At 44.4% G+C, this 1,153,433-nt stretch overlaps 1 protein-coding gene and 2 pseudogenes across 1 annotated transcript; all 3 read right to left on the bottom strand.

Moving 5' to 3' along the window:
* Positions 1-198,837: 198,837 nt before the first annotated feature.
* LOC144818900 (cystine/glutamate transporter-like) lies at positions 198,838-1,067,267 on the bottom strand. Its single transcript, XM_078676760.1, has 12 exons — positions 1,066,657-1,067,267; positions 858,124-858,250; positions 782,543-782,658; positions 695,714-695,839; positions 642,105-642,204; positions 511,609-511,653; positions 371,635-371,758; positions 367,532-367,635; positions 341,254-341,350; positions 285,307-285,456; positions 255,687-255,864; positions 198,838-199,819 (listed from the first exon to the last, which is right to left on the bottom strand). The coding sequence occupies exons 1-12, from the start codon at positions 1,066,940-1,066,942 to the stop codon at positions 199,752-199,754; spliced, it is 1,521 nt and encodes a 506-aa protein (XP_078532886.1). The 5' UTR covers positions 1,066,943-1,067,267; the 3' UTR covers positions 198,838-199,751.
* Positions 553,612-567,962, bottom strand: LOC144819149 (signal peptide peptidase pseudogene; annotated as a pseudogene).
* LOC144820677 (18S ribosomal RNA) lies at positions 827,358-829,157 on the bottom strand (annotated as a pseudogene).
* Positions 1,067,268-1,153,433: the final 86,166 nt, after the last annotated feature.

Raw genomic sequence — 1,153,433 nt, 5'->3', positions numbered from 1 at the left:
AATTCCTTTTAGAAGTTTTTGAAGTTTCCTGCCTCCCCTTTCCTGGCTCAAAGCTGGCTGCATGAGCAATACAGTGGTGGCAAGTCTTTGTCTAAAGGAATGTATGACGTTACAACGCATACATTCACAACGCATACCATCACAACGTAACTTTTACAACGCAAGATCCATTACAACGCATGCTATTACAACGCATGTCATTACAACGCAGATGCTATTACAACGCATGCCATTACAATGTAAGTATAGGTAAGTAAATAATTTTATTAATATTAATTTTAATTTAATTACACATTTTTCTAATAATTTATTTAAATTATTTTTTTATTTTATTTAATAAAATTAAATTTACTATTCTAACTCCAGGGGGGTGTAATAGTAGGGTAAGTGTTGGATAGTGTAGGGGTTAAAACTACTATTCTAACTCCAGGGGGGGTGTAATAGTAGGGTAAGTGTTGGATAGTGTAGGGGTTAAAATTACTATTCTAACTCCAGGGGGGGTGTAATAGTAGGGTAAGTGCTGGATAGAGTAGGGGTTAAAATTAGTATTCTAACTCCAGGGGGTTTAATTAAAATACATTTAATTTACATTACATGTAATTAAAATATTAAAATGTATTTTAATAAATTAAATTATAATTATTTTAAGAAAATGTATTTAAAATTAAATTAATATTATTTTAATTAAATACTTACCCATACTTACGTTGTAATGGCATGCATTGTAATAGCATCTGCGTTGTAATGGCATGCGTTGTAAAACCATGCGTTGTAATGGATCTTGCGTTGTAAAAGTTTTCTTGTATTGGTAGTGTGTTGTAAAAGTTGCGTTGTTATGGTTGTTTCCCGTCTAAAGGCAAGGCACAGCCTTTTCAGTTGCAAGTGGGGCTGTGCCCAGCTCTGTCCTTCAATCCTGCCAGTTGATGGCACATCTAAGCACACCTAATCCCTCTGTTGTGTGGCTGTCTGGGAGGAATAACGTCCAAGGCCAACTACATCCAGTCATGTGACCCCCAGGAACTGACTGCAGGCACTAAACAGTTAGGGAAGGAAAATGCCAACTTTCTATAGTGCCATTTTCAAAATTGTTATTAAAGAGGCTGTGTTATTGAAGAGGATTTTTAAAATACAATTCCTCAGGCACTCCTATGTGCTCCCAATTGAAAGCTACCATATAAAATTTAACCTAATGTTATCCTATGGGAGATATAAACCTCACAATAGTGAAAAACGAATTTTGGAGTTTTTCACTATCAAGACATGTAAAACTTAAAAGGTCATCTCCAACTTTTAAATACACTGCACCCTCCCCTCTGAGCTGTGTAGACCTTCCAGGGGTGACTTATATATTAAAAAAGAGAGGCTTGGGCCTGACAATAGGTTTACTTTGTCAGGACAAAATGGCAGTTTAAAACTGCACACACCTTCTTCAGTGGCGGCCTGAGACATGTTTAAAATGGCTACTTAAGTGTAGGGCACAATCAGTGCTGCAGGCCCACTAGTAGCATTTAATATACAGGTCCTGAGATGTCGTACTTCTTTATTGGGGTCTTACAAGTACACTAAATATGCCATTTTGGTTTAAGCTTGAGCACTGGTTAGCAGAGGTAAAGTATGCAGATTCTTAATTGGCAACAAAAACGAGTTCAGAAACCAGGAGGGTGAAGGCAAAAGGTTTGAGTATGACCCTACAGAAAGGGAAAATCCAACATAACCCCCGTCCTGCCAAAAGCCAGGGTAGACTGTTTAATACCTTGATGGTCATTCTTGCTTAGGCAATAGGAAATTGACGAAGGCCCTGTTATGCAGGAGCACTTGTAAGTTCAATGCCTCTATGCACTCAGGTGGATCCCTGTGTTTAGACTCTCCTGAGCAGCAGAACTGACCCATGGGGCATCCTTCTCCCTATCTGTGGATCCCATCTGTGCGGCACCTTACCTTAACTTGCTCACAGATGCATCCAATAGGCAGGCAGTACAACCAGGGCCAACAGAGGGATGCAGCCCACTCTAGCCCTTGGATCAGACCCAAGGAAAAATATACCCATAACGACCACAACCAACTAAGGCCACTGACAGCTGTCGATGCCAAGAGCCAGAACCCAGGTGATCTAGGGTTCTCTGACCTCTGAGGTTTCTCAGAATGTGGGAGTGGTAGCCTGAGACTGGCCACTCAGCCCAGGGTCTGTACTCTGAAGATGAACCGGTGGTCGGTGAACACATTCTGTCTGTGTCATGCAGGGGTCTGTCTGGTGCAAGTCTCCAGCTTGCTGTCTCAGAGACAGTGCATAGAACACCCCCTGGTCACAAAAGACCTCACCAGGGTCAGTATTGAGATCCTCTGTTCTCAGATCGGCCAACCCCTGATCCATTAGTCCTCCCACTGTGTACTGTTTCCACCTCCTGCCCCTCCACTTGGGAATGGTACTCCCAGAAAACAGAACTAGGCAGCCAGCCTCCCAGTTCTCCTGACATTGTGGGCAACTCATTCCCCAGAATTCAGTCTATGGGCATCTGGGGACTGACTATGATGACCTTCATTAGAGTCACTGCCTCATCCCACTCCACAGATACCAGGGCCATGGGATGGAAAAAGTCCTATCCCTGGGCCTGAGCTACCCTACACACCTGGACGGTGTACTGTTTGGAGAAACCAGCCTTTCTACTACCATGGTCTGGCTATCCCCATTGTTCTTCAGAGTAGTGACAGGAATCCCATTCACTTTCGCATGGTGGTAGCGGTGACTCACCCTCAGGGATCATCAGCTCACTCTCTGAGTCTACTTCCCAGATAAGGGATATCATGGCATGGTCTATAATCTGCCTCATGGGACTATTTACACTTTAGGATATATTGGCTGCTCATGTATAGGTCCCACTGATGGGTAGTTTCTTAGAACAGATAGAGTTCCCCTGCTTGTGTCCTAGCTGGGAACGCTCCAAGCAGAGGGGCTGGAAATGGGGCTCCCTGGGCATCTCCCCACCAGAACCTCCTCCCTGTTTCACAGAAGGGGCTTGGGAACACTTTCTCCCAACTTACACAGAGAGTTGTCTGTGGTACCCTTGACCTCCTCTCACTCTGTTGGGGGAACCAGAGCCACCCTTCTTGGAAACACTCCCAGGTACCTTCTTCAGGACCCTGGTGATGTGCCAGTGGACAAAACAGAAATACCATTGAATAGGGTCTGAGGCAATGTTTAAAGAGCTGCCTTGATATTTTGTCCCAATAGATAGTTCTCACATACTTAGAGTATCCAAGGGTCTACAGAAATGTTCTGAACACTATAAATTCTAGAGAACGAACAAAACAATGTAATGGCACCACAAAATAGGAAATATTCAATACATTTCCGGATTCCCATCACTTACCAACCTGGTGACATGCTTCATCATCTGGGTCTCCTCTTGAAGTCACTCTAGTGACACTAAGGGCTACAACCCCATCATAGTGATTGGGGAGCCCGAGGATGTTTTCCTTCAATTGGTAAAGGAGGATAACTACCTAGCTACCAGATGAGAGCAGTTGACTGTGTGGGAAGTAAGTGCAGTGCATCAGTGATGAGTGAAGTTAGAATTGAATTACAATAGACCTTATATTTATTATTGTCTCCCGCAATTCAAACTAAAAACAGTGCAAACGACAATTTTACCAAATAGCTGTCTGAGATTACGACGTGGTCAACATGTTTCAGCACACCCGGACATCGATCTGTCCAATGCCTTCGTCAAGAATCCACCAAAATATTCCTACTGCAAAAAAGTGAAACAATATCTATTAGGAAATTAACTACTAACAGGGCACTAGAAGTGGTTGGAAACGATACAACCAAATCAACTGTCGTGTGGAGTGTACGATCCTTCCTCTGTAAAAACCATATACCTCGAGGTATCTGTAAAATAGGAAAGTAAGAGTGTGCGCCACATTGAGGTTCAGTAACAGAAAATAAGGTGTTCTCAGAACTTATCAAATAGTGACATAAACATTGCCATCTATCGTTCTCCAACATATATAATTCATTTATTTTTACCTAGAATTTATAAGGAGGCTACCTCACCTCACCTCACCTGGCAAGGGCTCAGGGAAAAAGGAGGCACCGCTCTAAAAAGGAAAGAGTAGAACAATTCCTCAATTGTTGTGATCTTCTATCTTCTACCTCCCCTAACATTCTATTAACTGTCATTGTGCTCCAATCGTCATACATACAGATACAGATGCACAGTATTAAAAACCAGCTTGTGTAATCTTACTATACTTCTCTCAACCTACTATTTAGTTATCAAAGGACTAATGTTGTACCACCATCAAGAACAGCATAGTGCCCTGTCACTTGATGAAAGTATGCCAGTCTCGCAGCTATTATGTTAGCCAATATACTTTTCACATACATTAAGCAACTTGTTGTACTCTTAGAGAAGTCCAAAATAAAAACCTCTGTCTTCAGGTCGCGAAGTTCCTCACTACCCATGAGCCTGACTCCCCGCTCATTTTAACAAAAGGCATCTTGCAGGCAACTTATCTACTCTTAGAGATGTCTAAAGACAAATCCTGTGTTGGCGAGGATGCACATCTAGAGGCAGAAATGTATCCTAGGGAGGTATCACTCCATGTAAATTTGACAACCTCGCCGCTAATGTATTTAGCAAGCAAAACTTTTTTTCAAAAGGCTTTTAACATACATAAAGCAACTTGCAATACTTAAAGAAAGGTTTAAAATCACATCCTTTGTTTGCTCATGGGTAGCGAGGAACAGCACGACCTGAAGACGCGTGTTCTCGCAGACAGAGGTTTTGATTTTCGACTTCTCTAAGAGTACAACAAGTTACTTAATGTATGTGAAAAGTTTGTTGGCTAACATAATAGCGGCGAGACTGTCATACTTTCATCGAGTGACAGGGCACTATACTGTTCTTGATGGTGGTACAACATTAGTCCTTTGAGAACTAGATAGTAGGCTGAGAGAAGTATAGTCAGCTTCTACAAGCTGGTTTTTAATTCTGTGCGTCTGTATGTGTATGTATGACGATTGGAGCACAATGACAGTTAATAGGATGTTAGGAGAGGTAGAAGATCACAACAATTGGAGAATTGTTCTACTCTTTCCTTTTTAGAGCAGTGCCTCCTTTTTCCCTGAGCCATGCCAGGTGAGGTGAGGTAGCCTCCTTATAAATTCTAGGTAAGAATAAATGGCTTATATCCATTGTTGGAGAATGATAGATGGCAATGTTTATGTCACTACTGAAAAGTTCTGAGAACACCTTATTTTCTGTTAATGAACCTCAATGTGGTGCACACTCTTCCTTTCCTATTTTACAGATACCTCCAGGCATATGGTTTTTACAGAGGAAGGATCATACACTCCACACGACAGGTGATTTGGTTGTATCATTTCTCACCACTTCTAGTGTACTGTTAGTAGATATTTTTTCACATTTTTCAGTAGCAATATTTTGGTGTGTCCTGACAAAGGCACTGGACAGATTAATGTCCGGGTGTGCTGAAAAATGTTGACCATGTTGTAATCTCAGACAGCTATTTGGTAAAACTGTTGTTTGCAGTGTTTTTAGATTGAATTGCGGGAGACAATAATAAATATAGGGTCTATCCTAATTCAATTTTAACTTCACTTATCACTGATGCACTGCACTTACTTCCCACACAGTCTGCTCTCAGCTGGTAGTCTAGGTAGTTATCCTCCTTTACCAATTGAAGGAAAACATCCTCGGGCTCCCCAATCACTATGATGGGGTTGTAGCCCTTAGTGTCACTAGAGTGACTTCAAGAGGAGACCAAGAGGATGAAGCATGTCACTAGGTTGGTGAGTGATGGGAATCCGGAAATGTATTGAATATTTCCTTTTTTGTGGTGCCGTTACATTGTTTTGTTTGTTCTCTAGAATTTACAGTATTCAGAACATTGCTGTAGACCCTTGGATACTCTAGGTATGTGAGATGTGCCAGTGGCCCACATCCATTGCAAGCTCCCTGGGACCAATGAGCTTACTAAAAATCAGGTGTTCCCGTAGATCTGCAAAACAAAGAGGAAACATGTGCTCTCTTACATTAAAGTTATACAGCCCCTGGTAATCCTTAACATCACTGCCATTCACCCAAACCATAAAGGGCCTTGCAAAAGGAATTTGCACAATATACTCAGGACTGATGGGTCATCTTTTGATTGTCCCAAAAAAGTTGCATATACTTTTCAGGGGGGAGGACACACTTCCTGACAAGAGTTTTCTTAATGGGGGATACCTCACCTTCTTTTCCCTTATCTAGGGCCAGTAGGGTGTCCCTCCCCTCGCTAGGAATATCTTTCCAGAGGGTAGCCCCCTCAATCCTCCTCAGGGATTAAATTATTCTGGAAAACTACCTCATAAAATTCAAAACATTTGTCAATGTCTGACCCCAGAAAAAATTCAGGCATCATACCTTTAGGAATATGGACCCTATTGTCTCTAGAGGGCACTGTAGGTATGCTGCCTTCTACATTTCTGGACTCTGCCTGCCTGGCCTTAATGTCAAGCTCCTTCAGACTCAGTTCATCAGCCAACAACATTTTCCTCTCCTCCATGTCCAGATTTTCCTTCTATGATGCCCTCTCAGCTGGCAGCTTCTTATCATCTATCTTTAACTGGGCCATCTGCAACATGAACTACCTTTCTACGTTCCTGTCTGCCAGCTATTCTGGGGACAGGACTTGTGAAGATACACAGGTCTATGCTCTGGCAGGAAGTTCCAACTCAAGGGACAAGTCATCTCTTTCAGCTGGCTGCTGCAGCTTAGGAGTGGCATCCTGGTACTCTCCTTGTCTGTAACCAGTGAATGATGGACTTCTGCCCAAGCCCTCAGTGTCTTTTGGAGCTCCACTTTCCTGTGTTGCTCATGGCAGGTAACAACCTCTCCTTGCAGAACTCCTTGAGCTGGGCCACAATGTAGGCATTCATATTGCCCAGCTCAAACTCCATCCTTACATGTGTGATTTCGGGAACAACAGCGAAGTAAAATGAGAGGGAGATTTGTAAAAAACAAGAAGGCCAACCACAGGGAAATTTAAACTCGAATTGATCTTGGATTATTTATCTGGGATTTTCAGGTAACACAAAATTACTGTACTGCACTGCACAAACCCAAGTCCAACTCCCACTGCTGCCACCAATGTCATAAACTGGGTTACTGAGTGAAGGGGATGTAGCCCTACTCAAGCAGGGTCCACAATCCTTTTTAGGCTTAAGGTACAAACAAACCTTATATTAACCTGTGCTCATCTCTCTGGTAGCTTGGCACAGAGCTGTCAGGTTTAACTTGGGGGCAATTTCTAAAGTATTTATGCAGCACTTCAACAGTATTAAAGTGAAAACACAACACACACAAAAGTCCAACACCAATTTAGAAAAATAGAGTACATTTTAATGAATAAATCAACTCCAAAATGTCAAAAACCCGGTCTATGTGAAATTGGAGATTTACAGTTTTAAATATTTAAGTGAAAATAGCACTAAAAAACACAAAGCGCCAACTGTGAATATCTGGTCGCGTTAGACTAGCAAAAAGTCATAAGCTCAGGCCGATAACGATGGAGTGCAGGCCAACTACAGGGACCTATTTAGGGCTGAACAAGAGTACCTTTAATCCTGGTTGCAAAGAGTTAGGTAGTCCAATGTCGAGGATGTGTCACACAGCCGAGGAGAGGTCCTGGTGTGAGCTGTTTCGTGCAGTGTTGGTCCCTAGGAACTGTGTGGCTGCAATGGAAGCTCCTGCATCCTCATAGAGGAGGCTGTCGATGAGGTGGCTTGGGATGTGATTCCCTGCATCTAAGATGCGTTGCACACCAGCTCTCGGTCTTGCAATGTGGAGTCCTGTGTCAAAGATGCAAAGACCTTGCGCTGGGAAAGTCCACATGGCAAAGGTGAGGCATCGGTTTCTGCTCAAAGTTGCGCCACACATCATCGGATCTTCTGGGTCCACAGATGGGCTGGCAGAGCACATTCAGGACCACTTCAAAGGACCTACGACTGGGGTGGCACCACTTGGGAGGGTAATACTTACAGGCTGCAGAGTCCATATGCTGACTTCAAGATTGTTGGAAGCCTGTTATGTCCCAGAGGCTACTAATCAAGAGGCTACACAACTATCTCTTGGAGTCACTCTAGGATCCTGGGTTTAGAAATGCAGGTCCAGTCCTACTCACCCACCCAAGAGGGCAGCAGGTCAGCCAAGCAGGGTTGCAGTCCTTCAGAGCAGCAGTCCAGCAGAATGGCAGTCCTTTCAGCAGCACAGCAGTCCTTCTTCCTGGCTGAGTACATAGGTCAAGAAGTGTACTGAAGCAAACAGCAAAAACAATAGCCACACACAATCCGTCGCCAAAATTACCTGCATCACTCACAGCCATTTGCATATGTTAATTGCTGTCATATTTGCCTTGTAATTTGGATCTCCGATCAGAAACACATGTAGGTGCAGTGCTTTATGCTACACTGTCTTTCAAAAGTAGTTCTGCCAATTGGCATTTTAGAACATCATCAGGCTCGACCTGTTTGACAAGTAAACAGTTGTATCCACTCTGTGCTTCAGTAATTATCATATGTTTCAACCCTGGTGAATTCGCTTAGTGGTTCATCCTCCTGAGGTTCATAAAATGCGCATCACTGAGTTGGGTATTGTTAAACATCTATTTTTCGTTTACTCAATGGTTGATTGTGTGCTTTACAAATACATGTTATATTATTACTATTTTTTTATTTATTTATAAAGTTTTATATAGTGCGAACAAGATCCCAAAGGATATCGGAGAGCTTTACAAAAGGATGGAAGGAAAGTAATGCATGCAATATCAACATCAAGTAGGAATAACAAACAAGAATAATCACATAATTACAAGACAAAGGGGTAAAAGGCAAGTAATACAATCAACATGTACATAGCGGGCTACGAGGGGGGCACACAATAAGGCAAAGAAGAACAGCATCAACTGAGGGTCTAATGGTTGTCATATCAGCTCCTATGTTGAAAGTTTGGGGGTGATTCGTCATGGGGGGCCGAGAAAAAAGGGGTGCCCCAAAACACGTCCTCACCATGCAACTTCCATAGGAAACTTTAGACAAGGCTACAGGTGGAACGGGTGAACGGAATTACCCCAAATTTGGCAGGGAGAAGGGTCTTGGTCCAGAAAGCACGCTTTTGTTTATTTGGTGTAAATTCGTACAGAAGTTTTGGAGAAATATCGATATTTACAGATATCAATATTTGGGAATTTTGCCATTTGATTGGCTGAGGCGTTACAAGCACAAGCTTGCTGGTTATTGGCTGTGAATGGTTGCAACTAGGAAGTTTGAATTCCTAGTTGTGAATCCTATGCGAATACATATAAAATGTTTGCAGTAATAATTGCAAACATAAGGCTGTATTTAATACATAGGGGCATATTATCAAGGGATTTATCTCCTTTTTTTTGTCTTTAAAAGCCAAGAAAGCGGAGATAAAATTATCTCCCTATCAGCAACAGGGTGCTAACACGCAAATTCGCATGTTAGCACCCTTTTTCTCTACGCTTCCCCTTGCATCTCTAATGAGATGCAAAGGGGGCGTTCCAAAGAAAAATAATAGGAGAAATGTTGTTAAGCTACATTTCTCCTATTATCAAGGTTTTCGCTAACCCTGTTAGTGATAAAAAAAAGCAGCGCTAAGCGTGGTTAGCTCTGCTTTTTTTACACCTGGTATTTTCCTGACTTAGCCATGATATCCTATGGAAGGTGGATATCATGGCTAAGTTTGTGAGCCTCTATCATCAAGCTAACGCAAAACTTTGAGAGATTATCGTTGGTTTTCCAGTGATAATCTCTCATTTGGCAGTTAGCGCGAGGATTTTTATCACTCCTGAGATAATCCTTGCTAATAGCAAGATATCTCTGCGATAATTTCCGGCGATGCTTAGCGATAAAAAAATCGTTGCTAAGCCTCGTTAGCGATAAATATCGCTAATCGTTGGTAATATGCCCCATAGTTTCCTTTTTTGAGTTCAGTAAATTTTTTTATGTTTTGTAAAAAGTTGATTGAGATATAAAAGAAAAAAAGCAATGTGTGGAAAATGACTAAAATTAGGTCTATATAAGCGGCGTTCATTTCTGTTCACCACAGCCACTGTTGAAAGTAAAGTGAAAATCGTGAAACAGTGGCCACGCCATCTTGTCCCTTTTATGCCCCTTCATGTACGAAAGTAGCAGCCATTTTGTGTGCCTTGGCCTCTCTGCCCACTGCCAATAGCCTGCACGTCTCTCCCCCTCACTCCCCGGCCTCGCAAGCATTCCCCCGCGCCCTGCCAGCCCCCGATCTCTCCTGTCTGGGCCATAAATGCACTTCCAGTGCGACCCTGCCTCAGAGCCACATCCCGTGCTGAACCCCCACACTCCTTTCATCTCACTCCTTTTGGTAACCTCTTCCTCCCTGCCCGATTGTCCGGCCTGATCCCAGGCCATCACCTAGCCCAACAGATGCAGTTTAATTGCCCCCTACAGTAGGACCTCGCCTCACATCAAAGGAGCGGGGATTAATCAATACCTTCACACCTCTAGATCCGACCGATCGCCCACTTTCCCGTTCCCAGCGGAATGTCCAGCTGCACGATAACCACCACATGCTGAGATCGGGGTGGGAACTCTACTGTAGATATGTGTGGGAACGGGCCTGGACCGGGGATTCCGAGGATGTCTTTTCTGTCCTTCAAAGAAACATTACGGATGCAATGTATGTAATAAAGCCATAAACCTGTGTATAAGAGGCCAGGCCTCAGAGATGCGGGTAGAGCACCTCGAGAAGATACCCTGTTGTCTGATTTGACGTGTTCTGCTCCGTCGGAATAAACTCCTGTTTCCTGCCTTCCTGTCTCCAGCGCCTGCCTCTTTGTTTGGTAATCTCGAATGGTATGAGAGGCGGCTAACGCCGGGCAAATACTGAAGGGTTCTTGGTCGACCTCGGCCCTACCTTTTTTTTCACAATTGGCGCCCATGTGGGGCCCATCAGCGACACGTGGATCCAGTGGGAGAGGTCCCAACGACGGAGTGAACGACTGCAACGATCGGGAAGTGCACCTGCCCGATAGACCCTCGTCTGTCAGCCGATCATCCGAACTTCACTGGTTCCGAGCAGACCTCTCTCGAGTGATCTACGGTCCTGACTGGGAACCATCAGGAGTGCCACAGCAATTACGGAGAATAGAGGACGATCAGGTGCTGGAAGCGGAAGACGAGAAACTGTCCATGCGGTCCGGGTAAGGTCGTGTAACACGACAAATTGCGAATTGATTGTTTGATTGTTTGAAAATACTAGTATTACTCATTTGATTGTTTCTGAGAGATTCTCTGTCTGCAAACAGGGAAGAATAGGAGTATTCTCTCTTTGCAGATAGTGAAGGGTAGGTAACGCAGGCCTTTGCCCCCATTGTAATCCGTCGTGCCTGCTTCCCTCTCCATTTGATTGATTGTTATCCAAGCATTTACTGTTTTGGAATTGGTTCTCTTTGGATCATTCTCTATTTGCAAACAAGCACAGAGTCGCAATACTCTGTTTAGTCTTTGCGGATAGTGAAGGATAGGTAGTGCAGACTTTTGTCCCCATTATAACCCGTCATGCCTATCTTCTCCCCATTGTTCAGTAGTTGGTTCAGCCCGGACCGTTATTAGAGGTAGATCATCTGGCTCCACCGGAGGACACCCCTAATAAAAAGGACATATATATAAAAATACGGATTAGCCGCTGTATCGTGCTAGCAAACTATAACATAAAAATCGTTAGGAAAAACAAAAGGAATCGAAAAAAATCAGTAGGCCACTGATGGGATCTTTTTGACCCCGCTAAAATAGAAACATTAGGAACAACCCCTCATGAGAAATATGTAACTAGTGAGAAAAGCCGAGCTCGACGCCATGATGGCCGCAAGACAGCTCGGCTCCGCCACCCACCCCGCCCAAATAACGACAAACCCTATGCAAATATTATAAATATATACAACACTCCAGCAAAGTAATATGTTAAAACGTTTATTATACAAATATTTACATGGCAGCCGGCTGCAACATCAATCCCAATGCATTCGCCGTCTGCTTGACGCTGTTCCTGTCCCTCCTTCCTTAAAGTAGCAATGTTGGGCTACTTTGGGCTACTTTTTAGTTGGCTTTGGGCTATAGAAAGTCTACAAAAGCCATCAGCCGGCGAGGTAGCGTCGGTGGCGGCCTGGAGTGGAGGACCGTTGTGCGAATAGGCCGGAGGCAACACAACGCGTCGAGGCCCGTCCCCGGATCGTCCAGAGGTGGTGTCCAGCAAGTTGTGTGCGGGGGATGCCTTGCTGATGGCTCCCCCCCGCCCCCCTTTTTGTTGCCTGGTTCAGCCACTTTGTATATCTACGCCAGGAGATGGCGTGGGGCGCCCGCGGAGAAGCGGAACGGACGGCCACCCCTCCCCCTCCAGGTGGAGGTTCCTCCCGCACTAAGACTGCCATTAGCGTTCCACTCAACGAGCCCCCGCCTGACTGGCCGGGGGACCCGCTCCGGTGGCCGTGGTGAAGGGCGGCTGCTAGGGGGACTCTCAAAATAGCGGCCGGCTCCCCGGATTTGGGCCTGGTCCACTAGGATGGCTCTGGGCTACCATGGAACTCGGATGCTTGCCTGCTCGGGCATGAGCCCCACTCTTGAAGACGTCCTCTCAGTTTTAAAGATTCTACGAGAGTCGTTGGCCCTCGACTCCCGCGGGCATCCGGTGGGGGCAACCGCCACTGTTGCTCGACTATCCCCCATGGATATGCTGCTGCCCCGGGTGGCCGCCGCCTTACCCACATCTGGTGCCGTAGGAAAGACTGATTCAGTGCATCTGTGGAGAGATACGCCTGCTGTCCCGCTCTCCAGAGTGGCCACAACGTTGTCACAAGATGGTGGTGCTCTCATGCTGACACCAGCTTTTGTCCGAATTACTAAAAGACACTGTAGACTGCCAACTCGATCAGCTCCGGTGGGACCTCAGCGTGACCCGGTAGGGAAGATTTTGCCTTCCTCGCCTTTAAGTCGCGGTTCATGCCGCCTGTCCTTTCTGCTGGCGTTAATGGAATTCTTTTTTTTTTTGAACTGCCGAAAGGGATTCTGGTCCGGCCGCTAGTTATTGGAGGCATTTGAACTATACTCTGGACCCGCCCGGCTTCGACCAAAATGGTGCCAGTATGGGCGGGACTTGCAACTCCTTATGACGATTCTAGTTACTTAGCCTTGATGTTATGGGGGATGTATGCGGTCTCTGTGCACATGGCGGGCGGGGAAGGGTACTGACTGGGCATGCGGACAACCCTATTGATGTCGGTTTTTTACTATTGATTATTGTATTATTAAAGCTCCGAAGTAATGTTACTCATGATACTCGCCCATGGTGTGCATATGGATGATTTTATTGTAACTGATCCTGTTATACTTTCAATTATAAAATCAACCTTCACTGATCCTGCAACCGTTTGTCACGTTTAGTTTTTTCAATGAAATGGCTCGCTCGTTACGTACTCCTATACTACAGTGTAAACTCTCCTTACTTCATGCGTTTCCCGTCTGCCCCGTGGCCGGCCCGTATGGTTGGAGGCCCGTATTTGAATGCTGACATTTTTACAATCAAGGTTTTAAAAGAAAAATATATATGGAACTAGCATCATAACAGTCATTTAGATTGATAGGGTTTTTTTTTAAAATACCATGCTCTGCGAACAGGAACGACCCTATACCACCGTAAACCATTCCTTTTCCTCGAATGAACACATGAATCCGTCACCCCCCCCACCTTATACTGAATACCCCTGGCCTTTGACCCTCTCCTACACGCGGTCTGTACTATCGCCCTCGGGCGATCTACGTAATGAACAGACTACCATTGGTTATCTTTGCCGCACTACCAGTTCCTCTGGGCTTCAATGCCGAGACATAAGAGACTGCATCCCAGAGAGATAAGTCAAGTACGTGGTAGGTAAAAACATTTTCGTGTTTATGCGCGCTGATGTGCTTTGAACACTGCCCCCCCCTTCTTTTTCTTTTTGCAGGTTACATCGGAATTTCAGATGAAGTATGGAGAAGACCTAAAACCGCACCGTGTTCCACGCGAGGAAAATAGGCTAGCTCTGTGAGACGGTACATTATATGTAGGAGCTATCTCTGGGAGAGTGAAAAAATTTGTATGGTATGAATGTGCGCATGGGTCCTGATTTGTACGGTATGAATGCATATGTGTGGCGCACGTCTGGGTCAACAAAAGAATGCTTTTTGTATGATTGAGGCATTGATCGAACGGTTAATGGGATAAGAAAATTAAGCCCGAACATGGTACCTGCATGTGAAAGACGAATAGAAATATAGCACTTTCCTTACTTAGGAACGACTCTCTCTGGAGCTAGCGAATGGGAGAGTGGCCTACACCAGAAACTTGAAGGCTTATTTCAGTACGACGAACCCGACCCCAACCGATATCCCAAATGTACACCCAAAATAATGCACACCAGTGAGTCAATTTATGTGCTGACTAAATAAGAAAAGTTAAGAGTACCCCTCAGCCCAGATATTAGGGATATTGTTATTTTTTAGATTTTACCCCTTCTTCTTCCACCCTCATAGAAGAGTCAGAATTGTACCATCGCACGTCCGACTGACACCCCTCCTTTACCTCAGCTAGGATCATCATTTGCTAGATGTTGGAAGACCCCACCGTGAGTATAAGCGTGACTGGACTAGTGTCCGACCAATTAAAAAGGAGTAAGTATTTTTGAAGCGAGGTTACCAACAAAAATTGTCTACTATTAGGAAGGAAGGAGAACAAAGAGCTCGACCCCCAAAATGAATTAAAGGGAATACTGAGAATACGCAACATGCATGACAAAGTCCTTTTGCCCAAAATAGCTCTGTGTTCTGTCTTAGGTTTCCGTACTTGATGTATGTACTGTCGCACCCTATCTGGTATTTGTGTGCACGTAAACTATGAATTTATGTTTTCCCTCAGCTTGTGTTTTAATACTAAAACTGACCCGTACTGTTCTATGTGTGTGTGCACTGAATAGCCTATTATTATACACGTTTTTCTCTCTCTCTCTCTTTGTGTTGTACGTGTACTAATTGCCTATTCGGTGCACACGACGCTCTCTCCCTCTGAGGGCTCCCTTGCACCCTTTTGAATAAATGACGACACTGTACCTCGCCGGCACAGGTATAATTGGCTTTAGACACAACAGTGTTTGAACAAATTGACAGAAACAAAACGATCGTATTTTGCCATATTACTACCTCTCCTTTCTGTAAAATGATGGAACTTAATTGGCTGAGAAAGAAAGGACAGGTAAGACGACTAATGTCCCCTAATCTGACCCTTATAGGGGAACTATATGTCAGTGGCTTTTTGTTTTAGTGCTTTAGTAACGCCACCCTCATCATTCGGATTACCACCGCCCATTGCACAAAAGTAGAATGTCCGAAACGTCCCCGTTTTTCCAGAATGGTCCCAGTTCTGTAACCAGCCGTCCCAGAAAATCTTAAAGACTGTAGCTGATGACCTTGTTTTTAAAGATAAGTCGTCCAAAAACTGATAAAAGTTAGCCGTTGCTGTCAAAAAAAAAAAAAGAGAGAGAAACAAAATGCTTAACGTATGTCCTCCCCTGGAAAAAGTAGCTGCAAGCCCATGATAATAAGCACTTCACACTTTTTATGAATTAGCAGACCTTGAAGAAAAATATAGCTCAACAGGATTTGTTTTAGAAAAACACAAGTCTCTACTGGAGGAGCCGGTTTGAATTCGATGAACCATGTAATTGTTGGATATCAGACTTCTTGCCACGCTCGCGAATATAACAGGAATAAACACCAGACAGACATGATGTTTGAAAATAGAAAGATACTTGCAGACCTGCACCACAGCAATGATGCATGAGTTAACAGCATACACCGATGTAAGGATCACTAAACATCCACCCTATCGTGACCAATAAACGTTTCCCCAACTACTTGGGGTTGGGAGAGAAATTAAAGTGTTTAAACATCTTCCCCTGCCAGTTCTCTAAATCTTGTTTTTTTGTACTCATTTAAAGATAACGTGCGGTCGTCGGAGGAGAGGGGCCGGACGTGACGCACAGCCTGGCTGCAGATCGGGGAATATCTATGACCTCGACCAAGGTGGAGCTACAGAGCAAAGAGTTGCGGGACAAGGCACCATTCTCAATGTGGAAAGTGAAGGATAGAAGGGCTGTCCAGAAGCCCCTGCATGTTGATGAGCTTGTGCCGAAAGTCCCAGCCCATTGTGCCCGATTGATGGGCCCACTTGCTTGAAACTTCTGCCCTCCTTGGTCCGTTTCAGACCTGATCCCACTCTACCCTCTTTTCCCTCGGCCTCCCAAAGCACGCCCCCATCACCCCTTTTTCCATATGGAGTTTTTGAACTTGACTTAAAAAAGAAACGCAGCACAAAATATAGAATAGGGTTTGTCCCGAAAGAAGAACGGAATACGGGTACCCCGACTAAAGTACCTATGGTAGATTAGTTAGGTAACAGGACAAACAGTACTGTGGTCCGAGAGCAAAGAGTGGCCACACCCTGCAACGCGAAATCTGAATCCGAGCTGGACGCATAGCTCCACCGCCGGTGCTCAACAGTGCCAACAAAAGAAGAAGAACAATGAGAGCCTACCAGTGATGGCTCGCTGTAATAAGACACTGGAAAGACGAACCCTTTTTTTGAACATTACCACCCCTTGACTGTCACTTGTATTAATTTGAATTCCTCTCCCAACCACATTGTATTGATTAATCGCCCAATTGAGCTTTCGAAACCTTACATCGGTCACTTTCGACTGTGCATCAGTAACTAAGAAAGCGTTAACTCTGTATCATGATGATTGTAGAACACCAGTCGTACACATGAACATGCTGTCGAGTTTTGATCCCCACGAAGTCCAAACCTCAAGTAATGTGCTTAGTAGCTTTTATTCTGCCAGAACATTTTTTTGTATGACATCATGTTTGTATTCGAACGAATCTCCTACATCGTCTAAAGTAATGTCCCCGCCTCCAAGGTCTAACGTATGACGCAGCGAATGTAATTTTGTATGCACTGTCTCCCCGCCCATCACATTGACTACATGTGGTTATGTGCGATTCTGTCTGCATTTTTACGGAAAAAGTAAAGAAAATCTACACCTCCTTCCCCCAGAACCCCCCGGACACCTCCAAAACACGTGAGCCCTCGCCAGACAGTCCCAGTTTGTCTCTCATCCCCTGTTTAAAATCTGACGAACTTGCCAAACTGTGCACCAAAGTTAAATCTGGCTCGCCCACAGATGCCATGAGACCCGCCAAATTCCTAGAATCTCTTGAGTTCTTCCTCCCTCCTCTGACTACCCTACTTAACCTATCATTCTCCTCAGCAGTGGTCCCCACATGTTGGAAGCAGGCCTGGGTCTCTCCGATTATAAAAAAACCCACCCTAGACCCATCACAACCAGGAAATTTCAGACCAATTTCATTGCTTCCATGGGCCTCTAAATTGGCAGAAGCCCATGTGAACAAGGTTCTAGCCAATTACATGGCACAACATCAAACTCTAGACCCATCACAAAATGGCTTCAGGCCAGGATTCAGCACCGAATCCGCCCTGCTGACCACCATCGAAAACTTACGGAACATCCTGGACGCCGGTCAAAGTGCTGCGCTGATTTTACTCGACCTCAGCGCAGCCTTTGATACGGTCTCCCATTCCATCCTACTAAAACGTCTCGAAGCCATAGGTATCAAAGACCTTGCTCTAGAATGGTTCCGATCATTCCTAACAGATAGATCTTTCCGGGTCTCTGCCCCCCCGTTCACATCCTAGCCTCACCCCATAGAGCAAGGCGTCCCCCAGGGATCGGCGCTTAGCCCGTCCCTATTCAATCTTTATGTCCAGCCTCTCGCCGAAATAGCAAAAGAATGGGACCTGACACTAGTGTCGTACGCTGACGACACCCAGCTTGTCATCTCCCTGACTGAGGGCCCCTCGATCTCAGCGGCGAGATTTAAGAACGGGTTAGAGGCAGTTGCTCGCTGGATGTCACACAACTGCCTCCAGCTGAACGCTGGCAAAACAGAGGTGTTGCTTTTGGGTAAAAACCCTGACTACTGGACTGATCACTGGTGGCCGTCCGCACTGGGCCCTATCCCCCCTCCCAAAACCGTGGTAAAAAACCTTGGTGTCTGGGTGGACGCATCTCTTAACTTCCAGACCCACACTAAGAAACTGGCTGCCACCTGTGTGGGCCTGTTGAGGAGCCTTCATCCTATCCTTGGCTTTTTTGACCACCATACGCGCCAACTGATAGTCCAGTCCACCATCCTGGCTCGTCTGGACTATGCCAATGTCCTCTTTCTTGGCCTTAATAAAGCTGAGATGGCGCGGCTACAACGTATTCAAAACTCTGCCGCCAGGGCAGTTGTAGGCCTCCCTCGGAGGTGCTCTGCAAGAAACACCATCCTGAAACTACACTGGCTGCGCATGGAAGCCCGAGTCCAGTTTAAAGCCCTCATTACGGTTTTCAAAATTCTCAAGACTGACAGTCCTGGTCTCTTGCGCCCACTCTTAGAGCCCTACACCCCTCAGCGGACCCTACGCTCCTTGGGTCAAAACTTGGTTGTTACCCCACGTATAAGGCTAAGCAGAATGGGCGGTCGCTCTTTCAGAGTCCTGGGGGCAAGGCTCTGGAATTCCCTTCCACCTCACATTCGCTCCATAACTAATCTGCTGGCCTTCCGCAAAGCGATTAAAACATTCCTATTCTCCCCATCCTAACCTCTTACTGCCCTTCCTTTCTCTCTCCCCCCTCAGGTTTTGTTATAGTTTAGCGCCGGGACGCCTCGTTGCTGGGGCAGCTGTTCGCGCTCAATAAAACGTTATAACATAACATAACATAACATTGATAGCAGAATTATTTCCATCTACCTATAATGCATATGGGCTACTAAAGCGAATTGTATAACTAATGTCAGCTTGTACATCCTCACCTATGACATGAACAGGAATGAACTAACTTATGATAAAAACTGGGGACTGTGGAAAATGACTAAAATTAGGTCTATATAAGCGGCGTTCATTTCTGTTCACCACAGCCACTGTTGAAAGTAAAGTGAAAATCGTGAAACAGTGGCCACGCCATCTTGTCCCTTTTATGCCCCTTCATGTACGAAAGTAGCAGCCATTTTGCGTGCCTTGGCCTCTCTGCCCACTGCCAATAGCCTGCACGTCTCTCCCCCTCACTCCCCGGCCTCGCAAGCATTCCCCCGCGCCCTGCCAGCTCCCGATCTCTCCTGCCTGGGCCATAAATGCACTTCCAGCGCGACCCTGCCTCAGAGCCACATCCCGTGCTGAACCCCCACACTCCTTTCATCTCACTCCTTTTGGTAACCTCTTCCTCCCTGCCCGATTGTCCGGCCTGATCCCAGGCCATCACCTAGCCCAACAGATGCAGTTTAATTGCCCCCTACAGTAGGACCTCGCCTCACATCAAAGGAGCGGGGATTAATCAATACCTTCACACCTCTAGATCCGACCGATCGCCCACTTTCCCGTTCCCAGCGGAATGTCCAGCTGCGCGATAACCACCACATGCTGAGATCGGGGTGGGAACTCTACTGTAGATATGTGTGGGAACGGGCCTGGACCGGGGATTCCGAGGATGTCTTTTCTGTCCTTCAAAGAAACATTACGGATGCAATGTATGTAATAAAGCCATAAACCTGTGTATAAGAGGCCAGGCCTCAAAGATGCGGGTAGAGCACCTCGAGAAGATACCCTGTTGTCTGATTTGACGTGTTCTGCTCCGTCGGAATAAACTCCTGTTTCCTGCCTTCCTGTCTCCAGCGCCTGCCTCTTTGTTTGGTAATCTCGAATGGTATGAGAGGCGGGTAACGCCGGGCAAATACTGAAGGGTTCTTGGTCGACCTCGGCCCTACCTTTTTTTCCACAAATGCACAATAAATGACCGGAATGTACAAAAACAACAAGTATTATAAAATAACAGCAATGTATCACTGTTGGATCATAGCGACTTTGAAAGAAGAAAGCAGCACTGTATCTGTTACTCTCTGATACATCTGTCAAAATAAGGGCAAGAATACGTGAAGCAAAACAAAAAAGCACCTGCAGGGAGTATATTGTGCAGTAAATGTATGGGGTTGTGACAAAAACATGGAGGAGGAAGAGGGAGAATACCAGAGTGGTATGTAGGCAGGGGCATGTGCAGTGAATCGAAGGGAGGGGAAGGAAATTTTAGATAGAAGTTCAAGCTTGCGTCTACAACATGGGTTGCTAATTCTGCATAGAGCCAATGAGTTCCAGATGTTCTGGGAGATGCTGGAATGGTCTGGTAGATTAATATGCGGGATGTGATTGCTTCTTTAAAATGTTGCTGTGAGAAGTTGGCCTGATATGTGATGCCCTCTATTCTAGTGGGCACCCTCTATCAGTCCAAACAACCCTTATGGTGATGGTTGTAAAGTCAACCTTATAGACCAGCTATCCTAGTGGTAGCATGGACAAAGCAGTCTTAGGCTAAACTCAAGAGGGCATGAGAAGCCAGCTGTTTAACCATATGTAACCCCTTTAATACCAAGTGAAAGGACACCACACAGGTTATATATAAAAATATATATGTATTTATTACTAACACAACCCTCTGAACTCTTTATGAGGTCAGAGGCATAAGCACATAACAAGATACTCAATTATCATACAATAAGTTGCACAAAATACAGTAGAGCCCTAGGGGCACGTCAAACCATATACTAAAATAGTGGTATAAGGACCACGTCACGAACAAAGGATAGGCCTAAGGCCTAGGGAATCACTGGGCTATGCTGTACTACCAAAGGATAGGAAGCAGGAGGCCCACGGGAGGCGTGTGCAGTGTCTTAACACACACGCGAGTTACCATAGAGTTTTAATGGGAACGAAAGAATTTGAAACTAGTTCTTTTAGGACACTTCCGGATGGACTAGGAGAAAGCTACTTAAAACGTAGACACTAGGATAGTCAATACCCATAGGAGTACCGAAATACTCGTGTTACCTCACCCACAGGAAGCGGGTGCATAGGTGTCAAAGTGTGTCAGGTTTCGTCGCTGACTTCTATGGAGCCTTGAAGAAAGATGCTGCAGGCGACCAGGAGAGAAGTGTCCTGGTGGATCCAAGGGCGGATCGAGGATGAAGAGTACCTGAAAGCAGAGGGGACAGAGTCTAGGACACAAGCCAGTGACCAGGAAGGAACCAGGAAGGAACCCGGAGATGTCGCGAAGCAATCAGGTGATTTTGTGAAGCTTGACTCTGCAGCCACGTGGACCAGGAGGTATCGACGACAATCAGGAGCTGGATACTGACTGTCCCTTGAAAGATCTCGCTGTTGGCGGCATCGGCTTCTGGATTGGAGTCAACAGGCCTTGGCAAATGCAACCCATGCAGGAATCGAATATTCGCTTCGGGATAGACCAGCAAGGTCTATGGGGCTTCTCCTTTGCAGGAAAGCAGGGTCCATCTGGAGCAACCAGGCAGGTGGTGTAGATTCAAAGGTTTGTCGTCACAGAGGCCACTAGCCAACGGCCAAGTAACCGGACAGATGAGTCGAGCAGGAAAATTCAGAGGGCCCCACGCAGAACTCGTGGAGTGTGGAGGGCTGATCTTCGGTGCAGTCGATGCTTGGGGCTGGGGCTTCTCAATCCCCAATGCACAACTTCGAGGGTGCCTCAGAAGCTGCACAAGTAGCAAGGAGCAGGCTTTTCAAGATGGCCGGTCCCACGTCTCTCGTCGCCTCCACGAGTTTCAGCTTTGCAGGGACTGTGGATCGGGGTACAAAAAAGTCTGGAAGTCTGGCTCTTGTTGGACTCTGTGCTCGGGCTCCAGGGGGAGCATCGACAAAGTAAACCGCAGATTGCTGGATGGTGCCTGTGGGTACAGGGTGGTCACTGCTTGACCACAAGGGAGATTCTTCATTCGTCTTCTGTGAAGTAGATCGTCGAAGGTCCAGAGTTTCGTTACAAGTTTCAGGTCAGGATAAATCTAAAGTCTCTTAACTCAGCTCCTACCTATATACTAATCTGAGGGGCTGGATTACCTACTAGGTCCCGCCTATGGGTGGGACCAGGGAAGGGGGTGGTTACACCCCTTTCCCTTTGTCCAGTTTCGTGCCAGAGCTGGGGCTGGAGTGCCCCAGCAACTGGTTTGAACCGGGATATGAATAGGACACCTTGTGTGCCCCAGGCAGTGTCTCATTTCTTTCAGCCCTCCCTGCCCCAATACACTATGGCCTGTCTGGGGTGGTGCTAGCACCTCCCAAGACAGGAAACCTATTGTCCAAGCCTCCCTCGCTGGAAGGACTCCCAGCAGCAGGAGGTCAGACTTGTGTCTGTGGCAGCAGCATCCATTTTGTGATGCTGAGGCTCTGATTAACTTTAACCGGGATTAACAGGAACAACATGTCTTCTCCTTGTAGAAGGGTGGAATGCTACCCCTGTCGCCAGAACTGGCGAGGGGGTAGTATTCCAAAGCTTATGACACCTTACACGACATGTTTTGATAAAGCCAAACCAAAGTTAGCATTCAACCGCGAGGATTATAATGCACTTAAGAGTATATGGTATGGCTATATCATAGAACAGCTATAAGGACATGGTTCCGAAAGCTGCAGACAGGCTCAGCTCATGCTAGAGCCTCATCTCACATAAAACCAAGCACTCTGCCTTCAGGATTGTTAAGGCCTGCCATAGGAGTGACTTATAGGTATATATGCGTCTATATATTATGGTAGGTATAGGAATACTATACCTAAGCAAGGGGTGATTACACGACCTTGCCCCAGCTGAGTGATCAGCCAGTTGTGTCAGTTTGGATGGCCAGCCAGGGGTGGCATAATACATGCTGCAGCCCCTGATAGGCATTGGATGCACCTATGCCCTGGGTACCTATGGTACACTATACAGGGGCTCATGAGGTGACCCAATATCCAATTGGGGATGTACCTAAAGTACATGGAGTCCATTTTACAGTGAGAGCAGATAGCCTGGGGCCCTGATTAGCAGGATCCCAGGCCAACTAAGTCGAAAACCAGCTAAACACAAGGCAAAAAATCTGGGGTAACCATAGTCAGGTATCCACCTTCCTACAGTTGCCCACGCCCACAAAGTGTGAAACAAAACATGATTGGACTTCCAGTCAAGCTATATAACTTTAATGGCAATTGTTAGTAACAAATCTAGCCGTGCTAGACTTTGTTCTGGTAGGTGTTGTCTAGGCAGCACAGTATGATGACCAATAATTGTCTAGAGCTAGATTTAAAAATGTTGTGGAACAGGCTCGTAATTTTTTCCCAAAATGGGGTGAGAATTGTATAGAAAATATATGTTCTAGTTTACCATAACCTTCATTACAGGACCAACATGGATTACAAGCTAAGAACTTTAATATGTAAAGTTTATCTGGGTCTAGTATAGAAGGTGGATTGTAAAGAATATAGGGCCATATTTATAATAAAATGCCAGAGTGTAGAGTTTTTGCCAAATTTAGCAGCAGCACACTCCAACATTTTGAAAATGCAGGGATGCAGTGTGTTCTCAAGAATACAGTGCACCCCTGTGTTTTCCCTAGTGATGGCACAATGAAAAGCAGCCAGTGCCATTGCAGGCACCATCCGCCATGTTGCAAGGGTGCTTGCACAACTTGAACGATTGTTTACATGCAGGAAGCTGCACATAAACAATCAATAATTGCAATTTTCATCTTCTAAGAGTGCTGCAGAATACAGTACACATGGGAAGAGCAAAAAATGTGAAGAAATTAATTTCTCCTCGTATCGCCATTCTAGCCCCAGGTATTCCAGGGTATTAGTCTGTTGCAGCATTGTAAATCTGGGCAGAGTCAAAAAGCAATGGGTGTTGTGGTGGAACACTTGCAGCAACACCCATAACACGCCACATTGTTGCAGAGGACTGCTGCGGAAAGGGGCAAATTTACAAGGTGGTATTAAGCCACGCAAAGTAGTTTAGCGACACCTTGTAAATATGGCATATGGAGCTGCACCACCAAAGCATACAAAAAGTGATGCTCCGAAGGTGGAAAGGGCTTGTAAATGCACCCCTAAGTTTGGGAAAGCGAGGGAATTGGTTAAAGCACAAATCTTTTCCGAACTTACTGCTGTAACGTTGGCCTTTTCGTAAATGTATACACCACTTAGATTGAATAGCAGATGGGGATTTTGTAAATCGTGTTCGCAAAAATATGTACATTTTTTAGGCTTTGTTTTCTGGCTTTATGTGATGTATAAGTAGTAGCCACTGGGAGGGAGCACACTGATGGCCATGTTTGGATATCCTGGCTCTAAACTTTAGGAAATAGTAAGACTCTAAGGGGGCATATTAACAACAAGTTGCTATAAACATTGCAAAGAGCGCTTAGCGCTATTTCACATATCGCCGGCTATTGCTGGTTCTCACTGCCGAGATAGCGCATAATCAGCAAGGCGTATCTCCGAGGCGATATGAAACCCAGCAATAGTGGCGAAAAGCGCCAGTATCGCCTGAAAAAAAGAGATAAAATGGAGGAGATAAGGCGATCCTTGCTGATAGGCCCCAGTGACCTTAACCATACAATCCACCTCTCATTAGGTAGATGGCGTAGTCAACGTTTAAGCAGGTGTTAAGATCCAGCGATACGGGGGCTTAGCGCAATTAATCTGGTCGCTAAGCAGGTCTGCTGAAGGCTTGTTAATCAAGCGAAGCCTTGTTAGCGACTATTTCCATGTAGTTTAGCTCCGGAACGCCTACTCTGCATGTCATTAGCGATGACATGCAGGGCGATAAGAAACTGGGAGCAAATTCATGGAAACTAGCGCTAACAAGGCTTAGCGCGAGTTTGCTGATAGTGCTCTGTGAATATTGCCGCTTTTCTGGCTTTTAAAGCAAGGAAAGCGGCGATATAGCCCTTGATGGTATGCCCCCAAGTTGGTTAACATATATTTAGATTGCAAAGAGGGATAAGATAATGGTTCAGAGTTCATGTAGAGGTCTCTGACGAGGCAAATGTCTTTTTTGTCCCAGTCTGAGCGAATTGGCTGATGATTCGTTATCTTTGTTTTCTCTCTATACCATAATGACAGGAAATTAGATTCATGAATTGGGCAGGAAAGGTTCCTATCATCAGTCTTTAGGGTTTTTGCACTGTCTAGGGGGATCAGTTTAGAGTGAATAATATGGAATTTGTCAATGGCCAACACTACTATGGTGGGGAAAGGTCAGCAGAGATTTTGTTCAACTAAAAAAACACTGTGACAGAGAGATGATTGGTCAACCAGCCAGCATATTCCAAGAGTGGTCAGGTAGGCTGTCTGGTAGGCGTGCAGCCACTATCTTAAAATTCCAGCCGAAGGTTTTGTGAAGAAAAATCTGAGATCATTTTGTCCATTGAAGAAAAAAAGGACTGAGAAAGTCGGATTGGGAGCATGCTGGCAAAGAAATTAACAGATGGAGTGGCCATCATCTTAATGGTAACTAATCTTTCCCACCAATAGATATTCTTTGGGGATTAGGATGAGAGTACATTTTAAATGTTGGTGATCGATTGTTCCTCCTTGTGCACGATTGATTTAGATAAATTACTGTGAAATTAGTTAACCAAATATTTGATATATTTTGGCTGCCAATGAAGGAAGTGTCATTTATACAAGATGGTAGGCATAAGGGTTATGAAGCAGAACCTCTTGTGAGGAATTGGGTTGTTGGTTGAGGGGGGTGTAAGCCCTTCTCAAGTAATCAGCAGAATCCTTCTCAGGGTGAACTACGGAAAGTCACTAAATTAGCCTGTGCTTAACACTTGGGTAGCTTGGCATAAAAGCTGACAGGCTTAACTTATAGGCAATGTGTAAAGCATTTATACAGCACATCATCAGCAATAAAGTGAGAATACAGCCCAAGAGAAATCCCAAACCAATTTAGAAAAATAGAGTACATTTTAATACCTGTTTTGATACCAAAATGACAAAAATCCAATGAGTAAACGGGAGTTAGGATTTTTTAACATTTAAAGTGAAAAATAGCAACTAAAAGATCAAAGCGCCAACTGCGGACATCTAGTTGTGCAAGAATGGGGAAAAGTCAAAAGTTATGTCCGACCCTGATGGAGTACAGTTTGGATACAGGAAATTAATTTTGCAAAGTCTCCGTTTACCTTTGGACTTAGAAGAAATTTTGGAGAAAAATGTCTGGGAAGGCAAAGTACAGTGCGGCATGACAGCAGCGGTTTTTGAGGAGGAGTAGTCATCATAAGGGACCCGCTGGAAAAAGTTGCAGTGGAGACTTTTACATTCAGACTTAGTCTCTTTTTTAGATGCTGAAATTCTACAGCAGGACAAAGCTGCTGGCTGTAGCTGCCGAGGGCTCCACAAGGCCGGACACCCATTCTGCAAGGAGCCATTGAATAGGATTTATTGCTGCAGAGAAGAATGTAACAGGAGCTACGATGAAGTCAGGATGAACTGCGATGCACCTTCGACGGATCAGTGAGCAGGTAGGTACCAGTCTCCTCTCGGTTCTCAGAGCACTTTTAGGCCGAACATTTTTTACGTCCTCAGTTTTGGATTAGGGCTATCTGGGCCCCTTTAATACTACTTCCAAGGATTCACGACTGTAGACACACCTTTTGGTGGGTCAGGTCCCACTCAAGCTTCAGAAAGAACAAAAGATGGACGGAATGCTGAACTATGTCAAACACTCACTCCAGTACAGAGATCCAGCCATTCCAGTTTGGACCCAGCCATATGAAAATCAGTCCTGACCCTGTTTCCTATGGGACAGTCCACCTTGAATGCCAGGCCAGGTCTTCCCTGGATTGGAAATAAGCATTCTAAGACCAATTTTGGTGTATCATCCCTCATCAGCCAGAATAGCTTGACTTTGGTGGCATGATGAGCATAGGACCCAGGTCTGGGCATACCCTTCCAACTTAGAGCGACAAATGCAAAAAGAACAAAAGATGGTTGGAATGCTGAACAAGTCAAACACTAACCCCCAGTACAGAGATCTGGTCCTAAATCCATTGTTTTTTGCTCACCACGCCATTCCAGTTTGAACCCAGCCATATGCAAATCAGTCTTGACCCTGCTCCCCATGAGAACAATCTAGTCCACACTGCCAGGCCAGTTCCACTTCAGCATTCTATCCATCATCTCTTTGTGTTGCTATATTCGCCCTAAGTGGAAAGGGTATAGCCAGACATGGGTCCTGTCTCACTATACCACTGGATTCAAGCTACCCTGGCTGATGCAGGGTGAACTGGTCCCAAAATGCTTGTTTTCCAGTCCACGGAGGACCTGGCTTGGCAGTTCGAGATGAACTATTCCCATGGGGAACAGGGTCATGACTGATTTGTATATGGCAAGGTCCAAGCTGAGGTGGCATGGTGAGCAAGAAAACAATGGATTTAACTCAGATCTGTTACTGTGAGTGAATGTTCAACAATGTTCACCATTCCGTCCATCATATTTTTGCGTGGTATACACTTGATAGCATCAAGTGTCACTTTCCTCTCCAGTGACGTATCTAGAGTCAATCTGTCAACCTCCGATATATGTTTCAGGTAATGAATTTCAGAAAACCCAAATAAGATTCCTTGGTGGTCTAGATAGTTGGTTTATATAGGTTTGCATAGAAATATTTGGTTTGGTTTTAATTGATTCTGAGGGGTCTTTTGTGCTGGAAATTGTAGAGTTGTTTTTGAATTTCTGATATGTCACAACTGATTTCCCAGTGCGGCTGAGATAGAACAGTTTTTCTCCTCCTGGGCAGGGACCCACAGATGAGCACTTTCATTGACTATAGAGCTGTATTCATAGTTTAATCGTTTGAAAGTCTCAAGGTTATTTGAGCTCTTCAAGTTTCTGAAAGAGATCTTTTGAAGTTTAATTTCATTAGATAAGAATTCAGTTCATTGTCTAAGGGCTTTGTATTTCCTTGCCATCCAGCTGATGATGCAACCTCTAATGAAGCAATCTGGAGATTCCCACTACTCCACTGGAGAAGAGAGAGGTGCCTCATTTTCTTGGAAGAAAATGTAATCTTTTGTGCAATATCTCTAAGATCTGATGGATCTTCAAGGATATTTGCGCCAGGATTTAGATTTTGGGCAAAGGAGTAATTTTGAGTGAGAATGTAATAGCCCCATGATCGGATATGACCATTGGTTCGACTGAGGAGGAAAATGTCCCATACAGGAAGGAAGGAACAAGCAACAGATAATCGAATCTTGAAAACCTTTGTTGAGGAGATGAAAAGAAAGTTAATTCTCTTCCAGTGGGCTTATAGAGTCTCCAAAAGCCCTCAAGATGGAGAAAGGAGCAGAGATTGTGTCTATGTTTGTGGGCTTTGGGTGGTCTAAATTTAAAGGCTAATTGTCTGTCAAAAAATGTATCCATTGAAAGGGTAACGGCCAACTAGGAATTATTTGAGTGGATTGAGGAAGGAACACTAATTTGGAAGTGGGAGGCTGAGTAGAATTGTGGGTCAACCCATTAGGAGCACCAATATTAACAGTGTAAATTTCGGATTTGCCACATTTAAGTTTGGTAATCAGCCATCTTCCATCATTGTCTCGTTCAGATGCGATGATGGAACAGCCTGATTATTTTTTTAATTGGGGTGATAACAGCATTTGAAGAAAAAGGGAGAGCATCACCATAAACATGACAGGTGAGATGAACAAAAAGGCTAATGCAGCCACATTGAGAAACTTACCTCAACATTAAAATATGTGTTACATCAAGCCAATTAACATAGAACTGGACTTAATGGAACCAAACCCAAATACTTTAAAAGAACCCCTATAAACAGAAGATTTATTTCAGAAAAGAGCATATGTCTACATGGTAATACATCAATGTAATGGAGACATTGTAAGAGAGTAAGAGGTTATTTTGGAAATAACAGAGCAAACATGTGCAGAATCATTTAAGTGTGTGCTTCCATACCATGAACCTGCAGAAAGAAGATGAATCATTAAGATAATATGCAACGACCTGATAGAGTAATGACATGTTAGGAGTAATTTGGAGGACCCCATGGCCACCATTAGGACTTGGTAGCAGTAGGAAACTATGACCAAAAGGAAAATTCAGCTTTGACTCAATCCACTTCAGGAGCAATTGTAATACGGTATAACATATAATAAGGGATGAACAGAGTTTATATAACAGAGCACTTTAGCATCAATAACTGACAACAGTAGTATAATGTAAGGATATTCACATATGAAGGTAGGAGCATATTTATGACAGCACTGCATCACTTTTGCACCATGTAAAGTGGTACATGCATGATGCAGGACTCGTTTAGATTTATGAAACCACACAAAGACACCCTGCATGGCTTTGAGTCGCCCTTAAAAATTATGACTAAGGCAGCACAGTGCAAACTGTTGCATCGCCTTACTCTGCGCCCGAGAGGTTTCTAATAGGTTTTCCAGTGGGTGTTTCCACACAACACTCATGGAATTTGACATTGTCTCAGATTTACAAACGGATGTAAACCTGGGGAAGCGTGAAATCCGCACATCTCCCAGGGTGAGAGGAAACAAGGATAAATATGATCATTTCTCCTCATTTTGTCCTCTTTCATTCTGCAGCACACATGGAAAGAGGAAAACGCCTCACAGGATTGTTTTTCTTCCTACACAAAAACAATCCTACCCGCAATGGAGGCACACTTGCACCATGATGCAAGTGTGCCTACATTGGCACTAGGCTGCCAAAATGGCACCAGCAGGCAGAGGCAGACAGGACAGGAATGTACCACATTGCTTTAATATGGTACATTCCTTCCCTTTCATGTAGGGGGGGACAGTGTAGCAGGTGCCTTGCTGCGCTGCCCTACCTGAAAATGCCATAAATGGTATAAGGATATATGAGGAGAACTGAGTGTATCCATAATACAGGAAGATTATGGTTCAAATAACATAATTCGATGACTTACAGGTTCAGTGAACAGTATTGCGAGCAATTGAAGCAGTGGCTATAGATGAAGGGCTTACGAAATTGCTATACTTACGTATAAAAGAACCATTACGAGGTGTGTAAGGAGACACTGAGGTCCTTCTCCATGCTTGTTTCAATGTTGATGTCCAGGAACATTTCTAGCTCCAAAGGGTCCAAGAAGCTCATAGATTTTTCATTGCAGATGATCTTGAATTTGGGTGGGCAGACAAAGGAATATTGGAGCAAAATTTCCATAAGTCTCTTGGTAGGGTGAGGAATCCCTTTCAACTTATGACAGTGTCCCTAGCAAAATCTTAAGACAAGGAGACCTAGTCCCTCTCAATTAATTTGACTTAGTCTCCCTCAATGTGCTGGTGCCACATGGGTTTTAAAATAATTGATGTAGAATATGTTGCATTTTTGGGTTTGAAGGATGGGACTCTGTGGGCCCTCTCAAACTCAAAGTATTTTGTGAAAGAGATCCCCAGAGCCCTTTGGATTTACAATGTGATTAAATCGATAGAAAAGGGTGCTTCATTTGCAGAACCTTCCAGAAGACTAAAGACCCTCAGGTTGCTTCTTCTATTTCTGTCTTTTAATTCAGAGATCTTCCATTTCAGATCAACCAACATGATATCCAATTTGTGCATTAGCTTTGAATGGGGGTTCCGATATTCCTGACAACCCAGCCTGTTAAGGGGAATGATCTCCCTCCTGGTCACCCATAAGTGACCAAATATTTAGTTGACCAGTATCAGGGTAAGCCAAGAAAACCTTATGACTGTAGAGTCCCAGTGAGTGATGCACAATCTTGGGAGAGGAGAGGCTGCTCCCGATTGACACACTGCAGTATTCTTTCTGAATATGGGCACCAGCGAAGCCATTGTCCACTCTGAAGCTTGTGGCAGTGGCATAACATAGGCCCTCACAGCCCCCACATTGCTGGGGGGCCTAATCTCCAGGGGGCCCCCTCAGCACAGCACCATGGCCTGAGAGCTCCTGAGTGGGCCTGGAAGGGAGTATCTCAATGTGCTTTGCAGGGGGTCCCTCGAGTATCGTTACGATACTGGAATGTGGTGAATGTTCCCCTGAGGGTTCTCTGGAGCTCAAAAGAGAGCTACCATCATGTACGGACTCCAAGCTATGCGCCCCCACTAGTGCCTTTTCTAATAAGGTCTCATATATGGTTTTCAAAAAATGATAATACTGTTTGCTCAGCTTTAGAATTGTAAGTTAGAACGAAAACATGCTTCCATCATCAGAGGAGAGAATGTGGCCTAATGGCTTGAATGGTCGACCTCGGAGCTGGCGAACCGCGTTCAAGTTTTAGCAGGGAGGCTCAACATTCTGTGATTCTAGGCAAATCACTTAATCTCCCCGTGCCTAACAAAAATGAATGTGTCCGTCTGTAAAGTAACTGGTGCTATGTAAAGCGCTCTGATACCTTCGGGTCTAGTTCGCGCTATATAGAACTCCACAAAAAATGGTCTAATGTACCATGGCTGTGTTATCTGATGGAATAGATTGGTTCCATGGAAAAACGGAGACCTCCACTGTGGCCCAGTGTGTTTTAATGACGCATATGCTTCTTAGAACTTTAGGAAATATTCCTGCTTTCTGTAAGTGAATTCCCAAAAAACAGACACTATAGTATGTGTCCTAGAATGGAACACTAAAATAAAAAGTGCTGCAAAAGTATTTGTAATGTGCCATCTTAGTTTTGTTTAATTTTATACGGCAAGGTTCGAGTGCAAAACACCACGTCCTTTCACATGATTTCATAATGCCATAAAAGTTCTCAAGGATTTTCTAACAGACTAAGAAAAGTAATTTCCATTTTAAGAAATTAAGAAGCAGCCCTTGAACACAGATCAGTTAATCTCCCAATGCTAAGCAGGGCCTTTGTCATCCATCTTGCATTACTAAATCACATCTGTTTTGTTACAAGGCTCCAGACTGCAGCAACATTAAATCCCCCGCTGATAGAACCAAACTAGTCTAAATGGATCCTTTAAGTGGATCGATAGGAAAGTAACTGAAATGGACTGGAGATGTTATGAATCTTGATGCAGCGGAACACTAATAAGATCACTTTTAGTTCACAAACAAAGCCTGCATTTTCAGCCTGGAATGAACTGGTTATCAGGCATGGATGGTCACCTTTAATAATGGAGTAAAGCTGGCAAGCAATACAGCTGTTTTACAAACACCCGGGCTTTTCTTAATCTTTATTGATTGTTTAGAGAACAATTGTTTTGTATAGAAGCGACCGTTCATCTCATACATAAAATTATATATGAAACCACTTCTTTTTACAATTACAAACTTCTTGTGGAGATTTGTTTTGGCATGTTAGTGAAATAAAGGTAGTTCTATGATTTTATTTCTGAAATCTAGAAATACGGTTCTGTTCTTCACCCATTATTAAAAGTGCTGTGAGGTAAAATTAGACCCACATTGATGCTAACTTGAGTTGAATAGCGAAGTTCTTTCTTTCTTTCGTGGATCAAATCACATTTGGACACACTGCAGAGCATGACTTGACCTCATAACAGTCAAACAGGCAATAAGTGAGACTTTTTCTTGGGGTCCTAAATTTTCAGGGCCTCATTTATGAGAAGTGATGCATCGCTGCGTGAAACAGCGATGCGTCACTTCTTAGTGCGCCCTCCGTGCGACATGATTGATATGTACTGTATGACGCATCATGGCGCAAGGAGTTACGGATACGCCAGTATTTCTGACGTATCTGTATGGCGCAAAAGTGACGCATTGCTGGAGTGTGTCACAAAAGTGATGCAACTCCAGCAATGTGTCCTTTCACATGGGGCAAGCCCCACGTGAAAGGACTTGCGTCAGTCTTACGACTGCTGTGAGGCAGGTGTAAGATTTTAACGCATTTGAGTCCTAGAAGTGGCGCAGTGAAATCTGGCAGATTTCACTGCGTCACTTTTATGACCCTTTCTTGCGTGGGAACAACCCCCGCATACATTATACCTTGCGCAGGTATAATTAGCGCAGGGGTTTACAAAGTGACGCATCTACCTAGATGTGTCACTTTGCAAATATGGCGCAACAAGGTGCATTTTTTACACTGCTGGTGCGTCACAAAAAGTGATGCACCAGTGGTGCAAAAGTGACGCAAGGGCTCATAAATGAGCACCTCAATGTTTACTGGCATGTAAACTTGGTGGGTTACTGTTGTTTTCACTGGTGTTTCAAGACCAAAATACATAGGGCATGTCAGTGTACTAATGTGATTCTATCAAAGACATGACGTTGAATATTGTACACTTTTTTCTATTCAGGTAGCGGTAAAGAAAACCAAACACAATGAATCTGCCCATGCAGAAAAAAAAGCAAAATAAAGCATCATGTCATGTCCCCTTCAAAATAAAAAGGTTATTCGGGCCTTCCGATGCACCAATCAGGAAACTGTGTAATCGCTAAAGGCCTCTTCCTCTTAGTCACTTCTTCCTCTCAGCAGCTTAATCAGGAAAACAACCTACTGACACCAAACCAAATCCAAGAACCAGAAAAAGTCATCCATCACGACCAAAGATCTTCTGGATCTTGAGCACGCCAACTTCAACGTGAACAAAAATTGCAGTGAAAATATCATTAAGAGAGGTAAAAGTGAGAGATAATATTCTTATCCCTGCCTTTGATAGAATCTAACCCAACTCCCAATAGTTGGTTTCCACATTTTACTTCAAGATATTCTGGCTCAGTAATGCAAGTTTAAAGCACGTCAGTAACAGACTGTTCAGCATGACCAATTTACTTATCACAAAACATCATAAATGTAGAGTCATAACATCATTCTGCCACTTTCATGATACCATAACCCTTCTAGGAAAGTAGAGGGCCTGGAATTCTATATTTGTGCTGGACGAATGAGCTCTGATGGTTCCATATCTGCCCATCCTAATGGGACAAGCTGGAAACAGGGTGTCTTGAAAATAATTAGAGTTGCAAGGACTAGGGTGTCAAAAGGCAGCTTTGGATTTATAGGAGTACAAATACTCAACACTGTACAACTTCATATTATGTGGAAAACCTGGATGAGAAATAGTTGCTGACATTGAAAGCTCAATTTCATAACTAACTTGACATTGGGAGATTTATTTCACATTTACTTTGAGGTGTCTTATTCTGGTAATATTTTACTGCATAGAGGATTATCTTTCTATGCACTGTGTCAATATTGATGAATGCGATAGCAATGTACGCCCTCATATATGTATGCATTAAATTAAAATCAGTGAATGTAATGTCAATGCATGCCATAATATATGTACACATAACAATGTCAATACCGGTAAATACGATGTTGATGTACACCATGACAAATGTATTCATAATAATGAGAATGACGGTAAATGCGACATCGATGACCGTCATGTTATATGAATGCATAATAGCTCAAACTCCCTCTAGCTCTACACTGGACCAAGATTATAAACAGCTCCCTGAGCACTGGAGTCATGCCTGATTGTCTCAAAATTGGCCAAGTCACACCTCTACTGAAAAAAACAGGCTCTGACACAAACTATCTGAACAATTACAGACCCGTCTCCAACCTCCCTCTCCTAGCGAAAATCCTCGAAAGATGTGTTCTCTTCCAAATTACTAACACCTGGACAGCACCAACCTTCTAGACCCCCACCAATCGGGTTTTAGAAAAGGTTGCAGCACAGAGACAGCGATTTTAAATGTAACTGATGATATGTACAAATGTCTTGATATGGGCCAATGCTGCTTACTCATACTCCCGAACCTATCGGCAGCCTTCGACACAGTTGAACACAAACTACTCATTAAGGCACTTCAAGAACAGGTTGGAGCGGAAGAGATGGTATTACACTGGTTCACCTCTTTTCTACAGAACCGCACCCAAAGAATAAAAATCAAAAACATCACGTCAGATTTACTCCCCGTTAGCAGGGGCATCCCCCAAGGTTCAGTACTCTGGCTGCAACTCTACAACATCTATATGGAACCCCTTACCACCATACTCCAAAAAATCCAACATTCCCTTCCACCTCTATGCAGATGATACCCAGATCTTTCTGGAAACCTCCTCCATGGAAGACATTTAGAGGCTGAACGACACTCTAAGTGAAGTCCAACACTGGTTAACAAGCAACTACTTGAAACTTAACCAAAACAAGTCGGAATGTCTCCTTATCTCCAACATGGAGAAGAACCCCCAAATCACAGAATGGCTAAAAGCTATTGATGCTCTTAACTACAACCCCACCGTAGCCAATTCTGTAAAAGCGCTGGGAATCATTCTGAACCCTAAATTAGACATGAGCAAACACATCAAGAACATCACAAAGAGCTCCTTCCTCAAACTTAAACAACTCAAAAAAATAAAAACCCTTCATCCCTGCGAATTACCTCAAACTAGCCACTCAATCCCTGGTGCTGTCCAGACTACACTACGGGAATGCAACCCTCACAGGATCAGCAAAATCTCACCTTGCTCCGCTCAGAACAACTCTGGTCAGCGGAGTAAAGAAATATGAACACATCTCGCCAGCACTGAGAGAGCTCAAATGGCTCCCAATCGTAATGCGTGCCAACTTCAGACCTGCCTGCCTCTCACTCAAAGTGCTGCACACAGGGAAACCAGCATACCTGGCCTCCAAACTCCAGAAAGCTGTTCAGTCAAGAATTCTAAGGAGTACCAACACTCTACTCCTTATCCCTCCGAAGACTCGAAATAAAAAAACATCATCTCGCTCCTTCGCAGGTAATGCGCCCAAAATCTGGAACTCCATACCAGTCCATATCAGGACCAACCCCTCCAACTTAAGTTTCAAAAGGCAGCTCAAAGACCTCCTCCTCAATCGATCTCTCCTGAATGGATAGTTACAGCCCAATTGCCGGAGCCTGCCCACAACTGCACACAGACACTTTGGCATTAAGACCTCTACCCCAATCGCCTCTTGACTACCTTCTCTATCCCCCCTCCCTGATCCAATCTCATCACGAGTCATTGTGCTTTTGTGACGAAACTACGTGAAGTTACACAAGACACTGTACAGACTACTGTGATAACCTATCTTACGAATTACATTGTGCTCTCTATGACGAGACTATGGGATGCAGCATGAGTCACAGTACATATTACTGTGTTAATGTATCATACGTTCGATAAGGCTGTAAAGCGCTCCAATACCTTCAGGTCTGGCTAGTGCTATATAAAACTCTCAAATAAATAAATAAATAATAACTATCGCTGCAGTCAAATACACCTGCGATGACCTCTCCATCAACCCCGGGTCAGAGATACGTGGTCAGACAGACCCTGCAACCCAAGCCAGCTAATTGTTAGGTCACAGGTGGGGTTACACTTAGCCCGAAGATAAACAAGCGAACAGGGAAAACCCAGACCGATCCCACAGATGGGCAGCTACGTCACAAAAGGTCCAAGGAGACAGGCTCCATTAAAGCACGTTTGGCCGAAGGGGAGCAGGTTTCCAAAATACCATAAAGTCAGATGCTACATGTAGTTCGGAACACTCCGCCAATCAGATCACAGCATTCACACTACATGCAGTGAAACACGCTCCCTGTGCTGGACATCTGTACACATAGACACTGGCCCACATTGGGTCTCCACAATGTCGAGAGCCACCTGTGCCCCTTATCAGATAGTTGAATGTATGGTTCATGACTAGGCCCAGATATATGTGCTCTAAAAGAATGTGTAATTGGTTTATTGTACTTCAAGAACAGTATATAATGCCGGCAAAAAAATGTGTCATCAAGACAATCATCACCCAGCCACTTTAATTACACCAACTTGTTCCTGTTGTACCAAACGCCTCTTGTCTTTTAATTTTTTCATGGTAAATTCATATTCAAGCACCAACTGAATTGTTTTTAAGGTATTCTTTGTACCTTATGGAATATTGGTTGAAGCAGGGTATGTATGATTGTCAGGGGCGCAGCTTCAGGTGGGTGTTTGGAGTATGACACCGCCAAATAAATGCATTTTTATGTTGTTGTTGGGTCTGGGAACCCTTAGTCGGGTCTGCTAGCTTGCTTGCTGTGAGCCATGAATGAAAGCCAAAACAATGGTCTTTTAGAGTGAGAAACAGAGATACCCATCTGGTGTCTGAATTGTAAAAGGGGAAACATGTTTTATGGTTTACATGGTTTAGTCTTCAACTCACTGAATTAATCGCTCCGCATATGATCGCGAGCAGCAACTTTTTGCTGCTGGGCGACTTCAATATATACAGTGAGTGTGACTCCAACGTGGATACAAAGTCACTCCTGACAGATTTAGCTGCTCTGGGGTTAACCAAGCTTAATGAGGTCCCCACACACACAGCTGGTCATACCCTGGACATTATCTTCTCAAACTCTCCCCATGTCTCTTGCAAATCACCCTAGTCTCTGCCATGGTCTGACCATGCGTGAATCGAATTTTGCATTCAGGCCCCTAGGAAGAGAACCAATATCATCCATGACACTCATTATTTTGGTAGGCAGTGGAAGAGAGTTACTTCAGAGGGCTTCAAAACCTCTTTTGTAGAGCCACGGATATCAGAATCAGATAACATCGAAGAGGAGCTTGCCAAGTACAATCTGGCAGTTTCTAGTGCTATTGATCAGTCAGCCCCTCTGAAATCTTTCCCTAGCACCCCTAAGCGCCCACAGAACTCCTGGTATTCTCCCCTAATTCGCGCTCAGAAACGAATTGGTAGGAAGTATGAAAAACTATGGCGTCTCACCCATGATGAGGAAGACAGAGATCAGTTTTATACAGCTCTGGACGACTACCATGGGAAAATTAGGGCAACACGTAAAGCCCATATAGCTCTACAATTAGATCAGGCTCAAAATGACCCTAAGGTGCTATACCGGGTATTACAGTCCTTCACCAACCCTAAAGCATGTGAGAATCTAGTGGCCCCTACACAAAAATTGTGCGATGACATCGGTACTTTCTTCACACAAACAATTGAGATCATTTATGATAAAATAGTTCGATCAGGGAAGCATTTTACCACCACTTTGCCTCCCGAAGTGGCTGTGCGGATAGCCACTCAACTGATGCGAAGTTTCCCCTTGTTACGCAAGTAGAGGTACAGTCACTGATTCGTATAGTAAATTCAGGATCTCCTCTGGATAATATCCCAGCAAAAATCACTACTTCACTTGCCTGTCATCTGTCCCCCTCCATTGCACAACTTCTCAATCTCTTCCTGCAAGAGGGCCGGGTCCCTTTGGATTTGAAAGCAGCACAGGTTATGCCTATCCATAAGAACACAAAGGCCCCGTAGACTGAGCTCTCGAACCTCTGTCCTATCGTTCTCCTCCCTTTACTGGGCAAGCTACTGGAGAAGCACATAAACACACACCTCTCCAACCATGTCGAACGGACGGGTAGCCTTGATCCTTCTCAATCAGGTATTCGACCTAAATACAGCACAGAATCAGCCCCACTAGCGGTAACCGATAACATCAGGATAACCCTAGATAGAGGCCACTCTACGATTCTTGTGCTGTTGGATCTATCCGCCACCTTCGACACGGTTTCCCATAAGATATTGCTCAGGAGATTTGAGGAGATTGGACTTAGAGATTCGGCCCTTCAGTGCTTGATGAGTTTTCTATCTTCTCGTTCTCAAGCGGTTAACCTCGGTCCTTATCGTTCTGCTCCAACAGAGTTGTCCAAGGGAGTACCAAAGGGCTCTTGTCTAAGCCTTACTTTGTGTAACATCTATGTTGCTCCCTTGGCCAATCTGTTAAGGAGTTGTGGGTTTACCCCCATCTCATACGCTGATGATACCCAGTTGCTCTTTCCATTTGCAAAGTTTACTCCATCAGTGCAGGCCACTTCCTCTCTAGGAATGAGAAGTATCTCTCAATGGATGAGGAGTAATGTTCTTCAGTGCAATGTGGGGAAGGTGAGGCGAGGTGAGGTGAGGCTCAACTGCTGTGGACCCCTGACTGGTGGCCTACTGATCTGGGTACTCCCCCCGTCCCAAAAACCTGTGTTAAAAATCTAGGTGTTCGTCTTGAGCATGCGCTCACTATGAAGGAGCATGCCACACAGACAGCCGGCTCCTGTTTCCATGTGCTGGGTCTGTTGCGCCGCATCCTCCCTCTGCTCCCCGACTCGACCAGGAAGACGCTGACCCAGGCACTTATTTTAAGTCGCCTGGACTATTGTAATGGTCTATTGCTGTCCACCAACGAGGCTGCCCTCGACAGACTACAGGTTGTCCGGAACACGGTGGCACGTTTGATCCTGAACGTCCCTCCCAGGACTGCCTCCTGACCTTTGCTTTATCAGCTCCACTGGCTCCCGACATGGGAGCGAGTACAGTTCAAGGTTTGCTGCACCATATACAAGGCCTTGTCTAATTCTGGCCCCAACTACCTTGCTGATAAATTCATCCCTTACACACCTCGGAGGTCTCTTCGTTCAGGATCCAAATCCCTTCTTGTGGTGCCTGGAATTAAAAGAACAAGACAAGGTGGGAAATCCCTATCCTACTGAGGCCCCTGCTACTGGCATAAGCTCCCTCTACAATTGAGACAGTGCACGGAATATCTCCACTTTAGGAAACAGCTCAAGACCCTCCTCTTTTGTTTCTGATTTTCAGTAGACAGTTTCCCACACACTACCCGTCCCGAGTGCAGAGATACCCTTTAGGGGGTTGATTCTGGTGCTTTATAAATAAATAAATAAATGACTAATTATATGCCTCTAACTTCACTAATGGCATTGTCGTTGGTGGATTTGCCATGAATTCTTAAAAGTATCACTTTAAATAAGTGTCTATCTATGCTGTGATATAATCTGAAGTACTATGGTGATGTGTTTTCCCATGTCAAAGAGATACAACTTTTTGAATTTTGAAGCATATGTATTATATTTTTACATTATGTTTGTTACACTATAAACATGGCTATCGTTTTTATGGCTTGGCACGTTCACTGCCTCTGGATTTCCTTGCCCTGTTAATTTGCCTGTGCAACCTCCTCTATTGGCAACTCTGGCTTAGTACATGGGGCCTTCATACCCTTGATAAAATGATTTCTAAATAGCAAGCACTAGAAACATACAGCCCTGCCCACATGCACAGATATGACAGCTCTACCATCAAGACTTCTCTCGGGATGGGGTGTGCGTCAGTCCTGGTGATGGCATTGAGCCCACGATAGTCTACACAAAACTGCAGTTCTGGGGTGGCACCGGGTGCAGCAGCCTTTGAGACCAAGATCACTGGGCTGGCCCAAGGACTGCTGGAAGGCTCGATCACTCGTAACGCCAACATCTTGGAGACCTCCTCTTTGATGCTGGCCTTGACCCGTTCAGTCAACCTGTAAATCTTGTGCTTCACAGGCGGGCTGTCACCGATTTCCATGTCATGGGTACACCAGTGAGTAACACCCGGGGTCAGGGAGAACAGTGGGGCAAACTGTCCCAACAACCGGAGACAGTCACTCGCTGCTCAGTGTTCAGGGTAGGGGAGAGGATCACACCTTCCACTGACCCATCACCCTCCTTGGTAGACAGGAGGTTAGGGAGGGGCTCACTCTCCAATTCCACCCCATGATGCGTCGCCATGAGCATACTCAATTCGGACCTCTCAAAGTGGGGCTTGAGGTGGTTCACATGGAGGACCCTCCAGGAGTTCCTTGGAGCCCGTAAATCCACCAGGTAGGTGACATCACTTGTGCCCTCCACCACCTGAAATGGCCCAGTCTACTTGTCCTGCAAGGCACAAGGTTCCACTGGGGCCCTGACCCATACTTTTTGCCCAGGTTGAAATTCGACCAGGGTGGCATTCTGATTAAAGAAACAATGGTTCTGTCGGGTGACGTAACAAATTGCTTTAGGTAAAAGGCTGTGTTAGCTCATAATTCAATGAAAAGAATGACAATCAATTACATTCAATTAAACCTCTCTGAGAACAAATTTAGTTCAAAGTTTTATGTATGAAAAAGTTGCAAGTATAATACACTGGAATTTCTTCATTCCATTTCAGTTTCAATAGATGATAAAAACAAGTGAAGAGTGACTATTGGTGAACAAAGTGAGTAGTGAAACAAATTCAGTGACACTTATTTCAAAATACATACAATATTGTACACAGAAAAAAATTGGGAGGGGGGGAACGTTTTGGTTAGAAGGTCAGAGTTCTAAGTAAATGCTCCAAGGACACAGATGATTATTGCGCCTGTTCCCGGAGGTTTCTTGACCAGTATTATGCATCGACGTTTCGACCCTTAGGTGCCCCGGTTGGTGGTCACAGCGGGTCTTTATCAAGACAGGGGGGGGGGCAGGGGATCAGGAATCGCAGGAGGGAAATATCGCACCCTGGAGGGAAAGCCCGAAGATCAATCCCGAATGGAGAAGAATCCGTGCTCTCTCAAGTGGAGCCGAGCACCGTCTGTCAGTCGTAGGCAGAAGCTCGAACGAAGCATTCTGGTCATACCACTTCTTCATTTCTTCCTGGCTTGCTTCTAGGTTTGCCTGAGCGAGTTTCCTGAAGCTGGAAGTTTGGTTTCGGAAGGCCAGCATGTAACTAAACACATCCTGGGGAGTTTTCCTGGGAGCTGCCTCCCAGCCTTCCTCCTCGAAACTCAGAGGTCCTCTCACAGGGTGACCATACAGAAGCTCAAAGGGACTGAATCCAAGAGACTTCTGTGTTACCTCCCTGTAGGCAAAGAGAAGGCACGGCAAGAGGACATCTGAATTACGCCTCATGGGTTCAGTTAGACCCTTAATCATGCCCTTCAAGGTCTGGTTTAATCTCTCTACCAGACCGTTACCTTGTGGGTGGTAAGGGGTGGTGAACTTGTCGGTTACACCACACTCCTTCCACATGAATGTCATATACTTGGATATGAAATTGGTCCCCCTGTCATAAACCACCTCTCTGGGGAACCCCACTCGGGAGAAGATCCCAATTAATGCCCGGCCCACCACTGGCATTGTCGTTGTCCTGAGAGGGATTGCCTCCGGGTACCGGGTGGCATGGAACACCAAGACCAGGATGTACCTGTTGCCCATGGCTGTTTTGGGATCCAGTGGCCCCACAATATCCATCCCTACCCTTTCAAAGGGCATCCCAACAACGGGAAAAGGTTGGAGGGGAGCTTAGACCTTTCTCCCAGTCTTACCACTTGCCTGGCAAGTTTAGCAAGACCCGCAATGTCCATCTGACTGCCTTCGCGTTTGGGGTCAAAAGAAGTGGGTGACAAGCCTGTCAAAAGTCTTGTCCTGCCCCAAATGTCCTGCCAAAGGCACGTCATGAACCAGCACCAGTAGGAAGGTCCTGATACTCTGGGGTACCACCAGCACATGAGCTGACCCAGGCTTAGCAACCCTAGGCTCACTTTGACGGGAGATCATTCTCCCAGGAGATCCACTGTGATCCTGACTGATCGCCAGCTGCCTGGTCTGCAGCCTGACTCTGCAGATCCTCTAGAGAAGGGCACTCTTACTGCTCCTTGCAGAATTCCTCCCTGGTGGGACCCTCATCTTGCTGCCAATGGGTCAGCTCGGAGATGTCCCCCAGTTCAGTTACCTGCTCCCCTGTAGGCACCGGGGAGTCCCCCTCAAGGTCCCCCTCCTCCTGGTCCATGGGAACTTCAGGGCCCAGTTTCCTGCGCCCCTTGCTCTTTTCCCTTGACAGGGGCTTGGGCCACTGTTTCAGCCTCCAAGTCCTCTTAATCACCCTCTCTGGCACCCATTGACCGAGTGGACACGCATGCATACTCTGGCAACCCAAGCACCTGCAAGTGAGACCTGAGCTCAACATCCTTCAATAAGGACTGCTCCAGGTCATTACCTAACAGACTATCTACAGGCATGGAAGGGCTCACAACCATCCTCAAGGGACCTGAGACCCCCCAAACTCGAAGGGAACCAGTGCCACCAGACACTGGAGCTCTGAATTGTCCACAGCAATTACTTGGTGGAATGCCCCTGGGACTACCTGCTAATCAGAGACCGAGGGGCATATGTATGAACAGAATGAATTTTTAGTCGCAAATGCTGCATATCGCAAAAAAGCAGCGTTTGCAACAAAAAATTCACAAAACGGGATGTATTAGGGAAATCGCATTGCAAAATTAAGGAATCGAAAAATTTGTGATTCCTTAATTTTGTGTAAGCATTTAAGGAATCTCAAATTGCGATTCCTTAAATGCTATGCAGCAAGCACTCAAGTTTTGCGAATTCTCCTTAAGAAATCACAAATTACCATCAACTTCAAGTTGGTGGTAATTTGCGATTTCTTTTACAAATGCACTTTTTGGCTTTTGTGAAGGTGCCATGTGGTGCACATACATGCCCTTAGGGCATGTATGTGCGCCATAAGCACACACATGTTCATTTCAGGGGTGCAGCAGGGTGTCCTTATGACACCCTTGCACCCTTGAAACTATTCTCAATTTATGAATCTCAAATTGCGAATCGCAAATTGAGAATGACTTCCCATTCATTCCTATGGGCCTCCTGGCCCATAGAAATGAATGGGAAGGTATTCTTTAATTGCAATTTTGCAATTTGCTAATCGCAATTAAGGAATACTAAGAAATCCTAAAAAAATTGCAATTTTATACATACATCCCTTTTTGCAATTCTCAAATAGCTAATCTCAAAAAATCGCTATTTGAGAATCGCAAAGAGGGATTTTCTTACATATGCCCCCAGGTGACACCAGACTGAGGTCACACTGGCTCCAGTATCTCTGAGAGCCTCTACCCATTTCCCGTTCATGGTCACCCAGGTGCTGTATTTCTTGGTGTTAGGGGGCTCTAAAGAGTTATTGCCGCCATCTGTGCTGGATTTGCTTTTCAATTCCAGCTCCTTGAGCCCATGCCCATTGTCTAATACCATCCTCTGTGACTCCATCTTGAGCCTCTCAGGCTCTATCTCGTGCCTCCTAGCTTCTCTCCTGTGCTCCAGCTGCTCTGGGGACAAACCACTGCTACCTGGCATGGAGGGATCCCCCCTCCCAAAGGCCACCCTAGAAATAGGCTCCCCCCTTTCCCACTAAGAATACCAGACTGCTCGCTGGCATGTCTGGCTGCTACCCAGGTCCTCAGCGACTTTTGTAGCTCCTGCTTCCAAGTGAGGTCTCTGACTTGGACTTTTAGGTTTTTGCAAATCGCTTTCAACTTCTTCACGTTGTAGGATTCCAACCTATCCTCCTCAATGGCAATTTCCATGGATGAAACAGATAATGCTCTTGATTCAGGCATAATGAAAGAGCAAGATTAAGCTGGCGAGGTCAAAAATAGGCCAAAAACAAAAGTATGTGGTACGTAATGGTCTGCGATATGATAGTAGTGCACATAGTCACTGTAAGTCAAGTGCAAAAGCAAGTCCTATCCAACCCCTGCCACCAATGTTAGAATTGGGGGTCTCTAGTTGGCAAGGGCTTACTCATTTGTCCAAATAGGGACCCTTCTTCCAAGTCAGGATAAGGGAGTTACACTCCTAAAATACCCCTGCTCACCCCCTTGGTAGCTTGGCACGAGCAATCAGGCTCATCTTAGAGGCAGTGTGTAAAGCATTTGCTCATAACCAACAGTAATACAAAAGGATATCACACCAGTCTATAAAAATTTAAATTTTTTTTATATACTTAAGAGCAGACCAAAAACGACAAAAATTCACAATACAGTACTTAAAAATCTTCGCTTATCAAAACATGCTTGAAAAACAGTTCCTTGATGTCAATAGCTCCGTCCAGGGCTAACACAGCGTTGTGAGCAAACAAATACAAACAGTTCTGGCTGACCACGGTGTCGCAGGCCAGCTACGGTGTCGGGAAGACCCGCAAACAGTACCTTTTAGAAATGCAGGGCATCGGCGGCGTCTCGTTGAGCTTCCGAAAGCACGGTGTCCGCAGTCGTCGGTTCTGGAGGTCGGTGCAGGAGTCGTCGGGGCCCTCAAAGTCACACGCGTTGCAGATCGAACTCCTCTTGTTGAAGTCAGGAGCGCAGGCATCGGCAGGCATTAGGGGCTGCGATGCAAAGTGCAGCAGCACGGCATGAGGTGTCCTTAGGTCGCGGTGCGAGCAGCGGCTCTGTGGCAGCACCAGATGGCATTGTCGGTGAGACCAGGGTCGCGGTGCGAGGTGAATGCGGTGCTCATCGCGGTGCTGGCAGGTCACGGTGCAAGCAGCGGCGTCATCGTTGCTGAAGCGCTGTCGTTGGCTGACGAACTGGAGTTGATGGCGCCAGCATCGGTAGGCCAAGGCGGTGGTACAGGATGAGGGAGGTGCATCGTGAAACTTTACGAGTTGTGCCCTCAAACCACTGTGCAAGCAGCGGAGTAGGTTTTGGAGTAGAGCGTCGTCGTCAGGGATACAGAGGTGTCGCCGTCAAGCGAGGTGGTGCGGAGTGTGGTGCCCACAGGTCCCGGTGCGATCAGTGGCTCAGTGGTGGCATCAGCAGGCGTCATCGATGAGACCAGGGTCGCGGTGCGGCGTTACGGCGGTGCCTTCAGGACACATAGTCAGCAGTGGCGGCGCAGAGTGCGTAGGGTTGCTTTTTCTTCTGTTACAGCACAAAACACACAGCCCCCAGTGCTGAGGGCAGAGGAGTTTGAAGTCTTTGCTGTTCCTGAGACTTCTTGAACAAGGGGCAAGTTCTACCTCAAGCCCTTGGAGAAACTCACAAAAGTAGATTGCAGAAAGTTCAGTCCAGTCCTTTCACTGCCCACGACAGAAGCAGCCACTGCAGGCCAACACAGCAAAGCACACAGCAAAGTGATAATTCCTCCTCACAGCTTCCCCAGCTCTTCTTCTTGACAGTCTTCTTGATCCAAAAGAGTTCTAAAGTTCAGGGGTCTAGGACCCAATATTTATATCCCAAAATCTTTTGATCTCTTAGGCAGAGAGTGTCCGTGCCTGACATGTAAGAAAAGGGAAGGTTAGGGACTGGCAAGTGTGTGTACTGGCCAATTCGATATGGCAGTTACAAACTGCACGCAGACTCTACAATGTCAGCTCTGAGTTACCTTTTTAGGGCTACTCATGTGGGTGGCACAATCAGGGCTGCAGGCCCCCTAGTAGCATTTGATTTACAGGCCCTGGCACACTCAGTGCACTTTACTAGGGACTAACAAGTAAATCAAATATCCAATCATGGAAACACCAATCCATAACACAAGTTACCACAGGAGCACTTGCACTTTACCACTGATCAGCAATTTGAAAAGTGCTAGAAACGCTAAACCAGCAAAAACAGAGTTAAAACCGGGAGGTCAGAAAGCAAAAACTTAGGGGAAACAAGCCAAAATATGCCAAGTCTAAAAGATGCATAGCTAAATACATATAGGGTCCCAAAGGCGAGACCCATTGCATTGCAAATGCTTGTTTTTTTGGTTGGGAATTGTTACCCTTCATTTCTATTTTCACATATTAAAAGTCATATGCACTCTTTTGCGTGCTGTTGTTCTAGTCTTTGGGCAGACTTAAATCTCTACAAAAGTCACCATATCACCCTCTATATTACACCAAAATGGCTAGTGATATCTTGGCTGCAACGTATTTGTGACCTACATGACACTACTGCCAAGATTCCTCTTCTGGAACACGAAATCCAAAAACTCAAGCTAGATACAGAACACCTTGAAAATAGATATAGGCACAATAACTTCCATTTATATGGCCTTCCAGAAGATTTGGAGGATCCTGACCTACTTACTTTCTTTCTTGAAGAAGTTCCTTGCTGAGCTTTTGGACCTTCCAAAAGAGCCATCATTAAACATTCAACACGTGCATCATCTTGGTCACCTCCACCCTCACTCTACTAGACCTTGAGAAATGATAATGCTCTTCTTGGAATTTACAGACTTGCTCCGTGTGTTGCAGGCAGCAAAAGGAAAACGTCTTTTGTAGTCTGGTCATAATATTTATACATCTCAAGATCTCTCCAATGGTACTAATGCCAGAAGGAAAGAATGTTTTGCTCTTTGCCCACAAATGAGACAGCTACACATTTGTTATAGCATTTTGCATCCATGCCTTTGTAAAATTACTTATGATAGTTCTACTCGCCTATTTGATAACCCTGTTAAATTGAAATCTTTTCTCCACAGCATTACTCCTCATACTATGGCTACCTCTATTCAGTGCTCCTAAATAACTCTTATGTTACTCTCTCACCATTTAATTGTTAGATACGGTTGTTATCTTTTCTATGTTCTTGTTTTTATCCCGCTGCTCATCTTGCTCTTGGTGTTGTCACATCTCCTGCTCACTTCCTCTGCTCTTCATTTTAATTCGGGATTTCTCTCCTTGATCTATCTTCTCATTCATAAATTTTTTCTAATTTTTCTATTTGTATTTCCCTCTATTCTCCTTGTTTGGTAAGTACCTAAGTATTTCCTGTCTTCATTTTAGAATTGTGTACATGTACTATATTTATTACAACCTGGTGTCTTTTTAGCAAGTCATCTATGTTACTGTATCTTCCCTCCTAATCCCCAATATGTTTAACGTTTTCTCGTGGAATGTTTGTGGTCTGGGACATTATGTCAAAAGACAGAAGGTACTTTCTTATTTGTCTATATTTACTTCAGACTTTACTTTTTTTGCAGGGAACTCACTGCCATGATGTTGAATCACTTAAATTAAAATACAATGGTTAGCCAAGTTGCATATTCTCCTGCTATTGATCGTGAAGGGGGTGTTGCTATACTCTTTCATAAATAGCTGTATGCACAAATTATATCAACTCAATGTGATAATGATGGGCGATTGTTATTGGTTACAGTTGTAATTCATAATAAATACATTTCAATATTTAATATTTATGGTCCCGTGAAGCCAGATCCAGATCCAGATTTCTAGAACAATATTAAGATAACATTAGCATCTCTTGATAATCTTATCATCATTGTTGCAGGTGATGTTAATTAATGGCTACCTCCTTTTACTGACTGGAAATCTAAATGTAAATGTAATCCTAGTAAATCCTATAAAGCAATTCAGTCTGCCATTGCCACTCGTCCATTATTTGACGTTTGGAAAACTTGCAACACTGCTACCTCAGAATTTAAATGTTTCTTTCATGTGCATCTCACCTGCTTAAGAATTGATTATATTTTGGTTACTATACCCTTTCTCCCCTCCATTTAGTACTCAAAGATCGGTTCTATTTGTATGGCTGACCATGCCCCTGTTTTCTCTTCTTTTGATTTATCTCTAAATAACCCAAAGACTTGTTTGTTGAAGTGTAATAGGTTTTTTTTATCTGATGAGCAGTTTCTTTTAGAGGCTAATACTTTCATTAATGAGTTTTTAAATGTAACCATCCTCTCGATACTTCTATTCCCAATACCTTGGATGCCTTTAAGGCATCCTTCCGTTCCTTCTCCAAAGCTTATTCAGCTAAATGGCAAAAAATAAGCTCATGCCAAATCTGTTGCACTATTACAACAACTCAAAACACTTGAGCATATTTACTTTTCCTCTAAATCATCCTCTGCTGTACATGAGTTGATTAAAGGCAAGTCTGCTCTTAATAAACTTGCTACTGTGGATGCTTGTAACATTATCCTTAAACTTAAATCTAAATATCACGGTGGCCAAAACAAAGTGGGTAAACTGTTTACTGATGATTTGAAACTTAAATTTGATTGTAAAAACATTGGCCCAATTCGGTATGAATATATCAACAAACTTAAATCCTTTGATACTGATGTCTCTATCACTTTCCAAGAATATTATCCATTACTCTACTCTGATGATACCAACCACTTGGAACATATTATGCATACTTTTCTGAAGCCCTCCCTAGTCCTCCTCATATGCCTGATAAGTTCAACATATTAGAAGCTGAAATACCTCTCCAGGAAATAACAGAAGCCATCAAATCATTAAAAAAATACAAGGCTCCTTGACCCGATTGCAATATCTATTTAATTTTTTCTTTTTTTCCTTCCATTTGTGCTCCTAAACTATGTAAACTTTTGAATTATTTGTTATTAGACTCCAAGGCCACTGGTTCATTTCTAAAAGCTTTGATTATGCTTATTCCCAAACATGATAAAGACTATACTCTCCGTAAAAAGTAAAGTCCCTTTTCCTTAATTAATTATGATTGTAAAATATTTGCTAAAATTCTAGCTTCCTGCCTTGAGACTATTGTTCCCTTATTGGTGAAAACTGATCAGTCTTGCTCTTGTAAAAGGCAGACTGGCTGCAAATAATGCTAGAATGTATTTAAATGTTATCACTCATGGTGAAAAATATCACTGTCCTTTAGCTGCATTGTCTCTTGATGATGAAAAGGTTTTTGACCGCATCAACTGGCAATTTAAGTTTACTAATCTACATTGGTACGGTTTCAGCACTAACTTAATTTCCTTTATAAAATGGTTATATTCTGCCCCTAGTGCCAGTGTTTTTGTTAATGGTTGTTTTTCCCCTTATTTTCAGTAACATAGAGGTACACGCAAATGTTGTCCTCTATCACCTTTATTATTTAGTCTCTGTTTAGAACCATTCCTTGAACGTATTCGTTGTAGCACACTTATATCAGGTTTCAAACTTAATACCACTGAAAATAAATTATCAGCTTATGTTGATGATATGTGTAAATGTCTAATCCCATTTCCACTCTACCTCCTTTTTTAAGCGAAATTCATTTGTACTCTAGTGTTTTTGGTTACAAACTGATGTTTTCAAAAACTTAAATAATGCCATTAAATCTGTCTTATTATCAATATATGTTTCCTAATAATGACTTTACTTGGCGCCCTATCAAAATAAAGTATCTGTGTATTTGGTTTTCCTCTACTACATCACACACAATTAGTCATACTTTTACGATTTTAAAACTCACATTGCAGAAATTGCTATCATCATGGTCGCCTCTTCAATTATCCTGGTGGGCAGACTGGATACTATTCAATTTGTGCCAAATTTCTTTGAAACAACAAACATTCCTGTATTGCTTTGACTAAACTCAATGCCCTAAAACTGAAGGTGGTGCACGTTTCCCCGATTTTAAATTATATCACTCTGCATTTGAAATTCGAAAATGTTTTGCTTTAAACCAGGTTTTTCTGTAATGAAGGATGTAAATTATGAGTCTAATTGCACCTTTATATCAGCTAATTCTATACTAAAATACTCTCAACAATTGATAGACACAATATTTCCTTTAGGTTTTGATTCACGTCAATGTTTCCTTGCTTTCTCTATTTGGTATAACAAATTTATAACATATCAGTGCAAGTAATTCTATTATAAACATTGGAAAGAGAAGGGTATTCTGTTCATACACCAGCTTATACACCACAACTTTGTCATTCCCATTTCCCAATTCCAAGCAAGATATAATTTACAGAGTTTGTTTTTGCAGGAATATATTTTAATTTCTTCTTCCCTTCAATACAATTTAACAAGCAATAATTTTCCCTCCCGATGTTAGACCTCTCACCCCTCATACTCCATTGTATACCATTTCTTCTGATTTACACCTAAGGTGGCTAAATTATATAATCTGTTATCAACGCCCATTCCTATTAGACCCAAATCTCCTATTGAAGTATTGTGGGAAACTGACTTATCTCTTTCTCTCCCTCCTCCTGCTTGAAACAAATTATGGCTTAAAATGTTTTAAACATCTAAAGCTGCTCGTATTACACAATCCTTATTTTTTATTTAATGCAGAGCCTTCCTTACTCCAGAATGTATCTCTAAATTCTCACCCACCTCCTCGTTATGTTGGTCCTGTTCTTCTTCTACAGGGGGTATACTTCATTTGCTTTACTTCTGTCCCAGTGTCTTTAAATTTTGGGAAATTATTTTGTCAAAATGTCTAAAAGTTTTTCACTGCAATCTTCAATTATCAATTCAAAATAATTTCCTTGGAACTGTTTCACCAGCTTTTGATTATTTCTCTCCTAAACCTCTGTTGTTTGACCTCTTTATTGCTATTGTGTTTAGGATGATTCTTTCTTGGAAAGACAGTTCCCAGCTGTCTTTGTTGACTTGGTAGAATTTTATTTGTGATGAACATTGAATAGCTAATGTTTCTACTCTCGCTGTATCTCAGAAAATCAACTGATCTACTGTGGTTACCTTTTACTACGTACCCCTCTTCTTACTCACCTCTATCTTAACTACCATTTCCTTTTTTTCTTCTCCCTTTTCCTTATCTCTTTTCTTTTCAGTTTGCTTTGGTATGTATAAAATATTTCTGTTATATATTTTTTGTCTTGTATTGCTATTTTTCTCAATTTCAACAATGCGATTACTTTGTAACTTTATTTGATATTATACACTATTGTTGTTGCATCAGATTGTTTGACATGTATCGTGCTCCTAATTCTTTAATAAAACGTATTAAACTTTTTTTTAAAAGGATGTATTCCTTCATCTGAGAACAGAACCAAAGTATAAAGGAGGATGCTCTCCAATAATTTTCTCCTAGGAGGATAGCGATTTTCCTTAAAACAGTGGGCTGGTCGCGGTTGTGTCATAGATGTGCTGCAACACATTTAAACATCAGATTTGGAAGTTGATACTGTGGTGGTAGATCGGCTTCTTACATGCTTCATTTGGACAGAAAAAGGAAGAATCTGCTGGATGACCTATAGGTCCTTATTTTATTTCCTAGTGTAATCCAGCACCCAAGTTCTTCTGCATGGATCTCCTCTATGACAAGTCAAACAAGACTGAGCTGAAATCGGAATGTTCATAACCAGTGATCCCAGATTAGGTGGTAAAGACCCCTGAGATCGACCCTTTGATGTCACTTTCTAGGCCAAGAGAGGAACAGAAACTAGGAAGCAAATACATTCAAAGGGTAAACAGCCTTCCATGATAAGCCACTGGGCTTTCTTGGGCCTCTAGCTCAAATTCTTGAACTTACTGAAGAAGCAACTGTTTCAAAGCAGCCAGTGAAGCTTCGCAAGGTTAAACACCTATTCGGCAAAATATATGCTTTAGATGCAATTAGAATACTTACTTTTACACACTAAGCATCACTATTGTTCAGACCAAGGCAAATATTGGGGTGATTTAGCTTATGCTAAAATAATGATTTTCTACATGTCTAAAAGTATTTTATAAAGTACAATGGTAGGCTTGAAACAAGTCTACAGTCACAGATGTTACTGGTGTAAATTTACACAGTCGCTCAAATGAGATATTTAACATATGCTACTGATGCATTTCGTGAACCACATTTCTGTGCTCTTACTCAAAAGTGAAATATGCCAATTGGATATTGCAAGAAATTGGGATACTAGTTGAGGTTGGTGAATCACTTCTCAAGCAACAACCACAATTCTTCTCAGGGTGAAGCCACAAGCAAAACCTAAATTAACCTGTGGTCAATCCTCGGGTAGCTTGGCACAGAGCAGTCAGGCCTACCTCAGATGCAATGTGCAAAGTATTTGTGCAACACTTCAAACAGTAACACAGTGAAAACACACCAAACAAGGAGCACACAACACAATTTAAAAAACGAGCGTATTTTATTTTTATAAATAAAACAAATCCAAGCAGTAGAACTGGAGCGATTCAATTTGAAAGATTTTAGTAAGAAAAGCACTAAACTGCATGAAGTGCCAACTGTGGGTATCTGGTTATTGCAGACGGGGGCAAAGTCACAAGTTCAGGCTGACCGCGATGGAGTGCTGAACAAAGTACCTCCAATTCTGGTTTGTGGAGCGTTGCGAGGATCTGCATCAAAGATGCGTTGTGCAGCTTAAGTGATGCATTAGTTCTTAGATGTTGCCGTGCAAGGGACTGTTGCATCCTCATCGAAGATCCCATCGATGAGGGCTTGCGGGCTTGCAATGAAAAGCCTGGAGTCGGGGTGCTTTGCGCAGTTGGAGTGATGCTTAGGTTTTCTGAGGAGCTGTAAGGCTGCGATGCGGAGTCTGGCATCGTTTTCAAGGTTGCCGTCAAGGAGAGATGCGACAGCCTGCAGCAAAAAGCTTGCACAGCAGCAGTTCCAATTGTGATGCAGGCTACAGTGGTGATGCAGGTCATTGCAATGGGTCTTATCCATGCAGCAGCAGTGATGCCCTGATTCTACTCAAGGTTGTCCGGTCCTGCAGAGGAGAAGGCAGAGCACCTTAAGGCCAATTCCAAGGGTCCAGGATTAGGGTGGCACCACTTGCAAGGGTGAAGTCACTGATGGCAGCGTCCTGGAGCAGGTGCAAGGTTGTTGGAGATTTCTGTCCCCAAGGCTTACTTCTGGAGGCCAGCCAACTAGCCCTTGGAGTCATTCTGGGACTCAGGTTTTAAGAGATGTAGGTCCAGTCCTTCCCACCCACATAGGAGGGCTGCAGGCATCAGTACAGCAAAGCAGCAGCACAGCAAGGCAGTAGTCCAGTACTGTGCAGTCTAGCAATATGGCAGTGATTCAGCCGCATAGCAAACCTTCTTCCTGGCAGACTATCCACAGGTCCAGAAGTGTACTGAAGTAGCAGTGCCTGAGGTACAGAATGTATACCCAGTTGTGCCTTTGAAGTGGAGGGGGGAAGCTTCTAGCGGTTTCCCTTTGAAGTCTCCAGGCATCCTGTCTTCCCTGTTCTGGCTCCAGACTAACCACAAGGGGTATGCAGCCCTTCGTGTGGAGGCAGGGCACAACCTATTTTTGTGTAAGTGATGCGGTGCCCAGATCCTCCCTCCCACCCTGCCAGTGATGGCCCATCAAGTCACACCTAAGCTTCCTATTGTGTGTGGCTGTCTAGGAGGAATACATAAAGCCCAACTGCCAACTACACCCACTACATCTGCAATGTGACCAGGGACAGGGTACAAGCACTTAATGGCTAAGACAGGAACATGCCAACTTTCCAAAAGTAGCATTTTCAAAACTGTAATTTAAAATCCAACTTCCCCATAAGTTAGGATTTTAAATTAATATTTCAGAGACACCACACATGAATTGATTACCTATTCCCATCTGGTGGTTACACTTATAAAATGTAATAAGGTAACTCCAATGTTATCCTGTAGGAGAAAGAGGCCTTGCAGTAGTGAAAAATAAATTTAAGAGCTTTCACTACCAGGACATGTAAAACTTAAAAGCACATATTACACTTTTTAAGTACACTGCACCCTGCCCTTTGGACTGTTTTGGGCCTAACCTAGGAGTGGCTTGTATATTTTAAAGAGAAGTTTGGGCCTAGCAAAATGTTTTACTCTGTCAGGTCAAAATGGCAGTTTAAACTACACACACGGGCTGCAATGGCAGGCCTGAGACATGTTTTAAAAGAGCTACTTAAGAAGGTGTCATAATCATTGCTGCAGGCCCACTAGTAGCATTTATTTACAGAACCTGGGCAAGTGTAATGTTACTTTACTAGGGCCTTACAGGTAAATTAAATGTGCCAATTTGGAATGATCCAACAATACCAGGTTTTAAGGAGTGAGCGCCTGCACTTTAGCACTGGTTAGCAGTGCTAAAGTGTGCAGGGACCAGATAAAACGAGGTCAGAAAAATGGAGGAGGAAGGCAAAAGGTTTGGCTAAAGACAACCCAAAGGCTGACACGTCTAACAGATATACGTTCGATCAAACCCTCTTCGAACATCCCGGATTCTCGTATCATGCTGCATCTTGTCAAGGGCTTATCATAGTTCCTATCATTCCAGCTCAAGACTTGTTACTGAAACACTATACTCAGCACTGTGTTGCCACACTCATACATAGGACCGATTGGAATCCTAATATTGGAAGTACCTACTGTATATGTCGCCGTCTTCACAGATCTATCCAATGACTTTTTTGCCGATGCACTTTCTGGTTGTGGACAAATAATATTCCACACAGCCGAGGACATTTCCGGGAAAGAAATATATTCTTTGACGTTTGGGGGTATAACATGTCTATTTACATGATCAGGAGGAAATCTATCCTTTTAACTAAGGTTCTACAACCTATTCGCTCTTGAGGGAAACAAAATTTTTAACATGTGCTTGACGCTCCCCAACTAAGAGAAATATAAGCCTTGAGAAAGTTACATTCCAGTAACGAAACACGCGTCGGCTGCCCATTTCATTTCTTTGGGATTCAAGTACAGAAGAAGCTCCAACAATAATTGTTGTATTTTGTACTATCAAAAAGCAATGTACAGACAATAATTGTGAGAAACAAGATATTAAAACAGCAAAGGAACTTCATGATGTAGATGTTCTCTTTATATGGCTAAGTATTGATGTTGTCCATATGAACTAAATATTGATGTTGTCCGTATAAGCAATCGACAGTCGTGGCTCTTCAAACAGGTAAGGACAGGGAATAAAGTCCCTTAGAAGCATTTTCTTCTAGGATAAACAAGCATTTGAGTGCCGAGGTACAATAAATCTTTTGAACGTCTAACAGATATATCCAAACTTTCAGAATGATTTCTCAAGAGCTCAGAGCATGTGCACCGGGAGGCTGAATGGCAGTCTTGCTGTGCCCAGAGTTGAACATATCAGAAAAACATTTCTAAAAGAACGGAGAGACCACTCGTATACTCTGACTTCTTACACATACCAACAGATAATGTGCAACCAAAATAATAATGGGACTGTGCTTAAAATGTAACAATTACATGGAACAAAGCAGGCTGGTTTCCTGGTTTCCTGGCAAATTGTGCAAACTGTGCACTGCTATTCTGTGTCAATTCCACCACTTTTCCTCCTGTTACCTGTAAATATGCTTTGCCTATTTTCATAACATGGCTGACATAAAGGCTTCATTTTGTTAAAGAAGCAGAGTGGATTATTAGTCAGCTCTTTGTTCGCGAAACAACAGTGTTCCCTCCTCCACCCCCTAGCGCCTTGAGACCCTCACGGGTGAGTATCGTGCTCTATAAACCCTCTGATTGATTGATTAAACAGTAAGAAAAAACTGCAGTTCCAATGACTAAAACATGACACTGTATTTAAACTTCCTGCTGACAACTAAAGTACGAACATTTTGTATTAATGACAAAACTGTGACACATCTGAAGCATTCTTGATGGAATCGAAGTTGTAAAACATAAAAGTGTTTCATAATTTACCTTAGGGCATGAGTTATCTTTCCTTGAGATAACTATAACTGATGAATTCCTGTGGTTTTTAGAGTTTAAAACATTAAGTTGTTACTGAACATTTCATCTATCACTTTACTTTAACCTTTGGTGTTTTAAGTGAATTTCTACATTTTCTAAATGTAAAGTAATATTTAATGACTATACATAAATCCAAGCCCCTACTGAGCAAGGCCTTCAGATATTTAACCACTTCTTGAACCAACATTCTATTTTTAAACCATTTTTTGAGAAGACAACAACATTTTCTTTAACCCTGAGGGATGAAGTCCTCTCCGCCCGCAGAGTTTGTGGAGTTTTTCGCACTCTGCGTTACACGGAGCTCGCGGAGTTCCAAAAAACTCTGCTTCGCAGTGCGGAGAAGAGTTTTTTTCCTCGTTCTCGTTCACCAACGTCATGTTGGCGGGCAAGGATAATCCACCTCCCAGCGAGATTTTTACTCATTAGCGATCGTCAATTGGCAAGCGCAAAAGTGGAAAATAAACCTCCCGCCGAGATTTCTCAACGCGGGGGGGTGCAGCTTTCTCATTGCGAGTGGTCGAGTATGCTCACATTGAGAAACTGCCTGTTCGAATTGAGAAAGCTGCTGTTCAAGTAAAAATCTACTCGAGCAGCAGAAAGGAAAGCAGCGCTCGCTTGCACTGTGCAAGGTGTCTTTCGTGATGATTGCACAGTGCGGCCAAGCATCCAGCACTGAAAATCACTGCAAATGGCATTTTCTACCGCACTACTCCGCTTGCAGGTGTTTACGTAGCACGGCAGAGTTTTTTTTACTACATCGCAGAGTTTCCGGTAGCACAACTCCGCAAACTCTGCCCAGGGTTAATTTTCTTTGTATATCAACATGATATTATTTTTATATTTCACATAATCACTTAGCAGTGTAAGTCGTTTCATAGCTTCCAAGTCATTGATTTTAAAGTCCATAACAACTGCATTCCCACCTTTGTCTGTTTAGTGCACAATAATACTCAAGTAATTCCGCAAATTTCTTAAAGCCTCTTTTTTTTAATATTCAAATTGTCCTTACAGGATTTTCACATAATCATATTATCTTTTGACAAATTTGCAATAAAGGTGGATTTCTCCCGTAAACCAGTATTCCTAATGACATGATCCTCAATAGTGAACCACTTCTTCTATATCACAAAATGGTCCTTCTTCTAACTTCACCAAGATGTGTGGTTCACAAAGCTCTTGAACAGTTGTTTTTGAAATCTTAGGAGTGTATTTAATGTCAGTGTGCCTTACAAGTGTTGTGGAAAAATATTTCTTAAGTCTCAAAATCCTAATGAATTTAAGGAGGTCTGTACATTCAACTCCTCATGGGTGAGTATTTAGGAGGACAAATTGATCACTATATTCTGTTCTGTTTTTTCATATGCCCTTTTGTTTGGGATCTTGTTCTAACACCTACATTTGAGTTATCTTCTCCTTGTCTTTCTTTTGCTTTCCGTTTTCCTCACTTGCAAGTCTTTCCTGACTGTATCTACATTCCCAGTTCAGACTGTTTCCACAAACCTAGGGGCATATTATCAAGAAAGTCGATAAAATTATCGCCGTTTTAGAGGCAGGAAACTGCCGCTAAAGCGGCGATAATGGCCTTGATAATATGTCCTTGTGAATTCCCATAGCAGCCTAGGTTCTGGTGTTAACCTGGGCTGCTATGGGAATTCACAAGGGCATATTATCAAGGCCATTATCGCCCCTTTAGCTGCTAAAGGGGCGATAATTTTATTTGCCTTTCTTGATAATATGCCCCCTAATTTTCTTGAGTTCTTCTAAAAAAGTATTGGGCATGCCATCTATAATTACTGTGATTTCCCCAGTAGATCTTCTTGAATCTATACTAGAGGTATCAGACATTGAGATACTTTCCTGTGAAGGTGTCCTGCTAGAAGCACCCTCTTTAAAGTGACATCAATTTTTCGAGCATATGAATATACTCAACCCTGTTTGTAGTTTTTTTCATCACATACGTATTTCAATCTTTTTGTCTTTTATTTCCTCCTGATATTTCTCCAGTACTTCCTCCAATATGCCATAATTCTTCTTAGTGCCATCTTCCAACTTCAAATATAAATAAAGGCATCAAAAGTCAACTTTGTGGATGGGTAGTAAGCAAAATTGTGTTTGTTGCAAATTTGTAAAGAATAAAACTGTAGAAGTTGACAATGTTGCTTCTACTAAGTCTTTTAAAATCAGTGAATTCATTAATTGTAATAATACTTTTTGTGTCTATATGATTCAATGTGTTTGCGCTTTGCATTATATTGTTTCTATCATTAGATCACTAAAGGAGATATGGAAAGAACACAAACTCAATTGGAAACAAAGATAATAGATTTCCAATTGGTAGACATTTTTCAAAGCAACACTGCATGGAAATTAATCATACTGCTCTAGGGATGGATCACGTTCATAAGTGTTGGAAGCCGGAGTCCCAGTCCCGCACCATTCTCACCAAAAGCGAGACCCGGGACTCCTCACTTAACGTTAGGCCAAGTAAGGACACCGCTTGAGATAGCACTGCTCACCCCCTTAGTAGCTTGGCACGAGCAGCTGGGCCTATCTCCAAGGCACAAGTGTACAGTATGTGCAACCACACTCACAGCAACCCACTGGTGACACCACAAATGGACTCCATACGAGTTTGATAAAACAAGTATAAACTTTATATCAAAAGATATACGATCAGACCACATAATTAAAAAGCCAACATATAATAAAGGCTAATATTCTTCCGGCTGGCTGGTAGGTTTCAATACCAAACACCGCTTTCAAAATGCTATGCCGGTCTTAATGCTAGAATTACACATGTTGCAATGGACAAACAATAGTACACTGCGTAACGATACAATCCTGTGCTTGGCAAAGGAGAAATAATACAATGCGTAACAATACACCCCGGTACCTTGCAATGGGAGAAATAATGCAATGCATACCGCTTCAATCATGTACTGCGCAATGAAGGAATAATGCAATGCATCGCACCCCAATCACGTACTTTGCAATGAAGAAATAACGCAATGCGCACTGCTACAATCATGTACTTTGCAATTATGGAATAATGCAATGCGTAGCCACAATCATGTACTTTGCAATGAAGAAATAATGCAATGAGGGCCACTACAATCCTGTACTTTACAATGGAGAAATAATGCAATGCGTAGCGATACAATTGTGTATTTCGTTATGCAGAAATAATGTCAGGAGTCATAAGTCAGTCCCGCAGTTCATTGGCATCAATATTGGCAATGTGTTTTACGAGTCAGCCTCTTCTGTAACAGTTGCCCCCACACCTATCAACAATGACATAAAGTTCAGCTTCTCACTCTGGCCCCAGTTTTGCCACTCCTTTGTTCAGTATGGGCCCAAATCTGAGCCGAAGCAAAGGCTCACGTCGCCACAAGGACTGAGAGGTCGAGAGAGTGTCCCTCCGAACCCGCACCCTGCCAAGACAGTGTCCCACGTTACCTGGGGGCGCGGTCCCACTCTCCTCTCCTCCTTCGGCAAACCGGGCATTCTGTTCAGAACTTTCTCAATGGGCCTCAGCGGCTTGGCTCGGCAGCTCAGCTCCTCCGGGGCTGCTGGTCTGGACTGTTAGGAAGGTCTCAGGTGGCCGCAGGGAACACGTATCCCACGCCTCTGAGATTACGTTACTCAGAGTGCACATTCCCCAAAGCACCCTCTGGGTCTCCTCTGGCACAAAGCCACACACAAAATGCTGATGGAACTTCACATCGACTCCGAGTGCCCGTTCACCAGGCACTCCTTCCTGCGGTCTCAGTTGGTACCAAGACACGCACACCGCGCTGCAGAGACTCAATTTTTTCCGGTGCACATGATGATCAGCCGATCACCTCCGCAGTCCCAGGTAGCACCACAGCACGTACACTGCTTCACTGAGACTTACTCCAACTCTGGTGCCCCGATATCCAGGCACTCTTCACCAACGCCTTCGGCTGCACCCCGACATGCTCACCATGTCCGAGCCTCACTTCTCCTCCAGTGCACTCGATGATCAGGAGCTCTTCTCCAGTGCCTCTGCTGCATCCCAACATGCACCCTGCGCATCAGAGACTCACTCCACCTCTGATGCACACGTTGACCAGCCGCTCCTCACCAACGTCTTGTGTGCACCATGACTCGTACCCTGCGCGTCCGAGACTCCCTTCCCTCCGATGCACATGCTGACCAGGCGCTCTTCATCAATGCCTCCTGTGCACCATGACACGCACTCAGCGCGTTCGAGGCTCACTTCACCTTCGATATAGACATTGACCAGGCGCTCTTCACCAACGCCTCCTGTGCACCACAACACACACCCAGCGTGTCTCACTTCTCCTCTGTGTGTCCAAGATCACTGGGGACACATTCCGAGGGTCTCAAGCTGTCACAACACGTGCCCACCGCGTCACTTGAAACTTCTCCGGAAACGTTTATGTTCCTGTGTTTCCAAACAGGGAGCCAGCTCACATGGGGCCCTTGCGGTAACAAGACACAGCACAACGCACACTCTTCTTCAAGCAGGGGGACCCAGCACACAAAGCACAGTCCCAACAGCCTCTTCCTTGGTTAAAACTCCAAACTGCAGACCAGCCTCAGATCATGAAGCAAGAGTCTGTCCTTCCCAGCAGTCTCTTCAGTTGTTCCTTCCTTAGCATAGGTTCGTCTTGACCACGAAATGGGTCCAAGCCTTTTCAGTCTCATCCATTTCTATTCCAATGTTCAGGGGTCTCCGCTCTCATTGTTATACCCCTAAATGTCTTTGAAGTTTGTTGTGCTCAGGGGTCCCTCACTCCTGCCTAAATCAGTTCTGGGTGTCTGCATCCCAGTGTCACCTTTTTCCCTTTGATTCTGGGGGTCTGGATCCTTAATCACTCAACAGGAGACAGGTCAATAGTTTTATAGTAGCAACCCAGGGCTCTTTACCTCCCGGGGCTACTCCTCCACCAACTTTCCAGATGCAGGTCAGCCTGGTGCTATCTCAATCTTTCCCTGGGTCAAGACCTTCCCCAGCTCCTCTCACTTCTCAGATCCAGTCTGTCAATCCACATTCAGCAGAGACACACAAAAATGCTTAAAGCACAACACTCAGCCACTTTCTAAAAGAGTGGATCCTGAACACACAGTGACAAAACCACTTTCATAGAAAGATGTGTTATGACACTGGGAGTTCATACATACTAAACTTCACCTATCCATTTTAAACTTATGGGAAACTAGGCTAACAAACACAATATCCAGCCTCCCTCATTCTGTCCTATGGGCAGGATGGCCTTTTACCAGTGAAAAACGAAATGGAGTGTTTTTCACTGTCAGGACATAGCACACACCTCAGTATATCTCCTGCCTTTTACTTACACTGCACCCTGCCCAGGGGTTATCCGGGACCTACCACAGGGGTGCCCACTGTGTACGCAAAAGGGAAAGTAAGGCCTGACAAGTGGTTGCATTTGTCAGGACAACATGCTAACTTAGCAAACTGCTCGCAGGACCTACACTGCAGGCCTGAGTTCCCTTCTCCGCGCATCTATGCATTACTAGCCCTGGCACACACAGTGCACATCACTAGGGACTTTACTAGTAAGGCAAACATGCCAATCATGGCCAACCAATTACCATTACACGTTACACAGGGAACACTTGTACTTTGACACTGATCAGCCGTGGCAAAGTACCCAAAGCATCTAAACTGGCAACTCTATGTCAGGAAAACGGTCTAGGGGAAAGCAAAAAGTTTAGGGATCTTTAGCCAAGAAGGCCAAGTCCTACAGTAAGCATTACAGAGCTGGAGATCAAGAACGTAAACAAAGACATCAAGAGATATGGTGGATTGGCACTTTGGAGAATGTTAAGCATGGTTTGAATATTGCTAGGGAGCTGCATACCATTCTATAGTAAAGAAACAATAGGGTACTATAATTTCACACCTAAGAAGGTGTTCCTTAAATTGTAAGTTTTATGGCGATAACTGGCAAGTTTTTCCTCGTTCTGTACATTGGAGCCCGATGGGGGTGAGGTGGATATGGTTGAACATTGAGTGAGGACTAAATGTCGTTCTTGCAATTGTTCACATGAAATGATTACGTCCAGTTGGACAGATAAACATAGACATCCTTGTATCTCTATGTGAATTTCCGTAATAATTTTGTCTTGTTAGGGACCGTTGTTTCTGGAAAATAATTGTACCAAAGGTCCCTGACCATTAATTCGGGTTCCCTTGTTTTTGTAAAACATGCATTCTTTTTGTTGCCCTTGCATGCGCTTCTCCCCTAAACATGGATTGATTGACTTATCCACAACTGGCAGACTAACAGGTTCCAGAAATGCTCTGGTAACAGGATTCACTCATCTTCACGTAATTCCACAGAACCCGGAAGTAAATAAAGGGTGCCTCTTAGAGATGAGTGTGCGTAATAGCCACCATTAAAGAAAGATTTCAAACTACGAAGCGTTTGTGGGGCAATCTTGACGTTAAGCTTTTTTAATAAAGTCAGAGGTCAGCTACTCAGATACGAATGCCAAGATAGAAGAACAGGATTCATGAAACCGGTGACACACGTCGTTACCAAATCTAATTTAACTTAAGAGAAGATGCACTGACACAATTTTGACAGAGGGGGCCACACAAATAGCAACAGGAAATTACACAAAGACGGGAGTAAAAGTTACAGTCTTGAAAAAGAAGGTGTCATAAGATTAAAACCTTCGAAACGTGTCGACGCAACCAATTTATGCCACACATTTAATTGCTGTACTATCACCTTAGATGGCCACAAACAAATGTGGTAACTGATGGGTGTTTAGGATATAAAACTGTTGAACAGCATCGAATTGTGGCAGCTAATGACAGAGTATTGTCGGTATGAACTCTCGTAGGAAATTTTTTGTTTATTCATATGTGATTTTTTTATGTATTTTTTAATGTGTTTTTATGATCAAAAGTGACTATGATGTTTAGAACTCATAGAGTGTTTTTATGAATTTTTGTTATAATACATTTCCTAATGATTTTTATAAACTTTTAGATATTTTGTGCCAATACTTGGGTGAATCTGAGTGCAACAGTTTTGGAATGAGGAAATAAAAGAGTGTTTAATATAATTGTGTGATTGAGAGTTGAAGAATTGAATCAAACCCAGAGGACACTTGACATAAAGTTCTTGCTCGAACCCTAGTCCTTTGGGAAACCAAGGGTCCCTCTCTTTTTTTGATAAAATATCTAATGTATCTACAAGTCCCTAGTAGAGTGCACTCCACGTACCCAGGGCCTGTACATTAAATGCTACTAACGGGCCTGCAGCACTGATTGTGCCACCAACCCAAGTAGCACTTTAAAACATGTCTCGGGCCTGCTACTGCAGAGCCTGTGTGTACAGTTTACAATTCCATGTCAACTTAGCATTTAAAAACCCTTACCAAGGTTTAAACTCCCTCCCTTATTATTACATATATGTCACCCCTAAGGTAGGCCCTAGGTAACCCACAGGGCAGGATGCAGTGTAATTAAAAGGTAGGACATGTACTTTTAAGTTTTTCATGTCCTGGTAGTGAAAAACACACACATTTGTTTTTCACTACTGTGAGGCTTTCCCCTCTCATAGGTTAACATTAGAGATTCTTTATTACACTTATAAGCTGTACTTCCTGATTGAGAAGGAGTAGCTCTGTCATGTTTCATATCATTGGAATGGTAAGGATAAACCTTCTCTGCTGGCAACATTTAATTTATCATTGCTATTTTAGAAATGCCTCTTTTAAAAAGATGCCCAGACATGGGTCCTGTGCTTACCATGGCACCGGAGTCAAGCTATCTGTGCTGATGAGGGGGTGATATCCCAAAATTGGTCTTATGATGCTTTTTTCTGGTTCGGGGAGGACCTGGCCTGCCAGTTCGGGCTGGACTGTTCCCATGGGGACCAGGGTCATGACTGATTTCCATATGCCTGGGTCCAAACTGGAGTGGTGAGCAAAGAAGCAATGGATTTAGGTCCATATCTCTGTACTGGAGGTGAATGTTTGATATTGTTCAGCATTCCGTCCATCATTTGTTCTTTTTGCACTTTTAGAAAGATGGCATTTCTCTGCTCTTAGCACTGTGTGCCTGAAGCCTGCCTCCAATACACATCTGGGGTGGGTGACAGCTGGACTTTGTGCATTGCCTCTAGACAGCCACAAACAAAGGAAAGTGCGGTGTGACTGAGTGGGCATTCACATCCTGGTGGGCCATCCTGGGCAGGACTAAAAAGGCAGCATCATGTCGCCACACAAAGGGCTGCATACCCCCCTGTAGTAAGTCTGGAACCAGACCCGGGAGCTAGGACCTCTGTGCACTTCAAATACCCTTTTGAAGTTACCACCACTTCAAAGGAACAACTGGGTATAAGCACTGGGTCTCTGACCACACCAAATCAGACACTACTGGACATGTGAAGAAACTCTTCCAGGTGGAAGGACTGCTGTGCTGCTACAAGAACTGCTTTTCTGCTGTGCTGCCCTGCTGCCTGCTACCCTCTGCCCCATTAAGGAAGAACTGGACTGTTCCCAGAGTGATCTCCAAGGGCATGCTGGCTTGCCTCCTGTTTTGAGACTCAGGGTCAGGCTGTTCCTGGTCCACTGGAAATGGACCTGGGATCTTGTTCCAGTGGAACCAATGCAACCTCTGCTGCATGAAGCAGAATTAAAGCATCACTGCTGTTTTGGGAACATAATTGGTGCAATACACTTGGAACCAGCACAACGGCATTGGAACTGACACATCGGAACCACTGCATCGCCACCACTGCAGAGAGACAATCGACGCATACCCTCAGCAGGGTGGAGAAACCTGGCCCAGTGGCTTTGGCAAGCAACGTATCTCAGAACCACTGTATCATCTTCGGAACTGGTGCATCACCATCGTTGTGTGGGGAAAATTGACACATCATCTCAACTGTGGTACCAGCACCAATGCATCACTCGTCTGCACCCTTCATCTCGCGGTTGCGACCAAGATCAAGGTACTTTTATTCAGCGGCCTCGCGTGGCTCCTGTATAAGGCCCACAATCCATTGTGGTCAGCTTCAATTCTTGACTTTGCTCTTGTCGAGCGCGACCAGACAACCTCATAGGCGCTGATTACCTCTAAGCACTGTTTCACTTTTAATGTTTGTAAATTCATATCTTGACTTCTTCTTAATGAACTTGTGTCACGTTGGTTTTGTTTATTTATAAAATCATATTTTATTATTCTAAACTGGTGTGTAGTCTTTTTGTGTTGTTTTCACTGGTTTCCTGTTTGAAGTGTGTCACAAATACACATTGCCTCTTAAGTGAAGCCTGCCTGCTCTGTGCTAAGCTACCAGAGGGTGAGCAGAGGCTAATTTATGGTGTGTATCTTACTTAAACTGACTAGGATTGTGGTTCCTGTTTGGAAATGTTGCATAGCTCTGCCAACCAGAAAACCAGTTTCTAACAGTTCCATAAGGGACGTAGCTAGGAGAGGTTTGCGCCACCAGATTATCACTTTTTTTGACACTTTGGCTGTGCAAGCCTCTCAACTACATCTATGAGGCCACAGAAAGCCACACTGCATGACTTTGCATGGCCTCATATATATATATATATAGTGTAAGACTAAGCAGCGTAAGTCGTTGTGTTGTATTGCTCTGCACCAAGGATGCATTCCATTGATGATGTGGTGGGTTTTCCCATGCAACACCCATGGATTTTGATGCTGCCCTGATTTACTTAATCATGTAAACCTGAGGCAGCACCAAAACCTAATGCTTCCTCAGAGCAGGCGTAACGAGGAGAAATATTTGTATTTCTCCTTGTTTTTTCCTCTTTCCATCTGTGCTGCATTCTACAGCACACATAGAAAGAGGAAAACATTTCTCTAGGTGGTTCCTGTGCAGGAAGGTGCCCGTTCCTTCACAAAAACAATCCTGCCTGAAAAGGAGGCACCCATGCACCATGGTGCAAGGGTTCCTGCGTTGGCACCAGGGAGCAAATTGTGCGCCAGAGCAGAGGGAATGGACAGGAATGCACCGTATTTCAGAAATACGGTACATTCAGGCCCTCTCACATTGACGTAGAGCAACGTAGCTGTGCTGCCCTATGCCAATTCCTCATAAATGAGGCCCTAATGGTTTATGTTTAAAGACTAGAGATCTATAAATATAGTTTAGAGATTCTGGATTTAATTGTAGATCAGCCATCACATACAATTACTCCCCACACTTTTACAAAGGCCCTCATTACGATGTCTGGTGGATGGACACTGTTGCGTAATCAGGACCAACCAATCTTCAGGCGGCGGTTACGACCGCATTATTAGGATGTGACCTCACATGGTGCAGTCACATACTCCCATTTCTCTATGGGAGCTTGCACTATGGCCATAAATCGGCCATAGCACAAGCTTCCATAGAGAAATGGGAGAACCTGTTCATCCCTGCAACACGTGGCAGGCACCCTGATGGTGCAGGGATTAACAGGGGGGGCACAACAGGTGCCCTCTCGGCCCCCAACCTGAGGCCGCAGGGTGATAGGAGCATTGCTAGGAAAGCCCGACATGGAAAGCCTGTCGGAAACCAACATCATAATCCCTACGGTGGAAACACCTTCCATAGGGATTATGGGCAGGCCTCTGACTGGCCGACGGACGGAATCCAGCTGGAATGACCGGCTGGTTTCACTTTCGACTGCCTGCATTATAACGCGACAGTCAAAAGTGAAACCCACGATGAGACCCAGAAAGCTTCCTAACTGCAGTTAGCAAGCACTCGGCAGTGATCATCTTTCTGCCAAACATCTTGTGAGAGGACAGGCAAAATCGTTTGTGCTGTATACTTTGTCAGAGGACTTGGCAAAGTTTTAGGAGTCTTAATTTGAATCGAATTTTTAAAATTAGCATTTGTGAATAACAATTGTATTTCTGTGTTTTAATAAAACCACAAAATTGCATTCAGCATACCTGTCGCCCACACGCAGTCACCCCAGCACACACACGCTCGTTTCCTGCCGATTTAGGGCAAGGCACCGAGCAGCAGGGAATTTCGTGGCGGCCATTTTGGGGCGGGATAGAGCGGTGAGAGCGTTCTAGTCTCGGCTTTATAAGGAGCCCCCAGGCAGTGTCTTGCGAGTTAGCATTATTTACAACAAGGGGTGGTGATGGACAGAGTCTCTGAATTAAGCAGAGTACTCTCACCCAGTCAAGAGATCAGGGCTAGATCCAACACCGTTTTTTAGCTCATTGCACCATCCCAGTTTCAGAACCTGGCTGTATGCAAATTAGTCTGTCCCTGGCCCAGTGCATCATGGGAACAGGGCAGACCAGACTACAAAAGCCAATTCTTACACTGGGAAGGAAACAAGCTTCCGGGGACCGGTTTCTGGCATTGCAGCCGTCTTCGGCCCGGCTTGCTTGAATCCTGATGGTGCAATGAGCAAGGGACTCACATCTGAGTATACCCTTCCACGCTTAGGGTGGACAAAATTATTTACAACAAGGGGTGGTGATGGACAGAGTCTCTGAATTAAGCAGAGTACTCTCACCCAGTCAAGAGATCAGGGCTAGATCCAACACCGTTTTTTAGCTCATTGCACCATCCCAGTTTCAGAACCTGGCTGTATGCAAATTAGTCTGTCCCTGGCCCAGTGCATCATGGGAACAGGGCAGACCAGACTACAAAAGCCAATTCTTACACTGGGAAGGAAACAAGCTTCCGGGGACCGGTTTCTGGCATTGCAGCCGTCTTCGGCCCGGCTTGCTTGAATCCTGATGGTGCAATGAGCAAAGGACTCACATCTGAGTATACCCTTCCACGCTTAGGGTGGACAAAATTATTTACAACAAGGGGTGGTGATGGACAGAGTCTCTGAATTAAGCAGAGTACTCTCACCCAGTCAAGAGATCAGGGCTAGATCCAACACCGTTTTTTAGCTCATTGCACCATCCCAGTTTCAGAACCTGGCTGTATGCAAATTAGTCTGTCCCTGGCCCAGTGCATCATGGGAACAGGGCAGACCAGACTACAAAAGCCAATTCTTACACTGGGAAGGAAACAAGCTTCCGGGGACCGGTTTCTGGCATTGCAGCCGTCTTCGGCCCGGCTTGCTTGAATCCTGATGGTGCAATGAGCAAGGGACTCACATCTGAGTATACCCTTCCACGCTTAGGGTGGACAAAATTATTTACAACAAGGGGTGGTGATGGACAGAGTCTCTGAATTAAGCAGAGTACTCTCACCCAGTCAAGAGATCAGGGCTAGATCCAACACCGTTTTTTAGCTCATTGCACCATCCCAGTTTCAGAACCTGGCTGTATGCAAATTAGTCTGTCCCTGGCCCAGTGCATCATGGGAACAGGGCAGACCAGACTACAAAAGCCAATTCTTACACTGGGAAGGAAACAAGCTTCCGGGGACCGGTTTCTGGCATTGCAGCCGTCTTCGGCCCGGCTTGCTTGAATCCTGATGGTGCAATGAGCAAGAGACTCACATCTGAGTATACCCTTCCACGCTTAGGGTGGACAAAATTATTTACAACAAGGGGTGGTGATGGACAGAGTCTCTGAATTAAGCAGAGTACTCTCACCCAGTCAAGAGATCAGGGCTAGATCCAACACCGTTTTTTAGCTCTTTGCACCATCCCAGTTTCAGAACCTGGCTGTATGCAAATTAGTCTGTCCCTGGCCCAGTGCATCATGGGAACAGGGCAGACCAGACTACAAAAGCCAATTCTTACACTGGGAAGGAAACAAGCTTCCGGGGACCGGTTTCTGGCATTGCAGCCGTCTTCGACCCGGCTTGCTTGAATCCTGATGGTGCAATGAGCAAGGGACTCACATCTGAGTATACCCTTCCATGCTTAGGGTGGACAAAATTATTTACAACAAGGGGTGGTGATGGACAGAGTCTCTGAATTAAGCAGAGTACTCTCACCCAGTTAAGAGATCAGGGCTAGATCCAACACCGTTTTTTAGCTCATTGCACCATCCCAGTTTCAGAACCTGGCTGTATGCAAATTAGTCTGTCCCTGGCCCAGTGCATCATGGGAACAGGGCAGACCAGACTACAAAAGCCAATTCTTACACTGGGAAGGAAACAAGCTTCCGGGGACCGGTTTCAGGCATTGCAGCCGTCTTCGGCCCGGCTTGCTTGAATCCTGATGGTGCAATGAGCAAGGGACTCACATCTGAGTATACCCTTCCACGCTTAGGGTGGACAAAATTATTTACAACAAGGGGTGGTGATGGACAGAGTCTCTGAATTAAGCAGAGTACTCTCACCCAGTCAAGAGATCAGGGCTAGATCCAACACCGTTTTTTAGCTCATTGCACCATCCCAGTTTCAGAACCTGGCTGTGTGCAAATTAGTCTGTCCCTGGCCCAGTGCATCATGGGAACAGGGCAGACCAGACTACAAAAGCCAATTCTTACACTGGGAAGGAAACAAGCTTCCGGGGACCGGTTTCTGGCATTGCAGCCGTCTTCGGCCCGGCTTGCTTGAATCCTGATGGTGCAATGAGCAAGGGACTCACATCTGAGTATACCCTTCCACGCTTAGGGTGGACAAAATTATTTACAACAAAGGGTGGTGATGGACAGAGTCTCTGAATTAAGCAGAGTACTCTCACCCAGTCAAGAGATCAGGGCTAGATCCAACACCGTTTTTTAGCTCATTGCACCATCCCAGTTTCAGAACCTGGCTGTATGCAAATTAGTCTGTCCCTGGCCCAGTGCATCATGGGAACAGGGCAGACGAGACTACAAAAGCCAATTCTTACACTGGGAAGGAAACAAGCTTCCGGGGACCGGTTTCTGGCATTGCAGCCGTCTTCGGCCCGGCTTGCTTGAATCCTGATGGTGCAATGAGCAAGGGACTCACATCTGAGTATACCACCCCCTTTTTGTAATTATTTTGGCCACCATGAGTGTGGAAGGGTATGCTCAGACATGAGCCCCTTGCTCATTGCACCATCAGGATTCAAGCAAGCCGGGCCGAAGACGGCTGTAATGCCAGAAACCGGTCCCCGGAAGCTTGTTTCCTTTCCAGTGAAGAATTGGCTTTGTAGTTTGGTCTGCCCTGTTCCCATGATGAACTGGGCCAGGGACAGACTAATTTGCATATAGCCAGGTTCTGAACTGGATGGTGCAGTGAGCTAAAAAACGGTGATGGATCAAGCCCTGATCTGTTGACTGGGTAGGAGTGTTTTGATTAACTCAGATACTCTGTCCATCACCACCCCCTTTTTGTAATTATTTTGGCCACCATGAGTGTGGAAGGGTATGCTCAGACATGAGCCCCTTGCTCATTGCACCATCAGGATTCAAGCAAGCCGGGCCGAAGACGGCTGTAATGCCAGAAACCGGTCCCCGGAAGCTTGTTTCCTTTCCAGTGAAGAATTGGCTTTGTAGTTTGGTCTGCCCTGTTCCCATGATGAACTGGGCCAGGGACAGACTAATTTGCATATAGCCAGGTTCTGAACTGGGATGGTGCAGTGAGCTAAAAAACGGTGATGGATCAAGCCCTGATCTGTTGACTGGGTAGGAGTGTTCTGATTAACTCAGATACTCTGTCCATCACCACCCCCTTTTTGTAATTATTTTGGCCACCATGAGTGTGGAAGGGTATGCTCAGACATGAGCCCCTTGCTCATTGCACCATCAGGATTCAAGCAAGCCGGGCCGAAGACGGCTGTAATGCCAGAAACCGGTCCCCGGAAGCTTGTTTCCTTTCCAGTGAAGAATTGGCTTTGTAGTTTGGTCTGCCCTGTTCCCATGATTAACTGGGCCAGGGACAGACTAATTTGCATATAGCCAGGTTCTGAACTGGGATGGTGCAGTGAGCTAAAAAACGGTGATGGATCAAGCCCTGATCTGTTGACTGGGTAGGAGTGTTCTGATTAACTCAGATACTCTGTCCATCACCACCCCCTTTTTGTAATTATTGCGAGTTAGCAAGCACTCGGCAGTGATCATCTTTCTGCCAAACATCTTGTGAGAGGACAGGCAAAATCGTTTGTGCTGTATACTTTGTCAGAGGACTTGGCAAAGTTTTAGGAGTCTTAATTTGAATCGAATTTTTAAAATTAGCATTTGTGAATAACAATTGTATTTCTGTGTTTTAATAAAACCACAAAATTGCATTCAGCATACCTGTCGCCCACACGCAGTCACCCCAGCACACACACGCTCGTTTCCTGCCGATTTAGGGCAAGGCACCGAGCAGCAGGGAATTTCGTGGCGGCCATTTTGGGGCGGGATAGAGCGGTGAGAGCGCTCTAGTCTCGGCTTTATAAGGAAACGGTCTCTTTCCGCGTTAGCGGACGCGTTTTGAGCGGACGCGCCTGGTCTTCGCCGGAGTCCAGCCAGAGTCAGCCCGTCTGTGCCCGTCCGGGCCAGACCGGGACATAGGGCATAAATCTCCGTCCTTCCCAGTTTACAGGTATGCTAACAGGCGCTTTAATTAGGGCGTTACGCCCTATTAGTCATGACACCTGTATAATCTTGAACCCGCTACAAGCTGGTGCACAAACATGCCCGAAATGTAATTTTACTTTGACTAACTACCAGCCCTATCCCGATACCCTACAGGGTATTGTTTTTAGACCCTATCAACAGAGAGAGAGTTCTAATGATTTCATCTTTTATCTGATAAATTGTCGTTCACTACCCCAGCACAAATTAGATATCTTCCACCTATTGACTGAAAATAAGCCCTGTGCTATATTTTTAACTGAGACGTGGCTTCATGATGGATCGGGCCCTGATGTTGCATCCGCCCTCCCCCCGAGCTATGCTATTGCTAGGAGAGATCGGGTAGGCCAAACAGGAGGGGGTATTGCTATTATTTACAGCAGAGACTATGTGTGCAACTTTGAACCTGCAGTTATCCCGAACTGCGAAGCAGCATCTTTTAAAATTACCCTCAATCCCAATTTTACCTTTTCCGGCTTATTGTTATACCGACCGCCAGGAAATAATCCCTCCTGGTCAGAAAATTTGGCTGATTATATCTTACCTCTTCAGCTGAAAGCTCAAAATTTCACTCTATTAGGAGATTTGAATCTTCATTTAGAGGATGATAATAAGACCTGTAAAAACCTAATAGATGACCTTACGGTGTTAGATATGACGCTACGAAATAGTGGTCCAACTCACAAAGCTGGACACTTGTTAGATCCCATAATATCAAATCTGAAAGAACTTTCATGGCTTAACACCACGCCTGTCCTCTGGTCAGATCATTTTCTACAAAGTTTTACTATCTCACTTAAGCCCAAAAAAGGTCCAACTATGACACCTTCAGAATCTTTTAGAAGAAACTGGAAATCCCTTAACTTGGAGGACCTTAACAATGCTTTGATGGAGGGTCACCCATGTTTAGAGGGAGATATGGATAGCATTGCAGAATCAACACAATTATGGTTAACTGGTGCTGTTGACACTTGCCTGCCTTTAGCCCGTTGCAAAGGGAAAGTACACCGCCCTCCCGCCCCCTGGTTCACAGAAGCCCTGAAGAAAGAAAAATCTACCTGCAAGACTCTAGAGAGGCAGTGGCGGAAAAATTACGATCTCTACCAAAAAGAAGTCTACCGAAAGGCCAGAAATTGTTACCACTCAGCATGCATGAAAGCCAAAGCATGCTATGTTACCAACACTATTAACATGGCCGAAAATAAATCTCAGACTCTCTTTAACATGGTAAAAGAATTAGCTGGTGAAAACTCTAGAGCAGAACCTACCCCCCTTAATACCCAGCAATGCCAGGACCTGGCGTCTTTCTTCACGAACAAGATTGAGAACATTGTCTCTAATATTAAAAATGACAGCAGGACCACAGACAAGGAAGGTAACACTGCCCTAGTCCCTAGAGAAAAATGTCATCTCGAAGCCTGGCCTCCCATTAAATTGGACACACTGAAGGAACTATTAAAATCGATCAAATCGGGTTCCCCGCGTGACCCTATTCCTGTCGGTATCATAAAAAATTTAGAGGACCCTGCTTTGAGTTCCATAGCAGAGATATTGAATGCCTCCATGGAACAAGCTACAGTTCCTGCTCTATGGAAACATGCTATGGTCAGCCCTCTACTTAAAAAACCAGGCGTAGACCCGATGATACTGGCCAATTATCGGCCAATCTCATTATTGCCTGCTTTTTCAAAAATTTTAGAGAGGCATATACACAAGGCACTTTCAACCTATGTGGAAAACAATGAGCTCCTGCATTTGTCCCAATCCGGGTTCAGGAGTGGCTTTTCTACCGAAACGGCGCTACTCGGGGTCACAGAAAAGATCAGGGAGCTTATGGATGACGGCCAAACAGTAGCACTGGTATTGTTAGATCTTAGTGCGGCTTTCGACACCATTTCTCACTCCATACTGCTTGACAGGCTGGGGGAGAATGGTGTCGAGGGCAAAGCTCTGGAATGGATTAGATCTTACTTATCCCTCCGAACTTTCCAGATCTCCTCTTCGGAGGCATGTTCTGAGGTATTCCACTCTCCTCATGGTGTGCCGCAGGGATCAATCCTGAGCCCTCTGTTTTTTAATTTGTATCTACGACCACTGGCCAATCTTGTAGAAAACTTTGGTCTAAGTTTAATGACCTATGCAGACGACTCGCAAGTCCTGTTTTCACTCTCCAAATCCGACTTGTCTGTCCCTTCTGCATTAAAAGTAGGCCTCCAAGAAATATTTAGTTGGATGTCAGCCAACCAACTCAAATTAAATGGAGATAAGACAGAGGTCCTACTGTTAGGAAATAGTAAAGACCTCTGGAACGACTCCCATTGGCCATCGTCATTAGGCAAACTCCCACCTTCAGCCTCTCAGGTTAGAAACCTTGGGGTCATCATAGATGACAGTCTATCTATGACTCAACAAGCAAATAAAGTGGCAGGTATTTGCTTTACCATTCTTAAATGGTTACGCAAAATAGTCTGGATGTTGCCACCCACTACCCAGAAGACCGTGGTCAATGCCTTAGTGACATCTCGGCTTGATTACGGTAATATCTTATACCTGGGTTCAAACAAGGCAGTGATAAAGCATCTACAATTAGTGCAGAACGCTGCGGCCAGACTGCTCTGCAAAATCCCTAGATACGCCAGGATCACCAAACATCTTAGGGAGTTGCATTGGCTTAAGGTTGAAAATCGAATTCGTTTCAAGGCCCTGAGTTATTTATTTAAAATCAAAGCTGGCACTGCCCCCAAATATCTACAGGCACTTGCTAAACCCTACCTCCCAAATCGTAGTCTTCGTTCAGGCACAGCTGCAAACTTTGTGGTACCAAGGTTTAAACGGGCCAGAATAGGCGGGAGATCTTTTTCCTACCTGGGCCCAACGCTGTGGAACTCACTGCCTATTCATATACGCAAGGAGGAAAGCTACATGAATTTCAGAAAAAGTGTAAAAACATGGTTATTTAATAAATAAATGCTTTGACTGTTCTCTCTCCAGTGGTATCGTGTTCATGCTGGTCCGGCGCCGGGAAACCCTTTGTGGGTAGCTGTGCGCCTTACAAGTGCTATAAAATAAAAAAAATAAAAAAATTATGGGTCTCATAGTAATGAGGCCCTATATTTGCAGGTGTGTAGAAAGATAAGATAGGCAGTGTCGGAAAGTGGAGTATTATATAGTGAGGCTGGTTAGGGTTTTCTATGTAATACACCCACAATATCCCAAATAGGTCCTTTGGATTCACACTTATAAATCCATAGCTCAGTCCTGGTATGTGGGGCACAGAGCCGTCTGGCTTTACTGTGTTAAGCCTTTCAAAGTACCACCATGGAGGATAAATAACTAACATGACTCGAACGAAATCTAAAATCAATTTAGCGGATTTTATATAAATTCAGGCACCAAAATGAAAACAAACGGATGAGTATGCCCAGAGTTATCGATTTTTAAAGCAAAAATAAATCAGTGCATTTCACTATTGCAAACGTTTAACAGTGCGGACTATGGGGAAAAACACTAGAGACAATCGTTCACTTGCAGGACGAGTTCAGTGGAAACCACCGATGTGTGAAGGTGATTCGGGCTCCAGGACCAGGATTTGACAGTCAGTTGAATTTTACGTAGCTCATAGGGCTCGGGTGCAGAGTTGTCCTGGCTGTCCATGGTACTGGAGCGAAAGAAGCCGGTTTTCTGGGTTTACCACTTAGAAAGTGCTGGTGAACAAACAGGTACAAAATCCCAACAAAGGGGCCAAGGAGGTGTTGCATTGAAGGTGCTTCAGTGTTCATTTCAAGGCACCACAGGTAGCGGTAGCCATACTGGCCACCAAAAATGCCTTGGCAGTAGCAAGCTCAATATTGGGTTACTTCCTGGAATCCGGGGGAAAGTGGTAGCCACCTGAAACTTGCTGGAGGTCAAGAACAGATTTCCCACAATGCAATAGACCATTTACTGTTGGGCAATCCCTCCATTGGTCGGATGGCCAGTGATTTTTTGGTTCAGAGAGCATGCTTTACCTGCGGGCTGCAGGAGACTAGTACCTCTAGTCCAAGTAAGTTATGGAGTTGCCTTTGGCTCTCAGAGGGATCTTCTTTTTCCTTCGGAACCGGTCTCTGGTCCTTGTTTGTGCGGAGCGCACCTTTTGAAAGTGGGAGCTGGCACTAGGAGCAGGTCCTCTGCTATATCCCATGCAACAGTTTCCCTGGGTTGATTGCTCCCACCGTCCGCTACCCTCTGCGGCCTGTCTACCTGTTGCCCACTATTTGTGCCTCCTTTGCTTGCTTGTTTCTTGCCCTGTTTTGCCTTTTCTGCTAATTTTTCTACCCTCTGTTTTGCCTTTTCGGCTCATTTTTCAGCCTTCTTTTTGCTTTTTCCAACTAATTTTTCTGCCCTCTGTTTTGCCTTTCTGCTCGTTTCCCTGTCCTATCTTTTGCCTTTTCTGCTTGTTTTTCTGCCCTTCATTTTGCCTTTTCTGCACACTTTTCTGTCCTCTGTTTTGCCTATTTCTAATCTTTCCTTTCCCTTTCCGATAGTTTCTCTCCTTTGGCCACCCAGTGCCCCGCCCAACCCCAGGACCTACTAAATGGAGGCTGCAGTGCAACCCCATTGTGCAGGTCGTCGTGCCAGCTCATTCTGAGATAGTTCTCCTGGCCCAGCTTGTCCGTAGTTTGCTACCCTTTGCTGCCTGTTTACTTGCTGCCCTCTCTTTGTGCCTCCTCTGCTCATTTCTTGCTCTGTTTAGCCTTTTCTGCTCGTATTTCTGCCCTTGTTATTGCCTGTTTCTGCTTGATTTTCTGCCCTCTGGTTTGCTTTTTTCAGCCCTACCTTTTGTATTTTTCCTCATTTTTGTGCTGTCTGTTTCGCCTTTTCCGCCTGTTTTTCTGCTCCCTGTTTTGCCTTTCTGCTCGTTTCTCTGCCCTCTCTTTTGCCTTTTCAGCTAATTTTTCCTCTATTTTGTTTTGCCCTCTTCTGCTCTATTTTGGATTTTCTGCTAATTTCTTCTCTTGTTCTGCCGTTACCTTCCTCCTCGCACCACCCAGCACCCTGCCCTGCCCCAGGAACTACTTAATGGAGGCCACAGTGCTACGCCTTAGAGCTGGTCCTTGTGCCAGCTCACCCTGTAAAGGTTCCTCTGGCAAGCCGGCCCACAGTCCTCTGTCCTCTGTAGCCTGTCTACCTGCTGCCCTCTGTGCCACCTCTGCTTGTTTTTTGCACTCTGTTTTGCATGTTTCTGACTTTTTTTCTGCTCTGTGTTTTGCATTTTTTGCTCGTTTCTCTACCCTCTGTTTTGCCTTTTCTGATAATTTTCTGCTCTTTGTTTGTGCTTCATCTGCTCATTTCTTGCTCTGTCTGCCTTTTCTTCTGTTTTTTATGCCCTCTGTTTTTCCTTTCCTGCTCATTTTTCTGCCCTCTGTCTTGCCCGCTTCTGCTCTGTTTTTCCTTTCTGCTTATTTTTTTGCCCTTTGTTTTGTCTTTTCATCACATTTTTCTGCCCTCTCTTTTGCCTGTTACTGCTCATTTATCTGCCCTCCATTTTGCCTTTTCTGCTCATTTCTATGCCCTCTGTTTTCACCATTTCTACTCTGTTTTGCCTTTCCTGCTTGTTTTTCTACCCTCTGTTTTGCCTTTCTGCTCATTTTTCTGCCCTCTGTCTGTGCCTCCCCTACTTGTTTTATGCTCTTCTTGCCTGTCCGCTCACTTTTCTGCCCATTGTTTTGCCCTCTTCTGCTCTGTTTTGCCATTTCTGCTCAGTTTTCTGCCCTGTTTTGCCTTTTCTTTTTATTTTTCTGCCATCTATCTGTGCCTCCTCTGCTCGTTCCTTGCTCTTTCTGCATTTTCTGCTTGTTTTTCTGCCCAATGGTTTGCCCCTTCTGCTCTGTTTTGCATTTTCTGTTTATTTTTCTACCCTCAGTTTTACCTTTTTCTGCTAGTCTTTGTGCCCTCTGTTTTGCTGTATTCTGCTCGTTTCTTCTCTCTTTCCTTCATTTCCTCAAGACCTGTTGCAGGGGGAGCTGGCACACTGGATACCTCACAGACCAGCACTCAGATACCCCTAGGGGTGACAGTGCTGCACTCTACAAATGGTGATTGAATAAAAGACGGCGCCATATTCTGCAATATGTTAAAATGCCGTCTATGAGGTCCTTTGAATTCAGATGATGTTGATGGCGGGCAAGCAGATGGTATATGGCCGGAAGACAGACATTTCTGACCGCTGAACCATCCATATGACAGCAATCAGAACAACTAGGTTTACATTTAGGCTCCTCGTTTTTTAACAGCATGTGCTACACTGATCAGATCTCTTTCTTTTCAAGTGCCTATGTTCTCTTAGCCGCAACAACAAATAAAGTACCCTTGAGCAATTCAGCTCAGATCACAGTGTACTCTAGCAACACCTCGGGCAAAAGCAGCACCACGCCACATGTTTTGCTAATTTCTAAGACGATGGACGTCAGTTTATGTTTTTTCACATCACATTACATCACATCAAATTCTAATTTAGGCCTAAAGCAAGCAATGCTAAATAAATATGCAAGTGAAAATATCCATCTCAACATAAAAAAGACTTAATTACATTGAATTCTTTGAACATCCTCGGTGCAAGAAATAAGCTTTATTTCCTCCAAGTGCGCATGAAGAGAAGTGAATTTGTTTCAAGCACAGTTTCCTGATCTGTGTGTTTGCAGAATTCTCTGTTACACATCGATTAGCAGTAGAAGTCAGCTGGATATCATAATTAGGCAAGCAAAGCCCTGCTCCTAGCAAATTAGACAACGCACTTTAAATTCAATTACACTCTAATGGCCGGGGAACAGATAGTTATTGGCAGCTACGTTTGCTGAAACGAGTTTCCCTCAGGCACTGCCAGTGGCATGGGAAGACCACCTCTTGCAGTTTACAAACTACAACATTTTCCCATCTTTTAAGCCAATATAGGCACATTGATTAGTGGAACGACAAGTGGGAATCGAGCAAGTTGTACTGCAGTCCTGAAAAAAATTAAAAAATTGTGGGCTTGGGTCCAGTTGTCAGGATGAAAAAGAATAAATAACGAATAAGAGTTTCCTAAAACGTTCTAATACCGAGAAATAGGTCTCCTGGCACTTGAGGGGGCAGCAGGGAGGAAACTTTGTTAGGATGTAAATAATTACGTATTCAGCTGCGTGCGAAAGTTATTTAGGCACCTGATTGAGTGTGTGAGAGACAGGGAATTGAGGCAGTGCTTAATTTGCAAAAAAACTAATGCCAGGGTCCTTCGCAAGGAGCTACCAATGCAGCAATTAACCATCACACTCCTACAAATGTGGGAATTCGGGCTAATCCAAGTCCCAGGAAACTTTAAGAATCAGCTGGGCGGCTGGTATTATTGTTTAATATATATATATATATTGACCTATTAAACACACTGTTAGCTCACCACAAAAATACACAAATAGTTCCACCATGCATGTGGTGCACTGTCATAAGTGCCGCTGTTGAGATTTAAATACCACTGCCGAGCACTGGCAAACATTGGGTCATGGCATGTCAAGTCAGTTGTCTTTATTCGGTCTTCCTAAGGAGATCATAAAAGATACACGCAATAAAAAAAAACATGCTACATAATGCAAACACATGTTAAAAATACCGATCACCTGTTTAAAAGACAGAATTCATTAGGTACATTTACGTTTGTTAAAATACCTTTGCATAAAACTAGGTTCCTGGAGCATCAAATATAATATAACAGATGAAACATGCATAAAAGTAACCACATATGACAGGAAAAAGTCGTTATGTTGCTTTCCATTGAATAAAGTGACTGCGAGAATTTTTATTCCAAGAGCATCATATCTCAGAGTGGCAAATGAATAAAAGTTGGGAGCGATAGTATTCACTTAAAATGCTTGGGTCAATAATAATTATTAAAAAAAGGAGGTAAAAACCTTTTTGTCAGAACAATAAACTCCTTTATTTGGCTGAAGTGCACTTAAAAAAACTAGCAAGTGCATAGCAGACATTACAATCGTTAAGTTGAAATAAATAGAATAGGGTGGCTTTGCACTTGGAGAAATTGTGTCTGTGTAACAAAGGTAATAACAACTTCCTAGTAAAATTGACAAAAGAAAACAAAATCTAAAATAGTTTGGCTAGATTGCTCATCAAATGGACAGGTAGCAATAGTGTCTGAGGTGTACTGGCCTAAGGGGAAACATATTAGCCAGCGAAAGGACCCTAGCCTGAATCATGTCAACAGTGTTCTTTCACAAAAGTTGGTTACGTGTAATAAATACGGGGCAATTGTTGGGTCTGCTCGAATAATACAATAATCTCTGACTGCAGGTTTGGACACTTCCTTTAGTTCCATAGTGGCTTGTTTGTGCTTATGCACTGTCCAGGACTCAATATTTGTCCTTTTTAGGGCTCGGACTCCTCCCCACTGAAAGTGGGAGGAGTTTCGAGATCCTAATGTTAAAGAAGAGAAAAAAAAGTATCTCCTAGGGCTTTGGCGAGACAAATTCCACACATTCCTTAGCGTGTTCTGTCATCTGGCCAGTGATTCGTCTTCGTTGTGTTGTCGTTTTAATAGGCTTGAAGTGATAGGGTAAATGTAGTTTTGTTCCGCCATCTTGGGCATTTTTCGTTCGTGCTCGCGCAAAGAAGTACATTAATTATAATTAGGAGCTGTCAGGGTGGCCGTGTAATGCATTCCAGATGGTGTGCGCGCGTTCACCATCTAGCAGTGTGTTTGTCGGGCGCGCGTCCTCCTCACGTGCACACAGGCATAGACGCCGTGTGCGGCTCCTTCCTGCCGGCCCGGGGAGCTGCTCTGCCGCTCTCTGGCTCACCCCCCGTCTCCCCGCCTGATTTACATTTATTTTTTCAAGTGCGTGCTTTTTTTCCCCCTGGCACCCCGGCCCCTTTAACAGAGTAGCTAAACAAGGGCGTATTTATAGGGCCGGTAAATTACTTTATCCCGCGGTGTAATTTATACACAGTGTACACAGATTCCGCAACACTAATGCGGCCGAACAAAGTGCAAAGCAAGCGTAAAGAGACGGCGCCCATCCATCAGCGGCACGGGTGCGTCGTCGCTTTTTTTAATGATTTGTTTATGATTTTATGACTGCGAAAGAGGCCGCGGTTTTCTATTAATCTGCCCTTTGTTTCCCATCGATCCCCCGGCGGTCAGCAGAGTCTCCCTAGTTTTTGAAGCCGGGAGCTTTATTTGACGTGAACGCGGAAAGACGAACGACCCTCGGAGGCAACCAGACCACGGAACATTACAGGGGCCAAGGGGGCATTTCCAGACTGCCACGAACTACGTACACCCTATGCACGCGGCAAAGCATGCATTTATTTAGCATCTGTGTTTATTTACTAAATATCTCGAAAGAAGGAAGTGGAAATAGTCCCTCAAATAACAGAAATGTAGCGGTGGGCAGTGATGCCAGCGAGATTTTGAGGGGTGGATGGCCCCTGCAGGGCCATTATAGCATTTACGATGAGTTTTATGTATTCGCACCATTAGGCTGTATTGTGCAACGCTCTGCACTTTACTCCGACTTTTTGACTCGTTTAAACAAATGTGAATTCACTAGGAACGCAGCTTCCAGCATTTGATGACACCCAGCGTCATTAAGCAGTAGAATGAAACTGGGTGTGGACGCTCTGAGACTTTCGGGTAATGTTCGCGCATTAGAAAATCGCATAAAATAAAATAAAATAAATATTTACACTTCGAGGACGCATTGCAGAGTCGGGCCAAGCCCTCGGGCAAATGCGTGTCCCAAAACAATTTTCATCCATGTTCAACGTGAATAAGTCACAAATTACCACGGTTTGTCCGAGAACACGAAAGTGGGTTGAGGATACACTTAAAATTATCTCCACAGCTGAACCACTGAAAACACCGCTGGTTTAACGCTCCCCACACATCAGCCGGCGCCTTTACGCCACATTCGGCACTTGGAGGCCTTCATTTTGGGAAGAAATATTCATTTCGACAATAAAAGATATTGTTTGTCGCTTCCCATTTTCCCGTGTCGGTAAAAGTACTGAGTAGTGAGTACTGAGTAGTGAGTGCAGAGTAGTGAGTAGTGAGTAGAGTAGTGAGTAGAGTAGTGAGTAGTGAGTGCTGAGTAGTGAGTAGTGAGTAGAGTAGTGAGAAGTGAGTAGAGTAGTGAGTAGAGTAGTGAGTAGAGTAGTGAGTAGAGTAGTGAGTAAAGTAGTGAGTGCAGAGTAGTGAGTAGAGAAGTGAGTAGAGTAGTGAGTAGAGTAGTGAGTAGAGTAGTGAGTAGAGTAGTGAGTAGTGAGTAGAGTAGTGAGTAGAGTAGTGAGTAGTGAGTAGAGTAGTGAGTAGAGTAGTGAGTAGAGTAGTGAGTAGAGTAGTGATTGGAGTAGTGAGTAGTGAGTAGAGTAGTGAGTAGTGAGTGCAGAGTAGTGAGTAGTGAGTGCAGAGTAGTGAGTAGTGAGTAGAGTAGTGAGTAGAGTAGTGAGTAGAGTGGTGAGTAGTGAGTACAGAGTAGTGAGTAGTGAGTAGAGTAGTGAGTAGTGAGTAGTGAGTAGAGTAGTGAGTAGAGTAGTGAGTAGAGTAGTGAGTAGAGTAGTGAGTAGAGTAGTGAGTAGAGTAGTGAGGTGAGTAGAGTAGTGAGTAAAGTAGTGAGTGCAGAGTAGTGAGTAGAGAAGTGAGTAGTGAGTAGAGTAGTGAGTAGTGAGTAGAGTAGTGAGTAGTGAGTAGAGTAGTGAGTAGTGAGTAGAGTAGTGAGTAAAAAGTAGAGTAGTGTGTAGTGAGTAGAGTAGTGAGTGGAGAGTAGTGAGTAGTGAGTAGAGTAGTGAGTGCAGAGTAGTGAGTAGTGAGTGCAGAGTAGTGAGTAGTGAGTAGAGTAGTGAGTAGTAAGTAGTGAGTAGAGTAGTGAGTAGAGTAGTGAGTAGTGAGTAGAGTAGTGAGTAGTGAGTACTGAGTAGAGTAGTGAGTAGTGAGTAGAGTAGTGAGTAGTAAGTGCAGAGTAGTGAGTAGTGAGTAGAGTAGTGAGTGCAGACTAGTGAGTGCAGACTAGTGAGTGCAGACTAGTGAGTGCAGAGTAGTGAGTAGAGTAGTGAGTAGAGTAGTGAGTAGAGTAGTGAGTAGAGAGTGCAGAGTAGTGAGTAGAGTAGTGAGTGCAGAGTAGTGAGTAGTGAGTGCAGAGTAGTGAGTAGTGAGTAGAGTAGTGAGTAGTAAGTAGTGAGTAGAGTAGTGAGTAGAGTAGTGAGTAGTGAGTAGAGTAGTGAGTAGTGAGTACTGAGTAGTGAGTAGAGTAGTGAGTAGTGAGTAGAGTAGTGAGTAGTAAGTGCAGAGTAGTGAGTAGTGAGTAGAGTAGTGAGTGCAGACTAGTGAGTGCAGACTAGTGAGTGCAGACTAGTGAGTGCAGAGTAGTGAGTAGAGTAGTGAGTAGAGTAGTGAGTAGAGTAGTGAGTAGAGAGTGCAGAGTAGTGAGTAGAGTAGTGAGTAGAGTAGTGAGTAGTGAGTGCAGAGTAGAGTAGTGAGTAGAGTAGTGAGTAGAGTAGTGAGTAGAGTAGTGAGTGCAGAGTAGAGTAGTGAGTAGGACATCACAGGCAGCAGCTGTGCAAGCTTCTTACACTCACAAGGAGACCACAGGCAGCTGAGGTGCAATCTTCTCCCACTCACAAGAACGACATCACAGGCAGCAGTGGTGCAAGCTTCTCACACTCACAAGAACGACATCACAGGCAGCAGCAGTGCAAGCTTCTTACACTCACAAGAAGGACATCACAGGCAGCACCAGTGCAAAGTTCTTACACTCACAAGGAGACATGCCAGCAGAGGTGCAAGCTTCTCACACTCACAAGAAGGACATCACAGGCAGTAACGGTGCAATATTCTCACACTCACAAGGAGATCACTGGCAGTACACACCACATGAACACACTCCACAACACATAGCAACAATACATTGGCATTTATAATGCCATTAGCTCAAACTCAAATAAATCCGAGCCCGATTGCATTTCTAATGCTTGTTTTTAGATGGACTCAGGATGCTCGAACAAGTTGGCACAGCCAAGAGCTGAGAGGCAATTTTTAATACATTGTAGCCATGGGATGGCTAAACCGTGAGCACAAATGGGAAACATATTTACAACACAGACAGCCACTGCCCGTGAAGGGAGTTTCGGTGGGGCGGAGAGGCGGGGCAGGGGAGGGGCAGGGTGGGGGGTGCTAAAAACCGGAGTATGGAAAATTGAAGGTAAGTAAACAATTTAATAAATAAAACGAATTTCGTAGCGCACCAATGTAGGGTGCGCTACGAAATTCGTTTTATTTATTAAATTGTTTACTTACCTTCAATTTTCCATACTCCGGTTTTTAGCACCCCCCACCCTGCCCCTCCCCTGCCCCGCCTCTCCGCCCCACCGAAACTCCCTCCACGGGCCGTGGGTGAACACAGGCATTACAACTCAATGCCTTTACAACGCAACTTTCACAACACAGGAAAAGTTACATCGCAGCAATTTACAACGCATACTATAACTACGGATATGTAGGTACAACACATGCTTTTACAATGCATTGGAAAGTATAGTATGGTAAGTTTTTGTTATAACATTTATATGATTGATTTAGAAAAATGTAAGTTTTTTTTATTTACAAAATATAAATATATATTTATACATTTGGTTATAGTTATTTATGAGTAAATTGATACTCCGTTATTAATATTAATGTTACAGTTAGAAATTAATATGGATTTTTTTAGAAATAATGTTATTGTTATAGTAAAAAACAAACATCCAGATATTCATTTAATTGGTAAATATATTATTTTTAGAGGAATATTTTAACCTTTATTTTTAAGGTGTAAGCTAAATATTTTAGTGAATTAATACTCAGGTATTAATACTAACCCTACTATTATATTTAATATGGATGTATGTATAGGAATATTTAATATTAATTATGATATAAAAAGTACTCGGGTAAATATGTAGGTAAATATTTAATTTTTAGGTTACAAATTAATTATTTTGATATACAGTTTAATTTTAAAAAGTATTTATTTAAATATTTAGCTTTTTTAATAATACATTAATATTCAAATATGCAGGCTAAATTTTTTGTAAATTAATACTCAGGTATTACAAAAATGTCTATGGATGTTCATAGAAATATTTAATATTAGTTATGATACACAACATTACTCAGGTATTAATTGTGTAGGTAAATATTTCATTGCTAGGTTAAAAAAAAAATTGTTTTGATATATACTTTATTTAAAAAATATATATGAATAAATATTTAGCTTTTTTTAATAATTTAAAACGTTGTTATTATTAAAAGTAAATTTAATTATATTATATAACTAACAATGTAAAGCATATGTAAATAATTATTAAAATAAAAAAATATTATGTATATATATAACACATTTTAAATAACACAAAATAAAATTTCAATTTTAATTTACAATAAACATTAATAAACATTTATATAGAAATAGAAAACAGTTAACTTGTTTTTTAACTTTTTTTATTGATTATTAGACATTTTAGCATATTTGTAATAAATTCTGAAAACAATATAAACAAATCAGCTATATTTATTAATATTTAAACGAATTATTCATACATTTTATTCATTATTGTAACTTTTTAAAATACACTTAAGTTTCACACAATTTTCCATTGGTTTCAATGAGAGAAATTGTCCTTTTTTCATTTTCACAGAAGTATGTGACATCGACGATTAGACGTGATTTTCATCATTACGGAGAGCATCGCTGGAGAGAACGTTAAGGTAAGGTACATTTACATTATGAAAATACTTAGTGTAATGGTATTGTTTATTGTAAAGAGAGAGGAGGGAGGTATCTTTAGTTAGTAAATGGTTTTTAGGTAGGTTGTTGTGTTTTCACGAATTGATTCCCGCGATAACATGTTGCAGTAGTAGGCCCACGTCGGGTCTTGTTTTTTTCTCGAATAGTTTTAGTTAGTTAGGTAGTTGATGTTATATATATGAAGTACTTAATTTAACAAAAGTGTTTGAAAATGTGTACTTTATTTGTTTAGTGGTACGTTGTTTAATACGTAACACCTTTTATTATATTCGCGTTAGATGTATTTATACACTGTCTAAAATGTAATATCTTTTGGATGTGCTGCTAACTTAATTTCTACAGGATTTTGGGTTTTGATGGATTGGTTTTTGGAAAATGTTGGCTTTTTTTATATTTACAAAAAACATACTGTTCAGAATCTTTTTGTTGGGTTTCCTCATTTTGGATTGCAAAGGAATTCAAAAAGTATTAGGATTTGCCTTATGATTGGATTGCATCGTTGGATTTTTTGCGTTTTTTTCTACATCAAAAATTATTTTCGGGATTTTTTATTGGGTGCGTTTTTTTGATGTATGCACTTATTTTACTGTGCATTTTAACATCTTTTTCATCGGGTAATGGATTGTTTACATGGATTATGTGTTATTTATTATGGATTAAAGAATAAAAGGACTCTTGGTGAAGTTTTAGATGACATGTAAGTCCAAGAGTTGAAGATAGAAGAATTCTGAAGATAAGAAGACCCGACTTTAATTTTTAATTTTAATATTTGTTTATTATGGCCAATTGAATTAGTAAGAGTTGTTTTAGGTTAAAACAGACAAGTAAACATAATGTGTTTTAAAAGTGTAGGATGTGTGCAAGATTATCCAGGTAGTCTGAAGCCACTTCCAATGAAAATTGTTGCATTACACCCAATAGTCTTTCTGACATTTCCTTAGTTCTATTAGAAATACGTGGGTTTAGACTACCTGCTAATGATGGCCCCTTTCTCATTTCTTGGGAACATTGCTCCTTCTTCAAAATTTCCAAAAAATGCTAGAACTTAGAATGAGGTTTTCCAATTGCTTTATTGAAGGAGTTGTGCCATCCCTCTATAGCATTGTTTGTCTTTGCTCCTCCCTCTAAGAAGGTTGAGTAACAGTTCCACCACTCCACATGGAAATGTGGTCTCCTTCTGTGACCCGACCTGCTTAGATGGCCAATCCATGTGTCTTCAAAATAATTTAGTATAGGTGCCAATTTTTCTTCATTTGCTATAAAATACACAGATTCAGTAATTGAGGTGTAGTACTCGCCTACACTATCAGGAGCAACAAAGCAAAGGGCAGTTAGTTTTTTAAGTTCAAACCATAGTTTACTGTCTGATATATAATCCTTATTTAATGATGTTTTTTTAAGTTTGCGCCAATATGCCTGAGAAAAGTGAAAAAAACATCCTTGAATTTGGGTTTCTGGATATGTTTTTGTAATTGTATTAATCATAGAAATTTCGAAGTCAATTATTACTTTTCTAGGGCTTTTGTTAGATGTTTTTGATTTTATCACTGATAAAAAGTCAGTGTATGTTGAGGATTGTTTCTCAGATAGTAAACTGTAAATTAAGGGAATTACTGTATTGTTAATGTATGAGTGGACAGTGTATATTTGGTTGAATGGATGGGGCGTGCTTTGTTCCATCTATCATCCAAATATCACTGTTTTCTATCCGTACTAAATTTTGTGCCGTGCTGAATATTAATATATTTTTTTGAGGGTTTTCGTTATCATGTAGTAGGAAAGGTTCATTTGAAGAAGTAATAGAGAGTTCAGTTTGAATTATCATGTCAGAGTATGTTTGGGGTGTTACTCTTTGAGGGTTACTTGTCTGTTTTTGACGTTGTATAATTCTTCTCAAATTAGGTATTGTGGGCATACTACTTGCAACATGTGGGGGTATTTATTGTGATACCTCCCTAAAAGTGAACCACAGGCTTCATTAGAGGTGGATGCAATATCTTTAATTTAATTTATTCTTTCGCGAACTTCAATCTCCATTGTAGAGGCAGAGAGGTTATGGTCTGTGGTTTTTAGAACAGTGTCACCAAGGGTAACCGCTTTGCCTGTGCAATGGGTTGAGTAATATTGCACACACCTCCAATGACATCTGGGTTCAGGTAGTCTCTCCTTACAATAAACATACCCACTAAAGTTCAGTAGTCTGTTCCCTCTTTTGCTTTGTATGTATTTAGCTTCTTTGGATGGCGTTGCCATTTGTTTGCTGTAAAGAGAAGAAAAAAAACACCAATGTTATTTATTTTAAAATTAGTGATGTATACCTGTTTAGAGGGAAAATGACAGTATGTTTATATAATTTTCACAGTTGAGAATGTATGCATTTGCTATATTTTGTTATTGTTTTTCATTTGATGCATCTCTAATTTGTGTTGTATTTGGATATAAACATTCCTGCTTTATTGGGAGGAAAAAACATTAGTTAGTTGTATAGGGAAATAAATACATTTTTCTTACCTTTCAATCAGATATTGTAATGTTCTTTACTTTTGCCAAATTAGCTGTTGTTGTCTGTGTTTCTGAAAAAATATTTTTATATAGTTTTATTAGGTATTTGTATTTTATTGGTGAAGTTTCCTAGTGAGATTAACATAGTAGTTTAGATTAGTTGGTTTGTGTTTTTTAAATCTTACCTTTTGAAAATAGTTTTGGTTGTTTATTCCTTTATTTAGTTTTTTGTAGTTGTTTTGCGGTCTGTAAAAGATGAAAGAAAAATAATGTTAGTGTTTGAATTGTTTTTACATAAGATCTCTGAAATATAAGAGCATTTCCTTGGTTAAGGAGCAGTACTATTCTGTTTTAATATTATATAAAAACAAAAATAAATTATGGTTATACATACATTTGGGTTTTTCTGTGAATATTTTATAATCAAGGATAATAGATTTAATTATCAGTTATATATTTTTTTGCAGAAGAGAACATATTATTTTCTGGAATATAATTTATGTACAGTTTTAAAATGATTATAATTAGTGATGTGTTAATTACCTTGCTTTTGTTTTGTTTTTTTGTATTTGAAAGTTTGAAAGCTGAAAGTGATAAATTCACAATGTTAACATTTTATTTTGATAATGTGTTTTGTGTTTTTTATAAAGTTTGTTATATTTTAAAGAATTACCTTAGTATATGGTTTTGCTGCTGTACAGTATAGTTTGATGGGTCTTTGAACTGATCGTTTTGACTTCAGATGTTGAATTGAAGTAATCTGTTGATATATAAAGAAAATTAGAGTAAGATTATTAGTTGTAACTTTTTTTAATTTTGAATGTTTTCTGAAAAAAGCAGGTCTTGGAGTAAGAATATTTGTTTTAATCGAATCACTATCCAGCATTTATTTTTCTTACTTAGGGGTAGATTCCGATCTGGGTCGGAAAGCACTCCATTGTTTTCAGACCGATCCGGACTCCTGCAGTCCGACCGAGAGAGTCTGATCCGGCTGCATGCTGTCGGACTCGGTTTGGTCGGACTCCCATAGAAGTCAATGTTAGCCAGTCGTACGATGCGTACATGGCTTCCCATTGACTGAATGGGTAAGTTGCAGACAAGTGCGCTCCCTACAGTGGGTACGCGTCGGTGCCATCCACACCTAACATTGCTGTGTTGGGTCTCCCCCTGCGTCCGAGTCGTAAGGCTGTGGGTGACGGGGGTCTGACGCGGACCCCCAAAGTCCGACTTCTGGAGCTATTGTTAGTCGGACGCTCTGACTCGATCTGACTGTCCAAATCGAGCATCGTACTAGCTCGGTCATAAAATGTCTCCATTAGGCGCCGCAGTTTTGCTGAGTCGTACGGTGCGGTTTGGACCCGGAAACGATTCGGACGGAAATTTTGCGCTTGTTCGCATTATACTTCGACTTCCGGACCTGTGTACGACTCAGACGGAAAATCAGCCTCTGAATCAAACCGAACCGCTTATGCAGAACCCGATTCGGTGCCCTTCCGACCGAGATTGGAATCGGCCCCTAAATTATATTTGAGAGCATTACCTCGTAATATGAACTTTCTGTGTGCAGTGTATTTCTTTGTTGAGATGTTGTTTTCCTTTGAGGATGTATTGCAGTAATCTGTTGATTTAAAAAGAAAATTAGAGTGTGAAGAGGAGATTAAACATTTTAATATTATGCATGTTTTTTTATAGAAGCAGCTTTTGGAGTAAGATTATTTCTTTAAACTCATCCCTATCCACGTTTTTATTTAGTTAAGAATATTCTTGAGTAGGTTTTGGAATGTAAATATAGTAGTATTATGCACATTTTGGGAATCTAACATCTTTTAGAGTGGAATATTTATTTTAACCTAAGCACTATCCAGCACTTTCTATTAAGCTTGCATCTCTTGGAGTTGTAATAGTTATTTTAACCTACACACTATCCAGCACTTTCTCTTAGGCAAGTGTCTTTTGGAGTTGGAATAGTTATTTTAACCTAAACACTATCCAGCAATTTTTTCTGAGGCTAACACTCCTTGGAGTAGGAATAGTAATTTTAACATATTACTATCCTGCATATTTTACAACCAAGCACCTTTGGAGTTGGAATAGAAATTTTAATTTAAGCACTATCCAGCACTTTATATTAGGCAAGCATCTTTTGGAGTTGGAATAGTAATTTTAACATACTACTATCCTGCTTATTTTTACAATCAAGCACCACTTGGATTTGGAATAGTAATTTTAATTTAAGCACTATCCAGCACTTTCTATTAGGCAATCAACTTTTGGAGTTGTAATAGTTATTTTAACATACACTCTATCCAGCACTTTATTCTTAGGCAAGTGGATTTTGGAGTTGGAATAGTTATTTTAACCTACACACTAACCAGCATTTTCTCTGAGGCAAACACCCTTTGGAGTAGGAATAGTAATTTAAACATACTACTGTCCTGCATATTTTTACAATAAAGCACTTCTTGGAGTTGGAATAGTCATTTTAACCTAAGCACTATCCAGCATATTTAATGAGGGAAGTATCTTTTGGAGTTGGAATAGGTATTGTAACCTACACACTGTCCAGCACGTTCTCCTAGGCAAGTGTCTTTTGGAGTTGGAATAGTTATTTTAACCTAAACACTATCCAGCATTTTTTCTGAGGCAAACACCCTTTGGAGTAGAAATAGTAATTTCTAACATACTGCTATCCTGCACATTTTCTGAATGGAGCCCCTTTTGGAGTTGAAAATTTTATTTTAACTTAAGGACTATCCAGCACTTTCTCTTAGGCAAGCAACTTTTGGATTTAGAATAGTTATTTTAACCTGAACACTATCCAGCACTTTCTCTTAGGCAAGCATCTTTTGGAGTTGGAATAGTTATTTTGACCTACACACTATCCAGCACTTTCTCTTAGGCAAGTGTTTTTTGGAGTTGGAATACTTATTTTAATCTAAACACTATCCAGCATGTTTTCTGAAGCAAAGACTCTTTGAAGTAGGAATAGTAATTTTAACATACTACTATCCTGCATACTTTTACAATCGAGCACCTTTTGGAGTTGGAATAGTAATTTTACTCTAAGCACTATCCGGCACTTTCTATTAGGCAAGCATCTTTTGGAGTTGGAATAGTTATTTTAACCTACACCCTGTCCAGCACTTTCTCTTAGCCAAGTGTATTTTGGAGTTGGAATAGTTATTTTAACCTAAACACTATCCAGCATTTTCTCAGAGGCAAACACCCTTTGGAGTAGGAATAGTAATTTTAACATACTACTATCCTGCTTATTTTTACAATCAAGCTCCTCTTGGAGTTGGAATAGTAATTTTAATCTAAGCACTATCCAGCACTTTCTATTAAGCAAGCATCTTTTGGAGTTAGAATAGTTTTTTTTAACATACACACTATCCAGCACTTTCTCTTAGGCAAGTGTGTTTTGGTGTTGGAATAGTTATTTTAACCTAAGCACTATCCAGCATTTTCTGTGAGGCAAACACCCTATGGAGTAGGAATAGTAATTTTAACTTACTACTAGCTTGCATATTTTTACAATCAAGCACCTATTGGAGTTGGAATAGTAATTTTAATCTAAGCACTATCCAGCACTTTCTATCAGGCTACCATATTTTGGAGTTGGTATAGGTATAGTAACCTACACACTGTCCAGCACTTTCTCTTAGGCAAGTGTCTTTTGGAGTTGGAATAGTTATTTTAACTTAAACACTATACAGCATTTTTTCTTAGGCAAACACCCTTTTGAGTAGTATTAGTAATTTTAAGATACTACTATCCTGCATATTTTTACAATGGAGCACCTTTTGGAGTTGGAATGGTCATTTTAACTTAAACACTATCTAGCATTGTGTTTTAGGCAAGCATATTTTGGAGTAGGATTATTTATTTTACATTAAAGACTATACAGTATTTCCTGTGAGGCAAAGACACTTTGGAGTAAGGCTAGTAATTTTAATATATTATTACCTGCAGTTTTTTAAATCAAGTGTAAACATTATTTAAACAACATTATTAGTTTAACTTAGAATATTTTTTTAAAGTGAAGCATTATTATGTTTTTTGTTTGGAGTGTAGGTATTTTTAGCATTATTTACTATAAAGCAAGTATTTTACATCTTGTTGTTTTAAATGGAAGAAAAAAGACGTGGTGAATTACTTTTGTTATATATTTTCAAAAAAGTCTATTCAGTGAAGATGTTTGGAAGTTGTGAAGTTTTGAAACAAGCAGAAAAATTAATAACATGTTTGAGTTTATATTATTTGCGTTTTGAAACATTGTTAAGTAGCTATATATTTCCAGTCGCGGCCCGTGGAGGGAGTTCCATTGGGGAAGAAAGGCGGGGGGGGGGGTACGGTGAGGGGTGTTAAACACCGGAATATGTATAATGTGAGGTAAGCAAACAATTTAATAAATAAAACTAATTTCGTAGCGCACCCTGCATCTTAAAATGGGATGAAGGGTGCGCTACTAAATTTGTTTTATTTATTAAATTGTTTACTTACCTCACATTATCCATATTCTGGTGTTTAGCACCCCCTCCCCTGCCCGCCTTTCTGCCCTACGAACTCCCTCCAAGGGCCGCGGCTGTATATTTCTATAGTTTGTACTTACTTCGAGTTTTAGTTGGCTTTTTTTGACGAGTATCTTCTGGCAAGTGTAATCCTGCATGTAGTCTCTGGTAATCAGGTAACAACGATTTTTAAAAAATGATGGATGGCTCCTTTAATATATTTTGGTGGTCCTGAACGTTTTTTGACAGTAAAATATGTTTTACGTTTAATATTTGTTTGTATTTTTAGTGGTGTGTGACAATATTAAAAAATATATTGTTTTGTTAGTTTTCGTAACTTTTTATTTTAATTTGTTTTAACATCCGTTTTGGCTATTTCCGGGCCAAAGTATTTTCATTGAAAGAGTTGTAGGACTTTTTTCCCCAATTTTGAAACAGCATTTTTTTCATTGTTGTCGGTATGAGTTGTGTATTATACTGCATTTGTTATGTGTAAATTTACGATGTATTTTTACTTGGTTCATTTATATTTTTAAATATATTTTTAAAAATGGTTTTTCTATAATTATAAAAAAACATATGTATGGAAAAGTACCCGAGTATTCATTTTGTGGTCCTGGTATTATTTTGGGGATTTAGTGTAAATTTATTGTATGATGTAATAAAAATTTGTATGTGTTTAATTATTTATCTCAATACATAGGGGTCCATTACGATGTCGGGGGAATTGCCCCCGCCAGGCTGGCGGGGGCAATCCGCCCGACATCCACATTCAAATTCCCCCCCGCCATATTAGGATGGCGGGGGGGACAGCGGCGGATGAAAACAACGTCCGCCGCTTTTCCGCCCCGGTCGCATTGCGGCCGGGGCCGTAATGGGACCATATGGTGGCGGTGTCTATCAGACACCGCCATCCATATTAGGATGTCTGTCTGCAGCTGCTTTTCCGTGGCAGCAAAGGCATGCGGTAATTGCTTGTGGGGGCCCGTTGCGGGCCCCCAAGGACTCGGGTAGTGGGGGGTGCACATGGGGGGTACCTATGGTAACCCCCCAGCAGTTCCATGCACAGCATGGCAGGCACTGCGCAGTGCCTGTCATGTTGTGCATGGAAGTGCACAGCATGCCTTCCTGCCATTGTGGCGGGCGGTGCTGAATGCACCGCCCACCACAATGGAATGAATGCAGGATGCGCCCGCCACTGTGGGGGGCGCATCATAATGCTGCCCACGGGACCCCCGCCCTTAGGGCGGGCGGTCCCCTACTACGACAGGATGGCGGGCGGATCATCCTAATGGACCCCATAGATAATAGTTTAATTAATTAGATAATTAATAATTGTGTGAGTATTCATTTTAATACCCGAGTAAGAATGTTTAATACCTGAGTATTAATTTAATATATTGTGTATTAATTCTTAAAATTTACGTTTTAATTCACTTCCCCACCCAAAACCCCTGTTTTCCCGGCATCCCGCTGCAAGAGTTTATTATACAAAAAAACATATATATTGCTTTGAAAAAGTGTGCGTTATTGCAGTATGCATTGTTATGGATCTTTCAATTAAGTATACTACATTTGCGTTGTAATGGTATTCGTTGTAAAAACTTGCGATGTACTGGTACTTGTGTTGTAAAAGTTGCGTTGTAAAAGCATGCGTTGTATTTGTATTCTTCACAAATTAAACAGTCTCTAATGACTGTCCGGTTAAGGTCAGCTTCGACCAAATTGGGCACCAGAGAGCCAAAGGGGCAGCGACTCAAATTAAGTGGATTCTAGATCTTAACTTCTAAGAGTGACAAGGTCCCGGGTCATATCATGATGACATTTCCTGTGCTGCACCAGTGTAAATGTTGTCTGTACGATTCTTTTTGGGCATTTTGATCACATAGGCTAACTTAAAATATCTCTTAGTTAATGCACAGGGGAACCTAGAAACAAAGGGCAGTGATTGCCCTCCTTGCCTTTTTGAGCTTTGCTGTCAGTAAAACATGCATTAACTTGGAGATATTTTAAATTAATATGTAAGTGAGTGAATGACAAGTTTGTTAAGCGCACGGCTACTCAAAAAGAGTGTCCCGGTGCCAGGCGGAAAGTAGGTAAACATGGGGAGGAAAAAGGAAGCTAGAATGTAAACAGCCACGTCTTGAGTTTCTTTCTGAAAAGAGTCTCTTCTTCCATTTGCCGCAATTCTACTGGGGGCCAATTTCAGGCCTGAGGACCCAGGAATGAGAAGGATCTGGCCCCTGATTTGGGATAGCGGACCCTAGGAATTGCGGCCAAGTGGCCACTTGATGAGTGCAAAGTTCTACCAGGTAAGTAATGGCCTATCCTGGGCAACAAGTAGAATGGACTATTGGTACCCAGGGCGCCAAAAAAGCACACAGACAAGGTCTCCACTGCCATGCTTCAGAAAGCATCATCATACAGCTCCGGCCTCATAATCATGCAATTCATGAAAAAATATTCATGAAACAGAGGACGAATCGATTTGTTCTCAGTTTGCTGTTCCAGAAAGAAAGACATTATGGATGGTCAGGGATAGATGACCCGCAGAATAACAACACCTAGTTTGGGTTTCAGGACATCCACAATTAAAACATATGTGAATTGTGTACATTAGTCATAGTTATTCGTATCATTGCTGGTCAACAGGAGCTACCGGCTGGATTGTAGTATTGGCTTGTTCAACAAACCAGTTCTTCAGTTAGTTTATTTGATATTTTAACTCGCACAGTTATCCATAGGCCATAAATCTAACTTGTGGATTATCTATCGGCGTCTAAACAAGATCAAAACTTTCACTCAGCAAAGTTACATAAAGTTAAGAATTTATCACACCGTTTGGAACATTATTACTTCATTGCGTCTGAACAACGTTGCAGGTTTTACAAGTAGGGGTTTTCTAGACTAATGGTTACAAATTTTCCACCAACAGTGGACTGAGAAAATGAGGAGAACGGGCTTCCTATTGTATAAACCTTTACTTTTTCGTATTGCTGTTATGTTTAGAGCACATTTTTTACTTTTTGGAATGCAAAAAAATACCAGGAGTTCTCAGACATACAACGGCATATTGTAGGAAGTCTCAATTGAAGCAATAAAAAACGTTTGAAGAATAAGGTGTGAGACTTGGTTTATTTAACGTCCACTCTCAGAGTAATCCGTAACAAAAGAAAAGTCTCCACAATCCTCGTGAAAGCCTCATTGCCCAAATTTTCAGAAAGCCAATGAAATCTTCCTCTTCAAACAGATAGCAGCGGTAAACGAATCCCATCCTCGTCGCCAGTGCAGGAAGTCTCAATTGAAGCAATAAAAAACGTTTGAAGAATAAGGTGTGAGACGAGGTGTATTTAACTTCCACTCTCCAAGATGTCCAGTCAGATAATGCCCCCACTCCTTAACAACAGTACTCCTCATCGTTCCACATATTCAAACAATAACATAGTCCCCAACATACCTTTTTGAACACGCGCTAGTCACGAGCTGTAACACAACAACCACGCTCGTGACAGCTCGCATCACATAAGCAGTTCCCAACACATATCATAGCTACCAAATGGTACCGGAATGCATAACTGGTTGTGCATACAAATATGTAACAGGTGAACATATCTGTCAATTGAAACATAAGTTAAAGTGACTTTAATCTTAAATTTCTTTTCTTTCCTTATCCCTCGAGAAAACATTATTCAACGTAGAGCATCCCCCAAACATGCCCAAGAATTACGATCGGGCTATCTTCCCATTCCTATCCTGAAAATAGATTTACACCTGCAATTGACAGTAGTAAGAATGAAAAGGTCCCTGGGAACTTTTGGTGGAGATCAATGTGCATTTATGGGCATAACTTAAATACCCCCTAGCTAGCTACAAAGCAATAGGAAGCAGTACAAGTGTGTGGATTCTACAGTAGAGTGAAGAGGACATCGAGGCAAATAGTACAGTAGAATTGGATACCACATGGTGGGAAAAGCATGCATGGTATTATGAAAAGGGGAGGAGTGCAGTGTCAGGAAATGAAGTGGCAAGCGTGGGTGGTACTGGAAGAGAGTAAGATAATGCAGGGCCTGCAAGCAAGAAGGTATCTCTCATCTTGCGCTATCTGGCAATTTACAATATATACTACTACAAGATTTTGTTTGAAGAGGAGGGTCTTCATCTCCTTTGAAATGGTTTGGACCTGGCAGATTTGGAGTGGGGTGAAGGATTATTTGATCATAGCAGGAGAGGGCCTGGCGCTGTGTCTTCTACTTTCTGAGTTACTTCATTTTTAGCCTGTGATGCTCTGTCCACATGTCTTTCTTGTTCCAACAGTGGCCTTAATCTTTGCTGACAATTGTGGAGGCGAGCCATTGGTCACTGCTTTGTAGATGGTGCGGCACTTCTCTAAATGTGATGCGGGTGGGCAGTAAAAGCAGCTGAGTTTTCTAATATTGAAGTGTTATATCGAAACAGGGAGGAGAGCAGTGGCAGGAAATGAAAAGTGGCAAGTTGGGTGGTGCCAGAAGGGAGTAAGATATTACAGGTGCTGCAGTCAAGAAGGTCTCTCTCATCTGGTGCTATCTGGCAGTTCAATATTTATACTACATATATTGATATGTCAGGCTATTGCTCAGATAATTTTCTTTGAGGGTTAAGGTTTGTATCGAAGACATGGGGAAGAAGGGCACCACATCCAATGAGTTGCAACAGTTCAAGTGCCTTGATGTTGATTCTAAGGAATTTTTCTGTACGAAGTGATCCCCTCTGGTGACCAGGGCTGCCTGAAGACATCCGATCTTTATCCTTTGAGAAATGTGGGCACTGAAATTGGGCTTGTAATCTGTGTGAAAACCAGGGGACTTTGCGATATCAGCACTTTATGGTATATATTTTGTCTTGTTGGAGTTCAGATTGAGTTAGAACTGGAACATCAAGAGCTGGAGTTTAAGGATGTCAGTCATTTGACACCAATGTCATGGTAAGAACTGGCATGTGGGTAAACCTGACTGTCATCCATGTGCTCTTGAATTGTGATGTTCTTGTTATTCAGCAGGACTCCCGTGGACTCCTTTTTGAAGATCACTTATGAGTGTATGGATTCTTGGATGTCTCCAGAGACGTAAAGGATAGACCCATGTCTGGAGAAATTCATACAGCTCTGCTCAGCTGTATAGTTTAGACATTGATGTCTGCAGGATAATGCATTTTATTCCTTTTTGATTATTACCTGTCTATTTGGGCTCTGTAGTTGATGGTATCAAAGGCTACAGAGAGGCTGTGTTAGAGATGAAGACAGGGTTCCCCATTGGCTATCAAGAAAAACCTGTGATCCTAACTGTAAACAGAGCATGTGTTAATAATTTTATGAAATTTATATAATTGATCAATTTGTTGACATACACTGGAAGGGATTCAAACTGAACAATTTAGTGGAGCAACTGCTTTAAAATATCTCCTGATGTGCCTGATGCCTAAGGCAGACTGGAAAGAGAAGTGCATGGTTTTCCCAAAGGGTGGGGTTAGTATTTTGTATCCCTCTATTATCTGTCTAATGGTGTGGGTATATTTTGTAGTCCCATTCAGTACCGGCTTCTAACGGATGGGAGTGGTGGGATGGGAGGATAAAATATATATTTTTTTTAAAAACACTTACCTGGCTATGGCTGGCCAGCCGACTGATGCCTCTCCTTTGTCATCTTAAGCTTCAGTCAGCTGCCGCCTCTCGTCCATCTTCTTCATCTCGAGTCTGGCAACAGGAAGGACCCGGGCTCCCAGGCTCCCCACAGCCAATCACAATGCTGCAATGCAGCGTTGTGATTGATCTGAGCACCATGGTTCGGTGCTCAGACAGGCAGTGGGAGCCTGGGTATGTTCTCCACCCAAGTTGTAATGCGGCCTGGGTGGAGAACATGCAAAGTGCGCATGATGCTTTGGCTGGCCCGAGACGGCCGGCAAAGTGTCAGGTGCGCTGAAAGAGTGTGCACACTACTCCTCCCCTGCAGTGCTCTGTCACGGCGCCCAGTTCTGCCCACACATAACCGAGTCACTGCAGTAGGAAAAATAAATTGATGATAAAGCTGCATTATTATCATTTTATTTTTCCTTCTTGAACTGCTCCAAGAGCAGTGGGGTGACGCTTCTCCGCCTTAGCAGAGGAGCTGTCACTGGTCCGACTGCGGTATACAAGGGTGTGGGTATTTAGTAGCATCCCACATTGCCCTAGGATGGGGGATAAATTGTTTAGTCCCCGCTGCCTTGTCCAATGGCAGGGAGGTTTCAGAAACCATTCTTGCCCAAGGCAGGCAGACATTTACTGCCCCTTTGACCAAGATAAGGGGGAACTTATTGGTCCACCACTTCCCATTTATTGGTCCACCACCTTTCCCGAAATTGGAATAGTTTATTGTGTAAACCCTTCACTTTTTGCAATGGGTGATATTAACTTTATCTCTGATTTGGCCCACTTTCCTTACCACATGTTTTCTTTGTACAGCCTCACATTGTCCAGTAGTGTGGTGGTTGTAATGTATATCCCCTCTAATTTGCTCATTGAAAGCATGTATTTTTGCCCCACTGCTTTGCCCAAGGGTCAGGGGATTCATGCTCCTGTTTCTGAGGAACTGTCAACTGGGAAGCCTATTGCTGTCCTGGTGTACTGGTCCATTTAGTAAAAGAGGGCCAGGAATGCAATAACAATTCCCAGCCCTCACCAAAGCTAATTTTTGAGGGATGAGGGAGACCTGGAACACTTGATAGTTGTTCCTCTCCCTGTGCGCTGCTTACATTTGCAGAGCAACAGCAAAGCATCAGGTTGTAACAGCACTCCTCCGAGGCAAGCACAGTGTGGGCCCAAAGCTGATACCCTGCCGTGTCCAGCATATGTCTCTGGAAATGATTAATTCAATATTGACGAGTAGTGAAATGTAACTACAAAAGCAAACCACAAAATACAGGAAATATATCTGTTGTGGAAGTAACTCCCACCATACCATCCCACCCAGTGGTTTACACGTAAAATGCCACATTTCAAATTGTGCATCAGCAAACATTATTTGATCTCCAAAAATAAATACATTCCACATCGAAATGGCTGAAATACTAAACAGTATTATACAATGTTCAAAGTACAATCACAAAGTGCTAAAAGTACTAAATGATAACGTAGGGTAAAAATGCATGGAAGTAGAAGACGCCAATGCAACTTGTAATTAGTTTGGGACACTTTGAGTAATTAATATTATATATGGAGAAAAAAATGCAATTGAGCAATTAACAATTACATGTATTTATCACTTAGTTTATGAATCATTGAAAGTGTCTCATACTGAGAGAACTACTAACCAATGGGCAGCTGTGAGAAAATAAAAGTTTGCAACACTTATTTTGTGGATTTTAAGGAATCACAATTACCGAAGTATACATACGTTTGTACGTGCAAGTACAGATAATTAATAAAAGTCACTATTTCAAATAGCAATTACATATAATTGTGACTTCTTATTAGTTGTCATATAGTGATTTGCAAATCAGAGAATCACACTTTTACTGTCCGTCGCTCTGGTACTTCGCTTTGGCATGGAAAGTATGAACTGACCCACCCCTTTCACATAATAGATCAGAGGAAGTCCCAGGATGGATCAGAGTGGGTGCAGAGACAGAATATTGATGCAAAAATATCGACTTGCACAAATATCGAGGTAAAAATATTGTGGGTCAGAAATATCGACAGGAAAAATATTGTGGTCAAGAATATCAATTTTAGGTAAGTAATATCGATGTTTAAAATATTAAAATGTTTACTATTGTTAGCAAAAATATAGCTGTTAAAAATATCGATTTTTTATTAATGTGATGTATTTGTTTTGTATAAGAATTGTTTGTATTTTTATTATATGTGTTAAAATGTATTCATTTTTTTATTTGAATTTTGCGTTTCTAGTTCCCTAGTGAGTTGTGGGTTTATAGGGGAATAGGGTGGGAAGTAATTTAATTATATAAAATGTATTGAATATTTGTTTAAATTTGTTTAAATTATTTAAAATATGTGGGTTCACTTCTTTAGCGGGTTGTGGGTTTATAGGGAAATAGGGTGGGAAGTAATTTTATTATATAAAATGTATTGAATAATTTGTATTTATTAATATTTGTTTAATTGTGATGTTATAGTTTTAAATGTGTAAATTAATTTATTTTTAACTATTTAGTAATTAGTTGTTAATTAATTTAGATTAATTAATTAGTACTTAATTATGGTAATTGTTTAATGTGCTTCATGGCTTTAGCTATGCTGAGGGTATGACTCAGATGTTTTGCATTGAAGTTCTTCCATCATTCTTGTTGCATGCTCCGATTGCTGTTTTTTGTCCCCTATGGAACAATCCTTCTAGTTCCATCAACTTACCTCCACAGTAATGAGATGTTCAGGTATAGGTTTTGTATTTTTTGTTGCTATGCAAGTGTATGGAAATGTCACACATTTTCATTCAATCAATTGGCATAGTCACAGTAGTGCAATAACACCTGTTATAGTTCCTTTGGAATATGGTTAGTGTTTTCTTCCTCAGCTATGTTTTACTATAACCTTGCTTTACAATGTTTTCACTTGATCTATCACTTGTCTGTACTTGATGTTTGAATGAACCACTGGGAAATGTTTTCAATGTATAATTATTACAAGAAGTAATTTGGGGCAGATTTATGATGACTGGCGCATCCCCGTGACTTGCGCCGCTGCTCCGCCACCCATGGTGCGCCGCATTTAAAATGCGGCGCACCATGGGGCAAAAACGGCACAGATGCGTGACGCATCTGTGCCGTAAAGGTGGCGATTGCTGGAGTTGCGTCGCAAGCGCGACGCAGCTCCAGCAAGGCTCAGGGGTGCCCCATCTTTACAATGCTGCGTCAAGACCTACGCCTACTTCAAGCAGGCACAGGGTTTTGACGCAGCATTGGCCTGAAAGTGACTGAGCCACTTTTGCGAGGCGCACCTGCCCCGGAACGCCCACCCTGCACCGGAACGCCCACAAGTGGCGCAGGGCTTTACAACGTGACGCATCTGCCTAGATGCGTCACGTTGTAAATGGGTCGTAGGGATGCGCCACGTTTACGCCACAGTTGCGTGACGCAAACGTGGCGCATTCCCAACATAAATCTGCCCCTCTGTTTTTGTCTGTGTGACATCCTTCATGATTCTAGTACATGCCCTCATTTTGGCAAGTGGATTTTTGTTTTGCAGTTTATATAGAGCAAACTCGTCCTGAGGGGATTGGAGCACTTTCATGAGCACCAGTTACATTACACAAGGACACACTCATTTTTTCTAGGCACGTGGAGATTAAGGGTCCGAATACGAGTTTTGCGATCCATGGACCGCCAGACTCATGAGGGAGTGATGGCGGCGGTCTACTGACCGCTTTATTATGACTAGGGTGGTCGGACCACCATTGCCCTCCCACAGCTATCAGGGAAGTGTTGTGGTGGTCAGGAGGCTGCAATATGCTTTGCAGGACTGCCATGGTCCCACCAAGCATATTACAAGTTTCCTCTCTGCCGGCGGTGTCATGGAGGTTCCTATTTCATGAACACCATGGCGAGAGGAGACAAAGGGGGCCCTGCGGGGTCCCCTGTGTCTCCTCAGCATGAGGATGCATTAACTCGGGCATTTGGTGTGCCCCCTGTGTGCATGCACCCCAGTTCCTGCACAGCATGGACTTTTTACAGAGAGATTTTATTGAACTATAAGAACAAAGGTACATCTTACAGCAGAAGTTAGAAATAATCAATGAAACATAGTGCATAATATTTGAAATAAAAAAACGAGTATGCAATTATACAACAGTATTGTTAGGTAGCAGGTATGGACTGTTAAGTCCAAGCTGTGCAGGAACTCTTTTTGGCATTTCCATTGCCGTGCCCATTTTCTGAGGCACCGCACTGAGAACGCCAAAAACTAGCCTGGCAGACAGGAGGAAACTCCTAATCTCATAGGCGGTCTGACCACGGCATGACCATCAAAGTCGTAATCAGGCTTTAAGTGATTTGTCCAAAATCACTGGATGTTGACTCAAACCTGGTTCCCTTGTTACAAAGTAGGCATCTCTGGCTGTTACACCGAATTCTCTCACCTAGATTACTAGATTACTCAATAGTGTTCTGTCTGGGCTTGAATATTTACTGGTGTATTTGTGTATGTGTGCTTCGCTCATTAGCCCTTCTTTTGGATGAATTCGTCATTTGCATTTGCATATAGTTTTTCATTGACTCCTTAGACAATTTCTTGTTTTATCCTTTGTCACTACTATTTTCAGGCTTTTTCCTCCGTCATTTAATCATACCCATCATGCGCATTGAAAATACATACATTTCCTTATGGGTAGGCGATTGGATACTGCGTATTAGAGCACATTAACGACATTATGCTTGATCAAGACTCCCTTATACCAAGAATACTCCTCTAAACTGAGATCTGAGAATTTTGAAATATTCCATATAATGTGTGTGCCGTGGGTGCGCCATGGGCCATAGTATGCTTTGATGTTTTACGTCTGTGAGTCGTGCCCTTAATGTGCTGAGTTTAATAGGTACTTGAAGGAGGTCTTGACTTAAAATGACACATTTTCCCTTTCGCAATTCAAGAATGCTGATGATTGTTGAACAAGATGTGAACAGCCACCATCTGTGCAGGGATTAAGTAAAGGCTTTACATAATGTGATAGCCAACGCTGGAGGTGCCATAAAATGAGGTCAGTCAGCTGCCTAGGGGCACCAGAAAGAATCAGATTGCAGCAAGAGGACTCAAGAATGTCACTTTATCAGTACAAAATTTGGCAAACTGCATTTATTTTTACCAATGGTGCCGAATATAGTCGCAGCGGTCCTGTTGATTAAAATGACCAGATTGCAAATTGTGACGAAATGGACAATGAAAGGGATTGTAAAGTTTGATGACTGGTGGGATGACCTTCTAAGATGTCCCCTTAGTGATGGGTACCGAAAGCCAGATGCCAAATGACTATGATGATGTTAATACGGAGGTAAATCATTTGAATAACGCAGGATGGACAAAATAGTCTGAGAAATGCATAAACAACAGAAAATGAATGAATCGTATACGTAGCTAAAAAACGTTTATCTTCTAGAAAACAAGCTAGTAAAAAAGAAACATTCTCATATTAATAAATAACTTATATGAAAAGAAAAATAACTTTTTGGGCTAAATGCCTCTACTAACTTCATTTTATTACACTTTATGCGTAGTTATAAAACAACTGACTCGAAAAATGATTTTATATATCTTCCCTTTGTTGTCTGTTATTCGTGGAATTGTAATATTATAAAAATAAAGCACTGTAGAATGTTTAGCTTATCAGTATTTTAAATGCTTGCATCTTTTCCTACATAGCTTGCCATAAATCAAGGTGTGTCATTCTATATTGTTGTTCTCTCAACGCATGCTTGGGTTGCCTTTCTTGGAAAATAAAGTGCCTGATGTACAAACACGTGTATCTGAGATTCAGAAATTCAGAACTATAATGAATCACAATTTCTGAATCGAAAAACATTGTGTACAACTCACATTTATTTCTAAATAGCGATTGCTTAGGAATCACAGTCACCAAATAAAGATTTCCCGAATACAAAGCAATATAATTCGCTACTTGTAATTCTATTGTTGCGATTTGCGAATTTTAGGAACAAATAGCGAATGTCATATAGGGGAGACTGATGAAATCACTGACCAGGAAGTCAGCCATGACAAGTGCTTTAGTGCCAAGAAGCTGGGGAGGGGAGGGGAGAAGAGCAGAGGTCAATACCTATAGCAGTGGTAACCGTAGCACTAAACCTAAACCACTGAAAACTCTGGAGTCAGAAGAGGGTGATGAAAGAAAATACAACAGCGACCAGGAATGAGAGATTCTGGTTGTGGAATGCGTGGCTGAAAATACAAAACGTTGGTAAAACCCCGAATGACAATACTAAAGACCACTAAAAAACAGATTTGGATGTGCATACAAGATTATATAAGTGCACCCGGGTCACAAATAAGTGTACCGTAGAAAATAGGAAGCAAAGGTATGACCTCCAGAGGGAAGATGCAAGTGCAACAGGAGGAGCACCGACCAATGAGCAGCGACTTTCTGCTGTGGAAGTCTTGATAGAGGTAACCCTCCAGAGGCAGTGGCAGGACTTACTAATATCGACATATCAACGTCTGCACCAACACTAACAGGTACATTATCTTAAAACGTAGATAATATCACTAGGCGTATGAATGGGGCTTAATACGATGAAATAAGTATGTGCTTCTTAAAAATGTTTGCTAAACTTACAATTAGAAATATTGTAACACACAGAGTCATCATATAAGCCTTTAAAATGGGCATTATAATCTATGATGGATTTTTAAAATGCCAAAAGAAATGCATTTTGGGTTCTGTACATCGAGTACCCTATATATGTCTGTGTTTCCGAGATTTAACATGATATTCAGACCCAAAATTCGAATTAAAAATACAATCCTCATTAGAATGAGCAGAGATTGAGTCTGAAGATTACCTGCTACGTTCATGACAATGTCACATTTGGACTTTCATGAGGGGGCGCACTGTCAACACAGCCAGCGATTGTTCCTACAATTGCTTATTCGATGTGTCCAACAACACTACTTCCTACGAACCAGTAAGGGATATAGGACGCTAACCTTCTTTACCTAGAAAGTTCAGAACCCACATGTAAGCTTGTAGTGAATTGAAATCAGACATACCATAAGGCATCTCTATTGCTACCTAATTGCATAGCCTTGAGAAATCTATCATGTTGATACAACATAAGCAGACCACTGCCACGTGTGAGTTTAGTAGGAGGGTTGAAGACCACAGGAAGTGTACGACACAGGGACACAAGCTTATCAGATCAGCTGCGCACAGACTTAGACAGTGGCACATAAACAACCATATACATGCGTTTACAACAAGTGACGTCACACTGCAGGTTGGACTTCATAGTAATCGTGTTGATGTTGGTAGAAACCTGTGGTAAATCACTGCTAGACTGCAAGAACTACATACTACTAATGCATCCACTAGACTCATCCCTGCACTTTAGAGGAGTGAAGACACCTCTAGTGTCAGCAGTGTGTTTGTTGCCCCTTGGTCTGCCTCATCAAGGCGCAAAATGAGCCATAGTTGGGTAGGTGAGACCAAAAGAACACAACTCCATGCTGACAGAGAAACTTAGACTAAACAAAGATGAGTATAAAATATGAAACAGAATCATAAATAATTTTTTAGATTTTAATGTAATTTCATTGTTAATAGATACAATTGTTTTGTCAAAAAATACTGCCAGTTGTCTTTTTTTTAATTCAACTTCAGAGCTTATGCCATCTCCTTTGAATATACAGCCCTATATGATTACTTCATCATAGAAAGTCACTTTCAATTTATATTGTGATATACATAGAAAAGTTCATAAAAAATAATTGTTAGTCATTGTTAGTCATGTCAGTCTGGTATGCACCACCTTCTGCAGCTCTTACAGTATCCTGTCCTAGGAGTGGTCTCTGTAGATAGACATTGTCATCTCCATCTGACTCATCATTTACCAGATCAATACAGAGCCAGTCCTCATATGTGATATTATGCAACAGTGCGTAGGTGGCAAATTGACTTGCAACATGTCCTTGGGTCGTATTCAAGTGCTCCTTTGTGCAAACATCTGAATATGCCTTTCAAGGGTCCACATTTGCACTGAATGATGCTCCTTTTCTTCTTGCGAGCAGCATTATTCCACCATTCCCTTTGTATACAAGGAGTTATGTATACGGTCAAAACGATTAGATGAAGGACATACACTAATATGTAATTGAATATATACATGAAGTATTGCAAACCGCCTGCTGTTAAGTGACTGCTGACGTTTTCTATTCCTATGTCAGGGTTCTCCAAAGTCGATTCTGGAGGTACCGGGTGCCTCATTTATGAGGCTATGCATCACTTTTACGCCGCTGGTGCTTCACTTTTTGTGACGCACCAGTGGCGTACAAAATGCGCCTTGTTGCGCCATATTTACAAAGTGACGCATCTAGGTAGATGCGTCACTTTGTAAACCCCTGCGCCACATTATACCTGCGCCAGGTAGAATGTATGCAAGGGCTCGTATTGACGCAAGAAAGGGTCGTAGAAGTGACGCAGTGAAATCTATGTGATTTCACTGCGCCACTTCTAGGACACAAATGCGTCAATTTCTTACGCATGCCTCACAACAGGCGTAAGACTGACTCAGGCCCTTTCACATGGTGCTTGCCCCATGTGAAAGGACACATTGCTGGAGTTGCGTCTCTTTCGTGACACACTCCAGCAATGCAGCACTTTTGTGCCATACAGATACGCCAGAAATACTGACGTATCTGTAACTCCTTGCGCAATGATGCGTCATACTGTAAATATGACGCATCATTGGTGGTGCAAGGAGGGCGCAGTGAAAAGTGACGCATCGCTGTTTTCACGCAGCGATGCGTCACTTTTCATAAATGAGGCCCCAGATTTTTAGCATATCCCCATTTTAATACATGGAGTTATCTTAAAAATCTAGAATGAATCTGGCCCTCCAGGAATGACTGTGGAGAATCCTGTCCTAGACAGTTATTCACTTTTGGAGGAGCGACAAAATAGGACATGTATGTATGTATGTATGTATAGGCATTTATATAGCGCACTACTTACCCGTAGGGTCCCAAGGCGCTTCGACCGCTGCGAAACCCTTCCTGGCTTCCCTGAGAGATGGTCCCTTAATGGGTATCTCCAGGGTGAGACCAGGCATCCCCGGCAGTCTGGTGGGGCCGTTAGTGAAGATGAGGCAAGCTAATGCCCAGAGTTGCCGAGTATGATCGCTGATCAGAGTGGGCACTGAGGCGAGAGAATTATCGAGTCCGCTGACCCTGGTCCAGAAACCTGCCGCGCCGGGAATCGAACCCTGGTCCCGGGCCGTCCTCTGCTCTCGGGTCTGCCGCCTCTAACCAGTGAGCCACACTACTTCACTATGAAGTAGTGACATGTGAACCAACATTACATCGTATAACATTTGTGCTATTGAAAAAACTTCCACCTTTGCATTTGCACCTCTGTAGCGGTACTAGTGAATGTGATATGTCAGTGTATTATTGACAGGATTGCATTATGAAAGTGTGAAGCATTTTTGATAGGGCACTCTCTAATATGTTATCAGCAAATGCAGCAATACCATGGTAACATTGTGATGCACGTAAATGTATGCAGCACAGAACCTTTATGTGTGTAAGAATCATCTGGTTATGTTGAGTATGCCTTCCAAGGATAGGGTGACGTTCATCAGTCTATTGAAATATCACCTGGCTGCTTAGCCTATACTTAGCATATATGAGAGCATATTTACAATGGGTTATCGCCAACAGAAGGTGACTTTTATGACGTCAGGTTGCGATAACCTTCACCTTATTTACAAGGTGGTTTTAGGGCATTTAATGTGGCTTAACACTGCCTTGTAAATAATGCCCCTATTCATGCAGCACTTAGTGTGAAAGGGGCTAGCAATGATTGTTGCAGTGGGTATTCCACCGCAACACCCATTGCTTTTTTACTCTGCCCCCTATTTACAAGGCTGGGTTAAATATGCGGCAGCACCCATAGAAAGAGCAAATTGCCATTAGTGATTGTTCATGTGCAGGAAGGTGGCCCTTCTAACAATTATTAAATAAGTTGCATTCTGCAGCACAAATAGAAGTTACAAATCTCATCATTACTGATTGTTTATGGGCAGAAAAGGACACCTTCCTGGACATGAGAAATCATTCCCTGCAACGCAGGCACCCTTTCACTATGGTGCAAGGGCACCTGCGTTGGAGCTAGGCAGCTAAATTTAGTGCTAGGAGAAACACTGGGGTGCACCATTATTATTGTAAATACAACACATCCCTGCGTTTTCAGAATGTCAGAGAGTGGAGTTACCGATTGTGGCGAAACACTGCACTTTGCAATTCCGCCATTCTGTTGTGAATATGCCTCATGGTTTCCTCAGTTTGCACAAATAGGGTCCCCCTTGTATGAAAATCATGTCACTACTCTAACTCCTGGCCTGTTGGTCTGTTAGTAAGGGCATTGTTCTGGTATTGCATAGAGCGCTGATATTGTGGATGTTTGCAACACATTTTGGGTCTCCTTTCATTACCCCGTGGTCCCTTATGTCCTGGTCCCATTCATTAACATATTGGTGATAACCATCTCCCGACGGAAAAAAAGAGCAGAGGCATGCTGGTACCCTAATACTGCCCCTCCCACCGGGAGTACATAAGCAGTACTTACCCAGCATCCTGTCTGTTCCTTTTTTCAGGCTGTCGACAGAAGGTTGCTGTGGGTGCTGGTGCTGCTCCTGCTAGGCTTGAGTGGCTTCCCTCTCTTGGTACTCCCCGTCCGGCTGTCTGGCTGTTCGGTCAGGGTGTTGGCTGTCCTGCCTCCTGGCCTGCTGGGCTTGCTGGAGGCTGGTTTCTTCCTGGATTGTGGATTCTTGGGTGCACCGGCCCTTTGCGGCTGGTGCGCCGGCCTCCGGGTCTCTTCCTGGTCATGGAGCTCGTCTTCCTGGAGCCTGGCTGTGAGGAAGTCGCGCTGTGTTTGCTCCTGACGGTCTGTCCGGCCTGGCGTGGTTCCTGTGGTGCGACTTGCGCTGGTGCGAGGGGGGCCTTGTTGGTGTTGTAGAGTGTGTTGCACCGGCCTCCCTCCTGGGTAAGTCCCGCGTAGCAGTTTTTCTTCGCTTCTTCAATCATGCTGAAAATAACAGCCTTGTATGTGGTTGTTGTTTTTTTCTTTTTCCCGCTGTTGGTGCCTGCTACGTTTTGTTGGCGGCTCCCCATTTTGCAGCGTCCTGTGGCTTTGGTGTGGCAGGCCCGTGCGCTGCACGGGTTCCGTCACAGGCTCCTTTCTTGGTCTTGAGCGTGGGCCAGTTTCCTCTGTGGCGTGGATCCTTCTTCTGCCTTTTTGTGTTGCGGGTCCCAGTCTGGCGGGAGTTCTTCCAAAGAGATTTGGCACAATAGTGTTTCTGTGCCTCTGGTGGCTCAGGATTGGGTGCAACTATTCTATGCTGGTACTTTTAGTATTATAAGGAGGCAGCGCATATTGTATAGTACTGACGAGGCACTCATAGCTTGTTGCGACCTCTCTGTTTCAATGGCTAGGTGACGTTCTTCCTGGCCCTTCTGGTTGTTGGGCTGCTGGAGGCTCCTGGGGATGCCGGGGTTTGAACCCGTGACCTCATGCTTGCGTTGCATACGCTCTGCCTATGCGCTACATCCCGGTCAGAGCACTCCCAGCTTCCCTGCGTGCTGGCGCTGTGCTGCTGGTTTGCTCTTCGCTTGGGCTGCCCGGCTCTGGTGGTGTTGGGGTCCGTGGCTACTTGCTCCGCCTTCTGCCGGTTTGCCGGCTGTGTGTCCGGGTCGTTCTCCTGCTACCGGGGTTTGTGCCTATGGCATTGGGGCGCTCCTTCAGGCTTTTGCCTTGCCGCTTGGTTGCCTGTTTTTTTTTGCTGTCTTTCCAGGTTGGGGTCTGGCGTCAGCTTTCTGTGCCTTCTGCCGGCTACGCTTGGGGTACTTCCTGCTGGGGCTGGTCTGCTCCTCGGGGGTGGCTTGCTGCAGTCTCCGGGGTCTGCTGCCCTGGTTAGTTGCACCTTGGTGGGGGCTGTGCTTCTGTGGGTGCGCGTTCTGCTTGCGCCGCTCCTCTTGGGGAGCGTCCTGTCGGGGCTGCTCTCCTCCTCCTTCTTGATTCGCATGCTGCAGGCTTCTCTCCATCACGCTGCTCCTGGTGTGCTCTGCCCGGTTCGGGTGCGCCATTGGTTGGGGCTGTGCTTCTCTGTCCAGGCTCTGGCCTCTGCCCCCTGCCTGCGGTGTGTGGTTTGGTGGGGGTGGTTGCGGTGTTTTTTCCTGGTTGCTGGCGGCCCTTGGTCGGGTAGCTTGTGTGGTGTGGCCTGCCACTACCTCTTCCGGCTCCACTTCTAGGCTCTCTTCCGTGGTCTGCGTGGTGGGTGTTTTCTATTTCCGCCGTGGGCCTTCTTCGTTTGGGTCGCTGCCTTTAGGTGGTGCCCCTGCTCCTGGCCTCGCGTGCTTTTGCGTTTTATTTCGGGATTTGTTAGGGGGGTTCTCCTCTCTGTTGAGTTTGTGTGCTGCTTCTCTGGGCTGTTGGCATTCGCTCTTCTGTTTGGTGACCTGCCTCGGGTTGGCGTGGGTTCCTGTCGCCTCTGTGGTGTCTGGTTCCTTTTTTGCTGGCTCTGTCTGTGCTTGCTCCTAGAGTTCCCTGTGTTGCTGGGGTCTCCCTGCCTGCTTGCTTGCTCCTTTTCTTCTGCTGCTCTATTGTTGGGGTCACCTTTCGCTTCCTTGGCGTAAGCATGTTGGGGTGCGCTTCTGGCCCACTCTCCTTATGGTTCCTCTGCATCTCCCTGCCTGTGGTGGGTGGTGAGTCGGGGTTCCTGCTCCTTGGGCAGCTGCAGGGTGGGGGCCTGTTGGCTCCCCTGAGTTCTTGGTTTGTCCTGCCTGGGGTTTTCTTGCTTTCCTTGCTGCACCTCTGTTGCCCTTCTTCGGGGTGTCACGGGTGTGTGTGTTGTGGCCTCACCTTGGGTGTGTTGGGTTCGTATGCCTGTCTGCCCCTCTTTGGGTGGCCTTGCCTCCGCTGCGGGCTGGCTGTTGTGTTGTGGCCTCTGCTCCGCTTTGGGTTCTGGGTGTTCGCCTTCGCTTCCTGGCTTCTGCTTGGGGTTTGGTGCGTAGGGATTTCTGGTTCCCCCATCCCTTGGGCTGTGCCTGGTTCCTATTGTGGCTTCCTGGTGTCGTGCCTAGGGTTCTCTGGGGCTCTCTGCCTCCTCTGCCTGCGCCTGGGTGGCTTGTGCTGCCGTGCATGCGGCTGTTCTGTTCTCCTTTGCTCCGGCCTGGGGCTTTGGAGATTTGTCCCGAGGCCTTCTGTGTGCTTGGGTTGCTTCTGGGGTCTGGCTGTTTCTGTTTTTGTTTACTCCTGCCCTGGCTCTCCCTGGTTTTCTGTCTGGTGTGGTTGGGTGTCTGCTCTTCCTTTCCTTGGCGTCCCCCCCGGGATGTGTTTCCGGTGGCGGTTTGCCTTTTGTTCTCTGGGGTTCGTGCTGCTGCTGTTTGGGCCTGGCTTTCTTTCGCTGATGTGGTGTCCTTGGCGTGGTGCCTGTTTCCCCTCTTCTGTTCTGCTGTTCCCCGGAAGATGCTTCCGGGTGCTGTTCGTTTCTTGGTGCGTCTGCGCTCTGGTGCGTTGATGCCAGGGTGGTTCTGGTCTCCTCTGGTTCCCGTGGTGGGTGCCTGGCTGGGTGTCTGCTGGGGCTTTTCTGCTGCTGCGGTGTTTTGTGTGGCTGGTTTATCGCCTTTTTGGGCTCTGCGTCCTTGACTGGGCTCTCTTTTGTGTCCTGGCGGGGTGCTGTGCGGTTGTGGCCGGGTCCTGGTGGGTCCTTCGGGGCCTTCTCCTGCCGTCGGTTCTCTTCCTGGGCTTGTTTTGCCTGTGTTGGGGCCTGTGTAGGGTCCTATGACTTCAGGTGGCTTCCTGCTGGTTCGGAGTGGCCTCGAGCTGTGCCTCCTTGGCTTTGTGGCTGTGCTGCCGTTTTCAGCCCACTCTGGAGTGTGTTTTGCTGGGCGTTCTTGGTTCTTTCCTGGGTCTGGTGTCCTGGCTCGCTTCTCTCTTGCTTCCCTGGGTTTTTGTTCCCGGGGCGAATCTGTTTGGGTGTAATCTCGCCCCTTTGGTTGGGGTGTGGTTCTGTGGTGCTCTTGCCCCTGTGGGGTCCTCCCTCCTGGCTGCAGGTTGTCTGGGGTTGTCCTGCTGCTTGGCCCTCTCCCTTCTCTGTGGCTTCCGCTCTGGCGGTTTCCTTTGTTTCGTTTTCCGATGGTGTGCTGGGGGTTTTCTGTTACTCTCTGCCCTTTGCTTTGGCCTTGGTGCTGCGTGGGTTCCTTCCTGGGTTTGGTTGGGCCTGCGGGTCCTCCTGTGTCATCGGGTTGCTGGGCTCTGGTCCTGGCTTAGTGGCTCCTTTTGGGAGTTTGTTGCCCTGGTTTGTGCTGTTTCCTTGGCTCCTCTCCGGTGTTGCTGGGGTTGGGCCTTGTGGCCTTTTGGTCTGGGTGCTGTGCACCTTGGGGCCATTTCTTTTTTCGGCTGCTCCTGGCCTTGCTACGTGCTTGGTCTGAGTGCGGGTTGCTAGGCGGTTCTCTGCCGGGTTGGCGCCTGATTTTGTCTGCCCTCTGTGGTTCATGGTTTGGGGGCTGCATGTTGTTCCCGGTTGCTCTGGCCTTCCTTCATGCCCTGTTCTCCCTCCCTTTTGGGGTTGGGGGTTTTCTGGGAGTTGTGGCCGGTGGCTCTGTCCCCTCCCTTTTTGGGCTTGTTCGTTGTTGGTTTCCAGTCTTGTTGGACTCTCCTGGCTAGTCGGCTGTTGGCTGGTTCCTTCTGGGGGGCATCTCTGTCCTGTGGTCTTTGGGTTAGCCTCCTATTCTCTGCTATTTTGGGTTTGTTGGCCTTCCTGTTTTAGCTGGTGGCCTCCTTCCCGGTGGGGTTTTTTGGCCTCCTGGGGTTTTCGTTTTTTCTTTCCCCTTGCCAGTCTTTCTGTTCGATTGGACCTTTTCGGCACCTACTCTGGGTTGGGTCGTTTGTTTTGGTGGGGTGGGCCTGTTTCTGGCCTATGATTTCCTCCTTCCTTGTTGGTCTCTATGCTTGTGCCTGCGCTCCGTTGGCCTTCTTCGGGGATGTCGCAGTTTTCTCTGTCTTTGTGGCTGGCGTGTCCTGTGTGCCTTCCTGGTGGTTCTGGGCTGGGTGGCCTTGTCCAGTGGGTTGCTTGGCCGTGTCCTTTGGATCTTGGTTCCGGTTGCCCTGTCTCCAGTTTTTCTGGTTGGTGGCCTCCTTGTTGGGGCTCTGGCCTTCTGTTTTTCGGGGTTGTCTACGGTCCTTGTTTTGGCCCTGCTGTCATGTTCTGGGTTGCGGGTCAGTTGTTTCCTGCGGTTCCCCTTTTCCTCCTTCTCGGTGCTCCCTTAGGTTGCTGCTTTTGTGATGGTTTTCTGGGTTGCTTATGGGTGCGGAGGGCTGGTTTTCTGCTTTGGTATTCTCCAATATGTTAATGAATGGGACGAGGACATAAGGGACCTGGGGGTAATGTTCTAATACTTACCGGTAATCTTTATTACTCCAGGTCCCGTTGACCTCGTCACATTCATGCACCCCTCCTTCCCTCCCGGGTGGCCGGCCTTCCTGTCTGGGCTTGGTTGTACAGACGGGATGCCGGGTAAGTACTGCTTATGTACTCCCTGTGGGAGGGGCAGTATTAGGGTCCCAGCATGTCTCTGCTCTTTTTTTCTGTCTGGCGATGGTTATCTCCAATATGTTAATGAATGGGACGAGGACAACGGGACCTGGAGTAACGAAGATTATCGGTAAGTAATAGAACATTCCTTGCATCTGGTTACCACCCGCTTCCACATGATGACATTTTGTGAATGCAATTTGCTATTTGTTTGATTGTTCACTATTTGTGAATGTTTAAATTGAATAGCTATATTAAGTAATTGCTTTTTAGGAATCACTATTTCAATGTCGCAAAATGGTGGTTTCTATTTAAATGCTTTGCAGTGCAATTTTGTGAATGCAGGTTTCCTAATGTTTAGTACATGTGTATGGGGCTAATTACAAATTGCACAGAACTGGGTTTATGGAAAAATCACATTTGATTTTACGATTAGCGTGCTGTAGATTTGCCACTGTTTTGCACAATTACAAGTTAAACACCCTTGAATGGTGAATTAACATGTGAAGTAATCGTTTTTTCTTGGCATGAACCACACAGAACACCCAATCCACCTCCTATCAAATAGGTCCCCGAGTATGACAGCCACACATACATACTGGGTTTTCCTGGGGAGGTTCTGCTCGCTGACGAGTGGACTTCTTCATCCTTCTGGGTTTTTATTATGTAGCATCACCAACATGGACTGAGCCATACGTTGAATGATCACCGACATAGGGACCCCCTAAATACCAGCTGTTAAACAATGCCCATGTGATGGGCAGCCACACCCATCAGAATCAAAACCTGCTTTTGAAGGAAACATTGGAGTTGCGTAGGAAACTTCTCCAGTTGTTATGCAGGCATTACTCCAGATGGTATCATAACGTATTGCTGGCCTTTGTGATAGATCCTCCATCACTCCTACAGGTCCCCTTAATGACCCTGCAACCGCTGGTGGCCGACAATAATAAAAATTATAATAATAATAATAATTATTATTATTATATATCTGCCTGATTTACCAGTGTTCAGGTCCACCATCTCTCTATCCAGTGTGCCAGCCTGCTGGAGACGTTTTATAGATAATCATAGGATTCTTCAGGGGGGAGGAGTTCTCACTCCTCATCTAGCTCCTTCTTAATCTCCTCTAGTTCCTTCCTCCACTATGGCGAATGAAAGGGAGAGAAAAGTCTATCCGTCGAGCTGTGGAAGGCATCATATGATACAAGTAACAATGAGACAATAACCTATCCTGTGACATGTATCTCATTACTGGTTACTAGTCAGATATTAAAACGAGCAGAAGGTTTTACTCCCCCAGTCTGTGTGGGTATGCAGACAGAATATCGAGTTGGAAATGTCGACATACACAAATATTGAGTTGGAAATACCGTGACACAGAAATATCGACAGCATGAATATCGTGGTCAAGAATATTGAATTTAAGGTAAGAAATTTTGTTTTCAAAATTATTGAAGTCATTAATATCTTTTGTAAAAATGTAGTTCTTTATAACATTGATTTTTTAATTAGTTTTATGTATTTTAGTTTATATTTTAATGTATATGAGGTATGTTTTTTTGTATAAATATTTTTTATGTTTTTTAATATATGTGTTTCATTTTTAGTAGTTATCAATTTTATTTCAATTACATTTTGTATTTTTTAGTACCATAGCGCGTTGTGGGTTTATAGGGGAATAGGGTGGGAAATAATTTAATTATAATGAATTAATGATTATGTTTTATTTCATAATTTTTATTTAATTGAGATTTACAGTGTTAATTGTGAGAAGTAATTTATTTGTGATTAATTATTATTTGGTTGTTGATTAATATTAATTAATTGGTGATTAATTATGGTCATTGTGTAATTTGATTTAGGTGTGGGTTGTGGGGTTTATAGGGGTAATGGGTGGGAAATATTTTTTTATTAATTAATAATTAGCTGTTAATTTATATGAATTAATTTATTGAAAATTAATTATGGAAATTGTGTAGTTAATTTAGGTGCAGGTTGTGGGGTTTAAAGGGGTAAAGGGTGGGAAGTAATTTATTTTTAATTAATTAATAATCTGTTGATAATTTATATTAATTAATTGATAGTAAATTAATTATGGAAATTTTGTAATTAATTTAAGGTGCGGGTTGTGGGGTTTATAGGCGTAAAGGGTGGGAAGAGATTTATTTGTAAATATTTGTTAACTCATTGTTAAATAATATGAATGATTTAATAATTAAATATTAAATATGGAAATTGCATAATTAATTTTAGGCGTGGGTTGTGGTGTTTATAGTGGTAAAAGGTGGAAAGTAATTAGGTTTAATCAATTAATAATTAGTGATCATCATTATTAATTAATTAATTAATATTTAATTAGGGTATTTGTTTATTTTTTTGTGTGTGGGTTTTACTTTTATGGGGTAAAGGAAGGGGATAAGTTAATTTTACTTACTTTATCTTTAGTTACTAAATACTATTAGTTTTTTAATTAAAAATAAGTTATGATTTTGTAATTAATTTTTTTACAGTTTACATTTAGTTGTGCATTGTGGGGTTTAGAGGGATAAAGTGAGGGAAGTTAATGAATTTGTTTTCTAATAGATAATATTTATTTAATTGGTAAATAATTATGTTAATTATGGAAGCACTATTTTTGTAAATGTAGATGTTTGTGAATTGTGTGATGTTATAGGGTAGAAAATAAAAAGAGGAAATTTATGTAATAATGTTTTTGTTTCTAAATAATTTTAAAATAAAAATATTTATTTGTTTAAAAATTATGTTTTATTTCATTTAATATAATATTAGTAGGTATTTGTCATATGAATTTAACATTATAATATGTATTTGTAAATTGTTTTATTAAATGCATTTGTATTTTAATTTTTAACATATGTATACATCTTTTTATTTATTTTCTTTTTTCAATTTTTTTTTGTTAATATTTTGTTTGTTTTTAATTTTGAACTGACTGTAGTGAGAATCTTAATTGTAACCTCTCCGCAATCCAACACTTTCCCTACTGTTGTACTTACTGGAGTCGGAATAGTAATTTTACCCCTCCGTTATCCAAAACGTTCCCTACTGTTGCGCTTATTGGAGTGAGAATAGTAATTTTTACCCCTCCGCTGTACAACACTTTGCCTATTGTTACAATTATTGGAGTGGGAATAGTAAATTGTATCCAGCCACTATCCAACTCTTTCCCTATTGTTGCACTCGCTGGAGTGGGGACAGTAATGTTTACCCCTCCGCTATCCAACACTTTCCCAACTGTTACACTCACTGGAGTGGGAATAGATATTTTTACCTCTCCGCTATCCAACACTTTCCCTACTGTTGCACTCACTGGAGTGGGAATAGTCATTTTTCTTTCTCCGCTATCCAACACTTTCCCTACTGTTATACTCACTGGAGTAGAAATAGTACGCTTCTGTGCCCTTTGTTCTGATTGCTGCGAAACAGTGGCGCATTTTCTTCTTGACTGTCCAGACTATGCACGCCCAAGATCTTTTTGGCTCAAACCGCTTTGTAATGAGATGGGTATCCGCCAACATTCTGTGGCTCTTCGCATCTTATTGACCAATACTGCCCCCCTTATTGTTTGTGCTGTGTCAAAATTTTTAAAATGGGCATGGTTGATACGTCTCAAAAGACTGTCCTTATCGATTTATTGCTTCTTTTAAAAAAAAATAACTTATTTATTCTGCTTTTAACATTTGATGTATTAAGTACAGTCTTGAGTTTCCGATATGTTGTTTTTATATTATTGTGTAATGCTTTTATGATATACGCATATCGAAATAAAGCTATCAATCAATCAGAAATAGTAATTTTTACCCCTCCACTAGACAACACTTTGCCTACTGTTGCACTCACTGGAGTTGGGAATAGTAATTTTTACCCCTCCGCTACCAACACTTTCCTTACTGTTGTACTAACTGGAGTGGGAAATTTAAGTTTAAAGATTTTTAAAAAGGTGAATGTTTTAATTTATAACGAAATGGTTTTTTAGATTAGATTTTATGTTATTGTGTATATATATATATATATATATATATATATATATATATATATATATATATATATATATAAATATATATGCTTTCACAAATGTTGCCCATGGATGAGGCTGCACTTCGTCACAGGTAGGTCATAAACCAATTATTTCAGACACATTCAGCTTCCCATTCCGTAATCCTGTCCCCCCCCCTAACGCATTTTAGGGAATCCTTTCCCTTTCTTCAGAGGCCAACATAAGCAAACGAAAATTATGTGCAACTGCACTGTCCCCTGCATGCTCTTTAAATATTATTAACCTCCGGTGTGCGCATCAATTAATACACTTAAATAATGCATGCTGGGACCTGTAGTCAGTTTGTGTACCCTTTCTCTCCTCCACTGGGTTGGGTGCTCATGTTTCTTTACAGGAACCAATGTAGCCCTCCATTAGGCATTTGAATGAAACCCTGACTGTCTCAATTCAAATATCTGCTCCGCCGATCACAACGGTAAAACTTTTCCCCCGCGCAGACCAAGTTCTTTTCAATGGCGGTACATCGCCTCCACAGCCTGGAACCGTTGTGTATACTTGCTTTCACAAATGTTGCCCAGAGATGAGGCCACACTTCGTCACAGGTAGGTCACAAACCATTTATTTCAGACACAGTCAGCTTCCCATTCCGTAATCCTGTCCCCGGGCCTGATGCATTTCAGGGAATCCTTTCCCTTTCTTCAGAAGCCAACATGAGCAAACGAAAATTACGTGCAACTGCACTGTCCCCTGCATGCTCTTTAAATATAATTAACCTCCGGGTTGCCCATCATTTAATGTACTCCAACAATGCATTGTGGGACCTGTAGTCAGTTCATGCACCCTTTCTCCCTGTCAGTGGGTTGAGTGCTCATGTTTCTTTACAGGTACCATTGTAGCCCTCCATTGGGCGTTTAAATGAAACACTGACTGTCTCAATTCAAATACCTGCTCCGCCGATCACAAAGGGAAAACTTTTACCCCGTGCACACTAAGTTCTTTTCAATGACGGTGCGTCGCCTCCACATCCTGGAACCACCGTGTATACTTGCTTTCACAAATCCAGCCAAAAAGTCGCGAAAGCTCCTGCCTCTTCAGGTGAAGAGTGGTCAGTGAGGTAGCGAGACTCTAATTATCCAACGGTGACTGTAACACTTCCTAGAAAACGTAACCCAGGAAAAAATGCACAGAGCTGCCACTCGGTTTACAGTTAAGCGTATGTTTTATTTCACATACGGGCAACAAAGAAACAAACCCAAAGCGTTTCGGAGTTCCAACCACTCCTTGCTCACGGGTTAGGCGTGTGTGCATTTTTCAGGCTATTTAAAGAAACATGGTGTACAAACTAATTCATCAACATAGAAAAAATACTGTGTATGTTTGTTTTGTTAATAAAATTAAGCAGTTCAATGTGGCATGAAGATTCATTTCACACATGGATAATTTCGTAATGATGCGAAAGAGCAATCATTAAAATTGTCATAAACAAACAATTCTGTTGGTAAGCCGTAATTGCCATGCACTCATGCAATGACTCATGGACTAACTCATGCACTGCTACAATACCCTGAGCACTACCCATGCAGTCCAGCCATTGCCCTGTCAGTACCCATGCACTCCTTCAATCACCCATCCAGCACCATGTACTTATCCAGTCAAACCACCAAAACCCAAGCACTTATAAATTCACCATGCACTCTTCTTGCAGTACTCTAATCTTCCAGTCAGTACCCATGTACTCATGGAATGGCCCAGGCACTAACACATGCACTGGTACAATCCCCTAAGCACTTCCCATGCAGACCTATAACCACCTACACACTACTGAATAACTCCTCCTATTACCCAGGTAGTTCCCATGCACTCCAGAAATCCCTCAGTCACTTCCCATGCACTCCTACAATCACCCAATAAATAATATATATATATATATATATATATATATATATATATATATATATATATATATATATATATCGATATTTTTTACAACTATATTTTTACTTCGATAATCTTTTCCACATATTTTGTGTACTTACCAGTTTAAGTATAGGGAATCGACATTTTTGCTATCTATATTTTTTCATCAATATTTTTCACAACTATATTATGTATATCGATATTCTGTAAGAGAACCGTCTAGGTGTAGGTACTTTTCTTGGGGTTGTTCATCTGATTAAAACACTGGGATTAGTTTGCATGTGAGATGTCAGCAGTGTCTCTGCTGGTCGTGTGGAATAAACCAGTGGCCAGGGAGTGGAGCATAACCGGTAAATTGACATGGGCAGAGATGACATGGGTGACAACTCTAGGTGGAGTTTAGTTCATGCTCTCATTCTTCAACCATGTTAAGGTCCATACTTTGGGGGAAGCATTATGTCCAAGCAACCGCTTTCTCAGACATACAAACAAATAAGATCCTCCGTATAGTCTCACTCTCTCCTCCTCAAGTATTTATTCTTGAGAATGAGTGGCCATGCAGTCAACACTGATCCTTGTATTGTGGAAACGCTGCTGTGTGTATATCTGACCTATTTATGTAACCTCTTTTTAAAAATGTTTTCAGTAAGAGCCATAACAATAATAATATAACATGCCAATATTATCATTATCACATTTACATTTCCGCAACAGATACACAATGGTCAATGATTTGAAACATTAAGAACAAAACCCCATACCTTACCTAATTCTAAAATCGCACCAGCAGTTGAACTAAAAACACATTTGCAAGTAAAATGCCTTGATTCTAAGCTTCCAATTCACATAGCTTGAGGTCAATAGATTGGGAGAGTAATTACAATGATGATTCTTCTATAGATTTATTTCCAGGCTGAACCCAGCAGACCATTATGTACGTAGTTACCGAGAAATACAGTCTTGTCTGTTCTATAAAAAAACAATAATGCTTCAATATGAGTTTCACGCCAAAAGGTTTAAATATCAGAATAAGCCATTTATGGTGAGTAGTATGTCTTCTTAAGCAAAAAAACATAAAGTACAGTGTTGTGTCTTTGCGCCCAAAATTATAGTTACAAATGTCATTGCTCGAAGGACCAGCTGCCCCAATTTTGCCAGGTAGACTCTTGTTGGGAGAATATTATGCCTAAACTTTATCTATAGAGTATGTCACTGGTTGAACGTTAGCCAGATATTGTTCATACCCAGTCATTTGTTTAATTGAAATATTGTTTGACATCAGTGGGCCACCTCTATGAATGATGGCTGTTGTTTTTGAGCTTTTGTGTCTAATATTCCTCTTTAACTGTCTTGATTGTATTGGGTCCAATGGCAGCTAGATCATCCCATAATTAACCAGATCCAGGAAGGACATGATGATGTGTGCTGCCGTTCGAATATCAGCAGTGTCCTCAAGAGTCAAGATACCCAACATGGATCTTAGGTATGGTACCACATGATTCCAATTTATTCTCACCCAATATAATACAGGAAATAGCACGGATATATGAAATAGATTTAATACTTAGATCCAAGTACAGTTATGAAAGGTAATTGTCAGGGTCTAGCTTAAGTTAAAATCTTTAACATCTTAAAAAGTTATGGTTAACATCCATAAGACCTAAAGGGTATAATTCTGACAATTTTGAAGTTAATTACTTTCACCTTAATGTAGGTATTATACTCCCCACTCATATTTGGTGAACTTTTAGACTGGGCACATTTTTAAATCATGATACTGATCCCACATCCACCTAGATTTTTTCCCCAGTTTGGTCCTGATGAGTTGCTGTAGATCCTTATGTTGAACCTGATTTAAACCTTAAAACACAAAGGAACATAATTTTGCTTCATTTTCTTTCCTGCTTTTAACTACGAAAAGATCCACCACCAGAATAAATTATCCTTTCGTGTCTCTTAGTCATTCATAACTTTCACATTTTCTGTTTCTTACCTAAACCTATCTATGTGTTTTTATACAGCATCTTTGTTTCTAAAAGATCTCTGGCAAAGAGCCCTCTTGTAGGTGCCCGTTAGGCATTGCAGCGTCAGCCTAACAAGGAGCTGCCAATGATGAAGCATGCTACCCAATTGGGTGGGTGAGGTAAGTGCTCTTACTCATGATTTTCTAATCTCCTTTTGACCTGTCCTTCTCCAAAGGATGACGTTATATGTACGTTATATGTACTTGCCCTTATTACACTTAAGAATTGCATACTTCTTTTCTCTGATCTATTTTAGGGAGCACATATTCTGGAGGTTGATTGCTACCAGTCCCACCTCTTGTTTTATGAAAATTACCACCGGTAATGAGGGTCTGTTGCTCTAAGGGGTGTACATATTAAATACTGAAGTCGGAAAATCACGGGTACAAAATATTGAGGGGAAAATATAAAAAAAATATATTGGCAGGTAAGTCTAGATTTTCTATATATAACTCCGTGTATATGTAGCAAAGTGGTACATATATATTCTCAAGGTAAGTAGATGTGGAGATAGGAATCATAAATAAATCTATATTATCTATATACACTTAATTTCAGTATTTTGCCCCACAATATTCTGTACTCGATATTCCTGTATGCCGATATTCTTCATGTTGATATTCATAGTACAATTGTTCTAAGTTAACCACAAAGACTTTTATTTGCGGCACTCCACCTTCTAGTGCTTCCACAGTGAGCTTTCAATTTGGATTATAATCAGGTGGAATGGAAAGATTCAAATTATCAATAATCTCCTGAGGAAATACAGCTCCCATAAGTCTAATATGCAGGATATTCGTTGGAACACTCGGGACAGGCAATTGCACACTTGACACTTTTTCTTGGTAGAACCAATGTGCTAGCCTCTCCATACTTTGACCTTATTGTAGTTTCTGTTCTTCCCCTTTTTCAGCTTTTTGCAGTAACTACATTTAATGTACTTTCAATGTGCATGTCACTATTGAATAATGCATTGTCTTTATGGAGAAATATCATGTAAGTAGGTGTATCTGCTACTCAGTCTTCATCCCCAAGTTGGTGCCCAGAGTTTAGGGTTTCTTCTGCTATTGTTCCTGCAACCTGTTGGAGATCTGTAAAATCTTGCTTCGGGAGCGCACAGCATCATTCACTCTTTCACATCTGTTCATGCATTTTTATATAGATTTCGGCTCCAAGAATTGGTGTATGTGCTCTTACAGGACTTTCCAGTGGTTGCTATTTCTTTTATTCAGCCCCTTGTATCATAAGTGTTAGAAATTGGTCTCTTCTTGGCAGAGGTATGCACCCTATCCAAGTAGAGACCACAATCACATTCAAGGTAAGTTAGCTGTACACTAAAAGATAACCTCTGGTAGCTGGGCACAGTGCAGTCAGGCTTATCTAAAGAGAAAATGTGTAACGTATTTGTGCTACACACACACACACACACACACACACACAGGAACACAATGAAAACACCACAGAAAGACTCCACACAAGTTAAGAAATCTAGAGGATATTTATCTGAGTAAGACAAGAGCAAAACATTAAAAATCCAATTATGCAGGACCAAAGTTTTGAATTTTTAAAGAATAAATCAAAAATAGTGCTTAGAAGTCAATAGCGCTAAAAGGTTACTTGAGGTCCTGCTAAACGGGGGCTAATTCAATTATTTAGCCTGACTGCGATGGAGGTCAGACCGGCTACAGGACTTTAAACAGATCACTCTGACAAAGTACCTTGGATGGAGCAAAGCATTGTTGTCAAGAGTCCGATGCATTGGTTCTAATTAACATTGGGACCTTGAATCGGCGCAGCGTTGTTGAGCTGCACAGGGATTTCTTCAGGTACTGTGTCCGCATTGAAGGGAAGGGCACTTCATCCGTTCTGAACTGAGCAGTGGTGACAATGCAGGAGTTCTGTAGTAAATCAGCTGCAGAACCCACGTCTGAGGCCCAGGATTGGAGAGGCACCTCAGACAAAGGTAGAACACACAGATGGCACAGTCCCGCAGCACCAGCAGAGTTATCAGAAGTCTTATATTACCCTTAGACTTAATATAACAGGAGGCAAGCCCTTACAATCTCTGTGTGTTCAAGTGAGATGGGTCCAGTCTTTGTCCTCAGCAGGGAAGATATCAGGAGGCAGCAGGGGCAGCTCAGCACATCAGTGAGGCAGTTTCTTGGAACAGTCAGTCAAGCAGAGTGGCAATCCTTGCAGAACAGCAGTCCTTACTTCTTGCAGAGCACTCCACAGATCCAGTAGAGTATTGAATTAGTATGGTCAGAACCACAGTACTCATACCTAAATGTGCCTTTGAAGTAGGGGTGAATTCAAAGCAGCTCCTTGAAGTGCACAGGTACCCTTTCATCCCAGCCCTGTCTGCCAGGCTATCTGTGGGGGGTAATTAGTCGTTTGTGTGGAGATAGTACACAGCCTATTCAGATGTAAATGTTAGCTCCTCTCCCTCATCTTGCCCAGGAAGGCTATTAGAATGCAAATTAATGTAGGTTAGTCCTATGTCACACCCACCTTTCCTGAGTGTATGGCTCTGTAGCGGGAATGCACAAAATGTAGCTGACACCCAGCCCAACGTATATTGGAGACACTGACCTAATTTAAGAGCAGAGAAATGTCCACTATCTAACAGTGTGAGTGGCCTAGTTCCAAAGGGCAGCTAGGACTCTGACATGCAGCTACGAGTAGTGGTATTCCTTTAAAACATTTTAATCATGTATACAAGGAATTTTAAACATTGAACTTTCAATAATCAGTTTTACATTAGCATTTTTTTCATTACATTACCTTGTATTTCCAACAATATGCACAATACATCTACATGTCAAAATACAGTTACATCATAACCCAATGCATTTCGGAACAATGTTCCTTCGTCAGGGGTTCTGTTGAAAAAACAAGATAGAAAGAGAAAGTAAAGGAAACTAATTAGAACGATGCCGTTTTGTATTCTTATTTTTGTGTATTAGTTGCTTCCTGATTCTAGGTTTAAAATGAACAGAGTAGGATTTATTATTGTAATCATAAGGCAAACTTTTTATTGATTCTACTGAAGAATCAAGATTATAAAACCCCATTTTTTAGTCTTATCTATTTTGATGAATGTAAGGTTCAAGAACACACACAATGTCGAACGATTAACCATGAACATCTGTTGATAAATATATTATTGTTTTAGAATGATGTTGTGTATCGTTTTATCATAGAGATTTTACCTTACGAGATCTTACCTATTTAAAACAATGCTGATAGGTGGCTGGATAATCGTGACAACCTATAGATTTAATGAAGTACGTTTAGAATTCAGACTAATGTGATATGCAAATGTTGCTATTAGTCAAAAAACGGTATTGTTTTACGCGTCTCACCTGTGTGGAGAAGGGCTTTTTCCAACAGAGTTGAAGAGAAGTTTAAAGTTCCATGGGTGTGGATACTAGAAAAGAAAATAATAAAATCGTTTTAGCATGTACAAGTGCGGTAATTCGTGAAAATATCGGGAGGCGCAAATTCGGGAGCGACTTACCCGTGGTAACGGGAAAATTGGAGCAACAGCGTTTCGATTCTGTGTCCCGCCGGAACGTGTGTACGTTCTTCCTGGTTTCGCTACCCATTAAATAGAAGTAGACAGCAGACTGAACTCGGAACTTTATGAAATGTGAAGAATCGGTAGAAAAGCTATAAAATATGCATGGATAATTCACTATTTTACTGAATATAGAATATTTCACTTTAAATATCGAAAAGTGATGAGATAATAGTCACTTCGTAAATTACGTTTTTTGCCGAATTTATGTTCCGAGATTATCCAAATAAAATAAAAAAAAAAAGGAACAATAAAGTTTCAACTAAGTAACACCTTAGTCCTATCACAGTGTTTACTATCGCTAATAAGCATATAATCGTCGCTCTATTTCTGAGCACTTTAGTATACTTTCGATTATCTGCTTAACACGACAGAAATTAAGTGTAAAGCAACACACGGTTTTATTTGGATAATCTCGGATCATAAATTCGGCAAAAAACGTAATTAACGAAGTGACTATTATCTCATCACTTTTCGATATTTAAAGTGAAATATTCTATATTCAGTAAAATAGTGAATTATCCATGCACATTATATAGCTTTGCTACCGATTCTTCACATTTCATAAAGTTCCGAGTTCAGTCCGCTGTCTACTTCTATTTAATGGGTAGCGAAACCAGGAAGAACGTACACGTTCCGGCGGGACACAGAATCGAAACGCTGTTGCTCCAATTTTCCCGTTACCACGGGTAAGTCGCTCCCGAATTTGCGCCTCCCGATATTTTCACGAATTACCGCACTTGTACGTGCTAAAACGATTTTATTATTTTCTTTTCTAGTATCCACACCCGTGGAACTTTAAACTTCTCTTCAACCCTGTTGGAAAAAGCCCTTCTCCACACAGGTGAGACGGGTTAAACAATACCGTTTTTGACTAATAGCAACATTTGCATATCACATTAGTCTGAATTCTAAACGTACTTCATTAAATCTGTAGGTTGTCAGGATTATCCAGCGAACTATCAGCATTGTTTTAAATAGATAAGATCTCGTAAGGTAAAATCTCAATGATAAAACGATATACAACATAATTCTAAAACAATAATATATTTATCAACAGATGTTCATGGTTAATCGTTCGACATTGCGTGTGTTCTTGAACCTTACATTCATCAAAATAGGTAAGACTAAAAAATGGGGTTTTATAATCTTGATTCTTCAGTAGAATCAATAAAAAGTTTGCCTTATGATTACAATAATAAATCCTACTCTGTTCATTTTAAACCTAGAATCAGGAAGCATCGAATACATAAAAATAAGAATACAAAACGGCATCGTTCTAAGTAGTTTCCTTTACTTTCTCTTTCTATCTTGTTTTTTCAACAGAACCCCTGACGAAGGAACATTGTACTGAAATGCATTGGGTTATGATGTAACTGTATTTTGACATGTAGATGTATTGTGCATATTGTTGGAAATACAAAGTAATGTAATGAAAAATATGCAAATGTAAAACTGATTATTGAAAGTTCAATGTTTAAAATTACTTGTATACATGATTAAAATGTTTTAAAGGAATACAACTACTCGTAGCTGCATGTCAGAGTCCTAGCTGCCCTTTGGAACTAAGCCACTCACACTTATACTTAACACAAGCAGGCGTTAATCTGGCATAGCACACATATCTAACTAGCTATTCTACTCTTGAAGAAACGAGTGCGATTCCCACACACATACATTAATCTTAAGTTTCTGCCAACGTGGAAATCAGCACCACCCATCAGAAAATGTCATTTGAAACTATTGCCCATATCACGGACAATTATGCATCAACTAAAGTATACACAGCAGATGAAGCCACAGAAATTTACAAACTTATAAAGGAAACCAAAACATTCGATGCCCAAAGTGGATCAACCTCACAACAACTACGCCAACTGGAATACCTCACAAGGCGTGAACTTAGCCAACGTCTACACGCCTCTACCCTGATTCAATACCATCGCGTGAAACGTATACCTCGTGGCCTTAGACTAGCTATTCGACCTATGTTATTTAGACTCAACAACAACCAACAATTTATGGAGAAATGGTACAGTATCCTGAATAAATGTTCACTGGATTTAATTTTACTTTTAATTGAAGAACTCTCAAAAACAATCAGTGAACTAGAAGAAGAAATATACAACGTAAAACAAGAATTATCAGCTAGAATGGAAACAGAACCATGAGAAAAATTTCTTGAGGATCTAAACATTCACCTAGACAAATATGGCAAGGAGCTCCAAGAAACTAAATTAAGTAAATGTAAGCGAGACACCATAGACTATAAACTCAATGAAGCCTACACATGGGCGGAAGTCTATGCCCAACAGAGATATAGCAGCATCGAAAACTCAACCAGCTTCTTCAGATGAAAGTGCAATTTCTGATAGTGACACAAATATCTCCAGACAACCAGTGAGTCATGTACTTAGCCGCAAACCTACAGACAAAACAATAGATTTAACAACATCAAAATCAGATACCAACGTCATGGCATCAACATCACCTTCACCTTCTTTTTTGGAGAAGGAGGGAACTCAAAGCAGACCACCAGATCAAATGACCAACAGACAACTCGAAAAAAAACAAGACGAGGAAAAGGACAAACCAAAGGAGTCAGCATGGGCGCTTCTTGCGCCCCAACGATAGCCAACATTTACATGGCACATTTCGAAAACATTTACATTTTTAATGAAATTGCACCATTCTTCGAGACAATCCTTCACTGGTCGAGATATATCGACGACGTGATTTTCATATGGGATGATAATGAGGATATCCTAGAGGAATTTATACTATGGCTAAATGACTGTGACAGCAATCTCAGATTCACGTCCCATGTGAGCAACACACAGATGGAATTTTTGGATTTAACCATCAAGCATGAACAAGGACAGCTTTTTGTGGACCTATATGTTAAGCCCACTGCACGTAACACCTTGCTTCACTATAATAGTTACCACCCTGCCGTACAAAAAAATAGCATCCCGTTCAGTCAGTTTTTAAGATTAAGACGTAATTGCACCAAGCTAAAAGATTACGACGAGCGATCTGTAGTTATGAAACAGTAATTTGAAGATCGAGGCTACCCGCACAGGCTTGTCCGGGAATCATATAAAAGAGCCCGATTTTTCGATCGACAATGCATACTACAAGATAAGGACAAAAAACAAAATGACAAACTAGTATTTGTCACCAGACATTCCCTACTCAATGACAGATTACGTCAAATTATCTGTTCTAATTGGCATCTTTTAAATGTCAATAAATCGAAAGTAGAGGAGATACCAAAACCAGTTTTTGCCTATAAAAGGAATAAGAATATAAAGGATCTAGTAGTAAGATCAAGGTTGACAGACAAAACAAAGACTGCACAAAGAAGTATAACGGGTGACAATCCGGTGAAAGGCAATTTTAAATGTGGAAATTGTAAAACTTGTCCCCAAGCCATTGAAGGTAAAGATCTGAGATTTAACAACAGAACCATCTCGAGTAAAACCATGACAAACTGTAAAACGCAAAATGTAGTATACTTGATACTTTGTCCATGCCAGAAAGGATACGTAGGGGAAACATCAAGGGCAATTAACAAAAGGATAACAGAACACAAATCTGCAATACGCACGAAAAAGATCAATGCCCCCCTTGTAGAACACTTTTTGTTACAGGGTCACTCTCCAGAAGATTTAAGATGGTATATTCTTGAGAATATACAAGTGAGACCAGGTTTGTGCCCAGACAAAATCCGAAGAAAAAAGGAGGTATATTGGATTTTCTCTTTGGACACTAGCATTACGGGATTAAATTGCGAAATCCCTTGGGAACAAGCCATCATTTAGACATCATCTCATAAGGCAATGTATGGCTATATCTAATTGAGTCAACGCTCGCAATGATGGAGGTTAAGTCAACCTCATGCCTGTGGCTCTATTGGAGCCACCCGAGGACGCTTATTGGGAGACACCCCCACGTGACGAAACTTCACAAACAACAAGGACGGGACCTCTGATACTAACATTATCCCGCTGGTATGTAGTTAGACATTGACAATAAAGACAGATGCATACAAACTGAGGTTCATGCATACATCTCCTTTAGTCTGTATTAATAGTAACGTTCGTAACTGGCGGGCATCTAAATATCCTCTATTTTGTAGTTCCATTTAGAACTACTGGTAAATGCTCATTGGTTGCTGTTATCATGTGACTTTAGAGCGAGTAACAAATTAACTTTACGTCATCTGCACGCCCTCGCGCTACGACCCTCTTTGTAGTTCGAGGTTTGAACTACTGTGATTTGCCGATTGGCTACAACTATCGCTTGTCTTTCAGCCTTTATTAAGCACACCTGGCGTAATTTACCTTTGCGCGGGCTATTTAAGCAGAGCTATACAGAAAGCTTAATCCATCTATAAACTAACACGAGGAGGGACGCCATCCAGAACCCCGGTCGAATTGCGGCTCTTTTTGCCGGCTAAGGTAAGACAGGATCCCTCACTTAGTCTATATACCGGTAAATCGCTTCTAATGGAATCTTGACACCCGTCTCCCTGGCTTTTACATATTTTTTAGAGCAACCGCTGAGAACGACATATTAATTTAACTCATACCAAAAGCTGGCTGCATCTAGCAACAAAACGTAAAGGGACGCCCTCGTGAACCCCGTTCGAAATTCGGCTCATTATGCCGACAAAGGTAAATTAAGACTCTTATCTATGTATCTACACTAACATATCGAACGTGGGACGACTCGGACATCTGATTTCTTGGTTTTTGTATATTTCCACAGCGCAACGACTGAGATTTATCAATTATTTTAGTGCGCTCCAGATTAATAACCTAATTTCTGGATATATAGCAACACAGGGCGTAGTGAAGACAAAGCAGTACAAGTCGCAGAGAAGGTAATGCCAATTATTAAATATTATTTTCTTCCGAGGTACAATTTTGCAATATAACAGGTATCAGTCTAAACTTAGTTGCCTCTTTTTACCCAATTAGGTTTTTAAATACTGTTAAGTCCATATGGCGTTCCCCCGTTTTTGAGCCTCCTCAGCTGTACACAGACATCAATGCCGTAGCTACAGGTGAAAAACAGCACATTTTATCTTGATAATTCTGACACGCAATATACCACGTAGTGATATAATAAACACCATTTTGTTACCGTTTAAAATAAGTAATAGACTCTAGCTTCTCAGTCTGCATGAACAATTTATGTTGAAGCTCGAAGATATGATAGACTCCATTAATAACGCATATCCGCGGATTTCTAAACAACTAAGAACAATAAGAAATTTCCAATACAAGGGGAAATGTTTGGACAAGGATACTTATAGATAAAATGCAAGTTTAAGATAATATCCAGGACTTACAGTTATTGCTTATTATATTTCTATGGCGGTTTCTACTTTTATATTCTGGACCTAATGTGTCAGTGTCATGCATACTAAGGATGGACATAGGAGACATTACCATTGCTATAAGGCATGAATAGTTCAACTGTCTAGTCTATAGTCCGTAGCTATGGATACAATCCTCTCTGGGATAATTTAGACATAAATCTATCATTTGAGAATATATATGCAATGTATATGATAGTAATAAGAAATGCCTTACGCTAGATTAATGCCGTGTAAATAGGAATATCTAGCAATGTAATACTAGATGATTGCAAGACCTCACTTGTTTTCCATCCTCTGATTTCGTCTTTTTTCTTGCTAATATGTAGGGTATTTTATATGACCTTACAGTTCATTGATAACAAACTTCTACAATTTCTACTACCATTCCATAGAAGAGTGTCGCACCTATTTTCTCTGTAAGTAACCATCGGAGAGATATATGACTTTAAGTAATGTGATCATACCCCCATAGTCTTTATAGCTAATGACCATGGACTACTATGAGAACAAGCTGTAGGCCTCTAATAGGGGATTACTGTACTTCCATCTGTTTCTCTTGTTATTCCTTATATCCTTCGTTCTTTTACACTATCCTAGTAATTAACTCTTCTGCACCCTTTCCTCCTTACTTTGATTTCTATTTCATTCTACATATGTATCGCTTAGTATTCACAATTGTGTTTTGTTCTTATTAGTTGTATCCATTTTATAACGTTTAACATATGTTAGGAAAACCTGTTTCAAATCTTAGAAGATAAGTACATAGTCTCCACAAAATTAGTGGTCACCAGAATAAGAACATCAATAGTTTAGTGTGACCCATTATATGAACAAGGCATGTCCTATACATTGATGTTTATAATTAATACACAATGTGAAGCACAACAAAGAATCATTATGTCTATGTAAATATAATTGCTCCTCTTGTTAATATGTAAATAATATTTTTTATATATAGGTTTTTTGTTTGTGTATATAAACGTGACCTAGTACCTAGGAAGCAATCTATGTAAATAATCACAAGAATATGTATAATGTTTGACATGGTTTTTTATATGTTTTTCAGTGTAATGTATATGTCCTAAATGCAAATGACGGACTCCTGAAGAAGGCAAATGCCGAAACGCGCGTAGAGATTCCACCAACCGCTTTGCTTACTCCAATAGCCCCGTTTACCATCACTGTCATTTGATTAATTGTTTCTTCTTTTTGTTAATTTTTGTTTATGTAGCTTTATATTTACACATGTTTGTCATTTTAAATATGTATAGATAAGACATGAATTATGTATCAGAACTTAAGAAAAGATTTAAATAAAACAAAAATATTTTGACTTATAAAATTATTAGAGTTATTATTGATTTTGTCTATGTATGATTACATTTAGTCACTTGCGAGATTAGTTTCCTAGGCAGTACTGGCTTATTTAATTAGCTCACTAAAAGGTGTGTTACAAATATAGTTTATATTATTCCCTACATTTAGTGAGTTCACCAATAGTAGGGGTCCCCTTCTTTCTAAATTGTATAAACTCAATGAAGCCTACACATGGGCGGAAGTCTATGCCCAACAGAGATATAGCAGCATCGAAAACTCAACCAGCTTCTTCAGATGAAAGTGCAATTTCTGATAGTGACACAAATATCTCCAGACAACCAGTGAGTCATGTACTTAGCCGCAAACCTACAGACAAAACAATAGATTTAACAACATCAAAATCAGATACCAACGTCATGGCATCAACATCACCTTCACCTTCTTTTTTGGAGAAGGAGGGAACTCAAAGCAGACCACCAGATCAAATGACCAACAGACAACTCGAAAAAAAACAAGACGAGGAAAAGGAAAAGGAGAAAGAAAAAGAACAAGAAAACAAGAAGAAAGGATTGGGAAGTCTAGGGAAACTCTCATAGTAAATATTTCCAAATATAACTTAACATCATTTGAAGAACAATTATTGAACAAAGGAACAACGTTCGTGAGTACCTACCACACCACGGAACTAGAAACCGAAATATCTTTGTTTACATTCATGAGAATTCTTCGCCTTAAGCACTTTTTTGCAACAATCAATCCAACTGAACCTCAAGATGACTCCACGATCAAATTTAAACCGAAAAGTACTTTTATCGCCCCTACTTCACATAAAAGTCTGGATACTTTCGAAGCTCTTGTTAAAGTGGATTTGAGTAAAATCAAATATAAAAGATCACTAAAGAATCTCACAAGGGCAGAATACAGCGCTTTACAAACTATGGCTAACAACAATGCCATCACAATTCAGAGGGCTGATAAAGGAGGAGGAATGGTAATAATGGATACAACTTTTTACTTGGCTAAAGGAAATAAATACGTGATGGAACAGAGCATATATGCTCAACTTGACAAGGACTCAACAATAGACATAGCCAATACACTAAGTACAATCCTTGACCAGGCAGAGAAACTCAATTGGATCGACCGAAACATTAAACGCTATTTGTGGCAACAATTCCCAAGAAGACCCAGAATGTATTTTCTACCAAAAATACATAATGACCTTCACAATCCTCCTTTTAGACCTATAGTTTCAGGTTGTGAGTCGATATTTGAAAATCCAGGAAGATTTATTGATAATCACCTGCAATCGTTTATACAATGCTGGCCAAGTTATCTTGAAGACACGTCGGATTTCTTGAGAAACTTAATGACAATCAGCCCTGAATCTACAAAGGATTGGATCCTATGTTCCATCGATGTCGTAGCATTATACACATCCATTCCCCATGCCTTAGGGCTTGAAGCAGTCGAATGGGCTCTATTGAAAGAGGACAAATCTGAAACTACCAACTGCTTTATTATTCAACTCTTGGAGTTTTGTCTAACTAACAGTTATTTTACATGGCAGGATAACTTTTACCTTCAACTCAACGGAACAGCAGTGGGCTTTCCAGGAGCCTGCGTATATGCAAACATCTTTATGGCCAAATTCGAAAATGACTTTATCGTGACAGATCAAACTTGGAAAGAAGGCTTGGTTTATTACAAAAGATATATAGATTATATATTTTTAATCTGGAAGAATTCACAAACTTCATTGATCAAGAACATCCAAACTCTGAATCTAATTGATCCTAGGATACAATTCACTTATCATATTGATAAACAAGCCATCCCATTTCTAGACGTGTTGGTTGAACTAAGAGGAAATCAAATTCACACCAGTGTGTACAAAAAATCAACAGACAAAAATACTGCATTACTCCACCTAAGTTTCCATCCAAAAGCCTTGATTAATAATCTTCCGGTCTCTCAATTCATGCGAATAAGAAGGATTTCCTCAGAACAAAGTATCTGCAACCAAGCATTACAAGAGCAAAAGCAAAGATATATAAAACGAGGATATCCCCCAGAACAACTGAACTCACCAATTACAAGAGTAAATTCAATAGCAAGATCTTCCCTTCTGGAAAAGAAACCAAAACAACCAAGTAAAAGGTTATTCTTCATATCAAAATATTCTTCAGCATCAAGAGACATCAAAAAAATTATTCTCAAAAGATGAGAAATCCTAGAAACACAAAATGATTTTGGACTTCTTTACAAAGACAAACCTCTCTTTGCATATAAACTAGGACAGAACCTCAAAGAGTTACTTACTACACCGAGCAGGCAATTGCCCCAAGCCACACAGAGTCACCACAAAGGCACAACAAAATGCTGGAACTGCAAAAACTGTAATAATGCTATTACAGGTGATATACTATCCCACCCAAGACCTGGAGAAAAAATCCAATTGAGGCATACAGCGAACTGCGATTCTGATCATTTAGTCTACACAATTAAATGTTCTTGAGGACTCGTATACGTTGGTAAAACTGAGAGGACACTAAAAATAAGACTTTCAGAACATAAAAGCAGAATACGAAATAAGAGTACTACTTCACCACTAGCAATCCACTGGACATAGTTTCGTCATTCAATAGCTCAACTAAAATTCCAAATAATCGAAGTAGTACACAAAAAGCCTGGATTTAACAACTCCAAAATCTTGCTCCAACGAGAGGTCTTCTGGATAAAGAGGCTTCAAACACTAGCACCACTAGGTCTCAATGACAAATTAGAGATGGCATGTTTCCTATGAATCAATTCAACATAGCAACTTGAGACCCCCAGAAAGTCCACCACACGCCAACCTCCAATGCTTTAGAAATTCTACTATCTGATAAATCTCACATCTACAACACGCAAATTTAAAATTGAGATTCACAGACAGTTCACGACACGTCTGTTCTATTCATTTAATACTCACACCCGACCTTTCAAGTAACATAACTCCGATGTGCTCAGAATTGAAAAAGCATAATAACTCTCGACCATCTATAAACTCGAAATATAATTTCATCTGATATCATTTTAAACATCTCCATATAACATATAAAGTACAGGTGTAACAAAATTCAAATAGTCCAGTTGGTATAGAAAAAAGTTTCAATTTAATCTAAATGCTTACTACCATTTGTAAGCATGAAATTTCATGTTACATTTTATGTTTAATCCAATCGGGTCTGGATTCATTGATCTAGCCAGGTAAAACCAAATCATAGAACTTGTGAACACAATCACTATATAGCACATGAGAGCCATGAAATTGGAACAATAAAGTTTCAACTAAGTAACACCTTAGTCCTATCACAGTGTTTACTATCGCTAATAAGCATATAATCGTCGCTCTATTTCTGAGCACTTTAGTATACTCTCAATTCTCTGCTTAACACGACAGAAATTAAGTGTAAAGCAACACACGGTTTTATTTGGATAATCTCGGAACATAAATTCGGCAAAAAACGTAATTTACGAAGTGACTATTTTCTCATCACTTTTCGATATTTAAAGTGAAATATTCTATATTCAGTAAAATAGTCAATTATCCATGCATATTTTATAGCTTTTCTACCGATTCTTCACATTTCATAAAGTTCAGAGTTCAGTCCGCTGTCTACTTCTATTTAATGGGTAGCGAAACCAGGAAGAACGTACACACGTTCCGGCGGGACACAGAATCGAAACGCTGTTGCTCCAATTTTCCCGTTACCACGGGTAAGTGGCTCCCGAATTTGCGCCTCCCGATATTTTCAAGAATTACCGCACTTGTACGCGCTAAAACGATTTTAATATTTTCTTTTCTAGTATCCACACCCTTGGAACTCTAAACTTCTCCCCAACCCTGTTTGGAAAAAGCCCTTCTCCACACAGGTGAGACGCGTAAAACAATACCGTTTTTTGACTAATAGCAACATTTGCATATCACATTAGTCTGAATTCTAAACGTACTTCATTAAATCTATAGGTTGTCACGATTATCCAGCGACCTATCAGCATTGTTTTAAATAGGTAAGATCTCGTAAGGTAAAATCTCTATGATAAAATGATATACAACATCATTCTAAAACAATAATATATTTATCAACAGATGTTCATGGTTAATCATTCGACATTGCGTGTGTTCTTGAACCTTACATTCATCAAAATAGGTAAGACTAAAAAACGGGGTTTTATAATCTTGATTCTTCAGTAGAATCAATAAAAAGTTTGCCTTATGATTACAATAATAAATCCTACTCTGTTCATTTTAAACCTTGAATCAGGAAGCATCTAATACATAAAAATAAGAATACAAAACAACATCATTCTAATTAGTTTCCTTTACTTTCTCTTTCTGTCTTGTTTTTTCAACAGAACCCCTGACGAAGGAACATTGTTCCGAAATGCATTGGGTTATGATGTAACTGTATTTTGACATTTAGATGTATTGTGCATATCGTTGGAAATACAAAGTAATGTAATCTAGATTGTGTGCAATGCCAAATACATAATCAATGACATTGTGGCAAAATACCCAGGCAGCACACATGACTCTTTCATTTTCCGACATAGTGGAATACATGAACGTCTAAGTGCTGGACAGTTTGGAGAGGGCTACCTGCTACGTAAATCCATATCACTCATCCATCCTTCCATACATTACTAATCTGTCAGTGGAACATAGACTTACTTTTACTTTCCATCCGTGCAGGTGACAGTGCCTACGCAGTACGAGACTTCATCTTAATGCCATATTTAAATCCATGTAATGCAAGTGAGAGAAGATACAACACGGCACGCCGTTCAACGCGCAGCGTCATAGAACGCACATTTGGCCTTTTGAAAAGCCGTTTCAGGTGCATACATAAAAGTGGAGGGGCATTGCAGTACAGGCCTGAAACATATTGTAAAATAGTAACAAGCTGCGCAATGCTAAACAACATGGCAATGAGGAAAGGCACTGAAATTGAAGTGAGAGACCCAAACACATCAGATGATTATTGCACACCTCCTCCTGGCAGGGCAGCAGCAGGAGTAGGAGTAGGAGCAGCGGCTGGACGCCAGAGACGGTCTGAGATCACACAAAATTACTTTTAGGTAAGAAATGAATGTAGTCTCACAAAATATGTGTGTCACAGGTACTGTGTTTATTCACACTTTGCACACCTTATTGATCCTAGAATCCATAACATGTTACAACACAGTCATGGCACTGTTAAGTAAAGAAATTTCAAAAAGAAAGTTTTGTTGCTTCACCATTTTAAACTGGAGTGTACTGAAGTACTTCACTTCCTACGGTGGCGGCTAGGTGCAGCGCGGTGCTCTCCATTCCATGGCTACTAGCAGCACCATGTCTGTGTTGTGTGACTGGCAATGTAGGAGTATTACTGCTCCTTCTAGAGGTCACCTCACTTTCTCCCGAGACCAATAGGGTGCTGGCACCAGAGTTGGCTGTCTGCAATAGTTCTACAGCATTTGTCACTTGCTCTAGGCCTCTAGCAGTATCTTGGCTGCAGTGAGTCATCTGCATCTGCATGGAGATGCTGAGCCTTGTGAAGTTGGATGTTACTGTGCAGAGGAGGTTTACAGCCTTCGTGTAGCTGTGCATACGTACATGTGCACGTTGTGTAGCCCTGTTTCTTGCTGTTTCAGTGTGCTCCAGTGTAGTACACAATTTTCCCTTTTGCACCTGCCATTGCCATCATGCCCTCACCCATGTTACGCTGATTTCTGTTCAAATTTGACAGCTGCCTATTGATTGACCGCAGTGCCTTGTGATGCAAGCGCTGCACTGCAAGCATGTCCTGTTCCAGTCCAGCAAAAACAGTGGGTGTCTCCACATTAACATTACTACTCCTGGACAAGGACCTTTGTGCTCCATATGTGCGTGTTCTTTGCTGCTGTTGCTGTTGTAGGCTCTCACCAGGTTCCACAGTGTCATGACTACTGTCTCTTGCATCCCCATGAATGTCCATGTCATCCTCCAAAGGAGGCAGAGGGGGCACATGTCTACGCTTCCTGCGCACTATTGGTGTGGTCACATATTCCTCACTGCTATCCCCTTCATTGCCAGAATCAACATGGATTTGGGAGTCCTCTCCCTCAGCAATGTCCCCTTGATTGTGCTGTGGATGTAAAGTGGGACATATGAGTTTGTGTTTTGTTATGCATCTTGGAACAAATAAAGTTTTCAACTTTGAAGTTCTATCAATCCTGACAATCTCATTTTGTCTAGAATCACAACCACAATGTGTGCATGTGTAACATTGCTCTCAAATACAGAGTATCCTTCATAAGACTACAACTCCCATGATGCATTTGTATGTGTATGTTAAGGAGTGTACCTGGACTCAGACTTGTATACTTAATGCCCCTCTATCTACACTGTGTGCATGCAACACCTAACTGGTTTTATCTTTTTGACATGCATCTTACCTTGAGAACTGGAAGCAGGGTCGGAGCTGTCAATATCAGCCACTCCACTAACACTCTCAGGCAAGAGAGTGGCCTCCATGAGTTCCTCGTGTGGTGTTGGTTGTTCAGCACTTGTACCACCACCAGTCTTCTGTGCCTCCTTCAACCTGGCTGCCACCCTCTCTTTAGATCTCTGGCGCATATCGTACCATCTTTTTCCTAATTCCTCTATGGTACGTGTGGTGACTCCAACAGCATTCACCTTTTGTTGAATTTCATGTTAGATCTTCCTCTTCCTTGACTCTGGAACCTTCAATGCTTTCTTTCCAAAAAGCAGTTCATGGCTGCACACCATTTCCTCAATAAAACCTCCTGCTCCTTTTCTGAAAACTTATGCTTCCATTTCCTTTTTTCAGCATCCATGCCCTCCTGTGGCCTCTGGGACTCCATTGCAGAGCTAGCAGTTCAGTGCAGCCTCCAAACACTCTCCTAACTGCCTCTGGGTGTGGCTCAGGCAAGCAGGTGCAGGTGCTTTGCAGATTCCCGATTTTGCGATTTCTTAAATTGCGAATTTCGCAAGTAAGGAATCGCAAACCATAATTCTGTGATCATTTTGCGACATTTAAGAAATCGCTAAAATTTAGTGAATATTTATATACATCCAGTGTTGCGAATCTGCAACTGCGAATTCCAAATTTCGCAATTACAGAGTCGCAAAACGGAATCTTGATACATCTGCTCCATAGTACATTACAGTGTACAATCTTTATCCCATCTCAAGTTCAACTTTACTATATGTGAAAGTTTTACCACCTGAATCAGAAGAATTCAGCAAGAGGGAAATAGTAATTATACTACTTCAACTTGTATGGATGAATTAAAAAAAGGGAGAACCCTCTTCCTTCTAGTGAGAGTAATTTTACGTAAAAACAATGCGTACACAGTAAATATATATATATATATATATTCACTCACAAAACTATACGTTTTAGTGGTGTTATAGTTAGCTGGACATTTTACTCATACAAAACCAATGAAATTGCTCCTATATAGTTAGTTGTACTAACTATATTTCGCGCACCCGCAATCCACTGCTGATGATGTCACATATTCGATCATTCATGACATGTAGGAGTAAAATGTCCAGCTAACTATAACACCACTAAAACTTATAGTTTTTTGAGTGAATTTCAAAGTTTTTTTAAAAACGAATTCCTAACTGTATAACTCCTGAAACCTATGGTTTTTTCAGTGAATTTCAAAGTTTTTTTAAAATGCTAATTCCTAACTATATAAGGCCTGAAACCTATGGTTTTTTCAGTGAATTTCAAAGGTTTTTTAAATGCTGATTCCTAACTATATAAGGCCTGAAACCTATGTTTTTTTCAGTGAATTTCAAAGGTTTTTTAAATGCTAATTCCTAAATATATAAGGAATGAAACCTATGGGTTTTTCAGTGAATTTCAAAGTTTTTTTAAATGCTAATTCCTAACTATATAAGGCCTGAAACCTATGGTTTTTTCAGTGTTTTTAAAAAAAAAAAATGATTGGTTAACTGGCTTATTAAGTGTATCTTAGTGAATACATATATTAGCGAGTAATGTTTAAATATTTAAATATATGCATGAGTGATGTAATATGTGACGTCATCAGCAGTGCATTGCAGATGTGCAAGGTATAGTGAGTCCAACTAACTATAACGTGGGAATTTCAATGGTTTTATGCGAGTAAAATTTCCAGCTAACTATAACTGGTGTGAAACCTATGGTTTTTTCAGTGAATTTCAAAGGTTTTTTAAATGCTAATTCCTAACTATAACTGGTGTGTAACCTATGGTTTTTTCAGTGAATATATATATATATAACATTTCTATGGCAAAATGAAACCTCTCATTTTGTTCCTTTTCAAATTAAATGTATTAAGTGTTACCACTTTATTCCAATCAAGATGACTTCAGGTGTGCCATACTTTTGTCATAAGTAAGACTGTTAGCGTTCTAGTTGTTCTTTAGAACACTCTGGGACATTCTGTCATTGGGCTATAGTTGGGCTACATCTGGCTGATATTTGGGCTACATTTGGGCTCTTTTGTCTCTGGTGGCCATCTTGGGAGACTGCATATCAGAATTGTTTTAATGAAATATAAGAGGATTTGAGAAGTTGCTCAAAATGTGCCCTAATTTTTCTTTCTTCAGCACTAATCATAATTTCTATGGCATAATGAACCCCCTCATTTTTTTCCTTTGCAAATTAAATGTTTTAAGTGTTAACACTTTATTCCAATCAAGATGACTTCAGGTGTGCCATACTTTTGTCATAAGTAAGACTGTTAGCGCTCTAGTTGTTCTTTAGAACACTCTGGGACATTCTGTCATTGGGCTATAGTTGGGCTACATCTGGCTGATATTTGGGCTACATTTGTTTTTTTTTGTCTCTGGTGGCCATCTTTTGGCTACATTGGGCTACATTTGGGCTCTAACATATATATATAGCCCAATGTAGCCCCATATATATTTTTTCAAAGTTAATTTTCGTAAAAACCACTGGAGCACATATCTTGAGACATAGCAAAGGCACATCGGGCTACCAGTCCCTACAATTTTGCCAAGTTTGGTGGAAAACCATTCAGCCGTTCGGGCTAAAAGTGAGTCCAACCGCCCTATGGAAATTAACATGGGGAAAACACGTTTTGGGACCCCCTTTTATCTCGGCCCCCGCTTGACGAATCCCCCTGAACTTTCAGGGAAGGAGCGGAGCGCCGCGAGGCAAAGTTAAGGAAAATTTCATGAAGATTCCTCAACCGGCGCCAAAGTTATTCCCAATAGAATGTTGCGATTTCCCTATGGAAAACAATCCTAACTATATATACCTACTGGCTATCGCCAGTAGGTAATATATATGTATGTATATGTATATGTATATGTATGTGTATGTATGTATATGGTACTTATATAGCATGACCATAGCCAAAGGCAGCAGAGTGTTATGCAAGGTCAAAAGAATGCATGAAGCTAACAAGAATTAGAGGCAAAAAAAAGAGAACTCCCTCTTGACCTATAACCACTTTGCTACTGGGAATAACCTCTAATGTCAAAGGCATACATAAACCACATATTCATCTTTTTTTGTTTGTTTTCTTCGTTTTTATTTTTAAAGTCTTTTCATCATTTATTAAATCATTTTTGTTCTCTTTTTTTTGGAAACAGATAATTATTCACTGTGTTTCATATAATTTTCTTTAAATACATATGCAAAAATTCGTTTTGTAGTTCCATTATCTGAAAAAAATACACATCTCTTTGAAAAACAAGACAGTTATTATAACCCAGGACGACAACCACAAGCACATCCGCTCACTCACACATCCTAATCATACATAACTCCAGTACAACCAAAAAACATCCTGTTGTTTTACACCAGTTGTCCACTATACAACCAAAAGGTTGGATCTAAATAAAGGAATGGCCGACGCGTTTCGGTGGAAGAACTGCAATGAAGACCACCTTCATCAGGACCAGCCAGGGGCAATTTCAACAGTGTGTCTCGCAACCTGGAATTAGTGTCTGTAAAAAAATATATATACAAAAATAATTTCATACGTATGCCCAGTTTTAATTTAAAAAACTTTTTGAGACAACAGTGAAATGGACCAAGCATACCAGACTAACATTCTATACACAATGTGCCACCTTATAGCCCCAAGCACGTAAGTATACATGCCCGAGTATACTCAAGATTTATTAAGACAAAAAGTAGCAGAAATTAACAGAAAGAAAGGTGAGTAGGAGTAGAGATTTTTAGGCCACCGAGTCTTATAAGAGGCCCAATTAGCACCAGTTTGATTGGTATCTACCTCTTTGTTAAAATGTACTATATCAAGCTGCTAGTACAAGCCTTCTTCACACCTCGACTATCTGCCAGAGGTTTAAACCATTTCAATTTGGTAACCTAGGATAAAGTATTATCCCCCATCCTGCAAAAATAAAGATTCACACTATTCAATTATCAAGTAACTACAAGGATAGAATGAACAATTGACACTTTCCACTCCCAGTTACCTCCACAATCTCAATTAGAGAAGGAATCAGTCAAAAAGGTACTCGACTCCTGTTGTATGTCGCCTTGGGAAGATTTTGACAAAATGCACTGCAAAAAGTGTAATGACAATACTGTTGTTTGTACCGTGAAGATGTTCTATTCTACAAAATGCCAAACAAATAATAAAGCATGCAACCTAGTCTTTGATTACCTTGCTCATTCATCCAGAATCACTTTCATAAATGCTATTAGGTAGATCCTGATTTCCTTCTTTACTCCTGTTCACCGAATCTGTAGTGGGCAGAAACATACTGTTCTAGTCCTCCCCAAATATTGTAAAAATCAGGGACCTAATTCTACAATAACCTGAAACCACTTACTTTATATTAATCTGCATGGATCCTATAATTATATGGTCCTCTTCTTTATACGCGATAGCTCTGGTAAACTTTTATAGTGTATTCATCTGATGGGATGCCTATCAAATAAAAACATACCCAATATTTTATCTACCATTGGACCATATAGTCAAGCCAGCATTCCCCATTGTTCATTTGCTAACAAGAATTAGGAAAGGTAACAGGGTTGTAGATAGTTAATGCACTGTGATGTTGTGGTCTTCAAAAAGATGGGTCTTCATTGCTTACCTAAATTGAAGCATCATTGTTGCAGTTCCAATGGATATGGGTATGTTGTCCTAGATCCTGGGAGCATACACGGAAAAGGCCTGCTCCTCTGATTTTCTGTTTTACACTTCCTATTATGCAGCATTATTGACGTTTGTTCCTCACTACGCCTAGCAGCCAAAAATCAGATCACAACATCACTCATCCTAGTTGCAGAGGGTGATGCTCAATTCAGCAGCTCCAGGCTGCTCTGACCACTCCATCTCTTAAGCACAAACTTGGGCAAGGTGCGAAGGTCCGCTCCTATTGGCAACTAACTGCACTCAGTGCTTTAATTGAGCCGGTGGGTTCCGGTGCTCAGCACAAGCACTTAATTGTCAACACTGGTGCTTGTGACAGTGTGCCAAAAAGAGGCGCTGTCAGGCCAATTTCATATTACCACAACAACAGTTCAGTATTAATTCAATATACATTATAAATGACTATTACCTGTCATCCAAGCCATTCTTTGGGCGCCTGGAATAGTCTGAGTTGTGTGATGGTTAGTAGTTATGTTTTTACTATGACTGGCAGCATGGTAGTGGCAATTAGTACAAACTGCTGTGGCCTCCCGAAGAGAGCTCTAGCACCAATTTTATTTACAAATTAAGTGCCCGATTTAGATATTGCCAGATGGGTTACTTCGTCACAACAGTGACGGATAGCTCCTCAACTGAAATATAAATCCCATAGGATGTAATTGGGATTTGTATTTTGGTGAAAGGAACATCTAGATCAGGCCCTAAGCAATGACTGCCCCTACTGCACTACCAATTCTGGCAAGGGCATGCACCCTCACAATCAAGCAGTGGGGCTCAGCAACAACATAAACAATGGCTGACAGGGGCACATGTTGAAGGGTAATATAGTGAGTGGTGAGACCCACTGCAACATTCAAGCATAACAGTAGCTCAACAATGGGCAATAGGAAATCAGCAGCGGCAGACAACAGATCACAGGAGAGGCATGCGCACAAGTGCCTCAGGCTGCTTTTGGTACTGATAAGGCCTGCACACAAATTACACTGTAGTAGGGTGGAGGGGGAACAACTGATATCCACCTTTAAAAGCTGTAGTAACTCCTAGACCTAATTGTGGAAATTCTGGCCTGGTATATCTTGTGCACATGACCTGAAGACATTAAAGATGAACTGTGAGCTGTGAGATTAGTTGGTATTTTAATGAGGAGCAGCTAGGGAGCGGTGTGACTTGTAGGTGCTTTGAGGAGATACAGTTGCAAAGGTGTGTGTTACAAGTGTTTTAGTGTTTACATTAAGGTGCCGATTACAATGCAGCTCCTAAAGGTGCGGTTGGAGCCTACAGGGCTGCATCATAATGGGCTGCTCAGTTTCTTTTCCGACCACCTTATTATGATGGAGGCAATCAGAGAAGGAAACAAACCTGTCATTACGGCTGGCTTTCAACAGGCTCGGAGAGCCTTTCCGCCATTCGTCAGCCGGCTAGTAATATCAGGGGCGGGCCTTTACACCCTTGAGAATACAATGCAAGGTTTCCGACATGGCTTCCATGCTGGCCTGTCCGACATGAAAACCATGTCAGGAAGTGTGTTTAGGGGCTCCCAGCAGGGCCCCCTTTGTTGCATGGCCTCCGGTTAGAGGCCAAGGTGCACCCCTGTTGATCCATTCACTTTGCTGCAGGCACCTTGAGGTGCCGTGCCGCGGGGTGCAGGAATGAACTGCACCTCCCATTTCACTATGGGAGCATGAATTATGGCCAGTTTAGGGCAGTAATGCATGCTCCCATAGTGAAAGATAGGAATGTAACCAAACAGTGTTCGGTCCCATCCTAATGAGGTGGTTGGGACCGACGACTGGGTGTTGGTCAGTCCCAGGACCGAGTCGGTGTCGGGCGGAGTGAATTCCGCTCTACATCAAATGAGGCCATTAGTGGTGTTTACATGCATGTCTGTGAGTTATTTTCTGCCTTTATGTGGCTATGTATATGCATATTGGAATTATGTTTCCAGTGACTGTGTTATCAAAGTGTGTTTTTTCAAACTGTTTCACTTATTTTAACTTTGCCATTGTAGCTCTCATTTGTGTGCTGATGTTCCAAAATGGTGCCAGGTGGGAGGATGTGGAGTGTTATGAAATATAATGTTTCCCTTTGTCCTAATAATTTTATTGACGCACTCCTCTGGCTTCTTTGAAATTGTATTGCAGTTCCCATGAGTGGCCGTCCACAAGGCATGACTTACTTTTAGGATGGCTTGGTATATTTGTCAAACTGATTTGCTTGCTGTACTGCCTAAGTAGTACTGAGCGTACCATTTGTGAATTGATCTTGACTTACACTTTCACAGGTGTTCTAGTAAACTTTTATGGGATTACCTGTGCACCCTCATCATTTTTCCCTACCACACAGATTTTGTAGGCAATATAGCCCATTTTAGTTTTACTGTGAGTCATTTTACGTTCACTCTCCTGCCTAATTCAACTTTTACACCTTTGTAATAAATTGTCATGTATGAATTATTTCTCACTCGAGGCAGATGATCCACATGCAAAGGTCAACCTACTGTTGCATGTATGTTTTCGAATGGGACTTTGTGAATTGTCACTACATAAACAGGGCATTTGAATACTTGGAGCCTGATAACGAATGTGGGTATTATTACATGCACCTGACAAATAACAATACCAAGGTGAATGTTATTTTTCCAGGTGTGATAAATAACATGTTGTATATCTATCTTTCCTCTATTTCCATGCTCTATCATGGTTCTTACCTGTGTCACTCATTCCAATGTAGATGGCTCTGCCTCCTCCTAGTGTTCTAGGTGGTGACAGTTTGTGCCTGGCCAGCTTGTGTTGAGGTTGCTCTATGCTGTCTTCCTGCAATAAACCTATTGTGGTACATCTGTGGTCTCCAGCTATTTACTACAATTTTGGCGACGTTTATATGCTGGCCAGTACCTTTGAAGACCTCATCTTGATGCCAGATTCCTTCAAGATATTGTACCAGAAAGCGACTTGCAGCGGAGCACCCTCGACAGGAAACAAACCTGCGGCGTGTTGGCTTCGTCAATTTCCCCTTGGTCCGCTTCAATCCTCACTGAAGACGCCCATCTAGTGAAATTGTGAGTAATTTTGGGGATCGGATCGGCGAACCAAGCTGACGTCATCGTTGCCAAGGAGACGCCTTCAGCGCCGACGTCGCGAGCCAAGCACGAGCGCTACCAGCGCTGACGTCATCGTTGCCAAGGAGACGCCTTCAAGCACGAGCGCTACCAGCGCTAACGTCATTGTTGCCAAGGAGACGCCTTCAGCGCCGACGTCGCGAGCCAAGCACGAGCACTACCGGCGTTGACGTCATCGTTGCCAAGGAGACGCCTTCGGCTGGCTCTGACAACGGTGTTGTCTACCGTTACCTGGGTGACGCTTCCTTGTTTCATGTTGACTACACACGCTCCTGTGTGCGTTCCAAGCCTCGTTTGTTGTATTCCAAGCCTCATTTTCAGCGGCGGCCATTTTAGCTTCCAATGTATGTCTTCCAAGTCTCGATTTCGATCGAGTTTCGGTGGCGGCCATCTTAAGTCACTCTAACGCGGATTTTCATCGATTTTCCTTGTTTTAACTCTAAACTCCTGCTCATTCCTGTCGCAGCGCCCAAACATCGTTTTTGGACATTTTTAAGTGGAAAGAGGTATGTTACTACTATAATTTAAAATTTAACTAGTTGTGCATAATTTTTGTTTTTCTTTATTTTTGACTCTATTACATTGTTAAACATGGCACAACAGTTTGTAGTTACCTTACCTCCTCAGTTCTTACCCGAGCCTGGGGTTCCTGACATACCTTGGGAGGACTGGTATATAATGTTTGACAATTACCTGGAAGCGCTGGATGGACAGGAATTTTCAGCCAAAAGGAAAAAGGCTATCCTTTTGAGTACTTTGGGCAAGGAAGGGCAGAGGGTTTTTAGATTCCTACCAATCACACTTGGAGCTAATGGACAAGACATTGATGAATTTAAAGAAGCGGTTGATCGTTTGGAGATCAGATTCGCAAAGGAGGAGAATTTGGTTATGAACCGCTATAAATTCTATACACAACGCCAAAAAGATTCGGAAACAATAGATGATTTCGTGGCCAGACTTAGAGAGCTGTCTATAAAGTGTAAGTTCGGTGCTATGAACGACGAGCTCATAAGAGACCAATTAATTGTCCAGTGCTCAAGTAAAAAAATCCAAGAGAGGCTATGGGCTGCTAAGAACCCGACCTTGAAAGATGCTATTGACCTGGCCAAAGTTATTGAGGAGTCTAGTAAATGCATGAAGGTCTTAGATTCACACAAGTCTTCTCCTCATCAAGAAGTCTCTGTTGTTTCTGACAAAGGTGGTGTTGCGGAGTGTGAACACTGCTGTGGAGACAGTGTTGCTGTAGTGAAAAACAGACCCAGACCTTCCGCCAAGAAAACCTCCATGAGCAAAGTCTGCAACAGGTGTGGCAGTAGTAGCCACTCTTCCGACGCGAGGTTTTGCTTTGCCTCAAACAAGGAGTGTTTGAAGTGCGGGAAAGTTGGACATTTCTCCAAAATGTGCAAAACCAAAGCCAGACAGAGAGTGAATATTGTTGATGACTATGTTGATGATTCTGGAGTTGAGCCCGATAGACTCCTGGTCATTGATGATGTGGATGTCATCTGCGATGATCCAAGACAAACTAGACCCAAAGCCATTTTCAAGATTGACTCCCATGAGGTGTTGCTGATGGTTGACACTGGTTCTCGTCATACCATTATACCTAAGTCTACTTTTGATGCTTTTTGGGAGGGGGTGAATTTACATCGCAGTGATATTTCCCCTAAGGGTTTTAATGGCCAGAAAATTGAAATCCTTGGTTTCTTTGAATCTGAGATTACCTTTGAGAAGAGGTCTATTTTTGGGAAGGTTTATGTTTCTATTGATGGCCCTCCCATCCTGGGATGGGTACATCAATATGACCTCTACATAGTTATCAATCCTAGAGCAAAGAATCAAATAATGGTGGTGGATGATGACTCTATTGAGTTTATTCTTTCTGAATTTGGGTCTGTGTTCAGGGAGGAGTTAGGTGAGCTTCGGGGGTATGCCCATCTTATAAAGTTGAAGAAGGATAGTTTGCCTGTTCAACATCGCGTAAGGAGGATTCCCATTTCTATCCGCAATGAGGTGAAACTCCTAATTGAAGATATGCTCCAATCCGGGGTAATTGAACCTACAGAAGCATCAGCATGGGTTTCGCCCATCGTGATTTCTAAAAAATCAGACGGAAAATTGAGATTCTGTGTGGACCTCAGGTCCCTAAACAAGTGTGTCGTTGCGGACACCTTCCCCTTACCCAACATTACGGAGATGGTTTCCACTCTTCAGGGGGCTAGATATTTTTCAAAACTCGACCTGAAGAGCGCCTACCATCAGGTCAAGCTCCATGAATCCTCGAAGCATCTTACGGCCTTTATCACCCCGGAGGGGATTTTCCAATTTACTCGTCTCCCCTTTGGGTTGATTTCGGCAGCGAGTGTCTTCCAAAGATTGGTCAGCGAAATCTTCAAGGGGCTCAAAAACGTGGTGTTTTTTCAAGATGACATCTTGGTCTTTGGAGACTCCGTGGCAGATCACAACCTTGTTCTTAGAAATGTTTTACACAGAATCTGGGACACTGGCCTTACATTACGTAAGGAGAAGTGTTCTTTTCTTGTGGAGAACATTGAGTACTTGGGACATGAAATCTCAGTCAATGGAGTCAGACCAAAGAAGAATCTTCTTGATGCAATACGCCTAGCCCCTTGCCCGTCTGACAAGGACCAGTTGCGGTCATTCATGGGCTTAATCGAATACTACTCCAAGTTTGTGGAGAAATTCTCAGAGAAGACCTTGCCTCTGAGGGCTCTGTTGAAGAAGGGTTGCAAATTCTCCTGGGGTCCCGAACTGGAAGTGTGTTTCAATGAGATCAAGGAAGCCATCTGCAATGCTAAGGTGCTGGCACCCTTTGATACTGCAAAGTCCTCCACTCTGTTGGTAGATGCCAGTGCCCATGGTCTCGGTGCAGTTTTACTTCAGTCCCACAAGAACAGCGACAGGCCGGTTGCTTTTGCCTCACGCACTCTTTCCAAATGTGAACAGAACTATTCTGTTATCGAGAAGGAGGCTTTGGCTGCTGCGTGGGGTGCCCACCATTTTCGACCTTACCTATGGGGCATTCGATTCAACCTTAAGACTGACCACAAACCCCTTATCCGCATTCTTTCTCCCGGGGGAGGGGCATTTGGTTCTCCAAGGTTGGCAAAGTTGGCTTCAAAACTCCAGGAATATCATTTTGACATTTCCCACATCTCTGGGTGGAGGAATTTCCAGGCTGACTGTCTGTCTAGGTTGGCTGTTCCGTCTGGTGCTGATGTTGGTTTCAGTCTAGAGGGTTTTGATGAGAATGTTGCCTGGATTGATGATGTTCTTCTACTGTCTGAGAGCTCTTTTTCTCGGTCTGAGTGGGTGGATGCTATGTCCAGGGACAACGTCTTACAGGAAGTCATCCAGTTGATAAAGTTGGGTCCCCGCAGGGAGAGTTGTGTCCATGTTTCTGTTCGCCCTTTCCTTAAGGTCATTGATGATTTGTCTATTTGCAATGACAACGTTATAATGCGTGGCGATAAATTTGTGCCTCCTGTTGATTTGAGACCCAAACTCATTTCTTTAGCCCATGAGGGTCACCTTGGCCAAACCCTGACGCAACAGCGTCTTAAGTTGAACTTCTGGTGGCCCGGTATGGACTCCATGGTTTCCTCTTGGGTTGAGGACTGCTATACTTGCAAGGTAGGTGAGAAGAGACTTAAGGTTTCTGTGGGATCTCAGATGGGTGTGCTGCAGTTCCCTGAAATTCCGTGGCACACTATCTGTTTAGATTTCATAGGTCCCATGGCCGAGCTACCTCTTTCTCAGAGGTTTGCTGTCGTCATTGTGGATTGCCATTCCAAGTGGTTGTCTGTGGAGTTTCTCAAAGATATCACTACGGTCACTACTATTAAACATCTCAAGTCTGTGTTTTTTAGGGAAGGTTTTCCTAGCGTTCTTATAACTGACAATGGCACACAGTTGGTCTCGCATGACATGCAAGCCTTTTTGGCTGATTGTGGTATTTCTCATCATAGGACTTCCCTCTACAACCCCCAGGGGAATGGTCTTTGTGAACGCCTTAACAGATTGGTGAAAGGTACTGTTCAAATGGCCCTCTCCAGCGGTTCTTCTGTCCCTTCTCTTGTTAGTGAAATGGTCTATACGTATTGTACCACTCTTCATGGTTCTCACCCCAGGTCCCCTTTTGAGATGATGAGGGGTAGGGTTCCCAGCACCAAACTCATTCCCTCTTGGCTCAAGGACTTGGTCTGTCAGTCTCTCTTGGGTGACGTGTCGGGTGTGGCCCCTAAGTCTTCTTGTAAGAGTCCTGTGGGCCTGCCTGCTAAGTGTGCTTCAAGTAAGAATTCTATGAGTCTGCCCTCTAAGGGTCTTCCACGTAAACCTGTTGTAGGCGACAAGTCTTCTGCTAAAGTTGTTTCTAGTAAACTCGCAAAAGGTGATCTTGTCAAGGTAAAGTCTGGTCGTGTTTCAGGTGGTTTGTCTAAATTCCGTGGTCCATTTCTTGTAAAGATGGTCTATCCTCACTATGTTGTCCTCTCTATTGGGGAAAAATGGAATTTAAGGAGGGTTGCTCTCTATCAGAAAGCTGGTGTTTGTCCTGGTCCTGCTCCCTCTCCGTCCGTTCCTGCCCAGGACCTCTCATCTTCAGGGTTCATGTTTATTCCCTCTCAGGATCCAGCTCATGTGGTGCCTGCTCCTGTAAATGCCTTGGCGAGGGGCGATGGTGGAGGGGATGCTCCTGATCCCGTTGTTATTGATCCCAACCCAATTGCTGATCCCAGTTCCTCTTTGTCTGCCACCAGACCTCAGAGGTGCCATAGACCTCCTGCTTACTTGAAAGATTTCTGTTGCAATTAGGTCTTTTAGAGGGGTGACGTGTGTCCCTTTCAATGCCTATTTTATTGATCAATTGTTGTGTTTTATTGCCCTATTTTTAATGATCAATTGATGTTTGCAACTTTTATCGCTGTTTCTGCTAATCTTCTGTAGTTTTGACTTAAGTTTTCTTACCATGACATGTTTACCTTTTGTGTTAAGTTTCCTTTCATCATATGTTTCTCTTCTTTTAATTCTACGAGAGGAGATGTGTTGTATATCTATCTTTCCTCTATTTCCATGCTCTATCATGGTTCTTACCTGTGTCACTCATTCCAATGTAGATGGCTCTGCCTCCTCCTAGTGTTCTAGGTGGTGACAGTTTGTGCCTGGCCAGCTTGTGTTGAGGTTGCTCTATGCTGTCTTCCTGCAATAAACCTATTGTGGTACATCTGTGGTCTCCAGCTATTTACTACATAACACCTATTACGAGTCTGGGGAATAAGAGCATATTTTGTATTTTGGAGTTTAACGCACTAAAATCTGCATGATACTGTAATACCATGTTCCCCACTCACCCCCCTTCTCCCCCTCTCCCCCTCCCCCGCAGTTAAATAACAGCAGATTTAGCCTGCCGGATGCATTAAATACCTTCAAACTCGTAATTCTGACCTGTGCATAAACAGGAGTTTACGCATGGGTCAGAATTATCCAACCCACTTACAATGAGGCCTAAAGGGTGCTTTTCAGCATGCATGCAATTAGTTGCAAATTGCATTTCACAGTTCCACAGCTCTTCCATCTAAATGTCACCACACCCTCCTACTCCTCACCTATTACACAGCACCTTTATTTCCCAAATTCTTGTGCACCGAATAATACATGCAACACTTGCTAAATAACACGTCTTAGGGCAAGGTGTGTCGGTGCCCCGGTTTCTTGTTTTAAATTCAGCATGCTTATGTGGCCTTTCGGAATGCCAGTTATTTGCACGCTTTAACGACTGCTGAATAGTATTTTGTTTTTCATCAGAGGGTTCGGCTGACCTTCAAACAAGTTATCTAACCTTTTGCTGCAAAATACCCGTGCAGAACAGTGTAAGAAAACAACAACACAAGAGGAAACTAGAGCCACTTGGAGCCTACGGAGAGGATTTCCGGCAGAAAAAGCACGAGAGCCAATAATCTTAAATAGACTAAGCGGATTGTAATGCCAACTGCTGTACATTTTATAATGACCATCAAATGCCGGGATCTATACAACTAGAAGTGTATATCGAGTTCAAGAAATTCAGACATTGCTAAAATGCCATGCTTTTTCACATGTATGTGCAGTTTGTAATTTGGATATTATAGGTTGACAACAGTATTGCTGCTTGCTGAGTTACAGACTAATTGACAAACAATAAAGTGGAGATAGATTAGGAAGTAATGGATTATAGGACATGCCACAATAATCTTTCAAAATTGGCTGATGCCGTATATAATTGTCAATAATGGAAATTGCATTTGATTACACTACATTTGATCAATATGAGAATGTTTTAAGTAAATGTTGTGTGACTGTGAGTTGATTGGAATAGGACACATTACAACACACGCATTTACAACGCATGCCATTACAACGCATTTTTTACAGCGCAAAATCCATTACAAAGCAAGACATTATAAAGAATTATCCACTACAATGCAAATTACTATTCTAACTCCGCCGGGGCGTTACTTTGGGGAATGCGTTGTAACAGCATGTGGTGTAATGACATACGTTGTAAGGGATTTTGTGTTGTAAAATTGCGTTGTCATGGCAAAAGTTGTAAAGTGTGCGTTGTAAACGATGTCTCCCGAGTAGATTGTCTAGAGTGCTCACCTGTGAATTGCTGGTTTGGTACATCACAAACAAAAAGGTATGGGGAAACAAATACTTTTTTTAGTTCCATTCTTTAAAAAATAGAGCAAAATTAAATTATTTATTCGTACTGTTTCCTCTTTACATACTTGAAATTATGAGGGTGAGCACAGCCCAAAAAAAACCCAGACATTCTGGCTCTTCAAATCTGACCCACATTTATACCAAGAGAACATAAACTCTTGGCTTATATCTCTATGTAAGTACACAATTCTTTGCTTCTTATATTTTTGGAGTTTTAGTTGTGCTGTAAGAGGCTTTGCTTCAGCAGTCCTCTTGTAGTCATTGCTAGAAATCAATCTAATTTATTTGGAGTTCATCTATTCAGAATAGCCAAGCCGTGCCAATTGATATCTTTGGAGTCGGTGTCCAATTGAAAGGTCAGATGAAGTAATATTAAGCACAAATAAATGTAGCAACCAAATTTGCTGCACTTCATTGCTTGAGAGAGAGATACTGGGACAGTGCCATGTCTCTTAAGATATGGTGCTGCTGCTCTCTCTCCTAGCGCTGGCACGCAATAAGGCAGCCTTGCAAAACGCTCACACCTTTCGACCATAGTTCCAAGGTGTGAGTGTGATGTCTGGCATAGGTGTTGTACTACAAGGGCACTCTCCAGGTAAAAAAGGGCAAGCTTAGACATACTCTAAAACGTTTCCCCCTTTGTATGTGTGCTGGTCTGTACAGCACAAATGTAGTTTGAAACTTTTGTAGAAAAATACAACGATTTTCCTACTTTGTTCCTGCCTCAAGAAGGTGCTTTTAGGCAGAAAGCATTGTCAATAAATTTCAGTATATAGAGTTTGCATCAAAAAACATGGGTCTTGGAACACCCATTTACAACCCATGGGACTTATCATTGATCCAAAATAGCACAAAGTATTGAGCATAGCTACTTTGATTCAAGTTAGCCTAGCTGACGATGGGTGATGCCCCGAAACTGGTCTCAGGATTTCTGGTCCAGGGAGGGCCTTGATTAGCAGTTCAGGCCGGACTTTTCGCATGAGGAGCAGGGTCAAGACTGATGTGCATATGCCAATAAATTTAACCCAGATCCTTGTGACTGGGGTGAATGTCTGCATTGTTCCGCATTCCGTCCTTCATTTGTTCCTTTTGCTTTTGTTGTCCTAAGAGGGAAGGGCATGCCCAGACGTGGGCCCCAGGCTCACTGCACCGCTGGATTCAAGCTAGCTGGGCTGATGAGGGGTGATGCTCTAAAACCGGTTTCAGGATGCTTGTTTCCGGTACAGGAAGGACCTGGCTTGGCAGTTGGGGCTGGACTGTTCCCATGAGGAGCATAGTCGAGACAGATTTGCATATGGCTTGGTCCAAACTGGGGTGGTATGGTGAACAAAAGAACAATGGCTTTAATCCAGACCCTTGTGACTTGGGGTGAATGTTTGCATTGTTCAGCATTTCATTTTTCTTTTGTTCCTTTTGCTTTTAGCTACTTTGTGTTTACACAAAGGCAACTTTCCAGAAAAAATAAAGATTCTTTGGACTGTTATAATTGTTGTCAGGGCAGTGGTGGTGAAATGCAATTTCATGTTTAACAACAAAAATCACACTCCCTCTTATTTCAGTTTTCAATTGTAATATTTTTCAAAATGATTATTAGCGTATACATCTCCATCGGATTTCTTCCCTGGATCTGAAGGGCTTTTCAAGCATAAATGAGCAGACTTCCAATTTAATAATTATAATTTATACCAAATTTATAAATCAGTAATTTAAAAAAGGTATTGATTTTAAACTCTTCAATATATTTAGTTATATATTTTCCAATAACCATCTTTCAGACTTATAATTAATAAAATAACAATATCCTACCATTCTACATTGAAATGTAGAATGGAAGGATAGTATATTATTATTACACAGAATATGGATAGTTTTTATCTCTGGTTTCCAAGTGTTATCCTAGACAATTCAATGTTACCCTCCTGTGCTTTTGATGTCACTTGGAAGCCCTTAGTGGAAAACATTACATTAATAGCTGTTACCCATCTACCTTTCAGTAGTTCATTTATTATAATACGTTTGTGATGCATGTATTACTTTGGAAGCACTTTTCAAGGCATTTAGTACATTTCTATTGCATTCCCTGGGGTTCCTGATAAATGTGTCCCATTTACACTGGGTTGAAAGAGGGATAGGGGAAAGGTTACTGATGGTTGGGAAGTTAGCCTCTTGCTCAAAACTGAATATTATTGAGAATAGGGGCCAAATCACATGGATGCTCAGATAGGCCTCCTTAATTTGCTGTGCTTGAGTCCGCGTCAGGTATCTAGGGGCTCTCATGATCTTAGTTGTCCGATCTGATAATGGCCATATATCCCCCAGTGTTTGAATAGTGGTCCCCATTTCTGATTAGATAATCAGCATATGCATTGAGAAGATATTGAATTTATTTTAACCCTATAAGCTAGTCTCAAAAACAGTTAAGTGTTCAACATTCAACAGTGGGATTACATAATGTAGGTTAAGGTTAGTCACAAGAGTCGCTGAATAATTCTATCTTGACATATTTTCTAAAATGGAGAGTATTTTTCAAAGTTTGGACCTTGGACTCCTAATATCTTGCTTGTGTTCCTCTACCATTTTCTTTAATGATTGTGTGAAAGATTACTCATATGAGAGCTCAAGATGGGACATAGGTGGCTGTTAATTGATAAGATATCCAAGTGTTCTGTTGCAGTATACCTTGTTCTTTTACATAGCATTTTGAGATTCATCAATGCCTCCTCTGGACAACAATGGTGGGCTTTAAGGTATGGCAATTGAACCTCAGGCACACGCTACAATAAATTTCTCAATAATAAACATATATTCAACACAAAAACTAATATTTGTTGTGGTCTTTTTTATTTCATGGCCTGCTGTCCACTTGTTCATTTTAAGCCTTAGAGCAAACATGTGTTTCGTCTTGATGGGGTGTGCCCCACAACTTTCTCAGGGCTGTATGTTCTATGAAATCAATGTAGTGAGTTTAATCCTTAATCTCAGTTGTAATGCCACCCTGAATAAAATCAACAACAATCTTCGCTATCGTCTCCACTATCTTCAATCTATGTTAGAGTCTTAAAAGTAACAAATCCATCAAGTACAATCTTTGTAAATTATCCTGTTGATCCAGAGAAATACTCCCTGAATCGGGCTGTAAGTCCCTCCCTATATGTCCTTCTGCAAACATGTGAGTGAGTATGCTCTACATCCCGGCCTTAAGGTATAGGTTTATACGTTCTTGGTTTCAAGATTAAGGGGGTCATTAGGATCTCGGGCGGATCGCCACCACCCACATGGTGGTGGCGATCCACCCGAGATCTGTCCCCGCCCGCCACCAATTTCCCCCGCCATATAACTATGGCGGGGGGACCACGGCGGACGGAAAGACCGTCCGCTGCTTTTCCGCTCGTTCGACAATTATGATGGGGACGGGAACGTGCCTTTCAATGCCGCCATGGAAAGGCGTGCAGGAATCTCTTGCCGGAGCCTGTTCAATCAATCAATCAAGGCATTTATAGAGCGCACTACTCACCCGGAGGGTCTCAAGGCGCTTGGGGGGGGGGGGTGGGGTGCCGCTACTGCTAGAACAGCCAGGTCTTGAGCTTCTTCCTGAAGGAGAGGTGGTCTTGGGTCAGGCGAAGGTCGGTCGGGAGGGTGTTCCAGGTCTTGGCGGCCAGGTAGGAGAAGGACCTTCCTCCTGTTGTCGCTCTTCGGATGCGGGGGACAGCGGCGAGGGCGTGGTTGGTCGATCGGAGGTGGCGTTTGGGAGCGTAGAAGTTGAGGCGGTTGTTGAGGTAGCTCGGGCCATGGTCGTGTAGGGCTTTGTGTGCGTGGGTGAGGAGACGGAAGGTGATTCTCTTGTTGACGGGGAGCCAGTGCAGGTCTCTCAGATGTCCGGAGATGTGGCTGCGTCGGGGGATGTCGAGGATGAGTCTGGCTGAGGCGTTCTGGATCCGCTGGAGTCTCTTCTGCAGTTTGGCGGTGGTTCCGGCGTAGAGGGCGTTGCCGTAGTCCAGTCGGCTGGTGACGAGGGCCCCCAGGGCCCCCAGGGACTCTAGGGGGTACCTATGGTACCCCCCTGCATTTCAATGACAACGTGGCAGGCACCGCGCAGTGCGTGTCACATTGTGCACCAAAAAGCACAACATGCATTTTTGGCATTGCGGCAGGCGGTGTTTTTGGCACAGCCCGCCGCAATGTCAGAAATGTGGGATGTGCCCGCCAGTGTGCCAGGTGCATGCTAATAGGATGTGCAGGACCAAGGGTGGTACCATTTCCCACTGGTATGGCGGGCGGACAAAGGCTGCCCGCCATACTAATGAGCCCCTAAGTATCAGACTAGAAGCACTGTGCCCAGTGACAACACTCAATTGAAACAGAAAGAAGTCAGCTCTCTACTTTTGCAAGAAACGCACCTCTTAGGTACCAAAGCCCCATGTTTAGCCCGCTTTGGCTTTCATCATGTTTATCATGCGGTATTCATCAGGGGTTTCTGGGGGGTGGCCATCTTAATACATGGCAGGGTCCAGTTTCAGCATGTAAAACACAAGACAGATCCTGGAGGTCGATTCCTCTTCATCATGCTGTATGGGGAACGAGTTACCATGGGCAGCATTTATGCCCCTCCCCCGCTAGAGACTGACTTCATTGATAAGATCTTGGGAGTCTAATGGGATTAGCCTGAGGGCTTGACTCTGCTGGGGGGTGACTAGAACGATACCATGGGAGCATTGGACCGGCAACGCAGTACTGACAGCCCACCATTACAGGGCCTTACTATATTGAGTACATTGGTTTCCACCCTGGGTTGGGCTGACGTTTGGCGAGAATACCATCCCGCATAACTTAGCTATACATACTTGTCCACAGTCCATGGGCCACAGTCTCGTCTGGATTATTTCTTTGCCCCTTGCATATTCCATAGATTCTCACAGGTAACACATCTGCACCTTGGGCTATCTGATCATTCTCCGGTCACTCTACAATTCCGTACATCCCGCAAACCCCCCTTTCGCTGGTGCATGTCTCCCTGGCATCTCCAGTGCACAGAGTACCAGTATATGCCCTGCACAGCAATCGCCACATACCCAGACAAAAATGGCCCCACCGCCCCATCCCAGTGTACCCTATGGGAAGTCCTCAAGCCGACTGTCTGGGGTACTGACACCAGTTATCGTGCCAAAGAAAAACGAGCACGGCAGGAGTAGCTGGAGGCATTAGTGTTGCGCCAGACAGCCCTGGCTTCGCAGCTTAACCTAGACACTAGCCCTATAATATGGCACAACCTGCTTCAGGTGCAACAAGAACTGCAGCAATATCTCATGGGACCAGTCCGGCCTAATGCCCCACAGAGCAACCCGCCACAATATTTGGTGGGAACATAATGACATGGCAGCAGCCCCAGCGCTCGGTCGGCCGAGCGCTATGCTATTGGCTGATATCGACAAAGCTTTTGACTGGCTGAGTTGGGGGTACCTCTTCCAATTGCTCAAAGTGATCAATTTCTGTCCAAGCTTCATTGCGTATGTGCGCCTGCTCTACACCGGCTTAACGGCATCAGTGCGCATCACCGGGCATCGCTTCCACCCATTCTCTATCCAAAGGGGCACTCGACAGGGCCGCCCCCTGTCCCCGCTATTGTTCGCCTTCGCAGTTGGGCCCTTGGCGGCGTGGGTCAGAAGCGACCCAGTGCTCCGTGGTTTTGACTGGTCTCAGTCGAGATAGGACCATATTGCGCTATACTCGGACGACATCCTCTTTTTTATAAGTGACCCATGGTATTCTGGGCCCCGTATACTGGAAATCCTCAGAGTGTTTGGGGAAACTACAGGCTTACACACAAACCCTCCCAAATCCTTGCTGTTTCCGGTGTGAGGTCACCGAGGTCGTGATAATTGGGCCTCGCAACTATCCCAGACGAGCTCTGGTTGATACACCTGCGCCCAGCGAGTGGTACTGAGATCTGAGAAGACTTTGGGCAGCATCCCTAGCACCCCCCAAAAAAGTGTTGCTCTCTACTGAAGAAGGACAATTATCCTGAAACACGTGTCTAGAGATACACAACACTGGCTGCACCAACAAGGGTCAAATACTAATGTCTGACACCGAAGAAAGTGTACTGAATTTATTATGATGCATCGGGGCAAAGTGAGTGCTGAAGTGTGAGTGTGAAGCAGTGTGCGCCCACCCCCCTCCAAATTACAAAAATTACCCTGTCCTGAATTTTGAATTTTATCTGGTTTTCAGAAATGTATAACGTTCTGGCTACATTGATGGGCTTTACACCTATTCCTCCACAAACTGCAAGTAAAGTCGAAATGACAAAAACTAGGAAAAACTGACAAATTTACCTCTCTTTTGAGGTTGTTCAGCTGTGCTGGCTGTGTTCTGTGATTTGTTCCTTGATACAAGTACAGCGGAAAGTTTCACCATGCTTTGAACTGGCCTTCTCAATCCTAGGATGAGAGATGAGGCAAAATAAAAGTACTGGGCTAGACAATAAATGATTGTGCTTATTGTTTGACTGTTTAATCAATTACATAAAAGGTGTTGGAAGAAATATTTGCCTGAAGGCAAATTACTGGCAATTTCTTGGTGCAGCATTCTAAACAACTGCTTATTTGCCCAGCATACCAGCTCAGTTAGGACCCAGCTATGTGCAAATCAGTTTTTGACCCTGCTCCAGATGAAGCAGGTGAGCCAGAACTACCAGGTCAAGTCCTCGAACCAGAACACAAGCAACCCACAACCGGTTTTGCACTGAATGGAGCTCTTCAGTTGAGTCTAGCTTGGTTTCTGCGGCATGGGAGCCAGACCTGGGAATGCAGTTGGCCACATAAGTAAGGCCTAACCGGAGTGGGTTTGATTGTGCTTCTTTCTGAAAGAGGCCTCGCCTGGCAGTTCAGGAGCAGGGTCAGTACTGTTAAAGGACCTACCCAGGAGGAGATTGATTAAATACAAGTTGTATACCTTAGATTTGTGGGACTTCAGAAGAAATCCCAGAACATGTCAGCGAGGGAGTGGCTGAAAGATGCTACATTTGGGAGGAGGGTGGGTTGTAGTGAGCCTGTGCCTCCTAAGCTATGGGATAGTAAGAGGCTACACGTTTCTCTAGTGCAGAACAAATGAGTCAAAACTGACCATCGAGGAAACAAAATGGCAGTGTGTTAAGTTGTCAGAATGCGCAAGTCTGTAAGTGCTATCCTGTTGTTGCCGGTCCAGTTGAGGCGACGACTAACCTCCTCATTTGAACTCAGTTATTTGACCTCAGACAGGCTGCAGGCATCAAAAGGCAAAGTGCAGGAAAATGCAAGCTTTCTAAAAGTGCCATTTTCAAAACTGGAATCTAAAGTAAGACTTTACCATTCACGAGGATTTTTAATTACAGTTTCATAAAACCAAACATGGAATGCAGATCTGTCCTAAATTAGAAGTTAGCACATATTAAATGTAATAAGGCACATCAATGTTATCCTGTGGTACAGGTAGGCCTCACACTAGTTAAAAAAGGATTTAGACATTTTTCACTTCCAGGAATCTCAAAGTACATGTCCAACCTTTTAATTACAATGCACTTTTTCATATGGGCTACCTAGGGCCTACCTTAGAGGTGACTTATATGTAACAAAATGGACGATTAAGGCTTGGCAAGGGGGTTGTAAAAACCAAGTCAAATTGGAAGTTTAAAACTGCATTCAGGGTTTGACAGACTTTGGACATATTTCAAGGGGCTACTTATGTGGGTGGCATGATAAATGCTGCAGGCCCACTAGTAGCATTTAATTTACAGGCTTTGGGTGTATGGTTTACTACTCTACAAAGGGCTTATAAGTAAATTAAATATACAAATCAGGGATAAACCAATGTCACCATGTTTAGGGGAGAGACCACAAACACTTTAGCACTGGTTAGCAGCGGCACAGTGCACAGAGTCATAAGGCCAACACAGACAAATTCAGTAAAAAGTGGAAGGTAAAAAGCAAAATGTGTGTGTGACCCGCGTAATAATGTTGGCGCTAACTCCCTTATTTGGCTCCAATTCCAGTTCTTGAAGAACTAGTAAGGGATCTGCTGGGATCCAGTCTGTTGTACAACCAGTCTCCCAGAGGTGAGGACATACCACCTGAATTATGTGCTTCTTCTGAAACAGCTGTGGGTCTGTCAGGACCTCGGCCCAGTAGAAGTTGCCTCACACAATAACAGGACCCGTTTTAGGTTTTGCCTCATTGCATTGCTGAACAGGTTCATTGTTGCAGCAGAATTGCAAAAAGACCTTGTGGGATAAACCATGAGCTATTTACCTTAAGCAGTGTAAAGTGGTGCCCTGCTGTACACCCCTCTTTGATTATTATCAAGGAAGACCTTGAGGCCCAAAATCTCAAGAAAAGATACAAGATTTCCTATGTGGGCAGAAATCTCAGATGATTTCGTATTAGACGACTATCTTGGGTGGGGCCACACTATCAGAAGGCCCTCACCCAGATTTCATTGCCAGGTATTGAGATTTCCTTCTCGTGACCAGAAGCAGAACTTCAGTCAGAGATTTGCCTGAAACAGTGCCAGAAACCCCAACAGGTCATTCAAGAATACACACGCCGGTATATGTGCACTGAACCTGCCCTCAGTGACCCTGGCTGGGTTGGAATTCAGCAATATATTCAAAGACATCACAGGTTCTGGATTGCTTTCTTGTTTTGTTGTTTTGCTGAAAGAGCGTGGTTCCTTTAATGATATAAACCTTAACTCTTGTAAAAGACAAACTTTCTTTCATGAGTGGCCTCACACACTACTTTTTTTTAAAGACTAGTTTTACAGCTCATCTCAACATTTATCGAAGCAGAGTGACTTTGCTTAGGCAGCGTGTCTTTGACAAAGCAAAAATACTTTGTTAACCATTTGTTTAAGAGAGACTCAATCAGAACCCCTTTATATCAGCACCTCCGGAAAATAAGGGTATGAAGGGAATTAGTTAAGCTAAAATCATTGTTCCTTGAAGCTAAATGTGAGCATCTTCTAATTCTAGCTTTTCCTTCGCTGGTCTCAGCTCAGCAAATGTTTCCCAATCAAACAAATCTTATAAGGTAACCATACTACAGAAAAGGTCAATCCCTCAATGTTGAGGCTCTTAATACTGAAGAAACAAGTTGGAATTTCTTCATTACCTAAAATAATCCTACACTTAATTTACAAAGTCTAGGTAGCAAGTATATCAGCTCATCTTCTACAGCGTCTGCTCCCCAGATTCACTGTCCTAATCCCTTTCCCTTGCATCTTTCTGTGGAAGCCATAGAGCTTAATTGTGTCTACCATGCCAAGGTAGACAAGGCACTGGATTACATTCTGCTCCAGCGTGAGTATTACCTGACAGAGTTTGCTTGTGACCGGGGAGCCTATTTGACCTGCTAAGAAGAGTGAGAGGCATGTCTGGCACCTGAAGGAACAAAAAGACCTGCTGCCAAACCTGGAAGAGGGTCGGCCCATAAGAGAGGACTGTTAGAGGGAGAGTAACCAGAGCTGGCCTAATTCTGTCTGGAGGTCTCTCAGCCTCCCAGAGTGTTTGTATGTTTAAGCAATATGAGCTGAAGCAGCTCAACAACCCACAGTTAAGTACTCTTTCCCGGCAACTGCCAACAGCAGAGAATAACATATTTGTGCTGATTCTACCTTCTCAGCACCTACACAGAGGATCAGACCAGAGGACAGGAGTCAAACTTTGAGAGTGTCCGGACCAGCCCAATCGGAGCTGACTTAACCAGAACAGCTTCACCTGTACTGGGCACTTTGCAAGAAAAAGGATCTGTACCACGTGACAGAGTCACCGCATACGGAGGCACATTTCATGTGTGGAGCTTTGGCCCACACATTGGAGCATAAGCCTAATACATGTCCATCATCTCAGGAGGAACCTATACCTGGACTGAACATTAACTGTGAACTTTAATACAGGTGCTTAAAGAGAACTGTCTAGTAAAGAAAACAAGGACAGGCCTACAGGTATCAGAAAGTAGGGAAGGTCTTAGTCTACAGGCATAGTGTGTCTGTACAAGAGCTTAAATCTAGTCTACCATGTTCTGTGCATGTGACCTCTGTAAAACCAGGTGTATGCAGATTTGTGGTGATTGCTCTGATTCATCACTGGTAGAGCTCATTACAATGAGTCCCAATTTCCCTCATCACAGTCCTTAGTTTCTTCCCATCCTTTATCCCATCTTTTATGTCTCTGACTTTGATTGTTGCGGCTCTGCTTGTGTATTAGAAATTCGATTTCCGGGTGAGAGGTTCAATAGTAATGACCTCCAGAAAAGGAAATGGACTTGTAAGGTTGTTTATTTCTCCGGCATTACTCACCTTCAGAAAGGCGGCATTACTCACCTTCAGAAAGGTAAGGAGTATGATGAGAACAAGTAGGAAAAAGTGTGATGAACATTATTGAATAAGTTATCGGGCCATTGTTAACAACTACAATAGTAATGAATATTTTAAAATAATAATATCCCAGTTTATATTTACCACTTAAATAAAGAGAATATTGCTTTTTCTTGCTTAAGTCACATCCTTGCATTGCAAAAATTACTTTATTCATTGCTGAGGCACACACTGTCATTTTGGAGGATGCTTCGGTTCTTTTAAGATAAAATAAAGTAGGACCTCCTTGTTCCTTTTCTTTGTTAAAGTATGCTCGGCAGCATTTTGGCTTTATTTTATCACACTATTCAGCTTTCCTCTGTAAGATGTTACACAGTATTTCAGTTTATCAGCAGTGACAGTGCGGCTCATGAAAAAACCCTATCAGTGCTTCAATGCTCTGTTGAAAGATGACAATTTCATTAATGTCAAATCGATATTTTATAAAGTTGATTCCTGAGTTAGACTCATATAACTAATACTATTGTAAGTCATATAAAAAAAGAAACACTTTTTTAGGTCGAGCTTTAGCGGCAGCACACATGCACTGCTCGCTCTGCGAGGCATGCAGTAGTAGAGTATGGGAGACAAGCTGCCCTCACTCTCCGCCCATATTTTTCATTGGCTTCTGCCTTTGTCCTTCCTAAATTCGGTCTTCTGCTCAATTATGAGGCTTGTTAGTCCCACCTTATTATATCATGTCGTCATTTGTACCCTCCCATTGCTATTGGCTCCTTTACTTCGAGTATTACACTGTACCGTATGTGTTACTTAGAGCACTATTTTTACCTCTCCCCTGCCCGCACTCCTGTTGTCCTTGCCTTCTCACCTGCACCCCTGTTGTCCTTGCCTTCTCGCCCCCCTAACGCCCGCCCTCCCATTACAGTGCCTTTTCCCCCTCCCCTGCATTCCTGTTGTCTGTGCCTTCTTGCACCCTCTGCCCGCGCACTCCCGCTGTTCGTGCTTTCTCGCCCCCGCCACCCCCGCACTCCCATTTGCAATGCAATATGTCTTGCGTAAATGCAAGTCCTATTGCATTGCAAATGCTTGTTTAGGATTGCTTGGCCTACAGCGGATTCTGCACTAACAATTAATTCCTCCCATTAGCAGCAATCAAACAGCCTTGGAAGAAGGCGCAGGCCCTGGAGGGTCGAAGAACTTGAAAATCTGCACCAAAAGGAGTGCTTAATGTGAGGACGCCAGGTTGAAGCGCGGGCGTCTCTTGGCTCTTTTATTACATTTTTAAAATGGGAAACAACGATCCCGCTGGAGGCTTGCATCATGGAGATACTAGGAGCATCCAATGTGAGGGCAGATAAGGGCCACCAGGGCCCACCGATCTCCTTTGGTGCTCCCTTCTGACCACAGAGATCGTGTGGTACCAGAGAGTGAGTGTGCATGTGTAGCGCTCCCTCACACAAAGACGGCATGCAGTAACAAGGATGCTTGGGCTCCATACCCCTTAGATGTACTGGAGACGCGTGCAGAGGTTATACACCATTCCCTCATATGCACAGAACAACAAAGCACTGAGGTGTGCAGTGCTCCCTTGCACAGGGAGGGCGTGGGGAAAAGAGGGCGCTTGGTCTCTGGACCCCTTAGAAGTACTGGATATGGTGTTCACCATTCCCTCATGAATACAGGTCGAACAGCGCCGAGAGGTGTGCAGTGCTCCCTTGCACTAATAGAGCATGTGGTAAACAGAGCGCTCAGGATCTAGCCACTTAGACTTCCAGGAGAAGGGCACAGAGAGTGGGTGTACAGCATTCCCTCATGCACAAAAGCGGCACAGCAGTGACAGCTGTGCAGCACTCCCATACACAAAGAGGGCGTGCAGTAAAGATTTACGCAAGTTTGAGCTATTGGCATTGTAAATGACAATGCCTTTTATTTATGTTTTGTTTTTAAAACATAAATAAAAAGCATTGTCATTTACAATGCCAATAGCTTAAACTTGCATAAATGCGAGACCTATTGCATTGTAAATGCTTGTTATACTTTATTCTCTCAAATTGTAACAGCTGGCAGATCAATTGTTCCATTACGTGAGTTTTAGCCAACAAATGAAAATTTGAATAAATGTATGCAAATTCTTGGGGTTTAAAAAAAATATTATGTATGCAATAAAATGAGTTAAACAGTCTTCTGTACTAATTTCTTTTCTTTTTTTAATTAAACTGATGAATTCTACAATTTGAGAATGAATTGACTAAATTAATAAAAAGCTACAGATGTTATACATAAAACAAATCTTAACCATTCCACTCTTTGATGGAGTTTTTAAAACAAATTTTATGAGGCTTTTTATGAGGCTGTTGAATTTATTTTTAAAAGCGATAGATAACTTTTACGACGTAATCTGAAATCATGGTATGAATAGAGTATTATTAATGACCTCAAAAAATCTGGGATTTCTTGATAACAATAGGAACAAGCATTTGCAATGCAATAGGTCTCGCATTTGCGCAAGTTTGAGCTATTGGCATTGCAAATAACAACGCCTTTTATTTTTGTTTTTAAAACATAAATAAAAGGCATTGTCATTTACAATGCAAATGGCTAAAACTCGCATAAATGCGAGACATATTGCATTGCAAATGCTTGTACGCTTGAGAGCGCTTTGTTACCAGGCCGGTGCCCACCCGGCATTTGCCCCGAGCGCCTTGAGTGCACTTTATCTAATTATTTACGGGACCCGTTTTTAGGTCCCTTGCGAGTGCCCACCTCGCATATATAATTATATTTTAATTCGAGGGTGCCTACCCCTCTTGCCCCCGAAAGAAATCACCGCCGCAGCCCTGCTCCGTGAAAACCGGAAGTCAGGCACTTTTGGCCGAGACGGGGGCGGGGCCTGCAATCCGGCAGGAAGTCCCGCCCGCCGCCGCCGAGGAAGAAGTGAAGCCGGCCGACTGATGGCCTCTCCGCAGCCCGTGGCTCCCATGAGTTGAGGAGAGTCCCGGGGCTGCCAACAGCAAAACAGCCAGAGTGTTGCGGGGCTCCCAGGTGCTGGAGGGAGCCCCGGAAGTGAAGTCCTGCCCCCTGGTGCCGCGACGAGCGAGACTGCCGCAGAGAGGAGCCCGATCCCCAGCAACAGCCCGGTGAGTGCCCGACCAGCGCTGCAGAGGAGACACGGAACACGCCTAAAGAGCCCGGTGAGTGGGAGGGGAGGGGGGTGTACGCGCGTGTGTCTGTGTGTGTTCGAATGTGTCTGTGCGTGTGTCTGTGTGTGTGCGCGTGGGTCTGTGTGTGTGTATGCAGTGTGTGTGTGCCTGTGTATACGTGTGGCTGTGTATGTGCGCATGCGTGAGTGTGGAGTGTGTTTGCGCATGGGAATGAGGCACGAGAGGGGCACGGTGCCGTGCGCGCCCTCGAGGAGGAATCTGAGACAGCGAGGCTCGTGCCTGAACGCTGTCTTACATTCCCCCAAACACGCCGGAAATAGGTGCTTGGCTACTTCGCGCTCGACCTAAAAATGTTATTCAATGTTTCAAACTATATTTCTATTATTACCTTTTTATTTTTTTTAATTGTGACACAATCCTTTTATGATTTTAAAATCATGGACCAATTTGTTTTCAAGGGTGATTTAAATATTGTGCTTTTCACTTTTCTAGATTCCCACTATGGGCCCAATTACGATGCGCTTAGGAAATATTCCTGATAAAATCAGTTCGGAAATGGTTTCTGGCCTACTCGGATTGGGAGAGTCTGACTGACTGAGTATGATGCATCTGGATGTTTCCAGGTACGATTTGGTTGGACTCTCATTGACTTCTATGAGAGCCTATGTTCCTAACTGCATCGTAATCTGGCCCTGGGTCGGGAAGACACATTCCCGATCCGATTCGGAAGGAGCAAATGCGGTTGGGAGGCCTTCCTAACCGCATCGTAATCGGGCCCTAGGTGGGAATGCTTTCCTAACCGCATCTTAATCGGGCCCCATGTGTTATACATTAAATACATTTTATAATGTTTAGTATATTACGGTTCAAATTATAATATATAATATATACATGATGAGATACACCAATTGAAATATTTGTTTGTATTATATAATCATTTTAAAAGCATTTTTTTAATTTTAACTTATTTTATGGAAAACCAAACAATCTCAATTTAGTATTAAAGGTGTCAAAAGGCAGACATAAATTGAAATGCACTGAGCTATAGGAAGTGGTATTATGAGCCTGATTTACAACAGGGTTTATGCAACCGACATTAATTTTATGTTTGTTTGCTTAAGTAAGATACTAAAAATCGACAAGTATGGTTGGTGTTCTCCAGTCAGCAGTCCCGCAATAAGGACAGGAATCGGCTTTAAATTTAGATTAAATTAAGTATATATTTTTATATATTTTCACTACATACTAGATGTTGTTTTTGCCATTTTTGAGGGGTCAAGCACAATCCAATTATATTGGAAGCTGCTAGTGCTGTGCACACATGGTTGTGTGTGTTGGATATTTATTTACAATGCTAACCTGAGTCATTTAATTCCCTCGATCACATTTAAAAACTGCACTTTTTTGTGGTAATATAGAATAGAGCTTTTGGGTAGTCGGATATGGGTTTTATTTTTAAATGTTTGCTTGAGTTGTAGCACAGTCCATGTTTGGATTAGAACTCTGTGATACCCATGAAACCCAAGAGTTACAATTATGGGGCCCGATACACAAATGTAAACTGAGATAAAAGTTTAACTTTATGACTTTTGGTATTCACAAAAGGCATTTACAAGTAGTAAAGTTAGACTTCTGTCTCATTTAAACTTAAGACCAAAATTTACATTTAAAGGAGACCAAGTCTCAATACTCGTAAATGGCCTTTGTGAATACCAAAAAGTAATGAAGTTAGACTTTTGTCTCAGTTTACCTTTGTGAATTGGGCCCATTGTTTGCTCTTAATGCTCTTCTGCCAACAAGAACCAAACAATTTGAGGTGGAGGTCTGTAAAATTGTCACAAAGCTTCCATTCCCATCTTTTTCATTATCTGAGTGGGACCAGGAAGCAGAACACTAATTTATATCCCAGGAGATGGAGGTTAGATTTTACAAATCCAAAGTGTTCAACGTAGTAAAGAATTTATAAAACAATATGTCTATCTAACATTTTCCCTCCATAATCAAAGACTTTGTTATGCTGGGGTCTTGATTTTATTTTCTCTGTTAATACTAATAAAGATGATGGCAAAGCACATGGAAAGACTAGTCTGAATAGCCATTAATATAACTAGAAACACTAAAATGATGTAAAATGTCAAATGACTGGGAAGTAATATCATTGAACAATTATGTGCAAAATAACATACTTATTGGTGAAACCTTAATTAAGCTGATGATATATTATTGTTGAATAAAGAAGAAGAGACATATTTCTTCAAGATAGCAATGAGAATGATGAACGCGAAAAAAAAGTTGAGGATTCATGCATTGAAAGCTCCCTGAAACAAATCAGTGAACTACAAACAAACCTAATGGATGCTTGCCAAATACTAAGAATAATGATTTTTACATAAGAATAACATTTTTGAGAAGCATCAAAAGGAATGAGCCATCGGAAATAGAGCAAATATTGTCATAATAGAACCAATTAAAACTACAGGTTAATTTGAACGCTTGTGCTTAAATATGACTGACTACATCATGACGTCTCAGTGGTGAAAAAGATATTAGCTTAGAAGGGAGGCACATCCAACTCTTATGAGATTTATTAAACTGGCAATGTGGGTCCATATAATCCAGGTTTATATTTACCAGTTTTTTTAAAGAATATTATCATAAGGCTGACTCGACAACAAAGAGAAGTAAAAGAGTAAATGGAAAAGGAACAGAAGGAATAAATTAACCTCGAGGTGCAATGAACAAAACTGTGGCATGAAGGTTTTGATTCAAACTGCATTTGCCCCAAAATAACTATCCATTAGTACAGCTGTGTTTCTCAATTTGACTATTTTTAGAGTAGACATCATGGCTTTTATACACATGAAGAAACTTAACAAATGGTTTGCACCTAAATCTGTAAAAGATGCTAAATATTGCAGTAATTTGTCGGATAGAGGTGTGGAAATGCATTTTAGATTTGGCTAAAGGGTGGATTCCTGCACACTAAGAAAAACTGATAAAGTTGAACATTAAAAGGGTGGATCACCCTTGTCATTCCAAACAAAGCGTTCCAAATGCAAGTCCATATTCTGCTAACTAATCAAGATACTTTATTTGCTTCCTCTGAAAAACATGTTTTGGAGAACTGTGTAAATTTATTGTTTACGATGAGTGGCAAGAATAAGACAAACATCATGTCTTTTCTGAGTGTCAAGCACTTGCAAACATTATGAATGGTGACACTGTAGTCATCAACCCATCTGAAAAAGTTGGTAACATTCAAGTCAGACTAGAGATGTATTGGGAAGAGTGCTAGCACCAACTGAGTGATTAGATTTGGTATGCAAATCTTAATTTAGATCTTACCAAGTCTTTCATGAATAATTTGAGTGCTATCATTGATAAATGGATTATGATGGTACTGCTTCACTGATAAGAGGTGATATTTCTAAATTTCAAAAGTCCAATCTCTTTTACAAAGGTATTTTATACAAAAAATAACTTATAATACATCTAAAACCACAGGTAGATTTATTGTGAGTCGTGCTCGATCCCAATCAGAGAATATCTGTTAGTACGTATATAGGTTAATCATACCATGTATATTTGCCCTACCATTTATGTGTCTGTCTCTGCAGATGCCATTAATAGATTAAAAGGATTACCTTATTATAGCAAGGACCTTTTGGTCAGATTGGATGTTTCTTCACAGTATACTTCAATCAGACATGAAAAAGGGTTATGTCCTCTTTGATACATCGATATAAATTTATGATCACAGATCAATGCTTTTAAAGATGACATATGTATTTTACAACATACTTATATTTTGGTGTTTGTGCAATTTTATGCCAATCTCAAGATGGATTTTTATGAAACACTTTGCACGGGATTCAGACCTGGAGGAAATACCTGCAAGATGCCTGGATCTGGACATAGTACATTGAAGACCTCTTACTGTACAGATATATTATCTACATTGGAAAGACGGACTATGTGGATACATTGAATGCCAACCTGTTTGGTTTGAAATGAACCGTAACATTTGGATCTACAGAGGTACCGTTTTTGTATTTGTGCATTTCAGTCAGTGACAATATACTGAGTAATTGTATTTTCAGGATAGAAAGCTCCTGCAATTAAATCTTACATGATGAAAGCTGTCATCCTCCTCACGCCACGCATGGCAAATTAATCAGAACTGTACCAAGGGGCCGATTTAGACTTTACCCGGTGGTGTACTGTCTGTCAGGGTGGTGGAGGACATTAACTTCTGCCACCATGATGGTCTACTATTCACCATTTTTTAGATGACCGCTGTCCCAGTATTTTATTTAGAATAATGCAACAATCATATTTCTATACCATCTATGACTAAGTCTAAACAGATCAAAGGAACTACTTGCCAAATTATTTTTTAAATGTCCACCCAACCTACAGAGCTATGTCCTTTATATTGGGAGCAGTATACGTAACTTAAAATTACACACTTGAATCAGACACACCGACAACAGTTGCCATACACTTCAGGAAAAAATACAACAATAACAACAAATTATTGAAATTTATGGGTCAGTACGTCACTCGGGAGCATCCACGAAGAATTAACCTTACAACAACTTTAGTAAGAAACTCTAGGTCTTCTTTTGCTGCTTTAGACTATATTTGTTTCCTCTTTTTTTGTTTTTATATAGCATACAAATACACAGTTTTTTATTGTGAGTTTTGACCTTTTAATCTAATTAGAACGTTTATGTCCAGGATTAGATGTATTTTTCAGTTGTCTTTGGTGAAGAAAATTAGATATGGTATCTAGAATTGACATGGACATTGCAACCATGCAGGAATTAAAATATACCTACTTTTGTAAATGTATTACAAAAAGAATCAGGAAAGGTGGTTAGTATGCGCCTCCTTGCTTTATTGATTCTTACTTAGTATCCCTTTTGGAGTTGTATAAGATGGCACAATCCTATTGGATAGGACAATTGTTTTTGTTTGGGGGACTCTATTGGGTGTGATGGAAAATGCATGAAGAACTCTAAAACACAATTGAGAGTATTCGTGGTCATGTTACATTGCCATGCCCACCTTGGAAGCATGCTTAAAGTTACTCTCATGACATTTTGGTGTAGCTGCATTTCATTGATGCTATTAGAGCGTTACCAGCACGTGAACTAAAAAATAATTCATGGTGGTGTAGTTGGTGAAGATTCCCGAGAGAAATTCATATTTTCCTATTGGGCAACAAAAAAGAAACAAAATGTATGTGCAAGTTAAAAGTTTTTACCGTTAGAAAAAGAATCACAATCAAATTACATTACTTCCAAAGACAACAAAAATGGATAAATATGTGATTAGCGTTTTTTATTGATTTTGCTAGGAAAACAGGATGGTCTCAGATATATGTTAAAAATTATTTTAAAAGTGCTGTACCAATTTTGGTTTTAATTGACGATAAGATTATTAACGATGGCAAAAATACACCCAAGCATTTCACCTGTAGTGTAACAGAAGAAAAATTATATATTATGCAATTTCAAGAAATGCAAAATGAAATGCGGAATGTCTCCCAATTACGTTTGCAAAATGTAAATTTGAACCATATCCACTTCAAATATTTGGGATTCACACAATAATAATGATTATCTACCTAAATTATCAACTCAATTCTCAAGTATTGATGAAGATCAGAAAAATGGTCAGGCGAATTAGACGATGTTTCTTAAGTAATTTTGCCCGGCGTTAAACGCCTCTAATACCTTATGAAGATTATCAAAATAAAGAGGCAGGCGCTGGAGACAGGAAGACAGGAAACCCGTTTTATTCCGACGGAGCAGAACACATCAGATCGGACAACAATGTATCGTCTCGAGGTGCTCTCTGACAGCCTCTCTGAGACCTGGTCTTTTATACACTGGTTTATGACATGTGACCGTTCTTTATTACAATAAAGACATTGTGAAGTAGTGAAAGATGACATCCCCGGTACCCCCCCCCCCAGTTCCGACTCATTCCAACACGTGGCTACAGTAGAGGTCCTCACCCCCCATACAACAGGAGGGGGCTATCACTCAGCTGAGTGTTTCGCCGATTCCTTTGGAATGTGTGCACCTGATCGAATCTCAAGGGGTGGGGAGGTCATGATCAATAGTAGCTCCTTTGAAAAGGGTCGAGTGCATACAGTAGTGGGCAATAACAAGGGATGACCAGCGGTTCGTACAGACAATCGGGCTCGGAGGAAGGGGTCATCAAAGGAGAGGTATTCATGGAAGGAAAGGATCAGTGTGATTAGTGTGGATAATCGGAAGGAGGTGTTGGTCAGGCGCGGGGTGTGATTCCTAGAGACAGAGTCATGTGGAAGAGGAGGGTTCATGACTTACGCATGTGGATGCGGGGTCAGCCAGAGTGCATGGGGGAGGCTTGCAGGGTCATGGAAGTGCGCTGATGATCGATCGTGAACAGGGAGATCATGGTACCTAAAATGGCTGTCGTGTATGTTCATACGTGAGTCTGAGGAATGGACAAGATGGCGCAGATGATGTTCAGTTCACGAACTAAAATTCCACAGTCCTCCCTTATAACATGTCTCGCCAGTTTGTCAATTCGGATCTATCCCCATAAGACCACGTATTTCTACCTCATAGAGGGGACTCATGTGCTCAGTTCCGAAGTCCAAAGTCTTAGGGCACATACAGTTAGGAATGAGTGAACACAAAGGTGGCAGACATTGAATACCTAAGCAGCACCCACACAGTACCACGACTGGTATCAGTATAAATGTAAACAATCTCCATCCCCAGTCCTTCAAAGTGTCCCAAAACCAGCTTCCAAGCGACCATCCTTCTTGCTCTTGGTGAACCTCTGAGGATAGTCTATGGAGGTGTTCAATTGCTTTGTAGACTGAAGGCGAGTTATCTGGCACGTAGGTGCAGCAGCTGGAGCCGATGATGCGGCATGCTCCTCCACGGTCGGCCAGAATCACATCTAGTACAAGGCGGTTTTGGAGAGCCACCAGGCGGCCTGCCTGAAGCTCAGCCGTGTTGTTAGCAAGGATGCCAGCCGTGATGTTAATGGTTGTTTCTACTGCCTGAGTTAGGTGTCGGATAGCGCGGCTGTTTGCCATTGGTCCCCACAGAGGAACAAGTCCCTTTGCTGCATCCAGGAACTGTGCTCCGGTGGAGTCGGCTTGTTCAACGTCTCCGGCGCGCTTTTGCCGGTGATGGTAGGCTGAGGCCACATACGTGGGAGGAAGAATGAAGGCGATGTAGCACGTACCCCTCCAACCTTTCGGGAGCCAGGTGTAAGCTTTGGTGCCACAAACAAAGTACATATTCGGAGAAGCAACAAAGGAAGGGGGATCAACTGAGACCAATGTTCTGGTGATGCGGCAGGAACTGTGACCCACCAGTTGTGTTCCCTGGCCTTCGAGACACACGAGTCCTGTGACATTGATGACAGACAGGGCCACGGTCAGGGTGGCAGCCGTTTGCTTCCGCAGGTGGGAGAAGGTGGGTCTGGCTGGATTGTGGAGCACTTGCATTTCGACTCTTTCTTTGGCAGGGATGTTCATAAGGAAGGCGGAACCTGAGGCCGCAGGACAAATGGGGGCAGACGTTCTTCCTGTTTTGTTCAGCCAGAACCCATAGTAGAAGTGTGACACTGTCTGACCAGAAGCGGCGTTGTCCTTGTGGCTCTCCTGCAAGAGGATCAACCAGGCGAGGCAGGAGCCATGAACTGAGAAAGGAGAAGGGATGAAAGGTATGGAGTGTTCAGTGGCATGCGGGAGCAACCCGCAGATCCAGCAGTTCGTGGCATTTGTAGCAAGGTTGTGCTGGTGCAGCAGTTGTACGAAGGAATTGTTCCAGAACTCCCTACGCCTCTCTCGGAGCTGAGGCGAAAGGGAGATCAAGTGATGCTCTTTCATGGTGGTTGGCTGTACAGTGGTCGGCAACATCTGATGAGCGGGTGTGCTTTCCTCCAAGATCCAGAAGGAAGTCATGAGGAGGAGGCAAAGGAGGAAGACAATGAAGAAAGCGATTGTCTTTGATTCGTGCAAATTATCAGTCTTTGGGTTCCTGTAGTGGGTATTTCCTGGTGCTTCCGACGTCTTCTTATCTGGCGCTTCCATCATCTTCTTATCTGGCGCTTCCATCATCTTCATCTTCAAGGTGCTCGGTAGTGGGCAGAACCACAGACTTTGTTTAGCTTCTCTCCGGGTAACCCTTGGTTGCTTTGGGCAACCGTTCTGAGATTTTTAACTTAGTCAGTGGCCTACTTAGCCGAAGCTCCCTCCTTTCGACGCAGGAAATACCCTTCCCGGGATGGCACAGTGGGATCAGAGTGCTTTGCAAGTTCAAGTGCCTCGGTATCGGGATAGCAGTTCAGTGATGGTCGGTCTTTGTCCAGGAGCTCTTCTTGGGTGCTGACGTTGTCTGTCGTGGCCAGGGTCGAGGAGACCTTCTTGCAGTGGTGTGCGTGCAGCCGGTGCTTCTTCCCCTCTACTCGAAGAGCCATCCGAGTGGTGATCAGTACTTGCCAGGGGCCCGTCCACCGGGGTTCCAGACTCTTTGCTCGTTGGAAGTTTCGGATTAAAACATAATCTCCCGGTTGGATATCGTGACCGGGACTCCTGGAAGCATCGGGGATAGCCTGCTGCACCTGTTGATGAATGACAGACAACGTTTTAGTTAATTTGCACAAATAATCTGACAACAGGACGTCGGGGACGTCGTGAATGGAGGTTGGTTTGGGGGCAGTCCAGAGGTTCATTGGTCGCCCAAACACCACCTCGTAGGGGGTCAAGTGGTGCTTAGTGGGAGTGGAGCGCATCGATAGCAATGCCAGTGGGAGGGCATCTGGCCACTTAAGTCCTGTAGTGGCCACTATTTTTGACAGTTTCAGTTTCAGTGTAGCATTGTGTCGCTCAACTAGGCCAGCGGATTGGGGGTGGAAGACCGCATGGAACCTTTGTTTTACTCCCAGCCCCTTCAGGATTAGTTGGATAACTTCAGCTATGAAGTGGGGGCCATTGTCGCTCCATAAAATTCGGCAAAGGCCGTAGCGAGGGAAAAACTCTTTCAGTAGTACTTTGGCAGTAGTCATGGCAGTGTTATCACGGGTTGGATAGGCTTCCACCCATTTGCTGAAGGCGCATACAATGACTAGTACATACTTCAAGCCTTGGCATCTCTCCAGCTGGATGTAATCCATCTGAAGGACTTCAAAGGGGTGGTCGGGGGTCCCAAACCCTCCCCGGGGTACCACAGTTCCTTTCCCGGGGTTGTGTTGTAGGCAGATAAGACACTGCTGGACCAGGCGTTTGGCTGAGTTGGGGATTTTGTTGTTGTGCCAGACTTTGGAAATGAGTTCAATCATGGGGGCAGAACCTATGTGTGCAGGGGAGTGTGCCATAGTCAGTATGGGGATCAAGTATGAGTCAGGCAGCAACCACTTGTTTGTGTCCTTTGTCCACCAGCAGCCTTCGTCGTCCTTTAAACCCACCCGTGCCCACTCAGTCAGTTCGTCAGGTGTGCTGGCCGACTGGATGTCCCTAATCGTTTCCCTAGCGTCAGTCCATTTTTCTGCTTGTGACCTGGTCACGTACATGCGTGTCGTCGTCCTATTCTCAGCTGTGGTTCGGGCAGTGATGTCCGCTAGTGCATTTGCTTGTCCAACTAAGCCTGTCACCTTCTTGTGTGCCTGACATTTGATCACTGCTAATCGCTTGGGGAGGAGAACTGCTTCAATCAGGGTGGAGACTAGATCTCCATGGAGAATGGGTGTGCCGTGGGACGTCAGGAATCCCCTTTCCCTCCACAAGGGCCCAAAATGGTGAACCACCCCGAAGGCATACTGGCTGTCCGTGTAAATGTTCGCCGTGGTTCCTGCTGCTATGATACATGCTCGTGTGAGGGCAATTAGCTCTGCTGCCTGTGCGGATCGTTGCGTGATACGGGCTGTTTCAACTACTGTTCGGGCTGTCGTCACCGCATAGGCAGCTGAGGTGGTGCCGTCTGGGAGTTTGATACAAGAACCGTCTACCCATAGTTCTCCATCAGGGTCTGTAAAAGCAGTGTCTCTAAGGTCAATTCTACTTCTGGTCTGTTCGTCTGTGAGGGTCACACAGTCGTGTATAGGGGGCACATCGGGGTCATTTTCAGGCAAGGGCAACAGTGTAGCAGGATTCAAAGTCGTGCATCTCTTAAGAGTGATATGGGGTGCAAGTAGAGTCAATTCGTACCCCGTCAGTCGTGCACTAGTCAGGTGTTGAGTCTTGGTCTGGTTCAAAAGGGTGTCAACTGCGTGGGGTACTAACACCGTGAGAGAGTTTGAAAGTACAATTCCCTCACTCTGACGGATAGAGACAGCAGCGGCGGCTACTGCTCGAAGGCAGGCAGGTAAAGCTCTGGCGACTGGGTCAAGAGTGGCAGAGAAGTAGGCACAAGGGCGTTGTTTGGAGCCGATGGGCTGAGTTAGAACAGACAATGCGCATCCCTCCCTTTCGTGAGTGAAGAGAGAGAAGGGCTTGGAGTAATCTGGCGTTCCTAGGACGGGTGCCGAGCAAAGGGCATCCCGCAGCTCCTTAAAGGACGCTTGGCATACGGGGGTCCAAGGGAGTGGGAAGGGAACATCTTTGGCCAACAGGGAAAGTAGGGGTTTTATGATGAGACTGAAATTTGGCAACCATTGTCGGCAAAAAGAAGTAAGGCCCACCAATGAACGGACTTGCTTCTGTGTTTATCGGGATGGGGGTGTCTAGGATGGTCTGGATTCGGTCGGGTGTAAGTTTCCTCCCTTCTTTGGACAGGAGATGGCCTAGGTAGGTCACTTGAGGTTGGCAGAACTGCAGTTTCTTTTTGGAGACTTTGTGGCCATTCTCCGCAAGAAAATGCAAGAGTTGGATGGTGGCTGTGATTGCAAGAGGAGTGGTGTCGGCCGCCAAAAGGATATCATCGACATATTGGATCAACACCACTCCATCTGGTAGCTGGACGGTGTCCAGCTGTCTTTTGAGGGCCTGGTTGTAGATGCTGGGAATTTCAGTGTAGCCCTGGGGAGCTCTACAAAATCGGTACGAACGGTTTCTTAATGTGAAGCCGAAGAGGTAGCGGCTGTCTGGATGGATGGGGATAGAGAAAAATGCATTCTTGAGATCAATAACTGTGAAGGTGGTGGCAGTGGACGGGATGAGGGTCAGAATGGTGGTGATGTCTGAGACTACGGGGTACTGTGGCACTACCACTTTGTTGACTTCTCGCAGGTCGATGATGAAGCGGTACGCTTTCTCATCTCCCTCACCTTGTTTCTTAACAATGGGTAGGATAGGGCTGTTGCAAACATTACTAACCACTTCCTCTACCACTCCTGCATCTACCAGGGACTGAATAATCGCTACCAATGCCTTCTCGCCTTCGGGCGATATCCGGTACTGTGGGAGTTTCGGGAGTATGGCGTCTGGTCGGACAGTTATGTGCACAGGATCGATCATCATTCGTCCTACATCCGAGTCGTTTCTGGCCCACAGGTACAGGGGTAGGGTGTCGAGCATGGTTAGGTCAGCATCAGTGATAGAGTACATATGTCGTGCGGGGCAGGATCTGGACATGCTAGGGTTGTCGTACAGGATGACTCGGACTCCATCTGGGGAACACCTAATAGTAGCTCGGAAATGTTTTAGTAGATCAATACCCATAATGGCGTCAGGGGAGTTGGAGGAGAGCAGAAATGTTGTGTCCGTGGGGTTGTTTCCTAGGTCAAAAGAGAAAGGTACAGACAGGGGATTAGTGGAGGGCGTTCCATCGAAACCTATCGATGTAATGTGTGAGCCAGACAAGGGTGCCCTTGGAATCAGTCGCTTTGATATTACACTACGTGTCGCTCCAGTGTCTACCAAAAATGGAGACTTTGTACCCAGGACCTTAGCGGTGACGTAAGGACCTTGCTGGTCAACACAGAGCTCGACTGGATCCCTCCCTCGCCCTTGGCAGTCCTATGCAAAGTCGTGAGCATTGTCGCAGCCGGACTGTTGGCACTGATTCTGTCGGGGGCGGTCAAATGTGTTCGGTCTGCCAGGTTGGTCACTGTTGGTGTCGTGGGTGTGCCCTCGTCCCTGCCCTCTTGTCCTGGGGCCATTTGCCATGTCCCTTGTCTCGTGATTCTTAATCGTTTCTCGGAGGACCGGGCATTGAGACTTCCAGTGGCCAAATCCTTTGCAAAACGCACACTGGTTCTCATCGAGGTCTGTTCGTGGAGCGCCAGGTGTGGGTGTGCGGTCTCTAGGGGGTGGATTTCTAGGGGCATTTGACCGGTAATTTCTCCTATACTGCTCCCTTCCTCGAGTCACTCCCTGTAATTGAGCAATCATCACTCGTTCTTTTAAGTCCTTTTTCTTTCTCTCAGTCGCCCTCTCGTTCTCGTTCTTTTGGTGTTCGTAATACTGAGCCATCTGAAGGATAGCTGCAGGTTTTGAGGCCCCCCCAACTACTCTCGCTTGTCTGTAACTTCTGGGAGACCTCTTGTAATAGCCCCTTTACGTAGTTTTGCACGAATAGGTGCTGTCCGGTTGCGGTGGTCATGTCTTGGCCACTGTAATCGGAGAACACTGTCTCAAATCGGGAGAAATACTCTGATACGTCTTCCTGGGGTTTCTGACGGCAAGCCGTGACTATCGACCAGTCTACCTTTCTCTCTGGGATCAATGTCTTTAACTTCTGCACTATTTTGTCCGGGAGTTCCAGTATGTCTTTTATAGGTTTCTTACCGGGCTCTCGCTGCCTATCTAGTTCACCGAGTTGATTCCAGGTATGTCCAATCAGATCTGTGTGGTTGGCCTTCCGGATTTGCTTCCACACGTCAGCCGGCAGACATAACCCAAAAAACAAATCAATGTCCGCTAGAGTCATTATGGTTGAGCCCAAGGCTGTACTTAGTTCGGTATAAAATGCTGTCGGGTTCTTTCTTAAATCGGGCAGGGTTTGCCTAAAGGTTAAAATATCTTGTCGATCCCATGGTTGATAAACCCAGTTGTACACAACCCTCCCTTTTGCATCTGCGTGGTTAATATCGTCGTTTGTTCCCTGACCTCTTGGGGGAACCCAGTAGGGGGCGGCTTCTCTGATAGGCATCATAGTGTTGGCTACTTCTAATGGGGGCTCAGCCGTTTCAGAGACTGTGAGCTTAACCTCTGGTTTCTGTTCAGTGAGGTGGCGGAAGACCTCAAGCGTTTGCATGAAGAGGTCCGTCACATCATGCTCAGTCCCATCTCCAACATCGATCTTTCTATATAGAGCCGTCAGCTTAGCAGGACCCTTAGTTTGATACCTATCCTCATATGCGTTCAGGGTGTTGAAGCTGAACCGTAAAATGAAATGCCGTTTGTGGCTACCAGCATGTGAATTGTATATATCCATCGCATATTCTTCGCTCTCTTTCCGTTCTACCAGTGTCTTTGCTATCTTATCAATCCCATCCCGCTCATCTTTGCTCAACCTATTCGGTCTTGTCGTTAGCTGCTTGCTAGTCTCGGGTTCATCTGATGTTGTTACCGATGTGGCCGGTGCGAAGGCCGTAAGGGCCGGGGCACTAGCGCTAGGGTCACCCTCGCCCGTGCTCAGGACTGGTAGGTGCTGTGCCAGTGGCTGGCAGGGGGCATAAGGAGGGGGCATGTAGATGATCGGAGGACTTAGCAGTAACTCGTCGTTTGCCCGTTGTTTGGAGGGCATCTCTGGGTAGAGCGTAGAGGGGGTCCTAACAGGGCATTGGCCTGTTGACCCTGATTCTTGCGTTTGTCTAACTTCCTCTCTCCTTTTTATCTCTTCATCTAGTTCCTTCGCTGCCAGGTGGGCTGCCTTTCGTAATTCTTTCCCTATTTTTGTTTCTTCTCTTTTCCTTCGTTGCTCTGCTTCTTTGCGCCACATGCCGATACTATCGAGCATAGTGGGTGTTGCCTTATTTATTCTAACAGCTGTTTCTAGCGCTTTTATTTTATGATCATCAAAGGAACCTATCAGTGGCCACTGATTTTTGGGGTCCCTTTTCGTATATTTATGCCATAGCTTACTATAAGCTATGGCGACTAGTCCTTGTTTAGTGAACATGTCCTTATTAGGGGTGCCTTCCAATGGAGCTGGATGGTTCATCTCTAATAAACGGTCCGGGTTGATCCAACTACTGACCAATGGGGAGAAGATAGGCATGACGGGTTACAACGGGGACAAAAGTCTGCACTACCTATCCTTCACTACTTCGCGAAGACTAGACAGAATATTTTTATTCTGCAGTATTCGCAAATAGGGAATACCCAAAGAGAGAACCAATATCGAACAATTAATGTTCGTTCAATCAAACAATCAGTGGCGAGAAAGAAATAGGCGCGACGGGTTACAACAGGGGCAAAAGCCTGCACTACCTATTCTTCACTATCTGCAAAGGAGGACAGAATACCTTTTTTTTACCCTTCCCCGTTTGTAGACAGAGAATTCTCGAGAAAAAACAATCCTCGAACAAGCAATGTTCGGGCAAACAATCAATCAGTGGGGGAGAAAAGATAGGCACGACGGATTACAACGGGGGCAAAAGCCTGCGTTACCTACCCTTCGCTGCATGCAAAGGAAGAGAGAATACTTTTATCCCTCTCAGTTTGCAGACAGAGAATCTCCAAGAGAACCAACAATTCGGAGAGTAATACTAGTATTTTCAATCAAACAATCAAATATTTCTTAGTTTGTCGTGTTACACGACCTTACCCGGACCGTATGGACAGTTTCTCGTCTTCCGCTTCCAGCGCCCGATCGTCCTCTACTCTCTGCTGCTACCGTGGCACTCCTGATGGTTCCCAGTCAGGACCGAAGATCACTCGGGGAGAGGTCTGCTCGGAACCAGTGAAGTTCAGATGATCGGCTGTCAGACGAGGGTCTATCGGACAGGAGCTCTTCCGATCGTTGCAGTCGTTCACTCTGTCGTTGGGACCTCTCCCACCGGATCCACGTGTCGCTGATGGGCCCCACGTTGGGCGCCAATTGATGAAGATCAGAAAAATGGTCAGGCGATTTAGTCGATGTTTCTTAAGTAATTTTGCCCGGCGTTAAACGCCTCTAATACCTTATGAAGATTATCAAAATAAAGAGGCAGGCGCTGGAGACAGGAAGACAGGAAACACGTTTTATTCCGACGGAGCAGAACACATCAGATCGGACAACAATGTATCGTCTCGAGGTGCTCTCTGACAGCCTCTCTGAGACCTGGTCTTTTATACACTGGTTTATGACATGTGACCGTTCTTTATTACAATAAAGACATTGTGAAGTAGTGAAAGATGACATCCCTGGTACCCCCCCCCCCAGTTCCGGCTCATTCCAACACGTGGCTACAGTAGAGGTCCTCACCCCCCATACAACAGGAGGGGGCTATCACTCAGCTGAGTGTTTCGCCGATTCCTTTGGAATGTGTGCGCCTGATCGAATCTCAAGGGGTGGGGAGGTCATGATCAATAGTAGCTCCTTTGAAAAGGGTCGAGTGCATACAGTAGTGGGCAATAAACTGTATCCTCAGGCCAAGGGATGACCAGCGGTTCGTACAGACAATCGGGCTCGGAGGAAGGGGTCATCAAAGGAGAGGTATTCATGGAAGGAAAGGATCAGTGTGATTAGTGTGGATAATCGGAAGGAGGTGTTGGTCAGGCGCGGGGTGTGATTCCTAGAGACAGAGTCATGTGGAAGAGGAGGGTTCATGACTTACGCATGTGGATGCGGGGTCAGCCAGAGTGCATGGGGGAGGCTTGCAGGGTCAGGGAAGTGCGCTGATGATCGATCGTGAACAGGGAGATCATGGTACCTAAAATGGCTGTCGTGTATGTTCATACGTGAGTCTGAGGAATGGACAAGATGGCGCAGATGATGTTCAGTTCACGAACTAAAATTCCACAGTATAAATGCATAGTCAATGCAACAATGACATCTAAACAGATTGTTCTTCTACTGATCATAAAGTAGGTTTTCGTGTGTTGCACTAGGTGGGCTCTTGATATTACTAGACAAACATCGTGGTACTTTTCTGTTATGGCATTCCAGTATTCTCTGTTACATTTCAGCTACACCCAGTGCTTAATTTGAGCAGGTGCTTTCAGGTGCTCAGCACCAGCACTTCTTTCACAGGCCCGGGGCTACAATTTCTGACCCTGCAGGTGGTGGTCCCAATAATAATTGTTCAAATTCAAAATAAAAAGAATAACATACATTCCATGGTGACTGGCTGGTAAATGTTCACAGGCAGGCTGGCATACGCCTGTCCAGGCAGGCATGATTGTGTATCACCAATTTAGTGATGGTGTCATCACACTTCCGTAAGGCCCGCAGGGAATACCAAAATCTCATCCTCAAATGCAAAACTGACTATTTCTCGGATAAAATTCTCAAGGCCCAAAATAAGTCAAAAGAGTTGTTCAACATCGTGGAAAATCTCAGCTCTAGCGACAGAACTTCCCTTCCTATGGTTCCTACCCAAGAGCTCTGCAACACACTCAACTCTTTTTTCTATGATAAAATTTGCATGATCAAGCAAAGCATTTCTACTACTCAGTCCCCTTTATTGTTTGCTGACACCTGTTACAACCCTGCCACTCTAGACTCTTTCCCCCTCATAGACGATATCAAGCTACTCAAATTATTAACCAAAGTTAAAACTGGCTCTCCTGATGACATTTGCCCCCCTCACATCTTGAAAGAGGTGGGCACCAATCTCCCTGAGTGCTTACTTTCTTTACTGAATGGGTCACTTGTACAGGGCAAAGTTCCACGCAAATTGAAAAAAGCTCTTCTCGTTCCCCTCATAAAAAAGGCAGGAGCCAACCCGCTAGATCCCATCAATTACAGACCTATATTGCTGTTGCCATACTGTGCCAAGCTGCTGGAGTCACATGTGTGCGAAACTATCTCCAGCTTCTTGGAAAAGTCTGAATACCTGGCACCGAATCAAGCAGGGTTCCGCCCTTGCCATTCCACCGAGGCGGTCATCCTCTCGGTGTTAAACACTCTGAGGCGGAATGCAGATGCAGGAATCCATCAGGCGCTTGTGCTACTGGACCTCTCTGCTGCGTTCGACACGGTCGACCACACCATCTTGGTCGACCGTGTCGAGCAGGCAGGTCTCAGGGGCCCCGCATTGAGCTGGATCCGCTCTTTCATCTCGGACCGCACACAATCGGTCAGACTCGGCTCCTTCTCCGCTCCCATTATACCTACCACCTGCGGGGTACCACAAGGTTCCTCGTTATCTCCCCTTCTTTTTAATGTTTATTTACGCCCTCTTTTGCACTCCTTGCGTCATGCTAATGTAACCATCTTCAATTATGCGGATGATTTGCAGCTCATCTTCCCTCTTAACAACATTGACTCAGTGGACGTATTCCAAAGAACTATGTCCCACATATTGAGTTGGATGAGCTGCAATCATCTGAAGCTCAACCCGGGCAAGACCGAGCTGGTCCTGCCCGGACAGAGCCCACTAAGCTGGAACCCTAACTTCTGGCCCACTAACATGGGAGCCCCCCCACTAAATCTTCCGTGGTTAAAAGCCTAGGCATTTTTATCAGCAAGGATCTCTCGCTAAAAAGACAGGTTGGAGCGGTGGTATCTTCCAGCATTTTTCAACTGAAGAAAATAAGAAAAATTGCTCGCTTTTTCTCTTCAGTAGCCCTTACACAGATTGTCCTCTCCTTGGTTCTGTCCAGGCTGGATTTCTCTAACAGTCTTTACCTCGGCCTCCAAATTGGTGAGCTTAAACGCCTCCAGCTTGTTCAGAACCAAGCTGCCAGGCTACTGCTGAATATATCCAGGAGGCAATCCATCAGACCTGGCCTTAAGCAACTACACTGGTTGCCAGTTGAGCAACGTGTGGCCTTTAAGGCTGGGTGTATTCTGTTCCGTTCTCTGAACGACTCTGGCCCTTCTTTCATCGGAGATCTTTTCAAAAAATATTGCCCCTCCCGTCACCTTCGATCCACCTACAAATCACTTTTGACTGTTCCTCCATTCAAAAGGAAACGCCTCGGAGGCAGCTGCTTCGACCATCAAGCTGCTGTACTCTGGAATTCTCTTCCTCTCCATATAAAGCAGAATGATAACATCCTCAGCTTTAGGCAATCTCTGAAGACCTGGTTGTTTTCTCAAGCTTACTACTGATAGCACTGCTTATCCTTCGACTGTCTTGTTTGGCTCCTTCTACAGCGCCATGAAGCCTCCGGGCATACGAGCGCTTAACAAATCCCAACTAACATTAACTGATCACAAATCCAAGAAGTCATCGACAAACTATGGCTTACATTCTATTCCCCTAGTCTGCTGCACCCTGCCACTGCCTGAGCCTAAACCTCCCATTGGATAATTGTAGCTGGGGGCTGGCTCATGACGAAGCTGAGGCACGGAAGCTACAAGAGCTCATTTGGAACTTGGGAGTGAGGGATCTTGAGAAAGAATAAATGAAAGTAAGTGTGGACTTTCCACTTGTTGCGTAGGCAGAGTAGCATATCCGGCAGCCCTGCATTGCTGTTATCCTCAATGTGCTTGATGCGGCTGTGGCCCAACATAACTGTTGTGCACCATGGCGTCACCTGTAGAATCTATGCGCTGCACCCCAGCATGGTAATTGCTAAGCATGAGTGAGTCCAGCAGGCACCACAGCCATACTTACCGGCATTGGCAGCATTACGGCTCGGGTCAATGCCTGTGCTGTAGCAGGCAGGGTCACACCAAGCTGAGCAGTGGATGCCGATGCCGTCACCATCCCTGGACCTACTAATTATAGGCCGCACTAGCAGTGACATGACCTGCTGTGCTCGAGCAGCCGCCTGTTCCCCAATAAACCCAGTCATACCACACTGGTTCATATATGCAAAAAAGCATTTTCATTTGATGTACATTTTGTTTTTGCACTAGGTGTAGGTAAGAAAGTAAATTATGTCATCTTCCGCTTCTTTAGGAATGACATGACTGTATGAATGTACAGTCTGACAACAGGGGTCACAGGCGGCGTTAGTGATGAGAGACAGCAAGAGTAAAGAGGAGAAGAAACAACAAGAGAGGAGAGGGATAAAACTGAGCAAAGTAGAAGAAAAGGAGGAGAGCAAATCAGATACAAAGAGAAAGCTGCCATGATGAGAAGGAGAGAGCATCAAGAAGAGAGAAGATAGAAGATAGAATGAAAGGATGTGGAGGACAGGACAGAGGAAAAAAGCAGGCAAATGATAAAACGGAGACACAGCTAATCACTACTAGAGAGTGATAGTAAAGAGCCACGATAGAGGGGAGAGAGAGCAGAGCATGGATAAATGTGAAAAGAAGAAAAGGCAGGGCTAAAATGAATAGAGTGCAAATCAGAAATACAGGGTGTTACAAAGATCATATAAAACAATTAGAGAGGTGAGAGGATAGACTCTTAGAGCAAAGACTTAGGGGACAGACAACAGATCAAGGTTAGAAAATAGAGACTGAGGCAGTGAGAGTGTTGAAAGTGGGGCTCACCGGAGGAAGAAGTGAATGGTGGCCTCCTTAGCAAAATTTTCAGCACCTGCACTTATTTTTTTACAAATTAAGAACTGGCTACACCGTGATTTACGGCATCACGCTCTGTATGCTGACAGCTTGGAATGAAAGATGATGGGTCACACACTCTTTTTGAATGTTTGCTGTTGGGTAATGAGGAATGATAAGAGGTCGAGCTAAACCATGTTAACAATTTGTGTTTCTTTGTCATAGGCTCAGTAAAGGGTGTCCAGGAATACCTGTAGTTTATGTAAAAATGATTTAAAAATAGTGGCTAACAAAACTATGTGACCTTAAGATCCAATGGCCAATATAAGGATTGTACAAGTTGAGACACAGTAAGTAAGTGCTTGCCAAGCAGGCCCCATGTTTAAAGTACCCACTTGTCAAACGTATTTGTTAAGAGACACAAAAGATGGCTGTTGCACTCAGAAATCTATGGTTCTCGGAAGAATATATTATAAGAGACAAAGGTGTTCTCATATTGAAGCCATAAACACTTAACATGTTGCCATGCATGTCACCTAGATGCCTACTCAAGGGCAATAGAGGTTTATTGATTGAATTTTCCTTCCCTTTACATACAATCAATGTACATTTTTTTTTCTTGGAATATAATTTCATGTTCAGGCAGTTACAGGAAGGGCAAAGAAGTGGGGTTTGCAATGAACAATGGGGCATATGTAGGTAATTTACATTTTGCGATTCTCAAATAGCGATTTTGTAAGGAATCGCTATTTGAGAATTGCAAAATGGAATGTGAGTAACAATTCGCAATTTTTTTTGCGAATCCCTAAAATTCCTTAATTGCGATTAGCAAATTGTGAATCGCAATTAAGGAATGAGTGTCCCATTCATTCCTACGGGCCAAGAGGCCCATAGGAATGAATGGGGATACAATCTCAAATTGCGATTTTCTATGAGCAAATCTGCAATCTCCCTGGGGTATACATTCAATGACCCCAAACTTTTTCCCACTTCTGTGGGCAACCCCGACTCTGATTGACCACTTTTTCAGCTTTACTACACAAGCCTAAGTCAATTTTCCAGTCAACCACCCTCGGCGAATGGTCCGCACCCCAGGCCCTGGCTATGTTCCTTTCCCCCCAACGGCCACTAATATCAGCCATATTTTGTGCTATTTGGGCCATGTCTCTAGCCCTGTCACACATAAGATATGCCATCATGCTTCCAGTGGGATGTTCGGGCCCGTGACCCCAGCCATAACTTACACTACCTCCCGCCAGTATTGTTGGGTGTTGGGACAAGCCCATAGAATATGAAAGAATGACACTTCTGTTACACAGCCCCTAGCATACTTGTCTGATTTACATCGTCCCATTTTGTAGTTGTATAAGGTGGAAGTGGGCCCTTATAGCTACTTCTCTAGGACTCTGAATCGCCTCCACCCAGTTTTCTTCCTCCATCAATCCCATATCTGTTTTCCACACCTCCCTTTGGGCCCCAACAGCTGATCCTCCAGGGGTGTGTTTTTCAGCAAGTGTTTGCCCTCAAGCACATGCATGTCTGCGCAATGCGTACCCCAGCCAGCCAGCCACGGCCCGTGTAGGGCGTGCCACTGGGCGGTGACGTGGGGCGGGGGAGGGGCAGGGTGGTGGATTGTAAAATGCTGGAAACTGGCAATTTCAGGTAAGTACCGAAAAAATAAATAAAACTAATTTTGTTGCGCGCGCTGCATCGCCAAATGTGATGCAGCATGTGAAACAATTGTTTTTTCTGTTACTTACCTGAAATCGGCCGTTTCCCACATTTTACAACCCTCAACCCTGCCCCTCCCCCGCCCCACGTCATCGCCCGGTGGCATGCCCTACACGGGCCGTGGCTGACCCCAGCTGAAGGTATCAAAATCTTTCTGTGTCAGTCATCTGGTATTCTACTCTGCGATCTTCAAATGAAATCATTGCCTGGCCCCTGCAGACATCACTGAGGTGATTGATACCCAGGTGTCCCCATTTGTGAAATCCCTTCATGCTCCCCACTTTCCACAACAAAATCAATGTTCCATAGAGGGGTCAACTCTGTTAATTTACGCTCAAATCCCAAAAATCTAATGGCCTTGCACCACGTACTGCCCACTGCCTGTGAGTGTTGGGCCCTCCTGCTTTCCTACTTCCTACCGCTTGATGATCCTGCCAATAGGCAGGTTCATCTCTATCCGCAAACACCCAGTCATTGATTGTTATCAACGGGACCGTCCAGTAGTATTTCTGTATGTCGGAGACTGTCAGACCCCCTCTAACGCTCTCGTCTGGAGTTTGAGTAACGCTATCCTAGAACTCCCCCCATCCTAGAGGAGTTGCCACTTCTCGCCATCCACTTTTTGTCTGGTGGTATTTTTTAGGGGGGTGTTCTGTAGAACATAGAGTAAGCCCGGCCGGGCCATCATCTTCAATAGGACCATCAAAGATACTGGTAGTTTTCTCCAGTGAGCAACATCACTCCAGAGTTTTTCAAACTACAGGAGTAAGTTATCAGTCAAGTAATTGTCAGCTTTCCTCGATATTTTGATGCCTAGATATTTAAACTTGTCTTTCACCATCATAGGTATAGTTCCAGCCAGTGTAGGAGGCACATGCCCCAAAGGAGGGAAGGGGATAGACTTATCCCAATTCATCTGATACGCGAAATAGCTGCCAAACAGCTGACATTTATGAAGTAGTCTATCTACCCTGAGGTGGGGCTGCACTGTATACAGTAGTATATCATCAGCATATAAAGATGCATTCTATCCAGTCCCCCTAACCCAAAATAACTTGTACTAGCGGGTCTTAGTGGACCCCAGCAGCAAGAGGCTGAAGCACAAGCGCAAATATCATCGGGGATAGTGGGCACCCCTGTCTCGTGCCCTTGTGTATGGAAAAGAGCAGGGAACTGCGATTGACACGCACCCTCGCTAGCTGGTCTCGATAGAAGAGTTTGATCCACTTACAAAAGCACGGGCTGAAGCCCAATTTCACCAGGAAAGAAAACATGTATGTATGGCCATTCAGGGCTGTCAAATGCCATTCGTGCATTCAGCAAAAGCATCTCAGCCCCATCACCCAGCCGAGCTTTAGTCATATACATTACCCCTAACAGGCATCTAAGATTCAATCTAGTGCTTCTATGGGGCATTAAACCTGATTGTTCAAGATGGACCACAGAGGATATTACTGTACAAACCTAGCCGCAAGGGCAGTCGTCAGTACCTCGGCTTCTAAATTTAGAAGTGCTATGGGCCTATATGAGCTGCATTCCTCAGGGGGTTTACCTTTCTTGGGAATGACTGCAATAGTGGCTAGTCATTGATCCTCAGGTAAGCAAACCTTCTTCCTAGCCATTTGAAGCTGCTGGGCCATGCGGCCTTGCCACATTGTAAGTCTTGGATTGCTTCTAATTTCACAACTGTTAAGTCCTATCCCAGCTCATTCCTATCATCAACTGACAAAGTGGGGAGAGCGATATCTCTTAGAATCCCAATGCAATTCTTCCCAGACCTAACAGAACTAGGCATATATAGTGTTTCAGCATAATCTGCAAATACCTCCCCAATAGCCTTCACAGTCCCCTCGTGTGTATGAATTTCCAGGACCCAGTTTCTCTCCTTCTCCCTTCTTTCCTACCAAGCTCTCATTTTTTTGCCTTCTCCCCTACATTCAAGAGCCTTTGCTACATTGCCTTCACCTGCATCTGAGCTTTATTTTCGGCTAAGTCTTTAATTTCTTGTTGTTTAAGACAGATTTGGTGACTCACTGCGCAACACCCTAGTCTCCAGCAGACTTTTCTCTCTTTTAAGCTCCTCATATTTCCATCTTTGTTCCTTCCTCCTCTCTCCTATCAAAGCCTGAGCATGTCCCCGTATGACCGTCTTAAAAGCTTCCCACAGAGTTTGCACAGAATAGACCGTCCGCCTCAGTCTCTTGAAAGTATTGATCTGCCCTCTCCCCTATCTTATGCATGAGTGATTTGTCTTTAAAATACCAGGAATCTATTCTAGGGGCAGAATGACATCTCTTAGAGGAACCTGTAGCAGTACCTTCACCAGGGAGTGGGCCGAAATACCACATGCTTTATGAGTGGCATTGCAAAATAGACCCTTGTGCGAGTGATGGGTGAGAATGTGGTCCGTACAGGAGTAGCTGCCATGTGCAGTAGAGTAGCATGTATATTGTCTCACCACGGGTTGTGTTCATGCCATAATTCCAACAGCTCTATTGCATTCACAAATGTCTTTAAGTGCTCTGATCCAGCACCAAGGTGGGAGCCTGTCACCTTATCCCTCTCTGGGTCTATGGTAGTGTTCATGCCACACACCCAACATTAGAGTGCCCTGTGGCATCTCCAGTAGTAGGGCGCTGAGTGCTGACACTGCATCAGCGTGGAGTCTTAGCATTATATAAGGTGAGCAGAGGTTACATTTCCGGCCCTGCCACGTGCCTCTCAGTTCAAAATATCTGTCAAGGGAATCGCCCATGCCCGACCAGGAATGAATGGGCTAGATGCTTTGACCATAATGCCCAACCCCCAGAGCCTGCTGTGTAACCCGCTTGAGCAAGGATACCATACCCATAACTGTTCAGGGCTTTATAGTGATTGCCTTTCAAGTGTGTCTCCTGCAGGAGAACTATGTCTAGGGCGTGTCTTCAAAGAAAAAATCTTCCGTTGGATCCCCACCGAAACAAGAAAGACGGTCACCCACGCACTAATCACAAGCCGAATGGACTACGGAAACACCCTTTACGCCGGAACCACAGCCAAACTACAGAAAAAAACTCCAACGCATCCAAAACGCCTCAGCCAGACTCATACTTGACATCCCCCGCCAAGCTCACATTTCCGGTCACCTGAAAGACCTCCACTGGCTCCCCGTCAATAAGAGAATAACGTTCCGTCTCCTCACCCACGCACACAAAGCCCTCTACAACCTTGGACCCGAATGCCTCAACACGCGCCTGTCCTTCTACACCCCCACCCGCCAACTACGATCGTCCAATCAAGCCCTCGCCGCAATTCCACGCATCCATAGATCCACCATGGGAGGAAGATCCTTCTCCTACTTAGCGGCCAAAACCTGGAACTCTCTCCCCACCCACCTCCGCCTCACTCAGAACCACCTCTCCTTCAGAAAACAACTAAAAACGTGGATATTCGATAAATAAAATACCCCCTCCCTCAAGCACCCCCTCCCTCAAGCGCCTTGAGACCCTCTGTGTGAGCAGTGCGCTATACAAATGCTAAACTTGAACTTGAACAATGGTATGCTTGATTTTGTTACCAAAGCCATTGACATTCAACATCATGACCCTCAAGGTGGAATCTACCCGGGTTACCATGGAGTGGGTCTCGCTTGGATGCTTAACGTGAAGTGGGTATGATGGGACATCTAGTGTGATGGAGCCCTGAGAGTTGCTATCCCATGTCGTGAATGGTGAGAAGTTCCCCTTCCCCTTAGTCCATCTCCTGTGTCTGTCTCTGTGCATCTACTTCTTCTGAGCTAAACGAGAATTGAGAAAAAATAGCTAAACAAAGTCTAACATAAGTGTAATAATCCCAACAGCGTAACTCCCCCCACCCTGCTACCCTGCTCAATGGGTTCAAATCCACCCACCACTCCAAATTGCAGAGTGCCTGTTGGCGCAGTACTAACATAATCTATCGTAGGGTATGCCAGTACCACCAACCGGGCCCACTGATTGCAACTTATTTCCATTCCACTACATCTGTGTATGTTTCCTGCTTGTTCCAAGTTTAGCCAGTCCCCCTCCCCCACCATGGAGAACCCTTTGCCCCAATTCTCCATGCCAACTGTGCACAGTATAGGGTTTCGGACGATAAAGGATGAAATTGGTGTCCATTATCATCATTTGCACAAATTCATGTGTTCATGGCTTTCAACAGCTTGGCCTGTCAGTCCAATACCAATACTCAGTCCTTCCCCTGGGCCCCATTTCCGGACAGCTGTTTGGTGTCTCCCATGACTTCCTTTTCCTGTTGATCGTGGGGGTGTCTCTTCTGTGTATCGCAATGAGACCGGCAACTCACCATGCGCCATCCCTCTAGCCACTCCCAGGTCTCCTCCGGTGTGTTAAAGTGCCACCACTTGTCTTCTGCCACTAATCGGAGTCTCGCTGGGTACAACATTATATACTTAAGGTCTACATAACTCTTGCTTCACTGCCTCAAAACTCTAGCATTGATGCTACACTTGCAGGGTAAAATCCGGAAAGAAACACTCCGTAGCATTGTTATAGGGCAAGTCTTCATGAGAGGAGGCTGCATGTAGAATAGCGTCTCTATCCTGATAATTCAGGATCCTGTTTGTGATTGATTGGGGGGGTGCCTAAGACAACGGCCTCGGGACAGACGCCCTATGTGCATGTTCGATTATGAAGGAGCTTCAGAGATGTTTGGGTTTCAAATGATTAATAAATAGGTCAGCACTGGGATCCACCCACTCCTATGGGGAGCCCCACCAACTTGATATTATTCCTTCGAGCTTTGCCCCTCCTGATCCTCCAGGCTCACTTCGATGACAGTTTGTTGTTTTGTGAGGTGCTGTAATTGCTCTTCCAACCTTTTGGTCATGGATTGCAACTCATTGATATTAGCTTCAGCTGCAGTGACCTTCTAAGAAATTTTACAAAAGTCTGTGAAGAGTAGACTATCAGCAATAGTGACAGTGTCTATTTTCAGTTCAATAGTACACTTCAGGATGCTTATGGCTGCCATGAAGGCGCTCAGTGAGGGTTCTGTCGCATCTGCTTGATCCATCAACCAGCTAGGCACTGCTGACGTCGGCCTTGGTATGGCGTATTCATCCATTTTGTTGGTCTGAGCAGATGCCGTTCCCTTGGGTGTCACCATAGCCTCACTGGACACAATGGCTGCATCTTTGTTGCAAGACACTCATTTGTGCTTCAAACCCTCACTAGTTCATGCTCCTGATGGTCACCAATTCAGTGCAGTCATCTCCCCACTGTCTCACTAGCTGCTTCTATATGGTGGTGTCTTTTTCAAAGTGTCTCTGCCTGTTCACCAGTCGGGTATGTTATGATGTCCTCCATGCCGACTGGACCACTATCCTGCCCTGGATCCAACTCAATTTGTCCAGGACAAAGATACTGGGAACATCACCTCTAGGGTATCCTGGACCTCACCCCTTGGCATCTAAATTTTGCCCACGACTAGAGACTGGCCTTGTCTGTGCACTCCTAGTGAGGCAAGACCACACTCCCGCCGCAGCATCTGCACTCGTTCTGGTAGCCCAATTCCACCCTCGCTTCCCTGTAGATTACCATCAGATGCCCCTCAGTGTCTGTGGGACTGCTTTGTTGCCCACGGCAGGCACTTCAAGCGATCCCAGCTATCAGGGGGGAGGAGACAGGTGGAGAGGGGAGATCGAGACCTCCAGAGACTTAAGGCAGCAAAAAGTCCCTAGGCCACAGGGCCCATCAGCGTGAGCAGGTGCTCCACACCAGATCAGGGCTGCATCTCCTTCACTGCACACTCACTCACCGATGGTCTGTGGGGCAGGCATGGTACATGTGGGCAGGCGGCACACATATGGGGCAAAAGAAGAGAGAGAAAGATTGTATTTCATCGGCCTAGCCATTGCAGCTCAGGCTTCCCTTCTGCAGTACTGTTAGAGCTGCAGTTGTCCGCTCATCAGAGGTCCTCCACCTCACAGCCGCTTGCCATCGCCCAAGGACAGTGCCCAGATGGAGCCTCCTGATTCACCTCTCTGGCACGCTGTAGCCCTGGACGCCTCCCCAAATCCAAGCTCCTGCTCAGGATTCCCTCAGTCTGGTCTGCTTCACACTGTCTTTATGGCCATAGGCCCTGGGCCCTTCTCGTCCAGCTTCAGTGTTGGGATAAGCAATCGGCTTCATCAGCTTCTCTTTCCGCTATGGGCCATGCACGGAGTCACTCACTGGAGAACTCGGGCCAGGTAACGGGGTAGGCAGGACTTCACTCACCGTTGAACTGCAGGCCTAGGCAGAGTTTGTGGAGTACTACTCCGCAGAACTCCTCGAAGTACCAAAAAAACTCTGCCATGCTCTGTATAGGACCACGAGTGGTGGAGTGTGGTAAAACATGCTGCTCGCACTGATTTTTAGCACCAGGAGTTTGTCCTGTGCTTTAAAATAACAGTGAACTGTACTACACATTGCATCAGAGGGTCCTGCTTCTTTCTGCAGCTTGAGTAGATATTCTACTCAAGCGGCAGCTTCCTCAACATGAGCGGTAGATTTCTCAACACGAGTGGTCGCGACCTGCCGCAATTGCCATCATTGAGAAATCTCGCCAAGAGAAGTCTAGCATGCCATTATCTCACTTGTGCTCCCCAATTTAACGTTGGCGAGCCACGAGATAGGAAAAACTCCACTCTGATTCACTTCAGGGATTTTCCCGGAACTCCACTCTCCTCTCAGACTGAAGAGTGAGCAAAACTCCACGAACTCTGCAGACGGGGTGGAATTATTTGCCCACTGCCACCCATGAGGGTGTGCATCACTGCCCCAGCATCTCGCCACAGTCCACAGCGGCCCACTTACCTCTCAGACTAGACCAGTCCTGAGGCCTCGATTAACCCACTCAAGCAGGCAGGGGGGGAATGAATGCAAATATTTGCTCCACATACTCTTCTGCACCCTTCGGTGCTTTGCTTTCATGAGCAGGAATGGAGTTTGAAGCAGATATTAGGGATTAGTGGCAGTAGTAGCTCAGAGCTCCTCCAGAGTGCGGCTATCATGGCTGGTGCCTTGCCACAACACCCCTGGTGTTTAATTTCCAGAACAAAAAGTTAATGGCTAAGACAAGTAGGATTTTTTTCCCTGGGTGTGTGAACGATATTTGAAATGTACCCTGCTTTTATACAACTATGCATCACATGATGAACCTGGGCAGAGAAACGAAGTGATGGTTGTTCCACTCTCAATAAGGTGGGATGAGTGTCATTGTGACCCAGCAATCCTGTGATGAATGGGCCTCTGTATCAGGGTTACTACTGCACAACCAGTTTCATATCTGGCAACGGTAACCAAGCAAGTCCCCTGACTCCCACCATAGTGGGGCAAATGTGAAGTAAGCAGGGTGGGAGAGTCAACAAATGTTGGTGTTCCTTCTATTCAACAAAACCATAAATAAGTCCCTTAGTGCCAGATTTTGAGTTGGGTGGTAACAGAAAATACCCTAATTTATAGAAAAGTGGTAAATCTTCATTCAGAGAACTCTACCAGTACAGAGTACTCCAATGAAGTACCTTCAACCACTGTCTCTGTGGAGTGGAAAACGCTGGCATGGTGATTTACCATTCATTCCAAAAATCACAAATCAAATGGTTTTCTGTTCCTATCCATTTCATTTAATAAAGGTGGTAGCTTGATTTTCGGACCTAGAAACACTTTCTTCTTGACATTTTCACCTCAAAAATGAATGGAAGTAGGCAGCCAGATGAAAAAGCAACAAGTTCATTTAAGAGTCTTAGGGCCACATCTATCAAAGTATTTTGCATTCGCAAATGGTGAGAATCACAAAATTCGCCTGTTTGCGAATTTGCGCTTCCTTAATGCACATGTAAGAAGCCTTACCTAAATGCAAACAGTACATTTAGGAAGTGCTATTGCCATTGATTTCAATTAGATGGTAAACATATGCAATTTTGGAAAAAGCAAAAAAAAAGCAATTTCCAAAATGCAATTAGGCACACACATGGCCCTAGGGCATGTGTGCCTTAGATGTGCACTTTTTTTAGTTGGGCCTTAAGCCCCCGTGCACCCTTGCCTTTGCATTACATAATTAGTGATTACCAAATAGGTAATTGAAAATTGTCAGTTTCATACATGTGGCCCTAAGTAAGATGCATTTCACCAGATTAGCACCCATGTGCACTGTGCACAAGAGTAGTCCACCAACAGTGCCGAATTCTGTCAGAGGTCTTTGAGGTCTTACCCGATTTCCTTAACCTCGATTATAATGATCGATCTATCAGATAGGATAAAAAAACATGAAATCATTGGGTCCCTTCTGTCGGTCATTTACATTCCAAAACATGAACAACTCAAACTTTTGAGAAAAAGTTAGAGTAAACCTTTTGCTCTCTCCCTGGATATTCTTCATTTAGGACGAAAAAGTAAACACATAAATAAATAAAACTAATTTCGTTGCGCGACCTGCATCGCATTTGGTGATGCAGTGCGCGCAACTAAATTAGTTTTATTTATTTATATTTTTATTTACCTGCATTTGGCCGTATTACGTAGCTTACTACCCCCCAAACTGCCCCTCCCCCACCTCACGTCACCGCCCGGCAGCACTCCCACCACTGACCTCTACTGCTATAGTACATCAACGAAGTAAGCTATTTATTCATTAACAATTTGCATTTACTATCGTAAAGAAGTACAATTTACTGCATACAAAGACAAGAAGATTTCATTTATTTTCCTCCCGAAATTCAACATGAACAGGAAATACAACTTAGAATAACAAAAAGAAAAAACATATTCTTATTGTGTGGAAGACATTGTAAACATAGATTGCCGAACATAGGAAAATATACACTTGTTCACATTTTCCTTTCACCATAATTAAATAGCCTGTAGTTTGCAATGTTGCTGAATGTGTACTGCACAGAGCACAAATCAACCAATTAAGAAACAAGTCAATAAATATCAAAAATGCTTAATAATCACTGCTCTGTTGAACTTACATTTTATCAATGCAGCATTACCAAACATTTTACCACAGTAACAACCGTAGAATATAATATTTAGAGAAATAATATGGCACATACTTTTAGGGGATGACTTATTGTAGGTATTTTCATAGATGAGGTCAAACGCTTCTATATAGTTCTAGTAGTGTTTTAGCTTCGTGTTATTTCAAGTAGATCATAGATCAGGCAAGAAACTAATGGGTTTTGAGAGCAGAGCGGATGTCAAAGTGGTCATCGATAGATGTGCTGGGCATATTAGCAAGAACCTCGTTAAAATCATCGCCGTTTTAGCGGCAGGAACCTGCCGCTTAAACGGCGATAATGCGCTTGCTAATATGCATTATAGAATTCCAATAGAAGCCCAGGTTAGATGTACTGCACATCTAACCTGGGCTTCTATTGGAATTCTATAACGCATATTAGCAAGTCCATTATCGCCGTTTTAAAAATTGCGATAATTGTAACGAAGTTCTTGCTCATATTATCAAGAGTGGCTCTAAAATGATCTCTGCTTTATCGGCAGGAATCTGCCGCTAAAGTGGCGATAAGGGTCTTGATAATATGCCCTGGAGAATTCCCATAGAATCCCAGGTTAGATGTCTAACCTGGGTTTCTATTGGAATTCTTAAGAGCATATTATCAAGCCTATTATCGCCACTTTAGCGGCAATTTCCTGCCGATAAAGCGGCAATAATTTTATCGCCCCGTCTTGATATTATGGCCCTAAGGGGTATATTACCAACCAATAGAGATAATTTTTGTCTCTAACTTGTTTAGAGACAAAAATTATCGCCGCAAATCGGCGATTTTTATCGCAGATAAACCTTGCTATTAGCAAGGTTTATCACAAATGCGATAAAAAACGGCCGCAATGCATGAATATCGCTGAAAAGTCAGCGATATTCATGCATTATCGAGCAAATCCTCTTAGCCATGTTATCCACCTCCCATTGGATAACATGGCTAAGAACTGCTCAGGGCAGGTGTTAGCTTTTGGAGATATTCGCGCTTAGCGCGAATATCTCCAAAAGTTGGTAATAGGAGATAACGATGTTAGCGACTGTTTGCAGTCGCTAACATCTTGGCACACCCACTTTGCATGTCATTAGTGATAAATATCACTGACATGCAAAGCGGTTCCCAAGATGGTCGCTATCTCCTATTAGCTGTCGCTAACTGGTGTTAGCGACAGATTGGTAATAGGGAGATAATTTTATCTCCTCTTTCTTGGCTTTTAAAGCCAAAAAAGCGGAGCTAAACCCCCTTGATAATATGCCCCTAAGTTCTTTAAGTTTGGTCTCGAAGACGGTGCCTTGAACCATGGAGGAAATTAACCCCATGTTCATTATAGATCAGTGCACAGACACATGTTAATCATTAGAAGATTCTGCTTGGGCGGGAGCATTGGGGAGCATTGTGCTAATAATGCACAATGAACAATACAGTGCATTATGGAGTGTTGTCTACATTTCACAAGAGGTCCGAGGGAGGAGGCCACATGGTGCCACATGTAAACTCACAATAGCAAGAAGGCCACATGGTTCTGGAGCTGCTGCCAATGACCAAGGAGAGATGGAGGCGAACATAAGCATTTTTCATTGGCATTTCCGATCCTGGAGTGTGCCAACGTTATCATGGATTGAACAATATGGGAAAAGCTGAGCATCGGAAATGTCCTGGCGATGTGGAAATATCCTGATCTGAAAGTATTAGCAATATAAAGGGCTATTCCCACAGCTCTTTGATAACACACAGCAGGATTTATCTGTTGCTATTGCTCCTTCGTGGTCATTGGGAAGATAAAACATCCTACTGATGCAAGAAATCACACGATTCATGCTTCATGATGTTCTAATGTGTATACATAATTTCCTATTAAAAATAAATTACATTTACCATTTATTGCTCCAATGAGATCATTTGAAAAACATAGTTTTGGGTTACAAATCCCCATTTAGAGAATGTACAAAGTTATTTACAAGATGCCACAGACATGGACTTCTAGGGAATTAAGGCCACATTCATGCAATGATTCGTTTTGACAAATCACATTGAAAATGCAACTCTTCGAATGTGTAGCAGACGAATACAAATATTATTGTGACAGGTTAACAACAGTCTGTTTTCTTCATTAAACTCCTTTTCAGCTTGTGGAATCAAGAAATCCTCTCTCTTCTTTTTTTTTTTTTTTTACAGACGACCAAAGCCCCGGATGCACTGAAGTGTAATTGGGAAACCCCTCTACAGATAATAATGTCCAGTCTCTTTCCAGGGGACTGGAGAGGCCACTATCTCAACCTGCTTCTTGATTTGACAACAAGACTCTCCATGCCCCCTCTGGGCTTGGCATCGGATCAACTCATCTGGATAGTTTCTTATTAACAAGATGCAATGGATGCAATCAACGTTATCTTCGAGTACCACAGATGTGGTCAACAGGAAGGAAGATGTTCAATTGTGTGTGGTTGCACCAACAAACTGCTGCTGTGGATGGCACTTCTAAAAGTACACAATGGTGAAAGAGAAGCCAAGCTAACTGCACCTGGTAGGAGTCTGCAAATATTGACAAACGTCTAAGAGTCACAATCACGCAGGTTGAACAGGAGGGTGTGCTATTCTGATTTCATACACACCACACTAACATTATTTGGCAGATGGAATAAAAGGATATATTGAAGTCTTGAGCCTCGGTAAACACATGGCTTGTCCCAGGAGTCTGTAGCTCTCTGACTGGTGGTGTTACAGGTGAAAGAAAAAGTGCTGTTTTTGTTGAGTATGCGTATTGACCGACAGAGGGAACTTTATTGGTTTCCATAAATTCCTGTCATCCCAATGCTACTGCTGCAGCACCAGTGTCGATTCCATATATAGGATTTTGGGTCCTGCGGTTCTCGGACCTTCCAACAATATCCACTGGAGCGTGCACACTTCACATGCAGGGATGTGAGAACGCGCGCACACAAACACACACAAACACACACAACAGGCATACACCTACTCTCTTTCTCTCGGTCACTCTTTCACACACATTACAGGTGGACTTTGCATGAGTTCTTAAAGGCACAACTGCCCCACAATGCCGTTTGTTCAGTGAGTTCGGCCCTCTTCGGTGGGAACGACTTCCAGGATAATCTGCAGCACTCTGGTTGCTTCATCTGCAAAAAAAAAAGATGAAAATAAACAGCAGCCAAAGAAGCTCCCTGATGAATTTGCACATCATAGTGCATTATCAGGGAAAGCTTTTACTTGTCACGCCTCGAGACAGAAAGTTTGATTTAAGATGGCACTCTGGGTGACGCTCCTGCTAGGCCTTAGTCTCACAACATATTAAGCTCAAATGTATAGCATTGATGCATGCAGCAAAATTGGCGAACAAACAAGTTCGAATATTAGGTGGACATCTCTACAAATAAGCCACACGATCCCACATAAACATAATAAAATTGCATTTGACACTAATTTTATTTTTAACAAAAGGGCGGTCACCTATTTCCAAGATGCTGCATTGAATACATTTTGAAGACTGTTCCAGTAATCTATTTTGTTTTGTGGTATAAAATGTCACATGCCAGCACAGTTTATTTTTCCCTCAAAATCCCTGTACATTTTTTTATTTTAAATATAGAACTGATCACATTTGCATTTGCTGTCATGTCCACTTTAGGCTTTCTCTTTGGCAGCACTCTGGCTATCTCAGTGTGTCAACGCTATAACCAGGTGCCTGGTCGAGCAAAAATCACTCCAGGGCATTTCCGATTCTGCTTCCATTCCAGAGGTCATTAAATAATATGCTATTCTGTTTTTATTACCATCAAATATTACCTTGAAGATACAGATAGGAGTTTGAATATGTGATGGGCATACGCTCCCTTGTGCACGTGGTTACAATTCCATGAAACGGACGAAAGCTACATGAATATTTTAAATCTGTAACTTTTGTGGCTAACTAATTCGAGCAAGCAACGATACAGCACCAGTGTCGGCGCATTAGCCGCATACTTTTACATTTCTGTGACAGATGAGGGTGGATGGCCAAATGCTTAGGTTTTTTGCCAATTGAGATTCACTGAGAAACATTTACAAACGCACTACACTCAGAATTAGAAGATTTTTTTCGATTATAGATTTAACGGATTAAGATAGCTGCTTATTTCACGATATGTTTCGCTCTGTGACCAATATGTTGATTTTTTTCTTCAATGCTCTCACTTTTCTCACTAACTCTGGCTAGAAGCATTTCAAATTTGGGGTGTGTGGCAATGCTGCCTACCTCATTAATATTCATGAGGTAGCTCTCAAATTATGCCTCATTCCAATTGGAGGCCTTCACAAGGATGGTGGACTGCTGGGGTCAGTAGACCACCACATCTGTGATTACCGTTCAATAAACTAAACTTTAGAAAACAAAACTATGCAACCCATTTCCATTAAAAAAAGGGCTGTTTTAAAAATATATATATTTTCATTGTTTGAGAATTGGCCCTTCCCAACGCTGCCAAGGGGACCCCTTCATGCTTGCGAATGTGTTTCCACCCGAACTTGAAAGTTAGTAACATATCAGCAGTTTACAACAGCAATGTTGGTCCTAAACCATACGTACATGTGGATAGGAATTGCTTTTTTGGCAGCGACGCCTACAATACACCCCTTCCAAATAGCAATTACCAAACCATTTTTAAACCCAGTAAGGGACTAATTTCGAGTCTGGCGGTCCTCAGACCGCCAGACTCATGGTAAGGCGGTGGTGGCGGTCTTCAAACCACCACATTACGACCCTGCCGGTTGTGCCGCCCCTGGGACCTCCGACTCTCTACCAGGTAGCAGCAGGGTTGAGGCAGTAATATGCTTGGCAGGACCCACGCAGTCCCGCCAAGCATATTACGACTTTCCTACCGCCACTGATTTCATGGATATCTTTCCTCCATGAAAACAGTGGTGATGAGGAAAGAAAGGCTCACTCCACTTGGATGAACACGGGGGGCACTACATGTGCCCCCCTATGTGCATGCACCCGCAGTTACAGCACAGCATAGACTTCACAGTCCATGCCATACTGGAACTTTCTTTGACATTCCCATAGCAGTTCCTATTTTACAGGCACTGACAAGGGAACGCCAAAGAAACCGCCTGCCAGTTCTCACATGGTTTGGCGGTGCAGCGGCGGGGCCGTTCCGACGCCGCACTGCTAAACTCGTAATCGGGCCCTCAGAATTTCTGACTCCTAAAATGGGTTTAGCACATGGCAAAAAATATTTTTGGGGTCACAAACTCTGAATCGGGGTGTTTGCGACCACAACAATGCTTTTTACATCTGGTCCTAAAAGTTTAACAAAAGAGATATTTTTCAAGAATAAATTACTATCTGCATCGAGGTGCTTCATTTTGTAACAAACTCATTCCATTCCATTTCTCAAAGCAAATATGCTTGATCAAAAGGAAGGTAAATTCATGATTTAGCACAAACCTGACTAAATGTTTTTAGTCTCCCAGCCCTTGACAGCTAACAGCCTAATTCTGAAGATATACATATAAATTACTAATAGTGTCAGTCATGCCTACGAAAGGCCATAATCTATGGTTGACAGCTTAAGGGCGGCCATAGTGTAAACATCTCCTCTAGACTCTTCAATACACCCAGCACCACCATACCTTTTTTCTGATCACTTCAATGCCTCTACTATGCTATAGCAATCGCCACCTCTGCCTCTTTAGACCATGTTCTTCTTTATGCAGCTATACTCACATCACAGAGAGCAGATACTGCAGGATTGAGTGCTCAGTTACTTAGTTAGTTGTGGGTGGGCTTTGACTTGAAATGGTGTCTCAGCTTCTAGTTATCCATCTGAAAGTGTCATTTCCATTGTGGGGTTTTACTTTTGAACCACGCTATACAGTGTTTGAATGGAGCTGTCAGTCGGCCTGAGGTTCTAATGTTTGCTTCACTCAGGGCCTCATTTATGAGAAGTGATGCATCGCTGCGTGAAAGCAGCGATGCGTCACTTCTCAGTGCGCCATCCTTGAGACATAATGGATGCGTGATATTTACTGTATGACGCATCCTGTCGCAAGGAGTTACAGATACGTCAGTATTTCTGGCGTATCTGTAGGCGCAAAAGTGACTCATTGCTGGAGTGTTTCACAAAAGTGACGCAACTCCAGCAATGTGTCCTTTCACATGGGGCTTGGCTTGCATCAGTCTTATGCATACTGTGAGTCAGACGTAAGATATTGACGCATCTGCATCCTAAAAGTGACGCAGTGAAATCCCTGTATCACTTCTACAAGGCTTTCTTGCGTCAAAACGCCCAGCCTGCATACATTATACCTGGCGCAGGTATAATGTGTCGCAGAGTTTTACAAAGTGACGCACCTCTCTAGATGCGTCACTTTGTAAATATGACGCAACATGGCGCATTTTTAACTCTGCTGGTGCGTCACAAAATGGGACGCACCAGTGGGGCAAAAGTGACGCAAGGGCTCATAAATAAGCCCCTCAGCTCTTTCTTCTCAGAGAAGATCAGAATCCACCCAACTACTAGGAATCACATATTGAGTGATGCCCAGGAGGGCCAGAGTGAAAAGCACGCTTCATTAGGACAATGATTTCCATCCACCTCTCCCCCATTCAGTCTTCAGGTGGTTTCACTGATGATAACTTGAAGGGCGTGAGTCACTCATTCTCCTGCATGTCATAAAGCTCATGCTAGATTTGGAGACACTACAAGTTGGCCAAGTTAGGGATGGAAATTAACTTGACTTTTTCACTGGCATCAGTTTGAGGAACGAAAGTGTGGAGTTAATAAGAAATGTTTAGAGGTTCAGACATGAGGGAAATGACTTGAATGCACACTCGAGAATTTCTGATACATAAACCAGTGTAGTGACTGGTAGGTCAATAGATCACTCGGAATAACCATGCACTTCATAGTTTGGGCACTGATCACAAAGAAACATTTGGGGCGTATTATCAAGAAGGGCGTTAAAATGGTCCCCCCCTTTAGCGTCAGGAAACTGCCGCTAAAGCGGCGATAATGGGCTTGATAATATGCCACTGAGAATTCCCATAAAAGCCCAGTTTCACACCAAAACCTGGTATTCTGTGAGAATTCACAAGGGCATATTATCAAGCCCATTATCGTGCTTTAGCGGCAGTTTCCTGTCGCTAAAGCAGCAATAATTTTAACGCCTTTTCTTGATAATATGCCCCAGTTGTTTGGTGTACGCCAATCACTACAGTTAACAAGTCCCTGAATACCACCTAAGTGACACACACGGCATGTGCGCTATTTATGATCTCAGAGGGCTATTGTCCTGAGAGCACCATGTAAATTATCCTCTGCTTCACTGTGCAGCTTTGACGCATACATGGGTAGTAAACTAATTAATGAAGTAAATCAAGGTCGTTCTTATTTAGAACATGACATGCTTGGCTCAAAAACACTCAGTTGATGTTTTTATTCTGTAAAGAAGTAAAGTGCCTTGGTTTTTGTGTTCTTTTTTAAACCAGTTAAATACATGTCCAGTATGTTTTATTGAGACACGATTTGCAGTTTTACATGTTCACCTCTGTTCTACACCAGAGGTACACAATACATGAAATGCAAACCATTCTCGGCAGACAACTGATGAGCTCAAATATCGGTCAGAAAGGAACAATGCCTGTGATGCACTCCTTGATAAAGAAAAGCCACAGGCTCATTTCACAAATATTTTGCTATTCTGCTTACTCTTGAACTGCAGAACTACTACAAAAGTAAGTTATTCCTTTTCATAGCGAAGTGTTTGTAAAGCTAGACCACAGTGTATTAGAAGATTTCCCTGAGGTAGAGTCAAATTCAAATATGGAAGTAATTGATGAATAACAGAGAGTCTGTGAAGAGACTGGAGAAACACTTTGACTTTCATCAAAGTATAACTCTGTAAGGGCACAGGTTTTGGCCCGGGGTAACTTAGTGCTTACAGTATATACAGAGGTGGCTTTGGGTCAGCCTTTGTCAACCATTAGCTTATTTTGCTCTGCTCTTTCTGCCATTATCTTCAGGCATTGACAATCACATCTTGAATCCAATGAGCATTTCTTTTTCACCACAAGCTAAATGCTGTTTGGTACATCATTTTACCTCTTCTGGAGTGCTTACTATGATATATATGAGGGACTATTTTACATTTAAATGCACACCCAACCATCACACAGTCATACATGCTTTGGATAAAGAAAGCAATCCTGTTTTACTGCAGGTGGCACTTTGCGAATGCCTTCGCCCTGAAGCGAATCAAATGTAATCCTGACCATAACATGACCCCCTAATAACTTTATGTTGTTTATCACGACACCAATACCATACAACCGCCAACCACCAATGCCACAACTTTGTCAATTACGCCACTACCACCATTATTACAAATACTGCTATACATTTCGATTATTTATTTTAATTAGTTCTTACAAATACTTATAGACCATTGACTGAGCAACATGGGCAGTGAAGCCTTTTCACCAGTACCAGAACTACCAATAACACCACCAAGGCACACCTAAGGTCACACATCGCCAAATCGCCAATAACAACACCAAGTACCACACCATTACTAATCCCACAACCAAAGCCATCTTATATACCAACTATAACACCAATAGCACTATCCGTAATACCCCACATATTACCATTTTCAATACCTATACCACACCACCACAGCTCTAAATACCAATAGCACTACCATAATACCAGTACCAATGACACCAATACCTCCACCACCACCAATATCACCACCACTGTTTACATTAACAATAGCAATATCAAAATACCATCACAACAATACTGCCACTATTAAAACACCAAACATCACAACCATCAATAGCAACACTAAAAGAACTCCACCAACAATATAACCTCTGTCACCATTACTTCACCATCAGTGAGGTGATTTGAGATGTCGGCAGTGATGTCATAAATGATGTCAGACAACATGTTATGAGTGACGTAATATGTGAGGTCATACGCAGTGCATGGCGGTGGCAAAAGTTAGCTCTGCTGAATATAACTGGTGAATTTCTGTGCTTTTTTTAGTTCACAACATTAATGTTGTCACTGACATATTCACGTAACTATAACGTCACTTTAACCTTTGGTTTCTTCAGTGAATTTCTAAGGTTTTCTTTCAACAAAAGCAGATCTTTTTATCATACCTAACTATAATTTTATTTAACCTTTGTCAAGCCGCGGTCGATATTGGGAGTACCTGCCGGGCCGTGACCTTTGGGAGGGGGAGGGGCAGGGTGGGGGTAGTAAACTATGGATTACGGAGGTTTACAGGTAAGTAAACATATAAATAAATAAAACAAATTTCGTTGCGTGCACTGCATCGCATTTGGGGATGCAGTGCACGTAATGAAATTTGTTTTATTTATTTATATGTTTCCTTACCTGTATACCTCCATAATCCATAGTTTACTACTCCCCCCCACCCTGCCCCTCCCCCTCCCCACGTCATCGCCAGGCAGGTACTCCCACTACCGACCGCGGCTGCCTTTGTCTATTGCACACTCTACACTGCAGCTACATAAAGGATCATAAGGTAATGGAGTTGAATCTCCAACAAGCAAGGGTTCTTCCTCTTAATTATATGAAGTAAGTGCGTCTTTGTTTGGTGCAGATGTCCTCATATTCCTCTTCATCAAGAACGTGACATCAAAATTGGTAAGAAATGTGCTAGGGTCACTTTGGTAAGCTGAGCTGTCTATCAGCCTGGAAAATCGCGGGAAGACTATTGCATACTACTATTGTGGAAAGGAGGGGTCAAATGGGCAGAGCTCATAGGTGATTTAGCAAATTTTTATACTCAGGAGTATGAGAGAACCATGGATTCTGCTCTCAGACCAGGAGAGGACAAGAAAGAACCTACTTGTTTTGGACAGTCACTATTGAAGAGACTGCAATAAATCGACAATGCATTCACCTCCATGAAGGATTTCAGATCATTTTTCAACGTGGAACTGTAGAGACACACTTGCTTTGCTTTTTCCAAGTGCAAGAAGTTAGGATGATTTCTCCTTTACATAAGTGGAGCATCAACGAGGCATGTGCTTTGTTTATATTTGTAAGTGCTTTCCTTTGAGGTTTGATTTGTGTGAAATGAGCATCAAGGCCAGAATAGAAACTTGCCTGTGTATTTATCCAAGAAGAGTCCACAGTTTTGTACAAAATATCTACCCTACTGGAGTACTTTCTACTGGTTAATGAGTAAGTGCTACCTCATTGGGTGAATGTCTAGTGCATACCTAACAATACACATGCGTAAATGAGCACAAGGTAATTTCTCCAGTAACCTTGTGTATGGCAAATTTTGGCAATGTGATTGTTCCTCAAGCGTCTTCTTACAGAAATCAGTGCTAAAATAAATCCTTGCATAGAGAAGATAAAAAGACTACAGACAAAGGGTCCCAGTCCCAGTTCACTCCCTGCATGGTGCGGAAGTTAGCATTGCTTTCACCTGGAGGGAGCAGCTATTTATGCTGTTCTCTCTGAGCAGGAGCAATATCTTGTTCTGTTTCCGGGCCCGCGTTAGAGCAGGCAGGGAAACAGATCAAGAGTCTGCTCCCAGCTGAAGGGAAACATCTTAAAGTTCTCATCCACTGGTAGCAGACTTTGGGCCCGATTAACAAAGGTAAACTTAGATCAAAAGTCTACGTATACGACTTTTGTTATTCACAAAGGTGAACTACGACAAAAAGTCTAAGTTCACGACTTTTGGCTTTCACAAAGGTAAGTTACGAGTAGTATCTTTACATCTGCAATCGGGCCTCAGTTTCCGCCCACAGTTTTTTAAAGGTTGAGGATGGGGGACTAAGTCCCTGAGTCCTGTAATGGCTGCCGGCAAATATTTTCTCATATTGCTGGGAGTTTGACTCCTGCAAGAGTGAGGGGGCCCAAGGGAAACAATGCTCCCTGGGCCAATAAGAAGACTCTATTTTAAAAAAAAATGGGTTTGAGTCCCTCAAACCCAACTGTCCAGATATACAAATATTTCTGAACATTAATGTCTCAAAAACTAATGAGCGGACTCATATTAAATCAGAAAAAGCACAATCTGTGAACCAAGATCTAGCTTCCTGCCAAATTTGGTGTCATTTCATTCAGCAGTTTTTGCTGAAGCGCTTCTTAAAGAAATCCATTGAAAATGCATGGGGATTTTGTGTTTTGGGACCCACCCTTTTTTCTAGGCTCCAGCTTGATGGTTCTCCCTGACACTTTCCATGCATTAACTACTCAAAATGAAGCACCTGTTTGTGCTGCTCTCAGGTATTGAAATTTACAAGTTCCTTTTCTTTTCAATCCACCATTAAGCCTCAATCTGTACACCAAACTAACGCGTTTCAGCCGCAGGGGCCTTGCTCATGGTTGGAGGAGTAATACCCATATTGCATTATTTATACTAAGCCCAGTACAACCCACAATAAGGCAGTCTGGGAAACGTAGTGTAACCAATTTAAACAAATCCTCATTTTTACAAACACTAGTACCTTGTGTATTACAATTAATTCAATAATCAATCGTAGAGGATTATGTGTGCTGCAACCTTTAAACATAAATCACTGTTCTCTGACTATTTAAACTAGCTTCCCCCTTATTTTCACACTCCAAAGCGTCAATATGCACTCTGTTATCTGTGTCAATACAAGACAGCTGTTTGCTCACCTATCTACACTGTAGGGATCTAAAAGTTAAGTAACTCTATATATCACAGCCACTGTGTCCCCCTGCTTCGAATGGTGTCCCCAGGTCACGTGACCCAATACACCAATACATGACATGTCCAATGTGCTGTAAGTATGCTTAGGACAGAAACACAGAGAGATCTCAAGTGTGTCTCCGATAAGCACCTATTGGCCAGACAATATATATTTTCACTAAAAATAACAAAGGTTACAGAGAGTTATATTTAGGCTCAGATTTCACGCACACACAAAATCATTGAAATCCGGCATTTATATTTATAGTCATCTTAAATAACTATAACTCGTGCGCTAAGGTGACTACAAATCAGGACCCTGCCATGCATTGCTTTCTCCTCAATAATTTCACTGCAAATGTTGCAGTGATATTATCAATGATGTCAAAGAAGATGTCATAAGGGATGTAAAATGTGTGGTCACAAGCAGTGCATGGTGAAGGCACAAGTTATAGTTCCCTTAGGGCACGAGTAATAGTTACTTGAAAAAACTATAATTATATATGTGGAATTCGTATGGTTTCGTGTACACATAAAACTAAACAAATTCCACATATATAATTATATGTATGTTTGTATGGTTTTGTGTATATATAAGTTATATTTTGAACAAGGCTCGACAACAGACAGGTGAAACCATGGATACATTTGTGGAGACACTGGAAGCCCTCATCAAACACTACAGGTTTTGTGACTTCAATGATGATCAGAATAAATGATGGCTGCCTATTGGACTCATTCAGAAGGCATCAAGAAACACTCAGCCTAGATAGGATGTTCCTGGCTGCGAGGGGAACAATAAGCAGCAGCAATGGTGGCAGGTTCCACCCAGCGTGACAGCTCTAGCTGTAAGAAGCAGATGAAACCCTAAGCAGAGAAGGCATAAATCACAGTTGACCAAAGCAATAAAATGTTGCTATTGATGCGGTTTGCCCTTCCTGCATGAAGGCAAGTGCCCTGCACTAGGGCAGAAGTGCCATGGATGTGGAAAATAAAATAATTTCAAAGTGGTGTGTCGGGCCTCTCAAATAAGGCAGAGCAGTGACAAAAAACACAAGAGAGATCTGGAAAAAGTCACGCAGCAGCCCCTCTTACATAAAAAGGTATTATGTTAGGCATGTTGTGTCAATCCACCATCCGAGATCCTACCAGTCGTCGAATACTGAATCATCAGTAACCCTGTCAAGTGAGAGTGAGGGTGAGGAGAAAGGATATTTACTGATGATGGAGGTGCTCCTCCTTGCCCAGGTGGAGGTGGTTAGAGCACTGCAAGTAAGACACTCAAATGCTGAAAGCCATTGAAAAGGAGATAGAGAATTTACTGACGCTCAACATCATCGTAGACTCCAAGGGACCAACTCCATGGGTCTCCCCGATAGTAGTAGTGCCAACATAAGACACCGAAGGAAAAGTGCCCATAATCAGGCTTTCGCCCTTTTCACAGTAATGAAACAGCACTGTTGGAGGTTGTTAACTCTCTTTGACTTGGTCTGGAAGTGGGTGACAGGACGCTGCTGGTCCTGTTAGATCTATCAGCCACTTTCGATACGATCTCGCATCATATTCTCCTGACACGTCTCCACTCGGTTGGCATTGGGGGGCTGGCCTGGAAATGGCTGGCCTCTTTCCTCAAGGGGAGGGGACAGGAGGTATGGTGCCACCCCTACTAGGTCAATTCCCACAAGCTGAATATTGGTGTTCCTCAGGGTACTGCCCTGAGCCCGACTTTGTTCAATATCTACCTCACGCCTTTGGCTACTTTGGTAGAATCCTTTGGGCAAAAAATGTGTTTTATGGAGATGACACCCATCGGCTGTTCATGTGGAAGAACAATGAGCCCTGCCCGGTGCAAGTTAATTAGTGCTTGCCTCTCAGTCGTATTTGGGTGGCTGTCTGTGAACCAACTTAAATGTAATGCCAGAAAGACGGAGCTATTGTTCTTTGGTTCAGATGCAGAGACACCCTTGCAGTACTCCTGGCCACCGGATGCTTTCCCCTTATCAAAAGTCAGGTGGTTAGAAACTTGGGCTTTAAATTTGATAGTCAACTGCTCTTCCATACCCAAGTAAACTCGTAGTGGGCACCTGCTTTGCCCTCCTGCGACTTCTTCAGAAGTTTCTGTTCCTATTGTCCTTGGCGGCCAGGCAACAAGTGATTCAAGCCCTGAACATATCACGTCTTGACTATGGGAACGCCCTTTACTTAGGCATGCCTAAGTACCTGATGGATGGGCTTCAGCTGGTCCAGAAGACAGCGGCCCAAAATATTTTTGGGCTCCCCCGTGATGCTCACGTGTCAAGCCTTTTTAGGAGTCTTCATCAGCTGTCACTGAGGAAAAGGATTATTTTAAGACACTGCTTGTGACTCAGAAAGACTTATACGGAATGGGCCCTGGCTATTTAAAACACAGGATTTTGTTCTATGCCCCACAGAGAAATCTTCGCTTTGCTAACCTTTTCCTGGCCAGTACACCACGTATCAAAAAGGCTACGTCCAGGGGAAAAGCCCTCTCCTTTTTGACCCGTCCCTTTGGAACAAACTGCGCCGACCCTTAGAAGCATCAAATCAACGCCTGATTTCAGAAGAAGATGAAAACTTGGCTTTTTTCCAGACCATAACTCCTTCTTGCCTCTGCTGACACTATTCGGCAAACAGTGCCAGGACACTCCTTGGAGTAGCAGCTGTGCTTTATATTTTATTAATTTGCGGAATTTGTGTAATTTCGCGTTCAAGGAGAACGCGGAATTACCAAAAATTCAGCGATCCACGGCTTTTCGGAATTTGTAGTTTGTTCGCGCTTTCAAGATGCGTGTTTGCAAGACATTTCTCCCTGAGCACGCAAACAGCGTTCGCGTACAGGAAAAATGCATCGTGAACGGGCCGAACAAGCAATTCTGCGTGTTTGCGGAACTTTTGCATGCTCGTAGAGATTTTTTACAGTTTTTTACCATAGCCCGACTTCGCAAATTTCGCCCACCCCTAGATGACATGCATCAACCAAACAAGGCCATTGACTGAGAGAGACTCCGGGACCTGAAATTACTGACATTTTAACATAACCAAATGGTACCATAATATTCTAAAAACTTGACCTGAACAAGGGGTATCATCAGCTAGACTTAGAAGAGAACTGTTGATATATCACCATGTTCTCAATGCATATAGGCCTGTTCAGGTACAAACAACTGAGTTTTGGTATTTCCTCGGCTGCTGATATTTTCCAGAATGTCATCAGGCACGTCATTCCAGTGCTTGTTGTGAGGACACCGACTCCATCCGACCGCCCGAGAAGTTCGAGAACTTCAACATGGCCACCGGTGTTCCACTGACTGGAAGTAGTGGTGCCGGTCTAGACTTTCTCCCCCACAGCGCCGGAAGCAGGGACCTGGAGGAGGGACAAAAGGCAGAGATGGAGGAACGAGAAACGGGCAAGTCGCGGGAAGCCAGAGAGACGGATGAAGATGAGGAAGGCGTCCCCGAGTCCAGCAGAACAGAAGGAACCACGGGTGACTTTGCAGTAAACGACCCCCAACCTGGGCGACCAGCGGAAGGAGTAGACGAGGACGCGAGTAATGCCAACAGGACCGGCTCCCCTGGAAGGGACACGGAGGCGGGTTCTCCCTACACCACGGCCCTGGAGGGTTGTGGCGCCAGGCAAGTTACAGCCGCACATCCATTCTCTTTCAGAGGGTGGTGGGCGGGTCTAAGGGCCACACCGAGAACAGCACATTAATCTCCCTGACGTAGGCACTGCACTTTAAGGACACCGGTGGTGGAGCACACCCCTTTTCCCCCATCTTAGCACTATAAAAAGAATAGCTGATTTAAAGCTGTTTTGCTTCTTTTTGCTTTCCTGTCCCTTTACTCGGAGATAAACCGCCAGAGAGGAAACAGATCGGGACCCCGACATAAGAAAAGGACCAAAGAGAAAGACCAGACGTTTATGGAGAAGAAGACCTTGATTTATTTGGATTTGTTTTTGTCCCTTATTCACCTGTGATATCTGGAGATTCAGTGTTGCTAAAGAAACAAAAATAAAAGAAGTGTTGCTAAAGAAACAAAAATAAAAGAACTAATCCATACCAAAACCTAGTGTCACGACCTCATCTGGGTAAAAGTGTATAGGAGGTAGAGGACTTCCCTTTTGGGCAAAAACACACTGTCCCCAGTGCTCAACGCCATTATCTATAGTGCTGGCATATTAATATTTGTGAGCACCAGATGAGAACATGACAAAGCGCTACTGAAGGTGTGTCAATTGCTCACAGATGCTGGTCTGACTTTGAACATCAACAAGCGCAAACTGCATCAATCCAAGCTCAAGTTTATGGGCCACATCTTCTCAGAAGAGGTATGATACTAGATCCTGACAAAGTGAGAAGCACTAGCTGAAACTAATCATCCCTAAAATGTCCGCACGCTGCAATCTTTTCTAGGCATGGCTATCTACAGTGCCTGCTACACACACAACTACGCCATGATGAATAAACTGCTGCAAGACTTAACAATTCACATCTTCTGCAACTTGTTAAGAAAGCTTTTAGGATTTCAAGACAGCCATTGGAAAAGCATCAGTCAAGGCACATTTCTACCCGATGCTTCAAACAGAAGTCAATGTAGATGAGAGCCCAGTAGGGCTAGGGGCCATCTGGCTTGGCATAGCAGATGTCCAAATGCTCAAAGACATATTAGGGTGTATGCTAGTCGTAGTCTGTCTGAAACAGAGCGGGCAAACTCACAACCTGAAAAGGGAAGTCTCGCAGTTGTGTGGGCATGTTAACACTTTCATATTTTTCTATATGGCAAGTGGTTCACAATCATAATGGATCATCAAGCACGTTTGGCTATTTTTGGCAACCCAAAAACAAGATGCCCCCAAGGATTGAACTATGACTGAGATTGCAGAAATATGATTATGATAATCATTAATTAAGCAGGAAAAGAGCACGATCCAGATGACTATCTGTCACAAGCTCCTCTACAGCAGATGGGATCAAAACCATTGGTTGCAGTGGTTTTGAGTATTTGGTATGTGGATGGGGTTTTGTTTGGTGTTATAGGTGTGATTCGTGATTGTATAAAAAATTGAATATGAAGCAATTAATTATGGCATCCCCTTTTTTGGGGAGAGTGATGCTGTTGGGTCACATAATTCATTCCTACACTGCTTTATGACTTTGTAGCTATAGCAGTTTTGATGAGTTTTCTATGGGTGAAGGAGAGAGATCTGATATGTTAGATAGGAAATCATGAAGTTGTGTTTATCTCTGTCCTCTTCTTTCTTGGAAATGTTCCATTTTCCTATTTAGAAATTTCTGATGTCTGTTAAGTTGTAAATGCCTTTCGCTTTGTGGACAATAATTGCAAAGGGGCATTCAATTTGATGCTGATTTTATAATAGTTTTAATGAAAAAAGGAGTATGTTGATGTAGTTTGTGGATTTGGATATATTTGCTATTGTGGCGAGATCTTGCTTGAGCAAGTTGATGAGTAGTACTAGCGTTGGTTATTTCTATTATACCTAAAAAAGATCTTTCAAGCGAATTAGGTTGTATTGAAATTTGGGACCTCATCTTTATACTGTGCTCCAGAACTCCACCATCCTTGTCAGTAGACCAAGTTGCTATGGCCACCCACCTGAATGAGGACATGGTCAAGGTCAAACAGCTGCTGACGTTCACAATGGAAAATACAAACTATGAAAGGAAAAAGGGGCAGATGACCTACAAAAATTTTACAACATCTATGATGAACTTGCTGTGACCAAGGAAGGAATCCTGCTAAGGGGACACAGGATTGTGCACCCCAAAAGTCTAACACACAATGCCATTGAGCTTGCTCATAAAGGCCATCATGGCATAGTAACCACCAAGTGATCTCTACGTGAGTGGGTATGGTTCCCGTAAAAATGGATGACTAGGGAACTAACGATGTCCGATCTCCCTGACAATGTTTGGGAAAGAGTGGCCATTCACTTCTTTGGACCTCTAAGAAATGGGCAGTACCTATTGGTGCTCATGGATGAACACTTGCGATTTACCTTCATCAGAGAAGTGATACGTGTCCTGGATGATATATTTGCAACCTGGGGCATACCAGATATTCTCGTGTCCAACAATGGCCCTCCATTCAACACCAAGGAGTTCAAACAATACATGACCCTCCTAGGTACTGAACACTAACACATCACCACCATCTAGCCTCAGGCAAATGGTGTACACTTTGTGGGCACCCTCAAAGGATCAGTGCAGAGACTGTCGGTGGAACGAATATCTTTCGACCAAGCTGTGTGCCGGGTTCTAAGGGCCTACTGCACAACACCCCATTCGACGACTAGCGAAAGTCCTTGCCACTATCATGTTTGGTCAGGCAATCCAGACAAAGATCCCCCATTGGAAAGCAACTCAATGTATGGACTTCCGAAGATTCAAACATCTGATGCCGGGAAAGAAAGGATGAAGTATATGCGGACACCAGTAGGCAAGCCAAAGGCAGTGATATTGACACAGGAGACCAGGTGATAGTCAGACAGAAAAAAAGACGGAAGTCTGACAATCGATTTGCTACCAACCCCTTACAAGTGGTTGAGATGAAAGGGAGCAAGATCACTGCTACAAGGCAAGGGAAGTCTGTCACCAGAGATACCTCACATTTTAAAAACATAAAGCCACCCACTATGCCGTCAGAAATGGTCATGAGTCAGCCACCGGAGTCTCTACCAACCACTGGCTAAGACAGGGTGCCAGTGCATAGGAGTGAAGATGGGCTGCAGCCATTTGTCACCACAAGATCCAGACTACAGGTGCGTCCGCCCCCCAGACTGATTGAGGAGTTGTAAGAGTTTTGCTTTAAAATTCACAGAGATGTAAATGGGGGGGGCAGTGTAACGTCGGGCACTAGGACACGACCGCAGCAACTCCTGGGCAGGGAAGGTAAAAGAAAATTATGTAACAGCAGGTAGGGGACACTGAGGACCAAAGTGAAAGAGGGGAGAGCTAATGAAGTCCCCTGAAGACCCATAAAATTGTGTTTGTTGCCTTATTAGTATTCGTGTGTGAGCCGCCCTCGATTCTATGTACACATCTGCCGAACTCTAAATTACACCCTTAATTGGGTGAAGTAAAGATTTGGGGGCATATTATCAAGAACGGCGTTAAAATTATCGCTGCTTTAGCGGCAGGAAACTGCTGCTAAAGCGGCGATAATGGGCTTGATATGCTGTTGTGAATTCCCATAGAAGCCCATGTGCACACCAGTACATGGGCTTCTATGGGAATTCACAAGGGCATATTATCAAGCCCATTATCGCCGCTTTAGTGGCATTTTCCTGCTGCTAAAGCAGCGATAATTTTATTGCTATTCTTGATAATATGCCCCTTAGTGAGGCAGGAAGAGCAGGACATCTTTGTAGCACCCCTTAACCATCAGTTCAGTGTGATACTATATTTTCGCTGATATTGGAATTAATTTAAAGGTTTCGAAAGTAATTAATGTCTTAATTATATTTACTTGCACAATAACTGTACATTAGGCTTTAAGGGGAGTTTTGATATCAGTCTTTGTAAAAATAGAAAGTCTGCCTACATATATGCATTGTGTTGTTCTTGTTTAGATTTGAAATGCGAAAAGCAAAACGAGGAGGTAATTCTCTCATGTGGCTCAGGTCTACAAATATGTGAAAAAGAAGCTCTCAGTCTTGAAAGGAAGATCGGCGTTGCAGCACCAGCAGGGCACAAGGATGTCTGTCAACCCAAGTGAACAGTAGGAGCTGTCAATCATGAAAACAGCATGGAGATTGAAAGCCTAAATGTGCTGAGGAGACTCACAAAAAATGGGTCTGTTTAATGGCGGTAATTTGTTACCTTAGAAACTCTGATTTGTGTGTGTGTGTACAACGAAAATATGTATAACGTGAGGGCAGGGCTTTGTTTTATGTATGAGTGTATATTAAGATTAAAATGCACCCTTTCCTATTTAGAAAATGTTGATGTGTGTTACGATGTGAATGCCTTTCGCTTTGTGGTCCATAATTGCAAAGGGGCATGCAATATGAGCTGGTTTTAGGATATTTCTCTTAGAGGAGGAGTTTGTTATAGTGGTGAGATCTTGCTTGAGCAAGTTGATGAGTTTTCATTAGGGTTGGTTATTTTGACTATATCTGAAAAATATATTTCAAGAGAATTAGGTCATATTGACGTTTTGTGGCTATTTTGTTCATTGTTTTCGAGGCACTGTTTCATAAAAGAAAGTTTTTGTGTGCACCAAGGTGCTGCTGTATTCTGTTGTTTAAATCCTGATGTCTGTGTTGCATTCATTTTGATGCTGGATCTATTGTGTTTTGGACTCGACTTGAGCGTGCGCGCTGTGGTGGTGAGATCCTACTTGAGTGAGTTGTTAGGATAGTCATTGTAAGAATGATTTTCTATTATAGGGTTTAACAATCATTGGTTTTTCAGATGTGAAGGATGGAGAATGGAATGGCACAGTGATCATCATCCAACCAGTATAGTGACTTGGAGGGAGTGAATAGCAGAATGGCATGGAGTTAAGGGTCAGGTTGATTGTGATGATTATATTGTTAGGAGGTCCAATTGTGTGTTGTTTGAAAGTTGAGGCTTTCAAGGAATGCTTCAGTTATCCTCTTTGTGGCTGTGACTCCAGAGAGCTGGATGTCTCCAAAAGTACATCTCAGAACCACTCCAGATTAGATGTCAAAGTCCAACTTGGAACCTTATGAAGACAGAATTTGTCCTCATCATCAATTACAACAGATATTCAAAGGGGCGGGAAACACTCTATGCATGTCCTCAAAATCCTCTGTGTGATGTCCTTGAGTAAAATCATTTGATTCATAAGTCGTCTTTAGAGGAGATTTCACACATGATGCGTTGGTTTTCATTTGCAGCATCAATTGCTATTATTATAAGACACACAGTAGTAGATTCCTGAACCCAACTCATTCTACCTGTGTGGGATTAAAGGGGTCTCCACTTAATAGTCACTCTGCCTTGTTGGGGATTTAAATACATCAATATCAGACGCCTGGAGGTAGGGCAACCTCCACTGTAGTTTACATATTTGTCACTGCTCCAATATTTAGGTTCTTCATGGAGATAGAGCTACTAACCCAGCTTCAGACTGACCACTGTGTCCAGTGAAATAAATTAAACATCTCACTTTGAAACATTCCATGACAATGAAGGCTCCAATAAATTTGGGGCAAACCAAAACTTCTTCCAAGCCTAATAATGAGAGGCAACCTTTAATGATTATCCTTCTTATTATTAAGACAATAGTGAACCAATCAAAAGCCACATACGGCTAACCAGCTGATAAAATATCCTCTTTACACAACCTCATGCACTGATATGCTGGATTATGTGCTGAAATAGTTACAAAGCATGTTTCTATAACTCATTAAGGTTTTGGGCCACCCCTTAGGCCTCATGATAACCTTCAAATCATTTCATCAACCCACTAATGAGTGCAATGGTAATCGACTCTGTGGTTGCTTGACCTCTTTGAGAATTGAGAACCATAGATCGCTCACAACCATTGCTAGGGGTCTTCTTAGCTTTTATATTAAATAAAGTAGATACTCAATCTCAGCCAACTTGTAAGTCTACATGGCCATGTAGCTACCTAAGAGTGTGCTTTGGGCTTTTGCTAACAATTCTTCAAAGTAAAGAAGTGAGTGCTCCGCATCAAACTTGCCTGCTGCATATACAGCTTTTTCTTCAATTCTGGGGAGGACACTCTAGATAAAAGACAGTGTGGTTGAATGACCAGCACGGGGAATATTGTATACTGTACATGATAATGCACAGCCAGATCTTTCAGAGATTTTAAATAAGCACCTATCTGAATCGGTGTCAATGTGTGTACTTAAGTGCATTGGCAGTGAATTGAGGATAGATAAAATATTTGCTCAGACATTGATGTGTTTGTAATTTGCCGGTCCATGGCTAGTACACAAACGTAGGTGCACAGCCTTCCTCTCGCCCATCCACCCTGCGTACACACAGCCATGGAAAGTCTGCCATGAGATAAGAAGCAGGAATTTTATCTCCCTTTGAATTTCTCATTCAGGTGGCGTTTTCTCTTTATGATTTTCCATGCTTTTATCCAAATGGTATGATAGGGAACAAAGCTAGTTTTATACTCTAGTCTTCACTCATGCACAAGTGTGCACCCACATCCAAATGGCATCTTCTAAACTCAAGAAAGATCGAATGACTTCAACAATCATAAAGCACTCCAACTTCACTGGCAAATGTAAAACTTCTCCTAAATCTGACAGACACACGGTGAGTCACTGATTGAATAAAAAATAAAGCAACATCGACGTGACACATTGGTTTTTATTGTGCCTGCAAACGAATAGTTATTTTCCAGATGTCAAGATGTAAAGTAGCAGCTGTTGGAACGCCGCGAAATTGACTGTAGTTTTTATGAAACACCGCGGAATTCCATGGAGTACAAATCCAATGAGTTCCGCCTACCCATACCCTAAATGCCCATAGGGCAGGGCACATGTTATTTAAAAAGTAGGACATGTATATTTAAGGTTTCACACATCCTGGCAGTGAAAATCCTACAAAAATAATTTTCTCTGTGGCAAGGCTGGCCCTCCCAGAGGAAAACACTGGGTAACATTGTAGCAATTCAGCTTGGGGGCAGCCAGAAAAGTTATTCATGGACTCATTTTAATAGTAATTAAAAATCCATCTTAATTGTCAAGCCGTATTTTGTCTTACTAATTTAGAGATTAAACATTCAGAAACTTGTCATTTTTCTGCTAATGCCAAACATACCTTTCTGCCAGTGTCCAGGGTCAACTGACTGCTAATGGGTCTATTGTAGGGTTATAAGTACTGCTACCAGACAATGGACAAATGGCTTGGTTGTGGAAAGGTGTTTTTTTTCCTTGAGCAGAATATTCTGGGTACTGTGCCCAGTCCCTTCCTTAAAATGGTGCCTACCTTGTCACCAGCAGATGTAGCTCATACCGAGGCCCCCTTTGCCTTCTGACTCAGCTTGGGTCCAAACATAAAGGGAGGGAGAAGATGCCTCAGAACTAGTTTGGAGTGACCACAAGGGCGGGTTTGCCCATTATCACAGGCACACCTCTTGGTGGCCACACTGAGCATAGAGCAAAGGAAGAAGGGTTCTGCCATGTTGGGTTAGGTAGGAGAGGGGCACTGTGGGATAGTTTGCAGTAAAATTCCCACAGAAAGAGAGCTGCAAAAGTGGTTTAATCACCCCTGATAACTTTTTCCCCATTGTTTAAGGACTGGCCAGGAGAACTGTACATAAAAGTGGCATCCTCAGTAACCCTCTCAGACCATGCCCGGACCTGTGAAAAATCAGAAGAAGGACTGCTCTGCTGTTTGAAGAAACTAAGGGAAGACTGGACCTGCTTGCCTTGATCACAGTTTCCCAGAAGTGACTCCAGAGATCAGTTGGCTGACCTCCTTTTTGAGCTATAGGGACACAACAAGCTTTCAGAAACCTTTCCTGTGACTGCTTGTCTTACAAGTTTCAACTGAACCGGCCAAGTGCTGTCTCCAAAGTCCTGGACTCTTGGCTAGTGTAAATGTGTACTCCACCCAAAGGTTTTCTGATACCTGAGTGTTAGAAAGTGGTCTCTAATTGGTAGATGTATGCACTCTGCCCAAGTAGAAACCACAAACCTAGTCAGTGTAAATCAGATACACAACCTAAATTAACCTCTGCTCGCCCTCTGGAAGATTGGCACAGAGCAGTCCGGCTCAACATAAGATGTAATGTGTAAAGTATGTGTGCAACACTTAAATTACAGTAACACAGTGAAAGCACTACAAATGACTCCACATTAGTTTAGAAAATAGAGAATATTTATTTGAACAAAAAAAAAGCCAAAATGACAAATATCGGTATATATTCGATTTTGCAAGTCGAAAATGAAAAAGTGATCAGAGACTCGCTATTTGGAAGGGGCATTCCCTTCCAAATAGCAACTCTCTGACCCATGTATGAATGTTTTGCGACCACAATTGCGGTCACAAAACACTTGCAAATGACCACCCTCTTCAAGAGGGTGGTAATGGAGTCGCAAATGGGAAGGGGTCCCCAGAGGACCCCTTTGTGACAGGCTCTGAAAATATTTTTTAAGGTCAGGCAGTGGTCTAAGGGACCACTACCGGCCTCTAAAAAATGAAACAAAAATGTTTCTTTTTTTTTTAATGCATCGCGTTTTCCTTTAAGGAAAACGGGCTGCATTAAAAAAAAGCTGCTTTATTTAAAAGCAATACCAGACATGGTGGTCTGCTGAGCCCAGCAGGCCACCATACCTGGGAGGACCTGCCATTCCCAATATGCTCGCAAATTGCAAGAGGCTCATTAATATTCATTAGCCTCGCAATTTGCGACCCCATTGGGAATCACAAAGAGTGAAACTGTTCTACATCCAGTTTTGTGACTCACAATTTGCGTGTCACACAATATGTTGGTTGTACATCTGGCCCCAAGTCTTTAGAATGGTGTTTCACAATGCAACAATGTTACTATGTCAAGAATTACAATGAGCTATGAAAAGGGTTCCTGTAATCCTTCTGTAGCAGCCCATTGTGTGATTTGTGATCTGCTAACAGTATATGACTCAGGGGATCCCGGTCAAGCTTTTTATACTCATCATAATCGAACAGGTCAACTCAAGCATTAGCTTTGAGTTGAATGAATCTGTAGAGCTTCACCTTAATTTGTATATGCTCCAGCAAGGAATTTGATAAAAAAAAAAAAACTTTACCAGTCATCAGTTTAAGACGTTTTAAAGGTTGTTGTAAGAAAGCACCCTTATTGTCATTGTCACCCCCCTCCCCCCACCAGAGCTTTTTTCTTTAAACTTGAACTGTGAATTGCTACACCTAATTGGAAAACACTTATCACTCCTTGTTACTCCCTAGAATATGGTACCAGTGGTACTCAGGGCAAGGGTGATTAGATAAGTCACCAGGGCTGCAGCACTTTATTGTGCCACTCTGTGTGACCCAAATAACAGGTATGAGCATGTCTGCCAATACAGCCTGCATGAGCAGCCTGTCTGCTCAAGAACTGCTTTGCACACACCATGTGCTGCGGAGTAACCTCACTGCCTTAATGTAAGTAAGTCATACTCTAGCCCAAAAGGTGGGTGCATTATATTAATGGTGTGGATATATATGTTACACACAGTGACCCTGTCAAGCATGGTTTTACTGTGACAGGCTGTTCATAGGATAACATAGGCTGGCTACCGAGCAAACTTGGGATATCCAGCTCAATTATGTTACCACCGAATTGTGTCGTGTTTGATATCAAACGCCATGTTTTTTTCACTACTGTCATTATTCTCAAGTCACGGGCGAGCTGACATGCACAAGGGTGCCACCCTGACTGGGTTCCCCCCTGAGATACAGAGGCCCAGTGCCTTGGCTGACAAAGGACCTGGGCAGCACAGTAGTCACATCTCTGCCCTCCAAGGATGTCTAGTGTTTACAGTGATCGAGGCGGTGAGCCTCAAATGCTTCACAGTTCTTTATATGTAATTTCTTGTCCCCATTCGAGGACAAAACCCTTCAAGCCCTGTCCAAACTGGCAGGTGAGAAAAGTATGTAGTCAGGAGGCGTACACCCCCAAAAGGCAAGCAACACCTCTAGGGTGGACTAGGAGATTTGCAAAGCCAAAGAAGGGTTCAGCCATTTTGGCAGACACTGAATTAGAGGATTCTGGGTAGAAAGGTGATGTACTCCCACAGGAAGTGGTCACCTCAGGGGCGGATTAGCAGCAGGGACCAGTAGCCTATTGGTCACTTTCCCTCATATCCTTATTACTCTCTAAACTATGATTTATGGGGCAACCCTTGCACCAGAACCTTAGTTCTGACTTTCCTTCTGAGAAGTGGCACATAAAAGAAAACTTCACAGACAACATGACTGTGGCCTCTGCCGCAGCACAGAGAGAAGACACTTAAGTGCTCTAGAGAGACCATGTACTGAAACCGTGTGATAGCCTTGTGTCCTTGGCTTACACTCATTGCTCCCTGCAAGAGGGACCCCAGTGGATGCTAGAAACCCAGGCAGAAACCCCATGTCTGGTGGGACCTGTCCCCTGCAACCTGCAGAAGAATCATCATGGTGTGCTATAAGAAGTGCAACCCATCAAGCCCTCGACAGGGAACCCAAGGAGAAATGGTGATCAGCAACCCAGGAGTTGTAGAGAGACTCACACCAAGTTTTGAGCTGCTACTCCACTCCTGTCGACCTCCAGTCAAAGAAGTACCTGTGGAGTACTTTTGCCACTGCCAAGGCTTATTGGACACCAACCCAGTAACGACCCTTTTCCAGGGGTGGGAGGTGAACTCTGCTCTGTGGGCAGAGTTCTTGGAGTTTTTGTCACTCCGCGCTCTGCTTAGAGTGCATAGTTCGGCCAAAACCTCCACCACGTATCAGAGTTTTACTGGCACCCCCCTGGCTTGATATGCCTGATCCTAACATGGCAACGGTCATGACGCGCCCCATCACTTACCCATTCTGTAGGTTGCAGTAAGGAAGAGTTCTCGTGCCTGCCCTAGGATTGGTGGTTGTGTCAGTTGCCAGTTAAGGTAGCACTGGTAGTAAACACTGCAAATCTGCGCTGAGACTTCTGTGCCCCACAACCCCCTCATGAACCCAGCACAGGCTCATTTTCAAGAGCACCGAGGGGGGTGCAAGTATGAGGGAATACATTTGATGGTGTTTAGGAAGGAGATCTGCTGTCGAAGTGGAGCGGGTGGAGAGGAGGGCGCTGCAGTTGCTTCAGATAGGAGGCATGCTCTTACTGCACAAGGTAATGGATTCGAAGGGGAGCAAAAGAGAGCCTAAGAAGTGAGCACAGCATCACTTCATGTATGCCGTGTCAGCTTTTACTGCAGGCTTTTTTGACAGAGTGTGGTTGGGTTTATTAACTTCATGACAGAAAATTGTGACTTGCAGGGAAAATGCCCAAACAATAATAATCATGTGACATTTTTAGCAATGGCTCTAAGTACCAACAGCCTGCTAATAATAGGATCCTTACATTAGAATGTCACTTGTCAGGCTGCTGTTTATATAAGAATAGACTAGAGACCTATTTCTGCGAAGCCATTTTTCATTGAGTTTCTCGTGTGCAGACCGGGGAACAAAGGGGCACATCAGCAAGGCGATGCGATAAAATTATCGCCGCGTTAGCGTCCGTTTTCGGAAAAAAAGCAGCAATAATTTTATCGCCCTATCAGCATGGACACGCTAACGGGTGAATCCATGCCTTAGCTCCTGTTTCCGGAACGCCCAGCTCTGCAATGCTAATGAGATGCAAAGTGGGTGTTCCTCACCAAAATACCTGGAGAAATGTCGCTAACTGACATTTATCCAATTATCAAGGTGTACGCTAACATGCAGAGCGATAAGAAAAGAAGCGCTAACCGCGGTTATCGCTACTTTTCTTACGCCTGCTTTAATTCTGACTTAGCCATGTAATCCAATGGGAGGTGGATTACATGGCTAAACCCACCCTCCCCTATCAGCAAGGTATCGCCAGTCGCAGTGCGATTATCGCTGGAATACCAGCGATAATCGCACTGTTTTGGGGCTAACGCATGGATTTCTATGGCTTGGGAGATAAGCGTTGCTGATAGCATGCTAACTCCGCGATAGAATCCAGCGTTAGCCTGCGATAATTATCCTCGTGCTAAGAGCGCTGAGCGATAATTACCGCAGGCCCTTGCTGATATGCTCCATAGAGCGTTTGAAAGGGCGCGTTCCAACCGATCTACATTCACTATGTAGCCAAGGGGCTGCCCCCTTCTCTTGTAATTTCATTCGCTCAAGCCATGGGTACAGAGAGCTCTTTACATTCTTTCCCTCTCCCACAGCCCTTATGCGCTATTGCTACACCAGAACAATGCTTCGGTGGGCTGCACCATCACTGAGCCTATTTTTTCAGAAGCTTAACGGATTCTGATTAGGGACGCCATAAGTCTGTCAGTGCCACGGACTTCCCAGTGAGTTCAGGTGTCGAGGAGCTCAATGCGTGGCCACACCAAGACCTTTTTTTATCTGCCTTTCGGAATGCCTTCAGTCGGGTCAGTTCTCTGGAATTATTTACCACAAGGGGCCTGCTCTTTCAATTTGAACATTTCTCCAGTTGAGGACAGGTAGAAGACCGCTATGGTGACTCGCAAAAACCTGTGGAATACAGCCCACATTGTGATACACAGCACAGGGATTCTTCTCCTGTTGCATCTGTGTGTCACACAGACTGAGAGCAGTGGTTGGTGTGCATGTAGATACACTAATGTTTGAGGGAGCTGAATGCCCCCTTTCCCCATCAAGGTGGGTGCAGTCTCAGATGCACTCGCCGTCATGTTAACTCAGGTCACCTGGGTCTCATGACCAAACACTAAAACAGGGTTCATCTACACTGTTGGTGTCTGCATTCTGAAAAGGGGAGTAACCTGTGCAGGTTGGCTTGCATTCTATGCATCCTGTGAAGAAGTACATCCCAAAAGCAATGTAGATAAAAAGGATTTGCTTTATTTAAATCTCAAGAAGGAAAGGATTTCATCCACAGGATACACAGGCTGGCAGCAACTGACTGTTCCAGCATCCTTTGGAATCTTCACATGACTACATCATACATTCTAAGAATAACATTCTTAACTACTCACAACACATTAAAGAAGGATACCACACATCTTCCCCTGAAACATAAACATTACTTTAAAACAAAGTCACTAAGAGCTGCAGGAATACAGGTTCGACGTGTACTTTTCCTGACGGGAACATCAGGCTCGACATTTACCTTTTTATTAACTAACTTACAGTTTGATGGAGAGTTGTCAGCAGAAACAGAAACATCACCCCAAACCTTTGAGGGAGTACCTGAACACGAAGCAACACGATTCAGATTCCAAATCCTCCCATCATTTAGCTTAACAGCATTGCGAAAGACTTTAGAAACATAAAAGGGGGAAGAGTATTTCGGTCCCGAGGATCTAAGTGGAAGACGTATCCTCACTCGATCCCCTACACATACATTGGAATGAGCAACAGCATGCCTGCAATCAAAGTTCTTCTTCCTCAACTTGGATTTCATCTCCTGTCTCAATGAACTTAGACCCCTGTTGCGATTTACTGTTTCCACACCTAAATTTCTCATCCAAGTTTGAAATATCGGGGTGTTTGGAGTGCGACCACGGAAGAGTTCGAAAGGAATCTCCCCCGTGGTGGAATGCGGCGTAATTCTATATACCGCAACTCTTTCCATCACGTTATCCTTCCAATCCGAACCCTGATCCTTAGAAATCTGAATAGATTCCTTAAGTACGCGGTTGAACCTCTCCACCATACCGTTACTTTCCGGATGATAAAGAGAACAACGCTTATGTTTGATACCTTTTTTTACTAAGAAATCTTCCATCTCTTTTGACACTAGCTGTACACCATTGTCAGTAAGAATCGTCTCTGGGAAACCTTCCCTGGCAAAAATATCACACAAAAATTTGACCACGTCCTTGGTTTCAATATTTTTGGTGATTTTTATTTCAGGCCAACGTGAGAACATGTCAATAAGGACCAACACATACCTCTGACCAGCCCCAGAAGAAATCGGACCTAGAATGTCCATAGCTACATCCTGCCAACACCGCACGGGTACCTCTCTAATGATCATTGGTTGCGTCCTTGTCTTGCAAACTTTATCAGAAGAGCAACATTCAATGCAATCACGAATCAATCGTTCCACAAAAATATCTATACCTGGCCACCAGAAATGCAAACGTATTCTCTCTTTAGTTTTCGATATGCCTTGGTGACCCTGGTGAGCTAAAAGAAGAATTTTTTCCCTCATCAGGGAAGGCGGGACTAGTCTAGTGCCTCTCCATAACAAGCCATCCTTTAAAGATAACTCGTCCCTAACATTCCAGTATCTTTTGGCAGCAACGCTCACACTCTTAAGACAAGGCCATCCTTTAGTCACTAAATCACCAATTTCTTGCAATTCAGAATCTGTACCCATGGCATCTCTCCAATCACTCTCCTGAACAATTCCTTCCACAATCTCGCATACCTTAAACTCATCTACTTCCCATGAATCCTCTGAAGATAAAGAAGTCTGATCATTCTGTTCCACAACCAATCTAGACAAGCAATCAGCAACTTTGTTATTCACCCCTGGTAAATACCTCACGTCGAATTCAAAGTCTTGGAGTGCAATAACCCATTTGCAAATACGTGAAGAAACAGCATCCAGACCCTTTTTGTGAAAGATTTCCTTCAACGGTTTATGATCAGTGTGAACCACAAACGAATTACCCCAGAGAAACTTCTTCAATTTCCTAATTGCCCAATAAATACAAAGAGCCTCCTTTTCAATTACGGAGTACAATAACTCAGGGCCCACTAAAGATCTAGACAGAAACAAGATAGTGATCTCCTTCCCATCCCTCATCTGCTTGAGCACAGCTCCCAGGCCCTTAGAACTAGCATCAGTGACCAAAATAGAATCATTACATACATCAAAACTCTGTAAGGAAGGAGCTAGACTTAAATCACGTTTGACACTTTCATACTCCTTCTGACACGCCTGAGACCAGGAAAATTTTACTCCCTTCTTTAATAGCTCTCTCATGTTAGATGTCTTGTTAGCAAAATGGGGCACAAACTTGTTATAATATTCCGCCATACCCAAAAAGGTAACCAATTCCTCCCTAGACTTTGGCGTAGGCAAACTGTGTATGGTCTTAACTAATTTGTCCTTTGGTTTCACACCGTCAGGAGTCAAGCGGTGACCTAAATAGTCAATCTCAGTCAAGTTAAATCTGCACTTATTTTCCCGCAAAGTCAATCCTCTGTACTCAAAACGTTCCAGAACGGCTCTAACTCTAAAATCATGTTCACCTTGTGATGAGCCAAAAACAAGTACGTCATCCTGATAAATTTTGACTCCAGTAATACCCCTCAAAACATCTTCTATCACTCTCTGAAAAACCGAGGCTGCAGAGACTAGGCCAAAAGGTAGACGAGTAAACTTATAAGTGCCAAAGGGCGTGATAAATGTTGTGAGACCCATGGAAATGTCACTAATCTTGACCTGATGGTACGCAGCCCTAAGGTCCAGTGTGGAAAACAAGCAAGCATCCCCAAGTTGGGTTAACATGGTATTGATATTGGGAAGAGGGTATCTATCTGCTACAACCTCTCTATTGAGACCCCTCAGGTCCACACAGAACCGGATTTCACCTGAGGGTTTGCGTGCTAAAATCACAGGCGAAACCCACTCACTTGCTTCAGATTTGACAATGATCCCATCACTCAAGAGTTTCTCCAATTCCTGTTGCATTGGTTCTTGCATAGCTAATGGAACATTACGTACTTTACATGCTACAGGAACTGCATTTTCCCTTAAAATAATATCATGAACGTACTCAGAAAGGCAACCTAACTTGTCACTAAAAACATTTTTAAATTGACTTCGCCAGTCAGGATGAGATATATCATTTGCATACAAATCAGTGCCTTTTCCCACACTCACGACGTTGCAGTTAGTTGGACAAAGGGACACATCCTTTGAAGCCCCATCAATCCCTCCGGAGTGTGGTACTATGTCCCTTAGGACAATACAGGGGTTCTCACCAGGAACCAAAGCTACATGCAAGTCTGCCTGATGGAACCAACTCAGAATGCTGTCGCCCCTGCAGGAGATGTAGATTTTGCCCGCAGCGAGTCGTCCCTTGTAATCAATTTGACCATTAAAATAACCAACAAGTTTAATGGGTTTCCTCCCATAGGCTAGTGGTCTTATGTCGGGCTTAAACACTTCCACTTTTCCAAAAAGCTTTTCTTCAAAGAACACTTCAGGTATTAGAGTGATTTTTGCCCCAGAATCAAATAGCATTTTGACTTCGCAATCATCAATGCGTACAATGTCAACAGCACCTTTGCATTTTTTTTTACCGGATAAGGACATTTCATAACAAAGAACATCATCAGAATCATAATTGGAGTCTTCATCAAACAAGGACATTTCCCCACAATGTAAATCATCTGAGTCAGATTCAGAGTCTTCTTCAATCATCACTTCCTTCACTAGTTTTCTTTTTTCATTGATTTGGGACCTGCAAGCCTTCGAAAAGTGCCCGACCATCCCGCAATTATTGCATTTGGAAGATAAAGCCGGGCAGGACCTATCATTGGCCAGATGATCAGAGGCATTACAACGAAAGCACTTTAGTTTGGAATTTGCAGAGGGCTTATAAGGTTTAAAAGAAGAAGGAGCGGAGTTGGACATGTTCCTAATATTTCTAGTTGCCATTTTCTGGTCCATCTTTCCCAGGGACTTACTCTTACTAATAACAAGAACTTTTTCCTCAGATTTCTCTTTCTCCTTCTTAAAAACCTTTACGCATGCATCAGAATGTTCTAGCCTTTTGGCTATAGCGATGACCTCATCCAAATTAGGATCATCTTTTTGCCACAACTCATCTTTTATTTTTTCCAAACAACATCCTAACATGAATTGATCACGTATTCTTTCCTCTAAAGTACCCTCAAATTTACAAGTGGCAGCCAATTTGCGCAAAGCCGTGACATAAGTCTCTATAGACTCCTCATCTTTTTGCATACGCCTGCCAAAGTGGTACCTTTCTAAAATTGTACTCACCTTTGGCAAGTAATGTTTATCAAGCTTTTTAATGTGGACTTCAAACTCATTCAAGTTATTTGCCTCTTCAGTAGTCAATTCAGGCAAATGCTCGAATACTTCTTGCCCTTCGGAACCTAAGCAGTGCATTAGAAGTGCAGACTTCCTTTCTGCTGAAAGCGAAGTGCCACAAACCCTCGCATAATTCATAAATACTTTTTTCCATTTTGACCAGCGAATGGGAGGATCCCCTGGTTTTGATTAAAAAAAAGGGGCAGCAGTAACGTTTTGCATGACTCGCTGGTAAAATAGAAGAAAGTTGATTTGAAATATAATCAAGCAATTAAGAAGGTATGAGGGAATGAATTAAATGACATAGACTAATAGCACATAAGATAACTTGCCATGAAATTATGCTAAAAGAAAACAAAACTGTAAATGGTAAAAGGAGGGCATAAAAACATTAGTAATTTATCAATAATAACATTAGTAATTTATCAATAACACCATATCACTAGAAAACCTGTGAAGAAAATGATTAGGAAAGAACAATGTAAGTATATAAGTGCATTGTAACGGAGCTGAGTGTGTCAGCGCAGAAGAGTACTTGAAATCCTGCACACTAGAAAGCTGGGTGTGTCAGCGCAGAAGAGTACTTGAAATCGTGCACAGTAGAAAGCTGAGTGTGTCAGCGTAGAAAAGTACCTGGAATAATACACACCGCAAAAGCTGAGTGTGTCAGCGTAGAAAAGTACCTGAAATAATACACACCACAAAAGCTGAGTGTGTCAGCGTAGGAAATCAGAGTTTTCTTTTTTCTTTTAACAAATGCGCAGCCTATGTCTAAACTTCCTTCTTCCCTGACGAACGTAGGCGAAGGGTAGAGCCGCCGTGAATCAAAGTATCGTCGAGGCGTTGCAGTGAGAGGAGCGCCGCGGTGAAGAACAGTTCCGTATGTCGCGCATGAAGCGACGTTGCCAAGGAAGCTGAGGTTGCCAAGTGATCTGCTCGCGTTGAAAGATGACGCGCGTGAAGCGCAGCGTCAGAGAAACGCGGAAGCAGAATGGAAATAACGAGCTTGGAGCGCGGCTCAGAGCGCGGTTGGAAGAGAGGTAAATGTTGTTTACATCCAAGTAGGGAGACGTTGTTCACATCCAAACTAAGCGCGTAATAGCCACACGATCCAAACCAATGAGTTAGCGTTTAAGTAACAAAGAATCACCTTGCCACAATAAGCCAATTAAATTGTACGAATATTGGCAATCGCAGGGTGCACTACGTTAAGAGTGAGTAAATAGTTCAATGTAGTATTTAAGAGTTCTGGGTGCCATCTGGAAACATTGGCCAATACTGCAAAATGAGCCGGACTTTCAAGGCATCTTTAATGAGCCCCCAATATTTGCTTACACTAGGAACCGTAACATTAAAGAAATACTGGCGAAGCCCACAGAACCAGTCAAACAACACCGTGGTACTCAGCCTTGCTTGAACTGTGGCCATTGTAATAGTGTAATCCGGGGCAATGAACTACAGCATCCCATGAAAGGACACAATATCAAACTTCACGTAGACGCCACATGTAACTCCACCAACTTAATCTATGCCCTCAAATGCCCATGCGGCAAACTATACATCGGGAAGACGGAACGCAAAATCAAAACCAGATTGAATGAGCATAAGTCTAACATCAGACTCAAAACTGAGAAATCGAGCATTGCCCTTCACTTCATGGAAGCACGCCACTCAATCGCCCAATTGAAATTTCTGATCCTGGAGATCGTACCCAAGAAAGAAGGCATCGACAACACTAAACTTCTACTGAAGCGTGAACTCGAATGGATCTATCTCCTGCAGACTCTTAAGCCCCATGGGCTCAACGATCGCACAGAATTTAGTTGCTATCTGTAATGGATATAATGTCAATTACCCTTTGCTGCTGCACCTTACTCTTTACCCTCTTTATCCTCTCCCCGTTCGTTTACCTACATTTGTTTACATACGCTTGTTTACTTTCATTTCGTTACTACCTTTGGCCTAGTAAGATTTCACCACTCCAAGATGGCCCCGTTTCCCACGGGATGAGTCCGTCATCTATGTTGATGTAAATATGTAGCCGGCCACGTCACACGTGGTTGAGACGGCAAACGGATGACTGATGGTGAATGTTTCAGGACGCCACGCGTTTCTCTGAAGTAAGAATCTGAACTATTGTTAAAGAATATACTGTTAGTTCTCCCACGTTACTAGCGGTATTACTCCCACCACCTACCCGACCCAGCACCTTAATCTCGAGCACCTTTACCAATTGCCCACGCACTTGTGCACTTTAATCTGTTTTATTTTTAACCTCTCCCCGACCCAAACGCAATATTGTTTAGCACGTTTTCTTACTCGTTCCCCTGTTTTCGCTTCCTCCTCAGCTCTCCGTGACCAAGGGCTGCTAAGCCCGAAATGCATTGGAGTTCAATGTTTAAATGCATATGGATTATGACTCTGGTCACCTTACGATATGATGTTAAATATCGAAGCTAATCACCCCTAAAGGGATTACCTGTAAACAACTATACAAATGAATTAAAATACTTTGAAGCACCTGCGAGTGATCCTAATTGGTGTGCCTCATCAGGGGATGTTCCTGCGGAGTTCCGCATACACAACAGCCAATTAAATTGTAAACACGGCAGGCAGACATTAAGAGGCGAGATTTAAGTTACCAAGATTGTAGAGATTTCCAAAGTTAGTAAAGGAGGTAGTTTCTCTTATAAACACGTGAGAAGGGAAAGCAGACAGATTTTCCTTTTGAACACGTGGGAAATGAGCACATGAGAAACGAACAGAAGTCTTCAAGCCTCAAGTGGAAATGTAAAAGGCAGGGAAAATGAACGAAATTAAATTGGGGTAGAATTTCCCTTTTTTTTTTTTTGGATTTACTGAAGCTCAACAAGAGAAGGAATTTACAGTAACAGTACCTTAAGTTGAGGCTTACAGTTGAAGGTGAGGCTTGGTGTTGAGATCCTTTGAGCGCTTCTTCTTTTCCTTTTTAAAAAAAAATAGTTCTTCTTTTAAAATGAATGTTGAAAGTTGGAAGAAGTCTTCATCCCGTCCTCGTCGCCAATGTGAAGAAGTACATCCCAAAAGCAATGTAGATAAAAAGGATTTGCTTTATTTAAATCTCAAGAAGGAAAGGATTTCATCCACAGGATACACAGGCTGGCAGCAACTGACTGTTCCAGCATCCTTTGGAATCTTCACATGACTACATCATACATTCTAAGAATAACATTCTTAACTACTCACAACACATTAAAGAAGGATACCACACATCCTCCACAAAGCCTCTTTCTAGGGGAGGCCGTCTCCGAATGCATGCAGAGCTCCACAGTATTCCACTGAGTTTTTTGGTCACTCTGTGGAATTCCACAGAGTAGAACTCAACGAACTCCGCCTACCACTACTCCAGCACAACTCCCAGCAATAATGACCAACGTCGGCAATGACCCCACTGCTGAGATCCTGCATCCTGAAGAAGGCAACTTCGAGTAAGTGGCAAAGCATCTTTGGTGCAACCCTCCCATGATTGACAGCTGCAAGCCTACCTTTGCACTTGGAGCTGCCGGATGAGGTAGCAAAATTCCAACTGTGGAATCTGGGTCCTGGGACCCCAAAGGCCTCTACCTTCTGAGGGTAGAGAGTTGATAGATCGCCAAGTGTGGTTTTGCAGAGTGCTGCATCTTTGATTGATAGCAGTCACAGTCACCTGTCTTTTCTAAGGACATCAAGACTACCTCTGCACCCACACTACCTGAGCAAGGTGAAAAGGTACTGTCTATAGAAACTTGGTCTAGGGACCCCTAAAATCTGATCTACAAGAGGGTTCTCAGAAACTCACCCTGCAAGTGAATTATTGTCACTGGATTTTTCTTCATTGAAGCTAATGGTAAATGTTTGACTATGTTATCCTCTAACCAAGTGTCTTTCCTTCTTTGACCTCCTTGGTAAATTTTTGGGATGATAGTGTCCAAGTACCAGTATTTCTCCATTGCCTAATGTTGATTGTTTGAGGGTCATACTGTGACTTAAGTTGTTCTTCATTCACCCCCATGGTTAATGTATAAAAAGTGATTATTGCATTTACTCATTAATGCTTTAAAATTTGATAACAATGGTTAAATGTATTGTATCAAGTTTGTTTTGGTGTCAATATTCATATAAAAATACAACTTATTTTTATAAATTGTCAGGATTTCTTTCGAGCTGTGTCACTCACTTATTGTCAATGTTGGTGCTGTGAAATGCGTAACACATGTTCCTCTGAGTATGCCTGGCTGCTTATTTGCCACACTACAGGACTGAGTAATCCAATGCCAAAGCCCTGAGCTTCTCATATACATTCAGTATACATGATTGGAAGATATGAGTTAGGTGTAAGTCCCTTATCTAGTGGTAAGACATATACCCAGGGCATGTAACTCAAATGCTCCTCTGTGGGCATGCAGTACTGGTTGTGCCACCCATGGAAGTAACTCTTCAAATGCACCACAGGTTTGTCATAGCAGGGCCTGTGTGTGCAGGTTACTGTTACTCAGCTTGGCATGTAAAAGCTACTTGCCAGGACTCTGATTGTCTCTCACTACATCAGAGTACTTCATGGGGGCAGGGTGCAGTGTCGGGAAGAGGTAGGTCATGGGCACATGTGCACTACGTGCCCTAGTAGTGAATGACCCCGGATGGCGTGCTCAATAGGGGTGAGGCCTGCTTGTCGCATTTATTAACACGGGGGATCTGTGGACAGGTTCTAGTGCTGTATTTCTACATACAGAAAAGTAGCAGTATGGTGTTTGGTATCAATGGATTAGTAATGCCAAATCCTCTCCGGTAGTTCAAGTAGATTTGACATTACTAATATGAAAATGCCATTTTGAGAAAGTGACAACAACCTGCAAGGGGTTGGGCCCTGTTAAGTAATACTGGGCCATAAATCTATATACTCAACGTGACAACTGCCAATACTGACTTCTATTGGCATTATATTTTGACACACGGCAGCGCAGCAAACCTAATTGCTGCGTTGCTGTACATCAAAATTAAAGGGCAGGAATGCAACGTATCTACATGATATGGCACATTCCTCTCCTTCTCCCCTGCTCTGGGGCACAAACAGCAGTCATGCACCAATGCAGTCACCATTATGTCATGTTTCAAGGGTACCAGCTTTGCGGGAATGATTGTTTTTGTCTTACTGCACAAAAACAATCATTTATGGCATTTTCCTCTTTCTACTTTTCCTGCAGAATGCAGCATGCATAGAAAGAGGAATAAACTAGGAGAAATAAAATAATTTCTCCTTGTCGCATAACTCCTACACCTTCCCTGAGGAGGCAAAGAATTCTGACGCATTCCCAGCTCTAGAAAATGTTGTAAATCTAGGAATGTGTCAGGTTCCATGGATGATGTCAATGAAACGCCCCTTTCACGCAGTGTACTGTGTGAAAGGGTCCCATATATACAAGGCCATGAAAAGTCACAAAGGGTGACTTTACATGGCCTTGTAAATATGGACAAGTCCATTGAGCAGCTGATGCGTCAAAACAAATGAAGCACCGGAGGCGCAAAGGTCTTGTAAATGAGGCTCCAGCTTTTATATTACGTCAACAATTAATGATTCCTGTAACCAGCAATTAGGTTAATCTGAGTATCAGATATGGGGATACGCCTTAGTTTGCTTCAGGCAATGCAGGCCCATTAATCAATCAATCAATCAATCAATCATACCACTTGTATAGCGCGCTACTCACCCGGGAGGGTCTCAAGGCGCTTGGGGGAGGGGGTCCGCTACTGCTCGAACAGCCAGGTCTTGAGTTGTCTCCTGAAGGCGAGATGTTCCTGGGTCAGCCGAAGGTGGATGGGGAGGGAGTTCCATGTCTTGGCCGCCAGGTAGGAGAAGGATCTGCCTCCGGCGGTTGCTCTTCGGATGCGTGGTATGGCGGCGAGGGCGAGGCTAGTAGACCGTAGCTGGCGGGTGGGCGTGTAGAAGGTCAGGCGGTCGTTGAGGTACTTCGGGCCCAGGTCATGGAGAGACTTGTGTGCATGGGTGAGGAGCCTGAACGTGATCCTCTTGTTGACGGGGAGCCAGTGCAGGTCCTTCAGGTGGCCGGAGATGTGGCTGCGTCGGGGGATGTCCAGGATGAGTCAGGCGGAGGCGTTCTGGATGCGCTGGAGTCTTTTCTGTAGCTTGGCTGTGGTTCCGGCGTAGAGGGTGTTTCCGTAGTCCAATCGGCTGGTGACGAGGGCCTGGGTGACCGTCTTCCTAGTTTCGGTCGGGATCCATCGGAAGATCTTGCGAAGCATGCGAAGGGTGTGAAAGCATGATGAGGAGACGGCGTTGACTTGTCTGGTCATCGAGAGGGAGGAGTCCAGGATGAAGCCCAGGTTGCGTGCGTGGTCTGTTGGCTTGGGAGCGGTGCGCAAGGCTGGGGGCCACCAGGAGTCGTCCCAGGCAGAGGGTGATGGTCCCAGGATGAGGACTTCCGTCTTGTCTGAGTTCAGTTTCAGGCGGCTGTTCTTCATCCAATCGGCGACATCTTTCATCCCTTCGTGTAGGCTGGTTATGGCGGTGTCGGGGTCGCTGGTGAGGGAGAGGATCAGCTGGGTGTCGTCGGCGTAGGAGATGATGTTGATGTTGTGTTGGCGTGCGATGGCGGCAAGAGGTCTCATGTAGACGTTGAAGAGGGTGGGGCTGAGTGATGATCCTTGCGGAACGCCGCAGGTGACTTCGGTGGCCTCGGATCGAAACGGCGGGAGGCGTACCCTCTGTGTTCTTCCGGTGAGGAACGAGACGATCCACTCCAGTGCCTTCTCTTGGATGCCGATGTTGCTGAGGAGCTGTATTAGTGTGCGTTGGCAGACAGTGTCCAGCGGAGAGGTCCAGGAGGATGAGTGCCGCTGTTTCCCCGTTGTCGAGCATGGCTCGGATGTCGTCGGTTGCTGCGATGAGGGCGATCTCGGTGCTGTGGTTGGCTCTGAAACCGGACTGCGAGGGGTCGAGAGATCCGTTCGTCTCGAGGAAGGCGGCGAGCTGTCTGTTGACGATCTTCTCGATGGCTTTGGCAGGAAAAGGAAGGAGCGAGATGGGGCGGAAGTTTTTGAGGTCGGTGGGGTCCGCTGTTGGTTTCTTCAGTAGGGTGCTGAGCTCGGCATGCTTCCAGCTCTCCGGGAAGGTGGCGGTGTTGAAGGAGGTGTTGATGACGTCTCGGAGTTGGGGTGTGATGGTGGAGTTGGCCTTGTTGAAGACGTGGTGGGGCAGGGGTCAGTCGGAGATCCGGAGTGGATGGTGTTCATCGTGCGGGCTGTGTCTTCGGTGGTCACCGTGGTCCAGGTGCGGAGGGTGGCGGTGGGGGGCATTGGTTCGGCGGTTGGGTGCGTGGGTTGTGCGCCGAAGCTGTTGTGGATGTCGGCAATCTTGCGGTGGAAGAACGAGGCGAGGGAGTCGCAGAGATCTTGTGAGGGAGTGATGTTGTTGTTGCCGGTGCTGGGGTTGGAGAACTCCTTGACGATGGTGAAGAGTTCCTTGCTGTCGTGGGCGTTGTTGTCCAGTCGTTCCTTCAGTGATTTCTTATTGGTGGTGTGGATGAGCTGGTGGTGCTTGCGGGTGGCGTGTTTGAGGGCAGTCATGTTGTCAGTGGTCCGGTCGAGGAGCCAGGCCTTCTCGAGGGTGCGGCAGGTCTTCTTGGAGTCCTTAAGTTCGTCGGTGAACAAGGAGGCCTTCTTGCTTCTGGTTCTGCTGGGAGGGTTCTTCAGTGGTGCGAGTTCGTCGGCGCAGGCGGTCAGCCACTGGATGAGGTTGAGGGCTGCTTCGTTGGGGTCCGTTGTGCTGGTGGGTGGGTTCTGGCTGAGGGAGGTGGTGAGCTGGTCGGCGGTGATCTTGCTCCAACTCCTGTGAGGAACCTGTTGCGGGTGGTGGTGGGTTGTGGTTCTTCTGAAGCTGAAGTGGACGCAGCTGTGGTCGGTCCAGTGGAGTCCGGTGGAGTGGCTGAAGGTGATGTGCTTGCTGGATGAGAAGACGGGATCAAGCGCGTGGCCGGCGTAGTGGGTGGGGGTGTTGACCAGTTGCTTGAGTCCGAGGTTGGCGAGGTTGTCCAGCAGGGCGGTGGTGTTGCGGTCCTTGTTGTTCTCCAGGTGGAAGTTGAGGTCCCCTAGGAGGATGTAGTCGGTGGAGGGGAGGCGGTGTGGGCTGATGAAGTCCGTGATGTCTTCGCTGAATTGTGTGCGTCCCGGGGGTCTGTAGATGAGGGTGCCTCTGAGGGTCATCTTAGGGTCGGTGTGAATCTGGAAGTGGAGGTGCTCGGCGGCGGCGGTGCCGTTGGAGTCGGTCGTGATGCGGATGGTGTTCTTGTGGACGATGGCGATGCCTCCTCCGGTCTGGTTGACCCGGTCCCTCCTGGTGATCTTGTACCCGTCCGGGATGGCGATGGCGATGTCGGGCGCTGAGGAGGCGTTCATCCAGGTTTCCGTGAGGAAGGCGACATCTGGTGATGTTGTGTCGAGCAGGTTCCAGAGCTCCACGGCGTGTCTGTGGACGGAGCGGGTGTTGAGCAGGATGCACTTGAGGTTGCTGCTGGTGTTTGGCTTGGCGGGCGCGGTGCAGGTCCGGAGGCAGGTGAACTTGCAGGTTCTGCAGGTGAAGGGTCCGTGAGTGCGTTTCGGGGCGGCCCGGCAGCAGGCGGGGTTCCGGCCGGCATTGAGTGCGTTGAGGGCGGCGGCGTCGTAGGTCTGTCGGGCCGTCTTGCATCGGTGGGGGCCAGGGCTTCTGGCACTGGGCGCTGTCCAGGCGCAGACGGGCGCAGACGGGCTTACCTTTGGCGCGCCTTCGGTGCACATTCGGCGCGCCCGCTGCACGTCAACGCTGCGCGTACGTATGCACTCTGCCATAAATGGAGAGTGGGGGGGGCGAAGCGAGGGAGGGGCAGCTGGGAGGCGGGAGCGGGGTGGCGAGTGGTGGGGGAGCGGTGATGAGATGCGGAGGGAGCGAAGGTGTGGCCGCGGGGAAGGAGCGGCAGGGAGCGGGGTGGGTCAGGGGAACAGGGGGTGAGTACAGTGATAACACAAAAAACAATAGGAACAGCAACAGAGTTTAGGGCACAAAAAACAAAGGCAGAGCTAAGTTACAAGGGGCAGGGGATCGACAGAGCAGACAGCAACATGAGGCAACGCAGCAAAGCAGGACCCGAGTCCAGACGGCAAACCTTGGCGGCCCGAGAGAGTGGGCAAGAGCAGGGGGCCACTCCACACAGGGGCAGAAACTCGGCCTGGCAGCGGTGGCGGGGGGAGCGATCGGGTCCGACCAGGGACATCTCATAAAATCAATATGAGAGCAAACGCAATATATGCCTTGATTTGGAATGTTCTCTCAACATACAGGCAATGGGCCTTATATATGAAAAGTGTTGCATTGCTGCCTGAAAACAGCAATGCAACACTTTTCAGTGTGCCCTCCTTGCGACACCGTGGATGCGCCATATTTACTGTACGGCGATCCATGTTGCAAGGATTTACAGATACGTCAGTATTCCTGACTTATCTGTAGGTGCAAAAGTGGTGCATTGCTGGGGTGTGTCTGAAAACAGACGCAACTCCAGCAATGTGTGATTTCCCATGTGTAAGGGCATGCGTCAGTCTTACGCTTGCTGTGAGGCAGGTGTAAGGTTTTGACACAGTGGCGTCCTAGATGTGTAGCAGTGAAATCTCATTGATTTCACTGCAACACTTTTGCGAGCCTTTTTTGCCGGGGAATGCCCACCCTGCAAATATTATACCCGACGCAGGTATAATGTAGCTCAGGGGTTTACAAAGTGACACATCTGCTTAGATGCGTCACTTTGTAAATATGTTGCAGTGTGGCGCATATTTTACGGCGCAAAAAGTGATGCATCGGCGGTGGAGCAAGGGGTTGATAAATAAGACCCACAGTCAGTCCTTAAAACTAGGCAAAACTACAGGGGACGAAATGCTTTCTGGCATGGAAAGTTAAGCCTTCCAAACAACACTCTGGGGCATATTATCAAGCATGGCGTTAACATTATCGCCACTTTAGCAGCAGGAAACTGCTGCTAAACCGGCGATAATGGGCTTGATAATCCGCCATGGAGAATTCCCATAGAAGCCCATGTTCACACCAGAACATGGGCTTCTATGGGAATTCACAAAGGCGTATTACCAAGCCCATTATCGCCGCTTTAGCAGCAGTTTTCTGCCGCTAAAGCGCAGATAATGTTAACGCCGTTTCTTGATAATATGCCCCACTATTCCGCAATGTATTAGCGCAGAAGATACAAGTTCACAAACACAGAGCTCCCTTTATAAATTCTCCCAGTTTTCCCTCCAGTTTTGCAGCGGTGGCCATACAGCTCTCATTCCCTGTGCATTTCGCACATCTCTGCGGCATTAACTGACTAGTGCTGACCAGTTCGTGGATGTTTCTCGCAACCACCTGTGTTGAGAATAGACATCAGTGTCTCCCACATGCCCAAGCATTCGTGTAGAGGAAACGAAGCAAAAGAAGTGGCCATATCCTCTCGGCTGGTGGGAAAACGGTTTTCTAATACTCAGATTTCTTAAAGTGAACCGTCTCCATTGCGAAGTGTAAGGGTGGCAAACAAATGTGGTTGACTACTGCCATCTTGTGGAAATTAAAAGATTGGGTTTGGAATTACGGATTATTGCCGAAAGATTTCTATTTCAATATAGAACTATTTTCACTCGTTTTTTTAATGTTGTTTACTAAATCTCCGGGAAAGGATTTATATAAAAATTGCTTCGGTATTTGAAATGTGTCAGGTACATTGGTGCTTGGTTTGAGCGCACCTTCTAAAACAGCTTCGAATTTTGCGATTGCTTCCGTATTCGTTTATGTGGTATTAATTAATGTGTTTATATTGCTTGTAGAACAAGCACTGGCAGAGCTAATAGGTCTGAATTTAATGTACCAAAAAAGGAAATAGGCATTCACAAATGCTGTTTGCATGCATTGTATGAACAAATATTGTTTAGCATATTAAACCCTCCCAACTGGCTCTCCCAATACTAAGAAAAAAAACGTTGCAAAAAAAACTGCTTTCAGCGTAGAATGCATACAGAAGATAAAGAACTGAATGTGACATGTGGCATGGTTGAATTACTTTTTCAGATTTAGAATAACCCCTCATGCATTTGAATGGAAACATTTCCCCGTAGGTCGTAAAATACATAGCCAGAGGATAGCATAAGGGAGCCAACCCAAAGCACACTCTACGTCCACGCATATTTTAAAGAGCTGCTAAAAAAAATGTCACACAGACATTTGTGCTTTTAAGCCGGACCTACATTTTACCTTACCTAAATGGGCCATTATTAAAAAAAAATTGTAAACAATGCGCCACTGTGCAACATATTTACAACGTGACACATCTAGTGAGATGCGTCGCGTTGTAAAACCATGCGCTACATTATACCTGCGTCAGGTATAATGTATGCAGGGTGGGGGTTCCGTCACAAAAAAGCATCAAAAAAGTGACGGAGTGAAATCTACAAGATTTCAGAGTCACTTTTATGACCCCGCTGCGTTAAAACCTTACGCCTGCTTGAAGCAGGATTAAGTAGTGACGCAGCACAATAGGTTTTTACCGCCCCTGAGCACTGCTGGAGTTGCAGCGTGCTTGCGACATGATTCCAGCCATGAACTGCCTTACAACAAAAGATGCAACATGCATCTGACTATCCTTGTGCCACGGTGCGCCGCATTGTAAATGCGACGCACTGTGGTGGCACAAGGGTATTTCTACGTGTTGCATTCCTGCTAACATGCTGAGATGCGCCAGGCCTTGTAAATCTGCCCCATACTACTTTGAGAGTCAGTTAGAATATGTTGGAAGCTGTAAAAAAGCAAGTGAAATTTGAGGAAATTGGTTTTCAGTGCATCAAATGATATTTATGCATTAAAATAAAGGTTTTACATTCCATGTATATTAGTGTCAGCGCACAAGCAAAAAAACTGGAGCTAATTTTACACCAATAATTATTTGTAAAAAAGGAGACAGAAACAATGCCTGCGCGTTATTCTCTAAGGGCCTCATTTATGAGAAGTGACGCATCGCTGCGTGAAAGCAGCGATGCGTCACTTCTCAGTACGCCCTCCTTGCGACATATTTACTGTATGACGCATCATGTCGCAAGGAGTTACAGATACATCAGTATTTCTGACGTATCAGTATGGCGCAAAAGGGACGCATTGCTGGAGTGTGTCACAAAAGTGACGCAACTCCAGCAATGTGTCCGTTCACATGGGGCAAGCCCCATGTCAAAGGTCCTGCGTCAGTCTTACGCCTGCTGTGAGGCAGGCATAAGATATTGATGCATTTTCATCCTAGAAGTGGCGCAGTGAAATCTTATAGATTTCACTGTGTCACTTCTAGGAGGCTTACTTGCGTGGGAACGCCTCCCCCTGCATACATTATACCTGGTGCAGGTATAATGTGGCGCAGGGGTTTACAAAGTGATGCATCTACCTAGATGCGCCACTTTGTAAATATGGTGCAACAAGGCACATTTTTTACGCTGCTGGTGTCACAAAAAATGACGCACCAGCGGCATAAAAGTGACGCACGGCCTCATAAATAAGACCCTAAATTTGGGCCAAAGTCATGACAGCTGGTTGTAGTAATTCAATTACCACACTGTGGTATAAAAGCAAAACATGTGACAGTCTGTAAATGAACAAATGGGAGTGGCAGTGTTGATTACCCCAAATGGCAATGCAGCTCAGCTCCAGTGGAATGTGGTCTTGAAAGAGCTTCCACTGATGTCTTCTTTAAACGGGAACGATTTTCCGTCTTTGCTTTGACACTAAGGACTTTATAACGACATCCCTGATATCACTGGTAACTCCCCAGAGTTCATGACATAGAGGGCATTGATATCTTTGAGGAGGGAGGTGGTGCTAGGAATATTAGGGCACACGGGTGGGACCCTGCTGATGCCAAGAAAATGCCACCTAGTTTCTCACTGCTCATAGCAGCTGTAATGTCACTTATGAAGTCCTTATCCCACTGCCTCTTTTCTCCCCAAAAGTCTACTTTGCAATACACTCCAATAATTTTCAGATGACTACCAATAGGCTTAAAAAGGCAGACTCATACTCTCAGAACTCACAACTTGTGCCCGAATCATAAAAAACAGGAAATTCCAATTTCACCAATCCACCCTGCTCTGTCATGAGAACATTTTGAAAGAAGCAGCAAATAGACAGGGCCGCAGCGTCGCAGGATGCACAAACCAAGTGATGCGACTTAAATCTCTCAATATATTCATTTAGGCAACTGCTTTTTCAATCAATAAATGCATCCAAATTAGCCAAAATATTCGTTAAGGTAGTAGCTCTTTTAGTAAATGCATCCCAAATTAGATCATTTACACATAATTCTAAAAGCTTGCTGCTTTACATTGACTTTTTTTTTACAAGATATTAAGCAACAAATCGACTACGTTCTCAATTTCAAAGTTGTGAATCATGTCAAAAACTCAAATACATCCTGCCTGGTTTTATGGTTGGATTGGCTTATGGGAACATTTGTGAACTCCGTGGAAAGCCAGGGGCATATTATCATGGGGGTTTATCTACGCATTTTTGGCTTTAAAAGCCAAGAAAGCGGAGATAAAATTATCTCCCTATTACCTATCTGTCGCTAACACCAGTTAGCGACAGCTAGTAGGAGATAGCGACCATCTTGGGCCCCACTTTGCTTGTCAGTGATATTTATCACTAATGACATGCAAAGTGGGCGTGCCAAGATGTTAGCGACTGGAAACAGTCGCTAACATCGCTATCTCCTATTACCAACTTTTGGAGATATTCGCGCTAAGCGCGAATATCTCCAAAAGCTAACACCTGCCCCTGAGCAGTTCTTAGCCATGTTATCCAATGGTAGGTGGATAACATGGATAAGAGCATTAGCTCGGTAATGCATGAATATCGCTGACTTTTCAGCGATATTCATGCATTGCGGCCGATTTTTATCGCTTTTGCGATAAACCTTGGTAATACCAAGGTTTATTTGCGATAAAAATCGCCGCAGCTCAGCGGTAAATTTTTGTCTCTAACCAAGCAATAGCGATAATTATCGCTATTGCTTGGTAATATGCCCCCTAGTTCCTTGTTAGAGCTGAGGCAGAGCCATACAGGGATATTCTGTCTGGTGTGAGAATCACTCTGCCCCAGCCTTTTTAGCTTTACAGACACTGTGTCAGGCAGTCCACTGGTTTCCCTGTTGAACAGTCCACCTCAGACCAGGCTGTACATGCTGCATCACAGTTGTGCACAATTCTAAACCGAAGGAATGCTGAACACATGTAACCAGAGCATACTCACATTTAAGAAACCAGAATATGTTCAATATGCTAGTTCCTCTGAAATTCAGAAAGGCCTGTCGTGTCTGTGCCAAGCTCAGTCTGAGCATTTTCCCCAGACCCCAAACGTTCAGACTGAGTTCACAAGCAATGCAAATATGTCAGTTCACATTGGCAATGAGTGCATATGCACCCATCAGTTTCTCACATGCCCAAGTTTAGAAAATGAGGGGTATATTTACAAGTAATTGGGTTAGGGCAGTGTCACAAATCGTTTTGCTTTGCTGCCCTACGCCAATTTGAAAGGACAGGAATGCACCCTATTTACAAGATATAGTGCATTCATGTCCTTTCAGCCAGCGCCGGCACACATTTTGCAGCCATGCACCAACTTCGGCACCCTTGCACCATGGTGCAAGGGTGTCTGTGTTGTTGGCACAATAGTTTCTGTGCAGGAAGAGCCACCTTCCTGAGAAAAACATTCAAAAGAGGCGATTTCCTCTTTCTATGTGTGCTGCAGATTGCACCACACGAGGAAAGAGGAAAAAACTAGAAGAAATGTAGACATTTTTCTTTTTACGCCTGCTCTAGGGAGATGCATGGTTTTGGCGCTGTCCCAGTTTACCTGATGTTGCAAATATGGGGTGGCGTCAAATTATATGGTTGTTGAGTGGGAACACCCATAGCAAAACCCATGGAATGGGCAAGGCAGTGACTGGTGCTGCCCGCCTTACGCCATACTTACAAGGTTTATGTTTATGAGTATTATAAAGCGCGTAACTGCCCGCGGGCTTCCCGGTGCTTTGCAGCTGGAGTGAGCGTCATGAAACCTTTTCTGGTCATAAAAAGTCATACAGGGTGGCTTCACATGGCCTTGTAGATATATATAAGCCTTGTGCTCCACCAGAACGTCACCAAAAGGGATGTTCTGGTGGTACACACGGCTTGTAAATATGGACCTAAATGTCAGAATAAGCACTGTCAGTCAATTCGACATTTCTCAGATCAGTTCATCTCTAAACATAGGCAACTAGCTGTAGCTTCAAGTGTAGAATGCGGAGTATGGTAAAAAAAAAATGGGTAAAAAATGGTCTTGATAGAAACACAGATACTAGCACTCCTATTTCCTGCAGATGGGTTTTATATTGTGATAAATAAGCAATTATAACATATATCATTCCCTTCACAATCTTATCTTACAGTCAACACAAAATGTGTCTTTGCTCACTCAAGCTGATGAAGTTGTGAAGAGACCAAAACAACACATTATTATTACCTCTTTAGGTTTGTGTTGCCAGTGGATTCCCCCTATCTGAAAGTGACAACACTTTGGCAGGCTGCATAAGTGCCTCACATGTGTAAAAACTTACTTGATCCATGCAGCCTGATAATTATCAATATTTCTGGTCCGCAGGTTAATAGAATCATAGCCAGTGTTTCAAAATGATGCATTAGAGGGTTATCCCTACATCCAAGATCAAAAGTTTCGTACAACCAATGTAGAAGGGCAGAAATAGTGAGCTCTTAAAAAATGACACACCTCATAAACATGCCTATGACATGTCATGTGTCACTTATACTGAGTTAATATGTTGCTGTTATCATATAACTGTGTTGTATCCCAATGGGAACCCCCAACTTTCATATTGTAGCTCCTTCATTTTTGCTAGCTGTTAGAAATGGGGTCTCTAGTTGGCAGAGGTATGCACCCTGCCAAAGTAGGGACCCACAGTCTAATCAGGGTAAAGTTACACACCAAAGATAACTTGTGCTCACCCCCTTAGTAGCTTGGCATAGAGCAGTCAGGCTTACCCCAGAGACAATGTGTAAAGTATTTGTGCACATACACACACACACAAACTCAGCCGTGGTCGGTAGTGGGAATACCTGCAGGGCGGTGACGAATTTCGTTGCTTGCACTGCATCCCCAAATGCGATGCAGTGCGCGCAACGAAATTTGTTTTATTTATTTATATGTTTACTTACCTTTAAAGAGCCGTAATCCATAGATTACTAAGCCCCACCCTGCCCCTCCCCCTGCCCACGTCACTGCCCCGCAGGTACACTCACTACCGACCGCGGCTGCACAAACACAATGAAAACACCACAAATGTACACCACACCAGTTTGGAGTAATAGACAATATCTACCTGAATAAAACAAAAACAAAATGACACAAATCTAACATATACAAGTCCAGATATGATTTTTTAAAGATTAAACCAAAATGCAGAGCTTAGAAGTCTATAGCTCCCACTGGGACCATCTGTTCGCACTTGACAATACATATCCAAAAGTTCAGCCCGACCGCGATGGAGCGTGAGCCGGATACAGGAATGCTGCAGACCCCCTTACAGTACCTTGGATGCATTGGAAATCAAAGTCGATGCATGACACAGGGTAGGTGAGGCATCACGTATGCATATGAGGTGTCGGTTCCTTAAGGCAGTGCAGAATCATTGAAACTTTGCCATTCCAGGATGATAAGTTGCGCCGAGCACGTGATGTGTTGTTGCTTGTGCTTGAAGGCGACGTAGTGTTGATGATATGTTGATGTAGAAAGCGTTCTGCGTCGATTCTTAGACATTGATGGGCTGAAGGAAATGCATTGGTCAGAAGCCACTCTGGGCCGGGTTGCATCAGAGTCAGAGTGCAGTGTCACAGACTTTGGTGAGGCAGTGCTTGTGACTCACACAGCTGCAATGCTTCGGTGATGCTGCAGCAAAGTTGGGGAGGCAATGAAAGTTGAGGCCAGTGCATCGCTCACTCACCAAGCGGTGTCCACTGCATTGGTGCAGGCAGCATCGGTGCATCGATGAAGGAGGGATGCTCTGGTTCCGAACTGGCGCTTGAAGGCGATGCGTTGATTGCAGCACCAAATTCACATCCAATGGCCCAGGGCTATATTTGGCACCACTTCGCAAGACAAGACTCATAGCACAGGAATCCAGGTGCTGGTAGCAAGATGCAGATGAAGTCTTTGATGTCCCTGAGACTTCAGCAACAGGAGGTAAACTCAGTCAAGCCCTCGGAGAATCTTTAGAAAGCAGGATGCAGAGAAAATGTCCAGTTCTCTCACTCCCAGGCAAGAAGCAGCAGGCCAACAGAGCAAAGCAAACAGCAAAGTGGCAGTACCTCCTCGCAGCACAACTGCTCTTCTTCCTGGCAGAATGTCCACAGTCCAGAAGTGTTCTGAGTATTTGGTGTCAGAGGTCCAGTACCTTTGGCCTTTGAAGTACAGAAACTTCAAGAAAGGTCTTGCACAGGACCCTGCCCTTCCTGGCCCTGGCTCCAGATGCACTAGAGCGTGGTATGCAGCTCTTTGTGTGGGGACAGGCACAGCCCTATTTAGGTGCAAGTTTCAGTTCCTCACACTGCTCTAGCTCAGGAAGGATCATCTGCCTGGTGGTAGGCCATCAGGAAATACAGGACACACCTCAGCTCCATTTGTGTGTGACTGTAGAGTGAATTCACAAATCCCAACTGTCATCCCACCCAGACATGTATTATAGGGACAGGCCGAGGCACAGAAGGCTTAAATTAAGAAAATGCCAACTTTCTAAAAGTTGCATTTTCAGGCCTGCAGTTCAAAAACCAACATCACTAAAAGATGCGTTTTTAAATTGGGAATCCAGAGACGCCAAACTCCAATTTTCTATCTACTTCCAATTGGAAGAAACACTTGTAAAGTGTTACAAGGCATCTCCAATGCTAACCTATGGGAGAGACAGGCCTTGCTGTAGTGAAAAACGAAATTAGCAGTTTTTCAGTACCAGAACATGAAAAACTCACAAGTACCCAACCTACCTTTCAAGTACACTGCACCCTGCCCATGGGGGTACCTAGGGCCTACCTTAGGGGTGCCTTACATGTAATAAAAGGGAATGTTTAGGCCTGGCAACTAGATGATCTTGTCAGGTCGAAATGGCAGTTTAAAACTGTATACATAGGCTCTGCAGTGGCAGGTCTGAGACATGTGAGTGGCACAATCAGTGCTGCAGGTGCACTAGTAGCAATTGATTTACAGGCCCTGGGCACATGTAGTGCACTGTACTAGGGACTTATTAGTAAACCAAATATGCCAATCATCGAGAAAAAATCATACCATGTTTTAGGGGAGAGATCATATCCACTTTAGCACTGATTAACAGTGGAAACGTGCCCAGAGTCCTAAAGCCAACAAAAAGGTCAGAAAGATGGGCGCACGAAGGCAAAATGTTTGGGAATGACCCTGAAAAAAGGGCCAGGACCAATAGTATGAGCAAATGTTTCATATTGGCAAGCTTTGGTGAAATATTCCCTTTTAATTTCATGGAATATCCATTATTTTGCCCAAGCAGATGTCATAAAATATATTATATGCAGGAAAACAGTGTGTTTTAGTGTGCTGCAGAGGACGTGTACACCACTCTAAGCCACTTATGAATGAGAATGGCGTCTAGCCAGGTAGATGATGCATATACCTTTATAAAGAGCATGTATGTTATTCTCTAACCATGCACCTCTCATTTCCTGTTTTTCTCTCTCTCTTTATAAGTTCACGTCTCCTTGTCTCTCTCAATAATGAACAGATATAAGGTAATGAGTCCCATGAAAACTAGTACTAAAGACTAATAAATTCTGGAGTGCAATTGACAAATGACCAAGTAGACTGGGTGTCATCTCTTTCTCTCGCTCTTAATCATTCACCCTCTCTCTCTGTAAGTAGAGAAGAAGCGAGACAAGAGAGAAAGGAGTAACTCCAGAAAATTAAGAACCTTTAAAGGCTAGTAGAGCCCTGACAGAATCAGACCAGGGTTGGTACGAGACTATCCCATTGGAGCAGCGTAATTTTGGCTCCATTTTGGCTCCACCCTTTCATGTTTAATTAGGCCACATATATATGTGCATATTGCCTTATGAACTTGTGTGATGTAACATTATTCATTTAATGTACTGCATTTGAACAGTTACAGAAAGTGCGTCTACTGTGTAATCTCGACATATATTTGAGAATGCATATTATTTTCCCTTCAAATAAAAACAAGTTGCACTACTCATATATATCTGCATTTGAGTGGTTTCAATAACACTGTATTTCTTATATATTCATATATTCCTTTAAATCGTACTCTGCATTTTTAACTTAAACTGTATCCATTTGAATAGTGCTTTACATCTGTACCATTGCTGTGTTAAAGTGCCTGTAATCGTGCATTTAAATGTGTATTGAGAGGCTTGCCACATTAAGTTGACCAAAGGTCTTAAGCATTGGGATTTCTTAATGTTTGACCTTTAACATGAATGTTTGCTTTGAGTGCAATGTTTTTTCTCTCCTCTGCAGTTGTAGTTTCATGAGCTCACTGGTTAAAGAAAGGCACATTGAGTGAAAAACTTAGTGAGGTTCGGAAGGAGTACCTTTTGGCAAGGATGAGAAAATTTTACGAACAAAGGGGGAACTACTGTCAGAGCGGAATGAGGAGAAGGGAGGAATCTAATGACGTTTTATTGTGTGGACCAAAGGTAAGAAATGTTCAGTACAGATGTCAAGTTTTGTTGTTTGAAGATGGGAAACAATTGGACATGGACATGTGACATAGGGATGCTCAAAGGTTATTTTGGTGGGTATAACTGGACATCACACTTTAACTTTGTTCAGAATTCCTTCAGACACTGAGAGGTACGGACCGCTTTGGGATATCTCAGTTGTGTGGCTTCATGGTATCCCATATTCCTTACCTTTGAGAACTTCTACAGAACTTCTGCTATGCTGACACCTTTCTATGTCTCCCTGACTTAATAGGGTTTCCCTGATTTCTAGTTTAGAATAGGGTTTACTAGAACTTCTTAGACTACCTCATGCATAGGCAAGCAGATCGAAACTTTCAATCTATTAACCAGATTTTCTTTCTCATCCTCTGTATAGCAGCTACAGAATTCCTCATTTGCTTTCTGTTATTGAGGATAAATTGTGTACATCATTTCGGATATCCTTGAGTGATTCTCATTTTTATACTATGCTTTTGCCACTGATTTATATATGTTTGGCTATAAATTATAGTAAATTAATACTTTGTCCCATCAATCAACTCTGAGCTTTACTGTGCGGCAAAACGGGTTGCACTGTAATTGATAGATTGTAGTTGATCCTAACTCCTTTTTTTTTCTTTTTCCTTTTATTTAACAGTCACCTCTAACCTTCCATTGCAGGGGTGCTATGCATTCTCACCGTGTTTGACAGCTTTTTAGAGATATGGTGCCAGGAAAAAGGGGGGGGACACTCCCTCCCATTACTTTTTTCATTTTTCTCTTCTATATCCTGCCTTTTTCTCTCTCTCTTTGCTGTGTTGTTTCTATGACACACAAACAAAAGCTTTGTGCAGTTCCTCTGTAGAATTATTGGTTTATGTCATTCATCACATCTGCCTATCATGTTTGTATCACTATTGTCCTACTGTACAACATTTGTGGTAGGAATGTAACTGAATACATCAAAAATATTAAAACCCTCTCCCAGTCCCATGCCCTTGTCCCAGCTCTTGCTATTTCATGTAGGTTACTTGCTCCACATCCTTTGTCTCACTCCACCCTACCTCTCGTTCTCTTCTCTGATTCTCTCAGTCAAACCTGTTTCACTCCCTCTTTGGTCAATTTCGCCTTGCCTCTCTCTTTCATCTCTCTCTCTCCCCAACTCTCTCTCTCTCTCTTCCTCCGCGCCAATTACATTCCCTTATTAGGACTGGACACTCAAGACTGAATCTGAAGCACTGAATGGCAGAGTGAGAAGCTACATCAAACCCAGACAGGATCAGGTGACCTAGGACACTAGTCAGCAGTCACTTCAACACTAGTTACCACTGAGCTCCCTTTGATGCGTCCTGTTCCTCTTCAGTGTTTGCCATCTAGGGATACTCCTACTGCATTCTCTCCACTCCCCCCCCCACTCCCAGCTAAGGTGTACCCCTTAAAAGCTAAGCCACCAAAAACATATCCACATTGCCACCAATATGCCTGCACTACTCCTGACCGAGTCTACCTTCTCTGCATTGACGTAACTCATGTCTTCTCCCCAGATTAGACACACAGAATACCAAACTAGATGACAAAACACTGTCGCTCTGTCCTTTCGGAAACCAAAAATATAATTTTAGTCCAGAGAGAAAGTGAGTGACTTTATGCTGCTAAAATCTTAGACCCCAATCCACCATTTAATGAAAGGTTTTATATATTCTATCTATATATTCTATCACCTATCGTATTTGCAGTCATTAACAATTAATATTCAATTGTACCAGACACTTGAATCATAGGTATCTTCACTGAACCATCATGAAATAGATCAGTGTGCCATGCTTACACTTGTGTCTAAAGTGGAATAATGCACAGCAATGGAGACTGCATAATTTTATGGAGGATAATTCAGGGACAGAGTTGACAGGTTTCAGAGGTAGGGTGAGTTTGTTTAAGACTTTCGGGGCGACCTAGTAGAAAGTTCGACTTCCGGCTCTGGCCCGGTGAATGCATGGGACGAGGGCGAGAAGGAGGTGGCCGGCGGAGTAGTCTGGCCGAAGAAGATGCGGTGGTTGAGGTTTGCTGGGCCTTTGTTGTGCAGTTCTGAGTAAGGTTTTTGAGCAGTTTGAAAAAGGTGCATTTGTGAATTGGAAGCCAGTAGAGGTCTTTCAGATGTTTGGATATGTGCATGTGTAACACCATAAAAAAACAAGATATCAGCTATGGTATTCCAGGTGTAATAAATGATGGTCTGCTTTGGACCAATTAGTAAGTCTTTGTCCAACCAGTCAAGGGGCCTAATTTATGAAAAGTGAAAACAGCGATGCGTCACTTTTCACTGCGCCCTCCTTGCAACACCAATGATGCGTCATATTTACAGTATGACGCATCATGGCTCAAGGAGTTACAGATGCGTCAGTATTTCTGACGTATCTGTATGGCGCAAAAGTGACGCATTGCTTGAGTGTGTCACAAAAGTGACGTAACTCCAGCAATGTGTCCTTTCACATGGGGCAAGCCCCATGTGAAAGGGCCTGCGTCAGTCTTACGCCTGCTTTGAGGCAGGCGTAAGAATTTGATGCATTTATGTCCTAGAAGTGGCGCAGTGAAATCTTTTAGATTTCACTGCGTCACTTCTATGACCCTTTCACCCTTTCTTGCATCAGAACGCCCCCCTACATACATTATACCTGGCGTAGGTATAATGTAGCGCAGGGGTTTACAAAGTGACGCATCTACCTAGATGCGTCACTTTGTAAATATGGTTCAACGAGGCACGTTTTTTACGCTGCTGGTGCGTCACAAAAAGTGACGCACCGGCGGCGTAAAAGTGACGCACGGACTCAAATGAGGCCGAAGGTTTGCTGTTAATCACCGCTGACACAGGCACCTTTAAATACGCAACACTGTTGCGCTATCCTCAATGCCTGTTGCCTTCCAGGCACATCAATCTCATCCGCCTCCCGGCAAGTACTTTATTATTTTAGAATCCCATCTGCCTTCCTGACCAGTCGGGAAGAACTGCTTGCTATGAGCACAATACCTTAATTAGCCGGGACTTTTAATTAGCTGGGAAGTGACTGAATTTAAAAGTAAAATTCAAGTGCATTCAAAATAGTGTGTTCAATGCCAAGTGTTGTGAAGAGGTTAAAGCGCCAGCCTGCTTGTCAGGGTGTTTTTCTGCACTGCGTAAAGTGTGAAAGCGGCAAACTGTGCTGATTTGTTAACGAGTTGTAGGTCTAATTCCCCAAATGCTGTAACATCATTCTAAATGGTGTCTGCAATTACCACAGTGATGACCGCGTGACCCTGTCACTGCCAGCGTCCGCTCCCTGCATTACTCACCGCTTTTTCCAATCAGGCTGTTTCCCTCTCCACATCTCGTATGGCCATTAACTTTGTCACGTGACTCACTCTCCTGTCCCTTGCTCGTCTGACTTCACCACCCTTCTGTATTTATTCTCTCGCAGAATGCTGGCCAGAAGTCATATCTCATGTCATTTATTTCATTTTTTTTAAATCCCAAATTACAACATCTTGTTACCCTCCCTCCGAGTGTGTCCTATAAATAACAGTGCATAGCTAATGCCACATAGACAAGAAACGAGCGAGTACGACAGACAGACAGGCAGACAAACAGACAGACAGACAGACAGACAGACAGACATATATATATAGATAGATAGGCAGGCAGACAAACAGACAGACAGACATATACATATCTATAGATAGATGGGCAGGCAGACAGACAGACAGGCAGGCAGGCAGGCAGGCAGGAAGATAGATAGATAGATAGATAGATGGATGGATAGATAGATAGATAGATAGATAGATAGATAGATAGATAGATAGATAGATAGATAGATAGATAGATAGATAGATAGATAGATAGATAGATAGATAGATAGATAGATAGATAGATAGATAGATAGATAGATAGATAGATAGATAGATAGATAGATAGATAGACTAAGAGAGATTGAGATGCTTTCACATTTTGAGCCAAGGGAAGCATTAAGAAATTAATTTTCATATATTTATTACGAAGCCTCCCCATGAAACTAGTAAACAAATGGCAAGGACGCAGGCGACGTCGCAAGCTGATGAGCCGTTTGCACCAGGGCCCCTGGAAGGACCAGGTGGCATCTGAAAGAGCAAGTGTGGTGGCGGCGATTCAGCAGGAAAGAGCCTTGTTCATAACAAACAGGAGGGAGCCCCTGCTGAAAAGTACAGCCGACTTTGTTGAGAATAGATCAGCCATAGGAGATGACAGAGATGGAACACCCCTGCAAGGGACATCTTAAGGATTTCTGGGGCCCTGGGCCATACGTATTTTTGGGGCCCTTGTTCGGAACAGCTTTACATTTATGATCAAATTTCAGCTTTTTCACGCCCTCTCTGGCAAAGTAACAGACACTGTACTGACACACTGGTCAAAATTCTAAATGTGTTTCTATCTAATATTCAGAGATTGTGATGTGTGTTTTCAATAGTGTAATACAGCAGCAGCTCACTCTGCGACCGAGGTCCACTTTTGATCTAAAAGGATTTTTTTTATGGATGTTGCAAAATATCTGTTACTCCCACACATCACTCGTATTAACCCTTTGGGTGCTGGTGACGGAACCACTCCGTCACCAGCCACGGGGCTGTGCTAATGACGAAGTGGTTCCGTCACGGCCCCGCCGCCACGCCTGCACGGCAGCGATTTCGCGCCTGCGCTGAGCGTTCTATTGAGCGGGCGGGGCCCTGACAGAACCACTCCGTCACAAGCACAGCGCGTCCGAGGCTCGTGACGGAGTGGTTCCGTCATGAACATGGCGGCACCGCCCGCCCCCCCTAGCGCTGCGGCGGAATTACCGCCGCAGCCAAGGGGTTAAAGACACATTGGAGGAAAATAGTATGTAAAACAATTTATGTTTAAGAATCATTCAAAGTCATCAGGGTAGGACTGTGTGGAGAACATAGCCGGATCTCTCAGGGGCACCCCTGAAAGACTGGTGCCTTGGGCCAGCGCCAATTTAGCCCAAGTCTTAAAACGTCTCTGACCCCTGCCAGTAATCACACCGATGACCTCAGAGGAAATCATCTCAACAGGCAAAACCCTCCCCAAAATCCGACATGAATAAACCGGGAGGCACCCTGGGCAGCTTACAATGATTTGAAAGAGTCGAACTCCATTAAGGGAAAATTTTGCCTGATACCCGCCAGCCACCGCTACAGTGCTACGCATTTGTCGTAGAGTGAACAAAGAATTGGATTGGGAGGAGCAGCTCTCACCAAAGACTGCCATATTGCTGGGCATAAACCAGGGCTAGTGCCAGGAGCCCCTAGATTCAAACGGTGAGATGCCATAGGCATCTCTACCCTGGCTGGCAGAGGTGTGGGATGCCAAAGGGATAGTTCAGTTTGGCCACCTTAAACAGAAATACAACAAGCACTTTCACACATTTTCAAATATCTCCCATTGCCCACACACTGCAAGCAGTAGTGGCACCTGAGAAGGAACCCATGGAATGCTCTCCAGAAAACAGGCTGCCACGTGACCATGAAAGCAACCTCACTCACATACAGCACATTACTGAGAAACACTCAGGGGGGCTAGAGCGGCAGAGTGCGAGTTGGCAACCAGTTGTGGGAAACCCAGATGATGGCGAATGGCAAGAGGCATTGCATTTCCCCAGGGAGGTGACGATAAAAGCACAATATCGTCTGATCCAGCTAAAGGCATTACACAGAGTATATTACACATGAGCCCTTCCCTATAGGATGGGGAAAACCACTGACTTGAAGTGTCTGAGACAGTCTGGTCAGACAGGCACTTTTTAATCAAACACTATGGGAATGTAAGTTAGCAGGTTTTGGGCGGGGGTTAGACAGAACTGGAGGAAGCCACAGAAACACACATCAGAACTCAGGCACCAGTGGCAATATTGGAAGTCTGGAGGGAGTCTGATGCAAAGTCCTACGAGAAGCTCCTTATCAACTTGGGCTTTCAACTTGCTAAGTGTGAAATAGCCCTCAAATTGGGCACAGCACGGGCTTGGGGGCGCGAAATGAACGTATGCTATGCCAGGGAAAAAATGATGTACCAAGGAAGTAGATGTCTCAAGTTCAAGTAATTATGGAAAAATTAGGAGCGGGTGGGCAGGAGAGGACTAAATGACACCCAGGTAATAAACTAGGAACGCAGACAGGAGCCAGATACGAGGTGACACAACCCCCGCACAAGGACACATAGGCCAAATAAATAGACAACTGGAAATAAGACACAACCTAGCAAGATTGTATGCACCATACACCTGTATCCTCACATTACACAAAAGTGACCCACAGGAAGGGAGGGGAATGACTGTTGGGGAAAGAGTTCTTTGCTTGACATGTCGTATTATGGAAAAATCAATAAAATACTATATGGAAAAAAAAGTTAAAATGAAAGTGGCATGCAAGAAGCCCTTAAATCTCCATGGTGGCATACGTGTCAACACATATTGTGGCATACTCGCAGGTTTTGTAAACCGTTGCATAAGTAGGGTGGCATCCGTTCCAACACTGATCATGGCATACTCATAGATTTTGTAAGCCTGCACATATGTAGGGTGGTATCTGTTCCAATACACATCATGGCATACATACAGGTTTATTAAGACTTCACATATGTAGGTCAGCATCCGTTTCAACATACATTATAGCATACATGAATGTTTTTCAAGGCCTCACAAGCACATGCATTTGCACAGTTGCCCTTACTTGAGAACTTCCGGAACCACTTTGGCTTGTTATCCCAGATGATCAGGAGGTAGTAGGCAGGGACACCTGTCAAGGTGATCGCGAAACCTATTCCAGTGTTGACAGGATCAGAGTACAGCGACAACGACACCATGAAGAGACAGGTGAAGGAAAAGAGGGCCGGGATGAAAATGGGCACCTGAAAAACAGAAAGAAAAAAAAAGTCATTTCTTTCAAGACAATTTGGTGTTTTGAATATATCTGTTTAATATTCACAGGAATGCCCAGGGAATAGATTATAGAAAGACGCCACAGTCTCTCCTTCATGCATCAGGCTTGTCCTGGGAATTCCTTGGAGGTGCAAACACGGAAAAGTGGGACAGAAACATCACAGACAGCATTATACAGAAACTATATGAAGCTGGGCCTGGATCGGAAACCTAAGTGTTCTCTAACACAAGAAAACATGGCGGAGTAAATTCGTCTTTAATTTCCCCGAACCTGTGCTTCAATTACCTGAGGTCTGTTGTTCCACTGCACGCTCTGCTTTGAAATTAAGGCTAGCCGTGTGTTCAATTTACAGTACACACAACAAATTACGGGCCATCTGCAGGGAATTGGAGCGCGGTGTTCTTAGAGCGCTAGTTACCTTTTAAAATGATTAAGTAGCTATCGATTTCCCTTCCGTGGCGAAGACGAAAATTAGGAGGCGAGGAGAGGAAGGCAAATCAAACACCGAGTGGGCTATTAAAAGGTGAAGATGGCGGCACGATGCGCGTACAGTATCGTGATCTGACTGACCCTCACGGAATACACTGAGGAAATGGCGGTTATCACTATCTGGTCACACTGTTACACCGAGTCAACTTCTCATCGGGTGTCTAAGATATTGCTTGCGCTGTCGTAATGGCACGTGGCGCGACTTTGAGATAGAAGTGCCTGTTTATCAGGCTCTGCTTTTACTTGGAGTTCTCTCAATGGACCGCTCGGTGGATTCATTTCGATATGTTTTGTTGTTGTTACTCTCTCTTGTTGGAGGCAAGGGCTGTGTGGAGCTTATTTACAAGAAACTGACGCTTCTGTATAGATGCTTCAGTTTCCCTGCACCTGGTGGCAAAACCCTTGATCCACCATGGATGTGCTGTATTAACAAAACGGTGCACCATGGCACAAGGATTGACAGATGTGTCAAAATGTTTAACACATCTGTCGGCGCAAAAGTCACGCATTGCTAGAATTCTGTCGCAATCACGACACAACTCCAGCAATGCATGGGGAGGCCTATTCCTAATACACTGCATCACTCCTTATGCCTGCGGGTTTTGACGCAGTGGCGTCCTAGAAGTAGCACAGTGAAGTCTTGTAGATTTTAGGCATCACTTCTACCAGGCTTTCTGGCAAATGCCCACCCTGCATACATTATACCTGACACAGGTATAATGTGGCTCAGGGCTTCACAAGGTGACCCAGCTCCCTAGATGCCTCACGTTGTAAATGGGCCGAAACATGGCACATTTTTTACATCCCGGGTGCGTCAAAAAAAGGGACGCAACGGAGGCGCAAAAGTGTCGAGAAGGGCTTGTAAATCTGCCCCTGTTTTTCTAATGCAAAGGACTCGGGTGCTGCGCCAGCCTACAAACAGTGGTAGTTCTCACCATGATGAAATATACATTTTGAAAACTCAGTCTGGAAAAATTGTTTCTAGCCTGATGAAAAATGTTTCGTAAATGCCATATTTCTTATTTCTATCTTTAAACAATGACAAATTCTGTTTTTTTTCCTTTAGGGTGATTGTCGAACCGTGAGGCTGCGAGTTTCATATTAAAATGACACATCTTCAGCATGCAGCAGCTCACGTGCTTGGTTTGGCATATGAACAGCACACGCTCCTCTGGCTTAAAATGGATGCAAACCTATACGTCAGGCCAATATAGACTGACAATATTCATCATGACCATAACGTACATAGGAAAAGTGTTTGTGATTGCCAATTAGGGAATTTTTGTGATTCGCTATTGGGTAGTCACAAACACCCATGTACAAACATTTCTTTACCACAATTTGCGATTCCCTGGGGGTCGTAAATAGAGCTACCTCATTAATATATTAATGAGGTAAGTCTCACTTTGCGACCCATTGGGAATCACAAAAATCACAGGGGTGGTGGCTTGCTGGGGTCAGCAGACCACCATGTCTGTGACTGCTTTTCAATAAAGATTTTTTTTTTGTCTGAAATACTTAAATTTTATAGGAAAACGAGATGCGTTTCAAAAAGAAAAAAGAAAAGTTTTGCAACCTCAATAAAGCTTTGTACATCTGGTTTAAAATGTGCTAAATGTAAGCAGAGGTGAAGAGATAAAAAGGGGACACGATTAAGCGAATTCTCATGTCATTGAGAATCAATATAGAGGACATGAGGAAACACATGTTTCCGGTGTAACTGAGAGATCAGTTTGACCTGTTGAAAATAAGTACTCCAGAGTATGTGGTGGCATTTCCACAATAGGACAGAGAGTCAACTCTGAAAGTTTTTTCTACTAAGCCTTGCAGTATCAATTCAGTTCAGCTACATAGCAAAGGCGACCGCTCAACCAGGAGCTTTTCAGAAGCTTGTTTCCAGCAGTCTGCTGCTACTCCCAGAGGGAAAAAGTCTCAAGATATTCTTTGTCAATCAGTTCGTTATCTGTAGCCGAGAGGAACAGTTCTGTTTTGCTGCCACTCAATTTCTGTCAGCTGTGGCCTCTCGTGGCAATGATGTTAGGAGAGTTCAACTAGACCACTCGTCTCAGGCAGGAAAGTGTAATGAAATGTTAAAAATTGCGACTATGCCTGTGAAATAATGCCAGAAGTGTATGCAATCCATTAATTATAGCCTTGAGGAATGTTCACCCTAACACAAGAGACAGCTTATATAGTCTAGTCACATCCTGGTATCCAATGAGTACCAGAAAGTATTTTTAATTTTCTTATATGATTTGCAACTACCTTATAGCAAGGTGTATATTTTTAGGGCAAAGAAATTGCATGATATAAGGACGTTTTTGTAAAAAAAAAAAAAAGATGGACTTGTCCCATTTATTTAATTGGTCATCACTGCTTTTAATTTAGGGAATTATGCGTTCTCCTCTCGAGAGAACATACGCAACCACAGGTAAAGTATTCCAAGATCAAGTCTCACTTCTCTCAAAGCAAATCATAGTGACATCGTTTGTTAATAGCAACACTGCTTCTAGCTCCTTCTTCAGATTTGGTCACAACACACACATAGGGTAATTCGCCTTGTTCAGATATTGAATATTAAGGGGCTTATTTGTGGGATTTTGGTGTAGGGCAGCGCAGCAAGGCACCCTGCTGCGCAGGCCTATAACAAAGTGAAAGGGCAGGAATGCACAGTATTTAAGCAATACAGTGCATTCCTGTCCTTTCTCCCTGCGCTAGCACCATTTCGGCATGGTGCAAGGGTGCCTCCGTTGCATGCAGGAACGTTTTTTTGCAGGAAGGGGTACTTTCCTGCTCAAAAAGAATCATAGGAGGAGTTTTTCTCCTTTCATGTGGGCTGCAGAATGCATGTGTGCTGCTGAATGCAGTATGTAGCACACATGGAAAGAGGGGAAAGCAAGGAAAAATAAACATATTTCTCCTTGTTAGGCATCACCTCTGGAGGTGTACAGATTTGGAGCTTTCCCAGGTTTACATCATTTTGTAAATCTGGGGCAGGGTCTAATTCCATGGGTGTTGCATTGGAAAACCCACTGCAACACCCATGGAACGCCTACAGTGCACAGAGTAAGGCACTGCAGCGATTTACGCTGCATTGCCATACTCATGATTTAAGAGGCCACTCAAAGCCTCACAAGGTGCCTCTGTGTGGCTTCATAAATCAAAATGAGAGCTCTGCGTCATGTATGTACCACTTTACGTGGTGCAAAAGTGACGCAGGGCTCTCATAAATAAACCTCTAAGTTTAGTATGCAGGCAGGCTAAGCAGTAAAATGAGTTGAATTTTGTTATATGTTCCTGCACCAAAAGGCATCCCAAATGCTGTCATTCAAAGAGGCATCTGCACCTACTGAAGAACAAGACGACGTGTGTTTAGGGAAGTCAATAATCACACTGTATACTGCTCTTTATGGGTAGTACATACACCATGAAATGTGCTTGTTTTTCTCCAGGCCAGGTGTCCCCACTTTAAACTGCCTGTAACTTCCTGCTTCTTTACAGACCTCCACCTTGCAATGAAACATTTCCAGACACACTTCTAAGCACAGTTTCAAACCTGACAACACTACACTACAACCTATGCATTCTCGGTGACCTCAGCATTTGGTTTGACAAACCCAATATACCCCATCCAAAAACAGTCATCACTGGCCTAGACACACTGAACCTACATCAGATCGTCCACAAACCCACACATATTGCTGGACACATCCTAGATGTCATTTTTATAAATACAGAACTAGCTACCTTTCAAACAGTAACTCGACTCATATTGTCAGACAACCTTTTGCTTCCTTGTCAATATAAAACAACACAAAGCAATGCCCCTATAACCACCTTACGTTCTATCCACGGTGCAACAAACTCAATTTGGAACACTTAGAAACCCAGCTAACATCCAGTACAGATCAAGACAGAATAAATTATGTTCAAAAACTATATTCGTGGCTACAGGAAGCACTTGATCTCCTAACACCAATAAAAACAACACAAGAGAACAAAGAAAACAGGCCCTTGGAGAAATACAGAGATAAAAGAGATAAAACAACAAATTAGAAAGCTGCAACGTGCCTGGCTCAAAACAAATGAAAACAGGCACCTTGGAGAAATACAGAGATAAAAGAACAAATTAGAAAGTTGCAACATGCCTGGCTCAAAACAAACATCAATCAAGACAAACTTTGCCTACAGAAATTTAACAGATTACACAAGTCAGATATCAAAAAAGCTAAGAAAATGTACTCTTCAGATAGAATTCAAAATGCTAAATGTGCAAATAAAGAAGTCTATGCAATTCTCACTGAATTTCATAAACCAAATTGCCTAGAAGGAGCTCATCCCATTATTCAAGATTTCACAGACAAACTGGCAAATCATTACACGACCAAAGCTGACAAGATGGACTCATATTTTAAACAAAGAAAAAGCACCAGCACTGACCCTTTTCTAAAACAACAATCCAAGAATACTCAAACTTCATTCCTTCCTTTACACAATGAATTTATTGACATTGGCAAAGCAAGCAGGCCTGCCGGCCGGCCTTCTGACCCGTGTTCACCACAAACCTTCAGGAGTACTCTTCTAACAACCTCTGCTGCCACACCAATAAGAAGAATCATCAGCAATTCCTTAAATACAGGAATATTTGTAGAAGAACTAAAAAAGTCATACATACGCACATTACTAAAGAAAACTAACCTGGACCCAGTGAACCCCGACAACTACAGTCCAATTACAAATAGACCTTTCCTGGGCACACTGATAGAAAGCACAACATCAGCCTAGATGTCATAATTCATTGAAGCTAATGCCATACTTTCAGACTTCCAAACTGGATTCTGTCCAGAAAGAGGCACTGAATCTGCCCTTAGTTCCATCTGGGTCGACCTTAAGAGCACAGTTGACCACAACAGGGTTTCTGCCCTACTTCTCTTGGACCTCTCAGCTGGCTTTGACACAGTTGACCATGACACTCTGATACAAAGACTCTACGAAGCCAGAATTAAGGGGACTACTCTAGACTGGATCACATCCTACCTTTACAACAGAACTAATGCAATCCATACCCCCCTTTCTCTTCCAAACCGTACTTCACAAAAGCAGGAGCCGCTCTAGGCTCTAGCAACTCGCCCGTGCTTTTCAACATCTATATGAAGTCATTACCAGCACTGATCAACCAATTTGACCTCACGTGCTATAACTATGCAGATGACACACAAATACTCCTTCAACTGGAATGCACCAAAGACATTGGAAACTAACCAATTTTCAGTTGTCTCAAAGCTGTGGATCAATGGATGACATGGAGCCATCTCAAATTGAATGCTTTCAAAACTGAAATACTCACGTATGGCGGTTTGAAAAATTATGATCCACTTGGCGCATTGCCTGATGATCTTGGAACACCACCCAAGGTATAAAAGGAAGTAAGAAATATTGGAATTACCATTAATTCCAAGCTATCAATGAATGCCCAAGTGGACAAACTAGCAAGATCAAACTTTGTCTCTATAAAAACTCTGGGACGCATCTTCCCCCACCTGGGATTTCCACACAAGGTCCAGCCTACTATCTCTCTTGTTCTGTCCAAACTTGATTACATCAATATTCTCTACTATGGATCACCTTTAACAACTATGAAAAGACTACAACAGATTCAGAGCTATGCTGTCAGACTAATAAAGTCACAAGCCCACATCTTCCCTGCCTTGAAAGCCCTACATTGGGTACCTGTAGCCAGAAGATCAACATTCAAGTTGCTTTGCATCACCCACAAAGCGATACATGGAATAGGACCGCTCTTTTTCAGGAATAAAATCACAAAATACATTCAACAAAGGAACCTCCACTCTAGAGTGGCACCTCATTTCAAAATCCCACCATAAAAGAAAAAAACCATGGGTGGCACATCCTTCTCTGTTCAAGCAGCCAAACTATGGAATTCTTAATCCCTGAACATAAGATCCAGAGATAACCACCTTTTCTTCCGAAGACTAGGAAAGGATTGGCTTTTCCCCACATAACCACCACACTCAAACAAAAATATACAGCATATCCTTCTATATATAAGCATTTATTTGGACTATACATGATGTGTACCTACATATGTATATTGCTTTGTATAAACGTGTATAATAATTATGATTATAAAAGTTATAGATATTTTTTAGTTTTGCTTAAAAAAATTAAATATCGCTTAGAGTTACATTATTCTATGTTTAACATGTGTATAAGTGAGTGCATAAATAAGTAAATCTTTTATTATAACCATCTACAATTTCTTCACTAATGAATTACATTTTTTTTTAATAATTAATTTAAAGTACAACACTTGAACGTCTGAGTTTATTAAATGCAACTTTAATCTACATATACCATCTTCCTTATTCCTTCCCATGTACTTATGTATCTTTATATTTATTACTTTGCTTGTAATTCTGCATATTCAATGCACTACCCAATATTTCACCCTATATCTCTCACAATATATCCTCTACATCCCCTCTGACTGATCTCAAACCTCATTCTACTACTCTCTCCAGTGCACTACCCTATTTATCACCCTTTACAGCTCTCAATATATCCTCTACCTCAACTCTTTGATTCATCTCAAACCTCATTCTACTACTCTTTCCAATGCACTAGCCTATCTCTCACCCTATACCTCTCTCAATATATATTCTAAACCTCCACTCTCTAATTTATCCCAACCCAAATACTACTATGATCCCCAAAATAACCATTTCTTGACTCTTCCCCTTCACCTCCCCCTTGCTCTTCCCAATTCACCTCCTACTGCTATTAAGTCCCAAAAAAGACAAAATAACACTTTCTAGATCCTTCCCTCTTCTGTCCCTCCACTATTCCTTTTCAATCCAAATAACAGACTAACAAGTCCACCACTCAAATTAATTTCATATTTCCCTATACTGATTCCCCACTAATCCTGTGTGGGTTTCAGAATAGCGTGGTACCCGCCCAAAAATGCTTAAACACCTCATCAAGGTTAGCAAAAGATATATGAATGCAATCCCTTCCTCTTCGATCCCTCCACTATCCTTTTCAATCAGAATAACAGACTAACATGTCCATCGCTCAAAATAATTTCATATTTCCCTAGACTAATTCACCACAAAGCCTTTTTTGGTTCTGGAGTAGCGTGCTACTCGCCGAAAAGCACGTCAACACCTCATCAGGGGTAACAAGAGCTACATAAATGCAAACCTTTTCCCTCTTCTATACCTCTACTATCCTTCTGAATCCACATAACACACTAACATATCCACTGCATGATTTAATTTCCCTTTTTACTATACTAATTCACCATGAATCCATTGTAGGTACCGGAGTAGTGTGCTACTCGCCGAAAAATCACTTCAACACCTTGTCTGGGGTAGTAAGCGTTATATAAATGCAATTATAATACAATTCAATGAAATGCGCGAAATGTGAATGTTTCTTGTTTGCTTACGTAGTGCGTTTGCAAGGTTTTTGTAGACTTGCTCTGCAATGCATCCAGTTTGGAAGAAGAAAAAAGAAAAGAAAAACAGCTGTAACCAGTCATTCAAGTAAGTACCATAATGAAACCCTTCATAATCATATTTCAGTAAGCACTTTCATTCTACCTTGCATTCTGACATGCCGCTTTGAAGATCATTCCACTCCTTTCTTCGGCTTTCAATTTCTCTTTCGTCTATGACTATATACAAACATTTTACAGGTAGCTTCCAATTCAACGTTGGGAATAAGAGACATTACACTGTGGGACATGGAGTGGAGCACCTTCATATTTAATCATGGTATGGAGAAAGGGGTTTCTCATTAGGAAAACATATTTTCGTGTAGAGAAGAATATATGTACAAGTCAAAATCGATATCTCAGCATGATTACATTCTAAAAAGTTGCATACTTCCAAACGTTAGGACTGAGACAGATATCTCTGCTCCTCGGTTTTTTGAGTGTATGACAGAAAAGTCAGTCAGTCAGATCTTTACACCAAATGTAGGAGCAATATATGGAAGAAGAATTCCTACTTTTCTAACCACAATTTAAAGAAAAAAAGTAACAGTGAAATACATTCTTCAAATTATATATAAAAACAATATATTTATTGAACTCCTTCTCTCCTTCTCCGGCAGTGTAATAGTAGTATTAAAACAAAGACGCCACAGAACAGTAGGTAGGTAAACACCCTCTTTTCTTACTGTTTCCGGGCTCTCAACTGAGGTAAGAGTCACCTCAGCGTGAGCATGATGCAACTGTCAGAATGTTCCAACAGGTAAGATGGGGATGGGTGAACTCAGGGGAGATGAGGGTAGAAAGGAGAGAGATAACAATGGATAGCTAAATTAAAGAGGTAAATCACAACACATGTCCTCTCAACGGGAAAAATAGGGAAACCAAAGCAAGGGGATCGTATCATACAAAAGTACTTTTGCCCTCTAGGAGTGCTTCTAAATCTCTTGGTGGACTGGTTATGTTTTACAAAACATTGTGCCCTCATTTACACCACAAAAGTTCTCAAAGTTAAGATGGCATTTTATCAGTCTGTCCATGCTCCACAATTGTCCACTGTCCATTAGGATATACTGCTGATTGATATCACCTATACACTGGTATGTCATATCTTGTTATGCTATATTATGCAGATTTGAAGAGGACACTATTACCTGGTTGGGTATCCTGGCACTGTTCAAGGGTGAGTCTAGCCACACCTCGGAATAGTGGAGCTGCTCGAAAAGCCAGGCCTGCAGCTTCCTGCATAATTCAAAAAGTGAGCAGGAGGCTTCTCTGTGTATCATTCCACACTTTAGGAGCGATGTAGGAAAAGACCTGACCACACAAGGGATTTGTGCAAGCAGGAGTCCGGATGAGCAGAAGTGTCTGGAATTCACCATGAATCCATTATAGGTACCGGAGTAGTGTGCTACTCACCGAAAAAGCACTTCAACGCCTTGTCTGGGATAGTAAGCGTTATATAAATGCAATTACAATACAATTCAATGAAATGCTCGAAATGTGAATGTTTCTCGTTTGCTTACGGAGTGCGTTTGCAAGGTTTTTGTAGACTTGCTCTGCAATGCATCCGGTTTGGAAGAAGAAAAAAGAAAAGAAAAACAGCTGTAACCAGTCATTCAAGTAAGTACCATAATTAAACCCTTCATAATCATATTTCAGTAAGCACTTTCATTCTACCTTGCATTCTAACATGCCACTTGGAATTTCATTCCACTCCTTTCTTCTGCTTTCAATTTCTCTTTCGTCTATGAGTATTTACAAACATTTTAGAGGTAGCTTCCAATTCAAAGTTGGGAATAAGAGACATTACACTGTGGGACATGGAGTGGAGCACCTTCATATTTAATCATGGTATGGTGAACGGGGTTTCTCAATAGGGAAACACATTTTCGTGTACAGAAGTATATATGTACTCCTTCTTCGGCAGTGTAATAGTAGTATTAAAGCAAAGACGCCACAGAACAGTAGGTAGGTAAACACCCTCTTTTCTTACTGTTTCCGGGCTCTCCACTGAGGTAAGACTCATCTCAGCGTGAGCATGCTACAACTGTCAGAATGTTCCAACAGGTAAGATGGGGATGGGTGAATTCAGGGGAGATGAGGGTAGAAAGGAGAGAGATAATAACAATGGATAGCTAAATTAAAGAGGTAAATCACAACACATGTCCTTTCAACGGGAAAAATAGGGAAACCAAAGCAAGGGGATCATATCATACAAAAGTACTTTTGCCCTCTAGGAGTACTTCTAAATCTCTTGGTGGACTGGTTATGTTTTACAATACATTGTGCCCTCATTTACACCACAAAAGTTCTCAAAGTTAAGAGGGCATTTTATCAGTCTGTCCATGCTCCACAATTGTCCACTGTCCATTAGGACAACCTGCTGATTGATATAACCAATACACTGGTATGTCATGTCATGGTATGCTGTGTTATGCAGATTTGAAGAGGACACTATTACCTGGGTGGGTATCCTGGCACTGTTCAATGGTGAGTCTAGCCACACCTCTGAATAGTGGAGCTGCTCGAAAAGCCAGGCCTTCAGCTTCCTGCATAATTCAAGAAGTGAGCAGGAGGCTTCTCTGTGTATCATTCCATACTTTAGGAGCAATGTAGGAAAAGACCTGACCACTCAAGGGATTTGTGCAAGCAGGAGTCCGGATGAGCAGAAGTGTCTGGAAGGTTTGTGAAAGCAGATAAAATTGTTGCTGTATGCTAGACCATTGTAATGTTGTGCCTTGCAAATGTGGATGAGGAGATTTAATTATACTAGTTTGTTGATGGGGAGCCAGTGGAGCTCCTTCAGGTGTGGTGTGAAGTAAGTGCAGAGTGGGAGGATGAGAGGGATTCTCGCTGGCGAGTTCTGAATGGTCTGTAGCCTTCTGGTGAGTTTTTGTTGACCCCGGCATAGAGGGTGTTCCCTTATTTCAGCTTGCTTGCTTGTGACCAAGGCATGTGTGACCATTTTCCAAGTGCTCATTGGGAGCCATTTGAAAATCCGGCATCTTCAGGGTATAGAAGCATGAGGCAGTGACGTCATTCACTTGGAGGGTCATGAAACGTTTCCTGTCAATGACGTTCCCGAGGTTCTTAGTGTGAGTGGTAGGGGTGGATGTCAGTCCTAGCTCCGTTGGTTACCAAGTGGGATTGCACAGTGGTGTGCTCTTCCCAAAGATTGCAACTTATGTCTGTCAGTGTTTAGCTTTAGACAGTTGGTCTTCTTCCAGTGGGGAAAGTGAATCATGTGAGCATTGAACATGATACAGGTACTGAGTATCCTCTCCGTGAGAGAGAGAATGAGTATCATGTCATTGAGGTAGGAGAGGATATAAATGTTGTGAGAGCAGGTGATGCTGGCAAGAGGGATCATGTATGCGTCGAAGAGTGTCAGGATCTAGGGCATCCTTGTGGCACTCCGCAGATGAGGTTGCTGGAATCCGAGGTGTACTTTGCCAGTTCGACTGACAGGGGCCTTCCAGTCAGAAAGAAGCAGATCAACTGAAGTTCATGTCCTTGCATTCTTATGTTATGTAGGCTTTGGATGCTGGGGAGGGAGGCTGTATCAAATCCTGTGGAGAGCTCAAGGAGAATGAGGGACACAGTGTCTCCTCTGTCCAGTCATGTAGATGTCATCCGTGGCAGCGATGAGGGTACTTTCCATGCTGTGGTTGGATCTGAAACCTGAGTGGTGTCAAGGAGTTGGTGGTAGTTGAGGTATTTGGTAAGGTGTTGGTTAGTCCTTTTCTCTAAGACATTGGCTGGGAATGGTAGCATGGCTTATTCAATAATGGGAGAACAGTTGCATGTTTCCAAGCACCAGGGATGGTCATGGAAGAGATGGAAACATTCAGAATGGGTGTGAATCTGGCACGGATGAGTTGCAGTCCTCTGGTGTAGGGGTCATGAGGGCAGGGGTCCGATAGGTGCATCTAAGTGAATGGACTTCATAGTAGCAACGCACTGTTGTCGCTGGTATCAATGCAGTCCACCAGAGTAGTGAATTTGGTGGTCCGGATCATTTGGTGGTAGCGTCTTAAAGTGGACTGGAACGTGCTCCTGTCTGCATTGTCCTGGCTGATTCTCCATTTTTGCTCCAGTTGTTTGCAGTGACATTTAATGAGCGTGAGTTCCTCTATGTGCCATCTGGGCTGGGTTTTGGATCTTGTTGTATTGCTTTATTTGAAGGGGGCCAGGGAGTCAGTGCATGAGGTAATCCAATTGTTGAAATTCTTGATGATTTTGGGTTGACCGTTGCTGTGTTTGGGTCTGTGGGTGTTGAGAGCTCTGTTCCAGTCCTTGCCTGTGATGATGTTCCAGTTTCAGGTGGCTGGTCTGGTGGTGCTGTTTGTGTGTTTGACTGGAATGGGGATGGTGAACTTGATGAGGGTGTGGCCTGTCCAGCGGACTGGTGTGGGGTCTTTGAGTCAGATGTTGCCAAATTTGTTGAAAATAGGGTTGAGGGTTGAGGAGGTGTCTCACATTGTGGGTTATTTCCCTTTACTCATACGCTGAGACCCAGGCTTCCAAGATCTTTAATCAGTGCTCTTGAGTTGGGATCAGCGTGGTCTTCGAAGTGGAAGTTCTGGTCTCTAAGTACGATGTAATGCTAGCATCAATAGAGAATGTTGCAGCAATGTCTGTGATGGTGTTGGTGAAGTTGGTGCCTGGTTCTGGTGGTCTGTAGGTCACTTAGGGTGAAGTTGGCTGTGATTTGGAGCTTGACCGACAGGTGTTCCATGTTTGAAGATGATGTGTCCCTGGATGTGGTGCAGCTGATGGAGTTCTTGTGACTCACGGCGTTTCTGCCTCCAGGTTTGGAGAATGTACTTCCCTTTCCCTCCATTTTAATGGATCTTTAACCAATTCTACATCCCCACATCCCAACATTAATATTTCGCACTATGTTTAGAATCATATTGATATTTTGTTTCTACAAAAATCTTTATCAAAACTCGTAAGTACCCTCACACGCAACCAACTTGGGAATAATTTTGTGCAAGGTTTCTGCCCTTGAGGGACATAATTGGGGCATACCTGTGAACAGATTGGGAGCTGTATGGTAAGCCAATAATATGTATTGGGTGGCTTTTTCTACAGGGTGTCCTTCCATACAAGCTAGTAGGCTACATTCCTGGTATCATTCTGATATGCCTCTGTATTGGGCCATTGGCTCGGGGAAATTAGAATGCTGTTGTCTGATGTTCAATGTATACATTGGATAAGAGCCATATCATGTAACTTGAGGTGAACAGCAGCCCATTTTCTGATACAAAAAAAATCTTGGACATAATCCAGAGTGAATGGTAGTATATTAATACAAACATGAACCACATGGGAATACCTTTCTTATTAATGGAGCCAATAATGTCTAACACTAATTTTTCTCATGTTCTCTCAGGAATGGAGGCTGCAGTTAAAAGAGGACTTGAATACATTTTTTTCTTATCACGAAGAGCACATCTGGCACATTCTTTTACTTTTTGTTTTCTAAATAATCTATTTTGACCCGTTTCATGAGCCGCCGATTTTGCGGTAGTGCGGCAGTTCCGCAAAATGGGCGGGGCCGCGTCGGCCATTGGCCGACGGCAGCACTGGGCAGGTAGTGCTGGCAGCATGGAAGAGGTTAAGGAAACAATAAGTAAATCTTAGTCTGGACTTGGTAAGGCTTCCGCCTAAATGACAATCATAGGCAAGGTCTCTGATCTTGTTTTGCAGCTCAACAGGAGCTATGACTTTGTCCTTCCTTAAAACAATGCTATCCATTAGGTTGAATTAATTCCTGACCTCCCAGTACTCTTTAGCTGCTCGCTAAGCGTGCCACACTTAGAAGGATGCTACACCGGTCAGCCTTAGGGTGGTCTTCCCTCAAACATTTTGCCTTACTCCTCCATATTTTGCTGATCTCGTTTTTGTTGTCCTTAGGTCTCTGTGCAGTTTACCACTGCTAACCAGTGATAAAGTGTGTGTGCTCACTCCCTAAAACATGGTAAAATTGGATTACATTCAATTGGCATGTTTAATTTACTTACAAGTCCCTAGTAAAATGGGACTGCATGTACCCAGGCACTGTAAATTACATTCTGCTAGTGGACCTGCAGCACTGATTGTGCCACCCACTTAAGTAGGTATTTTAAACATGTCTCAGGTCTGCATTGCAGCCAGTGTGTTCAGTTTTAAACTGCCATTTCGACGTGGAAAAATACACCTTTTCCCAGGCCTAACCCTTCCTCTTTAATACATATAAGTCACCCCTAGGCCAGGGCCTAAACAGCACATAGGGTAGGGTGCAATGTATTTAAAAGGTTAGACATGTACTTTTAACTTTTACAAACTCTTAAATGTGTTGTTCTCTACTACAAGCTCTACCTCTCTCATAGGATAACATTGGTTTATCTAATTACATTTAATAAGTGTTAACTTTCGATTGGAAGCAAGAGGGAATGTTGAGTTTGGTGTCCAAAGAATTATAACTTAAAAACCTCCTTACTGGTAAGGTCCGATTTTAAGTCCCAGTTCTGAAAATGCCACTGTTAGAAAGTTGCCATTTGCTTGTCCTATCTATTTGGTGTTAACAGCCTGTATCCTGTATCACATGACTAGGTACAGCTGGCAGTTGGGCTTTGTATATTGCCCCTAGTCAGTGACACAAAGGGGGAAAAGTTGTTGGCATGATGGGCTATCTAAGGGGTAGGAGCTGTCACCTACCACACTTGCACATCACAAGGCCTGTGCTTGAGCACACACACAAAGGGTTTGACACTAGGCATTCGTGACCCCAGACAAGCTGAGGCCAGGGCAGAGAGGCAGTACATTCTAAACACTTCAGGTGGAAACCTCCAGAACCTCCTCGTACACCAGGTATAAATATTAGACAATCAGAGCCAACACGTCAGTACACCTCTGGACCTGTAGAAGACACAGAAGTATTGCTGTTCTGCTCTGCAATAAGGACTAATACTCTGTTGTTCTGCTGCCTCCGTGAAAAGGACTGGATATGCTGTTTGAACGCAGGACTACCAGTGTGACTCCAGGGTCTAGTTGGATGGCCCCCTGATCAGAGGTGGTTGGACACTAAAGCCTCCAACCACCTTGAACCCAGCACCTAAACTCTGTCTACTGTGAGGCCTACCGCCCAAACTGTGCCATCCCAGTCCGGGACCCATGAGCATAACTGATGCAGTGCTATGCATCTCCTTGCATCTCCACTTTGGAACTGCATCCCCAGTGCTGGATCTTGCCTCACTACCTGTAGTCTCCTAAGAACTGCCACTGTACTATGCATCCTTGACACAGGCCTTCACAACGCAACACCCTAATTTATGGTATACTCTATAACGATGCTGGACTTTGGTTCTCAGCCCCACAACCTGTTCGGAACCACTGATATGCAAGGCATCTTCAATGCATAACTTCACATCACAACCACCTCATTGACAGCATGGTCGCATGACTTCACATCACAACCACCTCATTGACAGCATGGTAAACGATGTTGCAGCACTCTGCATCACAGCCCTGCAGCTTTCTCAGAATCACTGCTGCATTATGCTTCCTCGAATGGGATCTCGCAACCCTCCACAAACTAGGATTTAGGATAATTTGATCAGCAGGCTTAAATTAGTCCTTGTATCCTGTCCACACTCCATCACAGTTGGTTGAACTTGTGACTTTGTCCCGGTCTAGCGCAACCAGATACCCACAATTGACACTTTTGCTTCTAGGCACTATTTTTACTTAAGAACTTAAAACTGAATATCTGCGGTTCTTGTAATTGGATTTTTATCATTTTTGGTTAGCAATAATTTATTACATTTTACTCAATTTTTATAAATTTGTGTGGGATTTTTTTGTTGTTGTGTTTTCACTTTATTACTGTTTGAAGTGCTGCATAAATACTTCACACATTGCCTGTAGGTTAAGCCTAACTGCTTTTGTGCCAAGCTATTAGAGGGTTAAGCAAAGATTAATTTGGGGTTTGACAAGAATTGTGGTTGTTGCTTGAGTAGGGTTTCATCCCCCTCAACCAATAACCACATTTGGTACACAGACCACAGACCACATACCAACTTTGGACAATGTAAGTCTTAAGCTGATTCATTACTCTGTCTTTATATATCCATTCCTTCCACCAATCCCTGGAAATGGCAGAATTTGCATGAAGTATTCAATCACTTCTTAATTATTCTCTATACCTATAGGTGCTCTTGAAATGAAATGTACTGCTATGTTGTGTTCTTCCAGTACATATTCCACTTTGTTACAAAAGCGTAAATCTCCAGAACCCATTTGGCAATCTGTGGAGTGTTGTTTTCATTTACTTCAGTCTTGAACATGTAAGTAAGGGTTTTGTAATCCATTTGCACAGTAAATTGTTGCCTCCATAAAAATAATCTACGATGTTTAATGGGCCAGAAACAGGCTAAGTCTAGCAATAACAGATTCTAGCAATGAGGTGCTAGGGCATCACTTTTGCAAATGGTATCCGGTGAATGGAATGAACCTGCCTAACTGCCTCTCAGGAGCAAAAAGACTGATATGGTGGTTTTGGGGGGTATCATAGGCAATGCTCATGGGAGCCACTCCTCCTCCCCGAAAAAAAGTGCCTTTGTTACTTCATGGTGTCTATTTTGCTTTCTGCCCCACGACTCATGGGCTGATTGGAGGTGAACACTCCCTATCCACCCCTCAGGGAGGATGAAAGGGGTGGGGTTAGGAACACAGGTCCATGCCCAGGGAGGTCCCGCCCCCAAAAGAGCAGTTCTGCAATGCCCATCCCTGGTGTCCAGTGGTCTTCTGCCCCACCCCCACCCTGGGAGCCAGATTGGGGTTAATCCCCTTATCCACCCCTGGGGGGGAAGACTGATATGGTTGGGCTTGCGGAAGGAGCGTGGCGGGGAACAGGCCCCTGCGCATTGGAAATGCTCTTTGCTAAAAGAAAAAAATAATATTTATTATTTCATGATGGCTAGAGTGCTTTGGAGGTTAACACTCCCTATCCGCCCCTAAGTGGGCAGAAAGATTGCAAACGCACAAGAGGGTCGTTCTTGTGTGGCAGGAGATGGCGCCAATGAAGTGTGCATAAAATCTGCAGATGCAAGTGAAGTGGTGCAAACAGGTGAGGGAGAAAACCCTAAGCCCTAGGGTCAACACACGATTACAGAAAGCCTAAATACACACTAATATTTCAATGTTCAAAAAGACATTTGTACAAATTCATCACAGAATCAAAAGGTACATGTATCATACGAATGAGATCAAAACAGTGTGGTTGTGATTATCTTGTCTCCTTTAATCCAAACAATTGCCCAGCCAACATGTGTTTTGTCTGGGTAAGTCCCCTACGACTTCTTCAGGGCTTATGGCTATACTTGAAAATTTGAGGGGCTTCTCTCCGCCGGTTGTAATTTCGACCCGGCTGGTAAGTAGATAAAATTGACCTTCTCTAACGAAATCCTGGTAATGGACGCAGGTCATTAAGTGAATGTACTGTCCTGTGCGTGGTGTCCAATTAATAAATAAGGAATTCTCGTAGCACTTCAAGTGTGAGTACTTAAACAGCGAGTACACTGGCCGTAGTGAACGTCGCTCCGAGGTTCCAGAATTAATCCGGTTAAGACTGATTTGACCATTGGTAGTGGGGAGCACAGGCTCATGCACAGAGGTTGCGCCTCCCTGAAGAATATGGCTATTTGCCTTCCCTGGTGTCTAGTGGACACCCCATATCTCCCCCGCCTGGGGAACAGAAAGACTGATAGGACCTGGAGTGGGGGGAACAGATCCATGCAAGCCACTCCCTCCAAACAAATAGTGTCTTTTGTTACTTCTGAAGCCTAGGGGGCTTTCTGCCCCTCCAGATGGTGAGGGTAGATTGGGGGTGAACATCCCCTATCCACCCCTCAAATGGGCCAGAAGGACTGATGTGGCTTCGGGTGGGGGTGGAGCACAGGCCCATGCCTGGGGGTGGAGGTGTGCTCACCATTGATGATTGTCTAGTGGAGTGGATCCTTGCTTGGGGATCGCATTGCCAGTTTGATCCCCAGCAGGGATTCACCAGGAAAAGGCAGCGCTAGAACAGAAACATTATATCCTTTTCAATGCGGCCTCTCCCATGATGATTGGTACTTAGGGGGCAGATTATGCCCCCAGCACAGACCAAAAGTGAAATCAAAATACCATTATATGTTATTATGTGTGTGTGTGTGAGACCTATGACAGTCAACGATTTAATCCCACTTCTCCTGCACTTAAAATGACAACCAAATATTGGCTAGCAGAGAAGGTAGTCACAGTTGTCCTAAAGTGGTGTCTCTTTGTCACAAGGACAGCATGGTCCTTGGGTCAGCGAAGGCTCTATAGTAACACTAGATAGACTACCTGGATGAATGGAGAGAAGGTTGTGCTCCTTATGACAACACTCTTGCAGTCTTATATGAACAACATTTATAGTCTGCAGGAAAACTGTCCAACTTTGGTGGATGGGTTTCAATATAAACAACCAACAGAATCAGTTAATGTTCCAAGAAGCCAGTGGTTTAATGAGAAATCAGGAGTGGCTTTTGGCTCATTCCTGAAACCCACAAAGTCAACAAACAAGAACTCAACTTTCTCTTGACTCAAAGAGCGAACCGTCAATAAAGGGTGGAACAAGTCTCATAAAGAGGTCCCTCTGCTGCACTGAGCTGTAGCCTACCTGAAAAGGAGAATAGGCAATCGAAAGTTGAAGTTTTTTCATTCTGTGTACATGGTGCAACTAGTGAACGCACTACACTAAAAATGACCCTCTTAACTCCCAGCCTCAGAAAGGAAAAGTGGGGAGGAGGAGCCCCAGGGATGAGATTTAGTTAAAGAAAACAACTATTCCGATTCCTGAATCCTGACCCTAACCCCCATGCACACACCCACACACAAGCTCACAATGATCCAAAGCTCCAAGAAGAGAAGAAATCAAATTCTCCTGTGCTGGCAAAGGTTTCTATACTTTTCTTTTTTTTAAACAATTGTTCTTGAAAGGTTAATCATTGCCTGGATTTTGGGCCACTATGAGATTTTGTCACACCAATTACTTTTTTATTTCAAGTTAGATGCAACATTAACACCATTTTGCCAAATGCTAAATTTCACAAATTTTTTTTTCACTTGGGAAACTGATATGAACAGAAAATGTCTTGCCAATAGAGATTTCCTCCTCAAACACATTTTCTCCTTGGACCAGTGTACTGCAAGAATATTATGTGGCCTTTCTTTCCGAGTTATGCCCTTGCCGAGAAAAAGTTAACAGAGCTACTACCGAAATGTATTTTGCAATTCTGTGAACCTTTTGCGATTTCCACCAAAATGAAAATTTCACACGAGCTTAGATCTCACCTGCCTAAGCATGAGGAGGGAGGGTTGTGTCCTCTGAATGTACCCTGAGCCGAGAAGGGGGAGAGGACAGCTAAAGAGGAAGGGAGGAAGCAGCTTCATCACCTGCTAGCCAGGATGACTGCTTTTAGAAATAAGTGTAAATGTGTTAAATATAGTTTTAGCACCTGCTGATCTTTTGGGACAATATGTCTAAAGGTGGAGTGCTGTGACTTCTCGTTGAAATCCTGTCAGCACAAAAAATGTGAAGAACAGCATTTTTATGTAAATGTAAAGCGTGAAGCAGTATCTATTCTTAATTTAGAACCTGGCAGGTGAAAATTTGGAAAGTTTATACACTCGAAGTCTCTGACTTATACTGAAATACAGTGTATAAAATGGGATTTTGAAAAGAGACAAAGCTAAAAAAAATCCACAATATAATTAACTCTGTTTGCTCCATGGCTGTCAATGGGCATATGGATCTTAGCACCACGTAGGTGAAAAGCTGACATAGAGAGACTATCAGAGTTCATGCGCTGGTATTTCTGACAACTTGATCTAAGTTTAATGGTTCTGTGCTAAAGGATCCACATAGAGGAGACAACACTACACGCATCTGACTCATACATTTAAAACAGATAATGTTACTGATACAAAACTAGGAGAAAATGGGGCATTAAAAAGATACATATTCGCTTCAAATATAAATTCTCTGATCCTAAGCAAGTACATATTTTGTAATCAAGGAATGGAAATGAATGAGAAAAGGGAACTCAAACAACTCGTGATTTTTTTACATATGGTATTGTATATGTACACGTGGTTTGTACTCTATGGAAACAAAATGAGTTATATACAAAGAGGAACCTATGCCAAAGCAAAAAACATTAACAAAAAAAAAACAATATCTTTGAGTGCTGTGTAGTGCATGCTCACAGAAGCACACTGCATGCTCCTATGCATGGCCACATCGAAAATGAAAACAGACCTATCAAAATGCTTCTCCCATTTTCACCAAATCCAAAAACATACAATCATATACACAGACGAACAACCACACAGGCATCAATGCATGAACCATGTGCAGCAGAGAGCACAGGTTAAGTGCATAATGGGACCTCTGAGTGACGCTTCAGGAGAACTGTTATAACTTAGGTGTGACCATTGCTTTGCCTTAGCCACGTCTTCCCTAGTGTTCAGCCAGGATGAGTGCTGGAGTGTGTGGTCATGATTGGAATGCGGAGTGTTTGATGCTGTTGTAGAATGCTAGGGTGCCTGGTGTGGTCGTGGGTGCCAGCTGGAGTATGCAGGTTGAGCAGCAGGGAGGTTGCTCCTGGTGGGGCTATCTTCTATTTACCATATTCTACTTATTTACCTGAAACTTACACTGTAACTAAGCTTGAATAAACCAACCTTATATTATACACCTCGGCTACTTGACTTTCTATCTACAACAAGAACACTGGGTGATGCATCTCCGAGGTGCACTGAGGCATGAACCTGAGTGCTGCACTGTGTAGTGTGCCTCGCGAGTGCACTGATCTGTGAGCCTGGGGTACTCAGAGTGATGTTTCTCAGGAGTGAACTGAGTGATGCAGTTCAGTAGTGCAAAGAGCCAAGCAACTTAACTACACTTAGTCCTAGCCCTAAGATGTGCTTTTTATTATTAGAGAATGTTTGCTCACAATGTGATGTGTCTCAAAGATGGACTGAGAGACAAGTCGGGGACGCACTGGGTGAAACTCCATAAGTGTGCATCGGGCCATGTCTTTGGGGGTGCATTTTAGAAACCACGTAAAATGTTTACCTATTAGATAGGTTAGTGAATAATTTGAATATGTTAGGTACAGTTACATGTAGGTGAAAGGTCAGATACATAGGTAAAGGGTTAGGAACCTATGACCGCATCCACTGACCCAGCCCCCACTGACACAAGCACTACCTTTTGTGCTCAAAATCACAATTCCTGTACTGTTTTGACACTTCGAACACTAACATTACTGTACCTAAAATGGCTAGCTGCAGTCAGTTCATAGAGTCTTTTAAAAAAGGTAGGGATGGCCTCAATTCCTTTCAGAAAGTGAAGTTGCTGTTACTATTAAAAACTTCTCACAGCAATGTGAAACACTCTAGGAATGTTACAGAGGCAAATTACAAACCCATACAGTCACTCACATAGCCACTCAGTCACCCATACAGCCACTCACACACCTACTCATCCACCCATACTGTAACTCACACAGCCACTCACTCACCCACACAGCCACTCACACAGCCACTCACTCACCAGCCACTCACTCACCCATAAAGGTACTCACATACCCACATGTTCAACCATACAGCTACTGACACGCCCACGTATACATCCATACAGTCACTCACAAACCCATATAGTCCCTCAGACACCCACTCATACACGGGTACACACAGTCACACAGCCACTCACATAATATATGTTAGAAATAGTATCACTCATTAGTAGTACACAAATAGTACCTTCGTATATATGTTTAACTCTCATACACTTTTAGAAAACACTCGCAGTCACTGGATGATGTTATCAGTAATGTAATTTGAGATGTCATTAGTGATGTCACTGACAATGCTATGAGTGATGTAATATGTGAAATTATAAGCAGCACATTGTGGGGTTGTAAGTTATAGTTAGCTCAGGTATCTACCACTGCTGAATTTCACTGGTTTAGTACAAGTCAAATCCAAGCCTAACTATTATGCCCTATAGCCTTTGTTTTTTTCAGTGAATGTATCCTTTTTTACTAACTCTAATGTCCCTGTATCCTTCCATTTTTTTTAGCTAATTTCTAAATTTGTTTATGTTATATCCTAACTATAACATCCCTGCAACCTTTTTTTTGGTGGGGTGAATTTCTAAGGTGTGTTTAATTTTATTTCCCAACTGAAACCTGTAACCTTTGACAGTGGGTGTGTGAGTGGCTATATAGGTCTGTGAGCAGGTGTGTGAGGGGCTGAGCAGGTGGGTGAGTGACTGTATGGGTCTGTGAGTGGATGTGAGAGTGGCAAGGTGTGTGAGTGGGTGTTTGAATGTCAGTGGGTGTTATCAGTAGCTGTGTGAGTGATTGGGCCAGAACGGAATCTCACCTGCCCCTTTATCCAAAAGAGTCCACAGTTTTGCACAAAATGGCTACCCAACTGGAGTACTTTCTACTAGTTAATTAGCAAGTGCTACCTCATTGGGTAATAACTTGTGCATATTCTAGACAACAGCTGCGTATTGGACCACAAGTAAATGTCTCCACTGATCTTGTGTGCATTTAATTGCAGCAATGTGATTGTTCCTCGAGTGTCTTGATCCACAAATCTGTGATTACATTTATTGTCGTCTAGAGAACAGGACGAGACTACAAAGAGAGTAATCTCCACTAAACTATGGTACTTCCTCCTGATTAAATGAAGCAAGTGCTTGTGTGTTTGGTGGAGATGTCCTCAAAATTCCTCTGCATCAAGAACGCGTCACCAAAATCAGCAGGAAATGTTCTCAAGGGCCTTTTGGTAAGCTGTCCATCAACGTGGATAAAGGCAGGAAGACCTTTGCATACTACTAAGGAAAATGAGGTGGGACCAAACGAGTGGCACTTGCAGACGATTTTGGGCATTTGCATACTCAGGATAATTAAAAGAGAGAACCATGAACTCTGCTCTCAAGACAATACCTCTCGTCACAGTCTCTACAGATCAGATTACACTCCAATTGATAAACAATACATTCACCTTCATTAAGGATTTCAGATTATTTTTCAACATGGAACACACAAGGAAACACTCTTGCTTTGCCTTCGCCATCCCCAAGAAGTTAGGATCATTTGTGCTTTACAGAAGTGGATCTTCAACTAGGGCACCTGCTGTGTTTCTATTTGCAAGTGCTTCCCGTTGAGGTTACATTGGCATCAGGGTCAGAATGAAACCTAATTTTTTGCCAAAAAAGAGTCCACAGTGTTGCTGAAAATGTCTGCCCAACTGGAGTACTTTCTACTGGTTAATTAGTATGTGACACCTCGCTGGGTAAATGTATAATGCATAATCTACTCTACAGCTGTGTAAAAGCATAAATAACTAAGAGGGAATGTCTCCAGTGAATTTGTGTGCATGTATTTTTAGCTATGTGACTGTTCCTGCAGAGTCTTCATCCACGCATCGGTGATAACATGAATCCTTGTCAAGAGAAGTCAGTGAGACTACAGAGAGGTGAATCTCCACTAAACAAGGGTACTTCTTCCTAACTATGTGAAACAAGTGCATGTTTGTTTGGTGGATGTACTCGCAATCCTTTACATCAAGAACGCATTACCAATATTGGCAGGAAACGCACTCTGGGGCCTTTTGGTAAACTCTCCATCAACGGTGGAAAAGGCAGGAAGTCCTTTGCATACTACTACGGAAAACAGGCCTGGGCCAAATGAGTGGACATTGAAGATGATTTGGGGAATTTACATACTCAGGGTATTTAAAATGGAGAACTATCTCCTCTGATTTATAATTTATACAAGAGAAGGAGAGCCGTGCGGATCCCTCCATGGGCTGAATTTGGTCTTGGAGACCATAATTACCTTGCCCGGCCAAAACGTAATGGGGAAGGGAGGCAGGCCAACCCCAACTCCATCCTCCAGGACATAACCTCTTCATGCTGGGTGCCCTTGAGCCCACCAAGGGCACCTAGTGTGCAACCTTGGAGACAGCTCAAGGGAGCCTCAATGCTGCAGGGATCCCTGCGGCTCTCCGCTTCCAGCGGGAACGAGCATTGGTCCCACACATAGGGAGCAGCCAAAAATGCTGCTTCCTGCATGTGGGAGCAATCCTTTCATCTGTTTTTCTGCCTGCTTGACAGCAGACAGGAAACCAGATGATAAATCCACTCCCAGTGAGAGGCAGTTTTCCCGCTCCCGTCCGCTGGGAGCATACTTACAGTTTGCTTCCGCCAAGTGAGAGCAAACTGCTATCTCCTAATCGTGGGCACCTTAGGAGATAGGGAGCTGGCCTTAGGGGGTGATGATCCCCTCCTGTCAATTGCAAGGGCCAAACTTGATGAGGTGGTGGTCCCAGGGGTTGAAAACAGGCCACAAGTGGAGCCACGTAGACCTGTCCCTCTTTAATGCTCACTGGGGCCAAATAAGGCCCGGGAGAGGGGCTGCATGGCCCCCTTCCCCTAGTTCATGTCTTGTGCCCAAGGTAGGTGGTGATCCCTGGGGCATTTTTAAACATCAGTGGGGGTTCAGCATGGCCCGCCTCCTTTCATATTTACATGAACCAGGGATGTGGTTGTCCCCAGGCCTTTGTAGGCCAAAGGAGGGGGGTGCCACACATCCCCCCTTCTATGTTGCTTTTAAAGAAACCCTGGGGCAGTGGTGATCCCTGGGGATTAGGAAGAGGGTCCACATGCACCCCTCCCCTTTTCTTTCATTTACTCTTGTAACTGGCACCTGGCCTACCTGGGCTCTAATCTTTAAATAAGTGCGGGAGATCCCCCTTGGGGGGGTTTTATGCAGGGATTTGTGAATATTTGTGATTTTCCCTGCAAAATGTTTTTTAAAATGCTGTTTTGCCCTGGAATGGTCCATCGGCGACCCCACCACCAGTCCTAGGGGGTCTGGGTATTTCTACCCTGCCCCTTCTCTTTTTTACATTTTTCTTTGGGACTCGGCGGTGTCAGAGTCCCAAGATGGCTGCCAATCCTTCCCTAGAAATACAAATATATTTTTCCTCTAAAATCTCAAGAATTACTGAACAGATTTACACAAAATAACAATAAGCACACTTTATGGACCAAGAGCTACCTTTCTGCCAAATTTGGTGTCATTCTGTCCAACGGATCGGGCTGTAGTCATGTTCAATATCCCTATGGGAAATTTCATGGGTAAAACTCATTTTGGGACCTCGTCTTTCTTAGACCACCACTTGATGAATCACTCATAAACTTTCAACACGGCAGGGCAAGTGAGTGGCATATTAAATTTGAACATTTCGTGAGGAGACGTCAAATGGTGCCAAAGTTGTTGGCAAAACAAAAAACACTTTTCCTATTGAAACTATGTTTTAATTATAACCGCCTACTGGGGACCGTCGGATAATTAATATATAAATATATAAGCACAACTGAAAAGCAAAAACAGATTCTTAGCGAGGGGATACAAGAGTAAGACAATAGATACAGCCATTAGCAAGACCAAGAGTTTACATAGAAATACTCTCTTAAAACCAAAACAAACGGATCTAGAAAATCAAAAAGAAAGACTACAATTGTGGCTCATCACAGCTTACAATTTGCAAAACAAATTGATTAAGAATATTGTACAACGCAATTAGCCAATAGTGTTGAGCAACCCCATTTTAGGTGGTATTTTACCCAAATCCCCGGGGGATAACATACAGGAGGGCTCCATCTATGAGCAGTAGCCTAGTTAGGAGCAGCCCAGAGGCCATAGAACAACAAAATTGGCTCACACAAAGGAAGGCCTTCATGAAATGTAAAAATTGCAAAGCCTGTCAGTATGGTGTAAATAAAAAAACATACAAAACACCATTGTGCTAAAGAGAGGTGGAAATTGCATGTTCTCTGCATTGCAAAACTGACCATGCCGTATACATCTTGGAATGCTCATGTAATCTAAGATATGTAGGGAGTACTAAACTCCCTGCAAACAAAAGAATCCTACAACATCTCAAGGCGATTACAAACCGAGATTCCAACCTACCCTGTAGCCGGACACTTCCAAAAAGTCCACAGCAATAACCTCCAACACCTCTCCTACTACCTCATAGACTCCGTACCGAAAAATAGAAGGGAGGTGACAGAGAGGGGGCACTGCGAAAATTAGAAACAAAATATATTCTAAATGTCAATAGTAAATCCCCGGGAGGTCGGAATACCACAGAAGATCTTTATACGTGTAATTAATAGATCTCTCCCAAAGCCAGGATTACACCAGGGGTGGTTTTAATGATTATATTATAAACATCTTTAGTCTTTAACTATAATCTTAAACTATGGTTTTAACTCTGGTATTATTTAAAATCATGCATTTAAACCAGTAACCCAGCTGTAACCACATACAAGGGACCAACGGAGGACTTATTATATTATAATATTATTGAACAGTAAAAAATAAAACCACGAGAGACTGCCACCTAATCTTTACCATAAATATACTGTTTTTTTAGAAATGTGTTATTTGCACAGAGGTGGTGTTTACATTATTAGATGGTCACTTTCAGGTCTACATTCCCAATCTTGAGAAAGTGGGTTATATTTCTGCACTAGCTCGTCATACACATTTTATTTGTGGGGATAGCCTATGACAGGACTCATAGCTTCAATGACAAATCAAGTTGAATCAGTATCACAGCATTTATGTAAAAAGTTCATGAAAGGATTTAATTGGAAAACTATAATGATTTATACTTCGTTTTAACATATGAATTGTTTTGGCAATTTCTAACAATTTTTATGAACCATTTTTTTTATTTCCGAATCATTAATTCATATTGCCTTGTATTTGCTGCTCAGGTATTTAACATGTATATATTTATTCATTATGTGTATTTATTTTTAAATGTGAACGGAGACCAAAACACAAAATCTCAATTTTTTTAAGCAGTTGTGATATTCTAAATCAACATCAAATAAGTAAAAAATTGCTACATGAAAACATTGTTTAAACGTGAAATTAGAAGATTTGCCAACAAGAGTATATTTTTTCTGTCTATTGGGCGAGTATCAGAAGCACTGTCACTTTAAAAAAGGAAAAAATGCCATAGAGCGCTGTCATGTGATCAAGGTCCAGGAGGGATCGAAATGTGTCATGGCCGACTAAAGAGAATAAATTACTAATGAGCACTGACACGTGGCCCGTGCCTGCTTTTCTGTACCTGGAAGGGTGAACGGTGTGAAGCAACATTTTGAAGATATAATATATATATATATATATATATATATATATATATGTGTGTGTGTGCGCGTGTTTTTTTTTGCAAGCAGCAATTGCAGAGTTTACTATGCTATTGCTGGCATGGGGGCATACGATTCGTATTTTTGACAAGCACATCCGCAAATGGCACTGTTTAACCCGTTCTGTGCTCAGGACGGCTCCCGGCCGTAATGAGTCACGGTAGTCATGTGCTCATGACGACTGGGAGCCGTCCGAATGTTGCCGCTCCGCCCACGCGCGATTAATTCCCCACCTGTGTGGGTGAATTAATCAGTGGGCGGAGTTCGGACGGCTCCCGGCTGTCATGAGCACACGACTACTGTGACTCATGACGGGCGGAAGCCGTCGACGATCCATCATGAGCACACATCTACTGTGACTCATGACAGCCAGGAGCCATCCTGAGCACCGCAGCACCGCGCCCACACCCCCCTCGCACTGTGGAAAAATTAACCCTGCAGCCAAGGGGTTAACTTGATCAGCTCATGTCGCTATGTAGAGACTATTTCACCTGTTGTTTGCAACCATCTCCTGCACCGACCTCCTTGCACCGAACTCCTGATAATTTGTTGAGTTTGGTTAAAAATTATCACACATCCATGTGCATGTGCCAATTCATTGTGAACTGGTCCCTAGTCAGCATACAGCGCAGTAATATGATGGATAGTGATTCCTAAGCAGTTAAAGTGAATGAACTGTGTATGAGCTAATCATATAGCTAAGAATTTCAAGATAGAACTAGTTCAATAGATATGATTTAACAAATAGGAGTGGGTAAAGTTATGTTTTTTATCACAATCTTCATGAAATTATGTGGAAACTTTATAACCACATAGAGTGACAAACTTTAACGAGTCCCCGAGTATTTGCAGGAAAATTTGACTTTAGCAACAATATATCTTGTGAAAAGTAACAATCAAGAGAAACATTCTACAGACATTTTCCATATTTCACTAACATGTGATCCACCAACACCTGGTGAAGTTGTACTAGCAAATACCCAGGCTTTATGAATTGGGAAAATTAGAAATTCAAAAACGTTACTTGAGTGAATGTGCACACACTAGAAATGACCGGCAACGGGTTTTGCTGTTTGAGAACAAAAAGATCACTTCTTCAAAACTAATGCTGTTAGTGCTGAGCTTGCAGAAATGTTAATGCTGCCTGAGGATGTGAAGAATGCGTAAATACAACTTTGGACGCCAGTACAAATGACCCGGCTTGGCTTTTCCTCGTTTAATGAAGGCATCCATGTTCAGAGTGGGAATTATGCTAAAAGGCGTTTAAGTGAACTTGTTAGCATTGCCTGAATGATGTGAAAGCATGCGTAAAAATATTTGCACGACCCTAGAAATGACACAATGTGGCTTGTACTCATTGGAAGGAGGATGCCCAAATACACAACTATACTGCTGCTGAAGAAATCTGCCTGCGGGTGGGTTAGCACTACCTAAATTTTAAAGAGAATGTGTAAAAAAAAAATCAGCACCCCTATAAAGGAACTTGCACGGTTTACTCATTGAGAAAGAACAAATATAGGGGCATATTATCAAGTTCGGCGTTAAAATTATAGCCGCTTTAGCGGCAGAAAACTGCCACTAAAGCGGCGGTAATGGGCTTGATCATATGCCCTTGAGAATTCCAATAGAAGGCCATGTTCACACCAGAACATGGGCTTCTATGGGAATTCACAAGGGCATATTATCAAGCCCATTATCGCCGCTGCCGCTAAAACAGCGATAATTTTAACCCCGTTTCTTGATAATATGCCCCAAAGGGCCCTCAGCCGTTAGCACCAGCTGACTTATGTATTTATTAACACGTGTAAAAGAAAGCTTTGCACAGCCATAATATTGACCCAGAGAGACACAAGCCTATTGGGAGAGTGAATCGAAAACACATAAAAGATAAAGCTATTGAAGGGGCTTGCATGGGGATGCGTTAGCGTTGCCTGAGTGATGTACAGAAGGCCGCGCTGTTGCAGGAGCCTCACAGTTAGCTCACGAGGACAGTTTTCCGCTCCTCCGCCAGCGCGCGCGCGGGGTGAGTGAGAGAGGAGGCGAAGATTTATGTACGGCAATCACATTGCTGAGGTTACCTTGAAAGGACGCGGCATATCAGGACGTTTGTATCGGAGATAAATCAGCCCGGCAACTGCCAGCCCGATGAAGAGCCACCTGGCGAAGCTGAGGAAATTCAGGAGGCTGTAGATATCGGCGCTGAAGAGCATCACCATTGTTAGAGGGTACTGCAAAAGAAACACATTTCATGATTGAGTGCGGTTTTAATGGAAAGCTGTCGGTCCAATACACACACTGCCGAGCTCCCTGAGCGGGCGGAGAGGCGGGATGCGCGGCACAATGGCGCAGGCTGAATTCATCTTGATATTTCTATTAATGGCGCCTAAATGGGTTTTTCTGCTTCAGCGGGAAGGGGGCGTAGTTGGCGCTGGGGAAGATGAGGTGATCCGCAGAAAAGCGTGCAAAAAAAAATACACAGTATGAAATACTTTTTATAGCCAATGTGAAGGGACTATGTGGCAAGTTACATCAGCATTTAGGCACATGCTATTGTGTCGCAAATTACTAAACTCTTGATTATTCATGCAGAGGACCAACTAGTTCTAGCCAGATCAACTAAAGTCACACAAAATAATACAATCTTGCTTTGTATTCTTGTGTATTGTGTAGCGTGAAAAGGAAACCGTAATAAACAATGAGTAAAGGGCAAATGTGGGATATTTTCAAATATAAAACATGCAATTTCAAAAGAAAAGGATTCATAGAAAGAAATTGACCCTTGTGTGATTTTTTGAAAAAGGAAATTTTTTCTTGAGTGTGATCCTTGGGAACTACATTTATGCAAGACAGATCTGAGTCACATTTTTGCTGTGGCACAATGCTAAATTATGATTACAGTCATGCTAACATGGCATATTTACTGTGTGACCAATGTCATCATTGGGCCACAATGCATTGTACTTATAATGACGCACTACATTTTGCCATGTGTGCAACACAATAATACAGGTTTTTGCACAGTGTCATATTGTGCTATTCGTCTAAGCCATGTTGTCTGGTATGAATATCCGACTTCTGGACGGAAATAAAAACCTTTCTTTTGTACAATTTCTCTGTATCTTGCATTTTGTTCCGAATACAAAGTGTCCCAGATCCCAGCAGAATAAAAAAGACTGAGTGTTAATATTTGGCAGCAAACCTGAGAGATGAAGCTGCAAGAATGCTCGTCATAAGGCATCATTGGCTATGGATCTGATTTACAGTTTGGTGGGCAGGGTACACCATCGCAGTGGTGACAGAGTAGTGTGCCAAACTCTCGGTACTCAAGCCTTATTTTGAGCTGAGCGGACCGCCAGGTTTGCAATGGTGGACTAAAATTTACTCTGTCAGCATAGACCTTCCTCTGATGGCATGAGGGAGTGCAGGCCATTGGTAGTAAGCCATCCAACCATCTGCTCAACTTAGTGTGGGTGGTCAAATTACATTATTTATTTACTGTCCTTCACCTCCATGACAGTAAAAATAAAAATACACCTCCCACTCCATGGGAGAAAATACACATGGTGTTGAGGCCATTCGATTTTTCTTTTCAAGCAACAAACTCCATCTTTGGGAGTTTGTTTAAAATAAAAAACATACATGTTTGGTGTAAGTGTTCATCATCAATGACAAACGCACACCAGATTTTTAAATTGCTTTGTATGAACTGCCGTAGCGGTTGGTCATTGACACCCATACAGTTCTTCTCACGGCCAGAAGTGAACTCTAAATTTGCTGGTCAGAGTAGAGTAGAGGCAGGCTGGCAGATGTAAAGTCCTATGCCCTCTGACGGCCCTTACTCCATCAACCAACCTCTAAATCAGGCCCAATATGTGTTGCCTTTGTGACTACTACGTTTACATTGTGCCCAACAACCTATTGTACTAAGTTCATATGCTCGCATACAATTATCTGAGATTAAGTATGATACAATACTTATTTCAATATTCTTTAAATGTATGCTTGTGCAATAAACCTTTACCCCAGTAAACAGATTTCAGCTCCAAAGGTCTACCAAGTGTTGATCAATCTATCTCACTGAATATGCAATGACTTTGGGTCTGATGAACTAAGATACCGGATGAAAATTGCAACTGAACGTTTGTGACTAGTATCTCATTTTGTGAACCAATTGAAGAACTATTGTGTTGGTTCAAAAAAAGAAATTTTAGGGGTCACAAAGTGTTGTGTCTACTGAATATCAAATGGGCAGTTTAAGAACCCATGTGAAAGGTGAAACATTTTTATTGTTTCAGTTAATTAAAACCACAACAATACATTTTAAAAGAATCGACTAATGTGTTTAAAATTTCTTAATATATAAGTGCAATCTCTGTGGATATGTTCTAAAACATTCTCAGTCTAATACGGAGTTTGTTATTTAAAATGGAATAAAGTGTAATTAAAATACAGTCTGTCTAACTTAGTTCAGAAGTTCTTGGTTTTTTTCTCTTTTAAGTTCCGGAGAGCTCTCTCCCGAGCTACCACAGTTGTGTTATCCTTTTGTGGACAGGGTGCCAGGGTGTGCTTTAGCGCTTGGCAGTGGGCTGCAAGGAACTTTAGTAGTAGGCAGTTCAATCGCGTGTCTACTGGGTTCAAGGTTGCCATAATTGCAGATCTGCACGTTCTTATGCCCCGCTCTTTCATAGACTTTTTTAAAAGAGAGCTTCGAGCTTGAGCTAGATTCGGGCAGATACAGACAAGATGAATGAAGTCCTCGTTACTCCTCCCGCATAGTCTGCAGATTTTGGGTCCGTCGTGCAACCAGATTGGTTGGTCCATAGTCAATAGAAATTTCCCCAAACGGAGTCCCATTAATTTCTGTTTTCTGTGAGCTGGGAATGTGATTGTTAGATATGGGGCTGCCACGAGTGTTTTGTAGTTTGATATGACCATCCATGTGTGTTTTCTGGTACTAAACGTGGCTTTATCGAGTAAGAGGGAGTGGAATTTTGTCGACTTGTTTATAGCATGTTTGAACGCCGGGTAAGGCAGGTTGAGTTCCCAAAGTTTTCTTGTTCCAGTCTTAGTTATGGCCTTTTCAAGATACTGATTGTATGGGGACTTAACATCAGATCTTATTTCTTCCCATAGTGCTTGGTGCAATTCCGAGGCTGACGTGTTGTGTTTCAGTGTATACCAGTACTTAATACTTGCGTACTTTCTTCCCAGTGTCTCATTTATTATTCCAAATTCTAACCTCGTCAGAGCTGGTGAGGCTCCCTGATGTATTTGGAAGGTGGATTTAAAGATGGCTGTCTGCATTTTGTTAAGGAGATCCGCGTCTTTCCCATGCAATCCTACACTGCCATATGAAAGGGTTGGAAGAACTTTTGCTTTTATTGTTGCCAGTAGAGGTTTATATGATGGCCCCGTGAGCTTTTTAGCCAAAGATCTAAAAGCAAATGAGAGTGAGTTTGATCTCTGAGTGATGTACGACATTTGCTGCTGGTGGCTTTGTCGATTATCAAAGTAGAAGCCCAAGTACTTGAAGTTGGACACGGCCTCTAGCTTTGTTCCCTCCAGGTAGATGTATGCGCTGGCTGTCCGCCGCCTGGTGATGAGCATTGTTTTTGTTTTTGTTGTGTTTATCTCCAGGTTGTTGTTTGTTAGGAATTCTGCCAGCCCTGCTAATAACCTTTGGATGCCAATCTTCGTTAGGTTCAACAGTACCACGTTTTCCGCATAGGATAGATGAGTTAGCGGAAAGGAGCCAAGTTTAGGTGGATGGGATGGGATCTTATTCAGACTTGATGTTAGGTCTGCCATAAAAAGGTTAAAAAGATGGGGGGCTAGGAGACAGCCCTGCTTTAGACCTTTGCTGGTATTAATTTTCCTTGAGAGCCGTGTTCCATTCCCCAATTTAACTTCCATCCAAGTGTTGGAATAAAGGAGTAAGATCCCTCTCAGGATTTTATCCGGGATGTTCCAACTGCGCAATTTCCTCCATAAGATGTTCCGATCTACACTATCGAATGCTGCCTTTAGGTCAATGAAACATAGGTGAAGGGGCTGTTTTCTTCGAAGATATTTATCAGCTAGCACTGAGAGAGACATAATATTTGTCAGTGTCCCAGTCCCTTTCCTGAAGCCTGTTTGGTTCAACGGTATTCTCTTTGTGTCGTCAGACCAATTTATTAGATCTTCCAGGACGAGGGATGCAAAGTACTTCGCCTCCACATCTAGGAGGGCGATCAGTCTGTAATTAGCTGGGGATGTTCTGTCTCCTCCTTTAAAGATTGGTGAGATTATGGAGCCCTGCCAACTTGACGGTATTTCGTTTTCACTTGTTATCTCTTCAAATAATTTTTTTAATTTCCTGCACCAAAAGTCCAGATCAGTTTTGTAGACTATAGGAGGGATCCCATTCGGCCCTGGAGCTCCGTTGCCACATGACTTCCTTATGATTCTTCTTATGTCCTCTTCGCTATACCGTGCTTGTTTGACCTTATTTGTTGCGTCCTTCTTCTCCCGTGGGCTAACCACGTCACGGTGAAGCCTGGTTACCAAGAGATCCCCATCTGGTGATGGATCTTCTCTGCGTTCATCCTTATTGTTTGATGTTTGCATGCAAGAGGTTCTAATTCCACCGCTGGGAGTGATACTCCCTTTTCTTTTTTGGGCCACTTCATTGGTAGTTTGTTGGATTGCTCCTGGGTTAGGCTGGTCGAGTGTTATCTCTGCGAACCTCTCTGTTAATAACGTGACCCAGTCCGCTTCTTGGACATTGGATGATGTTGGATTTGAAGGGTGATTTAAGCTGTTGATAATCCTCCAAAATGCGTTTGAGTAGGTGTTCTTGGCGGTGCAGAGTAATTTTGCCCAGAAATCATCTTTCAGAGATCTTTTGTGTTCCCACATTTTCTTTTTATATTCTTTCTTGAGGTTTTGTCTTTGGACCCAGTCTTTGGATGACGTAGTTGTCTTTTTTAATGCTCTGGCGTTTCTCCTTATCTCTATTTTGAGTTTTGCCAGGTTCTTTGGCAGAGGAATTTTGTTAGTTGGAGGCTGTGATTTATTTGGAACGGACGTACTTGCTGGTAATTTTCCCGTAAAGCTCTCCCATTTTTGTATTTGGGTACCTGTTGTTACCTCACCCTCTATTTTTAGTGTCTGCACGTTTGCCTGCAGCTCATCGATGTTGGCCGTTGTCCAGTTAAGTCGTTTTAAGTTAGTGGTTGGGAGGTTATCTCCCACTGTATTGCAACTGTGATATTTGGTCAGATTTAAATTGAAATAAATATGCTGATATGAATGTGATTAATCACAGTTACAGGGACAGTGGACTGCCAAGAACAACATACTATCTGCCCTGGGATTGAATTTCAAAACTGAAAAATATTTATATATTTTTAAGCAGCAAGATTTCCTGAGAGGAAATTGGGGTGCTGTGAAAAAAATGTTTTCAGTTTATAACATCTTCAGTGAGAGTTACCACTCCCTACTCCCTCTACAGATACTACCCTGGTTCCCAAAGGGGAAGGCATTGAAAGGGGGAAGGGGCACATCCCCTTTGCAAATCAGTTCCCAACGTAACTTGGATTTCGGTAACTCTTTAATGGTTTGTGATCCAAATTATAGTTGCAAACCATTAATACATTCAATACCAATAGACAGTTAGGAAGGAATGCCCAAAACACACACCTTCAGGATTTCAAATTGGTAACCATTTCTGAATGAACCCAGTGGCGGCTCCTCCCTGCCGAGGCAGAGAAGCGCAGCCCTGCTGGTTTTAGCAGTGGAAATGACTGAAAATAAAATGATAATAACAAGATGTTATTATCATTTTATTTGTCCCTGCATCTTTGCCAGGCAGGGCAGGGCTGTTCTGCTCTCAGAGCAGGGGAAGGAGTGGTGGCACTCTGTAGAGTGTGCATTAATGTTTTATTGGCCCTCTGGGGCTGACAAACAGTCATGCACACTTTGCATGTTCTCCATGCAGACTACATTACAGCTTGGATGGAGAACATGCACAGGCCCCCATTGCCTGTCTGCGCACCAAACCACAGGGTCCTGACCATGCCCAGGCCCCCATTCACTGTCTAAGTGCCAAACCACGGGGTCCCGACCAATCACAACACTGCATTGCAACATTGTGATTGATCAGGAGAGCCTGGCTGCTTACCCTTCTAGCTGGAGCGAGGACGCCAACGAGGGATGATGCGGAGAAACGCGAGGAGGTAAGTTTTCCTTTTATTATCTTTACTCCCCTCCTGCCCGCTCCGCCACAACGATCCGTGCCAGCTGCTGGTATACAGTCAAAATATTGAGTAAAAAATATAGAATGGGCAAAATATCGAGTAAAAAATATAGAATGGGCAAAATATCGAATTGACAGAATAAAGACCACAAAAATATCGCATTGAATAGCAGTAATATCGAATTCAAAATATAAAATGGACAAAATATCGAATGGACAGAATATAGACAACAAAAATATCGAATTTTAGGTAAGTAAGTTAATATTTATTTTTTAATAATATCTAAGTTTTTTTATGTTAGTATATGTGTTAAAAGTGTATTTTTATTTTATAATTTATTTTAAGTAATTAATTTTATGGTATTTAATTTTTGCGTAATATAATTCTGTAGCGGGTTGTGGGTTTATAGGGGAATAGGGTGGGAAGTAATTTATTTATAATTAATAAAAAAATGTAATTTATTTATTGGTATTTATTTTGAATTAATTGTTAATTAATTGTTAATCAATTAAAATATGATTGGTGATTAATTTTAATTAATTGAATAATTGATAATTATGTTAATTTTATTAATTAATTTTCTCTTGCGGGTTGTGGGTTTATAGGGGAATAGGGTGGGAAGTAATTTAATTATAAATAATAAATTTTTTTAATGTATTTATTGGTATTTATTTTGAATTAATTGTTATTTAATGTTTTAATTGGTAATTAATTAAAATATAATTGGTAATTAATTTTAATTAATTGATTAATTGATAATTATGTTAATTGTATTAAATTATTTTGTCTTGTGGGTTGTGTGTTTATAGGGGAATTGGGTGGGAAGTAATTTGATTGTAATTAATTAAATATTTTAATTTACTTATTGTATGTTTGTTGTAATTTTTAATTATTTTTAATTGTTGATTGGTAAATAATTTGTATTATTAGGTAATCATGTTTGATAATTAATTTTTATTTTTAATTGATGCATTATTATATTATATAAAATTGTTAATTACTTTTAATTAATTTGTAATTGGTATTAATATTTAATTTATTTTTATTTATATATGAAGTATTTACTTTCCCTACTGTTACACTCTCTGGAGTGGGAATAGTAATTTTTACCCCTAAGCTATCCAACGCTTTCCGTACTGTTTCACTCTCTGAAGTGGGAATAGTAATTTTTACCCCCACGCTATCCAACGCTTTCCCTACTGTTGCACTCTCTGGAGTTGGAATAGTAATTTTTACCCTCCTGCTAACCAACGCTTTCCCTACTGTTGCACTCTCTGGATTTGGAATAGTAATTTTTACCCCTACGCTATCCAACGCTTTCCCTACTGTTGCACTCTCTGGAGTGGGAATAGTAATTTTTACCGCTACGCTATCCAACGCTTTCCCTACTGTTGCACTCTCTGGAGTGGGAATAGTAATTTTTACCCCTACGCTATCCAACGCTTTCCCTACTGTTGCACTCTTTGGAGTGGGAATAGTAATTTTTACCCCTACCCTATCCAACGCTATCCCTACTGTTGCACTCTCTGGAGTGGGAATAGTAATTTTTACCCCTACGCTATCCAACGCTTTCCCTACTGTTGCCCTCTCTGGAGTGGGAATAGTAATTTTTACCCCTACGCTATCCAACGCTTTCTCTACTGTTGCACTCTCTGGAGTGGGAATAGTAATTTTTACCCCTACGCTAGCCAACGCTTTCCCTACTGTTGCACTCTCTGGAGTGGAAATAGTAATTTTTACCCCTACGCTATCCAACGCTTTCCCTACTTTTGCACTCTCTGGAGTGGGAATAGTAATTTTTACCCCTACGCTATCCAACGCTTTCCCTACTGTTGCACTCTCTGGATTGGGAATTGTAATTTTTACCCCTACGCTATCCAACGCTTTCCCTACTGTTGCACTCTCTGGAGTGGGAATTGTTTTTACCCCTACGCTATCCAACGCTTTCCCTACTGTTGCACTCTCTGGAGTGGGAATAGTAATTTATACACCTACGCTATCCAGCGCTTTCCCTACTGTTGCACTCTTTGGAGTTGGAATAGTAATTTTTACCCCTACGCTATCCAACGCTTACCCTACTGTTGCACTCTCTGGAGTGGGAATAGTATTTTTTATCCCTACGCTATCCAACGCTTTCCCTACTTTTGCACTCACTGGAGTGGTAATAGTAAATTTTACCCTTTCCGCTATCCTACGGTAAAAATATTGTACATTTTTTATTAATATTATGATTATATATATATATATATATATATATATGAAAGCTCCAAAGTTGCCCAGCTGGCAGGGAAGCACTCACGGAATCAGCAATGCCCCATAGACTCTGGAACCCATGGAATGCAGCCTGACGCGTTTCAAATAAATCTTCTTCAGAGGCCGTTTTCATGCGTATAATGGCATCAGGCGCCACACCTTTATTTAACACTGCTACCTCCTGATAGGTTCCCACTCATAGAGCGGTTGCAACAGTCTCCCACAGCATTGTGGTATTAGTAGTGCGGCGCTTCATCGTACCTCTATAGGTGCCAACAACACATGTCCACTAATTCATGCCCTGGATGGGCTCCAAGCGTTGCAGAGTCTTAATACCGGCGCTGATCCCCTCGTTGCGAACTGAGCAAGATGCAAAGCTCGCCGACCCGCTTCACTTCTCACGGCGGTGCTTCCCTCGCGGCAGGGCCTGCCGCGTAATGTGAAAGCTCCAAAGTTGCCCAGCTGGCAGGGAAGCACTCACGGAGTCAGCAATGCCCCATAGACTCTGGAACCCATGGAATGCAGCCTGACGCGTTTCAAATAAATCTTCTTCAGAGGCCGTTTTCATGCGTATAATGGCATCAGGCGCCACACCTTTATTTAACACTGCTACCTCCTGATAGGTTCCCACTCATAGAGCGGTTGCAACAGTCTCCCACCGCATTGTGGTATTAGTAGTGCGGCGCTTCATCGTACCTCTATAGGTGCCAACAACACATGTCCACTAATTCATGCCCTGGATGGGCTCCAAGCGTTGCAGAGTCTTAATACCGGCGCTGATCCCCTCGTTGCGAACTGAGCAAGATGCAAAGCTCGCCGACCCGCTTCACTTCTCACGGCGGTGCTTCCCTCGCGGCAGGGCCTGCCGCGTAATGTGAAAGCTCCAAAGTTGCCCAGCTGGCAGGGAAGCACTCACGGAATCAGCAATGCCCCATAGACTCTGGAACCCATGGAATGCAGCCTGACGCGTTTCAAATAAATCTTCTTCAGAGGCCGTTTTCATGCGTATAATGGCATCAGGCGCCACACCTTTATTTAACACTGCTACCTCCTGATAGGTTCCCACTCATAGAGCGGTTGCAACAGTCTCCCACAGCATTGTGGTATTAGTAGTGCGGCGCTTCATCGTACCTCTATAGGTGCCAACAACACATGTCCACTAATTCATGCCCTGGATGGGCTCCAAGCGTTGCAGAGTCTTAATACCGGCGCTGATCCCCTCGTTGCGAACTGAGCAAGATGCAAAGCTCGCCGACCCGCTTCACTTCTCACGGCGGTGCTTCCCTCGCGGCAGGGCCTGCCGCGTAATGTGAAAGCTCCAAAGTTGCCCAGCTGGCAGGGAAGCACTCACGGAATCAGCAATGCCCCATAGACTCTGGAACCCATGGAATGCAGCCTGACGCGTTTCAAATAAATCTTCTTCAGAGGCCGTTTTCATGCGTATAATGGCATCAGGCGCCACACCTTTATTTAACACTGCTACCTCCTGATAGGTTCCCACTCATAGAGCGGTTGCAACAGTCTCCCACAGCATTGTGGTATTAGTAGTGCGGCGCTTCATCGTACCTCTATAGGTGACAACAACACATGTCCACTAATTCATGCCCTGGATGGGCTCCAAGCGTTGCAGAGTCTTAATACCGGCGCTGATCCCCTCGTTGCGAACTGAGAAAGATGCAAAGCTCGCCGACCCGCTTCACTTCTCACGGCGGTGCTTCCCTCGCGGCAGGGCCTGCCGCGTAATGTGAAAGCTCCAAAGTTGCCCAGCTGGCAGGGAAGCACTCACGGAATCAGCAATGCCCCATAGACTCTGGAACCCATGGAATGCAGCCTGACGCGTTTCAAATAAATCTTCTTCAGAGACCGTTTTCATGCGTATAATGGCATCAGGCGCCACACCTTTATTTAACACTGCTACCTCCTGATAGGTTCCCACTCATAGAGCGGTTGCAACAGTCTCCCACAGCATTGTGGTATTAGTAGTGCGGCGCTTCATCGTACCTCTATAGGTGCCAACAACACATGTCCACTAATTCATGCCCTGGATGGGCTCCAAGCGTTGCAGAGTCTTAATACCGGCGCTGATCCCCTCGTTGCGAACTGAGCAAGATGCAAAGCTCGCCGACCCGCTTCACTTCTCACGGCGGTGCTTCCCTCGCGGCAGGGCCTGCCGCGTAATGTGAAAGCTCCAAAGTTGCCCAGCTGGCAGGGAAGCACTCACGGAATCAGCAATGCCCCATAGACTCTGGAACCCATGGAATGCAGCCTGACGCGTTTCAAATAAATCTTCTTCAGAGGCCGTTTTCATGCGTATAATGGCATCAGGCGCCACACCTTTATTTAACACTGCTACCTCCTGATAGGTTCCCACTCATAGAGCGGTTGCAACAGTCTCCCACAGCATTGTGGTATTAGTAGTGCGGCGCTTCATCGTACCTCTATAGGTGCCAACAACACATGTCCACTAATTCATGCCCTGGATGGGCTCCAAGCGTTGCAGAGTCTTAATACCGGCGCTGATCCCCTCGTTGCGAACTGAGCAAGATGCAAAGCTCGCCGACCCGCTTCACTTCTCACGGCGGTGCTTCCCTCGCGGCAGGGCCTGCCGCGTAATGTGAAAGCTCCAAAGTTGCCCAGCTGGCAGGGAAGCACTCACGGAATCAGCAATGCCCCATAGACTCTGGAACCCATGGAATGCAGCCTGACGCGTTTCAAATAAATCTTCTTCAGAGGCTGTTTTCATTCGTATAATGGCATCAGGCGCCACACCTTTATTTAACACTGCTACCTCCTGATAGGTTCCCACTCATAGAGCGGTTGCAACAGTCTCCCACAGCATTGTGGTATTAGTAGTGCGGCGCTTCATCGTACCTCTATAGGTGCCAACAACACATGTCCACTAATTCATGCCCTGGATGGGCTCCAAGCGTTGCAGAGTCTTAATACCGGCGCTGATCCCCTCGTTGCGAACTGAGCAAGATGCAAAGCTCGCCGACCCGCTTCACTTCTCACGGCGGTGCTTCCCTCGCGGCAGGGCCTGCCGCGTAATGTGAAAGCTCCAAAGTTGCCCAGCTGGCAGGGAAGCACTCACGGAATCAGCAATGCCCCATAGACTCTGGAACCCATGGAATGCAGCCTGACGCGTTTCAAATAAATCTTCTTCAGAGGCCGTTTTCATGTGTATAATGGCATCAGGCGCCACACCTTAATTTAACACTGCTACCTCCTGATAGGTTCCCACTCATAGAGCGGTTGCAACAGTCTCCCACAGCATTGTGGTATTAGTAGTGCGGCGCTTCATCGTACCTCTATAGGTGCCAACAACACATGTCCACTAATTCATGCCCTGGATGGGCTCCAAGCGTTGCAGAGTCTTAATACCGGCGCTGATCCCCTCGTTGCGAACTGATCAAGATGCAAAGCTCGCCGACCCGCTTCACTTCTCACGGCGGTGCTTCCCTCGCGGCAGGGCCTGCCGCGTAATGTGAAAGCTCCAAAGTTGCCCAGCTGGCAGGGAAGCACTCACGGAATCAGCAATGCCCCATAGACTCTGGAACCCATGGAATGCAGCCTGACGCGTTTCAAATAAATCTTCTTCAGAGGCCGTTTTCATGCGTATAATGGCATCAGGCGCCACACCTTTATTTAACACTGCTACCTCCTGATAGGTTCCCACTCATAGAGCGGTTGCAACAGTCTCCCACAGCATTGTGGTATTAGTAGTGCGGCGCTTCATCGTACCTCTATAGGTGCCAACAACACATGTCCACTAATTCATGAGTGCTTCCCTGCCAGCTGGGCAACTTTGGAGCTTTATATATATATATATATATATATATATATATATATATATATATATATATATATATATATATATATATATATATATATATATTACCTACTGGCGGTCGCCAGTAGGTATATATAGTTAGGATTTTTTCTCTATGGGTTTTTTGAAAATTCTATGTCTAATAACTTTGGCGTTTGTGGACGGAATTGGCTGAAACTTTCAGGAAAATGGAACATTTTGTTTCTGAGCAGCCCTTGAAAATTTGGGGGGGGTTCGTCAAGGGGGGGCTGAGAAAAAAGGGGGGTCCCAAAACGTGTTTTTAACATTGAGTTTTCCATAGGGCGGTTGGCCTCACTTTTAGCCCGAACGGGTGAATGGATTTGCACGAAACTTGGCAAAATTGTAGGGACTGGTAGCCCGATGTGCCTTTTGTAGGTCTCAATATATGTGCTACAGTGGATTTTGAGAAATTAACGTTTAAAAAAAGATATATATCTGTAACAGCGGACCGGGCAGCGCTCCAGGACGCGTACTTTTCGCGCAACGGAGCTTTGTGAAGCGAAGCTGATTGGTTCTCCGGCGTCTGTCAACATTCCAAACAGTCCGTAGCGGCCGCCATCTTGTCTCTCGGTAGGATCGAGAGACAAGAGGAGGCCAAAGCGAAGGGGCAAATGACCATAAGGGGGAATAGTAGATCCTCGCTGACCCCCTACGTTTGATGTGGAGGTTTTAAAAGGGCTCCGCGGGGCAAAAAAAAAATAAAATAATAATAATCGAACGGCTGAATGGATTTGCACGAAACTTGGCAAAATATTAGGGACTGGTAGCCCGATGTGCCTTTGCTAGGTCTCAATATATGTGCTCCAGTGGATTTTGAGAAATTAACGTTCAAAAAAAGATATATATCTGTAACAGCGCTCCGCTTCGCGTACTTTTCGCGTTACGGAGCTTCGCGAAGCTGATTGGTTCTCCGGCGTCTGTCAACATTCCAAACAGTCCGTAGCGGCCGCCATCTTGTCTCTCGGTAGGATTGAGAGACAAGAGGAGGCCAAAGCGAAGGGGGAAATGACCATAAGGGGGCATAGTAGATCCTTCCTGACCTCTTAGGTTTGATGTACCATTTTGTCAAGTTTGGTGTAATTCCGTTCAGCCATTCAGGCTGTAGACGTATGTAAATGTCCTATGGAAAATTGCATGGGGAAAACACATTTGAAAGTGTTGAAATTTAGAACCAATTAAAATGTTACTTTGGTTTTGTATTTGTGTGTGATGAAAGTTAATTGGTTATGTATATATGTCAAATGAGAGGAAACCACAGCCATTTTGTGATACTACTGTCTGAGGTACATTTGTGAGGAATTTTTGGTGGTGAATTTCTGGTGTTTGATTTACACAGTACTAACACTTTTCCTACTTTTGAAAAGGTGAGTTGTTAATTTGTAAGGGGAACTATGTTGTACACTTGAAGATAATTTGAAAAATGTTTTCTGTTATTTATTTGCAGTCCTTCTGTTATACTAAATACTTGATAAAGTTAGTTTTATATTATGTATTACTAAAAACGATAAATGAAAGTGATTATTTTTTTCTGCAATTTACAGCAAGCAATTTCAAAATAAAATGGCTCACAATGAAGAGACCGTGGCAATTTCTTTTGAATTGTCCACTACATTGATTGAAATTGAGAGCACCAATAATGAAATATTGTCACAAGGAGGACATGACTTGTATGATTCCATTAGATTGATTGAAATGGACAGCACCAAGAATGAAATATTGTCACAAGGAGATGACTTGAATGATTCCACTACATTGATTGAAATTGAGAGCACCAATAATGAAATATTGTCACAAGGAGGAGATGGCTTGTATGATTCCATTAGATTGATTGAAATGGACAGCACCAATAATGAAATATTGTCACAAGGAGGAGATGACTTGAATGATTCCACTACATTGATTGAAATTGAGAGCACCAATAATGAAATATTGTCACGAGGAGATGACTTGAATGATTCCACTACATTGATTGAAATGGACAGCACCAATAATGAAATATTGTCAGAAGGAGGAGATGACTTGAATGATTTTTTTGATCAATCTCTTGATGGCGAATTTATCGAGTGTTTGGAGACCATAGAGTTACAAGAATCATCATTGCAGACTTTTAATGAGGAGATTCCAGATGAGATGATTGAAGAGGAAATTACTGATGAGGACATGTTACTAGTTGTTTCAAATTTAGAAAATTCTGAAGAATAAATTTATATTTAGAAATCAAAAATTGTTTGAGACATTATTTATTTTTATTTTTAATTTATGAGGTTGTAGCGAAGTGATTGTAGTATAAAATGAGACTTATAGTATAGAGTGCAACATTTTTATGTTACATGGTAAGTTTACTCATATTTACTTCCCTTCTGCCACTATATTATCTCCAATGTGTATTTGACATGTCTTCTTCATCTCCGGCCTCCTTTCTCTCAGTGTGTGTCTCCGATGCATCTTATCGCTGGTATTTTGTGTAATTACAGAAGAGAGTAAAATAAAATAGTTCGGAACGTGAAAAGGGGGCAAAGTAGAGTACTCCTCACCCCCTAGGCCTTTTTAGGCGGTCCCAAAAGGATCAGTTTCTGCTTTCCTGAGAGATTATGGTATGAGTTCCATATACCACAATAACTTGCATTACAACATGCAAGATATCTATCTCCTATTACCAACTTTTGGAGATATTCGCGCTAAGCGCGAATATCTCCAAAAAGTAACACCTGCCCTGAGCAGTTCTTAGCCATGTTATCCAATGGGAGGTGGATAACATGGCTAAGAGCATTAGCTCGGTAATGTATGAATATCGCTGAGTTTTTAGCGATATTCATGCATTGCGGCCGTTTATTATCGCATTTGTGATAAACCTTGATAATAGCAAGGTTTATCTTCGGTAATTTCTGATGATGCTTAGCGGTAAAAAATTCGTTGGTAAGCATCGTTAGCGATAAATATCGCTTAACTTTGGTAATATGCCCCAACGTCTGTTAACGTTCGATTCGAAGGAAATGAGGAAGTGTTGAAAAACATTGTCTGCGCCATCTTGCCTTTTTTGAAATGCCACACTTTTGTCGTGCACGGCAGCCATTTTAGATGTCTTGACCAGACCCACTCTCTGCACGCTGTCGATTCGTAGCATGGCTCCTCACCCTCGCAAGCATCTTCCCCAGGCACTGGTCACCCCCGCTCTCTGTCTTATGCATGGGCAATAAACCTCCCCCCATCTGCGCTGCTCTTCCCTGAGAATCACACTGTGCCCGCCCGACACCTCCCTTTCGCCCTATTCACTACCGCACCCTCTGACACTCCTCTTCCTCTGTGTCCGATTGTCCAGGCTATCAGCTAGCCCTGCAGATGTAGTTTATGGCCCCAGCTGTAAAGAATCACCCCTCTTCAAAGGAGTTATAGTAGATCAAGGCCCACACCCGATGAGATCCGTCACACCACACGTGTTCCTACTATCTGAAAACTATCCTGTATTGTGATTGGGGAGGGGACAGAGCCTGAAGCGGAAGATTCCAGGAATGACTCTTTGTACATCAAAGTTTTTACAATTATGTGTCACATTAAAAATATATAGCACTCCAACAAAGTAGTAGGAATATAAAACTTTAATAACATATAAATATATACAAGAAAACAAAAACAGTAAAAACATTTAAACAACGAAGAGACCGTGGCAATTTCTTTTGAATTATCCAATAGATTTATTGAAATTGACAGCACCAATAATGAAATATTCTTGTCAGTAGCGGTCTGTTGTGCGAATAGTTCCAAGGCAGCAGAACGAGCTGAAATCTAGATGGCACGAAAGTGATGTCTAGCAAGTTGCCGCCCAGCAAATAACGGCGTGGGGCGCCGCGGGGGTGAGTGAGTCCAGTAGGCACCACAGCTATTCTTAGCGGCATTGCAGAATTACTGCTGGGGACAATGGCTGTGCTGTAGCAGGGTCACAGCAGAAACAAAAAGGATTCTGTTGAAGATGTTGTTGGTTTTCAATTTGAAAACAGTTCTGGTGTCAACTGCTATGCTATTGTAGTGGTTAATGTTTTGTTTTCTCTAGAAAATGTAAAAGAGGGGGAGGCAGTCCAAAGTTCCGTTAAAAGGGCAAAGGAAAGGATCGGTGGTTTGAACTATCAGTCAAAAAGGGGAGGGGGTGCAACAATTTTTCCTACCGGGTCACACTGTGCTTTCACCGGAAGTGAGGTCTGCAGGATTCTAGTAATTCAAAGTGAGGCTGGCGCCGACGTCCCGCGGATACAGTTTCGTCACTCCACGGGTGATCATGGCAGTCATTCCCCATCGGGGGTCGGAGACTCCCGCGGCTCCTCTAGAATCTTCAAGGTCGTGGAGGACTACGGTGGTGGAGTCAACCAGTGACCGGGCCATTTCTTTATGCTGGGCCCGCTCTTGCCAGGTCGACCGCCATTTTGAGAGTTCGGTAGCTACTGGCGATCGCGGGGTCAAATGAGCGGACGGGCTCCACCCTGCCGGGCGAGACGTTGCAGCATAGCCACAGTGGAAGAACCCTTTTCCGGGCGCCTGGAGCGCTGAGGGTGCAGCTGGGAAGCCTCCACCTGGGGAGGCGGGAGAGGCCTGTTCGCACCGTCTCTCCCTGCCAGTGCATCCCACGGCGTCTCGCTTGAGATTTGTTATGGCCGGACCAGGCGATGAGGACGAGGGGGGGGGGGTCGGAGGCATGTGCAAGACATCCCCCCCCCAGTGTTGTCGCAGCCATTTTTCAAGAAAGAAGAAGTGTCCCGTCCGTCTTCGGGCCGGGCTTCCGGTAGATGTCGGCCGGACGCCCCTGGCTCTGGCCCCATTAACGGGTTTCTTGGTTTATTGGCTGCAGCCGGATCCCGTCGGCCTCGGCCCCCCGACCGTTGGTGGCCGGACCGGAAGAGCATGTGGCGGGACTACCTGCAACTCTCAAGGGCCACCGCGGCCGGACTGGGAGAGAGAGGGGAGGGTCGAGGAGACATTCCCCCCCCCCTGCAACTGTTCAGCGTTGTAAAGGCAATCCCCTGGCCGGGTCCCGCTGGTCTCGGCCTCTCCTCCGGCTACACCCTACGTTAGGATCTCCTGGCCGAGGCGTGGCAGCAGGACCTGCTTTATATGGGCTGCTCCCGGCTGGGCGTAGCCGGAACCCTGCCCCACCTTGGAAGTTTCCAGAGTGGGGGCGGATGTTCTACTGACTTGCATTTTCCCTAGTCTATCGATTTTTTGGGCGTGGCAGGCGGTGGGACAGCGAGGGGTGATTTGGTTTCTCTTACTGTTTTTCTGGTCTCTCACCACTGGCATATTTCTAACGTTTTCTTGTTTCTAGGACATTAATAGGTTTTATCATTACGTTATGTTATCGTTTCTTTGTTCGTTGTTTAATAAAAGTTCATGTTCATCAGTGGCCTACTGATTTTCGATTTCCTATTCTTTTCTTTCCAGGTTGTTTCATGCTAAAGTTTCTGTTAACAGGATACAGTGATCACTTCGTTATTATTGCATATGTCTTTTTCACTAGGGGTGCTCTCTGGTCGGGCCAGATGACGTATGTCTAGTAAATGGTCCGGGTGAAACAGGTGCATCAATCAATCAATCAATGAGGAATGAAATAGGTACGACGTGTTAAAGGCTTGCGTTACCTACCCTTCACTATCTGCAAAGGGAGAGAGAATATTCCTATTCTTCCTCGTTTGCAGGCAGAGAAGATCCTTAAGAGAACCAACTTCGAACAATTCAATGCTCGATTCAAACAATCAACAAGGGGTACTGTGAACACAAATGAACGCCGCTTATGTACATACGCATTGCTATTTTCAACAGGTTGTTCCTAATGTTTCTATTTTAGCGAGGTCAAAAAGAGATCCCATTAGTGGCCTACTGATTTTGCTCGATTCCTTTTGTTTTTTTACACGGTTTTTCGCTATCTGCAAAGACTAAACAGAGTATTTTGACTCTGTGCTTGTTTGTAAATAGAGAATGAACCAAAGAGAACAATCAATCAAATGGAGAGAGAAGCAGGCACGACGGATTACAAAGGGGGCAAAGGGCTGCGTTAACTACCCTTCACTATCTGCAAAGAGAGAGTACTCCTAATAGAAATGAGGGGTGGGGGGTAGCATTCAAAGCAGATCAGTGTGCATAAACACGAAAATGTTTTTACTTACCACGTACTTGACATTCGACAGCTTATGATATTTGCTATTAAAAAACCATTGAAATTCACTGAAAAAACCATAGGTTATAGACCATATATAGTTAGGAATTAGCATTTACAAAACCTTGAAAATTCACTGAAAAAACCATAGGTTATAGACCATATATAGTTAGGAATTAGCATTTAAAAAACCTTATTTTACTCACACAAAACCATTGAAATTCCATATATAGTTAGTTGCACTAACTATATATCGCGCACCCGCAATCCACTGCTGATGATGTCACATATTACATCATTCATGACATGGTCAGTGACATCACTGATGACATCACTGATGACATCTCAAATGACATCACTGATGATATCTCATTTGACATCAATGGTCACATCAATGATGATATCATTAATGTGACAATACAATGCATCTCCTCACACTTTAATATAACCTCTGTTACACCCAGTGTTAAATACAGAGTATAATTTTTGAAACCATTGACACACCAATACTAGTTACTACATACGCACTCACTGATTCCTACGTCTACACACACATTCACTCATTCACCCATACAATCATTCATACATACAATCACTCATGTTTACAACACTATCATATGCACTCATACACCTATACAGACACTTACACTCTGCCACTCATCCATGGAGTTACTCACACACCTAGTCAGTCCTGTAAAGAATCAATCACACTTCCATTTTCTTGTCTATACAGTTAAACATAGAGCTCCTTACATTTTCAAACATATACTAACACATACTTACTTTCTTATACAATCATTGATACAAGTACACATTGATCTGCACAGAGTCACACACCTCCCAGCCAGCCACACACACACTCAGTCTCCTATACAAATACTTGGACAATCAATCAATAACCCATATAGTTAATCATATAGCTACTGATCAACACATGCAGCAGTTTACAGAACAACAGACATAATGATGCACAAATTAAGACAGTTTAGTCACTAACCCATGCACTCAGTGAGACACATTTAATCACTCACTCATACATTCAGTCATGCACCTACTAAATCCTTCGTCCAGACACTTATACATCTACTCATTCTTCAATATGTAAAACATATTTAAACTTTACAGAAACACACAGTCACTGGATGATGTCATCAGTGATCTCATCAGTGATGTCATTTGAGATGTCATCAGTGATGTCATCAGTGATGTCACTGACCATGTCATGAATGATGTAATATGTGACATCATCAGCAGTGGATTGCGGGTGCGCGATATATAGTTAGTGCAACTAACTATATATGGAATTTCAATGGTTTTGTGTGAGTAAAATAAGGTTTTTTAAATGCTAATTCCTAACTATATATGGTCTATAACCTATGGTTTTTTCAGTGAATATATATATATATATATATATATATGTATTAACAAATCAATTTGTATGGGTTTTTTTTACTTACATTAATTATTTATTAATTTTAAGGTTATTTAAATATTTTAAGTATGTTTAAGTTAATTATATTTATCATTTCATTAATTTTTAATTATTTTAAAGCATTTTAAAAAATTCGATATTTTGACTAACTATATTTTTTACAACGATATTTTTGATTCTATATTTTTGTCCTTACCTGTTTGGAGATATTTTGGTATTCTATATTTTTACCTCGATATTTTGGTAGGTCGATATTTTGGTATTCTATATTATGTCAGTGATCCCCAGCCGCTACTGTCTGAACCTATTTTTTGATTCAGGCATGTTACTGCTCTCTGTACCGACTGACTCAAACTTCTTGGTTTTCACTCTAACCACATAGAGGCTGCACTGATCCGCGGTGGCGGTCTGACCAGTGCAAACATGGTACATGACAGGGGTACTGTCAGAATCAATGCTAGCAAATGGTTTCCCAGCTGATCGCTGTCCTTCTGTGAAACAGCTTCCCACAGAGAGAGACTGAGTAAGAGACCATACGTTGTTTGTTTTGATAGCACAGACACAAAAGTCTATAGCAGTCACAGGGCTCCTCTTATGTCTCTGTATATTTCTTCCTTTCAAAGGCAGAGCACACTCCAGGAAATGGTCCACTTTCAGACCCAATACCTCCTTTAGTAGATATTCTGCCTGAGGTGTATTCTGGTTGTGCTGACTGAAACTGATTTCCAGAGTGACTAACTTTTGTCTGCAATGATAGCCTCTTTTATTGCATGGTGTACGAACTTCAACTTAGTGTGTTTGCTTTCATTCGCAATCTTAATAGCTTCAGAACTAACATTGTATTGTTGTTAAGTAAGTGATACTGATTATTATAACCACCTCTCTACACATGTGTATATGCCACTCATTTTTTGCTTCAAAGATTGTTAGATATTTTCCGAAGCACAACACTAGAGATGGTGATATTTATACATTATATGTTGTGCATGCTTCATATTTACACCAGGATCATATCTTTCTCATTGATCCTGCTTCAGCAATTTATCCTCATTTTGTTTACATTATAAAGAAATGTAATAGTACTGGAGGTTTTCACACTTTATTATTTTTTTACTTAAATACAGAGCAGTTGCAGGCAATGCTCAGTGCCAAACACCTACCACATGTTGCTGATTTCATTCTTTGCCCTCACTCCACCCTGAGAAAGTCCTCTTACCTTGCCTGTTCCCCGCGTCTGACACAATATTCATTTCTCAATCCAATGGAGAAATATTCAAGCCCATGAATTGCTTGTATTCATGTGGCATGACTTATTAAAACATTTATGCAAGGTTATTCAGTTATTACATTTTACCCAAACTGAGAGCTGGGTGTGCTCTAGTGTGCATGCCCACCATTTTCGTGTTCCTTCAATGTTCCACTGAGTTTTTAATTTTGGCAGGGTTTGTGGTGTCCCCCACACTCTATAGGAGCCCCTCAAACTGCAGATTCGGTGCGTCTCAGAAACACATTTTGTGTGCTGTTAAAATGGAGAGTCACCAGTGCCCCCCCCCTCTCCCCCATGTGATCTCCATGGGGTGTCCTCCTTAAAGCTCTCTGCACAAGTGCTGGCTGATGGCGTCCGATTAATATTTTTGTGATGAATGGTTGCATTAAGAAGATTTGCGTACTGGCTTACCCATCTTAAAGTACACCCAGGAGCTTGGGTTTGACAGGAGCTCTTCCATAGCTATTTTTAAGGAGCCCCTTCATATTAATTTTTTTGTAAATATTGTGAAGAGTTCTTACTGGTACAACATTTTACAAACGTTATGTTCTATGTGTACAGTGGAGGTTTCAGAAATATTAATGGTAACCATTCTTTTAGGATTATCCATACATTTTCACAAACACTAACCTTGTTGTTAACATGGCATCTGCAAGATGGAGGCTGGCAACATTGGAACCGTTATAGTATAGTATAGTTTATTATTTAATTTATATCTGCAACCCCTATTAGCTTCACTTCAAAATACCCCGGTCACTATTTTTAATTATGCAGATGATCTTCAGTTAATTTTTCCCATCGACTCCCTTCCTTCCTCCTGTCTCAATTTTCAATCTACTATGTTGGCTATTGCGGAATGGATGTACCATAGCCAATTGAAACTGAACCCTGCAAAAACAGAGCTAGTATTGGTGGGTGGCTCCGCCAATTTGTGGAATTCTTCCTATTGGCCTCCATCGCTTAGGACGGCACCCACTCCTGTGAGCACAGTGAGGAGTCTGGGGGTGATCATCTCCGACGATCTGTCAATGAGACCACAAATTTATTCTGTCACCTCATCCTGTTTTTTCCATCTTAGGCGGATCCGCAAGATCAGTAGGTTTCTCTCCAGAGAGGCCCTGATCCTGGTTATCATTGCCCTTATCACCTCCAGACTCGACTACGCTAACATCTTGTATGCGGGGATTCCGGCCTACCACCTTCACCGGCTACAATTGGTGCAGAATCAGGCTGCTCGCCTGATTTTTCGTCAGCCCAAATCCCAGCACGTTACTCCCATTCTCCGCAACCTTCACTGGCTCCCTGTTTCTAAACGTTGCATTTTTAAACTTGGATGCACCGTCTTCAAGGCCCTCACTGATTCAGCCCCGGCCTTCATGTCATCTTGCTTGACACGATACATCCCCCGCAGAGCTCTCCGGTCTACCTCCCTCAATTACCTTAAGGTCCCTAAATATAGACGGAAAAAGCATGGAGGACTGAGTTTCTCTTACTTGGCCTCTTCTACTTGGAATACTCTCCCACTAACTCTTCGTCTCTGCCCCACCTATGCTTGTTTCCGTACACTGCTAAAAACTCACCTATTTCAGTCAGCATTTGAGTAACCTTGCCCCCTGGTCACAGTTTTATTTGTCAAAGAGCGCCATGAAACCGTTGGTCAACGTGCGCGGTATAAATATTTTTAACGTAACGTTTAACGTAGTATGGAATCTAGATGCTTAAAATGAAAAGATGCAATGGGCACCGATTGGTAATGGACATCTCCCTAACCTCCTGGCCTTGGGAACATAGGGGGAAATGTCTGAGGTTCACTGAATACTTTTTACCTTTGACTATGGGCGTGCAATTTTTTTGTACATTTATTATCAATAATGCATACCAAATTACTCATATTATGCACGCTATATTCCACCTAGAGCTCAAGTATTCTTTCTCTGTGACGGAAGTCCTCATACAAATAAGTAACTGTAGATGATGTTGGTGTTAGTTTCAGGAGAACAAGTCTTTTTGAGAAGACGATATTCCTTGGCAAGACAATGTCTTCTTTAACGAGTCACCCACAGACAAAATCATGCAACATTTGGAGTTTGTAAAATAGTTACAAAATGTAATATTTTGTGTAACACGAAATTTGGAAATTATATGAGGTAATGCAAGCATTACAAAACATTTTCAAAGGCCTACCACTGATCAGCATGGGCCCTGTGCTGTTGGGTTATACAGAGCGTGGAGCTGCAGTCTGCTCACTTCCTCCTGGTTAGGAGAAGCCTAATGGCCCTGCTGAAGCTCTACTGGACTTTACGAAGCTGCTTAACCTATTTAAAAGCCCCTTGCTGTTGGCCTAGTTTTTTGTTAATAAAATACGGGCCATATATCGTTCTTTTCCTGCTATGGCTATGCCCACCCCCTCTCTTTCTACCAAGCTTGGTTTAGCCTTTAACCTGACGGCTATCCCAGAGATCTCCTGGGAAGAATTCAAAAAGTTGGCGGGGAAAAAAAAGTCTGTCTCTCCAGCGGACCCACTTAATCCCGTGCAGTTCAGAGACTCCTCTCTGACCTGTATGTCCCCGCTACACCAATTGATTAACGCCTCCTTTTCATCCGCGACTGTTCCGGCGAAATGGAAACAGGCGTGGGTCTCTCCGATTCTCAAGAAACCAAATCTGGACCCTGCTAAGCCTGAGAACTTCAGGCCTATTTCTCTCCTTCCCTGGCTAACGAAGGTGGCAGAATCCCATGTTAATACCATGCGCACTAACACCCTGAGTGTTAATAACATCCTTAATGAGATGCAACATGCTTTTGGTGCTGGCTATAGCACCAAGACTGCCCTTTTGGCCATGACAGAACATCTACGAAACATTCTTGACCATGGCCAAACGGCGGCACTGATCCTGTTGGATCTCAGTGCCGCCTTCGATACTGTCTCCCATATGATTCTGCTCCACCAGCTTGAGGAGGCGGGGATTACCGATTTGGTCTTGGCCTGGTTCAGATCTTTTCTGACTGAGAGGTCCTTTCGTGTGTCCACCCCTCCCTTTCTATCTCAGGCACACCCGATTGAACAGGGTGTCCCACAGGGTTCGGCACTAAGCCCCACTTTATTTAACCTGTATGTCAGGCCGCTAGCTGATGTTGCCAGCCAATGGGACCTTGCCATCGTCTCATATGCTGATGACACTCAGCTGGTGGTTGCTTTGACTGAGGCAGCAGCTCCAAACGTCTCCAGGTTCAGAAGTGGCCTTGCTGCCGTGGCACAGTGGATGACATCTAACTGTTTGCAATTAAATGCAAATAAGACAGAGGTACTACTGGTCGGAAAGAATGTTGATGTATGGGGGTACCATTGGTGGCCCACTGCCCTGGGTAAAGCCCCGGAACCCAAATCAGAAGTTAAAAACTAGGGTGTGTGGTTAGACTCCTCCCTTAGTTTCTGCTACCAGACTAAGAAAGTTGCGGCCACATGTTTCGGGATTCTTCGAGGCCTAAGACCTGTCCTCAAGTTTTTTTATTCATCCACAAGGCAGCTGATAGTCCAGGCCACGGTGCTGTCCCGACTGGACTAAACCTGCTCCTTGCTTCTGGGAGCTAATCAAGCTGAGATCGGCCGGATGCAGCGCATTCAAAATGCAGCCGCCAGAGCCTTAGTAGGCCTTCCTCGATTCTGTTCTATCTCTGATACCATCCGGAGACTTCATTGGCTCCCTATGGCTCAGCGCATCCAGTTTAAAACACTCTGCCTCTCCGTCAAAATTTTAAAACTCGCCACCCCATAAATGCTCTGCAATCTCCTCACCCCGTATGTTCCAACTCGCGTACTGCGTTCTGCTGGCCAACATTTGGTCAAGATACCCCGGATCAAGCGCTGCCGAGCGGGAGGACGTTCCTTCCGCTATCTGGCGGCTAAACTGTGGAATTCCCTGCCGGCACATATACGTGAACAGGAAAACCTTTTGGGTTTCAGTAGGGCCATCAAAACCCACCTCTTTCCCCGAAACTAAGTCCTCTTGCTCTATGCTCTACTTCTTTCTTTGAAGTCAGTCATTTTTCTGTTGCAAAGCGCAGGGACGCCCCTTCGCTGGGGCAGCTGAGCGCTATATAAACTGCTGTAACATAACATACCCTCAACAAACATGAAAAAGAGTGCCAAGAAGACCAAGATACAACTTTATAGGATTGTTCTGAAATCTAAAACCCTTTCTTCAGAACTGTTGAAAGATCGGCCTCATCTGCTGTGCACTTTGTAAGAATTGAATATGCAGTTCTCATCATGTCATCTGTAACGTCTATGGGGATGACGTGTAAATACACTGCAAAATACTAAGGACTGGGTCAACTCCTTTGAAGTGCCTATTAGAAAAGCACTGCCCTGCCTATGCAATACAGACATGTCTATGTACTGTACCATGCTCAGAGAAAAAAAAGACATGAGCCCTCATGTGGCCCTCACACACGACCCTGAATGATTCACATAGGTCATACCATAAACATATACTATATCAACCATGCATCAAGCTTCTATGTACTGTAAAGTGGACAATGATTGCACAGTACTTTGAGGCCACTACCAGTAATGATATATTATACAAATCTAAATACAAGAAAATAGTTGAAAGATTAGACAATTGCTCTATTATCACACAGGGTGTGCACCCTGAATATCAACCCCCGAATATCTAAAGGGCATGATATGGTGGACAAAATATTGTAAAAAATATATTGTCAGAAGAGTGATTCTAGATGGATTGCCACATGAATATCAAACACACAATATTGAGGGCAACATATTGAAAAAATTAACCAACAGGCTGATTTTCAATACCTTCCACCATGTATATGTTCTTATGTGGTACGTATGTTTTCAAGATACATAGATATGGAGTTAGGAATGATACATCCATGCTTCTCTGTACACACCTACCATTTGCTATATTGTCCCTCAATGTTCTGTCCTCGATATTATTATACCACGATATTATGGGGATTAATATTCAGAACTCCAATCATCTCGCAAATGTCCTTGTAAGTTCTGTACCAGCTATTGTGGCTCTCTATTACTGGCATTGCATTGGCTCTTGCTCTTCAAAAGAGTGGTATGTTCTTACTTGAAGCCAAGTTCTTCATGAAAGGCTGTGTATGCACTTCTTGTTTAAAAGTGCAATTTCAATGGAGATACTATTTAACATGCTGATTGCTGGAATTTTTCATTGCCTTTAAGTTTTCATTGGCTTGCTTGATCAATGTACATAGTTAGCCTGGCTGTTGTCCTTAATGTTGAGTACTGACATTTATTCTAGCTCTGCTGGCATAGAGCTTTCCGAAATTGATCTGGGTTTCACTGCAAAGTTCTTTCCAGGTATTTTCTAACAGGATACTCATTTTGCCTGCCAATATATGGAATAAGATGAAGGCATCAACATTAACCTTTAAGCAAAGGTGATGTACAGAGACCAGACCTCTAAATTGGATTCAAGAAAGTGGTATTTGCAGAATTTTCACCAGGCACATCTTTCATTTATTTCCATTTAACCCTTGATTCATTAGCCTTTTTTATGCACTGTGCTTCACTGTGTGACAAGATGTGGTCAAATCAATTTAATGCATGTGTGGCAGTCTTTGCTGAGGCTTTGTTCGGTTAAATAGAAGCGGTCCACTGAGCTTATATGCTATGGCACCCTTGATAGAACTATTTGTATTTTTACAATGTTAATAGAAAATTGCACACCTGTGCATTGCAAAATGTCTAAATATGTGTGGTATAGTTTGTTGTTTAGTACTATCTGTATAACATGTTTGCCACTGTCATTTCCGACCGATCGTTGCTTGTGTAACATTGTTTCAAAGGAACTTGGCATTCCCCATATTTGCATGTATTTATATATTTTCATCTTATTTTTCTAATTGCTAGGCGTTAGGGTAGTTTATAAATGTTTAAGAGTTCTGCAGGAACAAGGTCTGGGGACGAAACAGCAGACAAGTAAAAGCAGCAGGCAACAGCTTGCCAACAGTGGTGGGTCTCTAGGTGTTTCTGGAATTTCCTAAGATCCACCTCAAGATGAAGGGGCAGTGGAAGAGAACACCATAGAGAAGAGTCTTGTAAAAAGGCCTTAATGACTAAAAAAGTCCAATCATCTGGGAATCTGCTCAATTTCTGCATATTTGTCCATTGCCTTTGGGTACTGCTACATCATCCCCCTTTTTGACACAGTTTCTTGGACCACTATTGGCGAGGAGCATATCAAACTGCAGATTGCGTCAACTGATTTCATTCCATAGCCTTGAGGAAGTAATCCCCTTGATCCCTTTGCCCAGGTTCTTACTGATGGCAGCACTTTATCATTTTTGAGATGCAGCTGCTGCCCAGGCTACCGTCTCCACATGCTGAGAGAGCGCAAACTGATATAAATGTATGAGTACATCACACTTACCTATAGTAAGCACAAGTCATGATGAGAAATGCCATGAGTGCTAATAGTATCTGAAATTATATTCTAAATGTATAGCTAATATAGAGATTTAAGTAGAAGTGGAACTAATACAGAAATGTGTGACATTATATGATTTTATTAGACGTGATTATTTTGAATCTATGTCGTGTAGCTGTTAACATATAAGATGGTCTGTGGTAAAACGCAGAACGTGGTAGGCCTCAGGGCCAGAGCTGGAGCTAAAAGGGAAGGTGTTTCTTTTCACGACACAGATTGTTTAACGTTTTTGGTCATTGCATTAATGGGCCATGATTTAGAGTAATGTTTTCTAAATAATAGAATAAGAGTTTAACATGCTTTAATTAAATGAAGAAATTGAATGCTATAATCATAATATGAAATATTGTAGGCCTGAAATGTTTTAGCATTGATTTACACGTACATGTCTGGGCTGAGAAATGTTGCAAGCCTTTTTAGAAGTCTATGAGAGTTGGGTTCTTGGCGGCAGATATCTGTCTGCAACAGGAAAGGGGGGATCCAATTATAAGTGAATGAATAGAGGTCTGTTCAGTAGACGGCCCAGACATGGAGGAGGGTTCTGGAATGTTTAAGGGGTATCAGCGGGCCGGAGAAGAGACTGAGAAGCAAGGTCAACTCTAACGTCTGAGGCCCAATACAAAGCATCATGGAAAAAGCCTGAAGTTGCACCACGTGAGAGGCGTTTCGCAAGGGGCGTCTCAAATGTTGTTGACTGTTTTGTATTAGGGACAGCACCCCTGGGTGGAGTTAGAGCAGAGACCTGAGGACCCTTTAGAGAGCGGATGGGTAGGCAGTGAGGGGTCATGACTGGAGAACTTTAGGTTTTCACCAAGAGACTTAGAGTGGGTGACTTCCCTTGGGGGTCATTCATTGCTGACACCTTTGTTAGGTTGGGATTTGGTTAAGTAGGGATACCATCTAGAACAGGGTAGGGACGCCTAACCTGTGTTTGTTTTCCTCCAACCTAAATGAAGGAGAGATATGCGTCTATGCTGATAGCTTTGCTATTTTTAGAACTTGTGTTAGTGATTTCTGTTGCTCGTCTGAGGGCTTTTCGAGAGCACATGTATGTAATTGGACCTGTGTATCTCGTGAATCTCATTCTGAGATGCTTGTATTTGCAGCTCATTATATCTTTACAATAAACTTTTGAAACCTAGAAGTTGTCCGTGATCTTTGAGAGTAGAGTCCTTTCTTGGGTGAACTAATTTGCAGATAGGTGTACTGTTTCCTTCCAAGACAGGCAATAAAGGTTCAGTCGACCAGATCGAGGTTTGGATCAATAGATATAAGGTATCGATCAAAATCTCGCCCTTTCAGTTGGTAGCTATAGAGGATGGTTGCCTTCTTGAGGACGGTGACCTAGGCCAGGTTAGCTTACCCCAAGGCCCCTAGAAATCGATGATCGGAAGAACAGCCCGCAGATGAAGATCCGGATGACGTGAGACAGAAAAAGCAGCAGTATCAGAGAGAGTGAGTATAAAGGGTTATGCGTGTTAGATTGCGGTGTTTTTGTATTGTATCTATGTTGTAATGTTTGGCGGAGTTGAATGTCTGTAGAGTGACTGTGGAACAGGTTGTGAGCGCGCGCAACCGGTGGAAATCTTAAGTTCAAGGAGAGCTTAAGTGGTTCGGGTGTATCGGACACCCAGAGTAATTGTCAACTAGTGTGAAGGGGGTCATGAGGTACCATTGATCACCCGAGAGACCGAGATAGGGGGAACGTAAGAGTGAGTGCGTGAGTAACGGACGCTGGTCGGAAGTTACTGTGTGTGTAAGTAACCTATCAGAAAGACGATAGACATCTCGTCAGTTGTGTTGACAATTACAGATAGACTGTGGACGTACAGTCGAGAGAAGTGACCGCTTGGTCGGAAGTAGTCATTTTTCAGTGTATGAATGGGACGCATGCATAACCGGGAGACGAGTTGAGAAAGGAGGGGTGCTGCTGCGAAGCGGAGAAAAGAGACGTCAGGTGGTGTCGCGCAGTGATTGGCTGACCGGAGAAAGACCGCGCTGTGATAGGCCAGCTAGCGAACACGTCATACAGGGTCGCGACGTGATTGGCCGACAGGAGAAAAACCGCGCTGTGATAGGCCAAGCAAAAAAAGCCGCGACAGGATTGGTGGATTGTCATCAGGAAGTAAACAGAGTAGCGAGGCTGGATTTTGTGCGCATAATTATGAAGTGTTTTAAATGGTTGAAAGCGCTGTTTAAGAAAGAGAGGAGAGGATCGTATGAAGGGGAAGAAGCCCCGCCGGAGGGTACGCCAGCTCGTTATATGGCAGTAAATGTTGGGTTGCATACGATCCTTTGGATATCAGAGTGGAGTAAGATTACTGAAGGAAATGAGGAACTGACGTTCCCGAAGTACGGGACGTTCAGATTAGAGGTGTTACATCGATTGAAATCAGTCATGACCTCAAAGAGACCCTTGCCTAGACCAACCCAGTTTGAAGCCCTTGAGGCATGGCTTAGGGCAGCGCATGAAAGGAATATGAACAGACGACAAGAAAGGGTGAAACGCTCGGTAAGGGCAGTACAGGATGCCAGGTGGGATGCGGATGCTAAAAGATGGAGAGTGCATAATTTGGAAATAAATAAACTGTACCCAGTGTTAGAGGCGCCAGTAAATAAAAGCCCCCTAGAAGAAGATGATGAGAGCGAAACAGAGGACAGCCTGATAAACAGATTACTGACAGACAGGCCACCCCCGTATAATAGAGCAGGGGGAGAGGTCGAGAATACTGAAGGAGAAAAGGGGGGCAATGCAGGAGAGCATAGACCGCTTCCCAGTACACAGTGGGATCCTGAGCCAAAGAAAGAGTTGCTCCAGCCTAGTCAGGTGCAACAGGTAGTCGGTAGGTTTGTGGTACAAAGAGCGCCGGAAACGGAAAGCGCCACATCCTACCCATTACCAGATGCACTACAGGTACCTGTTACCATAGGTCCTATAATATCGATATATGACCAAGAGAGAGCAAAAGGGGAAGAACGGAAGCGGAAAGACAGAGAAAGAGCAGAGCAGGCAAGGAGGAACGATACCACTAATTCCCCAAGTCAGATGCCGATACCCAGAGAGTGGAGTACCCCGATGCACACAGCAGGGGACCCAGGAGGAGATCCTGGGGGCCCTAGATGGCCAATGGATCTGAGGGGATCTGGACGAAAATCCTTTCAAGAACTAAATGAGTACATGAAGCAGTGGGATGAGGCAGTGAAGGCTCAAAAGTGCATCAATGCTGCAGAAGCAGAAAGGGAAAGTCAGGACAGCAGAGCACGAACTCACTGCGGGGCTGGGGAGAGTAGCCCGGAGTGGGACTGTAGAGGGAGTAGGGGAGTCACCCATTGGGCCCGAAATGGAGGTAGAACAGACCTGGAAAACGGGGGCCCCGGGAGTGAAGGGGTGGCGTGCCCAAGACTCAGTGAAGGGGAGAGGAGAGCGCAAGAGTACAGGAACAGCTTTAAGTGTCCACACTGTGTGCCTGGCACCAGAGAACAGAATGGGAGTTGTGAGAGGTCGCACCATAGTCCCTGTGATGACAGAAATGAGCGCAGCCCAGGGAATATGGGGAACCAGGAAGGATCGTATCGGATACTGAGCGATACGAGGCAAAGGGAGTGTAGCGACCAGAGGGAAAATAACAGAGAGATGTGCGGTGAGAGGAGAGAAGAAGACGAGAGTGGGCAGAGAGAGAGTAGGGATAAAAGGCCCGTGTTCCATCACCTTCCAAGATCGGATGGCCGAGCATGGGACCTGGAGAGATGGGAGCAAGGGAGGCCACCCATTAATTCTCCTGAGCCCAAACGCAGAGCTCGAAGTTGGGATGGGAGGGAGACCAGTGAGCCCCCTTCAAAAGACATATTGCGAGCTGAGATAAAAGCCAAGAGACTTGATGTCTCCAGCTTAAGGTCAGATCTGGATGACATGGTAGATGGTACCCTGCCTTTAGAAAGAATGGAAATGTATGAACAGGATGAAATACTGTATATGGCAAAGGACATCACACGAAAGGCGAGAGCAGTCCATGAGAAGTTAGTCGAACTAGCAGGCAAATATATGGTGGACTTGTCAAGAACCAAAGCATTACAGGGTAACCACAGGCTACATTACTCAGATCGAGATCTAGATGAGAGGAGAACGATTGGGCTGAAAACACACATAAGGGAATTGATTACTGGAATAAGGACATGGAGGGCACTAGATAAATGGGAAGAGAGGTGGTCCAAGAAAGGGACCGGCAGGAGAAGCATGATTGGTATAACACCAGGACAGCAGGGAATAGAAGCTTACCCTTTGCGTGAAGTTGCCAATGGGAGCTATGTACATGTCCCTTGGAGTAGGGGAGATTTAGCTGCTTTTACCACATCTTTCCCCAAGTTACGAGAGAGCCCCGTGGAGTGGTACAAGCAAGTCGAGAGGTTTGTAAAGATCTCAAAAGTCCTATGGATAGATCTGAACACGCTGTTTGACATTGTAGTACCAGGAGATCTGTGGACAGCATGTAAGGTTAGCGCTGAGTGGCCCACAACGGAGCCAGAGAGAGATGCTAGGACTAATGGGCCGTCCGAGATCGTGATGGCAAAATTCGAGAGAGTAATGACTTGGCTGAAAGAAAAAGTGCCAATGCAAGACATAGATTGGGTCAGAATAGACAGAACGAGACAGGAACCCAAAGAGACAGTCCATGAATATTACGAGAGATTGCTGAAGGCGTTTAAACAGTATAGCGGCTTGGATGTAATGGATCCAAAGGACATAGGGCAATTCGTGTCCAAGTTCGTCCTGGGACTGAGACCGGATATTAGTTTAATGATTCAGCAACACTCGATTTGTTGGCAAAGTAGACCCCTAGATGAAATACTGAGATATGCCAGGTACTGCTGTGATGAGGTAGACTCCAAGGCTAAGAAACTAAAAGAGAAGCTGATGGTGGTACAATTGCAGGCAGCAGGAAAGGGGGGACCGCAACAACAGCAGCAAGGGACAGGTACAGGAGGTAAGAAGCAGTACAGTCAGAACAAGGGTAATGAGGAGAGTACTACCTTCAGACCCAGAGTAGACATAGCTACCTTGAAGAAAACGACTAGGTGTCACCAGTGCAACGAGTTGGGGCATTGGAAACGCGAGTGCCCTTACAATGTAGAGATAGGAGAGCAAGAGATAGAGGAGGAAGAGGTCCAGAGCGCACCTATGAGAGGGGCGACGCCATACCAAGGAAAGGTGCTCAAAGGGGGGGGGGCTCCTCCCCGAGCCCAGTTCCCGCAACCTCCTCGAGTAGGGAGTATGGGTAAGACCTATAGACAAATGCCCCTGTTTGTGGAAGGTGAAGAATGCTATTATGTGGACCCATTAACCGGACAGAGAGTGGAAAGAGAAGACTGCACCCTTGGGGCAGCCTTAGAGGTAGATCAGAGGGGACCCTATGTTGAAGCAGAAGTAGCAGGGTGCCCTACGACATTTCTGGTGGACACAGGAGCCACTAGATCCACGATCAGATCAGCTGCAGTTCCAGACCTGCCCATGTCTGGAGAGACCATACAGGTGGTAGGGGTCGCAAACAGGAGAATAACCAGCCAATTGACAGAACCGGTACAGGTGAAAATAGGGAAGTACAGCGATGAGCACCAATTTGTGGTTTGCGATTCAAGCCCTGTGTGTCTGCTAGGAAGAGACCTGTTGTGCAAATTGAATTGTACTATATATTGTACACCCCAGGGAGTGGAGGTATTGACTAATGATGATGATGCAGATTTCAAAGTTGCAAACTCAAGAATATGTGTGGAGCTGTACCCTACTTTGACAGTAGACGAGCTTCCCTGGGATTTGAGAGAGACAGTGGCATCAGAGGTATGGGATTTCACTGGGGAAGAGATTGGATTAGTCAAAGGGGTGGACCCAGTGAAAATTGTAGTGAAACCGCATGCTGAGTTCCCAAGAACACCCCAGTATAAATTGACTCCAGAAACGATTGCAGGCATAAAACCCGTGATCGAGTCCATGATTAAACAGGGAATACTGAAAGAAATCGTGGGTAGTCCATGTAACTCCCCGATTATGGGTCTGCAGAAACCAAATGGGAAATTTCGGATAGTGCAGGACCTTCGAAAGATTAATAACATAGTCGTTTCATGTTGTCCAGTGGTACCGAATCCATCAGTGATACTGTTTCAGATTCCATTCCAAGCTGAGTGGTTCACTGTGATAGATCTTTGTCAGGCTTTCTTTTCGATCCCTTTGGACGAAGATAGCCATTTTCTTTTCGCATTTAAGCTGGAAAATCGCGTCCTAACATGGTGTCGTATCCCTCAGGGGTATACAGAGAGTCCATCGATCTTTAACCAGCTTCTGAAGAAAAATCTTGAAAGTCTAGTGCTGCCCCAGAAGTCAGTTCTGGTCCAGTACATAGACGACCTCCTTGTGGCGTCAGAAACAGAAGAAGCTTGCAGGGAAGATTCCATTGCTTTGTTAAATCACCTAGCTGCCAATGGGCATAAGGTATCCCCGGGAAAATTGCAGTACTGCCTGACAGAAGTACAGTACTTAGGACACAGAATTGAGAAAGGCAAACGAAAAGTGTCACCAGACAGGATAGAGGCGATCATGAAAATGAACGCGCCTCAGACACAGAGAGAGGTCAGGATGTTCCTAGGGATGGTGGGTTATTGCCGACAGTGGATCGTGAACTTTTCACTGAAAGCAAAGCCCTTGCAAAAACTGACGCACAAAGAGGTGAGTGATCCGGTACCATGGGACAAAGACTGTTTGATGGCATTCTTACAGCTGAGAGAGGACCTGTGTCGTGCTCCGGCATTGGGAATGCCTGATTACAATAAACAATTCTTTCTTTACTGTTGTGAGAGAGAAGGTTGTGCGTTGTCTGTGTTGGTCCAAATCCATGGGAATGCCCGTAGACCAGTTGCTTATTTTTCAGCTACTTTAGACCCAGTAGCCGCAGCGTTGCCCGGATGTCTCAAATCCGTTGCTGCAACGGGTGTCAGCATTGAGAGATGTGAAAATATTGTTATGGGGCACCCGTTAGAGGTGTGCGTGCCACATTCTGTTGAACTGTTGATGACCAGGACCAAAACACAGCATCTGACCAATAGCAGGCTCACGCGCTATGAGCAAGTTATTCTTGCTGCAGAGAACGTGACCCTCAAGAGATGCTCTGTTTTGAACCCTGCTACCTTAATGCCACTTCCAAATGATATTGATGATGATGATGAATATACAGACCATGACTGTCTCGATGTGACTGAACTATGCACCAAACCCAGACCCGACATCGTGGATGAGCCACTGACGGACCCAGATGAAGTTTTCTTTGTCGATGGCTCATGTGTAAGAGACGAAGTTGGGCAGTTGAGAGCAGCTTATGCTGTTTGTACAATTGAAGGAGTTGTGGAAGCTGGGTGCCTGGAAGGAGTACACTCCGCTCAGGTAGCCGAGATTATTGCCCTAACACGTGCTTGCTTAGCAGGCAATCAAATTCGAGTCACCATCTACACCGACAGCCAATACGGGTTTGGGGTAGTTCATGATTACGGGCAGTTATGGTCTCAAAGAGGGTTCATGACTTCTTCAGGCTCTCCCATTCGCAATGGAGAGTTTGTGCGCTTGTTGTTAGAAGCATTGCAATGTCCAGCAAGTATCGCAGTTGTAAAGTGCATCGCACATACCAAAAATGAGGACTTTGTTTCGAAAGGCAATAGATATGCTGATGAAGTTGCGCGGTATTGCGCAGAACAAGGTTACTCTTTCACAGAGGTGGATGTGGGTGGAATAAATGTGAGAACTGAATTAGCCATGATACTGGAAACTGTTGATACTTGGGATGAATTGTCAACCATGCAAGAAAATGCTCCTGATTCAGAAAAGGAAACATGGGTAAAGGCAGGATGTGTAGTGGGTGAGACTCATTTTTGGGTCTCAGCAGACGGCAGAGCAGTGTTGCCCAACGAGATGGTGAGTCCAATGGCTAGACTCATACATGGTCCCGTACACTTAGGGAGAGATGCTATGCTGAGAGTGTTTAGACAGACTTGGTACAATCCTAAGTTTAGAATAGCAGCAGAAGCAGTGTGCCAGCGTTGTGTGACCTGCCAGCAGCTGAATGTAGGGAAAAGAACACCAGTTGCACTAAGTCACATAGGAAGGTCTGGAGGTCCATTCAACAGAATGCAGATAGATTTCATTGAAATGCCAAGATGCAACCGCCTCCGCTATGTCTTGGTGGTTGTTTGTGTGTTCTCCAGATGGGTTGAGGCATACCCTACACGTAGGTGCGACACCCTCACAGTGGCTAAGTTACTGCTTAGAGAACTTATCCCTCGGTTCGGGGTGCCGGCCTTTTTGGAATCAGATAGGGGAACACATTTTAACAGCGAGCTTGTGAAGATGATTTGTGTTGCACTGAATATAGACCAAAAACTCCATTGCAGTTACCGACCAGAAGCCTCAGGAATTGTGGAACAAATTAATGGCACGATCAAGTCCAGAATAGCGAAAGTTTGCTCCTCAACGACCCTGAGTTGGCCTGACGCCCTGCCATTGGTACTCATGAGCCTTCGTAGTACCCCAGACAGAAGAACAGGGTTGTCACCACATGAGGTGTTAATGGGGAGAGCAATGAGACTGCCATCAATTCCAGCTACTGCACTGTTAAATATCACAGATGATATGATCCTGGACTATTGTAAGGGGCTGTCTGACGCCATGCGTTCTGTGTCCCTTCAGGTGCAGGCTGCAGAGGTTCCAGCGTGCCAGGGCCCTTGCCATGACCTGTATCCTGGGGACTGGGTCCTGGTGAAGAAACATGTGAGAAGAAGCTGCTTGGATATTCGTTGGCGTGGGCCCTACCAGGTCATCCTGATCACAAGTACAGCTGTAAAGGTGGGAGGCCTGCCCAACTGGATACACGCGTCGCATACGAAAAGGGTTCCAGCACCTCTGGAAACAGCTCCTCTCTCGGATGGACGTCCAGCTGAGGACCAAGAAGCCATAGAGGGGGCTAGCCAAGCTGTAGAGGTGCCAGTGGAAGCAGGGAACGAGTCTGACCAAGCTGAGGACGGTCAGTACAACAGCGAAACAGAAGACGCTACAGAAGGAGAAGACAGCTGGGAGTACGAGTCTGACCCTGACAGGTCTGAAAGAGAGCGAGAACAGACCAGAAGGAGAAGGAGTAGAAGGGCACGTGGAGAAGCAAATTGGCCGCAAAGAAGAAGTTCTAGCCTGAGGTCAACTCCAGAAGCAACCCTTCCTCCGATATCAGAAGACTCAGACCCAGAAGAAGGTGCTCAGGGCGCTGAAGCACCAGACCGAAGAAGGTCAAGAAGAGTGCGTGTGCCTAACAGAAGATACTCCACACCTGAGTGGACATATCTGGCGACAAATGTCTGTGAAACCGGAGACAGGGAGGATCCGAGCGGTGGTGGTGTCCAGTTCTGAGCCCATTATCACCGTGGAAATACAACTGTTGGTACCCGGTGTCGAACAAGAAGGGTCACTAACATTCGTGCTCCCCAGACCTCCCCGCCTCAGCAAGTTAAAACACATGTTTCTTACAGAATTGAAATTCCCCGACTTTGGTACCACGATAACAGCACATGAAGAGCATACTCTTCGCATGGAAATATTGAACTATGCTATTGAAGCTGCAACCACAAATCTAATAGTCGATTGTTAAAGGACTTTGTAAATAAAGCAAGCAGAAGAAAAGAAGATTACCTAGCGCCCAGGAAGCAGAGAATTTTAGGGAACCCCTTGAGTGGATGGAGAAGGGCTAGGGTTGTCTTTTTGAACTGTGAAAGGACTTTTTGCGAAAAAGGCTGTCAGCCTCCAGCTGTGTGGATTCTAAAGACAAAAAAAGGATTGAAAGAGACTGTAAAGGAACGAGAGGAAAAGAACTTTTTTTGCAAAGAGAAAGGGAAAGCTAGATTGTCTGACGAAATGGAGGCCGGCACCCCGAATCGCAGAGCTAAATGTATAATAGGTACACTAATAGTAGGAGTGATGATATTAATAGCTTTAGTGGTAACAATTTCTTATGTAAAGGGACATGAGGAAGAGGTAAAGGTAACTGATGCGAATTCTGTAGTAACACTTACACCCACTGTTGCAGGTGAGAAAAGGGAAAACACTCAAGAGAAAGCGTTATTGGCTGCAGAAGCCCGCAGGTTACATGTAGACGAGTCCCAAGGAGACTTTAGGTCAAATGCTTATGCTAAACTTTTGTATGAATACGTGGATGCCATGGAGGTTAAGGATTGCTACGTCTGCATGCAGTTGCCTGCGTCTGTAGATGAAGGAATTCGATATCATCACCTCCCTCTGACATATGGCATTACATGTAGCTTATTGCTTAGTATATTTTATGAGAGAGATAGTTTTGAATACTATTTCTCCAATTATGATTCTGTGTTGCCAGAAGTCCCGAATTATAAGCAGATGAATAAATGGGATTACTGGAAGAGTGAAGACAGATTGGCCAAGTTCTTCATTCCTTGGATTACCTTAGATACTTCACATGCCCGTAGAAATAATCTGACATGCAAGGTGTCAGAAGTCGAGAAAAAGTTCATAGGGCAGGTGGATGATCGTTACAGGAGACAAAAGATTTTGAAAAAATCAGGACAAGGGAAATTAGATTGGACCGAGGAAGAGAAGTCACATAAGAGAAAGGGTAGTAGTGGTCCAATAGCTTTAGATAAAGCGCAGAAAGGAAAGTTATGTCTTCACCGAGCCAAAACGTATTATGAAAATGTATACGTGGGTGAAGTTGACTGTGAACATGCTTTTAATTTAGAGTACTACACTAAGGATTTCCTGAAGGGAATGCAAGTAATTCCAAATGTGTATTTTGTATGTGGAAGAAATGCTTACGTGAGACTACCTGACAACTGGTATGGATCATGTTACTTGGCAATTGTCTTCCCCAAAATATATCATGCACAAGACTTATTGATCATTGAGGGCCAGACATCATCGAGGGGAAGGAGAGATTTAGGAGATGCAGAAATGGTTGGAGATGTCTTTGGAGCTATGTTCCCTCTTTTGGGAATAATCCTTAATGATGTTAAAATTAGACGACTGGCAACAGTTGTCGACAGGTTGTCTGCCAGCACTGCTCAGTCCTTAATGCTGGTCGAAGGAGAGATGCAATCGATAAGGGCTATGGTTCTTCAAAATCGGCTTGCATTAGATGTCTTGTTAGCAAAAGAGGGCGGAGTCTGTAAGGCTTTGAAGGTTCAGGAATGTTGCACTTACATTCCAGACCTTTCAAAACCCCTTGAGAAAGTTATTAAGAACATAACTAATATACACAAAGAGATCGAAGACTTGAGTAGAGAAAATGTCTGGGAAAAGGTGGGCCATGGAATGAGTACAGTTGGAGGGTGGTTTTCCACCTTAGGCAAAAGCTTTATTTGGTATATCCTAAAGCCTATCATCATAATATTGATCTGTGGGATAATATTGTGGGGATTGGTGAGGGTATTCAAATGGTACAGAGCAAGAAGGTCAGAAAGGGCCCAAAGAGAACAGTTGCAGAGATTGGCTGCCATACAAGATAATCAGTACAGGAGCCTGAGAGCTCTGGAAGCGCAGAGAATGCCAGCAATAACTGCAGTTTAAATGATAGTGATGACCCCGAGAGGTCATCAAAGGGGGGAACTGAGAGAGCGCAAACTGATATAAATGTATGAGTACATCACACTTACCTATAGTAAGCACAAGTCATGATGAGAAATGCCATGAGTGCTAATAGTATCTGAAATTATATTCTAAATGTATAGCTAATATAGAGATTTAAGTAGAAGTGGAACTAATACAGAAATGTGTGACATTATATGATTTTATTAGACGTGATTATTTTGAATCTATGTCGTGTAGCTGTTAACATATAAGATGGTCTGTGGTAAAACGCAGAACGTGGTAGGCCTCAGGGCCAGAGCTGGAGCTAAAAGGGAAGGTGTTTCTTTTCACGACACAGATTGTTTAACGTTTTTGGTCATTGCATTAATGGGCCATGATTTAGAGTAATGTTTTCTAAATAATAGAATAAGAGTTTAACATGCTTTAATTAAATGAAGAAATTGAATGCTATAATCATAATATGAAATATTGTAGGCCTGAAATGTTTTAGCATTGATTTACACGTACATGTCTGGGCTGAGAAATGTTGCAAGCCTTTTTAGAAGTCTATGAGAGTTGGGTTCTTGGCGGCAGATATCTGTCTGCAACAGGAAAGGGGGGATCCAATTATAAGTGAATGAATAGAGGTCTGTTCAGTAGACGGCCCAGACATGGAGGAGGGTTCTGGAATGTTTAAGGGGTATCAGCGGGCCGGAGAAGAGACTGAGAAGCAAGGTCAACTCTAACGTCTGAGGCCCAATACAAAGCATCATGGAAAAAGCCTGAAGTTGCACCACGTGAGAGGCGTTTCGCAAGGGGCGTCTCAAATGTTGTTGACTGTTTTGTATTAGGGACAGCACCCCTGGGTGGAGTTAGAGCAGAGACCTGAGGACCCTTTAGAGAGCGGATGGGTAGGCAGTGAGGGGTCATGACTGGAGAACTTTAGGTTTTCACCAAGAGACTTAGAGTGGGTGACTTCCCTTGGGGGTCATTCATTGCTGACACCTTTGTTAGGTTGGGATTTGGTTAAGTAGGGATACCATCTAGAACAGGGTAGGGACGCCTAACCTGTGTTTGTTTTCCTCCAACCTAAATGAAGGAGAGATATGCGTCTATGCTGATAGCTTTGCTATTTTTAGAACTTGTGTTAGTGATTTCTGTTGCTCGTCTGAGGGCTTTTCGAGAGCACATGTATGTAATTGGACCTGTGTATCTCGTGAATCTCATTCTGAGATGCTTGTATTTGCAGCTCATTATATCTTTACAATAAACTTTTGAAACCTAGAAGTTGTCCGTGATCTTTGAGAGTAGAGTCCTTTCTTGGGTGAACTAATTTGCAGATAGGTGTACTGTTTCCTTCCAAGACAGGCAATAAAGGTTCAGTCGACCAGATCGAGGTTTGGATCAATAGATATAAGGTATCGATCAAAATCTCGCCCTTTCAATGCTAAATTAAAACAAGTAGTTTCTGGTTAATTGGGAAAGGTTTTTTTTGGTGTGTGAATGTCCACAACGTTTATGTACACAGGCTTTGTGATAATGAGACTAACTTTAGGAATGAGTGCATTTCTTACTACAAGTAACTTCAGATGATTGCAAATACATTTCTGTGTAACCTCCCGGGGCAGTTTAGAGAATGGAAGCTTCACACGAGAAGCAGCGAGATCAGCCCTGCCAACATCCTCCCCTGCTTTCTTTCTCTCCAGATTATATCTGAGTTCTAAAAGTAGGAGAAGAGGCACATTAATAAGAAACAACTTTAAAGGGGGAAATCTTCTCCAACCTGATTGGCTGGAATTATGAATTGGGATCTACTGTATGATTTATAGTGGGCTGCAACAATAGTGTCAATGACTGGCTATATAAGCAGAAATAGAAGCTTTTTGAACCAAGCCTCATGAATCTCCCAGAATTTAACACTCAACTGTGCTTTGAGGCTAGGCAGAAGCCTGAAGGCCTGAAAGCCTGAAGGCCCAGCTCAATCTCTTCTAGCCCTCTCAGTGAACTCTCACATTTATTTGTGGAAGTCCCAGCCATCCTACGGAGTCCCTCAACCTGAAAAGAGTATCTAGAAGCCCTTCTTTCTCCTAACAGGACACCAGAGGAGGAATAAATGCAGAAAAAGCATTTAAAATAGAATTGCAGCTCCCCTGAGCGGCAACTCTACCTGGTTAGAGCCAACTCGCCCGCCTGTGCCACCTTTTATTGATTTTTCTACCCCTGATCCTGCTCCCTCAAGCAGGTATCAAATACTCGGTTTCGCTGCATGCTAGAGGGACTGAGAGACCCCAGGAAGACCCCAAGCATTCTCAGTGCACACCTTTGTCCCGGTGGATTCGCACCTTTTGTATATTGGTCCAAGAATAGTGAGTTCACTTCATCACCAAGGTTGGACCTCTGAATGTGAGATTCCTAACCCAGAGTCTCCAAGACAATGTTATCATGAGATATCCTCATTTTAAGTGACCCAAAACCCAAAAACTAGACTGAAAATATCTTCCCAGTATCTTTACCATCATCACTGAGCTCTCAGGCATTTTGTTTCCATTGTGTTGAGCTACGGTATAATTACATTAGAAACTGCCGACGTTTCAGTTGGTTCTACCAAGTTTCAGGGCTTCCAATCAGTGAGACCAAATAGCTAATGTTTATGTAGCCCTTTGTAAAGTGACCACATTTTGGCTTGAGTTTATAACACTACATCGAAAAGAATGGTGGGCGTGATTGGTCAGAAGGCAGCATAGTAATTGTGTGAAGCCACTCATGTTCATATTTTATATAGAAAATATACTGTGCTGTGTGAGCAGAGCAGCCTCGTCCCTACCCAGCTGAACAAGGGGAAAAGTAAAATGATAATAACAATGCTTTATTATCATTTTATTTTTTTCCTCCGCGGCCTGATCAGTGGGGCGAAGCGCCTCTGCCTTAGCAGAGGAGCCGCCACGGGAAATGGCTTTATTAATCAACAACACAACTGCAGCAGTTACTAACATAAACTCTGGTCATGCAGTGATGGATTACCATTAACTTTACCCCAAAAATAATTCATAATAAGGGTGATGACTTCCTTGGTTTATAGCGTCTAGCATTTTTGCAGCTGTCATTGTTCCTCCAGGTTATAAATCTATTGTTAACTGTTAAATTTTTCGTGTATCTTACATCAATGCTACACATGAGGGTCACAGGATCTCTTACGTTAAAAATTGTAATTTTCATGCAATCTACTAAACAAAAATTCTGCTTTTCTATGGTGGAACTAGAAATACTTGGTAACACTACCATGTATTCCATAACGTCTTGATCGTCTGCATGATAACTAGCTGTGTAATGCACACTGGGAATTGAAAGATGTTCTTCTCTGGGACCTGATTTTAAGTGCACAAGAGATTAAGAGGGTTCTTTAGACTTTTGCGGACCGGGAGCACTTCTGTAACTCCACAGTGCTTCCGCCTCATCAAACTCCCTGATCCCAGCCCCATTTCGAGGTTGTGAAACCACAGAGCTTTTGACAAAAGAACCTCAGCTGGATTTGTCATTGTAAACCTGGGACTTGATAACCCACCTGCCACAGGTTTGCCAGGCCATTTTGACAGTGGCCTTACCCTGTTTAGGGTGGGGTGACTGTCACTAGATTCCTCTGCTTGGAACAGTTAGGCAAGACATGGTGTTGGCAAGCATAGAAATCAAACAATGACTGCAAAATGAAAACTTAAAACTCAATGTGTAAGGGCTATTTTTTTTAGTTTTAAAGAAACAATCTATTAATTTGCTAAATGGTTGCAACAAACCTGGCACCAATTTAGCAAAGTTCAGGGCCTTCAGTGGAGGTGCTGTACATGTCTCTGCTGAAGTCGCAGAGATGATGTACTTTGCTATGACCTCTGCTGAACTGGCAGGCCGACCTCCTTGATCAAAATGTCCCTTACATTCCTGTGGATGAAGATATTTTGGGGCATATTAGCAAGAACCTCGTTAAAATGATCGCCATTTTAGCGGCAGGAAACTGCCGCTAAGACAGCGATAATGGGCTTGCTAATATGTGTTATAGAATTCCAATAGAAGCCCAGGTTAGATGTGCAGGACATCTAACCTGGGCTTCTATTGGAATTCTATAACACATATTAGCAAGCCCATTATCGCCATTTTAGCGGCAGTTTCCTGCCGCTAAAACTGCGATAATTTTGACGAGGTTCTTGGTAATATGCCCCTTTGTTCTCAATGCTATATTCTGTCAAAGGGAGTCTATGCATAGCTCCATAGACCACGGTTAAAACTCACCTTCATTAAGAATTCACTTCTAAAGTTTTATTTTCTCATCCACATTTTCCATATTACTCAACCTTCTGCATTTCTTTTGCAGATGTGTTTGCCTGCATTTAAACCATCTCTGTACATTTTTCAAATTATTTCTCGCTGTTCAGCATCTTTCCTGATAATTCTGTATCCTTGAGACTTTACAAATATATCAATTGTGCACTCCGAAAACTCCACTTCTTAGTTGAGGAATTACACAGTCATTGGAAGACCATGTGCATTACTCCCAAAACTTTATTTTACCAATGAGGAAATTCCACAATGTATACCATCAACTAGAGAGCACGAAAAGCGTTTGTAGACTTTCCTCAATGAATTAAGGATGGCTGAGCTTTTCTATTCCACTGTGCTTCTGAATGTAATTTGCTTCCCTTCAGTCTGTATCATTAACAAATCACCTGGGGCCTGATTCACAAAGATAAACTTACACTTTTGTGTAGGTTTACTACTCTTTTTGGTTCACAAATTAAGAGTTAATAGTAAGTTTGTGACTTACTAGTAAGTTTACGACTGCAGAGACTCCGCAGTCAGAGCGGAGAACTTCGAACATAAAAATACAGCACAGGTCTTACGACCTTATCACATGTGCCCTTGTGTAGGGATTGTAACTACGCCACACTGGAGCTACCATACAAGGGACATCAATACCTGCAGTTGGCAGGCATTACAGAAATGAGGACATACGAGGGAATTAGTAATTCTGGTCCTGAATCCCTTGGTTATTCCTTTGTATGTCACACTATATTTCAGATATTTTCAGCAGCAGAGGTCTTGGGATGAAATCTACAAGGTCAGCAGTGTTCCCTCAGAACTTGAAACTGTGATGGCGCTGGTAACTGCTCAAGCACAAAATCAAAACTTCCCAGCTGTGTGATAACATCACTTGGACACTCTGGGGCAGATTTACAAGCCACTTATGCCACTTTTGCGTCACTTTTACCATGTTAAAAGTGACGCAAAAGTGGCACAAGGGGCTTGTAAATCTGCCCCTCTGTACCGAATTCTTTTGGAAAATCATAAAAATTCACTTATTTTGTTTTAATGGGAAGAAGTTATGACGTACTCTTTTAATCTAACCTTTCCAGTAACTTTTGATGTTGCTGCGTTACTTTACCCAAAATGGCAATAATATGATTTATATTTTCGGTAAAGTGTGGAAACCTTTTATGCCGCAGTAGCGCTACATAAAAACTGCTCAAAATAAATAGGAAATGGTATTTTACTTAAGACATCCCATGACATATATGAATGCATTTCCCATAGACAAGGAACGGGTTAATGTCTCTGACATATCAGGCCCCTCATAAGCACTAGAGTGATGATTAGCCCTAGGGCTCATGCTCACTGTTACACTTTTTGCCTTTCCTTAATTATTTTGTGCGCGTGCACAAGAGCGCTATCGAGGTTCACCGCAGAATGGCTTAACTCACGCTTCTACCGCAGAATTACATCCGTGACTGGGAATATGCACAGCGGGAGTTAATATGAAAAAAATGAATTCCGTCCTAAAATAAACCGGAGCTGAAGTTAAAGCGGGAGCGCGCGGCGCATTGCTATTATCCTATCTACGTAGATAGATGGCATTGGATGCAGCAGGAGATCATTGCTACCAAGGAGTGTGTGCATCTGCACATATAAAACAAAAACAGGTAAGAGAGAGGAATGATTCATCTTCCACAGAGGATCTAGCCCTGAGAGCAGAGCAGCAGCGCGCGCGCGCTAAGGAGCTGGCTGAGCGTTCAGATGAAGGAAGGAAAAAAGAAAACTTTCCAAGCTAACAAACAACAGGGCCGCCGAGTGATTGCCGCTCCTCTGCAAGAACTAGATATGGAAATGATGAATACATTTGGAGGGTAAACTGATTGCACATTTAAGCACATTTCCCTGGTGTATTTGCACCGCCGTTCTTGGCAAAAACACATTACTCCACATCAATAGCCTTCTGCGAGGAGGCAAGGTCTGTGCCTGCTTTCGGTGGCTTGTGATAACCTTTTGCTGTGGTCTTCCACAAAGTCTTAGTTCTTTGGTAAGCTTCTCCGCGTCTTTGATTTTTCTAAATGCGCCTCGCTCTTTGTTCGTGTGCGTGTCATTATCAGGTGTGCGTGACCGCTCTTTTGGGCGCTTGTGGATATACGTTTAAAACTCCGTGCTCCATTATGTGTCTTTGAGGATTATAGGCCAGAATCCAGTAGTACAGGAGTCCATGACGGTGAAAGAGACGAGGTAATCCCTTCCCGCCATTTTACCCATCTTTCGAATTACAGCTCTGTGAGGTGTGACCCTGCTTCTTAGCCTACAGCATTATATGCAGCAATCCTACCAGTGAGATGGAATTGCCAACACAATCAGTGGCACAACCACGAAGTTGCTACTTCATCCCTTCTTCATGTGAAAATGATGCAACATTGTCAACTGAAAAATAAGTAGTCATATATCTCTTTCCATCCAAGATAAACATCCAAGTGACACACAGATTTGCATATTGAAGAAAATGGAAGCAAAGTCTTTCATAGATTAACAAATTAATTACCTATGAGAAAAAACATAAATAGAGCTGATAGGGCCAGATTTCTAACTATGAGGTTAATTATATTTTGGGTGCAAACTCCAGTTTAGGCCTGAAACAAACATATTGGTATTTGCATGTGTACTAACTGCACATGAGCTACTTATTCAAGTGCAAATAGAGAATACTCTGCTATTTACCCACATGTGTAAAAACCTGGCAAAGATCATGTTAACAAATCATGTTGAGATATTAGAATTGCATATCCTGGAATGCGTTCCAGAGTGTGCAAATTGGAATTTCACACTATTGACAACATTCTTGCCAGGTTTTTCCTTCCATACACTTGTTGGCAAAAAAAGCCCAGGGTACACAGTTTGCACATGAGCAAATGGCTTATGTGCATTTAGTGCCAATGTGTAGGAAAGTAGGTTCTGTATTCGTAGTTACCCCCACTTTTTGCAGGTGTCGTGTTTTTCTGACTAGTCTGACTAGTACCCTGCTGCTCAGGACCCCAGTCTCTGTGCTTTCTCCCTAAATCGGACCATGGTGAGTACTTAGATACACCCAGATTGGCTATTGGTGTACTATCTTAAGTCCATAGTATATGGTATTAAGGTACCCAGGGAATAGGTACCCCAGGAGTCCCCCATCGGTTGAAGCATGTATTATGCCACCCATGGGAGACCACTCAAATTGTGACTACAGGCCTGCAACTGCAGCCTGTGTAAGCTGGTGCAAGCACCACTTACAACATATATATATTTTCTTATATCTGAAGTCACTACACTTAAAACCTATAAGTCACCCCTAAGGCAGGCCTTTCAATCCTGAAGCCAGGCTGCTTGGTTATAAGTGAGAGGGTACCCCTGCTTGAGCAGAACACCCCTACAATTCCCGGAGTCCATTCTCTAGGCGTTGTAAGTGCATCAGCCATTACGATACATAACAGAGTGGCCATGCATCATTACGCGATGGCTAACTCTAAACTGGTTGTAACATACCCTGGCATGTTTGATATCAAAGTTCTTGGAATCATACCTCTAAATTGTAAACAGTGTTGGAGGTATGATTCCATGCACTGTGGGGCTCCTCCGGGAAGACCTATGTGCTCCCGGTACCAGTCTTCCAGAGTCTGACAGCAAGCTATAGCTGCTGCCTGACACAGACACGATTCAGCCCTCCTGCTTCTGAGCCAAACTCAAGCTAGGGAAGGTAGAACAATAGGTTTCCTGTCACAGGGAGGTGTGACCACCTCCCAGACAGGACTTAGTGTATTGGGCAAGGGTGGGGACACTTGCCAGCACCACTAGACTGCTTTGAAGGGCACATTTGGTGTCCTCCTTGCTTACTCCAGTTGGAACCAGTTCAGGGAGCCATTGGCTCCTACTCTGGCGTAAACCTGGACAAAGGACATGGGAGTATCCTCTCCACTGTCCTGCCCCTCCTCTGGGAGAGGCCCCTAAAATGTCCCAACCCTTTCCTTAGGGTGACTCCTGTGCCTTCAGCCTGTGGGTCCTATTGAGGGTCTTCTTTGACTTTAGTGGGCTCCCCTGTTTGCTTGGGGACTTCTCTGACTTACCTGCTTGTGGTGAGTACCTTGGACTTTGCTGGTCCAGTCACTGCATCTTTTTCCTCCGCCACGTTTGTTGCCACTGCCAAGGCATATTGGTACTCCCACAAGACACTGACCCACTGGCTGTTGATATCCAACATGGAACAGCTCATGAAAGGTTCCTGGTCTCCCACAGCATCGCCTGGTCTGCACAGCTACAGTACCAAGGTCACCATCAACTCTCCTGCATCTTCAGACATCGGTGGGCATTTGTCTTCCGTGCCTCCTGGTCACTCTTGAGTGGCATAGACTCTGTCCCCTCTGCTTGCAGGGACTTTTCTTCCTGAATCCACCCTTGGGTTTCACCTGACACCTTCACCTTCTTCGCCAGTGGCATTATTATTGAAGTTCTCTAATGTGGTCTATGGCGGTTTCCAAATTCAATTAGCACCTATGCACCTGGCTTCCCTGTTGTAGGTATCCTGGTTTCTGAGATATCCACGGGTGGAGTGAATCTCCAACCTCCCATCTTCCACGGGGTTTCTACGGGGTCCTCTGGGAAGGTTCCTTCTTCTTGAAAACTGCAATGCGACTTACCCCATTGGCATGTATTGAGCACACGCTCATGTTTACACTCTGCACACAGCGTCCATTGGGGTTCTTGAGTAATTACCTTGGGTGGTACATTGGGTCCCAGGCTCTTCCAAGTCTTTTGGTTCCATTCTTGACTTAGGTTGCGGTTCCCATTCCACTTTATTAGTATATGGTTTGGTCTCCCCCTGGAGACCACTATGTATTTGTGCTACTTACCTGTTCTGTTACAGAAGTATAGCGTGTATTGTGATTATATCTCCATGGAGAAGATACTGCATTGTGTTAGTGAGTGTTTCTAATAAATACATATTTTTATAACTACACTGTGTGGTTCTTTTTCACTTAACCTACACTATATGATTAGAACTGGTAAAACAAGCTCCTATACACTCCTTCTGGAATAAGCCTGAAGGCTGCTCCCCATAGCTAGCACTTAGAGAGCTTTCTAAGGTTGTCTAAGACTTTCTAAAGTTGTCTGGGTTAGTGCACGGTGTTCCCCTTACATAAGTGTGTAACATATACGAAGCCAGCCTTCTACACTGTAGTGTAGTTCCTATATTCCCAATAGGCTCTGCGCATTGGAGTAACATATCCTGTAGTTTAGACGTAGGACTGAGGTCGACTAGGTCTCTACCGAATATATTAAACTTAATTGTGAGTGCCAGCTAGCTCAGAGGTCACTAGAAACTTTCTCGAATTCACAAGAAGGGATTAGTTTCTGACAACCGCATAAACATGACAACTTTGTTTCCCAAGAATAAGAAATCAATCTCTAGAGTCACGGAAACAATAGATAACAATTGTACTCAGTCAATCGTGCATGTTCGTTTCACCAGAGGTGCAGAGAAATAGAGAGAGGGGCGTTTTCAATAAAAAGTATTTATTGAACAGTCTTCTTTCTCAAGCATAAGAAATGTACTGCTACAACAATTGTAATACTGGTTATAAAGTACAAGGCATATAATACGATACGTATTATAAAGTAGTACTGTAAAAGCATGATTGTTTTCGAAGCCATACAATACCTAAAATACATACAGTGATAAAATAATGACTAAAAGTACTCAACTGGTGCTTCTAAAATACGCCTACTCCGGTGTACCTAACCTAAGTCTAGTACAAGGGAAGAAGTAAGTGAGGAGTAGCTTAAGTTTAGTATTTCTCTGCCAAGAATCTGTCCAGAGAATTCTATAAGGGTCTAATCAGCACCGTACCTTGGTTTAGAATGAAGGAGGTCTTGTATCTCTATCTCAGGACTCGATTTCCCAGCAACCCGCAAGGGTAGCCTGGAAACACTGGAGCTGGATTTCTCGGCAGGAGAAAAAACAGCTTCTCTCAGTGTGTCAGCTGGAGGGTCGGCTTCTTTCAGCACTTGCTGCTGCAGGGCGTCGGGCAAGTAGTTAGTCGATCTGCTCCAAACCACCGTGTGTTTGTCTGGGCAAATCTAGGCATATTTATACTTTGAAGGTGCCGAGTTTGATGTGTGATTGGACTAAATAACGTCATCAAAGACTCAGTTCTTCGAAAAGTCCATGATTTCCTAGATAAATTAGTATTTAGGCAAGGGGAAGTCCCTAGCTGCTGAAGGCGGGTTTCTCTAAGAAATCGTAGATGATTCTTGAAATTTAGTGGAAGTAGCCATGCCGTATTTGGGCTGCATAGGCTTAGTCTAAATATGGTAATGATTTCTATGCCTATATAAGGATCCAACAATCTATACCTATATAAGGGCATGAATATGGAAAAATGACACGATATCGGTTTCTTGTAACTTCTGGTGGATTGCCACAGATGCTGCTTCATCTTTGATGTTGGCTAATAGTATAGCCAAGACCTGTTTGAAATCTTTCAGTAATTTCATACCTAGATTCAAGGCTGGTTCTGGACCGTATTCATTTTGAATCTGTCTCAGAACGTCTGGTATTACCGCCATAGACGGAACACCATGTGTTTTTGTGTATATTGAAGCAAAGACTGTACCCCAAGTGTCACAGTCCTCCACATGTGGTGCTATCCCCATTGGTAAACAGATTGCCAGAATTCTGTGTTTCTCATGAGATGTACTATCAGGGAATACAGCCTCAATTTGAGTAATTTTTTGTGCTAACCAAAACGGAATTTGTTCCCTTTTGGCAGGCATTTTACCAATGACTGATTGTATAGCCTGTGGTGTGATTTTGTTTGTGTTCCCCTGGTGAGGGGTGTGCTGTGGAATCCTTACAGTAGGTTGGACTGTTAAGGATTGAACAATCTATTGAAGAGGTGTGGCGCCGCGGCCATGGCGACTGACTCTGGAATCTGGGGATCACGGTTCGATCCCCGGCACCGGCGGCAGATTAGCCCAGCACCATGTGACTCTGGGCAATAGCTTGCTTAATCTTCCCGACGGCCCCCAGTGCCTAGAGACCCTAACGGGTGATTGTTCGCTTTTTACAAATGTGGATTTATTATATAAGGGCATGAATTGGGAAAAATTACACTAGAGTCCTAGATTCATTTACAACAACACTAGGTAAATACCGACCACTTTGGAATCTAATTTCAGACAAAAACAGGAGTTTGCACCATTAACAGAGCGAGCATGCTGATGGGTACTTGCGTGCATGGCAGACAATCATTATTCATTATTATAGGATCCATTACATTGATGTTTTACTTACAGCTGTTGTTGAATGCACTGTGACCGCCATTTCAAGGTACCCAGGGTAATAAGGAAAGAGGCTGAAATAGATGAGATGTACAGATATATACATCTGAATGCCTGTATTCTAAAAGGTCTGATTGTAAGCTTTTTGAAAACCTTGGGAAAAGCATCCCATAGTCGATCTCATAAGGGACTTTTATCCTGGTCTATAACATGGGGATAATGTGTTAGCAGCATAACCCATCTTGTTTGTATGTCCATGCCTTGTGGAGTAAACAGATGGAATGTGCTGCAAGGGGACCATATATGGTGGGGAAGAGGTAAGCTTTTAAACCTCTTAAGAATGTCAGGAAGTTTCTTCAACTCACAGGTGTTGCAGCAGGTAAGTCCATAAGACAGAACATTGAACACGTAACACCCTTTTTCCAAACCATTTGCATCAGGCTAAGACAAGGCAGATTGGAGAAAGAGGGTTGAATTTCATGGTCAGAAGATCTTGCATGAGTATACCAAGGAGTGGTTATGAAAACTCTTGTGTATTATGAAGAGTCTTCAACTGTAACCTATTTTGTTCATCAGCTAATGAAGGCTCTTCTGTGCAGGGGTATTGTGGCATTGTGCAACAAGGTCAAATTTGACCCAGGGTGCATTGTTTTGGACTCTCTAGCAAACTGGCTGTGCAAACTGCCCGTATAAATTTGGATCATAGGCCTTTAGGGCAATCCACGGTTGGCAAACGTGGCTCACTCTCTAAGCCTGAGCAAATGCAGCTCCTCCCAGCCACTAAGAGAGTAGAAGTAGCAAAAGGAAAAAATAACGTAGGAAGGAAAAAATGTAGATAAAAGCAACCAGCCCAGACGCTTAAATAAAAATAATCCCTTCTTCAAAGGAAAGAATAAAGGGAAAAGACAAAATAATAAAATCATCTCTCCAAATAACTCAAAGTTACTTGCAGTTTTCAAAAGGATTCCTGGTCTAGGTGGGATCTCATCTGGGAACATAGATCTGGTGGCTTTTAAGCTATCATCAGGAGGTGAATTGACAAGAGTTGATTTATTTTCTAGCATAGTAGCTGAAACAAATTATTGAAAGAAGTGACAATTTAACCAGCCTAAGAGTAATGCTATGCAAAGATCCAGACCAAGTTGAAGGATGTGATTATTCTTCACGATTCCCCCATTCAAATTTGCCAATCAAAAATTCAAATATAACAAGCAAGCCATTGCTAAGTTATCATGGGGATCTTGTTCCAACTCAACTTGGCCTATCCCACCTGGCAAGGCCTGACAGGTTCCAGGCCCTTATGATCCATCGAGAAGAGGAGGCAAATCAAACCGTATAAAAAAAGTTACCTTTACTAATGATGACGTTGAGCCCAAGAACAGAGGCGGTATTGTAAACATAGTGGAGGTGACTGAGTAAATGGATGAATCAGAGAGGAAGGGTACAAGTTAAACTTGGTGTCTGGGCATCCCGCAAATGTTAAAATCTTGGTATGGAATATTTATGGATATAATTCACTGAAGGAATCGAATGTCTTTTGCTCAATTTTAGAGGAATTTTCAGTTTTAATGCTGCAAGAGATCTGGTTGTGGGAGAGCCCTTCAGTCAATGAATTTGTTGTAATTAGTAAGAGTGCAAATACTCCTGCGTTTTCTTCTTGAAGTCCACTCTCTGAAAATAATTGACGGTGGTTGATGAAAAATGCTATTCTCTATGATGGGCAATCAAAACATCTGTTTTCTTTAGGAGGCGAGGCAGGGTCCAGGCAGGGTTGGAGGTCCCTAAAAAGGACCTAAGGCCTACTCTGTTCCCATAAAAAGATTATGTTTTATTAGAATAATTGGAGGAAAATGAAGAATACAATTGAAAAGGGAAATTCTTGTGTATTCTGGCGGTAGGTGAATAATGTTCGCCAAAAATCCCAGAACGAAATTAGAAGTTCAGGTCTGCAGAGAGTAGTAGGCAACATTTATTATGGAGCTGTATGAGATGTCAGATAAAAATGTAAGAAGTTAAAATGTTGTTGATCAGTCAGAATGGCCACATCTTCTCCAGATTCATGAAAGGGCTATCATAGCTAAAATTATTGGAAATATGAAGTCATCACAGCAGGTTGCCCTGATGGGCTACAAGTAAAACTCTATAAGGCAAACTCCTTATGGTGAGCCAATGTTCTAATCCCCATTTTTAAATGGGTCACACAAATGGTGTAATACTAACTCTTGGCAATTAAGCCCAGCTATAAGAAGGGAGCTTTTGATGACCCTACAAATTATTGTCTGATGTCCCTGCTTGATGTGGCAGCCAATACCTATGCCCAAACACTACTAATTGATCTAAAGGTCTGGGCCTTTAGTAGTGGGTTCTCTAAACACACAGATGGAGAGGGGAAGGTAATACCAGTGTACGTCCTCCACAGACTATACAGTCTAACACAAAATTGTATGGTACCTAAAGCTAGGAAGTGACTACTCGTAAAAGCCTTCTGTGAATACCGAAAGTCTTAACATTAGGATTTTTCTCAGTTTAGTAGTAGGAAACCTGAGAAAAATCCTAATTTTAAGACTTTTGGTATTCACAGAAGGCAGTTAGGAGTCCTAAAGTTAGGAGTCGTAACTTTACTACTACTAAACTGAGAAAAATCCTAATTTTGAGACTTTCGGTATTCACAGAAGGCATTTACGAGTCCTAAAGTTAGGAGTCCTAACTTTACTACTACTAAGTTGCGAAAAATCCTAACTTTAAGACTTTCGGTATTCATAGAAGGCATTTAGGAGTCCTAAAGTTAGGAGTCGTAACTTTACTACTACTAAACTGAGAAAAATCCTAATTTTAAGACTTTCGGTATTCACAGAAGGCATTTACGAGTCCTAAAGTTAGGAGTCCTAACTTTACTACTACTAAATTGAGAAAAATCCTAACTTTAAGACTTTCGGTATTCACAGAAGGCTTTTAGGAGTCCTAAAGTTAGGACTCCTAACTTCTGTGAATACCGAAATGAGTAAGTGCTTTCTGTGAATGCCAAAATGAGTAAGTGCCTTCTGTGAATACCAAAATGGTAGTAAGTTTAGGATTTTGTCATAAGTTAGTTTTGTGAATCGGGCCCAGAGTTTTGGGTAAGTATGGCTATTGTTTCAGCACTTTAAAATTGAAGTATGCTGTTGTCTGTTTGTTGTTAGATTGTACCATTTTTGTAAGTGAAAGGAAAAAGATCTTACGTCTATTTTTCTCAGGCTTGAAGTTAGATCACGTGGAAAAAAGCACTCTGCACTTTATTTGCATTGAACCAGTTTGATTTTGTGGTGTCAATTCCTGAATACATTCAACTTATACAAAAAAGGAAATTTTAAAGGCTCCTATATATTGATGTGGCTTATATGTGGAGGGTGATCTGTGGTAGCAGAGCACAAATATTGATTCGTATGCGATTTTTTAATCTTTTAAACTGAATTAATTATTAATATGGTGAATTATGTGTGTAAACAGTGTTTTAGTATTCTGTAGTGTTGCATAGAGTATGCATATTTATCTTCTTTTAAAGTAACACAATTGTAATGTAGCTGCTTTAGAGGTTATTGTTATGTATATACTTTCTTTATTTGTTTATAAAATTAATAACTTTGAATATATTGTATTCTTTTTAAGACATTGTAATGTGTATAATTCTATAAGATATATGTCTTGGAAATAAATATATATTGACTGACTCTTTAAAGTTTAAACATAAACGTAATAGGGCACTCGCTGTAACTGCCATGATGGTGGTTTTAAATGGGAAATTAACACTGCATGGGTGAAATATATGTTTTAAGAGGTTTGAAGATTATAGACACCTCCGAGTTAAATAGAGAGATGATAAAAGACTTTGCTATTTACTTTGTTTAGTTGGTGAGTAACTCTATGACATTTTGCCAATACTCTTCTCTGAAGGCTTCTTGTTAGTTAACGTAGAGCAACTATATCATCTGTATGTGTAAAATTAATCTTGTGGTTCCTAATGCAGTTGAACAGAGAATATTGAGTTCTTAATGCAGTATAGTGAGAATGTGATCGCTCAGATATGCCACCACTGATGCTGCCGGTTATGGAAAGTAACAGACTCATTTTGATTGGCTCGGTACTATTTGCAAGAAATAACTGCCGTAGTGTAGACTGTTGCTCAGATGTTTGAAGCCCTTTTAATGGCGACTCTGAGGGCCTGATTACGAGTTTCGGCAGTCCTCAAGCGGGTGGCATGCCACCGCTCCACTCCAGGACTGCCAAAACCCACTGCTGCCGGCCCACCAGATTATGTGTTTTTCATGGTCTGGCTGGCGGGTGGCGTGGTGTTCCTGCGGCGGTGCCTATGTATGCCTTAGAAAGGCACAGCCACAGGCCCGGCACAGTGCATTCCCGCTTGGCATGGACAAGGGGTTACATGCACACATGGGGACACAACATGTACCCCCCTGCATGCATAGGACACGAGGGAGCCCTTTAAAGCCCCCCTTGTTTTATAACCGCCAGCAGTTTCTTGAAGGAAGAGTGTCCAGGACACGGTTGGCGGTACTGAAACTTGCAATCTGCATGGCAGGGCTGCAGTGGGTTGTCACCATATTGCGGCCCTCGGATCATTGCGGGCTGCCAGGGAATGTGGTTCCCTGGGGGTTTCAGTGGTACTATGGCACTCCGACTGCCAAAAATGTAACTGGGTGGTCAGACTGCCAGTGCGGTGGTGGCTGGACTGCCACCACTGCACCTTCGTGAGACTGGCGGTCCTCAAACCACCAGACTTGTAATCAGGCCCTTAGTATCATCATGATTAATTGTTAATTAATTTTCTGATTTAAAAAACCCATAGCCTTGTTTATATTGATATACTGGTACAAAAAAGGGAAGTAAACACCAGCACCTCGTGGCCATTAGATGAGATAAGCAGACGCCTTATTTGTAGGCAAATAAACTTGACAAAGGAATTTTGACCCTGAAACAATTTGATAGTTGGCAGTAGTTTAATACCTGACTCACAAACTCTGCCCAGGTCTGCACAAACCTTGCCCTTGCATTGTCCGAACCTGGTTCTGACGGGCCTGCTGACACATCCTGCCACACCGTCTCCCCAACACTCATTTATTTGCGTGATTTACCAAAACAATGACAGCTGGCAGCGGGGTGTGCTTGCGCACATGAATCATCGAGAGTATTTCCGGAAGGTGACCCTCGCGGGAGGCGACGTAGAACATCCTAGAGGGGGAAATGCAAACAGACTTTAGTCATGTACCTAGCACAGAACAAAACCATAAAATACTATAAAAGAATATTTAAAGAACAATGAGAATTTCTCTAAAATCCATATTTCCACACTGCTCCAAATCAATAGATTTGTACGTTTATTTCTTCTTCCATTCATAATTGGCAAACATATAATAAAGATAACAAGCAATAGAGTCCAAAGAAATTAAAGCAAATACATATGTATCGAAGCCTGAGATCTTTTTAACAACATTTATGGTTGTGTGAAAGTATGATTCCAAGCTGACAAACTTCCCAAAATCACAAACTTCACATGAGGGCAACAATTTATGCAAAACAAAAACGATTTTGCAGAAGACTTTTACTGCAAATATTTTTTTGTTGGGTAGTCCCCATAAATCAACTTTTTTGAAGGCTTTTCATCCCTATTTAATATTCACACCACCATTAATTCATTGCAATAATTTCCCATCACTCTAACCAGTGACAAAAATGTCTCTCCTCAATGTGTCAACTAGGCATCACAACTAACAATGGAAATACAACGAATCAATTAAAGGAAAGAAGAAGTGAGAAAAATGCAAACAAAATGAATCAGAAGTAAAACTACTACTGTTACTACAAGGATGTGGCAGTCTGTCTCTGTGTCTTCAGTAATATCCGTTTGTACTGCCATCACCAAAGGCATCTCCCACTCATAGCTCCCTATATGAACATCAGCTGTGTGAGCCACGTCACTGTGACAGAGAGCACTGTGGACTGCAACTCCCAGAAAGCACCGCAGTGAACCATCCTGCAGATTTTGTTCAGGACCTTTTCTAGCTGTGGTACTAGGACATCATCTTCAGACTGGAATGCACGAAGCAGCGTGTGATGCTGTCTCTTGCCACTACATGGTGCTCTTTTGTCCCAAAGCCACGCAAAACTTGTGTCCCTCATTGCTTACAACATTAAAATCAGCTGGATAAGCCTGGGAGCTGGGGTAGAGAGTACTAGGATTTACAAACTCCAGGAAGCATCGCAGTGACTTAGACCAGCAGGCCCAACCCCAGATTTCTGCTAGGAGTAGGGCCTGATTTAGAGTCTTGTGGACGGAGACTTCCACCATTAACATAATATCCTTCTAATTACAAGCACACTATATCCTGATTCAGTTGTAATATGGCAGATGGGATATCCATCATGTTTCTGACAGTGTACCTGTCCGCCAGACTATAAATCAGACCCCTAATATTCAGATCAAACCATGAACAACATGGTCACATTGTGGACTTGTTCCAAGCCAAAGACGGACCCATCAGTGGCCATTTGATGACAGAAGAGGCTGTATTATAGTAATGGGGCTCTGCCTTGGAAATCGCCTCGCAGCCCTCCAAATAGTGCTGCTTTTGCCTCATGGTTTAGACATGAGATATGACTAGATGCCTTCTGTAAGGGGTGCCTCTGTTAACTGCTTATTTCTGAAAATTAAATTTCTTTGGTTAACTACTTTAGCCATTCTTTTCCTCTGTCATTCTCAGTGGCAGCTGGTAGGGGCAAGGGATGGTAGAAAATAAATAAAAAAGAAAACGTATATGCTGATCCCCCCCGCCAGCCGCCACCTCTCCTTGCAGGAACCAGGAACAGGAAGCACCCAGGATTCCAGAAACCCCTAGCCAATCACGATGCTGCTGATAGCAGCATCGTGATTGGTCTGAGTGCCGAGGTTCAGTGAGATAGTGGGAGCCTGGCATGTTCTCCACCCAGGCTGTAATACACCCTCAATGGAGAACATGCAAAGTGCGCATGACTGTTTGGCCGGCCTGAGACAGCTGGCCAAACAGTGATACGCTCTTTAGGTGCAGTATCAGCCACTCCTCCTCCCTTTGATGCAGGGAACCCAGCCTGCCCGCCCGCCCTAATCTGGCGGCAACTGGAATACAAAAAATAAAATGATAATAACTTCTGTTATTATCATTTTATTTTTTCCATTTCACTGCTTTACAGCAGTCGGACGACGCTCCTCTGCCTTAGCCGAAGTGCCGCCACTGGTCAGTCTGTTGTGATACTAATGCACAGGAGACAGGAGGCTGTTGACAATTTTCAAGCCTAGGCATGCACGGAAGGCCCCATAAAAATTTGCATCTATTCTGCATGAGATAATTGCAAGGCTACAAGTAGCAGAGAAGCTTACACCCACCAGATTCCCACTTCTAGCTCTACCCAGACCAACCCTGATGGCACAAAATCCTTAATATTTTGAATACCAATCTACATCGAGTGCCTTATCTAAAAGCAAATTATTTCTTGTCCAACGCAGGAGTCATATACTTGCCTGACATCGAAAACCTGACTCCCCAAAAGAGACCGATGTCCATTGCAGTGAAATAACAAGCACGGGACAACATCTTGCATTTGTACCTAGGCTGCTCCATTACTTGTTGTCCTTGCCAACAGCTCAGCCTTTAAACAGAGTCAATGAGGTGATCCAGACTCCTTAAAGAATAAAACTTTACACTAGTTAAGATCAAAGCAGAATAGCACCTGTCATCTATGCTCTGTAGAATGTTTAATTGGAAGGCCTACATTTTGGGTGGACTCTTGGATGAGCAGAATGTGTTCACTGTCATTATTAAAAATACCAAGGTACTTTCTTCAAATCACAAATACTGACTGTCCAATTAGGTTTCTCTTTCCATTGAACACCCTTGCTGTAGTCAAGTTCCACGCCAGGTAACACATTTTGACCAGGGTGATATTTTGTAAATCAATTCTTTCTTAAAGACGTTTTGGTATAAAACACTATATTTGATGCAATGTCACATAATAACAAAGAAGATCATGCCTACCCTACCTTATCTGACTCATATTATTCTATGATTTTCAAGAAAAGACAGATGATGGAAAAGTCTAAGTAAACTAAAGAATAAGAAATAACCGTGCTATAGTCCCATCCGAACATTCAGAATTTATACTGTGGTTAACCAACTAGTGCCATCAAACAGTATGATCAAACATAAAAAAATAGGTAAGCTCATGTCCAGGCCAAAAAGGAATGAATTCCATATTGCATCAAAGATGTGTTGCTGCCCTTGCTGCCGTTAAAGTATGCCATTTTGGGTTGCTAGTGTCGACCTATCATATAGCCATTTCTCATGATTTGGGTGAGAACATTGCCTCCAGTATTGCAGGATATACATTTTAGGTACCTCAATAGCTGTAACAATCTATGTTTTAGGGTGCTGAATCAGACTAGGGATTTGATGGGAATATTGTAGCAGGATATCAAATTTGGAGGTGCAGAAGGGCACTAACTTTACTAAATCCCTTGAACCAATACAAACAGCTGACTTTAGCAATCAAAATATTTTAATTGAAGAAGGCTCGGAGGCTGTTTCTCCTTTACTAGAAAACAAAGTCCCGTGCACACTTATCAAAGGAAAATAGGTACTAGTGTCAGAACCGCATTGCAACGATAATGTTCATATGGATAAATGATGGTCAGACTCGAGGTGATGCCAATGATAAAGATTTATCAATCAATCTGGATCAGTACAAACAATAATTGCCAGCGGACACGTGTTTCGTCACACCGTGTACTTGATGTGACTCATCAGGGCTGTAAAACAAATGTGGTAGGGAGTCGCAACGCCGGAGTGTAGGTCCGGAGGGTTGTCAAATGGCATGAAGAGACGGCCGATGCTGTTTAGGTTGAGGGTGTGGAGTGAAAGGACAGGTAAGTCCCAGCTCCGATGTAGAGGCCTGTATGGATGGTGGATGACCACACAGATGCGTGCACGGGTCTGTTCAGATGCTCAGGGTAACGTTTCTCCTTTACTAATTGGCACTGCTCATGCTGCCAGTGTAAACCAAAATACTACTGATTCTGGCTTACAAGGAAACCTGTCCCCAGGACCAGTAGGCAAACATTTCTTTTCCGTATTGGATGGCTCTGATATTGCGGATGAAGGGAGCTGAATTACATCAAGAGATAGGGATCAATCTGACACCAGTCATTTCTCCAAAGAAACTGTTACAGTCTAATGCCAGAAAAGGGTCTCAAATAAGCAAAAAAAAGAGAAGAGATCATTTGAAAAGCATAATCAATTAAAATGGGATTATTCTTGATTACAAATCATGTCCCCCTATTGCAAAGAGCCTAACAAGTTCTCCGGCTCTGGAAATGTGAAAAGCACAGCCGGCTGCCCTGAAGAACCTTCCTTGTCGGCTAAAATTTTGTCAATAAAACAGTTCCAGGAGGAGGTTTGGATGGACAATATGCAAGCTAAAGGAGCAGCCCAAAAACTTCAAGGGGGGCTCAGAAAGCTGAACAAAGTTTGCTCAGACATTGGAGATCAAGTAACTATGGGGGAAAGTCGCACTGAAAGCTTGGAGGCTGAAGTCACTTCTCTTAAAGGCCAGTGCTCCCCTCAAGGTGCAAACATGACAGACTTCATGTGGAAAATCAAGGATCAGGAGAATAGAGAGCGACAAAATAATCTCCATCTGCTGGGGATCCCTGAAGGGGAGGACGGGGAAGATCCTCACCGGTACATAGTGAAGCTTCTGAAGGCAGATTTCCCTGAACATGTGGAGTGGAACTGGGATCATGAGATCCAGCGGGCACACCGCTTACCCTTCACCCTGAAGAAACAGCCTACCAACAGCGGGGAGGAGCCTAGAGCTTTCCTGTTTTTTGGGGGGAAACTTTCTGTTAAGACAAATGGTTTTTGAGCATGCCAGACCGAACTCTCAAAAAAGCTTTGAGGGAGTTTCCTATTTTGCAAAACCTGACTTTTGTCATTCTACCGTGGAGCTCAAATGCCGTCTTCACCAATTAATTTCCCTTTTTCAGCACCTGGGTGCACAAGTTTTTCTCATGAACCCCGCAAAGTTGAAAATCATTATGGGAGGCTCTTCACAGGTTTTTATGTCAGAAATAAAAGCTCAAGAAAATTTAAATGAAATTAATTCAAGAAAAGGGCAGAGTTAAGGAAGAATAAGAACAAGAACAGATAGACTTAGACACAGACCGTGACCCCGTTTTTCCCCCCCTTCTTCCGCCCCCGTCTGGTCTTTTTTCTTTCTCCTCTTCAACCACATGTCGGTTAGGGGGTTACTATTTTTTCTGGGGGGGTCAGGTGTTGAAGGGAGGTATCTGGGCTGGGCAGGGTCTTGAGGAGGAGGATGTCAGGTTTGATGATGTGAGTTACAAGTTTTGCCTTTCCCCTCTGTTGCTGACTCTGTTCTTACATCTTCTGTACCTACATTATTCAAATATATTGGCCAAGTTGGCTGTATCTATCTTTAAAAAATATATATTTTTTTCTAGTTCACAGCGGGGCTGGGTGGAGAGGTTTTATTATAGGCCTTGAATGACTATTGGCTTTATACTCTTCACAATAAATGTGTGCCTTTGGTGTGATTTTTATAGCAAACAGATAGACGTGTAGCCTTGATCATTAGCTTCTTACTGTAACCAACTCAGGCATGCTGCATTGAGAGATTGCCCATCTTGCAAAAACTGCAATTCAAGCATTCTTCTTTTTGTGGAAGCACCCAAATCAAACAGACCTTACATTTAAGCAGATATGTACTAAACATGTTTTTTGTTTTTAGAATTGTCCACTCTTGTCTTCACAAAGCCTTTGAACAGTGACTTGGAGGCTGTTAAAAGTCTAAGGGTGAGTTAGGCATCAATTGTGATGTTTTCTAAACTCTAAAGGAGTGTGATTTCATTTTTCCTGTCTCTGCATTTTGGTGAGTTAAAGTACATTTTGTTCCAGCAAGAGCTGCTTAATGGCAGGCTTTATATATAGAAGGAGAGTGTTAGAATTCAGAGGCCTATCTACTTCAACCAGCTGGACCCTATTCACAGTGAAAATATGTATACTTTCAACAGACACATACTGCCAAGCCTATGCGTAAAAACAGTACTTTTGGAAATTCAAAATCATTCCCAGTAGAATGTCATAACTTTCCAAGCATAATGCTGTCAATTTCATGCAATGTCTTCTATAAATCCAGTGCGGGGATACATGCATGCTAAAGTTCCACCTTGGGAAATTGCAGCCTACAGTGCAAATAGACATTTTAAGGAGCAACTCCATCTGCATAGTTCTACAAACCTTAAGGGTGCCCCATTCCCTATTGCACTTTGGAAAGAGAGCTACCCCAGCTCTTTTGCAGGAGAAAATCTCTGACCAATTCCAGGGTGGGAAAGAGTTTGAGCGGACTTAGCTTTGGAAATCCTCATGAGTTTGCAGGCATGCTTTAACTCTAAAGCCAAACTACATCTTTAACCTCAATCATCAACCCTTTAACCTCACTCATCACCCCTTATTATTGTGTAATTGTGTGCAGTACTATTGTACAATTATGCATTAGTAAATTCATTTACACCTCCCAGGTATCCGATTGTGGCTGCTCAGCAGATGTAAATAGATGTTTCTGACAGTATGGGGGGCTTATGGGCATTAATGTATTTGTTTAATTGTGGACTGGGTTCATTTCCTTCAAAGTTTATACTGCCAAGAGATGGTCCCATCAAGTAGTGAACCACGTGCAAGAGAAACTTCCACATTTGTGAACATTTACAAACTCCTCACTGGCCCCTGCCGTATTGGAAAAGTTTGGAAATTTACTTTTGGCAAGACTCTGTTTCTATCAAAGCACCCCACAGATGGTGGGATAGACAGGAATGTTTCACCCCATGGAAAATTATTTTATCTTTAAAAATGTGGAAATGTTGCTTTTCAGATCAATACATATGCATGCGTAAATGTAGTCAGCTGGAAAGAATGTCCATACATTTTACTGAAAAAACCCTGGAAACCTGTGAACGTTAGCGTTTCAGGAAAACTTCTTAAAACATTTGTGAATTTCTAAGACTTGTATAGCCACACACTACGATTTCAGAGAATCATGGGTGAAAATGTAGGTTTTTCTTTTTTAGAATTGGGACCAGAAAGTCTATTCCTGGTGATCCAGCGGCCTATAGAAAATATATCATAAACAACGCTACCCAACTTCATAACCTATAAACAAAATTCTATACTAAAATTTGGACCCATTTATAAACCTGACATATTTTGGGCCTACTGAATCAGGTGGTCAGATTAAATCTATATACACATTATCTACAAACTATATACAATTTTATACATCTGCGGAAAGAATATTGTCATTAGAATAAAACCTAACCATTTAAACGACCACCATTGGCGACGTGATCTAGCTAATAGTAACCTACACTCCTGAATAACCAAGACCAGCTTGTTTGTCAAAAGTAAGATTTTATTTACTAAATTATGGTATATAAGTTGATAGTTTTATAAATGAATTTTATTAACATTGAAGCAAGCATAATTGTAAAGAAACGTAAGTAAAATACAATTTTAAGCAAGTGAATCAAAATTAAAGTGAATATATAAAGTTTAGCATTTCTAAAACCTAAGTCCCTAACTGAGCTAAATAAATGGAAATTAAAGTAAAGTTCTTTGAGGATTCTTACGTGCTCCACGCAAAGTCCGACAGCACTTCACCCTCATCGGAAAGTCAGAAAGCAGCAGCCAGCCCATCCCTAGGGGCATGACTTTTTATACCTTTCTATGCTAACTAAACTACGCAAAGGAAAGTTTTCAGAAATTTTCGACGTCCCATTGGCTGAGAGTGACAAATGACATGTCACCCACATTTCAAAACTTCCATTAAGTCACTTTCTCTTAGAGACCATTGTCCCTTCCGAGTGCGACCAGGAGCTTCCTAGGATTGCAACATTTGTATAAAGTCGTTCTCGCTGCGTCCATTGACTTCCAATTGACTTCCGCGGATGCCAAGTTAAGGGCTGACAAAATGTTCTTTTTCGACCTTGGCCATGTCCGACAGAATGATGATAGCACGTCAGTTTTTGCTTTGTGAACGCAGCTTTTGATGAACAATTTATTTCAGAATGGGCGTCTCAGCACTTTTGCAGAAGTAAAATTCAGCATTTTGTAGCTCGGGCAGACTAGGCCCAAAAGCAGACAACTTATGTTTTCTATTATAAAACAAACACAAGAAAAGTATTAATGTAAGAAATAATGTAGATTCTGTATCCACCCCAAGATTTACTAATTAATTAACCCACCCAATTAATCAAAATGTTACCTAGCCAATGCAAACAAATAAAGCAGCGTTTATATCTACCAGTCTCCGTTAATCCTTGAGACTTATATGCACCTAGAATAGTAGAAATGACATCACACAGACAAGGAAAAGCAAAACAAGCACATGCTTCTTTTAAGTTTGCAGCAGTTAGTAATGACAAAAAAACGAAAACAATAAATTATTTTATTATTTTGCACGAACAAAAAGATGCAACAATTATGCACGTTTATGAGCACACATGTTAGTCCCCCCATGTGTAAAGTTTAATCTAAGTTGTATTAGCACGACAAATCACAAATCATTAATATTATTATTCATGTTATGGAAATGTGACTTCACGAGTTTAAACAAAATTTTGTTTTCTATCTCGCTCCATCAACTCCCTCATCTGGTGATTAACAAATCACCACACCAGCACTCAAAATTTTGATAATTTAAATTTCTAAGAAATCGATTCAAATTCATTTGTATCAGTAAACCTAAAAGTCTGTTTCTGCATAATCTTTGGAATTAGCATAACGCTCTCTATGTAACTCCTGTAATTCGATCTCCCTTTCTTCTTCTTTTCTAAGTTTATAGATTCTTTTCTTTTCTTTCAACTGTTTCTTTCTTTTATGTAACAAACAACCTATTTTGGTCAAAATAAAAATGAATACTATTATAATCAAAGGTGCCAAAATCTTGCCAAGAATTGAACTTCCAATATCATGAAACCAGTTTTTAATTGCTTGAAACCTTTTTGAAAGTTTCCCTGTAAAATCTTCTTCTTCTAAAGGAATTATCTCTGAATGCATTTGTGTAATATTCTTAATGTACATTTCAATATTCTTACTTTCGTCAGGTATATATGTACAACAATGTTGTACATGTAAAATGCCACAGACTCCTCCCTCTTTTGCTAGGAGTATGTCTAAAGCAAGGCGGTCTTGAATTACCATGGATCTAATTGCAATAACTTCAACATTCACTAATTGAAACCCATCAGCTGTGTCAGTTGATAATCTATCAACTATAGTGGACAATTTTCTGATTCTCCCTGCATTTAGGGTTATACCAACAAAAGGTATTACTGCTTGAAAAATATCTCCCAGAACTTCAGTAAAAGTTTCTCTTTTAACTCTATTTACATAATTATGAATTTTAAACAATCCTTCTGAATCTCTGTCAACATGAAACACTTTAGGAAAAACAATTCCTACATAACAAGTTCCATACCAGTGGTCTGGAAGGTTGTAGTAGGCTTTGTCACCACAAACAAAATAAATCCGAGGAAAGATAGGATCTTTTCCACCTTTGAATCCCCAACCTCCCAAAATCTGATAAGTATCTTCACAGTTACTTGCACCTACAAAATAATTATCAAAAAGTGTATTATCTCTTCTAATGCAAAGCTTTCCACTAACTGGTTTGTCTATGTGAATTGCAATATTTTCAAGCGTTTTGCCATTTAACTTCTCATCCTCTTTCTGCCAGAAACTTGACTTAGTCTGCTTGACTAATTCATTCCTCTTATAAATTGCTCTTCTCTCCTCAACCATATTCAGAAATTTCTTTCCTTCAGCACTTAATTTGCAAGTTAGATTATTTTTATAAGCATACTCATAAGTAAGTTCGTTAGTAACAAGGAAAAATTCTCTCATTTGCTTTGCTTTCTTATGCTTATTTAAAGTATTATCAATCTTACTATTTGCAAAAATTTCATCATAATTTGAATAGTAATATTCTAAACGTCCAGTTTGATAAAATAAACTAGTTAACACACTACATGTTACAGCATAAGTGAGAGGAAGCATATTATATGTTACTCCCTCAGAAACAGAAGCAGGTAACTTAACGCAGACGTAACAGTCTTTTGCATCCATTACCTTAACATATTCACTCAATAGCTTTGTGAATGTATTACTTGAAAAATCACCAATTGATTTATCTTGATGAATGTTAGGCTGATGATCAATAACTTTTGCAGACGCACTATGTTTAGTTTGGCTAACCAGAGCTTTGCTTGTTATGTTAACTTTGTGTAATTCTCTATTCATCTCCAAAGGAATAATCACAGCTAAAACCAACCAGAGCAGAATTAAAATGAGCAGACACACCAGAGTCATCTTACAGCATCTTTTAAAAACAGAACACTTTGAAGTGCTCTCCTTAACATAAGGCATTTTTGGTTAATTTTAGCCTCAAAAAATAAAAATAAATGTTAAAATTCTAAATTTATATTTACACCCCCCTTTTAAAATATTTTTTTTTTTTTTTTTTTTTTTTTTTAAAACCCTAGACAAGATTTCTTCGACCTTATGTCTTACATAAGTTTTCTTCAACTAAACAGTTTTTCTTCGACCTTGTGTCAACTAACAAATTTTCTTCAGCCTTTTGCCAATTTAATATTTCTGTACTTCAATCATTGTCACTAATTTCTTGGATTTCGTTTTCTTCTTCACTACTATCATATATGTCAATAACAGGTGGAATTACTAAGTAAGTCCACTCAGGAGACTTGTATTTTTGGTTTGGTCTTACTATTCTCTTCCCTTTTTTCGATATCACTTCAATTTTTCTTCCAACTCCAACTTCTTTTCCAGGACTCTTTTGACTACTGATTTCTTCAACTTGTTCTTTTGGCTTCTTGATCAATCTGACTCTCAATCTTCCACCAGGCCAGTAGTCTGCTTTTCTCACGTACTTCTTCTTTGGTTCAGAATTATTTGATTCTGACTTCCAAGTCCTTTTCTTTCTGTTTTCACTTTCCCCTTCCACGTCACTTTCTTCAGTTTCGTAGTCTGAAATTTCAATTGACTCAGGAACTTCTCTATTCGGCAATTTCACTCCTTCAGGAACTTCACTTTGTCTTCCATCACTGGTACTCGGTAATTCGTCTTCCTCCTCTTCCTCAATTACCCCCAACTTCCCAGATTTCGGATTTCTGTCCCTTACTTCAGAGTTTGTTCTCTGCCTTTCGATACTCTCCTGGTCTGAAACTTCTTTTTGTTCTGCTTCTTTGTCTTCAATAGAGACAACCGAATCCTCAGTTATCTTTCCTTTTAACAGATTCTCTTCACCTTCAGAATCTATTTCAATGATTTCTAAGTCTTTTCTTGTCAAATTTCCATTCACTGGCACAGTTTCCAGATGTCGACTTTCTTGTCGATCTTCAGAATCTGGATTTATTTCACCTTCTGTTTCGCCTTCTGCTTCAGAATCAGAATCATCTGTGGTATCACTTTCAACATCAGAACTCTCAGGAGTTGGTACTGGAATAGTATGACTAGGATGAATCCAGCGTTTCAATCCTCTGCATTTTACAGCATTAGTAGTGATCAAAATTATCTGCCTAGGTTTCTGCCATCTAGGAGCTAGACAATTCCTTCTCCGATGTACTTTCGTTCTGACCCAATCGCCAGGTCTCAGATCATGTGTCAAAACCTTTTCATCTGATTGTGCTTCAGTTCCCACCTGATTAGACACAGAAGTTACCATATCAGATAACCTTTTACAGTAATCCAAAATAGCACTGTCATTTATGCTCAACAGTTTACTTACAGGTACAAAAGCTTGCCTCATAACTCTTCCCATTAAAATTTCATGAGGACTCAAACCTGTCTTTTTATCTGGTGTACTTCTTAATGACATCAAAACAAGTGGAAGAGCATCAGTCCACTTTACACCTGTTTCAAGACACATTTTTCCAATTCTGTTTTTAATTGTTCCATTTATTTGTTCAACCACTCCTGATGCCTCTGGTCTGTATGCACAGTGTATTTTCTGCTCAATGCTCAAAGCTTCGCAAATTAACTTCATTAGTTTGTTATCAAAATGGCTTCCTCCATCACTCTCAATAGTGACTGGAAAACCGTACCTTGGGATGATTTCTCTGAGCATTAGTTTTGCCACTGTAATTGAATCACAATGTCGTGTAGGGAAAGCCTCTACCCATCTTGAAAATAAGCAAACAATTACAAGCACATATTTCAAACAATTGTGTAAGGGCATTTCAATGAAATCCATTTGTAACCTGGTAAAGGGACCACCCTCTCGACCAATTATTCCTGTCTCCACCACTGATTTTCTGTTTGGATTCATTTGTTGGCATGACAAACACCTTTGACAAAAAGATTCTGCAATAGTTCTAAACTTGGTATTGAACCATGTTTCTCTGAAAAGTCTAACCATAGAATCTCTTCCCAGATGTGCTGGACCATGATATAATCTGGCCATGTCAGCAATCAAGCAATTTGGTAAGACTACTCTGCCATCTTTGTAAACCCACACTCCATCTTCTTCACGTGGTCTACAATCTGATCTTAACCACAAGTCTTTTTCTTCATTTTCTGCTTCATTTTGTAAATCTCTAATCTCATGCCATGTTTCTACAACTGTTGTTAGCATTAATGAATTTGAATCAGTTTCTTTACTCCTCTCCCGATTGTAAGAATAATTTTTCCTTGCGCAGTATTTAGCTGTTTCATCTGCGAAGGCATTTCCCTTGGAAATATAATCAGTTCCTCTAGTGTGCGCTGCACACTTAACAATGGCGATTTCTTTTGGCAACTGAATTGCTTCAATTAATCTCCTAATGAAAACTGCATTTTTAATTGGTGATCCTGCTGATGTCATGTATCCTCTCTGTGACCAGAGTTGTCCATAATCATGCACAACTCCGTACCCATACTGACTATCAGTAATGATGGTAACTCTTATATCCTTTGATATTTCACATGCACGAATTAAAGCAATTAATTCAGCCACTTGTGCTGAACGAACTCCTTCAAGACATGATGCTTCTTCAACATCTACGACTGTACAAACTGAATATGAAGCTTTTAAGACACGTCCTTCGGATCTTAAGCATGACCCATCTACAAAGTAGACAAAATCCGATTCAGACAAAGGTCTGTCTTTGATGTCTTTTCTTGGTTTAGTGCAGAATTCCATGACATCTAAACATTCATGTTCTGTTTCAATGTCATCAACAATTTCAGAATCAGGCAGTAATGTAGAAGGATTCAGATTTAAACATCTTGAAATCGAAACATTATCTGCTCCTAGTATGATTTTCTCATACTTTGTCAATCTGCTACTTGTTAAATGTTGAGTCTTACCTCTTGTCAGCAATATTTCAACTGAATGAGGCACAAAAACTTTCACAGGAAATCCCATAATGATCCCCTCACTTTGTTCGAGGCTGATACTTGTAGCTGCAACTGCTTTCAAGCAACCTGGTAATGCTTTTGCAATTGGATCAAGAACTGCAGAGAAGTATGCAATAGGTTTCTTTAAATTTCCATGTCTCTGAATTAACACAGATAATGCACATCCTTCTCTCTCACTGCAATACAGTTCAAAATCTTTCTCATAATTTGGCATACCTAAAGCAGGAGCTTGGCATAAGCTCTTTTTCAGGTTCTCAAAGGAATCCATCTCAGCATCATTGAGAATAATTGGATCTTTTACATCTGACTTTGTCAGTCTTTGTAGTGGTTTTGCAATTACTGAAAATCCACTTATCCATTGTCGACAGTAACCAACCATTCCCAAGAACATTCTGACTTGTCTTTGTGTCCTTGGTGGTAACATTGCTTGAATCATTTTTATTCTCTCTATTGTTACTTGTCTTTTTCCCTTTGCAATTCTGTGACCAAGATATTTTACTTCTTGTTTGCAAAACTGTAGTTTTGTTGGGGACACTTTATGTCCTTCTTCTGCAAGGCGATTTAACAGAATTATTGTGTCTGTTACACAATTTTCTCTTGTTTTTGCAGCTATTAACAAATCATCAATATACTGCACTAGCGTAGACCTACCAGGTAAGTCTTCTAATGATCTTTTTAACAATTCATTAAAGATTGAAGGACTTTCTGTATAGCCCTGAGGGATTCTTGACCATCCGAGGGTCTTACCTTGGAATCTGAAAGCAAAGATTTCATAACTATCTGGATGTAAGGGAACAGTAAAGAATGCATTGCAAAGATCAATGACTGTATACCATTCAGCATCATGTGGAATCTGGAATAGAATTACTGCTGGATTTGGAACCACAGGACAACATGGAACGACAATTTGATTAACCTTTCTCAAATCTTGTACGATTCTAAATGTTCCGTTAGACTTTTTAACTCCCATAATTGGTGAATTACAAGGACTACTCTCCATTTCTTTTAATACACCTTGCTTGATTAATTTTTCAATTATAGGTGTAATACTTTCAATTGTTTCTGTTTTCATTTTATATTGTGGAATGTTTGGAAATTCTATTCCCTGTTTCAATGTAATTTTTACTGGATCTACGTTTTTCATCAGACCCATCTCATTTCCAGTAAAATCCCATATTTCAGATTTCACTGTTTCCTTGAGTTCTTCAGGTAAATCCTTTTCTTCAAATGCAGGAAACAATTTTGTTTCTTCTGCTTCCATCATCATCATTGTCATTCTGTATAAACCATCTTCCTCCATTGTTTGTAACTCAACTCCATCAGGAGAACAATATATTCTACAATTCATTTTACATAGGATGTCTCTGCCCAATAGATTCACTGGACTACTATTACAAACCACAAATCTGTGTTTGTCTCTGTAATTTCCAATTTCAACTGGTACTGGATCAGTTAAGTCAGTTTTAATTTGCTGATTACTTACTCCGACAACTTGGATGGTATCCCCAGAGAGAGGTAGGTTTTCAATTTCCACTGATCTAACAGTAGAACGGGTAGCACCAGTGTCCACTAGAAAAGTGATGTCTACATCATTAACTTTCCCGTTTACAAAAGGACCTGACTGGTCAACCTCAAGAGTGGCTCCAACAACACACTCTTCCTCCTCTCTCGGGCACCGTCAGCAATAATCATCAGAATCGCTGTCTTGACTTTCTGCTAATAAAAATTGTTGTGAAGCATTTTGCATTTGAACCCTTTGCTGCTTTTGCTGTTTTTGTGGTTTTATTACCTGTTCACTTCCCTGAAATCCCACGTTTGGATTATATTTTTGAACTCCCCCACAATTCGGAAAAGGTGGTTGTGGCAATTGGTCTTGACGATTATTCACCTGTTGTTGTTGCTGTTGCTGCAACTGTCGCTGAATATTTAATTCGTTTAACCCCTGTTGCATCTGTAGCTGTCGCTGCAGGTCAACACCATTCTGCATCTGTGGATTCAATAAGGGATTCTTTAAGTTTTTAGGAGGATGAGGACACTCGTCTCTCCAATGTCCAATTTCGCCACAATTAAAACAAGGTAATCTTTGTTTCAACTCCTCAATCTTTGGGCTAAATTTCTTTGGGAAATTATTATTTTTAAACTTTCCTTGTATCTGGTTTGTATTTCCAGTTTGAACAAAATTAGTGTTCTTATTACCCATGCTGGCAATCTGTTGCTCAGCCACTTTTACCTGAGCCCACATGGCTTTCTCCTTGAGCTTCTTCTGTTTTACTTCTATTTCATCACTGCAATACTTAGCTTTTCTTAGAATATCATCTACAGATAGTGATTGCCATCCGACAATACTATTTCTGATCATTTCTCCAATTTCAGGTTTTAGTCCATAAACAAATCTATAGACAAAATGGCTCATGTCTTTTTCGTCTAGTTTTTCATAACCACTGTATTGTTTAAAGATTAACAGTAGTCTTTCATAAAAAGAATGAACTGATTCTTTTGTTTCCTGTTCTGTCCTTTCTATTTTAACCCAATCGACTTCTTTGGGTGGAATTTTGTTTTTCATCCAAACAATTACTTTTTCATAAAAATCCATTACAAGTGGATTTGGAGCACCTGTTTCTTTAATTCGCTCAGGTTCTGTTTTTGGCCAACTAATCGATATTTTACATTCTGTCCAAAGATCAGATGGAACGACAATATCAAAAAATCCATCTAAATCAATCCACAGAACTTTTGACACCTTGATAAATCTATCGACTTGCCTGTACCACTCAACTGGTTTCTCCCTCAATTTCGGAAAGTCATTTGTAAATAACAGAATGTCCTGTCTCGACCAAGGGACATGAACATATCCTCCACCTGCAATTTCTCTCATTGGAAATTGTTTTGACAATTTTTCCAATCTTTCATCTTCCTTCTTTTTCGTCCATTTTACTCTCCATTTATTTAGTTCTCCTAGCTTTTTGATATAGACAATCAAATCTTTTATATGAACTATTCTTCCCATTGAGTTCAAACTCTCAATGTCACTTTCTGAAAAGTCTAATCTGTAATGTTTTGCAAAATTCTTTTGTTTGCTCACATCAATTTCAAGTTCAGCTGCTAGTTCCTCTAGTTGATCATATTTATTTTTTGTTTTCCATTGTATGCTTTTGCAAATGAACAGTAGTTCATCATCTCGATAGTAATTTAAACTATCTGGACCAATTGTTCCAATTATTAATTCTTCGATATTCGCTTTTAATTTGGCCACATCAAGTTTTGGTGTGGTTACCCTGACTTCAGGACTCCCTATATCTGATATAGCACCCATTGGTGTTTTTGGAGATAAATCCTCATTAAAGGTTAAATCAGGCATTCTCGATTTAGAAGAGTTTATTTCAGATAAATCTGAATAAAATTTTTCAGCAGCCTTTTGAATTTCTGTATTTAAAGGAATAGTTAATCCAGTTTTGTTTGTTTCCTTTTGGTCAAATACAGGTTGAACAGGACCAATTGTTACTGGAACTGTCACAGCTTCCATGCCTTTTGTCATTCTTTTTATTAATTCTTCTTTAGATCTTAAATATTCATTATAATCAACATCTTCAACATTTCTTGCCTCTCTTGTATAATCTTTTGGAGCTTCTCTTGCCCTTGGAGCCATTGTAAAATGTCTACCTTCATTTCGAGCATTATCAAATTCTGGTCTTCTAGGAGTTTCAATGATTTCACAATTATTTGGATAAAGTTTAGGAGCTTCATTAATTGGAGGTGCACTCGGTGAAGTTTCAGTAGAAACCACCGGAGTAGACCATGATCTAGGAGGTCTCAAAGGCTGATTCTTTCTAGCTGTTGTATATATTTCTTCCATAACTGCATCCTCAGATTCACTTTCCATAGATTTCCCTGTAGGAGTACCCATTACCATTTCCTGAATTAAATACAATCCTTCACTCATGTTTCCCTGTCTCCACATTCGCAATCTATCTTCATGAGTTTCTCTTCTCCAAGGTGGATTTTTAGAAGGTCTTTTAATTCCACTAGCTTCTCTTTGTAACTGATACATCTCGTCTTCCCACTCAACTAAAGCTTCAAATTGAGTTGGTCTCGGTTTCGGAACAAGAGCGTTCATTTTCTCTCGTAAATTTCTCAAGACTTTTACATTAAATGAACCATCATCAGGCCAAGTTAAAACACCGTCGTTCTTAGTATAGCGTTTCCAACTATCGAACCATAAGACAGTATGATATCCATATTCACCTTCCATATACGCTGCAGGTGTTTTATACTTATGAAGTAGTTTACCACCTCGCGTTTCGATTTTCTTGTCAGGTGAAAATAAATTCTTAAACTTCTGAAATAATGTTGGCTTTTTCTCAACATGTTTAAAATGATAACTCATTTTTAAGAGTTAAATCTAATTCACAAAATCGTTCGTAAAATATTTCCGGGATGTTCCGCAAAACAACCAATCCGTGCGCGAAACACACCAACAAGCCAATGACAGTTGAGCTACGTCACTTTTCTGCTCAACCAATAAAATTGGAGTTTTTCTGAAGGACCAATCAGCTCACAGGTCGTCAGAGACTCAAGAGCCAATCAGAATATAGCTTGTGACGTAGGTCACCCAATCCCAGCGCGGCTCTGTGACGTACACAGCAGCTGCGGTTTCTCGTTTCTCACTCCTGGCGCTTACCCCTCCTTCACAAAATCTTTTCACAGCGCCATTTTAAGAACACTTTTCAGTGTAAATTAATTCTTAACAATGACTATAAGGACAACATCTGTTCGTTTCACTATTTAGGATAGTTTACATACATTCAAGTATCCACACTTCGGAATAGACGGCGCTATTCACACTAAGGATAATATCCAATTGTCAGTAGAGTAACCCTTACCCCACCCTTCTAACACGTATAATTATGAACTCGCTTTGCTCTGAACCCACCGCGAAGTGAAAGTTCTAAGAGTTCCACTTGAACATAAAATACAATTCAAACTCGCACTTTCACACTGAAAATTCCCTAATTTCAAACACACATGAAATCCGTACAGGACTCTCACCTGTTTATAGAGATCATGCACCGTTAGCAAAATAACGACGTTATCCGTACAGGGCTCTCACCTGTTTATAGATATGAAACATGTACCCGTACAGGACTCTAACCTGTTTATAGATAATCATGTACCGACGCTATTTTACCCTTCACTCAAGCTCGGATATAACTAATACTATTATCACAGTGAGTTTTATGGAAGGCGCTTTGTCCCTATTCTCATGCTGCTTTAATTTCTTAGAAAACCCTCACTATACAAGATTCACACCTAACCCTAAAACTGTGTTGCTCGGCGACAACACTATGGTACACGGCGATACCTCTTGTGATACTCGGCGATATCACTACAAACAGAACAGATGGCTTGCGTGACTAATTTCTCGCCACACAATCTATACCGGTATAGCTTACAGATAGCACGAAAAACGAACTTAACATGTGTTAAAACATCGATCCTATTTCCATACCATAACGTTTTAGTAACCCTTAGCAACCAACATATTACCTTGGTTACCCTTAGCAACCATCAATTTCTGCTACCAGAGAATTGATCCAGCGGCCTATAGAAAATATATCATAAACAACGCTACCCAACTTCATAACCTATAAACAAAATTCTATACTAAAATTTGGACCCATTTATAAACCTGACATATTTTGGGCCTACTGAATCAGGTGGTCAGATTAAATCTATATACACATTATCTACAAACTATATACAATTTTATACATCTGCGGAAAGAATATTGTCATTAGAATAAAACCTAACCATTTAAACGACCACCATTGGCGACGTGATCTAGCTAATAGTAACCTACACTCCTGAATAACCAAGACCAGCTTGTTTGTCAAAAGTAAGATTTTATTTACTAAATTATGGTATATAAGTTGATAGTTTTATAAATGAATTTTATTAACATTGAAGCAAGCATAATTGTAAAGAAACGTAAGTAAAATACAATTTTAAGCAAGTGAATCAAAATTAAAGTGAATATATAAAGTTTAGCATTTCTAAAACCTAAGTCCCTAACTGAGCTAAATAAATGGAAATTAAAGTAAAGTTCTTTGAGGATTCTTACGTGCTCCACGCAAAGTCCGACAGCACTTCACCCTCATCGGAAAGTCAGAAAGCAGCAGCCAGCCCATCCCTAGGGGCATGACTTTTTATACCTTTCTATGCTAACTAAACTACGCAAAGGAAAGTTTTCAGAAATTTTCGACGTCCCATTGGCTGAGAGTGACAAATGACATGTCACCCACATTTCAAAACTTCCATTAAGTCACTTTCTCTTAGAGACCATTGTCCCTTCCGAGTGCGACCAGGAGCTTCCTAGGATTGCAACATTTGTATAAAGTCGTTCTCGCTGCGTCCATTGACTTCCAATTGACTTCCGCGGATGCCAAGTTAAGGGCTGACAAAATGTTCTTTTTCGACCTTGGCCATGTCCGACAGAATGATGATAGCACGTCAGTTTTTGCTTTGTGAACGCAGCTTTTGACGAACAATTTATTTCAGAATGGGCGTCTCAGCACTTTTGCAGAAGTAAAATTCAGCATTTTGTAGCTCGGGCAGACTAGGCCCAAAAGCAGACAACTTATGTTTTCTATTATAAAACAAACACAAGAAAAGTATTAATGTAAGAAATAATGTAGATTCTGTATCCACCCCAAGATTTACTAATTAATTAACCCACCCAATTAATCAAAATGTTACCTAGCCAATGCAAACAAATAAAGCAGCGTTTATATCTACCAGTCTCCGTTAATCCTTGAGACTTATATGCACCTAGAATAGTAGAAATGACATCACACAGACAAGGAAAAGCAAAACAAGCACATGCTTCTTTTAAGTTTGCAGCAGTTAGTAATGACAAAAAAACGAAAACAATAAATTATTTTATTATTTTGCACGAACAAAAAGATGCAACAATTATGCACGTTTATGAGCACACATGTTAGTCCCCCCATGTGTAAAGTTTAATCTAAGTTGTATTAGCACGACAAATCACAAATCATTAATATTATTATTCATGTTATGGAAATGTGACTTCACGAGTTTAAACAAAATTTTGTTTTCTATCTCGCTCCATCACTGGTTTAATGTGCTTTTGAGGGACTTACGTCTCCTAACTTCTTTTATGTTCATATATGCAAGCTCTGCATGACCTCCTTTGATGACTAGTTATAGATTTCGAGGCGGCTATGGATGATAGCCACATTTTTTTCAGGCTTACATGGCTGCTGGATTACTATGCTCAGCTTGGATACGACCAAATATATTATTTGATGAGACTTGGTTCATTATGCCTAAATGAATGCCTAAGTGAATTTAAAATGAGTTCTTACTAGCTTCATCCACTGCGGGACTACAAAACAGCACAGGGCTCTTCAGTTGGCCTAGGCTGAACCACTGTAGCCCCCTCTTAAGTGAGAAGAACCCCTGCCGTTCTGCAGGGTGCAGTGTCTTAAGGGGGACATATATACACAACAAATTTCTGATCACCTCCCTGCCCCTTGAAACTGATTAAAGTTCCATTGTTGGAGAAAAGGTTGAGTAACTCATTGATGGATCGTTCCCGCCATAAAAGTACACTCCATCTACTATTATTATGATAATGATAATGATTAATATTATTATTATTGGTAGTAGTAGTAATATTAGTAGTTATTTTACTAGGAGTAGTAGTATTGGTAATTGTTTGGACATTTAAAAAGTACAACATGCACCATCTCGGAGTCTCTCTGCATTTTTGCAGAATAATGAGGAACAGGGGCTAACCCAAACCCAGGCAAGGCCATTATTCAGAGTATGCGCTTGATCACGCGTTACACAGTCATGGTGGGCAGTTAACGCTGCACCTAAAATTACAGGTGCCATGCAGAATCTCCCAGCCATTATAGTGCCATCCTGACTTCAGGACCCGGTAATTACCACATCTGCATGCCTTCCCTATTTACCATGCCATTTGGCAGGCATGGAGTCTGCCTGGTTTTGGCAGGAGGATGTATGCCTTGGTTTTACTACGCCTGGTAATTCAAGGAGCGAGAAAACTAGGGGAGTTGGAATCTGTTGTGGTGGTATCTCTCCTGAAGATACCACGGCGCTAGCTCATGATTGGGCACAATGTAGGCGCTTCATTGCTTGATTCTGAGTGAAAGAAAAGCGCTGGCTTCCTTTTCGCAGATGCTTGAATCAGTAGCCAGTAGTAGTCTGTAATACTTCAAGTACAGAAGTCTAGTATACTGTTCTGGACTCGCTCTCTTTTCCACCAGAAGAATATCTTGTGCATTGTGAGGTGTTAGTACATCCTTAAAGGGGACAGAGTGCTTCCACTGATTACATCATGATAAAGTAATAAGATTTCCTTCTAAAAGGTGTGAAACTATACAGAAAAATAATTTCCGCAAAGTAGTTCAAAAGCCAACCAGTTCAGTTAATCTGCACATTTGCCGTACTGGTACACAGCACTTGGATGTTTATTCGATTTTGAGCTCTAGACTGCAGCTTTGAAATTCAATTTGAATATTTGTACCTACATGGGTGCCCCAGAGAAATTCAGAGGTGTATATCAATATTGATTTTGTTGGTTGTACATGCATTGATCAATGATTTCCCATAATTCAAGAGACTGTTTCCCACCTACGAATCACTAATCTCAACCAACATGAAAAGCACAAGTACACATATTTTTCCAAACTTGATTTAAAAGATACATTTTGAAAATAAACAAAGGCTCCAAAAGATAGATAGACGGCAAATTTGAATCCGTAGCTCCGGCTCTTCGGCTTTGTACTCTAAAGTTCAATTTTTGCTCACCTATGTTGAACGCGTGTCAAACAAGCATTAACAAAGCCAATGGATAGGGTTGACCAATAGCCTTATGTCTTTGCTGGTGTTTGTTTTGAGTTGACATGTTTTTGGCAAAAATTTACTGTTGTGGAAGCTTCTGGGCCTCATAAATATTTTTTTTTAAAACACATTGACTAAAAGCAAAACATGTTTTGGCTTCAAAATGCACTCAATACCATAGTAGTCCTTGGCACAATCTTTATGGGTGTATGTACTCTTTGAGAAAGGGCAGAATACCATAGCTCACAGCGAAGTTAGCCAATAGCTGTATGCTGTAGTGGACGTAAGACAAATGTGAATGAAACAATAATGACCAATGGATGAAAAGGGTTCTCTGACTGCCTCTGCATGTAACTATATTAGGCATATCGTTTTAGTGAAATCAGTAGCTCTTTGATAATGCCAGACCTAAAAGGTTTGTGAAGAGAACTCGTATTGTGTAACATTTATCATGGCCCAAACATACAACTGTGTGGACCTGGAGCTATTTAGAAACTTGTCTCCAGAAGGTACCCATTATACATCCCCTATGCATCCTATGTACGTTGGGGCCCAAATTTACTATGAATTTTGTCTTGTGGTTTTATAGCGCAGCCTCTATGAAAATTCATTTTGGCATATACTATGCCACGCAAAGCTACTTTGTGTGGCTTCAAGTGGTTTAGTAAAGTCAAAGTATTGCAACACAGAGCATATCTTTGCATTACTTTGCATCAAGTAGGAATTAAATGGTGGAGCATGGGCGTACCCATGCCTCCACCAATGTATTTTGACACAGATAAAGACTTGTAAAACTGGATTTTTTCCCAAATGGTACGCCTAACTGACAGAGGCCTAGCTAGGAGAAATATCCTTATTCTCCTCTTTACCTTAACTTTCCATGTGAGCTGCATTTTGCAGCACACATAGGAAGGGGAATGTGCCTCTAAGGGTTGTTTTTCTGCGAAAGTGTCCCATCATGCCCAAAAAAATAACCCAGCCCGTAAGGCAGGCACTCGTACACTGTGGTGCATGGAAGCCTGCACTGCCACTAAACAGCACACAGTGCGCCAGCGCAAGCAATTATTAATTTTTCAAAAAATGCTATCAACATAAATAATGATATTACAAACTCCAACTACTGCGGCTGACCCTTAGTTCAGCACCTCAGTCCCCGTTCCACAAATATAAATGTCCTGTGCATAATACCGCTGAAGTCTGCCACAGTTTGACTCGACTGGAAACCAGAACAAGGATTTTGAAGGAGTGGAAGGCGCACCAGGCAAAGAGTCCAAACACTAATAAGTAAGCCCTTAAGGTTTCTTTTATTTCTTGTAGTAAAAAATGCAGTCAAACATCAGCCAACGCGTTTCGTTCTTAACACAAGAACTTCTTCAGGGCAGTGGTTAGCAGTGATCCTATCAAGTTTGCATCACAAATGTATCAAACCTCAGTTATTCCTTTGGAACCCCACAGGCAGAGTTCCAGGACGGAAAAGGTCAATTATAGTGGTCCTTATTGGTGGTAGACAGTGGTCCTATTGAGATAAAATGGGGAGAGTATATTGACCGGATCACAAATGGAGAACTCCTCAATATTAAATCAAGCACGTGTGTAACAGTCACAACAGTCTATAATAGAATTATTTAATAGTGTCAATCCAATATGTATTGCTGTAAGCTTAGTCCGAGACGATTCCATCTGAGAGCCCCATGGTCAAGGTTCAGTGGAATAGTTTTAGCCCGAATGTTCAGCAGGATTTGCGTGATGTCAATGGTAGGTGCCGCTTTCAGAGTATGAGTCACAGACAGTTGTGACTGCTACAATAAAAGAAACTTTAAGGACTTTAAGGACTTACTTATTAGCATTTGGACTCTTTACCTGGTGCACCTTCCACTCCTTCAAAACCCCATAAATACTGAATTTAAAGCAGTGTGAATCTAAAACATTTCTAGACACATACCATGAAAAATGGATAAAAGTTCAAAATAGCTGTACCTTCAGCATTATGTCTCAAGAACTTACCATCGCACAATTATGCCATCATCAAAATATAAAGCAAGTTTATAAACATATTCCCATCCAAATCTCAGCTGGCAGAAAGCTTTATTTTAAATCATATTTTCATTATCAACTACCTTAATCTCGTCTTTATATATTCTATTCATGGGTTATGCTCTTAATAAACTAAGGGCCAGATGTAGGAAGCCTAATTCTGGTCGGTAACGGCCGAAATTAACGAATTTCGGCCGTTACCAACCGGGATTAGCCTTTTCATATGTAGGGGCGGAAATTAAGGATTCGGTATTTTACCGAATCGGTAATTTAAGGAAACGGTAAATTACCGAATTCTTAAATACTCATTCGGTAAATTACCGAATCCTGATATGTAGGGAGCACTCAAATGAGTTATTTTCCCATTTTAGTATTCGTTATTTACCACCAACTACAAGTTGGTGGTAAATTTCGAAAACCCTAAAAAATGCAAATGTATGCAAATAATAACAGTGCCATGTGCACCCATACACAATTCAGGGGTGCAACAGGGTGTCAAATTGACACCCTGCCACCCTTCAATGTTTCCCCCCTTTTACCGAATCAGTATTTACCGATTCGGTAATTCCCATTCATTCCTATGGGCCTTAAGGCCCATAGGAATGAATGGGAAATACCGAATCGGTAAATACCGATTCGGTATTTACCGAATTTTACAGATTCAGTCAAATTTACCGATTGGATACCTACATAGCATTTACCGGTTCTAAAATACAGAATCGGTATAATTCGGTATTTTAGAATCGGTAAATGCTGATTATCTACATCTGGCAATAAGTTACGAACTTTAAGTCACGCAGAGAGCAGTGTAGCACCAGCAATGGATGTAAGGTCTGCTAACCCAGAGTGACTCAGGCACCTTTGTATTTATGATCTGTATACTGTCCAGTGTCTACTTACTGAGGTACATGAAGAGGGTTACTTCCCAAGAAGCCACTACTATGTGCCGTATAGTAAATGTGTGCAGTTGTGCAGGTCACAGCCTTGCTGCTGTTTTAATGTGACTGTGTTTTCTAATGTGAATACCTTTAACTCAGAATTTCTCATAGATAGAGTATATGCCCCACAGAGCTAAGTTCAGAAACAGAGGCAGCTATAACTGATTTATTTCCAAAATATGGGGCATATTTACAAGCTCTCAACACCACAGGAGCGTCACTTTTATTGACCCTCTGATGGCGCAACACCATTTTCCATATTTACAAGGTGACCCTAAGCCATTTTGCATGGCTTAACGCCACCTTGTAAATATGTCCCTTTTCGCCGCAGTCCTCTGAGTCAAAGAGGCGTGCCATGGGTGTTGCTGTGGGCATTCCACCCCAACACCCATTGCTTTTTGACGCTGCCCCAGATTCACAAGGCTGTGGCAGTGCCAAAAACTAACACCATGGAATGCCAGGAGTTAGAATGGCGCAACGAGGAGAATTATTCATTTCTCTTCATTCTTTGCTCTTTTCATGTGTGTGCTATCCTGAAGCACACATTGAAGGAGCAAATCACCATTATTGTTTATGTGCAGGAAGGCATCTCTTTCTGCACATAAATAATTGTCCCTGCTGCGCAGGCACCCTTGCAACATGGCGGTAGGGTGCCTGCGCTGGCTCAAGGTAGATTTTTTTCCAGAAGTGCTGGGGGAAACAAAGGGGTGCGCCGTAGTCCTGTGAATACGGCGCACCACTGCGTTTTGAAAATGTCGGAGCGCGGGGCAGCAATATTTGGCACAGCTCTGCGCTCCTGTATTTTCTTGTGAATATTCCCCTATGTTGTCTGCAGCTCCTGCACTGACTTGGAGAAGTTCCAAGTTAAATGTAGGTACCTTAGAAAGTGTACTCGCATAGTAACAGATCTCCAGCGCAGGCACACAGATTTTTGATATAGCACAAGATGATATGCACATTTCGCCATTTTCCAGCGTTTGTTAAATCTGTTTCACATTGGAAATGCTGAACTGCAGACAGAAAGTCCCACTTGCCTTGAGACTGCAAAGATACCTCCATTCATAGATCCGAAGCAGGAGAGGGCAACGAAGATCGGCACAGCGAGAGAGAAGTTTCCCAACAATCGCTCAGCAAAAGTCTATTAAAACAAGAGAAAAATGAACATTGCATATTATCAGGACATTATAATAAACCTGGAGAGTAGCACAAAAGAAGCAATTTTAGATCTTATCCTCCTCAAACTCCCAAAGCACTGAGGCAATATTGGCTTAGATAAAGATGCACTAAATTACCTACGAGCGGTCTTCGAAATAGGTGAGCGGAAATTACCATAAACGCTGTTACAGCACTTTATTTTAATTCGAAATCTTTTTTATTGCCTTCTTTTTGAATACACTAGGAAATCAGTCCCTGCTTTTGCAGATGGTAGCTTGCGCATCTCCTAAGATTCTGCGACCATTGACCCCGAAGTAATATTCTGTGTTTTGCACTTGAGAAGAGAAATGCTTCTGCAAATCGAAACATGTACCGAGAGTGGGTGGGCTCCAGCACCGTCTGCTGCTGTTACTGTTTGCTTATTCTACCGGATGAGTGCAAGTCATGCTGCTTCATGGGTGAAGCTGAAACCTTCCTGTAATCTTTGTAAGCAGCGATTTGCATATTGTGTCTGCCTGAATGCATCAAACGACATTGAACACGTAATAGAAGATTTCCAGGCACGCAAGAAGAATGGTATAAGAAGCTTATTTATATTCTAAAATCTTAAAATGTAATCATGGCAAATTTGGTATTAAGATTACTGTACAAATAAAATTATTGATGCTATTATAAGCAGTGTGTGAAAAAAGAGACAAGGCTTTATTTTGGTGTTGGGTGGTCAAAGAAATTCTTCATTTGTTGGTATAAGCTCCTAGGGCTTCATTTATGAAAAGTAGCGCATTGTTTTGGCAAAAAACAGTGATGCGTCACTTCTCATAGCACCATGCTTACCACACCATAGATGCGCTGTATTTACAATATGGTGCTCCATGGCACATGGATTCACAGACAAGTCGGAATTCTGACGTATCTGGTGGCACAAAAATGACGCATTGATGGAGTGTGTCAGGTAACTGAGGCAACTCTAGCAATGTGTCATTACACTTGGGCGAGTCCCATGACAAAAGCCCTGCATCACTACTTACGTCTGCCCGAAGCAGGTGTAAGGATTGTGACACTGTCAAGTCGTAGAAGTGGCGCAGTGTAATCTCATAGATTTCACTGCGCCACTTCTGCAAGGCTTTTTGACGGGGATGCCTAGCCTGCATACATTATACCTGACACAGCTATAATGTAGCACAGGCCTTTAGAAAGTGGCACATCTGCCTAGATGCATCACTTTGGAAATAAGGAGCAGTGTGGCGCATTGTTTCCGCCACCACAGGGTCACAAAAAGTGATGCAACGGCATTGCAATCCCTCATAATAAAGTACGCAAATCTTTAGTTGGAGGACTCATCTCCAGTGGAGAATCTGTTGGTGAAATTGCCACCACCATACAATCCATATGGTAGAGGGAATTATGCAAATTGATTCTACAACGTGCACAGGCTTTCAAATGGAGACTGCCGCTTTCCTAACAAACAACAGAGTATCCATTGAAAACCAGCTCTTAGATATATATGTCTGTTATCTCAGTGATTAGCCGTAGCAGATGTTGTGCCCTTGAGCTGATTTAGCCATTGGCACATTTTATGAATGATTGATTGGTTGATACATTGTTCCATTATATGAATGGTTTATTGATTGGTTGATTGTAGAACCTATACATAGCAATCTGCAAACTGATGAACCTCTAGTAGTCACACAGCCAAAAATAAAAGAAGAAGGGGGCAAATTTCGACAGCACACTAAACGGAGAGTATCTTGAAAAAAATGCTACAGTTCCAAAGAAATCTTGTCTGAGATATTTTTAATTTAAAAAAAGAAGACACAATCTAAAACAAAGACCCACTCAGAGAATCTATGCTTGCCTCTAGTCTAGACATAGACTCAAATCAATAATTGTTGACATCTCCGAGGGTGGTTTCTATTATAAGATTGTATTTTAGTCATACAACTATGTGTGGAATATTTGGTAAAACCTGTGAGACATATAGCACTGAAATGAACGAGTATATATAAGCAAGCTCCAGCATTACAATGTTTGCTCACAGCTGCTGCTGTGAACAAAAGGCCTTACAGAGCCGGATAGGATTTTAATCCCCTTGGCTCTGTAAGGCCTTTGTTTTACAGATTAGAACATTCTGCCCTCACGGGAAGAATGTTCTAATACCCTCAGAGCCATCTGTAGCAGGCTCTACCAACCATTAAAGGCCCGCTCCTTTGTTAAACACTTGAGCGGGCCTTTAATGGCTGATAGAGTCCACTGCAGCTGGCTCTAAGGCTATATTATCCAACTCTGAAAACACATTTCTGTTGACATTTCTAATAATAAATCTGCATTTCAGGGTAGAATATATTCCCATGAATGCGAGGATTTGCAGGTGTTCTCTATGTTTTACTCAGGTCCCCACCCTATAACACACAGCAAATCTCTGCTAGAAGAGTGACTCACACATACACATGCAATTGAATTTGCTAGTTTTGTGGATTACAGTTTTGACTTTCCACTTGTAAAATAACCTAAATTTCCAACTAAGTATAACTGATTATCCTTGTTTAACGTCAGTGCGGCAATAGCTTTGTCATTTGGGCTCCGGGGACATATTGTCCAAACTGAATTTATATGAAATAAAAAAAACAATATGAAGAAATAGTAATGGCCTCAACAATATTTCCTGCCAGACACTTGGAAGGCCCAAAGCAATTGGAGTGCTGCCTGCACCAAAGTAAAATGTGATGAGTGGGGGCATGGATGAAAGAGGAGGCGGTGTTGCTGCTTCAATTTTGGTACAATGCAGTGCAACATTAACTTCCAATCTACCATCCACCCACCCTCCTACTTCACAGCATGGGCACCAGCCCTATACAAAAGGAGAGGGCACTTTCTGGGGGGTGGCACTTTTGAGAAACAGAGATATCTTGCAATATTACGCAGTAACTGAGCATACAAATCTGTGCCTATTGTACTGATCCTATACATTGAAATGCACATGTATCCAGCCTCTATACTGCTCTTCAAACCATGATAAGTTACCCTTCAATGAACTGCATGTACTGCTCTCTGCACGGAAACTGCTTTACATCTCTTGTCCTCGCAGACATTTCATAGACACAGCCCATCTTCCAAGCCCACACTCATGTGTTACAACACTCCCTCATTACAATATAAAAACTCCTTATTCAGTACTGCACAGTACATAGTTTGTTCCTTCAATCCCACCAGCCCTTTTTTGCAAAGGATAAGAAAGAGATTCATCTTGCAGAAAATGCTGTCAATAATAGCCATGATTCACCATTTCCCTTTGACCTGTTGATGGCATAAATCAAGGCAACAGTTACAGTCTTCCTACTACCAAGTGAGATAATGATTTCTTTTTTAGATCCGACTTAACAGCCCTGCTGTCTGCAAGGCATGCTGTTATCAGTGCTTTAAAATACACAAACACTGGCTGCTTGCTTCACCTAGAGGTATATTACACTTTCACCTCATGCTGTTGACTGTTTCTGCCTTACATCAAATACTTCCATTGGAATGCCCGAGGGACTATTTTACATCTGAAAAGTTAACTCAGTCATCACGGGGTCTGTCACATTCACTCCTTTATCTCCTATGTACATTCTATACAGAAAGCAGTCCTCTTTTTCAACTTTTTCACAGCACTAGAAAAGTAAATACAGCAGGAATTATTGTGATAAATATCAATTGTCATTGCAATGCATAGAAACAGCATTTACAATTATCTGTATTTAAATGCTCTGACACATTAAGTCAGACCTAATAGCTTAGATCACACTTGCTGTACGTGACAGTTACACATCTCTGAATAATGTGTGAACCCACACCCATTTGGAGAACACGGCCATTTAAAAATAAGACTATTGGGCATTAGCCACAGAAAAAGACAAAAACAGTGAGCTCTGAACAGTAGATGTGAAATTCGAAGAGTAAACAAATAAAAGAAAGGCACAGAATACAAGCACGCTATCATACTTACCACGGCCACTGCTTTCGAGAGCAGCAATTCCTCCGCGCTAATTGTTGTGAAGTATGCCACATTTGTGAGCACATACCCAACAGTGACAATCACCATAGAGATGCATATTGCAAGAGGTATATTTCTAAAATGGAAGAAAAACAGAATGAGTGCATAGTTGAAGGATCACTAAAGTCTACAGTAGCTCACAGTGGATGAGAGAATCAAATTCAAAATCCTGGTCTACAAGGCCTACTCAGGCCACATTTTGTCCACAACAGAAACCTGTCTTATCAACAGGACACATCATTAGTCAATGATCGCCCAAAAACTGATGAAACATGGAGGAATATCTCTGGAAATTCAGTGTTCCAGGCTATGGAACATACTGAATCCAAGCTTCAGGGTAGAACCAATCTAAGCGAGATTCAGAAAAGGACTGAAAACGGAACTGTTCCAAACTGGTTCTACTGAACTTCTCTCTGAGAGACAAGGTGAATTATAAATATCAGACTGGTTTCCCCTTGAGCCGACTAAACCCCACCACCTTCTATTTATTTATAAAATTTTAGATAGCGTGAACATGGCGGTACTAGAGCGCTTTACTGGGGGCGAATAGGAAACAGGGTAAAGAAACAGTTAAAGGCACAGGAATAATCGCAAATCAATCTAATTGTGCAATTAATTAAATATGAATTTGTAGTCAGAAAGGCTTAACAAATGTATGTATTTATCACCCTAGTTTTGTTTAACATTACAAAGCAGTACATTATTTCACCGGAAGGGGGTGTCTCAGGGCAGAAATGAAATTAAACATTTGAGTAAAATCATGATTTTTTTGATACTCACAGAATTCTACAGTACCCATTTCCACTCTGCACAAAGTCAAAACTTACTCTGGTTAAAAGATCAAACCAGTTTCCATGGGGTTTATGTGAAGGAAAAAGGTTGGTCCCCCTCCACCAGTATGTGCTTTGTGCTGAGATTTTCATTGGGTGGAGTGAGAAGAAACTTAAAGCACTGCTACTTCCTAACAAAGGTATGTACGTTGTGGTGCTTTGTCTGAAACATTCTTCAATTGTTGTGGGTAGTGATGGCAAGGATTTATGTGTTTCTTCACCTAGAAATCACAGTGAGCTCCCAAGAGGATTTTTATTAAATGAGATATTAAGAATGTTGGGGCATATTATCAAGCCCCAGCAATAATTATCGCTAAGCGCACTTAGCGCTAGGATAATTATCGCAGGTTACCGTGGATTTTCATCACTGAGATAGCATGCTATTAGCAACGCTTATCTCAGAAGTGATAAAAATCCTCACGCTAACTGCCAAATGAGAGATTATCGCTGGAAAACCAACGATAATCTCTCGAAGTTTGGCGTTAGCTTGATGATAGGAGCTCACAAACTTAGCCATGATATCCACCTTCCATAGGATATCATGGCTAAGTCAGGAAAATACCAGGTGTAAAAAAAGCAGCGCTAACCGTGGTTAGCACTGCTTTTTTTATCACGAACAGGGTTAGCGACAACATCCTTGATAATAGGAGAAATGTCGCCTAACAACATTTCTCCTATTATTTTTCTCTGGAACGCCCCTTTGCATCTCATTAGAGATGCAAGGGGAAGCGTAGAGAAGAAGGGTGCTAACATGCGAATTTGCGTGTTAGCACCCTGTTGCTGATAGGGAGATCATTTTATCTCCGCTTTCTTGGCTTTTAAAGCCAAAAAAACGGAGATAAATCCCTTGATAATATGCCCCGTTGTCCGTTCCGTTATGTCTGTCTGTGGAGCCGAAAATTAAATCCACATTTACTATGGCATGGTGATATTTCCAAGCTATGCATTGAATTTACTTTACAGCATAAACGATTTCTTGAGCTGATAAGAGGCACTTACATGGACCCAAAAAACATTTTGCTCTGCTTTGTGCCGCATTATGTCAAGGAGGAGTCTTTTGGGCTGATCTTCACAAAGACCAAAAGGTTTTAATGCAAAGCCCTATCTAATACGTAGTAAGAGTGGGATTTGTGTGAAAAGTACAGCATCCTTGAAGCAGGTAAATAAAGGGAAATGTGCTCATTTAAAAAAACATGAATTTCAAGTATAAAAAAAAGTGGTGGAAGTTTTCAATAGTTTTTTTTACAATTATTAGAATACAAATAATGTGTGATAATATGTGATGGGTTTAATGTTTGTTTTTGCCTATCTCAGCAAAAGATCGAACATAAAATAAAACAAACTGAAAGCCATGTAATCTTCTTCACCTAATACTCATAAATTCCCCGACATTGTCACTTCAACTACACCTTTGGTTGCTTTCCTCCCCCATATAACGTCAGGTCCCACATTCAAGTCACGGAAGGGTTGTTCTTTATTCGGAACCAGAGTAAACCATGATAATATCCTCTCCTCAGAAAATCTGTCCAACTAGCATTTTGACCTTTCCATTATTTGGTAAGAAAATAATTACTTAAGTTAAGAACGATCCTCCTTCAAATCCATATACAATAAAACGCCTACCAGCAGCCACACATCACTGAAATGTTAATATTCATTCATTAAAATTCTAAAATATTTCTCCAATAAATAATATATATATATATATATATATATATATATATATATATATATATATATATATATATATATATATATATATATATATATATATATATATATATATATATATATATGTCACATATATATACATTTTACATAGCCACGCCCTGTGGGGTTACGCAGGCAGCGTAGTGAGGTAAGCTGCACCGCAAGTGCTGATTTTTAGCACCAGGCATTTGTCCTGAACTATAAAATCAGCACAAACAGCACCAGGTGCAGTGCAAGAGGGTGAAGCTTCTTTTTGCAACTTTGAGTAGATGTTCTAATTGAGCTGCAGCTTCCTCAACACGAGTGGCAGGTTTCTCTGTGTGAGTGGCAGTGACCTGCTGTGATAGCCCGTGTTGAGAAATCCCTCCAGGAAGCGGTCTAGCATTGGATTTTCCTCACTCGCGCTCGCTAACTTAGCATTGGCAAGCCGCAAGAGAGGAAAAACTTCACTCCCGTGCCACTCGCTGAGTTTTTCAAAACTCCGCCCTCTACGCAGATCGCTAAGTGGGAAAAACTCTGCAAACTTCGTGAATGGGGCGGAGTTTGCCACCCAGGCCAACCCATAAAAAGCTAAGACAATCTTATTTTGTGGTATTTATACTCCTCAGCTATAATTCAATTTTACACCTTACTGTGCACACAGCCAGAAATAGGAACGAGTTATCAATTTGTTACAGTCCAAAAGTGCGAGCAATGATTAGAGAGTGCTTTATTACAGTACCAATGGGGAAGAACCCTTTCACAAGGCGATATGAAGAAGCATCTTTACGGCTTCTCAACTTTACAGCACAAGACCCACACTTGGCACTGCAGCTGGCAAAATGCTATTTTACATGAGCACCGAAACTCTTGTATTGTTCTTGAGTGACACAATCATCATTAAAGTGTGTCTAGACACTGTTCACACACTGTCTTCATCTGCCTGCTTTCTGGATTTCCAGGTACACTCGGTAATATTTACAGATGTGTAGGCCAAGACATACATAAGTTGAGCAGCTCGCGTTGTGAGACAATAAGGCCCCAACAGTAAACAGATGAACATACGGTTGCGTTGTTCTTCATGAATACAGTAATGTTTCAACGAGAGCCTTCAAACGCCAAGAACAGAGCGGGCCTTAGGCATGTGCAAGCTGTGCACCTGCACAGGGCCACCAAACCCCAGGGGCCACCACGCCAATAAATATCCTTAATATAATAATCCTCTGAGGATGGATAGATATTTGCGTGGTGGCCCCTGGCAGGGATTTCCACTTCCAAACAACCTGACCCCCCCCCCCTCTTCACTGGCCCCGCACCTTCCTTCCTTCGGTCGTAGTCTATACATGAAAAGAAATTCTGCCAGGGTTCTGTAGAAATACAGAATATGAGTAAGAGAGCTGTTAAGAAAGTTTGGAAAAGCTGTTGAACTCCTGACCCTGCTTATTCAAAGCAAGCTACTCTTGCACCTGTGCTTGTTTTACATAATTGCCTGTCCTGCTTCTCTTCGTCTTCAGCTATGAACTGTCGGCCCCAGAGGAAGGCTGGCTTTTTCTGTAACTAGTTACATAGCAATTTTCTTGTTTCAAAGCAAACTGCAGTTTAAGGAATGAAATAAAAGAAACAGTTAGACTTCAATTTATTGAGCCAACTGTGCCTTTGTCCATTCTGCTGTGGATAGTATTTCAAAAGTTAGCCGTGCAAATTTCTGTTTGAGTGGTGTTCTGAGAAAAGGAAACCTTTGACACAGTCTACTTTTGTTTTGACACCTGGGCCTGAATTTCCTATTCTTCCAGCAGCGCAATACTGCACGAAATATTTCTGCACTGCGCTGCACATTTGATATAAAAATTGCACAGGACCAGATTGACAGGCGGTCACACTTTGAAGTCATTTGACAAAGAATCAAACAGCTTTTTGGATCTTACACTACAAACAGAGGAAGGCTTAATGTATACCAACCTTTTCGGAAAGCCGACAGAGCGGAATACTCTGCTTAATTATGACCCACATCACCCAAGGAGACTTCTGGATAATTTGCCATATGTACAGTTTTTGCAGTTGAGAAGCAATTGCTCTCACAGGTGTGATTACTTCAAGGGATCTGATAATTGATCCAACGCCTGAAGGACCGGGGATACCCCAATGGCCTATTAATGCATGTCAAGAATCACTGCTTGAGGTTAAGCCGAGGGAGACCGAAAACGAAAATATGGTATGTGTGACAACTTATAACCCCTGAAGCCACGAGATCAAGAACAAAAAAGTATTGGAATTGGGTGGCTACAGAAATTGAAGTGACTGAAGATACAATATTCGCTTTCAAGCAAGGAAAGAACGTCAAGGATTTCGTAATCAATGCTTTCTTAGAGACCCCACGACAACCAGATATCAGGATGCCACTGAAACTACCTCCTTTTACTGGTCATCACAAATGTGGACATTGTAAGGCTTGTCCGTTGACAATTGAAGGGAATAGTTTCACGCATGCTAACCACACCTACACCCTATCACAATATGCAAATTGCAACAGCATCCACGTAAGTAGGCAATTAAATGTCCCTGTGATAATCTGCACAGACTGCCCAGAAGGGTAAGACCAGAATCTTATAACACATCAGCAGAATTAAACGTAAATTTCAAGGGGCTCCCTTAGTTGAACATTTCGTGAGTCAGGACCATCCCCCAGAGAGTCTTAAACGGTTGATACATGAAAAAATCTGCCCACATTCAAGAAGAGGCAACTTGGCTTCCTCACTGAATTTCAAGGAATGTAGATGGATACATTCTTTGAAAACAGTCACATTGGGTCCTAATAAAATGGAGGAAACACACAAACAAATTGGGACAGTTGAGCATTAGATGACATTAGCCTCATTACTTTTCGCCTTCCAAATCGTGGCCGACACCATCTACTCTATTTTCCTAATCCATTGATACAGTGCGGTTAGGCATATACTAATAACATTCCATATGTGGTACATCTATAAGGCGCCAAATACACAGAGCTTATGTGTCATAACCTAGTGTGACATATTTCCATTCTTTTTAATGTTACAAAATGTTATCTGTTGTCACCTTTGGGGCCTTCCTTTCTTTTATGATGCACCAAATATTCATAGCCTATGTGCCATAACTGGGCGTGATATGTTTTCAATTATTTCTATTGCTATGAAATGTTATTGGGTGTCATCCACGAGCCACCAAATACTCATAATGTATTTGCCATAATCGGGAGAAGTGTGGCTCACTGGTTAGAGGAGGCAGACCTGGAAGCAGAGGTCAGCCCGGGACCAGGGTTCAATCCCCGGCTCGGCGGGGTCTTGAGTCCTAAAATGTCCATGGACTCGACAATTCTCGATCTGGTGCCTACTTGATTCACGGGTTCACACTCTGCAACTCTGGGCAATAGCTTGCTTAGTCTCCACAACGGCCCCTCGCGGCGGGATGCCTGGCTTTCACCTTGCGGATACCCTGCCGGGGTTATCTCACAGGGGAATACCAGGACGGGTTCCCTAAGCAAGCGCTTAGAAACCGCTTGGTGATTTGCGCTATATAAATTCCTGTACATTTACATAATCATGTGTGGTATGTTTCCTTTTAATGCTAAAATGTCAATAGCTTTGAATTTGATGCACCAAATATTCGTAGCCTATGTGCCACTAGTAGGCATGATATGTTTTCATTTACTTCAATTGTTAAGATATGTTATCGGGTGTCATTTCTGAGGCACCTAATACTCATAATGTATTTACTACAACCAAGGGTGATATGTTATAGCCTTATAGCCCGCCGTAGAGGGCTATACCGGCTATTAAAGGCCCTCTCCAGCGTTAAAGGCCCCGAGCCGAAGGCGAGGGCCTTTAACAAGGGAGAGGGACTTTAATAGCCAGTATAGCCCAGCTACGAAGGGCTATAAGGCTATTAGAACATTCTGCCACTAGAGGGTAGAATGTTCTAACAAAAAAGAACAAAGCTTTATGGGAGCGTGAGGGGATCGGAATCCCCTCAGGGTCCCTGAAGCCTTTGTTCACAACCAGAGCTGTGAACAAAGAAAAATTGGAATGTTGGAGCTCCAGGCTTATACCAGCCGTTATAAGCCCAGAGCACTCCATTGTTTTCAATGGAGCTCCCAACATTCCAATGTTTGAGTTCCTTTTAATGCCAAAATGTTATCAGCTTTTAATAGAGCAGTGTGGTTTTATTTATTGAGCGGTGATTTAGCAGATTCATGAGGAGTCAATACCGCCAAAAGAAAAACCAAAGGTGATGATGGACGGAGCGTTGACAATACAAACACTCACCCCCAGTCAACTGATCTGGGTTTAATCTATCACCGTTCTTTAGCTCACTCCGCCACCCCAGTTCAGACATGGCCATTTGCAAATCAGTCTGACCCTTGTGCCTCATGGGAACAGTCCAGCCCGAACTGCCAAGCCATGTCTTCCCTGGACCGGAATCAAGCTTCCCAGGAACGGTTTCTGGCATTACAGCCGTCTTCAGCCGGGCTTGCTTGACTCCAGTGGCAAAGTGAGCAAGGGACTCACGTCTCAGCATACCCTGCCAACTTAGGGCGAACAAAGAAAAACCAAAGGTGATGATGGACGGAGCGTTGACAATACAAACACTCACCCCCAGTCAACTGATCTGGGTTTAATCCATCACCGTTCTTTAGCTCACTCCGCCACCCCAGTTCAGACATACAAACCAGCCGCGAACCGTACAGATGTCGCGTGCAGCGGGTTCCGAGGGAGAATCGTACGGAGATTAGAGTCGTACGGTCTTTGTATGATTCGTACGGAGTCCAGCTCCTGGTACGAATCGTACTTCGTTGTACGTATGGGGAACGTTGCAGGGTACGATTCGTACGGGATAAAAAGCTCTGAACGGCTATTTGGAGCGGTTTTTCCCAAATCGGAATCGACTTCAATGTGTCAATAATGCCAGAGTTAGACAGAATGTTGCGGGACTCACAGGAGCCTCTCACTCCAGCGAGAGTTTGAAGGCTCACAGCAAAAACTGGACTCTCGACCAATCACGGGACTCGGTTTTTGATTTCCCACTCTTGCGGGATGCCCACAGGACTCTTGCGGGCCAAACTGCCAAATATACAATTATATTTTACCATTAATATCTCACAAACTACTGAATAGATATACACCAAATCATAAAAATCACCATCTGCAAAACAAGATTTATCTTTCTACCGAATTTGTTGCACTTCCGCTAAGCAGTTTTTGATGTAGACTAATCTAAAGAGTATATGGAAAATGCATGGGGATTTTGCATTTTGGAAATCCCCTTTTTTCTCAGTCCTTATGACGGATCACCCAGAAACTTTCTAGATAAGAATTGTGCTGGATGCACTGTTGTTTTGGAAGGTAAATTTAGCATGGATTTGTGAAACAGGGCCAACGTTATCAGCAAAACAAAAAATGCTCCTTCTATGGAAAACCAGAACTAATTATACCTACCGACTGGCAATCACCAGTAGGTAATTTACACATATATATATATATATTCACTGAAAAAACCATAGGTTATAGACCATATATAGTTAGGAATTAGCATTTAAAAAACCTTATTTTACTCACACAAAACCATTGAAATTCCATATATAGTTAGTTGCACTAACTATATATCGCGCACCCGCAATCCACTGCTGATCATGTCACATATTACATCATTCATGACATGGTCAGTGACATCACTGATGACATCACTGATGACATCTCAAATGACATCACTGATGACATCACTGATGACAACATCCAGTGACTGTATGTTTCTGTAAAGTTAAAATATGTCTTACATATTGAAGAATGAGTGGATGTATAAGTGTCTGGATGAAGGATTTAGTAGGTGCGTGACTGACTGTATGAGTGAGTGATTAAATGTGTCTCACTGAATGCATGGGTTAGTGACTAAACTGTCTTAATTTGTGCATCATTATGTCTGTTGTGATGTAAACTGCTGCATGTGTTGATCATTAGCTATACGAGAGGCTATATGTGTTATTAATTGGTTGCCCAAGTATTTCTATGGGAGATTGAGTTTGTGTGGGGGTGGCTGGAAGGTGTGTGACTCTGTGCATAGATGTGTGAGCAGTTTATTCACTAGGTGTATGAGTTCAAGAGTGCATGTGGAAACAGCTACATGGGCAGTTGACTGTGTGCATGAGTGTATTGATGAGTGAATGGATATCTCAATGCTACATGTCATAGTAAGTACATATGTAAAACACAGTACATGTGAGAGTTGGCATATATAAATAACTGTGCATGAGAGCCACTGAATGAGTGAGTGGTTGTATCGATCATTGTGAACTTGTATCAGGGATTGTATAAGAGAGTAAATATGTGTTAGTATATGTTTCAATAAGTAAGGTGTGTTTAACTGTATAGTTGAAGAAATGGAGGTGAGATTGTTTCTTTGCATGACTGACTGGGTGTGTGAGTAACTCCATGGATGAGTGGCAGTGTGTGAGTGTCTGTATACACTGAGTGTATCTAAGGTTATATTAGAGTCTGAAGAGGTTTATCGTATTAGCACAAGAATGATGTCAAATGAGATGTCATCAGTGATGTCATCAGTGATGTCATTTGAGATGTCATCAGTGATGTCACTGACCATGTCATGAATGATGTAATATGTGACATGATCAGCAGTGGATTGCGGGTGGAATTTCAATGGTTTTGTGTGAGTAAAATAAGGTTTTTTAAATGCTAATTCCTAACTATATATGGTCTATAACCTATGGTTTTTTCAGTGAATTTCAATGGTTTTTTAATAGCAAATATCATAAGCTGTCGAATGTCAAGTACGTGGTAAGTAAAAACATTTTCGTGTTTATGCACACTGATCTGCTTTGAATGCTGCCCCCCACCCCTCATTTCTATTAGGAGTACTCTCTCTTTGCAGATAGTGAAGGGTAGTTAACGCAGGCCTTTGCCCCCGTTGTAATCCGTCGTGCCTGCTTCTCTCTCCATTTGATTGATTGTTCTCTTTGGTTCATTCTCTATTTACAAACAAGCACAGAGTCGCAATACTCTGTTTAGTCTTTGCAGATAGCGAAAAATCGTGTAAAAAAACAAAAGGAATCGAGCAAAATCAGTAGGCCACTAATGGGATCTCTTTTTGACCTCCCTAAAATAGAAACATTAGGAACAACCTGTTGATAATACCAATGTGTATGTACATAAGCGGCGTTCATTTGTGTTCACAGTACCCCTTCTTGATTGTTTGAATCGAGCATTGAATTGTTCGAAGTTGGTTATCTTAAGAATCTTCTCTGCCTGCAAACGAGGAAGAATAGGAATATTCTCTCTCCCTTTGCAGATAGTGAAGGGTAGGTAACGCAAACCTTTAACACGTCGTGCCTATTTCGTTCCTCATTGATTGATTGTTTCCCCAAACATTGACTGTTTGGGAATTGGTTCTTTTTGGAGGTATTCCCTGTTTGCAAATATACGTAGGAAAATCTTTGCAAATAGTGAAAGGGTACGTAATGCGGACCTTTCTCCCCCGTTGTAATCTGTCATGCCTATCTACTCCCCACTGATTGATGCACCTGTTTCACCCGGACCATTTACTAGAGATACGTCATCTGGCCCGACCAGAGAGCACCCCTAGTGAAAAGGACATATGCAATAATAACGAAGTGATCACTGTATCCTGTTAACAGAAACTTTAGCATGAAACAACCTGGAAAGAAAAGAATAGGAAAACGAAAATCAGTAGGCCACTGATGAACATGAACTTTTATTAAACAACGAACAAAGAAACGATAACATAACGTAATGATAAAACCTATTAAAGTCCTAGAAACAAGAAAACGTTAGAAATATGCCAGTGGTGAGAGACCAGAAAAACAGTAAGAGAAACCAAATCACCCCTCGCTGTCCCACCGCCTGCCACGTCAAAAAAATCGATAGACTAGGGAAAATGCAAGTCAGTAGAACATCCGCCCCCACTCTGGAAACTTCCAAGGTGGGGCAGGGTTGCGGCTACGCCCAGCCGGGAGCAGCCCATATAAGGCGGGTCCTACTGCCACGCCTCGGCCAGGAGATCCTAACGTAGGGTGTAGCCGGAGGAGAGGCCGAGGCCAGCGGGACCCGGCCAGGGGATTGCCTTTACAACGCTGAAGAGTTGCAGGGGGGGGAATGTCTCCTCGACCCTCCCCTCTCTCTCCCAGTCCGGCCGCGGTGGCCCTTGAGAGTTTCAGGTAGTCCCGCCACATGCTCTTCCGGTCCGGCCACCAACGGTCGGGGGGCCGAGGCCGACGGGATCCGGCTGCAGCCGATAAACCAAGGAACCCGTTCATGGGGCCAGAGCCAGGGGCGTCCGGCCGACATCCACCGGAAGCCCGGCCCGAAGACGGACGGGACACTTCTTCTTTCTTGAATAATGGCTGCGACAACACTGGGGGGGGGATGTCTTGCACATGCCTCCGACCCCCCCCCCCCTCGTCCTCATCGCCTGGTCCGGCCATAACAAATCTCAAGCGAGACGCCGTGGGGTGCACTGGGAGGGAGAGACGATGCGAACAGGCCTCTCCCGCCTCCCCAGTGGAGGCTTCCCACCTGCACCCTCAGCGCTCCAAGCGCCCGGAAAAGGGTTCTTCCACTGTGGCGATGCTGCAACGTCTCGCCCGGCAGGGTGGAGCCCGTCCGCTCATTTGACCCCGCGATCGCCAGTAGCTACCGAACTCTCAAAATGGCGGTCGACCTGGCAAGAGCGGGCCCAGCATAAAGAAATGGCCCGGTCACTGGTTGACTCCACCACCGTAGTCCTCCACGACCTTGAAGATTCTAGAGGAGCCGCGGGAGTCTCCGACCCCCGCAGACACCCCCGATGGGGAATGACTGCCATGATCGCCCGTGGAGTGACGAAACTGTATCCGCGGGACGTCGGCGCTCCCATGCTGGCGCCAGCCTCACTTTGAATTACTAGAATCCTGCAGACCTCAGTTCTGGTGAAAGCACAGTGTGACCCGGTAGGAAAAATTGTTGCACCCCCTCCCCTTTTCGACTGATAGTTCAAACCACCGATCCTTTCCTTTGCCCTTTTAACGGAACTTTGGACTGCCTCCCCCTCTTTTACATTTTCTAGAGAAAACAAAACATTAACCACTACATTAGCATAGCAGTTGACACCAGAACTGTTTTCAAATTGAAAACCAACAACATCTTCAACAGAATCCTTTTTGTTTCTGCTGTGACCCTGCTACAGCACAGGCATTGTCCCCAGCAGTAATTCTGCAATGCCGGTAAGAATAGCTGTGGTGCCTACTGGACTCACTCACCCCCGCGGCGCCCCACGCCGTTATTTGCTGGGCGGCAACTTACTAGACATCACTTTCGTGCCATCTAGATTTCAGCGCGTTCTGCTGCCTTGGAACTATTCGCACAACAGACTGCTACTGACGACCCACCCCCAGGCAACATCTTCTGAATTTTCATAATTTGAAAGAACTAGTAACATGTCCTCATCAGGAATTCAAAAGAAATTGCCACGGTCTCTTCGTTGTTTAAATGTTTTTACTGTTTTTGTTTTGTTGTATATATTTATATGTTATTAAAGTTTTATATTCCTACTACTTTGTTGGAGTGCTATATATTTTTAATGTGACACATAATTGTAAAAACTTTGATGTACAAAGAGTCATTCCTGGAATCTTCCGCTTCAGGCTCGGTCCCCTCCCCAATCACAATACAGGATGGTTTTCAGATAGTAGGAACACGTGTGGTGTGACGGATCTCATCGGATGTGGGCCTTGATCTACTATAACTCCTTTGAAGAGGGGTGATTCTTTACAGCTGGAGCCATAAACTACATCTGCAGGGCTAGCTGATAGCCTGGACAATCAGACACAGAGGAAGAGGAGTGTCAGAGGGTGCGGTAGTGAATAGAGCGAAAGGGAGGTGTCGGGCGGGCACAGAGTGTGATTCTCAGGGAAGAGCAGCGCAGATGGGGGGAGGTTTATTGCCCATGCATAAGACAGAGAGCGGGGGTGACCAGTGCCTGGGGAAGATGCTTGCGAGGGTGGGGAGCCATGCTACGAATCGACAGCGTGCAGAGAGTGGGTCTGGTCAAGGCATCTAAAATGGCTGCCGTGCACGACAAAAGTGTGGCATTTCAAAAAAGGCAAGATGGCGCAAACAATGTTTTTCAACACTTCCTCATTTCCTTCGAATCGAACGTTAACAGACGTTGGTGCATATTACCAAAGTTAAGCGATATTTATCGCTAACGATGCTTACCAATGAATTTTTTACCGCTAAGCATCGTCAGAAATTATCGAAGATAAACCTTGCTATTATCAAGGTTTATCGCAAATGCGATAAAAAACGGCCGCAATGCATGAATATCGCTAAAAAGTCAGCGATATTCATGCATTACCGAGCTAATGCTCTTAGCCATGTTATCCACCTCCCATTGGATAACATGGCTAAGAACTGCTCAGGGCAGGTGTTACTTTTTGGAGATATTCGCGCTTAGCGCGAATATCTCCAAAAGTTGGTAATAGGAGATAGATATCTTGCATGTTGTAATGCAAATTATTGTGGTATATGGAACTCATACCATAATCTCTCAGGAAAGCAGAAACTGATCCTTTTGGGACCGCCTGAAAAGGCCTAGGGGGTGAGGGGTACTCTACTTTGCCCCCTTTTCACGTTCCGAACTATTTTATTTTACTCTCTTCTGTAATTACACAAAATAGCAGCGATAAAATGCATCGGAGACACACAGTGAGAGAAAGGAGGCCGGAGATGAAGAAGAGATGTCAAATACACATTGGAGATAATATAGTGGCAGAAGGGAAGTAAATATGAGTAAACTTACCATGTAACATAAAAATGTTGCACTCTATACTATAAGTCTCATTTTATACTACAATCACTTTGCTGCAACCTCATAAATTAAAAATAAAAATGAATAATGTTTCAAACAATTTTTGATTTCTAAATATAAATTTATTCTTCAGAATTTTCTAAATTTGAAAGAACTAGTAACATGTCCTCATCAGCAATTTCCTCATGAAAAGTCTGCAATGATGATTCTTGTAACTCTATGGTCTCCAAACATTCGATAAATTCGCCATCAACAGATTGATCAAAAAAATCATTCAAGTCATCTCCTCCTTGTGACAATATTTCATTATTGGTGCTGTCAATTTCAATCAATGTAGTGGAATCATTCAAGTCATCTCCTCCTTGTGACAATATTTCATTATTGGTGCTGTCAATTTCAATCAATGTAGTGGAATCATTCAAGTCATCTCCTCGTGACAATATTTCATTATTGGTGCTCTCAATTTCAATCAATGTAGTGGAATCATTCAAGTCATCTCCTCCTTGTGACAATATTTCATTATTGGTGCTGTCAATTTCAATAAATCTAATGAAATCATACACGTCATCTCCTCCTTGTGACAATATTTCATTATTGGTGCTCTCAATTTCAATCAATGTAGTGGACAATTCAAAAGAAATTGCCACGGTCTCTTCATTGTGAGCCATTTTATTTTGAAATTGCTTGCTGTAAATTGCAGAAAAAAATAATCACTTTCATTTATCGTTTTTAGTAATACATAATATAAAACTAACTTTATCAAGTATTTAGTATAACAGAAGGACTGCAAATAAATAACAGAAAACATTTTTCAAATTATCTTCAAGTATACAACATAGTTCCCCTTACAAATTAACAACTCACCTTTTTAAAAGTAGGAGAAGTGTTAGTACTGTGTAAATCAAACACCAGAAATTCACCACCAAAAATTCCTCACAAATGTACCTCAGACAGTAGTATCACAAAATGGCTGTGGTTTCCTCTCATTTGACATATATACATAACCAATTAACTTTCATCACACACAAATACAAAACCAAAGTAACATTTTAATTGGTTCTAAATTTCAACACTTTCAAATGTGTTTTCCTCATGCAATTTTCCATAGGACATTTACATACGTCTACAGCCTGAATGGCTGAACGGAATTACACCAAACTTGGCAAAATGGTACATCAAACCTAAGAGGTCAGGAAGGATCTACTATGCCCCCTTATGGTCATTTGCCCCTTCGCTTTGGCCTCCTCTTGTCTCTCGATCCTACCGAGAGACAAGATGGCGGCCGCTACGGACTGTTTGGAATGTTGACAGACGCCGGAGAACCAATCAGCTTCGCAAAGCTCCGTAACGCAAAAAGTACGCGAAGCGGAGCGCTGTTACAGATATATATCTTTTTTTGAACGTTAATTTCTCAAAATCCACTGGAGCACATATATTGAGACCTAGCAAAGGCACATCGGGCTACCAGTCCCTAATATTTTGCCAAGTTTCGTGCAAATCCATTCAGCCGTTCGATTATTGACATTTAGATACGTCTACAGCCTGAATGGGTGAACGGAATTACACCAAACTTGGCAAAATGGTACATCAAACCTAAGAGGTCAGGGAGGATCTACTATGCCCCCTTATGGTCATTTGCCCCTTCGCTTTCGCCTCCTCTTGTCTCTCGCTCCTACCGAGAGACAAGATGGCGGCCGCTACGGACTGTTTGGAATGTTGACAGACGCCGGAGAACCAATCAGCTTCGCTTCACAAAGCTCCATTGCGCGAAAAGTACGCGAACTGGAGCGCTGCCCGGTCCGCTGTTACAGATATGTATCTTTTTTTAAACGTTAATTTCTCAAAATCCACTGGAGCACATATATTGAGACCTACAAAAGGCACATCGGGCTACCAGTCCCTACAATTTTGCCAAGTTTCGTGCAAATCCATTCAGCCGTTCGGGCTAAAAGTGAGGCCAACCGCCCTATGGAAAACTCAATGTTAAAAACACGTTTTGGGACCCCCCTTTTTTCTCGACCCCCCCTGGACGAACCCCCCCCCCAATTTGTAGGGGCTGCTCAGAAACAAAATGTGCAATTTTCCTGAAAATTTCAGCCAATTCCGTCCACAAACGCCAAAGTTATTAGACATAGAATTTTCAAAAATCCCATAGAGAAAAAATCCTAACTATATATACCTACTGGCGACCGCCAGTAGGTAATATATATATATATATATATATATATATATATATATATATATATATATATATATATATATATATATATATATGATGTACCACAGGTCCGGACCACGAACATGCAACCACTCCAATAAAATCCAGGTACGTGGGCTCACAGATGCATGATATATATTATTCTTCCATCAGGTATGCAGACAAGTGTCCGCCCCAGACGAGTTTCGATCGCCTCCATATATATATATATACACACACACACACTCTCACAGATACATATGTACATATATTTAACAGAGAACTGAAATAGCATATGTATAAAGACAATGACACTTAAGGGGTCGATTATGATGTTGTGGGGAAACTTTCCCTCCAACACTGTCTCAGATTCAGGATCTGACTTGCGGTTGGCGGTTCCACCCGACCGATTACGATATGACTGTTTGGTCAGAGTCCCATTATTTCCTATCAGAGCCTATGTTCCGCCCAACAACTGGCGTAACACAGGCTCCTATGTGGAAATGGGCTGTGTGCGGAAAACCCTGCACCGTCTCATAGGCGCCTCATTGTGCAAGCCACACAGTGAAGGGTTTAACAGGGGGGTCCCTTAGGTACCCTCTCTGCCCACAACCAGAGGCCTCAGGATGAAGAGGGCCCTGCTAGGGGCCCCCAAAGTCAGTTTCCAATAGCCTTTCCATGTCAGACAGGCCGACACGAAACGGCTGATGAAAATCGGCATTGTAATAGCGAGGTCGGAAACGCAGTCCGTAGAGGTGTATGATGCGGTTTCAACTGCCACAAATTCTTCGAGACCCAGTCAGAACTGAGTCGGAATTACCACATGGTTTACAATCCGACCGTGAACATCGTAATTGGTCGGGTGGATTGTAAACTGGTCGTGGAGACTCCAACTGTCGGGAGGGGGCTTTCCCCCCCGACATCGTAATTGGCCCCTTAGTAAAGTAATAGTAAAGTAATAGTTAAAGGCATAAAACCCTCTCTATATATATATACACCCAGCAGAATTTAGTGGAGTTGCTCTGCCCAAGCTTACAAAATGAACCGGAAGCTGCAACTGGTTCCACACCTGACCAGCATTCCATCGCGTTTGGCCTGAACCTTTGACTTTGCCATACTCCGGGATGACCAGATACCCGAAGTTGGCACTAATTTCACCTTAAACTTTAGATACTCAGATTCTACTGATTACATTTCCATCATTTTGGTGTCATTTTATGCATTCAAATTCTTTCTATTTTTCTAAATTGGTTTGGCATCATTCTTGTGCTGTTTTATAACTTTGTTACTGTGTGAGTACTGCATAAATAATTTACCTAGAGCTTCTAAACTAAGTCTAACTGATTTGTGCCAAGCCAGCTGAGGGTTAAGAACCATTTATTTTTAGCGACTTTTGTGGTTCACCCTGACAAGGACTGCGACTAATATTTTAGATTAGTTCTCACCCTCCCCTCAACTAATACCCCAATTTCTTACACACATCATTCCACCTTTGGAGTGATTTTATTACTATGCAAGTGGAACCATTTCACATTTCAAACTTACACTGAAGTAACTATTTTCTATGTTGTGCTTTCACCTCAGCAGGATTTTCTCAAAAGTTTAAGTCCAGACTCAAAATGCAGGCCAGACCTATTGGCGTTGCCAGTGCTTGTTTTATACAGCTGTTATCATGATATCGCGATGTATTTACTTGGACGCACTGAATTCTAATACCAGATTATCACTTCTATTTTCTTATTATATGGAGGGAGTTGAGTAAAGTTTATCTGAACAGCATTCTTATAAAATCAATGCCTGCAGGGCCAGCCTAAGGCATGTGCAAGCTGTGCACCTGCACAGGGCCGCCAAACCCCAGGGGCCGCCACGCCAATATATATCCTTAGATACATATTTGCGTGGCGCATTGTTTTGTTATAAGTTTGAGGATATTGCTTATACAGAGAGCCTATCTGTAGTGTTACTTCATCAGTCTACGAGAGGCAATAATTACCAACGTAATCAACACAGAGAAATGTAAGAGGAAAAGCTCAGATCAGCTTGAGAGCTCCCCAAACAAACTTATGATCATAAAATATAGTATTAAGTCACAGTTATTATAGAAGACATTCAACTTTTAATTATGATTTGATAAATTAAACGTTGTTAAGCTTTAGGAATCTTGCAGGGCAAAATAAAGTGCAAAATGGTTTGCCCATTATAAAGTTCTCCCACAGTAAATTATTACAAATCAACAGAAAAGTTGATCTGAAACCTCGGCCTGCTATGACGTACATGAATATATATATATATATATATATAGTAAACATTAAAATGATGACTGCTGTGAAATGTATTGCCTATAAGCAATTATTTTTGCAGGGTGGCCCAATTTATTTCCCAGCATAAGCCTCGTGAGTTATCTCTTCATAAACAAGATGTCACTTTCCTCTTCTTGGGTTCAATGGCTCTATCATTTCAGAGGCATACTTTTTTTTTATATAGCGAACACCATATTTTACATTTACATCTATTTTTGGTCTTAAACATTTACATCGGAAAGGTTTCAGAAAGATTTCAGTCCGAGGTATACTGAGGCATAGAAGAGTGGAAAAGAAAAGAAGACCATCAGGCACAGCAAATGAGAGGAAAGCGGGGAAACAAAAAAAAGTAGAGTGAAATGAACAGTGAGTGTGCCCCATTGTCTCAGATATGGAGTTTGGAACGACGGGTGGACTTGGCATCTTCCTGACCCAGGAGGTATATTTGGAAGGTGTTAACTGGGTATGTGATAGTCTTTCCTTACTGGGGCTGGATATTCAATGTAAAGTGATGTAAAGAGAGAACATTATCGAAAGTAGGTGGGGTGTATGAAGGCTTGGGGCGGGGAGGTGGTGGAGAGGGGAGGGCAATGGTTGAGGATGGGCATATCGTTTGTGGAGTAGTGAGGAGGCAACAAACCTACGTGGAGATTAGAGTGTATGGCTGTGGCTTCTCTAGTTCAGATAATTATCACTGAACCGTCAGAGTTGGATTGTGATTAAAAATGGGCCGGGGGAACGCTACAAAAAAGTGTCCCACATTTTCATAATGTCTTTCCACAAAACAATGCTTCGGCGAAGTTTTATAAAACTTTACGTAGATAAAAAAAAATGCACAAATTACCTCACACTGGTGAAATACACCTGAAAACAAGTGAGGCCACTTTTGCTAGGGGCCCCTGCCCCCGCTCAATATGCATACATTAATGTGCCGGCCCAGCGAGAGAAAGGGAGTGACATCACTGCCTGTTGATAAAAGGGAGGTAATGGACGCCCATCTGCCTCTAGAAAAGCCACTCAGGCAACCACTGGGCCGCTGGGGGTATCCGAACAACAAAGACACCGCCCAAGTTGGCCCATCCTAGGATGGCCAAAAAAGCAGCTCACAGCTGGAACTCTTATACCGGGCCCTCGGTCATTGCCCGAGTGCCCATTTTACCAATCAGACCCTGTGCACTGTTCACCCTCATTCCATTTATGCATTTTTGTATCTGTTTAGTGTTCTTGACAGTACTATATGCTTTCTGGCGCTGAGTGGAAAGGAATTGGAGGTAAGGAGTAGGTATGTAGGTGGTATGGAATAGGTATAAAGGTGGTATTTGTAAAGTGTGAACGCACCATTCAGACTTTACAAATACCACCTACCTACCTACATAGGAGTAGACATTACTAATTATTGAACAATCACATAGTTGTATATGTATATATGTATAGGAATTGATAAAATTATATCTTGTGTAAAAAAGTGAACGCAGGGCTACGTGCATGGAAAAGTGACACTAGGAACCCTATTTAAAGGAGATGTATAATTTTGTGTTTCTTCATAGGAAAAGGTATTAAAGAGTATTCCAATGGGAAGCAAATATATTTCTTTATTAAGCACGTATACATATATCATTTTGGTGACTTCAGAGTGCTTGCCAAAGGTATGTAATTGCAAATTTACTCTAATCTTAATTTTAATAATGTTCCTGTATGTAAACATTCATGGTTAGAACTGAGAACCATATATCAAAGAAAATATAATATATGTCACAGCAGTTCCTGTCAATGTAGTAAACGTTTGCCAAAATATACCGTCAGCAATGATGACTGGCAGCCAAACTTTTCAACAGTTTTTTCTTTTTTTTTAAAACAAACACCCAAAGCAGGAGTTTGACTTTGAAAAACCAAAAAAATCTAATGACTCCAACTGCCTGGGAAAATTCTCCCTGTGTGTAGGAGTCATTGTTGCTTCTTTCCTGTCCCATACTGCCAGGTTATTCCTGGTGGTGACAGATAGGGAGAAACAAGCTTTTCATTGCCCATCCTCAATAGGGTGAACGGTGTAAACTCCTTCCTTCAACTGCCCCTACTCTGTTAAGCTGTCTGAGGAAGTATTCTGTCAATGGAGCCAATAGGAGCGCCATCCAGTTAATGCTTATGGTCCGGCGACTCTAAATGAGGTAGGTGGACCGAAAGTTTGATGTTTGTGTGTGGCCATTAAACTCTTAATAAGGGCCCAATTTTGTAGAACAAGTGTATATGTAAACAGTTTCATTAAATAAAAATATATTCTGGCGTTTAATATGCCTTAAAGTTGTGTAATTGACATATTAATGGTAAGGATTTTAATGTTGAATATGTGGCAATATTACAGAACAGGTGCACGGTTCGAATCTGTACTGTGGCACACACTTGCTAGGTGTGCCCAGCAGAGACCAAGACAGTGCACTTGCTTTCATAAATTAAGCTGTTCTCAATGGAGGTGTGCAGCCACACCTGCACTGGCTACAGCACATTGCTAAAAAAAGGTGGACCTGCAGAGACATGGCTTGGGGGTCCTTATGGGGCACATTTTGGTGAGGGCATTGACTGTAAGCCATCTCAGATGCGGTGCACAGCGAGTGTCACTTTTAATAGTTTCTTCATCCCATACCTACATCTGCATTATAACACAGGGAGTGAGGCATTGCCGTGTGTGATAAGGCTCATATGTGTATAATTGATTTTACATAGATGATAGGCTTAATTGCATTCTAACACTGTATGTATAATGTTATGGTGTAGTGAAAGTATACGGTGTAGAAAGTAGACTATGTTGTTTGAATGGTGCAGTTAAGAAGTGAGTGCCCCATTGTGATGCTTCTCTCTTGAACTTCATGTTTTACTTACAATGTATGCTAACAGAGCAGAGAAGGAAAATGTTTATTCTCCAATGCAGGCACTGATCAAGAACATTGGAGCTGAAATATGGCAAAAGAAGGAGAGGTTGTGTTTTTTTTTCTTGTAGGTAAAAGGAAGGAAAAAAGCAGTAAGCTTCCATGTATACCTATATTTTGAGCAAGAAGTATTGCTAATTATCCTTTGTAACAAGACAGGAGCTGCACGTGAATTGACCCTGCTTCTCTCCATTGAACACCATGCATGTGAAAGCTATTGAGATACCAATGGAGAGGTAGGTTAAGACACAACAACCAGTTCCCAGAGGGATGATGAAACACAAAGTTCCAACTTTAAGTCTGATGACACAATAAGGTAAGCAAGGAAGCTTTATATGACTTGCCGGATGTTGCTAGCTAATAGAGTCATGCTGTCAGAAAGCAGGTAATAATGTAGGCAGATTTTATACTAAAAGGATTGTCATATGTGATCAAATACAACCTGGGCTTATCTAATCTTTCCACTAAAAAGTAAAATAATTGCTGAGGTGTTTATATTGTTCACAGTCATTTTAATGCACAATATTTGTAGTCAATTCGAGTATAATAAATAATGGTATTATGAAATACCAAGCATTGTTTATGCATCCTGCATTTGGCCAATGAGATGAGACATTGTATAAAACATTTGCAATGAGATATTCTCTTACAGGTTTGTCTGACTATAAAGACTAACATCTACTCGACCATAACTCTGTAGGAAAACGTGAGAGACACCTATCTTTCTACACTCTTCGATGAAAAGTTATAAATATCTCTCGGAGCTAAGGGAATTTTTCGGGTGTGACCCCAAACATTTGAGAAGAACACAAAGCATACCCTTATTTGCATGGTGCACCTCCTTCCAAATAAGGAAAGGACCTCAGTGAACTGTGCCACACAAATTTTGTGCTGGCACAATCCAAATTACATAAGCATCTGAGGCCACTTTGGTAATATCAATGTGCCCCCGGGATGCAAACTGAAAAAACCCCAGATTAACCTTGTGTAATAGGACCTGGAAAGAAATGTCATCTTATCATTGTCTAATTCAGAGGTCTTCAAACATGGGGACGGGCCTCCCTGGAGGGGGCTTAATTGATCGGGGGGGGGGGTGCCTGGCTCTGGCCAAGAGATGCATCATGCTGATAACAGTGCCTTATTTTAGGTGAAAACATGGGTGGCAGTAATCTACTCAGTTGTTGGCCATCACTAACATATTTTTTGTCATTATATTCTGGCTGGGAGGAAATGTCAATGGGGAAGGGATGCTTCAAAGGATGCCCCCCACACACATTTCTGACAATCACACTGTGGATACTTTCACACTTTAGTAGGGTCTATCTGACCATAATACCAACATATTACTTTTAACAATCATTTATTTGATTATTATTTTAGTGGTAATGGAAGATAACTGGAAGGTTTAAATATGTTTAGACATATTTAAACATTGCCTATAGAATAAATGTGAAAGATTTAGGGGGCCGATGATTTTTTAATTTTTAACACTGGGCCGGGTATTAAAAAGTTTGAAGACCATAACTGAGCAGTGCTTTATTTTAAGAAATCTTCTTTTCTCTAACTTGCCATAGTATCTTATAATAACTATAACACCTGCTTTCTCAGATGCAAAGAGAGCACTGTAGAAACAGCTTCATGGAACTGTCTGTTCATTCACTATGATATAATGCTTCCTACCAACTAATTTGTAAGATAAACCATTGTAAGAAAATGGGTATTGGATGTAGGCGTAATATTTCCATTCCAGGGGCGGCTGGTGACATTTGAAAGTGGTGAGGCGTAAACTAATTTGCATATTGCACCGCAGCGAGCGCAGTGAGCGAGCGCAGCGAGCGAGCCCGAACCACCTTGCATTCATCCATACATCATTCATGCATCCACCCATCCATCCATCCACCCACCCACCCATCCATCCACCAATTCTGCATCCATCCTGCATCCATCATTCATTCATGCATCCACCCATCCATCATCCATCATTCATTCATGCATTCACCCATCCATCCATCCTGCATCCATCATTCATTCATGCATCCACCCATCCATCCTGCATCCATCATTCATTCATGCATCCACCCATCCATCCATCCACCCTGCATCCATCCATCATTCATTCATTCATGCATCCATCCATCCATCCATCCATCCACCCATCCACCCATCATCCATCCTGCATCCATCCTGCATCCATTCCTGCATCCATTCATGTGTCCACCCATCCATCCACCCATCCTGCATCCATCATTCATTCATGCACCCACCCATCCATCCACCCATCCATCCTGCATCCATCATTCATTCATCCACCCATCCACCCATCCAGCATCCATCCATCATTCATTCATTCATGCATCCACCCACCCACCCACCCAGCATCCATTCCTGCATCCATTCCTGCATCCATTCCTGCATCCATTCCTGCATGCATTCCTGCATCCATTCCTGCATCCATTCATGCATCCACCCATCCATCCATCCTGCATCCATCATTCATTCATGCATCCATCATTCATTCATGCACTCATCCATCCACCCTGCATCCATTCATCCATCATTCATTCATCCACCCATCCTGCATCCATCCTTCATTCATGCATCCACCCATCCATTCATCCACCCATCATTCATCCATCATCCATCCATCCATCCACCCACCCATCCTGCATCCATCATTCATTCATGCACCCATCCATCCTGCATCCATTCTGCATCCATCCTGCATCCATCATTCATTCATGCATCCACCCATCCATTCATCCACCCATCCATTCATCCATCATCCACCCACCCATCCTGCATCCATCATTCATTCATGCACCCATCCATCCACCCTGCATCCATCCTGCATCCATCATTCATTCATCTACCCATCCACCCATCCTGCATCCATCATTCATTCATGCATCCACCCATCCATTCATCCACCCATCATTCATCCTGCATCCATTCATGCATCCACCCATCCTGCATCCATCATTCATGTATTTTTATGACCATATAACTTGCACACAGCTTGTCAGTGTTTAATACCAGTCTCGAACCTTGTACTCCAGCACCAATGATACATGATTAATATTAATTGTTTTTAAAAACATGTATTTATTCGACACCAATTTCACACCTTAGTCGGAACATCATTTTTATTTGTTTTTTAAAATATCTATTTATTTAACACCAAAGTAAGTCATGTATACATTTTTATGGTTCGATAAGAGGCTCGAACCTGGTTTCCAAGCACCAAAGTCGGCCGTGCTATCCGTCAGGGGTTATGTAACCGGGCTATGTAGTGACCAGCCAATCCTGCGCCAGGATTGGCTGGGGGGGCACCATGACTCCTCGCCCAGTCGCCCTGTGTAACCCCGGGGGCTGCGGCCCGCCCCCTGGTCCTCTCTCTAAGGGGGAATTCACAAGAAAACGATCTGCGCATGCGCGGGCATGTTTGTGCCCAAAAATACACTTGCGCAGCTGCAGCAGCCCGATCCTTCCCCCCCCCTTGCGCACTCCGGGAAGGTCGGGTGTCTCCCGGTTTCCCGGCCGGCAGATAGCGCGATTTTTTTAAATAATTGTGTTTGGCTTCTAGTGACGACGTGGTGGGTCCATGGGGCTTAGTGGGGCTTCGCCCCCACGCCCCAATGGACGCACCAATCCATTCTGCCGGTAGAATTGGCGAAAGTTTGGTGACCCTGCATTACTCTTGTAACAGGGAGTTCCGGCCAAATTCAGCCAATCACCACATGGTGGAATCTTTCCTCGCACACGACTCCAGAAAAGTAGATGGGTACGAGTGATTTACGGCATCCCCTAGCGCGAATTCCGCTTGCTAAGAGGGCATCGGGCAAGATTTTTCCAAAGCTGACCATGCGTGCTCAGAAGGCTGCCGCTGGAGTAGAAAACTGCTCGATCACCAGAAAACTAACTCGACTAGCTGTGTCCACTGGTGCACCACGTGGTGCCCTTCATGTTGATTTTTCAGTGAGGACCGCGCTACTGGCGCAAAATCACAGGGCAAGCAGTGCAACATGCCTATTTCCGCTGGTTTGTGGGACTCCACAGATTCTTGCATTGTTTTTATGTAACTCGGCAAAATTCTGCAGCGTCAAATTTCACTCGTTCTGCCCACTCCTAACAGGTATTAAAAGGGTAGGTATGAAAATTTCATAGAAAACGAAATAGAACTTGAAAAACTACTGTAAATGATATAATTCGTATTTTTGTTTTTGCCATCTTGTTTTTTTTTTTTTACCTCAGTACATATTTCATGAGTGTGACCTGCTATATTCCTGTCAGCTCAATGCCAGTTTTTAGTATTACCTACTCATTATATATACAATTCTATGAATATTTTATGTCTGTAGTCGAGCCTCTTTAGGACTCACCAGTTGCAAATTCACAAACGGGGGCGCTGGAACTAGGGGGGGCGCCACATGTTGCAGCAGCCCCAGTCCTGGGGTCAGATCAACAAGATAAAGGAAACAATCAAGTCTTCCAATCAGTTTCATGCAGCCTTGTGTGTTTGTTCCAAAGCAGGTGAAAAGTTAATGATAATTAGGAGAGACTAGTGAACCCATTTCAACAAACCACTGCACATTTGCTTGTCATGTAAATCTAAGTTTACCTTATGTGCCTTCAAAGTGATAGCAAACTTATGCCATTCTGGTGAATTGGTCCTATGGACAAGGAATGAGGCACATGGAAGGCAACATGGTAAAAGCAGCTCAATTTTAAAAGCCTATCAACACTTAGCACACTCTAAAGATTAACACACGCTCCCAACATAGGGGCATATTTACAATAAGTGGCGCATCCCTGCATATCAGCAGGGATGCGCCACTTATTGTGCGCCATGCCCACGCCAACATGGTTGCACTGCATTTACAATGCGGCGCACCATGGGGCAAAAACGGCACAGATGCGTCACGCATCTGTGCCGTAAAAGTGTCGCATTGCTGGAGTTGCGTCGCAAGCACGACGCAGCTCCAGCAATGCTCGGGGGGGGGCCCTATTATTCCAATGCTGCGTCAATCCTTACGCCTGCTTCAAGCAGGCGCAGGGTTTTGACGCAGCATGGGCACCAAAATGACTGAGTGAAATCTTGTAGATTTCACTCAGCCAGGAGGCGTTCCTGCACCGGAACACCCCCCCTGCGCAGGACCTTGGCGCATCTTTTGCGCCGCCGCTGTGTCACAAAAGTGACGCAATGGCGGCGCAAAAGTGGCGCAAGGGGCTTGTAAATATGCCCCTTAAAGTTTTATATGTATTTGCTGCATGCACTCGTTCACTGACACTAGGATTTTCAGGAAACCCCTATAATTGTAGTGAGCTGCTGCACCTGGCCCGCACAATTAGTCAGAGATCGCTTCAGTACCACTGGTTACAAGTAAATAATTTAGAAATAAAGTGAAAATAGGAGTTTCTTGCATGGTTGTTTTAGAAACTACCCGTTCGATGTCATAGTTTCTAAATAAAATTTAGTTGAACAACAAATTACATATGTGAAAACATTTTGTAATATTTATTTTTGTTTTTAGTTCTTTTTCAATTTTTTGCAAAAGGTTTTTCCAGACATTTTCACTCCTCGCACACCAGCTCTGACACAATGTACTTGAAGTTGCTATCTAAAGAGATGCAGTAATAAAATGTTGTAGATTTGGGACAATCTCTGATAACACTGGCACCGATAAAGGCGGATTGAAAAGAAACATCTTGAATTCCTCAAACATAAAGAAACTCATCAAGTTTTGATCATTTCATCCCAAGTAGATAATAAAATATCAAAGATTTGGGAGTTTGCCAAGCCATGGTTTCACCGGGATAATATCGCAAATATCCAGAGGGATGGAATTCAAATAAGTAAAAGTAAAGACAGGGTGAAGGGGATGAATTAGAAGCTAAAAGGATAGAAAATATGTATTTTATTCTGCAAGGATCTTATATGAATTATGAATTATTAAATCTCTGAACACCTGCTTTATGAACAGGATGACTCTGCCTGAAGCACACCATTTTTAATAAAAACAAAAAATCCTGCTGCAGTTCATTCTAGATTTAATATTGTAACATAGGCACACACAAAGAATACAAAGAGTATTCATTTAGACCTTCTGTCATTAACACCTGCAGAGTAGCTTGTCAACACTGCAAGCTGTGGCTGTATACCTACAAATTGCAGTTCACTGTGATATAGTTATGTTCACTTTTAGTGGTTTCTGTGTTTTTCAATTTGTAACATGTTCATTAGGACATTCTACAGGAAGTTTTAAAGTAATTGTGTGTGTTCCTTCAGGGCAGTTTTCCGTACAGGCTAGGTGATGATTGCTCCATCCATCGATCCATCTATCCCTAAAGGAAGTCCCATATTCCTTAGCGGTTGTATGACATTACAAAACATGTGTTTACAATGCATGCATGTGGAATTTTAGTTTGTGTACTAAACATTATCTACGCCATCTTTCAGACTCACGTATGAATATACACGACAGCCATTTTAGGTACCATGGTCTCCCTGTTCACGATCGCCCGTCAGCACACTTCCCTGAACCTTGCATGCCTTCCCCGCGCACCCTGGCTGCCCCCGCGCTCACATGCACAAGCCATGAAACCCCCCCATGACTCCGTCCCAGGGAATCACACCCCGCGCCTGACCAACACCTCCTTTCCGTCCATGAATACCCCTCCTTTGATGACCCCTTCCTCTGAGCCCGACTGCCTGTACGAACCGCTGGTCATCCTTTAGCCCGAGGATACAGTTTATTGCCCATTACTGTATTCACTCGCCTTCCCTGAAAGGAGCCACTATTGATCACGACCTCCCCATCCCCTGAGATTCGATCAGGCGCACACATTCCAAAGGAATCGGCAGAACACTCAGCTGCGTGATAGCCCCTTCCAATCATATGAGGGGAGAGGGCCTCTACTGTTGTCATGTGTTGGAATGGGCCGGAACTGGGGGGGTGCCGGTGATGTCGTTCTCATACTTCACAATGTCCCTGTTGTAATAAAGGACGTTCACATGTCTTAAACCAGTGTATAAAAGACCAGGTCTCAGAGAGGTTAAGAGAGCACCTCGAGACGATACCTTGTTGTCTGATCTGATGTGTTCCACTCCGACGGAATAAACTTGTTTCCTGTCTTCCTGTCGCCAGCGCCTGCCTCTTTATTGAATAACTTCGTATGGTATTAGAGGCGTTTTACGCCGGGCAAATTTAACTTAGGGAACATCTACTGAAATCGCCTGACCATTTTTAATTGATCTTTAACATGCATTTACTATGCATCCTTTACCATGTAATGCCTTTACCATGCATTGCCTTTACCATGCATATAGCTTAACCAAGCAATACTTTACAACGCAAGGTAAGTATATATAAGGTAAGTGAAACCTCTATTTTCTCTATATATTTTTATAAAAACAATATATATATACATATATATATTCGCAAATACATAAATATGTATGTGTGTGTGTTCTATGTATATATAAAATTCACTTAAAAAATCATGGGTTTCAGGGGCGTTATAGTTAGTTGCACATTTCACTCGGACAAAACCATAGAAATTCCCCCGTTATAGTTAGCTCAGCTAACTATAACTCGCGCGCCCGCAATGCACTGCTGATGACGTCACATATTACATCACTCCTGACATGGTCAGTGACATCACTCATGACATCACTAATGACATCTCAAATGACATCACTGATGACATGATCCAGTGAATGTGTGTTTTTCTGAAAATTAAGTATGTTTTATATATGTACATCTCAAGGTCGATGGAAGAATAAATGGGTATATAAGTGTCTAAATGGATGATTTTTTTTTGTAAAATTGATTGCATAGCTGACTGATTAAGTGTATCTTACTGAATACATGGGTCAGTGAGCAAACTTTAAATATGTAAATATCTGAATAAGTCTCTCACTTTGTGTATAAGTGGCTGCATGGGTTGGTGACAAGCTACACGAGTGTCTATATGGGTTATTAGTGGGTTTTTTGACCATCAGTATGCGTGTCTTAGTGTCTATATGGTTAGGTGGGGGTATTACTTAGTGCATAGATGCATGAATGAGTGACTCACTGTTTGTATGTATTGAACACAGCATGTATGCAGGACTTTATGGGTGGATGAGTGTGTATATGGGTGTGCTAGTGAGTGAATGACTGTCTCAATAGTGTCTTTATGAGTAACTACATATGTTTTAAACTAGTATGTGTGAGTATTAGTGTATGTGAGAGTGAGAGATTGGAAGAGTTCCTGTATAAATAAGTATGTGTTTCTATAAGTGATTGTTTAAGAGACTAAGTATGTGTAAGTTTCTGTCGAAGTAAGTGTGGTGGTGTGTGTATAACTGTATATACAAGTAAATGGATGTTTGATACTTTGTTTGCATGTGTGACTAGGTGTGTGAGTAACTCTATGGATGAGTGTCAGTGTGTAACAGGATGTATAGGTGTATGAATACATGTGATGAGTGAGTACATGTATGAGGACTGTATAGAACTGTTGGTGAATGAGTGGATGTGTGTGTAGATCTTAGAATTACTGAATAGGTGTGTTGTAACTGGTATTGGTATCTCCATTGTGTTGAAAATGTTAGTTTCTGTTTTTGAGTGTGTGTATCAAAGGTTATATTAGGATGAGATGAGGTCTGCCACTCTATCACAAGGATGATGTCATGAGTGATGTCATTTGAGATGTCATCAGTGATATCATGAGTGATGTCACTGACCATGTCATGAGTGATGTAATATGTGATGTCATCAGCAGTGCATTGCAGGCGCACGAGTAGTTAGCTAAACTATCTATAACAGGGGAATTTCTATGGTTTTGTACGAGTGAAATGTCCAACTAACTATAACACCCCTGAAACCTATGGTTTTTTCAGTGAATATATATATATATATATATATATATATATATATATATATATATATATATATATATATATTACCTACTGGCGGTCGCCAGTAGGTATATATAGTTAGGATTTTTTCCCTATGGGATTTTTGAAAATTCTATGTCTAATAACTTTGGTGTTTGTGGACAGAATTGGCTGAAATTTTCTGGAAAATGGAACATTTTGTTTCTGAGCAGCCCTTGAAAATTTGTGGGGGGGTTCGTCAAGGGGGGGCCGAGAAAAAAGGGGGGTCCCAAAACGTGTTTTTAACATTGAGTTTTCCATAGGGCGGTTGGCCTCACTTTTAGCCCGAACGGCTGAATGGATTTGCACGAAACTTGGCAAAATTGTAGGGACTGGTAGCCCGATGTGCCTTTTGTAGGTCTCAATATATGTGCTCCAGTGGATTTTGAGAAATTAACGTTTAAAAAAAGATATATATCTGTAACAGCGGACCGGTCCGCGCCCCGGTTCGCGGACCGGGGCGCGTACCGGAACTTCGCGTAGCGAAGCTGATTGGCTCTCCGGTGTCTGTCAACATTCTAAACAGTCCGTAGCGGCCGCCATCTTGTCTCTCGGTAGGATTGAGAGACAAGAGGAGGCCAAAACAAAGGGGGAAATGACCATAAGGGGGCATAGTAGATCCTCCCTGACCCCCTAGGTTTAATGTGGAGGCTTTAAAAGGGCCCTGCGGGGCAAAAAATAATAATTTTTTTTTGTTTTTTTTGCGTGGGTAGCGCCCGGTACGCGAACCGGGAAGCGTTCTGGGCAGCGTACTACAATGAAAAAAGAATGAGAGACTTTTCAAATGCAGTATGTTAATTGATTGTTGGTTTTGTTGATTATTTTTTATTATCTTTATTTTTTAAGCATTTTTTTTTATTGTGATTATGTTTCATAATTTATTAAACTTTCTAACATTTCATTGTCAGAAATTTCATAATTATCATGGAATATACATTGTAGTCTCTGAAGGTGTAAAATGTCCTCATTTGCAAGGAGGTTATCTACTGCTTGTACACATTGCAGTAGTTCATTGTCCCAAGTTTCATCGAAAAATTCAATGTCAATTTGATAAATTGTATCAATCAATTCTTGGCTGCTCTCTTGCAGGTCCATTTCAAAAGAAACTTGGTTTTCGCCTTCCATTTTGCCTGAAATTTGGATTAAAAAAATATATATTAGTAGAGATAGGGCAATGTTGGGAATAATTTTAGATAGGCATTTTTTATCAGTGAATTTATCTTTGGGCAGTGTATAGTATCAGAGTGGAAGTAGGAATTTAAAAAAGTGTATGTGATTTAACGTAAGTAAATTCATAATTATACAAGAGAAGCCTAACTCCATCCATAACTATAACAGAGAAGTCTCTCTAAATCTATAACTACTACAGAGGGATAGTATATATCTATCAGAAAAATTTTACCATATTAACTTATAGTGCACAATATACTTCAGTTTTAAAAATAAAAACTTACCTTTAGAAAGAAGTTGAAGGAATTAGTGAAAATACTATTGAAATGTACAGCAAGAAGTAGTAGTCAAAATGGCTGTGTTTTCTTCTCTTCCTTTATATATATTCAGGTATATAACCAATGAAATGTCAGGTAAAAAAAGTAGAAAATGAAAGTAACATTTTCATTGGTTGTCAATTCCAACACTTCAGATGTGTTTTGTGAAGTAATTTACCTCAGGGTATTTAGAGAGGTCTACAGGCTAAATGACTAAATGGAATTCCAATCAAATTTGTGAAAATGGTAGGGATTGGTATGTAGTATGAGCTAATCTATATTTGGTGAAATTGTCTCCAGTGGCTTTTCTGTGAACTACTTTCCCACCTTTTTTGATGGTGCGCTTCCCAGGGAGCGACCCGGTACGCGAACCGGTGAGCGCCCCGGTACGCGAACCTTAAGCGTAACGGGAGTCCACCATTTTGTGTTTCGGTCGAATTAAGATACAAGATGGAGGGCAAATAATGTTCAGAATAGGTAGTAGGGGGCACGGTAGACTTATCTTGACCCCCTAGGTTTTGTGAGGGTGGCTGAGGAGGCCCATATGTGCGAAAAAAAAACATTTTTAAAAAAAATTTCGCGAGGTTAGCTCCCGGTTCGCGTACCAGGTAGCGCCCCAGGGAGCGTACTTTGTTGAAAATTAGTGAAAAATGTTAGAGTAAAATAATAATTGTGAGTGATCAGATGTAGGGTAGCTCTGAGAAGAGCTTTTGGGTTTATGGTACATTTAGGTACTTATAAGTAGGTACCAATGCACATTCTTAAATTCAGAGTGAAAATTCTGTTGCCCTCATCTGAGAAGTGAACTCCATCTCCTCTGTAGATATCTTGCATGTAGTAACGCAAGTTATTGTTGTACAGGGAGCCCATTCCATGGTCTCTCATGTAAGCTGAAACAGATTTGTTTACATGCTTCCTCGACTTCTCAATTTGTGGACAAAATTGGTTCGACCACCTCCATTTCTGTCTTTGGCATATATTTGAATATACCAAGGCAGTCTGAGGAAAAAGTGCCATTAATTGCTCAAAGGTGTCCTTTAAAAGCATTTCCAGACCTACACCAGTCAAAGTGCCCAAGTCATTACCTCCACAGTGCACAATTAACAGGTCAGGTTTGGGCAAATGCATAAAGGTTTTCACCAATGGTATCAATTGGTGACATTTTAATCCTCTGTGGCCAAACCACTTAATTTCCACATCTTGTAAATTGAGGTTAGGTAATTTCCTGTTTTCAACGTACCTTTGAGCCCAGTGAATATAACTATGTCCAACAATCCAGACAGAAAACATGGTGAGAGAAGGTTCTCCTGCAGTCAGATGAAGTGTGGCAATGAAATGGCAGTTGAAAAAATGAGAGTTTAAAATGAAAAAAACTGTGGAGTTTCTGTGTTCATGAAGCAGTAACAGTGATTGGTGGATTTTGATTGCTGAAAACAGAAAGTTAGGGTGCACGGATGTGTTCTTTGAAAGATGTATTTTGAATGGTCAATAAAAAATCATTAAATGAAAGAATGCACTGGATATGCAGGTGCACTGAGAGTTCAGAGTTCAATTGCAACAAAGTTGTGTGAACTTGCAAACACCAGAAGTCTTCCAAGAGGTGGTTGCCATGCAGAAAAGGCATGAAATGGCAGAGGGGGGAAGGGTTTTCATTTGAAAAAAAGTGAGGGAAGAGTTTTGATTGGGTGACATGAGCGATATGTGTGAAGAATTACAGCATTTCTGTGCTTTTGATAGCTGCAGACTCTGGAGTGCATACCTTTTGCTCTGCTGAAGACAAATTGGTGTGTTTCTGAGACTGTTTTCAAACTCAAAGTATTTGCTAAGGTGAGAAAATATTTCTTTAATTTAGATAGAGAATAGTGTGCTTTAAGGAGAAAATTATGAATTATGTGGCGCAAATTGCTTGTAAATATGATCCCACATGTGCATGGAAAATTTAGATTTTGAATGTTTGTGTTACATAGCCATGTTAAAAGTGATACAGACATGCTGCAAAGGCAATCAAAAAACGCTTTTATGTGTCTTAAGGACATTTTAAGTAATTTTCCCATGTGCAGTGTTTTGAAATTATGATTTGAAAATCGTTTTTGGGGAAAAGGAATTGTTTTTAAATTTATGACAAGGACATAATGGTGTATGCTTCTTTATACGGCAATTGACTGTCCCTGATGTTATTTTTCCCATTTTAATGTAAGACCTTTCTCTGTGGTGCAAGTTGCTTGTAAATATGCTCCGACCTGTGCATGGGAAATTTAGATTTTAAATGTTTGTGTTACATAGCCATGTTAAAAGTGACCCAACCATGCTGGAAAGGCAATAAAAAAACACTTTCATGTGTCTTAAGGACATTTTAAGTAATTTCCCTGTGGGCAGTGTTTTCAAATTATGAATTGAAAATCGTTTTTGAGGTAAAGGAATGTTGTTAAAATTTATGTGCGCCATATGCCCACAAATTTCGTTTTCAGGGGTGCAGCAGGGTGTTCTTGAGACACCCCTGCACCTTTGGAAAAATTCCTAATTTGCGATGAGCTAATTGCTAATCGCAAATTGCACCTTCATTCCTATGGGCCTCCTGCTCCATGGAAATGAATGGGTAATTTGCAATTAGCAATTTGCTCATCGCAAATTAGGAATGGTAAAGAATCGCTATTTATTCCTTAAAATTCGCTATTTTGGAAATGCAAAATAGTTATATGATACATATGGCGGTTGATGTCTAACAAGATAAGAAGCTTAGGGATACATTTATGATGACTGGCGCAATGAAGTGGACATCACTTACTTCATTGGTAGAGCTTTACATGTATTATGTCCTCTGTATTCTTCATCAAGCGCAACTTTAATCTGCAATCCTGAGTAGGCCTCACCTTAAACAAACCTCTGGATAGGCCACACCTTATCGTCATCCTGAATTAATCATTTAAAATGCTAGGGACAGATTTATGATAGGTGTATGCCTCTTTTGCGCCACTTACAAAACACTGTCCACGGGGAAATGACTTAAAATGTCCTTAAGACACATGAATGTGTTTTTTTAAAGCGTTTGCAATTTTTTGGGGTGACTTTTAACATGGCTATGTGACTCAAACAGTCAAAATCTAAATTCACCATGCACAGGTGGGAGCATATTTACAAGGAATGTGCTCTATGGGGAAAGGTCTTATAATGTAATATGGGAAAAATGACATCAGAGACACTGAAATGCCTTATAGAGAAGCATACACCATTATGTCCTTGTCATAAATTTGCAAACCATTACTTTTCCCCAAAAACGATTTTCAAATCATAATTTGAAAACACTGCACATGTGGAAATTACTTAAAATGTCCTTAATTCTTAAATTTGCTATTCCTTATTTTGCGATTGCACTGAAGGATTTGCAAATTTTGCGATTCCTTAAATGCAATGTATCAAACAAAAAATATGTAAAAAATGATATTAAGGATTTGGAAACTACCACCAACTTCTAGTTTGTGGTAATTTGCGAATTCTTTTCAAAAAGCATTTTTTTTCCAAAAAACAAAAGGTGCCATATGACGCCTATACATGTCCTTAGGGCATGTATGTGTGCCATATGCCCCCAAATTTCTTTTTCAGGGGTGTAGCAGGGTGTTCTTGAGATACCCCTGCACGCTTGAAAAAATTCCTATTTTGTGATGAGCTAATTGCTAATCGCAAATTGCAACCTTCATTCCTATGAGCCTCCTAGCCCATGGAAGTGAATGGGTAACTTGCAATTAGCAATTTGCTCATTGCAAATTAGGAATGGTAAAGAATTGCTATTTATTCCTTAAAATTCGCTATTTAGGAAATGCAAAATAGTTTGATGGTACATATTGTGGTTCATCTGTAACAAGATAAGAAGCTTAGGGATACATTTATGATGACTGGCGCAATAAAGTGGACATTACTTACTTCATTGGTAGGCCTTTACATGTATTATCTCCTCTGTATTCTTCATCAAGCGTAACTTTAATCTGCAATCCTGAGTAGGCCTCACCTTAAACAAACCTTTGGATAGGCCACACCTTATTGTCATCCTGGATTAATCATTTAAAATGCTAGGGACAGATTTATGATAGGTGTATGCCTCTTTTGTGCCACTGTGCGTCACTTTTATGATGCAGCGGCGGTGCTAATTTGCAATTAGCAATTTGCTCATTGCAAATTAGAAATGGTAAAGAATTGCTATTTATTCCTTAAAATTTGCTATTTAGGAAATGCAAAATAGTTTGATGGTACATATGGTGGTTCATCTGTAACAAGATAAGAAGCTTAGGGATACATTTATGATGACTGGCGCAATAAAGTGCACATTACTTACTTCATTGGTAGGCCTTTACATGTATTATCTCCTCTGTATTCTTCATCAAGCGTAACTTTAATCTGCAATCCTGAGTAGGCCTCACCTTAAACAAACCTTTGGATAGGCCACACCTTATTGTCATCCTGGATTAATCATTTAAAATGCTAGGGACAGATTTATGATAGGTGTATGCCTTTTTTGTGTCACTGTGCGTCACTTTTATGATGCAGCAGCGGTGCTAATTTGCAATTAGCAATTTGCTCATTGCAAATTAGGAATAGTAAAGAATTGCTATTTATTCCTTAAAATTCGCTATTTAGGAAATGCAAAATAGTTTCATGCTACATATGGCGGTTCATCTGTAACAAGATAAGAAGCTTAGGGATAGATTTATGATGACTGGTGCATCACCAGGGATGTGTCAGTCATCCTGCGCCGCTGTTCTGCCACCCATGGTGTGCTGCATTTAGAATGCGGGGCATCATGGGGCAAAAATGGCACAGATGCGTGACGTATCTGTGCTGTAAAGGTAGTGATTGCTGGAGTTGTATCGCAAGTGCGATGCAGCTCAAGCAAGGCTCAGGGGTGCCCCATCTCCACAATGTTGCGTCAAGACTTATGCCTGCTTAAAGCAGGCGAAGGGTTTTGACGAAGCTTTCTCCTATCTGATTGTAAATACGGCACACCATGGGTGGCAGAGTAGTGGTGCACGTTAACTGGTGCATGCCTGGGGATGTGCCATTTACATAAATCTGCCCCTTTACATTTAAGTATGTGCAGGACACACAGAGTCGGTGAGGCTTATCCAAGGTTAAGAAGAGATGAGTCCTGTTCACTGAAAATTTAGACATAGTCTTCACCTGCTCAGCATTGCTGGACATGGCTAAATAATAGCTGCAAAATATTACTCTTGTTAAACAATTTTACTATTATAATCTCTGAGATTTGTCTCTTACTCTGCAACATCTCATTGTTGTTATCTTTCTTTAAAGATAAAGACAACCTCAACATGAGCGACAATCTGCAATCAGTTGATTTTGACCTCATCATTGAACTTGTAATTGAAACATCAGTGGATGTTGATCCCTTGGATGATTTAAATCCTGAGGATGAAGAAGAGCGTGATGAGGGTGCAGATTTGTCCGAATTATATGACATAGGATGGGAAGCTGACCTGCTTGAGCCTATGGAAATATAAACATTTATTTTTAAAATTTATAATTAATAAAAAGTAAAAAGGTAAACCGTTTAATTTAAAAATAAAGACACCTTCAAAAGCAGGTTATGTGTAGTGTCTTCAATAAAATATTAAAATATGCTCATAAAATTAGATCAGATTCACATATAAAATAGCACAGGTAACATAAATATAAATGTCATTTCTTTTCTGCTATTTCTGTATTGTAAATTTGCAAGGATTAAAAAATCTTCTATTTAAAATGTCAAGTAGTGTGTTAAGTTTTTGATCACTGTTATTGTTTTACTGTTTGGTAATAATGGTTAATAACATTTTTTATTATATTTTACCACAGATTCAACTGCAGATCATTTCAAGATTTCACCATGCCAACAATAGAAAGACAGAGAAAGGCTGCAAAACGTCAAAGACAGCAGGTGAAACAAAATAAGCAGCAGTCCTCTAACAAAAAGATTTGTCAAGTCACGAAGAATGCACCGGGTAAGAGCACAAAATATTTCATAAGAAATATGTGTAGTAAAAAAAATATTACTACAGAAAATGTTTCAGTCCATAAAACGAGAAGGAATTCAAATGGAAAGGAAAGGCCAATGAAAAATGTTACTGCTAGAGCAAGAGATAACTCTGTGCATGATAGTAGAAGGAAACAACAGTTTAGGGAGATTCGTAAACGAATGTTCCGCAACAGGATAATTGGCAATTTGTTAAAAAATATTAAGAAAGGTCAACAGAAACTGTTTTTTTATAAGAGAAAAAAAAAAGTTGAGAAAGTTATTGATAAGGCATTTGAAATTAAACGTAAGTTATTTATTTTGATATTCAATAGAATTAGGAAGCTAAACAAGGCAATTTATGATTTCAAAAGAAATAGTAGATGGAAGAGAATAGTTAATCGTAGTAATTTTTGTGAAGTTTTTTCTGGAGAATGGATGCATAGTTCAAGCTGTGAGGCATTTTTTAATGAGGAGAGTTATTTCCAGGATAATGATTTGGTGCATGCAGTTGACACCAGTGGTCGTGCTTATGAAGTGAAAGATGGTTGTCCAGTTGAAAAAGAAAAACTTGTGACAACAGAGGCAGAAGAGGTGTTAGGTAATGAGGTTTTAGGAAGACGTGCTAAGGGTCCTGTGTACACCTGGAAGTGTAGTAGTATTTGCAGTGTGCGACAGGATTCCATCAATTTGCTTTGTGATTTTGTACGGTCATTTAATAAGAAAAGTTTGAAGCAGAAAATGATGTTGTTGCAAGAATTAGATCCTTGCAGAGTGAGAGAAGTGACAGGTTTGCATGGTCATTCACTGGCTTGTCTTTCCAGGAGAGTATGCCAGAGTGTTTTTCATCATTTCAGGATGCTAGCAGTGCATCATAATAAAGTGAGGAAATTAGTTGGAATGTTGTATTATGCTAAGAGTCCAGCAATTATGCTTAAACAATTATGCGCTGCTCTTTTGCATGGTTCTGAAATAGATGTGAAGAATATATGTGAAGAAATTGAGTTTTGTTACTTTGGAAGTAAAGAGGAGAATGTTGAAATTGACCAAGAAGAAGCGGGTAATGTGGAAGATAGTGTACAGGTTTCCAGTACAGATAATTTCCAGAGGGAAATTGCGACGTTTCAGGTCAAATCAAGTGAGAGGCCAAATTTCACTTGTGTGTGTTGTCGACGCACTTATTATAAGAATCAGACTAAGTTAGTGGATTTATATGCAAAAAGTGAAAGGGAAAATAATAGTGAATGGAAGGATTTCGCAACATACTTGATGGTAGAAAATTGTTTTGATTTGGGATTGGATCAACGTGTGTGTACTTATTGTTGTAACAAATTAAATCAAAACCAGATGCCTGCTAGAGCAGTTCATAATAATCTGGAATTGATTGAGATTCCTTCTGAATTGAAGGATTTAAATACTTATGAATCTATTTTGATTCAAAGTATCCATCCCTTTCAGGCTATTGTAAGAATGGAGCCAAAGACAGGGAAATTGCCTCCATCGGATTTACAGAGAGGATTAAAGGGAAGAGTTGTTTATTTGCCTCTAGATTTGAAGAAAAACATTAACACAATTGGAGTAGAAAAAGTGGAAGAGGAACCTCTGGTTATCTTAGTTAATGGGGTTCCGACAAAGAATAAGAAAATATGGCAAGATTTAGTAGATGTTAGGAAAGTTAAAAAGGCAACATTGTATTTGAAAAAAAATAATAAATACTATAAGAATGTATATGTTGCAGAAGAGGAAGTAAGTGAGGAAGAGGATAGCGATTTGTGTGCTGGTCAAATTGAGAAAGTAGAACCCTCTACTAGTGAAGAAATATATGAACATTATAGTGTTCATCCTTTGCATTCCAAGGAAGTCATGGGGAATGCTATTGAGTTGTTTCAAAAGAAACAAGCCAAAGGGAGTCCCATTAGTGTTTGGGAGGAAAGTTTGGAAGCTCGGTGTTTCCCACAGCTTTTTCCAACAGGTCAGGGAGGAAGATATGATGAGCGACCTCATCAAATTCCTGCTTCTGAATACCGGACTTTGCGATTGTATGCAGGAGATGCTAGGTTTCGACAATGCATTCCCTATTTGTTTCATCTCCTGTTTAAAGCGATCTGTCTGGACTGTCATATGCAGTGAACCACATCTTGAAAAGTGGTATACACATGCAAAACATCTCGGCAAGTGACTTTATGGATAAAGTCAATGTCCAAGACAGTATTTTGGATTCTCACCTGATTAATCTCATGGCGTGTCAGCGTGGTACTAATGAGTACTGGTACCGTCGTCATGGTGATTTACAATGTATGTTGAGGAACTTAGGTACTCCCACATGGTTCCTCACTCTGAGCTGTGCCGAGTATGGCTGGGAAGACTTACTTGAATTTCTACGAGAGGCAAATGCTAACGTAGATAACATCGAATTCAAGACACCCGGAGAACTGTGCTCTTTGGATCCAGTCAATGTATGTAGGTACTTCAATCATAGATTTGAAGCTATGATGTCTTTCATCATGAATAAGAAGAATCCACCTCTTGGAGAGGTGTTGGATTTCTTCTGGAGAAAGGAGTACCAAGCAAGAGGTGCTCCTCATATACATATGTTGCTGTGGATCAAGGATGCACCTAAATTTGGAACGGATCCAGAAGACTCAGTGATGAGTTTCATCCAACAGTATTCTACGTGTGCTGTTCCAAACGCAAAGGAGAAGAAAAGCCTAAGAGAAAAAGTTCTGCGTTTCCAAAGCCATCGATGTGGAAAGTACTGCCGTCGTAAATTCCGAAACAAGGACAAGTTCTACACTAAATGTCGTTTCGGCTTTCCACGACCGGTGATTTCTAAAGGAAGAGTAAACAGTTTGATGTCTTCGCTGCGACACAATGTCATGAAGAAATCACCTAAAAACACTTACAATTTGAAGAGGAACGAAGAGTCCAAGTACATCAACGACTACAACCCGGTGATTTTGTCCATGTGGAATGCTAACATGGATATACAGTTTGTGGCTGATAACTGTATGGCTGTGGCTCGGTATGTGACGTCTTACATCACCAAAAAAGAGAAGACAGAATTGAAGGATATGTGGGAGGACATTTCCCATGAAAAGAGCCTCAGCAAGAAGTTGTACAGTTTCAGTCTGAAGATGTTGTCGCATCGAGAAATCGGAGCGTACGAATGTTCTGACCGGTTGTCTTCAGCAAGTCTCTATGCCAAGTCCAGGAGTATCGTTTGGGCGAGTCTTGGTCTTGCAGCAACGCGTAATCGAGTTCTCAAACCTGTGCGGGAAATTGAGTATTTGGCGGAAAAGGAGCCAAACAGTACCGACATTTTGAAGACAAACATGTTGGATACATATTATCCAAATCGAAGCAGTCACCTCGAGAATGTTTGTCTGTATGAGGTTCTGCAAAATTACATATTCAAGAGGAACATCAAAGAAGATACTGAGAAAAGAGTGTATGCTGTAATAGGAAGTGAGGGATGTCTGGTCAAGCAAAGAAAATGCCACTTGGTAAACCATCGAAAATTGAGTGGCGAATCTCCTGAAAAAAAGGAGTTTTTCTATTTAGCACTTTTGCAACTTTTCAAGCCTTGGCGTGCAGAAGAGGAACTGCTTGGAGATTTCCTCTGTTACGAAGACTCTTTCAATGCCGCCAAGGAGACCATAGAATGTCCTGCTTTTCCCAAATATGTAGAAATATTGAATGCGGAAATTGAGCAGGAAGCAACGATTGCAGCCGAGATTGCCAGAGACAGTTCTCAGGACAGTCAGAGTTCTGCTTCATTGAGTCAGGATCCACTAGGAGGACCTGTTATTGAAAATGAAGCTGCCACTGCTATGAATGAAGTGGAAAGAGCCATGGCACATGCTCAAGAGGATGCGGTTAACTTAGAAGAGTTGGAAAGACAACTCAACGTTGAGCAGAGGAAAATATATGACGAAGTTACCATGCAAATTGATCATGGATTAAGTCATGATAAGAAAGAGTGCTCATGTACGTCGTTGAAGCCTGTCCGACTGTACGTGAGTGGAGAAGCGGGAACTGGAAAAAGTTTCCTCATTAAAGCAATTTCATGCTATTTGCAGGAAAGGACAGAGTCATCGCTGTCTTGTGTTGTCACTGCTCCAACTGGACTGGCAGCACATAATATTAAAGGGATTACTTTACATCGTTTACTGATGCTGCCAGTGGAGCATGACAACAAATTACAATATCACAAGCTATCTGGAGATGCTTGTTTTGAAGTTTCAAGAATCTTGAGGAAAATGAAACTTCTTATCATTGACGAAGTAAGCATGGTTTCCAATGTCATGCTTGCCTTTGTGCATTTGAGGATGCAAGAAGTTCTCAAAACAGAGTATGATGTGTTATTTGGTGGCAAACACATCATTGTTTTCGGAGATCTTCTGCAGCTGACACCAGTGAAAGGGCAACCTGTGTTCAAAATGCTCACGCATGAAGATACCAGGAAGTGCCTAGGCAGCATTGGCAACGTCAATATATGGTTAAACTTCAATTATGCTGAACTGCATGAAAATATGCGTCAGGCGAAGGATGAAGTTTACAAGACTATTCTACAAGATGTTAGAATTGGAAAAGTGACCGAGCATGGGAAAGAAGCTTTACATGCACGATTACTGTCAAATTTATATCCAGAACAAGATGTTGTGCCTGAGAATATTTTTCAGAAAATTACTGAGAAGAAATCTGGAATATGTTTGATGCCAACTCTTGCAGAATGTGCCAAATTTAACAACAAAATGTTGCATTTAGAAAAGCAAGAGATTGTGAAACTGGAAGCTATTGATAGAGTAGAGCATATGGGATCAACAATTATTTTGTCTGAGAATCTGAAAACAAAATTGGATTCATTAGAGAAGAGTATATCTAAAACTGCAGGTTTTGAAAAGACTCTGAATGTGTGCTTGAACTGCCGTATAATTTTAAGAAGGAATTTACATGTTGAAAGAGGTCTGGTAAATGGATCAATGGGTAATGTTGTTGATTTTGTGAAATACAGAAATAGAGATGGAATTGAATTTTTAAAAATTAAATTTGATGGCATTGAGGAAGTACAGCTAATTGCTCGTTGTTCTGCTAGATTTTTGCTTGTAAAAGACTTATATGTTCGCCGTAAGCAGTTTCCTGTTTGCTTGGCATATGCGGTGACAATTCATAAATCGCAAGGTTTAAGTGTAGACAGTGCATTGGTGAATATTGGCAGTTCTGTGTTCAAGGAGGGTATGGCATATGTGGCATTGTCACGAGTTAGAACTTTATCGGGATTGTACTTGATTGAGTGTGATGTCACAAACATTTGTGCGGATCTAGATTGTGTTAAGGAATACAATAGGTTAAGAAGAGAGTATGCGCCACATTTGCCTCAGTATCCTTTGTTTGAGAAACGTGTGGTAGGCCGGAAACGAAGAAATGAGAACAATACTGGGGAGGTTGTAGCAAAAAGACAAAAAGTCAATGAACCTAAAATTACAAGCAGAAACAAAAAGGATTCTGTTGAAGATGTTGTTGGTTTTCAGTTTGAAAACAGTTCTGGTGTCAACTGCTATGCTAATGTAGTGGTTAATGTTTTGTTTTCTCTAAAAAATGTAAAAGAAGAGATTGTGGTCAATTCTGATCAAAGATTTTGCAGTTTGTTAAATTCTGTGTTAGAGAAATGTACCACTGATAGAAGAAACATAGAAAGTGTGTCTGAAATTCGAAATCTGTTAGACAGATGTTCAGGCCAAACACAATTCTCTCAAAATATTCAGCAAGATTGTCAGGAGTTTTTAATGTATATGCTTGATGTATTACATGCTGAAGGTGTAGATGTAGATCAGCTGTTTGGGCTTTCTTATCAATGGCAGCATGACTGCGAGAACTGTATGGTATCAAGTACTATTAGTGTAGACTCAGAAAGATTTATATATTTAACTTTGCCAGACAGTAAATCAGTTTCCTTTAATAAGCTAGTAAAAGCAGCTGATCACAACATGGAGTGTAGCCAATGTAAATCTGAAATGATGTCCACATTATTTATACGAACATATGGCCAGTATGTCATTTTAATGTTCCAACGATGTAGGCCTGATGGAACAAAATTGACAACTTTAATTAAAAATTTTGTAGCTTCGCAGTTGTCAATATCAGGAAGGACTTTTGTAACTGCAGCAATTATATATCATGATGGCCCTTCAATAACATCAGGACATTACACAGCTTATTTAAAGTCTAGAAATGGCTGGTCATTCTGCAATGATTCTGTTTTAATTTTCAAAAAAAAATTGCCGTATGACCTTAAAAACTCTTACCTGGTGTTTTTAAAACCAAAATTTTAGGGAAATAATCTCGGGATGTGCTCTGTGGAATTTCAAGAAGTTTTAATGGCTCCTACACAATTTGGCCGTGAGGATAAGTGTATTTCAGAGACATAACTTCTAACCATAGGACTGGACGTCATGGAGAAATATGTGCACTTTGAATGAGTTCAGAAAAACTGTTTCTTTTTATAAGCTAATTGAAGCAGCCAATCAAAACATGGAGTAGGGGGAATGTAAGTCTGCAATGCTGTCTACTGTTTTACATTGCTTTGTGATTAAAAGTGATGTAGAGAATTAAATAATTGTAGTAGTCATAGAGGTAGTGTAAGTCTGCTTCATAGTAAGCAGTATCAGTGTCATAGGAAATGTAGAACATGACTGAGCAAGAAGGGGAAGATATTACTATTCCAGGATTGTGAAAATGATCTTCAACATTTTAATTCTGAAAGTTGCGGAAATGCCAAATGACGGGATTGGCTTACAAGAAATCCAAGAGTTATAAATGGCTCTGACCAGATTTGGCCTTGTGGAAACTTGTGGTAGAGAGCAAGAAGTCATTTATTGCATGTAACGTGTTTTTAAAAACGATGGAGATTTTCTTTCAGAAAGTGGCGGGCTGAAAGTAATAACAGCACAAAAGAGTGTAAGCTGTTCATAGGACATCCTTGGACGTCATGGAAAGTAAGTTAACTTTAAGGAGTTCTGAATTTTCATTTCTTATTTTGTATGGGTTTTTTAAACACAATCATTTTGATTGTGTTTTTTTTTCCCCGCTGTTATATGATGAATACCTTCAAGTCACTGTTTTTAGTGAATTTTGATACATTCTGAGAACAGCAAAAATAAACCATTTAACATGTATAATTAATTCTGTACTGTTTGCATTTATGATGTATATGTAGAACTGTGTAGGAGGCATGGAGAAGCTGAGGCTTCTGTAAGTGTCAAAGTTGTTGCATGCAGTGCTGCACTTCTGCGTACTCTTTCATATGATAGACTACATCTGCACAATGAGATACCTAAGCAAAGGAAACACAAGTGATGTGATTGTGAAATGAGCAAAATAAATTGCACGTATTTCATTTACATCACCTGTGTTTCCTATCATTACGAATCACATTGTGCAGATCAAGTTTAGGTCTGTCCAGGGAAACATAGGAGGTTTGAACTTTGTTGAAGAGTGCAGTGGACATGACTCACTTCATTGGTAGACCTTCACATGTATTATCTCCTCTGTACTCTTCAACAAGTGTAAATCTCATCTGCAACCCTGAGTAGGCCTCACCTGAAACAATCCTCTGGATAGTAGACATCTTATTGGCATCCTGAAGCAATTATTTAAAATTTTAGTGTCTTGCGACACTTTTCTGAAACAACAGCAATGCAAAAGATGCACCATGTTTTAAGATAGGCCTCACTTCATCTGCATCAAGATACTGTTAGTTTAAAATGTATATCTTTAGGACTGTGTAGGGGGCCTGGAGAAGCAGAAGCTTCTGTAAGTGTCAAAGTTGTTGAAAAACTGTTTGTCCTTCAATCTTTTCCCTTGTCTTTTCTAATTTTTAAATACATGTTTTAATATTTTTCAAATGTTTGTTCTCTCTTTCACAGATTGAAAGTATAAAAACAAAAAGTGAGTAAGTTAATGACAATTATAAGGTAATTGTTTTGTACTCTTTTCGTTACATTTCTATCACATTCACCTACTAGTAGTTTGACAGCTTCATTTCTTTAACCCTCAGTTTCCTGCCTTTGCTACTTCCCTCATTCCTTTCTCTATTACCTACTTACTCAACTCCTTCCACTCTTTTTCTCAGTCCCTCTCTTCTCATAGTTCCTCACTCTTGTTCACTCACTGCGTCTCTATTACTCTTAGTGTCTTTGACTGATCACTCTATCACTACTTGTTCATAATGCTTTCTCTGTGTAGTTGAAGCACACTAAGGGGAATATTATGAACACAGCCAATAAAATTATTGCTCTTTTTATTGGCAGAAAACTGGTGCAAAAGTGGTTTTAGTGGCAGTTTTCTGCCACAAAAGCAGCTTTAGCGACACATTTCTGCCAATAAAAGCTGCAAAACTTTTATTGCCTATGTTGATGATATGGCTCTATGTTACTTACATTTCTTTGCTGTTTCAATTAATCTTTTTCTGTTATTTTTTGTTTTCTGTTTTCTATTTTTTCTCTCTGTTATTCCTCATGTTTTAATCTTATTTTGAACATTCACTCACATTCTCCAAGAAACTCTTCTTTGTTAATGTTATACTCTCTTTTTTTTTCTTTCACTTCGTTATCTATTTTGTTTTTCACAATTATACCCTCTTCTGTCTTTTCTTCGGTAAATAGATCTATTAAACAGTATCTCTTCTTTACTCCCTATAGCTGTCTTTCTTTTAACATCACTCTCTGTTTCCTTTCCTTATACTTACACTTTTTTTTTTTTAATTTTTTTTGGTTAGCTCCCGGTCCGCGTACCGGGAAGCTAACCCGGAAGCGAACCAAAAGAAATAGAGCTTGCCAGAGTGCTAAACATTGTAGCAATTTTTTTGGAAAGGGAAGGTAGTTCTGAAAAGAACTTTTTTTTAAATATTTTTGTTGTTTTATATTTTTTTTTATTTTTTTTAATTTTTTTGTTTTTTTTGTATTTTTTGAACGATTTTATATTTTTTGGGGGTTTTTTTGGGGGGGGGAAACAACAAAAAACAGGCGTTGAAAAGGGCTCAACGGGAGCAAAAAAAATTACTGGGGGCGGTTAGGGCAATCATGGTGTTCATACGCCAGGTTTATAGCATTGATGCTCATGTTGCCACAAGCTAATAATGCACGACAGTGCATACATAAGTGAATCATGTGCCCAAAATTTTCTTGACTATTTGGCACAGTTTCCCGTGCCTTTTCTGGTGTTAAAGAAACCGGTATTGTTGGTCTGGCCACAGGAGTTGGTCTTGGATTGCCGTGCATATCCCTTAATTCCGCCCGGCTGTAATTTAGGGGATGTTTCCTCGTCATGTGCCTGTGCATTGTATGATTTCCAAAGCTATATTTTTTGTCCGTCCCTCTGGACAATTGTTCCTTGCATATCAGGCAGGTGACATACCTCGCGTTGACTTTTTTTTGGCCACGAGGTATTGAAAAAAACTGCCAGATGAAACTGGCTTTCTTTCTGGAAACCCGGGGCAACTCTTCTAAAAATTGTGGTTCTTCTCCCTCCTCATCCATTTCTTCCTCTTCCTCCTCAGTGTTGGTCAGGACCTGGGGAGGTGGTCCTCTCTTCCCATGAGGAGGTGGTGGTGGTGGTGGGGGTCCACCAGCTGATGCTACCAATGAAGCCATTTTCCAACAAGCAAAATAGGTCTTCCTCTCACAATGATGAAAGTCAGAGTGAGGAAAGAAGGAGGGGTTTTCATCATTTGGGAAAAAACAATACTTCTCAACCAATGAAAAGTGTTATTTTTAAGTCACCTGACCTAGCCTTCCATCATTATGAAACCAAAAGTGAAATGAACCAATGAAAAGTTTTATTAACAAGTCACATGACCTCTCACGCTCATGTTACGCGCTGCGGAACGCTCCCCGGTTAGCTTCCGGGTCGCTAAGCTTCGCGCCCCGGTCCGCGCCCCGGGACACTTCCGGGTGCGCTAACGCGATACGTCACAAGACGCATTTCGCGGCAACGCGATACGTCGCGCTTTCGCGCCGCGGATCGCTTCCGGGGAGCTGCGTTTCGCGCCTCGGTCCGCGCCCCGGGGCACTTCCGGGTGCGCTAACGCAGTACGTCATAAGACGCATTACGCGGCAACGCGATACCGTCACTATGTTGATTTCTTACCGGTTCGCGGACCGGGGCGCGGAATTAAATTGAGCTAACGGGAAGCTTCCCGGTTCGCGGACCGGGAGCGAAACAAAAAAAATATTAAAAAAAAATTATTAATAAACATATAAAATATATTTTTGGATTTAAAGAAGAATACATTTTACAGCTATAGATATTAGCTTTTAAAAAACCAATGAAATTCACTGAAAAAACCATAGGTTATAGACCATATATAGTTAGGAATTAGCATTTACAAAACCTTGAAAATTCACTGAAAAAACCATAGGTTATAGACCATATATAGTTAGGAATTAGCATTTAAAAAACCTTATTTTACTCACACAAAACCATTGAAATTCCATATATAGTTAGTTGTACTAACTATATATCGCGCACCCGCAATCCACTGCTGATCATGTCACATATTACATCATTCATGACATGGTCAGTGACATCACTGATGACATCACTGATGACATCTCAAATGACATCACTGATGACATCACTGATGACATCTCAAATGACATCACTGATGACATCACTGATGACATCTCAAATGACATCACTGATGACATCTCAAATGACATCACTGATGACATCACTGATGACATCTCATTTGACATTACTGATCACATCACTGATGACATCATTCATGTGATAATACGATGAACCTCTTCAGACTCTAATATAACCTTAGATACAATCAGTGTAAACAGACACTCATAGACTGTCACTCATCCATGGAGTTACTCAGACACTTAGTCAGTCATACAAAGAATCAATCACACCTCCATTTCCTCAACTATACAGTTATACACACCTTACTTATTCAAACATATACTAAAACATATTTACTCACTTATACAATCCTGGATACAAGTTCACAATGATCCATACAGTCACTCACACATTCACTGGCTCTTATGCACAGTTATTTATATATGTCAACTCTCACATGTACTGTATTTTACATATGTACTTACTTTAACATGTAGCACTGAGATATCCATTCACTCACCAATACACTCATGCACACAGTCAACTGCCCATACAGCTGTTTCCACATGCACTTTTGAACCCATACATCTAGTCAATCAACTGCTCACACATCTATGCAGAGAGTCATACACCTCCCAGCCACCCACACACACACTCAGTCTCCCATACAAATGCTTGGGCAACCAATCAATAACCCATATAGTTAATCATATAGCTACTGATCAACACATGCAGCAGTTTACAGAACAACAGACATAATGATGCACAAATTAAGACAGTTTAGTCACTAACCCATGCACTCAGTGAGACACATTTAATCAGTCACTCATACAGTCAGATATGCCCCTACTAAATCCTTCATCCAGACACTTATACATCCACTCAAGACATATTTTAACTTTACAGAAAAATACAGTCACTGGATGTTGTCATCAGTGATGTCATCAGTGATGTCATTTGAGATGTCATCAGTGATGTCATCAGTGATGTCATTTGAGATGTCATCAGTGATGTCATCAGTGATGTCATTTGAGATGTCATCAGTGATGTCATCAGTGATGTCACTGACCATGTCATGAATGATGTAATATGTGACATGATCAGCAGTGGATTGCGGGTGCGCGATATATAGTTAGTGCAACTAACTATATATGGAATTTCAATGGTTTTGTGTGAGTAAAATAAGGTTTTTTAAATGCTAATTCCTAACTATATATGGTCTATAACCTATGGTTTTTTCAGTGAATTTTCAAGGTTTTGTAAATGCTAATTCCTAACTATATATGGTCTATAACCTATGGTTTTTTCAGTGAATATATATATATATATATATATATATATATATATATATATATATTCACTATATATATATATATATATATATTCACTGAAAAAACCATAGGTTATAGACCATATATAGTTAGGAATTAGCATTTACAAAACCTTGAAAATTCACTGAAAAAACCATAGGTTATAGACCATATATAGTTAGGAATTAGCATTTAAAAAACCTTATTTTACTCACACAAAACCATTGAAATTCCATATATAGTTAGTTGCACTAACTATATATCGCGCACCCGCAATCCACTGCTGATCATGTCACATATTACCTCATTCATGACATGGTCAGTGACATCACTGATGACATCACTGATGACATCTCAAATGACATCACTGATGACATCACTGATGACAACATCCAGTGACTGTATGTTTCTGTAAAGTTAAAATATGTCTTACATATTGAAGAATGAGTGGATGTATAAGTGTCTGGATGAAGGATTTAGTAGGTGCGTGACTGACTGTATGAGTGAGTGATTAAATGTGTCTCACTGAATGCATGGGTTAGTGACTAAACTGTCTTAATTTGTGCATCATTATGTCTGTTGTTCTGTAAACTGCTGCATGTGTTGATCATTAGCTATACGAGAGGCTATATGTGTTATTAATTGGTTGCCCAAGTATTTCTATGGGAGATTGAGTTTGTGTGGGGGTGGCTGGAAGGTGTGTGACTCTATGCATAGATGTGTGAGCAGTTTATTCACTAGGTGTATGAGTTCAAGAGTGCATGTGGAAACAGCTACATGGGCAGTTGACTGTGTGCATGAGTGTATTGATGAGTGAATGGATATCTCAATGCTACATGTCATAGTAAGTACATATGTAAAACACAGTACATGTGAGAGTTGGCATATATAAATAACTGTGCATGAGAGCCACTGAATGAGTGAGTGGTTGTATCGATCATTGTGAACTTGTATCAGGGATTGTATAAGAGAGTAAATATGTGTTAGTATATGTTTCAATAAGTAAGGTGTGTTTAACTGTATAGTTGAAGAAATGGAGGTGAGATTGTTTCTTTGCATGACTGACTGGGTGTGTGAGTAACTCCATGGATGAGTGGTAGTGTGTGAGTGTCTGTATACACTGAGTGTATCTAAGGTTATATTAGAGTCTGAAGAGGTTTATCGTATTAGCACAAGAATGATGTCAAATGAGATGTCATCAGTGATGTCATCAGTGATGTCATTTGAGATGTCATCAGTGATGTCATCAGTGATGTCACTGACCATGTCATGAATGATGTAATATGTGACATGATCAGCAGTGGATTGCGGGTGCGCGATATATAGTTAGTGCAACTAACTATATATGGAATTTCAATGGTTTTGTGTGAGTAAAATAAGGTTTTTTAAATGCTAATTCCTAACTATATATGGTCTATAACCTATGGTTTTTTCAGTGAATTTTCAAGGTTTTGTAAATGCTAATTCCTAACTATATATGGTCTATAACCTATGGTTTTTTCAGTGAATTTCAATGGTTTTTTAATAGCAAATATCATAAGCTGTCGAATGTCAAGTACGTGGTAAGTGAAAACATTTTCGTGTTTATGCACACTGATCTGCTTTGAATGGTGCCCCCCCCCCTCATTTCTATTAGGAGTACTCTCTCTTTGCAGATAGTGAAAGGTAGTTAACGCAGGCCTTTGCCCCCGTTGTAATCCGCCGTGCCTGCTTCTCTCTCCATTTGATTGATTGTTATCCAAGTATTTACTGTTTTAGAATTAGTTCTCTTTGGTTCATTCTCTATTTACAAACAAACACAGAGTCGCAATACTCTGTTTAGTCTTTGCAGATAACGAAAAATCGTGTAAAAAAAAAGAAAAGGAATCGAGCAAAATCAGTAGGCCACTAATGGGATCTCTTTTTGACCTCGCTAAAATAGAAACATTAGGAACAACCCCTCATGACAAATACAAAACTAGTGAGATGAACTGAACTCCACACAATGATGGCTGCAAAACAGCTCGGCTCTGCCACCCACCCCGCCCAAAATAACGATAAAGAACGGCTGCCATGATTGGTTGCGGAATGACCACGACGGAGCTACGAAATGGTACTGCTCTCATGCTAACCCCAGCTTCAGTCTGAAACATCCAGAAACACTGTAGACTACCAATTCGATCAGTTCCGGTAGCGCCCCAATGTAACCCGGTAGAGAAGAACTAGCCCTCCCCTCTTTGACTGATGGTTCTTGTTGCCTGTCCCTTCTGTTGTCATTTAACAGAACTATTTAGCCTGCTGAAAGGGGTTGTGTTCCGACCGCTGGTTGGTGGAGACATTTTGACTATATTCTGTACCTGCGTTGTCGCGTAATGCGTCATATGACGCGCCGCGTTAGCGCATCCGGAAGTCATCCGGGGCGCGCAGCGCGTAACGTAAGCATAACAAGTCATGTGACTTGTTAATAAAACTTTTCATTGGTTCATTTTACTTTTCTTATTGTAATGATGAAAGGCTTGGTCATATGACCTAAAAATTACGCTTTTCATTACTTCCGAACATTATTTTTTCTTAAATATATGTTATAATGTTCCAGGCTAATGTACTTTCCCGGAAATTTTACAACTGTCCTGCAAGTAAAATATATTTTTTTTCCAAGAAAAACAGCGTTTCTTCGTCCCATGACGGAGCCGTTGAGCAAAAGAGGGTCGACCTGCTGTCTTAGTCGCCGATACGCCTGAATATGAGATTCTTATCGATCACTTTATGTTGCAGGAATAGAAAACACAACAGCCCATGACCATTTATCTTTACTGCGTTCCTTCGTATTATACCTTTTACCCTTCATGTAATTGGTCTGCTTTATTTCACTTGCCTTTTAATGATTCTAAAACAGTGACTATTATTAAAAACTTTACCAATGTATATACTACTACCATGTTTTCTTTTAAAAACCTTTATTGTGAAAATTTCATTATACAAATACGAGCCTATAACCACGTGGGCCTGCCACAGAGCAAACTGTAATCGTATATGATGAATAGACATTTACACTGTAGAGGAACGTAACGGGCGGGCCATTAGGTTGCAAGAACTAAGGTGTCTAACAGTTACGGAATCGGTGGACGTACATTTTATAATTAAAATACGACAGGGCCAGTTACAATAAAATTATCTAGATATACATTTGCGGGCAAGTACCATGGGTGACGTTAATTCGAACTTTCAACAGTACAGTAATCAATAACACATCAGAACTTAATATCAATAGGGATGTCGAAATATTCAATCAATTCTCGTCCCCGCCCGCCATGTGCTTCAAAACTGCATACGTATCTCGTGATTTCAAGGTTCTGCAACCAGTACACAACAAGGAGTTACGAGTCCCATTTATTCCGGCGCCATTTTGGGCGAGGACGGGCAGGTCCAGGATATAGTCAAAATGTCTCTACCAACCATCGACTATGATGATGTTCATATGCTGTATTTATTAGAGTAACACTCATCTGTCCACATGAAATTAATTTTACACAATCTAAACATGTCATTTTAATCTTTCCAAAGTTCTTCTAAATATTTGGGACCGTTTCCCTTGCCTCTGAAGCTCTCAGTGCCACTTCTTTGATGAATGTACTAGCAGGTCAGGGGTTCTCCTCCAAATCTCTCTTTTATGCAGCACTATAATTAATTGGTGCCACCTCTCCATATGACGATGCATGGTATAGTTACCACAACTATATTTTTTTTCGGTTCCTCTGGAGAGTTCATCGTGGCAGATGAAGCGTGTAACGTACCGGGCATTTACCTTTTTTTGCATGTACAGGAAAGGAAAAAAAAATCGAGCGTCCGAGTTCTAAGGTGTCCCAGGGCTATTTTAGTGGACCAGGCCCAAATCCAAAGAACAGGCCGCCATTTTGAGAGTCCTCTTGCAGCCGCCTGTCGCTGTAGCATCAAGAGCAGCCGAAACTCAGCTGAATGGCAACTGAAACGGTAAAGGGGCGCCCCACTATAGCAGACGAGCCTCCACCTAGGAAGGCCCATTCACGCCGGCTCCCCCCCCCTTCGGGCACCCCACGCCGTTATTCGGAGCAGTATTGTAGGATGGCCACACCAGTGCGGCAACTTGCTAGACATCACCTCGGTGGTAACCGAATCTCAACGCCTTGTGGTGTCTTCTATTCAAAAAACATTGTTATGCTGCCTTCGACCTATTCGCCGCAAGTGCGCACACAACTCAACTGCATAGCTTGCTAGACACCACCTCGGTGCCATCCGGATCTTGGAATGTCAGCACCTTTTGGTGTCTTCTCTTCAGAAAATATTGTTGCGCTGCCTTTGGCCCCATTCGCACATCAGTCCGCTACTGACGCCATCTCACAGGCTAATGGGGCGCCCCACGCCGACTTTCAGCATTGTAGAATGACCACACCAGTACAGCAACTTGCTAGACATCACCTCGGTGCCATCCGGATCTCGGCGCCCCACTGCAGATGAAGTGCCTCTCAACTATGAAACCACCACGGTGACATCCGGATCTTGGCGCGTTGTGCTGCCTTCGGCCTATTCGCACATCGGTCCGCTACTGACGCCATCTCACAGGCTAATGGGGCGACCCACGCCGAGTTTCAGCATTGTAGGATGACCACACCAGTACAGCAACTTGCTAGACATCACCTCGGTGCCATCCGAATCTTGGCATCTCAACGCCTAGTGGTATCTTCCATACAAAAAATATTGTTACGCTGCCTTTGGCCCCATTCGCACATCAGTCCGCAACTTAGACATCACCTCGGTGCCATCCGGATCTTGGCATCTCAGCGCCTTGTGGTGTCAGTCAGAAAATATTGTTGCGCTGCCTTTGGCCCCATTCGCACATCGGTCCGCTACTGACGCCATCTCACAGGCCAACGGGGCGCCCCACGCCGACTTTCAACATTGTAGGATGGCCACAGAAGTGCGACAACTTACTAGACACCACCTCGGTGCCATCCGGATCTTGGCGCGTTGTGCTGCCTTCGGCCTATTCGCACATCGGTCCGCTACTGACGCAAACTCACAGGCCAACGGGGCGCCCCACGCCGACTTTCAGCATTGTAGGATGGCCACACCAGTGCTGCAACTTGCTGGACACCACCTCGGTGCCATCCGGATCTTGGCGCGTTGTATTGCCTTCGGCCTATTCGCACATCGGTCCGCTACTGACGCCGCCTCACGTGCCAACGTATTTTCTCCGCATTTTATACCCTATGCCGCATAACAGGTCATGTGACTTGTTTATAAAACTTTTCATTGGTTCATTTTACTTTTGGTTTCCTAATGATGGAAGGCTTGATCATATGACCTAAAAACAACACTTTTCATTGGATGAAAACTTTTTTTTTTTCCCAAACGATGAAAGCCCCACCTTGTTTCTGGATGTTTCAGACTAAACTGGCGTCAGCATGAGAGCACCACCATCTCGTAGCTCCGTCGTGGTCATTCCGCGAGCAATCATGGCAACCGCTCCCCACCAGAAGCCTACAGGAGTCGGGGGCCCCCAAAACTTTTGATAAATCCTCAAGGCGGAGGGGACGCTTTCGAGAATGGGGTCCAAGACCTAGCAGACAAGAGTCCGATTTCCAAGGTGTCCCAGGGCCATTTCAGTGGACCAGGCCCAAAAAGGAAAGAGCCTGCCGCCATTTTGAGAGTCCTGTGACAGCCGCCTATCGCTGCACCGCAAGAGTGGGCGCAACTCAGCTGAATTGCGGCTTTTGACACAGTGGACCAAAAACGGACGGAATGGCAACTGAAACGGTAAAGGGGCGCCCCACTACAACAGATGACACTCCACCTGGAGAGGCCCGTTCACGCCGCCTCCCCCGGGGCGCCCCACGCCGTTATTCGGAGCAGCATTGTAGGATACCAAAACCAGTGCGGCAACTTACTGGACATCACCTTGGTGCCATCGTTCTGCTGCCTTGGAACTATTCGCACAACAGTTTGCTACTGATGACCCACCCCCCGCGACGCCCCACGCCGTTATTTGCTGGGTGGCAACTTACTAGACATCACTTTCGTGTCATCTAGATTTCGGCGCGTTCTGCTGCCTTGGAACTATTCGCACAACAGTTTGCTACTGATGACCCACCCCCCGCGACGCCCCACGCCGGAAATCTGGACGTTGTGCTGCGTTGGGACTATTCGCACAGCCGACCGCTACTTCGTTGTTTTTCCCTAAAAATGTTTATATGTTATTACTATTTTTGTTTTCTTGTATATATTTATAAATTATTAAAGTTTTATAATCTTACTACTTTGTCGGAGTGCTATATATTTTTAATGTGACACATAATTGTAAAAACTTTGATGTACAAAGAGTCATCCCTGGAATCTTCCGCTTCACGCTCGGTCCCCTCCCCAATCACAATACAGGATGGTTTTCAGATAATAGCAACGCTTCTGCTGTGACGGATCTCATCGAGTGTGGGCCTTGATCTACTATAACTCCTTTGAAGAGGGGTGATTCTTTACAGCTGTGGCCATAAACTACATCTGCAGGGCTAGCTGATAGCCTAGGACCGGCCTGGACAATCGGACACAGAGGAAAAGGAGTGTCAGAGGGTGCGGTAGTGAATAGGGCGAAAGGGAGGTGTCGGGCGGGCACAGGGTGTGATTCTCAGGGAAGAGCAGCGCAGATGGGGGGAGGTTTATTACCCATGCATAAGACAGAGAGCGGGGGTGACCACTGCCTGGGTGAGATGCTTGCGAGGGTGGGGAGCCATGCTAAGGATCGACAGCGTGCACAGAGTGGGTCTGGTCAAGGCATCTAAAATGGCTGCCGTGCACGACAAAAGTGTGGCATTTGAAAAAAGACAAGATGGCGCAGACAATGTTTTTCAACACTTCCTGATTTCCTTCGAATCGAACGTTAACAGACGTTGGGGCATATTACCAAAGTTAAGCGATATTTATCCCTAACGATGCATTGCAAAGATTTTTTTACCGTCAGAAATTATCGCAGATAAACCTTGCTATTATCAAGGTTTATCGCAAATACGATAAAAAACGACCGCAATGCATTAATATCGCTGAAAACTCAGCGATATTCATGCATTACCGAGCTAATGCTCTTAGCCATGTTATCCACCTCCCATTGGATAACATGGCTAAGAACTGCTCAGGGCAGCTGTTACTTTTTGGAGATATTCGCGCTTATCTCGAATATTTCCAAAAGTTGATAATAGGAGATAGCGATGTTAGCGACTGTTTCCAGTCGCTAACATCTTGGCATGCCCACTTTGCATGTCATTAGTGATAAATATCACTCACATGCAAAGTGGGGCCCAAGATGGTCGCTATCTCCTACTAGCCGTCGCTAACTGGTGTTAGCAACAGCTAGGTAATACAGATATAATTTTATCTCCGCGAAGCGGAGCGCTGTTACAGATATATATCTTGTTTTTGAACGTTAATTTCTCAAAATGCACTGAAGCACATATATTGAGACCTAGCAAAGGCACATCGGGCTACCAGTCCCTAATATTTTACCAAGTTTCGTGCAAATCCATTCAGCCATTCGATTATTATTATTATTTATTTTTTTTGCCCCGCGGGGCCCTTTTAAAACCTCCACATCAAACCTAGGGGGTCAGCGAGGATCTACTATGCCCCCTTATGGTCATTTGCCCCTTCGCTTTGGCCTCCTCTTGTCTCTCGATCCTACCGAGAGACAAGATGGCGGCCGCTACTTACTGTTTGGAATGTTTACAGACACCGGAGAGCCAATCAGCTTCGCTTCGCAAAGCTCCGTAACGCGAAAAGTACGCGAAGCGGTGCGCTGTTACAGATATATATCTTTTTTTGAACGTTAATTTCTCAAAATCCACTGAAGCACATATATTGAGACCTAGCAAAGGCACATCGGGCTACCAGTCCCTACAATTTTGCCAAGTTTCGTGCAAATCCATTCAGCCGTTCGATTATTATTATTATTTATTTTTTTTGCCCCGCGGGGCCCTTTTAAAACCTCCACATCAAACCTAGGGGGTCAGCGAGGATCTACTATTCCCCCTTATGGTCATTTGCCCCTTCGCTTTGGCCTCCTCTTGTCTCTCGATCCTACCGAGAGACAAGATGGCGGCCGCTACGGACTGTTTGGAATGTTGACAGACGCCGGAGAACCAATCAGCTTCGCTTCACAAAGCTCCGTTGCGCGAAAAGTACGCGTCCTGGAGCGCTGCCCGGTCCGCTGTTACAGATATATATCTTTTTTTAAACGTTAATTTCTCAAAATCCACTGTAGCAAATATATTGAGACCTACAAAAGGCACATCGGGCTACCAGTCCCTACAATTTTGCCAAGTTTCGTGCAAATCCATTCAGCCGTTCGGGCTAAAAGTGAGGCCAACCGCCCTATGGAAAACTCAATGTTAAAAACACGTTTTGGGACCCCCCTTTTTCTCGACCCCCCCTGGACGAACCCCCCCCAATTTTCAGGGGCTGCTCAGAAACAAAATGTGCCATTTTCCTGAAAATTTCAGCCAATTCCGTCCACAAACGCCAAAGTTATTAGACATAGAATTTTCAAAAAACCCATAGAGAAAAAATCCTAACTATATATACCTACTGGCGACCGCCAGTAGGTAATATATATTAGTTAGAAAATAGGTTGCAGATACATTATAGTGAGGCTTAGATTTCACTTGTACAAAATCAGTGAAATTCAGCAGCTATAGTTAGCAGAGCTAACCACAACTTATGTCCCTACAAAGCACTGCTTATGACCTCATATTTTACATCACTCATGACATGGTCAGTGACATCACTGATGACACAACTGATAACTTCGCCAATGACATCACTGCTGATATCATCCAGTGAGTATGTTTTCTAAGAATTTACGAGTGTTATAGATATATGCTAACCTACTACAAAAGTTAAATTAGTATACTAGGTGCACTACTAATGAGTAATATTACTCCTAACATATGTGAGTGGCTGTGTGACTGAGTATATCCATGTTTGAGTGGGTATCTGAGGGGCTGTTTGGGGTGTGTAAGTAGCTCTGTGGGTGAATGAGTGGCTGTATGAGTGATTATATTAGTGAGTGAGTAGATGTGCAAGTAGCTTTATGTGTTGGTGAGTGGATATGTGAGTGGCTGTATGGGTGAGTGAGTGGCTGTTTGAGTGAGTGTTTGGTTAAGTAAGTTGGTGTGTGAGTGGCTGTATTGGAGAGTGAGTGTCTGTGTGAATGGTTGTATGAGAGAGTGAGCAGATGTGAGAGTGATTGTATGGATGTGTAAATAGTATGTAAGTGGTTGTGTGGGTGAGTGAGTAAGTGTGTGAGTGTTTGTATGGGTGAGTGGCTGTGTTGAGAGACTGTATGGGTGAGTGAATAGGTGTATGAGTGGCTGTATGGGTGAGTGTGTGGCTGTGTGAGTACCTGAATGGTTAAGTGACTGGTTGCATGAGTAGCTGTATGAGTGAGGGGTTGTGTGAATGGCTGTATGAGTGAGTGAGTAGGTATGTGATTTGCTCAGAGATGAGTCTGTGAATGGGTATGTGAGTGTTTGTGTGGGTATGTGAGTGGGTGTATGACAGGTTGCATATGGATGAGTGGTGGTGTGTGTGTGCTTCTGAGGATGATGCCATCAGTTATGTCATTTGAGATGTCATGAGTGATGCCACTGAACATGTCATGAGTGATGTAACATGTAGCTCTTAAGGGGTACATGTCAGGGGCATACATTACAGCTAGCTATTACTACTGAATTTTACTGGTTTTGTAGAAGTGAAATCTGAGCCTACCTAGAACATCCCTGTAACCTTTGTTTTTGAGTGAATTTCTAAGTTTAAAAAAATTCCTAAATATAATGATTCTGTACCCTTCAGCTTTTTCAGTGAATTTCTAGTTTTAACAAAATGTTGTGTTACCTAACTATGACATCCTTGTAACCATTGTTTTTTAAGTGAATTTCTAAGATTGTTTTTGTTTATTTCCTAAATGTATCCACTAACCTTTGAGAGGGAGTGTGTGAGTGAGTGAGTGCATGAGTCTCAGTAAGTCTATGAGTGGGTATTAGGGAATCTGAATGGGTCTGTCAGTGGGTCTGTCAGTGGGTGTGTGAATGTCCGAGTAGGTCTGTGAGTCGATGTGTGAGTGTCTAAGTGGATCTGTGAGGGAGTGCATGAGTGGGTCTGTGAGTGAGTACATGAGTCTCTGAGTGTGTCTGTGAGTGAGTGCATGAGTCTCTGAGTAGGTCATTGAGTGAGTGAAATGGTGTCTGAGTGGGTCTGTGGCTGGATTCGTCAGTGTCTGAGTGGGTCCGTAAGTGGGTGCCTGAGTTTGTCTGTAAGTCAGTGCACGAGTTCCTAACTGAGTCAGTGAGTGGATGCATAAGTGTCTTTGAAGGTCAGTGAGGGAATGGATGAGTCTCTGAGTGAGTGAGTGAGTTAGTGGGTGGGTGCATTAGTCTATGAGTGGGTTTGTGAATGGGAACATGAGTGTATGAGTGGGTCTGTTAGTGGGTGGATGAGTGTCTAAGTGGGTCTGTGAGAGTGTGCGAGAGTCTGAGTGTGCCTGGGAATGGCTGCATGAGTGAATAGATCTTTGAGTGGGTGCCTGAGTGTCTCAGTGCATCAGTGAGTGGGTGTGTGTCCCTAGGTGTGTCTGTGAGTAGATGCCTCTAAGTGTGTCTGTGATTAGATGCATGAGTGTGTGAGTGGGTGTGTAAGTGAGTCTCTCAGTGGGTCTGTAAGTGAGTGAATGAGTGCTTGAATGGATTTGTGAGTGGGTGCATGCGTGTCTGAGTGTGTCAGTGGGTGCATGAGTCTCTGAGTGAGTCTGTGAGTGGGTACTTGAGTGTGTGAGTCTCTCTGTGAGTGGGTATGTGAATATATGAGTGGGTCTGTCAGTGGGTGCATGATTAAAAAAGTAGGGGGCACACAGGGGCAAGTCCTCATGCCAGCTTCTTCTGCGATGGTCCTCCTGTCTAGCATGCCTTCATTCCGCTACCCTCTGCTGCCTTTGGTTTTGTGCATCCTCTGCTAATTTTCTGCTTGTTTTACTGCCTCCTCTCCACTCGTTTCTGACCTATATTTTGCCTCTTTCTGCTCAGTCTGCCAATTATTTTGCCTCTTTCTGCTCACTCCTGACCTTTATTTGGCCTCTTTCTGCTAGTTTCTGACCTTTTTTCTTCTTCTTGCTGTTGGTTTCGGACCTATATTCTGCCTCTTTTTGCTTCCTTCTGACCTTTATTCTGGCTCTTTCTAATCCCTTCAGACCTTTATTTGGCCTCTTATTGCTTGTTTCCGACTTTATTCTGCCCCTTTCTACTAGTTCTCACTTTTTCTGCCTCTTGCTGCTCTTTTCTGACCTATATTTTGCCTCTTTCTGCTTATTTCTAACCTTTATTCTGCCTCTGTCTGCTCATTTACCATCTTTAGTTTCCCTATTTCTGTTCATTTCTGACCTTTTTTTCTCTCTCTTTCTTCTCATTTCTCACCATGTTTTGCATCATTCTGCCCATTTCTGACCGTTATTTTGCCTCCTTCTGCCTGTTTCTCACCTTTATTTTGCCTCTTTCTGCTTGTTTCTGACTTTTATTCTGCCTCTTTCTGCTAGCTTCTGTCCTTTATTCTGTCTCTTTCTGCATATTTCTCACCTTTATTTTGCCTCTTTCTGCTCATTGCTGATAAATATTTTTCCTCTTTTTGCTCAGTGCTGACCTTTACTTTTCATTTTTCTACTAGTTTCTCACCATTATTATGTATCTTTATGCTTCTTGCTAACCTTTATTCTGCCTCTTTATGCTTGTTTCTTGAACATTGTTCTTCCTCTTTCTGACCTTTATTCTGCCCCTTTCTACTCTTTGCCTACCCATATTCTGCTTCTTTCTGCTCATTGCTGACCCTTATTTTGCTTCTTTTTGCTAATTTCTGACATTTATTCTTCCTCTTTCTGCTCGTTTCTCACCTTTATTTTGCATCTTTCTGCTCTTTTCCCCGGGACTGCAGGGGGATCCTCAAGACCCTTGTGGTCCCAGCCAGCTGCCTGCCTCCTGCAGGGGCCAGCATTCCAGCTGCACGGGTGGGAGCGGCTGAAAAGGCAGCTACCTCCATGCAGCAGCAATCGTTTCATTTCTTTCCCTCCCTGCATATGTGCTTGTGTGCTGGCAGGGTATGAGATGAAACCACTGTGACAGATCCTGATGTTGGAAATTGATTGTTTGCTTTTGCTTGACAGGAGCTGTCAAAACTCCCACTAAGCAAAATCAAACACCTATGTACCAGGGCTGGTCCCCCCAGGAAAGACCAGGAGCCAGCCCTGGGGGGTGGTAGTCCCCAGTGCCATGTATGACTCCAAGAGAGGGTGGCGTGGCCCCCTCCTTCTGTTTGCCTGGGCTGCCCGTGGGGGGGGGGGTTGGTCTTCAAGGCCAAGAACAGCTCGGGATGGGGCCTTGCAGCCCCTTTCCTTTATTTAAAATTAGAAAGCCCCTGGGAGGTGGTGATGGTCCCCAGGGCACAGTGGTCTATGCAACTCCTCTGCTGTGTATTTAACTTAGCTCCAGGGAGGTGGTGGTAACCGGAGCTCAGGGGTCCATGCGGCACCCCCTAGTCAATTAATTTATAGCCCAGGGGAAGTGGTGGTCTCCGGGGCTTGGGGGCTCACGAGGCTCTGCTCCATATCTTTGAATTTAGTTCCAGGGAGATGGTGGTCCTCGGGACTCGGGGGTCTGCGCAGCCTCCCAAAGACAATATATTTATAGTCCTGGCAGTTGGTGGCCCCTGTGGTCCGTGGGTTCTCACTGGCCCCACTGCATTATTAAAAGGAAGCCTCATGGAGGTGATAATACCTGGGGAATAAATAAGCACAAGGAGCAGGGCCCCATGGGCCCCATCCTTTTTTTTCAAAATAAGCCTGCATGCTCCCGGGACCTGGCCCACCTAGGTAGTTATATATGTCTTTTTGGTTTGTTAATAACTTCAGCCCTGTTTGATGAAATTTCACAAACTTTTCCAAAGAAAAAGTTTATCCACCTCAACTCCTTCCTGGAAAGTTTTTGGGGGATATGTTAAGTGGGGGAGTAGGGGTGGGGGGGGGGAGGGGATTTCCAAAACCTAAAATCACCATGCAATTTCCGTATTCTTCTTTAGACAAGGCTACAGCAAGAACTGTTGAATGGAATTACATCAAATTAGGCAGGAAACTAGATTGTACTTTTTGAGATTTGGTGTAAATCTGTTCAGTAGCCTTTGAGAAATTAAGGAACAAATATAGGGGCCTATTATCAAGGACCGGTGTTAAAATTATCGCTGTTTTATCGGCAGGAAACTGCCGATAAAACAGCGATAATGGGCTTGATAATACACCCTTGTTAATTCCCATGGAAGCCCATGTTAACATCAGAACATGGGCTTCTATGGGAATTAACAAGGGCGTATTATCAAGCCCATTATCGCCGTTTTATCTGCAGTTTCCTACCGATAAAACGGCGATAATTTTAACACCGGTACTTGATAATATGCCCCATAATTTTATAGCTGGATGGTTAGGTCCATGAGAGTCTCGAGAGACTCTTGCAGGAGCGCCGATTTAAAAACAAAGTGGTCTGATTGGCTCAGGGAGCTTTGTTTCCCTTGGGCCACCTCACTCCTGTGGAGCAAGAGCTCTGATTGGCTGCTAGTAATATGAGAACAATGTTGCTGGCACCTATTACAGGACTCTGGGACTTAGGGCCAGATGTAGGTAGGGTTTTACCGGTCGGTAACGGCCGAATTCGGCCGTTACCGACCGGTAAAAGGATTTTGAGATGAAGGGGGGCAAATCGGTAAATTTACCGTTCGGTAAATTTACCGATCGGTATTTTTACAGATTCGTTAAAATTGATATGTAGGTGGGACTCTTATGAGTCCCACAAGGCCTAAGAAATCGGTATTTTACCATCAAATTCAATTTGATGGTGAAATACCGATTCAGGTGTGCATGCACATGTGTGCATGCACACCTGTGCCATATGACAGGCAGACCTGCCCTTAGGGCAGGTATGCCTGCCATATGGCCCCCGACCCTTTTTTGGGGGTGCTAGAGGGTGTCAAAGTGACACCCCCTGCACCCTTGTCAAAATCGGTATTTACCGATCGGTAAATACCGACCGGTAATGCCCCATTCATTCCTATGGGCTTCAAAGCCCATAGGAATGAATGGAGCATTACCGGTCGATATTTACCGATTCGGTAAATACCGATTTTTACCGAATCGGTAAAATACACATCTGGATGGACCTACATGTCCACCCTTCATATTTACCGATTCTTAATTACCGAATCGGTAAAATTCGGTAATTAAGAATCGGTAAATATATTTTACCTACATCTGGCCCCTAGTTCCTTGTCCTGAAGTTAATATATAATATATATACTCCACCAATGACCACTAACTCCGCCAAACTCTTTATTGACGGGTGCCTCCAGTGTGCATGTGGCCTGCACAAAACAATTAATCACCAATGTCTGTACACGAGGATCCAAACAGGAGCACTCTCTTGGGTTAAAAAGATGCATTTATTTCACTCAGCATTTGCAAAATACATCCATTCAACTCAGCGTCACACATTTCATCAACCCAGTCTTTTTCAAATGCTTTGAATGAAAGTTGTTATTGTGCAGGTGGTTATGTAGGCCACTTAACTCCTGCACAGTGGCCAGTAAGAAAAGACAACAATTTCACTGTAGTCCTTTCTGTTCATAACACCGCCATCATTGCATGTTTTTTAGGCCATGTGCCCCCTCCCCTTAAATGTTTTGCCAGGCTCTGGGAGATGGGGTCCCTGTGGACAAATTTGGCATGGGGAGTGGGTCGCCTGCCACCTATCCCCTAAAAAATATGTCAGCCCTGGGGAATGCTGTTCCCCAGGCAAAAAGCAACCATGCCACCTCCCCTTGAAAATGAAGCCGGGCCCCAGGGGATGGGGTCTTGTGGCTGAAATCTGCCTGGGGAGGGGGCCTTATGCACCATCTTCCCCTGTATTTAAAGGAGTGGTTCTGGTCCAGGGCCTAGAAAGGGTCGGGCGGGGGGCCATACGGCCCGCCTCCCCTTTTTCAGATTGATGTATGGCTCTGGGGGATGGGGTTCCCAGGGCCTAAAGAGGCTCAGGGAGTGGAGCTGCATGGCACCCCTCCCCTTTATTCAAAGAAGTGACCCAGGAGATGGGGTCCCTGGGCCAATATCGGCTCAGACAAGGGGGCATGTGCCCCTCCCCTTTATTTTTAAAAAGGGCCCTGAGAGACGGGCTCCCCTGGCCCTAACAAGACTTAGGGAGTGGGTCCACTCAGCCTCCTTCCCCTTTAATTAAATGAACGGCCTAGGGCAGAGTTCTTCAATCTGTGGGGCGCGACATCATCTTGAGGGGAGCGCGCGCTCCACCTTAAAATCTCACCTTCCTACCGTCCCATGTGACAAGTACATTTGCGAGGTGCTATACTCTTGTAATTTAAAGAAAAACGTTTTCCTCCGGTCTTCAGCTCTCTCGGCGACTCCGACAATGGATGGGTTCTGGTCCAAACCTGCTTCTCAGACGTGCAGGCAGGCGCGCAGCGCCCATTAATCTCCAAGGGTTTCAGCCCCTGCCCCTGTGTGTGGCAGCCCGGGCTGCCTGAGACAGCTTCCCGGGAACACACACAGCGGCACCGAGTACTTCACAGGTCTTTTAAAGACCATTTGCTCGTTAATGACGCTTTACACACCTTGAAACACAATCCTTTAAAATGAGTTTTTCCTCGTCTAGCACTCTCACTCGACCTCACCTGTACAATATCGGTCTAGATCCAATGGCGAACTGGATTGCAAACGGGCAGTCATTGGCAGGGTTTCATCCCGGGCAAAAGACCCCATGTGCAGTTTCAAGTGAATGATTTCTAAAACTCTGCACTTTTAGCTAAGATTTCTTTAGAGGCTTTGTTGATATATTCCTTAACAGACCCTCCAAGCGCTTGTCCAATCTCTTGTGTCACCAGATGCTTACTATGCGAATTCTCCTCTGACCGGTCTTCCCAAAATACAACCAGCCCACTTAAGGCAGTTTTAAATGTAGTGGTTTGCTTCTGCAAGACCGTGATTTCGTTGTAATTTATATCCGTAACTTCCTGTGTCATTGTGTAACTTTTGCATTTGTCCACCATATTCTAACATATAATAAAAGTATGCTACATGGCTTACCCATCACTCATTGAGACCATTTAAACTCAGTTACGCCTGCATAGTCCTGTATATTAGGTCATGGTGAATGCTCCTTAATTGTGTTTGCTGACAGCAGAGATTTAGTTACCTCCTGAAGCCATTTCATGCTGATTAAGACGGTTCCTAAATCTCATTTATGAGTTTGAAACGCGTCGATGCACTCATAATTGGCACACCTACGGATTTGTCTCAAGTTTATGCTAAAGAATGTGCACTGATATATTAAAATGCACGGTCTATGTATTGACACTTCACTCCCACAGTATTAGTAAGACTTCCTTAATCTGCTTGTTCCATAATTAAATACTTTCCTGATGAATATACAAATATATTTGTGTGATAACTGCAAACCGTCCCGTTTGGCCTTAGTGCTAAATAATGGAAGGACAGTAAAACAACTGCACACATTTCTGTAACTCTTAAGGTATAAATATGCAATGCCGTATACCTTGTGAGTTTGTAGAAATATTACTTGAATAGGTATGAATGTGGACAGTGCTTTAACTGGGCCGGTGCTCAGAACTGACACTTTTTAATGTTCTCCCCTTGAGCACCAGATCTGTTCATCAGAAAAGGAGAGTGCGAGTGCCCATATGGCACCTTCAGCAGCACAGATGCTCAAGCCACCATCGCCATGCTCCATATTAGAGTGCGTTGCTGGCCTATCCGCTCCCGCCACTTCGCACTGGCTGAATGTATTCAGCTAGGGATGGCCGTGGACTGTGCAGGTTGTTGTGCGCACATCTGTTTGTGCCCACCGCTGCTCGGTTGCAGACTCCCTCTATGCTGCACAGGCTTTTCCAGGATATACAGTCTTGCAATGGACTCGGAGAACCTTGGCAACCTCAGGTAAGGTGGCTGAACCCCCTACCACCGTACTGATGGGAGACATGTTAAATCAACACCCGTCTGTGTGATGATGGTCAGATCTAGATCTGAGGAAGTGCAAGAGCACACATGGCCACACCTGATACAGAGACGCACCGATGTCTGGGGTTTGGTTGCCTGTTGTGTGCTCAGGAGTGTGATGGATGGCCATTGGAGCTCACAATGACATTGCTAATAATAGGTATTATTACTAATGTTGTGTCTATTTTTTTCTGTGTTTTCCTGCTTTGAGTGGCTCCTATCCTGCTTGGAATTGTGACATTTTCTGGGTAGAGCCAAGACCAGCTTTTTTCCTGTTTGCTTTTTCTTGATTTGCGCACTCAGATTTTGACACTTTTAAAACTTATTTCTTGTTTTTTTCCATAATGGGTATTTTCACTGATTGTACTACTCAATATCGACACCAACAATATTGTGGCATACTAAATCTAGGACAGAAAATCAAGTGACAAAATATTGAAAGGTAAGTGCAAAGAGGGATTTATAGATTCACAGATTCACTATTCCTATCTCCACATCTAAGCACCTTGAAGATGCATATTTACCATGTGGGCACATATCGGTGGAGTTGGGTATAGAAAATCTAGACTTACTTACCTTCAATATTTTGTTGTCAATATTCTATCCCATTCGATGTTTTTGATTCAACATTCAGTGTGGACACCATTATTAGTTCTGTGAGTGTGCAGGCTAGATAAAATCATCAATTTGTAGAAAAAGCTGCAGAATACCGAACACCATGCAATAATAAGGCACCTAAACCTCCAGGAAAGGAAAGTTTGGAACTTCCTGAATCATGATTACCGGTGTACTCCATGGTGATCTATATAGCAAGGAACCAATGCTCTCCCGTTCTTTCTCCTTTTTAATAAAATATAGAAATGGTTTCACAAACCTAACGATGTGAACATTATGTGCAAGGATTAATGTGCTGAACGACATTGTAATTTGTTTTGTTCTACTGAGATGTACAATGCCCATTGTAAGCTTCAAGCAGTAACGTTTTGAGCTAATTTTCTAAGTGGCTGTGGATAGAGAAGGTTCAATCAGTTATTTGCTAGATGGTATGGGATATGCGGATGACTGTCGATTATGTAATGTACCAGATTCCAGAAATTTCTGACAGGCAGTGGGGGGGCCCAACATCTAAAAAATTTCAGCTGAGGGGGCTCAACCTGAAAAAGCTTGAAGACCTCTGGCCTAGGGGATGAGATACTTGGACCGGGGAGGTGGGCCACTTTTTATCAACTATGTATGGCCCCAGGAGATAGGGTCCCTAGGGCCTAAAGAGATTCAGGGAGAGGGACCATGCCTCTAGATTATTAGGGATTACGTTAGACAAACACTTGAATATGCAAGATCCTATTAGTGCAACCACTAGGGTAGGCAACTACCACCTGAACACATTAAGGAAAATAAAGCCCTTCTTGCCGCCAGAAGCTTTTCAGTCAGCAATCCAAGCCCTAGTCATCTCCAGACTAGATTACAGGAGTACTACTCTTGCAGGCTTATCCAAAGCCGTGCTGGCTCCAATAAGGGCTACTTTGAACTCAGATGTTAGGCTTATCAGTGGCTCCAGAAGATCCGCTCACATTACTCCAGCTCTAAACCATATAAAATGGCTCCCATTTGAAGCAAGAATTCAGCTGAAGATAGCTTGCATGGCCCTCCATCATAACACTCCAGTTTAAGTGGTCCAAAATCTCGATCTATCTGGTGGGATACGCTCATTAAGTAGCACCAACTTTCTGTTGCTGAAACCATAACATTTCAATGAAAAGAAAACTTACAACTGCTCCTTCTCTTATCTAGCCCCAAAAATGTGGAATGCTTTGCCACCTGAAACCAGGACAAACCCCTATATTTCTGCCTTCAAAAGAGAAGCAAAAATTCTTCTGATGATCAGATTCCTTCAGGAGTGCTCTTAATGTCACTCAGCATGGCCACTTGCTTATTGGTCTACACCGGACCACTGAATCTACCAGGACGATTGGTATATTGTATTTGTATCTGCATTTTTGTTACTTTCTGTTTGTATGATCTGATCACTATGTACAGTGCTCTGATACCCTGATGGGTCAAGCTTGTGTTACATAAAACTCACAAATAAATAATAAATTAGTATATAAATACATTTCGGTCTACTCCAGGTGAAGGAATACTAGATGCATTCGAGTTCTGGTGCCACCACCTGGAGATCCTGTATCTGAAGCAATGACCTGGTTGTATTCCTCTCTAAAAAGGCAAAAGGAAGATGAGGAAAAATACTAGATATTCCCTACTGAGGTATAATTATTCATATAAGATATCAGATAAAAGAATACTGAGGAATAAATGAAATGTCAACCATTGTGTGAGATGGTATAGGATGCAGTGGAAAGTTCACCGAATTGGCCTCACTCTCTCATATTTTTTAAAAAGGATGAAGACACTCACCCTCTTCCAGTGTCATGCTTCATCTTCAGGTTCCTCCTTACTAGACCAAATCATTGGCACAGGGTGGACTCCCTTGTGAGCACTTTTCGTTAGTTTTTTCAGTGTGTGCTAACTGAACTTAGCTATGGAGGAAGGCTATGTTAAATGGCTGTGAAAGAGGGAACATTCGGTTATCTAAAGGGATGGAGATAAAGGTAGAAAGACTTAGGGGATGTTTAATTGTATTGCATTGTATTGTATTGTAATTGCATTTATAAAGTGCTTACTACCCCTGACGAGGTGTCGAAGTGCTTTTTCGGTGAGTAGAATTTAATATTTTATTTTGAACCTCCCTGTTGTATGATTAAAAAGTTAAAAGGAAATAGGGTAGAATGTTATGATGCTAACCCGTTAGTTGCTGTGCATATGCTTCTAACCATGAGTGAAGCCTGAACGTTTCTGGGGCAGTAAACAAGGCGCTTCTGTAGAGTCAACCCTATACTTCAGTCACTTAGTTTGTGTAAAGAGTCAATGGTGAAGGAAGAGGAAATAAGTTTTATGACACATGGTCCCCGGATTTAAAAATACAAAAAAACTTCAGTCCTCCTTGATGAAATATATTCCACCTTGTAATGGCAAATTCATTTGTCAAAACTATCACGATTGGTGCAGGTTTCACGTTTATTACCTATAAACAATGTATAGGGAGCATATTACGTGGAAATCTGCTCACTTACAGTGTTCAAAAGGCTAATTTATCTGATAGTAATTGTAGCTATTGTTCACAGTGGTAAGTGCCTTGTAGTGCTTGTATTGCTTAATGTGCAGTTGCCCAATCTATGAAGTTCAAACCCATTGACCTGAACATTTTATAGTAATTTGACATGAATATGAATCAATTTTATACCGTCCAGTCATAGCTTGTCCATTCAATGTCTTCATTCATGATGGCAATTTTGCATACCTATCAATGTTCATTTAAGTTTAGGTTACATGCCCTTGGTGCTATTGTAGATCATTCCTCAATATTTCAACATGTGCCCAAAAGAAATAATTTTCTGAGTCACCATATAGTTTAAAATTGGTTACAAGCTTGGTTGTCAAGTTGCCATATCTAATACTAGTGCAACGTTTCATTATTGTTATTTTTCATGCAGTCTTTCGTATATATCGAAGCCCACATAAACTGCAACCACAAAGTCAGAGTTGCAGTTTATGGAGGAGGTTTGTCTCTGTGGAGTGTTGTGAACCTAATCGATGCCGCAAGATGGCCGCTGAAAGGGAGCTCTAGTGTGGAGCTCCGGGGCTAGGGATCTCCAAAGTTGGATTAAATCCCTGAACAACCCCAACTTGCGTCCCCACACTTAGCGGAACCACAGAGAACAGATCTGAGCCGATCCGAAGGATCTGAAGGAACTTTGAAGACAGAAGCCGGCGAGAACAAGGTACCTGATCGGTTGAGCTAGGTGCCCCCTCCGCCAGAGCCATCCTGTGGTGAGCGACCCGACGGGAGACAGCAACTGTTGAAGACCCGCTGGACAGGCGACATCCATGATGCAGGGCAACGCGAGCCAGTGAATCAGGGGAATCAGAGAAGTCATCGGCGGCGACCCCCTCGGTGCCTGCAGACACGGGCTGGTAGGCGCGGAAGGAAGGAGGAGCGGAGAGATCTTCGGTGTTCGTCGGACGGGGTGCATCCGCCCCTTGCCCCAGACGTGGCCTCACCGGATAGCACAGGTGAGAGGCCTGTGGCCGCGGAGAAGGGAGATGCTGGGACGACGCGCCTGACCTTAAAATGGCGGCCGCGTGAGACACGACTACCGCCACCTACCACTAGCTACCGCTCCCGCCCTACACAAAGGTTTCAGCTACTCTAGAGTACTGACAACGAAAGAGGACTGGGGCCTTGAGAAGGAAGCCTACAGCGAAAGAGGACGGGGGCCTTGAGAAGGAAGTCTACACTGCCCTAACTGTCCTGGAAAGCGAAAAAGGACTACCAAGCCTAATAGTGAAAAGAGAGAAGGACCGAGGAAAGGAAAAAAGGACTAAAGAACTAGAGTAGGGGAAAGAGAGAAAGGCTTCTTTCCTCAAGAGAGTGGAAAGAGAGAAGGGTGGAAGAAAAGGGAAAAGGACTAAAGATCTGGAGTTTACCAGCAGATCAGACTTAGTGGACATCTGGTACTGAAGTACTTTCAGCAGACAACCCCTCTTGATAATTAATGACCGCTATTTAACTGATTATTGAGGATGGCATCAATATTATAATGGTTTATAGTGAACATGATACCATTATGATTAACTCTCCTCTTTGACTATTTTTCCATCAGATAACCCGGGATTACCAAAGATATTTAATTAATTAATTACTACTCATGCACCACAGCATTTTTCCTTCAGATAACCCGTGATTACCAAAGATATTTAATTAATTAATTACTACTCAGGCACCACAACTACAAAAGCTTACTGTGAACCACGACAGCGCAACTGCTAAGGTCTAATTAGAAGATACCTATTACAGAGCAACCATACCTACACTTCCGAAACTGCAGACCTGGAATAACCCCAACGTCTAGACCTTACACGACCTTACAGTATAAGAAGTATAAACCACACGATATTTTTAGCAGGGAACTATCCAGAACTGATAGACAAAGTCGTCGGAAGACCCACATCGAGAAATGGATATGGATGGAAGATACCGATGCTCGACCAGACCCAATGCAAGGAGTATAGAATACCCACCCACCCTATCCAAAAAAACTGCTAAAAAATTTAAACATAACACCTTAAGAAAAAATCCGGATACCTTATTCGTTGACCCTTATTTCGATAGAGTTACAGGCGCTATGATGAATGATCTGATATTCTACACTGACAAAACAGCTAAATGGCGTAATGCCTTCACGAAAACGCTGCTCACGAAAGCCATAAAAAACATACCTCATGGGACTAAAATAACGACCTCACTAACTAAAAGAAGCAATACTGATCTGTACATTACGCTATATAAAACGGGAATAGGTCTGATACAAGCAGCTAACAGAAAACTTGATAAATTTAAGAGAACTTTCCAAACCCTGAAGGAATCCATAGAAGGTACAAGCCACCAACAACACAGGACCCCACCTGTCGTCACCCCCGACTTCAACGACTCTACCACTAGTAACTCGAACAAAACGGTCGGCCAGGACAATCTAACCTCCAACTCCGGCGATGGCACTGAATCTGAAAGCGCATTACCAGAGTTTGTGATAGAAGGGACAACAAAGTCTACTAACATTGGAAACAGAGAGAAGAATCTGGCCCTAAGCGAAGAGCAGAGGTTGCCAGTTCAAAACGCCCCCGCGATTGAAGTGACTACCTCAACTCCAAGGAAATCCCCCGATGAAGATAACCACGCCCCCCCTCAACAACCTGGGAATGGGAGACTCGAATACCTCAGTTCCTTACCCATATACCTACCCCCTACACCACTCAACCTAGGGAATAATGAACACACCCGTAATAGTGTCAGTAATGCCAACGAAATGAAGGACAAAAAAGAAGGATCGGTGGCAGTGAGAACGAACCAACCATGGAGAAAAACTAAATGTAGAACACTGACAAGCAGGGCCTCGGCACTAAAGATAACATCACGAACTCAGAATGAAGTTAAAGAGCTCCAGAAACTAGTAGGTAACCTGGTACAAGTCTCGTCGAAACTCTCACAGACAACTGAAAAAATTTGGGAGATGACGTTAGGGACACACGCTAAAGTCTCACATATCCAGAATGTTGTACTCAGGCTCAACAGACCAAACAGGACCGATCCCTTGTCAGATGAAGAAGCCCTGGCCTTACTCCGATCTTATGAACAACCAGTCCGGGGAAGAGAGGAGAGCATTAAATTAGTACCCATTGACTTCAATCGACCGTCCAGAAAGAATGACAGGAAAGCAATCCACAACAACCTACGTCATATCCAGGTAACAGCATCTGAATCTGATTATGGCAATGTCCCAAACTCACATGAACCCTTGAAATGCCTACTACTAAATTGTCGTTCGGCAACGAAACATGCATCTGACATAGCTGCTCTCATCATTAACAATGAAATCGACCTGGCCTTCCTCACTGAAACATGGCTCAGTGAATCATCTTCTCCTAATATTGATCTCCTTGTTCCTCCACAATATAATATTGTCAGACTAGACAGACCTAAGAAGGTGGGAGGAGGCATTGCTTGCATCCATAGGTCAGAGATTGAGGTCAGCCAATTCCAATCTGACCCCCTAGAGTCCTGTGAATACCTCGGACTTAATATAAGATCAACAAACAACCAAAGATGTAACTTGCATGCGTTCTACCACCCTCCTGGAGATAACGCAAAGTTCACAGAGCAACTCATGGAGATCATAACAGCCAACTCTAACCCTGATGCCCACAATATATTCCTAGGTGACTTTAACCTCCACTGGGAGGACGGCAATGACAAACTAGTTAAATCTCTTAAAGATTTCCTCATCGAGCTAAACCTTACACAAGCCTGCACACATCCCACTCATTCACAAGGAGGGACCTTAGACTGGATTATCTCAAGGAATAAAGAGACTTCAATTCTCACCATTGACCCGTGTGATTGGTCCGACCATCACGCCATAACTTTTGCGATACCCACAATGAAAAAAGGCAGGACCATACAACCCCGCAAGGTCAAAAAACTGGTCCGAGACACTAAAGAAGCTAATATTGAACTATTGGTTGAAAGATGTGAGAATGTCTTGAAGCCACCAAACAACCGACTGAATGTCAACGAGTTAACGGAGCACTACTTAACCTCAATAGGAAATATCGTCAATGACACCATGCCACAGACACTGAAAAGAGTATCAGAAAAACCAAAAAATCCCTGGTTCAGTGAGTCATTGAATGAGGACAGGCGCAAACTGAGAATGGTCGAAAGGAAATGGAGGCAACACCCCTCCTCTCCTGAGCTGATAGCCCTAAGGAATACCAGAAGGCAATATAACAAGAAGATAATTAAATCCAAAAAAGATTTTATAAAAGCTGAACTCGACAATGCCTCAAACAGACCTCGGAAACTCTTTGAGATTTTAAAACAACAGTCGAATAAACTAGCCAAAACAGTTCACGAGAACCCAAAAACTCCCTTAAGTTGTGAGGAATTCTCTACATTTTTCACGGAGAAAACGAAATTGCTTGAAGTGGAGCTCTCAACTGCCGCGATTAACATCCCGACCCCTACCACACCTACAAAAGAGGCCAATGAGTCCATAGAGAGTCCCCAAACTAAAAATAAGGCTAATTGGGACACTTTTGAATGCTATGACCAAGGAAAGATCGCCAAAACGCTAAAGGAAATCAGACCGAATAACCACTATCAAGACCCTCTACCAGCAAAGTGCGTAAGAGAAATTAGCCACACCCTAGTCCCAATCTGGACTGAGATAATAAATGCCTCACTTACACAAGGGACCCTACCCGACTGCCTAAAAACTGGCCAGGTTGTGCCCATCATCAAAAAACCGACAGCGGATGCAACTGACCCGAACAACTATCGACCAGTGACCAACATACCTTTACTAGCCAAACTTATTGAGAAATGCGTACAATGCCAACTGAGTCAACACATCGCTAAGTTCTCACTACTAGACGATTGCCAATCTGGATTCAGAGCTGGGCATAGTACTGAAACTGCGATCCTGCATATCGTGGACGACGCCCTACAAGCCCTAGACAGAAATCAAGCATGCCTACTGATTCTTCTAGACCTGTCTTCTGCATTTGACACGGTAAATCATGAAATGCTGACGACCAGGCTACAAGAAAGGATGGGCTTGTCGGGAAATGTGCTGAAATGGTTTAAATATTTCCTGCAGAATAGGACTCAACGTTTCCTGGTCAATCAAGCAACCTCTTCCCCTTGTCCTACTGCCGTCGGTGTCCCACAAGGTTCAACATTATCCCCAGATCTATTCAACTTGTATGTTGAACCCCTCACGGAGATCCTTCGGGAATCACAGATACCCTATCACATGTATGCAGATGACACGCAAATATACATAAAGATCGCCTCCCTTGCTGACATTGACCTAATGAACAAGACACTAAAGAGAGCTCTACAGTGGTTAACTACGAACCATCTGAAACTAAATGCCCATAAAACTGAATTCCTGTTAATTTCACAGACGAAGAACCGTCCTGAGGTAAAGGAATTGACGAAACTGGTGACCGCGCTGGACTGCACCCCGACCCTAGTCAATTCAGCAAAATCACTGGGAATTACCCTAGATGAGAATCTGAACATGAAAGACCACATAAACTCAATGGCCAAGAGCGCCCGCTTCCATCTGAACTATTTAAGAAAACTGAAACCGTACATCTCAAAGGCGGACCTAAAACTGGCTGTACAATCCCTAGTTATTTCAAGGATCGAATACGGTTGCACCACGTTAGCGGGTCTACCGAAAACATCCACAGCACCACTAAAAGCCTGTCTCAATGCAGCGGCAAGACTGATCACGGGATCGAGGAAATTCGATCACATATCTCCTCACCTGAAAACACTAAACTGGCTACCCTATGAGGCCAGAATCCAAATGAAGATGGCCTGTATTACCACCGAGCAGTTCACTGCAACACCCCGAGATACCTGGCCAAGAAAATTAAGTTATCGGGAGGCAACAGACCAACTAGAAGCGTCAACGAACTGCTACTGAGGCCAGCCTTTTTCCGGAAGAAAAAGACCTACGACCGAGCATTCTCAGGAGCCGCCCCCAGAGTCTGGAACTCAATACCTCCGAACATCAGGAAGATTCAAAATTTGATAACATTCAAACGCGAACTGAAGAACCACATGATGAGCAAATACCTTTCATAGAGTAGCGTACAGATTATTGATGAGAACATCTACGCCAAAGATAGAAGGCCTCAACCTAAACTTCCTGAAGATCAATTATCTGCCAACCGACTGATTTCATGTTTAAACCTTGGCCACACACTTTACTACTACCTCAAACCTATATGATCTGATATCGATAATCTCTCAGATAATACTATATACGCTCTACCTCATTATGTTTTATTGCCTAGGATCCTGGTTACATGGCAACACTCTTTACTCCTTAATGCTATTTACACATGTTATTTGCACTATTATACTATATAACCATACCTCACCCACCTCCTACTACTAACTGGATGGGCGAAAGAACTCTTACTTATAATCTCCCTTACAGCTTATCCTATCGCTTTATATGTCATATATATCTGTTGTTACAATTGCCTCCATAATGTCTGTAATTTATCCCTTACAACTTATCTCAGTGTCTTATACGTCATATATATCTGTTGTTACAATTGCCTCCATAATGTCTGTAATTTATATTACATGTGAAGCGCTCTGATACCCACGGGTCTTGTCCGCGCTATACAAAACTCTATAAATAAATAAATAAATAAAAAAAATAAATCGATCTTCTTAGAATGTTGTATGACTGCAGATCTAAGCATTTCCACATTGATAGTGGCTTTTTGCTGGAAGACAGTTTTATTCCCACCTATAGGGGACTTTTGCTGGAAGTTTAGGATAGTTTGTCCCTTTTGGAGCAAGCCCAAGACTGATTACCATATATGGGTCTGAAATGGAGTGGCAAAGCGAGCGAAAGAACGATGATGGATTCAACCCAGATCTGTGAATGGGGGTGAGTGTCTGAAAAGTTTCAGCAATCAGTCCATTATCTCACTGTGTTTGCTACTATATAGCTGGTCCCTTTCTAGTGTGATATAATGAGTAGAAACGATGACCTAGAATAGGGTTCAAGGGCATCACCAGTGAATGAGATTAAATCTGTTTGTTGCAGTGATTGATTCCATGGAAACCGTTGTACATGGTTGATTCTGTTGACCCACAGTCAATTCATGATGCTGCTGAAAACACTGTTCAAATATCTTGGTTTGAACCTACGCCAACGTAGCATGACTAGCAGATTCGTAAAGTTTATGTACAGAGAAGCTTGATAATTTATGTAATGAACTTCAAACGCGTGTTTTACTAATATTGTGCATAGGCAAAGAACTATATTGAACAGAAGTTCCCTCTTTTTGCATGTGCAGTATAAGTTGTCACAGGTGCTGTGCATAAAGGACCTTCCCCCCTGCTCCGTAGGAAGGGACCTTGTCTGTGGAATTGACTAATATTTGGAGCATTTGTTTTCGGAGTTTGCCTGCTTTTTAATTCACTCAAATGTGTTGTATTTATAAGAACAGGTGAAGTTTTTGAAGCGAGGGCCTATTCATGTGAATACATTTTCATTTTCAGTTTTGTTGGAACTGAAAAGTGTCTTTTTGTGTTTTTTCTGCTCATTTGTAACGTGTATATCATATTTGCAGTAGTTTCAAATAGATGAGCACATAAAAAACTTAATATTACTGAAAAACGGGTTATTTATCTCTACTTTTGAGAGCGCAGACTAGGTTCTGAATGCCTTTTGGCTCGATTTGCACTATAGATCACTAGACAAATACTAGGGGCCCTATTTACAAGAAAGTGATGCAGTGCGGCACCTCAAGCCATTTGGCTGCACCGTGCTACATCACTTTCAACGCACAGGGATGCGTCATATTTACAACAATATGGCATATCCCTGAGCTCTCCCCTGCGCTGGCGCACAATTGGCTGCCATGCGCCAACGCATGCACACATGTGCCATGGTGCAAGGGTGTCTGTGTTTTAGGTGTGATTGTTTTTGCGCAGAAAGGGACATCTTCCTGCACAAAAACAATCACAAGAGGTGTTTTCCTCTTTCTATGCGGAAGAGGAAAAAACTAGGAGACATAAAAGTATTTCTCCTTGTTGGCCTCCTTAAGTCTCCCCTGGGAAGCGTAGGATTCTGACGGTGTGCAGTCATAATATCGAGTCTTTTATTTCGATTGGACAGAATATCGAGTAAAAAATTATAGAATGGACATAATATCGACTAGACATAATATAGACAACAAAAATATCGACAATTTTTTTTTTACATCGAATAGAATGGACATAATATCGAATCAAAAATATAGAATGGACATAATATCGACTAGACATAATATAGACAACAAAAATATCGAATTTAAGTTAAGTTAATAATATTTTAAATTTTTTGTGTAATTTTATTCTGTAGCGGGTTGTGGGTTTATAGGGGAATAGGGTGGGAAGTAATTTAATTATAATTAATTAAATATGTTAATTTATGTATTGATATTTCTTTAGAATTAATTGTTAAATAATTATTAATTGGTAATTAATTAAAATATAATTGGTAATTAATTATAATTGATTAATTGATAAATATGTTAGTTTTATTAAATTATTTTCTGTAGCGGGTGGTGGGTTTATAGGGGAATAGGATGGGAAGTAATTTAAATTTAATTAAATATGTAAATTAATAATAATTGTTAATTAATTATTATTTGGTAAATAATTAAAATATAATTGGTAATTATAAATATTTAAAGAATAAATAAATAATAATTAGTAAATTAATTTCTGTAGTGGGTTGTGAGTTTATAGGGGGACTGGGTGGATAGGGTGGGGAGTAATTTAATAATAACTAATAATAACTATTTAAATATGTTAATTAAATTTGTTAATTAATTAATAATTGACCATTAAATAAAAGTAATTGGTTTTGGAAATTAAATTTAAGTTTTGGGTTTTTGGGTAAAGGGGTATTTTTAGGGTTCAGGGTCAGTTTGGGGTTTTTGGGTAAAGGGGTATTTTTAGGGTTCAGGGTCAGTTTTTAGTTTTTGGGTAAAGGGGTATTTTTAGGGTTCAGGGTCAGTTTTCAGTTTTTGGGTAAAGGGGTATTTTTAGGGTTCAGGGTCAGTTTTTAGTTTTTGGATAAAGGGGTATTTTTAGGGTTCAGGGTCAGTTTTTAGTTTTTGGGTAATGGGGCATTTTTAGGGTTCAGGGTCAGTTTTGGGTTTTTGGGGTACAGGGGTACAGTGTAAAAATAAAGTAAAATTATTTTTAAATTAAATTAATTTAATGAAATGAAATGAAATTAAATTATATTACATTTATATGTTTATTTAATAATATGTTCTTATATATATATACATATGTATTATTTTTGGTGATATAATTTTTTAATTTATATTAATTAAATATTAATATTACATTTATTTTATAATTATTTCTAAGTTTATATTAAATATATTTATATATATTAATTTTAACTTAATTTTAAGACATTTAAAAAAATCGATATTTTGACAGTCTATATTTTTGTAAGTCGATATTTTGGAGTCGATATTTTTGTACTTACCTGTTTGAAGATAGGCAGTCGATATTTTGTCCCTCGATATTTTTACCTCGATATTTTGGTATCTCGATATTTTTGACGTCGATATTATGTCAGTGATCCGATTCTGACGCATTCCCAGGTTTACAAAACATTGTAAATCTGGAATTGCAACAGAATTTATGGATGTTGTTTGGGAGCACCCACACAGCAACACCCATGGATTGCCCCTTTCCCGCATTGGGCTGCATTAAGAGGGGCAGTATTTCCAAGGCCATAAAAAGCCACACAGGGTGACTTTACGTGGCCTTGAAAATATGGAGCACCACACGGTGCCGGCAGTATGTAAATAAATAGTGATGCACCGGCAGTGCGAGGAGCTTGAAAATATTTACCTACATACATACAAATTAATATGATGAAAGACTATCTCGAAAGTCTGGATTGCATCAGCCATTTTGGACCTCAGACACCCCTGTACTCCGAGTACAGCTTCTGTGGGATAGATGTTCTAAACATGGAATGCGTCCACCACAGATAGGTTCTTCCTTGTTACTGAGCCGAACATGGCTGTTTGCTGTTTAATAAATCATCGATATTCATTAAAAAAAATAAGTGCATGTCAGGACGCCAACTGCCCTCCTCGCTAAATCAAGGAACTATGGGCATATTATCAAGCACGGTGTTAAAAATTATCTCAGTCTGCCGCTAAAGCGGCGATAATGGGCTTGATAACATGGGCTTGTGAATTCCAATAGAAGCCCATGTTTGGTGTGAGAATAGGCTTCTATTGGAATTCTCCAGGGCATATTATCAAGCCCATTATAGCCACTTTAGCAGCAGTTTTCTGCCGCTAAAACGGCGATAATTTTAACGCCCTGCTTGATAATATGCCGCCATGTGCCACAGGAAACCTGCAGCATTCTGAAGGGGTGGTAGGGGAAGCTCTGTGACTCTGTCAAGTGCTATATAGTGCATCATGAGCCCAGACAGTGCGGGATGCCGACTGCCTGCCAAGCCAAGTCAAGGGACTGCGTGACCGAGGAAGTCTGCGGCATTCTGATGAGACTAGAGGAGTAACCCTGTGACTCTGCCAAAGAGTGCTATATAGAACATTGTGACACTGCGAGACATGAATGGGCAAAGCCAGGGCCAAGCGCAGACCCATCCTGCACCTATCAGTGCCAGAGCTAAAGCAGGGCCACCACCCTTGTCTTTTTTTCTTAAATATCACCTGCTGGCTTGTTTGACAGGACTAATTAACATAACCATTAAGGTACTGTTGACAATTACTTATTTGATTATCTTCTCCTCCCTAGTGAATTACTGTTGGGGTGCAATCCGGCTGTCGGCATGGCAGTCATTGATTCTTTTACTCTGCTTGTGACCAGGACCCCCGCCACTTTCTTGCCTTGAGCTCACTCAGGCATTACTTTAGGTAGCATGCCCCTCCTCACAGCATGGGCAGACAACCGGGTGGGCATGGCCGCTAATGACCTTTCGCTGTGTTGGTGTCAAATGCTACAGGGACTTTTAATTCCAGTGACATTGTGTTCTTTTTTCTGGATAGTAAGCACTAGCCTCCTCCCTGTAGTTTCAATGGCTAAACAGGCTGTTCTCCCTCCAGCTGTGTATGCACCCATGAATGTAGGAATTCCTATCTGAGGTATTTTGGTATCTAAGGCACCTGTCCAGAAACACTGCTTGCTGTGCTTTGGTCTGAAATTGTTAACCTGTCTTGTGCTGTTTGAGAGTCACAGCAGGCAAGTTGCAACCTAATTAACCCTTCCAGTGCTTCAGCCCAGGTCTGCCGGTATCATCTGCTTCGTACAGTTCTACAAGGCTATTTAAAGTAGACTAACCCCTTATACCTACTGCTCAGGTTACCAACAAATTCCTTTCAATTCATTTTAATATCCCTTGGGCACTTTAACTTCAGGCATCCACGTAGCAACATTTCTTGCTGTTGAGCCAGGGGAAATGGGGCAACGGAACGCAGTAGACAATACAGGGAGTCTGCGAAGGCGAAGAAACAAGCATATCAGGTGCCGTCAAATTGTACACTAGATGACTTTGAGGTGCTTAATGAGAAATAGAGGGTTTTCTGAATGAGAAACACAATGGAGAGCCTTCTGTCCGACCCAAGGTTAACCGTAGGGACATAATGTCCTATCTTACTAAAACACGTCCAACTCAGGCCAAGAATGTACCATCAGCTATTTTAACTCCCATTATTAAACATGAGGGGATTTCCAACCCTTTGGTGCCAGAGGCTGTTCCTGTAGCTGGATTGGGAGAAAGTTTGTCAAGTTCCCCTTACCGTAAATGTTGAGTGCTCCAATAGGTATGCAGCCTTGTAGCCAACAGAGGACCCACAAGCTGGGAGAGATTGCATCCCCAGTTAATGGTCTAGTCTAGACCTTTCTGCTGGAGGGAATACTGTTGTCAATCAGTTGGCTTTCATGTGAGAGGATATGAGGGAGCTGAAGAGAGAAACTCACTTGCTTTTGGAGATGGTGGACACACTAATCATCCAGTTGGACACTATGGGGAGGACTGGCCCAATGACACAAATTATTAGGGATTAAATTACATGACATGAAACTAATTCTAGGAGTAATGCAACTAGAACAGTGAGTGCTGTTAGTATACCATTCCAGCATAGCATCCCAATAAAGCAAGGGACTTTAATCACATTGGAAGGACACAACAAAGGGGTGTTGGGAATATGAGGGTGGGCATATTCACTAAGACTCATTTGTCACATGGCTGCTGTATGCCCACTAATATCACAGTGGAGGATCGCCCAAGACTAGGTAGCCAGGAACCTGTCATCCAACTAGTAAGAAACAAAGTGGTGAGTCTATGGCTTCCAGGTTTTTGAGGTAGAGAGATTAACACCAATTTGGGTAGCACCAACTTGGAAGATGAGATCTTTGTGACAAATGTCCCTACCCTAACCCCGGGGCAAATTATGGATAGAGACACCCTTACTCATAAAATTATCCACTGGGTGCGCAAAGTTCATGGTTATAGGTCAGTAATTAGGCAGGATATTATAGCAGTCATACAATATTGTTACAATTTCAATTAGTTAAACTATATTGCCACAAGATTCCTCAACAATAAAAGAAATGAAGGCCTAATTGCACTGGAACACAGAGCCCCTCTACACAATACTACCAACATACGTATTAAAACTATTTCACCTTTGGAAACGTATCCTGGCTGCAACCAACAACATGAGATCTGATATCCCTATCAAACACCCACCAGGGTAGAAAGCGGTCATGACCAGCTCCGGGGCTTTGTCAGAGATAGATTGACTCTGCCATTCAGTGGATTCGACTAGTCAGGTTTATGTTATAACCATCAAGAAACAGCGGAATCTAACTGCCAGCAGCTTTTGCCCATCAGGAATACATCTATTAGCAATCCCATTCTCCCTCAAATAAATTTCAGCACAAATTGCTCCATTCCCGCACTCAACCCTCCTTTGAGTTTATCTACTGCTGCAATCATTTCCCCAGCAAGTCCTCAAATTAAATTCATGTTATTGAAATTTAGCTGAATTGCAGGCTAAATTAAATTATCTAGAGTGGGGATAATTCATTGATGCTCATCAAATCATCCTGCTGCAGGCAACATGGGCAACATACCCCATCAATAGAACAAGTTAACTCACCTTTTATACAAATGCCATCCCAGCTAAATCTGGGTGTGCCTCTGAGGGTTTAATAAGTTGGATTAAAAAATCATATGAATTTAAGGTGAAGGTTCTTGATATGGGTTCAAAGGACATACTGGGTATCCACCTTAGTAGTAACAGATCGCATTTAAATAAACAGATAGTGATATTGAACATATATATTCGTTCTGCCCAAGTCAATATGGAATCACCAATGCTACATGCATTAGCCCATTTAGTTGAGAGCAGCCTACACCACACCTGGCACACAATCATTGAAGGTGACTGCAACACTAAATGTGAACCCTTCAAATCTCTCTTCTTTCTAACAAAGGAGGAGAACAATCAATCAATCAATCAAGGCATTTATATAGCGCACTACTCACCCGGAGGGTCTCAAGGCGCTAGGGGAGGGGGGGTCAGCTACTGCTCGAACAGCCAGGTCTTGAGCTGCTTCCTGAAGGCAAGGTGGTCCTGGGTCAGGCGGAGGTGGGTCGGGAGAGAGTTCCAAGTCTTGCCGGCCAGGTAGGAGAAGGACCTTCCTCCTGTGGTGGCTCTTCGGATGCTGGGGACGGAGGCGAGGGCATGGCCGGTCGATCGAAGCTGGCGTGTGGGGGCGTAGAAGTTGAGGTGGCTGTTGAGGTATCCTGGGCCTTGGTTGTGTAGGGCTTTGTGTGCGTGGGTGAGGAGACGGAAGGTGATTCTCTTGTTGACCGGGAGCCAGTGCAGATCTCTCAGGTGTCCGGAGATGTGGTTGCGTCGGGGGATGTCCAGGATGAGTCGTGCAGAGGCGTTCTGAATCCGCTGGAGTCTCTCTGGAGTTTGGCGGTGGTACCGGCATAGAGGGAGTTGCCGTAGTCCAGACGGCTGGTGACGAGGGCCTGGGTGACCGTCTTCCTGGTCTCCGTGGGGATCCACCGGAAGATCTTACGTAGCATGCGCAGGATGTTGAAGCACGACGAGGAGACGGCGTTGACTTGTCTGGTCATGGAGAGGGAGGAGTCCAGGATGAAGCCCAGGTTGCGTGCGTGGTCTGTTGGTTTGGATGCGTTGCCCAGGGCGGGGGGCCACCAGGAGTCGTCCCAGGCGGAGGGTGAAGATCCCAGGATGAGGACTTCCGTCTTGTCCGAATTCAGTTTCAGGCGGCTGTTCATCATCCACTTGGCTACATCTGTCATCCCTTCGTGTAGGTTGGCTCTGGCGGTGGCAGGGTCGTTGGTGAGGGAGAGGATCAGCTGGGTGTCGTCGGCGTAGGAGATGATGTTGAGGTTGTGTTGATGTGCGATGGCTGCGAGGGGGCTCATGTAGACATTGAAGAGGGTTGGGCTGAGCGAGGAGCCTTGGGGAACGCCGCAGATGACTTCGGTGGCTTCTGATCTGAACGGGGGGAGGCGGACTCTCTGTGTCCTTCCGGCGAGGAACGAGATGATCCATTCCAGTGCCTTCTCCTGGATCCCGACGTTGCTGAGGCGCCGCAAAAGGGTACGGTGGCAGACAGTGTCGAAGGCCGCGGAGAGGTCTAGGAGGATGAGGGCCGCTGTTTCTCCGTTGTCGAGCAGGGCTCGGATGTCATCGGTGGCTGCGATCAGGGCGGTCTCGGTGCTGTGGTTGGCCCGGAAGCCAGACTGCGAGAGGTCGAGGGATCCGTTCGTCTCGAGGAAGGCGGCCAGCTGCTTGTTGACGGTCTTCTCGATGACTTTTGCAGGAAACGGGAGCAGCGAGATGGGGCGGTAGTTCTTGAGGTCGGTGGGGTCGGCTGATGGCTTCTTTAGTAGAGCGCTGAGTTCGGCGTGCTTCCAGCTCTGCGGGAAGGGAGCGGTGTTGAAGGAGGTGTGATGATGTCCCGCAGGTGGGGTGCGATGACAGCGTCGGCTTTGTTGAAGACGTGGTGAGGGCAGGGGTCGGTCGGAGATCCGGAGTGGATAGAGTTCATCGTGCGGATGGTGTCTTCGGTGCTGATCGGGGTCCAGGCGCGGAGGGTGGTGGTGGGGGGCGGTGGTTCAGTCGTGGCGTGCGTTGGTTGAGTGCTGAAGCTGTTGTGTATGTCCGCGATCTTGTTGTGGAAGTAGGAGGCAAGGGAATTGCAGAGGTCTTGCGAAGGGGTGATGTCGTTGTGTCCGGGGTTGGAGAGCTCTTTAACGATGTTGAAGAGTTCCTTGCTGTTGTGTTGATTGTTGTCCAGTCGTTCCTTGAATGCACTTTTCTTTGTGGCGTGGATCAGTTGGTGGTGTTTTCGGGTGGCGAGCTTGAGGGCAGTCATGTTGTTCGGTGTTGGGTCTCTGCGCCAGGCTTTCTCGAGTGCTCGGCAGTTCTTCTTGGAGCTCTTGAGTTCGTCGGTGAACCATGGGGCTTTCTTGCTGCCGGGTCTGCTAGGCGGGGTCTTCAGAGGGGCGAGGTCGTCTGCGCAGTTGCTGATCCACTTCGTGAGGTTGGTGGCTGCCTGGCTTGGGTTAGTTGCGCTGGTGGGAGGGTTCATGCTCAGGGAGTTCGCGAGCTGGTCGGCTGTAATCTTGTTCCAGCTTCTGCGTGCCACCTGTTGTTGGTGGTGGTGGATCATGGTCCTTCTGAAGCTGAAGTGGATGCAGCTGTGGTCCGTCCAGTGGAGTCCGGTGGCGTGGCTAAAGGTGATGTCCTTGCTGGATGAGAACACGGGGTCGAGTGTGTGTCCGGCGTAGTGGGTGGGGGTGGTCACCAGCTGCTTGAGACCGAGGTTGGCGAGGTTGTCCAGCAGGGTGGTGGTGTTGCGGTTGTTGTTGTTCTCCAGGTGGAAGTTGAGGTCCCCGAGGAGGATGTAGTCAGTGGAGAGGAGGGCGTGCGGGCTGATGAAGTCGGCGATGTCTTCGCTGAATTGTGTGCGTGGTCCTGGGGGTCTGTAGATGAGGGTGCCTCTGAGGGTGGTCTTGGGGTTGATGTGGATCTGGAAGTGCAGGTGTTCGGCGGGTGCGAGGGTGTCGTCGGTGTTGGTCGTGATGCGGATGGTGTTCCTGTGGATGATGGCGATGCCTCCTCCTGTCTGGTTGACGCGGTCCCTCCGGATGATCTTGTAGCCGTCCGGGATGGCGATGGCGATGTCGGGCGCTGAGGAGGCGTTCATCCAGGTTTCCGTGAGGAAGGCGACGTCTGGGGCTGTGGTGTCGAGCAGGTACCAGAGCTCGACGGCGTGTCTGTGGACGGAACGGGTGTTGAGCAGGATGCACTTGAGGTGGTTGCTGCTGGTGCTCGGCTTGGTCGGTGCTGGTGTAGTGCAGGTCCGGATGCAGGTGAACTTGCAGGAGTGGCAGCAGAAGGGTCCGTGGGTGCGTCTCGGGGTGGCTCGATAGCAGCCCGGGATTCGGCCGGCGTTGAGTGCGTAGAGTTCGGTGGCGTCGTAGGTCCGGCGGGTGGGCTGGTGTCTGCGGGAGACAGGGGTCCTGGCGCTGGGCGCGGGCCAGGCGCGGATGGGCGCAGACGGGCTTGCCTTAGGCGCGCCTTCGGCGCGTCCGCTGCACGGCCTCCATATGAGTGGGAGAGGGAGGGAGGAGCAGCTGGGAGGTGGGAGAGGCGCGGCCAATAGGGTGTGAGGGGGCGGAGCTACGGGACGCGGCGGCCAATAGGGTGCAAGGGGGGCAGAGCTACGGGACGCGGCGGCGGGAAACGGGCGGCGAGGGGGAGACGCGGGGAATGACCGAAGAAAAAAAAGGGACACAATCTGGGCACCAAAGGAAAGGGGAACAATCAAGGCAGCAACATACACAGGTACAGTGGGGGAGAATCACTCACTCGTGGGTACAGAAGAGAAGGAGGGCACAGTCACTCTTAACGCAGGCAGACACAATGCAGCAGCGGTCAGTGGTCACACAGGGGGCTGCGTGGCGGTGAGGGGAGCGACCTCCCTGGTAAACAGGGTCAGAGGTCGCTGAGTGAGGTCATCCTAATTTTGTATCCAAACCTGCCATAAAATGGACAAAAGTGGCCACCCAGTTGTTTCACTTTTGCCTATATCACAGCTTTAGAGCCGCAAAAGGGTGTGCTAAATCTGATTTTTCCCCCGTCCCACCTTCAAAAGGGGTTTGTGTGCAAATTATATAGACTATATATTGTTAGATCTGAGGTCTTATTTGATAGAAATAATGGTTGTTAATTTGCTAGATAATGATCACAATGCCCTTGTTGCCAAGCTCACCAGAGATATATTAGGCGATCCCCTCAACCAGACCATTTGTAATTTTGAACCCCATTAGACTTTACAAATAGTCAGGTTTCAAGTTTCAAGTTCAAAGCTTTATTCGAATTGAATTTACAATTCATAAAAGTATACAGATAAAATCACAGTTAAAATTCCATCTTTTTCACTCAAGCTTTAAGCAACACTAAAAATAGTTTTTCTTTTTTTTTAAATATTAAAAGGGTTAAAAGAGAAATATAAAACAATACAATCGGGTCACAAATATATTGATTATTTATAATTAATTGGCTATTGCTATTCCATAGTTATGGTCCTTCTCACTCTTAAGATTGTGTTCAAATAGGAGCTCACTGTGCTAATGGTAAGGCAATCGTCTAAAGTCCTTAATCTATTGTAGGCATCTCTGGCTTTTCTTAAACCCCAGACTAATAGGAGAGGTTTCAAAATTTGTCGCCTGGGGTGGCTGTATAAAGTACAAAAAAGAATGCAATGAATATTTGATTGGTATGATTTATTATCACAAGGACAGCGTCTTTTTTCTCTCGCCCAATGGTTACATATCGGGAATGTTACAAGTCTGTAAAAAGCTTCCAGGCAAAAGTACGTCAGGAGCCTACGATGATGCAGGGGTTGGTCTAATACAAGATACAGCTGAATGCCCCTTTGGGAGGTCACCTCATCGTGGCTCATGACAGTTATTTTAGTCCTTTCACCCTTCCATCTTTGTAATTCCAAATGTTCTAAAAGAGTCTTTTTCAGCGTGGATCGCGAGAGCTGTTCCAGTGAGGCCGGATTGGAGAAATATTCGGGATGATCAATCTCACTAACAAAATTCTTGATGTACCTAAACCATTTAATGTTTTTTGCCCCATCACAGGCTAAACAGTCCTCTATTGTGGATCTATTCAGTTCTGTAGCTGGGTTAGACCAGACATTATGCCAGAGTAAAACAGGGGCTAATTTTATAATATCTGTGATATGAAGGAGGGCAACTTCAGCGTGTAGCACATATATGGCGGTACTCTTTGGTGTGGCTGCTAGGAATCTCAGAAACCTGTTCTCGATTCGCTGTATTGCATCTACTTGCTGCTAACCCCAAATACCCGCCCCATAAGTACCAGTGGCCACACATTTAGATTTGAATATTTGGAGGAGCTCCCTGACTGGCCTAGTCCCTATTTGGTTTGCAAAATTCACAAGAGCACCAGTTGCTCTATTGAATGCTATGGCCCTTGCATTCACAGCGGGCTTCCACGTGCCCTGCCCATCAAAGTGCACGCCTAGATAGCAAAAAATTATCGGCTAACTCCACCCGCCTATCGTCTAAGATAATTGGACATGGTGTTCTTTGTTTGTTTGGGCCACATGACATGGTAAATGTCTTAAGGACATTTACACGTAGATCCCTGAGCTTCATGAAATTTGAGAAGCACTGTACTGCTTTTTGGAGGCCCACCTTTGTCTGCGAGAGGATAGCCGCATCGTCGGCATACAGGAGGATGGGGATGGGTTTGCCTTTGATTACAGGATAATCATAATACTGTTGTGCTAAGCAAGTTGATATAGAGGTTAAACAGCAAAGGGGCTAGTATGCACCCCTGCCTTACCCCTCTACTGATCTTAAAAGGCTCTGTACATTCCCCCCTCCTGCCGTATCTTACGCGTGCACCTGCCCCAGCATAGAGTTCTCTGATGTAGACAATTATTTGGCTATCCAATCCAATGTCCCTTAGAGTTTGCCAGAGATTATCATGCAGGACGCAATCAAATGCAGAGCTGAGGTCTACAAATGTCACGTATAGGTTTTTTTTTTTTGCGTGTATGTATTTTGAAACATCAATTGTCCCCCGTCCTCCCCTAAAGCCATACTGGAAGGGCGATAACACTTCCTGACCTTCCAGCCAATCCTGAATACGAGCAAGAATGACCCTACCTGCCATCTTCATAAAACCATCTAACAATGAGATGGGCCGATAACAGGCAGGATCATTCCTGTCCCCCTTTTTATAGATTGGGACCAAGATTGCCTCCTGCCATGTCGAAATGAAACCTCTTTTGTTTAAACAGTTTAAGACTCTAGTGAGTAAAGGGGCCCACAAGTCCGGGAGCATTTTAAACACATCAATAGTGACACAGTCGGGTCCTGGTGCTTTAGAAGCTGAGCTTTCCCTTAGAGCTTTATAGACCTCTTCCAGTTCAAACTGAATATCTAAGGGGAACGGAGGGTCTGCTCCCTCAGCGGCTATTGATGCTTGGAGGGGGGCCGCTGGTGAAGCTGACATGCCATAAAGGGCTTGGAAGTGGAACACCCACTCCTGGGCCGTAATAGCATTGTTTATGCGTGGGCCCTGGTCATCTTGATAGAAGGGAGCATTCACAGCCTTCCAAAAGGCTACAGTGTCCTTTTGTACGGAGGCTGCGTGAAGCGCTGCCCAAGCTTCAGATTTGATATCTTTCTTCCTTCTGGCCAGGGCAACACAATAGTTTCGCCTTGCCATTTGTACCTGTGGTCTATCTATTGGTGTAATGTGCAGAGCTTGTTTAAGTTCCCTCAGTGCCCTAGTGCAATTTGGGTCAAACCACCCAGGGGTTCTCTTAACTACATTGCACGGGTTTCTGGTCAAAAGCTGTTTAATTGAAGAACAGATTTTTTTAAAGGAATCCAAGACGAGCTCTTCGTCCTCTTCTAGGGTCAGGCACGTATTAATTTCCTTTAGGGAGCTAATTACTAAGTTTTTTTTTAAAAGTAGCAGGAATTACCTTCTCCCATTTAATGCAGAATCCATTTTGCTGACCAAGAATGGGATTAAGGTCATAGTTACAGTGAGTATTATGGGATTGCACTTCCCGGTTTAATTTAAAGGTAACTAAGATAGGGTAATGATCACTTATACCACTGGTGAGTGTCTCCCAATTAGTGACCAGTGGAACATAACGGGACGAAAATAAAGTAAAATCAATGATTGTTTTTGCCCCTCTTGCGTTGAAAGTGGGGGTGAATAATTTGGGCAGGGAGCAGGCCTCATTAATAAATGCCAGGGAATGATCTGCTAGTAGATTATTAAGCATATCCCCTAGTTTTGTGTGGGCAAAGTGGCTAGACGCCCCCTGGTTTTCATCTTCCCAACCACACACTCCATGTAAGCTCATTGGACATAATGGGCAATTAAAATCCCCTACCCACAAAAGAGCCATGTCCCCCGGGCAACTAAGGATGCCTGACAATTCCTTAATGACGGTTTCCAGGTGTGCCATGGGGATATTGTTATAGAAATTAACAATAGTAAGATTTTTTAAAGAGCCCCATGTTACCACTAGTATTTGATAATAAACACTATCCAAGAAGCTCTTAAGGACAGTGGGGCCAGTGTAAATCGACAAATATATAGACAGCCCTCCCTTATGTCTACCCCTTTTGCTAGGGACTGCCGAAGTAAAAAAGGTTTTATATCCTCACAAATGGGATTGCTCGATAGCCCATGTTTCCTGGAGGGCTATGATGGAGTTGGTCATAGTTATTGATTGCCAGGCCGCGTCATTGATTTTTGAGGAGAGGCCCGCTGTATTCCATGAAATTATGCTACCGGGAGTTTCAGTGTTAGTTAACCATGTTGAATTAGTAGATGTTAGAGAAGCCAACTCCGATGGAACATTAGGAGTTATCACCGGGGTGTTAACCAAATGGGGGGATGATGGTATTTCTTCCCCTAATACTTGTGTTTGAAGCTGAGGGACTATCTCCTTGTAAGATTCCTGTGTATGTATGATTTGTACAGGTACCAAAGTTTGTTCTTGGGAGTTTAAATTAGCTTTTATGTTTTTATTCTCGCCAGTCGGAGACATATTGATAGAAAACCCCGTCCGTCATTCGCAGTCATCAAAACCTGAAATAGATTCGAATCTGTTAGCGACTTCCAGCGGAGTGAATGCCAACAAGTAATCCATTCTCCTGTTTTCTTGCAGGTGGTCCATGTTCCTAATACCATTACTATGTCCCCTGTAAGGTACAGTGTCCCACCCAAATACATTTTGAGCAATCATAGGATTGGACATTATAGGTGCCACCAGGGATCTTGGATAAAAATAAGTCAGTTCACAGGGAACGATGTAATTACCAACGTTCCCTGGAATCCAATTTAGGATGTATCTGACCGCTCCAGGATCTCTAAAGTTTATAACTATTAAATCGCCCTTGATATCTTACTTTCGGCTCCCCAACCAGGAGACTCGACGAACATGCATAATCTCACCATTGATGTTAAAAGGGAGCGGTCTGTTCTGGCTGAGCCAATGCACGGTTGTGTTTTTTAACTGGGTGAACCCTTCCCTCCTGCCCTCCTCTAATGTGGAAACACCCGTGAGCACAACTACAAATGGGACCGCTTCTGGGGGTAATTCAACTTGACGGTCCCTATGGTTCTCTGCTCTGGCTGGACTTGCCCTCCCCCTTACCTCCCACTTATTCCCAGTGACGAAGTTTTCCCCCCCCCCGTCGGGGTTTCGCTAATAACAAGCGGCACTGGATGATGGACTGTTTTAGGAGGATTTGCCCTCTGTTGATTTCGAATCATGGGTTTACTAGTTGGATTTAGGCCCTTTTGGACAACAGGGGTAATAGATATCTCTGTGGCTGCAGGGGGTAGGGCTGGTTTCACATTATCTTTAGATAACCTGGCTTTGTTGCTAAAGGCCAATTCCAAGTCCCCCAGCCGTTGCTCTACCCTCTTCAACCTCTCTAATATAGGTAGTGTGAATGACCTGAGTAGGTATTCAATACTTTCGAGGGAGACAGCAGACAATGATTCATTGGACGTGCAATGCAAGGGATTTGCTGAGCCAGACGTGAGTGCAGTCAGTGTAGGGGTTTTTGGGGTTGATGCTATTTCTTGGGGAGCCATTTGGGTAGAATCAGGTATTAACCTAGCCTTTGGTGTAGATACGGATGTTACACTGAGCTTTGTAGCTTTGCCAAAATCTGAGTGGCTGATCTTGCCTCTTTGTGGGACACCCCCCCTCCTCCTTCTTTTATTTGGTGGCGGACCATGAACTTTTTGGTCGTCTCAATTACTACTCGAGAGGGCTCGGGTATAACATCTATCCCCATAATAGGGTTACTAACGATAGATACATTGTTTGTGTCCATATTATTGAGGGCATCCGGTGTGGGGGGCGTATCTCGCAAAAGTATGGGAATACCCTGTGTATATAAAGGATCCTCAATTTCTATGGCCAGGTCTGCACCAGATGGACTAATCTGAGGTGGTAAGGCCAAAGGAGGTCTACTTTTAATACATTCAATAGAGCGGCGTCACTCCGCCCTACGCTCGGCCAATGCGCACTCCCTTTCCGTATCAGAGGCAAACTTTATAAAATATTTATTAAGTGTGCCTTTACTATTTCCCCCTACATTTGCAGGTGTAGTTATTTCAGACGTAGTAGCCAAGGTAGATGATCAACCAGATGTTATTCCCAACTTAATTTTAGAGCGGGGCTAAAGATGTTTTTATACTTCTTCTAAGTTACATTCCTCCAGCACAAGCCCCATGCAGTGGTGGCAAATCAAGACCCCAAGCGATCTTCCCTCAGCAACGACGCTCGGCTTGAGGAGTTTACTCAGGAAAAGCAGCAGTTGGGGCGGACATGGAAAATGGCAACGGTGTGAGATAGTCTTTGGGAATTAATTTCTACAGATGGACGTATCAGGGCAATAGCTTGAATAGGCGCAAGAGAGTGGGCCCAGCCCGGCCTCCTTCAGCCACCGAACGGCCAAAAAACGGCCCGCCCTTTGCCCGGGCTTAGCCCCGGGCGCTCACGCGCGCTCACGCGACGCGGGGGATGGCCGTAATTTGTAGCGCCTCCTAGCGCGGGTGACTGCGGCTTCCGGCCGCTAGGGATCCTGGATGTTGTAGTCCCCAGACCTGGTCTCCCCCTCACTGCGGCCGCACTCAGGTGGTGCAGAGTAGCGGCGGCTGGAGGAGGCACGGGTCAGCAGCGGCGGCGAAGTCAGGGAGATGATGGCAGCAGCCTCTACAGCACAGGAATTTTCACGGTATTCTCCAAGAGTCACAGGTATGTCCCCACGCTCCGTCGGGGATGGCCGTAATTTGTAGCGCCTCCTAGCGCGGGTGACTGCGGCTTCCGGCCGCTAGGGATCCTGGATGTTGTAGTCCCCAGACCTGGTCTCTCCCTCACTGCGGCCGCACTCAGGTGGTGCAGAGTAGCGGCGGCGGGAGGAGACACGGGTCAGCAGCGGCGGCGAAGTCAGGGAGATGATGGCAGCAACCTCTACAGCATGTGAATTTTCACGGTATTCTCCAAGAGTCACAGGTATGTCCCCACGCTCCGTCGGGGATGGCCGTAATTTGTAGCGCCTCCTAGCGCGGGTGACTGCGGCTTCCGGCCGCTAGGGATCCTGGATGTTGTAGTCCCCAGACCTGGTCTCCCCCTCACTGCGGCCGCACTCAGGTGGTGCAGAGTAGCGGCGGCGGGAGGAGACACCGGTCAGCAGCGGCGACGAAGACAAGGAGAGGATGGCAGCAGCCTCTACAGCACGGGAATTTTCACGGTATTCTCCAAGAGTCACAGGTATGTCCCCCAGGACGAGTATGTATTGACAAAACTTGTCACAACTTGAGCGAGAGGAGTTATACGTCAGTGTGAATCTCCAAAACCTGCCACAACTTCTCCGAAAGCTGTATGTGCATCATTGTTGTGACCAAAATGCTAAAACTTGTAAAAACGACTGCGAGGAAAAGCACTTTCCTGACTAATAATTAGTCAAGCGTTACATGCTTTGGCTTCTCTCCATAGGGTCCTGTTCCTAGTGGTCTTGAGAATATAAAATGGGTTACTATTAGGAGCAACATACTTACTATGGCCAATATCTACAAATCTCTAGTGACCAAGGTTTAACATCTTAAACCCATCTTACAACAAAATGTGAGCATTCCTAATTTTAATACTAAAGGATGTATGACGGTACAACGCGTACCGTTTCAACGCTTGCCTTTACAACGCGTCTTTAATAACGCAAGTCGTTACAGCGACTTGCGTTGTTGGGCGCGGATAGTGAATAGTATAATTTACTATTCTAACACCAGTCCCCATGGATAGTAGGGAAGGTGTTGGAATAGTAAATATACTATTCTTTATCCTTTAGCGCCCTCCAGCGCAAGTCGTGGTTACGACTTGCGTTGTAAAGGACGCGTCGTAAAAGCACTGCGGGGTAACATCCGCGTTGAAAAGGATGTTCCCCAATACTAAACACTTAGAGTTGTTTCAAACACTCAAAGTTGTATTCACAAAGTAAGCCACTAAGTCGCAGGCTAAAACTGCATTATGTCCCTGGTGTACAGCAACCTGCAGGCGGTCTAAGAGAAGTTTGATAAAGATTATTAAAGAAGGACTAATAGTGATGTTTCACTGGCTAGCAAGAGCCACATAACATGTCTGCAAAAGGCCAAAACACATGGGAGAAGGAACAATGGGCACATGCGCTAGAGGCCCTTGAGAATCATGATTATGGAGCCTTCTGGAAAACTGTCACAGTAGATAGTTGTTGTACGAACTCTTCTCCTGAAGTGCTTGTCTCAGTAGACTCTTGGGTTCAAAACTTTAAATCCCTATATAGTAGGATTGAAATTCTGTGTTCAGATCCCAGTCAAGAAGTGGTTCCTGTGGCATCTTCTCCTATGACCTCCCCTCATTCAACTCCTCCTGGAAATAGCTTATTAGTGTTTACTTTGGATGAAACTAAATCTGCTCTTCTTCATATGACGAAAAATGAAGCACCTGGCCCTGAGAGTATAATGATGGATTTGTTCCACTCGGAGGCAGACATCTGGGTTCTGTACTTAAATATGTTAAAGAATGATGAAGCAGAAAACCAGGAAATACAGAGTCTTGGCGATGGGCCATAATTCCTTCTATCCATAAAGAGGTGGCTATAGGAATCCATGCTAAATATAGGCAAATGAGCCTAATAGGTCAGACTCAAAAGATATTTTGCAGACAAGAACTATCTTGTCTACAGGAGGGCCATAAGGTCCTGTCTCATCTACAGGCAGGGTTTCATAAAAACATTGGAACGATTGATAAGACATTCCGCTTCATGGCCGTCACCTGGAAGTATGCCACCATTAAGAAAGACCACCTGTATGTAGCCTTTATGGACATAAGGGAGGCATTGGATCTGGTACCGAAACATACCCTGTGGGAAGTACTAGATCAGATGGGGCTGCCTCAGGACCTTCTCCATCTACTGGTCAGGTTACATGCAGGTATGTATGCTCAGGTGAGGTGGAAAGACCAAGGCGGTTTATTTCCCCGGATCCCTACCAAAAGGGGAGAAAGGGTTGTGGCTTAGCACCCACGCTCTTTCGTTGTTTATGAATGGAGTTGTGGAAGTGTTGACCAATGGCCAGCATGATGCTCCTAAGATAGCTGGTGCTCATGTCCCTGCATTGCTCTTTGCTGATGATACCTTGTTACTATCTTGCATGCTGATGTTCCTTCAGCAACTCCTCAACCACTTTGTTGATTTTACCAAATCTAGGGATCTGGAGAGCAACGCAGGTAAATCAAAGCTCAAGACCATAAACCCACACCATCTATTTAGAAACAACCTGAAGGTAGATGGGTCAAAGCTAGTCCAAGTCAGGAGCTTAGATTACCTGGGTATTAGGCTCATGGAGAAACAAAACTTGGGACATGCAACTCCAAAATAAAAGCCAAACCCTTTTATACGCAATTGCCAGGAAACATAAAACATGGTCAATAAAGCTGTTACCCCAGCTATTGAGGTATATAGACCAGCGGCCTTGGGTGGAGTGCTCTATGGGCAGAGATGTGGGGCTTGGGGCTTATAAGAGCAATATTAAATGTCCCAGCCTTTACTTACTATAAAACATGTATCGCATAAGAAATAGCGAGATATGAGGCATAAAGTGCTGGTTGGCAAATTCCTAAGCCATAAATACACCCAGCTTTTTGAACTTTATTTCAATTGAATTACTCCTGCCGAGGCTAAGTCATTTTATATCCGCTTTCGAACTGGCACATTGCCAATTAGGTCCTTTACCTCAAAGTGGGAGCATGATGACACAGGTTGCCCCTTTTGCCCTAATACAGCAGAAACAGAGGTGCATTTCATATTGATCTGTCATAGGTACAAAACCCCGAGGTCAAGATGGATCCTTCGTGCAAGTCGTAACCTAGAGGTCAAAGACTGTGCAGTGGCCTTATGTACATTAAAAAGTGACACATCTGAACCAATTGTATTTGCACTTTGGTGGTACCTAAAATGAACATGGTCACTTGGAGCTGCTGCAGTGAAGACCTGATGTTGACATTTTACGTAACCTTGAGTCACCATTTCACTGATACAACTAAGAGACGCCGGGAAAATAATTTCTTCCATCCAGCCAGATGGAATCATTTGCTGAATAGGCAGAAGGGAGATATAAAACCTATCTGTCACTCCATCTAAGGAATGCTCCCCCTGCCCATTGCACACACACTACCTGGAATCAGTCCTGTGCAGCTATTATGTAGTCTGGGGATTTTTAATTTTGGCTGTTTCTATAATATGTACTTTAAAACTTGTTTGTCTCTGAATTATAGAGAACATGTATTCCTTGTGATGCTAACATGAAATGGGCATTATGTATTTTAGCCTTGTTTTATTACTATTACCTCAGGGAGTGCTTACCAGTGGTGGCAATAGTTGTATCATTCCTTTGTCTAGGGCAAAATGTTTCTGATGGAGGGATTGTGAAATAGGATGTGCTAAAATGTATTAGTGATAGCTGTTGCATTTCATTATATGTATTTATACTCGGACGTCCTTCGCACGATAATACTAGCCGATTTCAGACCCTGATCTGGCTTATACTGTTATATTGTTTAATCTCTCGTTTTAATAATGTATTTTTATGTGTGTTTTTAACTAAAGATGAAGCGTGAGATTTATTGCTAATATCATTATGTACTTCTATGGTTGTCATGACCGAAATAAAGTAATAATTGATTGAAGTGCATGTCAGGAATTTTTCTGACTCCTCTCTCAACCTGAATTCTGTTAAATACCTTTCTGAAAACTACTGTTTATGTTTATAGATAAAAGCTAGCAGTGCCATTAAAATTAATGTTGCTTCCCATTACTCACAGGCAAAAGAATTACTCAGTTTAGGGACTGGGGAGGGGTGACAGTAGATTAAATCCTATTTGCAGTGGTGTTCAAAACTGTGTACTTGTTTTGTGAAACATAGTGACATGACATTTGATGAAAATTACACTGAATTCCACTTTTAGTGGAAAATGTAGTTTGCCAGCATCTTGTGCTTTTTTTCACATAACAGCACACCTTGCATAGGAAAAACCTCATACTAAAAACTGACAGAAGGTTCAAGCCCAGAAAGTATTTCTGTGAGGTTTTTTTCCTACATGAACCAGTCTCATTCTGTTGAAACGTTGGCCAAATTGTGTATTTCAAAATTTCAAGTAAGATCACAAATTTTGCACAAATCGTAATTCAAAAATGCCATGAATGCTACCATTGTGATTTAACTTTCGCCCGAACTACTTTTAATTCATGCATGAAACACAACTTACTGATTCAAGATTTTGATAATGCAGCTTTAGGTTTTTAAGAATCCCTATTCAAAATTGCAAAAACAACGCAAGCGACATTGACTGAGTGTAGGCATCGGTACACCAACACAAGTAATTTTTTCTTGTCCAGTTATATTTAAATAAGCCTTTGTTTTAGCTCATTCGTGGTTGGTTCAGAAGCTTAAGTAACATTTTAGTGAACATTCTAAGTACCTTAAGATGGTTCATGACTGATAAATTGGTACTAATAATGTGATCCCCACTGAAAAATTGCGGCGAGCATCAGGAAAGTGTACAATACATAGTACAAACACCTTGGCCATTATTCCAAGAGCCACAACAATCCTGACTCAGGCACAAATAGGATTTTGTACCATTTCCCGGGCATTATTAGTTTCTAGTAAGAGAGTGGTTCATTTAAGATGTGTTTTACTGTTAGACACACTGGCACATTTACTGGTAAGATTTAATGGCAGGACAAAGAACAATAGTATTATACGAAAATATAGAATTTTACATATCGAATTACACATAGATCGACTTGACTAGACCACGAGAAGTAAATGGAGAGTTACAATAAAAATTGGCATGCCTGCCTTGAGAATCTAGCGCCAGTCGCTATTTTGATTAATACATGTGTAGGTCGATATTTCTTTAGTCAATATTTTGACTTATAGCAAAATGATGATACAGATGAAACAAATGTACTGGTAGCTGTCAGCTGTGACTACATTGGACGCAAAAGTGTACATACGTGTTTTATTAACAAGCTGCTGTTTGGTCTGACTCAACTGTCTACCAAGTTTTAGTACCAATTCTTTGAAATATATAGACTGGTTATAGGATTGCCCAGAGAGTATTTCCTTCTCACCTCGTGCAATTGGCTTTTTGCTCTATTATTCCATCTCCTATAAAGTACTTGCACTACAATACATGAGGAACTATTTTACATCTTAAAAGTAATCCGAATTGTCACATGTAAAAATATTTATCTCATAGTTGCATTGCATACATAAAGCAATCGATCTTTGTTTTTTATTGCAGCAGATTTTTAAAAATGGTTTAGGTACGACTCACACTGAAAGCTAGATATAGAGGTTTTGCTAAAGATTGGAATTAATGTTTTTTTAAAACACATCTCTTACAGCCACATGCATCAATGTTCCTGTTTGCGAATTCTTAATTGCGAAAATTAAGGAATCGCAATTAAGAATTTGCAAACGGCTATGCATTAAGAAATCGCATTTTCTTTTGCGATTTCCTAATTTTCCTTAATTGCGATTCACAATTTGCGAATCGCAATTAAGGAATCCCTTTTCATTGATTCCTATGGGCCTAGAGGCCCATAGGAATGAATGTGAAGGCATTCTCATTTTGCGATTCGCAATTAAGGAATCGCAAAATGAGAATGCAATTTCAAGGGTGCAGGGGAGGGGTCCAAAGACCCCCCCGCACCCCTCAAATGTACCTTTAAGTACTTTTTACACACACACATGCCTCAAGGGCATGTGTGTGTGTAAAATGAAACTTTCAAAAATGCACTTTTGTGCATTTTTTAAAGTTTTCGCAAATTACCATGAAGTTTAACTTCATGTTAATTTACCACTTCCTATTTGCGATTTAGCAATTTAAAAAAAATCATGCATTGCATTTAAGAAATCACAAAATTGCGATTTTTAAATGCAATCGCAATTTAAGAAATCGCAAATTAATTGCAATTTCTTAAATTGCGAAAAAAGCAAAAAAGCTTAATGCATCCCAAATCAATGAATTGCATTCGCAAACGGACAAATTTTGCGATTCGCACCGTTTGAGAATGCAATTCAGTTTGATGCATGTGGGCATTAGTTCACTGCCTTTTAAGTAATGTATCGAAACATACACTTGGACTAAGAACTAACCAGAAGAGGAAACCTCACATTGCCCTCAATTAACTGTTTGGGAAGTTCACTTCTTAGCATTTATAATTTTCTGGTAATAGAGTATGAGGTCTCGAAGTCACACGGGCACTCGAAGTCCAGTCCAATTCCTAATAAGCTCTAAATTATTTGACATTTAATTTTTTTATAGGCATGCTTCAAGATTGAGAAAGATCACAAAAGAACAATTTGCTGCTGCTTGTTACCATTGATATTATAAGGCGCATTGAAATTGTACAATCCAGCAATGAATAGACCTCTGTGCAAAAAGCAGTGCCATGGAAACCAGAATATCTTGAAGCAACAAAAGAGAATGAAAACGCGTGATAAGTAAGGTAGTAGCAGATGCCTTTAACAACCTTAATTCGAAAGCAAGTTTTAAACTTGAAAGTATTGTCTTCAGTTAAATGAAAACAAATTAGATGCATTAACTCTTGAAGTATAAGGTTCATTGGAAATACCCCCTGTTCATAGAGAATTGATACGTACCGTGCTCCCAGCTTTTGTGATAACCAAGAAATATCTGAACAAGAGATGCATTCACAATGCAAAGGCTTGCAGTTATTCTAGTTTCTGTAGATGGTCGTGGTGATCTGCTTGCTTTAAATTTCCATAGGTAATATTAAATGCTGCCTCATTCTGATCTAGGGCTTCATCCTTATCTCAGGCCACAAAGGAAGCAGTAAGCAGGGGCATTTGTTTAGAGTGATTCAATTCTAAAGTATTCGTTCAGTTCTGTTTTTGCAAGCTAAGACCATCTGAATTAAGACAAATATTTTATTTGTGATATTTCCATTACCATTTTTTATACTATGGTGCAGTTGTATAATACAAATCTAAAAAGAAAAAAAAGATGACTAGAAGGGTTGGGGTTTGTAACACAATGGCAGCAATAGGCCCCAGATTGCTGGGAGTCTTAATCAGGGATTGCATATACTCAGTAATGCTGATCACCTTTGAGAACTGCCCGATACCTATTGCACACATCATGGAGACTCCGCCCATCAGCAATGGCTGACATCCAGAGACAGAGTACACTATGCATTGTGGACTGTGAACTCCTTCAGTGGGTAGGCATCCTTTTGTGAATGCCGCAGGTGAGCATTTGAACGGGCTTTGCAAATAAGATAAGTGCTAGTGGCATAAAAGTTGGTTGTCTATAGGAGAAGATTTAGTCATTTGTTAATAATCTGTTTACCAGGAGGTTGTAGAACCCAACAAGAGGTTGCTTTCCTATGGTGCTCCTCATGGAGTTTCTGTTTCCTCCCACAAATGAAATGGTGTTTCCTGATTCTGACTTGCTTGCAGTTTCCAAGCATTCTGCACTTGATCATCACTCAGTTTGGTACACGAGGAATTGTGCGAAATGGATGAGTTTGCAGTACTTTAGTAAAGAGTCCTCCCCTCAGAAAACGATTCAGCACCATGCTCTACCTAGGTTAATTGATCATGAAATGGTGGACAGGAGTTTGGCCTACTTGCAGTTGAGGTGGCTTGCCTCAACAAGATGATCACTGAAACTTGTCTCACTCTGGTGTGTTCCAGAACACTTTGAGGCATATTCAAAAGCCCCTATCGCCACAGGAACGTCACTTTTTTTGACGTTCCCTTAACGATAGGGCCAGAACCCTATTCTCAAGGCAGAGTTAAGTGGCATACATATTTCAGTGTCTAAGCATGTTAAGGTTTGCAACTATCAATGACATGGAGATCCATCAATTAGTGTGATAGGATTGGTTTTGACTTTCAGACATAACAGGCACTATGAGGAAAGAGAATCAGTGGTCAAGTATCTCATTACTCGAACCCAGACTTTCTGCTTATATAGGAACAATGCATGCAGGTCCAGGGTAAGTGTGTAATGCTACAATGTACATTTTTGCATCTCCACTGAGATAGTTTGGGCTCAAACTGGATTCCATCTGCTTTGATGGAGATCAATATGATCTTTGCAGGGTATAAAAAAAATGTGAGCATTGCTTTCCTTACGCCCTTGTCATATTGTTCAAATAGATCTGAGCAGTCTTTGTCAGAGACCTGATAATACATTTATCAAACTGTCTTTCAAATGCAATATATTCTTCTGGAAAAATATGGGATTAATCAGTTTACCATATAAACCAGGGCCGATCCCTTATATTGACCATAGATGTTTAAATATAGCAGTATCATAATATGGAGAAGTTCCATCATCGTGCCTCTCCTTGCTGGAATTATACTATGTGCTTTGTATCAGTATTTACTAGTTATTGACCTTCAGAAATCAAATTCAGCATTGACAGTCTCTTAATTTGTTGTTAGATGATAACTCATTGATTTTTATATTGTACAAACCTTTCCTTACATTTGAGCATTTTACCCCCACCTATATCTGCCTATTTAGCAAAGTCAGTGAACCCTCCCTCCCACAGACACCCGTTTATTTCTTTGCTGTATGTCATGTAATGAATGGAAAATAGAAGATCATGGGCTAGGTGTAGGTAATAGGAAATTACCGATTCTAAAATACCGAATTTTACCGATTCGGTATTTTAGAATCGGTAACTCCTATGTAGATAAAAATTTGGTAAAAAATACCGAATCGGTAAGATTTGGTATTTATCGAATCGTTAAGATTCAGTATTTACCGAATCAGTATTTACCGATTCGGTATTGCCATTGATTCCTATGGGCCATAGGAATGAATGTCAATTACCGAATCGGTAATTACCGATTCGGTAAATACCGAAAAAGTCAAGGGTGGCAGGGTGTCACTTTGACATCCTGTTGCACCCCTGATTAGTGCTTGTCTGCCACGTGGCATACATACATGCCCTAAGGGCATGTATGTGTGCCACATGGCACAGGTGTAAATGCACATTTATGCATTTACATAGGAATTCCTTATTTACCACCAAGTAATAGTTGGTGGTAAATAACGAATCCTTAAAGCCCTGTAGCACTGTTTACAGTGCTACCTACACGTCAAAATACAGATTCGGTAATTTTACCGATTCTGTAAAATTACCGATTCGGTAAAATTACAGAATCTGTATTTTGAGATGCCCTACATCTCAGTATCCAAATACCGGTCGGTAACGGCCAAAAATCGGTATTTTCGGCCGTTACCGACCGGCATTTGGATGCCTACATCTAGCCCCATGTCTCTTCTTCCAGTACTTTGAAATAAAAAATGTCCATAGTAAGTTTTTATTTCAGTTCCAGGAGACTGAGGTTTAACTTTTGATGAGCCTAAAGGTAGGAGTCTACTGAGGCATGCTCAAGAGCATAGCAAAGCCCCTGCTCTGCAAGTTTAAGCGGATGTTTCTGGGACAAATTAAATTGTCTTTCGGCCCTACTTAACTGACATCTCTGGTTTACAGGTCATTGCAAGGCAGAAGGAAAGGTCTATAAACTATAGTGGTACAACTGTGGGAGGGGAAGAGGTGGAAGAGTTCCAAAAAGTTTAAAATGGTTACAGAATGGATAGGAAGGCGTGGAATATAATATAGAAAATACGTTAGATGCAAATATAATGAAATAGCTTGAAGGAAGGAAATAAAAATGCAAATATGAAAGAAAGAAGAACAGTTAAAAGGAAGTAGAATTGAACATAGACACAAAAGAAGAATGGAAAGAAAGAGAGAACGCGAAAAAGAATGGGGAGGGGAAAGAAAAGAATGAAACTTGGAAAAATGAGGAGTGGGAAGAAAAAAGGAATAGAAATGGGAACAGATAAAGAAAGTAAAGTTGAAAATAAAATAAAATATTAGAACGAAGAAATGAGAGATGGGTGGAAGGTCGCTGGAAGAAAATAAAATAAAGAATTAGCAAATGGAAGGAATTCAAGAAGAAAGAGGGATGAGAAACAGAGCAAATGCAACAAAGAAGATGATAAAACAAGAATGTGAGACTGGGACTAAGGAATGGAAACATGGACAGCAGGAAGAAAAATTAAACATGAATTTAAAGAAGGACAGAGAGTTAAAAAGACACTTGAAAGAAGAATGGACAGAACAAAGGAAAAATGGAAAAATGAAATACGAGGAAAATGAAAAAAGGAAGAAATAAATAAATAGAAAGTAAGAAAGAAAGATGGAGATAAAAAAAGGAAAGCATAAATCAGAGAAAGAAAGAAAGATAGAAAAGAAGAAAGAAAGAAAGAAAGAAAGAAAGAAAGAAAGGAAGAAAGAAAGAAAGAAAGAAAGGAAAACGGTAGGAAGAAAGAAAGGAATAATGGTAAATTTGATGAAAGGAAGCGGACAGTATTCAGAATAAACCCCGCCATGTCAGAGGTACATGAGAACCTGAACCAACCTGATAAAATGTTGCATCAGATTTCAACAATCATTTTTTTTATTTCAGAAGAATTTTATTATGGGTTTGTTCATTCAGGAAATACAGAAAGAACGTACAGAAAAGCAGCCTACATAATAGGGGGTACTGACAAAACTGTATGTGAAACACCAATATTTGTCATAAACAAATGAGTTCTACAACATTGTGGGGGAGAGGAGTAAGTGTAAATGTGTGAAAAAGCGAGATTGAGGTTTAGGTACTTGCTTTCGGTATGAGTGGAGGAAGTTGGTTACTGGATAAGGTCTGTGTGGTACCTTGTTTGTGTATAGGTGGGTGTAGATGGAGAGAGAGAGAGAGAGAGAGAGAGAGAGAGAGAGAGAGAGAGAAATAGAATAGGTGAAGAGAATAGAAGAAGAAAGGAACAGTGATAGAAAAAAGAGAGAGCAAGGGAGCCTAGAAGGAGTTTATAGTGAGGGTGTATAGGAAGGGCCTGGCCGGTGGGTGGGTGGGTAGTATAATAAGGAGGGAATTTGGGGTTTAAAGGGGGGAGGGGAAGACTTCAACATTCTAAGACCCTCAAGTGCTTCAACAATAGTTATCTAGGCTTGTCTAAAGAATGTAGTATTTGAGAAGTTGTAGTTTACTTTGCAAATATTTTCACGATGTAATATTTCTTCACATTTGCTACTTTATACTGATACGTTTTCTCTTTTATTAGGAATTGTTCGTTCATTTAATGGAGACACTCAGGGAACTCACTCACAGATATCCTTACATTGTACTGCTTTTCTCCAAAGTAATATTAATCACACAAAAGTCTGTCCAAAAAAAGAGTGACTTCATACAGAATTGAAATGAAAGTCTTTGGAGATTTCAAACACAATGCTACATAAGACGTCGTATGCTAAACAGCCTTGACAGCTCCAACTAAATATTTCTGCACAGACTATTTTTAGAGGAGGTGTTTTCTTAGGCTTTCCCTGACTCACACAACTGCATTTACAATGTTTTAGTTCCTGCTGGCATGTTTGTCGACTCCTCCTTCTTGACATTTCTTCTAAAGGAAATAAGTACCTGTCGGTGAAGTTTCTAAGGTAATTGATGATGTGGAACACACTCATATATTTTAAGATGTTTGTGTTTGCAAATGCGAGTTTACTTCACAGGAAGACAGGGACACAATAGGGGGAAATGATGAAGGATTCATACAAACGATGTAGTGCAGACAGCTCACCTGGCGCACACTGTTTCTGCCATTTATCGATTTGAACAAGGGGCCATATGTATCAAGCAAAATTGCGTTCACAAACACTGAAATGTCAGCGTTTGCAATTGCAATGTAGCTTTGTACTATGTCGGTAAGTTTAAACCTACTCGCAAAATAAGGAATCGCAAAAATTGCGATTCCTTTTTTGCGTAAGCATTTAGAGAATCGCAATTTGCGATTCTCTAAATGCTATGCTAGAAGGCATCGCGAATTGTAATAATGCCTTAAGGAATTGCAAATTGCCACCAACTTCAAGTTGGTGGTAATATGCAATTTCCTTTAAAAAAGCACTTTTTAAATTTTTTCGAGGTGACATGTGGCACACATACATGCCCTTAGGACATGTTTGTGTGCCACATGTGCACACATGCACATTTCAGGGGTGCAACAAGGTGTCCTTTTGGCACCCTTGCAACCTTTAAATTGCATTCTCAATTTGCGATTCTCTAATTGCTAATCGAGAATTGAGAATGTCTTCCCATTCATTCCTATGGGCCTCCTAGCCCATAGGAATGAATGGGAAGGTATTCTTTATTTGCGAATCTCAATTTACGATTCGCAAATAAGGAATATGTAGGATTCACAACATTTTTAGCAAATCCTACATACATTGCATTTTGCGATTCTCTAATTGCGATTCATAAAAAATCGCAAATAGAGATTCGCAAAAAAAATTTTTGATACATATGTCCCAGGATCATATATTCCCTGCTAAAGGTTGAAAAATGTGCCATATCCTGCCATGGTTTTGTAGGGTTGTGAGAAATTCACAGAATTTGTTTTCACGTAATTACACAACATTTTGGGAACATTATGCAAAATCACAAAGTTACATGAAATGTCGTTTAGCACTATCCTTAATACCAAAATTTGCTCTTGTGTCAATTTTTGACACTAGAATGCATTTTGCACTAAAATAAGTGTGAAAAACACAATTGCCTTAAACAACAGTGGCTCACATTCTGGTTATTTGAATTGTTCCTCTGCTTTAATTTTGCCACAATTGTGGCATAATTACACAACATAATTTCAGGAATGTTCCATAACAAGCATAACATGAAATTCCAAAAATTACATGAATTAGTCTGGCGTAATTTACATTTCACCATGGCTCAAATTTCACAATGTTCAGCACCAAGCATATTGCAGAGTATTTCATTGACCAAATAAGCACTAAGCAAGCCTTTCCTTCTATATAACATTGTTGGACAAATGAGGCTAATGGGTGCACTTAGAGAACATTTCTGAATATATATATATATATTATGCCTGGCAGAGTGCCCAAAGTCTGTGTCCACATCCAAAGTCAGATCTGGGTATAACTTTTGCTCTCATTAAAGGAAATTTGTGAGGCGAGTTCATTCTCCCAAAGCCTACTGGGTATAGTCTGAGTTCAAACCTGGGATGTAGGGGCATCAATCAGCATCGGTGATATCATTAAAGTGAACGGTGATGTGGTATGTTGTCTCACCTCCTAACTCAACAATAATGTAATTTTTGACATCATGTGTGAGGCTGTGCATTGCATTTTCATAACCTCCTTCTTTATATATAGTCGCTCAAAGGTTACCAGACATGATAGAGTTGTCCATTGACTAGTGACTATTTTAAGAGAAAAAAAACTATTTGCTAGATATTATGTAGAAAAGCAGCTTTCTAACCTACAATCACAAGTGCTCAGTGAACCAAAAATATACGTAGGTAGATTTACCAGATTTGAGAGATTGGTTTAAGACCGAAATTAAGAGAGTTAATTAATGTATTTAAGTATTGAGCCCTTCATACAATGCTGTCAAATAATGACAACTTCTACATGGACTAAAGGAATCTGTGCAAGAGATGTACATAATTACAGTGGAATGTAATAATCATATAGAAGTCATATTTTGTCACACATTTTGCTGGAAAATAGAAATAGCTGACCAACTATGATGGCAACATTAACGATTACCAAACAGTGTGATTTCTAATCAACCTACTTTTACTTTAGAACATTCTTTTTGATGTATTCTTATATATTTAAAGGGGAGGCACACTGTAGTAGGTGATACTTGTCTCAAACCCCCTCGTTTCAATATATTTCAACAAATCTTTACATAATTTAGGGCAACTGAAGTAGGGAAACTGGTCAACTGTAAAAAAAAATCTGAAGTATTACCTTCATTTTGTGGTAAGAATAAATAATTCCTTATAATTATAGCATTGTCCTTTATTATTTACTTGGTATTGTTTTGTAAGCCTCTGTGCCTGGATCATGGTTCAGTGAGCAAAGGCGAGATGTTTGCTTCAGTGTATGATATGCAATGTACACGTTTGTGTCACAAAAAGGCATTCAGCATTTTGATTTTGATAAATTTAAATACGTGTATTTACTTATTAGTTAGATCTCTTATTTACTGTTTTGCAGATTGCACTATTAAGCATTATATAAAGATAAAGTGTACTCGAATTTATGGAGATTGCTTGAAGTACATGAAAAAAATCCTTCAACAAAGCTGCGATCCTCTTCATTCTTAGTGATGTTATACTAAGCATAGCCATCAAACCCTGACACCAACTTACTGACACTTTTCATCAACAACACATCACAATAGCTTTGCGCGTGTGCATTTGAACCCCTCCTCATCCCCAGTGGTAAGGGGGTCATGGGTCACACAGCGAAGAACAAGTCCACAATGTTGATACTACAAACATTTTTTCCTCAGTCAACATGCCACAGGTACAGCTCCCAGTAGATGGATTATTCGAAGTTTCATCCCCACTTTTTATGCTCTCAGCACATTCTCTTGCTCAGACACATATAATTCATATGACAATAATCAACACCCCAGCAGTTCAAATAGCAATTTGTAATGTCTTATACATACAAACCTGCAGCTTTTCAAATAGCAACTTATGTAACAATAGTCATGTCATAATGACCCCTCAGCACATCAACTCCCAGCTCAGAACACTCAACCACCTGCTACATTTCTAAACACGATACAAGACTAATGATCATATATCAAACAAATGTACGCTTGCAATCAAACATTTACATTTCTTGAAACCTCTAAACAGTAAGTTCATATCGCAACAGTAGTGAATTCTGAACATCCGCAGTGCAGAGTAGGTTCATGCCTCACTGCTGTCAGGTCACTGTATCAACACACAATGCGTGTTGGACCCAGTAAATCCACACTAGAATGGTAGTTTATAGACCACCATAAACAGGAATTAGGACCTATCTTGCAGGCCTTTAGCCACGCACTTTGATATATTGTATATGGTTAATAATCAGTCTGCATTATCGTATCTTGCAAGCCACAATGTCACGTTGTTTAATTGTAATTCGTGTTTTTAACATTTTTCATTTATTATGAAGCACCTGTGTCATGGCGGTTCAAACGCTCAACATGTGTTGTTCATACTAATTATGTTATGATGCCTCATTGTTTTATGTCTTTATATGTATTATGATACACTTCTGTCATGCTGCACCAATGCTGTTTACATTGTCTATTGTACATTTTGAGAATGCTATATGGCCTTCAAACTACCGTGTATAAGCTACACATCCCGAAGATGGTCTTTCTTCACCGCTACCGGCGTGAAACGCACACCAGACATTCTCCTTAAAACGTCCTCACGGTGCAGTAATCTAGTTCTTTCCGTTCGTGTGATCCATTGACGCCGGAAATAGGTAAGGACTTGCTACCAGCGAAACTTCCCCGTCCTCAACTGTGGCCTTTTGGTACACTTACACTGTTCTTTTTCCACCAGCTGTAAAACTGTGGCCTCGGAGGAATGAACAACTAATTTATCGCACTGCGCTCTACCCTTCAATCACGGGTAAGTGTGCGCAATGGCCCTTAGTCATATCCTTGTAGGTATACTTAGACATACTTTCATGGCCTTTTAATGTTTTTAATTACACGGGGACCCTATCCTAACACCTACCTATTACTACCAGATTAGGATGAAGCCGCAAGCCCTCCAGTAATCATCTGTACTGCCACCATACTCCAGGGACCCCCTTGGCCCTTATGAAGATACACGAGTAAGCTTTACCTTGTGTCCATCTGACAAAAACAATGGGCTATTTAATTTTAATTTATGCAACCCCTCTCCTACAATAAATTAATCTACCCTTAGATATGTGACCAAGCCACACTTTCGGTACCCAGGCTACCCCACCTTCCGTCCCGAAGAAGACCTGCAGGCCGAGGTCTTCAATCCCCCTTGAGCCCCAAAAGGGTCGAAACGTCGACGCACTTTTTACCTTGTGCCCGGACCACTCCTTGTGTATACTATTTTCCAACTTATGACTCAGGAATCTATTTTTGCTGTAAATCAATGATGTTGAATTGATATTACAAAGTCCTATGGCCAGGTGCCCTCAGAACTGGAAGTGTACGACCAGTTTTTCTCTAAAACGATTGTAAACATTTTCTCTATGTCACTTTTTGATGCTTTCACGTCATCTCGTCACATCACCTAAGCACCCCCTTTTTTGCTCATTCCTGGACACACTATGCTCTTTTTGTACCGATAATTGTTTAAAAATTGAAAAGTACAAGCGACGTAATTGATTCAACAAGACGGAGGGACTTAATAAACTCCATCTCTGAAAGTCTTCTTTCTGGTCAGTTGTTGCATATACCTAAAACCAAGTGCCTTGATTCATGCGATATGAACTTACTGTTTAGAGGATTCAAGAACTGTAAATACTTTATTGCAAGCGTAAATTTGTTTGATATATGATCATTAGTCTTGGATCATTGTTTTTGATACCATATAGAACCCAGGTCCTTGACCAGATACTGGGACGCCCCATTTTTGATAATGGCCACATTTCTAAACACAACCTTCATACAGCCAAGGGATCATAAACAGCAAAATCACCAGATGATGAATGGCTTAACCTCATGAAGATCTTGAAGCCCTGAAATCATTCAATTCTAACTCACCAGACTGAGAGCAAATTAAGCCAGATGTCACAAAGCCAAATAGTGAAGCAGAATGCTGTTTCAGGCCCAAAGTTATGATAGCAATTCATTTCCACATCTTAGAATAGAATGCTCCATAAACAAGTCTAATGAAATCAACCTATTCTTCAAAGAGAAAATATACAATAATGGCAAGATAATGAAGACACAAAAGCATCAAGTCTCAAATCTATTCTGCAAAGTGCCAAAATGGATACACTTCATCCCAGCTCCATGTATTGATTATCATTCTCCAAAACTCCCTCTACCACTAGCTACTGCAAAACCTTGCCAATGCCTCATTCCTCAACAAATTTTACCTGATACACTGAAAATTGTACAGAGTCCTCATCATTTTTAGAAAGTCAACCTTAACTCATTGGACCTGATTCACAAACTGCACTTTGTAGTATATTTAGTATTACTACAATAGTACTGCAAAATGCTATTAACAAATGGCGATTTTGTGGTAATTTACACTTTTGTGGTAAGTCCCAACCTCCATATATTTTATGGGATGGTGTTGCAGTGCCAGTGGTCAGTAATGTGTAGTGCTTTACTTACTACAATAGTGAAAGTTACTACAAAAGTATAAGTTACTACAAAAGTGCAATTTGTGAGTACCCAATAGTAGTAAATTACTCAAAAGTGTAAACTTACTTAAAAATGTAAGCTACCTTTTCGAATCAAGCACATTGAGCCTTTCAACATCTGCTTAACCCCCATGTCTCCCCATTCCCTGCAAACCCACCGTGAAGGCAGTCCCAGGGCAGCAAAATGGCCAAAGGAGTGCAACATCTTCCACCAAGCCCACAACAGCATATAAACAGTAAAGGCTAAACCCTGCGGTCAGTCCACTCTCAATTACCAACCTGGACATCTTCACAAAGTTATTGCTTACCTCACAGGACTCAACTTCAAAACTGCAATTTATGTCCTGGTCATGTAACAAATGGATGTGCAAATCCTCACAAGCATCACACACATTACCTTCCATAATTAAAGCACATACTACAGACTCCTCAGTGGATTCAAAAGTATAAAACTAACATAGCATGCTACCTAATACTGAATGTCCCAAATTGGGTTGGTGAGTACAACATTTATATAAAGGACATCAAAATACTTGAAAACAAAATGGGATCAGAAAATCAATGCTCTCATCAGCCATCAAGAGCTACATTGCAATAAAAACCTGAAAAAAACTCCACTCCTCCACTTCAGGAAAACCTTGAAGACCCTTTGCTTCAAAGAACAATTCATCCAGAAATAACCATTCTGATTACATTCTTCACACAAACTCCAATACAGATAATACTCCCATTTATCAGCAAGTCTTACTTGCCCTCGCATTGAACCCCCCCTTTGATTGAATAGCACTTCATTGCCCGATAGCTTGGAATAGTTCCTATATTACAGGTATTAAGAATCAATTTGAGATTCAGGTATGGTAATACTTTTGGGTGGTAAACAAATACATGCTCTTAGTTGCGCTGAGCCACCCCACCCCAATCCAATTCACCCCACCCCAATCCAATCCACCCTATTAATCCAATCCTCTTTACTCCAAACTAATCCACCTCCTATTCACTCCATCCGAATCCACCCCAGTCCAATCCACCCTACCCCACCCCAATCAACCCTACCCCACTCCAATCCCTCCCACTCCAATCTAATCCACCCAAACCAGTCCAATTCACTCCAATCTACCCCACCCCACTCCAATCCACCCAACCCTAACCCACCCAATATAATTCCACCCCACTTCAATCTAATCCACCCCATCCACCCCTGTCAATCCACCCCACTCTACCCCAATACAATCCAACCCATCCCAGTTCAGCCCACCCCACTCAATCCATTCCATTCAGCCCACTCCACTCCAATCCACCTAATTTAAATCCAATTCACCCTAATCCAATCCACCCAACTCCAATCTAATCCACCTCACTCCAATTCAACCATCTCCATTTCAGTCTAATCCACCCCCTCCGCTCCACTATAATTCACCCCACTCCAAACCACCCTACTCTAATGGAATTCACCCCAACCCAAACAAATCTAATCCACACCACTCCAATCCAATACACCCCAATCCAATCCACCTTACCCAAGTTCAATCCACCCCACTCCAATACAATCCACCCCACTCTACCCCAATCCAATCCACCCCATCCCAGTTCAGCCCACCCCACTCAATCCATTCCATTCATGCCACCCCACTCCAATCCACCTCATTCCAATCCAATTCACCCTAATTCAATCCACCCCACTCCAATCTAATCCACCTCACTCCAATACAACCATCTCCGGTTCAGACTAATCTGCCCCCTCCACTCCACTCCACTCTAATTCACCCCACTCCAAACCACCTTACTCTAATGGAATTCACCCCACCCCAATTCAATCCACCTCAACCCAAACAAATCTAATCCACTCCACTCCAATCCACCCCAATTCCATTCACCGTACCCAAATTCAATCCACCCCACTCCAATACAATCCACCGTATCCAGTACACCCACTCCAATCCAACCCACTCCACTCAAACCAACCCACTCCAACCCAGTCCAATCTACCTTAATCTCCTCCAATCCACCCCACTACCTCAATCAAATCCAACCCACTTCACCATATTCCACCACATTCCACTCTACACCACTCCACTCTACGCACTTCGATCTACGCCACTTCAATCTACGATGCTGCACTCTATGACACTGCACTCTATGACACAGCACTCTAAGACACTCTCTGCCACTGAACCACTGAACTCTACTCCCCTATACCCAAATCACTCTTCTCCCGCAACTCGAATCTATGACACTCTACTCCGACAAATCCAGTCTACAATACTCTACCCTCCCCACTCCACTCTAGAACACTCAATGTCACTATGTCACTAACCCTTAGCCATGCTGAACAGCAGCTACACTTGTGTACAACATGACAAAAGCACACTGCCAAAACCAATAGCACTTGTATAGGAGAGAGCTATTGGCTTTGCCAATTGTTGTTTTTTTTCAGTTTGCCCTTTCCACTCCTACTGATGCACAACATTTTGTATGCAATGTCTTAGGGTCAATATGGCTCATGCCTAAAAGGGTACAAGTTTTCTTAGAAGCTGTCATTTGTTGCCTTTTCCTATTACCCATTTTAAGTCACACGCATCAATAAACCAGCATCCATTCTTTGGGAGCAGGCCTTATGAATACCTAAAGATTCCCCTTGCAGGTTATTTATCCTTCCCAGATGAAATTGTGCTAACAAATTAACATTGATTTAGTTATGAGCCTCCAACCTTTTCTAAAAAATAACTGAGAATTGAGAATAACAGCATAAGTATTAATATACATTGTTTGCTGTTACGATGAAGAATGCATGCCCGAGTATTGCAATGGTTGATCAATATCAGAAGATTTAAGCAAGGGGGCATGGCATGGATTGCTAAAATGGCGGACGCATCTTAATGAGGGTCTGTTACGGTTACGAGGCTCCGGTTATCCGGCATTTATCTAAATACCGGCGCACCATCTACGACTGGCGAGCAGCGGAATGAATCCCCCTTCCCACAAGGAGCTATAGAAATGCCCCCTTCTCTGGCCTGAGATGTCAGTGAGCACTAAAGATGACGGACAAGGCATGTTGCTGAAACACAGCTGCAACCGTGAACGCTGCCTGAAGCCGACATCGAGCGACGGAATGAACAAATTGCCCATCTCTTAATTCCTGAAACTTGTATGCCCGCTAACGCCTGCCCTGGTGGCGTTGCCAGAGATGTGACGTGGTGCAGAGCTAGGCCCTTGTCATCATTTGGGCTCTGGGGTGCTAGCTTGCTGGCGCACCTATTGTTTGCTGTGGCCTGCTAGTACTGTGGTCTTACACCTGGAGCGTTTGTGCGGCAAGAAGCCGGGAGACACCTTCCCCTCCAGGCTCCCCTGCACCACCCCATCAATGTGGCTTGTGTGTGGGGAGGGGATCTGGACCCTGTTCTCAGCTCGCACTTCGTTGCACTAGGGGGCTGGACTTTGGAGGTGCGAACAGGGTCAGTGGCCTGCATGGCAGTCAGGACTGTTGCTGGGGACATAGCCTTAACTGCTGCACATTCATCAGCTAATACTGGTTTGCTTAACAGCAAAAGCAAACTTTGACAGCTCGCATGCCTCTTTCAATGCGATAGCACGGCTCCCTGGTCGCATTGACTTTGCCCTACAACCAGAAGCCATCTGGCTACCCTCAGTGATACTTAACAACTACTAGGGCAGCGAGGCAAGCAGGCTTTAAGATTGGTGATCCTACAGCCTATGCCACTTTCTACCAGCAACACAATGCAGCTCTGAAAATAGCAGCTGCACCCAGAATCTGGGTCATCGGTTCGCTTAGACCTCTCTACCACAAGCAAGAACTTGATGCCTTCGCTATTGCTACTTGAGTTGGCACCCTCTCAATCACTGTTTACACTGATTCCTTCTCAGCAGTTGACTCAACACTACTCTGCCCCAGATGTACAGGGCTACTTGTGATGCGGCGCCTGGAGCTGGTACTGGTGCAAGCAAGCAAGCACCTGCAGTCAACATATCTCACACTATTCTCATCAAATTGTCCTCCTCGTCCATCATCATGCCTCGCCTGAGGTCTGGGGCTAGCGGTGCATCTTCAAGTGTGCCTCCTTGGGATGACCGAATGGATGTGCCTGACTCTTCAAACCCCTCCGTGGCCATGGGGAACAAACTGGACGCATTCCTCGAGGCGGTGGAACGAATTGGAGCCTCTCTAGATCATACACGTGTGTACCTGGAGAACAAGATCGATAATGTGGTAACCGACCTCACGCTACTGCATGCAGACCATCGCAAACTGGCCCACAAAGTCTGCTCTACAGAGCAAACTCAGGCGGACCTTGGGCCAAAAACCCAGCAGTGCAGACCTCCATGCAGGCATTTGTGGACCGAGTGCATGCCTTGGAGTACAGAGCGGATGACGCAGAGGGCTGCTCCATGAGGAATAACATTTGCGTGGTTGGTTTGCAGGAGGGAGAGAAGGAACACTGTTGCATATATGGAATGATGGATGCATGAACTGCTCTGACCAACAACATTTTCACAGTACTTCTCCATCGAACAAGCTCTTTGTGTCTTGGAGTAACCACCCCTGCCTGGCTCCAATCCAAGGCACTGCTGTTCTGGTTGCTGCACTACAGTGATAAAGTCTCAATACTGCAAGAGATGAAAAAACTCAAAGATATCAAAGTCAAAAGCACCAGAATAATTCTTTATCCGGACTACACCACAACAGTGCAGCAACAGAGGAACTACCTTTTAGCAGTGAAGCTCTGGTTGTACTTTCTCATCTTAAAGTACTCATTCCTCTTTCCCGCACATTTGCGCATTGTTGCAGAGGGGAAGTTGCGGTTCCTTGGCAACCCGAGGAAGTCAGTGAGTGGCCGGACTCCATGAGTCTGGCCCATCTGTCACACTCCGCACAGGGCCTAAATAAATCTCGTATGACTTTGGCCACCATACATCCCTGATTTGGAGCAAATTATACAAGACAACCATAGGGCCTTGCAAACAGCTGCAGCCACGCGAAAAGTGCCACATTGCTCAGACTCAGGTGTCGTTTCCACCAGATCTGGCAGTGTCTATGATTCTTCAATTATCTGGCCTTCCGAGTTGAACTCTTGAGGTCCTCCTAACCTGACGTGACCTAGTTGACAGTACACAAATGAAGGTGTGGGGTCCTACAACTGACCAACCTGGACCTCAGTAGTTGAGAAACAGAACCAAATGGCTGATCAGGATAGTTAGAAACAAAGTATATAACCACACAGCCAATGAGTGAAGTGCAGCCAAGGGTTTAGATATTCCCCAACAACTTGAGTATTTTTTGAAAAAACTTTTATATTATTCCATAAGAAAAATGGCATCAAATAGACACTCCATCACAACAGTTAGTACAAAAACATGGAAGAATATATACAAATATATACAACAAATATATATATATCACATTAAAGGCAACATATACTTGCAAAAATGATGAACAAACATATAATACAATTATTATGATGACACCAACTGTGATCTACAATGTGAATTCAAAAGCACATGGTTGCAAATTGAACACTTTTTGACAATTCATTAAAGAAATAAACCAGTCCTTTGGTAACAAAACCTGTGAACAGGGCGGACACTAAGATGGAATGGCCTGCCTATCACACAACACCTGTGAATAGTGATTTTTAAGAAATTGCAGGTAGGGCCCACAAGAGTGGTATGAATTTATCCCTAGCTGCACCCTCCGTTCTTGACACACGCTGGGGGTCAACGCGTTTCGAACCTTGTTTATTCTAGGTTCTCCTCAGGACGAGGACTGGGTGAAAAAATACCTGAAAGGAAATATGGGGAAGGTGTCAGCAGCTGCATAAAGAGTATATATTTCTGACAAGATATTGCTCTGACTAGCTACCCATGAGTAAGAACAGATTACCTTCTCAGCCAACACGTTGACTGCGTGGAGAGAAGGGGAAACAGCGGAATAATTCTGAAAGAACAAGAGGAGGCCATCAATGAATGCGTTACATAAGGTTTGTCACGCATGGGTTAAGCAGATTAGCAAAATGCCTAGGTGTGGAGAATTATCAAAATACCTGGGTGTGGTGTCAAAGGTGCCACAATTGGGGGCGCCCAAGGCGAGCTGCATTTATCAGCGCGGACTCACATCCTCTCTTTTCTGTGTATTGTTCAGATGAAGAGAGCTGGGGAGTGAAGATACAGAGTTGGCAGGTTCAAACTCTGCTGCGAAAAAGTTCGTGCTTCAAAGAATCAGGCGAGCTTTGAAAGAAAAAGAGGAAGCGTTTCCTACCTGCACACGTTGTGCGCTGTTCAAGGGAAACGGGCCATAGTCTATTTTCAAACTTGCGAGCAGGAATCAATCTCTCGCAGTCAACTATGGACAAACAAAGTCCGTCAGATAATTAATATGAAGCACTCATTATTCCGCATTTCGAGTGAAAGTCAAAGAAGGCTTCAGTTGACTTACTTCAAACCTTGCTCAGTTGGAGTCCGCGGGTGTTCGTCTGCCGGTCAGGTCAGATTAGTGAGTCGGCGCCGCCCTGCTAAAAGCTACTTAAAGGCACGGCAGCATGAGCGAGTGAATAGACTGCAAAGGATCATGGTCCTTGCAGTCCATAGTGTGTGGGCGATTGTAAATGATGAAAAATGTGGGGAGCCTAGTATCGTTTCAATGTCTGGATGACTCGAGTTTTTAGTTTACCCACATGCGATTAGCTGACTGTTGAAAGAATGCATTGCGCATACCAAACACAACGGAATGAAAAGACAATCCTAAGGACAATACACTCTATGTACATCATTTCTCCTAGTATAACATGACACGCACATTGGAAAATTTCAAGACAAAAATGGTTGTAAGCCCCTGTACACTATGGAAATTTGTCATTCAAAAAGCGGATGTTGCTGTACCCATCTGGCCCCATGATCATTTCAGTGTGAAAGAGTGAAACACAGGAATGACAGCAAGGCAGATGAAAGCCCTGGTTAGAGTACGAAATAAAGACTGCAGCCACAGTCTCCCAGCTCAGCATAGGTTCATTAAGGTTGCGCATGCAGAAAAGGAGCTATTCGGGGAGAGTTTAAGGTCACAAGTTAGAAAGTTCGGACATTTCATTTAATCCTGTGTTAGAAGTGTCAAATTTTAGGATGAGATACGCTTCTTTTTGTGACAGACGTACATCTGGGTCACCACTGCCTCCTCGGATCACTGCCAGCACGGTCCATCGCATGTCATTCACTGTGTGTTTCTGTTGTAGGAAATGGGCCGCCAAGGGTGCAGTAAGAGTCTTGTTATTTATACGGGACCAGTGTTGTATAATTCTCTGGCGGACCTCCTGCGTGGTCTTCCCAATATACAGCTTTTTGCAGGGGCACTGGATGGCATACACCGTATACTTGGTCTTGCAGTTGGTGTGTTCATCGTGGCGCCAGAATTTGTTCCCATCGGTGAAAAGTGATCCTTCCATTGTGATATGGCAGACAGTACAAGTACCGCATTTGTGACCTAGTTGACAGCAGATTACATTATTTAATGTGTATATTATCAATGTGTTGCATTCAGACATTCATTCATTGATTCGGGAATAAGACGGAACTTTTAATAATCGGTTCGTCCCCCTCGATCTGGACATCAGCCTGGTGGCCAGCGGATCTGGGTACTGATACGGTGAAATATTCTGGGTGTATTTCTGGAGTCCAATCTTTCATACTCCCAACATGTGGGGTTTGTAGCCAGGAAATGGTATGGCATACTAAAGGTCCTCCGCAAAATTTTTGATCTTCTCCCCATTAAAGCGAGGAAAACCTTAGTGCATGCCTTAGTCACTTCTCATCTCGATTATGGGAACTCACTGTTCTGTAGACTTAGTAAAAAGGGCCTGAACCAATTCCAATGTGTCCAGAATGCGGCGGCTAGATTGGTCCTGAACCTACCCAGGAAGTCATCTGGGAAGCGTGCTCTACAAACCTTGCACTGGCTTCCCATGCAGGAACGCGTTCGGTTTAAAACCATGTGCATTACTCACCGCATAGCACATGGCCGCGGCCCTGTCTATCTCCAAAATGTACTGACCACATATCGTCCCAAACGGTTGTTGAGATCCATGGGCAGTATGCAGTTGGTGGTTCCTCGTATCCGCAGAGCGCGGATGGGAGGGCGGTCCTTCAGGTTCCTAGCCAGTAAACACTGGAACGCACTTCCTATCGAACTTCGGATGGAACCATCTGAATCACGGTTCAAGCTAAAACTGAAGACCTTTTTATTTCCCAAGATTTAGTGATTGTAGGATTCATCTGTTCTTCTCCCTCTTTCTGGGCCAGTTGCGGGAGTTCTGATGGAATGCATTCAAAGCGCGGGGACGCACTGTTCTTCTGTGTAACCAGGAGCTTAATAAATGTTTTTTTTATTTTTTTTATTATTATGCTGGCACTCACTATTGCTCACTATTGATTTCCTATTGAGCCTGTATGACTTTGACCCATGTGTGAAGTAAGCGACATCCATGAAAAATAGTTCCTTCTCCTATTTTGTCTGTGGTGTTGCGCTGAACATGTATTTTATTGCTTTGACACTCCTGTTGCTGCAAAATATACTCTATCAATGTCTGTTCATCCTACACACCACGGGTACCTCCTACTTGGCCCCCTATGCCTCTCCTCCCCCTGGGTACCTTCTCCCTCTTAAATAGTAGTGCTGCATTATACAGTTTGGTAGTTTGTGTGGATACAAGTTGCCTATCTGCTCTGATGGTATTTGCCGTTTTTACTTTGTTGGTCAAAGTTTGTTTCTTCATGTTATCTTGTTGTTGTTATGTAGAGTCCAGCCCCATGCCTGCACCAGCACACATTGTGCACTGCATCTATGGCACACACGCAACTTACAGGAAGCTGTTGATGCCGATCTCCTCCACTGGACTGAGGCTCCCACTATCAAATGGAATATGCAGAGAATTCACACACTCACATGCTGATACTCTATCTATTCATATCTCAAATGTTGCACCAATCACATTGCGCTATCAATCAATCAATCAATCATACCATTTGTATAGCGCACTACTCACCCGGGAGGTTCTCAAGGCGCTTGGGGGGAGGGCAATGCTACTGCTCGAACAGCCAGGTCTTGAGTTGTTTCCTGAAGGCGAGATGGTCGTGGGTCAGCCGAAGGTGGATGGGGAGGGAGTTCCAATTCTTGGCAGCCAGGTAAGAGAAGGATCTTCCTCCGGCGGTGGCTCTTTGGATGCGTGGTACGGCTGCGAGGACGAGGCTGGTGGACCGTAGCTGGCGGGTGGGCGTGTAGAACCTCAGGCGGTCGTTGAGGTACTTGGGGCCCAGGTCGTGGAGAGACTTGTGTGCGTGGGTGAGGAGCCGGAACGCGATCCTCTTGTCGACGGGGAGCCAGTGCAGGTTCCTCAATTGGCTGGAGATGTGGCTGCGTCGGGGGACATCCAGAATCAGTTGGGCGAAGGCGTTCTGGATGCGCTGGAGTCTTTTCTGTAGCTTGGCTGTGGTTCCGGCGTAGAGGGCGTTTCCGTAGTCCAGTCGGCTGGTGACGAGTGCCTGGGTGACAGTCTTCCTGGTCTCGGTCGGGATCCAGCGGAAGATCTTGCGAAGCATACGCAGGGTGTTGAAGCACGATGAGGAGACGGCGTTGATTTGTCTGGTCATCGAGAGGGAGGGGTCCAGGATGAAGCCCAGGGTGCGTGCGTGGTCGGTTGGCTTGGGTGCGGTGCCCAGGGCTGGGGGCCACCAGGAGTCGTCCCAGGTGGAGGCTGAAGATCCCAGGATGAGGACTTCCGTCTTGTCCGAGTTCAGTTTCAGGCGGCTGTCCTTCATCCACTCGGCGATGTCTTTCATTCCTTCGTGTAGGCGGGTTCTGGCGGTGTCGGGGTCTCTGGTGAGGGAGAGGATCAGCTGGGTGTCGTCGGCATAAGAGATGGTGTTGAGGTTGTGCTGGCGTGCGATGGCTGCGAGAGGTTTCATGTAGACGTTGAAGAGGGTGGGGCTGAGTGAAGATCCTTGCGGGACGCCGCAGATGACTTCGGTGGCCTCGGAGCGAAACGGGGGGAGGCGGACTCTTTGTGTTCTTCCGGCGAGGAACGAGATGATCCACCCCAGTGCCTTCTCTTGGATACCGATGTTGCTGAGGCGCTGGACTAGGGTGCGGTGGCAGACCGTATCGAACGCAGCGGAGAGGTCCAGGAGGATGAGGGCCACTGTTTCCCCCTTGTCGAGCAGGTTCCGGATGTCGTCGGTGGCTGCGATGAGGGCGGTCTCGGTGCTGTGGTTGGCTCTGAAGCCGGACTGCGAGGGGTCGAGGGATCCGTTCGTCTCGAGGAAGGCGGTCAGCTGTCTGTTGACGATCTTCTCGATGACTTTAGCAGGAAAAGGGAGGAGCGAGATGGGACGGAAGTTTTTGAGGTCGGTGGGGTCCGCTGTCGGTTTCTTCAGGAGGGCGCTGAGCTTGGCGTGCTTCCAGCTCTCCGGGAAGGTGGCGGTGTTGAAGGAGGCGTTGATGATGTTCCGGAGTTGGGGTGCGATGGTGGAGTCGGCCTTGTTGAAGACGTGGTGTGGGCAGGGGTCAGTCGGTGATCTGGAGTGGATGGTGTTCATCGTGCGGGCTGTGTCTTCGGTGGTCACCGTGGTCCAGGTGTGAAGGGTGGCGGTGGGGGGTGTTTGTTCAACGGTTGGGTGCGTGGGTGGTGCGCCGAAGCTGTTGTGGGTGTCGGCGATCTTGCGGTGGAAGAACGAGGAGAGGGAGTCGCAGAGGTCTTGTGACGGAGTGATGTCGTTGGTGCCGGTGCTTGGGTTGGAGAACTCCTTGACGATGGTGAAGAGCTCTTTGCTGTCGTGGGCGTTGTTGTCCAGTCGTTCCTTCAGGGATTTCTTCTTGGTGGTGCGGATGAGCTGGTGGTGCTTGCGGGTAGCGTGTTTGAGGGCGGTCATGTTGTCGGTGGTACGGTCGAGGAGCCAGGCTTTCTCGAGGGTGCGGCAGGTCTTCTTGGAGTCCTTGAGGTCGTCAGTGAACCAGGATGCCTTCTTGCTTCTGGGTCTGCTGGGAGGGTTCTTTAGTGGCGCGAGGTCATCGGCGCAGGCGGTCAGCCACTGTGTGAAGTTGCGGGCTGCTTCGTTGGGGTCCTTTGTGTTGGCGGGTGGGCTCTGGCTGAGGGAGGTGGTGAGCTGGTCCACGGTGATCTTGCTCCAATTCCTGTGGAGTACCTGTTGCGGGTGGTGGTGGGTCGTTGATCTTTTGAAGCTGAAGTGGACGCAGCTGTGGTCGGTCCAGTGGAGTCCGGTGGCGTGGCTGAAGGTGATGTACTTGCTGGAAGAGAAGACGGGATCAAGCGTGTGGCCGGCGTAGTGGGTGGGGGTGTTGACCAGTTGCTTGAGTCCGAGGTTGGTGAGGTTTTCCAGCAGGGCGGTGGTGTTGCGGTCCTTGTTGTTCTCCAGGTGGAAGTTGAGGTCCCCGAGGAGGATGTAGTCAGCGAAGGGGAGGGCGTGTGGGCTGATGAAGTCTGTGATGTCTTCGCTGAATTGTGTGCGTGGTCCCGGGGGTCTGTAGACGAGTGTGCCTCTGAGGGTCGTCTTAGGGTCGGTGTGGATCTGGAAGTGGAGATGCTCGGCTGCGGCGAAGAAGTCGTTGGCGTCGGTCGTGATGCGGATGGTGTTCCTGTGGACGATGGCGATGCCACCTCCGGTCTGGTTGACGCGGTCTCTCCTGATGATCTTGTACCCGTCCGGGATGGCGATGGCGATGTCGGGTGCAGAGGAGGCGTTCATCCAGGTGCTACTACAGCAAACACATTTAACGCTCCCGGGGACCACTGTCTCCAAAAGTGGCGGCGTGACCAGCTATTTGCCACTCACTTTTCAACCTATGCTAGAGGGGGCATTATTATAGGTTAAGCCAGAGACCCCCTTTGTAGCGGATGAGGTTGACATTGACACAGAGGGCCAATAAGTTTTGTGAATGGTCGTCTAGATGGCCGACAAATACTATTTGGCTCGTTTTATGCACCAAATTCAGGGCAAACTCTTTTCCTCAATAAACTGTCTGCCACACTGTCCCATTGGAATGGGAATCCATGGCTCATAGTAAGGGAATTTAACAGTGTTCTCTACCCAGACCTTGACTGCTCATTCCCTCTAACCCTGGGCGTAGTTTGCGTAGTAGCGCTAAGCATAGCTACGGGAAGTGCACTCTGCACTATGCAATCTATGTGTAGCTACGCGAACTGCGTAGTGTGGTAGGGAAAATGCTGTTCGCACTGATTGCACAGTGATGCATGCTTGTCCGCACTGTGCAATCATTGCAAACAGCATCTTGCACAGTGCAAGCAGTCGTTTTCTGCCGCTCTAGTAGATTTGTACTTAAGAGGCAGCTTTCTCAACGTGGACTGGTAGTTTCCCATCGCGAGCGGTCGTGAGCATGCGCGACCACTCGCAATGAGAAACCTGACCTCCCCGCATAGAGAATTTCGCCTGGAGGTTTATATTCCACGCTCGCGATCGGCAACTTGATGTTGCCGATCGCTAACGAGGAAAAAGTCTCGCCGGGATGTAGATTTTGCTTGCTCACAGTTGCCAATTTGACGTTGAGGACCGCGAGCAAGCAAAAAATGCCCACTACGCTACGTGTAATTTGTGTAGTGCTTACTAGGGCATACTATGCACGCTCCGCAAGCGTAGCGTAGTCGCACGCCCAGGGTTAATTCCCTCCACTTTCCAGTGCTCCGACGGTCTCTAATGGCTGGGCACTGTGCGACTGGCTCCGACACTGGCAATTGGCTGACATCTGGTGTCTGTGCAATGAAACCACTAGAGTATATTCCTTCTTCTCTGCCCCTTCTGTTCTACACACTGACAAATTAGGTCATACCCACTCTGCCACAATCTGCAGTTTTTGCGACTGGCGTGGGATCCAGGTACTGCGGCCCTCCCTACTTGTTGGTTACAGCCTGGGGCCTTAGAGAAACCTCCCTTCTGAGCATCTCTTGGTACAGCCATTGTCGATTACTTCGAGCAGAACAATCATACCACATGCATAAGGCTTCTTGAGTGGGACAAAATCGATAATGCGAAAGTTGTCTCTTAGATTTTATCTAATAAGCTGGAACCAATATTAAAGTGTTTAGATCCCATTCTATGCTCTGACTTATTGCCACCACTGCTCTTGGAATTACTCGAGGAAATCAAACTTGTCTTGATTCAGTCCAAACTCCCTAATGAGGCCCCAGTTTATCAATGGTTTAATGAGGCTTGCTCAGATTCCCTAAAAGAGCGGCACAGGGCTCTTAAACACGTATCCCAGAGACCAGGTCCAGAAAAAGGTTCTACTAAAGGTGTATAAGTAAGCCCAGAAGTCTAGGGAAAGGGACCTGAGCGAAGCCGCCTGGGAAAATCTGGCACAGACAGCAATTATTAAGAATAGTAGGGAATTCCGGAAGGTGATAAGTGCACCCTTTTTTAAAAGTAACACTGAGATAATTCTGGACACTCCCGTTAGTGAGGATGCTTGGGTGGCCCATTTTTAACAGATTTTGGGTCTATGGATGACTTGCCAACAGATCCAATTAGTGTAGTCCCAACCTCAAAGGAGTACTTGGTATTCAATCTGGCGGAAGTTAGAAAAGGGCTGGGTAAGTGTAGATGGCGTCCCCATTGATTTTATTTTAGAGCACCAAGATCTGTGAGCCCCACTCTTAACCAATATATTCAATGCTCTGTCTAAGGTGGGCCTCCTAGCCTCCTGGAAAACTAGCATAATTGTTCCAATATATAAAAAGGGCGACAAAGCAAAACCCAAGCACTACAGACCGATTTCCCTATTGGATAGTACCTCGAAATCGATGGGCCGCCTTTTGCTAAATAGGCTGGAAGAGTGGGCCAGGGAGAAAAATATTCTGATTCCAGGCCAGTATGGCTTCCAAAGGGGTAGAAGGACAATAGACCAGTGCCTGAATTTGAGTCAGATTATCTCTAAATACACCTCAGCAAAGAGTGGCCAAACCTACATGCCTTCATAGATTTAACTGCCGTGTTCGACTGCGTGAGCCATTCCAAATTATGGAATATAATGGAAGCGATGGGCATTGATGTAATATTATTTATTTTTTTCACCAGTTGTACTTCCAAGCTATGGCACATGTACGTTATGGCAAGAAAGGGGAATACACACGAAGTTTCCAGATTGCGAGGGGTGTCAGACAAGGTTGCATCCTTGCCCCCTTTTTATTTTCGATCTACACAAATGGGGTTGAGGCCACACTTGCAGGTTCCACACTGGACGTTCCCTCTTTTAACACACTCACACTCCCAATTTTGGCTTATGCTGACAATGTGGTTTTAATATCTAGAACTGAGGTGGCTTTACAAAGCCTCACAGTGGTCTACGTGACCTTTATGAAAACACTGGATTTGAGGGTAAACAATTCTAAATCCTTTGGTTCGCTAAAAGAATCCCATCTTTTTATGTAGGATGCAGCCATGGCTCGTGCAGGGCGTTACACCGGGCGGTGACGTCAGGCAGAGGAGGGGCAGGGTGGGGGGTTTTAAAATGAGGGATATGGACCATGTCAGGTAAGTACCCAAAAACATAAATAAAACGAATTTCATTACCCGCGCTGCATCACTTTTGGCGATGCAGCGCGGGTAACGAAATGCGTTTTTTTTCCGTTACTTACCTGATATCGTCCATATCCCGCATTTTACAACCCCCCACTCTGCCTGACGTCTCCGCCCGGTGTAACGCCTTGCACGAGCCGTGGCTGGTAGGATGCCGAAAACTGGATGTAGTGGATACCTTACCCTATCTAGGGGTAGCATTATAAAAAACAATCCTTGTCAAATGTGGCGCAAAAGAGGGCCCTAGTAATGGAGAGAAGCAGGGCAGCCATTTCTAGTTTTACTAAAAAATTGGGGTCAAAGCCAATTGTGCCCATAAAAAAGGTCTATAATGCCAGGACATATTCCACAGTGACATATGGGGCAGGGCTCTGGGGGACGGTGCAAAGAGAGTCCCTACAAAAGATAGAAGATGGATTCTTTAAGAGGGTTGTGCCCTCCCTGGTTCCTGTTCTAATTATGTTTGTCATCTAGAACTTGGTCTAACAATATGTGACTGATACCATAAGGCTTGCCCCTATCTTGTTATGACATTCAATTTGGAGAAGGGAAACTGTCAATCTAACGCAAATCATAATAAAAAAGTGCTTGTCTTTGGATAATGTACATAAAATTATATGGTTGCAGTACGTAAGGACCACTCTGACTTCCATAGGATTAGTTGATTTATTCATGAACCCCAGTGCCTGTTATTAATGCAATTAAAGGCATCATTTTAATCCAAGGTAGACTACGAAAGAAAGGAGAGAAACAATGCGAATTCCTCTGTAATATTATACCAAATGACCCCCCCTTTAACTGAGGGAGAGTACTCATATTTAGAAAAAGTAAGGAACCCTCAGCGCAGATTTATTCTCTTGAGGCTCCAAATGAACCTAATCTCCTTGATGTTGGGTTTTCCTGCGAATAGGCATAGCTTTAATGAACTGATAACTTGCCCATGCAATAATACCTCGGAGTAATCTGACTATCACTTATTTTTTTCTGTGGCTTTTACAAGGAACCAAGAACAAGATATTATTTTACCTCTTTTGCGGCATCATAATTTTACTCAATGCCTTAAAAAACGTACTGACCCACTTATTTGTTTTTCTTTAGCAAAATTCTTATGGGCTTGTATGAGGAGGTGGAAACTGTGTATAGCAGAGAAGCCACAGACGCACTAAAAGGCTATTTGAATTTGAAAAATACATGTTTTTTTATAAGGTTGTTCCTGTTCTCAGGGGGTTTTAATTGTGACAGCTGTATTGTGCATTATGATTTCATTTAGTTTCTACATACCAATGGAAAGATGTGGGGAGTCAGGAATTCAGAACGTGTTCATGTTAATTGTGCTGTGAATAACTAAGTAGGTAATTGTGTACTCTGCAGTCCTGAGTGAAATGTTAGCGCTCATTCTACCTACAGACTCCTCAATGCCAGTTTTACTTTGTATTTCTCATAAAGATTCTATGTATTGTAATTTTTAACCTGTATTGTACTTTTATGACCTATGTGTTTAAATTGGATCGAATAAAGTTACTGAAGGAAAGAAAGAGGGGGACTCATTCAAGGTTACTAGATGAGGCCCCTGCCTGGGTATGCAATGGATCATGCGTAAGCACCTTCAGGGTGACCTTACTGGTATCGAACGTACACAGCTCTACATCACCTAGTGCATTGACTGGCTGAATCATTGAAAATCCACACCGCTCCTTTACATGTTGCTCTTTGAGCCAACTGGGAAGGTAATCTTACCCATCCATACTCAGGCAAGGAATGGGCTACTATAAATGGGGAGTCCCACATGTGTACCACATAATGTTAGATTCCACCATAAACAATTTTATATTGTACACAGAGCCTACCTCACCCGCCAAAATTTATCGCCATTTCCACCGTGTGGACGCTGGGTGCCACCGTTGCACTCTGGTAGATGCAGACCTGCTATACATGTTATGGTCTTGCCTCTTTCTTCAACTTTACTGACAGGGTGTTATGGCCAGGCAATAGGCTTTTACAGAATGCCGTATATTACATAAGTGGGAATCATGCATCCTGGGTCTTTATCACAAAGACAAAAAGAAAAGGGTCACGTTCCAATGTCTTAATCTGGGCTTCCAAGTGGTCAAAATCCTCATCACCCATAGGTGGAAAATGCCTGAGCCCACCTCACTAGAGGCATGGACACAGTCCCTTCATATGTGGGCACTTGTGGAGAGTGCAGCATTACACAGAGAAGATGCCTTGGGATTGTGGAATTACCCTACAGCCTCCAACTGGGACACCATACTATCAGATCTCCAAGAATCAGTGGATAACAGTATACCTGGGATGCCAGGATTGGCTCCAGGCAAGGTTGCAACATACAGTCCTGAAGAAGACTCGCAGCTAAGGTCCGAATTCCTTACTGCATATTCGAGTCAAAACGTCGACGCTACCCCTAAAAAACCAAGACCTGTACCTGTATTCTCCTTGTCATCGCACTGGAAACTGAATTGTATGCACAACTGAAATTTACAGATTACTTGTAAATATATGATAGACAGGCTTGTAATGACTGGTCTTTATTACCAGTAATTGTAAAATATCCAATCTAATTCCTTCATCCTCTTTGATTTCTACTTCCACTTGCCACTATCACTACCCTCCCCTTTCTTTTCTGCGTGCAACTGTGGCTCATTCTAAAATGGTTTTGATTTATGCAAAATAAATATCTGTTTATTGATTACAGTATTTTGTTGGCGCTTTTGTAATTGTGTGGTCCAATTACCCCTGTGCTTACACAAATTGTTTTTGAATGCATAGGAGTACTGGTTTGATATTGAATTAACTAAGTTGTAGTGCTCTCACACAACCCGAAGTATAAACCTTGTTTAATTGTGGTCACGGGCCATTGTTTTCATTCCCGTATTGTGCCCAGGTCCGCCTTGACTTTAAGGGCTATCCCATTATCCTTAATGGCTATATTTACTGTTGTTCTATTTTTTATACAACAGAATCTTTTCTCCTCCATTTCAGAGGTATATATTACTGGTCACTTACTTATTGGATCCCTGTGGATCATCGCATGCTCATTTTGTAAAACTAGAATGTTTAAGTTTGTTGAATACATGTGAACAGATGCGTGCTTGGTCGGCTCATTGCAATACCTTCTGTAGTTTCTTGATATTGAATTCACAAGATTCGTGATGTCATTAACGAATATATGAAATTACAAGGCAAACAATTACAACCCATGCTTTTACAGCGTGGTTTTTACATCGCAACTACCATTACATTGCATGATTTTACAACGCATGCCATGTCGGCTGTAACTGTAATTGTAGTTACTGCTTCCTTCACTGGAAGCGCTGTATCCACAATACATCAAGCCAATAAAAAGATTCAAACAAAAAAATCAGAAGATTTAAGCAAGGTAAAAAGAGTGAATGAAATAAACAATTATATTACTGTATTACAGCCCATTTTTGCATCATAGCTCAATAAAGAGAAATAATTTGAGCATTTACTTCTCTGTCAGTATATCTCTATATAACATTAGTTACTAAAAAACAGCTGCTCTTACATCTACACCTTTTTTACCATCCTACTGTTATCTACAGATTTGTGCCCCTTTCTTATCATTCCACTCTTTATAATTGTTTACTGCTTCGTTCTGCCATTCCTCTGTTAACTATTGTTTACTGCACCTTTTCTACTCATCTTCTCCTACCTGTGGTTTACTTGGAATTTCCATTCTTTATATGTATTAATTTACAATGAAAGCTAGAGGTGATAGTTCTCTAATCCGAGGGATTATATAAAATGGTCTTGCTTCACTTAAGTGCCACAGTGATAAACATTTTCTACGAAGACCTTTGGGATAACTTAAGTACTTCTGAAAGGAATCCTTACAAGCAGTTCATGGCTCTGTAACATTCACAGTGCTCCAACCCTTCCCCTTTGATTTGTAGCATGACAGTGAATATGGCTTCTGGATTTTAAGGTAGACACACTTGGGATGTTCTGTGGAAAGATAAAGTGTGAAGATCTATAATGGGAGCAGCTGCAGAGTGCCTCTACTACGTTTATCTACATAACCCCTAAAGTAGACCGATTGTGGCTCTTTCAGCCAATAGTATCTTGTAGGTGAATTTAGACTGGTGATTGGTGTACTCCACGTGTTTCCTTTCGTCATAATTCATTAAATCAATTTTCCATTTGACCAAAGAACCAGGCAGAAAATGGAGAGGGCTTAGATTGTCTAGGTTGATTTCCCCAGCTCACACGTCATGCCCAGATTGTAGAGGAAGGGAATTGAAAGGGGCAGTGCAGCGTGTAGGTAGCAATTGAATCACAGTTCTAAAAAGAAGAGTTTCTGAGGAAGTGGGGTGAATCATGGTGGGAATGCCACCCGATTATACAACAGTCTGCCTACATGGTTCCATGAATAAGCATTTGCGATGCAACCGGTCTCGCATTTGCGAGAGTTTGAGCTATTGTAAATGAAAATGCCTTCTATTTATGTGTTTTGAAAAACTGCAAGTGGTGCTTAAATGCACACGTTGTACCTATAGTCCTTCCTTTTGAGAAGCAAGGCTGGCAGTAACTGCACCTCTGGGCTGAATTTCATCCCATACACATCTTACTAATTCATTCAGAATGTGTGTACATACATCCGTACTGTAAAGGATAGAAATATAAAAATGTAGGAACTATTTCAAATTGTGTAAAAAAACAGAAATGCATTATTAAAAAGTGCACAGTAGTAGAGAGCTGCTTCGTCGAAGGGTGCTTCAAATGCTACTATGCCAGAGGAAGTCCCAAGCAAATAAAATTGCTAGAAGAGGCGCCAAGAGCAGATACTGAATCATACAGCACCCAACTCAACGCCAATCGCTGCCACTGTCAAAGTCAAACATTCTTTATTTCGGCTTTGATGCCATAAAAGAAAAGCATTACATTTTAAATTGTAAAACATTATCTAAAACAATACATTTTATGTTGGAAGACAATCGGAGCAGAAATAAACAATATTAAAATCATAGGATGGACTTTTGCCTAAATCAGTGCAGAAATATTTCTAATCCTAAACCAGGATCAAATTACAACTTATATCCCAATTTTTTCCTTTGTAGGAAGATACTATGTAGAAATCTACTGACACTAAATGATATAGTTTGCAAAGAATTTGTTGTCAGGATTCTCAATGCCTGTGAACATGACCTAAGGCCCAACAATAGACATATTGGTTTAATCCATTTTTTCCTGGCCTGGGCATACACATGACAAAAAAAGAGAATATGTTGTACATTTTCTATCTGATTTAGATGACACAAAGAGCAAATTTCTATGTTGCTAAGGACGACGAGTCTAGATTTCTAGCCCAACGTGCCAAAGTTGTCTTAATTAAAAGATTCCCATATCTAAATTTTAAAAACAAAGTTTTGGCAATTGGAGGCTCAATTTCATCCATAAAGGTCTCAAAAAGTGGGACATCCTTAAAACTTAAAAAGTTTGAAACTAACGTCCCGCCATTAATAGCACTTGAAGTCCTATTCACTATAAAAGACCAAAAGGCCCTTTTTAAAATTAGTTTCGGATTTGAGGGTAGTTGTTCAGGATTCTCCCAGAAGTGTTTCAAACCAATGTTACTGAACCAAACTTTAACATGCCTAAGCCATGGAATTACTTTTAGACTATCCAGTGCCATAATTTCTTTTAGCCCGTCTCTGTAATCTTGGAGTTCGGGAACATGCCATAATCTGACCCAATGCATTAAAGGTCGGATCGCCACTTGGTGGTCAGTTCTTTTAAAATTTAAATCAAATTGCAGAGGTACTAATGTAGTACCTCTAGGGACCCTTACCAAGCTTCGCATGAAGTTATTATCCAGGACACTGAAAGTGTCCTTGGACCCCGGGCCCCAGATTTCTGCACCATATAGGACAGCTGGTTGAACTTTAAATTTAAAGAGTTCAATCACTGGAGACACTGCTTTACTGGTGCTCAGGCTTTGTTCCTTAAGAATTGGTTTTACGTTCTGGGCTTTCCAGGAAAAACTTGAATCAAGTGACACCCCTAAGTATGAAAAATGAGGCACCAACTCGAGTTTTACTCCTTTTAAAGTTAAGAAACCCTTGTCTGATTTTGCTGGATTTAGGCTCATGCATTTGGTCTTTTTCCCATTAATGTCCAGCCCCTTCTCACTGCAGTATTCACTAAAAGTATTCAACAGTGTCTGGAGGCCTTTTTTGGTTTGGGAAATCAGGATAGTATCATCAGCAAATAGTAGTGATGTTACCCTTGCGCCGTTCAGTTTTGGTGAATCATTATTACATCCCTCTAGATATGAGGGAATGTCGTTTACAAAAAGGGAAAAAAGCGTGGGGGCCAGAACGCAGCCCTGGCGAACACCGCGCTCGATAGGGATTTTTGGGGTTAATTCACCATTTGGACCCCATCGAATTCGCGTAAAACATATAAGTGACCCCTTTTAATCTTTACGTACTTCCAATAAAGGCAACAAAATCTAAAAATCTGATCCAGTGTACTAATTTTAGATCTAAATCCGGCTTGGAACTTGGTTAAAATTGAATTTTCCTCCAACCAATCACTCATTCGCAATAGAATGTGTCGTGAGTAAATTTTCTGGAGGATATCCATTAAACTAATTGGCCGGTAATTACCGGGGTCCATCCTATCTCCTTTTTTAAAAATTAAAACAATTTCTGCTCCCTTCCAGCTTTCTGGAAACTCTAAAGTGCAAGATAGCGTATTGCACACATGATTAATATAGGGTGCCCAAACTTTTAGGTCATGCTTATATAAGTCCCCTGGGATTTTGTCGAGACCTGGAGCTTTGCCCGATTTTATTTGGCTTATTGCCAGCTCAGTTTCCCCTAATGTAAAGTCAAGCTGGTCTGTTGATGTTTCATAGCTTGGGAAATCCATGACCATATCGGAGTCATCATACTTTTTATATAAATTGGTAAAGTGATTGACCCAAGTTTGTTCATCCAAAAAGACGTCCTTGACCACTCTACCGACGTTATTGCCATTTGCTACTAGCCTCCAAAAGGCCACATTGTCGTGTGATTTGGCTGCCAGCAGCATTGCGGCCCATTTGTCTTCCTCCCATGATATTTTGGAAGCCCTCTGGATAGATTTATATTTGTTCCTTGCTTTTTGAATATCCAACGGGGATTTAAGTTTGACAGCCATTAAAAGTTCCCTTTTGGATTCTCTGCACAATCTATCATACCAGGGTTTACTGTGAGACAAACTCTGGGTCTTTTGCTGTTTCTTTTTCGGCATTTTAGTGACTAATAGTTTAAGATCAGTAAAGAATTTTTGGTGTATTAGCAAAAAAGAGGTTTTAGTTTCCTCTTCGAGCGTTAAGCCTAAATAGGGGTCGAAGGTCCCCACAAAGAGTGTATAGATTTCTCTGAGGATATCACAATGGTCCAGTATAAAAGGCCACTTTAATGATCTCCTATTATTACTAATATGGATCTCTACAAAGTCCCCACTATTTTCCTGTAATGGGGGCAATTGGGCTATATCATTAAACAAGGATGCGTCTACTGTAAGATTTAAGGGGAAATGGTCACTTTCTAGCCTCTCAATTACGTCGAGGTCCAGAAGATACGACCAAGTGGGTATAGAAGCGATCACAAAATCTAGATTACTTTTGTAGTTAGCCCTGCAAAAGGTTGGTTTCTTCAAGCAGTCAGACGGTAACCGTCCGTTACATGCCCTCAAACAATACTCCGTGCATAGTTTATTCAATTGGAGCGCCAGAGCTGAGCATTTAACTGGTTTGACGTTCTCCAAAATAGGGATATTGTTCGCCTGATCTTCCTCAGCAAAAATGTCGCTAAGGCCCAAAACTGGCTCAAAGTTGCAATTTAAATCACCAGCCACAATAATAAGATCCTCCCTTGGATCTAGTCCACTTAAAAAGTCATCTAAATTGGCTAAGGTTGGTGATACACTTGATAAAGGTAAAGGCCTATTATAGATATTTATTAAAAATAGTTTTTTCCCTTTACACGTTGTAACTTTTAATGCCAGTATATCTATTGAGTTTGTGTTCACCACCTCAATATTTACCCTTAAGTTTACTTTTACCCAAGTCAAAAGACCCCCCGAAGGCCTTCCGCTTCTAGATGGAATCGCACCTATTCCATATGTCTTATACCCCACTCTGTGCGGTATATCAATTGCCCAAGTTTCCTGTAGCATACAGAAATCAAAAGATTCAATGTAGCTCGCCCAATCCGGGTCCCTTAGATTTTTTGCGACTCCGGCTATGTTCCAGCAGACTAGTTTTACTGGTTCCCCATTTCCAAATGGGGTCTCTAGGTGGACCTTTAGTGCCTCTCTGGGACATACGGGTGCCACAGTATGCACTACCAGGGCTAATTCCTCAGGCAATAGCCTTTCCCTCGTTGTACTATGGGGTATTACTGGTACATCTAATTCTATACATCGTTCTCCTGGGGTTATTACCTCCCTTGCTTCAAATTTCTCGAAAGGGGGCTCAGAAGGCACTGTTGCTTTAATTTCATTGATGACAACCTCAATGGTAGATTTTCTCATTCCTCTGTCCTCGCCCCCCCCATACAAAAACCATCAATCCCAGTCCTCTAGACCACTGAAAATATCGAATCTATTGTAGGTCTCTAGGGGAGTAAATGGTATTAAATGATCCATCCCTCTGTTAGGACCATTCTGAGTTCTAACTGGGACATGGTTCCATGCGGAGAATTCTGGGGCTGTCATAGAATAAGGTACAAACTGCAAGTTCCTAACATTCTGCAAGTTCCTAACATTCTGCAATATGGGAGGACCCAATGTATATTGGCTGTTCCCTAAATCTTGTGCAATTGGATAATTGGATGGCTTGATATAGGTTGTATGCTGTATTGGTTGGTGCTGAGATGGAAACACCACAGACCTAGGGTAAAAATATGTTAGTGGTCTGGGGACTATAGAGTTGTTAGAACTATCTGTTGGCCAATTTAAAATATATTGGACAGCATTTGGGTCCCTAAAATTCACGACCACCATGTCACCATCAATGTTTTTAGGTCTGCCCCCCAACCATTGGAGACGTCGAACATGGATGATTTCGCCATTGATATGATTAGCGATTGGCCTGTGAAGTCTGAGCCAATGCATAATCTTATTTTTCAATTGAGCGAAGCCCTCCCGTTTATTCTGTTCCAATACTGGCACCCTTGTTAGGACTACCACATAGGGTACTGCATCAGGTGGTAGTTCTGGAAGTGGAGTTCTTCTAGGTTCCCCCCTTGTATACCTAGAATCCCCCATGCCCCTTGATGATCTGTCCAAGGATGTTTTAGCCACATTGTTGGAAGTTTTACTAATACTAGTAGACGGCAACTGATCCTGGTTTCTTTGTGGGGGTAAATTGGGGGGTGGGGTTTGTACCACAGATACTATGGTCCCCGGGGGCTTTAGGGCGGTTGATTGTGACAAAGGGATAGGAATAGGAGCTGTTATCAGTGGTTTGGGGGGTAATAATATACTCTGTGATGCATCATTCAGTACTAAAGTAGATGCTTTGTTTTGTACAGTATTAGTTATTACATCCTCCTTTCCCAAAACCTGTTCAGTTTTGCACAATCTATACTCTATTTCCATCAACCTCTCTATAATTGATGCAGAGTAAGTTTTTATTAAACTTTCTAAACTTAACAAAGTTACAGAACCCTGGTCCTCATTGGATACAGTGGGAAGCAAACTAGTGTCCATGCTATCCTCCTTGTTCATAGACAAACTTGATAAAGAGGGAGGTATAGCATGCACTCCATCCATGGCTGATTGAGCTGTATTAGATTTTGTGTCAATAGTTGTAACCTTTTTGCCAAAATCGGAACAGCTCAGCTTGGGTTGTTTCGAATCCCCCCTTTTCCGCCTTTTTTTATTCGGCGGTGGGCCACAGATCCTGGGCAAGGGCATAGGTTTTTTTGCTCTATTTTTAACTATTTTTGCGTGGGCCAAGTCGGATGCCTTTAGTGCACTTGAAGTGCCTAGTTCGATTACAATGCGCAATCCATTCACAACCACTTCGGGGGAGATATTCAATATTGGCACAACATTACTTGTTTCCAAGATCTGGCTATTCGATATAAGTATTGGAGCATCAGCTATTGGGACAATATCAATTATCTCGATAGTGGGAAGGGATGCCAAAGAAATTGGCTTACTTTTCATGCCTTCCACGGAGCGGCGGCGTTCCGCTCGCCGCTCCGCCAGGGCAGCTTCCTTGGTAGTATCAGGGGTAGATTTTGTAAAGTACTTATCCAAAGTTCTAATCAGCGGTACTCCCTGTTTATCCAACACGGGCGACTCAACAGTAGGCGTTGATGCAGACATTAGTAACAAGTAGCCACAGTGATCAATCAAATAAGAAACAACCCAATCTCAATCGGTTTCAAATGCATGCACGTGCGTGAAATGTACAGGGATGGGCCCAGTCCGGTCTCCTCGGTGCTCTGAGGGTCTCAGAGGGTCCGCCCTTAGTCCGGGCTTTGTCCCGGGATATGTCCCGCACACGCGTCCCGCTGATGCGTTGGAGCACCAGGTCTTTATGAGATAGGCTGGGTAAAGGGGAGGGGTCACGGGAAGAGACGGCAGGTGTGCCTGTTGATCCGCGCACAGCCTGGTGGGCCTCGCAGTCCCGTCCTCGAATACAGCAGTCTTTCCCCTAACGCAGCTTCACCTGGCACAAGGCTGACTCCCAGCAAGGTCCAAGGGCACAGATTTCACGACCTCCTCAGCGAGCGGCTCCCGCGAAGCGGGGGCCGCGAGGAGTTATCAAAGGAGGTGATGATGAAGGGGAGGGGTCACGGGAAGAGGCGGCAGGTGTGCCTGTTGATCCGCGCACAGCCTGGTGGGCCTCGCAGTCCCGTCCTCGAACACAGCAGTCTTTCCCCTAACGCAGCTTCACCTGGCACAAGGCTGACTCCCAGCAAGGTCCAAGGGCACAGATTTCACGACCTCCTCAGCGAGCGGCACCCGCTGCCACTGGCTGGAAACAGTCTTGTAGCGCCTAGAGTAGCTGGTGTCTTAAAACAGTAAGCAATTTGGCGCCAAGAGCAACCACCACATAAAATCTGCAGCCAATAAAATGAAAAGACCATCTACCATTTTAAAATAGCACACAATTCGGCAACAGTAGCAGCCCATGGCTCAATACGGTTTCCCCAATATAGCGTCAAGAGGAACCACTAGTTACAACCACATCAAATACAAATGAGGAACTGTAGCTTCATTAGTTAAAAAGAGCACAATAATGTGCCAAAAGCAATTGTATTTAACAGCGACCAAACGCAGCCCTGTATTGAAACACCAATAGCAACTAGTGTCAGGAAAACACCCTTAACACAGCCAGTGTCTGAAAACCGGGCCGGGAGTAGTGCCAGGTACAGTGCTATTTAAAAAGCGCCAAGGAATGCATCCGCTAAAAAATAAAAATAAGAGTTACTAGTGTATTAAAACAGCAAAATGCAGCGCCTAGGCTGGCTACTTTCAGTACAGTGCCATAGGCAGCCTATTAAACAAGTTTTCAGAAACACAACCTGGTCCATCTTTTTTTTTAGGAGATTTATATAGCGCAAACTCTACCCAAAGGTATTGGAGCGTATTTCATGAGCACCAGTTATGTTATATTACAGAAGGACACATTCATAACATATATAACAGCTTAATAACCCAGGTCTTCACGGATACTAGCAGAAGGCTCAAACCCTCTAAAATTCCCCCTCCAAAAAATTACCCCATGACCAAAAACCGAAGAAGGGAAGAATAGGACACTCGCCAACTCTTTCCCCAAAAAGAGTTGCCTGCCTTTCTTGGAGAATGCAGTTTCAAGATGCAGGGGGTATCCCTAGGGCATAAGGGAGGAGTCCTGGTTATGGGGGCAGTGTGCTTGCCGAGGTCAGGGATGAAGATAGAAACATCATGAGATCGGTTGGCAGGTTTAAGGGTCGAGGACCGGTCACTTAGAGAAACCTTATGCGAGAGGGCAGTGTCTGGGTTGCTGTTCGCAAGCATAGTGCCTACATAGGCAACACTCTCCACCCTATGCCAAAGTATGACCTGTAAATCGCCTCTGCAGTGCATCACACTCAGCTCACAGCTTTGCACGAGTGTCAGTTGCCTTCACTGCCCCCACTATCTCACAGCATGTGTGTGTGAAGGGAAGGGGTGAGACCAGCGACCTTTGAGCTGATGGGTCAGTCCTGAAGGCACTGAGTCCTGAACCACAGCCAAGGAACTACTTTCGAGTCTCTGTATTGGCTCAACATCCTGTGATTCTGGCTGCGCAAATCGTGTTATCTCTCTTTGCCTACAAAAATGAGCGTGTCCTTGTGTAAGGTAACTGGTGCTCATGTAAAGTGCTTCAATACCTTCGGATCAAGCTGGTGCTGTATAAAAACTGCAACAAAAACAAGGTAGTATATCATTTTAAAAAATCCAGCTTCCTCATCAGGTTAAGGGGAGGGAGGGTGTAGGGAGGAGGAAGCAACTGAAACCCATTAGAGGAAGCGAAGAGCAACTGTTTAGAATACATAGAAGCTGCAAGGGGCAGGTGTTGTTGTTCTGGCTGGCACAGGAGATTTAGGACCTGATTACAAGTCTGGCGGACCGTGGACATCCTGTCTCGTGGTGGCGCGGCTGTGGTGGTCTTACAGCCACCACTTTATGACCCTAGTGGATGTACCGCCCTGGGACCGCCGACTCCACCAGGAAAACGCCATTCCCTGGCAATGGCACGGCAGTCCAGGGGCATGCTAATGCTTGGCGGGACCTCCGTGGACCCGCCAAGCATATTGCAAGTTTCTTCTCCGCCAGGGTTTTCATGGCGGATTCTCCGTCATAAAAACCCTGGTGGAGAGGACATAAAGGGGGCCCTCTTGTGCCCAACGCCCTGTGGATGCACACAGGGGGCATAACATGTGCTCTGCTGTGTGCATGCACAGAAGTTCTAGGACTGCATGGACTTTTCAGTCCATGCTGTGCTGGAGCATTTTTTGACGTTGCCATTGCGGTGACTATTTTGTAGGCACCGCCATGGGAACGCTAAATGAATCACCCACAAATGACAAAAAAGTGTTTGGTGGTGCAGCGGCAGAGCGGTCCTGCCTCCACACTGTCAAACTCATAATCGACCCCTAAGTGAACTGGGAGGAGCAGTAAGAACTGAGGAACAGACAAAGCAGTGCAATGCAGGAAAACATATGGCCCATAGTGAAAGGATTTATGTAGTAGGGCCAGTCTGCAGGATGGAATATTAGGAGGAACTACTAAGTGCATTCACCAATTAAAATCCAGCATTTCTAAAGGACAGTAAGAGGAGCCAATAAAAAAGATGGGCGTTTTTTTAATCCCATTTCTAGATACTACATGTCTCTTCGAGACAGTGCATGCACTGCATGCCTTCGCCTAGTCGAGACCCTAAAAAGTCAAGCAAACAAATGCTAAACATAAAAGTGGGGGCCCCTTACCGTTTCACTATGACAAATAAAAGTAATTACCACTGGCGGCTCCTCGGGGAGTGCTGTGGGGCGGGGTGGGGGAGGGGCAGGGTGGGGGGTAGTAAACTCCAGCATACGGCCGAACGGAGTTAAGTAAATAAATAAATTAATAAAACATATTACATTGCTCGCAGCATCGCCATTTGACGTTGCAGCGCGCGTCTATGTAATTAGTGTTATTTATTTATTTACTTAGGCCCAGATGCATGAAGCTAAGAAACGTTCGCAAAGGGGCGGATTCTCAGAATCTGCCCCTTTGCGACTGGTATTTTTACATTTGGGATGCATCATCCCAAATGCAAAAATCGCAAATTGATAATTCGCTAAATTGCGATTACTTGCAATTAAGGAATCTCAGATTAAGATTCCTTAAATGCAATGCATTAAAGTTTAAAAAATTTGCGATTTCGCTAATAGGGCTCGCAAATTACCATGAAGTACAACTTCATGGTAATTTGCAAAAACTTTGAAAAATGCACTAAAGTGCTTTTTTCAAAGTTTCATGTTGCGCACACACATGCCCTAAGGGCATGTGTGTGCGCAAGATATGTGCACAGATCAATTTCAGGGGATGCAACAGGGTATCCTTTGGACACCCCTGCACCCTTGAAATCGCATTCTCATTTTGCGATTCGCTAATTGCGATTCGCAAATTGAAAATTCTTCCCATTCATTCCTATGGGCCTCTTGGCCCATGGGAATGAATGGGGAGGTATTCCTTAATTGCGACTCGCAATTTGCAAATCGCAATTAAGGAATTTTAAGAAATCGCTATTTTAAAAGTGATTTCTTCTTGCATACCATTTTGCTTTTCCTTATTAGCGATTCCTTATTTTTTGCTAATAAGGAATCGCAAAATGGATGCTTGATACATCTGGGGGATAACTCTATTCGGCTGTATGCCGAAGTTTACTACCCCCCCTGTCCCTCCTCCACCCGCCTCACCGCCCCGCACCACTACCTCGAGGAGCCGCCACTTTTAATTACAGTACTGCGTTATAGTATTCCAAAGTAGAGCAGCAATAACCTCATTCATCCTGTCAGTAAACCATCCGAGAGGAAATACAAAGAGAGAAGGTATCTACACCCTTTTTCAACAAGTGAGGGGGCTGTTGGGGAAAGCCACTCAGACCACATACCCTTTCTCTGTTTAGTAAGTTATGATATATTTAGAACAGATCAGTAAAAATTACATCTTTGCATCAATTAAATTAAAATAATTTTAAAAAGTTGACGTGATCGCAATTGAAGGGTGCAAACATTTAAACTGAATGATTCTCAGTTGAAAGAGGTATATATTTTTATACTGTTCACAGGTTTCGAAAGAGAAATGAAAACAGGTCAACTCTTGTAGGTTGTAATTTAAAAGCAGTGATTTCTTACTTTTCAGGATTATCCACTTCCTCTGTAACAAAGTTAAGGTAAAACCTGGGCAGGAAACATAAACAATAAATTGAATATTACAGCAATTAGCGCTCTAAATTGAGTAAGCTTGACTTTAATATTTACTTTCACTTAGAAGATAACAGTACCTGGGCGCAAGATAAAAATTTAAGAATGGGTGAGGAAGACAACTAGAAGCAGGCAAAGACAAAAACGTAAACATGGAAGGAAGGATACGAATCAGTAAGGACTGAAAAAAGTGGGGAAAGCAGGGAAGAGAAAGAGACACTGAGCGCGACAGGGAAATAGAGTACAGGAAAGAAGGGAAGGAAAGATGAAACAATAGGCAGCAGTCAACGAAAATGATGGAAGGAGCGATCGAAGAGGTTGAAGGAATGAAAAAGGAAGGAAAAGAGAGAAGCATGGACAGAGAAGGAATCAAGAATAGAAATAAGGGAAGGGGAGAAAGTAAGTAAGGAAACAAGCAAGAAGCAAAGAAAAAATGAATGAACGAGAAATAATGAATAATGGAAGGAAAGGAAGTAGGGAAGCAGAGAGAGGAAAAGAAAGAAATTAATGAAAGAGAGAAGGAAAAATTGAAAACAAATAAATAAGGCAGTCTAAGAGGAAGGATTTGAATAAGCGTGGAAAGAGGTGAAACAGAGGGAGGGAGGGATTGGAGGAGACGAGAAATATGGGCAAAGGAAAAAGAACCAAGAGAACAGTGCTGCAGTATAAATAGGCGCAAGAAAATATATATGCTGCCATTCAGATGGTTATGTTTTTGTGAATTTTAAAACTGTGGCACATTGTACTGTTAAACAGTGGCCACTTTTTCTAAAGGTTTTTCTTTAATTAAAAAAGCTTTGCAAATGATTACAATTAACTCCTATTTTATTTGAATACAAATTCCAACATTTTGCCATCATGTTTCCCAATTATTTGCAAATCTTATCTTGTAGTTTAAGAAGAATGTGTAAGTATATTTCACGGTAGGTAAGTTTGTAAATAGAGGAGTTTAAAATCTGAAAATGGTACCCCGTCTGATCCACTCAACATGAGCGTTCCATAAGAAAGAAAGAACACCGCTTGGAGATATTTTCAGTGTTCCATTAATTATATCTTTAGTTAACTTCAATACATTAACTGAGCTCCATTGTTGGCGGTAATTCAGTATTATTAGAAAGTCCTGAAGGGATGCTGTATTTCTGTGCCGAAATGGGCCCCAGCTGCAAGAGGAAGTCGTTTTCCGTACAGTAGCCCCAGTCAGTCATTGTGCCCAACTTGAGCAGCCGAAGCACGTTTTACGGAGCACGTTATGATGCATGCTTTATAGCATATGTTTACAATGCCCTTGTGCAGGGGCGGCCTTAGGCGTGTGCAAGCTGTGCACCTGCACAGGGCCGCCAAACCCCAGGGGCCGCCACGCCAATATATATCCTTACTATAATAATCCTCTGAGGATGGATACATATTTGTGTGGCGGCCCCTGGCAGGGATTTGGCGGCCTCCAGCTCTGTTCTACTTCCAAACACCCTGACCCCCCCTCTTCACTGGCCTCCGCGTCTGCGTTCCTCCGGGGGCCCCCTACCTAAGCTCCCTGCCCAGGGCCGCCATGAGCATAGAACCGCGTCTGTCTTGTGCAAGACAGAGGAAGAGGAGTCGAAACCTTGACACAGATCTCATAAGAAAATGCTTAAGAGGCAACTCTTTTTTCGCATGTAGCTTATTGTTTATTACTCGAGAGACTTGGTAGTGGGTGCTACAGGCAGGGTCATTTTTAAGCAGCCATGGGTGCATCATTGCCCTGTTTTCTGCTGTGCCAGCGCATAATCCCTTTCTGCACTGGCACAGTGCAACTTGATTATAATTTAGCACCTGGCTGTTTGGCTTTGCTTTCAATTGGAGTACATATTTCCATTCAGAATTATCTGATTGTATAATGTTACTTACCAAGCACAAATGTGTTGTAGAAAAGAGCCCCTTTTTGCATGGTATCCCCCCTAACTTTTTGCCAGATACCTGATACCAATTTGACTGTGTGCTGGAATCCTGCTAACCAGGCCCCAGCACCTGTGTTCTTTCCTAAAACTGCACCTTTGTACCCACTATCTGCACATCCCCGGGCCACATGTAAGTCCAGTGTAAAAGGTTCCCCTGTACCAAGGGGCTTGTGACCAGGGAGGGCCTCTGAGGGCTACAGCATGTATTATGCCACCCTTAGGGACCTTTCACCTTACACCCCTATCCGGTCATTGCAGACTGAGTGTCTTAGAGTAACTTAGGCCCTCACCAGAGTTAACCTGTTTATCGATGTCTTGTGCTGTTTCAACTGTGTTAGAAGTGTGTTTCATGCCAAACTAGAAAAGTAATCACAAAGTAATCTAAACGTAATTACAAACATTTTTTAACGGTTCACACATCGTTTTCTCAACTGTAAAAGTAATCTGAATGTTCCTACAAATCCAGTATTCACTGTAGTACTGAAAGTAACATTGCATGAAGAGTTTAACTTACCTCCTATCCTACTAAGTAATTCTTGGTTCTTGAAATAAAACAACAGAATAATAACTTTTTATACAAACAATTGGTTTGGATTCAGTCTTTGAGTGTGCAACATCAATTTTTGCCTGCGTGTGTACAGCATATGCTTTACACTACCCTCCTGATAAGCCCGACTGCTCAATCACACTACCATAAAAGAGAGTAAGGCAGAAGCGGCTCCTGGAGAGAGTGCTGCGGGGCGGTGAGGCGGGGCCTGGAAGGGGCAGCGTGGGGGGGGGGGGGGAGTAAACTCCGGCATATGGCCGATCGGAGTTAGGTAAAGAAATAAATAAATAAAATGAATTAAATTGTGTGCGCTGCAACGCATTTGGCATTAATTTATTTACCTAACTCTGATCGGCTGTATGCCGGAGTTTACTACCCCCACCCTGCCCCTCCCCCGCCTCAGCGCCCTGCAGCACTCCCTCCAGGAACCGCTACTGCGTTATTCTCCTTTGTGGTAGTGTGATTGAGCAGTCAGGCTTATAAGGAGGGTACTGGAGTAAGGTATTATCTAATTTAGCCTCTGCGATACCTCTGGGGATCTATGGGACTCTGTGAACACTATATCTTACATTGGTATAGTATATACAGAGCCAGCTTCCTACATGTGTTCTTTACTTATTTGTTTCTTTGCTTGTGGTTCTAAATAGCACAGCCATGTCCCAGTGGGTGACAGAGCACTTCACATTGGTTGCAAAGCAGATCATCAGAGTCAACGACAAGTGATTCCAGAAAACATGTTTTCTAGACTCTAAAACTATATAATAAGTCATTTGAAACAGTTATGTTGAATGTGAATGCATATATGTGGAATATTATATAGTAATGGCAGATGAAGAAGAGTGAAAAATAAGAGGGGCATATAATTAAAAGGTATAATTTAAATAGACATGGTTGTACACATGAGATTAGTGGAATAGAAAGCCCATATACCGGACAAATACTTCGCTAAGGTTAGAGAGCATACGAAAGTCATCAATTGAAAGATATCTTAGTGAGAGGTTTTAGTGATTCAGATCACTTCAAGAATCATCATTCTATTCAATTTAGTTTGAACACTTTATCAGGAGTTTCCTTAGCGGGCAGGATAAAGTCAATGCCTTGGGTTAGGTTCCCAAGAAGGATTATTTAAGAAATGTTTCTTTCTTCATGTTGGGCATTCAAGGACAAAGGTGTCTGAGCTCTGCAGCACAGTGTTCACTGACCAACCAAGGGAGCCAAGTTCATGTGTTAGATAATGTTCTGTCCTAGAATGGAGAGTTTTCTTAATAATGCAGTCCAGCTTATGTATGCTCCTGGCATGGATTGCAAACTACTTCAGAGAGTTCAGGATTGAAGTTGTTATGCTTACTAGTTCCAGAAACCAACCTAGATGCTGCATGTAAGACAAGCTTAAGAGGAACAAGGTGTATATGTTTGGGGTGCTAGGAAGAAATATAGACTGATCTTGAATGACTATTGGACAACTTTTATTCCTCACATAAGTCTAACTTGAAATTGTACCCATTTAGCTAAGGAGATGGGTTCCAAGAATTTGCTACATTTCATTGGTAAACTTGTGGCCTTCTAGGCGGAGAGGAAAGGGATGAGCAGATAGGAAGAGAAATCAGAAGGAATTTTGTTTTTTGAGGGGTTTGTTTGTGGTGGTGGTCAGTTACCCAATACTTGTTCCAAGGAACCATTGGAAGAAGGATAATGTATCTTGGTTGGAGATTTCCATATAGAACTTGGCTGTCATCATCTTAAAAATAGTAGAAGATACGAGTTTTTTAAAAGTTTTTTAGAACAGAACATATAGGATCCATGTATGAATGGAAGAGTATGATGCTAAAATATTACAGACTAAATATCATGCAACACAAATACTGGGTACTAAATATTGTTAACAAAAATATTGCACTATTGGAGTTACTAATAACTATAATAAGATTTAATTGAAGTTGAAACTTTTGGTTATTGATACCTAGGACACCATATTTATGTCAAACAATAATTTTATCAACAACATTGCGACATACAAACTGTATAATTGACTTTTGTTGAATGCCTCTGATAGCCTCATGAGGATAAGGAGAAAAAAATTACCTTGATATAAGAAAGCGCATCATTTACAATCTCCAATATTGCTGTGTCTGCACTGGACACTCAATTGTTTTTGTCTATGAATGGCCGGAGCTGGTCTTCACTTTTGCAAATTCTTTGTTACAATTTACTTCATAGGGATCATCATTTCAGTATAGTATTGAGAGTGCCCAAATACCAAATGCCAAACTATTTGCATTTTCGGTGTTCCTTTTCCCAGAAGGCCATTGCATAAAGAAAACTCTACAGAGCCATCTACTTAAAGATACATCGAAGTTTTCTCTTATGAATAATGATAAACTATTAGAAACAGAGCAAATGTGTTAAATCCAAGCTGTAATGTTAAATCTTACTACACACATGGACTGTGCTAAGTCCTGCTCCCAAAGGTCTTCTAAATAGGATCTGAATTCTCTGCATAAAAGCTCCACTAGGAAAACTGTGGATGTCTGTTTCAGTTTCAACATTCCCATAGAGAAATGATTAGCAGACACACAGTTTCAGAGTTTATGAGACTGTGGTATTGAAGTGAAGGGTAATCTCTTTTTATTGATATAACCCCTTAAAGCTACCCTCAAAATTGTATTTACTGTAGCAATGCTTGCTATATGCATTAGAAAATTATCTTAGGTCCATTTCCACCATATTAATTGCAATAGCACAGTTCCTATACAAGGCTAAAATGAAAGATGCATTTTTGATATCTATGAGTTTAATTACACTTCATGAAATTAAATTGTCTGTAATATTTCTGAGTTTGCAGTGCTCTTTCTACAAGTGCAATTGCACCTGTATAAATATTGTGACTGGGCAGCGTGTGAAAACGTCTCTTTTTTAGCCTAACTCCCCTTTCCCCATTTCTTTCAGAATTTTATGGTTGCTTTTTAAACTCTGCACACTGGATCACTGCTGTGTAGTGCCCAATGTGTGCTTTGACCTGTAAAATTTGCTAACCCCTAATTGGCTTATTTAATTGTCTTATAAGGTGCAAAAAATAAACCTGTAGCATATAAATAAAATGTCACCTGTAGACTGCAGCATTTATGGTGACTCCCACTAGTATGACAAGGAAACATGACTTCAAGCTTACTATTGTAGTCTGACTCCTGCAGCTTAAACTTGTAGCCCAACCTTTCAAAATAACCATTTAGACCGAGGAAAAACCTTCCTTTTACGTATTCAATAGTCACCTCTATGTAGGCTTTGTAGACTACAATGTACGGTGGATAGTATTTAAAAATGGGAAACATAGAAATGTAATTTTACCATGTCCATAAAACTGACAAGGATCCAACAGCTATTTTTACTCTGGAGGACATGGCTGTCCAATGAAAAAAACTAGAGTACAGATTAGAATATTAATTCTGCTATTTTGATTTTGGGGGCCAGCTAGAACAATAATTCAGCCACTCTGTCTATTATTTATTAAAAGCCCAATTCAATGGTGAAGTTGGATTTTTAGTATGTATTTTGGACAAGTAACTTTAAGAACATTACATTACCACTGCTGGAAGCTCCAAAAGGCTCATTTATGTCAGCTCTTAAGCAGCTGTCATGCAGATGCTTTATCTTAATGAGGAGTGAATCTCCTCCCAGGATCTACACAATGGACCACTTTGATTGACCAGGTAGGGGCACGGAAGACTCCTCTGAGCTCAGCTGGATCTTCAGGGTGGGGGATACCATCCATACACTTAGCACAACAGTGTCAACTCCTGCCCACAGGTCTGTCTGAGGAACATGAAAATGTTTGCACCCTTGAACAGGATGAAACAGAAGCAGATTACCACTCTTGTGTACTCCCTATCTCATTGCTGAATGACCCTGCTTTTGTCCCACCAGACGTCTGTATTCTATTTAGTTGTGGGCCCAGGGCCTGTTTGAAACCGGATTTTAGTGTTGGATGTAGGGGCCCATCGGGGCGGGGTGTTGATCGTAACCCCCAAAATGGAGGTGGTGCCTGCTCAGGCACTGTCGTGGGATTACGATGCACCTTTCCAACAGCCTTTTAATGTTGGATCTTTTGCAATGAAAACACTTGCAGAAAGGATCTTTTCGAACCCATAGCAGTGTCCCTGTCCCCTGTGGCCCCCTGCTATGGGCCCTGTGGTGTACCTGTTGTGCCCCCCAACCATCCAGGCACCGTTTGGCAGGCAGCATGAAGTGCCTGCCACACGGTTCATAGATGTTTCAAAAGTAAATTTTTCCTATTGCCGCTTGTGCTGCAGCCTACAGCACAAGCTGCAATAGGAGAAATACATTTTCTGACCGCTATGAAGGTGGTTGCATCCACATTATCGTAGCGGGACTGCAGACTTCTGGTCGGGTGGTCCCGTTTCTGCTATGATGCCGCTTAGACGCTCATCCGACCTGCATCGTAAGGAGGCCCTTTATTTCTTATGGTGGACTTCCAACCACTCCAATTAATGATTCACTTTCTTACACAATGTAAAAGGCATATTGCAATCTTTTCTTATTTTCCTCATTGGATCTGCATGCAAATGAAGGAGTGTTTCTGTCCATGCTAATGTTTCATGTTACTAAGCATGGGCACAGGCAAAAATGTTTTCAGTGGCACTGTAAATGTATGACTCACAGAAGGTGCTACACACATAGGGGTAGATTTTCAAACATGTTGTGCTGGGTTAGCGACACAATAGTGATTCTAACCAGCATAAAATGATTTTTTACCAATTTACTTTCCAGCACAAAACTTGTTTTGCATTGGAAAGGATGCTACAAGTAACGCATAGCAGCACAAAGCATTGCTTTGAGTTACTTGCACCAAGGGGGCATTGCGTTGTTGATACATAAGTGTTCCCATGCAACCACCCATGTCTTTTGATGCAAAACCCTATCTACAAACAATAGTAAACCGGGTTTAGCACTGAAAGTTAACGCCATCTGAAAAGAGGCATTAGAGGAGAAATGTTTACATTTCTCCTTTCTTTTTCTATTTTGCATGTGTGCTGCACTGTGCAGTAAACATATAAAGTGGGATGAGTGTTTGAACTTGTCTATTCATAGTATTTTGTACAGGAAGGGTACAGTTTCTGCACAAAACCTATGCTAGACTCAAGCACCCACCCTAGCGCTATGGCGCCAAGGTGTGTGCATGGCACAAGGCAGCTGAAGTCAGCACAGGCACTAGAGAAAGGGGAGGAGAGTGCCATTTCTCTGTAAATATGATGCTCTCCTGCTCCCTCTGTCACACAACCCAGCGCAACCTCTTAGAGAACTGTGCAACGTTGCATGCATTTTTAGAAAATGTGACCCCTAGTTGTGACTGGCAGGGTGAATATGAAGCACTGATGATAAGCCCTGGGCATAATATGCACTATGGCACCCTGCAACCTTGTGGATGTCTCAAAAGTCTCCCAAGATAGAGAGTACCATCTGTGTCAGTGAGTTACCAGCAAACATGGAGCTGATAGCTACTTGTGCTATATATACTTCTGATGTTACACTAAGCATTAGAAGTACTTAATATGCAGTTTACAGTTATTTATTTATTACAAAATTGGGCACACAACTCCGACTCTCAAAGCATATTTATCTCTGTAGTTAAGGTGCAAAAAAGGACCATATGCCCCATCCATACCTCTAATATGGATCCTGGAAATGTCCCCTGCAGTTTTAATATGAATTTGATCCTAAAGGAAAGTGGGATGTTCATTTCCATAAATGTATATGACAGTATGAAAAATTGCCAAATTACATGGAAAATTTACCAAACTCAATATAGAACAGATTTCATTTCGAGAGTAATTTAATAAAACATCCCAGGTCATAAAATGAACAACATTGTATTACAAAAAGAGATGACAAATGGTAATCATAACCTTGTCAGAACATGGCTCTACATGTTTTCCGTGCTTGGTAAAGGATTCGAGTCAGGAAACAATACAACTGTGGATTGTCTAATTTGTCTAATGTTATCTTATATACAAAGACTGTCCCACATGTTAAAGTCTGCTGAGACAATTATAGTTTTAATGTTTTTCCTTCTCACGGTCTTGGAACAGAAAAATAAAACCTGCACAGCCGTATCTTGAGAATGACCACTGAAGCATTAGAGCTGCATCTATCTCATCTGAATGCCATTGTCGGTTCCAAAGTACTTCTAAACTGAGTTGAGTTGAGATAACTTCAATCTTCCTTTGCGATTTACAACATGTAGCTTTTGGAGTCCGCTTTAAAAGGGCACTTCTTCAGCAGTGGTTGATCTCTTTCTGCTGGGTTGAAGACCATACACTATTCCTTGGATTTACCGGTGTTAGTCTGAGAAAAAGAAGGAACTGGTCAGATTGCTCTAATAGTTCCAGACGAGAAGGTTCACAAATGGATTTTAGGGTTTGTAGAGCAGTACTCCTGGAGTACTCGTTTACGTACTATTACATGCCTTTACAAATAGGCCTCAGGGCCTTCAGACTCCACCCTGGTCAATAACTTCCTGGGACAACCCTCCACTTGCATAGTATTGCTTAAATCATACTCTGAATCCCATTAAATGTGCAAAACAAAAGGCAACTCTGTCATCCATGTATAATGAGTGGTCTAAGGGATTTCTTAATATTTGAGGCGTCCTCCTAATTAAAAGAACGGCATTAATAATTTTGATTATATATATGTGCCAGTCCTCATACAGGTTCCTGTTAGAATGCTTTAAATTTGTTAGTGATCTCCTTAAACATAAAATGAAGTCATTTATTTAATGGCTGGTGCCATATGACACTATGGCTGCCTGGATATTGGAATTATTAGACATAGTGAAACAGCTGGAAAATTAGTTACTTAGCCACCAGGGCCCATATTCTTATTCGGGTGCACCTTTTTATGTTTGCACCGCGGTGCACCTATAAACAGGTGAGTTTGGTGCAAACATTAACAATGCAACAAATTACAATTAATGGGCTGACCTTAGGGCAGCTGCGAACTCAAGGTTGTTCAGGAGGGAGCGCATTCAGTGAAATACAGAGCAGCTGCTTTAATCAGCCACTCTATGTTTCACTGTGCAGGTGCCACCTGCCAGCACTTTAGAGAGGAGACTGAGATCTCCCTGCAGAGAGGTGAAGTGAGTGACTGCACTGATTTGTTGGGGAATGTCTGAGGAGTCCATGGGACCCTCTTTGTCCCCTCCAGATGTCTGCCCCTCAGGGGGCTCACTGGCAGTGTGCCACCTTTTGGCCTGATGGCTTCTTTGCATCTGCGCCCACATCCATAATATGGCGTTTGCGCACAGGCAAAGAAATTCCCTCAAATGCATGAGACCACGTCCAAATGTAAATGAGGTAATGCCCTCTTGAGATAGTGTGGCACAACCCGTGAGTCTGCAATCGCAGTATTACAAAAGAGGCCCCACAATTGTCTGTGGCCCCTTCAGTAATACCAATGTGTTCTGGGATGCACAAAGTGGGCACACCCACCAATGGTGCCCCTAAGGCACTTTGCGTAATACAGCCCCAGGAATAATATTTGGCTCAAGGGTCCATTACGTGCTAATGCCCATATCTAATCCCGACAAAATCTTTGAAAAATGTTGAGACGTCGACATTAGGTATGGACATATTAGGTGCATTCCGCTTCTATTTCAAATGTGTGTGTCCTCAATTCAAAAAGGGGTACACTGAGCTCCTATAGAAGCAACAGCCTCTAAAAAAGGATGTGAATTTTGAATAAATCTGAAACATCTTTGTAATTTTACATATAAACTAATAGATCACAAATTGTTTCATTTGTCTTTGTGTTTCTCTGTGAAGTAAGATGAACTAATGCTACTTTCTTAAGCAATGATTTTTTTGTGATAAACAGTATTGTGGTAAAACAAAAACAGTCAAAATAAAATCTGAGAAACCATCCAGCGTTTAGCATTAATACGCATTTCCATACTGTATTTATATTAATTTATGAAGTAGATATATCCAAAGAGGTGGGACAAAAATAAGCTGCACAAATTATCAGAAAATACCATGAAAATGAGCATATAAAACAAAAACAGAAAATTATACAGACTGGCAAGGAAAGGGAGACTCAGTTAATAACCTTGCAGATGTTTATAAAAGAAACATGGTAAGCTGGATATAGTAGGAAGAGATCACTCTATAACCTTGGGCGAGGAAAGTAAGTGACCTGGACCTAGAAGGAGCACATGCGACCAGCCGCGGCCTGTGCATGTAAGAGCAGTGGGGCGGTTGGGCGGGGTGGAGTGGGGTAGTTCAATGGACAATGACGAGGGGAAATTTATTATTTATTTAATTTTCCCTCATCATCAATCCCCCCCCACACCCGCCCCCAACGACTCACCACTCTTACCTGCACGGGCCGCGGCTGAAGGCAACTGAGGGCAAAAAGTGGGCCTTGTTCTACTGAGAGTAAATGTAGGTGGATTGATAAAGAGAAAGTAAGTCAACCAGATAAGATTATGCACGAGCTTTAATAAACTGAAAAAGAATGCATAATGAAGTTGAAAATCCCATACAATAGACAACCAAAATAATGAAGATAAGTACGGAGCAGAGTTAAACAGACCAAAACGTATACGAAGAGAAGCATTAAAAAAAAAAAATGAAATGGAAACACAGCATATTGTGGAAGACTAACAAGTAACGGACAAAAGAATCCAATTGAGAAAAAGTAGTCAGTGAATGAGAATTTAGTTGCCATGTACAGAAGAAAACGACCAGATTTTCTTATGATTGTACAGTTTGAAATTGCAAGTCCCAGAAACTTAAGACATCTGTTTTGAAAAGTAAGAATAGATTCAAAATAAATACCAAGCTAACAAAAATGTGGGATTAAAGGAAAGGGGAAAGGAAATGGACGTTGGAAACCTAAGGGACCTAGATGCAAGAAAGAATACGATTTCAGCTTTTTCGGAATTTAGGTGGAGAAAGCTAAATGGCTGCCACTAATTTATTGGCAGAAAGACAAGCAGAAAATTACATATGGAGAGTCAGAGAATGTTGGAAACAAAAAGATGACTTGATCATTTTATGTATAAAAATTAGGAAAAACTTAAAATTAATAACGAGTAGGGGACAGTGGAAGAGACGTGTGCTGTATCATACCTGAGAGGACCTGAGGAAGATGTTTAGTATTTCCAAGAAACAGAAAAACAATGACCTGACATTCAAGAGGAAAAGCAGAACAGAATAAAACCAGAAATGTCAAAAGAATAGAAAGTAGAGAAGTGAGAAAAACGGTATTATAGCAGTTGTAAATTATTAAAAGTACCAAAGTAGACAATAGTTTGGAATGGTGAAAATGAAAAATGAAATTAGATACAGTAAGCAAGGCTGACTCAGAATAGTGCCCGGCATTAAAACCAGATGTCATTTAGAAAATGAAAAGGTTGTAAGCTAAAATTCATTTAAGGATTTTAGATAATTATGGCAATAGGAAAATTGTGCTATAGTTAAAAACAGGTAATGAATCTAAGGAACATTTTGCCAATAAAAATAGCAGTAGCTAATTTATAGGTTAAGGAAAAGAAATCCATGGTAGATGATTATTCAAGTGTTAGTCCTGCTGGCTTGTGGGAGATGAATAGAAGAAGCAGTGTGAAAAAAACGACTTTCAGAGACAAAATAGGCAGATAAATTGAAAGAATTTGCAGAAACATTAGTGAGATCAGAAGGAGGAGCCAGAAAATGGTTAAGGTTGAAGAAGAGATGTCAAGTATTATATGATTTGTGAGACTTTAAATGTTGACAGTAGGTCACATGAAATAGAAGAATAGAATTGAAGCAAAGACAGAGATTAGTGCTCATGTTATTGCCACTGAGCCCTAAGAAACGATGAATGTTGTGCGGAAGGAAATATTTAAATCCATGACAGAGGAGGTTCAGATGTGAGTTTGCATGGATGAGAAAGATGAAGCACATTATTAAAAAACTGTAGCTAACAAAATATCATACACAACATCAACTGTTTAAATAGCAAAGCTGAGAAGAAATAGAAGGCTAGAAGACCTAGCTGTTGCAATAGCATTAGGGTATACCCTGGGCATGCCACGCTGAATATGAAGGATATTAAAAGAAAACCGAGGGGCAGGGCAAATACAGAATGAAGCAGACAATAATATACAGGCTGGACAGTTTGAAAAGGATTTTGCATGAAAATTGGAAAAATGGATGGAATTCTCATAAGTCACAGCAAGAAGTGATGAGGAGAAATATAGCCATATCCTGAGTATTAAAATAATCGAAGACCATAATTAAGTCTGTAGTTGAGAACTCACCAGAAATAATACAGTATGAAACACCAGTATAGGTCTGGTAGGCAAATAGATAACAGCATAGGGGTCACAATAAAAAGGAATCCATACAATCCTATTGCATTTTTCTTAAAATATCTATCTGGGAAGGGTAATGACCTATGGGGCTGCTATCTGGGGCTATTGGAACAACACCAAACTACTGAGAAAGGACAACCAATTTTTTAGGCGATTATTAAGCCTACCCCCTTCTACTCCTCATTACTTTCTACATGAGGAACTAGGCCTAACAAACGCAGGAGACGGAATTAAGCTTGCCCCATTGTTGCTCTGGGTATCAAGCAAATATGCCAAAGTTAATCACTAAATTATAACAGATTGTTTAATATGTGACCAAGGCCACTTGCTTCACTGGACAGAGGAGGGAATGATGCTCTGGTCCTTTTGGGCCTCTCCGGGGCCTTTGATGCAGTCAACCATACTCTGCTGGTTGACCGTATGCGGAGCCTGGGAATTGCAGGCCCCACACTTACTCTCCTAAAATTTTTCCGAGCCAATAGGCAGCAGGTAGTGGCAGTGGAAGAGTTCTCATCTAAACCTTATACCTTGCCATGTGGAGTCTCGCAGAGATCGTTGTTGAGCCCTACTATGTTCAACCTAAAAGTCATGCCACTGGCCAAGCTCATAAAATCATACCCTTTATCCCTGGCATCCTACGCCGATGAAACACAAATTGTTGTGTCACTGGATAAAGATGCGATCAATTCCGGTCATATCTTTAGAGAATGTATGAGAAAAGTGAGCAAATGGATGGATAGCAACTGTTTAAAGTTGAACTCATCAAAAACGGAAGTTATCCTATTTGGAAACAACCCATGTCCCGTAGTTCAGTGGCAAGACACCTCCAGGCATGAGTTTGCTCATAATAACTTGTTTTCATTTCATTAGCTGAGATACATTTAAAACGCTTTTGCAGTCATTGGTAGACCAGATTTGCACACATCCCCTGAACTGATATTCAAGGGTGATTCTACTAGGGTGAAAAAGGTATTTATGCTATTCTCAAATGTGGCCAGAGAAGCATTAGCACTGGAGGAACCTACCGTGTGGAACTATGCCATCTTTCAAACAGTATTTGAACTTGGTAAAGAACCTGTGGGAAAGGTCGCTCTTAACAAAATGTCATCTTGGGACTATAAGAAGCCATCTCAGCTTTCCACTTGGCCAATATGTCTCTGAATCTGTACTGGTTTGTCTTTGCGACAAGACTTCTGTTCAGACCCTGATTTACTTTGTCTCTTTTTCTAAATACTATGAACTTTAAAAAAAAATATTTATATGACCTGTTCCTAAATTATGTGGCATTTATCAGTGTGAACCAGCTCTTTATTTTTCACATATGTTGTCCAATCCAGATATATATTATTGCAAAGGGTGTTTTCTAAAGTTTGCTACACATAATAGAATGACTCTCTGAACCTTCCTTATTGTTGGCATTGATGCAAGGTGTCAGCACATTTTTTTTCTACTGTATTTTATAATAGTGTTTATATGTGTATTTTTATGCTTTTAGGATCGTTCTATAAATAACGTAATAAAGTGCATTGATTGATCTAATTTTCTTAAACAGATTTCATACCACATTACTTAAGAAGATACACAAGACCACTGTGAAATGAGGCCAACAATTTAGTGTAATCATCAAAGATGGGGCATGATCAGATCTTGCAATACAGGTGGGGTAAGCAATCCTCAACACACAACACGAGTGAAACATTAGCAATATATTATTATTGGCAAAATACAGGAGAAAGGCATTCTCATATAGTGCATACAAAGATGAGTTAATGATAGATAAGATGGATTTACTGGCACACACAAAATAGTATAAAGTGGAACGGACCAGAAATGGATGTACAGATTTTACTTACATACAGACTTGGAATGACAGAAATTTGCCTGTTTTCACTTTTGCATGTACACATGAACAACTGCAGAGCTTTTTGTATTTGTTAATGTGTTTCTAAAGATGTTGCACAGCAGCGTGGGCTGCAGTGCAACATGGCTTAAAATAAACAAAAGATGGCTGCCACCACTTCTTGTTTGAGGTGGTGGCAGTAAAACTACAGAACAGATTTACACCGTAACACATGATGCACTTTTTCTGAACCAAGAACTAACTTTCTGCCCCGTTTGGTGTAAATTCGTTAAGCGGCTTGGGCTGTGGCTGTGTCTAAAGTTCCTACAGAAAAACGAATGGAGAAAACACATTTTGGGACCCACCTTTTTCAAGGACCCCTGCTTTTCAGATCACCCAATACTTTTCATGCACTAACTAGTCAAAACGTAGCACTTTTTTAGAATGTTTGTGGAGATTCGTCAAATGGGGTTAAAGTTATTTGCAAAATGAAATCTATAGAAACACGATTCTAACAGTAACTACCCAGTGGCAGCAACTGCTTGGGTAAAATATATAAATACCTACATACATACATATACATATATATATATGCCACAGTGCTTGAAACGCTTTGGGCTGCTCATGAAGGAAAGTGAGATTGTTACACTGCTGAGCTACAGCCATTCATTAAAGGCGTTCAGCTCTCTGTTGTGTGGCGTCTTCACTGTTTGGGCAGTTTTGAATTGTATATATATATATATATATATATATATATATATATATACACACATACACATGCAGAACAGATCATGCTGTGTATGTACTTAGTTGCATTTGTGGGCTCCAATATGTAGGTAGTACGAAACTACAAGTTCATGCAAGAATCCTACAACACTTGAGGGCTACTGTCAATTCGGATCCCACATATCCCGTAGCCAGACATGACAAAACTGAACACAGCAATAATCTAAATGTGTTACAGTACTATGTCATTGACAGTGTCCAACCTAACAAGAGAGGTGGGGATCAGGAGAAGTTGTTGAGACAACTCGAAACCAAGTACATTTTGGAACTCGATACCAAGACTCCTAGAGGGCTCAATATTTGTGAAGATTTATATCACTATCTCTAGATTTGAAATTAGCTAAATGTATCTATATGAATTGGTCATTGCAATTATATTTATTTATTTATATATTTATAGAAGTATGTATATATTTATTTATCCAACAGTGTGCATTGTATATACTTTTTAGTCTCTTTATGGGTGTTTTTAGATCTTTGTCTGGTGTTCGATAGATGTGTATTTTTTCATGGATTTATAGTTTATGAATTTGCGATTTTATGCTATTTATTGGCGCCATTTGCACAGATCTATTGACCTTATGAATCGATTTAAGGGCCGGTTTTATGAGCTTTGTTTGCTCAAAAGGATTTGCTCTACCAATAGTTATCCTACACACATAGAAATGTAAGCCCTTTCGCCACACCTCGAGAAATGTTGGAAAGATAGCTGTCTCTGCCTTCACCCTACCCCTTTATTTAATTTATTTAAAGTAAGTTCCCGGCTGGGTAACTTTTTTGCACTTTATATTTAGCACTTTGGCACACGCACTTTGACTGTCATCGTTACGGGTATAGCATACATATATATATCTTTCCAAGATGGTTTCTGCAATGTTAATGTACTGCCATTTACACTGATTAAACATGCTTAGTCAGCGATGGATATAATTTCCCCCAGTTTTAAAATATAATTGGGGTATGTGAGTCTAACCACTAAATGACAACTAATCGATCATTGTATTTGAACAGTTAGTAATCTGCGACTCACTATTCGGTGTTAAAGCACAAGGAATAATATCAACACATGCATTGATTTCTTTTTTTCAAATAACGGGAATGTTATTCATTGAAATGTGCAATTCAAGAAATGTGCTTTGTACTTTAATTTACAGCGTATTTGGGAAGAGATAAAATAGCCATCTATTTTGTGAGTTGCTGATAGTCTTTTTTTCCCGTAAAATGTAGAATGATGCAGATAGTCTGCTTTCCATTTTTCTTAATGGTCAGATGACAGTCTATGCACATGATTGGTCAATGGTGTTTTAAAAATGTTAATGGGGTATTCAGTACTTTTATCCGGTGATCAAGGCGACCGAGTTCGCCAAAACGCGTCTGGTGTTTTTCTGCACACGCAATGCACTTTTGAGAAAATAAAATAAATATTACCTGCAACTGAAAGCTGAGGCAAGTGTCCATTTCTCCGTTTTTGCTGGATGGCATCGTGGAGCTTTCTTTGATATATGTATATATATATATATATATATATACACACACACATATATATATATATATATATATATATATATATATATATATATATATATACACATACTTGGGTTCTACTAAACCACCAGTCCCAGAAAGCATTGCTTCAGGTGCTACACCTGCGTATAATTACTATGGGTATTTACTGGTGCTTGCCGCTATGTCACATGGTCTGCCACTGAAGAAGGCGTTGGCCCGAAACGCGTCTGGCAGGAAAAGGACTTTGTTACCGGCTCACGCCCCTGCGTAGGCATTAATTCCTACCTGTAAGTGCATCCCACCTAGGGGCAATTCTTTCTTCCATTTGTTAGCGGCCAGCCCGGTCGCGGGTTTGCACTACCGCGGAAAAACTGCGGGTCCACACCTACCTCATTTGGGCAGCTTACTGTGTTACGGGAGGTGTCTTTTACTTGCGGGGTGCTTGCGGGAACATTGGCAATCCTTTTAATACTTTTTTGCTTGTGAATGGCGGCGGCGACCCACTTGGGTTATACTAAACCACCAGTCCCAGAAAGCATTGCTTCAGGTGCTACACCTGCGTATAATTACTGTGGGTATTTACTGGTGCTTGCCCCTTGCCGTCATGTCACATGGTCTGCCACGGAAGAGGGCGTTGGCCCGAAACGCATCTGGCAGGAAAAGGACTTTGTTCGCGGCTCGCGCCCCTGCGTTGGCATTAATTCCTACCTGTAAGTGCATCCCACCTAGGGGCAACTCTTTCTTCCATTTGTTAGCAGCCAGCCCGGTCGCGGGTGTCCACTACCGTAGAAAAACTGCAGGTCCACAGCTTCCTCATTTGGGCAGCTTACTGTGTTACGGGTGGTGCCTTTTACTTGAGGGGTGCTTGCGGGGACATTGGCAATCCTTTTAATACTTTTTTGCATGTGAATGGCGGCGGCGACCCACTTGGGTTCTACTAAACCACCTGTCCCAGAAAGCATTGCTTCAGGTGCTACACCTGCGTACAATTACTGTGGGTATTTACTGGTGCTTGCCACTTGCCGTCATGTCACATGGTCTGCCACTGAAGAGGGCGTTGGACCGAAACGCGTCTGGCAGGAAAAGGACTTTGTTCGCAGCTCGCACCCCTGCATAGGCATTAATTCCTACCTGTAAGTGCATCCCACCTAGGGGCAACTCTTTCTTCCATTTGTTAGCGGCCAGCCCGGTCGCGGGTTTGCACTACCACGGAAAAACTGCGGGTTCACAGCTACCTCATTTGGGCAGCTTACTGTGGTACGGGAGGTGCCTTTTACTTGCGGGGTGCTTGCGGGGACATTGGCAATCCTTTTAATACTTTTTTGCATGTGAATGGCGGCGGTGACCCACTTGGGTTCTACTAAACCACCAGTCCCAGAAAGCATTGCTTCAGGTGCTACACCTGCGTATAATTACCGTGGGTATTTATGGGTGCTTGCCGCTTGCCGTCATGTCACATGGTCTGCCACTGAAGAGGGCGTTGGCTCCAAACGCGTTTGGCAGGAAAAGGACTTTGTTTGCGGCTCGCGCCCCTGTGTTGGCATTAATTCCTACCTGTAAGTGCATCCCACCTAGGGGCAACTCTTTCTTCCATTTGTTGGCGGCCGGCCCGGTTGCGGGTTTGCACTACCGCGGAAAAACTGCGGGTCCACAGCTACCTCATTTAGGCAGCTTACTGTGGTACGGGAGGTGCCTTTTACTTGTGGGGTGCTTGCGGGGACATTGGAAATCCTTTTAATACTTTTTTGCATGTGAATGGCGGCGGCGACCTACTTGGGTTCTACTAAACCACCAGTCCCAGAAAGCATTGCTTCAGGTGCTACACCTGCGTATAATTACTGTGGGTATTTACTGGTGCTTGCCGCTTGCCGTTATGTCACATGGTCTGCCACTGAAGAGGGCGTTGGCCCGAAACGCGTCTGGCAGGAAAAGGACTTTGTTCGCAGCTCGCGCCCCTGCGTTTGCATTAATTCCTACCTGTAATTGCATTCCACCTAGGGGCAACTCTTTATTCCATTTGTTAGCGGCCAGCCCGGTCGCAGGTTTGCACTACAGCGGAAAGACTGCGGGTCCACAGCTACCTCATTTGGGCAGCTTACTGTGGTACGGGAGGTGCCTTTTACTTGCGGGGTGCTTGCGGGGACATTGGCAATCCTTTTAATACTTTTTTGCATGTGAATGGTGGCGGTGACCCACTTGGGTTCTACTAAACCACCAGTCCCAGAAAGCATTGCTTCAGGTCCTACACCTGCATATAATTACTGTGGGTATTTACTGGTGCTTGCCGTCATGTCACATGGTCTTTCACTGAAGAGGGCGTTGGCCCGAAACGCGTCTGGCAGGAAAAGGACTTTGTTTGCGGCTCGCGCCCCTGCGTAGGCATTAATTCCTACCTGTAAGTGCATCCCACCTAGGGGCAACTCTTTCTTCCATTTGTTAGCAGCCAGCCCGGTCGCGGGTGTGCACTACCGTGGAAAAACTGCAGGACCACAGCTTCCTCATTTGGGCAGCTTACTGTGTTACGGGTGGTGCCTTTTACTTGCGGGGTAGTTGCGGGGACATTGGCAATCCTTTTAATACTTTTTTGCATGTGAATGGCGGCGGCGACCCACTTGGGTTCTACTAAACCACAAATCCCAGAAAGCATTGCTTCAGGTGCTACACCTGCGTCTAATTACTGTGGGTATTTACTGGTGCGTGCCGCTTGCCGTCATGTCACATGGTCTGCCAATGAAGAGGGCGTTGGCCCGAAATGCATCTGGCAGGAAAAGGACTTTGTTCGCGGCTCGCGCCCCTGTGTTGGCATTAATTCCTACCTGTAAATGCACCCCACCTAGGGGCAACTCTTTCTTCCATTTGTTAGCGGCCAGCCCGGTCGTGGGTTTGCACTACAGCGGAAAAACTGCGGGTCCACAGCTACCTCATTTGGGCAGCTTACTGTGGTACGGCAGGTGCCTTTTACTTGCGGGGACATTGGCAATCCTTTTAATACTTTTTTGCATGTGAATGGCGGCGGCGACCCACTTGGGTTCTACTAAACCACCAGTCCCAGAAAGCATTGCTTCAGGTGCTACACCTGCGTATAATTACTGTGGGTATTTACTGGTGCGTGCCGCTTGCCGTCATGTCACATGGTCTGCCACTGAAGAGGGCGTTGGCCCGAAACGCGTCTGGCAGGAAAAGGACTTTGTTCGCAGCTGCGTTGGCATTAATTCCTACCTGTAAGTGCATCCCACCTTGGGGCAACTCTTTCTTCTATATATATATAAATATATATATATATATATATATATATATATATATATATATATATATATATATATATATATATATATATATATATTGCACACTCGTTACTTGCTTTTCCATGTCACAGCTCCAAAACAGAGGGCGCGTCGTCGATATCGAACCAACCAAGCCAGGTCCAGTTAAATTAACCTGAGAGTAAGGTAAAGAGTCTCTGAGTACGCGGGGATGGTGGCTGTCGTATCTTAATAAGGTGTTGCGCTCTGTAGGTTTGCAGAAAAGGCTATTAATGGGTACCCCTTCTTTATGAAAGATATTGAGATCAAGGAATGTAATGGAAGCTTTGTCATACGTCAATGTCAATTTGAGGCCCTCGCAATTCTTATTAAGCCAGTGGAAGAATGAATGCAGGGATACTGAAGCCACTATCCCCGCGCACTCAGGGACTCTTTACCTTACTCTCAGTTCCTCCTGATTAGGAGGAACTGCTCACTCAAAGAAGATTATTTCCATGAGGCTAAGGTGCTGAATAACAAACTAACAAGCAGAGGGTATCCACGTAGGCTAGTACGCAATGTCATGAAAAGAGCCTGGTATTGTCATGGATAAGTCCTTCGTGAACCAAGGGAGAAACCCTCCCAAAATCGCTTAGTCTGTGTCACTACCTTTTCCCCGTCTCTAACATTATATGAAAAACCATTATTAAGAATTGGGGTCCTGAATGCTTGCACACTTAATCTTAAATGCCTGAGGTTCGCTTTCAAAAAGAACAAAAACATTAAAGACCATCTCGTACATGCAGCCTTAACCAATGCTAAACCCTCGAGCACCCTCAATGATTACTAGGGTCTTGCATCCCTTACTGGGCATGCTAAGTGTGATAACTGCAGTTTATGCGACTTCACCATTGAATGTAAAGAATTTGTTTTTGAAATACTGAAATCAGAATAAAATCGTTCTCTAATTGCAACACATACAATGTTGTTTATGCTATTTTATGTCCATGTAATAAAATCTACATCGAGAAAACCACCCAAAATATACGCATCCGGATCTGCCAACACCGTAGCTGAGTACGCTGTAAGACACAAAATGCCCCCTCGTTGAACATTTTTAGAACACTGGACATACTGATAATGACATATGCTGGACTGTCATTAGCGTGGTTAAATCACCCCTGAGAGGTGGGGACATTTCCAAACTACTCAATAAGGAAGAATTAAAAAATGGATCCTGAAGACTATCAGCACACACACACAGGTCTGAACCGGCTTGAAGATTGGACCACACTTATAAAGAGTATAATGTTATTGTGGTTTAATTGTACATTACCTGTAACCTTTGATGCAAGTATTACCATCTTGACACCAATGTATATGTAGCACTGTGGTCATGCCCGTTTATTGCTTACATGTTTTTGTCCCACCTACACTCTACTGTCCTTTTTTAATCCATTCAGAATTTATGGATTTAACTGGAGTCCTTGGCATCGTTCTACCAGCCATTGCACAATTGCACTTGACTCTCACCTTTTTGTTAAGTAAACGCCGTACACTTGCAACTGTATAGAATTTCACCATTGGCTCCAAGTTTTTCACTTTTCTTTCTCTTTTACTCCCACCTCTGTGATCTATATTTTCTACATGCTCTCACTTTCAGAGTTGAATTCAACACTCTACCACTCTGTCACTTCCTTATCAGCTTAAGATGGCCAACACCATTCTTACTTTCCCTTGTCCTTCGCTCATCTCTATCCAGAGACCACGTGACCATTTTTACCCAATTGCGCTTCACCACACAACAAAAAAACCCTTGTCTTTCTTTCATCTCTATCCAGAGACCACATGACCATTTCTACCCAATCATGCTTTACCACACACCATAAAAAACCCAGCTGGCTAAGGGCTCTCCCTTCCGCATCTTGGAAGCCGGCATTTACTGTCTGCAACCCAGGAACACTGACCTAGGTAAGCGCTCTCTCCCTCCCAAATCCTACCACTACGCTTGAAGATACCATTCTCAGATCTGACCTCAATCTTTCCTTACAGCACAACCCTATATCTGGAATTGTGATCTTGTAGCAGAATCACAATCCTTGTACCTGGCAGTGTTCTTCGCAGGTTCAGTAGTGTCTGATTTGGTAGGGTCTGAGGCCCAGTACTTATACCCAGAGAAGGTGACTTCAAAGAGGAGCTTTGAAGTGCACAGAGGTCATCCCTCCCACCTCTGGCTCCATGCTCACTGACTGCAAGGGGGCATGCAGTCATTCGTGTAGGGACAGGGATGGACACAGCCTATTCAGGCATAAGTGTCAGCGCCTCCCTCCCATTGTGCCCAGGATGACCCATCAGAAATTGGATGGCCTTAAGTCACACCTAAACTTCCTCTGTCGAGGGGGAATGCACAAAGTCCAGCTCAGACGTGAAATGGAGACATGCTATAAGCACACAGGGCTAAGAGCAGAGAAATGGAACCTTACTAAAATTGCACAAAGAACAGATGATGGATAGAATGCTGAACAAATCAAACATTCACCCCAGTGACAGATCTAGGTTAAATTCACAATTTTTTGCTCGCCACGCCATTCCAGCTTAGAACCAGCCACTTGCAAATCAGCCTTGACACTGCTCCCCATGGGAACAGTCCGGCCGAAACTGCCAGGCCAGGTCCTCCCTGAACTGGAAACAAGTATCCTGTAACTGGTTTTGGGGAATCACCCCTCATCCACCAGGCTAGCTAGAATTCGGTGACATAGTGAGCACGGGACCCATATCTGGGCATGCCCCTCTCACCTAGGGCGATAAATGCAAAGAAGAACAGATGATGGACGGAATGCTGAACAAATCAAACATCCATCCCCAGACACATATCTGGGTTAAATCTACCATTTTTTAAACTCACTATGCCATTCCATCTTGGACCCAGCCACATGACATCAGTCTTGTCCCTACTCACCATGGGAACACTCCAGCCTGAACTGCCAGGCCAGTTCTTCATTGGAGGGGAAACATAATAATAAATAATAATAATTCCAGATTTGTAAAGCTCGACTTATCACCCCTAAGGGTATCCAGGGGCTAGGGCCATGGGGGCGATTAAGGCCCAGATGTAGGTAAAAAATATTTACCGATTCTTAATTACCGAATTTTACCGATTCGGTAATTAAGAATTGGTAAATATGAAGGGTGGACATGTAGGTCCATCCAGATGTGTATAATCGGTAAATACCGACCGGTAATGCTCCATTCATTCCTATGGGCATAGGAATGAATGGGGCATTACCGGTCGGTATTTACCGAATCGGTAAATACCGATTTTGACAAGGGTGCAGGGGGTGTCACTTTGACACCCTCTAGCACCCCCAAAAAAGCGTCGGGCCATATGGCAGGCATACCTGCCCTAAGGGCAGGTCTGCCTATCATATGGCACAGGTGTGCATGCACACATGTGCATGCACACCTGAATCGGTATTTCACCATCAAATTGAATTTGATGGTAAAATACCGATTTCTTAGGCCTTGTGGGACTCATAAGAGTCCCACCTACATATCAATTTTACCGATTCTGTAAAAATACCGGTCGCTAAATTTACCGACCGGTATATTTACAGAATCGGTAAAAATACCGGTCGGTAAATTTACCGACCGGTATATTTACAGATTCGGTAAAATTACCGATCGGTAAATTTACCGAACGGTAAATTTACCGATTCTGCCCCCTACATGTCAAAATCCTTTTACCGGTCGGTAACGGCCGAATTCGGCCGTTACCGACCGGTAAAACCCTACCTACATCTGGCCCATAGTGAGCTATTGCCCAGAGTCACATGATGCTGAGCTGAGCTGCCACCGGCGATCGAGCAGTGAGGCCCATGCTCCGTAGTTAGCCACTCTGGACACTGCGCCACACATCTCCCCTTCTGAAACCTGTTTTCAGGGTATCACCCATTATTAGCCAGGCTAGCTCAAATCCGCTAGCATAGCAAGCATGGGACCACGTCTGGGCAATCTCTTCCCACCTAGGGTGACAGATGCAAAAAGAACAGATGATAGATGGGTCCTGAACAAATTAAACATTCAACCCCAGCACCAGATCTCAGTTAAATCCACTGTTGTTTAGCTTGTCACGCCATTCTAGCTTGGACGCAGCCACATGCAAAGAGGTTTTGACCCTGCTCTAATGGGAACAGCCCAGCCCGAACTGCCAGGCCAGGTCCTCCCTGGGCTGAAATGTTCCCATGAGCAGCAGGGTCAAGATTGATTTACATATGGATGGGTCCAAACTGGGGTGGAATGATAAGTAGTAAAATTATGTATTAAACACAGATCTGTGACTGGGGTGAATGTTTGCATTGTTCAGCATTCCATCCATCATATGTTTTTTTCTTATGTCGCTCTAAGTGGGAAGGGTATGCCCAGACTTGGGTCCCATGCTGCCACTGGATACATGCTAGCCTGGCTTGAGGGCTGATATCCCAAAACGAGTCCCAGGATGCTTAGTTCGGGTCCAGAGATGATGAGGATTGGCTGCTCGGGCTGGACTGACCCCATGAGGAGTAGGGTCAAGACTGATTTCCATATAGCTGTTTGCATTGTTCATTATTAGCTAGCAACAATTGTTCATGTGAATTCAAGCTAGCCTGGCTGATGAGGGGTGATACCCCAAAACCAGTCCCAGGATGTTTGTTTCTGATCTGAGGAGTTCTCCAAAACAAAAAGAGAGCCCCTGATTCTTGCTTTGGATGCACTTTCACTGCGCCTCTCTTTATCGTTGACTACATGTCGGACTGCTTGTAACCTCTATGGATTCATCTTTTCAGTCCCTTAACAATTTATTTATCGTTACTTGCTGAAGAGTGCTGTGGTCCCCTGGTCGAGTATCTACTGATCCTCATATGAACCGGTGCAAATGAGGGCAAATTAAGTGTCCCCTTCCGTTTCTCAGGACCCCCAGGCCTTATGCTTGGCCCTACCTCCACTTCAGTTGGTTAGTCAGAAACTAACTCATGGATTTGAATTCACTCTGGGACTGTATACCGTCCTCTTTCATCCCATTGGTTGGCTTTTTAGTTTTCTTTGTACCCTGAGGAAGGTGTGACCTTTCCTTGGTCCTTACCAAAACGCTCGTCGGCGCTCCGCTCCTTCTGAATACAAGGACCAATAAGATGTCATTATTGTGGAATGGGAGAATCATTGATTGAAACTCGTTAGAATTATTTGGGAAACTGTATATTGTTTATTGCTTTTCTTTTTGTCTTCCCCTTAACATATGCAGAGAAGGGTATGAATACCCAGCCCCTAAATGCTTGTGGGGATCCTACAAGAATAGGTGTGTGGGGACAAAAGCACCAGTCATACAATATATACCAATTTCGGGTATTCTATGTAGTGTTTGTAAAATATGCTCTGAATACTTATCAGTGAATCCACAACGGACACTGAGACACACAAAGACATTGTCCACTGACCATCAGTGAGTGTTTTAGATGTGCTGAAAAGCTTCAACAAATTAGAAATGAAGGGTTCATTGCTAGACTATTTTTTGAAAAAAAACCTTATAGAAGGGAGGTACCAGTAAATTATTCAATAGCCCACTCACAAACTTTTTTATTGAGGTTCAGTGGTGATAATATGGCAGATAGGTTTAATAAACATGTAGACTACAACCACACCACAGATCGGGTACTCTCAATCAGGGAACGTAGTGATACTAATACAGTACAACTTATGACTGCTGCACAGATCTAGATGGAAGAATCCTACAATGAAGCAAACCATAGCACGTGGCAGATGACTCAACTTCTTATGTGACTTTTTGCACACACTTATAAGATGATGAAATACTGGTTATTGGAACGCATATTTTGCAGATTTTGTGCCCTAGTCAAAAAACTATTTTCAGCAGTAAACTTATGTATGGCCATAATTAGATGCATTTATGTGAGGTATTCACAATGTTAACAAACATTCATAAAGGTGTTTACTACTGAATAATTATTTATTTATTTATTTATTTATATATCTTATAGAGCGCTTGGTTACACCAGCAGGTGTGTCCCCGCGCTTGTTGCTACAGTTGCTTCATTAGAGTCTAGGTCTGATTGTGGAGGGAGTCTTACGCCGAGCACTGGATTTTGGGGAAAAGGACTGTTTTAAGCTCTGTACGGAAGATGAGCTCCGAGGTTTCCAGGCGCAGTCTTTCTGGCAGCTTGTTCCATATCCTAGCAGTCATGATTCTAAACGATTTTCCACCCATTCTAGCTCTTTTAACCTTCGGGACCTGCACCTGCCCCGTGCCACAGGATCTTAGCTGCTGCATAAACCTATCCTGCGGTATGGGTGGAGAGTGGGCAGATTAAGGTGTGGTTTGCATTGAGAGTTTGTGAACACTTATAACCATGTAAGTCTGAGAGTTTTCACAAAGGTATTTCCAACCCTTTTCCTAATTGGGAATGATCTAGCAGAGGCCGCTCCCGGAAGGGGCCTTTAGGGCCGGCGCCATAACCGTCGACGAGCCCCGGACGGAACCGTTTTTTCGCGCCAAGGAGCAGGAAAGCTCCCGCACCCTCCCCCCCGCTGTGGCTGCCAGAAAGGTGCCAGCCCCCAGGCCAATGGGGGCCCAAGCGCGATACAAACCCCCCAATGCGGGAGATCAGGCACAAATCGGCCAACCGCTGGGGGGATATAAGCACTGCTCCCCCAGGTAAGCTCCTATCTTTTGGAGTGGGGGAGCGGCAGAGTGGAAACGTTTTTGTTTGAGAGGCGTGGAGAAGCTCTGTCGGCGAACGGGGTGAAAGCCTGTTGTGGGCTACCAGAAGCAAGAGGAGATCAGGCTCTAATCCCAGGCAAGTGCCATGCTGCAAGGAGTAAGGACATCTACGGAGAGAATCCTAATGCCGGCCCCGACTCCCCCAAGGGCCACGGCTGTGGCGTCACGGAACGCGAAAGGACCAGCTCCCGGCTCCTCAATGCCCCAGTGTGGCAGTGCGTGACCTAATGGAAGCAAAGTGTTGGGTCCGGGGGCAGGCGTGAGGAATCGAACGGCTGGGAGCTCACCCCAGTATTCTTGGTGCCAAAAGGACCAACACCGCGGCGGACGGAGCAACGCTGAATAACCCCCCCACCACCAGAAACTGGAATCGGAGCAGAGGCCGTGGGGGGTTGACGGCCGGGAGCTCACCTGGCAGGCGGCCTCCACTGGCGGCACCAGTGCAGCTTGGGAGGCAGGGAGAATGCCCAGGTGCTGCAGCAGCACATGCCCAGTTGCTCCACTCTGACTCAGCGATCCAGATTCTGGAGCGCATGCCTCCGGGAAATAGGGGCGAGCGCAAGGCCACAGTCTTAAAGGCACAGGTGCTATGGAATTGGCATCACGAAGCATGAAACCAGCTGAGGCGGGGAGGAGTTAAGGCCACAGTGACCCAGGACGACTGTGGGCAGTGCAAAGGGATAATTCTTGGTGCATTGGCTTGCGGCAGCACCCCGTATTGGCAAACAAGCACACTTGAAGCGAGGGACAGGCAGCAGCGTTGGTGCATACAGTGACAGCAGCACCCCCCATTGGAGCAATTGATGGATAAACAGCAGGGAGATTGCAGGTGGGCAGCTGCTGTGGCAACGAAGGAAATGGTGAAGAAGGGGAACAAGAGACAGCAGGAGGACCTCAACGACCTGCTGCGGCAGATCCGAGTGGCATCAGAGGTCCACGGGAGCGACTGGCTGCAGCCCCATCTGCTGGAGGATGCTTGGGAAGGGCCAAGTAACCAGCTCCAGAGCTTACTCAGCACACCTACGGCCAAGCACAGAGGAGGGCACCAGCCAAGCTTGCGGAAGCAGCAGCTCCCAAGAAGGCCCCCCAGAAGAAGGCCCAGTCACCTGCAGTCAGTATGGCGGTGGCGTGTCTGAGCAGGGGGACCACAAACACAGCGGCAAGTGGTGAGCATATCAGTACAATTGTGCTAGAATGCTTCAAAATTATGGCGCCACTTTTCATGCAAGGTTTAGGCATACAGGCAGGGGCGCCAGGTCACAGACAGGAGGGCGGCAGGGAAGCACAGGGGGATTAGGGGTGATGCGAGCCTAGGCAGAGGAGGAGACCTCAGGGTTACCATGGCACCTGATAGACCCAGGCCAGGCGCGCCGGCAACTCTTAGGGATCAAGTCGCTCCAGGGGTTGGGGACGAGGCAGGATCACCCACAGTGGCTTGGGGGAGTATGGCCCCAGCAACCATCCCTCCCACCTCAACAGCGGCAGCCGACGAATATACACGCCCCTCATTGGGCCCTGCGTCATTAACCAACAGGGCCACAGGGTTAGCTAGCCTCATACCACTGGCAGTCAAGGAAAGAATTTGAAGGAAGGAGTTCATTGACATATTTTCATTGCTGGAGATACAGTTAGAGGGGCTTGACTTGACCACCTGAGATAAGAGGGATGAGGACAAAAGGGAAAGGAGAAAAGAGCGTTAAGAGAGAAATTTTGATAATTGGCTAGACACGTTCCGTATAATGGCCTGCATAATAGTGGAAAATTCCCGCATTGCGCAGCCGACCTATGGCTGTATGAAGCCAATATCCACAATGCACAGAGACAATTCCCAGGTGACGCACGGCTGGAATGCGATAAAGGGTTCAGACTAAAAATGCAAACACACCCAGAGATCGAGTGGAACGAGGAGGATGTTTCTGGGTTCATTCACAAAATCATGGCGGCTAGGGAAGCCAAGTCATGGGGGGGAAGAAACGAGCAGTCCTTCCGAGGATCCTTCCACAAGGGGAAGGGGAGGCCGTTTCAGAAACCCAAGCATTTAGGTTGTGGAAAGCACCACACAGCAATGGGACACCGGCTATCTGCTGGAAGTTTGAAGCGAACAAATCTACCTACGGGGCAGCTTGCCAATTCCAGCACATCTGCTCCTCCTGCGGGGGGGGCACCCAGCAGCAGGGTGCAAACTCCAAAAGGACCAAAAAGGAGATAGGAAAGAGAAAAAGAAGCAGTAAACTAGTGAAGGGGGTGCGAATGGGACAACTGGTTTCCAAAATTACAGGCTAGCACGGTCCCACATTAACACGCACCTGTTGCGCAAGCTGGCCAACGGTTACCATAACAAGACTGACGCCGAGACTCTAGTCCACGGTTTTGAAGAAGGTTTCCCCATCCCGTTTGCAGGCCACCTCCCGCCAGGCAGTGCCACAAATCAAAAATCAGCAATGCAACACCCTGGGGTAGTGGCAAGGAAAATAGAGAAAAAGAGGGTCCTGGGTAGAATAGAGGGCCTCCTCCCTGGTCACATGAGCAAGGAACTGGTGATCTCTCCGCTAGGGGTAGTCCCCAAGAAAGAGCGAGGGCAATATCGGCTAATTCACCACCTGTCATTCCCAGACAGTGCTTCAGTAAACGATGGGAACAGCACAGATGTATGTCCGGTGAACTACTCCACGATAGATTATGCCATTGACCTAGTTAGAGCAACGGGCCCAGGGGCCCTCATGGCAAAGGCAGACAACGAGTCTGCCTTTCTTTTACTCCCAATTCATCCCTCAAGTTTTCATCTACTAGGTTTCCAATGGAAGGGCGAACTCTATTTTGACAAGGCTATGCCAATGGGGTGCTTGGTATCGTGTGGCTATTTCGAACTATTTAGCACCTTTATAGAATGGGCACAACACGTAAGGCATACGTCAGGTGGGAAACTCCACTACTTGGATGATTTCCTTTTCACTGGTCCCGCGGCGTCAGCCGAGTGTGGTAACACCTTGTCGGCATTTGTAGATCTGGCTGGGGAACTAGGGGTCCCCCTTTCAGCAGAAAAGACAGTGGGCCTGGCGGCAAAAATCACATTCCTGGGAATAGAACTAGATTCTGTCGACAGAAAAGGTGAAAGATTTCAGGGAAGAAATCAGCAGCCAATGCGAGTGGGAGAATGCAACCGTGAGGGACCTCCAGAGGCTCAAAGGCAAGCTGAACTTTACGGCCATGGTAATTCCAGCAGGCAGGGCATTTGCCAGGCATTTAACCCAATTGACATGTGGGCTCACCCATAAGCAACACCATGTCAGGCTCGGGCAGAAGTCAAGAAAGACCTAGCGATGTGGGATATGTTCCTATCAGACTTTAATGGATTACTGATCTGGAGGGAAGGTAAGGTAACTAGCAAATAGAACACGCTGTACACAGACGCGTCGGGCAGCACAGGTTTTGAGGCAATCCTTTGCAAGAAGTGGTGCGCAGGGCAGTGGCCTGGGAGCTGGCACAAGGCGGGCATAACCAGCAATATCACCTTTCTGGAACTATTCCCTATCATAGTCGCACTCACGGTTTGGAAGCGAGAGTTGCTGAGCATGAAGCTAACACTATGGTTCGACAACAAGGGGGTAGTGCAAGCGATTAGCAAGGGAACAGCCAGGTGCCAGGATACACTTCGATTAATGCGTAGATTGGTTAAGTTACAGCTGGAAGGTAACATAGACCTGAGAGCGCGCCACGTACCAAGCGTGGACAACGAAATTGCAGATGCCCTCTCGAGGGCGCGGATGGAGACGTTCCAGGAGCTGGCACCCGGCACAGAGCAGAACATGACCCCCTTCCAGGGCCAGCTGTGAGACCTGGTAAGATAGATTTATCAGAACTGGTCAGCCAGGCCCTCACCCCGGAAGCCGCCAGGAGATACAAGACATAAATCAGCACTGTAATGCGGGTGGGGGGTATCCAGTCTCTGGGCGATACAGGGGCCACATGCAGAGCAGCAGAACAATTCATACAGTGGGCATTTAACTCCCAGAAATCCCGGTCATGGACGCAAGCCCACTTGTCCACCGTGGCATACTACGCCAAGCTAGAGGCCGGTCTGGACCCCGTGGCCACGCATTACATTAAGGCGGCAATGAAGGGGTGGAGGTGCTCAGAAGGCGCAAGGAGGGACAACAGACGCCCAATAGACTACACAAAGCTGGGGGTTTTGTTGGGAGCACTGCGGGGTACCACAAAGAACAATTTCGAGCACCTCCTACTCAGGGAAGCATTTTCCACTGCTTTCTTCGGTGCGTTCCACATTAGCAAATTGGTAGCGCCTTCAAGGACAGGACCAGCGACACACTGCCTACAAGCAGGTGATGTCACACCAAAAACATGGGAAAGGAGATCCTACTAAGGTGTTCAAAGACAGACCAAACCGCTAGAGGGGCGGTAGTAAGGTTACGGTGCATTGAGGATCGTAAATGCTGCGCGATGTGCTGTTTGCTCGCCTTCATGACAATGCGACCAGCCGGCGAAGGCCCCCTATTCAAGCTCAGCAAGGCAGTGCTGTCACTGTCAGTTTACGGTTCCCATTCATTCAGGATTGGGGCCGCCACAACAGCCACGCTGCATGGGATGACTGAGGCTGGCATACAGGTCGTAGGTAGATGGCGACATGAGCATACCGGACTTACGTGAGGCCCCAGTTGCTAAAAAAAAAAAACACCTGCCATGGGGTGGGGGGGGGGGGGCTGAGGGGGGGAGGGGCGGCGGGCATGTTCCGGAGTTTTCCCACCCACCCGAACAATAGAGTGACATGTTATCATTACCCCGGCAGGACGGAAACAATGCTTGGTGGTGTGGAGTACAGCCAGTGGACACCTGTATAATGTGGTTTGCCAACCGGGAATGAAATGGGAGCAGCTGCCAGCGACCCTCGCTGAACTGCAGGCAGAAGCAGCTTGGCACCCGGATATTTTTATCATACATTTCGGGGGGAACGATTTGGCTAGGCGAGGAGAAAATATCTTCTTCAAGACATACAGAGAGACTTGTTGGGGGCAGGCAAGGCATTTGGGGGCACCGCCATCATATGGTCAGAAAATGATCAGCAGAAACAAATGGCGTGGGGCCCAATCGCAGAGAGCAGCCGAGAACTCATGGAAAAATATGAACCTCACTGTGAGCAAGTTCTGCAGAATTAATGGTTTTGAATCAGTTAGGCATGGGCTCATCCACACAGGCCGCCCGGAGTTCTATGCAAAATATGGGGTTCACCTGTCTGATGAGGGCATGTGACTTTTCTGGAGCAACCTGTGGGGTGCAATGGCGTTAGCAGGCTGCAGATGAAAGAGCTTAGGAAGGGAGGAAGGGGGGAGCCACAGGAAGGCGGAAGCCTCCCTGGCGGCGTTGCAAGAAACTGCGAGGATAATGTTTGGTACAGAGGCACACCGGAGTGCGGTGTGCCGGAAGAGGACTACTCACCTTGGGATGTCTCACGGCTGGGTGAGTTGGCCTAATGGCGGTGTGTGAGACCACTCACTTTGAGATGCCTTATGATTGGGTGAGTTGGCCTACCATAAGGGGGTAGTAAACAGAGACGGCGCTCGCTGCCCAGCCCCGCCGGATGGCAGGGCACAACAAGAGTCGGCAAGGTAACGAGTTGTGACCTAACTCCGGGACAGAAGATACACCCCCTGCGCAAAGAGAGGGCAAACCCAACCAAATGAATCAACAACCCAGTAGGGCCAAGAGACAATGAAAGCCTGCAAATAACCTGTACAACAAACTGTCAGTCTAATATGCTATTGTGCAATGTGCATAGGATTTACGCAAACGCAATGTATAATGAGATGCAAACGAGGCACAACACAAAGATGACAGTTCACCAATAATGAATTATGGCATAACGCACAAAAGTATGCAATAGATAGATACGTGTATTCCTAATAAAACTGCGGCAAACAAATGACCACCACAAGACAAAAGTGTACGTTGGCTTATTTATGATAAGGAATACAAGGATAGAAAGTTGGGAGTGGGCAAAGTGTGGGGGCTAAGAGATTTGCTTACACAAAGAGCTAGAGTAAAGCTCCTTACACAGTGGAAAGAAAATTAAAACCTGTCTTTCTCCTGGGGGTAAAAACAACAAAAAAAAACATTAACGTACAAATCAACAGCAAAGATGCTTTTCCTTAATGCTGAACGATGCTGTGTGTAATTGCACACGGATTAATAGCAATGTGAAAAATGTCCTATGACATTCCCAGTGGTATGTCTTGAAATCTTCTACTTGAGTGAAACCTTTGACTGATGCAGTTTATCATGTGCACCAATGGCCATGTCTGTGAATTGCGAAAGTAACAAATCTTCGCAATTTTGGAAGGCATATTTCTATGGGCTCAGATTACGTGATTAAAGTAGATACAGCAATAAAACCATATATGAGACAGACAATGTATTGACCAAAAACAAGTTGTGGGGCTGCTTCTTTGTGCAGTGTTATTGGTAACTTGTTGAAAGGCATGCTTCTACTTAAATGTATGATGCCCTCACATACCCCTTATGTCCTGCAAATTCACAGACTCCTGGTCATCAATTCCTCTGTGTAAGCTCGTGGGAGCCGTGGGATGCCAGTGTCAGAAGCATTTACCATTTTGTTACATACAATCTGTAGGTAACAACAGGCTTTGGGTCATTTATTTTTCCCTCTCAATCCAGGTGTCTCTCTCTTAAAATAGCTACTCCTCCCGTGGAAATTTCTTTTATGCAATGACATATATTTAATTACATTTTACTCTTTTAGGAGGTTTTCAATAATGGATGTAGATAGCTGTGCGTTTTTTGAGTATCGGCGTGTTTTAGAATGCAGTGCGATAATGGAAGCGGTGTCTAGATTTGCCTTATTTTGTTAATTGTACCATTTCGCATTGCAAAGTCTATCTGAACTGACATATTCAGAAAATAACAAAAACCTCTGTGATGCCTTAAGTTTTTCCCAGTTTGTCGAGAAAAATGCTAAAAATGAATACAGTATCCCTTTTTTCCCCACGGTCAGCATAACCCAGAAAATATGAAAAGAAGTTCTCACACATGAACAATCAATATATGAAATATGAAAAGAAAAATTAAATGATGCAAGGTGACCTACAAAAGACACTCTCAGAAGCTAACAGAACTAAGAGTTCTGTAATTAAGAGTGCATATAAAATATTGAAAATGCATGTACAATGAAAAGACAAAAATATGTTAAAAGCTGCAATTGATGTTGACAAGCTGCAGTATTTGCAAATGACTGGAAAACGTCTAAGTAGTTGATATTTTCTATTAAAACCTGCTTTCTTCCTTGAAATGACTCAAACATAAATGGGATTTAAAGAATAACTATTAACAATTAAGACATATAATTATTATTTTCATTTACGATGCATTATAACAAAGTTTTTTGCTCTATTCCAGGACCAAACACCATCTAAAATGCATGCAAACAGACTATGCATGTGCAACTGAGTTCACTGGGTTTTACAATTATTTAGAATTCACTAGGCGTTGCTTCTACGTTTTGTCACTTTACCATTCTTATAAGGCACTTCACAACTTGAACGAGGTCATCCACTCTCACACCCCTACCAGTGTTAGACCCATCATCCTTAGGTTGGTCTTTCCAGCATCATTTAGTCTTCTATTTTTGCAGGTTATTTTTGTTGGCCTTGGGACTCTGAGCACTTAACCACTGCCAACCAGTGCTAATGTGCATGGCATCTCCCCTAAACATGATAACATTGGTGTATACCTGATTGTGCCACCCACAGAAGTAGCCTTTCAAACCTGGCTCAGGCCTGCCACTGCCGTTGTTCTGCTCATCTCTAAATTAGATGAGCAGCGCCACCATGCAGTGGACTGTTCTAAGTATGGTGCTGACAATTAGGTGCCGGTGCGGAGCACCGGCAACGTATTAAATGTGGATGCTGAGCACCGGAAAGAACCGGGTCAATTAAGCACTAGGGCTGCTGTAATCCAGGTGTGAAAGAATCAAAGCCAGCCGCGGTCCGTGGAGGGAGTTGCGGTGGGGCAGAAAGGCGGGGCGGGGGAGGGGCAGGGTGGGGGGTGCTAAAAAACGGAATATGGATAATTGGAGGTAAGTAAACAATTTAATTAATAAAACAAATTTCATAGCATGGGCTGCATCGCATTTTGCGATGCAGGGCGCGCTACGAAATTGTGCAACATGCGCATGATTCCAAAACAGGAGGCTGACAGTTTGGTAGCTTGGGGGGTTTTATCCTGCCATTTCCCTCAGGCTTTTTAACGTTGGTTTAGGAGCAGGAGGAGGAATAAGGAAAACTAGACAGTCAAGGGCCATTTTGAGGCTGGAAATTACTGCCAATGATCATAACCTCTGTCTTGGCTCCATTTAACTTAAGGCACCACTTGTTCATTCAGCTGGCCATCTGTTCCAAATATGGCCTTAAGATGGTCACAGGACGGTCTACGTCTTGGGCAAGAGAAAAAAACAGCTGGGTATTGTCTGCATATGAGATGATAGAGATCCCAAATGGCATTATGATATCCACCAAGGGTTGCACGTACACCTTAAACAACATAGGGCTAAGTGAAGACCCTAACGGCACACCACAGGTGACTGGTAGAATCATAGAAGAACAAGTCTTATTGAAAACCTGGAAGCATCTATCCTTCAGGGAGGAGCCTATTTAATCCAGGGCTTTGCCTCTGACCCCGACCTTAGGAATCCTCTGTTCCTATGATCCTTGGCCCTGTTTTGTTATGTGCAGATAATGCAGTCTTACTTACACGCACTACTAGGGGCCTGAGATTATTGACCAAACCATTTGTGGAATTTATAGGAATACTTGACTTGTTGACCTATTTTCCATGGCTTGCGGCTCAAAGAGTAACCCACTTTCAAGTATGTTGGCTGGAATCAACTGCCTAGTTAGCTCTAACACATTTTCCTATTTCGGAGTGGACTTTAGTTCTAATGGTTCATGGATGCCTAACATAATTGAGCAGAGAACTAAGCTATCTAGGGCAATTGGTTCACTTTTTAGCTACCGTCCCCTCCGTGGGCCGAGCATTCACTCCCATGTTACAAATGTATTCTATGCAATGTGCTCCAGTTGCCACTTAAGGGGCAGGTGTCTTGGGTATCAAGGACTCAACAGCCATCCAAACAGAAGAAAACCGCTTCTGTCGAAAGCATTTATCTGTTCCTCTTTCCATATCACATTTTATTTGCCAAAAGGAGTTGGGACTAACACATAGATTCATCAAAGTGCCATTCTGCGAATTTCAAATAGCGAAAAATAGCGAATCGCAATTTGAAAATCGCAGAATGGCATTCATGAAGAAAGCGATAGAAAATGTGAATCGCAATCGGCCGCAATTACCGATTGCGATTGTTCCACAATCGCTTTAATTTCGCAGAATCGCTCGTTTCCCATTTTGAAATTGCGAACTCGCAATTAGCGAAATCGTAATTTGCGATCTCGCTAACTGCGAGATCGCAAAAAAGGGAAGTTGCATTTCGAGCCCATTGATGACATCACAACCAGAAAGTAGGCTTTTCCCTCCCACAAACAGATCACTGAGCCAGACAGTGGAAGCAGCATTTTGAAGAGCTCAACTACAGTGATTTTGCAGCACCCCAGCAGGACACATACCACCAATATGTCCCAGGAAGCAGCAGGGAGCAGTGGCCAAGGCAGGAAGAGAAAAATTAAGTTCTCTGAACAAGAACTTGAGTACCTCATAGAGGGGGTCTGTAATGACCATGGACGCCTCTTCGGCAAGGACTCCCGGAGGGTGCCAGAGGCAGACAAGCGCCGGAACTGGCTGCGCATCCGCGCGAAAGTAAATGCAGTCGGGGTGACCCAGCGGTCAATCGATGACTTAAAGAAGCGCTGGTACGACCTGAGAGGTCGTGCAAAGGAGCGCATTGTGGAGAGGCTTGGGGAGCAAGTTGCCACCGGTGGAGGGGATCCAATTGCCACACCCAACACTCCATTGGAGGACCGTGTCGAGGACACCCTCACACCAGAAGACTGCGTCAGTGTAACTCAGCTGGACTCGTCCCGACCCAGCCAACAATCACAAGGTAAGTGCCATGTGACTGCGACCCCGTCCCCTAACAATGCCCATGACTCCTGAGCTAGCAATATGATATCCCCAGTAATGCAGGCCATGCACACCTGAAATGCCCCAATGCATTGTGGTAGTTGTAGTGTAATCATAATTCCCCAGAGATCCCAACACAGCCAGTCCTGTCAAATCAAAGTAATTCCAAAAGCCAGTCAGGGAAAGCAAGCCTGCATGCATGTAGCAACATCTCATGTGCAAGATACATATCATTAATCATGCACCCTTTTACATCACAGGTGCTGCCGACCAACCCAGCACTGACAGCGAGTCCCTGCATATCGAGGAGTTACCGGAGGACACTGAGGGTGAGGGCCAATCTGACCAACAACCAGGTCCATCCCAGCCACCTGCAGTGATTCCACCACCACCACCCTGTGTGGACAGGGCCACCCCTGCAGCCACCGCCCCAACAGACACCCATGGCAGTTGTACAGGCCACACCACCAGCGGCTAGGAGGCAGACGAGGCGCACAGTCGGAGCTAGATCCCTGTCCAGCAGACTGAGGCGCCAGCAGCGTCAAGCCTCAACAGGCACGGGCAGGGCACTCCATCTACCTGATCCTGGCCTGGCCATTGAACGCCGCATGCTGGCGGTACACCAAACACAGGTGCGTCACCTGGCAGCGATACATCTTCAGCTGCAGAAGACTGCCAACAATGTCGGACAAATGACCGCAGCTGTCCGTGAAAATAGTCAGCTGCTGGTAGCCCAGCAGGACATGACCCGCCACCACCACCGCCAACTACTGGCCCGCTTGTCGGCCTACACCAGGTCAAACCACTTAGTAGGCAATGCTACATCGCAACTATCACGCAGATCACTTGCCATGCAGGGGCAAATGGTACAGTGTTGCCTGGATGTGGCTAGGTCACTTGAACAGCTGACAGCAGCAGTGCTCAGCATGCAGCCCACTGCCCATGGTGAACCAGGGGGGGGTGACGATGTCAGCGAGGTCGCATCGACCAACAGCAGCATGTTCTTGCCGCCGGTGCCTGAACGCCGCCGCAGCAGCAAGCCCACAGCAGGATCACGGGCCAACACCGTCCCTCAGGACCCTGAGAGACGACTCGGTGCGTCTGGACGTAGGCGCCAGTGACACATTGAACACTGTCTGTAGGGCCATGCTGGACACCTAAGCAAGCCCTCTACCCCTGCATGGGGAGGTATGAAGCAATACTGTCCTCATGTGACACCAAGGAAATCAAAGGCCACATTATTGTGTATTAACAATAAAAATGTATGGTCTCAATTAACTCCAACTCATGTCATTATTACATTTGTCATGCATGAGTGCAGTGTTGTGTGAGGGGAATGGGTGCACTAGAAACAGTTAATAGTGATGTGGTTGCGGCGCCTGTGTCCTTCTGCAGGATTTTCCCCGCGTGCATGACGCACATGTGGAGGTGGGCGGAAGTCCCCTTCCGACTCACTGCCAGATATCTCCACTGGTATCCTGCGCTTGGTAGCTATGTTGTGGAGTATTGCACACACGGCCACGATGCGGCAGCAGACCTCAGGCGTGTATTTGATGGCCCCACCAGTCTTGTGAGGTATGCGGAAACGGCTCTTCAAAAGGCCAAATGTCCTCTCAATGCAATTTCTTGTGCCTATGTGTGCAGCATTGTAACGCCGTTGCTGTGGTGTGGCAGGGTTGAGGTATGGGGTGAGGAGGTACTCACGGAGACCGTAGGCGCTGTCACCTGAAGGAAAGAAGCACAGGGTGAGTGCCTGTTCTGCGCAGATACATGATCACAGTGTACTATTTGGGGGCATGTGTACTTACCTAATAGGTGTCCTTCGCCAAAGTCTCCCCTGGCCAGTCGTGTGTGCATGCCGCTGTGCCGGAATATGAAGGAGTCATGTGTGCTCCTCGGATATTGTGCCACTATGTCCGTGATGATTGTCTTGGCGTTGCACACCATCTGGATATTGAGGGAGTGGTAGGACTTGCGGTTGCAGTACATGTATTCCGTTTGTGCTGGTGGGCAGATGTGGATGTGGGTACAGTCGATGCATCCTATTACATGTGGGAATTACGCGATGTTGTAGAACTGAAGCTTGGTGTCATTCAAGTCCTGTTGGGTGGTCGGGAATGAGATGTAGTGGTGTAGCCGGGTCAGCATTGCCTCCAGGAAACTCCTTAGGCAGCGGGACATGGTGGCTGGGATATCCCTCCTGCAACAGCGACTATCCCCTGGAAGCTTCCGGAGGCCAGTAGGTGCAGGCTGCACAAGGCCTGGACATGGGTGGGCATGGCATTGGTCCTCCTTGTTGTGTGCTGCATCAGTGGGTTTATTTCCCGGATTAGCTTGATGATCATTGCCCCATTCAGGCGGTACTTAGAGTAAATTTGCTCATCAGTTTGTCCCAGAAGGGTGACCCGCTGGTGGAATATTCGCTCCTGGATCATGCGTCTGTTCCCTGCTGCTCGCTGTAGCCTTCGCCGCCTGACCACCATGTAGAGTCCTGGCATTGTGAGAGTCCTCATGCTCCAGCTGCGTATCCTTAAGTGTGTTTGGTCAGGCCTGCACCTGTTGGTAGTTTGTTAAAGTTTTTTTTTAGTTTTTTTTCCCTTAATGGTTACCACCTGGTTTGGGTTCTCCTTGAATTGCGCGTCGCTAATAGCGATTTTTGGGTTTTTCGCATTTTGCGATTTTTCTTGAATAGCGATAGCGATTATTTAGCAATTTTGCAACTCAATTCGCAGAATCCATGGTTTCTCGCAATTTCCGATTTGCTAATGGCCTTCTTCCTGGATTCTGCTAATTACTTTGCGAAATCGCAATTTTTCTTTAGCGAATTCGCAATTTTTGCGTTTTCACTATCAATAACTGCTTTTCTTCAAATTGCAATCGCAATTGCTAATTCGCAGCTATTGCGATCGCAATTTGGCTTCATGAATCTGGCTGTAAGCTACATATGCAACCAAGTTCAAATATGCCCTCCCCTTGCAATGACTCTCGATTTGGAAAAATGATGAGGCGATTGTTTAGCCTGTGACAGAGGTCTTGATATTTTGTGAAACGTTCAATCGGTACTGCTAATACATGCACGGGAGAGAAGGTTGAGCACAGAATTATTAAAATCCTCTACCTCAACTTACCCCTCAGTGAATCATTATAACACCTTTGTGAATGATTTCTACTGTTCCCTGCTGATGCAATAAAATACCTACTTTGTTTTCCTTCAGGTTTTCAGACCAACTTAGAATCGTTTGTTTGCCCATGTGATAATACTTTTAAACAGTCACTGTTACATTTAACTTTTTTGTGTGGCTTTTATCAGACATGCGCCCAAATGCCCTTAATGCCTTTTGCTAAATCCAGAAATTGGACGCACTGTATTCAGTCATTACTTTATCTGAAAAAACTTCATGTTGATGAAACATGTTTTTATGTAAGCCCAATTTAAGGGCAGCTTTATGTTCCCTACACTTTTTTTTTCATCTGCACAGTCAGGTTTAATACCTCGGAAAGCAAGTCAACAATACAAAATGTAAAAATGGCATGTTTCTCCTCTTTTTCCACGGCCTGATAATTAAACTTGACAACAAAAATACTTACAGGAAAGGTCATGGGTGGCAGAAGCTGGACAGAAGTCAGAAAAGGGCTTGGGGAAGGTACAAAGACAGAAGAGGTGTTAGCAGAGCCTGTCCACAAGCATGAGTAAAGGGGTGGGGGCCCACGCCTGCTCTCACAGGAAGTGGGGCTGCAATAATACCTGCTCCCAAAGACACATGATGACGAGCAGGTATGTTAACAGCGTATGTCCACCCAGATACAGGGTACAGCAAGAGCTACGCTCACAGAAAATGGGTATCTATAAAGCGACTGCACTCACAAAGTATCTCAGGATCAGCTGTTTGCACAAACACTGGGTGTACTGAGAGTGCCTGGTCACACTCTGTATGCTGAGACTGCCGATACAGACATCGGGTTTTGTAGCAATCTTTGCACAGACAGACACAGCAGAGATTTCTGCTGTACCTATTTGCACTGATTCAGTATATTGGGAGCACCAGTTCACATGGGCATAGAATCATGGCAGTGGATGCGCACTCGAGACACTAGAGGCATGGTACATTGCCTGCCCACAAAGATCTGACAGTATGGTGGTAAGGGCTGCCCACACACAACCCAGGATGTTAGCAGTGCTTTGTCTCAGATGTGCACAGCTGGGAGTTCCTTTTCAAACAGAGGTAAAAGCACCTGCTTGCACATACACTACAAGGAAGGTAACAGTACCTGCTCACACAGATAGGAGCAATAAGAAACAGCTGCGGGTGGGTGTTAGCACACAAACCTGTGGGCGCCTACTTGCACAGGCACATCAGGTATGATCTAACACCTGCTTGTATTGATGAGCAGGATTGTATGTGCACAAGCCATTCTGGAGATTGCTGCAACACTTGCCTGCAATCAAACAAGAAAGCGCCTGTTCTCCTAGATAAGACGTGGATGGCGAGTGTCTGCCAGCACAGACAGAGCTGAGATGAGCACCTGCTTGCAGAGAACAGTGGGGAGGTGGAACGCCTGCTTTTGCAAATAAAGTGTTCATGTGCGGTGCACACAGACACAGTACAGTTGGTAGGAATGTCTCCTTTTAGACACAGGGGATCATAGGAGGTGCCTGCTGGCACAGGCAGTTCAAGGATAGTAATATGCCTGCTCATGCAGGCAAGGGATACAGAAGTCTGCCCTCCATTTTCCAAAAGTTTAGTTTCTTCCTGAAATAGGGGGCAAACACTTTTGCAGTGTTTTTCTCTTGGTTTGGGATGACGGATCCAGGCTGGCATCATAAGGGCATATTCAGCTGCACATCAACATCAATTGTCTTTCTTCTCAGTCTCTTTCTCACTTCCAGTGAATTCCATAGGTTCCTTTGAGCTCTCGTCATACCTGAACATATCTGCGATTTCACCTTTCACAAGCGCCACCAGCAAGGGGAAACCAATACAGGCGGGAACCTGGTAGAGGAGAGCTGGCTGTGCATGCTTGAAGGTGTGCATGATGAAGATGGTCAAGCCCAGCACAAAGATATAAGCCAGGAAGCTGGTATAGTAGGCGGTGTGGGAATTCTTCTTCACACTGACATCAAAGCGCAGAAGGAGGCAATGAAGATCCCTGGAATCACTATATCACCGAGCCCCAACATGGCGCAGTTATTCACCAGCAGCCCCTTCTCCAGCAAGTCCTGGGGAACAAACTATTTTATTGGTGCCTCAAATGATTTAGCAACAGTGACCATGACATTAGTCCCAAACACCCAGAACACATCATACACAAAAAGTCAGCCAAACAGCATGCAGCCTGTGCTGACATTGTTCAGGTGCAGCAGCTCCACGCCATTGAGTGCAAACGCCAGGCCGAAGAGGTTATTTGCTATCCAATGCTTCTTTAGCATGTACCAGACCCCGTAAATGCTACTGAGGGCTACACAAACAAGGTCATTGGTGTCAAATTCATAGTTCAGAATTTCTTCTTTGTTCTCCCCCGTTCCCTGTACAAAAAGCTGGTGGTACTGTTTATTGGGAAAGTTCTCTGGAAAAAATCTGGTCATGATAGGGCTGATGGTGTGTAATATGGCAAGGATGCCCAGGATGAAGAAATACATGGAGAGGAGGAGGTTGATTGACTCTTGGGAAAATATCTTGAAGAAGAGGTAGAGTCCAAAAAGGGTGCAACCGGCAATAATGGGAAATCTGGCCTTGTGATAGTCTCCGGCATGTCTGCGGGGTTCTTGCTCTTGGTGCAGGGCTTCGTAGAAGATGAGCAGCAGCGCCATGATCATCAGACTCCTGTAGGCCAGCGCCCTCCCCTCGGGGGAGGCCGGCAGCCTGGCAGATGCGCTGGAAGCTGTGGTGTCCGAGTCGTTGATCAGTGATGGGGAGGCTCTACCTCTGCCTTGGCTGGAGGTTCGTGGGGCTGCGGGGTTCAGGGAGGGAGGTCTGAAGGGAGGGTGCAGCGCCGTGGCTGCCTGGAGCTCTGTAGGAGGGCTCCGAACAGGGAAGAGACTGCTCTTTCAAGCTCTGCTGCCTATGGTCCATAAACTCAATTCACTTTTATTAAGCTGCTGTTTTCTAACTTGTAGGCTGCTACTTTTAACTTGTAAAGGCGAAAGCCCAGAATAACGTACTGCATCAGTGCCTTCAAGCACTTTGAGCCCGATTCACAGAACTAACTTGTTATGTGATGTTATGTTATAGGGGTATTTGTTAAGCGCACGGCTACTCCAAGGAGTATCCCGGCGCTGTCTTAACCCCAAAACAGAGCAAGTGAAGAAACAGTCTGGGGTAACTAACTGGACTGTGACTACTGTTGGAAGAGCCAGGTCTTTAAGCTTTGCCTAAAGCTAAGAAGATCACGTTCCTGTCTAAGGGAGAAAGGGAGACCATTCCATAATTTTGCGGCTACTACTTGAAAAGAGCAGCCTCCTTTGTAAGAACGGTAAAACTTAGGCACAATTGTCAGCTGCTGGGAAGAGGATCGCAGCATTCTGAGAGGTTTGTAGGGCTTTGTAAATGCCTTCTGTGAATACAGAAAGTCTTAAAGTTAGGATGTTTGTCAGTTTAGGAGTAGTAAAGTTAGGACTCCTAACTTTAGGACTCCTAAACTGAGAAAAATCCTAACTTTAAGACTTTCGGTATTCACTGAAGGCATTTAGGAGTCCTAAAGTTAGAAGTCCTAACTTTACTACTCCTAAACTGAGAAAAATACTAACTTTGAGACTTTCGGTGATCACAGAAGGCATTTCGGAGTCCTAAAGTTAGGACTCCTAACTTTACTACTCCTAAACTGAGAAAAATCCTAACTTTAAGACTTTCGGTATTCACAGAAGGCATTTAGGAGTCCTAAAGTTAGGAGTCCTATCTTTATTACTCCTAAACTGAGAAAAATACTAACTTTGAGACTTTCGGTATTCACAGAAGGCATTTAGCAGTCCTAAAGTTAGGACTCCTAACTTCTGTGAATATTGAAATGAGTAAGTGTCTTCTGTGAATAGCAAAATGAGAAGTGCCTTCTGTGAATACCAAAATGGTAGTAAGTTTAAGATTTTGTCTTAAGTTAGTTCTGGAAATCAGGCCTTAGCAACTTCCATATGATATCGGATCTATTGGGTGATATATGTTAAGCACAGGTCAATCTGTGGTTACTGTCAGTCTTGAAGAACAAACTACCCCACTACTCTGGACTATGTTTTTCTTTCAGTTTTCAAAATGCTTTTTTTACGAGACACGTAAAATCCTATATATTATTTTATTTTGCCAATATTTTTATTTATTTATTTATTTATTTTTGCAAATCTTTTTATAAGCGAGGTCGAAGGCCATATTAAAAAAAAGGCTTGTGAGATGCACATATTGTGCCCCAACCAGTCTCTTGCAAGACATTCTCAATACATTTTAATGCAAAGTGTGAACGCCCGTGATAAAGTGTCACACAATAGAGTGGCAAATCACAATTCGGACTAAAAGCCTCATTTTGTAAAGCGCTCATGGAAATTTGCGGGAAAATACATAGCGTGACACACTCGCCGCATTCATTTTTGGCCTTTAATCGGTGTGCTATTGTGCTATTAAATATTTCCATTCGTTTTACCTCGAGCAAAGAATGGTTTTCCTAGGTGCGTTGAACAGCAGTCGCCGAGAATAAATAATGTGAAAGCCTGACAGAGAGAAACGTCACCAGCAAAGCTGCTAATCGTTTTCACCATCTCGAACACATCTGGACTGTCAGAACACATCAGTTTGCCTTTCTATTCCTGTTTATCTAACTTGCACTAAGGGAAATAAATTTTTAGGAAAAATGAAATAAATATTCATCGTTAATTCTCAACTAGTGTACGCAAGTTCTGCTCGGCACACACGCCCATGGCCGCTCGTGAGTGATCTTCACAACCTGAAACATCTGTCACCACCGGTGCCTGCAATGACAGTGCTGAAACACAGCACGTGCCAGGCATTGCTCTTTCTTGTGTACATTTATTTTCTTTGTGAACTGGAAGTTGCAGCTTGGTTTTGCATGTTCAAAAAGCCAACAAAACGATAAAATGTTGGATGCCTGCTAATTAGCAGACCGCTTGCTGTGTTTCTTCGCGGTCATCAAAGTGTGCTAACTTGTGCCACGCGCTGCCTGTCTGCACGCTGTTAGCTTTCGCTTGCCACATACACGTCACGCGCCGGAGTAGCAGTTCTCCCGAACCTGATGTGACTGGACTTCATTATCATATACCTTTGAAGTAAACAATAAAGAACAGAGATTACCACATCATTTGGATTTTCAGGACAGAGGAATCGTGTAAACAGACGTTCATTCCCAGAGGTAAAAGATATCAGCGTTAACAGGCTTAGCAGGGAGACCGCATAATAAAGTACTCCGTGCAGCCTAGAGGTAACAGATAAAAGCTAGCTTTAATCTTCCAGAATAAAAACATAAATACTTGGTAAATAAGAGGTTTGAGGTTCAGGTAAGGAGGGCTTATATTGCAGCATTTCCTTTAAGAATCTATTTTCCATAGAGGCCTGCATATATACATATTTACCTCAAAAGAAGAAATATAATATTTCTAATGTAAAGCATTAGTCAAAAAGCAATAGCAGCTGTCTGTAAATAATCCTATAAGCTCAGAAGAATGGAGATGAAGATGTAGGTAGTAGAACCCTCCCCCACGCCCCCATATTATCCTTTCGGTATCCAGCGTCTTAGTTAGCTATTCTCCAGGCATTGCTTAATATCATAGTAGTTGCAAGACATTTTTTTTGAAAGCTAGAAAAGACAGGGTGGTGTCGCTTATGTAGACCCCAATTCATTTTCTTACACAGAATGCCATGCAAATGTCACACTTGAGCTAATATTACAGAATGTCCTCAAATTTCTTTGCTATGGAATCTGTGAGAATTGCGAAAAGTCCTCCCACCCAGTATATCCACAGTTCTCCTGATAAAAATGGTACCCCACATTTGTGGGTGGACAAACTCAGGCCAGGGTTTTACAGGGGGCAGGTCTTTCTAGGTCTCAGATCAAGCAGTAAAGTAAAGTGACTTTCAAACTGCTCTGTAGCTATCCTTATATTCATGTCTTTAATTTTACAGGGAAAAAAAAACAAATCAATTTCTCATCGGCTGTAAAAACACTTCAAGAAATTGATGTTCATGATGTAGTCCATGTTTAGATTTCAACTGCTTCACTTCATCTTGCATTATCTCATGGTATTTGTTTCTTCCAGATGTTGTGTTTCTGTACATTTATTTTTTGCTGTAAAATATCACTACTGTATTGGTTCGGTTCATAAAACTTTATTTGACTAGTTCAAAACAGCCATAAAAGTGCATACATGCTTAATGAAAACAATATAAAACATATCTTGAGAGCCGCTTAATAAAACAATATATAGCGGAAACAGAGACATATACAAGATAGTCCATCATCATCATATAACCATAACATGATTCTAAAATCAAGCACCTATTAATACATAACACTTTTCCTCAAGTTAATGGCTTTCAAAATAAAAAGAGCAACATTAAAAAAACACAAAGGAATCACTTAATGCAAGTAAGTAATTCAAGGCGGCTTTGTAGGATCAAATGTTCTGGCTAACAAGAATAGGTTTACAAAACAGCAAAATGTGCAGCAAGTTCCGAACATCACATGGACAAGATGTCGCATCTGAGGGACAAGACTTTATATTAGAAAAAGCCACTAAATAGTGCACAATACTAAATCGGAGTCTTGTCAAAACAAAATTGGTGCTGCATGTTAGTGACAATGGAAAATAACTTCTACAGACCTCCTCTTGTGCGAGTTATATTTAAAAATCAACCGAAGATTTCATCCTTTCAAAGCCCATTCCCGGATCAGTCTAATCTTCCTGGTAAATGATAGCACCTGGGCAGGATCTGGCCATATGGACAGGATAAACAGACTCCTGTTTCATTAATATGGTGTTTGGATAAAATATATTCTGGACAAACAATTGTGTCAAGAATATCAAGGACAAAAATATCATGAAGGCAAGTTTCAATGAGTAAACAAAGTTTTACTCTACTTTCCTCCACATATATGTACCTTGACAATATATAAATCTTCAAATCTTCAAGGTACGTAGGTGTGGAGTTAAGAGTAATACATCTATACTAACCTATTTGCACTTACCTTCTCAATATTTTGGTCCACAAAATATTTATGTAGGCGATGATGTGTGAGAAGTACAAATGGAGGATTTCAGAATTATTTGTGGAGAAAAGGTGTCCAAGTGTGTAACAGAGTGAGAGACTGCAGAAGGAAGTGGTGAGAATGGAAAAATGGGAATGATTGAGATAACTCAAAGGCCCACTACCGCTTCCAGAGCCCTGAGTATTGTTTAATTCACAGTCTCTTTTATTCAGAACGGATATATTTTCAATTCTGAACATTCACAACAAAATCATTGTTAGTTTTGATATTTAATAAATCTGTAATATACATTTTTTTGTTGAGACAAATTAGGAAACATGCATGGTCAAAGGTCTGGTTCTTTAAGGCAAAAATGTTGTTGTTGTGTGGTATGCAATAACAGAGATCTTTCAGAAAGGTAACCAAATATTAGTAGCAAAGGATTTTAGTTTGCATGCTTTAACAATGCCCTCAAATTACAGAGGCCAAACCTTCTAGGAAGGATTCCTAGCACATGTCTTCCACCATGTGCAGATTACCAGATTAAAGCCCCCCACACACACTTTTTTTTATCCCATTTAAGCACTGCCCCAGTCATTTCTATAAACCAGACACCTGGAGGAATACAGGATGGTGTGTCATGCATGGATACCATCACTGTTTATTAGACAGAGTGTTCTGGTGACTTGTTGACAGAGTGCTCTATAAATGTCGACATATGTGTTATAGAACTCAATGTCTATACACTAGTGTGATACAACATTCTGAAACTTGCAGCCAACCGCAAGACTCCTACAATCTTGCTCAATCTCCTTCTGATGATAACAGTACCCCACATCCATGAGTTGGCCTATTGTACCGGTGGAGGTACTGCCCAAGACTTGAACCATGTGGAGTTAATGTAGTGCCTAAGTGGCTGGAAGAGTCTGAGATTAAATGTGGGGGAAATTACATATTTTGGTCCATGTACTTTGATATTTTCAAAGCATTCAGGGTATGAAAACATGCAGATCAACAGATGCCACACTACCCTAAATTCCCCTCTATTTCTAGTTTTCAGGGACCCTAGCAATGTAGGCTATCATGGGAAATGTTCGACTCCAGACTCAAATATTGCACCCATGCTCCATGGAAAGAGAAATGCAGTTAGGTGTTTTTTATGCAAAAGGCTGGTGCTGGCAGGGCATTCTGCATAAAAAAGTCTCAGATCCACACATGCCACGTGTTAGAAATGGGGGTCTCTAGTTGGCAAGGGCTTGCACCTTTGTCCAAGTAGAGACCCTTCTTTCTAGTCATGATAAGGGAGTTACACACCTAAAATAAACCCTGCTCACCCCCTTGGTAGCTTGGCACGAGCAGTCAGGCTTATCTCAGAGGCAGTGTGTAAAGCATTTGCACATAACCAACGGTAATACAGTGTAAGCACTACAAAAGGACACCACACCAGTTTAGAAAAATAGCCAATATTTTTATATACTTAAAACAAGACCAAATAGGATAGAAAATCCACAATACAGTACTTTAAAAATAGTTACCTCGCAAGATGTCTTTAAATTGCAAACACACATTGAAAACACAGTTCGTACGAGTCGAGTTTACCGCAGTGCTGAAAACAACAGAGTATCACAGTTTCAGCTGACCACGTCGGTACAGGCCAGCAACAGCGTGAACAGACTCGTTAACAGTACCTTTCTTAGTGCGGCTCACACGGAGGTGCGAGTCGGTCTTGGCATCCGTCGCAGTTGTGATGCAAAGTGGAAGCGGTGCACAGTGCGGTGTCCTCTGGATGCGGTGCGGCGACAGAGCGATGCAAGCGACAGAGCTGGTTTGCGGGAATTGGCGCTGGCGGGGCCGCACAGCTGTGTGTGACGAGGCGGTCACGGGTGTCGAGCCTGGGGCGATTGTGTCGGTGAGACCAGGCCACGAAGTGAAGCGAGGCAGTGCGGGTTGGGGTGCCTCTTGATGTGGTGCAGGCAGGGGCTCGGTGACAATTGTGCAGACGGCGTCGGTGAGACCAAGGTTTGCGGTGCAGGGCGAGACGGTGCGGCCTGCTGTGCCTTCAGGACACAAGGCCTGCGATGGAGTCGGTGACAGAGGCGGTCGCGGTTCACTCTTCTCTGTGGCAAGTGAAACAGAGGTTCCAGGAGTGGTATCCAGAGGTTGGTGAAGTCTTTGCAGTCCCTGAGACTTCTTAACAGGAGGTCAGCTCGGTTTCAGGCCCTTCGAGATACTCAGCACAAGTAGAGAAAGTTCAGTCCAGTCCTTTCCCTGACCAAGGCAGAAGCAGCAGCTGCAGGCCAACCCAAAAAAGCAACAACACAGCAAAGGGGTAGTACTCCTCCTGGCAGCTCTTCCAGCTCTCTTCTTGGCAGGTTCCTTGATTCCCGCGTTTTCTAAAGTCTTCGGGTCTGGGCCAAAATATTTATACCAGCAATTCCTTTGTTCTCTGAATACAGTGGGCCCTGTACCTTGTCTAAACCAGTCTTGGTCAGTCTTGGAGCGCTTTGTTTACAGGAATCCTGATTTTCCTTTGACAGTGCAGGCCAGGGACATTAGACGCACTTCAGGAGGTGGAGCCAGCATTGTGGGAGGCAGCACAGCCCTATTCAGACCCAGGTGCTACTTCTCCCACCCATCTATGTGCAGATAGATCTATTCAGCCCTGTGCTGACTCACCTTGTCTCCTGGAGTCTCCCCCAGCAGCTGTCACTCACAAACCAGACAGACAATACACAACCTCGCAGAGGCAGGCTGGATAGTTAGGCAAGAAAATACTTACTTTCTAAAAGTGGTATTTTCAAACACAGAATGTTAAAACCAACATCACTAAAATATGTATTTTATCATTCCGAGTTCAGGCCTACTAAACTTGAATTTCTACCATGTTCCCTGAGTCAGTTAGGATTATAGGATGTTATAATCAAATTGCCTATTCTGGCCTATGGGGAACAGGTAGCCTTGCAATAGTGAAACACGAAGTAGGCTGTAATTAACTTTAAGGACATGCCACACACACCAGGGCATATCCTACCTTTCACATACAATGCACCCTGCCTATGGGGGTACCTTGGGCCTGCCTGGTTGGCGACTCACATGTAGAAAAAGGGAAGGTTTAGGGACTGGAAAATGTGTGCACTTGCCAAGTCGACATGGTAGCCCCAGGCTGCACACAGGCTCTCAATGGCAGGCCAGAGTTACACTTTATGGGCTGTTTGCGTGGGTGGCACAATCCAGTGCTGCAGCCCACCAAATGCATTTGATTTATAGGCCCTGGCACTCACAGTGCACTTTACTAGGGACTGACATATAAATCAAATAGCCAATCATGGAAATACCAATCCATAACACATTTTACACAGAGAGCATATGCACTTTAGCACTGATCAGCAGGGGAAAAGTGTTCAAAGTCCTAAAACCAACACAAACAGCTCAGGGAAAAATAGGAGGAAAAAGCAAAATGTTTGGGAATAACCCTGCAAAAAGGGCCATTTCCAACACCACACCATTCTGGATTGCAGGAAACGGGATGCTTTTATGATTCTATTTGATGTTCACAGGCTATTCTTGGTGGGAAAATATGCTGGGGTCCACATAAGCCATTCCACCCCGGAATCTCCTTCTTTTTTAGGTTTCAGAAATGCACACAGTTGGCAGTGTCCCCTGGCCCTGGGAGCAAGCCAATATTGGGCCCACATGTTACAGGCTTGTCCTTTGGAAGGAGCTAGAAAATTGGGTGTTTTTACAATCAATCAATCAATCAGGGAATTGTAAGCGCGCTACTCACCCGAGAGGGCCTCAATGTGCTGAGGGGGAGGGGTATGCAGATCCGTTCAGCAGAAGAGCAAGGTCTTGAGAGCCTTCCTGAAGGTGTCCAGGGAGGGTGCGCATCTGATGTCTTTCGGTAGTTCGTTCCAAGTCTTGGCCGCAATGTGAGAGAATGATCTTCCGCCTGCTCTGGCTCTGTGGATGCCTGGGGTTTCAGCAAGTGCAAGGTTGGCAGATCGGAGGTTTCTATTGGGTATGTGGAAGGTTATTCTGTTGTTGAGGTATTTGGGTCCATTGTTTTTAGACAAGTCACAATGACATAGAGCGACCACTGAGCCTTTCCTAGGCCTGGTCGCCTCCACGCTCCTCCTGCTACCTGCTACCTGTTCCTGCAGGCGACCCAGCCGCCGCTGAGCCACCCGCCCGCCCGCACTCGACTTTCCCGCCGCTGCCTCCCTGCGGCCCCGCCCCGCCAGCCGATTGGTCCCCCCGCTCCCGCCACCAAGCGGACCCTCCCTCCCGACTCCCTTCTTAAGGGGACTCTGCCTTCTCTTCGGGAGCGACCACTGAGCCTTGCCTAGGCCTGGTCGCCCCCACGCTCCTCCTTCTACCTGCTACCTGTTCCTGCAGGCGACCCAGCCGCCGCTGAGCCGCCCGCCTGCCCGCACTCGACTTTCCCGCCGCTGCCTCCCTGCGGCCCCGCCCCCCGCCAGCCGATTGGTCCCCCCGCTCCCGCCACCCAGCGGACCCTCCCTCCCGGCTCCCTTCTTAAGGGGACTCTGCCTTCTCTTCGGGAGCGACCACTGAGCCTTGCCTAGGCCTGGTCGCCCCCACGCTCCTCCTGCTACCTGCTACCTGTTCCTGCAGGCGACCCAGCCGCTGCTGAGCCGCCCGCCCGCACTCGACTTTCCCGCCGCTGCCTCCCTGCGGCCCCGCCCCCGCCAGCCGATTGGTCCCCCCGCTCCCGCCACCCAGCGGACCCTCCCTCCCGGCTCCCTTCTTATGACGCCTCCACGCACGCGCAGCGGGCGCGCCGATTGTGCGCCGAAGGCGCGCCTAAGGCAAGCCTGTCTGCACCCGTCCGCGCCTGGACCACGCCCAGCGCCAGACCCCCTGGCCCCCGAGGATGCCAACCCACCCGCCGGACTTATGACGCCGCCACACTCAACGCACTCAACATCGCAGGAATCCCCGGATGCTACCGAGCTACCCTGCGACGCACCCACGGACCCTTCCGCTGCCGATCCTGCAACTTCTCCTGCATCCGGACCTGCACCGCACCCGCCAAGCCGAGCACCAGCAGCAACCACCTGAAGTGCATCCTGCTCAACACCCGCTCCGTCCACAGACACGCCGTGGAACTCTGGAACCTGCTCGACACCACATCTCCAGACGTCGCCTTCCTCACGGAAACATGGATGAACGCCTCCTCAGCGCCCAACATCGCCATCGCCATCCTGGACGGATACAAGATCACCCGGAGGGACTGCGTCAACCAGACAGGAGGAGGCATCGCCATCGTCCACAAGAACACCATCCGCATCAGGACCAACTCCGACGACACCCTCACTGCCGCCGAACACCTCCACTTCCAGATACACACCGACCCCAAGACCACACTCAGAGGTACCCTCCTCTACAGACCCCCAGGACCCCGCACACAATTCAGCGAAGACATCGCAGACTTCGTCAGCCCGCACACCCTCTCCTCCGCTGACTACATCCTCCTAGGGGACCTCAACTTCCACTTGGAGAACAACAAGGACAGCAACACCACCACCCTGCTGGACAACTTTGCCAACCTCGGACTCAAGCAACTGGTGAACACCCCCACCCACTACGCCGGACACACGCTCGACCCCGTCTTCTCCTCCAGCAAGGACGTCTCCGTCAGTCACTCCACCGGACTCCACTGGACAGACCACAGCTGCGTCCACTTCAGCTTCAAAAGGACCACGACCCACCACCACCCGCAACAGGTTCCCCGCAGGAGCTGGAACAAGATCACCTCCGACCAGCTCCTCACATCCCTGAACCTGAATCCTCCCGCCAGCTCAACGGACCTCAACCAGGCAGCCAACAACCTCACACAGTGGATCACCAACTGCGCTGATGACCTCGCACCCCTGAAAAACCATCCCAGCAGACCCGGCAGCAAGAAGGCTTCCTGCTTCAACGACGATCTCATGAAATCCAAGAAGAACTGCTGCACCCTCGAGAAAGCCTGGCGCAAAGACCCGACTACAGACAACATGACCGCCCTCAAGCATGCCACCCGCAAACACCACCAGTTGATCCACGCCACCAAGAAGACAGAATTCAAGGAACGACTAGACAACAACGCTCTCAACAGCAAAGAACTCTTCAACACCGTCAAAGAGCTCTCGAACCCCAACGCCGGGACCAACGACATCACCTCCTCGCAAGAACTCTGCGACTCTCTCGCCTTGTTCTTCCACAGCAAGATCGCCGACATCCACAACAGCTTCGGCACACAGCCCACGCACCCAACCACCGAACCAACGCCTCCCACCATCACCCTCCGCACCTGGACCCCGGTCAGCACCGAAGACACCATCCACACGATGAACACCATCCACTCCGGATCTCCAACCGACCCATGCCCCCACCACATCTTCAACAAGGCCGCCTTCGTCATCGCACCTCAACTTCGAGACGTCATCAACTGCTCCTTCAGTACGCCACCTTCCCGGAGAGCTGGAAGCATGCCGAACTCAGCGCCCTCCTGAAGAAACAATCAGCTGACCCCACCGACCTCAAGAACTTCTGCCCCATCTCGCTCCTCCCGTTTCCTGCTAAAGTCATCGAGAAGACCGTCAACCGACAGCTTGCCGCCTTCCTCGAGACTAGCGGATCCCTCGACCCCTAGCAGTCCGGCTTCCGAGCCAACCACAGCACTGAGACCGCCCTCATCGCAGCCACTGACGACATCCGAGCCCTGCTCGACAACAGGGAAACAGCTGCCCTCATCCTTCTGCACCTCTCCGCAGAATTTGACACTGTCTGCCACCGCACCCTAGTACAACGCCTTGGGAACATCGGAATCCAAGAGAAGGCTCTGGAGTGGATCATCTCGTTCCTCACCGGAAGAACCCAGAGAGTCCGCCTCCCCCCGTTCAGATCCAAGGCCACCGAAGTCATTTGCGGCGTACCACAAGGATCATCACTCAGCCCCACCCTCTTCAACATCTACATGAGCCCCCTCGCGGCCATTGCACGCCAACACAACCTCAACATCATCTCCTACGCCGACGACACTCAGCTGATCCTCTCCCTCACCAACGACCCAGCCACCGCCAGAACCAACCTACACGAAGGGATGAAAGAAGTAGCCGAGTGGATGAAGAACAGCCGCTTGAAACTCAACTCAGACAAGACGGAAGTCCTCATCCTGGGACCATCTTCCTCCGCCTGGGACGACTCCTGGTGGCCCCCTGCCCTGGGCAGCGCATCCAAACCAACGGACCACGCACGCAACCTGGGCTTCATCCTGGACTCCTCCCTCTTGATGACCAGACAAGTCAACGCCCTACGCATGCTCCGGAAGATCTTCCGATGGATCCCCACCGAAACTAGGAAGACGGTCACACAGGCACTCGTCACCAGTCGACTGGACTACGGAAACACCCTCTACACCGGAACCACAGCCAAACTACAGAAGAGACTCCAACGCATCCAGAACGCCTCCGCACGACTCATCCTGGACATCCCCCGCCACAGCCACATCTCCGGACACCTGAGAGACCTGCACTGGCTCCCCGTCAACAAGAGAATCAAGTTCCGTCTCCTCACCCATGCACACAAGGCTCTCCATGACCTGGGCCCCAGGTACCTCAACAACCGCCTGACCTTCTACACTCCCACCCGCCAACTTCGTTCGACCAACCACGCCCTCGCCACCGTTCCACGCATCCGAAGAGCCACCATGGGAGGAAGATCCTTCTCCTACCTGGCTGCCAAGACATGGAATTCCCTCCCCATCCACCTCCGCCTGACCCAAGACCACCTCTCCTTCAGGAAGCAACTCAAGACCTGGCTGTTCGAGCAGTAGCGGACCCCCCCCTCCTCCAAGCGCCTTGAGACCCTCCGGGTGAGTAGCGCGCTATATACATTTTTTGATTGATTGATTGATAGATGTCCCTGGTTCTCAAATTGTCAAAAATGTCCAGACTTGTTATGACTTCAAGGGTGAAGGCTGACCCAGAGTTTAGTACTGTAGCCATCACTATGCCAAGTGAAAGATAATTGGAAGTAATTTGGGCATACTTTTGACACATGGACTCACTATTCTGCCTCTTGTGGGGCGCAAAAAGAACATCTGTGCTTTTGGTGAGCCCCAACAATATTAATTTTGTGGGATACGGATCCCTGATTTCTAGTGGCCTTTCTGACACGCTCTGGCAGGAAAATTGGAGGTGAATCCTCCAATATATCCTGTTAAGGAGGCAGAAAGTCTGCCTTGGGTCACAAAGTGGCTTAGGATCTCAATACAGGATGGGCCAGCCCACAACCCATTCCTTTATTTTAAAATGCTTTCTATGGTGTCCAGTGGGCTTTCTGCCCACTGGGTCAGGCAGATTATGGGCAAGCACAATTGTTGGAAATTTTCCTCTCTGGAGGGTCCCCCCCAAACCTTTTGGCATCCTCCTACCCTTTTTGCTGAAATTGTTTTTGCTGGCTTTAGGATTCTGGGCACTTTACCACTGCTAACCAGTGCCAAAAGTGCATATGCTCTCTGTTCAAAACATGGAACCAAACAAGGTAATTCAATTTCTGTAGACTAACCTGTGAGGACGGAAAGGACTCTCAAATCTCATGAAAGGCCTGGGAAACTATACTGGAGTATTGACATTTTGTACCTTTTATGATCGGCACAGCAACCACATTATGACTTGACCATTATGGTGTGATGACAGATCACAAGGAGCATCATAAAGATTATAAAAGGGGAGACCCCAAAGAAGGGGCAGTGAGACTTGCTCTTTTTACCCTTTTGTGAGGAGACATATGCTTTTTCTATGATTAAGAACCATCCTCTTGGCTCATACTTTGTGGACTACCTTTGCTGATGCTGCTGCTCTTAGCAGACTCATTTGAAACCTTCTGTGCAGACAGCCTGATTTCTATGTCCCATGTTTTATGCCCCTTGCCAATGATCTTGCCTGTTGAACTCTTTTGGACTGTCTGGTGAGCAACCAGAGTTTGCCCCATGTACTCCATAGCCAATGCCAATGGAATAGCCCTTAGTGGACTTTAATTTGATTCCTTTGCCCCTTGTCTTAGAACCTTTTTGTATGCTGTTATAATGAAACAAACCATCATTCTGCCTTTCGATGGAGGTAGGAAATTGTAACTGTGTTGCCACTCTCTTCTGCATTATGAACTTTGGTTAAATGTGTGGTTTCATACTACATGCTGTAAGATATTTGACAGAAATGCTTAAAATGATAATTGCATGCATTGATTTTGGATCATTAATACAATACCTAAATAATCTGAAATTGTCTGAGCCAGTTATTGTGTCTAACGTTCTTTCTTTAAACTGTGCTATTTAAACACAGATTCTAAATGTGTAAAAGAGAGAATCATAGACTGATTTCAGAACATCAAGTTGCGACTGGAGAACTTTTAGTCTGTATAATCCTGGTTAGGCTGAATTTCTTCAGGAAGTTAGATCTACCCGCTACAATGCTTCTGTAGCATGGTTGGAGAATAGTATATTTGAATCTCATCTCGAACATGTGAGTTGGCTGCCAATTAATGGTCCTCATTGGGTTCCCAATGTAGTTTTGTATACCCTGATTTCCCTCCCTCACTATCAGCGGATAAAGATCCATCAGAGGACCATCGCCTCTGTGGTAAAGTGCAGTGATGCGAGTTGAGTAATTGTAAAGGGCCCATTACGGTTAGAGTAGTGAGTGAAGGTGTAAAGACGCTTTCGCTGGATCAAATCTGTTGGAAATGGCCCTTTTTGAAGGGTTATCCCCAAACTTTTTACTTCTTCCTCCCTTGTTTTTCCTGACCTGTAGTTTTTGGCAATAGGACTCTGGGCACTTTACCACTGCTGATCAGTGCTAAAGTGCATATGCTCTCTGTGTAAATTGTTTTGTAATTGGTTATACATGATTGGCATATTTGTATCACCACAAAGTCCCTTGTAGAGTGCACTGAGTGTGCCAGGGGTGGTGATACAAATGCTACTAGTGGGTTTGCAGCACTGATTGTGCAACCCACATGAGTAGCCCTAAATGGTGTCTCAGGCCTGCCACCGCAGTGCCTGTGTACAGTCTGTGAACTGTCATGTCCATCTGGTCAGTGTCCCCACTGACCAGGCCTAACCCTTTCCTTTCTGTACACATTGGTCACCCGTATGGAAGTCCCAAGGTACCCCCTTGGGCAGGGTGCGGTGTACGTGAAAGGTAGAGCATGTACTAGTGCAGGTGACATGCTCTGGTAGTGAATGGCAGCCTTTTTCATTTTTCACTATTGTGAGGCTATCTTGCCCATGGGCTATCATGGGGAATGCTGTGTACAGTGGTTACCTGCATATCCTCCAATAGGAGCAAGATAGGACATAAAACTCTGGTATCCCTGAACTCAGAATTTAATAACACATCTTTTAGGAAAGATGTTTTTTAAATCCTATGTTTGAAAACAGCACTTTTAGAAAGACGCTGCTTTCTTGTCTAACCTTTCTGTGTGCTTTTGGCTGTTTGTGAATTGACTGTCTGGTTTGTGAGTGACAGGGCTGGGGGATTCCAGGAGACAGAATGAGTCCGCCCAGTGGTGAATAGAGAGATCTGCATCTAGATGGGAGGGAGGAGTTGTACCTGGGACCTGAATAGGACTGTGCCTGCTCCCCACAGTGCTGGCTCCACCCCCTGTGTTGCGTCTGATGTCTCTGCCCTGCACTGTGAAAGGAGAGAAGGAATCATGTCAACAAAGTGCTTCAGGGCTGTGCTTCCCCTCCACAATGCTGGCTCCACCTCCTGTGGGGTGTCTGATGTGTCTGCTCTGCACTGTGAAAGGAAAGAAGGAGTCATGTAAACAGAGTGCTCCAGAAGTGGTTTGGACCGGGCTCAGAGCCCTCCTGCACAAAGGGAACAAAGACTTTTTGGGGTATAAGTACAGGACCCCAGACCACTGAACTTTAGATCATCCTGGAATCAAGAAGGAACCTCTGCCAAGGAGAAAGCTGGAAGACTGAAGAAGGAAGACTGTCCTGCAGTTGCTTTGCTGCCAAGGAGAGGGGAAGGACTTTGCTTAGTGCTGTGTCCCCTTGCTTGAAGGAAATCTCCAAGGGCCTGAAGAAGAGCTGGCTCCCTGTTAAGAAGTCCCAGGAACAAAATGACTTTACCCCCAGCTTCCCTGAACTCTGCTGAGAGAGTTCTGTCCTTCCTAGAGTGCTTGGGCCAGTTGTGGTGCCTCAGGAAGTTGTACCTGTGTTGGGAAGCTGGAAACCAAGATTTGAAAGAACTTTCTGCAAAGTTTAATGCATCGCTCACTTGCGGAGCGCATCCCCGTCAGTGCGAGGAAATTCCAGCAGCTATGAAGGCCGAGATCGTCGCAGCGCCTGTTGCCGCTGCCAGAGTCGTCGCATCCTTCATTTGCGGGAAGCACCAGTCCGGTGCGGGAAGATTACTATTGCTGCGAGTATCGTCGCAGAGTCTGCTGTCACTGGGTGAGATCGTCGCACAATTTGCTTGCAAACCACATCACGTCGTTGCGAGAGTCGCCGCAGAGCCATCGCATCGAGGGGCCGTGAGAGTAGAAAATCAACACTGAGCCGCGCATCGTCGCCGCACCGGAGATCATCGCCGCCCCAAAGATCGTCGCATCGTACCTTTTACGAGCCGCTTCCATCGAAACCTGTGCACCGGAATCCACACAAGGTATTGCATCCCTCCACATACAGACCGGAGTCACCACAACACGCCCGATGTGTCAAGCGGGGTTGTCGCATCGCCTCCTCAGGGTCTCAGGAGTGACGCATCGCTTGCTTTTCAACGCTACAGCTTTCACTTGGAAATTTTGTCGCATCTAAAGGTACTGTTGGCTAAAACGTGGCGCAACTGTGGAATATTTTAACATAACCTTAAGAACTCTTTTGAAACCATATTCTTGAACTGTGTATGTTGGATTTTTGTTGTTTTGGTCTTGTGTAGTTTAGATAAAAATACCTTTATTTTTTCTAAACTGTTGTGGAGTCAGTTTGTGGTGTTTTCACTGTGTTACTGTGTGTGTTGGTACAAATACTTAGCACATTGCCTTTGACAAGCCTGACTGCTCGTGCCAAGCTACCAAGGGGGGGAGCAGGGGTTATCTAAAGAGTGTTTCCTCCTTGCCCTGACTAGAAGCAAGGCTCCCTATTTGGACAGTGGTACCTACCTCTGCAAACTAGAGACCCCCAGTTCTGACAATGTTGGTCACCGGTAGGATTTTGAACTTGTATTTGCACCTGACCCACAGTGATTGGTGTACATCACTAGTGAGTGCAGACCACTACGCCACCGCATACTACGGTTGAGTTTTTTTTTGTTGTTCTATTTTTGATCGTAACCCTGAAAGAATCCAAGCATAATGTCTCTGAATGGTAAACCAGCAAGTGAGGTTGCAGAACTGGAGTTTGATATTGAAATGTTAAGTGATTACAAAGTAGGTCAACTCAGAGGAGTTGAAGGAAAATCAAAGGGCGAGAGATCATAAGTTAGAAATGTTGAGGCTTGAATTGAAGCTGAAACAAATGGAAAAAGATAGAAAAAGAGCGGCGGAGGAGAGAGAAAGGGCGGCCGAGGTGAGCAAAAATGGCCGTGCCCTGGAGGAATTGAAATTGACCTGGGCCCATGAATTGAGAATGAGGGAGCTTGATTTGGAGCTCGAGAGGCTTGAAGCCATGAGTGTCTCAGCTGAAGAAGAAACATGGGTAGCTGAGGAGGTGAGCTTTGCTGAGTTGGAGGTGGAGTCCAGCTCAGATGGTGGCAGCAAGATTATAGTGTCCAGTGCTGAGAGAAAGGTACAAACACTCAGAGATGTGGCGCCTATCTTGAGGGAGGGGGTTGACATACACCAAGGGGCTCAGGTTTATGAGGTAGTTCCAGTGGTGTGCAGTGTCCCTGAGTAGATTGGGGGACTGACACAGGGGACCATATTCCTAGTGGTGGGAGGGACACTCTACTGACTCTAGATGAGAGATGCAGGGAGAGGGGTTCCCCCATGGTAAAAACTTTGGTGTGTGAGTGTGAAGAGTGTGGGTTGTGTGACAGAGACATTAGTACACTGTCTTGCCAATCTCAGGAGAGTGGTGTCTGGTACTTGTGTGAGGCACTGGAGGGTAAGGCAAAGGGTAGCTTGGTTAACAACTGTTGGGGGCTGTGTGATTCATTTGTTGGAGAGCATATTTTAAGGCCCTGTTTTCCAGAACTATGCCAACACCCGGTGGAGTGTGAGTCCTCTGATTCCAGGGAGCTTGCATTGGAGACAGATCTCTTGGTGGAGTCCAGAGAGTCTGAAGAGGCATTGGGGAGTAATCCCAATAGGAGTGGCGCAGATATCTTCCAGACCTGTGAGGTGGAAGAGGTTCAGTGTAGCACAGTTAGGTCCCAGTGTAGTGGGAGGGGTGTAGGGGCTCATGTCCTGTCTCAGTGGAGAAGGAGTGAGTGTGGGACTGTGTGTCCCAAGGTACCCGAAATCCAGTCTCAGGGCCTGGAGGGTTCCTTAAGGGAACACCAGTTTGGGGGCCTAGAGGGTGCTAGTAGGCCATTTGAGGAGGATCTCCTAGAGTCTGGTGAACGGGGAGTGCCTGTAACCAGGCCTCCATCAGTTCTGGTGTCTGGCAGTCCCACTCCAGTTGAGAGGGTGTAGAAGTCCAGACTGAGGGGTGAGAGGAGGAAGGAGTCTCCAGTGGGAGAACCAGTGGGCCAGGGGCCAGCCAGAAGGGCTGAGTCACCGGTGAGTGATCATGATGACCTCACTTCTGTCCTGGGGGATCTTCCCGCGCTGTCAGATGGACAGGGATGGGAGATCTGCGCCAGGCAGACTGTCACATGACTCCTGAGTTGTGTGTCACCCTCAGGGGGGCATATGTGTTCCCAATGAAGTCCTGGTATGCCGGGCAAGTGCACAACCGCAGGTACTGGTCCCTGGGTTGGAGACCAGGTTCCAGATCTGCCTGATCTGGAGGGAAGGACATCTGTAACCAGTGTCCTGACCAGTTTGGCTTCCAATGGTACCCCTCTAGTAGGGGGAGGGGGTGCAGCGCTCTGGAAGGGGGTACAGAGGGAGGGAGTCCTCACCTTTGACCCCGGTGCAACCTGAGGGTTTACACCCTAGGTTGAGAGACCAGTTTCTGGAGAGAGGGCTTGTGCATGATTGCCTCCTGTTAAGAAGTCTAAGGGCCATCAAAGACTTCACCTGCATCTTGCTAACAGCACCTGGAGTTCTCTGCTGTGAGTCTTGATTGCGAAGTGGTGCCAACTCCACTTCCTAGGCCCTTGGAATTTTGTGGTTCATGCTGCAAAGCAAGAAAAGCAACAGTAACACTGGGTAGCAATGCCACTGCCTTTACTGAAGCCAAGGATGCCACTCGTGAAGTGCACGACGCACCGCATGACTTGCACCCCAGCCTCGACCTTTCCGAAGACAGCGTTTCACACCGACGCCACGCTGCTGCCTTCACCAGAGTCGAGGCCACCGCTCATGCAGACCAGAATGCACCGCTTGACTTACATCGCAGCCCTGATGGCTGTTGACACCCGCGCCTCAACCACATCATCACTGCTTTAATAACCAACGTGAGTGAGCTCCCAAACATCGACACCAGACCATCGTAAGGAACCGACCACTCGACGCAGACAAACCTCACCTGCAAAAGTAAGGACCCAATGTTTTACCTCCCCAGCCTAGCAGCAAGGAACCAACACCTCACCTCCCGTGTGTAGTAAGGAATCAATGCCGATCTGGCCCAGTTACGCCTCACCTCTTTAACGTCATGCAACGTCTTTGTTTTCATAATTTTCTCGGTACTGTTACTAAGGTCCATGTGACTCTGTAGCCGGCCCATGCTTCTCGCGGGCCCCCGGAGCTGTTGGTTTAGTACCTGTCACAATAGCCCAATTTGGAGAGCTATTGTTTTCTAGGGGCTGCATTTTTACAGTAATCTTTCTGAAATTGATATCTCGATTGGTGTATGTTGGACGTTTGTCGTTTTGGTCTTATTCTCTTTGAACTTTAAATATTGGCTAGGTTTCTAAACAGGTGTGGTGTAATTTTGTAGTGTTTTCACTGCATTACTATGTGTGTTTGTACAAATGCTTTGCACATTGCCTCTGGGATAAGCCTGACTGCTCGCACCAAGCTACCAAGGAGTTGAGCAGGGGTCACCTTAGCTGTGAAACTCCCTTCCCCTAGAGTGAGCGCCCTACTTGGACAGGGTGCAAACCACTGCCTACTAGAGACCCCTTTTCTAACATGAACCTTATAAGCCAATCTCATGTTTTCATCTTATCTATACCGCCAATGGTCCTACTACTAGATTAAGCTGGCCAAGGCCAGACACTTAGAAGAACTATTGCTGGCAGCTGCAAACAAGTCTCAGGCCCTATTTAAGATTGTAAAAGACCTGGCCCATCCAGCTTGTACCAAACATAACATACCGGCCTCCCAAGCCCTCTGTGACTCGTTGGCACAGGCCTTTGAGAACAAGATTACCACCATCTTAAATAATCTTGCCTCGCCATCTGGTCAGCCTGTGCATTATTCCAACTGTACTGAGAATGTGGAGGAGGGCGTTAAGTCAGCGGAATTGAACAACTTGCCTTTACCATCGTTCGAGGACTTCTGTGCATTGGCCGACGGTATATCTTCAGGCTCACCGTCCGACCTTCTCCCACCAAACTTTGGAAATTGTGTCGGGAAGAGCTTTTTCCACCATTTTTTTCCATCTGCTGCCAGTCCCTTAGTTCGGCGCGCGTCCCAGACAGCTGGAAATTGGCGGTTGTTTCCCCATTACTTAAGAAGGATAATCTGGACCCCGCCTGTCCAGCTAACTACAGACCCATTTCTCTGTTGCCATTTCCTATTAAGATTCTTGAGAAACTGGCCACAAAACATCTCTCCAACTTTCTTGAGGCTAACAACTGTTTGGATGTGGCTCAGTTTGGCTTCAGACCAGCGCATGGGACAGAAGCGGCATTGGTGACCGTTCTTGATGACCTGCGAACGCGGGCCGACCAGGGTCGAGCAGCCTTTTTAGTGCTGCTCGATATGTCGGCCGCGTTCGACACGGTCAGCCATACAATACTGAGCAGGAGATTGGCAGAGGTCGGAATATCTGGCTTGGCCCTTGAATGGCTGGTGTCGTATCTTGATCATAGGCACCAGATAGTGGCCGTACCACCGTTTAAATCGAACATCAGAAGGGTTGGTCAGGGCGTACCCCAAGGGTCAGCCATCAGTCCCATTCTTTTCAACCTTTACCTCCGCCCCCTGATCACGTTGATCAAATCCTTTGGCATAACGGTTACCAACTACGCTGATGACACCCAGCTCATATTTTCCATCGAGGGTAAGGACGGGGTGTCTCAGGAGGCCTTTCATCGCTGTATGAACATCACGGCTGAATGGTTGGGCAATAACTCCCTGCAGTTTAACAGCGCAAAAACTGAGGTGCTGCACTGCTCCTTGGACCGTATCCCCAGACCACTTCCGCCGGATTTCTGGCCTCCCGGTTTCCAGGGTACCAGTCTGCCCGCAGACTCGGTCTGTAATCTGGGGGTAATGTTCAGTGCTAGCCTGCAGCTTGATGTATCAGTGAATCGAACGGTGGACACTTGTATGGCGCTGCTCTGCTCGCTGCGTAAGATCCTGCCCTTGCTCCCGGCACAGGCAAGACCAGAGGTAGTGCGGAGTACAATTCTAAGTCATATTGACTATTGTAACACACTACTTTTGGGGGCTCCGGCTACTCTAGTTGGTAAACTGCAGCGGGTGCAGAATTTTGCCGCCAAACTGGCCCTCTCACGTCGACGCCTGGATTCCTCTGCTAAGGCTCTTAGGGACCTCCACTGGTTACCAGTCTCCCAGAGGATTGATTTTAAAGCACTGTGCCTGGTATTTTGGGCCCTACATGGGCAGGGTCCGCCCCCCTTGGAGGATCTCTTCTCTTGGTACACCCCTTCTAGACTGCTACGTTCAGCCTCATCTCATTTGGTGGTTGTGCCTAAGATTTTGAGGTCCCGGACTGGTGGCCGGTCTTTTAGGTTTACCGCTGCTAGACTTTGGAACTCCCTCCCTTTAGGTCTGAGGGGTCTGGAAAACCTTTATTCTTTCAAAAAGGCCCTGAAAACCCACTTGTTTCCTAGGGCAACGTAAATGTATCTGCTGTTGGAAAACATCATGCATGTGTAAGTGTCAGTACAGTCTAAGCGCCAGGATGCCCGTCGGGTGACAGAAATTGCGCTATATAAGTATACCCATACATACATACATACATACATACTAAGACGAAGAGTAAAGGCGGCAGGCTGCATCCATACCTCATTCCCATTGTTCAGTTAAATCTTTTGTTTTCCTGCTGTTAACCCTAATTGTTAAAGTCAGGTCATCATATCCCACCATTATCGAAACCTACATCTTTGGTCCGAGTCCTGCTTTCTCTACAATAATTTTCAGGAAATTCCAGCTCTTCTGATCAACATTTGCTAGGAGCAAAGGCACATGCTTCCAGGTCCTCTTTTTTACCAGATATGCTAGCCTTTGGGTGTTATTACCTCCCTCCCTGCTTATTTCCCAGAAAGCCTACATGGTAAGAGTCAACCACATAGGGCATCCATCAATCTAGTGCATTAGTGAGTACTTTGGCATGTACCTTTGCATCCATGTTCAATAGTATAATGGGCCTGTATGCCCCCCCACTTGCCTAGGTCCTTGCATGGCTTTGTGATCAGCAAGCTCTCTACATTTGCCTATTGAAGGATTGCCCCGCCCTCTGCCATGTGTTAGCCTATTCGTGAGCAGAGCATCTTGTCTGCTACGTCCGTGCTGGGGCCAGCCGGGTGGCGTGTCTGTTTAGAGTCCTCGTGGTCAGGAGCAGGCAACTTGGAGAGGTGATCTCGGGACAGCTGGGCCACTCAGTTGCCTCTGGTGCTTTGGGAGTCCGGAATGGACTCTTCATCTTGTTTTTTTCTGTTGGGAGTCACGTACCACGGGGATTGGTGAGCCGTGGCTTCGATAAGTCCTGGTGCCTCCAAACTTGGTGGAGAGGCATATATGTCCCTCTGGAGCTGTTATAACTCTTCTTGCTTTGGTGCTGCATTGTGGCCATCGGGAAACATTGTTAAGGTCATGTATTTCCTGTTCATATCCTCTTCTTTGGATGTTTTCCTGTATTCTGCAAATTAGTGATCCACCCAAGCCCTTACCTGTCTGTGGAAACCCCCTTTATCCACCATTTTCTAATCTAGTCCTAGAATGTTAATCTAATGCCATCCATTGATCTCCATTTTAATCCCTGCCATCCCTGGTTTGGGTTCTTCAACAATCTCATGGTTTCCATCACCTTCCCTCATCTTATACTAGCCTTGTTCTTCCCTCTCTTCCCTCTAACTGTATAGCATTAATCACCAGATTGTGCCCTCTGAGAATCTGCATCTTCACTGGGCTCTGGTTCACCACCCATTGGTCATAAAGGAATCTTTTGTCTTGAACTCTGCATCTTCTACTGCTCTAGCCTGTCTCCAATTTGCTCCTTGGTCCATCAGTGGCTGCTTCTTCAATTTCTTACTAAACATGCAATGCAGGTCTGCTTTTATTTTAGTGATATCTGGTTTAATGGATGCTCGCAGAGAGATCATCTCCATTGAGAAATGTCCTGCTTTCAGCTCTCTCAGACTGTCTTTTAGGTCCTCTATTGTTAAAATCCAGGTATCTGTGCTTGGCATTTCTCTGCATGCAGGGGTTTCCATCTCATGAGTTCTGAGATAGGAGTCAAGCGCACATCTGCATTCTGGCGTTACATTTTTGGCATGGGTTTCTTACTTCTCCAGGCAAGTACCTGAGGGTCTTCTAACTTATCCCTTTCACAAACTGTCCCTATGGTTTCCAAGGGTGTTATGTCTTATGCTTATGCTATGCTCATTGGTATATATTTCTTCAACCTGGCTCTTTCATATTTCTTGCTATAGTATCAGGGGTATGGTCCTCAGTGTGTCTGGTTAGCAGGGGTTTACCTCAGACATTTTCTGCTTTTCTCTGGAGGCTTGCTCTCAGCGTAGGTCTTGGCTGTGCAGCTTGCTTTCTGTCCCTTAATCTGGGGGGGACTCTCTAGTGCTCCCCACTCCCCAGCACATTGGGCCCATGGTCTCCCTCTCCTGCTTTTCTAGCTGCACAGTGACCTGGTCGCGCTTCCTCCGGACCCAGCCTGGGCACACCTTCCACAGGGACTTTCTCCTGGCTCCTGCTTTCCACTCGAGGGGCTTCACGGGCTCCACAATCTGCCTTGTTCCTGATGCCAACTCACCCACACTCTCCTTGGAGCGAGGGCCTGTGCCTGCTATGGGGATGTTCTTCAGGCCCACAGTCCGGCTCAGGGCCAAAAGCTTTTTCCACCCTCCAATAATTTCTTGTGCCACAGAGGGTTTTTAGAGCCATTCCACTCTCACTGCACCCACCATCTTGAATTTAGACTAAGCCCCTAATTCGGAAGACTGAATCGTCAAGATGCAGGCCTCTGCAGGGTTTCTGCAGGCTTCTAGGAACCTCCCCAGATCTGCAGCGGACTCAGTAGCAGGAGATGCTCAGTTCTGACATTCCGATGCCTGAGGACGAGGTCTGGTTTGGACAACAACGACAGAGCCGTGCAGATATATATTTTGATACATTCTCCTCTGAATCATAAAAGACTCACATTGCCCTCCATCAGTCCTCTAGCACCCAGAAAGTGGTGTAGCTTGCACATTACATTAGCCCAAGAAACATAATTCTATAGCAAACATTTGTATATGATCAACATTATCATTGTCAATGGATGATTTTCAGTTTGAGTCTAATCTACAAGAGCATTTTCTGGGTTGCACTATGAGGCAGTAGGTGAGCCAGGAATAATGCTGTGTTTCCACATGATTTATATTTTATCAGTCACATTCGCAAACCTTTTTTCCAATATGTATGCATAAAACCTAGGGCTCCTTTATGAGAAAGTCATGCAGTGCAGTGCAGCAATTCACCATGATGTGCTGCACTGCATGACAGGGAACAGGCTGGAATGCGCCTTATTTAAGGCAATATGGTGGATTTCTGTCATTTGGTCTGTGCTGGAACCCTTTAGGCTTCCTAGCGCAAACACAGGCACCCTTGCACCAAGGTGCAAGGTGCCTGTATTGCATGCTAGATTGTTTTTGTTCAAGAAGGGGCACCGTCCTACCCAGAAACTGTCCCAGGGGACTTATTCCTCTTTTTATGTGTGCACAGGAATGCAGCACAGATAGAAATATGAAGAAACGAGGAGAAATAGAGATATTTCTCCTCGTTGCGCCTCCTCGGGGAAGGTGTAAGATTTTGCCACATTCCTAGGTTTACAAATTCTTGTAAATCTGATAATGTGTCAAAAACCATGAAAGTTGCATGGGAACTCCCATGGAAGTCCTTCCCAGTAAGAGTAATTTAATGCAGCAATTTGTACCACATTGTATTACTCCAGATTTTTGTAGCCACTCTGAGCCACGTGAAGTGGCTTTGCATGGTTTCAAAAATCTGACATAGGTTTGTGTCAGGCATGTACCATGCTGCTTGGTGCAAAAGTGATGCAATCCTCTCATCGTACCGTCAAGACCTGTCTATTTTTTTTTTTAAGTTTAGAAAGGTTTATTGAATCAGAAATACCAAGAAAACATCAGTACAAAATCACAATCAGTAAAAATAAGCAAATGGAAAAATGCAATATACAGGTGAAAGCAAGAAAAGGAAATCCCAAAAGGGAAAATGAAATATATATACCAGGAAAAAAAGCTTTTAAAGGTTTTGTGAACAATGGGATAAAGGGAAAGAGAGATAGAAGGAGGAGAGAAAGAAGGAGAGGGGAGGGAAAAGAAAGGGCAGGCATTTCAAAGAAAGTAGATAAAAACACCAATCAATAAAGGCATATTAAGGCATATGTCTGGAAAGAAAATCAGTTAAAGGCAACCATAACAAATTAATCAAAGGGGGGTAGTCGTAGCATAGGCACGATCAAGTCTGTGATGGTGACATATCAAATTCCAACAGGCATTATAAGACATTTTTAAGGTATCGTTCCAATTCGTAGTCATTACCTGCAAAGAAATAGCTATAAACAAATCTATGTAGTTACGAACATTATATGAAACATTCCAAATGGGGTAAGAACCACCTAGAAAAATATGAACAATGTCAAAAGGATAATTAGAGCCTAAAATGTCTAATTTATTTTAGCAGATACAATAATATCACATCTTCAATATTCCTTAAAAATACCTGGACTAATCATTTGCTGTTAGCTGAAATGACCATCTGCTATTTAAGGCGTTTCCTCTTAGCGACTCAGACACACCTAGGGCCTGATTTAAATTTTGATGGACAGCCCACAGTTCCTCCACGAGGAGTGAGTAAACAATTCCATCCCTAGGACAGAGGGACCACCTGTTAAATTTTTAAATGGCTTCGAAGCAGACGGTCATTTATGATGCATTGGCAAGAACCGCCATCACAGCGGTTCCTGTCAATGCATATTGATGTTTGGTGCAGGGCTGCGTAAGCCAGACACAGCCCTGCATCAAACAGTTTTCTTTTTTATATTTTCTTTTTGAAAATATAAAAAGTAAAGCTCCTCCCACCATGGGAGTCATATCCAATGGGGCGGAGAGTTATTTATTTTTGACTGTTCCTCACTGCCAGGGTTTGACTAGCGGTGACAGACAGTAAAAATATGGCTACATGTCGCCCTTCCTGAATCGGTGGGTGGGCAGGTACCATTTCTCCGATGGCTCTTACTCTGCCGTTGGAGAGGGTTGGCTATGACAGTGATGGAGACGTCACTGGCCTCAGCCAAACCTTTGGCCTGCCTGCAATCAAACTGGCTGGGCGGACCATTATGATGGCAGAATGTATACTCCATCGCTGCTGCATCATATTATACATACTGCCATACTTTAAATCAGGCCACTAGCCTCTTCTCAGATTCTAAACAAGTTAATAAAGTATGAGGCACATTATGTTAAAAACGGTTGAATATGAAGGTATTCTAAGCACACTAATGTAGAATTAGCCTCAAAATCAGTATAAATGAATTAGCATAACACTCAAAAGCCTGCAAAATGCTACATGCGGTAGAACCATAAAGCCACTTTCAATATGATCGGAAGTCTTAAGGAGCTTCCATTTAGCTGGGTGTGGAAGTTAGTGAACAGATGCTTCCTATTCATAGATCTGTCTTCATTCCTATGGTCAAGCTTTGAAAGTGTGTACGTTTAGCCTTTCATACTCCTGAAGTCAATACAATGAATGTCATTGAGTTGGCTGACAAAAAACATCCCTTATTTAGCACCCAGCTTAGCATGCGTTTTTCAAATACATGAGTACTCCAGAAGACGAGGGTAGGTCATGATGATGCCAACAAATGTACCTTCGAGTGAGTCAGCAAATATTGCACTCTTTGAATTAATGGTTAGGAATCATACATAAGCAGAGTAAACAAAAAAAAATTTGCCTGTAGGTGTACTGCTAGTTTAGTCAAATCACTGGCACTTGTAATTTGTTTGGGAAGACTTTGGCATACATTTAGTATATAGACTGGCATATTAGAGTTAAAAGCTACCATTAGGTGTGCTTTTTTAAGATCTCACACTTTCCTATTGCAGTTGTAGGAGTTGATAATACAAAAATATGCACACGTGTTTTGGAGTCCCTATCCTAAAGGGTATAATAGCCATTGCACGATTAATTGGCATCACACAGGTTGCATGACATTCAATTTGTACAGTTAACAGAACCTGGGCCATATATAGCCTCTTCAACGTTCTTTGAGAAGGAATTGTCTGAAACTGTATATGAGTCAAGTAGGGAAAACATATTTTTTCGAAGGCAGCATAAGAACAATCTCATTCTCCAAGGTAAGTCACTGGGTTGAGCTCTATTCCCCTTGGATGAAGCATTTGCACCTACAAATGAATTTCTGGTGACACAAGTGTAGCCATGACATCAGCAAAGTAAGAGACGTGGACACACAGGGTAAAGCCTCTTTTAGCATCGGGTAATCTTTAAAGTGAATGTCAGTTGATGAAGAATACATACAATTCTTCCTCCTACTTGTGAGAAACCGCTTTGTTGGCTTCTAGGCACAGGTTCACACCCTTTTGGTTTGGGGGTTCCAAATATCGACGCCTCTAAAATGTTAGACTATCATCTTGACATCTAAATTGGACATAGGAGGCATGTCAATTCAGAAGAGTAGGAAAGGAGAAAATATATCTACTAGTCTAATAGATTGTAGTCCTTGAATAATTTGTGTGAAGGATGAGCCGACCAGATAAGCCTAAACTACATACCGAATGGAGCGCAGTGTTTCCACTGGGAGCCTTATGCTTAACCCCTTGGCTGCGGGGATAATTTTTCCATGGTGCTAGGCGGGGGTGTGTGTGGGCGCGGTGCTCAGGACGGCTCCCGGACGTCATGAGTCACAGTAGATGTGTGCTCATGACGGCCGGAAGTTGTTTGAACTCCGCCCACTGATTAATTCGCCCACACAGGCGGGGGATTAATTGCGCGTGGGCAGAGCGGCAACGTTCAGACGGCTCCGGCCATCATGAGCACATGACCACGGTGACTCATGACGGCCGGGAGCCGTCCTGAGCACGGAACGAGTTAAACAGAAATATTTTGGCATCTAAATCAGAGGTCTATTCAATTGTCCTGCTCATCTTGTTATAGCAACTAAGTTTAGAACAAATTGTAGACTACAGGCCAGATGTACGACCTGTAAAATAGCGCATTGCAAATTGCAAGTCATTTGCGACCCGCAATTTGCGAGGCGCTATTTTGCATATACAACAGTGCGTTTAACACTGTTTGCGAATGCAATGGGTCGCAAATTGCGAGGCACATGAATATTAATGAGCCTCTCGCAATTTGGGAGCCCATTGGGAATGACAGGCCCTTCCAGGGATGGTGGCCTGTTGGGCTCAGCAGACTACCATGTCTGGGACTGCTTTTTTAATAAAGCAGTTTTTTTAAAAAAATGAAGCCCGTTTTCCTTAAAGGAAAACAGAATGCATTTAAAAAAGAAAAATTAAACTTTCCAGTTTGATATTTTTTAAGGGCAGACAGTGGTCTCTGGGACCACTGCCTGCTCTTAAAAAATATTTTCCAACATACTCACAAAGGGGAATGAAATGAAAAGGAAATGTATAAAGTGCAAACCAGTAAAAGACGGCCTCAAAGAATGAATAGCCACATCTTTAATGCCTTTGTGGACCCCTTCCCCTTTGCAAGTGGTTTACCACCTACTTGAAGTAGGTGGTAAACTGCGTGTGTTTTGCGGATGCAAATGTGGTTGCAAAACACTAATCCATAGCATGTTGACTCACTATTAGGAAGGGACGCCCCTTCCTAATAGCGAGAGTCACAAATGTTTTTTTGCGAGTCAGTGACTCGCAAAATAGCATTTGTACATGCTATTACCCTTTTTTTGTGGCCGCAAATAGGCGGTTCTCCCATTTGCGGCCGCAAAAAAGGGTCGTACATCTGGCCCTATGTCCCCAGAGGACGTTGTCTTGTCGAGTTGGTCCTGAGGTTTTCATTCATTGGTGGGATAGCTTTACTGCCTCTATGCCTTTTCCGAATATCCTGAATCTCTGGAGAAGGGGATGTATTTGGCTTTTATCCCATAAAGAGGTTTTATTTGTCCATTTGTCCATGACAACGGCTGAATGGACTGCGGCAAGCAAAACCCAATCTGGTAAACCATGTTTTTCAGCTTTTTCTCAAGTGTGGAAGAGCTTGTAATCTCCTCTTGGTCTGGGCTATGATCATTAGTACTAGCTACACTGCTAGGTAAAGATGGGGTTGGGTTGTGATTTCTGTATTTATATCTACAGTTTTATCTATGACTCATTTTAAGTTGAGTAGCTTCCCTATCACAACAACATACTTCCGTATAAAAGGAAGTTCTGTTTCCAGTTGCTTTGGCTTATCTCGTGCAAAATGTTCAGGTGTTAAGTGCTATCAAGATGATTTATTAATCTATGGAAATGATATTCTTGAACATGATTGTCATGTGTCTGATGTGTTAAAACGGTTAGTTAGTGCTGGCATGACCTTGAAAAGATCCAAATGCAAATTTAGAGTTCAGGAAGTTAATTACTTAGGTCATCGTATCACTGGTGATGGTGTCTTTCCAAAGAAGGAACTTGTTGAATCTATAGACAAAATTAAGGATCCAACTTGTAAAGATGATCTTCTCTCATTCTTGGGCATGGTGGAGTTTTATGGTAAATTTATTCCAAACTTCGCGGATAAAACCCATAATTTGAGAAAATTGACTGCAAAAAATGTTGTGTTTGACTGGTCTTGTGAATGCAAGGAAGAATTTGAGTGTATCAAGAAAGAGTTAAAAAAAGCTCCTTCTCTTCATGCGTTTGTTCCTGGTCTACCCACTGTCATGTTCACGGATGCAAGTGATAAAGGCTTGGGTGCAGTCTTGGTTCAGAAGAGAAATGGTAAAGATTATCTTATTTGTTGTTCTTCTCGTTGCCTTAGAGGATCGGAATTTAATTACTCTGTAATAGAGAAGGAATCCCTTGCCATTTTTTGGGCTTTGAGAAAGTTCAAGAATCTCATTTGGGGAACGAAGGTGTGTGTATTATCTGATCATAAACCTTTGAGAGAGGTCTTTTCAAAGAAAGGTCTTGATGCCATTTCCTCAAGAATCAGAAAATGGATTGTTTCTCTGCAGGAATTTGAGTTTGAAGTAGAGTATATTCCTGGGATAGCTAACAGGTCGGCTGATTGTTTATCTAGATTAGTTAACAGTGAGAATACTGATCATGATGATTTGTGTGAACCTGATGAGTGTACTAATGTGTGTGAAATTACTGATGATGCAATTAATGAGACTGAATGGAGGTTGGAGTTGGGTAAAGATGATGAAATATCCAATGTGATTCTTTCTTTAAGGAGTAATTCACACCTGTCTAAACCTTGGTCTTTGGTTTCAGATGAACTCTCTGTAAATAATGGTCTGTTGACTTGTGGTACTAAACTTGTTCCTCCCTCTTCTCTAAGAGGAAAGTTGTTATCCCTTGCTCATTGTGGTCATCTGGGGATTGTTAAAACCAAAGAGTTCTTACGTATGCAATTTTGGTGGCCGGGTATGGATCTTGAAACTGAAAGAATGGTCAGAGAATGTCCTGAGTGTTGTTCTAGCGATAAGATTCTTAAAACTAAACAAATGCCCATGGTTAAGATGAATTTACCTGGTCATCCTTGGGATGAAGTTGCCATTGATATTATGGGTCCTTTATCTGGTGTTTCTGATACTCCTTACCTCATTGTATTAATTGATCTCTATTCAAGGTGGATTGAAGTTTCTGCTGTCAGGGAAATTACTTCTGATTCCATCATTAAATTCTTGAGGCCTCTGTTTTCTAAGGAAGGATTTCCAAATAGTATATTATCTGACAATGGTCCCCAGTTCTGTTCCACACTTTTTGTTGATTTTTTAAAGAAATGTGGTGTTATTCAAAAAAAATGTTCACTTTATCACCCTGAGACTAATGGTGCCATAGAGAGGGTCAATAAAACTCTAAAGGAGTCAATTCAACTTGCTCGGGCTTCAGGTTTAAATTGGAAAACCACTCTCCAGGACAGGATAAATACCTATCGCTTCGTCCCTCATTCTTCCACTGGGAGATCACCATTTGAGCTGTTCAAAGGGAGGATTCCTAATACCTTGTTGTGTCCTGGGTGGATGTGCTTAAATAAAGGGCTGGTGAACAATGACATAGGTGAATGGAGGACAAGAGAATTGCTTAAGCAGAGTACACGTAAGTCATATTTTAACAAAAGGAAAAGTGTTAATTTTCATGAGGTAAAAGTTGGTGATCTAGTTAAGATAAAGACCCCTGTTGGACGAAAACCGTGGTCCAAATATACTGATGTTAGAGCTGTTATCAAAATTTTCAAAAATGCTATTAAGACTGAAGATGGAAGAATTTGGAATAAGAGTCGTGTTGTGATTGTTAATTCTAACTTGTTTAGAGACTCATCTCATAATGACAATGGTTTGTACAATAATTCTTTCCTTCCTACTAACTCTTCTTTTGACAGGTTGTCATCTACTTCTACAAGAAGTCAAAGAATTCGTAGTGCACCGTACTATTTGAAAGATTATGTTTAGTCTGTTTTTTTTTCACTTAGCTTGTTTTTTTTCTCGCTTGTTTATAAGGAAAGGGAGATGTGTGATGTTCTTTTTCATTTTATAAAGGAAGGGAGATGTGTGATGTTCTCTCCTTTTACACATATATGTTCCTTTCCCTTTAAGAATTGTCATTCCACCCCACGTTCTTGATTCTCAGAATGTACACTCTGTAAAGGTTCTGATTTGATCAGTTATTTGTGGCTGTTCGTGGATGAGGTTTTAATAAACCCACTCTACTTGACATTTGTGTATTTCTCATTATTTTATTATAAAATACACAATATTATAGTTATCTTTCTGGGGCAGAGGGAAAGAACGCTGCATTGTAACACCAAGAAATATGAACAGGGGTTGAAATTCGGTTTCAGTTGTATCCACTTCATTCAGTAATTAGCAGTGTATTAAATGCTTCACTCTTCATTAATTTGCGTTAGGTTAAACAATTTAACAGGGAAAAGTGTACAGTATTTACTGTACCATGAGATGTTTTTGCGTGTAGTCCGAAAAGCCACAATTTTTCTCCAAAAACTCCTAATAGATGCCATTTATAGAACTTGATAAATAACGTACCCAATGTTTCATTATTGATCGGGTGGGATAAATAGCACCTATACCTATGACAAACAAGGAATCAGGGCCCAGATGTTGTTATTTGTTCATCTTCCTATTTGAGTCCAAGTGTTCTAGCCACAGATCAATTTTCTACATACAAGACTAAAGTCTGATTTTACTGGATGACAGGACAGAGGTTATGAGCACATTTCCTGCTATTCTCTGGAGACATCCCTACAATTATTACTCTTCTTAAAGTGTATGCCCTGAAAGAAGAATTGCCTATAGCTCATGTTTTGCAGGCCTAGAGATGCTCCAGATCAATCCAAGGCAGCAATTGTCTCTTGCTAATTCTATTGTGTAATTCACAATTTTCTAATAATAAAGAGATGAAAACAACTGAAAAGATCTACTACTGCAGCGCCTATAAAGGATGTTAGAGTGACTGGATTAAATGATGACTCAGGCAGCTGCAAGAAGAGATGTATTGTGCTAAGTGACAAAACTTGAAACTGCATTAGTAAGGATACAAGATGTTGGTAGCCAATTTGTTAGAGAAGGCGGTGGCATTCCAGGGATATGTTGTTGTGAAGGAATACCTAGCTATTGTGGGGGGGAATGGAGATATAACAGAGTGGGTCCCTGGGAAAAATGGCTGGTTTGTGGTTAACCATCCAGCAGCACTGCGGGTGGGGGGGGAGGGGCTGAGACCTTGGGCCAGTGGTCTTCAAACATTTAATGCCACAATCCCCGCCCACTCAAAAATTTTCACAATGAATCCATTCAATTTGTAATGTTTAAATATGTCTAGACTTATTTAACCACTGCAGTTAAATAAGTGGAGAAGCAAGGCTCAATAGTTAGAGCGGCAGACCCTGATGCAGAGGTCTGGCCTGGGACCAGGGTTCAATTCCCGCCTCGGCGGCTCTTGGACTCAATCTCCCCGGACCTGATAATTCTCGCCTCGGTGCCTAGTCTAATCATGGGTCCCACTCCGTGACTCTGGGCAATAGCTTGCTTAATCTCCACAACAGCCCCAGCAGCGCTTGGATGCCTGGCTTCACCTTGGGGGTGCCCAGGAGTGGACATTTCACATGGAAAAGCCAGGAAGGGTTCCACAGCGGTATGAGTGCAGCGCCGGGACGCCCCATCGCGTGGGCAGCCGTGCGCTTTACAAATACAACACATTTACATTTAAATTCTGTTACTGGTTTAAAAATCCAGTCAAATGCATGATTACCAAACATAGTATTCTGGTCAGGCAGATCTTACTAACACGTACAATTATCCACAATGTGATTATTAGAAGTGGGGTGAGGGTTTTCAAGAATATTTGGCATCCCTTTCCTTTTGACACATATTCCCAGCTAGGATATAAATGATAAAACATGTTAGTGATGGCCCATTACAGAGCGGCTCACTGCTGCTCATATTTTTCAGCTTAAAACAATGCACTGTTATCAGCATAATGCTTCTTTTGGCAAGAACCTGGCACTCTCCTGGGATCACTTGAAGCCCCCTAGGGGGACCCCTCCAGTTTGAAGAGCCCTGCCTTAAGCTAGGCAGAGCAATAAGAATCCCAAAATATGGTGAATATATTACCTACCCTCCTTAGGACATGAAGCTCACCATTAAATAAATGCACCAAAGCAAAGAAATATGCAATTGAGATAGGAGTTTGGGAATTGTTATGATTATTTTTATTCTAATACTTAATTTGTTGCTTTTGATGTGAAGCATATTGATCATGCAAGCACTTGGGACCAAGAAGACAACAGATAACATTAGATGAGAGGCAAGATGGAGGACGATCAGGAGCTTTAGAAGGAGCCTGCCGAGTTGGGGATCACCAATTGGTGTATATCACTGCTTATACCCCACCATCCTCCCACCACAAACCACCTTTGCAACAAGGAACACTCCGGCTCTCCCACAAATGAAACTGATTTGTTTTATGGATTCATTTCAATAGAGAAACCCCCATGCCTCGTCCCTGGACTGTGAAGCTGTTTAGTGCTGATATCCAGGATAGAGGTCTGAGACCCCAAAGGACTCTGAGCCATCTGCAGCGAATGCGCTGATATCAAAACAACCTATGGACCCACCCACTGCACACACCTGCTGCTGGCCTGAGGACTGCCGCAAACATGTCTAGCATGCTGATCAAGGAATCGAGAAAAGTGCTCCCAGCGAGGCCCCGCACAGGCCGTAACCTGACAGCTGCTTCCCACCCAGCGACAGTCCTGCATGCCACCCGCTCTTGCTGCCAGGCAGCGGACTGCCTATGGTCATGGCCAACATGTTGCAGTGAGAGCGAGGAACTGGCTGAGTGCCCCTTTCTGTGCCCCGTGCTGGCTGCACCCTAATCACTTTCTAGCGACCTTTCCCCAGTCCTGTGCATTGCAGCGGGATGGCTAAAGCACTACTCACCACACAGGATCTGTAACTGCTGCTCCGCCAGCCTACCTACATATCGAAGTCACTGGCCTCCAAAGATGTGCTGAGCCTTGTTAGTTGCAGGCTGGCCAGCTGCCTGTGTATGGCAGCGGCAGTCAGTCTGCACCTCTGGCATGACATTTGGGGACAGCCTCCAGAGCCAGGCTCTTACCTGTTGCTCCATCCGCACCGCGCACATTGGTGGCAATCACGCTACTTCTCTCCACTGCAGCATAAGCATATTCCACTCCTCTGTGGTTAGGGCACTCAGACCGACTGAGATTTTGCCCAAAGGGGGTCTACCTTCCATTTTGAGCCACCTCCCCCTTCCCTGACATGAGGACTCTCTTACATGATGGCGCTGACATTGAAACTGATTGAAGACTGATAATACAGTTTCAAATAAAGAAAAGAAGGACTCCTACCTAAATTTTAAAGCTGGATTCCCCAAGCACTGAATGACGCAGCCATCTTGCAATGGTTCGAGTAGTATCTAAGTCAAACCTCCTAAACTTGTCTTTATTATGCGGGGTCCTCCCTATCATAATGATTACAGGTCAGAACCACATTCTCCTTACACCCATCACACCTACCAAGCCAGTCTGCAAACATTTATCACAATTTCCTAATGCCCTGGACACCTATGGTAAATGACTAACCTAACTTATCATATTGTGCTCCAATACCCCTTGACCTAGCTTTGATGCCACTCAGCGCATTCGCACTGCACCCCCGTCCAAGCTCACAAGCCTTACCACACATCACAGCCCCGCTCCGCCTCACCTGCACCTCCTTCCCTCCTGAATCCTCATGGTCTGAACTCCCCCTCCATCACCGTACCACAGCAACCAAAAAATGTCAAACACAAACTGATTCAACACAACCCTGAAGTACTCATCGCTGACTTCAACCCCAATGCTTCAAAAGGTACAAAGAGAACAGACCTCATCTTTTTCACTTCCCGTCTTGCGAAATGGGACGCAATCATAGCAAAATGCCTTCACCTTACTGAAGCAATAAAAATTCAGCATGGCCGCAAACTAACAATCTCTAACTCAACCACGTTCAAAGAGAAGGCCAACACAACCATCTTCAAAAATGGGACCATCATGATACAAGCCAATGATGCCAACCTCTGCATTTTTTAATCCATATTCCCCATGCTAAAAAATACCATATCATGGCCACAAATGTATTACCCCTCTAGCCACTCTCCCCCACAGAACACTAAACAAAATAAAACACTCAGGCGTCACACCATAAACTCAACTCAGTCCCTCACGATGCACCTTACCCCAACCCTAACAGGGAGGTCATTGATCCGTACGACTACCCCTAAAGTGTAAAATATGGTTGACTCACCCACTAACACACGACTAGCCGATATATCAACACACCCTTAGGTCAGATCACCTTCTTCAACCAAACCCCACCAACCCTTCAACTCTTCCATCACCCATCCTTACCCTCCGTCCCAGATCCTCAGGAAGTCAACAAAGCTGCTCATGACCATAATCCCCACTGCCTACCCTTTACGCTCATCAATGCACTGAGGACATCATCACAAAAGGACTAACTAGACTCACCCACCAGTCCCACCATTATTAACAAAGAAATAAGTGACACCTTTAACTGCTCCAATACCCCTTGACCTAGCTTTGATGCCACTCAGCGCATTCGCACTGCACCCCCGTCCAAGCTCACAAGCCTTACCACACATCACAGCTCCGCTCCGCCTCACCTGCACCTCCTTCCCTCCTGAATCCTCATGGTCTGAACTCCCCCTCCATCACCCTACCACAGCAACCAAAAAATGTCAAACACAAACTGATTCAACACAACCCTGAAGTACTCATCGCTGACTTCAACCCCAATGCTTCAAAAGGTACAAAGAGAACAGACCTCATCTTTTTCACTTCCCGTCTTGCGAAATGGGACGCAATCATAGCAAAATGCCTTCACATTACTGAAGCAATAAAAATTCAGCATGGCCGCAAACTAACAATCTCTAACTCAACCACGTTCAAAGAGAAGGCCAACACAACCATCTTCAAAAATGGGACCATCATGATACAAGCCAATGATGCCAACCTCTGCATTTTTTAATCCATATTCCCCATGCTAAAAAATGCCATATCATGGCCACAAATGTATTACCCCTCTAGCCACTCTCCCCCACAGAACACTAAACAAAATAAAACACTCAGGCGTCACACCATAAACTCAACTCAGTCCCTCACGATGCACCTTACCCCAACCCTAACAGGGAGGTCATTGATCCGTACGACTACCCCTAAAGTGTAAAATATGGTTGACTCACCCACTAACACACGACTAGCCGATATATCAACACACCCTTAGGTCAGATCACCTTCTTCAACCAAACCCCACCAACCCTTCAACTCTTCCATCACCCATCCTTACCCTCCGTCCCAGATCCTCAGGAAGTCAACAAAGCTGCTCATGACCATAATCCCCACTGCCTACCCTTTACGCTCATCAATGCACTGAGGACATCATCACAAAAGGACTAACTAGACTCACCCACCAGTCCCACCATTATTAACAAAGAAATAAGTGACACCTTTAACTGCTCCCCCACTTAATCCTTGACTGCAGCTCACACTGACATGCACTCTAGGACTCTGTTCAACCCCACCCACATAACATAAAGTGACTCTCCAATTTAGAGACTCAAACTATGGACAGCCTCTACCCGCACAACACGAAGCGATCCACCCGCTCTCCCTCCTCACAAAAGCAAATGCTCATGTCCAACTATATGAGTGGCTAACGTTCATAAAGAACCAACTAAAAAAACATCTACAGGGTCTCAAACTCATCACCCTCACCCCCCTTACAGGCAACAGCACACAATTCCTAAGACCAGCTTAGACACGGCCATGCAGCTGGACCACAACACCCCTCAACAGCAAAGCTCAGAGGCCTAAAAGAACAACTCCCACAATGTCACTAAAATCCTACAGCCCAGAATATAATAGGCACCAACCCTCATCAAAAATCCAGGTTATCACAGGACTAGGGAGAAACCCTACACCAACGTCATCGACCAGACCACAAGTGCACCTCATCTATATCCCCCTGACTTCCTCCGCTCAAGATCTGATTAACCTCTGGGAGACCAAATGCATGCTCATAAACTGCAGATCGGCAACCAAACATGCAACAGAACTAGCAGAGCCATCCTTAAATCACAACATTGATACTGCATTCATTACAGAAACATAGCTAAATTATTCCTCCTACCCGATCATGGAGCTACTAGTACCACTGGGATTCTCTATCATTAGGAAAGACAGAAAAGACCACCAGGTGGAGGCATCACCATTATCCATTAAAACAACATTGACGTAGGCAAAACAGACACCTCCTCTTACAATATATTCAAACATATCAGCTCCACCATGAGGATGAAATGCAGCACAATAATCACGTCACCTTCTCTACCACCCACAGGGTAATGCACTATCCTATGGTAAACACATAGCAGATATGATTGCACACTGCTCACACTCTCCTAGGTTACGTCAGCCTTCACTGAAATGATAAAAACAACACCCTAATCCAATCTGTCAATGACCTATTACTCAGCAACAACCTCTCCAAGAATTGCACAGGTCGAACCCACATATAAGGCGCAACCCTGTACGCCATCATAGCTCAGTAATATACACTAACAATTGACCGCACCCTCCCTGTTCACTGGTCAGAACACCATTATTTCACATCAACAAGGTATTTCCCCTCTCAACTTGTACTCAAAAAAGCATCCAATGGAAGAGAAATATTAGACACGTTCCTCTACAAGACCTTGAAAAAAGAATGGCATCTTTACTACCCCCCTCTTCAGAGAACCTCTCAACAATTGAACTCACCACCCACTACAACTCAACAATGTCCTCCATAATGGACCAAGTAGAGCATCTGAAACTGAAAAAGGTGAGAAACTCTCCATTGAGATCCTAGTTCAATAAAGACCTCAACACTGAAAGGAGACAGCTCAGAGCGCCAAAAGACTCTGGTGAACAAATCCATCTGAAGCCCACCGGGACCGGCTCAGGAGGGAACACAGAAATTACAAAAAGCACATCATGAAAGAACAAGCCTCCTTCTTACGCAATGCCCTAGATAAAGCCAAAAGCTGCCCAAAAGAGCTCTTCAACATCATCACTCAACACATTTCCAAGCCAGCCCTAAAAAACTCTCAGATATTTAGAGAAAAATGTTTAACATTTGCGACCTTCTTCAATGATAAAATCACAAACATCAAGCTCCCCCTTAATCACAATCAGCCCTCCAACGGGGACCCCGCTCCTAGAAATTAAGATAACAACCCCCCTTCTTACTCCATTCACTTCTCAGCAACGATCACCCTTCAGGACAACATTGAGTGCATGCAAACACCAAGGTCCAACATAAGCCAGAGTAGCTGGAATGTTTTAAACTCACCCACGTCAAACATATCTTCTTCGTTGGCTAAGCCCAAAGCCTCCTTCCACTCTCAGGACCCCCTCCCAGCCTCCCTGGCAAAAAAATGTAACCATGCCCTAACACCCCTCTGGACCAAGATAATAAACAGCTCCATGAAAACTGGAGTAATTCCAGATTGTCTTAAACTCGGTCACATCACACCAATAATTAAGAAAACGTGAGCTGACCCGAACGACCTTGATAACTTCAGACCAGGTTCCAATTTCCCGTTCCTAATCAAAACTCTGGAGAGATATGTTCTCGTACAACTTGATCAACACATTGAAAATAACAATCTCCTGGGCCCTCACCAATCGGGCTTCAGAAAAGGATGCAGCACGGAAACAGCCATTCTGAACATAATAGATGACTTACACAAGTCCCTGGATACAGACCAATTATGCCTACTCACTCTTCATGGATCTATTGAGGGCCTCCGAAACAATCAACCACAAGCTTCTCTTGATTGCCTCCAAAAAAGAATTTGTGCAGACAAGGTGGTCTTACAATGGTTTGCATTCTTTCTACAAAGCTGCGCTCACATAATAAAAATAGATAATCCGACCTCCGATACAACCGCGATAACACGGGGGTCCCCAGCCGCTCCCCCACAATATTCAATATCTACATGGAACCTCTTACCGCCATCATCAACCAAGCAAAACTCTCATATATGCAGATGACACCCAGCTCTACATGAAAATCTCCTCACTAGAAGACGTCCACAAGTTAAATGCCACCCTAAAAGAAGTCCAACACTGGCTATCTCATAAAAACTTAAAACTTAACCAGGATAAGACAGTAATTCTACTCATATCAAAGACAGAGCAGACACCCGGTGCTAGAATGGATACACTCCACAGACACTCTCAACTGCACTCTATCACTAGCCAACTCCATAAAATCTCTAGGGATCACTCTGGACTCCAAACTGACCATGAAAGATCATATAAAGAATAGTGTGAAGAATGCCTTCGACAACCTGAAAAGTCAGAAGACAATCAAACCCTATCTATCACAGGAAGATCTCAAATCTGCCCCACAAGTGCTGGTGCTGTCTAAATTGGTCAACGGGAATGCCACCTGCACAGGCACTGCCACAACCCACATTGTGCCTAGCAGAACCATTCTCAATGCAGCAGCCAGAATGATCACAGAAACCAATAAATGGACATAGAATAATGTGGTTTGGCTTGATTAAGAATTACTAAATATATACAGCCTGCTAGATTTTGCTTTCTGAAGATCCACAGTGATGATACTGTTGTGCCTGAGGTGACACCAAATGATTATTGATTGGGACTCTCTTTAGGTAAGAATAATGTTGCACCTCCCTTGGGCAATACTACTTATAATAAATGATAACAAGGATGACAATTCCTAGTCTTACACAATGATTATACAATGATGAGTCGTTCCCTTCTTGAACCTTTTCAAAGAAACAATGACTGGTCTTGAAATAGTTATGTTTCCAAGGATATAATGAGAATCCTAAAAACATACTTGTCTGTTTAGAAATTTCACCTAGAAGAAATAGACCAACCCTATGTTGCTCTTGATGACAGGAGGGGGATGCTACTGCCTTTAAGTATGGTGTTGACAAACCATATGAGCCAGGTTTGAACTTAAATTTTAACGATGATACCTATGAACTTTGTTAGATTGACCTTGAAGTAAGCACTACTCTGAGTACGAAGATCCACTGAAGAAGCCAAACCAATGTATCTAAATTGTACGTGTTGAAGCATTGACCTAGAATACAGGATACAATGACTTAGAATGCCATTTAAAAGCCCATTCTTGATGCCTACACGCAACTTTGGTGTAACTTTGAGGAATAACATCTATTATTAACAAGGCAAAGCTATTATAAGTAAGGAAGGCCCATATCAAAAGGTAGCAAAGTGATGGCCTTTCATGAAGCGATGCATGATCATTAACCGGACTATCTGGTCAGTTCTACTTGCAAATAATTAAGAAACTCCTCAAGATAGCTCATTTTTTAAATTCTGGATTTGCAAGAAGGGCAAAAACAAACACCTCAGAAAACGCGAGCACAAAATATGATTTCAAAGGTAAAAAAAAGGAGGCGTCGGTAGAGGCTGTAAAACGAGTGATGGAGGGAAGCGTTGCACATAGATATGGTTGCTATGTTCTTATACTTCACCAAATAGGTCACAGCTCATCAAATAACTTAGCAGAAGAGACAGCCTGGAAAGAACTATGAGAACAATAATAGTACTTCGTGTATTATTATGTGCACTTGGTGTTCTTATTCTGGCAGTATCTGTCAGATTTTGTATGAAATGAAAGTATTTTATACTGCATCCTAGCTCATGTCAGAGCAAGCGAAATAGTGAAGTGGACAGAGAGCAAGCAAAAACGTATAATTAAAACATTCATCTTTAAAGTTGCTACATTGAAAATTATTTTTTTTATTGCAAAAGATAGTGCAAAGAAAGTCATTCTAATATTGTGAGGGTGAGCTAAAAAAAAAGTTATCCAATTCACAGCTTGTTCATTTTCAAATAAAAAAATAAGAATAAAGCTTAAGGCAACGAAAACAAGTTATGACGGCACTCGTTTTTCATAAAAGCACGCCAACACAAGCGCGCAAAACATATGGAAACAGGCCTTCAAAACGTAGCATTTAAGTTATTAAATTATTTTCAACCGAAATTATGCAAGTTGGAAAGGCTATAAAAGATAATTGTCTAAAAAACAGAGACTGATTACAGAAACTGTCTAGGAGGCACCATTGTGCGCACCAGGGCTCCTCTGTATTACAAAATGGACCAGAGATGCTCAGAGAACTTTGCATCTGTGCTGGAGAGAACATATTTATTTGTGATGGGGCACATGATCCCTGTCTGCATTAGAAGCAAAAAAGTAATTGTGTCCCCCGTTTGTATCATGGCATGAGGAATCCTCCCAGACAGTCACATTAATTTTGAAAAAGTCCAAGATAAATCGCACTTATAAGCCTTTCTCTAAAACCCAGTACTTACTGAACAGCTCCCTTGGGTAAAATTCTGCAGTCTAGACCTATCTAAATTTGCTTGGGGAAAATAGTGGGGTTGTGTGGTTTTCTGCAAAACTAATTTTGATAAGTGTAGTAAGCGGAGTGACCACACATATCAGAATTGACAAGGGCTCTAACAACAGGGCCTAAATTGGGCAATAGGTGACTTTTGTTCTACATTATCTCATACTTCTGATTCAAACATAACCAGAATTTATACTGAACGAGCAGGCTTTCTCCAGTCAGATCCATCATTAAGAAAGGCTGTATCATAGGGCCTGTTTACGACTTTGGCGGTGCTGCACAGCCAAAGCCGTGCGTGGTCTGCCCACCAAATTACGAGTTCAACTCATGTCTGGGGGCTTTTCTTTTGACGTTCCCACAGTGGTGCCCTGAAAATGGGCACCGCAATGGGAACGTAAAAGCAGTTCTAGTACGGCATGGTCTGTGAAGTCCATGCTCTGCTGGAACTTGGGGTGCATGCAAACAGGGGGGTACATGTTGTGCCCCCCTGATTGCATCCCCATGATGGGGGCCCTGTAGGGCCCCCTTTCTTTCCCCACTGCTAACCTTTTCATTATGGTGAGCCAGTCATGAAAAGGCTGGCAGTGGGGAAACTTTAACCCCTTCGCCGCAGGGCTAATTCCCCGCAACGCGGGGGAAGGGGGGCCGCGCGCGGCGCCACGATGCTTGTGACGAGCTCGGCTCGTCATGCAGCACGGTGGTGCTGTGCTCATGATGAGCTGAGCTCTTCATGACCACGCCCGTTTAATGGAACGCCCAGCACAGCAAGGGTATTATCCCCACGTGGGTGTTCCGCGGCAGTCATGACGAGCTCAGCTCATCATGAGCACAGCGTCATTGTGCCTCATGACGAGCTGAGCTCGTCAGGAGCGCCCCAGGGGTTAAATATGCTCTTTGGACCACCGCGGTCCAGCCTTGCATATTGTATAACCCTGTCTGCTGCGCCACCACCAGTGAGCGGAGGTTCCCTGGCACAGCCGGTGGATGGTCCGAATGGCCTCATCGGAATACAGCAGCCACAGGACCACCAACGATGCACCACAATGAGTCTTGCACTCAAAGACCACCAAACCCGTAATCAGCCCCTTAATCTTTGTTTGAAGGGTTCTCAGCTTCTATACCCCAGCGGCACATTCAACACGGCCAGGGCGACTGACGCTGGAATCTGGGGACCACGGTTCGATCCCCGGCTCCGGCGGCAGGTTAGCCCAGCACCATGTGACTCTGGGCAATAGCTCGCTTAATCTTCCCGACGGCCCCCAGCGCCTAGAGACCCTTACGGGTGATTGTGCGCTTTACAAATGTGGACTTTACTTTACTTTAACACAAGATTCAAATTTCTGTGTGAAACAAGTTTTGGAAAGGAAAATTACATCACTCAGAGCTTTTAGGAACATTCTGAACTGAAATATTTTGAGCTTGACAATGGTTTGAGAGCGAAATTGCAGAGTGGGTTGGTTACATTTAGATGAAGAGGAGAGGGATGAAAGAAATTGAGATGGACAACAGTAGTTGTGATGGATACACACATTTCATACACAAATTATAATAAAACGGTCAGTATAAGGGTCTGGGGATGGCCGTGCAATGAGCTTAAAGATTTAGGCCCAGGTTTACAATGATTTTGCATTGGGGTTGTGCAGTTCTTAATCTGTACAAGAAAGAGTGGCAGTGCCCAAAGCTCTGCTCAGAATCCCACGGCCGGTGCTATTAAATGTTGGAATGCCAAATACCAGTGCTGTATAGTCATCATTTCACCTCAGGCCTCCTTAATCCATTACCAGACTGTGCCTGCCCTTTTGTCTGACTCTTGTGCATTCCTCCCTTTACCCTTGTTTAAAAATGTGTTCCTCTATTCCTTCTTCCTTCTTTCCCGATTATGTATTTTTTTTCTCTCTTGCTCAATGTTAATATCTGATGTGGAAAAATAAGTAACTGTCCCAAAAATGAGTGCCGGTTATCACCAAAGGCAACCACCAGCTCAAATTAAGCACTGGGGTTGTTACTGATACCCCAAATTTAAGTATTTGAAAAATGCTTACAAAAATAATATAAAGCATACGTTTACAAAACGTAATGTGTTAAATGCAAAGTTTTTTATTAGGCCACCATACTTAAAAACGACAGGCCTATAACATAGAAATGAAGCATGAGTTCTTAACTTGACATAACCGAAGATGCCATGTATGAAATAAGAGACTATATTAATGCTGAAAGGATTATATTCTACATTGAATAGATGCTTGTGCAAAATATTTTTCTGCTGTTTGCTCTAGACGTTGCAATTTCGGAAGCTTCAGTTTAAATGTCTAAGGATTAGACATTTGTTGTATGAGACGTCTGATATTAAGGTTCTCACAGCAAAAAATGCAGACAACTTAGTGGATGATTCATGGGAAGAAGGTTTAGAAAATAAGAAATGATGTCCTGCAACATTCAAGGACACATGGTTAAAAGACGACTGTACTCTGGCGCACAGCTGGGGAGTAAACTGGTTCCCAGGAGTGGGCTAAAAGCTTATTGGTCAACTTTGAAGAAAAATAAATATTGATGTTGAAACATAGAAAATGTGTTTTTTATTAGTGTGTGTTCTTAGAATAGGCAGAGCGAGCAGAGATAGATTGAGATTTCGTTCCCTTATCCTAGACTCACAGAGAGAAGAATCTTTACTGACTTTTTTAGAAGTCTTAGCTTATGTCGTGGTCTACTGTTATTTCAGCTGAGAATATTTCCAGCGTGCTTTTGCTAAAACATCCTGCTTATACTTGAATCTCTCACCAAGACCCTCCATGGGTCTCTGAATTGACACCTTCATTCCTTTTCGGCTTTAACTATGATTTATTTAGAAAAGGGGAGTTTCTTTATTGAACACGCTTGTTGCATTACAATTATTGTATTGATTGCATTATCGATAAATATATTGATGTACTTTATTATCTAATATTGTTTGATTGATTGATTGATTATATTAACTCTTATTGATAAGACCGGGAGAATAATATCTTAATAACAATGAACTAAAAGATTTGAAAGTAAATCCTATTACTCACACTAACGCTCTTTATTAACTGAACTAAAGAACTGATAATTGATCATACTTTATATTGACTTTAGCTCCTTACATTTCTGGCTACATCAAAGATCCACTGCCCTGTACACTGGGTTTATGATTGAGAGTAAGTGATAGCGAAACCCAGTGCTCCAACATTACTTTTGTAGCACAGCTCAGATGCAAAATCCATTTTGCCATTTGCTAAGTCATGCAAAGTCAATTTGTCCAGATTTGCAAGGCTTAGTAAATATAAAGTAACACAACACAGTGCATAGAATTGCCTTGTGTTACTTTGCATCAGGTAGGCACTGCATGGGTGGTTCCCATGCATTCACCCATGTATTTTGATCCAAACCCAGAAATACAAAGACTTCTACACCTGGGCTTGCACCAAAATGATGGACCTATCCGACATAACTAGGAGAAATATTGTTATTTCTCCTCGGTATTTCATCTTTCCACATGTGCAACATTCTGCAGCACACATAGAATGGTGAATATGCCTCTAAGAATTGTTTTTGTGCAGGAAGGCATTCCTTCTTGCACAAAAATAATACTTCTCCTCACACAGGCATCTTTGAACTAAGGTGCAAAGGCGTTGCGTTGGCTTAGACAGCCTCAAGTGCTCCAGTGCTGGGAGAAAGCTGAATAACATCATATCGTACTAGATCTGTGGCTTTTCAGCTCTCTCCAGTTCACGCAAAACAGCGCATCAAAGCTTGTTGTCTTGGGTTGCATGAACTCTTTATAAATATGCTCCCTAGTTAGTCAGCCATGTTGCTTGTCATTATGGAGGTGGGGAGATAAGTAGTAAACTTAAATTCTGATGGGAGGGAGACCTAGTGTATGTGACCACATGGTAATTTAAAGAAATATGAGCATAATTAGATTTCCAGGCAGGAAGATGTCTGCAGTTGATGTAGCAAGATAATATTTATGAAAGGCCTTATCAAACATAGTACAAAATTGGTAGTGTCTTGTTCTTTTCACACCATCATCTTGCTTGGTGGTGATAGAAGAGAAGTTATGTCTGAGGAGATTGGAGAGGTTCATGTTGCTATTGTTCACACATTTTAGCATACCTAAAATTAACTAAGGTGAAGAAATGTAATGGTTCATGAAGGCAAAATCCATTTTCTGGTTCACAGGACCAATAATGTAAGCTTTTGCTATCTCAAATAAAAGTTGCTTTTTAGGGAAATTCTACCAGTATCGTACAATTTACTTGTGAGCAAATGTCCTATAAGAGGTGGGTTTGTGGGAATTCCTCAGTGGGTCGACCAGCTTACCCTGGTGAACCTCAACAAACTTGTATTTTTGTGGGTACTCATTAAACACTTTCAAGTAGTTCCCACTCAGATAAAATTCAGAAATATACTCCTGGCAAGAAAAGGAGTAAAGATTTTTCACTGTGGGAATGAAGAGTCAACACCCTCGAAACTGAAAGGGGTTAGTATAATTTGGAGTCTCATGTCTGCTTGTGGAAACCTACACCAGTTACATTTACATATGGGGAAAGGGCTACATATGTGAGTTATCCTAGGAATCTGTGATTGTCACACATTACAAAGGAGCCACCTGAAATATTTATGGATTGCTTAAAAATTATGCATTGTCTCCAAACTTAGTGAAAATAAATGGAAGAAAATTCAATTTAATTCTATATAATTCTTTATTCAGATTCATGAATTGTATCCATAAAAGCACAGGTCAGATAAATCAATAATACAAAATACTTAAAAATCTATAAAATACATAGAGATACAATACACATAAAAAGGAAAATGACGTATGGGATATACACAGAAATTCATTATTAAAGCTCAATTTTAACCATATTTGTCAGGAAACATACTAAACTTCAACCATCATAATTTGCCCATGGAAATACGTGCACAAACAGCAGTCTTCAAAAAGGGTGCGGATGACCAAAGCATCTTCTTCTAATCTAAGAATTTTAATATAGGCTATTTTATGGTCAATAATGGCAGTTTTCTTAAGAAACAGAATTAAAAAGAGTTTTGTGTACATTTGATAAAAATTACAAAAGAATAATAAATGTACCATGGTTTGTTTACTATGGTTGTCGCATGGTCACGTCATTAGATCAAGTTCAGTGCTATACCCTAACGGAAAACATAGCATGTATTTCATAATATCTGCTCTTAATCGAAACAATAATCCCCTTTCCCATCGGTCAATATTCTTTAGGAGATAGCCTGATGGCAGGTTGGATGACAAATTCTCTATTGACATATACCTTGCTACTGACGATTTAAATAGCTCTTCATCGTGTCTTAACGTCTAGTACTTTTCATACAACAACCCCTGAAGCAATTTTTTGGTTACACCGCTCAAGTCGGTTGAGTTTAAATGTAAATGTAAATGTACAGGAATTTATATAGCACAAATCACCAAGCGGTTTCTAAGCGCTTGCTTAGGGAACCCGTCCTGGTATTCCCCTGCGAGATAACCCCGGCAGGGTATCCGCAAGGTGAAAGCCAGGCATCCCGCCGCGAGGGGCCGTTGTGGAGATTAAGCAAGCTATTGCCCAGAGTCGCAGAGTGTGAACCCGTGAATCGAGTAGGCACCGGAGCGAGAATTGTCGAGTCCATGGACATTTTAGGACTCAAGACCCCGCCGAGCCGGGAATTGATCCCTGGTCCCGGGCTGACCTCTGCTTCCAGGTCTGCCTCCTCTAACCAGTGAGCCACACTTCTCCTAAAAGAGGTGTTCGAGATTTACACTAGATAGACTATCTCGAGCAGCAGAGAGCCATGGTATGTCCATCCCCTCATCACAGTTGAGGCAGTCAGAAATTATGCTTCTTGTTAATGTTGCTGCTGGGTTCTGCCATACTTTAAGCCAAAAAATGGCTGGCCAGGCTCAAATAAAATCCTCAATATATGACAAATTTAACTCCCCATGACAGATGTACTTTGATGCAGTGATCGGGCACCGAGCAATTTCCTGCATAATTTATTTTCCTCACTTTGAATACCCTTGCAGCCTGAGTAACCCCAAACCTCTGCCCCATAAGTTGCAACTGGGATGCATTGTAATTTAAAAATGTTAGTAATCGATAGTACTACCCCAAATTTTTTAGGTTGGGGTAGTGACACTACTGAATTAATACCTTTAGAAAATGTACCTCTACTGTGAGACACATGGGTCGTCCACAGACCGTTAGCTGCAAATACCAGACCCAAGTATAGAAAAGTGCAAGTGCTTTGTAAACGTTCATTTCCTAAGGCAAATGATTTAATAAGGTGCCTCTTTGGGCCGCATGCCATTAAAAAAGATTTATTAAAATGAGTACGAAGATCTAAAACAGCCATAAAATCAACAAAGCCTTTTATTAAGGTGCGTAGTGCATTTGGGGTGCGGCCCATTAGGACCGCATCACCTGCATATAGTAGGGCGGGGAGAATGTTACCATTAATCATAGGGACATCATTAGTTAGCTTGGACAGGGAATTGTGCAGATCAATAATGTATAAGATAAATGATAGTGGGGCCAATATGCACCCCTGCCTGACCCCTCTGCCAATAATGATGTCCTCTGACACCTTCCCGTTATTCCCAATACGCACCCGGGCCTTTAGATCCCTGTGTAGATACGTTAAAAAGTGAACTACAGCTTCGTCAAACCTGTATTTTAAAAGATGTGACCTGTTTACAAAATCAAAGGCGGATGTTAAATCCATGAACGCCAAATAAATAGGAAATTTCCGTGCTCACTGTATTTACCAATCATTAAATTAAGGTTTAGGCACTGTTCAACAGTGTCTAATTTACATCTGAAAACTAGTTGGCAGGAATTTAGGATATGTTCCTCCTCGGCCCAGGTCCTGATCCTATTAAACAGGATTCTCCTGAGAATTGTTAATGTATTCTCAATTAGGGATATTGGTCGATAGCAGCTCGGGTTGGAACGGTCACCTTCTTTAAAAATAGGAACTATAATACTAGTAGACCATGTGCAGGAGGGAATTGAAGCAGGAGTTAAGTTATTAAAAACATTGAGTAAAAGGGGTGCCCAAAATTTTGGTTCATGTTTTATAAGGTCTATTGGTAGCCCAGCAGGACCGGGAGCTTTATTACCTAGACTCTGCTGTATAGCTTCCTCAACTTCAAATACATTTATCTAGATCTTAGAAGGTCTCTGATAATTATGTGGGTCCTCATTCCCTGTTGTTGCTTGATAGATCTTGGAGAAATGGGATACCCATGCCTCACTAGAAATTGTACAACTTATAGAAGTTAATGTGAGGCCCGCTGATCTCTTATCCTTCACTGCTAGCCAAAAAACATTCCCATTTTTAAGTTTAGCAGCACATGCAAGGTTATCCCATCTCTCTTTTAAAACAACGTATTTTCGTTCTTTTGTGATAAGCTTATATTGGTGCCTCAATAATTTTATGAGCATCTGATCCCTTGGTTCCATCACGAGAGCCTTACGGAGATCTCTATTGGCTCTTGAACAGGCACTATTAAACCAGCGTGAACCCCGATTGGGCTCAATTGTTGATTTTGATAACATTCGTATGATGCCCCCGCACAATTGTGCAAATGCATCAACTATCTCATGGTTTTGACCGCCTGGAGTCAGACATCTGTTGATGAGTGTTCTGTGTGTTTTTATCATTCTAGAGAATAGATTGTTACTATTAACGCCTCTCCAGACCACTCTTAAATTATCGGTTGCAGGCACTAAATTACTGGCCCCACATTCTTTCTCAAAATTTGGCCTGGGAGCAACTCTTAGAGTATTAGCGATAGGGTTATGATCTCCTAAGAATGTTGGTATAACCTCCGCTTTCACTAGGCAGTCTACCAATAAAGAGGAAATAAACACATAATCAATTGTGGAGGCACAACCTCGCCCTTATATGTTATTACAATGTGATCATCTTTGTGGGGTACCGCCGCGATTTCCATTACATTTGTTAAATTGGAATTACACAGGTGGGCCAACAATTCGACCCCCCTAATACACAGACGTTTATCTGCAAATGGTTCCTTGTCTAACACATCAATATTTGAAATCTTTACATTAAAATCACCACATAAACATATACCAAATAATTTGTCAGACAGCCTTTGCCTTTGTAAATTCAAGATAAAATTGAACAAATTAATAAAATTTACATTCGGAACAGTATGAAAATCATTATTATAAAAGTTTATGAAACAGATGGATACTCCCCTAGTGTAAATCAGTGCCCGGAAATTATCATTATCAGTGGGTAACACTTTAACACTACCGCCTGCAGATATATGAATCCAGATCGAGAGCCCGCCTGACGGGCAACCCTGCTTGGGAATAGGGGCAGTTTTATTAAAACATTCAAACCCTTCTTGGTATAATTCTCGTGTTGCCCAGGTTTCTTGCAAACACAACAATGATGGACAGAATGTGGATCAATGTCACACATTCACCCCAGTCCAAAGATCTGGGCCCAAATCCATCGTTTTTCCACTCCACACCACCCTGGGTTAGACAATGGCGAAATGCAAATCAGCGCTGACCCTGTGCCCCATGGGAACAGTCCAGTCCGAACTACAAAAGCCATGTCCTTCCCAGAACGGAAACAAGCATCCGAGGACCGGCCCGGTTTCGAGGTAACACCTCTCATCAGCCCGGCTAGCTTGATTCCAGTGGTGTGGAGTGCCTGGGACTCACGTCTGAGCATCCCCAGTACACTTAGAGCAGTAACTGCAAACACAACAATGATGGACAGAATGTGGATCAATGTCACACATTCACCCCAGTCCAAAGATCTGGGCCCAAATCCATCGTTTTTCCACTCCACACCACCCTGGGTTAGACAATGGCGATATGCAAATCAGCGCTGACCCTGTGCCCCATGGGAACAGTCCAGTCCGAACTACAAAAGCCATGTCCTTCCCAGAACGGAAACAAGCATCCGAGGACCGGCCCGGTTTCGAGGTAACACCTCTCATCAGCCCGGCTAGCTTGATTCCAGTGGTGTGGAGTGCCTGGGACTCACGTCTGAGCATCCCCAGTACACTTAGAGCGGTAACTGCAAACACAACAATGATGGACAGAATGTGGATCAATGTCACACATTCACCCCAGTCCAAAGATCTGGGCCCAAATCCATCGTTTTTCCACTCCACACCACCCTGGGTTAGACAATGGCGATATGCAAATCAGCGCTGACCCTGTGCCCCATGGGAACAGTCCAGTCCGAACTACAAAAGCCATGTCCTTCCCAGAACGGAAACAAGCATCCGAGGACCGGCCCGGTTTCGAGGTAACACCTCTCATCAGCCCGGCTAGCTTGATTCCAGTGGTGTGGAGTGCCTGGGACTCACGTCTGAGCATCCCCAGTACACTTAGAGCGGTAACTGCAAACACAACAATGATGGACAGAATGTGGATCAATGTCACACATTCACCCCAGTCCAAAGATCTGGGCCCAAATCCATCGTTTTTCCACTCCACACCACCCTGGGTTAGACAATGGCGATATGCAAATCAGCGCTGACCCTGTGCCCCATGGGAACAGTCCAGTCCGAACTACAAAAGCCATGTCCTTCCCAGAACGGAAACAAGCATCCGAGGACCGGCCCGGTTTCGAGGTAACACCTCTCATCAGCCCGGCTAGCTTGATTCCAGTGGTGTGGAGTGCCTGGGACTCACGTCTGAGCATCCCCAGTACACTTAGAGCGGTAACTGCAAACACAACAATGATGGACAGAATGTGGATCAATGTCACACATTCACCCCAGTCCAAAGATCTGGGCCCAAATCCATCGTTTTTCCACTCCACACCACCCTGGGTTAGACAATGGCGATATGCAAATCAGCGCTGACCCTGTGCCCCATGGGAACAGTCCAGTCCGAACTACAAAAGCCATGTCCTTCCCAGAACAGAAACAAGCATCCGAGGACCGGCCCGGTTTCGAGGTAACACCTCTCATCAGCCCGGCTAGCTTGATTCCAGTGGTGTGGAGTGCCTAGGACTCACGTCTGAGCATCCCCAGTACACTTAGAGCGGTAACTGCAAACACAACAATGATGGACAGAATGTGGATCAATGTCACACATTCACCCCAGTCCAAAGATCTGGGCCCAAATCCATCGTTTTTCCACTCCACACCACCCTGGGTTAGACAATGGCGATATGCAAATCAGCGCTGACCCTGTGCCCCATGGGAACAGTCCAGTCCGAACTACAAAAGCCATGTCCTTCCCAGAACGGAAACAAGCATCCGAGGACCGGCCCGGTTTCGAGGTAACACCTCTCATCAGCCCGGCTAGCTTGATTCCAGTGGTGTGGAGTGCCTGGGACTCACGTCTGAGCATCCCCAGTACACTTAGAGCGGTAACTGCAAACACAACAATGATGGACAGAATGTGGATCAATGTCACACATTCACCCCAGTCCAAAGATCTGGGCCCAAATCCATCGTTTTTCCACTCCACACCTCCCTGGGTTAGACAATGGCAATATGCAAATCAGCGCTGACCCTGTGCCCCATGGGAACAGTCCAGTCCGAACTACAAAAGCCATGTCCTTCCCAGAACAGAAACAAGCATCGAGGACCGGCCCGGTTTCGAGGTAACACCTCTCATCAGCCCGGCTAGCTTGATTCCAGTGGTGTGGAGTGCCTGGGACTCACGTCTGAGCATCCCCAGTACACTTAGAGCGGTAACTGCAAACACAACAATGATGGACAGAATGTGGATCAATGTCACACATTCACCCCAGTCCAAAGATCTGGGCCCAAATCCATCGTTTTTCCACTCCACACCACCCTGGGTTAGACAATGGCGATATGCAAATCAGCGCTGACCCTGTGCCCCATGGGAACAGTCCAGTCCGAACTACAAAAGCCATGTCCTTCCCAGAACGGAAACAAGCATCCGAGGACCGGCCCGGTTTCGAGGTAACACCTCTCATCAGCCCGGCTAGCTTGATTCCAGTGGTGTGGAGTGCCTGGGACTCACGTCTGAGCATCCCCAGTACACTTAGAGCGGTAACTGCAAACACAACAATGATGGACAGAATGTGGATCAATGTCACACATTCACCCCAGTCCAAAGATCTGGGCCCAAATCCATCGTTTTTCCACTCCACACCACCCTGGGTTAGACAATGGCGATATGCAAATCAGCGCTGACCCTGTGCCCCATGGGAACAGTCCAGTCCGAACTACAAAAGCCATGTCCTTCCCAGAACGGAAACAAGCATCCGAGGACCGGCCCGGTTTCGAGGTAACACCTCTCATCAGCCCGGCTAGCTTGATTCCAGTGGTGTGGAGTGCCTGGGACTCACGTCTGAGCATCCCCAGTACACTTAGAGCGGTAACTGCAAACACAACAATGATGGACAGAATGTGGATCAATGTCACACATTCACCCCAGTCCAAAGATCTGGGCCCAAATCCATCGTTTTTCCACTCCACACCACCCTGGGTTAGACAATGGCGATATGCAAATCAGCGCTGACCCTGTGCCCCATGGGAACAGTCCAGTCCGAACTACAAAAGCCATGTCCTTCCCAGAACGGAAACAAGCATCCGAGGACCGGCCCGGTTTCGAGGTAACACCTCTCATCAGCCCGGCTAGCTTGATTCCAGTGGTGTGGAGTGCCTGGGACTCACGTCTGAGCATCCCCAGTACACTTAGAGCGGTAACTGCAAACACAACAATGATGGACAGAATGTGGATCAATGTCACACATTCACCCCAGTCCAAAGATCTGGGCCCAAATCCATCGTTTTTCCACTCCACACCACCCTGGGTTAGACAATGGCGATATGCAAATCAGCGCTGACCCTGTGCCCCATGGGAACAGTCCAGTCCGAACTACAAAAGCCATGTCCTTCCCAGAACGGAAACAAGCATCCGAGGACCGGCCCGGTTTCGAGGTAACACCTCTCATCAGCCCGGCTAGCTTGATTCCAGTGGTGTGGAGTGCCTGGGACTCACGTCTGAGCATCCCCAGTACACTTAGAGCGGTAACTGCAAACACAACAATGATGGACAGAATGTGGATCAATGTCACACATTCACCCCAGTCCAAAGATCTGGGCCCAAATCCATCGTTTTTCCACTCTACACCACCCTGGGTTAGACAATGGCGATATGCAAATCAGCGCTGACCCTGTGCCCCATGGGAACAGTCCAGTCCGAACTACAAAAGCCATGTCCTTCCCAGAACAGAAACAAGCATCCGAGGACCGGCCCGGTTTCGAGGTAACACCTCTCATCAACCCGGCTAGCTTGATTCCAGTGGTGTGGAGTGCCTAGGACTCACGTCTGAGCATCCCCAGTACACTTAGAGCGGTAACTGCAAACACAACAATGATGGACAGAATGTGGATCAATGTCACACATTCACCCCAGTCCAAAGATCTGGGCCCAAATCCATCGTTTTTCCACTCCACACCACCCTGGGTTAGACAATGGCGATATGCAAATCAGCGCTGACCCTGTGCCCCATGGGAACAGTCCAGTCCGAACTACAAAAGCCATGTCCTTCCCAGAACGGAAACAAGCATCCGAGGACCGGCCCGGTTTCGAGGTAACACCTCTCATCAGCCCGGCTAGCTTGATTCCAGTGGTGTGGAGTGCCTGGGACTCACGTCTGAGCATCCCCAGTACACTTAGAGCGGTAACTGCAAACACAACAATGATGGACAGAATGTGGATCAATGTCACACATTCACCCCAGTCCAAAGATCTGGGCCCAAATCCATCGTTTTTCCACTCCACACCTCCCTGGGTTAGACAATGGCAATATGCAAATCAGCGCTGACCCTGTGCCCCATGGGAACAGTCCAGTCCGAACTACAAAAGCCATGTCCTTCCCAGAACAGAAACAAGCATCGAGGACCGGCTTCGAGGTAACACCTCTCATCAGCCCGGCTAGCTTGATTCCAGTGGTGTGGAGTGCCTGGGACTCACGTCTGAGCATCCCCAGTACACTTAGAGCGGTAACTGCAAACACAACAATGATGGACAGAATGTGGATCAATGTCACACATTCACCCCAGTCCAAAGATCTGGGCCCAAATCCATCGTTTTTCCACTCCACACCACCCTGGGTTAGACAATGGCGATATGCAAATCAGCGCTGACCCTGTGCCCCATGGGAACAGTCCAGTCCGAACTACAAAAGCCATGTCCTTCCCAGAACGGAAACAAGCATCCGAGGACCGGCCCGGTTTCGAGGTAACACCTCTCATCAGCCCGGCTAGCTTGATTCCAGTGGTGTGGAGTGCCTGGGACTCACGTCTGAGCATCCCCAGTACACTTAGAGCGGTAACTGCAAACACAACAATGATGGACAGAATGTGGATCAATGTCACACATTCACCCCAGTCCAAAGATCTGGGCCCAAATCCATCGTTTTTCCACTCCACACCACCCTGGGTTAGACAATGGCGATATGCAAATCAGCGCTGACCCTGTGCCCCATGGGAACAGTCCAGTCCGAACATGGCTTTTGTAGTTCGGGCCCAGATCAGGATGATGGGCAATGTAGTTCTGGTCGGGCAGGCAATGGCGGTTTCCAGGCGCCTGGCGCCGCTCAGCAGCAGTGGTCCAGCAGTTATGGTAGAAAGTCAGTGGGCAAACAACACGCAGCCGGTAAGAAACAAGTGGAAGCAAATGTCTGATATTTCTCTAAGAAGCTGCAGTAGAATGTGGGGAACCAACTGACAGGCTGCTGCTGCAAGTCAATATTTTACGCACAATATCAGCCTTTATTCTCATATGGTTGAGGAAGATAGAGTGAACTTACAGAACGTTTTAGCTACTAAAACATCCTTTATATCCTCTATGCGAAAATCATGAGAAAAAACTGTTTTCTCTCAAACATGGTTCATCCATTTCAGGCAGAGGGTCAGCATTTTTCACAGAGTAATATGGCTTGAAAATTCACCTGGATTCCTAAAAGGAGTATAACACCACCATTAAATGATTTATAATGGGAGTAAAACCTGTTATCACTGTTCATATATTTTCCTTTTTGTGACCCTTACAAGCATTATTTCACTACAATGCATTCCAAATAGGACCCTGGCCCCAGGTCCTGTAATGGCTCCCAGAAAATGTTGCCCTTGTTGTGCCCAGCCAATCGGGGGTGGGGGGGCTTTGGAACCATCCCCACCCCACTGTGCCCCTGTGTGCTTAAACTGCCCCTTTAAGGTTTTTTTATTTTATTTTCAGGATGCAGGGATCATGTCCCTGAGTCCAGTAATAGCTGCAAGAATATATTTTTCAGGTTGTGGCCAGCGAGTCAAGACTGACTACTCCATTTTATTTTGGTCAATCAGTAAATATCTGGTCACCAACAGTCCAGATATATTTTACTTTTTAAGCCCATCATGACCAACCTGAGGCCAGTGCTTAATTTGTAAAGAAAGAAGTGCAGGTGCTGAAAATTTTGCCAAGGAGGTCACCGCTCACGTCTTCCTCAGGTGAGCCCCACTTTCAACACTCTCACTGCCTCAGTCTCTATCTTCCAATCTTGATCTTTTGTCTGTCCCCTAAGTCTTTGCTCTGAGAGTCTATCCTCTCACCTCTCTAATTGTTTTCTATCACCTTTGTCACACCCTGTATTTCTGAGTTGCCCTCTATTCATTTTAGCCCTGCCCTTTTTTCTCTTCACTTTTATCCATGCTCTGCTCTCTCCCCTTGATCTTGGATCTTTGTCACTCTCTAGCAGTGATTAGTTGTGTCTCCATTTTATCATTTGTCTGCTTTTTTTCCTCTGTCCTGTCCTCCACATTCTTTCATTCTATCTTCTCTCTTCTTAATGCTCTCTTCTTCACACATGGCTGCTTTCTCTTTGTATCTGATTTGCTCTCCTTCTTTACTTCTACTTTTCTCCATGTTATCTCTCTCCTCTCATTGTTTCTTCTTCTCTGTACTCTTGCTGTCTCTCATCTCGAACACTGTTGCTGCCTGTGACCCCTGTCGTCAGTCTGTACATGTCCCTGCTTTTTTGAACTCTGCGTTTTCCTGTTGTCATTCCTAAAGAAGTGGAAGATGACATGTTTTACTTTCTTACCTACACCGAGTGCAAAAACAACATCTACACCAAAGGAAAATGCTTTTTTGCATATATTAATCAGTGTGGTATGACTGGGTTTATTGCAGAACAGGCGGCTGCTTGAGTACAGCAGGTCATGTCACTGCTAGTGCTGCCTGTAATTAGTAGGTCCAGGGATGACGTCGGCATCGGTATCCACTGCTCAGCGTGCTGTGATCCTGCCTGCTACAGCACAGGCATTGTTCCCAGCAGTAATGCTGCCAATGCCTGTAAGTATGGCTGTGGTGCCTACTGGACTCCCTCACGTTCAGCAATTACCATGCTGGGGTTCAGCTCACAGATTCTACTGGTGACGCCATGGCACACAAAGGTTGTGTTGGGCCACAGCCGCATCAAGCAAATTGAGGATAGCAGCAATGAATGGCTGCCGGATATGATACTTTGGCTACGCAACAAGTGGAAAGTCCACACTTACTTTCATTTATTCTTCCTCAAGAGCCCTCACTCCCAAGTTCCAAATGCACTCTTGCAGCTTCCTTGCCTGAACTCCGTCATGAGCCAGCCCCCAGCTACAATTATCCAATGGGAGGTTAAGGCTCAGGCAGTGGCAGGGTGCAGCAGACTAGGGGAATAGAATGCAAGCCATAGTTTGTCGATGACTTCTTGGATTTGTGATCAGCGTGATGGCATCATCCCTAACATGGTGATACACAATCAAGCCTGCCTGAAAAGGCATATGCTGGCCTGCCTGTGAACATTTACCTGCCAGTCACCATGCAATGTATGTTATTCTATTTATTTTGAATTGAACAATTAATATTGAGACCACCACCTGCAGGTTCAGAAATTGTAGCCCCGGCCCTGTGAAAGAAATGCAGGTGCTGAGCACCTGAAAGCACCTGCTCAAATTATGCACTGCCTGAGGCCCTCTTTCAATGCTAATTTCCTGAAAACCACTGAACAGATTTACACCACATGGAAAAAACATACTTTTCTAGTAAAGTTCAAACTTTTTGCCAAATTTGGCGTAATTCGATTAAACCGTTTTTTTTCTCCAACGGAGAGCAAAGTTTCCTATAGAAATTAAGATCTGGAAGCCCACATTTGGTACCCCTCACCTTTTTTCCTAGCACCGCTCCACCGATTAGTGCACACTTTCAATTAAGGAGCCATTGTGGATGAGCATTTTTTCAAAATATTTTGTACATCTTCATCAAACAGCGCCAACGTTATTTGTAACACAAAAAACACTTTTTGTAAGGAAACAGACTGTTAGGAGGCAAGGTGTCATCCTTGTCTGTAGTGCTGGTGCTGCAACAATCGGTAGTTATTGATTGACAATATTTTCAGATGCAGAAATATACTTATATTTAACAAAATATTAAACATTTTAAGTTCTTTTTAAATATATAAAAATATTTAAATTCAAAAATTAAATATATACAAATTAACCACCTTTACTACAAATTATATGCAAATAAAGATGTTACTCAGGGACCAGTTACATTAAAAAAAATATTATTTAGAATATTTCAAAGTTAAGGTGCTATATTTACCTAAATATATTAATATAGTTATATTATTTTGTTATTGAATGCACGTTTAATTTGAGAAGATAGATGTAACAATATTTTATTTGTCCCCGGTTAAAACAAATTGATTTAAACGATTTTACATGTATGTTTTACAGTGAAATACATTTGGATACATAGTATTATTTAAACATATTTGTAGTAACTTTATGGTTTTACATGTATTCTTATGAGACTCCACTCCTTTATTGGAGCAGGGCAGAAATGTAAGCGTACACCTTAGCCTTAATCTCCACTTGGAAATGGTGAATAGTGGGTAGTTACAATGTATGAGTAGGAGTAGAGATACACCTCTGTGAGTCGGCCCGAGTGTAAGAACGAGGCCAGTCCAAATATAAAAATAGAGAGAAGACATCAGGTAAATAAACCACCAGACAGACAAATATAAATATTGCTGACTTTTTGAGAGGTGTTTTAAATGAAGACAATGAAAATTAAATGAAGTTTGATTAATAGTGCCTTACATGCCAAATATTGAGACAAGTGTACTCAAAACGAGGAGGGCAGCATTCATGCATAAATAGGATTGCATGATGTTGGAATATAAATGTTGCAATGGTCCTCCATTGATACTCTGCAAGGATCACAAGAAAAAAATATGTAAAATAAAGCTGCAAGGTAATTGTGTGGTCCACGGTAAGACATAATTTCATAGTGGACTTTGGGGTACCACTGGAGTTTGGACTCATTGTGTAGTGATACCCCCCTTATAAAAGTAAGACATGGTCTATAAGATTTCGCATTTTTCACACAGATTGTCCATTGGTCATTTGGAAACTAAAATAATGACCAACTTGCTATTGTAGCTCTTCGATGACCTGGTTAAGCAGGTGGAAAACGGGATTTAGATAACCTGGATGTTTGCAGAAATGGTCCAGCTGTAGAGGAGAAATAGTGGTTGAGCAATATATTCATCACCAGTGGAATGGCAGTGAAGATATTTATGCTGGGCTACAGATCTAATAAAAAATTGGATTCTGGCATTTATGATCTTCACTTTCACGTGCCATGTGGCCAGGATCAGTGGTGCAATGCAAAATTGTGTGTTCTCCCTGCAGAATGCAGAATGTGGCCAGGACCCCCTGAGACTCATACTTCACATAGATTTACAGGTCCTGGGTTGATTGGGGCTGCCAAGGCCTATGTTATACCACTGTATGTCTCTAGTTGTCTGTCTTTTTTACAGACTTATAGATTTGGGTTGTTCCTTTAAACCCTAGTTCTCTGATCCCTGCGGTACTACACTGTGGCCCTTTGCTGCTGCAAATCCTACTTCTGCATGGTATTTGGCGTAGCACAAGTAGGTAACGAAGCACATGTTGCAGTGTGTTAACACTGGAGCTGAATTCCCTTTGTAAGGATACAGCAGGTGATTTGTCATTGGTATTAGTGATGATAAGAAGTATAAACAAGTGTGTTTTGATGACTGAAAACCATGGGTGTGTGCATATGGGATAATCCAGCTTGATGAGTTACACCATGCTGACATAAGCAGGATGGCTTAGTGTGCTGAAAGACTGCTGTCGAAACATGCAGTGATTTGCAGGTCAGGATTTCCAAACTAAGCAAGGATGATTCAACCTTTCCTCGTGCCTATGTTCGTGTATTGAAGACCTTTAAATTATCTAATAGAACCTGTAATTTACAGTGCTTAGAAACCGCAGAGGTGTGGCATGAAGGTATAATTGAACGAAGGCTGGAATTAACAGTTTTTTTGGCTTTATAACAAACCATATAACTACTCTTTTCACCTAAAGTTTTTCTATTAAATAATTGCATCTCATGTTTAAATTTAAAAATTGGGAAGGTTATGCCGAATTTTGGAGGGTTGATTTAAGATATTCTAACCGCACTCTGGGTGGAGTGGTGATGTATTTTTTATATTCTGTTGTGCCTATCTGGTATTGGCTCCCAGCTCACACTCATGTTTTTTAATGGTTCGGGTAATTTCACAAGGGCAAGAAACATACATGAAATGAACACACAATTTCATTTTGCACGTAGACTTTGCAAATTGTCCCACTTCTTTATACACATATGCATAAAGTTTGACTGTGTTTTTTATATTTATTTTGACTGGTTTTGGACTACCTCAATATTCGTGATTTGGTTGTATTGTGCCCTCTGATCCAGTATACATATCTCTTCCTGGCTGCAACACTGACTATGTCTCAGAGCTGCTGCTTCCCCATCACGTGATCAGAGACCTACGATTGACTTTCCACTGTGTCTTGCTCACCATGGCGGGATCCAATTTGAGAAGAGATCCGCCATTCACAAGGCACCATGAGATCGAACATTGCACCTGTGACCAGATTGCATGCATTGCACCTCTGAATGAGAAATTTTTGAACTGGTAACTGCTGATTATTTGTAAACATTTATGTTGACCTACAAGAGCAACATGAAAGTTTCACTCAGTGCAAATACTGTTACATTTATTGGTCATTGGTCAGCAAAAAGGACATTTTCATTGTTTGGCCAATGCAAATGCTGGTACAGACTTGCCCAATCACCAGTGCAGTGCGCTTTGGCATTGACGTCTTGTACCACAGAAAAGGCCTGATGTCCTTCCTCTTTTTGAAAGCTATGCACTTGAATGTATGATTCTCCCTGCCCGTCAGTCTTGTGGTCACCGTTCCCACTAGTAACTCCCTAAGCTTCACCCATGCAGAGAATTCGGAGTTGAATCCTGCAGTGTGAGTGCTAAGCAAAATAAAATAGAGAAATATAATAAATAAGTAAGTAATTAAACCTAATACATTTCAGACATGAGAGTTGGTGCAAGGCACTTAGGAGTTTAAACAGTATTAGTTTATAGCACATCTTCTTCAATATTCAATTCTCCAGTTCATATTTTTTATTCATGCTCTGTTCACAAGGGACCTCATTTACAAGGCAATTTCGCCATTGCACCAATTGCGCAGTGAGCCTGCTTATATTTACAAAGCTACATAAAGTCACCCTGCATGGCTTTTCATGGGCTTGTAAATACGGGCTCCTTTCACACATTATTCCGCACGAAAGGGGCATTCCATAGGTGTTGCTGTGGGTGTCCCAATGCACCATCCATGGAACCTGACACATTCCCAGATTTACAAAGTTTTGTAAAGTTGGGAATGCAACAGAATCCTACGCCGCCCCAGGGGAGGCGTAGGAGAGGAGCAATGAAGAGAAATACTTTTGTTTCTCTTTGTTTTTTCCTCTTTCCATTTGGGCTGCTATTTGAAGCATGAATGAAAATACAAAAAAGCAATCAATGATTGTTTTTGTGTAGGAAAGTGTCCCTTCCTGCACAAAAACAATCATCCCCGCAACTCAGACACCCTTGCAACACGACACAAGGGTGCCTGCGCTGGTGCCTGGCAGCCCATTAAGCACCAGAATAGGGAAAAACACACAGATGCATCACATTGTTGTTAATACAAAGCATTCCTGTGCTTTCAAAATGGTGCGGCTCGGTGCAACAAAATGGCACCCCGCTGCGTAATTTGTTTGTAAATGAGGTCCAAGGTTTCAATGTTTAGGCAAATCACTCTTTAGCATAGCAAATAATATAAGTATTTCAGAACATGCTCAGTTCCGAACATGGGCTTCTATTGGAATTCTCAAGGGCTTATTATCAAGCTCATTATCGCCGCTCTAGCTGCAGTTTTCTGCCGCTAAACCGGTGATATTCTTTAACGCCGTTCTTGATAATATGTCCCACGGTTTTCCCCACAAACTTCTGTTTGCATATATTCTAGCTACAAAGTTACCTGATCCCAAATGATATACGATAGAGCCGCACCTGCGATGGTTTGCTCAAACTACGGCCTACAAGAGCTTATTCGGTGTTTCTTCACTCAGCAGGCCTCCATACATCGTATGGTGACTGTCCTCGCGCTGATCTACAGGTTCCCTAGGGTTTGCTTTGCCTGAGACTCCTAACTGTCTTCTATTGGGCTTCTATTGGGCTCCTATTGGAATTTTCAAGGGCCTATTATCAAGCCCATTATCGCCGCTTTAGCGGCAGTTTTTTGTCGCTAAACTGTCGATCATTTTTAACGCTGTTCTTGATAATATGCCCCTGAATGATTTGTGTTTTATGCCAGAAACTAAATACAATTGCAACATGCTTTTACCTGAACCCTAAAGGCCAGACATTGGGGCCTACTGATATAAGCATTTATAAGAACCGGAAGTAAAATGTAAAGCTGTATAAAGCTGTATAACGCTGTGGAACCCTTCCTGGCTCTCCCTGTAAGAAGCCCCTCTTGGGCACCCCCAAGGTGAAGCCAGGTATCCCAGTGTTGTAGGGGCCGTTGTGGAGATTAAGCAAGTTATTGCCCAGAGTTGCAGCGCGGGACCCATGATTAGAGTAGGCGCCGAAGCAAGAATTATTGAGTCCGCGGACATTGAGCTCAAGACCCTGCCGCGTGGGGACTTGAACCCTGGTCCCAGGCCTGATCTCTGCTTCAGAGTCTGCCGCTCTAACCAGTGAGCCACACTTCTCCACAGGAGTACTCTTTCACAAATTTTTAAATGCATTTGTAAATAGGACACACAACCTCAAATGCCCTGTTAATAAAAGGCCAAAGAGGACATTGCCGATTATATTTGTGTGAATTGTATGGATATTTCCCAAATATTCCCGTTTGAATAACATTGTTGATGTTTCAGCAATTCACAAAGGTATGTTTGAGTACCTAAAAGAGTGCTCTTGTAGGGGTACTTCACGTACTCCAAAATACCTCTTTGAAGGGCCTCAGTTCTTTAAAGTTTAGTGCATCACTAAATCAAAAATTGAATTTGAAATTCGGCTCAAGGAAGTTCAATAGGATTGCCTTGTAAAATCAGAGACATTGTCAGAGCCTTCATTGTCCAGAGTAAGAACTGCTACTGTTCAGGTAAAGGCCTCAACGTGGGTCCTGCTAGTGACAAGAATACAGTAACTAGTGTTGTTACAATACCTCCACTTGGGGATATCCATGGTGTGCACATACACAAACTCAAAGTGAACCGCTGGCACTAAGAAGAAAGAATGAGGTTTGAAGTATAGTCTCTTCTTTGTAGGCCATGTAACATACTTTTTCCCACAAATGAAAGTACTTTCTCATCAGGCCCCATTCTGCGATCTCTCTTGCATGACCTGATGTGCAATATTGTGTGACAAGATTTAAAGAAAACTCATTTATCTCTGTTGTAAATAGATTGAAGCAAATCGAACACCATTAGAAAGTAAATTAGTATTTCTAAGATAGCAGGCGCCGCAGAGGCTGCGATTCTGAGGCCTTGAGATGGGTGGCATGCTTGCCCCCCTCTCGCCCCTTCTCTGCTGGCATTCATCTCAACAGCGCGCGCCTGCTCCTATTTAAGCTTCAGCTCCCGAAGCCGCTCAAAGCTCTTAATGAACATTTCTTACAGATAGTCAGACCGAAACACTGTGAAAACTAGTTACATGTTTTCTGACTCCATGAGATTCAATTTTAAAATTTATGTCCTTATCCAGTGCAAAAAGTTTCTCAACCTACCACATTCAATAACTCATCACGACAGTCGACTGCTGCTGTTAGGTAGCAAAACGCTCTGCTTAAGAATCAGGCTATCAATAAGAATTGGCAAAAGCAATAGTTCTGACTTTTTGTTCAGGAAAACCTTTGGTTATACTTGGATGACTTTGTGTGTGTTTCTCCAGCTGTGTTACAGATAGTCCCATAATAAAGCAACATTTTGGGTTACAACGCTACGGAAGTTGGGAGTATGGCCATTTTCCTGAACAGACTGAATTGGCAGAGTTAAGCATACCCTCAAAGAAGAGTGTTATGGCAATGAGTGAGAAGATGAAGTTTGCATTTTAATTGGTGAACTTAAATACATCAAACGATTGCATGGTAGCTACTTTTGACAAAGGGCAAATATTATCCTTGCATCATTACCAATTAGTGGCAAAGCAAATAGGTATCACTTTTGGGATTTATTGAATGTGCCTCTACAGAGTCAGAATTTGCCCTGAGTCTCTGCTCCACTATGCCAAATAAATAAATAAGTAAATAAAGATCGTAATGATTCCACCACTACTGGCGGCCACGTCATTCCACTGACGCAGGTACACACGATGTTGCTTGCATGCGCCAAGGGAATGATACACATGCCATTTGCTTCAATTTATTATTTGTTGATCCAAGATGATGGATGACACCTAAATCAGTAATTTAAAAAAATAATATATTTGTAGCACAAAAGAGTCAGTTAGAAAAAAAGAATGGACTGTGGGGGTTATGAGCAACAAGGGGAAAGACATCACACAACACGGGGCTGTAGAGGAGGACACATGGATAGAAGAACACAAACCGTTGGGAGGGAAGAATGCAGGCTAGTAATGAGAAGCACATATGTTGGAGCAGGCGCTTACGGAACATCCCTGCCACCTCTCGGGGGATCTGGAAAGAGACACTGAGGCTCTGCAGTTGTGGCTGACTGAAAGGTTGGAGGATCTCGCCCCTAAGTCAGCCCCCCGGTCCACGGTAATACGGCAATCTGCGCCGTGGTTCACGGAGGCGCTGCGTGTGGCTCGCAGCCAATGTAAGGTTGCGGAGCGGGCCTGGCGCCTTCAGTACGACGGGGAGGCTAAAAGTGCCTATAGGGCAGTTGTGAAGGCATATCACCGGGACATCCTGGGCGCCAAGAAAGAATATCTTGCTAGGAGGATTGAGGTGTCGGTGAACTCCTGTAAGGAGATCTTCACGATTGTGAAGGAGTTCACGACCCCTAGTTCCCACTCACCCCCGCCAGTATCATCGGATGCGTGGGCGTGTGATCTTGCCAGTTTTTTTACGAACAAGATCAAGGCGATTCAGGCCTCCTTCTCGGAGAGCTCGGAGGAGGGTTGTTGCGGCCCCGGGGCGGGTCATGGGTTACCGTCCATGCCGGTCGCTGTGTTGTCAGACTTTCCGGCTGTTTCCAGCGATGCGTCCCGGGTGCTGTTGGCCAGTCTTAAATCTGGCTCGCCACTAGACCCATGCCCTGCCAAATTTTTGGCCGGGATGGCGGCGGTGGTGAACCCCCTGGTCAACCCCATCCTCAATGCCTCCTTGAGGGAGGGGAGTGTCCCACGCACCTGGAAAAGGGCGATGGTAATCCCCCTCCTGAAAAAGCCTGGTCTTGATGCTACGGTTCTGGCCAATTATAGGCCAATTTCACTTCTCCCGGCTCTGGCTAAGATCACAGAGAAACATGTCCATGGCATCTTGTCGAGCTTCTTAGAAGCCAACAATCTGCTCTATCCATCCCAATCCGGATTCCGCCCTAATTTCAGCACGGAAACGGCATTGTTGGAGGTCTCGGAGATCATCAGGGAGACTTTGGATGTGGGCGGCAAGGCCATGTTAGTCATGTTGGCCCTGTCGGCGGCCTTTGACACCGTCCCCCATGAGGCGCTCCTCGCCAGGCTTTATGACATCGGCATTAGGGGGACGGTGTTCAAATGGTTTACATCTTTTCTTGAAGGCCACCGCCAGACGATCTGGGTCTCCCAGAGCTCCGCCGAGATGCCGCCATTGGGAGTCGGGGTTCCACAGGGTTCGGTGTTGAGCCCGTCATTGTTTAACATCTTCATGTCCCCTTTGGCGGCGGCGGTGGAGGCCTATGGGGCCCAGATCGTGTCCTACGCCGACGACACGCAACTCCTCTTCACTTGCGGTAAAGACCAGGCATTTGATGGAGAGAGTATTCGGGGCTGTCTGGGAATTCCAGCGGAATAGTTTAAAGGCCAACTCCAGCAAGTCGGAGGTCTTATTCTTTGGTTGTGCCACTGACCCTGATTGGCGGCAATGGTGGCCCTCTGATATGTGTCCTCCTGCACAGTCATCACAGGTTGCCAAAAACCTTGGTATCAAGCTGGATAACAGGCTCTCACTCAGAGCTCATGTCCTGGGGTTGGCCGGCACCTGTTTCGGTATTCTGAAGATGCTTCGCAAGTTCTTACCACTGCTGTCTGTGGAGCATAGGCGGATTACTGTGCAAGCGCTCATTGGATCCAGGTTGGATTATGCCAACGCCCTTTTCCTTGGCCTTCCGGATTATTTGGTCCAGCACCTGCAGGTGGCACAAAACTCTGCTGCCCGTGCCATTTTTGGCCTGCACAGGCGAGCACGAGCTTCTGGGTTGCTGCACACGCTTCACTGGCTGCCTATCCGGAAGCGGATCATGTTTAAATCCCTGACGCTGATGCACAAAGCTTTGTTTGGTGTAGGTGCTGGATACCTGCGGCGAAGATTGGCCTTCTATCGCCCAGCCCGCTCACTGCGGTCCGAATCTCTCTTTAATGCTGTGGTTCCGCGTGTGAGGAAGGCCCGCACTGGGGGGCACTCTTTCAGCTTCAAGGCCCCCCAGCTGTGGAACTCGCTTCCGCTGGCGCTTCGCAGCACCTCCAATCTGCTCCAGTTCAGGAAGAGCCTGAAGACTTGGCTTTTTAATCTCTAGGCTTTTTTTGGTAAGGTTTTTTCTTTTCTTTTTTGTATCTGTTGTTTCTTGTTGTGTTATTCTACATCGAGCTGTCTGTGGAAAGTGCCGGGACACTCTTCTAGAGTAGCCGTGCGCTATATAAACTTAATATAACATAACATAACATAACATAACAGAGAATGAGAACCTCAAGAAAGTGACAGCAATACTGGGAGCAGGCACACTGTGGGCAAGAACATCATGAAGCTTGTGGGTAAGTGGGGGCGAATACACAAGTGAGAAACACAGAGCATGGTGGCTTGCGTTTCCATTTTATGCGGTATGAAAAGGTGTAAAGATGTGAACATGTTCTACATACAATACGTTAAAATCAAATATGATTGATGTTTAGGGGTCGTGTCATGGCCACATGTTTAGGCAGTAACCACAAAATCCCCAAACAGTATCCAATTGTGAAACTCTTCCATCAAACGGTGAACGTGCAAACACTGCGTACAGATTCCTGCTTGCTAAACTCTTTCAGTGTTAAAACATAAAAGTTTCACAGCGGCTGTAACTTGGTGGTCACTTGTTTGGAGTGTTGACGTTGTAAATGGTAATGTTTTATACGTATGTGTTTTGTTTTTAGTGTAGTGTCTGTATGTGTTGTGTAGTGGAAATATATATTTTTTTTTATTTGTTAGTAGTGTATTTGTGAGTGGTGTGGACTGTATTTGTGTAATGCAATTATGTGGTAGGTTGTTTATTGGTAAAGAATTATGGTATTAAGAGATAGTGGTATTTAAAGAAAGTTTGAGTGGTTAAAGTAAAGTGAGGATGGACTTAAGGAATATGTAGCTAGTTCTGTCAAGTTTGTGGAAGAGTGGCATTGCGGGCGAGGCATGCAGCGGGGTTGCGTGAAGTGGTGTGTGGAGCGGAGTGGTGCTGTGTAGAGTGGTGTTACATGGAGCAGAGTGTTGCTGTGTGGAGTGCTAGGATTTCCGTTGCATTGAGTGGCATTGTGTGGAGTGCACATGCCTGGAGTGGGGTTGCATTGAGTGCCACTGTGTAGAGTGGTGTTGTGTGTAGTTGAGTGCGGTTTGCAGTTGTGTGGAGTGCAGCGACATGGAGTGGCATTGCGTGGAGTGGCATTGTGTGGAGCGGAGTGGCGCTGCATAAAGTGGAGTTGCGTAGATTGGTACTATGTAGCGTGGCATTACCATAAGTGCCACTGCTTGAAGTGGCCCTGCATGGAATAGCACTGTGTAGAGTGGCATTGTATGGAGTGGCATGCTGCATGCAGTTGTGTGGATTGAAGTGGTGTTATGCTGCGTGGAGTGGGATTGCAATGAATGGCATTGCATAGAGTACACTGGTGATGCGTGGTGTGGTGCTGCGTGCAGCGGATTGGTGCTGCCTAGAGTGGCTTTGCATGAAGTGTAGTGGGGTTGGGAGGAGTGGGGCTGTGTGGAGCCGAGTGGCATTGACTAGAGTAGCATCACCTTGAGTGTCCCTGCTTGTAGTGTAACAGCATAGAGTGGAGTGGGTTGGGTAGAGTGAAGTGCACTTGTATGTAGTACAGTTGTGTAGAGTGAATTAGGTTTTCATGGATTGGCGCTGTGTAAAATGGAGTGGTGCTGCATAGAGCAGGGTGGCATTGCGTAGACGGGGGCGGTGTGGCATTGTCTGGAGTGATACTGTACTGAGTGGCATTGCTTGGAGTGTCACTGCTTGGAGTGTCTGCGTAGAGTGTCGCTGCGTACAGTGTCGCTGCACACAGTGTCACTGCGTCGAGTGGCGCTGCATAGAGTGGTGCTGCGTAGAAAGTGGCGTTGCATGGTGTAGCATGCAGCGTGCAGTTGTGTGGAGTGCAGCAGAGTGGAGTGGCGTTGCACGGAGTGGAGTGGTGTTGCATGGAGTGGCGTTGCGTGAAGCAGCATTGTGTGGAGTGGTGTTGTGTGAATTAGCACTGTGTGGAGTGGTGCTGCATGGAGTGGTGTTGCCCTGAGTGTCATTGCTTGGAGTGGCATAGCATAGAGTGGAGTGGGTTGGGTAAGGGGAAGTGCAGTTGTATGGAGTACAGTTGCATATAGAGAATTTGCATTTCGTGGAGTTACATAAAATGGAGTGGCATTGTGCAGAGCGAGGTGGCTTGGCAGTGTATGGAGTGACATACTGAGGGGTGTTATTGCTTGAAGCAGCGTTGCGTGGAGATGTGTTGAATGCAGTGTCAGTACTTTGTGTGAGGTTGCATTGAGTGGCCCTGTGTAGAGTGGTGCAGCTTAGAGCGGGCCTGCGTACAGTGGGGCTGTGTAGAGTGTTGCTATGTAGAGGGTCGCTATGTAGAGTGTTGCTGCGTAGAGTGTCGCTGGGTATAGTGTTTAGGAGATTTGGGCTCCAGTTTCACCTCACTTGAAGAGGCAGCATATGTTGTCAGTGGTGGCGAGGAGTGCAGTCTTGGTGCTCTGGTTTCTCCTGAAGATGGATTGAGAGATGTTAAGGATGTGGTTTGCTCCAATGAACTCGGAGAGTTGGGTGATGATGGCCTTATCAATTACCTTTGCTGGGAAGGGGACCAGGGAAATGGGTCTGAAGTTTTTGAGGTTGGTCGTTGGCAGATGGTTTCTTTAAAAGAGGGTTGATCTTTGCGTGTTTCCAGTAGTTGGGGAGGGTGGCAGTCTTGATGGAGCAGTTGATGGTGTGGCAGAGCTCAGGCGATGGCGGTCGCTGCTCTGTGGAAGATGTGTTGGGCACATGGGTCCAAGGGGGCTCCAGAGTGGATGTTGTTCATATTCTAGAGAGTGTCGTCAGTGGTGAGCGGGGTCCAGTTGAGCAGGATCTGTTGTGGAGTGGTATGGTTGGGTGCTGTGGTGTCGGGCTTTGTGCGAGGATCTTGGATGTCGACCTGTCATAGATCTGCCTGATCTTGTGGTGGAAGAAGGTGCTGAGTTTGCTGCAGAGGTCTTGGGAGGGCGGGATGTCCGTCATCTCACTGTTGAGCCTGGCAAACTCTTTGTCAATGGCAAAGAGTTCTTTACTGTTGTGTGCGTTGGCATTTATTCTGTCCTGGAGGGCCATTTTCTTTGTGGTTTTGAGGAGGAAGTGGTGTGCAGTGATTGCAACTTTGAAGGTTGTGTGGGTTTTTGTTGTTCCTCCATATCTTCTCTACTCATCAGGTGCGCCTGGAGTCAGGAAGGGCGGGGTGAACCAGCTGGCTTTCTTGTAGTGTTGCTTGCCGGATGACGTCTTGAGGGGTGCCAGAGTGTCTGCGCAGTTGGAGATCCATTGGTGGAGATTGCGTGCTGCGGTTTTGGCTTCGGTGTCTTTCAGCGGTGTGGTAGTGCTAAGGGAGGTGGTGAGCTGTTCTTCAGTGACCTTGTTCCAGCTACGGCCATGGGGGCGTAAGGGCATTGGTGTATGGTGGGTTTGATGGAGGCGAAATGAAAGCAGTGGTGGTCGGTTCAGAGAAGTTTAGTGGTGTGGCTGTAGGTCACATTTCTGCTGGCCACGAAGATGGGGTTGAGCATTTGTCCTGTTGCATGGGTTGGATTGGCGACTATCTGCTTGACTCCTACGTTGGTGAGGTTCTCTAGAAGGGATGCGGTTTTTGGTTGTTGGGGTTGTCCAGGTAGAAGTTGAGGTAATTGAGTAGGATGTAATTGGTGGATGCGAAAGCCTGGGGAGCGGTGAGGTCGATGATGGCTTCGGTGTAGGCCGGTCTGGCCAGGTGGTCTGTAGATGAGGGTGCCACAGAGGGTGGTGTTGGGGTTGGTCTGGATCCGGAAGTGGAGGTGTTCCACATTTGTCGTTGGGCCGTCCGAGTGGGTGGTCAGGCAGAAGGTGTTTTTGTGGACAATGGTGATGCCTCATCCTGGTTGGTTTGCACAGTTCTTGCAGGTGATCTTGTATCCATCGGGGATGGTGGTGGCATCCAGGTTTCTGTGAGGAAGGCGACGTCAGAAGAGATGGAGTCTAGAAGGCCCCAGAATTCAGTGGCTTGTTTGTGGAGGGAGAACATATTGAGGAGAATGAAGCTGAGCCGGTCCGGTCCTCTGTTTGTCAATTAGGCGGCGGGGGTGCTGGAGTGGATCAGGGTGTAGCTGCAGTTGTGGCAGGAGAAAAGGCCTTGGGTGTCCTACGGCGATGCGAGGTGGCAGGCAGCACGGCGTCTGGCATTAAGGGTGAGGGGTTGTGCTACTGGAGTCCCTGGGAGTGTTTCATTCTCAGATGTTAGGGAGGGCAGCTGTGGCTACCGTTGGTAAGTAGCACTCGCAGCTCTGCAGGGACAGCAGCTGGGCATCCAAGGCGCTTCCTCCAGTGTAACAATAATTTCCTCTGAACCTTCTCACAGATGAAGAAGATGATCGCTTGGTTTCCAATCCTCAGTTGGGGCTCGGACACGCACAGGTTACCACTGCGTACGCTCCTACGGCGATGGTGAAATCAGACAAAATGCCTTGTTCTTCACATGACGCACTCTGGCATGGCAATGGCCCGATAATCACAGTAGTAGTTACCTCATCAAATCAGCCCCCTCGTGACATAAAGGGCTGCTGACTTCTCTCCATACATGGACTATGGCCCGATCAGCACTGCAGTCAGGTCATCTTCATGGCAACTCCCTCTGGCATACGGGATCATCATCTTCTCTCCACACAAGGGCTATGGCACAATCAGCACAACAGTGTTGCCAACTTCACACCAGTCCCCTCTGGCACATATGGTTCCCAACTTCACTCATCACATGGGATATGGCCCAATAAGCACAGCAGTGTTGACAACTTCACAGCAGCCCCACCTGGCATCCAGGATCCTGGGGCAGAGGGTCTTGGATTTCCCTGGCTTTTACTGGGTGATCTCCTCTCATCCAACTGGGAGATGGATAGACCTTAGCCCCTAGTCTTGGTCACAGGCAAATGGCTTGCAGGGCTTCTCCTCTTCGACATGCAGCCCAATTGGTTGCTTGACAGTTGGGGGTCTTAAGCTCTACTTCTCATAGTCCATTTACAGACACCAAATGTGATTTAGGGTCTGAGTATTTGAACTTTCTGTTGGGGGTCTACTTCCTTTTGAAGTTCCCACTCCTCTTTACTGCCCTTCTTCTAGAAAGCAGGCCATAGGGTTGACTAGAAGTTCACATCTAGATGTCAACCACAGTGATATATACGCATCAAAAGGTTACCCCAGGTCCCTACTCTACTACTATGATTCTCCTATCAGCACCATCTTCTTCCTGAGATGTGCCCAGATCCCTTTCCAGTGACCTCTTCCTGTACAAAGAGTTCTCTATTGTAGTTAAAATGCTGAGCAAACTATGATGAACGGTTATTGTGAGCACCTAAGTGAGATGCATATGCCCAGACTTGGGCACTGTGCTATAGGAATCAAAATATATTTGACTAATGAGGCCTATATAGGTCAAAACCAGTCTGCAGCTGCTTGTATTCCGATCAGCAGGGGATCGACCTGACTGGTTGGCTAGGGCTGTTCCTAATGGTGCAGGAACCACGTTGATTTGCATATGGCTGGTCTTTATCTAGAGTAGCACAGTGGGCAACAAAATGAGGGTCTGGAATGCGACCCCATTATTATTATTAGTGGATGAGTTCAATGAAGGCTTTCCACCCATCATGTTTTTATTTTCCTAGGTAGGGCACACTAAATGTGAAGAGTATGCCTAGACGTGGGTCATGTGCCCACTGCTTGCTAGCAATCATGATGAAGCCAGAATTTGCCAAAATAGGCCAAAACCAGTCTGGGTTGCTTGTGCTCCCATCTACAGGGGACCTTGCATCATGGTTTTGGCAGTACTGTTTCTAATTGGGCAGGATCGGTCTGATTGCCATGTGGTTGGTCTCTCTATAGATTGGCTTAAAAAATGGACCAGAATGCAAGCCAGTGGCTGAGATTATTTCAAGCATTCCACCCATCTACTTTTTGTAGTACCAAGTGGGAAGAGGCGCTCAATTCTGTACATGAACATATTTGGGCAACTACTCTGCATCAGGAAAATATAAAAGGTGCCTCACTGTTCTGTAATGTTCTATAATAATAAAAGTATTGTAAAATAGGTGGGCCAATTTCACAAAGCCATTGGTTCGTGTAAATCCATGACAACAAATAACTGGTTAATGAGTGTAAGCTATTCAAAAAAGTAAGGGCCTCATTTACAAGAAAGTGCTGCAGCGCAGCACCAGATGCCTTTTGGCTGTGCCACGCTAGAGCACTTTCAAAACACACGGATGCAACATATTTACAATAATAAGTCGCATCCTTCTGCTTTCCTCTGCGCTGGCACACATTGGGCTACCATGCGCCGACACAGGCACCCTTGCACCATGGTGCAAGGATGCCTGCATCACGGGGATGACTGTTTATGTGCAGGAAGATGTTTCATCCTGCATATGAACAATCACAAGAGGTGATTTCCTCTTTCTATGTGTGCTGCAGAATGCAGCAAGCATACAAAGAGGAAAAAATGTGGAGAAATGAATACATTTCTCCTCGTTGTGACGGTGTAGCATTCAGCCGTATTTCCAGGTTTACGAGTTTCTGTAAATCTGGAAATGTGTAAGATTCCATGGGTGTTGTATGCTGCGTATAAAGGGGCCTTATTTACAAGGACAGGAAAAGGACAGGAAAATCCACACATAACCCAAAGCACACCTTGGTTACAAAAGAATTATAAATGATTCTGTTCGAAAAAATACTGAAGGCCTTATTAAAATTTCACCAGATAAAGCTTGGTGGAATTAGGCAGGGAAATACGATTTGTTGTGAGGTTTCACACTTTGCAGTTTGGGAAAGCATACATTACTCAGCAGGTATCTACCTTTACGAGGTACAAACTCAGAACGGTGCCATAAGGCTCCACATGGCATATATTGCACCCGGTGGTATTAGTAATGCAGAGTGGGGAATAGCCTTCTAGATTATGTAGGGGGGCTCTGACATAATAATAATACTCAAATACTCTGAAGGTGCTTTACCATAAAGATGAGAATGAGGACCACACATATGTATCCTAGTTTAAGACAAGATTATTACATCATACCTTCACCGAATATGTCTACATATGTAGAACCTTGCATGGTAGGTCACCAGTGTGATATGCTTCATCATGAAATTCCCATTTGGTTAAATTCTATTGTGGTCCCTCACTATGCTGAAGAGATGCCATCAGATTCTGTCCACATACATCCTATTACCACACATACTTCAATGATTCTAGACACTTTGAAAGCTACTTGATTCATTGCTTTCATCAACCAAACTCTTTTCACAAAACCAAGAAACTGCTGTTTGGCTGCCATCAAGTCCATTACATGCCTCTAACCTATTTGTCTGAAGTAGGCATGGTTGAGTATTTAAACTTGAACTGAAGTTGAAGGCAGTATTGATCCTCACTTCCCTGTCAAAGAATGAACACCAAACAAGGCAGTGTAAAGGTGCTGCAGTCACAGAGTCTCATACATGTGGCCTCATATATTTAAGATGATCACATACCATTTTCACAAGCCTCAGCCAGACAAATAAATGTCTCGATTCCAGAGAATGATAATGTAGAGAAAGGGGTTGCACAGCAAAAGCAGAAGAGATACCGCCATTTTCAAAAGCCTTTGGGAACATAAAGTGTGTGGACTGGGGGTTCAGCCAGTGCTCTACAGTCTTGCACAATCTTTGATTTCACTCCATCCATCTGTTGCTTGAAGATAGTTTATCCAGGGGCTGTTTAGTCATTATGGCATTGCAGATGTTGGGGTTGCACCCCACAAATTGTAAATGACCATAATTTACTGCATTATCTGCGCTGCACAGTATGGAAAATAAGCAGAGACTGACTTCACACTCCTTCTTAGCTGTTTGGTAAATTTCTTTGTTATACAAATGTAAAGAGAAAATTTACTTCCATTCCCAAACTGCACAGCTGCAGGAGAATGTGAGAGAGAGAACGCAGCCCACACTACATTGATACTTCATTTTAAATCTATATTATTGTACTTAGGATTTTAAACAATTCTTCATTTTAAAATTTCATCCTGTTTTATAGTTCTTAAATTGTGACTGAAAATTCAATTCTGTAGTACAACAGATAGCCACAAAATCATAGAAATCAAACTACACAATGAACCCTTATTAGTAAAGCAGTCGCAGTCATAGCTTCCAACGATAAGCTGCCGAGAAACATCCAACACGTGTTTCGTGACTCGTGTCGCTTTTCAAGACTTAAATCATGAATAAAATAATTTAAAATATTAAAGTGTCCCTTATATTTTTAATTTTCAGCAGTATTCTGATAATTTTTCAGTAACATTATTATATGATTCCGTGTCCTCTACATCATGCATTGTTAGATATATTTCATTGAGGACATGGAATGCTATAATAATGTTGTGTAAGCACAACAATGTGTGTTTAAAATGAAGTATTTTGAGTTGAGAAATTGAGAAAGCATTAAAGAGAAAGAAAAAACAGACAATATTGAATGAGGTCAAAAGAGGGTAGACATGAAAAAGACAGGAACGAGTGAAAGAGTGAACACTTGAACGAGACAATTTAAAGCGAAAATGTTTTCTTATTTAACAAAGGCGAAGAAAATGTAATAGAGAAAAACAGTGATGTAGAGAGAATGATGTAAATCAAATGACGAGAAATTATTATTTTCCAACTGCTTCCGAATACAGGGCAGCTTAGTAGGTTAGAGGTGCTTCACTCGACCTGTGCCATTCCTCTCTGTTTTCACGTCCCACCTGGATGAAAGTTTCACAAAGCACCACTACTTTTATCAAAACTGCCTTTTCCCAGTGCTTGTTCTGTAAAATAATAAGTACCAGAGAACCTAGCTATGCTGAGGCAATACTAGTAAAAATTGGGGCAACAAATACCTAAACTGCATACTGTTGGATTCACCTCAAGACCCTGTAATCCACCACCAGACACTGCTGCCCTTCCATCTCACTCTTGCAGGTTCCTGCTTTCTCCCTTTGTACATGTTTTCTGTCTTTCTCTTTCATCGTATTTCCAGTTTGTGTGTTTTTACTTTTCTTGCTCACGGTAAATCCCTTATGATGAAAACATATAGAGCCAGATCGCAAAAATGAGTGCCAGTGGACCTCACTGGTAACCACCAGCTCCAATTATGCACTGTCACCTCTATTATGAAATTATTGAAGGTAAACACTATTCCCCCTACTAACATAATACATACATCACCATATTGCTGCTCTTCTAACTGTACATGATATAACCGTTCTTAGGAGTTTGGTATTTTAAGCACTATTGCCCAAAAAGGTACCTTTCTGAACATAAAATTCTGCTAAAACAGTAAGAAAGATAAGGCTGGGTTTTATACATGTTTATTAAGTAAACAACATAGGACGAGTCTGATTTAAAAATGTAAGAAAATGATCGATAACCACAAAAGTGAACACAGATAGATAGCGTGAATCTTTGATTCAACGAAGCTGCACAGTATATGCGACAGCATACATGCTTCCAGGGTAAGCCGTTGTCAAAACACTCTAGAGGTAGGGTTTATGGAAAATACATCTTGAACCATTTCAGAGGTACTTATGTACCATGCATTAGAGGCTAGTGCTCTGACCTTTCCTGTCATTAGGAGGAATTAAAGTACCTGCTCATTCTTGAGTGAAATGTAGTTCTAAGCTAAGCTGTTGGGAAATTGGCAGCAAGTTTCTGCCATGTTATGTCCATTCTGGAGGTATCTTCATTACAAAGGTCCTTTTTTCAGTTACACTAATTTCACTGTTTATTTAGGTACATAGGAAAACGTTTCTATAGATTCTAAATAATTTACAAAAAGAACAAATACATCACGCAATATATAAGTAGTTGAATCTATACCGACTGGTCTTTATACAGAAAGGACCATAAAATATGAATCACAGTCCGAATTCATAAACATTAAAACAACTATACATCTATCTATCTGTCCATCTATCTTTTCAAGCCTCTATGTTCATCTATCTTAGCGAGGTCCTCTATTTGTAATAAAGCTGTGCAAATACATTACAAAAGAAGCATTAGGAAGGGCAAGGAGTTGCCAGCCAAGGCCAGCCTAATGGCTTTTTTAGTTCTGCTGTTATACTGGACCTTTTGCTTTTATTAAAAGTATGTGTATATCATACTAGTAGGGGTTTTTAGCCCTACGTCACCCATTAGTCTGTTTTTTTCCACCTACTCGAACATGCATTACAGGACAATGGGTCAGCCCCCTTCAAGCATTAGCTGACCTCACTGTGAGTTATGATATGTTGCCCTTTCACATGGAGCACCTCCACGCACAATGTAGCTCCCTTTAGATCCAGGGGCTACCTTGTTAATGCATACCTTTTTAGACAAAAAAAGGGTTTTACCTTTAGCCAATGTTTTTAGATTGATGAAGGCCCTGTGGTCTAACAATAACATTGTGCAAAAATCATGACAGAAAACCACAAGAATTGGCAAAGAAAAAAGGCTGGCGGACAACACCAGAACTAGTGGGTTTACCAATGCTTGTTCGATTTGTAACTGGAGGTAATCTTGACATAATTAAATAACTAAACGCACAGTTGATAAAATAAGATCATTTTAATTACAAAATATAATATTTTAAAACTTGTTTACCTTAAACAGTGGACTTTTTACAGAAAATTTCCAAACTAGAAGCTGATATTCCTTTAGTAGACCATGTAGCCGATTTTTAATAGGTAATTGAAAATAAGGATTGCTAGAAAAAGCTTCCTTATATATGAAGGTTTTCATGCAATTATTTTCAGCTTGAAGACAGCCACAAATATAATGAATACATTGAATTTTATTTAAAGACATCAAACAAGAAAGACTTTTGAGTAGAATATGGCAGCGAAGAGTTGTGTATTTTCAAATTAAGTAGTAAACTGATCAATTGAATAAGGAGAGTATCAAAATATAACATTATTTTAGTGAAAAACCAGTAGATGAATATAATATTGCAACACATTTGCACGCTTTTATGCTAATAGCTTGACCAAATTCATCCCACTCCCATATTTGTTGGACTGCTTTAGCTTGAGTTATTACTCTTAGATGTCAAGTCGTGGAACTGATTATTCCAGGTCAGGCTCTTGTCAATGATGACTCGTATATAGTGATGGCTTTTAAAATAGTTGATAGAAGAGAAATAAATTGACCAATTAAAAATTGGCTTAGAGTTTCCAAAGAACATAACTTCAGGTTTAGGTAAAATGATCTTCAGGTTGTTAAATTCATTACACTTGCTTATTAATTTTTCCACAACTATACACTGATCATCGATTACTCTGTAATATCTCCATGATGAAATAACTGGGTCGATATTATTAAAGTGCCCCGGGGGCACAACGGTGTTTGTGCACGCTTTCCGCGCCCCAGGGACACTTTGGTATTACAGAAAGGGCCGCAGACGCTTATGCGGCCCCTTGTGTAATACAGATAACGCTGGCGCACATAAAAAGCTAGCGCTTTCTTCAGAGGGCATTCTCTCATTTGCATGGGGATGTGCCTATGCAAATGAGGGAATCCTTTTGCCTCTGCACCTGTGCCTTATTACAGACTACGTTCTGGGAAGGACATGGCTTTTGTAGTTCGGACTGGACTGTTCCCATGGGGCACAGGGTCAGCGCTGATTTGCATATCGCCATTGTCTAACCCAGGGTGGTGTGGAGTGGAAAAACGATGGATTTGGGCCCAGATCTTTGGACTGGGGTGAATGTGTGACATTGATCCACATTCTGTCCATCACTGTTGTGTTTGCAATTACCGCTCTAGGTGTACTGGGGATGCTCAGACGTGAGTCCCAGGCACTCCACACCACTGGAATCAAGCTAGCCGGGCTGATGAGAGGTGTTACCTCGAAACCGGGCCGGTCCTCGGATGCTTGTTTCCGTTCTGGGAAGGACATGGCTTTTGTAGTTCGGACTGGACTGTTCCCATGGGGCACAGGGTCAGCGCTGATTTGCATATCGCCATTGTCTAACCCAGGGTGGTGTGGAGTGGAAAAACGATGGATTTGGGTCCAGATCTTTGGACTGGGGTGAATGTGTGACATTGATCCACATTCTGTCCATCACTGTTGTGTTTGTTATTACAGACTCAGGCGCAGAGGTAAAGAAGCTCTCAGGAGGCGCACTGGCATTTCGCCACCTAAATGTTGTCACACACTCAGTGCCCCCCCTGATGGCAGCCCTCTGGAGAGGGGAAAGGGGGTCCCAATTACCCAAAAGACATCCCCTTGCAGTCACTCACTGCCCCCACCTGCAAGGTGATCTCCATTTCCCCTTCAAAGTGCAGGTGGGTTGCTGCCTGCACTGTGAAAACAAGGAGTGGCTTCAAAGCAGCTGTTCAGTTTTTCACATGAATGGGCTGCTCTGGTGTCATGGCTAGTTCGCGGCTGCCCTGGAGGCCATGCATTCATCATAATACTGCCCATTTTCCTTCATTGCTGGCCGCAGCTTTTAAAAGGTGCTTCAAGCGCAATGAAGGAAAATGCGCTGCATGTATAATATGCCCCCTATTGTTCAATATAGAATGACATCTTGAAGATCCAGTGAGGGAAACTTTATTCCCAGTGATGGCAGGTAGTGCTTTTCAGGTAATATTACATCATGCACTAATTGGCTTATTGGTTGGTGGAGGAAAAAAAATGTTGCCGAAGGAAATGAAATATTGAGAGTGAATCGAAATGACCCATATGCTTTATCCTTTATCTTTTAGTTCAACAGCAGTACAGAACACGTTCACAGCACAATAATGATGGCTAGAATCTGTTCAACTACTCACAATCGTTGGTATCTACCCTTGCTTCATTGTTTTGCTGCTATTTTCTAGCTTTCTGCCTCAACTAGGTCATTCCAGACAAGGATCAATCATATGCAATTTAATTTCAGTCCATTCCTGAAAGTAATAATTCATTCCAAACTGATAGGCCATGCCTCCTCTGAACAGGTGCCTACAAGGGACTTTGTTTCAGGAAGATTCTGTAGTTAATTATTCTAGAATTACTCTGCAGGTGAGTCTAATTAGAACACACACCCAATTGTCATTTGACAAAGCCAATAAATGAATATACAAAGCACAAAAACACAGGGATATCTTTTGTTGTAGATACAAAAATATTTATATATATGAATCAAGTTAAAAAGGAGTACAAATGAACAATTAATCCAGCAATAAATCATGAAAGAGGTGAAATCAAATTTATCCTGCACTTCATGAGAAACACATCTATTCCACTAAGATCAACAATGACATATCTCCTAATGAGAATAATGGTCACTTGAATACAATATGTATTTCGGAAATAGATGATAGAGTCGATGTTTCGGTCTTAAATGGCGTCAGTCCATCAGACCATCTTCAGGACAGTAGATATTGCATATGAGGAAGGACCCTTTTCTAATCGGACTCAACACGATTAGTCCTTATCGTGGAGGCATAGTCAACACCGCTTGTATAAATGGCGGAGCTATCACTGATCAACAGATCAAGGTCAATCCCAATGAATGGTGACAGTTTAAAGGTCAATCCAAATTAATGGCGGCAATTTTAGGAGGAGATCACTGCTCCTCCAGTCACAGTTTCTCAACAGTATCTATCGGGTGAAAAGTTGTATGGAAGCTTGATGTGGGAAGACTTAATGCCACAGAGGTACTGACTCACTGCTCTGAGCTGGGAGCAGATGGGGCCATGAGTCAGGAGACAGCAGAAGACACAAGAAAGGCTGTCTTCTTATCAGCAGCCATCTTCTGGGCACGTGGTGAGCCAGCTGGTGATTGAGAAATCAGCGACTAAGCTGGGCATTCTTCCTGGGGGTTAAACTGGTGATGCAGTCCTCATTTAGGTCAGTTTAGCAACAGTTGGGCTGCTTATCAGTGCATCACTGTTGGATTGCGATGGCAAAGTTCGATCAGGCACTCTTCTGGTCAGCGGTTTGGGTAGGAGGAGAGTTGCTTGGACACACAGCAGATAACTGCCGTCAGGTACCAGTTTACCATATAGCACTGTAGTGCACTTGAGCAAGTGCTAAGGCCTTGGCAACTGTGAGCTATTCAGTGGTGCAGGTTGCTCAAACACACCTCTTCACATGTTATGGGCTACAATAGCAGGGATCCATTCAGGCACATTAGCAGCTGGCAGGATTTGTTGGGTGAACTGCTCGGGCAGACTTCAGCAGTGGCGCAGGGTATCCGCTTTAGATCATGTGACAAGCTTCAGCATGGTAGCCTAATGGTTACATTCTTGTGAGTCTCTGATGGACGGATACTCGCTCCTTCCTTTTTATCTCATATGCATGCATGCATTACAGAACAACAAGACAGTTCTTCCTTCAGATCAGACTCTGGGTGATGTACCTTCATCCCTGTGAAGCTGGTTGTCTTTTGAATACCAGCCTTAGTTGCGCAGTAGTACTCTGGGAACTCAATGTATTCTGCCCCTTCTTGGTTGATGAGAACTTGGAACAGGAAAAAGTGGGTTAACAGCTCCTACATTCATACAAGTATCACAGATTGGAGATGTATAATCCAGATCTTCAGTTACAGAACCGGTTTGGGTTGGTACTCCTTTCAGGTTATTTTTTTAGGCTGATCTCTGACTCCGGCTTTACCTAGAGTAATCCTCCTCACAGCAGGGTTGTCTCCAAACTGGAGCATAGACAAAACAGGCAGAAAGAGGGGTAACTGTCTACCAAAAGCCATTCTGACAGTGATTAGTAAGAGATTAGTGATTAGTAAGAGAGACACAAGGCTTGCTTCTTCTAAAGAACACAACATTCTGAACAGTAGATACAGCAGTCACACCCTGTACCAACTGTCTGTTCTTCAGACTCCTTGCAGAAAAAGTACCTTATTGAATTAGCTTGTCTCCTTTTCTCAACTTCGGTGTCTAGAACCCTTCCCTCCAGTGGCAGGAATGTCAGCAATATGCTTCCAAGCTCTGGGAAAGTAACCGTACTGCCAGCTTGTGCACATGAGCAGGTCAGGGGGTTTCAATATGATACCCACAGGCCTCCATCTCTCTGATCCATAAGGACACACATGTCAAATCAAGTCATTTTCTTATGCTGGATTAAAAAAAAACACTGCATATACAAAGCATATCAAATACATGGTAGTACAGATTAAAATTTGTTAAAAAGTCCTAATTTTTTTTAAATTAGAGAAGGCGTGATTAAAAAGTCTTCCCGGAGAATGTTTCTTGATTAATTTGCTTCTTGTTATCAGCTGTGATTTTTGCTATGTGCAGGCGCTTCTCTACTGAATTAAGGAATTTTGTGAAGTGGCAAATCTGATTTGAAGGAGGCTAGTACTGGAATGGCATGGGGAGGAAAAAACTATGGATTTAGGCCCAGATCTCTGTACTGGGGTGAATGTATGGCATTGTTCTGCATCCTGTCCATTAATTGTTGTTTAAGCATTTGTCACCCGAGTGGGACTGGTATACCTAGATGCGGGTCCCATGCTCTCCATGCCACTGGAGTCAAGCTATACTGGCTGATGAGGTGGGAAACCCTGGGACGCTTGTTTTCAGTCCAGGGAGGACCTGGCCTGGCAGTTCGGGCTGGACTGTTCCCATTGGGCGCAGGGTCAAGACTGATTTGCATATGGCTGGGTTCAAATTGGAATGGCATGGGGAGCAAAAAAACAATGGATTTATTCCTTATTCTGTTAATCAATTTGTGTTTTAGCACTTTATATAGGCCCCTCTCCTAGCCAGGTTCTGTTTCTGAAGCCCAAACTCTAACCTTATTTGCGCGGGAGAGGTGAATTTTGGAATGTGGAAATTGTTCTGCACGTCCCGGTGGATATTCTTTCTACATAATTGTGTCTCCTCCTAGCATTGCCTCACTCCCGTAAGTTATTGTAGGGATGAGCTTAGTTTAAATGACCTCATGAAGAGGTGTCACTGAAGGTCCACAGAGTGATTTTTTTAGGGACTTCATGGCGAAGGGTATGATGTTTCCATTTCATCGTAGTGCTTCTTTCTGAGGGATGAAAGATCCTTTGTTGTCAAGCAGAACTCCTAGGTATTTATATTCCTTTGCCTATTCTAATCATTGGGTGTCCAGGAACAATTGGTATGTTTTCTTCTTTAAAGAGTTTATTGCCATTGTTTTTGTTTCCCCTAAGTTTATTCTCAGTGTATTTTCTTCAGAGTATTCTTGTGTTACGTTTAAGAAATGTAGCCTGATTGGGGTACTAACACTAGGTCATCGGCATATAGGACATTAGAGCTTAGTCGTCTTGCCGAGTTTTAGGGTGTGCGAGTTGCATTTGTCCAACCTCGCAGACAGGTCTGACATAAAGAGGTTGAATAACATGGGCGCGAGGACACAGCCTTGTTTAAGACCCTTGGTAGTTGGGATTCGCCTTGATAAATGTGACCGTGTCTCTAATTTTACTTGCACCCATGTTTCTGTATATAATAGTTAAAGTTGCTTTAGAATATTCAATTTTTTCAGCTTCCGCCATAGTTTTTCCCGATTGATGTGGGAGACTCCAGAAGGAGGAAGTACGGCAGGAAATTTGGCAGCAAGGAGCAGGGAACAGCAGGGATGTTCGGGTCTGTGCCACACCGATGAACTGCGGACCAGCCCACGGAGACAAGCAACTCAGTCATCCGGTGATCTGCCCCGAGGCATAAGGACACACATGATGCATGTATCACACATACTTACAGGCAGACATGTGCAAGGATGTTAACATAATGCTCTGGATCTAACTTGTAACATCGAGTTGTCCACCACTCCCATAATGTGGATAAAAAGGTCTGGTCATGGCTATATGAGTAACTGAAATACAGAATGCTGCCACCACCTCTCTACAAGGCCTTACTCTTGACCATGACTGTAATCTTCTGGCATTAAAGAGAAGGTACTTTGCGCACACCTCAGGGTTTATAACCACATTCACATCAAAGGACAGGCCTAGGCCTTCACACACATGCTAGATAAGCGTGAGGCTGGGGACAAAAAGCCAAAACCAAGTTACTAGATACTTGCTGTTGGACCCTCAGGGCAGGGGACATGACTGTACAGCAGCCAGGGTCATTCTCTTCCCAGCAGTACTCCTGTAGCTTTTCAAGTCTCATAGCTGGTGTGTGTGTGATTTTTTTCTGGCACTATTTAAGACAAACATTTGCAATGCAAGAGGTCTTGCATTTGTTGGAGATGGAGCTATTGGCATTGTTTTGATTTATGTTTTATGTGATATTTTTTTAAAGTACATGCTATACCATAATATAAGCTTTTATAGCACTGTACAGTAAAGCTATGGCTATGTTAATGTAGAGGGGTGTGAATGGAAGAAAAAAATAGGAAAAAAAGACCTTAAAATGCAGAATGGAATGTATAGCAGGTGACAGGGACTACCCAATGTTTAATAAAAATACATATGAAACAAAGCACCACATATACGTTGCAAATAAACCATGACATTGGGCCCGATTACAATGGTGGTGGGCCCGCCACCACCAGCCCTTCGGTGGCGGTCCCACCGCCATTGCAAACAGGTTTTACATCCGCCAAATTTGGATGGAGGGCGGCTGTGTGGTGGTTGGAAAGACAGACCCCCACGGATCTGACGGACTCAAGGAGCCTAATTGTAGGTCGGAGGTGGAGTAATGCCTACAATGGTGGTGGGTGCCTACCAGGCACCGCAATAGGCATTACTATCTTCCTTTCCACCGGCCCTTTAACAGCGGTGAACCCCCCATGAAAAGGCTGGCGTAAAGAATATTTGGGGCCCCTAGCGGGCCCCCCCTTACCCTCCTGGCCACCAGACACTGGACCTGTGGGGCACCTATGTTGCCCCCCTACATATGCCTGTACCATGCGGCAGGCACAGAATGGTGCCTGCCACGTAGTGCAGGGATATGTGCAGTGTCCCTTTTTTGCATTCCGGTGGGTGCTGCAGCCAGCAGCACCCGCCGCAATGCAAAATATAGGCATTGCGACCGCCGTTGTGGGGGGTCACATCAAAATGCCTACTGCGGGACCATCGACAGCCTGTCGGGCAGTCACAATCCCCGATTGGGTGGCGAAGGCGAAGTCCGCCCGCCATCGTAATCGGGCCCTTGGGGTCTCTTTTGTTTTAATTTACCATTCTAAGATGGTAAATTAAAAGAAAACTATAAAGAGCGCGCCACAGAACATTTTTTTATTTTTTGAACAAAGGAGCAAAGGCTAAGCTTTTTTCCCTCATACTTAATGAACATCTGCAAATTAACTGACTGTCTACACATGGGGAGGTTAGAGCGATTAAAGTGTGAGTTCCCTAGTTGGCCGGACTAAATCTGATTTCAGCACCAAAAACATAATAAGTTTACTATCCTGCCTTCCACAGCAACCACTCCATTCACTGTGACTGTACTACACAAGTACTTCATCGAATCTTTAAAAAAAAGCAAGTGAAACAGTTTTGATATTCTGAATACATATTGTTTAGAACACACCTCATCTGTACTGTGTGCTTTTTAGCCAGATTTACTGGAGGTAGCTCTTATATACACCACTTACATATTGTCCTAGATAGCATTTTTTCATCCCCCAGGAAAGTTTTCAATGTTTTTATGAGCCCACAATGCCAGCTTGAAATATAATATGAAAACCCCCGCTGGAGTGGGAACAAGATTTTAAAGGGAAAGCAGCACGTTCCCATGTCCTATATCTTAAGACAGCAACGTCAGTAGGTTGTTGCAATGCATTCTCCATTTGAAATGTGATTCTATTCCTTTCTCAGCTTTAGAGAACATGCAGGGCCGGACTGAGAACCAAAACCGGCCCTGGCAAAGTGCTCTGCCGGCCCCCTGGGGCCACAACCGAGCTCTTTGCCAAGGCCGGTTTTCGGCCGATTTTGTTACAGGGCCGATTTTGCAGCTATGCTGCAAAAATGGCCCTCTAACAAAAACGGCCCCCAGGGCCCAAAACCGGCCCCCACCCTTGCGCCGCACCGGGGGATTGCCCGGTGCCCGCAACGGCCAGTCCGGGCCTGAGAACATGTGATGCAGCTATCGGTGTCTGCTCGAAATAGAAGACATTTTAGGGCATATATTTGAGAGCCAAAACGTAAGCAAGATAACATTCCATTCACACTGTACGGTGCCCACTCACCATGAAAGCTGTAGTTTCTCAGAAACCATTACACTTGGAAGCCTAGCTTGCCGTGCATCATTTAACCCCTTGAGTGCTCATGACGGCTCCACGCCGTCCTGAGCCATAGGGCGGCATGTGCTCATGACGGCGTGTAGCCGCCATGCCGCCGCCGCTCCTCCCATGCGGCACTAATACCCCGCCTGTGCGAGCGAATCAATGAGCGGGCGTGGTCATGATGGAACCACACCGTCATGGGCACACGCCGCCCTTGACTCATGACGGCGTGGAGCCGTCATGAGCACCGAAGCGCCACGCTCACCCCCTAGCCCCCCGCGCCGCGACAGAATTTGCTGCGCAGGGAAGGGGTTAAGTCTCGCAGGATCAGCTGCAGGGTGGGTGGGATGAGGGAGTGAGCTCCACAGCTACCTGTCAGTGAACAGTCTTCCCTTAATCCCGATGCAGCAAGGGCACCAGATACGAGTGTTACTAGCGGGGCTGGATATATTTTGCTCAACCTTCCTTCCTCTTCAACCCAGACCCAGAGCTCTCTGCAGCTAGATGCACAAGTGCTGGGAGGAGGGAGGGTTGAGGGGAATGAGTGTGGGGGACCCACACATGGAGCAAGGGTGAAAACGAGGCTCAACTTAAAAAGAAGGCTGCAATGCCCAGGCAGGAGGAAGGAGGAGGAGGAGCCATCACACACTGACTCAAATATTCCCTTAGTGAAATTGCCAGGGCGGATACGAAGCACACAAAGGCAGGACATTTACAACAAAGCATCAATAACAGGCTAGCATTTCAGAATCACGCAGATACCAATGGCAATTGGTGGGTATGCCAAAAACTAACAAAACAGATATAACAGGTCTTGCAGATGGTGCATGCGCTGTCGAGGCTCCACTAAAAAGGTGCACCCTCTATATTTTACCAAAGTTGAACAAAGCAACAGTGTAATGTTATCTCCATTCATTTTAGTAGCATGTTAGGGATTTTTTACATCACCTCAACTGTTGCTTTGTTTTTGTGAAAAGACACCACTGGAAGAGACATATGGTGGAGAAGGACAGGGAGATCAGCAAGATAATAAGCAAGACATCAGACACACAGTTTACGTAATGCAGTAAACGTAGCAATAGAAAACTGCAGAAAGCTGAAAAATGTGGTTTGCGTACAACACAATCATGGTATATGCATGTGAACTTACCAGCCTGCATAAGCATACATGCCAGAATAGAACGCCAAAGGTAGTCCCATAATCGAGACGTCTTTAACCACAAATGTATTTGTAAAATGTTGTGTTTCTCCTGCAAGAGTAATGTTACATTTACTATAACACATGCTTATTTTAAACATAAAGTATGTTTCAATTTGCAACCAAATACGAAATATATGTGGGGCAGATTTATGTTAACTGGCGCATCCCCAGGGATGCGCCAGTTAATGTGCGCCACAGTGCGCCACAGCTCCGCCACCCATGGTGTGCCGCATTTACAATGCGGCGCACCATGGTGCAAGGCAGGGAAGATGCGTGACGCATCTTTCGGCGTAGGGGCGGCGCATTGCTGGAGTCATGTCGCAAGTGCGACATGACTCCTGCAATGCACAAGGGCCACCCCTACAATGCATGGTGCGTCACCCTTACGCCTGCTTCAAGCAGGCGTAAGGAATTGACGTAGAAAGTGACTGAGGGAAATCTCATAGATTTCGCTCAGCCACTTTCAGGAGGCGTTCCTGCGCAGGAACGCCCCCCCCTGCGCAGGAACGCCTCCTTATGGCGCAGGGCTTTCCAACGTGACGCATTTCCTAGATGCGTCACGTTGTAAATAGAGCGCATTGTTTGCGCTGCCGTTGAGTCAAATTAAGTGAGGCAATTGCGGCGCAAGGAGGCGCAAGGGCCTCATAAATCTGCCCCGTAATGTTTTATTTTTAGATTCAGTACATTGTAAAACTACACACCTACCTGGGATTAATTATGTTTAAGCTGTACATCTGGAGGTGACATTAAGCAACATTTCCGGAATGGCCATTCAATCACTGTGTTATTCTGCCATTCTACTCTGCTAATATACACTTGACCACAAATATATAATATTGAGATAAAAATTAAAGAATCCCAATCACATTATATTTAATGCACTTGATGATTCATTTGTAACACAGCAGATATCTCACTTTTTTGCACGTAGGCACATATAAATTGAGAATACCGAGAGGAAAAAAATCTGTGCTCACACTTCGTAGAATGCGGACCATACACTGGGACTCACCATTATTGCACTCCACATCTGTGCAGACAATTTGTTGAAGCATGAACATCCACTGACACTCATTTATATTTTGATCCAGCCGTTCTCACCGTTACTCTCTGAATGACGGTATTTAGACAAAATGTTGAAAAATATCCCCATACCAAAATATCTATTCTAAAATTACATGAAATGGAAATATCATCAGCAAGGATATCGATGTCAAGAATATTGATTTAAATATAAGCATTATTGATTTTTAAAATATAGAAGTAATTAATATAATTTGCAGAAATATAGTTGTTTTTTTAATTAATGTTATGTTTTAGTATATATTTGAATGTATATGATGTAATTCTTTTGTATAAGTAGTGTTTATGTTTTTAATATATGTGATATATATTTAGTAGTTATTAAATTAAATTTAATTTAATTTTATGTTTTTTAGTTCCGTAGCGTGTTGTGGGTTTATAGGGCTATAGGATGGGAAGTAATTGAACTATAATTTTAACAAAAAAGAAATCCTTTCTGTGTATTAGTCTTTCTATAAGTGACCAACAGGCCTACACATTTAACTCATTTGGTGTTACTTTTAGGTTTTAAGCAGTTTTTCAACATTAGTACGCCACACTAGAATATCATTTTGGTTACTCTCAAAGTTTTTTATTTAAAATGTTTTTTTTCGTAAAAACTTTTTTTTAAAAAGAAGAACATGTATATTCACAAACTTTATATCACACTTTAAATCATTTAAAAAGTGTGCTCTGTTACACTTATAACTGCTATCTAACAATTCCGGGTTACGGTTTCTAGTTCAGAGTCACACCTGGTTCAAACAATATTTGTGTATTCACATTAAGTAAATCAAAACAATACAATTCATTAATAATTAATAAGTCCTATTTGTCGACGCGTTTCGGTGCGTAGATTGCATTTGTGGCACCTTCCTCAGGACAGACGAAATAATTAAAACAAACGTGATAGCTTCTTTCTAAAAAAGGAAAAAATAAATATAATCAATATATTTTCCTAAGGAGAGTTTTTATTCTAGTTGTGGACTAATTTACCAGTGGTTACTTTTTAATATATTGGGTCCCCTTACTTGAAATTTTAGGGATTTCAGTCCTTGTATTGATCTTTCAGGACTTCTTTATTCCTATATGGCGTTACGCTTCTCCTCGGTAGCACCAAAATCTTATTCTCTTATTGACTTTCTACAAAAAGAAAAGCAGGGAATTATGCACCATGCTGGAGATAATGGTATTGGCTAGTGCATCCATATTTCATAATTTACTCACTTATAGAGATTTTATATATCCCTTTAAAATATGGGTGTCTGTCAAAGCTGGTACTGTTTTCCAGTCTGGCCCACAAGCGTTTGGTGGTATTACTTTGCCACATACATTTGATAATGTTACTGCGCCTGTAGACAACACATTGATTGATTAAAGAGTTTTTGGCCTACTCATTTAAGTAGGTTTGGCTTAGAGGAGTAATTTGGCTGATACCCACCTGGCAAATTATTACTCAATGCTTACACTCTGGCTCTTTCTTTCTTGCACCCTCTCCAGTGGTGTCTGCCAACCTATATTTGGAGTGACATAGTGGTGTATTTAAGTATCATCACCTCCATTATTTTCACCATGTTCTAATAACCCTATCTTCTATGCTTCTAGGGCAGTTGGTATGTCATACATACCTTGTTTAGTTGACGGGTTTGGCATTGGTCCAGAGTGCGCCTTGACTTTTTGTTTGGAGCGATAATCTTACTTTGGTCTGTTCTTTTACCTGAAAGGTTAATAGATCATCTTAAGATGGGAACAGAGACGTGTTGATATTTCGTCTGTATATTGCATCTGCCGCCTTAACATGGGCATCTACTGTTTACTTTTCGCCCAATATCTCGCTCTCTTCAAATAAAGCCCCGTAATCCTTCGTTATTATTCCTGGGAGCGGGTCCCTCACCCTTCGCCTGTTCTTTCAGAACATCAAGCCCCAATTTATGTTCATTATTCTCACTGGCGGTAAAAGTTCCCCACTGTTCGCCTACTCTTTCAATGGTGCATGGACTATTACCGTCCTCCTGCTCAAGTAGCGCAGCCACCATCAGCTTTTGCATTACCCGGACTATTACCGTCCTCCTACTCAAGTAGCGCAGCCCCCGTCAGCTTTTACATTCCCCGAACGCTTACCTTCTCATTGCCAGCACCGAGAAAATTGCTTGCGACCGCTTCCTGCTTTGGCTGCTTTCGATTGAGCTGGTTACATTGTATCCGCCTTAAATACCCATGCGCATCCTAAATTGGTTAGCAATTGTCTCGTTGATTGAAGTAAATTGCTTTATTGCGCGGCAAAATTCGGCACCATTTTTGTAGTTTTATTATCCCTATTTGACTACCGTGCCACGAGTTCGAGTCCCCCGTATCCCCGAATCTGACCCTCATTATTTGATTAATGTAATTTTGCAGGGGCATCATGTCCTTGCATTTACTTTATGTCTGTGCCACATTCTCGCCATAGTATTGTTTTGCCAATTATTTTGCGTGTATAGTTGTCGGCGCCCATCTGTTAGCGCCATTTTAGTAGTTCGTGGTGTTTGTTTTGAACTACAGGGTCTCGAGTTGAACTATAATACATTAATGATTATTTTGTATTGAATATTATATATTTAATTGATATTTAATTTTTATTAATTGTGCTTTGAATTTTTTGGGGGGTAAAGGTTACGGTTGGGTTGTGAGGTTTATAGGAGTAGAGAGGGGAGAACAAATTTATTTTGAATTAATTAATAATTAGTTAATTATTATAAATTAAATAATTAAAAATTAATTATGTTGAATGTGTATATTTTTAGTAAGTGCGGGTTGTGGAATTATATGGTTAAATTGTGGGAAATAATTTATTTTGAATTAATTAATAATTAGTTGTCCTGTGATATTAAATAATTAATTGGGTTTAGTGTGTAATTATTTTGGTGCATTCTATGAAGTTTATAGGGTTAAAGAATTGGAAGCAATTTGTTTTCAATTAGTTATTAATTAGTTGATAATTAATATTAATTAATTTATATTTATTATGTTATTTGTTTATTTACTTTTTTTAGAGTTTGGGGTTTATAGGGGTAAAGGGCGGGGAAAAATTTATTTTACATAATTTATAATTATAGTAGTTATTTCAAGTTTAAGTTTAGATAACGGTTGTAGGGTTTATAGGGGCATATGGTGGGAAGTTAATTAGTTTCAATGAATAAATATTTAGATTTTAATTAATAATATTTGTTTAATTGATAATTAATTAGGGTAATTTTGGAATTAAATATTTTTTAGATTTTAGATGTGGGTTGTGAGTTTGTGTGGGTATGGGGTGGTAAGTAAATACATTTTATATTTTTGTAATTAATATTAATTATTAACTTAACAATTAATATTCTTAATTGTGTAAATAGTTTTTAGGTAAACTTTATGAGTGTGTTGTGGGGGTATATTGTCGGAAGTACATTAATAATATTTAATTAATAATTAATATTTAATTAATGAAAATTAGTTTGTTGAATATTTATATTAGTTATGTTTTAGGTGTAGTTTGTGCGATTATGTTGTGTTTGATGGGAAGTAACAACATTAAAGGTATTCATATATTTACTTCACTGGCTCCTGGTAAGAAAGAGGGTTATGTTCAAGTCTCAGTGCATAGCTTTTAAGGCCCTTCATATTGATGGCCCAGAATCCATCAGACAGCTCTTTCAATGATACGCCCCTTCCAGGACTTTAAGATCTTCCTCACAGGCCAATTTGGTCTTACCTAAAATTAAGAGAGCCACTTGGGGAGGCTACTGCCAAACATTGGAACTCAATGTCTCTTAAATTAAAAACCACAAAAAAACTGTCTACCTTTCGTAAGGCTCTTAAAACATGGCTGTTTAATAATTAGTACAGCACTTACATTGTTTTCCTTTGGCCTACACGTGATGTCTGATTTTATTTATAACCCTTTCTTGCTTACTGGGAGTCAGTGCCTAGACACACCTACGGGTAGCAGTGCACTTTAGAAATCTTGATTTCTTTTCATTTCAATTACTCAATCATGGCAATAGGTCTTATGACCATTTGCAAGGGTTTTAAAGAAATCAAGTGCAAATTTCTCCCACAAGTGATTTGGATGATCTGACATGTTCAACGGATGCTGTGTTGCTTTGGGAGATAAACAATTACACAAATGACAAGCCTGGAGCGCTCTCTCAACTCATTTATCTGGCAGAAACATGTCGACGACTTTAATCACTGTGGTATTGGGGTACTAATTCCCCATTTTTCATTTTTAATACCAAGTAGTTGCCTGTCTAAATTAATGTATTTTGGCATTTACATTGTTTTTTAAATAATCACTCACTTTCACTGGCCCCCACTTAGATTTAGAAGTGCCTCCCTGTCTCCAGGTGTAGGCCCGCTCTGTACCAAACAAAGTTTCCAGAGAGCGAGGACTGCCAATGATGAAGCATAACACCTGGTGGTGTGTGAGGACAGTCCTTCACTTTTTGTGAGAGGCTCAGTACTCTACCGAGTACTTTGCAAACCCCTGATCTATTTCATTCAGGGAAGCTTTTTTTGTATATACAAGTAGATGACAAAGCCTGCACCTTGGCTGGATCTGGAGTCATTTCCCCTTCCTAATAAATGTGCTCAAAGAACTTTAGCTTTGTTTTGTGAAACTCACTTTTCAGCATTCAATGTGAGACCGGCATCAGCAAGTAGACAACACACTTGTGTAAGGGCTCTATCATTATCTTTCGTGTGACCCCAAATACCAGTATATCATCAATATAATTAAAAACAAAGCATGATAGCTGTATAATACGATAAATGACATCTTGGAAAAGTTTGGCAACTCAATCTTTTGCTTCTGAACAAACCAACAAAAGTTGAAAAGGTAGTGATGTACCTCCAATGTTCTTCCAATTCAAGCAGATGATATCCATGGTCCAGATCAAGGCGTAAAAAAGACTTTGGCACAATTCAACTGAGTAATCATATTAGCAATGTGCGGACCTGGGTGTCACCTCTTTCAATTGCCTTGTATGCTTGACACATATCAACACAAATTCACACAAACCCTCCACTGTCCTTTTTAGGTACCACTACTAGCAGCAACACCCATGTTGCTGGACCAGTAGAGTCTCAGGGATATCATGTTTTAGGAAAGTCAGGGTTTCTTTTTCAACAGCCTCTTGTAGATTAAAGACAATTCAACGATGTCTTTGAGCCACGGGATGAATGTTCTCATTAATGTGGATCTGCACTATCAATGTCCATGAAACAAGGATGGAAAATGATTCACTATGTCATGATGAGCATTGATATTGTAATTTACAGAACTTAGTCCCATGTCAGCAGCAGTGCTGACGCTGAGCAGGCAGGCACGCAACAAAGTGCCCTGAAGGGCAGGAATTGGAGCTTGTAACTTTTCTTTTTGTGTTTCATGGTTGCCCTATATGAACATTGAATTTGTACTGGTTTCTAGACTGCCCAAGTGTATACCTTAGTTTTTGATGGTGTGAGAATGGGTGCTGGAGAGAGCTCATGGTATTTTTCAGCTGGCATGATGTTTATTGATGCACCACTGTCTGTGACAATTGGTGTATAGCAAACATGAAGCTTCAATTTAATTTTAGGACCATGTCTGAATGAATTTTGTGATTTTACTTTTCTGACTTGTATTATTCCCTGCAGGAAGCCAAACCGTTCATTAGTCAGCATTGACCTCACACACCCATCTTGCTCACTGTCACTCGAGAGTGACATTGAAGAACCTCTCAACATGGAATTAGACAACAAGCAGACTTTTTTACTTTCTCCTTGCTCAATGTCGTTGTTTACTTCAATGGGCATGACTGGAACACTTCTGGAACTTTCTGGCAGTCATTCTGTCTTTACGACGTGATGCAGTGGCAGACATTTTGTTTTCAGAACTTGGCAAACTGTTACAAAATGGTTCTCTTTCCCACAGCCTTTACATCTGTCCAATGGTGGGAAATTAACCTTCATGAACTAAGGAAAATCCACATTGATAACTTCTTCTGCTTCATCACGTTGCGCCCATCTACCTTGTGTTTTTACTTGTTTTTCTTACACAGAGCTGATTCACTCTGGGTTCCTCCGGCCTCCATGTCAGTGGCTTTTTTGTCAGCGGGGTCTTCAGCTCTAGCCGCCATGAGCAAATGCTCCTGACTGAGCGTCTCTCTCAGCATTCGGCTTCTGAAGGAATCTGACAGGCAACCATCTATGATTCTGAGATGAGTGGCTTCTTCATTGAATTTGTTGAACTTATAGTGTTTGATTAGCATTTCAAGTCTTTCAACTAATTCATCCATCATTTCACCATCTCTCTTTCTCTCCTGACTGAAGATGTACCTTTCACAATCAACATTCAGCATCGGGTTGAACTTGAGGTTCAATGCCACCTTGACATCCTGGTAAGATACTCTGCCCACCTGTGGTATTTTCTCAATCACTTTATTTACTCCTTCTTTTGTTTTTACACCTTCTCCCACTAAGGTCTTAAGATATTTGATGATCTTTTTGTGATTGGTTATTTCTAGCTCATCAATGAAATCATCAAAGGTTTTGATCTAGGCAGTACATCGTGCACCAAGGCTCTGCTTTTTGCCGATATCCAATTAAGATGGTGACTAAGAAAATGTTGGCATCATACTTTGTAGTGTAGTTCCTATTATCCCAATAGGCTCTGCGCATTGGAATAATACCTTCAATAGTATAGGCCTAGACCAGACATTAACTAGGTCTACTACTGTCGATATTAGACTTAAAGTTTTTGGGTTTGCCAGCTAGCTCAGAGTTCACTAGAAACTTTCTCGAATAGGCAAGGAGGAGTTGAACCTCCCTGGATAGACAAGAAGGGATTTAGTTTCTGACAACCATAGAACATGACAACTTTGCTCTCCCCTAATCAAGAGTGTATCTCTAGAGTCGTGTGAAAACAAAAGACGACTTATTTTACTCAGTCAGTACGTGCACTCTTAGTCTCACCAGATTGTAGAGAAAAGGAAGAGATGGGCGTGTTCAATAAAAGATGTTATTTATTGATCAGTCTCTTTTCTCATACAAGAGAAATGGATCGATATTATTGCAATACTTATGGTTAAGTAAAGTGCATACATTAAAAGCAGAAGTATAAAATAATACTGTAAAAACATTGATATGGTTTCTAAGCCATATGATGGTTTAAAATGGATAAAATAGATACATACACATATACATTTGACTAATCGTACTCAACTGGTGTTTCTAACTACGCCTACCCCAGATGTACCTGACCTAAGCCTAATACGTGGGCGGGAATAGAAAGTAGCAGTTTAAGTTAAGTTTGTTTTGCCAAGTGACTGACTAAAGAATTCTCTGCAAGGGGTTATTCAGTTCTGTACCTGGAATCTAGGATGAATGAGGGATGGTATCTCTCGTCTCTGGTCTCGATATTCCAGGCTGCCTGCGAGGGCTACCCGGAAGCGCCGGAGCTGGATTTCTCGGCAGGAGAAAGGCAGCGTCTCGTTCTCAGCGCGTCAGGAAGGCGGGGCTGCGCCAGCGGGGTCTGCTCTGCTCTGGGCTTCGGCAAGTCTGGCTGCTCCGATCTCGTCACCACCGCGTGTGTTTGCATAGGGCAATATCGGTAATATTTATACCTTTAAGGTGCCGAGATTGACGTAAGGATGGACATAGATACGTCAATAAGGATGTCATACGACCTGGTCGTTAGCACATTCTTTTGCTGAAGTTCTCGGTGAAATCAAAACAATGGCCGCAGGGTTTTTCATAGGTTGTCATAGGTTTGATTTGTTTTGAGAACTCCGTATGCCTTATCAGGGGCTGGAGGAATATCGCTTGTCTAATTAGATGGCAAGCGTTATGACCTAATCAGATAACACGTTCCTGTGCCGTAGTGTGGCTTAATCAGATAACGTTTCCTGCATCATGGGGGTTTTCTGCCTCATGGGATGGCTGCTAGTTAACTTGTTAACCAGAATAGGGTCAGGAATAGGGGGATCGATACAGAACCTATAGGAATACATCACACCACTCCACGCTAACTATGGACATATTTACGAATCTATGCATAGGAAAACATACTGTAGAGTATCATGTATACCTTACCACCCCAAAATACATAAATGCATTTTGAAATTATCAAATATACGGAAAAAACAGTCACATGTATTATATGCACTCAAGCTGTAGAATAATGCTAAAGTAATCAGGCATATCTATACATTATCACTAATTTGCATATGAGAATTTACACATGAAATGGCTCTTAATACAGAAAAAAGGTTCGAGACCATTCCATCACAGAATAAAATAATTATGAACATACCAGCGGGCAGCTAATGTCTATAAAGGATCTAAAAATAGAAATTTTAGTTCTCTAAGAACAGTTCTTACTTTAAGCAGAAGATAAGTGTCCCGAAAAATATGTAGAAATATTTTGGGGCTGCTGAAAAAATTGCTGTCCGTGAACTGGAGGGAAAATTGTTCATGGGATTTTGTTATTCTAGCTGAAGGCCAAATTCAGGGAACGCCGTGTGCGAGCTTGCTCAAAAGTCTCTATTTCTGCTCTGGTGAGAACATCATATCATTTAGACTGTCGAAAAAGCTGTCAACAGCTTCCTGGGAGAGTTCCACTAACTCGGAAAAAGGTGTAACCATGCATTTGTTCGCATGATTGTCTCCATAGACGTTTTGATTAGAATTGCTGACAGAAGGTCGTACCTGATAAATGCTGCTTTCATCTTGAACTTCACTACCCCTTAATTGTAGTGGTGAAGCTTCCACGAATGCCGTCATCAGGATTGGTAGCCGTTGAGGGCAGCACAAAGCATGAGCCTTTATTGGACTCAACAATGTTTCTGCATCCATTGGCGCATCCGATTGTAGCGTCAGACAGGTGTCTAACACGCATTCTTCTCCGCATAGCAAGCACCTTAATACAGGTAAAACACATCGTTGCCACATTGGTCGAAATGAAAGAAACCAAGTCATGTTCAGGTCTCTAAGCCGGGATAGTCCCAGGATTTTTTATATCCGGTCCCGGTATCCAATGGCTAGGATTGTTTCTTCCCTTGTCGCAGGTGTTTTGTCTGTGACATGGTTTGCCATAACGAAATATAAGGACTAGGAATAGGATTCCTGCAATTAGTCCCAAAATGAGGGGAAGTCCGCCAAAAATCGAATGGACGAAATCTGGAAAAATACCCAGTATGGCTTTGAATGGTGTTAATGCCATCGAAAATACTGTCTTAAATACTTTTGAGACTCCACTGGTATCAGAAATATTTAAGATTTCATTCAGGATTTCTGCAAAATGTATGGGGGAATTAGTTGATAACAATGAGTGAATCTCTGCAGTCGTCCTTGCGACTAGGAGATCATACGTTTCTTTTGATGATGTGAGCCTGGTCGGCGTCTGAAGAAGCACTGTTTTCATTCTGCTTAAAGTATCTATTCGAATAGAAGTAATTTTCAAGTTGGGCCATGCCCTTGCCTCCCTGTCTGGAAGGGAGCTGGGGAACAATAAGCGTCCACAGCACTTGACCTTCGCAGTCGTAGTTACGAGATAAGGAGTCCCGGGCATAAGACTACAGCATCTGCGGTCCACAATTAGAACGTAACTCCCTGTAGACCGGGCCGGCTGCTCAGGGCCGCCTGGAATAGGGGGGTTTGGGTTTGGATCAGGCCTAACGTTTGGAACAGGTTGCAAACCAGGGAGTAGAAGGACACCAGGTCTTGCAGGTAAAGAGGGTTTTATTGGGATAACACGTTTGGTATTGAGCATCAAAGTTCTCCTGGTTCTAAATGTGAGTCTTTCCCTGGCAAACTGGCTGGGATCCGTTTTTGCAGCGTGGGTGTCCTCTTCCGGGTCTTCGGGTTTCAGGGCTTGTCCTTAAGGTCTGGTCACGGAGGCAGCTCGCCGCTCCGGAGCCCATGTAAAGGAAGCCAACAGAGAGGGCACCGTTAGTTCAATTGCCTTCTGGGGAGTGCACCTTTGGGGCCGTGTGAGGTGAGGTTGGGAGGAGTTCACCAGTGTATAACGTGCAAGTAAACTTCTGTCAGTGACGTGGGGGAAAGGCGTACAGAAGGTGAGGGTTAACCGCGGGGTAAGGAACACAGAAGGAAGGGAAAGACGCGGGATACAAACACGGGTCTATTTACACTAATTACACGCTCTTCCTTCCCGCCCACACTGCCATACGCTGCCGTACCTGGGTCAGCCACGCTCCTCCCCTGGGAGAGTGGCACGGCGGCTCGCGGTGTCGTTGGCCTCCTGGCACTCCGTGGGTCTCTCCTCCTCCTCCGTGATGTTCTTCGGGGTTCCCTCGCTGTCCTTCGTATTCGCCTTCTCCGCTCCGTTCAAACCGCTCTCCGACGCCGCTCCTCGCCTGCTCCTCCTCCGGGGTGATGTCACACACCTCGTACCTTGCTTCCGGGGGTTTATCCAGTCCGGGCCTGGCGACGTATGTAGGGGGAGTGGTCTCCTCCTCCTCCGCGAACGCCCACTTAAAGGCACCAGGTCCCTCATCCCGTTCGTCTAGTCCGGTCTCCCAGGGGTCCGTCTGCAAGGAAGGAGGCACAACAGGGTCATTCCCGGGAGCCCACCACTCCTCGGTAGCGCTCCGCCTCGCATCGTTACATTCCACCCCCCCTGGTTTCTCACGAGCGGGGAGAACCGGCATGCGGGAGAGGAAATCAGCGTTCCCGTTGTCCCTCCCCTTCCGGTGGACCACTGTAAATGCAAAGGGCTGGAGGAAGAGGAACCACCGAAGTATCCGAGCATTCTGAGTCCTGTTCCTCTGCATCCACTGCAGCGGGGCATGATCAGAGTACAGCGTGAACGCCCTGCCCTCCAGGTAATAACGAAGTTTATCAACAGCCCACCGTATGGCCAAGCACTCCTTCTCAACGGTGGGATACTTCCGTTCCCGGGGGTGGAGTTTACGGCTGATGTACAGTACGGGATGTTCAGCATTGTCCACCCCTATCTGTGACAGAACCGCCCCGATTCCAGTCTCCGAAGCATCAGTAGCAAGGAAAAAGGGCCGTCCGAAATCAGGGGGAAGAAGCACTGGACTGGTGGTGATGGCTTTCTTTAAATGAAGGAAGGCAACCCTGGCTTCTTGCGTAGGGGGCAGCGGCAACGCGTTTCTGACGTTCTTTTGTAGCAGGTTAGTCAGGGGGGTGGCTATCTCTGCGAAGTTCTGGATGAACCGTCTATAGTACCCCACCAGGCCCAAGAATGCTCTTAGCTCTCTTTTTGTGGAGGGGAAAGGGGTTTCAGTGATAGCCTTTATCTTCTCCTCTTGGGGTGCTATGACCCCATTCCCCAGCATGAAACCGAGGTATTTCACCTTTGGGAAGGCGGCCCGGGATTTCTTAGCATTGACGTGTAGACGGGCCTCTCCCAGAGAGGACAGCACTGCAGCCAGGTGTTCTAAGTGCTCTTTCCATGACTGACTGAAGATGACAATGTCATCAAGATACACAGAACTATACCTGGTATGCGGAGCCAACACTCTATTCATTAGCCTCTGGAACGTGGCGGGTGCCCCGTGGAGTCCGAAAGGGAGGACGTTGAATTCATATAACCCGTCCTCGGTGGCAAAGGCAGTTTTGTGTCGGTCCCCCTCCCTTAGGGGTACCTGCCAATACCCTTTTGTCAGGTCCAGTGTTGTTATGTATTTTGCGTCCCCTATTCGCTCAATGAGTTCGTCGACCCTAGGTATGGGGAACGCATCGAATGTGGACACTGCGTTTAACGCCCTAAAGTCCATGCAAAAACGGGTAGACCCGTCGGGCTTGGGCACCATGACTATGGGGGATGACCAGCTGCTTTTCGATGGTCTGATGACCTCCAGCTCCAACATGCTCGCGACTTCCCTTCTTACGTCTGCTCTTTTAGCAGCAGGGATGCGATATGCTCTCTGTTTTACTATGCTCCCTGGGGCCGTGTGTATCTCATGTTCAGCTAGGTGAGTGCACCCAGGAGTGTCTGAGAACAAGTGTGAAAAAGGGCGGAGTCCATCCCGTAAGGCCTGCTTCTCCCCTTCAGTGAGTTCAGGATTGATGGGTAGGCTTTCTAGGGTGGACTCGGGTCTCACTTCAGGTAGCACTAGATGGGACGGCTGGGGAACCGATCCTAACCACTTCTTCAGGAGATTTATGTGGAAGGATTGCGTGCGTCTGGGCGACATTCGTATTTTATAGGTCGTGCTGCCGTATTTCTCCAGGACCTGAAACGGTCCCTTCCATTCACTCCGGAACTTCTGCGTGGACGAAGGTAGCAACACCAAAGCCCAGTCCCCTATGTTCAGTTCCCTCCTCCTTTTCCCTTTGTCATAGTATCGCTTTTGGCGGCTCTGGGCCGACTGTAGGTTTGAGTATGCCAGATCTCTCAACTTGCTCAATCTGGACCGCAACTGCTGGGTATAGTCAAGCAGGGAGCGCTGCTCCTGTGCCTCTTCCCTTTCCCATGCTTCTCTGGTTATTTCTAGGAGGGACCTCGGTTGTCGGCCATACAAAAGCTCGAATGGGGAACATCCTAAGCTGCTCTGGACCTGGGACCTGACTACATACAACGCTAACGGGAGCATTTTGTCCCAGTCCTTGGTCTCTGAGCCCAACAGTTTCTTCAGCGTGGTTTTTAGCGTCCTGTTATATCGTTCCACTAAACCATCCGTTTGGGGGTGGTAAGCGGAAGTGCGGATGTGGGTTAGGTCCAGGGTCTTGCACACCTCTCCCATCATTCGTGACACAAAGGGAGTCCCCTGATCAGTTAGTATTTCGCGGGGGAACCCTACTCTCGAAAACAGTTCCACCAGCCTCTCTGCTACGTTCTTGGTGGTCGGGGTGGTTAGGGGGTATGCCTCGGGGAACTGGGTGGAATAGTCCACTATTACCAAGGCGTAGGTGTGGCCCCTCGTGGTGCGTGGCAAGGGCCCTATGATGTCCATCCCTACTCGTTCCCAGGGATTACCAATGATGGGCAGGGGTTGTAAGGGTACTGCAGGGGGTTTGGTCAGGTTTTTCCTCTGGCACACCTCGCACCGCTGACAGTAGGCCTCTGTCTCTTTATATATGCCGGGCCAATAGAACAGACGCAGGATGTTTTGGGTGGTCTTTTCGGCCCCACTGTGTCCTGCGGTTAGATGTGTGTGGGCATAGAACAAGATCTGTTCGCGGAATTCTTTAGGCACCACTAGTTGTCCCTGGTCTCCCTCTTCCCCTTCCCGATAGAGAAGATCGCTTCTGATACGGAAGCGGGGGTAACGTTGCGCTGTGGCCGTTGTTTGTGCTACGTGAGCCGCCTCCCACGCATTTAAGAGGGTAGGGTCGTTGGCTTGGGCAAATTTGAACCCCTTGTCTATGACCCAGGGCTCAACAGACAAGAAGGCTTCCACCGGATGATTGGCTAACTCCCTTTTAAACAGGGCCAGGAAATGCGGATTATCCACCCCTAGAATCAGTTCCTCAGGCAGAGACGCCACCACCCCCACTCTCACTGTGCAAGGCTCTCCCTCTACTGGTTTGATGGAGATGCGTGCGATGGGATAAGTCTTAACGTCCCCGTGGACGCACCGGATGTGTACCTTACCCTCCCACCCTATCTGGGAAGGAACCAGTAGAGACTCCCGAATGACTGATTGCCTGCACCCGGAATCCAAGAGTGCCTTTACCGGGGCGTGGTTCACCAGTACCCTTACGTAGTATGATGGTCCCATTTCGGCGGTGTACAGCACAGCTTTGGGGATATACCCGACTTCCATGGGTTCCTCGACTGGTTTCTTTCGGGGGCACATTCGGGCTATGTGGCCCCACTCCCCACATTCAAAGCACTGGGGACCCCTCATTGGAGCGACCTCCGATCTGAATGGTCGTGGCTTTAGGGGTTCGTAGACGGGTTTTTTTTTCTCTGTCTTAGGGGGTGGCACCGGTGTCTTTGTGGTTTTCTCTGTCTCCCAGGGAAATGATCTGGGTGCAGCACTTGTATAGTTGGCCGCCATCTCTATGGCCTGGGCGGCGGTCAGTCCTGGGTGCTGTCTTAACCATCTTTGTGTCCCGTAGGGGAGGGCCTCCATGAATTGCTCAAGTACTATGCTGGTCATGACTTCCTCTTTGCTCCGGTCGTCGGGGCGCAACCATTTCTCCGCTGCCATCTTCAGGCGTAAATACAGGGTTTTGGGGTTTTCCCCTGTAACCCCCTTTTCCTTCCGAAACCTGATGCGGTATGCTTCGGCGTCCATCCCAAGGTGATCCAGTATCACCTCCTTGATGGCGGTATAGGAGGAGGTACCGGCATGGGTTGCAACCTGGTAGGCCGTCTGTGCTTCACCCGTCAACAAGGGTGCGAGAAAGAAGGGCCACTTTTCTTCCGGCCACCCACACGCACGGGCTGCCCTCTCGAAATTAACCAGGAAGGCGTCCGGGTCTTCCCCCGTGACGTACTTCTGTAGGCTACCCCGGCTGGGTGAGGACCGGCCGGTCTCCGGTCCCCCAAGACCGCGGACCCTGGGGTCTGTACTGCTTTCTGTAGGTTATCCATCTGTTGAGTCATTGTACTGCGGAACAAGGCCCGATCCGCGTCCGCTGTGCTGATTTGTTGGCTAATGGCCCATTCCAGCTTCTGTTGCCCGTCGATAAGGGTTTGTATGACCTGATCCACCATCGTTTAGTTTTCCGAGGGAGTAGATCCCACTTCTGACACCACTGTAGACCGGGCCGGCTGCTCAGGGCCGCCTGGAATAGGGGGGTTTGGGTTTGGATCAGGCCTAACGTTTGGAACAGGTTGCAAACCAGGGAGTAGAAGGACACCAGGTCTTGCAGGTAAAGAGGGTTTTATTGGGATAACACGTTTGGTATTGAGCATCAAAGTTCTCCTGGGTCTAAATGTGAGTCTTTCCCTGGCAAACTGGCTGGGATCCGTTTTTGCAGCGTGGGTGTCCTCTTCCGGGTCTTCGGGTTTCAGGGCTTGTCCTTAAGGTCTGGTCACGGAGGCAGCTCGCCGCTCCGGAGCCCATGTAAAGGAAGCCAACAGAGAGGGCACCGTTAGTTCAATTGCCTTCTGGGGAGTGCACCTTTGGGGCCGTGTGAGGTGAGGTTGGGAGGAGTTCACCAGTGTATAACGTGCAAGTAAACTTCTGTCAGTGACGTGGGGGAAAGGCGTACAGAAGGTGAGGGTTAACCGCGGGGTAAGGAACACAGAAGGAAGGGAAAGACGCGGGATACAAACACGGGTCTATTTACACTAATTACACGCTCTTCCTTCCCGCCCACACTGCCATACGCTGCCGTACCTGGGTCAGCCACGCTCCTCCCCTGGGAGAGTGGCACGGCGGCTCGCGGTGTCGTTGGCCTCCTGGCACTCCGTGGGTCTCTCCTCCTCCTCCGTGATGTTCTTCGGGGATTCCCTCGCTGTCCTTCGTATTCGCCTTCTCCGCTCCGTTCAAACCGCTCTCCGACGCCGCTCCTCGCCTGCTCCTCCTCCGGGGTGATGTCACACACCTCGTACCTTGCTTCCGGGGGTTTATCCAGTCCGGGCCTGGCGACGTATGTAGGGGGAGTGGTCTCCTCCTCCTCCGCGAACGCCCACTTAAAGGCACCAGGTCCCTCATCCCGTTCGTCTAGTCCGGTCTCCCAGGGGTCCGTCTGCAAGGAAGGAGGCACAACAGGGTCATTCCCGGGAGCCCACCACTCCTCGGTAGCGCTCCGCCTCGCATCGTTACACTCCCATTATAGAGTCTTTGAAAGAATGGTTCTATCTCTGTTGCAGGTGCGCCTAGTTGGTGACATGAAAGGTTATTTGAGTTCCCTTCACAGGCTCCATGCAAACTAATTCCATTACACAGAAGTGTACCGCTCAGTGACATCGCACAATTATTGCCACTAAGAAACACTTTCTGTCCTTTATTACTGACACATGCATGTGAATAGGGCAAGTTCCATGTTGTTTTAATGTACCCTTTTCCCAATTTTTCGTACATGCCAGCCTGTATATATTTTTGGCAGTATTGAAACCTGAAGGTTGATATTGGAATATTAATTATCCCATGTATTATCCATTCACTGAAAGGTCGTTCTGACATTGTCACTGGTAATCTCTCGAGTTTCTCAATGCTCAGGATTGTATAATCAGCACCCTTCTGTGCCATACTGATTTGTTTATCAGTAAGGTTAAAGATATTGAATAGTGACGTTGTGTTGATTAAACGCCAAGGCACATAGCCTGAACGCAGATTTTGTAACGTCCAGCCAAGCTGTACAATAGAACGCAATTGGGACTGACCGTGTTGCAACAACAGTAAGTCTTGCGATAATATGTCGATTGCTGAAGACACAATGCTGTCCAAAGAAAAAATTCTGGAGGACAGAGTCATTAACCCATTGTCCACTACAGAAAGTGATTTTTCCAAATTAATACGGTCAATTTCCCGTATACTTTCTGCTGTCTCAATTTGAGTCACCTTCCAGGCCTCGTTGTATGCTGCATATACAGAGGCTGCTATGAAACGTTTCTGACGCTGTTTGCGCGGTCCCATAATGAAATCACCCAAGTCAGCACCATCAGTAAGTAAAGTTAGGTGTTGCTTAATTTCTGCCAGTGTGGAAGTTTGTAGCCACTGAAGGCATAATTTGCCCACACTGTAGGTGGTTATTATCCCTGGGTGTTGTCTTTGGGAATATCTAGGGTCTGGCCTGGTCATTTTGAACCCCTGTGTTTTGTTCAGGAATCTGTCTTGACAGTTATTAGTATCTGTGGGCCAGATCAACCACTTTTTCCAATCAGGATGTGTTCTGTTTTGGTTTAATACATAATTTACGTCTATCTCTTCATCTGTAGAGCTATTGCTGTTCATTGTTGGTTTTGGAATAGACGGTTTATTTAAGTCTTTGATTTTGGCTAGGCCGAGACAGGTAGTTTGTTGAACAGTGTCATTTAAAAATATAATTTGTTCTGGGATCATGCAGGCTCTAAACAAAGATTCTATACCCTGTACTTGCCATTCTTTTGTACCCCAAACACTCTTTACTTCAACATTTTTGTCCCAATAATCAAAACCAAAAGTATTCATTTGTTCAAAGAATGAGTCTGAATATATCAATTTCGTGTTTGTTATCATGGTCTTTGTCCCTGTCTTATTTGACAATTTGAAATAAAATGTTTCAGCATTACTTGAGTTGAAACCTGAAAAGTATGAATATTTGTCATAAACGGTTCTTGAGCTTCCTTTTGGAGGGGTTGCACAATGTTCCCATTGATTATAATTTAAAACATTTCTAGGTTGTGCAGATCTATGTAGAAAATGGTTACCATAGTGGTTATAACAGTACATACTATCATAATTTGTCGAACCCTGCAAATAATCATGTTTTGTAAATTTAGCAGACATCACTAAGTCAGACATCATATTATTTATACTTTCAAAGTCCCAATCATCAGCAAATGAGCTTGCTTTTACAAAGTCACTCAACGAGATCTTAATTTGGTGTGGATATTTCAGGATTTCAACCGGACCATAAATTTCGTAGTCAGTGTTGTCCCATGCTACCCCACCCGGTATAGGATTGGCTGTGAAGTTGACTGAAGAAAGTTCTCTTTTCGCGACGTGTGAAGATGTGTGTGGTTTGAGGAGCAAGTTGATTTTCTGACTTGCTGTGTCCATTTTAGCATATTTTCCCTCAATGAAGCGTCCCAAAGGTAGTACCATGATGAGCCAAAGTATGAGGATAAATGCACCAAAACCCACCCAAAATTCAATCCATGGAGAAATCAGATATGTTTCTTTCAGTTGTTTCAAAAGTACTTTAACTTTATCTTTAAAGGTTTTTGTTGATGGCTGTGTTTTTGATTCACTTAGGTCTTCAGAGGAATCATCGAAGTTTATGAAGTAGCCGGATGCAGTTCTGTCAATTGTTCCAATTGCTTCAGGATTACTGTTTCTTGCATAGTCGTTTGTTACTTCATTATAGATTGGTGTGTCTCTGCTAAATGTTTTTATTTGGGTTTTCAGAGGTCTAAGTTCCATTGCATTGTTGCATAGTCCTTGTTGTAGTTCTGTAGGCGTTTCGAATGTGATTATCCTCTTAGATTGAACCTCTGTGTTTGTAGCAAATCTTGGTGTTCTACTACTTTTCGGGAGTCCACTTGGCCTACTATTTGTTATCGGCCACATGATTGTGGTTTTACCAGGTCGATGGATACAACTCGGTTCTCCTTTTTACCAGCAAGCGGCGGTAGTACAACTGATCTTGTCCCGTTGATAGACAAGACAGGAACTGCTTTTCTGTAAGAAGGCCCAAATTCCTTCTTTACCGCGATCTTTTCTCTGACTAGATCCCCGACTTTTGGAATCCAGACAGGTATTGCTGGGACAGGTGGTGGTTCTTCAGTGGTTGTTGGCTGCTGTTTCAACTTTATGTTGCTCAGGTCTTTTCTTGTTTCGTTTAAGTCCTGCAAAATAGCCAAACGATCTTTGATATCAAAGCTTTTTTCCTTCACCACTGAAGTCTGACTGTCGAGGTCTAAGACTAACATCCTAGTTCCAAACAATAATTCGTACGGACTGAATCCCTTCAGAGAATTTCTTGGCAGGTTATTTAGACTACGTTGGACACTTATTAGATGTTTGACCCACCCAGCTCCCGAACCTAATACCTTTGCCGTTATAGATTGCTTTATGTCACGGTTTTTTCTTTCAACAATTCCGTTCCCCTCAGGGTGAAATGGACAAGAGTACCGCAATGTAACGCCCATGCTGACCATGGCCTCCTTATAAGCTCTAGAGCTAAAAGCAGGACCATGGTCCGAATGCAGCATGCCAATTGCGTATGTGCCGATAAAGACTCGCAAATCTTTTATAACAGTTCTGGCGTCAGCCGTTCGCTGGGGCCACATCCATATGAATCTCGTGCATGAGTCCACTGCAACCAAGATATATTTATAGTTAATCAATCAATCAATCAATGGCATTTATAGAGCGCACTACATACCCGTAGGGTCTCAAGGCGCTGGGGGAGGGGGGGTGCCGCTACTGCTCGAACAGCCAGGTCTTCAGCTTCTTCCTGAAGGAGAGGTGGTCTTGGGTCAGGCGCAGGTCGGTCGGGAGGGAGTTCCAGGTTTTGGCGGCCAGGTAGGAGAAGGACCTTCCTCCTGTAGTCGCTCTTCGGATGCGGGGGACGGCGGCGAGGGCGTGGTTGGCTGATCGGAGGTGGCGTTTGGGAGCGTAGAATTTGATTCGTCTGTTGAGGTAGCTCGGGCCTTGGTCGTGTAGGGCTTTGTGTGCGTGGGTGAGGAGGCGGAAGGTGATTCTTTTGTTGACGGGGAGCCAGTGAAGGTCTCTCAGGTGTCCGGAGATGTGGCTGGTTCGTGGGATGTCGAGGATGAGTCTGGCAGAGGCGTTCTGGATCCGCTGGAGTCTCTTCTGGAGCTTGGCGGTGGTACCGGCGTAGAGGGCGTTGCCGTAGTCCAGTCGGCTAGTGACGAGGGCCTGGGTGACGGTCTTCCTGGTCTCGGTGGGGATCCACCAGAAGATCTTCCGTAGCATGCGTAGGATGTTGAAGCACGCCGAGGAGACGTTGTTGACTTGCCTGGTCATGGAGAGGGAGGAGTCCAGGATGAAGCCCAGGTTGCGTGCGTGGTCCGTCGGTTTGGGTGCGGTGCCCAGGGCGGGGGGCCACCAGGAGTCGTCCCAGGCGGAGGGCGAGGAGCCCAGGATGAGGACTTCCATCTTGTCTGAGTTCAGTTTCAGGCGGCTGGTCGTCATCCATTCGGCTACATCTTTCATCCCTTCGTGAAGGTTGGCTCTGGAAGCGGCGGGGTCGTTGGTCAGTGAGAGGATCAGCTGGGTGTCATCGGCGTAGGAGATGATGTTCAGGTTGTGTTGGCGTGCGATGGCCGCGAGGGGGCTCATGTAGACGTTGAAGAGGGTGGGGCTCAGCGAGGATCCTTGAGGGACGCCGCAGATGACTTCGGATGCCTCTGACTTGTACGGTGGGAGGCGGACTCTCTGTGTTCTTCCGTCAAGGAAGGAGATGATCCATTCCAGCGCCTTGTCCTGGATTCCGACGTTGCTGAGGCGCTGTACTAGGGTGCGGTGGCAGACAGTGTCGAATGCCGCGGAGAGGTCTAGGAGGATGAGGGCCGCTGTTTCTCCGTTGTCCATCAGGGCTCGGATGTCATCGGTGGCGGCGATGAGGGCGGTCTCGGTGCTGTGATTGGCTCGGAAGCCGGACTGTGAGGGGTCGAGGGATCCATTCGTCTCGAGGAAGGCGGCCATCTGCTTGTTGACGGTCTTCTCGATGACTTTGGCTGGAAACGGGAGGAGCCACAGTGGTCTAGGTAAACACAGGCTAATGGTTTATCCGAGATTAGAAGGGGCGTCTGCGCTGGACGTCTCACCGTTGATACTTTCATTCTTTGACATATTTCACATTCTAAAACATAGTTCCTTGTTTGTCTTCTCATTTGTGGCCACCAGTATCTCTGTTTTAATAATGATACTGTGGCTGAGACGCCAGCATGTATAGAAGCAAGCCCTTCGTGTGCCGCTATTATCAGTCTTAACCTATGTTCCATGTTTGGAATTGCCCTATCCCCCACTCCAGGGATTCGAGCAAAAGGAACATTGTTTGCATCAGTTATGTATGAGTATTTTACTGGAAAGCCTTTCGGGAGTGTTTCTATCGAATCCTTTTCTGTAGCGCTGACAGCCTGTAATATTTCGCTGTCTATTTTTGTTTTTGACCGTGAGATGGCAGCTACGGAAGCCGTTTGCACAGCTGCCTTCGCGGCCTCATCAGCCAATGAATTCCCTGCAACGTGAACGCCATCACGTTGATGACTCAGTGTATGTATCACGTGAGTCTTTGGTAGTTCTTTTTGTAATAGAACTACTTGTTCCCAGAGCATCTTATGCTTGATTGTGCCTCCTTTTGCATCCTTAAAGCCATTCTGAAGCCAGATCTGCAAGTATTCATTGTAAGACTGAACGCAGTAATACGAATCGCACACTATGAGTGTGGGGAATTCTCGATCGGTATTTTCAAGCGCCATCTTGAACGCTAGTAGTTCAACTCGCTGAGCTGTACAATCTCCTAGAGATTGTGTCTTAGTGATAGCTGGTTTGAATTTTCCTTTGTGCCAGCGACCTTTAACAATCGCGCACGCAGCACTGTAAGCTTGTTTACCCCCTACTGCGGGTTGTGCTGATCCGTCTGTATATATTATACAGCCGTAATGTTCTAGAGGCAGAATTTCGGTCGGCGGAGGACATTCAAATTCATATTGGAGAAATTCTTGTGTTTTTAAGTTAGGATCAAATTCGTATGCCACGTCTGTTGCAGCAAGAGAATTAGCCCATTGTATCCATCTCGGATGGAGCGCTTTAGCATTTGGAATGCTTGCTTTTGTTACAGCCTCTAGGGCAGGTATCGGTGTCACGATTATTATTCGTTTACCTTGTGCCAGGGCTCGTTCCTTTGCTATAGCTGTCTGTGTTGCAGTAAGAATTTTTTCCGTTGGGCTAAATTTCATTTCAGCCTTAGTGTACAAGTGTGATTTGAATGCAATTGGTACCTTTTCTCCCTCATTAGAGGTCAGGTATGTGAATCCGCATCTTCCTGGGATGACTCGAATCACAAGATTGCGTGTGTTATCACGTGTTTCTAATTTTGTTTTAATTAACATGTCTGTTTGTAAGGATCTCAGAATTTCTGTGTGTATTTGAGTCCAATTGGTTCTTTTAAAATCTGGTTTTATTAGATCATAAAGGGGTTTGACCCTTTCTGCGTAATTTGCAATGTATGTTCTTCCGAAATTTAGGAAGCCTAGAATTGACTGTAGGTTTTTTAGTGTTCTAGGTGCTTGGAGTACGGCACATTTCTCTAGGAAATTGTCAGCCAGGCTTTTGCCTTCACTTGATAATTCATGTCCTAAGAACAGGACTGTTAGATGGGCAATTCTCGATTTTTTAAAGTTGAATTTGTAACCCTCTGCTGCGAACCCAAGTATTATGGTGTTCACTCTCTTCAAGTGAGTATCCAAGTCATCATCTGTTAGGTATATGTCATCGACATAAGATAATGCTTCGTCATCATATGTTTGTAGTAACTCTGTTACTCTCGCTGAGAATACCCCTGGGCTATTCTTGTACCCCTGGGCTAACCGACAGAATTGTTTTTGAGTGCCATTTATTGAGAACGCAGACAAATATCTGCTCTCTGGTGCTATGTTTTGACAAAAGAATCCATTAGAGATGTCTAATGTTGTTTTGTATTTTTTGCGCACTATGTTATTCATCAGTGCAGCACTATGCGAATTTTGCACTGCAAAAGTTTTGCAACATGAGTTAAGGTGTCTGTAATCCAAAACTAGACGTTATGAATTGTCTGGTTTGGAGACAGGAAACAAAGGGTTGTTCATTTGTGAGGTGCAAGTTTCAATCACCCCCTGGTATTCTAATTGATCTAGAATTTCTTTTACCTGTTTTTTAGCTTCTTGCTTGATTGGATACTGCCTTTGTGCAGTAGGTTGTGATTTTAACTGGATTTTGTGAGGAGGAGAGTCCTCATCCCATCCTACATGATTTTTATATAAAGCAGGAGCTTGAGCTACTGCCCACTTTCTGGCAAGTGTGTATTTTTTATGAATTGGGATATGATTTGAGAAGGCAGGCATAATTATTTCTTCGCCATGAGGGCACTCCCTGACAAACTCTGGTGGCCAGTCTTTTTCAGCTAGAAGGATGGCATAGCCCTTGGAGAGATTATCCCAAAATAGTCCCCTTATTTTCTAGTCTTATCCCCTTCTATACGTAAAGTTATTTCATATATTTTGTGAGGTTTGCTAACTCTGGTGTCTGCAGTTTCCACTTGAAGATATTCATTCGTGTCCACTGTCTCCAGATGATTCATAAGGACTTTGCGAGCTATGCTCACTACTGCTGCGCTGTCTAGCATTGTCTGAGCCCATTCTCCGTTTTTCAGTTGTGTCCTCAGTATTCTCGGCATTGTTTACTACCTTGATACTGGCTACCTTCTTTTTTGGAAATTGTAGTTTCTTTTTTAGATGAGCAGATTCCTTGTCTTTGGACTTGGCGTGCTCTTCTCTTTGTTCTGATCGTCCTCTTCTTTCCGATTTCTGCGAGGAAGTCTGAAAAGATTGAGAGGGACGTGTATCAATGTCTTGATATCTATCAGGCTTCTTTATATTATCCCTATTTCTAAGGTTATATCTTTTCCCAGAGGGGTCACTTTGGGGTGACCTGTGTCTTTGGTTCGGAGATTTTTCTCTCCGCCGAGGAGACCTTCCTCTGGACTGGAAATTCTTTTCTTTAGGATTGGATTGTTTGTTTCCATCCCAGCTCTTTTTTTGTGATGTTGAATTATTATTAAAAAATATTTTTCCAGGACTTTCAATCAGTTGTGGTTTTACTGGTATTCCACCTAAACTATCTCTACCTAGTTCCTCATAGGATTTTTCTATAATTCTGGCAATTTCAGCTGGTTGGTCTGCTATATCTGTCTCCTTTAACCTCTGGCGGATCGCCACGTTTGCTGCTTCTCCCTTTATGTTGGCTAATAATATAGCCGAGACCTGCTTGAAGTCTTTTAGTAATTTCATACCAAGAGTTAAAGCGGGTTCTGGACCGTATTCGTCTTGAATTTGTTTTAGCACATCTGGTATTACCGAAATGGATGGAACACCGTGCGTTTTTGTGTAGATGGAAGCAAAGACTGTACCTCAAGTGTCACAGTCCTCCACGTGTGGTGCGATTCCCATTGGAAGACAGATAGTCAGAATCCTGTGTTTTTCTAACGGGGTGGTGTCTGGAAACACCGCCTCTATTTGGGTGATTTTTTGTGCTAACCAGAATGGTATTTGTTCCCGTTTAGCTGGTACCTTACCTAGGCAGGATTGTATGTTCTGTGGTGTAATTTTATTTGTGTTCCCCTGATGAGGGGTCAGCTGTGGAATTTTAATTGCTGGTTGAATTGTTGAAGTCCGCATCACATATTGGACTAATTGTCTATGTAATTTTATTAATTGTTTTAGCTGTGTTAAAAGCTCTGCTGCAGACATCCCATCGATGTCTGGATGTGGTGTGTATCCGGCTAGAACCGGCCACGTTGCTCCTGGTCCACCTAATGGACCGAGCCTGGTGAGGTGATTATTATGTTTTAGGGCGCCATTAAATAGGAGCAGATGCTCTTGAAATTTAAGTGGTACTTCCACCTCCTCGAAAGGAGTGTGCTCATTAGGAGGTTCCTCTGTTTTGTAATAGTGGAAGACCTTTGTTACAGCATTAGCTGCTGGAAAGTTTATCCATGTGTAGAATACCTCTGTCTGCCGATATTCGTGTGCCTCAATTACGAATATGACTGTGCCACCTCTAGGTGTCAGTCCATTTTCTATAAGTTTTAAAGTTATAGATTTTCTTGTGTTGACCGGGATGATTATTATACCCGGGTCTGCTTCTTGCATAGCAGTATCAGCTGCTGCGAGTTCAGTTGCTATTCTAACTGCCTCTCTTTCTCCTTCATTGTCTGACATTGTACTGTCCAGAAGGTTATTTTGTTTGTTTGCAGATCAGGTTCTTATGGAAACAAAGATTAGATGCACAATATTTTGGAACAGTGTATCCTTCAACGTTGACTAAACCAAGGACCATACATAGGAGTTTCCTCCTGCGAGGTCTGGCGGATATTACCTTTCACCCACTCCAGACGTCTTTGGAGTATTATGGGAAAAAGGGGTCTGAGTGAAAAAGCACGACTGAGTTACTCTAAATGTCTTACGTTAGTTTTATCGCCTATCCAAACGCGTTGGGCGCCATGCAGTGTAGTTCCTATTATCCCAATAGGCTCTGCGCATTGGAATAATACCTTCAATAGTATAGGCCTAGACCAGACGTTAACTAGGTCTACTACTGTCGATATTAGACTTAAAGTTTTTGGGTTTGCCAGCTAGCTCAGAGTTCACTAGAAACTTTCTCGAATAGGCAAGGAGGAGTTGAACCTCCCTGGATAGACAAGAAGGGATTTAGTTTCTGACAACCATAGAACATGACAACTTTGCTCTCCCCTAATCAAGAGTGTATCTCTAGAGTCGTGTGAAAACAAAAGACGACTTATTTTACTCAGTCAGTACGTGCATTCTTAGTCTCACCAGATTGTAGAGAAAAGGAAGAGACGGGCGTGTTAAATAAAAGATGTTATTTATTGATCAGTCTCTTTTCTCATACAAGAGAAATGGATCGATATTATTGCAATACTTATGGTTAAGTAAAGTGCATACATTAAAAGCAGAAGTATAAAATAATACTGTAAAAACATTGATATGGTTTCTAAGCCATATGATGGTTTAAAATGGATAAAATAGATAGATACACATATACATTTGACAAATCGTACTCAACTGGTGTTTCTAACTACGCCTACCCCAGATGTACCTGACCTAAGCCTAATACGTGGGCGGGAATAGAAAGTAGCAGTTTAAGTTACGTTTGTTTTGCCAAGTGACTGACTAAAGAATTCTCTGCAAGGGGTTATTCAGTTCTGTACCTTGAATCTAGGATGAATGAGGGATGGTATCTCTCGTCTCTGGTCTCGATATTCCAGGCTGCCTGCGAGGGCTACCCGGAAGCGCCGGAGCTGGATTTCTCGGCAGGAGAAAGGCAGCGTCTCGTTCTCAGCGCGTCAGGAAGGCGGGGCTGCGCCAGCGGGGTCTGCTCTGCTCTGGGCTTCGGCAAGTCTGGCTGCTCCGATCTCGTCACCACCGCGTGTGTTTGCATAGGGCAATATCGGTAATATTTATACCTTTAAGGTGCCGAGATTGACGTAAGGATGGACATAGATACGTCAATAAGGATGTCATACGACCTGCTCGTTAGCACATTCTTTTGCTGAAGTTCTCGGTGAAATCAAAACAATGGCCGCAGGGTTTTTCCTAGGTTGTCATAGGTTTGATTTGTTTTGAGAACTCCGTATGCCTTATCAGGGGCTGGAGGAATATCGCTTGTCTAATTAGATGGCAAGCGTTATGACCTAATCAGATAACACGTTCCTGTGCCGTAGTGTGGCTTAATCAGATAACGGTTCCTGCATCATGGGGGTTTTCTGCCTCATGGGATGGCTGCTAGTTAACTTGTTAACCAGAATAGGGTCAGGAATAGGGGGATCGATACAGAACCTATAGGAATACATCACAACTTTGTGCTGTTTTCTGCAGCTGCTGCTTGGATTATATGCTGTTCAGGCCACAATTGACCTACAGCATGTTCTGGCTAGGTGTCACCGCTATTGGCATCAGCCCTTTGACTAGTGCTTAGCCGGTCGTGCCCAACTGGAGGTGGAGAGGTGCCATTCGCTTCTTTGCCAATTAGAAGTGGTTTTGTCTCTTGTTCTTGTTCACGGCTCACAACTTTCTGCCTTGGTACCTGGTTTTCATTGTTTTTAGTGCTCCCTTTATGTTTATCTGCTTCCACTAGCAGCGTTCCCTTGCACCTGGCAGTCACCACTGATTGAGATTTCTGTACTTGGCTGATACTGCCTTTGACGATTCTGTACCATATAAAAGATAGCTCTATGTAAAGTTGTGGTGTCACATTTCTTATCAATGTGGTATTAGCAATTTTCTGACCAACAATAAACATAACTTTCTCCAGGGCCTTCCTTTTCTTAGAAAATCTCGTATTGGCTACTGACGCGCTTTGACTCCACATATGCCAATCAACGATTCTTCACTTCGACTGAGGAGCACATGGAAGGCGCAAGCAGTTTGCTGGACCTCGGCATTAATTATGCCCAATGACTTAGGTCGCTAGATTAGGGATGTCCGTTAGAGACCATAGGGTTACCGTGCCCTAAAATACACAACGCACTACATCAGGTAGCCAGAATATTAGTAACTTAGCAATTAGCAAAACAAACCAGAAACATATATTCTCTATGTACAAAGTCAATTTGAGGAATAACATTGCTCCACACATTAGACATGTAGTATTGCTTCAGTCTTTCTTCAAAAAACATGAAGACACATCTCCTCAAGGTGCACTTCAGGTCTCCAAAATCATAAAATGTAACATCTTTTGACTCTCATCAACCACCCTTTTCTCTCTACAGCATTGTGAATCAACTTTGTTTGTTTGTCTTATCCTTGCTGATGAATCCCATTATGTAGGATTCTACGGAGTCTCAGCTAGGTTTGTACAGTATAAAAGCTCATACTTTCAGAAGGTCCGATCTATATTAACATATACCATCATACTTTTCGTGACATTTTAATCTGTGATACAGAACATTTTCATTCTAAGCATGCAGTATTCTTCCAAGAACCATTCATTCGTTGAGGAAATGTTGCAAGATTTCCACATCTTCATAATCCGATTTTCGGCATACTAATTCTGTTGAAGTCCACATTTAAATGACAAAAAAATGTCAAATTTTAACCATTCTTTAGAAGTGCCACCATAAATGAGTTGAGGTCTATGCGAAAGGATAGCAATCTCAACATAAATTGATAGTATACAATTACAGATTAACTATTTAAGCTGGCATTCAATAGCATCTGCCAAACATGTTCTCGCAGACAAATTGTACAATATATTTAATTTTCAATACAGCAAAATCAGTATTGCAAAGCTATTACTTGCCCCATAAAACCTCGTTTTCTGTATTTTGCATTAAAGTTGCAGTTTATGCAGACTCTAACTTTCCTAACCTTGACAACCCCTCGTCTATTTTAGAAGCATCATTATCCTATATTTAGGTTTTATGTATATGGATGTCAACAGTTGTTTATTACTTACCTTGAAAGTCCCTTGTTTGATCATGTTCCTCCAAAATAACGTTATTGATGATTTTCATTGACACTTTCCACTAAACAAGGCTAAGGATGTAATAAAATATTAACTATGTGCAATACAGCAACGGGCACCCCATAAAAGCAACTTTGTTTCTCATTGAAATTACCAATTTATTGGTGTAGCCACTGTACTGACCTGGGGATGATCTGGAGAAACATTAACAACATATTGGTTGACCATCTAGAATCCAACAGTTTGCTGGATGCCACGCAGACCGGCTTCCGTCCACGTCATGGGATGGAGACCGCTCTGCTAATGGTAACAGAAGAAGCAAGGAAGCTGGTGGATGGGGGGGAGGAGCTGCCATCATTCTTTTAGATCTAAGTGCAGCATTCGACACGGTCAATCATTCCATCTTGACCGACCGAATCAAGAGTGTCGGGGTGACGGGCGCTGCACTAGCATGGCTCTCTTCCTTCCTCAATAACCACAGCTTCCAGGTCTACGAGGGGAATGTGGCCTCTCTTAGTCTGTCGCTGGAATGCCGGGTGCCACAGGGCTCGGCCATAAGTCCGACAATCTTTAATGTGTACATGAGGCCACTGGCGAGGATCATCCTTCCTTTTGGCATCAAGATCGTCAGCTATGCAGACGACACCCAGTTAGTGGTATCTCTCTGCCACGACAAGGGATCGTCGTGCACGCTGGCCCCCTTCCTTGAAGCAGTAGCCAAGTGGATGGAGCGTTCCTATCTCCGTCTTATCGGAGACAAGACGGAGATCATGTTATTGGGTAACTCTTCCCCTTCCATCTTAGTTCCCACGTGGCCTTCGTGTTTAGACACGGTTCCATCTCCAAAGCCTCACATCAAGAGCCTAGGCGTCTGACTTGACAGCTCCCTGAACTTCGGACACCAGGCCACTACCCTCTCATCAACCTGCTATGGGCTGCTAAGAATGCTCGGTAAAATCATTCTGCTTCTTCCCTTTGAAGCGAGAAGAATAATGGTCCAGGCCCTTAAATTGTCCCGGCTGGACTATGGAAATGTTTTGTACTTGGGAGCCCCACTGGCCACAATAAACAAGTTGCAGGTGGTTCAGAACAGTGCAGCAAGAATGCTCCTGCAGGTCCCAAGGCGACAATCAGCACGGCCAGCTCTTCGACAGCTCCACTGGCTTCCCATAGCTGCCAGGATACAATTTAAGGCCATGTGCACGGCTCATAGAGCCATGTGGAAAACCGGTCCTGTCATCCTTCAGTCATTGCAAACACCCTATCTGCCGCCCAGACCCTTACAGGCTAGTGCCCTACATCTCGCCACTATTAGGAAAATAAGGAAAGCCAGATGGGGAGGACGTTCCTTTTCATACACTGCGGCTAGATTGTGGAACTTTCTTCCTTTAGCTATGCAAGAGAATCACAGTTTGTCATTTTTCCATAAGCTTCTGAAAACGCACCTGTTTGGACTGTCTTTTTAGGTGGTGAATCTGTTGTGCCCGCTATCTTTTTATAAGCGCTACGAGGCCTCCGGGTAGTCAGGTGCTATACAAATACTCTTTGATTTAATTTCATTTCATCTAATTCAGGTGTGGCATAACTTATTGCTGACTTGGGGCCTACGAATGAAGGGACGTGCACACACAGTTTCAAGATGTCGAGAGATGACCCACGTGCAGGCTCTCCCCTTTGATTGTAACCCCGAAGGCCACGCAAGGCCTGCGGATGACATTGGCACAGACAGTTCCGGACAGCAAACTAGAACACCAGAATACTAATCATTACATCCCTCTCCAACTTGGTGCTTGAAACAAAACTCCCAAAAGTTCAGTAAATGTAAATGTAGTATACTTGTAAAGCGCACTGCTGCCCCAGCAACGGGGCGTCCCGGCGCTGTATAACTCTGGGGAACCCGTCCTGGCTTTCCCTGTGGGATGGTCCCTTGCTGGGAGTCCCCAAGGTGGAGCCAGGCATCCCCGGAATTGGTGGGGCCGTTGTGGAGATTAGGCAAGCTAATGCCCAGAGTTGCCGAGTGGAACCCCTGATTAGAGTAAGCACCGAAGCGAGAATTATCGAGTCCGCTGACCAAGGTCCACGACCCTGCCGCGTCGGGAATTGAACCCTGGTCCCAGGCTGACTTCTGCTATCAGGCCTGCCGCCTCTAACCAGTGAGCCACACTACTCATACACAGTTTGGTTGCATCAGTCTTTAGAGTCTTAACAGGCAAAATCCTGAAGATGTCGGCTAGGACGAGGGTTGGGCCGTAGACTGTACCAATGAGGTTGGCTTCGTAGGGGTGGGTATCTGGGCGTTGTCCGACATGGAGGTAGTGTGCTGAGGGAGGTAGGTTCCGGTACGTTGTCTCCGTCTTCTTCCTGGCTTTGGACGTTCCTGCTCGGGCTCAGGGGGGCTGAGGGCCAGACTCTGTTGGGTCGTGATTAGGGAGTGCACACAAGTTTGTTCGCTAAGCTCATTCCTTCGGCTGTAAACACAAGAGGTTGTTTGGAGTTATTCAACAAAGCCGCGCTGATGTTGAGCATAACGAACTACCAAAGCCATTCTGATGACATCTGGTAATTCCAAGTGCTCTCGCGAGTGTTCACGCGAGAGCTCGAACAGAGATGGCTTAAACTAGGGTAAGAGCAAATACGCTATGCTTTTATCTAGTTTTTTTATATCTACCAAGCTCAGGTTTTGATTAAGTAGTGCATACAATGTTGTGTTAGGCTTATTTATTTATCGGTAAAGTAGGGCATTAAATCCCTGGTAGTTAGTAGGCGCGTTCTGACAGGATTGCTTTCCAGCGCCTTACCTGCGCTGGTTGTTGCCTCCCCTAGACCCAGGATCCGTCTGAGGCAACGACGGACAGGTAGGTGTTCGGATGCTATATTTAGTCTTTATTTCAACTCACTTACCTTGTTGGTGTTTTTGACTACCTGGCTTCACTTTTGATAGGAGTGGGTTTTCTATAAGACTTTATGAGTGAGGTGGATATGCTGGCATCTTGTATCAGGTTCCATGTTGGTGTGGAGGGGAACCCTTTCTCAGTGTACAATACAGCCTAACTTTGAATAGAACTGGTGGCTAGTCCACCATGCAAATTAGTGTTTGCTTTTTTAGATTTTGATTGCTATATTCAAAACCGTGAATTTTAGATTACAAGCAAATTTGTGAGTATAGAGTTGTGGAGAATACACTAGATAAGTCATGTGGCTGTTTTTAATTGACAAACCCTGAGGAGGATAGACAATAGGAGGGCCCTTGCAATAGAGTATGAGAAGGACTGAATATTTATTCTCCCTTATTACTCTATAGTTTCCCTCTGCTTTACTTTCACAGAGTGGGTCCTCCAATTCCTGAGCTTGGTCCAGGTGAGGTGAGGTCCAGTCCCCCGTCAAGCTGGGTGAGCAAACTGAATTGTCTTGAATGAACATTAATAATTATGAATAATTAGAGAGCAGTGATTTGAGTAATATGGTGTACAATGTATTTTCTTTAGATGACAGCTGCATCCCTTGATGTGGAGGAACAGTTGAAGTAGGATTCCAACATTACATTCTGTCTTTGCAATTTCACCATAAGTAGTTTTTCTTACATATTCGTTTTCACTGTAGTTTAGCATTATACCCATTTTTTGCAGTAGCAAAGTTATAGAGCAGAGGCCCTGAAGAAAGCCAAGGGAGTTGATTCCCTTTAGGCTGAAACATGTTGGCCTTTTATTTGCAGTTATTTGTTTAAACTGCGTCTTGCACTGTTCTGTTTTTAATTAGGGGTGAGTCGGTTTCCTAATAAAATGTTTCTTATTTTTTGCCTCATCACCCTATTTTAATCACAACTTTTTTGCGTTTTGCACTGCACCGTATTCCCTTACGATCTGGTATCAAGTAATATATTCTCTAAATTCAGTGATTAAGGGTCTGATCCAATCCAGCTAATCTACTTTGGGATGGCAATAAGCCTCGATGATCAAGATGGATGACCAAATGAGAATATTGATCACTGCGGTATATTGATGGGAATCCATTTAACTGTTTTTTAGATCTCACTATTAGTCACTTTACTTTGCGCTCTCTCTTTTTTCATTGATTGTTTGGTCCCTGCGAACTCTCATGTAACCCATGTTCTTGACTCCCTCTGTGAGGAGTTGAAGTCGGTTGGCTACAGTGTTGGCCATTAGACCCCCGGTTCTTCTTGTGGTTTTTACAGTGTAGCATAGTGGGGATGTGAACCTGGGCAGGTCTTTAAGTATCCCTATGACCCTCTCTCTTTCGTTGATATAGTAGTTTAGCTTGATAGGATCACATTTGATGTGTCTGAGCCCTTGGAAGAGTTCTGGGAATTGGTTGAGGACCTCGTCGACCTGGTGAACTTGTACGCTCCAGGCAAAAGACACTAGGACTAGGTCTTCAGCTGTGTGACTGCAGATTAGGGTGTCCGCTTCACGATCTATTACGTGTATAATGGTTGTAACCTCCTGGTCATTCGACCAGATAGGGATAGATATTTTGCCCCTCAGTGGCAGAGGGGTGTGGCTCCCGTAGGCAAATATCTTGGTCCAGGACGGGGTGATCGGCAGTCGAGGTCAGAGGTGCTGGTATTGCTAGAGGCACATCATGTTTACCAACGCTCCTATATCGATAATTGCCTTTACTTCCGGTACCTGCGATTTGTACCATGCAGGTGGGTTGTGGTCTTCTGCGGTACTTGAGCTCTCATGTGAACGAGATCAGGTATGGTTCTACCTCATCCTCCTCTGTGGATGAATCCTCCGGCCCTTGATACCTTTGGCTCATCCTTGGTGGCTCCTCCTTCTGTCGGAGTCAGTTAGGGACAGTCGATGTACAGCTTGTTATGGTGTTCTCTGCCCTCGGGTGTCTCGGCTTCGATTTTGCCTCCTGCAAAGTGGTTAGGGATCCCACAATTAGCGCAGGTCTTTCCTTGCACGGGGCAGTCTTTCGCTGCATGTGGCTAATGGTCACAGTACCCACACCGTGCCTTGGACGCATCATGCTTTGTCTTCCTGGGTGTTTCACTTGGCGGTCTCGTTCGGAGAGCATCAACCTGCTCCGGTTTGATGGTCTCAGGTCTTCCTTGAGGCTTTGTCAGGGCTTGGTCCATTTCATTGGCCCTAGCTGCAGATAGATTGTGGGTCCTTGCTCGTATGAGTATGTCTTCTAAGGCGATTTTTGGCTGGCGCAGGATGAGGCCTCAGAGCATCTTTCCCCAGCACCCTTGGATGAGCTGGGCTGTTATCTCCTTTGGTTGATCATCCTGCGTGCACATGCTGGCCAGTTTATGCAGGCGAGTGTAGAATGCATCAATCGAATCCCCTTCCCTTTCGTGGGCCTGGCGCAACTTGAATTATTCAAAATCAGGATTAAGTTGGGGGTCGAAGTGAGCGTCTAATGCTGCCATCACTGCATCATAATCCGTGCCAAGGCCTGTATTTTGGCAAGAGTTTAAACAGCTTGAATATTTAGTCTCGAGCATAGTGGAGAAGTAGCAACCTTTTCACTGCCCTGTTGGTCTCGCTGGTGGTTGCAAAATAGTTATTTGGGCGCTCTATCCATATCTTCCACCTTGGGGACGCTGTGGCCGGATCTTCCAGTTTGCTGAAGGGTGGCAATACCCCGGTAAGTGCGTTTTGGACAGGGATTCTATGTGGTGCCTGCGCTTGGTCCTCGTCACCCATATTTCCTGTGGGTGGGTGCCTTTATTTCTCTCTCCTGTCCTTGTCTGCTTTGTATGTGTATTGGTCTGTGTTTTGACACCTTTTTTTGCAGGTGTCTCCTTTCTGGTTGAGCGCCCTCTTGTCTTCCACCTTAGTGTGTTGTGTCTCTGGTGCGCTGCCTGTGCTCCCACTGCCTTGTTTTTCCTTATCAGCCACAGCAGCTGGTTGTGCCGCCTCCCTGTTTTGGTCTGTGTTTGTGCACCTGGTTCCCCACTCTGTCACTGGGACTTATCCTTTTCTTGACAGTCTATATTTTTGTTGTTCTGCCTTCTTTCCCTTGTTTTTTTTTGCTGGCCAAGTGTTTCTGGCGGCCTGCTTCCAGGGCACTTGCTTCCTCCCCTGTAGCACTCCTGACGTGCTGGGGCTCACACGTTCACTTGGCGCTGTTCAGACAAACGTGCTCCTCTCACATGCATGCTAGAGCAGGGGCTTGTCTTCATCTCCCGAGCGAGGCAGCCTTCACACCACTACACCCCCCCCGCAGAGACAGCACTCGACCAATGAGCAGCGCGGCTCATCGGGGATCAGGGCAGGTGCCAGAATTCGTTGGTGTGCCTCCCCAGTGCAGCGAGACACGTGAAAACCACAGCGGGCAGCACGCACCCGCAGGGATGCGACACCACACCAGCGACGATCTTGGCACCGTGGCGGTCGCAGCTCTTCGGCGCAGCAGTCATTGCACACTGCAGCAGTCGAGGCAGATGGGGCAGCCAATCGAGGCGTGGGCCGCGGCCCCCCTCATTGCCAATTTGCTGACCTGAGGATGATCTAATTCTTGTATGGCCTAACTTATTGATGACTTGGGGCCTACGACTGAAGTGACATGCACACACAGCTTCACAGTGTTGGGAGATGACCCATGTGCCGGCTCTCCCCTTTCATTGTAACCTCGCCGGCCAAGCCTGTCCTGCGCATGACGTGGGGACAGTTAAGGTCTGCAAACTAGAATGCCAGAATGCTAACCATTACAGCCACAACTGCATTTATTTCTAGCCTACAACATCTTGGTCTCTGGATTGACTTGTCACACAGTTAACAGTGAGATAACAGCAGAACAAGTGCACCCTGATGTTTTTTAAGACACAAAATCTATTACTATTGTTGGAAATGGCCATTTCTTAGGTGCTTTCACTTGACTTTTTGCTTTTCTCGTTCCCAGTTTTACGTGATCTAGGTGGTAGTCTCTGCACTTTGAGTGCGTTTGATGCTGTCATGGCGCTTGTTATACACATGTGGGTGGTTGGTGTATACATGATTAGCTTATTCGAGTTAGCTGTAAGTCCCTTTTCTAGGGGTAAGACACATACCCAGGGCATGTAATTCGAAAGGTATTCTGCTTGGCATTTAAAAAGCTACGTGCCAAGGTTCTGCATGTGTCTTGCTATATCGGAGTTCTCCGTGGTGACAGAGTGCAGTGTCGGGAAGAAGTAGGGCATGTGCGCGTGAGCGTTACATATAAGGATCGTGACTGGCACCAGATGGTGCTTTTCGGTATAATGGGGCCTGCTTTTCGCATTGCATTAGTATGGGGGAATGTAGGGAAAGGCTATTGAGCAGTATTTCTTACGTGCAGAATAGTAGCAGTGTAGTGTTTGATACTGATGAGTTCTAATAGCTAATCCTCTCCAGCAATGTGAGTGGATCCGGCATTATGTGTGTGGAAATGTCCCTTAGGAAAGTGGGCATTTTGATACTTGTGCCTCTGTGTGCCTGTCAGGCTGTCTCTAATTCACATTTGGGTGCTGGGGACAGCTACTTCTGTGCATTCCTGATAGAAGGCCATAAATTAGGAGCTCAAGGGATCCTTTGCATCACTGGGATGGTTATGTGGGGGTGCAATTTGCAACTGCATTCCAAGGGTCAGGGTCTTGGCACCTCCCGGGGCCAAGGTCACTAAGTACTCTCCAAGGGCTGACTTGCTGGTCTGCTGTCCATGAGATCCCAGAGACACAAAGGATCTCTCTGTTTCCACAAGATCATACTGACCACGCAGGGTGCAGTGGAAATGGGTGGAAGTGATTTGACAGTTGGAACAAGGGCCATCCCGATGAACACCATCATCACACTGTGCAGAGGATTGTGCTTGTAAAGATCACCTGAGGTGCCTGGTTGTGAGGAGTTTGGGGAGTGCGGGGGGAGCTTGCAAAGTCCGAGGGACCTGTGCTTCCAACCAGGGGACCTATGCTAGTTGTACTCAGGGCTGTGTGGTGTCTGAGGGGTGTTGGGGGCCTCAGCTGGGAGCTAAGACTGTCTTCGACCTCCAGATTGGGAGGACGACAGTGCCTGACATTGCGGCCTCTGTCCAAGGTAGCTGGTTCCCTGGATCCACAGCACAAGGCACTTTGTTGTGGAGACCCTTGTGATGGGCCTGAGGGGTTTCTTTGTGCCCTTTGGCTGTCGGGAGCTACGGTGGCTCACACCTCCACCTGAAGAGAAACACTTCTCCAGACTTGGAAGTGAACCAGCTTCTTGGGTCACTACCTTTGATCAACATGGGCGATAAAGATAGTGCACTTGTGCAGGTGCCAGCGGGAGCCTGGAGGTCTAATACGGATGGACGAAACAAAGTGACCATTTCTTTCAGCTTTAGGTGGTTTTGACTTTCTAATCAACATGTCACCAGTTGAGCAAATGTGCATCATTGGCTGGGGTAGCTGAGTGACTGGTGGGGCTGGTCATGAGGCGTAGTCAAAGACCTGTGTTTTCTTGACCATTGCAAATGTTGGGGTGATGCGATATTGAGAATGTTGTGATTGTTAATTACCTCTAAAAAGGGCACACATGGCTATGCTATTCTGATGCTAATGGGAATGTTTGACAATTGCATATAACTGTAAAGTATGTATTCAATGTGCAGATCGTTTTGATTTCAATTTAGATATTGTGTTGATTTTGACGTGGATGTTTGTGTGTTGTACAAAGACCAGTGTTTTATGCATACGGTGTTGAGTCTTTTTGCAGCGTATGCCATGTGTTGCAAGAGGGGTGTTGTGCCAATACTTTACATATTGACCCCGAGGATAAACCTGACAGCTCTGTGCCAAGCTACCCACAGTTGAGCACAGGTTATCAAATGTGTATCATACTCATCCTACCTAGGACCGGGGATTCCAACTGGGATTGATGAGTCGGTGACACTCCCGCTGCGCCTGGAGGCGCCTCAAGAACGCGGAGCACCGAGCGTGCCTGGGGGCATTTCAGAAACCTTACCTTTGGCGGTGGGGAGCCGTGGGGGGAGCTGTCAGGAAAACCCTTCACCCATCCAGCCGTGAGGGAAACGGCAAACGCGACACCAAACCAGGGACGCTCCAGCCCAAACCGGGAACCAGGAACCACATTTCCCAGCAGCCCCGGGACCTGGCGCGCTCGTGACGCTCCCGCTGCGCCTGGAGGCGCCTCAAGAACACGGAGCACCGAGCGTGCCTGGGGGCATTTCAGAAACCTTACCTTTGGCGGTGGGGAGCCGTGGGGGGAGCTGTCAGGAAAACCCTTCACCCATCCAGCCGTGAGGGAAACGGCAAACGCGACACCAAACCAGGGACGCTCCAGCCCAAACCGGGAACCAGGAACCACATTTCCCAGCAGCCCCGGGACCTGGCGCGCTCGTGACGCTCCCGCTGCGCCTGGAGGCGCCTCAAGAACGCGGAGCACCGAGCGTGCCTGGGGTCATTTCAGAAACCTTACCTTTGGCGGTGGGGAGCCGTGGGGGGAGCTGTCAGGAAAACCCTTCACCCATCCAGCCGTGAGGGAAACGGCAAACGCGACACCAAACTAGGGACGCTCCAGCCCAAACCGGGAACCAGGAACCACATTTCCCAGCAGCCCCGGGACCTGGCGCGCTCGTGACGCTCCCGCTGCGCCTGGAGGCGCCTCAAGAACGCGGAGCACCGAGCGTGCCTGGGGGCATTTCAGAAACCTTACCTTTGGCGGTGGGGAGCCGTGGGGGGAGCTGTCAGGAAAACCCTTCACCCATCCAGCCGTGAGGGAAACGGCAAACGCGACACCAAACCAGGGACGCTCCAGCCCAAACCGGGAACCAGGAACCACATTTCCCAGCAGCCCCGGGACCTGGCGCGCTCGTGACGCTCCCGCTGCGCCTGGAGGTGCCTCAAGAACGCGGAACACCTCCCGCCCCGCGGGACGCGCGCGGGACAGCGCCGGGCTAAGCCCGGGCAAAGGGCGGGCCCTCTGTGGCCCTCAGAGGCACAAAGAGGCCGGGGCGGGCCACCACCCTTTTAATTCTTCTCCCACTGAACAGGTACTGTGATTCCCCTTACCATTGCTATTGGCCCACTGTTTTGGTATTGTGCATCGTACCATCATGTCTATCTGGGAGGAGCTCAATGCCATGTGTGGAACTCAATATATCCCTGACCTTTTACCCTCCATAAGCACTGAGACCAACCCAGACGATGTTAACGCCACCCTGCAGATGTCACCTCTTTGCGTTAATAAACCCCAATCTCCACTCATAGCACCGTCACCGGGTGGGCAGAAAACCGTGAGAAAGATCGATGAGGTCATCATCAACGGGAAGCCAGTCAATACTCCTAAACTATACCCCAGTCCCTCTCAGCACCACTCCAATGTCAGCTCTGTGTCGGAGGATATGGAGCATGGAAAAATGGAAAACTCCCCATCATTTCTCCAACCAACTCTATTGGCACAGCTCGAGCACCTATTAACCTCCCTAATTTCACCCTTGGTGGAAAAAATCAACGATCTGGGGGTCAGGATTTCTAACATTGAACTGATAGTTAAAACACACATTCTATCAGGAACCAAACCAGCATCATCAGACCCGCCTATCTCCCTCACTGTCCCGGAAAAACCCAAACTGAATTCCCGCAGGAATGCACATTCTCAAACTATATCGTTGTTACAAACAAACCACATTGAGGCTAAAATTGAACCTACTAGAATGCCACGAATACACCTACCCCCCGAAGCCGCCCCCTATGTGACCGTTGTCTCCGGGATCCCACCACTAACCTATGGGAAAGTTGAAACACGCCAAGACTTACTACATAAGGCCATGTTTTGGTTACAGACTCATAGACCCCTGCCACCTGATCTAGATGGGGGGATCTTAACTGTTAGGAGGGTGGGGTGGTTAGGCACTTTGCCAAAAGACATCCCAGGGGACTTGGTCCTAATTAGATTCAAGCAAAGGAAAACAGCCCCTTACTTACGTTCTTGCAAGTATAAGGAGGGGGATGGCCCAATTCGTATCTGGGACTTACATGACTTTTATCCGAGTTTTCCGCCCACCTAGTTATCAAGAACACAAAGGGCCAACGTAAAAATGCTGTTTGGGGTGGGCCTGGCTGCTTAGAACTAGGTTTATCAAAGCAATCAAAAGGGGATTTAAAAGAAGTGATTGTTTATTAGCTAGGCCCAGTCTTCTGTTGAAATATGTATGTATTTGAGCGCTACTGTAAATTCTGTAACTAGGTAACAAGAAGCTAATTAGCATGTCAATGATTTAATACTTTTTTTAGATGTTTTTATATGTATAAATTGTATTTTATGTCTTTTATGATGAACTAATCGAATAAAGACTTCTTGAATTGAGTCCCAGCCAGCTGGAAACCACTGGGACTATATCCTACGTTTAAAAAAAAAAAGGATTTACAGGGTAATTTTTCACCAATTTTCCACTGTACTAAAAGCACTTAGCTGCCATGTGGATTCGGTATTGTTTGCATTCCCAAAGGTGGCAAGGGCAAGAAAGAAAAAACAGTAACTCTGATAATATAACTATTTTACGATGGTAACCATAACCAACAATATCAAATTCATGGAATATTCCTATGTATCTCAACCTTCAAATCATTCATTCCTTCCTATGCCAGCTTCATGATCCACTTTGCAAACCATCCATTATAACAGCAAGATGTAAATGGGAGCACCTTTGTTTTGCCAAAGTTTCCCTTATCTGGCATTGGAGTCTTAATTGCAAGATTTCTTAGTGTGGTTACCAGGGCTGACTCAAGGTCATCACAGAGCTTCTCAATGGTCATACTTATTGTTTATAATGCTACAAAACAGCAGCAACCAATGTTCCTCAAAACAAGTTATTAATATTCAGCAGCGACAAAAGACTCCATTCTTACATAATAAAAGAGTGCTATTAAATATTCCAAGAGGCTAAACACCATTCAGTCAAGGCAACATGTGCAGTAGAAACTCCATTTAAATAAATATATTATTGAATGTAAGAAATTAAGTTAATACTCTTGGGGATAGTATCACTATCATCTTAGAAAACACAATCAGGTTAAGTCGCTACACAGTGAATTGCTGCTTAAAGACTATCAGTTGCCGCACAATCAGCAGGCAATTCACCAAAGAAATGTGTGAGATGTTGAGGAAGTGCCATCAAACATTAAAGTTAAGAACAAAGCACAATAATATTCCCAAACCAAGTTAGACTAATAAAGAACAATTTAATGAGCAAGGAAATGCAAAATGATAGCATTGAATAAGTAGAACCAGAGATATGGATTTTAAATTTTTTAAGGCAAAAATTGCAAAATAAGCTGAAAGGGACAATTAAAAGTCACCACTCAAGGTAGATTAGGACGGGATGCGATAGAGAGGTGGTCAGGTACATTTTGCAGGTTACACCAGATCAAAGTTTTTTAACTTGGGACTATGTCACTTTTTTTCTCCACTTGTGCAATGCAGGAGCCAATATTCTGATACATAGCTCCCACTAAAGACTGCATGTTTTTGTGTCAAATGGTCTGTTCAAGAAAAAGCTGAATTTCGAAAACATCAATGTCACTTCACCATGGAGGCAACTTTGCGGCTTGAGCGTGTCCCAAGTTTCACCTTTAAACCCAATCACTTTTTTTACCTCCAAAAATATTCTTTTGGAACATGGCTGGTTATCTTAACCAGGCAGGTCTCCACAAGACTAGACACCTTCACTTTGAGGTTCTGCTGAAATCATTTTTTCAATGGCATAGGATCCGAAAGGGCTAAAACTGTAAATCTTGTCCACTGAGGGTCATCATTCTTGGTAACCTAAGCATCTTGTTCCAATCGTGTGAGGTTCTTTAATTTTGACTCCATCTTACATTTGTCATCATTTTGCGTTGCCTTTACACAGGCTGCTCTATTCATGAAGTGTCTCTGCCCTTTGGACTGCAACGTGTTGAAAACCCCCTCTGTCCTTGTTTTGAAAACCAATCTCAGACACCAGCTGGCCTAACTGCATACAGACATGTCCTGCCATTACTGATTGACCTATAGGTGCTGTAATTAATTGACTTGTGGGTTGGGCAGAAACACGACGTAAGGGGGACGTTATATGATGCCTTGTTTTGAATGTTTTCCTATTGGCTAATATTTTGCAGATCTTGTATGTCCTTATTAGGTATTTTGCATGCTTGCAAAAGCTAGGACTGCCCCTTACTTTTGTGCTGAGTTTGTAACCCTAAGCATATAAAAGGCCTCAGTGTTCTGTACTCTTTAAACTGCCTCATTCAGTTGCTAAGGCTCCTGTGTGACGTAGTCTCACTTAATTAAGTTTAATAAAGATGTCTTTTCATATTTCAGCTTCTGTGCCAAGTTCTTTATATTAGTGAGACCCCTGAGATTGAAGATTACAGTTCTTCAAATGGCGCGGCCAACGTGGGCTTCATCAGAGAAGTGACTTTCTGAAGGAGTGATCTTGTCAGGAGACTGAAATCTACTGAGGAGGACATGACAGGATTCTACTACGAAAGTACTCTCTGCACAGGGATTCTGGGGATTCTCTGTCTCTGCAGCCCAGTATATTTCTGATTTTCCTGATTTTGATCCTCCACATGATGTCACTCCTGACTGAGAACCTTTTTGGCGTGAGTATTCTAAAAAGGACCGTTCGGTCATTTAGAACTTGGCAGTTAGAATTTGAACAACCTTTTGATTGGTAAAAGTAAGGTAGTTTAGTAACGCTTACTTTAGCTTTGGAATTTGTGTTGGCCAACATTTGATTTGTATGGATTTGATATGCAAATTGCAATTTGTGTAGACAGGTAATGAGGAGATTTTTCTCTATTTGGTTTTGTTGAACAGTGCACGTACAAAAAGTACATTAAGCACTACTTTGATTATAATACTTGTATATTCTGCAGTATTTTTGGCATGCCTGTTTTCAAAGCTCACATAGAAGAATGTGTTGCTTTTTCTTGGCGGTACCATAGTGTGATGTGACATTAATTAGCCGGCTCTCCTAGAAGGAATACCTAAATAGGTTTAGGTATACAAACATATTTCTTCCTTGGTGATTCTGTATCCCCAGGGAATTAAAATATGGACATAATACATACAAGGATCCTTTGTTCTGTGCAATTTTATGAATGAAGATATGCAGAGCGATTTTTGGTGTTCTGCTAGCCAAAGCTAGTGAATTGAGTGTATTTTCGCTTCTTGGACACACATCAGTCTGTTGCGCTGTTGTTGCAGTCTTTTGGAACACAATTGAGAAGAGCTTCTTGTAAATATGACTTACAACTAGTATTTACAAATGGTTTGGTTTAAGTACAGTTTGTGGGCTGTCCTTTGTTTCTATTCTGAGTATTGGTTTGTGGGTTAAATGTGTGTTTAAATGTCTATGTGGTTTTCCCATTAGTACAATCGCTATTCACAAAATAAATGGCTAAAGCGCGCCGTATTGTGTGTCCTCAGTGTTTGACCCCTTTCTGTTTATGTCTGAAATGAGCTCAATGTCTGTTCGTGGTTTTTCTTGATGTTTTCAGTCCATTAAGCAAAATGTCTAAATGCTTAAAAACTAAAATTTAAATTCACATTCACTAGGAATAAAAAAGCCCCCAAAAACGAAATTGGGTGTTTTGCAAAAAATAAATAAACTTACAGCATTTTTCTTAGATACATTGTATTAGATATTAACAGGCAAACACATTATCTGAATACATTGGACCTTGCTGTATTTCACACGCATTTTGAAACTTGAAATGTCTTAGTTTTAATTTTAAATACACAGCCACTGTGCTCATGTTACAAACACTGAGAGACAAGCTAAATAGACAGGAATATTTACTCAAGCCAGGACTTTGCCCTCAGTTGCACGGGTGAAATTTTGCATTTCAGAATGTTGTTTTAGAAAGGTTCCAAAACTAAGGTTCATTATTTTGTATTATAGGAAGACATTTCAATTAAGGGTTTTCCTCTCTTTAAGCATTTCTCTAAGCATATTCTTGGTTCTGTTGCTAAATAATAAATAACCCATGTAATGAAGAAACATTTAAAAAAAAATAAACAGTAACAGATGCTGAAACAAGATAAGGCATGTGCAAGGAAACTAAAAAGTTAACGATGTCTTGAACATTGATTGGCAATCTCAGATAAAGATCAATCAGGGAAATTGGCTTTGCGAGGTCAGTTTCAGGGGAAGAGGTCAGTTTCTTACAGTTTATTTCAGAGTAAACCTGGTTAATGTGTACATGAACTGGGGAGGCCAGGCCACCTTGTTCGCCAGGCTACCTTTGCAGGCCTACGTGGCACAGAGCAAAAAAAAAGAAAATGAAGTCAGATTCGAGGAATTACAGAACCTTAATATGTGGAATTATCAAAAATGATTGGGTTTATTAAAAATAATTATTAATTATGCAAATTAATTATTAAAAATAAGTGCTACAAAATTCGTTTTTTACTATTCATGAAGCTTAATACTTATACTGTGACCTCCTAGCATTATAATTTAATTTAAGTTATGTTATACTGCATAATGAGGACATTAGCATATAGAATTTCACTTGGCGCAGGCGTGACAAACTCATTTTTCTAAGGAATTACATGAGATATGTCTAATGTCCAATCTCTGCAATCTGTAAAGAACATTCTGAGGATGATTAAAAAGTAATGCAATTGTAGGATCTTTATTTTTAAGTGCCCAAATATCAAAGTCGAATTTGGGTAAAATTTGGGCATTCTTGCCATTTACAATAGCTTTAAAGTGCTTTAGGCTTCAGTAAATGCATATATTTGGGTATAATACAGATTTGCAGGTTGTTCCTATTTAGGTTTGCTTTTAATGGCTCGGTGAGCCAATGTGCCTGGTGCTGAGGTTTGAGTTTAATATCAGGGTGGAAGGTTTTAACTTTAGCTGGACCTACTGAGACCTTTATCTATTTAAGGTTGATGAAATAAGTACCATTGCAACAAGCATTTGTTCTCAATACATTAATGAACTTAATTCCAAAGGGAAAATATGAAAAAACGGTTTCTTTGAAAGTCCCAACATCATGCTAAATGCTCTGCAGAAATGATACATTTGTATCTCTGCTCTAAAAAATAATGTCCGCTAGTTGCTTTTATTTGACAAAAAAATGAGGTATTGCATTAAGTCTTAGACAGAAAATAAGACAAAGCTCTTTATTACAATTTTGAAGGCTACATGCCTAAGTGAGAACGATTTGCCAATTAAGAATTATTTTTCACAGTGGAAATTGTGGCACAAAGCTAACATGGAGTGTCAGTGAAACAATTTTACTTTTAGTTTAATGTTGCAAGCTGACTGACAAGATGGTAACAGTTAAGTAATGGAAATTTATTTTTGTGTTTATTAATGTGTATCATGGTTTGTCTTCTGATTAAAAGTTATAAAGGATATTTGTTTGTTATGAGAAATGTCTCTCTTTTGTGTGTTGTGTATTTTTTTTGCTTCTGCCCACGGATCATTCATGGATTGTTCTGGGTGATTTTAAGGCTGACAAGACACGTGAGTTTGGTCGGTTGAAAAGAGATGTGTTTTTGCGTAACTCCTTTGGAAATGAATGTTTATGTGATTTTCATGTTTGTGTATTTGGTCCTATCATGAATTGTTCTTGCTGGTCCTGTATGTCAGAAGTGACACAGTAGAGTGTATTGACAGCGGATCACAACTGACTAGTGACCAGCTGTCAAAAGGAGGGTAAGGAAAGTAAAAGAAAGTGTGAGGAAAGTAAAAGAAAGTGCGTAAAAAAAAGTGTTATTTTGATTTTAAACCTGACAAATTAAGCAGGCCTGAATATTGGGTTTTGGGCTGCAGGTTCACAGTGCATAAAGTGCATGCAATGGTGTTGTGTGTCACCGCTTATTTACATATGCTATTTGTACTTTGTCTATGCTTTTTGTGCTTGATATACAGCGCGTATATCTGATGGCTTGGCATGTGTGTGTTTTTTTTATTTTATGTATGTTTTTGTTTTATGTTGCTGCTTTAGATACTATTACAAGTTCACCTGTGTTGTGAAGGGTTCTACATGACGATGTATATCGCTGCACAACAGTTGGGTGAATTTGCGCTGATACTAAATTTCACAGATATGATTTTTTATGCTGTGAACAAGACAGACAACACTTCACCAGTGTATGTCAAATTTGGCTATATAGTATTGAAGTAAAATAAAAGAGATATACAGGATCAAAGTGTGTCACCTGCAATTAGTCACGATACTGTCCCCTTCCCTTAAGGAACAGGCAGCCCTAAATTTATGTTTCCTTGATTGGACCTAAGGATGAAATTATAGATTTGTGGCTCTTGCTGAAGGTGACCTAAACTTTTCATTTTTTTCCCTGAAAAAGTAACCGGAACATTAGCTGAGATTACCGTATATGGTGTAGGAGCCAGCGGTAGAGTTAAAATGTGTGTACTATTTTGACTTTTGTGCATCACCCATTCTCTTGGTATTATGTCACAAACTTGACTATCACCCGAGTAATTTTTTTTGTTCTTCCTATAGATTTTTCTTTTGCCGCTTCTCCCCTGATTGATGTCGCATCGTGCCTAGTTATTGGGGCTTTTAGCTGTGTCCTAGTCCCATTTCTCTTTTCCTTTTTCCTTTCACCAGTTAGCCCTTTTATTATTTTTGTATTGTTCAGGTTCACACTTCCAGATTGCAGTAATGTACCAGAGACACCCATATTATGTATAATTCCCTTTTGTATGACCAGACTGGTTTTCAAGAATTTTCTTTAGGCCTACTCCGATGTTTTCCAGTCTGACCGTCATGGTAGTGATGGACTGGTTAACTGACTCAATACTATAGTAAGATAAGTTTTCCACCTCAATAGGAGACACCTTACGTTTTGTTGAATATGACAAATTCAATGCCTATTCTAATTTGTTTTTAGTTCCTTTTTTCTGCTGCTTTAATTTTTGGTGGATTAGATGTGTTCTAAATCATGGAAATACCAGGACTCTCTAGTTCTTCTCTTTTGTTTCCACATTTTGATCATTAGCCTTTGTATTGTATAGTGCACCTGATGCACAGTTATTAAAAGGGAGGTATCTACATGTCCCTGATAATCTGTATCATGTAATTTCTCTTTTGAGGTGTTCTAGATAAGGAATTTAGGAACACCTAGACGTAATCATTAAGGGAAAGAAATGTTTGCCCCATTAGACAATGCCACCATGTGTGAGGACATCCATTCAGATAGAATTCCCATGTAACTATCTACCCTTAGATGGCAGAGGATAATGAAGGATACCCAATTAAAGAGATTAGAAGTATTGCCTTTGAGAATGACAGTGTGTTCTAGACCAGAATTGTCCCATGGAGTATGGCTACTGCCTCGCAGATTGCAGGCCACCTGCTTGCAATCCCCTTGTTAAAAACAATAAACTGTTTTTGTACTCAATTGAAGGAAACTAACAACTGTGTCACATTTCCTACGTCACTAGGTTCTGCGGGATTAAGTCATAATAACCTGTGGAACTCACCCACAATCCCATCAGTGACAGCTATAGATGAAAAGTCCCAGCAGCCAGAAAAGTAGCAAGACTGGACAGCGATCGCCAGCGTGCCATCAGTGGTATCTCCAAAGTATTGTGCTTGCTTCATCAGATGGCATTGGACATCACAGAACCAGGATTTCAGTGCAAAAGAGCAAAAGAGAAGGATCCCTGTTGTTTTGAGGCTTCAGTTTTCCACCTGTCATGTGCTGGTAACCTCTGACAGTGTGCAGTCCCTTGAGCCCCTTGGCCTGAGTTTTGGCCACCCCCCCCCCATTTTCTTTGCTCCAACGGAAAGGCAGTGCACCGGAGGATCCAGGATTGGCAAAAGGCACTACATTGTGGTACCTATGATTAAATGAAAGAGCAGCCCGAGCATCCTCTGACACTGAATAGAGAGTGTTGGAGCCTGAAAGTGTTGCTGAGTGTGACAGTCTGTTGCTCTTTCCCGATTAATAGTACTTGGGTCTGCATAAGATGATCTGTGCCCATGACTAACGAAGAGCACAATATCTGTAGTGCCTGCAGCACAGGAAATATATTGGTGCACTGCATTGAGACATTGAGACTTTCAAGTGAGCTGTAAGTGTTTGCCAGGAAGGCACTCCAACGGATACTGAGAAGCACCATTTTCATGAAAGGCCTGAATGAAGAGGCCCATGCGGAAGAAAACAACAGAAGCAGATTTGATGGACAATAGAAGCTTGCCAGAGAGGCTTGGACGGACTCTGGGTATTTCCCATGCGATTGGATAGAATGGGTGTTTGGAGACTGATTCTTATTGTTTCACTGGCATTGTCAATAGTCGCTGAAATAACTAGGAGCCCTGAAAAAGTTTGCTAAATAATTTTAGGGTTTGCTCTTGCCTAGGGTTGTGAAAAAAAAATGATAAACCTGTTTGTAATAGTGGTCATTACTTTCTTTTGCTATCTGAATGTTAAATGCTTTGTTCTCTTTGTATTCCTGCTGATAGTTTATATATACCTGTTTGTATAAAATGAGTAGAATGCTCACCTAGTAATGAATTAGGATTTGCCTGTGTAATGGCAAAAGGAGGGTCTGAGGTTCTTTAATTTTGACTCCATCTTACATTTGTCATCATTTTGCGTTGCTTTTACACAGGCTGCTCTATTCATGAAGTGTCTCTGCCCTTTGGACTGCAACGTGTTGAAAACCCCCTCTGTCCTTGTTTTGAAAACCAATCTCAGACACCAGCTGGCCTAACTGCATACCAACATGTCCTGCCATTACTGATTGACCTATAGGTGCTGTAATTAATTGACTTGTGGGTTGGGCAGAAACACGGCGTAAGGGGGACGTTCTGGTTATATGATGCCTTGTTTTGAATGTTTTCCTATTGGCTAATATTTTGCAGATCTTGTATGTCCATATTAGGTATTTTTCATGCTTGCAAAAGCTAGGACTGCCCCTTACTTTTGTGCTGAGTTTGTAACCCTAATCATATAAAAGGCCTATATGTTCTGTACTCTTTAGACTGCCTCATTCAGTTGCTAAGGCTCCTGTGTGACGTAGTTTCACTTAAGTTTAATAAAGATGTCTTTTCATATTTCAGCTTCTGTGCCAAGTTCTTTGTATTAGTGAGACCCCTGAGATTGAAGATTACAGTTCTTCACGTGCAGAGGATGAACAAGTCCCACAAGAATTTTCCTGCTAGGGAGGTCACTCCCGGTATCTCATATATTCTTTTCTCCTCATGACAGGCTTCAATGTGCAATATTTCTTTCTAGACCTGGCTATTTCATGGCCCAGTACTTTGAGGTCAATTAGACCTTCTCAGGAGCAGGGTAGGCCTACTCCAATGTATGTTCCTGAAGCAGTAAAAAAAAGGCCACTCCCTGGGCCCTTGTAGTACAATTCCAGTTCCTATGTGCCGCATAAGTTAGGAGTCATGTAGGTTTCTTTCCCCAGCAGTCATACAGAATCTTTTTCCTGAAGTTCTTCCCAGGTCCACAGCTATTCTGAGGATGTGACGATGAGGTACCAGTCTTATATTGTGCAGTATCCATCGATTCAAGAATATCTTACATTCAATTCCTGATAGCCAAAGCGGGAAAACTAATCTTTTTAGTACTTCCTGTCCCAACTTACGGCAAAGCTTCCCACAGCCACTTATTTAATGTGGAGATGAAGCAGCCTCCCCTCTCCCTCTCCTAGGACAATTTCCACCCCAGTTTGGACTGCTGTGATTCTAGAAATGAAGGGTCCCACTTTATGGGATCCCAATTTGAGATCTACACTTCAATGAAAAAGTGTTTGTAGAAGTCCTTACAAGCCTATCTGGTCCTGTGCTATTCCCACATGAATCATACTTGCTAAGTAGTCACATATACAGCTAATTCATCCTCTTAGATATCTATCAACAAACAACAATTCACTCGGAGGAAGGTAAATAAGCCCTTGCTTCACAGGCCAATTCCATCAAGCCTCCAATATCGATTCTTTAATGTATGAGTTAATGCAATTGCGCAAAAACATATAACACAGTGAGATGGGGAAGCTTCATCATTTGAGTCGTTTGAGAACTAAAATTAGTGCAGAGACTTCTTCTTGCTGTTTTACTTCACTTTTGTTTGATATCACTTACTGTGCACTTGTTCTCACTTGTTGTCAGAATTCACTGTACTGTCACTGGAGCATATGTTTATGTGCAATCACATCCAACCATTAACCCCCTACAACAGAGGTCTTCAAACTTTTTTAGGTTAAGCCCCCCCAGCTGAATTTATTTAGATGTCAGGCCCCCCCACCACTTCACAAAAAATTCCGGAACCTGGTTTTCAACATAAATCGACCGTATCCGCAATTCCCAGTCCATATCTGGCTAATAATGTTAAACACAGTAAGAGTGTTTAGTAAACTGCAGGTTTGCGAGTTTGTGCGGTGAAATGACAGAGGCTTACTACACTTTCCAAAACTACATTTTTCAAGATAAAATGTGCGCAAATTGTTACGGGTTCTCCACTTAATTCTTGCAAAGCCTCCTCAAAGAAACTTCTGTGGTCAATAAAATGAGTACCATTCAAAGACCATGCTCTCCACTGAGAAGCACTGTCCAACTGCGCATGCAGCAAAGTGCGCAGCACACGGTACAGCGCGCTGTCTCCGTGTGCACGAGCAGCGCAATAAAGCCATCCTTAATCTGTGCATGCGCAGCACAGAAGAGGCACCCGCGCGTCCTTTCTACATATTCAGCGCTGCAGAACGACGCACAACAGTGTTCACGCGCAGTGCTGTACAGCGAGCCGCGCCTTCCATGCATGAGAGGCGCACTGGAGCTATCTTTCCTTTGTACATGTGCAGCGCAGCAAATTCACACTTTTCTCTACACACGTGTAGAGCAGCACTCGTCCTCTGTGCATGCACAACGCAGCAGTCGCCCCGTCCACTGTGCATGCAAAGGGCAGGAGAGCCGCCCCAGTCATCTATGCAGCCCATGTCCACCCGTATAGGAGCCCAGCTCGGAAATCCTGCGCCAGGCAAGGGCTCCAGGAAGCGCCAGCCTGGAACTGCCCTCTGAAAGAGGCCACTTCAGGGCTCGTGCATTGTCCTCCAGCCTCGAGCCGATCTCTGTCACCTTGCACCAGGGGGCTGACCTCTATGAGCGCCAGCCTGGTGCTGGCCTCCTCGAGGGGAGACGTCCTCTCAAATAGGCACTTCCAGGCTGAGCTCAGTCCTCACACTTCGGAGCACAGCTCTGTCCCCATGCACCAGGAGCGCCGTCTCGAGTTACACTTCTGGGCAGGTCCACTCATTGCACCATGGAAGGATTCCCAAGAGCGTTTAACTCGAAAAAGCACTCTGGGCCTGAGCAGCGCTCTGTCTCAGAGCTCAGCTCTCTCTCTTTGCACCAAGTGCTTCCAAGAACACGAAAACTGAGACATACCCTGTGAGAGGTCTTCTGCGTGAAATCCCCCAACACAGACCGCTCTCCAGCAGGGAAAGGGCTTTGAGACCTGTATCCGCGGGGGCTGGAAGAATGTGGCCCATTACAGATGCTCGGAGTCCAGCTGTGCCTCCTTGCACCAGGGCACTGTGGATTTAATCTGTGACATGCCCTGCCTTCCGGAGACAGACGGGGAATGGATGTCTGAGAAACACTGGGGGCGCGAGCAGAGTGTGTCACTGTGCAGATCATCAGAGATCTACAGCAACGAGAAGAGCCTTAAAAAAAACTCCATGTGGAATGGAATGCAAATATATGTATCTAGACTTCGGTCTTCAGCAATGGAGTAACAAAGGGAGCTGCATATAGAGCAAGCGGGCAACTAGAGCCAAATTTTGGGGGGGGGAACTGGAAAATATTTCGGGGGGGGGGGGAGGGCTAATTCTTCCAACCACAGACAGAGTGGCTGTAAGAAGGGGTGAGCACACAACAGAACCCTAATTTACACGTAAATAGTCTTTTAAAGACCTGTTAAGTACTCGGGTGCGGCTGCTATTAGACTGTCGCCAGCCCGTGAAGCTGTCTCCGCCGGGCTGACACACACGACAGGGGGGGTGGAGGGGGGGACGGAGGAGGGGGGGCGCGCCTGATATAGAGCAAGTTCCAATCAGGTGGCAGTCGGCCTCTCCGCCTCGGCCTCTCCGCTGTGGTAAACATGAAAGGTGAAATGTTATGTTGGAGTGCGCGCCCCCCCTGAGGTGGAGTGCGCGCCCCCCCTGAGATGGCGTCGCGCCCCCCCAGGGGGGCGCGCCCCACAGTTTGAATAACTCTGCCCTACAAGAATGGACCATGAAAAGAATTGTCAACAACCATAGAGACTGTGTGAAACCTCCTCTTGTCCCAGTTGCAAAGAGACACATTATGCACGTTTGTCCTGCAATTGGGCTCCTGCCTGGCTGCCCATTCAGAGACACAGCAGGAGGCCCGTTGTCCAGCACTTTAGCACCCCCAGAGTTTTAACTCCCAGCCCACAAGCAAATCTCACACCTTCAGCGATATATGAGCTGTATAAGAGGTGACAATAGGTGGCTGAGAGTAGGAGCTGCAGTCCAGGAGTCGTCTGCACAAAGCAGCTTTCGGAGCCCTGAATGTGTCACTTATGGACACAAGAGGGGCCTCTCATATTCCCTTTCAGCCCTGTGCCCCAAAAATCCTAGAACCGACCCTGTCAACACAAAAGTAGTCCCTCACACCGTGACTGATCCTCTTTGCTTCAAGCTGCTGCACACAGAAGGGAACATGAAATATTGTGAGTGAAAACAAAAGCGATATTGCAGATACCTCCAGTTTCACTAATTATGGGTTATTGACGCACTTTAGAACTCTTTCTAGGACAGCCTTGTGTCGCCATACTCCCCTTAAGCGCCTCACACCATGAAATCATCTTTTTGCTTTTAAAGTCTAATTTTCAATATAAGACTGCTAAAACATCACACCGCCATAAACAAAGGGCTTCGCGTTATTGCTGTTTGAAAGTAAGGTGCAACAAGAAACCATTGCCCAGCTACTGCCGCCGGGACTCAGGAGGCAGGGGAGGCCAGCACTCAGCAGTGGGGATGATTAATCTGGCTGGTGATAAAGAGGCGACCTCATTTGATGCACTGTATTAACAAATAAAAAAATACGTACGGCTGTGCCGAAGCGACGGCAAGAAAGGATGATAAAACAAATTTGATCATGATAAGCACTTCAAATATGTGCAACGTTTGAGTTAACATGGCACCATCTTGTTGTCTACTGTCTGATTTTAAACATTTGATATTAATTTGTTGCCAGTGCAGGAGCAATCAAGTCTTTTGCTCGATAGTATTTACAGGAAAACATATATTTGTTTAGCAAAGCTGCTATTCGTCTGCAGGGCGGTAAACAGCACGTGCTGTGACGATTGCTGACGTCCAAGTTTGCTCAAGAGGACATCTTGTACTAAATAGGTTTGGAACAGGTCACGATTGCACCGTCTTCCCTTACTAGAAATGCGCCTCACCGTAAACACTTATACAAAACAACACATTATATCACAGCCTATGGCATGAGCCCTTAAACCGGGCTGTAGCATCGGATGATAAACAGTATTAACAACCGGGTGGCTGCTGGTTGTCAATATTTAGAGAATTTAACATATAACCAAGGAACTTTCCAAACTGAAAAAAACAGGCTTAAAATGGATGAATGGATTATTGAACATTACAAAACTGACAGGTCACGAGAAACACATTCTTATGGGTATTAAGGTAGACTTTGTAAGTGCTGGGTGCAAATCATACGTTATGCTTTTGATCATTTACCTTTGAATAGCTGCATTAATCCAGGAACTATAATTATCAAAATTGCTATGAGTTTGCAAAAGGTTAGAACAATCTGTATCCGGGCGCTCCAGCTGACGCTCATGCTGTTCAGGACCATTACCACCGCTGCAAGAGAAGAAGAAGGGGAGAGGTTACTTCAAAGCCTTTGTTCGGCTCTCCAGCACTGCTAAGCAACGCACTAGGACCACTTTCACGGAGGTGTGCATGCAATTAGGCATCTATAGGACACGTCCTGATAAATAGCATATGTGACCTGCTTGGAAGGTCTCGCTGAGGGGCAGTCTATACCATTTGAGTACAAAATCAGGATTAGGTAAATAGGAAAATCAAGTCAAGCAACTGCGGCAGGTGTGGATCTCAGAATCGCAGGGGGCTCCGTGCTTGACGTCACCCACACTCACTACTGCTTCATGAATTTCTTGAAGGTGTTACAGTCCCGAAAAGCTCCCAAGGAACAAGGGAGCAAATACAAAGGAATGGCGGAGTGTGGCGTTAGGCACAAAATGCTAACACCACGCAATGCCATTCCCAAAACGCAGGGCTGCACCGTATTTACAAAGATACAGTGCACCCTTGCGTTTTTCCTATCGCTGGTGCTAAATTAAGCTGCCTAGCGCCAACGCAGGCACTCTTGCACCATATTGCAAAGGTTCAAAAGTGCCTGCGTTGAGGGAAGGATTGTTTATGTGCAGGAAGGTATCTCTTCCTGCACATATACAATCACAAATGGCGATTTGAAATTCCTATATGTGCTGCATTGTGCAGCACACATAAAAGTTGCAAATCATCATCTTTTTAATCATTCATGGCGTTTTGCTGATTTCTATGTGGGCTGCAACCTAAAAAGGAGGCGATATTAAGCATTTATCCTCATTTTTTCATGTTCAGACCAGGTTTTCCCCGGTCTTCATTTTGGCACTGCCTCATATTTACGCCACGCTTGTAAATAGGGGGCAGCGTCAGAATCAATGGGTACGTCGGCGGAATGCCCACCACAACACCCACTGCTCACCCCTTTCAGGCTAACTGTAGAGTGAAAGGGGGCCTTATTTACAAGGCGGCGTTAAGCCACATTAAGTGGCTTACTGCTGTCTTGTGAATAAGGCGAAGCCCTATCGCCAAAGGAACGTCAGAAAAAGTAACTTTCTTGTGGTGATAGGGGCTTGTAAATATGCCCCAATGTGGTTTACTCGACAGTTCATCGCAAGTTGTTGCTCTTGGTCAAACAAACCCAAGGTCCCTTACATCCCTGGCTAAAAGGAACAGGGCCAGACTGGTAGCCAGAAGAAGAACTAGCAAAAATGTTCAAACTGGGTACACTATCTTCTACTCCTCTCCATCTGTCTCTTTTTACGTCTCTAGTCTCTCCTCTTTAATTTTGCCTCCTCGTGTCTCCCTATTCCCTCTCCCTTTCCTTCTGCTGACTTTCCATCACCTCAGCCTCGCTTTCCCTCCTCTGCTTTATCAGTGAATGCCCCTGCCAGTCCTGCCGCAGTTGACCCCGAAGAGCTGGAAAGAGTGACAGAGGTATCAGCTGTATTATGGGCTTTCAAAACCCGGCCTCCAGTGACTCTAGTCCCCAGTGAGATGAATATCCTGGACGTGCCCTAATGAGATGGGATCCATACGATGTCAGGGAGGGAGCGTGGAGTGCAAGGGATATGGAGCAGGAAGGATACATTAATTTCAACAGTGGTACATATTTTTTAATCCACTGTCCATATCAATCTCACTGTTGGAGATACACTGAGATTTGGCTGGGTAAGAGGGAGAATGCATTGCATGAGGATGGCCTTAGCATCATTTAGCAAAATTTTAGCAAACAAAAATAACATGAACTTCGTCACAAATAGAAACAAAAGTGATCAAATAAGCATGTTAGTCCTATGGAGACATTTTAAAAATATTGTCAGAAAAGGTCCTGGAGCCTCAATGTGCTCAGGGTTTACATAGTTGGCATACAAAGTGCACACTCCCCCCCGACTCTTTAAAGCCCCCTCTTCAATTAAACACCTGAGCCCAGTTTGATTTTCTGCAGTGTGCATATTTATTAAGAAAAGTTAACTGGCCAATTTCTTCATTGACCTCCATTTCTTTATTTCAACTTCAAAATTATTTCACATCACAGTATTAAGATACTCACACTTATATACATATTTACTCTTTAAACCGCCCGTTCTCCAATGGGCTTTTGGTTAACCCTTGGGTTGCTCCAGCAGGCCACAACCAAGTTAGCCTGCTCTCCTTAAGTTAACCCCCTTCTGGTCAACAGAGCCGCAGGTAAATAATCTGCCACCACTTGTGGCAACCAGCGGCTTCCAGGGTAGGGCTGGAGAAGCCAGGGCCACCAGCAGGTCAGCCCCAACTCTCCCGCCAGCCCGGAGCCCATGATGCTTTAAAACCTGTTCTGAGGTAAAAAGGGGGCACTGCCCAAAGAAGTTCCCGTGGTATTCTTGTCCAGGACCCCGCTAACGCCCCTGCTTGAAGCCTTATTTTTGGGGTGGGTGGGTGGTTGACTTCCTTCTGAGACGTCCAGACGTCCGACTCCTGGGCGGTCAGTGAACAAAGAGGGGGTCCCTAAAATGGTTGCAGGCTTTTAAGCCTCGCGCCCTCTGACTCCATCCGGGTCATCAAAACGTACTTCCTTCCTTCCCTTTGATTGGCACTTCCAGGTCGAGTGACCCGGAAGTGCTTCCCTAATTGGGCGGCCCTTTGGCTGCCACTAACGGCGCCACGCCCTTAGGGGGGGTGGCGCCCTCCATAGTTGGCATACAAAGTGCACACTCCCCCCCGACTCTTTAAAGCCCCCTCTTCAATTTAACACCTGAGCCCAGTTTGATTTTCTGCAGTGTGCATATTTATTAAGAAAAGTTAACTGGCCAATTTCTTCATTGACCTCCATTTCTTTATTTCAACTTCAAAATTATTTCACATCACAGTATTAAGATACTCACACTTATATACATATTTACTCTTTAAACCGCCCGTTCTCCAATGGGCTTTTGGTTAACCCTTGGGTTGCGCCAGCAGGCCACAACCAAGTTAGCCTGCTCTCCTTAAGTTAACCCCCTTCTGGTCAACAGAGCCGCAGGTAAATAATCTGCCACCACTTGTGGCAACCAGCGGCTTCCAGGGTAGGGCTGGAAAAGCCAGGGCCACCAGCAGGTCAGCCCCAACTCTCCCGCCAGCCCGGAGCCCATGATGCTTTAAAACCTGTTCTGAGGTAAAAAGGGGGCACTGCCCAAAGAAGTTCCCGTGGTATTCTTGTCCAGGACCCCGCCACAGGGCGAGGCGCTTACTGGCGGACTCGTCCTCCCCCCCTGCCCTCCAAAGCTTCGGCAACGGCTCCTAGGATTGTTTGTATGACTTCCTTCTGAGACGTCCAGACGTCCGACTCCTGGACGGTCAGTGAACAAAGAGGGGGTCCCTAAAATGGTCGCAGGCTTTTAAGCCTCGCGCCCTCTGACTCCATCCGGGTCATCAAAACGTACTTCCTTCCTTCCCTTTGATTGGCACTTCCAGGTCGAGTGACCCGGAAGTGCTTCCCTAATTGGGCGGCCCTTTGGCTGCCACTAACGGCGCCACGCCCTTAGGGGGGGTGGCGCCCTCCAAAGCCTCAATTGAGGTGATTGAGTCAATTTACCTCTCGATGCTTGAACCTAACCTACAGAGGTTGTATGATACAAGCGCCCCGGGGCGCAGCAGGCATTTGCACTTGCTTTATGCACCCCCGGGGCACTTTGGTATTTCAGAAGGGGGCTGCAGATACTTGTGTGACCACTCTTGTAATACAGATAGCGCTGGCACACGTATAGTGCCAGCACTATCACTAGAGGGTGTTCCCTCATTTGAATGGGGGCATGGCTCCATGCAAATGAGGGAATCACTTTGCCTCTGCGCCGGCGTCATATTACCGACGTAGGCACAGAGGTTAGCCTTCATAGGGCTCACTGAAAATGCAGCACAAAAATGTGGCGCCTACTAAATGCAGCCCTCTAAAGGGATGAAAGCGGACCCATGGACTCCCCCCAGACATCTCCTTACAGGTGGGTGCAGTCACTCACTGCACCCGCCTGCAAGGGGTATCTCTGATATCTTTAAGTGCAGGCGGGTTGCCTTGTGCTCGAGAAACACGGAGCAGCTTTCAAACAGCAGCTCAGCATTTCTCTTGAATGCACTGCCCTGGGTCAGCACAAGTTTGCGGCTGCCCAGATGGCAGTGCATTCTTCCTGATAGGGTACACTTTCCATGTTTGCAACCGGCGCACCTGCTTAAAGGTGCGCTGTGGTGCAAACATAGAAAGTGTGCCCTATCTGTAATACGGGCCCTGGTGTCCTGACCACTGAGTCTCAAATACCCTCTTTTAGCACCTGCTTTAAGGTGCACCAGGGTGCAAACATGGAAAGTGCACCGATTCCGTAATACGGTCCCTGGTGTCCTGGCCACTGAGTCTCAAATACCTTCTTTTAGTACCTGCTTTAAGGTGCGCTGTGGTGTAAACATGGAAAGTCCACCCATTCTGTAATAAAGTCCCTGGTGTCCTGACACTGAGTCTCACATACCCTCTTTTGGCACTTTTTTGACATTCAGGGTAGCAAGGAGAGCAATCTAAGCCTTACTTGGAGAGGAAGTATGAGATTATAGACACATGAACCCACATTGCGCCCAATAACACTTTACAATGGATTTCCAGCCAATACTTTACTTTAAGAAAAAGTATTTTATTCCCCTACTAAATACTGCACCAATAGATAATACAGAAAGTAAGAGTAATCACTGTATCATCCCAAAATGCTACCTATTTTTATGGTGTCAGCAGTCCTCAGGGTATGCTACTGCTACATAGTGGGAATCACATCAGGAATCATTACATTGTGGTCATTACTGGGGTGGGTGAAACTCACGGAGTTTCACTCCACAGAATTCCGCGGAGTTACATAACAACTGCACGAGATTATGGGGAGTTCTGCCGACGGGTGGAAAATATGCATATCGGGCTGCTAGCTCTGCATTTTAGTGTCAGTAGCGTGAACAGCACTGAAAAATCAGCGCAGATGGCACTATGTGGTCCGCAAAAGCGCACGGCCATTCAAGTTGATTTTGCTGCTGCTCAAGTAGAAAATCTACACAAGGGGCAACAAATCTACTTGAGAAGCAACCCTCCGACCGTAACAATCCACAACTGCCTGCATTAAAAAATGTCACTAGGGTGAGGTCAAATCTCATTCTCATTTCTGGAGCCTCATAGGAAAAAATTACGCCATGTGGAGATTAGCAGAATTTGACCAGCACTCCGCATTACTATAGTAATAGTCCCCAAAATCTGCCAAATCTGTGCCTAATCATTACACCGGGAGCCCTTACATTGCAGGTACGTTTTTATAATTTAATATTGCAGGCATTTACTTCACATACACACAAACACACATATTGTTAAGGTTAAGTCATATCAAGTTATAAATGTAATTCAACTAATTTAATTTAAGTAAGTATTGATTATTATTTTTTTATTATTTATTTGTAAGTAATCCAATTTAAATGTAGTAAATAATCTGTAATAGGAAAGTATTGTAAATGTAATTCAAATATAAATAAAAAAAATCTTAAGTAATTAAATGTGAATTAATTAAGAAGCAAATGTTATTACATTTAAAATATATAAATTAAAATATGGTCATACTTTTTAACCCCTTCCATGTTCATGACGAGCTCAGCTCGTCATGCAGCACAGTGCTCGTGTGCTTATGACGAGCTGAGTTCGTCATGACCACACCCGTTTTTATTGCTGTCCAGCACAGCAGGGGAAACTCTCAAGCAGCGATGAGGTTAACTTAATTTATGGCTAGTATGTAGTTTCTAGGATTAATCCATGGGTAATGTATAAGGGTAGTAAGGTTTTTTAAGGTTTAGGGATGGGTAGTGTATGAGGTCAGCAAGATGTTTTCAAGTACAAAGCATGGGTTTCGTACAGGGGTAGTAAGGGGTTTTAGGGTTCAGGGATGTGTTGTGTATAGGGGTAGTAAGTTCTTTTAGGGTACAGGGATGGGAAGTGTAGAGGGGTAGTAAGGGGCTTTTAGCTCCAAGGATGGGTTGTTAGGGAAGCAGTAAGGGTTTTTTAGGGTAAAGGCAAAGGTAGTGTGTAGGGGTAGTGAAGAGTATTTAGGAAAGTAGTCCATAGGGGCAAGTAAGGAGATATGATTCAGAAATAAGTACTGTACATAGGCAGTAATAATCATGGATGGGTAGTCAGTAGCAGTAGTGATGGTCTTTTTGAGTTCAGAGATGTGTAACTAAAATAGAAATATATACATTTTATTTAAACTAAAAATAATAAATATTACATGTTGTAAATATATTTATTAAAAATTAAATGCAAGTTTTATTACTCTATAAATAGTGTTATGGATTAATTGAAAAATACGTATTTCAAGATTAATAAAATAACAAGTATTACAAAAAGATTAAATTAGACTTTATAATATATACATAAAAGGGGCAATAATAATGCATTATGGACATTGTAGGCAACTACACAAAAAGATTAAATGAAATCTGCAGAGATGGATGACATGGATTAAGAATACTATGTTCTCGAGGCACTAAACCTTACCTGAATAACATTGTACTTTTCATCTCTGAGCAAAGAAAACGTGTCGAAAATAGAACATTAACTGCCGATTTAAATCTGACTTGAAAACACAACTCCCTTTTCAATGTTTAAAGTCACGTACTTGAAAAGCTGGCAAACCCACCGTTTGAAAGTCTGCATATGATTAAGACTCGTTGGAGTTGAAACGTGTAATGCATATTCTGCCTCAAATAAAGGAAAGTAACAAGCACTGTTGATGTAGCCCGTCGCACGTTGGAGAGAGATACGTGTATCTTTTGTATATATATATATATTCACTGAAAAAACCATAGGTTTCACACCAGTTGTAGTTAGCTGGAAATTTTACTCGCATAAAACCATTGAAATTCCCACGTTATAGTTAGTTGAACACACTATAACTTGCGCGTGCAATGCACTGCTGATGACGTCACATATTACATCACTCATGACATGGTCAGTGACATCACTCATGACATCACTGATGACACCATCCAGTGAATGTGTGTCTTTTTAAAAAATAAATATGTGTTATATATGTATATGTAAAAGTTGATGGAAGAATAAATGTTTAAATAAGTGTTTACATGGATGTTTTAAAAAAAAAATGTGATTGGTTAACTGGTTTATTAAGTGTATCTTAGTGAATACATATATTAGAGAGTAATGTTTAAATATTTAAATATATGTATTAGTGTTTCACTTTGTATATAAGTGGCTGCATGGGTTGGTGAGTAGCTACATGTGTATGTATATGGGTTATTAGATGTTTTTCTTAGTATCACTATGAGTGTTTGTATGGTTTGGTGGTGGTATTACTTAGCACATAGATGCATGAATGACTGACTCTCTCTTTGTATGTGTTTTGAAGACAGCATATGTGCAGGACTGTATGGGTGGATGAGTGTGTATATGTGTGTGTTAGTGAGTGAATGACTGTCTCACTAGTGTCTTTATCAGTAACTACATATGTTTTAATGTAGTATATGTGAATATTGATGTATATAAGTGAGTATATGTGAGAGTAAGAGATTGTAAGAGTTCCTGTTTAAATAAGTATCTGTTTCTATAAGTGATTGTTTAAGAGAGTAAGTATGTGTAAGTTTCCTTAGAAGTAAGGTGGTAGTGTGTGTATAGCTGTATATGCAAATAAATGGATGTTCAATAGTTTATTTGCATGTGTGAGTATGTGTGAGAGTATCTTTTTGATGACTGTCGATGTGTAACAGGATGTATAGGTGTATCACTACATATGATGAGTGAGTATATGTATGAGTGACTATATAGAACTGTTGGTGAATGAGTGGATGTGTACATAGATGGTGGAATTATTGAATTGGTTGTTGTAACTGGTATGGGTATCTCAATTTTTTTGAAAATTTTAATTTCTATTTTTGAATATGTGTTTCAAGGGTTACATTACAGTGAAAGGAGGTCTGTCACTCTGTCACAAGGATGGTGTCATCAGTGATGTCATGAGTGATGTCACTGACCATGTCATGAGTGATGTAATATGTGACGTCATCAGCAGTGCATTGCACGCGCAAGTTATAGTGAGTCCAACTAACTATAACGTGGGAATTTCAATGGTTTTATGCCAGTAAAATTTCCAGCTAACTATAACTGGTGTGAAACCTATGGTTTTTTCAGTGAATTTAATAGGTTTTTTAAATGCTAATTCCTAACTATAACTGGTGTGAAACCTATGGTTTTTTCAGTGAATTTCAATGGTTTTTTAATAGCAAATCTCTATAGGTATGAAAATTAATATTTTTTATAACGAATGTTATATTGTATAATTATGTAAAGTATTTTTATTTCTTTTTTTCCCCGGCGCGCCCTGGTGCGCGTACCGGTGAGAGTCCCGTTAGCACTATTCCCGCGAACGAAAACAACATCGTGATGTATCGCGCACCCAGAAACACCAGAGCGCATACGATCGCGCAACGTAAGCGCCGCCGGGCGCGCCCCGGGGCACGACCTTGGGCGCGCCCCGGGGCGCTCTCCCGGGCACGCACCGGGGCTCGTAGCGTAAGCGCGTCGGGTCATGTGACCTGAAAATAACACTTTTGATTGGTTCAGAACACTTTTGGTTTCCAAATGATGAGAAAGCCCAGGTCATGAGACCTGAAAATAACACTTTTGATTGGTTCACAACAGTTTTGTTTTCCAAATGATGAAAGACCCCACCTTTTTTCCTCATTCTCACTTTGTTGTTTGAGTGAAGAAGACCTGCATTCATTCTGTGAGAAATGGCTTCACTAATAGCAGCTGCAGGTGCATCTGCACCACCACCATCTCCACCACCACCACCAGGACCACCACAAGACCACATTGGTGGTCAAGAAGAAGAGGAGGACGAAGAGGAGGAGGAGGAGAGGCACTTTCTGCCTGAGGACAATCCCCCATACAGACCCAATGAACATTTTATTTGGGAGTTTTACAAGATGCCAAGGGGTGCAAAAAAGTGAATGCAGCTAAGGTGACTTGCCTCATCTGTGGCGAACAACTGTCAAGAGGGAACCCAAACAAGAAGTACTCTTTTGGGAACCACACTATGATTAGACATATGCAGAGGAAGCACCCAAACAATTATTCGGCAGCAGAGGTCAGGGAACTGACCAGGAACCCTCCCCATCCTTCTTCTTCAAGCACCTCCAATCAACCCACTCCATCGGGTGCAGAGGCTAGGGAGATGGTCCCTAATGTACAAACCAAGTTTGCAAAATTTAAATTTGTTTGCATATATTGCAACAAAACAATTTCATATGGTGAGCAAAGCATCATTTTACTCAATCGAGCTGCAGACAACCATCACTGCAGCAAGCAACTTACATTTTTTTCTATTTTTTTTTTGCTCCAGTTGAGCTGTTTGCAATTCCCTGTGTTTTGTTTGACCCCAGAAAAACTACAAAAAAATATAAAATTGTTCAGAAAAGCCAAAAAAAATAAATGTTCAAAAAAACAATAAAAAAATATAAAACAACAAAAAGAATAAAAAAACTGTTCTTTTCAGAACTACCTCCAATTTATATAAAAATGCTACATTTTTAAAAAACTCTGTCTTTCTTTTTTTCTCCAGGGTACGCGTACCGGTACGTGTACCTGTACGTGTACCGTGGCGCGCACCCCCCTAAAAAAAATAATAATAATAATGAGTGTGTGTGTGGTGTGTGTGAGGGGGAGGTGGGTGTGGGGTGTGTGTGGGGGGGGGTATGTGTGTGGGGTGTGTGTGTGTCTGTAGGATGTGTGGGTGTGTATGTGGGGTGTGTGTGTGTGTGGGTGTGTGTGGGGGTGTGTGTGGTGTGTGTGTGGGTGTGTGTGTGTGTGTGTGTGTGTGTGAGAGGTGTGTGTGTGGTGGGTGTGTGTGTCTGTGTGTGGCGGGTGTGTGTCAGAGGTGTGTGTGTGGGGGTGTGTGGTGTGTGTGGGGGATGTGTGAGGTGTGTCTGTGAGGTGTGTGTGTGTGGGGGGGGTGAGGTGTGTGTGGGTGGGGGTGTGTGGGGTGTGTGGGTGGGGGTGTGGGGGTGTAAGGTGTGTGTGTGGGTGTGTGGGGTGTTTGGGTGTGGGTGGAGGTGTGGGTGTGTGAGGTGTGTGTGGGGGGTGTGTGGGTGTGGGGGGTATGTGTGTGGGGTGTGTGTGTGGGATGTGTGGGTGTGTGTGTGTGTGTGAGGAGTGTGTGTGGGTGTGTGTGTGTGTGAGGTGTGTGTGTGGTGTGTGTGTGGGGTGTGTGTCAGAGGTGTGGGTGTAGGAGTGAAGTAAATGATTAAGGGAAAGAGAATGAGTGAGGGAGCAAAGAAAGGGAACAGAGGGTAAGGGAAGTAAAGAAGGGGGACTGAAAGAAGTTGAATGTGGGAGGGGAGTTAGGGAAAGGGGAGTAAACATGGAGGATAAGAATAAGTGAGGGAAGCAGACTAAAGAAACAGGAGTGAGGTAGGGTGAGAAAATAGTAGTGAGGTTAAAGCAAAGGGTGATGACAAACTACATTTTTTTAGTCACACTTACCATATAATTAATGTAACTTGAATTACATTTTTTTACTACACTTTGTATCTGTGAAAGAGAGAAGAAAAAATAAGTTATAATTAGTAAAATATGTATTTTAAAATAAAAGATACAAATGAAGAGGTTAAACATCATAACAGTGTATTTAGAAATAAAGTAAGAGTGAAGGACACAGAAAGGGAAATAAAGTAAGGTAGAAGGACAAAAAGAGGGAAAAAGAAATAGAAGGAGAGCAAATTACTAAGAGTAAGGCATATAGATTCACTGACAGAGAGGAAGAGAAGAAGAGAGAAATGAACTGAAGGTAAGAAAGATAATAAAGAATGTGAGTTAGCAAAACTAAATCAGGAACAGGAGTAAGTAAAAAGATAATGACTGAGAGGGAAAGGAGTCTAATTAAGGATGCATTTAGAAGAATGAGGAATGGAAGATAACTGAGAGTAAGTGAAGGAGAGTCATTGAATGAAGGGATGAAGGGAGAGAGGATAATATAGAAGGTTTGAGGGAAAAGGAGTGAGGAAGTTAGTAGACAGAAAGACTAAGAGAAGAACTGAGTGAAGTGGAGTACAATGAGTGAGGAAAGGAAATGAGTAAGGAAAAAAAGTAAAGAGAGGAGAAGAGGACTAGAACAGTGGTACTGAGAGAAAGTGATTTGGTGATGAAAGTAAAGAGAAGGACACTGAAAGATAGGAAATGAGGGGTAGTAATGGAACCAGAGTAAAAGAAATGGGATGAAGAACGATGAGAGAGGAGCAGTGAAGTTGTTCTAAGAGAAATGATAGAAGGTAGATAAACACAAGTGAACATAACACAAGGAGAGTGAGGTACTGAGGACATAGAGGTAGTGACAGAAAATAGAGAGAAGAGGTCAAAAAAAGGAACAAACAAAGATAAGCGAGGGAGAGTGGGTGAGTTATAGTGATAAACTGCAACAATACTGGTGAGTGAGTAAAGAGGAATTACTAAAAGAGCAAAGGAGGAAAAGACGGAAAAGGGAAGTAAAACAGAGAGACTGAAAGCTGAAAAGTGATGCAAGGGAGAGAGGGGATGCAGACAGTTGAAATGGAAATGAGGGGTTGTGAAAGAAGTGCAGTAAACGAATGGATGTGAAATAAAGTGAGAGAAAGGCAGTGTGAGTGAGTAAAGAGAGCTGAAACAGAGAGGAAAAAGGAAAGTGAGTGTGAGACAATGGGAATACAATATAAATTACACAATACAAACTATAGAATAATTTATAAAACAAGTTAGATAGTTTATTTTTGCTGTTCTCAGAACATACTGAATTTCACTAAAAACAATGAGTTCAAACTATTCATCATATTACAGCGGGGAAAAAACCATATAAACTTACAAATCACATATGTACACTAATCTTTGATTCACTTACTTTTCCTTTAGGCCAAATAGTACATCATGAAGGTCCTTTTCGTTGGAAGGTACTCTGCTGTTCTCTAAAAATTCCATTTCATTGACTCTCTAGAAAAAAAGCTCCAAGAACATCTGAAATATGTTTCAATGTTTGCATATACTCCTTCTGTTCAGTCATGACTCTTTGCTCATTCCTTCACCTTTCCTTAAGGCCAAATAGTGTCAGATGTATCAGTATATTTTCAAATTACTTAAAACAAACTCTAAAATTACCGTTTTCCCGACGTTCTGAAAGAAAGGCTCAAACAACATTTTCACAATATTTAAATATTCATAATTCCAGCTCTGGCTCTCTCATGTTGAACATTTCCTATAATACTGATATCACTTAATATGCGATCCACTTACCGTACCTTTATGAGAACTATAATTTTTATATTATCTTCATCACTTTTACTCACAATATAATTTTAAACAGCAAACTAACTTTTATTAACTGCTCCCGTCTTCATAGGGCAATTACCTTTACTTAAATTTTGGTTCTAAAAACACTAGGTATGAATTTTTTAAGTCAAAAGGCAAACGTTGTTTGAAAGTCAAATGAGTGTCATTACAGTTAGTCCAACCTTTACGACTATTTAAATAGCATGTGTAATGCCCTGATGTTGTTGAAGGACCGTCATGATAAATAATAGCTACAGTTGCAAAAGTTCTTCCTGAAATTGATAACTGAGAAGCCACAATTTTTTTTATAGAAGTTGACAATTTACTTCCATCAGGTCTACATCGTTGGAACATTAAAATGACATATTTACCATAAGTTTGTAAAAATAATGTGGACAGCATTGCAGACTTACATTGGGTACACACCATATTATGATCAGCTGCTTTAACTAGATTATTAAAAGACACTCATTTGCAGTCTGGTAAAGTCAAATATATAAATCTTTCAGTGTCTATTCTAGTACTACTTGATAAACTACAGTTGTCGCAGTCATGCTGCCATTGATAAGAAAGGCTAAAAAGATGTTTTATATCTACACCTTCATCTTCCAATACATCAAACATATACATTAAAAATTCCTGACAATCCTGCTGAATATTCTGTGAAAATTGATTTTGACCGGAACATATGTCTAGAAGATTTCGAATTTCTGAAACACTTTCTATTTTTGCTCTATCACTGCTACATTTCTCAAACACAGAATTCAATAAACAGCAGAATGTTTCATCCCGATTTTCAACAATCTGTTCTTGTAAATTTTGAAAAAAAAAACAACATTAACCACTACATTAGCATAACAGTTGACAACAGAACTGTTTTCAAACTGAAATCCAACAACATCTTCAACAGAATCCTTTTTCTTTCTGCTTACAATTACAGTTTCATCTACTTTTTGTCTTTTTGCTACTTCCTCACTACAATTATTCTCATTTCTTCTTTTTCGGCCTACCACACGTTTTTCAAACAGAGGATATTGAGGCAAATGTGGAGCATACTCTCTTCTTAACCTATTGTATTCTTAACACAATCTAGATCAGCACAACTATTTGTTTCATCACACTCAATCAAGTACAATCCTGATAAAGTTCTGACTCGTGATAATGCCACATATGCCATACCCTCTTTAAACACAGAACTTCCAATGTTCACCAAAGCACTATCTACACTTAAACCTTGAGATTTATGAATTGTCACCGCATATGCCCGACAAACTGGAAACTGTTTTCGGCGAACATATAAGTCTTTCACAAGCAAAAATCTAGCTGAACAACGACAAATTTGTTCTATTTCGTCAATGCCATCAAATTTAATTTTTAAAATTTCAATTCCATCTCTATTTTTGTAATTCACAAAATCAACAACATGACCCATTGCTCCATTTACCAGACCTCTTTCAACATTTAAATTCCTTCTCAAAATGATACGACAATTTAAACACACATTCAGAGTCTTTTCAAAACCAGCAGTTTTAGATATACTCTTCTCTAATGATTCCAATTTTGATTTCAAATTTTCAGACAAAATAATTGTTGCTCCCATATGCTCTATTTTATCTATAGCTTCCAGTTTCACAATCTCTTCATTTTCTAACTTTAACATTTTGTTGTTGAAGATGGAACATTCTTTCAGAGTTGGCATCAAACATATCCCAGATTTGTTCTCGTTAATTTTCTTAAAAATATTCTCTGGAAGAATGTTTTCATTTGGATACAAATTTGAAATTAATCGTGCATGTAAAGCTTCTTTCCCATGCTCACTTACTTTTCCGATTCTTACATCTTGTAGAATATTTTTATAATCTTCATCCTTTGCCTGTCGCATATTTTGAAGTAGTTCTGCATATTTGAAATTTAACCATATATTAACGTTTCCAATGCTTCCTAGGCACTTCCTGGTATCTTCATGCGTGACCATTTTAAACACTGGTTGTCCTTTCACTGGAGTCAACTGCAGTAGATCTCCAAAAACAATAATGTGTTTTCCTCCGAATAAGACATTATAGTCTGTTCTAAGAATTTCTTGCATTCTCAAATGCACAAAAGCAAGCATTAGATTTGAGACCATGCTTACCTCATCAATGATAAGAACTTTCATTTTCTTCAGAACTCTGGAAACTTCAGAACAAGCATCTCCAGATAGCTTGTGGTATTGTAATTAGTTATCATGCTCAACTGGTAGCATCAGTAAACGATGTAAAGTTATCCCTTTAATGTTATGTGCTGCCAGCCCAGTTGGAGCGGTAACAACACAAGACAGCGGTGATTCAGTCCTTTTCTGCAGATAAGTTGCAATTGCTTTAATCAGAAAACTTTTTCCATTTCCCGCTTCTCCACTCACATACAGTCGGACAGGCTTAAATTATGTACATGAGCACTCTTTTTTCTCATGACTGAATCCATGTTCAACCTGTTCTGTGACTTCGTCATATATCTGTTTCTGCTCAATGTTTAGTTGTTTCACCAAATATTCTAAGTTAATTACATCCTCTTCAGCTTGTTCCATAGCTCTTTCCACCTCACCCAAATGATGGTTCTAGATTTGGCATATAGACTTGCTGATGACAATCGATCAGAACATTCTTATGCTCCAATTTCTCGATGTGACAACATCTTCAGACTGTAACTGTATAATTTCTTGCTTAGACTCTTTTCATGTGAAATATCCTCCCACATTTCCTTCAGTTCTGTCTTTTCTTTTTTTGTGATGTAAGACGTCACATATCGAGCCACAGCAATAGAGTCCTCAGCAACGAATTGAATATCCATGTTAGCATTCCACATGGACAAAATCACTGGGTTGTAGTCGTTGATGTACTTGGATTCTTCGTTTCTTTTTAAATTGCATGTATTTTTGGGTGATTTCCTCGTCACAGTATGTCGTAGAGAAGACATCAAATTATTTACTCTTCCTTTAGAAATCACTGGTCGTGGAAAGCTGAAACGACATTTTGTGTAGAACTTTTCCTTGTTGTTGAATTTTCGACGACAATACTTCCCACAACGAAGGGATTGAAAGCGTAAAACTTGTTGCCTTAAACTGTTTTCCTCAGTAGTTTTCGGAACAGCACATGTTGAATACTCTTCAATGAAACTCATCACTGTTTCATCTGAATCTGTTCCAAATTTGGGTGCATCTTTAATCCACAACAACATATGTATGTGAGGAGCACCTCTCGCTTGATACTCCTTTCTCCAAAAGAAATACAAAACCTCTCCAAGGGGAGGATTTTTTTTGTTGGTAATAAAAGACATCATAGCTTCAAATCTATGATTAAAATATCTGCATACATTCACTGGATCCAAAGAACACAGTTCTCCAGGTGTTTTGAATTCTATATTTTGTATATTTGCATTTGCCTCGCGTAGAAACTGAAGTAAGTCGTCCCATGCATACTCGGCACAGTTAAGAGTGAGGAACCATGCAGGAGTTCCTAAGTTTCTTAGCATACATTTCAATTCTCCATGACGATGGTACCAATACTCGTTTGTACCACGCTGACATGCCATGAGATTGATTAGATGAGATTCCAAAATATTGTCTTGCAGATTGACTTTCTCCATAAAGTCCCTCGCCGAAATATTTTGCAGATGTGCTCCACTTTTCAGTATATGGTTTACTGCATATGAAAGCCCAGACAAGTCACTTTCATACAGTAAATGGAACAAATATGGGATGCATTGACGAAACCTTGGATCTTCAGCATATAATCTTAAAATCCGGTATTCAGATGCTGGAATTTGAAGTGGTCGATCGTCATATCGTCCACCTCGACCTGTTGGAAATAGCTGTGGAAAACAACGAGCTTCCAAACTTTCTTCCCATACACTAATGGGACTTCCTTTTGCTGATTTCATTTGAAACAAGTCAATTGCATTCCCCATTACTTCTTTGGAATGCAAAGGATGAACAGTATAATGTTCATATATTTCTTCACTTGTAGACACATCAACTTTTTCAATTTGGCCAGCTGAACAATCACTGTCTTCATCTGCAGGTGTTTCCTCTGCTCGAACACATACATGTTTGTAGTACTCATTGTTTTTGACCAAATACAACGTTGCCTTTTTGACTTTCCTAACATCCACTAAATCTTGCCAGATTTTCATACTCTTTGTCGGAACCCCATTAACTAGAATAACCAGAGGTTCCTCTTCCACTTTCTCTACACCAATTGTATCAATATTTTTCTTGAAATCTAGAGGCAAATAAACAACTCTTCCCTTTGATCCTCTCTGTAAATCTGAAGGAGGCAATTTCTCTATCTTGGGCTCCATGCGAACAATTGCCTGAAAAGGATGGACACATTGAATCAAAATAGACTCATATGTATTTAAATCCATCAATTCAGGAGGAATGTCTACCAACTCAAGATTATTATGAACAGCTCTAGCAGGCATTCTGTTTTGATTTAATTTATTATAACAATATTTACAAATACGCTGATCAGAACTCAAATCAAAAGATTTCTCCACCCACAAATAAGTTGCAAAATCCTTCCACTCATAATTAATTATCTTTTCACTTTTTACATATAAATCAACTAATCTAGTTTGATGCTTATAATGAGTTCGTCGACAACACACACAAGTACAATTAGGCCTTTCACTTGATTTCACCTTAAACCTGGTAATTTCTTGGTCAAACTTTTCTGTACTTGAAATCTGTACATTGTCTTCCACATTACCTTGTATTACTGTGTCAATTTCTACACTGTCCTCTTTTTCACAAAAATAACAAATCTCAATTTCTTCACAAATCTTCTTCACATCTAATTCAGTTCTATGCATAAGAGCACTATTTAACTGTTTAAGCTTAAGTGCTGGACTTTTTGCATAATACAACCTTCTCACTAATTTCCTCATTTTGTTATGATGCACTGCTAACATCCTAAAATGATGAAAAACACTCTGACAGACTTTTCTAGAAAGACAAGCCAGTGAATGTCCTTGCAAACCTGTGTTTTCTCTCACTCTGCAAGGATCTAAGTCTTGCAACATCTTCATTTTCTGTTTTAGACTTTTCTTACTGTATGTACATAAGAAATTACGAAGGACATTGATTGAATCCTGTCGCACACTACAAATACTACTACACTTCAAAGTGTACACTGGACCCTTAGTACGTCTCCCTAAAACTTCATCAGCTAACACCTCTTCTGCTTCTCTAGGCACAAGTTTCTCTTTTTCAATCGGACAACCGTCTTTCACCTCATATGCTCGACCACTGGTGTCAACTGCATGCACCAAATCATTCTCCTGGAAGTAACTCTCCTCATTAAAAAATGGCTCACAACTTGAACTATGCATCCATTCTCCAGAAAAAACTTTACAAAAATTAGTCCGATTAATTACTCTTTTGCATCTACTCTTTGATTTGAAAACATCAATTGTCTTGTTAAGTGTCCTAATTCTATTGATTACTAAAATAAATAATTTTTTCTTAACCTCAAAAGCCTGATCAACAATCTTCTCTACACTTTTCTTTTTCTTATAAAAAGCAGCTCTCTGTTTACCTTTCTTAATATTTTTTAACAAATTTAAAACCACCCTATTGCGAAACATTCGTTTACGAATGTCCCTAAATTGATTTTGCCTTCTATTCCTATACATATTATTGTCTCCTGCTGCAGTAGTAACATTTTTTGGGGATCTCTCCTTCCTCTTCAAATTTGCTCTCTCCTTCTGTACATTCCCATGTATATTATCATTTTTTTTGGATCTACATATGTTCCGAAAGAAAGACTTAGTTGTCTTACCAGGAGCTTTTTTTCGCGTTTTTTGAAGTATTTGTTGTAGGAGACTGCTTTAATTCCGTTGCTGTTTTTGATTTTTTCCGCTTAGCATCTTTCCATCTCCTCTGCCTTGAGGGCATATTTCCTTACTATTGAAATCTTGATTTCAATCTGTGGTAAACAAATAAAATCAAAAAAAAAAAAACTCATTATAGACCACTATTACCAAACAACAAAGCAATGACAATAAGCAAACGATATAAACACTATAATGCTTATACATATGACCTTATCTCTGTTTTTTAAATGTTATACTAAATAAATATTTCGGGCACATGAATTGGTTTTACATTATTGACAAGGATTAGATAGTATCTGCATGATTAAAAAAATATATTTGCACATTTCACAATCATATCACCTGTGTTTCCTCAGATTAGTAAGCAGATTATACACATGAGGTAAGGCCTGTCCTGGGGAGCATAGGTCGTGAGACCGGTGTCTAAGAGTGCACTGGACTGGACTTCATGAAGCCTATCCCCCACTACACTCTTAGACACAGCCCTCACCTTCTTTCCACCCCTGGACAGACCTCTCTTCCACTACACTCTTCAACACAGGCATCACTTCCCATGCACCCCTGGACAATCCTCACCTCATCTGCAACCCTGAATAGACCTCAACTCATCTGCACCATTAGACAGGCCTCAGTTAATCTACACCCCTGGACACGCCTCTTCTCATCTGCACCCTGTTACCATCAATTATACTCAATGTATTGAGGTCTGTCCAAGGGGCACAGATTCAGATTAGATAATGCTTGTCTAAGGGTCAGAGGAGGTAAGTCCTCTCCATTGCACTCATGGACACAGGCCTCAACTCCTTTGCACCCCTGGACATGCCTCACCTCATCTGCACAATCCACTTCCTAATTTGAGGAAACACAGGTGACATGATTGTGGAAGGTTCAAATATTTTTATGTAATCATGCACACACTATTTATTACTTCTCAAAAATGTAAAAGCCATTGATTTGCCCCAAAATCGTTTTTTGAATAACATTTTAGAAACAGAGCGCAGGTCCTATGCACAAGCATTCCATTTCAGTACTGAAAACTCACTATTTTACAAAATACATTTCCTCTCTATTGCAAACATTCCTACCAAGCATTACCAAAAAAATGACACAAACCAACAGCAAAGAAGCTCAGTCTGCTTCCTAATCTGAGGTAACACAGGTTACATGATTGTGAAAGGTTCAAATATTTTTATGTAATCATGCACACACTATTTATTCCTTCTCAAAAATGTAAAAGCCATTGATTTGCCCCAAAATCGTTTTTTGAATAACATTTTAGAAACAGAGCGCAGGTCCTATGTACAAGCATTCCATTTCAGTACTGAAAACTCACAAGGTTCAAATATTTTTATGTAATCATGCACACACTATTTATTCCTTCTCAAAAATGTAAAAGCCATTGATTTGCCCCAAAATCGTTTTTTGAATAACATTCTAGAAACAGAGCGCAGGTCCTATGTACAAGCATTCCATTTCAGTACTGAAAACTCACTATTTTACAAAATACATTTCCTCTCTATTGCAAACATTCCTACCAAGCATTACCAAAAAAATGACACAAACCAACAGCAAAGAAGCTCAGTCTGCTTCCTAATCTGAGGTAACACAGGTTACATGATTGTGAAAGGTTCAAATATTTTTTATGTAATCATGCACACACTATTTATTCCTTCTCAAAAATGTAAAAGCCATTGATTTGCCCCAAAATCGTTTTTTGAATAACATTTTAGAAACAGAGCGCAGGTCCTATGCACAAGCATTCCATTTTAGTACTGAAAACTCACAAGGTTCAAATATTTTTATGTAATCATGCACACACTATTTATTCCTTCTCAAAAATGTAAAAGCCATTGATTTGCCCCAAAATCATTTTTTGAATAACATTTTGGAAACAGAGCGCAGGTCCTATGTACAAGCATTCCATTTCAGTACTGAAAACTCACTATTTTACAAAATACATTTCCTCTCTATTGCAAACATTCCTACCAAGCATTACCAAAAAAATGACACAAATCAACAGCAAAGAAGCTCAGTCTGCTTCCTAATCTGAGGTAACACAGGTGACATGATTGTGAAAGGTTCAAATATTTGTATGTAATCATGTACACACTATTTATTCCTTCTCAAAAATGTAAAAGCCATTGATTTGCCCCAAAATCGTTTTTTGAATAACATTTTAGAAACAGAGCGCAGGTCCTATGTACAAGCATTCAATTTCACTACTAAAACCTCACTATTTCACAAAATACAAATCCTCTATCTTGCAAATATTGATACCACGCATTTTCAAAACGCATCACACAAACCAACAGCAAAGAAGCTCAATGTGCTTCCTAATCTGAACTCTCTATCTATATTGAATGAATCATAACTCACCTTTAGAAATGCTTTGGGAGATTGAGAACAGTGTCAGATACACACACCAATATTTCTTTAGCAGAGCAAAAGGTATGTACTCCAGGCACTGCAACCATGAATGGCACAGAAAACCTCTAATTCTACACACATATCCCTCATGTTAACCAATTAAAACTCTTCCCTCTCTATTTTCAAACCAACACCCATCCCCCCCTCAGCCCTTTCTACCTGTTACCATAGCAACTCCCTCCTCAATAACCTCTCAGGGTTAAAAGTTTATTCTACAATGTTGCAAATGAACTCAGCAAGGATGTTTGACCTCTCAATACACCAGCTTATCAGGTGCAATCTTTCTTTTAATGACTTTTTCTTAACCATTCAAATTACTTCTTTCACAGAACAGAACCATGCACCCTAACTTTCAGTTTTCAACTATCTGAATCCACCAATCATTGCTTGTGATTCAAGAGCACTGAAACTCCACAGTTTTTTTTTGCAAACTACTACTGTTCCAACAGCCATTTCATTCCTTCACTTCATCTGACTGCACCAGAACCTCCTCTCACCATGTACTCTGTCTGGATTATTGGACATAGCTACATTCACTGGGCTCAAAGGTGTGCAGCTATCAGAAATTTTCACAACCTTGATTTACCAAATGTGCACATCAAGTGGATTGGCCAAAGAGGATTGAGATGTCATCAATTGATACCATTGGTGAAAACCTTTTACCATCTGCCACACCCTGACCTCATAATTTTGCACTGTGGTGGAAATGACCTAGGCACTTTGACTGGGATAGGTCTGGAAATGCTTTTAAAGGACACCTTTGAGCAATTGATGACACTTTTTCTACAAACTACCTTGGTATATTCCAATATATGCCAAAGACAGAAATGGAAGTGGTCCAACCAATTTTGTCCACAATTTGAGAAAGCACGGAAACATGTGAATAAATCTGTTTCTGCTTACATGAGAGACTATGGAATGGGTTCAATATACAACAATAACTTGCGTTACAACATGCAAGATATCTACAGAGGAGATGGTGTGCACTTCTCAGATGAGGGGAATAGAATATTCCTCCTGAATTTAAGACTGTGCATTGGAACCTACTTGTAGGTACCTAAATCAGCCACAGAACCCAAAAGCTCTTTTCAGGGCTACCCTACATCTGACCACTCAAAATGATTATTTTACTCTAACTTTTTTCACTAATTTTCACCAAAGTACGCTCCCCGGTACGCTCCCCAGTGCGCGTACCGGGCGCTCCCCCCGCGAATATTTAAAAAAATAATTTGGGGGCCTATATGGGCCTCCTAAGCCCCCCTCAGAAAACCTAGGGGGTCAGGGGGTGTCTACCGTGTCCCCTTTTACCCATTCCCAATGTTGTTTGTCCTCCATCTTGTGTCTCAAATCTACCGAAACACAAGATGGAGGACTCCCGTAGCGGTGCCGGTGCGCGTACCGGGGCGCGCACCGGTAAGCGCTCCCAAAAAAATTTAAAAGTACATTTACATAAAAACCACTGGAGAGACTTTCACCAAATATAGAATAGGCCCTACTACATACCAGTCCCTACCATTTTCCCAAATTTGGTGCAATTCCATTGAGCCGTTTGGGCTGTAGCCCTGTCTAAATATCCTGAGGTAAATTACATGACAAAAACACATATGAAGTGTTAGGATTTACAACCAATTAAAATGTTACTTTCATTTTCTACTTTTTTCCCCTGACATTTGATTGGTTATGTACATGAATATATATGAAAAATGAGAGGGAAACACGGCCATTTTGACTACAACTACTTGAGGTACATCTTGAAAGAATTTTCTCCATTTATCTTCATCACCTTTTAATAAGGTAAGTTGTTAATTTGTAAGGGACACTTTAAGTTAATTTGTAAAAACGTTTTCTGATAGTTATTTACTGTCCCTCTGTTATAGTTATAGATTGAGATAGGCTTCTCTGTTATAGTTATGGATTGACTTAAGCTTCTCTGGTATAATTATGAATTTACTTAGGCTTCTTCACATACACTTTTTTATATTTCTACTTCCTACCTCATACCATACACTGCCCAAAGATAACTTCACTGTTAAAAACTCAGAAGTACCTCTCTGAACTCAAACCCAACAGTGTCCTAACTCTACTGATATAGTTATTTTTTATGCAATTTACAGCAAGAAAATGGAAGATACACCACAGACCAACAATATTTCTTTCGAAATAACTGATGAGTAGATTCATTACGAAATAACTGATGAAGAAATTCTTCAAGAAGATTTATTTGACTTCCTAGATGACTCTCTTGCCCAAGAATTCATAGACTGTGTAGATAATATGGAATCATGCAGTACAAATATGGAGGAGATTTCGGATAATGAAATGTTGCAAGTGTTATTAAATTATGAAAATTCAGAATAATAAATTATTATTTAATAATTAAAAATTGTTTGAGACATTATTCATTTTTATATACAATTCATGAAGTAGTACCAAAATGATTATAATATAAAGTGAGACTTACAGTATACTGTGCATACTATACAACTTGTTTGTGTTACATAATCACCACTAATTTTGTGTAGATTCAGAAGAGAGTAAAATGTAATACTTGAAAATATCATAAGGGAGCAGGGTAGACTACCCATGATCCCATAGGCTTTCTCAAGGAGTGCTTAAAGGATCTGTTTCTGCTTTCCTGACACACTATGATATGGATTCCATATACCACAATAACTTCTGTAACAACATGCAAGATATCTACAGAGGAGACGGTGTAGCTTGAATTTAAGACTCTGTATTGGTACCTACATGCTGGTACTTAAATCACCCACACAACACAACAACTCTATGCAAAGCTACCCTACCTCTAAGCACTTTAAATTATTATTTTACTGTTTCACTGGGTTTTTCCCTTGGTACGCTCCCTGGTACGCTCCCCGGTGCGCGTACTGGGCGCTCCCCCCTTTTATGGCCCCCACATCAAACCTAGGGGGTCAGGGGGGGTCTACCCTGCCCCCTTATGGTAATTTCCCCCTTTGTTTTTGCCACCTCTTGTGTCTCGATCCTACCGAGACACAAGATGGCGGCCGCTCCGGACTGTTTGGAATGTTGACAGACACCCGAGAGCCAATCAGCTTTCCGCGCGCGAACTCGCGTAGCGCGCTGGTACGCGCCCCGGTGCGCGTACCGGGTCGCGCTTATAGATATATATATTTTTTTAACCTAAATTACTCAAAATCCTCTGGAACACATATCTTGAGACATAGCAAAGGCACATCGGGCTACCAGTCCCTACAATTTCGCCAAGTTTCGTGGGAATCCATTCAGCCGTTCGGGCTAAAAGTGAGTCCAACCGCCCTATGGAAATTAACATGGGGAAAACACGTTTTGGGACCCCCCTTTTATCTCGGCCCCCGCTTAACAAATCCCCCCCAAACTTTCAGGGAAGGAGCGGAGCGAACTGGCCACCTAATTTGAGAAATTCGGTAATATGTATATATGTGTATATATATATATATATATTCACTGAAAAAACCATAGGTTATAGACCATATATAGTTAGGAATTAGCATTTACAAAACCTTATTTTACTCACACAAAACCATTGAAATTCCATATATAGTTAGTTGCACTAACTATATATCGCGCACCCGCAATCCACTGCTGATGATGTCACATATTACATCATTCATGACATGGTCAGTGACATCACTGATGACATCACTGATGACAACATCCAGTGATTATGTGTTTCTGTAAAGTTTAAATATGTTTTACATATTGAAGAATGAGTGGATGTATAAGTGTCTGAATGAAGGTTTTAGTAGGTGCGTGATTGACTGTATGAGTGAGTGATTAAATGCGTCTTACTGAATGCACGGGTTAGTGACTAAACTGTCTGAAAGTGTGCATCAGTATGTCTGTTGTTGTGCAAGCTGCTGCATGTGTTGATCAGTAGCTATATAAGTAGCTATATGGGTTATTGATTGGTTGCACAAGTATTTGTATGGGAGACTGAGTGTGTGTATGGCTGGCTGGGAGGTGTGTGACTCTGTGCAGATCAATGTGTACTTGTATCAGTGATTCTATAAGAGAGTAAGTATGTGTTAGTATATGTTTCAAAAATGTAAGGTGTTCTGTGTTTAACTGTATAGATGAGAAAATGGAAGTGTGATTGATTCTTTTCAGGACTGACTAGGTGTGTGAGTAACTCCATGGATGAGTGGCAGAGTGTGAGTGTCTGTATAGGTGTATGAGTGCATATGATAGTGTTGTAAAGATGAGTGATTGTATGTATGAATGATTGTATGAGTGAATGTGTGTGTAGACATAGGAATCAGTGAGTGCGTATGTAGTAACTAGTATTGGTGTGTCAATGGTTTCAAAAATTATACTCTCTATTTAACACTGGGTGTAATAGAGGTTATATTAGAGTGTGAGGAGATGCATTGTATTATCACATGAATGATATCATCAGTGATGTGATCATTGATGTCAAGTGAGATGTCATCAGTGATGTCATTTGAGATGTCATCAGTGATGTCATCAGTGATGTCACTGACCATGTCATGAATGATGTAATATGTGACATCATCAGCAGTGGATTGCGGGTGCGCGATATATAGTTAGTGCAACTAACTATATATGGAATTTCAATGGTTTTGTGTGAGTAAAATAAGGTTTTGTAAATGCTAATTCCTAACTATATATGGTCTATAACCTATGGTTTTTTCAGTGAATTTTCAAGGTTTTGTAAATGCTAATTCCTAACTATATATGGTCTATAACCTATGGTTTTTTCAGTGAATTTTCAAGGTTTTGTAAATGCTAATTCCTAACTATATATGGTCTATAACCTATGGTTTTTTCAGTGAATTTCAATGGTTTTTTAATAGCAAATATCATAAGCTGTCGAATGTCAAGTACGTGGTAAGTAAAAACATTTTCGTGTTTATGCACACTGATCTGCTTTGATTGCTGCCCCCCACCCCTCATTTCTATTAGGAGTACTCTCTCTTTGCAGATAGTGAAGGGTAGTTAACGCAGCCCTTTGCCCCCTTTGTAATCCGTCGTGCCTGCTTCTCTCTCCATTTGATTGTTTGTTCTCTTTGGTTCATTCTCTATTTACAAACAAGCACAGAGTCGCAATACTCTGTTTAGTCTTTGCAGATAGCGAAAAATCGTGTAAAAAAACAAAAGGAATCGAGCAAAATCAGTAGGCCACTAATGGGATCTCTTTTGACATCGCTAAAATAGAAACATTAGGAACAACCTGTTGAAAATAGCAATGCGTATGTATATAAGCGGCGTTCATTTGTGTTCACAGTACCCCTTGTTGATTGTTTCAATCGAGCATTGAATTGTTCGAAGTTAATTCTCTTAAGGATCTTCTCTACCTGCAAACGAGGAAGAATAGGAATATTCTATCTCCCTTTGCAGATAGTGAAGGGTAGGTAACGCAAGCCTTTAACACGTCGTACCTATTTCATTCCTCATTGATTGATTGATTGTCCGAACATTGACTGTTTGGGAATTAGTTCTTTTTGGAGGTATTCCCTGTTTGCAAATAAACGTAGGAAAATCTTTGCAAGTAGTGAAAGGGTACGTAATGCGGACCGTTCTCCCCCGTTGTAATCTGTCATGCCTATCTACTCCCCACTGATTGATGCACCTTTTTCACCCGGACCATTTACTAGAGATACGTCATCTGGCCCGACCAGAGAGCACCCCTAGTGAAAAGGACATATGCAATAATAACGAAGTGATCACTGTATCCTGTTAACAGAAACTTTACCATGAAACAACCTGGAAAGAAAAAAATAGGAAAACGAAAATCAGTAGGCCACTGATGAACATGAACTTTTATTAAACAACGAACAAAGAAACGATAACATAACGTAATGATAAAACCTATTAATGTCCTAGAAACAAGAAAACGTTAAAATATGCCAGTGGTGAGAGACCAGAAAAACAGTAAGAGAAACCAAATCACCCCTCGCTGTCCCACCGCCTGCCACGCCAAAAAAATCGATAGACTAGGGAAAATGCAAGTCAGTAGAACATCCACCCCCACTCTGGAAACTTCCAAGGTGGGGCAGGGTTCCGGCTACGCCCAGCCGGGAGTAGCCCATATAAGGCAGGTCCTGCTGCCACGCCTCGGCCAGGAGATCCTAACGTAGGGTGTAGCCGAAGGAGAGGCCGAGGCCAGCGGGACCCGGCCAGGGGATTGCCTTTACAACGCTGAACAGTTGCAGGGGGGGGGAATGTCTCCTCGACCCTCCCCTCTCTCTCCCAGTCCGGCCGCGGTGGCCCTTGAGAGTTGCAGGTAGTCCCGCCACATGCTCTTCCGGTCCGACCACCAACGGTCGGGGGGCCGAGGCCGACGGGATCCGGCTGCAGCCGATAAACCAAGAAACCCGTTCATGGGGCCAGAGCCAGGGGCGTCCGGCCGACATCCACCGGAAGCCCGGCCCGAAGACGGACGGGACACTTCTTTCTTTTATAATGGCTGCGACAACACTGGGGGGGGATGTCTTGCACATGCCTCCGACCCCCCCCTCGTCCTCATCGCCTGGTCCGGCCATAACAAATCTCAAGCGAGACGCCGTGGGGTGCACTGGGAGGGAGAGACGGTGCGAACAGGCCTCTCCCGCCTCCCCAGGTGGAGACTTCCCAGCTGCACCCTCAGCGCTCCAGGCGCCCGGAAAACGGTTCTTCCACTGTGGCCATGCTGCAACGTCTCGCCCGGCAGGGTGGAGCCCGTCCGCTCATGTGACCCCGCGATCGCCGGTAGCTGCCGAACTCTCAAAATGGCGGTCGACCTGGCAAGAGCGGGCCCAGCATAAAGAAATGGCCCGGTCACTGGTTGACTCCACCACCGTAGTCCTCCACGACCTTGAAGATTCTAGAGGAGCCGCGGGAGTCTCCGACCCCCGATGGGGAATGACTGCCATGATCGCCCGTGGAGTGACGAAACTGTATCCGCGGGACGTCGGCGCTCCCATGCTGGCGCCAGCCTCACTTTGAATTACTAGCATCCTGCAGACCTCACTTCCGGTGAAAGCACAGTGTGACCCGGTAGGAAAAATTATTGCACCCCCTCCCCTTTTTGACTGATAGTTCAAACCACCGATCCTTTCCTTTGCCCTTTTAACGGAACTTTGGACTGCCTCCCCCTCTTTTACATTTTCTAGAGAAAACAAAACATTAACCACTACATTAGCATAGCAGTTGACACCAGAACTGTTTTCAAATTGAAAACCAACAACATCTTCAACAGAATCCTTTTTGTTTCTGCTGTGACCCTGCTACAGCACAGGCATTGTCCCCAGCAGTAATTCTGCAATGCCGGTAAGAATAGTTGTGGTGCCTACTGGACTCACTCACCCCCGCGGCGCCCCACGCCGTTTTTTGCTGGGCGGCAACTTACTAGACATCACTTTCGTTCTGCTGCCTTGGAACTATTCGCACAACAGACCGCTACTGACAAGAATATTTCATTATTGGTGCTGTCAATTTCAATAAATCTATTGGATAATTAAAAAGAAATTGCCACGGTCTCTTCGTTGTTTAAATGTTTTTACTGTTTTTGTTTTGTTGTATATATTTATATGTTATTAAAGTTTTATATTCCTACTACTTTGTTGGAGTGCTATATATTTTTAATGTGACACATAATTGTAAAAACTTTGATGTACAAAGAGTCATTCCTGGAATCTTCCGCTTCAGGCTCGGTCCCCTCCCCAATCACTATACAGGCTGGTTTTCAGATAGTAGGAACACGTGTGGTGTGACGGATCTCATCGGGTGTGGGCCTTGATCTACTATAACTCCTTTGAAGAGGGGTGATTCTTTACAGCTGGGGCCATAAACTACATCTGCAGGGCTAGCTGATAGCCTGGACAATCGGACACAGAGAAAGAGGAGTGTCAGAGGGTGCGGTAGTGAATAGGGCGAAAGGGAGGTGTCGGGCGGGCACAGAGTGTGATTCTCAGGGAAGAGCAGCGCAGATGGGGGGAGGTTTATTGCCCATGCATAAGACAGAGAGCGGTGGTGACCAGTGCCTAGGGAAGATGCTTGCGTGGGTGAGGAGCCATGCTACGAATCGACAGCGTGCAGAGAGTGGGTCTGGTCAAGACATCTAAAATGGCTGCCGTGCACGACAAAAGTGTGGCATTTCAAAAAAGGCAAGATGGCGCAGACAATGTTTTTCAACACTTCCTCATTTCCTTCGAATCGAACGTTAACAGACGTTGGGGCATATTACCAAAGTTAAGCGATATTTATCGCTAACGATGCTTACCAACCAATTTTTTACCACTAAGCATCGTCAGAAATTATCGAAGATAAACCTTACTATTATCAAGGTTTATCGCAAATGCGATAATAAACGGCCGCAATGCATGAATATCGCTAAAAACTCAGCGATATTCATGCATTACCGAGCTAATGCTCTTAGCCATGTTATCCACCTCCCATTGGATAACATGGCTAAGAACTGCTCAGGGCAGGTGTTACTTTTTGGAGATATTCGCGCTTAGCGCGAATATCTCCAAAAGTTGGTAATAGGAGATAGATATCTTGCATGTTGTAATGCAAGTTATTGTGGTATATGGAACTCATACCATAATCTCTCAGGAAAGCAGAAACTGATCCTTTTGGGACCGCCTAAAAAGGCCTAGGGGGTGAGGAGTACTCTACTTTGCCCCCTTTTCACGTTCCGAACTATTTTATTTTACTCTCTTCTGTAATTACACAAAATAGCAGCGATAAGATGCATCGGAGACACACAGTGAGAGAAAGGAGGCCGGAGATGAAGAAGACATGTCAAATACACATTGGAGATAATATAGTGGCAGAAGGGAAGTAAATATGAGTAAACTTACCATGTAACATAAAAATGTTGCACTCTATACTATAAGTCTCATTTTATACTACAATCACTTCGCTACAACCTCATAAATTAAAAATAAAAATGAATAATGTCTCAAACAATTTTTGAATTCTAAATATAAATTTATTCTTCAGAATTTTCTAAATTTGAAAGAACTAGTAACATGTCCTCATCAGCAATGTCCTCATTAAAAGTCTCCAATGATGATTCTTGTAACTCTATGGTTTTCAAACACTCGATAAATTCGCCATCAAGAGATTGATCAAAAAAATCATTCAAGTCATCTCCTCCTTGTGACAATATTTCATTATTGGTGCTGTCAATTTCAATCAATGTAGTGGAATCATTCAAGTCATCTCCTCGTGACAATATTTCATTATTGGTGCTCTCAATTTCAATCAATGTAGTGGAATCATTCAAGTCATCTCCTCCTTGTGACAATATTTCATTATTGGTGCTGTCCATTTCAATCAATCTAATGGAATCATACAAGCCATCTCCTCCTTGTGACAATATTTCATTATTGGTGCTCTCAATTTCAATCAATGTAGTGGAATCATTCAAGTCATCTCCTTGTGACAATATTTCATTCTTGGTGCTGTCCATTTCAATCAATCTAATGGAATCATACAAGTCATGTCCTCCTTGTGACAATATTTCATTATTGGTGCTCTCAATTTCAATCAATGTGTTGGACAATTCAAAAGAAATTGCCACGGTCTCTTCATTGTGAGCCATTTTATTTTGAAATTGCTTGCTGTAAATTGCAGAAAAAAATAATCACTTTCATTTATCGTTTTTAGTAATACATAATATAAAACTAACTTTATCAAGTATTTATTATAACAGAAGGACTGCAAATAAATAACAGAAAACATTTTTCAAATTATCTTCAAGTGTACAACATAGTTCCCCTTACAAATTAACAACTCACCTTTTTAAAAGTAGCAGAAGTGTTAGTACTGTGTAAATCAAACACCAGAAATTCACCACCAAAAATTCCTCACAAATGTACCTCAGACAGTAGTATCACAAAATGGCTGTGGTTTCCTCTCATTTGACATATATACATAACCAATTAACTTTCATCACACACAAATACAAAACCAAAGTAACATTTTAATTGGTTCTAAATTTCAACACTTTCAAATGTGTTTTCCCCATGCAATTTTCCATAGGACATTTACATACGTCTACAGCCTGAATGGCTGAACGGAATTACACCAAACTTGGCAAAATGGTACATCAAACCTAAGAGGTCAGGAAGGATCTACTATGCCCCCTTATGGTCATTTCCCCCTTCGCATTGGCCTCCTCTTGTCTCTCAATCCTACCGAGGGACAAGATGGCGGCCGCTACGGACTGTTTGGAATGTTGACAGACGCCGGAGAACCAATCAGCTTCGCAAAGCTCCGTAACGCGAAAAGTACGCGAAGCGGAGCGCTGTTACAGATATATATCTTTTTTTGAACGTTAATTTCTCAAAATCCACTGGAGCACATATATTGAGACCTAGCAAAGGCACATCGGGCTACCAGTCCCTAATATTTTGCCAAGTTTCGTGCAAATCCATTCAGCCGTTCGATTATTATTATTTTGTTTTTTTTTTGCCCCGCGGGGCCCTTTTAAAACCTCCACATCAAACCTAGGGGGTCAGCGAGGATCTACTATGCCCCCTTATAGTTATTTCCCCCTTTGTTTTGACCTCCTCTTGTCTCTCGATCCTACCGAGAGACAAGATGGCGGCCGCTACGGACTGTTTGGAATGTTGACAGACGCCGGAGAACCAATCAGCTTCGCTTCACAAAGCTCCGTTGCGCGAAAAGTCCGCGAACCAGAGCGCTGCCCGGTCCGCTGTTACAGATATATATCTTTTTTTAAACGTTAATTTCTCAAAATCCACTGGAGCACATATATTGAGACCTACAAAAGGCACATCGGGCTACCAGTCCCTACAATTTTGCCAAGTTTCGTGCAAATCCATTCAGCCGTTCGGGCTAAAAGTGAGGCCAACCGCCCTATGGAAAACTCAATGTTAAAAACACGTTTTGGGACCCCCCTTTTTTCTCGGCCCCCCCTTGACGAACCCCCCCCAAATTTTCAAGGGCTGCTCAGAAACAAAATGTGCCATTTTCCTGAAAATTTCAGCCAATTCCGTCCACAAACGCCAAAGTTATTAGACATAGAATTTTCAAAAAACCCATAGAGAAAAAATCCTAACTATATATACCTACTGGCGACCGCCAGTAGGTAATATATACACATATATATATACATATATATATATATATACACACACACGCACACATATATGTATATTTGCATTATATAATTCATTTTATTTAATCTATGAAATCTCAAACACTATTGATAGAATGATTTATATATACATATTACCTACTGGTGGTCGCCAGAAGGTATTTATAGTTAGGACCTAGCTACCATAGGAAATCTGCAACATTCTATTGGGAATAATTTTGGCGCCGGTTGAGGAATTTGCGTGTAATTATCCAAACGTTTGGCCAGCTCTGCTGCGCTCCTTCCCTGAAAGTTTCGGGGGGATTCGTGAAGTGGGGGCTGAGAAAAAAGGGGGGTCCCAAAACGTGTTTTCCCCATGTTAATTTCCATAGGACGGTCTGACAAGTCTACAGGCCGAACTGCTGAATGGAATTACGCCAAACTTGGCAAAATCGTAGGGACTGGTACGCAGATGTGCCTTTGCTATTTTGGTGAAAATTGCGCCAGTAGTTTTTTTGGAAATTAACTTGAAAAACACATATATATCTATAGGCGCGCTCCGAGCGCTCACCGGTACGCGTACTGGGGAGCGCACCCGGCGCGCTACGGAAGTGCGCGAGCGGAAAGCAGATTGGCTGTCGGGTGTCTGTCAACATTCTAAACAGTCCGGAGAGTCAGCCATCTTGTGTCTCGGTAGAATCGAGACACAAGAGATGAAAAAAAAGGGGGAAATAATTAAAAGGGGGCAGGGTAGACACCCCTTGACCCCCTAGGTTTTTTGAGGGGGGCCTAGAAGGACCCTGAAGGGCAAAAATATATATATATTTTTTTTCATTTTAATTTTCGCGAGGTAAGCGCTGGGTGCGTTCTCAGGTGCGCTGAGTAAAAAAATTATTTAGAGTGCTTACAAGAAGGGTAGGTCTGAAAAGAGCTGTTGTGTTATGTTGGTGTTTTTTGTACCTACAAGTAGGTACCATGCAGAGTCTCATATTCAAGAGAAAAACTCTATTCCCCTCATCTGTAAAATGAACACCATCTCTCCTATAGATGCCTTGCATGTTGTAAAGCAAGTCGTTGAGGTAAATGGAACCCATACCATAGTCTCTGAGGAAAGCAGAAACAGATGTATTTACATGTTTCCTTGCTTTCTCAATCTGTGGACAAAATTGGTTGGACCAGTTCCATTTTTGCCTTTGGCATATATTAGAAAATGCCAAGGCAGTGTTTGGAAAAAGTGACATCAATTGCCCAAAGATGTCCTTTAAAAGCATTTCCAGACCTACCCCAGTCAAAGTGCCTGGGTCATTTCCACTACAGTGCACAATTATAAGGTCAGGGTGTGGAAGATGCATAAAGGATTTTACCAATGGTATCAATTGGTGACATCTCAATCCTCTCTGTCCAATCCACACAATGTCCACATTTGGTAAATCAAGGTTGTAAATACCTCTGTTGCTTGCAAATTTTTCAGTCCAGAAGACATAGCTATGACCCACAAACCAGACTTTTGGCATCTTGAAGGTAGATGTGCTTCTAGTCAGATGAGTTGTGGAAATGAAATGGCAGTTTGATTATGAAAAAAAGTGGTCGAGATTCAGTGCACTTGAAAAACCAGAAATGATTGGTGCTTTCTTAAAAATCTCCACTGAAAATTAGGGTGCATGCTTTTTTTTTGTAAAAAGTCATTTCAATGGTTGAGAAAAAGTCATTTAAAGAAATATTGCACTTGATTAGCTAGTACATTGAGAGGTCAAACACCCTTGATGGATTATTTTGCAACATAGTATGATGCACTTGTGAACTGTGTGCTGGGTTAGGAGGGAGTTACCATGGTTACAGGGTGAATGAGCACTGGGGGGATGGGTGAATGTTATGTGAGTTTCAAAGTCTTGAAATGTACAACCAATTAAAATGTGCAGTTTGGTTTTGAATTTGTGTGGGAACAATTTTAATTGGTTATGTACAAGAATATGGGTCTGAAATGAGAAAGAATCTGTGCCATTATTCTGAGGCTCAAGTGAAAGAAGCATTATCAGAGATTCTGCTTAAGAAAATCTGTTGAGTGTGACTGACACTGTTCTATATCTTCCAAAGCATTTTTAAAGGTGAGTAATGATTCTTTTAAAAAAAATAGAGAGCTGTTTGCACTATGGGGAAGATTAAGAAGCATATTGTGCTTCTTTATTCTTGCATTTTGTGTCATGTTTTTTTGTAATGTTGTTTAAAAATAGAATGGTGCATATTGGAAATGTATTTTGAAAAGGAGTTAGGTTTCTGCTTTGTTTCTGTAGTGGTCATTATAATGACCTGTGCTTTGTGTCAAAAGCAATTTAATATGGAAAATATTTTCTGGAAAAAAGTCTGCTTTTTAAATTTTGGTGAAGTATCACACTGTCTTTCTGTTTGAAATAAGCAAACACATGTTCTCATTTTTCAATAATGTCACCTGTGCCTTGTAACAGTTTGCGTCAATTAGGTTAAAGAGTATTCTTTGCTTGTGTCTCACTTTACTCTGTGCCTGTGTGTTACCTGATATATGATTCATTTAATGAAGATACACTGCTGTATGCAGTATAGGGAAGATTAAGAAGCATATTGTGCTTCTTTATTCTTGCATTGTGTGTTATGTGTTTTTGTAATGCTGTTTAAAAATTGTATACTGCATATTGGAAATGTATTTTGCAAATGAGTTAGGTTTCTGCTTTGCTTTGTAGTGGTCATTTAAAAGGGCTGTGCTTTGTGTGAAAAACCTATTTACTATAAAAAATGTTTTCTGGTAAAAGGTATGCTTAGTTGATGTCAAGCTTCACTCACAGTGTGATCTTAGGCACATGATCAGAATTATTATTATTAGGTTTTTGTAAAGCGCGTAGTCACCCGTAAGTATCCGAGCGCTAAGATACAAACAAGCCAGAGGGTAGACCGGGAGGAAGGAGGGGGGGAAGGAGATCAGGGGAACAGGTGAGTTTTCAGCCGCTTCCTAAATCGGAGATAGTCTGGTTCCGTCCTGAGTTCACGGGGGAGGGAGTTGCAAAGATGGGCTCTGTTAACAGAGAAACGCCGTCCACCCGTGCGCACCTTCTTCACTCTGAGGATAGTGATGAGGTATTCATGGTCGGATCGGAGGGATCTTGGGGCTTTGTAGGGCTTGATGAGTTTTTTTAGGATAGGGGGTCCTTTGTCCTGTAAGAGTTTATGTGACAGACAGAGAGCCTTGAACGTCACTCGCTCTCTCACAGGGAGCCAATGGAGCTGTATCAGGGCTGGTTTAGCCGAGGATCTGGCCGGGGTATTAGTGAGAATCCGGGCCGCGGCATTCTGGATTCTTTGCAGTTTATTAAGGGTTGCCTCGGGAGCGCCTAGATAGATGGTATTGCTATAATCTAGCCTTCATAGAATAAGGCCTTGGATTAGTAATTTCCGGGAAATAAGAGGAAATAAGGGCAGAATCTTCCTAATAGCTTTGAGGAGCCCGAAGAAGGTCCCAGCGATTTATTTGGCTTGAGTCTTAAAGGACAGGTCTTTTTCAAGCCAAATTCCCAAGCTCGTTAGATATAATGTACCATGTCTGTCTCTGCCAACAGTATGTGTGTCTCTGCCTAAGATCACACTGATGGGTGAATCAAGCTTCACTCACAGTGTGATTTTAGGCACATGATCAGAATGTTAGATATAATGTACCATGTCTGTCTCTGCCAACAGTATGTGTGTCTCTGCCTAAGATCACAGTGATGGGTGAATCAAGCTTCACTCACAGTGTGATCTTAGGCACATGATCAGAATGTTACATATAATGTACCATGTCTGTCTCTGTCAACAGTATGTGTGTCTCTGCCTAGGATCACAGTGATGGGCGAATCAAGCTTCACTCACAGTGTGATCTTAGGCACATGATCAGAATGTTAGATATAATGTACCATGTCTGTCTCTGCCAACAGTATGTGTGTCTCTGCCTAAGATCACAGTGATGGGTGAATCAAGCTTCACTCACAGTGTGATCTTAGGCACATGATCAGAATGTTAGATATAATGTACCATGTCTGTCTCTGCCAACAGTATGTGTGTCTGCCTAAGATCACAGTGATGGGTGAATCAAGCTTCACTCACAGTGTGATCTTAGGCACATGATCAGAATGTTAGATATAATGTACCATGTCTGTCTCTGCCAACAGTATGTGTGTCTCTGCCTAAGATCACAGTGATGGGTGAATCAAGCTTCACTCACAGTGTGATCTTAGGCACATGATCAGAATGTAAGATATAATGTACCATGTCTGTCTCTGCCAACAGTATGTGTGACTCTGCCTAAGATCACAGTGATGGGTGAATCAAGCTTCACTCACAGTGTGATCTTAGGCACATGATCAGAATGTTAGATATAATGTACCATGTCTGTCTCTGCCAACAGTATGTGTGACTCTGCCTAAGATCACAGTGATGGGTGAATCAAGCTTCACTCACAGTGTGATCTTCGGCACATGATCAGAATGTTAGATATAATGTACCATGTCTGTCTCTGCCAACAGTATGTGTGTCTCTGCCTAAGATCACAGTGATGGGTGAATCAAGCTTCACTCACAGTGTGATCTTAGGCACATGATCAGAATGTTAGATATAATGTGCCATGTCTGTCTCTGCCAACAGTATGTGTGTCTCTGCCTAAGATCACAGTGATGGGTGAATCAAGCTTCACTCACAGTGTGATCTTAGGCACATGATCAGAATGTTATATATAATGTACCATGTCTGTCTCTGCCAACAGTATGTGTGTCTCTGCCTAAGATCACAGTGATGGGTGAATCAAGCTTCACTAACAGTGTGATCTTAGGCACATGATCAGAATGTTAGATATAATGTACCATGTCTGTCTCTGCCAACAGTATGTGTGTCTCTGCCTAAGATCACAGTGATGGGTGAATCAAGCTTCACTAACAGTGTGATCTTAGGCACATGATCAAAATGTTACATATAATTAGAAATTAATGTTATGTCTTGCTTATATATAGGTGGCCTGTTTTTGGTCTGTAGAGACAGTGAAATTATATGAGCAGAGACACACATACTGCTTGCAGAGACAGACATGGTAGATTATATGTAACATCCTGGTCATCTCCCTAAGATCACACTGTGAGTCAAGCCACACTCCCACACTCACCTTCTTTCAGACCTTCTCCTTTACTTTCCGTCCTCTCTCTTCCCTTCCATCACTCCTTCACTGTTTTCCCTTCCCTTACTCTCCTTACTCCACTTCACTAATTCCTTCTCTTACTCCCTCTGTCCTCTTACTTGTACACTCCCCTTCCCTCATTCTCTCTCTGTTAGCCTCATTCTCTCAGTCCCTTTAGTCTCTCACTCCTCTTCTGTCACGCTCACTCCCTATAACTCAGCCATACTCCCACAGTCACCTTCTTTCAAACCTTCTCCTTTACTTCCCTTCCTCTCTCTTCCCTTCCTTCGCTCCTTCACTCTTTTCCCTTCCCTTACTTTCCTTACTCCACTTCACTAACTCCTTCTCTTACTCCCTCTGTCCTCTTAGTTCTACACTCCCCTTCCCTCATTCTCTCTCTGTTAGCCTAATTCTTTACGTCCCCTTAGTCTCTCACTCCTCTTCTGTCACACTCACTCGGTATAACTCAGACATACTCCCACACTCAACTTCTTTCAGACCTTCTCCTTCACTTTCCTTTCTCTCTCTTCCCTTCTTTCAGTCCTTCACTCTTTTCCCTTCCCTTACTGTCCTTACTCCACTACAGTAACTCTTTCTCTTACTGCCTCTGTCCTCTTAGTTCTAAACTCCCTTTCCCTCATTCTCTCTCTGTTAGCCTCCTTCTCTCCGTCCCCTTAGTCTCTCACTCCTCTTCTGTTACACTCACTCCTTGTAACTCAGCCATACTCCCACAGTCACCTTCTTTTAGACCTTCACCTTTAGTTTCCTTCCTCTCTCTTCCCTTCTTTCACTTCATTCTTATTCATTCCCTTACTCTCCTTACTCCACTTTACTAACTCCTTCTCTTACTCCCTCTGTCCTCTTAGTTCTACATTCCCCTTCCCTCATTCTCTCTCTGTTAGTCTCATTGTCTCCGTCCCCTTAGTCTCTCACTTCTCTTCTGTCACGCTCACTCCCTATAACTCAGCCATACTCCCACAGTCACCTTCTTTCAAACCTTCTCCTTTACTTCCCTTCCTCTCTCTTCCCTTCCTTCGCTCCTTCACTCTTTTCCCTTCCCTTACTTTCCTTACTCCACTTCACTAACTCCTTCTCTTACTCCCTCTGTCCTCTTAGTTCTACACTCCCCTTCCCTCATTCTCTCTCTGTTAGCCTAATTCTTTACGTCCCCTTAGTCTCTCACTCCTCTTCTGTCACACTCACTCGGTATAACTCAGACATACTCCCACACTCAACTTCTTTCAGACCTTCTCCTTCACTTTCCTTTCTCTCTCTTCCCTTCTTTCAGTCCTTCACTCTTTTCCCTTCCCTTACTGTCCTTACTCCACTACAGTAACTCTTTCTCTTACTGCCTCTGTCCTCTTAGTTCTAAACTCCCTTTCCCTCATTCTCTCTCTGTTAGCCTCATTCTCTCCGTCCCCTTAGTCTCTCACTCCTCTTCTGTTACACTCACTCCTTGTAACTCAGCCATACTCCCACAGTCACCTTCTTTTAGACCTTCACCTTTAGTTTCCTTCCACTCTCTTCCCTTCTTTCACTTCATTCTTATTCATTCCCTTACTCTCCTTACTCCACTTTACTAACTCCTTCTCTTACTCCCTCTGTCCTCTTAGTTCTACATTCCCCTTCCCTCATTCTCTCTCTGTTAGTCTCATTGTCTCCGTCCCCTTAGTCTCTCACTTCTCTTCTGTCACGCTCACACCCTATAACTCAGCCATACTCCCACACTCACCTTCTTTCAATACCCCTACTTCACTTCCCTTCCCCTCTCGTCCCTTTTTTTCCTCCCTCACTCATTTTCCTTTCCTTTCTCACTGCACTCCACTTCACTTACTCCTTTTGTATTTGTTTAGAATACAGCTCTTTTTGGAGAATTGGAGGTACTTCTAAAAAGAACTATTTTTTTTCTTCTTTTTAGGTTTTCTTAGTGAACAAAAACAAAAACAGGGAATGTCAAACTGCTCAACAGGAGCAAAAAAAGAGTCAAAATTAGGGCTGGGAACGGCAGCGGTGGTTTTCTCTTGTTCGGACAATGTCCATAATACTTTGTTCACCGTAACAAAGTAGTTCATCACAGTCTTTACATTTGATAGTGATGCCATCAAAAACAGGCTGAATATTAGGAATCAGCTGTTCAGGTCTCCCCCTCACCGATGATGCAGTTGGTCCTCCAGTCGAAGTTGAAGCCCCATCCCTTGGGGCATCACGTGCCAGAGCCCTGACATTCTCCCGGGCATAGTTCTGGGGATGCCTCCTCTGAATGTGCCAAATCATGGTCGAATTGCCAAAACTGTATTTCCTTGTAGGGTCACCCCGTGAAAGGACAGTATGGCAAATTCTGCACTCCACCTTTGGAGCATTCACCTTTTTTTTACCTGCTGGTATGGTAAAAAACTTCCAAATGAAGTGCTCCTTTACCCTGGGCTGAGGAGCCTCTTCCTGTATGAACTCATCCGAGTCCTCACTGCTACTGGTGGGTCTAGCAGCCATTATAATCCCAAAAAGGTTGAGCAGAAAAAAACAGGTCTTGCAGTCACGAAAGTGAAAGAAGAAGTGAAGGAAATGGGTGGGGTTTTCATTCTTTGTAAAAAAAACTGTTAGCAACCAATGAAAAGTGTTATTTTAAGGTCACATGACTTGACGCACTTACGCTGCGCGCACCGGAGCGCATCCGGGGGCGCTTACGCAGCACGAACGTGGGCGCTTCCGTGGGCGCTTACGCGGTGCGCCTAAATGGCGTTTTGCTAGCTTTATGGAAATGCAAAATCATTTCCATTCTGAAAATCAAAAATACTACTTTTATAAGTATGGTACTGAATGTCTTGCATTATTATTTAGTTTTCATACATATTTTAATTTAACAAATGCAGAAATGGCGCTCTCGCTGTGCTCTCGGGTGAGCTTACCGGTGCGCGCACCCTGAGCGCTCCAAGACAAAATGATGCGGGTAAGCTTACCGGTGCGCGCACTCTGAGCGCCCCAGGAAAAAATTATTAAAAAAAAGAAAAATACATTGAAAAAATAATTTTTTAAATAAATTAATAATAATTAATAGTTATAGAAAACAGCTAATAAAAAACACTAAAAATCGTAGGTTACAAACTCGATATACAAAGGAATTGGCTTTTAAAAAACCTTTGAAATTCATTTAAAAAACCAGAGGTTTCACAATCGTTATAGTTAGGAATTAGCATTTAAAAAACCTTTGAAATTCACTGAAAAAACCATAGGTTTCACACCAGGTATAGTTAGGAATTAGCATTTAAAAAACCTTTGAAATTCACTGAAAAAAACATAGGTTTCACACCAGTTATAGTTAGCTGAACATTTTACTCATACAAAACCATTGAAATTCCCACGTTATAGTTAGTTGGACTCACTATAGCTCGTGCGCCCGCAATCCACTGCTGATGATGTCACATATTACATCATTCATGACATGGTCAGTGACATCACTGATGACATCACTGATGACATCTCAAATGACATCTCAAATGACATCAGTGATGACATCACTGATGACATCTCAAATGACATCACTGATGACATCATTCATGTGATAATATGATGCACCTCCTCACACTCTAATCTAACCTTTGATACATCCAGTGTTAAATACAGACTACCATTCCAGAAACCATTGACACACCAATACCAGCTACTACATACGCACTCACTGATTCCTAAGTCTACACACACATCCACTCATTCACCCATACAATCACTTATACATACAGTCACTCATCAATACCACACTATCATATGCACTCATACACCTATACAGACACTCACACACTGCCACTCATTCATGGAGTTACTCACACACCTAGTCAGTCATGCAAAGAATCAATCACACTCCCATTTCCTCATCTATACAGTTATACACACAAAACCTTACTTATTCAAACATAGACTAACACATACTTACTCTCTTTTACAATCACTGATACAAGTACACATTGATCCATACAGTCACTTATGCAATCACAGGCTCTCATGTATAGTCATTTATATATGCCAACTCTCACATGCACTGTGTTTTACATATGTACTTACTTGGACATGTAGCACTGAGATATCCATTCACTCACCAACACACCCATGCATGCACACAGTCAACCACCCATACAGCTCTTTCCACATGCACTCTTGAACCCATATACCAAGTGAATCAACTGCTCACACATCTGTGCACAGAGTCACACACCTCCCAGCCACCCACACACACACTCACCCTCACATACACATACTTGGGCAACCAATCAATAACCCATATAGCCACTTTTATAGCTACTGATCAACACATGCAGCAGCTTACACAACAAAAGACATACTGATGCACACATTCAAACAGATTAGTCACTAACCAATGCATTCAGTAAGACACATTTAATCCCTCACTCATACAGTCAGTCACGTACCTACTAAATCCTTCATCAAGACACTCATATATCCACTCATTCTTCAATATATAAAAGATATTTTTACTTTTCAGAAACACACATTCACTGGATGATGTCATCAGTGATGTTATCAGTGATGTTATTTGAGATGTCATCAGTGATGTCATCAGTGATGTCATTTGAGATGTCATCAGTGATGTCATCAGTGATGTCACTGACCATGTCATGAATGATGTAATATGTGACATCATCAGCAGTGGATTGTGGGCGCACGAGTCATAGTGAGTCCAACTAACTATAACGTGGGAATTTCAATGGTTTTGTATGAGTAAAATGTTCAGCTAATTATAACTGGTGTGAAACCTATGGTTTTTTCAGTGAATTTCAAAGATTTTTTAAATGCTAATTCCTAACTATAACTGGTGTGAAACCTATGTTTTTTTCAGTGAATATACATATAGATATATATATATATGTGTGTGTGCATATATATATATATATATATATATATATATATATATATATATGTATAGAGAGAGAGAGACAGAGCGAGAGAGAAACGTTATAGTTAGGTGAAAAGGCACTTAAAAATACAGTTTTAAACTAACGAAACCATGTAAAAAAACAATCAATAGTAAGTATTGGGCGGGCTCTCTAAACCTTTTTTTGGGGTATTTAAAAGAGACTCGCTTGCTTCAGTGCTTCAGAGAAGACCTAAAAATGGATCGGCAGCATACATGCATGATCAATGTGTGCAGTGAGGCTCAAAAAGTCAAATATGCACGAGAGATTTGTTAAGGAGTACTTCAGAGCAGGGGTACACTCTTGGACCCATCTATCCAATCACGCCATCTATTTATTCCCAGTGGACAATTTCCTTAACAGGTATGATGGTCAACCAAAGTATGTGATAAAGCCAAGCATTTTGTGTGGGTGGGAGAATTTGCTCACATCATGACTTCCTTCCAATTTATAGAACGTCATTGAGTCTCCAAATCAAAGAATTCAGTTACTCACTTTAAGAAAACTTCCACATATAGTTCTTCTCCCTTCTTTCCTCCATACCCATACATTGTCCTCACCTGGAGGCCAGAGCATCAGAGAACCTTTTCTCTAAACAGATCTATCTCTTTAAAATGTTTAAAGTTAAGAATCAGCATGCCCACAACTGCACCCATGTCCCAAACAAGCGCATTGACTTCAATGTACACACTCCTACTTTCCAGCTACAAACGAGGGCTAGGTAGAGTAATGACAGCTAACCCACTCTCTTCTAAATATATACTTTCCGCAACTTTGGGGCTTATTACGATGTCGGGCGGACGTTGCAGATTAGAATCACCCGACCTAGGTCGACGGTTCCGACCGCAGAATTTGGATACAACGGCCCATGTGACAGTTGGAAACATCCAATATTTAAAGGAAGCTTGTGAGTCGGGCGGAATATGCCTGCAGTACAAGCTTTCATTGAGAAATGTATGTTTTCGAACATCCCTGCACTATGTGACAGGCACCTAATGGTGCTTGCCCCAGGGATGGTTAGGGGGTACCATAGGTGCCCCTCAGGCCCCATAGCAGAGGGCTAGGAGGGCAGGGGGCCCTGTTAGGAGCTCCCAATGTCACTTTACAACCGCTTTTCTATGTTGGAAAGGCTGACATGGAATGGGTGTCGGAAACCGACATCATAATCCTGATGGCGGAGCTGCCATCATTAAGGGATTATGAAGTGTATTTGACACACAGACGATGCATCGGATGGTCCCTCTGCCCGCTGCCTCGCACGCATTGTAATGCGTCAGTCAGACTGGAGCAGGGGATGGCGGTCGGACCGGAATCGACAAGCCTTAAGTTGAAGTCTGACCGCCATCGTGATCGGCCCTTTTATGTTACTTTAGACGACGCAGAAGATTGGCTGAGAAATTACTGCCAAGAATATTCATACATTGGTGCAATTTCCCCAAATTCTTATTTTGTTATACCTTCAAGTGCTACTGCCATTGGTGTTATGTACAAGGTTTCTGATCAAAATATTATCGCTGCTAATAAAAAATATATATATAGGACTACCCATAACCTCACTCTGTTTTTAGGGTAAAGCCCATCTGAGCCAGCTGGTTCAGAGTGCTGCATATGTGAGACAGCTATTAACAAGGTACACCTCATTGGTTCAATAAATGGATTATGCATTCAATCTTAGCCACATACCGAGCTTCTCATCGTTGGCATGCTGCTTGAAAGATCACTGTTTGCATGATGCAATAAAGCCACCACCTCGATCCATGCAATATGAAGCTTTTAACGCATGGGAAATGGTTGCGAGAGAGAGGAAAAAAGAAAAATATCAGGGAAGGACTGGACGAGCAATGCAGAATTATGCAAATGCTCGATGGGATGAAGAACAGCGTATATATGGGGGAAGGGTATTATTTAAGGTGCCAGGGTATATCCAGTACTTACATCAGAAACTGTAATAAAGAGTAAGGACCCTACTAGACAAGTGGGAGATAAATCAGATACAGATTCTGGAGACAAGATATTGGAACAGATGTTGTCTTCCCTATGCCCATCACCTACTGCATTTTCTGACACAGGGGAGTTAAATGCCAGTGCTAGTCAAACAATGGCTATGGCCCAGTAGACCCAGGTCTACTTTCAATGGAAAGACATTTACACATTTTAAAAATGCCCCACCTGTTGTGGCATGACCACCAGCTTTAGTTCCTAATGAGAATGTTCCAGTTGCACCTCAATTGGCTGCTAGTTCCTTACTCCAAATTGAGAGAAGGCCAGATGTCTCATCGACATCAGCGGTTGGAAGTGTACAGACAACCCAAAATTCACAGTTAGTTCTGTGGAGACCACCGCAAACTTTGCAGGCTCTAGTAGGCAGAGGAGGGACTTGACTATCAATGACAATGGATATTTACCAGCATGGCTTGAGGAAGTCACAAGAAAAAGAAGGTAGATGTCACAGACCCCCCAAAGAATTAGACACACAATTGAAAAGATATACCATTGGATATTCCAAAATTGAAGGTGGAATTAGAAGGCATATTCAAGAGATGTGTGGAGTTTAATCACGTAGATCAGTACTAGAAAAATGAGTTAATCTACCTGTGTAAGGAGATTACTTGAAGGTCTGCATGACAGATTGGTAGGGATAGCAAAAACGTATGATTTGGATCTTAACAGCAATGTGAACTTGCATTGAAGTTATAGAGTTGAATTGGATGATCACGCTATAGAAAATATGAGGCTTACAGGAATGCGATTGCACCTTAAAGAATTGATGAAATGCATTCATAGATGGAAGGATGTGGAGAAATTGGAACTTTGGTGGGCAAAGAAACATTAAAAGAAAGTGAGAGAAGCAGCTATGGGAGAAAATCAGAAAGAGCATAGTGAGGATGAGGCAGCAGCCTATCCACTTCGAAAAATAGCTGGAGGAACCTATGTGCATATGCCATGGAGTAGATGTGATTTGACAGCATTTACAAACAATTTTCCAAAGTAAAGAGACAAGCCAGTGCAGTAGTATGCACAAGTAGAGAGGTTTATAAAGATTTTGAAGGTGTTGTGGATTGATTTGAATACCTTATTTGATATTGTGGTTCCAGCTGATTCATGGGCAGAATGAAAAAGACTGTGTTACAATGGAAGAAGGGAGAACCAACAAGGGAGAAAGGGACAATTGCAACATCAACCGTTTTAATGGAGAAATATGCAGAGATTATTAACTTTTTGAAAGGCAGAAACCTCTGAAAGACACAGATTGCTTAAAAATTAAAAGAAACACACAATAGTCAAATAAGACAGTCCATGAATACCTATGAGAGGCTACTGCAGGTGTTTCAACAGCATAGTGGATGTGAATATCCTGAGGAAAAGGATAGGGGGATATTTGTGTTCTAGTTTGTATTAGGATTGAAACCTGAAATCAGTGTCCACATCATGCAAAATGGGATCGGTTGGCAAAATAAATCCTTAGACAAAATCATGCGTTATGCACAATATTGCAGTGATGAATTGGACATGAAGTAGGGAAAAATAAAAGAGAAATTCATGATGCACTTCCTAAGTTTTAGCAAGTGCCTGCGGAAGATAGGCTGTGCCACAGAAGTAAAGTCTTCATGTGGACACCAAGTGCAGTATAATTGTTTCCGAAGCCTGGTGAATAGGGTGCTCTTTGAGGAAGGGATGTGCCTTGGGATTCTAAGTTGTTTTGGAGATATGTAGTGCGGCTGTTGTTACGGAGGCATCTTTCCACCTGGCTGGACGGTGTCCCTGTTCCAGTGGCCCCGTGCTCGCTTGGGTAGTTTTTACCCATGTCCTTGTTGAGGCCTGATTGAATTGGCCGAAATGCGTCGACTTCATGAATTGGAGGAGTCTGACTGATTATAAGTTATATACAAGACATCTGTATACACACTTTTCTGGACTCTGTCAAGGTTGAAAGTTACTCTCTTATGAGTGTACAAGACTATTTCCCACATGGATTGATTACAATTTTCTTTTTGCACCCTTTATTAGACTGTATGGGTAGAAAGGAACTTTGAAATATTGATGATCTCTGCATCACTGTTATTGCTATTTGCTGGATGTGTTTTATGTATGTGAAAAAATATATACTCAGGTTTGAAAGTCAACTTAGGGCAGAATCGTGAATTATCAATTAAGTAGGTTATAGGTCTGGGGACTGAGTGCCCACATGTAGGGACTAATTCATTGTTTTCTCTACAGAAATTATCTGGTTCTTTTCCCTCACATCTTTTCTTGTGTCTGTTGTTGCCCAGATGTGTCGGGTGATTAGGGGAAAATCCTGTGGTTTATTTATATTGACTCAGACTAAGTTAGCACAGAAAGGTTTTCAGATCCCTTCTCATACCGAAAATCAGGGAACTATGCAAGGGGTTATTGTTCTACAAGCTGGATTTTTCAGGAAACAAAGGAGGTATGAATATATCCCACAGCAGAGGTAGAGGTGTTCCCATGGGTATGGGATCTTGAATGGATATTGTTGCAATGAAAAAGGTTACAGTTTGTCTACCAAAGTTTAACACAAATCAATTCCATTCCAGAATTCTATGCCACAGTTTCATAATCAAAATCAGAATATTTTGCGACAGTTCCCTTTATTCGAAAATGATGGATCTGCTTCTGATAATTCCCAATGAAGGTGCCAGACAGTGGAGAAAGACTGCGTACTCTGCAAAGTCTTAGAGGTATACCAGAGAGGCTCATACATAGATGCAAATATTTATGGCCACAACATGTCATTTCTGATCTACACAGGAGCTACCCGGTCTACTGTCAGAACAGTGGAAGTGCCAGACTTACCTTTCTCAGGAAAGACTATACAAGTAGTAGTGGTTGTGAATAAACAAATGTTAAATCCAATTTCAGAAGAAGTCCCAATGAAAATAGGAACATTTAAAGAGAAACGTCAAGGTATTGGATGCAACACCAGCCCACTAAATCTGTTAGAGAGAGATCTGTTGTGCAAGTTAAATAGTACCATATATATTGCACATCGGATGGTATTGCTTTTCGGGTCCATGATGAAGATGTATGTTGTAAAATGATCAGACAAAATGCAGAGGTAGGAATGTTCCTCTTACTGACCATTTCCGAATTGCCAGAGGACCTCAGAGATAAAGTCAATGCAGAAGTCTGGGACTTCTCAGGGAACAATATTGGACTTATAAACATTGTAGAACCAGTCTAAATCAAAGTAAAGACACATATTGTTTACCCCAGAACACCCTCCTATCATTTGACTCCAGAAACGATTGCCAGTATAAAACCAGTGATTGAAGACATGCTACAGAATGGCATATTGAGTAAATTGATTGGAAGCTTATGTAACTCTCCCATAATGAGTTTTCAGGAGCACAATGGGAAATATAGGATTGTCCAAGAATTAAGGAGGATTCATGAAATTGTAGTGCCCTGCTGTCCTGTGGTACCGAATCCCGCCATTGTCCTTTTTCAAATCCCATGTACAGAGGAATGGTTTACTGTCATTGATCTATGTCAGGCTTTTTTTTTTAGTGCCCCTGCGTGAACATTGCCAGTATTTGTTTTCCTTTACATTCCAGCAAAGGACAATACCATGGGGTTGTGTCCCTCAAGGGCTTGCGGAGAGTCAGTCTCTGTTTAATCAGACCTTATAAAGAAAACAAGAACAACTGCAAATGCCATGTGAGTCTACCTTTGTTCAATACATAGATGACCTGCTTGTAGCATCAGAAACGCACAATGCTTGTAAATGCAACACCATTGCACTCTTGAATCATGTGGAAGACAAACACAAGTGTCACCAGGGAAACTTCAGTACTGTCAAAAAGAAGTTACAATATCTAGGACCCATTAGCCCGAAAGGTGTTAGGAAGGTGTCTTCAGAGAGAGTGGAAGCCATCTTTCAGATTAATCCACCACAAACTCAGAAGGAAGTCAGAATGTTTTGGGGAATGGTTGGCTACTGTAGACAGTGGACACCAAATGTTTCCTTGACGGCAAAACCTCTACTGAGGTTGACACAGATCAAGATGTGTCTGATCCGCTTCCATGGGACATGAAATGTACAAAAGCATTCCTAAATCTGAAAGACAAATTGTGTTGTGCCCCGGCTCTGGGAATGCCTGATTTTACAAAAGAATTCACACTGTTGCAGTGAGATGGAAGGTTTAGTTCTCTCAGTATTGACACAGACACATGGAGGAGCTCGAAGACCAGTGGCTTACTTTTCCACCACACTTGATCCCGTAGCTGCAGGTCTAACTGGTTGCCTAAAAGCAGTGGCTGCAGTGAATGTTAGCCTGGAAAAGAGTGAGAACATAGTGATGGGGCACCCTTTAACTGTTATGGTCCAACACTCTGTGGAGCTATTGTTGACCAGAACGAAAACACATAATCTCACTCACAATATATTGACCCGCTATGAGCAGAGCTTGTTATTGTCTGAAAATGTTGTGTTGATATAAAGTGATGTAATGTGTTAAATCCATCTACAGTCCTATCTGTCACTGAACAAGATGACAAATTTAAGAATTTGATCATGATTGCCTAGATGTCACAGAACTATGCATAAAACCCGGACCTGATATTAAGGGTGAACATCTAAATGAGCCTGACAATATCCTATTTGTTGATGGTTCATGCCTGAGAGAAAATTGATGCAAAAGAAACAATTGATGGACGGAATGCTGGACAAATCAAACATTCCCCCCCAGCCACAAGGATCTGGTTTTAATCCATCATTCTTTTGCTCACCACACCACCCCAGTTTGAACCCAGCTATGTTCAAATTAGTCTTGACCCTGTTCCTTATGGGAAAAGTCCAGCCCGAACTGCCAAGTCAGGTCTTCCCTGGACCGGAAAGAAGCACCCTGGGACCTGTTTCAGGGCATCACCCCTCATCAGCCAGACTAGCTTGAATCTAGTGGTGCAGTGAGCACGGGACCCATGTCTGGGCATATCCTTCCCACTTAGGGCGACAAAATACAAAAGAAACAATTGATTGACGGAATGCTGGACAATGCAAACATTCACCCGGAGTCACAAAGATCTGGTTTTAATCAATCATTCTTTTGCTCACCAAACCACCCCAGTTTTTACCCAGCCATATGCAAATCATTCTTGACCCTGTTCCTTATGGAAACAGTCCAGCATGAACTGCAAAGCCAGGTCCTCCCTGGACCAGAAACAAGCATCCTGGCACCGGTTTCGAGGCATCACCCTGATCAGCCAGGCTAGCTCGAATCCAGTAGTGCAGTGAACACGGGACCCACGTCTGGGCATACCCTTCCCACTTAGGGCGACAAATGCAAAAGAAACAATTTATGGACGGAATGCTGGCCAATGCAAACATTCAACCCCAGTCACAAGGATCTGGTTTTAATCCATTATTCCTCTGCTCGCCACACTACCCCAGTTTGAACAAAGCCATATGTAAATCAGTCTGGACCCTGTTCCTTATGGGAACAGTGCAGCCCGAACTGCCAAGCCAGGTCCTCCCTGAACCAGAAGCAAGCATCCTTGGACCGGTTTTAGGGCATCACCCATCATCAGCAAGGCTAGCTTGAATCCAGTAGTGCAGTGAGCATGGGACCCGTGGCTCCCATCCTCACCATGTCACTGGAGTCAAGCTAGCCTGACTGATCAGGGGTGATGCCCCGAAACTGGTCCCAGGATGTGTTTACAGTTCAGGAAGGACCTGCCTGGCAGTTCAGGCTGGACTGTTCCCATGGGGAACAGGGTCAAGACAGATTTGCTTATGGCTGGGTCTGAATTGGAATGGCATGAGGAGCAAAACAACTATGGATTTAGACCCAGATCGTGTACTGGGGTGAATGTTTGACATTGTGAAGCATTCTGTCCATCAATTGTTCTTTTTGTGATTCTCAACCCGAGTGGGATGGGTACGGCCAGACGTGGGTCCTGTGCTCCCCATGCCACTGGAGTCAAGGTAGCCTGGCTGATGAGGGGGAAGCCCCAAAACCAGACCCAGGATGCTTGTTTCCAGTCTAGGGAGGACCTAATCTGGCAGTTGGACTGGACTGTTCCCATGAGGAACAGGGTAAAGACTCATTTGCATATGGCTGGGTCAGCTCTGGAATGGCATGGGGAGCAGCAAACGATGGATTTAGGCCCAGATCTCTGTACTGGGGTTAATGTTTGACATTGTGCATCATTCTGTCCATCAATTGTTCTTTTTGTGAGAGAAAATGAAACCACACGAAGAGCAGTGTGCTCCATGAATGATGTGATATAAGCCTCTTGATTTCAGTCTGCTTTCTCCGTGCAAGTTGCCGAGTTAATTGCCCTCACCCAAGCGTGCAGTTTAGCTGCACAAATGAAAGTAACCATGTTTACAAACAGCCAGTATGGGTTTGGTGTAGTCTATGACTTTGTGCAATTATAGTCGCAGTTAGGTCTCCTTTCTTCCACAGGTACTCCTATTCGAAACAGGCACCACGTTAAGAATTTGCTTGTAGCACTTCAATTGCCTAGTGGAGTTGCTCTAGTGAAATGTCAGGGTCATCAAGCCGGCAGCGCGTACTTTGTAATGGGCAACAGACATGCTGACTTAGTAGCCAGGTATTGCACACTGTTAGCTTGTACATTTAATGGAGTATCCACATGCAAATCTGAGGAAGACAGCTCTATTACAATGGTAATGAAAGTAATTGACACTTGGAAAAACTGATTAGGGTTCAAGAAAATGTGTATGAACCAGAACAGAATAGGTGGATCAGGTCAGGATGTGCAAAGAACATAAATGACATATGGATGTCAGCAGATGGAAGGCCAGTGCTGCCTGATAGCTTGTTGCTTCCAGTGAAACAGTACTATCATAGATCCACACACTTAGGTAGGGATGCCTGTGATTGTACCAACATTTCATCTATGTTGGTACAATCCCAGGTTCAGAATGATTGCTGATGAGATTTGCCGAAGGTGTGTTACATGTCAACAGATAAATGCAGGGAGAAAACCACAAGTCAGAAGCACACACATGGGGAGAACAGGTGGTCCATTTAACAGAATACAGATGAATTTTATCGAGATGCACATAACGGGTTGGAATATATCCTGGTGATTGTCTAAATTTTTTCGAGTTGGGTGGCAAATTACCCAACAGTCTGACTGCTAAACTGTGATTATGTGTGCTTATCCCAAGATTCGGCATGCTGGTCCTTCTTGAGTCAGACAGAGGGACAAACTTCAACAATGAAGTGATGAACATGTTATGTTCTGCTCTACAGGTAAAACAAAAGCTACATTGCAGTTACAGACCAGAAGCAGCAGAAATAGTTGAACAAATAAATGGTACCATCAAATCTAGATTTGCAAAAGTTTGTGCTTCAACTTCAGTGAAATGGCCAGATGCTATACCTATTGTGCTGAAGAGCATTTGAAGTACACCAGACAGGAAGACAGGCTTATCTCTGCACAAGATATTGATGGGAAGGGCAATGAGACTGCCTGCTGTGCTTGCTAATGCCCTTGTGAATATCACAGATGATATGATAATGGACTACTGCAGAGCAATGGCTGACGTAGTTCATTCTATCTCTCATCTGGTATCAGTTGCCACACAAGTACCTCACCAAGAACAGTGCCGTGACCTCAATCCTGGTGATTGGGTCGTGATCAAGAAGCACGTTCGAAAGACGTGTCTTGAACCCAGATGGAAAGGGTCCTTTCATGTGAATCTGAATAGGAACTCTGCTGTTAAATGAGCTGGCATCCCAAACTGGATCCATGCCTCACACACCAAAAGAGTGAGCAATCCAGAAGTGCCTTTGGTCTATGATCCTGAAAATTGAGCTTTTGTAGTCACAACACCAGTTGAAGGACCACCTAGACTTGCAGAACCTGCCCAGATACAGAGAGAAGAAAATGGAGAAGAAATGAGAGAAGAATTGTAAACTAACAGACAAGTCCAAGTGCCTGAGGTGACACAAAGTGGCGCTGAAATCTCGGACAGACAAAGCTGAGACTCAATCGCACTCTGAAAACATCTGTGAAACAATGCAAGAAAATGGTTAAGATCCCAGTGAAGGAATGAACACTGGGACAAGAAGAGTCCGTCACCAAGCAGAGTGGCCAAGTAGTCTCGAAAAGGAGAGACTGAGGAGAAGCTCATCAATAGCACAGATTCTGGAGACAGTGCATGAGGAAAGTGAAACAGAAAGTGAAGGTGATCATGATCCAAAAGATCAAGTTCTAAGGAGATCTGAGAAGACCTGTGTATCCTTCAGAAGGTATTGGGCACCTGAATGGCCTAACTACGCAAATGCAGTACTGAATGCTACTTTGGAAGATCTGTGCAACGTTAATCCTGAACTATTAGAACCTTCCTGAATTACTGAGACATTAAGAATTAGAGAACTCAATTAGAAACTCAATGCTGAACAAAGGAAAACAGAACTATACCTGTTAGATGTTTTTGTTTTAGCTATTTGATTTACAGAAGACTAACCTAGGTCTGAAAAGAAAGTTACAGAAGAATAGTGATAACCTTTTAGAAGTACACAGAGTAGGGTTAGGATTATCTATTAGGAAACTGAACTGAAACAATAAAAAGAAGATAACTTAACAGCTTTAAAAGATAAATATCTACTCATCCTTCACTGCAGGTTATTCAAGCTACACAATTGTTTGACTCATAAAGATGTGTTGCATTAGACATAAGAGTAAATATATCAGACTTGCAGTTTTTGTAATAACAGTTATAATGATTACAATAGAACTAATAGGGTTTTTTCTAACACCTGATTCAGAGCCACAAAGCACACAACATTAGGGATAGCTTGTTCACAAAAATATTTGTGAGTTACAGGAAAGGTGATAACCCAACTAAGGTATATTCTAGGCTAGTTCAAGAAATCACTACTGCTATGCATGCTAAAGATGTATATAACTGTGCACAATTGCCTGCCTCGGCTTATGAGGAAGTCACATACTTTCACATACCTTTGTCTTGTGCAGTTTCCTGTAGTATTTTACTTCATTAGATTATAAAAAAGGACATTTCCAATACTTTTATTTTAATTATGATTTAGCTCTTTCTAGAGTGCCTTTAATAGAAAGCATGAATTTACACTCGCAGGCAAAAATAATGGACACATCTATTACTTTTTTCCACACACACGTATACATTGTGTAATAGCTTACAAAAACAATTTAACCTGCATAAAACACTCATTAGAAAAAGCTTATTTAATGGCTTTAGAAGAAAGATACATGAACATGACAAAAGCTACATACTGAAAGGGAGACGTCTTAAAGAATCTATGGAAGAAAGAAGAAAACAAATTTAAAAGGAATATGGATCACCCTAAACTCAGACTAGACATCAGACACAACAGAAATATATGCTTTAAAAAAAAGGAGAAAACCAAAACGGACAAGACATAAAGGGATCAGTTGTTTCTAACACACATTGGAAACAAAAGGAGAATCCTGCAGATATAACAGGGAGAAAAAAATGTAATTCCAGGGGATTATTACATTTGTGGCAACACACGTATTTCTAGCTACCTGCAGAATGGGAAGGAGCTTGCTATTTAGGCATACTAATTCTGAAAATGTACTATACTACTAGTTTAGATGCTCTTAAACTAGCACCCTCATGTAGACAGAAATGTAGTACAGGGAAAGGAACTGGTTTAGTGGGAGATATATTTGAAGGGATCACTGACATAATATTGAATTCACAAATATAGCATTACCAAAATATCGAAGAAAAAATATAGAATGCAAAAATATCGAATTTCTATCTACAAACAGGTAAGTACAAAAATATTGAATCAAAAATATAGTTTAAAAAAATATATAGGCCGATTAGGATGACGGTTAATCCGCATGCCCGGGCCGGCGGAAACCACCGCCGGCCTGGAGCATGCGGATTAACCGCCGCGGCCACAGACAACACCCACCACCAGATTAGGATGGCGGTGGGATTGCGGTGGGACCAGCGGCGGACGGCTGGTCCGTCCGCCGCTGATCCGCGGGGTGTGGAGGGCTATTTGGTGACGGTGTCTGCAAGACACCGTCAGCCAAATTAGGATGTGCACGGACACACGCTTTTCCACGGCGGCTTTTCCGCTGTGGAAAAGCATGTGGACATTGGTGTTTGGGGGCCCGTTGCGGGCCTCCAGGGTGTCAGGGGGTGGGGGGTGCACATGGGGGGTACCTATGGTTCCCCCAACATTTACATGCACAAAGCGGCAGGCACCGCGCGGTGCCTGCCGCTTTGTGCATGTAAATGTAAAACATGCAGTTTTAACATTGCGGCGGGTGCCGCTTCAAGCAGCACCCGCCGCAATGTTAAACATACAGGATGTGACCGCCAGGGTGGCGGTCACATCCTAATTTGCACGGAGGGACCGCCGCTGCCCCTGCGAACGGTCCCTCCTCCTCTGGGAAGGCAGACGGACTCAGGTCCGTCCGCCATCCTAATCGGCCCCATAGTTAGTCAAAAAATGTTTTTTTTTAAATGTCTTAAAAGTAATTTAAAATTAATGAAATAATAAATATAACATTTACTATTACCACTCCAGTGAGTGCAACAGTAGGGAAAGCGTTGGATAGCGTAGGGGTAAAAATTACTATTCCCACTCCAGAGAGTGCAACAGTAGGGAAAGCGTTGGATAGCGTAGGGGTAAAAATTACTATTCGATATTAAATTACTTACCTCAATATTTTTCACCACTATATTCTGTCCATTCGATATTTTGTCCATTCTATATTTTGACTTCGATATTTTGGTAATTCTATATTTTGAATTCAATATTTTGTCTTGTTACCATTTGGGGCAGTGAATCCACCTGTAGGAGTCATTCTGAATGATGAAAAGATCTTAAGGCTAGCAACTGTATGTTGACAAAATGGTGACCAGCACTTCTGGAGCTTTACTCCTTATAAATACTGAAGTTATTGTGGTTTTTCAGGCCCGCCTTGCTTTAGACATAGTACTCGCAGAAATGGGAGGAGTCTGCCACATCCTGAAATTAACCCACTGCTGAGCATACATACCAGATGATAGCAAAGAAATATAAAGTTATCAAAAGAATATTTCAGATTTAGAACTCAAATTCTATGAATTGGAAACACCACATTTGTATGAACATTTTAGGAATGGACTGAGTAACATTGGAAATTGGTTTTCAACAGCAGGGAAAGGTATAGTGAAAACAGTATGAATGCCAATTGTAATAGTAGGGTTTTTCCTAATATTTCTTTATGCTACTGAGTGTTAAATATATCGAGTGCAAAAGACAGGAAATTTCCAGAAGAAAATGGACAAAAGGGACATGGGATTACATAGCATAATGAATGATGACTATATGAAGTCATCAAAATTTAGGGAGGTCAAAAGAAAAAGTTGAGAAGCATCTGAGGACGAAAGTGCTTTCCAAAATTGAATTTGCATGTGGGACAAAATTTGTGATGATTTAAAAATCATTAGAAAGGGAGGGATTGTTAGAAATGCATTTTAAAATCAAATAATAAAACTTAGGAGAATTATACTTTAGAAAGCATTAAAACTCTGCTGAAGAATTTGCATGAACATACCACACGCAGGGAAAATGTTCTTGCTTTAAACATGTTAGAATCACTTTAGAATGTATCATTTAAAATGCTGCTCATATTTGCATAAATAAACCACACATGGGTAAAACTTGCTGCTTTAAACGTGTAGGAAATAATGTGAAATAAATATATAATGTAGTAGGCTATCATTTTCAATGTGCTTCTGCAATTAGGCCCAAACCAATTTCCTTTCAACTCTTGCTCACATCTAAATAGATGTTTCTTTGGAATGTTTTTGCCTAGCACCAGCATCATACTAAAGAATGTACTGACTTTAGAATTTTGTTCTTTTTGCCTCATCACACCACATTAACTCACCCTACTTTAACAATGAATTTGCTCTTTATTTATAATGAATACAATGTTAGAATAAAGAATAAATTGGATATATTTTGTGTATGTAACACCAAGACATTGCCAAAAGATTTGTGTCATTGCATTTTGACTGGCCCTTTGTATCCACAATGGGACATTGAAACCAGCTAACAGCTTAGGTGACAGAGTTCTCATGAGAACTTTCCCCCATGTTGATGACACCATCGGAAGAGTGGCTACCATTGGCTAGAGGTGATGAACATCCACTAAATTTTGTTACATTATTCTGCATTTCATATTATAGTCGAGTGTTCCTAGGTAGACAGATTAATGAAGAATCTTTTACCTTTCCCCTCATTGCTGAAAGCTACTGCTGACAGTGACTTTACCCGCCTTCATTCTGACTCTTCTTGATCAATGCTACTGCAGCTACCATTCCTTTATCACTGGTTTATTTTAACGGTTGCTTCTGCAGCTGTGGGGACCTCAGTTCAGTTTCCAGAGAGACTCTTTATGGGAAGTTCAAGACTCTATCTATGTTCCAAATACCTTGCTCTTTTATAGAAGAGACTCTTCGTGGGTTCTCTTTAGGGCAGGGTTGGCTCTTTAGCTAGATTAGTGACAAATTCCTCTATGGAACATTCTGTTATTTTATGCTGTCATTAATTAAACCTTGTTCTCATTATTTCTGTAAAGTGTGACTAATCTGAACAAAAACAATAGGATCCATACTAACTCTTTAGGAGAAAATAAAGGTTTTTGAAACTTCATCAGCCTCTCAACATTGACTGAATTTAGGAATCTGACAATTGATAATAAATGGCCTATGCTTTTGTTCTAGCTTCATTCTGACACAGTTTCAAAGGTCCATCCCACCTGTCAAGCACCACAGGATTTCCAGGGTCCAAACTGTAAGTTTGGGGTGATTTTTTTAAAGCTCAATTTGACCATTCCTTGGGTGCTAACAGAAGCATGAATGGTGCTTTAGGCAGTGCTGATGAATACCACAGTACACACATTGAATGTAATGAGAATAAACTGGATGGAAATAAAATAATATTCAATAAGACCTCTGAAAGCAAGTAGCCTCCTCTTCCAGTTCTTGGGGCATCAACCTCATGCTTTAGCCACCATTCTAAGATGGGCTGTGAATTTAGGACAAAGTAAAGTTATCACGGTGGGTGGGACTATGAAGTGGCCACCTGACTGAAAGCAGGCCAATAGCAAAGCGAGGGTTGACAAAACTACAGAGAAAAAAGGACTCTCAGTATTTTCAGCAGTGTTCCGCAGTGCCTATTCTAAGACGGGGATAGACAGTAAGACATGGGTTGATAAAGGTAAAGATGAGGGGTGCAGACATTTTGAGACCAATGCATATACATTTTAAAGCATACATTACCCACATAATACCCAAACCCTCCTCCACCAAAGCTCTGGCACTAGAGTGCACTGTTCTTATGGCTGAATTGTTCACAAGCAAAATGATATCACTCACACAGGTGAGACTATGGCTAAAATGGGGAAATCCTTTGCCTCAAGCTGTATGCTGTGGTGGGAAGAGGTGAAGTGTGGTTTGAGAAAAAGTGACCAATGGATGAAAACTACTGATCAAAAGCTCCTCCTATATGTATCAACATTTTATTTTAAAAAAATCAATAGTTGATAAGACAACTAAAGCTGTCAATTTTTTAGGTCACAATAATGTCTGTTGCTATACCCTGTGACATATAAAAGGATACACAGGAATGAGAAAAAAATATCCATTTATATCTTATAGCTAATTATTTAATTCTGGTCTTCAGTGACTGTTATGTAATTGTCTCAGATGTCATTTCACAGTTACGTTCCCCTGGTGACAAATGCCTTGTGTTTACAACAGAGTTGGTTGCAGTTCTAAATCCAGCCTTGCAGTCCTGTCAGCATTTGCTGAAATGCATTGCCCAATGCCTGCTGGATTATTTAGATTTGGCAAAATTCATGAAGCATTAGTTCAGTAAATTCTTCTGATAGGAAAATCAATGTTGTCTCCTTTTGGTAAATGTAGGTAATTTTTTTTTCAGGTGGAGCATATGCAGCATGCATGCGCTGTCTTTCAGTCATGCAGTATTCACTCTGTGGTCCTTGAACACACAAAGCGCTTTTCATTAGTTGTTTCGTCTTCCTTGTAAAATTCCTTTGGTGTCGTTGGTAAATAGTTTACATTTTTTCCGCCTTTTGGCTGTTTTTTCCCCGCCCTGGAGACAACCCCTGCTACACGGAATCTTTTTCTAATTGCCATATGTTTTGTTTTGGTGCACTCCTTTCTTTTAGCCTTTGTTTGGCCCTCAGTGCTCATGTTTACTGTGATGGTGCTTGTTTTAAATATATTGTAAGCTTAGCATAGCACCAACAATTCACCTCGCCTCTTCTTCACAGAGCTTAGAGACCCAAGGTAGAGGTGGAGATCGTCTCGTCAGAGCAATCCTGTGTGAGCAGTTGATCAGAGTCCTGTCCGGCCGTCACTGCTCATGCGTACTTTGACAGTGCTTGTTTTATTTAGCCTTTGTTTGGCCCTAGCTACCTGTGTTTACTTTGACAGCGATTGTTTTAAACATATTTTGCGCCTAGTGTAGCACCAGTGTTTTACCTCTCCTCTTCTTCACAGTGCTTAAAGACCCAGGGTAGAGGCAGAGGAGAATGTAACTGGAGCCTTTAGACTGGGCTGTCAGTAACCCAGCTTCTCTCCTTGTCTGAGTTACAAACACCTTTGTTTAAAGTTTCCAAAATCTAATTTTAAGGACAGTATGTCGAATTCCTGCTCATAACATCATTAAATTAGGCAGGAGATTGAACATGTCTGCTGTTTTTGAAACCATGTGCATGTCAATGTAGCATTACATTTGTATTAAATTAATATTTTAATCCCGTCTTTTTTGTAAAATTAAATTTTTTATGTTTTTGCCTGTGCAAGCAAAACACTGCATAGCAGAGAAGTCCCATAGGTTTGTGTTTGTACTGAAGTGGTCCACTCCTCTAAGTGCCCACCAAGGTGCCTGCAGATGTTGCACTGGACTGACCAACCCTTGAGGTAAATAACTAGTTGACACATACAGTATCGGAATTGGGAAGCACTCAAGGTAGCATGCCAGACATTGAGGGTTGAGATGTTTCTGCAGAAATGTGTTGCAGTGATGACTGGCAGACCACAAGGGAATGATCAGTGAGAATCCCTCTGTGCAGTGGTGGTTCTTTCCTTAAGGCGCAGGGGCAGCGCCCTCTGTGGTTTCTGCCTCTATTTTGATTTGACTGTAGTTACTGTAAAACAGATGCCGATACTGCCTGCTGGGTATCTATTAAAGTGATCCTCACTCGGAGTGTGTGTCAGGCAGCAGTCAGAGCTCCATGTCAGCCAGGCAAATTTGAATCACCAGTGCGCGTGCGCCAGCCTCTTTAGCTACACTTTGCTGGGCCGATGATCTCTCAGCCCTGGGGCCTGTGAAGTCATCAGCTCATCAAAGCCCTGACTTCCAGTGGTAAAGGGCCTCCCCAAATGAAGTCACTCCTACAGTCAGCCTTGGGCGTTTCAGGCTTCATCCCTGAAGTTCTGAGGCTGCATGTCAATCAGGGAAGTCACACCCCCACCCTCCAATAACGTGTGGCGTGGAGTCACTAACCCCACCCAGTAGCGTTGCACCGATCGTGCCTCAAAGAGCAGCGTTTTTCCTCCGGAGCTGGAACCGTCACTGTAGAACCAAGTAATGTAATTATATAAAAAGAACTGGTAATGTGTGCCCTGACACCTTCTGTGTTCTCCTGTGTACAAACATCATGAATAATACGATGTCGCACAAAGCACCAGTAATAGGGTGACCAGAATTTTAAAGCCAAAAAACAGGAAATTTCACAAAAATAGAAGAAGCTCTACAATTTTACTTCAAGCAATGACAGCGCTCCTCAGCAGAGAATTACAGAACAGGCAGTAAGAACATACAAAAATCCAATTTATAAGCCCAGTAGAACATTGCAAATTGGTTAGAAGCTTTCTCCATACTAGCGTCAGTCACTATGGAGAAATTCCCTGAGCAGGGCCCTGGCTTGGTCCAGTACTCCAGGAATATTCACAATGAGGATTTGAAATGGGGAGGCAATGGTTGGATAAATTATGACAGGGAATTTAGAAGGAAAATGTCACAGGGCCCAGAGATGAACTGGGATCAGAAGGAAGTGCAGCTCTGGATGGAACACATGGAGGCGCGTGGTCAGGCTTCTGCTAGCGCGCAAGGTAGTCTCCCTGGTGGGCAGTCTGCAACGGGGGGGGTCTTATCAGTTTCGGGGCAGGGGCGAGCATGCCTTTCGTGGAGTCCGCAGAGGAGGTGGGCAAAGAGGGGGCTTCAAGCGATGCCCCCCGGGGACATGCCGTCTTTTCAACAACGGGTCTTGCTCCTGGGGTAAGACTTGCAAATTCCTTCATGCGTGTAACTCCTGTGGGGGACCCCACCCCGCAACCTCTTGCCACACTAAGCAAATCCCGCAGCCAGTAGGAAGAGGGGGCAGCAAAGTTGAGGCGTGCAGCAAGCCTCCAGATCCCTATCCCCTGCCCACTTTTTCTCAATCAGCCACAGTGCAGCACCTGGGCAGTAGTATGGGTTCCTTTTCTCCATCCTTCCCTCCTCACCCCATCCCCCTATCTCAACTACAAGCTCCCATAGGGGTGTCCCCAGTTATTCTAGACAACATCACTCCCTTGCTCAGGCGCATCCCATTTACAGGTCCACTGGGGAGCAAGGACGCAGACAACCTCAAATCTGTTAAAGAATAGCCAGAGGTGGTTAGGGCGAAAGTCGAAAAGGAGAGAGCGTTGGGCAGAGTAGGGGGACCTTTTTTGCTTCCTCCACTGGAGAACTTTGTCGTGTCACCACTGGGGGTAGCACCCAAGAAAGAACCAGGTGCCTTCAGACTCATTCATCCCCTCTCTTATCCTAAAGGGTCCTCAGTCAATGATGGTTTGGAAGAGGGAACATGCTCTGTGTCATACTGTACTCTGGACGTAGCATTGGATCTGGTCAGGAGGGCAGGAAGAGGGGCCTGGTTAGCCAAAGCAGACATTGAATCAGCTTTTAGGTTACTACCAGTCCACGCGAGTAGCTATCACTTACTAGGTTTCAAGCTGGATGGTAAGTTTTACTATGACAAATGCATGCCCATTGGTTGCGCTGTGTCCTGTGCGTATTTCAAAGCTTTCAGTTGTTTTCTGCAATGGGCACTCCAAGACACTTACGGTGTAGAAGGGGTTTTAACATTACAATTGGGGGTTGGGTCGCACACTACTCACACACCAGCGGGATCGCCTCTAAGGACTGTGGTAAGTGTAGTTCGTGTTCCGCGATGCATCTTCTTTCGATTCTCTGCTATCTTCGCTATCTTCCCCATCCCGGGACTCGTGTTTCGGGGTATTTACCCCTCATCAGCAGGGATTAGGCCGTGTTCTGGGGTTGCCGGTGGCTGCCAAATATTGCCAGGTTTAGTACCACTCAGGCGCGCAGGTGCGGGGACCCAGGCTCATCAGCCAACTGCTCGAGGGAGCTTTAACATTACAATTGGGGGTGGGGTCGCACACTACTCACACACCAGCGGGATTGCCCCTAAGGACTGTGGTAAGTGTAGTTCGTGTTCCGCGATGCATCTTCTTTCGATTCTCTGCTATCTTCGCTATCTTCGCCATCCCTGGACGCGTGTTTTGGGGTATTTACCCCTCATCAGCAGGGATTAGGCCGTGTTCTGGGGTTGCCGGTGGCTGCCAAATATTGCCAGGTTTAGTACCACTCAGGCGCGCAGGTGCGGGGTCCCAGGCTCGTCAGCCAACTGCTCGTGCGAGCTTTAACATTACCATTAGGGGTGGGGTCGCACACTACTCACACACCAGCGGGATCGCCCCTAAGGACTGTGGTAAGTGTAGTTCGTGTTCCGCGATGCATCTTCTTTCGATTCTCTGCTATCTTCGCCATCCTGGGACAGGTGTTTCGGGGTATTTACCCCTCATCAGCAGGGATTAGGCCGTGTTCTGGGGTTGCCGGTGGCTGCCAAATATTGCCAGGTTTAGTACCACTCAGGCGCGCAGGTGCGGGGTCCCAGGCTCGTCAGCCAACTGCTCGAGGGAGCTTTAACATTACAATTGGGGGTGGGGTCGCACACTACTCACACAGCAGCGGGATCGCCCCTAAGGACTGTGGTAAGTGTAGTTCGTGTTCCGCGATGCATCTTCTTTCGATTCTCTGCTATCTTCGCTATCTTCGCCATCCCTGGACACGTGTTTCGAGGTATTTACCCCTCATCAGCAGGGATTAGGCCGTGTTCTGGGGTTGCCGGTGGCTGCCAAATATTGCCAGGTTTAGTACCACTCAGGCGCACAAGTGCGGGGTCCCAGACTCGTCAGCCAACTGCTCGAGGGAACTTTAACATTACAATTGGGGGTGGGGTTGAACACTACTCACACACCAGCGGGATCGCCCCTAAGGACTGTGGTAAGTGTAGTTCGTGTTCCGCGATGCATCTTCTTTCGATTCTCTGCTATCTTCGCTATCTTCGCCATCCCTGGACACGTGTTTTGGGCTATTTACCCCTCATCAGCAGGGATTAGGCCGTGTTCTGCGGTTGCCGGTGGCTGCCAAATATTGCCAGGTTTAGTACCACTCAGGCGCGCAGGTGCGGGGTCCCAGGCTCGTCAGTCAACTGCTCGAGGGAGCTTTAACATTACAATTGGGGGTGGGGTCGCACACTACTCACACACCAGCGGGATCGCCCCTAAGGACTGTGGTAAGTGTAGTTCGTGTTCCGCGATGCATCTTCTTTCGATTCTCTGCTATGTTCGCTATCTTCGCCATCCCTGGACACGTGTTTCGGGGTATTTACCCCTCATCAGCAGGGATTAGGCCGTGTTCTGGGGTTGCCGGCGGCTGCCAAATATTGCCAGGTTTAGTACCACTCAGGCGCGCAGGTGCGGGGTCCCAGGCTCGTCAGCCAACTGCTCGAGGGAGCTTTAACATTACAATTGGGGGTGTGGTCGCACACTACTCACACACCAGTTGGATCGCCCCTAAGGACTGTGGTAAGTGTAGTTCATGTTCCGCGATGCATCTTCTTTCGATTCTCTGCTATCTTCGCTATCTTCGCCATCCCTGGACACGTGTTTCGGGGTATTTACCCCTCATCAGAAGGGATTAGGCCGTGTTCTGGGGTTGCCGGTGGCTGCCAAATATTGCCAGGTTTAGTACCACTCAGGCGCGCAGGTGCGGGGTCCCAGGCTCGTCAGCCAACTGCTCGAGGGAGCTTTAACATTACAATTGGGGGTGGGGTCGCACACTACTCACACACGAATGGCGAAGATAGCGAAGATAGCAGATAATCGAAAGAAGATGCATTGCGGAACACGTAACTACATTGACCACAGTCCTTAGGGGCGGTACCGCTGGTGTGTGAGTAGTGTGCGACCCCACCCCCAATTGCGGTGTAGAAGGGGTGACTCATTAATTGGATGACTTTTTGTTCATCGGGAGCGACGGGACACAGCTTTGCTCCCAGGATTTGTCAGACTTCGTACTTCTCACTATCCACCTGGGGGTTCCCCTAGCACCTGGTAAGACAGTTGGGCCAGCTCAAATTTTGACTTTCCTGGGAATAGAGATTGATACCATTGCAGGTGAATCAAGTGCGTGACCTGGCGATCAAACTTCAAGCCGCTAGAATTATCCCAGCGGGGAGGGTCTTTGCCAGGAGACTTGCGAGGGCCACTGCTAACTTCTCCAATAAAACACTACATGGTGAAGCTGAGCAAAGGCCTTCAGCATGACTTGGCCATGTGGGCTGAGTTCCTGGTTAATTTTAATGGGGCAGTAATTTGGAGGGCTCCCTGGGCTGGCAGCCATGACCTTGCCCTATTCACGGATTCATCTGGCAGGCACAGTATTGGCGCCATCTTAGACAGGGATTGGTGCGCTCAGAAATGGCCCAACGCCTGGCCTGAGAAAAAGGTTACAGCAAAGATCACTGTCCTAGAGCTTTTTCCCATCGTGGTGGCTTTCCACTTATGGCCTGCAATACTGTCAGCCAAAAGGGTCCTGCTTTGGTCAGACAACTTGGCAGTGGTGCAAGCCATAAACTCTCATTCTGCCAGTTGCCCCTTGGTGCTATGCCTATTGCGAGAGCTGGTGCGAGCTTGCCTGTACAACAATGTAGAATGAAGGGCGTGCCACATTCAAGGTACCAAGAACATTGTGGCTGACGCTCTCTCTCGTTTTCAGTGGCAACGGTTTCAAGATACATGGCCGAGAGCGAGAGAGGAAGCCACCCCCTTCCCGGCACATCTCTGGTACCTTTTGAAGTGGTAAATCGAATGAGGGCCCTGGGGGAGCTGTCGCTTGCACCTAACACCAACAGGAGATACAAAGCATGCGTTGAAAAATTTTGCGCCACAGTGGGGATGTGGGAAGACTCTGGGGCAGCCGTTGAGATGAGAGTACAGGCTTTCATCCTGTGGGCTAAGGACAACAAGAAGAGCCACTCCTGTATAACGGGCCACCTAGCAGCCATCAGCCACCATGCCAAGATAAAGGGACAGGCTGACCCGACTAAGGCATTTGTAATCAGGGCAGCTTTAAAAGAGTGGGCTAGATGCGAACCTAAGGCACCTGACAGCAGATCCCCGATTGACTTCCAGACACTGCAATGCATGATCACTTGGCTGCCCCAGGTTTCCACCTCAGAGTTCGAGGCGTCACTGTTCGCATCCACTTTCAGCTTGGCTTTCTTTGGTGCTTTTAGGATATCCGAGCTGGTGGCAAAATCGAACAATGACACGACGGGGGTAGCAATGCAGTGGCAAGACGTGTCAGTGATGTGGGATGCACTTAAGATCACGCTGCGGCAATCTAAAACTGACCAACGGGGAAGAGGGAATGTGTTTTAGTTGCAAAGTCTAGGACTGCCCAATTTCTGCCCAGTTAGTTTGCTGGTGGCATATTTAGCCATACGCCCGGCTAAAGATGTGTATCTCCTCATACACGCAGATGGCACCCCTCTCTCCAAATATCAAGTGGAACTTGTTGTGCAAGCATGGCTGGTTTCTTCAGGTGTTTCGACACCAGGCAAACGCTTCTCCACGCATTCCTTCTGCATAGGCGCAGCCACCACAGCTTTCTCCGAGGGTGTACAGATAGAAGGCATAAAACAGGTGGGGAGATGGCAATCTAATTGTTACAAGAGGTACATTAGACCAGAAAGCAATATTTAAGTGTCAGTTAATATTCTGATTGTTAGGAGTGTTTTTTGGGACCAAAATGCAGAATTATCAAGCTAACCTGGCCACTAGCCATATAATCTCGGAGCGGCCAGGTGAAGGCACGGTCCCGCAACAGTTTTCTGGTTATGTATCGTTTTGCAGTGTAGTTTTCATGTGTGTTTAATATCGTTTGGCAGCGTGGTTTTAATGTGTGTTCAATAAAAGTAGTTTCATACCCCACTTCTCTTTATTTACCAGGAACAACGGTCTGGGTGTTGGGCCACGAGGGTTTCTCCCAGTTGGCTCTGTGGGCCGAAAGCAGGAAGTGGAATCACGGGTTTAGAAAAACTCAATTTATATGGCGCGGAGTCAATGGCCTGCGTTGGAATGGGGTCCTGGGAATTTTGAAACAGGAATTACAGGGGAGCCCCCATCCCCCAGACATGCTAGTACTGCACCTGGGAGGGAACGACCTGCCTATTCTGCGTAAAAGATTCCTGCTGAGGGACATGAAGGTGAACATTACCAAGATAGGTAACTTACTAGGGTCCTGCGAGCTGTGGTGGTCGGAGATCACGCCACGCCTGGTTTGGCTTGGGGCACGCTCTGGTCAAGCGTTAGAGGTTGCACGCAGGAGAGATAACTGCTCTATGCGTAGATTCGCCGAGCTGATGGGTTTTGGCTTCATTAGGCATGGGTAACTCCAAGCCAAAGCCACTGGATGCTTCGATGAGGAAGGAGTACACCTCTCCAGAGTAGGCATGGACTTATTCCTGTTGGACCTTCAGGAAGCCTTGGTGTCAGCGGGTTGTGTGTAAGAAAGCGAGCTCAGGTGGGGGGCCCTGGCTGCGACGGTCGCCACAACCAGGGCTGTGGCGGAGTTACAGGACGATCCAGAGGCGAAAGGTACTCAGGAGTACCCTATTCAGAAGCACAAAGGGTGCTGAGGCCCAATATCCCCGGGAGATCTGTGCGGTGGACACTGGGGTACGACGGCACCCCGTTATCCTACGGGCGGTTGGAAACCTGGACAACCGGGGGTCGCTTGAACGCTCCACCACTCTTAGGGGGGGTGTGAGCAAGAGGGTGGACCAATGGTTCACCGGATAGGGGAGGGGCTATCCTCTCACCACAACCGCTAAGCACCAGCTGGCCAAGGCCGCGTTGCTACTTTGCCGATCAGGTGGCAAGCTGCGAGGGGCGGCTTGCCTTTGGATCGTCTGTAAGATAACCCACCATGTTTTGGCATAAGATATGCTAATAAACCTGCAGCTACCTTTTCCCATCTACAAGTTGTCTTGTCTATTTATTTATGGAATATACAATATGTTATGGGGGGCTGGTGTGCGGGCAGACATTGGCACTATGGGTTTGTGCCGCACAGAAGCCAGAAGAGTATGTGGTGTGCAAGATAATTTTCGGAGAGGAAATCAAAGCAACGCGATCTAAGGCAATCATCCTCACAGGGGGGAGACTGACAACCACACCTCTTTATTTTGAAATTAAATGCTGCCCTTAAACCCGTTTGCTTCTTCAAAGAAGGGCTATTTGGTTTATTTATTTGTTGCACCTCAAAGAAAAAGTGCACCCATGGACAGCAACTTGTATAGCAAACTGAATTGTGTAATATTTAATTCAACTGTATATATAAAAATACTTTCTTCTGAAATTAAATGCTGCCCGTAAACACGTTTTCATCTTCAAAGGAAGGCTATTTGGTTTATTTATTGATCTTGTGCATCACTCAACAGCTCACGGTTGACGGTGCCACTATCCTGGGCACTGGCAGACTCATATCCCCGGCACCTTGTGGCCTTAACCAATCATTGTTCATCTATAGCCCCCGGGGCCCGAAGAAAACCCCATCTATTTATTGCTGATACTAAATGTGCGTCATTGAATGCTTTGAGTCCCATGCTGGGCTTAAAGGAACCCCGGGCCTAACTTGCTGTGTTAGATCAGCTCAGCTGCTATCAGTGTGACCGCCGTCAGCAAAGGAAACTTCTGCCGGAAGCCTGTATCCCCGTAGACAGGGCAGGATGGGTCACATGTAGAGGCAGGTACTGGGGAAGAATCGGGCACCTTAAAGGCAGGTACAGGCCAGTTCTACCTCCTGCTCACCATTTCGGAGTACGAATTTCATGACAATCGCTCATTTAATTAATTTGGAGCGAACTTCAGGTCAGCAAAGAAAGTGTGCACATGACTATGACAACACGATTCAGCAGCAAGCAAGCCAATTATTCTTTTGTCTATCTTTTTGTGTGAATGTTCGGTTTTCAGTTTATTTATGTATGCACTGTACCAAGTACTGACCTAGGCAGGATTGTGCTGTTTTGTGTTGTTTATGTTTAGTGAGGCTCGAAACAGGATGGTAAAATTGACCTTGGTGTGGGTGAGGCACAGGGAAGCACTGCTGCCAGTATCATGCCAGCTCCAGAGCCCTAACCTTCCCTCTCCAGTGCTTTCCAACCCTGTGCCTCACTAGTGCCAATTTGAAAAAGAAAGCATGCACTGTGTTCTCGTAAACAGGCCTGTGATTTAGCATAGCAGTTCTCTGATTATACAGAATAAGCAGTTACCAGCGACATTATCATTGGAAATATTTGTATTGATGTCATAACTACAGTTTCACAATTGCTTTATGACTCTTCTTGCTTTCTAAAATGTACTTGAAAATGCACCATTTGCCCACACCTTTTACAAAATGTTCCCAGGGGAGACCCTGGAATCCTTGTAATGACAGGCTCACTCACTACGCTTGCTTGCCACAGGGCACTCATCATGAACTTTTACGCCTCACCACTTTCAGATGTCACCAGCCGCCACTGCCTCTGTGCATCAATTACACCAACTCTCACCCCAAAGACTGAGCAGTCTTAATCAGTGGATGGCAAGTAGAATTAATTTTAAGGTTCATGTGCCCAATGCAGAGATGTGTTGCAGGTATGGCAGTGGTAAAATGGCCAGGGTTGCTTGAAACACCTGTGTGTAATCTTGGGCCACACCCTTGACTGAATAAATAGTCAGTTCAGATGATTTATGTGTCTGCTGCAGAGATACATACAATTAGTAGGTCAAAGGTTTTTATTTCATGTAACATAGCTCAAAGGGTAAATGCTTTTGTTTCAGATATCCTCATTTCGCCCACACGCCCCAAGTTGCATTCAAGGATAAAATCGATCAGTGCTTTTATGACCCACTAACAATCCTCTTCAAGTGCCCTCCCCCTCAACTTAATTTATAATGCCTTTCAAGTGGCTTTAACTCCCTCTTTAGTCACTCAAGTTTAATCAGTGGGTCAGTTGGATAGTAATATAGTAACAGCCCTCATAGAACTAGCTGATTCCATCAAGTTCCTGCAGGATGAGAACAGGCAGGCCGTCCTCATCCTGCTTGACTTAACAGCAGCGTTCGACACCATCTCGCATGTCATTCTTATCAACAGACTGCGAGAGATTGGCGTGACAGGCACAGTTTTGGCATGGGTCACATCTTTCCTATCTAATAGGTCCCAAACTGTGTCCTTGGGTCCCTATCTATCCAGCGAGAAACCTACAACATCAGGAGTCCCCCAGGGGTCCATACTAAGCCCTCTCTTCTTTAACATCTATATGGCACCCCTCCTCGCTGTGATAGAATCGCATGGGATCCTCGTCACGTCATACGCTGACGACACACAACTTGTCGTCACGATTGACAAAAAGTGTGCGAACGCAGAGTGGCGTTTCCAAAACTGTCTTTCGGATGTTTTCCAGTGGCTAAACAAAAATCATTTAAAATGTAATAGTGCAAAAACCGAAATCATTCCTCTGAGTAAAGATCTTTCCTTTTGTCCGAAGGACTGGTGGCCCATAGGATCTGAGCCCCCCCCCCAGTGCCGTGCCTTCAGCACGTAACCTGGGTGTGCAATTTGATTCATCCCTCTCCTTCGACGAACACGTCAGGATCACGGCCGGACGCTGTTTTGGACTTATTAAGTCTCTAAAGAAATTCTTTGATCTCCTCCCCATTGCAGCCAGAAAATCAGTCACGGTAGCTTTTATACTTTCCCGACTTGATTACTGTAATGGTTTAATGGCGGGAGTAAAAAAGTCCACCCTCAAAAAGCTGAAAAGCATACAACACGCAGCTGCCCGTCTGGTGCTGGGACTTCCTAGAAGGTCATCAGCCTCCATGGCGCTGAACACTCTCCACTGGCTACCCTTACATAAAAGGATCCTTTTTAAACTCCTTCTTACCGTCTTCAGAGCTATGAAAAACTCAGGACCCCTTTATCTTGCAAAGCGCTTTGCATGCTATCATCCTCCGCGATGTCTGAGATCCTCTGGAAAAAATCTTATCATCATCCCAAGATTCAAGTATAAAACCAGGGGCGGGAAAACTTTCACCGTCCTGGCAGCCAGGGCATGGAACACCCTTCCGGTCAATCTTAGATTGACGGACAAGGAGAGTAACTTCAGAAAACTTCTAAAGACATGGGTCTATCAACAATCAGACATCTTTGTATTTGCAGCTACATAGCGTCAGCCTTTTTATCTTCTTTCATCTTTCACGTACCTGTTGCACGCTATCTCAGCGCCAAGATGCTCCTTTCGGAGCGAATGCCTGCGCTTTACAAATACCCAAAAATATCAAAAATATCAAATATCAAATAATATACACTGTCAACATTTTAAATATATTTTGTGCTATGAAAAGGACTACAGATCAGCGTACTTAATATTCTACAAAGTACACACTCTTACCAACAGAGCACTTCGTTCTCACTTTATTGGAAACTTCTGAAGTAACACCCAGAGTACACAGGTATGTTGTTCAATTTGTATACAAGGTTCCTGCCTGCCACTTGACTTCCAACCGCTCCCATCCACACACTGAACTAGAAAACAAGGAATTGGTGCATTTCCTCAAAGTGAAGCATGTACTGCTGGACCTCGCCTCCACTTGCATTCTGCAGCATCGCACAGCTAAGCACCCTGAAAGTACATAAACCCCCTGAGTGTTTTAACCATCAATTACATGTCCAATGCTTTTTGTACAGTCTTGTAGCCTTATGGCAGTCAGTGTACACCAACGATTCACCCTATGATTACATACCTGATGTTTGGTGTAGAGTTTGGCAACATTATAGTAGCCAATTGAAACCAACAATTTACCCTGTGATTTTTTTAACTTGTGGTTTTCGTCACTAACATGCAGAAAGTACTCTCAGTTGGCATCGTGCATGATATTTTTCACATTTCCCATATTTTTGTTTTTCTGTTATGCAAACCATTCACTAAGATGTAACAGAGTTTGCACACTTTCACATTCGTTCACAACGTTAAGCATTTCTGAGGTGTAGCGTTTTTCTACAGTGCTTTATCAGGTTTGTAGTACCACATGAACGTGGAATGGTTTTCAGCAATGCATTATTAACATTATATTGATTATTTACACTGAGTTGGAATTTACTGAGTTCATTGTACATCGGGGAAGGGCACAAAGTATAGTTAACATGTCTAACTCCCAAGTGAATCTTTTTGTGAACATGATTGCCGCAGTAGGCAGTTTAGATTCATTGTTTTAGGGTACATACATTATTGGTTACAAATGGATAACATTTTAGAACGGGAGCGCCTCCTTGCAGCTTTCCTCCATCTACACACCTCCAATTTCAGCTATTTAGCTGACGATAATGGTGATGCGTCCCCAAAGGAGCTCTGTGGACAAGAGGCTGCATGTGCAGTTGTCAGCTTTAAACCCACCTTCTGCATTGTGTGTTCAAATCAAAGCAAGCTTTATTCGGTATATAAAATATATCCATACAAACATTCTTCGAATAGAAACAATTCATCATAAATGCAAAAACAAATTCATGGATAAAAAAATTCCCAAGGAACATTTCTCATGTCGGCATTTCCACCCAGAATAGTTTTCTTAAGACACATCTCCTCATGAGTATAAGTAGAGCATACCGTTAATATTTACATGTGATCTCAGAAAGCAATAAAGAATAAGAAAATAAAGTCATACAATAATTCATACAAGAAAAGGTAAAAAACTTAAATTACCGCTTATTATCATCAAAACGTTATATTGGGTAATGTAATGGGGGATAGGGACTGCAAATAAATATATTACAAATACTGTCTATTCAGTTTCATAATTCAGCATTTCCAAGTATGAAAGATACTTTCTTCGTTTATATGCCATCTGAATTATAAGAATAACCGTATTACATATCAATATGTTTTCCAAATTGCGAATAAGATAAAGAGCGGATTCATGAGAATACAGCTTATTAACAATAAAAAGTGGTCGTAAAATTAATTTGCTAATGTCCCTATAAAACTTATGAAAGAGTATAAAATGAAAAGTACTCTGCGAGATTTTACCATCACACGGGCACTTAGGTAGATTAGCGTACTCAGCCTTAATCCCGTTAAATAAAATCTATGTTGTACATTTCTTATAAAAACAAGATACGGTTGAGTGCCCAGTAAGATTGGTCCTACATAATAAGATCTGACACCTAGTTTTGTACTCAACTCAGCTACCCTCGTTAATTCTCTGGATTTGAAGAGTCACCCTTTTAGCTCCCCTTTACTGTAGGTCTATATACTCTCAGGATCTTTTAAATTAATTTCCATGTTACACTCAGTTAAGAGACTATGAATATAATGTAACCATGGTATGTTCCTACAGTGGTCAAGTTTAAGGCAATCCAGGATTATATCTTTGGTAAAATGTGCTTCTTCTTTAAACCAAATTCGATGCCACAATGTGAGGGCGGCCATACTAATCAGATCACTAAGGTATGGTACATCTGTCTCCTTATGGACTATATAAGTAGCTTTTGAGTTTGGAACCGATAATACCCTTTATAGAAATGTATTTTCAAGGGTATGTAATGGGGAGATATCTGCCATGCCCCATAGGGCTCCACCATAACAAACCCCTGTGGTGCACTTACTCCTGTATAATTTTTCAATTTCACATGTCGGTTTATTACCTATTTTATGGGAGAATTTGAGGATAGCCTCGCTTGATCTCAAAAATGTAAATTTACATGAATAAATATGTGTTGTCCATAATCATTTGCTAATAAAAAGTAATCCCAGGTAAGAAAATGTGGATGTCCTTTCAATAGGTACTCCCCCAACATAGTGGGTTCTACTCTTGGCTTTGCTTTTCCTACACTTCATGTCTAGTGTTTTACTCCAATTTATTTTTAGACCTTTTTCGGTCATGAAGTTTGAAAAGTTATCTATCAGAAGTTGGAGACCGTTTGCAGTCCTAGATATTTGGACTGCATCATCTGCATATAATAAAACTGGGATTACACGTTTACCAACAATAGGGGCATCAGCTTTCAGATTCTGTAGTAAAAGGTCAATACCAATAATATAAAGCTAGAATTAACTAAAATAGGAGACCAAAAATCAACATTACACTTAAAAATATCAATGGGGACCCCATCAGGTCCTGCAGCCTTCCCGCTTGCACTGTTCTTTAGGGCAGTTTTTATCTCTTCTACGGTAATAGATTCTATTTTAGGAATATTTAATAAAGTAATATAATGGTTTTCATCTTTCAGTGGCCTGTTGTGAAGGGTTAAAAATACACTCAAAGTGGGTTAACCATTCTTGTGACGTCTCTGATATATCAACCTTTGCAGACGCAATATCTTTAAACAAAGGTTAGTCTATAGTTTTCCAAAAAAGGAAAGAATTCTTAGTCTCAGCTGCTTACATCAAACTATCCCACGCATTCTTCCTGATTTCAGTCTTTCTCGAATTTAAGACTTGCTTATAGATTTTCCGAAGGATGCACATTTTAGCTCTATTCCTGGGATTAGCTTTTAATTCTTCCTTCTGAACCCTGTTTAATCTGGAACATGGTTGGTTAAACCATCGTGGGCAATTATCCCTATTTTTCTTGTTTTTAACTTTGAAATCTTTAGAAATGTTATCAGAAATATTTTGGAAGGCCGTAACAGTATCGATATTACTAGAGAGTTTGTCCAAGTATGTTTGTATACGGCAATTCTTTTTTTGGACTACATTCTCCATACAAACTGTGGGGTCAATGCCTGTCCACTTAATAGAGATCCCATTTTCACCTTGTGTTTTGATTTAATTGCAGACACATGCATTTCCTCTATAATATAAGTTAGAGTTCAACCAAAGGGGGTGATGGTCACTAAACAGACTGGGCTGTATAAAACATTTATCGACAAGAAAGCTGCAATTCCTTGATATTAAAAAGAGATCAATACATGAAGATGACCTAGCCACCTCATATGTATGATTACTATGTACTCCCTCATAAGCACCCAGCTCCATGATTTCTAAATTAAGTTTATGCATAACATAATTAATTGCTTCACCGTAAGAATGATGTGGGAAGTGAGGAGAACGGTTACCAAGTTCATCCTCATAGCCACATTGGTATCCTATCACGAATTTACATAATTCGCTTTTAAAATCACCAGCCCAAATGAATATATACTCGCCCCCCAATCCCTTTAGAAAATTGTCCAGCTCTGCCTCCATTGTGATAATTATCCTGTGTCTCATATTACCACAAATGTTATTGTAGAAGTTAATAAATATGATGTTCTGCTTGCCTTTGACACTGAAGAGTAGAAGCTTGAAGTACTGTGAATTTGTATACATTTTGTTTAAGGTCAGGGGAGAGGACAACGATATTAATACTGCTAGGCCTCCATTCGCTCTCCCAGCCTTAGATGGTATTGCTTTAGAAAAAATAGTTTAAAAACCATTAATGTGAAATACTTCTGTCGACCATGTTTCCTGTATTAAAATCAAGGTGCAATGCTGAATGCTTTGAAGCTATGCTATGTTGTGCAATTTATTTTTACTCCCTGCAAAGTTTCATGACATAATTTACAATGATCCCACCATTGGACGACTTGTTAGATCTATACCAGTCAAGCTGATAAAAGGGGTGGAGACATTGCAGACATTTAGTTTCGCCACTTCCATGGGGTCTGCTTATATACTAATAGGTAAGATAGTATGGCTACCTTCATTTAATAGCACTGCTTTTGCACATGCTTCTTCTATTGGTGTGCCCAAAGGCTTGAAAATATAAATACTATCATCTAATTGTACTCCGTTTGGGAAAAGTCAGTCAACCTCGCTACAGCTTCTTAAGGGGGCAAATCTATTCGGAACAGAAGGCATCATGAAATTAGCAGGGCTATTTTGTGCTCTACCTGTTGGGTGGGGCTGTTCAAGACTAGATCTGTAAAAGTATTCAAGCGGTAATGCAATAATGGTATCATTGGGGTGATCACATGGCCAAGTATATTTTGCTGATACTTCTTCCAGTAAGCAACCCACCACTTCAGAGTGGCGAACGAAAGTTTACCTCTACACAATCTCCATCGCATGACTTTTCCCCTTTACCACTCAGCTGACTCTTCTTAACATGATTATTTCTTGAGATAAAAGTCTAGCACTACAATGGGTGTTACTGGTTAAAGAGTGTACAATCCAGTTCTTCAATGATTCCCAGGTTTCTGTGGAATTGTCACAAAATGTAGGGACATTTTTTAAGACAATAACATAAGGAGTAGCCTGAGGGTGTAATCTAAAAGAGTACCCCTGGTACCTCTTAGGTTGTTGATAGCCTTCAGTTGATCGATTATATTTAGGGGCATTTTGTAAATTACCATTCATCGTTTTAACAAATGGATGTAATCTAGATGGTCCAGGCACTTCCTCAGTTTGTGTTACAGACGATTGATGAATATTAACCTCTACTGTTTTACTTACATGACTTTTTTTTCATTTTGTGTTTTCTTATCAATTTTCCTACTAGACATAGACTTCTGACATAATTTTGGTGTCCGTAAAACTGCAACCAGTTCCATTAATTGGGTGATGTCTTTTTGCCCTAGTTTTATCTCAGTCATAACCCGCCTTTCAATAGTGTCAATTTTGCCATGTCTCAATACCTTGCATATATCGTATTGACACTTCAGGTCCTTTCATCGGCTCCCTTCTGTCTGGTTTTAAGATCTTTCCCTTTTTTTAGTTCTCTGAAGGCTATTCTTTAATGGTCCTGGTGCTATGTACTGTTTACACATTTTCGATGTGGAGAAATCAGATCAGGTGTGTCCAATGCCGTGAAAATTTCAAGGGGAGTTGTCAATACACAGGGACCTGGCCTAGTGGGATGATTTAGCTTGGAATTGTTAGGACTGTTATCCTTCAAGCTGTTGCTTCTATTACTCCTGCTATTGCAGTTATTCAAGTACTGTACTTCTGGCTCAGTGCCAATACCATTTTCACTATCATGATCTTCCAGAACAGACTTAGGGCCAGATGTAGGTAGGGTTTTACCGGTCGGTAACGGCCGAATTCGGCCGTTACCGACCGGTATTTGGCATTTGATATGTAGGGGCAGGTAAACAGGGAAAATCGGTAATTTTACCGATTCGGTAAATATACCGGTCGGTAAATTTACCGACCGGTATATTTACAGAATCGGTAAAATTGATATGTAGGTGGGACTCTTCTGAGTCCCACAAGGCCTACAAAATCGGTATTTTACCATCAAATTGTATTTGATGTTAAAATACCGATTCAGGTGTGCATGCACATGTGTGCATGCACACCTGTGCCATATGACAGGCAGACCTGCCCTTAGGGCAGGTATGCCTGCCATATGGCCCCCGAACCTTTTGTGGGGGTGCTAGAGGGTGTCAAAGTGACACCCCCTGCACCCTTGTCAAAATCGGTATTTACCGAATCGGTAAATACCGACCGGTAATGCCCCATACATTCCTATGGGCTTCAAAGCCCATAGGAATGAATGGAGCATTACCGGTCGGTATTTACCGAATCGGTAAATACCGATTCTTAACGATTCGGTAACTGGAACATCTGGATGTTCCTACATACCCCCACTTCTTATTTACCGATTCTTAATTACCGAATCGGTAAAATTCGGTAATTAAGAATCGGTAAATAAGTTTTACCTACATCTGGCCCTTTGTCTCCTTTTGGGCAGCGTTCAGGGCCGTCTTAGTAGCCGCTAGTCGCTCCTCTACCTGAACGATCTCACTATTTATAATGCCCAAAGCACTTTTCAAATAGTCTGTGATCTGCGCTGTTTTAGCAGCAGACTTCCCCTTAGTTGTTGACAGTTTTCTCTTCCCCATTTTGCTTAATACGCTCCAATACGAGTAAGAAAAAATTAAACTCCTTACTGGTAATATATGGCTTCTGGTCCCAGGACCAAGAGGTATGGCCCAGCCCAGCCTCGTCCAGTCTCGGATGGGAGCAGATGGGCCAGCCCATGGCCTCACCCAGGCACAGGCCAGGCATGCCTACACGCATCCTGTGCTGCGGGATCCCTGGCCGCTATTTGAGCACCTCCTGGCGCTCTCCTCAACGTTGGCGGTGTGCGTGCTGCAGAGGGTGCAGGGAAGGAAGTATTGTCCCTAACACAGGCCTGGGACCAGCGATGAAATCGGCAATCCGGCAATCTGCTATAGCGGGCAAATCCACTGTGGCACAACAAACAGAAATGTTCAAAGACATTGTTTGTTCATGCAAAGCTCAATACAGAAGGAGGTTGAAATGTGATGTATTTAAAACCTAGTACAAGGATCCTTAAACATAAGTGTGTTTAGGGATGTAATAAAGAACAAATTAATATTATTGCTGAATGCTATTTACAATATATAGTTTACTACTACCAGATGGCAACTTTTAGAAGCAGAAAGGAGGACATTTTTGGAAAATACATTGTGACAATGACTGGAATTATTAGGAGGATAATGTGCTGCATTGCTAAACACTTTTAAGGTCCCATAGGCGAGATTCACTGGCTATGCCAATGCTTCTTTTAATTGCTAATGTGTAGAATTTCACGATGTATCAGTAACTTGATGGGGTCTCTAACTTTGATTTTATACTTTCAGTTTACTGAAATCACACTTTCTGTGTCAATCTTTACTCACTTATTGACATATTACTGAAGCGTGTGGTTTCTAGATAACTGGAAGTGAAATGTACGCGGCGAGTCATTGATTGCGTTTATGCTCAGGCTTAACATAAAACCAATGAAAATCCCCAATATTGGTGCGTTTGTCTCTTAAAATTAAACTGAAGTTATTCTTCACATGAAGAGGTTATTGAACGTATATAAATTATTCTCCGCTGGAGCAACCCAGAATAGGTTGTGACAAGTAAGTGCTTGGAAAGTTGTTTGATTTGTATGTGGCTTACTCCACAGGAAAATTATTTGTTCTAGCATGCAAACATCTTGTGACCCACCCCAAAGGAATATGGTGGTGCATCAGTCCTTTTTCACCCATGTGAAAGCACTGCCTCATACTTTTAAAAGAAGTACTTTATGAAACTTTCCTGGGTGGGGAAAGTGCATGAAAATATCTGTCAGCACCCACAATATTAAATGTTTTTGGATATTCACTGCTCTTTGCGTTTGAACCAAAAGTACTTAGAAATGGGATTTCTGTTTGGCTAGGGCATGAGCCTAAGCCAGGCAGAAACCCCCACTCTAGTCAGAGCAAGGAAGTTTCCCGCAGAAGATAACCCATGCGCACCCATTTGGTAGCTTGGCAGAGCAATCAGGCTTATCCCAGAGGCAATGAGTAAAGCTTTTGCGCAACACACCCACACACACACAGCAGTGACACACTAGGCACACCACAAAAGAAACTCCAAACAAAGTTATATCAAAAATAGCCTTTGTGTTACTCATCAAACACATTAGAACAAAATCACATATATACACTGTGCCACCCAGCACTTGGTATGACTTTACAGGGATTATACACGTTACAGGGCCAATCGGGCTACTGTCAGAACCTCATAATTCACCATTAGTGTAGACACCAGTAACTACTGGTAACATTGCACTGAGCATGAATGCCTTAGACATGAACATCATAATTACATGAGGCCCACCTTAGGCCTAAACCTCATCAGCAGCAGTGCACCCTAGTATCACACTTGCAGCAATGTACACATCACGACTGGTGCACTGCACCATAATCAGCGCATCACCTGCGCGGTCTTTTAAGGTACCTGGTGTCCTAGGTATAAGCTCTTGGCCCACGTGCCCGCGGATCTTCTAAAAGATGGCACCTCTCATCCCCAGGGGCCTCCGTCGAGGTCTCACCCTGTTCAGGGACACAATCTAATGAGCAAAGGGGCGGGAGTGCAACCCACCCTGCCTCCTGTCCTGGAGAATCTCTCTAGTGCTGTGAGCATGATCAGCCGGACCGGGACCTCCGTAGAGGTTTTCCTTCCGTCTGGTCACCCACAGAGTCGGCAATGTTCCCCTAAGGTAGGGGAGGGAACACCATTGCCCCAAAGCAACTGCCCCAGGTCCCACGGGCACCTACTGACTAGGGGAGGGAGGTTCGGGGTTCCACACAAACCCTCCCACCTCAATCGACACCAACAGTAAAAAGATGACCGGCGGCACATGGAGCGAGGTCTCCTTTAACTCAATTCTCCCCACAGTGGTCAAATGCCACAGCCCCTTGCAGGACCGGTAGCAAAGTCTCCGGTGGCTTTACGCCTGGAAGGCGGCCCCACCCACAACCAGGCTTTGCTGCTGCCTGGCTTATTGCCTTCTGTATCACAGTGCACATCACAGCTCCCTCCCACTGCTGGGCCCCGCCTACAACCAGGCAACAGCCGCCTGGCTTCAGGCAGCGGTGCAAATATCTCGGGCACCAAAAAAAAGTAACGTGAGGCGTTCCACGTTCTCCTCTGCACCGGACCCACTCCTCCACACAGCTACATGCAATACACATGCAATACACATCAGGCAGGCACAAAGACACATAGCACACAGAAAAGCCCACTTCTAAAAGTGGCATTTCTAAAATAGTGATAATAAATCTGCAAACATCATTATGCAGCATTCATTACCACTATTCCAAACATACCAAAATTTATCACACTATTCCTCTCATGTCAAGAATTACAACCGAAACACATATCAGCGAATCCCGAATGCATTCCTATGAGAGGGCAGCCTCACAGTAGTGAGAAACCAAAATGGCTGTTTGCCACTACCAGAACATGCCACACACTTAAGGCACATGTACTACCTTTTACCTACGCCGCACCTTGCCCATAGAGCTAGCTAGGCCTACCTTAGGGGTTACTGATATGTAGTAAAAGGGGAGTCACACACGTGGCACCCACTTTAGGTGCCACGTCACAGCAGCAGAAAACTGCACGTGCAGACCCTGCAATGGCAGAGGCCTGAGACATGTTTGCAAGGCTACTTTGGTGGGTGGCGCAAGCAGCGCTGCAAGCCAACTAGTAGCATTTAATTTACTGTCCCTGGGTATATGAGATACCACTTTACAAGGGACTGATAGGTAAATTAAATACACCAAACAGGTGTAGCCCAATCTTACCAGGTTTCCCATAGAAAGCACACGCGCTTTACACTGGACCTAAAACCACCAACACCAGGTCAGACAAAATACAAGGAGGAAGGTAAAAAGTTCTGGGATGGCCCTGCAAAGAGGGCCAAGTCCAACAATTTCCTTCTCCTGCTCCTATCATCAACTTATCATAGTAAAAAGTCACTGCATGGAGGATTTTCCCCATTACAAGTGAGCTTTGCACTGATTTAATTTTGCCTATATGCAAATTCAATGCATAAGAGTACTTTTTGCACACCTCAGTACACTGAGGTTCACACACAATATTGTGTAGATCAGGTCTACAACTGTGAATGTAGCATTATACTATATTCAAATTAGAGAGTAAGAGAGTTATTTAGACCATGGAGGGTGGCCTGCCCGCTGGCCTAGTCAGTTTGGCCTCTGATGTTTTGATATAGGACCACCCAACAGATTTAGAGGTCCCTGCCTGCCTATCAGGTATCTCTAAGCCTTTGGTGGAGCCTTAACACTAGTCACTCCACTGCAGGCTCAGAGGCACATTAGCTTAGACCACTTAAAACTCCTGTTTGATTTGCAAACACAAAATTAGTGGCCTGATGTGCAGAGAGTTTTCTCCCTTAACAGCAGAGCATTGAGGAATTTCATTGTCTAGGACCACCATGCTTTGCAGCACAATGGCAGGCAGACCTGAATGTTAAATCTTTCCATCAACTGAGTCAGCTGGTGTGCTGCCCGTGGACGCCCTACACTTGGCCCACATTTCCAAAAAGTGGGAGAACCACAATTGTGGCAGATTGGAAGCCCCACTGATTAATGGCTGGTTCCACAGTCCGTCAGACACTAAATGACTCCCTAAGCTTCCTCTCTCAGTCCCCTATTTGGTTCTGGAGTTACAAATGCATGTTCACAGTAAGATATTCCTCACAACCTTATCATCAACTTTATTTAAAATAGTGAACACCAAGCACATTTTCAACATTACAATACTTAACTATTCAGAAAAATCCTCATTTTACAATGTAGAAAAAGTTAGATAACTAAACACACACCACAACTCAACATGTCTAAAGAAAGAAAAGTTGTACAAGAGTTGCACAGGAAGAATAAACTGTGTGCCATTATGTGAACTCTCTTTAGTGATGGCCATACTTTTGAAACACTGAATGAACAATTGTTTGAATTTCTTATATCATAAATTGATTATAATTAGCAACCCATTAGAAAATGAGAAATTGGGTAAGCTATCAATTACCCACACAAAGTATATTACTTCATTTCTTACTTTCAAATAGCTACATAGGTAGAATGGCATACAGTCAGTTCAAACCCTCATAAAAATGGATGATTATTCCTTTGCTGTAACTAGAGCTTGTACATCATCTCAAGGTAATATCAAACCTCTATGCAGAGGGTATTCCATTAGTTGAAATGCATCAACTCATAAGCATAGACTTCTGATTCTAGGTCAGAACCTGAGCTATCTCAATGTAATAACATGCAAACGTAAGCTAATGCTATCCTCCCTAGATTGTACATGTGCTCTAAGACTTAGGGCCAGATGTAGGTAAATACCATTTACCGATTCTAAAATACCGAATTTTACCGATTCGGTATTTTAGAATGGGTAAATGGTATGTAGGTATTCATTTGGTAATTTTTACCGAATCAGTAAAATTCGTTAAATACCGATTCGGTATTTACCAATACGATATTTCCCATTCATTCCTTTGGGCCTGGAGGCACATAGAAATGAATGGGATTTACCGAATCGGTAAATACCGAATTAGTAAGAGGGGGAAGACCTACAAGGGTGGGAAGGTGTCACATTGACACCCTGTTGCACCCCTGAATAGTGCATGGGTGCACATGTGTCACACATACATGCCCTAAGGGCATGTATGTCTGCCACATGGCACTGTTAAAAAAGCACAAAATTGCTTTTTTAACAGTTTTCGTTATTTACCACCAACTTGTAGTTGGTGGTAAATAACGAATCCTTACAAGTGAAATGCACTCACTTGAGTGCTTACTACATTAAGGATTCTGTAATTTACAGAATCGGTATTTAAGAATTCAGTAATTTACCGATTCCTTAAATTACCGATTCGGTAAATTACCGTATCCTTAAATTAGGCCCCTACATCTCAAATGCCTAATACCGGTCGGTAGCGGCTGAAATTCGGTAATTTCCGTTGTTACAGACCGGTATTAGGCTTCCTACATCTGGCCCTTAGATCCAAGTAACAAAGAAGAGAAACACTAGTTCCATACGTTGGCCACTGGAGTGGGTGGTAAAGAAAAAAAGATGGCAATCATTGATAATTCATAAATTACAAGGCATGTGTGCTTGCTGTACAGTAGATGAACAACCTCTGTAAACTTAGTGAAAAGTCATGCGCTGTTTCATATGATATATCCATTCTGCTAGAAAAAATGCAGAAGATTATATACAAAAACAACAAAATCTTCTAGTAAGCGTTTCCATTTGTGAGCTCGAAAGCATAGATCTCACCAATAGGGGTGGGAGACCACTTCTTCAGGTGACATTAAAAAAAACTTTTTTCGGAGGAGCTACGGTAGCAACTAAGATGGCCGCTTAGGCTCCCGGCTCCGTCGACCTCCGTCCCCCGCCGGATGATCCTGCTACTAATCCTGAATTTTCACCCTGCCTCCGGGCGTGTGAACTGCTGTGCTGCACTTTGGAGCGATCCCGGGACTTTTACCACCTTGGTGGACGGAGTTATGTCGAGTTTCAGTTTGGGGCCTACACCAGCTTGTGAGCCGGGGACTCGAGTACTGGCCCAGCGGGTTCCAGTTGAACAACATCGGCCGTGGGTGATCTACAGGGTCCGGTCCTTTGATGTGGAGAACTTTCTAAGCCCGATTTTGACGGCGGTTGTTGATCTGGCCTGAAAATCGACGGAGGGTTGACGAGGCACGATTGTGGCTGTGGGCGGAGGTCCCTGACCCGGAGACCCGGTCTGCCGCGGCCGATGTTCGCTGGGTCGGGGTCTTCGCTTGCGGTAGCGTCGCGTGGTTTGTGGCCTTGGTACGCCCTGAGTCTCCCTCCGTGATAGTCCGTCCCAATTTTGCCGTTTCCCCCGGGGAAGACCGGTGCCTCTGGGGGACGCGATTATGGTCGACTCGGAACGAAATGTGGTGGGACGGACTGAGTCTGAACCATCGATGCGGACTGTACTGGCAGCTATCGGAGCACTACATTCCCATGTGGAGTCCATTTTCCAGAAAATGATAGTGGTCACATACGGACATGGGCATGATGGACCGGACCCTGATCCATTGCAATATCCTGATCGGCCAATACCACCCACGGAGGTCCTTGTAACGGAAGTGGGCCCTGTGCCACGAGGGGTGTCGGAGCTTCATGTCAGTGTGATGACCGACGACCGGGAACTTGGTGCTCTCTACGGATTGCCAAGCCCACCATCATTGCTCACTGAGTGTGGATTAATTGGTGCTTCCTTTCCGGAAACCCTTGGTGGGAACTGTCTACGAGACGAAACAGTGTTTTTCCCCTCTCCGACACCTTTACTATGATCGCAGAGACAACGACGACGGGAGCTCATGGCGGTGAGGGACATCGTCGATGGAGTTCCCAGTGACTTTAAAACTTTGCTTCGCCTCGGAAGGAACTTTACGGAACTGTTTCTGCATTTTGACTATCCTGCGGAGGCGACAGTCCGTCCGGAAGGGGCTTGCACGACTGATCGGAAAGTTCAAGGATGAGACTGATTGCTGGGGCTTGGCACCGTGGGCTTGCTGAAGTGGGATTCGCTACCATTGTATTTACGGGAGGTCGGGTGGTGTTTACTGTTTCCCCTGTTTCGTTTTATATTGCTTATTAATAGAGTTGTGGGTTTTATCCTGGGGGATTCTTGGTTCTGGCGAAGGGGAGGGGGGACCAGGGGCCCGTACTGAGGTGTCCGTCTCCATTTTTTCTACTTTTAGTACCTAGTTAGATGGGGCGACAGGCACACTGCTAGTTGGGGACAGGCGTAAGCCATATGCAGGGGTGCAGGGTGGGGGGAGGGGTGTTCGTCTTGTTAGTATTTGTAGTTTTTATGTTTGAAATCCTTTAGAATCCTGATATAGGGGGTCTTTTTGAGGCGCGAATTAGTGTTTTGGGTGGATGGGTTCTGGTGGGGTATTATTAGCATAAATTAGCCAAATGTCCCCCAAACGTTTAGCCTTCGCCACCCCTATTTTTCCTTTTTTTCTTTTTGGGCCTTAGCTACCACTGCTAGCCAGTGCTAAGTGCTTGCTCTCACTCCCAAAGACACGGTAAAGTTGGCTTACATCTGATTGGCATATTTAAATTACTTAGAAGTCTGTAGTAAAGTGGTAAACCATATATTCAAGGCTGGTAAATTAAAGGCTACTAGTGTGCTTGCAGCACTTATTGTGCCGCCCACTTATGTAGTCCCTTAAAATATGTCCAAGGCCTGCCATTATAGACTGTTGGCAGTATTAAACTGGTAATTTGACTTGGCAAATAACCCCTTTACCATATCTTTGTCTCACTTTTTATTACATATAAGTGTCTCCTAGAGTAGGCCCTAGACAGACAATAGGATAGGGTGCATTGGAATTAAAAATATGAACATTTACAAATACATTTTACATGTCTTAGTAGTGAAAAACTCATAATTATATTTTTTACTACTTTGAGACCCACCTCCCTCATAGAATAACTGTGGGTAACCCTATTACATGTAATAAGTGATAACTTTTGATTGGAAGCAGGTAGGGAAGTCATTTTCTGTGTCTTACGAATTGTAATTTACAATCCTGTTCAATTCTAAAGTGTGATTTTAAGTTACAATTCTAAAAATGCCAGTTTTAGTAAGTGGAAAAGAAAAATTAGGACAAAAAGTCTTAGATAGAACGTGCACTACTTATAGCACTCAGATGAGTGTCACATATATAATACGCTATTTCAACTAGATCAAAACTTTACGCAACTTTTACTCAAAAAGCAACAGTTGAACTGATCCTGAGTGCGCCCAAAAATTTGCATGGAACAGTCACTCCGTGGTGTCTTGAATTGTTGTTTATTCACAATTTAGCTGCCAGCAAAAGATGGATCACTTGAATCCCAATGCATTTCGGTTGTCTGATTCACCCTTCTTCAGGGGCATCTACAAACATATAGTAATGTCAAAAATTGTCTCATACATAGAATCAATGTTGTGTATACAATAGAAACAAATGGCTCTTTAGCCAGTGAGGTACATTGAAACAATAAGACATATCAAAAATATGAAAGAGAATTGAGTAAAGACCATCATATATATACCCCAGCTGAAACCATAGCTGGAGAAAACTATTCATGCAGAGAAAATTTTAAGAGATCTTGGATTTGGTCCTGTGTGTTTCTTTGTCATTTTACTTTTAGAAAGTTGACATTTTCCTTTTCTAATCATTTGTTGCCTGCGGCTTTTTCCTGAGTCACAACACTCGGTGTAGCTGGCTTTTGTACATTCCTCCCAGACAGCCACACAATATAGGGAGTAGCTGTGCCTGGATGGGCCATCTCAGGCAGGATGTGGGGGCGGAGCTGTTCACAGTTCCACTTGCACTTCAGGGGACTGTGTCCTGCCCTCACACAAAGAACTTCACATTGCATGCAGACAGATTGGGATGAGGACAGAGAGGCAGGAACTTCAAAACACTTCTGAAAGGGGAAACCTCCAGAAGCTTCTCCTACCTCAAAGGGGGCACCAGGCAAAATAAAGGCCCTTTTACCCACTCGTCAGTTCACTTTCTGGACCTGTGGAAGGACTCTCAGAGGACTGCCTGTTGCAGTGGACTCTGTGAACTTCAAAAGACTGTTGGGCTGAACCAAGAAGGACTGTTCCTCTGCCTGAGCCCTGCCCTGGGCCCTCAGGTGTCTGCCTTAAGCCAGGCAGACCTGAAGGTCAAACCTTTCCATCAACTGAGCCAGCTGATACACTACCAGTGGAAGCCCAACACTTTTCCCACATCTTCATGAAGTGGGAGAACCACAATTGTGGTAGATTGGAAGCCCCACTCCTTTGTGAGCCCTGCACTTCTCATTGAACCCAGCACTTCCAGAGTAACTCCACGGCCTAGCTGACTGGCCTTCTGATCAGGGCCTCAGGGATAGAAATTCCCCTAACCATCTTGAACCCGCAACTGGACTGAGTGAGTCCTGGACCTCCAAGTTGTGCCCCTCTAGTTCTAGACAGTGGTCGGCAGTAGATGTTTCTGTAGGGCGGTGACGTGGGCAGGGGGAGGGGCAGGGTGGGAGGTAGTAATGTATGGATTACGGAGTTATACAGGCAAGTAAACATTTAAATAAATAAAACAAATTTTGTTGCGTGCACTGCATCACCAAATGTAATGCAGTGCGCGCAACGAAATTCGTTTTATTTATTTAAATGTTTACTTACCTGTAAAACTCCGTAATCCATACATTACTACCCCCGACCCTGCCCCTCCCCCTGCCCATGTCACCGCCCTACAGAAACACCTACTGCCGAACGCTACTGGTTCTAGACCCTTGGAAGTGGTATTAAAGATGTCCAGATAGCCCAAATCAAAAACGTAGGATTTAGAATGTTATGCCAACCGGTGCATCACTGGTTGGCATGACTTAGTAGAAGGAGTATCCAGCTTCCCTCATCGGCTACCGCATGTAGGTTCATCCTCTTGGACATTTTTGAATTCCAAAAAAGAGACTAAGTCTGAAACAAAGGAATCTTCACCTCGACTTCATTTAGTGGCTCCCTGACAACTACGCCTCCTCCTTGCACACCTCCAGCTGCCTTGACCCGTTGAACTTTACCATCTCAGACATTTTTTGTAAAAATGTATTTTGAGTCTAAATAAAAGAGGAGACAGGGCACAATTCACTTTGTGTATCTGACCAGTGCTCCATCATGGTTGGCCATAACTTTCAACTTTTGAATGGTTTTAATGGATGCCAGCAGTTGGTGCTTTGATCTTTTAGATGCTATTTTTCAGTTTAAACTTCATAAATTTATAAATCAGGTCCTACTTATTAGATGTTTGCCGTTTTGTTGTCAAATAATTCTTTGATTGACTCTATTTTTTCAAAATTGGTGTGGGATACTTCTTGGGTTGTGTTTTCACTTTATTGCTGTTGTGTGCTGCACAACTATTTATACATTGCCCCTAAGTTAAGCCCAACTGCTTTTGTGCCAAGCTACTTGAGGGTTGAGCGCAGGTTAATTTAGTGTCTTATTGTGGTTCACCCTGACAAGTGTTATGGCTGCTGCTTGGGTAGGGTTTCACCCCCCTCAACCAGCAACCCAATTTTTCACATTAAATCTTTCTTTTCAGGAAATACTTACTGATGCCCACAGCCGTCACAAGCTTGATTGATAGTTCTGGGATTTCACAGTCAACAAAAAACGGCTCTAACATGTACCGTCCAAATGCCAACGATATCACTGCTGTAGCAGCAGGTCTGCAAGAAGTAAGAATGCATGATTAGGTCAGGAGAAATGGACTGGTTAATTTACAAAAACTCATTTTCACATGGATTAGAGATGGTGATTTCAAGGGGAACTTTAAAGCAGCATAGGAAAACTTTCATGTGAAAAACTAAATTGGAGGATGTATATTCCCACAGTTTAAACGCAAATTATGAAATAAATTGAAAATAGCACAAATGCATCTTCAAGGAAAACAAGAATACTTGTACAATATAATCAAAGTCATAGCTGATGGCGCAAAAGGATTATTTTGTGAGCCTCAGAAAAATGTATCAGCTCTGTGCAAAAGAAACCTTACTGTTACTGGCATAATTTTTAGGCCAGAAGTAGACCTGTCAAACATTCGCTTAAAAACAGGAAAGTCTTACACAGTGATAAACTTCAACACCCTTAGAATGTCACTCGTCAAGTGCAATATAGAGTCAAATGTGTATGCCATCTACATATGAGTGGTTGTTGAGGGAAATGAATCTAAGCTGAGCCACAAATGAATTTCCAAATACATTGAACAAGAGTGTGGCGGGGAGAGAGTAGGGGAAGTTGAGCATTCTCCAGGATGCTGCAGAAAGTTAAAAACTATTTTAAATATTTCAGAAAGTGATCTGAGACATTGGCTGTTAATTATGCTGGAGGAAGATGTGGTCCACTGAATCAGTGGCAGACAAAATGTAGAAGAAGCAGCATGCTAATTGTAGATCCATTTATACAGCATTGCTACTCCGGATGAGGCTTGGAAGCCATTTAAGGCAAGGTGCACGCTGTTTTGGAACCCAAGGTTAGTGCTTAATCCAGTGGTATTTTTGGTGATTGAGATTAGTCATGTACTCTTAAGAAACAAAATCCAGTTAGGTGTGATCATTAGTGGTGGCTTAACAGTTTCAGAAAAATGGTTGGTCAGATAAATAAATGGGCTGGCGGAGGTTGGGTATTGTCATGTCCCTTAGGATAGTTGTCATGGTAATCCCCATTTTACATACATTGTCCCATCCACACAACAATTACGATTCTAAAAAGGTGACCTTTTACCTAGTTGTTTGCTCCTGTCTCTTCAACACCATACATAAACATGTCCTCAGGCAAGGCATTCTGTATAAGGGTCACCACTTTTTCATACTTGGCCAACAGCCAGCTCTGCATGATCACATTTGTTTGGAAAAACATTCATGATTGTTTCCAAAACATTTATGGTTGTTTTCAAAACATATTGAGTCTAGAAGACACCCTGGAGTGACCACTTTAGTATAAAAGACTGTTACTCCCCCTACAATTTAGAGGAGAATTCCTTCCAGGCTGACACCGGATCCTGCATGCTGAATCTTCGACATGCAGCGGGCTGACATCCCTTGCGGGATGTCATCCTCGATGCGGAGACAGGGTCCTTAATTCTAAACCATGAGGTGAGGGAGCTAGTTCTTCCCTAGGGGTTTCTTGGCTGCATATACACATAGCTACATGCTTATACATGCTCCACAAACAGATCTAGGCTAGGTACATTCAGGTAAATTACTTAGGGCACACATTTTAGGAATATACAAGTGCTACTGCTTTTATCTAAACTGCTTATGTTCATCTTATTAACATTATGGTACAAATGTATCTACTGTATTGCAATAGTAATCTCTTTTTTATACTTCTGTCTCGTGATTGTCGCAGCACATATATTTTACACAAGGCTGTCGCTGGACCAGTAAATACTTATTGAAATGTACTAATTGCCATCCTGTGTATTTTCTGAGAGTAAGCAAGCACGAGTGTCTGAGCAAAAAGTACTGTACTGTTTTCCACGATCCCTGAGGAATCAGGGTTGTCATGTTCAGTGGTTGCCAGAGACTACCTACACCACTGTAAGATACAGGGGGTGGAAGTGGCACTGTAGAGATAGCTGGTCTAATGGCTGTCATATCATGTTGGGGGTGTCGGGACACCAAGCCCTCAGTTTAGGTCATCCAAAATGTGCAGGTCCTGCGGGACTCCTAGGAACTGCACAACAGTTTTGTTAGGTTGCTGGGATAGGGTTTTAAAGGAGAGCTTGTGAACTATGAAATAAGGTGTGAGCCATTTGTAGAGTTACAATAAGTGAGATTGCGGCAGCCAGGCGTGAGACCGATAAGAGGCATGCAGAGGATGAAATTGAGGAGAGGGTCACTCTGAAAAAAGAAAAGATAGGAAGTGATTGGAAGTATGTCAAGGTCAATGCAGGGTTTCAGACATATAGTGGGAGAAGGCTTTCTGAAATAGCCAGCATTCTGGGGATGTAAGCTGTAGAAATGACAAGACCATCTCCGTTGCATTACATGAACTGAAGCTTAAATGTTTAAGATTTAGCAATTTGTATGCTAACTTCACACTAATTGCCTTTATTGGCTTCTGATGTTAATACATGTCATAAGATCACAAATGATACAGATTTTAAGAGAATATTTGTTGCAGGTATTCTACGGATTTACAATACTTTTTGACAAGTAGATAGTGTGGAAATTTAGATTGGGGCCACAAGGCAGTCAGAGGGTCTAGACCTCAACGGTAATGGGATCTTTTGTGTCTGGTGTCCGTGGGCCCCATGCTGCAGACCCCAGAACTAAGTACCCCTTTCAGCCCTTAACTCTCAGGATAGCAAAGCAAGAAAGTCCAAGACTTAGTGGCGGTGCTGTGGATTAGAGACAAAAGATTCAACAACACAACAAACAACACTTAGAAACTGCTGGCCAGTAAGTGACATCATGTTTGTAAAGAGGAGAAAAACAAAATTCTATGCACAAATTAACAAGTATGTGTGGACTTGTAGGTAGAAGTCTATATGGGAAATGCTTTAAAGGGCTTTGCAACCTGCAGTGGAACACAAGACAGGAAGATCACACAGGTCAAGCCTATCCTTAAAAGTAAATATCACTCCCTATTGAAGAAACTGCTAGGAGTTGCCATACCAGAAGGTCTTAACCCCTAGAAGCTGTCTGCCTCTCTCTCTGCTAAACAGAAACAGAAATAATGTTTTAATTTAAAGTAAGGCCTATTGACTTGGACACAGTTGTCCCCAACAGCATAACAGTATATCAAACAAGCATTTGCAATGCAATCGGTTTCGCCTTTGGGACCTTATACGTTTTTAGCGATTTAGCACATTTAGGGTAGAGGCATGAAATGGGGTGACTCATCTGCATAACCGCAATAACCAATAGGGTCTGAAGCACACCGGTGTAGGGATTAAGCTCGTGCAGAGGTGGGGCAGCGTGGTAGCAGAGAGCACACTGGGGAACAACTTCTAAGCCCTAGGTTTTGATGGAGAGCATAGAGAACTGAAGCCCTCAACCGATGCTCAACTTTCTGTGCACTGAATACAGGTAAACCCCAAACTCATTCAGATGTGCAACAGGCAAGTACAGACTCCATGCCCCTGAAGCCCTTTCCATCCCTGTGGAGAGTGAGAGGGAGACCTTGTTTTGTGGAAACTCGGCAGGTAGCTTTCAGGAGAAAAGAAAAGCAAGGCAGTCATGTTGCAATACACAAGGATCATACTTATACCCGTTAGCTATGACTTTTACTTTAAAGTTAAAAAAAATGTGTGTGTATATATATATATATATATATATATATATATATATATCCCCTAAACCATCTGTTCAATAAAGTGCTCCTGATTGTCTCCCTTTGGGTCACAGCCTTTTTCTTTGCAGGAGGTAGCTGCTCAAACATTTATGCGCTAAGCCAGTGCGCATTTACGTGTACCCCCGCGGCAAAAAGTTGGTCTGGACTACCTGGCAAGCTCGGCTGAGCTGTTTTTCCTGAATTGCGGTAGCAATAAGCTCCAGAACCCACCACGACGCTTGGCGGAGACTGCGGCAGAGGATATCCTATCCTCTAATTGGGTAACCAGGATCCTGTGTTCACCCCCGCAAACGATTCTAAGCAGAAGGGTAGCAGCGGTAATAAGGGGGACTCGAGGGGGCACAGAGTTGTTTCACATGGCTTACATCCCAACGAAATCCTACAGCTGTGCCTCCCACGGATACTCTCTCCGAAAATATCACCCCATCCAGTATGCATCCAGTCCCACTTTGCTGAACATTGGGGCACTGTGGGATATGTAGTTCCACTACACGGGGCTGCACGAGGATGCTGACCATATCAAGGGGGCAGAGCATAGAAGTTAAAACAACAGAGGGGAAGGACTGTTCTCATTTCGCAGCGCTAGGAGCAGTTGGAGAGGAGCGCTGAGGAAGGCTGATATTGCCGAAATGCATTCACCTAAACCATCTGTTCAATAAAGTGCTCCTGATTGTCTCCCTTTGGGCCACGGCCTTTTTCTTTGAAGGAGGTAGCTGCTCAAACATTTATGCGCTAAGCCAGTGCGCATTTACGTGTACCCCCACGGCAAAAAGTTGGTCCGGACTACCTGGCAAGCGCGGCTGAGCTGTTTTTCCTGAATTGCGGTAGCAATAAGCTCCAGAACCCACCACGATGCTTGGCCGAGACTGCGGCAGGGGATATCCTATCCTCTAATTGGGTAACCAGGATCCTGTGTTCACCCCCGCAAAGGATTCTAAGCAGAAGGGTAGCAGCAGTAAGAAGGGGGGACTCGAGGGCGCACGGAGTTGTTTCACATGGCTTACCTCCCAACGAAATCCTACAGCTGTGCCTCCCACGGACACTCTCTCCGAAAATATCACCCCCTCCAGTATGCATCCAGTCCCACTTTGCTGAACATTGGTGCACTGTGGGATATGTAGTTCCACTACACGGGGCTGCACAAGGATGCTGACCACACCAAGGGGGCGGAGCATAGAAGTTAAAACAACAAAGGGAAAGGACTGTTCTCATTTCGCAGTGCTAGGAGCAGTTGGAGAGGGGCTCTGAGGAAGGCTGATATTGCCAAAATGCATTCGCCTAAACCATCTGTTCAATAAAGTGCTCCTGATTGTCTCCCTTTGGGTCACGGCCTTTTTCTTTGGAGGAGGTAGCTGCTCAAATATGTGTGTATATATATATATATATATATATATATATATATATATATATAAATATATATATATCCAAAAGGTTCCAATCTCCTGACGTCGTTGTCTATCAGGCAAAGTAACGGATACGGACTACCAAATCTGTGAAATTAATTTATTTTGTGCAAAGAGTCGCCATGACGCTTTTCGCGATACGAAGAGCGCTTGATCACATGACATGGTGAAGTGCCTTTCATTGGTTTAAATACAGTTTGAATACTCTCATTAGCGATTGGCTTTTGATGGTATACATATTCAACTGACATCGAAGAAATACTACGTATGAAAACTACAATTGTGTCATCTATATTGTTTTCTCTTATTGCATACATTCGACCTATTTTCAGTTTAAAGTATCGAATTTACATCCGCATTACAAACCAATATTAATTATCTGTGTAAACAGTGCTAAAGTGCAAAAAAGATTTTAGTGCAAGTATAAAAACATTTGAGATATGTTTTCCAGCACCCAAGTTCATTACCCATTGTATATCATGAATAACTGTTTAAATACATTCAGGTTGTTTGTAGACACTATTGGGTGCTATAAATGGGCATAAAGGTGTTACTCAGTGTTGGGTCTGTCAGTGATGTAATTTGGATAATGTTTTCATTTGCAGAATAATACAGGATACTCGCTTTAATTACGTGAGTATGTTTGGATTGAAGTATCAATAAATGTATTTGGTGATACTGTCAATTGTGATTTTGTTACACTGAGTGGATATTATTGATTTATAGGAGATGTAGGTGATGAGATTCATTCAGAACACCTGAAAGTATAGTTCCTAACTATGCGAAAACTGAAAGATATGCTGACATTAGGATTATATGCATTGTTTACGTCGTTGTTTGTTTATATTTTTGCATTAGATTTTGGGACATCAATATCCCCTTACATTTAGCCACTTCAGGCTGGAAGTCAAAGGTAATGTTTTTTAAAATTAGGATGACTTAGTGATGGTGATAGTCACTTTAGATTGAACACTTGGTTGTGGACACATTGGTTTTTGATCGGGGATATGTGTACACCATTGTATGGAGTCTGTTGGTTCACACTGTGGGTGCGTTTCACTGGTTTTGTTCTTTTGGGGTGAGTAGACGATACCATATGTGTAGGAACAATAAGGATATTTCCTATTTATATGAGATATATATTTGCTTTTATATATATATGTGCAACTTTTCGTCCTGATGATGGTCCTGTGGATCGTTAGACCGAATGTGGACCGAAACGTCGACGCTCAACATCGTTTTGCTCATACATTAATCTTTTGTGCTTCGGAATTTTATGTATTATAATATGAAAGTTCTGTTATGTATGGTATTTTGATTCTCCATACTAAAAGCAAAAGGTGTTATATACTACTATTAATTGTGTTTGGAATTTTAGTAGTATTTATGTTGCCATGTTGCAATTAGAAAAACAGCACAAAATAAAAAATAAAAAAATGTTGTGGCACTTGTGCTAATTTCCCTGCATCGGTGGATTTATGATCACTGTTGTGACTGGTTGAAAATTATAATTATTCTTAAACAATTCCTTAGGGGACGTTTTGTACTTCTGTTATAGAATGTAAGGCAGCGTAAGAGAGCTGTTTGTATTGCGCATGTCATTAGGACAGGCCAGGCAAAATATAGTGCAAAGTCACCAACCAATCACAGGACAATCAAGCATTGAAAATGCAATAGGACTCAGATTTACCCGAGACCTATTGCATTTTAAACGGAAGTGCCGGGATAAAAGAAGAAACAAACGGGAGGGGGTGGAGGTATGGTTGTGGTACAAAAAGTTAGAGACTGTGGGAGGGAACGGGGAGAGAAAGGGAAACACAACGTTTTACTAGTAATGGGGTTGAAAGCCTCAGAAGAGGAAAAATTATGCCATGGCAGTCAGGTGGCGGGACTAAAACGGCAAGAACCAATCAAAATGCAGGATTTGTCATTGTAGCCAATCACATTTATGGCCGGAAAGTGGGCAGAGCTTCCCCCCACTATACTGTATACGGCATCTCTCGCCGAGACAACGCATGCGCTGCCTAGGCGAAACCTAAAAAGCCCTTCAATGATCAGAAATTTCAGTCTACTAAAACATTTTATTGTGATATGAGAAATATGTCTTGGGGTTAAATTTCATTTGCACAAAAAATATGCATAGATTTAAAATTTAAAATGTACCTACTTAAATTGAATGCACAATAATCATTAAAACAGTGAACATTCCGTCCGAAAATCTTATTTCCCTTTTCACAAGAGTGCCTAGTAACCACCAAAAACCACTAACAACAAAAGACAATGCACCTAAGCTTATCCCTTGGAAAAAGTCATATTCCAAGATTTGTTCGGTAAAGAGATAACCTCTCCAAGTGTCACCCTTTTAGTGACCCAGGAGAAATATGGTGGCAAGCAAACGTTTTGGGTGGGGCTTCAAATAGCTTATGGGGTGCCAACCCTTCTTCTGAGTATCCTACACACGTTTGCTCCTTCCGCAGTGTACTTTCCCTTCTGAGGCACTCGGTGTAAAATATGCAACTTAACTAAAAGTCCAGGTGGCCTATTGGCTGATCTTTCAAAGCCATCAGCAAATTTTTGATTGTGCCATTGATCACGGAAGGCCTTCCTCTTCCCTCTTTTTATTTAAACACAAGCACTCACTTGTGCATTCGTTTTTGTTAGGTCTCGCCTTCGCAACGTGAATGCGCTGCAAAGGAAAATACCTTTTCCGATCGCTTAGGCTTTTCAGCCAAGCACGAGCACGCGTTCCATTGTCTTCAATTGGAACACGTGCTCGTCAAGAGATTTACTTGAGGGAGCGCGCGGCCCACCTGGTCACAATTATCGCTCCCGCGAGTGAATCCCTCCCCCCTGCTGCCGCGCTATTGTTTATGGGGCTGTTTCCCGTGCCGTCAGGACACGTGCGCAAGCGATGGTTGCAATCCTGCACTCACTCTGAAAGGGCTGCGTGTGCCATGGTTGGATACTTGCCCCGCCGTGAGCGACAGAAATGTCCACGTTCTTGGAGAGGAAGGGAGTAGATAAAGCATGGCAACAGTGCTGTGTCTATGAAGACACACCCGTGGACTTTTCTTTACAGTGCATAATGAGTTCAGAGACAGCAGCCATCGGGCCTCACAATAGGAGTGCCTCGGGTGTGTCGTGGGCGGGTGCGTGGCCTCAGGGACCATCATGTCCCTCTCCCTCGCAGGGGTGAGGTGCCTGGTGACCGAAGCTGGAGGGTTCCTGGGGCAGAGGATTGTGCAGACGCTGCTGGAGGAAGAGGACGGCCTGGCTGAGATCTGGATGATGGACCTCGCCTTCAGTCCGACCCTGCGGAAGGTCTGCAACAGTGAGTAATCTTTGACCTGTCCCTCTATTAGCGCAAATGTACTTCTTTTTGTTCTTTGTGGGTGCAATTGTTTTGTGTAGTGCTTTGTGCAAACGGAATGACCTCTAGGCGCTTATCGACATGTGCAGCAGCATGAATGCTGCAGGTGGGGTTCTAAGCGCTGTGCTGGATACAATGGGGTGCTTTGGGGTATCGAGGTGCAGCTGAGAGCTGGTGGCTGGTTTCAGGGGCAGCGTTTGAACGGAATACACATTTCAAATCTTGATTGAAGACAGCCAGTGAAATAAAAAGGATCGCCTGTGATCGGTAAACAATGAGTCAGGTTTTGATTGCGGTGACTTTACCAGAATCGTGCTAATTGGACGCGATTCAACCAGAAACACGCAGAGTCTGGCGAAGGTCTAGCTGAAAGAGGACTGACTTCTGAGTCCTGGTGCAGCTTCTTGCAACCCGCACTCTTTAAACAAATTCCACAGTTTGATTCATGATATTACTCATAGATGCAGGTTTATTAGGAGAAATTGACCCATACAAGAGGCAGTACAATTATATTGTGACACTCCTCAATGGCGGCCTTTTGTAGTCAGTAGCTTCATAAAAGTATTTCACTGTATTCGTGTATATGCTTGTTCAAACCTGCATTCCGCTGAACCACTATTTCTTCTTTACAAGTATATATTTGTTGTTGTTGAGGTGTTCCTAAAACGGGAGTATCCACTCGCATATTTTGGGAAGTCCAGCATGGGGTGATGACATCACAACAAGTACCCATTGGCATCAGTTAAGCACTGGTCATCATGCCAGAAGGCCAGTACTTTGTGGCATAATAATTTTTTCAAGCCAGTGTCCCGGAGGGATTTTAGCCAAATCAAAACGTAATACAGCATTTGCTCTTATTTTTCCATGTCTTAACATGTGAGAATAATCAGTGTCATTTTAAAGATTTTGGGGTACCAGGGCAAGAGATAGCTGGGGGCCCCAGTACAGAACATATTTTAATTGTATTACACATTTGCTACTAATTCAAGGCTCACAATGCCAAACAGTACTAAATTATATGTTGAACTTTAACAAGGAAACATACAAACTGCAGAAATATGTCTTACTTAGGACCACAAAAATCCTGTAAATAAAAAAAAGTACAAAGTAAAAGTCAGAGGTAAGATGAGAGGGAAAGAGGGTATATATATATGCATGTATATATATATATATATATATATATATATATATATATATATATATATATATATATATATATAAAATTTAGTATTGTTTAGCATATTGTGTCGATGTAATAGCCGTAATGGACAATAAAATTCAAATGGTTCCATGCAGACGCTTGTACACTGAGGCAACAATGGATTTGGACACCATCACATGCTTCTTAGGTTCTACCACAATTAAAAAATGTTAACGTATTATGATTCTTTTCAGATTGTAATGTGGATTTTCATTGGTTTTATATGGGGATGATTGTAGACCTCAGTTGAGGTCTAAAACAATTTTAGAATAAAAACTTGAAACTATCACAAATAAAAATAACCTGTTTCTTCCATGACTAATAAAGCTGCAATTTGATGATCTAAGCACTAACCATCACAAGTAGTATTCGGTTATTTATCGATTAGGGAAGGATGAAGAGCTGAGATGGTCCAGTCAGGATTGAAACTTGTGATCGTCCAGTCGAACTCTGATGTGTATTCCACATGGTATAGTCCATGCCGGTTATTCCAGAATCATGCCTTGCTTCTGGAGTCCCGTGAGAGAAGCAGCTGCTGCTGTCCTTAAAGTGAGTCGGTAGGGGATGAGGAGCTAAAAAAACAAACTAATAAACCAACTTTTATGGGATACAGGTTTCTGCATACAATTTTCTTTTTTGACATTTTGCAAATAAGTGGCGAAGATCCGACACTGAAAGCGCTTCAAAACAAAATAATCCATGAACAAACCACAGGAGCGGAGTGCGCGGACTGTGCTGCAGGTTAGATTCAACATGAAACCTGAAAATAAAGCTTGTCAGCGGTGCTGCTTTTTGCATCGGATTATTTAATAATACCGAAAGATATACCGCTCAAAAATTAATGGAGTCTGTCTGCGGTGGTTGCTCTGGAGTGATTGCGGGGCACTTGGCTCGAAGGGACATGAGACAAGGGGCCTGCATGGTCTAATTGATAAAGGCAGTCATGTGTGAAGGGAGCCACACACAGAGCAGGACTATCTACGTTGGCATTCATTCTTGGTGCAACAACATCAAGTGCTGCATTGGTAAACACTTATAAGGTCCCAAAGGCGAGACCTATTGGCTACGCCAATGCTTGTTACCCAAGTAGTTGTTCCTGCTCATCTTGGCCCGCCCGCACAGCACAATAAACTTCCACGGTCATGTTGGTCCCTGGTACCCACCCCAGCGCTCATTTTTCTGGGCAGGCAGAAAACTGAATGGCTCCACTGCTCCTGCTGCACATTCCTGGTGCAGTTAGTGGGGAGGGGACTTTCGCTTGATCAGCGACCCTTCCCCCCCATCTAATAGGATCTTGGTGGTTAGGCCCTTGAGCATTGCTGTATTGTTTTGTGATAGTTTGCCCTCTTCCAGGGGCACTTTAAATGTTAAGAGCAATGTACTCTTAAGTAGTTGATTTCCTGGAAGAAACCATGGGGCATATCAACAAGGCCCGGCGTTAAAATTATCGCCCCTTTTTAGCACGTGAATCCATGCCTTAGCGCCCATCATCTTAGTGCCTCGCCTTGCATCGCTAATGAGATGCGAGGTTGGCGTTCCGGTGTGAAATACAGCAAAAATAATCGCTAACAAAGGTTCTCCCTATCAACAAGGGAATCGCTAACCCGCATAGTGACATTTAAAGTAGCGCTAACCGGCTATATCGCTGGGTTCTTACACCTGCTATTTTCCCGACTTGGCCATGTTCATCATGGGAGGTGGATTGTCATGCTAAGTCCACATCTCCCTTATCTACAATGTTTTTCCTAACGCTGTTTATTGTTGCTGGTATTCCTGCGATATTGTCTCTTTTCGCCACTATTGCCGGGATTTCTATCGCCTCTGCGATGCGCGTTTCTGATAGTGCACTAACCGGGTGATAGAATCCGGCGATAGACGGTGTTAGGATTTAGCACGCTAAATGCGGCCTGCGATAATTATCACGGCCGCTTGATGTAATGCCCCCAATTGCTCTATGTCTCTTAAGGGTAATGCCACAATACATATGGTATATTCTGACACAGTGGGTGTCTCAGTCCCCTCAGGCACACCCTGCAATTGTAAAGAAGCTGCAGCTATATAGAGGCTGCTCATAAGTATCAGTTAATTTTGTTGGTATCTCCTGGCCTGCTGCACAGATCTACACAGAGTTTTATTAATTTGCCGCCAATGGCATGTTCCAGCCACCAGGAGAGTAAGGTTGGGGTTTCCAGGACACTAAATTATGATTGTTTCTCTGGTGGTTTTGTCAGAGATGTTTTTTTCCAGTTCTTGCATCAAACAACAAGGTGATTAAAGGAATAATTGAATTTATTTCAGGCACCGATGATCATGTGGGACTGCATCCCACTTAATTGTTTTTCACAAACTATGCCACTCTAGACAGTGCCCTGTCATATGCAAATCAGACATGACCCAGGGCCAATAGGAATAGTCCAGCTTGAATTGCCAGAGTAGGTACCCTCCTCACAGCAAAACAGGCAATCACATATGGGTATCAGCCTATTTAGGACTCATCAGCGAGGTATAACTTGAATCTTGTGGGATAATGGCAAAGGTACACACATTTTGAAATACTCATCACACTTAGGGAATCCACTTAGACAGAAAACAAGATGAGAGAAGGAATATTAGAATCTTCACCACTGGCAATTGCTCAGTGCCACATGCCAATCAATGTGTTGTTACCCACTACACTACTCGAGACAGAGACTAACCACATGGAAATAAATCTCAGTTGCACCCCAAGCAGTTAAGAGTTTGTCGCATTGTTAGACAATGGTCTAACAATTACATCTCAGATCAGTGCAGTGCACCAAAATAAATTTTTACATTAAGATTGATCAGGAAAAGCCCTCATTGCCTCCCAAGGCAGCCTTGAAAGTAATAATTATGGCTACAGTTATTTCCCAGATAGACTAAGGTAAGTCTTTTTATCTAGGTCTTCCAAATAAAATGATCCAGCAGCTTGGTTTACTCAAAATGAAGCAGCCCGCCTCTTATTCAGGCCTCCAAGGCATGCCCATGTAACTTTTACCATGAAACAAGGGCACTTGTAAGCAGTTAGCCAACGGGTCAGTTTAAAACCCTCTGTACTATATTTAAAGCTGCACAAACGTCGGGTCCGCATTTCCTAGGAAAGAGACTAATTACATTCCCTCGCGCAGATTAAGATCTTCCAAAACCCATCTTCTTAAGGTACTGAGATGTAAGAAACAATTTATGGGAGGGCGTAGTTTCTCAGTTCGGGCCCCCTGTTGTGGAACTCCCTACCTGATTACTTGACTCAAAACAAACAGATATCTGACCTTCAGAAACAGATATCTGATCTGTAAACTGCTAAAAACCTGGCTGTCCTCAAAAGCTAGTTTTTTATTGGTTCCCTTAGTCTTATAGTGACAAGAACAAGCTGGTGATCATGCTCTTTAGCAAGTAGCATTAATATGAACATTAACACCCAGGCAGAAGAAACACATACAGTCCAGACCTCATTTGGCCTACCTAGGCCTAATCAGTGAGTTATAACTCTGTGTCACAATGAGCACGACATCCATGCCTGAGCTTATTTGTAGGTCACACCTAAGGTTTTTTCTTCAGCATATAAAAATGTGATGGAAAGAATACATGAATTAATCTGGGGTCTTCATCCCAGTCCATCGTTTTTTGCCCACTATGCCAATCTAGAGAGATAGTCCATAGCTAAAAAAGGTCAATCCTGTTCCAATGTGATCAGTCCACACAGAACTGAAGAGCCAGGTCCCCTCCAGACAGTAAAACAAGTGACTCCAGACTGGTCTTGTCCTATGTTATCCTCGTCACTGAGGTATAGCATAATCCAGTGGCACAGTGAGCAAGAGAACCATGTCTGGGAATTCCCATCAATCGGACTTGGGGTATCTACTGCAACACACAAGTTGACTGAAGGAATACTTGAATTGAACTTGGCCCCTAATGATTACATGGGTCCGCATCCCAGTATATATATGTTTTCATTCTAGCCAAAGCAACATAGAGACAGGTCAGTTTCGGGACACTGCTTCTTTCTTCTAGCAGCTGGGAGCTGTAAAGAGCTGAGGTCCTACCCTCTTTTACAAACTATTAGTAGTCTCATGGTCCTGAATCATTCTGCAGCAGTACTCCAAGGCCCTCAATGCAGATTGCTATCTCTGTGTGTACATGCAGATTGCTATCTCTGTATGTACTACACAGACCCTACATTCTCCTAGTCACTTATCAGGCACCTGTATGACCATCTCGAACACCACTCCACAGAAGTTCCAGTGACCCCTCTATTTCAGTGTGCTCATCAAATCCACCCTCTACTACCTGTTAGGAAGAGTGAGGTGGCAAATCGAAACAGGATCCATGAAGTATAAGTCTAAAGTGAAGTTCTTCTTGTCAGACTTATGTACTTCAGCAAGCAGGTCTGTGCTTCTTCTTCGGTGGTTCCCACTTTTCCTAAAGTCTCTGAATGGGTTTAACATAGAAGTGGATAGTTCTCAAAGGTTGGCACCTCTGTTCAATCCTGATGTGCCTCGTCACCCTTTACCCTGAATGCCATTTACTGAGAGCAGCCCACAAGTTGGTCTACCCCACTGCATAACATGCTAGGATGTTTAAAGGTGGCAGAATCAAGCGAGGGCTTGGAAAACCTCTACCTTAGTTGTAGAAGACCACTTAACTTAGTTCCCCCCATGGATGACACAGCAACATTGTTTTCTCCCCTCCTAGACTTCAAATGAAACATCTGCTGGCACTGGTGCCAAGTATCTACTCGTGCCCCCTTTAGCACTGTGATAATAACATGCCCAGGTTATTCAAGAGTGACATATAATCAGACTAAGCAGATTCTTCCACCTCCTCCTTTCTCTCCTTGCAGAAGACTAATTACTTTCAAATGGTCCTTGAGCTCAGGCAGAAGCTTTGATTGCCAGATGACACACAATTAATGGACGGATTGCAGAACAAATCAAAACATTCACCCCCAGTCAAGAGATCTGGGTTAAATCCATCATTCTTTTGCTCACCATGCTACCCCAGTTTAGACCTGGCCATATGCAAATCAGTCTTGACCCTGTGCCTCATGGGAACAGTCCAGCCCGAACTGCCAAGCCAGGTCCTCCCTGGACCGGAAACAAGAATCCTAGGACCAGTTTCGGGGTTTCACCCCTCTTCAGCCAGGATAGCTTGATTCCAGTGGCACAGTGAGCCCAGGACTATCGTCTGGGCATACCTGGCGCACTTAGGGCGATGGCCAGCAGGGTAGAAGTAAGTAGTAATAGTTTTTATTTGGTTTTAAAACAAAAAACATACAAGCATATATAGGCACATTTAACTTATAAAATAAGTTCAGAACAAAGTTATGCATATAAATAATTATATAATATATAATAATAATAATAATAATAATATAAAAAAGACTAACATGTAGTCTAATAATAGAAAGATACATATACAGCAACATTTAAACAAGTTAAAATTCAACAATTTGACAAAATGGAGGAAACTTGATCACCTTGGAAAATATCCTCACCTAAAATATCCATTAAAACAATCTGTTATAACATCAAATATAAAATATCAGAGATTACAGTACATTGTAAGACTAAAGTGCAGCGTATATGTTGGTTCGCTAAAATAGTTATAATGAAAACAATTGAACAATTAATCGCTAATTTAAAAGATTGAAATCTCAGAAGTGCTAATAGTTATCCTCACACTGCTACCAGTTACAAGGAACAGGGCTACTTTTAAAAATATACATCGAATATCGTTCAAAAAGCAAATTCACCCTGTGTTAGAGGATGGCAGATTCACATCTCGATTGCTGCCATGCGTGTAACGAATATCTGGACAGGGCAAAAAATCACCATGCAGAAGTATCTCTTCTGAGAACTCTAATTGTGGCCCTCATTTGTCTTGTGTATTGTCAACGCTCCGTCCATCACCACCTTTGGTTTTTCTTTGTTCGCCCTAAGTTGGCAGGGTATGCTCAGACGTGAGTCCTTGCTCACTTTGCCACTGGAGTCAAGCAAGCCCGGCTGAAGACGGCTGTAATGCCAGAAACCGGTCCTGGGAAGCTTGATTCCGGTCCAGGGAAGACATGGCTTGGCAGTTCGGGCGGGACTGTTCCCATGAGGCACATGGTCAGACTGATTTGCATATGGCCAAGTCTGAACTGGGGTGGCGGAATGAGCTAAAGAACGGTGATGGATTAAACCCAGATCAGTTGACTGTGGGTGAGTGTTTGTATTGTCAACGCTCCGTCCATCACCACCTTTGGTTTTTCTCATTTGTCCTGTGAGCAGAATATTTCGGACACAAAAATAAAAAGTGCTCTTCAGTTTCAGAGCTAACGTGGAAAGAAGGATCAGTAGAAGAGGCGTGGTGACCATTCCATCTGCAGTGAAAACCATTAAGTGGCAAAATGCTGTTTCCAAATTGCCAATATAGGGATTTCACTTGAGGTGATTCAATTTAATTTCTAAACTCCTCACAATACAAATTAGCTATAAAATCTAAAAACCTTTCAGCTAGATCCCCCACAATACCATTGTTCGACCAAAGGCTGCAAATGTGAAGCCAATAACTCTTTTTAAGGAACACCATAGTGTGTGCAAAAATGATTGGACCTGAGTTCACACATACAGAGTCTGTGTAACCATGTCGCAAAATATTTGAGTGATTGTATGCTTCATTTAGTGTCGGTGGCATCACTTCAAGAAATGATCGTCTCATGAGAAGCTGGGAGTTGTTCTGCCAGACTCAGATCCAGTGAGCTGGGGTTCTACATGCGGCAACATATGCTATATTTTTAAGTCTATGATTCAAGTGTATTGGGGTCGGGCCATGTTTCGACTTAAAACCAAAAGCAATCTTATAAAGATGTTTTGGTATTTTTCAATTGCCCCAATACTCTGAAGACCCCAGATCTTGGAACCATATATTGTAGCCCGATATATATCAATGACCGAAGCAACCAGGATATAAGCACATACTTTCAACCTTTTAACAAAGCAGAGTTAACATGCTGAAGTGTCAGCTGGCTCTTGGATATGTGTGGGGTCCATGATAATATATCTGTGAGCCTCAGTACTTAATTTGTAATAAAATAAGTTCCGAGGTCCTCATCAGGAGGTCCCTAGAGCTGGCACCACCCATTTCTTTTGCCAGCGCTTCTAAAACAAAACTATTAACAATCACACTCATAACAGTGTGACAAGTCACCCTATACCAGGCCCCCAAAGCTGTCAAAATCCCTTGGGCGGCCGGTATTAGCCAGTTTTAATGTATAATGATTATTAAAAAATCTGTTGTTGTGCTCATCTCTAAATTTGACATCAAGTGTCAGACTGACATATGTAACGGTGTTGACAATTAAGTGCTGGTGCGGAGCACCGGAAACCACAGAAGAACTGATGAACCTTACCCCCAATTAATCAAATTGTTTTACTTGTTCTGGGAAGGTACCACCCAATTTCACATTGCCACTAAATGACTTTTGTGGGTTGAATGCCTTCAATTTGGTGTTATTGATGTTAACCTCTTTAAGAAATGGGATTTCTGGTTGGCTAAGGTTTGCACCAGAGCCAGGCCTAAACCACCACTCTAGTCAGGATAAGGGAGTTATACTCCTAAAATAACCCCTTCTCACCCCCTTGGTAGCTTGGCACGAGCAGTCAGGCTTCTCTTAGTGGCAGTGTGTAAAGCATTTGCACATAACCAACAGTAACACAGTGTAAGCACTACAAATGGACACCACACCTGTTTAGAAAAATAGCCAATATTTTCACATACGAGACCAAATACGATAAAAATCCACAGTACAGTACTTTCAAAATAAATGCATTGCAAGACGTCTTTAAATTGCAAAGATACGGTGGGAACATAGTTCGGTGATGTCGATAGCTCTGTCAGGGCGCTATCACGGCATCGTGAACAGACAAATCCAAACAGTTCTGGCTGACCGCGGTGTCGTGGGTGAGCTGCGGTGTCGGGGAGACCCACAAACAGTACCTTCCACAGATGCAGGTTGTCGATGACCTCTTGTTGTCAAACCCATTGCATGTCGATCTCCTCTCTAATGGAATCAGGAGCGCTGGTGTCGGCAGGCGTCGGGTGCTGCGATGCAAAGTGCAGCGGTGTGGTTTTCGGTGCCCTCACGTTGCCGTGCGAGCAGCGGCTTGGTGGCGGCATTGGATGGAGTCATCGGTGAGACCAGGGTCGCGGTGTGAGATGAAGGTGGTGCTCGTCACGGTGCTAGCAGGTCATGGTGCAGCCGCGGCGTCGCTGTCGCTGAAGCAATGTTGTCGTCTGACAACTGGAGTCGTTGGCACCGGCGTCGGTAGGCCAAGGCTGCGGTGCGGGATGAGGGCAGTGCGTTGTGTAACTTTACAAGCGGTGCCCTCGAACCACGGTGCATGCAGCGGCATCGAGTCCGGCATGGAGGGGCGTAGTAAGGGATACCAAGGTGTCGTTGTGAAGTGAGGCAGTGCGGAGTGCGGTGCCCACAGGTCGTGGTGCCAGCAGCGACTAGGTAGCAGCATCAACAGGGGTCGTCGGTGAGACCAGGGTCGCTGTGCGGCGTTGCAGTGGTGCCCTCTGTGGTGCCTACAGGACACGGCATCGGCAGCGGAGTCATAGACGGCATCTGGCTTGAAGTCTTTGCTGTTCCTGAGATTTCGTGACCAAGGGGCAAGCTCGACCTCAAGCCCTTGGAGATACTCAGCACAAGTAGAGAAAGTTCAGTCCAGCCCTTTCACTGCCCAAGGCAGAAGCAGCAGCTGCAGGCCAACCCAACAAAGCAACAACAGCAATGGGGCAGTACTCCTCCTGGCATCTCTTCAAGCTCTTCTTCTTGGCAGGTTCCTTGATTCCAGCAAGTTCTCTGAAGTAGGTTCTGTCCCTGAGACTTCCAACAGGAGGCAAACTCTACTTCAAGCCCTTGGAGAAAATTCTAACAGCAGGATGATGAAAGCACAGTCCAGTCCTTTCCCTGCTCAAGACAGAAGCAACCACTGCAGGCCAACCCCTCAACAAGCAGCATAGGGGCAGTACTCCTCCCCCAGCTTTCCCGGTACTTTTTCCTGACAGGTTCCTTAGTTCAGAAGTAATCAAAATCTCTGGAGTCTGGACCCCAATATTTATGCAACAAAATCCTTTGTCCTCTGAAGGCAGAGAGGCCTGTACCTCATTCAAACCAGTTTTGGGTGCATACTGTCATGGTGCACCTTCTTCCTTTGTCAGTGTGGGCCAGGGTCATCAGACGCACCACAGGAGGTGGATCCAGTATTGTGGAAGGCGAGCCCAGCCCTATTCGGACCCAGGTGCGACTCTTCCTACCCATCTATGTGTAGATGTGTCTATTCAGCCCTATGCTGACTCACCCTGTTTCTTGGAGTCTTCCCCAGCCCCTGTCACTCACAAACCAGACAGACAATACACAAGCTAGCAGAGGCAGGCTGGATGGATAGGTCAGAAAATACCTACTTTCTAAAAGTAGTATTTTCAAACACAGAATGTTAAAGTCAACTTCACTAAAAGATGCATTTTATCATTCTGATTTCAGACATACCAAACTTGAATTTCTACCATGTTCCCTGAGTCAGTTAGGATTATAGGATGGTATAATCAAACTGCCCAGTCTGGCCTAAGGGGAAACAGGTAGCCTTGCAATAGTGAAAAACGAAGTAGGCTGTCATTCACTATCTGGATATGCCACTCACCAGGGCATGTCCTACCTTTTACATACAATGGACCCTGCCCATAGGGGTACCTTGGGACTACCTTAGGGGCGACTCACATGTAGAAAAGGGAAGGTTTTAGGACTTGCAAGTGAGTGCACTCGCCAAGTCGACAGGGCAGCGCCAGGCTGCACACAGTCTCTGCAATGGCAGGCCAGAGTTACACTTTAGGGGCTGTTTGCGTGGGTGGCACAATCCAGTGCTGCAGCCCACCAACAGCATTTGATCTATAGGCCCTGGCACTTGTAGTGCACTTTACTAGGGACTGACACATAAATCAAACAGGCTAATCATGGAAATACCAATCCATAACACAGTTTAGACCGAGAGCATATTCACTTCAGCATTGCTTAGCAGTGATAAAGTGCCCAGAGTCCTAAAACCAACACACACAGGTTGGGTCTGCAAAGAAAGTTAAATGTGTTTAATACATACTGTGCATCTAAACGCCTTACAGTGAATATAAGTGAATATGGATAAAACAAAAATCCTGTGCTTCGGTAAGAGAAATCAAAAATGTAATTGGACTTTGGGGCAAACAAAATTAGAAATTGTTAACCTTTAGAAATACCTTGGGATATGGTTTGACAAATCTCTAAAATGGACTACGCACCTGGAGGCCCAGAAAGTTAAAGCCCTAGCATCAGTTTGTAGGCTGAAAAATGTTAATAGTAGCTATGGTGACATGTCCCATAGACCACTGTTGAAGGCATTCAGTGCAATGATCTCCCCACAAATGCAATATGGTGCAGAAATACTATGCTTAGGGGGGGAAAGTACCTGGAGCAGAAAAGAGGGTAAATGTTTAAAAGCACTAGCACTTAGCTCATCAATGTTGCAGTCAATTAGGTTAGAGCTAGATGTGACTTCGTGGGATGTCCAGGTACAAGTAGGTTTGTTAAGGTTCTGGAAACGGCTGGGAACAGGGGAAGAGATGAAAGTGTCACGATGGTGTAGGGAGGAGATTCAGAAGAGTGACCTTAGGTGGCCGAAAGAAATAAGAAAGAAACTGTACTCCATCCGTGATAATTTATAAGTGGAAATGGACCCGCAGTGCCTGTATATTACAGAGTCAAAAGAGTGAGCTTAAACTCCTAGGGAAGGAATTGTCCAAATCAAACGCTATAGAGTATCTGTTAAAAAAGAGTATGTGCAACCCTTGATAAATAGCTAGAGAAATGAAAATTGGTATCCCTACTTAGACACCCTGCCAAATCTGGGGCTTAGGATGGAACTGTTAAGGGTGAGAATTGGGAATAACCCAGATCAGTCAAATGACAAAATAAAAAAGGAATTGTTGGGTCTAGAGGGTAGATGCACATGCAGGATTGGTACAAAATGTAATTGCTTGAATATATTAATAGACTGTCAAAAATTAATAGTCCAGCGAAAGCAGTTGTTATGACCGATATTTGTAAAATATAGCATTATGTCCGTCTGCAAGCAATTGAGCTCCTTACAGATATGTATCACCTTGTTATCGCCATTGCGGTGGCAAAGTTTATCCAGGCTGTTAAAAAGTTGTTCATGGAATAGGAAATGGAGGATCATATCGAGTAACGAGGAATAGAGAATTAAGTTTTATTCTTTTAATATTTTAAAACAGGTTTTAGTGAAATCGATCTACTCTTCGGATGTTTGAATGTATTTTATTTGTTGTATGAAATTATTTTTAATATAACTATGATGGAGGATACGGAACTTCATAGTACTTATGGAAACGATATGCGGTTTTAGTAATTATTTTAAGAATTTTAAAACTAATGTGTATTCTTTGTGGTTTAAAGATCAATGATCTAAAAAAACGTACATTTTGACTTGACTTGAACACACACAGGTCAGGAAAAAATAGGAGGAAAAAGCAAAAAGTTTAGGGATAACCCTGCAAAAAGGGCCATTTCCAACAACCTCTAAGCCAAGTTCCTCACAAGCTGCAGAGAATCTGTTCAATAGGCTTTGTAGTCTAATCGGAGCTCGCGATACAAGTAGTGTGCAATCTGCAAACATCAGGGATGCAACTGAGGCTATCCATAACCTTATGGGGTCCCTATTGCAGTCTTGTAAGGACTCTTTTGATCCATTATTTTTAGGGGCATTAGAGTTGGCGCCAATATACACCCTTGCCTCACCCTCTGTTCAGCCTTACGCTCTCTGTGTGCTCACCATTTCATCCTCATCTTTTTCGAGCATATTTCCCACAGAGGAGATTAATGATCATTTGTAAGAGTTCATTTGGCACTCCTGACTGCTTTAGAGCTGCCCACTTGTTTTTCCTGTGGATAAGATCAAAAGCAACACATAGTTCCATATATGGGTTCTTGTTTGATTACCACATACTTTCATAAAATTATTAAAAACTTTAAATAATTGGTCAGTAGTGCTTCTGGTTTCTCTGAAAAAAGGTCTTAAGGGTGAGAGGATCAAGTTTTCCCCTAACCAGTCCTGTAGTCTCTCCAGCAGGTGCCTACAGAAAAAGGTTTTTGATACATGAATAAGGCTACTAGGCCTAAAGGTTGCTGGGTCATTTTTGTCAACCTTGTTATATACTGTGACCACCTCCACCCCCATCCAGGAATTAGGAACCTCTGCACCTTTCAAAATGGCATTGAAACTTAAATTAAGGATAACACACCATACTTTTGGTTCAGAGAGGAAGATATCCCCAGGAATGTCATCAAATCCAGGAGATTTCCCTCTTTATGGAGCAGTTAGAGCTAACTTGGCTTTCTCAAAAATAAAATTAATCTGATCGATACTCCAGGACTCCCTCTGTTTGTCTACACATAACAGATCATCTACCTCCAACGCCATACGGGTCTGTCCAGCATAAAGTGTGCTGAAATGCGTTTCCCAAGATAGAGGTTGGATATGGTGGCTTCATCTATGATCTGTCTCTGTGTTCCCTTTGCTAAAATGTGCCAAAACTGTTTAATCTCCTTAGTTTTGGATGCAGTGGATAAATCTCTCAATAAACACTTCCCCCAGTTTCCTTTGGCCTCTTTTTGAACCCTACTATATTGGTTACATTTTAGGACTACTATATTTCTGCTTCCTGTTTTTATGGCACCCATCACATTTTTCCTTCTATAACAAATAGCCAGGCGAGAGTATCAACATTTCCCTCGATCTTGGGCGATTTAATCCTCCTTCTGTTGCTGCTTGTTATAGTTGGATAGGCTAACTCTTCCACTAATTTAGTTTCAGAGGGAATAAGTGTGTGATCCAGTTCTAGGGCCAAAGCCTTATGATCAGTATCTGGCTTTTCAACTATCAATTAATATCAATTCTTTTAAAAGTGCATTGTAAGTGGAAATGTACCCAAATAATGAGGTGCACTGGTCATCCCATTAATGAAAGGAATGCTTCCACACTAAAGTTTGTCAACCCCATCCTATGGACCACATTATAGGCCTAGGTCTCTTGAAAGAGACATTTGTCAAAACTATCATTGAAATTCCCCCAATCCTTACAATTGAGCTTGGTCCTTATACCAGCCAACTTTCAAGACAGTATCTTTAACTTTTCAGTGGCCAGAGGAAGAGAGGTTTGTGTATAGCCTGTAAATTGGCTCCTCACTTCATTATTAAGGGATTGCCTCCCCTCCTCACACCCCATGTTGGATTTAGTTTGAGAGTTTCTTACTACACTAATACAAGGTCAAGTTCAAGTTCAAGTTCAAAGGCTTTATTCGAAGTGTAAACACAATTCATAAAAGCATATGCAATACAATCATAATCATTAAAATTCATCATATGTACAATTTTGATTAAAAACAGAAAACCAATATTAAAATTCATTTTATAAGGTTCCTAGAAAATAGACAAAAAATTTCAGTGGGAGCATTTAAGTTAAAAAGGACTTAAGAATTAATTCATCAAGGAAGCAACGGTTATTCAATTATGATGGACCATCTCAATCTCAATATTGCTCTCAGGAACATGGTTATAGTATTAATGGTGTGGTAATCTTCCAGTGCCCTTAGTTTTTTATATGCCTCTCTTGACTTTCTAACTCCCCAGGATAACAGAAGAGGTCTTAAAATTTGTCGCCTTGGATGTGAATAGAAGGTACAGTAGAGGGTACAATGAATATTTGATTGAATTGACACCTCATCACATGGACAGGTTATTTTTTCTTTAGACCAGTCATTACACCTTGGGAGAGTTATTAATCTATAAAACGTTTCCAATCGAAAGCATGTTAGAAGCCTACGGAAGAAAAAAGGTTGATCTACTACGAGATAGAGCTGAATGTTTCTGTACAATGTAACATCATCATGATTAATAACTGATATCTTGGATCTCTCTTTATTCCATCTTTTCATTTCGAGATGTTCCAGCAGAGTTTTGTTTAGCACAGATCGTGAGACAGAGTCCATTGTGGTTGGATTTGAGAAATATTCCGGGTGACCAATTTCGGAAACAATTTTCTTTATATAGGTGAACCATGTAATGTTTTTTACCCCTTCACACATCAAGCAGTCCTCTATTATAGTTCTGTTTAATGCTGTGGCAGGATTAGTCCAGATGTTATGCCAGAGTAAGATTGGTGCCACCTTTATGATGTCCGAGATATATTGTATGGCAAGCTCGGCGTGGAGCACGTATGGAGATGTGCTACTCGGCACTGCCAAGAGGTATCGTAAGAATTTATTCTCTATAAGTTGAATTGCTTCCACAGGCTGTAGTCCCCATAAACCTGCTCCATAAGTTCCTATTGAGACACATTTTGCTTTAAAAACTTGGAGGAGCTCCCTAGGTGGCCTCGACCCTATCTTTTTAGCAAAGTTTAGGAGTGCTCCCGTTGCTTTGCTAAAAGCTAGGGCTCTCGCGTTGACTGCGGGTTTCCAGGTACCTCGTCTATCAAATTGCACACCTAGATAACAAAATGTGTCCGCTAACTCGACACGTCTATCTTCTAAGATAATATTACAAGGTGCTCTAACTTTCCTTGGACCGCATGACATGGTAAAGGTCTTAGAACCATTTATATGAAGCCCCCTTTCACTCATATAATATGAGAATGTTTCTACCGCCTTTTGTAATCCCCTCTTTGTCTGTGATAAAATCGCCGCGTCATCGGCATAGAGGAGTATGGGTATGGGTTTTCCCTTGATTACTGGGTAATCATGGTAGTGTTGTGTGAGAAAAGAACCCACATTATTTATGTATAGATTAAAAAGCAGGGGTGCAAGAATGCACCCCTGTCTTACTCCTATATGAATGGGAGAAAAATCTGAGCATTCCCCTTTTTTGCCATATCTCACGCGGGCGCGGGCGCCGGCCCCAGAATAGAGTTCTTTGATAAAAGTAAGTATCCTGCTGCCACAAAATATCATGCCTTACGCAATCGAACGCAGAGCTAAGGTCTACGTATGTTACATACAGATTGTTCTTTTTGGCATGTATCTATTTTGAGGTAATAAGGGCAAGGTTTAGGCCTTGTTTTATCGTCCCCCTCCCTCTCCTGAATCCATATTGTAATGGGGATAGAACATCGTTGTCCTCGAGCCATTCCTGTATTCGAGCGAGAATGATCCTGCCTGCCATTTTCATAAGACCATCTAAAAGCGAAATAGGCCGATAGCAGACAGGAACATTCCTATCCCCCTTTTTATATATGGGAACCAGGACTGCCTCTTGCCAAGTCTTCATAAAACCAATTTGATTAGAAGAGTTTAGTACTTTTGTGAGTATTGGGACCCAGAGATCAGGAAGATTTTTAAAAGCATCAATTGGAACACAATCGGGTCCGGGAGCTTTAGCCGCTGTGCTTTCCCTTAAAGCTCTTTGAACCTCTTCTACTTCAAAGTAAATATCTATTGGGAAGGAACTGCCTGAATTTTCTGTTATAGGTCTTAAATGAGAGTATCTTCTAAGGAAGCGGGAATACTATAAAGAGCCTGAAAATGTTTCACCCATTCCTGAACTGAAAATATTGTCTATACGGGGGCCCAAACGCTCTTGATAGAACGGTGCATTTACGGCCTTCCAAAAGGCAGTTGTCCTTTTGTTCGGACGCCAAATGCAAAGTGGACCAGGCTTTAGCTTTAAGATCTTTTTTTCTGTTGGTGAGGGCTGAGCGGTATCTACGTCTTGCAATTTGAATCTGTGTTCTAGTGGATGAAGTGGAATGTAGAATTTTTTTAAGTGCAGAGAGTGCCCTTGTACAACTTCCATCAAACCATCCCGAGGAACCCTTGATGGTATTACGAGGGATTCTCACCAAAAGCTCTTTGATTCGAGAGCAAATTTTACTAAAAGATCTAAGGTCAAACATCTGCTTTTGTCAGAATTCCCAAGTTATTTCGGGGTGATAACATGCTCTGACAACTCCGATCCCACTACCGGCGAGGCTCCTTTCTTGAGATTCATGAGCATTACCAATCTGGTTTGAAAAAGGCATGTTATTCCCCGAGCCAAGTGCCTCCATCCTGTTTGGGAAAGAATATGTGTATTGAATCTTGGAGCTATTCGGAGATGTAGTCTGTTGATTTAAATTCACCAGTCCATCTCCAAGATTTGCATTTACAAGCTCAAGGGTGATATAATGGTAATCATCATCAAAATACCACCATCTAACGGCCACTCTGTCAGATCTAATAATGGAACGCCATTGCCTAACTTGCTGTATCCAATGAGTAACCTTATTTATGAAGATCTCACCACTTTCTTGTGCTGGGGACGTAGTTTTGGGTACATTTACCAAATAAATGTTGTTCCTACCTCCTACTGGATAATGCCTTGGCCTATGGAGGAATTCCCCTGCATTGTCTTCATATACTCACACAGAGGCTGTGTTGCCAGCTGAGAGTGTGTCCCCACCCTCCTATCCATTACCCCCGCAGAGTAAGAGGGATAAGGAATCCTCTTGAAACCCTCTTGCGGCTCGCTCTACCAGGGTTTACAAGGGAATTCCTAGAATCAATCTCCACAGGAGCATGGGGAGTCTTCCTTAGTAGAAGGACTGCTAGAAATAAGCGACCTTTGACTACTAAGTGTTGTTTGAGGTGTTTGCTTCTGATATTTTTTTGGGCTTATCACTGAAACATGCCGATGTGTATTGTGTGTCTCAATATTTCCCACACTCATAGTATGCTGGGGCATCATATTATCTCGGGTCCTAGGAATCTCTTTACCGGTGCCACATTGACTAAACGTATCAAGTTTAGCAGTAAGAGACCCCACATGTTCTCCAATTAGGGAGACGTTTTTGTATAGTTGTTTATTTGGCTATTTGGCTCTGTACCAGTAAACTCTGACAATTGCTGCTATTACATATGTTGCTGTCACCTCCCCTTCCTGTAGTACAACTACTAGGATCATCATTCAGATGGTCAGTACCTAGATATGTCAGGGGAAGAAATCAGTTAGAACATGGAATTTCAAATACCACTTCTGAGCTCGATATAGTCCTCCCAGTTACAGTAAAGTGGTGTGGTAGCCGGCAATGAGTCAGCTATATTAGATACAACTTTAACTCCATCAGTAATTGCTTACCCCCAGATTTATTGTCTGAAGGTGCATCAGTAATAAGGGGGGTTCAGGGGCTTAATTTTTCCTTTTGAAACCTTACTGATGCGAGACACTCAATTTAGATGAGTTCCTACAACTAAGTAAAGCCTCCACTTCCTCAAATTAATTATCGAGGTTTTGACCACAAAGTTTTTAGCTGCAGTTGCTTCTGATAATTTGGCCATCTTTAAAGATCCGTGAGGACCCCCTTTTGCTTTCCTTTTACCCATGAGAGAGGGAGACTCTTGCCCAAATGTTCAAAGGCTCATATGGCCAATACCTCACCTACACTTAGGCTATATACCTAATAGAGATAAATCAACAGGGAAACACGGCAAGCCAAAGGTTTTCCTTTGTTTTAAAATTGTGGAGTTCAACGCTCAGGCTGCATTTCAATCAAGCCACAGAATGGGAAGCAAACTGCAATAAGACGATGTCACAGAAAGATTTATCAAGAATCAGCAATGCTTACCAGTGATGTAGACAATCTTGAAAGGTAAATTCAAAGGGGGTGGCCCTGCCATGGATGTTCCTGGCAATGACAGGCAAGGACGGGCCCGCCCTTGGCCCAGGCTTTGCCCTGGTGTGTCCTGTGCATAGGGATAAGAAAACACCCTGCATTGCACTTGCAAGATTGCCAAGTGATGCAGATAACAGGGAATGCCTCCTAGGGCCCTCTTGCAGTCTAGGCACTGCAATCCCAACTGTGATGCTGCTGCTCCGTTACCCTTCACACCGGGTCAAGAAGACACGGTATATAGCACTTGATTTACGTAGGACAAACACAACAAAAGATTAAGGCACAAATCCTGCAACAAGTGCATTAGAATAAGGTGTGAGGTCCAGGGAGCACCACTGGTCGATCACTTTAGAACAACCAATCATGCACCAGATGACTTACAGTGGGTCGTTCATGAGAAAGTGTCCTTGGGCCCAAGGGGAGGTAATATAGGATCCATTTTGAATCTCAGGGAAAGCAAATGGATGACCAGTTTCGACTCAATCCATAATGGGCTGAATGAACACGATGCCAGTTATGCCCAGTTAGCATGTCTCAGTTAGAAATGGGTCCTAGGTAGGTTTAACACTGCATATGTAGTAATGAGCATATTGTTGTGTCTGTGTACTGTTGTCCCTCTACCAGTGATCAACAGATGAGACGATGAACATCTACAATATTATGACTACTTCCATTCTATACATGTCTTAAATGCTAATGTTGTATGTAGTCTATTTTGCTTCCAAATGCTGATTGTCTCATCTTACGTTATCCATTTGACTACCCTCCACTGAAAAGTTTGGCACATCCCATTTGCCTTTTAGGATGGTTACTGCACACCCACTATGTACAATACCCTATGGTCCTTTATGAGGGTTGATCACTGTGTTTGATTCTAGTACCATTATCATGAGTGAACTGCCTGCCACCATCAATGATTTTTAATTAGGGTTTTGCTAACACGATCTTGCAGAACACTGCTCAATTTCATTTAATACTCCTCACGCAAGGCATTGCTTTGATACCCCCGGTTTAGGGCTGGTTTTTGTATCCACATCAGAGGCTGACTTTCACTACTTTGCTAATACGATCTAGCAGTTCCCAACCTGTTCAGAGCACACTGCTCAATTTTATTCAATACTCCTAAGCGCTAGGCATTGCTTAGTTACCCCGTGTTTAAGGCTGGTTGTTGTATTCCTAATTAAGGTTTATTTTCCTGATTTTGCTAACAAGATAGAGCAGAGCCCAACCGGATTAACACATGGCTCAATTTAATTTTATACTCCTCATGCAAGATATTGCTTGGATATCCCCGGTTATAGTCTGCTCCCACTTTACTTTCTAAACCGGGATGCGGTGATGCCGTGCCGTCAGCATCTAGCGGCTGCAGGGACACGCGCTAAGCGTACACACGCATATAAGCAGTCTTCCCCGGCCTGCCTCTCCGCGATCGACTCTGGAGTGCTGACGGCAGGACCCGCGGTAAGCTTTGTGATAGATTTCCCGGCGTTGGTACATTATGATGTTAGTTGTTTAACTGCGTTTTCTAAGTGGTGAATGTGCTCTCTCATTAATCTTTGCAGATTGAGGCACGGGCTGTCCTTTCTCGAATCATTTGTACCACCGAGGAGCAGTGAGTCTTTGACTACAGTTTTTTCTACACTAAGTAGAGTTTAGTAATTCTCTGGGATGGTATTTTTACTCCCCTATGTTTTTATTTGCTTACAGATTCCATGCCCTCACCTAAGTAATTGTGCATACCTTTGATCAGGTATTTATTCTAACTATGGTTGTGTGTCTAGCGCTTTGCGCTCGGGTTATTTTAGTACTTCCACTGATTAATATACTCTTGGTTACTTTTGATGTTTTTGAATAACCACGCTGAATCGGTTTCAGTAAAAGAAACCCTGTGTTCCTCATTATGGCAATAATTGTTTTGTTCAGTTCACAACATGACTATATAGCATGCCTTCATGTGGACATTGGTCCCGAGCTTTGATGTATGTGGCATTTCTTCAGTATGAGACCACTCAGGTACATACCTTATTTTTCAGGTGTTAGCGCGCTCTCTGATATTAGGAGCCTATGGGCCCAACCTTCCCTTATTGACTCAGCCCCACACTTGTGGCGGCTTTCTGGAAATTATTCAATCCATTTATGCTTTTTCTTAAATAGATGTATCTTGTCTGGTTTATTTTATTTTTTCATTAACCCTAGGTGCCCCCTCCCACCCCACTTCACGTCCTAGTCCTGAGGAAGACCCCATAGTAAGGTGGAACTCAACCTACGCTATTCGGGGGTCAAAACGCCAACTTTTATATCTTCACCTACCCATGAACAACAGATTATTGTTACTGTGTTTTAGTGTATGGGCTAGGTTTACAAATGTTGTTTATGTGGCTTAAAAACAAGCCTATGTGATGTCAACTATTCATTCTGTGACCACATTGAACCTTTGAAACTATTCACTCAACCCCAATCCTCACAAAACCACTTACCCACCCCACCTCTTCCCCCTCTTTTCTTCGGGCACATTGTTTATATCCATTGAACACGTTTTTGCATATATGTGCTTGGATGAGGATGTGAATAAATAACATCTCTCATTAAATGTGTAATTGTTTTCACTTAGAACAGTACAAAGAATGTTTTGTGTTCTCTATAAGTGTACATACTGGGGCCCTCTTCCCTGCAACATCCATCTTTGCAAAAGCACAAAAACCAACTCCAATAAACCCTGCAGCCTGCCCAATGGAAAAGAGAATGCATCCTAACTCCACCACAACTTCTGGTTTTGGCTATACAAGGAATCTCCCCTCCCTGGTTTACAACTTATTTACATATACTCTGCATGAAGGGTACCAGATTGCAGATTGCATAGTTTGACGCAGACCTGTTCCCCATGGGAACCCAAGTAGACATTATGGTACCAGGAACGAATTGGGCCATATAAAAATTCAGCATCTAATTCTGTGGGAATAGCAACTAAAAAGATTGCTGTTGCTGAGAGAAGCAAATGAACAGATTGAAGGAAGTGATGATAATGGAGACATTGTTGTCATCACGAGAAGCATCCCACTCACTACTAGCATCTACACATTGCCCACAGCAACTTCAGAAAGAAAAAAATGGGATTCATGATCACTCTTAAGTGTCCAAACATCAGCCTACCTCCACCAAGGTCACTTGAGGTGGGAGATTCCTCACAAAATAATAAACACAAACAACTATCAAGGCTATTTTCATCAAAGATACACCATATCACCAAACCACCAAGGGCCATATGTAGGTAAATCAAGAATACCGAATCCTTAATACCGATTTTTACCGAATCGGTATTAAGAATTCGGTAAACGCGATGTAGATATAAAAATCGGTAAACATTACCGATTCGTTAAAATTCGGTAATAAAAACCGAATGTGAACAAATCGGTAAAAAATAAAAATACCGAAAGACAAATACAGAATTGGAGTTACAAAATACATTACCGATTCAGTAAATACCGATTCGGTAATACAAAAATTCGTAATTCGTGGAATCATCCAATCCTGTATCACCCAATTACCTCCCAAATAGGAAGTGGCCACACCCAGGCAGGTGCACAGGACCTGGAGCTAACTGTGAGGAAGGCTGGCAGGCAGGTGAGCTGAGGAGCCAGCAGCAACAGAGCCTCAAAGCTACAAGCAAGAAATTTAAAAACAAGATAACAAGCATTGAAATGGCAAGCCAGGACAGGGAGAAGGAGGGAGGTGATAGGAAAAGAAAACTGAAGTTCAGTGACAAGGAGCTGGAGGTACTGATCCAGGATGTCAGCCAAGACCATCACAAGCTTTTTGGAGCCCAGTCCCACCAGAAGAGGCAAATCTGGAGTGGCATTCGGGACAAAATCAATGCCATAGGTGTGACCCAGCGCACCTTAGAGGACATCAGGAAGAGGTGGTACGACCTCAGGAAGACAGCAAAACTAAGGATGGCAGAGAGACAGAGGCAGGCTGGCAAAACAGGTGGAGGAAAAAACCGAGCCCCAGCACCAACACCACTGGAACTGATGATGGAGTCCACCATCCAGCCGGAGAGTGTGAGTGGCGTCGGAGACGCAGACAGCTCCGCCAGAACAGCAAGAAAACAAGGTAAGAAGCATTCCCAGCATGCTGTGCTACCCCCTCCCCAACCCCAATCCCCATAGTGGATAAGGAGCTCCCACTCCACTCCATGTCTTACTGATTACCTGCAATGCATTATGGGTGATGTAGTCAGAGTGAACTTATGTATAGGACAGTCAGGCTAGCAAACACAATAGCATGGTAAAGTAATTGGCTACGCCAGGACAATCACTGCGCTCTGTAGGCATGATGTTTAATGTAATTCCATTGCAGACAGAGCAATGAGTATATCTACATTTGTGTCATTTCAGGCGAGTCATCTCGCAGTGCAGCAGAGGGCAGCAGAGCTAAGTAAGCCAGGCCAGAGGGGAGGCAAAATGAGGATGACAGCATGCCTGCAGGGACCACAATCTCGGCGCCATCACAGCCATCAAATCCTCCACCACAGCCATCACCACAGCGCCAGGGAAGTCCGCAATCCCCTCTCACCCAGTCCCCACTGCGACAATCACCAACACCACCACCACCACAGTCAGGCAGGAGGCATGCCGTGGCCACCCTCCAGAAGATGGAGACAGTCATGGAGGAGTCATCAGACGCACAGTGGGCGAACAAAGTCCAATACATGAGAGATCCAACAGGGAGAGGGCTGGCACTCCATCCGAGGGCGCCCACATTTCATCCAGACGCCGCAGGGCAAGGCCGAACAGTCCAGAAGCATCCGAGCAGGGTGAAAGTGTGTTTGCTGGACTGGAAGGCAACATGCTGAAGGTCCAGCGCCTGCAATGGAGGGAGATGAAATCAATCCACAGGGAGGTGGCACACATCAACAAGCACATGCACAGGATGGAAAAGGGCATCGGTGCAATGGGAGATAACTTGTGTGCGGGAATGGAGAGAGTAGCAACCTCTGTGGACAACCTCTGCAGCCAGCTGGAGCAGGACCGTCTTGGCAGGCGCAGGGAGAGGCAGAGGCTCCAGGCCTATACCAAGTCCGTGAACCGGCTGGCCACTGCAATATCACTGATGTGTCTCAGGTCCATAGCCATGCAGGAGGAGATGGAGCATTGCAGCAGGGATGTGGCCAGGGGGATGGTGTCTATGACCTCAGCTTTAGAGCTCCTGCAAAATGCTAAGGCGGCCAGAATGGAAGGGGGGGGGGACAGTGAGGAGGCTACCAGCCGTGGTAGCATTACGCCCTCACCCACCGAGTGCAGGAGGCGCAGTGAACGCCACGGGGCTGCACAGGAACAGTCCAACACACCAGACAGTGTTGATAGGGAACGTGCACGTGCAGCACGTGGACGCAGGAAGTAGAGACCTATGCCTGTTGCCATACATGAGATGGGTGATGTAACCCATGTCCGATTGGACATTGATCACAATACTGGAGGTGTGCTTAATAAACACCTTAACATGTAACTGTTACTGGCTCTGTCTCGTTACTCACTCAGAAATAGTTTGACGTAATCTCTGCCCGTCTCTGTCTACCATCATGTTCAATTGCAACACCAGCTGCCCAGGGCTCTGGCTGAGGGTTGTCCTCATCCTCTGAGTCAGTTAGTTCCACTGCTGTTCCTTTTTTTGTGGCCAGATTGTGTAGCATTGCACATGTAGCAATTATCTTGCAACATTTGATGGAGCTGTACAGACATGCACCTCCAGTTTTGTGGAGGCAACGGAATCTGCTTTTGAGCAATCCAAATGTGCGCTCCACCACGTTGCGTGTGCTCCTATGTGCCACATTGTATCTCCTCTCCCTTGGGGTGGTTGGGTTGAGATATGGTGTGAGTAGATAAGGCCGGAAGGTATATGCGCTGTCACCTATGTACAGAAGAAAGTGGCATTAATTTGTGTGACCAACAGCTTGATCCAGGGTGTACATCAGGGTGTGTCACATTGACTTACCTAGTAGGTATCCGTCTCCAAATTCACCAGCAAGCAGACGTGTATGGATGCCACTGTTCCGGAAGATGTACGAGTCATGGCTACTCCCGGGGAATTTGGCCACGATGTCAGTTATAATGTACTTGGCATTACATATCACCTACACATTGATGGAGTGGGTGGATTTGCGATTTCTGTAGATGTATTCACTTGCTGCAGGTGGGCAGATAGGTATATGGGTCCCATCGATGCAGCCAATTACGTGTGGGAACTGCGCAAGTTGGTAGAACTCCAGCTTGGTCCTCTGCAGCTCCGCCTGTGTACTGGGGAAGGTAATGTAATGTTCCATTCTGTCCATCATGGCATCCAGGAAGGTGTTGAAGAAACGGGATAGACAGCTCTGTGACACACCACCCACTGCGGCTATCACACCCTGAAAACTTCCTGATGCAAGGAGGTGCAGGCAACAGAGTACCTGGACATGGGTGGGGATTGCGTGGGCCCTTGGTGTCTGATGCTCCAGATAGGGTTTTAGGTCCCGTATTAGGTCAAGGATGGTATCTGGTTGCAGTCTGTACATCTCATGGATTTCAGGTTCAGTCAATTGGAACAATGTGATGCGCAGTCTGTACACCCGCTCTTCCCGTCTCCAGATCCTCACTCCTGCTGCTCTCAAGCGTAGCCGCCTTGCTATGAGCTAGAGGGCCGCCATTGTGTTCACACAGATGCATTTTGGGCCTGTTTTTATGCACTGCACCTGATTACCACCTGCTCTGGAAAAGTGGTAAATACCGTATCGTTATTACCGAATTTGATCATATTCGGTAATAACGAGGTTTGCTACATCGCATTTTTGGGGTTTTTACCGATTCGTTATTTCCGATTCGGTATTCATTATTTCGGTATTCTCCAATCGGTAAATAAGGAATCGGTAATTTTTTACCGATTCGTTATTATCGATTCAATTCGGCATTACGTACATCTCACATAGCTAAATACCGGTCGGTAACGCCGAAAACGACCCATTTTCGGTGTTACCGACCGGTATTTGGCCACCTACATATGGCCCCAAATGGTTTATTTATATAACAGGAATTTGTTTGGGAGAAACCAGAAGAGTTTCTTGAATATGTGGGGGGTATTTGTGCAAATTGGGATGTTCTGAATTAACAAATGTCTGTATTAGTTGCTGATGCAATGAAGGAGAGCACTGTGCATTCGAACCATCTCACTACAGATATGGCGAATTGTTGTCAAGCTACAGACTACACTGCACACTGGGTATGTTTCAAGAGGGTTAAGCAAAGGCTAGCCACTAAGGGCACCAATATTGATGTTTTTATGTTGGCATGCAACCATTGCAATATTTCCATGGAGAAGGCACGCATACCTGCCAACGTCCTGGAATCATTTAAGTACCTCAGTCAGCAAAAGGCTTCAACCCAAAACTCCAAGCATTGGATCTGTTGGCACTTACAATAGTAGTAATATTGTCAAATCCACTGTAAACGGCACATTAAACACTGCAAATCTTAATAATTACCTGCCAATATCCCTTCTCCCTTATCTAGCTCACTTTTTGAAAAACTAGCTTATTTACAAATTTAAGAACTAATTGAACAAAACATCTTTTATATACTCAGCAAGCAGGGCTCTGACCAGGCCATAGTACAGAGTGCATTAAAGTCTCCAGAAGACCTACAGAGAAGATTGATTCCAGAGTTCCAGGAGATCTTGCTCTCCAGGACCTATTGGCCACATGTGACACATTTAGTCATAATATTATACTTGAACAACTATCAGGTCCTAGGATTAAAGGAATTGTTTTGGCGTGGTTCAAACAAATGTTAGGTAACATAACATAAATATTTTCTTTTTCTCTCTTTTCAAATCATCACTAAAAGAGTACTCCTATTTTGTCCCACCTGGATCCATTTTATTGCCATTAGTATTTATTATCTACGCGCACCTTATAGGCCTTTTTATTACATCATCTGGTTATTACAGTTTTCATGTATGCAGCTAATACCCAGTTGATTCAAAAGCAAGCATGTCTAAAGAAAACAGATTTTTTTGTAACAGTGGGAGTAGGATGTCTGCTAATTAGTTGAAACCTAACCCTGGTAAAATGGAATTGCTATTAATATTACACAGGGGAGAGGATGTGGCTTAACGGCTACAACAGTCAACCTCGAAGCTGGGGAACCAGGTTTGAGGCTCTGCAGAGATACTCAACATCCTGTGATTCGGGGCAAATCACTTAAACTTTCAGTACCTAGCAAAACAAAATGAATTTGTAACGCAACTGGTGCTCATGGAAAGCGCTCTGATACCTTCGGGTCTGGCTCGCGCCACATAACCCCCCCTCAAATAAAAAAACACACAACAATGAGGTAGATATTTTACACTGGTCCATCCTCATTGGCCCAACTCTTTTGGCTTCCTTTTCAGTGCATAACTTAGGAATTTGCCTCAATTAAAACCTTAGACTGGAAACTCAGGTTGCCAACTCTACAGAGACCTGCTCTTTTCAAGGGAAATTTACCATTGCTAGGTAAAAACCTAAGAATTAAGGTGATAATTGTCCTAATTCAGTCAGAATTATATATGGTAATTAAATCTTATTCCCTACACCCAAACATCACAGCATAATTGCAACTAATTCAGAGTACAACAATGTGGCTGCTCTGAGGGTTTGAAAATAAAAATACTTCAGCTACTTCAACCATATAGGCTTCCGGTACATGACAGAATCTTCCTTAAAGCAATAGCTATCATTCCCCAATCCATCAATTACATCATCCTTGCTTTAATGGCTAACAAAATCTCTTGGTATTGTCATTCCAGACATTTTGATTGACTGGCAGTTCCCTTCACAAATGCCTAGTGTTCATACTTCAGCTTTTGGAATTCTGTTGAATGTTCTGCCTGTTCAGCTCAGAAACATTCTTATTATTTAGGGAAAAAACATACTTCTTTAAGTAATACTTCACCGCATCCAATAAACCAACTTTTGCAGTGGCACCAGGAAATCTTTTTGGGGAACGCAGTGCTGAATAAATAACCTTAACATTATAGGAAAATGGGTTTTTATTGTAGAAGGATGTGAATTTTTCTCAAGCAATAAGTTCAAAATCCTGTCAACCACTGGAAGATATGGAACAGGCTTAGCTTAAGGAAAAATATTTTGCTTTACCAAAACAATTGAAAAGTCAAAGTACAACACAATAAAAACCCTGTAATCAATTTCCTAAAATCTGCACAGGTCTCAGACAGCAGGTCCTGTTTTCATCTGCTTCTCAGTCTATCTGTGTTCTGACAAGCTGTGGGTGAGCTTCCACTTCTTTAGGATTTAGTAGTAGTGGTTAGTGGTGACTCCTGTACACTTCTTAACCAATTTTTTAAAAAAGGTTCCAGGGCCACGTTTCCAAATTAACAGCACATTCTGTTTGCCTAACTGTAACTATTCCACAGTGTACTATTTTGAGTGAAGTCCAACATGTTAGCACTTTTCTGCCCTTTGAGTTTTCTGGTGTCCCAGCAAAGGGATGTGTTTAGAGAAATGAGCAGTTCCTTCCTCTCCCACTAAACTGGTTCTGGGACCACAACTCCTGCCACTGAGCTGATGTTAAGCTGGCTAATGTTGATGCAGGGAACAAAGACTCTTCCTCGCTAGGCCTCACTTTACAATTAACTATGAATAGACAGGCCTCATTCTGGTCCTTTTCAAGTTAGTGAAGTTCCTTAACCCTCTTCAGCCGCACATCTTTAGCTGAGAGAAATCACATACTTCACACTAAGATCTTTCTACCAAAAAGACATAGCTATTATTTCTACTCTGTTAATAGTTTTCACACCTCACTAAGGGGAAGCACTAACAAGGGCCTGCTACTGGCAGGCTAATGCTAATTAGCTTACTGGTGCTGAGGAAGACAAAGTCTAACTTTTTAAAAGTTACCTTTCCTAAATGTATATCAAACATTTGACTTTGCAGGGGATTTGAATTTATTCATAAATATTAACAATAGTGGTTTAACACGTTTCCCCAAACCTAGTATTTCATTTTAGTTTTTCTCATAGAAGAGATTTAACCCTTTTCAGTGAAAATAGCTTTTGGGTGGCAACACTAAAATTCTAGCATGTACTACTTTTAAATTCTAGGCACCCTACCATGTGAGATGCAGTGCCTTCGCAGGAGTGACTGATTTAGTATTTCAAAGTAGGGTACTTTCCTTTAAAAAACGTATTCTTTGCATTGTTTGGCAGCATTTTATACAGCTGCAGCAGTCAGCCTACAAAGGTAGATCTGAAGCCATGTTTTTTTTGTCAACCTAGTAAATAGCACAGTCTGTGTTGCAGTGCACATGGAGCATTTAACTTTCCATGACACTGGTGTATCATCCTCTAACATATACAATGGCCTTTCTGGAAATATAAATATTCCAGTTCTGAATGAGATAATTTTATCATGTTTTAGGAGTCAAAGCATATACAATGGGGCCTGGACAGCAGTGACACAAAGTGCAGAATTCAAGAACCAGTAGCACTAGTCAGCAGAAAATTCAGATGATCACACAAAACAGTTGTCTCACAAACCTAAATGTAAAGAGATCAAGGATAATTTAGAGTGCAATGTTTAGCACAATGAATCAAGCTAATTGTCTAGGACATCATCAAGTTAAGTTAAAATATCGTTCTTGTGCCATATCTGGGACCTTAAAAGCACAAAATGAAATTCATATAATTCACTCAATAAAAACAGTAAAAAATAAATAAAAATGATAACAATAAGAAATGGAGACCAAAGAGCAGAACCCAATAAAGACCTCCGCTGCAGGACACATTTGAACATCATTCACCAAGCTAGTAGATTCCACATAAAACCCTCACAAAGTGATCCAACCAGTGGAAACCACCTTCTAGAAGCCACACACACACCTGTTTAAGCAATACAGGTCTACCAGTGATCATGTGCTACCAAAGGGTAGGATGCAGATGCTAAAGCCATGACAATGGAGGACAGAAAATGGGGGCTAATGAAATGTCTGATTTAAATGCTACTACCTTTTGAGATTTAGACAGAACGACAGTGAGGTGGATCGTACTATAAGTCAAGCCATCCCATCCCTGAACTTGCTGCAGGTAAATTTTTATAAGGTGGAAGAATAATATAGCAATGTCAATGTAGAAGCAGTTGATTTGATCGATATCTTACTCCTTCGACTGGATATATATCTCAAGCTGCAACAAGAGATCGTCTCCTCTAAAAAGTACAGCTGTGTGACGACAATATCCAAGAAATATACAAAAGCTATGTACTTTTATTCCTTTTTCAGCACTGGATGTCTCCTGTTACACGAATTAGATTGTCAAGTGTAATTAGAAAGTCTTTAAATTCAAAATGAGAGTAGCATTGATGTGCTGTCTTCACCACCCTCTACTGAGCACTGTTGTGGCCCCTAGTCAAGAAGCATGTTGAAACTGCAGCAGTAGCACCTGCCAGTGAGACAACAACCGTAAATCTAAGGCACGCACAGTTCTAAAGCAGCAACATCAACAGCATCAACAGCATCAACTCAACAGACTCTTTGTAGTTTTGTCTTTGGCAATGGGTGTGGAAGTTGAGGAGTAACATGGTGCCTAAGGGAGGGTTGGATTGAGTCTCAGCAGTCCAGCTGGTTGAGATGATGTTGAAGGACCCACTGCCTCCTCCTTTTTCTCTAAGTACAACAACAGCAAAAGGCCACTACAAAGATCTTTGGCCTGACACAGCCGAGCTTGCTAACTTCCACCAGACCTTTCTCTTGTGGTCTATGTTGAGGTTGTGGACTATCCCCCACCTGCATGCCTGAGAACCACTGTACCTTGCACATAAAGTCCACGGTAGTAGGCTGTGAGTTTCTCTCACTTGGGTCCACCTTCAATGCTGCTCCTGGCTTTTATCTGCTGCTACTTGCTCTCACAGCTTCAAAACGGCAGTCATCTGTCTGTAAGTTTCCAGCTACTCTTTGAAGCTGACCTATAGCTAGTCCACTTTAGGTTTTCATTCTTTTTTTTCCTTCTTTTTCCTTTTCCATCATGGCTGTTTCTTTCTTGGTTCCTTTCTTATTTTTCAAATCCTTTGTGTTTGCTGTCATGTGATGTTTTGATGTAGTATCCTTTTCATGTTCCTTTTCTATATGAAGGATACAGTCTAGTTGAAGGGTGTGTCACAACAAAGGAATGTTACTTTGCCGTTTTCTATGCTCCCCCTTACCGAAATTACTTACTCCACTTACTTTTTACTCCTGAAGATTTCCAGTATTGGAGTCAGGATTCCTGGCGATCATCAACCCTTTGAAATTTTTATTCAGCAGGTAGGAGGTTGTTAACACCTTTGGCTTTTTCCTTCTGAGAAGGTGGCAGTCTCTTGAAGGCACTTCCCTACCACATATTCCAGAGTGTGGTGACATTGTGATTTCAGGAAACAGTCCTTGTACAGCAGACAGAAGAAAACTGGAACCTAGATTAACAGGAACAATCCAGCCCTGAAAAGTCTGTGTCTGCTTTGACTGGAGGATGTGGGGAGACAAAAAAAGCAGACAGCAGGAGTAACAAAAAATACACAGGGTCAGGAAAACAAGACAGATATTGAAAATATTGGTAAAGAAAAAGGCCAGGTGGGTGAGAAGAGGGTCAACCTGGAGTGGAATTAGATAGGGAAAGAGGCAGGGAGGAGCAGGCTGCAGTTTGGAGTGGCAACCCCTTTAAATCAGTGTTTGTGTATGTCACTTTCCACGTGATTTCACACTATTTATTTTTAGTAAAATATGTCGGACGCCCGGTGCCAAATCACGAAGTTCCCCTGGGGTCACTCATTTCCAAAATACTGTTGAAATGCTAAATGCAGGGATTTATGGAAAAGATGGTGAAGTAAAAAGAAATATGAAGGACTCACTTGCCGCTTTGTGCAGAACAAAATATTGCTTTTATATAAGCAGTGGTGCAGGCACCTGAATTCATTCAAATATTAAATGGCACAGGGTCAAACAGGAAAATATTTTACAAATATACGTCTAGACGTTAACAAGCCCAGGAGTACCTACTCTTCGGTGTGGTCTGAAACATCTAGGTGAAAGATGGTAGTACAAACCTCATTTTATATAAGACCTTTAATGTATATTTTCATCCATTTTTCCTTTGCACTACCAATAAGATTCATAACAGGCTTATGCAATTTCTTCCCCGACACTGCATGCATTGCTTGGTGTGGTATTTCGAATGCAAGAATATTCCATGCTGACTCTTTTGCTATTTTACATATTTTCCACAGGGAATTGCTGAGTCAAAAGGTTGCATCTCAACAACCCTGTTCCTAGTAGGGGTGGGCAGAAAACTCTGCTCCGCCAACGGAGCAGATAAAGCCAGCCACCCCCAATCCCCGGCCCGGTCCCTGCTTCTGAAAGCAACCAGGCCAGGGAGAGCCTCCCCAGGCACTGGTGGACCCCCATCACCAACGCCCAGACCCTGGGCTGGTTTGCAGGATCAGTGGCTCCCACCCCCGGCGTCCGCCAGATGGAGCACAAGCCCAGCTTCCGAACCCTAGCCAGGCCGGTGAGAGCCTCCCCGGGCCCTGCTGGACCCCCTTACCCAGCGCCCGGACCCTGGCTGGCTTGCAGCATGGGGGGCTCCCGCACCCCGGGACCCGCCGGACAGAGCATGAGCCCCGGGCCCGATCCCAGCTTCTGAACCTTAGCCAGGCTGGGGAGAGCCTCCCTGGACCCAGCTGGACCACCTTCCCCCATGCCCGGACCCTCGGCTGGCTTGCAGGACAGGGGCTCCCGCACCCCGGGGCCTGCCAGACGGAGTATGAGCCCCAGGCCAGATCCCAGCTTCCAAACCCTAGCCAGGCTGGGGAGAGACTCCCGGGGCCCCGCTGGACCCTCTTCCACAGCACCCAGACCCTCAGCTGGCTTGCAGGACAGGGGGCTCCCACACCCCGGGGCCCGCCGGATGGAGCACAAGCCCCGGGCTCGATCCCAGCTTCTGAACCATAGCCAGGCCAGGGGAGAGCTTCCCTGGGCCCCCGTGGACCCCCATCCCCAGCACCCGGACCCCTGGCTTGCTTGCAGGATGGGGGGCTCCCACACCCTTGGCCCTGTCCCAGCTTCTGAACCCTAGCCAGGCCAGGCAGAGCCTTCCCGGGCCCTGGTGGAACCCCATCCCCAGCACCCAGACCCTCGGCTGGCTTGCAGGATGGAGGGGCTTCTGCACCCTGGGATGGAACACGAGCCCAGGACCCGTTCCCAGCTTCCAAACTCTAGCCATGACGGGGAGAGCCACCCTGGGACCCAGTGGATCCCCGTCCCCAGTGCCCGGACCCTCGGCTGGCTTGCAGGATGGGGGCTCCGCACCCTGGGTCCTGGGTCAGGGCACAAGCCAAGGGCCCGGGCCTGGACCCAGCTTCCGAACCCTAGCTAGGCCAGGGAGTGCCTCCACGGGCCACGGTGGACCCCCATCCTTAGTGCCCGGACCCTCGGCTGGCTTGCAGGAGGGGGGCTACCGTACCCTGGGATGGAGCACGAGCCCCAGGCCCAGTCCCAGCTTCCAAACCCTAGCCAGGCCGGTGAGAGCCTCCCTGGGCCTCGGTGTACCCCCGTCCCCAGTGCCTAGACCCTCGGATAGCTTGCAGGATGGGGGGCTCCCGCACCCTGGGACCCTGAGATGGAGCACAGGCCCCGGGCATGGTCCCAGCTTCCGAACCCTAGCCAAGCTGGGAGGAGCCTCCCCGGGCCTTGGTGGACCCCCATCCCCAGCACCCGGACCCTCGGATGGCTTGCAGGACAGGGGACTCCCCCACCCTGGGACGGAGCATGAGCCCCGGGGCCGGTCCCAGCTTCCGAACCATAACCAGGCCAGGGAGAGCCTCCCTGGGCCCCGGTGGACCCCCGTCGCCAGCGCCCGGACCCACAAAGTTGGAGCCAGGTGGCCATCTGGTCACCCAGCCTGCAGGGCCATCTGGTCACCTGGCCCGCAGGACCATCTGGTCACCCGGCTTGCAGGGCCATCTGGTCACCCGGCTTGCAGGGCCATCTGGTCACCCGGCCCGCAGGGCCATCGGGTCGCTCAGCCAGGCAACCAGATGGCCTGGGCGACCCAGTGCCTAGATGGCCTGGGAGGGTGCCGTACCCAGTCGCCCTTGCAGTCAGGCGAGTGGTGGCCAGGCGCACAGAGGCAGCCACTCAGGAGGCTCCTTTCCTGGGGCTGCTGCTTGCCTCCCTGCCCGACTAGGGCGGGAGCAGCGGGAAGGGGAGACCCAGCCGGCCCAGGCCACCTGGTCACCCTGCTGACCTGCAAGGGATGGTGGCCCCCATCCCTGCACCCCGGTGGGGCAGGGACAGGAGGGGGAGGCCCATGTGATGGAGGTAGCCTCCCGCGAACCTGCATTACCCCCTCCGTGTCCCTCCTGCCGGCGCGGCGGCAGAGGGACCCACCCCTGGGTGTGGTAGAAGAGGGCACCCATGCACGCAGAGACAAAAGCTTGTATTAGAGGATGACTTTCAATAGATCGCAGCAAGGTAGCTGCTCTGCTCCTTACGAACCCTGACCCAGAATTAGGTCATCTACAAATGATTTTGCAACGGGTGCCCCACAAACATGCGGTGCACTAAGGGCGATGGAGGCGGCCCTCTTCCGTCCGTGCTCCGGTCCCCAAGCGAGCAACTCTATGCACCAGCACCCCGAGAGAGGCCGGCTGTCCCAGGCCAACCCTAGGCTCCACGGCACTGCCAAATCATTACGGTTTAGGGGGGATTCTGACTTAGAGGCGTTCAGTCATAATCCCACAGATGGTAGCTTTGCCCCATTGGCACCTCAGCCAAGCACATACACCAAATGTTTGAACCTGCGGTTCCTCTCGTACAAAGCAGGATTACTATTACAAAAACACATCAGTAGGGTAAAACTAACCTGTCTCATGATGGTCTAAACCCAGCTCACATTCCCTATTCGTGGGTGAACAATCCAACGCCTGGTGAATGCTGCTTCACAATGAAAGGAAAAGCCAACACCGAAGGATCAAAAAAGCGACGTCGCTATGAACGCTTGCCCGTCACAAGCCAGTTATCCCTGTTATAACTTTTCTGACAACTCCTGCTTGAACCCCAAAAAGTCGACAGTCGCGCAGGGAGCAGGGGGCTCCGTCCCCCCCTTCAAATGCCCCGATGCGCCCCGAGTGGCTGCCGGGAACGGGTGCCCGGGGGAGGGCGGTAAGGCGGTCGAATCTCCCTCAGCCCCATGGACACAGGGAAGCTGCTGCCAGGGGGGCTGTAACACCCTCCCTCGGAGCAAAGGGCCACCTGCCACCTTGAAGCCTTCCCAGCCGACCCAGAGCCGGAAATGCGGGGGCTGGGTAGGGCCCAGGCGCCGGTCCCATGGATGGGATCCGGAACTCCCGGGCCACCGACCTTCCCGTTGTATTGAATCCTCTGGGCGGACTGTATGGATCCCACCCGTTTACCTCTCGACCGTTTCACGCCATCTCATATCTCTCTCTTCAAAGTTCTTTTCAACTTTCCCTTACAGTACTTGTTGGCTATTGGTCTCACTGTATTGGCTTGATCAGGGTTATTTTCTCGTGAAGGGCGCACTGCTAAGAATTGGCGCAATAGAATCCGTTCTTTCACTGTGGTTACGAGGTGCAAACAAAGGGCTGAGGGGAGAACCCAAAACCCCTCAAGGAAGTGTCAACACGGGTCGACACTAAGTATAAGAGAACTTGAATACCCCTGCACACTCTAAATCATGTATACAGTCAAATGGTGTCGGCTTTGGAGAGGACAAAGACAATCAATTATGTAATACTGATTGAAATCTTTAAAGTCTTTCTGTTGGCAGGTGGTGTCTTTAATGTTCATAACATATAAACCAGCCGACACGTGTTTCGTCGCATTTATGGGACAGTCTTCCCGCGACTCCTCAGTGCTAAAAAGCGTTGCCGACATAAGGCGGAAGTCGCTCTGTCGGTGATAATTCCAACCCGACAGGGCCCTAGACTCGTGGTGGATGTAGCGTATCCAGGGATGCACTCCCATTCGGTTTCCCCCACCGCTGAGGGGGTCGTGCCGGGTGAGCTTGGGTTCCATCTCGGAGAGGGACGGGGGATGGAGGTTCCCCCGTCCCTGTCCCTCACACATCAGTCGGGCCTTCCCTGGGGGAAGAGGCTCGTCCAAGTCCCGGTCCTCACCCGAGTGCCCCATGTGGCCGCAGACCGCTCCGCCAGCAGGGGCGCGCCACGGCAGGGCTGGGCCCTGTGCCTTCGGTGCGTGCTTGCAGGAGGCAACTGTGGGCTTCTGGCTGGCACTGTTGGTCACTTGGGCCGCTCCGCCGTTAATGATCCTTCAGCAGGTCCACCTACTGAAACCTTGTTACGACTCTTGCTTCCTCTAGTTAGTCAAGTTTGATCGTCTTCTCGGCGCTCCACCAGGGCCTTTCCCGACCCCGGCGGGGCGGATTTGAGGACCTCACTAAACCATCCAATCAGTAGTACCGACTGGCGGTGTGTACAGAGGGCAGGGACTTAATCAACGCAAGCTTATGACCCGCACTTACTGGGAATTCCTCATTCATGGGAAATAATTGCAATCCCCAGTCCCTATCACAAACAGGGTTCAACAGGTTACCCGCAACTGTCGGCGAAGGGTAGACACACGCTGATCTGTTCAGTGTAGCGCGTGTGCAGCCTCGGACATCTAAGGGCATCACAAATCTGTTATTGCTCAATCTCGTGTGGCTGAATGCCACTTGTCCCTCTAAGACGTTGGACGCCGACCGCTGGGGTCGCGTAAATAGTTAGCAAGGAGGAGTCTTGTTCGTTATCGGAATTAACCAGACAAATAGCTCCACCAATTAAGAACGGCCAAGCACCACCACCCACGGAATCAAGAAAAAGCTATCAATCTGTCAATCCTTCCTGTGCCCGGGCTGGGTGAGGTTTCACGTGTTGAGTCAAATTAAGCCGCAGACTCCACTCCTGGTGGTGCCCTTCCGTCAATTCCTTTAAGTTTCAGCTTTGAAACCATACTCCCCCAGAACCCAAAGACTTAGGTTTCACGGAAGCTGCTCGGCAGGTCATGGGAATAACGCAGCCGGATCGCTAGTCGGCATCGTTTGCGGTCGGAACTACGACGGTATCTGATCATCTTCGAACCTCCGACTTTCGCTCTTGATTAATGAAAACATTCTTGGCAAATGCTTTTGCTTTGGTTCGTCTTGCGCCGGTCCAAGAATTTCACGCCTAGCAGCACAATACGAATGCCCCCAGTCGTCCCTCTTAATCATGGCCCCAGTTCACACAACAAAATAGAACCGGAGTCCTATTCCATTATTCCTAGCTGAAGTATTCAGGCGACCTGCTTGCTTTGAACACTCTAATTTTTTCAAAGTAAATGCTTCGGACCCCCAGGACACTCAGTCAAGAGCATCAAGGAGACGCCGAGAGGCAGGGGCTGGAACAGGCGGTAGCTCACCTCGCGGTATACCGTCAGCTCGATCCCAAGATCCAACTGCGAGCTTTTTAACTGCAGCAACTTTAATATATGCTATTGGAGCTGGAATTACTGCAGCTGCTGGCACCAGACTTGCCCTCCAATGGATCCTCGTTAAAGGATTTAAAGTGTTCTCATTCCAATTACAGAGCCTCGAAAGAGTCTTGTATTGTTATTTTTCGTTACTACCTCCCCGAGTCGGGTGTGGGTAATTTGCGCACCTGCTGCATTCCTTGGATGTGGTAGCCGTTTCTCAGGCTCCCTCTCCGGAATCGAACCCTGATTCTGCATTACACGTGGTCACCATGGTAGGCACAGAAAGTACCATTAAAAGTTGATAGGGCAGGCATCTGAATGTATCGTCGCCATCACAGGGATGTGCGATCAGCCTGAGGTTATCTAGAGTCACCAAAGCGGCCGGGCGAGCCCAGATTGGTCTTGGTCTGTTAAATGCACGCATCCAGGGAGGTCAGCATGTATTAAGCTCTAGAATTACCACAGTTATCCAAGTAACAGATGGAGTGATCAAAGGAACCATAACTGATTTAATGAGCCATTCGCAGTTTCATTGTACCGGCTGTGTGTACTTACACGTGCATGGCTTAATCTTTGAGACAAGCACATGCTACTGGCAGGATTAGGGGGGCCGTGTGCCCATCTCCCTGACCGGACAACCTTTGCGCACCCCTCCATCTCGGGAGCCTGCTGAGGGAAGGAGCCCACCCTCCTGGGCGGGAGAGCTCGCTGGAGGGGTGAGAGGTGCGGTCACATGGGCACCGGCAGGCCCAGCCCCCTCCCTCACAAGGGAGAGGTGGGCCAAGGCGCAGCCTGAGCAAGACACAGGGGTGCTGGAGCCTGGCGGCGCCGGCACCCCTCGGAATGGTTGTTCCGAGCTGCTGTGGGAATGTGCTGGGCGGAGAGGGGTGACAGCGTGGTGCACGGGGCCTACGAACGTGCTGGGCAGCAGCATCCGAGGGCCTGGCGCCACCCAACCCCTTCCGCTCGGGTCAGATCACTGGGGAGCATGAGCTGCCGGTGCCGCTCGGCCTCCACTCTGCTGGATAGGGTGAGGGGCCTCCCGCCAGACGACAGGCCCTCGAGTCGGGTGTTCCATGCGGGGAGGAAGCTCCTTGCTTGAAACAACAGCCAAAGCTGGCCAAGCAGTCCATCCCTAAACGGACCGAGAGTGCCCAATCGATCAGAGTATGGCCTGGGCATTCCCTGGCAGGCCGCCCTGCACGGGGGGATGGTGGTTTCACATCCCTGCCTGCTCCTGGGGCGAGCAGGCTCAAAGGCCCATCAGGAAGGAGCTGAGAGGCAGGCGCAGACCTGGGTCCCTGGGGGCCCCAGAAGGCATGCCCGGGTACTGACTTCGGAATCACTGGATGTCACAGAGGTCTGACTGACCCTCTCCCTAGTAATCCCAAGGCTCGAAGGTACCCAACCTCCTGGAGCCTTCGCTGGGATCGGGAAGGCAAATGAGCCCTCATCGAGACTTCCAGGCAATCCCGGCCATCTGGTCGCCCCAATTGGAAAGCATTGCGTGCGACCAGAAGGCCGAGGGGATAGGTGCGACCAGATGGCCGAGGGGATAGGTGCGACCAGATGGCCGAGGGGATAGGTGTGACCAGATGGCCGGGGGGAAAGGTGCGACCAGATGGCTGGGTTTAAAAGGGAAGCCATCTGGTCGCTCTGTGGCCCAACAAAAGAGTGAGCGGGCGCCGGGGCATGGGGGACCGGAGGCCCACGGTCCCAGCTGGGTCCCAGCAATGGAGGCTGCAAGGGGGACCCAACAGGCCCTCCGACCCGGGGCCCATGGGCACCTTGACAAGCAGGGGAGGCCTGCATAGGACCGACAGACCCCTGTCCTGGTCCCTTGGTGGAGCAGCAGGCCGAGGGATGGGGCCCAGCACCAGAGCACCCGACCCGGGGCCCGACGGGCCACCAAGAAACAGCCGGGGCTGCCAGGCCCAGAGGCACAGGGGACGGCTCGCTGGGGCATCTGGACCGCGTCCCGCGCACCCTGCCCTGCGGCAGGACCAAGCACAGAGCCCAGGTTGAGGAGGCCGCCCTCCCCGGAGCCCTCAGGTGCCCCAGCGAAGCAAGGGGAGGCTCCCTGGGCACAACAGAACCCCGTCCCAGGCTTTTGGCAGAGTGGCAGGCCCAGGGATGGGGATCAGGGATGAAGCATCAGACCCAGGGCCCAGTGGGGCTCCTGGACCCAGACGGGGCTCCCAGGCCCAGAGGAGCAGGGGAAGCCTCCACAGGACCGCCCGACCCTGCCATGTGGCAGGACCGAGGACAGAGCCCAGGATGGGAAGGTGGCCCTCCCCGGGGCACTCAGGGGTCCCAGCCGGAGCTCCTGGACCCAGCGAAGCGAGAGGAGGCTCGCCAGGCACAACGGAACCTTGTCCCAGGCCTTTGGCACAGCAGCAGGCCGGGGGACGGGGCCCAGGGCCAGAGCACCCGATCCAGGGCCAGGCGGGCCCCTGGACCCAACCAGGGCTCCCAGGCCCAGCCTGGGCTCCCGGGACCGGAGGCAAAGGGGAAGCCTCCCAGGCCCGCGAGACCTTGTTTGGGCACCATGCCACGCAGCAGGACCGAGGACGGAGCCTGGGGTGGGGAGGATGCCCTCCCTGGGCCCCTGGACCCAGCCCAGCAGGGGGAGGTTCACCAGGACAGCCAGACCCCATCCAGGGCAGCCTGCCATGCGGCAGGCCCAGGGACGGACCCAGGGCTGGGACGGCATCCTGGCCCATCCAGCTCCCGGCTGAGGACCGCTAGGCCGAGAGGGATCCCAGAGTAACCTGTCCCTACTAATCCAGAGGAAAGTTACCCCTCTTTCTAGGAACCTGTGCGCACCAGAAGACTCAGAGGGCCCTGGGCGCGAACGTGTCTGACCTCCTGGAGCCCTGGCTGGGATCCGGGAGGCAAATAAGCCCTCATCTGGACTTCCTGGGCAGCCCGGCCATCTGTTTGCCCCATTGGAAAGCATTACGTGCGACCAGATGGCCAAGGAGAAAGGTGCGACCAGATGGCTGTAACAGAAAGAACTCCCATCTGCCTGCCCGAGCCTTCGCAGTAGGGCACCCGCCTGCCCACGCAGGTTACGGAGGCTCCGCTTCCCGGGGGCTTGGGGACCCCGGCTGGGTCTCAGGCACGGGGAGGCCCACAGGAGCTCTCAGGGCCCGAACGCCTGTGGGAGGACTGCCCGGATGCATGGAGACCAACCCGGGTACTTTGCTACGCCGCGAGCCGGAGGAGGGAGCCCCGGATGCCTGGGAGGTGTTGCCCGGGCATAGCCCATCTGGTCCCTGGCAAAGAACCGCCAGCCCAGGAGGGGTGTTCTGGCATACCCTGCCCCTAGTGATCGAGTGGAGGGCTACCCCTATGCCCGTGTGCACCGAGAGACTCAGGGGTCCCTAGGTCCCAACATGCCCGACCTCCTAAAGCCCTGGCTGGGATCAGGGAGGCAAATTAGCACCCCTCGGGACTTCCAGGGCGGCCCAGTCATCTGGTCGCCACATTGGAAAGCATTGCGTGCGACCAGATGGCCAAGGGGAAAGGTGCAACCAGATGGCTGGGACCAAAAGGACTCCCATCTGCCCACCTTGAGCCTGCGCGGTAGGACTCCTGCCTGCCCACGCAGGGCTCTGGGGCTCCACTTCCTGGGGGCTCAGAGACCCCGGCTGGGCATCAGGATTAGGGAGGCCCACAGGAGCTTTTGGGGCCTGCATGCCCAGGGGAGGAATGGTCAGGACCCTTGGAGCCCAACCCGGGCACTTTGCCACGCCGCAGGCCCGAGGAGGGTACCCCGGACGCCTGGGAGGTATTGCGGGGGCATAGCCATCTGGTCCCTGGCAGAGAAACACCAGCCCGGGAGGGGTGTTCCGGCACACCCTGCCCCTAGTAATCCGGAGGAAAGCTACCCCTCGTTCTGGGAACCCATGCGCTCCAAGTGACAGAGGGGACCTTGGGCGCTAAGACGCCCGACCTCCTGGATCCCTGGCTTGGATCCGGGAGGCGAATGAGCCCTCATCGGGACTTCCAGGGCAGCCCGGCCATCTGGTCGCCCTATTGGATAGCATTGCCTGCAACCAGATGGCCGAGGGGAAAGGTGCGACCATTGGCCGGGAACGAAGGACGCCCATCTGCCTGCCCTGGGCCGAGCCATAGCGGTAGGGCTCCCGCCTGCCCCTGCAGGGTTCTGGGGCTCTGCTAGGGGGACCCTTGTCCCGGGCAGATGGACACTTGGCAGGCCGCAGGATGGGGACTCCCACACCACAGGCCCTGACCGAAACCCAGGCCCCGGGGCCGGTCCCTGCTTCTCAACCTAGCCAGGCCATGGAGATCGGGTTGCCTGCCCAAGTACAAGGGACCCCTGTCCCGGGCACACGGACCCTCAGGACGTGCGTTCGTTTTACACACTTTTTTCCATAATTCCACGTAGAGGCTTTACGCCAATTCTGCCCAGCCCTAGTTTCTAGTACCACCTAAGAACAGTGATTTCCAGGTTACTTTGAAAGGTTTCATTTGAACAGTAACAAAAGCACTGGGAATTTTCTGGTGATAATTGAGATATGGTGTACATTTGAAATAGCTGGGCTATCAGCAAAGAATGTCGACTTGTTGCTATTCTGATCTCTAGAATGACACCAACTAATGAACACTCTCAAAATATCCACACAAACCCTCTCCACCATACTCTTCCTCACTCCCTCCACCGGCACTCCCCACTGATCTCCGCTCCATCAACCTCCACATCCAGTTCCAGCCCCTAAGAAAGCACAGTGGCCTGGTGGATGAATGGCTTTGTAAGGTTCACACCTTCCATTAATATGCCCGTTGCTGCATTGCTTGTTAAAAGGAAACATTGCGAATATTAATCAAACAAAATCTCACCTTAAATAAATAGATTTATTAAAACATAATCCTTCATTAAAAAATTGACTTTTAAACCCTTCTCCATATGAATCTGCAGCAAAATTCTTAACTATGTGCGTGAACTCCAGTAACAAAATAATAGTTTTTCAAATATGAAATGTGACACCTGATAAAATAAAAGACCATATTCCTCTATTCGCATAACAGTCCTACACCTTGTGCATCCTAAAGTTTTCTCAAAACTCCATAAGCATAGGTCAATCCAAAAGAAAATATTCTACAGTTTGAAATACTTTTATATCAAATGGAAAGATTCTTTGAGTAGTTGCTGGACATTTATATAACTCCAAAGCAGATTAGTCGGATTTAAACCACACTTGGAGCCATATTTATAATTTTTTCAAGCAAGACACCTTGCTGTGCTGCGCTATGCTGCGTGAAGAGGAGAGGAATGCCCATAACGATCAAGATATGGCGCATTTCTGCTCTCTCCTTGCGCTGGTGCTATTTTGACTGCCTAGTACCAATGCAGACAATGCAGGCACCCTTGCACAAAACATGCAAGGCGCCTGTGTTGCAGACAGGATTTTTTTTGCAGAAAGGGACACCTCCCTGCACAAAACCAATCTTCTAAGACTTTTTCTCTTTCTATGTGTGCTGCACAACATGGAAAATATATGCATATTTCTCTTTGTTATGCCTCTCCTGGGAAGGCAAAGCATTTTGACACAGGTCAACCACTCATAGTAAATCTGGGATTGTGCCAAAATAGCTCGGTGGATGCTTGGGAACACCCAAACTCCACCCATGAAATGGCTACCTGGGGTAGAGTAATGGAAGAATGCGACTTGCACTGGGTTACTACAGATTTACTAAGCAATGCAGTGCCACGCAGGGTGGCCTAGCATGGCTTGGTAAATCTCATTCTAGGATTCAAGTCACCCTGTGTCCCCTTGTGTGGTGCAGGGGAGATGCAAAACCTTTGATAAATCTCTCCATTTACTTTTAAGTAAGTGTCTGAAACTTTACTCTTGCCCATAATGAATATATCTTAGAAACCCTAACATAATCCTAGGAGTGAACTCAAATGGCAATAGGGTTGTTTTGTTGCATGATGAAAATCAGTATTGGTACTCTGGTTAAGAACAATTGGTTAAGAACATTTGATTAAACATTTTAATACACAAAATAACAATTTGAACAATGAGGCTGATGTCTCGAGCAATGGTGAGGTAACTGCTGGAGCATGGAGAATAAGGAAACATCAAGATGCAGCATGTGAAATAAGCTTCTAGAATAAAAAGATCACTTGAAGTCATGTTCTTGGGGCTCATCACCACACCAGTGGTTCATTTCCATTGAGAAATCTCACTATGAAAAAGAGTCTCAACCACGAATTTGACCAGCAGGAACTTGTGATGATCTAAAGTGGAAAACTCATAAATAATATTTAACAAACAGTTCAAAGTGGAACTTTAAACCCCAATGTGGATCCGAAATGGAACCTTGGCCAATCCTCCTAGCCTGTTGCTATCATGGTATGTTGGTTCGGCTTTCTAAAGCATCCACTGCAGAGATCTGTGCATGAACTCATGGTTTCAGGTAGCCACTCAGCCTTTCCTCCTCCCAAAATCAAAAAAGTAAGTACCGTTGAGCTGGGTACAATAAACCTCTATTATTATTATTATTATTATGTTTCTTATATAGTGCCTGAATCGACCCCCGAAGGGGTATCTCTGCGCGTGCCTTGGGAACCCGTCCTGGCTTTTCCCTGTGAGATAGCCCCTACTGGGCATCCCCAAGGTGAAAGCCAGGCATCCTGCCGCAGGGGGGCCGTTGTGGAGATTAAGCAAGCTTAATGCCCAGAGTTGCAGAGTGTGAACCCATGATTAGGTCAGGCACCGAAGCGAGAATTATCGAGTCCATGGACATTTGAGCTCAAGACCCTGCCGCGTCGGGAATTGAACCCTGGTCCCGGGTCTGACCTCTGCTTCAGGGTCTGCCTGCTCTAACCAGTGAGCCACACTTCTCCACTTATTCAGCACCAAGCCAAGATACCCACGACTGAACGCGAGTTTTACAAATAACATGTTATGTTATGTTATGTCCCAAGCCCACATCGTCTTGCCTTGCAATTAGTTGTAAAAATGGAGCATTCTTCGATCTTAACAATCTGTAATGCGCTCCCTGGTTCAAATGAGATTTGAGGCAGAGCATTAGAAGGAGCGGCCTACTGTCCATCCATCACTGTGTTGTGTGTTTCCCCTTCCATGAGATGAAGATCTGAGGTCACTTGAGTTGTTCTGTGACCTCCTTGCCACATCTCTACAGGAGAGATTGAGAAGCAGAATGAAGCGCTGTAGAACAAACGTTTCCACACATGTCTGGCACCAAGGTTTGGCACCTGGGGCCATGAGTAGCACTCTTGACACAAACAGCCCCCCACTGGCTATCACGTGACTACCTGCTTAGCCATGATGCAGAGAAAGATTTGGTGGGGATCCTGTTGGGCTAAATCTGGCAGGCCCTCGCCAGCCCCTAAATTCTGCATTGCAATAAAACTATGCAGCAAACCAGAAGTTAACCCGCAATTGTGACTCACCACCACATTCTTGCAACATGTATTCACTTGAAAAAAGGCCTGTTGTTGCTTCTTCTTCTACAAATGTAGAACTTACTCTTATGGAAATAATGGCTAGTCATGGTGACAATGGATATTTCATTCACTGATGTCACTACAGAAAACTAAAATATACACTGCCTTTCTCAAGGAGTGATGGAAATAGCCCGCGTTTTGCCTTAGCATCATTGTTATCAACTTCCAAATACATTGGTTGTAAACGTTGAAATATGCTGGGCTATAGGGTTCTCTGCCAAATGCTCACATGAAACACAATTAAATGAAAAATTGCAATAGCGGTATGAATCCGATTTCCTTATTATAGTCTACGTGTTCTAATTGTTCGCATGTGAAGGCCTGCTCTGCAAACTAATAAAGGGACAAACAGCTTTGCAGCTCTTTTTCGTCTGACCTCTATTTTTATTGAGAATTCATTTTCATTAAGGGGGTATTTAATATTGTATGTTTACTTAGTTTAATTGGAAGTTAATTTCAAGAATCCACGAATTTATCAGGTTAAAATACATTGTAATTCACAGGGGGATTTGAAATGTGCTTACATTAAAGATCTTAAGATTTTGTTTTAAAATATTACATACTAATGCTTCCACATTTATTTTATATGGCGGGAAAATGGAAGCTATTTTTCATATGGAGGAGAAAGAGGCTAAGGGCTTCACGATGTGTGAGACCATCTGCAAAAGGAATAACGTATCCCACCCCGATATATATATCTTTATAGTGTATGGCAATGCATGTTACCCACATAAATTACTACTTTGTGAGTAACTGGTTGCAAGAATGACAATCCTATCCACTCACACTTGTATGCTCCAAATGTCTGTGCCGGATACTCTTTCTCCATCTCTGGTTCTCGTATAGCACATGCTCTGTCTGGCTGGGGCCTATGTTTACATTCCAAAGTGGGCGCTCTTTCTCAACCCTCCAGTGCTAGTAAGCCCTTGTTTGTCCTACGTTTCCAAGCTGCACACAGGCAGTGCTTACAAATATATTTACTAATTGTTGCACCTGAATAGAATTCGCCACCATTTTGTGCTACCTACTACTGTTGTCTTGGCCTTTCCTGATCGTTCTACTCGCACATCTTTCGAACTCTAGCATTGGCCGACCAGCTCTCCAAGACAATAACAGAACTCCACGCCTACCTAGCCCAGCCATATGTTTACCAGTTTCCTCCCACAACTGATAAAATTACTAACACAGTCATGGATTTTGCAGGTTAGTTTGATTACTCCTTCACTAGTCTTCCGTCTTCGTCCTTCCATTTCACTTCTTCTGTTAATCTTGCATAATGCATCCTAATGTGGCCTAACATTTGTCAGCCATTTTGGAAAAGTGAGTCCTTTCTTAAACTCTGCCTACCTTCCATTTCATAGGGCCGAATAGGTAGTCTTTTTCTTCACGAACCGTCCCCATTGCAGCAAGGAACTCACCTACTGATTGGTGATAAATGACTTTCTGTTTTCCTAGGTCTAACTAACATCAAAATAAAAGGGCTGATTATTTCACTTAATCTTGGTTTCTTTCTTCCTTGGCATGCCCGAGACTGATCAAACAACAATGACCAGGCTCCTCAGACTACAAAACTATCTTCTATTATCTTTTAATTTGTAGTCTACGTGGAGATTTGGAGTCTTCTACATAACCCTCACTTGACATAAGTTTGTGACAAATTTCATTTATATTACATAAAACCCCTTTTTAACTTTGTTGACAGTTTTAAAGAACCAGGGACTCATACAGCAAAAGCTCATCAGAATCCTCTTTCATGCAGTCCCATACAAACGACTGTTAAAAGTGTATAGAAGTGCATACAGTGAAGTGACAACAAATCACACTCCACGTTGTGGCAATAAGTGATTAAAAATTGACAAGATTCACTCAAAACTCTCAACAACTTTATTCTGTACCAAGTGAACCCAATCAAGAGTAAAAGCCAGGTAGGATGCTATTTATGCATACCATTACTAAATGCCAACATAAAGTATTACAACAACTGCTGCCGCGGTATGCCAAAATCCCTATTAGTCACGTTTACATATTACAAGGGTTACATCCTCTAAACGCCTTTGTGTCCAATAAGCGTGTAGATAACAATTTTACCTGTGCCGCAGTATGCACCAAACCCGGTCTCCCACCAACCTTACCGACCAAGGCCTCACGAAGCGTGTTGTCTCCTCCTTAACGTATCAGCACACGCCGGCTCAGTTTATGTTTCAGCTAACGCGGCCCCTCGCATAATCACGCGAGATCTCTGCCACTGTTTTAGATTGGAAGACACCTCACGATTTCAATCTTAACAAGCGTCTATTCAGCAAAACACTTGTAACCATCTTTAGTTAACATAGGAAACATCCGTTCTGCCTGCAAACGTTTACTCATAGCCCTGATTTTTCTTTTATATATAAAAAGGAAGAATCTGCCCCAAAAAACGAAAGGCAGTGAAACATGTTGGCATTTAGTAATGGTATGCAAAAATATCATCCTACCTGGCTTTTACTCTTGATTGGGTTCACGTGGAGTGTGATTTGTTGTCACTTCACTGTATGCACTTCTATACACTTTTATTTTCTTTTTGGACACTTTTTCTTTGGGCAAAATGACCGCCAATTATGAGAAAAACAGGCTTATCTGGTGAGTACCTGCCAGTTACCCTGTTGGCAGTGCGCCCGTGAGGGGTCATTTTGCCTTTTCACATTTTTTTCACAACAGTCGTGTGTATGGGACTCCAAGAAAGAGGATTCTGATGAGCATATGCTGTATGAGTCCCTTGTTTCTTTAAAACTGTCAACAAAGTTAAAAAGGGTTTTTATGTAACATAAATTAAATTTGTCACAAACTTATGTCGAGTGAGGGTTATGTAGAAGACTACAAATCTCCACGTAGACTACAAATTAAAAGATAATAGAAGATAGTTTTGTAGTCTGAGGAGCCTGGCCATTGTTGTTTGATGATTTTTGAGTGGAGAGCGACCAGGGCTCGTTTTTCCCTCTATGCTCCTTTATGAATGCATGCCCGAGACTGAGACTAAATGCCACACCAAGGGCACTGTATACATCCTATTGTCTTCATCCGATTTATGCATTTGTTTGTGAAAAGTTGGTCTCCTGTTATGTTTCATACTTATAAAAATGCAAATAAATGTGTATTATAAAAAGCTAACATCAAAGTAAATGGTGCCATTTGCTGTAGCCATGGCAGCCACCTTCAAAAGAAGTACAACCAAGAGCCCCACCACAGTTAGTCACCTCACCAGGTCATTATCCACCGATGGGAAATCCCAGACACAGTAGTGCTACAAAGTAATCTGTCTGAACGTCACCTGCAGGAAGCCAGGTGCCTCTAAGTTCATGATGACTAGAACTCTCTTTCTGTGCCATGTTGTTGAGCATAACACCCAAACAGATTGACTGAAAGAACCCCAAAATAAGCAAAAACATACTGCCCGCCATAATCTGTGCTCAACTACACCATTAGCACATGGTTGATTTACCCAATAATGAATGTGATCATGGAAGGTCCCCCAATAGACACATTGCATCCCCACACACTGGGAGTAGGAAGGCCGCGGAGCAAATTATTTACCAGTGCAATGGGGGCACTTCCTAAAGATAATACTTACCCACCTCAATGCTTGAAGATTTCTCCTTTTTTCCTTAAACATATGCATTTTCTCATTCTGTAATTCTCGGTAAAGTCACTTCCCAGCCCTCTTTGCCTGCATTGTGTCGACTACGACTCTGCTCCAGCCCTTGGTACCTCCTTACAAGGGCCTCGTGACTGGCCTTTTTCCCAGATCACCTTCAACACACCTGTCCTGCACTTGCTCTCACTAGGGAATAGCACCAAATTAGGATAAAAATTATCTGCGCAGGTTAATCTTTTTTCCTTTTTGTGTTCTACTTTTTACGTTTGTACTTTATTTGGTCTACTTTTTGTTACTCTACCCTTTTAGTCTTTTTGTTGCATAGCACTATGATACATCTGCGTTTATACGAGGACATTTTTAGGTCTCGGCGTGATTCAGCGCATGCGCTGGACTGGCCGAGATTCTAGTAGGTGCTCTGGGAAATGCTCCTTTGCTGGCGATCAGTGCACTATCACGCGCACAACCGCGCGCGCGACTTGCACGCAATCACTGTTACTGGCGTGCGGCTATGTGCCTTTCACGGCCGCGCGGCCAATGCTTGTTTATAGCATGTATCTGTGCGCCTCCCCCAGCCCCTTTAACTCTGTGAGTCCGCGGTGCCGTCATGATCTCTTGGTCTGGTAAATTCTCTTCCATTCTCGCGGCTCTCTGGTACCTGCAGCCCCAGTGTGCAGATTTTATTGGACATTCGGAATTTAGCATTTTAAATTATTGTTAGTGAGTAGACATAGCCCACCTTCGCCGGCAAACGTCCGTGTAGTGCCATGTGTGAACAAGCACGCGTGCGACGTGCACCGCACTTTTTTCGTTGCGCGTGCGCACAACTCACGGTTTAAAAAAAATATATATTTTATTTTGCGGCCAATGCTTGTCCTCCTTGGTGACTCCTCCTTTCCCTCACACCTGCCAGGCCCTCTAGCGGCTCTTCTTTTGATGTTGGCGCCTTTCCTATCACGAGAGGCAGCGGCCACTAAGCAATGAGTTCTGAGGGGTGAGAGTACGACTCCCTTCTCTCCCATACCTCATCCGACCTGGAGAATTACGAGAGACGGTGATTGCCTCTCCCAGCGTGGTTATCACGTCTTGCCACAGGAGCACCCCGCACCTCTTCTGGAGTCTTTTCAGTCAGCTCTGGTACCCCCATCAGCCTGCTCTAGAATTCCCCTCCCTGCCTCCTCTGGCATCTGGCTCCTCGTATCCCGTTCTGCCTGCTATTATATCCCCCTCCGTGCCCTCTATAACCCTTATGTCTGACCCTTTTGCCTGCTTGAGGTTGCTCGCTGTCTGCTCACCTGGTGCATCTCTGTTGCCCCCTTAACTGATATGGTATTGTCTCTAAACTCACTGGTCTCCCCCTCAGCTGCTGGGTAAGCACCTGCCCAGGGGGGTAACAAAGGTACCATAGTCCCTCGTGCAGGCAAGGCAAATACCCCTGCCTACAGCCTGGAGCTGAAAAACAGCCATGACTGGGTCCCTTTACACCCATTGGCTCCAACGGCCACTGCACCTGCTGCCGCAACGATAACTGCCTCATTGAGAATCCCCTGCTGCCTTCTCTGGCTCCACGGTCGGCGGTTCCCTAGTGCCTGTGCACTTTTCTCTGGCCTTCACTCTTGTTTGCTCTGATATCCACTCTGCCTATTTGGTGTCGCGGTCGCCAGCTTGGATATCTCCCATTGACTTCTTGGACATGGTATGCCTGCCCTGGGGCCTACTCAGGTATTTTCACCTGCCTGCATAGGTAGCCCTTCCTTGTTTCAAAAGTGCGTGCTCAGGTTCACTTGCTGCCTGCTAAAAAAAAGTATTATGATTGCTACCTGGTCTTGCTTGACCTACGCTTGCTCGGGATTCTACTCCTGCCTACTCTGTTCTTCCTGCTGCCTCCCAGGACATTCTTGCTTCCTGCTCGGGTGCCTTGCTGCCTTCATAGCTATCTCTTCTACCTGCCAGAAATGTTTTGGTTGCCTGCTCTGTTAAACGTCGCCAACTTTTCGCAGGTGAATCCAGGGACTCTTCCAGAATTTTTGCTGACTGCTCTGGTTTACAGTCTGCCTTTAAGGGTATCCGTGTTTGGACATTCGTGCTCTGCTAACCTTTGTGCCCGCTGTGTAGGATCTCTACTGCCCTCCCTGGTACACCATTCTACTATCACAGCTCCCTGCTGTGGCACTCCCTCTGTGTGCCCTGCTATTATTGTGGCCTCTATGTTACTCCCCTTACATCCTCGAGGACGCTGTCTTGGTCTATTATCGCTGCTGCCTGCTCTGGTATGCCTAACAGGACGGCTTTACTGCCTGCTGTGAATCATATCATTCAACAAAAGGAGGTTTTGGGTCCTATCCCTACCAGCCTGGACCTCAACAATCGCCAAACAGAACACAGTGACTGGTCCGGTTCGCTTTATGACAACTTGAAGCCCCACCCAGCCTGTAAATGCTACGTGGGCCACAATTAATTTGGAAATTATTTATTTATCATTTTTTGATATTGGTTTCATTGATTTTTTGTACGACAAGGAAGGCACAATTGTCAAGCAGTTGAATCAACAAACAGACATCGGAGTGCACAATATATACAAGTGACAAATTAATTCAAATGACGAAGTAAATCACAGTGGATTATCAAAATTGTGAACACCAAGAACCACGTTACTATATACAATACATATTGAAACATACAAAACATTCCATAGAAGCAACACAGTCCTTTAAATTATATACCAATGGATAGGCGGAAAAGACAGATGGTACGGACTTCCTGCCTATCTCAAAGAACCTGTGAGAAAGTATTTTTAAGGATTGGAAGCTGGGGCAGGGCCAGTGATACTACTTATTCCCCAGCTGCACCCTTCTTCCTTATCACAGGCTGGGAGTCAACGCGTTTTGAACCTACGATGAGTTCAAGGTTCTCCTCAGGACGTGGACTGTAAAGGTCCTTTTCTGTAAAACATGGGACTTGGTGTGAGTATTGTGTAACACTATTAAGATGATGACCTCTCTGACTGGTCACAAAACGGACCTGGGGTTACCTGTAATCAGCGCACAGGGGCTGCTGGCCGGGTGGAACGTGAAAAGGGGGCTCAACACAGTGGCGACTTTCTGCAAAAACAAGAGTTGGTTTTAGGATTGCAGAGGGGTGAGGGCTCTTGGGAGCGAGTTATGTCTACATTCACAACGTTGTGGGTCCTACCTGCCAGGGAACTTGAATGTGGGCGGAAGACGAGGGCCCCGACCGGAACTGGGTCCGGGGATCACCAGGGATGTAGATCTCCTTCAAGGAACGCTACGTGGAAAACAAGCGTTGTTACCAGGCGTGTAACTGACCCAAATACAAAACGGGAGGGACAAACATGCTAGAAAGGGGTTATGTCTACATTCGCAACGTTGTAGCTGGAGCGGGTCCTACCTGCCGAGCACTTTGTCATTCAGTGAGGATCATATCCAGAAACTCCTCTCTGACCCCACACTTTTTTCTTCAGTTAAGCTTAGCAGCACGGCGAAGCAGCTCAATGTTGCAGACAAACTTATTAGACTCCAAAAAAAACATGTGAGAACAGAACTTCATGGCCACTTTCTACTTGCCAATCTCAAAGCAGGCACTATACCTTGGGGCCTATAGATCAAGAATGTCCCAGTCATATTCACAGACGACCCTGTGTATAGAAAAGGATTCAGCTATATTAGCACGAAATGCAGCAGAGTTCTGATGGTGCATGTTGGACCTGGCCTCATGGCGTGGTCCTACCCCTCCCGCATGGAGGGCCCGGGCCCACATCGGCCCTCCACCCAGCATCGGGCAGCCCTTTTGCCCGACACTGCACGCCCCAACATTGCTGGTCCGGTCACCATCCCGGACCCCCCCCTACCGGCCTGGCCCCATCGTGGGCCCCTCACGACCTAAGCACGAGGCCGCGCCCGACTCCATCTTGGGCCCACCACGTCACGACCACGTGGCTCCGGCCCCGGCCCTGGCCCAGCGAAGCCCAGACATCGAGGCGCCAAGATCTACCCAGGTGGTCGAGTGGCCACTCGACAGACCCCGGAGGAGGGGAGTTTCGATGGCCCTCCAACCGTCCCCGGACGCCTGGTATCGATCGCCCCCGGCATCCCTGGGTGCTGGCCCCACCCCCCTGCTGGGTGTCTGGACACCATCTTCCCGGCCCCTCTGACCCCCAGGCGCGAGGGTCTGGACATCAAAGGACTCCAGTCCTATATCTGGGCCAACCCGGAGTAGGACGGCAGTTGTATCCTGGACTGGAAAGCCCTGCTGACGCTGTCACGGCCGACCCCAGAAGAACTCATTTCCTGTAACCTGAAGAGACCCTGAGAGCCTGCTGGCGCTGTGGCGGCCCACCTTTGCTGAACCATCTTGAGAGCCTGCTGGCGCTGCCGCGGCCCACCTTTGCCGAATCATCTTGAGAGCCTGCTGGCGCTGCCGCGGCCCACCTTTGCTGAACCATCTTGAGAGCCTGCTGGCGCTGCCGCGGCCCACCTTTGCTGAACCATCTGGAGAGCCTGCTGGCGCTGCCGCGGCCCACCTTTGCCCCTCTGACCCCCAGGCGCGAGGGTCTGGACATCAAAGGACTCCAGTCCTATATCTGGGCCAACCCGGAGTAGGACGGCAGTTGTATCCTGGACTGGAAAGCCCTGCTGACGCTGTCACGGCCGACCCCAGAAGAACTCATTTCCTGTAACCTGAAGAGACCCTGAGAGCCTGCTGGCGCTGTGGCGGCCCACCTTTGCTGAACCATCTTGAGAGCCTGCTGGCGCTGCCGCGGCCCACCTTTGCCGAATCATCTTGAGAGCCTGCTGGCGCTGCCGCGGCCCACCTTTGCTGAACCATCTTGAGAGCCTGCTGGCGCTGCCGCGGCCCACCTTTGCTGAACCATCTGGAGAGCCTGCTGGCGCTGCCGCGGCCCACCTTTGCCGAATCATCTTGAGAGCCTGCTGGCGCTGCCGCGGCCCACCTTTGCTGAACCATCTTGAGAGCCTGCTGGCGCTGCCGCGGCCCACCTTTGCTGAACCCTCTGGAGAGCCTGCTGGCGCTGCCGCGGCCCACCTTTGCCGAATCATCTTGAGAGCCTGCTGGCGCTGCCGCGGCCCACCTTTGCCGCATCATCCTGGGAGCCTGCTGGCGCTGCCGCGGCCCACCTTTGCCGAACCATCTTGAGAGCCTGCTGGCGCTGCCGCGGCCCCCCCCCTTTTGCCGAACCATCTTGAGAGCCGGCTGGCGCTGCCGCGGCTCAACCTCTCGGGACCCCTGGCTCGAGGATTGAGAGCTGTGCGCAGGGTATCCCTACACATACCCCAACCGAGACTGTCCCGCTACCCTGATCCCCTCTTGCGAGACTTTACAGACCCCTCGGTCTACTTGTACATATCGCTGGGAACCAGCAGCCTTTACTTCCTGATAAAGCTTACGAACTCGACCTCTGGTGTGGTGTCCATTTGTAGTGTGTGGTTACTCTGCGGTGCGATCCTAGGAGAGGGCCCTCACTCAGGAGGCCTCTCAGTAAACGTTCGGCTACTTCTTGACGGAGAGGGGGACCTAGGGGTGGTCAGTCAGACATCTTCTGCCTCCCCCGGGATCGCCTTTCTAACATTGGTGGCAAGCGACGGGATCCGAGCCGACGCAGATCGTACAGAGAGTAATTCGCTCACTACCGAGAAGAACACACCGCGACCATGACTACTCAGGAAACCAGACCGACGGCGGAATTCCAGAAAGAAAAGATGGAAGATTACAGCCACAAGGAATTAAAACAATTCTGCAAGGACCTAGGCATCGCTACCACGGGCCTCAACACCAAAGAGGACTTTAAATCAGCCCTGCAAGCCTGGGCGGACGCCGATAACGCGCTGCCCCAGAATGAAGATAACCCGGGCCCGAATGGGCGCCCAGAGACCAACGCGAACCCAGCGGGGGAAAGACCCGCAAACCTGGACACGGGCCTCCCCCACGGAGACGCCCGAGAACAAGAGAGGAAGCGGCTCCACGAGTTGGAGCTCGCCCGGCTCCGACAAGAAGGAGAGATACAGCTGGCAGAAAGGAAATTAGCCCTCGAGCAACTACGGCTAGAAGGAGACCTAGAGGAAAGGCGAAGACAACGAGACCTCGAAGAAAAGAAACTCATGCTCGAGCATGAGCGCGGCGTCAAAGAACTGGAAATCAAGGCCAAGACAACAGAAACCGGCACCGCCGGGGGTAAGACCTCACCCCCGCCGGGGGACACGAAGGTGCACATACCCAAGGAGGTCGTCAAAGAATACTATAAGAACGACGACATCCAACAGTAGTTCAAAGCCTACGAGGTCGCCATGACCGCCCATCGAGTACCCCTCAAAGACTGGGGCGCCGGCTTATGGGGAAAGTTCATCAACGAGGGGAGAGACGCCCTGCTAGAGCTCCCCGACGCCGAGATGACTTCGTACGAACACATGAAGACCGCCCTCCTCACTCGCTACGGACTCACCCCCGAAATGTACCGGCAGCGATTTCGAGACTGTAAAAAAATCCCCGGTACCACTTGGGTGGAGTACGTGAACTTTTACAGCAGAGCCTTCGAAGGGTGGATCAGAGGCTGCCAGGTCACCACCTACCAGCAGTTGGTCGACCTCATCCTATGGGAGCATCTTTCCAATAATTGCTTCGTCGAACTTCGGCAGCACCTCCTCGACAGCAAATTGACAGAGCCACGAAAACTCGCTGTCGAGGCGGATAGATGGGTGAGCAACCGAGTTCCCCGGAGTCCGATGGGAGACTACGGCCGGGGATCCCCGGGGAACCACCGACCCCGAGGCGGCGGAGGAGGCCAGAGCAGGGGCCGAGACACCCCCGCGGGCTCATCCCCTACCTCCCCGTCGCCATCCCTGGGTTGGAGGGGAGGCCCCCCAGCAAGGCCCGGGCCCCGCCCGAATGTTACGTGCCACAGATGCCAGCGACAGGGCCATTATGCGAACGACCCTCTCTGCCCAATGAACCAGTGACCCGGCACCACCGGTCCCCTGAGCCGCCAGATCGTGGCCGCCGCCCTGAGTGCAGAGGGAGGCGAAGAAGAGGGCGACGACACCGAGCAGGCCGAGTGGGAGCCCGCAGCCATGATCTTAGCATGCCTGGGTGATCGAGACATGATCCCCCGAGACCCGATCCCAGGTAACACCCAGAAATACCGCCAATGGGTCACCATCAATGGACGCCGGGCCGAAGCCCTCCGGGATACTGGAGCCAGCGTGACGGCGGTCCGCTGCCACTTGGTGACCCCCGCACAAATTCTTCCCAACGTCTTGTGCCCAGTGCGGTCGGCGGACAACTCTGAAAGTTTGTGCCAGATGGCCCGCATCCCCTTCGAGTGGGGAGGGGTGTCGGGCCTGCTGAAAGTGACTGTCCGAGACGATGCCCCCGTGGACTGCCTCCTCGGGAACGACCTGGAAAGTTCCCTCTGGGCCGGCGTAGAGCGGAGAGAGCATCTGGGGATGCTAGGCCTTCCCGAGTGGGTTTGTGCGACCACCCGCTCCATGTCCGCCCGGGCTTCCCCCCCAACGGAGGAAGCCCCGATCGAGGAGCCGGAGTGGCCCGCACCTCCACCGCCCGCCGTCCCCGAGGACACCGACCCTGAACCCGGCCCCCAGGGGCCCAGCCATGAGGAAATCACTGAGCTCGGCCACCTGCCAGAACTAGCTCAGTGGCGCCAAGAAGGTGGCCCCACCCGCGAACAATTCAGACGAGAACAGAGCACCTGTCCCTCCCTCGAGGGAATTCGACGGCAAGCCGCCACTCAAGCCGCTGGAGACCCCGCGGGGTCCCACTGGGTCTATTGGTACAACGACCTTCTCTACAGTGAACAGAAGATTACCGAACTAGGGGCCAGCCGGGTGCTGGTCGTTCCCCTCCGATTTAGAGACTTCCTCTTGAACTTAGCACATGATGTGCCCCTCGCCGGGCACCTGGGGCAGGACAAAACTTACAGCCGCCTGGTGACTCATTTCTACTGGCCGAAAATGCGCAACGATGTGCACAATCACTGCAGATCCTGCCCGACCTGTCAAGCCAGCGGGAAGAGCGGGGGGAAAGTCAAAGCCCCGCTCCAGCCATTTCCCGTGGTCACCACCCCTTCGAGCGAGTGGGGATAGACATCGTGGGGCCCATGGACCCCCACACCTCTCAAGGGCACCGCTTCATCCTCGTTCTGGTGGACCATGCCACCCGCTATCCTGAAGCCATCCCCCTCCGAACCATCACGGCCCCAGTAGTAGGCCGAGCCCTAATGAGGATCTTCTCCAGAGTCGGCTTCCCCCGAGAAGTCGTGAGTGATCGGGGCACAAACTTTATTTCCAAGTATATGCGATCCCTGTGGCAACAGTGCGGGGTCACATATAAGTTCACCACCCCGTATCACCCCCAAGGAAATGGACTGGTGGAGCCGTTTAACCGAACACTGAAGGGAATGATCAAGGGCCTCGAGGAGCCGCTACGACGCAAATGGGATGTTCTGCTGCCTTGCCTCCTGTTTGCATATCGCGAAGTACCCCAGAAGTCCCTGGGATTCAGCCCCTTCGAACTATTGTATGGGCACCCGGTCCGAGGCCCCCTCAGCCTGGTCAAAGAAGGCTGGGAGACGGCTGTCCGAGGTGCTCCACCAGATGTCTACCAGTACCTCCTGACCCTCCGCAACCAGACTCGGAAGTTCCGGGAACTTGCCGAAGCCAACCTTGAAGCCAGTCAGGAGGAGATGAAACGCTGGTATGACCAGAACGCCTCGTCCATCGAATTCGAGCCGGGCCAGCAGGTCTGGGTCATGTCCCCGGTTGAACCTTGCGCCCTCCAAGACAAGTGGACGGGGCCCTTCAAAGTGGTGGAGCGCAAGAGCCCCGTCACCTATCTGGTGGACATGGAGTCCCCCAGGAACCCCCTCCGGGTTCTACACGCTAACCGGCTCAAGCCGCACTTTGCCCGCACCGAACTAAGTCTGCTGTTAGCGACCGATGACGGAGCTGAAGACGACTCCGAACCGTTGCCAGATCTCATGAGCACCACTGAGAAGGACGGCTCCATCGAAGGGGTCATGCTCTCCTCCACCCTGACCCCGGAGCAGCACCATGACTGCCGGCAGCTGCTGGGGCAGTTTGCAGATCTGTTTTCCCTCACCCCTGGGGTCACCCAGTGGTGTGTCCACGATGTAGACACCGGAGACAGCCCGCCTGTAAGACACCGAGCTTTCCGAGTGCCCGACCGAGTGCGGGCCTGCATCCAGTCCGAGGTGGCCAAGATGCTAGCGCTGGGGGTAGTCGAACCCTCCGACAGTCCGTGGGCCAGCCCAGTTGTCCTGGTCCCTAAAGCCGCCGCCCCCGGCACGCCCCCGGCACGCCCCCGGAGCTCCGGTTCAGTGTTGACTACCGGGGGCTGAATGCCGTCACCAGGACCGACGCCCATCCCATCCCCCGGGCGGATGAACTGATCGATCGCCTGGGGGCTGCGAAGTATCTCAGCACCTTCGATCTCACGACCGGGTATTGGCAGATCGGCCTCACCCCTGGAGCGCAAGAGCGATCAGCCTTCTCGACCCCTGATGGCCACTACCATTTCAAGGTGATGCCCTTCGGCATGAAAAACGCCCCGGCCACATTCCAGAGACTCATGAATAGAGTGCTGGCCGGGCTAGAAGAGTTCAGCGCCGCCTACCTATACGACATTGCGGTGTACAGCCTCCGCTGGGATGCACACCTGACCCACCTCCGGGAGGTCCTGTCGGCCCTCCGACGGGCCGGACTAACAATAAAGGCCAGCAAGTGCCAGATCGGCCAAGGGTCCGTGACGTATCTGGGACACCAGGTCGGGAGCGGCCTGGTGGCTCCCCTCCAGCCAAAGATTGACGCCATCCGGGCCTGGGAGCCCCCAATCACCCAAACAGTCGTCCGAGCCTTCTTGGGGCTCACAGGATACTATCGGCGCTTCATTAAAGACTATGGAAGCATTGTGGGGCCCCTCACAGAACTGACCTCCAAGAAGCTACCCCAGAAGGTGTGCTGGACCCCAGAGTGCCAAGCAGCCTTCGAGACTCTAAAGACTGCCATGTACACCGCCCCTGTGCTCCAGGCCCCCGACTACAGCCGAGAGTTTGTGGTCCAAACCGACGCCTCGGAGCACGGCATTGGGGCGGTCCTCTCACAAGTGAACTCTGAGGGAATCGACCTTCCCGTTGCCTTCATCAGCCGGCGGCTGCTAGCCAGAGAACAGCGCTGGAGCACCATCGAGAGGGAAGCCTTCGCCGTCGTGTGGGCCCTAAAGAAGCTCCGGCCCTACCTCTTCGGCACCCACTTCCGGGTCCAGACCGACCACCGGCCCCTGCGGTGGTTGATGCAGATGCGGGGAGAAAACCCGAAACTGTTGCGATGGTCCATCTCCCTGCAAGGGATAGACTTCACTGTGGAGCATCGCCCCGGCAACGACCACGCCAATGCTGACGGCCTCTCCAGATTCTTCCGCCTCGGCGAGGAGAATCCCCAAGAAGATGGGTGACTCTCCCCTGCCTTCAGCTGGGGGGGATGCGTGTTGGACCCGGCCTCATGGCGTGGTCCTACCCCTCCCGCATGGAGGGCCCGGACCGACATCGGCCCTCCACCCAGCATCGGGCAGCCCTTTTGCCCGACACTGCACGCCCCAACATTGCTGGTCCGGTCACCATCCCGGACCCCCCCCCTACCGGCCTGGCCCCATCGTGGGCCCCTCACGACCTAAGCACAAGGCCGCGCCCGACTCCATCTTGGGTCCACCACGTCACGACCAAGTGGCTCCGGCCCCGGCCCAGGCCCAGCGAAGCCCAGACATCGAGGCGCCAAGATCTACCCAGGTGGTCGAGTGGCCACTCAACAGACCCCGGAGGAGGGGAGTTTCGATGGCCCTCCAACCGTCCCCGGACGCCTGGTATCGATCGCCCCCGGCATCCCTGGGTGCTTGCCCCACCCCCCTGCTGGGTGTCTGGACACCATCTTCCCGGCCCCTCTGACCCCCAGGCGCGAGGGACCGGACATCAAAGGACTCCAGTCCTATATCTGGGCCAGCCCCGGAGTAGGACGGCAGTTGTATCCTGGACTGGAAAGCCCTGCTGACGCTGTCACGGCCGACCCCAGAAGAACTCATTTCCTGTAACCTGAAGAGACCCTGAGAGCCTGCTGGCCCTGCCGCGGCCCACCTTTGCTGAACCATCTTGAGAGCCTGCTGGCGCTGCCGCGGCCCACCTTTGCCGAATCATCTTGAGAGCCTGCTGGCGCTGCCGCGGCCCACCTTTGCTGAACCATCTTGAGAGCCTGCTGGCGCTGCCGCGGCCCACCTTTGCTGAACCATCTGGAGAGCCTGCTGGCGCTGCCGCGGCCCACCTTTGCTGAACCATCTTGAGAGCCTGCTGGCGCTGCCGCGGCCCACCTTTGCTGAACCCTCTGGAGAGCCTGCTGGCGCTGCCGCGGCCCACCTTTGCCGAATCATCTTGAGAGCCTGCTGGCGCTGCCGCGGCCCACCTTTGCCGCATCATCTTGAGAGCCTGCTGGCGCTGCCGCGGCCCACCTTTGCCGAACCATCTTAAGAGCCTGCTGGCGCTGCCGCGGCCCCCCCCCACCTTTGCCGAATCATCTTGAGAGCCTGCTGGCGCTGCCGCGGCCCACCTTTGCTGAACCATCTTGAGAGCCTGCTGGCGCTGCCGCGGCCCACCTTTGCTGAACCCTCTGGAGAGCCTGCTGGCGCTGCCGCGGCCCACCTTTGCCGAATCATCTTGAGAGCCTGCTGGCGCTGCCGCGGCCCACCTTTGCCGAATCATCTTGAGAGCCTGCTGGCGCTGCCGCGGCCCACCTTTGCCGCATCATCTTGGGAGCCTGCTGGCGCTGCCGCGGCCCACCTTTGCCGAACCATCTTAAGAGCCTGCTGGCGCTGCCGCGGCCCCCCCCACCTTTGCCGAATCATCTTGAGAGCCTGCTGGCGCTGCCGCGGCCCACCTTTGCTGAACCATCTTGAGAGCCTGCTGGCGCTGCCGCGGCCCACCTTTGCTGAACCCTCTGGAGAGCCTGCTGGCGCTGCCGCGGCCCACCTTTGCCGAATCATCTTGAGAGCCTGCTGGCGCTGCCGCGGCCCACCTTTGCCGCATCATCTTGGGAGCCTGCTGGCGCTGCCGCGGCCCACCTTTGCCGAACCATCTTAAGAGCCTGCTGGCGCTGCCGCGGCCCCCCCCCCCTTTGCCGAACCATCTTGAGAGCCGGCTGGCACTTCCGCGGCGCAACTGCTCGGGACCCCCGGCTCGAGGATTGAGAGCTGTGCGCAGGGTATCCCTACACATACCCCAACCGAGACTGTCCCGCTACCCTGATCCCCTCTTGCGAGACTTTACAGACCCCTCGGTCTACTTGTACATATCGCTGAGAACCAGCAGCCTTTACTTCCTGATAAAGCTTACGAACTCGACCTCTGGTGTGGTGTCCATTTGTAGTGTGTGGTTACTCTGCGGTGCGATCCTAGGAGAGGGCCCTCACTCAGGAGGCCTCTCAGTAAACGTTCGGCTACTTCTTGACAGAGAGGGGGACCTAGGGGTGGTCAGTCAGACATCTTCTGCCTCCCCCGGGATCGCCTTTCTAACAGTGCACACTGTGGAAACTGCCCAGAGAATTTGTAAAAAGGAAGAGGAGGAAATTGAAGAACAGCTACGAGCTATCAAAGATAACAATACTGAGACTGAAGCCAGAATTCTCCTGGACAAGATCGAAAAGGAGCTGGCTACATCCAGAGACAACACTATCAATTTCAAAACCTCCAAATTTGAAAAGGACCAAAAGAATTTCAACATCGAGAGTGTGTACCCGTATCTAAAAGATGAATTCTACACTAGGGCTGACTCCAACAGGTACCTTAATACAAACCAAGGTAGATCTAGGAGAAAATTCACCACGTTTTCGGAAACCTCCTCCTCAGAATCTACGGAAGACTCGGATGCTGGGGAAGGAACCTCTAACAGAAACCCACAAAATAGGAATACCCCCAAGAGGCCTTTTTTAGGCCAGGGCCAACAACAGAAGAGGACGAGATTCAAACCGCAGTGGGAGATGACAACGCGAAAGCAACACTACAAATCATAAACTCCTCTCCTATCATCAACATTTCCAACAAAATTTTATCAAAAGCGGAAAAGGAGGTGTTGGAACTAGGCCTCTCCTTTGTCCCTGGAACAGCGATGGTCTTCACCAGGATAAAACTTGAAGTCATGGAATTCTTCAGAAAGGTCCGCCTACGGTGGTTCTTCAGGAAGACACCTAATCAAGTCCAAACCGAGGCCTCAGGCCTGAGGAACAAGTCCACGTTCTGTCCTCCGAATCACAACACCTCCAAAAATATCATCGCATTTGAACATTCTGTTATGTCGTCCCTTAATGCACTTGAGAAGAAACGTCCGTTTGTACCTGGGAATCTGACAAAAATACAAAAAGAAGCCATTCAGCAACTGAAGAACCAGCAGGAAGCCATCATAAGGCCTGCAGACAAGGGTGGGGCAGTTGTCCTATGGTCTAAAGATCTCTACAGGACGGAAGGCAGAAGCCATGTCTATAACCAGGAATGGTATCGCCTGATCACACACGACCCTACACCTCCCCTTTGCGCCTGAGATGGCGATTCTTTACATGGGCCAATATGAAGATAAGTTTGTGTTCAATAACAATCCCTACCGAGATCATAGTGGGCAATGGCTCAGATATATAGACAACGTTTGGTGCGTCTGGACTGGTACCCCGTGCCTGTTGGAAGAATTTCATACGTGGCTGAATAATAGAAGCTTGGACATCAAGTTCAGTCTCTGCTACGACCCCCAAATCTTTGCCATTTCTGGATGTGGAAGTATCTGTGACACCCGATGGTTTGTCATGCTCGCTTTATCAAAAAAAGACAGACAAAAACAATGCCTTGCACTATAGGAGCTATCACCCGAGAAGTCTAAAAGACAATCTCCCTTATGGGCAGTTCCTCCGGGTGAGGCGGAACTGCTCGTCAGTCCAGCACTTTCATGTACACGGCCAAGCATTGATTTCAAAATTACAGGAAAGAGGATACCCTCGCAAGTTGTTGAAGCACTCTATGAAGAGAGCAAGATGGACTCCTACGGAGCACCTTTTAGAAAAACGATCGAGACCACCAACTCAAGGTTAGTGTGTGTGTCCACTTTCGGCCCCCATACCCATCCTGTACAGAAAATCATCAAAAAAAGCTGGCACCTGGTCCAAGAAATCTTACCCGATGTTGGTCAACCGGTCTTTGCCCTCAAAAATAAGCGAAGCATTGGCCAGTTAATAACATCTACCCGTCCTCCTGCCAAAAAAGAGACTCAAAGCACCATCTTCGGTGCCAGCCCGGTGTTGGGCCACCGAAAATGCGGGACATGCACCGTCTGTGACCTTACTATGGAGGGCACTCTCTTTACAGACGGAAACAAATTCTGGCATCACAACGAACATACTAACTGTAAAACGAAGAACACAGTATACGCCATCCAGTGCCCCTGCAACAAGGTGTACATTGGTAAGACCACGCAGGAAGTACACCAAAGAATTATTCAACATAGATCAAGGATCAACAACAAAAACCTAACAGCTCCGTTGGTGTCCAATTTTCTACGGCTTAAGCACTCAGCTAATGACATTAGATGGACAGTACTGGCTGTAATTAGGGGCGGCAGTGGTGATTTAGACGCACGCCTCTTGCAGAAAGAGGCGTACCTCATCCTGAAATTTGACACAGCTAACTCTGGTTTGAACGAACTTTCTGAATTGGGCAACTTACTCACTATCTGACTTTATGCCCCCCTTACTTGCCTTGCGATGTCTGCAACAATGGTGAGCTACGCTTAGTCGTGCTGCTCTCTTTGATATGCTTTCTTTGATATGCTTTCTCAGACATGCCCTGTTGTATATGCTACCACCTACCCTTCCGGTAAAGAACTGTGCCTCCTTTGATATGCTTTCTTTGATATGTTTTCTCAGATATGCCCTGTTGTACATGCTTTTTTTTAGAGACGTATCCCTGATGTAATTTCTTTCTCCCCTTAAAAAAACCCACCTACCCTCCCGGTAAAGAACTGTGCCACCTTGGATACTTGGTGTTGTGGCTTCTATGAGATCCTAGCGAATGTTATCTCCACACACAACTTTGCACCGGCAATTGTAACACCTTCGCCCCCTAGTGGCGTTCGTTGACGCATCGGTGATACATGTGTTTCATGTAACTGGTACGGTATCCCATGCGCAATCAATCATATAGGTATTTGCAATCTTCTTTTGGATTTCAATCTCACCCATAAACCCACGAATTGCTTCTGCGCAGCAACGCAGTGATGCAAGTCTACAATCGTTGAAAAAACTACTATTCCCAGAGTGGGTCCACCAGACCGTCCAGTCCTCTTTCTACCGCCATGACCTGGCTGTCCCAGCCTCCCCGGCAAACAAATAACATCGGAGCCAGCCCGCGGCGATCCATGCAAGTTGCCTGCGGCTTCCGAATGATGTGTTTTCATTCCTGAACTTAGTGAGTACTCCTCTCTAGAGTGTTTGTCCCTTCCGTATTGTATTGGGGTCAGTCACACGCCTGGTAACAACGCTTGTTTTTCACACAGCGTTTCTTGAAGGAGATCCACAACCCTGGTGATCCCCGGACCCAGTCGGGGCCCCCGTCTTCTGCTCGCCTTCAAGTTCCTCGGCAGGTAGGACCCGCTCCAGCTACAACGTTGCGAATGTAGACATAACCCCTTTCTAGCATGTTTGTCCCTCCCGTTTTGTATTTGGGTCAGTTACACGCCTGGTAACAACGCTTGTTTTCCACATAGCGTTCCTTGAAGGAGATCTACATCCCTGGTGATCCCCGGACCCAGTTCCGGTCGGGGCCCTCGTCTTCCGCCCGCATTCAAGTTCCCTGGCAGGTAGGACCCACAACATTGTGAATGTAGACATAACTCGCTCCCAAGAGCCCTCACCCCTCTGCAATCCTAAAACCAACTCTTGTTTTTGCAGAAAGTCGCCACTGTGTCGAGACCCCTTTTCACGTTCCACCCGGCCAGCAGCCCCTGTGCGCTGATTACAGGTAACCCAAGGTCCGTTTTGTGACCAGTCAGAGAGGTCATCATCTTAATAGTGTTACACAATACTCACACCAAGTCCCATGTTTTACAGAAAAGGACCTTTACAGTCCACGTCCTGAGGAGAACCTTGAACTCATCGTAGGTTCGAAACGCGTTGACTCCCAGCCTGTGATAAGGAAGAAGGGTGCAGCTGGGGAATAAGTAGTATCACTGGCCCTGCCCCAGCCGTCCAATCCTTAAAAATACCTTCTCACAGGTTCTTTAAGATAGGCAGGAAGTCCGTGCCATCTGTCTTTTCCGCCTATCCATTGGTATATAATTTAAAGGACTGCGTTGCTTCTATGGAATGTTTTGTATGTTTCAATATGTATTGTATATAGTAATGTGGTTCTTGGTGTTCACAATTTTGATAATCCACTGTGATTTACTTCGTCATTTGAATTAATTTGTCACTTGTATATATTGTGCACTCCGATGTCTGTTTGTTGATTCAACTGCTTGACAATTGTGCCTTCCTTGTCGTACAAAAAATCAATGAAACCAATATCAAAAAATTATAAATAAATAACTTCCAAATTAATTGTGGCCCACATAGCATTTACAGGCTGGGTGGGGCTTCAAGTTGTCATAAAGCGAACCGGACCAGCCACTGTGTTCTGTTTGGTGAATCATATCATAGCCTATGATATGCCCGCCTACCCTACTGACACCCTTCCTAGCTGTTCCGGTACTGGCTGCCTTTACTATGATGCCATCTGCCTGCCCCAGCATCCTTTTGATGGGTACTACGTGACTTCCTGTCCTGAAGGGTGTAAAACTCCAGTCCTGGATTTATATTTAACAGCGCAGTGCATTCTGCTACTTGTAGTGTTTAACCCCTTCGACGCTGATGACGAGCTGGGCTCGTCATGAGGTAGCCTCCTCGCACGCTCATGACGAGCCCAGCTCGTCATGTAAAGTGCGAATCCGTAAAACCCAGCCTACGGGCGGAAATCCTACCGCACGCATGCGGTTAAGTCAAACAGAGCAAACGGGCTGAGCTGTCACATTACAAAGGGCTGCAGGAAGAAAGCCAAGATTGGTGACATCTACTGTATGCAATCTGGCGCATCGATGCGCCTGCTAGGGTGTCCCTGCTGCTGACTGCAAGATTACCCCGTGGACTGTCCTGGCATCACTCAGGCCTGCTCAGGTGTCCCTGAACTGCTGACTGTGCAGCCTGCCTTAAACCACACCTGCCAGGCACCTCTTGAAAAAACAGTTCTGGAGGTAGCCCATGTACCAAATGTTCAGGAAAGGTGGGGCGAAGCCCACAACCACCCCCTCCCCCCTCATTATAATGCATCAGCCCCACACGCTGCACCTGCGGATAACAGGGCTGCTGCCCATCCACACTGCCCACAAACAGAGCATCTTACCTGCAGAACCTGAAGTCCATGCCACCTCTTCCAGTGACTGCTGCTCCTCCCTGTGCTCTGTGGTTCCTGTACCTCCCGTGCCTGTTCCCTGTACCTCCTGTGATTGTTGCACCTCCCTATGCCTGGTCCTGTCGCCTCAAGGATCCTGAGGCTGCTACTTCACCTCCAGGCACCTTGATGCTGCCCCCACTGAAGTTGCTGCACGTCCTGTGCTCGCTACTTGCACCCCTCGCGGTGGTTTCATCCACCCCTGCCTGCTCACTGCACCCCGTGGTGGCTGCAGGTCCTACCCGTCCTCCTCGTGCTAAGTCACGTAAATACAACACATATTGCATTACAAATGCTATAGGTGTCACATTTGCGAAAGTTAAAACTATTGACATTGTAAATGACAAAGCTAATAATTTCGCTATTTTCAAAACCAACACATAAATTATAAAAATGTCATTTACAATACCAATAGCTCAAACCTTCCTAATACGAGACCTATCGCATTGGAAATGCTTGTTGCACTTGTTATTAACAACTGATTCTAAATAACAGCGATTGTCAAGCAGTGCAAACAGCTAATGTAATCTTAAATTAAATTAATGGGAACTCACTATAGAGAACTTCGATGCCCTAACCTTTAAAAGTATTCTACACTCAATACTTAGACACTAATTACCGATTTGTGAAAGCTGCGTTTATATTGGCGCCTAAACGTTCTAAGGTATAGAGGTCGAAACAGAGAGTAGGAAAGTCAAACTATAAACATGAACATCCTGAACACAAACAATCTCCTGAAAGAAAAAAAGATTCAAAGTTTGAGTTGTTCTGACACTAAAACGAAAAGTAATATTCCAGTTTTCACTTTCGGTCAAGCGTTTTTTTTGGTTTGGCAGATTTACAAAGTAAACAAGCTGGAGTCGGTCATGCTTACCGGATTACAAGGAGTTCCACCCACACTCTTACGAAAGCCAGTAAAGGCCCAAAAGCTTCCAGGATGTATGTATAGTGTCCACCCGATTTCTTGATGCATGTTCCCAGTTCAGCATATGAAAGGGCACCTGGTGAAAACAATGGAAACACTATATGAAGTTCTCAACCAAACATGATCAAATGTGTGAAAACGTGCATGTAAATATTAATATATTCTACATTTACATAGCGCCTATTGTCCCTGAACGACTTGCAAGATATGCCGATTTTTGTGTAAGATGGCAGATTTGAGCAGCTCTGCATGCTCCTTTATGGTATTTATTATTATTATAGTCCAATTAACTAGTTATTGCATTGCGTTGTCCAATCTGAGATACGTTGTCGAAAATGTATAGTCCTGACCAGGCATTGTGGAGAGAGAAATGCTTGGGAGGACTGCCAGGATGGACTTTTTTGCTATTATCCCATACATCATCGCCACTGTGAGATGTAAAGAAGCTCTGATATTTCCCAACTAGTTCAGACCTGCAGTAGTGGTCTAGATCAGAGTCCTCCGATTGGTCACCAGTATATTATTCAATGCCTGTTCAGTTGCCAGTTCAGTTAGTGATGCCTGGTTTATGGGCTTCTGAGGACTGGGTGATGTAATGTAATCCATACTAATATTATAAAGAGAGAGCCCAAACCTTTGAGAGGGGTAATCTCAGTAACCACAGCACCAATCACAACACCCAATACAGCATTGGAAAGGGCAGTTGCAGCAGAAGGACATAGACTTTGCAGACGGCCACCATATACATTTTTTTTTATTGTTTTTATTAACTTTTCAAGAAACAGTGGTGTTCATCATAATCATACAGTGCAAGCCATACAATTGTACCGTAGGACAGCATATAAATTTAAAAGGTAAAAGAACCGTGCCAGCAAAGTAGTCCCTTGTGGGTGTGTCTGCGTTGTGCTGTGTGCGTGGGCTGGGGGCGTGACTAATGCTGGGGCGTGTGGTATGGCCATCACATTGTGGGCTGTGGGCGTGACAAATGCTGGGGGCGTGACAAACGCTGGGGGCGTGTGTCCGCCCTTCATGCCATGTGAGTCGTACATACAAGCGCCAATTACGTTGCTGCGCAGCATCAAGGGGCACGCTGGGGGCATGAGAAACGCTGGGGGCGTGTGTCCGGCCTTCATGCCATGTGAACGCAATTGCGCCACATCAAGGGGCACGCTGGGGGCGTGAGAAATGCTGGGGGCATGTGCTACATTCCGCCCTTCATGCCATGTGGGTCGTACATTAATCAGAAGATCGTCTGCTGTGGCCGTGTGCTGGGGGCATGACAAACGTGTTCAGCTGGAGGCCTGGTAAGTAACATTACTGCAGCCTCTCCTGCGCCCTGTTACTGAACTCTCTCATTCAACGAAATTAGACGCGCCTGCTACCATCAACCAGGGCTCTAGCCGGGCTCAGGCGGCAGACCAGTACACTAATTACACGCGCCTGCTAACATCAACCAGGGCTGCAGCTGGGCCTCAAGCGGGGGAACAAGCGCCTGCTAACATCAAACAGGCCTGCATCTGGGCCTCAAGCGGGGGAACACGCAAATGAGCGTGTCTGCAGGGACAATTACTGCAGCCTCTCCTACTCGCTGTCACTGAACTCTCTCATTAAACGGATTTACCCGCTGCTGATAACTCTCTCATTCAACGACATTACACGCGCCTGCTAACATCAACCAGCGCTGTAGCCGGGCTCAGGCGGCGGATCACTACACCAATTACATGCACCTGCTAACATCAACCAGGGCTGCAGCTGGCCCTTCTCCGTCCCTATTCTAATGAAACAAAAAATGTTGTCTACCGCGAGATTTTAAAATAAATTGCCCTTGCCAAATACACACATTACACAAATTCTATTTCATACCCGGACAACGTCGGGATGGGCTGCTAGTGTAATATAAGAGCAAACTTGTATAGCACAGCTATCACTCCAGGGAGCATCTTGGCGCTGATATGGAAACTGGAAGAGAAGGAAAACACGGTATGCTGCTCATTGCAAGTAGGACTGAGGATTTCAGATCAGAGTTTTGCACAATATATCTGGAGCAGTATAAATCCAGGTTGAGGGCCTTCCTAAATATCGACTCAGAAGCAATCTGGCGGAGCTGAGGTGGTAAGTGATTCGATGCTTTTGATCCCAAAACTGCCAGTGATTTTCCTCCCTTAGACACCAGTCTAAAAGTTGGAATAGTCAACAAATTTGCATTGGAAGAGCTAAGGCTACGAGAGGGAGCATAGCACTTAAAATCAGTTTGAAGATATTGTGGTCCACGTGCATGAAAGGTCCTAAAAGTAATAATAAAGACCTTAAACAAAACACGTTTCTGAATTGGCAACCAATGCAAGGTGTCTAATGCAGCAGAGGCGGTAGATTTCCTAGGCCACTTTGGTACCAGCCGAGCAGCCGCATGCTGGATCATCTGAAGCTTATGCATGACTGATTTGTTGACTCCTGCATTAAGGCTATTACCGTAGTCCAGTCTGGATGTAATGAGTGCAACAGCAACAGTGTGCCTAGCTGAGAAGGGGAGCAGGTCAAAGAATTTCTTTAGACTTTTTATGATATGAAAACATGTGCCCACAACTGCCAAGGATTGTTGTTTGAAGGAAAGGGTGGTGTCAAACTTTATTCCTAAGTTTCTAGCTGCATTTATTGTATTAGGAAGAGGGGTGGCCTTTTCTGGCCACCAAGATTTAGGCACAAAGGGGTTTTGTTTGCCAAAAGGCAGAATTTCTGTTTTTTCCGAGTTACACCTCAGAGGGTTGTCATTCATCCACTTGAAGGTTGCTGAGAGGCACTTTCTGAGGTTTTCTTCCGCCTCAGTAGTGTTATTATCAAGGACCAGAATAAGCTGCGTATTGTCCGCATATGAGATGGTATTGATCCTATAGGACGATATTAGCTTAATCAGGGGGGACATATAAGCATTGAAGAGGGTCGGGCTCAAGCTCAATCCCTGGGGAACCCCTGATATGAGTGTTTTTTCTTCTGAGTTATATTGTCCCAATGCGTTGACTTGGCGCCGGTCTTGCAGAAAGTTCTTAATCCACTCTAAGAAAATACCCGATACGCCAGATGATGCAAGACGGTCTAGAAGAATGGTATGTGAGACCGTGTAGAAAGCCGCAGACAGGTCCAATAGGACCAAGACGGAATTCTTGCCCTGATCCAGGGCTGCTCGCAGGGTTATAGCAGTATACAAAAGGGCAGATTCTGTTGAGTGTTGAGCTCTGAAACCTGACTGATTAGAGTGCCATACATTTGTTTCCTCTAGGAACGTGTTAAGTTGTTTATTGACAAACTTTTCAGTTAACTTACACAGGGTAGGAAGAAGCAAGATGGGTCGCAGGTTAGAGAGGGTCGTAGGATCAGCCAGTTGCTATGTGATGGACAAGACCCATAGCAGATGTGTCTTATGGCGGAAGTTTAAGAAAATTAACCAGCATAATGGAGTAATTATGCCATCTTTATGAACCACAATCGGCTGCTGACCACTGAGTGTTATCTTATTATTAGTGTGGTCAGAAAGGTAATACATGAATTGATATTTCAATATAATAACCAGGATAGCTATCCAATCTAAGGGAAAGACTCTTGACTTGGTGATTTAAGACTTTAAAAAACAGATTATCTCACCCCTTTTGAAGTGAACAGGTCTGATCACCATTTAGTTAGGGCTGGGTGAAATTTCAATTATGCAAGAGTAATCCAAGTAATTTCAGTAATTCTTCATTGGTCTTTGATGTAAAATTACTATTAATAACTTGATTCCGCCCACTCACGTAATTAAGAGTAATTTGGGGGAAAACCATGCTACCTCAAGAGCACATTTAGTGAGCGCAAGTGGCTGCTCATGCTTCTGTTTATGTTGTGTTGAATTTTGGGCTATTTATTTTATCGCAAAATGCATCCAATTTTTGACACAAGGGTGCATTTTATGCTAAGAAAATAGTGCTAAATGCAGAACTACTCTTCTCACGTAATTCCACGTAATGTCACAGAATTTTGGGGTGATTATGCTACATGGAATTATGTAAATTGCACCCACTCCTACCTTTAGTTCTGTTGCTCAAACCCTGCCCATCGCCTCCAACTGGACATAGGCCAACCTTGACTTTTTGCCCTCCTACCAAAACCTATCCCACAGAGATTGTTACCTTTGAAAAAGTTGTCCCTAGAGACATTGACAGGGCTATAAATACTCATAGATACATCAAATACAATTTATAAGATCGTTCTCAGATTATAAGTAAACCAGCTGACTAGAGCATGGGGCATTGTGGTCTTAGACAAAGAACTCTACTGTGATTAACGCTTGAGACAATTGTCAGTAGAGAAGCACTACACTAAGTTGAACTACAACACCACTTCTGAGGTATGAACATGGATACAAGCCACCACTAATAGTGTATTGGAAGAAGGATATTTGAGAAAGAAAGAATATGCCTTTTTCAGTGTACAACATCCTAGAAATCCTATCATATATACTCTAACCAAGATACATGAACATTTGACAAATCCCCTGGGTGGCCTATCTATTGTTTAAGGTTTTGTTTCATTACTAGAACAACTATGCTAACATAATGATGTTTTTCTTAAACCCCTTTTTCCCCTTGCACACTCTTACACCCAATATAGCATGCACTGATCCGCTAAATAGAGGGCATGTCTTTTGACAATACACAAGCTGTCTTTGTGACTTTGAACAAACAGGCTCTCTATACAAACAGCACTAAGTGGAAGGCACTATAGGTGATCAAACGCACCCTAGGCTCAAGGGAAGTTTAAAGTCTAAACTAACTCCTGACACGTGGTGTTTCCTAGGTCTCAATACTTGTATCTTTACTGTTCTGTCTACATACCGAATCACACAAAATTTTGATGGAAAGAGCAAGAGTGAACATCAATCACTATGTAGACTCCATAAAGATTTACCTGAAGATTCTGTTCATTCAAGAGATTTGTACATTGAAAAATTGCTCAGTGATGGTCTAGAAGTGGATACCATCTGATTTTCGGAAGCTCAGCTTGGACAAAAATTGAATTAATCTGGATCGGCTGCCCACAAGATGTGGAATCGAAGAAAGATATGCTTGCAGAACTTCTTAGCATTGCCTTCACTTCCACTTTTTCCACTGATGTCAAATGTCTAGGTCTTTGCTTAGAGATGCACTCATCTATATCAGTACCAATTGAAAAGTTTGCTTCCAAAGCTATGGCAACACTGGATTTCATCAAGAAAATCAAACTATTTCTTCTTCCAAACGATTTTGCCTTATAGTTCAGGCATTAATTGTATCCAGAATTAATTATGTTATTGCCTTATTAGCAGAGGCCGCCACTAATGGGGGCATCGAGGGCCAGCGCCATAACCGACGCCGAACCCCCGAACAGAACTGGTGCGCAGCGACTAGAAGCGCCCCCTGAGTGTAGAAAAACACCTGCACACCCCCACCCCCCGCGCGGCGGATGCCAAAGAGTCCAATGGGGACCCAGGCGCCATATAAACCCCCCAATGAGGGAATACCATGAGCTAGGCGGGCAAGCGCGAGGGCGGGGATATAAGGGCTGCTCCCCCAGGTAAGCTCCTAACTTTTGGAACGGGGAGCAGCGTCGGTGAGAAAATTCTTGTGGAGTTCTTGCGGAGTACCTGTTGGAGAAGTGAGCCCATCCAGCAGAGAGGAACATTGCAGAAGCTGACGGCTGAACGACACCCTGACAACCAGGCAGAAGGAGATAGGAGGAAGGACAACCGGCTGCCTACCCTGGCCTCCAGCATAGCCCAGGGAAGAGAAAGGACTACCGGGCGCCCACCCCGGCCTCCAGCGTCACCTTGGGCATTTCGGCAGCAATGCAAAGAATGGCGAAAAGAAGGAATGCACGCCAGGAGGATCTCGGTGACCTGCTGATAAGGATCCGGGTGGCATCCGATGTCTACAGCAGAGACTGGCTGCAGCCCCACTTGTTAGACGATGCTGGATAGGGGACAAGCAATGAAGAGCGGAACCACACCATCGCAACGGCTGCCAACGGAAAAAGGCGGGCCCCAGAAAAAGTGGCAGAAGCAACAGCTCCCAAGAAGGCTCCCCAGAAGAGGACCCAGCCACCTGTAGCGAACACGGCAGCGGCGGGACCGAGCAGGGGAAACATGGACTCAACAGCAAGTGGTGAGCATATCAGTGCTATAGTACAGCAATATTTTAAAACCATGGCGCCGCTGTTGCTGAAAGGTTTAGGCATGCAGGGCGCAGGAGTGGTGGGCCCAAGTAGAAGGGAGACAGGGGGGCACACAGGGAGCGGTAGCGACAGGAGCAGAGGGAGAGGTTTCCGGACTGCTCTGCCCTGACCTATTAGATCCGGGCCAGGCACATCAGAACACATTAAAGGGCTATAGTGCGCAAGAGGCCAGTTGAGAAACAGGATCACCATTAGCGGCTTGGCTGGGCGCAGCCACACCGGGCAACACGCCCGCCTTACCACAGACAGTCGAACGTTATGCGTGGCCATCACCCAGTCCAGCATCACTGACCACCAGGGCCACAGGTCTGGTGAGCCTCATACCATTAGCGGTCAAGGAGAGAATTCGGAGAAAAGAGTTCATTGACATTTTCTCCCTCCTAGAAATACGATTAGAAGGGCTGGACCTGACAACATGCGATAAGAAGGATGAGGATAAGAGGGAAAGGCAAAGGGAGCGCCAGTAAAGAAACTTCGACAACTGGCTGGATGCATTCAGAATCATGGCATGCATCATAGTGGAGAAATTCCCGCGCTGCACAGCCGACCTATAGCTGTACGAAGCCAACATTCATAACGCCCAGAGGCAATTCCCAAGAGATGTCTGGCCAGAATACGATAAGGGTTTCAGGCTAAAAATGCAGACACACCCAGAGATGGAGTGGAACGAGGAGGATGTCTCTGGTTTTATTCATAAAATGATGGTAGCTAAGGAGGCCAGGTCTTGCGCGGGGAGGAGCGAGCAGTCCTTTCGAGGGTCCTTCTACAAGGGGAAAGGGAGGCCTTTATAAAAGCCCAAACAGTCTGGCGCGTGGAAAGCACCACATACTAATGGGGGGCCAGCAATCTGCTGGAAGTGTGAGGCAGACGAATGCACCCACAGGCCTTCATGCAAGTTCCAACATATCTGCTCCTCCTGTGGGGGGACACCCGGCAGCAGGGTGCAAGCATAGGAGGGAGCACAAGGGAGACAAAGAAGAGAAAAAGAAGCAATAAGGGGCACGCAGATGCCACAAGGGAGCCAACAGGGGGTGGGAAATACAGGATAGCATGGTCCCCTATCAACACTCACCATTTACGTAAGCTAATCAACAGATATCATAATAAGATGGATGCTGAGATTCTAGTTCACGGTTTCAAGAAAGGTTTCCCCATCACATTTTAAGGCCCTCTCTGCCATCCTGTACCAGTAACCTAAACTCGGCATTGCAGCACCAAGGGGTGGTGACAAAGAAACTTGAGAAGGAGAGGGTTGTGGGAAGAGTAGAGGGACCCCTCCCCTCCCACATGAGCTCAGAATTGGTGATCTCCCCACTAGGGGTGGTCCCTAAGAAAGAGCAGGGACAATACCGGCTAATCCACCACCTGTCATTCCCCTAGGCACCTCTGTGAACAACGGGATCACGACGGATGTGTGCTCTGTGAGTTATGCCACAATAGACAATGCCGTCAACCTAGTTAGAGCAACAGGCCGAGGGACTCTCATGGCAAAAGCAGATATTGAGTCCGCCTTACGCCTACTCCCAGTCCACCACTCGAGTTTCTTCCTGTTAGGTTTTCGATGGGAAGACAAACTGTATTTTGATAACGTGATGCCGATGGTGTGCTCAGTGTCATGTGCATACTTTGAAATGGTTAGCACTTTTATCGATTTGGCATTGCACGCCAGGCATCCAACGGGTGGGAAGCTCCATTACCTGGAGGATTTCCTTTTCACAGGCCCAGCAGGGTCAGCGGAGAGCAGCAACACTTTGACAGCCTTTATGGACTTGGTGGAGGAGCTAGGGACCCCCCTCTTAGCAGAAAAAATGGTTGGCCCACATTCTTGGGGATTGAGCTAGACTCTGTTGCCAGGACGTCCAGGCTTCCTCCTGAAAAAGTGGAAGATTTCAGGGTGGAAATCAGGAGCCTCTGCAAGCACGAGAAGGCGACACTGAGGGACCTCCAGTGGATTATAGGCAAGCGGAACTTTGCAGCCAGGAAAATCCCAGCAGGAAGAGCATTCGCCAGGCGGTTGACGCAGTTAACGTGTGGGCTCACCCATAGACATCATCACGTAAGGCTCGGGCAGAAATCAAAAAAGACCTACTAATGTGAGACAGTTTCCTAACAGACTTTAATGGATTGCTGATATAGAGAGAAGTCTGGGTAGCTAGCAAACAGATCGCGCTGTTCACAGATGCATAAGGCAGCAAAGGTTTCAGGGCAATCCTGGGGAATAATTTGTGCGCAGGGCAGTGGCCTAGCAGCTGGCACAGGGTGGGCATAACCAACAACATTACCTTTTTGGAGCTATTCCCCATCATAGTAGCCCTCACAGTGTGGAGGCAGGAATTACAAAGCATGAAGCTGACACTGTGGTCTGACAACAAGGGGGTAGTACAAGCGATCAATAGATGAACAGCCAGGTGCCCAGATTCACTACGATTAATGCGCCGCCTGGTTAAATTGCAGTTGGAGGGCAACATAGATCTGAGAGCACGCCACGTACCAGGGGTGGACAACGAAGTTGTAGACGCCCTGTCCAGAGGAAGGAGGGAAAAGTTCAGAGAGCTGGCACCCAGCATAGAGCAGAACATGACCCCTTTCCCGGGCCAGCTTAGGGACCTGGCGGGGTAGACCTGTCAGAGCTGGTCAGCCAGGCACTCGCCCCTGAAGCGGCTAGGAGATATAAGACCTACGTGGACACTGTAATGCGGGTAGGAGGCATCCAGTCCCTAGGTAATGTGGGAGCCACGCGCAGGGCAACCGAACATTTCATACAGTGGGCTGCTAATCCAAGAAATCCAGGTCATGGGCGCAGGCCCACCTGCCCACTGTGGCCTTGATTTGGCCGGGCGGGGGAGGATAGCACTCCTCTACGACATACAGAGGGATGTCTCAGAGGCAGCCAGGCTCTGTGAAGCAAACAAGGACCCCCTGATTTGGATCAATTTCCTGGGTCAGGGCAAAGCAATTTGTGTGAATAAAATAGCCAGGCAAATATTCAATGAACACTAGCACATGAACAGTGGCATTTGCCAAACAAAATTTGGAAAAAATGATCAAAAAACGTTTTTGCACATTTGGTACATTTTAATTGCTATTATAAAACATAATTAAATGATAAAAAGTTTTTGGTACATTAATATACATACATGATAAAGTATTTCAGCATTATAGCATATGCATAAGTATAAACATTCATTAAGTACATTTACGATACATTAAAAAGATGGTTTCCTGTCTACGCGTTTCGACACAACTGTGTCTTCCTCAGGACTGTACCATCGTATTTCTGTAAAAGATATATTAAAATTATTTACAAATCTATATTTACAGTGCAAAAAACCGTTTGTGGTTTAAGTTTTGTCATTTCATATACAGGGCTAGTGTTACTCATCTCATAGGTCTGATAATACCGCTAGGCACTAATGTACAAATTTACTAATATGTAGAAACCTCATATATGTACATATATACAAATCTGTATACTATTCTACAGATAACTATTTACATCACTACAATGAAAGATTACTAGACACACGCATTTCTGATAAAGAGTAGAAAACCACATAGGTGGATAGAAAAGAGAGATAAAGATAGTAAGAGGTGCATGGAATTCTACGCATCTTAGTCATCCGTCAGATTTAAATATCCTGAAATGTCCATATTAATCTTATATGGCATGTGCCATATAGAATGATACCATTTGGTTTATTACATATTACTTAAAGCCATATCAAACAGTCTATAGTTAGCTCAGCATTTTATTTTATTATCTGCTTACCTAATGGTACCAACTAGTAGTACCGGAATTTAAACCGTTATAGGGGCGGATACAGCTGATCAAACTTCCCAGAATTGGATGAGGAGTATTAGGTTCTGCAAAAAAGGATCAAAGTTCATTGTAGTGGTCCAACCCCACAATAGACACTTTTTAGTCTGTTCTATGCTACCCTACATGTATTTATTATTTTATTTCGCTATTTAAAAGTGGTTATAAATGTGGGCAGATATGGACAGCAGCTGATGATTTATGATGAACCAGTAGTACGCTCATAGGCTACCTATCTACTTTAGTATTTCACATATTCCATGGACGTTTGTTATATAATGGCACTCTTACCAGGATTAAAATCAACGGTGTAGCGGCCACGTTTCACTAAATTGGTGGTAGCCTCACGGATGTTTACGTCTTTTACTAAGGTTGCAAAAGAAAAAAGGGTTGCAACTATTATTGTTCTATGTTAGCCATCTTTAAAAAGGCCTAATCCTACTATACCTATAACCACGAGTCATAATTTTTACCTGCAATGTTGTCATTATAGATACATCGGCTACCAACGTTTTACGGCGACTTTCTGCCTGCAAAAGAGGGAAGGCAAACGGAACTGCCGTCATTATAGAAAGGATCTACCAAATATAGGCCACCTCTTTGCTGGGATCAATTTATATTTACCTGTTTAAGTGACGATTTACGTGAACCGGCTGCACGCGGTTCACGGCGTCTTTGTTTCTACAAAGGGAACACAGACACGGCTAGTATCCTTTTAACGGAAAAGTGAAAATGACTTCTAGCGCGCTTCCACAGTTCCAAACACTTCTAACGCGCTCAAACCGGTAAACGGCTTACCAAGATCTGCACCCTCTCACAGAGTCGAGTGACGTAGCCTGGCTTTCAGAGTCGAATGGCATAACCTGGCTGCACGCGGTTCCCAGCGTCTTTGTTGCTACAAAGGGAACACATGCACGACTTTCATTATTCAATTGCGGGTGTGAAATAACTTCTAGCGCATTTGTCTGGTGTACAACTTACCGTGAGTTGAAGAACAAAACGCGGACCGGTGGCATGAAGATCCCGGCGGTTTCTAGTTTTTCGGCAAGAATGTAAGCTATGCACATGCATTGGCTTATATATCGACTGTATCTATTGGTTAAATTGCGGTCACGTGCCTCTTAAAGGGAAAGCTTTACATTTTTTGCATTTTATATTGAGATATGGCTAGGCAATATTGTAAAACTTTCTAAAGGAATTTTTTTTTCATATAGCCTGTATTCATATGTCGTACGGAGATTAAGTGTTCAATCATTTCTTGTATTAAACCTCTTTTGAAGTAACATGTATGTCCTATTTAATTATTACAGTATTGCATTAGTCCATGGTAAATCGTTATTTAAACCGTGGGTAAATGTATTCAAAGAGAAAATCCAATATACCTCTCTCTTTTTTCTGATTCTTTCTCTGCCATTATTGTTAGGTGTATGGATCTTTTCTAAAATCCTCCATCGAATCTGCGATGGGGAGTGGTGAAACTCAGAGAAGTGTAAAGCCAGAGGGGCTGCCAATTTTCGTGTTTTTATGGCAGATCTATGTTCAGTAAGACGAAGTTTCATAGTTCTTGACGTCTCTCCGACATAGCCTACATTGCACGGACATAACAAAAGGTAAACAACGTTACTGGTATTGCATGTCCATAGTTCCTTGGCTTGTATTTTAATTTGATTGAATGTAAAGATTTCACCTGGAATGATACCTTCACATGATTGGCATGTGCCACATCGCGAGGTTCCTTTGATCGCATTTCCGCCTTCAAAGGATTTCTGTATGTATGAGGTCTTAATACTGGAGCCCTCGAAACGTGATCTTACCACTAGATCTTTTACATTTTTGTTGCGATGGTGCGCAAACAGTGGCTTTGGTAGTTTAGGTTGGGTGGGTTCTACATTTAACAGATGCCAATTCGAATTTATAATTTGCTTAACTATGGCATTCAAAGGAGAGTGTTTGGTGATGCATACTAATTTTTGTTCTTTTTGTTGTTTGTTAGAATTGAGTAACACATCTCGGTCAAAGTATCGTGCTCGTTTGTATGCCTCACGTACTAGTCTGTGAGGGTAGCCACGTGCAATAAATTTCTACTTCATCTGTTCGGACTGGGCGTCATAGTCCCTAATATTGGTGCAGTTTCTACGCACCCTAAGGAACTGGGAAAAGGGTATGCCATCCTTTTGGTTCCTTGGGTGGTAGCTACTGAAATGAAGCAACGTGTTTCTTGCCGTTGGCTTAACATGTAAATCAACTTCCAGTTGGTTCGATACATTTTTTATGTGTATGTCAAGGAACTCCACTTTGGCTGAATCCACATGTGCAGTAAAATGAAGATTTCTATCTGCTAGGTTCAACCACTCTAAGAACTCTTGAAGAGTCTGTTCCCCATTGGTCCAAATGAAAAAAATATCATCTATAAACCGGTACCAATGGGAAACAGACTCATAGAATGGTGCCATCTCATTATATATATTCTGGGATTCAAATTTAGCCATATATATATTGGCTATCGATGGGGCCATTGCTGCCCCCATACTGACGCCTTTCGTCTGTTGGTACATATGCTCACCAAATTGGAACACATTTTCCTTGAGTACCACTGACAAACATTGTAGAATGAATGGCTTGTTGCATGGTATCCGATGTAAATCAATAAACCAACTGGTAGCCTCCATAGCTTCATTTTGAGGGATATTGCTATAGAGGGCTTCAACATCCAACGTTACTAGAAGATCTTTATTCTCATTGAAAGGTAAATGTTCTACTTTAGCAATGATAGCCCCCATGTCTTTAATATACGAGGGAGTAAACTGAATATATGGTCTTAAAATATTATCAAGATATTTTGATAAAGCTTCAGAGGCAGCCAGGGCCTTCGAGAGCAATGCCATCATTTTGTCTGAGCTGATTAGCAGAAATTAATGGCACGGGCCAATTCACAGAAAGCGGTATAGAACTCCCGGAAGAAACTGAACCTCACCATAAGCAAATTTGGTAGAACCAATGGCTTTGAAACTGGGAGGCATGGGCTCATATACACGGGCCGGCCCGGCTTCTACGCGAAAGATGGGGTGCACCTATCTGAGGAAGGTCTGAGAGCATTATGGAACAACCTGTGGGGCATCAGGGCTTCAGCAGGTTGCAGATGAAAGGCTTAAGGAGAAGGGGGAGCCGCAGGAAGACGTAAGCCTCCCTGCCGGTGTGGCGAAGAACAACGGGGATAATGGTTGGTACAGAGGCACACCCGAGGGCGGTGTGCCAAAATAGGACCACTCACCTTGGGATGCCTCCTGGCTGGGTGACTGGGCCTAAGGACTGTGGGTAGGACCACTCACTTTGGGATGCCTCACGGCTGGGTGAGTTGGCCTACCGAAGGGGGTAGCAAACGGAGACGGCGCTCGCAGCCCAGCCCCCGCCGGTTTGCAGGGCACAACGAGAGTCGGACAAGGTACCGAGTTGTGGCCTAACTCCGGGACAGAAGCTACACCCCCCTGTGCAAAGAGAGGGCAAACCCAACTGAACAAAGGAACGACCCAGAAGGGCCAAGAGACAATACAAGCCTACAAATATGCTATACAAGGAACTGTCAGTACAATTTACAGGGACAAATGATCTATGGCAAATGTGATGTATAATGATATGCATATGAGGATGGCGCAAATATGACTGTTTTCCAATGATGACTGATGGCATGTGATACCAAGTACGCAAAATTAATGCATGTATTCCTAATAAACTGCGGCCAACAAATGACCACCACAAGATAAGTGTGCACATTGGCTTATTTATAATAAGGAATACAATGTGGGAGGATTGCATGTATGTGGGAGTGGGCAGAGTGTGGGGGTTATAGCAGAGGCTGCCCCCAACGGGGGCATCGAGGGCCGTCGCCATAACCGATGACGAGTCCCCGAATAGAACCGGTTAGCGGTGCCTAGAAGGGCCCCCTGATCGGAGACAAACACCCGCACCCACCCTGCGGCGGATGCCAGAGGGGCGACGGCCCCCCGGCCAATGGGGGCCCAGGTGCCATACAAACCCCCAATGAGGGGATACCATGAGCTAGGCGGGAAAGCGCGAGGGGGGATATAAGGGCTGTTCCCTCAGGTACGCTCCTATCTTTTGAAGCAGGGGAGCAGCGTCAGCAAGAAAATTCTTGTAACACCAAAGGACCAGCTATGTGGCAGGGCTGAGGAAAGGGCAAAGGGTTGGCAAAGAATGATGGGGATAATGGTTGGTACGGAGGCCCACTGGAGGGCGGTGGGCCGAAATAGGACCACTCACCTTGGGATGCCTCACGGCTAGGTGACAGGGCCTAAGGGCGGTGGGTAGGACCACTCACTTTGGGATGCCTCACAGCTGGGTGAATGGCCTACTGAAAGGGGGTAGCAAACGGAGAGGGCGATCACAGCCCAGCCCCCGCCGGTTGGTAGGGCACAACAAGAGTCAGACAAGGTAGCGAGTTGTAGCCTAACTCCAGAACAGAAGCTACACCCCCCAGTGCAAAGAGAGGGCAAATCCAACTGAACAAAGGAACGACCCAGATGGGCCAAGAGACAATACAAACCTACAAATATACTATAAAATGAACTGTCAGTACAATTTACAGGGACAAATGATTTATGGCAAATGTGATGTCTAATATTATGCATATGAGGATGGCGCAAATATGACTGTTCACCAATGTGGGCCGATTGCATGTGATACCAAGTAGGCAAAATATGCATGTTTTCCTAATAAAACTGCGGCCAACAAATGACCACCACAAGATAAGTGTGCATGTTGGCTTATTTTATTTATAAGGAATACAATGTGGGTGGATTGCATGTATGTGGGAGTGGGCAGAGTGCTGGGGTTATGGTGATTGCCCCAGTCTCCCACTCTCCCCAGTCAATGCTGTACTTAACTCAGCTGCCAGGCTTGTTTCAGGCATGGGAATATGTGGACTGCATTCACTGAACTTAATCTGCTTCCACTTGAAGCCAGGATAAAATCTAAGTTTCTCATCTTAGCCAAGAACCAACATATGAAGCCGAGGGGACAGTGAGAAGATTAGAGAGGAGGAGGAATGAGAAAAAAATACAGACACTTACAAATTCTGTGGCCATGTTCACTAGAAGAGCTCAGAGAATTAATCCGCACATTTTAGGTTGGTCAATGTTACATAAAGTTGATACTGTGACAATGAAGTTGATACTATGACAACCTACCCTCCAATAACTTTTGTACGCCAAAAAAGAAATATATTGATCTGATCCACTGAAAAAAAAAAAACAAGTACTATTTACTGACCCATATCACAAATAATGGATGATGTCGACAACTGTCACTGCGTGAAACAGTTGTAGACATCTGCCAAAGCTGTGCACTAAGGGAGCAAGCTGCCTTCATCTTTACTTCAAAGGAAGACTGTGACCTCTGCAATGCTGGCACACTCCCAGGAAAGGGGGGAAGGTCATGACTAGTTATTGTTTCATTGAATTCAGCAGGTAAACAGATCATGATCAGGCGTGGCACAGGCACGAGGATTATGCTATTAAGAATTTAGCCGCATGCTGTATTAATGTTATACCTGTATTTGACAGTTTTCAGCTGACTTCACAAGTCAGCTGACTACAAGCATTGCACTGTTTGGCAGCTCAGTATGCACTGTATAAGTAGCCTCAGATATATTAATAAACACATAAAATGCTATAAAAGCATGCAAATGGTGGAAGTGATCCAGGACTCAAAATGTTTCACACTCTGCTAAGATAACTTGCACTCATAGTCGAAACAGTAATAATCACTGTGTGATATTCAGTTCTCTCATTATTAACTTTGACTATCTGGGTTTGTGCAAAGGCAATATATGATTTAATAGTTCATGTGGGTGTCTTGATGTAAACCTTTTATAGTGTACATTAATGTAGGATCAACCCCTGCCTGGTCCATGATATCCAATAGAATGTCTCTGTCCACTAGGTCAAAGTCATAGGAGAGGTCCATGAATGCCATGTGTATGGCTCCTCTCCTGACCTTGAAATATTTACCTAGGATCAGACAGAGGTTTTGGGCTTTCCCGGTCATGCTCAAGCCTGTGCGAAACCCATATTGGACTTCGGCAAAGAAAGATTTCTCTGCCGTCCAGTCTTCTAATCTTGCCAGTATTACTCTGCCAAATATTTTAGCTGAGGAGTCTATCAACGAAATAGTCCTGTAATTTGAGGGGGGAGTTTCTTTCTTAAAAATGGGGACTATTATAGATTCACTCCAGGTCTCTATAGGTCCCTCCTTAACTACTGCTCAAAAAACATTTGTACTTAGGAGCCCCAAAATCAAGATTATGGTTAAAAAGCTTGACTGCGACCACATCTGGTCCTGGACCATTTCCTGTTGCAGAGCTTAAAATTGCTTTACAGACCTCAGCTACCGTGATCTCTCACTAAATTTGAAAAGAACTGGGGGTGAAACAAAATTTGTAGTTGTGGCTGAGGGCTTGTTTCCGCTGTTGTTTGGGCTAAAGATGTCAGTGAAATACTCAACCCATTCTTGCTCCATTATGTGGTTTTCTATGCCTATGGGTGAATTTCCTGAGAAAAAGCATCGATTTTCAACCTCCAAAAATGTCCTATTGTCTTTTAAAAGGACCACACTTTCCAAGTCCTTCCGGGCTCTTGCTATAATCCCTACTTTCCTTTTCTCAATAGCTTGGTTATCAGTCTCTGCACAATTCTAACCACAGCCTGGTCCAGAGGAACTGCATTGGTGTTTTTTTAATGTTTTGTAAGCATTAGTGCAATCCTGGTTAAATCAACGTTAAAGTCCCCCGCCCAAATTATAGAGACATTTAAGTGCTCTTTACTTGTTAGACCAATGATGATGCGTGCCAGATCTTCAATGATCCCCACAGGTTGTGTCAAGAAAATGTTTTAATAGAAATTAATTAAAAATATATTATATGCCCTAGGTAGGGATAGTTTTTAAATCTGATAGTGGGGGTTAATGCCCAGCAGCTTAACATTTAAGCACCTTAATGAAGTAGAGACCAGAAATGATATGCCCTCCTTTCCCCTGCCTGTATTATACTGGATAGGCGGGTAGCTGAAGGAACAAAACCCAACAATCGCAATATCACGTGCCCAAGTCTCCTGGCAGCAAATGATATTGAATTTTCCAATGAAAGATAAACAGTCCTTATTATTAAGTTTCAAACTCACACCTGCCATGTTCCAGGAGAGAAGCTGTAACTCCTATTGAGGATTTACGAGTGGGTATTTTGTTCTGAAAACCGCAGCCTCCTGGGCCATGTTGGTACCTTTCAATGTGTTACTACGGGCTAAAATCATTTCTACGTTAGAGGGTTCTTGAGGCCCCTCACCTGGGAACCAAATTCTCCCAGTAGTGGTTAGCCATGCTAAATTGATGTGTGACTTGATTACTATCAATGGTGCTTGTATCTGATCTGCGATACAAAAGGGGATGATGGACGGAGCGTTTGAACAAATCAAACACTCACCCCCAGTCAACTGATCTGGGTTTAATCCATCACCATTCTTTAGTTCACTCAGCCACCCCAGTTCAGACATGGCTATATGCAAATCAGTCTGACCCTGTGCCTCATGGGAACAGTCCAGCCCGAACTGCCAAGCCATGTCTTCCCTGGACCGGAAACAAGCATCCTGGGACCGGTTTTGGATTCATAATCCTCATCAGCCAGGCTATCTTGAATCCAGTGGCCAAGTGAACAAGGGACTCACGTCTGAGCATACCCTGCCACACTTAGGGCGAACAAAGCGATACAAAAGGGGATGATGGACGGAGCGTTTGAACAAATCAAACACTCACCCCTAGTCAACTGATCTGGGTTTAATCCATCACCATTCTTTAGTTCACTCAGCCACCCCAGTTCAGACATGGCTATATGCAAATCAGTCTGACCCTGTGCCTCATGGGAACAGTCCAGCCCGAACTGCCAAGCCATGTCTTCCCTGGACCAGAAACAAGCATCCTGGGACCGGTTTCAGATTCATAATCCTCATCAGCCAGGCTATCTTGAATCCAGTGGCCAAGTGAACAAGGGACTCACGTCTGAGCATACCCTGCCACACTTAGGGCGAACAAAGCGATACAAAAGGGGATGATGGACGGAGCGTTTGAACAAATCAAACACTCACCCCCAGTCAACTGATCTGGGTTTAATCCATCACCATTCTTTAGTTCACTCAGCCACCCCAGTTCAGACATGGCTATATGCAAATCAGTCTGACCCTGTGCCTCATGGGAACAGTCCAGCCCGAACTGCCAAACCATGTCTTCCCTGGACCGGAAACAAGCATCCTGGGACCGGTTTCGGATTCATAATCCTCATCAGCCAGGCTATCTTGAATACAGTGGCCAAGTGAACAAGGGACTCACGTCTGAGCATACCCTGCCACACTTTGGGCGAACAAAGCGATACAAAAGGGGATGATGGACGGAGCGTTTGAACAAATCAAACACTCACCCCCAGTCAACTGATCTGAGTTTAATCCATCACCATTCTTTAGTTCACTCAGCCACCCCAGTTCAGACATGGCTATATGCAAATCAGTCTGACCCTGTGCCTCATGGAAACAGTCCAGCCCGAACTGCCAAGCCATGTCTTCCCTGGACCGGAAACAAGCATCCTGGGACCGGTTTCGGATTCATAATCCTCATCAGCCAGGCTATCTTGAATCCAGTGGCCAAGTGAACAAGGGACTCACGTCTGAGCATACCCTACCACACTTAGGGCGAACAAAGCGATACAAAAGGGGATGATGGACTGAGCGTTTGAACAAATCAAACACTCACCCCCAGTCAACTGATCTGGGTTTAATCCATCACCATTCTTTAGTTCACTCAGCCACCCCACTATAACGTGGGAATTTCAATGGTTTTATGTCAGTAAAATTTCCAGCTAACTATAACTGGTGTCAAACCTATGGTTTTTTCAGTGAATTTCATAGGTTTTTTAATAGTACATTTCTATAGCTATGAAATATAATATTTTTTATAATGAATCCTATATTGTATATTTATGTAATACTATTTTTCTTATGTATATTTTTCCTTATTTTTTATTTTTTTTTGCCCTGGTGCGCTCCCGCGTACCGGTGAGCACGCCGGAAAGCGCAGTTGCGGCGCATACCGGTAAGCGTCCCGTTAGCGCTATTGCCGTGAACGAAAACATCATCGTGACGTATCGCGTAGCTGCGTGATGCGTCTTATGACGCACGGCGTAAGCGCACCCGGAAGCGCCCGAGCGCATACGATCACACAACGTAAGCGCCCCTGGGCGCGCCCGACGCGCTTACGCTACGCGCCCCGGGGCGCGCCCCGGTGCACGTAGCATAAGCGCGTCGGGTCATGTGACCTGAAAATAACACTTTTCATTGGTTCAGAACAGTTTTGGTTTCCAAATGATGAAAGCCCGGGTCATGTGACCTGAAAATAACACTTTTCATTGGTTCAGAACAGTTTTGTTTTCCAAATGATGAAAGCCCGGGTCATGTGACCTGAAAATAAAACTTTTCATTGGTTCAGAACAGTTTTGTTTTCCAAATGATGAAAGCCCCCACCTTTTTTCCTCATTCTCACTTTGTTCTTTGAGTGAGGAAGACCTGTTTCTATTGATTGAGAAATGGCCACAGTAGCAGCAGCAGCAGGAGCATCTGCACCACCACCACCACCACCACAAGGACCACCACAACACCACAGTGGTGGTGAAGAAGAAGAAGAGGAGGAGGAGGAGCACAGGGAGTTCCTGCCTGAAGATAATCCCCTATATAAACCTAAGGAGCAATTTGTGGGGGAGTTTTTTAAAATCCCAAAGGACCAAAAGAAAGTCAATGCGCCAAAAGTGACATGTCTGATCTGTGGCACTGTACTTTCCAGGGGGAACCGTGCAAAAAAATATTCATTTGGGAACCACACAATGCTTCGCCACATGCAGCGCCGGCATCCAAACAACTTTGCTGCGGCAGGGGTCAGAGAACTGACCAGAAACCCTCCCCAATCTTCTCCCAGCACCTCCAAAAGCAAACAACCCACTCTATCGGGTCCAGAGACAAGGGAGATGGTCCAAAACATCCAACGCCAGTTTGCAGATTACAAAATAGTTTGTATGCTTTGCTGGAGTACAATTTCCTATGGGGAGCAAAGCATCAAACTCATCAACCGTGCTGGAGACAACCACATCTGCAGAAAGAAACCTTAATTTTTTCCTGATTTTTTTTGCTCCAGTTTAGCCATTTACAATTCCCAGTTTTTTGTTTGTCCCCATAAAAATTACAAAAAAAATATAAAATTGTTCATAAAATCCAAAAAAAGTAAAATATGTTCAAAAAACAATTAAAATAATATAAAACAACAAAAAGAATACAAAAAACAGTTCTTTTTAGAACTACCTCCAATTTATAAAAAAAATGCTACATTTTTTTAAAACTCTGTCATTCTTTATTCTCCATGGTACGCTCCCCATTGCGCGTACCGGGCGCTCCCCCCACATAAATCGAAAAAAAAAAGATTTTTTTTTGCCCCGTGGGGCCCTTTTATGGCCCCCACATCAAACCTAGGGGATCAGGGGGGGGTCTACCCTGCCCCCTTTTGGTCATTTCCCCCTTTGTTTTTGCCACCTCTTGTGTCTCGATCCTACCGAGACACAAGATGGTGGCTGCTCCGGACTGTTTGGAATGTTGACAGACACCAGAGAGCCAATCAGCTTTCCGCTCTTATAGATATATATATTTTTTTTAACCTAAATTACTCAAAATCCACTGGAGCACATATCTTGAGACATAGCAAAGGCACATCGGGCTACCAGTCCCTACAATTTTGCCAAGTTTGGTGGAAATCCATTCAGCCATTCGGACTAAAAGTGAGTCCAACCGCCCTATGGAAATTAACATGTGGAAAACACGTTTTGGGACCCCCCTTTTATCTCTGTCCCCGCTTGACGAATCCCCCCCAAACTATCAGGGAAGGAGCGGAGCTGGCCATTTTCTTGGAGAAATTCAGCCAATTCTGTCCCTCAACGCCAAAGTTATTCCCAATAGAATGTTGCGGATTTCCTATGGAGACTAGGTCCTAACTATAACTACCTACTGGTGACCGCCAGTAGGATATATATATATATATATATATATATATATATATATATATATATATATATATATATATATATATATATATATATATATATATATATATACTAGATCAAAATTTGCATGTTAAGCACACTGCTCCAATTTACAATTTTTGTATCGTGAGCCCCGGTTAGTTAAAATGACAAATGTCCTCCTTTACTACCTGCTATTTTGCATCAAACGCTGTTTGTACTTTGGTTTCCCTTCCTGTTGTATTTAATTTTGAACTGCATTGTAATGCGCACTGCATTGATAGTTAAAGTTGCGACACAAATTTGGCATAACTGGAGGCAGCCATTGCATAATTACACTTTTACAAGTTTTGATGTGTGGCTGGAATTATAACATAGCTGGGAGTCATCGTGCTAAATCTGTATTCTGGTCTCACAGTACAGCGACACTTTGTAATATTCAACACGTTCATAGACCTTTAGGGGACTTTGAAAAGTTATATTGCTACAAAAGCAAAATAACACTTTCAAAAGTTCAAAGTAACATCGTGCTAGAAGCTAGGTGCAATATATATCCAATTTTAGGTCTGGCCTTTGAAACAACTTTAGTTGTCTCCCAGGATTATTATATTCCTAAATCATTAATACATAATATACAAACACAAAGTGGGGCGTATGTTCAGTAGGCTCTGTCCATTGACCAGTTAGATTGTCAATCAAAGTTTGGTTTTACCTAGCCCAGCATTCAGCATGGGTAACCAGACAGCTCAATTTACCCATTCGCTCCTCACCGTGAGAAACTGCACAAAGACCATGCACAATGTCTACAATAGCTAAACACAGTTCCTTTCCTTTCAGTGATGAAGCTGATTTAAATTGTGATTAATATTTATTTTTTAATGAAACATTAAGCATCAGCTATTTTTCGCTTACTGCCCAGTTAAATGAAGACGTTTGTCTGCTTTTTTAAAATGATGGTATAAAGTGTTTAAGTGACATTGTAATGTTGCAGCTTCCTGCTATTTGAATGCTTGGTTAGGCTGTTATCTATTCCTGTCTCCATCACAAAATTGATGTTAGACAATGCTAGAAAAGCTGAAAGGTTTGTCGTTTAAGTTTATTGAATGTTTTATAAATGTAAATGTTTTTGCAAATACATGACGGTCATGTTTAGGTGGTGAATATTTTCATTTTCCCTTATTTTTTGTGACTAAGGGGTATATTATCAAGGACCGGTGTTAAAATTATCGCCGTTTTATCGGCAGGAAACTGCTGATAAAACGGCGATAATGGGCTTGATAAAACGCCCTTGTTAATTCCCATAGAAGCCCATGTTAACACAAGAACATGCGCTTCTATGGGAATTAACAAGAGCGTATTATCAAGCCCATCATCGCCGTTTTATCGGCAGGAAACTGCCGATAAAACCGCGATAATTTTAACACTGGTCTTTGATAATAGGCCCCTAAGTGCTTTCTTATAAGTAGATACGTGCTAAGTCTTTGAGCAATGTGGACACTACATTGTCAATCAGTGTTGTGGAGGATACAATGAAAACCCAATTTAACATACTTGCTGGAGGTAAGCTTGGGTCGACCATGAACACATTGTGGAGCTGGTGGAATATGCACTGCTTTGTCTGTAGGGAGTCTTAAAGGCTTCACAAAGTCAAATGAGGAGCATGTGATGTAGATGTTCATACTCTTGCATAAAAAAAACCCATCTGCAATGCAATAGGTCTCGCATTTACGCAAGTGTGAGCTATTGGCATTATAAATAACAATACCTATTATTTATGTTTTGGTTTTTAACGCATAAGTAAAAGGCATTGTCATTTACAATGCCAATAGCTTAAACTCTTGCAAAAGTGAGACCTATTGGATTCCAAAGGCTTGTTTAAAAGTGTTTGTGTGGGGTGTTGAAACAGAAGGTAGCAGAAGGAACACAGACAGGGAGGGTCTGGGGAAGTAAAAATGATGGAGCAGTGGGGAAAGGGGCACGAAGGGCATAGGGAAGCAAATGATAGACAGAGCATTGTGGCGGGCAGGGAGAGAAAAGCAAATGAGCGAGAGCAACGTTAAGCTGGGGGTTAAAGCACACCTTTTATAGGTAATCTGAAACGAGAAGCAAAGCACAGCGAGCTGCTACTTTGGAACTGGAGAACTGCTCAGTAAAGCATTCCAATCCTTCTGGTCAGGTTCGCGCTTGCGTTTACGAGAGAGAGTGTCCAAAGAGACATTTGCAGCCAAAGAGTTTGTTTCTTTTTTGGATCCATTTCAAAGAGGAACAAATTGAGAAAAGAGGGTAAGAGCTCCTTGTTGAAGTCATGGTTTTTAGCAAGTGAGGGGAGGAGCAAACCTAAAACATTTTCATATTTAACATAGATGTACGCACAGAAAATAAACACGCCAGATCTAGCGGAATTTAGATCACACACCTTTGACCACCCATCGCCGAGTTGCCCCCTTCTGTCTCCCATGGCCCTTGAAGAGCTCCATTTGCTATGAGTTATACAAGCTGGTGGTCACAACTGTGCATGAGAGAACCTCCTGCAGTAAGAGAAACTCATTAACAGTCCAACGATGGAGTATTATTCTATGGATAATCAATCTCACGATGCCCCATTAATGAGTAACAATAGGCGCTCTCATAAATGGGCTAGCCTATTGGGCAATGGGGATGCACTTTCTAGCATTTATCTACTTTTTGCAGATACATTTGCAAGACACTCATCTCAACCAGTAGAGGGCAATGACTTTATTGATTTACATACCGAGTTTTTCAGATCCCTTCTACCCTATGTTTCGAAAATGCCCAAAAAAAACCGGGGCTACAAAAAATTAGTTCTGTTGGGACCAAACCTTAGTACAACAAGGAGTGTCGTCTATCCAAGAATGCACTTATAGAGGCAATTAAAAACAAAACACCGGATGTGAATAGGACCCTTAGGAGTGAATATAGGCGGATACAGAAAAATGCTAGAGTTAACTGGGACGAGGACTGTTGGGAGAACCTGTTGTTAGCTGCTAAGGCCAAGGATAACGTGGGTTTTTGGAAAATAGTTGCAAATGAGAAAATTGGAGATAAAACGCCAGATGATGTGTTTAGTGATGAACAAACTTGGGTTAATCATTTTACCCACTTATACGAAGCTCCAGGAAATGAGGAGTCAGTCATTGAAAATCGCCCATGGACTGTACCAAGCACAAACACCATAGTGTTTAGCCTAGAAGAAACTGAGCAAGCTATTAGCTCAGTTAAAAATGGTAAAGCGCCAGGTCTAGACAAAATACCTGGGGACCTGTATAAGCACGAGATTGGAGTTTGGGCACCCTACATTAATCAACTTTTTAATATATTAGTTACAGGTGTAAATTTACCTGATAGCTGGAGGGGGCGCAGAAATTATTTTAATTTTTAAAAAGGGAGATAGAAATTATCCTCCTAACAATCGTCCCATTTGTCTTTTAGACATTTTACAAAATATTTTCGAGGCACCTTTTAACTCGCATGAATTTGTGGATCGATGAGAATGAGATCTTTACTAAATTCCAAGCAGGTTTTAGACGTAATACTAGTAAAATTGACCAGGTTTTCAGATTTTGTTGTATTTGTTGGAAATATGTATTTTTATTAAAGGGACACATTTATGTAGCTTTTGTTGACCTTAGGGCAGCTTTTGATTTAGTTTTGCGGGATCGTTTATGGGATTACCAGCTTGTTTACTCGAGCAGATTAGTAGATTGCATGACAACAAATTTGCAAGAGTACGTTGAGGTCCAAATGGGGAGCTAACCAATCCTGTTCCAATTAGGCGGGGAGTCCGCCAAGGGTGTGTGTTGGCTCCCACTCTCTTTTCTCTATTTGTCAATGACATTCCAGCTTATTTAGAAGAGAGTAAAAATGATTCACCTAAGCTGAATGGAGTGAGGGTTCCCACACTCTTATTTGCGGACAATACTATCCTGATCTCGCAAACTCCCATTGGTCTGCAAAGCCTGTTAAATTCCTTCAAATTGTATTGTGATAAGAAAGGCTTAGAAATAAACACAAAAAAGACCAAATGTATGGCCCTTAACCCCCACAAATCTTTTAAAGGCCATTTCTTTCTTAACAGTCAAAAACTGGAACTTGTGTCACATTTTTCCTACTTGGGTGTTTCGCTAGACTCAAAAATCTCATGGAAAACGCAAATTGAAAAAAGTAAAACCATTTTTAATCAGAGCACCCGACCTATTGTAAAGCGACATGGGGCAAGCTTAAATACATCTATTACACCAGCACTTGAAGTGTTTAAATTTAAGGCCCAGTCTGGTGCCTTATATGGTGCTGAAATATGGGGCATGAATGCGGGGAATCTTTTTAAGAAAAGCGAAAATAACTTCTACAGAAGCATTTTGAGATTGCCCAAACGTACCCCACTTTTACCCCTATTTTTAGATTTGAACATGAAACGCACGGACCACCTTGCAGTACTTCGTCCACTCTTATTTTGGGTTAGACTTTGGAGTACTCTAGAACTTGCAGATTATAGCCTTCTAGAAGTGAAGAACCTTGATGTCTATAATTCTAATCCTTGGTTGAAGCATGTTAAAACTTGGCTCTATCGAATAGGCCTCATACACTTCTGGGAAGATGCAGCATGTTTGATACAAAGTTGTAAGAAACATGTTAAAGCAAGATTCTGGTTTTATATATCTCACAACTCCTTAAATGACCATCCACGTGGCTCCATTACTAGTAGTTTTCTTGCTTTTAAAGTTTCACCACACTTTGAGGAGTTTTTAGATGAGATACAACCTCCACTTGCATAAAGTCTGTACCTAAAACTTAGATATGGAATACTTAAAACGAATGTAGTTTTAGCAAGATGGGAAATGCCTATAGGGCTATCAAATAGTGCAAACTGTACGTGTTGTCAGTTAAACTTAAGAGAGGATGACAAACATATATTGTTTTTTTGCAGGACATATGACTTAGCAAGGAGACGATGGATTAAGCCCTTATGTAATGCCTTAGGTATACGATCGTATGTGGAAGCATATAGGATCATTAAAACGGATACTAGTCGTCCTACTGTATTCTGTGTAAGCAGATTCTTACTGGTTGTAAGTTACTCACGCAAGAAGCGGGGGTTGGAGTTGTAGATGTTTAGTCGGGTGTATTCTGTGTAGAGGTTAGGTTGTTCTGATTGTTTGTGGTATACTGCTGAGTAGTTTAATCGGATCATTCTCTTCGGTACCACACAAAAAGCGTTTTTTTAGATCTGTATTTTAACCTAATTTTATATTTTAAGAGCCTTTTTAACTGATTAATTGTATTGTATCAATGGATGAATTGTATCGTATTTCTGCTTCCCACGGCATATCATGTACTCATTCTTGTATTCACTGTGTAAATTGTATTGTTGTTTTATATGTATCTTTTATGGCCAGAATGTGCTGAAATAAAGATTAAATGAAGGAAACTCATTAAAAATAGTGCTTACAGACTAAAGAAGACGCACCGTGTAACAACCAAAGTAAAAGGGCCATTCCTCATGGGAGGTTACAAATGAATACAGGGCGATACTAAGGAGGGACTAACAACCCTAATAAAGAATCAGAAGCCAGCATTTACGAAGGACAGTGACACAAGCCAATTATGAATATGGGTGGAGAGTGGGCGGAGCTTCCAGTACATACTCGAAAACAGCATGGCTCGCAGAGCAGCACATGCGCTGCCCAGGCTAGACCTAAAATGACAATGCATAAATGAGACACCACTAAGCAACCTGAAACTCTGAACAACTACAAAAGAAGCAATCATGCACGAGAGAAGGAGGCCTCAGATGGGTAAAACACAAAATAACTGTCAGAAAACTCACCAGCCCTCTCAACAAAGCGCCTGCAGGAGACCCCTACTAATCAAGCTTGAAATAATTTAGTGTTACTACTGTTGAGTGTTTAACAAAAACACATTTTAAAAAACCAACGGCCAGCAAATTAATGTGAGCAAAAGGTATTTTGTGGACTAGGTAAGTGTTTCTTAACCTGTGGTTCAGGGACCTCTGGGGGATTTGTGACTGCTTAGAAAATTATTAACGGATTAGGCAGTGTTGCATTACACTGAGTCTGGGAGATGTTCCATGGGTGGAGTGTAGGCTTACCCATGCATCCATCCATGAATATTTGCACATTCTAATATTTACTAAAGTTAGTAATCCTGGAAATACATCAAAAGGCTATACCTTCTCCAGTGAAGCATAACATGGAGAAATATCTTTATTATTCTACTTCTTACTTCCTGTTATGGACGATGATGGATTTTGCATCATGCATCGAGGGGAAATTGCCTTACAAGACTGTTTTTGCGCAGGAAAGCTTCTCTTCCTGCACAAAAAACAATTCCACCCAAAATGCAGGCACCCTAGCAGCATTGTGCAAGGGTGACTGGGTTGGTATGAGGCAGCCACAAGTGCACCAGCGCTAAGATGGAGCTGAAAATGCCATATCTTAGTCGATATGACACTCTTCAGTTCCCTCCTGTTCACGCAGCCCAACAACTTTGCATGCTGCCCTGCATGGCATGAACTTTTGATAAACATGCCCCCAAGTTGGGATCCTCAGATTGGTCGATGGGAGATGTGCAAGTGCATCAAACAGAATATAAAATGGATGATTGCTGGCCTCAATAGAATTTAGAAAAGGTCCAATCTTTCCATTAAAATTAACATGTTGATTTTTGTTATTTGTTTGTTAATTAAATAAAAATGTTGTCATTTGTGTGTTTGTTTGATGAATGCTTGTGTTTCTAATTTTCTCTGTTATTTTTCAGTTCAAATCATCAAAATTGCTTAGGCTGGGGTCCCTAGCTTCCGGTAATAGCTCTTTGGGTGTCCTCAGATTCCAATAACAGTTCAGTGAGGATACACAGATTCAAGTCATTATTAAGTGAGGGTCCAAAGAATTCAAAAGCTTAAGAACTAGTGCAATAGGGAATCCAGAGATGGATCAGCCTATACCATGAAAGTTTAAGAGCTACATGATATAGGACATTTCTGCTGATGTTCACAATTATTAAAGTGAGAAGAGTCAATATGTCAGTGGTATGGGCTTATTCATGATGAGAGGGATGGCACAGGGAATGGGTGGAGTCAGCTATTTGCTCACAGTAATATTATCAAGGCAATTAAAGTAGCTATTACACAAAAACAGGGGCTGCAGCTTCAGCAATAAAATATCCAGTGCAATCTAGTTGCCATTTAATAGGAAGGACACATGCTATCAATTAAATGAGCAGATAGCAAAATGTGTATTGCAGGCAGACAAGTCTCAGGAGAATAATCTCATGCTACTATTCCAACTCTGAGACAACATGCCCCACTCCTATAGTACAGCATGCTCTAGTTATACAGAACCCCTAGACTGCCCACAAAAAAGTCCTCAGTGAAAGTTGTGTAATTTTGTTAGGGGAATTTACAACAAATGTCCAAATAATGTGCAAAATCATGTGTTATTGTGCAAAACGCTAGTATCCAGGTTTTGCACTTTTTTTTATCATGAAATGTGTGTCCTTGCATCTTTTTTTGTGCAAGGATGTACTTCACACACAAAAAGCACAAAACTGCATGATGCAAACAAAATCTGTTCACATTTATTTCGTTCGTGCTCTTCCCGTGCTCCACAATTTGATTTTTTCCTCAATAAAATCTCAAATATGTGAAGTGAGGAATGTGTTCACCTCAGCAATTTAGTGTAAAAATCATATTGCTCAATGCCGGAAATTACATGAGATTATACCAGTCTAAATAAAATTTTGTTCAGCCTAATAAAAAGAAATGCCACAAGGAAAGGATGTCAATGCTTCTAATTCAGGGGTCTTGAATATCTTCTCTAATAAACGATACTTATAATCACTGAAAATTATTCAAGCTACTAATATTATTAGAGGTGTAATTGTGACCACATCAAACAAGATTACAGTAGGTGCACCATATACAAAATTAGCAGCAGTGATAATTCCAGTTCATCAGGCGTGGCTGCAATACTAATGTAAAAAAGACTTTGTCAATGTGGAATAACTCTAGTTTAGTAATACAGAACATCCATAGTTGCAATGCCACTGACATCGAGGTGGCAACGCTAGAAATAAGTCTCCCCGGTGTCACATGATTTATCACTCAAAAATATATTTTAGAAATTCAACCACTTAGTGCCATTTGCGAATCAACACAAAACGTTTTTTTAAAGTGCTCTTTTCTGCCCATTTTCTTCCTGGAAAGTGTCATGATGAACCGTCAAATGGGGCCTGAGAAAAAGTACGGGTCCCAAAATGCAAAAATCCCTATACAATTTCCATAGGGATTTTTGAAAAGGACTACAGTCCAAACTCTGAACGAAATTACAGGAAATTTAGCAGGAAGCTAGATCTTAGTCCAGAAAGCGTTGATTTAGTGTAAATCCGTTCAGGAGTGTTTGAGAAATTATGGTACAAACATTTTTGTATACATTGACTGTTTGGTTCAAGGAATTCTTGCGAGAGACCAGCAAGCTTAACTGGAAAACTAGGGCATTCTGATTGGCCTAGCGGGTATTTTGTCTCTTGGGTCATCTTCCTCTCACAGGAGAGAGGGTCCAGCAGAAGCAAATATTCTGATTGGCTGGCTGCAACATGAAAGAAAATGCTTCGGTGGCCATTATAGAACATCAGTCCCCCTGCCCTATAAATGAGTAGGAAAATATATAAAGGAGAAGGGTAGGGGTTCCCCTTCACCCCTAGTCCTGGTGGAGGGGGGATTCCCATAGGGACCAGCCTTGGAACCAAAAGCTTACAAAATCGTGGATCTTGGTGCAAACCAGAGGAACTCCAGCAAGATGGCTGTATAATAAAATGGCAGCTGTCATAAAAAAAAACCTCCTCCAGGGCCTCTGGGTCAACTAAAATATATAAATATATTTTGTGGATGAGGACATGCGCGAGGCCCCCCATCATGAGCTGATCATGGTCCCAAGGACCACATCCCCGGACCCAACATCTGTATGAAAGGGTATTGGTGGCCCTCCTGCCCGAGCCGGTCACAACACCAGGGACCTCATTGCCAAGGGCCTGCAATAAATATTGAAGGGGCAGGGGATGATTCACCCTCCCTTAGCCTCTTAAGGTACCAGGAACCCCATCCAGGCTCAAATGTGGTGTCCGATTGAGCTCACTCCCGGAACACCTTTTCCCTGCCCGCAAGAACTTCACTAACAAATACAAAGCTTAAAGTAACTCTATAGTTACGTGAAAATTTCAATAACAACGTAACAGTGTAAACTCAAAAAATACTAAAATGCACTATTTATTGCTATATCTGGTAACTATAATGTGTGCTCTAAAACAACTTTACCTCGCCCCTTCGCCATGCACCGCTTATTACGCCACATATTACATTACTCATGACAAGTTCTATGACATCATTTATAATATCACTTCAACATTTGCAATGAAATCATTGTTGAGAAAACTGTGCAGACGGGGCATGAGTTACACTTATCTTAGGGCAGGAGTTACAATTATTTGAGAAAACTATCACTGGTGAATTTAAATGGTTTCAGAGATGTGTTTTAACTGACATTTACACCTAACTATAATGTCCCTTTAACCTTTGGATTTTTCAGTGAATATATATATAGACTTAAACCTAGCAAAAAGCTTCTAATTAATTTATTAGGCTGGCCTGCCCACAGAGGAGTTATTTTTAAGTAGCAGCTGGGGAGCTAACAATTGCTCACAAACTACTAGTTAGAATCTAAATGTACTGGTACCATGCAAAACTAGCAGAGGCAGGCAGTGTTTCCTGAAGACCACCTGCACTGACCATGGTTCTCGGAACCAGCTGCACCTCCTTGATCATACCACAAGTATACTACCTCCCCGGCCAGACTGGGAAACCAAAAGAAGCCCTGGCAAAAATGCTGAAACCAGTATCGCTTTCTTCCTCTCTTTGCACTTTCTCTTTCCACCTGTCTTGCTTCTCCCTCTCGGTTCACTCTGCTCTGTCACCAAACCTCTCTCCCCTCTTTCTCTCTCCATGCCCCCTGTGTCAGCTCCAATTAAACTGTTGAGTTGGGGAAAGCAACAGAGGTACAAGCCGCTACCTTGATATTCAAAACCGGCCTTCAATGGCTCCGTCCCATCGTGGAAAGGCTTATGGAAAAACGAGGCCAGTCCGACCCTGCTCCCTGAGGTTCCACAGGCAGCACTATACAATCGCTAGCGACTGCAGATGACACAGAGACTTCACAGGTAAACCTAAGATTTCACAGATAGCCCCCCAATAACGCCACTTCTGCCCGCATCAATCACCAGAATAAAATACACCTAAATGCCATAAGAATACAGGTGTTAGGTGATAAGAGCCCTACTTCACCTAAGGTATTTATTGATGCATAGAAAATGCAGATTAGTATGAAAACTTTGGGGCATATTAGCAAGAAATACCTTTAGCGGCAAAAAGTGCTGCTAAAGCGGCGATATGGCCCTTGCTAATATGCTCCTTTATCTTTGAGGCCAAATGAAGTCAAACTCCGAGTAATCTCTACCTCCTTTGTCGACTGCAGGTGTTTTTGTGGCCAGGCAAAGCATGATTTTATGGCAGACTGAGGATCAAATATTATTAAATCACATCCCTATCAATCAGTACCTAGCACAGAGATAGCCTTTGAAGTCGACTAGTCTGCACCCCACAGCTTTTGCGAAATCATGATATGGGATTAACATGTGGATTTCAGATTCACAAGGAACAAAATGGCCAACCTGCCTGAGCACGATGGGGCATAAAATGAGTACAGGTACATGTCAGTAGGAAGATATTTTGGACATATGTCTGGAAGGCTAAGGAATCAAGCCGAAGGGTCCCTTCAACTGTGCACCGAGGATAGGCTGCAGAGGGGTGGGTAAAATCTGCTTTTTACGGGCTCGGCGACGTCACCACGAAGTGGGGAGGAGCTGCGAGCCGAATTGTAGCGAGTTTCTGGCTCATGCTGGAAAAATTCTTCTTTGCTCGTGCATTTCCAGTGATTTATTTTATAAGCGGAATGGTAATTGGTCCTCGCGGTGCTGTTTTTTTAGTTGTCTTCATGTGATAGGGCATAAGTAATGTTCGTCCGCCATTTTTGGCATTTTCTGTGCGGTTTCGCGCACGGCAGACCATTAATTTTAATTAGGAGCTGTCAGAGTGCCCTTCTAATGCAATCCAGATGGTGGGAGCGCGTTCACCATCCTGCATTGCATGTATAGGGCGCTCGTTCGTCTGCAGCCTTTTTGTGGCTGAAAAAGAGGCAGATTTGATAAAGATCCTAGTGACAGTTACAAATATAGTAGTGGGAGACACAGCAGAATCCTGCATACTAGGACTGACCGGTAAGCACAAGAAGCAAATAGTACAATCCAGATTTTTTTATTTAGCTCCGATACTGGCAACAAGTTCAATCACGATGCGGTGGAAATCTGCGCTACCCTCTGCAATGCTCACCTAGCATGGTGACGTGGTTAGATGCCAATACAAAGCAATCAACATGTTTAGAACTGCACACACATCTTAATGCACATCCACCATATCCCGCGAGAGAAATCAGATACATCTGAAATTTGAGTTATGTAAGTAGGCTACAGAAATATAGAACAATCAATAAAGACCCTGGAGGCTCTGCAAGCGTGCATCGTTTGCCGTTCTGTAAATGTAATATTAAGAACAGTAAATGCCAAGGAATTACAGTAAAAAATATTAATAACATCGATGTTTGCATTAGCAATACCAGCAGTGAGCAGCCCTGCAGATTACATCAGCACAGATCAGGCTTCAGTGCCAGGCAGCGGCTGCTTGCAGACCCAAGAAGGATGAAGACACAGAGCAGCCCAGCAGATTAGATCAGCACAGATCAGGCTTCAGTGCCAGGCAGCGGCTCCTTGCAGACCCAAGAAGGATGAAGATACAGAGCAGCCCTGCACATTAGATCAGCACAGATCAGCAGTGCGGCATGTGCGTGTCTTCCGTGCTGTTGTGAAGGGAACTAGGCTTCAGTGGTAGGCAGCGGCTGCTTGCAGACCCAAGAAGGATGAAGACACAGAGCAGCCCTGCAGATTAGATCAGCACAGATCAGTCTTAAGTGGTAGGCATTGGCTGCTTGCAGACCCAAGAAGGATGAAGGCACAGAGCAGCAATGCAGAATAGATCAGCACAGATCAGGCTTCAGTGGTAGGCAGCGGCTGCTTGCAGACCCAAGAAGGATGAAGACACAGAGCAGCCCTGCAGATTAGATCAGCACAGATCAGGCTTCAGTGCCAGGCAGCGGCTGCTTGCAGACCCAAGAAGAATGAAGACACAGAGCAGCCCTGCGGATTAGATCAGCACAGATCAGGCTTCAGTGCCAGGCAGCGGCTGCTTGCAGACCCAAGGAGGATGCAGATACAGAGCAGCCCTGCAGATTAGATCAGCACAGACCAGGCTTCAGTGCCAGGCAGCAGCTGCATGCAGACCCAAGAAGGATGAAGACACAGAGCAGCCCTGCAGATTAGATCAGCACAGATCAGGCTTCAGTGCAAGGCAGCGGCTGCTTGCAGACCCAAGAAGGATGAAGACACAGAGCAGCCCTGCAGATTAGATCAGCACAGATCAGGCTTCAGTGCCAGGCAGCGTCTGCTTGCAGACCCAAGAAGGATGAAGACACAGAGCAGCCCTGCATATTAGATCAGCACAGATCAGTCTTCAGTGCCAGGCAGCGGCTGCTTGCAGACCCAAGAAGGATGAAGATACAGAGCAGCCCTGCACATTAGATCATCACAGATCGGCAGTGCGGCATGTGCGTGTCTGCCGTGCTGTTGTGAAGGGAACTAGGCTTCAGTGGTAGGCAGCGGCTGCTTGCAGACCCAAGAAGGATGAAGACACAGAGCAGCCCTGCAGATTAGATCAGCACATATCAGGCTTCAGTGGTAGGCATTGGCTGCTTGCAGACCCAAGAAGGATGAAGACACAGAGCAGCCATGCAGATTAGATCACCACATATCAGGCTTCAGTGGTAGGTATTGGCTGCTTGCAGACCCAAGAAGGATGAAGACACAGAGCAGCCCTGCATATTTGATCAGCACAGATCGGCAGTGCGGCATTGGTGTCTGCCGTGCTGTTGTGAAGGGAACTAGGCTTCAGTGCCAGGCAGCGGCTGCTTGCAGACCCAAGAAGGATGAAGACACAGAGCAGCCCTGCAGATTAGATCAGCACAGATCAGGCTTCAGTGCCAGGCAGCGTCTGCTTGCAGACCCAAGAAGGATGAAGACACAGAGCAGCCCTGCATATTAGATCAGCACAGATCAGGCTTCAGTGCCAGGCAGCGGCTGCTTGCAGACCCAAGAAGGATGAAGACACAGAGCAGCCCTGCACATTAGATCAGCACAGATCGGCAGTGCGGCATGTGCATGTCTGCCGTGCTGTTGTGAAGGGAACTAGGCTTCAGTGGTAGGCAGCGGCTGCTTGCAGACCCAAGAAGGATGAAGACACAGAGCAGCCCTGCAGATTAGATCAGCACAGATCAGGCTTCAGTGGTAGGCATTGGCTGCTTGCAGACCCAAGAAGGATGAAGACACAGAGCAGCCATGCAGATTAGATCAGCACAGATCAGGCTTCAGTGCCAGGCAGCGGCTGCTTGCAGACCCAAGAAGGATGAAGACACAGAGCAGCCCTGCAGATTAGATCAGCACAGATCAGGCTTCAGTGCCAGGCAGCGGCTGCTTGCAGACCCAAGAAGGATGAAGACACAGAGCAGCCCTGCAGATTAGATCAGCACAGATCAGGCTTCAGTGCCAGGCAGCGGCTGCTTGCAGACCCAAGAAGGATGAAGATACAGAGCAGCCCTGCAGATTAGATCAGCACAGATCAGGCTTCAGTGCCAGGCAGCGGCTGCTTGCAGACCCAAGAAGGATGAAGACACAGAGCAGCCCTGCAGATTAGATCAGCACAGATCAGGCTTCAGTGTCAGGCAGCGGCTGCTTGCAGACCCAAGAAGGATGAAGACACAGAGCAGCCCTGCAGATTAGATCAGCACAGATCAGGCTTCAGTGCCAGGCAGCGTCTGCTTGCAGACCCAAGAAGGATGAAGACACAGAGCAGCCCTGCAGATTAGATCAGCACAGATCAGGCTTCAGTGCCAGGCAGCGGCTGCTTGCAGACCCAAGAAGGATGAAGATACAGAGCAGCCCTGCACATTAGATCAGCACAGATCGGCAGTGCGGCATGTGCGTGTCTACCGTGCTGTTGTGAAGGGAACTAGGCTTCAGTGGTAGGCAGCGGCTGCTTGCAGACCCAAGAAGGATGAAGACACAGAGCAGCCCTGCATATTAGATCAGCACAGATCAGGCTTCAGTGCCAGGCAGCGGCTGCTTGCAGACCCAAGAAGGATGAAGACACCGAGCAGCCCTGCAGATTAGATCAGCTCAGATCAGGCTTCAGTGCCAGGCAGCGGCTGCTTGCAGAGCCAAGAAGGATGAAGACACAGAGCAGCCCTGCAGATTAGATCAGCACAGATCAGGCTTCAGTGCCAGGCAGCGGCTGCTTGCAGACCCAAGAAGGATGAAGATACAGAGCAGCCCTGCAGATTAGATCAGCACAGATCAGGCTTCAGTGCCAGGCAGCGGCTGCTTGCAGACCCAAGAAGGATGAAGACACAGAGCAGCCCAGCAGATTAGATCAGCACAGATCAGGCTTCAGTGCCAGGCAGCGGCTGCTTGCAGACCCAAGAAGGATGAAGACACAGAGCAGCCCTGCAGATTAGATCAGCACAGATCAGGCTTCAGTGCCAGGCAGCGTCTGCTTGCAGACCCAAGAAGGATGAAGACACAGAGCAGCCCTGCAGATTAGATCAGCACAGATCAGGCTTCAGTGCCAGGCAGCGGCTGCTTGCAGACCCAAGAAGGATGAAGATACAGAGCAGCCCTGCACATTAGATCAGCACAGATCGGCAGTGCGGCATGTGCGTGTCTGCCGTGCTGTTGTGAAGGGAACTAGGCTTCAGTGCCAGGCAGCGGCTGCTTGCAGACCCAAGAAGGATGAAGACACAGAGCAGCCCTGCATATTAGATCAGCACAGATCAGGCTTCAGTGCCAGGCAGCGTCTGCTTGCAGACCCAAGAAGGATGAAGACACAGAGCAGCCCTGCATATTTGATCAGCACAGATCGGCAGTGCGGCATGTGCGTGTCTGCCGTGCTGTTGTGAAGGGAACTAGGCTTCAGTGCCAGGCAGCGGCTGCTTGCAGACCTAAGAAGGATGAAGACACAGAGCAGCCCTGCAGATTAGATCGGCACAGATCAGGCTTCAGTGCCAGGCAGCGTCTGCTTGCAGACCCAAGAAGGATGAAGACACAAAGCAGCCCTGCATATTAGATCAGCACAGATCAGGCTTCAGTGCCAGGCAGCGGCTGCTTGCAGACCCAAGAAGGATGAAGACACAGAACAGCCCTGCACATTAGATCAGCACAGATCGGCAGTGCGGTATGTGCGTGTCTGCCGTGCTGTTGTGAAGGGAACTAGGCTTCAGTGGTAGGCAGCGGCTGCTTGCAGACCCATGAAGGATGAAGACACAGAGCAGCCCTGCAGATTAGATCAGCACAGATCAGGCTTCAGTGGTAGGCATTGGCTGCTTGCAGACCCAAGAAGGATGAAGACACAGAGCAGCCATGCAGATTAGATCAGCACAGATCAGGCTTCAGTGCCAGGCAGCGGTTGCTTGCAGACCCAAGAAGGATGAAGACACAGAGCAGCCCTGCAGATTAGATCAGCACAGATCAGGCTTCAGTGGTAGGCAGCGGCTGCTTGCAGACCCAAGAAGGATGAAGACACAGAGCAGCCCTGCAGATTAGATCAGCACAGATCAGGCTTCAGTGCCAGGCAATGTTCCCTCTAATTTTTTTCCTCTGTGTGCGGCAATCGAGGGTCTCTGTGCGCTGCAACCATGGCTATGTGCGCCAGGAACCAAACCACGCGTGTCTGCGGCGCCAAATGGCACTTCAAAATTTTACTTTAAAAAGTGAAAAGATAGTGCATTTTCATACATACAGCGCCACAATAAGAGTCTTAAGGGCAGTTTGCAAAATTGGATAAGCACTCTCCCCTCCCCTCTACCATCTCCCACCACACTCTTCCTTCTCTCTCCTCTACCCTCTATCCCCACACTCTCCTCCCTTTCTCCCCTCTTTCCTCAATCTCCCTTCTTTCTCCTCCCCTCTCCCATCTCTCCTCAAGGTACACACGATTGTCAATGAGCACTAACACAGCATCATTTATACCATTTCGGCATTAGTCAACACCACTAGTTTTTCCCTGTTGCTCTCATCTTCATCTCCCCCATGGTTACTCCTTTCCCAGGTCTATCTCCATTGCTCTGCCTTCCACCTCTCATGCCTCTCTCCCAAACTCATCTTCTCCCTTTCTATGCTCAACTCTCTCCCTTTCTATAATCTCAGACTCCCTCTCCTGCTTCTCTCTCTTGCTTCGCTCTTGGGCTCCCTGTCCGTACTTCTCGCCCCTGATACACTCTGTCTCCCTCTCCATGCTTCTGTCCCCTGCTGCACTCTCAGGCTCCCTGTCCGTGCATCTCACCCTTGCTTCACTCTTGGGCTCCCTCTCCGTGCTTTTCTTCCTTGCTGCACTCTCTGCTCCCTCTCTGTGCTTCTCTCCCCTGCTGCACTCTCGTGCTCTCTAGAGATGTGGCCTAACGACCAGAGCTGCCACCTAAGTCAAGTAAATACAAAACATGTTGCATTCCAAATGCTATAGGTGTCACATTCGCGAAAGTTATAACTATTGGCATTGCAAATGACAAAGCTATCCATTTAGCTATTTTAAAAACCAACACATAAATAAAATATTTGTCATTTACAAGACAAATAGCTCCAACTTTTCTAATGCGAGACCTATTGCATTTCCAATGCTTGTTGTGCCTTTCTGTCCTGTGTCCAACTCGTTTTTGGTGCCCTTCTGCCCCACTCGTTTTTTTGTGCCTTTCTGTCCTGTGCCCCACTAGTTTTTTGTGCCTTTATGCCCTGTATCTCACTCGTTTTTTGTGCCCTTCTGTCCCGTGTCTCACTCGTTTTTTCTGCCCTTCTGGCCTCTGCCCCACTCGTTTTTTTGTGCCTTTCTGTCCTGTGGCTCAATCGTTTTTAGTGCCTTTCTGCCTCTCATTAAATCAAACTGTTGTTAGTAATAATGGTGCTTTAAGAGGCACATTTACAACTTACCCTCCTAAAAAACTGCTTGAAAGGACTCTCAAATCTCACTGTAAAATGATTTCTCTTTAAACCCGGACAGGTTTTGAAGAAAGTTATTTGTTCAATAAACCGGCTAATACAGTCTTTATAAATGTAGCTCTAATGTTCACGAACACAAATGATCAAACTCACATAGTTAAAACTGAGGGTTATTTGTGAGTGAGGCAGGAGTTGGAAAAGGATTTTGGTGGGCACACATATCTGATTAGTCAGTTTCACTGCAGGTAGCTGGACTCTGAGGAGAAGCCTACCATGCATAACCAGGGCAACTATTCAATCTGCAGGTGTTCAGAAGCATAAATGGGAATTGTTTATCATCACACGAAATAGCGACAGTATTCACTCTCTTCCTGCAGTAAATGACCTATATGCACCAGTGCATGCACACATGCGAGCAGTGTGGTAAGTGCAGCAGTGCTATAATGCATTGTCCTAGGTACAGCGCTTACAATACTTTGTGCCTTTCTGTTCGGTGTCTCACTCGTTTTTTGTGCCTTTCTGTTCTGTGTCTCACTCGTTTTTTGTGCCTTTCTGTTCTGTGTCTCACTTGTTTTTTGTGCCTTTCTGTCCTGTGTCTCACTTGTTTTTTGTGCCTTTCTGTCCTGTGTCCCACGCGTTTTTTGTGTCTGCTGTGCCTAGAACTGAAGGACCTTTAAATAGCAAAAAAGGGTAGAAAAGCCTGCATTCCAAAAGACAACCCTAACGCCGTGGATTTTAATTGAAGTGACTTTCCCGCTCATTCCGAAGGTCTCTGAAGAACAGCAGAGAAAGAGGAGACGATTCTTCCCACCCACGTCTCCCACCCAGGCTGTGTAGTAAGGCGCTGAAGGAGGAGGAGCTGATGCTGGTAGAGGAGGAGCTGGCGGAATTTGTCCGAAGAGGAAGACATTTTTGCTCCGACATAAAACATCCCTATAAAGGACTCTTCATGGCCAGGCAGCAGTCTTCCAAAATTAGTGCTAGGAATTAGCAATCCCCAGCCACTAATGCACATTTCACCTATGCAAGACTCACCATCATATAGTTCTCAACTAGCAGGTAATGTTGAACAATCTCCTACACACTCCTCCCGCCCCCCGCCTCCCGCCTCCCAATAACCACCAGTTCCCCCGCCCCCGCCCCCCGCCTCCCGCCTCTCGCCCCCCGCCTCCCGCCTCCCGCCTCCCGCTCCTTACCTGCAACTCCTCACGCCCGCAGCGCCGTCACCACTGTTAAAAGTGCCTCATGTCATGTTCGCGCCGCTCGCTTTGTAAAAGCGGCGGGCGGCGCGAATCTCTTGCGACGGCCTGTGTGCGCGCTCCACGCTAGGTGGTGCGCGGTGACGTCAGGGAAGGTGCGCGCGCGCGCGGCCTAGAGGGAACAGTGGTGCCAGGCAGCGGCTGCTTGCAGACCCAAGAAGGATGAAGACACAGAGCAGCCCTGCAGATTAGATCAGCACAGATCAGGCTTCAGTGTCAGGCAGCGGCTGCTTGCAGACCCAAGAAGGATGAAGACACAGAGCAGCCCTGCAGATTAGATCAGCACAGATCAGGCTTCAGTGCCAGGCAGCATCTGCTTGCAGACCCAAGAAGGATGAAGACACAGAGCAGCCCTGCAGATTAGATCAGCACAGATCAGGCTTCAGTGCCAGGCAGCGGCTGCTTACAGACCCAAGAAGGATGAAGATACAGAGCAGCCCTGCACATTAGATCAGCACAGATCAGCAGTGCGGCAAGTGCGTGTCTGCCGTGCTGTTGTGAAGGGAACTAGGCTTCAGTGGTAGGCAGCGGCTGCTTGCAGACCCAAGAAGGATGAAGACACATAGCAGCCCTGCATATTAGAACAGCACAGATCAGGCTTCAGTGGTAGGCATTGGCTGCTTACAGACCCAAGAAGGATGAAGACACAGAGCAGCCATGCAGATTAGATCAGCACAGATCAGGATTCAGTGCCAGGAAGCGGCTGTTTGCAGACCCAAGAAGGATGAAGACACAGAGCAGCCCTGCAGATTAGATCAGCACAGATCAGGCTTCAGTGGTAGGCAGCGGCTGCTTGCAGACCCAAGAAGGATGAAGACACAGAGCAGCCCTGCAGATTAGAACAGCACAGATCAGGCTTCAGTGCCAGGCAGCGGCTGCTTGCAGACCCAAGAAGGATGAAGACACAGAGCAGCCCTGCAGATTAGATCAGCACAGATCATGCTTCTGTGCCAGGCAGCGTCTGCTTGCAGACCCAAGAAGGATGAAGACACAGAGCAGCCCTGCATATTAGATCAGCACAGATCAGGCTTCAGTGTCAGGCAGCGGCTGCTTGCAGACCCAAGAAGGATGAAGACACCGAGCAGCCCTGCAGATTAGATCAGCACAGATCAGGCTTCAGTGCCAGGCAGCGGCTGCTTGCAGACCCAAGAAGGATGAAGACACAGAGCAACCCTGCAGATTAGATTAGCACAGATCAGGCTTCAGTGCCAGGCAGCGTCTGCTTGCAGACCCAAGAAGGATGAAGACACAGAGCAGCAATGCAGATTAGATTAGCACAGATCAGGCTTCAGTGGTAGGCAGCGGCTGCTTGCAGACCCAAGAAGGATGAAGACACAGAGCAGCCCTGCAGATTAGATCAGCACAGATCAGGCTTCAGTGCCAGGCAGCGGCTGCTTGCAGACCCAAGAAGGATGAAGACACAGAGCAGCCCTGCAGATTAGATCAGCACAGATCAGTCTTCAGTGGTAGGCATTGGCTGCTTGCAGACCCAAGAAGGATGCAGATACAGAGCAGCCCTGCAGATTAGATCAGCACAGATCAGGCTTCAGTGCCAGGCAGCGGCTGCTTGCAGACCCAAGAAGGATGAAGACACAGAGCAGCCCTGCAGATTAGATCAGCACAGATCAGGCTTCAGTGCCAGGCAGCGGCTGCTTGCAGACCCAAGAAGAATGAAGACACAGAGCAGCCCTGCAGATTAGATCAGCACAGATCAGGCTTCAGTGCCAGGCAGCGTCTGCTTGGAGACCCAAGAAGGATGAAGACACAGAGCAGCCCTGCATATTAGATCAGCACAGATCAGGCTACAGTGCCAGGCAGCGGCTGCTTGCAGACCCAAGAAGGATAAAGATACAGAGCAGCTCTGCACATTAGATCAGCACAGATCGGCAGTGCGGCATGTGCGTGTCTGCCGTGCTGTTGTGAAGGGAACTAGGCTTCAGTGGTAGGCAGCGGCTGCTTGCAGACCCAAGAAGGATGAAGACACAGAGCAGCCCTGCAGATTAGATCAGCACAGATCAGGCTTCAGTGGTAGGCATTGGCTGCTTGCAGACCCAAGAAGGATGAAGACACAGAGCAGCCATGCAGATTAGATCAGCACAGATCAGGCTTCAGTGGTAGGCAGCGGCTGCTTGCAGACCCAAGAAGGATGAAGACACAGAGCAGCCCTGCAGATTAGATCAGCATAGATCAGGCTTCAGTGCCAGGCAGCGGCTGCTTACAGACCCAAGAAGGATGAAGACACAGAGCAGCCAAGCAGATTAGATCAGCACAGATCAGGCTTCAGTGCCAGGCAGCGGCTGCTTGCAGACCCAAGAAGGGTGAAGACACAGAGCAGCCCTGCAGATTAGATCAGCATAGATCAGGCTTCAGTGCCAGGCAGCGTCTGCTTGCAGACCCAAGAAGGATGAAGACACAGAGCAGCCCTGCAGATTAGATCAGCACAGATCAGGCTTCAGTGCCAGGCAGCGGCTGCTTGCAGACCCAAGAAGGATGAAGATACAGAGCAGCCCTGCACATTAGATCAGCACAGATCGGCAGTGCGGCATGTGCGTGTCTGCCGTGCTGTTGTGAAGGGAACTAGGCTTCAGTGCCAGGCAGCGGCTGCTTGCAGACCCAAGAAGGATGAAGACACAGAGCAGCCCTGCAGATTAGATCAGCACAGATCAGGCTTCAGTGCCAGGCAGCGTCTTCTTGCAGACCCAAGAAGGATGAAGACACAGAGCAGCCCTGCATATTAGATCAGCACAGATCGGCAGTGTGGCATGTGCGTGTCTGCCGTGCTGTTGTGAAGGGAACTAGGCTTCAGTGCCAGGCAGCGGCTGCTTGCAGACCCAAGAAGGATGAAGACACAGAGCAGCCCTACAGATTAGATCAGCACAGATCAGGCTTCAGTGCCAGGCAGCGTCTGCTTGCAGACCCAAGAAGGATGAAGACACAGAGCAGCCCTGCATATTAGATCAGCACAGATCAGGCTTCAGTGCCAGGCAGCGGCTGCTTGCAGGCCCAAGAAGAATGAAGATACCGGACAGCCCTGCACATTAGATCAGCACAGATCGGCAGTGCGGCATGTGCGTGTCTGCCGTGCTGTTGTGAAGGGAACTAGGCTTCAGTGGTAGGCAGCGGCTGCTTGCAGACCCAAGAAGGATGAAGACACAGAGCAGCCCTGCAGATTAGATCAGCATAGATCAGGCTTCAGTGGTAGGCATTGGCTGCTTACAGACCCAAGAAGGATGAAGACACAGAGCAGCCATGCATATTAGATCAGCACAGATCAGGCTTCAGTGCCAGGCAGCGGCTGCTTGCAGACCCAAGAAGGATGAAGACACAGAGCAGCCCTGCAGATTAGATCAGCACAGATCAGGCTTCAGTGGTAGGCATTGGCTGCTTGCAGACCCAAGAAGGATGAAGACACAGAGCAGCCATGCAGATTAGATCAGCACAGATCAGGCTTCAGTGGTAGGCAGCGGCTGCTTGCAGACCCAAGAAGGATGAAGACACAGAGCAGCCCTGCAGATTAGATCAGCATAGATCAGGCTTCAGTGCCAGGCAGCGGCTGCTTACAGACCCAAGAAGGATGAAGACACAGAGCAGCCAAGCAGATTAGATCAGCACAGATCAGGCTTCAGTGCCAGGCAGCGGCTGCTTGCAGACCCAAGAAGGGTGAAGACACAGAGCAGCCCTGCAGATTAGATCAGCATAGATCAGGCTTCAGTGCCAGGCAGCGTCTGCTTGCAGACCCAAGAAGGATGAAGACACAGAGCAGCCCTGCAGATTAGATCAGCACAGATCAGGCTTCAGTGCCAGGCAGCGGCTGCTTGCAGACCCAAGAAGGATGAAGACACAGAGCAGCCCTGCAGATTAGATCAGCACAGATCAGGCTTCAGTGTCAGGCAGCGGCTGCTTGCAGACCCAAGAAGGATGAAGATACCGGACAGCCCTGCACATTAGATCAGCACAGATCGGCAGTGCGGCATGTGCGTGTCTGCCGTGCTGTTGTGAAGGGAACTAGGCTTCAGTGGTAGGCAGCGGCTGCTTGCAGACCCAAGAAGGATGAAGACACAGAGCAGCCCTGCAGATTAGATCAGCACAGATCAGGCTTCAGTGGTAGGCATTGGCTGCTTACAGACCCAAGAAGGATGAAGACACAGAGCAGCCATGCAGATTAGATCAGCACAGATCAGGCTTCAGTGCCAGGCAGCGGCTGCTTGCAGACCCAAGAAGGATGAAGACACAGAGCAGCCCTGCAGATAAGATCAGCACAGATCAGGCTTCAGTGGTAGGCAGCGGCTGCTTGCAGACCCAAGAAGGATGAAGACACAGAGCAGCCCTGCAGATTAGATCAGCACAGATCAGGCTTCAGTGCCAGGCAGCGGCTGCTTGCAGACCCAAGAAGGATGAAGACACAGAGCAGCCCTGCAGATTAGATCAGCACAGATCATGCTTCAGTGCCAGGCAGCGTCTGCTTGCAGACCCAAGAAGGATGAAGACACAGAGCAGCCCTGCATATTAGATCAGCACAGATCAGGCTTCAGTGCCAGGCAGCGGCTGCTTGCAGACCCAAGAAGGATGAAGACACCGAGCAGCCCTGCAGATTAGATCAGCACAGATCAGGCTTCAGTGCCAGGCAGCGGCTGCTTGCAGACCCAAGAAGGATGAAGACACAGAGCAGCCCTGCAGATTAGATCAGCACAGATCAGGCTTCAGTGCCAGGCAGCGGCTGCTTGCAGACCCAAGAAGGATGAAGACACAGAGCAGCCTAGATCAGCACAGATCAGGCTTCAGTGCCAGGCAGCGGCTGCTTGCAGACCCAAGAAGGGTGAAGACACAGAGCAGCCCTGCAGATTAGATCAGCATAGATCAGGCTTCAGTGCCAGGCAGCGTCTGCTTGCAGACCCAAGAAGGATGAAGACACAGAGCAGCCCTGCAGATTAGATCAGCACAGATCAGGCTTCAGTGCCAGGCAGCGGCTGCTTGCAGACCCAAGAAGGATGAAGATACAGAGCAGCCCTGCACATTAGATCAGCACAGATCGGCAGTGCGGCATGTGCGTGTCTGCCGTGCTGTTGTGAAGGGAACTAGGCTTCAGTGCCAGGCAGCGGCTGCTTGCAGACCCAAGAAGGATGAAGACACAGAGCAGCCCTGCAGATTAGATCAGCACAGATCAGGCTTCAGTGCCAGGCAGCGTCTTCTTGCAGACCCAAGAAGGATGAAGACACAGAGCAGCCCTGCATATTAGATCAGCACAGATCGGCAGTGTGGCATGTGCGTGTCTGCCGTGCTGTTGTGAAGGGAACTAGGCTTCAGTGCCAGGCAGCGGCTGCTTGCAGACCCAAGAAGGATGAAGACACAGAGCAGCCCTGCAGATTAGATCAGCACAGATCAGGCTTCAGTGCCAGGCAGCGGCTGCTTGCAGACCCAAGAAGGATGAAGACACAGAGCAGCCCTGCAGATTAGATCAGCACAGATCAGGCTTCAGTGCCAGGCAGCGGCTGCTTGCAGACCCAAGAAGGATGAAGACACAGAGCAGCCTAGATCAGCACAGATCAGGCTTCAGTGCCAGGCAGCGGCTGCTTGCAGACCCAAGAAGGATGAAGATACAGAGCAGCCCTGCACATTAGATCAGCACAGATCGGCAGTGCGGCATGTGCGTGTCTGCCGTGCTGTTGTGAAGGGAACTAGGCTTCAGTGGTAGGCAGCGGCTGCTTGCAGACCCAAGAAGGATGAAGACACAAATCAGCCCGGCAGATTAGATCAGCACAGATCAGGCTTCAGTGGTAGGCATTGGCTGCTTGCAGACCCAAGAAGGATGAAGACACAGAGCAGCCATGCAGATTAGATCAGCAGAGATCAGGCTTCAGTGCCAGGCAGCGGCTGCTTGCAGACCCAAGAAGGATGAAGACACAGAGCAGCCCTGCAGATTAGATCAGCACAGATCAGGCTTCAGTGCCAGGCAGCGGCTGCTTGCAGACCCAAGAAGGATGAAGACACAGAGCAGCCCTGCAGATTAGATCAGCACAGATCAGGCTTCAGTGCCAGGCAGCGGCTGCTTGCAGACCCAAGAAGGATGAAGATACAGAGCAGCCCTGCACATTAGATCAGCACAGATCGGCAGTGCGGCATGTGCGTTTCTGCCGTGCCGTTGTGAAGGGAACTAGGCTTCAGTGGTAGGCAGCGGCTGCTTGCAGACCCAAGAAGGATGAAGACACAAATCAGCCCGGCAGATTAGATCAGCACAGATCAGGCTTCAGTGGTAGGCATTGGCTGCTTGCAGACCCAAGAAGGATGAAGACACAGAGCAGCCATGCAGATTAGATCAGCAGAGATCAGGCTTCAGTGCCAGGCAGCGGCTGCTTGCAGACCCAAGAAGGATGAAGACACAGAGCAGCCCTGCAGATTACATCAGCACAGATCAGGCTTCAGTGCCAGGCAGCGGCTGCTTGCAGACCCAAGAAGGATGAAGACACAGAGCAGCCCTGCAGATTAGATCAGCACAGATCAGGCTTCAGTGCCAGGCAGCGGCTGCTTGCAGACCCAAGAAGGATGAAGACACAGAGCAGCCCTGCAGATTAGATCAGCACAGATCAGGCTTCAGTGCCAGGCAGCGGCTGCTTGCAGACCCAAGAAGGATGAAGACACAGAGCAGCCTAGATCAGCACAGATCAGGCTTCAGTGCCAGGCAGCGGCTGCTTGCAGACCCAAGAAGGGTGAAGACACAGAGCAGCCCTGCAGATTAGATCAGCATAGATCAGGCTTCAGTGCCAGGCAGCGTCTGCTTGCAGACCCAAGAAGGATGAAGACACAGAGCAGCCCTGCAGATTAGATCAGCACAGATCAGGCTTCAGTGCCAGGCAGCGGCTGCTTGCAGACCCAAGAAGGATGAAGATACAGAGCAGCCCTGCACATTAGATCAGCACAGATCGGCAGTGCGGCATGTGCGTGTCTGCCGTGCTGTTGTGAAGGGAACTAGGCTTCAGTGCCAGGCAGCGGCTGCTTGCAGACCCAAGAAGGATGAAGACACAGAGCAGCCCTGCAGATTAGATCAGCACAGATCAGGCTTCAGTGCCAGGCAGCGTCTTCTTGCAGACCCAAGAAGGATGAAGACACAGAGCAGCCCTGCATATTAGATCAGCACAGATCGGCAGTGTGGCATGTGCGTGTCTGCCGTGCTGTTGTGAAGGGAACTAGGCTTCAGTGCCAGGCAGCGGCTGCTTGCAGACCCAAGAAGGATGAAGACACAGAGCAGCCCTGCAGATTAGATCAGCACAGATCAGGCTTCAGTGCCAGGCAGCGGCTGCTTGCAGACCCAAGAAGGATGAAGACACAGAGCAGCCCTGCAGATTAGATCAGCACAGATCAGGCTTCAGTGCCAGGCAGCGGCTGCTTGCAGACCCAAGAAGGATGAAGACACAGAGCAGCCTAGATCAGCACAGATCAGGCTTCAGTGCCAGGCAGCGGCTGCTTGCAGACCCAAGAAGGATGAAGATACAGAGCAGCCCTGCACATTAGATCAGCACAGATCGGCAGTGCGGCATGTGCGTGTCTGCCGTGCTGTTGTGAAGGGAACTAGGCTTCAGTGGTAGGCAGCGGCTGCTTGCAGACCCAAGAAGGATGAAGACACAAATCAGCCCGGCAGATTAGATCAGCACAGATCAGGCTTCAGTGGTAGGCATTGGCTGCTTGCAGACCCAAGAAGGATGAAGACACAGAGCAGCCATGCAGATTAGATCAGCAGAGATCAGGCTTCAGTGCCAGGCAGCGGCTGCTTGCAGACCCAAGAAGGATGAAGACACAGAGCAGCCCTGCAGATTAGATCAGCACAGATCAGGCTTCAGTGCCAGGCAGCGGCTGCTTGCAGACCCAAGAAGGATGAAGACACAGAGCAGCCCTGCAGATTAGATCAGCACAGATCAGGCTTCAGTGCCAGGCAGCGGCTGCTTGCAGACCCAAGAAGGATGAAGATACAGAGCAGCCCTGCACATTAGATCAGCACAGATCGGCAGTGCGGCATGTGCGTTTCTGCCGTGCCGTTGTGAAGGGAACTAGGCTTCAGTGGTAGGCAGCGGCTGCTTGCAGACCCAAGAAGGATGAAGACACAAATCAGCCCGGCAGATTAGATCAGCACAGATCAGGCTTCAGTGGTAGGCATTGGCTGCTTGCAGACCCAAGAAGGATGAAGACACAGAGCAGCCATGCAGATTAGATCAGCAGAGATCAGGCTTCAGTGCCAGGCAGCGGCTGCTTGCAGACCCAAGAAGGATGAAGACACAGAGCAGCCCTGCAGATTACATCAGCACAGATCAGGCTTCAGTGCCAGGCAGCGGCTGCTTGCAGACCCAAGAAGGATGAAGACACAGAGCAGCCCTGCAGATTAGATCAGCACAGATCAGGCTTCAGTGCCAGGCAGCGGCTGCTTGCAGACCCAAGAAGGATGAAGATACAGAGCAGCCCTGCACATTAGATCAGCACAGATCGGCAGTGCGGCATGTGCGTGTCTGCCGTGCTGTTGTGAAGGGAACTAGGCTTCAGTGGTAGGCAGCGGCTGCTTGCAGACCCAAGAAGGATGAAGACACAAATCAGCCCGGCAGATTAGATCAGCACAGATCAGGCTTCAGTGGTAGGCATTGGCTGCTTGCAGACCCAAGAAGGATGAAGACACAGAGCAGCCATGCAGATTAGATCAGCACAGATCATGCTTCTGTGCCAGGCAGCGTCTGCTTGCAGACCCAAGAAGGATGAAGACACAGAGCAGCCATGCAGATTAGATCAGCAGAGATCAGGCTTCAGTGCCAGGCAGCGGCTGCTTGCAGACCCAAGAAGGATGAAGACGCAGAGCAGACCTGCAGATTAGATCAGCACAGATCATGCTTCTGTGCCAGGCAGCGTCTGCTTGCAGACCCAAGAAGGATGAAGACACAGAGCAGCCATGCAGATTAGATCAGCAGAGATCAGGCTTCAGTGCCAGGCAGCGGCTGCTTGCAGACCCAAGAAGGATGAAGACACAGAGCAGCCCTGCAGATTAGATCAGCACAGATCATGCTTCTGTGCCAGGCAGCGTCTGCTTGCAGACCCAAGAAGGATGAAGACACAGAGCAGCCCTGCATATTAGATCAGCACAGATCAGGCTTCAGTGCCAGGCAGCGGCTGCTTGCAGACCCAAGAAGGATGAAGACACCGAGCAGCCCTGCAGATTAGATCAGCACAGATCAGGCTTCAGTGCCAGGCAGCGGCTGCTTGCAGACCCAAGAAGGATGAAGACACAGAGCAACCCTGCAGATTAGATTAGCACAGATCAGGCTTCAGTGCCAGGCAGCGTCTGCTTGCAGACCCAAGAAGGATGAAGACACAGAGCAGCAATGCAGATTAGATCAGCACAGATCAGGCTTCAGTGGTAGGCAGCGGCTGCTTGCAGACCCAAGAAGGATGAAGACACAGAGCAGCCCTGCAGATTAGATAAGCACAGATCAGGCTTCAGTGCCAGGCAGCGGCTGCTTGCAGACCCAAGAAGGATGAAGACAGAGAGCAGCCCTGCAGATTAGATCAGCACAGATCAGTCTTCAGTGGTAGGCATTGGCTGCTTGCAGACCCAAGAAGGATGCAGATACAGAGCAGCCCTGCAGATTAGATGAGCACAGATCAGGCTTCAGTGCCAGGCAGCGGCTGCTTGCAGACCCAAGAAGGATGAAGACACAGAGCAGCCCTGCAGATTAGATCAGCACAGATCAGGCTTCAGTGCCAGGCAGCGGCTGCTTGCAGACCCAAGAAGGATGAAGACACAGAGCAGCCCTGCAGATTAGATCAGCACAGATCAGGCTTCAGTGCCAGGCAGCGTCTGCTTGCAAACCCAAGAAGGATGAAGACACAGAGCAGCCCTGCATATTAGATCAGCACAGATCAGGCTACAGTGCCAGGCAGCGGCTGCTTGCAGACCCAAGAAGGATGAAGATACAGAGCAGCTCTGCACATTAGATCAGCACAGATCGGCAGTGCGGCATGTGCGTGTCTGCCGTGCTGTTGTGAAGGGAACTAGGCTTCAGTGGTAGGCAGCGGCTGCTTGCAGACCCAAGAAGGATGAAGACACAGAGCAGCCCTGCAGATTAGATCAGCACAGATCAGGCTTCAGTGGTAGGCATTGGCTGCTTGCAGACCCAAGAAGGATGAAGACACAGAGCAGCCATGCAGATTAGATCAGCACAGATCAGGCTTCAGTGGTAGGCAGCGGCTGCTTGCAGACCCAAGAAGGATGAAGACACAGAGCAGCCCTGCAGATTAGATCAGCATAGATCAGGCTTCAGTGCCAGGCAGCGGCTGCTTGCAGACCCAAGAAGGATGAAGACACAGAGCAGCCAAGCAGATTAGATCAGCACAGATCAGGCTTCAGTGCCAGGCAGCGGCTGCTTGCAGACCCAAGAAGGGTGAAGACACAGAGCAGCCCTGCAGATTAGATCAGCATAGATCAGGCTTCAGTGCCAGGCAGAATCTGCTTGCAGACCCAAGAAGGATGAAGACACAGAGCAGCCCTGCAGATTAGATCAGCACAGATCAGGCTTCAGTGCCAGGCAGCGGCTGCTTGCAGACCCAAGAAGGATGAAGATACAGAGCAGCCCTGCACATTAGATCAGCACAGATCGGCAGTGCGGCATGTGCGTGTCTGCCGTGCTGTTGTGAAGGGAATTAGGCTTCAGTGCCAGGCAGCGGCTGCTTGCAGACCCAAGAAGGATGAAGACAGAGAGCAGCCCTGCAGATTAGATCAGCACAGATCAGGCTTCAGTGCCAGGCAGCGTCTTCTTGCAGACCCAAGAAGGATGAAGACACAGAGCAGCCCTTCATATTAGATCAGCACAGATTGGCAGTGTGGCATGTGCGTGTCTGCCATGCTGTTGTGAAGGGAACTAGGCTTCAGTGCCAGGCAGCGGCTGCTTGCAGACCCAAGAAGGATGAAGACACAGAGCAGCCCTACAGATTAGATCAGCACAGATCAGGCTTCAGTGGTAGGCATTGGCTGCTTACAGACCCAAGAAGGATGAAGACACAGAGCAGCCCTGCAGATTAGATCAGCACAGATCAGGCTTCAGTGCCAGGCAGCGGCTGCTTGCAGACCCAAGAAGGATGAAGATACCGGACAGCCCTGCACATTAGATCAGCACAGATCGGCAGTGCGGCATGTGCGTGTCTGCTGTGCTGTTGTGAAGGGAACTAGGCTTCAGTGGTAGGCAGCGGCTGCTTGCAGACCCAAGAAGGATGAAGACACAGAGCAGCCCTGCAGATTAGATCAGCACAGATCAGGCTTCAGTGGTAGGCATTGGCTGCTTACAGACCCAAGAAGGATGAAATTAAAAAAAGGGGGATTCCTTTCTGTGGTTATTTTATAATTCTCGTATAGTAGATCCAGCCAATAGTACCAGACACCTGTCGTGAAACAGTTTGACTTGTAGGTGTATTACAATATCCTCAAAATTATATATACATATAAACACAAAGTTATATCAAAAAGTCATATTTATTAAGAGAGGAAGACACAAGTATAAATGCTAAAAAAAAATTTCATACAATATCATCATCAGTACATACATATACTTTTCTTCCAAATTTTACAGTATAAAAACATTAGAAAACATAATAAAAGAACACTGTTGTCAACAGTGTTCTTTTATTATGTTTTCTAATGTTTTTATACTGTAAAATTTGGAAGAAAAGTATATGTATGTACTGATGATGATATTGTATGAAATTTTTTTTTAGCATTTATACTTGTGTCTTCCTCTCTTAATAAATATGACTTTTTGATATAACTTTGTGTTTATATGTATATATAATTTTGAGGATATTGTAATACACCTACAAGTCAAACTGTTTCACGACAGGTGTCTGGTACTATTGGCTGGATCTACTATACGAGAATTATAAAATAACCACAGAAAGGAATCCCCCTTTTTTTATTGTCACTGTTTCCCAGTCCTTTCTGGGTCCCCTTGGGAAAACTCTCTCCTGTTTTCAGCCAAGAAGGATGAAGACACAGAGCAGCCATGCAGATTAGATCAGCACAGATCAGGCTTCAGTGCCAGGCAGCGGCTGCTTGCAGACCCAAGAAGGATGAAGATACAGAGCAGCCCTGCAGATAAGATCAGCACAGATCAGGCTTCAGTGGTAGGCAGCGGCTGCTTGCAGACCCAAGAAGGATGAAGACACAGAGCAGCCCTGCAGATTAGATCAGCACAGATCAGGCTTCAGTGCCAGGCAGCGGCTGCTTGCAGACCCAAGAAGGATGAAGACACAGAGCAGCCCTGCAGATTAGATCAGCACAGATCATGCTTCAGTGCCAGGCAGCGGCTGCTTGCAGACCCAAGAAGGATGAAGACACAGAGCAGCCCTGCAGATTAGATCAGCACAGATCAGGCTTCAGTGCCAGGCAGCGGCTGCTTGCAGACCCAAGAAGGATGAAGACACAGAGCAGCCCTGCAGATTAGATCAGCACAGATCAGGCTTCAGTGCCAGGCAGCGTCTGCTTGCAGACCCAAGAAGGATGAAGACACAGAGCAGCCCTGCATATTTGATCAGCACAGATCGGCAGTGCGTGTCTGCCGTGCTGTTGTGAAGGGAACTAGGCTTCAGTGCCAAGCAGCGGCTGCTTGCAGACCTAAGAAGGATGAAGACACAGAGCAGCCCTGCAGATTAGATCGGCACAGATCAGGCTTCAGTGCCAGGCAGCGTCTGCTTGCAGACCCAAGAAGGATGAAGACACAAAGCAGCCCTGCATATTAGATCAGCACAGATCAGGCTTCAGTGCCAGGCAGCGGCTGCTTGCAGACCCAAGAAGGATGAAGACACAGAGCAGCCCTGCACATTAGATCAGCACAGATCGGCAGTGCGGCATGTGCGTGTCTGCCGTGCTGTTGTGAAGGGAACTAGGCTTCAGTGGTAGGCAGCGGCTGCTTGCAGACCCATGAAGGATGAAGACACAGAGCAGCCCTGCAGATTAGATCAGCACAGATCAGGCTTCAGTGGTAGGCATTGGCTGCTTGCAGACCCAAGAAGGATGAAGACACAGAGCAGCCATGCAGATTAGATCAGCACAGATCAGGCTTCAGTGCCAGGCAGCGGCTGCTTGCAGACCCAAGAAGGATGAAGACACAGAGCAGCCCTGCAGATTAGATCAGCACAGATCAGGCTTCAGTGGTAGGCAGCGGCTGCTTGCAGACCCAAGAAGGATGAAGACACAGAGCAGCCCTGCAGATTAGATCAGCACAGATCAGGCTTCAGTGCCAGGCAATGTTCCCTCTAATTTTTTTCCTCTGTGTGCGGCAATCGAGGGTCTCTGTGCGCTGCAACCATGGCTATGTGCGCCAGGAACCAAACCACGCGTGTCTGCGGCGCCAAATGGCACTCCAAAATGTTACTTTAAAAAGTGAAAAGATAGTGCATTTTCATACATACAGCGCCACAATAAGGGTCTTAAGGGCAGTTTGCAAAATTGGATAAGCACTCTCCCCTCCCCTCTACCATCTCCCACCACACTCTTCCTTCTCTCTCCTCTACCCTCTATCCCCACACTCTCCTCCCTTTCTCCCCTCTTTCCTCAATCTCCCTTCTTTCTCCTCCCCTCTCCCATCTCTCCTCAAGGTACACACGATTGTCAATGAGCACTAACACAGCATCATTTATACCATTTCGGCATTAGTCAACACCACTAGTTTTTCCCTGTTGCTCTCATCTTCATCTCCCCCATGGTTACTCCTTTCCCAGGTCTATCTCCATTGCTCTGCCTTCCACCTCTCATGCCTCTCTCCCAAACTCATCTTCTCCCTTTCTATGCTCAACTCTCTCCCTTTCTATAATCTCAGACTCCCTCTCCTGCTTCTCTCTCTTGCTTCGCTCTTGGGCTCCCTGTCCGTACTTCTCGCCCCTGATACACTCTGTCTCCCTCTCCATGCTTCTGTCCCCTGCTGCACTCTCAGGCTCCCTGTCCGTGCATCTCACCCTTGCTTCACTCTTGGGCTCCCTCTCCGTGCTTCTCTTCCTTGCTGCACTCTCTGCTCCCTCTCTGTGCTTCTCTCCCCTGCTGCACTCTCGTGCTCTCTAGAGATGTGGCCTAATGACCAGAGCTGCCATCTAAGTCACGTAAATACAAAACATGTTGCATTCCAAATGCTATAGGTGTCACATTCGCGAAAGTTATAACTATTGGCATTGCAAATGACAAAGCTATCCATTTAGCTATTTTAAAAACCAACACATAAATAAAATATTTGTCATTTACAAGACAAATAGCTCCAACTTTTCTAATGCGAGACCTATTGCATTTCCAATGCTTGTTGTGCCTTTCTGTCCTGTGTCCAACTCGTTTTTGGTGCCCTTTTGCCCCACTCGTTTTTTTGTGCCTTTCTGTCCTGTGCCCCACTAGTTTTTTGTGCCTTTATGCCCTGTATCTCACTCGTTTTTTGTGCCCTTCTGTCCTGTGTCTCACTCGTTTTTTCTGCCCTTCTGGCCTCTGCCCCACTCGTTTTTTTGTGCCTTTCTGTCCTGTGGCTCAATCGTTTTTAGTGCCTTTCTGCCTCTCATTAAATCAAACTGTTGTTAGTAATAATGGTGCTTTAAGAGGCACATTTACAACTTACCCTCCTAAAAAACTGCTTGAAAGGACTCTCAAATCTCACTGTAAAATGATTTCTCTTTAAACCCGGACAGGTTTTGAAGAAAGTTATTTGTTCAATAAACCGGCTAATACAGTCTTTATAAATGTAGCTCTAATGTTCACGAACACAAATGATCAAACTCACATAGTTAAAACTGAGGGTTATTTGTGAGTGAGGCAGGAGTTGGAAAAGGATTTTGGTGGGCACACATATCTGATTAGTCAGTTTCACTGCAGGTAGCTGGACTCTGAGGAGAAGCCTACCATGCATAACCAGGGCAACTATTCAATCTGCAGGTGTTCAGAAGCATAAATGGGAATTGTTTATCATCACACGAAATAGCGACAGTATTCACTCTCTTCCTGCAGTAAATGACCTATATGCACCAGTGCATGCACACATGCGAGCAGTGTGGTAAGTGCAGCAGTGCTATAATGCATTGTCCTAGGTACAGCGCTTACAATACTTTGTGCCTTTCTGTTCGGTGTCTCACTCGTTTTTTGTGCCTTTCTGTTCTGTGTCTCACTCGTTTTTTGTGCCTTTCTGTTCTGTGTCTCACTTGTTTTTTGTGCCTTTCTGTCCTGTGTCTCACTTGTTTTTTGTGCCTTTCTGTCCTGTGTCCCACGCGTTTTTTGTGTCTGCTGTGCCTAGAACTGAAGGACCTTTAAATAGCAAAAAAGGGTAGAAAAGCCTGCATTCCAAAAGACAACCCTAACGCCGTGGATTTTAATTGAAGTGACTTTCCCGCTCATTCCGAAGGTCTCTGAAGAACAGCAGAGAAAGAGGAGACGATTCTTCCCACCCACGTCTCCCACCCAGGCTGTGTAGTAAGGCGCTGAAGGAGGAGGAGCTGATGCTGGTAGAGGAGGAGCTGGCGGAATTTGTCCGAAGAGGAAGACATTTTTGCTCCGACATAAAACATCCCTATAAAGGACTCTTCATGGCCAGGCAGCAGTCTTCCAAAATTAGTGCTAGGAATTAGCAATCCCCAGCCACTAATGCACATTTCACCTATGCAAGACTCACCATCATATAGTTCTCAACTAGCAGGTAATGTTGAACAATCTCCTACACACTCCTCCCGCCCCCCGCCTCCCGCCTCCCAATAGCCACCAGTTCCCCCGCCCTCGCCCCCCGCCTCCCGCCTCTCGCCCCCCGCCTCCCGCCTCCCGCCTCCCGCTCCTTACCTGCAACTCCTCACGCCCGCAGCGCCGTCACCACTGTTAAAAGTGCCTCATGTCATGTTCGCGCCGCTCGCTTTGTAAAAGCGGCGGGCGGCGCGAATCTCTTGCGACGGCCTGTGTGCGCGCTCCACGCTAGGTGGTGCGCGGTGACGTCAGGGAAGGTGCGCGTGCGCGCGCGCGGCCTAGAGGGAACAGTGGTGCCAGGCAGCGGCTGATTGCAGACCCAAGAAGGATGAAGACACAGAGCAGCCCTGCAGATTAGATCAGCACAGATCAGGCTTCAGTGTCAGGCAGCGGCTGCTTGCAGACCCAAGAAGGATGAAGACACAGAGCAGCCCTGCAGATTAGATCAGCACAGATCAGGCTTCAGTGCCAGGCAGCATCTGCTTGCAGACCCAAGAAGGATGAAGACACAGAGCAGCCCTGCAGATTAGATCAGCACAGATCAGGCTTCAGTGCCAGGCAGCGGCTGCTTGCAGACCCAAAAAGGATGAAGATACAGGACAGCCCTGCACATTAGATCAGCACAGATCGGCAGTGCGGCATGTGCGTGTCTGCCGTGCTGTTGTGAAGGGAACTAGGCTTCAGTGGTAGGCAGCGGCTGCTTGCAGACCCAAGAAGGATGAAGACACAGAGCAGCCCTGCAGATTAGATCAGCATAGATCAGGCTTCAGTGGTAGGCATTGGCTGCTTACAGACCCAAGAAGGATGAAGACACAGAGCAGCCCTGCAGATTAGATCAGCACAGATCAGGCTTCAGTGCCAGGCAGCGGCTGCTTGCAGACCCAAGAAGGATGAAGATACCGGACAGCCCTGCACATTAGATCAGCACAGATCGGCAGTGCGGCATGTGCGTGTCTGCTGTGCTGTTGTGAAGGGAACTAGGCTTCAGTGGTAGGCAGCGGCTGCTTGCAGACCCAAGAAGGATGAAGACACAGAGCAGCCCTGCAGATTAGATCAGCACAGATCAGGCTTCAGTGGTAGGCATTGGCTGCTTACAGACCCAAGAAGGATGAAGACACAGAGCAGCCATGCAGATTAGATCAGCACAGATCAGGCTTCAGTGCCAGGCAGCGGCTGCTTGCAGACCCAAGAAGGATGAAGACACAGAGCAGCCCTGCAGATAAGATCAGCACAGATCAGGCTTCAGTGGTAGGCAGCGGCTGCTTGCAGACCCAAGAAGGATGAAGACACAGAGCAGCCCTGCAGATTAGATCAGCACAGATCAGGCTTCAGTGCCAGGCAGCGGCTGCTTGCAGACCCAAGAAGGATGAAGACACAGAGCAGCCCTGCAGATTAGATCAGCACAGATCAGGCTTCAGTGCCAGGCAGCGTCTGCTTGCAGACCCAAGAAGGATGAAGACACAGAGCAGCCCTGCATATTAGATCAGCACAGATCAGGCTTCAGTGCCAGGCAGCGGCTGCTTGCAGACCCAAGAAGGATGAAGACACAGAGCAGCCCTGCAGATTAGATCAGCACAGATCAGGCTTCAGTGCCAGGCAGCGTCTGCTTGCAGACCCAAGAAGGATGAAGACACAGAGCAGCCCTGCATATTTGATCAGCACAGATCGGCAGTGCGTGTCTGCCGTGCTGTTGTGAAGGGAACTAGGCTTCAGTGCCAGGCAGCGGCTGCTTGCAGACCTAAGAAGGATGAAGACACAGAGCAGCCCTGCAGATTAGATCGGCACAGATCAGGCTTCAGGGCCAGGCAGCGTCTGCTTGCAGACCCAAGAAGGATGAAGACACAAAGCAGCCCTGCATATTAGATCAGCACAGATCAGGCTTCAGTGCCAGGCAGCGGCTGCTTGCAGACCCAAGAAGGATGAAGACACAGAGCAGCCCTGCACATTAGATCAGCACAGATCGGCAGTGCGGCATGTGCGTGTCTGCCGTGCTGTTGTGAAGGGAACTAGGCTTCAGTGGTAGGCAGCGGCTGCTTGCAGACCCATGAAGGATGAAGACACAGAGCAGCCCTGCAGATTAGATCAGCACAGATCAGGCTTCAGTGGTAGGCATTGGCTGCTTGCAGACCCAAGAAGGATGAAGACACAGAGCAGCCATGCAGATTAGATCAGCACAGATCAGGCTTCAGTGCCAGGCAGCGGCTGCTTGCAGACCCAAGAAGGATGAAGACACAGAGCAGCCCTGCAGATTAGATCAGCACAGATCAGGCTTCAGTGGTAGGCAGCGGCTGCTTGCAGACCCAAGAAGGATGAAGACACAGAGCAGCCCTGCAGATTAGATCAGCACAGATCAGGCTTCAGTGCCAGGCAATGTTCCCTCTAATTTTTTTCCTCTGTGTGCGGCAATCGAGGGTCTCTGTGCGCTGCAACCATGGCTATGTGCGCCAGGAACCAAACCACGCGTGTCTGCGGCGCCAAATGGCACTCCAAAATGTTACTTTAAAAAGTGAAAAGATAGTGCATTTTCATACATACAGCGCCACAATAAGGGTCTTAAGGGCAGTTTGCAAAATTGGATAAGCACTCTCCCCTCCCCTCTACCATCTCCCACCACACTCTTCCTTCTCTCTCCTCTACCCTCTATCCCCACACTCTCCTCCCTTTCTCCCCTCTTTCCTCAATCTCCCTTCTTTCTCCTCCCCTCTCCCATCTCTCCTCAAGGTACACACGATTGTCAATGAGCACTAACACAGCATCATTTATACCATTTCGGCATTAGTCAACACCACTAGTTTTTCCCTGTTGCTCTCATCTTCATCTCCCCCATGGTTACTCCTTTCCCAGGTCTATCTCCATTGCTCTGCCTTCCACCTCTCATGCCTCTCTCCCAAACTCATCTTCTCCCTTTCTATGCTCAACTCTCTCCCTTTCTATAATCTCAGACTCCCTCTCCTGCTTCTCTCTCTTGCTTCGCTCTTGGGCTCCCTGTCCGTACTTCTCGCCCCTGATACACTCTGTCTCCCTCTCCATGCTTCTGTCCCCTGCTGCACTCTCAGGCTCCCTGTCCGTGCATCTCACCCTTGCTTCACTCTTGGGCTCCCTCTCCGTGCTTCTCTTCCTTGCTGCACTCTCTGCTCCCTCTCTGTGCTTCTCTCCCCTGCTGCACTCTCGTGCTCTCTAGAGATGTGGCCTAACGACCAGAGCTGCCACCTAAGTCAAGTAAATACAAAACATGTTGCATTCCAAATGCTATAGGTGTCACATTCGCGAAAGTTATAACTATTGGCATTGCAAATGACAAAGCTATCCATTTAGCTATTTTAAAAACCAACACATAAATAAAATATTTGTCATTTACAAGACAAATAGCTCCAACTTTTCTAATGCGAGACCTATTGCATTTCCAATGCTTGTTGTGCCTTTCTGTCCTGTGTCCAACTCGTTTTTGGTGCCCTTCTGCCCCACTCGTTTTTTTGTGCCTTTCTGTCCTGTGCCCCACTAGTTTTTTGTGCCTTTATGCCCTGTATCTCACTCGTTTTTTGTGCCCTTCTGTCCTGTGTCTCACTCGTTTTTTCTGCCCTTCTGGCCTCTGCCCCACTCGTTTTTTTGTGCCTTTCTGTCCTGTGGCTCAATCGTTTTTAGTGCCTTTCTGCCTCTCATTAAATCAAACTGTTGTTAGTAATAATGGTGCTTTAAGAGGCACATTTACAACTTACCCTCCTAAAAAACTGCTTGAAAGGACTCTCAAATCTCACTGTAAAATGATTTCTCTTTAAACCCGGACAGGTTTTGAAGAAAGTTATTTGTTCAATAAACCGGCTAATACAGTCTTTATAAATGTAGCTCTAATGTTCACGAACACAAATGATCAAACTCACATAGTTAAAACTGAGGGTTATTTGTGAGTGAGGCAGGAGTTGGAAAAGGATTTTGGTGGGCACACATATCTGATTAGTCAGTTTCACTGCAGGCAGCTGGACTCTGAGGAGAAGCCTACCATGCATAACCAGGGCAACTATTCAATCTGTAGGTGTTCAGAAGCATAAATGGGAATTGTTTATCATCACACGAAATAGCGACAGTATTCACTCTCTTCCTGCAGTAAATGACCTATATGCACCAGTGCATGCACACATGCGAGCAGTGTTGTAAGTGCAGCAGTGCTATAATGCATTGTCCTAGGTACAGCGCTTACAATACTTTGTGCCTTTCTGTTCGGTGTCTCACTCGTTTTTTGTGCCTTTCTGTTCTGTGTCTCACTCGTTTTTTGTGCCTTTCTGTTCTGTGTCTCACTTGTTTTTTGTGCCTTTCTGTCCTGTGTCTCACTTGTTTTTTGTGCCTTTCTGTCCTGTGTCCGACGCGTTTTTTGTGTCTGCTGTGACTAGAACTGAAGGACCTTTAAATAGCAAAAAAGGGTAGAAAAGCCTGCATTCCAAAAGACAACCCTAACGCCGTGGATTTTAATTGAAGTGACTTTCCCGCTCATTCCGAAGGTCTCTGAAGAACAGCAGAGAAAGAGGAGACGATTCTTCCCACCCACGTCTCCCACCCAGGCTGTGTAGTAAGGCGCTGAAGGAGGAGGAGCTGATGCTGGTAGAGGAGGAGCTGGCGGAATTTGTCCGAAGAGGAAGACATTTTTGCTCCGACATAAAACATCCCTATAAAGGACTCTTCATGGCCAGGCAGCAGTCTTCCAAAATTAGTGCTAGGAATTAGCAATCCCCAGCCACTAATGCACATTTCACCTATGCAAGACTCACCATCATATAGTTCTCAACTAGCAGGTAATGTTGAACAATCTCCTACACACTCCTCCCGCCCCCCGCCTCCCGCCTCCCAATAGCCACCAGTTCCCCCGCCCCCGCCCCCCGCCTCCCGCCTCTCGCCCCCCGCCTCCCGCCTCCCGCCTCCCGCTCCTTACCTGCAACTCCTCACGCCCGCAGCGCCGTCACCACTGTTAAAAGTGCCTCATGTCATGTTCGCGCCGCTCGCTTTGTAAAAGCGGCGGGCGGCGCGAATCTCTTGCGACGGCCTGTGTGCGCGCTCCACGCTAGGTGGTGCGCGGTGACGTCAGGGAAGGTGCGCGCGCGCGCGGCCTAGAGGGAACAGTGGTGCCAGGCAGCGGCTGATTGCAGACCCAAGAAGGATGAAGACACAGAGCAGCCCTGCAGATTAGATCAGCACAGATCAGGCTTCAGTGTCAGGCAGCGGCTGCTTGCAGACCCAAGAAGGATGAAGACACAGAGCAGCCCTGCAGATTAGATCAGCACAGATCAGGCTTCAGTGCCAGGCAGCATCTGCTTGCAGACCCAAGAAGGATGAAGACACAGAGCAGCCCTGCAGATTAGATCAGCACAGATCAGGCTTCAGTGCCAGGCAGCGGCTGCTTGCAGACCCAAGAAGGATGAAGATACAGAGCAGCCCTGCACATTAGATCAGCACAGATCGGCAGTGCGGCAAGTGCGTGTCTGCCGTGCTGTTGTGAAGGGAACTAGGCTTCAGTGGTAGGCAGCGGCTGCTTGCAGACCCAAGAAGGATGAAGACACATAGCAGCCCTGCATATTAGAACAGCACAGATCAGGCTTCAGTGGTAGGCATTGGCTGCTTACAGACCCAAGAAGGATGAAGACACAGAGCAGCCATGCAGATTAGATCAGCACAGATCAGGATTCAGTGCCAGGAAGCGGCTGCTTGCAGACCCAAGAAGGATGAAGACACAGAGCAGCCCTGCAGATTAGATCAGCACAGATCAGGCTTCAGTGGTAGGCAGCGGCTGCTTGCAGACCCAAGAAGGATGAAGACACAGAGCAGCCCTGCAGATTAGAACAGCACAGATCAGGCTTCAGTGCCAGGCAGCGGCTGCTTGCAGACCCAAGAAGGATGAAGACACAGAGCAGCCCTGCAGATTAGATCCGCACAGATCATGCTTCTGTGCCAGGCAGCGTCTGCTTGCAGACCCAAGAAGGATGAAGACACAGAGCAGCCCTGCATATTAGATCAGCACAGATCAGGCTTCAGTGCCAGGCAGCGGCTGCTTGCAGACCCAAGAAGGATGAAGACACCGAGCAGCCCTGCAGATTAGATCAGCACAGATCAGGCTTCAGTGCCAGGCAGCGTCTGCTTGCAGACCCAAGAAGGATGAAGACACAGAGCAGCCCTGCATATTAGATCAGCACAGATCAGGCTACAGTGCCAGGCAGCGGCTGCTTGCAGACCCAAGAAGGATGAAGATACAGAGCAGCTCTGCACATTAGATCAGCACAGATCGGCAGTGCGGCATGTGCGTGTCTGCCGTGCTGTTGTGAAGGGAACTAGGCTTCAGTGGTAGGCAGCGGCTGCTTGCAGACCCAAGAAGGATGAAGACACAGAGCAGCCCTGCAGATTAGATCAGCACAGATCAGGCTTCAGTGGTAGGCATTGGCTGCTTGCAGACCCAAGAAGGATGAAGACACAGAGCAGCCATGCAGATTAGATCAGCACAGATCAGGCTTCAGTGGTAGGCAGCGGCTGCTTGCAGACCCAAGAAGGATGAAGACACAGAGCAGCCCTGCAGATTAGATCAGCATAGATCAGGCTTCAGTGCCAGGCAGCGGCTGCTTACAGACCCAAGAAGGATGAAGACACAGAGCAGCTAAGCAGATTAGATCAGCACAGATCAGGCTTCAGTGCCAGGCAGCGGCTGCTTGCAGACCCAAGAAGGGTGAAGACACAGAGCAGCCCTGCAGATTAGATCAGCATAGATCAGGCTTCAGTGCCAGGCAGCGTCTGCTTGCAGACCCAAGAAGGATGAAGACACAGAGCAGCCCTGCAGATTAGATCAGCACAGATCAGGCTTCAGTGCCAGGCAGCGGCTGCTTGCAGACCCAAGAAGGATGAAGATACAGAGCAGCCCTGCACATTAGATCAGCACAGATCGGCAGTGCGGCATGTGCGTGTCTGCCGTGCTGTTGTGAAGGGAACTAGGCTTCAGTGCCAGGCAGCGGCTGCTTGCAGACCCAAGAAGGATGAAGACACAGAGCAGCCCTGCAGATTAGATCAGCACAGATCAGGCTTCAGTGCCAGGCAGCGTCTTCTTGCAGACCCAAGAAGGATGAAGACACAGAGCAGCCCTGCATATTAGATCAGCACAGATCGGCAGTGTGGCATGTGCGTGTCTGCCGTGCTGTTGTGAAGGGAACTAGGCTTCAGTGCCAGGCAGCGGCTGCTTGCAGACCCAAGAAGGATGAAGACACAGAGCAGCCCTACAGATTAGATCAGCACAGATCAGGCTTCAGTGCCAGGCAGCGTCTGCTTGCAGACCCAAGAAGGATGAAGACACAGAGCAGCCCTGCATATTAGATCAGCACAGATCAGGCTTCAGTGCCAGGCAGCGGCTGCTTGCAGGCCCAAGAAGGATGAAGATACCGGACAGCCCTGCACATTAGATCAGCACAGATCGGCAGTGCGGCATGTGCGTGTCTGCCGTGCTGTTGTGAAGGGAACTAGGCTTCAGTGGTAGGCAGCGGCTGCTTGCAGACCCAAGAAGGATGAAGACACAGAGCAGCCCTGCAGATTAGATCAGCATAGATCAGGCTTCAGTGGTAGGCATTGGCTGCTTACAGACCCAAGAAGGATGAAGACACAGAGCAGCCATGCAGATTAGATCAGCACAGATCAGGCTTCAGTGCCAGGCAGCGGCTGCTTGCAGACCCAAGAAGGATGAAGACACAGAGCAGCCCTGCAGATTAGATCAGCACAGATCAGGCTTCAGTGGTAGGCAGCGGCTGCTTGCAGACCCAAGAAGGATGAAGACACTGAGCAGCCCTGCAGATTAGATCAGCACAGATCAGGCTTCAGTGCCAGGCAGTGGCTGCTTGCAGACCCAAGAAGGATGAAGACACAGAGCAGCCCTGCAGATTAGATCAGCACAGATCAGGCTTCAGTGTCAGGCAGCGGCTGCTTGCAGACCCAAGAAGGATGAAGACACAGAGCAGCCCTGCAGATTAGATCAGCACAGATCAGGCTTCAGTGCCAGGCAGCGTCTGCTTGCAGACCCAAGAAGGATGAAGACACAGAGCAGCCCTGCAGATTAGATCAGCACAGATCAGGCTTCAGTGCCAGGCAGCGGCTGCTTGCAGACCCAAGAAGGATGAAGATACCGGACAGCCCTGCACATTAGATCAGCACAGATCGGCAGTGCGGCATGTGCGTGTCTGCCGTGCTGTTGTGAAGGGAACTAGGCTTCAGTGGTAGGCAGCGGCTGCTTGCAGACCAAAGAAGGATGTAGACACAGAGCAGCCCTGCAGATTAGATCAGCACAGATCAGGCTTCAGTGGTAGGCATTGGCTGCTTACAGACCCAAGAAGGATGAAGACACAGAGCAGCCATGCAGATTAGATCAGCACAGATCAGGCTTCAGTGCCAGGCAGCGGCTGCTTGCAGACCCAAGAAGGATGAAGACACAGAGCAGCCCTGCAGATAAGATCAGCACAGATCAGGCTTCAGTGGTAGGCAGCGGCTGCTTGCAGACCCAAGAAGGATGAAGACACAGAGCAGCCCTGCAGATTAGATCAGCACAGATCAGGCTTCAGTGCCAGGCAGCGGCTGCTTGCAGACCCAAGAAGGATGAAGACACAGAGCAGCCCTGCAGATTAGATCAGCACAGATCATGCTTCAGTGCCAGGCAGCGTCTGCTTGCAGACCCAAGAAGGATGAAGACACAGAGCAGCCCTGCATATTAGATCAGCACAGATCAGGCTTCAGTGCCAGGCAGCGGCTGCTTGCAGACCCAAGAAGGATGAAGACACCGAGCAGCCCTGCAGATTAGATCAGCACAGATCAGGCTTCAGTGCCAGGCAGCGGCTGCTTGCAGACCCAAGAAGGATGAAGACACAGAGCAGCCCTGCAGATTAGATCAGCACAGATCAGGCTTCAGTGCCAGGCAGCGGCTGCTTGCAGACCCAAGAAGGATGAAGACACAGAGCAGCCCTGCAGATTAGATCAGCACAGATCAGGCTTCAGTGCCAGGCAGCGGCTGCTTTCAGACCCAAGAAGGATGAAGATACAGAGCAGCCCTGCACATTAGATCAGCACAGATCGGCAGTGCGGCTTGTGCGTGTCTGCCGTGCTGTTGTGAAGGGAACTAGGCTTCAGTGGTAGGCAGCGGCTGCTTGCAGACCCAAGAAGGATGAAGACACAAATCAGCCCGGCAGATTAGATCAGCACAGATCAGGCTTCAGTGGTAGGCATTGGCTACTTGCAGACCCAAGAAGGATGAAGACACAGAGCAGCCATGCAGATTAGATCAGCAGAGATCAGGCTTCAGTGCCAGGCAGCGGCTGCTTGCAGACCCAAGAAGGATGAAGACACAGAGCAGCCCTGCAGATTAGATCAGCACAGATCAAGCTTCAGTGCCAGGCAGCGGCTGCTTGCAGACCCAAGAAGGATGAAGACACAGAGCAGCCCTGCAGATTAGATCAGCACAGATCAGGCTTCAGTGCCAGGCAGCGGCTGCTTGCAGACCCAAGAAGGATGAAGATACAGAGCAGCCCTGCACATTAGATCAGCACAGATCGGCAGTGCGGCATGTGCGTTTCTGCCGTGCTGTTGTGAAGGGAACTAGGCTTCAGTGGTAGGCAGCGGCTGCTTGCAGACCCAAGAAGGATGAAGACACAAATCAGCCCGGCAGATTAGATCAGAACAGATCAGGTTTCAGTGGTAGGCATTGGCTGCTTGCAGACCCAAGAAGGATGAAGACACAGAGCAGCCATGCAGATTAGATCAGCAGAGATCAGACTTCAGTGCCAGGCAGCGGCTGCTTGCAGACCCAAGAAGGATGAAGACACAGAGCAGCCCTGCAGATTAGATCAGCACAGATCAGGCTTCAGTGCCAGGCAGCGGCTGCTTGCAGACCCAAGAAGGATGAAGACACAGAGCAGCCCTGCAGATTAGATCAGCACAGATCAGGCTTCAGTGCCAGGCAGCGGCTGCTTGCAGACCCAAGAAGGATGAAGATACAGAGCAGCCCTGCACATTAGATCAGCACAGATCGGCAGTGCGGCATGTGCGTGTCTGCCGTGCTGTTGTGAAGGGAACTAGGCTTCAGTGGTAGGCAGCGGCTGCTTGCAGACCCAAGAAGGATGAAGACACAAATCAGCCCGGCAGATTAGATCAGCACAGATCAGGCTTCAGTGGTAGGCATTGGCTGCTTGCAGACCCAAGAAGGATGAAGACACAGAGCAGCCATGCAGATTAGATCAGCAGAGATCAGGCTTCAGTGCCAGGCAGCGGCTGCTTGCAGACCCAAGAAGGATGAAGACACAGAGCAGCCCTGCAGATTAGATCAGCACAGATCATGCGTCTGTGCCAGGCAGCGTCTGCTTTCAGACCCAAGAAGGATGAAGACACAGAGCAGCCCTGCATATTAGATCAGCACAGATCAGGCTTCAGTGCCAGGCAGCGGCTGCTTGCAGACCCAAGAAGGATGAAGACACCGAGCAGCCCTGCAGATTAGATCAGCACAGATCAGGCTTCAGTGCCAGGGAGCGTCTGCTTGCAGACCCAAGAAGGATGAAGACACAGAGCAGCAATGCAGATTAGATCAGCACAGATCAGGCTTCAGTGGTAGGCAGCGGCTGCTTGCAGACCCAAGAAGGATGAAGACACAGAGCAGCCCTGCAGATTAGATCAGCACAGATCAGGCTTCAGTGCCAGGCAGCGGCTGCTTGCAGACCCAAGAAGAATGAAGACACAGAGCAGCCCTGCAGATTAGATCAGCACAGATCAGGCTTCAGTGCCAGGCAGCGGCTGCTTGCAGACCCAAGAAGGATGAAGACACAGAACAGCCCTGCAGATTAGATCAGCACAGATCAGGCTTCAGTGCCAGGCAGCGTCTGCTTGCAGACCCAAGAAGGATGAAGACACAGAGCAGCCCTGCATATTAGATCAGCACAGATCAGGCTACAGTGCCAGGCAGCGGCTGCTTGCAGACCCAAGAAGGATGAAGATACAGAGCAGCTCTGCACATTAGATCAGCACAGATCGGCAGTGCGGCATGTGCGTGTCTGCCGTGCTGTTGTGAAGGGAACTAGGCTTCAGTGGTAGGCAGCGGCTGCTTGCAGACCCAAGAAGGATGAAGACACAGAGGAGCCCTGCAGATTAGATCAGCACAGATCAGGCTTCAGTGGTAGGCATTGGCTGCTTGCAGACCCAAGAAGGATGAAGACACAGAGCAGCCATGCAGATTAGATCAGCACAGATCAGGCTTCAGTGGTAGGCAGCGGCTGCTTGCAGACCCAAGAAGGATGAAGACACAGAGCAGCCCTGCAGATTAGATCAGCATAGATCAGGCTTCAGTGCCAGGCAGCGGCTGCTTGCAGACCCAAGAAGGATGAAGACACAGAGCAGCCAAGCAGATTAGATCAGCACAGATCAGGCTTCAGTGCCAGGCAGCGGCTGCTTGCAGACCCAAGAAGGTTGAAGACACAGAGCAGCCCTGCAGATTAGATCAGCATAGATCAGGCTTCAGTGCCAGGCAGCGTCTGCTTGCAGACCCAAGAAGGATGAAGACACAGAGCAGCCCTGCAGATTAGATCAGCACAGATCAGGCTTCAGTGCCAGGCAGCGGCTGCTTGCAGACCCAAGAAGGATGAAGATACAGAGCAGCCCTGCACATTAGATCAGCACAGATCGGCAGTGCGGCATGTGCGTGTCTGCCGTGCTGTTGTGAAGGGAACTAGGCTTCAGTGCCAGGCAGCGGCTGCTTGCAGACCCAAGAAGGATGAAGACACAGAGCAGCCCTGCAGATTAGATCAGCACAGATCAGGCTTCAGTGCCAGGCAGCGTCTTCTTGCAGACCCAAGAAGGATGAAGACACAGAGCAGCCCTGCATATTAGATCAGCACAGATCGGCAGTGTGGCATGTGCGTGTCTGCCGTGCTGTTGTGAAGGGAACTAGGCTTCAGTGCCAGGCAGCGGCTGCTTGCAGACCCAAGAAGGATGAAGACACAGAGCAGCCCTACAGATTAGATCAGCACAGATCAGGCTTCAGTGCCAGGCAGCGTCTGCTTGCAGACCCAAGAAGGATGAAGACACAGAGCAGCCCTGCATATTAGATCAGCACAGATCAGGCTTCAGTGCCAGGCAGCGGCTGCTTGCAGGCCCAAGAAGGATGAAGATACCGGACAGCCCTGCACATTAGATCAGCACAGATCGGCAGTGCGGCATGTGCGTGTCTGCCGTGCTGTTGTGAAGGGAACTAGGCTTCAGTGGTAGGCAGCGGCTGCTTGCAGACCCAAGAAGGATGAAGACACAGAGCAGCCCTGCAGATTAGATCAGCATAGATCAGGCTTCAGTGGTATGCATTGGCTGCTTACAGACCCAAGAAGGATGAAGACACAGAGCAGCCATGCAGATTAGATCAGCACAGATCAGGCTTCAGTGCCAGGCAGAGGCTGCTTGCAGACCCAAGAAGGATGAAGACACAGAGCAGCCCTGCAGATTAGATCAGCACAGATCAGGCTTCAGTGCCAGGCAGCGGCTGCTTGCAGACCCAAGAAGGATGAAGACACAGAGCAGCCCTGCAGATTAGATCAGCACAGATCATGCTTCAGTGCCAGGCAGCGTCTGCTTGCAGACCCAAGAAGGATGAAGACACAGAGCAGCCCTGCATATTAGATCAGCACAGATCAGGCTTCAGTGCCAGGCAGCGGCTGCTTGCAGACCCAAGAAGGATGAAGACACAGAGCAGCCCTGCAGATTAGATCAGCACAGATCAGGCTTCAGTGCCAGGCAGCGGCTGCTTGCAGACCCAAGAAGGATGAAGACACAGAGCAGCCCTGCAGATTAGATCAGCACAGATCAGGCTTCAGTGCCAGGCAGCGGCTGCTTGCAGACCCAAGAAGGATGAAGATACAGAGCAGCCCTGCACATTAGATCAGCACAGATCGGCAGTGTGGCATGTGCGTGTCTGCCGTGCTGTTGTGAAGGGAACTAGGCTTCAGTGGTAGGCAGCGGCTGCTTGCAGACCCAAGAAGGATGAAGACACAAATCAGCCCGGCAGATTAGATCAGCACAGATCAGGCTTCAGTGGTAGGCATTGGCTGCTTGCAGACCCAAGAAGGATGAAGACACAGAGAAGCCATGCAGATCAGATCAGCAGAGATCAGGCTTCAGTGCCAGGCAGCGGCTGCTTGCAGACCCAAGAAGGATGAAGACACAGAGCAGCCCTGCAGATTAGATCAGCACAGATCAGGCTTCAGTGCTAGGCAGCGGCTGCTTGCAGACCCAAGAAGGATGAAGACACAGAGCAGCCCTGCAGATTAGATCAGCACAGATCAGGCTTCAGTGCCAGGCAGCGGCTGCTTGCAGACCCAAGAAGGATGAAGACACAGAGCAGCCCTGCAGATTAGATCAGCACAGATCAGGCTTCAGTGCCAGGCAGCCTCTGCTTGCAGACCCAAGAAGGATGAAGACACAGAGCAGCCCTGCATATTAGATCAGCACAGATCAGGCTTCAGTGCCAGGCAGTGGCTGCTTGCAGACCCAAGAAGGATGAAGATACAGAGCAGCCCTGCACATTAGATCTGCACAGATCGGCAGTGCGGCATGTGCGTGTCTGCCGTGCTGTTGTGAAGGGAACTAGGCTTCAGTGGTAGGCAGCGGCTGCTTGCAGACCCAAGAAGGATGAAGACACAGAGCAGCCCTGCAGATTAGATCAGCACAGATCAGGCTTCAGTGGTAGTCATTGGCTGCTTGCAGACCCAAGAAGGATGAAGACACAGAGCAGCCACACAATCATACAGGACACACACATAACACACACACACCACACACATACCACTCTCTCACCACCACACACTCATCACCACTCACCACAATACACTCACCCCCACAGACTCACCCCCACAGACTCACCCCCACAGACTCCCCAATTTCATTGGAGTAGGACGCAATGCTAGACCTTTCTACATCCTCTGAACCTTCATCACATTGAGATGCTGTAGTATAAATACCCAACTATCAATCCAAAAAGTAGAAATCAAAATAGACCCTCGCAGGTACTAACAAATCAGATACACGAACAGATGCAATTCATGCATTTGGGAATATATATGCGAACAGAATCATAACTAAACGATTTATTGGCATAGGAGAGGACAGAGGTGAGTCAGGGAAGGGGGTGTTTAGAATGATAGCTCCAGGGAGTTGGGGGGGGGGGTAATATTATTCTGGTGTACAGCTTATAAATATACCCTTGCTACAAATACCGTTACTGCCATTTAAAATCCTGCTCCCACGGCTCCAGCTGTGAATACACCTTCTGTAGACTGTATAAGTTGTAATCATCGACCTGTGATTACAGTATAGTACACCTTCATGAACCCTGTAATGTATGATTCGCTGTCACGCCGGATTGTTAAGCATGAAAATCAATAAAGTAGGTTTAAAAAACAAAATCTAGATTGGAGAATGTAACTGTAATATCACAGTTCGACATGTATGAGCTTCAGCATGTAACCGACTAATGCATATCTGTCAAGGGACCAAACACTAACTATGTACAATTATAAAATATTGTACAAACTCACCTTGCCAATACAAAGCAATCAACATGTTTTGAACTGCACACACATCGTAATGCACATCCACCATATCCCGCGAGAGAAATCTGATACATCTGAAATTTGAGTAATGTACGTAGGCTACAGAAATATAGAACAATCAATAAAAACTCTGGAGGCTCTGCAAGCGTGCCTCGTTTGCCGTTCTGTAAATGTAATATTACTTTTAAGGGGCTTATGTTTGGGACAATATGCTGCCTAATTTTTTTAATGGATCCTTGTGTTAGTGGGAAACCAAAGCTCCGAATCGGTTTTCCTCGTCTCCATGAAGCATGAGGCCAGGGAAGAGGGCAGGAATGTGACACTACTCTGACAAGACGAGATTAGAAGTAATTAACAGTAAACAGATGTCCTCTTCACTTTTATGAGGCCAAGAGTGTTTGAGAGTCTGTTTTTTCTACTTTCTGTAACTTCACATGTTTTTAAAACTAAACATTTGTTGTCTTATGCCTTATATCAGTGTGTTCTTAGAACAATCTATAGACATAGTTAAGTCGAATACTGAAAACAGCATGTCACACCATATACGGACCACACAATCATACATGACACACACATAACACACACACACCACACACACACACCACTCTCTCACCACCACACACTAATCACCACTCACCACAACACACTAACTACCACAGACTCAACCCCACAGACTCACCCCCACAGACTCACCCCCACAGACTCACCCCCACAGACTCACCACTACAAACACAAACACACACACAAACACACACACAACAACATAACACCAGCCATCAGTGCACCCTTTCACCAGGGCCAAACACCACCAGCCATCAATGCACTTTTTCACCAAGCACAAACACCATCAGGCGTACAACACCAGGCAGCCGTCAGTGCATTCTTTTACAAGGCGCACTCACCAGCAACCGTCAGTGCACTCTTTCACTAAACACACACACCATTAGCCATCTGGGCACTGTTTTACTAAGTACACATCCACCAGCCGTCAGTGCAACATTCCACTAGGCACACACACCTCCAGGCGCCAGTGCACTTTTGCACCAAACACACACACCACCAGCCATCACTGCACGCATCAATTGTTAACGCATCCACAAATAACTTTTGTAGCAATCGCAGTATGATACACTTTACTTTTAAACATATTCATCTAAAGCACAGCATGACACCATTGGTAAAATTACAATCCAACTCACATAATACCACTACACACCACATGCACACACTCCATCACACATGGCGAAAAGACATTGCCATTTACAATTCCATTAGCTCAAAATCAAATAAATCCGAGCCCGATTGCATTTCTAATGCTTGTTTAAATCTGTGGTAAGCGGATACAAACTGCAGGCTATTCCGCCATTTTCACTTGCATGGCATCTGTCAGCCATAGATTGAAACAAAAGGCGGAATGCTTTGCAGGTCAAGAATAGCCCGGATTCCACTCAGTTAGGAATGCATAGAACGAGGAGTTATTGTTCCCTCCAGCACTGTCAGGGGGCGAATAATGTAATCAGCTTAATGGTAATTGTATTAAGCTAATTTAAATTTCCGGACCTTCACAGTGCAACTATCAGAGAATGGGGGCTTGAGTGTAGCACCGGCCTGCTAAAGGACCCGGAGTAACCTGCTGGCAGGTGCTGCAAAGAAACTTACCTCTGGGGTAAAGTATTTATAAATTTCGCTTGACTTTAATTGTTGAAGATCTGTGAGCTTTTTCAGAACTTCACTAAATATCAGGGGTCATTAAAGTTTAACACAAACACTAGATGTACATTAAATTACTGGATTCCATTTTTTTAACCTGAATGGCTGCGCATCAGGTTAGGTGAATTCATTTAGTTGACTTTAAATGTTGGCAGCTATTGTCATGCAGCTCTCTCGGTCCTAGAAGAACCTAGGGGCATATTAACAAGGGCCTTATCTCCGCCTTTTTGGCTTTAAAAGCCAAAAAAGCGGAAATAATGTTATCGCCCTCTCTACAAGGGGATGCTAACATGCATTAGCGCATGTTACCACCCGTTTTCCCGACGCCTCACTTTGCATCTCTAATGAGATGCAAAGTGGGCGTCACTAGGCAGTACTACCTGTAAATTATCTCTGATGTGCACATCGCGATATTTACAAGTTTGCCAAAAACCAATGTCTGCTAAATTGCTGACTTAGCTATACTTACCATTGAGGGTGGATTAAGCCGTATCAGCAAGGTTATCGCCGTTTTCAATGGAACATCGCTGAAAAACCAGCGATGTTCCATGGAAAACATCGCTATCGCTGGGATAATTATCACCATTGCGCTATGCGTTGTTAATACAGCGCTAGCATGGCGATAATTATTAGCGATAGCCGGCGATAAACATGTTCACGCTGAGGGCGGCCAGCGATAATTATCGCTGCTCCTTGGTAATATGCCCCACAGTCCGAAACAATATACACACCCCGTTTTGTTATAGTGCTATTTCATGGGACTCCTGCAGGAATAGGTCAATGATTAGATACAATCTCCCATGTTTCTGAGGGTCCTCATCTAATTATCACTGTGTAGTATTTTTAAGTACCCCACGTACTTGTGTATGGTGCTGCACCAGTGTTAAGGGTGGTACAGTCATAGGTCCAGGGCTTGAACTCAGATTTTACTTATGACAGAGGATGTCTTTGATGGTGGACACCCTATTAGGATAGATCTGTCTTTCTCACTCGCCAATGTGCTCGATGCTTCAGGTCTGGTCTGCTTGACTGAATGATTTGTCTGTGGAATACAGCTTACACAATCCAGCAATTCACGCATCTGATCCATTGGGTCAGAACTGTCCTCCTACACCCCAAGGGGCTTATTTACAAGCCCCTTGTGGTGTAGGTGAGCCACTTCTTGTGACACACCAGCGGCACAAAGGGCTTGCCCATTTTTTTCAAGGCCAAGTAAAGTCACCTTGCGTGACTTTTCATGGCCTTCTAAATATGGGCCCTTTCGTGCATTACTCTGCGTGAAAGGTATGTTCCATGGTTGTTGCTGAGGGTGTTCCCACGCAACAACCAGGGAACTTGTGCATTCCCAGATTTACAACATTTTGTAAAACTGGAAATGCCTCAAAATCCTGCGCCTACCCAAGGGAGTTGTAGGAATGGCACAACGAGGGGAAATACTTTTATTTCAGCAAGGATAGAAAGAGGAAAAAGCCATTAATGATTGCTTTTGTGCGGGAAGGTATACCTTCCTTCCTGAACTAAAGGAATAATCCCCACAGTGCAGGCACCCTTGCAAAATGACGCAAGGGTGCCTGCTCCGGAGCATGGCACCCAATGGTTGCCAATGCAGGGAAAAGCACAGGGATGTGTTGTATTGTTGTTAATACGACACGTGTTTTGAAAAAGAAGCAGGACAGCGCAGCTAAATGGCTAGCGGCGCTGTGTTATTTTCTTGTATATGAGGCTCCAAGTATACTCGTGGCCACCTCTTGTAAACTCCTGCCATTGTAAGAGGTGTCTCTGGCACTGAATGGGATAACTCAATTTATTTGTTTAAGGTAGTTCTTTCAGGTTTGGCGGATGAAATTAGCAGTCACTCTTTGTGAGAAAATGTGAAAAACAGGGTTGACCTTCCGGACTCCATGCAAAGTTGCCAACTCTTGTGCATATCAATAAAAAAAAGTATTTCGGGGGGCGATTGTATAACACCAACATGGCAGCAGTTGGAATATCTCGGGAACCTGATGGCATCTTTTTGTTCATCAACTCCTAGTAAATTGCTGAGGTATAGTGCCAATGTACACCTGCCTTCCTATGCCACCTTGTGAGCTCCCTCCCAAATGGGGGGTGGCAGAGGGTTTCAACAGAGGCAGACAGGAGGTGACTTTAAAAAAAATTTCCACTCATAGAGGAGCGGATCAGCCCCAATTCTGCTCCGCAGACACAGAAAAAAATGATAGGAATATATACACATATATTTTTTATTAATTTGCTCAAGGTTTTCGCACAGCCCCTAGGCTATAGTATAACGTCTGACAGCAAGGAATACACATTAAACCATAGTGGAACAGGAAACATCATATTCTGGCAAAGATTTTCATGTCCATGCCATGTACATTATTGGCGTGAGGGTGTGTGTGTGCATGCAGAGATATTTGTGACAGATTACCAGGTTCCTGGCTATGGCAAATACTGATGAAATTAGTAACTAAGGGCCATATGTATCAACAAACCCTTTTGCGATTCCTAACAACAAACCCTTTTGCGATTCCTAAATAGCAATTTTTAAAAAATCGCTATTTAGGAATCGCAAAATGATATGTATGAAGAAATTCGCTATTTTTTAGCGATTCCTTAATCTTCCTTATTTGCGAATTCGCATTTTGCGAATTCGCAATTAAGGAATAATTTCCAATGCATTCCTATGGGCCAGGAGGCCCATAGGAATGATTGCGAAATAATTCTCAAATTGCGAATTCGCAATTTGCTAATCGCAATTTGAGAATTATTTCAAGGGTGCAGGGGTGTCTCAAAGACACCCTGCTGCACCCCTTAAATGTACATGTGTGTGCATATGGCGCACATACATGCCCTATGGGCATGTGTGTGCATCACATGCCACCTTTACAAATGCCAAATTGTGCATTTTTTGAAGAATTCGCAACTTACCATCAACTACAAGTCGGTGGTAATTTGCAAATTCTTAACCATAATTCGCAACCCAAAAATGCCAAATACATAGCATTTAAGGAATCGCAAAATTACGATTCCTTAAATGCTATGGCAAAATAAGGAATCGCAAATCTTTGCTATTCCATATTTTGCGAATATTTCATACATCCCAAAACATGCAAAAAGGCCGTTTGCGATTCACAAAGGCAGAAATTCTGCGAATTTCGGCCTTTGCGATTCGCAAAAGGCTTGATACATATGGCCCAAAACTCCCACTCTGCCTCAATGACGACCCTGAACGGTAACAGCAACGTGGAGAGATAGAATTACTTACAGTCATTAATGTCACACAGAAATCGTGCATCTGAAATCTAGGCCCGAAATGAAAAAGGAATGTAGGGATTTGTCTAATAGACACCTGCCATATTATGGTGACACATTCCTTTCTCTGGGAACAAGAACATGTATAGGCCTGTGTTTAAAGTTAATACATTCATAAATAACCTCTTTGGGATCTAAAGTAGTTATGGTGTTTCCATTACACTTTTTCTTTGTTCATATATTTTTAGAACAAACACGATAGACATACTGGGGCCGATTCACAGAACTAATCTGAGACAAAATCCTAAACGTACTACTTTTGGTATTCACAGAAGGCATTTAGTAGTAGTAAAGTTGATATTTTGTCTTAAATTAGTATTTTGTCTTAAATTAGAATTTTGTCTCAAGTTAGGATTTTGTCTTAAATTACAATTCTGTCTTTTGTTAGGATTTTGTCTTAAATTAGGATTTTGTCTTATGTTAGGATTTTGTCTTAATTTTTGGTATTAAGACAAAATCCTAACTTAAGACAAAATCCTAATTTAAGACAAAATACTAACTTAGGACAAAATACTAATGTAAGACAAAATACTAACTTAAGACAAAATACTAACTGAATCAGCCCCTTAGTTCATGTCTTAGAGAAGAACAATGAGTGCTACAGATCATCAAAACAACAATAATCACAACATTTTAAACATTTGACAAATACTTAACAAGTGACAAAACATGACAAAACACAATTGACCAGCCCTTAATTTGACAAAAGAAACAATGGCGGTACAACTTGTTTGTGTTTTTCAAAAATACAACCTGCCTTATGCAGCTAAACAACACTATATTTTCTTGTTCCCATTATTACTATGGCCTAGTTTCGACGTAGATACAGGCCCAACCCCTCGTTGTCTAAAAACATTTCTTTCTCTGACACTGCCAGAGGCCCATCATCAGGCCCGGACTGGCCGTTGCGGGCACCGGGCAATCCCCCGGTGCGCCGCAAGGGTGGGGGCCGGTTTTGGGCCCAGGGGGCCGTTTTTGTTACAGGGCTGTTTTTGCAGCATAGCTGCAAAAGCGGCCCTGTAACAAAATCGTCCGAAAACCGGCCCGACAAAGAGCTCGGTCGCACCCCCAGGGGGGCGGCCGAGCACTTTGCCAGGGCCGGTTTTGGTTCTCAGTCCGGCCCTGCCCATCATATCCCCCAAATTAACAATTGGCTGATGGTATTCACTATCTGATTGTTACATGCCCTGGTTGATTAGAATGATAGTGGTGGGGTAGTGAAGTATTACAAATCATCTCTGCCTCATTGGCACTCAGTGGATCCTTTGGGACTTTGGGGTATATTCACAAGAACGTATGCTAACGCACCTTTACACATCGCAACCTAGCGCGGGAAAATAACCCTGTGTTAACGTGGAATTCAAAACATGGCAGTGGCATGTGATAGTCTGCCGAAACCGCGGCCACAATGTCCGCGATACAACCACCTCGACGGAAATATAAACACAAACCACAACACAAAAAAATGTGCGAAGAGCCCATTCGCGATGAGGAAAGCAGGGATAAGCACCACAAGGCCCGCGACACACACAGCAGGCGGAAATGAGCCCAACAAAAGCCTGAAAAAAAGAGACAATCTAAACAGAAAACAATAGCCAGGCACAATGGAGGCAACCCGAGCCAGTATACAACCCCACAATCCCCATTGGCAACAAAAAATTGTACACGGCAGGCCATCTTGTACAAGGTGAATGCAGCCTGAGAGCGGAGGAGGACAGTGGAAGAAAACCAGAATTATGCGAAACACACAAATAATCAGAAACATGTTGTGAGAAAGTGAGTTTCTGTTGCAGTACCCCCCACTTTTTGCCTGATACCTGATGCACTTTTCCTTGGTGTGCCCTGGGTCCCTGCCAATCAGGTACCCATGGCCTGTGTTCCGTCCATAAAACCTGTACTAAAGCCTAAACTTAATTGGCATCTCTGGCCACATGTCAGCCCCTAGTAAATGGTACCCTAGGTACCCGGGGCATTGTGACCAGAGAAGACCCCTAAGGGCTGCAGCACTTATTGTGCCACCCTTAGGGACCCTGTACCCTGACACACACACTGCCTTTGCAGGCTGAGTGTCCTGGTGCAGAACCAAACAAAGAGTCGACATGGCACCCTTCCCTTTGTGCCATGCCCACAAATCCACTGCCCTTGCATACATCAGCCACCCCTCTAGCTGGGTGCCCTATGCCGGTGGTGTGGGCACAGGTGCATGAGCCCTGTGCCCCTACAGTACCCAGGGCCATTCCTGGACACTGTAAGTGCAGTGATGCCATTAAGAGTATATGGTGCTGGGAGGTTGTCATTACAAACTCCACAGCACCATAATGGCTACACTGAAGGCTGACGCGTTTGATATCAAACTTCACAGCACATTAAACCCACACTGATGCCAGTGTGGGATTTAATGTAAAATGCACTACAGAGGGCATCTTAGAGATGCCCCCTGAAATCTAAACCTACAATCCACATCTTGTCTTTGAGGCTGCCTAGGCTGCCACACAGCAGACATGTTGCCGGACCCCTGGGTGGCGAGCTCCCACTCTCCTGGGCCTGCAACAATGCACATCCTGGGACGAGGTGCCAAGCCTCCTCCCCCAGGATGGGCAAGGGAAACTTCAAAGGCATTCCGCCTTTGTGAGCTTCTCCAGGCCACTTGCTCTACTCAGCAACTGGCCCCCACCAGTTCCGACCCCACTCTGGCGGGAAGACTGGGGGGAAATCCTACGTCAGAAAGGGGGGTGTGCCAGCCTGTGCCAACCCCACCCCTCAGGTGGGAGAGGCGAGGTGAAGCATGACCCCGGGCCCCGGACATCTTGAAGATGGGGAGCCCTGCCCAATCACAGCTAGGCTCCTGTCCCTCTCCCACAGGAGAGGAGCAGGCTAGGGGGTGTACCCACCCCAGAATAGGGACCCATTGGTCCCTGCCCTTGCCCTACCTGTAACGCCCCTAAATTCAGTATTTAGGGGCACCCTGAACCTTTTTCCACAGATCCAGAGTACGAAACAAGAAAGAAGATCAAGGAACACGAAGACCTGCCGTGCAGCTGCTAAAAAGAGGAAGACACCCACTGATTTGGCCCCCGCCCTACCGGCCTGTCGACCTTCGAACCTGCTCCTGTTAAATCCTGGCATCTCCAGTAGTCAGCAGCCTCAAAAACCCCGGAGGACCTGACTGCCTTGTGACTCTGACTACCTGTGTCTCCCACAAGCAGTGGTACTGCTCAAAGCAAGTAACAAGCCCTGGCATCAGCCAGGAACCGCTAACCGTGCACACTCTGCACCCGCTAAGCCTGGCCCGTGCCGGAGTGAATCAAGACCCTGAGGACGTCCCCCCGGCGATTCTAACTTGGAATCCATTGCCCAAGGGCCCTCCTCGATGACTCCGACGATGCCTGCAGCCTCAGGACAAGGGACCTCTCCGACCGCGACCAGCAGGGGGTAAGATTTCCCGACCTCAAAAGACACCCCTGCACCTGGTGCCCCACGGCCCCCTGTGCCCATCTCTGGGGTGCCTACCTATCCTCCAAGATCCCAACTTACCCCTCGAAGTGTTGGTTGCACCGGAAGATCCTCCGTCCCCGAGCAGCCTTTGTTCCCTTTTAAAGATCTCCATTAAATAACATTAAGCGCCCGACGGCTCAAAAGTACCCTGCACCCAGTCACCAGAGTTCCCCTGACAGTGCAACCTGTACCCTATCCTACTTCCCCATTTGCCCTGAACAAGTGACCAGGAGCCCAGCTCCCACAGCTGCTTGGCCTGCTAGCCAGCAGCCACCAACCGAAGGCCCCCTGCCTCTCATTTGATAACATTGGGCCTAACTACCTCTACAACCGGCCGCCCCTGTGCCGCTGCGGGTGTACCAACTGTACCTACCTGACCCTGGGGGACCCTTGAGTCTATGCCCGGAACCTTAACTTCACCAGTCGAGTACTCACCTGAAAACCGATGACTCACGTTCCTGCCATAGGATAACATTGACTGGTTTGACTCGAAAAATCTTCTAAGTGTGAAGTTTTGAAACTTTAAAATATTCATCTAAAATCAGCCAAATAACGAATTCCGAAGTACTCACCTGTGATCAGGAGAGAAGCCAGTACTGTACCTTTTAGCCAAGTACTGAAACGCAAAAGTATTCATAACCATGTTTACTAGTAACCTGAATTTTCCCGTAGGAATCTATTGCCTGCTTTTCTATGAAATGTCTTCTGTCTACTTTCGAAAACTTGAAATATTCCTTAAAAATCGTACCTACTACTGAAACGTAAATACTTACCTGTCTTTAGTAGAGACCCCAGTGCTGGACCTAGGAGCCCAGTACTGGAATACAAAAGTAACGAGAACGTACTTTACCTGTAACCTAAATTTTCTCCCATTGGATAACATTGCTAGATTTTCACTGAAAAGTTTCCAAGTGTGCACTTTTAAAATACCTTTTTATTCTTTAAAAATCATTGCAATAACTAAAACGTTTTTACTAAACTGTTTTCAGCTTAGACCCCAGACCTGAATCTAGGATATAGTCCTGGAGTTCCAAAAGTAATCGATAAAGTAATCAGCTGCATTTATGTAGAAAAACATATTGAGCTCAATGTTAGATTGTGTTTAGAATTGTGTTGCCTACTGCAACCATTGTACCTATTGTGTTTACAAAGTTTATTGCCTCTTTGCAAAGTAATTACATGAGAGTACTCATATCGAGAAAAGTATTTTTTGATACCTGTTGGTTCTAAAAATAAAACAACTATATCTTTGGATATAAAAACAATTGGCCTAGAGTTCAGTTCTTGAGTGTGTGAAACCTTTTGCTGACTGAGTGTGTGCAACAAATGCTTTACACTGTCCTCTGGTACTGCCTTACTGCTCGACCAAGCTACCACTTTAGAGAGTAAGGTCAGACCTGACTTTAACCTCTTTATTCCTCTGGAGATTGTGGACTCTATACACACGGTACCTTACTTTGGACCAGTACATATAGAGCCACTTTCTCACACACGTCGACAACAAGAAGGCAGTAATTCACACCAGAGTTGGGAGGCCAGCACCACACCAGGAGCTGTCACCATCACGCAACCTAGGGGTCATCCTCGACGGGACCCTCTCCATGACGAAGCAGTCTAACGTCGTCTCTTCTTCCTGCTTCAACACCCTCCGCATGCTCCGCAGGATCTACAAGTGGATCCCCACCGAAACAAGAAAGACGGTCACCCAGGCCCTCGTCAGCAGCAGATTGGACTATGGAAATGCCCTCTATGCAGGAGCGTCGGCCAAACTCCTGAAACGGCTCTAACGCATCCAGAACGCCTCAACATCCCTCACTACATCACACCCCACCTGAGATACCTGTACTGGCTCCCCATCAACAAGAGGATAACCTTCAAGCTCCTCACCCATGCACACAAAGCACTCCATAACACCGGACCAGCATACCTCAACAGCCGACTGAGCTTCTACACCCCACCCGCCAGCTCTGCTCCGCCGACCACGTCCTCGCCACTGTCCTCCAGATCCGAAGAGTGATCTCCGGCGCCAGTCATTCTCCCACCTCGCCGCCAAGTCATGAAAACACCCTCCCCATCCGCCGACGGCAGACCCAAGACCTACTGACCTTCAGAAGACTCCTCAAAACCTGGCTTTTGAACAGTAGCAGCATTCCCCCACCCCTCAGCGCCTTCAGACCCTCATGGGTGAGTAGTGCGCTTTACAAATGATTGATTGATTGAGCTGGATGACATTGTGGGAATGGTGGCCACCATATCAGTCTGGAGATGGTGGCAGGGCTCTGGGACCGGAAACTGCCTATAACAACAGACATAACAGCAACAGGGAGAGGAACCAGCAGGGACCGGGGGTATGGGGGAGATGGGCTTATTGGCACACATGCGCACACAAATGCAGACAAACCATGCCCAAGGGTAACAATACCTACCAAAAGCACAAGTAAGACAACCCGGCAACATCACACCACTGAACAAGCACAGAAGTGAAAACCACACTGCCTGAAAGGGAGAAGGGTGAGCCAAATCAGAGCTGAAGGGACATCTCACACACAATGCAGCACACACACATAGGAAGCAGAGCACCCCAACATCGAACACAATGTGGCACAAACACCAACATTTGCACAACCGAACACTAGACACAAGTGCACCCGCCTGGTGCCGGTAAACGGCCATACGCATCTGGCTATGTATGAAACAGGCGACAAGGAGTCCACTATTTTAGAAGAACCACATAGAGCTCACCAACAGGCGACAAACAGGCCACAGGGTAAATAACAACTGAATTGTTAAAAAGTTACAAAATCTTTATTTTCATTTTCATATTTTCTTTGCACACATTAAGTTCAAGTTAATTAACAATAAATTACATAGATTCATTGGTTCATGAAACATAAATCAACCTATCATAGATCACTTATAAAATATGAAAAGATTTCACTTTCCATGAGTTTGTTGATTCTAAAAATAGTTTTTGTTTACAACAGATTGGCCACGGGTGTACTATACATGTGCTGTGTCTTCCCCACTCCCTCGGCGTGAGAGCCCTGATGAAGGTGCGCCGGTAGATCTGGGCCCTGCACCGAAACGCGCGTTGGCGTAACGTCTGTTGGGGTCCTGTTATATCGATCTTGACTCTCTGGCATCTTGCCAAGAAGACTCTACAGGATCCTATTTATGTGTCAATCTGGGGATTACGTTGAGGAATTTGTATATAGTGTTTGATGTTGAAACGGATGTCTGTGTGTGATTGGCTGAGAAGACGGAAGTTGTATGATGAGAGGTTGATGTGGGGTCATTATCTTATATGTATTTGTTGATTTATGTTTCATGAACCAATGAATCTATGTAATTTATTGTTAATTAACTTGGACTTAATGTGTGCAAAGAAAATATGAAAATGAAAATAAAGATTTTGTAACTTTTTAACAATTCAGTTGTTATTTACCCTGTGGCCTGTTTGTCGCCTGTTGGTGAGCTCTATGTGGTTCTTCTAAAATAGTGGACTCCTTGTGGGCCAATCCTTAATTCATTTGGGTGGACTTCTTTCCTGTGTAGTAGTGTATTTATCCCCTGACGTCCGCCCTTAATCGTTTTCAGGGGGCCCCTCTTATATTGGTCTATGTATGAAACAGGGACATGACAATGCACAAGTACAACCCACAGTCCTGATAGGGTAGGAATGCACGTATGGCAGGGAGCCAGAGAGTCTGTGACACACATTGGCATACAAATCAAGACACAACACAGTTGGAGACAAGTGAAAGAGCGGAAACTTTATCAACAAGTGTGTGTTAGTATGGCCAAGAGAAGTGCCACGATATGCAGACAAACGCAGCAGCATGTCTGCATGAGGAACCTAGGAAAGCGCCCATTTCCAGGTCAGGGGCGTCCGTCCCCAACACAAGTCAGTGCCAACCCACGTGCGTTGTCCGCGCATGGATCATGAGGACAGGCCAATGCAGCCATGTCCATAGTTGACTTGGGACATGTGACCCGATACACAACATGCAACCAGGCATCGAGACATGTGCAATGGGTCACATCCAGCTGTGGCTCCAGGTACCTTGTCACTCGTCCTTGAACGCAAGTGCAGCTGCGTAGGCCAACATCTCCAATGAGTGATCGTCGGCAACCACATCTGACATGTCGTCGACGTAATCCATCAGCTGACCTGGACAGATGTGCTCACTCCAACCACTGGCCCCAATGTTCACCAAAGCCCAATCGGGTAGTGGCTCAATGTGCTCACTGCACACGAGGACTGCGGAATCTCCCAGGTCCAGTTTCCAGCCTGCATGCCAAACATCCACGCATGCCATAAACGGGCATCATTGTGACACTCCAGGTCGTGGGCAAACGGGGCACACACACACATCGTAATCCAGGTCAGCTACCGTTACGTTGGAGAGATAGACATCCATGGACCACTCGAATATGCATGAGTGACAGTGCAACACAGGCTGAACGCAGGTGACATCGGCAAGGCGGAAGCACAGCCGGTAACTGATACGCAAGACAGCCAATGGCAGTGCCCCCAGTACATGCAGCATACGTGCACGGTACAGGTCCACGTGACTGGATTACAGCATGTGTCCGGGATGGTGTGCCATTGCATCAGTGGCTCGGCTAGAAGCGGCACTGGCTTGCCCTGTGCCAGTCCTGTGGATGAAATGGCACAGCTCGGTGCAATGAGCAGTGTCTGTGTGCAACGGATGCAGGCTTGGGGTGGGGTGGGAGTATGTGTGAAGGCCATTTCATGCACACCAAGGACGACCAAGGACGTTTGCGTTTGGGATGTGTACACTTTGATCTTACTTCCGCAGTGCGTAGTGTGGGTGTCACAAGGAAATGCTATCCTATCTGTCAGGGGGTGCCGTCACATGCAAGTCCTGCTCGAAGCTGCAGATGTACTAGCAGCTGATAGTTCAGACAAAGGACCATTCATCCCTACAGTAACTTTACCATCTGCATGCATACAGAAAATGTACAGAGGCCGGTCGTGGGTGTGGTGGGATGTCGGTGACCCTGGAAACAATGTGATGCTGGCCTTTGAAGGTGTGCGGCCAGGTGAGTGTAGGCCAATGGACCGGACAGAGCGGACACAGGTGTACAGCCCATGGCTGGCTGTGATCGCGCTGCAAATGAGAGCAGGCAACTGACTCATGCATCCGCAGGGCTGATACACATATCACTTGGCATGCATGTGCCAAGACCCCGAGAGGTTTTTCACTACTACATGTCCCCGTACGTGCAGGCCCACCCTCCTGGTGCATGCTACATTGAAACATCAACTACTGTGGCCCTGGTGACGACTACACCCCAACACAGAGACACACTTACCGCACTTCCTGCGCAAGGCCAGGTCAGAGCCATGCCCTGCTCCCCCTGTCGAATCAGCACACCCCTGCGCTGACCTGACAAACGCCGGACTAGCACATACCACTTGTGCTTGCAGGGGGGTGCATGCGCAGCTACATGTCCAGGGTCACTGCCAACGCTGAGGTGACAAGGTAATGTCTGCTGAAGACAACACACTGTGATGTTGCAGGGCCCTTGCCCATCATGCTGACACAATGATAACACGGACCCACGTGCCCAGATGGTGTGAATGGCTACGGGCACGTGCGCATGGCCACATTTATTAGCAGGAGCAGATACCAAGTGACACCTGAGTTAGATGTGTGTGGGGTGTGTGCACACCAGCCGGCAAGGACTGCCTGATGCAGTCAGAAATCAACAATAGTGTACATCGCAAAGGACACAACCATTCAACCAGAAAGGCCCCATGACTTGTGCTGCACAGAGTTAGTGGCCCCGGATATACAGTGTCCTGCATGGGCCTACCGCCATGTGACGCTGACTTGCGGGGCACTGGGGGAGGGTCACGAGTGCAGAGCAGAGCAGATGTAAAAGGAGCATGTTGCGGAGTGTTTCGGTGGACAGTGGGAGGTGTACCCCCAGGGCATGATGCAGAGGGCAGGACCACGTTGAAACAGTCACTATGGTGGAGATGAATGGAACAGGCACATGTCGGACACGAAGTCCGGTCCAGCCAGATGAAGATGCTGGAAACCACCAGGCCATGGACTCAGACGCCACCAAGGTCCAACCAGATAGTGCCCATGACTCATTGCGCACAGAGTTAGTGGCACCAGTGCTGTTAGGGGATGCCGCCTTCGATGAGGCGTGTCCAATGGTGTGGACTCCTCCACATCTTACCTAAGACACAGTTCCACATGTGTGACCTGCTGGTCCACAGGGTAGGCCTGAACCCTCATCCACGTGTCACCGGCTTCCGTTGAACAAGGTTAGTGGCACCACATGTGGCTGGCTGGCATTGAACAGGATTAGTTGTACCACATGTGGCCGGCTAGTTTGAACAGGGTTAGTGGCACCACGTGTGGCCGGCTGGCGTTAAACAGGGTTAGTGGCACCATGTGTCGCCGGCTGGCATTGAACAGGGTTAGTAGCACAACGTGTGGCCGGCTGGTGAACCAGGTTAGTGGCAACACGTGAGGCCGACTTGCATTGAACAGGGTTAGTGGCACCACGTGTCGCAGGCCTGCCATATGGAATTTTGCCTCACTGATAGTAAGGGAGTCTGATATTGTTGCTGCTGCCACCAACTTGGGGTCACTGCCATTCAGGACTCAGGACACAGTTCCACATGTGGAACCTACAGGGCAGAAGCAGAGGTCAGGGGAATGGTGCTTGGAGCTTGCAACGGCTTGTGGTGGGCCCTCTTTGACACACACCAGTGTAAGCAGGTGAGCGGAGCCTTGTTGGTGCGCTGGGGGCAGGCATGACGGGTCTGGGGACCAGTGGCCAGGGGAGCAGCAGGCGCTCAGGGACGCAGGGCCCGCCGTGCTCGGTGCAGGACTCGTGGTGGGCTGGGAGGTGCAGCCATTACAGAAGTGTGGTCCATTCCGAATGAGAACCATGACCAGTGCAACGGGCTTTTCGTTCACACCCCTACGCAAACCTGGCGTATTCAGGTCCAACCGACTATGCACGCTCATGCAGGGGTGGACGATACGTGAGACATTTCCACGTTCTGCCCCACACCCTGGGGGGACATGGTAGCATCCACTGGTCACTACACTCCATGCACCAGCAGTTGATCTTCACATGGCCATTTCCGTGGTTTGCACTCTGTGGTCTGTCCGGCACCTCCACGCCATACCTGGCATTGGGTAGGTTCACATTCCTTAGTCACTTGCCGCTCTTGCACATGCCTGCTCCATGTCTCTCCTCACATCCTGCCTGTGGTGCCATGCCGTGGCTGGGTTGTGGGCATGGCAAGGACGGATTCCCAATGGAGTCGTGTTGTCATGTTGGCATGTTGTGTGTCATGTTGGATGTAGTTGTGCTGCATGCCCATTGGCAGTGTCGTGAGTTGCATGACTGTGGGCGGCAGGTGCGTTTCAGGTGGGTCCACTGTCTTTGTGTATGCTGCCTCTGTGGTGTTCCCGGGGGGGCAGGACGGGTCCTGGGAGTGGTGGCAGGCCTGGGGCGGTTGCGGTGGGTGTTGTGGCCCTCTTGGGTGTCCGCGGTGCATGTTCATTGTCTCCATGGCATCTGTGGGTCTTCAGGTGTGGCTCTGGGCTGGACTCCATTTCATGCTGCAGGTGTTAATTCCCTGCTGCTACCACAGTTTATCGCCTGTTTATGTTTCACATCGCAGATCTGGCAGTTTGTTATGAATGTGGTGTTGTGTTTTTTTCGTGTGTTTTTGCACGGGAACGCCTACTCTGCATCTCCTTAGGGTGAGTTGGTGGTGTTCACCGTGGAGATAAAGTTTGGGGTAGTTATCGCGGGAATACAGGCGATGTCTGCAGTTTGCACCAGCTTGTGAATGGGGTGTTAGTTCTGTCTTCACTTTTGATGCATTGAGGTGGGGATAGCTCAGAGTTAAGTCCTTGTGAATATCCCCCTTTATGTCAGTCTGCAAAGTTTTTCCTCAAGATTCATCAGGCCCCTGTGAGGGGCTGAAGTCTCACATAATCCCCACAATACAAGGCATCCTGGTAATTGTTATGTTTACCTTCCATGGAAGGTGTAAAAATCTCTAGACAAAAGGGAAACCAATGGGAATCCCCTTGATGTTACTATGTGTATGTGAATTACTGGAGAGTCAAATCTATGGAATCCTGTAATGTCGGGAGAACTTATGTTCCCCAGTGAAGGTAGTCCTCTGGATTGATTTGGTGTGTTTAGGAACACTTGCCCTGTGATATTCTTGGGATACCCCTTCACTGTGTTTGGTATGCAGCATGGTGCCGGGTCGATCCTATAAATGTCCACGGCATAAATGACTACGCCAGATGATATTTTCACAAAGTGGCCTTGCATGGATATCAATTGAAGCTGATGCATTGGCGGTGTGGTGGTGGTAGCAACTATGAAGATGGTTGCCCCAAATGTAGAATGACTATTCTATGTGCCATTTTACATTAGCAGTGGAATTGATCACTTGGCTTTCTTGTACAATGTCACTTTGAATTGCTTAACATATTGGAAGTCCAAAACTGGATCCTAACTGTGGATTGACATACTATACATGTACAGGACATTAACCATTTACATATGTGATATATGCACTATAACATTTATCCTTGACGTGGTTTTCCTACAAATTTTTGCCTGCAATCCTCCTGTGTTTGTTGACTTTGATTTTGCTGGCCTTAGGAATCTACACATTTTACCACTGCTAACCAGTGCTAAAGTCCCTGTGCTCTACCCTGTAAACATTGAAACATTGGCTTCCACCTAATTGGCACCTTTAATTTACTTGTAAGTAAAGTTGTACTGCCTGTACACAGGTCCTGTAAATTAAAATACTACCTGGGGGCCTGCAGCACGAATTGTGCCATCCACATAGGTAGTCTTTTTAAGCTTGTCTCAGGCCTGCTATTGCAGCCTGTGTGTGCAGTTTTAAACTACCATTTCGACCTGGCAAAATAAAAGTTTTTGTCAGAATTGATGATCGAGTGCACTCCTATTTTAAACACTCAACAATGTTAATAGTATTCTCAGTGGCAGAATATTGGCATGCAAACTTTGTGTGCTCCGCCCCAGCACGTACATGAAATGCATAATAAACCAGTGCGCCTTTGTGCACCAGATACAAGTTGCACTGCCATATAGGTGTAAGCCAACCAGAATCAAAAAAGAGAAGTAATCCAAAGTAATCTATTTTGGTCCCAAATGTTCTAAAGTACACATAGAGGCAGCGAGTTTCCAAAAATGTAATGCTGAGGAAATGCCCATTGGGCCTTTTCCTACAACACGTTAGAATTCACTTTATATCTTGGATATCTATACTGACATTCACCCAATGTATTTTGGGCAGTGAACACTTTGTCAGGGGTAGCTGTAATATGAAAGAGGCCTATCAGAGACCATACATATTCAAGTCAATATATCATAAACAAATATGACATATATGGCAGTGCAACTTGCATCTGGTGAAAAATGGTGCACTGGTTATTATGCAAAATAAACCTTTTGCCAGGCCTAAACCTTCCTAGTTAATACATATGTCACCCCTAGTGTAGGCCCTAAACAGTTGATAAGACAGGGTGCAGTGTACTTAAAATGTAGGATATGTACTTTTAAGTTTTACATGTTCTGGTGGTGAAAAACTTTTTTTTTAAATCACACTGAAAGGCCTATTGGATATCTCTGGGTTACCTTATTACATTAAATAAGGGATAACTTTAAATCAGGAGTTGGTAAAAATGTTGAGGGTGGTCTCTAAATAATTGTAATTTAAAACCCTTTTTAATGGTAAAATAGGATTTTAAGTCCCAATTCTGAAAACGTCAGTTTTAGAAAGTTTGCATTTTCTTGTACCAATCATTTGGTGCCTGCAGTCTTTATCCTGGGTCACATGGCTAGTTGTAGCAGACAGTTGTTCTTTGTGTATTACTCCCAGACAGTGAGACAAAGGGGGAATAGGTGATGGCATGATGGGCCATCCCTGATTTGATATCGGGGCAGAGCTGTCACCTACCATACTTGCAAATCACAAAGACACTTCCAAAGGGCTCCATACTAGCCTTTTGTTCCCCCAGACAAGTTAGGTCCAGGGCTAGGAGACAGGAAGTTCCAGACACCTCTGTAGGGGGAAATGACAGAAGCTTTCCCCACTTCAAAGCTCGCATCAGGTATAAATAGTGGACCCTCAGATCCAACTCTTCAGTAGACTTCTGGACATGTGGAATACTCAAAAGAAGGACTGCTGTGCTGCTGCAATAAGAACTGCCCTGCTACTCTGCTGCCCTACTGCCTGAGTGAGAAGTACTAGACCTGAATTTTGAACCCAGGACCACCAGAAGGACTCCAAGGACAAGTTGTCTGGCCCCCTAATGAGAGCTACGCAGGCTTGGTGTAAACCTCTCAGCTTCTCTTCAGAACCAAAGATTTGCAATGCAGCTTTGATGTAAGCGTGCATTGCAGCCCTCACAGCTCATCGAGACTGCAGCTGTGCAATACATCTTCGACATGGACCACAAATTGCTTCTCAGGATCACCATTGCATGGTGCAATGCTCCACAGTCAGGATTTAAGGTAAATTTCTCAGATGGACTAACTTGGTCCCTATATCCGTCCTGCACTCCATCACGGTCAACCAGAAATTGTGATCTTGTCCCGGTTCAAAGTGACCAAATAACCACAGTTGGGGCTTTGTGCTTTTAGGCACCAGTTTTCCTTGAATCTTTAAAATTGTACATCTCCGGTTAAACTGATTGGATTTTTGTCATTTTGGTGAAATTTTTATTTTTTTATTTTATCCTATTTATTTTAATTGGTGTGGGATTGTTGTGGTGTTGTATTTTTCCTTTATTACTGTTTGCGTACTGCATACAAACTTTACACATTGCCTCTAAGTTAAGTCTGGCTGCTTTTGTGCCAAGCTACCAAAGGGTTGAGCACAGGTTAATTTTTGGTTTGCTTCTGTTTCACCCTGATAAGAATTGTTGACGTTGCTGGAATAGGGTCTCACCCCCGAACCAGTAACCCACTTCCCTACATATGCATACGTAATGAGGAAGAGGTTTGATTTTAGGCACTTCTAGAGGACATAAATAGATGGAAACACAACTTAGAAATGTATTGGTAAATACTTCTGCCCATCTAAGGACCAAACTAATCAATTGCTAACTAGATGAAACAAAGATTAGTTGCTTTGATGTGTCAAATGGCTAGGGTAGCCCCGGGCAGAAACATTGCAATCTTACATGTACACGTGCCGCAAGTTGCCTTCTTTTCAGCACAATGCCTTTGGACACACATTTGCTTGTGTGACAGTACAGGATTAGTTTCACTTAAACCACATTGCTTACAATTCCACTTCATAAATACACTATCTCGACACCTTGAACATTTAGTACAAGGTCTAGACACAGATTGGGTAGGCAAGGCAATATAATAAACTTTATAATACGTTCAAATGGTCTAGGGAATTAAAATGTAAAGGTTCCATCAATGTTGTCATCCTGATTTACCTACATTCTGCGAATTTGATCTTTGTAAAATGTCCCCATGCAAATGTAACAATTTAGGAGTATACCCAAGTCATTTAAAATAAAGAAAATAAAAACAGGGCCCTGCAGCGTGCTGTATAAACATGATGTTGCAAAGCAAATGTTATGCTTTGAAATGCAAGTGGAAAATATCTCTTTTGGTCTTGCATCCAATAACACAAATACAGCTGACATAACAACGTCTTAAATATGCAACTTTTAAACAAACTTTCTTTTAGGCAGAGAACATGTAGCTGGTGTCTGATCAGCAGACTTCAGCTACCCACAGGTCATACACCAAACGTCCATGGTACACAAAGAAACTAAAATTGGGGAGAACATAAAAAGATGGAACTGGTTTCAGAGTGCAGAGCTATCCTCCAGTCCACATAAAACGTATATGCTCTTCCCATCAGCAGCCAAGCTATACCTCATGAAACTGAGTTCTTATAAGCCCAGGACTACAGCATCAGCGCTCCTCCTATGTTCAAGGTTTAGACAGTACAGCTGTCTGTCATGCTGGAAGGGCGAGATTTTGATCGATACCTTAGCACTATTGATCCAAACCTCTATCTGGTCGACTGAACCTTTGTTGCCTGTCTTTAAGGTACAAGGTACATCTATTTCCAAGTTAGTTCACCCAATAAAGGACTCTGCTCCCAAAGATCACAAACAACTTCTAGCTTTCAAAAGTTTATTGTAAGGATATGATAAGCTGCAAATACAGGCATCTCAGAATGAGATTCACGAGGTACACAGGTCCAATTACATACATGTGCTCTCGGAAAGCCCTCAGACGAGCAACGGAAATCACTAACACAAGTTCTAAGAATAATAAAGCTATCAGCATTGACGCATATCTCTCCTTCATTCAAGTTGGAGGAAAACGCACAGGTTAGGCTGTCCCTACCCTGCTCTAGATGGTATCCCTACTTAACCAAGTCCCAACCTAACAAAGGTGTCAGCAGTGGATGACCCCCAAGGGAAGTCACTCACTCTAAGTCTCTTGGTGAAAACCTATAGTTCTCCAGTCATGACCCCTCTCTGCCTACCCATCCGCTCTCTAAAGGGTCCTCAGGTATCTGCTCTAACTCCACCCAGGGGTGCTGTCCCTAATACAAAACAGTCAACAACATTTGAGACGCCCCTTTCGAGACGCCCCTCACGTGGTGTAGCTTCTGGCTTTTTCCATGATGCTTTGTATTGGGCCTCATACATTAGAGTTGACCTTGCTTCTCAGACTCTTCTCCGGCCCGCTGATACCCCTTAAACATTCCGGAACCCTCCTCCATGTCTGGGCCGTCTACTGAACAGACCTCTATTCATTCATTTATAATTGGATCCCCCCTTTTCCTTTGCAGACAGATATCTGCAGCCAAGAACCCAACTCTCATAGACTTCCAAAAAGGCCTGCAACATTTCTCAGCCCAGACATGTACGTGTAAACCAACGTTAAAACATTTCAGGCCTACAATATTTCTCATAATGATTATAGCATTCAACTTCTTCATTAATTAAAGCATGTTAATACTCTTATTCTATTATTCAGTAAACATTTTTATAAATCGTGGCCCATTAATGCAATGACCAAAACATTAATACAATCTTTGTCGTGAAACGAAACACCTTCCCTTTTAGCTATGGCCCTGAGGCCTACCACATTCTGCGTTTAACCACCTACCATCTTACATTTTAACAGCTACACGACATGGATTCAGGAATAATCACATCTAATAAATCATATAGTGTCACACATTTCTGTATTAGTTCCACTTCTACTTAATCTCTATATTAGCTATACATTTAGAATATAATTGCAGATACTATTAGCACTCATGGCATTTCTCCTCATGATTTGTGCTTACTACAGGTAAGTGTGATGCACTCATACATTTAGGTCAGTTTGCGCTCTCTCAGTTCCCCCCTTTGATGACCTCTCGGGGTCATCACTAACATTTAAACTGCAGTTATTGGTAGCATAACTTGCCTCTGCGCTTCCAGAGCCCTCAGACTCCTGTACTGATTATCTTGTATGGCAGCCAATCTCTGCAGCTGCTCTCTTTGGGCCCTTTCTGACCTTCTTGCTCTGTACCATTTGAATACCCTCACCAATCCCCACAATATGATCCCACAGATCAATATTATGATGACAGGTTTTAGAATATACCACACAAAGCTTTTGCCTAAGGTGGAAATCCACCCACCAACTGCACTCATTCCGTGGCCCACCTTTTCCCAGACATTTTCTTTACTCAAGTCTTCGATCTCCTTGTGAATATCAGTTATGTTCCTAATAACCTTCTCAAGGGGTTTTGAATTGTCTGGAATGTAAGTGCAACATTCCTGGACCTTCAAAGCCTTACAGACTCCGCCCTCTTTTGCTAGTAGGACATCTAATGCAAGACGGTTCTGAAGAACCATAGCCCTTATCGATTGCATCTCTCCTTCTACCAGCATTAAGGACTGAGCAGTGCTGGCAGACAACCTGTCGACGACTGTTGCCAGCCGTCTAATTTTAACATCATTAAGGATTAGACCTAAAAGAGGGAACATAGCTCCGAAGACATCTCCAACCATTTCAGCATCTCCTACATCTCTCCTTCCCCTCGAAGATGTCTTGCCCTCAATGATCACTAAGTCTTGTGCATGATATATTTTGGGGAAGACAATTGCTAAGTAACATGATCCATACCAGTTGTCAGGTAGTCTCACGTAGGCATTTCTTCCACATACAAAATACACATTTGGAATCACTTGCATTCCCTTCAGGAAATCTTTAGTATAGTACTCTATATTGAAAGCATGTTCACAGTCGACTTCTCCAACGTATATATTTTCATAATACGTTTTGGCTCGGTGAAGACATAGCTTTCCTCTCTGCGTTTTATCTAAAGCTATTGGACCACTACTACCCTTTCTCTTGTGTGCCTTTTCTTCCTCGGTCCAATCTGTTTTCCATTGTCCTGATTTTTTCAAAATCTTTTGTCTCCTGTAACGATCATCCACCTGCCCTATGAACTTCTTCTCGACTTCTGACACCTTGCATGTCAGGTTATTTCTACGGGCATGTGAAGTGTCTAAGGTAATCCAAGGAATGAAGAACTTGGCCAATCTGTCTTCACTCTTCCAGTAATCCCATTTGTTCATCTGCTTATAATTTGGGACTTCTGGCAACACTGAATCATAATTGGAGAAATAGTATTCAAAACTATCTCTCTCATAAAATATACTAAGCAATAAGCTACATGTAATGCCATATGTCAGCGGGAGGTGATGATATCGAATTCCTTCGTCTACAGACGCCGGCAACTGCATGCAGACGTAGCAATCCTTAACCTCCATGGCATCCACGTATTCATATAAGAGTTTAGCATAAGCATTTGACCTAAAGTCTCCTTGGGACTCATCTACGTGTAACCTGCGGGCTTCTGCAGCTAATAACGCTTTCTCTTGAGTGTTTTCCCCTTTTTCACCAGCAACAGTGGGTGTAAGCGTTTCTACAGATTTCACATCAGTTACCTTTGCCTCTTCCTCATGTCCCTTTACATAAGAAATTGTTACCACTAAAGCTATTAATATTATCACTCCTACTATTAGTGTACCTATTATACATTTAGCTCTGCGGTTCTGGGTGCCGGCCTCCATTTCGTCAGACAATATGGCTCTCTCTTATCTTAGCCAAAAGTTCTTTTCCTCTCGTTCCTTTACAGTCTCTTTTTAATCCTTTTGTCCTTAGAATCCACACAATTGGAAGCTGACAACCTTCTTCGCAAAAGTCCTTTAACAGTTCAAACAAGACAACCCTAGCCCTTCTCCATCAACTCAAGGGAAGTTCCCTAATATTCTCTGCTTCCTGGGCGCTAGGTAATCTTCTTTTTCTGGTTGCTTTATTTACAAAGTCCTTAACAATCTACTATCAGATTTGTTGTTGCAGCTTCAATAGCATAGTTCAATATTTCCAAACGAAGATTGTGCTCTTCATGTGCTGTTATCGTTGTACCAAAGTCGGGGAATTGCAATTCCGAAAGAAACATGTGTTTTAACTTGCTGAGGCGGGGAGGTCTGGGGAGCATGAATGTTAGTGACCCTTCTTGTTCGACACCGGGTACCAACAGTCGTATTTCCACGGTGATAATGGGCTCAGAACTGGACACCACCACCGCTCGGATCCTCCCTGTCTCCGGTTTCACAGACATTTGTCACCAGATATGTCCACTCAGGTGTGGAGTATCTTCTGTTAGGCACACGCACTCTTCTTGACCTTCTTTGGTCCGGTGCTTCAGCGCCCTGAGCACCTTCTTCCGGGTCTGAGTCTTCTGATATCGGAGGAAGGGTTACTTCTGGAGTTGACCTCAGGCTAGAGCTCCTTCTTTGCGGCCAATTTGCTTCTCCACGTGCCCTTCTACTCCTTCTCCTTCTTGTCTGTTCTCTCTCTCTCTCAGACCTGTCTGTGTCTGACTCGTACTCCCAGCTACTTTCTCCTTCTGTAGCGTCGTCTGTTTCACTGTTGTACTGACCGTCCTCAGCTTGGTCAGACTCTTCCCCTGCTTCCGCTGGCACCTCTACAGCTTGGCTAGCCCCCTCTATGGCTTCTCGGTCCTCTGCTGGACGTCTATCCGAGAGAGGAGCTGTTTCTTCCAGAGGTGCTGGAACCCTTCGCGTATGTGACGCGTGGATCCAATTGGGCAGGCCTCCCACCTTCACAGCTGTGTTCGTGATCAGGATGATCTGGAAGGGCCCACGCCAACGAACATCCAGACAGCTTCTTCTCACGTGTTTTTTCACCAGGACCCAGTCCCCAGGATACAGGTCATGGCACGGGCCCTGGCACGATGGAACCTCGGCAGCCTGCACTTCCTGATGACAATCCACCAATCCTGTCGCGGCTTTGCTAACTTGGCCTATCGCAGCGCGGTCTTTCTCCGGTCGGCCAATCACGTCGCGACCCTGTCTGACGTCTTTGCTAGCTGGCCTATCACAGCGCGGTCTTTCTCCGGTCGGCCAATCACGTCGCGACACTTTCTGACGTCACTTTTCTCCACTTCGCAGCAGCACCCCTCCTTTCTCAACTCGTCTCCCGGTTATGCATGCGTCCCATTCATATACCAAAAATGACTACTTCCGACCAAGCGGTCACTTCTCTCGACTGTACGTCCACAGTCTATATGTAATTGTCAACGTAACTGACGAAATGTCTATCGTCTCTCTGATAGGTTGCTTACACACACAGTAACTTCCGACCAGCGTCCGTTACTCACGCACTCACTCTTACGTTCCCCCTATCTCGGTCTTTCGGGTGATCAATGGTACCTCATGACCCCCTTCACACTAGTTGACAATTACTCTGGGTGTCCGATACACCCGAACCACTTAAGCTCTCCTTGAACTTAAGATTTCCACCGGTTGCGCGCGCTCACAACCTGTTCCCCAGTCACTCTACAGGCATTCAACTCCGCCAGACATTACAACATAGATACAATACAAAACACCGCAATCTAACACGCATAACCCTTTATACTCACTCTCGACCGATACTGCTGCTTTTTCTGTCTCACGTCATCCGGATCTTCTTCGGCGGGCTGTTTTTCCGATCATCGATTTCTATGGGCCTTGGGGTAAGCTAACCTGGCCTAGGTTACCGTCCTCAAGAAGGCAACCATCCTCTATAGCTACCAACTGGAAGGGCGAGATTTTGATCGATACCTTAGCACTATTGATCCAAACCTCTATCTGGTCGACTGAACCTTTGTTGCCTGTCTTTAAGGTACAAGGTACATCTATTTCCAAGTTAGTTCACCCAATAAAGGACTCTGCTCCCAAAGATCACAAACAACTTCTAGCTTTCAAAAGTTTATTGTAAGGATATGATAAGCTGCAAATACAGGCATCTCAGAATGAGATTCACGAGGTACACAGGTCCAATTACATACATGTGCTCTCGGAAAGCCCTCAGACGAGCAACGGAAATCACTAACACAAGTTCTAAGAATAATAAAGCTATCAGCATTGACGCATATCTCTCCTTCATTCAAGTTGGAGGAAAACGCACAGGTTAGGCTGTCCCTACCCTGCTCTAGATGGTATCCCTACTTAACCAAGTCCCAACCTAACAAAGGTGTCAGCAGTGGATGACCCCCAAGGGAAGTCACTCACTCTAAGTCTCTTGGTGAAAACCTATAGTTCTCCAGTCATGACCCCTCTCTGCCTACCCATCCGCTCTCTAAAGGGTCCTCAGGTATCTGCTCTAACTCCACCCAGGGGTGCTGTCCCTAATACAAAACGGTCAACAACATTTGAGACGCCCCTTTCGAGACGCCCCTCACGTGGTGTAGCTTCTGGCTTTTTCCATGATGCTTTGTATTGGGCCTCATACATTAGAGTTGACCTTGCTTCTCAGACTCTTCTCCGGCCCGCTGATACCCCTTAAACATTCCGGAACCCTCCTCCATGTCTGGGCCGTCTACTGAACAGACCTCTATTCATTCATTTATAATTGGATCCCCCCTTTTCCTTTGCAGACAGATATCTGCAGCCAAGAACCCAACTCTCATAGACTTCCAAAAAGGCCTGCAACATTTCTCAGCCCAGACATGTACGTGTAAACCAACGTTAAAACATTTCAGGCCTACAATATTTCTCATAATGATTATAGCATTCAACTTCTTCATTAATTAAAGCATGTTAATACTCTTATTCTATTATTCAGTAAACATTTTTATAAATCGTGGCCCATTAATGCAATGACCAAAACATTAATACAATCTTTGTCGTGAAACGAAACACCTTCCCTTTTAGCTCTGGCCCTGAGGCCTACCACATTCTGCGTTTAACCACCTACCATCTTACATTTTAACAGCTACACGACATGGATTCAGGAATAATCACATCTAATAAATCATATAGTGTCACACATTTCTGTATTAGTTCCACTTCTACTTAATCTCTATATTAGCTATACATTTAGAATATAATTGCAGATACTATTAGCACTCATGGCATTTCTCCTCATGATTTGTGCTTACTACAGGTAAGTGTGATGCACTCATACATTTAGGTCAGTTTGCGCTCTCTCAATGCTACACAGAGCCAACAATATGCGGTCAGAGACAAAACCGCTATCAATCAGGCACAACTGCTCCTTTACATGACTGCTTAAATAAAACGTTGAGCATTCATGGGGGCTGCTCTTGATCACACGGTCAATAAGCAGCATTAACCTTGCCATTTCTTAAACCTGTTACCTGTCTAAGTTGCACCCTGCCTTGTAAGTTCTTTCTGGGATACTTTATCATTCAGATACCTCTGACTTGACAGTCAAATATAGTAAATTTATAGAAAAATATGGGTCATATTTATAAGGGCTTATCGCCACCGGAGCGTCACTTTTTGTGATGTTCCTGTGGCGATAAACCGTTCACCTTCGCTTAACTCCAACTTGTAAAAAAGTCCCCCTTTCACGTTACACTTAGCGTGAAAGGAGCCGGCAATGAGTGTTGCCTTCCCACAGCAATGCGGATGGGCAAATATTCTTCCATTGTGCCCATATAATAACATGACAAAACAAAGCATCATGTCCCTCGTGGGACATGAAGCCAGGAACAGCCAGGCTCCCCTGACCAATCACCACACTGCACTGCTGTGTGGTGATTGGTTTTGAGCATCCTGGTTCGGCGCTCAACCAGGGAATGGGGGCCTGGGCTTGTTCTCCATGCAAGCTGTAATGCAGCCTGCATGGAGAACGGGGAAAGTGCGCATGACTGGTTTGGGCAACCCGAGAGGGCCGACCCAATAGTCAATGCTCACTTAGGAGTGGGCAAGAGCAGAGCATCCCCGCTCGCCCGCAAAGGAAACATAACATGAAAATAACTTAAAGTTATTATCATTTTATATTTCCTTTCCACTGCTCGAAAGCAGGCCTACTTATACATGTACATAAAGTATCCCAGCATGAGGTTAGGCCTGAATAAAGCATACAGATTAGATTCTTTGGCAAGACCATGACATGAGCCACATTAAAAAACTCCTCTTACAATTTTATACTGAACCCAAAATAAAAGCATATCTTGAAGCATGGGAAACGTAAAAGACAACTTTCATCTTTATGAACACAAATAAGTAAAGGCGTATTGAAATCATAAAACATTAATCACAAAGAAGCTGCCATCAATTAATAGATCTAGGAGTGGAAATGGAAAGAACATTTCAAGTAAAGAGTGTGCTTTTTATGAACCCTTTTCAGTGGTATCCAGTGTTGCACAAAGGTTGATTTTCAGGGACAATATTTAGAAATTATGGAGTGGGTTATGCCCGAAGGATGCCAGCATATGCGCTTTCCGAAATATGCATGGTGGTTACATGGCCATTTTATACAATATATCTAAAGGTAAATGTTTGTGTTTGTTTTCCTAATATAGTTCACTTAAAATTCGCAATTAAAGGGCTTCTTTCTGATGCAGATATTAAATACTTTAATAGCAACAGAGTGACTGAAATGTTTACAGGACACCACCTCCGAAAATAAGTTTGCTGCTTAGAGATGACAGCTTGTGTCTCCAGATCAGCAGTTTGCATTCAACCAAGGGAACTGCTCTGCATGCAACCTATATTTTACTGACTATGATAAGAATCACAACCAGGATGGTTGGCTGAGGTCTAAAACTAGGCCAGGCAGGAACCACAACTCGATTCAGGGTAAGCTAGACACACACTAATGAGAACCTGTCCTCACCCTCTGGTAGCTTGGCACAGAGCAGTCCGGCTTTTCTAAAGAGGCCATGTGTAAAGCATGTGTAAAGTATTTGTGCATCCTGTGACAAAGCAACACAATGAATACACCATCAAAAGACTCCATACAGGTTTAGAAAAATAGGTTATTATATTCTGAACAAAACAAGACCAAAATGACAAAATCCATGTATCGAAGTTGAGATATTGAATTTTAAAAGAATAAATGCAGTCAAGAGATTAGATCCAAGTAGCAATAAAAAGATTACTTTAGATCACGCTGGACTGAGGCAAAGTCAAAGTTCGGACAGACGGCGATGTAGCGCTGGCCGGCTCAGGTGAACAAAGTACCTTTCCTTGCTGCTAACGGCGAGATGCGTCGATGTCGAGGGCCACAGGTGCAGGATGTGTCGATCTTCTTCATGCAGTGAAGGCGATACGTCAGTACTGAAGACAGGGGCCAGGGTCGAGAAGCAACAAGCGATGTGCCGGATTCTGCCATGCAGTTGATGGGATGCATCATTATCACCAAGCTGCAGTGATACGCTTTCCAATGCATCAACCTTTGGAGGCAAAGCGCTGGTCCCGAGGTAATGCACCGATTTTATTCCTGCAAACGGGTAAATGCACTAGTTCTGCTACAAGCGGACAGGAGATGCTTCGAAATCCACGTTGGACGTGTCTGGGCCACATCCAGAGAACGAGGTACAGGCGCAGGGGTAGAGACTTTGATATCCCTGAGTCTCACGCAATAGGAGGCAAGCCAACAAGCCCTTGGAGATCACTTAGAGTGAAGGCAGAGTCCCGCTCTCTTTCAGCAAAGTAAGAGAGTTGCAGGAAACAGAGCAACAAACAGAAAAGCAGGCCTTCCAGATCAGCAGTCCAATTGAGTCCCTTAGGCAGCACAGACAGTAGTGTCTGAATATAGGTGGTCAGAGACCCAGTACTTATAAACACAAAAGCCTATAATGTGAGGGAGACATCAAAGCAGGTCTCTGAAGTGTACACGTATCCCTTTTAACCCAGTCCTGTCTGCTAGGCAAGCTGTGGGGGGTAATCAGCCATTTATGTTGGGACAGAACACTGCCTATTCAAGTAAAGCGTTAGCCCTTCCTTCTATCCTGCCCAGGTAAGGGCATCAGAATGCAGATATATGTATATGGGTATTCAGACATACCTCTCCTTCCTTGCATTGTAGATAGGCTGTCAGGCACACAGAGCAGTAAGTGAAGAGAAATGCCCACTTTCTACTTTCTTTGAATCAGGTGGCCCACAGAGCCCCTCACCTGGTGCACACATGATTTTCATTCAAGTTTGTACAAGTGATTTATTTGTTTAAACTAGAATCTTTGAGTGCATTCCAGCTGCATATTATTTACACTTTCTACAAGTGGCATTCCTAAAACAGTAATGTTAAATCCAACTTCACCAGTGAGGAAGATTTATCATCACCATTCCATAGATATTAAACATGAAAAAGCTACTCCTCTCCGATCAGGAATTGCAGCTTAAATGTGTATCGAGGAATTGCCAGTGCTAGCGTATGAGTCAGGCAGACCTCACAGTAGTGAAAAACAAATTTGGGTGTTGGTCTCAACCACTACTTGTGAAGTTTAAATGCTCATGTCTTATCTTTTACTTACATGGTACCCTGCCCTTAGGGTTACTTAGGGCCTACCTTAGTGGTGACTTATATGTACTAAAATGGGGGCTTGACAAGTAGTTTTAAATGCCAAGTTGTAGTGACAGTAAAATGCACACACAGGCTGTGCAGTGACAGGTCTGGGACAGGTTTGAAAGGCTACTTATTTGGGTGGCACAATCAGTGCTTCAGGGCCACGAGTTACATTTGACTTACAGTCCCTGAATATATGTTATACCACTTTACGGTTATTATAAACAGATTAGGGTTTCAAAAACTTTTACTTTATGTCCCAAGTGGAACAAGCATAAGTCTATTAATATAGTGATCCAATTGATAAACCTGTTATTGAATCTGTCCCTTTCTCTAGCCGAAGTCCCGAGACCTTTTAAATTGGCAGTGGTATAACCACTGTTAAAAAAGCCTTCATTGGACACCTCTATTTCGGCCAATTTTAGACCCGTTTCATTGCTTCCAGCAGTAGGTAAAATCCTAGAAAAATTGGTAAATGTGCAACTGACCACCTACTTAGAAGATTTCAAGTCACTACATTTCTGTCAATCAGGTTTTAGACTAATGCACTCTACAGAATCGGCTCTGCTAGAAGTCTCAGACAGCATCAAGATGACTCTGGATTCTGGTAACAATGCTGTTTTAATTTTACTAGCCTTGTCAGCATCGTTTGACTCCATTTCTCACTCTATTATGCTCCAGTGTCTTCTAGACATTGGCATTTCCAGTAAAGCCTGGGCCTGGCTTAGATCTTTTCTCACTGATAGAATACAGTTAGTATCTTTTGCTCATTATGTTTCGCAAGAAAAGTCAGCAGCATTTGGTGTCCCGCAGGGCTCCTCTCTCAGCCCTTCCTCATTCAATATTTATGTGGCACCTTTAAGAACTCTTCAGCTTTTGGTATTGCAACTTCTTCCTACGCAGATGACACCCAATGGATCCTGTCTTTGGACAAGGGTCCTATTGAGTCCGAAAATAAGTTTTAAAACTGTTTTGTTAACAACATTCGTAGGATGAAAAAAAAACATCAGACATTCTATTGTTTGAGAAGTCAAATTTGTTTTCTCCTCTGACTTGGTCTCCAGACTCTGTGCCGCCTCAATCAACAGTAGAAGTGACTAAAAACTTGGGAGTTACATTTGATTATGCTCTTACGTTTCAACCAAATGTAATACCAATCAGTAGCTGGGATGTACTTTTCATTGATTAAATCTTTTTTTAAGTTTTTCAATTTTCTCCCATTAGCTGTGAGGAAAACTGTTGCCTTTGACTTGATAACATCAAAACCGGATTACTGTAATAGTCTGTATGCTGGGACATCTAATCATTTGCTTCACAAACTCCAGATGGTCCAATACTCAGCAGTCAGAATAGTCCTTAAACTTCCCAAACAAAGATCTGCCTCTAAAGCATTTAGTTCAGAGCTTTTCATGCCCAGGGTCCTAAATATTTGACTGATAGATTCTACCACTACAGGATGCAGTGGACACGTACATCGTCCAATGCTAAGCTGTTTAAACCTCCCTCATTTAGGCTTAAATCCCCATGATCAAATCATTTATGGCCTTGGGAGTCAAAGCCTGAAATCAACTACCAGTCTTGCTTCGGCTACCAGAGAATAAAGTCTGTTTCAAAAAGTCTCTGAAGACCTGGCTCTGTCAGACATTATTTGCCACTCTTTAATATAGCGGAGTTCAGATGGACATTTTGCTCCACTGTTCACCAGTCTGGCTCAATGGTTAGTTTGTAAAAACAAAAATAGGTGCCGGGGCTCTCGTCAGGAAGCCACTTGCACCAGTCTCCTGTTAGAACTGCCTAAAATAGAACCAACTACAAACCATAAAAGTGGGGAGGGGGTGTGGCATAATAGCCAGAGCTACCAACTTCAGAGTTTGGGCGTCGGCGCAACATCCTGTGATTCTGGGCAAATCACTTCATTTCCCTGTGCCTACCATGAATGATTGTGTTCTTAACTGAGGCTCATGAAAAGGGCTGGTGCTAAGCACCGGAAACCACCTGCTCAAATTAAGCACTGGTTCGGCTATCGTTTCCCATCTAGTATTGGTGTTGATGTGCTAATGATAGAATGCTTCTGTTGAGTGATCTAGCGCTTCATAAATGCTATATTTATTCATTAAAAGGGACTTACTAGTAAATAAAATATGTTAATCAGGTAAGCACCTATGTCACCATGTTTAGGGGGGAAGCAAATGCGCTTTACCACTGGTTAGCAGTAGTAAAGTGCTCAGAGATCGAATGCCAACAAAAAGAATCAGCAAAACAGGAGGTAAAAGGCAAAAAGTCAGGGGAAAGACTACCTTAAGGATGACAGTCTAACAGTGAATCGCTAAGGTTTTTTGCTAATGCATTTTTTGGTTAATGCATATCTGATACCCAAAAAGTTATTTCATTTTATGTATATTTGTAAACATTGTTTGCTTTGATGGTGAAATTATTTTGTGTGTAGTAGGTCATTTGATTTGTGATTTATTATTTTCCTTTTTTTTTGTAATTGTAGTTGTTTGCTTACCTTAATACGTTTATTCAGATTTTTTTTTTGTTACAGTATTATAGGCATACAGTTTACCTATTGAACACATGAAATAGAAAAATAAATTGTGCGTGAATGCTGACTTTAATGCCTGACAGTGCAGTACTTTAGGACAATCAGGACGGAATGGCTTAATGTAGGGGCTTAGGTCCAGTTGTAAGAAATCATTGGGATCAGAAAGCCTGCGAGTCTCAAAACCACATGGTTGATAACAGCAAAATTGTAGCATGTCTCCAATTAACCAATTTTGAGATTCAGAAAAGTCTTTTTTATTTGCACAAAGAATTTAACAATTTATTCTTAATTGCAATTAGAAGGGGGCGGGAATGAGGTATCCAGCCAGATTGCGATTCGCAGGAAAATGGTTTGCAACCAGAATTATGGAAGCACACAATGGAATCCATTCTGTCTGACATCCTCGGGGTGAGGTAAGCAGGTAAGCAGGCAATACACAGGGGACCACTGCCTTCTTCCTTCCAATGTCTTCTCAATTGGAACACATATTTTTTAAAGCGCCATCTGTTCCTCTACAGAGCATGCTCGTTTTTAGGAATGGGAACTTATGGATGGTGGTCTGCTGTTCCTAGCAGGCCACTATTACTTTTTTTGAAGACAAACACAGGGGTCGCAAATAGCAACCTACCTAATTATTATTCATTAGTTCTGTGTTCCGCAGGACAGGAGACTTTTTGCAATGTGACCTATTAATACATGGATTGCATCACAAAATTACAAATAGACAAATTCTCATCACCTAGCAACTGTGTAAATGTAATGTAGCTATGAATAATTTGCAAACTGAGTTGGTAACAAGGGCATGACTTAACCAAGATGCTGTGAGGCCACCTACTTTCTTGGCTCTGCAGAACGCAGCAAAATATCCTTTTATAATTCAGCACCATCCCACCTAAATCAAGCAACAATGTCTATGGGGTAAAGCAAATGCAACTCTGCCTGACTACCTGTGGGGTGTGCACTATTCTACCAGAAAACATGACAGCCTGCTGACGCCCATCCCCCTCCCCCAGCGCTTGGAAAGCAGGGCTACTCACCCATGAGTGTCTCAAGGCGCTGGGTGGGGATTACTGGATCGTCGGCATGCTGGAGTTCAGTGGAAGAACCAGGTCTTGAGATCCTTCCTGAATTAGGTTAGTGAGGGGGATTATCTGAGGGGGAGAGGCAGGGTGTTGCAGTCTTGGTGGTGAGGTAGGAGAAGGATCTTCTTCCGGTTCTAGTCTTGTGGATCTGATGAATGGAAGCAAGGGTCAGGTGGGCAGAGCAGAGGTATGTGGAATAGGAGGCGGTGGTTCGGTATGCTGGTCCTTTATCATGGAGGGCTTTGTAAGGGTGTGTGTGGAGCTTGAAAGTGATTCTTTTGTTGACTGGGAGCCAGTTGAGTTCTGTGAGGTGTTAGGTGATATGGCTGTGGGAAGGGATGTCAAGGACCAGACTGGCTACGCCATTTTGACCATTCTGTAGTTTCTCAAGGAGGTTTTGGGTGATGCCAGCGTAGAGTGTGTAGCCGTAGTAGAGCCTGCTGCTGATAAATGCGTGGGTGACCATTTTTATCTGGATTTGTTGGTTATCCATCTGAATGTCTTTCGAAGCAGGGGAAGCATATGGAAGCAAGGTGAGGAGACGGTTCATTGTAAAAGAGGAGTCGAATACAATGCCGAGGTTTTGGGCGTGGTCTGTGGGGGTGGGTGGGGTTCCCAATGCGGAGGGCCACCAGGAATCATTCCAAACTGAGGGGGTGGGTCCTAGGATGAGGACTTTGGACTTGTCCGAGTTGAGTTTGAGGCAATTGTTTTTTATACTAGTGGCGACGGCCTTCTTCCCACTGTAGAAGTTGTTTCTGGCAGCTGTGGGTTCTTTAGCGAGGAAAAGGATCAGTTGGGTGTCCATAGTTCCTGATGATGGCCGCGAGAGGGCCCTGTAAACATTGAAGAGGGTGGGCCTCATGGAAGAGCCCTGGGGTACTCCACAGCTGATCTTCATGGGTTCGGAGAGGAACAGAGGTAGTCTGACTCACTGTGTTCGACCGGTGAGGAAGGAATGGATACAGTACAGGGTCTTTTTCGGGGGCGATAGCGGTGACTGCTCTATGGAAGATGTTGTGCGGGCATGGATCCGAGGGGGATCCGAAGTGGATGCTCTTCATGGTCTTGAGAGTGTTGTCTAGTGGTGAGCAGGGTCCAGTTGAGCAGTCTCTGTTGGGGTGCGGAGTGAGATTCTGCAACTATGTAGATTTGTTTCCTGCACTTTTTATTAGAATTGAAATATCCGGTTTTCCTTCTGGCTTGGCTTATCTCTAACACTCCAGAAAATATGTACTTTAGGAGTGAGGTGTGCAGGGGAGACTAACTGCATACCTGAGACTGCACACGGGACAGCCCTTCAGGAGAGTGAATACGGACAAGCGTGCACAGCGCCGCACCAAGAGGCCTCTTGGCACATGGCCATGCGCTGACATCAGCTCCCACAATGTGTAAACTCCAAGGCTGCCTCGAGCGACTATTCATGAATTTGTATGTGGTTTACTGCCTGTTCCTCTCAGCTCTAAGGCTAATCTGAGGAACACAGCTGCAAATCCTGCAGCTGTCAATTCAGTTCAGCCTTTAATTCTTCTTCTGTGGATAAAATTAGTCCAATTGAATAAAGCAACATTTAAATGTATCAATGGTATAACAATACAGTTCAGTTGTGCTTGTAATCTTTTACTGATATCTAGGAGTTGTATATTCATTGTAAACATTTTTGCCATGGCAGTGAAAATAAATGTTTCTAAAACACATGTTATTGGGAGCAACTATCAAATAGAAACACATCCTGTGTTATGTCGGTTAGTGCCCTTCTACGTCTGGTGCTTTTAAGCAGTTTTAAGATCTTCTTAGAGTTTCTCATAGCTGAAATGGGTGTATTTTCTGCTATTTATATATTTCCCTCGTCCTCATTGGTTGATTTTTGCTTACAAGAAAGTGTCACACTTATTCGTAGAATGCCACTCATAAATGCACTGATATTATGAAAATGTCACACTTAAGCTATCTGAAACCTTGGCAGCTATGCCCACTCAGCTGGTGCACTACGTTTGGGACTTCCTGAGTTATGGGAGGTTCCTGAAAGAGGCTGCCAAAGGGTCCCACGCAAAAGGCTGGTTGAAATATTTAAGGAGAAAAGTCTAGTCTCTCTTGTGTGTGCACCTAAAATTGACACCCTGACTGAAAAATTCCTGGATTCCCAAAATTCTTATAATTTTGAAGGTTTTATGGACATCATATTTCCTATTTTGGCAAGGAAACTGTTCATTCAATGGAGGCTTGGCACCCTGCCCCTGAAAACTTTCACTTGCAAATGGACAATGCGGGATGATAAAATCTGTCCTGGGTGCAATAAGTACGATGAGGAAGAAACTCACGTTTTGTTTTTTTGCCCAGCCTACACTAGACCGAGGAAATACTGGTTAATGCCATTGTGTAGGAACTTGGGCATAAGAAACTATTTACATTCATACAGAATACTGAAGACAAGTACCCTGCCCCATATAGTTTTTGCAGTTGCCAAGTTTATAATGGCCATGTGGCAGATAAGGGGAAAAATACCAAAAGACTGAAAAGTGATATGAATTGTAATGAAATCACTCCTCATACCCAGACTCTCCAGGGAAATGAACTACTTATGAAATGTACCATGTCATGTTTTTATTGTATGTCGGATGTGTCTTAAATGTTTTTAATGTTTTTAATGCATCTTTTATGGTCTCAAATGGCCGAAATAAAGAATTTTTGGATTGGATTGGACTAAGTTGAAGCAGTGCCTGGCAAACAAATGTGGGTGGCGCTGCCAATGGCACAGAGTGGTAAGGAGGGAGAGTGTGGCGCAAGTACCCTGGGAGATACTGAGGCCAGGCTGCATGGGAGGGGGGCCCAGGCATGACCCCACACTAGTGAAGCACTGCGCACTTTCTACGAAAGAATGTCTTCTGGAGTAGAGGTCGGCGCACAATAGCAAGTGTATAATCTCAGGACCAAGCAATAGTGCTTTGCACAACCACCCCATCTGCCAAATGTACTGTGGGCTGTCAAGGATTATATAGGGCCCATTGGCCGAAGGGCAAAGCAACAGATGTCATAGTTCCACATACCAAGCCCTGATAGATAGCACAACAAGGAAGGGACCCAAGATGGGGAAAGTCAAATTGGCACATATGTCGACCTACCTTTCGAATCTGGACAAGTGCACCAAGCCACTGCCACAAAGAGAGGAGGGTGAGGAAACACTGTGTCACGAACCTTTGGAACCAACACTGCAGATGTTATTAAGATAATACATGGCAGGTACCCACTGGAAATTAAAGTAGGTGTGGTCCACTGATCTCAATTTGGTTCACACAGATCTTCAGGGAGTTACAGAAAGGGACTTCCACATAAAGACACTGACTGATGAAGCAGGACAAAAAGTGGCTGCCCTACAGACAACACTAAATGACCACTGAAAACGAATAAACTATTAGTCAACCAAGCTTAAGACGTGGAAGGGTGCTCGTGCAGCAATATTATCCAGCTGGTGGGTCTCTACAAAAATATGAGAATGACTACTTGGTGGAATGTATCCTCAATAGGCTAAAGCCCAAAAGCCTGTGCAGTTTTTTCACCATCAAAAGAGCACACAAGGATGCTTGTGCTTCCAACTGCAACAGGGGCACCACCCAGGCCAGTCATTTTCCGATTACTGAACTTTAAAGCTAGAGATGCCCCAATGTAGGCAGCCTGACTCCAAGGTGATATCCGCATGGAGGGAGTGTGTATAGTGATATTTCAAGATTACACTCAAAAGGTAGAGAGACTGTGGCATTCAATTGAAGCTGCAAAAAGAGTATGCAGAGACCACAACATGATGCGTATGGTTTTCCTAAAGGCTCTTCAGAATAAAAAAGTGCATTTCTTTAGAGAGACTGACCAGGCTTTGGACTGGTTGGAATCACTTGGTCATATTGGGAGTAGTCAATCTGGATCATATCTACGGAGAAATACATGTAAAGAGAAGACAGGGTTTTCAGAGGAACAAGATCGGCCATTGGACAACCTGCAAACTCACAAGGATATGGGACTGCCACAGACCAGGAACAAATCAATCAAAGGACTTCCGTAAGTTGTGTACTGGGAATGAGTCAATAGTGTGCTGGGATACGTACGTGGAACCCCAGTTTAGATTTGTTAATTATTTGACAGAGAAAGCTCTCATGAATAGCACAAGGGGTCCTACCTATGGTAACTAATTATAAGACCACTTTCTTACTACTGGGACGTATTGGGTCTGCTGTAACTTATTTTCCCCCTCCTCATTTTGTTCCCTAGGAGTTATTGTATACACTAGATCAATAGCTGTTCAATCAGTTCTCTATCTGCTTGTAAACTGCAGTCAGGAGTTGTAAAGCTCCAGCTGTCACAATGGTATTCCTAAACTACAAAACTCCCTCAAGGCCCCTGGTGAGGTATGGGTGCATGGGCGATAGACAGTACACCATATGGCATGCATGCTTGGTATGCTCCTAGATTATGCAGGTTGTTGGATGGTGTGCCATAAAGTACACAGGTTATTGGATGACAGCTCAGTTATAGTTCACATGGAAATGGGAATCAAATGACACAACACTATTGCTCTGCTGACATAGAATACTATACCACTAAATAATAATGTAAAGAGGGCTGTAGTGAGTATATGCGTACCCGGGAAGGCAAAGAACATAAGTAGCATGCTTGCATGAAACACATCTGTGGGACTTTGGAATGCCCTTGGAGTACTTCTAGTAGTCGACAAAGGCCACACAGATAGGAAAGGCAGATTCTTATCACTGCATGGCCATGTAAACAGGAGAGCTATAACACTGATAGGCATATATGCCTTGAATGCTGATTTAGCAGATTTGCATTGTCCCCTGAGACAATATCTAGGTACTGCAATATTGTGGATGGACAAGATGAATTGTTTCCTAGATGACATACTGGAGAGATAACCTCAGAAGCCCAGATACAAACATAGGATAACTGGCTCACTATTGCATGCCTTGCAAGGTTTAGATATGACCAATATCTGGAGGGCACTCAACCCCCCGGTATGGAAGTGCACTCATTGTATTCCCCCACAACACACATACATAAAAAAAAAAATATATATATATATATATATATATATTGTACTGGTGGAAAGAGAACATGAGCAACACCTCAGCAAGAGGAAACATCTCGAAGGTGTCCTTTCGGATCTTTCGCCAGTCTGATTCCTGTACATACAGGCAAATATAGAGCTAGAATACCTACATGGCAGCTGCCAGAGTCATGCCGGCAGGTAAAAGACATTTGTTCACATTTGGGACAGTTATAACAGACTATCTTGCACTTCTGCTAACTGGGTGGTGGAATGGGATGTCAGGGGTGAAGCCACTTCACGAGTATCACCTCTCATTAAACAATGGGAACATGCTCTCACTAACAAAGGCAAAGAACTGACGTGATTGCAAAATAGGACTGACTCTGAAGTGGAACCAGGAATGGATTTAGACAGGCTCAAAACTGAGATAGTAGAGAAAGCAGTTGAAAAAGAGCTGCCTGAAAATTGCTCTTTTCGTCAGGTACCCTATAGACGAGACAAAGCAAGAGGGCAGACTGCTGGCATGCCTCCTGAGGAGGAAAATGATGCCCATGAAAATGACTGCTGTGCAGGAGCCCCTGGAGAATATACAGCACCCACAAGAATTAATCAATGAAGTATTCTACAATTACTACAACTAGTTATGAAAAAATGGAGATATACATGATAGAGAGAGGGTATACCAGATCCTCCCACCTCCTAGTCTGAGATGTCCCATGCAGGAACAACAAGAGCAGGAAGAGACTCCCATAACCCTAAATGAAATTGTGGCTGCTATCAAAGGTATACATTTCACCAAAGCACCAAGGACAGATGATCTCCCGGCCAAATGGACCAAACTCAAAGCAATATAGTGGAAGATAGGCTACTTGGGGTCTATCAGGAGGCTCTACAGAAGGGAATCCTACCGCATTCTATGAGAGAAGTCCTAATAATTGTCCTACTGAAACAACGGAAGGACATAGTGAATTTCAGGACATACTGCCTATTCTCAATGTTTACTGTAGACAATAATATATTGGCCAAACTGCTGGTATCTAGGCTGAAGAGGTGGTGTCCCATCTTGTGCACACAGACCAGTGTGGTTTCATACCTCAAAGATGTACGGCACTCAAAATCTAGCGACTGTGACATGTAATGGGGAGGTAGAAGGCAGAAACAGACAGGAACCCCTGGTACTTGTGTCTTTAGACAAACAGAAAGCCTTCAACACAGAAAGCTGGAACAATCTGTCTCTGTGTTGAGGGCCACACATTCTGGCCCCAAATTAAAAAAAATGAATACTACATACAAAGAAAAAAGTAAACCAAGAGCGGGTGGGAGAGGTAAGGTACAAGGTGGACTCCGCCTCCTGTCAGATGTATATAAATAAAAAAAGTCCACTTGTGACTGTTCTATCGATGGAATAGTCAGTGTTATCAGAGAAAACTACTTGTTTTCTTAAAATAACCCTCAACCACCAAAATGTCTGATGGTGGCATGCTTCATCATCGGGTTCTTCCTGCCCCGCAGGGGAACGGGCCATGCTACGACAGACGAAGATGTGGGAGCACTTTGTTGGGTGGTGACTATGTGGGGTTGGTAGTGGAAGGGTAAAAAACAAGAATATTTGTTGTTAAAAAGTACCTGGCTGGTAGGATGGTAATATTTATTAAGTCCTTTAGCTAGTTCTACTAAAAACTGGATCATGGAGATTTACACTATGATGGGTGTTTTTGTCTCCAGGTCAACATGTTTTAGGCTTTTCTTCAGAGCCAGGTGGATTGATCCCAAATACCACTCCTAGTATGACTAGTAGTAAAATTGACTGTATTGGTGTAATGCTAAATTCATGCATTGATAGTACCTACTCGGTATGTCTATTCAGGTTTATCCTACTTGGTATGCTGATTCTTCTTAGACCTGTAACAATAGACCTTCAGTAATTTTAGACATGCTTGAATATATTACTTGTGACTAAACGCATCGCCATGGTGGAATGAGTGATATATATTTTTTCTCACATATTCACGACTAATCAAATTAATTTCTAATGGTAACTGTGACGTGCTGCCCTCAAAAACAAACAAGATACTACAAAACAGATAACATAAATCACACATTCTATATAAAAGTCTCTCCCGAAAGGTTGCTGAGATCGTGGTCATTTGTGACAACTTAAAAAATATATGAGGTAGACATGTTCCACCTACATGATTGTTCATTATTTTGTGCCCCATGAGCTCTTCACTGGAATGAAGGGGTGCCTGTAGTCAAACATTGTGAAGGACAAATTGGTCCAGGACAAAAAATATCTTTAAGTACAAGAATCGCTACTCGTATCGAACGTTTTCAATGCTGGGTTGTCTGGATTGTGATTGTTTTCCATTCTTTTGACTATGTCGACAGTGGAGAGTTGAGTAAAAGGTATCTCAGAATGGTCCTTAATTGAGGCGATACTTATTAAACTAGTCAGACTGGAAGAAAAATGCAAAATGACCTTGATACCTGGAAGGTCCTTACCAGAAACTTCATACACACCCTTGATGAGAGACCCCCGTGAACAGTTCCAAGTGTGAATGGAATAATCTTTTCTAGCCGACTGACTATAATGTGAACGAGCTGTAACTGCAGTGTGTATAGGTAGCGCGAAATGTGGGCAGTATAACTGTGTACTATGCAGGTTCAACTATTTGGTGCGTGTTACTGGTCAAAGGCACTTTCTGTTTGTTATTTTTTGTTACGTGTTAATATAAAAAAAGTTAATAAAATACATCTATAAACAATTGAGTTGGTGACAAGCTGATGACATACACCAAAATTTCAAATTTGCCAACATTCATTAGAAAAAGTTTGAGTATGCTCATAAAGGAGACCTTTAATTTAATACATTGTCTAAAATAGTAGAACCGTATGTCACAATAGGAGAGATTTGGATTCTGACAGAATAGAATGTCCAAGAGCAGATCAGTAGGATTAGGAAGTGTGGGTGGGTACATAGAAACACAGTCATCCTGTTTTAGGAGACGGACATGAAATATTTCTAAGCCCTATACAATTCTGTCAATATCATTTATGCAATTTTTTGGCAAACACCATCTGCACTGTCCACCTTCAGCCCAAAACAACATTTACGGTATAGGTGGGTCAGCACTAATTGAACAAGCAGAAAACAACAGCGAGACACCAGCGCTTCAAAAGAACACTTTGGATGGAATGGTGTTCAGTGGAACACAAAGTCAGATTTTTAAAATAATCAGTATAATAATGCTGTAAAACAAGAGACACACAGTATGGCCTTCTAATTTGAAATAAAATAGTGGCGCCATGTGTCATGGTGCATATCATTGTCGTTCAGAGAGTAAAACATGTTGAGTTGATGGATCTGATAGGGAAGTGATGATTGTACTCAAGTGGACAAATCGTGTGACTGCAGAGGCAGAAGAAATGAGGTCCCGTGAGGCGGAAATACTTTCACCTCGTCCTCACTCTGGTCGGATATAGTCCTTGTTGCTCCTGGTGACCTACCTACTGGCCACCACAGGAAAGTGTCTGCTTCACATGGCACAATTTCTCGCGGCAGCTTTTTCTGGTATACGGCAGACAGCTTTTTCTGGTATACGGCAGACGTGGAAGAAGAGTGGCTCACTGGTTAGAAGAGGCAGACCCTGAATCAGAGATTGGCCCGGGACCAGGGTTCAATTCCCGTCGCGGCAGGGTCTTGGGTCAATGTCCGTGGACTCGATAATTCTCGCCTAGGTGCCTAAGCTAACCATGGGTCCCACTCTGCAACTCTGGGCAATAGCTTGCTTAATCTCCACAACGGCCCTATCAGCGCCGGGGATGCCTGGCTTCACCTTGGGGGTGCCCAGGAGGGACCATCTCACAGGGAAAGCCAGGACGGGTTCCCCAGCGGTATACAGCGCCAGGACACTGCGTGATGGAGTAACAGTGCGCTTTACAAGTATACATTTACATTTATAAGGCTTTGGACTTTACCACATGGCAGTACTTACCAGGGCACAACCTCCTGGAATCCAGGTTTGCTTCTACAGCTTCACAAAGGCATTGGCCCTTCTCTGCAAGGCAGTCTTTTCCATGGTGGCCTCCACTGGCATAAGGGGTCGACGAAAATGTGACGTATGTGCATCCGCCCTTACTGCATAATATTCTCAACACAGCTATCTTCACGGAGGCCGTCTCCTGGCATATGGGGGTTGATGACTCAAATCTTCCCATAGGCAATAAGCCAATCCATGCAGCAGCCGTCTTCTCACACCTTGCTTAGGGAGTCACGCGACAGGGCTCCCCACTAGATCTTGCTTTCCTTCAATACTCTCCTCTTCCTCACAAAGCACACTGGTCTTCCAAGCAGGTAGGCACCAGGCTGAAGGATCCAGAGCAGCTGGTCTAGGTTTTTTTGAGTGGTGTCTCCTCACCCATCAGGGAGACTAGCAGGCCTTTTCCCCCAGTCCTGGTCACAGGCAGAAGTCTTGCAGAACTTCTCCCCACAAAGCCCATCATGCTTCTTCCAAGATGACAATTTTTGGGGTCTCCTCCTGCCCTCCCTATAAACCATTTCTAAACAACAAATGTGATTTAAATTCTGGGTCTTTGAAGTTTTATGTTTGAGTTCTGCTTCTTTTAAAGTACAAAGTTATCCTCTCCCTCGTCCTCTTGAAAACAGCAGGGGAAACTCTGAAGCGGACAACCCCACAACAAAGGCCATGGGAGTGACTAGAGTTCACACTTCAGTGTCATCTAGTGATTTGTACATCAAAGGTGTTGGACCTGGCCCATTTTGGCAGGTTCACCCCGAAACTTTTTGCTTTTTCCTAGCCTGTTTTTGGAACCTGGTGTTGGTGATTTTAGGCCTTTGCGCACTTTTTCACTGTGGTACAGTGTAAAGTGCGTGTGCTCTCTGTGTATGTATGGTGAGTGACCTGCCCTCCCATAGGAATGAATGTGGAATATGTATGCCCATGGTAGTTCCTGATGTGTGGGGAGTGCAGGGTCGAGTTTGATATGTGCGAACTCGTGAGATTGAATGCTGCGTAATGGTGTATGCGGCATGGTTGTGTCTAGTCTAGAAGTGCCACTTTGAGAAGTTGGCATATTTGTGTAATCTGTGGCTGACGTGTGATTGGCTGGTGAGCCTGGCCCAGAGTGCCTGGGCCTGCTTGTGGATTGACTGTCTGGTTTGACGATGACAGGGGCTGCAGAGCCCCCAGGAGGTTGTCTGAATCAGCCCGTGGATGAAAGGCAGCATCTGCTGCCAGGGAAGTGGGTGGAGATAGCACCTGAGTGTGAATGAGGCTGTGCCTGCCTGCCACAATGCTGGCTCCATCTCCCCGCTGGGCGACTGTCACCTCTGTCCCTGATACTGAAAGGACTTCCCTATAACCAGTCCTAGCTGGTTCTCACACTGCCTGCACAAAGACTTCAAAGACTTTTCTGTGTATAAGAAGGGGCTGTGTCCCCTTCCAAAAGGTTCTTGTTTTTGGACTTGAATCTGCCAGGGGCGTGCTGCTGCTTGGGCTCAGGGGAATCCCTCAGCCCTGCCCAGCCCCTGGACTCCTGATGGACTTTCCTGGACTCCTGGGGGACCCCTCTGCCTTGCCTGGGCTGATGGGGGGGACTTGGCTTTGCCCCCTGGGAATCTCTGGGACCTTTTTGCAGCATGGAGAAGCTTCATTTTCCTGCAGGAAGTGCTGTGCTTCCCCCTGAGCGCCTGGGAGCGCTCTACCTGTTTGCTAGCGCTTTGGAGCGCTTTATTTCCCCCTAGCGCTTAGGAGCGCTTTATCTTTGGCCATAGCGCTTAGGAGCGCTTTATTGTGTTCTAGCGCTGGGGGGCGCTTTGTGGGCTTTGGCCGGTGCCCACCCGGCATCTTATTACCCCGTTTATGCCGCCGGAGAATCACCGCCGCAGCCCGGGGCCTGAAATTGCCTGAGAAGCCTCGCCGGGACCACGGAGAACAAAGATCGGCGAAACTGTCCTCTCATTGGTTGAGGAGGACGAGCCCCCCTCAGGAACGCCGCGCAGGGATTGGCTGGCGGTACGAAGCTCTTCCGCGGCGCCGCGCTGTCATTGGCGGGCTGCGGGAGGCTTGTCTGGAAGACCCGCGATCTGATTGGCTGTTCTGCCGGTCTCCCGTGACCAGAGAGGGAGACCGGGGAAGAAGATGGCGGCGGCCGCTGCGGGGCTCCCGTGACAGAGAGGGAGCCCCGGGAAGAGAGGAGGAAGCGTGGCCTGATGCTGGGGCTCCCGTGTGCGGAGGGAGCCCCGGCGAGAGAGAGGAGTCCGGCGCCAGGCTCCCCGAATGGAGGGAGAGCCCCGAGTGAGGAGAGCCGCCGCGATCGTCAGACCGACCGCTGAGTGGGGCAGGAGAAAGGGAGGTGTGCCGGGACACATTGTCGGTGTCCGCCCCCCCCCCCCAGTAGCGCGAGCTCGCGCTCCTTGTCAGTGTGAAGCCACGAGGGCTTCAAGGGCGGCCCCGGTTGGCAGTGGGTCGCCCCAACGTGTGTAGAGCCATGAGAGGCTCAGGGCCCACATCGTTATTTAGAGCCCAGTGAGGCTCTTGAGGGCAGTGGTATTTACGAGCCCAGCGAGTCTCGAGGGGCCATGGTTTGCAGAGCCTGAGGGCTCCATGGGCCATAATTGTTTTTAAGAGTCTGTGAGGCTCTTGGGGGACACCAGTGTTATGCCAGAGCTTGTGTGGCTCCAACGCGTGTAGAGTGTTTCCAGAGCCTGTGTGGCTCCAGCAGTGGGCGCAGTTTGCGCCAAAGGGTCAGTGAGGGCCCTGCCACAGTTTTGCTGATGATTCCCAGCTGCCCAGCAATTAGTGGGCAGCTGCACCGTTTAGGTCGTGGGATTTCACAGGTGCCCAGCAAGTAGTGGGCACCTGCACCGTTTAGGCCCCTGACATTGAGACTCAGGGCGTCCTAGCCCCAACAAGGCCAGTTGGCCATGGGACTGCCACAGGTGATGGCTTATGTGAGGTTTTGCGCAATTGTGTGGTTATTCCTGCACCTCTGAATGTTTTTAGACATCATGTGATTTCTGCGCTATTGTATTGTTGTGGTACCTCTGAATGTATTTTTTATTGCATCATGTGCTTTATTCTTAACACCGCTGAATGTGTAGTTTTATGCATCATGTGTTTCCCTTTACTACTCCTCTGAATGTATATTTATGCATCATAGGTAATGTGTTCTTTCCTAGACCCCTAAACGCTGTGTGATACTTAGGTGGTTTCCCTTTACTACTCCTCTGAATGTGTTTCATACATCATGGGTAATGTGTTCTTGCTTATACCCCTAAGTGTATTTTATTCTTAGGTGGTTGTTCTTTTTAATACAGGTGGTCCTAGTGAGGTCCTGGTCCCCTGCGTGACATTCTCCTAAGGTGGTTAGGGTTGCGTAGGTGGTACTTACCTGTTCCCAGTAGTTACTGGATGTGATTCATAATTGTTATTTTGTTTTATATCTTATTTTCTATGATCTACAAAGTACTATTTCTAAATGTGTTGATTATGACAGTGGCCTATGTGGCCCTGTCTTGTAAATAATCCCTTGTGAATATTGCCCGTGCCAGTTGGCACAATGTACATGTGTGATTTCTATCTGATGTGGTTTTGACAATACAGAAGTTATTTTTATATAACCTTGTGTGGAGTTCCTTTTGTGGTGTGCCTAGGATGTTGTTGCTGTTGTGCGCTGGTGCAAATGCTTTACACATTGCCTCCGAGTTTAGCCTTACTGCTCGTGCCAAGCTACCAAGGGGGTGAGCAGGGGTTATCTTGGCGTGTGACTTCCTTGCCCTGACTAGAATGGTGGTTTCTGCTAGGCTTTGGCGTCAGCCTTAGCCTACCAGAAATAGCCAGTTCTAACAAAAGGTTTAATCTTGGGTTTTGAGACCCACTCTTTTTGATTCCCTTATTAGCAGCATCTCCTTCCTGAGAGGTGTACAGGCCGGATGTATGACATTACAACGCATGCTTTTACCACGCATGCCTTTACAACGCGGTATTTACAACGAATACCTTTAAAACGCATAGTGCTTTGGGGCGCTGGATAGTGAATAGTTTAATTTACTATTCCAACTCCAGTCCCCGTGGATAGTAGGGAAGGTGTTGGATAGTAAATTAAATCTATTCCCTATCCTAGAGCGCCCCCCAGCGCAATGTGTTGTAATGGTTTGCGTTGTAAAAGTTGCGTCGTAAAGGCACTGCGTGGTAAAAGTTGCGTTGTAAAGGAGGTTTCCCGTACAGGCCCCTTCCTTGTGATCTCTAACTGAATCAAAGAGCACCCTCTGAAGAGTATTGGGGAGCCTCACTCACCCTCCTCCAGTGTTTCCTACTCAGTTCACAAGAATACAGCAATACACAAATCTGTCTGGGGAGTTCCATCTACTTCCTAACATCTTCACCAGGCAGGCCTGGGCATCCCAAAGTGGAACCCAGAGTCCTCCCGAAGAGGAATCCTGGGTCCTCCATGTAATGTACCAATACAGGCACACTTGCACTCACTGTATGTGCACAGCAAACATAATATTCAACCCTTTTACTTCCATGTATCGTACCACCACAGACACAAATACAATCGGCACACATTCCCTTTGTGCACACTGCTCAACCAAGTAGCCTTTCTGTGTTGCTCCGCGCAGGCACACATGCAGCTAGCACACATATTCACCATGCGCGTGCTGCACAACACTTCACCATGTGTCTCTACGTATTCCTCGTAGGGACACATACATCCAGTACATGCACTCACCATGCACAAAGCCCCACACTTCTCTATCCTTGTATTGCACCCTTCCCAGGCAAACATACAACCAGTGCAGAGTCACAAACCCTACACTATAGAGCACTTCAGCTCTAACTGATGTAGATCAAGGGTGAGTTAAGCACAAAGTAGTGAAACTTTAGAAAGTGAGCGAGCCTGTAGGCCTCATTCCAGTGACACAGGTTAAAAAGGACCTGTTCACTCCTTCTGATCATAACACGGTATGCTGCCACCACACATCTGCTGCTTAACTCCTGGTGAAGGCAGTAGCTCTCCACCACTATGAAGGTAGCACATTAGGTGCCATTCCAGGTCTAACAAGACTGCAATACGTGAGACAGGCCTATTTCATGGAGCACACACATGATCTGTGTTTCCCCCTGACAACAACTTCAGTTCCCACAATCCACTTGGACAAAACACTTACAAATCTACTGGTGTTCTCCAGGTTGAGGATCCTTGGTGGTGATAGTCCAGGTGAGCTCTGTTAATCTGTAGCTTGCAGGAAGTCCACTCTTTAGTGATTTGGCAGCAAGGTAATCCACAGGGCTGTAATTTCAGCTGTCGCAGTCTTCAGAGGACAGGTCTTAGAACTTTGCACCCCAACTTCTCAGCATGGCAACGTCTTGCTTCCTTAAGTTTCAAGCAGCAGATCTGAGAGGCTCTGCCCCTCTCAGATACTTATTCCCAGTTTTCTTGGTCAAGCAGGAGGTCACTGCTGACCAATGGGAGAAGGCCAACTCCCCAAAAATATGACCACATCCTGTAGAGTGTTGCATAATTTTGTCCCAGAGTGCACCAAATCCTCCAAATTCATAATGGCTGATTTTCCAGCAGGGAGGTAAGAGCTGGCTAAACACACCCCTAGGATGGCTTACTTTTCATATACACTCCCCCTTGCATCTGTGCATTCCGTCCCTAAGACTGGCTCTGGCTGAGGTGAAGAGTTTAAAGTTGTAAATGACACAAAGGTCTCCTCTTCAATTTTAAGACCATGGTTTACGACTCCTCCCCCTGCTCTGGCATTCCCGTGTAGCAGCACACTGCCCTCTCAGCAGAGCTGGTTAACCCCACGGCCTCTTTATCACCTCTTCAAGGCAACCTGGCTAATCCACTTTACTCTGACCAATCAGGGCAGACCACTGGAAGAGTGAATTTGGACTTACAAACAAGAAACTCTTATAACTTCTTGTTTATAACATTTTAGGAGGAATTCAACAATATCATATTCGTGAGTGTACTAATACCATTCTGGGAAGTATTTGAATGGGACCACTAACCCTCCCCTATCAAGAGTTATTAACTAATAACTTCATGCTATGTTAACCTATGTGTCTGGGGATTTGCTATGGGAAAATGACTTGGGTCATTTTTCCAGCACCAGGACTTAAAAAAACATATTTTATAAGTACTTTGCTTATATCTACAGGACCCCGCCCCCTGGAACAACTAGGGGAGGCTTTGGGGGTTCAGAATCTGTAGAAATATTGTAGACCCTCTCTCCACAGTGCTCCTAGCATCAAAGTCGAATTTGGGCAGCACTTTAGCACAATGTGGGGGAGAAATGTGAAATTTCACTTAACCCAGGGCATATTAAACTCATTTTATAAGGGTCTACCTTATAAATACCTGACCCCCCACCCCCGGGACTCTTAGGTGAGTCCCTCTGGGTTCCCAATATGCCAAAACATTGGAGGTTATCCATTTTTAAGTGCCCCAAACCCCAAAGTCAAGTTTGAGTACGCTGTTTGGACCTTTTGCACCTGTGGCTGGGGCTTGTGCTGAGCTTGTTCGAGTCTCCCGCTGCTGTCCCCGCGGCTGGGCTTTGCTCTGCTCCCCCACCCTCATCCTACCATACACTTCCAGCTGGTGTCCGGCCGGGCTTGGCTCCGCCGGCCCCGGCCCCGCTGAGGACTTCATCTCCCAGGATACCTTGGGCCAGGAGCCCCTTCATCGCGCGCCAGGAGGCGCATATAACCACGCCTGGTCCCTCGCCTCGCGAGGTCGCGCGTGGGACGCGCCGGGCTAAGCCCGGGCAAAGGGCGGCCCGTCCAAGGCTGTACAAGACTGGACTGGGCTGCCCCTCTAAAAGCCACTACAGCCTGGTAAGACTCTTTAACAATTCTATCTATCCGTACTCTATCAAAGGTAACTTTCACCCGGCTATGGCCCGCAGCGCTGGAAAAGGGAAGAAATGTGGCGCATGTATACCTGGGGCAAACACAACTGGGACACTGGACGACTTTTTCACGAGAGCTGTTGGGGTCTTTAAGCGGGAAATCGCCCTCACTGAAAAACGTTTATCCCTCGAACTCACGAGTGAAAAGCGATCCTCGTTGAGCACCTTGAAAAAAGCTGTCACACCTGATCATGATGATCCACTGAGGCTAATCACACTTAGCCCTAGTCCACAGGAACGATCAACAGTTAAAGAGAAATCGCCATAATGGGGAGGTGACTTACCGACACTGAACATTTCATCATGTACTAGTATGTCCTTGGAGGACTTTCACCCCATTGTTGTTAGGAAAAGCGTTCTGGCCGCCGATTTGCAAACAAAAACAGCTACGTGTCCCAAACGAACGGGCAAAAGAAAGAGGTGAGAGGGCCAATTGGGTAGAAAACCAAAAATTTCCAAATTGTCAGGTAAATTGTGTACATCTGCGTCAAGGACTATCATCTTACCTACCAACCCAGCATTAAGGTTCCCAATACCTAATACTCTGGGACAACAGCCCCAAATCAGTGCCCAATCACCAGGGAACGATGCAGGATTGACGGTCGGCAATATGACTCACTTATTAAGATCATTTGCACTTCCCGTCATTGAGAGACTGAAGGCTATCAATGGAAAATTGGATGCTTTGAGGGTAGTGACCCTTGAGAACACACGCAATCTGGCCAATTTAGCGCCCGCAGGGAAGAAAAGGGATGTTGGGACAGAGCATGGTAAATCCATAGAAACTAAAGTTGTTTCCGCTAACTACCCAGTTCCTAAGACTGTAACTGATAACCCAAAATTAAATGACAAACAACAAAAACAAGAGGCTAACTAGCAGTGGCCAAGCAAATAAATCCACTGAAATTAAAAATACCACAACATGTACCCAGAACACTCCGTCACAGACAATAGGAGAGAAAATGGATGAGGGGGCTGGGGATGGTTTAGACTGTACGGAACATCGGGCTCCCTTGCCCGTAATTAATCTACCCCCTGAATCCTCACCATTGGTACTGGTGTTGGGTAATGTCCCAGTATTGAACAAGGGAACAAGGGAGCCAACTAAAAAATAAGGTGGTCCACTCGTTAGCAACAAATACAACAGAGGGAAACAGGATAGGGCAAAACGTCATAATGCCCCGAAGGGTGTCATGGTTGGGCAGGACACGCAAAACCAAAACGGGGGACTGCATTGTAGTCAATTTTAATACCCCAGAACCAGTTGGTAGGATACTAAGGGAGACCATGTTTAATGCGGGGCCACGGGGACAAGGCATTGAGGGCCCGATTCACAGAATGAACTTAAGACTAAATCCTAAACTTACTACTATTTGGTATTCACAGAATGCACTTACTACTTTCGGGATTCACAGAGTGAACTTACTACTTTTGGGATTCACAGAATAAACTTACTACTTTCGGTATTCACAGAATAGATTTAAGACTACTAACTCTAAGTCTGAAATCGGGGAGTAAATTACGGCCCGGAGGCGGAGCTTACGGCCCAGAGGCGGAGCTTATGGCCCAGAGGCGGAGCTTACGGCCCAGAGGCGGAGCTTACGGCCTGGAGGCGGAGCTTGCGGCTTGGAGGCGGAGCTTCCGGCTCGGAGGTGGGGATTTTTGCCATGCTGAAATCTCCAACTCTGGGCCGCAAGCACCGCCTCCGGGCCGGAAGCTCCGCCTCCGGGCCGGAAGCCCCGCCTCCGGGCCATAAGCTCCGCCTCCGGGCCGTAATTTACTCCCCGATTTCGGACTTAGAGTTAGTAGTCTTAAATCTATTCTGTGAATACCGAAAGTAGTAAGTTTATTCTGTGAATCCCGAAAGTAGTAAGTTCACTCTGCGAATCACGAAAGTAGTAAGTGCATTCTGTGAATACCAAATAGTAGTAAGTTTAGGATTTAGTCTTAAGTTCATTCTGTGAATCGGGCCCCGAGATCTTGCCACTGGAGTATTTCTACTGGGACCTGAATAAAATATGACCCAATAAAGGGGGAGGGTGGGGACATAATAGGACACCATATTTACAAGCAAGACAGGGGTGGGGTTACCCCAGAATGAGGCCATCGTACCAAGCAAACCGGGTGGGTGAGGGCCCTATCCCACCCTTTGAAGGAATAAACAGGTTTGCTGCACTTTCTGGTCTTAATGACTGCGATTGACTGGGTGCTTATAAAATTAAACCAACTAAAATGATATGCATCACCACGTCCCCCAGCCTAGGAGGTCGCCCAAAATGTGTGTACCTGAAGAGCAGGGAGCCCAGGTGGAGAATGTACCAAGGGCAGTATTTATTGCCTACCATTTGGGAGGGCAGAAAACTCACACCCCCACTATAAATAAAGCTACCGACAAATATACTAGGATCATGCCCTCACTGGGGCATGGAAGTGGTATCGCATTGGCGAATCTTGTAATTAACGGGGGCAAAATCAAGAAGGATGCTGAGCGGAGGGGCCCCATGGTAGATGCACTGAAGGATAGCCTTAAAAGCGATACATTACGGCTAAAACAAAATTTTCCTATCCAGCAGGGCGGTCAAGTGAGGATTGTTTCCTGGAATGTCTGTGGGTTGGAGAGTAAAGTACATAATACCATTTGGGGGGAGTTTGTGCAGAACATTGAAATCCTTTGCATCCAGGAAACCTGGCTCCTGAATGAAAAACACCTAGATGGTTTCAAGAATTTCCACATCCCCGCAGCTCGTTCCTTACACGGTAGGCACAAAGGAGGCATATGTATATATATCTGCAACCTGCTGAAGGTCATCAAGATTGCTAGTAGAAATTGCTCTCACTATTATCAAATGGTTTTGGTAACTCTAAACCCCGGTGTTGAGATAGTAATGGTAAATTTCTACAATAATATTAATAACTCTGACTATGCAGAAGTCCTAAACAACTTACAAGTGGAACTGGGTTGTTTGAATTCAATGAAAGGGAAAGATGCAATATTGATCTGGGTTGGTGATTTCAACATGAACATATGTGAACTTGAAACATGCGGGTTCCAGGAATATGGTAGGGAAGAAGCTGTGGGCAAGAGTCACTTTATGCATACTGACAGAGGGGAGAAAATAAATTGTATTATGGCCAATTTCGACCTCGGCTTTGCTAATATGATGTGTTCCCCCAATGTTGATTTTAGTTCCACCTTCATAGCTAGAGGGTCTCAATCTGTTATTGATTTTATCATGGTTCCTAATAGATTTTCCAACCGGGTGGAAAAATTTGAGATCTACACAATTGGTCTGAGCGATCATCTTCCCCTTAGTGTGTCCATTAGCATCTATGAGTATAATAAGGTCTCCACTATTGAGTCTCTGATATGGACACAAGATATTACAGTAGCACGCCACAATGGACTGGCACTGAAATGGAGCATTGTGGACCCAGTGGAAAAATCCACTGAGATTGTAGCCAAGGCTTTAGCACACTTTATGGTTTGCTTAGATGAGAACTCCTCTATTGATGACACCCTGAAAGCTTTTCTGAAAGCTTTTGGCCATATTATAACTGCCATCCAGGACACCAGGACACGTTAACTAGGGCTCATACTGGGAAGACCAAAAAAAGTAATGGCTGGTTTAACCCCCATTGCACTAAGGCGTATACTGCCCTGAAAGTCGCTTTAAGTAACAAACCAAGGGACCTTAATGTAATTAGAAAATGCAGGAAGGAATATAACCTAGCAAGATGCCAACGGAAGAAGGAAATTAAAGACCAAGCATGGCAAAACCTATTAAGGTCCTCACAGTGCAGAGACTCCAAATTATTCTGGCAGGCAATAAACGCACCCTTTTTCACCAAAAAGAATGCTGCTAGAATCGAAATAGCCATAGACGAAAAAACTTGGATAGATTTTTTCTCTAATGTGTACAAGAATACACGAGGGCCTACTACGAATGAGAATGAGGGAAAAGGGCACTTCCCAATAGAGCGTGACCATCTCCCGATAGATATGGAGTTTTCCCTTGAGGAAGTACAGCTATCAATAAATGCCAGTAAAAATAACAAAGCCCCGGGACCAGACGGGATCCCTAACGACATATATAAAATGAATGTCGACCTTTGGGCCCCACTTTGCACACGGGTCCTTGAAGCAAGCTGTGCAAAAGGTTTCATAAATTATGGGAATAAACAAGGACCCCCTGAGTGGGATAAATTTCCTGGGTCAGGGTAAAACAAACTGAAGCAAAGGTAAAGAACCCAGGCAAATTGCCTGAGTTCTTTACCTTTGCTTCAAAAGGTTTCATAAATACATGGTCCGAATCGGTTATAATACCGATATACAAAAAAGGGGATAGGGAGAGTCCATCTAATTATAGACCCATATCCCTACTAGACTCCCTCATGAAAATTGCAGGTAGAGTGGTTTTAAACAAAATGCAAACCTGGGCTGAGGAGCATGGCATCTTAAGCCCTGTACAGTATGGGTTCTGAGAAGGGATGGGTACCGTTGAGCAGGTCCTAAACTTTGTAATGTTACAAGGGAAATACACCCGGGCCAAGGATGGATGTCTCTACGCAATCTTTGTCGACCTTTCGGCCGCCTTTGATTGCGTGGAACATGCAAAGCTGTGGCAAATACTGGAGGAAATAAATGTTGAGCCCGCCATCGTTCTTTTTCTCCGGCAGCTCTATTCAGGGGCAACAGCCAAGGGCCAAGGTTAGATATGGCTTGAGGGGGGAGTGCACGGGGTCTTTCCGCATAGAGAAGGGTGTAAGACAAGGCTGCGTGCTGGCCCCCTTCCTTTTCTCCCTATATACAAACAACCTGGAGGCGGAACTGGGGGCCAGCACAATTGATTCCCCGAGGTATGGTAACAAACAGATTGTCTCCCTTCTTTATGCAGACGTTGCGGTACTGATGGCCAGAACGAAGGTGGGTGCCCAGAAGGCCCTTCTGAAGTATGTAGAATTTATGGAAGCCAGGGGCCTTAAAATCAATGCTAAAAATCATTTGTGATGCTTTGTGGCAAAGGTCACGCTTCTGGCAAACACCGTAAAGCGGCAGGTCTGAAAATCGAACATACCAAAACCTTTCCATACCTGGGGGTACTAATTGATGGCTCAGGCACTTGGGGACCCGAGGTTAAGAACAGGACCCTATCTTTTAAACGATCCATAGCGGCGTTGATGAATTTTTCTACCAATCTAGGCAAAAGACCGCCCGAAATCATGCTAAAGATTTACGTGGCCAAATGCAGAAGTATTGCACTGTACGGGGCAGGGATCTGGGGGTACCAGGACACATCTTCCATGCAAATTATAGAAAATAACTTTTTTAGATATTTGTTAGCTCTCCCACAGGCCACGTCTGTTTTTAATTGTCACGCAGAACTTGGCATGGACCATATAACAGACCTGATCAGACTGCAACCGATCTTGCTCTGGCGGAGAGTATGGGCCACTAAAGCACTTGGCTTAAACCAGGGTATCATTAGGGACGTAATGGGCCTGGATAATGCGAAGCGCATTGCCTGGCTGGAGTATGTCAGGAAAACGCTAACTGACCTGCAAAGGCCAGAGCTATTTAGCAACCCGGACTTGATCTGTGGGGTACCAAAGAAAGTACTGAAAAAGCTATGCATGAACCATTTTGACCTATTAAGATGCTCAGGGGAGATCATAAAAAAAATGGTAATTCAACACCAACTGTCTTTGATCTGTTATACAATACAACCTTACTTAACTTTAAGCACTATGGGCTTTGACCGTTTCATTTTGACCAGGTGTTTAGGTTTAACATATTTAATCGGCTGGTCACATTTCCAACCAAAAACGATTGGACCAGAACCCTAGAACTGTGCCCATGCAATAATATGTTGTTGCAATCTACTTTTCATGTGGTACTGTTCTGCAAACTGTATGAGGGGGAGCGTAGTAGATGGATCAAACAATACCCGAGACATGGAGCCTGGCGGCAATGTAGGCCCGTGTACCTTAGCCTGTAACAGCTGGGAAACGTTAAATGTACCATGTTTATGATAGGTTTTTTAAAAAGTGTTTTAAGGAAACGTAATTTAATGATTAGCTAAACTTTGATATGTGACAGATTATGTACAACTCTGATTTGAAATGAAATGAAATGAATGAAATGAAATGAAATGAAATTGGGTTTTATAAAGCGCGTTACTACCCGGAGGCCTCGTAGCGCCTTAATACCTTTTTAAACTTCAATGTTATTTATTTATTAATACATGAAATGTTAAGATGTATATATGTACTGCTGCTTTTATGATTTTATGCTATGAAAATCGAATAAAGCTAATCTGAATCTGAAGTTTGAGCACAATTTACTTTTTAAAAGCAGTCCTGCCACCCAGGGCTACTTTTAAAACTGACCTCATGCTTCAGCAGTGCACACATGCAAGTGCAAAAGAGCTGATGGTCTCTAAACTGCCATCCCCTATTTATACTAGGGGCTGATAGGTAGATTTACCCCCCTGCCTTAATATGCACTTGGGCCCTAGGAGGTAGGTCATGCCAATCACAGGGGTACCCCATACCATAGTGTACCCTAGTGTATAAGGTGTTTTAACTGTATTCTAAATGTGTGTCTTTCAGCATTGCACTGGCCCAGGGCCTGGATAGGCGATTCCAGGGTCAGTCAGAGTCAGTTACCACCAGTACCATTCATTAAAAAGTTGTAGGGTGCCCAGGGCATAGGATGACTTTGCAACAATATCATTCACAATTGTGATACTATCAGAATCATTATTTCTGACATTTTGCAAACATTTCAATTTTATAAAAGTGATCACCAGACCTTTTCTTGTGAACCTAGTAAAGAGATTTCTCTACCTGAAAAGGGAAGTCTAAACTTCGAATCTAATATTTCAGAATCACAAATAAATATATTAGGTTGTACTCAAAAAGTTAACTTAAGCAATTAAATGCATGTTTATGATCAAATTTCTTTTAAGCATGGCAGAAGTTCATAAAGGGATTACTGGCAGCTGTAAACCCAGTTATGGGGAAGACATCTCCTCCAAGATTGCATAGGTCTCTGCATCCGTAAAGCCCACTCACAGGGTAAGAAGGCATTCCAATGCATGGTTTGCCCTAGAAGTTTAGGAACACCCACAAACACATATGTTTGTGAGTATTACAAAACTCTTCTATCTTCCCGATCTACCTAGGTAAGGAGCATAAGTTACCGTAGTATTGACCTGAAGCTCACATTGCACAGCTGAAAGGGGAAAGGATCACCCCTAAATTTTGAATATGTGTAAGCCAAAGGTTTTCTCCAGGAGGAAAATGTATTTCCAACGGAGGAAAACCAAACACATTTCTGCGTTTTCCCAGGGGATCTGGTTTGCCCTATGTGCACTTCTATTCAATGGAGAACTCTGTATCGCGGTTAAAGGATCCCTCAGTAAAAGCCATCTGCCTGTGACAGACATTTGACTGGAAACCTTAGACTGCCTCAGCTTTCCAGATTTACTCCTAGAAATGTTGTGAATAAAACAGAAATAGGGAACATCAATTCAGGTGGAGTCCGAGATCTCCACCAATACTTTACTAACCCTGGGCTTAAAACTTCGCAATGCTTTTGAAGCATGCAAAGTTTGTACTAATTTGCATTTTACAAATTCCACGTAGTACAGTACCAAAACTGTGCTTAATCAAGTAGCGTAGCAGCTAAATGAACAATAGCCTCAGATGCTTTGAAAAACCAATTACACATGCTTGACAGCATTTAACAAATTGACAAAAATGAACTTTTACAATGAAAACGTTGGGTAATGAGAGAGCTGATGATTTTGGGGTCCCCCCTAACCTAGGGGGAGCACCAAGCAGATGCCTTGAACACAAAGAGCATAAACAAAAAGCACATTTTGTTGAACTTCAGTGGTGATCCCATCATTTTCGGACCACCCCAAGCACAGTTATTGGCAAAAAACAATCCCAACCAAAGGCCCTGCAAAGCATTATGGGACAAGATTAGCAGTGGCAGTGAATATTATAGTATCCAATATCAAAATAATTCTACAAAGAGCTGCAGTTCCACTGGTCGTCCCTAGATGTCCCTCATAAGTCAAATGCAAAGCATTGAAATTATTCTTACATCAAGCTGCAGTTCCACTGGTCGTCCCTAGATGTCCCTCACAAGTCAAATGCAAAACCATTAAAACCCTTTCATCAAGCATTTGCATTTGACTCGTGAGGGACATCTAGGGAAGACCAGTGGAACTGCAGCTCTTTGTAGAATTCTTTTCATATTGTATACTATATAATATTCACTGCTCACTGCTAATCTCATCCCATAATGCTTTGCAGGGCCTTTGGTTGGAAATGTTTTTTTGCCAATAACTGTGTTTGGGTTTGTCCTAAGAGGATGGGACCACAAGTAAATTGTTCAATAAGATGTGCTTTTTTGTTTTCAAGGCATCTGTTTGGTACTCCCCCTAGGTTAGGGAGGATCTCAAAATCATCACATCTCCCACTGCTTGCCAAATGTTCAGTTTCACCATTGTGATAGTACTATATGCACTTTGGCATATAAAGATAGAATAGATTATTTTATCATAACTGTTCATGTACAAGAAGCTTTTAGCAATTAGTTTTGTAATTTTAGCATAGTACAGACAAGTACACAGTGTCTTCAGCTACGCTACGTGTACTACGCAAAGTTTAAAGTATACTACGTGAAGCTACGTGTAGTACTTCTACGCAAACTACGCCCAGGCTTATACTTTACTACCATTTTAGTGATTTGGGTCATTATAATTCGAAATACCAGCTCCTTACCATCTAACACTTTGTTAGGTAATCTACGTATATGCAGCAGTAATTATCAACTGCTCTTCTTCAAAAATTTGACATTTTTAACATACCACAGTAAAGAGTGTTGTAGCACATACAATTCACTCCGGTTGCAAGCCTTGGAAATGGGCTATTGACAAGATCGCTCAATCAGTCAATCAATCCTCTAAGTTTAACTAGATTAAAGTGAATAACCATAAAAAAGATCAAATACACAGCATTAAAATACAGACATGAAAACAGACACCATAAAAACAGGCATTTCATTATCATAATCATTCAATTAACCTACAGTTTCGACAGTTCCTTTAATACAAACCTTGATTAATCACTCCAAGGACATCTTGTCTTCATTAAAGAAACCACTGTCCGCCCCAACACATAAACTGGCAGGGTGATACAAGTAAGAGATGCAGCAAAGCAAGGTGACAACTGGTAAACTTAATTTTTAACAGTGGGATGAGTTATTTCTTTCTCAGTGGATCAAATAATTTACAGAAGATAAAAAGAGCTCTGTGGACAGTAAAAAATTAGCATCATATGGGCATAAAATGATGGCTTAAGTGAATACCAACCCTTAAGGACAATCAATCAATCATAGCATTTGTAAAGCGCACTACATACCCGTGAGGGTCTCAAGGTGCTAGGGGGGGAACGCTGCTACTGTTCGAAGAGACAGGTCTTGAGGAGTCTCCTGTAGGTTAGGAGGTCTTTGGTCTGCCGTAGGTGGATGGGGGGGGGGGTGTTCCCAAGGGCGTAGCTAGAGATTGTGGTGCCCGGGGCTATCCCTCAGATTGCCGCCCCTTGGGGGGGTGGGGGTTGCTGGGGAAAAAGGGCGGTGAGCACTTGAAAGATGTCCGAGAGACACGTAGCACGTAGTGTTGCTGCTAATAGTTACCTCGATCATGCAAGTTACATGCACATACATGACACGGTCAAAGGCCACACAGTTGACTACACCGGTGACTGGCGGTACAAAAGGCACACTAGGCAGAACAGCCAGGGCGAGTAACCACAAAACCCCACGCAGCAAAATTGAAAAAGGCCAGGAGAATAAAAGCACACAGGTAAAGATGATCAAGATATGCTAACCAACAGGCCCGCCCCAGCAAACATTACGTTACAAGACAGGAAGGCCAACCTCCCCATCCTTAAGCATGACAAGGAAGCAAAACATTAGCACCAGGTAATCCGATTCGATCATCGAAACCAACATTTGATTACTTCATCGACGCACTGGAAGAAATGACACAAAGATAATCAAATATCTATAATACCTAGCAGGAGATGGGGTCAAAGGGGCATTCAAGAAGTTCCCAAAGGAGGAAGTAGCCATATACCAGATGGCAAATGACGCACTCCCCAAGAAGTTCGATCTGACAACCAATATGCACTATGAAAGGTACACTTATAGCAAAGCAAGCAAGACAACAGCCAGCCCAGAACAAATGATGCATGAATTCGCAAAGAGAATGGAAACCCTTAAAGTCCCACAGTGACCATCTGCAGTGCCACTGTGTCTATCTGTGGTCTTGTGGTATTAATCTACGGAGTCATGATGTCCTTGTGTGCAGCATCATGGCATCCATTCTTGTAGGCTAGGAGAGATTACGTGATTTGCCCAGAATTGCAGGATATTCAACCAATGCCAAGACACGCACCTGGTTCCCAAAATTCTAAATCGGCAGCTCTGGCCATTAGGCTACATCTTCTCCCAATGTATAAGGCTGTTAATATTACCTCGTTTTCCTATTACTTGGATGTGTGTGACTCTGTGGCATCTAGTGTCAACCGATCTGCCCATTTCAAGTCTGTTCAAGACTCCCACACACCAGTGGCATAAAGCAAAATGACCCCCGGCAAAGTGGGCCCCGGAATCTCCAATATCTCACATATCTACAGAGGCTTTTGGCTGAATGGTTGCCCAACGCGCTGCTGTCCCAGTGTCCCACACTCCTGAATTGTACATTTGCGTTCCCATAGCTATTCGTCTGATGTTCAACATTCCTGGCTTTAAACATCACACTGTCACATATCTGTAATAATCTGAGGCCAGCAATTGGGAAAGAAAAGATGATTCACTCAAACGGATTGTGCTTAACAGAAACCAAATTCAAAAAACTTGCACTTTGATATAAACAACAGTAAAAGAGGAGGAAAGAAACTAGCAGGAGGCTGAATTCTAAATGAATACGAAGCTAGACGGTGTGCTTTCCAATGTTGTACAAGCAACAGCTGAAGAACTTATAGGCTGTAGCGATGCCCAGGAACAGCAAGAGGACAGTCTGCTCTGAGTGTGCCATTCTTACTGCTGTCTCGTGCTTCTCTACTTCAGCTTCTCGCGCCCTCTCTCGTGCTGTCTTTTTGTCTCCTGTGAGTGTGAGGTGCTCCTCTCCCCCTATTCCCGCTCGACGAGTTCTCGACTACCCAGCTTGGAAGCCGTCAGCCGTCATCAATAAATAATCCCCCTGAACTCCGAGTGAGGCTGGGGTGGGGCCAACAACGGTCGGAGGGACTGTCTGGGCTCGGAGCGGGACGTCACTAACGGGCCGCGTTACACTGCAGCCTGCACTCCTGACCTGCGGTAACTGCAGCAGGCAGGAACAGCCGCACAGTGCAAAAGCGGGACTTTCAATTAAATTGCCAAATTTAAGTCCCGCGTATGTGTGCACTGTGCATGCAGCGCCAGCCTGCAGTTACCGAAGCTGAAGCAGGTCACCCGGGTCTGGTCACGTCAAAGAGCTTCTAGGCCGCCGCGGCCGCAACGGGCCTCCAGACAGTGCCGGTCCACGTGGCCGCCTCAAAAATGGTGCTGCTTGGAGGGGACCGCCCCCCCTCCCGGCCCTAGCTATGCCACTGGTTGTTCCACGTCTTGGAGGCGAGGTGGGTGAATGATCTGCCGCCTGCGGTCACTCTTCGGATGCCAGGACAGTGGCGAGGGCGCGGTCTGCAGAGCGGAGCTGACGAGACAGGGTGTAGAGGCTGAGTCGGCTGTTGAGGTATGCTGGTCCGGTGTCGTAGAGTGACTTGTGTGGGTGGGTGAGGAACTTGAAGGTTATCCTCTTGTTGATGGGGAGCCAGTGCAGGTCTCTCGGGTGTGGTGTGATGTGGCTGTGGCGCGGGATGTCGAGGATCAGGTGTGCAGAGGCGTTCTGGATGCGTTGGAGCAGTTTCAGGAGTTTGGCCGGGGCTCCAGCGTAGAGTGCGTTGCCGTAGTCCAGTCTACTGCTAACAAGGGCCTGGGTGACCGTCCTTCTAGCTGTGGTGGGGATCCACTTGAAGATCCTGCGAAGCATGCGGAGGGTGTTGAAGCAGGAGGAGGAGACGGCGTTGGCCTGTTTTGTCATGGAGAGTGTGAAGTCGAGGATGATCCCCCAGGTTACGTGTGTAGTCGGTGGGTGTGGGGGTGCTCCTAATGCCGTCAGCCACCAAGAGTCATCCCAGGCTGAGGGGGTGGAACCGAGGATGAGGACCTCCGTCTTGTCCGAGTTCAGTTTCAGACGGCTGTTCCTCATCCAGTCGGCAACAGCCTTCATTCCTTCATGGAGGTTGGTTTTGGTGGTGCGGGGGTCATTGGTGAGCGAGAGGATCACCTGGGTGTCGTCAGCGTAGGAGATGATGTTTAGGTCATGCCGTCGGGCGACGTGGGTGAGCGGTGCCATGTACACGTTGAACAACGTTGGGCTGAGGGATGATCCTTTGGGTATGCCGCAGAGGATGTTGGTGGCTTTGGAGCGGAAGGGGGGAGGTGGATGCTCTGGGTTCTCCCGGAGAGGAAGGAGGTGGTCCAGTCCAGGGCCTTCTCTTAGATCCCGGCGTCATGGAGGCATGCTTTTACTGTGCGATGGCAGACTGTGTCGAAAGCGGCTGACAGGTCCAGGAGGATGAGGGCCGTGATTTCTCCGTTGTCGAGCAGGATCCTGATGCCATCGGTGGCGGAGATTAGGGCAGTTTCGGTGCTGTGGTTGCTACGGAACCCGGACTGGTACGGGTCCAGGATGTTGTTCTCTTCGAGGAAGCTGGTCAGTTGTTTGTTGACGGCATTTTCGATGATCTTCGCCGGGAACGGGAGCAGGGAGATGGGTCGGAAGTCCTTTAGGTCCTTGGGGTCCGCCTTGGGTTTCTTGAGTTAGGCATTGATCTCTGCGTGTTTCCAGCTCTCTGGTAAGGTCGCTGTCTCAAAGGAGATGTTGATGGTTTTCCGGAGGTGGGGTGCGATGGTGCTGCTGGCTTTGTTGAAGAAGTGGTGTGGGCAGGGGTCTTCTGGGGATCATGATCTTGGGTGTTCATGATCTTGATGGTGTTGTCATCATTGATGTTGGTCCAGGCGAGCAGGTGGTTGGTGCGGGTGGTGGTTGTAGGAACGGGGTTGCCGGCGGTTGCCGGGGTGCTGACAGCGTCAAAGCTGTCATGGATGTCTGCAATCTTGCAGTAGAAGAAGGTGGCCAGTGAGTCGCACAGGTCTTGTGACGGTGGGATGTCGGTGTTGGAGCTGGGGTTGGAGAGTTCCTTCACGATGCTGAAGAGCTCTTTGCTGTTGTGTGCGTTGTTGTCTATGCGGTCTCTGAAGGTGGTCCTTTTGGTGGATCTGATGAGTTGGTGGTTTTGGCGGGTGGCGTTCCTGTGGGCTGTGTAGCTTTCCAGTGTTCTCTCGCAGGTCCAGTTTTTTTCCAGTTTTCGGCATGTTTGGAGGCCTGGAGGTCTTCGGTGAACCAGCTGGCTCTTTTGCTGGTCTGGGTGTTGGAGGGTTTCTTGAGCGGGCCAGGGTTGGCGCAGTTGTTGATCCATTGTCTGAGGTTGCGGGCTGCGGCGTCGGGGTCGATCGGGTCTCCGGGTGGGTTCTGGGCGAGGGCGGTGGGTAGCGGGTCCTCGGTGATCTTTCCCCAGCTGCGGCGAGGCATCATCTGGGTGGTGGGTGGTTGGTTTACGGAAGGTGAAGTGGAGTCATCGATGGTTGGTCCAGTGGAGTTCGGTGGTGTGGTCGAAGAAGACGTGGGAGCTTGCTGAGAAGATGGGGTCAAGCGTGTGGCCGGCGGAGTGAGTGGGTGTTGTGAGGAGTTGTCTGAGTCAGAGGTTGCCATTGTTGTCAATCAGGGTGGGGGTGTTGGAGTTGTTGTTGTTCTCGATGTGGATGTTCAGATCCCCGAGGAGATGTAGTCCTTGGAGGCGAGGGTGTGTGTGCTGATGAAGTCGGCGAGTCGCTGAACTGTGGTCGGGGTCCGGGGGGTCTGTAGACGAGTGTGCCTCTAAGGGTGGTGTTGGGGTCGGTGTGGATCTTGAAGTGCAGGTGTTCGGTGGTGCTGAGTGTGTCTTCGGCGTCTGTCGAGACTTTGAGGGTGTTTCTGTGGACGATGGCAATTCCTCCACCTACTCCGTTGGAACGGTCCTTGCGGGTTATCTTGTAGCCTTCTGGGATGGCCATGGCGATGTCGGGTGCCGAGGTGGGGGTCAGCCAGGTCTCTTTCAGGAAGGCGACATCTGGGGTGTTGTTGTCGAGTAGGTCCCAGAGTTCGACGGCGTGTTTGCGGGCGGGGCGTGTGTTGAGCAGGATGCATCTGAGGAAGTTGGGTTCTTCGGTGGGTGGGTTGGCAGGCCGGATGCTGGGGAAGCTGTAGCTCCAGCTGGAGAACGGTCCTTGTGTACACTTCGGGGTGGCCAGGCAGCAGGTGCTTGACCGTCCGGCGTTGAGTGCGTGGAGGGTGCTCGAGTCGTAGCGGTGGTGTGGGTCGTGGTGACTGCGGGGGCCAGGGGTCCTGGCGCTAGACGCGGTCCAGGCACGGACGCGCGCAGATGGGCTTGCATTAGGTGCGCCTTTGGTGCGTCAGCGGCGCGGCCGCTGCGAGGCCTCCATATGAGGGGAAGTGGGAGGGAGGAGCAGCTGGGGGGCGGGAGCGGGGTGACAAAAGGGAGCTCTGGGGGGCGGGGCCGCAGGGGACACAGCGGCGGGAAGGAGCGTGGAGTGGGGGAAACAGAAGGCAAAGTGGGGTACAAGAAGTACAATAAGGACAAGAGCAATGCTAGCACAATAAGGGCAACAGCAATGCTAGCCACGCAGGTGGGGGCGAGTGGGGGAAACACACGACAAAGGGGAACAGAAGGGCACAAGTACAAGGGAAAAAGCTATTCACGCAGGCACAAACCAGATCGAGCGCCGCAGCGGCTCAGGGCACACAGGAGGGCTGTGTGGTGGGGCAGGGGAGCGACCTGCCTGGTGACAGGGTCAAAGATCGCAAAAGGATTATATTGTGTTTGCCAAAACCTAAATTTTATTACCAAGAATGACTAATTTTGAGTGGTGATCCGTGAAAAGTACGGCTTCAGGACAGGCACGTTTTTAAATAACATTGTGCTCTTACTGCTGGCCTATTTAAATTCTCTGCATCTCAACTCCATCTGCACAACTAAAATGAAAGATCCATAGCTCTTTTTTATCCTTGCATGTAATTCAATTGTGGGACAGGAAGAGCTCTAGAAGACCTAGATCAAGACAGAATTTTTCAACAAAGAAGAGCAGCAAAATTCTTACATAATTTCCCTGTGAGATAGAGTTTGGTATGATTTCACAATTTAGTATAGTTGTAGATTTCCACCAAGCAGAAAACCTGAGCTTTATTGTAGCCGCCAGGGCTTGATCGTCCACATATTCTAGACCAACCTCTTCTTACGTCCTAAAGGATGAGGAGATTGTTCACACTTCTGTGACATTTCATCAGTGTTAGAAGCGGCTGTCTCTAGTTAGCAGAAGTATACACTTCTGACAAATAGGGACACACCTTTTCTAGTCAGGGCAAGGAGATCACACACTTAGATAACCCCTGCTCACCCCCTTGGTAGCTTGGCAAAGCAGATAGGCTTATCTCAGAGGCAGTGCGTTAAGCATTTATGACCACATACAGTAATAAAGTGAATACACTACAAATGGACACGACACAGTAGTATTATAAAAATAAGTATTTTTATATAAGGCTTAGCACAAGACCGAATAACGACAAAAATATACCACAATCTTAATAAATACTGTTGGAAGGAAAAATAATAGTTCAAGCACGGTTTCTTCTTAGCACAAAAGTCTTTAGTATCAAAAGCAACTCTTCTTCCCTAAAACAAAGTTCTTAGCAACAATGTAACCCACACGGGAGTCACACGACGTCGAGGCAAAGTTAATCCAAAGGTTCGGCGTCGACCGCGAGGAGCGCTACGTCGAGCCCGGAGTCGCACAGACCCCAACAACACAGTACCTTGGAAAAGTGAAGCACTCGATGATCAGCGGCGTCGAGATGTCCGGCGTCGCGTCTTCGGCGTCGATCGGGCCTCGGAGTCGGGGCGATCTGCAGCGGCGTCGACCGAAGTCAGGCGGGAGCAGCGCTCACGGGATGAAGCAGGATACGACGTCGTCGATGTCGATGTTGCAAGAGTGAGCAGCGCTCACGGCGTCGAGAGGGCTCGAAGTCGATGCGATCAGCAGCGGTGCAGACACGAGGTCACTTGGAGCTGGAGCCGAACTCACTACTCACTGGCGTTGCTGCTGGCGTCGATCGGGCCCGGCGGCCGGCGTCGAGGAGGCGGGACACTGGAGCCGTTACTCACGATGTCGAGCTGGATTCGGCGGCGTCCGTCGGCGTCGAGATTGCTGGATTCTTTCAGAGGTGCTGGATTCACAAATTCCAGCAAATAGCACTTTAAGCAGATGAAGTCCTTTAGCCCTGTGACTTCAACAGGAGACTGGCACTCTTCCAGCCCTTGGAGATTTTCTCAGCAAAGAGTGAGAGTACACACACAGTTCCTCTCTCCTGGTTCCTTGGCAAAAATAAAGAAGCAATGCAGGATTCCCCCAACAACAGCACTCTGGCAGAAGGGGTAGGCAGTCCTTAGATCAGCAGGATTCTTGTCCTTGGTTCAGGTTTCCTTGTCAGAAGTGATCTGAATTCTTGGTTCAGGGGTCCTTCTCTTATACCCCTTTTTGGCTTTGATCCCTTTGTCCATGCAGGGGAATTTCCCCCCATCCTGGGTTTGTTGTGGGTGTTGCCAGGCCGAAGCACCTGGCCTATTCACTGGGCAGGGCAGAGTCCTCAGCCGCTCAGCAGGAGCGGAGCCAGCATTGTCACTGGCAGGGGCAGGGCCATCAGCTGCCCGGCAGGAGGCGGGCCAGGAAAGTCCCAGGCAAGCACAGAGTCATCAGTCGCCTGGCAGGGGGGCGGAGCCAACATTGTATCAGGCAGGGCAGGCTATCAGGAGCTACTCTTCCCCTACTCTCAATGCAAATGCCCCACTCATCCCACACTGACTCATTCAGACTCTCTGGAGCCACCCAGCTCCTGTCACACGCACACCAGAACCAGCAGAGACCGGTAGACAGTTAGACAAGAAAATAGCTACTTTCTAAAAGTGCTATTTTCAAACACAGAGTCCAAAAACCATCCACACAAACGGATGCGTTATTAAACCCTGAGTTCAGGGATACCAAACTCGACATTGCACCATGCTCCCCGAGCCCGCTAGGATTATAGCATTAATAATCCTGGCAGCCCATTCTAACTGATGGAGAGCAGGTTACCTTACAATAGTGAAAAACGACTATGGCTGTAATTCACTATTAGGACATGCCAACCTTGTCAGGCCTGTCCTACCTTATGCTTACAATGCACCCTGCCCGTGGGCCTACCATAGGGGTGACTAACATGAAGTTAAGGGAAGGTTTAGGGACTGGCAAGTAGGTGTACTTGCGCAGTCCTCGTGACAGTCAGACTGCACGTGGTCTGGCAATGGCAGACCTTCAGACATACTTTTACTAGGCCGCTCTTGTGGGTGGCACAACATGTGCTGCAGGCCCACTAGCAGCATTTGTATTTACAAGCCCTGGCACTCCTGGTGCACTCTACTAGGGACTGACAGTAAACCAAATAAGCCAAACATGGAAGTCAATCAATACAGCAATTTCACATAGGGAGCACTTGCACTGTGGCACTGATCAGCAGTGGCACAGTGCCCAAAGCATATACCAGCAAAAAACATCGTAAACAGAGGAGGCAAACAGAAAAAATGGAGGAGAGACTCATGCCAATGATGCCAGGTCTAACACGTGTCCCCTCCAGCTGAAATGTGGGGAGAACTACCCTTACCCTAGGGAGTCCTCATCACTAAGGCGGAAAAATCTGGACAGACCATCAGCATTGGCGTGATCTGTGCCAGGGCGGTGTTCCACCGTGAAGTCCATCCCCTGTAGGGAAATGGACCACCTCAACAGCTTTGGATTCTCACCCCTCATCTGCATCAACCATCTGAGGGGCCTGTGGTCTGTCTGCACCCGGAAGTGAGTCCCAAACAGGTAGGGTCTCAGCTTTTTCAGTGCCCAGACCACAGCAAATGCTTCTCTTTCTATCGCACTCCACCTCTGTTCCCTGGGAAGTAACCTCCTGCTGATGAAGGCTACAGGTAAGTCTCGGCCCTCTTCATTCACCTGAGCTAGAACAGCCCCCACGCCATGCTCTGAAGCGTCCGTCTGGACAACAAATTCTTTAGAAAAGTCGGGTGCCTGGAGTATGGGTGCGGTGCACATTGCAGTTTTCAGGGTGTCAAAGGCCGTCTGACAGGCGTCAGTCCAGTTCACAAGTCGTGGCTGCTTCCTGGAAGTCAGCGAAGTCAAGGGGTGCACAATGTTACCATAATCCTTGACAAACCTCCTGTAGTAACCCGTGAGACCCAGGAAGGCTCTCACCTGAGTCTGGGTTTTGGGCGGTGCCCATGCCAGGATGGTATCAATCTTGGGTTGCAGGGGGGCCACCTTGCCGCTCCCTACTTGGTGCCCCAAGTACACCACTGAACCCTGCCCAATCTGGCACTTACTGGCTTTGATTGTGAGGCCTGCTCTGCGCAGGGCCAACAACACTTCCTGGAGGTGGCACAAGTGTTCTTCCCAGCTGGCGCTGAACACTGCGATGTCGTCCAGGTAGGCGGCACTGAAATCCTCCAGCCCAGCCAAGACCTGGTTGACCAACCTCTGGAAGGTGGCAGGGGCATTCTTCATCCCAAAGGGCATAACCCGGAACTGGTAGTGCCCATCTGGTGTGGAGAATGCTGACCTCTCTTTTGCCCCATCGGTCAAGGCGATCTGCCAGTACCCAGACGTTAGATCAAACGTACTAAGGTACTGGGCAGCCCCTAACCGATCGATGAGCTCATCAGCTCTGGGGATGGGGTGCGCGTCAGTCTTGGTGACTGAATTGAGTCCTCGGTAATCCACACAGAACCGAAGTTCCGGTGAAGCACCAGGCGCTGCAGCCTTTGGAACCAAGACCACGGGGCTGGCCCAAGGACTGCTAGAGGACTCAACCACCCCTAGGGCAAACATCTTGGAGACCTCCTCCTTGATGTATGCTCTGACCTTGTCAGTCACTCTGTAAGCCTTGTGCTTGACAGGAGTGCTGTCCCCGGTGTCTACATCATGGACACACCACTGAGTAACACCAGGAATCAAGGAAAACAGATCAGGGAATTGCCCCAACAAATGGCGACAATCCTGCTGCTGTTCAGGGGTCAGTGTGTCAGAGAGGACAACACCATCCACTGACCCATCTTGCTCTTTTGCATACAGGAGGTCAGGAAGAGGCTCACTCTCCTCCTCCATTCCAGCATCTGTAGCTAGGAGCATGCCCACTTCGGACCTTTCTAAGTGGGGCTTCAAACGGTTGACATGCAGGACCCGCAAGGGGTTCCTGGGAGACTTTAAATCCACCAGGTAGGTGACATCGCTCTTCTTCTCCACAACCTCGAATGGCCCAGTCCACCTGTCCTTGAGCGCACAAGGTTCCACAGGGGACATGACCCAAACTTTCTGTCCAGGCTGAAGCTCTACCAGAGTGGCCTTCTGGTCGTACCACCGCTTCATCTCCTCCTGGCTGGCCTCCAGATTTGCCTGAGCAAGATCTCTGAAGCGCCTAGTCTGGTTCCTAAAGGCCAGCATGTAACTGTATACATCCTGGGGAGGTTTCCTGGGAGATTGCTCCCAGCCTTCTTTGACCAGACTCAAAGGTCCTCTTACCGGGTGACCATACAAAAGCTCAAAGGGGCTGAACCCTAGAGACTTCTGTGGCACCTCACGGTAAGCAAACAACAGGCATGGCAAGAGGACGTCCCATTTACGCCTCATTGGTTCTTCAAGACCCATAATCATGCCTTTAAGGGTACGGTTGAATCTTTCAACCAACCCATTACCTTGAGGGTGGTAAGGAGTGGTGAACTTATAAGTTACCCCACACTCCTTCCACAGAGACTTCATATAGTTGGAAATGAAGTTGGTGCCCCGGTCTGACACCACCTCTCTGGGGAACCCCATTCGGGAGAAAACACCCATCAGTGCCCGTCCCACCACGGGGGCAGTCACTGTTCTGAGAGGGATGGCTTCCGGGTACCGTGTGGCATGGTCCACCAAGACCAGGATGAACCTGTTGCCCAGGGCTGTCTTGGGGTCCAGGGGCCCAACAATGTCAATCCCCACCCGGTCAAAGGGGGTACTGACCACGGGAAAAGGTTGGAGGGGAGCCTTCTGCTTCCGCCCGCTTTTCCCACTTGCCTGGCAAGTTTGACAGGTCTTGCAATGGACATCTGTGTCCCTTCGCATCTGAGGCCAATAGAAATGGGTGACAAGCCTGTCATAGGTCTTGTCCTGCCCCAGATGTCCAGCTAAAGGAACGTCATGAGCCAAACCCAGTAGGAAGGCTCTGAAGCGCTGGGGTACCACCAACACACGGGCTGACCCAGGCTCAGCAGCCTTAGGCTCGCTATACAGGAGGTCGTTCTCCCAGTAAACAAAATGTGACCCTGACTGATCACCTGAGGTTTGGGCTGAGGCCTGCTGCCTCATACCCACAAGAGAAGGGCACACTTTCTGTTCTGCACAGAATTCTTCCCTGGAGGGACCACCATCCTGCTGCCAATGGGTCAGCTCGGGCAGGTCTCCCAGTTCAGCCACTTGTTCACCTGTGGGTTCCAGGGCATACCCCTCAAGGTCTGCCTCCTCCTGGACCACGGGAACTACGGGGGACGGTTTCCCGCGCCCCCTGCCTCTTCTCTTCACAGCTGGGTCCTGGGCCATACTTTCAGGCTCCAGAACCCCATCAACACCCTTACTCGCTGTCATGGATCGAGTGGTTGCACACACCCACTCTGGCACACCCAACATTTTCAAATGTGTCTCCCTCTCCACCTTAGCCCAAGGGGAGTCTTCTAAATCATTGCCCAGGAGACAATCAACAGGCATGGCGGGCCTTACAGCAACTTGAAGAGTACCTGAAACTCCCCCCCATTCAAAGGAAACTTGAGCTACCTCACACTCTTTCTGGGAGTTGTCAGCAGCTATCACAGGGTAGAATGCGTGGGGAACAACCTGCTCTCTGGACACCAAGTGACACTTGACAGCTGTCACACTCGCTCCGGTGTCTCTGAGAGCTTCCACTCTATGGCCATTAATGGTCACCCACTGCCTATATTTCTTAGTGTTACTAGGCAGAGGGGGTGGAGGGACCAATTCCATGTCTCCTAGAGAGACCAGGGACATCTCCGCGGGACCCTCCCCACCATGGGCAACCATCTCCTCCCCTCCCAGAGCTACACTAGCCAACTGACGGGGTGGTGCACTGGGTAGTGCACCAGACTTCTTCAAGGGACACTGAGGGTCATAAAAACGGTATCCTACCTGCTTACAAACGAAGCAGGTCAGTGGGCCCCTATGACCAGGTTTACCTGGCGGGGCCTCTGATTTCTTCACAGGGGGAGGCTGGGAACCTTTCCCTTGGTTCCCTTGGGGATTACTTTGGGGCCCTTTCTGGGACTCCTTCTGTTTACCCTTGTCCCCCCCACTCTTCTGCTGGGGACCCTGCCCACCTTTGGCTGAGTCTCCCACTGGACCCTTGTGGACCCTGGTACTGACCCAGCGGTCCGCCTCTTCAGCAAGTTTTCTAGGGTTAGATATCTTGCTATCAATAAGGTGCTGGCGCAGCTCTGGAAAACAGTTATTAGACAAGTGCTCCCACGCAAACAAATCATAAAGAGCATCATAACTTTCCACTTTGCTGCCCTTTACCCAACCATCCATGGCTCTGCAAAAATATGACACATACTCCACCCACGTGGTACCAGGCAACTTCTTACATTCTCTAAAGGCCTGTCTGTACTTTTCTGGGGTTAGGCCATACCTTAACATTAAAGCATCCTTCATATGAGCATAAGACATCCTATCTTCAACAGGCATGTCTAACAGGGTATCTCTTCCCTCATTCACAAAGCGACCCCACAACCCCGCTCCCCAATCCTTCTCAGGGACCCGGTGGGCCAACAATGCTAACTCATATGCTTTAAACCACTGACCAATATCCTCATTCTTCTGAAAATCTTTGATCACATCTTTGGGAAAATAAAACCTACTTTCTGCAGGCACAGATGGGACGCTGCCACCAGAGGGATTCAATTCTAACTTTTTAGCTTGGAGCTCCAACTCCCTCAACTTGGTATCACGCTCAAAAGCTAACTTCTCTCTTTCAAACTCTAATCTTTTGATCTCCAAATCAGCTTCTCTCCTGCCTCTTGCATTCTCTAACTCCAACTGCCCATTTATCTTAAGTTTTTCCATTTCCATGTTGTATGCTCGCTCCTTCGCCCTTTCTTCTCTTTCTTCAGGGGAAAGACCTTTGGAGGAAACACTGCTGCCGGGAGGGGATACAGGCCCAGTCACGGGCACTTCCTCCTCCCCTTCCTCTGTCGGTACCACCACCGGATCAGAGGGACCTCTGGCCTCTAACCAGGCCTCCAATGCTTTGAGGTAATCTCCTCTCCTTGTGATGCCTGGGGTAGGAACTTTCAACTGCTTGCAAAAGGATTTCAGCTTCCTTACTGGATAGTCGTTTATCTTACTCCTATCAAACTCCTCCTCAACAACAGGTGTAGTGCTTCCAGCATTACTCATGGTCAAAACTGGCAGTTTCAAAAATCAAGCTTCAGGGAAAGCGGAGAACAAAAATAGAATATCCAACCAAAACAGATTGTGGCTGCGCTATGGTCTGCTTTCACTATGTAGCGCACACTAATCACTGCACATGGGTCATAAATGCAAAGTTCAAGATCCCACCGCTGACCCACCAATGTTAGAAGCGGCTGTCTCTAGTTAGCAGAAGTATACACTTCTGACAAATAGGGACACACCTTTTCTAGTCAGGGCAAGGAGATCACACACTTAGATAACCCCTGCTCACCCCCTTGGTAGCTTGGCAAAGCAGATAGGCTTATCTCAGAGGCAGTGCGTTAAGCATTTATGACCACATACAGTAATAAAGTGAATACACTACAAATGGACACGACACAGTAGTATTATAAAAATAAGTATTTTTATATAAGGCTTAGCACAAGACCGAATAACGACAAAAATATACCACAATCTTAATAAATACTGTTGGAAGGAAAAATAATAGTTCAAGCACGGTTTCTTCTTAGCACAAAAGTCTTTAGTATCAAAAGCAACTCTTCTTCCCTAAAACAAAGTTCTTAGCAACAATGTAACCCACACGGGAGTCACACGACGTCGAGGCAAAGTTAATCCAAAGGTTCGGCGTCGACCGCGAGGAGCGCTACGTCGAGCCCGGAGTCGCACAGACCCCAACAACACAGTACCTTGGAAAAGTGAAGCACTCGATGATCAGCGGCGTCGAGATGTCCGGCGTCGCGTCTTCGGCGTCGATCGGGCCTCGGAGTCGGGGCGATCTGCAGCGGCGTCGACCGAAGTCAGGCGGGAGCAGCGCTCACGGGATGAAGCAGGATACGACGTCGTCGATGTCGATGTTGCAAGAGTGAGCAGCGCTCACGGCGTCGAGAGGGCTCGAAGTCGATGCGATCAGCAGCGGTGCAGACACGAGGTCACTTGGAGCTGGAGCCGAACTCACTACTCACTGGCGTTGCTGCTGGCGTCGATCGGGCCCGGCGGCCGGCGTCGAGGAGGCGGGACACTGGAGCCGTTACTCACGATGTCGAGCTGGATTCGGCGGCGTCCGTCGGCGTCGAGATTGCTGGATTCTTTCAGAGGTGCTGGATTCACAAATTCCAGCAAATAGCACTTTAAGCAGATGAAGTCCTTTAGCCCTGTGACTTCAACAGGAGACTGGCACTCTTCCAGCCCTTGGAGATTTTCTCAGCAAAGAGTGAGAGTACACACACAGTTCCTCTCTCCTGGTTCCTTGGCAAAAATAAAGAAGCAATGCAGGATTCCCCCAACAACAGCACTCTGGCAGAAGGGGTAGGCAGTCCTTAGATCAGCAGGCTTCTTGTCCTTGGTTCAGGTTTCCTTGTCAGAAGTGATCTGAATTCTTGGTTCAGGGGTCCTTCTCTTATACCCCTTTTTGGCTTTGATCCCTTTGTCCATGCAGGGGAATTTCCCCCCATCCTGGGTTTGTTGTGGGTGTTGCCAGGCCGAAGCACCTGGCCTATTCACTGGGCAGGGCAGAGTCCTCAGCCGCTCAGCAGGAGCGGAGCCAGCATTGTCACTGGCAGGGGCAGGGCCATCAGCTGCCCGGCAGGAGGCGGGCCAGGAAAGTCCCAGGCAAGCACAGAGTCATCAGTCGCCTGGCAGGGGGGCGGAGCCAACATTGTATCAGGCAGGGCAGGCTATCAGGAGCTACTCTTCCCCTACTCTCAATGCAAATGCCCCACTCATCCCACACTGACTCATTCAGACTCTCTGGAGCCACCCAGCTCCTGTCACACGCACACCAGAACCAGCAGAGACCGGTAGACAGTTAGACAAGAAAATAGCTACTTTCTAAAAGTGCTATTTTCAAACACAGAGTCCAAAAACCATCCACACAAACGGATGCGTTATTAAACCCTGAGTTCAGGGATACCAAACTCGACATTGCACCATGCTCCCCGAGCCCGCTAGGATTATAGCATTAATAATCCTGGCAGCCCATTCTAACTGATGGAGAGCAGGTTACCTTACAATAGTGAAAAACGACTATGGCTGTAATTCACTATTAGGACATGCCAACCTTGTCAGGCCTGTCCTACCTTATGCTTACAATGCACCCTGCCCGTGGGCCTACCATAGGGGTGACTAACATGAAGTTAAGGGAAGGTTTAGGGACTGGCAAGTAGGTGTACTTGCGCAGTCCTCGTGACAGTCAGACTGCACGTGGTCTGGCAATGGCAGACCTTCAGACATACTTTTACTAGGCCGCTCTTGTGGGTGGCACAACATGTGCTGCAGGCCCACTAGCAGCATTTGTATTTACAAGCCCTGGCACTCCTGGTGCACTCTACTAGGGACTGACAGTAAACCAAATAAGCCAAACATGGAAGTCAATCAATACAGCAATTTCACATAGGGAGCACTTGCACTGTGGCACTGATCAGCAGTGGCACAGTGCCCAAAGCATATACCAGCAAAAAACATCGTAAACAGAGGAGGCAAACAGAAAAAATGGAGGAGAGACTCATGCCAATGATGCCAGGTCTAACAATCAGCATATCTCCAAATCTCCCTGCCATAAAGAGCAACAAACATTTATCTACATAAAGTATTAGCATTTAAGGTGAACACTTTTGCCCAAATCTGCCAATAAATTAGCGTTTTGCACCCAAAGGTTGGACAAAAAGTTGTATCCTTTCCCTTAACATGCTTTTACCAGCTCGGTTTTAATCAAAATTAATGACTGTCTTTGTTAATGTTGTCTCTTCTTTTGGCGTTGAGTTGCTGATATGAATTAAACTTTAATGGATGTACTTTAAGAGGCATTTTCTTAATTGGTTTGAGGAGATCATCAAAACTGCCCCTAAAACTAAAGTCAAATAAAAAAGCAAAGGAGAATAGTTCAGTATGGATGAAGCTAAGCAAAGCCTTTTCGGGATATGCCATAAAAACCCACACTATCATCTAAAAGTCACAAAGTTGAAAATAAGATCTGATTGTTGACCATTGAACTATCAAACTGACTGTCGTTAAGCACAACTTAAAGCTTTCCAGTAGAAAATATAGCTCTTGCTTAAAATCACAGCCCATGCTTGAGAACCTCTTTATCTGAGCCAACCCTGGAATGATATTCACTGATGATCATTTGACCTCAACATTGAATATTAACTAGAAGGCATGCTTGTCACTACTAGTTCCTTAGATAAGCCGCCCTGCTGGATCCAGACCCTTTCACCTTCCTGGCCAAAATCTGTGTCCTCTGTAAGGCCTGCAGAAAAAGGACCAGAACACTGGTGCACCTAACACTTGGAAACACTGAGAACACGCCTTCCAGTTTTATGAGAATAGCCTCATGAACAGCAAACAGCCCATTCTATACCTAGAGCACCTGTACTACCTACATCCTAATCCATGCCCAGACTTCGGGAACAAATAAAAAGGAGAACGGCATTGAGAGAAATTTGGTTGTTGGTTGAAGTTCGTGTGAAATACTATAAAGCAACAGCCACAATCATTGTCAGGGAGAACCACAAATGTCACTAAATTAACCTTTGCTTAACCTTGTGATAGTTTTGCACAAAAGCAGTGAGGTTTAACTTAGTGTCAACGTGTAAAGTAAGTATGCAGCATACAAACAACAATAAAGTGAAAACAGAACAAAAGAATAATCTTGCACCAATTTAGAAACGTAGAGTAAAAGTTAATACATTATTTGACACCAAAAGGACAAAATCTAATCAGTAGAATCAGAGAAATGCAATTTCAAATATGTAAGGTAAGTATAGTGCCTAAAAGCAGAAATTGCCACTTGCAGTTATTTGTTCATGCGAGACCGGGTGAAAGTCAAAAGTTCAGGCCGATGACGAAAGACTGTGGACCGGATACAGAGACAGGCTATACCAACTGAAAAATTTACCTTCTAAAGTCTAGCATGAAGTTGTGCATTTGTGGCGGAGGAGCTGCGAGGAGCAAGGAAAGGGTCATTGGTGTATCGCGAAGAGTATACTAGGCATTATGGATGGTCATTGCTCTAGAGAGAAGATCTGCCGGGGGTCCTGTATTGTCTTTGTTGGAGCTTTGCATTGGTGGTCCCCACGGGCTGTCGATGATGTAGCATCAAGTGTTGATCTTGCTTTGCCAGTCACCACTGACTATTGCAATAGCATGAAGAGACGGTTCACCAGAGCTTTGCGTTGGCGGTCGGCATGGGTGGCAAGAACTTGGCAATAACAGGCCCTTTGCAGTCGCGAAGAGCCAAAAGCTGCAGGCTCTCTCTTTTTCTTTTAAGAGAAGCTCACCTGGTGCCACACCCAGGGTCCAGAGCCTGTGGGCACTTGTTGGGGATCCGTAACTCACTCCAACAGAGGCCAGCAATGCTCAGGCAAATCCAGTTGTAGGTTCCAGGTAGGTCCAGTGCTGTTTGTCATCTGGGAAATCTGGAGTTTGTTGCGTCTCTGTAGCTCAGAACAGAAGCTTAGTCAGCTGATCCTTGGAGTCGCTTCAGCCTGGGATGAGGGTTGCAAGTTCAGTCTACCCTCTCAGACAGCAGGCCTCAAGAAAGTTAGACCTCTGGCAACATGGCAATCATTTTTCTGTATCTGCAGGTCCGGAAGTTTGCACAAAAGTGGGTCTGAGGGTCAATTTTTTATACCTAGTACCCTCTTTGAAGTGCAGGAAACTTCTAGAGTTTCCCCTCCACAGAAGTGTCTGGAATTTCCTGCCTCCCTGCCTTGGTCCAAGTCTGTCTGTAGGCACAATAGGCTAGTGTGAAGTGCTGTGATTGTGAGCTGTAGCAATGTATTTTAAGTGCAAGTCTGACAGGTGTCATCAGGAGCCACAGACTCAACATATTCTCCTTCATGGACAACACCTAACTCATCTTTTCCGTGACCAATGAACCAGTGACCACCGTGGGCAAATTCCAAAGATTCATGAAAGATGAGGCCGCCAGGATAAAGAACAACTATCTCAATCCAGAAACAAAAGGGGTATTCATCTTCGGGAAAGGAAAAGACACCCTCTGGAACAATGCATGGTGGCCATCTGAGCTGAGCACAACCCCGTCTCGACTGAACATGCCCACAACCTCAGCATCATCTTCGACAGCCAGCTATCCATGAAGAAGCAGGTCAGTGATGTCTCCTCCACTTACTTCCTGACCCTTCGAATGCTCAGGATGGTCTTCAGATGGCGCCCACCTAACGCCAGGTGGACAGTCACACAAGATTTCGTCACCAGCAGACTAGACTAGGGCAACTCCCTCTATGTTGGAATAACAGCCCAAATCATGACAAAACTCCAGACTATACAGAACACAGCAGCTAGACTCATCCTGGATGTACAGAGTCAGACCCATGCCACCCCACACCTCAGGAAACTCTACTGGCTACCAGTCCCGAAGAGATGCCAGTTCAAGTTGCTCACCCACGTTTACAGGCACTGCACAACGAAGGACCGACGTGCCTCAACAATTGAATGAACTTCCACCAACCTATCAGGAAACTCCACTCTATATCCCTCTCCTTAGCAGCCACCCGACGCATCCACCAGACGAACATTGGAGGCTGATCCTTCTCCCACCTGGCAGCTAAGACCTGGAACACCTTAGAGCCTGCACCTTAGAGCCTCACAATCGTTCCAGCAGTTCAGGAAGAACCCCAAGACCTGGATGTTCAACCAATAGAGGTAGCATGCTCTCCCCGCACTTCAAGGCCCTCAGGGCTGATGCAGCCGCACTCTACAAATCCTGATTGATTGATTGATGAATTACTTTTGGTAACAGTATTGAGCCCCTTCTAGTCCATGCAGAGGATGAGATCTGGTGTGGCACCCGGTGGGGTGGCTCTGGGTACCAGCACCACTGGGCTGGACCACTGAACCTTGGAGTTCTCAATCACCCCTAATTCAATCATCTTGGAGACTTTCTCCTTAATGCTCACCCTCACCTTGTCAAACAGTTTGAAAGTTATTTAGTTCTTTACATGCATGCTGTCTACTCTATCAATATCATGGGTACACAAATGTGTAAACCCAGAGGTGAGGAAGAACAGGGGGACAAACTGCCCAGAATCTGGTGGAGGTCCCTCTGCTGTTCTTGGATCAGGGTAGGGGAGAGGTTGATACCTTCCACGGTCCCATTGTGTTTCCTGGTAGATAGGAAGTCAAGGAGAGGTTCACTCTCTTCTTACACTTCATCATCTGTCACCAGAAGCATGCAGACCTTCGACATCACAGTGTGGCTTGAGGCGATTGACATGGAGTACCCTTAAGGTGTCCCTGGGAGTCTTGAAGTTCACCAAGTAGGTGACCCCCTACTTTCTCTCCCTCACCTCATAAGGCCCTGATCAATGTTCTTGGATTGCCCTGGGCTCAATGGGCTCCATTGCCCACACGTTCTGTCCAGGCTTGAACTCTGCAAATGTGGTCTTCCCTTCATACCAGAGTTTCATTACTTCCTGGCTGGCCGATATGTTCTCTTTAGCCTTATTCCAGTAACGCTGCATCTGATTTTGGAAAGCCAGCATGTAGCTGAATACATCCTGGTGACTTCTTGGGAACTTGCTCCCATCCCTCATTCATCAAATTGAGAGGTCCCCCAACAGGATGGTCATAGAAGAGCTCAAAGGGGGTAAATCAAACTGCTTTCTGGTGCATCTCCCTGTAGGAAAATAACAGGCATGGTAAGAGAAAGTCTCACTTCCACCACATGCACTCATGTAGGCTCATAATCATGCCTTTGAGGTTCTCTTATTGAAACCCTCAACAAGCCTGTTTGTCTGAGGGTAATAGGGTGTGGAGAAACTGTATTTTACCCCACACTCATCCCACATGTACTTCATGTACTTGGACATGAAGCTGGTGCCCCTGTCAGAAACCACTTTCTTGGGGAACCCCACTCAGGTAAAAATTCCCATCAAGGTGATAGCCACTGCAGATGCAATTAAAGATCTCAGAGGTATGGTTTCTGGGTATCTAGTGGCATGGTCCACCACAAACAGGATAAGCATGATGCCTGAGGCAGTTGGGGGGTCCAATGGCCGAACAATGTCAATGCCCACCCTTTCAAAGGGGTGCCAGTGACATACAAGGGAACTAGGAGAGCTGTTTGCTTTTTCAATGTCTTTACACTGGCCTGGCAGGTTGGAGAAGATCTACAGAATGTATCTGAAGCGGTCATCATCTGGCCCCCATAAAGCTGTTTGTCAAGCTTGGCAAAGATCTTGTCCTACCCCCAGATGTCATGCCAGTGGGAGATCATGAGCCAGATCTAATAGGAAGGCCCTGTAGCACTGAGTGGCCACCAATACGCTGGTTGCATCAGGCGCAGAAACCTTCTCCCAATATATGAGGTGGTCACCGGAGGTGTCACCAGCTGCCTGTGTATCAGCTTGCTGGCTCAAGCCCTCTAGAGTTGGATACTCTTTCTGCACTTTGCAGAAATACAAAATGGTGAGCCCACCTTTTACTTGCCATCCAGCAAGTTCATGCAGGTCTTCTGGAGTGGAAATATCCTCCCTGGTAGGCTCCAGGGTGGGCTCCTCATGTGCCCCTTCAACCTGGACAATGAAAGTTTCAGGGGCTGGTTTCCCACTCCCCTATAAAGAGTCAGTGTGAAAAACTCCCCAACTTTGTTTGTGAAGAGCTGCACCAACACAGCACCTTGCTTCACTGGGTCCCATAGGCTAATGATGGACAGTATTGTCCCCTCATCCTGCGCAAAATCACAGACTATGGTGTCTATTACAATGTCTAGGTACAATGTTGGCGGCTCAGTTTTACACCAAACTATAGGTATGATGACATCTCATACAGCCATATGAGGGCGACCTGGTATTTTATCTCACTAATTGCAGCGTGTTAATTTGCTGGCAGGTGTTGTCACCCATGTTGCTAAGAAGCATTCCAGATTTTGCAAATTCTCCTGGTTTTTTTAACACTTTAAGTCACTTGACTTATTTCCTTCCAGCGATTGTCTATGATTTTAATGCCACCCATCTTGCTAGAAGCATGCAGACTACATACTTTACCCTGCTTTTTGTACATCATAAATCATTCAATTTAGATCCTTAATGTGGTTGTCTATGATCTTAACAACGCAAAAGTTACAATGAAGCTTTGCACTGATCTTTGCACTTTACTTGGTTCCTCTTACTCAGCTGCATGGGGAGACCCCTGGCAGGAGAAGTGTCAACCATCTTCCTTAGAAGCATTAAGACCTCTTCCTTTATTTTGCTCTTTTGCACACTTTAATACCATTTGACTCAGTCCCTTAAAATGGCTGTCTCTGACATTAGAGAGAGAAAGCTTTAATTAAATTCAGTGCTCACAATTTATTATGCAAAACTTGTTTATCCACATGAGGAAGATTCCACACTTTACCTCATTAATTGCCCTGTGTTAAGCTGCTAGTGGATGCTCTCACCCTTCTTGCCTAAGAATATGCAGGTGTTGGATGCTGTACCTTTTGTATGTGAACTTTAATAAGCATTTGATCTGTTTCTTTCAGTACGGTTGTCTCTGGTGTTAATGATATGAGAGGTTTAATGAAATCTTGCGCTGAACAATGTAGTTTTACTATATTTAAAAGCATATCTCCCGTTAATCGATGCAGCACTTTAGAACAGCTATTTTTCTCTGTGGCTTTACCTGATGGACATGTGAATTTTTAATGATATTTTATGCCATCTTTTAATGCTCACGTTTATTTATGCACATATATGCTCTCATGACCTCATAATGGAAACCTAGAATTTGTATAAAAGTACTGCAGTTTATTGGCTGCTGAAATATATATTTTTTACTATTATAATTTTAAGGAATTGCAATGATTTTCGTTAATTATGCAATAAAACATTATTCATCCATTCATCCATTCATTCATTTATTCCCACTCCCCTAGCCCTTCCTTTTCTTTGCACTGGCTTGGGGACATTTCTCCAGGCTCCAGGCCTCTTTGTCTCCCCTCTTGCACAGTGATGGATTGTGTGAGTATGCAGGCCCACTCAAGTAACCCTAACATCTCCACGTGTGACCTGAGTTCTTCTTCCTTCCAGACAGTGTGCTCTAGGTCATTACCTAACAGACAATTTGCAGGTATGGCAGGGCTCACAGCTATTTTTAAAGAATCTGAGACCCTCCCCACCCAAAAGGATCCAGACCCACGGTATAGTGATTCTCATGGCTGTCTGGTACTATGACCTGGTAGAATGTATTGGGTATCGCCTGCTCTGCGGTCACTAAATGATACCTTAGAGTAGTCATGCTGGCCCCTGTGACCCTCCGAGCCTCCACCCTCTGCCCATTTATGGTGACCCACTGCCTGTTCTTGGCAGTATTTGAAGGCTTGAAGGCTTTGGGTACAATCTCCTTGTCACCCAGGTCACCGCTGCTCTCTCCAACATGCTGACTGGGACCACTCCCTCCCCAAGTGCTACACTGGCCCACCCCGGTGTCAGCCCATCAGTGGTGGTCTGCGTATTCTTGAGGCATTTAGCATCTCCCTTCTCGTGCCTATACTCATAGCACTCAGTACACTGAGGGACAAACCGCCTTGTCTTCTTGTCAAAGAACCCCTTTCTCTTTTGATCAGGTTAGGAATAGTTACCTTTCCTATGGAACTACTTTGGGGGCCTGTAGAGTACTCCTAATTGTTTATATTTTTCTCTCCCTCCTTCTGTTGGGGACCCTGTCCACCCTTTGGGTGAGTCCCAGCAGACACCTTCTTGTGAACCCTGGTGCTGAGCCAGTGGTCAGCCTCCTTAGCAAGCTCTGTGGGGTCAGTGAGCTTACTATTCACTAGGTTTTGCTACACCTCTGGAAAATAATTGCTGAGCATGTTCTTTCTCTCAAATAAATTGTACAGCCCCTTGTAATCATTCACATCACTAACCTCCACCCAGCCATCCAGTGCCTTACTAAAGTGATCCATAAAATCCACCTAGGATTACTGGGGCAACTTCTGGCTGCCCCTAAACATCTGCCTATACTTCTCGGGAGTCGTGCTTTTCTGATAAAGGTTTTCTTCATGGAGATACCTCACCATGTCCTCACTTCCTAGGACAGCAGAGCTTCCCTCCCCGCACTGGGTGTGTGCCACCAGGGACTGACCCTCTGAATCCTCTTCAGGGACCTTATGGATCTACAGGGATAACTTATAGGCTTCGACCCACTTGTCTATGTTCATCACCCACAGCAAAGTTTGGTACCAGATCTTTGGGATTGCAGACCTTCTTGTCTGCAGTGGGCACTGGGGTATTGCTGCCACCATTGTTGCTGGATTCTATTTGCTTGGCTCTGATGTCCAGGGGACTGTACTCCTCTCTACTCTGGAGCCACAATCAGGGGGCTACCATCCTCCCCTTCACCTTCTCCTTGTGTTGGAGGTCAGTGTGGGTGTCAAGATCTGGGTGCAAAGGGGTTTGTACGCGAAGAGCCAAAAGCTTTAGGACGCCTCAATCAATCAATCAACTTGCCCGTAAGGGTCTCAAGGTGATGGGGGTGGGGGTGCAGGTTCCTGTCCATCAAGGAGGAGGTCTGTCAAAGAGCCAGGTTTTGAGGTTTCTAGTAAAGATGGGGAGCGATGTTATCTGGCTGAGGTGGAGAGGAAGGTTGTTCCAGGCTCTGGCTGCGCGTAAGGAGAAAGAGCAGCCTCCCGATCTGGTCTTTCTGGTGCAGGGGACCACAGAGTAGTGTAACAGGGATTCTGCGCAAACACAGAACTGTGCACAGAGACTTAGGACCTCAGTGAATTAGGGTGTGCCAAAACTCACCTTGGTACCCAAAATCCCCTACCAGACTAGCCATCAGTGTCACATTAGCTCTTAGTCCTACAGCAAAGAAACCAATGATTAGACAACCTAGAACATGCGACTTAGGACCATCTCAGGAATGGTGGGAAGTGAGAACACTCTTTTGTTATACGTTCATACCAGTCCACAACAGGAGTAAAATAGAGACACGGTAAGGTTAAAATGTTTATTTTAACGATGTGATCTCAAGTGCAGTATTTTAATCAACATAAGCATACATATGGATAAGAATAATACGGACAGCACGGTTGTAATTCCATAAAATGCAAAAGGAGGAATCATATTACAATGATAGTACAAACAGGTGATAAAACCGCCTATTTAAAGCACCCTCCCTATCTAGGAACTAGGTATTATAAAACTATAGAAGGTCTCTGGAGTGTTCTTAGGGGGACCCCATTTACCTGTCCTCTCAGTAAGTGTGAATTACATCAGGATCGGTTAGTCTCTCTGTATGCCTGGAATCTTCCAAGTGTGTTCAATTCTGGCAAGTGTGCTATGATAAAGGCGCCAGAATCCTACTCGGCTTACAGCTACTAAATTGTTGTGTCCAGAATGTGTTACACGGACACACGGATAAACAGGCTCGCTCGTTAGCACTCTCTGTACAGACTGGGGACAGGATGTATTTCTAGAGATGTAGAAAAACAAACCTTTTCTCATGTATAGACCTTCGTGAAAGCTAACTCTGCAAAAACAACTAAGCAGTGTTGTGTGCAAAAAAGCAGCAAAAGGAAAAATGGCGTTTAAACTCCTAGTAAGCCCTGCTAACTTAACATGCACGCAGAAAGAGGCCACACTACAGTAGGAGAACTGGGCTGGCCGTAGGGTCCTTTGGGGTGCGTGGAATTTGAGTCCTCTGTTAGGTATGCTGGTCCGATGTTGTGGAGGGCCTTGTGAGCGTGGGTTAAAATCTTGACGGTGACTCTAGCTTCGATGGGGAGCCAGTGGAGTGTCCGCAGGTGCTGGAAGATGTGGCAGTGTCTTGGCAGGTTGAGGACCTGTCTTGCGGCGGTGTTTTGGATGTTCTGTAGCTTGCAGGTGAGGTTTTTGTTTATTCCGGCATAAAGTGCGTTGCCATAGTGAAGCCTCCTGGGACCAGGGCATGAGTGATGGTATTTCTGTGTTTGAGGGGGATCTATTTGAAGGTTTTATGTAGGAGGCGGAGGGTGTGGAAGCAGGAGGGCAAGACAGAGTTGATCTGGCGGTCCATTTTGAGGTCTGAGTCCAGGATGATTCCCAGGTTGCGTGCGTGGTCCGTGGGGGTGGGCGGGCTTCCGAGGGTGGGGGCCACCAGGTGTCATTCCAGGTGTCGATGATGAGGACTTCTGTTTTGTTGGTGTTTAGTTGTAGGCAGCTGTTTTTCATCCATCTGACGACGGCTTCCATGCCTTCTCGAAAGTTGTGTCTGGCAGTGTTGTGTTTGTTGGTTAGGGAAAGGATGAGTTGGGTGTCGTCTGCGTATGACACAATGTTGAGTCCGTAGGTTGTAACGATGGGGGCGAGTGGAGCCATGTAGACATTGAAGAGCGTAGGGCTGAGGGAGGACCCCTGGGGGTCTCCCCAGGTGGTAGGTGTAGGGTCTGAGAGGAAAGGGGGGGTTTGACCCGCTGCATTCTGCTGGAGAGGAAGGAGCGGATCCAGTTGAGGGCCTTGTCTCGGATCCCTGCGTCGTGGAGTCTGCGTATTAGGGTGTGGTGAGAGACTGTGTCAAACGCCACTGAGAGGTCAAGGAGGATGAGGGCTGCTGTTTCTCCTTCATCCAGTAAGGTACGGATGTCATCTGTTGCGGCGAAGAGGGCGGTTTCTGTACTGTGGTTTTTTTTCTGAAGCCAGATTGGAAGGAGTCTAGGATGTGTACTCTTTGATTAATGTGGTGAGTTGGCTTTTGATGGCTTCCTTCATGACCTTCGCTGGGAACGGGAGCAGGGAGATGGGTCTGTAGTTTTTGAGGTTGTGGGGTCCGCCAAGGGTTTCTTCAGGAGGGGATTGATCTCAGTGTGTTTCAGTCGTCAGGGAACAAGGCGGTTGCCAGGGAGCGGTTGATGGTGTGGCAGAGCATGGGTGCAATGGTGTCGGCCACTCTGTTGAACATGTGGTGGGGCAGGGGTCCGTGGGGGCCCCAGAGTGGCATGACTTCATCATCTTCAGTGTGTCTTTGGTGGTGAGGGCAGTCCAGTTGTTGATCACTGGCTTCAGGGTGTCGGGGTGGTTGGTGAGGGTTCAGTGTGTTGGTTGTCTTCATTGAAGTTGTCGTAGATGCTCTTGAATTTGTGGTGGAAAAAGGTGCCTAGTTTGTTGCAGAGGTTTTGTGAGGGAGGGATGTCGGTGGACTTGCTGGTGGGTTGGGCGAACTCCTTGATGATGTTGATGAGCTCTTTGCTGTTGTGTGCATGAGTGGAGATTCTGTCTGCAATCACTTTTTTAATCGTTTTTCTGATGAGTTGGTGGTGGGCGTTGGTGGTGGCTCTGAAGTTGTTGTGGGCTTCTGTGGATTTGGTGTTCCTCCTGGCCTTTACGAGGCGGCAGCAAGTGCGTCTGGACCCTCGAAGTTCGGTGCTGAACCATGTAGCTTTCTTGGCGTGGGTGTTGTTGTTTTTCTTGAGGGGGGCTATATTGTTGGTGCTGTCGAAGATCCATCTGTGCAGGGTTCAGGCTGCGGTGCCGGGGTCGTCGTTTTCCGCGATGGTTGGGGTGGAGTTGCTGAGTGATGAGGTTAGCTGGTCGTCTGTGATTCTGGTCCAGTTTCTTTGTGGGAGCAGGTGCTGGTGTCTGTAGATGGTGGGTGTTCTGAAGTGGACACCTCGATGGTCAATCCATAGGTGTTCGGTGGTGTGGCTGAAGGTGATGGAGTTTCCTGTTGTGAAGAGGGGGTCGAGGGTGTGTCCTTCTGAGTGCGTGGGTTCGGTCATGATCTGGCAGAGTTCAATGTTGTGGAGGTTGTCCAGGAGGGATGTGGAGCTGGGGTCCAGTTGGTTGTCGAGGTGGAAGTTGAGGTCTCCCAGTTGGGTGAAGTTGTTGGACGCGAAGGCATGCGGGGAGATGATGTCCGTGATGGAGTTGGCAAAAAGTATGTGGGGTCCAGGAGGTCGGTGGATGAGGGTTCCTCAAAGGGTGGAGGTAGGGCTGGCCAGTATCTTGAAGTGAAGGTATTCCATCAGGTCTGTGGGCTCGTCGGGGAGTGTGCTCAGGTGGAGGATGGATTTGTGGACGATGGCGATTCCTCCTCCCGGGCGGGTGGGGCGGTCCTTCCTGGAGATCTTGTATCCTTGGGAAATGGCGATGGTGGTGTCCGATCCCGAGGTGGTGTTGGTCCACGTACCGATAAGGAATGCTATGTCCGGGGTGGTGCTGTCGAGGAGGTCCCAGATTTCTGTGGCGTGTTTGTGGAGGGATCGGACATTGAGGAGGATGCATTTCAGGGTCTTCAGTTCGGTTGTGTTCTTACGAGCGGGTTGCACTGGGTCTGTGGTCTTGGCAGTGCTGCAGGTGTACCAGCAGCGGTGACAGCTGAAAGGTCCGTGGGTGTCGACTGGTGATGCTAGCTTGCAGTTGTTGTTGCAGCCTGGGTTGAGAGCGTGGAGTGCTGATGGGTCGTAGCGTTGGCGGTGCAGAAATCCAGGGTTCCTGGCGCTGGTCACAGTAGGGTTGCGGACGGGCGCAGACGGGCTTGCATTTGGCGCGCCGGCGCCGTGGCCGTCAATAAGTTGGGGTCGGGGAAGGCTGGAAAGCTGGGAGGCCGGAGCAGGGAGGGGAGCTGGATTGGGCTGGTCGCACTGGTCGTGCAAGGGGGAGGGGCTGCAGGGGAAGCAGCGGAGGGGAAAAACGGGTTGAAGAAGGCAAAAGGAAAAAGGCAAAAAGAGAGAGAAAAGTGCAAATAAGGCTGCAAAAGTGCAAGAAAGAGTGGAGGAAAGACACAGAGGACACAGAAGGAGAGTGAAAGGGAAAGATTGAAATGAGGTTTTAAAATGAGTGAAAAACGGAGTAAAGACACAGAAGGAGAGTGAAGGGGGAGCTTGAAATGAGGGGAAAACAACAGAAAATGGAGGAAAAACTGAGAAGGAGAGTGAAGGGGGAGATAGAAGTGAGGGAAAAAACGAGTGAAAAAGGAGAGAAAAAGCGAAGCAAGAGAATGGAGACAGAGGTCCACTGGACCATCAGGGATGAAGCACAGGTGAAACCTGCGGGTGGAGGAGTGCCTCGAACACCAATACTCGAGAGTGCAGGGGCTCGGGGGAAGGCCTCACTTAATGGTGGAGCTGCGAGGGAGGGAGATCAATTTCACTGACAATGAGTTAGTGGTCTTGCTCGCCTGTCCCCGCTGCGGCTGCCATTAAGTAGGGGTTGAGGAGGGCTCTCCTTTTATTTTAGGAGGAACTCAACTGATGCCACAATAAGGGCACAGGACCTAAGCAGCAACTCTGGAGGATCAGGAACTCATCCTCAGCCGAGGCCAGCAGGGCTCAGACAGGTCTAGTTGCAGGCCCAGGCAGGTCCAGTGCAGCAGGTCATTTGGGGAATTGCAGGGAGACCTCTGGAGCTTGTAGTGTCCCTGTAGCTCAGTGCAGGAGGTTAGTCAACTGACCCATGGAGTCACTTCAGCCTGGGATGACAGGTGCAGGTCCAGTCTTCCTTCTCAGACAGCAGGGCAGGACGCAAGCAGAAGAGTAGTACTCTTGAAGCAGGACAGTCCTAGTATACTCAAGAGTAGGTCTCAGGGTCCTCTTTTTATACCGGGTGCACCCTTTGAAGTGGAAAAAACGTTTGGAGTTTTCCCCATACAGAAGTGTCCGGAATTTCTTGTCTCCCTGCCCTGGCCCTACTTTGTCTGCAGGCAGAATAGGCTAGAGTGAAGCATTTTGCGTATGAGCTGCAGCAGTGTCTTTGAAGTGCAAGTGTGACAAGTGACAGGTGACAGCTGCACCCTTTTGATCAAGTCATGATGGTGCGTTCTGCCAAAACCTACACCCTCTATTGTGTGGCAGTCTTAGAGGAATACACAAAGACCAATTGCCAACTACACCTAGTCATGTTACCCAGCAACAGGCGGCAGGCACCAAATTGGTACGGCAGGCAAATGTCAACTTTCTAAAAATGGCATTTTCAAAATTGTGACTTAAAATCCCACTTTACCATTAAAGAGGGTTTTAAATTACAAGACTTCACACAATAAACATGACACTCCTACCTGATCCAAAATAAATGTTTCCATTTATTAAATGTAATCCCAATGTTATCCTATGGCAGAGGTAGGCTTTGAAAAAGAGGAAAATTTATTTGAGAGTTTTTTACTACCAAAACATGTAAAACTTAAATGTACATGTCCAACTTTCTAAATATAACTCACCCTGCCCTGTGGGCTATTTAGGTTTTACTCTAGGGGTGACTGATATGTATTAAAAAGGAAGGTTTAGGCAAGGCAAAAGGTTTAAAACTGCATACACAGGCTGCAGTTTCAGGTCAGAGAAAGGTTTTTAAGAGATCCTTAATTGGGTGGCACAATATGTGCTGCGGGCCCACTAGTAGCATTTAGTTTACCAGCCCTGGGAATACCAAAATCCTGGGGACTTACAAGTACATTAAATATGCAATTTGGCACATATGCCACAAGAGTGGGCACAAGCTCTTTAGCACTGGTCAGCAGTGGTTAAGTGTGCAGAGTCCCAGAGACAATAAAAAAAAAAATCAGCAAAACAGGAAGAGTGAAGACGAAATGTTTTGGGGAAAACCACGCCAAGGATGTCAGGTCTAACAGGCATACAGCAGAGACAGTGGTCATTGGCTAAGAAAGCCCCATCCCCAAATGCTTCCATCCTAAACACAAGTTCAAGCTCTGATCCTAGGCTTGAAAGTGAGAAAGTTGCATATGAAGCCAGAGAACAGCTCTGGTAGGAAAGAAGATGTAGACAAAGAAAGGGGTCAGAGCTTAGAATATCCAGCACCAAACTTCACTACTAGTGAAAGCCTAGTAAGTCTGCACTAAATCTCGGTGCATTGAGTCTAGGATGTGACCCACATACTTCCCAAAAGAGTGGTTACAAACTCGTAGGAAAGAAGAGTCTCATGTGCCTTCAGTGTATTGTTCACCCCTCTAATGGAAGCTGCAGAGAGCTGAACCACAAGGTTTGAGATCAGAATGGGATGTCTTACCACCTGCTGATTATGTGTGTTGTGGTCACAGTGTTAACTACTGAAACTATCAACACAAATAGTGTATAAATAAGGAAAATATCCACATAGTCAGTTTGACAGTGATATCTGTTTTAACTTTGAACACTGTTCAGCTTCCTATGATTACCACTAGCCCAGAGCTAAAAGCCTCCATAAAGTGGCTTCTCACCAAAAGCCTGGTGGATCTGTTGTGAGGGTCAAGGGTGTCGGAAAGAGGAAAAGTACTACCCTGGAAATGCTCTCCTAAAATCATTCCTTTGAGTAAAGAAGACCTCAGACTGCTATGTTGCAGGGTCTGTCGTATCAGATTATCACCAGATTAAACAAGAGATAGAATTGAAAAATCCAATTAAAAAGGTGATACCTGATTCCACATTCAGCCAAAGATGATGATCCATTTTACTTTGTGTCCTTTTGGACAATAAGAAGCCAGATGTAGAAAATGCTTTTGCATTTGCAAAAAAATTACAATTTGCAGAATTCTGCTGCTTGCGACCACAAACAGGCTTTTTATATGTAACAAACACAAATTGTGATTCAGTAACATATTACTGAATCACAATTTGTGTTTGTGACTATATACCAAATCGGTATTTGAAAGGGGCGTATTTAGAGTTTCCCTTCCGAATACCATTTCAGTATAGGATGTATAACAAAATCCAGTCACAAAACCTGAATACTTTACTGACTACACAAATGTTGTGGTAAGTCTTTTGCAAATGGAAATGGAAAGATGTCCCCATAGGATCCCTTTCTGTTCAAGACTGTTGTAAAAATATGTTTTTAAGAGTAAGCAGTGGTACCAGAGGCCTACTATTACATTTTTTTTTAATCAATCCTAATTTCCTTGCATTTAAAATAACTGCTTATTTACTCCAGTAGGCCACTACCCCGTTTGATGACTGCAATGCAGTGTGGATCGCAATTTGCGACCTGCATCACTAATATTCATGAGATAGGTTGCTTCAGGACCCATAAATTAGGTTTTTGCGAACCTACCTATTAGTACATAGGTTGTTTCACAAAAAGCTGAATGGATCTGGCAGAAGTTGGTGCGCAATTTGTGACCACTTCTATCGAATCCGTTCTTCTTCGTTCATCTGGCCCCAAGTATTTATCTGCAAGGACAGCATGCTTCTGCAATACACGATTTACATCGCAGACCAACGATGGCCAGTAAATATTAAACGTGAGTGACCAATGTCAGGCTGAGATTCTTGAACAACGTTAGGCGCCATTCTGTGAACAGCAAAGTACGTACCGGCCATTTTATATAGTGCACTAAGCAAATGTCTATTGACGCTTAAATGTTTGCAACCATACTATAAAGTACGTCTATGGAGTACTCCACCTTCTACAGCATACACACTGATGTCTGCTGTGAGCAATTAACACGCTGAGCTGGCGTGTGCGACATATTTTACAACATACGCCAAAATGTATTTAGATTTAGCATCTTTGTACAATATTTCTTGTTTTTTTTGTTTTAAACTGTTGCTGCTCAAAAACAAGATATATGCACTCGTTTTTCGGTAATAGCCTTTGCGCAGTAGGACGTTTGCATATTTAAACTAAAATGTAAGAAATGCAGTACCATCTGTGTGTAAATAGAGCACTTGATATAGAGAATAGAAAATTTAGCACAGAAAGAAGAACATTTGGGAAAATTCTGCAAGGCGAAGAAATAAAACACGGTGATTCACACTGAATAACAATTCGACTAATGAATAATGCAGAGCGGCTTCAGGTAGTTTTCCCACCGGCATTGCATTGAAAGACTCATACGCCTGTTGTATCTGCTGTGCGCGCTTGCCAACGCATATGCTGCTCAAGGTAACAGTGCCCCGCCATCTTGCCCCAAGGGACTTGTTACTTCTGAGAATAGCAAAGGCCGGTCTATGCTTTATTTCTGTATCGTTCAGCTGCACGGTAAGTACGCGCTGTGATACTATTGGAAAGAAGAATTCACAGACTTTACACCTCATAGCTACTCACAGTTGTTGCAAAATGTTTTGGCGATGTCCTGGAGCGGCAATGGTAGTGCTAGTGTTTCCTGGAGATTAAGCTTTCTGCTCAATGGGGAATAACGTTCGATTACTACATTACTTGACGTTTCACCGCGTTCATTTGTGTTTGATAAAGCACCCCGATATTAGTTTTCTTATAAACTAATGAATTTATATTTAGGGGTGTAAATAAAATAGACGAGTGAGTGTAGGGGAGGGGTGGGGGTACGAGACCAAGGGAATATACCAATCAGGGCACAAGTCCTAAAAAAAGAAGTGGTGGGACTGACCTAGTTAGGCAGTATGCAAGTGCCTTCACGGCGTGCAACATCACGACGCGTGACATCATGGCACACCACAAAAGGCACGCGACATCACGGCGCATGTCATCACGGCGCATGACATCAAGCATGGCATCACAGGAATTTACATCATAGAAAGTGGCATCACAACCAACACCTTTACAGGAAGTGACATCACAAAAAGTGACATCAGATCTAAAGCCCTCACATATATGTTTAGCAGGTCTATCATGAGTATGTTTGAGCACACCTTGTAATCCCCCAGTTTTATGTAACACATCCTGCCCATTCATTTACAAACGTATATAATTTATTGTGCATGTAATATGCATGTATTGATGTAAAAAGAGCTCTGACACCCTGCATTAGGATGAATCGGGCTATACATAAAAAATTGTGGTACTTAAATCATTTCAACGCCTCCTTAGGTGTAGTAAGCTCTATATTAATGCAATTTGCTTTGTGTAAATACTGGGAAAGACCAACACATCTGACATTCTTACAGTGCATGCATATCTCCTAAACAGTGACTGAACAAAGTGAAAAGCTGCATCTCTTAAGTAAGTGTGAAGTGCTAAGAAGGTGTGAGCCTTTGTTTCCCCTTCACTTCATTTGCATCTGGTGTGAGGCTCCTGACTGCTCCCAGCCAAGAGACTCGAACAAAAGGAGGCCAGATGACCCCTCAAATTCGGCCTTTGTTATGGGTACAGAAGTCTTAAATAAGAATGTCACTGCCTGCCCGTTGTTGCTTGTTGCAGATAGAAAGCAGACAATGTGCAGGCACTGCTGAAAGTGTCCCAGTGTTTGGAAATTACACCGGGATGAGTTTAGCACATTATTCATTGGGGCCCAAATTCTTGGCAGGGTGGACGGCGTTCACCCTGTGAAAATAGTGAGTGGACACCGTCCACCCGCGTGCACCGCCGACTCGTGCCCTGATACCAATAGATCTGTCGGGGTAAGCTCAGGAGACCCTGCTTCAAATGTTGGAAATTAGTTAGCATTGCTGAGACAATGAGTAATAGCAGGTGCCCCGTCTGCAATGTCTTAGTTGCTCATTTATAAGCAGGAAAAGTCCTGTGTTTCTGGGGTGGAGGCGTATCCAGCTCCACCGTCAGAAAAACTCTCTCTAGGGTAAGAATTCAGACTGACAAGTATTGGAAAATCCACCTTGTCTTGGACAGGCTTTTCAATGGCCTGCCAGCGTTGTTGTATTCCTGTATTTGACTCTAGTAATAGCATGCTGGCTACAGGCAATTAAAAAGTCCACCACCGACATGATGAGAGCAACTTCTTGTCACTCACGGATATTGGTTTTTGTAGATCAGAAACAAACCCATGTTTTGAAAACAAACAAAAAAATGCTGACCGACTGGTCGACATGTCTTGTCAAGCATTGTTTTCAGGCATTGTTTCTTTTGGGCAACCAGAGTACTGAACCAGACGCAGGAGGCGTACCGGTTGACAAGTAGCAACCGGGGATATATGACAGGGTGGTGTGATATATTTGTTGCAGAAAACACACACATCCCCATGGGGTGGTTTGTCGGTAGGATCATTGAGGGCAACCACCTGGCTCATTGCGGAGTACTAGTGTGGTGAAGACTGACCCCGAGCCCTGACGAAATTGCCGTAAGGTACTTTGGCAATGAAACATGTTGGCCTTCCCTAAACTGAAGTGGCTTGCAACATTGTGTGCTTTTTAATTGCAGTGGGTCCACTGCATCCATTAAAGTTGGCAGTGTCGCCAGTAGGTCCTACCTCATTTTTAGCTTGGAGAAGTGGAAAAATGTCTTCTTTTTTCCTTTTCACTACGGGGTCATAGTGGGAAAGCACATGATTAACGTGTGCAGAGCATTCTGCCACACATTACTAGGTTTTTCTTGTTTCACACTTTTGTTCGCACATTTAATTTTGGTCTTGAAAGATACCGATGTTGATAAAGACGTGAGCATACTAGTGAGTACCTACCAGCAGCTCCTTTGGTGGTGCTTACATGAGGGACTTTCAGACATTCACACATTTTTCCCAATGGGCACTTGCAGAAGGGGAATCAAGTGGGGGTGTTAGACACACTTTTCTTAAAATTGGACAGCAAAATACGATTTCGAGTAGCATTTTTGAAGCTATTTCAATAGTACAGCAGCTGAGTACTTCATTTGTGGGTTTTTGAAAATAGTGGTCCAGTATTTCAGGATATGAAGATGTAGGGGCTAATGCACATCCTACCAGTTATATGTATAGGGATTTTGACAACGTTAGGGATTCTTTACAAGTCGATAGGAGCTGGGAGGTATAGGATTTAGTAAGAAATTATGATTTAAATTACCTCCTAGACTATTGCTTGGTCTAGTGATTCACCCATTCTTTTCATCGTTTATGGGGATAGGATAATAAGGACATCTAATCAATAGATGACTGTACTAATTATTCCTCTCTATATTTATAGGTCCCACTATTAGTGGATGTATTTTGGGATCCTATGTATAATGAACAAAACCGATTCACGAAATCCAAGTAATATCGCAGTGCCACATATCAACAAGTATTTTCGGTGAGTGCCTTGGCCGGTTCTCATTATTAATAGCACAAAACAGGATATACACACAGGGTCTGCCTTATGGTTTTTTGTCTATTATTACACCCACAGGATTCCCACACAGGATCATGGCTGTAGGGAATATTCAATTGCACTTCCATCACTTAAACAATTTAGGAGGAGTGTTGCGCTTATGCACTAGGTAGGTTCCCTGCAACATAAGTGGTTTTAAGATGGGCCATGCGGTATAAATAGATATTACAGCAAGATTTGTTGTTTTTTATTAAAAGAGACTGTGTAGAATTTGCGCCTGGAGCCCTAAGGAGCCCCACCCATATCGATTGAAGGATATAAGTTTCTGATCCATCCTTGAAATCACTAAGGTGGGTTAGATGTTGTTTCGTATGGCAGTATGAATGTAGGGGTTGCATTGAGCTCCCCATGGGATGCGTGTGACTCTATTAGTATGGATGCAGGTATCTGGACCATGGTGGACAATTATATAGAGTGATTCAGTGTTTTTGACACTGAAGTCAGGATGAGGATTGTTATTGTACACATTAGGACACAATTTGCTTTTTTGTTAATTGTGGTTGTATATATATATAGACCCGAGGGAGAACTGGACGTTGGTGTTGCCTCACCTCCCAGCAGGTTCGTGGTCTGTGCCGGTCATCCAGTGCCAAATCCAGCGTCGTTACCCCTAACGTGCATCACTGATCCCGCTATGCACCACATTGAAGCATTGTGGGTTTTGCAGTCCTCCCACGCAGGACTACATGGGTGTGCCTATTTTCATCTGGGGGCGGAGCAAGGCGCATAAAACATTATGGAGACAGGACTACATTTGGCAGAGCACTTACGAGTGGAGAGGGGCGCCGAAGAAGGCCCACAAGCCGAAATGCATCCGCCTGAGTTTTCACCGAAATAAAGTGCTCCTTTTAAATCTCCCCTGGGGTCACTACTCTTTCATTCGGAGGAGATTCCTGTTATTCAATTTTGCGACATGCCAGAGCGCAATTTTAGTGCACCCTCGCCACACAAGAGGTCCGAACGTCCTGGCAAGCTCGTCTGAGCATCTGTGTTGGACTGTGTTAGCAGTTACGTTTGGCACCCACCTCGACGTCTGGAGAAAAACGGCGGTCGGGAGATATTGCTTCTCCTGTTTGGGCGACGGGGATTTCCTTGCCTGCCCCCGCTAAAGGACTCTACACGGAGCGGTTGTAGCGATGAAGGGGAGACCCGAGGGAGAACTGGACGTTGGTGTTGCCTCACCTCCCAGCAGGTTCGTGGTCTGTGCCGGTCATCCAGTGCCAAATCCAGCGTCGTTACCCCTAACGTGCATCACTGATCCCGCTATGCACCACATTGAAGCATTGTGGGTTTTGCAGTCCTCCCACGCAGGACTACATGGGTGTGCCTATTTTCATCTGGGGGCGGAGCAAGGCGCATAAAACATTATGGAGACAGGACTACATTTGGCAGAGCACTTACGAGTGGAGAGGGGCGCCGAAGAAGGCCCACAAGCCGAAATGCATCCGCCTGAGTTTTCACCGAAATAAAGTGCTCCTTTTAAATCTCCCCTGGGGTCACTACTCTTTCATTCGGAGGAGATTCCTGTTATATATATATATATATATATATAACAATCCAGCCTTTCACCAATGTGCTTGCCGCACGGAAAGGCACGCAGACAGCCGAATCAGCACTCCAAGGCAAGGTGGTATAAAGTTGCTGTATTTTATTTCATGACAACAAGTGGGTAAAAAAATGCCATCAGACGCGTTTCGGGCACGTCCGTGCCCTTGCTCACTGATAATCGACAAACGCTGCACATTCATTTTAATTTGCATTCTGGCGCCTAATAGTAAAAAGAGTGGAAGGACTCTCCAAGTACATAAGCATCTATGGACATCAAAATGTGGGCGCCATTTTGTAGCAGTACTGATTCATGGATAAACCTACGTTCTATCACGTGTGGCAGGAATTCCATACGACCATCAACAAGCCACACGCAGTTTCAACGTTATAAAATGTAAAATTTACAAAAACATGTGTATACACCCATGTACAATTGTTACTTTGGGCTCAAATGCCTAAATTACGTGTATGCTTTGTGACTAAGGTAAGCCAAAGCAAATACTGCCCTCTAGTGGACCATTAAACAATTATGCCCAAAATGTCCAAAACGGATGCGTATGCTCATAAGTCTGCGTACCTGTTTTCACTATGAGCATTAATTCTCTACACAAAACATTACTAGAGATATTCACTGCCTAAAAAACACATGTGATATATATATATATTGTCTCCTATCTAATAATAATTGGAATACATGCTGCTATTGAAATGAATTAAAATGTTGAAATGATGAATTTTTAATTATTATTAGGTTATACAATGTGATATGAAGGGATTTTTCCTAACATTTTTCTTGTTTATTTATATTTATGTCTCTATAGGATTTTGCTGGATCTTTACACAAGAGAGACTGTTATATAGTTTTAGTCTTGAAGAAGGTGGTTTGCATCAGAAAAATACCACCGAAACGCGTCAACGCCTTTGGTTTTTATAATTGGTTGTATCCTAGGAACTTGTTTATGTCCAATACAATACAAGGGGCTGTGGACATCTTAACAAATAACAGAACACATTCCATAGGAAACAACCGATATTAGATGTGATTAATTGTTTGCACTTGGTTATTTTGTCTGTCATTGCCATATGAATATAATATTGTGTTTTTAATGTATTTTTAATGTATTGTACCTTTTATTGGATACCATGAGAACTTGCTAAAAGAAACTCTCGTAATAAATAAGAGGACTAAGCGTTAGTGTGAATTTTATTATTCCTCCAAGAGAACCTCACATTTTATTTACCTGTGGTACCCCCTCTCTTGGTTAGTGGGGTCGCTTCCTTCTTTTCAAAGCATGTAAACAAATAACTCACAAGTTTTTGATCTGTTTACTTTTGCATTAGCGGTTTAATTTGTATTCTTCATGCTTGCAAACATGCTTTTTGTTTCATAGGAAAGAGGTATGCACCAAGGTTTTAAGTGGCTTGTGAGAAAGGTTATGGTGCGAGCATGTATCATATGGGATAAAGTACCCCCTGGTGTTAAGGATATTGCGAGTCACCTTAGAGTTCCATAACCTTTTAAAGGAACTCGGTTTGGGCCTCATTCCTCTATGGTTTTGGATCACCTCTGTGACTTGCAATATCGTTCTAATTTATGGCAAGTGGTACTTTATCCCTTATATAACATCTTACATTGTTGCATGAGGGTCTGTTTCTTGCATTGCTTATTAGCAACACTAAATGTAAGAGTTTTTCAAAACCTGTGCTGTGCATTACACATTCTTTGCTACAGCTCCTCCACCCAAGCTTTTCATGTAACTAAACACTGGCTGCTCACAGGCATTTTTAAATAGCGGGGACTCGGCTCAATTAAATTGGAAGCTTTACATGAGTGCTTATTACATTACACAAGGACCTATTCATGTTTTTTGTAGATGGGGGGAAATTAAGGGGCATATTTACAATCCCCTATCACTACCACAAGGTCACTTTTTGTGACGCTGTGAAAGAGATAGGGATTTGCCTTCTTTACAAGGCAACGTTAGGCCACTTAACATGGCTAAACACTGCTTTGCAATAAGGCCCCCTTTCATGCTATACTTAGCGTGAAAGGGGTAGGCAATGGGTGTTGAGGTGGATGTTCCACTGCAACACCCATTGATTTTGATGCTGCCCCATATTTACAAGGGCAGCGTAAATATGGGGCAGCGCCAAAATTAAGACTAGAGGAAACCGGTCTTAAACAGGCGCAACAAGGAGAAATGTTTCATTACTCCTTGTTTTTGCTGTTTGTATGTGTGCTGCTTTAAGCGCACACATAGAAACAGCAAAAGGCCATTGATTTTTTATGTGCAGGAAGGTGAGCCTTCCTGCGCATAAACACACAATAAAATAAAATGACATTTTTCAATTTCTATGTGTGCTGCATTAAGCAGCACACATAGAAGTTTCAAATGTCCTTTAAGATTGTTTATGAGCAGGAAGGTGTCCCTTCCTGCACTTAAACAATCTTCCCCTACAATGCATGTACCCTTGCACCATGGTGCAAGGGTGTGTGTGTTGGCACAAGGCAGCTAAAATAGCACCATCGCAGGGAGAAACACAGAGCTGGACCGTATCCTTGTAAATGTGGTGCAGCCCTACAGTTTGGAAGTGGCAGAGCATGGCGTTAAGCCAAGGTGGCTATCGCCACACTCTGCCACTTTTTACTAACTATGCCCATAAATTAGTTAACTAAAATGTCAGGGCATTGAGCCGATGCTGCTACTATAACCTGATTCTTCAACTCCAAAGTCAGCAGCTATGGCCATTACACCACCTCCTCACAGTTACAGTATGCAGAGCTGGGTAAGTGTCACTACGCCCAAGCCATTCTATGCATCCCATTCCATTTCAGAAGCAGCCATTCCTTGCAAAACCATGAACATGAAAGAACACAAGTCACTTGACTATAAACGAATCAACGCCATAAAGATAAAGAAAGCCTCCTATCAAGACATCTACTGTGAGGAAACCAAACCATGCCTCAATCTCTCCCTGCCCTGCTTTTTGACTGTGACAGAGCAAATAACGTTTTTGCATGTCTTGGCAGCAACATTTGCACTGTGCTATATATTTTTTCATGTGTTCCAGGTAGTTTGATTTCATGGGTATGCAAAATGTATTAGCTGCCCACTATGTATTAGCACTTGGTGCTGAAGTACAACTGAAGTACAACACACATTCCATCCGTGCAATTCCACATTAGCCAGTCAAAACATATAGAAATCTACCAGTCAAGAACCACTGCGTCCAGGTTTCTTTCCAAATAGTCATGTTGAGAGGAAAAATACAATTTCTCCCTTTTAGTTGTAAGACTACGCAGACTAATTATAAAATGTTACCAGCGAAATTAGACAAGCATCAGTACAGTCATTAAAATGTCCTATTTTCCTGGTACATGCACAAACATGTGATAAACTTGGTACAAAGCTGAGTTCAGTGTTGTGAAAGTTGTCTTACAAATAAGCAGCCACCTCCCTTCGCTAAATAGCTGGTCTGGCTCAGGAGATAAACATGTGTATTACGTGTTGTTGAATGTAAATCACCTCCCTTTAAAGAATGCTTCCATGTTTTTATATCGTTCTACTTGGAATTGTATTGATGATTTTTTGTCAGAGCAAAACTGCGCCAATTAAAGACAGAAGTGCAAATCCATAAGGTAACGAGTAACTCATGTGGCAATGAGTTCGAGAGATTTCCCATGAGACCACCGACCTTAGGTTAGCCCCCCAATTTGGTAATCAACACTGCCTACTGTTACTTGTTTTTGATACTTACACAAGCAAAAAATTACAAGTTCAAAAATTTAAAGTGGCATTTAGTAAAAAAAAAGGAATTATGGAGGTATGGGAGCTGCACCCGGGTCTAACAGCCTGATTCATCAAGCTAAATTGCACTCGCAAAGGGCAAGATTCTCAGAATCTTGCCTTTTGCGAGTGCAATTTTTGCATTTCGGATTCATCATCCCAAATGCAAAAATCGCTATTTAAGAATTCACATATTTGCGAGAAATTGGATTTAAGGAATCTCTAATAGAGATTCCTTAAATGCAATTCATCAACCAATTAGAAATAGCGAAATCGCAATATTTGGTCTCAATTTACCACCAAGTCTGACTTGGTGGTAAATTGCGAAAATAGTGTAAAAAGCACTTTAGTGCATTTTTTTCTTTTGCATGTTACACACACACATGTCCTTTGGACATGTGTGTGCGCAACACCTGTTCAAATGTGCATTTAAGGGGTGCTACAGGGTGTCCTTTGGACACCCCTGGCACCCTTAAAATCGCTATCTTATTTGCGAGTAGCAAATTGCTACTCGCAAATAAGGGATACTCCCCATTCATTCCTATGGGCCTTTTGGCCCATAGGAATGAATGGGGAGTTATTCCTTATTTGCGAGTAGCAATTTGCTACTCGCAAATAAGGAATGTGTAGGAATCGCTATTTATTTAGCAATTCCTACATGAATACCGTTTTGCGAGTCCTCAATAGCGAATCGCTATGATTCGCTATTAGGGGCTCGCAAAACGGCCCCTTGATGAATCAGGCTGATAGTTCAGAGCACACCTGTATATCGTTAGTTTTAGCAGAGGACCCAGAGTAAATTTCCACAGCTATAATTATCGGATTCCTTCCTGTCGGCCTAAAATGTTGGAGTTGTAAAACACGCATCATTATTTGTTTTGGTATTCTCTGAATTCCAAAGCTAGTATTAACCAATCAGACAGCAGAAGTGTTACAACGCCCATCGGGCGGTTAATCTTTACCTGCGCGAGACCAGCCCAGATATCACCGCTGCCTTGTTCTCTACATCTAAATTCAACACCTGCAAAGATTACTCCAGCTCCGAAGCCGGAGAAGGCCATGCAGCCTTACAGCTGTTGCAGTGCTGGAAGAAGTACGTGTGACCGGGCAAGGCTGCCATACTGAATCTTTCAGACCAGAGAGCCAAATGTACGAAATCGCATGTTTGCGAACACCTAATAGCGAATATTAGTTATTCGCTATTGGGAAATTGCAAACTGTGATGTACAACAGTGGGCCAGATGTAAAAACTTTCCATTTTGCGAGTCTCTAATTGTGGTTTCTCGAACCTCACAATTAGACACTCACAAAATGAAATGTACTAATGTGTCTCAGACAATAGCGATTTGCAACCCATTGGGAAAGGGCCTTAACACAGGGCTGGTGGCCTGCTAATTGCAGCAGACCACCATGTCTGTGTTTGCTTTGTAGATAAAACAATTAAAAAAAAAATACAGCCCGTTTTCCTTAAAGGAAAACAGGATGCGTTCAAAAGAAAGAAATGAAAAGTTTTCTTTTCATTTTTTAAGAGCAGGCAGTGGTTCATGGGACCACTGCCTGCTTTGAAAAAAATTTGGGCGACCCTATTTACAAATTTGCGAATGGCTTACCTCCAACTTAAAGTTGGCGGTAACTGCTAATGTTTTGGGACCACATTCCTGGTCACAAAACAATCCTACATACCAGTGCGACTGGCTATTACGAAGGGACGCCCTTAACACTCCCTTTCCTAATAGCAACTCGCAAGCCCTATTTTCGGAGAATAGGTTTCTGATTTGCAAAATAGCGTTGGTATATGCCAAAAACCATTTTACAAGTCGCAAACAGCCCGATGGGCCATTTGCAACCAGTGAAATGCTTTGTACATCTGGCCCCATGTCCCCTGTCCTGAAATGATAAAAAAAAAATATATATATATGGGGTTGGGACCCCTGTCCCCCTAGACACCATGGAGGCAACACAGAGGGACACTCCAGGGGCCAAAACAAAACCAAATCATCAAAAATCCCATTATCCCGCAATGCTCTCACAATATCTAAAGAAAATATGGCGTCCAAACCACAATCCTTAGTTATAGGCCCCGGGTAGCCCACGCCCAGGGACAAAGTCAGCAAAAAGGGGAGAGTGGCATGCAGCCACCCTTCCTGAGCCTCCAGAGGCCCCATTGAAATGAAATGAAATGAAATGAAATAAACTTATATAGCGCAACTTAACCTAAGGGGGTCAAGGCGCCTATCCAAAAACATAATCAAAAAATAAAATCCTAGGTCCAGGAGCATGTCTATGGGTAGGCCTCGATGAAGAGCCACGTTTTTAAGGATTTCTTAAAAAGCGCCATGGAAGATTGTGTTTTTAGCTCGGAGGGGAGGACATTCCACAGTTTAGGGGCCACAGAGGAGAAGGCCCTTCCACCCCATCTGACTCTGTTTGTCCGAGGGACGGATAGAAGGTTCTTGCTGGCGGAGCGTAAGTTTCTACTGGGGGTGTAAGGAACCAGAAGGGAACTTATAGCTTCAGCACAGCCGCCAGACAGAGCGCTGAAAACCAGACACAGGATTTTAAAAGAGATCCTGGCCTGGATCGGGAGCCAATGCAGACTCTTCCTGGCGAGAGTGGCTGAGGAGATGTTAGGAACATCCAGGACAAATCTAGCAGCCGCGTTCTGGGTGGTTTGAAGACGTCAGATAAGGCCTTTATTGATGTCTGCATAAAGCGCGTTGCAGTAATCCAACCGTAATGCAACTAAAGCAACCACAGTCTGTTTGCGGGCTTGGGGGGAGAGGTAATGGGAGATTTTTCTAAGCATCTTAATGACTCCCCAGCAGGTGGACACAGTTCTATTGACCTGCTGTGTCATGGCAAGCGAGGTGTCGATAATCACGCCTAGATTTCGGGCAGATTTCGAAGGCAGAGGACAGGCTCCAAGGGAAGGGGGCCACCAGTTGCTTGACCATGTGTCTTGATCCTTACCAAAGATCAAGACCTCGGTTTTCTCTCCGTTCAGCTTCAGCGAGTTTAAGATCATCCACTCAGAGACTGCTTGCATGCAGTTCCTGAAACTGAACGCGGAGGTACTCACCGAGTGGGAGAAGGGCACCATGATCTGGGTGTCATCGGCGTATGACACCACCTCCTTCCCATGCGATCTTACTAGCCTGGCAAGTGGGGCCACATTGATGTTAAAAAGGGCCGGACTCAAGGCCGACCCCTGTGGGACCCCACATTGCACAGGTGTAGCAGGGGAGAGGTACTCTCCTAGCTTGACCCTCTGCTCTCTCTGGTTAAGGGAGGAGGTCAGAAGGCTCAATGCTAGGCCCTCCACCCCTATCTCCCTCATCCGAGCTGTTAAAGTCGAGGGAGATAGGGTATCAAAGGCTGCAGTCAGATCAAGCAGGACCAGAAAAGTCATCTGGCCTCGGTCGACCTTTGATCGGATGTTGTCTAATACTACCGTAAGGGCCGACTCGGTGCTGTGAAATTTCCGGAACCCATGCTGAGATTGATACAGGAACCCAGACGCATCAAGAAAGGTAGTCAAGTGCTGATTGAGATGGAATTCAAGCATTTTAGCTGGGGCAGGCAGCAGAGATATTGGTCGAAAATTTTTGAGGGTTTCCGGATCCAGAGTCGGCTTTTTAAGTAGAGGCTTGACTATAGCCTTTTTCCATGCTGCTGGAAACAGGCCCTCAGTCACGGCACGATTCATCACCTCAAGAAGAGGGGGCAGCAGCGTTTCCCTACACTCTTTCAGGACCCTCAAAGGGCAAGGGTCTAGTGGAGATTCTGATTTAGTTCTATTCAAAAGCGAATCAAGATGATCGAGAGTGAGGAGAGGGAAGTTAGGCAGACTCTTGGAGTGATCCTTTGCCCAGCACTCTAAAGCAGGCTGAGCCGAAACAGGATGGGAGCTCATTAGATCTCTCTGAACTTCAAGAGTGGAATACATATCGGCGATTTTAGTGTGAAAAACTGCAAGATCTTGTCACACAGCTCTTGGGAACCTATGATGGGATCAGGAGTTTGTAGAGAACACAAAGAATCAACGATCTTAAATAGTTCCCTAGAGGAGGTGAGGGACGTAGTTAGCTTAGAGAAATAGGCCTGCTTTTCTTTAATGACCCTAGCCTTATAGTCTCCAAGCAAAGACTTATGTTTTTCTCTGTCTGTGGGATCCCAAGTTTTTCGCCATAGTCTCTCCTGTTTCCTGCAATTCTGCCTTAAGAGCCTAAGAGGCTCTATAAACCAGGGGGCTGAAGGTTTCCGCCTAGCTGAATAGCGAAAAGAGGCAGGGGCTAAGAGATCTACTGCTCTGGAGATAGAGTTGGAAAGTTCCAGTGCGGCATCACTGGCGTCCTTCACAGAAGAGATAGTGACTTGCGCCATGAGTGGGGCAAGAGAGTCATTCATGATACGTACCCGAGAAAAGGGTACAGTGGGAGGAACCTCAGGCCCAAGGGATGGACACCAGGAGCAAGACCACACGAAAATGAGTCTAGTGGTTAACCTCTCGGCACACCAGCTCACACCGTTAGAGGAAAAAGTCCTGGAGAAGGGACTTGGCTTTGTCCCCACCCCCAAAATTGACCATTTCAAACAAACCTGTGAAATACAGAAGTTTTTCCGAAAAATACGACTCAAAGCATTCTTTGAGGGAAGAGGGAGCGAGACAATTTGCGCTATATAAATTCCTGTACATTGAAGACTCTGGACTTCATAACCCCTCCACCTTCACCCCACATAGTGGGATGGTTCCAAACGAGGTGCTGACATATGAACAAACAGTACTCAAGGAGATTGCTACACTCAGCCACAATAACAACCACCACAATATATCCAAACGGGAACTGGAGACGCTTGAGCACCTGGCCAATGACCCTGCGATTACCATCAAGCAAGCGGACAAAGGGGGCGCCACCGTACTCATGAACACCCGCGATTACGAAACTGAGTGCCTCCGACAATTGGGAGACGGTCGATACTACACCCCTATACAAGCCAACCCCACGGAACGTCTTACACGTACCATCACGGGATTAATTGAATCTGCCCTGAGCGAGGGTTGGATCACTCAAAAGGAGGCCGGGTTTTTGACAAGACAGATCCCAGAGTCCCCTACTTCTATACCCTCCCCAAAATCCACAAAGAAACGACTCCTGTACCTGGACGCCCAATCGTTTCAGGTATCGATTCAATATTGGAACCATTATCACAGTTTTGCGACCACTTTCTCCAACCCCTGGTCAAAAACATCCCCTCCTACATTCAGGACACAACAGATGTCCTGCGCCTTCTAGACACTTTCCAGGGGGACTTACAGATTGATTTCCTTGTCACACTAGATGTTGAGGCCCTCTATACCAACATCCCACAGAGGGCCTCCCTAGAAGTTATTGAGGAAATACTCAATACCGTGACCTGGACCTCACCAACACCCCCGGCCTTTGTTTTGGAATGTGCTGAACTGGCACTAACCGAAAACTTTTTCGAATTCAAAGGCACATACTACCACCAGACCCAAGGGAATCCATGGGGAGTACCTTTGCACCCTCGGTGGCATGTCTCTATATGGCTGATTTTGAGAGTAAATACATCGACCCCACCACCAACCCCTACCACAATAACATCAAACTGTGGAGGAGGTTTATCGATGATATTTTGATCTTCTGGGCAGGCACTCGTGATTCTCTCGATACCTTCCTTACCTGGGTCAACACACTTAACGGATACTTACACTTCACCATGACGGCCTCAGCTAGACAGATCTCCTTTTTAGATCTGACAATTAAACTAACCGATGGCCAACTGAGTACCAGTATGTTCAGAAAACCCACAGACCGCAACAGTCTACTACACTACAACAGCCACCATCCCAAAGCACTGCGATCTAATCTACCCTTTGGGCAATTCCTACGGGTACGGCGCAATTGTAGCAGCCTACCCGAATATAGAACTCAATCCAACATCCTGTCAAGAAATTTGACTGAAAGAGGATACCCACCCAATGAGGTAGCTAAATCAAGGAAGCGAGCCCAAAATAACCACAGAGACGCACTCTTAGAACACAGGGCGCGACCTCCTGAAACTAATGAACCGATGACCTGCGTCACTACCTTTACGCCAATCTCTAATGGATTGAGGAAAATCATTTTGCGACATTGGCAAATCCTCAATTCAGGAGAACTCCACATAGACCCTCCGAGGTTTGCTTACAAACGATCCAGAAACATAAAAGACATACTAATCAATACCAGGCCAAAAAAACCTAACATAGTGAGGCAGACTACTCTGTGGCAGCTACCACCAGTAACAGGCCACTATCCCTGTGGGTCCTGTAGTGTATGCCCCTTTACCACCACATATAAAACCGTCCAACTCACAAACTCCTTCAGATGGGAAATAAGGGGACACACAAACTGCAACACAGCCAACTGTGTATACCTACTGCTGTGCCCCTGTGGCCTCCAATATGTGGGGATGACCACCAGACCCATCAAACTGAGCATCTCAGAACACCGGAGTAGTTTGCGATGCAAAAAAAAAACACGAAGATGTGTAAACATTACCTTGAGTCCAACCACACAGCTGACTCCGTTAAATGCCTAATCATTGAAGCAAGCCCAAACATCTCACAACAGAACCTGTTTTATAAGGAACAAAGATGGATCCATCGTCTGGCCACAGATAAAAATGGGCTCAACGAGGATATTCCCTGGAGTTCCCTCTAATATCACTATACAGTCCCTGTACTACCCGAGTAATACAGCCTGAGACCCTTATATCTGACAAGGGAACCCATGCCCCTTTTATGTGTATTCACCTCAGCATGTTGACCAGTAGTCATATATAAGCGATCCCTTCAACATGCCAGAACCAACACTAGATACTCGTGACCCCCCTACTGTGGCCGATCAACAAGATACCATCTAGCTCCCCATTACACATTGGGATTACATTAGCAGGATGGGGTTTGCACCTTTTTCTAACCAGTCCAAAATGGCCGCACCATTCACATTATATAAACCTGACGTTCGATGCCAGGATCGTGCAAACATCCAACCAGAAGTTACCATATTCCCCTACCTCATACTCCGTATTATGGTTCTAAAGTGAAATAAGTAGGCGGATGAAACACACAGAGTATTATGACTTTTAACACACAGGATTAACTGATATCACAGGGATCCTTCAGGTTTTGGTACCACTGCCTAATGGCCGCCCGGCTCGCCGAGTTAATCACATGACACTAGACAAGCTGAGTCATCGCCCAAACCCGCCCACTACCTTTACTATAAACAACTTGGCCACCGGACCGAGCAGTACTATCCGGTCCTGGCGGCGATGGGTAGGCGTTCCAACACCGACACGGGAGATGCAAGTAAGTGCTCGACATGCCATGTAGCTCTTCTGGCTTTAATTGAACGGTCCACGGTTTTATGACTCTCCGTCAGCGGGAGTGTAATTTAGCCTTCGCGACTCAGCGCTAGCGGGAGTTTAATCTAGCCTCCGCGTTCGCTCCAGGGGGGGCAATCATTGTTCCATTGCCCCTCACCATGCAGGTTACTGGTTACACACAGGACCCGCAATACACGAATCCCGCCGACATTTGACAGTGTCTACTTTTTTAAGGGCATCACTCATTCGCATGTGAACCTACCCGTGCTTTGCAGAGTCAAGATACATTGTGACATTACCTTCCACCACTAAGCACTGAATCAACAACATGGTCTAGCACGTTATTGAATCCATCTGTTTATTTGTCATTTGATGTAAACAGGAGAAACTCAATGCTGGGGTTTAGATCAATATAACAGATATGATGGTCTGTTGTCTGCTTTCCTCTCTTACTGTCTCCCTTAAATTTAGCCTTAACTACTGAGGCTCATCCCACCGTTGTTGATCCCGCCAGGAACTGCTGATACATGTTATCCATGGCTCCGAGGCCCTTGCCTTTTCCATCACATTGGCTCCCTACCAATCTTTTAAAGGCTTATTAGTTTATAGACCTCCTGGCCCACCTGAATCCTTCTTTGAAGACTTTGACTCAGTTTTGCTGGGGCTGGCCCTTAAAGCAGAACACTGCATAGTAGCCGGGTATTTCAACTTCCGCATGGACGTTCCGTCGGACCTGGACACCACTAAGCTATTGGAGGCTACGGCCCCTTTGGGCTTGATCCCTTATCTTCAGGGGCCCACGCATGACAAGGGACACACTCTCGACCAGGTCTTTTCGACATCTCCTCTCGAGGTGAAAGAGATTATCCCGGTGCTTTGGTCAGACCATCGGCTAGCTAAATTTGTGATCAGAGGCACAGTTAAACCTTTTAATTCCGTGTCCCAGCAGCAGGGACGAGCTCCTAGGGCATACCATCGAGTGACCCCTGCAATGTTAGCCCAGGCTGCCCTGGATCACCCTTGCCCCCTTTCAGGCGACCTGGAGAAGGACCTGGAGTCTCTGCAAGCATGGCTTCTGGATAGGCTGGACGATCTTGCCCCGGTGCTGGCCCCCCGTCTAACATCGAAACGGGTTTCGGCTCCCTGGTTCACTGCGGCACTGTCAGCTGCCCGACAGCAGTGTAAGGCAGCCGAAAGAGCCTGGCGCTCACAATACGATCCAGTGGCTAGGCTGACCTATAAGATGGCGGTGAAGGCCTATCACCGAGACATTCGCCTTGGAAAAAAAGCCTACCTTGCAGGGAGGATAGAAGCCGCCTCCAACTCCTGTAAGGAGATCTTTACCATAGTGAGAGAATTCATGGCCCCGCGGTCCAATACTTCTCAAGATATGCCCTCCAAATCCTGGGCATTGGATCTTGCCAATTTTTTCACCAGCAAGATTAAACATATCCAGGATTCCTTTCCACTGGTGGCGCCCGCGGGGCTGTCCAATCCTGAGGATGATCTGCACCTTCCGGCCCCGTTAGGTCCGGTGCTGGCCGTCTTTCCACCTATTTCAGCCCCTGCTTCCTTAGCGCTCATGGGCAATCTTAAATCAGGGTCGCCCTTGGACCCTTGCCCGGCCAAATTTTTGGCAAAAATGGCGGAAGTAATTAACCCGCTGGCGAATCCACTCCTGAATCTCTCACTGTGCCAGGGAGTGGTTCCGCAGGCCTGGAAGCAGACAATGGTCATTCCTTTGCTGAAGAAGCCTGGTCTTGACCCTAAGGCTCCGGTCAATTATAGGCCTATTTCCTTATTGCCTGCTTTGACGAAAATCTTGGAGAAGCATGTACACACGGTGCTCTCCGACTTTCTGGAAACACACGAGATTCTGCACGCCACCCAATCCGGCTTCCGCCCGAATCTCAGTACAGAGACCGCGCTCTTAGAGGTCTCAGAAACCATTAAAGGGGTTCTGGACACTGGGGGCAAAGCCATGCTGGTGATGTTGGATTTGTCGGCGGCTTTTGACACCGTCCCCCATGACGACCTTCTCGCAAGACTCTATGAGATTGGCCTACGGGGGACGGTGCTCAGCTGGTTTTCATCCTTCTTAGCTGGCCGCCGGCAAACGGTCTGGGCCTCCCCAGATTCCGCCGTGATGCCGCCTTTGGGAGTCGGGGTCCCACAGGGCTCTATATTGAGCCCGACCCTTTTTAACATCTTTATGACCCCTCTGGCGGCACTGGCGGAGTCGTTTGGGGCCCAGATCGTATCCTACGCCGACGACACCCAGCTCCTCTTCTCTTGTAAGAGGGGAGGAGACTTTGATGGAGAGAGTATCCGGGATTGCCTTGGGGCTGTTTTTAAATGGTTCCAGCTGAACAGCCTCAAGTGCAATTCCGATAAGTCCGAGGTACTCTTCTTCGGGTGTGCGACGGAGCCAGACTGGCAAGCTTGGTGGCCCAGTCACATGTTTCCTCCGTCTTGTTCTTCCCAAATTGCCAAGAATTTGGGGGTCAAGATGGACAGGGGTCTGACGTTAAGAGCCCAGATCCTTGGTGTGACGTGCACCTGCTTCGGCCTCCTTAAGATGCTGCGGAGGTTTCTACCTCTTCTGTCTGAGGAACATAGGACGCTGACTGTGCAGGCTCTGATCGGATCTAGGTTAGATTATTCCAACGTTCTTTACCTGGGCCTGCCAGAGTACCTGCTGCAGCGGCTTCAAGTTGTGCAGAACGCGGCCGCGAGGGCCATTTTTGGCCTTAATAGGCGAGCCAGTGCTGCAGGCTTGCTGCAGACTCTACATTGGCTGCCCATCCGTAAACGGATTGTTTTCAAGGCATTAACTTTGGCCTATAAAGCTCTCCATGCGGTGGGAGCAAAGTATCTCCAAAGGAGAATTGTATTCTACCATCCTGCTCGCTCTCTCAGGTCAGAATCTCTGTTCTTGGCGGCAGTGCCACAAGTGAAGAGAGCCCGCATTGGAGGTCGCTCCTTCGGACTGCTGGCGCCGCAGGTGTGGAACACCTTGCCGCTAGAACTCCGGGGAGCTACCAGTCTGCTTGCATTTAGAAAAGGCCTCAAAACCTGGCTGTTTACTCTTTAGGCTGTTCTGCTGTCTTCTCTTGGTTCTTTTCTGTATTTCCCTTTGCTTTTTATTACTGTTGTTGTGTTATGTTGCTGTAGGTCTCCCTATTCAAAAGCGCCGGGACACTCTTTTTGAGTAGCCGTGCGCTATACAAATACGAATATAACATAACATAACATAACATAACATGTTACCACTGACCTTTAGGTAAGTGGTGTCCTTCGAGTGAAAACAGCATGGCTGCAACTCTTCAAATCTTATTTTAAATTAAATCTCCTTGTTTTTAACATTCACTTTTGTAACTAGTCACGAGGTATCTCTCCACTTAACGGTTTAATGACTCCACACTTACCTAGTGGCACCACGAGTTGTTCACAATTGTATATTCACCGCCAGGGTCAATGCTAGCAGTCACCTACACTAGCATGCCACCCAGTGCACCAGGTCAACACATATGTGTAATTACAATACCTGTTTATAACATGCTAAACAATGTTTTCTCCCTTGTTGTTCCCTACACCAGGCTATGAACATAGTATTAACAGGTACTTTCTATACTTTTGATATTTATACTGATACTTTGACAGATCAGCTACACAGTAGACAGCACTAAGAAAAGGTCCTGAAGAATCGCGGGTAATCCTGTCCCAAGCGAGAAACATGTCGACCACTACCACCACTTCATAACTTAGTCTGGAGCATGGACCAATTCATTTTCCATATACTCCTAGACTAATTATTGGTTTTTAAGCTAACGACCAGGGACCACTAGAATAAAATTCCTTCCGGTACTCTGGCGTTATTTTATCTCACTACCCGTCTACTACTACCACTGGCCCCTCACCCACACTTCACCCATGGGCAGTTGGAAAAAGATCTCCGATAAAGAGCCCCTCTTTTGAGGTGTAGCCCATTGGGTATTGCACCGCCCACCCAACGAGGAGCACCGGCCCATGATGAAGCATTACACCTGCGAGGGTGTGTGAGGCCATTATATCCAACAAAATGGATACCCATTGGATGGTTACCATTTAACCACCATTCTACATCCACATACTTTGACCTGCACTCAGACTATAGGAACAGCCCAGTCCTCCCTTTTGTTTCATACGTTCTAAGGGCTACCACTGTGGCTTGGACCTTCCACTTCATCAAAAGTGGTAATTTGCCCTCTAGATCAACCCTGATCTCTCTCTCCCCCCTTCCTTGAAGAAAAGAAAAAAAAAAAAACTATAATTCCGCCTAAGTTCTTTGTTGGTGGGGCCGAGGGGCGGTGGGGAAGAGAGGGAGGATTTAAGTTCCAGACATGACCAGACATGGGGAACAGGAGGACCCGTAGAGAGTCTAGAGAGTCTAGGGTCGTTGGAAAACACCCCGTCCAGAATATGACCAGCCAGATGGGTGGGAAAAATTACCAGCTGGCGCAGGCCACATGCAGCCAGGGGCTCCACCAAGGAAAGAGTATCGTTAGAGCCAAGGTCATCTAGATGGAAATTTAGGTCCCCCATAACCGTAAGGTGGGGTTTGCCAAAGTAGGGTTCTAGGATTTTGAGTAAATTATGACTAAAACTGGATCTAGGACCAGGAGGTCTGTAAATGAGAAGACCAGTAAATGATACTGAGGGAGAGGAGGATATGAAAAAGTAAACAGCCTGAAAGAGATCTGAAGGACCAGAGAGAGTTTTAATGCGGCAAATGGATGAAACTTTATATAAGATTGCCAAACCTCCGCCCCTGCGACCCACTCTATCCAATCTGGCTAACGCATAGCCCTCGGGAATAGCGTTCAGAAGGTCAGGGCCAGAGGCTTCAGACGCCCAGGTTTCAGTAACAAAAACCCACGAAGGGTTCCTGGCTGTAACGAAATCGTGGAACGCGATATTGTTTTTAATCAATGATCTAGCATTGATGAGATAGCCCCCTTCCGTATGGGCGGTAGGCGTAGTAAAGGTTTTAGCCGGGGTCTGCCTATTAGAGGGATCAGGAAGAGAGGGCTCTATATGAGCAGTATAACAGCAGCATAGAGTTGAGCAAAGAAAAGCCTCCGGGGTAAAACTATAGTGGCAGGGTAGAAAGGTGGGCTTTAGTGCTACAATATCATTATAAGCATAGGACCAGGTTACCTGGCTAGTCGCCAATGTAGCAATATCTTCTCTGCGCAGCCCGTCCTGCAGCCCGTCCTCAGCGCGGACGGGCGCAGACGGGCTTAACTTTGGCGCAACTGCGGCACATGACCGCTGTGCGCTTTCGCTGTACGCGGAGATATTCATCCCGCTTAAATGTATCCAGTCACGAGTCTAGCGCCCCACCTGACCAGCACTGGCCAATGAGAACGGGACCAGCTCTTTGCCGACGTGCCCTCCACTCAAATGGGAGAACCCGCGGTGAAACGGGGCACAGGCAGTGAAGGTAGCACCCAGGAGAGTAAGGTACAAACTACAGTTTAAAAAGCAAATAAAGTGCAAGTGATTCTAAAAACACGACGGAATTAAAAGAACTGATTTCCAACGGTTTCCCTGAATAGCAGCAAGTACGATAAAATTAGCATCAAGGCAGTCACAAAGTAAAACTAGCAGCCAGGCATAGTATTGACCCCATCCTTGGCAAAATGTATTATTAAAGGCAGAAGAGGTCTGCATGGACCCCCTCCTCGAGCCATTTTATGCCCTGGGGCCCCACCCCCGGGGTCACACTCGTCAATAAAGAGGAGGGGAGCCTCACTGAGACTTTAGAGGCCTTTGGGAACCCATCCCCTAGGGCTGATTTCTTTAATGAAGGTGAGGAGGGACACACATCCCCCCTCCCCAAGCCTCTGAAGACCCAATGTAGGAATCTGGCTCTCTATTTAGTGCACTAAAACAAAATACACTGCGCAGAGAGTCCAGTAAGATCCAGATTGGTGAACAGAGGCAAAAGTAGATAATAATAGAGACTATTAGGGATAGCATGGGCGAACAGTTAGGCTTATCAGAGGGTAGTGCTGTTGTATAGCTCCTATATATCCTTATATCGTGTTAAGTTAGCATAGGTACATTTGAGATTTAAACGCCATTTTTCCTTTCTTGCAACTTCTGCACACGACCCTTAATTGTTGACTTAGCTTTCAACCTAGTGGTTTGCCGTGGTGTATGTGAGAATAATATGTTATTGCTCTGATATCAGTTTTGTTTGTTAAACCATGTCTGCACGGAGAGTGCTGAAGTTTCAGGAGCAACACGATATGAAATTGTTATGAGGTCTGATCTCCACGCCTTCATAGTCATAACACAAGTGCAGCCTTTGCCAACTTGGGGTTGAGGCGGGATTGATATTGCTTTGCACGAGAATTGTTAACACACTTGATGCGGTGCACATGCAGAGAGAGCTGGTGTATGCTGATGTGATTCCTTCATGCTAGGACACTAAGGTATGGGCCCGCCCTAAAACAACCCAAAGAGACCTTCTTAGCTAATAATATAATATATGTGTTAGGGAGGGTGAGATATAAGTGTTGTTAACTCTTATTCATTACAGCATGTTAACATGCTGTCACCATTCGCTTTTTATGTCTTAGTAACTATGCTGATAATTTTGATACTGATAATAAGTATACTTGTATTATCTAAGATACTGCGCCTGAGAAGACGGCATTAGTAAATAAACATTTCAAATGCACATGTGTCTTCTTTACTCCATGTTCTGGTTTGTAATGATAATATAACGAAAGAGTGTTCATGAGTCCCACGTACCCTGAGGTACTGTAAGTTCATGTTCTGGTTTGTCTAAACATTGGGGGTTTGATATGTCCAATGAGACACTGTAGCTAGCTCGGTAAGGGGTGAGTTGGTTGCTAAGGTAAGTTTTGGGACACCCTAATTTGCCGAGGTTCCACTCCTCTGTGCACAGTTCTGTGTGAGTACAGAAACCCTGCAACATGGCGCCCAACGGTTTCGGTGGTCTTATATCATGACACTCGAGTAGTTTATCGTTCATGCCTTAACCCCTTCACATCCGTTTCCGGAAAACGGGGTGTCGGTGAAACCTACCTATTTTTTGAAATAGGTCTTTATTCAAGCTTGATTCTTTCTTAAACGGTTTCTTTGAATTACTACCCAGTTGTGCTACAAAGTATTCTTTGTGTGTTCTTGTTTCCAGTGTTGTCATGGCGGCGGTGGCTATTGCGCAGCATAGTCGCGTAGCGGTACGCAACCATCTTCAGACGTACCAGGTCCCAGTAGATGGGATGGCTGTGATTTTCGTGGTATGTGCAGATCCGGCGTTTCCTTACGAGTTGTTTTACTCTTGGGTTACGTTTCCGGCTGTGGACGCTAATTCTGGTTTGTTCCACTCCTACACCGCCTCGGATGTCCCAGCTGAATATACGCCGTACAGGGCATTGGAAATACCTATTGATCATTGGCAGCATCGAGTTTGGTTTGATGGCGCCCTCCCCCACTCTTTGTCCGCTGCGAGGTTAGGTCCACTCTCAATTCCAGGTACAAATTGGCCTGCGTTGGGTGGCTTTACCCCGCACCCGAATCACGGGGCTTGTACCCTGGCAGAAATTCGCAGGCTACATGTTGTTTCCATTTCTGTGATTCGTGCTTTAGTGCAATACATCGGTCGACATCTTCCTGGTGGTCCCCAGGGGGGTGCGGCCGCTCCCATGGAACGAGGCGGAATGCGTCTCAATCCAGTGATGGTTAATTCGGTTTTTGGTGCGCGTCCTGTTGACAACGATGTCTTCCCATTCTGGCTAGCAGAGAAGTTTGATCAACTGGAGGCGGTTTTTCCGAATTCTACTCCTGCTGATAAACATAGAATGTTAACGATTACTCTACCGAAGGATATTACTCCTGAACTTGCTGACTGTGAGAGCTGGGGAAAAACTTTTGCGGCAGTTTATACGAGGTGCTTCGGCACCCCGTCTATGAATGCTCTGCCTGAAATCATTAGACGTGTTCAGAATGATCACGGTCCAGAGGCAGCGGTTGAATTGGGTATGCGCCTGTGTGGTTCTTTTGAGATTGTAAGTGATCTCATTCTCTCCAATGTTAAAGGAGATGCAGTTAACTTTCAGGTGTCGAATGCTTTGGCTGCTCTGCCCGATGCCGACAAACCCCGCCAGTTAGCAAAGATTGTGGTGGCCGCTTATAAGACAATTGGCCGCACAAGTAGAGGTCTGAAATATTTTCCAGTGAAGGATAAAAAACAACCTCAGGGACAATCTGCAGTGACAGATGTCCAGCCCAAGTCCAAAAAACAGAATTGGCCTAAAAAACAGACACAGGGGAAGCAGACTAGGCAAACTCAGGATTCTGTTCCTGCAATACAAGCTCCTGCGCCGGCAGACAGAGTTTATGATTTGCGCGATCGCGCGATGATTAAATCACCTGATCGTTTTCAGGGTTCTGATCAACGCTCTCCTCGTTCCTTTCAGGAAACATCGGCACAGAAGACCGGTGGTGGAGGAGGGGGTGGACGTGGACGTGGTGGCCAGCAAGGACGTGGTCAGTCCCGCCAGACAGACGGCGCAGTGAAGCAGGAGGATTCTACGCCTAAGCGTCCGCAGTTTGCGAAGAAGAAAGTCGCGGCCTTAACAGCGCATAGATATGCCACAGATAGTGAGAACGCGGCTTCGGAATCTGACGTGGGCTCTGACCTTGCTGGACAGCGCGGCGGAGATTACCATAGTCAGAGAGGCGCTCCGTCCACTACTGAGGGTGACAGCGACTGAAGTTTTTGTTGTTATAGAAACAGCCGATACGAGATTGGCTCCCCCTGAAAGACTTTTTGAAATTGTCCTGTTAATTGAAGGTGACATACAGCGTACTGTCAGAGGGGTATTTTGGGAGAACCTTTCGTCTACGTACGACATTTTGCTTTCCGAGGCTGACTGGCCCCCACCTTTTGTGCTCGCAGCGCCGCGAGGGGAGGAGGTAATCCTTCCCAGTTTCGCGCACACTGTCTCGAAAGAGCATGCGCAGCATTTTGCAGAAGAGTGGGCTCGGGCTCTCGCGCCGGCTCTGTACCGTAACCAATGTGGTTGGGATAGATTGTCGCCTTGCCACGAAATTCCGTTGCGGTCTCAGCCGCAGCCTCAACCTCAATATCCCATTCGGCGTGAAACAAAATCTTCCGTCGCGGAAATCCTTGAACAATTGGAATATCAGGGAGTTATTGAAACGTGTGTGTCACCGATGAATAATCCCCTTTTTACTGTGAACAAACCTGACGGATCATATCGTTTGGTTTTGGATTACCGGCATTTAAACTCGCATTGCCGTAACTGTGCTGTACAGAATACCCACGGCTCTGCCCTAGTGGATAGTCTCGTGCGTAAGCGTTTCAAGACAACGCTTGACATATCCAATGGTTTTTATGCCCACAGATTGGACAGCTTTAGCTCCCAATGGACCAGTTTTACGAGCGCTGGAGTCCAAAAGCAATTCCGGCGTCTTCCAATGGGCTACAAGAATAGTCCTGGTATATTTACCGCTCGAATTGTCTCTATTCTGGAGGCACTCGACCCTGATGCTTTTTCGTATGTGGATGACATATATCTCACAGACGACGATATTTGGGAGCATCTGTGTCGTGTAAATTCTGTTGTTTGCAACTTCGCAGACATGGGTTACAAATTTAACTTTGCAAAATCGCACATTGCTGAACACACAGTGTTGTTTTTGGGCTATGAGCTCAACAATGAAGGTAGAGGTTTGGCTCCTCACTTCTTAGAGAAGTGCGCACAATTGCGCGCTCCAACAACACTGAAAAAATTACAGTCTTTACTGGGCTTTTTGAATTTCGGCAGGACTTACATTCCGGAATATGCCCAGCGTATCAAGCCTTTGTATGCTTTGATACAACCAACTTTCTCAAAATCATGCTGGCTGCCTGAGCATTCAGCCATTTTGCAATCCTTGCAGGCTGATCTGCTCGCTTCTAAATATTTACTGACTCGTGATAACCACACCAACCTGGTAATAAGAATAATTCCCGGGACGGTGGGTTTCACATACCTCACTTTTAATGAAGGTGACACAGTACCTATCGCTTACAAGTCACACTTGTACACTTCGGCTGAGATGCGGTTTCCCACAGTGGAAAAAGTTTTAACTGCTGTACAGATGGCAATTCTAAAAGAACGAGCACTGTCTCAGGGGAAACGCATGCTAGTGGTAACACCCTGTCCTCATTTGGAGGCAGTCACGAAAGCCAGTGTACCAAATTCAAAGGCTTTGCACCCTCGGTGGATTCAGTGGGCTGCGTCATTGTCATCCACGGATGTCATGTTTATTTTTGACGCTTCCTTACGGTCGCAGGAGTACTTGCAGTATGAATTCGTTCATCCTGCTCCTCTGGCGATGCGACCTTTAGAGGACTTCCATTGCATCATTTACACTGATGGGTCGGCGCAGGTTGCGCATGGCTCTAAACATGCCTACGTTTCCGCATGCGCCATTGTGGTCGGTGCTTTGTTGAATGATGAGTTCATTTCCAGGGAGGTACACACGTTGCCCCTGGGCGATTGCACCGCACAATTGGCAGAGCTTCGTGCTCTCTTACTAGCTTTGGAGTACGCAGATCCAAGTGTTACTACTCTAATTGTAAGTGATTCTTACTACTGTGTCCAATCTTACAATGAAAACTTGTTCTTTTGGATTCAAAATGATTTTCATGATTCCAAGGGTAGCACAATAAAACATAAAATGATCTGGGTTCGAGTGGCAGAGCTTAAGGCTATGTTGCCACTCGTTTATGTGATTCATACTCTCGGTCATCAGCGCGTAGGAGTTCACGCTGTTGGCAACTCGCTTGCTGATGAAGCAGCGAAATCAGCAGTATCTACATACTTAGTTGCAGCAGTTACTAGGTCTAAAACCAAGATTGATAGCGACATCTTGGCAGCGATTGCTGCCTCTGAGAAGGGAAGTAAACATCCTGCGGGGTTCCCTTCGAAGTATAAATACCACTTAAGTCCCGAAAAGGTTCCTTTTGTGACAATTCCTGATGTTGGGGAACGGCTGATTCCCAACTCGGATCGCAGAACAGACTTGATTACAGCGGCTCATGAAGGTGTGGCGTCTGCGCATGCGGGCGTCTCAGCCACTGTAACGCAGCTACAACAACGTTTCTGGTGGCGGGGACTGTACAAACAGACGCGTGATTATGTCCTTCTTTGTGACATATGCCAGCAGATTAAACCTTCAACTGCTACGCGTCCGCCACAGACTCAGTTGTACATTTCTAATAAACCACTAGGCTGTGTTTATTTAGATCACTGCGGTCCTTTTTCATCTGATACTGCGTATAAGTACATCTTAGTAGCAGTTGACTCATGCACACGCTTTGTGTGGGTATGGCCACATCGCAGCGCTGATTCACGGACTGTCATTAGAGATTTGCGTATCTTTATAGGGATTTTTGCCTGTGGTACCTTCCATTCGGATCAGGGTCCGGCTTTCGCCTCTAAGGCGTATAAGGATGCCATGACTTCGATGGGGGTCCAAGTCAAGTTTTCGTCACCCTACAGACCTGAGGGTAATAGTGTAGTTGAACGAATAAACCGTGATTTAAAGCAATCTTTGACAGCCCGAGTTATAGGCACTGGCAGAAACTGGCTGGCTCACCTCTATGGCGTGCAGCGTGCTCTTAATAATCTCCCTAGAAGGTCTCTGGGTGGGCGGACCCCATACGAAATGCTCTTTGGCATCAAGATGTACGTCCCTGACCTTGACGGTCTAGACTCTGTGGTTCGCGCCACTTCCTTTGACGCAGATGAACATTGCAATGTTTTACAGAATCTACAAAAGACCAGAGACAGTCTTGCAAAGGAACATTTGCCCTCCACATCGGATGATGCGTTGCAGATCCCGGTAGTTGGCTGGCTACCCCAAGTTGGAGAACTGGTTCGAGAGAAGATCGACAACAAGAAAGAGTTTGGTCCCTCCTATCGAGCTCCAGTCCCAGTGCTTGGAGTGAAGGGCACAAGAACAGTCATTTTACCACCACTTCCAGGTTGTAAGGAAAACAGGTTTATTTCTATTGACAATGTCAAGATACACAGAGTGGCCGATTCTTCTTAGCATGACACCGGCTGTTTCCTGTCCTTCCATTGTGAGAAATTCAATTATGCCCACTGCCTCTAATATTGAACCTGAAGTGGCCATCGAATTACCTGCTGTTTCCAGTCCATTATTAAATAATATGCCCGGAACTAATCTTGATGAGACAGACTATACATACCCCACTGATTTGTCCATGCCTGACCTGCAAGCTCGTTTAGCCACGGAATCCAGATTTTCATTTGACTCTGCTTCCCTTGCCTCGAAAAAACCCTCTCAAATTGCGGTATATGCTAGCCTGTTTAAAAAACATTTTTTGATTCCTCCTTGGATATACATTTGGCTGGTCCTTTTTTCGGTTTACCTTTTTATGTCAATTGGTTTTGTGTTTTATTTTTTTCGGATTATGAATGGACACTATGTCGAGGAGAGAACTTGCATTACTCATTTAAATGGAACATTGGCCCCACTTTCCTCTTCACATTCTACACACAGATTAAAAAGAGACTTGACTTTGGTTAACATCACAGCATGGCCTGTTCTGGATGGAATCGCGTGGGATGCAGTTCGTTTTCAGATTCATGGCCCAACGGAAGTCGTTAATGTTCCTAATGTACTAAGAGTTAATATGGGGGATGTGGTGAAACAAAACATTCGTTCTGATGATTGGGATGTTAATGCTGTGGAAAGTTTGTTTTCTGATTTGAAATACTATGCTGCTTTTGATGCTGAGGATTTATATTTAGAATCTGCTAATTATGGTGAATTGTTCTGTTACCAACATTATGGCAATCACTTCTTACACAAAACATCTTCCCGAAGGGATGCTGTTAATTTTACTCAGTGGGAACATTGCCCAGCTCCTACACAAGGGAGTTCAGAAACGTTTCTTAAAAAGTATACTTATTTCACTGACTTTAACCATTCCAATCCCGAGTCCTTTTATTTTAAATTTCACAAACAGCCACTGTCCAAGGTTAGACTTACCGATACAAAATTGTTGTACTCGAAGGCCTTCCTAGATCAATTAGTTAGTGGGGGCTATGAGTTATGGAAGGAAACAATAGACCTTAAATCGGTTTGGGGTTCAAGGGCCTGGCAGGTACGAGGCACTGAGGCTTTGCACCGTGCATGTCTCATCCCGAATCATATGTTGTTTTTAAATGACACCATTTCCCAGACCACATGCTTTGGATTGGCTACATCTAAAAGGTTAAACACCCCGTCTTTCCCGGAGTTGGAGGAATATGAGAATTGGAGTAATTTTACTCGATTGTCCATTAAAGATATACAGGCTCTGCTTCTTAATTCCTCCTTTAACATTTCCGGTATGAATCCCAAGGGTTGGCTGCTTTGGCACCGTAGTGCTGATTCTTGCCAAAAAAGATTTTTAAATATATCTGACGGCTTTAAGACTGTTAGATCTGATCCCCGGTTTGATTTGAGTCATACTGTCACCTCTTACTCTGTGGGCAAGTTGTGTCAAGCTTGGCTGAAACATTCAACTTTACCTGCGGTTAAGTATCACCTTTCCAAACTGAATGCAGACGTGGATTTGAATGATTTCATTAAAGGCCCAGCTAGTGGCAGGTCGAAAAGGTGGTTATATGGGGTTTACAATGAAATTTGGAAACTCTCACAGATTGAGGCTGCTTCTCGCCTTAGGGCTATTGATCAGGCAAATCTTGAGAAAGTGCTTGCAGTTGTTGACAATAGCATTAACGTGCTTTCCTCTAGAATTTACACATTAGATAATATTGTGTCTTCTGTTGTTGATATTGTGCATGATGAAGTGTCAGTATTATACCATGGTCAAAATCAATTACGGTCAATCATGCAGTTTGCATGGACACTTCAGACTCTGAAAATGGGTAAAGTTCCCTGGGGATACATGAACGTTTCCTCTTTATTTTCACCGTTTAATTTGACAGACAAACAACGCTTGCTTTCAATGCGTGATGCTTCCTTTTCTATGCTCCATATTGAAAGGTTGGAATCTTTACCTTTTTCTGTGGCAGAAGCCACTACTGCTACGTGGCTTATCCACGGTTTAATAACACTGCCTTTTGCTTTATATAAGTTTTCAAATTGTATGAAATATGTGCCAATAGGTCGTTTTGAACCCTTAGGTAGCGGTTTTCTTCAAGAGGTCTGGTCACTCCCATACACATACAGATGTTTCAAGGATGAACAAGAAGTTTATCTAACAGGGGATGAGTGTACTGAGACGCCAGATCATTCTTTAATGTGCAGACACATACAGTTACACGGTTCTTGTAACAGGGACCGACCGAATATGGCTTGCGTTTTACAGGGCACGCCAGTTCCTGCTATCATCCCCACGTTTAAATTGTTAGAGAATGGTAGTTATTTAATGCTCAATAATGAAAACTGTTGTGGTTTAATTAAAGGTATAGCTTTCATAGTAACAGTTAGTGAGCGAGTTATTTGCTGCAGAAATGTTCTTTATCCTCCCACACGTGAACATAGGGAGTCTTCCATTTGGCCACAGATACCGACCTTGGGAGCAGAATTCAGCGGCATGGCTAGAATAAGAGCTCTATTGTCCCAGAAAGAGGTGGCCTTGAGCTCGGCCCGTGAAACTTTCGTGCTTCACATTGCTAACACCCGTACGGAGGTTCAGGCTCTTTTAAATACTGATTTGCCTTTGCATTTCGGAGCCATGGTCCGTTCTATCTTTAACGCATCCTCCACAACGGGCCTAGCACATTTTTTTAAAGTTGTTAGCGGTGGTCTCGTGACTTCCTTTGAGAAGATTTTTGGAGTCATCCCTGCCTTCTTCCATTCTATTTTTTCATCCTTATTTGGAGGGTTCTCGTTTTTACTTGCATTAGCGGCTGGCGCATTGGTGGTTTTCTGCCTTTTTAAATATGGATGCCCTTCCTGTGCAAGACCACGCTCAGCTGCTACTGACGCGGTTTCGCAACCGCATGCTTGATTATTATGGCACACTGCCGTTGGCGACTCTAAGCACGGCGTTTGGATTATCTTTTCGGTTCTCCTATTTCACCTGTGTCCAGCCTGTATTTCGCTGCCTGACCTGTGATTTCCTTTGGGCCATTGATTTGTGTCTCTGCGGACCAATATCTTCTGACGTCGATTTTGATCAACTGATGAGTCCTATCATTGCTCACGAGTTGGTTTGTTCTGACGAAAGGATTATGGCCTTGGCGGTGGCACATGGACTAATGGGTCCCTGGGATGTGTTGTCGGCAGCGCAAAATTTCTTGGAACGAAGTTTTCTTGAAAACCCACCGAGCTGTCCTCTGATGGTTATAGAGGATCCGGTGCTGGAAGATCACGTATGTTCCTTTCATCTTTTAAATTGGATGGCTGAACTGTTTTCGGATGAGGACAGTGACTTCCTCCTGGAGGCTGTTGCAGCTTACTTTTCATATACAGTCTTATCATAGACACTGCCTCAAAATGACATGCTGATTGATAGCATTTCCTTGATTTTATTGACTTTTAGTCAAGACATTTTTTTTTCTTGCCTATTGGCTTGAGCCACTTATACTTGTGGGCTATTTTTTAGCATTAGTTTTTATAATTGAATTTTTATTCATGCTCGTTTATAATTGGATTCTGCTCTCATGTGATGGCACTTCTGTTATCTTATTTAGTCCGTTCTCGGATCATGGGGGGGTGTTGTATAGCTCCTATATATCCTTATATCGTGTTAAGTTAGCATAGGTACATTTGAGATTTAAACGCCATTTTTCCTTTCTTGCAACTTCTGCACACGACCCTTAATTGTTGACTTAGCTTTCAACCTAGTGGTTTGCCGTGGTGTATGTGAGAATAATATGTTATTGCTCTGATATCAGTTTTGTTTGTTAAACCATGTCTGCACGGAGAGTGCTGAAGTTTCAGGAGCAACACGATATGAAATTGTTATGAGGTCTGATCTCCACGCCTTCATAGTCATAACACAAGTGCAGCCTTTGCCAACTTGGGGTTGAGGCGGGATTGATATTGCTTTGCACGAGAATTGTTAACACACTTGATGCGGTGCACATGCAGAGAGAGCTGGTGTATGCTGATGTGATTCCTTCATGCTAGGACACTAAGGTATGGGCCCGCCCTAAAACAACCCAAAGAGACCTTCTTAGCTAATAATATAATATATGTGTTAGGGAGGGTGAGATATAAGTGTTGTTAACTCTTATTCATTACAGCATGTTAACATGCTGTCACCATTCGCTTTTTATGTCTTAGTAACTATGCTGATAATTTTGATACTGATAATAAGTATACTTGTATTATCTAAGATACTGCGCCTGAGAAGACGGCATTAGTAAATAAACATTTCAAATGCACATGTGTCTTCTTTACTCCATGTTCTGGTTTGTAATGATAATATAACGAAAGAGTGTTCATGAGTCCCACGTACCCTGAGGTACTGTAAGTTCATGTTCTGGTTTGTCTAAACATTGGGGGTTTGATATGTCCAATGAGACACTGTAGCTAGCTCGGTAAGGGGTGAGTTGGTTGCTAAGGTAAGTTTTGGGACACCCTAATTTGCCGAGGTTCCACTCCTCTGTGCACAGTTCTGTGTGAGTACAGAAACCCTGCAACAGTGCTAAGCATTTGTTGTACTGACAACGGCAATAAATGATTCACACACTCATAAATAAATCCAAGACCAATTTGCAAAAATAACACAAATTTTTATACAATTTTTCAGTTCAAGAACTTTGTCCTACAGTAAATACTTTTCAAGATATGAATTTTTCGAGGTCGCAAAATAAATAACTTTTGTGCGCAATAATGCAGCATTGAAGTCAATAGGAGAAAATAGGAAAATGCATATTAAATCATACAGTTGGGTTTCGGGGTTCACCTTCGCGATTTAAATAAGTCTCAATGCCAGGTCCAATATTCCAACCAGCGAATTCTCAGGAGGGGCCCGAATTCGTCCAGGAGCAGGGTGCTGAGGTCGTTGGTAGCTAGTGCTCTATAAATAAGGGAATCACCACTGGTAAATTAAAAGCATGCAGGGTAAATGTGGAGAAGGGGGTAGTCCAGCGCAGTGATACGTTGCAGCAAGATATGCAGGGGTGGAACAGGATATCGCAAGGTGTTCTGTACTGAGGATTATTTTGGTAAAAGCTAGGCATATGTTTATGATGCTTTTTGAGATTTAATGGGGCACACATCAGGTAGAGCTTGCAAAAACACAAAGTATTTATGTCTGGTTATTGGGTGAGAAATGGGATGATGACATTGATTGTCTTTTCTGATTATTTGTATTTTAGATATCCCTGATGAAGGGAACATTCCCGAAATGCATTGGATTTTTAAATAAATGACAGTGACTGGTGGAAACGTTTCACTCTTCTGTGCTCTACAAAAGACTTCCTCAAATGAATTGAAAACACTGAGAAAATGGTTGAGAAACTTATGGAGTAACAATGATTAATAGAGGATTAAAATTGAGACTTTGATTCATTTGATGCATCCATGGCTGTGCATCTTGTAGAGGGTTCCTTTTGTTTGATGTATTTCAAGAGCACTGAGCGAAGCGCTATCAAGTTTGCATGCCATTATTGTGATGAAGAAATTGAGCAAATAATTAAAGAGGCAAATACTGAGTACAAAGGTGTGCATTCCACCACCCACATTGGTCTATGAATAAGGAAGCCACCTGAAAACACACTGCACAAGAGGACTTAAAGTTAAGTACAAGAAGTCCCAGACAATAGAGCAGGTCACAGGGGCTCAGGACCACGGGAGCACAGCTGGTTTGTCGGTACACAGGCTGGGCAGGCTGGGTCAAAGCAAATAGATTAGCCGGGCGGTGTGCATTGATATGTCCTTACTGTCAGTGGCCGACGGGTTGTAGAGGCAATTCTGGGACATCTGGGCCACTCACAAAGTGGGTCTCAATATCCCTCCTCGGCTGTTGGAGTCTGGATTGGACTCATCGTCTTGGTGTATGATGCAGGGGGTCAGGTATCACAGGTATTGGTGCGCCGTGGCTCCGGTAGGTCCTGGTGTCTTCAAACTCAGTGGGGAGGCAGATCCAACCCTCTGGAGATGATGTACCTATTTTTGTTTGGATGCTGTGTCTGAGTTGCAAGGGAGCAGCAAGTTGGTAATCCAGACTCTGCAAGTTTTAGTGCCTGCGTACTGCAGGGGAGTAGTTCCTCTACCCCAAGGTAGTTGTCTGGAGATTGGTGAAGGGTTAGGGTGCTCTGGGGTTCATGGAGCCCTCCCAGTGGCAGGACCAGTCAGCATGATTGTCAAAGTCCTGGAAGCAGCAGGCGGGCTTTCACACCAAAATTCTGCCGTAGATCTTCGATTCTCAGGTTAGCAGCTCTTATTTGTCTGTATCTTCTTTGTGTCTACCAAATCTAGAGTTCAGGGTCCAGGATGTCACCTAAATACTAAATGTAAGGGTGTTAAAGGGGGACACAGGTAGTAGCCAATGGGATAGCTACCTTTAGGTTGTCCATACCCTCTAAGTGAACACTTTCTGTGGGAAGGGGCACTACCCAAGCCCCGATGGGTTAGTTCCCTCTCAAACCATGATGGAGGGAACTGAAAAGTGGTCTCCACATCACCTGCCCCACCTTAGGGATGTTTTTGACTGAATGGGGACCCAATGCCTGATTTAACTAATTTTCCCACCTGTCCTCCCACCAAAAGTGGAGCAGGATAAGGGGGTTGGCATCCTCTACCTTCTGAAAATGCTTGGGTCACAGTTCAAAGGTAGCATCGCCTTTGAAGCTTCGCGTCCTTGAAAGCCATTCCCATCTCATGAGGTCAGAAACATGTCTGGTTGTGGCAGGCTGGCTAAGACTAGTCAGAGACCACACCAGTGCATGGTAGGTTTTCAGGGAACTCTCTAAGGTGTCTCATGTGCGCGTTTATTAATAAATCCAACACTGACATCAGTGAGGATTTATTAAGATGAGATGCTTGATACCAAACATCTTAGAGTACAGTGAAGCCATCGTGGCGCTAGGAAACTCGTGATCAAAAGTATCTGGCCTATCAACTGTCTTACAATATCCAAGAATGGACTTAGATATTATAGGGCCATATCTGCTCATTAGTGGCAGCCAGTATCATGGCAGAGTAGTGGGGAAGTCAAAAATAATAAAAATAAACCCACTTACCTGCCTCCTGCTAGTTGCCGTATTGTGCTCTTCTGCTGCTGCACTGCACAGGCTCCCCTGCGGTCAAACCTGACACTACTCTAATGTTTGAAAGGAGTGTCAGGATTGACTGGAGCACTGAGAATTTGCGCTCCCAGGGAGACTGGGATTCTGTGCTTTGCTGTCTCCAGACCGGCAACACAGGAGGGGTTGAGACAGCTCATTGCGCATGTGTGTTTTGCCATTCTGAGACACAGGGCTGTGTGCCATATCAACTCTTCAGTTTTCTCTGCACCAAGACATGCAGCCTGCAATGGCAGTTTGCATAGTCTTGGTGAGAGGTCTCTGAGTTGGCACAACTTGTGCTGAAGCCCTAGCATATCCTCTTCAGTCCCAATGCCCTTGAAACTAGGAATACGATTATATTAGGGACGTATAGGGGTTGCAGAAATTGTGCCAATTGTGGTACAGTTTTAGGGAAAGAACACTGGTATTGGGAATCTGATTAGCAAGGTCCCAGTACACCTCAGTCAAAGCTGTATCAAGAACAAGGCAAAAAGTGTTGGAGGGTACTGCATCAAAAACCCATTTTCTCACACCCCGGGTCACCCACCCTGTGCTGAAATGTGTTAAAAAGGGGAGGGTGGCTGCACAACCCTTCTCCTTGAGCCATTAAAGGCCCCAGAGACCCCATCCCCCGGGGACGCTAGGCTTAGGAAAATGGTGAAGGGGCCATATGGCCTCCCTCCCTGGGTCATTAATTGCCCTGGGGACTCCATCCCCTGGGCCCAGCACAAATCTCCTGGGAGCCCACCCCTTGTACATAGTGGTTTCCCTACCTGTACTGTCAAGGGCAGGGAAACCTTTTTGCTGTCTCTTGACTGGAGCATTTTCAAATCTCCCACCAAGCATGATCAAACGCCAAGTCCACTCCCAGTGGTCGGGAGTTTCAAACAATGCTCCCACCCGCTGGGAGTGAACTTTCTTCTGTTTCCCTGCCCGCACTGATGTGGGCAGGGAAACAGATCAAAAGATTGCTCCCGCAATAAGGGAGCAACGTAAGTAACTGCTCTCTGCGAGTGGGATCAGTGCCGACTCCTACTGTATGCAAGGAGCTGACTGGGGCTGCGGGCCCTGTGGGCTCCCTCCATAGGCCCCAATGAGAGCATGGAGGGTGCCCACATTTACAGTACAGGGCAAAGGTGATCATGTCCCTAGGGCCAAAATCAGCCCTGGTGAAGGGGGGCACATGCTCCCTCACCCTATAAATGATGGCTTGCCCTGAGGGAAGGGGTCCCCGGGCATAAATCAGCCTAGGGAGGGGTGGCCACATGCCCCCTTTCCCTAAAAACCACAAAGGGCCCAGGGATAGTGTTCCCAAAGCCAATTTTTGTGCTGAGGATGGGGGTCACACATGCCCCTCCCTGTATTTAAAAACTTGGCCCTGGGGATGAGGTTCCTAAAGGCTAGGGCGCTCGACCTCGGACCTGGGGAACTTGGTTCGAGTCTCGGTAACGACGCCAAAACCTCCTGCGATTCTGGGCAAATCACTTAATCTCCCTGTGCCTAAAAAAATGAACGTGTGTCCTCATGTAACGTAACTGGTGCTATGTAAAGCGCTCTGATACCTGATTCGGTTTGGGTCTAATTTGCGCTATATAAAACTCTGCAAAAAAAACAAACAAAAAAACAAGGCTTGGGAGGGGGACCGTGTCCCCATCCCCTTTATTTAAATAAGTGGCCCCATGGGATGGGGTCCACAGAGCTGATAACGGGCTCCCCTTAAAAAATACACAGCCCTGCAGAATGGGTTCCAGGGCCTAACTAGGGTCATGGAGGGGGATCTCTTTATTTAAAAATGTAGCCCCCGGGGATAGGATCCCAGAGGCTTATAACAGCTCGTGGTGGGAGGGCACCTGGCCCCCTTCCTCTTTATTTTTAGAAATGGCCAAAGGGGGTGGGGTTCCCCAGGGACTAACACAGTTTGGGGACGGTTTGGGGTTGACAAGTGTGGTGCAGCACAGGGCAGCTGTTCAGGTTCGATCCCCAGCTCCGGCGGTAGCTCAGCACCATGTGGCTCTGGGCAATAGCTCACTTAATTTCCACAACGGCCCCCAGCTCCTTGAGACCCGAAAGGGTGAGTAGTTTGCGCATACAAATACGGTTTTACATTTTTTTTTTTTACGGAGATGCGTGTCTCCCCAATTAATTAAAAAACAAATGGAGATGGGGTCCCCGGAGCCAGGCCCTATGTATGACTAAAACCCCCATTGCACATGGCTGAAGGCTGTGCACTGTGGGAGGTTGACTGTATGGATAGGGCCTGATGCAAGGCATGGTTACAGACCAGAAATTGCAGCCATCAACCCACCATGCAAGGCCAAATGCCCTGTGCAGTAGGGTTTGCATTTTAAGTATGATAATTAAGTATTACTTTAAAATAAAAAACACTAGAAGTTCACTAAAAACACAAGGGTTAAAGTAATGTTAGAGCTAGGTGTGATAAAATGACTTGTTCTTTTTATTCGTCACTTAGAAATTCACAGAAAAAAATAAAGGTTAAAGTATTGTTATAGTTAGGTGAATTTGCCAGTGTAATATTAACATTTTGAGCATATAAAACACAGAAATTCACCAGTTATAATTAGCAGCACCAACTATAAATTGGGCCACCGCCATGCACTGCTCATGACCTCACATATTACATCACTCATGACATGTTCTATGGCATCATTATGGACATCACTGATACCATCTCAAATTACATCACTGATGACATCACTATTGACACCATCCGAGCTTATTGTGCACACATTGCTTCCATGCAGGAGCCCGTCAATTTAATTGTAAATACTCAAACTCAGCTGGCACAGGCATTCTGGGAGTTTACAAACTCTCTTTATTCAAGCCATGAAAAACACAAAATGACACATGTCTTGCTCACTATAGTCAAAAACCTTATACTATATACCTTTTCAGTGTTTGTTAAAACTAACAAAACAAAAGTGGTATATGATTATTTCCAAAGAATTTCTGACTCCACGTGGCCACCATTTTGAACTAGTCTATTCCACATTGTATCCAATTAAATGCTTCCATTAATTCATTACTTTGTTCCGGCATCAATCCTTACACATTTTACAAAATGTGCCCATTAATCAACTGCATAATTATTACCCCTTTATGCAATTTTTGATTCGAGATCAGTTCCAACTCAATTCCTTCCTATACCGTTGATTGAGACTATCTTCTCCAACATATATTTATAATTTTCCTCGACTTATACATTATTTCATCCTTGTTAGAATTGCAACTCTCCCAGAAAGTGTCAATATTAATTCAGGTGGTAGTTACTAGATGATCTTATATCAACGGTATGTTCATTAAGTTCATAATAGTTCATTTGAATAGCTTTTGTCATAAAAAAAATAATTTCAATGGATCCACCTACGTTTGGTCCTACATCATAAGGATTTCTTCTTCCAGGAGTGTTGTCGTCTTCAATATGATTTTTTGTCATCAGTGAGACATGAACGAACAACAAATGTGGCCCTAATGGGCTTACTATTCTGTGAAAAAATAGTGTCTGACCACTCCTACAGGTATATATATTGTGTACCCACTTCAGTCCATGAACTCAAGCCTCGGTTTATATAATATAGTATATATATATTAGGAATCTCTGTGTTCAAACTCACCTCGACTCACAAGAGTGTGACTAATCGTTTGCAGTTCTGGCATTCTAAATCAGAGCCATTTGGGGAGCTATTTATAGTTCCTTATACATCCAATACGTTGGCTGTGGTGTGTGAAATCAGTTTATGACACTTGTATCACATGCTCAAATTGTCCCATGAGTTCCTTGTTCATGACCAGCAGTTCATTATAGAACACAAAAATGCAGAAAATGTATTTAAGAAGTCAATAGATGCTGTTTCTATATTTTGCACTATTAATATATTTACGCAACCGGTATAACCGACAGGCTTGTGTCTGACCAAATTGTTTGCAAATATTGATGAGTTTTTTCTCTCCTTGTTGTTTACTGTACAGGAGTCAGGTGAACAGTTTTTAATTATTGTTATGGTTTTAATTGTTTTTAATTTTTGCATAGAAATATAAATGTATTTGTCTATGTCATTTACAGCCCTGTGTTAGTTACCTCAAAAATGAAACGTGTCCACGGCTGTTGTAATATTGATTTCTGAATGAATAACTTTACCTTTTTTGGATGAATATTAACAATAGAGTATTGAAATTGAACTGAATATCAGCATCTGAAGTGCGTCCACCAAATGGACTTACTACGTTTTAAGATTAATTTATGTTACTGTGCTGAGTGAACAGTCCAGCCCGGTCCAGGGAAGGCATGGCTTGGCAATGCGGGCTGGACTGTTCCCATGAGGCACAGGGTCAGACTCATTTGCATATGGCCATGTCTGAACTGGGGTGGCAGAGTGGGCTAAAGAACGGTGATGGATTAAACCCAGATCTGTTGACTGGGTGTGAGTGTTTGATTGGTTCAGATGCTCTGTCCATCACCACCCCCTTTTGTACCGCCTTGCTTGATAATATGGCCTGGAGTCCCATGGGTACTTCTTTAAGTGTCATCATATCTCTAGAGGGTAGGTGAAGAGGATGATGGAACAGCTAGAAGGAAAATCAGATCCAGTCCTTCATCAAATCTTTATTGGAGGCATTGTACAGATCCAAGTGTGCCCCACAGTTGTAAAATACACCCGTGGTTGAGTCTGTTTGGTCCTCTCTTATTACAGTTTCTTCTGGACAGGATTCTCCTCCATTCTCTATGGTTTCTTCTTTGTCACCAGAGTATGTGAAGGGTCCAAACATGTTCCCAGGGGTGCATTTGTTCGGTGAAATGGTCTGCCAGCACTCTTCAGATATCTGGGAAATAATCTACAATTCCAAATGGAGGATAAAATGCCCAATTCTAATTTGAACATGTTGCAGTAATTTCATACTGTTCCTCCTTCTAGACCTCAGCTAAACAGAAGGCCATGGATATGCTTTTCTGTGAATGGAAGAATCCAGAGAAGTCAGCTTTGCATAGGGTTTTCACAAAACGTTGCCTGTAGGCTCAAGGTGAACTGAACATTTCATATGCAGTTGCCTTGATCCCAGTCGAGTGAGCTAATATAGCTGGCAAATTGTCAGTGGCTACAAATGTTATAGCCTTTAGTGATCCTGTGGATAGGACTGTTAACACATTCTTCAAAAAGAGCTTCACGGGGTTACACTTGAAAACTAGCTCATGTAAGGTTGCAAAATATTCCACTCAATCACTGATTAGCGAAGTTCAGATGGTAGCAGAATCAACCCAGGGTGGAGAGGACTGTGCAGATTTTCTTGCAGACATGGAATCTAAGGCAAAATGTATTTCGGATGTCACATGTGATGAGTTAAAAGTTAAGGGGATTTGCCTTAACTACAGACAAAACACATCAGCTAGAAGGCATATCTATGTGCTTGATTTGAAAGCTGAGCCAGTCTGAAAGCATTGCTCTTCAATCTACCTTTTTAGCGGCTCACATCTGTTTGGACGTCAGTTAGAGTAACTGCTAAGAAGCGCTTACAAGAATAGAAAACGTTCAAACATGTTTAAAGACTACCCTAAGCTGATAGATCCCACCTGACCTTATTCTCGAAAACAGTATTAAAGACGTCCTCATGCTCAAGCTGCGTAGGAGCCAGTTTCTACTCTCCTGTGTCGTGGTCAATCATTTTCTTCCAAATGACCGAAGCAATCCTGATCATGCCAATCATCTGACAGCTTTTGGCGGGTTAGAATTCAGCTTTCTCGGTTCCTACAAATATTGGAATGATCAATTGTAGATGCCTGGGTGCTGGAAATAATGAAGCATGTTTATTTTCTGGAATCAAATCAGTCCCTCCAGATTCCGGTATCATGCCCACTTCTCGCTAAGAGCCCAGAAATTACAATTAGCCCCTCTGCAAAGAATATATTAACTTATGCAGACAATAGATGTGGTTACTGTCTCTACGATGGAGATTGGTCAGAGTGTCTATCTTTGTTGCTCCTATTTCTGAATCCCTCAAACAATTTCTTCTAGTCATCATTTATTGGAAATCAATTAACCAATACAGCAGAACAATCCACTTCATGATAAACCTTTACAAAAAAGTCTCAATAATTTCACCAGGTGATTGAATGAAAATAGGCCTACAAAAAGAATACTTTTACACACCAATCAATCTCTCTCATCAGAAGAATATTTAGTTCAGTACTGGTAGGATCCATTGGCAATTAAGAGTTCTGTCATGTAACCTTAAATTATGACTAAAGGTATTGTTTTTTACCATGATCCTGGCTTCCCTAGTATCACGCCTGCAGAGTTCATGCTTTCTGGTACACCATTACCTAGATTATTAACTATTTCATTAACTGTCTACCTCATAAACCAGGAGAGACAATTACAATTGTGTCAGTGGTTGGAACAGCATGGATTTTTAACCTCTTTCTCAGTATTTATAATGTATTGGAGCTCAATTAACACTCTGTTATGGTCAGTGTTTCTAGCAGATCTAAGAGAGGCACAACCTTGCTACCATCTGGAGGTCATCTTGAACCAGGGAGATGCTCCAGATAGGCACTTGCTAAAGATTTGGGTCAAACGGGCCCAGGTTGGGCTTGGCAGGATTTTAGTTAGTTATTCAGAGTTTTCTTTTATGCTTTGTTCACAGGCCTAGTATGCATTTGTGATACCTATGTCACAGCACCTGCTTCTCCATTGGCATCCTTCCTACAATACTTTCAGCATCTGAATCCCAGTGAGGACGGAGATGTGGGACGGTAGGTGATTACAGAATATCTCAAAAGAGGTACTGGTTACTTTCAAAAAGAAATATGTGCCTTCAGTCAACCATCAATTAATAATCATACTATAAATACACCCTACCAACATATAGGGCTGATTAGATCTTGGCGGACGGGTTACTCCATCACAACAGTGATGGATGTCCTGTTTGCCAAAATATAAATACCATTATATCCTATGTACCGGAGTAACCCGTCTGCCAAGATCTAAATGAGGACCATAGTACTGATTAGATATTTTTTAATTAAGTTAACATTTTTCAAATAATGTGGCATAACCCAACCACATATTGACATAAAATTCAAAGAACTAAACGCATAAACAGAAAGAGACATTTGAATTATATTTCATGGAATTACTGCATTCACCTAACCCAATCCCATGTTGCCATGATTAAGGTGAAATTCATGCACTTACGTTAAAACAGTCAAACGTATGACAAAAACGTAGAGACATGCAAGTGTTTAGTGTTAGGGTCAATGCAATAGCTCTAGGAGTGGGTTCATTATATGAAGAAAACATTTACACAATCCTGCAAAGAGGGTACAGGAGTGCAAGTTCATTCAAATAATTATTTTATTTAATTAGTAAGAATCCTATGGGATGTTGTTGTGCCATCAATTTAAATATATATACTCCTCAACCATGAAAATGTTGACACAATACATTTCAATCTCTCCTGAGGTCTTTATCAGGACGAGAATTCTTATTTGTTGGCCATTCTGGCTTTACTTAAAGAGGGAACCCAGATTAAAGTTGTGCAGGAATCTGCAATTGTCCCCATCTATTTTGCCCACATTTTTATTATTTTTGGAAGCTTTTAGTGGCCTTGCTGCCTGTTTATTTAAAGAAGTATTATTGGTGCTGTCATACTAGGATTCAAAGCATTTACGTTCCATTGCAGCTTCTTGTATTTCATCAGCAGCCTTGCTGAGATCACGCCCAGCAGTCTTGCGTCTTGGAATGGCGCTCCATTTCAAGTCACCAGAACTACATTAGTGTGTCTGTGGCGGGCTATGCCATAATATGTGAAAAATATTAAATGAATTAAAAGACAACAATTATCTAACACAAGTACTTTATGTAAGTCAAGTATGTAAAGTATGACTGTTGATCGGTGGTTGACCGAAGGCACGTATTTCTTATTGTATTGAATCGCCCATATCTCCAGCGACATTTTCAGGTCTGCACCACTAACTTTTGTCATGTGCCCTCATTAGACCTTACCAGTCGGGTGTAGAGAGCAAATTTGGGTTTTCCAAGGCTCAGTGTTTTTGACACATTAATTCACTTGGAGGGAATGATCAAGAGTGCCGAGATCTCGTCTGTGGTTTGCTCCTGATAGACAAAGTCACTCAGTTCTAATTTAAACAGACAACAATGGGCTAATGGCCTATGTAAACTTTCAATTACTGACAGAGTCTGCAGCCCTAGCAACTCTGGCTTTTCAGATAGATTGTTTGTGACGAACACCTCCAATCTCTTATAGCATGTCAGATTCGGGAGATAGACGACTTTGTTGCAGATCCAATTAGCCAAGTCTTAACTCCATCTCAGGACTTTTGTATGGATCCAAAGACATTCATGTGAATAGATTCCAGGTTCAGAAGCCCGAGGGTGGACCTGGTTGTGAGTGCAAACAAGTCTTTCTTGTTTTCTTTCTCAGTGTACCAGAGGAAGAGGAATCTGGGGAATGCTTTGATCTCCTGGTCTCTGAGTCTTTCCTCCTTTCCCCCTGATAGGCAAGTTCCTAGCGAGGGTTGAGCAAAATGTGCGTAATTTGCGTTTGTGTAATTACACACATTTTGAGTAAAATTACACAAAATGCTGCATTATTACAAGAAATGCAATTCCATCACTTCAAACTACATTTTACCACAAAATGCATTGTCTTATACATTTACGGAACAATGATGCATTTAAACAAAAGCACCACAAGCCACTGGTGCTTGCTTTCTGTTGTTCCAGTGGCTTTGTGGTAAATTTTACAGTGAATGACTCTTTAGCGGTACATTTTTACTGCAAATGTTGCATAATTAAGTGAAGTGGGATAATAGCTTACTTTCACGAATTTCGAATACGACCATAAGGCTAAATTGCCAAAATTACGCAATTTACACCAGCATGTACATTTCGGCCAGGCCTTTTCAAAGCACGTATTACCTGGAAGTCATCCTATTGGTTCCCTTTTGGCCATGCAAGTTGTGGTACCCCTTCTAGGATGTATGGTCACATTCCCAAAATGGATTCTGCATCTAAGATTTTGTCCATTCATCAGTCTGCATCCATAACATCTGTCCTAACAGAGGCTCCATTTTCTGTTTAAAGGGTTAAATGAGGTGCCTTCAAATATTTGCTCTCTTCTCAAGTGTCCTCAGTCCAGGAGTGTTGCAGGAATTTAAGACATAGATCATATAAACAATACTGGTCATCCTCTGTGTCTTGGAGCTATGATTGCTTTTCAGACACCCACATCTGTGAACCCCATTAGGTTTTATAGTTCCTTCTGGTTGGTTTTGAGCTAGGGTTGGCAATGTCTACACTCAAGGTTGAATGGGCTGCAGTTCAGAGCAATGAAGATTACCAGTAAGTAATTGCCACTCTACAGTGTAATATGTATCATTCGTGGAATGTGGTTAGTGGCAATGAAGACACAGGTTGTGAGGCTCCCACTGCACCCCAAGAAGTTCTATCTTTTTCTATTCAACTGAGGGGGTTGCCCATTTTTCTTTGGGTTTTTTTTTAGGGCCACAACCACATTTCTTTTCACAGTAGTGCACTTCATGTTCTACCCCTGAATCCCTCTTTCTTTGCAGCAGCAAATCATCTATGTTCCTAAAAGAAAGGTTTGTGCTGGGTCCTTAGAACAGGATAGGGCAGGATGTCTCAGCCCATCCAGCCCTAAAAGCAGCCCATTGCTCTCTGTCACATCATAGATCACCTTGAGCACTCACGTTTCCTAAATCCACGCATGAGAAAAGGTCTGGTTCAGGTCGGGTTTCTTTGAATTGTGGTACGTGTATTTCTGCTTATCTTATTACAGATTCAAGGCTACCTGTCCCTGAATGGCTGGATGAGCTTTTCTTGCCTAGATCTGGAAAACATGAGAGCTCTAATCTCCACAACTTCCCTTTAAGTCTATTACATATCAGCATTATAATAAATCTACAAATATAATATCGATGTGGCTAGTTTATAACAACAGCAAGCAAAATCCCAATCCACTAACTTTTAACATAGTGCAATCTTGAAAATGTGCCTCGTCATGTTGACTGTGAATATTTTAAAGTGGGCTGTATGAGGTTTCGCCAGCGGAACAGCTGTTGCAACCTGCTTCTTTGATGAATAGATGTTTGGGGTGAGGTGGTTTCCGGTTAACACATGGCATTTCCACATAGTTACACAGTCACACACACCCTCTGTAACGTCACCATCCTGGCAGCGTCTGTGCAATGCAGACTACGTCTGCCAAGTTGTTTCATGAGAATAAGGCTGGTACATTGGCGTTCCCTTGAGCTCACCAGCCTGTCATATAATAACTGTAATTAGACTAATCCTTAATAAGAAGTCTGAGTTTCAGGATAAAAACTAAGGGGCCATGTATGATTGTCTATGTGCAGGAAGGTGTCCCTTCCTGCACATAAAAAATCATTTAAAAAAAGAGGAGATACAAATTCTACGAGTGCCGCACAAGCAGCACACATACATGCAGCCCTGCGTTTCTAAAGTGACGGAGCACAGTGTTAGTGTTCTTGGCTTAACGCCACTCTCTGCCATTTTAGTTGTAAATATGCCCCTAATTCTCCTAGAAAAGTCAGGCATTCCCTGGCCTATAATCAGGGAGATTATCTTTGCTTCTAATAGGATGCACTACGGCCCCTCACGGTGGGATGCCTGGCTTTCACCTTGTGGACACCCTGCCGGGGTTTCTCACAGTGGAATACCAGGACGGGTTCCCTAAGCAAGCGCTTAGATACCGTGCCGGTGATTTGCGCTATATAAATACATGTACATTTACATGTTAGAGCTGGGGGAGACTAAGTCATGTATCAGGCTTGCAACTGACACTACCCCAGCCCTACCAGATGTTGAGAGGCAAGCCTATTGGCAATGATTTCAATCTCACAATAGGCTAGCCCTCTATTAGCCCAACTATAATTATTATTATATTATTTTGGAGGACTAAAATAACATCGTACAGTTGAGCGCTCTGAAGTAACCATAACCTTTATCAAAACATAACACTTCCGAAGTTGAATCCTTGAAGATACAGCTGTTCTGTAGGTAACTCGATTCTGGTTTGGAAATTCACATAGGAGCCCCTCGAGCCTCAATCGAAAGTTTAGACATCACAGTTCGCCAATAACAGATGGAACTTGACCTAATAAAAACGATAGCACTTGTCCCATCTCAGGAAAGGCACGGCGGCCACAGCATGCTGGGTGTTAATTAAAACGCTGAGCTAAGGGAAACGCTCGAAAGAATTGCTGTTCCACTGCAGATCAGAACTTCTACGCTTTCGATCCAGAACAAGCACATCACTCTCGCTCTTGGCTAACAATTAAAGGTCTCTAATGCATGTGCTGAGTTTAAGCTTGAATGTAGGTATAATTTCAAGAAAAGAAAAGTGTGAGAGAAATACCGTTCGTAGCATACCTGCTTCGGAAGATAATAACGTGCCCCATCCATCCATCCACCCACCTACCCACCCATCCACCCATCCATTCATCCGCCCATCCATCCACTCATCCATTCATCCACTCATCCATTCATGTAATTGTTGTTGTTTTTGTGTGGCTGTGTTAAATAGGTGTCTCTAGTTCTATGGGTCAATGTTGCCTTACTTTTTCGCCATGGACGGTGGAGCCTGATGCAACACTTACAACTACACATAACGTGGAATGTGTACCTGGTGCATGTTTTGCCGGTACAAGAAACTTACCTAGCATAGAGAGGATGCCACAGGCAGTCCAGACGATCAGAGACATCCCCACGCTGCCCCCAGTGTTCTGCAGGATCCCTTTCGGAGAGATGAAAATCCCAGCGCCAATGATAGTTCCAATAATAATTGAAATGCCTCGGAGTAAAGTTACTTTCTTTTTCAGGGCAACTGTGTCCTTCCTGTCTGGCTCTTTGAAGTCCGCGGGGGGAAGCACGCCATTGGACTCCCCTTTGAGGCCGCTTCCATTGGAGACAGTTGGCAGAGTATCATGTTGTTTCCGATGCATGTTTAGTGCAAATTCCGATCCAACATCAGTACGTATGGTATAGATTTCTGAATATGGATGTTCTTGCTGTACTATGTCAAGTTCCAAAATGTGGCTCTTTTTAGAAAAAAAAAGTTTGTAGTGGCAACTTCCCCCGGCTCCTGTCCTTTTTCTTTGTTGTGCCACCTGTCCTTTCACGTTCCCCGTTACCCTATCACTGGAGCCTAACTCAGCGTCCGCACGCGCCTGCACGGCATTTAAGCCCTTGTCACACCAGGTTACGGCTGCAGGGTGATGATGCAAATTCCCCAGGTTTGCATCAGCCCCGCGGACAGCCTCCGCATTAGTCAGCATTTTCTGAGGTTACAAGAACAGCAAGCTTCACAAGAGAAGCTTAATCTTGAGAACAAAGCCTTGAGTACCACGGAAACAAGGGAGGGCGTGGAGAGGCGGTTCAGGTAACAAACCCTGCTGTTACTTAATGCACAACCTGTTGACACACACAGACACACCCCCACCCGTGCTACAGCGTGCACGTCTTGTTTTATTTCCTTTGGTTGCAGGAACACCCTTTTGCTGACGTGTTCTTTACATAGCTTTTGGACCGTTGTGCCAGCTGGATATTAAAAGTTTCTATTTGAGTGTAGCACAAACAATAAAAAAAATCCCCTGCCCAGGTTTACAGCATATACAACCGGCTAAGAAGATTAGTTATTTCTTTTGGACTGACAATGCCGGGCACCGTGCAATCCCCCGGTAGGCTGTCAGGGCTGGGGGCCGGTTTTTGGGACGGAGGCCGGTTTTGTCGCTGGGTGTGGGTGGGGCCGATTTTTTGGACAAGCACAATTTAGTTAATCTAATCCGAGAGCAGCAGTGCCATTTTAGGGGGTGGGTTGCGTGTGCGCAGATGTCTCCACCTCCGCGCTGCCTGCTCTTAGTCACTTCAGGGCCACAGGAACCCCCCGCCCCCACATAACCAACATCCCGCAAATAACACACAGACACAAGTGTTAAGATTGGGAAAAATTGCTGCAGGTTTATTGTTACATACAACATTATGTAATCACGTTGGGTTATCTTACGGGCAATCCAAGGGCAGGCCGCATTCTCGCCACCTGCCCGCCTGATGAGCCAATCAGCACAGTGGCGAACCACCCAGCTGCTGACCATTATGGTAATACACTACTCACGCCCCTTGCGGGGCGTATCTAGGCAAACCCCCGGTTGCACAGGCCCACAACCGCCCGAAGGACTACTGGGGCGCCGACTCGGATTCCTAGACCTCCCATGAGGTTCTAGGTTAGGCTCTGGCACCCCTATGTGCCCGCTGAAGTATTGTGTTGCACCTCTCTGTTTCCGGATTGCCCTGTAACTCCGCCACAGCCCGTGCGATGGTACCCGCCGCCGCACGGGCCCCCCAGGCTTAAAACTCAGAAGATGACCTAACTAACAATCACAATGATCTATTAGTGGTCAAATACATGGACGCTGAGACGGTCTATGCAGGTTCAACAAACAAATCCCCAGCTTTGAGTCTGCAATTTCAACCCGTGAGATTGCTGCTAGTACGTCATTGACTCACGGGGGCGGAGGTATTACACACAGAGGGGCATAGACACTTGACTGAAAAGCCCTCGCTGAAGCTCGGAAGCGCTGCCAGGGTGAGGGGAGGTAACAACATTCTGGGGGGGGCACGGTGTTCCGGAGCTCTGCAGGCGCGCTGCTTGATCACCACCGAAGCGGAGATTAACCCAAGGGGGGCGCGGCCTGCACCGGGCCTAGAAGGTCACTGGCCAGGGATTATGTGGAGGCCGGCCGAGCACACCTATCCCTCGGGAAGATGGCGACTCTGCTCCACAGACAGGCGGGATGGGACAGAAGTTCGGATAGCGAGGGAACCCCCCGACCGGTATACGCTCCGCCTGGCAAACGGGGATGGGGAAATGCAACTTGCACCCACAACCCGCCCCACAATGGCACAACTGTACCCACGACTGCCAGGGGATCTGGGGATAAAGCCTCAAGGCAGGTGAGGAGGGCACGTGTCCCACACGACAACAGGCCAACTCAGCCTGTTCAGCCACTGTCAGCCAGCCGCCTGGCGGCATACCGAGCGTGAGGGCTGCCCCGAATCTCGCTAAGCAACCCCCTCGTCCGCATCCCACCCGACCGCAGTGCCGCACGGAATGCCCACTCGAGCCGAAACACGTGGGTGGCCACCTCTTCCCCCCCCGTGGTCTCCTACCACAGGGCCCCTTGTACCACCTGGATCCATACCAGGGACGGGGCCGGGGGGAGGCGAGAGAGAGGCACACCTACCTTACAATTCGGCGATCCGACAGCGGCGGGCAACGCACGCACTGCAGCACTCGATGGGAAAAGAGTGTCCCGACGTGTCCGCCGCAACGTCCGGGGCGACAAAGAGGCCGCAAAATGGCCAGTGGGTGAGATATACCCTCTCACAGCCAGTGCCCCGGACGTGCGTCACAGGACCACCCACCTCCACCGGGCAAGCCTGCCCTGAGGAGGGGTGGCCACCATACCCGCTGGGGGGGGGCAGCCCTACGTGACTAAGGGCCCGCCCTCCTGATGGCCACCGGGTGGCCTCGGGCAGGCGCATAGTCTCAGTTCAACCTCTTTAGGGCTGGGGAGGGTGGGGCGGGTGCGGCTGTTGGAGGTGATACATGCGCATTGGGGCTCGCGCAGGACCGTGAGGAGAGGCCTTCTCTCACCGCACTGCTGTCTCACTGTTATATTTTAAAAAGTCACCCAATAGCAGCCCTGCGCTGTCTCAAAGCATGTTGCGCTTTCACAATCCCAAAATATATTTAAAGGCCACACAATCTGCATTGCACCGCGTTTTACTTGCAGAGCACGTTTGTCTTTTTTTTTTTTTTTTTTAAAGCTTTCTACTTGTGGTGTGATTTACGAGTTGGCATCCCGTTGTTCCACTCACTGCTCCTGGAAAGATAAAGATCACAGCAAATGTTTATGAACAGGCTGTTGTGTTATGTAAGGCGTTCTGATACCCTGCATTGGGATGAGTTTTGGCACTTTCCATCCCAATGCAGGATGTCAGAGCACTTTACATCACAAGTACACAAATATTTTAAATACCACTATTTTGCTTTTTCTTTTATAGCACTTTACCATTTCTGTAGTGCTAAAGTGCTATAAAAGAAATAAAACAAAATAGTGGTATTTAAATTATAATTTGTGTAAATACTAGGGAGACCAACAAATCTGACATTCTTACATTCTCTGGAAGAGAAGACGGAATAAACAAGGAAAATGCCATCACGAAGGCCTCTTGGAAATACTGGGTTGCACTTAGTCCATCAGTGGGAGTTATCTTTACATCATCAAAGCTTTGAACCATGATTTACAGAGTGTGGAAAAGTAAATTTTGCCATGTTCTGTGTCCCTACGCCTCATCCATCATATGTTATGTGTGCATGACCAATATGCATATGTTATTCCCCATGTCCGATTAATGACGCAATTACAGTTGTGTCCACCTCTGATATGTCAGTTTCCAGTCCTCGTGAATACTACGAATATCAGGCCTATGTAAAGTAATGTTGCCACGTTTCTCAGTGTGCACGTTATTCCATTATAAAGCCCCCGTTTCCAGGCCTCAAAAGGGCCCGGACATCAGATTCAGCTCCTGTCTCCTGAAAGCCTCGCTGAGGAGCGATACAGCCCCCACCTGTATCCTCGACCCTTCACTTACTTCCTGCCTCGCAGTGCCCGGTGCAGCTTGGTTCTGCCTCTGAGTCTGCCAAAAGTATGTTACAGTTCCAGTTATCAGTTCAGTTCTCCTTCTCTGCATTCCTAAGCTACTGAACTGTATCAATAGTTTCCGTCATTGTCTAGCCTATACGGCTCCACGTTAGAGAAATACTGTATTTAAATGGTCATTTAATGTTCTTCATCACGCACTACATATAGAATAATGCATGGTCCAGTCTTAGAATCAAGTTAGCTTTTCCCCTCATGACTTCTAGTTTATATCAACATGTTCCCTAAACACCAGATACCAGATAGGGTTTAGGTACATGTCGCTCCGACCCTCCAGACTCTAGTCTCTGCTCCTAGCACAGAGTTCGTAGCCCCCAGCTTCTCCTAGTGATACGTCATTGCCAGTTTACGCGCACCATTAGGTTAGAGGTCCCGGCTCCTCAGGTAGCCCCCTCCAAAGTTTCCGCCCATTCATGACATATTCTGTTACGTTTTCATCACATGCCTAAGTGTACTCCCAGTTACACCTCTTTTTACTGTTATCTTTCGCGACTGCTACGCGTCACGCCTTCTGCTCCACCCACTGCTACGCCTACTGCAATGTAATGCTATGTGTTTGCGCTATGTATATAAGTTGATGTATTGTTATTAAAAGTTAGCGCGCTCATCCCAGATCTAGCCCCGGCAGCTGCCGGGCCCTGTTATCCCTGTTCTATGCAGGTTGTCCTGATCCTGTCCTTATGCTGTAATAAACCTGCAGAAACTCCTACTACCTCGAATTTTGACTCTTATTTTGTTGAGCTATCTGTTATTCATTCATTCATTCAAAAATAGATCCGGTATTATTTATTTATATACCACATAATGGCGCCCGAACAGGGACTTGCCCTTTCCCCACGCGTCGGTGAAGCCACGCCGACCCCCTGACCCTCTGCAGTCGTGACGGAACTCTTCTGCGCAGTGGCAGATATTTCTGCTCAAGTATCCCTCAGGCCCACGGAGGAGACGGAGGAGGCGGTCCAGCATCCGAACGAGACGGTGGAGGAACGCGGCGAGTCCCGACCAGAGCCCAAGCCGAGAGTCCAAGGTCCGAGGTATCCGGAGGCCCACCCGTAACTGAAGTCCGAAGTCCGAAGTTCGTCGTCGTAGCAGTCCAGTCCCGTCCGAGGCCTTCCGTTCCGTGCTGCCCGGTGAGTACCATTGCTGGGGTAGTATCTAGACAGGGTCAGTCTAAATTGACTCCTGGTCCGTGGGTTGGTGGTGCCCAGACTCACAAACGAAGTGTTCACCTAGGTGGATACGGGTCTTGATGCGTCCCTCTATGGGACCGGTATGTTCCGTACTGTTACAGCAGTGCATCCAGTAATTCTAGTCTGTTCCGTTCTCGAGACATTCTGTTCTGTTCTGTTCTCAGTATTCCAGGTAATATTCTGTCCGAACTGTTATTTACAATGTTTTTCATGTATTTTAATGTTGTGGTATGAGTGCGACGTGATTTTCGTGTTTTCATTGTGTATTGAATTGTGTCCAGATTATAGTCCAGTCATGCCGTTCTTTTCCAAGTTACGTCAGTTAAAAACTAGAAAGGGTTTATTAGAAGAAGCAGTTCCTGTTCCGCCTAGGGACAGTCCAGGTCACTTTATGTATCAGAAACATGGCATAAGCGCCATATTGTATCTAGATTTATGGGTAGAGTATACCAAACAGTTAGAAGAAAAGTATAGATGGCCCGTATCGGGTACATGGGATGCCGAATGTATCATGCGAGTAGAAGAAGCATTATGGAAAAAGAAAGCCAGACAGTCACAGAAAGATGCCATCGAGTTATGGCGTAAGGAAGCCCATAGAAGGACCGAAAAGGAAGTCAGAAAGTCGGAGTTAAGTAGAGAATCCCAGGAACGAGCCCAAGAAAGAGAATTAATCGAGATAGGTGAACAAGTCAAAGCCGAACAGTCAGACAGACAGAGGCATGCCCTTATTAAGGGTATGTATCCTCTTCTTGCCGAAGGTGTGCCAAAAGCGACCCCAGAGGCATCCAGTAATTTCCCGCCACCATTAGTTCCGACTAAGTTACGTCACAAACAGACCGCAGCTGATATTTTTATTTCGTCCTATTTGGACGACACAGTCCCAGAATATGCGAATCCTGTTCGCGCTCCGCCAGTCCCTGCAAATCAGGCACTTCCCGCTCCTCCAGACACCGGAGTACCTGTTACGGTACCCCCGGTCCAGCCTACAGTTCCATTTCCCACTCTGCCAGGACGAAGAGCCTCAGTAGACGACTCCAGTCTAGGGGCCGCAGGAGGAGCTACTCCTCAAACCCCGCCGCCACACAAGCGTTTATCAGCACTCGAATTACATGCTCAAGCATCACAGCGTACTCCTAAAAGTAATAAGTCTGTCACAGAAATCAGACAAGCCCTTGGCGAATGTGTCTATGACGCAGTCCCAGGCGAGTATAATATGGTTTTATATTCCGTACGCGTAAGGAGGGTGACCGAGTATCTAGTCACCTTACCGAATATGAAAGAAGATCTAGACAGAATATATCGTTTCATCCGTACAGGGGATGATCCAGAAAGTATTGGCGAGATTATGTCTCAAAGGAAAGCCGAGATTCAGCTCATGATATTAAAGTTCCTGATCAATTGTCTAATAAGAGAACAAGATTACCCGTCTAAAGATCCCGCCGAAATGAGAATCCTGACAAGGTGGAGTGATAATATAGCCGAGGGTAAGCACAAGACCATTAGTGCTATGGAGAGTATGTACAAGAAAATCCGTAAAGAAATAATAAAGATACACGAACAGCGGAAAGCAGCACAAGTAAGCGAGAAAGAAAGTATCTCTGATCCTGAAGAGGAAGAGAACGAGAATCCCGCCAGAATAGCGTATGTAGGAAAATCCAGATTTCCAGATCGCCATTTACACCTAGAACCCAAGTCTATTTTTCATCATTCAGCGCCGGAACAAGGTTCCCTAGAACAAGTATTCCAAGCTACCGACCATATTCTGAAATCACGAGTCGGTTACAGTGAATTAAGTACTATGCATGAACAAGAACTAGCCCGATCAGCAGTCCGATGGATTACTGATTCTACCACTTTTCCAGACGAAATAGTGGCGCAAATGTTTCTGAAACTGCCCCCAGCCGAGCAACGACTGGTGGGTAGGTATATGATCCAGTACCTCATTACTCTGTATGAGGGTCAACACTCTGATCCAGGTCCGTTACATGATATCCTGAACGAGTTACTCCAGTATAGATGGAGAGGTCTAGGTACCGATTTAATTAGTGTCATTTTAGAACAGCGTCACAAATATAGAACGTTCTTGAACCCGCATTTTGTTCATGTCTCACCCCCAGAAAGTAAACCGTTTTACATAGACAGACAGAATCCGTTACGAGAAGTCCACCCAGTCAGAGGGACGGGTGGCGAAATGCAACGAGTGTTTGTATACACTCCAATATCAAAGATGGAACTTCTTGAAATGAAGAAATTAATCCCCTGTCATGACAAAGATCCAGCGGGGTTCCATAGAGAATTAAAAGACATGCTCCGTATGGGAGAATACACTTACCCAGATATCATTAAAATGTTAAAGGTCCTGTTACCCGCAGGGGTGTATGAAAAGTTAAAGGAAAAAGAATGGGAGGTGGGAGAGAAAAAGATAGATTGGGCAGCTCTAGAAGCTGAAGACAAGGCACGAGTACCAGGTACCGGTCTTGGAGATAAATGTAAAGAATTACCAGAATTATTGATTCAAGTTTTACCCAGATTATTGACAACGAGAAAAGAAGACTGGGATGCAATCTCAGCCTGTAAACAGAAACAAGACGAAGATATTAGTGATTTTTATTCTAGATTTGAAAAATGTTTCAGTATCAATAGTGGTCTCAAGACAAGTAGTGAGTCATACCCTCATCTTTTTGTTACCAAATTAGTCGAGAATTCAAGTCCACAAATTAAAAATCGAGTTTTGAAAGTCGAAAGCACCTGGCAAGCAAATACTCCGTCCCAGATGCTCCAGATGCTCCAGTACCACCAGAATAGAATCAGAGAAGAGCAAGAACACGAGAGAAAACGTATGAAAGACACGAAAATGAAAGTGCTAGTTGCACAATCTGTTCCTCAAGACAGTCAGAAGAGGGGTCCGAATCAAGCCAGTCATCCTGCAGCTCCCGTTAAAGGGAACTGCAATTATTGTAAACAGCCAGGTCATTTTATAAACGAGTGTGCAGTTCTGAAACACAACATAGCTACCGGTAAGACTAAAGAAAGACCACGTCCACCTAGACAAGAACACGTTTCACAGACTCCTCAGTCACAGAATGCACAACAGACAGTTACAGTACCGCAGCCTATCGCTGCAACACAGCATGTCACATCACAGATGTACCAGTATGCACAGTCCGAGTATCCAGAGTATCAGCCATATTCATGAAACAGCCTAGAGAGGGAGGTAGGCTTGCCTCTCATCGAGATACCTGTAGATCAAGAAGGTCCTTATGTTCACAGTCAAGTATTAGGGAAAGACAGAAAGTTTTTGATCGATACAGGGGCAAGTAGGACCACAATTAGTCATGCCGAAGTTCCAGGGGCTCCGCTCTCAGGCTCAAGAAATGTTTCCCTTGGATTTTCAGGAAAGCCAATAGTTAATGAGATATCAAAGCCAGTCACTCTAGAAGTAGGTCCATTGTCCCGCACTACTGATCTGTTACTTACTAAGTCATGTCCAGAAAATCTGTTAGGCATTAAGACACTGAAAGAGTTAGGTGCAGTTATTTGCTGTTCCCCAGAGGGAATACGTCTGTTCCTACGTGACTTCAAGGGTCACTATGTATTACGAGATTTTGATTCCAGATTGTCTAATGTTCCGCAGCATTTATGGGCGCAAGGTCCAACTGATGTAGGTTACATGCAAATCACACCCCATCGTGTGACTCTCAAACCAGGGGTAGTGTTACCCCGAATCAGACAGTACAGATTGCCACCTGAGGCTGTAGCAGCCTTATCCAAAATTATAGACGAGCTTATGGCTCAAGGAGTAGTTGTAGAAACTGACTCCAATGTATGTAATTCTCCGATCATTCCAGTCATGAAACGTACTGATCCAAATGCACCCCCAGTATATCGATTAGTGATTGATTTACGAGAGCTTAATAAATGTATTATTCCTCAGTACCCAGTTGTCCCAGATATCTCTTCCCTGTTAACTGCTATTGATTCCGAAGCCATGTTCTTCACTGTCATAGACCTCAAGAATGCATTTTTTAGTGTTCCTATTCATCCAGACAGCCAGTTTCTTTTCGGATTTTGTTTAAATGGAAGGAGCTATATGTTCACACGCGCTCCTCAAGGTTTCACAGAAAGTCCTAGTATTTACAGTCAAGCACTTAAGAGACAACTAGACAACATTCACATGCCAACTGACACTGCCCTGCTCCAGTATGTCGATGATCTACTGATCACAGCCCGTTCTGAACGTGCTTGCGAGCGAGCATCCCTGACAGTTCTGTATTTCCTTGCCGAGATGGGGCACAAGGTGTCACCTTCGAAGCTTCAATTCTGTGTCCAGCAAGTGGTATACTTGGGACACTTACTGTCCAAGAGGGGTAGGCAGTTGACACCAGACCGTATCCAGTTAATAGCGAGTCTTCCCCAGCCCAGAACCCAGAAGGAGGTACGTGCCTTTATCGGCCTTACTTCTTATTGTAGACAATGGATTCCTCAGTATGCATTTCTAGCCAAGCCACTGATACAGTTAACGACACAGGAGGCAGCCGTATCGACTGTCCTCCCTTGGACATCTGACCATACACTTAGTTTCAACGAGTTAAAGAAAGCCCTATGTCAAGCTCCAGTTCTAGCTACACCGAACTACAGTAAGCCTTTTACACTTTTCGTTACTGAACGCGAAGGTACAGCATTATCTGTTCTCACACAAGATCAAGCAGGACAATACAAGCCCTGTGCTTATTTTTCGAGCACATTAGATCCAGTCGCCCAGGCGTTGCCTGCGTGCCTCAAGTCAGTTGCAGCCACAGCACTAGCTATCAGACAAAGTGATTCCATAGTTTTAGGACACCCCCTGACAGTACAAGTTCCACACTCCGTAGAAGTTCTTTTAAACCGAACACAAACGCAGCACTTGACAATTGCACGTTTAACAGGTTATGAATTGACACTGTTTCAGCCACACATAGAAATTAGACGCTGCAACGTCCTGAATCCTGCTACACTGTTACCATCAGTTAATTCAAATCCTGACACACATGATTGTGTGGAAGTAGTCAACATTACGACAAAGCCAAGACAAGACCTGACAGACATTCCGTTACCAGATCCTGACCTGACACTTTATGTGGATGGTTCATGTATGAGAACTAGTACAGGAGAATTAGTCGCAGCATATGCAGTAACTACCGACACCGAAGTTATTGAGACACACCGTATTGACACTCTGTCCGCTCAAGCAGCAGAGCTAGTTGCTCTGACACAAGCCTGTATACACGCCAAGAACCTGAAAGTTAATGTTTACACAGATTCACGTTACGCATTCGGAGTTGTACACGACTTCGGAGTGCTCTGGCAGGAGAGAGGTTTCATGACTTCTCATGGAACCAAGATTCAGCATGGTCTCCTTATTCAAGCCCTGTTAGATGCCATACATTTACCGACATCTATTGCTATTATGAAGTGCAAAGCACATACGAAAGTTACTGACATTATTTCCCAAGGCAACGATCTAGCAGACCGCACAGCCAAGCAGAAAGTCCGTACCTGTATGATATGTTGTCAGTTTAATCCAGGTAAAAGTGTCCCGGTGGAACAAGGTGGTTTCCAGCCCCCTGACCACCCTTTTGAGGTCCTCCAGATGGATTATATTCAGATGGAGCGATGTCGAGGTTTCAAGTATGTCCTTGTAGTTGTATGCGCTTTGTCCAGGTGGACAGAAGCATATCCAGTCCCAGATTACACAGCCGCGACCACTGCCAAGCAGTTGGTTCGTGAATTTTTCCCTAGGTATGGACTCCCTAGAGTCGTATATTCTGATAACGGTCAGCCATTCTCCTCAGAGTTAATGAAGCATGTTTCCCTGTTGTTAGGGTACCAGTGGAAGTTCCATTGTGTACGCCATCCTGAAGCAGCCGGTCTAGTCGAGAGACATAATCAGACCCTGAAAATCCGTATTGCCAAAGTCTGTAAAGAAAAAGGTGTGGACTGGCTAGTAGCTCTGCCAGTCGCTTTATTTTATATGCGCATGGTCGCACATTCCAGATCAGGTCTGTCCCCGTATGAGGTCGTATTCGGCCGCCCCCCTAACATGTGGGGTACTCCTAGACCCCGAAGTATTACCGATGTTTCATGTAGTATGTTGACAGATTACCTAGCTTCCTTGATGTCTGCCCTCAACTCATGTCGTTCACAGGTTGCTGCCGCCTTTCCAGACAACACCGAGGTGGCACCGCACGAGATCGTTCCAGGCTCCTTGGTGATGATCAGAAATTTTGACAGATCAAGTCCGCTGGAACCACGTTGGAAGGAGCCACGTCAGGTCCTCTTGACCACCCGTACTGCCGTCAAGTTGGAAGGCAGGAAGGGGTGGGTCCATTTTCTCATGTAAAACTTTTCAATGGATTGAAACCCGTCTCCAAGAACATTTCCCAGGATTCCCAGGATTTTAAAAACTGTCAAGACATTGTTTTAAAAGACTGTCCCGCACAAGACATTATTACAACCCCTCCCTTGTTAGAGAAAACTCCGCAACAGGAGTATAAGTTAAAGCTCAGGTCTAGTAAAATAAGTCAGTCAGTTTGATTGTATAAGTCCTCCCCTAGGTGAAACGGTTAGACTGTTTCTGACATGTATAAAATAGACCCCCACAGTGAGAGAGTTAGTCGAAGTTCAATTCAATGTATCGTTTTTCTGAGTTTCGTATTATTCATCAGCATTATGATTTCCTGCACCAGCTATGCGTTCTATCTGTATTTTCCAGTTCCTCATGCAAATATGTCTGCTAATGCTACAGTAGAGCACACGTTTAGTGATCTACCTCCTCACGAATATTCATACCGCCTCGCTATGCGCAACAACACATTTATCCGTATGTTACATTACTCACACCAGACCAGCAATGCCACTAATTGTTGGGTGTGTGGTCGACTCCCCCCTTTCCAGACACCGAAGGGAGTTCTGCCACTTTTTCCTTATCCATTCTCACATAATGGTTCATGTGGAGCATGGTCCACGTTAACGTCATCCGCAACAGATATGTCTTTTCTTAACAGTATATGTTTCCCAGACAAGCAAGGTTTCTCCCACAGAACAGGTTTAGATCTAGAAAATGAAGTATATAATTTAGGTAATTATTCGTCGAATTTCATGGTCCTGAATGTTCAGTCTGATACTACTCCAGACTTACCTGCTATTTCAGTACTACCTGTCAAAGGCGAATTATGTGTCCGTAGTTATGGTTCCATACATGTAGGTCATAGTGAATGTACTACTGTTATCCAGTATAGTGACAGTGGGAAATCTGTTTTCAAAGCTTCACGTCATTCTTATTTTGTTTGTGGTCAAACTGCATATGTCCGTCTGCCCCTCGATTGGGAGGGAACCTGTTACATTGCTTTCCTACTGCCACCTGTTTTCCTAGCCCCATCTGATTATCACAGAAACACACATCTAGTACACATTAGACATAAAAGGGAGTCCCCAATTGTCGATTATACTGAAACTACTCTAGAACAGTATACAGATTTCAATAAAGGTTTCTTCTTCTTCGTAGGACCTGTCCAGAACAGTAAACTGATCCGTAGGTTAACCAGAACCCTTGAAGCTGTAGTAAATGAGACTGCCTCTGCTCTAGGTAACCTAACCGAAGAACAATCTGCTATGAGATTTGTCGTTTTGCAAAATCGTCTCGTCCTTGACGTCATACTGGCCGATAGGGGCGGGGCCTGTAGAGTCATCGGATCTAGTTGCTGCATTTTCATTCCAAATAACGCGCCGTCTGTTTATTCAGCTATAACCAGACTCCATAAAATTGCCCATCTGTTACACCAAGATCCAGGCACCTGGACATGGTCCGGTTGGTTCTGGAATATAATTTCCGCCTGGGGATGGAAAGTCCTGTCCTTTCTAGGTATTGCAGTAGCGATCATATTTAGCTGCTGCCTCTGTATACAATGTGGCCCTGCGATTTGCAGCATGTGTGCTACCTCTTGCATCCCTAGTCCCAAGCCCCGTTCTAAATCCCGTTCCAAGACAATTCGAGACGAGCAAATGGTACTGTATGAAATGATAGATGGTATCATGAAAATTGATGTTTCCTGATGGAAACGTAGTGACAAGGAGGGAATGTGGAAAAGTAAATTTTGCCATGTTCTGTGTCCCTACGCCTCATCCATCATATGTTATGTGTGCATGACCAATATGCATATGTTATTCCCCATGTCCGATTAATGACGCAATTACAGTTGTGTCCACCTCTGATATGTCAGTTTCCAGTCCTCGTGAATACTACGAATATCAGGCCTATGTAAAGTAATGTTGCCACGTTTCTCAGTGTGCACGTTATTCCATTATAAAGCCCCCGTTTCCAGGCCTCAAAAGGGCCCGGACATCAGATTCAGCTCCTGTCTCCTGAAAGCCTCGCTGAGGAGCGATACAGCCCCCACCTGTATCCTCGACCCTTCACTTACTTCCTGCCTCGCAGTGCCCGGTGCAGCTTGGTTCTGCCTCTGAGTCTGCCAAAAGTATGTTACAGTTCCAGTTATCAGTTCAGTTCTCCTTCTCTGCATTCCTAAGCTACTGAACTGTATCAATAGTTTCCGTCATTGTCTAGCCTATACGGCTCCACGTTAGAGAAATACTGTATTTAAATGGTCATTTAATGTTCTTCATCACGCACTACATATAGAATAATGCATGGTCCAGTCTTAGAATCAAGTTAGCTTTTCCCCTCATGACTTCTAGTTTATATCAACATGTTCCCTAAACACCAGATACCAGATAGGGTTTAGGTACATGTCGCTCCGACCCTCCAGACTCTAGTCTCTGCTCCTAGCACAGAGTTCGTAGCCCCCAGCTTCTCCTAGTGATACGTCATTGCCAGTTTACGCGCACCATTAGGTTAGAGGTCCCGGCTCCTCAGGTAGCCCCCTCCAAAGTTTCCGCCCATTCATGACATATTCTGTTACGTTTTCATCACATGCCTAAGTGTACTCCCAGTTACACCTCTTTTTACTGTTATCTTTCGCGACTGCTACGCGTCACGCCTTCTGCTCCACCCACTGCTACGCCTACTGCAATGTAATGCTATGTGTTTGCGCTATGTATATAAGTTGATGTATTGTTATTAAAAGTTAGCGCGCTCATCCCAGATCTAGCCCCGGCAGCTGCCGGGCCCTGTTATCCCTGTTCTATGCAGGTTGTCCTGATCCTGTCCTTATGCTGTAATAAACCTGCAGAAACTCCTACTACCTCGAATTTTGACTCTTATTTTGTTGAGCTATCTGTTATTCATTCATTCATTCAAAAATAGATCCGGTATTATTTATTTATATACCACTTGTGGTGTGATTTACGAGTTGGCATCCCGTTGTTCCACTCACTGCTCCTGGAAAGATAAAGATCACAGCAAATGTTTATGAACAGGCTGTTGTGTTATGTAAGGCGTTCTGATACCCTGCATTGGGATGAGTTTTGGCACTTTCCATCCCAATGCAGGATGTCAGAGCACTTTACATCACAAGTACACAAATATTTTAAATACCACTATTTTGCTTTTTCTTTTATAGCACTTTACCATTTCTGTAGTGCTAAAGTGCTATAAAAGAAATAAAACAAAATAGTGGTATTTAAATTATAATTTGTGTAAATACTAGGGAGACCAACAAATCTGACATTCTTACATTCTCTGGAAGAGAAGACGGAATAAACAAGGAAAATGCCATCACGAAGGCCTCTTGGAAATACTGGGTTGCACTTAGTCCATCAGTGGGAGTTATCTTTACATCATCAAAGCTTTGAACCATGATTTACAGAGTACTGTTTTTGTTAATGTCAAGGTCAACATTTGAACGAAATTTGGTTGTTAAATATTTCCTATTGCCAATAATCATTATTTCTCATCATATTTATTCAGTATTTTAGTGTCTACAATTGTTATTCAAGGAATGTTATGCTAATATCCTATCAGCACAGCACGTTTGATTCATTATTGGGTATGATGTGCAGGGTGTGTCTGAATGTTTCTTTCCTTTTTTCATGATTTGGATTGGTCTTTTTTACGTTTTTTATATCCTTTAGAGTCACATGTTTAATTTAAACTGCATGGTTTGAATGAAGTAGCATCACTTGCAGTGTTAGAAATTGGTAATCAATAACCAGTTTATTTTGTGCACCATTGAGTTGGTTCAACGGTTATCAAATTAAGCTGTCACAATTGGTTTATGCACATGGGTTGTTTTAACATGGGGGTACATTTTATTCTGTTCACAGCGTAAAAGCACGTAAATTCCACTGTTGAATTTCTTTCATTGAGTTTATTTTTAAAACATCTATGGGTTTTAGGACGGGCAGAGACTTTGAAAGCGTAATTAGTTGAAGTATGTTTTGGTGTTGTTTTCAATATATTCACTTTATGGAAACTTTATTTCACTTTTATGATCTCCCAAACAACTCTTTCTGAATCCACCCCTCATTTATCCCAAATCTCATTTTACTACTGTGATTTCCCTAATCCCTTTCTAGAAACTCGTCCCACCTCCATCTTTCCTTTTACACCTCACAATCCTCATCTCACGGCTATGATCTCCTAAATAACACTTTCTAGACTAATTCCTCTTCCATCCCTCCATTATCCTATTCAATCCAACTAACAGACTCACATGTCCACCACTCAAATGAACATATATTTACCGATTTTCTTATACTTACCCACCACTAATCCTTTTTAGGTTCAGGAGTAGCGTGCTACTCGCCGAAAAGTGCTTTGGCGCCTCATCATATATATATATATATATATATATATATATATATGTATATATATATATATATATATATATATATATATATATATATATATATATATATATATATATATATATATATATATATATATATATATATATATTCCAACAATGTGCCCTGAAGCATTGAGGACGCCACTCCACAAAAGTAAGTTCATCCAAACCCTTTATTTTCAAAACCGGCTTTTCATTTCTGAAATTGCATTTATCCCTGACGCGTTTCGGAGCTTCCGCTCCTTCATCCAAGGGAAGCCTGAAAGAATCACAGAAATGCGCTGCACGACCCGCATTAATTAATGTTGTCCCGCCCTCTGTTGGGCCTCACCAAATGTTCTTGCCTTCTGGGGTTTGTAGTTCCTCATGTAGTGCAGCTTTATTTTTCTGTGTGCTTGCAGGTTAATTTTCAGTCTTTTAATGAACCCTCCAGTGGGCCTCAGAAATTCGTGCCAGTTGCATTATGAATACCTTTGTGCTGACAACAGGAAAGAAAAGTTAATCCTTGCAGACCTCTATGCTTTATGGCGGCGCATCCTCCGCGGCCGGGCTGCCGCGTGATAGTTATTCCAACAATGTGCCCTGAAGCATTGAGGACGCCACTCCACAAAAGTAAGTTCATCCGAACCCTTTATTTTCACAACCGGATTTTCATTTCTGAAATTGCATTTATCCCTGACGCGTTTCGGAGTTTCCGCTCCTTCATCCAAGGGAAGCCTGAAAGAATCACAGAAATGCGCTGCACGACCCGCATTAATTAATGTTGTCCCGCCCTCTGTTGGGCCTCACCAAATGTTCTTGCCTTCTGGGGTTTGTAGTTCCTCATGTAGTGCAGCGTTATTTTTCTGTGTGCTTGCAGGTTAATTTTCAGTCTTTTAATGAACCCTCCAGTGGGCCTCAGAAATTCGTGCCAGTTGCATTATGAATACCTTTGTGCTGACAACAGGAAAGAAAAGTTCATCCTTGCAGACCTCTATGCTTTATAGCGGTGCATCCTCCGCGGCCGGGCTGCCGCGTGATAGTTATTCCAACAATGTGCCCTGAAGCATTGAGGACGCCACTCCACAAAAGTAAGTTCATCCGAACCCTTTATTTTCAAAACCGGCTTTTCATTTCTGAAATTGCATTTATCCCTGACGCGTTTCGGAGCTTCCGCTCCTTCATCCAAGGGAAGCCTGAAAGAATCCCAGAAATGCGCTGCACGACCCGCATTAATTAATGTTGTCCCGCCCTCTGTTGGGCCTCACCAAATGTTCTTGCCTTCTGGGGTTTGTAGTTCCTCATGTAGTGCAGCGTTATTTTTTTGTGTGCTTGCAGGTTAATTTTCAGTCTTTTAATGAACCCTCCAGTGGGCCTCAGAAATTCGTGCCAGTTGCATTATGAATACCTTTGTGCTGACAACAGGAAAGAAAAGTTCATCCTTGCAGACCTCTATGCTTTATGGCGGTGCATCCTCCGCGGCCGGGCTGCCGCGTGATAGTTATTCCAACAATGTGCCCTGAAGCATTGAGGACGCCACTCCACAAAAGTAAGTTCATCCGAACCCTTTATTTTCAAAACCGGCTTTTCATTTCTGAAATTGCATTTATCCCTGACGCGGAGGATGCACCGCCATAAAGCATAGAGGTCTGCAAGGATGAACTTTTCTTTCCTGTTGTCAGCACAAAGGTATTCATAATGCAACTGGCACGCATTTCTGAGGCCCACTGGAGGGTTCATTAAAAGACTGAAAATTAACCTGCAAGCACACAGAAAAATAACGCTGCACTACATGAGGAACTACAAACCCCAGAAGGCAAGAACATTTGGTGAGGCCCAACAGAGGGCGGGACAACATTAATTAATGCGGGTCGTGCAGCGCATTTCTGTGATTCTTTCAGGCTTCCCTTGGATGAAGGAGCGGAAGCTCCGAAACGCGTCAGGGATAAATGCAATTTCAGAAATGAAAAGCCGGTTTTGAAAATAAAGGGTTCGGATGAACTTACTTTTGTGGAGTGGCGTCCTCAATGCTTCAGGGCACATTGTTGGAATAACTATCACGCGGCAGCCCGGCCGCGGAGGATGCACCGCCATAAAGCATAGAGGTCTGCAAGGATGAACTTTTCTTTCCTGTTGTCAGCACAAAGGTATTCATAATGCAACTGGCACGAATTTCTGAGGCCCACTGGAGGGTTCATTAAAAGACTGAAAATTAACCTGCAAGCACACAGAAAAATAACGCTGCACTACATGAGGAACTACAAACCCCAGAAGGCAAGAACATTTGGTGAGGCCCAACAGAGGGCGGGACAACATTAATTAATGCGGGTCGTGCAGCGCATTTCTGTGATTCTTTCAGGCTTCCCTTGGATGAAGGAGCGGAAGCTCCGAAACACGTCAGGGATAAATGCAATTTCAGAAATGAAAAGCCGGTTTTGAAAATAAAGGGTTCGGATGAACTTACTTTTGTGGAGTGGCGTCCTCAATGCTTCAGGGCACATTGTTGGAATAACTATCACGCGGCAGCCCGGCCGCGGAGGATGCACCGCCATAAAGCATAGAGGTCTGCAAGGATGAACTTTTCTTTCCTGTTGTCAGCACAAAGGTATTCATAATGCAACTGGCACGAATTTCTGAGGCCCACTGGAGGGTTCATTAAAAGACTGAAAATTAACCTGCAAGCACACAGAAAAATAACGCTGCACTACATGAGGAACTACAAACCCCAGAAGGCAAGAACATTTGGTGAGGCCCAACAGAGGGCGGGACAACATTAATTAATGCGGGTCGTGCAGCGCATTTCTGGGATTCTTTCAGGCTTCCCTTGGATGAAGGAGCGGAAGCTCCGAAACGCGTCAGGGATAAATGCAATTTCAGAAATGAAAAGCCGGTTTTGAAAATAAAGGGTTCGGATGAACTTACTTTTGTGGAGTGGCGTCCTCAATGCTTCAGGGCACATTGTTGGAATAACTATCACGCGGCAGCCCGGCCGCGGAGGATGCACCGCCATAAAGCATAGAGGTCTGCAAGGATGAACTTTTCTTTCCTGTTGTTAGCACAAAGGTATTCATAATGCAACTGGCACGAATTTCTGAGGCCCACTGGAGGGTTCATTAAAAGACTGAAAATTAACCTGCAAGCACACAGAAAAATAACGCTGCACTACATGAGGAACTACAAACCCCAGAAGGTAAGAACATTTGGTGAGGCCCAACAGAGGGCGGGACAACATTAATTAATGCGGGTCGTGCAGCGCATTTCTGTGATTCTTTCAGGCTTCCCTTGGATGAAGGAGCGGAAGCTCCGAAACGCGTCAGGGATAAATGCAATTTCAGAAATGAAAAGCCGGTTTTGAAAATAAAGGGTTCGGATGAACTTACTTTTGTGGAGTGGCGTCCTCAATGCTTCAGGGCACATTGTTGGAATAACTATCACGCGGCAGCCCGGCCGCGGAGGATGCACCGCCATAAAGCATAGAGGTCTGCAAGGATGAACTTTTCTTTCCTGTTGTCAGCACAAAGGTATTCATAATGCAACTGGCACGAATTTCTGAGGCCCACTGGAGGGTTCATTAAAAGACTGAAAATTAACCTGCAAGCACACAGAAAAATAACGCTGCACTACATGAGGAACTACAAACCCCAGAAGGCAAGAACATTTGGTGAGGCCCAACAGAGGGCGGGACAACATTAATTAATGCGGGTCGTGCAGCGCATTTCTGTGATTCTTTCAATCTTCCCTTGAATGAAGGAGCGGAAGCTCCGAAACGCGTCAGGGATAAATGCAATTTCAGAAATGGAAAGCCGGTTTTGAAAATAAAGGGTTCGGATGAACTTAATTTTGTGCAGTGGCGTCCTCAATGCTTCAGGGCACATTGTTGGAATAACTATCACGCGGCAGCCCGGCCGCGGAGGATGCACCGCCATAAAGCATAGAGGTCTGCAAGGATGAACTTTTCTTTCCTGTTGTCAGCACAAAGGTATTCATAATGCAACTGGCACGAATTTCTGAGGCCCACTGGAGGGTTCATTAAAAGACTGAAAATTAACCTGCAAACACACAGAAAAATAACGCTGCACTACATGAGGAACTACAAACCCCAGAAGGCAAGAACATTTGGTGAGGCCCAACAGAGGGCGGGACAACATTAATTAATGCGGGTTGTGCAGCGCATTTCTGTGATTCTTTCAGGCTTCCCTTGGATGAAGGAGCGGAAGCTCCGAAACGCGTCAGGGATAAATGCAATTTCAGAAATGAAAAGCCGGTTTTGAAAATAAAGGGTTCGGATGAACTTACTTTTGTGGAGTGGCGTCCTCAATGCTTCAGGGCACATTGTTGGAATAACTATCAGGCGGCAGCCCGGCCGCGGAGGATGCACCGCCATAAAGCATAGAGGTCTGCAAGGATGAACTTTTCTTTCCTGTTGTCAGCACAAAGGTATTCATAATGCAACTGGCACGAATTTCTGAGGCCCACTGGAGGGTTCATTAAAAGACTGAAAATTAACCTGCAAGCACACAGAAAAATAACGCTGCACTACATGAGGAACTACAAACCCCAGAAGGCAAGAACATTTGGTGAGGCCCAACAGAGGGCGGGACAACATTAATTAATGCGGGTCGTGCAGCGCATTTCTGTGATTCTTTCAGGCTTCCCTTGGATGAAGGAGCGGAAGCTCCGAAACGCGTCAGGGATAAATGCAATTTCAGAAATGAAAAGCCGGTTTTGAAAATAAAGGGTTTGGATGAACTTACTTTTGTGGAGTGGCGTCCTCAATGCTTCAGGGCACATTGTTGGAATAACTATCACGCGGCAGCCCGGCCGCGGAGGATGCACCGCCATAAAGCATAGAGGTCTGCAAGGATGAACTTTTCTTTCCTGTTGTCAGCACAAAGGTATTCATAATGCAACTGGCACGAATTTCTGAGGCCCACTGGAGGGTTCATTAAAAGACTGAAAATTAACCTGCAAGCACACAGAAAAATAACGCTGCACTACATGAGGAACTACAAACCCCAGAAGGCAAGAACATTTGGTGAGGCCCAACAGAGGGCGGGACAACATTAATTAATGCGGGTCGTGCAGCGCATTTCTGTGATTCTTTCAGGCTTCCCTTGGATGAAGGAGCGGAAGCTCTGAAACACGTCAGGGATAAATGCAATTTCAGAAATGAAAAGCCGGTTTTGAAAATAAAGGGTTCGGATGAACTTACTTTTGTGGAGTGGCGTCCTCAATGCTTCAGGGCACATTGTTGGAATAACTATCACGCGGCAGCCCGGCCGCGGAGGATGCACCGCCATAAAGCATAGAGGTCTGCAAGGATGAACTTTTCTTTCCTGTTGTCAGCACAAAGGTATTCATAATGCAACTGGCACGCATTTCTGATGCCCACTGGAGGGTTCATTAAAAGACTGAAAATTAACCTGCAAGCACACAGAAAAATAACGCTGCACTACATGAGGAACTACAAACCCCAGAAGGCAAGAACATTTGGTGAGGCCCAACAGAGGGCGGGACAACATTAATTAATGCGGGTCGTGCAGCGCATTTCTGGGATTCTTTCAGGCTTCCCTTGGATGAAGGAGCGGAAGCTCCGAAACGCGTCAGGGATAAATGCAATTTCAGAAATGAAAAGCCGGTTTTGAAAATAAAGGGTTCGGATGAACTTACTTTTGTGGAGTGGCGTCCTCAATGCTTCAGGGCACATTGTTGGAATAACTATCACGCGGCAGCCCGGCCGCGGAGGATGCACCGCCATAAAGCATAGAGGTCTGCAAGGATGAACTTTTCTTTCCTGTTGTCAGCACAAAGGTATTCATAATGCAACTGGCACGAATTTCTGAGGCCCACTGGAGGGTTCATTAAAAGACTGAAAATTAACCTTCAAGCACACAGAAAAATAACGCTGCACTACATGAGGAACTACAAACCCCAGAAGGTAAGAACATTTGGTGAGGCCCAACAGAGGGCGGGACAACATTAATTAATGCGGGTCGTGCAGCGCATTTCTGTGATTCTTTCAGGCTTCCCTTGGATGAAGGAGCGGAAGCTCCGAAACGCGTCAGGGATAAATGCAATTTCAGAAATGAAAAGCCGGTTTTGAAAATAAAGGGTTCGGATGAACTTACTTTTGTGGAGTGGCGTCCTCAATGCTTCAGGGCACATTGTTGGAATAACTATCACGCGGCAGCCCGGCCGCGGAGGATGCACCGCCATAAAGCATAGAGGTCTGCAAGGATGAACTTTTCTTTCCTGTTGTCAGCACAAAGGTATTCATAATGCAACTGGCACGAATTTCTGAGGCCCACTGGAGGGTTCATTAAAAGACTGAAAATTAACCTGCAAGCACACAGAAAAATAACGCTGCACTACATGAGGAACTACAAACCCCAGAAGGCAAGAACATTTGGTGAGGCCCAACAGAGGGCGGGACAACATTAATTAATGCGGGTCGTGCAGCGCATTTCTGTGATTCTTTCAATCTTCCCTTGAATGAAGGAGCGGAAGCTCCGAAACGCGTCAGGGATAAATGCAATTTCAGAAATGAAAAGCCGGTTTTGAAAATAAAGGGTTCGGATGAACTTACTTTTGTGGAGTGGCGTCCTCAATGCTTCAGGGCACATTGTTGGAATCACTATCACGCGGCAGCCCGGCCGCGGAGGATGCACCGCCATAAAGCATAGAGGTCTGCAAGGATGAACTTTTCTTTCCTGTTGTCAGCACAAAGGTATTCATAATGCAACTGGCACGAATTTCTGAGGCCCACTGGAGGGTTCATTAAAAGACTGAAAATTAACCTGCAAGCACACAGAAAAATAACGCTGCACTACATGAGGAACTACAAACCCCAGAAGGCAAGAACATTTGGTGAGGCCCAACAGAGGGCGGGGCAACATTAATTAATGCGGGTCGTGCAGCGCATTTCTGTGATTCTTTCAGGCTTCCCTTGGATGAAGGAGCGGAAGCTCCGAAACGCGTCAGGGATAAATGCAATTTCAGAAATGAAAAGCCGGTTTTGAAAATAAAGGGTTCGGATGAACTTACTTTTGTGGAGTGGCGTCCTCAATGCTTCAGGGCACATTGTTGGAATAACTATCACGCGGCAGCCCGGCCGCGGAGGATGCACCGCCATAAAGCATAGAGGTCTGCAAGGATGAACTTTTCTTTCCTGTTGTCAGCACAAAGGTATTCATAATGAAACTGGCACAAATTTCTGAGGCCCACTGGAGGGTTCATTAAAAGACTGAAAATTAACCTGCAAGCACACAGAAAAATAACGCTGCACTACATGAGGAACTACAAACCCCAGAAGGCAAGAACATTTGGTGAGGCCCAACAGAGGGCGGGACAACATTAATTAATGCGGGTCGTGCAGCGCATTTCTGTGATTCTTTCAGGCTTCCCTTGGATGAAGGAGCGGAAGCTCCGAAACGCGTCAGGGATAAATGCAATTTCAGAAATGAAAAGCCGGTTTTGAAAATAAAGGGTTCGGATGAACTTACTTTTGTGGAGTGGCGTCCTCAATGCTTCAGGGCACATTGTTGGAATAACTATCACGCGGCAGCCCGGGCGCGGAGGATGCAACGCCATAAAGCATAGAGGTCTGCAAGGATGAACTTTTCTTTCCTGTTGTCAGCACAAAGGTATTCATAATGCAACTGGCTCGAATTTCTGAGGCCCACTGGAGGGTTCATTAAAAGACTGAAAATTAACCTGCAAGCACACAGAAAAATAATGCTGCACTACATGAGGAACTACAAACCCCAGAAGGCAAGAACATTTGGTGAGGCCCAACAGAGGGCGGGACAACATTAATTAATGCGGGTCGTGCAGCGCATTTCTGTGATTCTTTCAGGCTTCCCTTGGATGAAGGAGCGGAAGCTCCGAAACGCGTCAGGGATAAATTCAATTTCAGAAATGAAAAGCCGGTTTTGAAAATAAAGGGTTCGGATGAACTTACTTTTGTGGAGTGGCATCCTCAATTCTTCAGGGCACATTGTTGGAATAACTATCACGCGGCAGCCCGGCCGCGGAGGATGCACCGCCATAAAGCATAGAGGTCTGCAAGGATGAACTTTTCTTTCCTGTTGTCAGCACAAAGGTATTCATAATGCAACTGGCACGAATTTCTGAGGCCCACTGGAGGGTTCATTAAAAGACTGAAAATTAACCTGCAAGCACACAGAAAAATAACGCTGCACTACATGATGAACTACAAACCCCAGAAGGCAAGAACATTTGGTGAGGCCCAACAGAGGGCGGGACAACATTAATTAATGCGGGTCGTGCAGCGCATTTCTGTGATTCTTTCAGGCTTCCCTTGGATGAAGGAGCGGAAGCTCTGAAACACGTCAGGGATAAATGCAATTTCAGAAATGAAAAGCCGGTTTTGAAAATAAAGGGTTCGGATGAACTTACTTTTGTGGAGTGGCGTCCTCAATGATTCAGGGCACATTGTTGGAATAACTATCACGCGGCAGCCCGGCCGCGGAGGATGCACCGCCATAAAGCATAGAGGTCTGCAAGGATGAACTTTTCTTTCCTGTTGTCAGCACAAAGGTATTCATAATGCAACTGGCACGAATTTCTGAGGCCCACTGGAGGGTTCATTAAAAGACTGAAAATTAACCTGCAAGCACACAGAAAAATAACGCTGCACTACATGAGGAACTACAAACCCCAGAAGGCAAGAACATTTGGTGAGGCCCAACAGAGGGCGGGACAACATTAATTAATGCGGGTCGTGCAGCGCATTTCTGGGATTCTTTCAGGCTTCCCTTGGATGAAGGAGCGGAAGCTCCGAAACGCGTCAGGGATAAATGCAATTTCAGAAATGAAAAGCCGGTTTTGAAAATAAAGGGTTCGGATGAACTTACTTTTGTGGAGTGGCGTCCTCAATGCTTCAGGGCACATTGTTGGAATAACTATCACGCGGCAGCCCGGCCGCGGAGGATGCACCGCCATAAAGCATAGAGGTCTGCAAGGATGAACTTTTCTTTCCTGTTGTCAGCACAAAGGTATTCATAATGCAACTGGCACGAATTTCTGAGGCCCACTGGAGGGTTCATTAAAAGACTGAAAATTAACCTGCAAGCACACAGAAAAATAACGCTGCACTACATGAGGAACTACAAACCCCAGAAGGTAAGAACATTTGGTGAGGCCCAACAGAGGGCGGGACAACATTAATTAATGCGGGTCGTGCAGCGCATTTCTGTGATTCTTTCAGGCTTCCCTTGGATGAAGGAGCGGAAGCTCCGAAACGCGTCAGGGATAAATGCAATTTCAGAAATGAAAAGCCGGTTTTGAAAATAAAGGGTTCGGATGAACTTACTTTTGTGGAGTGGCGTCCTCAATGCTTCAGGGCACATTGTTGGAATAACTATCACGCGGCAGCCCGGCCGCGGAGGATGCACCGCCATAAAGCATAGAGGTCTGCAAGGATGAACTTTTCTTTCCTGTTGTCAGCACAAAGGTATTCATAATGCAACTGGCACGAATTTCTGAGGCCCACTGGAGGGTTCATTAAAAGACTGAAAATTAACCTGCAAGCACACAGAAAAATAACGCTGCACTACATGAGGAACTACAAACCCCAGAAGGCAAGAACATTTGGTGAGGCCCAACAGAGGGCGGGACAACATTAATTAATGCGGGTCGTGCAGCGCATTTCTGTGATTCTTTCAATCTTCCCTTGAATGAAGGAGCGGAAGCTCCGAAACGCGTCAGGGATAAATGCAATTTCAGAAATGAAAAGCCGGTTTTGAAAATAAAGGGTTCGGATGAACTTACTTTTGTGGAGTGGCGTCCTCAATGCTTCAGGGCACATTGTTGGAATCACTATCACGCGGCAGCCCGGCCGCGGAGGATGCACCGCCATAAAGCATAGAGGTCTGCAAGGATGAACTTTTCTTTCCTGTTGTCAGCACAAAGGTATTCATAATGCAACTGGCACGAATTTCTGAGGCCCACTGGAGGGTTCATTAAAAGACTGAAAATTAACCTGCAAGCACACAGAAAAATAACGCTGCACTACATGAGGAACTACAAACCCCAGAAGGCAAGAACATTTGGTGAGGCCCAACAGAGGGCGGGACAACATTAATTAATGCGGGTCGTGCAGCGCATTTCTGTGATTCTTTCAGGCTTCCCTTGGATGAAGGAGCGGAAGCTCCGAAACGCGTCAGGGATAAATGCAATTTCAGAAATGAAAAGCCGGTTTTGAAAATAAAGGGTTCGGATGAACTTACTTTTGTGGAGTGGCGTCCTCAATGCTTCAGGGCACATTGTTGGAATAACTATCACGCGGCAGCCCGGCCGCGGAGGATGCACCGCCATAAAGCATAGAGGTCTGCAAGGATGAACTTTTCTTTCCTGTTGTCAGCACAAAGGTATTCATAATGCAACTGGCACAAATTTCTGAGGCCCACTGGAGGGTTCATTAAAAGACTGAAAATTAACCTGCAAGCACACAGAAAAATAACGCTGCACTACATGAGGAACTACAAACCCCAGAAGGCAAGAACATTTGGTGAGGCCCAACAGAGGGCGGGACAACATTAATTAATGCGGGTCGTGCAGCGCATTTCTGTGATTCTTTCAGGCTTCCCTTGGATGAAGGAGCGGAAGCTCCGAAACGCGTCAGGGATAAATGCAATTTCAGAAATGAAAAGCCGGTTTTGAAAATAAAGGGTTCGGATGAACTTACTTTTGTGGAGTGGCGTCCTCAATGCTTCAGGGCACATTGTTGGAATAACTATCACGCGGCAGCCCGGGCGCGGAGGATGCACCGCCATAAAGCATAGAGGTCTGCAAGGATGAACTTTTCTTTCCTGTTGTCAGCACAAAGGTATTCATAATGCAACTGGCACGAATTTCTGAGGCCCACTGGAGGGTTCATTAAAAGACTGAAAATTAACCTGCAAGCACACAGAAAAATAATGCTGCACTACATGAGGAACTACAAACCCCAGAAGGCAAGAACATTTGGTGAGGCCCAACAGAGGGCGGGACAACATTAATTAATGCGGGTCGTGCAGCGCATTTCTGTGATTCTTTCAGGCTTCCCTTGGATGAAGGAGCGGAAGCTCCGAAACGCGTCAGGGATAAATTCAATTTCAGAAATGAAAAGCCGGTTTTGAAAATAAAGGGTTCGGATGAACTTACTTTTGTGGAGTGGCGTCCTCAATGCTTCAGGGCACATTGTTGGAATAACTATCACGCGGCAGCCCGGCCGCGGAGGATGCACCGCCATAAAGCATAGAGGTCTGCAAGGATGAACTTTTCTTTCCTGTTGTCAGCACAAAGGTATTCATAATGCAACTGGCACGAATTTCTGAGGCCCACTGGAGGGTTCATTAAAAGACTGAAAATTAACCTGCAAGCACACAGAAAAATAACGCTGAACTACATGAGGAACTACAAACCCCAGAAGGCAAGAACATTTGGTGAGGCCCAACAGAGGGCGGGACAACATTAATTAATGCGGGTCGTGCAGCGCATTTCTGGGATTCTTTCAGGCTTCCCTTGGATGAAGGAGCGGAAGCTCCGAAACGCGTCAGGGATAAATGCAATTTCAGAAATGAAAAGCCGGTTTTGAAAATAAAGGGTTCGGATGAACTTACTTTTGTGGAGTGGCGTCCTCAATGCTTCAGGGCACATTGTTGGAATAACTATCACGCGGCAGCCCGGCCGCGGAGGATGCACCGCCATAAAGCATAGAGGTCTGCAAGGATGAACTTTTCTTTCCTGTTGTCAGCACAAAGGTATTCATAATGCAACTGGCACAAATTTCTGAGGCCCACTGGAGGGTTCATTAAAAGACTGAAAATTAACCTGCAAGCACACAGAAAAATAACGCTGCACTACATGAGGAACTACAAACCCCAGAAGGTAAGAACATTTGGTGAGGCCCAACAGAGGGCGGGACAACATTAATTAATGCGGGTCGTGCAGCGCATTTCTGTGATTCTTTCAGGCTTCCCTTGGATGAAGGAGCGGAAGCTCCGAAACGCATCAGGGATAAATGCAATTTCAGGAATGAAAAGCCGGTTTTGAAATTAAAGGGTTCGGATGAACTTACTTTTGTGGAGTGGCGTCCTCAATGCTTCAGGGCACATTGTTGGAATAACTATCACGCGGCAGCCCGGCCGCGGAGGATACACCGCCATAAAGCATAGAGGTCTGCAAGGATGAACTTTTCTTTCCTGTTGTCAGCACAAAGGTATTCATAATGCAACTGGCACGAATTTCTGAGGCCCACTGGAGGGTTCATTAAAAGACTGAAAATTAACCTGCAAGCACACAGAAAAATAACGCTGCACTACATGAGGAACTACAAACCCCAGAAGGCAAGAACATTTGGTGAGGCCCAACAGAGGGCGGGAAAACATTAATTAATGCGGGTCGTGCAGCGCATTTCTGTGATTCTTTCAATCTTCCCTTGAATGAAGGAGCGGAAGCTCCGAAACGCGTCAGGGATAAATGCAATTTCAGAAATGAAAAGCCGGTTTTGAAAATAAAGCGTTCGGATGAACTTACTTTTGTGGAGTGGCGTCCTCAATGCTTCAGGGCACATTGTTGGAATCACTATCACGCGGCAGCCCGGCCGCGGAGGATGCACCGCTATAAAGCATAGAGGTCTGCAAGGATGAACTTTTCTTTCCTGTTGTCAGCACAAAGGTATTCATAATGCAACTGGCACGAATTTCTGAGGCCCACTGGAGGGTTCATTAAAAGACTGAAAATTAACCTGCAAGCACACAGAAAAATAACGCTGCACTACATGAGGAACTACAAACCCCAGAAGGCAAGAACATTTGGTGAGGCCCAACAGAGGGCGGGACAACATTAATTAATGCGGGTCGTGCAGCGCATTTCTGTGATTCTTTCAGGCTTCCCTTGGATGAAGGAGCGGAAGCTCCGAAACGCGTCAGGGATAAATGCAATTTCAGAAATGAAAAGCCGGTTTTGAAAATAAAGGGTTCGGATGAACTTACTTTTGTGGAGTGGCGTCCTCAATGCTTCAGGGCACATTGTTGGAATAACTATCACGCGGCAGCCCGGGCGCGGAGGATGCACCGCCATAAAGCATAGAGGTCTGCAAGGATGAACTTTTCTTTCCTGTTGTCAGCACAAAGGTATTCATAATGCAACTGGCACGAATTTCTGAGGCCCACTGGAGGGTTCATTAAAAGACTGAAAATTAACCTGCAAGCACACAGAAAAATAATGCTGCACTACATGAGGAACTACAAACCCCAGAAGGCAAGAACATTTGGTGAGGCCCAACAGAGGGCGGGACAACATTAATTAATGCGGGTCGTGCAGCGCATTTCTGTGATTCTTTCAGGCTTCCCTTGGATGAAGGAGCGGAAGCTCCGAAACGCGTCAGGGATAAATTCAATTTCAGAAATGAAAAGCCGGTTTTGAAAATAAAGGGTTCGGATGAACTTACTTTTGTGGAGTGGCGTCCTCAATGCTTCAGGGCACATTGTTGGAATAACTATCACGCGGCAGCCCGGCCGCGGAGGATGCACCGCCATAAAGCATAGAGGTCTGCAAGGATGAACTTTTCTTTCCTGTTGTCAGCACAAAGGTATTCATAATGCAACTGGCACGAATTTCTGAGGCCCACTGGAGGGTTCATTAAAAGACTGAAAATTAACCTGCAAGCACACAGAAAAATAACGCTGCACTACATGAGGAACTACAAACCCCAGAAGGCAAGAACATTTGGTGAGGCCCAACAGAGGGCGGGACAACATTAATTAATGCGGGTCGTGCAGCGCATTTCTGGGATTCTTTCAGGCTTCCCTTGGATGAAGGAGCGGAAGCTCCGAAACGCGTCAGGGATAAATGCAATTTCAGAAATGAAAAGCCGGTTTTGAAAATAAAGGGTTCGGATGAACTTACTTTTGTGGAGTGGCGTCCTCAATGCTTCAGGGCACATTGTTGGAATAACTATCACGCGGCAGCCCGGCCGCGGAGGATGCACCGCCATAAAGCATAGAGGTCTGCAAGGATGAACTTTTCTTTCCTGTTGTCAGCACAAAGGTATTCATAATGCAACTGGCACGAATTTCTGAGGCCCACTGGAGGGTTCATTAAAAGACTGAAAATTAACCTGCAAGCACACAGAAAAATAACGCTGCACTACATGAGGAACTACAAACCCCAGAAGGTAAGAACATTTGGTGAGGCCCAACAGAGGGCGGGACAACATTAATTAATGCGGGTCGTGCAGCGCATTTCTGTGATTCTTTCAGGCTTCCCTTGGATGAAGGAGCGGAAGCTCCGAAACGCGTCAGGGATAAATGCAATTTCAGAAATGAAAAGCCGGTTTTGAAAATAAAGGGTTCGGATGAACTTACTTTTGTGGAGTGGCGTCCTCAATGCTTCAGGGCACATTGTTGGAATAACTATCACGCGGCAGCCCGGCCGCGGAGGATGCACCGCCATAAAGCATAGAGGTCTGCAAGGATGAACTTTTCTTTCCTGTTGTCAGCACAAAGGTATTCATAATGCAACTGGCACGAATTTCTGAGGCCCACTGGAGGGTTCATTAAAAGACTGAAAATTAACCTGCAAGCACACAGAAAAATAATGCTGCACTACATGAGGAACTACAAACCCCAGAAGGCAAGAACATTTGGTGAGGCCCAACAGAGGGCGGGACAACATTAATTAATGCGGGTCGTGCAGCGCATTTCTGTGATTCTTTCAGGCTTCCCTTGGATGAAGGAGCGGAAGCTCCGAAACGCGTCAGGGATAAATTCAATTTCAGAAATGAAAAGCCGGTTTTGAAAATAAAGGGTTCGGATGAACTTACTTTTGTGGAGTGGCGTCCTCAATGCTTCAGGGCACATTGTTGGAATAACTATCACGCGGCAGCCCGGCCGCGGAGGATGCACCGCCATAAAGCATAGTGGTCTGCAAGGATGAACTTTTCTTTCCTGTTGTCAGCACAAAGGTATTCATAATGCAACTGGCACGAATTTCTGAGGCCCACTGGAGGGTTCATTAAAAGACTGAAAATTAACCTGCAAGCACACAGAAAAATAACGCTGCACTACATGAGGAACTACAAACCCCAGAAGGCAAGAACATTTGGTGAGGCCCAACAGAGGGCGGGACAACATTAATTAATGCGGGTCGTGCAGCGCATTTCTGGGATTCTTTCAGGCTTCCCTTGGATGAAGGAGCGGAAGCTCCGAAACGCGTCAGGGATAAATGCAATTTCAGAAATGAAAAGCCGGTTTTGAAAATAAAGGGTTCGGATGAACTTACTTTTGTGGAGTGGCGTCCTCAATGCTTCAGGGCACATTGTTGGAATAACTATCACGCGGCAGCCCGGCCGCGGAGGATGCACCGCCATAAAGCATAGAGGTCTGCAAGGATGAACTTTTCTTTCCTGTTGTCAGCACAAAGGTATTCATAATGCAACTGGCACGAATTTCTGAGGCCCACTGGAGGGTTCATTAAAAGACTGAAAATTAACCTGCAAGCACACAGAAAAATAACGCTGCACTACATGAGGAACTACAAACCCCAGAAGGTAAGAACATTTGGTGAGGCCCAACAGAGGGCGGGACAACATTAATTAATGCGGGTCGTGCAGCGCATTTCTGTGATTCTTTCAGGCTTCCCTTGGATGAAGGAGCGGAAGCTCCGAAACGCGTCAGGGATAAATGTAATTTCAGAAATGAAAAGCCGGTTTTGAAAATAAAGGGTTCGGATGAACTTACTTTTGTGGAGTGGCGTCCTCAATGCTTCAGGGCACATTGTTGGAATAACTATCACGCGGCAGCCCGGCCGCGGAGGATACACCGCCATAAAGCATAGAGGTCTGCAAGGATGAACTTTTCTTTCCTGTTGTCAGCACAAAGGTATTCATAATGCAACTGGCACGAATTTCTGAGGCCCACTGGAGGGTTCATTAAAAGACTGAAAATTAACCTGCAAGCACACAGAAAAATAACGCTGCACTACATGAGGAACTACAAACCCCAGAAGGCAAGAACATTTGGTGAGGCCCAACAGAGGGCTGGACAACTTTAATTAATGCGGGTCGTGCAGCGCATTTCTGTGATTCTTTCAATCTTCCCTTGAATGAAGGAGCGGAAGCTCCGAAACGCGTCAGGGATAAATGCAATTTCAGAAATGAAAAGCCGGTTTTGAAAATAAAGGGTTCGGATGAACTTACTTTTGTGGAGTGGCGTCCTCAATGCTTCAGGGCACATTGTTGGAATCACTATCACGCGGCAGCCCGGCCGCGGAGGATGCACCGCCATAAAGCATAGAGGTCTGCAAGGATGAACTTTTCTTTCCTGTTGTCAGCACAAAGGTATTCATAATGCAACTGGCACGAATTTCTGAGGCCCACTGGAGGGTTCATTAAAAGACTGAAAATTAACCTGCAAGCACACAGAAAAATAACGCTGCACTACATGAGGAACTACAAACCCCAGAAGGCAAGAACATTTGGTGAGGCCCAACAGAGGGCGGGACAACATTAATTAATGCGGGTCGTGCAGCGCATTTCTGTGATTCTTTCAGGCTTCCCTTGGATGAAGGAGCGGAAGCTCCGAAACGCGTCAGGGATAAATGCAATTTCAGAAATGAAAAGCCGGTTTTGAAAATAAAGGGTTCGGATGAACTTACTTTTGTGGAGTGGCGTCCTCAATGCTTCAGGGCACATTGTTGGAATAACTATCACGCGGCAGCCCGGCCGCGGAGGGTGCACCGCCATAAAGCATAGAGGTCTGCAAGGATGAACTTTTCTTTCCTGTTGTCAGCACAAAGGTATTCATAATGCAACTGGCACGAATTTCTGAGGCCCACTGGAGGGTTCATTAAAAGACTGAAAATTAACCTGCAAGCACACAGAAAAATAACGCTGCACTACATGAGGAACTACAAACCCCAGAAGGCAAGAACATTTGGTGAGGCCCAACAGAGGGCGGGACAACATTAATTAATGCGGGTCGTGCAGCGCATTTCTGTGATTCTTTCAGGCTTCCCTTGGATGAAGGAGCGGAAGCTCCGAAACGCGTCAGGGATAAATGCAATTTCAGAAATGAAAAGCCGGTTTTGAAAATAAAGGGTTCGGATGAACTTACTTTTGTGGAGTGGCGTCCTCAATGCTTCAGGGCACATTGTTGGAATAACTATCACGCGGCAGCCCGGGCGCGGAGGATGCACCGCCATAAAGCATAGAGGTCTGCAAGGATGAACTTTTCTTTCCTTTTGTCAGCACAAAGGTATTCATAATGCAACTGGCACGAATTTCTGAGGCCCACTGGAGGGTTCATTAAAAGACTGAAAATTAACCTGCAAGCACACAGAAAAATAATGCTGCAGTACATGAGGAACTACAAACCCCAGAAGGCAAGAACATTTGGTGAGGCCCAACAGAGGGCGGGACAACATTAATTAATGCGGGTCGTACAGCGCATTTCTGTGATTCTTTCAGGCTTCCCTTGGATGAAGGAGCGGAAGCTCCGAAACGCGTCAGGGATAAATTCAATTTCAGAAATGAAAAGCCGGTTTTGAAAATAAAGGGTTCGGATGAACTTACTTTTGTGGAGTGGCGTCCTCAATGCTTCAGGGCACATTGTTGGAATAACTATCATGCGGCAGCCCGGCCGCGGAGGATGCACCGCCATAAAGCATAGAGGTCTGCAAGGATGAACTTTTCTTTCCTGTTGTCAGCACAAAGGTATTCATAATGCAACTGGCACGAATTTCTGAGGCCCACTGGAGGGTTCATTAAAAGACTGAAAATTAACCTGCAAGCACACAGAAAAATAACGCTGCACTACATGAGGAACTACAAACCCCAGAAGGCAAGAACATTTGGTGAGGCCCAACAGAGGGCGGGACAACATTAATTAATGCGGGTCGTGCAGCGCATTTCTGTGATTCTTTCAGGCTTCCCTTGGATGAAGGAGCGGAAGCTCCGAAACGCGTCAGGGATAAATGCAATTTCAGAAATGAAAAGCCGGTTTTGAAAATAAAGGGTTCGGATGAACTTACTTTTGTGGAGTGGCGTCCTCAATGCTTCAGGGCACATTGTTGGAATATATATATATATATATATATATATATATATATATATATATATATATATATATATATATCTCCTTTGTTTCCCCTCCATTTCATCTAGGTGTGAGGCTCCCAGCCAGGATACTCCAATAACAAGAGGCCTTATGGCCCCTTGACTTCAGTTTTTGGTATGGGCAACAGTTGTGCGCTGCTTTATGGCTTCTGTCACCCCATTAAAAGACTATTTAAAACAAAATACATAGCGGTATATGGATGCTTCACATTGTATTTCATTATGAGTTTCCTAAGAGAATTTACTTTTCCAGATTTATTTATTTATTTATTCAAAGTTTTATATAGCGCGAACAAGATCCTTACAGATATCAGAGCGCTTCACAAAGACAGGGAAGGGGCAACAGAGTAAACAGAGATAATGGGAACAATATAGTAATCAGTGACAAGGTAATAACATGGATTATAAAAACAGACATAACACCAATCCATATATGATCAGGTAGGTAACATGGTAACATGGTAATAACATGGTAAGTAACATGGTAATAACATGGATGAAAAAGAAAAAAAAAACATAAAACCACTCCATATATGGTCAGGTACGGGAGTAGTATATAGCAGCACAGGTCATTGATCCGACTACCATGACGTACAGGTGGATCAGTAAACTAACGTGTATCATATCTTGGTCGGTAGTAATAGAGTAGCGTAATAGTGTCCCCAACAAGTCGAGGATAGGCAGAGCAGCGATACAAGCAATGCAGAGTCTCTGACACAACATCTGTAGCGGTCAGGAAATATTGGCCAGAAGCATTGTTTTCACCTCTTTCTTGAAGAGTGCAGTGGAGGTGATTAGCCGTGTTTCAGGAGGGAGCGCATTCCAGATCCTGGGTGCCATTCCTGAGAAGGAGCGTTTGTAAGTTTTCGCTTTCCGAAATCTACGGGGTTTCAGGAGTAGATTTTTAGTACTCCTATTGGATCTCGACCCACCTGATATAGACAGCTTTTGAGCGAGGTAGTAGGGTGCCTTGTGGTGCACGGCCGCGTGTGTCATAGTTGCAATTTTTAGCTGTATTCTGGCTTCAAAAGGTAGCCATTTTAGAGACTTTAGATCTGGGGATATGTGCGAGTGCTTTCTTGAGCCAGTAATGAGTCTCGCGGCAGCGTTCAGGGAGGCTCTTAAGGGTGCTGTTGTGGATAGCGGGAGACCGCTGAGGGTCGCAATTCCGTAGTCTATTCGAGGGATGACTAGAGCTTGTACAGCAGTTTGGAAGTCTTTGGCAGGGAGGAAGGGTTTAATTTTCCTCAGCGTGTTAATTTGGAAATTAGCTGCTTTTGTGGCTTTGCTGACGTGCTGCTGCATGTCGAGCTTGGCGTCGAGTGTGATGCCTAGGGATTTCGCCGAGTCCACGATGGTAGGTTGGACATTGAGTGCTGTTAGATTGTTGAGCCAGGTTTGGGTGGTGGAGATTTTCGCCGGAGGTGAGATGAGTAGGAACTCAGTTTTTAGAGCATTTAGTTTGAGGTGATTATCGGCCAGCCAGGATTGGGTGTTAATAAGCGTGGAATTCAGCTGTTTGATATCTTCCGGGGACTGTAACTTTAGGTAGAGTTGCGTGTCATCAGCGTACATATGGAATTGAACATTGGATGCTTGAAGCAAGGTGGCGAGGGGTTCCATAACGAGGTTGAACAGTGTAGGAGAGAGGGTGGATCCTTGTGGAACCCCAAGATCTGCAGGCACCGGTGTAGATAGTACATTGTCGATCTTGAACCTCTGAGACCGGTTGTGAAGGAAAGACGAGAACCATTTGAGAACAGTTCCCGATAGCCCCATTCTAGTACTTAGCAGCTCCAACAAGTTCTCATGTTTGACCGTGTCAAATGCTGACGAGAGATCAAGAAGGATGAGGAGGCAGGACTCATTACGATCCAGAATTTGGAGGGCGTCATCAATTATGTGTGTCATAGCTGTTTCCGTGATATGTTTCGCTCTGAAACCTGATTGATGAGGGTTGAGGAGGTCAAATTTATCAATGTGTTTTGTTAGTTGGAGTTGGACACATTTCTCCAACAGTTTGGCCAGGGTGGGGATATTGGTGATGGGTCGATAATTGTTTAGGTCAGACGGATCAGCTGTAGGTTTTTTGAGTATAGGCGTGACTTGCCCCACCTTAAGGGAGTCTGGAATGTGTCCTTGTCGCAACGAGCTGTTAATGATCTTGGTCCAGAGAGGGAGGAGCAAGGGGATAAAGTCTTTTACCGCATTAGCGGGTAGAGGGTCTGTGAGGTGATTAGAGGGCTTCAAAGTGCAGAGCAGTTTGTGTATAGCTTCTTCCGAGTAGGTATCGAAGTACTGCCAAGATGCCTTGTTTTTAGGTTGAGTGTCAGCCATTCTGGTGTAGTTGGAGTATCGATTAACATCCATTATGAGGTCATTTCTTATGTTGTCAGTCTTATGTTTAAAGAAAGCAGAGAAGGCTTCACAGTGTGGAGTGTCGTTTGTTGTGCTATTAGCTTGTGTGGGTTGTGCCTTTGTTTGGGTCTTGATTAACTCGAACAGTTTTCTTGGCCTGTTCTTCGCTTGGTCCAACTGGCGGCTGAAGAAGTCCGACTTTGTGCGCTTTATTTTCCTAAAGTAGGCATTTCTCTTGTTCTTGAGCTTTTTGAGATGCAGTGCTGAAGGGACCGATCTCCAGGTGCGCTCTGCCATTCGCATATTACGCCTTTCGTCATTGAGATTGTCATCATACCATGGGTTAGAGGTTTTGGTGGAGACTCTCTTCAGTTGCAGAGGGGCGACTTCATTGACTATTGTATTCATAGAGTCAAGGTAGTGGTCAGTCAGTGATTGAACATCTGAGGCACCTGAAGGGGGAAGGAGGAGGTTGCCGATGTGGGGAGGTAGGGTGGAGGGGTTAAGATTCTTCAAATCCCTTTTCCATGTTTTGGATTTGATTGGTTGAGTAGGGTTAGGTTTGACTTTTTCGTTGATAAAGAAGGTGATAATGTGGTGATCTGACCAATCGCAGGGTAGAATCGCTTCCAAATGAATAGCGTTCTCTTTGGCAATAATGAGATCAAGTATCGCTCCTTTGTCATGTGTTGGTTTATCGCATAATTGGGTGAGGTCAAGCGCATTGAGGAAAGTTTTTAGACTATTCACTGCAGTGTCTTTCTGATCGTTCCAGTGGAGATTGAAGTCACCCAGGTAGACTTGAGTGTTCTGCCGACCGGCGTTGGAAGTGATCAGGTCCATGACTTGTTGGGTGAATATGAGATTGTCACCAGGTGGGTGATAAATGAGATGTAAAGTACATACTTGTTTGCCCTCACTGATGATGTCTAGGCAGAGGAGTTCACAGGAGGAAAGGGAGGGGGAGGTGACTTGAGTAACGGAGATGTTGCTCTTAACAATGCATGCAATTCCCCCGCCCGTCTTGCCAGGAGACCTGTCCAACCTAATGATGTGATAATTGGGGGGGACTAGTAAGTCCATAATCGGGGTGGAGGCTTCAGTGAGCCACGTTTCCGTTAGAAAGGCTAGGTCTAGCTCCCTATTTGAGACAAGATCCGCGATGTCGGAGGAGTGTCTCTGGGCCGATCTGCAGTTTAGTAGGATGCATTTGAGTTTGGGACAGAGAAGGGTGGACGAGCTTTCTAGTGTGAGGGGAACTTTCCTGAGGTTGTTAGGGACGGAGCCTCTGTTGTTGAGTGTTGGGAGCCTGAGAACGTTTGTGGGAATTGTGGGTATGGGGATGGGCGAATTGGAGAAACCTTTTACCGGACCTGGGCCATAAGAGTGTAGGAGAGAGCAAAGGTCGAGGTCCGTCAAGGGGCTGGGAACACGACGGGGGCGGTGGGAGTTATTGCGAACGGGGATAGTGGCCCATTGCTGGAGTCGTCGGGGGCGAGTGTATGTAGGAAGGGTGCGTCGTTTGTAGGGTAATGGGATGGTGGGAGGTAGACTGGGCTGTGAGGAGAGAAGGTCTTTGATTGCGTGGATGTCCTTTTTGATTTGTGAGAGTTCCTCCTTGACTTGTTGGAGTGTGGATAAGGTCAAGTCAGGAGGGTTGTTGAGGTGTTCCGCGGTGCTAATGGGTGGGATGGTATTCAAGGTGTGGACGTGTTTGTGGGCGAGGGGTGTGTGTGGTGAAGGTGAGGCAGGCGGTGGGAGGGAAGCATAGATAGTGACTTCAGTGGGAGACGAAACAGGTGAGTAGAAGAGTGAGTGAAGGTTGACGACAGTGGGGGAGACAGGAGGGTAGTGAGGGCTAAGAATAGGAGGTGGGAGAGAGGGGGGTGCTAGGGAAAGGGAGGAGGTATGTTCTGTATCTTGTGTTGGGAGGGGGATGACGTTATGAGTGGGAGTGGGGAGGGAGCGGGGAAGGGAGAGGAGTCTGCCGTGGGGGGGATGGGGTTGTTGTGTGGATAAACTCCGCGTGATGGTGTGTGCAGATGTAGGCGTGTTGTGGGTGGGAGTTGTTGTGTCGGGTGTGAGAGACACGTGAGTGGGAGTGGAGAGAGAGATGGGGAGGGAAAGGTGTCTGTCGAGGGGGGGATGAGAGGGGGTGGATAAACTATGGACTATGGCTTGTTCAAATGGTGGAGTGTTGTGGGTGAGGGATGATCTGTCCGAGGGGAGATGGATGGGGGGGGTGTGGGTGGGGATAAGAAGTGTCGTGTTGGGTGGGCTACTAGTATGTGCGGCGGGGGTATTCGTGACTGTCCTTGGGGAGTGGCGTGCAGGTGGGCCATTTACTGGGGTGCTGGGGGTAGAGGTGTAATAGGTGGTGGCTGCGTGGTCAGGGGGGATAGTGCTGGCGGGCTTCTGGGTTCGGGTCCGCAGCTTGGAGAGGTGCTCTTTGAACTTGGGGAACAGGTTGTCTAGTAGTTCCAGGTTCTTGTCCGTGGCTTGGATCAGGACAATCCCGGTGTTATAGATTGTAATGGTAGACCTGCCAGGGAAGAGGTGGGAAGGTGTGATGGTGAGAGTCGAGCCATGGGCTGTTTTCTTAGTGATGGAGACTGTGAGTAGAGATAGGAAAGTTTTTCTCCATTGGGCTCTGCGTGAGGTGTGGAAGATGAAATCAGTATTCAGGGCTCCATTGCCCGATGAGAAGTAGGTGTCGGCAAAGGGTGTTTCCGGGTGCGCCCTCAAGAAGTTGTGTTTGAAACGTTTAGTGGCATTTTTGGAGAGAGGGATGGAAGGGTAGTTGATTCTAAAAGTGTGCTTGCCGTTGAGCTCCATTTTAGAGAGGCTGTGGTGTTAGGTGTCTGAACTAGGGCGGTAGTACACACTGTCAGCCGCTAGTTACAAGGCCAAGGAGGACACTTGTGAGTGAACATAGATATAGGGGGTGGAGGTCAGTGTGATCCCCGAACAGCCAGTGCGTGGGAGCATCTTATCAGATGTATCCTATATACCAGGTAGCAGTCAACTTACACCGTGTGCCCAGCTATGCGAAGTAAGGCCTATTGGGTGGAGGCTTAGTTACATATCAGAGTGTACATCGTAGCAGCAATGTAGTTATTTTCTTTTATGCAGCATATGATTTGTACTATGCATACTGTGAACTGAGATGCTTTCAGGTGTCTTGAAAAGAAGTTGTGGGTGCATTTTTATGGCAGGACTTGGTTGAGAGCTCTGGAGTTGAGGCAGAATGCAGCGCTAGTTTCGTACAGTGCCTGTCAATGGGTCCTGGAGGTGTCAAGACTACATGCACCTCCAAACTTTGGCCTCTCCACATACCACAGAGAGTGACTTGTGAGGCCAATAACATGAGCTCTATCCAGGTGAATCAGACTATTAGGCAGTTTCTGAGATGTACCAGAATTAATACAGAGAGAGGGCTTTGGGTCGGCTCACTTCAATCAGTGCTTTTTGTGGGGCGTTCATGGCTTGCAATTTCTTGGAAGGACTGTCCCATCAAGACCATGGCATGCATATCTAAATTGCAAATCTGTCTTAAGACCCCTCATATGGTGCTGTATGTGTGAAAATACACTTTCTTTTCACGTTAAATAAAAGCTTGGAGTAGTATTTGCACTGATAATTTGTTGCTGCACTCGCCTGCATGGTCGGATAGTTGGCGCACATAGCCTTGGCTGCGGCGCACAGAGACCATACACTGCCGCACACAGAGGAAAGAAATTAGAGGGAACATTGGTCAGGACCATTCTACGGTTTCAGCGAGATTCTACCGCTCTTTAGGTAAGTACCAAAGTCCCGCTGGTTGCATTGTCAGCTCCCACTTTCTCTGCGGGGCAGTAAGTGCTTCCCACAGTGCACTGGTGCTTCCTCGAGCATTCTGCGTCTCCTCTATACCAGCAAGTTAAAGCCAAAATAGTTTGCTTCAATGTTAAAGGGGAGGAAAGAGGTAATACCTTTCCAGGAGGGGTATCTTTGTCATGATGAAACCAATTGCTATTGGACACTTCTCCAAGTAGCCGGCCGGTATCTCGAAAGTGCACCCGAAAAGAACCCCAAAGTGTCCAACTTTCTTTTGAAAGGTCGAAAAGCTAAAATCCTAAACGTGTCTCCGAGTGCCACTGTTCCCACACACGCTATACAAATAAATGCACTGAGCTAGGCTGCCTGAGGAGTTATTTCTTAATGAGCGCGATAGAAAGCAACTGTTTCTTCGTGCATGGCCCCTAGTTTCTGGATTTAAATACATCTTAAATGAGGCTGTTTTAAGTAGTTGCCTCTATAATCAAGATCAAATTAGTCTTAAGTTACATAACATAACCGTTTCCCCATAACTGGGACTCGATGAGCTAATAAAACCTTTCATTACAGGGCTATTTCTTAAGGATCGCGTGTACTCTGTATAGCACCCTGCTCTCTCCTGAATGAGGAAATGTAAATGTATTTACATTATAAAGCCAATGCTTATTTCATCGAATAATATGCCGCATAATTTGAGATTCCATGCAGCATAAATAATTCAAACTCTCCTAGTAATCTTCAAGGCGCTTTAGATAGCAACTCATTTCACTTGCTGTGCGCTCAGTAGCTAGTTAAAAAATGTATTGTTTCTACACTTAGAATAACCACACAGAAGCAAGAGCGACTGGAATAAAACGCAATATTTGAATTGTTTCAGACTACTGGTGCTGCACAGCAGTATCCAAAGAGGAGGGGGGAGGGACCGCATCGCGCACTTCTATACGATGCATCTTTTTATGCGGTTCTACATGTTGAAGCAGCACGATGATTGATTCAACAAGATAGTCTGTGATCTGCCCCGAAACAGTGGCTTCTATTTCCGCACTGTTGTTTATCTCATCAGTACTGCTACCTCGCTCAGGCCGGCAGACAAATATGTAATCAAACAAATACGCGAACTCTATAACAATTTTACACTGACTCACTCCATGTTGCTTGCCACTACAAAATGGTATAAAGAAACCATCATGCTGTAGTAAGGAGAGCCTGAGGCCAGACCACGTCCATCACTTAAGAGGCATTGATTGGTACAGGTACAGTACAGCAGCAAAAAACACGCAGCCTCGTAGAAATAATACCGGCCTTCCGCGTTGTAGTTTCTACCTAACTTTTCAAAACGTTCCTATTACAGTTTGCATTGCATTGCCTGCTCAACAATCTCGTTGCTATCTCTGAATAATTGTAATACTGATCTGTTGAGAATGGGACCGGATTTACAGTACCACACTAAATGCCCACCACTGCGACCCCCCCACACATGATATCACTGAATTGTACTGATAAAGCAGGAGATAATTGTATGTTATGGTTACAAGGCCGGTGTTGTATCTAAAACCCAGTGACGCCATTAAACCCAGGAAATGCTGGGGAGAAGGGAAAGGAAAGGGGTGAATAATGGAAATTTGGGAGGAGAAAGTAGGGGGAGATAACAAGAAAGACGTCCTGTTCACTCATAAGCTTGATAAAGGATCCATTTTACCTTTTAGGAGCAGGTCCATGTACCCCATTGTACAGTAACACAGGTCTGTGAGGTGCAGCACTCGTAGATAATCCTGGCAAGAGAGTTCTCAAAATGCATTTGTGAGAAAATTCACGCAGGGGTCCTACTGCTTCTCAAACTGTTGCAGCTTGTGGTTTACTGTAGCTGAGATCTTCTCCATGATCAGGGTGTGGTACAGCTTGTGAAGCCAGTCGATATCTTCCGGCATGTAGCCCATAACCCATCGTTCACTGTTTGCATGTGAATTACAGATGCGCATGTTGTAGGTGTTGAAACAGCTGGGCGGAAAAGGAGAAGCTACAGAAAAAGTCCCAGCGCCATTAGCACATGTAAAATGTTTTTTATATACATATTGTTCCTACTGACTGCTGAGACATGGTTAGATAAGTCCCTGTCAGCCTCAGATTCCTCTAAATTAAAATCAGATTTCTTCTGCTTTATTGCATCAAAAAAGGCAATTTTTGTTGGCTCTTAGGGCTCAGTGCACTTTACTACCACTAACCAGTGCTAAAGTGCTTGCGCTCTTTCCTTTCAAACATGGTAAAATTGTTTAACACCGAATTGGCAATTTTAAATTACTTGTAAGTCCCTAGAAATGTGGATCTACATGTACCCAGGGACTTTACATTAAAAGCTGCTAGTGGGCCTGCAAAACTTATTGTGCCACCCACTTAAGTAGGCTATTTAAAGATGTGTTGTGTCAAGGCCAGGGCCTTTGTGTTAATTTTTCATACTTTCTGGCTAAGGTGCCATTTGAGACATTTCCATGCCTTCTGTCAGCCCGGGTGCTTATGTGTGACGTTTCCATGCTTTCTGGCATGGGTGCTTAATTATTTGTGCTATTTCCATAGTTGCTGGCCTCAGTGACCTGGAGCAGGAGGCTCATGTGTGACATTTCCATGCTTACGGCCTGGGTGCTTATATGTGACGTCTGCATGCTTACTGGCCTGGTGGTGTGACCAGGCCTGGATCAGTGCCTTGGTGCTTATGTGTGACATTTCCACAGTTTCTGGCCTCAGTCAGTGGCCTGTGTGCTCATGTGTGACATCACATCAGTGCTTAATTTATGACAACATAAGTGACAATTTACTATGCTTTAAAAGTTAATTCAATCTAATATGTAATGAAAAATGTGTTGAAAAATGCTTTGTTTTGGCCTTTCTGTGTCTCAAATTTTCTTGGGGGGGGACAAGTTCAACGCCCCAAACTCCCCCTAGTAGTGGTTGCTCACTGCGCTTGCTCGCTACACACCATGTGGGGGGCTGGTCTCACTTTTACTTTGTTTTCTCTGATTCACTACTTGTGTCTATTTCTGGTGTTCTCTGAAAGAATGTCTATGGGTACATATGATTGGGTGGCTAACCTGGTGCTCTTTAAGGTCATCATCTACTATTTACTGTACTTTGAAAGTTGATACAATTGAATGTGTAATGAAAAATGTGCTGTAAAATTCACCCTTTTGATCTGTCATTTTCCAAAATTTTCTTGGGGGAAGAACCACCCCAAACACCCCTAGTAGCGGTTGAGCTCGCTCGCTGCGCTCGCTCGCTACGCGCCGGGTGGGGGCTGGTCTGCAGAAATTTGCCAGTGCTGCTTTCAGTTTCCAGTCCGGCCCTAACAGCAAAGCGTAAACCTGCCAACTCGCATGGTGCCACTGTGTGCCATTCGATATCGGCTCCCTTCACGTGGTTAACTGGTGCAGAGCTGATATGATATGGAAAGGAAGACGAGCTCGAAACCCATGTGTGTAGTGGATTTCCAGCTCGTTTTTGGGGCTTGTAAGGGGTGTGAAAATTCCACAGGACAGGAACATCCTTTTTTTTGTTTGGCGGGGGGTGTAGGGCACCGATTGAAGGGACAGAAGTGCATCTCAGTCAGGCCTCCCCCTCTTCACACTAAGATTTTTTTGTTGAAGTTGTCAGTTCTAAAGGCAGAACTCGTGTAGAATGATGATGGATAGATCTTTGCCTGAAACAGTGTTTCTCACTGTAGGCCTGATTATTTATTTATTTATTGAAAGTTTTGTATAGCGCGAACAAGACCTGTAGGTATCAGAGCGCTTCACATTCCATGAGGTAGTTTAGAGAATACGCATACATAGTAATATGATTTAAAGAGATACGAAGTACATAATTATTCGACTATAAGGGGGTGGGCATATATATATATATACATACAATAATGGTAGCATAAAGTAAATGTCAACATATAGCTAGGTCACCATGTGTACCGCAGTCCTGGTTCATAGGTATCGTAGGGCATTTATCTCCATTAACGCCGGTAGAATTCCCTTCTAGTTCCCTAGATGTTCTGTATTGGAACGTCAATATTTCTTTGTCAGTTTCAATAGTTCAACAGTTTTGGGGATGGGTTGTCTTACCTATGTAAGGAACTTACTCATCAGGAGGATCTTCGCTTCCCTCTTAAATGTGGCTGTGTTTCGAATTTTCCTAATGTTTGGAGGAAGTGAGTTCCATATTTTGGGGGCTGCTCCTGAGAATGCTCTGTCATAAGTTTTCTTCTTCCTGAAAATGGGTGGCCTCAACAACATCTCCTTAGCACTTCTAGCTGGTCTGCTTCCTCCTGATAATTCAATTTTCTCGGCGAGGTATCTCGGTGTATTGTAGTGGAGTGCTTTGTGTGTGATGCAGGCTATTTTTAGCTGAATTCTGGCTTCATAGGGTAGCTAATTTAATGCTTTCAGGTGAGGAGAGATATGGTCGAATTTTCTAGATCCGGTGATGAGTCTCGCCGCTGCATTGAGGCATGCTTTTAATGGTGCTGTGGATATTTTTGGTAGACCGGCTAAGGTAGTGCATCCATATTCAATCCTCGAAATAACTAAGGACTGGACTGCCAGTTTGAGATCCATCTTTGATATGAAAGGTTTCACTTTTCTTATGTAGTTCAAATGAAAGCGGGCGCTTTTTGCCAATGATTTAATGTGGGCTTTCATGTCTAGGTTCCCATCTAATGTAATTCCTAGTGAATTCGCTGAGTTAATTAGGGTAGGGGTGCATTTTAGTGCTGTCACCAGCTTGATCCATTCCTTTACTTCTGTATGGTTCTTTGGTGGTGAAATTAGTAGGAACTCTGTTTTGTGTGCATTTAGCTTCAGATGATTGGTTGTTAGCCATTGCAGTGTCATTTTTAATGCCTCATTCATTAGTTTGATGTCTTCCAGAGACGCAATCTTGATATATATTTGCGTGTCATCTGCATACATGTGATAGGATATCTTTGAATTTCGAAGAATTTCTGTAAGTGGCTCGACATATAGGTTGAACAGAGATGGAGATCATGTAGATCCTTGTGGGACTCCAATTGAGTTAGGACAAGATGGTAAAAGTGATTGGTTGACCAGGAATCTTTGTGTTCTGTTCTGCAGGAAAGATTCAAACCATTTCAGCACAATTCCCGACATTCCCATCCTGTCCTTGAGCCTGGTCAGTAGTGCTTCATGGTTTACCGTGTCAAATGCAGACGATAGGTCCAGGAGGATCAGTAGGCATGTTTGATTTTGGTCAAGGGCCTGTAGTGCGTCATCGACAATATGAAGGATCGCCGTTTCCGTGCTATGTCCTGTTCTGAATCCTGATTGGTAGTCGTCTAGGAGGGAGAAGTTGGTGATGTGTCGGCTCAGTTGATCTTGTACGCACGTCTCGACTAGTTTGGCAAGTAATGGAATATTGGTCACAGGGCGAAAATTATTAGGATCCGCCAGATTCGCTGTGGGTTTTTTGATGATGGGGACGACTTGACCTGTTTTTAGGCAATCTGGAAGGATCACTTGTGATAACGAGGTATTTATTATATTGGTCCAAATAGGAGTCACAATATGGCTGATTCTTTTTAGGCATTTTGACGGGAGTGGGTCGTTGTAGTGATTGTTAGGTTTGATATCGGAGAGTATTCTGGTGATGGTATTTTGGGCGTATCATTTGAAGGTATCCCAATGTGCCTTGTTTTTTGTACTGTTATCAGCCGTTTTCGATCGAGTGTCAATCGTAGAAGGTCGGTAGTTGGGGAGGTTGTCCGCTGCTCTTTTGAGTTCTCTTTCAAGAGTGTTGGCTTTTTCAGTGAAAAATTTCGCAAATTCTTCACAGCTTATTTTCGTTTTCGTGATCTCTTGGGAAGATTTGGCTAGCTTATTGGATTGTTGCTTTAAGATTTCGAATAGTTTCTGTGGTCTATTTTTGGCATTATCCAATTCTGATCTTATAAATTCTTTTTTGGAGTTCAGGATCTTTTTGTTGTATTCGTTTCTGATTTTTCTGAGGGATTCCAGTTCGGGGGATGATGGGTGTTGCCTCCATTTTCTTTCAGCCAGTCTCAGTTTTCGCCTGTCTTCATTCAAAATCCCATTAAACCATGGATTTTTTATCTTCTCTGTGACTCTTTTCAGTTTTAGCGGCATGGTGGTGTTGACAATATTCGCTACTGATGTAGTGTAGTGGTGTGTTAGCTCATTCACATCCTGAAGGTTATTAGGTGGATTTAGGTCCCTCTCACAGCTTTCTACTAATAGATCAATATTGGACTCTTTGGTATCTCGGGTCAATTTTTTTATGTTTGATGGGTTGCGTGGTCATGCTCTGTTTCATTGTGGGAATCATGAAAGTTATGGCATAGTGGTCTGACCAGTCGCACGGCGTTATAGAGAGGATTGAAGTATCTTTGTGTCTTGATATTATCCAGTCTAGCGTAGCTCCTTTCGAGTGTGTAGGTTGCGTGCATGCTTGGGTAAGGTTTAGCTCCGTTAGAAGTCTTTGAGGGCATCGACCTGTTTGTCATTGCAATCGTCCCAGTGTAAATTAAAATCCCCTAGGAATATGTTATTGGCGTTGGTGTTAGAGTTGGCTGTTATGATCTCCATTAACTCATCTATGAACGAGGCGTTATCTCCTGGTGGATGGTAAAACGCATGTAGGTTGCATCTTTTACTGTCTGCCGATCTTATATTTAGACCTAGATATTCACAAGATTCTTGTGGGTCGGATTGGATTTGATTGACCTCTATCTCCGATCGGTGAATGCAGGCTATGCCACCTCCTATCTTTTTTAGTCTATCTAGTCTCACAATGTTGTACTGAGGGGGTACTAAAAGATCCATGATTGGAGAGGAGGACTCTGACAGCCATGTTTCTGTAAGGATTGTCAAGTCGATTTCCTTGCTGACGATGAGGTCCGCTATGTCTGATGCATGTTTTGTTGCAGACCTACAATTGAGAAGAAGGCATATTAGAGGTTTCCCTGAGCTACTTAGGTTCGGATTTTGTGATTCTGTTATTAGTTGGACATGTTGTAGATTGTTAAGGTTGGGTTTTCTTTCATTCTGTCTGGATGTTCAATTTGGGTCGATCGGTACTGTTTTAATTTCCTCCCCTCTAGTGCGGTCTGATGTCTCATATGTTCGGAGTAAGGCGAGGGTTTCTTTTTCCGACAGGTAATCACTAGTCCTATCTGGTCGGTTGTCCCTACTTATTAATGTCATGGCCTTCTCATTGTTCTTTCTTTGTGATAATGGCATGGTCGTCTCATTTCTCTCTCTTTGGGATGAGTGTACTAGCTCTTGAATCTGTATGACTTTAGAATGCGTGCTGGCCGTCATTTCGAGAAGCTTTTCCATCGCTTGTAGCGTGCCTCGTGCGTCTTGTGCCATGTTGCCAATTAGTGTCTGAAGCTCTTTGATATCTTTCCGATTTTGGAGTGACCTCTTAGGAATGGTTCCTCTCTCTTTTCTGGATATGCGCTTTGCTGTCCTGTGTTTTTGATTTGTTCTTTTTGCCGGGATCCTTTTCTTTTTGTCGTCCGTTCGGTTGTCTGTACCATTTATATTTTCGATGTAGGATGTGATATCTGTGTTATTTGATGATGGTAGTACGTTTGGTGGTATGTCTCTAGATGTCCCTTGTGTTGTGCTAGATTGAGGTAAGGCGTGGTTGATATCTTCTAACGTATTACTTTCCAAGTTACCATTGATCGGCCTATTTGAATGAGATGTCTGAGATGTGCGAGATGTGTGAGATGTCTCCTCATTGGGGTGCGGCGACGGTTCTTCCCTTTGGAATAGCTCCTGGTCGCGGCTTGCAAGTCGTGTCGACATCTCTGTTCTTTCTGTGTCCTCCTCAGTTATTGTCATTCTTGTTCCAATTCTGTCTCCTAATTGTGTAGATAGATCCTGATGGTCTCCAGTTCGTGTGAAATCACTGGTGGTAGTATTGTTTGTGTCTGGCGAGTTTTCTTGTGGGGTCAGGAGTAGTTGACATCTTGATTTCTCTGCTGAGTAACTTGATTTCTCTACTGAGTCTTTTAAAGTCGAGAACACCATGTCAAATTCATCTAATTCGCTGTTGGCTGCTTGAATAAGCACTATTCCCTTTTTATATAAGGTTATGCACAGGTTCGCTCTACATCTTGGTGATGGTGTGGTCTTAATTTTTGTGCCATGTGGGATATTGTTTATTGATTATTGATTATTATTGATTTTATGATTAAAAGACTTCCAATTTAAATAGGCAAAAAGCAGCTCCTGATGGATGAGCACTTAGGGCAGCTCTTAAGGGCACATGATTCAAGGTAGGCAATTGCGATTATTAAGGAATCGCAATTGTGGAATTGCAATTGCCTATTGTTAGACCTAGCACCATTGGCGTGGGGCTCCCTTCCATTTTTGTTGTTGCATCATGTATTTTTGCTGGTGTTGTATGCTTTGGGTACTTTGCCATTGCTATTCAGTGCCACAGTGCAAGTGCTCTCTATTGTACATTGATGTATTAATCAGTGGTTCCATGTTTGGCTATTTGGTTTACTTGTCAGACCCTAGTCTAGTGCACTGAGTGTGCCCAGGGCGTGTAAATCCAAATGCTGCTGTTGGGCCTGCAGCACTGGTTGTGCCACCCACAGAAGCAGCCTTGTAAAATGTGTCTAAGGTCTGCCATTGCAGAACCTGTGTGCAGTCTGGTACTGTCCTGCTGACTGCGCAAGTGCACCCACTTGCCAGTCCCTAAACCTTCCCTTTTCTTCATATCAGTCACCCCTATGGTAGGCCCAAGGGCAGGGTGCATTGTAAGTATAAGGTAGGACAAGCCCTGATGTGCGTGGCATGTCCTGATAGTGAATTACAGCCATTTTCGTTTTTCACTATTGTAGGGCTACCTGTTCTCCATAGGCCAGAATGGGCTGTTAGAGTTATTACATTTTATAATCCTAACTGTCTCCGAGAACATGGTAGGAATTCGAGTTTAGTATGCCTGAACTCAGAATAATAAAATACATCTTTTAGTGAAGTTGGTTTTAATATTCTGTGTTTGCAAATACCACTTTTTAGAAAGTAGGTATTTGCTTGTCTAACCCTTCAATCCTGTCTCTGCTAGGTTGTGTATTCCCATGTCTCGTTTTGTGAGTGACAGGGCTGGGGAATTCCAGGAGACAGGCTGAGTCACCCCGTGGTGACTAGAGAGATCTGCATCTAGATGGGAGGGAGGAGTTGCACCTGAACCTTGAATAGGGCTGTGCCTGCCTTTCACAATACTGGCTCCACCCCCTGGGGAGCGTAACAGGGATTCTGCCAGCCACGGCCGGTATTGGGAGTAGCGGCAGGGCGGTGACGTGGGGAGGGGAAGGGGCAGGGTGGGCGGTAGTAATGTATGGTATACGGACCTTAACAGGTAAGTAAACATAAAAATGAATAAAACTAATTTCGTTGCGCGCACTGCATTGCATTTGGTGATGCAGTGCACGCAACAAAATTAGTTTGATTTATTTTTATGTTTACTTACCTGTTAAGGTCCGGATTCCATACATTACTAGACCCCACCCTGCCCCTCCCCCTCCCCACGTCACCGCCCGGCCGGTACTCCCACTACCGGCCGCGGCTGGATTCTGCACACACAGAAATGTGCACAGAGACTTAGGACATCAGTGAATTAAGGTGTGCCAAAACTCCCCTTAGTACCCAAAATCCCCTACCAGACTAGCAATCAGTGTCACATTAGCTCTTTGTCCTATAGCAAAGAAACCAATGATTAGACAACCTAGAACATGCGACTTAGGACCATCTCAGGGATGGTGGGAAGTGAGAACACTCATTTGTTATACGCTCATACCAGTCCACAACAGGAGTAAAATAGAGACACGGTAAGGTTAAAATTTTTATTTTAACGACGTGATCTCAAGTGCAGTATTTTAATCAACATCAGCATACATATGGATAATAATAATACTGACAGCATGGTTACAATTCCATAAAATACAAAAGGAGGAATCATGTTACAATGATAATGCAAACAGGTGATAAAAAGCGCCTATTTAAAGCACCCTCCCCAGGAACTAGGTATTATAAAAATATAGAAGGTCTCTTGAGATTTTTTTAGGGGGACCCCATTTACCTGTCCGCTCTGTAAGTGTAAATTACATCAGTCTCTCTGCATACCTGGAATCTTCCAAGTGTGTTTAATTTGGGCAAGTGTGCTATGATAAAGGCGCTAGAATCCATTGCAGCTGCCAAATTGTTGTGTCTAGAATGTGTTACACGGACACGCAGATAAACAGGCTTGCACGTTATGATAACCTTGGCAGCTTAGCACTCACTGTACAGACTGGGGGCACGATGTATGTCTAGAGATGTCGAAAAACAAACCTTTTCTTATGTATAGGCCTTCGTGAAAGCTCACTCAGCAAAAACAGCCAAGCAGTGTTGTGTGCAAAAGCAGCAAAAAGGAAAAATGGCGTTTAAACTTTGAATAAGACTTGCCAACTTAACATGCACGAAGAAAGAGGCCCATAAACTATACTACACCCCCCTCCTATGTTCAGGTAACCACAGCACTCAGGGCAAACATGATAGACTGCAGAGTTCAAGCTCGAGGAAGGCAGAACAAAGTTCAGAAAGTTTGCCAAATCTGAATTTTTGGAGTGAAAAACCAAAGTATATCAAAATCAATGAATATAAAACACATGTGGCAATGGCATAGGAAAACCTATTAGCTATGTAATGAAAAAGCAAGAACATTTTTTAAAATATCCATGAGTCCAGCACGTGTCTATGAAGTAAAAAAATAAGTAATACTTCAGGCCAACACTGTGTAAGCACCAAATGATGCAACTGCTTCCAACCAGAAGTAATTGTTTTCATCCATGAACATTTCAGCCATCCAATTAAGCAAGGGGAAAGAACATACATGTTCCTCGATTGCCGGAGCCTCTAGCATCATCAGAGGACAATACAGGCTTACTTCAAGATAACTGTGATCCAGAAAGTCATCGGCCGCTGTCCAAATGTTCCAATTGCCTAGAACCCCATGTGCCGCTTCGCAGGCCATAATCCCGGTACCAGAACAGTCTATTTCACGAGCAACTAAGGGACTCATTAGTAGAACAAAATCCAGATCAGGAAACACCGTGTTGCAGAGACACAAATCCAGGGCCCATTCGAATTCACTATCCAGGCAATGAAAAATAGGCTGCACGTAAGTGAAGAAAGAGAACCGGAAGGTTAAACCATATGCTACACTCAGAGTTGCCAAAGGCAGCGCTCCATAGTATCCATAGTATTCTAGCATCCGGTCACGCAGGTGGAGCAGCCGGGATTAAACATCGAGGGGCACATACTGTACATTAACCCTGGGCGTAGTGGGGCGTAGTGGGGCTCCGCGGAGCTACGCGGAGAGGGCGAAAAGCTACGCCCACTCCCGCACTCCGCGTAGCCCCACTACGCACCTCCCTCCCGCTCTCCCCTACATACTTTATTTAAGCAATTACACGGATTAAAACAACTTTAAAGCACTTACCTTGTCCGGGGCTCGTCCGGGTCTCCCTCTTTGAATAGCGTCCTTTTCCTGGATACCAATGCGCATGCGCGGCCGCCCGCGCATGCGCATTGGTATCCAGGAAAAGGACGCTATTCAAAGAGGGAGACCCGGACGAGCCCCGGACAAGGTAAGTGCTTTAAAATTGTTTTAATCCGTGTAATTGCTTAAATAAAGTATCTAGTGGAGGGCGGGAGGGAGGCGGGTGGCGGCCGACTCGGCTACGCTCACGGAGTGGGCGTAGTGTTGCCGGCTACGCTGTCTACGCAAAATGCGTAGAAGGCAACACTACGCCTACTCCGTGGGCGTAGCCGATTCGGACGCCCACCCTTACTGTACATCCATTTTGCAATAGAAAAAATAAAAGCAGAATGCCGGCGTCCAAAGCCAGGAGCAAGGGGAATCGAATGAAAAAAAGCAGGGATCACACCAAATATAGTCTGAAACAAGTTAACAAGGCCAGAGCATACTACTTTAAAAAAATGAGCCAAGCCAGTAGTCTACAAGGCATTCAAGATTGTGTGGATCAAAGCACCGAAGTGCAAGGGCAGGTCCGTGTTTAATAAAGCATTCACTTCTGTACGAGTATTTGCAACCTGAAGGACAAATGTCCTTCGCGCAGATGTAAGGGGAACTTCCTTCTGGGACAAAAAAGCTCTTATTCTGCTCATCTTGTTGAACTCTGCTTTCAAGGTCGGAATCGAGAGCCAGATAGAAGAATCAAGCCTGCCATGTGGAGGAGGGAACAACACATTCTTGCAACAAGTAACACGCTGGAAACGGTAACAATGTAAGCAATATCGGCGTGCAACCCACAACACTCTTCATTATTTAATACTAAATACCTACCATTAGCAAGCAGTGTGACAGTAGGTGTAATGGCCGGGACTGGGGTGCCTTTCAAAAAACACGCTAAAATGGGTGCAAGGATATTACAAGAGCCGTGCAACTGAAGATTTCTGCATGTTAATGAATGGTCTGGTGTAGTGATGCAATCTTCACCATTTAAAAATACTTCTTTAACATTCCTCGAACATCTGTAAGTGAATGGGAGGTTCCAAACTTCATGAAGATATGCTCCACCCAGGGGCTCAAATCTGCCTATAGCATAGTGTTTCATGCAATTCTCGAACTTGAAAAGAGAGAATGGTAAGGTTATTAACCCGTGGATAAGCCACAAAGACGAATTTGCCTCTGCTACAGAAAAAGGCAATGGTTCTAACTTTTCAATATGCAACAGGGAAAACGTGGCATCTTTCATTGACATACAATGCTGTTTAAAAGCCAAATTAAAAGGCAGAAACAACAAGCTTGTGTACATGTAATCCCATGGAACGCGACCATTTTTCAGTGTTTGCAAAGTCCAGGCAAACTGCATAACAGAACGCAATTGATTTTTGCCCATGATATAACACTGCAACATCTTCTTGTACAATATCAACCACAGATGACGCAATATTATCTAAAGTGTAAATTCGTGAAGAAAGGATGTTAATGCTATTGTCTACTACAGCTAGCACTTTTTCTAAATTAGCTTGATCTATAGCTCTAAGCCTAGAAGCAGTTTCAATTTGAAACATTTTCCAAACTTCATTGTAAGCAGCATATATCCATCTTTTCGATCTGCCACCCGCAGGGCCTTTTACAAAATCATTTAAATCCACAGTGTCAGAGAGCTTGGACAAATGCGACCTAACAGACGCTAAGGATGAATGTCTGAGCCAACTCTGGCACAATTTGCCTACAGAATAGGTGGAGACTGAATGGTGAGACTGGAAACGGGGATCAACTCTAACCGCCGTGTAGCCAGGGGTCAGACCCTGAAAGCGGTGCTGGCAGGAATCCACACTTTTTTGCCATAGCAAACAGCCTTCGGGATTAATGCTGAAAACATTAAAAGAGGAATTACTAAACAGTGCCTGGATTTCTCTCAGGGATGTACTGGTAAAATTATTCCAATGGGGGTATTCGCCCAAATCAGGAAAAGAAGGAGCATTTAATTTTTTAGAAGTAGCCAATCCAAAGTATGTCGTTTATGAAATAGTATCATTCAGAAACAACATATGGTTTGGGATGAGACATGCATGATGCAAAGCCTCAGTGCCTTGCACTTGCCAACTTATAGAACCCCAAACAGATTTAAGATCAATAGTATCTCTCCACAGTTCATAGCCCCCAACAGCCAACTGGTCAATAAAGGTCTTCGAATAAAGCAATTTGGTGTGGGTATGTCTAACCTTTGAAAATGACTCTCAAGTCAATTTAAAATAAAACGCATTAGGGTTAGATTGATAAAAATCAGTAAAATAGGAAAACTTTTTCAGGAATGTTTTGGAACTGCCTTCTACTGGTGCGGGCAATGTTCCCACTGTGTGAAATTAACCATGCTTCTGAATGAGCCAGTCTTATGCAGAAAGTGATTGCCAAAATGTTGATAACAGTACAAATCACCATATTTGCGGACTCTAAATATAAATCTTCAGCATCGAAGGCAGCATAATATTTAAAATCAGTAAATAAAGCTTCAACCGCTTTAACATCCCAATCATCAGAGCGAATATTCTGTTTAATCACATCCCCCACAGAAACACGGAGTGCATTGGGAATATTAATAACCTCTGTGGGACCATACATCTTTAACTTTACAGCATCCCATACAATCCCATATAAAAAGGGCCAAGCAGTTATATTAACAAAAGTCTGGTCCCTCTTCCTGATGTGCGAAGGGGAGTGGGGAGCCAAAGTTCCATCAATCACTCGAATTGACGTTCTTTCTTCAACATAGTGTTCAGTGATACAACGAAAAAAATATACCAGAAATCCTATGGACATGAACAAAAAATTTGCAATCAGCACCAGCCAAATGTAAATCCAAGGTGGGATCAAAAAATGTTTTTTAAACCAGGTAACACAAATGTATACTTTTGAAGGGGTCTTTGATGTGGATGAGCCAGTGTCAAATGAAAAACTGGATTGATTAGCCACACGAGTTTCCAAATCAGGCATAGACAAGTCAGTTGGATAAATATATTCAGTGTCATTAAGAGGATCGCCAGCAGGTTGATTCACTATAGGATTCGTAAGTGGACTCATTTCAATGGCAACATCAGGCCTGATGGTAAGATCCGGGGCCAAAACAGAGTGTCACGCCATTGCTGGACATGAAACAGCAGGCGTCATACTATACAGTATTGGCCACCCTGTGTGGTTTGACATGGTCAATTGAAATGTACCTGTTCCCCTTTTATCCAGGAACATGAGGTAAAATGACTGTTCTTGTACCCTGCACACCAAGCACGGTAACTGGAGCTCGATAGGAAGGACCAAATTCTTTTTTGTTATCGATCTTCTGTCAGACCAGTTCTCCAACCTGGGGTAGCAAGCCGACTACCGGAATCTGCGACGCAGCTTCAGACGTGGAGGGCAAGTGTTATTTTGCAAGACTCTCTCTGGTTGTTTGTAGGTTCTGCAAAACATTAGAATGTTCGTCTACGTCAAAAGATGCGGCTCCTGCCACCATGTCTAGACCGTGAAGGTCCGGAACAAATATCATGATGCCAAAGAGTACTTTGTATGGGGTCCGCCCACCCAGAGACCTTCTAGGGTGATTATTAAGTGCACGTTGTACACTATTCAAGTGGGTGAGTCATTCTCTGCCAGCACCTAACACCGTCGCTGTCAATGATTGCTTTAAGTCATGGTTCATTCGCTCCACAACACTATTGCCCTCAGGCCTGTATGGAGACGAAAATTTGACTTGGACCCCCAATGAAGCCATGGCATCCTTGTATGCCTTAGAGGCAAACACTGGACCCTGGTCTAAATGGAAGGTGCCACATGCAAAAATTCCCACAAAGACATGCAAATCTCATACAACAGATCTGGCATCAGCGCTCCTTTGAGGCCACACCCACACAAAGCGGGTGCAAGAGTCAAATGCTACTAAGATGTACTTATGTGCAGTATCAGAGGAGAAAGGACCGCAGTGATCCAAATAAACACACACAAGTGGCTTATTAGATATGTACAACTGAGTTTGAGGAGGGCGTGCAGCAGAAGAAGGCTTAATTTGCTGACAAATGTCACATTGAAGGACAAAATTATGTGTCTGTTTATACAAACCCTGCCACCAGTATCATAGTTGAAGGAGAGATACAGTAGCTGATACGCCGGCATGCGCCGAAGCCATCACCGCATGGGCTGCTGTAATCAAAGCCTGTCTGCGGTCTGCGTTGGGAATCAGTCTGTCACCAACGTCGTTAATTCTCACATTAGGAACTTTATCCGGACTTAAGTGATAAGAGTACTTTGAAGGGAAACCCTTAGGATAATTACCTCCCTTCTCACTCGCGGCAATAGCTGCCAAGATGTCATCATCAATCTTACTTTTGGAACGTGTAACCGCTACCACTGCAAATGTTGCTACTGCTGTCTTCCCAGCTTCATCCGCGAGACAGTTGCCAACAGCGTGCACTCCCATGCGCTGATGACCCAGAGTAGGAATTACAAAAACGAGTGGGAGATGATCTTTAAGCTCTGCCACTCGAACCCAGATCATTTTATGTTTTATTGTGCGACCCTTGGAGTCACGATAATAATTTTGAGTCCAAAAGGGTAGATTGTCATTGAAAGACTGTACACAGTAGTAGGAATCACTTACTATAAGAGTAGTCACACTGGTTTCAGCGTACTCCAACATAAGCATCAGAGCACGTAGTTCTGCTAATTGGGCGGTACAGTCCCCTAATGTCTGTGTATGCACGACATTGGACTTGAATTCACCATCCACCATTGTACTGACCACAATTGCACAGGCCGCGGAATACGCGTGTCTAGAACCCGTAGCTGCTTGAGTACTTCCATCAGTGTAAATGATACAATGAAAATCCTCCAGTGGGCGCATAGTCAGAGGAGCAGGATGAACAAACTCATACTGCAAAAACTCCTGAGTCTGCAAAGAGGAATCGAAAACGAACGTTACATCAGGGGATGTCAAAGATGTAGCCCGTTGTATCCACTGAGGGTGCAAAGCCTTGGAATTTGGTACACTGGCCTTCGTCACTGCCTCCAAGGCAGGATACGGAGTAACAACCACAATGCGTTTTCCCTGCGACAGTGCACGTTCCTTAAGAATCGCCAGTTGCACCGCTGTCAAAACTTTTTCCACAGTGGAAAAACGCAACTCGGCCGAAGTGTACAGATGTGACTTGTAAGGAATAGGAACTGTGTCTCCCTCATTAAGAGTGAGGTATGTGAAACCCACCGCCCCTGGCACGATCCTTATCACCAGGTTTGTATGGTTATCACGAGTCGACAAGAACAAGTAGGTCAGCCTGCAAAGATTGCAATACGGCTGAATGTTCTGTCAGCCAGCACGATTTGGAAAAAGTAGGTTGTATCAAAGCATAAAGCGGTTTGATGCGCTGGGCATATTCTGGAATGTATGTACGTCCAAAATTTAGAAAGCCCAGTAAGGATTGTAACTTTTTCAGCGTTGTGGGAGCGTGCAAAAGTGGGCATTTTTCCAAGAAGTGAGGAGCCAAGCCTCTACCTTCATTGTTGAGCTCGTAGCCCAGGAACAACACTGTGAATTCTGCAATGTGCGATTTCACAAATTGTAATTTATAGCCAAAGTCCGCAAAATGGAAAATTATGCGGTCAACACGGCACAGATGCAGCCATAATTCGTCGTCCGTGAGATAAATGTCATCCACATACGAACATGCATCTGCGTCGAGCCTCTCAAGCAGAGAGACTATGCGGGCAGCAAAAACGCCCGTGCTATTCATGCAGCCCATGGGCAAACATAGAAATTGGCATTCTTTGCCACCACAGATAAAACTCGTCCACTGACTACTAAGTCAGACAAGACACAATTAAGTGGGTACAAGTTATGGGCAAAGAAACCATTGGAAATGTCAAACGTAGTTTTGAACCTTTTACACATCAGACTATCCACTAAAGCAGAGCTTTGAGTATTCTGCACCGCACACATACGACAATGTGAGTTTAAGTGGCGGTAATCCAATACCAAACGGTACGAGCCATCTGGCATGGTCACAGTAAAAAGCGGGTTATTCATCGGAGACACAGACGTTTCAATTACACCTTGATATTCCAATTGTTCAAGGATATCGGCTACAGAGGCTTTTGCCTCCCGCCCGTATGGGGTATTGGAGTTGTGGCTGTGGCATCGACCGGAAAGGGATCTCATGTCGAGGGGAAAATTTGTCCCTTCCACCATAAGTACGGTATAACGCCGGCGCAAGCGCGTTAGCCCAATCTTCTGCAAACTGCAGTGCCTGCTCCTTCGGCACAGTGTGCGCGAAAGCGGGGAGGATCACCTCCTCCCCTTGTGGAGTGGCCATGACAAAAGGTGGGGGCCAGTCGACCTCTGCCAACAAAATGTCATAAGTAGTCGTTAGATTTTCCCCAAAAACACTTTTACGGTACGTTGTATATCACCTTCAAGGACTATTTCATAAAGCCTTTCAGGGGGAGCCACTCTAGTGTCTGCTATTTCAACTACAACAAAGGTGTCAGTCGCTGTCACCTTCAGTAGTGGACGCAGCGCCTCTCAAATTATGGTAATCTCCGCCGCGCTGTCCAGCAGGGTCAGAGCCCATGTCAGATTCTGAAGCTGCGTTCTCACTATCTGTGTCATATCTCGCTGTTACAGCAGCAACTTTCTTCTTCTGAAAATGGGGTCTTTGACGCGGTGACTCGTCCTGCTTGCCTTTTCGGTCAGCCTTACGAGGCTGCTCAGGGCTCTGTTGGGCACCTTGACCTCTGCCGTCACCTCCTATACTGGTGGCTGTTACTGATGTGTCCTGCAAAGAGCGAGGAGAACGTTGTTCAGGAACCTGAAACCTATCAGGCGACTTAATAGTACTGCGGTCGCGCAATTCATATTTACGCTCAACAGGGGTAGGTGTAGGCGAAGCGGGACGGGAACCCTGTTTCTGCTGCTTCCCCGTTTTTTTTATTCTTACACCAATTTTGTTTCTGAACTTTCAGGCGGTCATCCTTACCAGATGACCCTTGATGAGCTTGCTGTTGCTTTTCTTTCTTCGCGAAAGGCTTAACACCTAAACTGTTATGACCCACGATCTTATAAGCCTCCGTAATAATTTTCGGCAACTGACGGGCTTTGTCAGCATTGGGTACCTCGCGCAGACCACCAGAGACTTGGAAACTTACAGCATCTCCCTTAACATTAGCAAGGACGAGATCACGTACCATATCAAACGCTCCCAACTCCACTGCTGCCTCTGGTCCATGCTCATCCTGAACACGCTTGATCACAGTGGGCAAAACAGTCAAAGCACATAGTGTAGACTGCTGCAAAAATTAAGCCCCAAGTTGTACACTCATTTACGTCAGGCACTAAGTCTTTCTGCAAACTCACGGTGAGAATCCTGTGTTTCTCAACAGGACTAGTATTTGGGAACACTGCTTCGAGTTGGTCACATTTTCTTGGCAAGCCAAAAAGGCATCTCTTCCTTATCTTGGGGACGCTTGCCCATGACTGCATTAACCATGACGGGACTAAGTTTAAGTCCGCCACTGCCAACTGGATGCGCTGCACCAGCCGGGGCCCCACCCCGGAGGCTGCGAGTAATGTAGTGAACCAGACCCCTGATTACTGCTACAGAAGAGGCATACAGGGGTTGCAGTTGTATGGCTGTCAAATTACCCGCCTGTGGATGTGGAGTGTGAGCAGCCAAAACAGGCCAAGTAGCGCCTGGAATGGACAACAGTCCTTTTCTGACCACTGTAACAATGTGTGGGAGGGCGCCATTAAACCAAACGGCATGTTGCCAAACAGAAATCTGAATTTCCACTGTCCGATATGGAGCGTACACTGCAGGAGCATCAGCGGGGGTGTACAAGTGAAAAACACCAGAAACAGCATCCCCTGTGGGAAATGTGACCCATGAGTAATACAACTCAAACAGGTACGCCACGTCAACAGAGACCACAAAAACCAGCGCTGGTCCCTCAAGAGAAACGAGGTATTCCTGCAAATGATTACGCACAGCTACACGACTGTGAGCCGGGATATCAACCGCAGCCATATCGGACCAGTAGTAGAGAAGTAGAGAAGTACAAGACAATACTAGAGCGCACAACTGGGTTGAAATCCAAAGAAGATACCTTCGAGTAATAACAAGCTTGAAACAACCTATGTAAATATAGGCAGGTTTTTTATCCGTCACTACCGTCAACTGGAAACGATAGTGAGGGGCTCATAGACTGATATAAGCACTACTCAAGTGCCTCACAATAAGACCACACTCGTTGGCGGTGCCATGTAACAGGGATTCTGCTCAAACACAGAACTGTACACAGAGAGTTAGGACATCAGTGAATTAGGGTGTGCCAAAACTCACCTTAGTAACCAAAATCCCCTACCAGACTAGCAATCAGTCTCACATTAGCTCTTCATCCTATAGCAAAGAAACCAATGATTAGACAACCTAGAACATGCGACTTAGGACCATCTCAGGAATGGTGGGAAGTGAGAACACTCTTTTGTTATACGTTCATACAAGTCCAAAAAAGGAGTAAAATAGAGACACAGTAAGGTAAAATTTTTATTTTAACGACGTAATCTCAAGCGCAGTATTTTAATCAACATCACCATACATATGGATAATAATAATACGGACAGCATGGTTACAATTCCATGAAATACAAAAGGAGGAATCATGTTACAATGATCGTGCAAACAGGTGATAAAAAAGCGCCTATTTAAAGCACCCTCCCTATCTAGGAACTGGGGGGTATATTATCAAGGGGTTTTATCTCCGCTTTTTTGGCTTTAAAAGCCAAGAAAGCGGAGATAAAATTATCTCCCTATTACCAAGCTGTCGCTAACACCAGTTAGCGACAGCTAATAGGAGATAGCGACCATCATGGGCCCCACTTTGCATGTCAGTGATATTTATCACTAATGATATGCAAAGTGGGCGTGCCAAGATGTTAGCGACTGGAAACAGTTGCTAACATCGCTATCTCCTATTACCAACTTTTGGAGATATTTGCGCTAAGGGCGAATATCTCCAAAAGCTAACACCTGCCCTGAGCAGTTCTTAGCCATGTTATCCAGTGGGAGGTGGATAACATGGCTAAGAGCATTTGCTCGATAATGCATGAATATCGCTGACTTTTCAGCGATATTCATGCATTGCGGGCGTTTTTTATCGCATTTGCGATAAACCTTGCTAATAGCAAGGTTTATCTGCGATAAAAATCGCCGATGTGCGGCGATCATTTTTGTCTCTAAACAAGTTAGAGACAAAAATTATCGCTAGGTGTTGATAATATACCCCTAGGTATTATAAAACTATAGAAGGTCTCTTGAGCTTTTTTAGGGGGACCCCATTGACCTGTCCGCTCTGTAAGTGTAAATTACATCAGTCTCTCTGCATGCCTGGAATCTTCCAAGGCGCCGTAATCCTACTCGGCTTGCAGCTGCCAAATTGTTGTGTCAAGAATGTGTTACACGGACACGCCGATAAATAGGCTTGCAAGTTATGATAACCTTGGCAGCTTAGCACTCACTGTACAGACTGGGGACACGATGCATGTCTAGAGATGTCGAAAACAAACCTTTTTTCATGTATAGGTCTTCGTGAAAGCGAACTCAGCAAAAACAGCCAAGCAGTGTCGTGTGCAAAAGCAGCAAAAAGGAAAAAAGGCGTTTAAACATCGAATAAGCCATGCCAACTTAACATGCACATGGAAAGAAGCCCATACACCATACTACAGGAGCGGCTGATGTCTCTGCCCTGCACACTGAAAGAAGAGAAGGAGTCCTGTAAACAAAGTGCTCCAGGACTGTACTTGCCTTCCACAATGCTGGCTCCACCTCCTGTGGGGCGTCTGATGTGCTTGCCCTGCACTGTGAAAGGAAAGGAGAAGTCTGGTAAACAGAGTGCCTCAAAACTGGTTTGGACGGGGCAAAGGCCCCTCTCCCCTCAGAGAACAAAGGATTTATGGGTAGAAATATTGGGACCCTGATCCCATGAAATTAGATCACTTTGGACTACAACAAGAAACCTTTACTGGTGGCTAGTGACATTTTAAAGTGGTGAGACATAAAAGTGTGGAATGAGTGCCCCCTGGTGTGCGAGCATGTGAGTGAGCCCAACCGTCATAAGGAGGGGTACAAGGGGATTCTCCCCTAAGAAAAATTTGAAAATGAGTGGGAAAATGGTGCATTTTTAAGCATATATGAATGAAATGAATGAATGAATGAAAAAAGTATTTAATAAAGCGCACTGTGGCCAAGCGGCTTCCTGGCGCTGGGGACTAAGCCACAAATCACAGAAGGGGCCACTGAGATTTAACAGGAGAAAGCATATATGAGAAAGCAAGTAGGTTAATAAAGCACTTGTGAAAGTGTCTTTTCAGACTCCCAAACCATCCAATACATTTATTGGCACTGCCCAAGCTGAACTGTCCTTTCAGACTCCTAGTCCACCCTTTCACACTCCCAAACCTGCCAATAAATCTACTGGCACTGCCCCAACCTAACTGGAGCAGTGCAAAACAAATCCTTGATAATCTAATGCCACTCACGCCGCTCCAGAGGCTCTAAATTGTGATGCATATGAAAACAAGAAAGCAGTTTTACATTGTAAATCTCTGAGCCTGAAAGTGACAGTGACCAACACGTGCTGGTTTCCTAATGTTAAGTGCATTAACTCATACACATACTCTCACTCTTTAGCTTGGCAAGTTCTTTTACAGGTTTTAAAAAGCACTAATTGTTATGAGTCGTGGTGCTGGATTTGTACTATCAGGGGAACACTACCTCGTGGAGATAGGTTGTGGGAGAACTTGCGCTGCTCGCTGGCGAGGAGAATCCTGGGCTGTGTAGTGTCCTGTCTGGTGCTGGCAGAGCTGGCTTTAGCGATGGTGGTGCCCAGTGGAACAATATTTGCAGGTGACCCCAGTAACCACCACCGCAAGGATTCCCTCACTACCACCCTTTAACAGTGTCCGTCAAGTCTCCATAACCACTCTCTCTTAGATGCATTTGATTAGTTTTATTGTACCACTCATACCAGTGTAGGTTGATTGAGCACTTTACATCACACACAAACATACAGAGGCAATAAATCATACATGTGTAAATCAGTGTATAGAAAATGTTACATAAGGCAGAGAACTACAAATTGTAGGAGTTAAATGTTATCCATAATGATGAGAAGTATAGTTTAAGAGTGCTAGGTCTGGAGAAGCACAAACTCAGAATTTAAAATGTAACAACATGGTCGGATATTCTCTTTAATAATAAAAATTGATAGTTACTCGAAAGAACCCATTTTGCAAAATTAGGCTCATGAAAGACTGGGGATCTATCATAATGCTCTAATCTATACCTTGCAGTTTTCATGCAGCTCTTCCATGACAGCTAATAGCTCACTGTGCTATATTAGGATTTTTCCTTAACTGCAAGTAATAAAAGGACCTCTCTGACAAAAGCAGTAATCCACTGACCTAGTTACATTGTATGAACTTTTTGATCTGCATAGTACACGTTCATTGCAGCAGGTATATTAACCCTCTGCGCTACCTTGCCATGAGTCAAAACTTCTACTAGACAAAACTCCGATCTCTTTCCAGAACATTAATCACCGGAGTTATCTTGACATTTTTTTGTTGCCTGAAAATTGCTGGAGGACTGGAACGTGAAAGCAGGTGCATTTAAAATCAAACACGGCACACCCATCCGAAGTCAGCACCCGGTGAGCCGGCCCTGGGTGCTTGTTTGGTATTATACAAAGTTGTGTTACCTTGTGGCAGTTTTCTGGGGCCAAAGTGGACCTGTGCCTTGGATGTAAGACAAGCTCTTGAGTGTGGGATGCTCCATAGGTGCTTCTGCAGATGGTCTTGTGCTCGCTGGTGGAGTGGGAGTTTATTTGTCTGTGTCAAAGGACGTAATTGGCGAAGAATTCCTTGATGAAAGTGTCTATGGGGTGAAGTTCAGGAAGTAGCCCAGAGGTTCACACCAAAGACATCCATCTAGCATGCTCCTGCTCCGCTCTTCAGAGGGTCACCGCTGTCACCGACTGCCCCAGACCTGTGGCACTTAGCTTATCAGCCTCCCCCTCTTCCCGAGTGTTTCACTTCAGTCTACCCGCCTACCAACTTTTGCTTCCAAGCCTCCTTTGCCTACCTCTTGCCCCTGCACCTCACTCTGTTCGGCCCACCATTCCCCTTCTGTCCGTCTCTTGTCCTTTTGGCTCTTGAGTGAGGAGTTGCATCTTCTATTACTTTTAAGACAAGCCCTGCCCTCACCCACACCTGCCTTTCACACTGAGCAGACTTCTTTTCCATGTACCGGTGCCGATTTCCTATTTTGAGGGAGCCAACCTCACTTGAAAAATCCCCCCATGTCCTCCGTATTCTAACATTTAAAGCAAAAAAATACATCTATGCCATCGCATTTTGTACAGAGGTCAAATGATGAGTGCATCACCTCAGATGCAACTTGTGCCGGCATGAGAGCAGCTCCAGGATTGGTTAGAGCAGGCCAACCCAATGCTCATTTTGAGGCTAGGGTCCTATACCTGCAATCCCTCAGCTGTTTTACAACACTGGGATTGCTGGCTGTGAAGTCTGCATGTCAGATTGGCTGACTGTAGACAGCCGGACAATCTGACATGGGCACTCAGCACCTGCAATGTCATCCGGCAATCTGGAGGAAGCAGCCCAGCCCCCACCATCACAATCATGCAGCACACAGAATAATAAAATGGAAATGGCCATTTTATTAATCTGTATTTACCTGCTGTGCTCGCAGCAGGTGGAGAAACGCTCCTCCGCCCATTAGGAGGAACCGTCCATACCAGTAGCAGCTGGATTACAGATCTCCGGTCACAGCGGGTCCAGTTACATCCTTTGGTGAGGGTAAAGTCCATCTTTGGCCAGACACAGGTGCAACTTTTGATTCCAGAGTGTAGGTCTTCTTGGCTGCACATAGGCGTTCGCGGCGATTCCTTGCGAGTGACTTCTGACTGGTCAGGACGGGAGACTACAGCTTTTAGAGCCATTGTGCAGGGTCAGGGGTTAGCCGTCAGACCCTTGGAGCTACTATTTCAGTCTGGCGCTTGGAAGTAACTTTTCCATGGCCCAAGCACCGCAGTTACAGTCCTCTTTGCTAGCCCAGGGACCTGCAGGTGCATTCCATTGGTTGGTGCAGCCTCTCTTGCCAGGTCCAGGGGTCAGCAGCTAAGCTCTTCGTCAGTTCTTTCTCCAGTCCACATGTGATATATGGTTAAGGGTGCGAGGGCTCCATATTTATGCCCTGGGGGGATTAATACAGTTGCTATCCAATGGCTTCCAAGACCCCTCCCGCCCTATAACGACTTCCAGGTATGTGTGTCATCTAGCAATCCAAGGGTGCATTATTCTGCCCACTCTCAAAATGTCTGAAACCTTGGATTTTAGGAGCTTGGTAGCCCACCCTAGAAGTGTGAGTACTAGTGGGTTATACACCCACAGAAAAACTGATTTAGAAACTGGTTTCCCTTCTCTGTTCCCGCTACCAGCCCGACTACCTGAACAAACTGGCAGCCCTACTAGAGTGTGACCGCCATTTGCCCATTGAAGGAAGCTTCTCCTTCAAACCTTTCCTTTAGAGCTAACACCCTGTATGGCTTCCTGCAAGCAGGAGGTAACATCTATTTCTATGGCAAACCTCTATGGTTCCTGAACCTGGGAGTGGTTACACTGCTCTCCTGGAGGGCAGAAGGCTTTCTGGAGGTTGGCAACTGCGGAAGGCCACCGGAAGAACTGGGCAACAGAATGTCAACTTTCTAAACACTGTCTCTCCTTAAAGGTGACACAAATTTGGCTTGGGCATCAAGTCAAGTTTAATGCAGTGATAAATTTGATAACTTGAAGTACAAATTTAAGTAACCCTATTCAGACTTTAGCAGGACTGAGATGTCAGCATGTAAATCTGTACTAGCCAATGGGGCTACTAGTTTCTCCAGAGTAAAACGACAATTGGGAGTTTTTAAAGTATTTGTCACACTTAATACTATATAGCTCCCTGCCTTTGGGCTTGAAAGGGCATCCTGAGGGAAGACATATATATATATATATATAGGTTTAAATAGCAAAGTTGGACTAGCAGTTTTAGAACTGCTCCTCCAGGCTGCAGCAGCAGGCTAGCTGGGAGCTATTTTGTACTTTGCTATATGCAGAGTGGCACAAATAGTGCTGCAGTCCTGGGTGGACACTGACTTACATGCCCTATCCCTGCCATGTACCATATATTAGGGACTAAGGGGCAGATTTATGTTTCCTGGCAGATCAGCAGGGATGCGCCAGGAAAGATGCGTGACGCAAGTTTATCCTTTTTTACAATGCGGCGCACCATGGCGCAGGAATAAACAGATGCGTGTTGTATCTAGGGCGTGAAGGTGGCGCAATGCTGAAGTTGTGTTGTGTGCGGCACGCAACTCCAGCACTTTTCCAACTTGCCCTATCTGTAACGTGGTGTGTCAAGCCTTACGCCTGCTTCAAGCAGGCGCAGGGTTTTGACGCATCAGCGTTGGTAAAGTGACTCAGTGAAATCTTGTAGATTTCACTGAGTCACTTTTCAGGGGCGTTCCTGTGACGGAATGCCCCCCCTGTGTGGAAACGCCCACATGAAACCTGACGCAGTTTTCATGTGACACAGGGCCTTACACTGTGACGCATCTCCATAGATGTGTCACGATGTAAGTATTTTGCAACGTAGGGCAGAGTTTACGCCGCAGCTGCGTCACAAAAGTGACGCAACAGCGGCGCAAAAGTGGCGCAAGTCCAACATAAATCTGCCCCTAAGTAGGCCAGTGTATGCCAGTTGGGTGCTTGGCAATGCAACATACATTTTGTAAGGAGTTAGAACACCTAAAACACTAGCACTGATGTAGGGTTACCAGGCCTCTGTGAACTCCCAAGTAAAAAAAACAAGTGAAAGGTGAAAGGTAATAAGCAACTACCCCCGTATCCTCATAGTGCTTATCATCTAAGTTGAAGAACCTGGAAAGGACATCTGCAAAGTCATGATCAGACCCTGGTCTGTGTTCAACTGTAAAGATGATACCCTGTAGGGAAATGGACCATGTCTACTGTTTGGGTTTCTCTCCTCTCACCTGCATCAACCACCTGAGAGGCCTTTGGGCAGTTTGAACTCTGAAGTGAGTTACAAACAGGGTCACAGCTTCATCTGGAACCAAACCACAGCAAAGGCATCTCTCTGAATGGCACTCCGATGCTGCTCTCTGGAGAGGAGTCGCCTAATGATAAAAGCAACTGGTTCATCCTGACCCTGGTCGTTCAACTGTGACAACACTGCCCCAGTCCCATGTTCTGTAGCACCAGTTTGGACAATAAACACCTTCTTAAAACCAGGTTTTTAGAACAAGGGTTTATCACATAGCTTCCTTTAGGGTGTCAACGGCCTTTTGACATTGGTCAGTCCAGATTACTTTTCTGGGTTGTTTCTTAGAGGTTATCTCTATCAAAGGTGTCACTATGGGACCATAACGTTTGACAAATCTTCTGTAATACCCATTCAAGCCAAGGAAGGCTCTGACTCGGTTTTGTGTCTTAGGAGCTTCCCAGGCCAGAAGTGTCTGTATTTTGGGCTGAAGAGGCTGCATATGGCCTCCACCTACTTGGTGGCCCAAGTGCACGACAGAACCTTGCCATATCTGGCCCTTGCTTGCCTTGATAGTCAGCCCTGACTGCTATAGGGCTTGAAGCACTTTCTTGAGGTGTGTCAGGTGATCCTCCGAAGTAGCACTGAGTACAGCAATATCATCCAGAAAAGCTGCACTAAAGTCCTCTAAACCTGAGAGTGCTCTGTTCACCAAACTAAGGAAGGTGGCAGGTTCATTTGTGAGTACAAACAAATCACTTTGAATTGAAAGTGGCCTTCAGGGGTTATAAAAGCAGACCTCTCCCTCCATCCTGGTGTGATGGGTATCTGCCAATAACCTGAAGTCAGGTCAAAGGTTCTCAGATATTTTGCAGCCCCCAGCTTGTCAGCGAGCTCATCAGCCCTTGGTTTGGAGTGGATATCAGTCTTGGTAGCTGCATTTAAGCCTTTGTAGTCCACACAAAATCTAATTTCTCGTTTTTGTCCCTTTGAGTGTGTGTGGCTTGGGCATCAGAACCACTGGGCTGGCTCATAGACTAATAGAGGGCTCAATTATCCCCAACTGTAGCATCTTTGCAACTTCAGCCTTGACCTGGTCTGGCAGTCTGTACAGTTTACATTTGACAGGCAAGCTGTCACCTGTGTCCACATCATGGTTATACCAAGCTGTCAGACCTAGGTTCCAGGAGGACAGATTAGCAAACTGACTGAGCAAGTTACAGCAGTCTGTGTGCTGTTGCTCTGTTAAAGTGGAAGAGAGAACTACTCCCTCCACTGAGCCATCTTTGACATTGATGGGCAGGAGGACTTTCCTCTTCTTCATCTCTGTGGCTTCCACCATGGGCATTGTGATATCTGCTCTATCATGGTGTCTGGGCGGTTCCTAAATCCAACAGATATGTGTCCCTTCTTTTCCAAGATAGGGTAAGGCCCAGTCCATTGGTCTTAGAGTCCCTAGGGTCCACATGCTCTAAGACCAATACCAGCAGTCCAGGTTGGTACTCAACCATGGAGGACGTATGGTCATACAAGTGTCTGACAAGGTCCTGGCTTGCCTTCAGGTTTCTGTTGGCTTTCTTCATGTATTCAGCCATCTGGGAGTAAAGGTCCAGCACACAGTCCACTATATCTTGTTTTGGGATCTTTGAGCGGTCTCTCCCAACCTTCTCTCACCAAACCAAATGGACCTCTCACAGGGTGTCAAGGAGTAGTTCAAAAGGACTGAAACCTACACCTTTTTAAGTAACCACCCTGTATGCAAACAGCAGGCATGGTAGGAGAATATTCCATATCTTGAGTTTCTCAGGTAAACCTATAGTTATGGCCTTCATAGAGACACCAGCCATTAAGATTACATATTGATGGATATCAGGTTGTGGCTGCACTTAATTGACATGGTGGTGGGTTCCTGGCAGGATAGTGACCACAATGCTCTGGACCTCAACCTGAGATCCTTGGGTTCTAGTATTCAGTCCCATGAACATGAACCATTCGATAGGAGTCTATTACCAACTAGCAACCATCGTAGATTGAAATGGAATGTTATTGCTGCCACGTCAACTATCCAGAGACAGCCTTATGCAGTACTTACCACTGCCTTGGAAGCAGTATTGGCCCTGGACGGGAGCCCTCTCGTAGCAGCTTCGTGGAAGGATTATACAGCCATTCATAAATCCATGTTTTGCTCCCTAAAGAAGCATTTTATGCTGGAGGCTAGGTATCTCCCACATAAAGCCCAAGTGGCCCAATGGTACTCGAAGGCCTGCTGGTTAGTGAGGCGTGCCCTGATGGTTGCTATTAAAGGAGGACTGCAGCCTCAATCCAGGAAGCCAGGGCTTCTTACAAGGCCACATTAGCCAAGGCCAAGAGAGATTATGAAATAGCTAAATGGGAGTCGCTACTGCTGATGGTAAAAGTGAAAGACCACTGCTTTTTTGGCAAAGTTTGGATAACATGGGCCCAGAACCTGCTTCCTCATTGTCTAGTAATATAACGGCTGCCGCCTGGGTTGATTAATTCACAGGTCTTTATCCGTGTGTCTTGGGGTTGAAGGAGCTGGACAATTTGCTAGTGGCTGGGTCCAGTTATTGGAGTGTCTACAGTTGTGGCTGTCTACTGCAATGTAGGTGGTACTGTGCAGTTCCAGCAGAACAGGCAGAGGAAGGTCAATTTTCCAGTGTTCCATCTGGAGCAACTTTGCTCAGTCAGTTCAGTTGTGTTATTTGCCCTATTGCTGCAAGTGAAGTTGCAAATGCTTTGGGCTGGATTATCCCAGGGAAAGCACAATGGCTGGACAAGGTATAGGGTGATCTGTTTAAAGCTGAGAAGGAGATTTGGAGACCCTTCCTTTCCCTGTCCTTCAATCGCATTATGATTGAGGTACCTATGTCGCAGATGTGGGCAGGGGCTGAGATCATCCTAATCTATAAAAAAGTCTCAAGGTCCCTTCCAGCCAGCTGTTGGCTATTTACTCTCGTCGACAGTTCTCAGAACTCTTCAGGCAAATCCAGTTGAGCAGACTATAAGGCTGGATGGAGGTTGCAGGTGTACCGTCGCCCTTGCAAGCTGCGTTCAGGGTAGAGACTAGTATTACTGACCAAGTACTACAATTGCAACTAATCTACTGGAAATACCTTACTTTGGGGGGTGGTCGGCTCTATGTAATCTTGTTCTACCTTCAATCGGCATTTGATCTTGTTCCAAGGGAGGCTCCATGGAAAGTTCTGACTGGCTTGACTGCCCTGAAATATTTAGTAGATGTCATCAGCCGGCTCCGCTTGAGTACCTATGTAGAGCTGACAGACCCCATTCCAGTGCCTCGGGCGGAAGACAAGGGTGCGTTTTAGCTGCGACCCTCTTTTGTTATACATAAATGACATGGTGGCCCATTGGAGCAAAGCAAGCATGATTACCCGAGGACGGTCTCATTACTCCTGTTTATGGATAACATCTTGATGGTTTCAAAATCCCCCATGGGCATCCAAAACATGTTGGACCACATTGGTGTCTTCTGCAGGCAGAAAGGGCTGGAGAACAACTGTGATAAACCCAAGTATATGGTCCTTAATCCCTGCAACATGCCTCGATCACACCCAGTCTTCAACAGCATCCCCTTGGAGAGGGTCAATACATTTAAATAACTAGGGTACACTCTCAATGAACATTTTGGAAGGTCTCTCCAGATTCAGAAGGGCAAACTTAGGCTGGAGCATTACACAGGAGGTATCTTGAGGGCCCTGCAAGGATCCAGCTTGCGCCCAATAAACAAAGCACTGCACGTTTTCTTTTATCTACAAGCCCTTGGGGGGAGGCGGGGGGGGGGGGGGTCATTCTATTGCAGGGAACTTTGGGGGCTTGAGAATGCAAGTGACATGGAGCTGGTGAAGAATCGTTTCATACAACTCCTCACCAACCTCCCTGCTAGGACCCCACATGTCTCCCTCTTGTTAGATTTAGGGCTTAGATCCCTCATCCACTGAGCAAGACTCGGACCCTTGCTGTAATGGAGAAGAATCTGGTCCTCTGTAGATTTAGTGCCCAATTAGATGGGTATAGAAAACATCTTAAAGCTCCCTGGGGCCATTAGGTCCCCATAATTGGAGCATATCAAATGCTGTTTAACAGAGATTGGGTTTGAGAATCTTAGGATGAACCCAGAGACTGCATGTAGTATATCAAAGCCCACACTCAAGGGGATGCACTGGAGAATGTGGATGAAGGGCTCGATAGATGCAGGAGGGTGGGCTCTCTGACCTCTGCCTTTCTGCAGTTTAAATATGTTCACTCAGTGGAAGAGTACATGGTTGCAATCGAGCCCCTGGTTGCAAGAACTCTGTATAACAGATTTTGGATTGGGAAGTTGCTAATTCAAACATTTACTGCGAAATTGGATTGGCCACCTTCCGAACTAGACATGGGTTGCCCATTCTGCTCTGAGTCAAAGGAATGTATAGATCATGTCATGTTTTTTTGCCTGCAATACCATGACTACAGGAGGATATGGATCCTGCCACTGTGTCGCAACTTGGGTGTTAGGGACCATAGAACTGTATGAAGGATATTTAGATCAAACACAGCTCAGCCACATTAATTTTCTGTTTCCCGTTTCCTACTACACATGTGGAGATGTAGACAGAAAAGGACTGCTTTGTTGCCACTAGACTAGGCTAGGGGAGCTTGTATGGATTCAATGTATGTTTCATGCAGATGGTGGCTATTACAAGAATGTTATGTTTTCCTTTTGATATGTATTTGATTATTAGCAACATTTATTTTAACCTTCCTTAGCACCTGAATGGCTGCTTCCTATACGCTGCTATTTCTTGACTCTCATAGATTTCTTCTACTTTATTTATGGAAATGATTCTGTTGGTTTTACTGTACTAATGTATCTAATCTTATGTGCTTATATGGCAATTGCCAAAATAATGAAAGATGATTGTTAGACCTGGTACCATTGGCGTGGGTCCCCCTTCCATTTTTTGCTGTTGCCTCCGGTGTTTTTGCTATGTTTTGCTGGTGTAGATGCTTTGGCCACTGTGCCACTGCTACTCAGTGCCACAGTGCAAGTGTTCCATATTGTAAAGTATTGTATTGGATTAGTGGCTCCATGATTGGCTTATTGGATTTACTTGTCAGACCCTAGTACAGTGCACCATGTGTGCCCAGGGCCTGTAAATCAAATGCTGCTCGTGGGCTTGCAGCACTGGTTGTGCCACCCACAGAAGCAGCTTGTAAAATGTGACTCAGGCCTGACATTGCAGAGCCTGTGTGCAGTCTAGTACTGCCATGTCGACTTGGTAAGTGCACCCACTTGCCAGTCCCTAAACCTTCCCTTTTCTAAATGTTAATCACCGCTAAGGTAGACCCAAGGTACCCCCATGGGCAGGGTGCTTTGTATGTAAAAGGTTGGACATGCTCTGATGTGTGTAGCATGTCCTGATAGTGAATTACGTTTTTCACTATTGCAAGGCTACCTGTTCCCATAGGCCAGAATGGGCAGTTTGATTATAACATCTTATAATCCTAACTCAGGGAACTAGGTAGAAATTCGAGTTTAGTATGCCTGAACTCAGAATGATAAAATATATCTTTTAGTGAAGTTGATTTTAACATTCTTCTGTGCTTGAAAATACCACTTTTAAAAAATAGGTATTTTTTTGCCTAACCATCCAAGCCTGCCACATGCTAAGTTGTGTATTCCATGTCTGGTTTTTGAGTGACAGGGGCTGGGGTGGCTTCAGGACACAGGGTGAGTCAGCATACCGCTGAATATACCTATCTGCATGAGGAGTGGTGGGAGGAGTAGCACCTGGCCCTTTATAGGGCTGTGCCTGCCTTCCACAATGCTGGCTCCACCTCCTATGGCGTGTCTGATGACCCTGCCCCACACTGTCAAAGAAAAGAAGGAGTCCTGTAAACAAAGTGCTCCAGGGCTGCACAGACCAGGTTTGGTCTAGGTACAGATACTCTCTGCCTTCAGAGACAAAGAATTTTGGTGTATAAAAGGGGGGACCCAGACCCCAGAACTTTAGATCACTTCTGGGAATCAAGGCGCTCTTTGCCAAGGAGTAGAACTAAGGAAGCCAAAGGAGGAGACTGCCCCTGTTCTGTGCTGTTGGGGTTGGCATGCAGTGGTTACTTTATTGCCATGGAAAGGAGAAAAGGAACTTTGTGTGCACTTTTGCAATCTTGAAGAAGAATCTCCAAGGGCTTGAACTGAGCTTGCCTCCTGCCTGAAGTATCAGGGATACAAGACTTCACCACCAGCTCCCCTGAATTCCCTTGCTGTGGAATTCTGCCGACAGAGAGGTGCCTACCATTGTTTGGGCCCACTGAAGAGACTACGAGTCGCTGGGAGCTGGAAGCGCGACGCGATGAGCAGAAGCGTGTCGCCGCCGCAGCAGTTCCTGTTGCACGCCACAGAAGAACGCCTCTGCTGCAGCTGTTCATCATCGCATCATCGACGAAGCGTGTCACATCACTGGAGAAGGGTGTCGCCGCCGTAGAGGTCGCCATCGCATCACCGGAGAAGCGTGTCACAGGGCCTGTCGTGGCTCAGAAGTCACGGAGTTTGCCGCACGGCCGTCGGGCGTACACGCATCACATCCAATGTTGTTGCATCGCATCAAGACATTATTTTCTCACATTGCACCGGATCTTCGCATCGCATTGTAGTGCCAACTTGTCGCATCGCACCGGATCACAGTAAGAATCCGATGCATCAACTCCTCTCCGGTAAGGAACCAACGCATCACCTCCCCTGCGCTGCAGTAGGGAACTGACGCATCACCTCCCCCAAAGCAAGGAACCGACACATCACCTTCCCTGCCACCCGTTTGTTTGTTTTGCGTGATGCATCCAAGGTACTTTGAGAGTAAAGTGAAGCATTTGCCATCTACATTGAACTAAGCTATTTCTACACACAGGGTCTGGTCATTGTTTTAAGCCAGCTGGCCACCCCCAAGAGTGCCCGTGGAGCCCATCGCAAGTGTCCAGTTTCAGACAACAGCCTCCCTCCTGTGAGGCACAGTGTGGTTATTCGCTTGGGCTGGTGAGGAAGCAGGGCTGTTTGCAGACTCCAGTGGCAGTATCAAGCGTGGCCTGCTGTGTCAAACTCCACGTGTCCCCGGCAGCTGCACCCCCCAAATACCCCTCTCCCCTCCCCCGCCCCACATTGCGGCTGGCTCCCCACTCCGTCCTTCCATTCAGGCCAAGGCACGAAGGCACTGGTAACCCAAGGCCTGGTTTGCGGCTCCTGGCCCACTGCATTAGCTGCCCCAGCCACCCTCCCCCCAATTGTGTCTATTGATAAGGCCCAGTAATATGTTAAATGTGCAAGTGCCCGCCAATTGTTTATAGTAATTAACCAGCATATTGAAATCACTCCACTACATTTGAAGGGGGGGGGGGAACTTGGGTCTGCAGGCCAGAGTGGGCTCGGAGCTCTGACAGTTACATATAGTTCCCGATGGACTCTCCACGGATGTCCACAACTGTTACCAAACCCTTTAAAGGCAAGAGAGGTTGAGGGCAAGAGAGAGAGAGAGAGGGTGGAAAGACAGCAAAGAAGGGAAAATGAATGGGGTGCACGGTGGGGCAAGAAAGCAAGGCGAGGAACATTGCCATCTCCACATATCTGTGTGTCTGTCTCTTTTTAACTATTCATCTGTCCTCTCAGTAAATTTGTCTGTCTATGCTCAATTATGCATTTCTCGGCTCCCTTGTGTCTGTATCTCGGGTTGTGCATCTGTATTTGTCAACTGACTGTAATCTGACATATTTTTTTTATCTATCTACCAATCTGCTTTTATGCATCTTTCAGATGTAAATATGCAACCTACTTAGCGTCTTATGTATATTGACTTACATAGCGCAAAAGCAGGTACCAAGTAACGGAACAGCGAGGAAAGACTTACCTAACAAGCTAACTACCAATTAACCTACCCACACTCACCTACATATCAAATGAGGTAGCAACCAAAAGCAGCACCCTGCTTGCCAACCAATCTACTTATATCAGCCCAGCCAAACTTTTAATCGACTTATAGAAATATTAACTTCTATCTACCTAGTTATAAATGCACCTTACAAACACTGACAAACTTAAAAATAGTTAAGGCTTGTTTTAGGTGTAATGTCTGCCGTTGTTGTGTATCTGGATATAATAAGAGAAAGAGGCAGTAAAATACCAGTCCGGCAGCACATTTTGCTAAGGAAAGGTTTTAATCGTGCCTGTTTAAGCCACTCCCTTAATAACATAAGCCATGCCCCTTTGAGAGACCCCCCACCCCCCAATATTTCATCCCTCTTAAACATAATATGTATTTGTAAAGTGCAGCCCCCACTGGTCAAAGCCCCACACCCTCATAATCATTCTTCTTCCTACTCTTCAAAGAGAAGGGCCAAGAGGGGAAAATACAGCTTCAAATGCGCCACCCCTCCAGGCATTCTTTGTACACACAGCTTCAAAGGGCTGGGGTGCTCGGGCTGCGAGAGGTTTGGAACCCCCCTTTTTTATTTACAGGCACTCCAAGAATGTGAAACAGAGTGCGGGAGGAGCACACATATGTAAAATAAAAATAACACACAGAGAATGTCCTTGGGATTTTACCTACGATGTGGCGTGCCACTTTTTAAGAATTCACACTGCTCGTTTGATTGTAATGCTGTATTAAGTTTCATTCGATCGGCTCTTGCAATCAGAAATCGTTATTGATTCATCTTGTGTAAATCAGAATTGTGTAATAATGTATTATGAGGTTTCCTTTTTTTTCTTCTTCTTCCTTTCTTCCTCAGAGAAATCGTTACTGATTTTATTTTTATTTAGTTTTTTATAGAAATGTGCAATAATGCATTATGATGTTGCCTTCTCTCGGATTATTTGGAAATGTATTGTGATTATTGTTGGTATATTTTTAAATAATTGTATACTTTTATGATTTCCTCTGAGAAATCGAAATAAAGTTATTTGAACGATTGTAATGTAGAGTGGCCTATCGGCCTGAGCTGCCATCTGGGGAACCTGGTTGGAGTTTAGGCGTCGGCTCGACACACTGACATTCTGGGCAGATGCATCAGAATCTGATCTTGTGTAATGTGGTCTACAGGTAAAGTGCTCTGGTGCCTTTGGGCTCAGGCCCAGATGTACGACCACTGGCATTAGCGACTTTCTAAGAAAGACGTGATACAAAAGGGGATGATAGACGGAGCATTTGAGCAAATCAAACACTCACCCCTAGTCAACTGATCTGGGTTTAATCCATCACCATTCTTTAGCCCACTCAGCCACCCCAGTTCAGACATGGCTATATGCAAATCAGTCTGACCCTGTCCCTCCTTGTCCCTCATGGGAACAGTCCAGCCCGAACTGCCAAGCCATGTCTTCTCTGGACCGGAAACAAGCATCCTGGGACCGGTTTCGGATTCATAATCCTCATCAGCCAGGCTATCTTGAATCCAGTGGCCAAGTGAGCAAGGGACTCACGTCTGAGCATACCCTGCCACACTTAGGGCGAACAAAGCGATACAAAAGGGGATGATGGACGGAGCATTTGAGCAAATCAAACACTCACCCCTAGTCAACTGATCTGGGTTTAATCCATCACCATTCTTTAGCCCACTCAGCCACCCCAGTTCAGACATGGCTATATGCAAATCAGTCTGACCCTGTGCCTCATGGGAACAGTCCAGCCCGAACTGCCAAGCCATGTCTTCTCTGGACCGGAAACAAGCATCCTGGGACCGGTTTCGGATTCATAATCCTCATCAGCCAGGCTATCTTGAATCCAGTGGCCAAGTGAGCAAGGGACTCACATCTGAGCATACCCTGCCACACTTAGGGCGAACAAAGCGATACAAAAGGGGATGATGGATGGAGCATTTGAGCAAATCAAACACTCACCCCTAGTCAACTGATCTGGGTTTAATCCATCACCATTCTTTAGCCCACTCAGCCACCCCAGTTCAGACATGGCTATATGCAAATCAGTCTGACCCTGTGCCTCATGGGAACAGTCCAGCCCGAACTGCCAAGCCATGTCTTCTCTGGACCGGAAACAAGCATCCTGGGACCGGTTTCAGATTCATAATCCTCATCAGCCAGGCTATCTTGAATCCAGTGGCCAAGTGAGCAAGGGACTCACGTCTGAGCATACCCTGCCACACTTAGGGCGAACATAGCGATACAAAAGGGGATGATGGACGGAGCATTTGAGCAAATCAAACACTCAACCCTAGTCAACTGATCTGGGTTTAATCCATCACCATTCTTTAGCCCACTCAGCCACCCCAGTTCAGACATGGCTATGTGCAAATCAGTCTGACCCTGTGCCTCATGGGAACAGTCCAGCCCGAACTGCCAAGCCATGTCTTCTCTGGACCGGAAACAAGCATCCTGGGACCGGTTTCGGATTCATAATCCTCATCAGCCAGGCTATCTTGAATCCAGTGGCTAAGTGAGCAAGGGACTCACGTCTGAGCATACCCTGCCACACTTAGGGCGAACAAAGCGATACAAAAGGGGATGATGGACTGAGCATTTGAGAAAATCAAACACTCACCCCTAGTCAACTGATTTGGGTTTAATCCATCACCATTCTTTAGCCCACTCAGCCACCCCAGTTCAGACATGGCTATATGCAAATCAGTCTGACCCTGTGCCTCATGGGAACAGTCCAGCCCGAACTGCCAAGCCATGTCTTCTCTGGACCGGAAACAAGCATCCTGGGACCGGTTTCGGATTCATAATCCTCATCAGCCAGGCTATCTTGAATCCAGTGGCCAAGTGAGCAAGGGACTAACGTCTGAGCATACCCTGCCACACTTAGGGCGAACAAAGGGATACAAAAGGGGATGATGGACGGAGCATTTGAGCAAATCAAACACTCACCCCTAGTCAACTGATCTGGGTTTAATCCATCACCATTCTTTAGCCCACTCAGCCACCCCAGTTCAGACATGGCTATATGCAAATCAGTCTGACCCTGTGCCTCATGGGAACAGTCCAGCCCGAACTGCCAAGCCATGTCTTCTCTGGACCGGAAACAAGCATCCTGGGACCGGTTTCGGATTCATAATCCTCATCAGCCAGGCTATCTTGAATCCAGTGGCTAAGTGAGCAAGGGACTCACGTCTGAGCATACCCTGCCACACTTAGGGCGAACAAAGCGATACAAAAGGGGATGATGGACGGAGCATTTGAGAAAATCAAACACTCACCCCTAGTCAACTGATCTGGGTTTAATCCATCACCATTCTTTAGCCCACTCAGCCACCCCAGTTCAGACATGGCTATATGCAAATCAGTCTGACCCTGTGCCTCATGGGAACAGTCCAGCCCGAACTGCCAAGCCATGTCTTCTCTGGACCGGAAACAAGCATCCTGGGACCGGTTTCGGATTCATAATCCTCATCAGCCAGGCTATCTTGAATCCAGTGGCCAAGTGAGCAAGGGACTCACGTCTGAGCATACCCTGCCACACTTAGGGCGAACAAAGCGATACAAAAGGGGATGATGGACGGAGCATTTGAGCAAATCAAACACTCACCCCTAGTCAACTGATCTGAGTTTAATCCATCACCATTCTTTAGCCCACTCAGCCACCCCAGTTCAGACATGGCTATATGCAAATCAGTCTGACCCTGTGCCTCATGGGAACAGTCCAGTTCGGGCTGGACTGTTCCCATGAGGCACAGGGTCAGACTGATTTGCATATGGCCATGTCTGAAATGGGGTGGCTGAGTGGGCTAAAGAATGGTGATGGATTAAACCCAGATCAGTTGACTGGGGGTGAGTGTTTGATTTGCCCAAACGCTCCGTCCATCATCCCCTTTTGTATCGCTTTGTTCGCCCTAAGTGTGGCGGGGTATGCTCAGACGTGAGTCCCTTGCTCACTTGGCCACTGGATTCAAGATAGCCTGGCTGATGAGGATTATGAATCCGAACCCGGTCCCAGGATGCTTGTTTCCGGTCCATGGAAGACATGGCTTGGCAGTTCGGGCTGGACTGTTCCCATGAGGCACAGGGTCAGACTGATTTGCATATGGCCATGTCTGAAATGGGGTGGCTGAGTGGGCTAAAGAATGGTGATGGATTAAACCCAGATCTGTTGACGGGGGTGAGTGTTTGATTTGCCCAAGCGCTCCGTCCATCATCCCCTTTTGTATCGCTTTGTTCGCCCTAAGTGTGGCGGGGTATGCTCAGACGTGAGTCCCTTGCTCACTTGGCCACTGGATTCAAGATAGCCTGGCTGATGAGGATTATGAATCCGAAACCGGTCCCAGGATGCTTGTTTCCGGTCCATGGAAGACATGGCTTGGCAGTTCGGGCTGGACGGTTCCCATGAGGCACAGGGTCAGACTGATTTGCATATGGCCATGTCTGAAACGGGGTGGCTGAGTGGGCTAAAGAATGGTGAAGGATTAAACCCAGATCAGTTGACTGGGGGTGAGTGTTTGATTTGCCCAAACGCTCCGTCCATCATCCCCTTTTGTATCGCTTTTTTCACCCTAAGTGTGGCGGGGTATGCTCAGACGTGAGTCCCTTGCTCACTTGGCCACTGGATTCAATATAGCCTGGCTGATGAGGATTATAAATCCGAAACCGGTCCCAGGATGCTTGTTTCCGGTTCATGGTAGACATGGCTTGGCAGTTCGGGGTGGACTGTTCCCATGAGGCACAGGGTCAGACTGATTTGCATATGGCCATGTCTGAAATGGGGTGGCTGAGTGGGCTAAAGAATGGTGATGGATTAAACCCAGATCTGTTGACGGGGGTGAGTGTTTGATTTGCCCAAGCGCTCCGTCCATCATCCCCTTTTGTATCGCTTTGTTCGCCCTAAGTGTGGCGGGGTATGCACAGACGTCAGTCCCTTGCTCACTTGGCCACTGGATTCAAGATAGAACGGCTGATGAGGATTATGAATCCGAAACCGGTCCCAGGATGCTTGTTTCCGGTCCATGGAAGACCTGGCTTGGCAGTTCGGGCTGGACTGTTCCCATGAGGCACAGGGTCAGACTGATTTGCATATGGCCATGTCTGAAATGGGGTGGCTGAGTGGGCTAAAGAATGGTGATGGATTAAACCCAGATCAGTTGACTGGGGTGAGTGTTTGATTTGCCCAAACGCTCCGTCCATCATCCCCTTTTGTATCGCTTTGTTCACCCTAAGTGTGGCGGGGTATGCTCAGACGTGAGTCCCTTGCTCACTTGGCCACTGGATTCAAGATAGCCTGGCTGATGAGGATTATGAATCCGAAACTGGTCCCAGGATGCTTGTTTCCGGTCCATGGAAGACATGGCTAGGCAGTTCGGGCTGGACTGTTCCCATGAGGCACAGGGTCAGACTGATTTGCATATGGCCATGTCTGAAATGGGGGTGGCTGAGTGGGCTAAAGAATGGTGATGGATTAAACCCAGATCAGTTGACTGGGGGTGAGTGTTTGATTGGCCCAAACGCTCCGTCCATCATCCCCTTTTGTATCGCTTTGTTCGCCCTAAGTGTGGCGGGGTATGCTCAGACGTGAGTCCCTTGCTCACTAGGCCACTGGATTCAAGATAGCCTGGCTGATGAGGATTATGAATCCGAAACCGGTCCCAGGATGCTTGTTTCCGGTCCAGTTCAGACATGGCTATATGCAAATCAGTCTGACCCTGTGCCTCATGGGAACAGTCCAGCCCGAACTGCCAAGCCATGTCTTCTCTGGACCGGAAACAAGCATCCTGGGACCGGTTTCGGATTCATAATCCTCTTCAGCCGGGCTATCTTGAATCCAGTGGCCAAGTGAGCAAGGGACTCATGTCTGAGCATACCCTGCCACACTTAGGGCGAACAAAGCAATACAAAAGGGGATGATGGACGGAGCATTTGAGCAAATCAAACACTCACCCCTAGTCAACTGATTTGGGTTTAATCCATCACCATTCTTTAGCCCACTCAGCCACCCCAGTTCAGACATGGCTATATGCAAATCAGTCTGACCCTGTGCCTCATGGGAACAGTCCAGCCCGAACTGCCAAGCCATGTCTTCTCTGGACCGGAAACAAGCATCCTGGGACCGGTTTCGGATTCATAATCCTCATCAGCCAGGCTATCTTGAATCCAGTGGCCAAGTGAGCAAGGGACTCACATCTGAGCATACCCTGCCACACTTAGGGCGAACAAAGCGATACAAAAGGGGATGATGGATGGAGCATTTGAGCAAATCAAACACTCACCCCTAGTCAACTGATCTGGGTTTAATCCATCACCATTCTTTAGCCCACTCAGCCACCCCAGTTCAGACATGGCTATATGCAAATCAGTCTGACCCTGTGCCTCATGGGAACAGTCCAGCCCGAACTGCCAAGCCATGTCTTCTCTGGACCGGAAACAAGCATCCTGGGACCGGTTTCAGATTCATAATCCTCATCAGCCAGGCTATCTTGAATCCAGTGGCCAAGTGAGCAAGGGACTCACGTCTGAGCATACCCTGCCACACTTAGGGCGAACAAAGCGATACAAAAGGGGATGATGGACGGAGCATTTGAGCAAATCAAACACTCAACCCTAGTCAACTGATCTGGGTTTAATCCATCACCATTCTTTAGCCCACTCAGCCACCCCAGTTCAGACATGGCTATGTGCAAATCAGTCTGACCCTGTGCCTCATGGGAACAGTCCAGCCCGAACTGCCAAGCCATGTCTTCTCTGGACCGGAAACAAGCATCCTGGGACCGGTTTCGGATTCATAATCCTCATCAGCCAGGCTATCTTGAATCCAGTGGCTAAGTGAGCAAGGGACTCACGTCTGAGCATACCCTGTCACACTTAGGGCGAACAAAGGGATACAAAAGGGGATGATGGATGGAGCATTTGAGCAAATCAAACACTCACCCCTAGTCAACTGATCTGGGTTTAATCCATCACCATTCTTTAGCCCACTCAGCCACCCCAGTTCAGACATGGCTATATGCATATCAGTCTGACCCTGTGCCTCATGGGAACAGTCCAGCCCGAACTGCCAAGCCATGTCTTCTCTGGATCGGAAACAAGCATCCTGGGACCGGTTTCGGATTCATAATCCTCATCAGCCAGGCTATCTTGAATCCAGTGGCCAAGTGAGCAAGGGACTCACGTCTGAGCATACCCTGCCACACTTAGGGCGAACAAAGCGATACAAAAGGGGATGATGGACGGAGCATTTGAGCAAATCAAACACTCAACCCTAGTCAACTGATCTGGGTTTAATCCATCACCATTCTTTAGCCCACTCAGCCACCCCAGTTCAGACATGGCTATGTGCAAATCAGTCTGACCCTGTGCCTCATGGGAACAGTCCAGCCCGAACTGCCAAGCCATGTCTTCTCTGGACCGGAAACAAGCATCCTGGGACCGGTTTCGGATTCATAATCCTCATCAGCCAGGCTATCTTGAATCCAGTGGCTAAGTGAGCAAGGGACTCACGTCTGAGCATACCCTGTCACACTTAGGGCGAACAAAGCGATACAAAAGGGGATGATGGACTGAGCATTTGAGAAAATCAAACACTCACCCCTAGTCAACTGATCTGGGTTTAATCTATCACCATTCTTTAGCCCACTCAGCCACCCCAGTTCAGACATGGCTATATGCAAATCAGTCTGACCCTGTGCCTCATGGGAACAGTCCAGCCCGAACTGCCAAGCCATGTCTTCTCTGGACCGGAAACAAGCATCCTGGGACCGGTTTCGGATTCATAATCCTCATCAGCCAGGCTATCTTGAATCCAGTGGCCAAGTGAGCAAGGGACTAACGTCTGAGCATACCCTGCCACACTTAGGGCGAACAAAGGGATACAAAAGGGGATGATGGACGGAGCATTTGAGCAAATCAAACACTCACCCCTAGTCAACTGATCTGGGTTTAATCCATCACCATTCTTTAGCCCACTCAGCCACCCCAGTTCAGACATGGCTATATGCATATCAGTCTGACCCTGTGCCTCATGGGAACAGTCCAGCCCGAACTGCCAAGCCATGTCTTCTCTGGACCGGAAACAAGCATCCTGGGACCGGTTTCGGATTCATAATCCTCATCAGCCAGGCTATCTTGAATCCAGTGGCTAAGTGAGCAAGGGACTCACGTCTGAGCATACCCTGCCACACTTAGGGCGAACAAAGCGATACAAAAGGGGATGATGGACGGAGCATTTGAGAAAATCAAACACTCACCCCTAGTCAACTGATCTGGGTTTAATCCATCACCATTCTTTAGCCCACTCAGCCACCCCAGTTCAGACATGGCTATATGCAAATCAGTCTGACCCTGTGCCTCATGGGAACAGTCCAGCCCGAACTGCCAAGCCATGTCTTCTCTGGACCGGAAACAAGCATCCTGGGACCGGTTTCGGATTCATAATCCTCATCAGCCAGGCTATCTTGAATCCAGTGGCCAAGTGAGCAAGGGACTCACGTCTGAGCATACCCTGCCACACTTAGGGCGAACAAAGCGATACAAAAGGGGATGATGGACGGAGCATTTGAGCAAATCAAACACTCACCCCTAGTCAACTGATCTGAGTTTAATCCATCACCATTCTTTAGCCCACTCAGCCACCCCAGTTCAGACATGGCTATATGCAAATCAGTCTGACCCTGTGCCTCATGGGAACAGTCCAGTTCGGGCTGGACTGTTCCCATGAGGCACAGGGTCAGACTGATTTGCATATGGCCATGTCTGAAATGGGGTGGCTGAGTGGGCTAAAGAATGGTGATGGATTAAACCCAGATCAGTTGACTGGGGGTGAGTGTTTGATTTGCCCAAACGCTCCGTCCATCATCCCCTTTTGTATCGCTTTGTTCGCCCTAAGTGTGGCGGGGTATGCTCAGACGTGAGTCCCTTGCTCACTTGGCCACTGGATTCAAGATAGCCTGGCTGATGAGGATTATGAATCCGAACCCGGTCCCAGGATGCTTGTTTCCGGTCCATGGAAGACATGGCTTGGCAGTTCGGGCTGGACTGTTCCCATGAGGCACAGGGTCAGACTGATTTGCATATGGCCATGTCTGAAATGGGGTGGCTGAGTGGGCTAAAGAATGGTGAGGGATTAAACCCAGATCTGTTGACGGGGGTGAGTGTTTGATTTGCCCAAGCGCTCCGTCCATCATCCCCTTTTGTATCGCTTTGTTCGCCCTAAGTGTGGCGGGGTATGCTCAGACGTCAGTCCCTTGCTCACTTGGCCACTGGATTCAAGATAGAACGGCTGATGAGGATTATGAATCCGAAACCGGTCCCAGGATGCTTGTTTCCGGTCCATGGAAGACCTGGCTTGGCAGTTCGGGCTGGACTGTTCCCATGAGGCACAGGGTCAGACTGATTTGCATATGGCCATGTCTGAAATGGGGTGGCTGAGTGGGCTAAAGAATGGTGATGGATTAAACCCAGATCAGTTGACTGGGGTGAGTGTTTGATTTGCCCAAACGCTCCGTCCATCATCCCCTTTTGTATCGCTTTGTTCACCCTAAGTGTGGCGGGGTATGCTCAGACGTGAGTCCCTTGCTCACTTGGCCACTGGATTCAAGATAGCCTGGCTGATGAGGATTATGAATCCGAAACCGGTCCCAGGATGCTTGTTTCCGGTCCATGGAAGACATGGCTAGGCAGTTCGGGCTGGACTGTTCCCATGAGGCACAGGGTCAGACTGATTTGCATATGGCCATGTCTGAAATGGGGGTGGCTGAGTGGGCTAAAGAATGGTGATGGATTAAACCCAGATCAGTTGACTGGGGGTGAGTGTTTGATTGGCCCAAACGCTCCGTCCATCATCCCCTTTTGTATCGCTTTGTTCGCCCTAAGTGTGGCGGGGTATGCTCAGACGTGAGTCCCTTGCTCACTAGGCCACTGGATTCAAGATAGCCTGGCTGATGAGGATTATGAATCCGAAACCGGTCCCAGGATGCTTGTTTCCGGTTCATGGAAGACATGGCTTGGCAGTTCGGGGTGGACTGTTCCCATGAGGCACAGGGTCAGACTGATTTGCATATGGCCATGTCTGAAATGGGGTGGCTGAGTGGGCTAAAGAATGGTGATGGATTAAACCCAGATCTGTTGACGGGGTGAGTGTTTGATTTGCCCAAGCGCTCCGTCCATCATCCCCTTTTGTATCGCTTTGTTCGCCCTAAGTGTGGCGGGGTATGCTCAGACGTCAGTCCCTTGCTCACTTGGCCACTGGATTCAAGATAGAACGGCTGATGAGGATTATGAATCCGAAACCGGTCCCAGGATGCTTGTTTCCGGTCCATGGAAGACATGGCTAGGCAGTTCGGGCTGGACTGTTCCCATGAGGCACAGGGTCAGACTGATTTGCATATGGCCATGTCTGAAATGGGGGTGGCTGAGTGGGCTAAAGAATGGTGATGGATTAAACCCAGATCAGTTGACTGGGGGTGAGTGTTTGATTGGCCCAAACGCTCCGTCCATCATCCCCTTTTGTATCGCTTTGTTCGCCCTAAGTGTGGCGGGGTATGCTCAGACGTGAGTCCCTTGCTCACTAGGCCACTGGATTCAAGATAGCATGGCTGATGAGGATTATGAATCCGAAACCGGTCCCAGGATGCTTGTTTCCGGTCCAGTTCAGACATGGCTATATGCAAATCAGTCTGACCCTGTGCCTCATGGGAACAGTCCAGCCCGAACTGCCAAGCCATGTCTTCTCTGGACCGGAAACAAGCATCCTGGGACCAGTTTCGGATTCATGATCCTCATCAGCCAGGCTATCTTGAATCCAGTGGCCAAGTGAGCAAGGGACTCACGTCTGAGCATACCCCGCCACACTTAGGGCGAACAAAGCGATACAAAAGGGGATGATGGACGGAGCATTTGAGCCAATCAAACACTCACCCCTAGTCAACTGATCTGGGCTTAATCCATCACCATTCTTTAGCCCACTCAGCCACCCCAGTTCAGACATGGCTATATGCAAATCAGTCTGACCCTGTGCCTCATGGGAACAGTCCAGTTCGGGCTGGACAGTTCCCATGAGGCACAGGGTCAGACTGATTTGCATATGGCCATGTCTGAAATGGGGTGGCTGAGTGGGCTAAAGAATGGTGATGAATTAAACCCAGATCAGTTGACTGGGGGTGAGTGTTTGATTTGCCCAAACGCTCCGTCCATCATCCCCTTTTGTATCGCTTTGTTCGCCCTAAGTGTGACGGGGTATGCTCAGACGTGAGTCCCTTGCTCACTTGGCCACTGGATTCAAGATAGCCTGGCTGATGAGGATTATGAATCCGAAACCGGTCCCAGGATGCTTGTTTCCAGTCCATGGAAGACATGGCTTGGCAGTTCGGGCTGGACGGTTCCCATGAGGCACAGGGTCAGACTGATTTGCATATGGCCATGTCTGAAATGGGGTTGATGAGTGGGCTAAAGAATGGTGAAGGATTAAACCCAGATCAGTTGACTGGGGGTGAGTGTTTGATTTGCCCAAACGCTCCGTCCATCATCCCCTTTTGTATCGCTTTGTTCGCCCTAAGTGTGGCGGGGTATGCTCAGACGTGAGTCCCTTCCTCACTTGGCCACTGGATTCAATATAGCCTGGCTGATGAGGATTATAAATCCGAAACCGGTCCCAGGATGCTTGTTTCCGGTTCATGGAAGACATGGCTTGGCAGTTCGGGGTGGACTGTTCCCATGAGGCACAAGGGTCAGACTGATTTGCATATGGCCATGTCTGAAATGGGGTGGCTGAGTGGGCTAAAGAATGGTGATGGATTAAACCCAGATCTGTTGACGGGGGTGAGT

Source organism: Lissotriton helveticus, chromosome 2_1, assembly GCF_964261635.1.
Source record: "Lissotriton helveticus chromosome 2_1, aLisHel1.1, whole genome shotgun sequence".
NCBI lineage: Eukaryota > Metazoa > Chordata > Amphibia > Caudata > Salamandridae > Lissotriton > Lissotriton helveticus.
This window is presented reverse-complemented; position numbering and strand designations above follow the sequence as displayed.

Coding starts and splice junctions, on each gene's coding strand:
- LOC144818900 (XM_078676760.1), bottom strand. CDS start 1,066,942: ATGCATCGGAAACAACATGATACTCTGCCAACTGTCTCCAATGGAAGC. Junction 695,840..782,542: donor TGTGACGGCTGTGGGCATCA/GTAAGTATTTCC, acceptor CTTCTCTTGCAG/CGGTGGTAATGGTCCTGAAC. Junction 371,759..511,608: donor GAAGTGGATAATCCTGAAAA/GTAAGAAATCAC, acceptor CTTCCATTTTAG/AAATATACCTCTTGCAATAT.